The sequence below is a fragment of the Kwoniella dejecticola genome, chromosome 3, assembly GCF_000512565.2.
Source record: "Kwoniella dejecticola CBS 10117 chromosome 3, complete sequence".
In the NCBI taxonomy this organism is placed as follows: Eukaryota; Fungi; Basidiomycota; class Tremellomycetes; order Tremellales; family Cryptococcaceae; genus Kwoniella; species Kwoniella dejecticola.
In genome coordinates, this window is record NC_089303.1 from 1 (window position 1) to 948415 (window position 948415).

General features: G+C 48.4%; 344 protein-coding genes and 3 non-coding genes across 347 annotated transcripts; 186 read left to right on the plus strand and 161 right to left on the minus strand.

The window, feature by feature from the left end:
• Positions 1-783: 783 nt before the first annotated feature.
• On the minus strand, positions 784-3030 carry I303_102395 (uncharacterized protein; the record flags this gene model as incomplete). The annotated part of the gene is made up of 15 exons (XM_018405751.1): positions 784-929; positions 982-1031; positions 1083-1235; positions 1293-1397; positions 1451-1590; positions 1655-1664; positions 1730-1776; positions 1836-2095; positions 2154-2221; positions 2281-2349; positions 2402-2472; positions 2530-2653; positions 2706-2779; positions 2833-2900; positions 2955-3030. The coding sequence occupies 15 exons, from the start codon at positions 3028-3030 to the stop codon at positions 784-786; spliced, it is 1461 nt and encodes a 486-aa protein (XP_018264245.1).
• Positions 3031-3584: 554 nt separating this feature from the next.
• Positions 3585-5021, plus strand: I303_102396 (uncharacterized protein; the record flags this gene model as incomplete). The annotated part of the gene is made up of 8 exons (XM_018405752.1): positions 3585-3893; positions 3942-4108; positions 4170-4242; positions 4298-4423; positions 4480-4633; positions 4690-4772; positions 4822-4937; positions 4991-5021. The coding sequence occupies 8 exons, from the start codon at positions 3585-3587 to the stop codon at positions 5019-5021; spliced, it is 1059 nt and encodes a 352-aa protein (XP_018264246.1).
• Positions 5022-5123: 102 nt separating this feature from the next.
• Positions 5124-6734, minus strand: I303_102397 (uncharacterized protein; the record flags this gene model as incomplete). The annotated part of the gene is made up of 7 exons (XM_018405753.2): positions 5124-5179; positions 5233-5543; positions 5606-5710; positions 5766-6185; positions 6229-6453; positions 6507-6639; positions 6698-6734. 7 exons carry the CDS (start codon positions 6732-6734, stop codon positions 5124-5126), a joined length of 1287 nt encoding a protein of 428 aa, XP_018264247.2.
• Positions 6735-6972: 238 nt separating this feature from the next.
• Positions 6973-7581, minus strand: I303_102398 (uncharacterized protein; the record flags this gene model as incomplete). The annotated part of the gene is made up of 3 exons (XM_065968535.1): positions 6973-6989; positions 7056-7427; positions 7503-7581. 3 exons carry the CDS (start codon positions 7579-7581, stop codon positions 6973-6975), a joined length of 468 nt encoding a protein of 155 aa, XP_065824607.1.
• A 348-nt stretch (positions 7582-7929) lies between these two features.
• Positions 7930-10271, plus strand: I303_102399 (uncharacterized protein; the record flags this gene model as incomplete). The annotated part of the gene is made up of 9 exons (XM_018405754.1): positions 7930-8207; positions 8300-8414; positions 8493-8586; positions 8637-8856; positions 8910-9177; positions 9230-9383; positions 9609-9822; positions 9886-10097; positions 10156-10271. 9 exons carry the CDS (start codon positions 7930-7932, stop codon positions 10269-10271), a joined length of 1671 nt encoding a protein of 556 aa, XP_018264248.1.
• An 820-nt stretch (positions 10272-11091) lies between these two features.
• Positions 11092-12031, plus strand: I303_102400 (uncharacterized protein; the record flags this gene model as incomplete). The annotated part of the gene is made up of 3 exons (XM_018405755.1): positions 11092-11175; positions 11237-11360; positions 11418-12031. The coding sequence occupies 3 exons, from the start codon at positions 11092-11094 to the stop codon at positions 12029-12031; spliced, it is 822 nt and encodes a 273-aa protein (XP_018264249.1).
• A 284-nt stretch (positions 12032-12315) lies between these two features.
• I303_102401 (uncharacterized protein) lies at positions 12316-13824 on the minus strand (the record flags this gene model as incomplete). Its single annotated transcript, XM_065968536.1, has 4 exons — positions 12316-12461; positions 12531-13090; positions 13153-13492; positions 13554-13824. 4 exons carry the CDS (start codon positions 13822-13824, stop codon positions 12316-12318), a joined length of 1317 nt encoding a protein of 438 aa, XP_065824608.1.
• Positions 13825-14665: 841 nt separating this feature from the next.
• On the minus strand, positions 14666-16533 carry I303_102402 (uncharacterized protein; the record flags this gene model as incomplete). The annotated part of the gene is made up of 5 exons (XM_018405757.1): positions 14666-14784; positions 14860-15247; positions 15313-15705; positions 15814-16094; positions 16146-16533. 5 exons carry the CDS (start codon positions 16531-16533, stop codon positions 14666-14668), a joined length of 1569 nt encoding a protein of 522 aa, XP_018264251.1.
• A 481-nt stretch (positions 16534-17014) lies between these two features.
• I303_102403 (uncharacterized protein) lies at positions 17015-17749 on the plus strand (the record flags this gene model as incomplete). The annotated part of the gene is made up of 1 exon (XM_018405758.1): positions 17015-17749. The coding sequence occupies one exon, from the start codon at positions 17015-17017 to the stop codon at positions 17747-17749; it is 735 nt and encodes a 244-aa protein (XP_018264252.1).
• An 863-nt stretch (positions 17750-18612) lies between these two features.
• On the plus strand, positions 18613-20577 carry I303_102404 (uncharacterized protein; the record flags this gene model as incomplete). Its single annotated transcript, XM_065968537.1, has 7 exons — positions 18613-18689; positions 18760-19133; positions 19217-19476; positions 19558-19806; positions 19876-20077; positions 20148-20314; positions 20383-20577. 7 exons carry the CDS (start codon positions 18613-18615, stop codon positions 20575-20577), a joined length of 1524 nt encoding a protein of 507 aa, XP_065824609.1.
• Positions 20578-21157: 580 nt separating this feature from the next.
• I303_102405 (uncharacterized protein) lies at positions 21158-22507 on the plus strand (the record flags this gene model as incomplete). Its single annotated transcript, XM_018405760.1, has 5 exons — positions 21158-21399; positions 21458-21707; positions 21778-22179; positions 22243-22315; positions 22377-22507. 5 exons carry the CDS (start codon positions 21158-21160, stop codon positions 22505-22507), a joined length of 1098 nt encoding a protein of 365 aa, XP_018264254.1.
• A 376-nt stretch (positions 22508-22883) lies between these two features.
• I303_102406 (uncharacterized protein) lies at positions 22884-24381 on the plus strand (the record flags this gene model as incomplete). Its single annotated transcript, XM_018405761.1, has 6 exons — positions 22884-22959; positions 23066-23315; positions 23416-23474; positions 23557-23738; positions 23888-23981; positions 24074-24381. 6 exons carry the CDS (start codon positions 22884-22886, stop codon positions 24379-24381), a joined length of 969 nt encoding a protein of 322 aa, XP_018264255.1.
• A 402-nt stretch (positions 24382-24783) lies between these two features.
• I303_102407 (uncharacterized protein) lies at positions 24784-26533 on the plus strand (the record flags this gene model as incomplete). The annotated part of the gene is made up of 10 exons (XM_018405762.1): positions 24784-24840; positions 24903-24960; positions 25012-25043; positions 25099-25138; positions 25206-25332; positions 25405-25593; positions 25669-25735; positions 25809-26040; positions 26121-26213; positions 26328-26533. The coding sequence occupies 10 exons, from the start codon at positions 24784-24786 to the stop codon at positions 26531-26533; spliced, it is 1101 nt and encodes a 366-aa protein (XP_018264256.1).
• A 1066-nt stretch (positions 26534-27599) lies between these two features.
• On the plus strand, positions 27600-29669 carry I303_102408 (uncharacterized protein; the record flags this gene model as incomplete). The annotated part of the gene is made up of 7 exons (XM_018405763.1): positions 27600-27896; positions 28028-28364; positions 28416-28570; positions 28637-28885; positions 28975-29119; positions 29197-29539; positions 29603-29669. The coding sequence occupies 7 exons, from the start codon at positions 27600-27602 to the stop codon at positions 29667-29669; spliced, it is 1593 nt and encodes a 530-aa protein (XP_018264257.1).
• Positions 29670-30200: 531 nt separating this feature from the next.
• I303_102409 (uncharacterized protein) lies at positions 30201-31426 on the plus strand (the record flags this gene model as incomplete). The annotated part of the gene is made up of 7 exons (XM_065968538.1): positions 30201-30310; positions 30458-30474; positions 30547-30683; positions 30757-30802; positions 30908-30925; positions 30995-31097; positions 31192-31426. The coding sequence occupies 7 exons, from the start codon at positions 30201-30203 to the stop codon at positions 31424-31426; spliced, it is 666 nt and encodes a 221-aa protein (XP_065824610.1).
• A 636-nt stretch (positions 31427-32062) lies between these two features.
• On the plus strand, positions 32063-35519 carry I303_102410 (uncharacterized protein; the record flags this gene model as incomplete). The annotated part of the gene is made up of 6 exons (XM_065968539.1): positions 32063-32092; positions 32458-32547; positions 32614-32677; positions 32765-34271; positions 34393-34912; positions 35031-35519. The coding sequence occupies 6 exons, from the start codon at positions 32063-32065 to the stop codon at positions 35517-35519; spliced, it is 2700 nt and encodes an 899-aa protein (XP_065824611.1).
• Positions 35520-36556: 1037 nt separating this feature from the next.
• I303_102411 (uncharacterized protein) lies at positions 36557-36931 on the minus strand (the record flags this gene model as incomplete). The annotated part of the gene is made up of 1 exon (XM_018405766.1): positions 36557-36931. The coding sequence occupies one exon, from the start codon at positions 36929-36931 to the stop codon at positions 36557-36559; it is 375 nt and encodes a 124-aa protein (XP_018264260.1).
• A 620-nt stretch (positions 36932-37551) lies between these two features.
• Positions 37552-39602, minus strand: I303_102412 (uncharacterized protein; the record flags this gene model as incomplete). The annotated part of the gene is made up of 4 exons (XM_065968540.1): positions 37552-37674; positions 37807-38302; positions 38411-38459; positions 38552-39602. The coding sequence occupies 4 exons, from the start codon at positions 39600-39602 to the stop codon at positions 37552-37554; spliced, it is 1719 nt and encodes a 572-aa protein (XP_065824612.1).
• Positions 39603-40129: 527 nt separating this feature from the next.
• I303_102413 (uncharacterized protein) lies at positions 40130-41497 on the plus strand (the record flags this gene model as incomplete). The annotated part of the gene is made up of 3 exons (XM_065968541.1): positions 40130-40138; positions 40475-40553; positions 41301-41497. 3 exons carry the CDS (start codon positions 40130-40132, stop codon positions 41495-41497), a joined length of 285 nt encoding a protein of 94 aa, XP_065824613.1.
• A 2102-nt stretch (positions 41498-43599) lies between these two features.
• I303_102414 (uncharacterized protein) lies at positions 43600-48655 on the plus strand (the record flags this gene model as incomplete). Its single annotated transcript, XM_018405770.1, has 5 exons — positions 43600-43616; positions 43694-43907; positions 44033-47557; positions 47687-47784; positions 47872-48655. 5 exons carry the CDS (start codon positions 43600-43602, stop codon positions 48653-48655), a joined length of 4638 nt encoding a protein of 1545 aa, XP_018264264.1.
• Positions 48656-48983: 328 nt separating this feature from the next.
• On the minus strand, positions 48984-49592 carry I303_102415 (uncharacterized protein; the record flags this gene model as incomplete). Its single annotated transcript, XM_018405771.1, has 1 exon — positions 48984-49592. One exon carries the CDS (start codon positions 49590-49592, stop codon positions 48984-48986), a length of 609 nt encoding a protein of 202 aa, XP_018264265.1.
• Positions 49593-50370: 778 nt separating this feature from the next.
• I303_102416 (uncharacterized protein) lies at positions 50371-51024 on the minus strand (the record flags this gene model as incomplete). The annotated part of the gene is made up of 1 exon (XM_018405772.1): positions 50371-51024. The coding sequence occupies one exon, from the start codon at positions 51022-51024 to the stop codon at positions 50371-50373; it is 654 nt and encodes a 217-aa protein (XP_018264266.1).
• Positions 51025-51949: 925 nt separating this feature from the next.
• On the minus strand, positions 51950-52372 carry I303_102417 (uncharacterized protein; the record flags this gene model as incomplete). Its single annotated transcript, XM_018405773.1, has 2 exons — positions 51950-51985; positions 52052-52372. 2 exons carry the CDS (start codon positions 52370-52372, stop codon positions 51950-51952), a joined length of 357 nt encoding a protein of 118 aa, XP_018264267.1.
• A 598-nt stretch (positions 52373-52970) lies between these two features.
• On the minus strand, positions 52971-54759 carry I303_102418 (uncharacterized protein; the record flags this gene model as incomplete). The annotated part of the gene is made up of 7 exons (XM_018405774.1): positions 52971-53138; positions 53212-53331; positions 53447-53792; positions 53925-54070; positions 54217-54393; positions 54512-54556; positions 54637-54759. The coding sequence occupies 7 exons, from the start codon at positions 54757-54759 to the stop codon at positions 52971-52973; spliced, it is 1125 nt and encodes a 374-aa protein (XP_018264268.1).
• A 970-nt stretch (positions 54760-55729) lies between these two features.
• I303_102419 (uncharacterized protein) lies at positions 55730-57545 on the plus strand (the record flags this gene model as incomplete). The annotated part of the gene is made up of 5 exons (XM_018405775.1): positions 55730-55753; positions 55886-56023; positions 56107-56457; positions 56594-57271; positions 57414-57545. The coding sequence occupies 5 exons, from the start codon at positions 55730-55732 to the stop codon at positions 57543-57545; spliced, it is 1323 nt and encodes a 440-aa protein (XP_018264269.1).
• Positions 57546-59636: 2091 nt separating this feature from the next.
• On the plus strand, positions 59637-63821 carry I303_102420 (uncharacterized protein; the record flags this gene model as incomplete). Its single annotated transcript, XM_065968542.1, has 6 exons — positions 59637-60393; positions 60510-61433; positions 61488-61743; positions 61825-61878; positions 61979-63516; positions 63727-63821. The coding sequence occupies 6 exons, from the start codon at positions 59637-59639 to the stop codon at positions 63819-63821; spliced, it is 3624 nt and encodes a 1207-aa protein (XP_065824614.1).
• A 955-nt stretch (positions 63822-64776) lies between these two features.
• On the minus strand, positions 64777-66099 carry I303_102421 (uncharacterized protein; the record flags this gene model as incomplete). Its single annotated transcript, XM_018405777.1, has 3 exons — positions 64777-65117; positions 65200-65214; positions 65427-66099. The coding sequence occupies 3 exons, from the start codon at positions 66097-66099 to the stop codon at positions 64777-64779; spliced, it is 1029 nt and encodes a 342-aa protein (XP_018264271.1).
• Positions 66100-66751: 652 nt separating this feature from the next.
• On the minus strand, positions 66752-68513 carry I303_102422 (uncharacterized protein; the record flags this gene model as incomplete). The annotated part of the gene is made up of 7 exons (XM_018405778.2): positions 66752-67007; positions 67103-67193; positions 67344-67498; positions 67625-67698; positions 67831-67983; positions 68118-68226; positions 68452-68513. 7 exons carry the CDS (start codon positions 68511-68513, stop codon positions 66752-66754), a joined length of 900 nt encoding a protein of 299 aa, XP_018264272.2.
• A 549-nt stretch (positions 68514-69062) lies between these two features.
• On the minus strand, positions 69063-72134 carry I303_102423 (uncharacterized protein; the record flags this gene model as incomplete). Its single annotated transcript, XM_018405779.1, has 13 exons — positions 69063-69569; positions 69719-69808; positions 69894-69953; positions 70078-70156; positions 70257-70333; positions 70446-70506; positions 70655-70708; positions 70800-70871; positions 70980-71027; positions 71089-71148; positions 71263-71287; positions 71402-71458; positions 71654-72134. The coding sequence occupies 13 exons, from the start codon at positions 72132-72134 to the stop codon at positions 69063-69065; spliced, it is 1671 nt and encodes a 556-aa protein (XP_018264273.1).
• A 1223-nt stretch (positions 72135-73357) lies between these two features.
• On the minus strand, positions 73358-74029 carry I303_102424 (uncharacterized protein; the record flags this gene model as incomplete). Its single annotated transcript, XM_018405780.1, has 3 exons — positions 73358-73464; positions 73651-73757; positions 73941-74029. 3 exons carry the CDS (start codon positions 74027-74029, stop codon positions 73358-73360), a joined length of 303 nt encoding a protein of 100 aa, XP_018264274.1.
• Positions 74030-74561: 532 nt separating this feature from the next.
• I303_102425 (uncharacterized protein) lies at positions 74562-75868 on the plus strand (the record flags this gene model as incomplete). Its single annotated transcript, XM_018405781.1, has 3 exons — positions 74562-74574; positions 74657-74696; positions 74845-75868. The coding sequence occupies 3 exons, from the start codon at positions 74562-74564 to the stop codon at positions 75866-75868; spliced, it is 1077 nt and encodes a 358-aa protein (XP_018264275.1).
• Positions 75869-76804: 936 nt separating this feature from the next.
• I303_102426 (nascent polypeptide-associated complex subunit beta) lies at positions 76805-78194 on the minus strand (the record flags this gene model as incomplete). Its single annotated transcript, XM_018405782.1, has 3 exons — positions 76805-77109; positions 77588-77764; positions 78149-78194. 3 exons carry the CDS (start codon positions 78192-78194, stop codon positions 76805-76807), a joined length of 528 nt encoding a protein of 175 aa, XP_018264276.1.
• A 472-nt stretch (positions 78195-78666) lies between these two features.
• Positions 78667-80538, plus strand: I303_102427 (uncharacterized protein; the record flags this gene model as incomplete). The annotated part of the gene is made up of 4 exons (XM_018405783.1): positions 78667-78949; positions 79076-79567; positions 79717-79878; positions 79985-80538. 4 exons carry the CDS (start codon positions 78667-78669, stop codon positions 80536-80538), a joined length of 1491 nt encoding a protein of 496 aa, XP_018264277.1.
• A 1076-nt stretch (positions 80539-81614) lies between these two features.
• I303_102428 (uncharacterized protein) lies at positions 81615-83863 on the minus strand (the record flags this gene model as incomplete). The annotated part of the gene is made up of 6 exons (XM_018405784.1): positions 81615-81975; positions 82099-82218; positions 82343-82865; positions 82975-83168; positions 83226-83528; positions 83631-83863. The coding sequence occupies 6 exons, from the start codon at positions 83861-83863 to the stop codon at positions 81615-81617; spliced, it is 1734 nt and encodes a 577-aa protein (XP_018264278.1).
• A 1146-nt stretch (positions 83864-85009) lies between these two features.
• Positions 85010-87126, plus strand: I303_102429 (uncharacterized protein; the record flags this gene model as incomplete). Its single annotated transcript, XM_018405785.1, has 7 exons — positions 85010-85028; positions 85096-85278; positions 85368-85574; positions 85639-86044; positions 86115-86310; positions 86374-86567; positions 86640-87126. The coding sequence occupies 7 exons, from the start codon at positions 85010-85012 to the stop codon at positions 87124-87126; spliced, it is 1692 nt and encodes a 563-aa protein (XP_018264279.1).
• A 416-nt stretch (positions 87127-87542) lies between these two features.
• On the plus strand, positions 87543-91154 carry I303_102430 (uncharacterized protein; the record flags this gene model as incomplete). The annotated part of the gene is made up of 15 exons (XM_018405786.1): positions 87543-87634; positions 87709-87848; positions 87933-88509; positions 88573-88635; positions 88710-88831; positions 88915-88968; positions 89030-89090; positions 89150-89302; positions 89382-89521; positions 89587-89697; positions 89753-89794; positions 89861-89885; positions 89949-90087; positions 90161-90314; positions 90454-91154. 15 exons carry the CDS (start codon positions 87543-87545, stop codon positions 91152-91154), a joined length of 2574 nt encoding a protein of 857 aa, XP_018264280.1.
• A 411-nt stretch (positions 91155-91565) lies between these two features.
• Positions 91566-92533, minus strand: I303_102431 (uncharacterized protein; the record flags this gene model as incomplete). The annotated part of the gene is made up of 2 exons (XM_018405787.1): positions 91566-91810; positions 91867-92533. The coding sequence occupies 2 exons, from the start codon at positions 92531-92533 to the stop codon at positions 91566-91568; spliced, it is 912 nt and encodes a 303-aa protein (XP_018264281.1).
• Positions 92534-93261: 728 nt separating this feature from the next.
• On the minus strand, positions 93262-95497 carry I303_102432 (uncharacterized protein; the record flags this gene model as incomplete). Its single annotated transcript, XM_018405788.1, has 8 exons — positions 93262-93753; positions 93837-93929; positions 94025-94101; positions 94196-94326; positions 94486-94734; positions 94904-95002; positions 95118-95240; positions 95334-95497. 8 exons carry the CDS (start codon positions 95495-95497, stop codon positions 93262-93264), a joined length of 1428 nt encoding a protein of 475 aa, XP_018264282.1.
• Positions 95498-96413: 916 nt separating this feature from the next.
• I303_102433 (pyridoxamine 5'-phosphate oxidase) lies at positions 96414-97430 on the plus strand (the record flags this gene model as incomplete). Its single annotated transcript, XM_018405789.1, has 2 exons — positions 96414-97060; positions 97322-97430. The coding sequence occupies 2 exons, from the start codon at positions 96414-96416 to the stop codon at positions 97428-97430; spliced, it is 756 nt and encodes a 251-aa protein (XP_018264283.1).
• Positions 97431-97839: 409 nt separating this feature from the next.
• I303_102434 (uncharacterized protein) lies at positions 97840-100695 on the minus strand (the record flags this gene model as incomplete). The annotated part of the gene is made up of 6 exons (XM_018405790.1): positions 97840-98473; positions 98644-99023; positions 99179-99521; positions 99643-99733; positions 99810-99933; positions 100000-100695. 6 exons carry the CDS (start codon positions 100693-100695, stop codon positions 97840-97842), a joined length of 2268 nt encoding a protein of 755 aa, XP_018264284.1.
• Positions 100696-101565: 870 nt separating this feature from the next.
• Positions 101566-106334, plus strand: I303_102435 (uncharacterized protein; the record flags this gene model as incomplete). Its single annotated transcript, XM_065968543.1, has 27 exons — positions 101566-101725; positions 101821-102302; positions 102399-102486; positions 102560-102641; positions 102704-102777; positions 102879-103059; positions 103122-103141; positions 103204-103301; positions 103355-103379; positions 103449-103474; positions 103531-103615; positions 103671-103688; positions 103745-103819; positions 103882-103895; positions 103951-104029; positions 104090-104169; positions 104229-104506; positions 104590-104692; positions 104760-104803; positions 104869-104923; positions 104993-105012; positions 105071-105080; positions 105134-105202; positions 105269-105282; positions 105345-105473; positions 105563-105963; positions 106081-106334. 27 exons carry the CDS (start codon positions 101566-101568, stop codon positions 106332-106334), a joined length of 2964 nt encoding a protein of 987 aa, XP_065824615.1.
• A 695-nt stretch (positions 106335-107029) lies between these two features.
• I303_102436 (uncharacterized protein) lies at positions 107030-110243 on the plus strand (the record flags this gene model as incomplete). Its single annotated transcript, XM_065968544.1, has 7 exons — positions 107030-107170; positions 107440-107532; positions 107663-107724; positions 107803-107893; positions 107997-108300; positions 108471-108864; positions 108968-110243. 7 exons carry the CDS (start codon positions 107030-107032, stop codon positions 110241-110243), a joined length of 2361 nt encoding a protein of 786 aa, XP_065824616.1.
• Positions 110244-110912: 669 nt separating this feature from the next.
• I303_102437 (uncharacterized protein) lies at positions 110913-117857 on the plus strand (the record flags this gene model as incomplete). The annotated part of the gene is made up of 32 exons (XM_065968545.1): positions 110913-111631; positions 111722-111859; positions 111988-112247; positions 112327-112346; positions 112414-112562; positions 112648-112702; positions 112784-112802; positions 112885-113109; positions 113213-113634; positions 113704-113782; positions 113836-113885; positions 114030-114176; positions 114233-114277; positions 114345-114409; positions 114478-114498; positions 114557-114618; positions 114690-114763; positions 114852-114998; positions 115090-115176; positions 115243-115339; positions 115396-115439; positions 115508-115868; positions 115940-115976; positions 116049-116131; positions 116186-116265; positions 116343-116751; positions 116818-117032; positions 117109-117248; positions 117316-117394; positions 117467-117491; positions 117555-117660; positions 117731-117857. 32 exons carry the CDS (start codon positions 110913-110915, stop codon positions 117855-117857), a joined length of 4587 nt encoding a protein of 1528 aa, XP_065824617.1.
• A 419-nt stretch (positions 117858-118276) lies between these two features.
• I303_102438 (uncharacterized protein) lies at positions 118277-118964 on the plus strand (the record flags this gene model as incomplete). Its single annotated transcript, XM_018405794.1, has 2 exons — positions 118277-118319; positions 118429-118964. 2 exons carry the CDS (start codon positions 118277-118279, stop codon positions 118962-118964), a joined length of 579 nt encoding a protein of 192 aa, XP_018264288.1.
• A 424-nt stretch (positions 118965-119388) lies between these two features.
• Positions 119389-119937, minus strand: I303_102439 (uncharacterized protein; the record flags this gene model as incomplete). Its single annotated transcript, XM_018405795.1, has 1 exon — positions 119389-119937. One exon carries the CDS (start codon positions 119935-119937, stop codon positions 119389-119391), a length of 549 nt encoding a protein of 182 aa, XP_018264289.1.
• Positions 119938-121843: 1906 nt separating this feature from the next.
• Positions 121844-122330, minus strand: I303_102440 (uncharacterized protein; the record flags this gene model as incomplete). Its single annotated transcript, XM_065968546.1, has 2 exons — positions 121844-121880; positions 121924-122330. 2 exons carry the CDS (start codon positions 122328-122330, stop codon positions 121844-121846), a joined length of 444 nt encoding a protein of 147 aa, XP_065824618.1.
• Positions 122331-124493: 2163 nt separating this feature from the next.
• On the minus strand, positions 124494-124925 carry I303_102441 (uncharacterized protein; the record flags this gene model as incomplete). The annotated part of the gene is made up of 1 exon (XM_018405797.1): positions 124494-124925. One exon carries the CDS (start codon positions 124923-124925, stop codon positions 124494-124496), a length of 432 nt encoding a protein of 143 aa, XP_018264291.1.
• Positions 124926-127334: 2409 nt separating this feature from the next.
• Positions 127335-129183, plus strand: I303_102442 (40S ribosomal protein RACK1; the record flags this gene model as incomplete). Its single annotated transcript, XM_018405798.1, has 5 exons — positions 127335-127443; positions 127614-127833; positions 128113-128308; positions 128572-128837; positions 129030-129183. The coding sequence occupies 5 exons, from the start codon at positions 127335-127337 to the stop codon at positions 129181-129183; spliced, it is 945 nt and encodes a 314-aa protein (XP_018264292.1).
• A 572-nt stretch (positions 129184-129755) lies between these two features.
• Positions 129756-130592, minus strand: I303_102443 (uncharacterized protein; the record flags this gene model as incomplete). The annotated part of the gene is made up of 4 exons (XM_018405799.1): positions 129756-129803; positions 129899-129982; positions 130106-130233; positions 130397-130592. The coding sequence occupies 4 exons, from the start codon at positions 130590-130592 to the stop codon at positions 129756-129758; spliced, it is 456 nt and encodes a 151-aa protein (XP_018264293.1).
• Positions 130593-131010: 418 nt separating this feature from the next.
• I303_102444 (uncharacterized protein) lies at positions 131011-133559 on the plus strand (the record flags this gene model as incomplete). Its single annotated transcript, XM_065968547.1, has 7 exons — positions 131011-131301; positions 131413-131541; positions 131646-131744; positions 131865-132111; positions 132195-132481; positions 132596-133319; positions 133393-133559. 7 exons carry the CDS (start codon positions 131011-131013, stop codon positions 133557-133559), a joined length of 1944 nt encoding a protein of 647 aa, XP_065824619.1.
• A 1083-nt stretch (positions 133560-134642) lies between these two features.
• On the plus strand, positions 134643-135014 carry I303_102445 (uncharacterized protein; the record flags this gene model as incomplete). The annotated part of the gene is made up of 1 exon (XM_018405801.1): positions 134643-135014. One exon carries the CDS (start codon positions 134643-134645, stop codon positions 135012-135014), a length of 372 nt encoding a protein of 123 aa, XP_018264295.1.
• Positions 135015-135405: 391 nt separating this feature from the next.
• I303_102446 (uncharacterized protein) lies at positions 135406-137569 on the minus strand (the record flags this gene model as incomplete). Its single annotated transcript, XM_018405802.1, has 6 exons — positions 135406-136003; positions 136106-136213; positions 136317-136724; positions 136885-137221; positions 137287-137364; positions 137434-137569. 6 exons carry the CDS (start codon positions 137567-137569, stop codon positions 135406-135408), a joined length of 1665 nt encoding a protein of 554 aa, XP_018264296.1.
• A 707-nt stretch (positions 137570-138276) lies between these two features.
• I303_102447 (uncharacterized protein) lies at positions 138277-140130 on the minus strand (the record flags this gene model as incomplete). Its single annotated transcript, XM_018405803.1, has 7 exons — positions 138277-138607; positions 138697-138965; positions 139024-139138; positions 139193-139276; positions 139331-139342; positions 139401-139458; positions 139515-140130. The coding sequence occupies 7 exons, from the start codon at positions 140128-140130 to the stop codon at positions 138277-138279; spliced, it is 1485 nt and encodes a 494-aa protein (XP_018264297.1).
• Positions 140131-141893: 1763 nt separating this feature from the next.
• Positions 141894-145586, minus strand: I303_102448 (uncharacterized protein; the record flags this gene model as incomplete). Its single annotated transcript, XM_018405804.1, has 13 exons — positions 141894-142093; positions 142292-142663; positions 142783-143068; positions 143134-143216; positions 143275-143294; positions 143360-143428; positions 143490-143601; positions 143672-143954; positions 144017-144106; positions 144192-144304; positions 144365-144636; positions 144723-145474; positions 145569-145586. 13 exons carry the CDS (start codon positions 145584-145586, stop codon positions 141894-141896), a joined length of 2670 nt encoding a protein of 889 aa, XP_018264298.1.
• Positions 145587-146202: 616 nt separating this feature from the next.
• Positions 146203-147578, plus strand: I303_102449 (uncharacterized protein; the record flags this gene model as incomplete). The annotated part of the gene is made up of 9 exons (XM_018405805.2): positions 146203-146216; positions 146284-146323; positions 146377-146392; positions 146452-146477; positions 146550-146855; positions 147042-147100; positions 147163-147265; positions 147321-147416; positions 147501-147578. The coding sequence occupies 9 exons, from the start codon at positions 146203-146205 to the stop codon at positions 147576-147578; spliced, it is 738 nt and encodes a 245-aa protein (XP_018264299.2).
• A 270-nt stretch (positions 147579-147848) lies between these two features.
• On the minus strand, positions 147849-148634 carry I303_102450 (uncharacterized protein; the record flags this gene model as incomplete). Its single annotated transcript, XM_018405806.1, has 1 exon — positions 147849-148634. The coding sequence occupies one exon, from the start codon at positions 148632-148634 to the stop codon at positions 147849-147851; it is 786 nt and encodes a 261-aa protein (XP_018264300.1).
• A 384-nt stretch (positions 148635-149018) lies between these two features.
• Positions 149019-150791, plus strand: I303_102451 (uncharacterized protein; the record flags this gene model as incomplete). Its single annotated transcript, XM_018405807.1, has 3 exons — positions 149019-149030; positions 149120-149646; positions 149732-150791. The coding sequence occupies 3 exons, from the start codon at positions 149019-149021 to the stop codon at positions 150789-150791; spliced, it is 1599 nt and encodes a 532-aa protein (XP_018264301.1).
• Positions 150792-151379: 588 nt separating this feature from the next.
• Positions 151380-151990, plus strand: I303_102452 (uncharacterized protein; the record flags this gene model as incomplete). Its single annotated transcript, XM_018405808.1, has 2 exons — positions 151380-151492; positions 151564-151990. The coding sequence occupies 2 exons, from the start codon at positions 151380-151382 to the stop codon at positions 151988-151990; spliced, it is 540 nt and encodes a 179-aa protein (XP_018264302.1).
• Positions 151991-153282: 1292 nt separating this feature from the next.
• I303_102453 (uncharacterized protein) lies at positions 153283-153585 on the plus strand (the record flags this gene model as incomplete). The annotated part of the gene is made up of 1 exon (XM_018405809.1): positions 153283-153585. One exon carries the CDS (start codon positions 153283-153285, stop codon positions 153583-153585), a length of 303 nt encoding a protein of 100 aa, XP_018264303.1.
• Positions 153586-153743: 158 nt separating this feature from the next.
• I303_102454 (protein disulfide-isomerase domain) lies at positions 153744-156183 on the minus strand (the record flags this gene model as incomplete). Its single annotated transcript, XM_018405810.1, has 13 exons — positions 153744-153884; positions 153960-154130; positions 154187-154232; positions 154289-154734; positions 154799-154904; positions 154968-155051; positions 155102-155219; positions 155285-155304; positions 155363-155630; positions 155687-155716; positions 155781-155894; positions 155957-155982; positions 156041-156183. 13 exons carry the CDS (start codon positions 156181-156183, stop codon positions 153744-153746), a joined length of 1713 nt encoding a protein of 570 aa, XP_018264304.1.
• A 535-nt stretch (positions 156184-156718) lies between these two features.
• On the plus strand, positions 156719-157731 carry I303_102455 (uncharacterized protein; the record flags this gene model as incomplete). Its single annotated transcript, XM_018405811.1, has 4 exons — positions 156719-156862; positions 156960-157115; positions 157180-157401; positions 157534-157731. The coding sequence occupies 4 exons, from the start codon at positions 156719-156721 to the stop codon at positions 157729-157731; spliced, it is 720 nt and encodes a 239-aa protein (XP_018264305.1).
• An 845-nt stretch (positions 157732-158576) lies between these two features.
• On the plus strand, positions 158577-162756 carry I303_102456 (uncharacterized protein; the record flags this gene model as incomplete). Its single annotated transcript, XM_018405812.1, has 19 exons — positions 158577-158880; positions 158944-158963; positions 159030-159057; positions 159186-159208; positions 159420-159778; positions 159835-159850; positions 159909-160010; positions 160067-160349; positions 160407-160477; positions 160531-160655; positions 160713-160829; positions 160890-161158; positions 161222-161292; positions 161351-161392; positions 161452-161636; positions 161690-161774; positions 161841-162184; positions 162243-162646; positions 162710-162756. 19 exons carry the CDS (start codon positions 158577-158579, stop codon positions 162754-162756), a joined length of 2895 nt encoding a protein of 964 aa, XP_018264306.1.
• A 297-nt stretch (positions 162757-163053) lies between these two features.
• I303_102457 (uncharacterized protein) lies at positions 163054-165689 on the plus strand (the record flags this gene model as incomplete). The annotated part of the gene is made up of 9 exons (XM_065968548.1): positions 163054-163680; positions 163758-164008; positions 164232-164325; positions 164391-164541; positions 164611-164746; positions 164800-164899; positions 164959-165095; positions 165165-165188; positions 165245-165689. The coding sequence occupies 9 exons, from the start codon at positions 163054-163056 to the stop codon at positions 165687-165689; spliced, it is 1965 nt and encodes a 654-aa protein (XP_065824620.1).
• Positions 165690-165875: 186 nt separating this feature from the next.
• Positions 165876-166679, minus strand: I303_102458 (uncharacterized protein; the record flags this gene model as incomplete). Its single annotated transcript, XM_018405814.1, has 5 exons — positions 165876-165947; positions 166011-166071; positions 166162-166286; positions 166340-166410; positions 166604-166679. The coding sequence occupies 5 exons, from the start codon at positions 166677-166679 to the stop codon at positions 165876-165878; spliced, it is 405 nt and encodes a 134-aa protein (XP_018264308.1).
• Positions 166680-166997: 318 nt separating this feature from the next.
• I303_102459 (uncharacterized protein) lies at positions 166998-168260 on the plus strand (the record flags this gene model as incomplete). Its single annotated transcript, XM_018405815.1, has 2 exons — positions 166998-167617; positions 167681-168260. The coding sequence occupies 2 exons, from the start codon at positions 166998-167000 to the stop codon at positions 168258-168260; spliced, it is 1200 nt and encodes a 399-aa protein (XP_018264309.1).
• A 158-nt stretch (positions 168261-168418) lies between these two features.
• I303_102460 (uncharacterized protein) lies at positions 168419-168834 on the minus strand (the record flags this gene model as incomplete). The annotated part of the gene is made up of 4 exons (XM_018405816.1): positions 168419-168436; positions 168493-168587; positions 168661-168727; positions 168814-168834. 4 exons carry the CDS (start codon positions 168832-168834, stop codon positions 168419-168421), a joined length of 201 nt encoding a protein of 66 aa, XP_018264310.1.
• Positions 168835-170476: 1642 nt separating this feature from the next.
• I303_102461 (uncharacterized protein) lies at positions 170477-172976 on the plus strand (the record flags this gene model as incomplete). The annotated part of the gene is made up of 13 exons (XM_065968549.1): positions 170477-170803; positions 170875-170905; positions 170965-171009; positions 171066-171148; positions 171211-171217; positions 171286-171305; positions 171366-171526; positions 171589-171679; positions 171771-171787; positions 171845-171867; positions 171918-172675; positions 172736-172859; positions 172930-172976. 13 exons carry the CDS (start codon positions 170477-170479, stop codon positions 172974-172976), a joined length of 1734 nt encoding a protein of 577 aa, XP_065824621.1.
• Positions 172977-173525: 549 nt separating this feature from the next.
• On the plus strand, positions 173526-174730 carry I303_102462 (uncharacterized protein; the record flags this gene model as incomplete). The annotated part of the gene is made up of 5 exons (XM_018405818.1): positions 173526-173760; positions 173822-173910; positions 173970-174050; positions 174113-174488; positions 174549-174730. 5 exons carry the CDS (start codon positions 173526-173528, stop codon positions 174728-174730), a joined length of 963 nt encoding a protein of 320 aa, XP_018264312.1.
• A 108-nt stretch (positions 174731-174838) lies between these two features.
• Positions 174839-176460, minus strand: I303_102463 (uncharacterized protein; the record flags this gene model as incomplete). Its single annotated transcript, XM_065968550.1, has 6 exons — positions 174839-175455; positions 175528-175618; positions 175680-175738; positions 175790-176063; positions 176195-176302; positions 176353-176460. 6 exons carry the CDS (start codon positions 176458-176460, stop codon positions 174839-174841), a joined length of 1257 nt encoding a protein of 418 aa, XP_065824622.1.
• Positions 176461-176861: 401 nt separating this feature from the next.
• Positions 176862-180669, plus strand: I303_102464 (uncharacterized protein; the record flags this gene model as incomplete). Its single annotated transcript, XM_065968551.1, has 16 exons — positions 176862-176967; positions 177035-177149; positions 177207-177279; positions 177326-177681; positions 177772-177792; positions 177846-177869; positions 177944-178110; positions 178207-178242; positions 178291-178445; positions 178509-178617; positions 178736-178808; positions 178899-179028; positions 179152-180078; positions 180232-180260; positions 180313-180368; positions 180494-180669. 16 exons carry the CDS (start codon positions 176862-176864, stop codon positions 180667-180669), a joined length of 2553 nt encoding a protein of 850 aa, XP_065824623.1.
• Positions 180670-180810: 141 nt separating this feature from the next.
• On the minus strand, positions 180811-182744 carry I303_102465 (uncharacterized protein; the record flags this gene model as incomplete). The annotated part of the gene is made up of 4 exons (XM_018405821.1): positions 180811-181239; positions 181292-181585; positions 181640-182333; positions 182386-182744. 4 exons carry the CDS (start codon positions 182742-182744, stop codon positions 180811-180813), a joined length of 1776 nt encoding a protein of 591 aa, XP_018264315.1.
• Positions 182745-183947: 1203 nt separating this feature from the next.
• I303_102466 (uncharacterized protein) lies at positions 183948-188484 on the plus strand (the record flags this gene model as incomplete). Its single annotated transcript, XM_065968552.1, has 6 exons — positions 183948-184217; positions 184364-185265; positions 185346-186784; positions 186848-187757; positions 187813-188395; positions 188467-188484. 6 exons carry the CDS (start codon positions 183948-183950, stop codon positions 188482-188484), a joined length of 4122 nt encoding a protein of 1373 aa, XP_065824624.1.
• Positions 188485-188927: 443 nt separating this feature from the next.
• Positions 188928-193140, plus strand: I303_102467 (uncharacterized protein; the record flags this gene model as incomplete). Its single annotated transcript, XM_065968553.1, has 10 exons — positions 188928-189047; positions 189125-189779; positions 189837-190684; positions 190843-190965; positions 191008-191655; positions 191707-192319; positions 192371-192484; positions 192558-192677; positions 192738-192898; positions 193090-193140. 10 exons carry the CDS (start codon positions 188928-188930, stop codon positions 193138-193140), a joined length of 3453 nt encoding a protein of 1150 aa, XP_065824625.1.
• Positions 193141-198821: 5681 nt separating this feature from the next.
• Positions 198822-200765, plus strand: I303_102468 (uncharacterized protein; the record flags this gene model as incomplete). Its single annotated transcript, XM_065968554.1, has 9 exons — positions 198822-199178; positions 199226-199570; positions 199619-199769; positions 199815-199892; positions 199940-199973; positions 200032-200056; positions 200101-200268; positions 200319-200500; positions 200549-200765. 9 exons carry the CDS (start codon positions 198822-198824, stop codon positions 200763-200765), a joined length of 1557 nt encoding a protein of 518 aa, XP_065824626.1.
• A 14-nt stretch (positions 200766-200779) lies between these two features.
• Positions 200780-205101, minus strand: I303_102469 (uncharacterized protein; the record flags this gene model as incomplete). Its single annotated transcript, XM_018405825.1, has 13 exons — positions 200780-200933; positions 200988-201060; positions 201105-201159; positions 201205-201292; positions 201335-201399; positions 201447-201610; positions 201654-201812; positions 201834-201894; positions 201937-202056; positions 202099-204045; positions 204084-204476; positions 204518-204717; positions 204759-205101. The coding sequence occupies 13 exons, from the start codon at positions 205099-205101 to the stop codon at positions 200780-200782; spliced, it is 3822 nt and encodes a 1273-aa protein (XP_018264319.1).
• Positions 205102-206328: 1227 nt separating this feature from the next.
• On the minus strand, positions 206329-208519 carry I303_102470 (dihydroxy-acid dehydratase; the record flags this gene model as incomplete). The annotated part of the gene is made up of 7 exons (XM_065968555.1): positions 206329-206786; positions 206831-207199; positions 207242-207431; positions 207705-207929; positions 208039-208213; positions 208261-208337; positions 208379-208519. The coding sequence occupies 7 exons, from the start codon at positions 208517-208519 to the stop codon at positions 206329-206331; spliced, it is 1635 nt and encodes a 544-aa protein (XP_065824627.1).
• A 304-nt stretch (positions 208520-208823) lies between these two features.
• I303_102471 (uncharacterized protein) lies at positions 208824-209646 on the plus strand (the record flags this gene model as incomplete). The annotated part of the gene is made up of 5 exons (XM_065968556.1): positions 208824-208872; positions 208915-209148; positions 209223-209237; positions 209287-209426; positions 209479-209646. 5 exons carry the CDS (start codon positions 208824-208826, stop codon positions 209644-209646), a joined length of 606 nt encoding a protein of 201 aa, XP_065824628.1.
• Positions 209647-209734: 88 nt separating this feature from the next.
• I303_102472 (imidazoleglycerol-phosphate dehydratase) lies at positions 209735-210556 on the minus strand (the record flags this gene model as incomplete). Its single annotated transcript, XM_018405828.1, has 5 exons — positions 209735-209837; positions 209886-209985; positions 210039-210123; positions 210173-210358; positions 210413-210556. 5 exons carry the CDS (start codon positions 210554-210556, stop codon positions 209735-209737), a joined length of 618 nt encoding a protein of 205 aa, XP_018264322.1.
• Positions 210557-210760: 204 nt separating this feature from the next.
• I303_102473 (uncharacterized protein) lies at positions 210761-212192 on the plus strand (the record flags this gene model as incomplete). Its single annotated transcript, XM_065968557.1, has 3 exons — positions 210761-210840; positions 210901-211418; positions 211672-212192. The coding sequence occupies 3 exons, from the start codon at positions 210761-210763 to the stop codon at positions 212190-212192; spliced, it is 1119 nt and encodes a 372-aa protein (XP_065824629.1).
• A 73-nt stretch (positions 212193-212265) lies between these two features.
• I303_102474 (uncharacterized protein) lies at positions 212266-213155 on the minus strand (the record flags this gene model as incomplete). Its single annotated transcript, XM_018405830.1, has 4 exons — positions 212266-212328; positions 212384-212597; positions 212654-212800; positions 212860-213155. 4 exons carry the CDS (start codon positions 213153-213155, stop codon positions 212266-212268), a joined length of 720 nt encoding a protein of 239 aa, XP_018264324.1.
• Positions 213156-214330: 1175 nt separating this feature from the next.
• I303_102475 (2-isopropylmalate synthase) lies at positions 214331-216504 on the plus strand (the record flags this gene model as incomplete). Its single annotated transcript, XM_065968558.1, has 7 exons — positions 214331-214552; positions 214609-214754; positions 214807-214864; positions 214921-215076; positions 215137-215187; positions 215313-215758; positions 215808-216504. 7 exons carry the CDS (start codon positions 214331-214333, stop codon positions 216502-216504), a joined length of 1776 nt encoding a protein of 591 aa, XP_065824630.1.
• A 43-nt stretch (positions 216505-216547) lies between these two features.
• I303_102476 (uncharacterized protein) lies at positions 216548-222573 on the minus strand (the record flags this gene model as incomplete). The annotated part of the gene is made up of 33 exons (XM_065968559.1): positions 216548-216849; positions 216900-216920; positions 216971-216989; positions 217041-217090; positions 217136-217293; positions 217439-217534; positions 217577-217751; positions 217805-217838; positions 217882-218146; positions 218317-218343; positions 218398-218450; positions 218501-218810; positions 218863-218886; positions 218940-219012; positions 219061-219103; positions 219155-219380; positions 219437-219679; positions 219737-219807; positions 219862-220071; positions 220114-220233; positions 220378-220494; positions 220540-220599; positions 220648-220739; positions 220851-220872; positions 220922-221040; positions 221083-221180; positions 221234-221442; positions 221502-221545; positions 221651-221731; positions 221782-222028; positions 222113-222131; positions 222174-222383; positions 222437-222573. 33 exons carry the CDS (start codon positions 222571-222573, stop codon positions 216548-216550), a joined length of 3975 nt encoding a protein of 1324 aa, XP_065824631.1.
• A 369-nt stretch (positions 222574-222942) lies between these two features.
• Positions 222943-226734, minus strand: I303_102477 (uncharacterized protein; the record flags this gene model as incomplete). Its single annotated transcript, XM_065968560.1, has 6 exons — positions 222943-223637; positions 223687-223788; positions 223839-224137; positions 224189-225160; positions 225214-226015; positions 226062-226734. 6 exons carry the CDS (start codon positions 226732-226734, stop codon positions 222943-222945), a joined length of 3543 nt encoding a protein of 1180 aa, XP_065824632.1.
• A 438-nt stretch (positions 226735-227172) lies between these two features.
• I303_102478 (uncharacterized protein) lies at positions 227173-230236 on the plus strand (the record flags this gene model as incomplete). The annotated part of the gene is made up of 2 exons (XM_018405834.1): positions 227173-227272; positions 227331-230236. The coding sequence occupies 2 exons, from the start codon at positions 227173-227175 to the stop codon at positions 230234-230236; spliced, it is 3006 nt and encodes a 1001-aa protein (XP_018264328.1).
• Positions 230237-230526: 290 nt separating this feature from the next.
• Positions 230527-231452, minus strand: I303_102479 (uncharacterized protein; the record flags this gene model as incomplete). The annotated part of the gene is made up of 4 exons (XM_018405835.2): positions 230527-230559; positions 230621-230750; positions 230830-231221; positions 231282-231452. 4 exons carry the CDS (start codon positions 231450-231452, stop codon positions 230527-230529), a joined length of 726 nt encoding a protein of 241 aa, XP_018264329.2.
• A 27-nt stretch (positions 231453-231479) lies between these two features.
• I303_102480 (high osmolarity signaling protein SHO1) lies at positions 231480-231812 on the minus strand (the record flags this gene model as incomplete). The annotated part of the gene is made up of 3 exons (XM_065968561.1): positions 231480-231504; positions 231569-231629; positions 231686-231812. The coding sequence occupies 3 exons, from the start codon at positions 231810-231812 to the stop codon at positions 231480-231482; spliced, it is 213 nt and encodes a 70-aa protein (XP_065824633.1).
• A 447-nt stretch (positions 231813-232259) lies between these two features.
• On the plus strand, positions 232260-234722 carry I303_102481 (uncharacterized protein; the record flags this gene model as incomplete). Its single annotated transcript, XM_065968562.1, has 5 exons — positions 232260-233489; positions 233560-233728; positions 233775-233902; positions 233955-234522; positions 234583-234722. 5 exons carry the CDS (start codon positions 232260-232262, stop codon positions 234720-234722), a joined length of 2235 nt encoding a protein of 744 aa, XP_065824634.1.
• A 246-nt stretch (positions 234723-234968) lies between these two features.
• On the minus strand, positions 234969-235472 carry I303_102482 (uncharacterized protein; the record flags this gene model as incomplete). The annotated part of the gene is made up of 1 exon (XM_018405837.2): positions 234969-235472. One exon carries the CDS (start codon positions 235470-235472, stop codon positions 234969-234971), a length of 504 nt encoding a protein of 167 aa, XP_018264331.2.
• A 485-nt stretch (positions 235473-235957) lies between these two features.
• Positions 235958-237521, plus strand: I303_102483 (mitochondrial 37S ribosomal protein mS45; the record flags this gene model as incomplete). Its single annotated transcript, XM_018405838.1, has 3 exons — positions 235958-236191; positions 236251-236436; positions 236919-237521. 3 exons carry the CDS (start codon positions 235958-235960, stop codon positions 237519-237521), a joined length of 1023 nt encoding a protein of 340 aa, XP_018264332.1.
• Positions 237522-237918: 397 nt separating this feature from the next.
• I303_102484 (uncharacterized protein) lies at positions 237919-239961 on the plus strand (the record flags this gene model as incomplete). Its single annotated transcript, XM_018405839.1, has 3 exons — positions 237919-238808; positions 238896-239104; positions 239186-239961. The coding sequence occupies 3 exons, from the start codon at positions 237919-237921 to the stop codon at positions 239959-239961; spliced, it is 1875 nt and encodes a 624-aa protein (XP_018264333.1).
• Positions 239962-240146: 185 nt separating this feature from the next.
• Positions 240147-241841, minus strand: I303_102485 (serine/threonine-protein phosphatase 2A activator 2; the record flags this gene model as incomplete). Its single annotated transcript, XM_018405840.1, has 7 exons — positions 240147-240247; positions 240389-240793; positions 240882-241006; positions 241072-241143; positions 241229-241371; positions 241434-241562; positions 241644-241841. 7 exons carry the CDS (start codon positions 241839-241841, stop codon positions 240147-240149), a joined length of 1173 nt encoding a protein of 390 aa, XP_018264334.1.
• A 331-nt stretch (positions 241842-242172) lies between these two features.
• I303_102486 (uncharacterized protein) lies at positions 242173-243219 on the plus strand (the record flags this gene model as incomplete). Its single annotated transcript, XM_018405841.2, has 4 exons — positions 242173-242211; positions 242280-242863; positions 242944-243060; positions 243141-243219. 4 exons carry the CDS (start codon positions 242173-242175, stop codon positions 243217-243219), a joined length of 819 nt encoding a protein of 272 aa, XP_018264335.2.
• A 421-nt stretch (positions 243220-243640) lies between these two features.
• Positions 243641-245990, plus strand: I303_102487 (uncharacterized protein; the record flags this gene model as incomplete). Its single annotated transcript, XM_018405842.1, has 3 exons — positions 243641-245377; positions 245440-245814; positions 245895-245990. The coding sequence occupies 3 exons, from the start codon at positions 243641-243643 to the stop codon at positions 245988-245990; spliced, it is 2208 nt and encodes a 735-aa protein (XP_018264336.1).
• A 233-nt stretch (positions 245991-246223) lies between these two features.
• Positions 246224-248133, minus strand: I303_102488 (uncharacterized protein; the record flags this gene model as incomplete). The annotated part of the gene is made up of 2 exons (XM_018405843.1): positions 246224-246480; positions 246600-248133. 2 exons carry the CDS (start codon positions 248131-248133, stop codon positions 246224-246226), a joined length of 1791 nt encoding a protein of 596 aa, XP_018264337.1.
• A 924-nt stretch (positions 248134-249057) lies between these two features.
• I303_102489 (uncharacterized protein) lies at positions 249058-253947 on the minus strand (the record flags this gene model as incomplete). Its single annotated transcript, XM_065968563.1, has 12 exons — positions 249058-249118; positions 249202-249680; positions 249749-249924; positions 249992-250109; positions 250243-250353; positions 250413-250537; positions 250608-250618; positions 250699-250957; positions 251038-251209; positions 251461-251508; positions 251586-251937; positions 252017-253947. 12 exons carry the CDS (start codon positions 253945-253947, stop codon positions 249058-249060), a joined length of 3843 nt encoding a protein of 1280 aa, XP_065824635.1.
• I303_102490 lies at positions 251303-251417 on the minus strand. Its single transcript, XR_001936492.2, has one exon. It is a non-coding gene; the product is annotated as a 5S ribosomal RNA (ribosomal RNA).
• Positions 253948-254456: 509 nt separating the features above from the next.
• I303_102491 (uncharacterized protein) lies at positions 254457-257879 on the minus strand (the record flags this gene model as incomplete). The annotated part of the gene is made up of 11 exons (XM_018405845.1): positions 254457-254635; positions 254721-255039; positions 255096-255194; positions 255249-255397; positions 255465-256677; positions 256762-257100; positions 257164-257373; positions 257451-257468; positions 257528-257608; positions 257671-257691; positions 257754-257879. The coding sequence occupies 11 exons, from the start codon at positions 257877-257879 to the stop codon at positions 254457-254459; spliced, it is 2754 nt and encodes a 917-aa protein (XP_018264339.1).
• Positions 257880-258331: 452 nt separating this feature from the next.
• On the plus strand, positions 258332-259900 carry I303_102492 (uncharacterized protein; the record flags this gene model as incomplete). Its single annotated transcript, XM_018405846.1, has 6 exons — positions 258332-258544; positions 258604-258654; positions 258715-258830; positions 258899-258995; positions 259069-259800; positions 259862-259900. The coding sequence occupies 6 exons, from the start codon at positions 258332-258334 to the stop codon at positions 259898-259900; spliced, it is 1248 nt and encodes a 415-aa protein (XP_018264340.1).
• A 2897-nt stretch (positions 259901-262797) lies between these two features.
• Positions 262798-265966, plus strand: I303_102493 (uncharacterized protein; the record flags this gene model as incomplete). Its single annotated transcript, XM_018405847.2, has 3 exons — positions 262798-264404; positions 264472-265717; positions 265880-265966. 3 exons carry the CDS (start codon positions 262798-262800, stop codon positions 265964-265966), a joined length of 2940 nt encoding a protein of 979 aa, XP_018264341.2.
• Positions 265967-266755: 789 nt separating this feature from the next.
• On the minus strand, positions 266756-267973 carry I303_102494 (septum-promoting GTP-binding protein 1; the record flags this gene model as incomplete). The annotated part of the gene is made up of 7 exons (XM_018405848.1): positions 266756-266815; positions 266894-266971; positions 267054-267173; positions 267319-267471; positions 267557-267635; positions 267719-267802; positions 267897-267973. The coding sequence occupies 7 exons, from the start codon at positions 267971-267973 to the stop codon at positions 266756-266758; spliced, it is 651 nt and encodes a 216-aa protein (XP_018264342.1).
• Positions 267974-268718: 745 nt separating this feature from the next.
• Positions 268719-271094, plus strand: I303_102495 (uncharacterized protein; the record flags this gene model as incomplete). The annotated part of the gene is made up of 5 exons (XM_018405849.1): positions 268719-269094; positions 269167-269302; positions 269374-269465; positions 269526-270826; positions 270951-271094. The coding sequence occupies 5 exons, from the start codon at positions 268719-268721 to the stop codon at positions 271092-271094; spliced, it is 2049 nt and encodes a 682-aa protein (XP_018264343.1).
• A 346-nt stretch (positions 271095-271440) lies between these two features.
• Positions 271441-275198, minus strand: I303_102496 (uncharacterized protein; the record flags this gene model as incomplete). Its single annotated transcript, XM_018405850.1, has 9 exons — positions 271441-272099; positions 272186-273157; positions 273238-273364; positions 273503-273716; positions 273824-273906; positions 274033-274330; positions 274445-274632; positions 274801-274908; positions 275094-275198. 9 exons carry the CDS (start codon positions 275196-275198, stop codon positions 271441-271443), a joined length of 2754 nt encoding a protein of 917 aa, XP_018264344.1.
• Positions 275199-275877: 679 nt separating this feature from the next.
• Positions 275878-280964, minus strand: I303_102497 (uncharacterized protein; the record flags this gene model as incomplete). Its single annotated transcript, XM_018405851.1, has 14 exons — positions 275878-276066; positions 276186-276396; positions 276510-276743; positions 276815-276981; positions 277071-277217; positions 277284-277399; positions 277469-277607; positions 277670-278125; positions 278192-278404; positions 278480-278756; positions 278824-279307; positions 279368-279470; positions 279544-279712; positions 279784-280964. 14 exons carry the CDS (start codon positions 280962-280964, stop codon positions 275878-275880), a joined length of 4086 nt encoding a protein of 1361 aa, XP_018264345.1.
• A 415-nt stretch (positions 280965-281379) lies between these two features.
• I303_102498 (uncharacterized protein) lies at positions 281380-284466 on the plus strand (the record flags this gene model as incomplete). Its single annotated transcript, XM_065968564.1, has 15 exons — positions 281380-281708; positions 281796-282084; positions 282145-282209; positions 282271-282389; positions 282450-282512; positions 282568-282667; positions 282720-282795; positions 282848-282998; positions 283058-283267; positions 283336-283480; positions 283542-283550; positions 283621-283633; positions 283712-284041; positions 284144-284278; positions 284371-284466. The coding sequence occupies 15 exons, from the start codon at positions 281380-281382 to the stop codon at positions 284464-284466; spliced, it is 2130 nt and encodes a 709-aa protein (XP_065824636.1).
• A 371-nt stretch (positions 284467-284837) lies between these two features.
• On the minus strand, positions 284838-288326 carry I303_102499 (uncharacterized protein; the record flags this gene model as incomplete). Its single annotated transcript, XM_018405853.1, has 10 exons — positions 284838-284879; positions 284952-285434; positions 285499-285684; positions 285910-286056; positions 286170-286213; positions 286279-286837; positions 286939-287332; positions 287397-287539; positions 287612-287740; positions 287808-288326. 10 exons carry the CDS (start codon positions 288324-288326, stop codon positions 284838-284840), a joined length of 2646 nt encoding a protein of 881 aa, XP_018264347.1.
• A 377-nt stretch (positions 288327-288703) lies between these two features.
• Positions 288704-289335, plus strand: I303_102500 (uncharacterized protein; the record flags this gene model as incomplete). The annotated part of the gene is made up of 5 exons (XM_018405854.1): positions 288704-288728; positions 288792-288802; positions 288898-288930; positions 289022-289132; positions 289243-289335. 5 exons carry the CDS (start codon positions 288704-288706, stop codon positions 289333-289335), a joined length of 273 nt encoding a protein of 90 aa, XP_018264348.1.
• A 145-nt stretch (positions 289336-289480) lies between these two features.
• On the minus strand, positions 289481-292539 carry I303_102501 (uncharacterized protein; the record flags this gene model as incomplete). Its single annotated transcript, XM_018405855.1, has 11 exons — positions 289481-289771; positions 289824-289965; positions 290036-290259; positions 290330-290506; positions 290572-290711; positions 290789-290839; positions 290903-291019; positions 291096-291252; positions 291325-291652; positions 291722-292323; positions 292381-292539. 11 exons carry the CDS (start codon positions 292537-292539, stop codon positions 289481-289483), a joined length of 2388 nt encoding a protein of 795 aa, XP_018264349.1.
• A 258-nt stretch (positions 292540-292797) lies between these two features.
• On the plus strand, positions 292798-294258 carry I303_102502 (uncharacterized protein; the record flags this gene model as incomplete). Its single annotated transcript, XM_018405856.1, has 5 exons — positions 292798-292978; positions 293064-293279; positions 293365-293650; positions 293730-293877; positions 293980-294258. 5 exons carry the CDS (start codon positions 292798-292800, stop codon positions 294256-294258), a joined length of 1110 nt encoding a protein of 369 aa, XP_018264350.1.
• Positions 294259-294538: 280 nt separating this feature from the next.
• On the minus strand, positions 294539-294972 carry I303_102503 (uncharacterized protein; the record flags this gene model as incomplete). Its single annotated transcript, XM_018405857.1, has 3 exons — positions 294539-294677; positions 294767-294865; positions 294953-294972. The coding sequence occupies 3 exons, from the start codon at positions 294970-294972 to the stop codon at positions 294539-294541; spliced, it is 258 nt and encodes an 85-aa protein (XP_018264351.1).
• A 546-nt stretch (positions 294973-295518) lies between these two features.
• I303_102504 (uncharacterized protein) lies at positions 295519-296271 on the plus strand (the record flags this gene model as incomplete). The annotated part of the gene is made up of 5 exons (XM_018405858.1): positions 295519-295659; positions 295746-295768; positions 295857-295906; positions 296041-296109; positions 296195-296271. The coding sequence occupies 5 exons, from the start codon at positions 295519-295521 to the stop codon at positions 296269-296271; spliced, it is 360 nt and encodes a 119-aa protein (XP_018264352.1).
• A 441-nt stretch (positions 296272-296712) lies between these two features.
• I303_102505 (uncharacterized protein) lies at positions 296713-305665 on the minus strand (the record flags this gene model as incomplete). Its single annotated transcript, XM_018405859.1, has 11 exons — positions 296713-296758; positions 296901-297135; positions 297302-297467; positions 297556-297741; positions 297827-302734; positions 302791-303439; positions 303506-304057; positions 304119-304207; positions 304287-305414; positions 305469-305573; positions 305636-305665. The coding sequence occupies 11 exons, from the start codon at positions 305663-305665 to the stop codon at positions 296713-296715; spliced, it is 8094 nt and encodes a 2697-aa protein (XP_018264353.1).
• Positions 305666-306066: 401 nt separating this feature from the next.
• Positions 306067-306995, plus strand: I303_102506 (uncharacterized protein; the record flags this gene model as incomplete). Its single annotated transcript, XM_018405860.1, has 2 exons — positions 306067-306277; positions 306352-306995. 2 exons carry the CDS (start codon positions 306067-306069, stop codon positions 306993-306995), a joined length of 855 nt encoding a protein of 284 aa, XP_018264354.1.
• Positions 306996-307400: 405 nt separating this feature from the next.
• On the minus strand, positions 307401-307715 carry I303_102507 (uncharacterized protein; the record flags this gene model as incomplete). Its single annotated transcript, XM_018405861.1, has 1 exon — positions 307401-307715. The coding sequence occupies one exon, from the start codon at positions 307713-307715 to the stop codon at positions 307401-307403; it is 315 nt and encodes a 104-aa protein (XP_018264355.1).
• Positions 307716-308682: 967 nt separating this feature from the next.
• I303_102508 (uncharacterized protein) lies at positions 308683-309741 on the plus strand (the record flags this gene model as incomplete). Its single annotated transcript, XM_018405862.1, has 1 exon — positions 308683-309741. One exon carries the CDS (start codon positions 308683-308685, stop codon positions 309739-309741), a length of 1059 nt encoding a protein of 352 aa, XP_018264356.1.
• A 372-nt stretch (positions 309742-310113) lies between these two features.
• Positions 310114-311850, minus strand: I303_102509 (uncharacterized protein; the record flags this gene model as incomplete). The annotated part of the gene is made up of 7 exons (XM_018405863.1): positions 310114-310145; positions 310224-310842; positions 310909-311051; positions 311109-311258; positions 311334-311590; positions 311704-311791; positions 311847-311850. 7 exons carry the CDS (start codon positions 311848-311850, stop codon positions 310114-310116), a joined length of 1293 nt encoding a protein of 430 aa, XP_018264357.1.
• A 468-nt stretch (positions 311851-312318) lies between these two features.
• I303_102510 (DNA repair protein rad18) lies at positions 312319-313777 on the plus strand (the record flags this gene model as incomplete). The annotated part of the gene is made up of 6 exons (XM_018405864.1): positions 312319-312486; positions 312555-312676; positions 312733-312980; positions 313058-313232; positions 313303-313375; positions 313436-313777. The coding sequence occupies 6 exons, from the start codon at positions 312319-312321 to the stop codon at positions 313775-313777; spliced, it is 1128 nt and encodes a 375-aa protein (XP_018264358.1).
• A 274-nt stretch (positions 313778-314051) lies between these two features.
• I303_102511 (uncharacterized protein) lies at positions 314052-315338 on the minus strand (the record flags this gene model as incomplete). Its single annotated transcript, XM_065968565.1, has 4 exons — positions 314052-314794; positions 314864-314893; positions 314969-315065; positions 315180-315338. The coding sequence occupies 4 exons, from the start codon at positions 315336-315338 to the stop codon at positions 314052-314054; spliced, it is 1029 nt and encodes a 342-aa protein (XP_065824637.1).
• A 435-nt stretch (positions 315339-315773) lies between these two features.
• On the plus strand, positions 315774-317125 carry I303_102512 (uncharacterized protein; the record flags this gene model as incomplete). Its single annotated transcript, XM_065968566.1, has 10 exons — positions 315774-315793; positions 315862-315881; positions 315969-316039; positions 316136-316208; positions 316278-316345; positions 316400-316425; positions 316495-316527; positions 316607-316827; positions 316914-316960; positions 317045-317125. 10 exons carry the CDS (start codon positions 315774-315776, stop codon positions 317123-317125), a joined length of 660 nt encoding a protein of 219 aa, XP_065824638.1.
• Positions 317126-317559: 434 nt separating this feature from the next.
• On the minus strand, positions 317560-320393 carry I303_102513 (uncharacterized protein; the record flags this gene model as incomplete). Its single annotated transcript, XM_018405867.1, has 5 exons — positions 317560-318691; positions 318808-318937; positions 319013-319536; positions 319655-320168; positions 320303-320393. The coding sequence occupies 5 exons, from the start codon at positions 320391-320393 to the stop codon at positions 317560-317562; spliced, it is 2391 nt and encodes a 796-aa protein (XP_018264361.1).
• A 496-nt stretch (positions 320394-320889) lies between these two features.
• I303_102514 (uncharacterized protein) lies at positions 320890-321219 on the minus strand (the record flags this gene model as incomplete). The annotated part of the gene is made up of 1 exon (XM_018405868.1): positions 320890-321219. The coding sequence occupies one exon, from the start codon at positions 321217-321219 to the stop codon at positions 320890-320892; it is 330 nt and encodes a 109-aa protein (XP_018264362.1).
• A 501-nt stretch (positions 321220-321720) lies between these two features.
• On the minus strand, positions 321721-322113 carry I303_102515 (uncharacterized protein; the record flags this gene model as incomplete). Its single annotated transcript, XM_018405869.1, has 1 exon — positions 321721-322113. One exon carries the CDS (start codon positions 322111-322113, stop codon positions 321721-321723), a length of 393 nt encoding a protein of 130 aa, XP_018264363.1.
• Positions 322114-326055: 3942 nt separating this feature from the next.
• Positions 326056-327213, minus strand: I303_102516 (uncharacterized protein; the record flags this gene model as incomplete). The annotated part of the gene is made up of 3 exons (XM_018405870.1): positions 326056-326361; positions 326554-326642; positions 326838-327213. The coding sequence occupies 3 exons, from the start codon at positions 327211-327213 to the stop codon at positions 326056-326058; spliced, it is 771 nt and encodes a 256-aa protein (XP_018264364.1).
• Positions 327214-327656: 443 nt separating this feature from the next.
• I303_102517 (septum formation protein Maf) lies at positions 327657-329135 on the plus strand (the record flags this gene model as incomplete). The annotated part of the gene is made up of 10 exons (XM_065968567.1): positions 327657-327803; positions 327892-327996; positions 328063-328129; positions 328224-328330; positions 328443-328503; positions 328571-328607; positions 328677-328719; positions 328797-328865; positions 328938-328993; positions 329057-329135. 10 exons carry the CDS (start codon positions 327657-327659, stop codon positions 329133-329135), a joined length of 771 nt encoding a protein of 256 aa, XP_065824639.1.
• Positions 329136-329764: 629 nt separating this feature from the next.
• I303_102518 (uncharacterized protein) lies at positions 329765-331538 on the minus strand (the record flags this gene model as incomplete). Its single annotated transcript, XM_018405872.1, has 5 exons — positions 329765-330175; positions 330341-330692; positions 330789-330887; positions 330981-331215; positions 331358-331538. 5 exons carry the CDS (start codon positions 331536-331538, stop codon positions 329765-329767), a joined length of 1278 nt encoding a protein of 425 aa, XP_018264366.1.
• Positions 331539-331929: 391 nt separating this feature from the next.
• Positions 331930-333285, plus strand: I303_102519 (uncharacterized protein; the record flags this gene model as incomplete). The annotated part of the gene is made up of 3 exons (XM_018405873.1): positions 331930-332363; positions 332437-332866; positions 333133-333285. The coding sequence occupies 3 exons, from the start codon at positions 331930-331932 to the stop codon at positions 333283-333285; spliced, it is 1017 nt and encodes a 338-aa protein (XP_018264367.1).
• A 921-nt stretch (positions 333286-334206) lies between these two features.
• Positions 334207-337044, minus strand: I303_102520 (uncharacterized protein; the record flags this gene model as incomplete). The annotated part of the gene is made up of 2 exons (XM_065968568.1): positions 334207-334755; positions 334801-337044. 2 exons carry the CDS (start codon positions 337042-337044, stop codon positions 334207-334209), a joined length of 2793 nt encoding a protein of 930 aa, XP_065824640.1.
• A 900-nt stretch (positions 337045-337944) lies between these two features.
• I303_102521 (uncharacterized protein) lies at positions 337945-339599 on the minus strand (the record flags this gene model as incomplete). The annotated part of the gene is made up of 6 exons (XM_018405875.1): positions 337945-338010; positions 338094-338555; positions 338693-338944; positions 339042-339199; positions 339325-339402; positions 339485-339599. The coding sequence occupies 6 exons, from the start codon at positions 339597-339599 to the stop codon at positions 337945-337947; spliced, it is 1131 nt and encodes a 376-aa protein (XP_018264369.1).
• Positions 339600-340139: 540 nt separating this feature from the next.
• On the plus strand, positions 340140-342039 carry I303_102522 (uncharacterized protein; the record flags this gene model as incomplete). The annotated part of the gene is made up of 5 exons (XM_018405876.1): positions 340140-340235; positions 340305-340367; positions 340485-340642; positions 340754-341014; positions 341175-342039. The coding sequence occupies 5 exons, from the start codon at positions 340140-340142 to the stop codon at positions 342037-342039; spliced, it is 1443 nt and encodes a 480-aa protein (XP_018264370.1).
• Positions 342040-342755: 716 nt separating this feature from the next.
• I303_102523 (uncharacterized protein) lies at positions 342756-345395 on the minus strand (the record flags this gene model as incomplete). Its single annotated transcript, XM_065968569.1, has 4 exons — positions 342756-343136; positions 343251-343377; positions 343508-343982; positions 344090-345395. The coding sequence occupies 4 exons, from the start codon at positions 345393-345395 to the stop codon at positions 342756-342758; spliced, it is 2289 nt and encodes a 762-aa protein (XP_065824641.1).
• An 827-nt stretch (positions 345396-346222) lies between these two features.
• I303_102524 (uncharacterized protein) lies at positions 346223-348209 on the plus strand (the record flags this gene model as incomplete). Its single annotated transcript, XM_018405878.1, has 10 exons — positions 346223-346361; positions 346437-346574; positions 346649-346750; positions 346818-346919; positions 346979-347055; positions 347110-347195; positions 347254-347384; positions 347482-347551; positions 347677-347944; positions 348099-348209. 10 exons carry the CDS (start codon positions 346223-346225, stop codon positions 348207-348209), a joined length of 1224 nt encoding a protein of 407 aa, XP_018264372.1.
• Positions 348210-348468: 259 nt separating this feature from the next.
• Positions 348469-352643, minus strand: I303_102525 (uncharacterized protein; the record flags this gene model as incomplete). Its single annotated transcript, XM_018405879.1, has 3 exons — positions 348469-349888; positions 350073-350232; positions 350387-352643. 3 exons carry the CDS (start codon positions 352641-352643, stop codon positions 348469-348471), a joined length of 3837 nt encoding a protein of 1278 aa, XP_018264373.1.
• Positions 352644-354979: 2336 nt separating this feature from the next.
• I303_102526 (uncharacterized protein) lies at positions 354980-359336 on the plus strand (the record flags this gene model as incomplete). The annotated part of the gene is made up of 4 exons (XM_018405880.1): positions 354980-355612; positions 355663-355747; positions 355804-359215; positions 359312-359336. 4 exons carry the CDS (start codon positions 354980-354982, stop codon positions 359334-359336), a joined length of 4155 nt encoding a protein of 1384 aa, XP_018264374.1.
• Positions 359337-361585: 2249 nt separating this feature from the next.
• On the plus strand, positions 361586-362200 carry I303_102527 (uncharacterized protein; the record flags this gene model as incomplete). Its single annotated transcript, XM_018405881.1, has 2 exons — positions 361586-361681; positions 361739-362200. The coding sequence occupies 2 exons, from the start codon at positions 361586-361588 to the stop codon at positions 362198-362200; spliced, it is 558 nt and encodes a 185-aa protein (XP_018264375.1).
• A 1152-nt stretch (positions 362201-363352) lies between these two features.
• On the plus strand, positions 363353-363979 carry I303_102528 (uncharacterized protein; the record flags this gene model as incomplete). The annotated part of the gene is made up of 2 exons (XM_018405882.1): positions 363353-363415; positions 363506-363979. The coding sequence occupies 2 exons, from the start codon at positions 363353-363355 to the stop codon at positions 363977-363979; spliced, it is 537 nt and encodes a 178-aa protein (XP_018264376.1).
• Positions 363980-364803: 824 nt separating this feature from the next.
• I303_102529 (uncharacterized protein) lies at positions 364804-365449 on the plus strand (the record flags this gene model as incomplete). Its single annotated transcript, XM_018405883.1, has 2 exons — positions 364804-365100; positions 365168-365449. The coding sequence occupies 2 exons, from the start codon at positions 364804-364806 to the stop codon at positions 365447-365449; spliced, it is 579 nt and encodes a 192-aa protein (XP_018264377.1).
• A 906-nt stretch (positions 365450-366355) lies between these two features.
• Positions 366356-366761, plus strand: I303_102530 (uncharacterized protein; the record flags this gene model as incomplete). Its single annotated transcript, XM_018405884.1, has 2 exons — positions 366356-366392; positions 366511-366761. 2 exons carry the CDS (start codon positions 366356-366358, stop codon positions 366759-366761), a joined length of 288 nt encoding a protein of 95 aa, XP_018264378.1.
• A 244-nt stretch (positions 366762-367005) lies between these two features.
• Positions 367006-371272, minus strand: I303_102531 (uncharacterized protein; the record flags this gene model as incomplete). The annotated part of the gene is made up of 14 exons (XM_018405885.1): positions 367006-367470; positions 367545-367629; positions 367696-367868; positions 367950-368072; positions 368144-368281; positions 368359-368689; positions 368759-369233; positions 369298-369971; positions 370039-370190; positions 370249-370402; positions 370469-370581; positions 370650-370762; positions 370815-370882; positions 370965-371272. The coding sequence occupies 14 exons, from the start codon at positions 371270-371272 to the stop codon at positions 367006-367008; spliced, it is 3372 nt and encodes a 1123-aa protein (XP_018264379.1).
• Positions 371273-371633: 361 nt separating this feature from the next.
• On the plus strand, positions 371634-372485 carry I303_102532 (uncharacterized protein; the record flags this gene model as incomplete). The annotated part of the gene is made up of 3 exons (XM_018405886.1): positions 371634-371777; positions 371916-372023; positions 372183-372485. 3 exons carry the CDS (start codon positions 371634-371636, stop codon positions 372483-372485), a joined length of 555 nt encoding a protein of 184 aa, XP_018264380.1.
• Positions 372486-372693: 208 nt separating this feature from the next.
• Positions 372694-375482, minus strand: I303_102533 (uncharacterized protein; the record flags this gene model as incomplete). Its single annotated transcript, XM_018405887.1, has 2 exons — positions 372694-374258; positions 374366-375482. 2 exons carry the CDS (start codon positions 375480-375482, stop codon positions 372694-372696), a joined length of 2682 nt encoding a protein of 893 aa, XP_018264381.1.
• Positions 375483-375902: 420 nt separating this feature from the next.
• Positions 375903-379083, plus strand: I303_102534 (uncharacterized protein; the record flags this gene model as incomplete). The annotated part of the gene is made up of 6 exons (XM_065968570.1): positions 375903-376003; positions 376070-376122; positions 376198-376768; positions 376835-377692; positions 377773-377825; positions 377915-379083. 6 exons carry the CDS (start codon positions 375903-375905, stop codon positions 379081-379083), a joined length of 2805 nt encoding a protein of 934 aa, XP_065824642.1.
• A 197-nt stretch (positions 379084-379280) lies between these two features.
• On the minus strand, positions 379281-381970 carry I303_102535 (uncharacterized protein; the record flags this gene model as incomplete). The annotated part of the gene is made up of 11 exons (XM_018405889.1): positions 379281-379995; positions 380082-380301; positions 380365-380501; positions 380577-380644; positions 380704-380727; positions 380798-380909; positions 380983-381066; positions 381137-381207; positions 381289-381441; positions 381521-381609; positions 381700-381970. 11 exons carry the CDS (start codon positions 381968-381970, stop codon positions 379281-379283), a joined length of 1944 nt encoding a protein of 647 aa, XP_018264383.1.
• A 1486-nt stretch (positions 381971-383456) lies between these two features.
• I303_102536 (uncharacterized protein) lies at positions 383457-390581 on the minus strand (the record flags this gene model as incomplete). Its single annotated transcript, XM_065968571.1, has 12 exons — positions 383457-383549; positions 383637-384158; positions 384216-384456; positions 384514-384876; positions 384921-385035; positions 385095-385819; positions 385879-386094; positions 386160-387620; positions 387677-388953; positions 389018-389457; positions 389514-390148; positions 390223-390581. 12 exons carry the CDS (start codon positions 390579-390581, stop codon positions 383457-383459), a joined length of 6447 nt encoding a protein of 2148 aa, XP_065824643.1.
• Positions 390582-391557: 976 nt separating this feature from the next.
• On the plus strand, positions 391558-393406 carry I303_102537 (uncharacterized protein; the record flags this gene model as incomplete). The annotated part of the gene is made up of 5 exons (XM_018405891.1): positions 391558-391767; positions 391862-391981; positions 392053-392307; positions 392376-392435; positions 392504-393406. The coding sequence occupies 5 exons, from the start codon at positions 391558-391560 to the stop codon at positions 393404-393406; spliced, it is 1548 nt and encodes a 515-aa protein (XP_018264385.1).
• Positions 393407-393652: 246 nt separating this feature from the next.
• I303_102538 (uncharacterized protein) lies at positions 393653-397201 on the minus strand (the record flags this gene model as incomplete). Its single annotated transcript, XM_018405892.1, has 10 exons — positions 393653-394094; positions 394161-394274; positions 394340-394545; positions 394617-394793; positions 394854-395948; positions 396000-396095; positions 396159-396217; positions 396270-396705; positions 396772-396931; positions 397017-397201. The coding sequence occupies 10 exons, from the start codon at positions 397199-397201 to the stop codon at positions 393653-393655; spliced, it is 2970 nt and encodes a 989-aa protein (XP_018264386.1).
• A 681-nt stretch (positions 397202-397882) lies between these two features.
• Positions 397883-398381, plus strand: I303_102539 (uncharacterized protein; the record flags this gene model as incomplete). The annotated part of the gene is made up of 2 exons (XM_018405893.1): positions 397883-398131; positions 398202-398381. The coding sequence occupies 2 exons, from the start codon at positions 397883-397885 to the stop codon at positions 398379-398381; spliced, it is 429 nt and encodes a 142-aa protein (XP_018264387.1).
• Positions 398382-398978: 597 nt separating this feature from the next.
• On the plus strand, positions 398979-399998 carry I303_102540 (uncharacterized protein; the record flags this gene model as incomplete). The annotated part of the gene is made up of 5 exons (XM_018405894.1): positions 398979-399051; positions 399160-399209; positions 399331-399453; positions 399543-399850; positions 399962-399998. 5 exons carry the CDS (start codon positions 398979-398981, stop codon positions 399996-399998), a joined length of 591 nt encoding a protein of 196 aa, XP_018264388.1.
• A 162-nt stretch (positions 399999-400160) lies between these two features.
• Positions 400161-401837, minus strand: I303_102541 (uncharacterized protein; the record flags this gene model as incomplete). Its single annotated transcript, XM_018405895.2, has 5 exons — positions 400161-400251; positions 400336-400721; positions 400805-400896; positions 400977-401713; positions 401779-401837. The coding sequence occupies 5 exons, from the start codon at positions 401835-401837 to the stop codon at positions 400161-400163; spliced, it is 1365 nt and encodes a 454-aa protein (XP_018264389.2).
• Positions 401838-402516: 679 nt separating this feature from the next.
• I303_102542 (uncharacterized protein) lies at positions 402517-403141 on the minus strand (the record flags this gene model as incomplete). The annotated part of the gene is made up of 2 exons (XM_018405896.1): positions 402517-402807; positions 402872-403141. 2 exons carry the CDS (start codon positions 403139-403141, stop codon positions 402517-402519), a joined length of 561 nt encoding a protein of 186 aa, XP_018264390.1.
• A 693-nt stretch (positions 403142-403834) lies between these two features.
• I303_102543 (uncharacterized protein) lies at positions 403835-406441 on the minus strand (the record flags this gene model as incomplete). The annotated part of the gene is made up of 15 exons (XM_065968572.1): positions 403835-404065; positions 404171-404242; positions 404348-404465; positions 404572-404679; positions 404765-404800; positions 404872-404984; positions 405071-405109; positions 405244-405313; positions 405374-405421; positions 405505-405586; positions 405661-405731; positions 405828-405865; positions 405956-406055; positions 406172-406315; positions 406422-406441. 15 exons carry the CDS (start codon positions 406439-406441, stop codon positions 403835-403837), a joined length of 1290 nt encoding a protein of 429 aa, XP_065824644.1.
• Positions 406442-407336: 895 nt separating this feature from the next.
• On the minus strand, positions 407337-412282 carry I303_102544 (uncharacterized protein; the record flags this gene model as incomplete). The annotated part of the gene is made up of 23 exons (XM_018405898.1): positions 407337-407356; positions 407443-407648; positions 407736-408000; positions 408079-408297; positions 408366-408687; positions 408760-408919; positions 408972-409044; positions 409104-409200; positions 409260-409347; positions 409407-409575; positions 409637-409825; positions 409884-409964; positions 410030-410253; positions 410314-410597; positions 410656-410835; positions 410889-410989; positions 411041-411141; positions 411197-411279; positions 411334-411408; positions 411461-411574; positions 411671-411799; positions 411907-412008; positions 412193-412282. The coding sequence occupies 23 exons, from the start codon at positions 412280-412282 to the stop codon at positions 407337-407339; spliced, it is 3372 nt and encodes a 1123-aa protein (XP_018264392.1).
• A 243-nt stretch (positions 412283-412525) lies between these two features.
• On the plus strand, positions 412526-414177 carry I303_102545 (uncharacterized protein; the record flags this gene model as incomplete). The annotated part of the gene is made up of 3 exons (XM_018405899.2): positions 412526-412561; positions 412647-412785; positions 412907-414177. 3 exons carry the CDS (start codon positions 412526-412528, stop codon positions 414175-414177), a joined length of 1446 nt encoding a protein of 481 aa, XP_018264393.2.
• Positions 414178-414693: 516 nt separating this feature from the next.
• On the minus strand, positions 414694-416013 carry I303_102546 (uncharacterized protein; the record flags this gene model as incomplete). The annotated part of the gene is made up of 5 exons (XM_018405900.1): positions 414694-414763; positions 414893-414951; positions 415080-415174; positions 415352-415388; positions 415843-416013. The coding sequence occupies 5 exons, from the start codon at positions 416011-416013 to the stop codon at positions 414694-414696; spliced, it is 432 nt and encodes a 143-aa protein (XP_018264394.1).
• A 689-nt stretch (positions 416014-416702) lies between these two features.
• I303_102547 (uncharacterized protein) lies at positions 416703-418150 on the minus strand (the record flags this gene model as incomplete). Its single annotated transcript, XM_065968573.1, has 5 exons — positions 416703-416772; positions 416851-417371; positions 417438-417538; positions 417680-417794; positions 418124-418150. The coding sequence occupies 5 exons, from the start codon at positions 418148-418150 to the stop codon at positions 416703-416705; spliced, it is 834 nt and encodes a 277-aa protein (XP_065824645.1).
• A 992-nt stretch (positions 418151-419142) lies between these two features.
• On the plus strand, positions 419143-419923 carry I303_102548 (60S ribosomal eL38 domain-containing protein; the record flags this gene model as incomplete). The annotated part of the gene is made up of 4 exons (XM_018405902.1): positions 419143-419274; positions 419384-419444; positions 419528-419707; positions 419877-419923. The coding sequence occupies 4 exons, from the start codon at positions 419143-419145 to the stop codon at positions 419921-419923; spliced, it is 420 nt and encodes a 139-aa protein (XP_018264396.1).
• A 585-nt stretch (positions 419924-420508) lies between these two features.
• On the plus strand, positions 420509-421887 carry I303_102549 (uncharacterized protein; the record flags this gene model as incomplete). The annotated part of the gene is made up of 5 exons (XM_018405903.1): positions 420509-420553; positions 420709-420837; positions 421034-421339; positions 421540-421737; positions 421837-421887. 5 exons carry the CDS (start codon positions 420509-420511, stop codon positions 421885-421887), a joined length of 729 nt encoding a protein of 242 aa, XP_018264397.1.
• A 511-nt stretch (positions 421888-422398) lies between these two features.
• On the plus strand, positions 422399-423099 carry I303_102550 (uncharacterized protein; the record flags this gene model as incomplete). Its single annotated transcript, XM_018405904.1, has 2 exons — positions 422399-422431; positions 422503-423099. The coding sequence occupies 2 exons, from the start codon at positions 422399-422401 to the stop codon at positions 423097-423099; spliced, it is 630 nt and encodes a 209-aa protein (XP_018264398.1).
• Positions 423100-424201: 1102 nt separating this feature from the next.
• Positions 424202-424842, plus strand: I303_102551 (uncharacterized protein; the record flags this gene model as incomplete). Its single annotated transcript, XM_018405905.1, has 2 exons — positions 424202-424390; positions 424480-424842. The coding sequence occupies 2 exons, from the start codon at positions 424202-424204 to the stop codon at positions 424840-424842; spliced, it is 552 nt and encodes a 183-aa protein (XP_018264399.1).
• Positions 424843-425467: 625 nt separating this feature from the next.
• Positions 425468-426746, plus strand: I303_102552 (uncharacterized protein; the record flags this gene model as incomplete). Its single annotated transcript, XM_018405906.1, has 5 exons — positions 425468-425512; positions 425638-425766; positions 425907-426224; positions 426370-426567; positions 426687-426746. The coding sequence occupies 5 exons, from the start codon at positions 425468-425470 to the stop codon at positions 426744-426746; spliced, it is 750 nt and encodes a 249-aa protein (XP_018264400.1).
• A 364-nt stretch (positions 426747-427110) lies between these two features.
• On the minus strand, positions 427111-427600 carry I303_102553 (uncharacterized protein; the record flags this gene model as incomplete). Its single annotated transcript, XM_018405907.1, has 4 exons — positions 427111-427204; positions 427288-427368; positions 427435-427516; positions 427567-427600. 4 exons carry the CDS (start codon positions 427598-427600, stop codon positions 427111-427113), a joined length of 291 nt encoding a protein of 96 aa, XP_018264401.1.
• A 533-nt stretch (positions 427601-428133) lies between these two features.
• On the plus strand, positions 428134-430006 carry I303_102554 (uncharacterized protein; the record flags this gene model as incomplete). Its single annotated transcript, XM_018405908.1, has 7 exons — positions 428134-428331; positions 428411-428536; positions 428596-428703; positions 428766-428858; positions 428933-429070; positions 429139-429259; positions 429318-430006. The coding sequence occupies 7 exons, from the start codon at positions 428134-428136 to the stop codon at positions 430004-430006; spliced, it is 1473 nt and encodes a 490-aa protein (XP_018264402.1).
• An 822-nt stretch (positions 430007-430828) lies between these two features.
• Positions 430829-433016, plus strand: I303_102555 (uncharacterized protein; the record flags this gene model as incomplete). The annotated part of the gene is made up of 14 exons (XM_065968574.1): positions 430829-430923; positions 431011-431139; positions 431201-431300; positions 431381-431418; positions 431488-431558; positions 431637-431760; positions 431826-431889; positions 431954-431989; positions 432062-432174; positions 432247-432282; positions 432344-432448; positions 432509-432620; positions 432692-432772; positions 432852-433016. 14 exons carry the CDS (start codon positions 430829-430831, stop codon positions 433014-433016), a joined length of 1269 nt encoding a protein of 422 aa, XP_065824646.1.
• Positions 433017-433833: 817 nt separating this feature from the next.
• Positions 433834-435792, plus strand: I303_102556 (uncharacterized protein; the record flags this gene model as incomplete). The annotated part of the gene is made up of 12 exons (XM_065968575.1): positions 433834-433904; positions 433986-434222; positions 434301-434371; positions 434457-434580; positions 434655-434718; positions 434784-434819; positions 434874-434986; positions 435041-435076; positions 435141-435245; positions 435308-435416; positions 435482-435550; positions 435610-435792. 12 exons carry the CDS (start codon positions 433834-433836, stop codon positions 435790-435792), a joined length of 1218 nt encoding a protein of 405 aa, XP_065824647.1.
• A 286-nt stretch (positions 435793-436078) lies between these two features.
• Positions 436079-436656, minus strand: I303_102557 (uncharacterized protein; the record flags this gene model as incomplete). The annotated part of the gene is made up of 2 exons (XM_018405911.1): positions 436079-436282; positions 436363-436656. The coding sequence occupies 2 exons, from the start codon at positions 436654-436656 to the stop codon at positions 436079-436081; spliced, it is 498 nt and encodes a 165-aa protein (XP_018264405.1).
• A 630-nt stretch (positions 436657-437286) lies between these two features.
• I303_102558 (uncharacterized protein) lies at positions 437287-437924 on the minus strand (the record flags this gene model as incomplete). The annotated part of the gene is made up of 2 exons (XM_018405912.1): positions 437287-437517; positions 437616-437924. The coding sequence occupies 2 exons, from the start codon at positions 437922-437924 to the stop codon at positions 437287-437289; spliced, it is 540 nt and encodes a 179-aa protein (XP_018264406.1).
• An 874-nt stretch (positions 437925-438798) lies between these two features.
• I303_102559 (uncharacterized protein) lies at positions 438799-444264 on the plus strand (the record flags this gene model as incomplete). The annotated part of the gene is made up of 11 exons (XM_018405913.1): positions 438799-439043; positions 439104-439245; positions 439301-440060; positions 440114-440265; positions 440318-440417; positions 440475-440736; positions 440788-441358; positions 441409-441471; positions 441537-441719; positions 441775-442018; positions 442079-444264. The coding sequence occupies 11 exons, from the start codon at positions 438799-438801 to the stop codon at positions 444262-444264; spliced, it is 4908 nt and encodes a 1635-aa protein (XP_018264407.1).
• A 2065-nt stretch (positions 444265-446329) lies between these two features.
• I303_102560 (uncharacterized protein) lies at positions 446330-450721 on the plus strand (the record flags this gene model as incomplete). The annotated part of the gene is made up of 11 exons (XM_065968576.1): positions 446330-446914; positions 446981-447099; positions 447166-447930; positions 448017-448141; positions 448218-448453; positions 448510-449591; positions 449679-449837; positions 449912-450029; positions 450110-450218; positions 450282-450526; positions 450689-450721. 11 exons carry the CDS (start codon positions 446330-446332, stop codon positions 450719-450721), a joined length of 3576 nt encoding a protein of 1191 aa, XP_065824648.1.
• A 1316-nt stretch (positions 450722-452037) lies between these two features.
• I303_102561 (uncharacterized protein) lies at positions 452038-455129 on the plus strand (the record flags this gene model as incomplete). The annotated part of the gene is made up of 11 exons (XM_018405915.2): positions 452038-452150; positions 452287-452429; positions 452621-452831; positions 452998-453130; positions 453218-453307; positions 453383-453431; positions 453530-453957; positions 454045-454204; positions 454275-454309; positions 454392-454469; positions 454566-455129. The coding sequence occupies 11 exons, from the start codon at positions 452038-452040 to the stop codon at positions 455127-455129; spliced, it is 2004 nt and encodes a 667-aa protein (XP_018264409.2).
• Positions 455130-455751: 622 nt separating this feature from the next.
• Positions 455752-458116, minus strand: I303_102562 (uncharacterized protein; the record flags this gene model as incomplete). The annotated part of the gene is made up of 10 exons (XM_018405916.1): positions 455752-455958; positions 456090-456329; positions 456402-456569; positions 456668-456814; positions 456880-456969; positions 457037-457138; positions 457224-457385; positions 457438-457487; positions 457561-457682; positions 457755-458116. 10 exons carry the CDS (start codon positions 458114-458116, stop codon positions 455752-455754), a joined length of 1650 nt encoding a protein of 549 aa, XP_018264410.1.
• Positions 458117-458529: 413 nt separating this feature from the next.
• Positions 458530-460349, plus strand: I303_102563 (uncharacterized protein; the record flags this gene model as incomplete). The annotated part of the gene is made up of 11 exons (XM_018405917.2): positions 458530-458563; positions 458644-458671; positions 458727-458813; positions 458886-458947; positions 459030-459226; positions 459297-459362; positions 459424-459528; positions 459591-459730; positions 459794-459907; positions 460015-460129; positions 460233-460349. 11 exons carry the CDS (start codon positions 458530-458532, stop codon positions 460347-460349), a joined length of 1065 nt encoding a protein of 354 aa, XP_018264411.2.
• A 502-nt stretch (positions 460350-460851) lies between these two features.
• Positions 460852-461437, minus strand: I303_102564 (uncharacterized protein; the record flags this gene model as incomplete). The annotated part of the gene is made up of 3 exons (XM_018405918.1): positions 460852-460951; positions 461041-461152; positions 461260-461437. 3 exons carry the CDS (start codon positions 461435-461437, stop codon positions 460852-460854), a joined length of 390 nt encoding a protein of 129 aa, XP_018264412.1.
• A 1712-nt stretch (positions 461438-463149) lies between these two features.
• I303_102565 (uncharacterized protein) lies at positions 463150-467773 on the minus strand (the record flags this gene model as incomplete). Its single annotated transcript, XM_065968577.1, has 11 exons — positions 463150-463255; positions 463393-464131; positions 464215-464418; positions 464485-464509; positions 464571-464726; positions 464814-465041; positions 465130-465299; positions 465379-465421; positions 465499-466334; positions 466453-466691; positions 466788-467773. 11 exons carry the CDS (start codon positions 467771-467773, stop codon positions 463150-463152), a joined length of 3732 nt encoding a protein of 1243 aa, XP_065824649.1.
• Positions 467774-468419: 646 nt separating this feature from the next.
• I303_102566 (uncharacterized protein) lies at positions 468420-469461 on the minus strand (the record flags this gene model as incomplete). Its single annotated transcript, XM_018405920.1, has 5 exons — positions 468420-468497; positions 468586-468695; positions 468782-468817; positions 468957-469269; positions 469390-469461. 5 exons carry the CDS (start codon positions 469459-469461, stop codon positions 468420-468422), a joined length of 609 nt encoding a protein of 202 aa, XP_018264414.1.
• Positions 469462-471175: 1714 nt separating this feature from the next.
• On the minus strand, positions 471176-473886 carry I303_102567 (uncharacterized protein; the record flags this gene model as incomplete). The annotated part of the gene is made up of 11 exons (XM_018405921.1): positions 471176-471353; positions 471477-471523; positions 471608-471663; positions 471755-471870; positions 471961-472122; positions 472244-472312; positions 472372-472469; positions 472578-472740; positions 472896-472978; positions 473050-473153; positions 473256-473886. 11 exons carry the CDS (start codon positions 473884-473886, stop codon positions 471176-471178), a joined length of 1707 nt encoding a protein of 568 aa, XP_018264415.1.
• Positions 473887-474638: 752 nt separating this feature from the next.
• On the plus strand, positions 474639-476046 carry I303_102568 (uncharacterized protein; the record flags this gene model as incomplete). Its single annotated transcript, XM_018405922.1, has 7 exons — positions 474639-474648; positions 474724-474882; positions 474996-475086; positions 475189-475389; positions 475583-475661; positions 475761-475862; positions 475969-476046. 7 exons carry the CDS (start codon positions 474639-474641, stop codon positions 476044-476046), a joined length of 720 nt encoding a protein of 239 aa, XP_018264416.1.
• Positions 476047-476629: 583 nt separating this feature from the next.
• On the minus strand, positions 476630-477482 carry I303_102569 (uncharacterized protein; the record flags this gene model as incomplete). Its single annotated transcript, XM_065968578.1, has 4 exons — positions 476630-476723; positions 476892-476975; positions 477064-477160; positions 477359-477482. 4 exons carry the CDS (start codon positions 477480-477482, stop codon positions 476630-476632), a joined length of 399 nt encoding a protein of 132 aa, XP_065824650.1.
• A 2238-nt stretch (positions 477483-479720) lies between these two features.
• I303_102570 (uncharacterized protein) lies at positions 479721-480383 on the plus strand (the record flags this gene model as incomplete). The annotated part of the gene is made up of 1 exon (XM_018405924.1): positions 479721-480383. The coding sequence occupies one exon, from the start codon at positions 479721-479723 to the stop codon at positions 480381-480383; it is 663 nt and encodes a 220-aa protein (XP_018264418.1).
• A 162-nt stretch (positions 480384-480545) lies between these two features.
• On the minus strand, positions 480546-482218 carry I303_102571 (chorismate synthase; the record flags this gene model as incomplete). Its single annotated transcript, XM_018405925.1, has 6 exons — positions 480546-480708; positions 480773-480931; positions 481073-481395; positions 481467-481919; positions 481991-482068; positions 482129-482218. The coding sequence occupies 6 exons, from the start codon at positions 482216-482218 to the stop codon at positions 480546-480548; spliced, it is 1266 nt and encodes a 421-aa protein (XP_018264419.1).
• A 264-nt stretch (positions 482219-482482) lies between these two features.
• Positions 482483-484020, plus strand: I303_102572 (uncharacterized protein; the record flags this gene model as incomplete). Its single annotated transcript, XM_018405926.1, has 3 exons — positions 482483-482962; positions 483032-483385; positions 483484-484020. 3 exons carry the CDS (start codon positions 482483-482485, stop codon positions 484018-484020), a joined length of 1371 nt encoding a protein of 456 aa, XP_018264420.1.
• Positions 484021-484301: 281 nt separating this feature from the next.
• I303_102573 (uncharacterized protein) lies at positions 484302-485288 on the plus strand (the record flags this gene model as incomplete). The annotated part of the gene is made up of 1 exon (XM_018405927.1): positions 484302-485288. The coding sequence occupies one exon, from the start codon at positions 484302-484304 to the stop codon at positions 485286-485288; it is 987 nt and encodes a 328-aa protein (XP_018264421.1).
• Positions 485289-486221: 933 nt separating this feature from the next.
• On the minus strand, positions 486222-486941 carry I303_102574 (uncharacterized protein; the record flags this gene model as incomplete). The annotated part of the gene is made up of 2 exons (XM_018405928.1): positions 486222-486732; positions 486811-486941. 2 exons carry the CDS (start codon positions 486939-486941, stop codon positions 486222-486224), a joined length of 642 nt encoding a protein of 213 aa, XP_018264422.1.
• Positions 486942-487486: 545 nt separating this feature from the next.
• On the plus strand, positions 487487-489726 carry I303_102575 (uncharacterized protein; the record flags this gene model as incomplete). The annotated part of the gene is made up of 12 exons (XM_065968579.1): positions 487487-487717; positions 487790-487849; positions 487919-487940; positions 487996-488090; positions 488154-488175; positions 488239-488370; positions 488423-488480; positions 488545-488854; positions 488919-488968; positions 489033-489065; positions 489137-489463; positions 489579-489726. 12 exons carry the CDS (start codon positions 487487-487489, stop codon positions 489724-489726), a joined length of 1488 nt encoding a protein of 495 aa, XP_065824651.1.
• A 336-nt stretch (positions 489727-490062) lies between these two features.
• I303_102576 (uncharacterized protein) lies at positions 490063-492683 on the minus strand (the record flags this gene model as incomplete). The annotated part of the gene is made up of 8 exons (XM_018405930.2): positions 490063-490095; positions 490190-490221; positions 490320-490537; positions 490668-490751; positions 490841-491026; positions 491217-491560; positions 491731-491988; positions 492102-492683. The coding sequence occupies 8 exons, from the start codon at positions 492681-492683 to the stop codon at positions 490063-490065; spliced, it is 1737 nt and encodes a 578-aa protein (XP_018264424.2).
• A 714-nt stretch (positions 492684-493397) lies between these two features.
• I303_102577 (60S ribosomal protein eL15) lies at positions 493398-494497 on the plus strand (the record flags this gene model as incomplete). Its single annotated transcript, XM_018405931.1, has 3 exons — positions 493398-493741; positions 494125-494187; positions 494299-494497. The coding sequence occupies 3 exons, from the start codon at positions 493398-493400 to the stop codon at positions 494495-494497; spliced, it is 606 nt and encodes a 201-aa protein (XP_018264425.1).
• A 1455-nt stretch (positions 494498-495952) lies between these two features.
• I303_102578 (60S ribosomal protein L12) lies at positions 495953-497576 on the plus strand (the record flags this gene model as incomplete). The annotated part of the gene is made up of 5 exons (XM_065968580.1): positions 495953-495985; positions 496273-496350; positions 496734-496822; positions 497047-497179; positions 497412-497576. The coding sequence occupies 5 exons, from the start codon at positions 495953-495955 to the stop codon at positions 497574-497576; spliced, it is 498 nt and encodes a 165-aa protein (XP_065824652.1).
• Positions 497577-498540: 964 nt separating this feature from the next.
• On the plus strand, positions 498541-499938 carry I303_102579 (TATA-box-binding protein; the record flags this gene model as incomplete). The annotated part of the gene is made up of 5 exons (XM_018405933.1): positions 498541-498746; positions 498975-499062; positions 499304-499576; positions 499705-499846; positions 499919-499938. The coding sequence occupies 5 exons, from the start codon at positions 498541-498543 to the stop codon at positions 499936-499938; spliced, it is 729 nt and encodes a 242-aa protein (XP_018264427.1).
• Positions 499939-501201: 1263 nt separating this feature from the next.
• On the plus strand, positions 501202-502032 carry I303_102580 (uncharacterized protein; the record flags this gene model as incomplete). Its single annotated transcript, XM_018405934.1, has 1 exon — positions 501202-502032. One exon carries the CDS (start codon positions 501202-501204, stop codon positions 502030-502032), a length of 831 nt encoding a protein of 276 aa, XP_018264428.1.
• A 328-nt stretch (positions 502033-502360) lies between these two features.
• On the minus strand, positions 502361-504722 carry I303_102581 (uncharacterized protein; the record flags this gene model as incomplete). The annotated part of the gene is made up of 10 exons (XM_018405935.1): positions 502361-502432; positions 502513-502586; positions 502655-502793; positions 502862-502949; positions 503036-503481; positions 503556-503651; positions 503716-503831; positions 503915-504224; positions 504312-504503; positions 504573-504722. 10 exons carry the CDS (start codon positions 504720-504722, stop codon positions 502361-502363), a joined length of 1683 nt encoding a protein of 560 aa, XP_018264429.1.
• Positions 504723-505283: 561 nt separating this feature from the next.
• I303_102582 (uncharacterized protein) lies at positions 505284-506732 on the plus strand (the record flags this gene model as incomplete). Its single annotated transcript, XM_018405936.1, has 6 exons — positions 505284-505473; positions 505540-505590; positions 505671-506061; positions 506199-506439; positions 506530-506594; positions 506669-506732. 6 exons carry the CDS (start codon positions 505284-505286, stop codon positions 506730-506732), a joined length of 1002 nt encoding a protein of 333 aa, XP_018264430.1.
• A 2548-nt stretch (positions 506733-509280) lies between these two features.
• Positions 509281-513793, plus strand: I303_102583 (uncharacterized protein; the record flags this gene model as incomplete). Its single annotated transcript, XM_018405937.1, has 4 exons — positions 509281-511348; positions 511409-511621; positions 511674-512367; positions 512431-513793. 4 exons carry the CDS (start codon positions 509281-509283, stop codon positions 513791-513793), a joined length of 4338 nt encoding a protein of 1445 aa, XP_018264431.1.
• A 1369-nt stretch (positions 513794-515162) lies between these two features.
• Positions 515163-517802, plus strand: I303_102584 (uncharacterized protein; the record flags this gene model as incomplete). The annotated part of the gene is made up of 7 exons (XM_018405938.1): positions 515163-515507; positions 515579-515963; positions 516056-516145; positions 516225-516347; positions 516411-516953; positions 517035-517631; positions 517744-517802. 7 exons carry the CDS (start codon positions 515163-515165, stop codon positions 517800-517802), a joined length of 2142 nt encoding a protein of 713 aa, XP_018264432.1.
• Positions 517803-519088: 1286 nt separating this feature from the next.
• On the plus strand, positions 519089-521985 carry I303_102585 (uncharacterized protein; the record flags this gene model as incomplete). The annotated part of the gene is made up of 6 exons (XM_018405939.1): positions 519089-519723; positions 519870-520183; positions 520413-520670; positions 520877-521100; positions 521222-521500; positions 521608-521985. The coding sequence occupies 6 exons, from the start codon at positions 519089-519091 to the stop codon at positions 521983-521985; spliced, it is 2088 nt and encodes a 695-aa protein (XP_018264433.1).
• Positions 521986-522565: 580 nt separating this feature from the next.
• On the minus strand, positions 522566-525427 carry I303_102586 (uncharacterized protein; the record flags this gene model as incomplete). Its single annotated transcript, XM_018405940.1, has 6 exons — positions 522566-524104; positions 524172-524501; positions 524569-524751; positions 524818-524925; positions 525017-525309; positions 525391-525427. The coding sequence occupies 6 exons, from the start codon at positions 525425-525427 to the stop codon at positions 522566-522568; spliced, it is 2490 nt and encodes an 829-aa protein (XP_018264434.1).
• A 1422-nt stretch (positions 525428-526849) lies between these two features.
• Positions 526850-529047, plus strand: I303_102587 (uncharacterized protein; the record flags this gene model as incomplete). The annotated part of the gene is made up of 10 exons (XM_065968581.1): positions 526850-526917; positions 527004-527114; positions 527171-527348; positions 527433-527538; positions 527616-527827; positions 527889-527945; positions 527999-528170; positions 528244-528408; positions 528469-528685; positions 528774-529047. 10 exons carry the CDS (start codon positions 526850-526852, stop codon positions 529045-529047), a joined length of 1560 nt encoding a protein of 519 aa, XP_065824653.1.
• An 807-nt stretch (positions 529048-529854) lies between these two features.
• On the plus strand, positions 529855-530508 carry I303_102588 (uncharacterized protein; the record flags this gene model as incomplete). Its single annotated transcript, XM_018405942.1, has 2 exons — positions 529855-529994; positions 530091-530508. 2 exons carry the CDS (start codon positions 529855-529857, stop codon positions 530506-530508), a joined length of 558 nt encoding a protein of 185 aa, XP_018264436.1.
• Positions 530509-531236: 728 nt separating this feature from the next.
• On the plus strand, positions 531237-532036 carry I303_102589 (uncharacterized protein; the record flags this gene model as incomplete). Its single annotated transcript, XM_018405943.2, has 2 exons — positions 531237-531376; positions 531472-532036. The coding sequence occupies 2 exons, from the start codon at positions 531237-531239 to the stop codon at positions 532034-532036; spliced, it is 705 nt and encodes a 234-aa protein (XP_018264437.2).
• A 223-nt stretch (positions 532037-532259) lies between these two features.
• Positions 532260-534201, minus strand: I303_102590 (uncharacterized protein; the record flags this gene model as incomplete). The annotated part of the gene is made up of 9 exons (XM_018405944.2): positions 532260-532286; positions 532383-532764; positions 532901-533133; positions 533203-533277; positions 533361-533439; positions 533527-533651; positions 533718-533801; positions 533916-533940; positions 534056-534201. 9 exons carry the CDS (start codon positions 534199-534201, stop codon positions 532260-532262), a joined length of 1176 nt encoding a protein of 391 aa, XP_018264438.2.
• Positions 534202-534605: 404 nt separating this feature from the next.
• Positions 534606-535691, plus strand: I303_102591 (uncharacterized protein; the record flags this gene model as incomplete). The annotated part of the gene is made up of 8 exons (XM_018405945.1): positions 534606-534681; positions 534780-534870; positions 534930-534943; positions 535013-535025; positions 535085-535236; positions 535297-535330; positions 535410-535555; positions 535642-535691. 8 exons carry the CDS (start codon positions 534606-534608, stop codon positions 535689-535691), a joined length of 576 nt encoding a protein of 191 aa, XP_018264439.1.
• Positions 535692-536154: 463 nt separating this feature from the next.
• Positions 536155-537641, plus strand: I303_102592 (uncharacterized protein; the record flags this gene model as incomplete). Its single annotated transcript, XM_018405946.1, has 2 exons — positions 536155-537559; positions 537631-537641. 2 exons carry the CDS (start codon positions 536155-536157, stop codon positions 537639-537641), a joined length of 1416 nt encoding a protein of 471 aa, XP_018264440.1.
• A 507-nt stretch (positions 537642-538148) lies between these two features.
• Positions 538149-538453, plus strand: I303_102593 (uncharacterized protein; the record flags this gene model as incomplete). The annotated part of the gene is made up of 2 exons (XM_065968582.1): positions 538149-538227; positions 538305-538453. 2 exons carry the CDS (start codon positions 538149-538151, stop codon positions 538451-538453), a joined length of 228 nt encoding a protein of 75 aa, XP_065824654.1.
• Positions 538454-539052: 599 nt separating this feature from the next.
• On the plus strand, positions 539053-540353 carry I303_102594 (uncharacterized protein; the record flags this gene model as incomplete). Its single annotated transcript, XM_018405947.1, has 4 exons — positions 539053-539080; positions 539369-539662; positions 539742-540089; positions 540169-540353. The coding sequence occupies 4 exons, from the start codon at positions 539053-539055 to the stop codon at positions 540351-540353; spliced, it is 855 nt and encodes a 284-aa protein (XP_018264441.1).
• A 657-nt stretch (positions 540354-541010) lies between these two features.
• On the minus strand, positions 541011-543649 carry I303_102595 (uncharacterized protein; the record flags this gene model as incomplete). Its single annotated transcript, XM_065968583.1, has 7 exons — positions 541011-541468; positions 541546-541890; positions 542017-542535; positions 542618-542956; positions 543021-543144; positions 543194-543453; positions 543529-543649. The coding sequence occupies 7 exons, from the start codon at positions 543647-543649 to the stop codon at positions 541011-541013; spliced, it is 2166 nt and encodes a 721-aa protein (XP_065824655.1).
• A 580-nt stretch (positions 543650-544229) lies between these two features.
• Positions 544230-547076, plus strand: I303_102596 (uncharacterized protein; the record flags this gene model as incomplete). The annotated part of the gene is made up of 12 exons (XM_018405949.1): positions 544230-544302; positions 544390-544464; positions 544544-544659; positions 544727-545300; positions 545417-545565; positions 545622-545704; positions 545763-546034; positions 546105-546142; positions 546214-546304; positions 546365-546511; positions 546571-546674; positions 546756-547076. 12 exons carry the CDS (start codon positions 544230-544232, stop codon positions 547074-547076), a joined length of 2043 nt encoding a protein of 680 aa, XP_018264443.1.
• Positions 547077-547226: 150 nt separating this feature from the next.
• On the minus strand, positions 547227-548327 carry I303_102597 (uncharacterized protein; the record flags this gene model as incomplete). Its single annotated transcript, XM_018405950.1, has 1 exon — positions 547227-548327. The coding sequence occupies one exon, from the start codon at positions 548325-548327 to the stop codon at positions 547227-547229; it is 1101 nt and encodes a 366-aa protein (XP_018264444.1).
• A 948-nt stretch (positions 548328-549275) lies between these two features.
• On the plus strand, positions 549276-550544 carry I303_102598 (uncharacterized protein; the record flags this gene model as incomplete). The annotated part of the gene is made up of 1 exon (XM_018405951.1): positions 549276-550544. One exon carries the CDS (start codon positions 549276-549278, stop codon positions 550542-550544), a length of 1269 nt encoding a protein of 422 aa, XP_018264445.1.
• A 794-nt stretch (positions 550545-551338) lies between these two features.
• On the minus strand, positions 551339-553158 carry I303_102599 (uncharacterized protein; the record flags this gene model as incomplete). The annotated part of the gene is made up of 3 exons (XM_018405952.1): positions 551339-551939; positions 552077-552402; positions 552538-553158. 3 exons carry the CDS (start codon positions 553156-553158, stop codon positions 551339-551341), a joined length of 1548 nt encoding a protein of 515 aa, XP_018264446.1.
• Positions 553159-554110: 952 nt separating this feature from the next.
• On the plus strand, positions 554111-555325 carry I303_102600 (uncharacterized protein; the record flags this gene model as incomplete). The annotated part of the gene is made up of 4 exons (XM_018405953.1): positions 554111-554210; positions 554274-554427; positions 554516-554618; positions 554678-555325. 4 exons carry the CDS (start codon positions 554111-554113, stop codon positions 555323-555325), a joined length of 1005 nt encoding a protein of 334 aa, XP_018264447.1.
• A 594-nt stretch (positions 555326-555919) lies between these two features.
• Positions 555920-559135, plus strand: I303_102601 (uncharacterized protein; the record flags this gene model as incomplete). The annotated part of the gene is made up of 17 exons (XM_065968584.1): positions 555920-555989; positions 556065-556159; positions 556237-556287; positions 556376-556401; positions 556473-556815; positions 556905-557030; positions 557108-557288; positions 557366-557440; positions 557523-557586; positions 557655-557723; positions 557796-557870; positions 558022-558201; positions 558283-558435; positions 558504-558568; positions 558641-558725; positions 558809-558824; positions 558896-559135. 17 exons carry the CDS (start codon positions 555920-555922, stop codon positions 559133-559135), a joined length of 1914 nt encoding a protein of 637 aa, XP_065824656.1.
• Positions 559136-559455: 320 nt separating this feature from the next.
• Positions 559456-562914, minus strand: I303_102602 (uncharacterized protein; the record flags this gene model as incomplete). The annotated part of the gene is made up of 11 exons (XM_065968585.1): positions 559456-559638; positions 559705-559909; positions 560019-560469; positions 560580-561489; positions 561559-561816; positions 561954-562087; positions 562160-562228; positions 562346-562543; positions 562617-562638; positions 562706-562720; positions 562780-562914. 11 exons carry the CDS (start codon positions 562912-562914, stop codon positions 559456-559458), a joined length of 2580 nt encoding a protein of 859 aa, XP_065824657.1.
• Positions 562915-563887: 973 nt separating this feature from the next.
• Positions 563888-565857, plus strand: I303_102603 (uncharacterized protein; the record flags this gene model as incomplete). The annotated part of the gene is made up of 8 exons (XM_018405956.1): positions 563888-563960; positions 564018-564121; positions 564185-564234; positions 564293-564359; positions 564419-564530; positions 564582-564667; positions 564728-564933; positions 564996-565857. The coding sequence occupies 8 exons, from the start codon at positions 563888-563890 to the stop codon at positions 565855-565857; spliced, it is 1560 nt and encodes a 519-aa protein (XP_018264450.1).
• Positions 565858-566342: 485 nt separating this feature from the next.
• I303_102604 (uncharacterized protein) lies at positions 566343-567191 on the plus strand (the record flags this gene model as incomplete). Its single annotated transcript, XM_018405957.1, has 3 exons — positions 566343-566609; positions 566704-566773; positions 566878-567191. The coding sequence occupies 3 exons, from the start codon at positions 566343-566345 to the stop codon at positions 567189-567191; spliced, it is 651 nt and encodes a 216-aa protein (XP_018264451.1).
• Positions 567192-568070: 879 nt separating this feature from the next.
• Positions 568071-570008, plus strand: I303_102605 (uncharacterized protein; the record flags this gene model as incomplete). Its single annotated transcript, XM_065968586.1, has 7 exons — positions 568071-568246; positions 568297-568457; positions 568522-568583; positions 568659-568904; positions 568990-569333; positions 569406-569813; positions 569885-570008. The coding sequence occupies 7 exons, from the start codon at positions 568071-568073 to the stop codon at positions 570006-570008; spliced, it is 1521 nt and encodes a 506-aa protein (XP_065824658.1).
• A 431-nt stretch (positions 570009-570439) lies between these two features.
• On the minus strand, positions 570440-572332 carry I303_102606 (uncharacterized protein; the record flags this gene model as incomplete). Its single annotated transcript, XM_018405959.1, has 7 exons — positions 570440-571016; positions 571079-571162; positions 571221-571397; positions 571462-571709; positions 571782-571906; positions 571961-571992; positions 572052-572332. 7 exons carry the CDS (start codon positions 572330-572332, stop codon positions 570440-570442), a joined length of 1524 nt encoding a protein of 507 aa, XP_018264453.1.
• Positions 572333-573332: 1000 nt separating this feature from the next.
• On the plus strand, positions 573333-575176 carry I303_102607 (uncharacterized protein; the record flags this gene model as incomplete). The annotated part of the gene is made up of 7 exons (XM_018405960.1): positions 573333-573614; positions 573677-573835; positions 573900-574009; positions 574122-574281; positions 574356-574462; positions 574529-574837; positions 574903-575176. 7 exons carry the CDS (start codon positions 573333-573335, stop codon positions 575174-575176), a joined length of 1401 nt encoding a protein of 466 aa, XP_018264454.1.
• A 286-nt stretch (positions 575177-575462) lies between these two features.
• Positions 575463-577060, plus strand: I303_102608 (uncharacterized protein; the record flags this gene model as incomplete). The annotated part of the gene is made up of 5 exons (XM_018405961.1): positions 575463-575838; positions 575923-576314; positions 576380-576580; positions 576650-576831; positions 576904-577060. The coding sequence occupies 5 exons, from the start codon at positions 575463-575465 to the stop codon at positions 577058-577060; spliced, it is 1308 nt and encodes a 435-aa protein (XP_018264455.1).
• Positions 577061-578238: 1178 nt separating this feature from the next.
• Positions 578239-578956, plus strand: I303_102609 (uncharacterized protein; the record flags this gene model as incomplete). Its single annotated transcript, XM_018405962.1, has 4 exons — positions 578239-578287; positions 578380-578476; positions 578631-578727; positions 578798-578956. The coding sequence occupies 4 exons, from the start codon at positions 578239-578241 to the stop codon at positions 578954-578956; spliced, it is 402 nt and encodes a 133-aa protein (XP_018264456.1).
• Positions 578957-579169: 213 nt separating this feature from the next.
• On the minus strand, positions 579170-580528 carry I303_102610 (uncharacterized protein; the record flags this gene model as incomplete). The annotated part of the gene is made up of 8 exons (XM_065968587.1): positions 579170-579383; positions 579459-579546; positions 579600-579765; positions 579821-579874; positions 579931-579963; positions 580008-580041; positions 580110-580182; positions 580249-580528. 8 exons carry the CDS (start codon positions 580526-580528, stop codon positions 579170-579172), a joined length of 942 nt encoding a protein of 313 aa, XP_065824659.1.
• Positions 580529-581162: 634 nt separating this feature from the next.
• I303_102611 (uncharacterized protein) lies at positions 581163-583054 on the minus strand (the record flags this gene model as incomplete). The annotated part of the gene is made up of 10 exons (XM_018405964.1): positions 581163-581396; positions 581473-581697; positions 581772-581908; positions 581973-582029; positions 582094-582150; positions 582224-582250; positions 582333-582591; positions 582684-582735; positions 582798-582828; positions 582904-583054. 10 exons carry the CDS (start codon positions 583052-583054, stop codon positions 581163-581165), a joined length of 1230 nt encoding a protein of 409 aa, XP_018264458.1.
• Positions 583055-583984: 930 nt separating this feature from the next.
• I303_102612 (uncharacterized protein) lies at positions 583985-586157 on the plus strand (the record flags this gene model as incomplete). Its single annotated transcript, XM_018405965.1, has 8 exons — positions 583985-584210; positions 584279-584656; positions 584747-584996; positions 585098-585349; positions 585429-585541; positions 585602-585718; positions 585781-585977; positions 586050-586157. 8 exons carry the CDS (start codon positions 583985-583987, stop codon positions 586155-586157), a joined length of 1641 nt encoding a protein of 546 aa, XP_018264459.1.
• A 281-nt stretch (positions 586158-586438) lies between these two features.
• Positions 586439-587578, minus strand: I303_102613 (uncharacterized protein; the record flags this gene model as incomplete). The annotated part of the gene is made up of 9 exons (XM_065968588.1): positions 586439-586477; positions 586545-586622; positions 586696-586766; positions 586823-586862; positions 586940-587017; positions 587071-587084; positions 587156-587383; positions 587451-587470; positions 587532-587578. The coding sequence occupies 9 exons, from the start codon at positions 587576-587578 to the stop codon at positions 586439-586441; spliced, it is 615 nt and encodes a 204-aa protein (XP_065824660.1).
• A 382-nt stretch (positions 587579-587960) lies between these two features.
• I303_102614 (uncharacterized protein) lies at positions 587961-589298 on the plus strand (the record flags this gene model as incomplete). The annotated part of the gene is made up of 4 exons (XM_018405967.1): positions 587961-588165; positions 588243-588324; positions 588447-588667; positions 588793-589298. 4 exons carry the CDS (start codon positions 587961-587963, stop codon positions 589296-589298), a joined length of 1014 nt encoding a protein of 337 aa, XP_018264461.1.
• Positions 589299-589599: 301 nt separating this feature from the next.
• On the minus strand, positions 589600-591204 carry I303_102615 (uncharacterized protein; the record flags this gene model as incomplete). The annotated part of the gene is made up of 7 exons (XM_018405968.1): positions 589600-589721; positions 589789-589868; positions 589954-590012; positions 590093-590403; positions 590486-590587; positions 590717-590828; positions 590920-591204. 7 exons carry the CDS (start codon positions 591202-591204, stop codon positions 589600-589602), a joined length of 1071 nt encoding a protein of 356 aa, XP_018264462.1.
• Positions 591205-591984: 780 nt separating this feature from the next.
• On the minus strand, positions 591985-594324 carry I303_102616 (uncharacterized protein; the record flags this gene model as incomplete). The annotated part of the gene is made up of 9 exons (XM_018405969.1): positions 591985-592192; positions 592262-592374; positions 592446-592528; positions 592587-592703; positions 592775-592979; positions 593057-593467; positions 593534-593757; positions 593821-594093; positions 594171-594324. 9 exons carry the CDS (start codon positions 594322-594324, stop codon positions 591985-591987), a joined length of 1788 nt encoding a protein of 595 aa, XP_018264463.1.
• Positions 594325-594865: 541 nt separating this feature from the next.
• On the plus strand, positions 594866-597100 carry I303_102617 (uncharacterized protein; the record flags this gene model as incomplete). The annotated part of the gene is made up of 6 exons (XM_018405970.1): positions 594866-595172; positions 595241-595655; positions 595711-595841; positions 595896-596110; positions 596169-596728; positions 596788-597100. The coding sequence occupies 6 exons, from the start codon at positions 594866-594868 to the stop codon at positions 597098-597100; spliced, it is 1941 nt and encodes a 646-aa protein (XP_018264464.1).
• A 615-nt stretch (positions 597101-597715) lies between these two features.
• Positions 597716-598956, plus strand: I303_102618 (uncharacterized protein; the record flags this gene model as incomplete). The annotated part of the gene is made up of 7 exons (XM_018405971.2): positions 597716-597734; positions 597790-597869; positions 597936-598163; positions 598222-598423; positions 598509-598747; positions 598808-598862; positions 598931-598956. 7 exons carry the CDS (start codon positions 597716-597718, stop codon positions 598954-598956), a joined length of 849 nt encoding a protein of 282 aa, XP_018264465.2.
• A 483-nt stretch (positions 598957-599439) lies between these two features.
• Positions 599440-603349, plus strand: I303_102619 (uncharacterized protein; the record flags this gene model as incomplete). Its single annotated transcript, XM_065968589.1, has 17 exons — positions 599440-599542; positions 599618-599653; positions 599720-599798; positions 599884-600526; positions 600579-600847; positions 600916-601177; positions 601241-601263; positions 601314-601448; positions 601508-601567; positions 601645-601752; positions 601838-601906; positions 601971-602112; positions 602193-602336; positions 602405-602476; positions 602547-603056; positions 603139-603201; positions 603269-603349. The coding sequence occupies 17 exons, from the start codon at positions 599440-599442 to the stop codon at positions 603347-603349; spliced, it is 2799 nt and encodes a 932-aa protein (XP_065824661.1).
• A 364-nt stretch (positions 603350-603713) lies between these two features.
• On the plus strand, positions 603714-606267 carry I303_102620 (uncharacterized protein; the record flags this gene model as incomplete). Its single annotated transcript, XM_018405973.1, has 11 exons — positions 603714-603882; positions 603947-604057; positions 604143-604277; positions 604437-604630; positions 604708-605020; positions 605076-605156; positions 605222-605335; positions 605395-605484; positions 605546-605754; positions 605830-606054; positions 606148-606267. The coding sequence occupies 11 exons, from the start codon at positions 603714-603716 to the stop codon at positions 606265-606267; spliced, it is 1761 nt and encodes a 586-aa protein (XP_018264467.1).
• A 343-nt stretch (positions 606268-606610) lies between these two features.
• Positions 606611-613712, plus strand: I303_102621 (uncharacterized protein; the record flags this gene model as incomplete). The annotated part of the gene is made up of 14 exons (XM_065968590.1): positions 606611-607126; positions 607205-607464; positions 607527-607603; positions 607673-610156; positions 610225-610407; positions 610475-610642; positions 610868-612147; positions 612303-612497; positions 612614-612697; positions 612793-612856; positions 612936-613155; positions 613239-613392; positions 613460-613560; positions 613622-613712. The coding sequence occupies 14 exons, from the start codon at positions 606611-606613 to the stop codon at positions 613710-613712; spliced, it is 5877 nt and encodes a 1958-aa protein (XP_065824662.1).
• A 397-nt stretch (positions 613713-614109) lies between these two features.
• Positions 614110-615255, plus strand: I303_102622 (uncharacterized protein; the record flags this gene model as incomplete). The annotated part of the gene is made up of 7 exons (XM_018405975.1): positions 614110-614141; positions 614214-614234; positions 614327-614403; positions 614488-614560; positions 614694-614931; positions 615010-615053; positions 615150-615255. The coding sequence occupies 7 exons, from the start codon at positions 614110-614112 to the stop codon at positions 615253-615255; spliced, it is 591 nt and encodes a 196-aa protein (XP_018264469.1).
• Positions 615256-615566: 311 nt separating this feature from the next.
• I303_102623 (uncharacterized protein) lies at positions 615567-617646 on the minus strand (the record flags this gene model as incomplete). The annotated part of the gene is made up of 6 exons (XM_018405976.1): positions 615567-616012; positions 616075-616673; positions 616744-616993; positions 617078-617138; positions 617202-617370; positions 617456-617646. The coding sequence occupies 6 exons, from the start codon at positions 617644-617646 to the stop codon at positions 615567-615569; spliced, it is 1716 nt and encodes a 571-aa protein (XP_018264470.1).
• Positions 617647-618090: 444 nt separating this feature from the next.
• I303_102624 (uncharacterized protein) lies at positions 618091-620025 on the plus strand (the record flags this gene model as incomplete). Its single annotated transcript, XM_018405977.1, has 5 exons — positions 618091-618489; positions 618640-618765; positions 619234-619413; positions 619573-619654; positions 619709-620025. The coding sequence occupies 5 exons, from the start codon at positions 618091-618093 to the stop codon at positions 620023-620025; spliced, it is 1104 nt and encodes a 367-aa protein (XP_018264471.1).
• A 914-nt stretch (positions 620026-620939) lies between these two features.
• I303_102625 (uncharacterized protein) lies at positions 620940-622136 on the minus strand (the record flags this gene model as incomplete). Its single annotated transcript, XM_018405978.1, has 6 exons — positions 620940-621280; positions 621370-621444; positions 621526-621622; positions 621688-621831; positions 621925-621951; positions 622020-622136. 6 exons carry the CDS (start codon positions 622134-622136, stop codon positions 620940-620942), a joined length of 801 nt encoding a protein of 266 aa, XP_018264472.1.
• A 627-nt stretch (positions 622137-622763) lies between these two features.
• Positions 622764-625608, plus strand: I303_102626 (uncharacterized protein; the record flags this gene model as incomplete). Its single annotated transcript, XM_018405979.2, has 5 exons — positions 622764-623198; positions 623296-623956; positions 624023-624507; positions 624573-624742; positions 624810-625608. The coding sequence occupies 5 exons, from the start codon at positions 622764-622766 to the stop codon at positions 625606-625608; spliced, it is 2550 nt and encodes an 849-aa protein (XP_018264473.2).
• An 835-nt stretch (positions 625609-626443) lies between these two features.
• On the plus strand, positions 626444-629246 carry I303_102627 (uncharacterized protein; the record flags this gene model as incomplete). Its single annotated transcript, XM_018405980.1, has 10 exons — positions 626444-627033; positions 627099-627209; positions 627274-627632; positions 627699-627910; positions 627969-628025; positions 628082-628271; positions 628343-628495; positions 628560-628776; positions 628848-629061; positions 629130-629246. 10 exons carry the CDS (start codon positions 626444-626446, stop codon positions 629244-629246), a joined length of 2220 nt encoding a protein of 739 aa, XP_018264474.1.
• A 269-nt stretch (positions 629247-629515) lies between these two features.
• I303_102628 (uncharacterized protein) lies at positions 629516-631108 on the plus strand (the record flags this gene model as incomplete). Its single annotated transcript, XM_065968591.1, has 5 exons — positions 629516-629704; positions 629760-629855; positions 629913-630087; positions 630144-630663; positions 630742-631108. 5 exons carry the CDS (start codon positions 629516-629518, stop codon positions 631106-631108), a joined length of 1347 nt encoding a protein of 448 aa, XP_065824663.1.
• A 1962-nt stretch (positions 631109-633070) lies between these two features.
• On the plus strand, positions 633071-634107 carry I303_102629 (uncharacterized protein; the record flags this gene model as incomplete). The annotated part of the gene is made up of 4 exons (XM_018405982.1): positions 633071-633618; positions 633718-633756; positions 633849-633994; positions 634061-634107. The coding sequence occupies 4 exons, from the start codon at positions 633071-633073 to the stop codon at positions 634105-634107; spliced, it is 780 nt and encodes a 259-aa protein (XP_018264476.1).
• Positions 634108-634389: 282 nt separating this feature from the next.
• On the minus strand, positions 634390-635961 carry I303_102630 (uncharacterized protein; the record flags this gene model as incomplete). The annotated part of the gene is made up of 4 exons (XM_018405983.1): positions 634390-634774; positions 634833-635352; positions 635406-635730; positions 635803-635961. 4 exons carry the CDS (start codon positions 635959-635961, stop codon positions 634390-634392), a joined length of 1389 nt encoding a protein of 462 aa, XP_018264477.1.
• Positions 635962-636415: 454 nt separating this feature from the next.
• On the minus strand, positions 636416-637228 carry I303_102631 (uncharacterized protein; the record flags this gene model as incomplete). The annotated part of the gene is made up of 3 exons (XM_018405984.1): positions 636416-636667; positions 636778-636964; positions 637047-637228. 3 exons carry the CDS (start codon positions 637226-637228, stop codon positions 636416-636418), a joined length of 621 nt encoding a protein of 206 aa, XP_018264478.1.
• A 275-nt stretch (positions 637229-637503) lies between these two features.
• On the plus strand, positions 637504-639449 carry I303_102632 (uncharacterized protein; the record flags this gene model as incomplete). Its single annotated transcript, XM_018405985.1, has 6 exons — positions 637504-637602; positions 637668-637808; positions 637870-637958; positions 638033-638093; positions 638160-638974; positions 639071-639449. The coding sequence occupies 6 exons, from the start codon at positions 637504-637506 to the stop codon at positions 639447-639449; spliced, it is 1584 nt and encodes a 527-aa protein (XP_018264479.1).
• Positions 639450-639715: 266 nt separating this feature from the next.
• I303_102633 (1-pyrroline-5-carboxylate dehydrogenase) lies at positions 639716-641692 on the minus strand (the record flags this gene model as incomplete). Its single annotated transcript, XM_018405986.1, has 5 exons — positions 639716-640829; positions 640918-641003; positions 641097-641375; positions 641448-641555; positions 641639-641692. The coding sequence occupies 5 exons, from the start codon at positions 641690-641692 to the stop codon at positions 639716-639718; spliced, it is 1641 nt and encodes a 546-aa protein (XP_018264480.1).
• Positions 641693-642311: 619 nt separating this feature from the next.
• Positions 642312-645388, minus strand: I303_102634 (uncharacterized protein; the record flags this gene model as incomplete). The annotated part of the gene is made up of 11 exons (XM_018405987.1): positions 642312-642570; positions 642654-642746; positions 642803-642950; positions 643008-643087; positions 643154-643539; positions 643603-643834; positions 643897-644050; positions 644109-644469; positions 644531-644635; positions 644716-645279; positions 645347-645388. The coding sequence occupies 11 exons, from the start codon at positions 645386-645388 to the stop codon at positions 642312-642314; spliced, it is 2424 nt and encodes an 807-aa protein (XP_018264481.1).
• Positions 645389-645793: 405 nt separating this feature from the next.
• I303_102635 (uncharacterized protein) lies at positions 645794-648782 on the plus strand (the record flags this gene model as incomplete). The annotated part of the gene is made up of 8 exons (XM_065968592.1): positions 645794-645910; positions 645979-646396; positions 646551-646738; positions 646807-646852; positions 646941-647153; positions 647217-647911; positions 647970-648081; positions 648142-648782. 8 exons carry the CDS (start codon positions 645794-645796, stop codon positions 648780-648782), a joined length of 2430 nt encoding a protein of 809 aa, XP_065824664.1.
• A 414-nt stretch (positions 648783-649196) lies between these two features.
• Positions 649197-650836, minus strand: I303_102636 (uncharacterized protein; the record flags this gene model as incomplete). The annotated part of the gene is made up of 7 exons (XM_018405989.1): positions 649197-649229; positions 649298-649460; positions 649570-649790; positions 649884-649996; positions 650097-650309; positions 650394-650513; positions 650671-650836. 7 exons carry the CDS (start codon positions 650834-650836, stop codon positions 649197-649199), a joined length of 1029 nt encoding a protein of 342 aa, XP_018264483.1.
• A 612-nt stretch (positions 650837-651448) lies between these two features.
• On the plus strand, positions 651449-653132 carry I303_102637 (uncharacterized protein; the record flags this gene model as incomplete). The annotated part of the gene is made up of 4 exons (XM_018405990.1): positions 651449-651625; positions 651695-652025; positions 652133-652646; positions 652733-653132. The coding sequence occupies 4 exons, from the start codon at positions 651449-651451 to the stop codon at positions 653130-653132; spliced, it is 1422 nt and encodes a 473-aa protein (XP_018264484.1).
• A 652-nt stretch (positions 653133-653784) lies between these two features.
• I303_102638 (uncharacterized protein) lies at positions 653785-655589 on the plus strand (the record flags this gene model as incomplete). Its single annotated transcript, XM_018405991.1, has 4 exons — positions 653785-654027; positions 654119-654443; positions 654511-655045; positions 655136-655589. 4 exons carry the CDS (start codon positions 653785-653787, stop codon positions 655587-655589), a joined length of 1557 nt encoding a protein of 518 aa, XP_018264485.1.
• A 319-nt stretch (positions 655590-655908) lies between these two features.
• I303_102639 (uncharacterized protein) lies at positions 655909-657384 on the minus strand (the record flags this gene model as incomplete). The annotated part of the gene is made up of 4 exons (XM_018405992.1): positions 655909-656281; positions 656344-656869; positions 656941-657277; positions 657346-657384. The coding sequence occupies 4 exons, from the start codon at positions 657382-657384 to the stop codon at positions 655909-655911; spliced, it is 1275 nt and encodes a 424-aa protein (XP_018264486.1).
• Positions 657385-658943: 1559 nt separating this feature from the next.
• I303_102640 (uncharacterized protein) lies at positions 658944-660591 on the minus strand (the record flags this gene model as incomplete). The annotated part of the gene is made up of 5 exons (XM_018405993.2): positions 658944-659316; positions 659391-659916; positions 660010-660340; positions 660404-660462; positions 660531-660591. The coding sequence occupies 5 exons, from the start codon at positions 660589-660591 to the stop codon at positions 658944-658946; spliced, it is 1350 nt and encodes a 449-aa protein (XP_018264487.2).
• A 526-nt stretch (positions 660592-661117) lies between these two features.
• I303_102641 (urease) lies at positions 661118-664614 on the minus strand (the record flags this gene model as incomplete). Its single annotated transcript, XM_065968593.1, has 13 exons — positions 661118-661215; positions 661280-661387; positions 661482-661747; positions 661913-662202; positions 662276-662408; positions 662474-662556; positions 662629-662919; positions 662994-663185; positions 663251-663360; positions 663443-663560; positions 663644-664143; positions 664237-664531; positions 664591-664614. 13 exons carry the CDS (start codon positions 664612-664614, stop codon positions 661118-661120), a joined length of 2508 nt encoding a protein of 835 aa, XP_065824665.1.
• Positions 664615-665444: 830 nt separating this feature from the next.
• Positions 665445-667101, plus strand: I303_102642 (uncharacterized protein; the record flags this gene model as incomplete). The annotated part of the gene is made up of 4 exons (XM_018405995.1): positions 665445-665606; positions 665686-666013; positions 666122-666653; positions 666735-667101. The coding sequence occupies 4 exons, from the start codon at positions 665445-665447 to the stop codon at positions 667099-667101; spliced, it is 1389 nt and encodes a 462-aa protein (XP_018264489.1).
• A 941-nt stretch (positions 667102-668042) lies between these two features.
• I303_102643 (uncharacterized protein) lies at positions 668043-669449 on the minus strand (the record flags this gene model as incomplete). Its single annotated transcript, XM_018405996.1, has 3 exons — positions 668043-669038; positions 669116-669203; positions 669262-669449. The coding sequence occupies 3 exons, from the start codon at positions 669447-669449 to the stop codon at positions 668043-668045; spliced, it is 1272 nt and encodes a 423-aa protein (XP_018264490.1).
• Positions 669450-670004: 555 nt separating this feature from the next.
• Positions 670005-670978, plus strand: I303_102644 (uncharacterized protein; the record flags this gene model as incomplete). Its single annotated transcript, XM_018405997.1, has 5 exons — positions 670005-670041; positions 670125-670177; positions 670275-670346; positions 670448-670597; positions 670925-670978. 5 exons carry the CDS (start codon positions 670005-670007, stop codon positions 670976-670978), a joined length of 366 nt encoding a protein of 121 aa, XP_018264491.1.
• Positions 670979-671483: 505 nt separating this feature from the next.
• Positions 671484-672412, minus strand: I303_102645 (uncharacterized protein; the record flags this gene model as incomplete). The annotated part of the gene is made up of 3 exons (XM_018405998.1): positions 671484-671697; positions 671850-671958; positions 672145-672412. 3 exons carry the CDS (start codon positions 672410-672412, stop codon positions 671484-671486), a joined length of 591 nt encoding a protein of 196 aa, XP_018264492.1.
• Positions 672413-673028: 616 nt separating this feature from the next.
• On the minus strand, positions 673029-673143 carry I303_102646. Its single transcript, XR_001936493.2, has one exon. It is a non-coding gene; the product is annotated as a 5S ribosomal RNA (ribosomal RNA).
• A 658-nt stretch (positions 673144-673801) lies between these two features.
• I303_102647 (uncharacterized protein) lies at positions 673802-675721 on the plus strand (the record flags this gene model as incomplete). Its single annotated transcript, XM_018405999.1, has 9 exons — positions 673802-673840; positions 673922-673979; positions 674060-674168; positions 674291-674353; positions 674433-674535; positions 674662-674865; positions 675012-675173; positions 675245-675314; positions 675465-675721. The coding sequence occupies 9 exons, from the start codon at positions 673802-673804 to the stop codon at positions 675719-675721; spliced, it is 1065 nt and encodes a 354-aa protein (XP_018264493.1).
• A 526-nt stretch (positions 675722-676247) lies between these two features.
• Positions 676248-681890, minus strand: I303_102648 (uncharacterized protein; the record flags this gene model as incomplete). The annotated part of the gene is made up of 3 exons (XM_018406000.1): positions 676248-680127; positions 680203-681155; positions 681444-681890. The coding sequence occupies 3 exons, from the start codon at positions 681888-681890 to the stop codon at positions 676248-676250; spliced, it is 5280 nt and encodes a 1759-aa protein (XP_018264494.1).
• A 921-nt stretch (positions 681891-682811) lies between these two features.
• I303_102649 (uncharacterized protein) lies at positions 682812-685547 on the minus strand (the record flags this gene model as incomplete). Its single annotated transcript, XM_018406001.1, has 5 exons — positions 682812-683355; positions 683483-683886; positions 683983-684014; positions 684129-684208; positions 684304-685547. The coding sequence occupies 5 exons, from the start codon at positions 685545-685547 to the stop codon at positions 682812-682814; spliced, it is 2304 nt and encodes a 767-aa protein (XP_018264495.1).
• A 692-nt stretch (positions 685548-686239) lies between these two features.
• On the minus strand, positions 686240-688951 carry I303_102650 (uncharacterized protein; the record flags this gene model as incomplete). The annotated part of the gene is made up of 2 exons (XM_018406002.1): positions 686240-687926; positions 688026-688951. 2 exons carry the CDS (start codon positions 688949-688951, stop codon positions 686240-686242), a joined length of 2613 nt encoding a protein of 870 aa, XP_018264496.1.
• A 1693-nt stretch (positions 688952-690644) lies between these two features.
• On the minus strand, positions 690645-692961 carry I303_102651 (uncharacterized protein; the record flags this gene model as incomplete). Its single annotated transcript, XM_018406003.1, has 3 exons — positions 690645-691624; positions 692229-692473; positions 692564-692961. The coding sequence occupies 3 exons, from the start codon at positions 692959-692961 to the stop codon at positions 690645-690647; spliced, it is 1623 nt and encodes a 540-aa protein (XP_018264497.1).
• Positions 692962-693547: 586 nt separating this feature from the next.
• I303_102652 (uncharacterized protein) lies at positions 693548-695037 on the plus strand (the record flags this gene model as incomplete). Its single annotated transcript, XM_018406004.1, has 8 exons — positions 693548-693617; positions 693743-693907; positions 694047-694105; positions 694179-694203; positions 694258-694277; positions 694340-694492; positions 694561-694790; positions 694881-695037. 8 exons carry the CDS (start codon positions 693548-693550, stop codon positions 695035-695037), a joined length of 879 nt encoding a protein of 292 aa, XP_018264498.1.
• A 317-nt stretch (positions 695038-695354) lies between these two features.
• On the minus strand, positions 695355-697958 carry I303_102653 (uncharacterized protein; the record flags this gene model as incomplete). The annotated part of the gene is made up of 6 exons (XM_018406005.1): positions 695355-697000; positions 697139-697235; positions 697294-697374; positions 697483-697616; positions 697687-697845; positions 697937-697958. The coding sequence occupies 6 exons, from the start codon at positions 697956-697958 to the stop codon at positions 695355-695357; spliced, it is 2139 nt and encodes a 712-aa protein (XP_018264499.1).
• Positions 697959-699583: 1625 nt separating this feature from the next.
• I303_102654 (uncharacterized protein) lies at positions 699584-700045 on the plus strand (the record flags this gene model as incomplete). The annotated part of the gene is made up of 1 exon (XM_018406006.1): positions 699584-700045. The coding sequence occupies one exon, from the start codon at positions 699584-699586 to the stop codon at positions 700043-700045; it is 462 nt and encodes a 153-aa protein (XP_018264500.1).
• Positions 700046-700390: 345 nt separating this feature from the next.
• On the minus strand, positions 700391-704002 carry I303_102655 (uncharacterized protein; the record flags this gene model as incomplete). The annotated part of the gene is made up of 12 exons (XM_065968594.1): positions 700391-700812; positions 700873-700944; positions 701010-701095; positions 701189-701583; positions 701635-701706; positions 701766-701786; positions 701851-701917; positions 702009-702268; positions 702342-702443; positions 702522-702713; positions 702775-702828; positions 703184-704002. The coding sequence occupies 12 exons, from the start codon at positions 704000-704002 to the stop codon at positions 700391-700393; spliced, it is 2562 nt and encodes an 853-aa protein (XP_065824666.1).
• A 1989-nt stretch (positions 704003-705991) lies between these two features.
• I303_102656 (uncharacterized protein) lies at positions 705992-706833 on the minus strand (the record flags this gene model as incomplete). Its single annotated transcript, XM_065968595.1, has 5 exons — positions 705992-706030; positions 706093-706255; positions 706327-706477; positions 706574-706642; positions 706791-706833. The coding sequence occupies 5 exons, from the start codon at positions 706831-706833 to the stop codon at positions 705992-705994; spliced, it is 465 nt and encodes a 154-aa protein (XP_065824667.1).
• Positions 706834-708099: 1266 nt separating this feature from the next.
• I303_102657 (uncharacterized protein) lies at positions 708100-708970 on the minus strand (the record flags this gene model as incomplete). Its single annotated transcript, XM_018406009.1, has 4 exons — positions 708100-708462; positions 708582-708727; positions 708802-708861; positions 708925-708970. The coding sequence occupies 4 exons, from the start codon at positions 708968-708970 to the stop codon at positions 708100-708102; spliced, it is 615 nt and encodes a 204-aa protein (XP_018264503.1).
• Positions 708971-709218: 248 nt separating this feature from the next.
• Positions 709219-710678, plus strand: I303_102658 (uncharacterized protein; the record flags this gene model as incomplete). The annotated part of the gene is made up of 7 exons (XM_018406010.1): positions 709219-709244; positions 709315-709385; positions 709465-709549; positions 709673-709736; positions 709848-710171; positions 710365-710456; positions 710555-710678. The coding sequence occupies 7 exons, from the start codon at positions 709219-709221 to the stop codon at positions 710676-710678; spliced, it is 786 nt and encodes a 261-aa protein (XP_018264504.1).
• Positions 710679-710854: 176 nt separating this feature from the next.
• I303_102659 (uncharacterized protein) lies at positions 710855-712513 on the minus strand (the record flags this gene model as incomplete). The annotated part of the gene is made up of 1 exon (XM_018406011.1): positions 710855-712513. The coding sequence occupies one exon, from the start codon at positions 712511-712513 to the stop codon at positions 710855-710857; it is 1659 nt and encodes a 552-aa protein (XP_018264505.1).
• Positions 712514-712975: 462 nt separating this feature from the next.
• I303_102660 (uncharacterized protein) lies at positions 712976-714355 on the plus strand (the record flags this gene model as incomplete). The annotated part of the gene is made up of 6 exons (XM_065968596.1): positions 712976-713265; positions 713337-713409; positions 713470-713597; positions 713655-713762; positions 713826-713919; positions 714005-714355. The coding sequence occupies 6 exons, from the start codon at positions 712976-712978 to the stop codon at positions 714353-714355; spliced, it is 1044 nt and encodes a 347-aa protein (XP_065824668.1).
• Positions 714356-714972: 617 nt separating this feature from the next.
• Positions 714973-718626, plus strand: I303_102661 (uncharacterized protein; the record flags this gene model as incomplete). Its single annotated transcript, XM_065968597.1, has 7 exons — positions 714973-716576; positions 716639-716720; positions 716770-716860; positions 716931-717094; positions 717163-717605; positions 717664-717792; positions 717861-718626. 7 exons carry the CDS (start codon positions 714973-714975, stop codon positions 718624-718626), a joined length of 3279 nt encoding a protein of 1092 aa, XP_065824669.1.
• Positions 718627-720173: 1547 nt separating this feature from the next.
• On the plus strand, positions 720174-721707 carry I303_102662 (uncharacterized protein; the record flags this gene model as incomplete). Its single annotated transcript, XM_018406014.1, has 4 exons — positions 720174-720598; positions 720681-720781; positions 720845-720969; positions 721039-721707. The coding sequence occupies 4 exons, from the start codon at positions 720174-720176 to the stop codon at positions 721705-721707; spliced, it is 1320 nt and encodes a 439-aa protein (XP_018264508.1).
• An 806-nt stretch (positions 721708-722513) lies between these two features.
• On the plus strand, positions 722514-723764 carry I303_102663 (uncharacterized protein; the record flags this gene model as incomplete). The annotated part of the gene is made up of 5 exons (XM_018406015.1): positions 722514-722544; positions 722681-722858; positions 723015-723166; positions 723327-723499; positions 723609-723764. 5 exons carry the CDS (start codon positions 722514-722516, stop codon positions 723762-723764), a joined length of 690 nt encoding a protein of 229 aa, XP_018264509.1.
• An 855-nt stretch (positions 723765-724619) lies between these two features.
• Positions 724620-726395, plus strand: I303_102664 (uncharacterized protein; the record flags this gene model as incomplete). Its single annotated transcript, XM_018406016.1, has 2 exons — positions 724620-725595; positions 725719-726395. The coding sequence occupies 2 exons, from the start codon at positions 724620-724622 to the stop codon at positions 726393-726395; spliced, it is 1653 nt and encodes a 550-aa protein (XP_018264510.1).
• Positions 726396-727856: 1461 nt separating this feature from the next.
• I303_102665 (uncharacterized protein) lies at positions 727857-731524 on the plus strand (the record flags this gene model as incomplete). Its single annotated transcript, XM_065968598.1, has 7 exons — positions 727857-728886; positions 728954-729367; positions 729445-729508; positions 729575-730599; positions 730683-730740; positions 730816-731332; positions 731456-731524. 7 exons carry the CDS (start codon positions 727857-727859, stop codon positions 731522-731524), a joined length of 3177 nt encoding a protein of 1058 aa, XP_065824670.1.
• A 593-nt stretch (positions 731525-732117) lies between these two features.
• I303_102666 (uncharacterized protein) lies at positions 732118-733913 on the minus strand (the record flags this gene model as incomplete). Its single annotated transcript, XM_018406018.1, has 4 exons — positions 732118-732983; positions 733064-733140; positions 733220-733376; positions 733481-733913. 4 exons carry the CDS (start codon positions 733911-733913, stop codon positions 732118-732120), a joined length of 1533 nt encoding a protein of 510 aa, XP_018264512.1.
• An 888-nt stretch (positions 733914-734801) lies between these two features.
• On the plus strand, positions 734802-735961 carry I303_102667 (uncharacterized protein; the record flags this gene model as incomplete). The annotated part of the gene is made up of 3 exons (XM_018406019.1): positions 734802-735026; positions 735192-735431; positions 735596-735961. 3 exons carry the CDS (start codon positions 734802-734804, stop codon positions 735959-735961), a joined length of 831 nt encoding a protein of 276 aa, XP_018264513.1.
• A 565-nt stretch (positions 735962-736526) lies between these two features.
• On the minus strand, positions 736527-739207 carry I303_102668 (uncharacterized protein; the record flags this gene model as incomplete). The annotated part of the gene is made up of 11 exons (XM_018406020.1): positions 736527-736703; positions 736835-737081; positions 737194-737433; positions 737510-737849; positions 737927-738005; positions 738083-738122; positions 738191-738288; positions 738368-738484; positions 738570-738646; positions 738719-738828; positions 738927-739207. The coding sequence occupies 11 exons, from the start codon at positions 739205-739207 to the stop codon at positions 736527-736529; spliced, it is 1806 nt and encodes a 601-aa protein (XP_018264514.1).
• A 1436-nt stretch (positions 739208-740643) lies between these two features.
• I303_102669 (uncharacterized protein) lies at positions 740644-741803 on the plus strand (the record flags this gene model as incomplete). The annotated part of the gene is made up of 5 exons (XM_018406021.1): positions 740644-740710; positions 740778-740927; positions 741092-741258; positions 741401-741556; positions 741669-741803. The coding sequence occupies 5 exons, from the start codon at positions 740644-740646 to the stop codon at positions 741801-741803; spliced, it is 675 nt and encodes a 224-aa protein (XP_018264515.1).
• A 795-nt stretch (positions 741804-742598) lies between these two features.
• I303_102670 (uncharacterized protein) lies at positions 742599-746408 on the minus strand (the record flags this gene model as incomplete). The annotated part of the gene is made up of 5 exons (XM_018406022.1): positions 742599-743142; positions 743263-744174; positions 744235-745145; positions 745206-745814; positions 745932-746408. The coding sequence occupies 5 exons, from the start codon at positions 746406-746408 to the stop codon at positions 742599-742601; spliced, it is 3453 nt and encodes a 1150-aa protein (XP_018264516.1).
• A 2043-nt stretch (positions 746409-748451) lies between these two features.
• I303_102671 (uncharacterized protein) lies at positions 748452-750165 on the minus strand (the record flags this gene model as incomplete). Its single annotated transcript, XM_018406023.1, has 6 exons — positions 748452-748523; positions 748581-748788; positions 748855-749399; positions 749472-749602; positions 749686-750005; positions 750098-750165. 6 exons carry the CDS (start codon positions 750163-750165, stop codon positions 748452-748454), a joined length of 1344 nt encoding a protein of 447 aa, XP_018264517.1.
• Positions 750166-750656: 491 nt separating this feature from the next.
• On the plus strand, positions 750657-753844 carry I303_102672 (translation initiation factor IF-2; the record flags this gene model as incomplete). Its single annotated transcript, XM_018406024.1, has 5 exons — positions 750657-751798; positions 751880-751924; positions 751988-752590; positions 752686-753254; positions 753375-753844. The coding sequence occupies 5 exons, from the start codon at positions 750657-750659 to the stop codon at positions 753842-753844; spliced, it is 2829 nt and encodes a 942-aa protein (XP_018264518.1).
• A 598-nt stretch (positions 753845-754442) lies between these two features.
• Positions 754443-756041, minus strand: I303_102673 (uncharacterized protein; the record flags this gene model as incomplete). The annotated part of the gene is made up of 3 exons (XM_018406025.1): positions 754443-754832; positions 754917-754992; positions 755065-756041. The coding sequence occupies 3 exons, from the start codon at positions 756039-756041 to the stop codon at positions 754443-754445; spliced, it is 1443 nt and encodes a 480-aa protein (XP_018264519.1).
• Positions 756042-756991: 950 nt separating this feature from the next.
• On the plus strand, positions 756992-758620 carry I303_102674 (uncharacterized protein; the record flags this gene model as incomplete). The annotated part of the gene is made up of 5 exons (XM_018406026.1): positions 756992-757506; positions 757595-757757; positions 757823-758218; positions 758311-758371; positions 758484-758620. 5 exons carry the CDS (start codon positions 756992-756994, stop codon positions 758618-758620), a joined length of 1272 nt encoding a protein of 423 aa, XP_018264520.1.
• A 1616-nt stretch (positions 758621-760236) lies between these two features.
• I303_102675 (uncharacterized protein) lies at positions 760237-762318 on the plus strand (the record flags this gene model as incomplete). Its single annotated transcript, XM_018406027.1, has 5 exons — positions 760237-760424; positions 760490-760615; positions 760705-760956; positions 761034-761157; positions 761218-762318. The coding sequence occupies 5 exons, from the start codon at positions 760237-760239 to the stop codon at positions 762316-762318; spliced, it is 1791 nt and encodes a 596-aa protein (XP_018264521.1).
• Positions 762319-762797: 479 nt separating this feature from the next.
• I303_102676 (uncharacterized protein) lies at positions 762798-764353 on the minus strand (the record flags this gene model as incomplete). The annotated part of the gene is made up of 9 exons (XM_018406028.2): positions 762798-762831; positions 762899-762905; positions 763029-763409; positions 763480-763497; positions 763564-763618; positions 763683-763701; positions 763759-763783; positions 763859-764156; positions 764240-764353. 9 exons carry the CDS (start codon positions 764351-764353, stop codon positions 762798-762800), a joined length of 951 nt encoding a protein of 316 aa, XP_018264522.2.
• Positions 764354-764795: 442 nt separating this feature from the next.
• I303_102677 (uncharacterized protein) lies at positions 764796-770099 on the plus strand (the record flags this gene model as incomplete). Its single annotated transcript, XM_018406029.1, has 6 exons — positions 764796-764827; positions 764900-765216; positions 765279-765372; positions 765434-766374; positions 766418-769488; positions 769563-770099. The coding sequence occupies 6 exons, from the start codon at positions 764796-764798 to the stop codon at positions 770097-770099; spliced, it is 4992 nt and encodes a 1663-aa protein (XP_018264523.1).
• A 323-nt stretch (positions 770100-770422) lies between these two features.
• Positions 770423-772801, minus strand: I303_102678 (uncharacterized protein; the record flags this gene model as incomplete). Its single annotated transcript, XM_018406030.1, has 6 exons — positions 770423-770952; positions 771033-771174; positions 771234-771400; positions 771472-771581; positions 771744-772369; positions 772499-772801. 6 exons carry the CDS (start codon positions 772799-772801, stop codon positions 770423-770425), a joined length of 1878 nt encoding a protein of 625 aa, XP_018264524.1.
• Positions 772802-773155: 354 nt separating this feature from the next.
• Positions 773156-774330, minus strand: I303_102679 (uncharacterized protein; the record flags this gene model as incomplete). The annotated part of the gene is made up of 4 exons (XM_018406031.2): positions 773156-773485; positions 773593-773742; positions 773849-774209; positions 774284-774330. 4 exons carry the CDS (start codon positions 774328-774330, stop codon positions 773156-773158), a joined length of 888 nt encoding a protein of 295 aa, XP_018264525.2.
• A 593-nt stretch (positions 774331-774923) lies between these two features.
• On the minus strand, positions 774924-777075 carry I303_102680 (uncharacterized protein; the record flags this gene model as incomplete). Its single annotated transcript, XM_065968599.1, has 7 exons — positions 774924-774995; positions 775093-775224; positions 775293-776383; positions 776456-776549; positions 776622-776708; positions 776785-776854; positions 776912-777075. The coding sequence occupies 7 exons, from the start codon at positions 777073-777075 to the stop codon at positions 774924-774926; spliced, it is 1710 nt and encodes a 569-aa protein (XP_065824671.1).
• Positions 777076-780272: 3197 nt separating this feature from the next.
• Positions 780273-780950, minus strand: I303_102681 (uncharacterized protein; the record flags this gene model as incomplete). The annotated part of the gene is made up of 4 exons (XM_018406033.1): positions 780273-780377; positions 780473-780597; positions 780698-780755; positions 780837-780950. The coding sequence occupies 4 exons, from the start codon at positions 780948-780950 to the stop codon at positions 780273-780275; spliced, it is 402 nt and encodes a 133-aa protein (XP_018264527.1).
• A 507-nt stretch (positions 780951-781457) lies between these two features.
• I303_102682 (oxoglutarate dehydrogenase (succinyl-transferring), E1 component) lies at positions 781458-785215 on the plus strand (the record flags this gene model as incomplete). Its single annotated transcript, XM_065968600.1, has 14 exons — positions 781458-781581; positions 781642-781666; positions 781732-781827; positions 781895-782149; positions 782216-782364; positions 782448-782970; positions 783114-783349; positions 783408-783472; positions 783534-783773; positions 783833-783999; positions 784053-784147; positions 784210-784356; positions 784425-784525; positions 784586-785215. The coding sequence occupies 14 exons, from the start codon at positions 781458-781460 to the stop codon at positions 785213-785215; spliced, it is 2853 nt and encodes a 950-aa protein (XP_065824672.1).
• Positions 785216-785415: 200 nt separating this feature from the next.
• I303_102683 (4-hydroxybenzoate polyprenyl transferase) lies at positions 785416-787227 on the minus strand (the record flags this gene model as incomplete). The annotated part of the gene is made up of 6 exons (XM_018406036.2): positions 785416-785736; positions 785818-785951; positions 786038-786123; positions 786239-786356; positions 786498-786650; positions 786837-787227. The coding sequence occupies 6 exons, from the start codon at positions 787225-787227 to the stop codon at positions 785416-785418; spliced, it is 1203 nt and encodes a 400-aa protein (XP_018264530.2).
• A 381-nt stretch (positions 787228-787608) lies between these two features.
• I303_102684 (uncharacterized protein) lies at positions 787609-788860 on the minus strand (the record flags this gene model as incomplete). The annotated part of the gene is made up of 6 exons (XM_065968601.1): positions 787609-787631; positions 787708-787810; positions 788082-788142; positions 788527-788613; positions 788786-788796; positions 788858-788860. The coding sequence occupies 6 exons, from the start codon at positions 788858-788860 to the stop codon at positions 787609-787611; spliced, it is 288 nt and encodes a 95-aa protein (XP_065824673.1).
• Positions 788861-789207: 347 nt separating this feature from the next.
• On the plus strand, positions 789208-790532 carry I303_102685 (uncharacterized protein; the record flags this gene model as incomplete). The annotated part of the gene is made up of 3 exons (XM_018406037.1): positions 789208-789313; positions 789433-789570; positions 789664-790532. 3 exons carry the CDS (start codon positions 789208-789210, stop codon positions 790530-790532), a joined length of 1113 nt encoding a protein of 370 aa, XP_018264531.1.
• A 415-nt stretch (positions 790533-790947) lies between these two features.
• Positions 790948-792628, minus strand: I303_102686 (cyclin-dependent kinase 1; the record flags this gene model as incomplete). The annotated part of the gene is made up of 7 exons (XM_018406038.1): positions 790948-790997; positions 791114-791292; positions 791397-791560; positions 791649-791819; positions 791958-792081; positions 792355-792514; positions 792586-792628. 7 exons carry the CDS (start codon positions 792626-792628, stop codon positions 790948-790950), a joined length of 891 nt encoding a protein of 296 aa, XP_018264532.1.
• A 559-nt stretch (positions 792629-793187) lies between these two features.
• On the plus strand, positions 793188-795183 carry I303_102687 (uncharacterized protein; the record flags this gene model as incomplete). The annotated part of the gene is made up of 4 exons (XM_018406039.1): positions 793188-793414; positions 793484-793674; positions 793754-794192; positions 794271-795183. 4 exons carry the CDS (start codon positions 793188-793190, stop codon positions 795181-795183), a joined length of 1770 nt encoding a protein of 589 aa, XP_018264533.1.
• Positions 795184-795745: 562 nt separating this feature from the next.
• On the plus strand, positions 795746-799921 carry I303_102688 (uncharacterized protein; the record flags this gene model as incomplete). Its single annotated transcript, XM_018406040.1, has 5 exons — positions 795746-795971; positions 796180-797881; positions 797954-798738; positions 798801-799794; positions 799876-799921. 5 exons carry the CDS (start codon positions 795746-795748, stop codon positions 799919-799921), a joined length of 3753 nt encoding a protein of 1250 aa, XP_018264534.1.
• A 294-nt stretch (positions 799922-800215) lies between these two features.
• I303_102689 (uncharacterized protein) lies at positions 800216-802052 on the minus strand (the record flags this gene model as incomplete). Its single annotated transcript, XM_018406041.1, has 8 exons — positions 800216-800713; positions 800845-800974; positions 801049-801070; positions 801147-801234; positions 801320-801442; positions 801537-801670; positions 801756-801813; positions 801906-802052. The coding sequence occupies 8 exons, from the start codon at positions 802050-802052 to the stop codon at positions 800216-800218; spliced, it is 1200 nt and encodes a 399-aa protein (XP_018264535.1).
• Positions 802053-802315: 263 nt separating this feature from the next.
• Positions 802316-804240, plus strand: I303_102690 (uncharacterized protein; the record flags this gene model as incomplete). The annotated part of the gene is made up of 5 exons (XM_065968602.1): positions 802316-802644; positions 802722-802838; positions 802906-803731; positions 803801-804031; positions 804097-804240. The coding sequence occupies 5 exons, from the start codon at positions 802316-802318 to the stop codon at positions 804238-804240; spliced, it is 1647 nt and encodes a 548-aa protein (XP_065824674.1).
• A 1138-nt stretch (positions 804241-805378) lies between these two features.
• Positions 805379-805798, minus strand: I303_102691 (uncharacterized protein; the record flags this gene model as incomplete). Its single annotated transcript, XM_018406043.1, has 2 exons — positions 805379-805696; positions 805763-805798. 2 exons carry the CDS (start codon positions 805796-805798, stop codon positions 805379-805381), a joined length of 354 nt encoding a protein of 117 aa, XP_018264537.1.
• Positions 805799-807126: 1328 nt separating this feature from the next.
• Positions 807127-808044, minus strand: I303_102692 (uncharacterized protein; the record flags this gene model as incomplete). The annotated part of the gene is made up of 2 exons (XM_018406044.1): positions 807127-807963; positions 808024-808044. 2 exons carry the CDS (start codon positions 808042-808044, stop codon positions 807127-807129), a joined length of 858 nt encoding a protein of 285 aa, XP_018264538.1.
• A 1113-nt stretch (positions 808045-809157) lies between these two features.
• I303_102693 (uncharacterized protein) lies at positions 809158-809523 on the minus strand (the record flags this gene model as incomplete). Its single annotated transcript, XM_065968603.1, has 1 exon — positions 809158-809523. The coding sequence occupies one exon, from the start codon at positions 809521-809523 to the stop codon at positions 809158-809160; it is 366 nt and encodes a 121-aa protein (XP_065824675.1).
• A 1901-nt stretch (positions 809524-811424) lies between these two features.
• I303_102694 (uncharacterized protein) lies at positions 811425-811903 on the plus strand (the record flags this gene model as incomplete). The annotated part of the gene is made up of 2 exons (XM_065968604.1): positions 811425-811518; positions 811611-811903. The coding sequence occupies 2 exons, from the start codon at positions 811425-811427 to the stop codon at positions 811901-811903; spliced, it is 387 nt and encodes a 128-aa protein (XP_065824676.1).
• A 522-nt stretch (positions 811904-812425) lies between these two features.
• Positions 812426-812900, minus strand: I303_102695 (uncharacterized protein; the record flags this gene model as incomplete). Its single annotated transcript, XM_018406046.1, has 4 exons — positions 812426-812516; positions 812585-812712; positions 812771-812811; positions 812873-812900. The coding sequence occupies 4 exons, from the start codon at positions 812898-812900 to the stop codon at positions 812426-812428; spliced, it is 288 nt and encodes a 95-aa protein (XP_018264540.1).
• An 840-nt stretch (positions 812901-813740) lies between these two features.
• I303_102696 (uncharacterized protein) lies at positions 813741-815878 on the plus strand (the record flags this gene model as incomplete). The annotated part of the gene is made up of 10 exons (XM_018406047.1): positions 813741-813891; positions 813963-814003; positions 814071-814140; positions 814236-814384; positions 814463-814614; positions 814673-814755; positions 814826-814996; positions 815060-815232; positions 815307-815428; positions 815491-815878. 10 exons carry the CDS (start codon positions 813741-813743, stop codon positions 815876-815878), a joined length of 1500 nt encoding a protein of 499 aa, XP_018264541.1.
• Positions 815879-816692: 814 nt separating this feature from the next.
• On the plus strand, positions 816693-818510 carry I303_102697 (uncharacterized protein; the record flags this gene model as incomplete). The annotated part of the gene is made up of 3 exons (XM_018406048.1): positions 816693-816945; positions 817152-817945; positions 818106-818510. The coding sequence occupies 3 exons, from the start codon at positions 816693-816695 to the stop codon at positions 818508-818510; spliced, it is 1452 nt and encodes a 483-aa protein (XP_018264542.1).
• A 290-nt stretch (positions 818511-818800) lies between these two features.
• Positions 818801-820072, minus strand: I303_102698 (uncharacterized protein; the record flags this gene model as incomplete). The annotated part of the gene is made up of 4 exons (XM_018406049.1): positions 818801-819030; positions 819168-819266; positions 819420-819929; positions 820030-820072. 4 exons carry the CDS (start codon positions 820070-820072, stop codon positions 818801-818803), a joined length of 882 nt encoding a protein of 293 aa, XP_018264543.1.
• A 1069-nt stretch (positions 820073-821141) lies between these two features.
• Positions 821142-823042, plus strand: I303_102699 (uncharacterized protein; the record flags this gene model as incomplete). The annotated part of the gene is made up of 15 exons (XM_018406050.1): positions 821142-821236; positions 821290-821336; positions 821616-821656; positions 821721-821740; positions 821802-821820; positions 821878-821910; positions 821968-822018; positions 822082-822141; positions 822207-822335; positions 822423-822503; positions 822574-822588; positions 822643-822724; positions 822798-822827; positions 822889-822975; positions 823032-823042. The coding sequence occupies 15 exons, from the start codon at positions 821142-821144 to the stop codon at positions 823040-823042; spliced, it is 801 nt and encodes a 266-aa protein (XP_018264544.1).
• Positions 823043-823533: 491 nt separating this feature from the next.
• On the plus strand, positions 823534-827683 carry I303_102700 (uncharacterized protein; the record flags this gene model as incomplete). Its single annotated transcript, XM_018406051.1, has 10 exons — positions 823534-823698; positions 823767-824789; positions 824856-824972; positions 825043-825384; positions 825451-825520; positions 825593-826209; positions 826661-826794; positions 826888-827005; positions 827102-827382; positions 827515-827683. The coding sequence occupies 10 exons, from the start codon at positions 823534-823536 to the stop codon at positions 827681-827683; spliced, it is 3036 nt and encodes a 1011-aa protein (XP_018264545.1).
• Positions 827684-829073: 1390 nt separating this feature from the next.
• On the plus strand, positions 829074-830947 carry I303_102701 (uncharacterized protein; the record flags this gene model as incomplete). Its single annotated transcript, XM_018406052.1, has 3 exons — positions 829074-829496; positions 829600-829689; positions 829781-830947. 3 exons carry the CDS (start codon positions 829074-829076, stop codon positions 830945-830947), a joined length of 1680 nt encoding a protein of 559 aa, XP_018264546.1.
• Positions 830948-832387: 1440 nt separating this feature from the next.
• On the plus strand, positions 832388-838373 carry I303_102702 (uncharacterized protein; the record flags this gene model as incomplete). Its single annotated transcript, XM_018406053.1, has 7 exons — positions 832388-832450; positions 832552-836548; positions 836658-836954; positions 837059-837382; positions 837488-837784; positions 837883-838170; positions 838273-838373. The coding sequence occupies 7 exons, from the start codon at positions 832388-832390 to the stop codon at positions 838371-838373; spliced, it is 5367 nt and encodes a 1788-aa protein (XP_018264547.1).
• A 1250-nt stretch (positions 838374-839623) lies between these two features.
• On the plus strand, positions 839624-840958 carry I303_102703 (uncharacterized protein; the record flags this gene model as incomplete). The annotated part of the gene is made up of 7 exons (XM_065968605.1): positions 839624-839638; positions 839726-839816; positions 840023-840079; positions 840203-840275; positions 840339-840445; positions 840573-840667; positions 840812-840958. 7 exons carry the CDS (start codon positions 839624-839626, stop codon positions 840956-840958), a joined length of 585 nt encoding a protein of 194 aa, XP_065824677.1.
• Positions 840959-841272: 314 nt separating this feature from the next.
• Positions 841273-844626, minus strand: I303_102704 (potassium/sodium efflux P-type ATPase, fungal-type; the record flags this gene model as incomplete). Its single annotated transcript, XM_018406055.1, has 6 exons — positions 841273-841671; positions 841749-843062; positions 843113-843333; positions 843398-844103; positions 844178-844422; positions 844506-844626. 6 exons carry the CDS (start codon positions 844624-844626, stop codon positions 841273-841275), a joined length of 3006 nt encoding a protein of 1001 aa, XP_018264549.1.
• Positions 844627-845209: 583 nt separating this feature from the next.
• I303_102705 (uncharacterized protein) lies at positions 845210-846136 on the plus strand (the record flags this gene model as incomplete). Its single annotated transcript, XM_018406056.1, has 3 exons — positions 845210-845703; positions 845768-845847; positions 845925-846136. 3 exons carry the CDS (start codon positions 845210-845212, stop codon positions 846134-846136), a joined length of 786 nt encoding a protein of 261 aa, XP_018264550.1.
• A 357-nt stretch (positions 846137-846493) lies between these two features.
• On the plus strand, positions 846494-847474 carry I303_102706 (uncharacterized protein; the record flags this gene model as incomplete). Its single annotated transcript, XM_018406057.1, has 3 exons — positions 846494-846978; positions 847055-847134; positions 847218-847474. The coding sequence occupies 3 exons, from the start codon at positions 846494-846496 to the stop codon at positions 847472-847474; spliced, it is 822 nt and encodes a 273-aa protein (XP_018264551.1).
• A 421-nt stretch (positions 847475-847895) lies between these two features.
• On the plus strand, positions 847896-849479 carry I303_102707 (uncharacterized protein; the record flags this gene model as incomplete). The annotated part of the gene is made up of 4 exons (XM_018406058.1): positions 847896-848338; positions 848490-848839; positions 848940-849165; positions 849320-849479. 4 exons carry the CDS (start codon positions 847896-847898, stop codon positions 849477-849479), a joined length of 1179 nt encoding a protein of 392 aa, XP_018264552.1.
• A 540-nt stretch (positions 849480-850019) lies between these two features.
• I303_102708 (endoribonuclease YSH1) lies at positions 850020-853170 on the minus strand (the record flags this gene model as incomplete). The annotated part of the gene is made up of 10 exons (XM_018406059.1): positions 850020-850163; positions 850279-850547; positions 850652-850793; positions 850882-851136; positions 851228-851524; positions 851631-852061; positions 852140-852477; positions 852576-852667; positions 852737-852782; positions 852902-853170. The coding sequence occupies 10 exons, from the start codon at positions 853168-853170 to the stop codon at positions 850020-850022; spliced, it is 2283 nt and encodes a 760-aa protein (XP_018264553.1).
• A 485-nt stretch (positions 853171-853655) lies between these two features.
• I303_102709 (uncharacterized protein) lies at positions 853656-855138 on the plus strand (the record flags this gene model as incomplete). The annotated part of the gene is made up of 5 exons (XM_018406060.1): positions 853656-853726; positions 853848-853978; positions 854078-854209; positions 854345-854672; positions 854760-855138. 5 exons carry the CDS (start codon positions 853656-853658, stop codon positions 855136-855138), a joined length of 1041 nt encoding a protein of 346 aa, XP_018264554.1.
• Positions 855139-855698: 560 nt separating this feature from the next.
• I303_102710 (histone acetyltransferase type B catalytic subunit) lies at positions 855699-857701 on the minus strand (the record flags this gene model as incomplete). The annotated part of the gene is made up of 7 exons (XM_065968606.1): positions 855699-855803; positions 855945-856303; positions 856447-856633; positions 856719-856808; positions 856898-857236; positions 857369-857502; positions 857641-857701. The coding sequence occupies 7 exons, from the start codon at positions 857699-857701 to the stop codon at positions 855699-855701; spliced, it is 1275 nt and encodes a 424-aa protein (XP_065824678.1).
• Positions 857702-858283: 582 nt separating this feature from the next.
• On the plus strand, positions 858284-861510 carry I303_102711 (uncharacterized protein; the record flags this gene model as incomplete). Its single annotated transcript, XM_018406062.1, has 8 exons — positions 858284-858817; positions 858908-859074; positions 859150-859618; positions 859689-860048; positions 860111-860317; positions 860376-860975; positions 861089-861229; positions 861325-861510. The coding sequence occupies 8 exons, from the start codon at positions 858284-858286 to the stop codon at positions 861508-861510; spliced, it is 2664 nt and encodes an 887-aa protein (XP_018264556.1).
• Positions 861511-862416: 906 nt separating this feature from the next.
• On the plus strand, positions 862417-865376 carry I303_102712 (uncharacterized protein; the record flags this gene model as incomplete). Its single annotated transcript, XM_065968607.1, has 9 exons — positions 862417-862628; positions 862739-862773; positions 862881-862961; positions 863036-863320; positions 863442-863586; positions 863686-863911; positions 863995-864323; positions 864388-865086; positions 865253-865376. The coding sequence occupies 9 exons, from the start codon at positions 862417-862419 to the stop codon at positions 865374-865376; spliced, it is 2136 nt and encodes a 711-aa protein (XP_065824679.1).
• A 387-nt stretch (positions 865377-865763) lies between these two features.
• I303_102713 (uncharacterized protein) lies at positions 865764-865985 on the minus strand (the record flags this gene model as incomplete). The annotated part of the gene is made up of 1 exon (XM_065968608.1): positions 865764-865985. One exon carries the CDS (start codon positions 865983-865985, stop codon positions 865764-865766), a length of 222 nt encoding a protein of 73 aa, XP_065824680.1.
• Positions 865986-866174: 189 nt separating this feature from the next.
• I303_102714 (uncharacterized protein) lies at positions 866175-869254 on the minus strand (the record flags this gene model as incomplete). The annotated part of the gene is made up of 15 exons (XM_065968609.1): positions 866175-866339; positions 866450-866864; positions 866949-867085; positions 867151-867251; positions 867331-867505; positions 867578-867731; positions 867800-867867; positions 867940-868105; positions 868166-868217; positions 868290-868449; positions 868500-868523; positions 868582-868631; positions 868702-868747; positions 868808-868978; positions 869054-869254. The coding sequence occupies 15 exons, from the start codon at positions 869252-869254 to the stop codon at positions 866175-866177; spliced, it is 2085 nt and encodes a 694-aa protein (XP_065824681.1).
• Positions 869255-869550: 296 nt separating this feature from the next.
• On the plus strand, positions 869551-871739 carry I303_102715 (uncharacterized protein; the record flags this gene model as incomplete). The annotated part of the gene is made up of 7 exons (XM_065968610.1): positions 869551-870481; positions 870581-870640; positions 870703-870721; positions 870772-870946; positions 871013-871452; positions 871527-871617; positions 871710-871739. 7 exons carry the CDS (start codon positions 869551-869553, stop codon positions 871737-871739), a joined length of 1746 nt encoding a protein of 581 aa, XP_065824682.1.
• A 294-nt stretch (positions 871740-872033) lies between these two features.
• I303_102716 (uncharacterized protein) lies at positions 872034-876501 on the plus strand (the record flags this gene model as incomplete). Its single annotated transcript, XM_065968611.1, has 14 exons — positions 872034-872116; positions 872206-873004; positions 873080-873189; positions 873278-873322; positions 873419-873628; positions 873722-874608; positions 874686-874741; positions 874831-875024; positions 875102-875216; positions 875310-875316; positions 875403-875526; positions 875664-875776; positions 876132-876316; positions 876385-876501. 14 exons carry the CDS (start codon positions 872034-872036, stop codon positions 876499-876501), a joined length of 3045 nt encoding a protein of 1014 aa, XP_065824683.1.
• Positions 876502-876702: 201 nt separating this feature from the next.
• I303_102717 (uncharacterized protein) lies at positions 876703-878464 on the minus strand (the record flags this gene model as incomplete). The annotated part of the gene is made up of 4 exons (XM_065968612.1): positions 876703-876946; positions 877040-877446; positions 877549-878392; positions 878454-878464. 4 exons carry the CDS (start codon positions 878462-878464, stop codon positions 876703-876705), a joined length of 1506 nt encoding a protein of 501 aa, XP_065824684.1.
• Positions 878465-878976: 512 nt separating this feature from the next.
• Positions 878977-881331, plus strand: I303_102718 (fumarate hydratase, mitochondrial; the record flags this gene model as incomplete). The annotated part of the gene is made up of 11 exons (XM_018406068.2): positions 878977-879012; positions 879197-879374; positions 879453-879777; positions 879850-880123; positions 880182-880271; positions 880334-880512; positions 880590-880841; positions 880912-880946; positions 881009-881051; positions 881129-881199; positions 881306-881331. The coding sequence occupies 11 exons, from the start codon at positions 878977-878979 to the stop codon at positions 881329-881331; spliced, it is 1509 nt and encodes a 502-aa protein (XP_018264562.2).
• A 919-nt stretch (positions 881332-882250) lies between these two features.
• On the plus strand, positions 882251-884954 carry I303_102719 (uncharacterized protein; the record flags this gene model as incomplete). The annotated part of the gene is made up of 9 exons (XM_018406069.1): positions 882251-882283; positions 882355-882396; positions 882475-882534; positions 882613-882672; positions 882741-882969; positions 883053-883561; positions 883626-884108; positions 884189-884618; positions 884704-884954. The coding sequence occupies 9 exons, from the start codon at positions 882251-882253 to the stop codon at positions 884952-884954; spliced, it is 2097 nt and encodes a 698-aa protein (XP_018264563.1).
• A 467-nt stretch (positions 884955-885421) lies between these two features.
• I303_102720 (uncharacterized protein) lies at positions 885422-889890 on the plus strand (the record flags this gene model as incomplete). The annotated part of the gene is made up of 11 exons (XM_018406070.1): positions 885422-885454; positions 885570-886824; positions 886908-887387; positions 887452-887536; positions 887605-887956; positions 888018-888575; positions 888665-888715; positions 888820-888939; positions 889008-889177; positions 889394-889541; positions 889606-889890. The coding sequence occupies 11 exons, from the start codon at positions 885422-885424 to the stop codon at positions 889888-889890; spliced, it is 3537 nt and encodes a 1178-aa protein (XP_018264564.1).
• A 479-nt stretch (positions 889891-890369) lies between these two features.
• On the minus strand, positions 890370-891518 carry I303_102721 (uncharacterized protein; the record flags this gene model as incomplete). Its single annotated transcript, XM_018406071.1, has 4 exons — positions 890370-890420; positions 890572-890785; positions 890967-891344; positions 891487-891518. The coding sequence occupies 4 exons, from the start codon at positions 891516-891518 to the stop codon at positions 890370-890372; spliced, it is 675 nt and encodes a 224-aa protein (XP_018264565.1).
• A 382-nt stretch (positions 891519-891900) lies between these two features.
• On the plus strand, positions 891901-894012 carry I303_102722 (uncharacterized protein; the record flags this gene model as incomplete). The annotated part of the gene is made up of 7 exons (XM_018406072.1): positions 891901-892862; positions 892959-892987; positions 893069-893258; positions 893325-893438; positions 893512-893525; positions 893615-893690; positions 893757-894012. 7 exons carry the CDS (start codon positions 891901-891903, stop codon positions 894010-894012), a joined length of 1641 nt encoding a protein of 546 aa, XP_018264566.1.
• Positions 894013-894195: 183 nt separating this feature from the next.
• I303_102723 (uncharacterized protein) lies at positions 894196-894744 on the minus strand (the record flags this gene model as incomplete). Its single annotated transcript, XM_018406073.1, has 1 exon — positions 894196-894744. The coding sequence occupies one exon, from the start codon at positions 894742-894744 to the stop codon at positions 894196-894198; it is 549 nt and encodes a 182-aa protein (XP_018264567.1).
• A 418-nt stretch (positions 894745-895162) lies between these two features.
• I303_102724 (uncharacterized protein) lies at positions 895163-896253 on the plus strand (the record flags this gene model as incomplete). Its single annotated transcript, XM_065968613.1, has 3 exons — positions 895163-895267; positions 895617-895793; positions 896143-896253. 3 exons carry the CDS (start codon positions 895163-895165, stop codon positions 896251-896253), a joined length of 393 nt encoding a protein of 130 aa, XP_065824685.1.
• A 302-nt stretch (positions 896254-896555) lies between these two features.
• I303_102725 (uncharacterized protein) lies at positions 896556-899840 on the minus strand (the record flags this gene model as incomplete). Its single annotated transcript, XM_018406075.2, has 15 exons — positions 896556-896951; positions 897071-897251; positions 897311-897340; positions 897406-897575; positions 897636-897993; positions 898051-898239; positions 898293-898387; positions 898449-898656; positions 898719-898815; positions 898877-899000; positions 899064-899180; positions 899239-899358; positions 899423-899596; positions 899668-899745; positions 899808-899840. 15 exons carry the CDS (start codon positions 899838-899840, stop codon positions 896556-896558), a joined length of 2370 nt encoding a protein of 789 aa, XP_018264569.2.
• A 917-nt stretch (positions 899841-900757) lies between these two features.
• Positions 900758-905186, plus strand: I303_102726 (uncharacterized protein; the record flags this gene model as incomplete). Its single annotated transcript, XM_018406076.1, has 8 exons — positions 900758-900851; positions 900923-901513; positions 901670-902433; positions 902501-902747; positions 902814-903084; positions 903157-903374; positions 903445-903962; positions 904032-905186. The coding sequence occupies 8 exons, from the start codon at positions 900758-900760 to the stop codon at positions 905184-905186; spliced, it is 3858 nt and encodes a 1285-aa protein (XP_018264570.1).
• A 458-nt stretch (positions 905187-905644) lies between these two features.
• I303_102727 (uncharacterized protein) lies at positions 905645-908004 on the minus strand (the record flags this gene model as incomplete). The annotated part of the gene is made up of 3 exons (XM_018406077.1): positions 905645-906926; positions 906994-907100; positions 907168-908004. The coding sequence occupies 3 exons, from the start codon at positions 908002-908004 to the stop codon at positions 905645-905647; spliced, it is 2226 nt and encodes a 741-aa protein (XP_018264571.1).
• A 2178-nt stretch (positions 908005-910182) lies between these two features.
• I303_102728 lies at positions 910183-910297 on the plus strand. The gene has a single exon (XR_001936495.2). It is a non-coding gene; the product is annotated as a 5S ribosomal RNA (ribosomal RNA).
• Positions 910298-910985: 688 nt separating this feature from the next.
• I303_102729 (methylthioribulose-1-phosphate dehydratase) lies at positions 910986-912313 on the minus strand (the record flags this gene model as incomplete). Its single annotated transcript, XM_065968614.1, has 9 exons — positions 910986-911092; positions 911156-911219; positions 911348-911526; positions 911589-911682; positions 911747-911885; positions 911953-911971; positions 912033-912062; positions 912116-912155; positions 912251-912313. 9 exons carry the CDS (start codon positions 912311-912313, stop codon positions 910986-910988), a joined length of 735 nt encoding a protein of 244 aa, XP_065824686.1.
• Positions 912314-912789: 476 nt separating this feature from the next.
• Positions 912790-913674, plus strand: I303_102730 (uncharacterized protein; the record flags this gene model as incomplete). The annotated part of the gene is made up of 4 exons (XM_065968615.1): positions 912790-912871; positions 912950-913114; positions 913181-913529; positions 913599-913674. The coding sequence occupies 4 exons, from the start codon at positions 912790-912792 to the stop codon at positions 913672-913674; spliced, it is 672 nt and encodes a 223-aa protein (XP_065824687.1).
• Positions 913675-913983: 309 nt separating this feature from the next.
• Positions 913984-915417, minus strand: I303_102731 (uncharacterized protein; the record flags this gene model as incomplete). Its single annotated transcript, XM_018406080.1, has 3 exons — positions 913984-914828; positions 914905-915128; positions 915233-915417. 3 exons carry the CDS (start codon positions 915415-915417, stop codon positions 913984-913986), a joined length of 1254 nt encoding a protein of 417 aa, XP_018264574.1.
• A 5598-nt stretch (positions 915418-921015) lies between these two features.
• Positions 921016-923310, plus strand: I303_102732 (uncharacterized protein; the record flags this gene model as incomplete). Its single annotated transcript, XM_018406081.1, has 7 exons — positions 921016-921308; positions 921363-921426; positions 921485-921561; positions 921617-921864; positions 921915-922944; positions 923016-923093; positions 923169-923310. 7 exons carry the CDS (start codon positions 921016-921018, stop codon positions 923308-923310), a joined length of 1932 nt encoding a protein of 643 aa, XP_018264575.1.
• Positions 923311-923559: 249 nt separating this feature from the next.
• On the minus strand, positions 923560-925314 carry I303_102733 (uncharacterized protein; the record flags this gene model as incomplete). The annotated part of the gene is made up of 1 exon (XM_018406082.1): positions 923560-925314. The coding sequence occupies one exon, from the start codon at positions 925312-925314 to the stop codon at positions 923560-923562; it is 1755 nt and encodes a 584-aa protein (XP_018264576.1).
• Positions 925315-925869: 555 nt separating this feature from the next.
• On the minus strand, positions 925870-927222 carry I303_102734 (YbgI/family dinuclear metal center protein; the record flags this gene model as incomplete). The annotated part of the gene is made up of 7 exons (XM_018406083.1): positions 925870-926076; positions 926160-926281; positions 926361-926530; positions 926608-926814; positions 926909-926957; positions 927040-927055; positions 927124-927222. 7 exons carry the CDS (start codon positions 927220-927222, stop codon positions 925870-925872), a joined length of 870 nt encoding a protein of 289 aa, XP_018264577.1.
• Positions 927223-928274: 1052 nt separating this feature from the next.
• I303_102735 (uncharacterized protein) lies at positions 928275-929957 on the plus strand (the record flags this gene model as incomplete). Its single annotated transcript, XM_018406084.2, has 7 exons — positions 928275-928301; positions 928453-928466; positions 928573-928918; positions 929002-929319; positions 929417-929622; positions 929719-929795; positions 929899-929957. 7 exons carry the CDS (start codon positions 928275-928277, stop codon positions 929955-929957), a joined length of 1047 nt encoding a protein of 348 aa, XP_018264578.2.
• Positions 929958-930366: 409 nt separating this feature from the next.
• I303_102736 (uncharacterized protein) lies at positions 930367-931764 on the minus strand (the record flags this gene model as incomplete). The annotated part of the gene is made up of 1 exon (XM_018406085.1): positions 930367-931764. The coding sequence occupies one exon, from the start codon at positions 931762-931764 to the stop codon at positions 930367-930369; it is 1398 nt and encodes a 465-aa protein (XP_018264579.1).
• A 1075-nt stretch (positions 931765-932839) lies between these two features.
• I303_102737 (uncharacterized protein) lies at positions 932840-936939 on the plus strand (the record flags this gene model as incomplete). The annotated part of the gene is made up of 5 exons (XM_018406086.1): positions 932840-933302; positions 933371-935259; positions 935322-935393; positions 935457-935602; positions 935721-936939. The coding sequence occupies 5 exons, from the start codon at positions 932840-932842 to the stop codon at positions 936937-936939; spliced, it is 3789 nt and encodes a 1262-aa protein (XP_018264580.1).
• Positions 936940-937352: 413 nt separating this feature from the next.
• On the minus strand, positions 937353-940454 carry I303_102738 (uncharacterized protein; the record flags this gene model as incomplete). The annotated part of the gene is made up of 1 exon (XM_018406087.1): positions 937353-940454. The coding sequence occupies one exon, from the start codon at positions 940452-940454 to the stop codon at positions 937353-937355; it is 3102 nt and encodes a 1033-aa protein (XP_018264581.1).
• Positions 940455-940897: 443 nt separating this feature from the next.
• I303_102739 (uncharacterized protein) lies at positions 940898-943443 on the plus strand (the record flags this gene model as incomplete). The annotated part of the gene is made up of 12 exons (XM_065968616.1): positions 940898-941015; positions 941081-941103; positions 941164-941551; positions 941630-942332; positions 942396-942430; positions 942483-942545; positions 942620-942733; positions 942808-942817; positions 942877-943002; positions 943063-943088; positions 943151-943223; positions 943293-943443. The coding sequence occupies 12 exons, from the start codon at positions 940898-940900 to the stop codon at positions 943441-943443; spliced, it is 1830 nt and encodes a 609-aa protein (XP_065824688.1).
• Positions 943444-943849: 406 nt separating this feature from the next.
• On the minus strand, positions 943850-945327 carry I303_102740 (uncharacterized protein; the record flags this gene model as incomplete). Its single annotated transcript, XM_018406089.1, has 2 exons — positions 943850-944877; positions 945078-945327. 2 exons carry the CDS (start codon positions 945325-945327, stop codon positions 943850-943852), a joined length of 1278 nt encoding a protein of 425 aa, XP_018264583.1.
• A 607-nt stretch (positions 945328-945934) lies between these two features.
• Positions 945935-947294, minus strand: I303_102741 (uncharacterized protein; the record flags this gene model as incomplete). The annotated part of the gene is made up of 4 exons (XM_018406090.1): positions 945935-945972; positions 946042-946140; positions 946201-947116; positions 947253-947294. The coding sequence occupies 4 exons, from the start codon at positions 947292-947294 to the stop codon at positions 945935-945937; spliced, it is 1095 nt and encodes a 364-aa protein (XP_018264584.1).
• Between the last annotated feature and the right edge of the window lie 1121 nt (positions 947295-948415).

Consider the following 948415-nt stretch of genomic DNA (forward strand, 5'->3'; position numbering starts at 1 on the left):
CCCTAACCCCTAATCCCCTAACCCCTAACCCCTAACCCCTAACCCTAACCCCCAACCCCCTAACCCCTAACCCCTAACCCCCTAACCCCTAACCCTAACCCCTAACCCCTAACCCCTAACCCCCCTAACCCCTAACCCCCTAACCCCCTAACCCCTAACCCCCTAACCCCTAAACATCATTTGTTGCATGAGTCGAGTATGAAACCCTGCGCGGACGGTCTGCGGCAAGTATTGTTGGAGAAGAATCGCTGGTCGATGGAAGGATGGCCATTCAATCTTGCAATGTGTATATGATTCTTTTTTTGCGTGAGAATCAGCGCGTCCGTCAATAATCTGCATCATCTTTTATATCACTGAATCGGTTTTCTATCAGTGCTGTTATCTTTTCACCGTTGTCTTGTTTCCTGTCAAAAATTGGCAATCAGGAATCGCAATCTTTACTCCTCCACCTTCCTCCACCTTCCTCCACCCTCCCACACCTCCACCTCCACATCTACCTGCTAATTACCTGCAGATCAATTGGATCAGGGCGTTGACGAGATCATCACGTAGTTGCCAGGAGCAATTCAGAGATTTGTCGCCATCCTTCCTAATGGTCACTCGTTGAAGCATTCATTGCCTTTCCCTGTGGTTTGATGTTCAATGATTATTTTCGACAAGCCGATGAGGTACATGTAAATCGGCGTGATATTATAGCACGAGCGGTCTGAAAGGTGGGTGAAGGGATCCGTCTACAAAACAAGGTCTTGACGAGGCTGCGATACGGTATACCAGCATCTCTAACTACGCTCCGCCCAACCTAGGCTGCTCATTGACGCCTTCAACCCCGACCTTTACATCGTCTTTTCCACTGTAAGCTTCCTCAGCGGCTGCAACTTCTGGGACGTCCGCGTCGCCAAAGACTTCCTGAATCTCCTCGAGAGTAAGACCTATGAGCAATCGTGAGCGACGAATCCGATGTACTGTGTTCTTACGGCTTACCCTTTGTTTCCGGGAAGGAGAAGAATACCACGAGGACTATCATCACAAGGCTAGAAATGATGTCAGCGATGAACACGCCGTGAAGTGGTCAAAGTACCTACAAAGCCGTGTATACAAAGTAGAATTTCCATTGCAAAGCGTCAAGAGCGATTGGATTTGTCCATTGACCAAGAACACCTTGCGAGTGATCCCATGCGATCTCAAAAGCCAAACCTTTGGCTCGGATGTTATAAGGTAAGATCTCGACAGCGTATCTGTCACATTGCTGTAAGCTGACTGATTTAGTGATGCGACGAGATAATCTCGCTCACGTGTAGGGCAGCGGATTGCAGCCGATATTGTAGAAACCTTGATACAAGAAAACCAGAGCGATGACCGCTCGCCCAGCTTTCAAATTGTTGTATTTGGCGTATATCCTAGAAACGGACAGTCAGTCAAGTACATGGCTTGGGCTGAAACCTTTGCTCACGCGCTGCAAGCACCGAATGGGATATTGACTGCAAGCATACCGCCGAAGCTCGCGAGCCAGAGGAAACGCCTGCCCAATCGCTCAACCAACATCGCACCGGTGACCGAAGTGAGCCAATTGAATATCTGAAGTCCACCGTTCTGTCAAGAAAAGGTCAGTTCTCACCCGAATCTTCGAAAGGTGAACAAGATGAATGCGACGCACGATACCAGTCCTACCAAAGTTCAGTCATAGTCAGCCTGATGCTCAAGGACATAGATTGTTGCGCCAAGAACTCACTGTTTAGTACCAGCAGTGATGCCAACCGACGATAAGATTGTAGACAGCTACACGTTGATTCTCATCAGCTCGAATATCTCTCTCGATGACGCGCTTTCAGACTCACATAGTATGAAGTGATCGAAGTACCGCACCAATCAATCCCGATAATCATGATGAAGATGATAAACATTCGATATCTGTTTGGTCCGGTAGCCACCAACTCAAGCCATGGCTTGATCCAGCCCCTCTTTTCGTACATTGCTTCCACTGCCAGGGTCTGCTTGATCTCTTCGAATTCGAACTGTACCAAGGGATCATTGTGATTTCCGTTCGCGTGATATCTGCTGAGAATTTCGAGGGCTTCATCGGCTCGACCGTTCTTCACTGCACAATATGCGTTAGTATCGAAGATCACCGTGTGAAGGGTACCACTTTCACTCACCTAGCCACCGAGGACTCTCGGGAAGCCACCAGCACACACAAACCAGGACCAAAGCGGGAATAGCTTGACTGAAGGAGAGGGAGAAATTTAGCAGATGGGCATTGACAGTTGGACGAGAATGACATACCCGATGCAAGGGATTCTCCAAGCCCAATGACTGTCCGCGATAAATGCGGTGCCAAATGACAGCCATGCGCTGCAGAGCAAAGTTCAGTCGAGTCGCTTAGGGTTTTAACAACAGGACTTACCAAATGATACTTCCAACATACCAGAAGGTATTGTAGAATGACGCGACGATACTTCGCTGACGTGGGTGAGCCTGCATCAGTACAGCTTTTAGCGACCTGGTTCAATATCTTCGTCGCTTCGAGCTCACCAGCTCGGAGACAATCAGAGGGCCTGAGCAAAGGGTTCCCGCGCAGCCCAGACCAATAAGGAATCGACCGCCGATGAAGAAGCCTCGATTGGTAGCAGCCGCTTGCAAGACAGCTCCGATTAACCTGCCCTCTGGTCAGCGTAGTTTGGAAGCCGACTAGACTTCCGGCCACTTACATAATAAGCGCGCCGACAAACATCGTAAGTTTTCGACCTTTCCAATCACTCAGTCGACCGAAGATTGGTGCACCCTGGCGACGGGGAGGTCAATACAGAAGCAGTATGATATTCGAATTGCACGCACAACGATCACACCGATAGACAACATCGCCGTGACGATTCCCAAGGCGGACCCCTTCGGATGGTTGGTGACTGTTTGCTGATATCAATCGCTAATCGCAGTACAACATTTTCACCTCTACTCACCCTCTTGCCATTTTTCAATACTCTGCAGGTTATTGATCAGACTCTTATCGTAGCCTGAAGTAGCTTGCGCCACCATGTAGAGGAAGATTACGAAGTTTCCCTTTCGGAGGCCAGAATCCCTCCACCATTGCGGATGAGCGTTGTTCTGATACTCGGCGAAACCAAATTCTTTTGCTTGTGACAGCTCGACCAGGCGCCATATTGTCTTGATGTGCTGAGAACAAGTGAAGATGGGTCAAGACCGATCGAAATGTTCAACACTTGTTCTATACTTATGGTCGTCGCTTATCGCACTTATCACTAAGAACAAGAGGATTAAGAGAAACTCTTCCGTTAGCTCGCCCGTTCGGTATCTAACTCCACCGCGGCACACAAAGATCCCGGTTCGGCCAATCAATTAACGGGTATTGGTGTGTCCCGTGATCGTAATTTAGCATGATTTAGCAGGATACTCTTCCGGCAACTGGCCCGTGAATATGTGTAACAACCCAGCTTTCTCCCGCTCAAAGCCAGTCAAACACATCCGGGGAGTCGCCCGCGAGTGATAAGGTATATAGCTTCATGTACCATCATGTACCGTGATAAGGCATGCTGAGTCACTCTGCAATTCAAGCTTTGCACACAACCGATATGACCACAATCGTTCAGACCCAAAACGCCCAACTAGCCGGCAATGGTACTCTTCGACTGAGAGCAACGGAGAGTCAAAGCCAAGCTGCTCCCATCACCATAGACCTGGACAAACATTTTGGAGATTGGCGTGATGATCTTGCTCGAGACGGATATGTCATCATCAAGGGAGCAATTCCGCAAGACCGAGCTTCAGACTACAGAGGAGACTTCTTCCATTGGGTTGAGAAATGGGGTATGGGCTTCGACAAGAACGATAAAACCACTTGGAAGCCAGAGAATTTACCCGTGGTGAAGAAAGGTGGCATGGTGAGCCGTAGCGGGATGAAAGGCCTCTAAAGCTCATATTGTGATCAGTTCCACCACTCAGTCGGCCATGAATCTTTCGTTTGGAAGGTCCGACAGGAGCCCGGCATCGTTGATTCGTTTTCCAAGCTATGGGGAACGGACGAGCTTCTTGTCAGTTTCGATGGCGCAAACTTGTCTTTACCCGGAAGCATGCAGAATCCTGATCAGCCAGCATGGTGGGTGACATTGCTATTCCACAAGTTGTCGTCGACAACTCACACCGTCAATACGACACAGGTGGCATATTGATCAAGACCCAGAGAAACGAGGCTGCATTTGCGTGCAAGGCTTGGTCAACTTGAACGAGAATGTAAGATCAGTCACTGCTGGTTCGCGTCGACAAGTTGACTGACGTCACTTCATAGGGAGCCAATGATGGTGGTCTTCGGGTGCTCAAGAACAGTCACAAGCTGAACGACGAGTACTTCACTAAAGTATGGAATGGCAAAGATGGGGTAAGGCTGCCTCCCGAGGTTCAGACAGCAGACTTTGTGAGTGATGGAGTCATTCTGCCTTGTTTGTCGCTTATCAATGCACCGTTTCCTAGTTCGGGTTCACCGAAGATATTCTCGAATGGTTCTATCAAAATGGAGCTGAATGGGTCAAGCCCGAGATGGAAACCGGCGATCTTGTTCTATGGGATGCTCGAACAGCTCATTACAACATACCCCCAACGGGGGAGAGAGATCGTTGCGCGGTCTGTCAGTAAACGCCTCTTTCTCTGTTTGAACATCTAACTGATGGTGCTTCGGCCTAGATACATGTTTCGCTCCTGCTTCCACCTGTAGCCCGGAACAGTTAGCAATCAAGCAACACCTCTTCGAGCAAAGGCAAATGACGGTGAGCATATTCCACAAGTTGACAACCGAGGCTGACATGTATTGCACAGACCCACTGGCCGTGTACACATCTTTCAGCTAAATGCATGCCGATCTTACGAGATGGTAAACCATGCCCGTACACCCACACGAAGCCCTTTGATGAGCCAGAGCTGACTGATAGACTGTGAGTCAACCCGACCAAGACTTACGAACTATGCTAACTTCTTGTTTTACCAGCTTGAAGCTAGCTGGCGTAAAGCCTTATTGAGCACGAGCCGTGTAGTGACCACGATCAGTCCCCCAGAGGGTGTATTATATTCTTCATGACGTATGCACAGATGAGTAGCGCATTTGCGTCGAATTACCAGGGCTATGGCCAGAGCCTGTTGCTTTCCGCCTCCATGTCTATATCGTTGAGAAACGCAGCTATAGTGAATCTGGGTCAGCAAGTATCACCAAGGCAGCAGGATCAGACTTACAGTACATGTCATCCATCAATGGCAATTGCAGCGTGTCTTGCGTAGCCACGGCGGGTAATTGCGGTCCATGATCTTCGTATCTTGCGCCGTTTCGAAGGAAGTCGTCGAGGTATAGTAATCCCTCAACCTGCCCAACAATCTTGGAGGTATGACTATCGAGAGACTCGCTGATCTTGATATCAGATATGATCGTCTCAATTTCTGCGGCACGTGCAGCTCGCTCTGAAGGACTCCATTCTCTGGACGAAGGCGTATATACAAGATCTAGAGCGAGCACATTGGCTGCTGCTAGACAATGCGAGGTAACTTCCCTGTCGATGTGTAACCTTACTCAGCTTCGATGTAAAGCGTAATGTGTAGTCGAGAAACCCACGGTGTTTTTATAGGGGATGACGGCCTTTGCCGGGAGATGTTGACAATGTTCAATGCTCGAGCTACACATTCATCGCGGGCACGACTGTACGCACTGTCGGTAAAGCTGATCATATGGTCAGTGGAATCACGATCGGCATGACTCACAACGTCTTACTCACGCCATAGCGAAATGGTCTCGAAACAACAGCAATCTCTTGTGATTGACTAGACTTCGTATGAGGTTTTGCGCTATCGGCAGCCATGAAGCTAAGTTGGATGGTATTTGTGAATTGTCGTATTGTTCATCAAAGAGTGGCATATCGGAGAGAACGGAGGATAAAGACTTGTCAGTGTCGATGACTAGTTCCCACCGTTTGGGATCGTCTCTTCGTAGCGGGCGATACGCGATAAAAAATTGATGTGTGAGCTTAGCGACTCGAGTTCTAGCTATGTGGAAAGACGCGGATGTAGGCGTTGTCATTGAGGGTGGAAATATTGGACCGGCCGTAGCTAAATCAGTATCCGACAGGTTCAGGGGATTGGCTGCGAGAATCGCTTCGGCTGCGACGACGTAAGGAAAACCGGATGGAAGGGTAAGCCTGAGTCTGTCAGTACCCTGACCTTCTGCGATAATTAACTCACCAGTCCCTATATAAGATATTCCACCATAACCTTCGTCTTATCTCTCTTTCTGCGAATCTTGGCGACATGTCAAAATGCGCCTCTAGAATCCCGTGTGCGGCACAAGGGTGGCTGGTCCCGTTCACATAGTCTCCGCAGAACAGCTCCTCATCTATGTGATTGATCCTCAGAGTCTCTCCTATCCGGACACCGATCGCGACGAGGGTAGTGCCAAGCAGCGGGGAGCTGTAACAAGAACCAAATTCAGCCTCGACCGGTATCCCATCTGAACAACTCACCCGTGGATGTGAAACAGACAGGACAAAGAGCAGATCGTGTGTAGTGTCATGATATCCGGGTTTGACATGAACTCGGACCACCATAGCAGCTGCAGCGCCGTGTTGAACCAGAGAGACGACAAGAGACTGCGATCTACACGTATTATTTGATCAGCAAGACCCTGATTCCGAAGGTAGGACGTTGCGCTGACCTCTTATTCCCCAAGAACTAGCGATGTCATCAGACATGTGATGAATGGACAGCGCTAGTTGACTGTGATAGAAAGCCAACCAAGCAGATCTCGTGCAGAAAGGTCCTTCTATGCCTCTATTTTGCAGATACTCCTGATGCTCTCTGATGAATGAGGGACCATGTATTGTTCCGTAAATGGGGTCAAGTACAGTGACGGCGTAAGTGACGAGATGTACACTAAGATCATTGGGAATGTTAGGTGGAAGAGTGGGAGGATCAGAGAGACGGGGAAGGCTAGAGGTGAAAGCGGCCTGCGGTTTGGGGAAATCAGAAGGGACTGCTTGATCAGCTGATGCTTCTGCGTTGAAACCACTCACGAATCTCATCATCATCCAATTGCCTTGACTTGCCCATTTCCAGCAGCATCATGATCTCAGCCATCTTCTCTAGATCGTTGGTAATTTCCTTGCCCTGTTCGACGCCGGCTTTGGCTGGAATCGCATCTCTAGGGACGCGAGCGGAGGTCTCTTGTCCTCCTGATGTTAAGTCGGCTACTTGAAGCTTGAGTAGTCTGTTCTCCTCCATTAGACTCTCAACTGTGATGGGTCCGCTTGGTATATTGTCCTCAACTCCTTGCAATTCCCTGCCCTTTACCAAGACCACTTCTCTGCGACAAGCATGTCCTTCAGATCTTCCGACACATTGACTGCAGGGTACTGTTCTAGAGCACCGTATCTTGCGTTTCGTACCTAGAGAGCCATGATGACAGTCAGCTTCTCGATGGCCTAACGCAGGCGACGGACATCCTACAAGGAAGCACTCACATTGTACGCAGCTCTTCGGCGCTCGTTGGGTACGGCGAAATGTAGCGGGATCGGACTCCATTACTGACGCATCAAGCATCGGCAGAGTGGATATCGCGAATACAACACATGCAAGCGGGTAGACTATGAATCTGTCATGCTGCCAATGCGACAGGTCTTGGCATGATTATAGTCGTCTTCACATGTATACGTGTTGGAAGGCAAAGAGAATAGATCGAGGTGAACCGACAAGGTGCCGGGACCTAATGGGGTCAGGTTGCGGAGTTCCAATAAAGCAAACAACCGGACGAGTCGACGGACCAGTTATCGTCGATGATAACACATTTCCCACTTCAACCCCAAGTTCATTATACATATATAGTGATGACAGACCCCCAGCGTAGTTGCTTCGACATGCACCACCTCCGGCAATTACCCATCATATGCGATGTCCTGGAAGCAAGCAGTAGAGATCAAAAGGCGACAACGCGAGTTCAGTCTGCCCGGCCAATGGCTCGTTGCCCCCGACAGACTTCCTTCAGACACGTTGTTAGATGTTCATGATTTGCCTGATACAGCGTATCTCCTATCAGATGATGAAGTCAGAATCACCAACTGCAGCTGCAAAGAGATTCTGCATAACACTGCCAGCGGGGAGTGGACTTCGAGGAAGGTCGTGGAAGCGTTCGCGCACAGAGCGGTCATTGCCCAACAACTACTGAATCCGTGAGTAATCCCCCGCTACATGATTTAGTGTCGTTCTGGGTTTCGCGAACGGCACTTGCGAGAGAAGACTTGCAGCTTACACACCTTCCCAGCTTGTCTGAGGTCTGTTTTGCAGCCGCTCTGGAACATGCAGATTCTCTAGATAAATACCTACGCGACAATGGAAAGACTATTGGCCCTCTGCACGGATTGCCGATGTCGTTCAAGGTGTGTGACAACAGATATACATCTTCTTGAATGGACCGGCAATGCTCTCCGTGCAATGCTGATCTCGTCCAACTGTAGGACTCGTGTGATATACAAGGTCTGGAAACGACAATGGGCTATTGCGCTTGGGTTGGACGTACAGCTGAGAAGGATTGTGTGTTGGTTGCGTCATGTGAGTGTCTATTTTTTTCCGATTGTTGCGCCAAGCTAAACCTGCAAAAGTACGCAAAGCTGGAGCCATACCATTCGTCAAGACTAATGTGGGACATACCCTAATGATGGGAGAAACAGTCAATCACCTCTTCGGGAGATCGCTCAATCCTTGGAACCGCTCTTTGACTCCTGGCGGTAGTAGTGGTGGGGAATCGGCCTTGCTGGCTTTCAGAGGTAGTCCCGTTGGTTGGGGAACAGATATCGGAGGAAGTATACGTCTGCCCGCTGCGTGAGTAAATTTCTGACTCTGTCTGTCCAGTAGCATCTGACCCTTGATCTCAGCTCGTGTAACCTGTATGGATTGAGACCTTCCCCTGGACGAGTTTCATACAGAGGTCTAGCAGATACCTTTCTCGGACAAGAAGCTGTTCGCTCCACGCTCGGTCCAATGGGTCATGATCCGCAGGACCTAGAGCTTCTCATGGCAGCTTATATGAGTTCGGAACCTTGGAATCAGGATCCGGATGTCATCCCACTTGCTTGGAGAAGGGCGGAGGATGTCCTGCCCGCGGGACCTTGCGTCTTCGCTTACATTGATGGTGATGAGCTCGTGAGTCACATGTCTTTTCCAATATTGTTTCTCCAGCTGACATTTGAATTAGGTCACTCCTCATCCACCCATCCTCAGAGCGCTAGACCATGTCATAGGCAGACTTCGTGAAGCGGGACATACTGTTGTGAGATGGGAAGGGCCATTAGCGAGAGATGCTGGGAGAATGATGGTGGATTTCTGGACAGCTGATGGAGGCGAGGAAAGTGAGCGATCTGGAGATTATTCATTCATCACATTCGCTTGTGTTCACACCCTGTGTACTATCTCTATGCCATCATCAACCTTGTCCCCTCCTTGGCCGCTATCTAAGTCAATTGACCTTCGCCTGGACACCATCCATTATTTCTCCTGGAAATCATTCACTACTTTTCTCGTCAATCACTTCGTACTCTCGGCTGATATTCTCTTGTGCACCTTTGATTTATCAGTACGACGTCGTCTTGCGGAATCTGGGGAACCTTTGATCGACGAAGTCGCACAGCTCCTGCGCTTAGATCCCGAAGGCAGTTTTACCCCGCCAAGCGTTGCCCAGACATGGAAGAATCAGAATGAGAGAAATGAGTATGCGAGGACTTTCTTAGACCACTGGCAAGATAGCGCCAGGTGGAGTGGTACGGGTCGAACAATTGATGGTTTGATTCTGTGAGTGAGATTCATGTGTATTGCTCACGTTTCGAGGATGGTCAATAACCTGCTCGTTGCCAGTCCCGCTGCCCCTTTCCTCGCTCGCCCTCACGGAGCCGATATGCCAGAGTCTCGGTTCGGCATGTTCGAGCACACATATGCCAATTTCCAACCCTTACTGCAGCTCTCGACCGGCTCATTTCCTAGTGGGCTCTTCCAGGATCCGGAGGTTGATATACCGAGAGCAGAATTTGAACCGAGAAGCAAGCTTGACCAACGGGTGCATGATTTATGTGAGTCTTGACTTTTATGTTCCAAATTGTCCCTCGCTCATCAAACGTGCCTGCATAGATACGGACCCTGAAGAATGGCGAGGAGCGCCAATTGGATTCCAGTTGGTCGGCAGAAGACTGGAAGAGGAGAAAGTCTTGGCTATGTTGCTCAGGATTAAGGATGCTCTCCGGTAATAAAAGGGGAGATCCTGGGCAATAGCTTAATGGACAGGAACATGCAAATGCTGCGCGACCTGTTGGGCGCATGGAAAATAGATATACTAGGAATCGGTCTTTCGCAGACCATGGCTTTCCGGATCTTTCCGCATACGCATGGCTCATAGCGTGTGTCGGCCGAAGGCGTTATTGGGTCAGCGGGCATGAACAGCAATCTGAACCATCTCTTATGTCTCAGTAGCTACTCATATCTGTCCGTATGTCCCGGCGCCGCACAGCGGACAGACCTTCATGCATACGGGATCAGACGCTTCACCCCGCGAAGAGTACTTGATGAGAACCGACTGATGATTCGCGTAAAAACCCGGTGGACGGGACTGAGCTGTGAACCCGAAATTAAGCGCCCGTGAGCACATATATAACTTTAGGTACACGTCGCCTCGCTATCTGATAAGATGCTTTGCCCTGACACTGAAAAGAATTCATCGGATTTTCGGGTTCTTGGCATTGGGAATCGAAAGGGGCGAGGTGTCCAGCCCTCATTCCTTTTATCTGATAAGTACGGCCGATAGTGTATTTCGTGGCTTGTTCCTGATTACCGATAATCTGGTTGAGTGTATGGCGTTGACCATTTCTTCATGACAGCATTGCTTGTACGACACTGGAAGCATGGGAAAAAGTATCAGTCGGACAGACCGTGGCTCGGCCGATCCTCTGCCTTAACCTTACAGAATCAATGTTGTCTGCTACCTTGAAAAGTTATATAAAGCTTGGACATACGAGACTGGTGAGTCTGACCAAATTCCCCTTCTCATCGTAATCAGTACAGACTATCAAAATGGCTTCGATTGCGCTCATTGCTCTGTCCTGTGTCGCAGCTGCCCAAGCGGCTGTCGTTGCACCTCGTGCAGCTTCCATCTCCGTGAGTATGCCTTGCTCAACATCACCTGTCTTGCTGACATATCATCGAATGGCGCATGCAGGAATTTTCAGCTAGTCCGGTCGAGTTCACGTATCCAACTCCTAGAAGTGGATTCTTAGTCAACAATGCTACCACTTATCCTTGTGGAGGTCTTCCGGTTGGAGACAGAACTGCTTATCCTTTATGTGAGTCATGATGAGCTACATGATGTCGTCGTTGAGCTGATGACCAAACTGTCATAGCTGGCGGGAAAGTCTCACTCGATATCGACACTCTCGCTGCCAACGTCAACCTCCTCTACGCCAATTCGTCTGACCCAAAGACGTTCCACGAGTTCTCCACTTTTGCAAATACTTTACTCGATGTCAGTGAAGGGGGATGGTGTGGTGAAGGACCTGACTTTGGGGAACTCGGTCTTTCTGCAGGAAGCGACGTCACTCTTTTAGCTATCTACCAGCTATACGGCAACAAGACCTACTTCTATCACTGTGCCGACATCAACTTAGTTGAAGACAACAGCTACACCGCGCCAAATAACTTTGCGTGTTCAAACTCATCTGCAGTCTTGGAGACTGCTTCAGGCGAAGATTCGATGGTGCTCAAAGGATCAAACTTCTCCGCAGCTCAAGAGGGTGTAGACGGTCAAACCGTTAGTATCGATCTGGCCGCTGCGACTGCCGCTGTCTCAAGTACGGCATCAGGTTCAGCTTCCGCTTCGGCAGATGCTTCTGCGACTTCGGCAGCGACCTCGGCTGGCGCAAGTGGTTCAGCTAACTCGGGAGCTGGTGTGTCCGCCAAAGTTGGAGGTACTGGTTTGGCAGCGGCTTTGATCGGTGGTTTGGCTCTTCTGCTATAGAACATAACAACCTATAGACGAAAGGAGGTATAGGTTCAGATAATGGTCCGTATGAGATAGGAAGTGATATTCGATCATGTTTCAGGTTATATCTATGCAGGTTTTAGGGTGCACATCGTCTCCAGAATTACATATGATTGCACTTCAAGCCATACGATAATAATAATACGAAACATTTACTGAACACCATCCGTTTGACGAGTCTCTACCTGATAATCAATCTTCCCGCCACTACACAATTGTCTTTATGTCTCATGCTGCTACCCCTTACTATGCTCGCGAAACTAACAAGCGAAAGCTTTCCCGACAGAGTCGGAAGCGTAGGCATCGATAATAGACTGGATTGTGGTGTAAGTTCCAGCAACGGTCAAAAAGGATCCCACAGCGATTGACAAGTAGTTGAAAGACGTTCTTGTTTTGGCTTTCCAGTCTACCCAGTACGCTCCCTTGTCCATGTGCTAAGACATGAGAGCGGGAATAACTATGCACATGGGCGCACAACAGGTGGAGCCGATCAGACCGATAAGGTAGCTGAAGAATGGAATGGCTTCCGCGATGATGAAGGACAGGCCGCATACAGTAAGTGAACAGCCGATCCATGTGCCCCAGTGTATCTTGGTGTTCTTCTGCAGGTGTATAGAGCCTTTCAGGATCCTGACCATCAAGAACTTCGCGGCGATGTGAGCCCATAGTACCGAAGTCATGAGCAGACCGAATAATGCGATACCGTAGGCGATCTTTTCGATGGTGTCACCGGCTGATCCTAAAGACGGAGAAGCCACGTACTGACCACAGTAGAAGTACAGGGTAAGACCGAAACTGAGAAAGGAAGCGGCCAAGAAGATTTGGGACACCAGTAAGGATTTGATGAAGTCTTTAGGATGACGCATCTCCGCGACGACTGGTAGAAACGTGGGAGTAGATCCGTAGCAAGCCAAAAGGTTGATGGCGGCGGTCAAGCCTGGAACGAATGTCGGACTTCCAATCGCCACGATTCCGAGATCGTATGGCCCTTCTTTGGGAGCAGCAGCAGGTCGATCCACCGTTGTAACACCAACGCTGGCACCGAATTTGTCTGAGTCAACGTACAAAACCAGCATAAGAGAAGACAGAGGACTCACACAACAATGAAAACGGATACGAAGATGCAACCGAACCCTGCCCAAGTAAGCCAAGATAGTTTACCCAAGGTTCGAATACTGGCGATAGCAAATGTCGCGATGGCAGCCACAGCAGTGAAAACCACAGCGCACACGCTGTAGTTCGACAGTACGCTCATACCGGTCGACATACCGATCAAACCGGTGCCAGTGGCGAGAATCCAGCAAAGTAAGAATAGAGCTCCGGTCAACTCTCTGAAAGCAGGACCATACCGTGGACCGCCAATGATGAACATCGCGTCGGCGATTGTATGTACGCCAGCAAAGCGGAATCGGAATTGGTACATGATGTAGGCGTACCCTGCATTGCAAAGCTCAACGTCAGCCTCCTCATCATGCACGCGAGGTATATTTTCACTTACAAACGCACATCAGGCCCCAACCGATGATCAAGAGTGTACCAGGTACCCAGCCGGTGACGACCAATGCGAAAGGAATACCAAGTACTCCAGTGGCGAAACATAATTTGAGTAGAATGATGGCGGCAGGGATCCAGTGGGGCGCTCGAAAGTTCGCTTCGCCAGTATGACTTTGGAAGACTTCTCCGAAGTCTTCGGGATCACCTTCGGCCTCTCTGATGGAGGGTTCGATGGGTTCGGTGTCCAACATCTTCTCATTGTGGGTCAAAGACATCTTAGCAAGTGTCAGTCCTCTGGGTACAAGCGGATTCGGAGAGCGTTAAGCAGGTTCTGTTCGTGTCGTCGTTTCCGGGGAGGAGCCAGAGAATTGATGTATATATACTCGATGAGTCACGGATTGTCGTTATTATCGTGGAGTCCTGTTGGCGAAAAACACTCCTTATCTCTGAAGCGCAAAACATCAGCGCATCTATCGCTTAGCGACTGCCATGCGCTGGTCTCTATCTCCATTTTGCGCTTACTGCATCGCCGTTGAACGGACTTTGCCATCATCCGGGATGATCGCAATCCTAACCGGTTGACAAGGGCTGGAAATTGCCGTTCGCACCACCGATTATGCGTTGACTTACGGGTAGGCTACAGCTCATTTCATCTGTCTATATCCGGCGCGATCGCATACCCACAAATGCCCATCAAGGTAACTGGATCGAGCTTGGCACTAGATCGTCAAATGCGTTCTCTGCGGATCGACAGCATATAACCTCCTGTCCAATGATGGTGATTCGACCACAAAAAAGGCATTCTACTAGTGAGCGATTGGTATTTATACCCTGATTAGCGGATATATGGACCTGTATGGCACTGCGTATGCAGTTGAGCTTGATACTGTACTCCCACTGATACCAACAATGCGCGTGTCCAACTATGCCTGAGGGGCCTGATGGTCTGCCTGTAGGAGGCAGAAGTCACGCGCGATCACACAATGCAGTCTGGGAAATTCCCTGCGTCGGAACGTAGAACATTCCGTTCGAATTGTATGTGTACTGACGTCAACTAATATGCATTCACAACTTGATTCTCGATTGTTACAGGCTAGGCAGCTGTGACGCATCACCTCAAGCCAAAGGCAGCACCTGATCTATCTTCTTCAGCGCAGCCATCAATCTCTCATCTTGCCATCTAGGTGCAATCAGCTGAAGACCGATTGGAGATCCTTGCCCAATTGTAGCGGAGTCTGATGGCTCATTGAAAATCAATTGGAAGGCTTAATTAGCCAACATGCGCGCGATCACTGAAGTCAGAGACTCACAGGTGGAGAACAGATGCTCTTCAGCTTCGTTGTTGGGATTCGGATACGTCTCCTCGTCCACGGCAGGATCAACATGGAGGCCGGTCGGGAACACTGCAGCTGGCCAGTCGAGCAAGTTCCAGAAAGAGGTATATGACCAGTATTTGGTAGTCTCAAGGGGCTGGGCTGGGGCTGGACCTGCTGGACTTAGAATGACATCAAGACGGAATGATTTGAAATGATCGTAGTAGAGTTGACGCATGGAATTCCTTCGAGCTACCAAAGCGTCGACCTCTTGCCGGTTCAGATCCTTAGCTTTTGAGGTGATCCATTCCGTTAAAGGTAATTTTGGTTCGTCTCCCAATGCTTCGTCCAGTTTTCGACCACCGTCTGTGTAGTATAGTTGTTGCTGCTTGTTATTTGATCCTTGATATCAGTCTGTCTCTGGCCTTTCATGTGCATGAGTTAGCTTACGGTAATACTCCAAGCCTCTTTGGAGAATAGCTGAGGAAATTCCACTAATTCCACGTCGGTCCTTGCACTCAGTTTGCCTACGACAGCATCCAATGCTCGACGAACAGGAGCAACGGGTCGTACAACACCATCGTCTCTGATGATACCAATTCGCATTGTGTTCCCCTGTCCGGACCACCCATCAAAGCCTGCACCCTGTCCGTTGGTGTCCACATGTCTCCATCCCAGAGGTACCAGCTTGATATCGTGCTTCCAGCTTTGAGCTTCAAACAGTACTTTGTAAAACAGATCCATGTCGCGTACAGAGTGACACACCGGTCCAATAGACCCGCATATTCTGGAGTGAGCGGTCACACCCAGCATGCCATCTCGAGGAACTCTTTTTGTGGTGGGCTTGAAACCCCATAAGCCGTTGCTGAGTCGTCAAGATCAGCATGGTGATCGGCGAGTCTCAACATGAAGAACTTATTTGGCTGCGGGATTCCTAGTACTGCCACCTACATCAGTCGAGATGCCAATAGGGGATCCATGACAGCCGACTAAGGCACCTTCACCACCCGATGATCCACCACAGGTGAGCAATCTGTTGTATGCGTTAGTGGTGGTGCCGTAGAAGTTTGAAGTTTCGAGGTGCATGATGGATTGAGGCTGCGTAGTCTTGGCGAAGAATACTACACCCGCCGCACGGAAGATTGCAACTATGTCGGCATCCTCTTGAGGAGTATGTCCAGCCGATGAGAGGTGGCCAGAGCTTTGAGTGAAGCCTTTGACACACAAGAAGTCTGAGACACGTATTTCAGCTGACATCTTTGTGTATTTACGGTAACACGTACCCTTTACAGACATGGGCACACCGTGCAGGGGTCCGACGGGCTTGCCCGATTGCATCAGCTGCTGATCTAGCCATCGTGCTCTTTGTCGGGCCAATTCTACATCGAACCAAGCAAGACAATTTGTACCGGCATGTGCAGCCGCTGCGGACTTTAGATACGCTTCCGTGACTTGTGCCGATGTGTAGGTTCCTTCTGCGATTGCTCTTGCTAGAGCTGTAGCGTCGAGCTCCACGATGTGAATCTCGTCCTCTGACAAGTTATGTCGATAAAACGTCGAAGGGTTGTGCGGGATGATCGAGGAATCGAACTTCCATTCTTTGGGAATTTGAGCGTCCCTGGCAGCGACATGCTTGGCTGCACCTTCGATGCGATTGGGAACGATTGTCATTGGAGCCTAACAGTGGGCTGGTCTAGTGAAAGAATGATGGTAAAAGGTGATGTTTAACTGAAAACTAAAACATCGTAATGACCTCTTATCATCTCTTGATGGCAACATGCAAGGACGTTAATCTACAGTTCGCATTGGCTCCCTTCGGCGATGCGCGGTAGTCGCATGAATTGACCGCATGACCGCTGCGCATGTTTGGAGATAAGCGCACGGGATGTCAGAATTGCGCATAAGTGCGCATGACAAGCGCAAGGATCCGGACATTCTTGGCTTTATTCATCTAATAGCGGAATGACTAGAAATGAACGCTTATCACTGTTAAATGTCTCATGGTGTTCTTGCTTGAGACTTATCGTCGAACCCAATCAACCTCTCGTGAATGTCCGTGAGCGAGAAAATCGTTTAAAGGTAACCGTCAATCAGCTAATAAGGCAATGCCTGTCAGACATCGAGAAGTGCATTCTCTTCCACCCGCTAGACAATGGCTTTGATAGATATCGACAGGATCGTCCCTCGGCTGGCTGTCAGAAAAGGTATCGCCTGGGGTACCGATGCACCGACCGAGGACTCCGACGTCTTACATATCTGCTTGCCCAGTGGTCACTTCACCGACATCCGATTCCCTATAAGCGGTAAGAATGGGTGTGGTCCCCTGTGGACGTTTGCGGGTCATTCCACTTTCAGAAAGATACCGGCACTTGCGCCTTCCGATATTGCAATACACCAAGGATGGTATCAGATAGTACGCGGCCAATTCGCACATCCTATCGATTCCACCGGAAACTTTGTCGACGACTATCATTCTGACATCGTCGATCTCTCAAGCGGGAATGGCGATCAGATGGAGACTGGTATGCTGGGCAACCCCGATACAGGCGCATTCATCCATTATAAGGAGTACTGGACATTGAAGCAAGCCATATCATATCCTTGCGTCAGAGCTGTATTCGAGAAGGAAGGCGATGGTCACGGATTACTAAAGGGTCAAATGATCAGAGTCGGCGAGACAATACAAGGAGTAAGACAGGTCAAGGAGAAGGAATGCGAGGCAGGCCAGTGGACTTTAGTGAAGGAAGACTGGCAGATCGATCCGAGGAGCGTTGATACCGCTGCAGCATCGTTCCCTCACCATTGGTTATCTCAAGAGCGTAGAGTAGGGGACAAGATTGAGCATGCCGGAAGGCAATGGAGAGTTGTAGAGGCAGTAAGCGGATAGACCAAGTCAAAGTACATCTTCAATGCCGAAAGCGAAGAGTAATTATCTTACGATTGTTGTACTGTTTTTTGCGAGCTGTAGTATGACAATGCAGGAGGATCCTTTTCCTTGCCTCTGCACGCTCTTAGCCGGGCCATGGGAACGAGCTAGGTCCAGTGAATTCAGGATACCTCAATCTGGTTTACGTTGACCAACAAGCAGTGTTGATCCGCTTATGCGCCAGAAGCATTTAGATTCCGTCCTTGGAACCGCTGGGCGCGAATTCAACAAGCGGTTCGTAGTTTATTCTGCGTTCACCTTCTTATCTCTCCGTTGCGCAAATATCAGATTTCTACGATGGCTGTCGACGCCAGCAGTACCTCTGCAAGTCCCCAGCTGGAGGACAGTGATGTCCCGTCGGTCTCAGTCCCTCACAATCCCCGCAAGAGGCGGATGAAATTCGCCAGGTCTAAAAGTGGTTGTGCGTCATGTAAAAAACAGAAGAAGAAGGCAAGCTTGGCTGTTCGATTTCGGTTTGATGCCTATTCTGATAGAATGAATCGTTAGTGCGATCAACAACGGCCCCAATGTACACGATGTATCGAAAAGACGAGGAGATGCGTCTATAAGGTGGATGAGGAGTCAAACAACAATTTGCCTAGGATTCGGGACAAGTCCCCTACTGCCCTAGAGAGAGAGTATGTCGCGGACTCAATTAGACAGCTTCAACTCACTGATATGCTGACCTTCGTTACCCCATTAGTGCACCCTCTGCCCCATCTGTCGACTCGTCCGCCCCTGCGCCATTGACTGCCAGCCTCAACGACGCGACATCTTCTTTAGGCGGTCTAATTGACTGGAGTCAATTGACGTTCCCAGACCCGATGCCTGTACCACACAATCATCAACCAATCTCCTCCCCTCTTTCAACCATGCACACTGGACCTGTTCTCAGCGCAGAGTACGTTCATATACCCTGATTTGCAACAATATTGCATGTATTGATACGTTGATCTCCCTGTCCAATCCAGGAATGACCCGCTGTTACAAACGTTGTTCGCGCCAGACCACTCATCCAGTTCCCTCGGTAACAATCCATTGATACCTAATCCTCAACAATTCATGACCACAGACCCCTTCATAAAAGCGCTATTCGGCACCGACTTCATTTTACCAATTGACCTCCATTCACCAAACAACACGCTAGAACAAACCCATTCGAATGAGTATCAACCGCAAGGCGCATTGATATCCCTTCCTCTCGACCAGTCCTCTTCCATATGGACATCTTTTGCAGAAGGAGACAATTGGATGACAAGAGAACCAGATGAGGGTGAGGATGAGCCTCTTTTAGAGTACTTCATGAAAATTGCTTCGACCACGGTGGTTGTCCGGGGATCGCCTAGTAAGTCTTCAAAGTTGCCGCATCTCTTCCATTATTTTGACTAATTTGCTCAACTTTTCTCTATCGTTTCGCCTTCAATGCAGCTCCCACAGGGAAGTTCTTCACGGACCTTGCTGAAATGGCATCGACAAACAGTCACTCTGCCTTGATGCATGCAGTCTTGTGTGTTAGCGCACAACATCTGGCCAATTGGTCGCAAAAGGCGGGTGATGTAGCGAAAGCAGTAACTTTCGGAGACAGTGCTTGTAGACACAAGCTCGAAGCGATTAGTCTTCTTAGGAGATCCAATGATGAGACAGACGGACTTTCTCCTGCGGTTATGGTGATGTTGAATCTTTCTGCTGTGAGCAACCTTTCTTCTACTGATTATCCAATACCATATGATATGCCGAGTGCGACAAACTAACCCATTTTGCTCCTCTAGCTACTCAAAGGGGAATCCGATATTATACCATCCTTTCTCAATCGGACAACATACCTACTGGGCAAAGTACAAAAGCCATCATCATACTCGTTCCTTCCATCGATAGCGGCCGTCCATGCCGCACATGTGGGGTTCTACTCTTTGAGTTTAGCGGAACAAACGGACGTGACAGATTTGTTCAAATCCTGGGATGATTCATCTAATTGGCAACAGCAAGCTGAAGATGTTTGTGTGTTCATGTTCGGCGTGGTACGTCGCATCTAGCACTGTTCAATGTCTTGATATGACAGACTGTTGACTTCTCGTCCTCCGGCACAGCACAAAAATCTCTTTCTCTTGCTTCTCCGGGTGAACCAAATGGCATTGCAGGCTGCCAGTCTGACTCGAACAGCTGAGATTTCGCCTTCGAATATGAACATGAATATGGCCCAGCTGGAACTCGAGGCTGAAGCTTCAGATATCAGAACTGAGTTGCGGAATGACGTCCTGTTTGAAGCGAAATACAAAATAGGGACATCTGGTAAGTCTTGCTTTCCGATTTGATGTCCCGGCATGCGTGATTTGACTGACGCCGATCGCGGTCCTTGTAGGTATAGGTAACGAGTTTTATCGACTTGCTGTCATTATTATCATCCTTACCAGTGTCTTCTTGATTCCATCCGGACATTCTCGTTTGCATCGTTGCGTCGATGATTTACTGAAGATTAGTCAAGGATATTCCCTCGGTATGGAAATAGGGTTATGCTGGCCATTAATTGTAAGTTGTCCGCAAACTAGGAATCCCAGAATTGCAGCATCAGGCAGCGAGCTAAAACGATGTGACAGATCGTTGCAAGCGAAGCTGGCAGTCATCAGCGGTCAGGATGTATATCTCTCATTCAGAAGTTCCAGTGGAAAGGCTCGTCTGGGCCGCAGTGGGTAGAAACGGTTGTCACAGAAGTATGGAAAGCAAGAGATGCCGTTGAAATCAAGACTTGGCGGGATATAGTCGTTGCAGCAGGGAGTCCTCTGATCATCTAAGAAATGTCGTGCTTTCCGGATCGTTGTATCTTCCTATAGATTTGATCTAAAACAAGATGCTGTAACGGCTGAGAATGTTCGGCTGGCCCGGCAAGCGGCGCACATCGCGTCAAGAGAGCCAAAGTGCACTTGGATCAATCGGCAATCGTACATTCTACTTCAGCGTCATCAATCGCGCAATCTGATCGTCACGACATCTTATCACGCACACTCAACCAAAGATAGCGCTAATCATTCCAGATATCGAGCAAATATTCCAGATCCTGCTCAACTAATCTCACCATACTTGACCATATCTAGGGTCATTGACGCAATCAGCCACCCATGTTATGGGGATCGCGGAGCCTTCCGCAAGGGTAGTCGGCGATCTAGTCTTCTCTTTCCCTGTTCTGGTTAGATCATCGCTGGCGTGATCAATCACAACATCGGAAACCCGACATGATTGCAAAACATCATCCTGTTTGTCAAGTGTCATGACCTGCTTCAATTCGTATATATCAGCAGCGCAATTCGTAATTCAGTCACAAGATGTCACTCCACCATTCATCAGCAACTATCTACTCGATCTTGAAACAGCATAATGCCTATCGCAGTCCAAGAAACGCAACAACAAAATCCGGTTGAAGCTATCAAAGCTGCTTTGACCAATGTCACCGTCAGTGAAGCGCAAGAGGCTTTTGACTTGCGGGGCTACTCTCATTTCGACGCAACACCTAGTATCGGTACCGAGTTCCGGGCTTACTCGCCGGATGGCAAACCGACACTGTCTATCAGAGACATCTTGGGAAATGCAGACCGAGAGAAAGCTTTGGGTCGGCTGGTGTGAGTCTGAGAATTGTAATGTCGAGGCTGTTCAACCGCTGACACGTATACTTCTCAGCTCGGAAAGAGGAGTTGTGTTCTTCAGAGATGCAGTCCTCACACCTGACGAACAATTGAAGCTAGTAGACGCTCTCGGAAAGCATGGAGGCAAACCATCGTCCAGCGGGCTTCATGTCCATCCTCTAACAATGGGCGGCAGCGAATTCGGTGATGAAGTCAGCGTCATCTCCAATCAATTCGTGTTCGACAATAAATACAAGAGAGATGATTTCACTGTGCTGAAGAGGAGGTTCCACGCTGATCTTTGGGTAAGCCTTCTCTGTCCATCGCTGACCATTGCTTTCCGAAAGCAACACTGACCAGTATATGGTTTCGCAGCACTCTGATATAACCTTCGAACCAGTTCCATCAGATTATGCGTCCCTTCAAATCCGCCAGCTGCCCAAAGTCGGAGGTGACACCCTCTGGGCATCGGCATATGAAGCCTATGATCGGCTTTCGCCTACCTATAAGACTCTCTTAGAAGGCTTGACTGCAACTCATACCGGACAGGGATTTATAGATATTGCTAAGAGGAACAACGCTACTTTCCGTGAACCCAGAGGATCACCTGAGAACGTGGGACAGAGCTTGTCCACCGTCCATCCTGTCATTCGAACCAACCCCGTGACTGGCTGGAAAGGTCTTTTCGTAAACAGAGGCTTTACCAAGAGGATAAATGAATTGACGCAACATGAATCCGACAACTTGCTCGACTTTTTGTTCGAACATATCTCAGCAGTGAGTTTCTCCACCAGCTACGTCGGACACATGGATAACAAGCTTACAAACACCACTCATCAGAATCACGATTTCCAAGTTCGATTCAGATGGGAGGAGAACAGCTTAGCTATATGGGACAACCGATCAACATTCCGTGAGTGATACTTCTTGCGCCCATCGGGATTGCCTCTGATGATCTGACACTGCAATCACAGACTCTGCTACAGAAGATCTTGACGGTGATGAGAGGGTCGGCACTCGATCGGTCAGCTTGGGCGAGAAGCCTTACCTTGATCCCAAATCAACAGGTCGTAGGGAAGCACTGCTGCAGAAGCAAGGTCAATAATCCTCGGGGGAGACACTTGACCGCGGCATATTTTGTTTTAGGAAGACATCGTTGTATCAATCATGAAACGCCGCTAGATTGAAGCAGGCCCATAAGCAAATGAATGCATGTATATGTCCAGAAGACGGGAGGGAAGCGATGTTTTGAACGTTATTTCGATTCTCGGACCTGACCCGAAAGGATGTGAAATTGCCCCATCTATAATTGTCTCACTTGTCCGAAGCTAAATGACGGACATTCACAGGCATAAGAGTGACTACCTCTATGCCAACCGTATGCAACATCTGCACATCTTCTTTTGCGAGCCTAGCTACTACTCAACGATCGCACCCATCATATCATATCTCTTACATCGACTGGTAGTCTCGCGCACAGCATGAACTTCGCCTACACCAATCAAGCTAGGAGGTCGTCCAAGACCAAGTTACCTAGCAGTGGTAAATATGTGGCCTGTGAGTCGATAGGTTTGCTGTTGTCCCGTCTCATCGTCAGATGATGGGTGATGAATAGCTCAAACGGGGCGTTCATGCTGAACGATGTATGGTGATAAACTCGCAGACAGGACTAAAGGTAACCCAAGACCCAGCGTCGGCGTGTTAGACCCTTCCTCAACAACCGTTACTCCCCTTCGTTTCCCTGACAACTCGCCAGTCCGATCAATCCATCATCTGATCGAGGAATGGGACAAAGTCAACGAGACTCTGATACCTGGTACCCCTGTGGAGAATGTTAGCGATGTCGTGATTCTGGCGCCGCTGAGAGGAAGGGATGTGGTTTGCGTGGGAAAGAACTACAAAGAGCATGCAGAGTGAGTGAGAATCTTCCAAGCACATCGTCCCACCCCTCTTGTAAAGCGAGTTCATTCGTCTAATCAGCATTCGCTGATCTTTGATACCTGTCGGACACAGAGAGTTTCACTCTAGCGGCTACGATGCCAGTGACAACAAAGCTCAACCGGACTTTCCTGGTAAGTCAACCTTTTATGCTGCCTGTCATCGTGCTACTCTCCACTATGTGCTTGATGAATCGTGTTGATTTGTCTTGGGTAGTAATATTCACGAAGAGAGCGTCGTCCATCATCGGCAACGGTGCTCACATTTACCCTCATCCGGAAGTCACACAATCGGTAGACTATGAAGGTGAACTGGCGATCATCATAGGAAAAGGTGGTATCGGGATCAAGAAGGAGGATGCTTGGAATCACGTATGGGGTGCGACGATTGTCAATGATGTGAGTCGTGAAGACTCATCGACTCTTTCTGATGAGAGACCTCTTTCCCTCGAGTTGTACTCCCAGCCTGCCGCCATCATATCATATCACGCTCATCTGGCCCTAAACTCACGCTTGAACTTTCTTTGGCTGATGTACGAGGACAAAAGGTTACAGCGCGTGAGAGACAGAAGAATCACAAACAATTCTATATCGGCAAATCGCTTGATACTTTCTGTCCTATGGGACCATGGGCGGTCCACAGTGAGTAGACCCAACCCTGAATCCTCCAAGTCCAAGAATGACTGCTGAGTCTTGGCCAAATCATGTGTTAATCGTTTATTCAACTCCGATAGAATCCGCGCTCGACTTCAAGGACATGCACCTCACCACCAGATTGAACGGGAACATCGTCCAATCCCAAAGCACCTCTGAGCTCATCTTCGATATCCCTACTCTGATCGAAACTTGCTCGATGGGTATCACACTGCAACCCGGGGATGTCATAGCAACGGGTACCCCGGCGGGTGTATGCCTGTCGACCGGCGTGTTCCTCAAGGACGGAGATGTGGTGGAGATCGAGGTCACTGGGATCGGAAAGCTAAAGAACAAGGTCGTCGACCGAGGTAGAGCACCGGAATGTGTTCCTGTCAGGACAGCATAGACTAGCTCACAATAAGAAGACGTTCGGATGCGTGAGACTGGCGACTGACCCTACAATAGTTTGTTTATGGAGGGAGGAATAAGCGGAAGGAGCACGATATCCCAGTCGTCACCAGTATATTCAGAAAACATTCTGCAGCCAGACATATATCATATCAGTTCGAAAGCCGTCTAATGGCTTCGCATGAGCACTCTCTGCCTCTGCCGTGCATGCATAGGAGCAATGTATGAAACAGCGAGTGAATGAGAAATGGGGATTGTGCAGGCAGTTGAAGTGATATTATGTAAACAACGAGACACTCCCGGATGTCACGATCGCGCAATAAGTCGACATCGTCATTGTCATTATCAACTTGTTCTTTCACTTTCTATCTTTGTGATTGTCCAACTGAAATCATCCAAAATGGCTACCGCTGCTAGATTCCTCTCTTCGGCTCGCTTGGCTCGACCAACCTTGTCGGTGAGTACTGCACTTGCTTCCAGGTCGATTCATGCTGATCTGCTCCCCAATATATTTCTTAGGCCAACGTAGCTCGTCAATCTAGAACATATGCTACCGGCCCCGCTGCAGGTGGACCAAGTGAGTACACGCTTCGTGATGGAGATGACTTTGGCTGACCCTCTCTCGTAGACTATGGCTTGATCCTCTCTCTTGCTGGTGTCGTGAGTCAACGATACAGTATATCTGGGTACAGGGTTACTAACCTTACTATCACAGACTGGAATTGGAGCATACGCCTACCTCCAATACAACCCTGGTGAATTTCCAATCGTCAAGCATTCTGTTGACTTGTATCACGGACTAACTAGCAATTCAATTCATAGCCGCTAAAGCCGAAATATCTGCCAAGGCTCATGAGCTGGAAGCCAAGGCAGAACGAAAGGTCAAGGGAGTCCAATCAGAAGTAGATGCAGCCGATCAAGGAACGGGCTCTTATGCTGCGTTGATCAAGTGAGTCTGGATGTTGATTAATCCTCTCCGAATAGCTTGAACGCCGTTAGACTGACTTGCTTTCTATAAAAGGGACTCATGGACCCCTTTCACTCTGACCAAAGTGGCCCCTTACAACCACAACTCCTCAATCTACACCTTCTCCTTCGGCGAAGATGGTCAAGATAAGGTGTCAGGTGCTGAGGTGGCCAGTGCTTTGTTAGTCAGATCTCTACAAGGTGAAGGTGAGGTCAAGGATGATAAGGGCAAGCCCGTCATCAGGTGAGTCGCGATGATCCACTGCGATCCTGTCTCCCATATGTCCTTGGTGCAACATGCTCATCAAACTGTCCACAGACCATACACACCTGTCTCTTCCAACGAGCAGAAGGGGTCCATTGATTTGTTGATCAAAGAGTACAAGGTGAGTTTCTTTCTGAAATTTGTTCATCTAACGGATACGGTAGGACCGCTTACAACGCATGGCATTGCTTCAGGACGGTAAACTCACCCCATTCATCTCTTCCCTTCAACCCGGTCAACAACTCCTTTTCAAAGGCCCAATCTTGAAGTTCAAATACGAGCCCAACCAATTCGATAGAGGTCTAGCAGTTGCCGGTGGAAGTGGTATCACCCCTATGTACCAGCTTATCACCCACTCCTTGAACATCCCTGACGACAAGACCAAGTGGACTTTGGTATTCTCCAATGTGACCGAGAAGGATATCTGTGAGTGATGCAGATCACTCCAGTCACTTTTTCGCATCCATAGGGGGAGGTTGCTGACATGACGCCGCGATCTCTTTCAGTGCTGCGAAAAGAGTGGGACAACCTTGCCAAACAACACCCTGATAGACTCGAGGTGAAATACGTTCTCGACAAGGCTCCTTGGGGCTGGAAGGGTGGGTCACATTGCCTTGTTTCTCTTTGGCCATCGGCTCTCGCCTTCCGGGCGTTTCCTTCATGTTCGGTCTCAAGAGCCAGCTGGCCTGACTGACTTCGTCGTGCTTGTGTAGGTGAGACCGGCTTCGTGACTGCCGCTACCATCTCTAAATTGTTCCCACGATCCGCCGATTCCAGCGAAAAGGTCAGAGCTTTCGTATGTGGTCCGCCTCCTCAAGTGAAGTCGCTCGCTGGACCCAAGGATGGACCTAGACAAGGTGAATTGCAAGGAGCTTTCAAGGAGTTGGGCTACACCGCCGAGGAGGTCTTCAAATTCTAGATGGAAAAGGGATACCCCCATGGGAGATGAGAGGAGTAGGCGATATTGTAGGTGGATAGAAGACGATTAGAATCAAAATAGATGCAGTCGCCTCAATGCGAGTCACTCAATGACCTTCCCTGGACTCTGATTCAGTCATTCATGACCATACTGGAGACGCTTTCTCAGCTCGTTAAGCATACAAATAGCAGGATCTCAACTTACTGCTCAGCCAACTGCGTTCTGACACGGCTCAAGGTCTGGACTCAGTCATTGTCATTCCTCTCTGCATCACGGCTCAGACTAAACGGCGAGATTTCGTGGCCCTGACCAATGTGTATAGCTTGCATGACACCTCACAAGACCTTCCCTCCCATTCGACCTACCATGGGATCGTTGATGCGAGGAAAGCACGGAAATCACCTTGCAGCTTGTTGGGCTTCGGTCAGGACAAGGAGACCGAGTGGAATGAGCGTTACCGCAAATGCAGCAATCGCTTCACCCCGGTCGAGAACATGCATGCTGACGTACAGCGGATGCATGTTTCGGTCGACTTGAGCATGTCCCCCTTCGTCATGTATATGTGGATATCTCATGGCTTTTCCAAGGTAAAGTGCCCGTCCGTTTAAACCGGAAAATCACCACGTCAAAATCTCGTAAAAATCCAAATGAGACCGCATGCTACTCGCCTTCGCTTGAAAATTAACCTTCATCCTATGGACAACATTCCACCATTCACCGCTGCGTCTGACCCCCTCACTCCTTATCGCGCTAAACATCATTATCATTGGCACCCTGAACACTTCGTTACCAAGTCGCCTGACAGGCTGGGAAGAGCTATTTTTAGCTTGCAGCCGTCTGTCAAGTCTCCCTTCATCATGATGGTCCCATATGGTTCACCGGCTTATCACCAATTTTTGGAGCTGTCTGCTTATCGGCCATATCCCTAGCATAATGCTCGTGCACAAGGGAGTGCCAAGAAGTCATTTATATATGCACTCAAACATGCGTTGGTCGATTCACACGGTCTTGACGAGAACGATCTTGACACAGCTGAGTAACGAAGGAAGGTGATTGAACAACCAGTATGGCCAATCTCAGCAATCCAGAATGGGACGAGAAGAACAACTATGCGACCACCGGCAGAGCAGATGATCTGAATTACAACACTCGTCCGATTATCGACGAAGAAGTAGCCCTAGGTGAGGATGAAGTTGCTCACAAGAATCCTATCTTTCGAAAATTAGGCGGACTGTTCAATAAAGGTGTGGAAGCTAGAGGGATAGAACGAGTGCCGGAAGATGAAAGAGATGGGAAACATACCATTGGATTACTGCTGCTCTGGTGGAGTGTGAATATGGTGGTGTCTACTCTGCCCATAGGTGTGAGTGACTGCATGCTCTTTCGGTCTTCCCTTACAATCATACCTGTGCTACCACATTCATCAACGCCCCGTCTTGCTTGTCAATCTTGTACGATACTCGTTGCTGACATCATGACATCCAATCCTAATAGCTGCTCGCTCAAGCTTACTACACACTCACTTTCCACTCCGCCGTCGCTGCGATCGTAACTTTCACCGCCCTCGGAGCAGCGTTTACTGCTTTCATCGCAACGTTGGGACCCAAGACCGGTTTGCGAACCATGGTGATCACTCGATACTCGGTCGGATATGTCGGAGCAACCATCTTCTCATTCCTCAACATCCTCACACAGCTGGGGTTCAGTGTCACAGCAATCATCTTAGGAGGCCAGACTCTCACCAATGTGTCGAACGACAAATTGCCTTTGGAAGCATCTATAGTCATCGTTGGATTCATGGCTTTAGTCTTGTGTTTCGTAGGCTACGAAGGTGAGCAATAAATTTCTATTCGAAGTCACAGGGTATTGATCATGCTCGTAGCGATGCACTACTGGGAACGATATGCTTGGATCGTCCTCTTCATCTTCTACTGCTGTATGTGGGGACTTGCTGGTCACAAAGGGTTTGATATGGGCGCGCAACAGGCTTTGCAAGATACTGGAAAATCGTATGCTGGAGATTTCTTGTCGTTTGGAGTAAGTGACTTTCGAGTGAGACTCAGTCAATCCGCTCAATGTGCTAACAAGCGATATGATGGATAGGGCATCGTTTTTTCTTCGGCGTCAGGATGGGCACCCGTTGCGGCCGATTTCAACTGTCGACTCCCGTCAAACATCAGACCTTGGAAGGTTTTCTTGCTTACCTGGTTCGGACTGATGGTACCCTTACTCTTCGTGGAGATCCTCAGTGCAGCCCTCATGAATGTGCCCGCCTATGCTCAGGCCTTCGAAGAGGGAGATGCTGGAGGTGTATTGGCTGCTGTCTTCGAGCCATGGGGCGGGGGAGGAAAAGTAAGCCCGAACGTCTTGCTTTCTTGACAGATCAACCTATTATCTTACCTGTCGTTCATCTCAAGGAACTTATGCTGACTGTCTCCCAGTTCATCCTCGTTGTCTTCGCTTTTAGCATCATCTCCAACTGTATCCCCAATACATATTCCGCCGCCCTGTCCTGCCAGTGTCTCTTGCCAGCTTTCCAGAAGATTCCTCGAGCCCTGTGGACGATTCTAGTTTTCGTAATCTACAGTACGTTCTCGTTTTTGCTGGTTGTTCCCACTGCCATCAGACTCTATGTGTCCGTCGCTGACTTCTTTCCACATTAGCTGTCGCCGCCGTGGCAGGTCGAGAACACTTCTCCGAAATCCTATCGAACTTCTTAGCCATCTTAGGATACTGGGTCGCTTTCTTCGTGGTGGTCGTGTTCGAGGAGCACTACATCTTCCGACACTGGTTCCATACAAAAGGCATCGACTCGTCCGGTCCTGCTCGAGGCTACGACTTAACAGCATACGACAACTGGCGACGATTACCAATTGGAGCAGCTGGAATTTTTGCGTGCTGTTGTGGGGCCGGAGCAGCGATAGTGTCCATGGCTCAAGTGTGGTATATTGGTCCATTGGGAGCAGTGTTTGGAGAGTTCGGTGGGGATCTAGGTTTCGAGATGAGGTGAGTGACGTACAATGCTAGCAGTATACACGTCCTCAATCGGATGCTGATATCTCGCATCAGTGCCGCTCTCACTGCTATCGTCTATCCGCCTCTGCGATATCTCGAATACCGCCTGATTGGAAGATGATCTTCACAATGATTCACTGCTCCATCGGCTCAGCCATATGAGATTCGATGCCCATGTATCGTGTATGCATTATGTCCATTTCCAGCCTACAGAGCGGTATAACCTCGTTGTCCCAAGATTCCTGTCAGTCTAAGATGGGTTTCAGACTGGGCTACAAACCCAGGACGACCCATTACTTCTCCTTGCTCGCTCTAATCGGAGTCACTCCCTCATGATCCCAGTCTACATGACAGGCTCTGCCGACGGTCGAATCCGTAAAGTACAGTCGTTTCCTGTCATCTGATGTACTGCCAAATATGCAGTTCGTGAGACTCGCCCCAGTTCTTCGGGAGGGACGATGCGAGCAACAGGTATTCCGTGTCTGCTGACAACGAAGATCGAGAGGAGGGATGGATGACAGATGAATAAGTTGCCCTCGGCGTCGAGTGTCAATCCGTCTGGTCCGGCTATACCGAATCATTGGACTGAGCAGCGAGCATGCAGTCAATTTTTTAGCCTGAACAAAGTTGAACTGTCTGTAAGGTCTGGTGAATGGACAACGCGGCGCCTTACAAAATCTTGAGATTTCCAAACTCCCCCCTCCCTTGTGTGAAAGGGTATTCCTACCTGGCCAACCCTGTCAGAGGAAGAACGAGAGTTCTGTGAGTACAGCTGCATTGGTCTCAACTCAGCTCGCGCAGCCGCAGCCTAATGCGACTGTCTGCTGCAGTGATGTATGAGAGATCCTTGGATTATGCTCAAGAACACCACAAGATCAATTGAAAGTATGCCTTAGGCTGCACTTACAGATGGCAGCAGATCATTCGTGAGCATCTCGTTATCCCGACTGCGCTTGAAGTTCTTCTTGATGCTTATTCCGATCTTCCTCGCTTGATAGCCGCTCTGATGAACATGTGCCAGCAAATAACGGGAGCCGCTCTCTCCGCTTACCTGCCTACTTTTACCAGCGAAAACGGCTTCAAGGGTGCTACTGCTCAGATTGCCACGCTAGCGCCATACGGTTCAGCTGCTGTCGTAAGTGGGTACCCACCCGTGGTGAAGCAAGGCCCCAAAGCTCGGCTCTTATGCTATGACTGCCACACCTCAGGTCATGATCATCTTCTCCTACTTCTCTGATCGAATGAAGAATCGAAGTCTATGGACACAAGCTGGATGAGCTCTGGAGATCTTAGCCTTCGACATATACCTTGGAGCTCCTAGCACTGCTCATAAAGCTCGATTCGCTGCACTCGTCTTAGCCGGAGTTGGACATTACGGTGGGTATTTCTGCACTGCCATGGACGGTTTATTCGATTCTGTTGACTGACATGGGGCCTTCCTCCTAGTCTGTACACCTCTGATCGTGACATGGCAAGCTCATAATGCCGGAAACGAATCAAGAAGAGCCGTAGCTGTTCCGGGTGCCGTATCACTCGCTCAAGCCGTCGCGTGAGTGTCTTCACGTGATTCCGCAGCTTATGGGCATGTGTTTATTCCCCGCTGGGCGTTTGCTGAAATGGGGAGGCTTGTTGTATATTTGTAGCGTCGGATCTGGTTATCTTTTCCCTTCCACCGATTCCCCGAAATATACCATGGGATCTGCTGTCATCCTGGCCTTATCCTGTGCAGGCGCTGGATTTACCGGGCTTTATCAATTCCTCGTATGGCGAGAGAATAGGAAACGAGATGAGCGAGAAGGAGGACCGCCCGCTCCCGACTTCAAGCCTGACACGGCTACTTATGCGGACGATGCGCCCGGATTCCGGTACCTAGGATAAATGAGGAAACAACGACGATGCCTGTTCAGCGAGGGTACATAGATCAGTAATTGACCATCTGGAAGGCAGTACAATGGCAAGGTATTGGATTATCATCTCAATCGATATTGGGAAATAGTATTTGGGAGACAAAAAATTACCCTTAGGCTGTGGAAATCTGGTCCACTGGAATAATTATACATGTATCGCTGAAAGTCCCGTCCCTCAGGGTCAACTCGACTACCTCCAGCTCTGATACTGATGACCATCAAGACTGGGTTGGTAGGACAGGTTGAAATATTGGTTCAACAACTCCAGACATGCAGCGTAATGGCCAAGCGGTGTTTAAGATATCATAAACAGACTCAGACCGCTGAATGTGAGATATAAGGAAGGTCATTAGCATTTACTAAGCTTGGTTAAGTTAGCGGCATCAAAATCATTACGAATTATATCGTAATGCAGGAATCAGTTCAGGCACCATTCACCATTCGATCATCCTCATCATCCTCAAACTTGTAAAACAGCTACTCGTATGTATCGCAACCCCAGACTACCACTCATGTCGCCAGCTAGACTATCACAGAATTCAATGAGCGTCATGGCCCTTGTCATGGTGGTCGCTGACTTCCTGAAGATGCTGCAATCTTGGACGGTATGGCCGCTCCCCCCTTCCCCCCTTTGCAGGTCCGAGCAAAGGAACATCGAGTGTCAACATGTGAACCGAAGTTAGATCGAGTTGAATGATCATCTACATCAGATGATATCGTACAGGGCATTTCTTAACGAGCTTGGCATCATGGACTCCATATCCTTGAGTACTATCTCCTTCATTCTCATCAATTGTGCGACTTCTATCGATTGGTAGCAATTGCATGATTCGACAACTTCAGTCTCAACACCGTTAGCTGTGTCTCGTTTGAGCGTTTGAGCAAAAGTACACTGAACGTATCGCCAGATGTCGTTCATTCACTTGAATTGTCGGATACGCCGACTATTCGATAAAAAGATATCTTGCGATGACCCACACGCTGACTCGATCACCGTGTTAGATAAGACTATTGGTGGAAAGGCAACTCGCCGAGAGAGGAGGTACAGCCCCCAATGGACAGGTATTAGCAGATTGGCAAACGTATCTCTCGGTGAGGATCATCGTCTCCCATCGATTATGATCACTCGAGATCAAACTAAAGCTGACTCAAATCTAGTATGTCACTACGATCAATGATACGCCTTATACCGTTACTACCATCGCCAATCTGCCGTTGACTTGTGAGTACACTATGCCCACTATGCTTTATGCTCTTGTTCCTTCATTGGGATCGCTGACTCTAAGTCGCTCCGTGTTTTCCCTCACAGACTACGGGCCATCGATACCCCTTGGTGACGGCTGGACGTATGGCGGACTCACCTCTCCTACTGGTACGGACCAACTTATACCTCCTATGACCAGCTCAGCGGATCAGATCGAAACTACCTCAATGCCTACTACCCTTGAGCCCGGTCCATCTATTCCTGCTTCGAGCGACACATCTTCCTCTCCGGCTTCATATATCGTCACCTCTAGCCGTTCTTCTTCTTCGGCACCATCACTCACTACTGTTTCTTCATCCGCGGCCTTACCTGCCTTAAGCTCGTCCGGTCCCGCCCTCACACCCTCAGCCTCGAATCCGAGCTCAGCTTTCATGCCCAACACAATCAACGATAATCCCACCTCCTTTCCTGCGCCCTCTCCTACCCCTACCACTTCTGAAGGTGATAACAGCACTCTTCTCGCTTCTTTACTCGGTGCCCTGATCCCACTGATCGTTACGATCTTAGTACTTCTCATCTTCTTTTGTGTCTACCAGAAGAATCGACATTCGCGAGATTCGAGGTTTTTCGGTTTATTCTCCACTTCCCGATGGTCTTCTATTCGGCCTGATGCCGGTGGGGCTGCAACATCTAGAAAGGGCAAATCGAGAGAAATTGGGAATGAGAATCCGCCCAATGTGGATGACGATGAGCAAGGAGATGGGGATAGGATTAAATCACCTAATGAGAAGTCAGCTTTGTTACCTGGTTGGACGGCTCAACATCATCGACTCAACTCGGATTCGTCTGAGCATGCTCGGGAAGTGATCATAGAGACGAACGATGAGTTGCGAGATCTGCCAAAGAAGAAAACGTTACTACAAAGGTTGAATGCCAGTATAGGTCTCGGACTAGGACGATCCATATCTTCTGGAAATTCAAAGGCGAAGTTGACTGGTCTGAACGGGGAGAAAAGGATAGTCAGTGGAAATACCCTGGAAAAGGGTCAAGGAAATAGACAAGGGGGAAGTAGAAGGATATTGTCCCCGTCAGCAATGGTCTCTGCTGCGACAGCTGGCATGGTTGGAATGGGCGTGGGTACCGATAAGAAAGATAAGCGCAGGACCGCCCAAACTTCCTCGACTGGAACATACGAGAGAGTCTTAGACGATGATCAGCTTTTCTTCTCTGTACCGAGACCCAATAGAAGTTCAGAAGAATCAAGAGGGACAGGAAGCGCTACTGGAGAACCATCGATACCTCATTCACCCTACACCCATCAAGGACTAACGCCACCAGCTGAGATTCGGAACATGGCTTCTGGCTCCTTTAGTATCGGTATACCCTACACTCCCAATACCGAGGCACACGATGTATCGATGGACTTGAGTGAGATGGGAGCTGGGGCTGAACAGAGAAGGACAAGGTGGTCTGAAGATGGAGAACGAATCAGATTCCCTGCTCCGCCAGGAGATGGTCTGGGGCTGTACGATGATGGCACCTTCGGACGACCGCCTAGGATCGGTGATCAGACGCAGACGAGGAGAGAAAGTTATATGAGTGTAGAGACGGAGTGAGTGGGTCTCCTGATTATCCCTGAAGAACTCCTGTGCAAATAAGATCTCTTTACCCCATCTAGCTCGTCGCGTCACACAGCTTACTCGAATGAGGGCTGACCATCTGGACGATTACAGATACTATTCGGCGCCTTCGCACTCATCGTCATCGCATATACCCTCAGCCGGCGTTCCCATACCGAGAGATGCGGAAAATTATCGACATGTATCTGTATCTGCTTTTGGATCTCATCCTTCAACACCTACTCGTCCTACCCGATTCTCTCAACCTGGATCGACATCGTCTTTTCAGCCGCAGCGAGATCCAAGTCCCGTCAGATTGATCTCGCCCCTTGCGTCTCCTCACAAGGATCAAATGCCTCGCCCCGATCAGAGCCAATCTCAACCTCAAGCTCAACCTCCTCGACGACCTGTTTCGGGTATTGGAACTACTTTCCATTCTATCAGAAATCTGTTCTCCTCAACGCCTTCTACTACGCCTGAGCTTACACCTGTTTATAATGTACAGGATACCGGTAGCAGTGATAAAGACAGGAGAAGGAGTTATGTAGGCCAGCCTATTGTTGGAGAGAGATTGAGAGGAGTTCCCAGGAGTATTGGGGATTTCGGAGAACCGCTGAAGAAGGGTGCATTGGTTGTGAGTGTTCCGGAATCGAAACCGTTTCGTCCTCACGTCTTTAATCTACGACATCAACCGATAATCCCAAGACATTCTAGCTAACTCACGGTATGGTTTGCGATGTGCGATGTGATAGGCTCCCGCTTTGGTCTCTCCTCGACCATCCCATTCGTCAGAAAGAGCCTCATTACACCTCTCAATCCCGACGTCGCAATATCATTCTCACTCTTCACACACGACCTCCGGCTCGTCGAACGACGCCACGACTGCTTCGCATGAGCCTGCATTGCGAGGGAAGAGAAGTAAAGGGACTCTACTGCGAGCGAGCAAGATTGGTGAATTGCATAGACCACATGCTACGCCGATCCAGATCCATAATCGTCCTGCATTCAGACCAGAAGATGAAGGTGGACCGTCGACTTTGGGAAGGCAGCAAAGATCTGTCCATGTTGCGAATGAAGACACGGAAAGAGAACGGGAATGGGAGTGGGAAGGGGAAGAAGATATAGATGAGTTCTTAGCTGAAGGCGAGGAATTACCGCCTCTCACACCTGATAGGAATGGGATGAGGGATAAGGGTCTGAGAGATAGTTGGATGGGAAGATGGTCTGGATCGTCTCCGTGAATGAATTATAGTGAATTGAATTTACTGATGCTTACTTGCTTGTTGATACCTCACCAATGGACTATGGAAATGCTTGTTTAATGGATTATATACTCTTCAACATGCTACATGCAGTATATCCGCAGCCGAGACTGTTTGCTTCGCTATCAACAAGGCTATTACTCGATCCGCTGATTACTCTTCCCTGCGAGTATTCCGCCGATAACTTCTCTGCCATTCACTGATGGCGTTCTGCGGGCATGATCGTGATGGCAGGAAGTGAGCGGATCTCATGCGCAGAACCGCTCTGCTCCGAGAACAAGGCCAAGTCAGCGAAGAACAACAATTGATGTACCCCATAGACTGCACTCACCACCACAGACCTCGCAATATTCTCTTTCCGCCCCGTCGCCGTGTACCCATGTGATGTGGTCTAACCATTGGAACCCGTTTTTCACGTTTAATGCTTTTTCGCGGATGTCCCGATCGTTTTCCAAAATCGACTTGACAGTCTCTACCGCCTTTGTTATCTGCTTTTCCGTGGTCTGGTTCTTTTTCACGATGCCCGGAAGGACAATACGAACGTTTGGTAAGAGAGATTTGTCATCATCCGCATCGGTCGAACGCTTGAGCAGCGATTTCTTTCCAAGGTAAGACTTAGAGCTACAGTACAGGAAGTTTTTCAGACCATAGTCTCGGTACAAGTATCCAGCGCCGTTGTCGAATCGCGCTTGGCCGATGGTCAGGCTGTTGTCCCGATATGGATATTCAACTTTAAGCCTCCACTCGACATTGTGTGCGTTCAAGACCAAGCCATCCCATTCGATTATATGTTCGATGATTTCGTTATAGTAGAGCGTTTTGTCAGACGTGGTTTCTTCCGAGAGCTCGACTTGACTAATGCATACTTTCAGTGGTTCATAGTAGTGAAAGAGCTGTGTGATGAAAATGTAAAATGCCGCTATGTGAAAGCCCGTAATCTTCAGCTCGAGTGACCGTTCGACCTGAGACCCATCAGAGCTAGCGAAAGCCGCCTCCAATCTCCAGGACAGGTTGGCTTAATAACACTGTTCCCAGAAATCCTCGGGTTCCAGTTCGACCTCGGTCAAGGTGAGGAGTTTCGTGTATTGAACATTGCGTAGTCTCCGGGCGTATCCCGTCGACTCGATCGATGACAGTTCACAGGTGGACGAGGTGTATTTGTCGATGAATTTGAGATGCTTGACCAGTGCGACGTGGGATATGATCAGTCGTTTGTATAGGTAGGGGGTGGCGAGTTCATAATGGTATTTGGAGGTTTGGCGAAACGCAGCCAGAGCTCCGAGCTGACGAGAGATTTGGAGTCCATCGAGTATGTGAGTCACGATCTCCAAGGGAAGTTGGGCGAAGGTGGTCTTAGTCAACATCTTGAGGTCTTTGCTCTCCCGGTGCATCGTTACTGGATGATAACGAGTAGTCATAGACCTACGCCGGACTGTGTTTGAGCTGGACCACGAGTCCTCTGCTGAGCGATCAGCCATGGAGTAGTGAAAGAAGAGGGTATCAAGATGAAAGTAATCTCACCTTCGTGATACTCGCAAGAATATCAAAGTATGCTCCTGTTTTTGCGGGAAGAGGGACTTCGAGATCCAGCGTTATGCTACTATCTTACTGACCAGGAGTATTGACTGACCTGACGCCAGAAGCTGTAATCTAGAAGTAACGAAGGAAGGAAGAAGAAAGAAGTAAGAAGAGGAGGATTGCAATGGAACATAGACCATTTCATTCAAATACACATTGATATTGTATACCGTCATACGTGCAGCACACCGCACAGACCGCTAGAATGTATCGCCCAACAATCAAGTCGATTGAGTACATTCTTCCACAACATATGCGAGTACATGGACAACATGATACTGACTGGTGAGAACATGCTGATGCAACGGCTCATTACGATTTGGGCGGATATGAGATGAAAGACGAGAAAAGAAGACGTTAAGAATCTTCAGTATCACGATCAAGACGATATCAGGCGCGCAAGGTGCAATTCTTCCAACCGATTAATCGCACCTTATATTACTTTCTTCCTCTTGTGGCTGTTTGTATGAGTCGACAACCTAGCTTGAAGAGGTATGATCCCTCCTATATTTGTCCCTGGCGGACCATATCCCCCGGGCAGATTATTTCGACATATCTAATCCATTCACCCATCTGTAAGTCAGCTCTGCAAGAGAATCATCACGCTACATTTCACCACACATGAAATGTCTTTCGAGGTTGACAGTTATACGGTATGTTGGTCCTGACTGCTTCTAAGATGACTTACAGGACATTCGCCTTCGACAACCCAAGAGTCCTCCAACCTCCATAACCCCTTCAACTTCTCTTCCACTTTGATATCATCCAATTTCGGGACTTGCAACTCCTTGATCGTATTCCATTCCTGCTGATCCACATTCTGCTTCACCAATTGTTTTTCGCATTCCAAATCGAGATGATGCTGATAATACTGCTGAAGCAATTCTTTGGTCCATTTAGCCGGGCCGATCCCGTGTAGAGATACTAGGTGAGCTGATCTTTTGAACTCTGTATTTTGAGCAATACCGATACCGCCGTTGGCGCCGTTGCCGACGTCTTGATTGGGCCCGGTGTTACCCCTTCCTCTGGTTGATCTTCCTCGATTGGCATTTCCGCCTGCTGATCCCCTCGCACCGTATCGCCCTCCACCGCGGTGAGGGTGTTGATCCGGATAAGGATTTGGATTACGACCTATTGCGGCGAGTAAGGAGGAGTGAAGACATTGTGCGCAAAGGATGTGACCGCTATTCGGAAAAGAAACCGGTCAGTTGCAGCTCATTTCGGGAAGGCAAGGGTCGGAGAACAATGCATAGACTACGCGAAGAAGATGTCATAGAAGGATGACTACTTACCACGGCGTCATTACAGCTTGACTTGGTGGACAGAAACAAACGGGACAAGCTGTATCGCGCAAACTATCAGCTATACATTCCGAATGATGATCTGCGGCGGCAGGCGTATGCATAAGCACAAAGTGGAAATGATGGACTCACTGTAGCCTCCGGCCAATGTATGCTCTTCATCAATCTCTTCCTGTTCACTAGCCACTAATTCCCTATCAAATGCGTCCAATATCTCTTCCTCATCGCTGCTACCCTTCCTCCTCCTCTTTTGAGCAACGTGAATGATCTGTATGGACTCGTCTCCTGCTTCTGCGGTATTGTCGACTTGGTTATCCCCTGATTCTTCCGACGACTCGATCTCTATCGGAGATACCACTGCTCTGCCTTTTCCCTTTTCAGCTGCAGTATACCTCCTCTCGCTCAACGGTTTCTCTTCCTCAATGAGAGCAGACGAACTGGACGATGAAGGTGAATGATTTCTTGTGCTCCGCTTCATCAGACGCTGGGGTATCATTGTATCGGCAGGAAGATCGTTCTGAGACGAAATTGTATTCCGTTGTGGGTTTGAAGACGCTTCGTAAGCATCCATGACATCAATCATTGATTGACCTGGTCTATGAGGTATCGAGATGCGCGGTGCGGTCGAAGTAGCATGAGCAGGAGGATGATGATAATTTGGATTGCGGATACGGATCGTTGTAGTCGGTGCTGTTGTCGGACTTAATGATTGATGCTGAAGCTGAGAAGGAGGTGATGGTGGAGGAGTCAAACTACTTTCTCTTGAATTTGAAGTAGAAGCTGCGTTGGAAGGTACATAGCTCCCACCGTCGGATTCACTAAATACACTGACAGAGCCTAAGCTCTCTCTTCGAAGTATATTTGACCCAGACATATTATTGGCGTTCACATTCCTTCCTGCGTTGGCGTTGGCGTGGACATTGGTAGGTAAATTCCTATTTCGACTTGAGGCGCTTCTGATAGACGTTGAAGAAGAAGAAGAAACGCTGGTCCCTCTTCTACCTCGTACCGATGAAGACAATGATCTTGCGGATGAAAGTGTACTCGTACTACCGTCTCGTAGCCTACGACGAGGGGCGATTTGTACGTCGGCAAGGGTGGGTCGTGGTCGTAAGTCTGATTCTGGTGAATTGCTGTTACGAGTTATTGATCGATTTCTTGTGGATCGAAGTGGAGGTCGCATCACTTGACTGGATACGGTCACTGAAATCCTGATATGGGACTGATTCTCTTGATTCTGCCTCGAAATTTTCTGGTGAGAGCTGCGAGGGGACTGAGGAAAGAGTGGGGAGGAGGGGGAAGGAAAGGGGTGGGAAGAGATATGAAGGGAGTAGCCAGGTGAATAAGCAGGTTATATAGTAAGAAGATGATAAAAGTATGAAGATGTATGTATCAAATATAACCTAAACATCTGGGTTCGTGCGTCACAGCAGTAATATATTAGGCACGTGAACATAGCTATAAAACAATACGGTGGCAATTAATAGGCACGCCATGAATTTGCCATGCGGATCCGGTGTGGTCTTTGTTTCTTTGTCCTTCTTTTTCATCGCTGTCATTATCACCATTAATTGTATCAATTCGATTATACATCCAAATAATCAGTCAAACGACAAGAACAAAAGCCGCATCAAGCTTGACATTATCGAGCGGCAATACTGGACGAGCGACTAACGAAACTCCGACTGACCAAGCAGCGAGCTATACATAATGCCTAAGGTATGTCATACCTACCCCTCGAGCTGCCGGCCTGAGATAGCTGACATTTTATCATTTGCCATTCATGACGTATAGAATAAGGGAAAGGTATGTTTACATATCTTGAGGGAATCGTAAAGGAAGAGCATAACGCTGATACCATAATACTCTTTTTTGCTCCTCTTCACCGATTGTGCTCATCTGATTCTGGCATTCCTCACTTGCTCGCTCAATCCTGGTCCACCATTATAACCGTCCTTCACGTTCCTCCTTACCGCATGCGAAATCATACTCTTATTCCGCCACCCACATCTGCCTTCGATGGTTTATTCGTTCCGATGATCTTCGACACAATAGGGCGGTAAGAACAACAGAAGGGGAAAGAAGGAAGATGGAGAGAACAAGCGAGAATTGATCTTCAAAGAAGATGGGCAAGGTGAGTCATCTGTTTCGGATACAGTCATATCGGTGTAAGGGAAAAGTTGTAACATCATACTGACTCTCACCACCTGCTCCTTACTCTCACTTAGAATACGCACAAGTCGTCAAGATGCTGGGTAACGGTCGACTGGAAGCCAAATGTCTCGATGGCGAGACTCGATTAGCTCAAATCAGAGGACAAATGAGGAAGAAGGTGGGTCGAAGTTCCTCTCGCCATCTGCAGCGTAAACACGGCATCATCTGTCTCTGTATCTGTAGACCTTTAGTTCTTCAGTCCCCGCACGATATTCACTGAAATACCTCTGAGCAAAATTGGAAAGAGAAGCTGATTATACAATATGACATTTGCGTAGGTGTGGATCTTGGTCGGAGATATCATCCTCCTTTCTCTGCGAGATTTCCAAGACGACCGAGCGGATGTGATCCACAAATACACGGCGGACGAAGCACGTAATCTGAAGACGTACGGCGAGTTGAAAGACTTCACGCTGGTAGAGAACGCCGAAGCGGGAAGCGAGGAGGAAGAGGAAGGTATCGAATTTGAGGAAGCTGATATTGATGATATCTGTGAGTGGTCATTTCGCTTCTGCTGCGGTTCTTGCACATTGGCAAATAGTCTTATAAACAGTAATCCACCGTGTCATTCAATTTTCCCGTCTGACCGTCTCTCACGGTCCATGGCAATAGAGCAAGTGGACTAAATGCTGACTCTGATGTCATATCGTTACTATCGTTATCGCAGAAAATAATCAACTTGTATCGACCTCGAATCGATCTCGATCTTCAGTCTCCTCGTATCTCGTACCCGTATTCGCATTTCTCATGACTCGTGTCGATCATGCGCATGTATCATCTTTAATCGCATTGCATTGCATTGATTACACTTACACCTTGCTTTGGCGCGTGGATGTGGTATTCCCTACTTTCACGAGCTTATAGCTTATAGCCCTCGCCGGTATGACCAGTGTTTGCTATTCTCTTCTCCTAGCATCGTTTATGGTGAATCGCTTCACTCCTAAGAAGTGACCCCGCAGAGATTAAATCAATCCCGGATCAGGATGTAGCTCTCACAGCACGGGTCGAGCTTTCACGTTCCGCCCGTAGCCCCTCCAATAAGCTCTTACATGAAATCTGATGACCTCGATTCTATGTTTTCTACGCTGACTCTCGCTCGCTTTTACACCCACACAAAGACATCGAGGGGAATGCATCCCCTTTCCATTCTGCTCTGCTCTGATAAGCTATCTCCCTTATCGTGTTATCTTTCTTTTCAGTGAATTGTCATCATTTCATTTCACTTCTCAAAATTGATGATCCGCCCGTAAATCACCTCACACCTCACGGCCGGGCCTCGCGACCTGATGCCCGGGAAGGGAGAAGCGTTTCTGTCATGTGTATTTATTTACTGCTTCTAGACATGACGTGCCATATCGTTACTATGTCTGTTGGGTGACAAGGGCGCACTTCGAATTAGAGCGCATTGACCGTGTATAGTCTTCAATCGCGAGTCGTTTGTATTTGTTTGGATCGGTGTCGTCGTCATTACCGCCCCAACTAGTGGATGGGTCGAGGAAGCCCTTTGCCTTGCCTTATGTTTCATTATGAAGATTCGCTCGTCTATCATTCCTCATCCATCGTTCATCGTTCTCTCTTCGCCGCCCGTCAAGCTCTACTGCATTGACACCAACCCATAAATCAATGTTCTAAACCAGGGGCAGCAGTCAATTGTCACACGGCGAACTTTTTCCGAATCTGAACGAACCTTACCCTCGCTCTTACTCTCAATTGCAATTGCTCCATCTTCGATTGGATAATCATAGGAACGATGAGCAACAACAACAACAACAAGAATAAGCCGCCTTCTAAGCCTGCGCAAGGGAAGAAAGATGTGAAAGATGGGAAGAAGGATCATAAAGATAAGAAGACGTGAGTCGTCTTTCTCCGTTTCAGTTTCAATTCGACAGAACGCCCAAGAGAAAACCTTGATCTATGCATATGAGCTTATTGAGCTGATTGTTTTTGTATTGGTTTCAATCAGTACCTCTTCGAACGGTCAGTCGCTCATTAATGTAGGTATTTAGGGCTGAAATTCAGCCAACGAGCTGACGAGAGTCCACTTGAATTGAAAAGGGAAATCGACTGCTTCGAAAGGTCAAAAGTCCACGGGAGGTAAGAAGAAGTAAGAGCCATTGATCAGTATTGCTTGGTCAATAAGATCTATTTTGGGTATGATTGAGATCACTTGAAGTTGATAGAGGTGTCCTTGATGAGATACACGTGATTGGTGATCAGCCGATCTCAGTGGTACTTTGTGAAATCAGCAGATTACGCTTGAATGGTGATGAATCCATGTATGACATCGTCGCCTTTGTCTTGGGTACTGGCAATTCTGGATGCCTGAAGCAGACACTGCGCGATGTTGAGCTGTTGTCATTGATTTAGATATGCATATCATGGCAGTCTCTCATGCATTCACTATGCATGGATGTGATGCTGATGAGCGGGATGAGAGGTGGTATCGCCGAAGTGGCGGAGATAACGCCGTGCTTATGAGTCGGATCGGAATTGCACGGTGGAGGTATCCGAAATTATTCATTTTGAATAATAAAGAATTCTTGCCGCAACGTAGACAAATCGTCCGAGAATCAAGCATACAAGCATACCTTGTATAAAATCACAACCATCGAGGGTAGAGCAGCACCATAGCCCAGACAAGGAGGGGGAAGAACGTCAGCTGTACAGTATATGGAAGGAAAAAGTATGATACCCACCCAATCGAAAATATAGGCTACTATCCTCGACTACGAACACCCTTTGGCATATCAAGATTAAAGTATAAACCGTCAACTTCGATAGGCATCAAATCGAGTCTAAGTAGACAACACACTGGATCAAGACGCATAGGTCATCGAGACACGAGACCCAACACCCGATACCCCGATCAAACGAATATACAGCCGTATCACAGTACTCATCACTCGTAGCGCAACCTACTACAGACCCCATCGACCACCACAGAGTAAACCAGACCGCCCATCACCATGTTGACCAAAGCTACGTATGTCATCCTCCTCATCGTACGAATGCCATGTATAACCTGAAATTGAGCTGACCTACACTCTTTAATTTGTACAGAGCCCACCTGCGACCGTTTATCCACCCGTTGGCATCGTCCAACGCTGGTCCAGGGCACTTCACCTCGAACCCTTCACTACTTCATCATCTCCCCCATAGCGGATCCGGAAATATCGTTGCTCAGGGACCGAATCCGACACAGACCTCTGGATCAAGTGGGAGTGCTGGAAGACATGGCTACGGAGGGAATGCGGGTGCGGGAGGAGGATATACTGTGAGTTTTGACTTCTGAGCTTGACCATGATATCGTTACATCATCGGAATGATGGAATTATCTATGTTTCATGCTCACTTGATTTTTACTGATGCTGACACTTTCCACCTCGATGGTACTTGCAGGGTCATGCTAGAGCGTTTCTGTCATTACCACAAACATCCTCAGTAGACCCTTCATCGACATTGACGAATTCAGACGATTATCAACAAGACCCTTCAACCTCCACGAGTCGATCGTCTCTCTTGCTCAAACACCGTCTTTCGAAACGCACGCGCATCATAGGTCCGCACGAAGGACCTGGACGTGAGGTCAGACGAGAGATAGAGGCGAGAGCAGGTGGAAGTAAAGTGACTGTGCTAGAGCTTGAGAATGGGGAGGAAAATGAGAGGTTGTCATTACCTTCGACATCAACATCCACGTCAGACCGAAACCGAAATCGAAGACGAAGTTCAATAGCTTTCCCTACTCCCTCTTCCGACCCTTCGTCTTCTAGAAGTCTCCAATCGCAACGACCTTCAACGCCGACACGCCACCAACAACAACGACCACGGGCTGGTCTGACTCGATCTCCATCAGCAGTAGAGATATGGCAAGTTGGCATCCCTCATCCTCATCCTCGAGCGAGTCTCGGTCTGCGCTCCCTATCGACTCGATCCGTGCGATCATTAGAAGCGGAAGATGTCGCCGATGTACTAGTATCGACTCGCCCGACGCTCTCGACGAGAGTCTTGGGTCAACCGAATAGGGTATTGATGGATTTAGCTGGCCGAGATATACCGAACAAAAGACCTGGTATGGTGCGAAGGAACTCTACTGCAGCTGTAGAAAGATCATCGTTGGATCAACCACCCGTTGAACTTCTATTACAAGGTTCTCAAGATCCCTCATCATCACCCGACTCGCGAAAGGGTAAAACACCTGGTCCTGATGCGCATCCTCGAGAAGTGGCTATACATGATGCCCTGATGGAAGCTCGGAATGCCGATGATGCGGAACTGGTTGATCGATTGATTCGACATTATCGATCGCCACGATCAGTCTCGCCTTTCTCGGATGATCAACAACCAGGAGATCCGACTTTGTTCCAGCAATACCCTCTGTCCGACCATTATTCCCTTCGAACGTACAATGCTTGTCTGAGCGCCTTGGTCGGTATCAGGCGACCTGGTCAATCCATCTCGGACATCCTGGAGATATACAACGAGATCCTCGAGCGAGACCTAATCCCCAATAATGTTACTTATGGCTTTGTCGTCCGGGCGCTTTCCCTCAGGGCGGTAGAAGTATCCGAAGCGGTCAAACAGTGGGAAGAGCAGAAATCATGGGGTGAATGGCGAGCACTGTTACTGGGACCCGAAGCGGATACTTGGGATTTTGAAGGGGCGTCCCAGAAAGATCGATTGTATCAATCGTACATCGCTGAAGGTAACTTACAATCGGCCCACAAATTATTCCGAGCGGCAACGAGAGTCAACTCTTCAGTCGGTTTCCCATTGGTGGTTTACGGAACGATACTTGATGCGATGTCCAGAGAGGGACAGCCAGATATTCAGGGCATGAACCAAATTATGGATATGGCCAAACGATGGAGAGTCTCCGGAAACATCACCTTGTACAAATACATCTTCAGAGCGTACGGTGTCGCCAAAGATCCTCAAGGCTTATCGGAAGCCTGGCTGGATTTCCAGAAGGAAGCAACGAAGAAGGCGGAGACTCAAGAAGGCTGGGCAGGGTCAGATCCTAACCCGAAAGAAAAGTCTTGGAGAGTTAATGGAATCCGTCATGATGTTTATCAGCATGCTGTCAAAGCTTTCATCCTTGCCGGACAACCTCAAAAGGCGTTCGAGATCGTTGATAGTATGATGGAGACTGCGACTGTGTCGTCATCCGCCGAAGCCGAAAATGTCGATTTCGCTAAACCACCCCCGGCGACTCATCGGACGTTAGGTAAGGTGATAGTGGATCTAGCTAGAGCAGGGGAGATCGATCTGGCTTTGGAATGGAATGAGAAGATTCACTCGCCCGCTTACCTGGGGAAGATTCAACCATCACGAATGACTTTAGAACACACTGCAGCATTCATCGATGCTCTGATCAAGGCTGGACGAATCAATGAAGCCAAGAACCTAGTACAAGAGATCGCCACCCAAAAACATAGTACTAGCGCAAGTAGGAGGACTGTCAGTAGAAGGCTGTGGAGGATATACACTGCTCTAGTAACCAAAGCCACGCAAGCTGAGATTGCCGATGAACAAGGAAGGGTTCTGGATGAGATCAAGGAGTTCAGCCGAGGAGGTGCTCAATTCCCCCTGGATATCTTGTTGCTCAACAGACATTTGGCGATGTTGGCGAAATCGCAAAGATGGGATGACTTGGTTCCTGCCTTGGCTGCCTGTGCGATTCAAGATCAAATCGGCAAGGATCTTGAACAGAAATTGCAAGCGATGATAAGCGCAATCTCAGAGACGGAGGTACCATACCGAGTTCTCCTGGGACTTACTCGACAGTTCCTTAGTTTCGGTATCCCGCTCTCAAACAACGTTGCCTCGACCATTGTCTACAAATACACTCAAGAGCAGACCTCGATAACCGCGATTGAAGGTTCAGATGAGAAGGCTGCTACCTCAACTTTGTCGATACCGGAATTATACGTACTCTTGGAATCATTCGCTACTTTACCAACGGCCCAAGTGAATGAGGGCGATTACGACGAGGCTTTGTTATCACTAGTATCGACCATCGAACAAAGCGGTAAAGCAGAAGGCAACGATGCTATCACCCTGATCAAAAATCACGTCTCTGTACGAACCGTTATTGGCTTGCTGGTTCATCGATTCGGTATCGAGCGATCTAAACACCTTTTAACGCCTATATTTGGTGAAGAGCAAGCCGAACAACTCACTCAATCACCTGCTATTCCAACTGCCGAATCGGTCTCTTCACCCTCCTCGCTTGGTTCACCCTCAGCCTCGGAGGACAGTGGGTTCACGATCCCTTCATCGGGATCAAGTGCGACTGGACCCCCATCTGTTGGTCAACCGGAATACAAATTATGGATCGACAAATCGCTTTCCCTCAAGATCGATAAATTCACCTACCGAAACGCTCCCATCTCCCTTAACGACGCTTACAACCTGGTGAAAGAAGGCCTGAAACGAAATGCAGTCCCCTTGACATCGACACTGTGTTCGTTGATTGATCATCTGAGCCGGCAAGGCGATGAACCCAAAGTCCGAGAATTATACGGATTATGTCAAGTTATCCTCAACACAGTGATCCGACCAGAAAACCAGTCATCGGCATGGCACCAAGTGGAAGATTCGATGTTAATTGCATGCTGTCATTTGGGACACCTCGAACAAGCCGGTATGCACCGTGCGCGAATTGTTGAAGCTGGATTAGCGCCCTCGGCGGATGCGTACGCGACGATGATTGCCTCGAGCAAAGATACGACGGACGATGCGCTAGTAGCCCGAGAACTGTTCGACGAGTCCCAGATGATGGGTGTCAAACCCCACTTGTACCTCTACAACACGATCATCTCGAAATTGTCCAAGGCGAGAAAGGCCGAGACGGCTCTGGAGTTGTTTGGACATATGAAAGCGCAAGGTATCAGACCGAGCAGTGTGACTTATGGTGCTGTCATTGTGAGTCTCGCCTCCCCCGAACTACCTCTTTGTGAACTGCCTACACAACTTCCGTTATCCATTCACCTGGTCCAGCGTCTCCCTGATCTAAGAAGATACAGCTTGCTGATTCACTTATCGCTGTGACAGAACGCGTGTTGCCGAGTTGGAGATGCCCAATCTGCTGAGACGCTTTTCGAGGAGATGGCTAGTCAACCGAATTTCAAAGCTAGAGTACCGCCTTTCAAGTGAGTCTGCGGGTCTAAATGCTGTCCACAATCTCTTGCACCCCACCATTGGGTATTTCATACTGATCGCTGCCATGTCTGTCGCAGCACAATGATGCAATTCTACCTTCAAACGCAACCCAATCGAGCTCGAGTCTTACATTACTATGCCCTCCTCCAAAACGCCCACGTCCCGCCATCCGCGCACACTTACAAACTCCTCTTGGACACTTATGCCACCCTCGCCCCGATCGATCTGGAAGCTATGGAGAATGTCTTCGCTCAGATCCAGCAGGATCGAAATATCAAAGTCCAAGGGACCCATTGGGCCAGTCTGATCACCGCTTACGGTATTCACGGTAACAATCTCGAAAAATCTCGCGAGATCTTCGAGAGTATCGCTACTTCGACAAAAGACGCTGTGGTCTGGGAAGCGATGTTGAATGTCCTTTCGCAAAAAGGATCCCTCGAAGATCTAGAATCCTTGAAAGCGAAGATGATCAATGACAATGTGCAGGCTACGGCGTATGTGTATAATGCGCTGATCAATGGGTATGCGCGAAATGGACGGATTGAAAAGGCCAGAGAAGTGTTCGAATCGATGGGCGACTCGATATCGGGAGTTGCGGCTCCGAATAATCATCCCAATTTGTTGACTAGTAGTGGACACTTGAAACCGAATACTATAACATCGACTCCGACCAACATGGTCTTTAGAGAACCGTCGACGTACGAAAGTATGATCAAGGCGGAAGTACAGCATGGATCGAAGGAGAATGCGAAGGTAGTCTTGGATAAGATGGAGGAAAGAAGTTACCCCCTAGCGGTGTTCTTGAGAGGAAAGACGGCGTATGAGGGGGGCGAAGGTGTGGCAGTGTCAGTGTCAGTATAATAGAAGAAGTGAAATCACCACTCAACGCAATTCAATTCAATTCATTTCCATTCAGTACTCGTACATTTAATTCAACGTTATTGACATGTATGTACTGTTTATTTGGTACGGCAATTGCTAGTACTGCAGATCAATCATATGCATCCATCTACAGGCAGGCACTTGTCTAAGTCACTCACCTTACTAATGATATGGTTCACTCGCGATGCTTGAGTCAAATAGCCGTGTTTCTTTCACTCTAATTGTCGATGGTAGAAATACTCAACAAGCTCAGGACTGCCCCAATCCATACGTTTGATACGCCACTCAGTACCTCGATGCGTCCAGATCACACAGTCGGGGTCCTCTTCGTCTTCTGGTGTGCCCGGTAGATCTTGATTGATCGTACTGATGATCCGTGTCCATGGTCGGGAACGTCGGCGGATTCTGAAGGGACTTCTCGGAAGTAAGAGGCCTGGTAAGGATTGACCCGGTTCACTATCAGCTGAGCCATCGTCAACAATTCGTGATCTCTTGCATCCCCATCCCCATCCCTTTCCCTATCCCTTTCTGCCTGACATCTACCTTGAGACTCTAGCATAACCACGAAGTCGTCTGGGGATAATTGATCCTGCTCAACACTGGACAAGGGGTGGTCAGTGTTAATGGTACGAGTCCTGTGGGTGTGGGGTCCAGATTCGCCCTTGATACTTATCTCAGGAAAGACTGAGAAATCGTCCTCGCCGACGTCAACAAAATCAAAGTCGTCGGACGGATCACGTGCAGCATCGGTGATTGAAGCTTCTCGCGCGAAGTATTCAGCTTTTGTAGTTTCGTTCTGAATTTTCTGAGTAAGAATGCTCTGAAGCGTTAGCAAGGTATCGATCCGTGACTTAGAATCTAGGTCCTTCGTCGATTCCGCAAGGAAGTGTTCGAAATTTCTCGAGAGGGCTGACATTGTGTCGCAATGTATATGCGCGAGACTTGGCAGAACTAGTTCGCCGCGGAATGATCAGCCAGTCCAAGGAAAGGGATTGAGGATTGTGTTATGAATCGAAATTACAAGATTGCTCCTCGCTGTTAGACAGTATTTGTAGGCTTTGTGGCCACGCAAGGGCGTTGCAGGCCGTTTTGCTCTGTCATGTCTCTCCATTGATAGGGCGAACAGGCAGTAACGGGACCTTTGATTTGTAGGAAGACTCGAGTCTCGCGACCATGGCGAAAAGAGGGACTGAATAAACTTTAAGACATGAAAAGACGTAAGGAAAAGCCTAGACCTTCATCTGCTGTACTTCATCACTGCGACTCCTTTTTACTGAACAGAAGCTAAGAAGCTTGCTTGCTGGGTACAACAGTGGACGGTCTCTAAAATGAGCCATGGCAGCCTTTCTGCGGTTGTTCCAGCAATCGTCGTGAAGGAGACACTTTGAGCTCATTTATTGCAAAGGTGACACTTCGCGGTGGCGCCCAATATTACAGTGTCAACTCTTCCCAACTAGATTTTCCACCAAGCCGAGCTAGACATATGGATGATGCATATGAGGGGAATATCAAAGCGGACGTGAGATTTTGATTGACCATCTTTATGATGCCTCTCAGATGGATTCATCCCTGCCTCCTCGCACGATTAGTACACACGACTACCCATGACATCTGCTCTCAACAACGCTTGATCATCTCATATCTGAAACGGCTGCTTTGCAAAGAGGATCGAGACACATCTGTGAGGCACAGCATCAACCTCCGTACGTATTCTTGGTCTCCAAGTGCCAGGTTGGGCCATCTTCGAAGAAGATCTGAGTGCTGTTGCGTTTCGTGACTGGATTTGTACTGATCGCATATAATCCGGTTTTACGTGTATCATTTGTTCCGTCGAATTCGATCGTTGTTGGCCCCCCAAAATTTCCCTGTTGAGCGATTGTCCACTGCACCAGAGTGCTAGCAGCGTCCCTCAGTTTTGTTTTTAGGTCGAGTCCCGGGCGGACCAGAGTCTCTGAACTTGCATCATCGCCACCGAGCAAAACGAAGCTTTCCTCTTCATCATCATCACCTGAAGGAGTGGCCTCCCTCAGTTGATCAGCACCGAAGAGCCGGATTGTTTCGGCTTCGATTCTTGAGTCCAAGGTCTCGGACAAGTCGTCCAATGCCCTTCGCTCGGCACTCAGGGCTTGGAGATGGAGTGTACCGGAGTTTGCATCGCGAGAGGGATCGGCATGTGTATTGGGAAAGAAGGCGGCCGCTTTTGGACCGGGATTCAGTATGTCGTCGATGTGACGCTGTAAAGCTTCAAGGTAGTACGATGCAGAGAGATTGCCTTTCGTGGAATTGGATAGTACGGTCACCGCTCGAGTCGCCAGCCGGTAGGCATCCCAGGTACCGAGCTCACTCATGCTTGTCGTTGGCACAAGACGGGGGTAAAGGTTGGGTGAAGGATGATGAAGTCGAGGAAAAACAACAGATAGCGAGGAGGGATTTGGCCTCAGCTATATACCTGCAGGCAACGGCTCGTCAATCGTCGATGACATTTTTGACCTTGAATGAACCTTTCAGCCATCCTCAAGAACAAAAGTGATCGCAGTCGAGCCAGTCTGTCTCGCCTAACAACGTTCGCAAAGGAAGCAGGGGCGATCCATTCAGGATCCTCGACTTTTGGCATGACACAATGCGTCCTTGGTATATCCATTGATAATGGCTCCTTTCAACATTCCCTTGGTCGGTAGCACAGCAATTCTTTGCATCTGTGAAGGAGCCTCGCATGTTAGATCACTTGTCATATTCGCAATCGATCATGGGCTGGCGATCGGTCATGGTCGCGACATGGGATCCTTTCACAGTCTGTATGGATCGAAGTCACGCAGCACGCCGTCGTCCATTGGCTTCTTCTGACATGTATGTAGCAATGCTCCTCACTCTCACTACGAGTCGAAATTGTATCCCAAAGTGGCGAAGCATGGGCCGCTATCCCACGGATTGCATTGAAGTGTGCTCAACGCATGCTCTGTTCTCTGTACGAGTCTGTCCAAGCCGCACTCTCGCGAAGCTCCTACCTGAACCCCTGGGGTATGTCGACCTGGAAACTTCAACGGGAAATAAAAAGTCAATTTCGCCGTTTGAAGGGTCCGGCGATGAACATCGAAATGAAGACTGTTCTTTCTTTGCTCGATGGACGTTCCATTGAAGTCACATGCTTTTCACTTCCCTGCATTCTACTGAATCAATATGTATCACCGCCCCTGATCACGATGGAATCCTCTAAACACAACATAACATCCCACATACGGAGGGCAGACCATCAAACCTGAGCGGGTTGTGCTCTTAGTGACCAGGCGCGCCACTCCGCATCACGGTGATCTGAGAGCCGTCGTTCATCGTCAGCCAGCCGCATGCTGACTGAGAGCTCTTGATTGCGGACCTTACTTCTGATCCGTTGATCGAGATCGAACGGTTCGAGGGAGAATTCGGATCGGAGAACCATTCTTGACAGTCCCTCCCAATCCGATCGATCCTCTGGGTATTGACAAACTGCCCAGACTCAGACCCGACCCCAGGCTGATTCGTATTGATACCTGACAGACTTCCAGACGCTGGATTGTTGAGTCTGGCTGTGATCTGGTCTCGAAGTGCTTTCAAGTATCGAGTCACATTCACCGTTTCTTCCGGATTCTGGTAATGAGCGGCTAGCGAGGCTATGTCCTCAGATATCTTGGAGTAAGCTGCGAGAGTGGAGTTCGTATCCATTGCGTGCAGGTGTGTCAGTAAGTTAAAGGCTATGATTGTGCTCGATGAGGTGAAATTGTCGTGTAGAATCAATATTTGGTAGAGCAATCAAACGAAGCAGGTCTGGGTAAGCGCATGGATCAGATTCCTGTTTTGAGTCGATTGAGCCGTATATATAGGCGCCAACTTGAGACTTCTACGAGCTCAGCTGAACACCTCGGCTCCATTGACACCTCATCGCCTGCATCACCTCAAGATGTATGTCGCAGTCGCGAGGCGGGTATCCATTGATAAATACCGCTCGGTGATTTTGCCCTTGCTTTCTCTTCGCTTCGTTAGGTTCGTAGAGATCACGACGAAAGCTGTAGGGTGCAGGAGGATCTCAGAGAAGGCAGATCGCCACCGAGTGAGCCACAGTAGCGGCCAGCCCTTCCTCTGGTCAGTCACTGGGAGAGGTCGCCAGGCGATAACTCATCGCTTTTGGCAATGTTGTGAATGGATAAAATACCACTGCAGGAGTTCTGAGTGCTTCATCCATGTGACTGTATCCGCTTTTGTGGGTCTTCGAAGAGGGCACATTGGGCATCTATACATTCTGATTGATGTTCTGCTGAACCTCTTACAACGCGAAGGATATTGCTAGGAATACCATAGCAGCTGTGCCTGCCAAATAAGCCAGCCCGCCGATCCCCTGCGAAGAAGGAAGAATATTCCTCCTGTCGGCCGAAGAAGTGGAGTTCGAGCTTGATGAGCTGTTCGAATACACTTTCAGACTGTTGATCTCGAACTGCGGTAATTCACCAGATCAGCCATGCGCTGCTCAACCACGCAACTTTAGCGAAAAGTGTGGGTGGACTCACATATGCGGTATCGTAGTTCGAGGCATCTAGGACGTATGTGCTGTAGCATGTATTCGTGCCTGTCAAAGCGGAGCATCCGGTTGAAGCCAGTATGCTTGATTGTCCGGCCCAGTCACCGCACTAAATCACAGATACATGAGCCAAGATCGACTGGGGAAGAGATCACATCCGAAGAGGGAGCACTGGAGACAGGGAGAAGGTGTAGGAGGAGATGGGGGTTGGGCTTGAAACTCACAAGCGTTATATCAAAGACCAAACTCTGCGCTCCGAAGAATTTACTAATCTCGCATCCTTCATTACTGTAAGACGCACTTGGCGTACCCAAACTACTTGTGTCGATGCTGCTATCCGCTCCGCTTATCGCTGTTGGGATATCTGATCTACTGAAGAACCAAATTGAGATCCCCTCGGTCGATAAAGAAGTGACAAATACACCTCCGCCGTTAGAAGCGAAGGCGGAACCGTAAGAGTTGTAGTTGGTATCGGTGATGCCGCATCCTGAGTTGTCGTTGTCTGAGTAATAGCATGAGGTGTCGTTGACTGTGCCTGAATAGGCGGAAGATGAGGTAGTGATTGCGCAGCTGATACAACGAAATGCATCAGTGGATCGACAATGAGGACGATCAAGATTGAGCACCACTTTTCGGAGAGAGAATGGAACTGGTTAAAAGGCTTGATAATGGACGGGAGTATACAAGGACACAGAGACTCACCCGTCCTCGGTATGGAGGGCCATCTGATTTGACCATCCCATATTGACTCCTTCGATGGTATCTATTTCACCTTGTTGCGGCCATGTAGCCCCTTTGCCGTAGGACCAGAACGCAGGCCAGACTGAACAACCGTAGGGTAGATGTACCTATAACAGGTATCAATGTAGTCAGCACAAGAAGATGAAGGCGTGTGTAATTGGAACATCCGCGGCTGTAAGGCGTCACTCAGTCATGCCTGAAAAAGATAGGAGGATGATCAAAGCAGACAGGGGGTCGAGTTCCTTGCACTCACAGCATCCAAAACCCATACCGATCCCACCTCATACGAATCCTGCGACGTAATCTTGATCGTATTCCTCTTCTCGTTATATGCGACGGTCGATGAGTTGTCCACTTTGATTATGGCGGTATTGGACGAAGTCACATATGTCAATTCTGGACTTCCGTCTGCGACTGATTTGTTGGCGAACTGTATCGATATGCATGGATATTGTCAGCACCGCTCCAGTCTTTTTTTGCATTCAAGGGATTTCGATCAGACCGAAATGAATCGGCCCTTTATAGTATGGCTGTGATAATTAACTCACGATAGCATCCCCGTTGGTAGTGTTATCGTAAGAGCCATAGTAATCCTACGCCAATCATACCAGCATCAGCCTGCCGTTGCTCAAAGTACGCAACATGATCTGAAGGTATAAAGGTTTCGACTTACCCATCTATCGAAGAATGAACTTCCCTCGTATGATCTGACTAAAGGCGTCGACCCTGCTTGGACGGGTGTGATACCTATACTGGCGATCACCAGACCTAATACAGCAGCTGTGATTGAGCTCATTGTTTTTGACATCTTCTGGCTTGTTTTCTCTCGAACTGTCTGTCTGCTTGAAGTTTACAGGTTTTGCAGTATAGGATATAAGCTGTTCCTTTTCAGTATACACAATTCAATTGAGTGGGATCAGTAATGTTTGAAAGTAAGAAAATCAATTAAGGAGATGTCTATTGAATGCCTGTACATATATATCACCATCTTTCAACCGCATCGTAGCCAGTCGGTTTTAATTTTGTAATGATCCGTCATATAATTCGAAGAACCGCAATGTCAACACAGCTTACTTCGATGAAGCCTGCGCTGTTTATATCCTGCCAAGTCGACATGCTACATGGGGCAGCACAAGCACGAACGGGAACTAACCGATCTTCTATTGCTGCTTCGCTGCGAAACTCGAGGAAAGAGTGACTAAGGAATTAACGTCAACTCGACTGCGTAAGTATGGGTTGAATGTGGAATATGAGTCTAAGCCGTTCTGAATTTCACCTTTCGTACGAAATGTTAGAAGTTAGACATTGGACTGCGGTAATGGCATGTCTCAGGGATTAACATCGGATAAATCGTTTGTCATATCTTGACGGAGAGATTTATCCTCTGACCTTGAGACATGGACTGCAGACTGCGCGTTCGAACTTCATAAGGAAGCTGCAGAGGGGATGAGGATATGGTCATTGTTGTGCTATTGGCAAAGTGGTGCATTTATAGTGGTTCTCGTATGCATGAAGGAAATCATGAGAAACGAAAAAGAAGGATTATCGAGGTTGAACGCTTCTACTGGTTAGCCGAGGAAACCACGTCGGCGATTGCCGTCAGAGGTCGGCAGGCGATCTTCGTTCGAAAAAGTTGGAAGCTGTACTCGCAACTACGAGTGATTCAATCCTGCAGAGCAGTGTAACGTTGAGCGACCTACCACATCAGAGCTGAGACACTGGTTGGACAAGGTTTACTGAGACAAGAACCTCAACACGTATTCACGATGTTCAAATTTGACTTCCAAGTGGTGAGTTATCTATCGAGGATGCGAGAACTGCGATCTTTCGAATATACTTGTACCGGTTTCTCCCTACATGAGCGCTTGGGGCATCTACTGACTTGTTGATTCTGTTCATTCACTGATGCTCCAAATTTGCAGGAAGAGGACGAAAATGATCAATCTCACATCACGTTTGAGACATCTCCGGCTCAAGCTCAAGCTGGACCATCGACTCTGCCTAAAACATCTGAAACTGAAGGCGATACGAATTGTTATCATATAACGCTTGATGAGCTTGTGAGTGCGATCTTTGTCAGCTCGACTCCTATATCATCGTGTGCTTGTATTGGATCTGATGCACTTCGTAATGAATGGATTAGGTCAAATTCCTCCCTGAAGAGATCTCCTATTCACCTATCACCCTTCCCCCGCCGTCTAAACCATTATTACGCCGGGATTTATTCGACGCGCGATTCCAATTGTACAATCGACCTGACCCCACCTCATTTCACATAAACAATGGGACAGGTGATCGGTCGACAGAGCCAGGACAAGGACAAGATACAGATGACGGAGAAGAATATGTAGATGCGCAGACTGACTTGATACCTGGCCTATACGAGGGTGGGCTCAAATCATGGGAAGGCGGAGTGGATCTGGTAGAGGTCATTAGCTCAGTAGGGGATGATGAGGCTGTCGCATCTTGGGCGAGTGGGGCACGGATCTTAGAAGTGAGTCGACGCGAATCATCTCAGCTCAAATGTGGACAAACACTCTCAAGTCAGACCCGCACGCCAAAGCGCACGTCAATCGGGCGGTTGACCTTGTAAGATGGGAGAACAGATGGGTTAACGATAATTGTGATAGGTGGGATGCGGTACAGCCCTCCCAACAATATACATCCTCCGCTCCCTCCTCGCTTCCTCCTCTGCTTCGGTTCAGTCACACGGGCATAAAGGCAAGACCATACTGCATTTACAAGATTACAATTCCCTCGTTCTCTCCCTCGTAACCCTCCCGAACCTCCTTCTGGCAGCTATACCCTTCTTACCTACCGAAGCATTGCACGCTCCAGCAGATGATGAAGACGTAGAAAGCATATTACCAGACCTTGAAAATGCAGGTCAATTAGTGATTACCCCGACACTGATCGAAGCGTTCAAGGGGTTATTGGAATCGAGGAATGTAGAATTGAGATTCACTTATGGGCATTGGTCAGGCCTTGCGAAGGATTTGCGCAGCGGAAACCAATGGAGGGGTGAAGGTGGACATGGAGAAGGAAAGGGAGGTGGAGAAGGAGAAGGAGAAGAAGGATATGATCTTGTGTTGACGGCTGAAACTATCTATGCGGAAGATAATAATGCGTCGCTCTTAAGTGTCTTACGAGAAGCTGTACGCACGCGGAGAGGTGAAGGACAAGAAGGGATAGTACAGAAAGAGGAAGTGAAGTTGGAAGATAGTTTGGGGGAGTTGAAAGTTGTAGATGAGTGGAAGTCCCGGCCATTGAGGGAACAAGGAGAAGGATTTGTGTTAATAGCTGCGAAGGTGAGTCACACTACCATGATGATGCGTCTCCAAGGTCGGCTCGCTATAGAATGCGACATGGCTGGGTGCGGTCGGCGGTTGAGCTGGACGGGTGACCTCGCAGCGGAAAGGAGGCTGACATGATACATGATGACGGTCGCAGATACTATACTTCGGTGTAGGTGGAGGCTTGACGGCTTTCTTGAATCAAGTTGAGGAGAGCAAAGGATGGTGGAAAGATGTCAAGCAATGGACGAAAGGCGTAGGTAGGAAAGTGGTGCAAGTGGGATGGTAGATTCTGGATTTCGAAGGCCTGTATGCATCATCATGGCTGCACTGGTCAAGCAGAAGAGCGGACTCATCGCCTCCATGTATGCATGATTTCGTGATTGATCATCGGAGGCACATATGCTTTGAAAGATTTTAATGTTAATTAGCAGGAAGCTGTATTCAAGGTATAGTAGAAAGTAAATTGACTTCGGCTTTACATGTGGTTCCGTAAGAGAGGAGCGCCATGCAATTGATTAAGCTTCATACTATACTCTTCGGAAGCCACTGACGTGATTTCTAGTAATCTAGTAATCTAGTAATCAGGTCCAGTTCTGGAATGAATGAACAAGTGCCATTCGTAAGGTAAGGTGAAGGGAACTGGGTTGGGGGTCTATGGACTTCGCTCCGTTTGTGATTGAGGCTCGTTGAGAACAGGTTTCTCAACGATGAGAACCCCTTATATCCGCCCAGGTATTTTGGCAAACTGGTCCGACCTCTTAACACACAGGTAATCGAAGTTTACTCCTCCATTTCGCTTTCCGCGGGAACGAGCTAGGCTGGGTCGAGCATAGTCTGCACGCTTGTGACATCAAGACCGCTACAGAGCTCAATGCTAGTTCGATAGGCGTGACTGTGTATAGCGTATGGGCTGTTATAAACGTCCTATGTAGACCAGGGGGAGATGGGCCAGTAGTCTATGACAATTGCTTGCCATTCGATAATTGAGGTCCAGTCAAGTAAAAGGAACGAGGAACAAGTGCCCGCTGAAATTTTGGATTTTTGGATTTTTACGCGTCATCCCTCTTTCTGATGCGCGGTCTTCCAAGCACAAGCAGGTGAACCATCTAACCAGAGAAGGAGTGATCGATGTGGGGCGATTGACGCATGCATGCACTCATCACATGGCCGTGCTGCATGCCTTTGTCCTGTATGCATGAGGTTCCGGTCGAAGTGGGCACGGATTGAACGGAATGAACGGAATCAAGGGAGAGGGGCATAAGGGAAGAAAAGGGATGCCAGATAGTTTAAATACCCAGGAACCAAAGTTAAGGTATCAGGATATCAGGATAAAGATGCGTTCTAGGCAACCGGAAAGAAGACTGAAGGATAAGATGACGATAATACGAATGGTCCAATACTGAGCTAAACTTTGATTACACCCTTGGTCCAGCGAGAGAGAGAGAGAGAGTGAGAGTGAAAGAGAAAGAGACAGAGAAAGAGAACTTTTTCTCATGCTTAGAAAGATCAACAGGACCAACTCTTCGGATTTCAAGATACAGTATGGTATGAAGATATCGCGTCTATCATATACCGACTAGCTGGGACTATCTTTTCATGGCTGAGCCGGATCTCAGATATACACACACTTGCACACACGCTTCGACTGTATTTCATCTCTCTCCACCCTGCCGTAGGATTATCCGTCGACTTGACGGGTCTCGGTCTCGGTCGTAACAACAGCAAGATAGTAGCACGGTACATTGGATGTCTTATACCTAGCACAACCACTCGGAGATCAAGACATCAACAAGCACACACACACCATATCGAAAAGCAGAAGCAGTTTAGATCCTTTATGACTGAGTGGATAGACATAAGTGATCTCGTTATACGTCTTTAGACCAACCGAGGAGGTTGGAGGATAGGAAATACACGACTGGTAAAGGTGAGTTTCATATCCCATAACCCATTCAATCGATTTCCGATTTCCAAGACTCGGTGAATTGGTAAAAGAAAGCCTTCGATTCATCATTCGCTCGTATACCGTTGGGATCGAAACGCCCCATACTATCTATGATATATCACCTTATTCCATATCGTATTCCTTTCTTCATCACGGCTACTTGCTACCTTCCAGCTTCTTGGTCTAGATCAGATCCTCAACTTGGGACCCCTTTCGTAGCTTACTCAGTTTATGACTTGATCTATAGGCCTGGATCAGTACTTGATCGTCACACCACCAATCACGAACGAACGATAGACTGAACGATAGTCAATCTGCAATCTCTTCGAAGAATCGCCTCTCGCCCTACCTTGAGATCTTGCTTCTCCGGCTCTGCGGTCATCTATCTGAACCTCACCGGCTGGATCTGCTCTTTTTTGAGCTCACCTAATCATGCCCCGACCGAAGCCGCAACCCTCAGGTCTGGGTATCGAAGACGAGCTATCGTTTGGATCCGATGAAGACTTGTTAGCGGAAGTTGGAGAGATAAATCTATCTCAACAACCAGAAGCCATTTCTTCCGCTCCTCAATCTCAGTCGCAATCTCACGTCAGCCAGAATGCCAAGGTCAAATCTGAAAAGACAAAGTCGGGCGGCATGTTCAAATTAGGTCATATAAGTAAAGACAAAGATAAGAGGAAACGCACAGCTACGGACGAGACTATCAGACTTGGAACTGGTTCTACCACTTCAAAAGAGGACGATAAGAAGAGTCTTGCTAAATCCTCTTTGGTGATTGAGCCGTCCTTGGTGGAATCGGTTCTGGACGTGACCTCGAGTTCAATATCGAACTCCAATTCATCCAGAATGGATTCACCTAGAATGTCCCTTCGAGGACCTGGGTTCAAGAGTGGAAGTGGAAGTAGGGATTCACTGTCTATTTCTTCCTCGACAAAATCGCCTAGTATGAGCTTGTCCTCAGCCTCAAAGCATGATTTAGTATCACTCTCACCTGTGGGAGCGCAAGGGGGTAAGAAGAAAGGATTCATGTCTTCCCTCAGAGGGCTGGGTGGGAACAAAGATAGAGATAAAGATAGGAAAGAGGAGAGTATGTATGGATATGGGAATGGAATAGGGCATAATAAACCGTATAGGCCTGATCTGGCCAGCGTGAGGAGCAGGGATAGTTTCGGAACGAGGAGCGATATATGTGAGTATCATCTGGGCTTGTACTATTTACACCTCAGTCCCAGAAGTCAAAAGACCGACATGAGTCAGTCAGGCTAAGAGTTGAGCGCTGACCTGTTTTTTATCCGTTCGACTTAGCTCGACAACATTCTTTCGACCTATCTTCGAATCATACGTATTCGTCCTCTGACCATTCTCATTCTCATTCCCACTCGGTACAGAAACAAACCCATGCCCACACCCTAGCCCCAATATCAATGTCACCGTTCCAAGCCCATCCTCCTGACCTCACCCCCGACTCAGCCACCGGAACACGATCCTCTATATCAGCTTCTTCCTCGTCAAAACGACCGAGTATATCTTCCTTCGCTCGACGGGCCAGCGTGATCACCTCTACGTCATTTGCGACTTCCGAAAATCAAGGTCTGGCAGGGAACAGCCATGATAGCCACGATATTAGCGATAATTACTACGAGTCCCCCGTCCTGTCCAAAGCGGTCTTACATAAATTCCCAATTGTCGATGTCGATGTCGATGGTGACACTGACATTGGCAATGCCAAGGCTGAGGTTCAAAATCAAGATCAAACTCGATTACACGCTTCTGAGGACGCAAAGCACCGATCCTCTCTGGCTATTCCACCCAGTCCTCAATTATCATCACATATCGTTTCTATGCTCTTACCTTCCTTCCCGGCTAGTCTGTCGTCATTACAATCGATTCAAATCCTTCAAGCTGCAGTCATCCGAAAAATCCTTCCGGGCTCTGGGTTCGGGTCGGGCTCAGGCTCAGGTATGCCAGAAAAAGAAAAGTCGACTTCCCTCAAGAGCTTGACAAGCGTCTTATCGTCCGGCAACACTTCGCAAACGAATTATCAAGGTGGTAATGGAAGTAAGAAACCAATTTGGATCACACAACAGCTCGTCCTGACTTCTTTCAAAGTCGGAGGTTCCACACCGACTTCAACACCTGATCCAAACGAATACCTCTCTGCTTCATCTTCATCTTCTTCGACATCAAGGACGATCGCTCACTTACATCTGTTCTCCATACCTGGCGCCAGTAATGTCAATACGAGATCGCCCAGTAAGACCGGCGGAATTGGACTGGGTATAGGTTCAGGATCAGGCTCGAGTCAAGCTACTTTTGGAAGAAGACCAAGCTTGCCCTCGGGCGCTATGAATGATGAGATGGAATTGGAGAGGAAGATGATTACCCACGAATCTACTGCTGGAGTATGGAACGAGGATGAGAATGGCAGGAAATTTGTAATGCGTATAGGCCTCGGCATGGCACTGCGAGATGGAGAAGGGACGCAGGACCGAGAGGGAATTGATAGTGATCGAGAATGGATAGTGGAAATGCGGAATGCGTGAGCATGCCTTCCTCAAACTTCTGCCAGTCACGAGAAGTTATGATTTCGAGCTAAATTTTGCGGTGGTGCATGATGCAGAGATCAACTTCAAGAATGGATAAGGCAGATCAAGAGTATAGCCGTTGTCATTCGGTAAGTCTAGCTGCCTCTATGCAAAACCCTCTTAAGTCTTGTGCTTGTCTCATCGCATGGACGCTGCCTGAACCATCAGCTGATGTCTATATGATGATAGTGCAGAGCGCGAAGGACACGGACAAGCGATACGTAACGCCTATTCTGATGCAATACGTGGAGACGACCTAGCACTTGAACTGAATCTTCAACGAAATTCTTCGCCTAGTGTCAGCAGTATCAAATCGCCCACTTCCCGCTCAACATCCGTCGTACCAAGTCAGCGAAATTCGGCAATCTCAGAAATACCTCTGCCACTGCCGTTACCATCATCACACCATGATGTCCGTTCAGACGCTCAATTGGGCGTGAGTGTGGGTTCTGGAGGGATGGAGCGGAATCCCTCTGCGGCAAGAGCAGAATCTCCGACTATGTTACCCCCGACTCCCATCGTGGAAGAGATGGCCGGACAGTTCGATCATATGCAAATAGGCCCAGCGGTCTTACTCACGCCTGAGGCCTCTTCGGCTTCGACAAGGGTCAGGTCGAAGAGTCTGGATAAAGGACCATTTGATCTGGATATGAAGTATGGGAATACCGATTCGATGTCCCCTTTGACCTCGACCCCAACTTCTACCAGTAATGGAAGTGTCCATGGCAATGCTGGTGCAGGGGTAAATGCGATATCTCGAATCGGAGGATCATTACATCGACATGCTAAAAAAGAAAGTTGGTCCTCGTCTGCGTCGGGAGGAAGTAATAGTATAATCCCTAGAAGATACGGGGGATTATCACCTCCACCACCGCCTATGGCTCCTCCTCCAAATGTGCCATTACCTGCTTTACCCAACGAGACCTCATCTTCCCCTCACCCTGCAAGTCTGAACAATCACAGCACGCCATACCCCCACACCGGGATTGAGCACGCTGGTGATGGATTACAACTGCACCACCAATCGGAATCGACATCCGCGACGGCTACTTCGTCTGTGTATCCTGCTCCACCACCCACCAGCTCATCGGCTACTTCCTCTGTCTCCGCCTCTGCCTCCAACTCCGCTGGCACACCTCGTGGAGAGATGATAGAAAGGAAAGATCGATTGATGAATGCTTTCAAGCCTATTCCACTGGTTCCCGAACTCGAAACTAGTCCGAAGATATCCAGCATATCTGATAGTCCTGCAATTCTAACATCAGCCTTCCGACCACCTACACCGCCTCGAACTAGACAATCTTCCAGCAACACTGGAGCCATCGGTAGAAGTAGAGAAACTTCAGTTGATTCGTCACAGAGGTATCACACCCCTGTGATCGCATCTACCGAAATTCAAACGCCAACACCGTCATTCTCGGTGACTTTGCCATATAGCCAATCGACTGAAGGGGGCGAGACTGTCTTGTCTACCCCGAATACGATCCATGAATACCCTCACTCTCACTCTCGACATGGGATCGAGAATGAAAGTGCCAAGGCAAATGAAAATGGGAATGGCTTGAGGAATGCTAGTTCGGATCAATTGAGCGTGGCGAGCGCGAGCAATAGTAAACAATTCGAATACGAAGGCAGCGTACGAAGCTTTACGCCGAGTATCGATAGTCGGAGTACGACGAATAGCTCGGCTAGAAGAAGGAGGGAGAAGAAGGTTGCTGTGGATATTAGTGAGTCATTACCTGCTCATGCAATAAAAATTCTTCGATCCTGTCCTTTGTCCGCATTGAAATGCCCCCTTTCCGTCAATACTCGTGGAGCATTCAGCGTTCTTGCACTACCTGCACTTGGCGCCTGCGTTCATCTTGACGATCCTCCGTCTCACGAACTGAATACAGGAAAAAGACCTGACTGATAGTTGTCTTCGAATTTTGATACAGTGTCTGAATTCAGCGAGACCCCAGATGCGGCGTATCAAGTCGAAGGCGAAGAAGAAATCAAAGAAGATAGACCTAGAGTCATCAGATTCGCATAATTATCCTCTTCCTTTCATCCAAATTTGAGGTCAGGATGCAGGAATCCGAGTGATGTAGACGATGTGTAACGGCGAATGGAGGGCAGACGATGAGAAGGGTATCAATGGAAGAGTGCAATTCGCGAGTCGTCTTGTTGAAGACTTGATTATCTGTAGATCAGGATAAGTCAAGGATCAGGCCTATCACCGGCGATAGCGTAGATCGCTTTGCGTGTAACAGTTAGAAACGTCCTCGAAGAAAGGAGGAAGTAGGAAGGAGGAAGGAGGAAGGAGGACAAGCTGCATACAATAAGCTGCAATTGTTAAAAGATCAAGTACTTCTGCATATCTTACTGGTGCTGGATAGGAGAAGCAGCAAGTAGAATCGACTTAAGCAGAGATGATAAAGTATTTTATGTCGATCGATCCACAAGTAATGGGCCGAGAGAGAAATCGGTTTATCTCTTGTCTGTGATCAGAATAGACAAGGATACATGTATACATTTCTACATTTATACAGCTATACAACATCTTTGAGCGACCCTCAGCCCCAATGCGGATCCTCATTTGAATTCGGATATTCTGACCACTTGGAAACTTATGCTGATGGCCAAGCCAAATTGATACCTCTATTATCATGCTACCTATTCTTTTGTCTGACCTTCTGACCGTCTGCGATGCGGACTTGAGTCAAGATTGATCAAGGTACCAGTAGCGATGGTCGAACGTCTGTTCTCATATCTGTATGGTGGGAAGACTGTTTAGTGTTTGAGGGATAGGTGACGCCGTTCGTAGTGATTCGAGTTGATCTTTCATCGATGAATTATCGATCAGATCCATCTCAGAAATCTACGGATGGTCCCAATTTAATTTGATTCGAATCGGGTCGAGTCGAGTTGATAGGCGATAGCTGAAGAAACTTCGACGATCATGCGCACCATATGACATGACATGTCGCATTCTAGCTTTCCTCAAATTACCGTCCACCGACATTGGCATTGCTGTTGCCCTTGAGAATGTCGACCACGCTCTTAGCTGCGACCTTTGTATTTTCGCGCCTTGTGAATTCCAGAGCGGCTCTTTCTTCTGACCATTTTGACAAGTCTGCAATTGTCAGATTGGAACTGTTGGTTGGTGTATCATTGAGAGTCGGCTGCGAACTTGGATTCGGATTCGGATTAGGACTCGGGTTTTCACCTGCGACACCGAGAGTATTGTCGGTGAACGGGCGAGGAGCAGGCGCAGAGGTGATCAGAGGTAATGAGGCGACAAGGGTGCTTTGCGAGAGTGAGATGATGTTTTGTAGGGATTGGTTATCTAATTAAGCGACCAGGTTAAAACGTTGCACAGACACAGAAGAGAAGATCAAGGTTACAGAAAAGTAGAGAGGATGACTCACATTCGGTATGTAGAGCTACGGGGTTGGTGAGACGAGCAGGGCAGAATCAGTATGCATTCAGTACAGTACGAGATGTGTGGGCGAAACGGAGCGAGAAGGGCGTTGCGATTATACAAGTACGGCTGATTGTGCTTGACCCCCAGTGGATCGATTTAAAGGTGAAAAGGTGAGATGAGTGCAACGAAATGAGGTAGTGGTAGAATGAGATGATATGGGTTGAGACATACCGATCAATTTCTCCTCGTCGCCTACTTTGGCACCTTCGAACACCCTACTTTCTATCTCCCTCATCTCGCCTAGAAGCTCTTCTAATTTACTCAGCGTATTTTCCAGTTCGTTCAGACCTAGTACAAGGCTTTCTTTGTTCCCGCCATTCCCGCCGTTCACACCATTCACGCCATTCAGACCAGCCAAGACCGGATTCAGAGTCGAGTTTGTATTCGTATGTGCATTTGCATTTGCGTTTGAGTGGAGGCCTGGAAGAGTGACTCCGACTGAAGCTAGTAACGCGGAAGTATTGGGAGTTATCCCGTTCGTGTTGGCGGCCGGTGGGTTTGAATTTGACGTTGATGTGGGGAAGAAATTGGGGGTGGTCTGATTGAATATGCCAGGTGTCAAGCCTGTGCTCGTGAAGTTGCTAATTGAGTTCGACGATTGACCAGCTACGTTCGAATTAGCATTGGCGCTGGGATTGATGGTAGACGAGATTAGTTGAGATAGAGGGGAAGGAGCGAATATCGGTCCAGGGTTCAAAGGTGTGAGTCCGGATGCGAAAGGTGCAGGAGATGATGTGTTGCCTCCGTTCTGAGCAGCTTGAGTTTGGGGCTGGGTCATCTGAGGTAAAGAGGGGAATGGGAAGGGGGACGAGGAGATGCCTGGTATAGGAAAAGGTGAGGACATGATGTATTGGACAGTTGGGTTTGGCGGGTATGATAGTTCTCGTATGCAATGATGAGTCTGCTTGTCAGATATCAGCTGGTCAGACACGTATTCCCCTATCGTTGTCTGAGTGGTGATATAACAATCAGGTCAAGGGGATGTCGTGGACGAACGATAAACAAATGAGCAAGAGCGACTCGTTCAGACTAGCGAGTGATTTAGTCGCGGAAAGTGGAGGGGGGATCGATAGATTCAACATGCCGCCGCTGCGATCAACCCAATCTATTGCACACATTTCTCATGCATAGATGCATAGATTCACAGAAGGTGAGCATAAGACCGACCGATTGCATTCGCACTAGGAACAGATGTGCAAAAGATGCGAGATCAGATCTGACTATGACGAGTCCTCTCAGTTCATATGAGCTCAATGCCGCAAAACCTGCTGGCAACCGGCGAGCGATATACACAGTAATACATTCTGATCTGGAAAGTATGCGAAGAATTTTCGGTCAAGACGATATGCGCTTGACAAATGTTCATCAAAGAGGGAGCAGTCATCCACAGAAATCCATACTTCACGCCTCTCAAGACGGTCAAGAGGGCAGCGCGAAGAAGGCAAGCAAGCCAAAGTTGATGTCAAAGATGAAGACGAACGATCTCATCGCCACGGTTAAATTTTACCCTTGCCCAGGCCAAATGGCAACGGCACGAACATACTAGTCTCATTTCGGTACTTCTTCCATTCAGGGGTATCACCGAACTTCTTCTCTGCCGATTCTTCGAGAGGTGGTACACCGGAAGCGTATCGGAGTAAGATGTAAGAGAAGATAGGCGAGGCGAACGAGAGGTATTTGACGGTAGGTGGAAGGGGTGTGGTGAGTGCCAAAAGCGGGGGACCGTTCTGTAAGATCACTTCGCCCAGATAGCTACAAATACGAATCGCATGCCCGTCAGTACGCATAGTTTATTGACGAAGGACAACGAATGAAGAGGCAGAGGACAGAGTACGAATGGGGCTCACTTGGGATGTCTGGACAGACTCCATAAGCCTGAAGAAATGAATTTCTCCTCGTGTTTCTTTTCGTCCTTCTCTTTTCGCCATTTGGCTTTTTCTACATGCGCAATCAAACGTCAGCTTTGGTCGTTGAAATTTTTGCCGGTCTCGCCTTAGTTGCACCTGTAGCTGTAGGTCTGGATAAGGATGTGCCACGGGGAAAATGGGCATGATTGAGGGAGCTAGTAATGATAGTCGAGAAGCTTACCAGAATCAGCGAGCACCTCGAACCCGAGCCCTGCTATCCAAATACCCAGCCCGATGAAGTCTTTGAGACCCAACGCAGGGTGTGCAGCAGCGGGGACGGAGTTGACTAAGAAAGCGGGAAGACCGACGAGCGTGACCCAGAGTGCTTGACCGAACCTGCAGAACGTCCAATTATGGTCAATATAGATCCTGTGTCCTCTCAGCGAGACACGTGCAGGATGCGGATAGACATGCCCGCGAAAGCTAGTATATACGCAAGGTGGAAATCATGAAGATACGCACCACATCCCAGAGAAGATAGCTGGTTTAGTCTTGAGATCGTCGAATCTGGAATCGGAGCCGTGCTTTGCGATACGCTGAGAGCCACAAGGAGGGCGATCAATGGGGTTGTAAAGACGTCAGCTTAAGGTGTGTTGCATTGTCACCAATATCAACTGGACTGGAGCACTGGTGGAGGTAAGGGGGTGGGGTCATGTCAGGTCACTCACACCGACGAGGTAATAACCCAATCTACCGGCCCATAGCAACATCATAGCGCTGACCAATAATTGTCTTGGATGGTGATTTGCAAGCGAGAACGAGAGTGCGGAAGCCGTGGTAGTGGATGATTTGGTGAGCCATGATTTTACGGTGGGGTAGTACTGAACGTTTGGATGGTCAGCGAAGTCCCTTTTCCATTGAAGAGATGATACTGTGATTAAGGTGAAGCCGATCTTCGTGTATATCGGGGAGGATGCGCGACTCGTGCTTTACAGAGACAGTGGGGGAAGCTTACCAAAGAAAGTAAAGTAGAAGTGATGAATCCCGTTGAGCCCGCTAAATCGTAGAACTTTTCAGTCTTATTGGGCACAGAATATAGGGCGAAAGCTGTTTGATATGCGAATCTGTAGTACGATGAGCGGTGTCATCTGGATGCATCAGCTTTCAAACCCCTTCTATCTCGTGTCGAGTATCAAGACTCTCGAAGACTGGAGATATAGAGGCCCCATTGTATCTTCGCAAGTCACACAATACAGAACGCAGGATGCAGAATGTAGGACGTAGGACGCCGGACACTCGACACTCGACACTCGACACTCGCACACTGAAGTAGAGACGGACAGGCTCACGTGAAACCAATGACGCCTGCCAAGCGGGAAGTGACGGCTGGATGGAGGCCTAGAAAGACCATCTTGGAGCGATTAAATTAGCTTGAGTATCTAGTTTATCTGGGTTGAGGCAGACGATTGATAGGTCAGGAGGAATGAACGGTAGGACGTTATAATACAGATGGATGATATATGATATATGTTATATGTAAATCACTCGGACTAGTATCCCATGAACACGGACACGTATCGATGACGGCGGTGGGAGAGTGATGATGTAACCAAAACACTTGAAATAACGTACAAATCGATCGGACTAGGACTGTAGGCCGTGCCTGACGAGGATGATGATGAGGAGATCAACGCCCGAAGACCGAGATCATCTTCGTATCACTCGCATGACTAGCTTCTCACTAATCTGGCGAGCACACATGCATATAATGGGTATCGGGGGTATCAAGTGGAAAGTGGGTGTCGTCAAGTCATACAGGCAATGTACAAAAAGGCGTATTATAGAAGTACTAAGCAATCACAAAGGTGGGAAAGGCGTGTCTACGCTAAGACAGGGTAGAAAGAGTGTTGTTGCCGCAGTGGTATCACGACTTGATCTAAATTACCCCACTCTTATCTACCTACCATCGTCCACCTGATCTGCCAATGATCTTACTTCTTCTCATTCCTCTTCTATACTTGTACCCTTTGTCTCCCTCGCCCTCGCCCTCGTACCCACTCTGATACGCATTACCATACGACTCGTGCGCAGCGGTAGCAGTAGCGGTTGAACTAGCATAAGCAGCTTGCGTCTGCGTATGGGCGTTCCATCCCCAAGCGGAAGAACAGCTCATCTGACAATCACTCAGAGCTTTCCCATCCCCAGCTGCTGCAGCAGCAGCAGAAGCGATAGTCTCAGTCACTGTCGCCGTGGCCGTGGCGGTGGCAGTGGAATGTTCGGTGATGGTAGCTTGTTCAGTAAGAATCGCAGATTCCGTTATTGTAGCTGTAGCTGTCTCAGTGGCAGTAGCAGTAGCAGTAGCAGTAGCAGTGGCGAAAGCGGTCTCGGTAGATATTTCTTTTTCGGTGGATATGGCTACTTCGGTGGAGATTACTGTCGCTGTCGAATTGTGGATCTGGGTTTCGGTCTGAATCAGGGACACAAGATTCGGGTCAGCCTGCGCTTCAGGGGGTATTGCCAGGCGTGAAAGGAAAGCAATCGGGCGACATAGCGTGCGCTTAAGTGTCCAGATTCGATACAATCACTTAGGTGCGTTTGAGAGAGAAGTATACTTACGGCGACTTGGACTTCGGTGGTGACTGATACCTCGACGGAAATAGCGGTATTTGTGACTGTCTCCAATTTAGTTTCGATCGCTTTTTCGGTCTATCCGATTATATTCCACCGAGCCGTCAGTTCTAGAAGCTGATATCCGCTATGAATGAAATATTTGTTTAGAGACGTGACTTACTTGCGTGGCGGTGACATTGTGTATCTCAGTCTCCTTGATTGTATGTATAGCAGTTTCGACCTTAGGCCACACCAAGGTTCACGTATTAGCCATGTTTTTTGGGTAGAAACGATTCACCATGACAACGAGATAGCGGACGCAAATGCCAACGCAAAGGCGAATGCGAATGTGAACGTCAACTCACAGCAGTCTCAGTGGCTGTTTGTACCTCCGTAACTTTTTCTGTCTGGGTAGCGATCTGAGTTTCGACTTGGGTCTGGGTTCTTCAGGAGCACATATATAGAGTCAGCATATGAGGTGAAACGCTCGCGGGATGCGGGATGACCCCGGCGCAGACGCCGATGCAGACTTTATTTGACCCACTCGTTCTTAGTCACGATATCGGTTACTCGAGCGGTCTGAACTTCCGTCATCACCACTGTAGTAGGTACGACCATTGTCTGAACCAGTTGAATAAACCCGCGATGAGCAGTCAGCTTTTCTCGTCCGCCGAGATAATTGGATGAAGAGACTATGAATGATTTGTCCGGTCGGGATAGTGGGCTTCCTCACGCTGATCACAGTCTCGACCTTGGTGATCGGCACACTCTCAGTCTGCGTCATGATCTCGGTTCTGCAAGGGGAACATGAAAAACAGAATGTTCATCAGCTGAGATGTCACGTGCAACGTTGTCAATCTGCGACGACAGATAAACTCGCAAGATGACACAGTCGCCAAATCATGGGGGTAGGCATAAAAGAAAAGATACAATATCACTCACATTGTATGGTTGACTGTCATTGTCTCGACCGCAGTCTTGGTCTCGGTCACCATCCTAGGAGGATCATCGCAATGGGATAATCAGCTTGGATCACATGGGAAGGACACATCTCCGGAGCGAGGGGCAGACGGAACGTGCCACTTACTCAGTAGCAGTGACGTTGTGTATGACAGTCTCCGTCATCGTCTGCACTTCGGTTACAGCTTCCGTCTGAGTCCTGCTCGTATAGCAATGCGGAATCAGGAATATCCCCATCAACGGAGTCAGCGACCAATACATCATTGCGATACTGCGATACGGATTGTTTGGGTGCAGGATGACTCACGCTAGTTCTGTGGCTGTCGCAGTCACGGTGCTAGGTACGGTCTCGGTGCTAACGATGTGTAGCGGCGGATCAGCCTTATTCCCAGCGTGACGTGCTATGTACAGCTCACACCGTATGATTGACTATCTCGGTCATTGTAGATGTGGATACCTCGGCTTGGGTCTCGGTGCTACCGTACAAACATCAAATTCAGCTGCGTTGATGGCGGACGAGATATACAATGGTAACTTCAACGGCATGCATTTGGTCCAAAGTTCGCAGGGGTGTGGGTATCTGCACTCACGCAGTAGCTGTCTCTGTGACTGTCACTAAGCATCGTCATTCAGCATCATCAGCCGATCCTGATCTTGACTACTCAATGCCAAAGAAGGAAGAAGGACAGAACTGTGAATAGGGATCAAAGTCAACGTGGATCGACTCACTGTGCTCCGTCTTGGTCTCTGTAGAGGCGTAACACTCCTCGACGATCGACGTGGTTTCTGCGGTAGCACAAGGTCGATATTAACATAACCAGCTCAGGTCAGGCCAAATCATGTTAAGTTTAGTTCAATTCGTTGACAATGGTTTCGATGATGACGAGTGACGTGTAGTAATGATATTCACAATGGACAATTGCAATCATACCAGTACCAGGCATTGGGAAGGACAAGCAATTATGATCGATTAGGACTCACCTTGTATGATCGTAGTCTCATAACAACCCATCTCTCCATCATACCACCCTTGAGCCTGACATCTGCCTTCCGAGTTCCGGGTGTGGCCATATCCACAATGCATCGATCGATATCCCCAAGACTTAACGGCAGGATAACATGATGCCTGCTCACCAGTCCCGTTCCCGTTTCCTTCGTGGCTGGGGGACATGACTCGTCCGCAACCCCAGTCCCCGCACTTGTCCTGCGGGGGTTTAGTATATACCGCGCCGGCGATTAGGGGGGTAGGCATCACGAATTCGGTTATCACGGCATCGAAAGCGCTGTCGGTCGAGCTTATCGAGGCCGACGCTGAGGCTGGATCTGTAGGAAGGCTCGGGCCGACGGTGAGTGATGGTGCAGCGGGACTACTGATACCCAAGACGACTTGAGCGGTGGTTGAGCAAGAAAACAGGGCGAGAATGGTTGAGATGAGGAGGGTGGTTTTGATGATGGCCTGCATCTTGTTGATGTTTGAGATTTGGTATGTTGAGTTAGGTGGTTCTGCTGATTCCGATTAGGTGGTGATCGAAGACCAGTGGCGAAGAGAGGCAGGAGGCTTGAGATTTTGAGTGCTTGACGGGTCACCGAGTGATTTTGGAAAGAGCGGACCTGCCGGATGGAGCAAAGTGGACTGAAATGGAATGGACTAAAGTACAGCGAAGTAACACGGAAGATCTCGCAGAGGGTGAGAACGCTGGGCTAGCCAGGAAGACAATCAATGAATGAGGAAAATGAAATGAGAAACAATAACCGTCGAGGTGAGGTCGAAGAGAGAAAGAACGATGAAAGTAGAGAAGGAGAGCGGAGTGAGATGAAAGATGGAGGCGTGGTGAGTACACCATCGCAGATTAGTACACGATTAGTCAGTGAGTGGTAGCTGTTGTGCACGCGCTAACTCAGAGCGATGGTCGGGTTTGTTTTAGCCATATTCCAACAGCAAAACCATGAGCAAATCCAAGATCCACTTGGTAACTTGGCATCGATCTCCACATCCACATCCAAAAAGAGCCCGAGCGGCACAGTTGCTAGGTGACACTTTGTCTCGTTGCCCAATCAGGGGTTTCCCTTGTTTCTCGGTCTGAGTCTGGGTCCGGAGATGCCTCATGTGTTGTAAGCGCGTTCATCAGCAATGGTCGGTGCATGTGCGCACGAGTGTGAGTATGAGTATGTATGAGTATGAAAGTGCGTGTAAATATAGACACTTTGTTGAGCGGGTGCGAAAGAAGGAAGGAAGGTAACCAAGTAGAAGGGATGAGGTTTGACGGATGAAACACTTGAGTTGTTTTGGTCTTGTTTTTGGTTGACGACGAATGAAGATTGAGATCAAAGTGAGCGGGATACGTGACCGATGTAACTTGACGACGACGACGACGACGACGACGGTCACGAGCCAGCTGCAGAGATGTATCTCAATTATCGATTATCGCGGACACGGCCAGTCAATAGGCATGCTTGTTGGGTGCGAGATGATATGACGAAGTTCTTTCTATTAGGATGACAGCGAAGGATGACTATGATGACTGACCTCACCTCAACGACTTCTGCAATTACGAAAGGCGTAGAATGATAAAATGCGTGCATACGATCAGACCACCCCAACCCTCCAACCCTCCACATTGCCGTAGAGTCTATGATAAGGATGTATCCCTCTCCACCTCATACCATCATCTCCTCTTACTACTCTTATTGAGCCTTTCCAACAGTTTGCGAATTCACTAATCTACTCAACTCAGTCGCGACTTGCGATTCTGATAGATCTGCTAATTGGGTTTGAGATTCGGCGCCTCGTTCTGCGATGATCAGAATGAAGATGGATCAGCATTTGACACTTTCTGATATTTATACTCTTCCAGGAGGTAAGGCAAGGAAACGGAGATGGAACAGATGTTATATGGCATCACATGACATAATGGAGCGGAGGATGTGAAGTTTAGGAAGATTGATAGATCAGACTAGACTGGACAAGATGAACTCACCGAATCGCACGAATGCCCGAGGCGATATTTCACTAGCTTCCCGCACTAAGAACTTGAGATCCGGGTTGGAAGCTTTGATCGACGGGTAAGAGGATTGGACGAATTTTCTGCGTAAAGAGTTGTTCAATCATGGTGATTAGCGATCCGAGATTGGAATTGCAGTGTGACGTGTGTCGCTCGATAAAATGGAGAGGCCATGGGAATCGTGTGAGGCAGTCCTCCAGCGAGTCAAAGTGGATATAGAGCATCCAATGAGACCCCGATCCGACCCCAAACCAAAGCAAACCCACCTGATACCTGCCGAATGACTCGAGGTCTGACAGAAATGTAATCTGATCTCCTTGACTGCTTTTGGGATTTGTTTGGCGAAGTTGGACATAGTGAGATGTTCTTTTTCCGGGGTAAATGCGCTATGCAGATGACAGTATTGAGGATGAGGGTGAGGGTGAGGGTGAGAAGGTGATGGTACTGTGAGTGCTTTCGACTATCCTCTCGTTTGTTGATGCTTTAGACCTTCATACGTTGTTCCTCCCTCCATGATATAGGGGGACAAGGTGATTTATCCAGCTTCGCATTAGGTGCAGCAGTGAGCCTGATACAAACGTACGCACGTGTTCACAGCCTGATAGTTGCGTAACGTGGCGACCGAGTGGCTCGATAGGTGATCGTGCCTGAACAGCGAACAAGAATTTCAAGATCCAACAACAAATGTCATGGTGAGCATATATCAAATAGCATATAGCATATAGCATATATCATATAGCAAATAACAAAGAGGCCAGACTCCCATTTACAGCGTCCTATTAGCCCGATACAAAATACAAGTATATCCCACCGACCTGCCTCGACGAACAACGAAATAATACATACTCAGTCTGATCATACGATTAGAAGCTATTCTACTTGGCACGATGCCTCATAAGCGTGAGTCTGCAAACCCGCAAACCCGCACTTCTTCGTATCGCTCGAGCTAATACCGAGGCCGATACTGACACGCCGTGTACAGGCTCGAAACGATCGATCAGAGAAGCTGAAACAGCTAAGAAGTGGGTCGATCCTTCTGATTATACTCATGCTCATACCCATACCCATGTTCGAAATTATCCGCTGGCTACTTATCCTGTATCCTAGTCTGTGACAGCATAATTGGAATCAAGTAGCTAAACCAATTCACGTTGTCTTTCTGTACTGTAGAGGAACCAACCTCCCTCCGTCGGCGAAGGCAGTCAATGCAGCATACGACGATACCCCCAAAGGAGCGTCTCGGATCATATCAGGCTGGAAATTCCAATCTTCGTTTAGGGAGAGCGGACGGACTAATTCGGAAGATACGGGTGGATCTGTACCTAGGTCTAAGGCTCAAAGTGGAACTCAATCTCAAGCCGGGTCTTCATCTTTGAAGGGGAAGACGAAGGCCGAAGTGGGTGCGAATGCGGATGCGGATGGCAAAGTGAGTGGGCCAGGAGATAAAGGCAAGGGCAAGGAGAAGGAAAAGGAAAAGGGAAAGGAGCAGGAAAAAGCAAAGGCTACATTGCCGAAAATATTACCCAACGAATCCCTAGGAGAATATAATAGACGAATAGAGCATATCCTCCGACCAGGCGTGAATAAAGCTATCAAAGATGCCGCTTCGACCAAAGCGCTCGAAGAGTCGCAAGCCAGACGAGAGAAGAAGGATAGGAAGCGCCAGGCGAGGTTAGAGAAGTTGGTCAAGGATGGGAAAGTCCCGAAAGAGGTTTTGGATAGGTTTTTGAGAGAACAGAAGGAGAAGCGCGATGGGAAGAAGAGGAAGAGGGTGGGAGGTGGGAATGGAGGTGACGATGAGGACGAGGAGGATGAGTATGGAGAAGGAGAGGGAGTGGACGGGGTGGTGGGAGGAGAGAAAAGAAGACCGATTAAAGAATTCAAGCAGATGGAAAAGCCAAGAAGATTGAATGATATAGTACAAGAACCACCGCAACTCCCGCACTTGAGAAAAGCATCAACGACAACAACGACGACGACAACGCCGAGAGCTAGTACCACGTCGTCGAGGGCAAAGGAGAGGTACGGAGCGGTAGGGAAAGATAGTGGCAAGATACCCCTGAATGCGGGGCAGAAGCGGATATTAGAAGAAGAGAGGGAGAGGGTGGTCAGGATGTATAGGGAGATGAAAGCTTCGAGAGAGGCGGGCGTGATTGCAGGTGCGAATGGGAGTGCAAGTGGGGAGAAGGTGTAGATTGGGCTCAGATCGGCAACGTCTCCGTCCCATATTACATTATACCACGGACCTCTTCTCATCGCATGAGTGAGAGGACGTCAAGGTGAGATGTTAATACGCTCTTAGGCATGTATCTAAGATGGGGCGGCAGTGAGAACGAGAATCAGAATGAGAATGAGATGCAAGCTTCGATATAGTCAGTTGCATCGGCCGATGCATTGTTGTATTACCAGATCACCAGGTTGTCAGACATCAAACAAAGATGGTCGTGTAAGCTTGAGGTTGGGATTAAGCTTAAGCTTCAGCTTGTCAGTGTCAGTGAGCCATGATATAGATGAGCGATTCACCGACACGAACACCGACGAAGTGATGGTTGCAGTAACGATATAACGTTTGGTACGAGGACAGGAGAGGAGAGGAGAGTCGAGTTAGCAGGCAGCGTGATCTTTATTCCAGTCGTTCAAATATTTAGGCAAGATAAGTGCAAGTAAGACAAGTAAGACAAGTAAGACAAGTCCGATACGATCCAATTGAGTGGGAATCCCCCAAGTGGTCAACCGAGTGATAGGTATCGTGAGAAGGTCGTCATCCGCTTCAAGGTGATGAATGATGACATGATACTCCTCTGTCGCTCATCCCTCTGTCCCACCTCGGGTAACACTCGGCTGAACAGACGTAAAAGATCACTAGTACCGGACCGCAGTTGATGATGATGATGGCACCCACGAAGCCTTGATATCTCTATCTGATGCATATCAATGCGACTTGATTACAAAGTACATCAAGTTGCAGTTTTTCGACCTCTGCCAACATCTTACACGCGCTCCGCCGCCACGCTGCCTATACTCCATTGTGTGAGATCCAATCTATTGTTGTGTATTTTGATCCGGCTAAAACCCACCCCACTCCCAGCATCCTGCGATGACATTAGATTGGTCTTCTAGGGCGAAGAGATTACTCCAACTCCTCCAAATCAGCGTCCTTCTTCTCTCCGTCGGCCTCGTCAAAGTTCTCAACGAGATCCGGGATCTCATCGTCGCCTCCTTCCTCCTTTGAACCCTCCGCACCGGCACCACCAGCAGCGGCGGCCGCAGCAGCTTGTCGGGCGGTCATAGATTGGTACGACTCGGCGAGTCTTCGCAAGTTGGCCAAAGAGTCGGGACCTAACTGGTTAAGGATGCCGGGGACGAGCTCGGTGAGTTCCTTGGTTTGTCCAGGGCCGTAGACTGCTAAAGTGTTGGAAGGGAGGGCGGCGTGGACTATAGGGGTTGGAAGATGTTAGCGTGATACACGTGGATGAACGAGGAATGGATTGTGCGTGGATGACTTTGGTTTTGGTGACGACACAAAAAAAGGAGAGGGATGGTATGTTTGCGATGATATGATTGTCCGTGCTCGAACACATGGTCCTGCTTAGTAGACCTCTGATGAGATATTGACTCTGCCTTGTTCTTCCGATATGAGGTTGCAGAACCGGATGGTGTAGGGAGTCCAGAGAAAAGAGGCAGAATCGACGAGAGACAGAAAGGGAGTAGGGGAGACAGTATGACAAGGAGGAAGTCCGAGGAGAGAAGCTGAAGGAGAAGGAAGACCGAAGGGGAGGAAGGGATGAAATAAGGTAGGAGCAGAAAGAAACTAAAGGAGTGGACCAGGAGGACGAAAGAGCAAAGAGCAGAGACTGGATCCAGATAGCAGGGAGACATTCGTTTCGTGCGCACAAGCCAAAACAAAGCTCACCTCTTGGAGCACCGAAATGCAAGACGTTGCCATCCTCCTTGAACATGTTGACCTCCTCTACACCTGTGATAGGTTGCACGCCCAACTTCTTGAGAGCAGCTTGGAGCTTTCGGTCATCCCCTTGAGAAGCGGTGACTGATTTCTTGACCTGCTTTCGTCGGGGCGTACCCTTACCACCTGTGTTGGACGTTATTTCCGAGAGCAAGAAAAGGAAGGAAAGAAGGAAAGGAAGAGGGAAGTTGAGTCGGTTAATGGGTTGGACAAGGTGACGCCATTGGACATTGAGTGATTCCGTTAAGTGACCAATGGAAAGATTGGGTTACATTGATAGCAGTCGAGTTAAGTTGAATGGTTTCGACATGATGTAGGTAGGAGACGGTGAAGTAGGTGGGCCGTGTGAACGTAGGAATATTCGGGAGTCATCGATTTGTGAGGCATGAGGGGATTTGTATTGAATCAGCATATTTCGTCGCATCATATGGAAGAAGAAAGAGATAGAAATATATGGTCAGCTCAACTCAGCTCAGCTATCATCAAACCCAATGATCAATGGGGACATACCGATTCGGACTTGGGCTTGGAGTTTTGCCAACTTGTCTTTGTCCATTTTGAGGAGGAGTGGTGTTTTGTGTGTTGGTGGGGTTTGATGAGGTTGGAGTGAGTGAATGAATGATATACTATATATGGATGGATGGTGTATTCGAGGTGAATGGCGGTGACAGCGTACAAGCTAATCGTTTGGGCGGGGCCTACCACGTACAGACTTGAAAGTGGCACTTTAGTATGGTCGGCATTTATCGGTAATAGCGTGACAGTGGGTCATGTGGCAATTCTCGTATGATGTATTGACGCGTGTGATCTTGCTTGTATGAGTAATGTTTGATTTCATCCATCCTGCTTTGTACATCATCATTCATCATCAAATCATCAAGTATTCTAAGCAAGGCGTTACATCATTTCATGTCCTGACGAGATCAATCAAGGCTTTGGACCTCGTGTAAGCGCGGCTGACTTTTCAAAACACCTCAATACCAGATAAATGAATTCGACCCTCACTACTTGATTCATACGGATTCACCATGTTCGCCCCTCGATCAACCCATATCCCACGGACGTACTCTGTCTACCAACAACCGACAACAAGCAAGAAGAATACAAACAAAGAAAATGCCAATGCCCTTCCATCCAAGACACCATCGAGAGCAGGGAAAGGCGCAATGAGGATGGGGCCAAGTACGGGCTTAAGGATGGGCCTGGGTGTGAAGACGGAAGGAAGAGATAGGAATGTATTGATGCAGCAGAATCAGGGGGTAGGGGGTAAAGGCAAAGGCCAAGGACAAGGTCAAGAAGGGGAAGATATTGGTGAGTGGCTCGAGTGCATCATTATCATCTTCTGACGCGAATGAGCGGTACCTCAAATACATACTCCAATGTTATTCACTCCCTTTGCGAGTTGTGCTGATATACACCTCGAAACATAACGCGCAGGACCTAAACGACTATTCGCCCAAGGTTCCTCTAAATCAGCATCAACCTCAACCTCGATCCCACCCTCCAAATCACTCTCATCAATGCCCCATATCCAGCTCAACCCGACGCACTCGGGGATGCAAACGCATAAAACGCCCGCTCGATCAAGTAAGAAACAGGCCTTTCAAACATTACGTACCCCCGCCCCTGCACCTGCACCTGCATCTATGCGGGAGGAACCAGCTCCGACACCATTGCCCTCAGCAACGAGGGCTCGACGACGATCGAGAGCTTCTTTGTCGAGCATCAGTCTGACCCCTATCAAATCTTCGATCGAGCAGAACTTCGTCACTCCTGCGCCGGTGCATGTGCAATGGGAAGAAGAATTGAGTTTGGGAAGTATAGAAGAGACTACGAATGAGGTTTTGCAGAATGTCCAAGAAGAGGTTGAGGTAGAAGGGGAGGTGGAAGATGATTATGAACCTGAATATATGCCTCCGCCTGTCCAAGGTGTGTATCCGCCCTGAACTCTTTCTCGGACTTGGACTCGATCCGAATCCGAACGTACGAATATAACCGCCTCGTGCGAATCCATTTTGACCGTGAATGCTCAAGTATAGGCTATCGGAGCTGATTAAAGGTTTTGATTTTGATCGCAGAACTCCCTTACACACCAGCGTATGATCATCCGGATTTAGTGTCGATCTTCTCGACACTCTCGAAATTACCGCCGTTGTGGTCGTACAATGATGACGTGATTATCCGGGAGATCCCCCCATTCGAAATTGAGGATGTCGAGGTAGAGCATTTGCAGCTGAAGTGTGAGTTCAACCCTCATGTTTCGTGATCAAAACGTGGACTCCCTCCGAGAGCAAAGGGAAAGGCGAAGTATGAGAATGCTGACTTGGCTGAATGGCCCGATTGTAGCTGACGAGGATCTGGAAGAAGATTGGCTAAAACCCAAACCTAAATCCAATCCAAATCCCATACAAAAGCCTGTGGTGCCTGTATTGACCAGAACCCACGCCAGATTCGATGGAACAGGTTCGATAAATGCCTCCCAAGCGAGAAAACAAGCACCGACCATCGGTAGATTCGTGACAGGCAACAGCAGAACCGCTAAACCTGATCTTGGTGTCAACCCGACCTCTGCAGTGAACACTTCTCGCCTACCCGGGAACAGAATATCAACCACGACGACATCACGATCGACGGCTGTCCCTCCAGTGAAGATGGCGAGGACGACGAGACCGCCTATCCCCAGTATAGACCGAGCGCCAGTCCCACCTGCGGCAAGACGTAATCTGATTACGGCTCAACGGGCTATACCGAGTAAGGGTGCTACCGTTAACAATACAGCAAATAAACCGACGAAGAAGGTGGATGTGGGAGATCAGAAATTGTTGGATTCTTGGCAAGACGACGATGTACTTGATTTCGGTTTCGAGTTGGAGCTTCAACTTGACATTGATCTTGATTGAGATCTTGAGATTGATGACGCTCAAGGTAGGGCTTGATTCCATGCCTTTTGTGGTTGATATCTGATCTGAGTTTTGAAAACTGAGGAGTTGATTTGTTCATAAGTTCGTAGACGGTTAATCAGCTAAGAGTGTTACTTTTCCCATAGTGCTCTATCATTCTGTACATATACCTGGTCGTTGTATACTCTTCAATAGTTTAATCGTAATGTCTCATCAGTACTTGCAGCTATCCGGATACTGGTTCATGTTGATACTTCTATAACAAATGAATTGATATTGATATTGAGGTTAATGATTGCGCTCGTCGTTGTCCGTCGTCTGCTTTGTTCTTGTTGGTTTTGGATTGTACAGTAACAGGCTATCTGAGAACTCATCTGACTGCGAAGTGCAGAACCAATCACGCACTCGTACTCGTACTCGTAGCTCAAACACCTGGCCCGGTGATCTATCCTTTCTGGGCCAAAGAATCCAGGCAGTGACAGTGACAGTGACGGTGATAGTGGCGGAATACAGAGCTACATAGCTGGCTTTACGAGTCTGCGTGTGGTAAACGGTATGCGGTGCTCTGAAAGCTCGATTGAGGAGGATGAGGATTAAAAGGCTTGACCCTTTCTGCAGAGAATGATCTACCGAACTCGAGGTTTCTGCTCGATGCTTTAGCTTTAGCTTCAGTACCCAAATAGGAAATGGCAGTGACAGATGTGAAGCGTAGGTAACTCTCTGTATGTAGCCATATAACAATCGGGACTCGATCCAGGAAGTGTGAGTTATGTTAGAAGAGGACGGTGAAGCCACATGGGTGTGCACGTTGATGGTCAAAATACATCGAAAGAGTACAAGCTACCGTAACTCAGGCATCATGTAATGAGTTGTACTGCTATCATTTAACATCTCGTACCCATATCAATTGCACTAAAAGTGTACTAACTATAATATATTCAAGACTTGTTCCGTTACTTGAGTCTGATGGAAGCACCACGAAAGCCCCTCTGCCATACATTGCCTCGAAAATCAGTCATCGCCATCGACCATTCTTTCCTCATTCCCGGCTGTAAGACCGCAGATTCGAAGCTCATTTAGATACTCTCCAAATGGACCACATCACCGTTGTTACCATTAACGAACTTCTTCTCGTCGATATCTTCGACCCGTCCACCAGCAGGCGAAAGCGAAGACTCATGCCCCGCAAATTGGTCGACGATGGTAGTAGCGAATTTCCTAGCTGAGACTTTGTTTTCGAACAACACGTCCAATTCACCATATGTCCTGTCTTTGGCTTCTGGTAATCTGAAGAAAGTCCAGATGAAGCACAAGAGACAGAACCCGGCCCAGAACCAGCCGGTCTTAGCTCCCCAGTTGAGTTTCTGCGCGTTCAGGAAGTACGGCATGATGATTCCGTTGACGATTCCGATGATGTTGTAAGCGACTCGAGCGATGCTGCGGGAAGCAAAAAGAACAACTCATTAGCGATAGCCTTATGGGACGGGTGATTCAGATAAGATGAGGGATGGAATAGATAGTTTGGATTCGCTTCGATTCGAGTGAGAGAATGAAACTCACACGACGGTCTTGGCTCTCAGTCGAGTTGACGAGATCTCACCGACGATGGTGTAGCAGACCGGACCGACGGTGGCGTCGTACAACGCGGTATAGGCGAGTAACATTGCGCCGATAGCCCATCTGCGGAAGTGAACGGAGAAGGAATGCGCAATTGTCAGCGGCCGTCAAAAAACAAGCTAGACGGCTGGATGGAATCTATATCGATATGAGGCTAGGATAAGTAGGAGACGGGACGCTGACTCACTGAGCACCAGAGTTGGAAGTAGAGATGAAACCCATACCACCGATAACTACCAAGAAACAGATCATACCGAACAGACCGAGCAAGTACAATCTTCGTCTACCGAATCGGGTCATCAAGAACCACGATGACAGGGTACCGCAAATACCCAACGCGTATTGGGCGATAGAAAGGTTGAAGGCGTTGGTGGTGGCCAGACCGGCTTGTTCGAGGAAGAAAGTTGAATAACCCATAAAAGCGGATCCACAAAGATTCTGGATCATCCAAGCACCAGAAGCGACCTCCGTTCGTCGAAGATCAACGCCCTTGAAACAGTCCCAATAACTTGTTCCTGCGGATAATTCTTTCTCGATAGCGTTGGTGTGCACCATCAAAGAGATGGAGTTCTCGACTTCTTCCTCGGTGGGATTGTTGAATAGACTTCGGATCGTGTTTCGCGCGGCGTCGTGTCGCCCGATTCGTACTTGCCACCAAGGTGATTCGGGGGCGAAGATGGTACCGATCAAAATGGGTGCAGGCCATAACCCTGTGTAATGACCATTCAGAATCAGCTCGGGTCGGCTTAAAGCAGACTAGAAGGCTTAGGGATGGTGGACCAAGATGAGTTAAAAAGATCACAGCTGAGAACGACTTACATTGTAAAGCGAAAGGAAGTCTGTAAGCCCATTGAGAATCCCAAGTCAAGACACCTCGAAGAACACCGGAAGCGATCACTTGTCCGATAACCCAACAAAGGTTGACGTAGGCGGTCAAGTATGGTCGAAGGGCGACAGGAGAGATTTCAGCAGCGTAAGCGGTCGTAAGGGTTTGGAAGACACCCCAAGGGATACTACGATTGCACAATCAGCTCTTATCTTGGGGAATAGTCTCTCAACGGAGGACTTACCCTTGTAGGATTTCACCGATGAGAAGAGTCTCGATATTCTTAGCGAAGAAAGGGATGAAGATGGCGCAGATCATCATTGACAAAGCCGCCATCATGGTTTTCTTGTAACCGAATCGCTCGGAGGACCAACCGTTAATGCAAAGACCGATGATTTCACCGACTTGCGCACCGTTGGACAGACCGGCTTGCCAAGGGGCAGTAATGGTGTATTTACCGTCGGGGAGTTGGACACCGTACTTCTGGGCGAATTGGGGTAAAGCGTAGAAGTTGTTGATGAGGACAACATCGAAACCTTCCATGATACTACACAATGAAGCACATCAGTGACTGTTCCGCATCGCGATCACTCAGCTAGGAAGGTGTTGATATCGGACTGTATGATTTCGAGGAGAGAGGACTACTCACATTGCTGTGGACAGCAAGATGGACCAACCTGCAGCTTTGGGGTATCGTCGAAGGGCTTCTCGAAGAGTCAAGCTCTTCTCGGCATCGACGGCTGCCCTGGCAGAATCGACTACTTCGTCGTAGTTGGCGATCTCTTGTTTGATATTGTCCAAGACATTCTGTTCGGTAGTGACTAGATCGCTACCGGCTGGTAGGTCAGCAGCGATGTCGGCAAAAGTACCTCTTCGTGACATCTTTGTTGGTGTGTGTGTGCGCGAGAGTGATATGCAGATAGATCTAAGCCTCAAGAATAGCCTTCAAGCTCGAGAAGAGGAGCGAGGTTGCTGAAGACTTGTTGAGGTTGGGTAAGAAGGATTACTAGTTGATCTTGCAATGCACTTTATATACATTTTGGATCGCGAGACCTCCTGATCAGGCAGACGACGGGGCTGCATTCACGGTGGATGGAGACGAAAAAGTCAAGTCGGTTCAGGTCAAATGTCGAACATCGCACGTCGTACTCGCTTGGCAACCAGGACGCAAGTATTTTTGGACGATCACCGTTGCGGGATCCCCTTGGGGCAATCCCTTTTGCCCCCGTGTTTTCGAGGTCACAGTAATTCTTTACAGCATGGCGTTCCTCGCCTGCGGCAGATGAATCAACTACGTAAAACCTGACGTGACTCCGTTGGGAATGCAACGAGACGTCGATGAAATATTGCCAATTCCTGCTAGGCAAATGAGGATTCTCGACGTTCGTGTATCAGCTGGTCTGACAATCCCGTTATAGACATGCAAGGATCTGGCGTCATCGGGTAAGGAGTGTGCAGGTACCGCGCTGGCTGTGATGATAGTCGTTTATTAGCGCGAAACGGGATTCGCGCATTCCTGCAGGAACGAACACATAACCGTGATTCCCAATAGGCTGCCGTAAGCGCTTGGAACAGCTGATACCCTTTGCAGAAGCCGCGAATCAACCTGAAATATTGGCAATTCAGATTGGTGTACCTTTCCTGGCTGCGAACAACAAAGCCTCATTTGACCCATGATTATTGCCAACAACCTGCTAGCTAGAGGATCACTTTTGAAGATCATTGCCAATATGAAGGGGTCAAACGAGGCAGGAACGATACTAAGGGAAGGAAGGTGATCACGTTGGACATGTGTCTGATCGATTGACTGCCGGTACGTCTGTTTTACCGGTTCGACCTCCACTACACCACGATGGCCCATCAGCCCATTTGCAGAACCGAAAGATCGTGTTTCCGACACGACGTCAGCGCGCACAGCAGATATCAAGTTAGCTGAGAGTTTCTGATTCTTGGACTGCTGCCTCTATCTAGTTGTGACTGCTTGCTGCCCTTATCTCTATACGAATTTAACACTCATCATCGGACAATATGGTATACCTTGTGCCAGGTGAATTGACGATGATCTACTCTTTGCAAATCTGCGTGTCTGCTGACCGGTCTTTCGCCTTGTGCAGATCCCAACTGGTGGAGACAAGCTGTCATCTACCAGATATACCCAAGATCGTTCGCAGATGCCAACGGAGACGGCATCGGGGATCTGAAAGGTATAACTTCTAGAGTGCCATACTTGAAGCAGCTCGGTATCGATGCTGTGTGGCTCAGTCCGTTCTACCCTTCCGCCTTGAAGGACGGTGGTTGTGAGTGGTCTAGCATGGCTCGGATCCTCGTCACCAAGCTTGTGCCTTTCTGGCTGACCGGAAGACCGTCGGCTTGTACTGCACCGTAGATGATGTGGCAGATTACCGAAATGTCGACCCGAAGATCGGTACTTTGGAAGACTTTGACGAGATGAGTGCGGCGCTCAAGAATGCCGGGATCAGAGTGATGGTGGATATCGTGCCTAATCACTCGAGCGATGATCATGAATGGTTCCAAGCTGCTGTCAAGGCTGGAAAGGGATCTCTTGAACGGGAAAGGTACATCTTCAGAGATGGTGAGTGATATATCTATCGATTATATTGAGAACCTGACTGAAGTGAGCGGTTCATAAACTTCAGGTAAAGGTCCTAACAAGGATGAACCACCGACCGACTGGAACTGCATATTCGGTGGATCGGCATGGTCACCCTCAGGATCTGATGACGGTCAATGGTATTTCCACTGGTTCGACAACTCTCAACCCGACTTTAACTGGGAGCACCCAGACGTCAAGGCGGATTTCCTGAAGACCCTCAAATTCTGGGGAGATAGAGGAGTCTCAGGATTCAGAATTGATGTCGCCCACGGTCTCGCCAAAGACATGTCGGAGCCGTTACCAGACTGGGAGACATTGGACAAAATGACTACCCAGAAATTGACCAACGGGAACGCCGATCTGGATCACCCTTTGCTTGATAGACAAGAAGTCCACGAGATCTACAGTAGCTGGAGAAAGCTGTTCAACACTTATGATCCGCCTCTCATGTGAGCCATCCTTCACGCCTAATACACTAAGAGGGAACATGAGCTGAATATGCTGTATTGTACCGTAAAGGGCTGTTGCGGAAGCATGGGTTGCACCTGATCGAAAACCGCTCTACGCTTCAGCCGATGGATTGGGCCAGACCTTTTCATTCGATATTCTTTTGTGCAATTTTGAAGTCGAGGAATACAGGAAGTGTATCGATAACTCCCTAGCTGCGGCGGAGGAGACCAAGTCAAGCAACACATGGGTATTGTCTAACCACGATGTGAGCATCATGGCGTGTTACTCTTTTCAACATGGAGGTGCGGAAATATTAATGCATTCGCAGGTCATGAGGCATGCCACGCGGTTCGGTCTACCCAACGTGCCCAATGAGAACCTCCCGGTATCTCAGGTAGCTTTGAACAAATTCCTGATCGACAGATTCCAATCTCAGAAGGTCGATTTGGAAAGTGGTATCCGAAGAGCAAGAGCAGCGACTCTTTTGATCTTGGCTCTTCCAGGATCTACCTACATCTACCAGTAAGTGCCTTTAAGCCAAATGACAAGGGATGTTGATCGATTTCTTCGCTGATACCCTGGACGCCTTGATAGGGGAGAAGAATTGGGATTACAAGAAGTCGTTGAGATTGAGCCCGAGGAACGACAAGACCCAATTTTCCGAAGAACGAAGGGCAAAGAAATTGGAAGAGACGGATGTCGGGTACCCCTTCCGTGGAAGTCCAATGACAAGAACTTCGGGTACGGACCTGGTAAAGCAGCTCACCTGCCTCAACCGGATTGGATGGCCAATTACGCCGTTGACGCGGAAGACAAGGACCCCGAAAGTACCTTGAACGTCTATCGCAGGGCACTGGAATTACGAAAACGACTACAGACCTCTGAGACATTCGAGTGGGTCAAAAACTCGGATCAGGAATTATTGCATTTCAAGAGACCAGGAGGATGGGAAGTCGTAGTCAATTTCAGCAAGAACGAAGCTGCTTTACCAGCTGGTAAGGTTCTCATCCAGTCTTCGGGGACTTCGGTCAAGGAGGGTGTGATACCAGGCGAGACCACGGTCTGGCTGGAGTCAGCCTGAGTTCCATTTGTAGATGCGACTGCAATTGTATATGATTGACCATTAGATGCATGTCATTTTCGACTTTTTGGGCCTTTCTTGGCTTGATCCTCACTTGTGAATTCCCACGCAGATAGGGGTTTGGCGTTCTGACGCTGACGCTCTCCGTCGGTTTTTGACGGTTACGAGAGCTGCATCATCTGCCGGTGGGGCCATCTTTCCTCGTCATGCGGGTCGTTTACCTTTACGTTTTTGTTCTCGTTTGACTGTGCCTGATATGACAAACGACAAGATCCTCTCAAGTCTCGATGTCATACCTTACATGAGGAATCGCCGGACGTTTGCAATGTCGAGTCCCACTATCAGTGGACTGCGAAAATAATCGAAGGCGACCGAGTCTGCATCTGTAGGTTGAGTGCGTTGAGAGGTCACTGAACATGGAGGCTCGACGAGATGGGCCTGGCGGCAGCGGTAACACGTTGAGCTTGCCGCCGAAACGCAAGTCGAGGTCTACTCGCGGACTGCAGAAGTGAGTGATAATCCTGCTGCTTCAACATGATCTTCAAGCTCATAAATTGCACATATCCTCCGAACGGTCTGCAGTAAAGTGAACGCGCTGGAAGAGCAGATGGAGCAGGTGAAAACCAATCTAGAAAATGTTGTCTCGTTGTTATTGCGCTTAGCACCCACGTCTGGGTCGAATACAGGTGTTACATCAACTCAGGCTGCCTCCGATTGCCGAAGTGAGTCTCTGTGCACTACATAGCCCCTGTGCTCATAGACAGAAAGAACGATTCTGACATTGTGATTGGAAGATGTTAGACAAGCTCCTCCTGGTATTCCACCGTCTGCCGCTTCAGAACCGTCTACGTCGACACCATCCTTAGAACAATGGGTACAGCAAATAGCCAATCAACAGCTTCATCATACCCCGCAACATACCGCACAGAGGTCTCTCATACCTCTTCCGCATGATGATAATCTCGAGCCGATCATGGAGCACTCTGAGAGCTCGTCCTCCACAGAAGGGGAAGGCGCGGGGGACGGGGGAAAAGAGAATCCCGAAGGTCAAGTGGAAGGTATGTCGATGATGCGTGATATGTTGCGACGTGAAGAACGAAAACGACTCCGAGCAGATGGGCACCTACCTGCCGAAAGTCTTTCGCCTAAGAACCCGACGAACTTACAGACGCATACCCACGGTCAACATCATCAACATCAGCCAGTGGGGGACGGTCAGTCCGGAGGCCAGGATTACGATGCAGGTTCGCAATCGCACTTACAGACAAAGAAACGCAAGCGATCGACTAATAGCCAGATCGACCATTCGCCCACTCCAAAATTGTTAGATCCAGTCGCAGAGGGGATATGCGATGAGATATATGGGCGACAGCTGTTTGAGTTGTAAGTCTGACAAATTATCGAAACTCGGGCGATCGACTGATTGCATATTGACGGCTGTACCAGGTTCTTCAGAGGAGCTCATGCTTTTATACCTGTATATGATCCTGCCATAGATACGTGGGACAGGTATGTGTCATGTTTGCTATTCCACAGTCTACCATCTCTTGGAGTGAAACAGGCTAAACACCGGGCACATGTAGTCTGCGGCGAAGATCGTCTTTTTCTGTATCGGTCATCTTGTTCGTAGGCCAAAAGATTATGGATGCCGGGAACGAGGCAAGTGATCTTCAGAGAAGGCTGAAGGAGCATGCGGAGAATATCGGTAAGTGCCTTTAAATCGTTAAATTAGCAAGAGTACAAGTCTCAAGAATCTCGAAAGCTGAATTGATTTTTCCGTGACCTCAGGCAAAAGCACGTTGTTTTCGCCTATCGCCAATGCAGAAGCACTTCAAGCTATGAGTGAGTGGACAATGACAGTCATTGTGGCAACGGACAACGGTTGAAATTCTCTCCTATGCAGTTGTCCTGGCATCTTGGGGAGATACGGGATGGAGACCTGGTAGTCATGCAATCAGTATGGCGTGAGTCGTTCAAAGAATCACACTAGGCTACAGGACTGCCAGCTGACGTCAAGAAACAGAATCGATATGGAGCTGTATAGATGTCTGCCCAGATTAGCTGAGCGCCAGTACTCGGAGAAGGACCACCAGACCTCTTCAATAGTCGCCGATGCGGAGCGAAGACTGGTTATTGGAGCTAGACTATGGCTGACTGTGTGTAAGATGGCCATTGAGTGAGTTGCAAACACATAATCCATTCAAGGTGTGTTATGACTGCTGAATCCATGACTGGTCTTGTTATGACGGCAATAGAATGGCTTATAACCATGGACGACCGCTTATCATCGATGAGAACTTGATTCTTCCCCATGCTCATGCGCTACTGAGCCACCCGAATCGGCTACCAACAGATGGTCGGATCATAGCATCATGCGAAATCCTTCTGCATCGGCGTGAGCTATCTCCGGCTTCCGCAAGATGGGAGATAGGAGGGCTCGCTGATCATTCATCATCGTAGTACCATTACACCGGATCAGCTTGTCCGATGAGAAGGGCGACGTGGATCAAGCGCTGCACAGGTTCAACGATGGCGCTCATACGTGGGAAGCGAAATGGAAAGAATATTATAGTAAGGTTGACCTAGTCGATCATTCAGAATCAAGCTGACACTTTGTGTGCGAAAGTACATCAAGGGGTATCAACTGATGACATTTTGGTGACTGATCGTAAGTAAATTGGATCTTGCGTTGAGCTTAGCCGCGGCTGATTGTGTTATTTCCTCTATCGCTCAGTAACTACACAAAGATGCTTCAGCTCGTACGTCAAGTCATTGGTATCCTGCAAGACCAGGGTATACTGAGCTTTCTATCTTGTATAAAGGGTCTTGGCCAATTCTTACCTCTTGCGGGATATCCGAAGTCCAAGCGATGTGGGGAATCTACCACCTCATCGTCGGCAGTGGCTACTCTCCAGCTTGGACGATGCCCGTTTCATCGCAGGCAGAATCCTCAGTACAGAGGTGAGTTTCTCGGAAATGCCCTCTTTCGATGGAGATAATGCCGCATGTGCTGAGTCCTGATCCCGGCTCGCAGAAAAACAAGTTGATCTACGCGAACCACTATTCCCACGTCGCACTAGCAAGTGTTTCGCGAATATATATCAGGCTGGCTACGCTGTTCCCGGAAGCTATCGATCTTCGAAAGGTGGCCAAAGATCTTACGCAGTTGACAGATGTTTTGGCGCACTGTGAGTAGTATTCGTATTCGTATTCATTTCCGCCTTCAATCCGCATGATACGGTCTTTCAAACTCTTAGTCCCTCAAGGCCTTGCAGAAAACAATGAAGGCAATGATGGCTCGCTGACTCACAAGACTTCGTGCTACAGTCCCGGGTTTCTCTTTTGCTCGACAACTGAAATACGTAATCACCAAAGCCCGTAAAAAGCGAATACTTCCTCCGGAGACTAGACCAGGCTCTCCTAGAGCTTCACATGATCGTCAGCCCGTTCACGTTGACATTGGACAGCGGAGTGAACCCGATGCCCAGGGGCAATACAGCCATACGTCCGGACAAGGGCAACAAATACAACAAACAATGCTCTCCATGGACGTTCAAAGCCTCTTCGATCATCCGAGCGATAGTATGACCAATACCAACACCAATACCAACGAGAGTCCATTAGAGTTCGACCCGTTCATAGCTGAAGAACTGTTCAATCAGAGTATAGCGAATCTCGGACCCGTTGATCAGATCTTCAACTTCGGTTTCAACTTCGATATGACCGCGGGAGAAAACAGTGTGGATAACAATACTCACTTGGAGCCGATCGATCAAAGGAACCAGTATCAGCACGATAATCGCATGGCTAATCAGAACAACGAACAGTTGTTTTGGCTCAGCACGAGCGATGGCACGAATCCGATTGGGAGCGGAGGTGTATCGAGCAATATGGCGAATGCTCAGAATATCAATATCAACTCGAATGCTTTATCGTGGCTCGATTTCCCGGCTTTAGGTATGTCATATTTCGGGTCGTCCATCTTTTCTCAACCTTTGATGCTGGTCTGTACAGTATGTGGCGCTTGAGCTGACGATCGAGGGAATGATCATGGCTTGTGCTCAGATCTAGATCAATTTGGGAGTTGGAACCATGGTTGAGCGTTGTCTGACCATTTGCAAGACTCCACAGGCTTGTCCAGTGTACACTGTTCATCCGTATATATGGGGCTTTCGTAGTATTGTTTATTGCAACTCAAATGTTCATTCATCGTTAAAAAATACTGTACGATCTTCATCTACAGGTGTGTATTCGTGATGGACGGAAACAAGGAACAAATGGTCTGCAAATACCTCACTCAGACGGCACTATACTGGATCTATGAGCAAACCAAACGAGGTATAAGGTCACCAGAAGGTGAGGCGAAGCCGACAGACTACCGAGAAGTGACAGTAATGTATTCCGATACAACATCCGTACCCTCCTCAACAGCCATGCTCCTAAGGGTAACATCCGTCCATGCCTTTAAGATCCGCATTGTTGCGGTCCTCGTCCTCGTCATCGTCATCGACTTCAGGAATGGCTGTGGCAGTGTTCGTAGTGCCCTCGGTGGTAGTTGGTTGGAAATTGTCCGTGTATCCACCGAGCGATTGAGTGGAAGATGGTCCCGCTTGTCCTATTTTGTCATCGGGGTAAGTGCGAGCTTCCGCTTGCGAAGCGAACACCCCATCAGAGTTCATCGATGCTACGCACGCAGCTGTCAGAGCTAGTGGTACCAGAACAAGGCTGGCGCAGAGGTACGATTTCGTATCGTTATATTGCGGGTATGCGCTTGAGTGTGAAGGCAAAGGCATATTGGGGGGAGGTCTGAATACGAGCCGTGGTATGAGGGTTTGTAATCCCCCGGAATGATGGAGTGCCAATCTTCACCGACCCTATCCCTATCATCGTGGGGCTCTCCGAAGTTGTCAATACTTGTACGTGTGGGTGTATCGCTCTCTTCGAGTTCGTCGATGGCTAGGCCGATATGAGATTCTTCATCGGATGTATGCCTTGCAATTAAATCACGATCCGTAGCGCTCAACGGATCGCCAGACTGCGGGTGGGAGTCAAGGTTGAGAGATCGAATAGCCTCTATAACCCCTTCTTCCTGTTCTTCGATGGCGGCCCTAAGTCCCGTCGAATCGCCTGACCTGATATGGGATTGGACTTGATCTCCGTAGAGGGCTGGAACATAGATGCTCGGCATCACTGTCTGTCTTCCTTGTCTGAGCTCGAGACTGGATCCAGGCTCCTCAAGAGGAATAGCGATGGTCATGTCATCCGCCTCTTCATCCGTCACTCTGTTTCGAGAGCGAAACAAGTTGCGCGTCATCATTGCCGCCGCTGTGTCGGCTATCGTACCACGGGGATTGCTCCCATGGTTCTCATCGTCAGCGTGATCATAAATTGGCGGTGTCCTGGACATGATAATAAAATAGATGAGTACGGGACAGAGAGGTCGATGAGGCAGAGATCGTAGCAAGTACTACAGAGATGTGTTATATGTACATATGTACAACGCTAGGATTGGCGAGGACTTGTGCCGACTGGCTTTGAATATTTGATCTGTTGCTTCTCAGACACGATCGTCCTTTGTTTTACCTCGAGAGGACTGATGGGTCTCGCCGAGCCAGTCCATCGCGATAAGTAAGATCTCACCTGACTAATCCTTTGAGCTATCTGGGCATACATAACAGGTGCAAGCCGAACAAGAGGAATAGAATGATGCGAAGCAGAGAGAATGGATCACTGGAGTCCAAAAGGTCCACAATAGGGTACACGAGCGCAATACAACGATACTGTACAGTATAATACTGTTTCACTGGATAGACCTTGTTCGCATCGTTTCGATTACGGCTGCGTTTATACTAGTGTACATATCTTGACATGCTGGTGAATACAACAGATATCGATGTTGATGACAATGACTAGGCACAAGTCTGGATACAAATACAAATACAAATACAGATACAGATACAGGAAGAGGCACAATTCTTCCGAAAAGCTAACAATTTTGAGACCGCACGAATACCTCTTCTACAAATCACATTTTCTGCTCGGACCAGAGAGTCACAGGTCTTAGATCATAGACAATGATCCCCGCTGTCGACAATGAGGTAGACTGAAATTGGTCATAAAAGTTATCTTGACGAGCTATAACCGTAACCGACCCATGAATCCTTTTACGCCCTCAACGACATTCTCAACAGAGCTTTTCCTCGTTGTCTCCGGTCGAGCTTGATTCGCATTCACTTTCAGCCCCTTGTTGGTCTCTTCCACTTCTCCAACATCATCAGGCTGTTTAGATGTTTTCGGACTATCATGGTCTTCAACGATATGCACATCCCCAATCTCAGTCCTGATGGACGGACCTTCGGGAGTTTGCACCTCGTGCTCGTGTTCTTGATCGTGCTCGTTCTCATGTTCTGTCTCCTCGGCCGTAAAGAAGCTATGCGAGTCCGACATGGGTTCCTCTTCGGTCATACTTAGCGGCGTGATGGCTTTAGGTATAGTAACAGGAGTGACGGGTGTCAGGGTTGGAGTGGAAGTGGAGTCAGTCGATGTGGAAGTAGAAGTAGAAGTGGACAATGAAGCCGAGCGAGATGATGTTGAAGCGGCCCGAAGGCGATTGGTAGCTTGTACGGCCTGAACAGTTCCCTCAATCAGCAACATACCCCAGACGATATCCTTGAGTGGGTTAAAGCGACGTTGAGAGCACGGAGGCTCACCCTGATGGCTTTCTTCCACTTCATCTTGGCGTTCAGAGCTGGGATGACGGCGTCTGAGAGGTCGTTCTCTGTAGTTTGGCCTTGGGTCATCCACTACATTCATAATCAGGGAAAACAGCTTCAGTGATGGTCTCTCAACTACAATCGGATAAATTGGATTGTGAGTAGTGCGCATATGGGCGACTCACCGGGTGTTTCAGAGCGTCGGCAGACGACATCCTCTTTTTGGGATCTACAACTAGTAACGCTTTTATGAAATCCTTGGCTATCGGTCAGGGGAGTGGGTCAGCGAAGTAAGGCTTTACATTATTGTTGATGATGCAGAGGTATGATGTGCTGGATTTGAGCAAAGAGCTCACCAGTTTGGGACACTTTCTTCCAATACCTCTCGTGAAAGACGACTCTGCCCTTCGTCATTTCCCGCAATAAGGCATTTCGATCGGTCTCGCGGAAAGGCGAATATCCACATAATATGGTAAATGCTATCACACTATAACGAAGTTAGCAACTTCAGTTGCCATTTCGAGCTGACCGTAGAAGTGATTTTGAACAGTGGAATTGCAGGGTGAGTGTAGATTGTAGCTTCAGATTTTCGAGATAGCCAAGGTAGTAAACTTGAGAGCTTGAGATAGGAAATTGAGATGCTCACCCGATACTCCAACAATCACATTTCACTCCATGTCCCGAACCAGTCAACACCTCCGGCGCAGCATATCCGAAACTCCCCGCAGCGTCTTGCAATACCTCGTCAGGATCTTCGAGGTGCTTGGCAATTCCAAAATCCGCTATGACGATCCGCGAGTTGGGGTCTTTCGATTTGTACAGGATATTCTCCGGTTTGAGGTCACGATGCACTATTTGATGGGAATGCAGATATGAGGTAGCGGAGCAGACTTGTCTGTGTATAATGGGAATTCAGCGCGAGAGGTAGTCAGCTGTTGCGAATATTTCTCGTGTGCTGAGACTAAGAAGCGAAGGAGGTCCGGGAAACGAAAGAGATGGAGCGTGCTCTTACAAGAGTTAACCCTAAAAAAAGAGCAGAAGAAGGGGAGGTGATGAGCACTCACCTTATACAGTCCAAAGCGTCTTTCTCGGTGAATTTCCCTCGTTCGGATATCCGATCGAATAGTTCTCCTCCCACGGCAAGCTCGAATGTGAGGTAGAACCTGTAAGATGAAGCCGGTAAAAACGTAAGCTTGCCATACTACCTTACCTTACCTCTTGAACAATTGCGCTTGGGATGTAGATATAGGCAGAGTAGGCTGACATGACAACACTCACTTATCCCTCGACTCAAAATGATCCCAGACATGTACGATATTCGGGTGGTCTAGACCTTTCAGAACGTTGATCTCGTCCATTACAGCTTGCTCGTTATCCTTGACAAGCTTTTTCGATATTATCCTGGACCACAATACGCACATTCAGTTACACTGATTTCAACGTCTTTCCAAATTTTCAAGTAGGTTTGTAATGTCACAAAGGGTGTGGACTCACTTCAAGGCAACTTCTTTCTTCTCCCCCTCTGGAGGTGTCCAAGTAGCTCTAACCACTTTCCCGAACCCCCCTCGGCCAAGTAATTCTTCCAGCTGATATTCCTTTTTCTTCTTGAATGACGCAGGCTGGGATAGGACGTGGTCCCGGATGTTGGAGAGGTTCATCGTGGATTGAATGCCACGGCGCAGTTGAGTTTTATACAACGGCGAAGGAGAGGGGGAGTGAGGTGCAGGTGGATGGAAAGGGCGAGTAGAGATGCACAATTTGGCTTGACTTTGATACTCTACTCGTATACTCGTAATGGTTATCGTATGTCCCGAAATATAATTCGGTGATCCGCTGATCTCGCCTGCTGAATGAATCTGCAAGTGGACGCGTAGTCCGTCTGCTGCTTTTTGTGCTGGTGCAGATGCAGATGCAGATGCTGATCCTGATCAATTCGTAGGGTCAGGTAGAAATACGCTTAACTGAGGAAGGAGATCTGATTGTATCTGATGAGAAGAGCAGAGATATGGATAAGATCCAAAAGTATGTGGATCTCATCATGTTTACGTTAATTGCATCCTCGGTAGACGGATGATGTAACCTAGATACTGTCACTGTCACTGTACCAAATTCCAGACAACTTACCTCAACCTCGGATTGCGATCGCGGTAAAAGCAAAAGCACCCTGAGCAGGGCTAGATGCATGCATGCCAGTAGTAGAGCCGCAGACTGGACTGTGCGTATCAGTGCGTAGTCCGGATTGGCCTATAACCAAGGAGAGCGAGGGTTTGCATGCATGCGTGAAGTGGGCAAGAAGGGAAAGTCAGTGACCGGAAGCAAATTCAATCTCAGGAAGAAGCATCGCTCGCCGATCACCATAGATCCTGCATCCGCTGACTTCTGACGAATCCCCCCGATTACACTTCGACTCGTATCATTGCGTTGAGCACAGTACATCGTATGCTCCCTATCATATCTAGATCAGCGACACCGATACTCCGCTCAACGTCCAAATCCGCGTTCACCACTCCGCCAAGACCGATTGTCTCAACCTGTCTCCATTCACGCCCGGGTAGTCTGAGTAATATTCGCAAGATGTCATCAGTCCAACATTTGTACGGTACCCCTGCCCCTCAACCTCAACCTCAGACTCAGACTCAATCTGGGGATTCATCGAACAAAGAAGCGCCAGAGAAATTACACTTAACATCGCATAACCAATACAAAACCCCTCGTCTACTCCGTTCCGACCTATCCCCTAACCCCTTGATCCAATTCAACAAGTGGCTCTCATCCGCCCTCGACTCCAAAGATGGTAGTCCTCTAGTGGTGGAACCAGAAGCTATGACGCTTTCTACGTGCACCAAACAAGGGATACCTTCTAGTAGGGTAGTACTCTTGAAAACGGTCGATGAGAAGGGTTTTGTATTTTTCACTAATTACACTTCGAGAAAATCGGGGGAACTGAACGAAAATCCATATGCGAGCTTAACCTTCTACTGGCGAGAGATCTCGAGATCTGTCAGAGTAGTTGGAAAGGTGGAAAAAGTCAGTAGGAAGGAAAGTGAAGAGTATTTTGCTAGTCGCCCGAGAGGAAGTCAGATTGGAGCGTGGAGTAGTCCCCAGTCAAAGGTGGTCAAAGAGGGGGAAGTGCAGGAGATAGTGGATAGGAAGCAAGAGGAATTAGGGGAGGGAAAGGTTGAATGTCCGGACTTCTGGGGTGGATGGAGGGTTATTCCTTTGTAAGTCGGGTTAGGTTTTCCTGCATTCTAAGACTCACTTACACCTCAAATCACCCTCACCCAGTCTGCAAATCCATCCGTGACGATATTTGTATATTATGCCACCGCCACTGCTACTTCTACTTCTGCTTTTGCTCCGCTACTTGCTCTCCATGTATCAGATGAAGTCGAATAGAAGCTGACTTCAGCCATTTGTTTTCATATTACCATTCGATCCAATCTCCGAAATTTGATCTCCGGATTCTGATTACTGCTACGCAGCGAGGTCGAATTCTGGTCTGGACAACCCTCTCGATTGCACGACAGATTCAGATACACGAGAGAAGAAGGATCGACTGGTGAATGGGAGATCGACCGATTGGCTCCGTAGTGCAGTAGGGCAGTAGTGCCGTGGTACAAGCGCAGTGGAGTGCGCTACATGCAACGTGGATAATTGTGCTACGACGGTACGATGCAACGGTGTCATGGCGCGATTTGCCAAATAAGTCAGGAATGGACTTGATGCGAGACAGGACAAGCTGAAAGAAAGTTTGCAAAGAGGCGCAATCGATGAAGGAGATATGTAAAATACGAAATGATAAATTCACATGTGCATGGGATAGTACTACGTTGATCTATCAAAAAAGGAGAAGACTACTCGTACCGAGTGATGAAGACGACGTTCCGCCATATGCACACCCAAATGCACTCCGAATCTAACCAAAACAGTAACAGTAACAGTAAACACTAATTGCCTACTTATATCTGACCACTAGTTATCAACCGCTAATCACTAATCACTAATCACTATCCTCATCCTCGTCATTCACCCCCGCTCTATCTTTGAACGACCTCTCAATCTCCTCTCGCTTCTTATCCCTGATCTTCTTCTGCAATCTAATCCAATTCCCTATCGGCGTCGACTCGATCTTACTTCCATCCAAGAACCTCTCCACCTCACTTCTATCCCTCGGCGCAAAATTAACACCCCTCCTCTGTTTCTCAATATAAGTCTTCGTCGCTTCAAGCTTATCAATCAGTACCTTGAGGGAAGCCACCACTTTAGGCGATCCAGCTGAACCCTTCTTTATGTGTCTCCTAAGTGTTATGAGAATAGGAAGTACCAATTCCGGGAAAGCGATGTTGAGTGATAGTGTAGAATAAAATTCTCCGAGGAGGTAGATTAACTCTTCGCCTAGACCTTCTTGGTAGATACGTGTCTTTGGATAAGCGGCGGGAGCACGGATGATGTATTCGAAATCCAGTGGTTTGAGCGTCGATTTTTTGGGGTTGGATCGTTTGAATTCGGTCGAATCGAGGATCTCGAGTAAGAAAGGAGAGAGGGGGATGTAAGTGCCGCTTTTCTGGATGATTCGGAGGAGGGAGTGGAGGATGTGGAATCTTAATGGGAAATATCGAGATGAGGGGAGGAGTCTGCGAGGTGAAGATGAGTCAAATTAGTATTATTATCTCATATGGGTAATGCTTCAATCGATATTGTCGTGATATCCGTATTTTGGACATGATGAAGATCGAAATCGAATTGATCCTCATGATCGTTATGCAGGTAGCAAAAAAACAAGAAGAATGACTCTACCACTCACCGGATCACACCCAGACTGATCTGCGTCAAAGGGAAGATCAAAGGTTTCAACGGACTCTCCAGACCACCATTATCGACTTGCGTCTGAGTCGAAGATGCGCCAGCTAAGACCTGGGACCAGAAATCGAGACAGTGGACGAACTGCCAGTTGTACACGGTTTTAAAGGCTTGTTGATTATCGCCACCGGCTCCACTTGTACTTGATCGGACGACGTTTCGGAGATGCACAGCTAGCATACGGATGAACCCGAACGCGTGTTGATACGAGAGTGAAGGCGCGAGTTGATATAATTCAGAAGCGGTGTTCTTCATCAGGTTGATGGATGGTAAAGTATGGGGGGTGGTGTTTCGTAATGGCGGTAGAAGAGATCGGTAGATGTTCTAAACGTGAGAATATCTTTAGCCCACATTCACAGTCATGTGCATGTTCTCGGTCGCGAAAATTGTGAAATGATGACGTGCGAAGTGAGTTGGAAGTATGAAAGGGTAAGAGAAGGGAAAAGATGATATGTGTGGATGAAGGTAAAAAGGCTCACTCTGAGACAAAGATCCTTGACGGCATCATCACCAATAGTGAACAACCTTCGAAGAGCTAAGAAACTTGCAATTCTAACTTGATCGCTTGCTGAGCTCCACAAATCTAACAATACTTTCAAGTAAGCCCTGAGATGTTTTCGAGCACCCATGATCCACGGCAAAAGCTTGGTAGATTCGTTGACTGCGACAAGGAGCAACGAGCCGGCGTCCTCGTCATTTGAGCCCGAAGAGAGGGATGACGGGGTCGAAGGGAGTGACTTGATCAGGTGCAGTAAGGTGGAAAAGTGGGATAGGATAAGTCTGTTCAGAGATTGATTAGGCGTCTTAGGTGGTTGGAGTTTACTAGAATATCGGATATCAGCTATACGCTACACGCTAGCGGAAGACAGGGTATTGAGAAGGGCATAAAGATCGGTAGAAGGATCTTCAAAGGTTGAGTCAATTCAGATACAGGTTGACTCACATTCTGCCATTTGCCAAGGTCTTGTATGGGAAATGATGAGCGACGACTACGGGAGTGTACTTCAACGCGGTAACGACAAGCTTGTTAAAGACTACGAAGCAGAACATTAGCCCGAGCGAAGAAAAAAAAAACATAGATGATGTATAGCAAGGATAAGCTGAACATACCTTGAGCACTATCGATGGAATACTTGGTATCGAGCCCACTACCTTGATCGCCATCATCTTCATTCATATGTGCTGCAGCTCTGAAAGCGAGCAAGGTCTTCCTGAGTGATCGGATTGAGTGTTGCTACTCGCCCAGTTCCATTTCCGTGAGCTAGACCATCATAATGAAGTCAGGTCATGGTAAGCTTACCTTGAGCATACCCTCTTGCCATCCTCTCAACATCTTCCCATTCACACTGATCTTCTTCCTCTCTTCGTCCTCGTCCTCGTCAATGTCATCTTCATCTTCATCCTCGTCATCACTAGCCATCTCTTCATCGTCATCTTCATCCACTTGCTTGCCCTTTCCTTTCTTACTTCCAGAAGCCTTGGACTTGCCGAAATCCAACAACTCCTCATCGTTTTCTTTGAGGTACTTGAAGAATTCCGGATCATTCTTACTCAGGTCCTTCATAGCTTTCTTCATCGCTACTTCATCTAACAGATCTTCTTCTCCTTCTCCCTCTTCATCATCTTCGTCGTCGTCTTCTTCGTCTTCGTCCTCTTCGTCGAGTTCCTCTAGATCAGATTCTTCAGGTAAATCACCATCCAACCCTCCAGCCCCAAAGAGATCTTCTACAGATTTAGCTACCCCTCCAGCTTTCCCGCCCAATGCAGACTCTCCAGCCCGCCTAGCATCTCGCTCGTCATCTTCATCGTCATCATCATCTTGTCCTTCACCAACTTCGGCGTCAGACTCGTTGGCGGCCCCACGTTGGTGTTTACGCTGTGCTTTTCGGTCGTCCTGTTTCCGCTTGGATTGTTGTTTCGATCGACGGTTGGCTATTTGGTCCTTGAGTTTACCGGACGAGGCGAACTTTTTGAATGCTTTGGAGGTTTTGGCCATTGTGCCGAGCGGTTTGAACCCCGAGACCCCTTATTCGACCAAATGAGGAAGAGTTTCGATGGATGAGTGATTGTATAGATGATGCAGATTTTTTTTTGATAGTGCTCATTCAATGATCCGGAAAAAGTTGAAATCTTGAAATCTGCATTTCGTGGAAAGCGGAAGTCGCCGTCACCTGCTGCCACTACATACGCGTGGTTGCCATGTTTCCTCATAATCCACCAGTCAAGCGTCGTAAGCCGTTGGATTGGTCTGGGTGGAGGTTGACCACTTTTGACTTTTGAGACACATGATCACATTTCACTAGCTTGTAGCTTCAACGTAAGTCATTTCGAGCAATTACCCCATAACGACCACTGGAATTGGGAATAAGATATTATACCGCCGGCTATTGAAGGTGTACTGAGGAGACTAAGAAGACCTTACCAAATCCCGTCCCATACTAGCACTGACTGATGTCAAAGGCGTTGTTAGTGCTACGTGATCCCGTGACTTATAGTCGGAGTTTTGGTTAGCTAGTCATGTTGGGAATCTGACCAAGGGGAAAGATCGTCTCGTTGATTCGTCATTCTGCTTGTGCCCTTCGGCATTGAGAGATTGAGGGTGATGGTTGTTTAGTCTTGTGTATGACGATTAGGGGGATGCGGCGGATTATGAGCCCATGCGGGACACTTATGGGGTCATATACTGCTGGACTGACCCCCTGTGGGGAATCGAATTTATCTAATCAAACAATGACACAGGACGGAGGGAAATACTTAAATAATTAATACCAAAGGAAACTCAAATTATTTGAACGACTCGAATTTCTTGATCGTCTCGACTTACGATTTGCTTTGTCTCGAGGATAAATAATTATTGAAAATCAAGATGAAGCTACTTGGGATGATACTTGCACCCATCGTAGCGCTGGCTATACCTATTACGGAGTATACTCTCCACGCAAGAGACACCGGTCAGCTTCAATCTGGAAATACACCTGTGTTAAGTCAACAACCGGCTTACTCAGGAGACGTTACAAAATGTCAAGGTAAGTCACTCTCATCTACAAGTTTGTATTCGATCATAGTCTAACCATGACCTGAGCTGACGTTATTCACTATTGATTCATACGACTCATTGCAGGTTACTATGTGACCGATACTACTCCCTCATCATCTGGAGGTCTCTTGATCTACCTCACACTCAAAGATAAGTGCTCGGCATACGGCGAAGATATATCGTATCTCACCGTTTCGGTGGAATACGAGACTCAGGAAAGATTACATGTCCATCTATACGATAATGATATCCACCAATACCAGGTCCCTCAATACGTTCTACCCCGACCCGAGGGCGGACAATCGTCGAAAGATTCAAGTGATCTGCAATTTGATTATAACAGCGATCCATTCGAATTTTGGATAACTCGAAAGACCGATTCTGCGATCCTGTTTGATACCCGCGCAGCTCAGATTCCGACGTACGAAGCATCGATCCAGATAGAAGGGAATTACAGTAATTATACGGTGTTACCCTCTCATCCGTTGATCTTTGAGGATCAGTATTTGCAATTGTCGAGTGCGCTACCTAAGGATGCGAATATCTATGGACTGGGTGAAGTCATAGTGAGTTGAGTCTCACTGAGTTGGACTCGATCTAGCTGTCAGCGAGTAGGTGTGATAGGGTAAGTCAAAGCTGACGTGAGATGCGATACAATGTAGGCTCAAACAGGGTACAGAAGAAATTCGACTGGGACAGTGCAGACTTTCTGGGCGAGAGATGTGGGAGATCCAGTGGATGAGAATATGTGTAAGCTATCGATTGCACAGTCATCGAACGAAAACTAGCTTACTCCTACCTTTACTCTTCTGCCGTGGAACAGACGGTGTGCACCCGATGTATATGGAAGTTCGGTGGGATGCGAAACGAAATAAGTTGATATCGCACGGTGTATTCCTCCTCAAGTGAGTTGAGTATTCCCCGATCTACACTTTCACCAGTAGATAGACTGATAGAGCATGTTCAGCTCGAATGGAATGGATGTCATCCTGCGAGATGGCGTGATACAATATCGAGCAATCGGAGGAACCTTCGATTTCTGTAAGTGATCACCCTATATCCTCCTTTCTCTATCGGCATCCAATCAATGATACTCAAATGTCCCCCTCTGCTGATGTCCTTTGCTGATACACTGATGATAGACGTGTTCTCCGGATCTGCACCGAACGACGTAGCAGCGCAATATGCTCAGGCGGTGGGATACCCTCAAGTCATGCCCGAATGGTCATTCGGGTTCCACCTTTGTCGATGGGGATACACCTCGGTCAATGACACAAGGACGACTGTCCAGAGGATGAGAGCCGCTGGGATTCCCTTGGAAGTGTGAGTACAATTATCTCTCGAGCAGCGTAAGACTCCGCAGATGCTTATGTCGATTGTCACAGTCAATGGAATGATATTGATTGTAAGTCAGCTGAAAATAGGACATTAAAATGAAGAGTCAAAAGCTGATGGTGCTATAATCAGGGATGCGAGCGTACCGAGAGTTCCAGTACGATCAGAATTATGCTCCGGCAGAATATAAAGCTTTCGTGGATGAGCTGCATTCTATGAATCAGCATTATGTGAGCTGGCAATCTCCTAACAAACTCAGGAACAAGGAGCTAACGATATGCAGATTCCGATTATCGATGCTGCTATCGGTGAGTCAGCCGGCCGTTTTTGTTATGCAGCATCGTCAGCGACTGAGTGACTTTCTTATCCATATTTAGGCTATCTCATGAATGACACCGACGTGGTCAGTGATAACGTGTTCACCAATAGGGATGACAAGTATACTAAGATGCTCTCCAGTTCGACGTGTACTCCCGAGGACACGAGTTGGATGTATGGATGAAGAACCCTGATGGAACAGAATACGTTGGAGCGGTGTGGCCAGGTGAGCTGTATGAATCGATACTTGTGAGATCTGTAGCTGACAACAGATACTATAGGATTTACTGTCTTCCCTGGTGGGTTGCGAATGTTGTCTACCTTTCTTAATGAAGCTGACGGGGTTCACCTGTAGACTGGTTCAACCCGAAGATGCAACAAGTATGGACCGAGGCATTCCAAAATTTCAGTCAAGTAGTCGATTTCGATGGTGAGTTCAGTCAGTCAGATATGCTGGACGATCTCCACACAGCTGATTATGTTGTCATATAGGTATCTGGCTAGATGTGAGCTATCCTACCCTCGGCAGTTGTTCTGATACCTAGCTGACAACGTGCGCAGATGAACGAGCCATCGTCTTTTGTCGATGGATCAGCTACCAACTCATCCATCCCGATCGAAGACACCTCCGTTGTTCCTCGTAAGTCGTGCTCATCCTTGTTGATGTAGAATTTTGTTGATTGATTGATCGTCATCGCAGCCAACTTTACACCTCAAGCACCACCCGTTGACTTCCCAGAAGGATACTGGCCAAACATCTCAGGATATAGCGGTAATGTCGTGAGTGTCTGAAAATGCTGGTAGCAGCCCATGTCGACAGATGCTGATTTTGAGATCAGACCGTCAATGGTACCTTGACGTACGGACAAAATGGCACAGCGCCCAAGAACACCGCGCTGCGACGATCATATTCAGTCGAAATCGAAGAAGCCAAAAGATGGTCTACTCCCGATTCAGACTCGTCTGACGCTCCGGATTTACCGAGCTATGTCCTCCAGATCCAATATGTCGATGAACCGCCTTATCCGATCAGGAACCAGGCTGGAAGGTTGAGCGCGAAGACTGTCAGTCCGAACGCAACGCATTATGGAGGTTTGCAAGAATACAATGTCCATAAGTGAGTAAGACTGGCTTCAGCTGACAAACGCGTGAGCTATTAACTAGAAAGTTTAGCTGAGCTGATGTTATGGCTGTCATCAGTTTGTGGGGTACGATGGAGGAACTGCACATGCACAACACGCTGTTGAACCTCAAACCTGGACAAAGACCTTTCATGGTGGCTCGATCGACCTTCGCTGGAATTGTAAGCTATTCGCCTTGTTAAAAGACAGAGTGACGGATAGCTTATACGCTTTGTGCACGGATCGTAGGGAAGGAAGACCGCTCACTGGCTTGGAGATAATTACTCCAGTTTGTGAGTTCATAATCATGCCGCATACGCAGGGGCGATGGAAACAATTTGATGTGCTTGTTTAACAGTGCCTATATGAAGAGATCGATTCAGGGAGTGCTGCAATTCAACTTGTTCGGTATTGTAAGTTCTTCGTGCTACTGACTCCGGAAATGAATGATACAGCTGATGGCTGACTTCGTCTTACTGCAGCCCATGGTGGGACCTGATACGTGAGTAGATTTAGTCAATCCTAGGTCCGGGTAGCTCGCTGATCCATTGTCATTTCAGATGCGGTTTCGTGAGCTGTTACGGCCTCGGTGAAGATACGAGATGAGCTGACATCCGAAACAGAACGGTAATTCGGACGAAGAGCTTTGTAATCGATGGATGCAATTGAGCGCTTTCTTCCCGTTCTACAGGGTGAGCTGAGCGTCTTACATCTTTCAGGTATGTACAGATCAGCTGACGAAAGACATCCAAACCCAGAACCATAATACCAAGTACGCTTTCAGGCTGAGCTAGAACAAGGAAGAGGATTCGCCAAGCTGACGATGCATTATAGATTGGCGATCTCACAAGAACCATATGTCTGGGACTCAGTGCGAGAGGCAAGTATCAAAGCCATCAACGCGAGGTACACTTTATTGCCGTACTGGCAGACCTTATTTGCGAAAGCTTCTGAGGGCGGCACGTGAGTCATGATTGACCTTTGTTTGCTTCTGCGTCTCGTTGTGGCGTGCGGACCTGTGTGTGTATTGCTTGGCTGATACTTTCGCGTAGACCGGTGATCTTGCCGCTATTCCACGAGTTCCAGAACCAGAACTACCTGGATATCGACTCACAATTCCTGATTGGTCCTTCGATCTTGGTAACCCCCGTCCTTCAGCCCAACGAAAGTACAGTCACGGGTATCTTCCCATCTGAGAACGGTGTTTTCTGGGTAGATTGGTGGACTCATGCTAAACTCGATAATTCCAATGGGAACGAAAATGTCACCCTTGACTTGCCGCTAGGAAATATCGGTGTACATGTTAGGAGTGGAAGTGTGCTCCTGACGTATGATCAGCCTGAATATACGGTGAAAGAGACTAGGGATGGTGGATATGGGATGGTGGTTGTTCTGGATGGGAAAGGATATGCTGAGGGGGATGCGAAAGTGGATGATGGATCTAGTTATCCAGGTGCGTCGAGGACTCTATTCTATCACCCTTGGACTTCTGAGTGTAGTGGTAAAATATAGTCAGGACGACGAGCTGATGTGTGAATTCGATATTTCATTATGATGGGGCTGCCTGTAGTGACCGAATTGACATGCTTGACATTTGTGGCTACCGACAATTGCCTGACGACGACTACAAGTGGGAACTATCAGATTGAGAACACCCTAAAGAGCGTTACGGTTATTGGAGTATGGGACAAGCCGACTAAAGTGACTTTGAATGGACAAGAAGTAGATGCGAGTCAAGTTGAGTATGATGCGAGTGTAGGTAGAGTCAAAGTTACGGGATTGGAGGGGGACTTGAACGGTGGTTGGGAGTTGAAGTGGGAGTGAGGCGTCAGGCGGAACTCGATCTCGAGCTTGAATTGATATAATGCTGGAGGAGTTGAAGTGAGGAAGAAGCTGGTAATGTAAGTAGGAATGGACATTGATTCAATAAAGTATAATTTGCGCTTGGTATATGGTCGAGAACGATAACCTGTGATCCGTGATCATCATGCGCTTTGCATCTCTTCTTTGTTCTGCAGAGTACATACATACATAACGGAGATATCGTTCATCTCAGATGCTTTGCGTGCTCCTGTCTTTCAGATGACAGATGACGGATGACGGATGACACGGCGATGGCCGAAATCATCTAGTTACCCGGACACGTCACGAAGTCATGTCATGGTGCGATGAGTGATAACAAGCACGCTTCCTTCCTTTCTTCCTCACTATCTCTCTGCACCACACCTCGCATATTCGATTGCTTAGAGAATATCAGACCTGGTCAGGATTACGAGCGAGAAATCGGGTTACTGGGTCACTCAAATCAAGTCGAGCTGAGATGAGCCTATAAAATCAGGACTCTTGTCTTACTCGCCCCGACCACTCCCAAAAAGGCTCAAAGGCTCAAAGGCACAAAGGCACAAAGGCTCGATTCGAATCGCTTCGCATTCTCTATCGTCTTTTAGACCCTCCCTCTCTCAGTTGCACATCGTGATTGAAGTCTAAGATTCTCGCCAAACGCTGAGACTCAAGAAAAGATGGCGGGGATCAACAGATTAGCGATATACGGGACGACCTCGATCCTCTTGACGACAGGAGTGGTCTATTCAGCTCTGAACACCAGACCGAATTTCTATGCGGCTGCTGTAGCCCTAGGACGGAGTAGTGGAGCGTTGATGGTGAGTCCGTCCGTCCATTCGGTTGACTCGTGTGCTGGAAAGGATGAGATATGCTTGTGAAGAGCACATGAGATCAGGGGAGGTCAGGCGAGAGAGGGGCCGGTCGGAATCAGGCAGTCAAGTAGAGGGAATGAGATGGGAATGGCCTAGTAGAAGTAGAAGGAAAAGCGATTCGTGTGCTATTTGCGATTGATCAGATCAGATCAGATCAGGGGTCGCTAACCGTCTATGATGGTCTCATATCGCTCACCGTACTCGTACTCGTACAGGTCCTAGCGAATTTCGCGCTGTTCAATACGATATGCCTCGGAATAGCATTTAAGAAGATTTTTTTTGGGCAGCTGAGGGCGATAGAATACGAGGTGTGTGTCTTCTCATATCCTTCAGTGGTCCTGGAAAGTGATTCCAATCAAGATTCTATTCCCGTTGCTGCTGGATTACAAAACACAATAAATGTATGACAGACATGGCTAATTGGTCAATCGCTCATAGCACCTGTTCGAACGATTATGGATCTTCCTCACTGAGTCCCTCTTGGCGTTGACCATATTCCGGTGAGTCCATGAGCCCGCTTAATAGCTATGTTCTGCTGCCAAGGTGTAGGTGACTGAGACCTTGACATCGCGACTCAGTGATGACTTCTCAGCGCCATTCGCTTTCATGTATGGAGTATTGTTGTTCTTGAAGTGTTTTCACTGGATAACGGCCGACAGAGTGGATTATGTGAGTCCGGGTCGCAGCTTGACTATGATCTTCGTTGATTCCGGAATCGCAGAAATGAAGGATTGCACATGCTGATTGATGTCGACTTTCTGGGCTTCCTCAGATGGATCAAATCCCTCCGCCAGGACCACCAAGACTATACCATATCCGAATAACCGCTATAATCACTCTACTAGCTATCCTGGATTTCGCACTTGTCTCGTATTCCCTGGAAAAGATCTTGACTGAAGGCGTATCGGCAATGGTTCTTTTCGCGTCGGAGTTTACGATTCTGAATGCCTCGATCTTGGGCACGGCAGCGAGATATACCGTAGGTCTGATTGATCTGAGACGAGCGAGAGGGAGAGCAGATGCTCCGCCGTGGGAGGAGAAATCTATGTGGTTGTTCTATGTGGACTTGGTAGTGGGTGAGTGACCGGTCCGTTAGACTATGCGACTGCACCTCAACATGCTTCTGCCACTACCCCGTTCGAAAAAGTAGACACTGTTCATCCCGCGTCTACCTTTCTTTTCTTCTGCTCTGATATTGACGGAGTAAGAATGCTGAAATTCATACTGATTGTGTCTCTCTTTTTAGACTTCATGAAGCTCCTCACGTACTTATCATTCTTCCTCGTCATACTCCTCCATTATGGTCTTCCGCTGCACATCCTTCGGGACGTGTACATGACTCTCCGATCTTTCATTGCGCGATGCGGTGACTTGGTACGATACCGAAGAGCCACGAGAGATATGGATGCTCTGTATCCTGATGCTACGGAGGAAGAGATGGAACGAGGCGGAGGAGACAAGACTTGTATAATCTGCAGAGAGGAGATGATACCTCGTTCAGTTGCGGCCGCGCAAGGTGGGACAGGAACAGGTGATGCGGGTGGACCGAATGAGACGCCCAAAAGATTGGCTTGCGGACATATTTTCCATTTCCATTGTTTGAGGAGTTGGTTGGAAAGACAACAGAGTTGTCCTACTTGGTAAGTCCGTTTTGCTACCTACTACCGTCCCACGATTTTGACAAGGCTAGATCTATCTTGATCCTCGCTTGCTTTGACTGGGTTCTGATTTTTGGCTATATAGTCGACGAGATGTTCTGCGAACACCGGCTCCTGCCCCTGGAAGAGCTGCTGCCCAGCGGAACGCAGCAGCTGCAGCAGGAAACCCACCGCCTGCTCAACCTGGCGCAATACCTCAACCGCCGAATCAGAACCAGAATCAACAGGAAGCCAACCCAAATCCGATTCAACAAGCGTATAATGAGTATTTCCAATTGCCCCGGATGGGATGGGATAATCCAGTACCTACTCCCACTACCGCTGCGGTTGGTGGCGCACAAGCAGCCACTTCACAGGCCCAGGCTGGACCGTCGAGAGTAGAGAGTGTGGAGGAGAGATTGCAAAGAGGGATATGGGGTGGACCAATTATACCTGGCAGATTCTTCCCTGCTCCGTTAGGCGAAGCTCCACGTTCACATCAACATCAGCATCAGCAACAGCAACAGCAACAGCAACAAGCGATACGACACCTCAATCAACCACCATCCATCAGGATTAACCCAAACACTTCTACACCCCATGTGACGACCCAGCCTGAAAGCCGAGACACAGGGCAAGGACAAGCTTCAAATAGTGAGAACAGGAGAGAATCACACCTCTCGGTACCTGTCACACCGCAGATGTCGGGCAGCGTCACTCCCTTCTCGTCTAATCCGCCGATCGTCTTCTCGCCTACGGGAACAGCCCGTACTATCAAGCCTGACTCGGGCGAAGTGGAGCAGAGTGACGCGCAGAACGAAGGAGGCGGAGACCAAGACCAAGGAGACGAGAATGTGGATGAGAGGGAAGTGAGAAGTAAAGTGGCTGAAGCTGCTCTCAAGCGATTCGGGATCCCTGCCTCATCGTCATCGAGTGCTCTGTCAACAGGAAAAGGTAAAGGAAAGGAGGTGATATCTGACAATGGGGATCACGGGCTTAGTGGGAATGACAGTGTGAACTTGGATGATTGGGAGACTCTTCCAGCAGAATTACCGCGACTGACTCATTCGTCTTCGGATTTGTTGATTCATCCGCGAGGATTTGGGCTCAGAAGTGCAAGTGAAAGTGGAGATGAATTAGGAGAAAGGTTGAAAGTCCTCAGAGAGGTGGATGAGACTATCTGGGGATTGATTGGTGAATTAACTAGATTACAAAGTACTTGGCATGCGCAAACCTCAACAGCGACGGCAACAGCGCCAAATCATCCACCAGACCGAGCGTCTTCTCCGGATCTCAAGGCGGGAGCTGGAGATAAGGGGATACCAAGACCCACTATACAGATACCTGATGAAGAAGAAGAAGACGAAGATGGTCATACATGACATGATATGCAGGAGGGTACTTAGTGAGATGACGAGTGTTGTTGTTGTTGTTGTTGTTGTTCGTATTCAGTATGCAATCTGCGTAATATGCATGTCTAGAGTAAGTTACATGTCAGTATGATGTGAATTTGCATCCGATCGAGTGATTGATCGGTAAATCTCTTCCGATGATTCCGGTGATGGGCGATGGTGCCTGAGACGGGGCTATCATGACGCGGAGACGGGCATGGGCATCTCTCTTAGTTGTACACGGACAGATGCTTGGTTGTGAAGTAGACCTATTGGATTGCTATCGAGATAGAGAGCTTGCTTCTCAAGATTCGGGGCGATGTCCATTGTGAATAAGTGAGATAGACCGGACTACTGAACTGCTACACAAGAGTGCTTGTTGAAGGAAATAATCGAGACAGTGAGCAAGTGGAGGTTTGTTTATAGTTTATAATATCCAACTTTCGATCGCTCGGTCTCGGTGGTGAAGGGAGTTAGAGGCATAGTGAGTGTATCAGCCAATTCATCAATGTTTTTCGGTGGGCTCGAGGGCTACATGATGTGTACCTGAGAGAATGAGCTGATCCTGGGGCATGATCACAGAATTGTGGACATTGTATTCGCCTTTCACTTTTTGGTATTTAGATGAAGTGATCAGCACCGAATTCAATTCGATCCGAGATGTCGTTGAAACGAGGGGATGATGAAGATGATGTGATCACGGGAGTAGGCTCATCAAGGATTCCGACCCTAGGACCACCGATCCAGATCAACCGTGTTGCGCAGAAAACCCGGTCTCAGCTCAATGATACCAGATCCGGAGATGACGGTGATGATGGTGACGAGGAGACGAAGTTAGCGACGAAGAACGGGTCGGACTTGGCCAACGGCCAGCGGGGCGAACTAGGAGATAGGGGTGGATTTGAAGCTAGGCCATCTGGGATTGGATCTGCTTCCACTTTTGAGGTCCAGGTCGAAGGATCATCTGGAGTATTAGATCGAGATCACAAAGCCCAAATCAAGAACGAGGTAGCTTCGCATGGTACTCTGGATGCCGAAGATCAGTCGCTTAATATGACACGTATCCGGAGGAGTTCTCATGGTCGACATCGGCCTTCCGATCATAGCCAGCCGCATATTCCCGCTCGTTCATCTTCCAATGTCCCAGTCTCGAGTGCGGATCCAGCCCCATCAAAGGAAAAAGCTGCTCATCTTGCTACTCCTCAAAGTCCACCCGGTGATCTTTTGTATCATACCGATATACCTCAACCGGAGCCTGATAGTGGTCTAAGGAGCCGACCAGGAGGCGGAAATGCGTTACTCAACTTACCGCCGCCATTACCTTTTCATCTCTCCGTGGAAGGTCTGACGATTGGTGTACCAGATAAGAAGATCTCATCGTGAGTCTGCCTATCGAACAGAAACTCTCCCTTTTTTATAGCTGCGCAATGCCGATGGAATGTAGCTGAGACAATGACATGATATTTTAGGTGGATACCGACTCTCCCGAAGTACTTTAAACGAGATAATAAAGAGACTTTGCCTCCGATAGGAGAGGAGAAGCCTAAGAAGAAATGGATCTTGAAGGATGTAACGTGCGATTGTAAAAGCGGAGAAGTGCTGGCTATGTGAGTTGGAAGTATCTTATCACCCTCATACTGGTTGCGAGGACCAGACTCTATTCGCTTCGCCCTGCTATCTCAAGACATTCGGTGTGTCCTGATCAGGATGATGATGCTGATATTCTGAAATGCAGTCTCGGTGGATCAGGATCGGGCAAGACAACTCTGCTGAATGCCATTGCCAATCGATTATCTGGCCTACCGACCGAATCAGGCCAAGTAGCTTATTATTCGGCCACTCGGACCCCAACTTCGCCATCATCAACGATCCCAACGAACGAGACGAGGGAGACAGATAAACGCGCTGTGAAGGGTAAGAAGATGAGTAAGAGCGAGATGAGGCGAAGAATAGGGTTTGTAAGGCAGCAAGATTACTTGGTGGAATGCTTAACGGGTCGGTCCGAACCTCTCAATCATGTCCCTTTGAGATGATGAATTGGGAAGCTGATGATTGGGACATTGGGACATGGTAGTGCGAGAAACCCTTACTTATGTAAGCTTATATCCCCTGCGCCTGGGGGTGACTGTAGACTTGAGGCTGAGCGTGGGAGACGCAACAGGCTGCGAAATTGAGGTTGCCGACTTCCCTATCGAATGAAGCGATAACGCAGATTGTAGATCAGACGATAGATGAATTAGGACTGAAGGATGCGGCTGATACGGTAGTGGGGGGACCTCTGCGCAAGGGGATATCAGGTGGAGAAAAGAGGTATGTCCCCGAAGGTTTTGGCTGCTGGTGGTCTCTTTGAAGATTCTTGAAAATGGAGGCAAGCTTACAAGAAGGGTCTTGATAGGCGATTATCTATCGGATGTGTGCTTGTCACCCTTCCCAGCGTCATGATACTGGATGTGAGTAGATTGAGCTGATAACTGCATATCCGTAATTTGTAATGACATTGCTGATAATGTCGCTTTGTGCGTGATGAAAAGGAACCGACATCTGGTCTAGGTGAGTCTTTCTGATCTTTTATGGACTGCTTATGAAATGCCATTTCTTGTAAAGCATGCTGATATTGTCATCGTTCGATTAGACGCTTTCACTTCTTACCTCCTTTTGCTCACACTCTCACACCTTGCTCGCCGTGGTCGAACTGTCATTTTATCGATTCATGCACCGCGGTCAGATGCCTTTGACATCTTCGACCGAATAGCATTATTGGCCAAAGGAGAAATAGTCTATTCTGGACTACGAAGCGAGTGTCTAGGTTGGTTCAGCGGGCTAGGTGAACGAGTAGAGAAAGGCGTCAATCCACTTGGTGAGCAGTCTTCCCTTCTGAAGTCAGAATTCACGAGTACACATGCACTTCGGGTGGATTTTGATAGCTGACGATTCTTGCGATGCGTTGGGTGCGATTACAGATTTCTTGATTGATATTTCGACGATCGATAATCGGACTTCGGAGGCGGAAGAAGCCTCTCGAGAAAGAGTGTCAGCCTTAGTGAATGCATGGAAGGATCGATCCCCTTCGGATGATCAGATTGTATTGTCGAAGTCTTCGGTGGACTCCTCACACTCGTCGATCCATCCTCAGGCCCACCCAGACTCAGAAGATGGAACAGAGCCGGCTATGACTGCTGAGCATAGGAGAGGAGCGGGGGTCGACGCGGAGAGGATAGATGCGAAAGATGAAAGAAGACCAGGATTAGTCAAACAGACTATCGTACTTACTGCCAGAGCTCATCGGAATGTTTATCGAAATGTTCCGCAATTGGTAGGCTTTGCTGTACAAGCTGTGTTGTTGGGAGTGATCATTGGAGTGACGTATTATAGATTACCTGAAGTAAGTCAGCTCACTCCGCTCTCCGCGCCGACCATGGTCAGCTATATTGACGTCCTATCTACACATTAGACGCCCACAGGTATTCAGAGTCTGAAGAATCTCAGTTTTCAGTTGATACCTGGGGTATTTTACCTGCAACAAGTTTTCTGTGAGCCTGGTGTATTGATTCCCGGAATAAGTCAAGCTGATAAATCGATATAGGGATATACAAATTCTGTACAGATCTCGTCATATTCGATGGAGAAAGAGAGGTAAGCATTCGAACCTTGGCACCTCGCCGGTCTCCTACTTGTAGACTGATGATGTGATTTTCATTCCAGGATCGTCTATACGTAAGTTGCACAAACTCACATCGCTTGCAATATCAAGGACTTATACCAGTGTCATCTTCATAGGACGTCACCCCATATATAATTTCGGACTTCGTCTCGTACCTCTTGCCGAGCATCTTGTCGCCCACGATATATGTGGTTTTGGTGTACTTCATCTCGAGACTGCGGACGGAAGACTTGGCTGCCAGACTGTTCACTTCCATTGCTTCAGTAAGTCAGTACCTTACCCGAGTGAAGATTGGCCATGCTGATATGAAATGGTTCAGACTATACTGGTGCAATTCGCTACTCAAGGTTTATCGCTTGTATCGGTGAGTCAGCCTTCTCTGCCGATGATTACATGTCAGTGGAGTTGACATCGCGTGACGTGATTATTAGTCTTCACTGTTGAGATCGTTCGCCGCTGCCTCTTTGGTGGGAAACGCTTTCAATCTGTTTATGATGTGAGTGTCCCTCTTTTTTCTCATGTTGACTGAATTTTGAGAGTTGTGGAGCTGATACGTCGTTGTAGTATGAGTTCAGGTTTCATAGTGTAGGACTCGTCTGTTGTAATCGCATTTGCAAAAGTGGAGGAGCTGATGTTTGAGTAGCGTACATGTACCTGCGTATGTAGCTTGGATCAGATGGCTCAGTCCATATTTCTACTCTTTCCGTGAGTCCGTTCGCATCCTGTAGTCCTGGAGCACAGGTGGATAGTTGAGAGGCTGATTTGACGCGCTGCAGGTATCATCGCTACTACCCAATTCAAAGACAGAGTATTCGATTGCCCGCAAGATTCCGCTGCCAATCTGAACCAGGTAAGTGAGACTTCGGATGCAGCTCTGATCTGTGCTCGTAAGGGAGTTGCAGGAGCAGTTGTTCGACTGAGGCAGTGACCGGTTGCAGTGTATCGGAAACAACGTTCTGAACGGCCTGAATTTCGACGCTTCTATCAATATTGGGGCATGGTTCGGAGGTCTTATCGGAGTAACGATTGCGGAGTACGCTCTGGCTTGTTTGATCTTGTGGATCTACCCAGCTGGAGGAGTCAAGGTATGTCTCTCAATCCTACGACAACCAATGATCGCCGAGCGGACACGTGTTTCTGTTCATAAAGATGCTAATTTCGAAATCATTGGCGCAGCATGCGTCTGAGATTGAAAGTCATAGTAGGGGAAAAGGCACGGACGTCATGGAGAGTAATATGACAAGGGATAAGATTGATGTAGCTGTGAGCATTCTTACTGGCTTACTTTGCGGAGAATGGTTCGTATAGCTGAATTGATGTCTCTTGCAGGTGAAGAACTTGACTTTGGTCTGGGAGAGAAAGGGGAGAGGAGCGGTCAAAGATAAGCAGAAGACCATCTTGAACGATATTTCGATTGACTTCCCAGGTACGTCGCGGATCGTATGGTATTATGGGAAACTTACTGACAGAAGAGCCATGTAGCGGGACAGATCTCTGCTATTCTAGGACCTTCCGGAGCAGGCAAAGTAAGATTACTTATTCGCTATCTAACTTCAAACTGGACCTTCGACAGAAATACTAATCTCCATCATAGTCAACGCTTCTTCAATTGATCGCTGGACGACCCTTCAATCCGGGACCATTATCGCGTTTCTCACATTCTGGCTCACTCCTCTTCGCTGGAGAAGCAGCTTCAAGCGCATCTCGATCCAACGTGGCATTTGTCGAGCAAGATGATGATTGGCATTTACCCTCTTTGACCGTCCGCGAGACTCTGACGTACGCCGCGATCTTGCGATTACCCGATAAAATGGCCAGACGTCAAAAGGTAGCGAGAGCAGAGACTGTGCTGCGTATGCTCGGCTTGAAGGACTGTGCGGATCTGCCAGTTGGTGGGCAACTACTTAAGGGTATTAGCGGAGGAGAGAAAAGACGGTCGAGTCTTGCTGTACAGAGTAAGTGCTGAGCTGAGAGCTGGGGGCTGAGAGAAGTCGAGACGATTCGCTTATTATACTATATTGTACAGTGATCAATGATCCTGCTGTATTGGTTGTTGATGAGCCGTGAGTCAACGGTTTACCGGGCATTTTCGTTAGGTGGCCTGGGATCCGAGCTGAAATGTTGTGGCTGGATAGTACATCTGGCCTGGACGCTAGTATAGCTCTTAGTGTGATGCAGGTATTACGGGATATAGCTGCGACTGGCAGGACTGTAATTGGTATGTGTTTTTCATCATCTGATCAACATTAGATTAATTGTCTTCAATGTGTAGCAACCATACATCAACCTCGAAGTGATATCTGGAAATTAGCAGATAACGTTACTCTTCTGGCGAAAGGCGGAGTCGTAGCGGTATGTCCTACCCCTCAGCTTTGTTGGGGCATGAGATCCCGACCGGAAGAAAGCTGACCTGATCATCGATGTCCTAGTTCAACGGTCGACGATCGGAAGCAGTCGAGTATTTCACTTCGATAGGACACCCAATGCCCTCAGAGTTCTTCAATCCGGCAGATCACCTCCTCGACTTGGTATCTGCCGATCCCCGTCCAGAGGGGTATGAAACTTCCCTAACCCGAGTAAGGGATCTGACATCCCGTTGGTCATCCCAAAATGTCAAGGAAACAGGAGGCGAGAACGAGAAGGCAGCTCAGTCGACAAAAGTGCTGAGTCGAGGAGAAGGAACCACATCTATGAGAGTCGCTTTGCCAGTTGTCCTAGAACGACATTGGAAGAACCTCTGGAGGAGGAAGGACGTCTTCTTCAATCGATTGGTACAGACCCCTTTACTGGGGGCGATGTTCATCTTGTTCTTCCAGAGGCTGAATCATGGTCCATCGGGTGAGCTCGAGATCTCAAAGAGCCAGTAGCAGGTGGGCTGACGAGTTGCCTTTTGTGAATATGCAGGCGCCCAAGATCGAATCGGTATAACGATCGAATCCACCTCAGCGATCGCCTTTGTTGGATTACTGAATGCGATGGCGATTTTCCCTGCGGACCGGAATCTTTACTTGCATGAAGCGAAATCCAGTGCAAGGTATTCACCTGCTACGTTCGTTATCACCTATACGATAGTGGAACTCGGTTTCGAATTAGCGGGAGCTATCGGTTATGCTGCTATCGTGAGCTTCTGGGACAACGCTGCTGCTCAGTACGCTTTGGGTAAAACAGACTTGCTGATGAATGCCATGAGCGCAGATGAATATCGGTGTAGGTATGCAAACTTCCGTTCGCATTTACTTCGAATTTGCAATCACTATTTGGGCTATGGTGAACATGGGTGAAAGTTTCGCTATGATTTTCGGTAGTTGGATCCAGACCGAGGGTCTGACAGTCACGTAAGTTCACATGTCCTGTCTTTTACCCATCAATTGGGGATTCATCACTGATAGGCTGGATCCTCAGTGTCGTGTCGACCATCTTGTCTATGATTGGACAGATCAGTGGTGTGATATCGCTGAGCGTGCCCACTTGGCTTGCTGGGGTAAGCCTTTCTTCATCTTGCAAAGAGACTCAAAGGGGGAACCGCTGACCTAGAGTGAATCCTGGTTTTCAGCTGGCTTGGGGTACTTGTGTAAAAGGTGATTCCATTTTACCCTGAATTGTTTGCCGAATTAGGCTGATTGGGAGTGGAAAACAATCAGCTGCAACTCGTATACAGATCATCAATGAGTCGGTGGGATTGGTTTTCAACTGTACTCCAGACCAGATATCCTCTGGCGCTTGTGTAGCGCAGAGTGGAGAGCAACTGTGAGTCGCAGTTGCTTTTCTTGACCCGAGCATTGAGTCTGTCAATTGAGCTGAGGTGTTTATTCCGCAGACTCGCTTTATTCGGATGGAAAGACCTGAACACGGCGCGGTATATGGGAATTATGGTAGCGATAGCCATTGCTTGGAGGATCTTAGCTTGGCTCAGTCTCGCAGGAAAAGTGGGTGGGATCAGGTAAACACAGCTTGGGATCAGATTTGCTTCGTGGCTGGTGCATACTATTACTATAGCATAGCACAGACAATCGTACCATTGTGTCATTATGTTGTACTCCTCCCCGACATGCATAACATCATTCGATGAAAGCTGATGGCTGATAAGATTAGAGGGGATCAGATGGCGGAGATCGCCGATCTGGTTCTGATCAATGGCGTCGGACCCTCCTTCGCCTTGCGATTGCATTTGATAAAGTCTGTACTCTAAAGTTCATTTTTCCCACATCTTTGTCCAATCTCGCTCACAGGCTTGAATTGTTTCTCGCCCTTTGTCCCTTCTGAAGCATCTCGACTTGCACTTCCTGGACTCAGGGAACGATATAAAGAATCGGTATTTGGTCGCAATTCTTCGTCTTCGTTCATCCTGTAGACATACGCTACGATGACAGACGCTACCAAGGATCCAGCTGCTCCTCCGCTTGCAGGTAAGTTGTCGCTATGGCTATCCTCCCCTGCAGCCACATCTGTGAACATTATAAGCTCCCCCAGAGCAGCATCACCCAAGTAGTAGCTGATGGCAACGATCATGCTTAGCATACGCTTTCTGGCTTGTTCCCACTATCAAAGAAGAAAAGGACAGATTCCAGAGCCTGATTACAGATCTCGCATGGTTAGAATTGCCCTCACCGGTTTTCCCTCCTCATATAACACTTATACATCCTATACCACTCTCCACTAGTCTCGTGGATATACATACGAAGCTACGAGGAGCTATTGAAGCTGCCGCGGCTCGACACCCCTTGAAAGATCTCAAGGTAGAACTCAACCCAGCTCAAAAAGGTGATAAGTATTATCAATCGGTCTTATCGCCTGTGACGCCCTCAAAAGACTTGCTTGGTCTAAGAACAGCAGTAGAAGACGCATTCAATATCAAGAACCTGCCGACATATTTCCCGCATCTCAGCTTGTTCTACGGCGGTGTAAGTCCGGAAAGACGGGATGAGATAGCTGCAATTGCGAATAGCAAGATTGGGCATTTGGGTGATCTGGAAGTTGCGGAGGTGGCTATTGTGAGCTGTGTAGGAACAGCTGAGAAGTGGGAGGTGATAGGCAGCGAGAAACTGCTGTGAGTGGGAAGATAGATGACATGATCATGGGCATGCATGAACCTCATCTGACGAGGAAGGCTACAGACAAAAGGCTATACACGGTGTGTAAGGATTTTATGCGCTCCCATTCTCGGAGAGAGAAGGCAAGATGCTCATGCTGACGAGGAGGGACTAGCGTCTCTCTGGCACCCGTGTAACACACAGATATCCGCTCTCCATTTTCAAGAGCATTAGAGCGTTAATACTCAGAACCTCTTAGGCTCTGCGGCGTTTTCGACGCAAGACTTCCCGTCGACATGAGCTGGGTGTAGTCAAAGCTACACTGTATGAAGGGTTCACAAAATAGGTATGAAACGATCACGGCGGTATGTATATCATCCTCAAAAGGTAGGACCCATTGTGGCTGCAGGTCCTGTATATCTCATTCTGCTTGCATAGAAACCCGTTACAGCGATCCTCCCGAACTCAACATAATCACTCCTTCCATCGATCCATTGTCATCGTCTGACGATTCCTCGTAGATCACTGACATCTCATCATTATCGGAAAAGTCTTCATCGGGATCCCCATGATCCGGTTGACTGAACTGACTTAACATGCAGCAGAACAGTATGGCGTCCTGTACAGATGCATCCTCTCTCTGCGAGCCATCGGGATTGAAAATTCGGTATCTAAGATGTATCAGGCTCAACACCTCCTCTTCGTCTAGCTCGCTCGGGGTAGGCTGGTGATCATTCGACGCCGATTGCGATGAGCTTGCCAGGACATCACTCTTCGAGCCATCAGGGGTGGAGTGCGAATCCTCGCTTGCTTCATTTCTCATGCTGGACTTCCTGTTGGATGACATGGGTGAAGAGCTTTGTTCGTTAGTGGCGGGATAAGAAACCGAATCATTCGTTTGGATTCCGCTGATATCAGCTGTGGAATCCAAGGAGTTGAGCGATCTTGTAACATAATCAGCTCGGCGAGAGTCTTGCAAAGAATGTTCAGTCATCGCGCTTATATCCTGAAGATTCGTTTGAATCAGTGAAATGTCGCTGGTGAAGAGAGGCTCAGGCAGGCGAGGAAGGCTGAAAAACGATTCTGAGGAAGGGACTTGGTCCATAACGAATGGCACTCGCGATATTGCAACTCCCGGCATAGCCGCTGGGTTAGGTACTTTAGTTGAGTCGTCGACGACGCAGAAAGGAGCTGCTGTTTTCATGAGCGCATGAAAGATCCTTTGAACCCCTATCTCCTGTGTATACCTCAAAGATTTCAAGACACCTGGTCCTTCCGTCTCACATCAGACACGTCAGAGATAACTCGGCGAGGAGTCGTCATAAGCCGTCTTACGAATGAGGCGCTCGTTTCTTGTGAATCAGCCTGACTGCTCTATGAGGCTGTATCTGCAGCAGGAATAGATCAAGAGAAGGATCGATACACTTGGATGCGGAGTGTAGATGTCTTGCTCGCACCCTTTGACGACGTCGAGGTCAACGTAGCATTCTGTCACTAAGATGCACTTCTTTCACCTCTTACGATCATGACGGTACAACAGGTATTACCAGATGATACGACTAGCTGCGATGGCTAATCTTGTCTTTCACGGATCTCCATATGTCCGTGATTCGTTCTTTCGTCCGACCGATCCAAGAAACTGAGTCGCACCACCTGTCCGCACACGAATCATGGTTACATCGCTTCCGGCCCCTCTCTGTTGCGCATGACTCCGAGTCAGAGGCTACATCCCCGCGCCGTCTGCCGGCCCCTTTGCGGTCGAGGTATTCATCCACGACGCTGAGAGTATATGTTAGAAGAGGGCGTGATTTGCAATTACAGCCCGGTAAGGTACAAGTTCTTGAAAGATCTGAGCTCTCAATCGGGGGTGAGGTGGGATTGGAATCGGATCGTAGTGTATCAGCTGATGAGTGGAAGCTGGATCTCTGAGCATCTGAGTATCGCTGATCTGAGCCAGCGTTATTCATGTATACATCTGGATTGGCGGCTAGGTTTTCGTCTTGATGAGATTCATGAGGACCACATTGAGTGGAATCGTTGAGATAAAGTGGAGTAGCCTCAGAGGAAGAGGTACGAGGCGAGATTTGGGACGACTCCAAGGACATGTCGACGGGCTAGGCAGAAGTTCAGGTATCAAGATGATATAGGACGAAATGAGAGCTACTGATGGATCTCAGCGACGTAATCACGAGACGATCGTTGGCAAGAAGAGGCTTCTTGGCATTAGCTAGAGACTCTGTGTCACTGTAGCAAGGAAGTATTGCGTTGTAATGCGAAAACATTGCAGCTATGCAGTCCTGATCCGATCATGACCCACTGTGACGGCAAAATCGACGATGGTTTCTTGTCCGCGTCTATGCAAGATGAGGAAACGTGATGTGGTGAAACATTGAGCTGCCTCATTTTCCCTTTGTCCTCCTCTAGGTCACGTATACTGGGCGTCGTACAGACAGACCTCCCTTGGGAGCGAGTGACTGTTTCGTCGTCAAGGAACAAAACTTAAGAGCATGAATGGATCCATTTATCTTCTGAAACTGCTGCCATTGAAGGTAGGAGGGTTCAGATGCGGCATGCAAATGGCGGCACCGCTGGGTATTTTTTGTGAAGAGGCCATGTCAAGGCACGATGCATTCGACAACGATTGCAGAGAAGCGAGTTGAAAGATCGGGGAGATGCCTCAAGATCCATGCATATGATATATAAATCACAATTATGAGAATCCGTATCGAAATGTTCTGTATGCGCAGAGCCATGATCTACGAGCTAATCTGACTACGCAGTGCACGGAAGGCAACAACAGCAAGTCCCGCACAAGATGGCGCACTCGGCCCCACCACAAGCCAGCTTGACAGGACAACATACAATACACTTCAGGCAGCTGAAGGCGCAGCTCACGCAGGTCAAGCACTGATAGCCGCAAGATTCCTGCCTTTTGCGCTGCTGTTCATCTAAAGCTCGAACAGTGTCATTCATAGCTGACAAAGCGGCTATGAATTCTTCACGACCCCTTTGAGCTTCTTGGAGCAATTCTGCGTGGGTGACATCTGCCCCCGAAGAGCTTGCTATGTGTCGGGTGTATCCTTGGTTACCGTAATGGACTCGATCAGGAGTAGTGGGAGATACCAGAGTCGTCTGGCTGCTGCTGTGCGACCCGACGTGGGACGCTGTCTCGGTCGGGCCGTGGCTAGCTAGTCCACCCGGCTCGAAATGTCGATCATAAGCAGCTCTGAGAGCCGATACGTCTGTGTCTCTGGTACTCCTTGTGTCGGTATTTTGGGTTATGCACGAATCTTCACTTGCCCTTGCTTGACTCCAAGTTTCTGAATCACCATCAGGACTGGATTCTGACAGGTCGGGAAGCTCGATAGCAGAGTTGGCGGTCGTCATCGTGCTTGAGCGCAAGCTATTCGGAAATGCAGGGATATGTATTGATCTGTCACTGTGAGGAGTGGCGGAAGAGTTCGACGAAATGAGGTGTGGAGGCGCCTAACGATGATAGTGGGATGGAATAAACTTTTGAGATCGATAAGTCTGTTGAAGTGGGGTTCGCATGACTGTTGCCCAGTATAGGCCATGCATCTGACCGCGACTTATAAAGGGCGAACGGACAATGCTCATCGCTGCCCACCCGAGCTATTGCAACGCAAAGGATCCCTCAACATGACACACGAACCCGTGACATCGCTTCCACCCTTGTCAATCGTGCCAAAGGTTACCCCGGAACGCGAAAGCCTCGCCAGGCTGTCATAGACTTGCCTTATATCCTTGACAGAGCCTAGGTCTCAGAAATAGGGCAAGAAACAGGAAGGTCCCACAAGTAAGGCTGCTACCCTTTATTTCCGATGTACTGTAAGCGGTCAAGTGTACATCAGGAGTCGTCATTGACTTTGTACGCGAGCTTGCTGTGTAGTGGCACAGGCAGTTGTCCACTGGACTGCGTTTTCACCGCTTGCTTGGGGTTTAGCGGTGCAAGAGGAGAACCGAATGAGCTCGGCCTGAGCTGGACGACGGGCATATACTACAATAATTTCCACTAATGTGCATGTCGAACATATGCTCAAGCTACTACAGTGGCCGTATATCTCAATGGTCTCAACGTCTTTGACAAATGAGTAACTACGATTCAAATCTATCTGAAACGAATCTCCACCGTCGGACCATCGATCCCGACATTATCGGCTCCTGCTGTCCGATCTACTGCCCCGGTTGAGATGTCTAAGAAAGCATTGGATACTGGTTTGTCGATGGTCTGGCTCCAGTGATCCATTGGCACTCAATTGTGCCAGCCCATCGACCGTTTGGTATATTTTTGCCATCTCTCCGACAAACTCAATCGTTTCCGGATGCGTGCCATCCGGGGCGCGGGAAGGGTCGAATCCGAGCCACAGTGATGTCTTGTATGGTTCATTTCTCCTTGGCTCGGTCCCGAGTCCGGGAGAGGTGCTGGGCGAGGTGCCAGAATCGGATTGTCTGTAAGTTCCGGTGCTCTCCTCATGCCCTTCGGTGTAGTGGTGGGCTCTTTTGTCATTGTCTTCGGATGCCGTTGAAAAGGCCTGGCGGTCCCAGTCCGGACCCATCGTGGCTTGAATCGATGCTTGTTCTGTTTCATTTCGCGCACTAGTCGTTGCAGGAGTCAGTATGCCGCCACCACTTCGTGTTGGCTGTTCCATCGTGGACAAAGACGTCTTAGTGAGGAGATTCGAATGTTCTTAATTTGATGTGGGATCCTTCAAATGGTGTGCGGGAAGGGATGGGTGAGGGCTAATGTGCACAAGCCAGTATTTGGAGAGGAGTCAAGCAATGCCGGAGTCTGAGAGTACATACATGTTGGTGGTCTTTATAGTATGTCGACGAAGGTGGAATGGCAGAAGGATGTCGGTCGAACAATTATGACGTCTTATGACGGACTGCCTGACCTTTGTTTTCACACAGAAAGGTGCATGGCTCAAACACCAAGTCGGTCACTCGTCCTCACGAAAACCGATACACCAGAGGTCAAAGGCTTAGGCAGCCGGGTCGAGGCATGCACAATGTGCCAATGCACTCGCCACCGGCTTTCTGGCCTGAGTATGATGATGGCGGTGGAGACATCAATTTCGATGCCACATGGCCATGTGATATTTCTCATCTTTGTCCCTGCCCATCTCATAAATTGCTTGCGTCGGGGACATTCGTTGAGCATCTCGCTCAATGATCCCTTCAATCACCACGCATAACCGCCGTCCTGCCAATGTGGCGATGAGACCACAGTTCTATCAATCCTACCCAGTCAAACATTGATCTCGCGTCAGTAAGTCTCTTAATTAAGGGGCATGCCTTTGATCCTGTGTGAAATGATCCGCCCTTCGACTTGACTTTGCCGCACAGTGAGGCTCGGCAGGTGAGGTTCCACCCAGCTCGATGACTTGACATGAGTCCTGATTTGAATAACAGAGACCATTCTTATGTACGTCAGAGCCCTTGGCCTCTTCTGCGAGCCGTACCATCCCGAAGTACTGCTGTGGCGAAAAATGGACTGCATGATACTGCAGTCGGACTACACGATTTCACTCAACAGAGTTCATTGATGCAATCATCCAGAGGATCACCGCCACAACAGCTCGCGCAGAGGCATACAGGGAGACAGCAACAAGCTCCGGCCAAGAGGGCACCTTCACTGACCCCGAACAACGAACCCTCGTCTGAGGGCTCATGTCTTGGTTGGGCGTCAGCTGAGTAAGCGGCATTACGTTGCCTAGCTTGGACAGATTGTGAGTCCGCCGAAGCTTGAGCCCTCGCACTGGTCTTGGTCTGTGTTCCGTTGTCTGGTAGAGCTGCAGGATCGTTGCCGGATTCAGAGGAGCGGGTGTTCTCGGCAGAGATCGCTGAGGTTCCGAGATCGCTCTTGGTGGTAGCTGTTTGAGCAGAGGATAAGGTTGACATCTCTGTGCTGTTCAGTTCAGAGCGATCAGTCTGCGGCTGAGAGCTGTTCGAGGCGTTCATGTTTCTCAAGTATGTAATGTGGGACAAAAACGCTTCGAGATCAAAAGGAGATCGTGTTGGACAGCACTTTGTGAGGGAAGATTGGGAATGATATACCATTATATATGTATATACATATATTGGGATGTGCTTTTAACTGTGCAGGAGCACGAAGCACGTCAGAGGAAGAGGTCAGGATATGACATGGTGCCCGTCTTCCTGCTCGCCAAAGGATGAGGGGTCAGCGAGTGGCACGACAAAGGTATGGGACGATCAGGCGAGGCAATGGCCTCGGCTGGTCAGTATGTATGAGCTGTGATCCCTACTTATTGTAAATTGGTAGATACTGTAAATGGTGAATTGACTGAAGCACGACGCGGAAACACCTTCCTCCCAGCTTCAACCGGTGGCCTATCTATCATACACGCAGACACTCTGTACAGAAGCTGATGTGGCTAGTGAGTATTCGCATGATTCTTTTTGGGACACGCACACGAGCATGTCGCGAAAAGTAAAGCGGTATCAACTATGTAGTCGAGTATCATGTCACCGACCTTCTATCTGAAGACTACGAGCAAAGCAGTTTCTCAGATGAGGTATGGACACCGGCTAGCTAGCAAGGCAAGCCATGGCAGTACAGTATTGGTATCAACGTAATAAGCGGTTTTAAGTCTTTGATGAGGAAAATACCAATGAAAGCTCAACAGCTCCAGACTGTCTATACTGTACCGCTCTGATCATTCGCGTCGGTCTTTGCTCTTCCTGGAGAAGAGAGAGCCAAGAGATCTGGTTGTGGAAGAGACCCATCGCTTGGCAGCGGACCTCCTTGGACGACGCCGATACTCAGCGAGGGTCCGTTCCAGCTCCGCCTCGGATAGTATGTTGTACATACAAGCCAATAAAGCGTCTCGATCTCCGATTGCGTCCCTAGATCCTCACCTCTCTCGATGCGCACGTTCCCTGCTCCAAAGCCATCCGCCCGTCCTTCGGTTCGCGTGTGCCCTTCTTCGTCATGCACAGTGGCGCCATCTTGGATTTCTGCGGTATCTCTCGCAGTGTCCGCAACGAGACTAGGGCCAGGGCCGGATGAGGCGTGACCGATACTAAGCTGTCCAGAAGTGTGAGTATCGAATCCGCTTGACGGAGCTGGAGTACCTGAGAATAGCAAGTGGCGGTTTTGTGATCGGGAAGCATCGTTGGAACTCGCAGTAATGAGGCTGATGTCCTGTGGTGGACTTCTGATCGTTGATGATTGAGAGGCGATCGGGCATTGTGTACGATATGATAGCAGATGAAGATTTGACGTAAGGATGTTACGGATAGGGTTGAGGCAGAATAAGGATAATGAAGAAGATTGGGGATATCATAAAGACATCTGATTTCTCACTCCGTCCGCGACCTTATATCTGACGATCTACGAGCGTAATCACTGTCCGCCGAGGCCTTTTCTGCCCTCATGAGGGGGAGCGACAACAAAGGTCGAGGAAATCTGAAGCTCCATGAGAGACGCCCCAAACGACGCGAACAATGGATGTTTAAGTCCAGCCAATACTGTACCAAAGGATTGTCGGGGCAATGACGCTGTACGCGCTCCCTTCACTTCCTTTCGGGACCTTGATCAGATCTGACAGTCGATATGCGTTGAATGCTGTCGAGGGCTACGTAGGGTAATAAGGAGAATTGGCTTGAGTGATCACTACGAAGGCACCTGCTTCCCGATTCGTACACGAGTCTCTGAAGCGATGTGTACATATGATTCCATCTCGGAATTGGTGTAAATTTAGCTGAGCCAGATGAAGTAGATCCTTCACTGTATGTATAGCCAGTAGATGTGATCAAATCCGGCCAAACTTGAGATTGCTTCTTCTCTCGTACTCTGGAATGGAGCGATTCGTCTGCGCGAAAATACTTTAATTGCGCGAGGTCAGTATGAGTTGGATCACGCCTCAGCTGCTGCGTCCGTTGTTGTACTTGAGAATCGATAACGAGTGAGCCATCTCCGATAGGTCTGATCCGTACATCCCTACAAAGGATGAGGTGCAGCGAGCAATGAGTGGACCAGGCCGTCCGTTGCATCGGTTCCATCGAGGTGATTTAGATATTTAGATAGCATAGCAAGTCGACACAACTTCGAGGACTGGGATGAGATGGTCGGCAACCTCCACCTGTAGTTTGTAGGTTTTCGGCAATACGGCGTTTTGCTGGTTGAACGACATTTTCGACTCAGTGGCGAAAGTATACCAAAAAAGTGCATGACCCTGAATGTCGAATTGCTACCAATTTTCCACCGTACGCTCGTACAGCGCATGACCACACTATCCATTCTCCATTCTGACAATCTGACAAAACCTTCAATCATAAGAAGGTCATCATCATCTCTCATCTTCGACCTAAAAACCCAAAAAAACAGTACCATAGACTATCATCATCATGGCTGAGCCTCTCGTCTTTAAGGGTACCCTCGCCGGTCACTCCGGCTGGATCACCGCCATCGCTACCTCGAGCGAGAACCCGGATATGATCTTGACTGCTTCCAGGGGTGGGTCTGCGTTTCATTCAGGAGCAGTGTTAGGATACAAAGCCGACAGAGAAGGCTGGAGCGGAAATAGATCAGATATACGCGATTGGGAGAAGATGGGCATGGGATGGAATGCAGGATGAAATGAATGTAAACGAAATGCTGATGATCTGCCGTTGGTTGGCTTTTAGACAAGACAATTATCGTTTGGCAATTGACAAGAGATGATGGATCTTTCGGTTTCCCCAAGAAGATTCTCCACGGACACAACCACTTCGTGTCTGACGTTGTCATCTCGTCCGACGGTCAATTCGCCCTTTCTTCATCGTGGGACCACACCCTCCGATTGTGGGACTTGAACACTGGTTTGACCACTAGAAAATTCGTCGGCCACACTGGTGATGTCCTTTCGTGAGTTGTCATTTCGGTTTTACTCCTGTTGTTTCTTGTTTTGTTCGGGAGTAGCACCATGCACAGAAGATTTGGAGGATCTGCAAGGGAGAAGTGTGCGCGAGAGAGACAGATTAGTTACATTATCGTGGAAAAGTCTTCGCAGCTTCTCAAGACGAAATTCACTAGAGTTTGGATTTGAACCCCTTTTGGTCTGCTCGACATCGCCTACTCGTGGAGTTGAAGGAATGTTTGCCGCAATAGATGGACTAATAAGCTGACTTGACAATACCCTCGTAGCGTCTCCTTCTCCGCCGACAACCGACAAATCGTCTCTGCTTCCCGAGACCGAACCATCAAGCTCTGGAACACCCTCGGTGAATGCAAATTCAACATCACCGAAGACGGTCACTCCGAATGGGTTTCATGTGTTCGATTCTCCCCCAACCCCGTCATCCCCGTCATCGTTTCCGCCGGTTGGGACAAGACCGTCAAGGTGAGTCAGAGCTTTTCGCTTTTTCACAATCCAACTCTTCATTTGGCATCTTCGCCTCGCCTCCTTCCCCGTCGATCTCCCGTCGACTCGACATGATGCGATCTATATATTTGCTACTTCAGAGGGGTGAAACAGACCCGATGAGACAATTTTATCCACCAAGATCTCTGATCCACTCTCAACATCACACTTGGTTTCTTGATTTTGTACTTCACTTGGTCACTGAGTACACACAAGGCTGATTCCATTTTGCTTGGTATTAGGTTTGGGAACTTTCCAAGTGCAAGCTTAAGACCAACCACTACGGTCACACCGGATACATCAACACCCTTGCTGTCTCTCCCGATGGTTCGCTCGCTGCCTCAGGTGGTAAGGACGGTATCACCATGCTTTGGGACTTGAACGACGGTAAACACTTGTACTCTCTTGATGCCGGAGACGTCGTCAACGCCCTCGTCTTCTCGCCTAACCGATACTGGTTGTGCGCTGCTACTGCCTCTTCCATCAAGATCTTCGACCTTGAGTCCAAGTGAGTGTTGCGCTTCTCATTCTCATTGTTTTTGTTCTGTTTGAAGCGAGAATTATTTTCATTTTTCTACTTTCCCCATCTTTCCTCTTTCGCGCTCTCGCACTCGCGCTCGCACAAGCAAAGAAAAGAAAAGCAAAATACATGAGTTAAGAGATAAGACAAGTTTGCTGACGCGTTGTGGACACTTTACAGATCCATCGTCGACGACCTCCGACCAGACTTCGACGGTCTCTCTGAAAAAGCCCGAAAACCCGAATGCACATCTCTCGCTTGGTCCGCTGACGGCCAAACTCTGTTCGCTGGTTTCTCTGATAACCTCGTCCGAGTCTGGGTTGTTGTCGTATAGATAGATTATATCTGCTTGCCTTTGCCTTTGCTTATGCTTATGAATAATCTGTTATTGGGATGGGATGGGTTCAGTTGAGTCTAGGTGCTCATATACAATCTGTTGCATGTGCATGTGTGCATGCATACAATTACGGAAATTCAATACTTGATATACTTGATGCGCAACTCGAAGTGGTATTGATGGTCTTGATGGTCTTGAGTCTAATGAGCTTAGCTTAGCTTGGCGAGATAGATCTAAGAGGTTCGTTGAGGATCCTCTCATCTGTGTACTCGTACTCGTACTGTGATTGTGCGAGTGCGAGTGTGTCACCAGTGCACTCTATCTACTCTGCAAGCGCAAGAGAAGCACTACGGGTACAGATACTTGAATTTGCGGATCTGCATTAACGGTAACGTTGGGATATACAGTATATATGATGGGTATATATGTTATGAACAATGTACAGTGTACCAATGTACAATGCACAAGAGACCATTCCAGAAAGGTGCGGACTGCGCACGATATGTGGGCGTGGGCGACCTCGCTCTTTGGGATTTAGAATCGCCGAGTCGTTTGGAGTAATTTTATGGCTATAGGTCGTATTCGTCCGAATCTGAGTCGTCTCGTTTACGTTGGATCTGAAGGATATGGATATTCTACTCAGCAGTCTGTGCTCTTTGCTCTCATGCTTGAGTGGATCCGAGTGCACATGAGCATAAAGCGGTGGACGTACGGTTATTCCTCCTCCGAGTGATTTGGTCCTTCCTCCAGCTGATACGGCGGGGGTAGTGTTTTTGCTTGGAGGGGGGTTGGATACCTGAACAAACGTTTGAAGGTTGAGGTTGAGGTTGATGTTGAAGAGAGTATAACGAGAAATACAATCAGCTTCCTATCACTTGGAATAGGCCGTGAGGCGAGAGGTGGAAGATAACCAACCTACCTGTTCAAGAAGTCCTTTCAATGCTTCGTCCGTTACTTGACCACGTATTTGACCTTGTTGGCCCATTCGTACGAGAAGATCTTCGACTTGCGCGGATAGTTGGGGTCGGGTGAGTGATATTCGGGATACTAGATGATGAGATAAACAGAAGATTGTCAGCTGAATTCTGATCTACGATGAAGTTATGTAATATGTGGTTTGTGACCTGTCATGGTCAAGAGGAAGATGGAATCTGTTGAGCGAGCCCCCATAAAAATGGGAAAAAGGGAATTGAAAGAGAGCAAGACACACATCGTTCCCTGGCGGCAGGTTCAAGCATGGCAGCTATCATCGTTCGTTTCATCTCTTCTTGTTGTCTTGCTCGAGCTTCGGCAGCTTCCCTCTCTTCGGGCGATGGTCCACCATTGCCTCCGCCATTCCCTGCCCCGTGGCTCCCACTGGGACCGGAGGAAGGTGTGAATCCTTGAGGAAGTTGGAAGTTGGACATGATCGTTTGCTTTTTTGATTAATGTATTGGTGAGTCCTACTTAACAAGGTCCTCTCACCGAGTATTGGGTTTCGCTCATGTTCTCATTATTCACTTATTCACTCGCACGAAGCTTAATCACGGGCCATGCCTCATCCACGTGAGCATGGATGGGGAAAAGCGTTATCACTTCACTGTACGTAATTCCACATCATGAAATCGGGCTCGGTTATATGCGATTGTCATTCAACCGTCCAGTCCACAGAAGCAGTCATTCACCAAAGACATCTTATTCTTCGATATTCTTCTCGCAAAGTTACTCACTCTCCTCACGAAGTTGCCGACCCCGTTGATATCTCTTTACGAGGGCCTACTGTTCGAACTACCTGCCAATTACAATCTTACGGCACAAGATCTCACCAAAAACAAGGCGATCATCATGTCAGCTCAACCATCGACTTCCGGAGCAGCTCCTACCTCAACTCCCATTCCCGGTGCAGCGCTTCCGTCAAGCTCCAAACCCAAGCGAAACAAGAAGAAGTCCACGGCCAAATCCATTACCACTGCAGGAGCCTCGTCAGTGATTGAAGATACGCCCTTGGCTCCTCCGGCGCCGACGGTGAAGCTGGATGAGAACAGTGTGCCTTTGCTTTCTGAGAATGGGATTAAGGAGAAAGGACCGGTGGAGGAGGTCATTGCGAAGCGACAAAGACAGCTGATCAAGAAGCTCGTGAGTCGGCGTATATTTTTACGCCCTCATCTTATTGACAAGCATCACGAACTGGCATGCAACGTGCTCAGGTGTGTGAGCACTAGGACTGACGTTGGATGTGATTGGTAGCAACGGTTCAGAGGATACGCTGCTCAGCCTCATGAGAGCCTCAACGCCGATCAAAAGGCTGCTGTAGCTTCTCTACCTGCGATGGAAGGTGTATATAAAGAGCTGGAAGATCTGATAAAGCAGATCGAGGTGAGTTCACGTAGACTAAAATCGCAGATTGCGTTGCATTCTTTTCTCGATCAAAACCCCTCATGCGTGGGCCTCTCGCTGATTACTGGTTCATTCTCGCATAGCCTGTCGAGCTGGAGCAGGCTGGAAAACTAAGAGAGGTGAAGGAACAAGCTAAGCAAGAGGCTGAGAGCACGATAGCGGGCAAGGTATCGGATTTTCAGGTAAGCTCTTCTTGTCAAATGTAGCTCGTTCCTCATGCATGAGTCAGCTTCGAACGCGAGATTATCGGGTCGGACATCGTGTGATTGACAAAGCTAAACTGTTGAATATGAATTGTGCAGTCCGCCTTGTCGACCCCTCTATCCCTATTCCTGCGTTTGCGCCAGCTGCTCCACCCAGCCCGCTCGTCAGACCACGATCATCTCACCTTTGCGCGTCTCGATCTACCTGCAAATCTCCAAGATGAAGTTCAAGCTACAGATGTTCTAAGAATAGGAAGGATGTACGAAGACTTGCTAACTGGTGGTGAGGCTGGCAAAGTGGTGATCGCGGGACTAGTCAGTGGTCCAACAGGAGATGACGAAGAAAGTAAGTCTAGTTTTGGTCCCACAACGCCGAATAAAATATAGTAATTAGGAGGGAATATCGTATTGATCCCTGGTTTCTCGTAGACGATCATATTCATCATCTAATGACCTTGCTCTCTGCCTCCGACTCCGCCCAAGATGAGGATGCTACACCTGAAGAAGGAGAATTAGAAGAAACGCCAATTCCAGAGGTCGAGGAAGCGCAATCGAAAGCCCCGTCGGAAAGCGGATTACCGAATGGTGACACTCAGATTGAAGAGCCGATTCAGACAAATGTCAATGGTGGTGCTGCCCAAGGAGCTCTTAATTTCTTGCAAGACGATGAACTGGCTGAGGAGTCCGAGGTCGTACCTAGACTGACAGCCGAGCAGGTGAGCGAATTGTCGATTGCCGTCTCATGATCGAGCAAATTCAGCTCAAACCGAGATGCTTCGTGCTTCCAACCTCAACAAGAAGAGCATCTCGCTGATGAGCAACTATGATAGACTTCGGATCAACCGCCTCAAGAATCAATAACGACGATTCCTCAAACTCCCATCGACTCAACGCATGCTCCGACCGATATCGGATCTTCAGCGACCGCTGTTCCGGGATCATTCGCTCCGTCAAGTTTCGACTGGGCAGCTGACGAAGATCTCGATGAAGCGACGGAAGCTGCCCATATCAGACAAGCTTTCGCTCTGCCTCCAAGTGGAGCTCAAACTCCTGCACCAACCCAGATCCAAGCTGAATCTCAAGGCAAGGTGGAGGAACAGACCGTCTCGACCGAATCCGAAAAACCGGCCATAGCACTGATACAGGAGAACGAATTAGCGAATGCCCATGTTTCTCAGTCCGCTGTCGATGTTCCCACTACAGTGGAGAGTAGCTCTTTACCCGCCCCACCTGCCTCGGGGATCAAGGATATACCGATTCAAGGACAGGCCAAAGGCCAAGGACAAGGTCAAGCAAGAAGAGGTCAAGGTAAAGGAAGAGGAGGAAACAATGCATCGGCTTCGAATCGGAATCAACAAGCTCAGAAAGTGCAGGCGAAACCTACAGTAGACGAAGATGGATTCCAAGTTGTAGGCAGGCAAGGACCACAGCATCAACCAGGTGGAAGAGGAAGGGGAAACGGTAATGCAGGTGCAGGTGCAGGTGCCAGAGGAAGAGGGGATGGAAGGGGTAGAGGTGGTCAAAACCAACCCAACAGAGGAAGAGGTGGAGCGGGTAAGCATTTTTGGCATGACTTATGTAGAATCATCGACGGTGAGGCTGATTCGATTTCTGTATTACTGCATAGGTGGAAGAGGCGGTGCGCGAGTACCATCGACAACGGGATTGACGGGAGAAGGACAACAAGGTGGAAATAAGCAGTCGAGACAATCACAACCGCAACAACAACAACAACGTCAAGTGTCGCAGAATCAAGCTCAAAGCGTCAAAACACCTGCGCCTACTGCGTCATAATTTGGTCAAGGAAGTGAGATTGATGAATCAGAGAGTCTTTGATTGTGGGGCATTGTGACGTATCGCTATCATTATCATCATACATTGCAAACAAGTAGAACATCATATGCATTACATTATCCTTCTTATTTGGTGCTGTCAGCTTGTCTTTAAAAATGCCTACGAGATATACTGAACAGACAGCCGGGTAAATTAGACTCCAGGGTTTTGAGGCGAACCGAATCGTCTATCATTTTGTGCACCGACGGCTTTTTAATCTGAACGGCGGAACTGAGGATGAACCTCTGAGTAACGGTGTCACTAATTGAAGCCTAGACTCGCTATAATATATTCGTCGATAGCGGTTCACATCTGCTTGAATATGGCCGGATAGGTGAGGAGTCTTCTCAATGGGATGGGCGAGGCCCAAGAAGGCGAACTGAACTGAGAGACTGGATCGAGCGAGGGAAAGTCTAGAATCTACAGTACAGTACATAACCATTGCTCCTTGGCTGAATTCTGCAACTTACGAGTACAGTATCACTTGCTGCACAATAAAGGACAGTGTCAATCCCTTTCAGTCGTACAGTAACTTACTTGGACATTGCAAATAAGGTGTGGCTCCACGATCTGGGAGTCGGACTAGATCCGACCGACGAAATCGGGGCTGGCAGAACTATCAGACTAGCCTTCGAGCTCTGTGAGGCGGAAAGGTTCTAGGTTTTGAGATCTGGATCTGGATTTGGAGTTCTTGCTCTTACTGTACACGAAGACAAACTACCTTTGTCATATTGTAATACTGTGAATGTGAAATGTAAAATGTGTTGGAGCTAGATCTGAAAGGCAGGCAAACGCAGATGATTCGCAGCACTGCACGATGCCTGGACTTTCGTCGTGCGCTGATTTACCTGTATACGCCCCCAGCCGAGGAACGAAACAAGTATAAGTTACTGTACAAAGACTTCTTGGGTCACGTATCATATATATACATATATTTGACCTCGTGGATTTCTAATCAGCCTCCTGCAATACAGTATCAACACCATCTGCATTTATTACCAATTATAATCTGGTAAATAGATCATCACATTAACATTTGGCAAGATGTCCACATCCGGTCAGAATACGACGGCGTCTCAGCAGCAACAATCAACTCAGGCTGCTATTAGTACGACGACAGCTTCTGGGTCGGGCACGGGCACGGGCACGAATGCGAATGTTGGGACGACCGGTAACGCACCGGTAAGATTGTCGGACAGGGCTTTCCAAAATATGAATATGGACTATACCTCGGGCCAAAGTCAAAGTCAAAGTCAAAGTCAAGCCTCGGATTCTCAGGCAACCTGTGTGACCTGTGGAAAAGCTTGTGTTTCCGGCGCAGCGATCTGCGCGCTTTACGTCCCGTACAGAGTGGCGACGTGTTGTCTCACCTGCGAAGAGGCATGCGGTACGAGTAACGATTCTGAAGGGAGATAAGGACAGTACAGGTCGTGGAGGCGGTACGTCTGACTGGACTGGGATAAGGATGAAGCTGGAGCACGTTGATGAGAACTTACATATTTTGGGTCAATTGCTGTCGATTGCCACGATTCGGATCCGGAGACACAGGAGCTCAGAGAAAGGTGATAAAGTTCGTAGGGGAGGAAATGGTATGCGGACTGCAAGGTGATGAGTCGGATATGCATGACCTGTTTTGAATCCGAATGTCAAGTGCGCAAATCCGTCGTGGGTTAAATGCTGTACTCAAGTCATACTGTATAAACTTTACTTTTGAGAGATTTGATTTTCAAAATTCTCAGAGCTATCTTACTTTCCATGAGCTATGCTCTTCCCCCCCAGCCACGGCTGGTGATGTCTAGTACTTTCGTCAATAATCCACTCCAAAGAGTCTGACTGAAGCAGAGGACAAGACGATAAAGCTTCTCCCCAAGCGAGGTGAAGAAGCACCTTGCGTTATGTTCCTGAAAGAGGTCTCAGCGTGATCGTGACTTTGTCCGCTTCTTCCTGCGACCAGATCACTCTCGGAGGGAGACTGTCGGAGTGTCAAATTGTATTCGCGAAGACTGTTCATATACTCCCTTCGCTCGTCTTCAGACATCTGGCTGGCCCTCTGTATCTCAGCTACAGAGATGAAAGGTACCTTCTGGGGCTGACGCCTGAGCGCCTCGTAGCCGTACTGGTCGTATGCAAGTGGTTCGCCAGTGGAAGAATCGATAACGGGAGATAGAGTACCGGGGTACGATCGTCTGGAAGTTGAACGTGATAGTGATCGTAATGATGCGGAGGATTTTCGTTTTAGGCTTTTCAAGCTTTTCATTAATTGCTTGAAAGCTTGCCTCTTCTTTTGCTTGACACTAGAGTCTTCATCGAGGTCATGTGCCTGACTCGGAGACTGGACTGGTGTAGAAGGGCTATCGATGACGCTGAGAGCGATGGCGTCGCCTTCTTCAGGTAGAGTTCCGATACTGTGTCCGGCGAAAGCATGGAGCCACTTCGATCATTTAGACATTCGGTCGATGAAGAAGGTGTAGAATCGGTGAGAAGACAGGAAATAGGAGATCGCTCACTGTCCGATCAGACCCGAAGCAGAGCTGTACATGTGTCTCAGCTCTCTCCCGGAGTCTCTAATAGTCGAGGGTGCCCAAAGCGACGAAGTAGGCCGAGAGCTGGGCGAACTAAATGTACAGATCCCATTAAAATGGAGAAAAGCTGTCAGTAATTGGATTGATATACTGCGCGTCACCTATTTTGACGGAAAAGGGGAGAGCAAGAACTTACCCGCTATCAGCAGAATAAGTACTTCTCCTTCGCATGGAACTCGTTCCCGGAGACTGCATCCTCAGTCCAAATTGCTCCTGATCCTCTTCTAGAGTTCCGTCGCCCTCCAAGACGCCAACGAGGGATCTGGTACTACCTCTAGCCGCGGCAGCTCTATTACCGTAGAATCGCTCTTCAGCGCCAGTGCCGGAAACGAAACTATTGCTTCGAGACAGACCTGGACGTCCAGGACCCGTGCCAGGACTTCCAGGCGATCGTCCAGTAGCATAGGCATGAGCACTGTTACTTGAGCTTGCTCGAGTAGGTGATGCCCCGGGAATCGATGCGGTCGGTGAAGGTAGTAAAGTCCATTGGCCTGTGGATCCGTATTGGGAACGAGCACGATTCCATTCGAACATACTGCCGTTACTGATGACAGAAAGCCTTTAGCTCAGGTTCAGGTGACTACCGTGGATTCATACACGATCGATGCTAATCCAGCGCATTCAAGGACTAGATGGTCATCATACCGGTCAAAACTCTTTGACCGTGTATCGAAGCATCACACCAGACGGATCGGAACACTCACTGAATGAAATGGTCTGGGGGATCAGCGAATAACTCATGCACGATTTTCGCATGATGATCCAAGTTAGAAGGAGCTCTGTAAGCATGTCGCGCACCGTGTTCGCCCGGAATGAATTCTCGTTGCTTGGCCGCAGCGAAGTATGTCTGACCATCGTCGCCTACGATGCTCGATCGCTTGGACCAATTATCCCGGTCTTCGGCGGATGGGGGTGGAGAGGGCGTGGGTAGCTCTATACCTGGACTGACGGGACGACTGCGCGGTGCAGCACGGAATGCCAAGTCCCCATCGATTCTTCTGGAAGATCGGAAGTCTCTCGATCGTGGACTACTTGGTAATCCTAATGCATATAAGAAAACAGATAAGATGGCCATCTGATGGACTGCAGGAGCATGTTGGACTGACCTGTATTGAGGTGAGAAAGGAATTGGGCAGGCACGTACGTGCGTTCACTGAACCCTTCTGGCCAAGTAGGTGATCCAGCTATTGGGGTTTCAATCGCGATCAGATGTCAACATCATATGCTGAGCGATCAACACATGCGTATCTCACCTGTAGAGCCATCGTTCGAGGCCGATGGTGAGGAAGGCACCGGTCGGGGACGTAAAAACCGCGTATCTACTAATTCCATATCGTGCCCTAACTCAGCAGCTTTCGTGTCTATTGATAAATTCGGTTTTTTGCTCATGATGTATCTTAGCTCGAAGAAGCTGGAGGCGCACTGCGGTAGGCAAGGATTATTGATGTTGGTGAGGGTCTCTTCGAATGAGGGTATCGCTCGCTTTTAGGATATATACGCATTCGGCAATGTCATTGCATTGTGAGTGGGACACCCTGAGTCTCTATATTTAGCGGAGTTGAGCTCTGGTGCTTCCTCTTTTCAGCCTACTCTGTTATCCTATGTCAGACAATACCTACTCGTCTCCGGATTGCACTGCCTTTTCAAGTCCGAAGATGGTAAGGATATTTACCCGGAGAAGCTTCACTGAGTCAGTCGTAATTATCGGAACCAAGGATGAACTTCATACCGCTCAGGCTTATTCGCTGGGCTGTCGGTCTGGAAAAGCGGCGTGCACAGGTTCAGCTCCGTCGTCAGCATCAGACTGTCAGTGCATATGCATTGAGTAACATCAGGCCTCTGAGGCAGGACAGGGGGCATCAGGTGAAGGAATTGCATCATTCCGCCCAGGTGCTTCGTGGAAGTGTGGTATCGTTGAACGGAAATCGAGGCTGTACAGAGAAGCCATTTCGTCGGGGTTGAAGCTGAATGCAGTCGAGAACTGTTAATTTTGACTGGCGCAAGCCTCAAGACGCGAATATCTGCAGAAAAATTGGAACTCACCATGCACAGCTCTAGTCCAACCTAAACTTCTGTTTTCTTTCTGCAATTTTGACTCAATCGTCCTCCTCTTCACTATCATCCTTTTTGCTCTTCTTCTTTCCTTTAGGCGCCGCTTTGCCTTTCGCTGGAAGACCCTTCTCCTTCGGAGGATTTATACTATCTCTCTCCTTTCTCCATCTCTCCTCTATCTCATCCTTCCTCGTCTTCCACTCTTCGTCATCTATACCCTGGATCTCATAGAGCAGCTTGATCTCCCTCATCCAGATTGCGAAGTCTCCGGTCTCCAATGCTTTCTCAGGCGCCGGAGTTTCCAGAACAAGCGGGATTCCAGCCATCAATGGATCCCGCATTATACATCGAAATCCCGTCAAGCCAATTTTGCCACTGCGTGACGTAGCGCAAAAGTCAGCTAATCGAACAGAGCGGACCAAGAAGATACAGTCCGATGAATTTGAATGACAGGTCTTACTTACAGACCAATGTTCTCATGTAGGTCTTTGTTCCCAGCCAAGTCCGCCTTTGAATCGTTCAAGTGCATTCCTCCGAGATATCCATTCCCAACTTCCTCATCGAACTTCTTCATGGTGTCCGCATACGATTCTTCGGTTCTAAGGTCATACCCCGATGCGAATAGGTGACAGGTGTCTAAGCATACTCGAACACGGTCTTTATTCTCGACCAAGGCAATGATGGACGCTAATTCGGAGAATGCTGTACCGACGATGTTAGATCCTGCATTTGCCTGATGAACCGGTCAGCAAGATTGCAGATGCAGATAAGGAGCTTCCGAGGGGACACACCATATTTTCGATAACAGTCACCACTTCCGGCACTTCCTTGTGAACCTTGTTTATCGCCTTAGCGATGGAGGCGAAACTTTCTTCTTTTGTACATGCTCCAACAGTTGATCCGGGGCTGGTCTCGGCGAGTCAATGACATCAAGATTCGCAAGCAGATTTCGCGACTCACTGCCAATTGTACAGCTTGATGCCTAGCTGATGACAACGATAAATGTCGTCTTTGAAACATTCGTACGATGTATTCCATTTCTCCCTAGTCTACAGTATCAGTAGGCGTCCAAACAGGATCATATGACTTGCTGCTTACTGGTCTGGGTTACTACACGATTGAGAGGTCAGCTTGTCGCCAATGACTACAAGTTAGTATTGGTGCTCACCCAAGATTGATAAGATAGCTCCCATGCACTAGTATACTTTCAGGTGGGTATCCCAAGCCTGCGTGTTCTCTCCTCTTAGCCCAATTCTTCCTATTGCAGAGTTGGATGACTCACCACCCTCTTCTTTGGGCTTCATCAGATCCCTGAAGCGTTCTACAGCTTCCGGCTCATACGGATTACTAGCCCATTTCCTCTGACTCTTCGTGAACATCGCTAATCCGTTCGCACCTGCTTTTCCCGCCCTTAATAATGCCCCAGCAGGTCCACCAGCTATGGAAGTATGTGCACCTAACAACATCGGTCGCTTCTCAGTCGTCGAAGGCGGTAAACCTCCGTTCGGTGCTGCGGTCGTAGAAGGTGATTCGAAGATTGGATACCCGTTACGCGGAGGATGTCTCTCAGGTGCTATTTCAGGAGGGGGCCATACTTTGCCTTTGGCAGTTCGAGCTTTCTTCTTGGGTGGTTCAGCGTCGCCAGCGTCGGGATCATCGTCCCCTGCTTTGGCGTCGTCTGCGAGGACTGTTTTGGGCTTGACGGATACTTTTTTCTCTGTTCCATTTGCTTTAGTTTTCGCTGGTGATTTAGCTTGGACTTTGGCTTTCGGATTCGGTTTCGGTTGCGCAGATGCTTTGGGTTTGAGAGGGGCGTCGAATAAAGAGGATGAGGAGGTGGATCGTTCTCGGATTGGAGCGTTGGACGCCGTGGAGCGACGAGGTCGAGGAGGCGGCATATTGAGTGCGCGGATGGGGAATAGTGATGGGACACGCGAGATCGTTGGAGCCGTGATTGAGGAGAGTCTTGGAAGTCTTACACACAAGGCAAGCATGAATCAACTCGGCGCAAGATCACAGTCAAAGAAAGACAGAGATAAGCAAAGAGCAAATTGAAGTGCTAAGCCAATTGAAGTGCTAAGCCAACATGAGCTGAAATTCTGGTCGATCGTTGGTGAACGCGTCGAAGATGAGGATGAAGTCATCAATCCCGTTCCTAGGATCGACCAGTGGCATTCGAGCAGAACAAGTGGCATACACAACTACTAGGACTTCCAACGCAGATGATGTTCATGAAGCTCAGACAACGACAAGCAGCCGACAGATGACAGTACATGACAGACTTTATCTGGGACTAGCGACTTCTATACTGAAGAGTTAAAGGGCCATGTATCGAAGCAGTCTGAGAGAATACACCTGCTTATTCGTCCTCCTCGAAATCCGTCTCCTCCCCATCAGTATGAACCTGTTTCCCAAATTCCACTTCATTGACAGTTGTAGCCCTCTGTCTAAACGAGCCGCGCTTGCTAGAGCTAAGATCCTGCTGTCGTCTGCCTAGTCTAGCGGATTGTCCTGATTGACTGAGTAGTCGCATTTCTCCTCGATCCAGGGATCTGGATTCTGGATCAACGTGTGCGTTACCGCTTTCTCCCGAGGGAATGCTTCCGCTGGAGAGACTTGATATGCTCGGCTTGAAGCCGGACTGATTAGGCTGTGGAATCTTCCAAGATTTCAATCCGGTCTCTGGCCTTGTACGCTCCTTGGTGGAATATGCGCTTGAGCTTCTTTCGGTGTAAGTGGAATGATGTCGATTAAGCTCACAGTCCTCCTTGTCGGTGGTGTCGTCTGGACAAGAGGACCCATCGCTCGACCAGCCATTCAGTTCGTCTGTTCGGTTGTAGCTATGGTCACTCCCTCGCTCCTGATCATCAACTAACACACCTTGGGATGACTTCGGAGAAAAGGCTACGCTGAACTTCAAGTCGAAGAGTGAGTAGACTTATTTAACAACGGGATGAGGCGCATATCTGTATTGATCCTGATGATATATACATGCTCGGTGCAGTTCTATGTTGCGAAACTTGCGATTGCAAGTATGACTCGACTCGACTCGACTCGATTCATCTCCTACGTCAGACAGCCAACTGGAAGGTCCGCAATGCATAAAGGTAGTCTCCTTTCTGCTGCACAATGCTGATAATCATTGTTCCTTGCAATAAGAGGCGAAAAAAAATAATGGCTGCATCCAGAAGTCGACCGTGGCATCATCGAAATGCAGTGCGCATCCTTCCGATATGACACTCTGCGGCGGACTACGATCAACGATCTGCGTCACACTTTTCATCGCAGGCAGTGGGACAGGCGATCAGTCATCGAGTATCATTGTCTTCTGGCATTACTTCTGACATGATAGGATAGGATACTACATATAGATAGCTATATACAACGATCTCATGACAGATTATTCGTTATCGTAATATAAAAGGTGGAAAGTAGTACAAAAGTTTTCATCAGAAACTTCATTATCATCATCATCATAATCTGCAATTCCGATCGATGGAAATCTCAAGTGCAATTTCAATTCCCACTTCCATTCGGATTGCGTTTCCGATACCAACCTGGTTCTCACCCCTTGCCTTCTACCTCAACCCTTCAGCAGGCAGAACACGCCATCATCCTAGCGCAAAGCCCTCTACTCCGAGTCGTTCAGAGAGAAGTCTTACTATGCTGCTCGCGTATATCGTCCTCTTCGTATTTCCTCCAACGCTTCTAATTCCATCAATTCCTCTTCATCCGTCGTACCTATCTCCTCCGCATCCTCCTCCTCCTCTTCGTCATCATCAACGTCATGATAGGATCCGTCGATCGGATCTTCCTCCTCGTCTTCCAAGTATCGTTGGAGGGTATTATCGTCCATCTCATCTGGATGAAGCGCGATAGGCCGCAATGCATTTCAATCCCGCTTTCGGGCTCGGGTGTGATTACTATTCCGGGTGCCATCACGAACGCCATGACGCTTTCGAGCAGTATTCTTCGCTCGGGGCGAAGCTAGACGGCGATGACGGTCTGGTTTGGGGATCGGTCTCGGTTGTGCGCCATGTCGGTGCGCACGAAGCGCACGTAAACGCGCCAGAGCTTGTTCTCGTGCGATCGCATCGCCTGGAAGAGCCGGATCAGGTGCAGGCGCATGCGCAGGTGCGAGGGCGGGTGCAGGTGCAGGTGCAGGCGCAGGTTGTATATTCTGCAGTCGATGTTGATGGTTATCCATCTCTTCTCTGACTCGTCGGTGCGCTTCATCCATATGCTGTTGAAGGCGTCGTTCGTTCTCTTCGAAACCAGCGAGATCACGTAGATTCCCGCCCCAGTCTTCTCGTTCGTTCACCCGCCGAGCATCTTGGTATGCTTCATCTATCGCACGGCGATCTCTCATATATTGTGCTTGTCTCTCAACCATCACTCTTTGCCTATTATCGACGATGTGCAACGGGCCAACTGGACATGTGGGACATGATACATCAGCTAAATTATAATCAACAACAACATATGTATGGGATTGGGATTTATAAAGTCCGTTTCAGAATAAATTCTGAGATAATAGAAGTGCTATTCACCATTCCTGTTTCTTCCATTGAAGGCTGGTAGCGCCGGGGGAGGAGAGGCGAATCCGCGTATACCAACATTGAGATTGAAGAGTGGAGCGGGAGCGAGAGCGGGAGCAGGGGGTAATGGCCCACCCGCCAGCCTGACTGCATTCACCATAGGATTTCCTCCATACATTTGGTTTCGTACGAACGGATCAGGCAGATCTACGTTCAGGTCCGCAGCATTCAAAGCGATTCCACCCGCCTGTGCGGCAGCTAAAACTTCGGCAGCTGCCGTATCTCTTGCGCGTCTCACCTGAATAATCAGATCAGCCTGGTGATTGACACGTAGCGTAATTTCGGGTTGCAGATACAACTCACGGCCTCAGCGTCCTGGTGATGTTCCTCAGAATCCCATAATACACATTTGCCTTCTTTCTTCCCTTGCCCGTATTCCCTGGGGTCTATTGCTCCAGGTTAGTAATCTATCGTACTGAATTCCGACACCTCGAAGGGACTTACCCTGATCGAAATGCTGGTAGCTAAGATGCCAGTCCTGTTAGTCAGCTACTTTTCACTTGAAGCACCATTTGAGGGTCAAACATACCCTTGTACGGCTTTCTGACAGATATAACATGACATTGTTCCGCATTTTGAACAGTGGATCTTGTTACACCTGGTCCCCACTCTCTGTAAGCTGCCCAATACGCCTTACTTGGACGAAGAAGCCAGCTTACCCAGACTCCTTGATGTATGGCTTCGCGCATTTCGGACAATGTCTGATCAGCGCTTCTGACATCGCATCTTCCACTGTGTGTCGATTGTTCAGCTTGAGATCCGCCTCGACCTCTGATAGGGCAAGACAAATCAGCAACCGTCTTGATTCCCGATTCCCGATTTTCAGGATTGGTGGACTTACCGGCACAAGTTCTGGGGATATGTTCCTTTCTTCGACATCCTCGGCAAGTGACTTGGCCGCACTCCTTGTTCATACAGCGGAACAGCTTCTCATTGGGGTTGTCGATGACGGCAGCGAAGGGACAGCTGGGGCAGCTCTCCAGACCTTCGATCTCAGCTTGCTCAAGATCTTTGGCTTGCTTCAATCGATGATACAGGTCAAGCGATTTGACAGATAGCAGTCGCGCAAGTTCAGAATCGGGGAATGGCGAAGTACAATCGGATTGATCCATACACAGGATCGACTGAGATAATGCAGCCATAAGCTTGTTGTTCTGCATGACCTGGGTGGAAGAATAGAGCTCACGACAGACTGTTCCCCCAACTTCGTTTCTGCGTGCTGCGTCGCACATTCGCAACAGAATAAATGCCCTTCGTTGCATTGTATCATGTCCTCCTGCGTTTATAGTATCGTTTCTTAGCTGCGTTCTACCAATTTCTGCCAAAAAGGAAGACTATAGAGCTGACCTCAGACGACGTACCAGAAGAGTTTCGCCAAAGCAACAGCCACATTCTATACCACCCCCAGCAGCCAGAGCCTCTTCAGTAGCTATTCTCCTTGCTTCTTCTTCACTCAGTTTTTCCGCTTTGACGACTGCAATTTCTCTTGAGAATCAGCTCGCGGAGCTCAATCATGCTTCGCATGGAGACTCACCCAAATGATTGTGTAGCCAATTCAGCTCTTTATCAAACTCCTCAGCTATCCCGTCAAGCGGTCCTTCTCCGTTCGTCCGACTTCCACTAGACGCTTGTTCTGACGCCTGAGAAGAAGAATAAGAAAGCCCTGTAGCCTTTGTTTTGACCCTCGTTACGTTTCTCGGCCTTTTCAGCTGCGAGTACGGCTTTGGCTCCAGCTTGGTATGTTCAAGAAGTCGTAAGTATGCGGGAACGTATGCACTGTGTGCACTGATGTAGGTGTGCCGCAGACTGTCAGGAGAGGGATGAAGTATCAGCTGGTATAGATCAGAATGTGCAGACAAGTGATTTAGCGGAACTGGGTTTCGTGGACTTACTGCGCGGTGGGGATAGAGGGGAAATCCTGCTCCAACTGGGCCATACTTCTAGCATAATAAGCAGGTCCGAACCTATGCTGACTTCTATATGCCGGATCTTTGTATTCGTTCTCCTGACCTGATATAAGTGGGTTTGTGTCTTCATCTTTCCCCTTTTTGTTCTCTTTCAATCTAGGATAACCACCTTCCATCTCCAAAGCAATCTCGACCACTCTGTTAGCAGGATTCACACCTGGTCTCAGTATCATCTCTTCGTTGATAGCCCTGAGAGCCCACTCAGAATCTATGTCAGGTAGAATCTCGATAACGCGGGTCAAATGATCTTCTGCGAGGTATGATTTGGGCGTCGAAGGACCGGCTTCTGGTGAAGAGGGGATGTCTGCAATGACTACGTCCTGTGTGACTTGAGATGAGTCTGCAGTGTTAGACCTTTTTCGCTTGTTATGTCTGTCCTCATCATCATCTTTGCTTTTCTGAGAGCTCCTGAGGGTTCGAGGAGAGCCATGGTCGCTCAAGTCTGCGGTTGTCCTTTTCCGTCTAGAGGGTCCAGCTTGATTCGCTTGGGGTGTATCATCCTCTGACGAGCTGTCGATGGCGATAGGGTTGTCTTTGTTAGTGTTTTTCTTCAAGTAGTCGGGGACTTCGTCCAGTGCCAGGACAGAGTCGTCGTCCGAGGTGTCGTCTGAAGTGTGGTATGGTCCGGCTGGAAGATTGACGAAGATATCGGAAGAAGCGAAGAGGGAAGATTGCGCCTGAGAGGGTGAGCGGCTGTCAGTCAAAGGATTGATGTCCGATACAAGCTACATACATAGTGACCTAGCAGAAATATGCGGCGAGTGTACTTACTGAAAGAGTGCCGGGCATCTTCCCGCCCTCCCCTATTAGCGCGAGGTGTAAAAAGCGTTGCCGCTCTTATAGTCACGGTTCAGTGGGGATGTGTAGGTTGTGTTGAGTTTCGCCTGTCAAAAGGTAGGTATCTCTCCTGATGACTGATACTGTGCATCACATTGGTCGCTGGTGAGGAGGAAGATGGAATGTTGGGTGATGATTGTAGTGGGTTGTTCTGTGTCTGTCTGTCTGTCTGTCTGTGCGAAATTCACTTTGACTCTGATCAGGTTGAATCAACCAACTTCCAATAACCGGTCAATTCGGAACCAAATACGAAGCACAGCGAGATAACCATGAGACGACCACGTGGTGTTCATAACAATGAATACGTAATAATTGCCTGAGCGCAAGCTTAAGTAGCTGGTGACGCCGCGCGTTGGAATGTTGAAGATGTAATCGTTGTTCAAGTCATCTCGAAGAGACAATATTATTCCACCTGAACCGTAGATCACAGTACGCAGCAAGATCAATAGCTATCGCCTCCAGAGTCAAGGGAACAGGACACGCATCGATACATTAGGACAGCTCTACGCGACCTATAGGCAACCTCCCTACGTCGAAGAAACGGCACCTAGCAATCTAGCAAAACACAATGTTCTTAACGAGGTGAGCCGATTCATCAGCCCTTGTCCACTTTGGGGGGACACTGCTGACCTGGGCCTCTTTGCCTCAGATCCGAGTACGACAGAGGTGTAAACACCTTCTCGCCCGAGGTGAGTTGCGCTATCAGATGTTCCTGCGAACTCAGCTGACGTCTTCATCTTAGGGTCGTCTATTCCAAGGTATGCTATATCACCTTAGTCCGTAATTTTGGAAGTAAGCTGACTTGTGAAAATATCAGTCGAGTATGCGATGGAAGCTATCAAAGTGAGCTTCCTGCTCCTCCTCGTCTTCCTCATAAGAGAGATGCAAGCTCATGTAGTTGTGATCGAACGGTAGCTCGGTTCAACAACAGTAGGAATCACCACACCCGAGGGCGTAGTCTTAGCAGTAGAGAAGAGAGTTCCTTCCCCTTTATTGGAGTCGTCTTCGATTGAGAAGATCATGGAGATCGATTCTCATATCGGAACGGCGATGTCGGGTCTGACGGCAGACGCAAGGACGATGGTCGAACATGCCCGAGTGACCTCGCAGATGCACGCGTTCACGTACGACGAGAAGATCGGCGTGGAGAGCTGTACCCAGGCAGTATGTGATTTGGCGCTTAGGTTCGGAGAGAGTGTAGAGGACGATGATGCTTTGATGGTGAGTCGGTGCGATTCTCTCTTCCATTCGAAAATCCGCGTTCGAAGGGACACCTCTCGATCTAAAATCCCCTTTTGTCGTATTGCTCGCTGTGAAGTTTACCTGCATATAAGTTGCGCGTTGCCGCATCGTGCATACGTACTTTCGTCCTATTGATTGGATGCACTCGCTGATACGTCGTAACAGTCTCGACCGTTCGGAGTAGCGCTCTTGATTGCGGGGATAGATGAAAAAGGACCCCAATTGTGAGCTTACATTGTTGCGACCGTTCGACAAGGTAGCACTCGCTAATATAAAGCGTTTCCAGATACCACACCGATCCATCAGGTACTTTCGTCCGATACGACGCCAAAGCTATCGGGTCAGGTTCCGATGCTGCTCAACAATCCTTACAAGATGCTTTCCACAAAGTAAGCTGTCAGTTGATTAATTTCTTCTAACACAGCTGACGCAATGCTTCTATAGCAAATGACTCTGTTGGAGGCGCACTCTTTAGCTCTGAAAGTGTTGAAGCAGGTCATGGAGGAGAAATTGGATGAGAACAATGTACAACTCGCTCAAGTAAGTCTACTGAGAGAATCGTAGCATATCCCCCTTGCTCTTCATATTAGCAGATACTGACCATTTGGACTTGGGTTGGTGCAGGTGACGAAGGCAAAGGGATTCGAGATTTTGAATGAGAACGACTTGAAAGCTGTCATTGAGACCCTTGGCACTGCATAAGTCCAATTCAGCCTAGCACTGGCTCAGATCAAATCATGTAGAAGTAGATACAAAATGCATGTTCATAACGATATGATGATCAGGGTGGGGTATCGGTGATTGCAGGGTATATATGCGAATAATGGACATATCTTATCCTATCTTATTGTAGTCCATTTGAATCACTTTAGTCCAGAATAACCGATCCTAGCCATAATGAGGTATGGCTGTGTCGGTGCTGTATTTCCGATATCTTGCTTCCGCAAGAAAGCAAGCGAGTAGAGAGTGTGCTCATTGATCCACTTTGAAAAACTTGATATTCTTCCATTCCCACCTCGAAGCTCTCTCCCATACTCCGCCCATCCCCTTCTTCCTTCCTTCGGGAGTCATCAACTCGTTCGCCCCTGGATCTTTCAACTCCACCATGATCCCAATTTTGACTTCTTCTTCTTCTTCTTCTTCTTCTTCTTCTTCTTCTTCTCCATCTTCATCCTCACCTTTATCTTGTTCTGGGTCTCTGTTCTGGTTTTTGGGATGACTTTTACTTTTACTTTTACTTTTACTTTTGATGGCCACAGCTGACCATTCCAACCATAATCCGGTCCATCCTCCTGCGCCCTTCCGACTCGGTTCCCCCAAATGACTCACGAACTCCCTACCCGTAGTTCTCGGGGTGAGCTTCAGGGTAGGTGGACGAGGTATAGATAGAGGTTTGTCGCCCTCTTTCTTGGGCGGAAGTTCTATTTTGTCACTTTTGAAGTGGATGATGATTTCCGGAGGGGGTGAATAAGAGGGAGAAGGTTTTTGGTTAACCCGTTTTGGAGGTGGGGTAGGTGTAGGTGAGGAGGAGGTGTTGTATATGTCGATAGACTCGAGGCCGTTAGAAGGATGGTATGCGAGAGACAGACCGAGAGGATAGTAGTTGTGGTAAGTTGTATCTGGATATGATTCGATTTCGGGCTCGAGCAAGGGCAAGGGAGTAGTGGAGGAGAGGGTTGAGAGGTATATACGGGTTGATGAGGATGAAGGATCAGAGGAGAATAATGGGACTAGATCGGAAGGATCGAGAATTGACATGCTTGTTGCTTGTGGATCGCTGTTGGAGCAGATGCTATGAGTTCATGTACAAGGTGGGTGAATTATGATGTTGATATGTTAATATCGGTGGGCAGGCGTCAGGCTATGGAAGTTTGATGTCGATGACGCGCGGTGGAGGATGTCCATCATATCTTTCAAAAATGTCCAAGCGTTGATGAATGAAGTTGAATGATATGGAATACAAAGTTGAATGACTCACCCTGTCCACACGTTCACACAAGTTGACTCACCCATAAGCACATACGTATACGTACACAGCCTATATAACCATGTGATCGTCAATCTCACTGGATCACCGAATCCATCCATCCATCTTCTTTCTTCCTTCTTCCGAGAAACATACATCTCTGCTCGAATATCAGAATGCCTATCCAGGTCAGTATCCTGTTTCGTCACACTTTACTCCCTCTCAACTAAACAGTCACCCATCAGTCGATAGCGAGCTGATGCAATTCATGATGAAGCTCGGAAAAAATCTGGCTTTCACCTCAGTCGGTCCTGCAAGCATTGACTCCTGGGAATCTGACACTGCTACCTCGCCGCCCATCAGCCCGCCTATTCTCGTAGACGCGCAAACCCGATCCTCCGGGATGCCTGTGGAGAGACTTGCACCTTGGGTCATGAGAGCAAGAAGATCACAGGCCTCAGCACCTGAACCGACCCAGGCTTCCACCCCTTCAGCTGTCGAAGATGCCGAGAGCATCGATAGATCTAACAAGACGTCGCCTGCGGTATCTGAATGTCTTCAAGCTTCCAACCCTCCAGCATCAATCGCCAAGATTACCGAAGGTCCCGAAGACGTTACTATCACCTTCGAGGACTTTAGAGTCTCAGCATCGAAAATCAATGAAGCTTCCACCACGTCAAAGCAGACCAAGGAGGGAGAGCTCCAGCTAGACAAGAAGTATTACGATTTCACTGGGGATCTTCGACTCATATCCACCGACGGTATCGTATTCCGAACCTCATCTAATCATCTGAGATTTTCCAGGTGAGTGTTGTTGCAATTCGCAGTCCTCCTCACTTCATATAATTAGATACAACGTGAGCTGACGTGATTATTTCGCACAATATAGTAAAGCCTTTGCCTCAATGTACCCCCTCTCGTCCTCGCCAAAGACTATCACCATCCAATTCGAGGAAGAAGCCTCTGTCCTCCGCTTCTTCTTGAACTTTCTTCACGGTGATATCCCCAAGCCGAAATTCGCCTTCCTCGGCGATTTCAGACGAGCTATCGGCATCGCAAAAATCTTCGATTGCAAGCTCGTCCTCACTGCCATGAAGTACCTCGCTAGACAATATATGTATCAGGACGACTACTATTCTCGATATATCTTCATCATCGGAAGTAATTTGGGAGATATCAACCTATGCGCTGACGCCATCAGAGACGGCGATGATTACGCATACGACTCTAGCAACAATGTTTGGGAAGAGCCGATGGGGTGGTATGACGAGGATGCAAACAAAGATCAAGACTTCAATGAGGAAAAAGACGTCTTCGACGATTTTCCACTTATGCTTCCTGTCACCTGGTCCGTCGCCGATATCAAGCAGATTCCAGTCAAGTATTACGCCGCTCTTCTAAGAGCCACTCGAACATTCACTAAAGATAATAATGACTGGTACGAAGCTGCGAATGAGTTTGAAGAATTGATGAGTCCCCCTTCGACCCAACAGAAAGCAGAGAGTGGCAAAGTCGTGGAGAAGGTAACCGGGGTAAAGGAGACGAAAAGAGCGAGTAATGTCGTCAAGGATGAGAAGAATTCCGAAGTGGGGAAAAAAGACGACAATGATATGACAAAGGTGAACGGGTCTAAAGAGACGAAGAATATTGGGGTTTCGGATAACGAAGCGAAGGATATCCAAAGCGACGGGGCACGCGGTAGCGAAGTCAAGAAGGCGAACAAGGAAACAGATGGCAAGGTGATCCGTCCCCTTGTTTTCAAAGGCAAGCAAATCAAAAATCTTCCAGTACGAGTCCAACCAGAACAGCGATCACCTGGAGGATCCGAGCAGAAGGAAGTCCCCCCTTCGCCATCTTCTGATCCGCGGGTCGATAGATGGGTCGCAGAGATGAGGTTGTCGGGCGAGAAGGCGAAAGGAGGAAGAGAGGGGAGTAAGCGAGGAAAGTGACTGAACGAATGAACAGATCGAAAAGCGATTCACCTTGTTGATGAAAATCTGAGACTGTAAAGTATACAGAAGAATATATCATATAATTGTATCTAGCAGCTTACGATGTAACATGTATGACATTAAACAAGTGAAAGTCAACGACTCACCATGCCGTATGACCCAAGGAGCCACTGCTGATCTTCATGATCAATGTATGAGAATGAGTGAAGGGCACGTACCACCGTTCAGGGCTAGTCTGTATGATACGACTTCAGCATACGCGGTAGTCTTCCTAAATTCATTCATCATCCTTTTCACGTTGCTTGCCTCTTTCGTCAGCTGCCCATCATACAGTACATCAACCACCTTCTTCCGCTTCACAATACGAGGAGGATCGACTTCTGAGATCCGATAGTTCAGCAAGACTCGTTATACAGCTCGGCTGTACGTCGGTCCCGTAAGTACTAACTACCTTCAGTGACGCACATAGCATCGTGGGGGAACAGTGATCAGTGAATGAGCTGACGTTATGCGAATCACAGACAGACACCCGTCTCCTAGCTCATTTTTCTCGCAAAAGAACGATACAGTAGAAGAGATTTCGACATGACACCTGACCCTCAAATAGATGAGGTCTACCAGGATGCCGAAGCTGAATATACCCTGGTGTCTTCCGATAATATCGCTTTCAAGGTTCATAGACATCATCTGTTCCTCAGGTACATCGCATATTGTCGATTTCATGATGTTTTGAAGTGGCGATGGTAACTGACGATCACCTGCTCAACAGTTCGGTCTTTAAGGACATGGTAGACGCTCTTGACCCTTCTTGCACCACTATCAGCCCCACCGACGAGTACATGGAGGAAGCGGACACGATTAGATACTTCCTCGATATCTGCCATCACAAAGCGACAGCCCTCATTTGGGACACCTACGGCGTATTTCGCGCAGTAATCAGCTTTGTCAAAAATTACGAAATCCACCTGATCGAGCCCTTCCTCCGCCTGCAATTGCAGAAACACATAGAGGGCGATGGTAGAGCCAGGTACTGCTTCATCCTTGCAGCAGAACTCGCAGATATCGAGTGTGCCGCCAGAAGTATCGAGAAGGCCGGAGAAATGGTATTCGAGAATAATGACGGTACAAACGCTCCTAAGAAGTGGTTCATTAACGAACAGATCCATGATCGCGCAAAATTGGGACCATCCGGATAATGGGGCTTCCTTGACAACGAGTCAATCATGGATCCTTCCGCTTGGCCACTCTGGGCATCAAGAAGAGTAGATCGCGATTATCAAGCTGCCTTGCAACGCACGATGACACGTTTCCCTCTGGATTCTGGCCCGAACTTGGGAAGAAAGAGAGCAGTTTATTTCAGGAAGCTTATGGACGACCTTGAACATTGATATCTTCAATTCTGGCTCAAAGATAAGTTATATATATATTTGATCATCCTATAAGTAGCACGTTTCCACAATGATAACTGGTCCATTGTATGCATATCCGTACATGTGTAGTCTCCGACACAGTGCTTCGGACTTCGAACGGACGTTGTAGTGTCTGCGAGTCTTCCCAAAACAGATGGTGAGCTGACGAGATAAGTGTACAGGAATGTAAGGGCGCAAACACTGGATTGAGGGCATCAGAGTCCAAGGCTACTACACTTCTTATCCACACGAAATCAAATAGATTTCGTGCAGTGTCTTGCATACTGTATTTACATCCTTTCCTCACTTTTATTTCTCTCGCTTTTTCTTTCTTTCTGAGATCTACAAGATTCTTGAGTGCCATTCGAAGGTATGGGCTTACTCTTCTCGTCCTTTGACCTTGTTAAGATATCGCAGAATTGCCTCAATATAGAGGCACAGGCTCGACGACATATGATGATGAGCGGAGCGGAGCTGTCGAGAGTTGGGCTGTTGTCACAGCTAGGCAAGCACGTTATCGATTCGCTATCATGCTTGAAGATCAGGAAGAATCAAAGCCTAAAACCGATGAAGTCTACCAAAGCGAAAGCGAAGACGCAGAGATCACCCTTATCTCGTCAGATCATGTCGCTTTCAAGGTTCACAGATACCATCTACAATCACACAGGTCGGTTCAGTCCTCAAAATCAAAATCAACAAAGGTTAGCAATGAGTCACTGAAGTCCCCTGATTGATCCGTCGCAGCGGTGTGTTACGATCGATGATTGCCGATTTCGGAACGATGTCGAGTGAACAAACGATAGAGCTCCCCGATACGCAATGCGCAAGTCGAACATTCGTTCACAATCCGCCTCTTCCTCGACATCATTTATAATCGCCCCCTTAATCTTATCCGCGATTCCCTTGGACCCTTCCGAAATTGCATCTACCTCGCGAAGAAATACGAGTGTGAAACGGTCCTAACAGCTCTCAAATTTCACACGACGACGTTCCTCGAACAGTACATCTCGCCTCATTACTTGTTTATCCTTGCTGCTGAGCTGGATAATGTCAACCTAGCTGTTGGGGCCATCGCCAAAATGGGCACTCGGCACTGGCCAGTCGAAGCCGATGAGCCGGATCCCATCTTTTGGCGATCTCCTTCGGAGGAAATGGAACAGAGCAAGACGGGTATGTGCGGCTTAGGACTCAGCAGATCTGCCGGAGTCTTGGAAGTTACCTCTTGGCCAATATGGGAGCTGTACAGGGTACCACTGCCCTATGTGGTCGCCTTGATGAAGACTGGAAGAACCCACAGTTTGGCCAGTGGGTCCGGCGAGGGCGAGGAGGCCAGTCTGCAGTTCAAGAAATTGATGACGGAATGGAAGGGGTTGGAGAAGTAGACAATGGAGCTTCCGGCCCAAGGGCAAAAAGTACAAGATCTAGTGATATATGAAATGACCATCATCTGGCGAAAGGGTATCATTCATGATGCTGGATATGGTGTACTGACCTAGACTACGTATCTTACACTCCATCGCTGGCATTCTGACTCATACTCCTAGTCCAATCTCGGTCCTCCAACCGGGGTTCCCGAATCCTTATGATCCCTTCCATTGCATTTCTGCAGCAAACCAACGAACAACCCAACAGCTCCAACAAGCAAGACCAAAGCGAGAAGAGGATGTTCTACACTCATTTGCTGTTGGACGAACAGATCAGCTTCTTGCAGCTTCTTGCCCGCAGAGTCAAGGCTGGCACGAAAGAGCTGACGTACCCCGAAATTGATCAGAGTCGCTGCGGCGCTCCTTGAACCCCATTGCAAGGTCGATTCTATCCGTTTAGGCCGCAAGAAATGTTGATATATGCCTTCGAGCACTGAGAATATGCTGGTTCCGTCGAATTCGATTTGATTGCCCTCGATAGTGGTATCGTAATATTCGTCCAACTACTCATACTCGGTCAGCTTATTATACTCCTCTAATGAGCGCGTGAAAGGCTTACTGGTGTATCGATCACAACAACGGCGGGTATTTTGCTCTTCTTTATGCTGCGAGGCATGTGAGTACTGACTGTACTCACCAGCAAGAGAGATAAGGTACTCACTTGTATTGCTGCTTCAGCCATCCACTCCACTTTTCACCGTCGACCCAGACGAACCAAACAGGTTGGGCGAACGGCCTTCCGCCTTTCTTCCATGCTTTAGCGACTTCTTCTAACTGATCTCTATCCTTCTTCCCCTCCTCTCCCTTGTGTAAAGCTCCAAGAACTACTATCGCTCTGCTATTCGAGTTCATCACTGCATTGTAATTGCTTCCTGTCAATTCTAGCAGCGTGGGGAATCGGTGAAGCTGGATGAACTTGTTCAAGCTGTCCTGCGATGCTGGAAAAGCTAATGAGCCGACTGGACGCGAAGAGTAGGATGAGAAGGCGAATAAGACTGAAGTGGGAGGTGGATTGGCGATGGATAACTGTTGATATAGCTGAGCATCGGATGAGGTATAAGCCGGAACAGAGCCGAGAAGCGGTTCGAGCGCTTTCTTGACGGATTGCTGTCAGACGAGTATCTCAGTAAGATGTCCTTTCTAGCTCGAATCGATGAGACAACGGGCTTACAAGGTCAGCGACGGTGGTATCGTAATTCTGCAGGTACAAGAACAATGCTTCGTTGGATTTAACTACGTTGTCAAATTCGGCGAATTTCAAGGGTTGTAGAGTCGTCCTACATCAGGTATATCAGTTGGATCGCCCTACCCAAGGCGATCGCTTCGGAATTATGACGTACACTTGAACAGCCTTCTCAGCAAAAGCCTTCAGCTTATCAAATGATCGCGAGCCAGGGTGATCCGTCTTTGTGCCATGATGATACCTGTTCTACGAGTCAACAGCTATTGAGCGATATGCTTGGACAACACTCACATTCGTATCGTTGGGTAGCCTTGTATACCCGATTTCCTGCAGAAGTTCTTGTGAATGTCGCAGTCCACAGCAACGATGTTGAGCTTTCCCTTCATAGCCTCAGCGAGCTTTTCGTACGCTACAAATTCATGAGATATAAGCGCAATTCTATCCTAATTACGCTAATGACATTTGACAACTTACTGGGTCTGAGCTTTTTACAGCTGCAGTGTAGAGTACATGTCAATATCACTCGAGAATTGCAGGTCGCGGATGACTCACTGTCCACACCACGGTGCAAAGAAGTCCACCATTACAGGACCTTTCGCCTTATATTCTTCAAATTGAACTTCGTCTACCTCCACGACCTGTCCATCGGGATTAGGCTTTTCTCCTGATGATACACCATCATCCTCGTTTGATGCCATCGCACGCAGCTGGGTATATTCTTCGACTCTTTCATTAATGAACTTCTCCAAGTCACCGTATGATCTGTCTCCGGTATAATGAGGTTTCGGTTGTCCATCTTCGTAGACCATTAATTGAGGATCTGCATGAAACTGAGTGAGCTGTTTTGCAGAATGACTGTAACATAATCGAACTTACAGAACTTGATTCCATTTGTGTTACACAGATCTGCCAGTTTGTCAGCTATCTTGAGTACATCTTCCTGACGACGCGCAAAGCTCAGCTGACTCACCACCCTGTGCTAGACAGTTGACTTGTGCCATGTGGAATCCTGATAATCGCTCTAAATGCTGCTTGTCCTTGGCCATCTGCGCCCAGGTTGGAGCAAAGGCTCTACAGTGACTACCTATGAGCAGAAACATCTAGTCAACCATAGCGCAGATCGCCTATTGGGACAACGTATCTTACATTTCGGTGAATAGTGCTCGACCAACCTGAATTACGAAGAATCGGTGAGCTTGATGACCTAGATAAACCCGTATTTGAGCTTACCATATGCCTCGCGAAGTTTCTTGCTTGAAATTATCATCTGTCAGTTGACGCAAATCAACATCGTCATTCGATGATGCTGCGGACACGCCTGTGAGTGCGGTCGTTATTCCTAATATCGTCAAGAGGTATTGAGGGAGGCGCATTGATAATGAATGAGCTCGATCACAATTGCCGGGAGGTGTGGATGAACTATTCCTGTCTCGCCTCTTCTTATCGTATCTATCCTTGGTATCGATTCCTGTGAGCGTCTCTAGGTGGAAGTCGATAATTCATCTCATTAATGAAAGGATATGCATAGCTCACTCCTGAACAACGACAACGGCGACGACGATCTTCGACAAAACAACAACACTCGTCAACTTAGCTCGCATTTACGTAAACAAGCAGATGACCGAGTAAAACGTGTTGTCGCTCAGGGAAACCGGTGCAGCCAGGACCGTCAAGCATCATCGTTTTGGCAACGACATATCATCAATCATCCTCAACAGCGAGCATCATACATTGACTGACATACAAATTTCAGACATCACACGAAGATCAGACACTCCTAGGGAAATTCCAAGCCAGCCGTAGATCTCTTTGGAAACATAACCGCGATGAACATACTAGCATGTCACAGATACCAATTTGCCGAATCTAGCTGATCTATGTACGCAGGATACACTCTTTGGTCGGTCGATGACCCCTGCCGAGAGGCTGCGACAGCATCAACGGTCGTTGCAGAAGGCACAGCGGGAACTGGATAGGGAGAAGGGAAAGTTGGAAGCGCAAGAGAAGAAGACGATGGCAGATATCAAGCGTAATGCGAAGTCTGGAAATATGGTGAGTGTCTCCAGCCTCACTACCCATTACTTTCCTGTTGTCCGAGATACGTATATCTAGAGCACTGACATTCTCATGGGCCGACGTGCTGGAACAGAATGCATGCAAGATACTTGCTAAAGACTTGGTACGAACGAGACGATATATACAGAAGTTCACGCAAATGAGGGTGCAACTGCAGGCTGTCTCGCTCAGGATGCAAACGTTGAGGAGTAATGAACAGATGGCTACAGCAATGAAGGGCGCTACGAGGGTAGGTGGGCTCCTTACAAGTATATCTGAGTGATGAGCTGAAGACACTCATGAACTTGATATAGGCAATGGGGCAGATGAATCGAAGTTTGAACTTACCCCAAATACAGAAGATCATGAACGATTTCGAGAAAGAATCGTCAACTATGGATATGAAGGAAGAGATGATGTCCGATGCAGTGGACGATGCTATGGAAGATGAGGATGAGGGAGAAGGGGAGGAAGTGGAGAGTGATAAAATATTGAAGGAAGTCCTAGACGAGATTGGCATGAACATGAACGAATCGGTAAGTGCTATTCTAATCCAACTCCTTGTCTGGTCCAGCTTTGTGGGCGCAGGCTAGACTCTCTTTCTCTGGGCGATATATGCGATTTTGCCTAGCATGAGCTACACAGGCTGATCTGATGTCGTCCGCAAGCTCGCTTCGGCGCCCACAGCCAACCCTCATATCAACGAACCGTTACAAACATCACGAGTCGCAGTGGCGGAGGGATTACCAGCGATGCCGTCTGGCGGCAGTGATACACCCAAGGGTGCAGGTGGTGGTGGAGGTGGTCCGATGAGTGCAGATGAAGCGGATCTACAAAGAAGGTTAGACGCTCTGCGACGGGACTAGAAGATCTGCGGTTACTTAGGTGGCTGAGCGAGCCACACGATATGCTTTTACGCTAGTCGATCTTATATTGTTTGGATGTTACAGTTGTACCAGTATTTCGTTCATTTCATCGATGTGGGATATACGGCACCTTCCTCTCAGGAGAAGAGGACTAGGAGAGTATGGTCATGTATGATTATCAGCTAGTGTGAGACGTGTGAGACCCCTCCACAAGATTGGGTTGTCGTTGTCGGCCGAAGATAGGAAAGTGCCACATGGGAGTGACATCAGCTTGGGTGAATATACCTATATCGGAAAAGAACGGAGTTATCGCCGAGTCATTGATTGAGTGAATTCAGGGAAATCTGATGATTCATGTCCCTGTGCGTACGAGTTAAGACGGTTGAAAATACCTCCATTTTTTTATCAGATAACATGCATCCACTCCAAAAATCAAACAAACAAATCCCGAGAACCTAGGCATCTCCTAAGGAAAAGGTCCCTTTGAATCCTCATCTTACCCATCTTGGGGCGTATCTCATCATCATATACGGAATGACCTCGACTAGATACACGACTCCGCAATACCCAATGTTGCATTTCAGATTTTAGATGGGCCCTGAATAGTGGTAATCAGATAAACCCTTTTGACCATTTGGCATACCAAATCCACAGAATCAAGGACGGAGAAAAAAACCAAATTGCATTCCATCCATGGAGCATCAGCATCGAAACTATTTTCCCTAACCATCGCATCCTCATTCAACCATTCATTACACAAGTCACATCTTCCTCATGCCTTTAGCAAAGCAACCATACCAGTCGTCCTTCAACTAAGAACGAACCCTCGCGCAATCAAAGAGGATATGGCTACCACTAGTCATCCTTCACCGTACTACCAACGACCTTCTCCATATATCAGGACATCGTCTCAAACACCTATAACACCCTCAGCATTGTCGTATACACATACGACGCCTTCTCCACAAATACCGAGCTTCCCACAAATACCATCGACATCGACAACACCGATGAAACGATCGTTACCCCCGGACGTGCCGGGGCAGTACCCTCCGCCGCCAGAAAGGAAGTTTAGCACGGACTCGCATCATCAGCATGACAATGGAAATGGGCAGAAGAAGAAGAGAATAAGTCTGAGTTGTGCCCAGTGTGAGCTCCCATCGCTGTGTTGCGGTACTGTTCCAAGCAGATCATGCTGATGCACTTTGATAGGTGCGAAGCGAAAGCAAAAGGTTTGCGATCTTTCTCGATTGGAGGGATCATCTCTGCTGAGTGCTGACCACGAGCACTATCCATAGTGCAATAGAGAATTTCCATGTAATCATTGTGAGTAACGTATGCAGTTTGCAGCGAGACCTCTCCCGCTGAATTGAGTTGTGTTCCAGGTGTTGGTAAGCATCGACAGTCTAACCATGGCATGCAATATACATGACTGATCGTCTTTGTTATTGAAGCTCGAAAGGTACCAGAGCTTTGTGTAAGTTGAGAGATCGAGCAAAGTCTAAGCTATCATACCACCCCCCTTATCCCTGTGCCGCATATCCACGGCCTTCGTATTCCTTCCCGACACGCCTACCAAATATAACAATCCAGGTTATTTCTTCGAAATTCACCCTTCCCTTTCCGCCATGTCTTTCTGACTTTTACCAAGTTTTATCGCGTATGTGTCAGCTGATCCGACCTCATAGGTACCCTACAATCCTCAAGCCAACTCGAACAGCGGTAACGGACCCGATCCTCAGACCATACAACGACTGGAGAGCATCGAAGCCGTCCTATCGGTCGTGGTCAGGCACACGGGAGGCATCACTCAGTATGATGCCGTGCGAGATTGGATCACGTCATCTCCTTTCCAGAAACATCTGGCTTCCGCCCCTTCCACCCCTTCATCTCCCCACCATTTCTTGGCTCATACAAATTTAGCTGGACCCTCGCGTCTGCTTGCCAATGGGTCCGACGTCGGGCCCACGGATATCGAGAAAGGAGCAAGCTCCGACGAGGATGGACTGGCTAAAGTCGGTAAAGGATGGCTAGGCGAGCTTGAAGGGTAAGCGTCCATTTCATGCGTAACGAACACTGCTGACTCTTCACTCTATTTTACAGTGGACTACCAGAAACTGTATGTGACGTGCCGTGTGAGACTTTTCGAATGGGCACTTGACTGAGTCGTTCCATAGATGAATGTCAACGACAAAGTGAAGATGAAGCTAGACATTCACGGTACCCCTGCGGAAAATTTGCAAAGACTAATAACGGATTGTGGAGTCAGTCCGCATAAAGTGAGTTTCGATACGACTGCGTTCCGGTCAGAAAGCTGACGTCATCCCATTGATAGGTCGCAGAGTTGCTGCAGGAATTACCTCCAAAGCATTTTGCCGATCGCGTAGTAGATTGGTTCTTCGACAAGCTGAACTTTGTACGATATCCAATCGACGAGCGATCATTCCGGGCGTCATATGAGGATTTATATAACAAATCCACCGCAGTCGACCCCTCAAATGTTCGGGCCCTACCGCTAGTCTTCATTGTACTTGCTCTCGCGGTCAGGCAGGCACCAGATGAGTGGGCGGGTGACGAAGAGACAAGAAAATTATCAAGTTTGAGGATGTACTGGAGCTGTGAGCCATTACACGCACACCGACTGCCAAATTCCAATTGCTAATGCAACGTGTCAGCTCGACGAAGTATCTTGATTGCTACAGCCGTACAATCGGAGAGCATAGAATTGGTAATCACTCGACTACTGGTGAGCGGACTCCTGATCGCATTACCAGCTCTCAAGCTGACGGTCTCGGTCAGAGCGCAATGTATCTAGTTTTGATCCATGACAGACGATTGACAGAGTGCTGGTCGCAACTCGGAGCTTCTCTGAGAACAGCCCAAGCAATTGGTCTCCATCGAGATGGCTCAAAGCTAGGACTAGAGTAAGTCGTCAAATTTGGTTCAAACGGGATCAGCATCTGATGTTGTTCTGAACCCAGTCCATTCCAGACGGAATATCGTAGGCGTCTGTGGAGTTATCTGTATCATGCCGATAAGCTGTACAGTCTAGTCCTTGGTCGTCCTCCGAGCATATCGGACAGCTATACCGATACTCAGTGCGTCCAGCTTTCTACTGCGCTTGTACTACCTTGAGCTTGGCTGAGCCTTGGCCACAGACCGCCGTCGAACATCGATCTAACGGAGTATAATCCGGCGCTTGGCTTACCACCGCCTCGTCCATTCACTGAGCCGACTCCGGCACTATTCTTGATTTTGCGGAAGCGATTGGCAGGAATCATCGGCAAGATTGTGCATCACTTCCAGAAGCTCAATGAGCCTGCTCAATACTCCGATGTGGAACGGTTGCAACAAGATCTGGATGCTTTCGTTGATCAGCTGCCACCACACTTCCGCATGCACGATCCAGATAAGACTCTTGACCAGGGTGAGCTGTTCGGTTCAAACCGTATCACGAGCTGGACTGATCGCTTGTTTATTTGTGGTGTAGTGCATTTTTGGCTGCCGGTGCACAGACTGATGCTTCTAACAGAGGTCCTTGTGACTACTATCATCCTCCACGTAAGTCGGGAATCGTAAAGGCATCATAAAACTTTGTGCTCACAGTAGCTTGTCCTAGCGACCTTGGCTTCTGCGAAAATTGTCGAGCGACCGTTATGCGGTATGTGACCACTCACCGAAAGTCCTCGTCTATGGTCGCTGATGACTATTGTCGCGCAGGCATCGCGGACAGCATGTTTCGAAGCTGCAAAGCTGGATTTCCAGATCAGGCAGGACTTCCAGAGAGATGTGCCGGATTTCCGATTCCACGCTATCACAGGTCAATTCAAGATGTTCAATAGCGCTATGATAGCTGGTATAAGCGCTATCATCGATCCGAGAGGACCTGATGCCGACCAGATGAGGTATGTCGTTGACAATGCATCGAAATCAACATTCGGTCTGACTTTCTTGATAGACGGATTCTGACAACATTCCTGGAACAAAATCCTTGGCATGAGGTGGCTAGCAAAGATGCCACAACCCGCAAGGAGGTTCAGATTGTGAGTATCAGTGACACCTTATGCATTTTCTCGAATGATGTATCTAATGATTCTTGTTACAACCAGATACAAACGCTCTCACGCCGGGCGGCACAGATCTTTGAAGACTCTTTCGGCCCCGGAGAATTGAACTCTCATGATAAAGATTCAGTCGCCTTACTGCTCGCCCTTAGGCAGAGTAACGATTCTTCCACTCAGTCTAACGCATACCCTCGAGGTGTTCCACCAAGGGAAGATGCACCAACGCCTGGAGGACCAAGCATGAATCACTTCAGTAAATCGATGCCCCCGCCACGAGCGTGGGGTAACATCGCGGGTGGACCGGTGCAATTCGCACCGGTACATCACGGCGGAATCACCCAAAGTCCTGCTTCTACAGGTAGTCATGAAGACGACCATTCGCAGAAGCTGTGAGTGGAGGCTGATCAACTTCAGATTATATCGCTGACTGGGATCCCCACTCATTAGCTTAGATCACTGGATCAACGCGAATACATCGATGGCGGTCGGCTCGGTGAACGGAGTCGTACCCGCTCTAGACCCAACAGGCGGAATGGGCTATCTACCCATCCCATCAATGTCGACTCCCACGGCCCCGCCCGGTGGTATCAACAACATGTCATTGGGTCCAGGACCTGGATTAGCACCTACTCCAGGCTCTCTGCCTGGGTACAGCAACCAGTTCTTGGAGGAGACGCCAACCTCGACGACCGGCTTCATTGGTCCGCCAGGAGAGTTTGGCTATCCGAATCAATTTGGGTTCATGGGCGGTGTTGGTGATATAGCGATGGGTACAACACCTTTACCAGGCAGTCTACCTATAGAACCGGGAACAGAGAACAGCGACGAGTACTGGAATACCTTGATTGACGGTGAGTCGCGCAGTTATAAATACGTTTTTCGAAATTTTGGCTGATGGTATAACGTTCTTGTAGGTATATTGGGTACAACGACGAACCCTCCGGCTCCGAATGGGCCATAGAGAAGACATACTCACTAGTAGAATACACTATAATGATCGGAAGAATAAGACGATTATGATGATATGAACGGAATTGTGCATCGGTCGTAGTGAATTTATGCATGCGTTTGATTGCGATTGGGTTTCGGCGAATGCCGATTACACGAGACAAATGTAGCACGAATCCCGGAATTCCATAAATACAACCTAACTGCTCGCTATCTTTCCCATTGTTATCATACATCATTCACAGCTATATTAGTGGATTTCACAAGACGAAGTGACTTGCTGCAGGCTGACTCAAGGTTCCTGTGTAACATGTCTGGCTCAAAAGATACTGGTCAGACGAAGCAAACAGCCACTGCCAATCGACCGACCTTACTTCAACCTCCAGCAACCATCGTCTCACCCCCTTCACCGACTGATGCTAAAGATTTCCATCCCCCGACCTTCTCATTCCCACCTCAGCCTAGTACCAACGACAACGACAGTACCGAAGCAGAAGATGCTGTAGAATATGACTCGCCGGAAGAGGAGGACGAAGAAGACCAGAGGAGAAACGAAGATCCACCTACTCCAGCTAGACCGCAGAACACCCATAGACCGTCCTACGGATCTTTGAGTCCTGGACCGCAAGCAGCTATTTCCACTCAGCTTACTCAGTCCCCTCAGAAAGATGGGACACTCCAGCTACCGGACTCTCCTGATCCCTCAGCTTCCTCGACTAGACCGCCGTCGCCTTCTTCTCCGCGATATAGACCGAAAGGCATGCACCACCGCCGAACGAGCTCGACTCACAGGGTGAGAGAGACTACGCATGGGACTCAGACGAGCACGGATGATGGACAGAGAATGATCAATCAGTACAAGATAGGTAGAAGACTAGGACAAGGCGCTTATGCTAAAGTGGAATTGGCGGTAGATGTGGGAACAGGACAAGAATACGTGAGTGTGGTGTGATTCGGTTATCGCTTGAGGGAAACTTGAAAGTCTTGGCATTACTGAAAGGTTCCCTTGATCAGGCCGTCAAAGAGTTCTCCAAATCTCGATTACATTATCAAGCACTGCAAGAGAAGCACCGACAGAACACGAGAGGCAGGATAAGAAGAGCGCAAGCAAGTTCTGCTCAGCCCACGACGGACGCAGCGAATAAGAAAGCGGGTGAGGATGAGATAGCTGAACGAGGGAATCAACCTTGGGGAGGCACAAAGACGATAGAAGAAGATCCGTTAGGTCTGATAAGGAGAGAAGTTGCAATCATGAAAAAGCTTGAGTGAGTCTTCACATTCGATGAGTAAGGGTGTTAGCTAATTTGTTTGACAGTCATCCGAATGTGAGTGATGACAGCTTGGCGTATCGGCTAATATGATTTAGATTGTTCATCTGTACGAAGCAATATCGGTCCCCACGGCAGACGCGTTGTTCCTTGTTCTGGAGTATCTACCGGGAGGTACTTTGATGGAGGTTCATGTGGGAGCAGATGATTCCGATGCCAGGGCACCTTTTGAATTACCTCAAACGAGAGAATATTTCCGTCAACTTTGTCTGGGTCTGGAATATCTACATGCGAATGGAGTTATTCATCGGGACGTGAGTCTGATACACTTCCCTCAACCTTTTCGCTCTTGGCACTGCTGATACAATTGGATAATCAGGTCAAACCCGATAACGTGCTTCTTTCATCGAACAAAGAGCTAGTCAAGCTGTGTGATTTTGGGGTGTCGGAGATGTTCACTGCAAAGGGAGATGATAGGATAAAGAAGTCTGGTGGAAGTCCTGCTTTCCTTAGTCCAGAAAGTTTCACAGGTAAGAAGAATCTTGCAGAGGAGGTTATCACACTATCTTCCAAAAGCTGAATATTACACTCGTCGTTAGCGCATCAGCAGGATCTGCATGGCAAAGCTGTTGACATATGGGCACTGGGTGTCACGCTGTATTGCATGTTGACAGGGAAGCTGCCTTTCAACGTGCCAACGCCCATGGAACTGTTCTCAGCCGTGAGGGAGAAGGAGTAAGCATTTCTCCAACATTTATCGAGGTCAAGCTGATTTTTGTATCATCCAGGCCAAATTTACCGGAACACTGGGAGGATTCGCAGAAAGATCTGATAAAGAGGATGCTTGAGAAGGATCCGAAACGGCGTATAGCTATGACAGACTTGCGGGTGAGCGCATTCTGGTTGACGTCAGACATCCCGGATTAGGTCTGAACAACCTTTCACAGGAACACGCTTGGGTGACTGAGAATGGTCAAGAGCCCATGATTGATACCGAAGCGAACTTGTTCGATGTCGGAAAGCATGTGGAAGAACCTACACAAGAGGAACTCAAGGATGCGATTGGAACCCTGCGGGGTATATTGTGAGTGATATGACCGTCTCAAATCGAAAGTACAAATGATTGGCTCATACTTCGCCCATTGTCTGGTAGCACTGTTATTCGAGCTGTGCAGAAGTGAGTGTCCTCTCGCAGAAGATTACCACAGAGTCAAACGCTGAGTTTCCTTGCAGGATGAAACGGAATCTCGCGCGCAACCGACGTTCCGGCCCTTCTTCTCCTGGATCCACCAATGTTTCTCTTGCCTCCGGCTCGATGGACTCTTACGTCTCACACGGACAGAATACCAGTGCGACATCGATCTCGGATGAAAACGATGATGCAGGATACGGCGATATCGCCGGTGATCAGGTCATGAGTCCCAGGTCGATGAGCAGAGCCTCTACGGGAAATACGGAGAAACAACTATCGGCCAAATTGGAGAAGCTCACCCCACTTGACACCGACGTTGGCAAGCTGTCAGATAGCAAAGATCGTGGACAGGACGACGGGGAGGGAAATGGCGAAAGTGCAGGCAAGGGAGAAGAGGATACACAGGAGGAGGTAGCTCTATTTGATTCGCCTGTCTCGTCAGATGATGAGGTTCAGAAAACACCCGTCAAAGGTGGATCTGATTAAACCCTCTCTTCACTTTCCACTTGGACTGGACAAGGAAAAACGTTGTATATGCGATCTCTCGAGTCGTCACCTTTTATTTTGGGTTTCTTGTATAATCATCAGATCATATTTCTTGTTTCCTACATCATCGCGCGCTCGGCGAATATAATGCATTTTTTGGTACCATGATACAAATTGTTGAGTGTCTTATGCTTGAACGGCTTGTTGGCCGCCGTTGGGGCCTTGTAGTGCTTGGAACTGTTGTTGCAGCCCCATGATCTAATTGTAGCATCTTATCAGCTGAATGATATTGGCTGGATAGGAGTTGAAGCCTTATCTCACCTCGTCTTTCTTCTTGGCGGCTTTCGCTTCACTCTCCTTCAATTGACCCTCGACTCGTTTTCTGAACATCACAATTAGCTTGATCAGTTCTACCTCTTGAATGAAGTGAATGAAGAACAAGTGAACGGCGTGAGACGGAGACTTGACTTACATTTCTGATCGTATGAAATCCAATCGCTTTTCCACATTCACTTTGGCTTCGTTCGAATCTTGCGGAACCAAAGAAGGTCCGACAAGCTTGTATACTGTGTTGTGCGATTTCAACTGCATGAATTCCTGTTTTGAGAACATCAGTATCTATAGATTGTATAGATTGTGGGTGAGCCTACCTTCAATACCAGCTCATTCTCCGATAATTGGGAATCTAATCGTTGTCTAGCTTCTATCACTCCGGCGAGCTCTGCAGATCAGAAAGGTTAGCCAAGCTCGTCCGAAAAGAACTCGCCCCATGATGGCAATCACAGAGCATCAGAATCTTGTATAGCTGGCAAGGCAGTATTATTGGTAGAGCAGATTGCGAAGAAAAGGATATGAGTAAGAAGAGATGAGAAGTACAGGAGAAACGGAAGGGATGAGAGGAGAATGAGCCTGACCTGCTTCAATCTTTTGAAAGGCCAAAGATGATTGTTGGAGCTGCGCCTGCAGCGAGGCTATCTTCGTGTCGGCCATGATGGAAGGTGGGCTGTGAAGCAGAGCGATTATTCGTGAAGCAGAGCCAGTGAATACCAGAAGAAGAACGAGGAATCATACATGGTACATGGCACATGGTGTCCATGCGCGAGCGACTACGACCAGGGTAATGTTGTTGCCATTCAAGTTTATATGGTGATGTCATCACTTGACTAACTCACCAGCTTCGTCAACCGCTATTCATGCTGTTGTTGCCACCTCATTGCACATGATTATAAGCTTCTTATGGTGATCCTATTCACGGAGAATCGACGGCTCGCTACGTCGAAGAGAATCATGTAGTAGCTCCCCCGAAGAATGGCGAAAGAACCTCCGAATAGCTCACAGAAGCGTGCTGCGCCGATAAGCGCTTCGGCATTCGCATTCTCTCTATCGACTCCGAGAAACAAGAAACCGAAAGTATCCACAAATGGAACCACTCCGCTTTCCTCGCTGCGTAGCTCGGCTCAGACGCCTAATCACGATGTCAAGGAAGAGCCTGCAACGCCTCTGTCACACCCTAGGCTTCCTCGAGAGCAATCACAGACACCTCTTCGAACCCTCAATCAAGATGAGGATCATCACCAGTTCACGAATATGGTAGAAACGCCTCGTAAAGTACCGATACTGAAACCTCTGAATGCGTTCAGTACCCCATTTACACCCAAGCAGAAACTCGGTGATCTGGATCCGCGACTGACCTCGTCTAAGACGCTGAGAAGGTTGAATGAGAGAGTGCGAGATGTCACCCCGCTTAAAGACAAGACTAAAGAATTGGAGCTGGATTCGAAACCGAAATTCGCCCTACATGAAACACTGCTTTCTGATCAAACGAAAGGGGATCTCATGTTGCACACGAAGAAGGCGTTGCTGGAGGAAGATGAGGGGCTGGGTGTCTCGCCTAGGGGGAAACGTATTGCGAAATGGAGCGGACGTGGGTGAGTGGTGTGGTTTCATTCTACATGAAGGAAGCTGATCGCTATTGGATTCCGGTGTTATAGTGCAACTCCGCCTTCAGTTCACCTTGCAAATTTGCTTTCTTCCTCAAACGCCTCAACACATCTATTCTACACCTCAATGCAGCATCTGCTCTACCCGTCCCAACGAGCCGGAGCAGCGATGCTAAAGAATCGCATCTCAACTGGAGAGACGAGCGCGAACTCCGTATCCCCTTTACAGCATATCGAGAACTCGGCGACTATACAGATGAAGATCATCGAGCCTGTACAAGGCGCAACCCATAATTCGATTATCTTCCGGTGCGAGCCTATCAATTCCGGGGATCAAGGTAAAGCAGGCACAGTACCGGTAGTCTTCCAGCCATTGCCCAGTGAATGCCCTAAATTGGGCATTGATCCGAAATTGCTGGCGATGAAGATGAGAGATGATGCGCGGAAAGAATGGCGACTTGGTGTTTGGGCTTGGACAGAGGTCGAAATTCCGATGGGACCTGAGGAAAGATGGGGAGATGGAACAATGGTAACGGGGACTGGGACTGAAGGGATTATCGGTGATGCGAAGTCTATGAAGGCGTTGATAGTGACGAGATATCTGATTGTGGAACGACCTTTTGTAGGTTAATCAATTCGATACATGTTTCAATATGTTCATATCTTCAACCTAGAAAAGTCGTATTCCATTATATGTAACCCATACAATCAAGCCTAAATCTTGCGCTCCCCTTACAACGCTTACAACGACAACAAGAATGATGGAGCCATAAATATGTCGTCATCTGCTCAATAGCCGTAACCGTACTGAGGAGATGATTGTCAGCCGAATTCAGCCAGCATGGAATGGATGGGGGACTCACATGTTGACTATACGCACAAGGATTATTCGCAATCATACCATAGGGATAACCCATTCCCATCCCCATGCCGTACATGCCGGCTCCAAGGCCATATCCTGTCAAGCGATGATGATCAATTAGCTTCGGATTTTCGGATGAAGGGGACGTCGTGGACGGGAGACGACTCACCCATACCTCCATATCCACCCATTATATATGGGATTCCCAGGCCTCCAGCATAGTAAGGGCTCATCATCTTAGCCAAATACACGGTCAATCAGTCTCTTCGTCTGCGTGCTGGTAGGACTAAAATAGCGAACGGGTGTGACAGACTTTACTCACAGTGCCGTAGGGAGCGAACATGTTCATTGTGTACGGTGACCAATATCCTCCATACATCTACTTGTCGAAATGTGAGATGTTCCCCTTGTCGCCGTTGTCGAAAGGTTTGAGCAATACGTACGTTTGGTGATCAAGAGGTGATGATTGTATCCTGTGAATTATGAGTTTGTGCGGTAAAGTGGATTCTATGTGAATATGTGATCTGTCAATATTTGCCACTCAGAGATTCTCAAGGTGAGATCTTTGGGAAGATGACGTCTGATATGGTCGTGATAGTGACCAGGGGTGAGGTGATGACCAGAACCCTCCATTCATCCCATGACGACAGTACCAATACCAAATGTTGGTAAGGGTACCGGTCCGAGCGTGATGGTCAGATCTTCGGGTAACGCAGGATCAAGGACACCGGAGGCACAAAGGAATGATATCTCTAAGCAGGGGAAGATATGTCTAGATTCACGTACTTGTCAATGAGTCTGTTTCGAGTATCCTTGAAGTATTATTTGACAAAGGAGCTGATCTATATTTCTGCAATTGCGATGTGTAATCAAAGATATAGCTGTGATGACAAGAGAAGGAAATCGGGATCATAGAGATGTGTGTTCGGCACATGAGTGAGTGGATGATGGTGACCGTGATGAAGGGATCAATTTTAGGTTAGTCAAGAAGGATGAGTCAATCATCATTCGTCAACACAGCTTCGCACATTCAAACACGCGTATTTGAGTCATTCAGCTTGTTAGTAGTACTTCAAATCTTGACTTCCTGACTCGGTAGACGTCAAGCTCCTACGAGGTCATCATATGCTGTTGGCATTGAGTTCTTGCATTGACAGTTGGTCGACTCAGTCTGTTATGTAGTCTGGTACGAATGAAGACATCTGTCGCGTTGCAGGATCTTGTCCTCGGAAGGCTAAGATCCGTGCAGATGTCTGCGGTTGAAACCCGCAAATCCCCGCGGGGCATTGCGTTCTTATCTGCGGCAAGAGCTTTCGGGCTGACCATTACGAATTTATTTGAATTGAATCACAAAAAGTGTAATCTCAGGACAAGGGATATTCAGGGATTTGAGCTTTCACCACGTCATTCACCTCTTTTGGCTGGTGTTCCACCGTGTTCCCCCAAAGGTGCAAGCGACTTTGTCCAAAAACTCCAACCACGAAAGAGCGGACAACGAGATCCGATAAAGTGGAATTCAAGGGGGTGCACAAAGTTCGCATACTATTCGTAGACTCGAGTGTACTTCTTCATCTGCTTCTTGGATCTATCTTTTTCAACACAAATACGTATTGTCAAGCAGTGAGTAAGTGTCCCGGGCGCATCATAGCGCCCTTTTGATCCTGTTATGGGTGATCTATCCAGCTGACATGGTAATCTGGTAATCCGTTAATCTCTTTCTTTCTTTTCCCCCTTCCTTTGTCGTCAAGCACAGTCCACGCACAAAACCACACAAACACAGCAATCAAAGATAATCCAAGTAGTAAGTAAGGTATTCCGCGCTCCTTGCTTCTCATAATCGTTAAATTCATTCGATCCCACTCTTCCCGTTTCTATCTTCTTACCGCAACTTCGCCTTCTCACTTTCTTAAAGCTTTATCTGGACAAGTCAGCTAATCAGGATGACTTCCCCTTTTCAAGGCTTCAGCCAGCTGCATTCGCCCAAGATGTCGTCGATCGCAGAATCCCTCGTCAACAAATTGAATGGTCTCAACACTTCCGACTCAGCTCCAACCGGTCAATCTCCTTCCGCTCCCGCATCCCCGACCTCCGGAACTCCGAGACACGGATCAGTTTTGGACAATGGAACGAACATTGGTTCCGCCTTAGGCAGAAAGCCATCTGTCGGAGGAACCAGACCAAGCTTCGCAATGTCGAGCAATGAGATGGAAAGGAGAGGCAGCGCCGGAAGTACTGGTAGAATCAGTAGAAGAGGTAGTAACATCGTCATGACCCCGAGTGGTGCTCAAGCCGTTTACCACACAAGGACACAAGTGAGTCAAGCTAAACATAGCATCTAAGACAGCTGAGAATATATCACTGACGAAATATACACCTTGGACAGGACGACGTCGAGTTGCCCCACGCTGAGAAAAGTGCGTGATTGCAGCAAGCGCAATTCCGCTGAAAATGTCCAGCTGATAGAATCGTATAGAGACCATTGCGGATCACTTGAGAAAGTATGAGAGTCTTCTGACCCGTGAGTCATCCGCCAATCCTTCTAAAGTGAGAATGACAGCTCAATCCTCGATGTAGTCACTCCTCAACGAATGCGTATGATTGTGCATGCATTCGAAGACACCTTGGACAACGGTTTGCAAAAGGATGGACAGATTGTGGTGAGTCTGGTTATTTTGTAGGTCGCAGGCTAGTTGCTGATCACATTCACTTCTGCTTGCAGCCTATGAGTAAGCTGTCGCTCGCTCTTTCGGATTTGCCGGATAGTAAATATACTGACCGCATTACCGATTTTCAGTCCCTACATTTGTTTTCGGCGTAAGTACACCTGGAAATATTTCGGTGAAGTACGCTGATTATCATGTCTTGCCAATGTAGTGGCCTTCCGGCACGGAAGTTGGTGAATACCTTGCCTTGGATCTTGGAGGTACCAATCTCCGAGTCTGTCTTGTCACCCTCCAGGGACAAGGTAAATTCCAAGTCACTCAGACTAAATACCGATTGACCGAAGAGCAGAAGCAAGACGAAGGTCAAAAGCTGTGAGTCACTCTGCCGTGTGACCATGGTATACCAGAAAAATGCTGATCGAGCATCATAATAGCTTGGACTTCTGTGCCGAATGTTTAGATTCTTTCATTCGAGATACTTTGGGTAGAACGGAAGAAGACGGTTTGCTCCCTCTTGGTTTCACCGTAGGTGTTCTGTGCCCCATGGTCTCTGACGAATGTGCACCACCTTGTCAAATGTTCTGCATCACTGACCAACATGTCTCGTTTTGTCTAGTTCTCCTACCCATGCTCGTAAGCCAAATTCTTTGGCCCTCAGCTTTTTCCAGCTGACTTCTCTTGATTGTGCAGACAAGACAAGATTGACCACGGTGGTAAGTGCCATTCTTCCCCTGCTTCACTGGATAAGCTGACATCGGTATAGTCCTCATTCGATGGACCAAGGGATTCGGCGCTCCAAACATCGAAGGTCGAGATGTAGCTGCCATGTTCATGGACAGTCTGAAACGATTCAACGTTCCTGCCGAGCTCACAGCTCTCATCAACGATACCACTGGTACTCTTATTGCCTCCAACTATGTTGATCCACACACAAAGATCGCTGTGATCTTCGGTACTGGTTGTAATGCCGCATACATGGAGAATGCCGGATCCATCCCGAAGATCGACAACATTGGTCTCCCCAAAGAACAGGGTATGGCCATCAACTGTGAATGGGGAGCCTTCGATTCCTTCGACCATCAACATCTCCCAAGAACGAAATACGATATCATTATCGACGAGTCGTCTAACAAACCCGGAGAGCAATCATTCGAGAAGATGATCGCTGGTCTGTACCTCGGAGAGATCTTCAGATTGATTATCTGCGAGCTTATCGACGCCGGTGATCTGTTCTTGGGTCAAAACACCTACAAGCTTGAAAAAGCTTATGCGTTCGACACTGCTTTCTTGTCGTTGATGGAAAGTGATGTTACCGATGAACTTCTTACCGTCATCGGTGTCTTCACCCATTTCTTCGGTGTCGAGACTACCTTGGAGGAACGACAATTCTTCAAGAAGTTGGCCGTTCTGATCGGTACTCGATCAGCCAGACTTTCTGCTTGTGGTATAGCCGCTATCGTCAGCAAGAAAGGGTACCTTGATGAAGGGTGTGCTGTCGGTGCCGACGGATCTCTTTACAACGTAAGCTTGCTATTCGCTTGCTTGCTCCTCGGTATTGAGCTGATAGATTTCGTTAAACAGAAATACCCCAACTTCGCCAACCGAGTCCACGCCGCTCTCGTCGACATCTTCGGAGAGAAGGGTAAGAACATCGTCACTCACCACGCTGAGGATGGTTCTGGTGTAGGAAGTGCTATTATCGCAGGTGAGCTTTTTCGTCGAAATAGCACCTTCATTGCTGCTCATGCTGAATATATGATCAAATCATCTTGTAGCGATGACCAAAGCACGAAAAGATGAAGGATACTTTGTACAATACTAATTGAATCAAAGACTAGGTAGGACCAGACGTCTCTATAGAGGGCGGAAACATGAAAAAAGGGAACGGGGGGACCAACAGGGCTTAACGTGTAATAATGGAACTCATTGTGAAAATGACAAATTGCTATGCAGATAAACTATATCATCATCAATGCACATACTGACGGGACTCACCCTCACACATTTGAGGTACTTTCGAGACTTTGATCAATCACACCATAATGCGTTAAGCAAGAAGGATACAACCTTACGGCCATGATAACAGGAGGAGCTGACGAGATGATGCAGAGTAATTGTTGTGTGTTTGTGATGGTTGTCAGGAACCTGTTGCCGAATAAGTGTCCATCAACACTGCATCCCCTCGACTTCTGTCATCACACAAGCTTGCTTCAATCTGTTGTCTTTGCTTTTATCCTTTGAGTTATCGAAAGCATCCACTGCTCAACAATATATGAGCGTTAGCTTATGTAGTCAAGCTTATGGTATAGTCACTTTGCTCGACTGTTTCCCGTGAACCGATCGCAATCTCAGTAACATCAAGCATATCAAAATGGCTGCTCCAGGACGACATACGACGCAATCCATTTACCCGCTCACACCTCCTCCAACAGTCCATCAATCCCGCACAATTGGTCCGCGACAACGAGACTCAGCAACACCATGTCCCGGACTCCCACACGATGACAAGACTTTGTCCAGGGATGGCGAGGGTGATTGGCGAAAATGGCCTGTGACTTTGTACAATACGCGTACATCTCGTCAGCTCCTCGAAACCAACACAACATGTGAGTTCATGGCTCTCATTTGTGCTTGGTTGTAAGTATCATTGCTGATGCTCTTGAGTAGCGGAGACGATACAAACAGATAAGGGGAAATCTAAAGCGCCACTATTCTTACCGAGCAGTCCAGAGCCGGAGCAAGAAGACGTTGAGATGGTCAGTCACCATGGATGACCTCGAAGGCAGGTGATGGATCTGACTCTGGCTCTACATAGGGTGATAATAATGTTGAAAGCGACGATGACGAGATCGTATACATGGGAAAGGCGACAGAGGAAGTGATGAAACATCGAATTGTGAGTATGCAGATTATGCTAGTGCTCAGTAATGCTCGCTGATCCATGTCGTTGCACAACAGCTCAGTACCGACGAGCACGACCATCACCTTGTTCCCAGATCGAGCGGTGCAGAGCTCCCTTCGAACAGTGGACACAATGTACAGATCGTCAGCCAAGACAAGCGGAAGAGGCGCGATGAAGAAGAGGAGTCCGACGATGAGGATGAGGATATCTCCTTCGTCGGGCGAGTCTACAAATATCCTCGAGCGGAACTCGATCAAAACGGAGCGAATAGCCCGAAAGAAGACACGCCTCTGCATATCATGTCTCCACAGAGTCAGCAGTCGAAAGGGTGCTGTACCTGCGGTGGACGGGATGTCATCGGCTCGGCGACAGCCAATAGCAAAGGGTCAGGCAGTCATACGCTTTCTAATCGAATTAGAAGCAATATCTTAGGTGAGTTCGATGAGATGTTCTGCTTAGCGCAGCGCTGATACCGTCGCTGGAAACCCCCAGCTCTACTTCTGAATCAAGAGCAGTCGTTATATCTCCAGCTTCGATCCGATCCGCTAATCAAGGATTGGAAGGATATCGCCGAGCTGGTCGGTGCGAAAAGAGAGGATTACGATAGAGTGCGATTTGCCTCTCGATGGTTGCAGGACAATCTGCCGAATCTGCTTGCTCAAGGTAAGATATGAAGTTCGATGCGAGTGATGATCGTAGATCGCCCTTGCTTCTGTAACTTGAAGGGATTCAGTATTCACTCAGGACATGCCACTGTAGATGGATAAATGCATACAACACGGTTATTGCCCTGCAAGCGCAATCATCTCCTCCTCGGTCAGAGTACCCATGACTTCGTCTAGACTATCACTTCCGTATTCTGTGTCCTGACTTCCTGCACGTGTTCGACTTTCATTGACCAGCTCAGCGAGCCTAGGTGTTGCGATTGCAGATTTGGGGTTCTCCTGAGCCATGATAGCGTCTCGAATGGCTGCAGGATAGAATGAGGCGAAGGTTAGGTAGGAAGTGTGCCCTTTCATATCCGGAGTGGGCTTTGTGAGAACAACGCTATCATATTGGGTTGTTGGGTCAATCCAACTTGACGGATCTTGTGTGGCGCTCCCCTCTTCTGCATTCTCCCCTTCTTCATGCGCGAGTCCATTGACAGGATCCATCAGGTCATCTGGCTTGTCCTCTAATTTCCGCTTCGACCCAGCTTCAGCGGTCGGACTTGCATCTGCTTCGTTCTGTCGTCTAGCTTTGTTACGAGCGATCTTCATTTGGATCGCTCTTCTATCCGTTTTTCTCTTTTCGTGTGTTTTCAATTTCTCGACAATGGACGAGACCGAATTCAAATGATCTTGGTCATTTGGCACAACTAGCTCGTGTGTCCGTATGAGCACTTCCTGGGTAGAAATCTCTGAACAATACCAATTTACTATTAGCTACTGATTGATACTGAAAGACACGAGAGCCATGCGTCGAAACCCACCTGCGAAACCTTCTGCTCTTAATGTGGACACTGTCTTCAGCACTTGTTCTAGACATGGACTGAAGCAGCATATTTTCGTTATGACGTCAGGCTATGTCACAAAAGTCAGGCCATGTTGTTATTTCTGAACAGAATGCAAAGATGGAGCTTACTCGAAGGGTCTTCATTGCATGTGGTATGGCTTCCCATGGTGCCGGCAAGTCCAAGAAGACTGAAAGCAATTGTCAGTTACCATCCGGAGAAACAACAGAGAAGGTCCTACCTGCTTCTACATCGGCCACATCGCCAAAGCCATCTTTACAGACATTGCGATGCTGCAGACGTACGTTTTCTAATCCATGAGACTTGAACTCCTCCAAAGCCTTCTCATACCTTGGTTCATGATATTCGAAAGAATACACTTGACCGGTAGGACCTATCGTTCTCGACAAGCTATGGGTCATACTTCCACTTCCCGTTCCGGCTTCTATCACCTTTCCTCCTACCCTTATACCCAATCGCATGGTGATATACGAGATATCCGGCAAATATAGAATCTGAGTTCGGTGCGGAAGTGACAAGGTCCATAATTCTGGTGTGGGTCTGAGAATGTGTATGTATCCGGAGTGAGGTGGAGGAGAATGGAGCTATCATGAGTCAGCCCGAAGCTAACAGATAGCTGACCTACTTTGGTCCCGAATTTCTGGCCTATCAGGTCATCATGGGTGTATCTTCCATACTTGTTATGCAGAACCTCGCCAGGGGTGATTGTGATTGCCGTCAGATTGTCCCTAGACTATGAAGAGTCAGCGTTATCTTTCACCATTTCGACCTTGACGAACTGACCATGTATACGATGACCAGATCACCGGCTTCGATGGCCGACCGAGAATGAAACATGGATCTGCTCATAGAGCTCGAGGCCGAGGTCTCGAGCAGGTTACCGTTTTCCATCATAGATTCCTGGCCGATGATTGTCGTATACGTCGCAATCGATATATAGGTTCCGTCAGATCGAAGCACGGAATTTGAGATCCTCACCAGCCGTATTCGTGTTGAAGGGTGTTAACAGCTGAGCTTAGCTGGAACGGCTGCGAATGCGATATGATTGAATGCGAAACTTGGACAGTATGAGCATAGGCAACAGGCAAAAAGTCAACTTTCAAGATTATTTACACAAAGGTGAAGTTACGTAATCAGATACCAGTCAGAAAGTTGAAAGTAAGAGAGCGAGCACTGATGATCCCCCCCACGGCAACAAGTGGTCTATTAACTCTCTTCGTCTTCTTGCTTATAGGTCAGAACCGTCAAGCCCCAGAGCCCGATAGCGCAAGACCTGAGAGGCATATCCAGCCATGTCCTCAGACCTTCGTGGGCTCTTACATGCTCTTGTCAACCCTCAGTCCAATCAGCGGTATGTGCAAGATCAACAGACCTTCACCGAGCTGTTCAAGGAACCAGGTCAGTCTCGCTACCAATGCCCCCTTCAACGCGTGGACGTAGATCTGGCTGGCTGACACACCTATAGAGTTCTTCATTGCTCTGCAGGCCTTGGCTGCCGATAGATCCTTGTCCCAGCAGGAACGTCTCATGGCCTCGGTCATCACTGCTAGAGAGCTAAAGACAAAATGGCGCAGTAAAGCGTAAGTACCCTAGCTGATAGCATATTTACCATTCAACCGATTGACAATCTCATTCAGTCTCGTACCGGAATCTCGCAAGCCCGAAGTGAGAGAGAGACTCTTTAGTTTCTTGGAGGAAGCAGACTCAGCGGTATGTGTAATCAAGCCTGAAATTCCTCTTGCTCATGTCAGCTTAGATCGCTCGACCTCAACTCGGTTTGCTAGTCGCAATAGCAAGAATCGAGTATCCCAAAACCTGGCAAAATCTCCCTCAGCTCCTCCTTGAGCCTTTACTTACTTGTTTGGCGCATCTTGACAATCTCTCCACCTCCTCTTCCTCTACAAGTACCGTTCTCATCAACACTCTTTGGACCATCAATGCTCTCGTCAAGGAATGGCGAACGGTGAAAGTATCTCACGGAGCTCTCGTCATGCAGAAGTTTGAAGACATCTTCACCGATCCGGTCGGGAGAGTGCTCGCCGTATGGGGAGAACACGAGCGTAATGGCGCGGAGGATTTGGCACTCAATGAAGCTGGCCGATATGCCTTCAAGTAAGTCTGAACGAGACAACCCGTAGCTGATGACGTAGGATATTGGCTCGGCTCTGTCAATGGCAATGGTCTCGAGCCAAAGGTCTGCAGACTCAGGAAGCCCACCAGAAGGTGCGTCTATCGCAGTCCAAGTAGCTTTTGAATGCCTCTGACCCTGCACGTAGATCACCTCGCTCGTACACCATACCGTGCACCATGCACCTATCCTCCAATCCCATCGCATACGTTTGGTGTCCGGGTCTCACTCTGATAAACTCATCAGGTCACTGACTAAGCATCTTCGAGCCATCGGTAAATGGTGGAGAGTGATGATTGGTCTGGACGCCAAAGGCTTCTGCAACGTGCCAGGGGTTACAACGGGAGTCGGATGGTGGTGGGGCGAAGTCGGAAGCGTGGTGGCTGGATCAGATGGCGCTGTAGCGAACGATGGTGGGTGTTCTCGAAGTGGACATTGCTGACGATCAGACTCCGACTCTTGTCCGTACCCGAAACGTTTCCTCCTGCTGGGTCTCCTCTTGTTCAAAGACATCTTACCTATCTTAGCTCATGACCATGGTGACAGTGAGTTCGCAATCGAAGTAATGTTGATACCAAACTGAATGCATGCAGTCTTCACACCTCACTTCATTCTGTCGGCTTTCCACCTTCTGATCGACAAACTTCTGCCATTGACATCAACGGACCTCGAAGCGTTGGAGGATGAGCCGGAGGAATGGCTGATTGGGGAGAGTTTCGATGAAGAAGCCTGGGCATTCGAGTTCAGAGTGAGTCGTCGAGCGTTTGCATGTTCATGCTTTGTGTCTGATCAATGTCATCGTTATCCATAGCCCTGTGCCGAGCGTGTTCTCATAGCCTTGAATAACGCGTGTCGGAATATACCGAAAGAGCAGAAGGTCATTGAGCCAGAGATGATCAAATTGCTGGCCACGGCAGAATGTAAGTCGAGCACTTTAGGCCTTGCTAACATATTAAGCTGCACCACCTAGTGATTTGCCTGCGATACTGAGGAGAGAATCTGTCTACTGCGCTCTTGGCAGGCTGAGTAGATCCGTAGCGGCTTATGGCGGCGTGGACTTCAACGCCTTGTTGAATGGAATGACAAGTTGGATTGGTAGTGGTCAACCACTGTGAGTTCATGCAGCGAAAGAGCGAGAGCTGACGATTAGTCATCGAATCATCAAGAGACGGATTGCTTGGCTCATCGGCGAGTGGGTCAGCGCGGATGAGGAGGCCGCCAAATTGCCCATCGTCTGGCAAATGCTCATTCATCTGTTATCGGAGCGAAGTGATGCGACGGACAAGGCCGTCCAGCTTAGTGCATCTATCGCAATCAAGGAAAGCGTAGACGTAAGTGGAACTGGTTGCAATCCTCGCTGACAACGCAGTTATGGGAACTGCCTATCGATTATTTCGTTCCTTATATACAACAAACCGTTGAAGAACTGTAAGTGCATATGATTATCTGTGAAGCTGACAGATAGAACCAAATTATTGGGTGAAGCTGCGACGCTGGACGGAAAACGTTACGTTAATGAGACTATCGGCGTGATCATCGAGAGAGTAGGGGATCACATTTCACCATTCTTACCCAAACTTGCCCAATCGGTCCCGGTTTTATGGCACAGTTCCGCTGGGCTTGAAGGTGAATGGCTATTCAAGGCATCTCTTGTGGTCCTCACCACCAAATTAGTCTCAGCGGCAAAGACGACCTCGGGGGATCTGATGGAACTGGTGATCCCGTTGATCGAGGAAAGTCTTCAACCGCCGGCCAAGGACTTCTTCGAAGAGGATGGCTTAATCCTCTGGCAAACGGCTCTCTGGAATGCCGCTTCACCTTATCAGCCCACGAGGGAGACTGGCCTGATCCGATTGCTGCCAGGCTTGCTAGCGATGCTGGGTGACAACATGGATCTCTTGTCAAAGCTTTTACCACTCCTCGACTCCTATCTTCTCCTTGATTCTGCCGGTATCACTCAGAATTATGGTGAAGCTATCACGTCCACTTTCGCGAGGGCTTTGACAACAAGCAAACCCAATGCGGAAGCGATCAGTCGAATCCTGGTCACCGTCACACTCCTTGTGCGAACCGCTCCTCTGTCCCAATTGGCTCCTCTCCTACTCCATTCCGGCATCTTCCAGCATATCGCGACGGCGCTGGAAGACGATAAAGCGTCCGGCCTCATCCTGGCTGCTTATCTAGAAATCCTGTCTCGCATAGCTATGCTTGATCCAAATATATTCTTACAAATGGTCGCGGAATCGGCACGCTCTCAACATAAGGAAGGTGCGAAGGTTTTGGAAGAAGTGCTCGATGCTCTTTGGAGAAACTTTGATTACGTGGGCGAAACCAGGATGAGAAAGGCTGTAGCGATGGGTGCAGGTGCTCTGCTGACAACTGTGAGTCGTTGATGAACATGATGACGCTAATAGGAGTAGGGCGACCACCATGTCCTGGATCGCTTCGATGGGGAATTCAGTAAGTCTTCATGGGGTTTGACCTGGGCTGACATCTCAGTGAATATATTCCTTGACGTGTTGGGCGAAGTTCAGGTCGCGCAAGACGATCCGAACGGGATCGAGTGAGTATCGGCTTTCAATCATCTTTATAGTCTGGATGCTGACACCGCACAGAACCGGTTTGCGACCATGGCAAGACGAACATTCTACTCAATGGTCTGACATACAACGTGAGCTCGTATTCACTGCCACGCTCTTGTCCCAACAGTGTCTCTGTGATAAAGACCTCTGCCGACAGGCTGCAATGTCAACCACCCCAAGCGGAACCGAGTCGCTGACTGATCAACTCGTGCAGATACTCCCGAGGGTCAACGCAGAATCACTTTGGAAGACAACGATCCAGCGTACTCTGTCCCGTTGAAAGGCTACGTGGTCCAAGTGTTGCATCAAGCGCATGCTCATGGGCTCGGCCCCTACTGGGAAAAGGCGGATGCGGGCACTAAAAGCAGTCTGGAGAAATTCCTCAGTTAGCCTGCATCAGGTTTTGTGCTGCATCTCACGAAACCGTAATGACATGTAACGACATATACATGGATGAATTGATTACATTGGAAAGTGACAACATTTTCTCAACCAAAGGCTGAACGACGCATACAAAGGGTATTTATAACACTACAACCAAGCGGCGAAACGACATAATACGGGAAGTTTGGCCACCACGGTCTTCATGACGGCACGGACATCAAGTAAAACCGGGTCTTGGACATTACCACCTGCAATTTTCAGATCCCAAGTCGGGATATACTTTCTTCCTGGGAGCCATTGGAATATGTGAGCTTCGCCCCAGGATAGGGCAAGTTCTACTCGGTAAGAGGTGAATTGAGGCAGCGGATTAGCTGGGTTGTTCAAGCTCGTGTAAATGCTGATCTGGCGGACTGGCGGCGTTGTTGACTCAAAGATCTCGTTAAAATAGGTCTTAGATCTGTCGCGGGCTTTGTAAGGTACTTTGAAAGTTTGACAAGTTTTCGAGATTGTGTCGCCAGTGTGTCTGACGTCGTGTGCCAGCTGAAGGCCGCTTGTGCCATGCTTGCCATCCATGAACTGCGACGATCAGATTAGTCGATTGATCCAAACTGCGAAATGGGTGACATACCCCTGAGTCAATTGCTTCCTTGGCTATGTTGGGAGATCGTGGAAGCGCATCCTCCATTGATCTTTCCGCCACGTCCGGCGTGGTGATCTCAGAGCGGTCCGAGGAGACACTCCTGATGGAAGAGTGATCATCGATCTGGACGAGCGCCTCGTTACATACATCGGGATCAGTCCTCGTCGGAGCGATTTCATGGTCCGGACTCGCGAGCTGCATTTTGGATTCGTCGGCATCGATGTGCTGCGGCGGTGACTCGATCGTGTCGATATTATGTAATTCCTGATCTTGCTCTTGATCCTATCGTTGACCATCAGCCGATTCACGGCCATGGAGCTGAATGTACAGACTCACTGGGATTTCAACCAGCCCTCGAGCATCTTGACTCTCGCCTTGCGGAATCTCCTCGAGTTCCTCTTGAATTGAGTCCTGAGGATCCTCCGCGGAGACAGGCAGAGGGATATCCTGAGGAGACGTTGGTTGTATCATAGGTTCCTCATCGTAGCCCTTCATAGCTATCAGATGCGGGTGTTTTACATCTTTCTCTTTGTCCGCACCGTTCAGTGGTTGACCTAGCTCTAACAAGCTGGCGTGCTGTTGAATGTCATGAAGCCGGCTGATGGAAGCGGTATTCCTGTAAGCTTGAGGAGAACTGTCGGTAGACGAAAGTGTAAGAGGACGATGAGATACTATAGTGCTGTGGCTAACGGTGTGAGCGGGAGGGGGAAGGAAGGCGAGGCCTCTACCAGAAGTCCTGCGTATAACGGTGGGTTGATGGAGTCGAGGCAATGAGTGAGAGGATGAGAGCTGATCATTGACAGAGGAAGAAGATGTCAGACCACTATGATAGGATTTGGGCGATCCAGGTGTTTGGGTTATTGAGGTGATCAGGGTGGTAGGATCACTGGAAGTACGGGAATGAGCTTCATGAGGTTGAGGCGAGTATTCTGACGTGCCGTTTTCCCGTGGCGGTGTCGCAATCTCGGACAAGATCGAGGTGGCGCCCAATGGGGGCGAAGCGGAGGAGGTCGTGGATGATTCGGAATCGCTAGGCAAATATCAGCTGATCGCTATGACCGGGGTCCTGGGTCGCGGCGTACCTTCGTTGGCGACCAGATCTCACACTGTTGGAACGACCGCGGACATCTTGTGTGACCTCTTCCACAGTCTTGTATGTAGCTGGTTCGCTAGCATGTCGGACACGTGCAGAATGGCTAACCTCGACAGGTTGCAAATGAAGGTTCTTCGTGTATGGGAACGGTTGAGATACGGTGCCCGTGCTTGCAGGAGGAGTCAATGGTAGACCAGCGATGCTGAAGCTGCTGGAAGGGGCGACCGTTCCTACCGGAGGAGCACCAAAGAGTAAAGATGGTGGACGAGAGGCAGAGTGACGATTCTCTCGTGGTGGAGAAGGTGAGAAGGGACGGTCGAGATGAGGATCCTTTTCTTTCTTAGGCATGACTAGGATGACAAGAGGAATGGGAAGATGAATGACCAATTCATAGACGTGAATCTTGAGGCTTCGATGAAAAGCTCAAGCGATGTCATACACGACCTAAGGAAGTGCGGGAAGGAGAGGTGCAGGGTGAGTTAGAGCGGATTCTGTCTTTGAAAAAAGCGGGCAGGCGCAATCAATCAACCAATCATGACGATGACGTGCGTGAGTAGGAGCACGAGAAGGAGGAAGACTAGGAGTGAAAGAAGGAGTCAGGCAGTATCAGAGGTGATTTATCTTATCATGTATCAAATGAATCAGACCATTAAGTTAGTCACTCAAGCTCTCTCATGGCAAATAACAAATAACGGGGTCTCCAAAGCACGCATTGACTGTCGTTGCATTAGGCGTGCTCTCACTCATCGATGCGATCGATGACGTCGCAGGTTCAAAAAAGGGATCCAAGCGTTTCCACCTTGTTTATTTGCCTTGTCTAGCCACGTGCCTTTGTTGTAGGTATATATGTACTGTATGTTTCAATTACAAATTAATTTTAAGTGGTCTCGGTGTTTTCACCCTTTTTTAATTCTAATGGTTTATTAGTTTTCTGATCCAAATTGTTAATTGTCACCGAAAAGTGGTCGCCTCGTTTTTCCCTTAGCTTTCTTTGGTTGGTGTTTTTAATCCCTTCCATGCCCTTACCCTTGTAATCAGTCAAACATCTGCCTTGTTTCATTCAGTCGTCACACCCATATCATTCAACGATACTCGAGGTTTCATCACTTCTATCCCCTCTCATACTTTTCTTTACGTTCTCTTCGCAGGTATCACAGGTACTGTTCCCGGTCAAGTCTATCGCGACAAGCGGCAACCAAAGCTTTTTTCCCCGTCGGTCTTGATCGCGTTCTTTCTCTCAACACAGCCTCAATCAACGACATCATTCTCCTCGATCTCAGCATAACAAGTTCGCGGTTTCATTCCTCATACAATCATCGCATAATCAACATCCATCTCACGTCGAGACTTTCAGTCCATGGACGCAAGCGATTCCTGAACGGACGAGTGAGTCATTGATGCATGACACGATCAGCAGTTTTTCCCTTTGTCGTGTCACATCGCATTGCCACTAATTAGCTCAGCTATTGTCAGTTCTCACACACTCTCATTCCAAAAAATTGTTTCGCGGATATGATTCTCTAATTGTCCACCAAGTTCAACAAGTTCAACATGTCACGACCCAGCCACCAACAGAATGTATCGTTCAGAGAAGATATTCACCCATCTCGACGCGCTCCCAGGGACGATCAGCCCCCCCGTCCTCCCGCTAAAAACCTTCCTTCTAAGAACTCACTCACAACGACTGTGTCTGGAACATCATCTGGCTACAACGCCGACGCATTAGGGTACGATAATGATGGATATGTTGATGCTGGGGCTCAGAATGCTCAAGGATTCTCCGCATCAAACGGCGCCGACATGAGAAGAAAGAAGAGTCTAGTAAGACCTGAGCGTGAAAGGATCGATCCCGGCCATCGACTGTGGCATTACAGAGAGCATGCAGCGGAGGATCAAGTGGACATTCAACCAAGTTGTAAGTGAAATGTTTTCAGGGTGTCGCTGACATACTAGCAACCGGTAATCAGCCGTATCATGCTGGTGGTCGGGGTGCAAACCTACGACGAGGGAAATCCCTGCTCGCGAGGGACACGGATGAAATAGATCACCAATCTGGACTCAATCTCTTCAAGCGAGGAGCGACTATCAGACGTCGAGCCTCGCAGGCGACTCCCCGACAACCTCCAAGCGGTGCCCAATCCAATCGAGCTGGTGCGGGCACGGCAAACCGAGAGAGCGAAGAGAAATTAGGCTGCCTGGGAAATTTTGCGCCTGGACCTAAAGATGCTTGGATGGTCTACTGTTATCTTCTCACTTTCCTTGTTCCAGGCTTTGTCTTGCGAAACGTATTCGGCAAACGAACTCCGGAGGCTCAACGTGCATGGAGAGAGAAAATGGGTATCGTAGGCATCGTGGCCGCCTTGATGGCCATCGTTGGTTTCGTCACTTTCGGTTTCACCCAAACAGTGTGCGGGAACACAGAATTGCGAATCGCTGGTGGTACCGCCGATAACGCATCCCTCATCATCAACGGATACGATTACGATCTCGGTAATTGGAAACACCCTGCAGCTGGCTCAACATTCAACGGTTCCACAAGTCCCCTCTACATGGATGAGTACATGGCCGGTGGCAAGGATGTCAGTTTCATGTTTCAGAATGTCAACCGTAATTGTCTCGATGTAATCACACCAGCGAGCGGCACAGGTATAACTCATAACGGCAATCAAATGGCTTGGTACTTCCCTTGTAACATCCACGACCAAAACGGCACATCAGCTGTCAACCTTACCGGATATTCCGATGCCAATAATTGTCATACCACTACTAAAGCTAGATCTTCGTTCGAAGCACTGCCGCGAACAGCTGAGATCTACTATACCTGGGATCGGGTAGCCAATGAGTCGAGAAACCTGGCCGTCTACAAATCGTGAGTCCAGCAACGTTCCGAGCAGCGCTGACGAGCAGGGTGGTCATCGATATGAATCTGCTACAGTGGCTTGATAGCAGCCAAGTCAGCTATCCTTCCTTCTTCGACACCATCAAGAGGAGAAACGAAACGTTCGCCGGTAAAGACATCACCGCTTTTGTTCAGCGAAACGGACTTGAACAATATGCTCAATGCTTAACCGACATCATCCAGGTTGGTTTCGTGGACAGTATATCAATCGGTTGTGTTGCTTCCGACATTGTCCTCTACGTATCGTTGGTTTTCATCTTAGGTGCGGTCATGATCAAGTTCGGTATGGCTGTCGTGTTCGGCTGGTTCTTGAGTTGGCGATTGGGCAATTTCGAAGGAGAAAGTTATCAGCAAAGAATGAAGCGGGCAGCGGAAATCGAGAACTGGACAGACGATATTTATAAAGCTGCCCCCGGATATCTTAGACCGAATGCTGCAAATAAAGGAGGGGCTGGAGGTGCCTCCAGGAAGACCGTGTTCTTGCCGACCACATCGAGGTTCAGTAAAGCGGAACCTATGCTTGTTGCCTCTTCTCGACCTTCAACGGCCTACGGTCTTGCAGATTCTCGACGTCAAGCTGCCAGCGTCTATGGAGGAAAACTCGCCCCCGGCATGCAGACCACCCCTCCCGGTTCACCCATGTTGCGAAATTCGAGGAGTTCCACCTCTCTTCCTTTCAGAGATGATTCACATCAATCACTATCCGATCAGTCCATGAACAATAATCCCACTAATTGCCCATTCCCTCTCGGCAACGTCGTACCGCAACCGGCTCCGGATTTCGAGCCATTCAGATTCCCTCTTGTTCAATCAATCTGTCTCGTCACTGCCTATTCCGAGTCCATTGAGGGTCTTAGAACGACACTGGATTCTCTCGCGACTACCGACTATCCCAACTCCCACAAATTGATCCTGGTCATCTGTGATGGTATGGTCCGAGGGTCTGGATCCAAACAATACACTCCCGACATTGTGCTGGGAATGATGAAAGAACTGGTAGTTCCTCCTGACGAAGTCGAAGCGCACTCCTACGTCGCTATTGCAGATGGACACAAGCGACACAATATGGCAAAAGTGTACTCCGGTTTCTACGATTACGATTCCGAAACGGTTGAACCTTCCAAACAGCAACGAGTGCCTATGGTACTGGTCGCTAAGACCGGAAATCCTCTCGAGGCGAACGATGCTAAACCGGGTAATAGAGGTAAACGGGACTCACAGATCGTGCTCATGAGCTTCCTGCAAAAAGTCATGTTCGACGAGAGAATGACGACTTTCGAATACGAATTCTTCAACTCGATATGGAGATGCACTGGTATATCTCCCGATCGATACGAAACAGTCCTTTGCGTTGATGCCGACACCAAGGTCTTCCCGGATTCTCTGACCCGAATGAACGCTTGCATGGTCAATGACCACGAGATCATGGGTCTATGTGGAGAGACGAAGATTGCCAACAAGTCCGAGACTTGGGTAACCATGATTCAAGGTGAGTCATGTTTCGGTTAGCATGAAATATTCCTGTCGTCGCTGACATTGAATCGACATCCAGTATTTGAGTATTACATCTCTCATCATCTAACCAAAGCCTTCGAATCGGTCTTTGGAGGTGTCACTTGTCTTCCCGGTTGTTTCAGTATGTATCGAATCAAGGCGCCAAAGGGCGATCGAGGTTATTGGGTTCCTATTTTGGCCAACCCCGACATTTGCGAACACTATTCGGAGAACGTCGTCGACACACTGCACAAGAAGAACCTATTGCTTCTTGGTGAAGATAGGTATTTATCAACCCTCATGCTGAAGACTTTCCCCAAGAGAAAAATGATTTTCTGTCCTCAAGCGGTTTGCAAGACCATAGTACCGGACACTTTCCGAATCCTGCTGTCACAACGTCGTCGATGGATCAACTCCACAGTGCACAATCTGTTCGAGTTGATGTTGGTCCGCGATTTGTGCGGAACGTTTTGCTTCTCTATGCAATTCGTCGTCTTCATGGACCTCATCGGAACTTTAGTTTTACCCGCCGCCATCAGTTTCACATTATACATCATCATCATCGCTATTATACCAGAATCGGTCACACATATGCCTCGACCTACAGTATCTCTTATCCTCCTTGCCTTTATTCTTGGTCTACCAGGTGTATTGATCGTCATCACCTCAAGAAAGGTCGCCTATGTAGGTTGGATGCTGATGTATCTCATCTCGCTACCAATTTGGAATCTGGTCCTTCCCGCTTATTCGTACTGGCATATGGACGACTTCTCATGGGGTGAAACACGAAAGGTTGTAGGGGAGACTAAGGAAGCTTCGCATGGAGACAAAGAAGGAATCTTTGATTCCAGCCATATTGTCATGAAGCGATGGGTTGAATTCGAAAGGGAAAGACGTTGGCGCAATGGAACGGAGTCAAGGGACTCCCAATACTATGACGTGGTTCAAAGAGCCAATTCTCCCAAAGGGTGAGTGCGAGAGCCTCATAGAGCGCAGCTGACAACGTAGACCACAATCCAATAGATACTCGGTGGTGTCTACCAGCGAGACGTCCTATAGTGGCTTCGGTGGCACCAACGAAAGCAACCCGCTTTTCCGGCAATCGCAAAGTTTCCAGTCAATGAGTCAAATGGCCCCTAGTCCCGAGGCGAATCCTGCTAGTGTCTCACAATTGGCTTTACCACCCGCTCGGGGTGCCTCTTTAGGAAGAGATCACTCATCTGGATCAGCAGAGTCCAGTGGATCCAATACCTTGGAACGAGCCAATAGCGATGATCCCAGTTCTGGACATGGGTATCAGGCTTACCCCAACGAGTCGTACCAGGACGACGCCGAGCAGCCAATCCTACCTGCCAACTACTTACCTCAACCTATCTCTCCCGAACCAGCTACATTCTCCAACGTTGTCTACGCTGATCCTGAGCGTTCCCGACGACCTTCTCAACGAGGTGTTTCGCTTGTCGATACGGGTCCCGTTCGTCAACAGGTTGCTCCACACGATGCCGTTCGACGGGTATCGAGGCACCAGAGGCGAAGCTCCTCCCGGAACCAACTGGTCAGCCCAATTTCCTCCACTGGTGGTCACGGGAATCTACCTCCCGGTGCCGTGAGTCATTTGTCTTTCTTTTGAACACCAGATCAAAGCTGACGTGAGGGTGATTGCTTTGAAATTGACAGGCTCCACCTTCATATTAGCTTATTGTGAATAATCTTTAATTTGGACATTATGGACGTTCTGATACCAGCAAGTCATGTAACGATTGATACCCCCTTTACGACGCCGTAGTTTAATGAGGAGCTGTCTGTTCCACTTCGTTCTTATGCATACACGATGAAGATGTGATTGAACGAAAAGCTTTCAAACACGATAGAAGATGAAGATGAAAGTTGAGAGTGGGACAAGGCATGACGTGGACTTTCTCTGCCACGTGGGTCGAGATCAATCGGGTGGCGAGTGATAAGACTTGAACTGGTCAGTTCATTCAGGCTGCAGTCAATCACTTGTTATACCCATACCACCATAAATTATCATTATATACTTGACCTTGCTTGTCGTCTGTCTCTCCGGTACACCATCAAGCAGGCAACAAGCGCGCAGCAACTCTTCAGTCTCTGGATTATCCGGTCACCCTCACGTCATGTCCACCAATAAAGAGCTTTACAAGCTCGAGTTGCTGTCGCTTGTCTCCCGCGTTTCTCAAGAGTTGTTCAATCATACAAAATTGCAGGACAAGAAGCTTGCGGAATTCGTCATAGCCGTAAGTCGTGTATATGAAGGATGTAGCTGATCGGTTTTCAGCTCCACGAACAAAGTAAAACGCCTGAAGCATTTCAGACCAAGCTCAGCGAAATAGGAGCAGATTTTCCAGAATGGTTCGTGAAAAACCTTGATAGGTTGATCGTTACGATGCACCCCAAGTACAAACGTAAAGCGGCAAAGGCCAAGGCTGTAGCGACTCAAGGGAAGGCTGCCGGTAAACAAGACATTCTGGATGGGCAAAAGGCGTTGGAAGCAAGAAAATTCCCAGGTCTGTCGATGCCTGATCAAGATTGGACGACCGCGGATAAGTACCTGGAAACTCGACAGACGAAAGAGCCCGCACAAGAGAAACTACCCGAGTCCCTTACCATGGACGATACCATGGATCAGCTATCTGCGCTTGCCTCCAGACGAAATAGGCCAGCAGCGGAGGATTGGATCGACGGGGAACCTACAAACAAGCGGCCTCGTAACGATAGTAGTCTGAGGGATAACGGGTATAGTGGCCGAGATAATGGCTACGGCGGTCGGGATCATGGATATGATGGTAGAAACAACGGACATAGAAACAGTGATAATGGATATGGTGGACGCATATCGGAACAACCGCGCGGCCGTCCAGGGTTGGATGAACGACCTGTTCTGTACAAGATCTATAACGGCAGTATATCTAATGTGAGGGACTTTGGAGCGTTCGTGTCTCTGGAAGGCGTTCAAGGCAGAACCGAAGGTAAGTCCTACTCTCCGCATCAAAGCAAGATGAAGTCTACTGACGCGTTTGGATCAGGTCTAGTGCATGTTTCCAGCATCATAAATGGAAGAGCCACGTCAGCGAGTGAATTCGTCAAACGGGGTCAGCGAGTAAAGGTAAAGGTCATGTCCATTGCCGGAACCAAGGTAGGCCTTAGTATGAAGGATGTAGATCAGGAAACTGGATCAGATTTGTCCCCACACCTTAGAGTCAAGACTGCTCAAGAGATCGCGGACGAAGAAAGGCGAGCAGCAGCTCAGAGTCTAAGCGGCAGCAATTCGACACCGCTCATACACGTCGATGAGCGTAAAGGATCTAGTGCAAAACGGCTTTCATCGCCCGAGAGATTCGAAATCAAGCAGCTTATTGCAAGTGGAGTAGTGGACGCGTCGGACTATCCTGATCTTGACGAAGATCTCAATCCACAGACCAACAACCCCGAGATCGAGGAAGATATTGACATTGAAGTCAATGAAGTCGAGCCTACATTCCTGTCCGGCCAGACCAAGGTGACACTGGAACTCTCGCCTGTCAAGATCATCAAAGCACCTGACGGTTCAATGAATCGAGCTGCTCTTGCTGGAGCATCGCTTGCAAAGGAAAGGCGTGATCTCAAGCGATTAGACGCAAACGAAGAAGCTGATTCCGAATCTCGTGAAATCAATCAACCATGGCTCGATCCAATGGCGAATCAAAACGAAAGACAATTTGCATCGGATATCAAGGGCAATCTTCTAGGCCAGAAGGCATCCCAATTGCCCGCTTGGAAGGCAGCAAACAAAGTGGTGTCTTATGGTAAAATTACCTCACTCAGTATACAAGAGCAAAGGAGAAGTCTTCCAATCTACAAACTTCGGGATCAGCTGGTTCAAGCTGTTCGAGAGGTAAGTCTATGAACCGAGAGGCTAAGCTGACTTTTCAGAATCAAATCCTTGTTGTCGTCGGTGATACCGGATCTGGGAAAACTACACAAATGGCGCAATACCTTGCAGAAGAAGGCTTCCTTGAAAAGGGTCGGCTTGGATGTACGCAACCCCGAAAGGTCGCTGCGGTCTCGGTAGCCAAACGTGTATCTGAGGAGGTAGGATGTAGATTGGGTGCTGAAGTCGGCTACACGATCCGTTTCGAAGACATGACTAGCCCTGAGACGAAGATCAAATATATGGTGAGTCTGCAACATCGAGCAAATAGCCCGCTAATGGTACAGACCGATGGTATGCTGTTGCGAGAACTGCTCGTCGATCCCGATTGCTCGAAATATTCGGTCCTCATGTTGGACGAAGCGCATGAGAGGACTATTGCGACCGACGTCTTATTTGGTCTACTGAAAAAAGCTTGCAAGCGACGACCCGATCTCAAGCTCATCTGTACATCCGCAACATTGGATGCTGCAAAGTTTGCTACCTACTTCTGGGGATGCCCGATCTTTACAATTCCTGGTCGTACCTTCCCCGTCGAGACCTTGTATACTAAAGAACCGGAACCCGACTACCTCGAGGCCTCGCTCATCACGATTCTTCAGATCCATCTTATGGAACCTGCGGGCGATATATTGCTATTCCTCACAGGTCAAGAAGAGATTGATACCGCTTGTGAAGTTTTGTTTGAGCGAGTCAAGGCTCTTGGCCCTCAGGTGCCCGAGCTCATCATCTTGCCGGTATACGCTGCTCTGCCATCTGAGATGCAGTCCCGTATTTTCGAGCCGCCTCCTCCGGGCGCTCGAAAAGTAGTTATCGCTACAAATATTGCGGAGACCAGCATCACCATCGATGGTATCTACTACGTGATCGATCCTGGTTTCGCCAAACAAAATGCATATGACCCCAAGCTGGGTATGGATTCTTTGGTGGTGACGGTGAGTTAGCACGGCTGCTGTTGACATGTTGTTGCTGACTTTCATCTTTAGCCGATCTCCCAAGCACAGGCCCGTCAAAGATCTGGGCGTGCGGGCCGGACAGGTCCAGGAAAATGCTACAGATTATATACTGAGATCGCTTATCGGAACGAAATGCTCCCCAACCCCATACCGGAAATTCAGAGAACAAATCTGGCTTCCACCATTCTTACGCTCAAAGCAATGGGCATCAACGATCTTATCAATTTCGATTTTATGGATCCACCACCCGCGGCTACTATGCTTACTGCCTTAGAACAGCTCTACGCTCTCGGAGCTCTCGATGACGAGGGGCTTTTGACCCGGATTGGACGAAAGATGGCTGATTTCCCGCTGGATCCACCCTTGTCGAAGATGCTCATCAAGTCTGTCGACTACGGATGCTCGGAAGAGGCTCTCACCATAGTCGCGATGCTTCAGGCCGGTGGTCAAGTCTACTATCGTCCGAAAGACAAACAAGCACAAGCGGATGCTAAGAAGGCCAAGTTCCATCAACCGGAAGGCGATCTTCTGACCTTATTGGCGGTGTATAACGGGTGGAAAGCGTCGAAATTCAGTAATCCTTGGTGTTTCGAGAATTTCATACAGACACGAGCCATGAAGACTGTTCAGGATGTTCGAAAACGTGAGTCTGTCCGCTCGATTGCCAGTGCTATTCGTGACTAACTTTGAGCAGAATTGATTGGTATCATGGATCGATATAAACATGACCTTGTGTCTTGCGGGACGAATTACAACCGCGTTCGGATGGCTATCTGTTCTGGTTTCTTCCGTAACGCTGCTAAGAAAGGTACGTGGTCTTGGGCTTCTAAGATCCCAAACAAACCTCATGTATCAGGGAAAGAACGCTCACACTTTCGCAGACCCAACTGAGGGGTACAAAACGCTCGTCGAAGGTACTCCAGTCAGTATTCACCCGTCAAGTGCGTTGTTTCAACGCCCCCCAGAGTGGTGTGTATATTACGAATTGGTTTTGACTGCCAGTACGTCATTTTTCCCCTTTTCCTCGACAGTCTGATCGCCGTTGACCATCATGCTTGCAGAGGAATACATGCATCAAGTCACTGTGATTGAACCGAAATGGCTATCGGAGGTTGCGCCCACCTTCTTCCGAGTCGCTGATCAAAACAAGATCAGTAAGAGAAAGGCCTCCGAGAAGATTGAACCGCTGTTCGACCGTTTCGCAACAAACAAAGACGATTGGGTAAGTTCACATTGCTCGAGTGACCGCCCGCCCCTATCCCTCACCAGTCACGCGAGTCCTATACCGCGTCCATGTGGCGATGATACAATCATCTCACCGTCGCGCTTATCTCTTGCTATCCTTCGCAAGCATGCGATACGAATGCATCTCATCACAGTATAGTTCATGCAGCTGACTTCGCTTACCAATAGCGACTCAGCAAACAGAAGCGGGCCACCCGATCATCGCAAACATTCGGATAACATCGCAAAGTACGGCTTCATCTTGCCAGTCGTCGTACTATATTGCTCCTTTTCCCTTATTGGCGGTGCAAAACGACTCAGTCCGCCGCTCAAGAAGTGTGCCAATGCTTGATTTGATCTTCCTCTCGAGACTTAGTTATATGTATGTGGTATATGTGTTCTCATGCATTGTTACTCCAAGTCATCCTGTACGGTACCACATCAAGTAAGGCCGGTAAGATCTAATTTAGTCTGACTTCCCCCTGGCTTTGCCACAATGGTCCGGCCGACAGATGCAGGCCAGGAGCATCCCCTTCGAGGTGCAGACTCACAGCATCCCAAAGCTTTGTGAAAGAGCGGTTCCCACGTTATCTACGTTTTACTTACCCCATGTGTGACCATCCAATGAACGCCATGGGAAATACGCCGTGAGAACGCAAACCTTGAAAGCGTGTGGCTTCGAGATGAGTATTGGTCTGGTTTTTTCCATGTACCTCACTGCACGATGGCACGTCATTTGCAATGAAGATTTGTCAATAAGGGAGATGATCTACTTGATCATTTGTTAAGTTCTTTCATCCGCAGAATGGTTTCTAGAGTCAGCCTGGTACCAACGCGTGAATGAGTTGATTGCATTGTGGGTTGTATCTTGGGATGTAGACCAGAACAGGATCGGGCTGAGTCACATATTTGCCCTTTCATTGAGCTACATTGAGCAAAGCTTGATGAGCTGTCATTCTGTATATATGTCATGGATGTACCTGTTTTGGGGTGGCCTATATAGTGCAGAGGTAGCTCAGGTCTGTATAGTTTGTTCAGCTCCCAATGAATTACTGAGCAGGCTGTTTTCTACTTTCACCAGCTGTCCTCATATGGTCAAAGCCTTGCTCAACAATCAATAATTGCAAAGATGCTACAAAGCGACCTGCACTGTCACAGACACTTTTGACTATTTGACGCCTTGACTGCTGAACATAATGTTGACATTCTACAATCTCCAGTTCCACCAGCAAATCTTCAAGACATGTCATCAAGTCAAGTTGCTGCACCCAGTCCACAGCTTCAGGAGCTTCAGCTGACTTGCTTTACTTGTGATATTCAGGTGATATCAGGCTGGTAAAGGATGCACAACTCAGGAAAAGGACATTTTCAGAGAGAACAACTGAAGGGAGGGCTAAGTCAACGATGGTCTACATATTGATGGTAGCCTGGTCAAACTTTTTGGTCTTAAACGGAACTCTGGACGCAATGCTGCATTTGTTGCCTACATCTCAAGCCAAGCAATATCACATGCGGTCCGCTTGAAGACGGTAGACTGATGGAGTACAACAATGAAGATATTACTCTCAGCTTCAGGGTCAAAAAAAGAAGACTCAAATAACAACAACGATTGTGGTATGCAAGCTGGGACTCAAAATGAAGCGCTGGCTCAGCCCAAACAGCTTAGTGTGGCCGACAATTCAACAGCAACATTTCTGCATACCCAACTCTATACCAGACTGAAGCCTCTCCTGCTCCTGTCACCTCATGCTCAGAACAATCACTATGTCAGCTGACAATATGCTGTCATGAAAGACAATGGCTCATCAATCACTGATTTGCTTTGAGCAGCAACCAGCCAAAAAGTTGGAAATAGCGCTGCAAAAGATATTGGAAGGGTGTCAAATACTTGAGCAGAACCAAACAATGTACATGTTGAGGAGAAGAGTGGTACACAACTCAGGTCTTGAGGTCATAAGTCAGATATTAAGTTACAAATCAGATTTTCGAGTGACAAGTCTAATTTTCACGTAACAGGCATCCTGGCTACATGACTAGTGTTACAGCCTGTTTGAAGTGAAGGTGATTGTTGGTGATGAACGGCCTACATATGTAGCTTGGGTTATCTGGTGTGACATGTGGACTTGTTAAATGGTGAAGATGCTGGTGAGGTCTATGATAGTTGACAACTAACAAGTGACTAGGAAGGCTAGTTATGTTGGAGAGATTTGGGTTGAAGTGTGAAGTGTGAGAGTTGGAAGATTTTAGGTAAGAAATGGAGATATTTTGATCCAGGAGAGGACCATCATTAATTCTGTAAAGAGGGCTGCTTAGGTATGCAGATTAATGACTATAATCAAGTATGCTGAATAAGCAAAGTGAAGTGACTGGTAAGCCTGGCAAGAGTTGTGTAGCAAGTGTTGCGGGGTACAGTTGCAACATCAAAGAGACTTCCGTATCGAGAGTCCAGGTCGTAACCGTCGGACCGCAGTCTTCGTAACGACCGTCAATTATCTGAAATCAAGTATGAATATGATGTTAAGGAATGAAAAGTTTCGATGAAAGGAATTACAGTTTCTACGATGTGTCGGTCGTGACAGCTAGCGAGATTACACAATCAACCGATGAATGAACGTCTACAGTCTCAATCAACCACCATGGTTCAACAAGGGATCAAGGGATTGGACACTTTGTTATAATCCGGAGCCTGAAACCAACCAGAGCCAGCCCATTTTGTTCAAACCGGTCGACAAAGTGCCCTGTTTCCTGGCTGATGATGGGACATAGCTGGCCGCGCGTTTTGGGCGCTTGCCACGTCGATACTAGACTGTTGACCTGCATAATCTACGAGTGCTTATCCTCTTTATTTGGCATGTACACTATTCACTTTGGCACCTAATACTGGGATTTGTGAGGTTCTTATGCTCTCCCTGCATGGGGACAATCGAATGATCGCTTTGCAGCTCAGAGAGCAGATCTAAACACTTTTATCAAAGATCTCAGAACGCTCAATTCAGATGTTCAGACTGTGGTTTTCAGTCAGGTCCTTCCTGGGTTTCAATACTTTTGGAGAATGCCCACGGTATAGTTATTTGTCTCTCAACAACACCACGCGAAATCAGTACTTGGAAAGAACTGACATGTCAAAATGCAGCCCGGTCAAAATCTCACCTCTACCTCTATTAGCTGGTTTCCAAGCTATACTTGGTTGTGACATTCACTGCAGACTCCAGCAGGAGAAGTATCTTAATCTTCAGCTTGGCTTTGGCAACAATTTTCTGTCAATCTACACCAACAATGTTCGTGCCAATCTTTGTGGCAAAGATTCTGTCAATCAGGATGAGTCAAAACATGTTGACAGAAAGCATCATATTGTCAGGGACAAGGTCAGCACAACGCCATTTCCTAGACAGCTACCCCTTCTGCTGAGGATTTGGCAATTGTGCTCACAGAACCGCTCTCAACAAATAGCATGACAACAAGACTTGAGGCACTTTAATGGAGCTGACCAAAGTCTAGAGCAAAGGGGATTTTTGACACCGATCAATTGAGTGCTCTATTTACTGGCTATCTAAACATGTGACTCAGCTAGCCGCGGATCCCAAACGTTTGCCATGTCCACTTTTGCCTCTGTATGACGATTACTTGACATGCATTATATTGACTCTGATAATCGCATGACCGTTATAATCGTACCTTGATGACCTTGCAATAAAGTAAAGAAGTCAGTCAGCGTTGAATCACAACAGTCTGTGACAACTATCTCTTGGTGGTTCTTTGCTGGTCCAGGCGTTGAGCATTCAAGTGGTCTGGATATCACAGATGTATATTTTTCTGGAGTCTTCATACTTGGAGCACTGGATATCATTAGGCTTTGTCCGAAGGAAAGAACATGGGCCCCCGGCTTGAGGTTGCAAGACAAGGTTTAGAATTAGAGTGCAAATACTGTAGAAAGGCTCAGGTTTGTACTAAGGGAATCAGATTTGGTTGAGGTAGGTCAAAGTCTGGTCGAGGTTGCTTGAAGTTGGATCAGGCAAAAAGTGAAGCTATGGTGAACATGACAATGATACTGGTGAACATGACGGTATAAAAGGCTGGGATTCCGGTTCAAGGCGCGTTAGATACTCGCTTACTACAATGTATCACTGTGCATATTTGAAGAAACAACAAGGAATATCAAAACATTACAAGGGGTCTTTGAGCTGAGGTTTGCCACACAAAACCTCACACTAAACATCAGAGCCGCTTGTTGCAGTCCAACACATTGTACTCGGGATTGACCACAACATCTATCATTCCATATGGATGTATTTATAGCTATCTCACTTGGTCCTTGTCATTCTCAAATACCAGACAACAGTTTTGCTGCAAGATCTGCGTTCCGACAGTTGCTCACCAATTGCAAGCCAAATTCTCAGCACAAATGCAGCTGTTGCACCACAAATCTTACCAGGCTGTTTGCTTTGCCCATTTAGCACACTTGAGTATGGTGGCTGATCCGCATATCTGAGCAGCCCGCTTCATACAGCCAATGACAATCTTTCAATGAACCAACATTTTGCATCCCTTGAACTAATTCCTGCCACACTCACACTCTGGTCCAGACCCTTTCAACAAAAACAGTCTGATCCTTACTTCTATCCCATTTGTGTGCATCTATTGACTGCACCCCCTCCTTCAATTCTGCAGGTCACACAAGATGACCCAAATTACATATGTCTGCCATTCAACACCATCAATCGCCTTCACTTGGAACAGATTGCAAGATCAGTGTATGGAATGCATCGGAAAAGAAGTTGGAGTTGCTATTTAGAGTGACAGCAATGGGATCAAATCCCAGAACATGTAGCAAGGAATCTGAAACAGGGTATAGTGTTTTTAGCTAGGATGATCACAAACAACATAAGCTACCATGTTTCATAATTTGTTCTGTGACACATGACTCAAATGAACAATCTCAGGCCCTAGCTTGTCCAGGGTTTTTGACAGTGCATTTGCTTCACACGTCTACCGGTGATGCGTATTCAGTCACTACTGCAGCTTGTGAAACTGTGCAGCCTAGCGGGCTTCATAGTGAATCCGTTTAAAAAACCGGATACCATCATGTGCGCAATGTCCTGATGCTCTTGATGCTCTTGATTTATGGCAGGGATAGCTGGAAACTGTTATGACTTGGGACTTTGCATGCTCTCATGATGTCTTGAGATACCATCAATTCCAAAAAAGATGAGAGTACAAGGTCAATTGTGCGATGGAGATTGACAGCACACATCCTGACGATGAGCAGCGTGATAGACCAATCATCCGGACACTTTCAATACCGTCTGCGCCTTCAGCTGGATGCTCATTATACTATAGGTCTCTCACCCAGGATGCACAAAGCTTCAATCATAAGACCTAAAGTGACCAGTCCTTGGGGGCTGAAAGAACAGTCCGAAAATTTCGTACCAAAGGCGTGCGGTAGAGATTACGTAATATGATCATCGCACGACCGCTTGTTTGGCTCGCACTTGTCGGATCCGCTGATCGTCACATCTCATTCACCAGATCCGGTCGACTCGATCCCATGCACAACGCAAGAGTAGCATCCCCTCGTTCGAGTGGTAGCACAGCAAGCACTACATTCGGAGCTGTTCTCTGAAGCGGCGAACCATCGGCTTGTTGCATATCTCTCTTTGCGGGACCGACATCAGACGGCGTCATGACCACCGCTGGTCCTTCCTCGGACAAGGGGGCTGAGATTCATTTTCGGCAGAGACGATTCCATCGCCGTTCACGCAATGGCTGTCAGCACTGCAAGGATAAGCGAGTCAGGTGCGACGAGAAGAGGCCGTCGTGCGGAAATTGTGTAAGGCGGAAAACGGAACGATTGGTGAGTCATGCCCAAGTGCGCAATGCAGTATCACCTCCTGACAGGCCCCCAACCGAATCAGTGCATCTATATGAACGCCAGCGAATCAGCAGCCTCTGCATCTGCACCGCTCACAGCCGACACATCAGAGCTGAACGATATCATCCAGCTACCAAGCGAAGGATCTTCGGATCAGATGGCACTGGCGCCCCTTTTCGACGAGTTTGCCTTCCCCGGACCTGCTTCACTAGACTTGTCCTCACTCTTGATTCCTGACTGGGTATTCAGGGATGCACTGCCACCTTTGGATTCCTTTACTTCTCAGGCGCAACCAGCGTCCTTGACACCTTGGATCGCTGAGGCTAACCCGACGCCAAATCTCATTGGATGTCCGCCGAATGAACCAGATCTAGTGCCGTATTTCCCCTCGGAAGAGCAGAGACAGCTAGTAAGTAGGGTACGTGTTGCGTTTGATCTAGGCTGATGATTGACCAGTACCGACACTTTATCTCGGAGGCCGCCCCTAACCTGCTCGTCATAGAATGCTCCAGCAATCCCTGGTTGGTCCACCTGTCGCCGCTCTTGCTAGCAAGGCCAAGCGGTCAGGACGTTGCACACGATGCAGCGCGATCGGCACTGCTTTCGCTGGCTTCATTTGACATTGGTATGAGAATGAACCAAACGCTTCGCGAGCCTCAGAGTAATTCCATGTATCGTATGAGCGATGTCTACCGGTCGGAAGCCATCAAAATGCTCGAAATCGGCAAATGGGCGAATGTCCTGAAAGACGAGGCAGCCGATCTGGCTGTGGCGACGGCTGTGCTCCTGGCTACGCGAGATGTGAGTGGATCCGGTGTTCCTTAGATTGTCTGTTGATGGCATGAGAAGAGGCTGGCAGGGTCACAGGAGTGGGAGGAGCCAATTGGGTATGGGGTGGATGTCATTATGAGCCATGGTGGCCCAGCCGCATTTCTGTCGAGGCAGGTGAACGCGACCAGGCGATTTCTCGTGGAGCAAATGGCATTTGTGGAGCTGCTCGGTGAGTTGGTTGGCTTTCTTGGACACGGCTGACCATGCGGATCAGGCGCTCTGACGAATTGGATCGCCCCGAAAATTCTGGGTTGGGACAATGATGCGTGGTTGATGGATTCTTCTCGCGAAGGTAAGCCCGCGAGTGAAGGATGAATACAGCTAAAATTGGGGACATAGATGACCATCTGCAGCTGGTATATGGTTGGGACAGGTATGGTCTGAGTGTGATCGGGGTGTGTGATACTCTGCTGATCAGGATTGAACCACAGAGCGACCGTACAAATTTGCGCAAGGGTGAGCATAGTGCATTGAAGATTAGCTGCTTACGTCCGTGTCAGAGTATGTCACTGTTTGACGCTGCTCGCCGTATCGAGAGTCTGAAGCGCAGCAATGCAGCGACCAAGTATTCGAGTATAGCGGCGAGTATAAAGTCTGGAGAAATGTTCATGGCTGAGCGGACTGGACAATTGTTGAACGAACTCGCGCAGCTTCGCGCTCAGGCATCGGTGAGTAGAACATGCATGACTTCAGAGCCCCTGCTGACCTGCCTACATAGCCTCTGGTGCCCTCGACACGTGCCGTCCGGGGAATCACAAGCACGCTGCTTTGTTTGGAGATTGCACTGTTAACGGACGGCGCTCAGCCTGAAGAAGCCTTGCGCGAGGAGAGAGTGCAATCGAAAGTGCGTGCTGTCCTGAGCACGATTGAAGAAGCGATTTCACAAGGAATGTACTCGGGGTGAGTCATAGTAATGTTGGGTGGTGGGAGTGGCTGATCCCTGGGCAGATTCCTTTTCCCTCTGATCTGGATGGCGGTCTGCGCTGTCTCTGAGAACAGACAACGGGTGGAGGGTTTGTTGACGCAGATCCAGCCTTATTACCCCATTGACCGAGGGCTGATGGGAAGACTGGTTCAATTCAAATGGTCTGACTACGCTTGCGCCGATATTGATAGCTGGATCAGCATGATGAAAGTGACGAAAACATATGTTCCGGTGTTCTAGGAGGGATGCATATCCTACAGTTGGCTTTGCACTAGCTCATAGTATCTGCCTTGGAGGGAGAGTAGATCCTGGTGCGATCCCGACTCTACGATTGTACCGTGTTCCATGACGAATATGACGTCCGCTTTGCGGATGGTCGAGAGGCGGTGAGCGATCGTGATGGTCATGCTGGGGAGGGGATGGGGTCAGTTGCGGACCACCGGAGATGCAAAGCTCACTCACCGTCCCCGAGATGCATTGTCCAGCGCCTCTTGCACCACAGCCTCGCTCTTGCCGTCCAGGGCGCTCGTCGCCTCTGCGGGGGGCGTTAGCCTTTGGGTTAGTCGAGCGATGACTTACCATCGAGTAATAGGATCCTTGGGTTCCGCAAAAGAGCACGCGCGATGCACAGCCGCTGCACAGCCACGTCAGTCCCGCCGAGGCATGCGGGATGACTCACCTGTCGTTGGCCCCCGCTCAGCTGGCCCCCTTTCAGACCCAATTCCGTGTCGAAACCTTGAGGCAGAGATCGGATGAAGTCGAGGATGCTAGTGAGCAGGGTTAATGGGTTCGGTTCTAGATTAACTTACCACGCCTGTCGACACGCTTCTTCCAATTCTGCCTCTGTGACGGCGTCGGGATCGATAGCACCGGACTGTTGATGGGGGATCAGCCGTTGATACAGAGCGATCAGACGCTTACAATCAGATTCCATCTGACAGACATGTCATATAGGATAGGCTCCTGACTGACATAACCCATCTGCTGACGAAGATGGTCGAGGTCCCACTGCCGGATGTCCCTTCCGTCGAGCACGATCGAACCGCTACTGATGTCGTAGAAGCGCTGCAACACGGCGAGGATGCCTTGCTATGTCAGAAAAAGGGGTCTGACCTTACAGGAACTCACTGCTTTTACCGGCGCCGGAAGTGCCGCAGAAGGCGTACGATTTGCCCGGTCGGAGGTTGAGACTGACTGATGCGAGCGCCAGGATGTCCGGTCTGGACGGGTATCGCAGCTCCACTTGGTTGCTGAATGGGGTCAGCGAGGAAACGCTGACGTTTCGAACTCACAACTCGAGGCCACTACCGCGGATGTCGCCAATGGGCATCGGATGCTTGTCGATCTGTGGTACTCGGCTTATCCACGACTAGCCAAGGTCAGCGCGATGTGATTGCTGGATGCCACTCACATGGATGGTCTTGAGCGCATTGTTCAGACGCGTAAAGTCACCCGTGTAAGTCCAAATCTTGGCCGAGGTGTAGATGGCAATGGCAACCGCCTCTATGACAGAAAAGACGTCCGCTCGGAGCTACGGGAGATCAGCGAGATCCAAACGGGAAGGATAACGTACCACATTGCCCCTTGCTACCTGAGTACCGCCCCACCAGAAGATCAAGCCGGCGAACAGGAATATCATGGACTGGTTCGCACCCATGGTGATGGTAGCACTGGAGAGCCATTGTAGGTCGGTGGAACCAAATCTTGAGCGGAATTGTCGAGCGGTTTCGGCCTCGCGTGACAGAGCGCTGAGAACGGTGATTGAGTTTGCCGCTTCGGCGATGAATTCAGATTGGCGGGCGATTTTGGCGGTAAGCCGTTCCTCGTACTTTTCTTGGCACTTGAAGTTGATGTAGCCGAGCAAGGTGGTAAGGAACAGTGAAGGGAGTACCATCACGGCGAGACGCCAATTCAGGACGAAGGCCATGATGAGTGTCGCGATGAGGTTGGTCGAGCTGCTGATGATTTGGGCGAGAATGAGACCCACAAAGTTGCCGACATTCGCCGGGCTTTGACTGGCCGCAGCGGTGAGAGCTCCACTTCCGGTATCTTGACCTTCGAAAAAGGCGATATCCTGTCTGACCAACGCCCGAACGGATTCCCTCCGCAGCTCGCATACGATGCGTTCGCCACTGTACTCTAAGCTGAAGCCGTGGATGGCGATCACGGCGAACGCTGCGAGGGCGGTGATCAGGAACCACAATGCCCAGCGATTGGCCGCGGCTCTCATCTCGACAAAGTTGGGAATGCTGAGGGCGACGATGGCTCTGCCTTGCAACCACGCTACGATGACGAAGGTGGCTCCACCGAGCAGGCCCAGCGCGACACCGAGGAATAGGAACAGCTTGACGTTGGCGAAAGCGTGGCGAGTGGAGGTGATGGGGGGAGGGAGGGGTGGGGTGGCCGGCGCTTTGAGTTTTGTCTCTTGAGATGAGGGAGCGATGGTCGTCGCCCTGCTGGAGGAGGACGAGGCCGACTCTGTGGCGTTGGGCAAGGCCAAGGAGCGGAATGTGGGGTCGGAACAAGAGGGGTCAAGCAACTCATCGTACGTTCCAGTCTGGACGACCTGGCCGTTGGCCATGACTACGATTTGATCCGCCGCTACGATGGTGGAGAGTCGGTGTGCGATGACTATGAGTGTCATACCGCGTTCTTGCTGCTCAGCGAGGAGGGCTTGCTGAATGCTGATTTCTGTATCGGCGGACACGGCCGACGTCGCTTCGTCGAGCAGGAGGCATCGCGGTTGGCGTACAAGAGCTCGGGCTATGGCTATTCTCTGAACTTGACCGCCGGAAAGGACACCCGTGCGGCCAGCTGTCACGATGGTGTCGAGGCCGTCGGGCAATCGAGACACGAATTCGAGAGCTTGAGCTTTTTGCAGCGCCGCGAGGATGAGAGGTTTGATCTGCGCATAGCGAGGAGAGTTTGGGCCGTCGATGTCGGGGCGGTACTCGAGATCGGATCCGGTGAGACCGATCGCGACGTTGTCGAAGACTGTACCGCTGACAAGCTGAGGATTCTGCTGCACGACGGCGATGTTTTGTCGGAGTGATGTGATGTTGAGATCGCGCAGATCGTGGTGGGCGAATAGTACCTTTCCGTTACCGACCACGGCGATCTTCTCGGTCGAGACACCCAGAATCTGCCGATCTTCGCTGGTAAGCACGTTGGCGGTAGCCGGATCGTAGAGTCGTAGAAGCAACGATGCCAGCGTGCTTTTCCCGCTTCCGCTGGGTCCCACGAATGCGGTGAACTTGCCCGAGGGTATGGTGATGGACACGTCGTCCAAGGCTTTCTGATCTGGGCGGGAGGGGTAAGCAAATGTGACTCGTTCGAGCTGGAAACAAGGGTCGGAGGACGGGTCGAGATGAACTCCGGACTGGTCTCGGACATCGATTGGAGGTTTGCGTTCGATCTGTTTGCGAAGATTGCCGATGGTGTGGAGGGCAGTTGTCGTCGCTACGAGATGCGGTACGACGCCGGCGAAGGCGAAGAACAGGTTGACGTAGTTGTAGAAGGACTAGAGGTCAGCGGCGTACAGTCTTGATTGAGGCTCACCGTCATGACGTGTCCGACAGACTGCCCTCGCGATACTTCGATACCTCCATACCAGAATGCCATCGAGTAGACCAGGAAGCCAGCACCGAACGCGATGCCGAACTCCAGCCCCTTGACTGCGGTCTTCTTCCGAGCAAGACGTCGCAGGGGTTCGAGCATGTCGTACTCTAGCTTGGACAGAAGCCGAGGCGCCAAGTTGAACGATTGAATGATTCGCACCGAGGACAGCATCTGCTCGATCAGGGTGGCTGCCTTGCCGTCCAGCACGTCGCTGGACCGAGATACGTGATCAGACCAGTAGCCTAGTCCGGTGAACACTGCCATGATGAAAGGGATCATCGCGAACAGGACTCCAGCGAGTCGCGGGACATGCACAAAGGCGGAGATCAGGGCCTGCCGCTGTCAGCGAGGGTTGGGTTTTGTTGTGGACTCACGGTCAGTATCGTGCTGATCGACCAGATCAGATAGCCTAATCTTTCCCCGAGTCCGGTACGGATCGAGTCGATATCCTTGCTTGAGCGGGTTACCACTTCCCCCGGGCCGATCCGATCGAAAAAGGCTTGGTCCTGGACAATGATCGCGGCGAGGTATTGTTCGCGCAGTGAGTTGGACAGTCGGACACCGGCGAGGGAGACTGGGCAAAGTGAGCGATAATTTAGACTGGTTGGGACTCACAGCAGTAGGTGAAAATCGCGAAGCACGCGGCCGTAACCACCCCGACAACGGTCATAATCCATCCCGTCTGGTTGGCGCTTGCAGAAATGACCGCCGGATCGAGGGCATTGATCCCGTTCGTGAACCGTCCAAACACGATGTCGAACGCGGGCAGACTCACTCCGGCAGTCAGTGCGGCAGCAGTACCGACGGCGTACAGGTTGTATGGGTGCGTGGGTTTGAGGCTGTACGGAGGCGCAAACGACAGCAGGTAGAGGGATGAAGGTAGTGACGATGCGTGCGCTCGAAGCGGTTCACATTCGCTCCGACCGCCCTTCTCAGCGCGGGCGATGGATTCCGGCATGTTTGGTGGGTGCTGTCATGGCGAATCTTGATGCATCTCATCGTCTTTATATATACTGGGTGTTCAGCATCGATCCGATTATACGATTCCAGCCGTAGACGAGCAAGTTATACGAAGAAGTTATACGAGCTCGTATATCACCGTTGCCAAGATGCTCGCGCCGGCGCTTTTCGCCGACAGATCTACGTCGCCACGAAATGATAAATCACCCCTATATGGCGCCCGTCGCCGCTTTCAGTAAAAAATCCACACTAGACCTCCACCGCCACTAGCTTAAAAATGCATCCTATATAGTGGGGTGTTCCCTTATAGGTTGTGCGTTTCACACGTGCTAACATCGTGCCAGACTCTCGCAAAAGTGTCCGCAGAAAACCTGCACCATGGCACATGAGACACATTACATGCGTCACCCAATACATTAGCCAGCCTGCATCCAAATCCTGACTATCACTCTCGGATGTCAGAGCATTCGAACTGGAACTAATTACCTCTATCAGTCGAGTCGACTTTCGTATCGTTAACGCTTTCACCCTGGGACGCGGACTCTCGAGAATGCTGCTGCGGCCCACTGATCCATATGTGACACTCACCGTCTACGTCGTATTGCACTCACAACACCTCATGCATGTGCCCTTTTGCTGAGACCGCGCACACGCCGAGGCGTTCAGCCTAGTCGAAGCCTAGCGGCTCAGCTTTGCTTTGATCTGGGTCGTTCGGTGTATCAGGCGGTATTGCATCGTGCATGCTCCAATGTATGCATGCTCGGGTTTCGACTTGAGTGCCCACGATGTTAGCACGCGTGAAACGCACAACCTATAAGGGAACACCCCACTATATAGGGGATATAAATAAGTAAGTGGCGGAAAAGGGACTATACCGGGGCAGCTTTTAAGATGTAACCGGCGGCCATGTGCGACTACGTCAAGAGGCGACGCGCGGCCACTATATCGGGGTGATTTTTAAATCAGTGGCGGAAAGGGGATAGTAAATTATCGCGACGCGCAGGAGTGAGTACCGGCTACTACCACTACATCGGGGTATCTTTCAACTTGCTTATAGGAATATACCAGGGTGGCTCTTAAGGATCTGACGACGGCGATTTGCGCGAAGCGAGATGCGAGGGTCAAGCGGCGAGAGGCGACTAATCTTTGGAGTTAAATGAGGGTAGCTTCTGAGATATGACCCGCGACTGCGGTGAAACCGCTTTTCAAAGCGAAGGGGCGAGATTTATGTAACAACAAACACGCCGAGACTGAACAGATGCATTGGGTACAAAGCAGAAGCGAGAGGGTTACGCATCGGTGACTGAAGGAAAATCAGCATATATCCTGCTCCCCAAACAACCCACTCACCACAACCGTGCGACGCGTCGGTGACCAACTTCGCATACTTGAGCAAAGTGCCCTTGTTGACCTTGAGCGGCGGCGCTGTCCATGCTGCCCTTCGCCTGGCCATCTCCTCGTCTGAGACATCCACGTTGAGAGTGTTTGCGACCGCGTCGATGTCAATCACGTCACCGTCCTGGACGAGAGCGATGGGACCTCCCTCCTGAGCCTCGGGCACGACATGACCGACGACGAAACCGTGAGAGCCTCCACTGAACCGACCGTCGGTCAAACAAGCGACGTCGTAGCCCAGACCGGCGCCCATGATGAGACTGGTAGGCTTGAGCATTTCGGGCATACCTGCGACGGTGTCAACGATGACCCTCTACCCTACATTTACTCACCAGGGCCTCCCTTCGGACCAAGATATCGCAGCACGACCACGGTCTTCTCGCTCTTCTTGATCGAGCCAGACTCTACGGCTTTGACAAAGTCCTCCTCCACGTCAAAGGCTCGGCATTTACCGGTGAACCTGAGCCCTTCCTTTCCGGTGATCTTTGAGACGGCACCGCCGGGAGCGAGGTTGCCTCTGAGAATTCGCAAATGCCCAGTCGCCTTGATGGGGTCATCAACCGGTCGGAGGATCTTCTGACCCTCCCACTTGCTGCCATGCTTCTCTACCCATCGATCACAGTTCTCGCCCAATGTCTTGCCCGTCACAGTCAGGCCTTCACCGGTCATGTACCCGTGCTTGATGAGGAAATGAATGACGCCTGTGCATGTCAGCCTACAACTCTTCCCCTCTCAACACTCACTCGGTATACCTCCAATAGAATGTATATCCTCCATGACGTACTTCCCGCTGGGCTTGAGATCGGCAAGAAGAGGTGTTCGGTCAGAGACCGCTTGGAAGTCGTCGATGGTGAGTTTGATGCCGACAGAGTGAGCAATGGCGATTAGATGCAGAACGACGTTGGTGGAACCACCCAGAGCCATGGTCAGGACCTGCACAGTTAGCAAAGCCAATACCACCAACCTCCACTCACCATCGCATTTTCAAACGCCTCCCTGGTCATGATCTGCTTGGGCAAGATGTTGTTCTCGAGCAAGTTGCGCATGACTCCACCGATCGAATCGCATTCGGCCAATTTCTCAGGGTAGACGGCGGGGAACGACGATGAACCGGGAACGGTCATACCGAGAGCCTCGGCACACGACGCAATGGTGTTTGCCGTGTACATCTGCGGGTCAGCCATAATCTTCACAACTTCAACTCACCCCTCCACAAGCGCCCGAGCCGGGACAAGCATTTCTGACCGTGTCGTATCTAGTCTTCTCCGCAGCCTCGGTCTGCCCCTCCTGCAAATATCGTCCGTAACTCTGGAAAGCGGATACAATATCCAACACCTCTCCACCGCAGTTTCCAGGTTTTATAGTCCCACCGTAGACCATCAATCCGGGTCGATTCAGCCGACCGAGGGCGATCAAAGTCCCCGGCATGTTCTTGTCGCATCCCGGTATCACAACGGACCCATCCAACCAATGTCCACCACACACACTTTCGACGGAATCGGCGATCAGGTCACGCGATTGCAGTGAGTAGGACACTGACAGAGTCAGCTTTGCTCCCCCACCCAGACAACTCACTTCCTGATGTTCCCATACTGATACCATCTGAGACTGCGGGAGTACCGAATTGGTACCCAATGAGACCGGCTTCACCTAGCGACTTCTTGACCCGCTGCCCGAGAGCCAGGATGTGGCCGTTGCACGGGTTACCCTCGTACCTACACCGCTGTCAGCGACCCATCAACGAGGGTGAGCTTCCACTCACCAGACGCTCGCGACTCCAACCATAGCCTTCTTCAAATCATCATCCGTATTCACTCCGTCTGTAGCGTACAACATGGCCTGTTGTACAATCAGCAACGCCCCAGCATTATATTGCTCACCTGTGAGGCCCCCTGTGATTTTGGCTCGGTGATGGTCTTGGAGTACCTATTTATGGCCTCAGATGCCGGCCGAGCGGCCGAGGAGTGGACTGCTCTCGCAGCGCGAGCTACAGGTGTGCACAGGAAGCGCCTCGACAGCATTTTTTATGGTTTCAACGAAGTTTGAATAACAAATCAAAAGGCTGATATCGGGGCAAGATGATTGGTGTTTTAATTGTTGGACTCGACTTTTTATAAATCGGATCTCTTAGCCCGAGCGGCGATCCCCACCTTTCTCACCTCGTTATGTAATCAACATCCTCCCTTCCCTCCCGGTTTGAACGACGATACTGCTTCACTTCCGGAAGCACCTGCTTCATTCGCGAATGCAGGGGCGCTATACATCAGACCAATCCGCTCACCCTAGCCTCGTCCAACATCCAACCCACCCTGACTACGCCGCAAGATGGTCTGGAGAACTACGCTGGTGACAATGTCTACCTGCTTCCTTCTAGGTGAGTCACCTTTACTCCGAGCAAGCTGACCTATGTCGGCAGGAACCACATTCACCCATTGGATAGCAGACCACAACGTCCTATGGCGATCTCCGGTGACGCCGGACGCCCTCGTCACCTCGATCAAATACTATTCTTACCTCAGCAACGCCCCGAACGGCATGGGATGGGTGTACATAGCAGTGGGCCTCGTCGCTCTGCTAAGCGCTAGCGGGAGAGCAGTCAAGGGATACAGAGGACAAGGAGGAGAGGTGCTGTTTGACGGCGGCTCGATAGGTGAGCTCCCTCGTAGCGAGGACAGTCGCTGATCTACGTAGTCCTATGGGCCGCTATTGCCTATACGCAAATAGTCGACGTCTACCCCAGTAAGACCGCTCCCTCATCTCGTGAAACTCTCCTGACCTGCCTGCACAGCCATCAAATCCATACCGTCACCTCTGCCTACCTCCATCTTGGACGCCAAGTCATACCCCGACCTGGTCACTGCCGTGCGGGATCTTGCTACGAATAATATCATGACTGCCGTCATGTTGACCGGTATCATGCTGCTTCAGGTGGGTCGTCTAAACCACTTGACGCTTTGCTTTATTGACCCAACTACATCAGGCCGGTCGATACTACTCTAAACGAGCTACGATGGGTGATCTGCCACCCTCCGTAGCCTCCACACCCGGCAGGGCGTCCTCGCCTGAAAGCGATCCGACACCACCGATCAGGCGTTCTGGGACCCCGTTTCGAGAGTTGACGGAGGAGGAGTCGAGGGAACTGAGATGATTTTGCGCTTTATGCCTAAAGGCAGGAACAACGAAACCACTTCAACTTGGAGAAGCACCTATAGCCGTATAATATAAATATTATGCATTTATAAAGCAAGCACACCCTTCGTACTTGGCACGTCATCACCTCCCGTCCGAGTGATAGCCATCCGGATGGCGAGAGCCAAGGCCTTGAATGCGGACTCCGCGCTACAAAGCCGTCAGCTCAGCGGTCGATGACTCGGGGTGATGACTCACATGTGATGGTTGTTATCGCCCCTTATCGAATCGACATGCAATGTCACCCCAGCCTCGAACGCAAACGATTGAAGCAAGTGGGAGACCATCTCGGTGGATACTGTTAGACTGATGTCAGTCGTCTGTCTGTGACTGTGGGAGATGATCACTCACGATCTCCTATCTTCTCTCTCGTGAACGGCAAGTGACAGACAAAGAACGGACGAGATGAAATGTCGATGACCGCTCGTGACAGCGACTATGCGCAAGTGTCAGCATGTACAGCAAGCATATCGCCGTCGACTCACCTCGTCCAATGGAGCGTACGCAAAGCCGTATCTCTTTATCCCTTTCCTCTCCCCTAAAGCCTTCTTGAATGCTGCACCTAGCGCCAATGCACAATCCTCCGCCGTATGGTGATCGTCGATGTGCAGGTCACCCTTACATTTGAGCGTCAAGGACATGCCTCCGTGTTTCGCAAGAGCGGTAAACATCTACAACTCCCAAAGTAAGCATTGTGCACGCCCAATATCAAGCCGAACGCTCACATGGTCGAGAAAACCGAGACCGGTGCTGACGTCTATGGTCTGTGTAGTGACGCCCGGGACATGGTCGAGATCGATCGAGCAGGTGATCTCCGTCTCGCTGGTCTTTCGCTCGACGGAAGCGGTGCGTGGAGACATGTTCGACATGATTGCGAGTATACTTGTGGAAGTAGACGGATGATGAACAGTGTATTTTTCTGATTTTAGTTGAAATTCCTAAAAGGTGACTCGCTGTGACCGATGCTCCACGTGGCCCCTCCGCGTTGCATCATCCCATTTCTGTCCACCACCCTCTTCTTACTTCAACCTCACATCCATAACTCATAGCCAGCCATGTCATGACCCCGCACGATGCCATCCGAGCCACCGAGGTGCTCATGCTGTCGTCTGCGGCAATCACCATTATACTGCGCGTCCTGCCTTCAGCAAGGGTGGGTCTGACCGTCACAATCACATTAGCTTGCCCGCTGACGAAATATCTGATCGCACAGTATCAATCTGCACAACGCAGCATTAAAGAATATCCAAGCTCAGATCGATATTCTCACACCGAGAGTGGCTTCGCTAGTCTCAGATGTACCCAAGCAACCAGGGACTGCCCGGAACCTAAACCGCTGGAGACATCTACGGTCTGAAGTAGCTGAGAGAAAGGGGCGATGTGACCAGTTGAGGATAACTATACAGATCCGGGAACGTGACATTGCACAAAGTAAGTCTTCCCGCCCGCAACAAGAGCTGATACGAACAGGCAAAATTCGCCAAGCAGCCGACGACAGCGCTCGTAGGCGATCCAATCTGCGAGCATTACGCTTCGGTCCATCAGCCGAGGTAGAATTACGAAGCGCAATCGAGAAATGCCAATCGCAACAGAACACAACAGCTTATCATATCGTCAACGCTCGTCGGGTACTGGTCCAGGAGGCAATCGCAGTATTTGGGCTGACCAAAAATACGATGGGCGAATGGACGATAGCTGGGATTGTTTTGCCCGGCCCAGATGCATTCAGACGTGAGTGGTTCCAATTTGATCCACCGCTGATCAACAGTGTACTCCTCCACGCATATCAACGCTGCACTGCTTCACGTCATCCATCTCCTCGCCCTCGTCACGTCGTACCTCTCAATCACCTTGCCATTCGTTCCAACACCACCTGCTCCCTTCGAGTCAAAGCATATCGGTCGCCCCTTCATGAAACCCAACACCCCTTTTATCGGCACGACCAAGTGGCGGGACAAAAACGTCTTATGGATGTCGAGCACAGCTTCCGTAGCTAGCAAGTTGAAACCCCGCAAGTCTCTCTCGGCCAGCAGAGTACTTGCCCAACCAAACATATCCGCTGTAATCGTCAAGTCGATGCGCAAACATCGCCAGTTTCTCACCGCTTTCGCATTGCTCGCCTTCTCGGTCTCTTATCTAGCTTGGTCACAGGGAGTACAGGGCATCGGCATCAGGGAGGGCGAGGAATATCGTGATGACTCGGATGAAGAGAACCCTCGACCTGTTAGTCGCGCTCAAGCGACTAATCCAGACGCAGTCCTCATCTCCGCCACCTCCGTCATCGAACTGATGCAATGTCTCGCCACGTCTCCCGATCTCGGTCGGACAACGCATGAGCCTGGTACAGATAGGGTTTTGCGGCACTTGGGATTCGGGTTAGATGTCGCTCAAGTAGTTCAAAACGTGCTCGATACGGAGGAGAACAGATGGGGCACCAGAGCCAGCGCGGAATCGGCCGAAGAACTGAGCGAAGGATGGGATCTCTTGGACGCAGACGGCACGTGAACCGCATCTCAACCGTTGTATAAACATGAAATATTATAGACATCCCTATGTACGATTCTCAGACTTCGGTCGATCAACTGGTAAACCAATACATCGAAGCGTACTGCACGCTGAGCTGCTCGCCTTCTTCGGTACACTGAACCCACGGTCGCATTAGCCAATGCCGATTCCAACTCCACGCCCAAACTTACCGACGATGGCGGCTGACCGTTGAAGGTGTTCAAGCGAAAGACCGATTTCGAGAGGGTACCTTGACCTTCCACAGCAGCGAGCTGCAACCATGGGACATTGACGGCAGAATCCGTGGGATCGGCAGCGGCAGCGACCTTGCTAACGACGACTTTGTCGGCGGTCGTAGCAAATTCGGGGGATATCGCACCTGGGGTGGCAGAGCCCGGTGTCGTCCTGGCCCGATCCCGCGTGATCAGCAGATGCCTCGTTGAGAGCGATTCCGGACTCACACAAATTGATGATGAATAGCCACAGGTAGCCTCCCAGCGTCTGGAAAAGATAGTGAAGAAAATGCCATCTTGGGCAATATGCCACTGACCGTTTGTGGATCGACGAAGCCTGAGGACATCGAGAATAGACAGGACACGTCGAAGAGGCTACATTCGTCGTGTCAGGTCAGGCGTGATTTACAGAAAAAAAAAACAGCTTTACCCACTTTGCAAGGGCACCAGCAGAGACATAAGCACCGGATGTGCAAGTATAGTTTTGAACACCCCGTCCAACGGCAATGGTGGACACGGTCTGCCCTGCAGGAACCGCCAATCCCGCCTGACCCTCGAGTGGAACGCTGATATTGCTCACGGAGCAGCGTTGGGGAAGTCGTGAGGCGAGAGTCTGAAGATTCGTTCTACTGATCGATGCGAGTGACTTGACATCCAGAGCGGCCGCTACAGGAGCCGACAGGACTGCGGGCGATAAAATGATCAACGATAAGATGATAGTGAAAATCATTGTGTCGTATCTCTCAAAGATATAACGAGGAGGACAGCTATGTAACAGCTTTGAACGTTGCTCAGCAGAACCGAATGAAGAAGAGAGCTGGGGAGCTGAGTGCGAAAGAGACGATGAAAGGGTGACGGGCGGGCTTTTATATACTCTTCTCGCTTGTCCTGCCAGAACAAGGCATACTCAGGATAAGCAGCGACACAGAGGTAAAAGCTTGTTTTGTCGATCGCATTTGGCATGCGGACATCCATATCTTTCGTTCCTGGTATCCACGATGAAGGTGCCTTTCAACCAAATCATCGACAGGCATTTCGAGAAGACGTAAGCCAATTTGGGGGTGATCATCGACGCCGATCCTGACGACGGATCAATTTTCGTGTGTACCCCTGCTTCTGCTTTGCTTTATCAAAGGATGGGGACAGTGTTTCAACACGGACACCATACCCTTGAAACTTTCTCGCTTCAACATTGTTGTCAGGTTCAACCACTTTCCCTTGATGTTGGCAGGGCATATTGCATCGTTGCTTGGAGTCAGCTTTCTCGCTGACAGATCCTTGGAGATGATCGAGGCGATAAAACCGCCCGTCAGGTACCGAGATCTGCGGCGTGATGAGATGACTCGTTTTCTAGAATGCAAGCTCGAACGCTCATCGTGTAGTGTCTCCCGGTGCTGCAAAAGAGCACACTCAGAGGAGAATCAGCCCTGCTTGCGATGCGAGAGGGCCAGACGGTGTCTAAAACACCCAAGGGTAACTTACTTTCGCTTTCGCTTTGCTGGTGCTGTTCAAGTCACGTGATGGCCGGATATCCGTGTCATGACTCGTGCTTTCTCGCAAATAAATCAATCCAAAATCCTATTGACCGACTCGTTCCATATACTCTGACTCCTCACATCAATTCTTCTTTGGACAGACAGAATTGTGTAAACGTCTAGCCCAAGCCCAGACACACCCCCGACCGCAACCTCTGCGACCCCTCTTGACCATCTTTGATCGTTCAACATGCCAATGCTGTAAGCTGTCCATCTCGCTGCTACCCACCCTCAGAGCTAATCTGGTCTTCCAACAGCGCCGAACCCTCACAAAGGTACTCGGCATTCAAGCCAGTCCCCTTCCCAAATCGTACATGGCCAGACAAGGTGAACAAGAAAGCACCCATCTGGCTCAGTACGGATCTACGAGATGGAAACCAAAGTCTTGCAAATCGTGAGTGTACATCCAAAAACGTATTTTGCTGATAAAGTAGCTATGAGCAATCAACAAAAAACACGATTCTTTAGACATCTAGTGCAACTTGGATTCAAGGAGATTGAAGTGTCTTACCCAGCTGCTTCCGACTCCGACTTCCAATTTTGCCGGGATCTACAAAGTAAAGGAGAAGTGCCCGATGATGTCTGGATCCAGGTGAGTCCTCTCGATACGAGTATCGTCCGTAGCAAGCTGAACACCACTGGATGTAGGTCCTCACCCCAGCTAGAGCTGATCTCATTAAACGAACATTCGAGGCGGTGGCAGGACTAAAGCACGTCATCATACACATGTACAACGCTACATCTTGTCTCTTCAGAGAAGTGGTTTTCAATAATGACAGAGACGAAACCATCAGGTGAGCTACCGGCAGCGAAGTGAGATCTTAACGCTAACAACGCTATTGTCAGACTCGCTTCGGACCACACTCGTCTCGTGCGAGAACTCGCTGAACAATATGCTGCTTCTGTGAGTGTATTGCGTGGCATATGCAGTCTGGCCTTAGGTCTGATCACGTATAACAGCACGGTACGAGTTTCCGATACGAATACTCCCCCGAAACTTTCTCCCAAACCGAGACCCCTTATGCCGTCGAGGTTTGCGAGGCAGTAAAGAAGACATGGCTCGCAGGAGAGAAGAGCGTCTGGGCAGATGGTCGCAAAGAGGAGAGGATCATCTTTGTCAGTCAAGGCAGTACTTAGATTCGACGCCTTTCATGCTAATGATCCTTCCGATATCAGAATCTACCCGCTACAGTGGAAGTCGCTACCCCCAACTGTTTCGCTGATCAAGTGAGTCTTTGATACGCCATATTTTCGCTGACTGAACAGGTTGAAATTTTCTGCAATTCTATCTCGGAAAGGGAAAAATGTATCATCAGTCTCCATACACATAACGACAGAGGTGAGTGCTCAAGGCACGAAGGACTTCGCTAACGTCAGGCTGCGCTGTCGCTGCCGCGGAACTCGGTGTGCTTGCTGGTGCGGATCGAATCGAGGGTACGGTCCTAGGAAACGGGGAACGTACCGGAAACGTCGACCTTGTCACCCTTGGTCTCAACTGCTATTCCCAAGGTATCCCACCCAACCTCGATTTCTCCGACATGTTCTCTGTCATCGATACTGTCACCGAATGCACTGGTCTGCCGGTACACCCTCGACATCCTTACGCCGGTGAACTCGTTTTCACCGCTTTCTCCGGAAGTCACCAAGATGCTATCAAGAAGGGTCTCGAGGCGCAGGCCCAACGAGAGAAGAAGGGCGACAACAAATGGAGCGTGCCTTACCTTCCTATCGATCCCGCAGATGTCGGATGCACATACGAGGCCGTCATTCGTGTCAATTCGCAGTCTGGTAAAGGGGGGTGAGTAGCTCTTGAATTGTCACACGGCCTATACTGATGTCTTCCTCAGTATCGCCTACATCGTCAAATCAGCTCTCGCACTGGATCTCCCGCGTCGAATGCAGATCGCTTTCTACAAGGTCGTGCAAGACAGATCCGAATCGACCGGGAAAGAAATGACTTCAAAGGATATCACAACCGCCTTCCGACAGACATATCATCTCGGTGGTTCTGTTTACGATGGAAGAATGGTGCTAAAGTCCTTCAACATGGTGGACATCCGATCCGCAGCCCCTTCTGCTGTTGGAACACCCAGTCTCAGTCCCGACCGATCGCGAGCTCACAGCCGCGTGGCCTCTCTCACAAACTCCGTCGTCGAGGCAAGTCCTGACCGAGATATCGATTCGAATCTGCCTTCCGCTTCCAAGAGGCTCAAAGCAAAAGTTCTTGTTGATGGCGCGCTGCGGGAAATATCCGGAGAAGGAAATGGTCCACTCTCCTCATTCCTTGATGCCCTTCAAGGAGACCTTGGTATCGCTCTTTCCATCAGAGAATATACGGAACACGCCGTCGGAGCCGGATCGGATGTCAAAGCTGCTACATACGTGGAACTGATCCCACCCAACGTCGAGGCCAAAGATAAGACCAAGGGCGGATTCTGGGGAGTCGGTGTCGACGCGGATATCACCGCGTCTGGTCTAAAAGCAGTCATCAGTGCTGCCAATGGGTACCTTGGCCAAAGTCCCGTTCAAGCCGACAATGCATAAATAGCGAATTCTTGTACAAAATGTAATGCAACCGGAATCAAGGTCATTCCTCGTCCTGAAGCTCGGCTTGTCGAGCTTGTACGATGTCCTCCCGAGTGATGCTTGACTTCTCACACATGCTCCTGAACAAACCGTCGGTATCGAAGAGCCGCAGCGGCGTGTCAAATTCCTGCGAACTGTCAACAACAATCTTTCCCCCCCAACTTACCTCTATCTCTCCAGCATTCATGACCAGAATCTTATCCCACGAAATGATCGTGCGCAGCCTGTGAGCGATGCACAAAAGAGTTTTGCCTCTGAATTCTCGGTGAATCGTTTGCTGTATACGAGAGTCGGTCTCGAGATCTACAGGAATGTTAGTGAAATCTCCCTTAGTGAGGAAACAGGTAACGTACCGACGGCAGCCGTCGCTTCATCTGCGATGAGGTTAGCAAATGTACGCATCGTCCAGCGAGATCACACGTACCCAAGACCACGATTTTGGACTGCGCAATGTCAGCATGAAATAGTCATGAGAACGGAGAGCATCAACTCACATTCTTCACAAGCGCACGAGCCAGACTGATAAGAGACCGCTCGCCCACACCTGCGCTAGGTCAGCATCACCCAGTCAGACGAAGAATCCACCTACTCAAGTTTTGGCCTTCTTCCTCAATCACCGAGTCAAGCGTCAGTCGCTTGTGATCGTTATCTCCCTGACTCGTGATCACGCATGACCGTGTAAGCGCATCATACAACGTCGCATCCTCGTACAAGTCGAACGGATCGAGATTGGTCCGCAGAGTCCCGCTGAATAGAACTGGATCTTGAGGTATGATGGCAATTCGCGATCGCAAAGCGTTCAGGCCCACTTTAGAGATATCTTCCCCGTCGATTTGAATAGAACCCGAAGACAGCCTGGACATCAGCGCTGTATCAACGAGATACAACTCACTCCACGAGTCTGAACAACGCGATTGTGATCGAAGTCTTGCCAGCACCGGTGCGTCCAATGATCCCGATCTTTTCTCCGGCGCAGACGCTCATCGACCTGATCCGATGCTTAGCGGGATCTCTCGACTAAGGAACTTACAGTCCTTTCAGAACAGGAGGCAACCCTGGGCGATATGACATGACAACATCTTTGAACTCGATCGCGCCTTCTCGCGGCCAAGATTCCTCAGGCTGTGTTGAGGGTATGACATGGGCCGGTTCTTGCGGTAAAGATTTCGCATCTGCATACCACAGGACACGCTCCACAGCATTCACTGCATTTGCTGATAAGCCATCTGGGCTTGCAGCCTCATCAGTCGTGACGCACTGTTGTTTTCCACCTCTGCAGATTGCCGTGTGACCTGACAAGGTATGAGCAAAGGCACAAATACCACTCGAACTCACCATGCCCAGCACTTGCGTTATGGAAGTGAGGTAGGTCAAGCACAGAGCGATTTGAGCGGCTGTGATTCCGCCGCCGCCTTTCGCCGACATGATTGCCACAGCGAAAACCAAGCATGCGCCCAAGAAGTCGAGCCGGATGGAGAGCCATCTTTGGTTGGTTGCACTCAACAAATACGCACGATTTTCCAAATCCATATAATACGCGTTGTCTTTGATGAATCGGTCAGTCTCGCCATAGGCTCGGATAGTTGCCAAGCCGGATAACCTATCCACCATAAGCTTTCGATCGTCGGGCAAACCACTTACGATTCCGAAAAATGCGAATACAGCAGAGATCGCAACATGGAGTCAAGGCGTTTCACTTCTCTCGATGATGTGCGATAGAAGAGTGCGAAATACCTGATTGTCAGCAGTTTCGACGCATGTAAAACTCACCAATAGCCTACGCCCACGAAGAATATGCTGCGACAAGCATACGAGTCAGCCACTATGACCATATCAGATAACTTGACTCACACTGCAATGAAGTAATGCAAGAAGACAGTGATGATCGCAACGGATCCGATGAGCTTTCGGCGTATCAGCAGTACGTCCCAACGCAGGCTGATCGGCGACTTACAGTCACGAGGGTCATGGCCATCATTCGGAGGGAATCAGGCAACTGATTGTCTATCGTGTCTATGTCTTTCCCGAAGACGCCCAGGACTCGCCCCAAGGGTTGGGTGTCGAAGACGGATTTCGGGCTGTAAAATACATTCTCGAGAGCACTCGAGTGCAGGTTCTGGGAAGCGAGATTGGCCATGACACCCAATGTAGCACCCATCGCGAAGGTGAAAAGGGCTTGTGAGATACCCAAAGCTGCGTAGACTCCTTGGTACACGCTCCAAGTCTGATTGAAATGGGATTCTTGCCACCACGTGAGCCAGACACTGCAATGGCCATCAGCAAATCGTACAAAGAGTACATCAGGTGTACACCCACGTCGCCATGACTTGGGACCCTTGCCTGTTGCAAGCATCAGTCACGCTCAGCCTTACGGTGTCACTCCGATTACTTACATGATGGTCGCGAAGAAGACGGTGAGGGGGAATGTATAGCGCGATCGGCCGGCGTGTAGATACCCAGCGTAGACTGATTATCAGCTCGAAGCCGATCCTGCCGAAAACCTACCTTTGCGACCGACCGAGCCTGTCTTTCGGATCTCGCTGACCATCAATCGGCCCTGCTTACCTTGATTAGCGAAGATTTTCACCTAAACTCAGCAGCTACTGACCTCCAGCTTGCCCGTACCAACAGCTTTGCCCATACTTTTATTGCTTAGCAGTTGAGTCTGCTTCTCGACTGCTTCACTTTCAGGTTCCGGCCCAGAGGATGCCTGTCGCTCTTCCTTCTCCTCCTCTCTACCGCCGAATTCTGCAAACAGCTTGGACGCTGCTCCGCCAGACTGAGACAGCTCGGCAAAGCTACCTTGTTCCGATATCTGACCGTTAGACATAAAACTAAAGCCAATGAGTCAGCAGGATGCGGTGAGGCTGTCGCTAAACACGTCACTGACTAGATTCGATCCACAGCGGGCAAGAAGTGGAGCGCATGCGTGACCAGGAGTACCGTCTTTCCTTGCGCCGCAAGCGGCATGATCGCGTTCTCGAACAAGGCTTTACCCACATGAGCATCCACCGCGCTCAAGGGATCATCGAAGAGCTGATCGTCAGTCATTTCCGTTTCCACAGGTGGGAACTCACGACAATGTCTGCGTCGTAGTACAGAGCTCTGGCGATGTTCACTCGTTGTTTTTGGCCTGAAACCCGAATCAGCAGGGGTAGGTGAACCAGCTATCCGGAAAGATCTGACTCACCGCCTGAGAGGTTGATCCCTGCTCGTTATTAGCGTGAACGACGCGATCTGACACTCACCTTTTTCGCCGATCTTTGTGCATTTGTCAGCCGATGTATCTATTCACTGGTGACGACTTTTGCTTACCTCAGTCAGATCTCCATCAGCCAAGATTTCTAGATCTGGAACTAAATTCGAAGCTTGTACTGCTTTCCAATACCGTGATTCATCCCATGCCTGTCCGAAAAGGATGTTGTCTCTGACTGTCGCATTTTGGATCCAGGCGTTCTGCTGGCAGTATGCCAGTCGACCTCCGAATGTCACAGATCCGCTCAGGATCGACATCTCGCCAATGAGCTGAATGACGTCAGCAACCCCGCTTCCCTCATAGGTACTCACCCCTTGGAGCAGACTGCTCTTGCCAGATCCCACCGAGCCAACGATTCCGACGATCGTACCGCGTGGGATACTAAGGTTGAGATTCTTGATGGTGAAGGTTTCTCCGACTGCAGACTCTGTCTTGGCCATAGATGACCAGCTAAAAGTTGCGTTCGCGACGGACACAGCGAGTTTGAGATCGGGATCGATCACATGACTTTTATCCCTCACTTCTGCTTCGAACACCTAGAGATGTAAGCTGCGTCCTTGCATGTATAAACTCACCTCCGTCAAACGCTCCACTGCGTTTTGAGCGTCTGTCAACGAGGAAAGAGCTCGCGGCAAGAACATCAACGGTTGTCGTAACAGGTTGAAGAAGGCCAGCGATGTAAAGATCAAAGCCTATCATAGGAGTCAGCTGATTCAGGGGCTATAGATGAGACCCACCGGATCAAGGCTGTCATGTGTAGCAGCATAGGTCACAAAGGCAAGTACCGACGCAAGCCCCTACAAAAAGTCAGCCAAATTCGAGATATGCTTCAATGTGACACGTACAGGAACACTGAAAGCCAAAGCCTGATTCGCAGCTCGGATGACCAAGATCTTCCGTATACCGACCATCTCCTTGCGACGAAAATGCTTGAGACCTGCGATAATGAGCGTGTACCCTTTTCACGGCAACTTACGCTTGAGAAACGGGATTTCGTATGTAAACACTTTGATCACCTCCATCGATGACAAAAGCTCTCGCAACAAACGTGCTCGAGAATCAGTCCATTTCTGCACAGCCGTTAGCTTGGAAGCAAATGAGGTATCATCTGGCACTTACCATGGACTTCTTCCTGACCTTGAAGCTGAGTTTCATGAACCATGTCTGCAATGGCGCTAAAATCACGAAGAGCGAAAATCCCACTAGCGCAGACGGTCCAATCTGGACGATCAAGAGGACTGATGGCAAGCTCAGCACCATTCTCACCATTCGGTACTCACCAAGTGTGATCGTCAATTGTATGGGAGCCGTCCATATCTGCCACGAACAATGAGTACAGGTACTCGTGATGATCAAAGATAGCTTACCGCATGAAACCCTGCACATTGGATCAGCAATATTCTCGAGGCGTTCGGTGTTCGGCAGACTTACATTGAGCACAGTAATCGATCCGCGATATCTAGGGACCGTAAGCGCAAGCCGTTCCCCGCATCACTCACATCACTCGAGAGGTACGTTAGCAATTTCCCGTTAGGATGCTGTGCTCGGCCACCGACGCTAAGCATCATTGCTTTTTGGTAAATCGCGGAGATCAACGTGGCCCTGGCCAAAACCCCGGTAGCCATGGATCGGAAGAAAAACTGCCGCGGCTTCGGTCAGCGAGAATCTCGATCACACAGGTGCACAAAGCTATACTCACTTGATGCTGACAGACCGACTGCATCACGGTCAGTAAGAACAGTCCTATGGCCATCCCGACACCCCGCCCGATATTGGGTTGAGCGGCATCGGAGTTATTCGCGGCGTAGACTGAATAATATCAGCTTTGCTCGTGGTTCTGCTACGTACCTTCTTTACTGAAATTGATTAGAGCTTTGATAAGCAGAGGAATCATGAGTTGCGACGTGTCACTGGCGACCTTGAACAGTCCTATTAACCATGTCAGCTGAGGGAGGGATTACGAAAAGCGTCAAACTCACCTCCAGCCCAGAATCCTTCCATCACATCATTGAGCGCCCATGTAACGCTTCCGCGTTTTCTTCCGCTACGCTGTCTCCATTCACTTTCCAAGGTCCGGTAACGATGTTCGTAGGAATCGACAGGACCGAATGACGCCAAGTCTTGCGGCAGTCCACGCCTTGACATTGCTTTGACTCTCCATCTCGCCCGAAGTCGAGCGCTCGGAACAGCAGAATCCAATCTATCGTTCCACTTCTGGGCCTCAACCTGTCGGGTTCTCAAGGCCTCGAGGAAGCGGGTCGACAAGGGTGCGGCTATATGTCAGCGGAATCCACTAGAGTTATAGCTTACCTTCGCGACTAGGATCCATCTGAGCATGTCAATTAGCGGATTTCGCGCGGTATGAGCTCACCTTCCATAGATCTGTCGCTTGAAGCGGCCGCTGATAGCCTTTGACCATGATCGGAGTGACCCACTGCCTATCAGCAAAAAGTCCTCTTCGATTTGACGCACCTGGAATGTAAGCTTGCTCAACATCGATACATATGCCAGTGGAATGATTTCAGCTTCTTCGAGAGTAGCTTTGGGAGGTGGTGGACTATGTCGAGGTCTCCATAGTTGCCTGGCACATATTATGTGAGCTCGTCATTTTGGCAGAATGTAATTATGACATACCACCAATGATCTCTGATTATCCCGGGGAACTGCTGCACTTCTGAATCCGAAAGATCTCTCAATTTGCTTGGAGTTGTATCGGGACCATTCGTTTGGGTCTTCTCCAGCGATTCCCGAGCATCTTCTTTCGACGACATGGCGGAATGCTTACAGCACCCGGAGCGCTCGAGCTACAGGCTTCACGAATCACGATTCGACGATGAAGTACAATACAATCTGATGGCATTTTGCTATTCTGAGGATATAAATAGCCTACCACTTTTTTGGGATGGATGCGATCGCGGTGATCTGCTCGGATTTGGCCGTGCGTGTGATGAGGTGATGCGGCCGCCGCCGAGACCTGACGTTTGAGGTATGCTTATGACCAGGAACGCAGGTGACCGACCACAGGCACTGATCTGTACTCGTACATGCTCTCATCTCGTTGCATTCTGTTTGGTATCACGACCACAAGCAAGATGTGCTAAATACATGTCAAGTTCCTGACGCAGATGAGCCCCAGTACTCTAGTCATCCTGTTGGACCTTGCCATACCCTGACTCTCGATCTTTCGGCTTCTCATCGCCGAATCCGAAACCTTTACCAAATCCACTCTTCTTGCCCTTTCTCGTTCCTCCTTCCCCAAATTGCTCAGACCACTTTCGCAATTCTGGCAGACTGCCTTCTTCCGAGCTTGATGGTCTGATCTCCCCCAGCGCTATCTTGAAGTGTTTCCACGCCAATATCCTAGGTTGCGGCTCTGTCATTGGTGGATGTCCTAGAGTCTCATCTGACTGGTCTTCCTCGGTTGTGCCGTCTGATGGAGGTTCATGTCCGACTTTGTTGGCGGAAAGTAACTCGTCCACTTGGCCTTGTGCGATCTGCTGATCCCCCTCACCTTCGCCGTCTACGCTTGTCAGCTTCTCCTGGGAGTTTTCTGGCGTAACATCTGAAGAAGCGAAGATTGTAGCAGGTCCCAATCTAGATGGACCGGCTACGGGTGCTGCAGTCTTCTGCCGTTGTATCTGAGTCTTCTTACGTCCGCCTCCACCACCGTCGGAAGGGGACAAGACCAAAAATTCAGCTTGACGACCACCTCCAGATGTTGTGGTCGACTGAGGTCGGATCGGAATCGCCGAATCGGATTCCGAAGTCGCAGCTTGTAGCCAAGGCACTTTGACCGTATCTTTCACTGCAGCCAGCGCGGCGCTCACGCACAAGTCTGCTTACGCCTTCAGCAACAGCAGCTTGTCTGCACATGCGCGACTTACGCTTCAAGTCGGACCCTGAGAAACCGTCGGTCTCCTTAGCAAGCTTTTCGAGGTCAACGTCTTCCGCTACACTTTCGCCCCCGAGTAGTATTTCCAATATGGCTTCGGAAAGGTACATTAGCTTTAACCTTTACACGAGCTGAAGAACCCACCCTTCCTACCCTCGACGCTGGGAAGATCAACTAGTAATCGTCTCGGTAAACGTCTGAGGACAGCATCATCCAGATCAAATGGTCTATTCGTCGCCCCTATGACTACAACTCTTTTATCCTTGTTCGCTATTGCTGAACTCAACCCATCCATTTCTTGCATGAATTCGGTCAGAAGTAGATTATGGGACATGGATCCAGCTGAGCCCCTGGATATACGTGCTCCAAATAGAGCGTCCACTTCGTCCAAGAAAACGACGCACGGCGAGAGACGACGAGCCAAGCTGAAAGCCGCTTTCACTCTGCGTCGAGGATTCAGCCTAATTCACGCAGAACGAGGAGAGCATACGTACAACTTCTCCCCTTCACCAACATACATGTCATTGACATCGCTCGGTTGAATAGCCAGCATTCTTGCCCCACTCTCCGCAGCGACAGCTCGAGCGAGTAGAGTCTTACCAGTACCCGGCGGACCGAATAACAAGGCTCCAGTGGTAGCATGATCTTTGAGCACTCCGCCTCTGAAGGCTTCCGGGAAAAGAAGAGGCAGGGACACCATTGATCGTATGCCATCAACGGTCTTGTCGGGTAGGTGGACGTCTTTGAAAGAAGTGGACGCGAGCTTGGCAGGATCCACGATACAAGGTAATAGCCGCTTCTCATGTTGGGATAGATTCTTCGACTTTTTGAGGTGCTCGACGACTGGATCAAGTATAGTCTGGGGTGCGCTCTCGATCTCCGATTTGACCTGCGCGTCAACTTTCGTCGCGGAGGACGCGAGGTGCCGTTTGATCTGTTCTGTACCTGTCTTCTTCTCTTCTCCCATCGCTTTTCGAGCTCTAATGACATCCTGCCATTCTACGGTGACTGAACCTTGGCCTGATTTCCCGCTGCGTACGGCTGTGCCGAGAGCTATACTAGCAATGTGCAACGCATCATTCCATGAGATAGCGGCATTTCCCCAACCTTTGCCCACACCAGATGATTCCGTTTTCCTCGTCAAAGGTCGACCCGTGATCTCGCTTGTGCTGAGTACTTCCGAAGGATCCGTTAGCGATCCTCCTAATTGGGTAACGGCCTTCCGCAAAAGGGCTGCCGTCAGGACTCTTCTCAGTCGTACCCTAGCTTCCTTTTCCGCTGTAAAATTACGATGTTGCGGAATGATCGGATAAGCTTTCCATACCAGCGAGACGGCTGCACTATTAGACTGTCCCGACTGTGATTGGGGCAGACCAAACTTGTTCATGATGAGCTGTCGTAGTGGATTTACCGATCTCTGATTGCCTTCAGGCGATTTGCCAAATGATGGCAGGATGGCGTTCAATCTGCCCGAAATAGTCAGATCAGGTGCTTTATATAGGAGTTGAATAGAACTCACCCCTTGGAAAGCATTAAGCTCAGTCTACCCTGATCGCCTTCCCTGCGTCCGTTGACATCGCTTTCTTCGCTGCCCCACCACAACTTGGCATCATTTCTCGGTTTCACAACCTCCACGTGAGAATGCACACTAATACCCATACTCTTGAATTTCTCTTCTATGGCAGCCAGAGCAGCCTGAGCTGGGTCTTGCGGGTGATCGCTTTCTTCGTCTTCCAATTCTTCATGAGATTCTTCCATCTCCTTCAACGACCCATCCTCGTCTCTGACAGCGGAAGCAAACGCTGGAGCAGTGTGAGACAGAGCAAGGGAAGGTGTGCACTGCAGAATGATACTTGTCGGGTAGACTAGGGAGGGGTCAGAAGTTTTGCCACTTGCACCTTTCACAGCTTTCGATGGCGCAAGTACACCCTTCCGCCGCCTTCTCACAGCTTCTACCAGCGAAGGCCACCATATTGGGAATGATTTGGCCATTGTGATGGCCGATTCTAGAAGAACAATACGCTTTTTGCCGGGTTGAGAATGGCCGACGTTGATGATTTTGCTGAAAAAGCTGACCCATTCATGGTTGATTCTGCCTTGCGGTATATCTTCCTCCATCTCTACCATGCCTCCCATACCGGGCGGCATCATACCACCACCGCCCATGACTGCAATAGGTACGCTGGCAAACATTCCTGGCATTCCTCCTTGCTCATCTTGCTCTTCTTGTTCGATGATATCCTTCTTCGCGGTCATGAGGGGTTGTGCTGCTGGTTGTAGAAGCGGATTCAGAGAAAGGGGCAAAGATGGAGTTTCTATGCCTGTGCGCATGTCAGCGTAGTCTCTACACGCGAAAGATTCACTGACCCTGATCTGCCAAGGGAGATGATGGACCATCAAGGCCTAATCCCAATGCCAAATCCAGTCTGACTACGTCGGCGCTCAACTCATTGGCCATTCTCTTGACTGCATCATTCACATAAGTTTCTCCTCCTTCGAAAGGTGAGGCGAGAGCTATTACAGCTTCCGGGGATGGCGATCCCGGCTCCTCAGTGGGCTCCGCTGGGGTGGTCCGCGGCCTCCCCGATGAGTCGGGAAAGGAGACAACATGTGTGAATGGGGATGAGGCAGTCAGCTCCTCAGCAAGGTGTTGATTGCCAGCGAGAAAGGAGGTAGACAGGTGGGTGAGAACAGGTTGAAGTTCGGTAGGTAGCGGTGAAGAAGGCTTCGACGGGTTTATGAGGGAAGTGGTTGATGCATGGAGCTGATCTTCGTCAGTCGGCGGTATGCGAGGCTCCTCCTCCTCTGTACCATCGTGGCTCTTCGGTGACTCGTCGTTTGGAAGCGGATTTGGGTTTTCTTCCGGTGCAGCGTTGGCTGAGGAGGCTATAAAAGTCCGCCGCGAGCATGTCGACCTGGGAAGGTGCAGCAAAGCGCTCGTTTTCAGTGATCGAGCAGTGTTCTGAGGAACGCCCAGAAATTGACGGGAGATCGGAGGCAAAACTCGTTGACGAAGGGTCGAAGGCGAGATTCGTCTCATGTTCCCTAGAAAAAGCTCAGATTGACGCCGAGACCTGTCGATATCGCACAATCAGTCGTGCAGATCGATTCCTAGTGTCAGGCGGCCAGCTAACTTCTACAGGTGGTGACTTGACTGAGGTGGCTGTAGACCCATGCAGATGGACCTCAGCACTGTAATCTTGAGGTAGAAGAATGATTCAACTTTCTTCGAAATGAACCAGATGACAAAGAAGGCGGCATACACCGTTGGGCTCGGTGCAAGATTACGTAAAGCAGCCGAAGTCTGAGCGCGTTGTTCGTTGTTGTCGTACATGAATACATGACAATCATCAACATCAGAATATTCTATGATGACCAACAGGAGAAGCGATGACAAGAACATATAGATAGGTAACAGGACCATCCCATATCGACCGCTCGTCCGACACACAATTGCCTGGCTGAACATCTCCGCATGATGGAGACACAGGTGGATTCGTCGAAGGATTCGTTAGCTTCCCTTCCCGGTCCATACAAGTCTACGATAGATGAAGACAATGAGGGCCTCGCAGACGATGGTGAGCATGCGGTCGAGCCCTATCGCTGTATTGACAATCGCTAAAAGAGGTATTACAGCGACATCTCTTTCCCTGTTGGACTTGCTTCAATCCTCTTCGAACACGATAGATCTCTCCGACCATTCCGCCAGCCAGTATGTCGACCAACTCCTCTCCCTTTCTCTACACGAACTTCTGCGGCAGCCCCAACTCATATCAGCCGAAACATCGACGGTCGAATCGGACCTAACCAATCTGTGCTTTCGAGAATACCCCACTTTCATATCAGTGCACAAATGCTCGTCTGCTGTCAGCTCGGCATTCGACGATTTCTCAGGGAGTTTAGGGAAACTGATCGGAGCTATACCATCGCTGGAGGATCAGTGTAAGACGTTTTCGACCAACACTGGAAGTATACAAAACGTTCGAGTCAAAGCCGCGCTGGTACAAGAGCACCAAGACAAGCTGTTAGATCTCTTAGAACTTCCTCAGCTCATGGAAACATGCGTCAGAAACGGATATTACCAGGAGGCAATGGAATTACTCAATCATTGCCGTTCATTAGCGACAAAGTATCCGGCGGTCGCTTTAGTACAAGATGTGAACAAGGAAGTGGAAGGCATACTGCAATTGATGCTGGCCCAGCTTCTTGCATTGCTTAGAGAACCAGTCAAATTGCCCGCTCTGGTGAAAACGGTATCTTTCTTACGACGAATGGACGCCATAGATGAGACTGAACTGGGTTTGATATTCATCTCAAGTCGATATCACAATTACCGCGCTCAGCTCACCCTCATAGACAGGGATAAGGCCGACCCAGTACGATACCTTAGAAAGTACATCGATCTCTTCCGGGAACACGTATACGACATAATAGCCCAATTCACTGCGATTTTTTTGGAGACGTCGCCGTCCGAAGTCGCGGCTATACACATCACCTCGTTTGCTAATCAAGCAATCACAGACCTCGTCGATCTTGTGACGTCTTTCATACCCAGAATATCATCCGACTCCGGGTCAATGTCCTCCGTTCTCGTCCAGTTGGGCTATTGTGCCATGTCGTTCTCTAGAGTGGGCCTGGACTTTGCACCTCTTATATCTGCACCCTTTGCTTCATCCGTACTATCAACTTTTTCCCAATCGCTATCAACGGCTTCCAACGACTTCTCCTCCATTCTTCGCAATTCTGCTAAAGCTGTCTTACCGCCATCGCAAATCCTGGTTATTGCTGAACACATACCGTCCATCGTTTCAGCCCTGACATCACCACCTGCCTTGCCTTCAATCGATTCAATATCGCATTTCCCGCCCATAGCGACTCTCATCAACGCATACATTTCAGCCTTCAACAACCTTCGTCTACTCGCTCCTCTGGAATTGCATTCACAGCTCGTTGCTTTACATTCATCCTCCTTGCTCGCCTCGACAAGTGTCTTGCTTCAATACGTCAAACAGGCCACCACATTGTCTGACGATCCTCCGATGTCTCCTGTCAAAAGTAGACCTGGTCATGGACGTACACCATCTACCCCTCGCGCGGATTTGCTGCGGCGAAACTCGGAAGTTCTCATGACGGCTGATGCTCGTGCAGCGAAGAGAAGAGAGGCCAAGCGAGTATGCGTTGCGAGCGCAGATGTGTGGTGCAGGATGGTAGTCCCGTTTCTGATGGACAAGCTGAATGAAGGTGTATTCGCCGATGTTCCGAAGCCGGACATGCCAAAAGATCTCGGTGAGAAGCTGGAGGAGTTAGAATCTTGGGTCAAGATCAATGGTGAAGGTTCAGAACCCGAAGAAAAGGTCAGGATCAACGGAAATGGCGATCTCTCACAATCCCTCCATTCACTGTCCGAAATCGATGGTGGTCTACCGAAGACCCCACCTCGCAAGGATCTTCCGCTGGCGTCATCTTCAATCACCGTAGACTCCCCTTCACAAGTGTCTCCTAAAACACCGGCCATACCGAATCTCGCGACCCCAACTCCCAAATCCACCTCTTCCCTCCCGACGAAACAAATTGATAGTATCGAAAATGTTTTCGATCCTTTACAGCCGTCCGCCATTGATCAAGTCAGTAATGGTATGCACTCCGCCCCCGTGCCCGCACCTGAGAACCTGCAGCAGAGCAACGCGGATGTCATAGAGAATATGGAAGTTCAATTGGAAGCTATGCACGCTGGCTTGACAGGCGAAGAAGCTGCTGTCGCCGTAGATGTCAATCACGTCGCACATCAACCTATGGAGAATCAAGAAGATCCTCGTTCTGGGCAGAAGCCGTCCCTCGATGAGGCTATCGACCTGCAAAGCGGGGTCACAGATGCAGAAGCGGCTAAGCTGTCCGGCGACGTAAATGCAACAACAACGGAGATCGATGAAAGCCCGAAGACCTCAGCTCCAGGTGAAGAAGCCAGCTACCAGAATGGATCAGAGCCAGAACGTCCCCTGGCTTTGGCTGATCAAAGCTTGACTAAGGGACCATCTACCACTCCCGACGCGGACGCCGATCGAGAAGGGCATTCGGTCGAGAATTCATCTCTGGATCTCCACACTGTTCACGAAGCGAACATAGTCGCTGGCGACGATGAGGAGAAGGATAACGCCTTGGGCGATACACCGTCGAAGAACGGAGTGCCTGAAGATGCAATCAATCAAGACACAAGCCTGACCTTCAGCGACGAACCGGGACGGTCTCAGGCCAAAGCGAAAGACCAGGATGAAAGGGCAGATGAGGCTCAGACAGATGGTGATGCCGGTCGAGAAGTTGGACCATCCCAGACTGCAGCCGAGACGCAAGCCGTACCTTCTGCAGAGGCGTCTCAGATCGAACCTGCACCTGAGTTAGCATCTCAACCTCAATCAACGCCAACCTCGGCCGATCCCTCGCGCGTTTCTTCGCCCATTGGTGATGGTGATAGACCAGTCAGCGCAGTACCAACTACTTCCGGAGGAGCCTCGAAGAAAAAGAAGAAGAAAAAGGGGAAGAAATAGATCCAATAGTCCCACTTCACATTTAGATTTGTAGTATAAGAGAAATGATGCTTGAATCTTAGTAACGAAAACACTGCTTCGGCACGACGCGATGATGCTAGCACTGCGCAGATGCATCGACCACATTATATGATGATGCATGTTACTTGGTATATATTCATTGAAAGCAGCAGGCGTTCAGCAGGGGTATAGCTTGAAACGGAATATATATGGTTATCTCATGTGCAATGCTGCGTTCGGTTCATTTCTTCGTTTCGTTGATTTAACGTAGCTCAGGAGTTCCTGAGAATTTAGAGTAAGGTGAGGTAGTTGGACGGAGCGATCTGATTAATGGACCAAAATGAGCTGTGTTATGCGTGAATCGAGTGTGTGATCTGCACTTACACCAGTAGCACCTGTTGGAGTCCTGACTTGGAACCATTTCCCTGTGTTATCCAGCACTTCAAGGATATCACCCTTTGCGAAAGACACCTCATTGGGGTCGTCCGCCGAAGCAGTGTATGCGTACATCGCCCTGTTGCGAATCACTGTGTCAGCGAAGAGCTCGACGAGAATGTACAGACGTCTCAACGGTACAAGAGAGGGGAACTTACTTGGCACGATGTTTGTACTCTGGCTCCTCGCCACCTGGGCTGTGAGCCGGATAATCGTTCCTCACAGCAGAGGCTTTTTGGGGTGTACCTTCCGTTGCAGCCGGTGCATATCCTCCTCCTGACATTCCCCCTCCGCCTGAGTATCCTCCAGCGTTGATGCTGTGAGACGAGATCCCTCTGGACATGTTGTTCATTCCTGCACCGCCTCCCAGTCCACCTCCTATACCCATTTCTCCTCCGCCATTGCCGAAGCCCGAGACCGAGTCTCGATGGGCTACAGGAGCCGAACGCATCCTCCTGTCCGGCCCTGAGAGACCTCCGGTACCGCCCGAGTTCAATAAGTTGTAGAAGAACGATTCTTCTTCGGAAGTGAGGTAAATGATCCAGACAAGCTGCGAAGCCAGGGAAGCGCAAATCAGCCAATACATCATGAAAGCGAAACGACAACTCACGTCGACCATGGTCAGAAGTAGCCATCCTACGCCGACAGCGATCAAGGCTCCCTGAGATTGGAAGATGAACTCCACTCCGTGAACAGCAAAGACAGTGGCGATAGCCAAGAATATAGCGATTTGAAATCGGTGCAAAGCAAGAGAATCCGAAGCCAGAGCGAGGCTAATCATCAGCTTCGATCCTTCGGGAGTGAGAACCTACAATAGATGTATTATTACGGCCCTGGAACACATCTCGCAATCAGCACTCTACCCTGCTGCGGATCCACAAGCGGAATCGAGCTCACAGTTGTATCCATATACCGAACCAAAGCGTATTGACGACAGGCGTTCTGCCGTCACCGGAGGCTGAAGGGGAAGATTAGTTATAAGCCTTCTGAGAGCAAGATCCGTCATCGTCTTACAGTACTTGGCCTCGGCAGCGGCTTGACTTGCAAAAGCGATGATCCAAGAGGGGATAGCAATGATGAATGTCACCAAGAAGACGGGATGACGGAAAACGTATCCGGGGTCGAAGCCATGGTCGAACATGATGTATGGCCTGTCTTTATGGTATAAAAAAGGTTGCTGAAGGTCTCGTAGCCGTAGCGCTGTTACTCCGAAGTATGCAAGTCGAGGGGTTATGAGGTTTTACGATTGATAAAGTGATGAAAGTGTGCGTGTGTCTGATCTGATTTATCATTGTTCAACTTTGAAAAACAATCCAACATGGTAAACATGCATGCATGCCATAAGATGTTTCCGCGCTAAAATGGTATAAGGGACAATTCCTAATCCACATTATAAAATCGGTTTTATCGTTTCTAGTAACCATTACAAATCTGCATTTGGGACGCGACTTGTTGTTGTTGATAATATTAATCTAATCTAAACTTTCAAAGTGTTCCATTCCGACACTTTCCTCGTCGCCAATCTTACCTCAACATAATTCAAGATATCGGATTCAGATCCGTTGCTATACCTGAAGACCATGTCAAGATGGAAAGTCTCCCGAATCACGCTTATCACCCTTCTCTCACCGCAGACTCAAGTTCACAAGCTCATTCCACTTCAATAACCTCACGATCTCTCATCCCGCAAATAGATACTGATGGCGATCTCAAACGGCGAAGACTATCCCCAGATGTGTACCAAGCCACCACTTCTCGACCTACACCTCGATACGTTCCACTTCCTGATCCCCTTTCTTCGATCCCCAAATCAGCTCTGCTCTATCATTTCGCAATCTCAGCTCATAGGGCGTCTCACACTCACTATCAACAAGCTTTTGTGCACTCGTCAATCTCGTCAGCTCAGGTCGAAGTCGCCCAAGTCGTACCGCTCTATCATACTCGCAAGCTAGCTAATCCGTTCGTGCACGACCCTCATGCTGCTGCCAAGGCGCTCGATTTGCAATTACTCGCTCTCGATTTCCTTCGGGCTGGCTTGTCGCAGCCAGGATTGTCCGAAAGGGAAAAGGTCGCTTTCGGACTGGAGTTTGGCATCATAGGGCTCAAAGTTTACAGGTCCTGTCATGAGCCTGTCGCCGGCAAGGGGAAGGACAGCGATAAGAGGCAGACAGTGGACACCGGAAGACTAATTGAGGATCTTCAAGAAGTAATCGGCCAATCCTATTTCGTTTCCGGCAAACAAACGTCTTTCACCTCCATGAGACTCCAGCTGGAACTCCTCAATGCTCGACTCGCTTTCGTACAAAGCAAATTCAATCTTGGAAAGAGGATGATCCAGCAATCATTATCGAACAACAAGGAAAACACCAGGCATCGGTATGCTCTATACCTCCTTTACCTCGAATTCGTTGAATCGACCGGGTCGGCAGACTTCCTGATCGTGGCGGATGACCTGATGGCTGAGGCCCATTCGAAGAACCATGTCCAAGTCATTCAGCTTGCTGCGCTCACGAAAGCGCGGTTCGTCTTTGTCTCCCGGAAGTGGGAGTACGCAGCCCAAGCTTTATCGTCTTTATCGGCTGTATTGGGCATAGCGGAAGATCTGTCGAATATAGCTCATTTCGAGGGATCTCCAGTGGAAAAATTGTGGCACACTTCGGTCCTGGTACATTATCTGACGCTCCGTGCCCTATGGGAAGGTCGTACGGGTAACGACACTCTGGCAAAGACTACTCTTCAGACGATATACACGACGATGGATGGTATATCCGAATCAGGAATTATGAACACGATTCGTGCCAATGGTGGTGTGATGACGGTGAGTTTGCTCCACCGCAGGCTGAATGCTGATGGTGAAGCTCAAAATTGCTGGCAGTGAGCCACTGAAGATACAAATGACTCCGCCAAACATCCTCTATCTACTTGTTTACCTGACCACCGCCGTCAGCCGGCGAGAACTTACCGGGTCTAACGCCACTTGTAAGAATATATTACATTCCAAAGCTCTACGTCATCATGAAGACTTCGTTAGAGCTGCGGATATGTGGGATGCCGGATGTGAGTCTCGATAAGGGGAGCAGAATCCCAGCTGATGGAGATCCAGTTTCCGATTGTCATGACGTCCTTGGAGCTCGAAATTTGCAGAAACAAGTAATGGCAATCAGAGGAGAAATGATGCTCGAACATGCTATGGCTTTAATTTTCCGAAGCGATTTTGAGGCTGCCTTTGATGTGAGTCTCTTCACCTGGAGTTTTAGCTTACACTTCGCAGCTGCTTCTACAGACGGTGGATCACCTCCGAGCACACGACTTGTTCCAGCTATTTGCACCCCATCTCTGTCTCTTATTCGCTCAACATGCCATGCAAGTCGGCGCAGGCACTCTAGCTACCACATACTATCAAGCATGTCTTGCACGTATCAATACCGACAGCGAGTTTGGCGTCATCGCTACGATCGGCCTCATTGGCAATCAAGGCAAACTACTACTCCTAACTCAGAATCCAACAAATCGAGATCTAGTGAACATACTGGTTGAGAAGTGTAAAGGCAGTACGAGCGCGATGTTCAACGCTGCCGGTTACTTGTTAGCCAGTCTGACAGATGAGAATGTGGTCAACTCCAAGAAGAAATTGTCGACAGCCTACGAGATCTGTTCCAAATCCAACAACAATGTCCTTCGACTGCTCATCTTCGCGTTCACGACTAGTACACACCACTATGGAGGCCGAGAGAGAATGTTCCGACAATTGATCGCTGGCAGAGATTTAGCTAAGCTCATGGGAGGCAGAGATCGTCCAGACGGGGTAGGCCAAGTAGTTTTAGGCTTATGGTTTAATTACCGTCTCAAAGGTGAGCTGTTGTTAACATCTAGCCCTCAAAGGAGGGGATGGAGCTGACAAGCATTGGCAGAGTATTATCGTCAAGAAGGAAGTCAAGAAAGAACCAATCAAGCTCGGGAAGCTGTTACCGCTCATTTGGCTAGGCTCGAGGCAGTCAAATCACAGGCTGCGGCGCTGCAGCTGGTGGATTCGGCAAATACGCGTCGCTGATAAGGGCTTTTGCGCCGGCATTGTGTATACATATCTCCAAGATGATGAAGACCAGCAGTGTGTTTTATTGTAGAATTCAGGGTGATCTCCACCGTGTAGCTATCTAGTCAGAGTTCAGCATCACTGATCATGCACATAATCATATTCTCGCTGTATACTGCTCGGTCAGAGTCTGGTCGCATGACTTGCTGATTGCATATGTGTACAAATGGTGTGCTCTAGATGCGCCTGAGACTTCGCTCGTATTTATCCTACTCTGCAAATCACTTCACCTCCTAATCCAGCTCGCCAAGCTTCCCAACCTTCCAAATACCTGTTCGTCCCTATCCTGCCACTTTTCACATCTTCTTGCGTACGCACTATCAGAATCTCGCCCATTCCTACTCCCGCTACATTTCGAGCTCTCTTGCCTACTAATAATCGACCTAATTCATCTCGATCCACCACGACCCTGAAAGAGGGTTTCGATACTAATCCCATCCTACGCAATACTGGTTGCCCATTACGATGTTTCAGACCTATCCATAATTTCCTCGCTGGTATCGGTAGACTATTGAATGATGTTGGATCTGGACCGGCGGGCGAGCCGAGAGAGACGTTTGATATTAAGCCTGATCGTAACAGTATCGAAGAGATAGCGAGGGAGGAGTTGGAGAATGGTACGGATGTTTTGGCTTGGAAACCTCGAGAAGTGTTTTGGAGATGAGCGCAGAGATTTGCAGGTAGTGGTCCGAGTGTTCGCGTCATCATGATGGGATGGATTGATGGTGTGAGGCCGGACGACGAGATTGGTGAGAAGGGGGTTGAATAGCAGGCAAAGATTGGTGGATTCGTTCTCCTTTTACTTTGACGCCGAACAGACTGGCAGAGAGATAGATACAGCCTCGCACGTAGAGGTCGACCGACTGTTATTGAGTTCTTCGTGAGATGCTAGTCGAGTTTTGTTTTGACTTTCGTATCGTGTAAATACAGTCCAGAGACAAACTATTGTCACTTGGACTTTTGACCTTTTGACTTTACGATACGATCCCAGGTCGACGGAGATGCATGAAAACTCCTTCCGTATCCACTGGCCGCCACACTTGTGATCACCTGAAACACACCAAGAGGAAACTCCGGCTAATCCCGTCAACGCAACGTATAACAAACCAAAATCAACCACCTCAATCAGCATTTTCGAAATTCCTCATTCAATCCATTCATCTCCTCCATAACCACAATCTACATCTTTCATCATGCCATTCACCACTTCGGTAGCTGGTCCTTCTCGGCTCCCTTTCCAAGCAGCTACCAAGACATGTCGACGATCTGTCTCTCGAAGGCATGCCTCCTCGGCTGCTGGAGAACCCAGACCACCCCCTAGGAAGGTCTCCAGTAATATTTTCTTCGCCGATTGGATCAAATCCGAAGGCTCGCAATATCGCGATGTCCCAAGGGGTCAGAAAGCCAAATGGTTGGGAGACAAAGTAGTGAGTCAGCTTTTCGGAGCCCACCTGCGATACCAAGCTGATCAGATCTCTACCTGCAGCCATATGCCAGTAATCCAACTTTTCGCCCACCACCACCTCTCTCCGATTATATGCAAAATCAAGTATATACGGAACTCCGACGAGGACGCAAAGTCGCTGAGCTAGCTGAAAAGTTCAACATCAGTAAAGCTCGGGTCGAAGCTATCCGAAAGCTGAAGGAAGTCGAAGACGAATTCAATCGAAGAGTGAGTTTTCCACCACGGATTTCATCTCTATCCATTTTGTCTGTCAATCATCTTTCGCCTTACCTTGCCCTCTCCTCCCATCTCGGATGAAACAAAATATGACATAACCTTCGTTCTGAAGACTAAAATCATGGTTATTATTATATTTCTTCACTTTCTGAAGCTTCCTTTGCGATCTCGAAATCATGATCAACGATGTCACGGAGGTTCATGAGCTGATTTTTCTGCTTTGTCCCCTTTGGCATCGTCCGAATCGGTATAGGTGAGTTGCTGCCTCTTCATGTTCCTCCATGCCTTCCGTCACCCCTGTTTCCCCTCTCATCCCTCTTCCCTTCAATGATGACTATTTTGATTAGTCTTTAAGACTTCACAGTAAACTTATGGTTAAAAAACCATGCATGGCTTTCTGACACCTCTTTTCGCTTCTCCATCACACCGTCGAAATCCAAGCTAAGATGGTCGCTGACTTGATTTCACTACAGTCTATCCCGTTGCAAACGGCTTTCCAGAAGGGTATGGAACCTTTGCTGGGCGTCCAGATTCCCATCAACCCCTCTACCAAAGAGCACGATGCTGCCCGAGCTCGACATATCGACCAAGCCCACGACTCGCACCCGAGCACTAGTGCTGAACGATTGGAAGAACAGCGATGGGATTCTGGTGTAGGTCAAGAAGGAGCATTCGGCGCTAAGACTCGAGAGAACGCTTCCGAGGGGGTTGAACGAACCGCTTGGGAGTTCAGGGATGAAGAACAGAACTTGGAGGACACTCGTGTGCTTGCACAGAAAGAAGAAGAGCTGAAGCAGGATCCCGCTCATCACGGTGTTGTTCATGAGGTCCTCAAGAGAGAAGTCATGACTGCTACCTTATTCCCAACTCCTGTGACTGAGCAAGCTGCACTCAAGAAGGAGAAGGATGCCAGCAAGGCTAACGAGTTGAAAGTCAAGAAGGATCAGGTGGAAGGAGTAACGGTCGGTGGTATACACTTTGTAGATACTTCTTTCACCAATACTTTCGGCTCGGACAATCGAGGTGCCAAGTTGAGGGAGAAGAGGCACAGAAGGAAAGAAAGTAAGAAGGCATAATCAGATAACATACTCCTTACCCGCACGGTGAAGTTGATGCAATGAAATGATACATCATGTCTATGATGCATGTCTACTCTGCTTGCACTATTTTGGCTGTTTTCTGTGACTGAAGCTGACTTGCATCGGCTTGCGGATTATCGCCTTTCGGCACGGTGAGGCTGTGAAAAAGCAAAGTTTGCGACAGCCGCAGATTAGTAAAGGGATTCGTTCCTGAATGTCGTAGTAAGTAATAACATCTGAATTCACATTCCTCGCAATGTTTGGCTTTTACATATTGTGGGCATATTCTCCTTGCCTTTTGCAATCATATCACCAAGCCGCTTGACCCAGCTCATCTCCACAATCATGATATAACATCTGCTTCCTTGGACTCTGCCGGGTGACAGGAAGCAAGATGACCTCGGGAACGTACGAGCCATTGCCGACCTCTTCCACTTCTCCGACCTATCCTCCTTTACCCGGTCCCCCTTACCGAATTCGCCATCACAAAACGCAGATAACACCAGTCCTCATACTCAAGTATGCTGCAGGGGTATGCGGGTGTTTGGTGCTTTTCCACTATGTCTTGATCGGTGCTTTCCCCAATTCGGCCTATACGAGGTACACTACCAGCAGCAGGAATCGTTATGGTGTTGGGTCTGGGTATGATGGACATACTGGTTATGCTTCGGCTGCAGCATCAGCGCAGGACGTCTTGGATCGTATAGATCCCTCAGCAGGACAGCCCGGCACATACTTCCGAGATTCCTTTCCCCTAAGAACGATGGTCGCCATCTGGGAATTAGCCGAGAAAGAGGTGAAAGCTAGAGGACTAGATACATGCAACGGACAATTAGGTCGAGAACTGGTCGATGCCTACCATTCATCGCAATTGGGATACTGCGTTCCTCCTGGAGACTCGCTCACAACTTTCGTACCTGATCCGATACGGAATGGCTCCCACACATCACACGTCAGCGCCGAAAATACGGCAGAGGGGAAGGATATGGGAACCTCGATATTCTGCTCGCCGGTCCACAGAGCCGAATTCAGTAAATGGTGGCCGTACCCTGCTGCTCCGTGTGTCTCGAAGAACCTCAGGACGATACCCAATGCCCAATCTGAGCGTACGTTTGGCGCGGCTGGATGCGAGATCACGGAGGAAGGTATCAAGTTGAATAATGAGATGGGTAGAGAAAGGTTTCTAGGCACCGATACCGTTGGTGTTGCTCAGGAGAATGATCAGTGTAAGGAACGGATCGAAAGGACCTTGTTGATCATCGGGAGACAAGATCAATGGAATCCGTAAGTACAGGACAGCAGAAATGTTGGGAAATATCAAGCTGAGCTGACAAATCGTAATATTCAACCTTGTTTCCAATCAATTACCAGATTCCATGTGGCTGAAGACCTCATCACTACCCTGGTGTCTGTTTTCATAGCTGTACAGACGGCACCGGCCCTGATTGAATCGCGAGTACAACTTGTCTTCGTGGAAGGGTTCGGGATGGATCAGAATCACTTCACTCCGCTCTGGGACCGCATGGGAGCTTGGGCGCCGAGAAGATTGAGCTTAGATCCATGGGCCGAAGGGACATGCTGTGCGTAGCGTGTCATTCTTATCTTATCGTTCGCCTATATTCATGATTACAATGACTGATCGCCAGTAATATTGTCTTTAGTGACGAACGCTATACACAGTGTTGGAGCAGGTGCCTCCCTTCTATCAGCTATGGGCGTCGGAACATCCTACTCATGCGCTTCAACCATAACCTGGGCAGCAGCCCACTACTATCGACACCTATTCGGCCTACTGCCTCCCTCTTTATCCCTGCCTGCCAATCTACTAGAATCGTACCATGCCAACGAAAGACCTCGGCGACCTATCAACGTCTTGTGGCTCTCTCGAGCAAAGCTAGATGATTACGCTCAAAAACACAACGACTGGTCGAATTGGAGAGATGTTAGGCATATCCTCAATGAGCCTGAACTGATACAGAAATTCAAGAGCGAATTATCGGATTTGTGTCGAGATCCCACCAATTCGGCAGATTTCGGTCAAACAGGATGTATCTATGAAGACGCAACTGAGATCCCAGAGAATTGGTCCTTCACTTCACCCGAGACGTTGAGGGAAAACGATCCCCTTCCTATCAGGTTTATGAGTCTAGATCCGACGGTGCACGCGCTGGAGAATCAGATCCACTACGTTGGACATAGTACGATCCTGGTATCTTCTCACGGAGGTGCTTTGGGGCTGTCCCTCTTTCTACCGCCTGGAGATGGGACTTTGATCGAACTTCAAGTGGAGAATGTAGCGGGCAATTATCATTTCGAACATATGGCTAAAGAGTGTGGACATAATTACGAGGTACTGCATATCAATCGTGAAGTGGATGTAGATCAGGTCTGGGCTTCTCTCAGGAAATGGATTGGAAACGTTGCGAAATCTGGTTGATTGGTTCGGGGACTGGCGCATTGGACAATCTCATTTAGTGTCAATCAAAATTCATTTTTGGGTTAATCATCTTTGTTCGCTGTTACATGCCTGTTGTTTTGTCGTACATCCCATGCATGCCTTCTATGACACACGAGATCACCATAAAGCTGTCGCTCTGCGCTTGGCAAAAGAAGGAGAGGAATTTAGTCAAAAGGAATAGGCTTGATGCCAGATCGAGCTGTGAATGGGGCTGTGCCACCATGAGGTGTCGCGCCATCTTGTGCAGCGGCGAAAGCGGAGGGCACTTCGGAGAGCGAGTTGTCAGCAGTCAGCATGATGATACGGACGAGCTCAATGATTAAGGTGCACAACGAGAATGCGATCGCGGCGATTCAACAAGTTGGGAGATAGGAGAGAAGAGGACTGTCTCAATATATCTACTCACCGGGGATCCCACAGCAATCCATTGTCCAGCCAGGCTCCCCTTTGACATGTATATGACCATGTTCATCCACTTGCCCCACTTCTCCCGCTCCTTCCTCTTCCAAGGCCTTCTGCAACTCGGAGTCTTCTTCTGGTGTCGGGAAGGGTAATATTGATCCGAACAAGGCATGTTGCATCACCGGCAATTTACCCAGTACTTCGGCTTTATACATTTTCTTCATACCCTCGTTCACTTTCGCCCAGGTTTTCACGGCGGAGATGTCGTCCAGCATTGGGGAATGCCATCGCAGCGAAGCGGTCTTGATGGAATTGATGAATGATATACAGGACAGATACATGTAATCCTTATTGAAAGCGTCAAGTATCTCAGGGTCGTGGATGGCTTTGGGTCGAAGGTGTTTATGATCTGTCAAAATCAACCCCTTTTCAAATCAGCTCATGCCCAAGCGAGGCGCTGTTGGATGCACAAGCAGAGATGTGGACACGGGACGGACCTTTGAGTTGACCTGCTCCCCATAAGAAAGGTAAGAAATGGTAATCATCCAGACCCCACACACCGTGTGATCCAGCCGGTTCAAGCCAGTATGTCGATTGGAGGTATCTCATCACTTCGATATACCTAATTGTGGAAGAGCGTTACCATCTGTTCTACGAGGATTGCGGTGATGTTCACATCTGACTCACCTCCAGAATACACCGAGAACAAGGAATTCGTAGTCGTCTTTGGTGAGTACACCCAGCTTCGTAAGACATAGCCTGTCCAGAACCCAAAAATCAATGCTAAGTCCAAAAAGGAATGCTGAATGGAATTAACAGATCGTTTGAGAGACTGTGTACTCACAGCCAACACAAAAAGTTGAATTCCATCCCACTACCATAATCCACTCTCTGCTTATTACCCCATGACTCCTTGAAATACACCTCTATCTCGGGAATCGCTACTGACGGTAATCCATTTATGCGCGAATGTAATTCACTTGAAGCCTGACGGAGCCTTGATTAGCACAACGTCGGCCCCTCCATGAGTGAGTGCGTGGAGGGCTTACCTCTCCTATCTTGTCATAGAAATCCTTGAAAGCAGGATTCCCAAACCTCGACAACTTGTTATCGACAGGAGGTGTAGCCTTAGCTATTTCGAGTACAGAATCCAGTATACCCAATATAGGTTTTGTTCGCTGCAAGCTCAATGACATTAGCTATACCTGCTCGTGGGGACTCAGGCAGCCAGTGACCTATGAGCGGGAGCTTGGACGCACCTCAGAACCCTCACCAGCCTCAGTCAGCTTCTTACCTACTACAGCCTCATTTAGATCTTCGATGAAGTCGAAAATTTCTTGATGCGTTTTTGAGCGTTGAAAAGCGCCTAAATGAGCTTTCGAGAGTACGTATTTGGTCGGAGGTATATATGAGGTTGAAGCAACGGGCTGCTCGGGCGGATGCACAGATGTCGTCATGGTCGGGCTAGTCGGTCGCAATGTTAAGATTTGGGCACTAAGCTGCGTTGCGCAGATACAAGATGCAAAGAAAGGAAGAAGTGGGGAAAGCAGTCTTGAGATGAATGTCAGATTAAGATATTTCGGGATGGAGGATTGAGCGGTGATGGCGGTCACCGAAAGCTACAACGTCATCATCAACAGGCCTTCTTTCGCTCACTTCCCTTTGTTGAGGATTGCCTACTCTTCAATTATTGGACACTGTGCGAGTTATAAGATAAGCCAGTGCATGCGTAGAACTTACCTAATTTTCGCTCATCTATTCTTTATTCTACTTGCATCGGGATTCATCATGGCCTCACCAGCATACACCGATGCGATCATGCTCTTCGTAAGTTGCGGCGCCAAGGCACAGACCCGTGTTCGTTATGATCACAAGCTGACGATCAACTGTTCCAGGGAGACTCGCTCACTCAAGCATGGTCTGACGGCTCCCTATCTCAGCGCATGGCCGAATACTATCTCCGAAGATGCGACATCGTCAGTCGAGGATTCGGAGGATACAACAGCGATTGGGCTATACCCGTCTTCGAGCAGGTCTTCGCTACCAAGGAAGCTCGCGAGAAGGGGTATGCTCAAAACGTCAAGCTCATCACTATTTGGCTGGGGGCGAACGACGCTACTTTACCTGGAGAACCTCAATGCGTACCGTTAGATCGATACAAGTCGAATCTCGTCAAATTAGTACAACTCATCCGAGATCCTTCTTCGGCGTACCATTCACCCGATACCAAGATCGTGCTCATCAATGCACCGCCCATCATTGAGGATGCCTGGGTGGAAGCTAGAATCGAAAAGTGGAAATCATTCGGCAGCACCGGACCCAAGCCTGAACAGAATCGAGATAAGGCAGTGACGAAAGCTTATGCGGAGGCTGCTATCGAAGTTGCCAAAGAACAAAAAGTGGAAATAGTTGATGTCTGGACTGCTATTGTTGAAACGGCTGGCGGAGAGGGAGCGGAGCAACTGGCTCCCTATTTCTAGTAAGTGATAATGGACTGCTCGATGTTGCTGCGTTGAGACAGAGATGAAAGCTGATCATGCATACATACTCGTCTCTCAGTGACGGTCTTCATTTGACTTCAGAAGGATATGCCGTTTTATTCAAGGCTCTATCCTCCTTGATCATCACAAAGTATCCAAAACTCAACCCTGAAACCATGCCTATGAGAATGCCCCAGTAAGTTGGTGTATATGATTCGGTTGAACCGAAGGATGTGGACAGCCATTGACTGTATTGTGTTTCGTTTGTGTGCATAGTTGGGCAGACGTTGACCTGAAGAACCCCCAAGAAGCCTTCGATAAAGTGCAGAATGGGCGACTGGCCGGTGAGCTCTGAACGATTTAGGTCGAATGCATTCGCAAGTGATCAGAAGCGGAGAACTGGATGTTGTACATAGATAGATAGATGCTCAGTAGATGTGATGATTCCAGCACACCCATGCATCAAGCTGCGACTACAGTCATCGTGGCCGTGCCTGATCTGGTTTTTACGTAGCGACCAGCAAAACGACGCGTTTCAGATTATCAATGTTACCAGTAGTTGAATTCATCCTTCTCTTTCATCATCAACAAGCCCACGTTCAATTCCATCAACAAGCGCTTTCTCGGAGATTCGCGTGACTGGAAGAGACCAGTAACCAACTAGTTGACCCTTGGTCCTACAGGCCACATACATCTAGTGGTGCTCCACTGGGCTAATCATCAGAGAAGGGCAACACTGCGCTTGTCGACTTCCCGGTCAGAGCTGGTCCCTCAACATGCAGTACACCGGTTTACCGCCTCAGCCTGGATCTTCGCAGTATACCGCTCATCATGGGTCTCTACCGCCTCAGCCATTGCCGAATCCTCACGATCGGCATTATCCCCCTGGTCCAGCCCACCAGTTTCCTCCATTAAATCATATTCATCAGGGATATCATCAACAACCCTTGCCACCCATGTCCAACGGATATCATAATCAGCATACGCATGTTACCTACCCTCAACAGCCCTATCATCATGCTGCAAGTCCACCGGACGGGCATGCTGCGTATGCACAGCCGATCCGAGGTGTTGAGGCCGTGCCTTCACCCACCCCCAAAGTAGCTTATGAGGCTCCGGTGTTCCAGACGTTTCAGGAGAGAAGAAGAGCCAAAGAGATGGCATTACGAGCTCAGATGGGTGAACCTTCCTCTTCAAGCTTCTCTCAGGTGCCAATTCATGCTCCATCACCCGTGTCATACCCACAACAGCATCAACATCCTATACCTTCTCACCGATCACCTTCACCGGCCAATCCTCCTCCGCCTTCGACCATGGTCATGATGGGTCAACCAACGTCTGGCTACGGCTCGGCCCCTGTGCCTCCATCTCGATCGAGAAGTCCCGCTCCAGCGCCCTCACCTATATCTGCCCCTAGTGTACCAAGCTATCGACAGCCTCCGTCAAACGCCCAATCACGGCCTTTACCATCACCTCGCGCTCTTCCATCGTTTCCGAGCACTCCAGGCTCAACACCGAGCCATTCTGGAACCTCCTCGCCTTACACTTCTCAAGGCAGCAGCATGCCTCCTCCGCCCATCGCGACTGCATCTCCGATACAAGCCAACTTAGAACGCTCTGACACGCGTTCATCGGTCAAATCGCTTGATCGCACCGGTTTTAGCTCTTCGCCAGTGAAAAGGTCGCTACCTAAGCCGCCTGTCGGTGTGAATAGCTCTAAGAGTTTGGATCGAGGTATCCCAACAACCGCTGGCGGTAGTACAGGTGTAGTCGATGGCTTCAAACGAACAATGAACAGGAATCAACCTTCTGTGGTCGAAGAGTCTCCCGAAAACAGCTTAGTGGACGGAATATTGGGCATATCAATCAGCCAACGCAGCTCGCCCGCACCGGCCATTCCATCGATCAGAACTTCTTCGCCCGCCCCTTCACCTCCCGTCATCGTGACTGCCGGCTCGTCTTTGGATACTCGCACGCCAGCCAAGTTCTCGCCCTTGCCTGCTATCAATGTGCCAGATTCGGACACCTCTTCGGTCATGACCACTGATGACGAGTGCGAGTCTCGAGATTTGAGCCAAGTTACACCTAAAGCCAAGAGGAATAGCAATGGACCCTCTTCTCCTGGCATACAATTCTCAGGATTACCCGTCATATCAGTGTCCACCTCAGATACAGCAGATGAGTCGCCTTCATCCAACGGTGAGATCAGCTTTGCGGTACCAAACATCAATTTCGACAACGGATCACCCTCTATCTCTATCAACGTTCCATCCGTGTCTGCTCCTGTCGCAGCGGCTTCCTCGTCCCGGCCAGTCCGATCGCGAGTCCAGGTCGACGGATCAGCTATAATATGTGCTGGCTGCAATAATGCTATCATCGGCAGAATCGTCAACGCCATGGGGCAGCGATGGCACCCGCAATGCTTCGGTTGTGCCGAATGTGGAGAACTGTTAGAACATGTCAGTAGCTACGAGTGGGAGGGGAAAGCCTACTGTCACCTAGATTTCCACGATGTAAGTTACATTCGCTCTTGTCTTTTATGTACCTTGAGCTGATCAATCTTTACAAATAACAGAAATTCGCTCATCGATGCCATCATTGTCAAACTCCCATTGTCGACCCTCGATTCGTCACCCTGAACGACCCCGTCTTGGGTCAGAGGTATTACCACGAACTCCATTTCTTCTGCTCAGAATGCGGTGATCCATTCTTAGACCCTTCTAAATCATCTGCACCAGGCACAGAGAAATCTCGGCCCGACAATGGAGAGAACGACGAAGAGGAGGACAACGAGACGAGCGCTTTTGTGATTCAGAAAGGTCATCCGTACTGCGAGAAATGTCATTTGAGGTTGCATAAACCGAAGTGCAAGGCCTGTAATTTACCGATACCTGATTTGGCTATCAATGCCATGGGTGCGAAATGGCATAAAGAGTGCTTTGTCTGCTCTGTGAGTCAGATTGACCCCAGCATATCACCTGTGGGTGGAGTATTGGTCAGCTCGCTAATGGTAATTCTGTCCTGTCTTAGCAATGTCACAACGAGTTCGCCAATAACCTATTTTTCCCCAAGGATGGTCAAGCATTCTGCACATCATGCTACGAGGACATTATAGCTTCAACGTGAAGGGACCCATATATCTTATGTAGACGTTGTAGATAAGTCGTTGCATGTTCATATATGGGAATCTAGCGTAGCTTAGCACAACAAGGTATTCCATCCGGAGCCAGTCAGGCATTATATACTCTGTTTCTACAAGAACCTTCACCATCTATATGATAATGTCTATAAAAGAGTCATTTTCTGACGACATAGCTACATACGCCAAACAAGGCGTCATTGTTTCCTTGTCCCACAATCTATGATCTATACGGCTCATTGTTGACCCATACGGTGGGGTTGGTCATCTCCAAGAAACCTCCTTCTATGTGATTGGGTGGACAAGCCGGTTTCGAATTGTTCCCGGACCATATTCCATTACACCCTGGCAAGTATTGAAGCGGGTTGAGCTCTCCTACGTCCTCGTCGACGATCTGAGTTTGTAGTCTGCATCCGTATGTGACGTCCAGGTCGATGGTTTTGTTCAGATGAGGGCAGTTGGCCGGATCATCGGCAGCTGGAGTATAAGAAATCACTGGTTAATGATCATCTCATAAAGCAGGCGTAGGAGTGGTGGTATTGAGAGTGATGGCGGATAGTAAAAGTGATGGTACAAGAACCCATACGAGTACTCACCGGCTGCGAAATTCGTAGAGTTCATGTATCTACAATCGTCCAGCACGCCTTGGAGTACATCAGGTTTCCAGCCATTCATGAAATCCGCATGTATGCCATATCCGCTCGTATCTCCGTTCGCCAGCACCCAGGTGACCTTGCCCGCTCCGTTAAACGGGAACTTGTACGTCGCGAAGACAGTCTCGAATTGGAGTGTGATGAATTTCTTGGGAAAGGCCGTCGGGCATTTGTTACCATTCGTACCGTCTGTAGGGTATGCTACGTGTGTCGAGTAATCTGCGTCGTCCGCATAGACACCATCCCAGCAACTTGGAAATTGGATAGCCTGTACCAACCCGCCCGAACAATCTGTCGAGGGGAATCCATCGTTTTTCGTATCTTGCCCATTGCCTCTGTAACATTGCCACCACAGCGCATTGTGAGCGGGATCACTGGTATTGACGCTCCGCCTCATGGGGTTTCCAGCTACTATGTTGTAGTTATCCGGGAACGGGTAGATGGGTACGCCCGTAGGAGCCTTTTGGAAGTAATACAGCGAAGTACGATCTAGCGGGACGGTCGATAACGATCCGTTGGGCCATTGGTAATACAGCTCTGCTACCCAGTACGCCGACTTGTCGTCTTGTACAACCGTTGTGGTGCACTGTGCCAATTTCTGCATGTCGGTAGCCGTTGTCAAGTTGGCAGTGAAATACGAGGACCCATGGATCCGATGTAGGTGCGAAGAAGGTGCGTTGGGGTTGACGATGGGATCTAAGCGGGTGACGGCGATGGAACGGTTGGTGGTCATAACGAAATGGTCGGTTGATTTTTTGCCGAACTGAGCGATATCTCCAGGTTTACCGATGTTGACTCCTCCATTAGCTATTGATAATGGATGTCCGCCGTCGTCCGTTGATCCACTCGAAGTTCCTGATGAGCCGGAAGATCCTGTCAATCCACTAGAGTTCTGAGCCTCATCATCGTCGCTTGACCCGCTGGAACCCTTCTTCGAGAACACGGCCGCGCAGACAGCAATGACGATTGCTATGGCTAGTATCAGAGCTACTAGGCATCCCCACCACCATCTCCTTCCCTTGGTCGAAGCGGGGTACCACCACCTCTCTTTCTTTCGAGGCGGATACGGCCCATACTTCTCATTTATCGGTGGGGGCGGAGGCGGCAGTCGTGATTGATCAACGATGTCATCACTCTGATAAGTCGGTTCATCCGGTGTTAAGCTGTACACTTGTTGTTGAGGGTGTTGTTGGCCTGAAATCGGACGAGGCGGGAGGGCAGGAGCGGATGATCGAGGGATGGGTTCTTCCAGAGAACCATTGTTGGGGTACGACGGAACAGGTTTCCTCTTCCCCGCTGGGGTAGGTCTAGGGGGAAGAGGCGGCGCAACGAAGGTCGAAGGTCCAGCTTCGGCGTTCGATGGCGAGGGCGACGGCGAGTGACCGTCGTTGGAGGATGAAGGGGATGTTCCTGGCGTCGAGAATGGATCGTGTCGTTGTTGTTGGTGGTCATGTTGGTCAGGTAGTCTCAAGCTCATTGTGTCGTGTCGTCTCGATAGTGTAGTCGATCGAATCAAAGGATAAGTAAGATTGACGATAGAGGCACTCGTATCAAACGAGCGGGATATCGAATCAATCAATGTATCCTAGATATATGATATCGTGTCAACGACCAATGTTCAATGACGACAGACCGTGCACGACAGACTTCACAACGACAAAGGCTAGACGAAAGGAAGACAATCACCGCAAAACAAAACGAAACGATAACAGCGACGGGAAGATATGTTATGATGAGATAACGCAAAATGCAAAAAGCATTCGTCTACATGCATCATGCTCATGCACACTCACATACCGAAAGGTACTCGTATTCGTATAGTAGGACGTGCGTGTATGCGGTATACGGCAATACGGGAGATACGGGAAGTATAATTGTATAATTGTATAATTGTGCTTTCTTTCCCTCTACCCTTCCTCTTATGGTGTAAAAAATTGATAGTGTTAAACTTTGTCATGTCCCTTTGCTCAAGTTATTGGTTCTCTGGTTTCTTGCTCCCTTCTGGTCTCGGGTGAATTTGCTGTCTGATTTGATTTATTTTTGGTGGTACTCGTATCGTCCGAAGGGTGTTTCCGCTTTTAGTCTTGTCATACAAGACACGCTAAGCCACCTGAAATCACAAAGGAATCAAAAATCCAAAGTAATCCTCTTCTGGGCGCCAAGGCGCGGCGGCGGCGTAGAAGAATACACAGCTATCTTACGTAAAACGAAGCGATAACACCGAATCAAAGCCGATGATCTCAATGGCGGTGGTAGGGAGTATGCTGAACTGCCTTAAGCTTCATGTTCTCCACTCTCAAACCCATACTCATACAACAAGCAGACTGATTACTCATACACTCATACATCCGTCCCTTCCTTTTCGAGACTCGAGGAGCCACACCTTGATCCTGAGCTGTTGTTACACTCTGCTATTCTGTTCCAAATGCAATCCCGAAATATGGAAATTTTCCCCCAACAACCTGAAGACGATGATATGGATACAATCAGTCAGCTAGCTCCACGCGACGTTGGATGCCACATTGCGCTATCCGTCTCAACTCACGTCTTACAGATGACTACGATTCTATCAAGCCTCGAAATAAGTGAGAAAGTAGTCGTGATTCCCAAAGCATACCTCAGATAATTGTCCGATTCCAGCACATCCACAGTGACAAGACTAGGTAATTCACCACTGGGATCCGTGGGATCGTGCGGCAGATCCAGGCCTTTGGTTTTGCCCATTCTGAATCTAGCTACCAATGGACTCGGCGTAATTTGAGGTAAAGCCGTTCCTGCTCTCAAGGCTGTCGAGCACATCGATAATACAGCGAGGATATCCCCTAGAAAAGTAGGATCCGATAATCTTGTGCGATCAAGTAAAGCTTTCCGCCATGGTCTTTCCAATTGCGTCAGAACGTGGTTCAGCTGCGATAGTAGGGAAAACAGATCTTGAAGCGTATCTAATAAGGCTTTGTACCTCTCTTCAGGCCATTGACCTCTCAGAGAGTATTCGTTGGAAGCGAAATTATGCCGGGCGCCAAGCTATGTCGAATGACCGACTGTCATCAGCTTGATAACGGTACATACGATCTGCAACACACAAGACTCACCTTGTTGAGCTTACTCCGCCACGTAATCAACTTCTGCCTGAGCTCATCGTTCTCGTGCAGACGATAATGATGATCGTTAGCATGGGATAAGACGTCACAGAAGATGGATCCGGCCGCATTGATGGTTTGGGCATAAGAGTTCCGGATAGCCCTCTTGGCAGAATAAACGGGAGGGACTAAGTTTGCGATTTAATTAACCTTTTCAAACGTCTCCCTAGGACAGCAAACCACGCTGCAACTTACTATACGAGAATATCCATGCTGCTGTGATGCCAATCAGGACACAGACGAATCGACGCCATGCCACGTCCCAACCCCATTGAGCATAGGTGAGAGGTCCGATTGAACCATTAAAGTATGACTGCGATGGAGCAAGTTAGGATTTGGATACATCTAGCTGTGTTTACTGCGATAACTTACGTAGCCTAAACATAATGGTCAGCTTGTGATCTCGCGTTGGTATATTGATTTGCTTAGCTCGACTCACCGATGACCAGACCGAAAGTTACAGGAGTCATGACCGCAGTCAATACCTGACCTGGGAAATGTACTCGGAAAAATATAGCAATTGGGAAGGTCACCGCACAAACCGCTGCTAAACCGTACTATGTATGATGGAGTCAGTAGCGTGTCTGTGAACGTGCAGCAAGCGGCACGGACTCACCGGATTGCCCTTTCCAGACCCGCTGCCAATGTACCAGGCGACCATTCCGAACAGACAACCCCAGAAAGAAGCCACGACCCTCCCGAGCCATGCTACAGTAGTATCTCCTGAGAACACCGCCAGAGCTACATCGCAAATTCCAGGATCAGCTCAAGTTTGATCAATCGCTAGAATCAAGAAACAACTCAGGCTCACTCAATTGGGCCCTGTGGTTTTGCAAGTGTGCAAATCAGCAATCACTTACATCACGAAGCGAATTTACGTTTCCAAGGTGAGAGCGACTCACATGATGGTGCACCAAATGCCTCTGTTGAAGTAGTAGAAGCTCGCTGAGGAAGCGATGAAGTTCGGTAGACTCGTAAGAGCACCCAGTATCGCCGCCTTGATTGCATACATGAAACTTCTGCTTCCCAGTATATCCGTCAACTGAGCCAAACGGGATATCCCGTTCAGGTAAGGGTTCCCAAATGGCTTGTATTCTGGATTACGTTTCTTCGCTTCTCCAAGGAAATGGTCTTCATCTTCATCTCCTCTCGAGAAAGCAGCTGCACACGCCCACCACACGGGACTTTCATCAGCATCTTTGACATCTAAAACATCAAAAAAGCATAGTCCCGGAGCTTACCGTCATTGTCGTGTCCATCATCACCGTCCGTAAGATGTTTGTCCTTATGCGTATGTCTCAAGTGAGCAAGCAAATTCGACATGCGGGGGTACCAGAACCTCCTCCTTTGACGGGTCTGATCTAGCTCTTGCATTTGACGTAATAGGTTGAGCAGTGCCTCCGTAAATTCAATCTAAAGAGCCGAAAGTCGCTCGTCAGCTTGAGCTGCATCAGACACATGCCTCGATGAATGCCTCGTTTGTGAGATAAAGGTCGAAAAACCAAAAACTACAGCACTCGGGATTCCCAAATGGTCCCCCACTTTGGTACTAACCGAGCGACATCCAGCTTAATTGCGCAGATCTGACGGGATGCGATGTTTCCCAGATTCTATGGCCGTAGATGCAGGAAGATCCTCCCAGAAAGAATATCAAGATTACTCACCAGATGGCATTGCGCGAAAAAATTCTGGAACAAGCCTCTGAAATTTGTCTAGATCCACAACTCGTTAGTCTGACTCCCCGTGAGCATGAGACGGGTCATCTAACCCTATAAACAAGATAACTCACTTTGTCACGGCCATGTATACCTTCATCAGCAGGATGATTCGGGTCAAAAAGATGTCTGTATGGCTTGATGACTTCGACCCTGGCAACGCAGAACTCGTCCAAAGCAGCTTGGAGGTCATTGGTGACTTGGGCTAATTTATCGATCTGGGTTTTTGGTGTTTTCTCGTTCGGTCCATTTGCCTTGATCTCTTGATCAGCATCTTTGGGGTGAGGCTTGAGGATGATACTCCGATCTCGATTGAGATTCGATATCCAGTGCGTCGAAGTTGATAGAGCAGCTTCGCAAGCTCGGATGACGGGCAAACAGCCTCGGGATAGGATATTCAGTTGTTCAAGCACGTATTCCGTGTCGCTATGATAACAATGATGATCGACATAGATAAGTTTGAAGTTGAGGACCAAGTCGGTGAAAGAGGAGAATGCCGACTCACCTCGCGAACGCTTTCTCAATATCCATATACCTCGTACTCTCATACACGCCTACAGGCTGCTGGATCTTCCTCAAATGGTCTAACAACGAGACATGACTGCCCCTATCTCTGTTCAATGCATGAGAGGATCCGCTCTTCTTGATGAAAGAAGCAAAGTGTAATTTCTTTCCGCTGAAATACCCATTCCTCTCATGCGTCAAATTATCCGTCGAATCATCATGGTCAATCGGGGGAGTCACCATCCCACTTCCACTTCCTCCTCCATTTCCATGTCCATGTCCAGCGACGTCTACGCCACATTGATTGTGGTTATCATCGCCCAAGCTCGCTCTTCTAGATTCATCTTGCAGTACACTCTCATTCCGGATCGAAGCCGCTCTTGAGCCCGGTCGAGAAGCGTTCACTTTATACACCGACCAAGCCGAGGAATCCAAATGAGTATGTCGCGCATTCGTAACTATCACATCGAAGAAGAACGCCATCCCGCCCGACCGAGCTTGTACCAATGCCAACAAGTCGAAGAGCGTTCTCAGGTCTTCTCCCGATAATCTACTATAACTAAAATCGACGTTCAGGTATCGCTGTTGTGCTCGCAGGGGAGGTAATCCAGCTAAAGATTGTAATAATTGCCCTCTGATATTTTTTGAACGTTCTGCCCAGTCTTCTAACTTTTCCGCGAATTCTTTTACGCGTCTAGTATCGTTCGTCGAGAGTAAGTCCCCGTTTCCATTGCTGGTTTCGGCTGGCCAGTCTGCTTCTTGGAATAGCGATTCAATAGATTTCATAGCGGACGCCAGCGGGTTTAGAATACCTGGGAATTTCGATTGGAATGAATGACCGACCGATTCGGGGAAGATGAACAACGTAGCGAAGCATCCCAGACCAGCTTGGATTGCCATCGGAAGGAAGAAGAGTAAACCGGATGTGTACAGATTGTATGGGTAAAACACAGCTGTAGTCAATCCTATATCGATCAACACGCATGAAAGTACCAGTGGAAAAGTTGCAGGACTAGGTTGAGTTCGAAGCTTCCACCATAATGCCGTACCTGTTCCAACCGCCAAAAAGATCGCACAAATCACAGCGGGTTTCGCCTGGAGGTATGTTCCGTCGTATAGTATCCTCTCCCTATATGTGGTCGGATTGGCATTTTGCAAATAAGCGTATTTGGCTTCTGCCGCAGCTATCTTTGCTGGATCCGTAGTCTGCCTAGTTTTGCCAGCTATGAAAACACCTAGAGCGACCCATGCCCATGCTAAGCCGTTGAAGAAGAATAAGTTCAGGTAGACCTCGAATTGCTGGACTACAGGTTGAGAAGGCGGTAACATGAAAGCCACGATAATTGAGAAGAACGCAGCGTTTCCTATTGCCCTTTCGACAGGGACTATGAGCAAGAAGAGGAGTCCGACCCAGCTAGAGAAGAATCCTCTGGCGACAGGTCTCATATGTTTCCAAGTCAGTTTCGGTCCGACCCATTGAAACCACCTATGTCCAACGAATTTCCTCGCTCTCAATCTGCTCAATAAGACCGCTTTGCTCAGCCAGCTTTTCTTCTCCGGTTCATCTTTCAGTTTCTCCCGTACAGAATCGCTCGAGTCGGTGTTTGCGCCTGCGGCGTTGGGAGGGTATGTAGTTGCAGGACGAGCCGCTATCGAGTTAGAAATTGGTAATTCGTTGTCACCATCATCGTCTTGAACTGATAAAGCGAATGAAGCGTGTCTTTCGTGAGTCGATGAAGGTCGACTGTTCCGAGCTGGCGAGCGAGAACCACTACGGCTTTGTACAGGAAAGGGACGTTTCGAGGATCTGCTCGATTCAGCTGGAGTAGGGATCCGAGAGGGATGGTCTATTTCAGGCGAGTTATCAGGCGTAGTGATAATATGGATTTCCGGTGCGTGACTCGAAGGACCGGGATCATCTTGATGAGGCATTTTGACGAGATCCGTGGTATCTGAACTGAGCGACTAACTATATACACATGGTACGTTCATACACAGGAGGACGATTATTAGGATGTAAGGATGAAGTAGGTGAGAACTGCTAAAGATAGATGAGGTAAAATCGGTTTACCGAAGTTGTTAGATCCCATCGTCATAAACAAGTTCCAGTCAAATAGTGAAATGGGACCAAATAGAATTCCCGCTTAATCAACGCAAACGCAAAAGTTGTACCTGAATCTCGGAGTCTCCAGGACTCAATTAAGGAAGGTCACTAACTTCTACTTTTACCATGTCATTCCTAGTCGTAGTCATGCACAGTATGTCAAAGCGCAGCAGATCAGATAGATCTATCATCAAGATTACAAGGCATGTATATTGTAAATAGGGTATAAAAGAATGCTTGGTATATTTGGATATTTATCGTATCAAGCTCAAAGCGCCCAAAAATATGTATGTGTACTCGTATACTTGCTGTAGCTACAGGGTTGTAACGGAGGATTTTACGCGATCACTTCCCCACCTTCCCATTCAATCCCAGGCAATTCCTTCTCCCAATCTATCTTCTCTACTTTATCAGCCTCAAGCCATTGAAACGCGAGCGATAAGAATGCTCGAGCGAATCCTGGCAAGTTGGTCTCAGGTAAAACATCGTTGAAATCCAGTATCGACATATGCGGAACTATAACATGTACCAATCACAGATCAGCTCAATAAATTAAATCTACATTGTTGCAATTATGACAGAAAGACATGAATGGACTTACCAAGACGCTGTAGAACACCATCTTGTACCTCTCTGAATCCATCACTCTTCCCTTTACGTTTCTTCTTCGCCTTGACGAATTCCCCTTCTCCATCTTGGCCATCCGCATTGACATTGGTCCGCGATTCTTGCTGATTCCTATCTACCCTAACGCATCCGGGTACGTATCCCAGCAGATCGTTGCCCAGTAGTAAACGACCCGGTGTGGTTGCGAGTGCAGAGGAAAAGTTAGTTTGCAGTAGAGACTCGTATAGCTGCTTCGGTGCGTGGGGGAGATATAACAGGTATGCTTTGGTAGGTGAAAGAACGTGTTTACCCATCTGTTCAGTCTTGCGGTCAGTGCCTCGTACTGTTTGTGATGCAGAAAAGAGCGTACCAAATTCTCATCCGTATGAGTGATACCGAAGGCTTGTAGAACTTTCTTGTCCCCTTCATCGGATACGGGATCAAAGGCTTCGATATTCGATGGAGAGCACTAAGAGGTCAAGCGATCAATACGAGATCGCCACTTCTAGGGAAAACTGCACACCTTTAACGATGTAGCCAGCTCGAGAATTAGAGCTAATTGTATCTGAGCAGTTCTGTCTGAAAATGGTTTCCCGATCCCCAAGCAGAGTATACCTGGACCGTCGGCCGCTGTTGGAGGGTCAAGTATTCTCTGAAGCCTATCTATCAGTTCTATATATCGGTACCGTATCAGCTTCGCATGCTAATATATCAAGTAAGCAGAGCTCATAACACTTACCGGTCCACTTATCGCCCCACTTTTCCAACATCTTCTCTCGCTTCTCCTTGATCCCCTCCACTACCTTATTCACCTTCTCATCTGTAAATTCGTCGACCGCCTCTGCCTTCATCTTGCCCTTCCCTTTATTTTTCTGTTTCGGCACGCTAAATCCATCGTTTGTGTCCTTCCCTTTACCTTTCGAAGGAAGTATATCTGGCATTCGATCCTTATTAAGCTTCTCCTCCTGCTGAGCTCTGGAATCTTGCATTTGGCCCTTCTTCGCTGCTTTTCTTGCTTCCTTCGCCGCCAGTTTCCTGGTCTCCTCTTCTGCCTTCTTGCGAGCTTCTTTCGCCCTTCGTTTGTCCTTTTTCGACATCTCGGATGGTCTCTCACTACCTTCTCCCTCGATAGCGCTCTCACCGTCATCCTCAGGTATCGGGGCGGAATCCTCAGCAGGATTTTTGCTATTTTCCGGTGTCAGGGACAAGGATTCGGGTTCTGGGTCTAGCAGATGTTGCGGCGTCGGTATATTCCGAGACTTCTTAGCCTTCTTCTTGGACTTTTTCAAAGGGTAATCCACATCTTCGCTTTCCTCCAAAGCCAAGTCAACCAATTCTTCCTCTAGCGCATCTATCTCAGCATCTTTGCTCTCTTCGTCGGCTGGTGTCGGATCTTGCTTTTCATGTTGAGGGGTATCAAATTCAGCATCTTCGTATAATTCTTCGCCTGCCGATTCGTTTTCTTCTTGATCTGAAACATCTCTTGATTCTCCATTCGCCTTGGCTTCAGCCATCATCTCCTTCTTGAGCCTCCATACAGCTTGCTTGTGCTTCTTGCTTCTCTCGTGATTCGCCCAACTAGCCTCACTCGCAAACGTCTTCGAACAAGCCACACATTCGAACAGCTCCCCGCCTGCCCCATCATCCAATCTTACACCCGTTCCATCTCCGGTCTCCTGCTCTTCGGTATTTTCTTCTTCCTCTAGTTCATCCTCGTCGGAATGTCTTCCACCGAGCTTCTGCCACGACTGTTCTTCGTACTCTGCAGCCGACCTCATACGCTCTTCATGCCGTTTCCTAGCTGCTTCACCATCAAAGCCGGCGCCAGCTCCGAGGGGAGTGGAAGTACCAGAATTCAATTTGGAAGACTTCGCCGAAGCTTTCTCTTTTGCTATTCTCGCTTGATGGGCTTTGTATCTCGGGTCACGATGTTGCACGAATAATACCAGTTGCTGTAGTAGGTGACCGCAATGTGTATTATCAGCGTCTTATCGGCGCTGTTTTGGCCTTTTTGACAAGGTATAATCAAGACTTACTCTGACAGTATCGTTATATTCCTTCCTGTAATCATCCCTGACTTTCTTGTTCTCTTTCTCCATCAAACGTCTAATATCCCTTGACTCGGCTCTCTCAAGATCCCATTTGGCCACCCAGTCGAATCTCTTTTCCGTCACAAACTCTGTCCACACAAGGTAAAAATCTCGCACCCAGATTTGCGAGTCTTTCTCGGCTCGAGTCATACCTTGCGGCGGAGCATAAGAGGTCGTCGAGTCTCCAAATGACGGGTATGCTAGCGAAGGAGAGTCTGGCGATGTGTGAAGATCTTCATCTGACGCTAAGAGTGCGAACAGCGTTCGATATACCGAGTAGAACCCCTTGATAGGCACTATGGTCAGCGACGACAGGTCATGGGCCCAAAGGCAAATGCGGTCACTCACCTCATTTGTATCATCCATTTTCCTAGCCAATTTTGGATCGAAGAACCGCATTAATTGCTCAAGTCTGACCCCTGGATCCCCCTGTCTCCTCTTGTTCAACTTGGATTTCGGATCATTGGTCGCCTTGTCCCCTGATCTGACATGATCGAATATATCATCGTCTGTTGCAGCCACCGGAACATTCCTGTGGTTATCATAGAACGCCCTTTCCTACAAATATACATGGCTCCTCAGCTGCCGTTCTAGCCAGTATTCGGGCAAGTACGGAGAGGGTAAGGTTTGCTTACGTTGGGATCACTAAGAATCTGCGAGTAAAGGGATCTTAGCAATGGTCCTAATTCGTTGCGACTAGAGTACGACTCACCTCGTAAGCTTGCTGTAAATCCGAAAATACTTTCGTAGCTTCCTCTATACGATGAGGGTTCTTATCGGGATGATTTACCAGCTGAGGACGACAATTTAGCATATTCCACTTATCCAACCACGGCTACAATCAAGAATACTCACAGCTAATTTCCGGTACGAACGCTGCGTTCAGATGTACTTTCAGCTCATACGAGATCATAGTGAGCTATTGCGTTTTGGCTCACCCTGATCTCATCCGCCGTCGCATCTTCATCCACCTGTAATAGCTCGTAATAATTTGGTGGTCTCTCCTCGGCTGATTTATCGCCTCCACCAGCGCCATTGAATGTCCTGGATTGATCGTTTCCCATTTCAGTCACCAACCAGCGAGGCCTGCACTACCGACCTCCACCAGATTAGAAAGCAAGAGTGACAGAGACAGTGACAAGGGAAGCAATTTCACCTTGTGGCAATGGTTGTCTACTGAGAAACTCAGCACATGCCAAATTATTCAGATACTCATAGTTACGACGACAACGACAACAACGGAGGCGGCCAACAAAATTAAGTTCGGAGCCGAGCGATTAGAGATGAAGCACGTGGCCAAAACACGACTAGCGGGTCGAGACTGATTTCTTGGTTTTAAAGGTGTTGATTGGGTTTATTTTCAAGTTGAGCTATGATCTACAGCATGAAACAACGAGTACATATGCGGAACTGATCACTTCAATGTCCAGCAGAGATGCACAACATACTAATCTTCTCGTCTAACATCTAACGCAACTTGAGCAACATTCAGTATCTGTTGACAGTAATCATTGCCATGTCCCCTTCCTCTTTCTGGCATAGCAATGATCAGACTCCCTCAGGGGGAGGTATGACCACTTCCCTGGGACGCACAGGATCAGTCACCCGAAGTCGAAACGTCATGACACCTTCCGTCAACTCTAAGAGGAGTTCTGCGCTTTTGAAAGCCTCAACCACGATGGATTTCGGTGCTTTGTCGCCTAGCGTAGAAAGTGATCTGATGAACGAGGTGAGCTTAACCAACTAAGGCTCACAGATCTGCCAAGTCAGCTGATTCGGTGAGCTTAGACTGCAGGTCTGAAGAAAGTGATTGAAGGACTGAACAAAACCAATCTTGGGGTATGTGGTCCTGTCTCACATCATGTCGCTTTCTCCTGGACGAAAACTCATCTTGAATAGCTACGAGCTCGAATAGCCGATCTCGAGAGTCATATAGAGCATAATACTGGACCGGAGGTAGAAAGATTATCGAAGGAATTATCAACGTTGGAAGACCTGTTTGCTTCGAGTCAGAAGTGAGCTAAGCTCAGATATGCGCAATGACGGTGAGGTTGATAGATGTGCTGAAATCGTTAGTCTACAGAGACAATGAAGCTCATTACGCAGAGGGGGAAAGAACGAAAGCCTACGTCAAGGAGCTAGAGAATCTCCTGACTACAAGCTTGGGGGCAGACTGGCAAGTAAGTCCGGAGTCAACACCTGCCCACTCTCAAAGGTACTTTGGTTTTCACACGGACTGACGGGCTCTTGAAGGAATCTCATAAACTATACCCACCATCGGTCCCCTCAACGGTTGTTACCGCTTCTACCCCACTCCCGCCTCCCAAGACTACTAATCCACTCCGACATTCCGTCTCTTTCTCCGGCAAGCGATTTTCAAGCAGACTCCACAAGAGAGCGAGCTCAGTCATGGACCTCGGACTGATTGCGCTCCAAGCTGTGAAAGAGGATGACGGACGCAACGATGATACACCCACGGGCGCACTCAGGAAATTGAGCCGATCCACATCCAGCAAGGCGCCGGTATCCTCGATTGCTCAACAGGAAAGGCTTGACGATAAGGTACTCTGTGCGACGCCGCAACCTAGCCCGAGCAAACTATCTAGCTCCACTCGATCAAAGACCCTCGAAACCAACGAGACGAACATCGAGGAACCAAGCGAGAGGAGATCTGAGGCGGCGGGCGATAACGACAGATCTAAAGTTGAGCAGCCGAACCTCGATTCTGCAGCTCTTTCCGGAATCGATGTAGCTGCACTCAATCAGGTACTTCGGACTCTGTCCGGCCTTGATCCCACTGAAATGGCTGCGCTCAGCTCCAGCATGAAACCTGCGAACACCGCTATCTCAAAATTGCCTGAGAGTCCCCTTGACGTTTCAAGAAGAGAGAGGAACGAGCATATCGGGACGATGAGGAGGATGTTGGAGGACCAGCAGAAGATATTGAGGGACCGAGAGACGAGGCTGAATGATATCATCCAGTTAGTGAGTAAAATTGTTCTGATCCAGGTTTAAGGTACTGGTCAGCTGACATCGACATTTATAGGCTAAAGACAAAGTGATGCAATATGCAATCAAGATATGATGTAGTAAATCAAGGCTGGAAAGCAGTCGGACGATATCGGTCCATTGATAGATACGCTGCGAAGATAAGGAACGCTGATGATGAGGTCAAGTGAGTTCGACCGAGGAACGCATCGTGAATTGTAACATCCGAACATCTTGTAGATAGCCCGAGTCTAAGTCTAGGTCCCGTGAGAAGATTGGACCTCTCTGTATATTATGTATCCTGTAACTTGTACTACGACGTTGTCGAGACTATCACCATGACAACGACAACATGCGAAACCTTCTAGAATCTTCGTCCTGACGCTATCACATGTTTTCCGAGGCGGGAAGCTACCAAGAAGCACGACACCGGTTGAAGAGTGACAGTAATCATCCCTCGAGCGAATCAGCCAAATTGTGTTTGAAACTGATATCATGCATGCATTCCTCGCAGATAAAATCGTGGGAAGTTGAGTTGTCTACGAATTCATATTATAGAAATTCCCTAAGCCTTAAGGGGAAGGGGAAACCCCAATAACGTTAGTTCGGTGCCCGGTTCTGCAGCAGGGCAGGTCCGACGCGGTCAGTTTCGGGGGTTTTCGACTCCTGCCCTAGTTAGCTATCAAAAGTCCAGATCAAAAAGTTCCGGCGGTCTTCAAGCCTAGACTTCTAGACTTTATTCTTCTCTTCTCTTCTCTTCTTCCCCGCAAAGGTTTCATATGCCCTAAGTCAGCAGCAGCTGCACGAAGCAGCAGGACAAGGCGTGATTAGTCCAAATTACGACAAACTGGTCTGCGGCACACTTTAATCTCCCTTGAGACGAGATCTTCCTCCCCCCTCAACCCCCGTACCAGACCCAGACCCAGACCCAGAGCGCGGTGCGCGGTCCTTATCTCAAACACCAAAATCAGAAAACCCTTAGACACGCGGTTAACTTGATTTCTGCCATGATACCTACGTCCTCGTTTTTGGACTCGAGCTTTAAGATGATAGTAACAGGGGGTTGAAGGAAGGTAGGTGATGGGTAAAACGGTGACATACATCATTTCCTTATGAGTTGATTGAGCCTTGAATTTTGTGTATACAGCAATCTTACTACTACGAACTATGGATTAACACTGATGCACGACTTGGTCGATAATACACGACCCCTCAAATACCACGACACACAAGAAAACACACAGTTCGCCAACCCCTTCCTTTCGGATCACGGATGTAATTATAAAACCTTGATCATCAAAGCTCAGTCGACATCAACATCAACATCAACACCAAATTCAAGCATCAATCCACTAGAAGATCCACTCAGAGGCTCTAGGATCCACTTCCCTAGCTTTGTAGGAGGACACGAAGGCGATCTTTCTATCGTCTGTCTATCTCACTTGTTGGGCTTAACCTAGACACTTGTCAACCATCAACCGATTATTCACCGAGTGTAGTGTTGAGCACACATCATCCACACATCACTAGCGCATTCCAACCCCTCAACCCATCAGAACCAATACAGAAACAAAAACGCTTCGACCTCGCTCTAGACCTGCCGAGACTCGCAGTATCAGTTTCAGTATCCCAAGAGGAATGTGCTTGCGCTTGTTGATCGTCAAGTAGATCCAAAGGACAGGTCGAGATACGAAAGAGGTAAAGACGAAACCACCTCGAACAGCAAAGAACCGTGCGCCCCTATTATTCATTCTCGCAGGCGCAGCTTAGCCTCTCAACCATCTCATCAGCATCAGTCCGCTACCATCAAATTGCCGCGATTTCCCTCACTCCTCACTCCTCACTCAATCACATAATCAATGGACATCATACGAAAACGATATCGCATGTTCGCATAATATATCTCGCCATCAAGAAAGCCATAGCAACTCGAGGTAACACCGTGCTCAATTCGTTCATAAACTTAACAAATAGATATCTTTGGCCAGGAAGGATTTCTCATTGAGCGCGCAAAAAAGGTCCTTTGGCATTTACAAAGTGGTGAGTGCTCATTCTGCCCTGTGAGCCTCTAGATCTCAGCTGCGAGCTTTGTGCTAAGCTCACTCAATGGACGACCAGATTTTCAACGCCTCATTGGCCATCCGAGTAATCTTAGTCGCCATCAAGCCGAAGCCGAATACAAAGGTCTCGATCATTAGGCTTTCCTTTCATTCCAAACACGCTTTAGAACACGCTAAGGAGCCCTTGGACTTGGGATATCTCCGAATCAGGATAGCTTTTTCTCATTGGTCTATCAAAGGAGACTGAGCTTCACACAGTCGTTCTATCATCAACCTACACATCCTTTTATCGCCAAATTCCGCGAACTCAATCTCACCCTCACCAATTCTCATTGAGCGGGATTACAGCAATCGCAATTCATCGCAGGCGATTTCGTATGACTAGAGACTAGAGGCAGGCGCAACGGAATGGAGGGGTGATTCTGATCGAATCAAAGTGAAGTAGTCAGGACAAGAAGATTTCTTCCTGATTTCCTCAATCATCGGTCAATAACCGGTCTGTCATCTGAAAGTTCAAGGTGAGTTCAATCAACCTATGAGTGTCTATGCTGCATCCTGCATGTTTTGAAACCCCTCGGCACATTATCAAGGATTCGGACAAAGGGTCATTTGGAATTGTTCGCCTTACTCGAAACATCATCGAAAAGTTGACCCCTCCCCGTGTCACCCTTTTCATTCTCATTTGATTGTCAGATTCAATCCATAATCCAGACCTTCTGATCGCCTTTTTCGCCCCTTTCCTTAGATTTACCTTTGCATTATTCCAGCCTAGACTGTCCTTTATCCCTGTACAAGCGCTTGGCCTGTGCATGTCGACTGTTTTTCCTCTTTCTTTTTCCCATATCAATCAGATGATGAACATCAAAGCTTAATATTGACATTTAGCGTTGTTATCAATTTTTCTAGACATTCCTGCCCTGTTGTGCCCTTCAGAATGGCATCACCTCCATCATCATTTGGTTCACCCGAATTACTCTGTTCTCCCACCTCACCGACGATAACATTCTCAGGTGATATTCCACCCGTTCCAGACCCCAAGGCAGCCTCAGCTTTCGCAGCGACTTCTCCTCTCGGACGATCCCCTTCGCCATACGCTGGATTAGGTCATCAGCGATCACGGTCAGAAACTGCTCATTTCCTGCGACCCAAAACCTGCTTTCCCAATAATCATCAGTACACACCTCCGACGTCGACTTCGAACCTGACTCCCTTCGTAGAGATGGTTCAACCTCATTCTCCCCTGCATCACCAACGGCCCTCCTCACCCTTTAATTCCGGATCAGTACCATCAGTCAGTCACTTTCCGGTTGGCGGACCTCATTCTCATAACCACGTCTCATCTTATGCGTCGTCCTCCCACCGCTTCCCGCCATTTGCGGCAGCAGCTGGAGGTCAAGGAGCCTTTTCAGCTTCGTCGACTCCTTCCCAATCACACTTTCCCAATCATTTTGTAGCACCGCATTCGCCTCCTTACGATCACGCTGGTCCATCCACACTACGTCGATACGCATCCCAAGGTCATCGATCCCAGTGGAAATTGAGACAACGAGCTACATCCGGGTCTCACGATTCGAATCTGCGCTGCTCGCCCGATTGCACCGCTGCCGAAGTCCCTTATCACCTTCTGGATACTGTCATTGGCCGAGCAAGTGTCAGCGACTTGCGCAGAATTACCACAAAGCCAATCAAGAGGAAAGCCGCGGATGACGAGGATATAGAGATGGAAGAAGAACTCACACCTTCTGCTACCCGTCCGAACATCCAGACTCGGCGGAGCCGCACCAGAACCTCTTTTCAAGGGCCTGGGCCCGTCACACCGGTTTTCGGTAATTCATTTGCTAAACCGCTAGCATTCGATCGGAAATTACTACAGAGCACCCCGCCTCTACCTCCTGTAGATCATCTTCGCGACCCGCCACTAGAAGGTGACTTCTTCGCCAACTATTTAAAATCAGGACTTGGCATCCATATGACATCGAATGCTATACTAGCTCACGGCATCGAACCTGAACTACCGTTCGACCTACCCCGATCCTCATCTGCTCCTGCCGTACCTCTTCTAGCTCAGCGCGATAGAGATTTGAGTGATGCCTCTGCGGATTCCGCCATATCAGCCGACGCTCTCGGCACTCACCACTTCGCGCATCAGGAGAAGAGTCATGATACGATCTCGCCGGTGGTCGCTTCTCCACAGCATCTGCCCGTCGCAAATCACGGAATAGGCTTACCGCCCGTTTCAAGCCGGTTTTCCTCCTTCAGCTCAGCTAGAAGGTTGGATCTAGGGGAGAAAGTAGGCTCGATAGGTCAAATTGTTGGTGATGCGTCAGAACTGACATCGTATCTGGGCGAAGATCTCGCTGCGGCACTCAAACAACGCCTACAGCCTGAACAAAGCGAGATGGTCAAAGAGATCAAGAGGAAAGAGGAAGTGCTCAGTGAAGCTGAGTGGAGTTTCGATGTGCCCTTAAATAAGGTATTCGGCGATGTTGTACGAGATTGGATTAAAGGCGTTGAGGACAAAGAACATCTTCAGGTGGTAGAGTGAGTCTTTTTACTGCTGACTAGCTTTCCGATCGGAGTTGTAGCTGATGATGTACTGTATCTCCAGATATGGATGCCACAAGGAGACACCCAATCCTGTGCTAGCAGAGACCGTCAAGACCCTAGCACTTCGATCAGCCCGTCCAGGACAGCCAAAAAAGGTATTATCGGTCACTCATCAATGCGATATCGATTTCGACACTCGGCTACTGCAAGCCAATCTAAGCAATCATCCTCAATCCTATCGCAAGATAAGATCGATCCCCTCACCAATGATCTTGACCTCGTTCAGCTTCTCCGGATTCATCGATCCTTCTTTACCGCCAAACTCGATCGACGTTGCGCTATGTACGAATGAGCTAAGTAAGCTTCACGGTGCGATCCAACCCAAACCTTTACACATGTTCACCTCTCAGGCCGAAGAGCGAGAACAACGGTCCGAAAAAGATCTCAGTGCATGGCTCAAAGTTCGCGCCAAGGAGGTCAAATCTGGTGGTATACTAGCGTTCTCGTTTGCAGTAAGGACCGCTCCGACACTTACGGCTGAGCGTGATCGATCTCAAGGCCGGCGGACACCAAATGCAGAAGGTATTACTGGTACCGGCATGAAATCTCGTCCACCTAAAGGATCACCTGGTAATTATTCGATGAGTCTACCTACCTCTCCTCGAACATCGGTAGACGACAGTATGGCCGATGGCAACATTGTTGCGGCCACAAATATCACTCCAATGACCGAAATCAATAATAGTCCATTCGTACCTGGTCCTCCACTACCTTCTCCACCCATGACGTCCAGCGGCAAGACCCGAAAATACCGACCGGACATATGGCAAGCGATGTCCCATGCTCTGTCACCTGCGATCCAACGACTAGTCAGTTTAGGCGAGATCAAAACTCAAGTCGCACCTCTTTTGGTAGATGTACCCTATTGGCCTAGGACGTTGGAATCTATACAATCTACACTGTCAAAGAATTACAACGAGTGGGAAACCCTCATTCAACCATCCGCCGTCGGGCAAAGTTCAGAAGAGATGCTTCGAACTTCTTCGACTGAAAGTCGGGCTTCAGGATTGCATGAGAACGAATATTCACCTGAAGAGAGGAAAGAATGGGAAGAATCAGGAGTGAAGATCTTCAGATTGACCCATCCGGCATGGATCGATTATCGGAAAGGTAAAATCGATCGAAATGGATATGCCAAGCGTATCTCGATGTACGTCAGATCAGTATATGAGAGTCATCTGAAGAAAGTGTTAAGAGAGAGGGGGAGGATGGATATCAGTCAGTGCGAGACGACTGTTCAAGAACTTGTGAGTCTCGCTGTCGTCACGTCGTTACGTCCTTACACCGTCTTTCCTACGCAATCGCCCGTTGCCCATTGACGCTTGACCCTTGACCTCAACCCTTGTACTGTAATCACTGTGCTGTAGAGAAAGCATGCTGATCTTGTTCGAATCCGAATTTGTGTTTAGTTCAAAGTACTAGTCGAGAAATGTGAATTGGGGGCATTGGACGCACTGGAGATCGATGTTGGGATAATTGTATTGCGAAGAAGGTAACCTCAGCATATGAGGAGAAGTGGACCAGGCGACGATGGAATGAGGCAACGAACGACAAGAACGACATTATTGACGTCTACTCGTACGACACAATACGAAATCTAATGAAACCTAATAACATGAATAACATAAGTTATATATAGATGATCCCCAAAACGTTGTATAGGAACACAGTGGTTAGTGGTACATGGAAAATCTGTTCATATCTCAGCATACAGCTTCTGAGCTGTGCATGTGCATCTGTTTTGACATTATATATATATGCATTTGACTTGTACGAGTGTTTCGTTTCGGCCTTCTAAATCTCCCCCTTCCCCGGAATATTGAGTTGGATAGGCAATGGACTGAAAGGTCGAGTGGTTTATGATCCTGTACAATACTGTACTGTAATGTAATGTACATCTGATGAAATGATGGATGAAGACCAAGAGAGAAAGGAACGAAAGTATGATATCAACTGAGAAGTATAAATTTGTAGGATTGTTGGTATGTTCTGAATGAGGGGTGGATGAACAGTACAAAACAGAGCAAGAGCAGTACCAGAGTAACCAAGAACAAAAACCGGGAAAACGAACGATGCGAGGTATATCTGAGAATTAGGTATGATCATGAAGCACGAGGATATGATGTATATTGAATGGCTGTCAACTGATTTGAGGTACCAATGTGGAGAATCGCTCTTTGCCCTGTTTTTTCTATCGTCTCGACCTTTTCCTTTCTATCATATCTCTCCGATCTTAGCGATCTTCAGCTTTTCTGACGTACCTGGATGGTACTTGAAGTTGCTGATCACACGTCGACGTATAGTAAGATCGGTTCGCCCACTTCGTCGATCTCCGGTATGACACACTAGGTAGCACATTGTTTCAATCATCAGAACGTGTCGGCACAATCATGTCAAAGAGAAGGTTCGTTCAGATCACTCACCTTCAGATCGAACGCTTTGGCTAAGACGATTTTGAAAATCTTCTGGACGTTTATGGAATGTGATGTCGAGCAGAAGATCTGTTGTACATGATAATCAGCTCATGCAGATCATTCCGGATCCTCTGTGGGGCCTATCCTGCTGAGTACGCTGATGACTCACCAGAGGAGCATGCATAGCTTTGGAGAATCGCTTAGCCTGCTTCGTGATTTCTTCTTGCTCTTCTCGGGGGAATGAAGCGAATTGGTCGTATTTCGTCCCTATCAGGACCGGTATGGCGGTCTATCGTGACGATAACAATAGACAAAGTCAGTAAGGCCAGGTCAACCATTTCGTGCATATGCCAGAGGAGACCCATGTGAGAGTATTTCTCATGTGGTCACAACTCTCGATACGAGTGAGAATGTCATATCATATCAGAACTCACCTTATTGAAACCCCTTGCTTGTCTATACCACTCCTTCACACTATTCAAAGTCGCTTTCCTCGTTAGGTCAAACATGAATAATATCGCGACTGCGTCATTCGATACTAGCGGTAACATCGAAACAAATTCTCGTTGACCACCTAAATCCCATATCTAGGCATCGCAAAGCAATTAGATCAAGTTTCATCAGCTGGAACTGATCAATGAAATGACAGCTCATTGCGTGAAGTGGACTTACCGAAAATGTTATCTCTGTATTTCGTATTGTTATAGCCTTCTCCATAAAATTCACTCCTAGCGTTTGTATGTAATCCTCGCTGATAGTCGCGAGGTGCTGATCAGCTGAGGCATCGTAGAGCCTGACTCCACAGCTGAGACTATATACGAGCGCAACACTCACTCGAAACTCCCTTCTACGTATTTGACCATCAATGACGTTTTACCTATCTGGGAATCGCCGACCATCCCGACTTTCAATACGATACTGCAGCACGTACGCATTGTCAGCTACTCCAGAGCATTTAAAGAGGGGTTATCCCTTGGCCGGGAGGATTATATATATGGAAAGCGATACTTACGAATTCCGGTCTCCTCCTTCGCCGCCTGATACCCTTCCACTGCCCGAGCCGGATGATGTGTATCCTTGGTCCGTCATGATGCTGTTTGAGGCTGAATGGCGCGAAATGGGTCGGGAGGAGTTTCAAAGGATAAGCTGAGGGATGGCGATGGAGAACGGTATAAATGAGCTGGAAATCTAGCTTGCTAAACGGTCCGAAGGAGGGGTATTGACGAAGATGAAGGACTGGTAATGCCGAAGAGCGTTTCAATCAATGTGCTGATATTGAAAAGGATGAGCAAGCACACTGCTGATAAGCTGAGGATTTAATCACCTCGGAGTGCTTGCGATGCGAAGTAGAGATGGATCGAATGCAAAGGAAAGGAAGTTATGATTTTATGCTGGTCCTGCTTGTTCAACCAGGAAACGGAGCTCGGACCTGTTTTATGATGGTCGATTGATGGGACCGGACAGAGAAAGAAAGTGGATTTTTTTGGTGGTTTGAGTGATTTTCGTGAGAGCGTGAGTGATCGTTAGGGAGCGTGCGAGTGTGAGACTATCTGAGCTGTATCGAGATCTAGAGAAGGAGAGAAATGTCTGTTTGTAAGACTGATTTGTTGCTTGTTGCTTGTTGCTTGTTGCTTTTGCTTTTGCGCATAGACGTCTTGGAGAACGCGTCGACATTATACTAAATGGGAGGATGATTTACATTTCATGTTGATTTCCTTCGCATCTACCGAACCCAATTGTCACTTTCGGCCTTCATAGATGACTGTCGATGAAAACCGATATATGACATCGAACTTGGCTACTTCAGCAGACTACAAGAAGAGAGCGACCCAATATGTCGCTAGCAAGACTGGCACGCTCTGCACCCAGATGTCTTGCTCGTCAGCCGAGCCGCCAGCTGCCAAAATATGGGGCTTTATCGAAAAATAACCTCCGAAGTGCCCGCCTAAGCCATACGACCGTTTGCACCCTTCTTGTGAAGCGACATGCATCGACAGCTACTGCTATCAAGCCTCCCGAGCCAATACCGATACCGACTGAAATTATCACACCGCCGATAAAGCCAGTACCGGGTGCAGGGGATATCACGCCTGTGTTAGAAGATATACGGAACATGCTAGACAGTCAGATAGGGGGCGATGATGTGTGGTCGAGAAGACTGCGAGATACTTTAGACGACCTGACAGCAGAACGCAGAGGGCGAATAGCGGGTATGTTCCTGGAACAGACATGATTCTGCGCGGCAGTGACTGACAGCTGATAATCCATTATGTGCTCGGCAGTCATCGGAGATGATCTCGCTGGACCGAAAGATGTGGTATCTGCTCTACTGCAAGATCCCCTGGCAGACACGGATGAGAGTCGAGCAGCTTTGTTGAGTAGACATGAAGGTGCGAACATCGAGGTGTTCCAGATTGGGTAAGTTGTCTCCATCTGACTCGGCGGAATAGTTTCGAGTCGTTCAGATGCTGAGTCAAATCAATGAGTAGTCACGGTCCGTTGCCGCAACGAGAAGCAGAAGCTTTGTCCTTGAACGCTTCGTGGCTCCAAGCTACAGGCTATGACGTTGTAGAAGTCAATAGTGGGCGACAGATCCTTCATAGAGTGGTAAGGAGATGAGAGCTGATGCTATCGATTGCAGTAAAAACGGCCGAAGATACAATTTCGACCCTTCTTTCAACCGATTCCTTACTGCTAGTCTTGGATCCTATTCGGCTGATCGATACTCCCCAATTGTCAGCCATACTTCCCCTTGTTCTCTCTCGCGGATCAGTACATTTCGTCATCAATGGACACCTGCCTCCTCATACCTCTCAATCAGCTATCGAAAGCAAATTACGCGATCAACTCTCTCGCATAAAGGTTGATCCGATAGACGATGTCACCTTCAATCCCGCCAACATTCCTATATCGTTTGTGAAAGCTGAGAAAGCTTTGGACGCTCTTGATGCCTTAGCAGCGGGTCTGGGAGATAATGGACCCTCAACCTCGACATCGAAAACAAAAGCTTTCGAAATTTTCCAACGACAGTTTCTGGAGTCTCACATTGGTCCACTTCAATCTTCTCTTCTCAGTTCCCTACAATCCTTCCCTGAACCTCAGCTATCCACCGCTCGACAAAATGCCGCTCTTGCCCTTTCGCACATCGAGAAGGTGATATCGCATGATCGAGATATCGTAAAGGACGCTCAACACACCGTCTCGGAACTGCGTCGAGGCGCTTCTCAAGGCGCATCGAAAGCCAAGCATCTCAGCGTCGCCAGCAGAGGTATAGAGGGTGGTTTGGTAGAAGGTAGTGTGGAGTACGATATGGATCGAGTGAAGAGCGGGCTGGAAGAGAAATTCTTGGGAAGATTAAGCTGGTTAGGCTTGATAGGAAGGACACGGGTGGATGATATCCAATTTGAGCTTTCGAGCTATCTATCGAACCAATTTGGGAAAGACTTAGAAAGGCAGATTATCTTCGAAACTGGCCAATTATCGAATCTGCAATTACATCTAGACCATAAATCCGATCATACAATACGGCGACTTTCGCATCCTACCCATACACCATCGACCACCCACCCTTTCACATCGCCTTTACTTCTCAATCACTTATCGACGTTATCCTTATCTATCCCTCCTCTGTCGCCTACGTCGCTCTTAACGCCCATCTCCACACGGCGAGATCAACTCCTGAATCAATCTATACCGCGCTTACATTCCTCTGCTCAACGAGCTTTGCTGACCACCTACGCAACGTCTTTGTTGGGTGTATCGTTATCGTGGATCAGCTATGTGCCGCCTATCAGTCTGAACTCGGGAGCTACCGCCGCAGGATTAGGTATACTGAGTATCGTAGCTTCCCTAGCACTCGGTCAGAGGTTGTGGGGCAAGGCGCAAAAGAAGTTCTGGAGAGATTGGAAGAGGATAACACATATGATGAAAGGTGATCTCGAGGTGAGTTGCTGTATTTATGGGATACCCTTGAGCATTAGACGAGGGGAAGAAGGGAAAAACATCCATGACCTGACTGAGCTTGGAACTGGGGCTGAAATTGACCACTGGAATATGATGCTCGTAGACACGTTTCGACGCCGCATTGCAAACTCAAGTACTGGCAAAACCACTAGCGGCGGCTGATGGGCTGGAAAAGCTCATAGAGAAACGTGAGAAGAGGTTGGACGAGTTGCAGGATACGGTGAACTCGTTGAGTAAGAGGATATAGCGGTATATGCTTTGGTCGGATTGGACTCGGCACTATTCATATATCATCGGATGGTATGGAAATCTCGTACTTTGAGGATGATAAAATGCGTCCCCGTAAATACCTTGCATATTGATATATCGCCACTAGTCAAATGCAGCATACTTCATGCACTGGCATTGGCATTGGCATGGTCATCGAGATCGTTATTCCGATCTTCCTTCGAACCGTATCTGTGTGGACATATCGAGTACCAAATTTCACAATGACAGCACTCTCGAGGAAGCACAGACAACTCTCTCTTCACACAAGATCATTCATTGACACTAAATCATCAAGATTACGGGAAGGGAGATTGATAATCATTTCAAATCATATTCGCCATCCCGTATCTACTTCTATACTTCTCCGATCCCGTCGTATTGGCCCTCATAATTTTCGCTTGCGGCATCACGGTTATATATGGTCTCGCGAAGCTGCTTGCTGAAGAAGGGAGAGTTGGCGATTCAGGCATCGGATAATCTGAGCTTGATCGTGACTTGCGTGTACCCGTATCCGTCTTTGTCTTCGTGCCCCTCTGCATCTTCGACTGCAGTCGTGATTGAGGCTGTATCGAATTGGTTCCTTCATTTTCGTTGACTGCAAGATCCAAATCCAACGATCTTTGAAGTGAAGAAGAAGAAGGTTGACTCCTCGTATGGCTCTGCGCTCGAGCCGTAATCGCTTTGGTAATCCTCGCTTCATGGACGTCGATTGTCGAATATGTCGGAGTCAACTCTTCACTCCCACTTCCATTATGACTCTCAGTTCCCATCGGCGAATGCGCGCCTTGTTGCTGCATGAAGCCAGGTCTGGGATTGGGCAGATACATCTCTGTTGGCGCTTCCGATGATAATGCAGAAGGTATTTCAGATAGATCAGATTGATATGTCCTTCTATCTCTAGATGTCTCTTTCAGCCAGGTGGCAGGCTGTATAGCTGTAGCAGTAGCTGTGGTGGTAGAGGTACTGCCATGTTTCGAATCGCCTATCCACGTATGCAGAACATCCACAGATCAGCGTCCGCAAGCTTCTCAGCTCATGACCGAGGAGCCGGTAGGTAGCGTTACTCACCCTCGATGAAGCTCGTCACGTTAATGTGCGTCAAATCAGATCTCATCCTCCCATGACCATACCCTTTGTTTCCCATCTCACCGTCTGTGGTGTGATTTTGCTGAGCGAACGGTCTGATAGGTAACGACAATGGCATATCCTCATTATCCACATCCACCTCTAACCTTCCACCAGATGGGCTTCCTACGACCCTCTCAGGCGGTCTAGGGAAATTCGGCGGAATATCTAATATCCCACTTGATTGTCTTGAAGTTCCCGTTGAATGCATCATCTCAGATCCCCTACTTTCTCTGCTCAACCCCGTACCTCTACTTTGATTTGGCATTGCTTGCGTCTGTGTACCAGCTTCTTGGCCCAGAACGAGCAGTCTTGCACCGGGCGAAGAGATCGTTCGACGTATACCTACCAAGTGATTGAAACTATTCTGCGAATACCTTGAATACCTTGAGAGGTTGTTAAATATCGTTTGACTTGATCGACGTGCAGGTTCAGGCGAAGCAGGACTGCTTTTGAGCTTGTATCGATCGTCTTTCGAGGGTAACGAAGGATTCGGGCTCGGGCTCGGAGACGGCGTGAACCTGCCACCGAACGTATTTTGATGCGTCTCATATGTACTCATAGCTGATTCCGTAGTCGAACTGCGCTGGTAAATGTGCTGTGATTGCTGATGAGTTTCTCGAGAAGTCAGATCCAGGCGTTGCTCCACATCGTCTGCACCAAGGTATTGGGAGTGCGTGTGCGCCGATAAGACCCAAGTTTTGATTCGTGATGACACCGAAGCGCGAGATTGTCTGGATATTGAGTTGGACTTGTCTCTTCTTGTCAGAGCTAAGCCGGTAGAATACCGCCTGGCCATCGTCGCTGTGGCTGGATGGAAAGAGACGCGTTTCGATGGGACCAGTGGCGGAGGAGAGGGGGTACTGATTGATGGAGGCGAGACGCGGAAAGTCGATGCTGTCGGGGTCGATAAGCCTGTGTCATAACAAAACGAGAGCATGCGCTGAGCCTGCGAATCTATTCCTTGTTGTACTGTATGTCGGCAGCAGACTCACCTTCAAACTGATTTTGTGCATGATCACGTCGATCAGGGCTCGTCGTACTCAGCCGACGCGATGGGATATCGAAAGTGGAAGCTGCGTCGCTGAAATCCATGATCATTTGAGAGGTGATCAAGACGTACTACACCATTTTGTCCAACGCAGGGTCAGAAAAGCCAACAAATATCTGTCCATCAGCGTCAATACATCAGAGGCAAGGGAGCGAATGTGGCGGATCGGTGACATGATACGGTATGTTCATGACTGGAGGATCACATACGATCTGGACAGCCTGGAACAAACGTCCAACGACTGTATCTGAGAATCCCAACGAAGCTAACGAGCCAAGAACCACTACGAGTCCGAGGACGATGCCTCCTAATAGACCACCATATTGCCGCGCCACTTTCATACGGAATGGAGGGGAAGTCTGGGTGATGTGGTAGATTGGACAAGAGCTGAAAAGGAGGTATAGGATCAATTGGAGGGAAAAGCTATGAAATTGGAATGATACAGAAGTCAGCAACTTGACCGTCTTTCAATAAGTGGGATCGAAGATCCTGCGCAGAAGGTGTTGTACAGTATGGTAGTATGGACTGACTCGGTAAGGTTCACATGCCTAAAGAGTTTGACATCCGCTTTCGCTTGCATGAAATCGAATAAGAAGCCGATCCTCCAGGTCAACTATCAGATTCGCCAATCACAATATCAGTGATTTTTCGAATCGCTGCAGCACTGCAACTCCGCCGGCGTTTCACCCGGACTACAAGTTTGCAGAACAGAATGAGGTATTTGCCAGACTTGACTCACCTCAAGGGCGAAAACACAGAATACAACAACTAAGATTGCCCATCTGGTCAACCGCCCGACCATCTTTCCAGAATCCGTATTTTCGAATTGATCGCAGGGTATCTGATGATTCTCAATCAGATTAGTCGTGAATGATCTCGGTCGTTTCTCATTGTCGTGGTCGTGGTCGTGGTCGTACCCGTGGCCGTCAGCGTTCCTAGGATTATGAGGCAAGTCGAGGCTGCTATTCGATACTGATATCTTCGTATTGGTATCTGCTCTTGCTTTTCGATTATCTTCCAGGGAGAAATGGAAATACCTACATTCCAACCCCACACAGAAGTATAAGCTTTTGAGCACCTCACTTGTACAACATACAACATAAGCTTGAGTGGGGTGGGAGTTCAGTATTTATAGCTCTGCAAATACTCACAATAATCTTGTACCGCTCGAAGTAGCCAACAGGATCTGCTTGACAGTCAACATCGTCAAAATAAAACTCTTTAAGCCGGCCTCCTGGATGGACTGGAATGTGAAAGCTGCCACTTGGTCCGAATGGTAAAACATCCCCACGAGGTTGAAGAGCGAGGCGAAACATGCCGTTAGGGCTGAAGTCTGGAGCTGCAAACGCAAAAGCAAAGTCAGATACATGCGATTGTATTGACAATCAGAGCTTATCAATAAGCCTGCTCCGATAACAACAAGAAGAAGGGCCCATGCTTTCTATCACCATCGGGATGGAGGAGAGTAGGGTAAAGTGATCTGATCGAGATCTGTCTGATGACTCACAAGAATGATGCAATTGCTGGACCGATTGAAAGTCGAATAAAAAGTGATGAGTGTCAAGCCGAGGAAACCTAATGCCAGAAAAGGCGTATCGGCAAGGATGATTTCGATCTAGGGAGGTGGGTGGGCATTGGCGGGTGAGCGTTGGTGGGTGAACAAGTCTATCAGCCTAAGTTCTTCCAAATATCTGACCTGAATCCGGAAGAGTTTGTTTTCAGACATCATGCAGTAGGATAACGATCCGATGTGACTCGATATGTGGACAATTATGAGCCGAAGCATCAAGGTTGACTCACCAACGAAGGTCCAGCATCCTGTGAAGAAGAACTAGAAGACGAAGAAGAAGAAACGAGTGTCGAATTGTCGTTTGTGTAAACCGGTTGATTGAGTGAATCGATCATCTTCCTTGAATTATGTCTACTGGTACATGTAATCCACTATGCCATCTAGGCTCGTCGATAAGACTGGTCGATAAACCGTCTTGCAAGCACGCAAGTATTCAAGTATGGCGTATAATCTAAATCACATTAGACTTCAAGCGAAATTTGACATGTCGGTCATTGTCTTCAGCTCATCAGTGATATCACTGTCAAGAAAGGTCAGTCAATGATCTTCGTCCTCGTCGTGCATCTGCAAAAGACTAGTGAGAAAGGATATCGTCCTATTATAACCTGATTGAAGCTTCAGTCCTTTTAGCGTCCCATCAGGGTACAGTGCGACATGGTTGTTTCAACCTGAACGACTAGATGACTCGGGAAGGCCACTTGTCGATCTACTCAACAACCGAACAGCCCGTCGTCAAGTTGTCCGAGACGACTGCGTCCCGTCTCTAAGCAATTTCCACTCTTGGTCGAGCAGCAAGCAGCAACCAACGAAGCAATAAATCAATTTGCCTTCACGCCCACAAGGCATTGGAGGACTAAATGCATCCTGTTACCCTGTCCATGGACATACAAGTCATATCAACTACTCGTAGTCATAAGATGAGTCTAGATCTAGACGAGCAATCATCCATCACACTGCTTATTCTTATTGATTCCCCGATGACAAGGTGAAGTACAGAATCTGACCTGTCTCTACCTAAGATTCCCCGATCTCCCACCCTTCGATACTCATAGACAAAGCATGTAAATCGATCAAATACGTATTCAGCTCGCTTGACGGAGCCTCATCTTGCTCTGCTTTACATTGCAGGTTGAGCATCGTATTGTAGTCGTCAAATGCGAAATGGGGTTTCGGTACTGCGTTTTTAAGCTCTTCAAGCATTTCCTATCACGCAAAGAGGAGCAATGACAAGGAATGTCAGCAAGTCAAGAAATTAGTTTTATTTGTAATTCCCACAAGGATTACACGCCATTTGCAAGAACATAGACGCAGAGCAGACTCACCTTTGGCCCCTTCTCATACAGATCCCAATATTCCATCGCTCGTCCTAATTGTCCCTCTTTAGCAGCCGGAGCTATACCTCTCAAAGTCTGCTGTAAAGCCAAGATATCCCTCTTGATCTTCCTGACTCCAGCGGGGTTGACCATCTTGATATTCTTAGAGGAAGTGATGAACACCTGATCGACCAATTGACCCAACCCACGGAAGACGAATCTGCGTTGCGAAGCAAAATCAGTAAGCGAATGAGCTATTTTTACGCTAGTTGACAACAGTGACGCGGGACTTTTGAGATGGTCCATGCATCAGCATCAGGGGGAGAGACTCACGAATGATCTTCTCCAAGTATAGTCCGCTCAGCAATCTCTTCAATCTCCATGAGAGTCGAGTTCAGATCCAAGACATCTGAATCAGGCTCAAGAGCCTCGCTCTCTAATCTGAAATCTCCCTTGCGTAGTGATGCTCCGAGATTGCATATGACTCGACATCGGATCTCCAATCTGATGGTATTGAGCACCATTTCGGCGAGCTGTTCGTATGTCTGGATGATCGCTTCGTAACGCCTGGCCAAGCTCATCAGCTATGTGTCCGCCAGAGCGTTTGGACTGCATGCATATAAATTGAAAAAACTTACTGAGCCATTGCCTGAGTCAGCGGGAGTCTGGGGACATCATTACCTAGCACGGGTACCGGAGCTGGGGCAGGAGCTGACATGAAATCTGTTGGCGGATGCTCGTTGTCTGGCGAAAGCGGTTCTTCTGCGACACTTTGCAGGTCGAGTAAAGAGTCGATGAACCATCGCTAATTACGCATTTCCAAGGTCAGCTCAGAAATGAGTGTACGATGAGAAAAGGGAAGAGGCAAAATGAGAGGGGTAGAGGGGTGCTCACCAAACTCTGCGACAAATTGCCCAAAGCCTCCAATTTCCTCATGGAATTGATCAAATTTTTCTCCACCAGTCCTTGATCGCCTAAGAGATCTAGCTCAAGCTTGATCTCTTTCTGCTCCACAGCAATCAATCCCGCTCGATCCATATCCTGAGTTAGTTTCCCCTTTGTCAGCTGTGTCCGTTTCCCATTCCGATGCGGAACCGTCAGACTCACGGGTACAGCTCGGACTTCAGTCAAGATCCTAATGACGTCTTCCCTCTGAGCCCAGACAGCAGGCAAAGCGAGTGGCGCGTTTGGCTCGTCGATCGTCGCTGGTAAGGAAGCAAGCTCTACAAGCATGTCACAACCATATCAGCATGGCGCATATATCAGTCACGCTGCTGAAGGATCTGACAGACCTTTGAACCTTGAGCTGCATTGTTGATAATATTGCACGATAACTCCAACAATCAACCGACTATAATTTTCTCGATGGAACGGTGTCGTCTGAAGCATCATACACAAGCTATGTATAAGGGCCATTACCCTGACACTCGACTAGATGATTTACTGCTGCATCAGCTAGATGCCCTCACCTCGCGTATTCCAGCTGGACATACCTTGAGAGGAGGAATGACAAATTCTTTTCCAGCATTCCTATCTACCTGATACGCGTCGTAACCACCGACAGCTTGCTGGAAGGAAGCCGTGACCTTTTCATCCAATTGAGGCAAGAACACTTTCACCACGAAATCTTCCAGCACCGTCGAAAAAGCTCCAGTGGCATCCTCGAATCCGGGAGGCACGATAAAGGTCGCTCGTTGGATCAGGGAGATGGTGGGTTGGAACAAGGTTGTGACGTTGAAAGCGTTAGGTGGGATCAATGTCCGGTGTTTGCCAGCTGTCGAATATCGATCATCCGAATCTGTCATTACCGTCAAAGTATTCTCTCCTGCAACTTGCATGGAGACTAGACCGGGTACAGATACTCGAAGTGCTTGTTGAAGCTGATCGTCTATCGGTTTGATCTCGTTCTGAACGGCCCGAGTATCCGTGTCGGCAAATTTGAACATTTGCTGAAGGTCACTCAGTCAGCCCTATCAGGTAAGGTAATCTCGCTTGAAGTGGCAAAAAAGGCTGACCTTTTGCTTGTCTCGAGCCCATTTGCCATCTCTCAGGACTTCATTGATGGTCGGTATAGGGTGTCGGTCGAGCGTAGAACCCTGACTATCATCCGTAAGATACGTCCGCAGAAGGGTTCGAACCTCCTGTTGCACAGGTCGCCAGACCTCTAGAACCGGTATGGTAAGCGACGTAGACGCATTTCGAAGGGAAGAATCCTTGAAGTCTCGTCTCTACGTGCAAGTCTCACGATAAGCTTCCAATGCGACACGGGTTGAAGCGTATATCCGGTAATTTAGTAGACTTACCGATGATATCCATCTAGCAACCTCGTACACGACCCTGTGACCTTCAAGCACGGCTGCTAATTTCGAATACAAGGTCCAAAAGAGATCTCTTAGTATCGCAGCATGTTGTGGCGGACCTGTAGCTCCAAGCGAAATCTCTATCCGATGAGTCTCGCCTGGTGCAAACAGCGATCGCCTTTTCAAGCTAGAATCAGGTCTGCTAGAATCGGATGAGGGACCAAGGAAAGACGTTGGCCGTCGAAGGGAATTATCTACTTCTTCTCGTCTTGCTTCGGACCTGCAACAGAAACGTCATAAGCTCAAGGACCTGGAGAATCTAAAAAAGCGGGTTGGTTCGGAATTACCTTTCTTCCACCTCGTCCAGGGTGGTCTCTACCAAAGCATGTATTTCTCCCGGCACTCTCTGCGAGATCATCTCCAATGCTGACCCAAGTTTACCCATAGCTGCTAATGCCTCTAACAGCGTCTCCATATAAGCGTAAGAATCAGCTTCTGGATTTCCTGGATCCGCAGATCCATGAGCTCCTCCCAGTAAGGATGACAAAGATCCATGCGAACCAGCTTGACCGATAGTGTTGGAGCCGCTGCGTTGATGCGATATGTTTGGTATATCAGGCGCAGAATTCAGGTCTGATTCTACGAATTCTAGGAGAGGGTCATGACTTGGCTTAGCAGCCAGTTGATTAAGGTATCTTGAGAATCTGGATGAGGGACCTGGGCCAGCTATCGGAGCAAGGTCACCATTGGTGGCTGACGCAGTGACGAGACTAATCTCGGAAGTGGGAGGAAGGGCTGGTAAATCTTGGCTCTGGGGCTCAATGATAGGTACTAATTCATTGCTGTCAGCCGACCATATGGAGCGTCAAGCTAATACGAGTGATGGCTTACGGGTCTGTTGTCCCGGCACATAAGCTTTCCACCTGGAATCACTGTAATACGTCTTCAGGTAGACGTGATTATGCAGTTCTTCCACCAGAATCTCCGTCAATGTCTGCGAAACGATCAGAACACATCAGCGGTGGACCGTCACTTTGCGAAACTGAGGCGTGGTCATGAGGACATACCGTTTCTTGGGATACAAAGTAAGCTCTAAGATCTGACAAAGCACCTATCTCCGCCAATTCGGATCTATTTATCGTCTTCAGGGATCTGACCAGTATCAATGCCGCTTGAAGGAATCTCTTGTCTCCTATGAGCGACTCCAGCTGATCTGGAATCTGCTTCAAGTGATCGCTGCGGAGAGCAAATTCGTGTATCAGCGTGCACCAAGCAAATGGAATGAAAGCTAAAAGACCGATGCTTACATAGTATCCAGTATTTTCAACATATCCCGTACCATTCTCTCTCTTGCTCTTATACCAGATAACTCAGACTTTCCTTTCCCCGCAAATCCATCTCGCGCCTCCCTCAGAGCTTCTTTCGACTTCTTGACCTGTTCCTGCGCTTTGCCGAGGGTAGCTATGAATGTGGCGTGTTGCGGTAACGAAGCAGCGAAGGACTGGAAATGAGCTTGGACAGCAGCTTGCAATGCCGAACTTAGATTTTCATGTAGGCGCAAGAAAGAAGATAAGCCCGGGTGGGGTCCAAGTGAAGAGGATGATCCCTGTGATAGAAGCGATAGAGCTAAAGTTGAAGGTGAAAAATCGGATTCCATCACGAATGGCCAATCCTTCTTGATATTCCGTAAAACATCATCAATATCACTGAATTTCCCACCATTACCGCTCTCTCCAACTTCCCATACTTCTTCGGTTCTAGCCTTATTCCTCGCTTCTGATCTATTGGGCCTTCTTGCTGTGGGTGGTGGCTGAGACGAATCTTGGTCTCCTCGCTGTCGAGACGCACTCATGAATGCCCCCACGACATTCCGTAATTTGTCTGTACCTGGACCACCGGTTGAGAAAGGCTGATTCGCCTGCTGAGCAGCTGCGGAAGTCTGTGCTCTTAGATCTGCACGCTGTGTTCGATCAGCTGCGAATGGGTCGGAGAACAGTGCATTTCCCCCTCCGCCGGGCAAGGTATGTTGTGGTGAGATTGGCGAGATGGGCGAATGGTTCATTACGTCCGACGAGCCTGATGGACGCCTATCGAATCCTGGTTGTTGACTGGTTTGGATGGGACGTAGGTCCTGCCGACGAGAAGGTACAGGTGCTGGTCCCGAGGGCAAAGATGGTGGTTGAGGTGCCTCTCTCATACGGGATCTAGCCGGTCGAGCTGGACTCGCCGGAGGTCCGCTTGAAGTAGGCATAGGTCGATTACTTGGTCCGCCATTCTGCCGTTGAGGCGGACCTAAGTGGCCATACCGATCAGGAGGTGAGAAAGCTTGAGGTTGGGAATGAGATTGTGGGGCAGGTGGTGCTTGCGAAAAAGATGGGTAGGGACCATTGTCGGAAGTGTAAGCTGATCGCAGGTCGTTAGGGATGTACGGCTGGGGTGCGGAGATCTTGAACCGCGATGAAGGAGGTCCGGCGTTGTTGCGGGACATCGCGAGCTGAGTGTCCTTGACCTTCTAGCACGAGGGCGCCATCAGTCACTTATGCAAGGCAGTATGAGATATAGGAATGTATCTGTTGTCACTGTGGTTGATGACGCTCTCACCAGGCGACCATCCGTCCATCCCGCTAATGACCGAGCGTAGAGTAATGGTGACCACGCGAGAAATCAAAATGAGATACCACGTGTAAATGTTTACCGCGCGCTTTTGATTACGTCACAAGGGTATGGGGTCGGTAAAGATGGGTCCGAACAGAATCAACAGAATGGAGCATATCCCTCACCTTGACATCATTCAAAAAGGCAAGAACACGCATACATAGCATAGACAGAGTGATCTAGTACATATACCCAACTCTTTCTGTTCTGGCCGCACAAAGACTCGGATCATCCAGCCCGAGCTCAGGATGAGCAGCTCCCAAGGCGCAGCAAGCAACGAGAGCACACCAACAAAACACCAATACACATCATTAGCTTCTTTACTCAAGAAATCGTCCAAACCAGACAACGCCTCGCAAGATGACGCGCAACTACCCGGTCGCAGGACAGGTGATTCAGCATGGGGCCTGAACGTCGCAGACAGGGAGCGAAGAGGCAGTTCAGCTTCGCGGTCTAGGGCTAGAGGCAAGGGGAAAAAGAAGGAAGATGAAGGCAAGAATAAAGGGAAGAGATTAAGTCTATGGCAGATGATGGCGTTGACTATCTCCATGGGTGGAAGTCAAATCGCTTGGACTGTGTGCGTACCAAACTACCAAACCCAGCTCATTCATATTCTGGAATGTACATACAGCCAGAGCTGACGGAGCAATACCAATGCATATAGCGAACTAGGCTATGGAACGCCGTACCTCCTTTCATTGGGACTCTCGGAACAGCTCACCTCGCTCGTATGGCTAGCAGGACCCATCTCGGGGCTTATAGCTCAGCCTTTGATCGGAGCTATATCAGACTCGTCAACTTCCAAATATCGACGGAGATATTGGATAGTTACTGCTACAATCTTACTTGTCCTTAGTGGATTGGGTTTGGCGTTTACGGAGCCAGTTGCGAAAGCGATAGTAGACCTATTTGGAGGTGGTCAAGGGGACTGGGATCCTAGGAGTGTGAAGCTGGTGAGCTTCCTGGAGCGCATCCTCCTGCCGAGAGAGTCGCCAGCTGATTGTACTGAATAGGTGAAAAATACGGCTATTGGCATCGCGGTGTTCTCGTTCTACTGCCTCGACTTCGCCTTGAATGCGTAAGTCAGCTCAGACTCTATAAGAGAGACGGGTTTGAGCTAAGTGCGATGGGCCTGATAGACTCCAGGCATCCCTGCGTAATCTGGTGCTGGACGTTACACCAGGAGAACAACTAGCTTCGGCTAATGCTTGGCATGGAAGGTTTAATCATGTTGGGAACATCGTCGGTTTCACGATGGGTGAGCGAAATGTGTCAACATAAATCAACGCGCCACTTGCTGACGATGGAAAGCACCAAGGCTTCCTCAACCTCGCTCATGTGCCCATCATTAGGCTGGTAGGCGGTGGTCAATTCCGTAAAGGTGAGCTGTCTCAAGTATTTCATGACATCCTTCTCGAAGCTGATATTTGGACCAGTGTGTATCGTCGGACTGGTCTTACTCGTCATCACCGTATGGATAACATGCTGGACCACTGAAGAGACCGAAAGAGAAAGCATATTCGGTGAACGCAAATCGTGAGCTGGATTGTGCATATCATCGTCTATCATAGCTTACTGTTCTGCATAGCCGAATACGAGATGTCATCGGCACTATATATGAAGCCATCTTGCATCTTCCGAAACCCGTCCGACGAGTCTGCATAGTGAGCAGTACTTCCAGCTACGCTCGTCAATCTCGGCTGATTCGCTTGCTAGGTCCAAATTGCCGCTTTCATGGGATGGTTCCCCTACCTCTTCTATTCAACCACTTACGTCGCTGAGGTGATGACTCATGAGCTGGGACACGATCCTGATGTCGATACTGCTACCCGAGCAGGAAGTTTGGCTTTGTTGATCTACTCGTTCGGTACGTTCATCCTCCTCTGCATCTCCGTCATCGCCGAGCCTTGCTCACACAGTCTGTAGTCGCTATAATCGCTGGAACGCTTTTACCTTACCTCGCCGCACGAGATAGGCGTCTTCTGAAACCGGTATCAGAGAAACTCCGAGATGGCGAAATATCAGGCGAAGAGTCAGGCGATGAAGATGATGTTGAGATGGAAAGAATTAGGGAGATGGTTCGAGAATGGAAAGCGGAAGCTGCTAGAGAAGGCAGACCCCTGAAACTCCCTACGAGTGAGTCGTCTCGCTACTTACGTGGTCCGAGCAACGAGTGTGACACCTGGCTCACATCTGTGCGATAGTGCCGTTCATGCTGCGTAATATCTGGACAGCTGGCTTGCTGCTCTTTGGTATTCTAATGGGATCAACCTTCTTCATCAAGAAGGTGTGGCAGGCGACCGTCATGATTTCGTTGGTCGGAATATGTTGGGCTATCGCTTGCTGGGTGTGAGTCGAGCGTCTCTATGTAGTCCATTTGCAAGCTGATCCACCTGTGCCCCGATCCTAGGCCATTTGCGTGAGTCTGTCTATTCCCTGGTTCTCCCTCAGTTCTATTGTGCACTGACACTATCCAAATCCCTCCATAGCATCATAATGGAAGTAAGTATTCGTGCTTTTAACTCTGCCACTTTTTGCCATTCCGCAGAACCTTACATCCATCTGCGCCACGTAATGCAGTTCCTGAAAGAGATGTCCGACGCCCCCGCACCTTCGTCCACAACATCGGGTACTACTAGACCACCACCAGCTTCAGCGGGTCCTGCACCGGGCTATCGTCCGATCCACGCTCGAGCAGCATCAACCCCTATCGGCCCATGGCGATCTCACCCTACTTCGCCTTCTCGGCGAGAGCGCGATCCAGACGAACGCACACCCTTGACCCGAAGTTACTCTACTGCAGATATCGAGAATGCCGGAGAAAGTCTTGAATATACTGGCTCGGGCCCGGTTGCAGGAGGTACAATCATGGGGATCCATAATTTGGCGATAGTCTTCCCTCAATTCATCGTATGTTCCTTTATTTTCATCTTTCTCTTTCGTTCGGGTCGACCGGATCATGAGTCCTGCATACAATGCTCACTTTCGATCCGTTGCTGGGAAACCAAACAGATCGCTGTTGTAGCTTCGATCATCTTCAAATTGGCAGATCAAGAACCAGATGTCATACCGTCGTCCGGAGGCGGGGAAGGGGGCGGCAAGAATGGGGTAGCGTGGGTATTGAGATTTGGAGGGTTAATGGCTTTGGTAAGTATCCATCAGTTTACAACTCACGATGCGACTTGAGATCTTTTCGTTGGACTCCTATGCCCGAGCTGAACAAGGTATTCTTGGTACAGGTGGGAGCGCTCATCAGTCGGAAAGTGCCGCCTACGAAGACTGAAAAAGCTATGAGGAGGAGGTTGGCTGAGATGCGGGAAGAAAGCGCTGAGTGACTTGTAAGATCGTTTGAATGTCCTTTGAAGTATACGGCCCAGTAGTACAGTGTCTTAGTAGAACAAAAAGCGGAATAGATTCGAGATCCAACCGAGGTTGAATCAAATTCAAGAATGCAAGGTCATTCTTATCGTTCAGATTTCGTTTTCGTTGTTCCTTACCAAACACATATACCATTTTGTATTTGGCTTGTATATCCCAGAGTATCATCTACATGCACCCTAAGTAGTCTTGTTAAGACTGAGCATGTCTTAGTTTCAGGCTCAGCAAAATACAAGATCCTCTCTTAAGTCTTCTCACACTTGATTTCCTGATACCCTATGGGAAAAGCGATTCACCAATGACAAATGACTGATTCCCACAAATGCCATTAGGTGCTACCGCTTGGCGAATTAGCATATCGCTCTTTCGCCTGAACACGATGAAAATTTGGAAATTAGCTTGGTAATCTTCAGTTAAAAGGCAACGATGACAATTGACTCACCATATCCTTGGCTCTTTGTTGGAATCCACCGGGACCAGAGTATTTCCCAGCTTCAACACCTTTACTAGCTCCCAGCCCCGCGCGATTCTCGAACTGCTGAACGAGGATCGGATCGACTCGTCCTTCTTTCCCTTTTCCTAGACCCGTCCCAGAGACCCAGCCCATCTTGGCCAATAATTGATTCCCGACATTGCTCTCGTCTTTCCCAGGTTCAGCCCCCGGTGGAGGCGGTGGCGGAGCCGGTGAAGGAGCTTTGGGCCCTTCGGCAAATTTACGTTTCTTAGCTTGTTCAGCTTGCCACGAGGGTGATTCCTCCGGAAGGGGGATAGAAGGTTGGTTGAAAGCTTCTCTTCTTTCTGCCGCTCGATCTCGATATTTCGGTACTGACGGATCGTCTTCCGGAGCGGGAACGGAATTGGAAGACGCTATGGCATTCTTACGTTTCATTCCTGCTTCACGTGCATTACTGTCCGCCAGATTCGTCTGTTGTTTGTGGCATTTCATCAATGCCTAGTTGCGTGATGTCTTCGGATGAGCGCCGACATACCTTGTGCAAGTCAGATTGCGCGACATGTTTCTTGAGTACTTCTTCGGTCTTAAATTGCCGCTGACACAGCAAACAAGCAACTTTTCCAGTTGTAGCCAGATTGGAGGTATCGGTGTAGTCGAAATTCTCCGTTGACGTTGAGTCGGTTTGAGGCGACTTGGACGGTCCAGATGCGGCGGACTGTATCTGTTGGTCGTCCACACATCAGCAATTTATCGAAATCGGAGCCGAAATGAGGAGGGTGTCTTGGTGAGAGCCAGAGAGACGAGGTCGGAAGGGTTGCAACGAGGTGAAGAAGGGGCGAAGGAAGAGGGGGGGAAAGGAAAGAGAGAGTGTGTGTGCGGGGCGGCAAGAGGGGGAGAAGAAGGATCAGGAGAGACAGAGGGGGCGACGCGCAGATCGTGCACTCACACTGGTCTCTCCAAAAGATCTCTTAACGCCTAAAGTCGAATTAACGTCCGATATTCCCTTAGGGGGCGCATTGGTATCTACCGAGATTGGTTCAGGTGCCGCCAATTCAGATTGCTTGGTATTCCACTTATTTATATTTTTCGCAATCTATAACAACACCAAAATCGGAGAAAAGGCAGACTGTGAGCAAACGACTCGACACACTTGACATGAAAGATGTGCGGGCCATTTGCCGACGCCATGTAAAACTTGTTCTTCACCTTCCGACTGGATGATTTGGGCGGTATGATATAGACTCCTTTGCCTATTGACCCGTATTTCGCTAATGTCAGTGACCTCCATGGGGCGTAAAATGAGATAATGAAGTACTTCTGGATAAGAGGACAGAATCTTTTCCCACGAGGTCCTGATCTTCTTCCTCATCCAGCATATTTTTACCGATGATCGGCACCATACCAGCCATTTCATCCCTCTTCTTCCCTTTACCTGGTCCACCGATCTTTATGGGTTGTACGCCCCCGGTAAGATTGATAGGTGTCATACTCGCTTGAGCTGTCTCGATGCTTTGAGGCGGTGGGACTTGAGCAGGCACGCCAGCGAGAGTGCCGAGGAATGACCGATGTTCAGGCGTGAGCTGAATCAAACCATCTTCGCCAATAATCGGTGCGCCTCGGGATATAGTCTCCACTGCTCCTCCCGCTTGATGCCAATAAGCGCACCATTGGCCTTCCGGCTTATCAAGGGTTTCGCTTGCGATGCCTCCATTCCGCGAAGGTCGCAGGATGAATTCTCCGCCAAGCGGTCCCGCAGGAATAGGAACGAAGGCTTCCGGATTGGCAAATGAGGGGGCGACCGGTACGTAGTTGATTATCAACCCATTTGGCTGATGCTGTGGCGCGAGCAGAAAAGGTAGCAGCGCGGCGGCGAGCTATGTCAGTGTACAGTCAGGTCAGCAAGGTCCAACGAGAAAACAGCGGACATTCAAATGGTATGATAGCGATGCGACCTGAGTACTCAGACAAAACGTACCTCGGTTGTGGCAAGCTCGATGAAAGCATACCCCCAACTACTCCTGACGTTCCTATCCACAATGAGAATGACTCTTACAATCGTACTCTCCGCAGCGATCTCTTTGCCCACTCTGCCCATCATACGAGCGATCTCCTGACTCATTCTCGAAATCAGATCGTCTGCCGTAGTGCTCGCATCTAATCCACGTAGGAGCAAGACGCGTTTACCCCCTCCAAACGTCCCGATATCTTTCATACCATCATGCGCCGGTCTAACGTATTGGGGTTGATGTTGATGCGCTTGCCCGTCATTGCCATGTGCACCGGAAGAAGCTTGTGTTGCTGAGAAGTCGATTTTCACTTTGCGCGGGCTCGAATGGGAGTATAGAGCTGGCATCAAAACTGCCGGATAACTATAAACCTTCAGTGAGCTAACGTATTCGCTGGAACAAGAGTAGGTCTCTGATAGAAGCTCACTTGATATGTATGAATTCCTCAGCACCGTCAAGATCCTTGAATTGAGCGAAACCGAAACACTTGGATTGTCCCGTAATTCGATCTCTGACTATCTTGACACTTTCCAGTACTGCCTTGTGCTCGGACCGCAGATAACCGGAGAACTGAACGAAGAAGGCAACGATATCAGCTTGATTCGAGACGCATCAAAAGCTTGCAGGTGGAAAAAAACTCACGTCTTGTTCTGTCAGTTCAGGATCTAAGCCTAGGAAGATGATATCTCGAGCAGGCTCAGAAGGACCTTTACTGCCTCCCCCTCGTTTCGGACCCGAGGGGTAATCGGAGGCACCGTATTCATCGCCAGCCTATCGAATTCAGATCACAAATCAATGATCTTGCGTCGTTCGACCTGATGATAATGATTAGACTCACTGCTAGCTCTTCCACATCTCTGCCTCTTTCCCACTGCGGTTCACTCCTGCCTCCCTGATACTCTCTTCTAGGCCTTATTTCCTCTCTATCAGCCGCCATACCGGCTGATTCTCTCCTATCATCATACCTATCCCAGTCCCTGTCCCTTTCGTCATAGCCTCTCGGATGTCTAGGTGGGGGTATATACCTCTCTTCATCATACCTTACTCTCTCGCGCTCATCATACCGCGGTCTATCGTCGTCATATCGTCTGGACGGTGGTGGGTATTCGTCGTCATATCGTCTAGGTGGCGGCGGATAATCATCATATCCCCCTGATCTCCTAGGTGGCGAGTCATACCGTCTGGTAGGTGGCGGAGGGGACCTTCTAGGCGGATATGGATGCGGGAGTCCTCGATCATCGTCGTACCGCCTCGGCGGAGGTATATCGCTTCTCATAGGTGAGAGTGGTCTTGAGGGAGAATATCGCCTGGCTCGATATTCCGGCGACCTCGAGCGAGATCTTGGTCTATATGACATCGTGAGAGTAATTCGATGTCATCCAAAACGCTTTTTCCGTACGTATAATTGGTAATCTAGATGCTGAGTTGTTCAATGGCTTCGAAATGCGAGATACAAAGGTGGAATCCATCTTTTATGCTTGACATCGTTCGGACTCAGCGTGATGGACTCAATCAATGACGTGGCGTTTTCGCAGCTGTTTGCCACGTGCTGATCGGGCTGTTATCAATCCTATCTCCGAGCGGGATCAAAATGGGTTGTCGCTTCAGCTTGAGCTTCGAAAGCCAATTACCTCCAAGTGGATCATCAGCACTTGTCTATGACAACACAATAACAATCTTACCTTACCTTGACTTGACTTGACATCTACAGCGAGACAGACAAACATAGTCAAGATGGCAGGCGGACACGGTGGATTCGGTGAGCTGACTGTTTCTCGAAAAGATGCAGAGTAGCTGACGCTGACGTTGCAATCGATAACAGAACCAGTAAAGGTATCTATTCATCCATGTCCTATCGGCATTCCATTCGAAAGACCTTGACATCTTACAATGTGTACTGACTTTCATTTATCCATTTTGGGATCCAGCTCGACCCGGCAATCGAACGATGGGCATCGATGGTAAGCTACAAGTCACTCAGCGTTCCTACTATTTCTTCCGTGATTGTGGATTCACTGTAAGCTGAATTGTGTCTGTAATTGGTGGTCGCAGCGAGAAAACGTATTCCAACATTTCAAATTCACCAGGCGAGCAACTAGACAAGTGTTCACATGGGGTTTCGTCGTTCCTGCTCTGATAGCTACTATCGCAGTGACATATGACGTGAGTCAGGTTCTTCTAATCCACCCAAACTCCACCCAAGATCATACAATATCGACACTCTTGTTTTCTGGGTCCTGCGTCAACTGTTAGAGTATATGTGATTCCCGCAGAACAAATACGATTGGGCAGGAAAGCAAAAGGGATCATCGTTGTTGAAAGGTACACCCGCCAAACCACAAGCACAACCAGCATCAGAAGAGTAGCCGAGTACTAGACGAGAAGAGGAGTAGAGGAGCAGACATCATATCCGAAAACCCTCATGTATTTGTATGATTTACGCTGGACCAGTCAGAGCATGGTATACAACGGCTTTCCTCATACTGGCTATAAATGACTGATTAATCTGAATCACCATATCCTCTTAACCATCGTCCATCGTTCTACTTCTTCCAATCTCCATTTCTTACCCTTTTTCCCGCCCTTCTCTTCTCCAACCTTCTCAGACCCGGATTTCGCTTTTTCTGCACCTACATCGCTTAGCCTGTCGATCCCGATCCCATTCTGTTTTGTACTGTTCAGCAACACGCCTTTCCCCAATACAAATGGCGTGTTCGGCGCTTTCGTCGAAGCGGGAGAGGGATACGCCGGTAGATCGTCGTTTGGATGCGACAAATACCGTCTGGTTTCCTTGTTGTATTCCTAAAGGCTTGAATCAGCTACAGCTCAACAATTCAAGAGATGGATAGCTGACGGTCTCTTCTTTGCTTTCGCCCACTGCTGATCTACCAAAATCATTGACTTTATCTTCTGCCTCCCTTTCATCCATGCCTTCCTGCCTCATAGCTGAGAAACTGAGCAGCGCAAGACCCAAGATGACTTTGAGGAAAACCAAGCTATTCAGTGCCCATCATCAGCTCTTTGCGCATTGTCCGAAGAGAACTTTGTGATGAACATCTGACATACCAGCCCCAAGCGCACAATCCTACTCCCGTCCAGCTGATCCACTTCACCACCGTCCAAGCCCATTCTTCAGCCGTGAAGTCCGCCAGGGACTCGTCGGAGTGCGAAGACGTAGATAACATCCCGATCGCCTGCGCTGCCACCCTAAGCACGAGGCAAGCAAGCGGAATCGAGGCGAAGCCAAGTCTACGCGCTACAAGGGGCGACTGATCGAGAAGGACTTGATGCTAACATAACCAATGGGAATTCAGTCAGTCAAGTGCATGAGTTGATATCAGCAGTGACGCGTCATCTTACATTTCGTCCTCTTCGCCTACTTCTTCCGTTCGCAACCGTTCCAGCTAACAGAACATCTTTGGCTAAGACATCGGTGAATCGCTCATATACTGACGCTCGAACATGGTTGAATTTAGTAATGAACGCATGTTTGAGCCAATCGACTATCATCTCCGAGACGATGACAAATAGAACGGGCTACAATCAGAACGTCAACCGTCAGCTGATTTCAGTGTAAAGAACCAACGCTTAACCTAGCTTACCGATAATATCGAGTCTACCAAATTCTTCCCCCTTATGAAGCTCTTCGGGAGGAAAGCGATCTCCGAACCTGCCATTTCAATCATGTTCCGCAGAGCGATCACCGAGAGCATAAGAGATAGCTGGAATCTTTCGACGATATCTACATTTATCATGTATCATGTATCGTGAGCGTAAGCCCTGCTCGACAGTTTACGAAGAATAGTCAGAGGAGCTTACCTGCACACATGATCTGGAACAAGTTCTCTTTTTCGAATTTCTTGAATACAGCTAGCAAAGTCAACGTGAGCTCTATACTATATCACCAATCTCGAGTATGATAGGTCAACTCACATCCTTTGATTTCGACGAACTGATTACTGATCAAAAGGGAAAGCAGGGTATAGTCATACGAATTGATCGCGACGTTCAGCGAAACAAGCATGTAAAAGAAGATGAGTGTATGAGCCACTGGAGCAGACCTCAAATCAGCTGAAAGGCCCGCCAAGCAAGCCGATCGGGGACAAGAAGCATCGAGATGACTTACGTACGTAGCCCAAGGACAGGGCAAAGAAGAACACAGGTCTAGCTTGTTGTCTCTTTCTGCCTTTCCCGCTCTTCCTTATACTGGGTGCCAAAGTCTCCCTAGCGAACAGTGTATCAAGGACATCTTGACCAAAAGCACAACAAAGCCTATCCGCGATCTAATGCTCATCTCACATATCAGCTCTTTTGATTAACCTGGACTTAACAGGGTACTTAGCAAGCTGACTCACTTCCAAAGCGTTGAAAATAACGTATAGCTTGATTGTATCCTGCCCTCTGACTGAATGGTACATCTTGCTCGAATCCGTGGCGCCAAGCAGTATGCTGGCGGGTATCAGAAGAAGAAGCATGCGGAGTATCGAGTGTTGATGGGCCAACGGGATAGGCCACCATTCTTTCCTTTTGATCGCGTTCGAGAGTATTCGGGTCAGCGCAAAAGCCGATCTGATAGGTAAGACCGTGAAGTTGTATAAGAAACCATCTAGGCACAGGAGAGCACCAAACAAGGTCGTCTTCTCCACAGCCAGAGGCACAGCAAGGAAATTTGCTATCCTTTCCCTGTCGCATGGAGGTCTTGATCAGTTGCGGCTTGCCTTTAGGAGGACGAGGAGGCGTCTAACAACTGACCATTTTCCATCTACCAGCCAACCATCCCATTCTTCGGCACCCATCTCATCTTTCAGCAAATCCCATATACCAGAAATTTCAATCTTGCCCTCTTCGTTTAAACCTTTGAACTGATCGAAAGTTGTATGGGATGGCGAGGCAGCTTCATCTGGTTCAGGCGAAGACAGCCTTATCTCCCCATCACTCCGATGATTCTCGTGTTCGGTGATGGTGGGTCTCCTTGATCTCGCAGGCCAAAACTCTTCTTCATCTTCTACTCGCACGTTTGCAGCTGCATCATTGAGTCTATTCATTACCGAATCTAGCTCGTTTATACCTAATCCCTTCTTCTGAGGTGGAGGTACGGTGAACCCAAACTCCCTTTCTCCTCTTGGAGAAGGCGGTAAAGACGAATACGCGGTCCCCTTCAGATCGTCTGAGGAAAGGTCGAATACCTCTAAAGTGGATGTATGTATTCCGTTGGGTATATCAGCCAGGCGAGGAGGTATGTGCTTTAGCTTCGAAGACTTTCGAGAGTTCACAGGAGGACGTGCGAGAAATGATGAAGATTGATTGGAAGGTAAGACTGGTCGTTGGACAAGGATGTCTTCTAGCGTATTCGCCTATAGTATTCCACATCAGCTGCATCCACTGATATCGTTTCAGGTCTATCGGCTCACCTCAATCTCTCTTGCACTTTCCTCTTGGTCTTCATCCTGAGCTTCAAACGAGGAATCATCCGCTAGACTCGCATACCTATTTGAGGGTTGTCGTTGGTGGATCCATCTTGGACGAGAAGGCCCAGCTTCAGCAAAGCTATAGCCGTTTCCTTCGATCATCGCTGCGAATAAGCTGTGTCTGTGTCCACTGGAGAGCAGACAAGAGAAGAAAGGAGGTAGAGCGGAAGAAGAACATTGAAATTCCACTCTTCCAGTGGTCAACATTATTTGTGTACGTGCTCGTCATCATTTGTCTGTTCGGCGATTTCCGACGGAGTTTGCGCTCCTGAACACGTCAATATACTCGTGCTTTTCCAATTGCCCATCTTCTTATCTATTTATCTAAGTGGATGTATCAGTACAGCTGGACAGGATGATATGACCCCTACTCCACTCCTTTCTTCCCCTCTCCCTCCGCTCAATCTACCAAGTCCTCCGGCTACTTCTGAAGGTTATGCGGACGCGAAGCAAGTGAAATGGGAAAAGGTCTTATGGCGTCGACAACCTTTTCCAGACAACTACGTCCCGCCAAACTTCCTGGCTGAGCTAGACGATCTACGTGAGTCTCTGCTCAAATTCTCAGCCAGCTGCTTGTCGAGTGTAGTGTAGCCCTTCGTACACAGCTGACGGTACGAATCTAACAGCCCCTCGACCGGTGCCCAGTCTGACTCCCCTATTATTCGCGGCTCTGCCCATTTCCTTGCATCTCTCAATCATCGCTCTCTTCTTAGCGGTATTCTACGCTTTACTAGAAGGAAACGTGACCCCAGAGGAAGTAGGCTGGAAATGCGTCATCTTCGGTCTGAGCGGATGGGGTATACATAAATGGGGATGGGGTATACATCGTCAACCTAAGGAAGGTCAGTTGCCTAACTGTGATGCTTCATAGCTTGAATGGACGAATGGACAAGCTGTCTACTGACTCAGACACCTGAAAATATACAGCATCAATCATACCTGCTCCAACACCGCTTCGATCCCTTATTCTACCTCCATTACTACTAAGCCTCGTCAGTCCTGTTCTTGGAACCCTTACGTCCGCTACTACGAGCGACAGTATCTGGCCTTTGGCCGGTGGACTCGGATTCGTGCATCTCCTTTTGGCGGATTTCCGAACGGGCGAAGATCAGCGTGTAAAGCGAAGGAGAGAGAAGGCACAACGGATGAGGAAGACTCATAAGCGTCAAGGAAGCACCGGGTTGATCGAAGTCGAAGAAGGTGAAGAGAAAAGGTGAGGCTCCAGTTACACACATCAGCTTCATGAAACGTGGCGAAGGCCTCTCAAGCTGATCCGGTGGGATTCTTTAAAGTCTCTCTTCCTCCTTATCCCTCACATCAGCTTTGTCAGCGTCTGTTGTACTCGCCTCACGATTGCCTTCGACTTCTCACGTATTCTCCTTGGTCTTACTTGCTGTATTGCTTTTCGCTGGGTGGCCACCGATCGCCAAAGGTGTACGAGTGAGTGATGCTTCTCACTTCACGACTACAGACCTCACTGCACTGCATAGCTCCGATTGTCGTAACAACAAGCTGATGATTGATAAACTTGAACGTCTTCAGGAAGCCGGGAAGTCCTTCTCATTGCTCTTGACCTTTTCTATGGCGATGCTGTCAATATCCCTATTTCCCCATAAGATCGGATCAACACCGAGCTATAAGATGCGAGGCATCGACGTCATCCCTACTGCACCCACAGTGATTTTCCTTGTCGCTCTAACTTTGGCAAATGTCGTTGGGCCATTGATGCTTCTGTACGCATGGAGATGGAAGACTAGGCGAGGCGGTGGGTGGGACGTAGCTGTTGTTAAGCTTAGAAAAGGCAATCGCGTGTCTCAATGATGATGCCATAGACCACATAGACGAAACCCATGAGATTAAGTATGTATTCAATGGAAATGGAAAAATTAGTTGCAGAGGGGTGACTGTGTGATTATGCATGTACAACGCAACGCCCTTGGGCAGCTAATGAGGTCGTATCTGTATCTAATGATGATGATGAATTTCCAGTCGTCTTATTTTACGGGTTCACCTTGTTTCCTTGCTCCCATTTCTGATCTCCATCCCCTTTCAGCTGACCTCACTTTCAAATGTTCGATTCGAATTCGGCCCTCATATCCCTCTACACCTTGAACCCATACCCTCGCATACATGCTTTATGAGCCTCGATAAACTCCCTGCAATTCACATCGCCGTCACCAGCAGGAGATTTGAGGAAACAATCATCCCTCTTCGACTTCGTTTCCGGGCAAGCACAGCATCTATCCATCGTATCCCGATCAGCTAATGCGATTGACGACGATGAAGACCATTTCATGTCAGCTGTTGGGCAGGAAAGAAAGATACTAACGGTTTCAGGCCCTGGGGATTCAGCGGGTTGACAGCTTTGGCTGATGTGTCCGGGGTATTCGATCGGGATGAGACAGGTGTGATCTCGCAGCTTTCACTACTGCTCATGGCATTCGCATCAGCTTGATTCTTGTTCTTTGCCACTGTCTGATCTTCAATAATCAAGCGATGGTGCATGTTGACTCACGATGAACCGAGCAACGACATGCTTCAGCTTTCTCCCTACTGTATTTCTGCGTCTCTGAGGGTTCTCCAAGTGAAGCTTGTGAGTGTTGTCTGGTAGAGCAGTTCTTCGATGATCTCTTATATTGCGATGATGATCAAGCACGAATAAAGTCAAAATACAAATCCCACTCACTCGCAATAACAACTTTCCAAGCGGATGTACCCGATACCTTGAATGCGTTGCTCAGATAAGAATCAATCATTGGATGTTCGGTCCGAGTAATCTTATGACGCGCGGAATTCAGATGACAAAAAAGGCGATCAGGGCGAGATGGAAAAGATAATCATACGAATAATCATACTCGACTCATGTTTAGCTTATCTCTTCTCTTCTTTTGTTCCTCCTTGCTTTTCACCATCAATCAAGGTCATAAGGGCTGGGAGGCTTTCAACAAGCTCAGCAACGATCAGATCCTCACTCTCGCCAGGTCAAGCAGAACCGTCCTCACGTACAAGGGTATAAGGACGAAACGACGATATTGACCAAGATAACGCTCGAGCATCTTCCCCATCCAAGCACGCGATACGATGTCCTCCCTTACTCCCCTTCGACCGCTCTCCTTAGCTCTGAAGCAATCTTATCGGGGCTATGCATCAGTACTGAACACACCAACGGAAAGCGCTAAAGAGCTGCCATTGAGATTACAAGCTGTCAAGCTGTATAAAGAGGTATGTCCTGTTATCTCACATCAGCTGAGCATTTAATTACAGATTGTAACGATGCTTGGAAGCTGATATCTACGACTTCCTACCAGTTACATCGTCTAGGAAGGGACTAGTAAGTGATCTACTATCGGATCAGCTTCCCCATCTTTGTGGATTGTAAAGGTATACAAGCTGATGTGATAATGGGTTGACTTATTTAGCCCCGATCCGAAATACGATTTCAACAAGCGACTCAGACGTGCCTTCGAGAGTGAGTATCTCTCATTCTACAAATACTCGAGTTACCTCTTTTCATCAGCCACACCATTCTATCTGCGGTAGCTATGTCACCGAACTGATAAGGGAAAGAAGCTGACGAATCCTGGACTTATCACCCAATCGCAGAGAACTCCAAAGTCACTGATCCAGAACAACTCAAGAAACAGCTCGAACTAGGCGAACACATCAAGAAAGGTTAGCTTTTTTCCGTGTCCCACCAGTACCAGAATGTTTTGAAGCGCTTCAGCTGACTCTGTGATAATCTGATCCGATAATGTAGAAGTCCTCGCTCTCATCTCACTCAAGAAGTTCAGGCATCTTCGAAGGAGTTATCACGCTAATGAAGGACCTCGATGAATATGCGAACGACGATCCGCTTACTTCGCTACAACTTAACCAGTCATTCGATCTCATTCACCCTGTCTTTGTCATTTCTGCTCTTCCACTTCACTTCACTTGATTGTGTCCTCCCTGTCGCTCTGCCATTTGCGACCATAACGTCTCTCCTTCTTCGATCCTGATCGACTGCTGGCCTGATGCTGCTTTCGCTTTGTACCTATCTTTCTGTAATCCACTGGGGTAGCTTAATTCTTCCTCAGCCCAATTCCACCAGCCTCCCACCTCATGCTCGTTTATAGATACTCCTTTTCGTGTTCGCTTTCCTTTTTCTGATCCAGACTATATGCATTGAGACAATTGTATTTAGGGGTATAGACATATAATGCTTGATAGACTGATGACATCGCGCCGTATAAGAATAATACAATACAACAAGTGGAAATCAATGAGACACCAAATCTAATCTCGCCTTCTTCTCATATTCGATGATCTAGCTTTTCCTTCCCTGCGATCAAACACATCCATCAGCATTGACCCTTAGGCATTGGGCATGAATGATGCACGTCGAACATCGAATATCGTGGATGAACAGCGGAACAGCGGACTTTGAGAATGACAAGTGAGAGAAAAGAGAATCTTTAACTCACTTCATAGACTTCATCTTCCGTTTCTTACCCTCTTTACCTCTAATCACCTTCTTACTTTTCATCTCGGCGAATTTCGCAGGATCATTAAACGCAAGTTTGACTTTATCTTCCCTCCTTCCCTCTCTTTTGGTTATAGTCGCTCTTCGCAATTTCTCCCAGACTGACGAGAAGGCCGATGAACCCGCTTTGGACTGTACGAACTCTCTTACTTGGATCGCTAGTTGTCGCAATTCCTCTACAATGCCCAATCACATGAATGTCATATCAGCTTACTGATCCTATTCCTCCCTTGCTCTCATGGATATCAGAGCGAAACGAAGAAAAACAATGGAAAGAGAAAGAGAAAGAGAAACAAAGAAAGAAAGAAAGAAGAAAAGTAGTAGTGGAAAACAGGAACTTACCGATCTGAGCATCATCCGTTTTCGCCAAATCACCTCCATCATCCAGTATCCTATAGACCGGACTCAAGATATGCATCAAGTACACTTTTCCCTGTTTAGGCGATAAAGACTCGTAGACACCCGCGAAGAAACGCAGGATCGATAAGATTGGTGCAGACCATTTTTCCTAGAAATCCCAAAGTATGCAAAACACGATCAGCCTGGACTCCCCACCGGGCGGATCACATTGTATGCTGCACGTGTGGACAACCTACGTGAGCTTGGAAGCTGTGAGGCGCAGGTCGATTGACCAACAAGTGTCTTGCCAAGAAAGACATTCGCGACATCAACCAAGATAATGAATTCTTGGTCTTTTCCTCTTCTTCTTCTTCTTCCTCGTCTTCGGCATCAGCCTGGACATCGTCGGCAGTCACCAGATCGTCTTCCGCGCTTTGAGTTGCCTATTCGTTTCCATAGTCGTCAGAATTCATTCTCGTCGTGAAAGACTAGACGACGATTGTCTAGGGGAAGATGGTAGACACTCACAGCCCAATGCTTAGCGACATTGTAGAGGACTTTAACGATCTCATCCGATAATTTACCATCTGCAAAGATGTATCCCTCATCCCCCTTTGATCCGTTCAATACCAAGCATCCTTTTCTAGCTATATCCATCAACTCATTTTCTCCCAAACTATCATAGGCCAATACCGATTGGGAGGAAGTCAAGAAACTCGAGATGAGTCTAGCGGCGTCGAACCGGACCCATGAATGGGGGAATAGCAAATGATGGATAATAGCTTGCCAGGGTAAATCTCCTGCACCCGATTTCTGATGCAGCACAGCTTTCGAAGTAGCCGACAAAGCTTGATGAGGTAATCCATGATCGAGAACGACCACTTCCTCCGACGCTTCCGCTTCTAAAAGCGCTTCAGCGCTTTCTTCAATGACAGGTCGAGCAATGTGTACAAGCTTTTCGGCCAGTCGATCCTCGCTTTCAGCGTCAGAGTCGACTAATAACCCGAAAACACCTAATGCAGCAGAAGCTAGAGTCGTGTTGGTCTCTCGTTGTCCGACCCAGCTTTTGAGGACGGCGATCATCGCTGAGTGTTTATCTTGATCCAGCCTTTTCCAGAGTAAACTCAATAGAGCTCCAGCAGATTGTCGGCATTTCTCCGAATCGTCATTCGCCACGACGACCACCAGAGCGACGAAGAACATGTCTGAGTACTCTTCAATCGAAGAATCGGAAAACTTCAAGAAGACTTGATTAAGGACTTCCATCACGGATATTCGACCAGCCTCGAAAGTGTATTCCAGATTCCTAGCGAAGAAAGTCATCTGATTCTTCAATCTTCCTTTTCCTTGTGGGTAATCGAGCAGGAATGCCATTATGGCTCCTCTGCACAGATCTTGGACCTGTGTCGATTGCGAAGTCACCATGATTGACGATACTCGTTCCATCAAATCGTATATCTCCGGCACGACGAATTTCCGGGTGATGATCGATCGCAGAATTGTGAAGATAGCAGATTGTCGATCAGGTTCTTCCAGGTCCGGACCAATCACTTCTAGTAGGTATTTGAGCTGAGTCTCTGACACCTCAGATGTTTTGCAGTCCCTCAAGATGACTGCGAGGGTCTTCAGAGCCGTTTGGGCTACTTCAGATTCTGCAGTTCCACCAGCATGCTTGATGATCTCGAATATGTTGCTGATGACGGTTGGCAAAGCGGGTTCGACTTGAGGGACAGGACATCGAAGTACAGCTGCCGAAGCCTTGAGAGCGAGGGTCAAGACATTCGAAGCTGGGGAATAAAGGGTATTGCCAATGGCGTTCACCATTGGACCGAGTCTTGAAAGAATCGACACATCGTCAAAGTCGAATTTACCCCTCCTGAAAGCAGTGACAAAGAGGTCCAATCCGAAGACAACAAATTTGTGGGCGTTCTGAGGGTAGAAATCCTCGTTACCTCCTCTTTCTCTTTTCATTTGCACTCTGAAAGCATCGGGAGTCTCGGAGTTCTTGACGGCCTTCTTCGCAGGTTTCAGGTATGATGAGTTCCCGCTGATCAAGGAATAACACAATGACAGGATATCCTCGGGACTTAATTTCGGATTACTGTTCAAACCCAACGAAATTCGTCGAAGAGCTTCGTCGACTTGTTGCATTTGCTTGACAGCCTGAGAAGAGTGCATGATTTGTCGCAATGGGGCCAGGATTATGGACATCTTGCTTGGGGAAGCCAGTTGAGAGAGCAGTTGAAGCGTATCGAAACCTCGTGAGGTGGCTCCTCGGACTTCTCTCATTTTCGTCTTGAACCCTTCCGAAGCCACATCTTTCCCACTATCTCCCCAAATGACCTCAGCCGACACTGATGTAGCTAGCTCAACAGCATCATCTAGGTCAGAAAACCTGTCGGCAGCTTGAGTCGTGGCCAAAACCAATATGGCGTGGGTCCCGACAGCCAGAACATGCTTTTGAGGTCCACGTTGCAGAGCGGTTTCCAATTCCTTGATGACTCTGACAAGCCATTCCGGACCGAGATACACGGCGATCTTACAGATTGTGTCCCTTGCGATGTCACGAGTATCTTGTTCCTTACTTCGCAGAATTTGAGACACGGTGGTGATCACTCGCAGAACTTCGTCTGCGCTGGAAGCTCGAGGAAGGGCGTGAGCAAGCTTGACTACCGCCAAAGCCAGCGGGATTCTGATCGTGCTTTCCGTTTCGTCTTTCGTCGCCACAATTTTGGTCAGTGAAGGAAGCAGTCGATTTAGGATGACCTCGGTGATTCGCTCGGGACTAGCGGAAGCAGGAACCTGAACCGATTGCGGAACTTCCGCTTCTTCTTCTTGATCTTCGTCAACGCCCTCCTCTTGATCATCTGCATTGTTCTCCTCGATAGGCTCGGCCGATTCCCCATCTATTTGCATGGTATCCCCATTTGGCTGTTGGGAAATTTTCAAGTCGAAGTGGAAATTGTCGATGATGGTCGAAACCACCCTGATATAGATCTTCTGCTGTTGTGACTTGACACTACCAAGTTTCATGAATCGTCCAATCAAACCATAGTATTTTGACCACCTTAGCTCCCCGGCAAGTGCTCCTATCGTTTGCACAGCTTCATTGACCAGGTGGTGATCCGTCACATCCGTGGAGCCAGCAACGATGTGTTCGAGCATGACCAAGAAAATAGTCGAAATAGTCGATTCTGAGATTTTGGTTTCTCCCACAAAATTCCGAAGTCGTAGTAGCGCTCTTGCTCTTCTGTGGACCTGGATGTGGGTAATGTTGGTGAAGAAGGAAGCTTCGTCGTCACCCTCCGCTAATAATGGTCGCAACTCCGCTAGTTCTGGCACACCCGAGCAGGTCTTGACAGCGTGAGCGAGAATGTGAACAACTTCTACCCGTACAAGCTCCTGCTTTGATCGCAGAGTCTTTCGTAGTCCAGGCATGATGACATGTTGTAGTGTTTCCACATATGGTCCATCCTGAGCTTCCCCTATAGCGGTGATGAATCGCTGTATCACTGCAGCGGCGCTAGTCCGGATAGATAATTCCTCAGGTTCGTGTAGGAAGAAGAGTGAGCTTCGCAGAATTGGTAACCAGGACCGAGGAGATTTAGGCAGGGCTGCCTCGGATCCGTCGATGAGCTGAGCGTAAGCCGCCAGTCGCCTGTCGAAATCAGGTTCGTCTAGTCTTTTGGCAGAATAAGCGTTCAGCTCGCCCGTCAGATGGATTGACTTTTCCAAAGACTGGTCAACAGTGGCGAAAGTCTGCAGAACAGCAAGCAGGGCTCGCCTTGATGAAGGGAAGTAAAGGGTCTGGAAAAGGTTGGAGATGAGCTCGTAATTTTGTGTGAAGTACTTGCTTGAGGGATCCTTGAAGTCTGGTGATATGGCGTAAAGTCTCTGTAGGGTAGTGAGAATATTGCTCTTCGCCTTCTCGGTAGTTTGCTTCTGCCTAAGCATTGGCGCAAGGAGAGACGCTAATTCTTGAGCTTGTTGACCGTCCGTGACGATCGCAGCGAGACGCGAGAGGATAGCCAGTAATCGCCGTGTAATGTCTTCGTTCGTCGATGCCTTCAGAGATACCACTAGACCTATTATGTTGTCCAGTAGCACCCTGATGTTGGGCAGGAGTACGTCTTCGGTCAGTCCAGGCTCATCCTCGATGAGAAGGGAGTCGATGATGTCGAATACGCGAAGAATGACCGCCGGTTTGACTTTGACGGCTGTGATACAAGAGAAAGCTTTCGCTAATGTACGTTCATCTTGTTCAACGAGACTCCGAGCGATGTTTGGCAGAGATGCGATAGTGGCTATCAGATCGAGTGTGCCCGAAGGCGCTTGCGTGTTCTCTACTTCAAGTCGGTCCAGTCGAGGAGATATTATGGATTGAAATATTTTGGGCAAGTAAGGTGTGAAGTCGAATCTGACCGATGATTTAAAGAATTGCACCAAACGCTTGAGACCGATTGATCTGATATTTCGCAGTGGTGCAAGACCTTTGTCGGCCTCTGTATCTTGATCGTCAACAAGCTCTTCATCTACGTCGACCTCAACATCGGTCGATAAGTTTGCCAAGGTGAGCTTCTCCTGAGAATTTGCCATCAGAGCAATCGTAGTGTTGACGAGTCTTGGCCAATGAGATACAATTTGGGGTCCAAGATAGCGAATTACGTCTGTGAGCAACGTCAAATAACCGATTTGTTGTCTTCCAGCGACATTGACAGTCTCCAAGTCTCCCTCAAATGGCTCTAGCATCAGATTAACCAAAGTTTTGAGCTCGTCTTCAGTACATCCGTTGAGAGTATTGAGTACCGCTTGTTTACGCGCAGTTTGGCCTTGAGCTGAGCTTGACCTTCCCTTTCGAGAAGTGATGATCCCGTATAACAGTCGAATGATCACCGGTAGAGCTTCGTCTCGATGTGATGGTTCGATATACACGATTCGAGTTTTCGCTAAAGCTGACTTCTCTTGCGATTGGACTCCATAATCCTGCTCCGTGGCTGATAACCTAAATCTGGCTAACTCGTCTCTAAATTTCGAATCTTCGAGGAGAGTTTCCAGTGATTCTCGATACGGAAGCAATTTAGGTGATTTGAAAGTGAACAAGCATTTTAGAGCCAGACCTTGCAGTTTCGGTTCTCCCTTTGCAAGGATATTGAGATATAGCTCGTGTAGCTCTTCGCTCCGGAACGCTGCCTTCGGGTTCACGAACTTGGCCAAAAGTTCGAGGTAAGAGGCGGTTCGCTGTTGGCGCTGTTTTGTTGATAAGTGGGTCGAGCCCGCTGTCGCCTCGTCTCCGTTGTCATCCTGTTGAGCGACACCAAAGAAGACGGGTATGATTGATCTCGAATGCTTTTCAGCTGTTGCTGAGATAGCGCCGAGTGTACTAAGAAGTTGTGCCTCGTAGTTGAGGACATCGAGTCGATCATGAGATATCTGGCCCTATCAGGAATGTCAGAGACTGGTATCGAGAGAACTAAAAATGTGAATGTACTCACCGATACTTCGTTTTGGTCCAGTTGATCCTCATTAGTGGCTTGACCCCAAACCCTATTGAGGGTGATTCTGCTTTTGTCAAGATTATGGCAGTGAAATTCGGCTTCGTCTTCATCTCTCTCAATTCGCTGTGAAGTGTTGCTAGTGGAAATGGCTTCAGCCCAAGAGGGTTTCGAGACATTGAGATCCATCAGATGAGCGCTCTCCGCGGCGTTGGTTTCCTGTATCTCCTCCCAGACTATCTCCCAGATTATAGTTCCCTGCTTCTCCGCAATGGCGGATAAGGCTGAGATCGTTTCGGCGTAGATTGGTCTGAAGTTCACCTTGAGCTGAGCGACAAGATACGTAAGGACTCCCCTCAGTAGGGTTTGGCTTTGTTCGGTAGCTGTCGCAGGGAGCGAAAGAACTGCTCGATTGAGTCGGGAAATCGCTGTTGTCCTTTCTCTCACGTTTTTGAGTGTCATTTCCGATGACTCCACTGCCGCGCACGAGGACCATATACTGCTAGATGAGGGGTGAGTGTCTTCACCGCCATCAGTGGAGGACGAGGCGAAAATGGATGCCAATATCTGGACAGTGGAGAAACGAAGGTTGGAGTCGGCAGATAGGAGATTAGGTAGGAGGAGCTGTGATATGTGATCTTCGTCAAAGCTGTGGGGCAAACTTCCTCTGTCAATGCCACCGGCGACACGATATATGCACGAAAGCTTGGCGTACCTGATCTCAGACGACCATCGGTCAACGAGTGATGCTGCTGCTGACAACACCTCCCTGTTCCAGCTCCATGTCCTGATAATGTCTTCCAATTTGCTCTCGCCGACCAGAAGAACCCTCAATTCTTGCGCTGCTGTCAACCCTGCACTATCTAAGACTTGTCTGGCAGCTTCAAGCAATACTGCCACGAGATGACTCTCGTTCCAAGCGCCGTCGGATTCCCACTCGGCTTTGAGGTCCTCCGCTTCTTTGCCCTTCGTCTTCTTCAGGCAAAGCTGGATGAGGGCTACGATATGTGGAGTGAATCGCTCGGCATCAGATGGAAGAGCAGGTATCAGCCTGAGTGCTTGACCCAAAATCCGGCGATCGTCGATATTCTCGAGGCCAGTCTGTCGGAGCTGAGTCGTCAGAGACAAAATTGATGCTACGAAGCTCTGCCTCCATCTTCCACCTTGAACGTTGGATAGTCCGCCCGAAAGATAGCCGGCAGAAGCGAGATTATTGAGAAGGACAAGGGTTGATAATGGGTCTTTGCTCAATGATGGCAGCGATGTCCTGAAGTATCAATCATTAGCTCAGTCATCCCCCTGGTTTATCATTAGGTCAATCCGCTCACTTGGCAATGTGAGATAACAAGAATTGCTCGACTCCTGGCCATTTGAGAGCAACTAAGGCGTTGCAGAATGCGAAACACTCTCGATCGTTCTGTTCGATCTTATCAGTATCTGTCGATTCGAACTCGGTGCTCGACGTATCGGAACAGCGAACACGTAAGACTACTCACCAAGCTGGTCCACAGGCTTTCTATGAGGCCGACACCAGGGCTCAACCAATGCTGCAGTTGGCCGGCTTGCAAACATCCTATTACACATGCTATTAAAGCCTTTCTCCATGCATCTCGAGATTCCTTCTCCACCGCTGATAGGTTGGCTGGACTTAAAGAAGCATCCGAATTGAGGAAAGGTAGAAGTGACTGAAGGCGTTGCATCAAAGGTTTGATCAGAGGTTCGGGAAACCTTTTACCTTTTCTCGTCAAGAGGAACGTCGACAACACCGTCAAGACAGTCGTTGAGGCTTTTAGGGAGAAGGTGGTCTTCGAGGAACTCGCACCCTTGTCAGACGTATTCAAGCGAAAAATGACGGACTCGATGACTAGTTTGATAGTACTTGTCGAACAATGATGGACTAGAGCAGTAGTAACCATGTTGACAGTTGCTAATTGTGGTTCTGTCGGATTTGCTATCAGTCGATCAAGAAGAATGTCGTATATCGCTTGAGCCCTTGAGTGTAGTTGAGCATTGTTTCCTTTCAAACTGTGACTCCAAACAGCTTCCATCCCTTCTGTCTCTTCTTCTAGCAAGACGTCCATCAATCTAGCTAGCCCCTCCGATCTTGCTTTCCTGATCACGCCGACCCAAGCATCTGCGACACACTTCCTTACATATCGCTTATTCTCCTTTGGATGTAGATACGGTCTGACCTCTTTCCATGTCTCTCTCAATGTATTTTGAGCGGTCGAATCGGACTTCAGCAAAGAGGAAGCGATAGTTCTGAGTATCAGAGAGATTGTCGAGTACGTTCTCTCCACAAGCTTGGGATCTAACGCCCGCAAGGCTCCCACTCGAAGCAGGCTTCTGGTCGTCCCGGGTATCAAGGACAAAGCCTCACTCAAGCAAGTTTCGAAAAGCGCCTGATGCAGGAATAAGACCGAGTCCAAGCCGGAATGAGTGAATACTTGTCCTTCCTGTAATTTTGAGTAGTAATCTGAGAATACTTGCTGTATCTGCGGAAGGTTGTGAAGCGTAATAGGAAGTGTGGATGATAGTGGGATGATCGAGCGCTGAAGATCTTGGAAAGGTGTGGTGAGGTCTAACAGCGATAGTCGTTCAATTTCGGCATTCAAGGGTGTATTCTATGCAAAGGGAATCAGCGGGACCAGGAGGTAATTTGGAAGGGCTGGACTTACTGTTTGCTCGGTATCCTCATCATACCCCTCCTTTTGCCAGCCAAGACCCCTTTTCTTCCCTACGTCGATAGATATGTTCTTGATTTGCTCATTGTAGGTTGCGTACTGCAGCAGCAACAGTCAGTATACGCTCGACCCGACTAGAAAAGACAGTTCAGGATACTCACTCTGAACCGTTTCTGAGGTGGTTCAGCCATGACGGGAAGATTGTCGCTTCGAAGCTCAGCTTCCCGGTCGTAGAGGGACTAGGAAGTAGCTGAGCGCGAAGTATAGGCGAACGATGTGTGTTTGGATCCGTATACCGATAAGAGTCTTGATAAATGTGTCGATGGATAAGTGTCTGCCTACCAGCGGCCAAAAAATGTTTTCAGAAATCTCGACAACCGGAAATCTCAAGTCTCCCACGCTTGATCGTAATTGAACACGTGTTTGCCCCCGCGTCAAATCGATGAGCCCCGCATTGCATATGACGGTCAATTCCCATTCAACACGCACTAAACTAGCATCAACTCATCCCACTGGAATTGCTCTTCAGCTCCATTTTAATCTGAAGACTATTGCCCATTGCTCAAGCCACCTCTACAGTCCACCCTCAATCATGTCAGACGCACCACTCAGCGGCGACAGGCTCAATGAAGAGCGAGCGTTCATCAAGCGATACACCGAAGGCCTGTCCTCTCACAAAGTCGAATACCCAGCAGACTTCTCTACTCCCCTAGAAGATCGCCCAAGGAAAGTAGCTGTGGTCGGCGTGGAACTTGCTGAACCACCTTCAGCTCCTGGGATGGATATAGATACCCCTGCACAAGGTAAATTGCATGTCGCCAAGCTGAGCCTAGGGTGAAGTCAGAATGGCTAATTTTAGTCATGAATATGAAAGTAGATACAGTAACAATCACCATCAAATGCCTAAAGCCATCTCTCACTTTACCTATAACCTCAAGTCTCACGGATACAGTCACCGACCTGAAAGCCCAGATCGCCAAATCCAACTCATCCGCTCCTTCAGTCGATACCCAACGCTTACTTCTCAAGGGTAAGGCGTTGAGCGATAATAAATTACTTAAAGAATACGATATCAAGGACGGTACTATCCTTCATCTGATGGTCAAGGTATCAACCGCCTCCGCCTCAGCCCCAGCGAAGGATCTGACAAGTGATGAAGCTACTTTCCCTCCTCCGTCTTCTGCTTCCCCCGCACCTCCCGCTCTGACAATTACCACCTCAATCGACAACGCTTCGACCGCGGGCACATCTATGCCATTGACCAACATCGATTCCGCCGCTCCTCCTCTCGGACCTCAACCGTCAGTCTCGTCCGCCTCGTTCCACCAGACCATCTCAGACCCGCAATTCTGGCAGAAAATCCACGCGTTGTGCGTTAGCGAGTTCCCGCTGGAGGACGAGGCGGATGCAGCGTGGGAGACCTTCTTGGTGTCTATGAAGGGCAAGTTGAGCGCAGGAGAAGCCGCTAAGATCAGGGATGTAGTAGGTGTGACGGGAATGGGTGGCCAGATGTCCACATAGTGCCGTTGTGCACTTGGTGCCTGAAATCAGAAATTCTCAGCAGGAAAGAAAGAAAGAGGTAGTGGAGGTGAATAATAATGGTATAGCCGGGATTGCTGAATACGCCCATCGTGCGACTGGATCGGGTCGATGAGAGTGAATACTCGTCCTCGCAAGGATAGAGAGAATCATGTTACATGTACACTTAGTCTTGCAGCACAGCTCGTAGGACTCGAATATCGCAGTAGCCAAGTGTCTCTGAGAAGTGAATACATGCTGTCCTCACGCAAGGCGGTTTCCCAAGAGTCATCAAGAGTCATCAACGTTGAAATGCGTGAAGTGGCAGAGTCAATCAATCATCTTCCTCTTCCTAGCTGCACCTCAAATCGCATTCTACTATCGATCGACAACTCCTTCTTCTAAGTTCTAAGAATATCTGTCGATGCTAGAAAGGGAGAATAATTTGCTCTGTCCACCCATAACTCTAATGCCATTGAGTACCGCCAATCTATATTCTTTCTCCTCTTTATCCTTCCTCTCTTGCTCCTGTTTCTCCCTCTCTTCCTGCTGCTTCTTTCTCTTCGACTCCCTCTCAGCCATCTCCGCATTTCGTCGATTATGATCCTCGTGTAGCCTTCCTAGGATATATCCTATCACTCCAGCCGCGAGATAAGAGGTAGCGACTTCAGTATAGACGGGGATATTGCTTCCTTTGATCTGCTGGGCAGATTGGTGGTCCATCTGAAACGTGTACGTCAAAACGTGACATAAACACCTATGATAGGTATCAGAGCTCTGTGCTGTACTGTGCTGGGACAGAGCGCCTGCGGCGTAAGGAAGGGTACATTACTTACTCTTCGGAAAGTAATTTGCCTCGCTTAATTCTGGCTCAATCTGAGTAGTGGTCTAGTGATGATTGCGAGTCGCTGCATTGTGATTCGTTTGCAGTAGCCCGCACTTGGTGAATCTGATTTGAGAGTTATGTTTTGTGTTGATGGTGTCGCAGGATCGTATCGCGGTGTGTAGTTGTGTAGTTGTGTGATTGTTATTGAAGCAGTCAGGGCTTAAGTAATTGTCTAAGAAGAAGCAAAGCAGATGAGAAGAAAGAAAAGAGCGAATGCTTTCTGGTATTGCGTATATAGAGAATCCAAGCCTCGAAAGAAATGGCGAGCGGCAAACGATGCCGGGCGAGTGATGTGTCGTTGTACATTGCACTGCAACCTAATTCCAAGTTGTGATATGTGGTACGACGAGGCGTCGTACATGATCTCAATCCACCATCAGTCCATGGTCGTTCCAAAGAGCGGAAGCAGAGTCGTATCAAGCTATTCGAGGGAGGGGAAGGGGTTGGACAGTACGTATGAGATACTTATGAATATGTCTGCGTCCGTCCATATGCGCAAGAGAGATGTCGTGGTCGTGGTTGTGCATCCGTAGAATACATCGGTGTTTGATAACCTATCTCAGACCATGAAGCCAATCCCTACTGATCGTTGTTACATCACATCGAATCTTTCACTGTATCTTCGTCTCTACCCCGGAGTCCATGTCAACCGTATAAGACGAGTTCAAGACTCCACTCAGTGTAACACATCGTGATCGGGTGAGAGGTTGTACCTGCTCGATACAACAGTAGCCAGCTGATGTGGTATCACTTATAGTCCTTGTGTCCTGAAGCACCGTCACTTTCCTCCGCAAAATCAAGATCATGACGTACAAACCATCCTCGCCGCCGCCCTTCGCTATCCGTCCCGAAGACCGGGGTCCCATCGTCTCAAACATGGATCCTTCGTCTTCGCACTCACATCCGCTCATCGTTTGCGCCCGAACAGAAGATTCACAGCCTCACTCTCAACCTCACTCAAGCCCAGAGACTTACGTCAAATCATCTCGTCAGCTCCAAGATTACCAGCCTCACAACGAAGACATCAACCCTTTCATCGAAGAGCAGGACGAGAATCAAGCATCGACAAAGCATCAGGTCGAGAAACAAGGTATACAATCCGGTACAGATGTCGGCATTGATGAAGATCACGAACCAGTCTTCTCCGATATCAAGCAAGAGAACCCATCGCCCTCGCCATCGCCAACTGAGATACAGTCTGGAACGACATCGATATCTCTCTCAGCATCTACTTCGATATCTAATCCTAAACCCAAAACCAAAGAAGAAGAAGAACATTTGCACCTCTCAGGAGATACCCTGTGCACGCCTTCAAAGCAACACCGCCGTCTCCCCAAATTCGACTCCGACTCTAACTCACCACAAGCTTCGGACATAGACATGGACGTCGACGTTGACGTTGACGGTGACATCGACATTGACGTCGAGAAAGTCATCTCTGCATTCGACAACAAGACGATTGAGAACATCAACGAGGCAGGACGAGAAGATACCCTTGTAGCCCGATTGCCTTCACCGCCAACCCCAGTGCCAATCCCAGTACCTGTACCAGTACCGTCAGGCATCAGATCACCCTTCAAGGCGATCAGGCCAAGTATAACCCCCGTACTCCGATGGACCAGCCTGAGGCTATACGATTGGACCAAGATCGGTTCTCCCCGTCCAGAGCACGGGACTCTTCCGATAGGGTCGTGCCCATATAGGGGTGCGATTCAGACGGACCACCGATTGACTATCCCGCAATACCGCGAGGTGTTCAAAGACGATTTACATCTTGATCGATGCAGGTTATGGGGAGATGTTGATAGGGATGACAGGGATGATAGGGATCATGAAGTGATTTACATGGGTTGGGATTATTAGGTTCACGAATCAAATCATGTGCTTGTTCTTGTTTCTCTTCTATAGCATAAGTTACCTGGTGCCTATCCTCAATCTCGCTCCACATCGTTTGACATTCCTTCAGACAGCCTGTCCATGTCTTCGTCCGACTTTGTCTGGTCCAGATAAACATATATCGAGCTCCTCGCTCACCATGGTCATGCCCATTTGACTTCTTCACATCTTGTTTGCGCCACAGATCTTTTCGCTTGTCTGAATGTGTTTTCTTCCTTCGGACGTCAGAAACTGGAATTGGAGAAATCGTCACTTAATAAATGGATAGAAACGAAATCAAACGAAATGCATAAAGAGCAAATTGTACTTGTACTGCCCAAATTTCGTCGTCAAGGTACATCATTTCTCGTCATCGAGTCGCATTGCCTCGCCTGATCGAGTGGTATATCAGCTACATGTTTTATACACGCTCTCACGAGACACGCGATGAATGAAACGCTGGCACTCACCCGAAGAAACAATCTTATACCGTCTCCCTCGCCAAACTACCACATCGCTCGTCATCGCCAAGAGCCAAATCGGCAAGGCCAGACATTCTCTCGCCAACCAAGCCAAAACAAAAACACCAGTCGATGAAGGGGGCTTGATGTTCCGTATATTCGTTTCCAGAGCCTTCCTCGTTGAGAGATCCACCAAAAGCCATATCGCAATATTCACCATGAACAGCGCCGGTATGCTCGCGCCGAGTAATCTCTGGATAGCCCACGACCCGTATAAACCAGCGACGATGCTTTCCGTAAACGGTTCCAGCAGAGTCGCTATGATGGGAGTCATCTTCTTCCTAACTCTCAGCCACCTTACCCGTCTATCTATATAGTCTTTCACGGTCAATGCTCCTAGGAAGTCGCATGCTACGTCGGAGGTCATAGCGTGTTTGAGGTTGAGTTGATGCCATAATCCCAGACCGATCATGTTATCCTCAGCCAGAAAAGGACTGTAGCCTGCCAGACCGGAAGGGGGGTTCGGGAGGTTTCGAAGAGTCGGAGAAGGTGTTGTGAGTTCGGCGATGTTGCTCCGAGAATATAAGTTGGATTTGCCGACTACGCAAGAATCCACTGCCACTGCGTTCTACACTGATATCAGCTTTCTCGCAGGAATGTCAAGATTCAGCTGAGGCTGAGTACTGCAACTCACGATCGCAAGATACATCTTAGCATGAGTAGTATTCAAATAAGCCTGCTCGATGAGACTACCCCATGTCTTCTGATACACTATCGCAATGGGTACTTGGTGTACCAACCCGACTTCACCAGAGATAGGCGGTTTGCGGACGTCGTCTGCAACAGACATCAGAGGGGAAGATTCCGGGTCGTCAGGCGATGAATATTGAGTACGATTCGATAAGAATGCTTCAACCGAACGACCAAGTGTGCCTGAAGTTACTGATATGGTCGAGTCGAGTACCCAAAGTAAGTCGTAAGACGCTTCTTGGAACGGTCGAAGGAGATTGTTGACTTTAGGGTTCACCCCGACTCTGGTATTGTCTATTTGAAAGACGATGCTTCAGCCGTACATTCCCGAGTAGTCCGAATAGGCCAACGTCGTAGAGAGAGTCTTACCTATGATTACTCTTGACTTCACTGTAGGGTACTTGTCCATGACCATCCTGACCACAGGTAAAGCTTCGTCGTTTTCATCTTGAACAGCGAAAATGACTTCGTATTTTGGATAGTCGAGCATCATGCAGCTTTCCAGCGTGTTGTACAGGTTCTGATCAAGTCCACATAGTGGTCGAATAATTGTCACGCCGGGTGCTGAAGTGGAAGATAGTGAAGTCAAGCGGGACGGTAGGTTTGGATGAGCGTAGCGTATTCGTCTGTCAGATGTATGGGGATGGATGATCAGCCGGGTCTCTTGCGTTGTCATGGTCCCAGACCCTCGTACGTTTGCGCGTCAGATCTGAGAACCATGAGTAGTGTTTGAACTCACGCTGTTCTCCATCCGAGCAGACACAATGACCAGACTACCACGTAGAGTACCAAGAAGAATATCGCCAACAGCAGCGAAGCCGTTCCGGCTATGGGCTCTGGTGTCAGCTGAATATACTGTCGTACGAGAGTCACAAAGCTCACACATGTCTGAGTCTGACGAGCTGGCTCCTCTTGGCCTGCTGTCTCTGCTGATGTGAAGCAAAGCAGCTAGAATCTTCGAGCAGAAGCATCTATATTTTGTGCGAATGCGAATGCAAATGCAAATGTAAACATCCTCCCTCCACTTCGGGAGCTGCCGACGTATGCTAATCCTACACCGTGGGGAAATAGCAAGTGGTTGATTGGATTTGTGTTTACAGGTTGACGCGTTAAAAACGATTTGGTTGGAAACATTACGAGAGAAGATCGAGCGAGACACAGGAACACAACTTTTCTTCCTTTCTTTCCTTTTGGAATAACATTCATACATTCAGCCAACATACCCGGGCGGCTGGCTCGACATCGCCCAAGCGTACACTCCCTTCGTGGCCTGCTTCTGTAGAGTATTCTCATTAATCCGTATTGTCACTCATATCTTACGTCAGCCCGTCCGACTTCCTTCCCCTCCTTCGGAATGGACATGTCCAACCATCCCCTTCTGGCGTCGATGGATGAGCCTCCTCCGTTCCCTGCCAACTACACTCAACTCAGGAGACTGGACCGATCCGTCGTCTGTCAGATATGTAAAGAACCGTTCCAGGCTCCCGTCTCGATAGCTTGTGGCCATTCATTCTGTTCATCAGTGAGTCCAGCTGTCCTCTGATTATGGTGTGAAATAGGAGCTGACGTCATGTGATTGAAATTCGACAGTGCATACGCTCATCTTTGGACGTACTGAAGAAATGCCCATCATGCAATGAACCTGCATCAGAGGGATCAATACGGCGAAACAGAGCACTCGAGGAAATCACCGATGCATGGGAAGAATCAAGGTCAGCTGTCATCCTGCCCTCGTACAGAAATGTAGCTAACGCTCAATTGTTGTCAGGCCCATAATTCACGAACTGGCTCAACCGCCTATTGTGAGGAAACGGCCCGCGCCTGAGTCAAGCTCGAAACCTTCCTCATCAAGCAATACCAAAAGGCTAAAACCAAGTTCGAGGGAAGCTAGTGGAAGTAGATCGCAGAGTCCCACCAAGTCTCGGACTTCCAACGAGGATCACGTCCAGCTCCGACAGGAGGAGCTGCTAGATGACGAAGAAGAGGAGGACGATATCCAGGAATTGACCGAAAACGGTGAGCGCTCATACAGCTTGTCCTCCATCAGCGAGGAGCGAGCGGCCACTGACATTTGACTGTAAATGCGTCAATAGATGAAGCTCCTTGTCCAATATGTCAAGCCACGTTACCCATCTCATCTATACCCATGCACATCGAAAAAGGATGTCCGCCGCCAAAGGCGAAGATGAACGGCGCGAAGAAGGGGAATCAGAAAGCAGATTGGCGAAAGGTGTTCTCGGGTCAAGGGACAACCGGGAAAGCGAAAGAGTAAGCTTTTTCCATCCTGCTGCATTCCTTCAGTGAAGTTCAGCTGCTGAGTGGGAGCAACAATTTATAGTGTCGAAATGAAACGAATAATCAAGCCGAATTACTCCATCGCTTCTCCAGCCGATCTAAGGGCGATACTATCGGTAAGTCCGCCGCTAGTCCGATCCTCACCATTAGCTCCGAAGCTAACATCGAGCATTTAGGAGTACTCGCTGCCCACAACAGGTGATAAAGCCGCGTTGACAAGTAGAGTTCAAGAATGGATCATCCTTTTTAACTCAAATCTCGATACCTCTCACCCGTCTTCTATCTCTGCGCTAAGAGCGAAATTATCCGATTTGGAAGCGTCGAAGCGAAGGGATAAGGAGAAAGGAAAAGATGAGATGATCGCCCAGTTAGGTCAGAAGGGGGGATTGCAGAAGTACGCGAAAGATAAGCGAAGCGAATTCGACCGATTGAGGCAGGAGATTATAGAGAGGGACAAGAGAAGGAAAGATGAAGAAGAGGGAAAGGGCGGGAGGGAGAACGCGATTGAGGTGGAGTAGGGGTCAATCCGAGTAAGCCAATTATTATGGCCCGGGCAGGTCATGGGGAAGAAGGGGCACGCAGAGATCGATCGAAAATTAGAACCGTCGAGGCGACGTCCTCATTTAGCTGTTGTTGATACTTTGTAGAAGTACTCATCGTCGTCATATGTTGCACTATCATCATCCGTCAAATCCATGTCATTTGTACACTATATGCATTCACATCATTTCGCTTTCCGGTTTTAGATCAGACCCGAAAACGAGAATGAGGCATACCTTACCCTAGCGCAGATCAGTTCTTCTTCGCACGCACAGCCACAAATCTCCATCCATCCTTCTCGACCCTTTGTACCGTCTTACCCACTTTGTCCCACTTCCCACCGCGCGCCATCAAATCACCTGCAAAGCCCCTCCATACACCCGCACTCCAATCTTGGACCTCTACATCTTTCCATCCCTCTTTCTCCAGTAACTCCTTGTACTGATCCAGCGATTTCGGACGATCAAGTAAATTGGGAAGCGGCACAGAGAGGAAATACGATATGAACCAAGCTTTCCAGCTTGCCAGCCCTTCTTTCGGAGGCAATATATCCGTGTACACTACCACACCCTCTCCCTCTCCCTCTCCCTCTCCCTGCCTTAAAACAGGTTTGAGGGTATTGAGGAACGGTATGAGGGAAGGGGGATAATGGTATATCGAATCTAGGATGTAGATCAGATCGTATGGAGGGGGCTTTTCGTCGCCTAATGTCAACTGCGAATTATTCTCTTCTATCAGTTCATCTTCGTCCGAATAAGCGTGTTGACGATGTTGAGATTGTCCGCCCTCGCCCATGAATCCCTTCATATTGTTCAAAGGATGATCGAGGTGTTTCGAAGGGTTGTACTGCGCCGAATAAGTGAATAGTTCCACTCTCGTGTGCCCAGTCTCCGGTGCATGACCGTCGATAAGTTGACGCGTGGATTTCGTATCGCTCGATAGAGAGGTCAAGCCGTGTAAGTGTTTTGGCGGATTAGATGAGTTCAAGTGAAGTACTGATCTGAAGTGGATCAGCTATACTCAGTATCTGCTATGCAATACTATATATATAGCTGATCACTCACGCAACGATTCACCAGCACCGTGGCCTATATCTGTGCGCGAGGGATAATGGCCGAGTGAGCTTCTCTGCCTTCTTGAGCGACGATCTTACGTGCAACGAAGCTCACCTAGTACATTGCCGCCTCCTGTATATCCCCCTTCTCGAGCAAAATCCAATAATTTCTCGGCCAACGATTTCGCTGCAACAGGGAAAGAGTCGGTATCCTATTGAATATCGAATTATCACAGATCATATTAATCTAGTAGCTGTATCATATTATATTATACATGTATGATGCTTATGTTGCACAAGCACAATCAAGCAAACAAGCTACATACCTCCCACCAACCCATATTACACCACCTAGTCTGCCTTTCCCCCTGGACTTTATCGTTGAGCGATATGGGGTCCCATAGTTGATATGGCTCGATATAGTATGGCGCGAGCAGTATAATCAGGGGCAAGAAAGCTAAAGCTACAAAGGAGTAGACTGCCATACTGTCGAGTAACTCTATGGCCTTTCAGTCTGTTGACGGTGTATCTGGATGAAATATGGAAGAGGTATCAATGATGATGAAGGCACCTTTCTACTCTACGTGTCGCTTTGATGGGAGATGGACTTGTGTAGTGGAGGTCTATAGGGGTAACCTAATTAAGGTTATGGCGATGGCTCGAGCGTTATTTTGATTTTGGTGGACCGTGCACTAATTTATGACTTTGTCGTTGTGTGTCGCGTCGCGTTGCAGTGTATTCAGTTTCAGTCAAATCTAGTTTCAGCTTTACTTGGTTCGGAATTGCCACCATACATCATCGATTGTTGACTTAAAGACAGCTTACACATCGTTCATCACCTCTGAATTCCTCAACACTCTCTCACAAGTAAGCTAAAGGATCAGGATCTGACGCAGCAGGCCAGATCTGCTCTTTCCACAATGTCTACGCTATTCAACTTGTGAGCTGATCCGGCTGATTCCCTTGAAAGACATGGGAGCTGACCATATTGCTCCTACCCTCGTACAGGAAGGGCAACCAATCACGAAGTGAGTCTTACTTTCACCTGAATCTGATCACTGTTCTTCTTCCAGTGAAGACGCTAGCTGATGCTGGCCTTATCAAATTGTTAAAAGCGTTCAAGCCTAAGAAAGTACCGGAGGGGACGAAACAATGGCAATTGAAGCAATACGCACAGCAAACCTTAGTGAGCCAATCTCATCCTGGTCCCTTCATGATGACCGCTGTGGGCAGATGGATTCGGTCATGTAGACCTGAGCTGACTAAGACACCACAAATCTAGGGATCAGGTAATCTGCGAACAGCCGTGCAATTACCAGAAGGCGAAGACTTGCAAGAATGGATAGCAGTACATGGTGTGTCTAGCTGTGTCGCCCCCTTCTTCTTCAAGGGACAGATAGCTGATAAGAGCATACAACGGGTAGTGGTGGATTTCTTCAACCATGTCAACATGTTATATGGGACTATCTCCGAGTTCTGCACGCCTACCGAGGTAAGCTGATCGATATACCAACTCCTTAGGAAGCTTATCATGGTTTCGTTTCAGTGTCCCATAATGAATGCCGGTCCCAAGTGAGTACCTTATCAGCTAAGCATGGGGTAAAGAAGCCCCGCAATCAGCTGATAGGATTCTTTCACTAGATACGAATATTTCTGGGAAGATGGCGAGAATTAGTAAGTTTCCCTCCTCTCCGCGATTCAGCTGAAGGGCAAGTAATGTTAGATTGACGCAGCTGATCATCCAACGATACAGCAAGAAGCCAACACATCTCTCAGCCCCAGCTTACGTAGAAGCACTGATGACTTGGACTCAATCGATATTGGACGACGAGAAGCATTTCCCCCAGCAGATCGGTAAAAGGTTCCCACCGACATTCATGAACACCGCCAAGACGATCTTGAGGAGGTTGTTCAGGATATACGCGCACATATACCATAGTCATTTCGACCAAATCTGTGCATTGGGTATCGAGGGTGAGTGGGGCAGAAGCCGTGATTGATCAGGTCATGTAAAGATCCAATGCGACGCGTTTTTAAGTTGCTAATTTGTCCTGTTTCAGCTCATCTGAATACGAATTATAGACATTTCTTGCTCTTTGTCGATGAGGTGAGTCACAGCATCTCAGATCCTCCGACGTCACGTCCTCTGCGCGCGCGGCGAATCAGGTGACTGACAGATGTATCTCGACAGTTCCAACTTCTCTCGGAGAAGGATCTTATTCCTCTGGAGGAATTCAACAAGACCATCTTGGACGAGACTGGCAGACGATAATTAGTTAATTAGTGTGTAGTAAGGAAGGAGGGCTTCCCTTCATCGCGATGATGTGTGTGGCGAAGGACTGGAGATGACGGTATCGTGTTGTGCTATATATGTGTATATTCTGATGATCTCTATCATGACCAGATAGATGTATATCTTACATCCCTCCGATTCATTTTCATACATTACTCGTACAGAAGTCTCCATTTTGCCTTCATTACGATTATGGCGATTCGTTTAGAGTCACTGAGATCTTTGATAATGATACTGATACTGATCGAATGACTATCTGTTCGGCTCAAACGAATACATACATAATGCAATCACATACATGTATTGTATTAGGTAGTTAGGTAAGAACAAACAACGATTAAACAGCTTCATTGCTCATCCTCCAAAACACCCAAAATATCCACTTTCTCTCATGACTTCATGTTAGATTACGATTACACAGCTGAGCTCATCCTTCGTGCCCTTGCCGTTGTGGTTGTAGTCACCGGGGGCTTTTTCGAAGTGTCCGATACTTTTCTCGCTGTCGCTGTCGCTGTGGCGTTGGACGAGGTTGTAGGCATCTTGGAAGGGATGTTGAGCATATTATCATTATTACCCTCGGTCAATATATCTGCTACTTCTACTTCTGCTTTCTTATTGGAAGTCGAAGAGATTCTGCTCGTCGGTGTGAAATTCCTAGATCCCGTGCGGGATCCTGTTGTAATGCTCGGAGTGGGTCTTGTTGGATTTGAATTCGAAGGCGGCACTACGGGTCTACCTATTCCCAAATTGCTCGCTGACGAAGTAGAGGTTGAGATTGAAGGTTTCGAACTTGATACAGGTCTAAAGGAAGATTTCGTATTTTCATTTGTCATTGTCGTAGTCGATCTACCGGTATATGTCTTACCACTTCCATTTGTATTCCCATTTGTCGAAGTTGAGCTTGAAGTAGGATTGACATTCGATGTCGATGTCGAAGTCGAAGGCAAATTCGAAGATGATGAGGAAGCATGATTACTTGGTATAGACATGGTCATAGGCGTAACCTTTCTCCCGTCATTACCATTACCATTACCATTATCCTTGGACTTTGCCGGACTGTTCAGCATAAGATTCCCCGTTTTATAATTGACGTCTTCATAATCGTCCTCCCATGCTGAAGTCGAGCCGGCACCGATCAATTCATCTACATCAAATTCATCGTCATCCTCGTCCTCGTCCTCGTCCTTATCCTCATCCTCTACTCTTTTCTTGTTTCCGGCTTTAGGTAACGTCGACTTCCGCCTCATTGCACTTTGTTCCGGTCTGATCAACGGATTGGTATTAGTATTGTTATTGGTATTGGTCTTCGTCTTCGCCATACCGGTCCTGCCGTTCTTGGCAGGCTGAAGCTGATAGTGTAAGTCGTCCGCTAGATCTGGCAGAGGTGATAATGGCGAATCATCGCCGAACGGTGAGGTACTTTTGGGCGGAGTGTTTGGTTGAGATGTTGTTGGTGGGATCATACCCGCAGCTAAAGATCTACGTGGGTTGCTTTGGGAGAGCAAGAATTCTTCAGTTGAGACACCATCTGGTTTTCTCATTTTTCTGTGTTATCGAAAAACGAAACACCACGAATCTGGGTCAGCGGTACATCCTTATCCATCATCGCCGCAACTGCAGAGACATCACAGGATGATCAATATATACGACGTTATACTCACTTGCTCAAAGAGGGTTCTTTGTAATTCACACTTGACCTCGATCGTCTACCTCGACCATTACCCTTTTCTTCCTCTTGTCCTACTTGTCCTACAGCAGGTTGCCGGGAGGAAGCAGAACTTGACGTCGCGCCTATCATGAGCGCATAATATGATTCAGTCGACTGCACGTTGATTTATCTTCACACAGTAGACTTATCGGACGTACTTTCAGCCGTGCTCACTTCCTTGATCGTATCTAGCAATTCTACCTGTTTGGCACCTGGCCCTCCCGATGAAGATAACGACGAAATATCTAGGGGCATAGATATATCCTCGTTCTGGCGCCGAGTATTCAGATCCGGGGACGTATCTACGTCTGCATCTGATGGAGAAATGTCGATAGCTTGACCTTCTTCCCATTCTGAGTATTCTCCATTGTCTGGCTCCTGATTCGGGCATACAGTCGGGGGCGGCGGAGACGGTGATCTTGGAGTGATAGTGATCAATCCACTCTCACGTCTTCTCCGTTGCTTTTTCGCTACTGACGATGAAGTCGTGGAAGGAACGCTGGATGTAATCGGTGTCATGGAGGTTGAGGATTTCTTCGGACTTGGAGAAGCGGATGCTTTCGATCTGGATCTCGGTTTCGACGGTGAAGGCGATGTGATTTCCATGTAAGTCACTTTGGGCGACTGACCGGATCTGCGAGGTGATCTAGAACTCGCTATTGACCCCATACCTGCATTTCGTCTGTTGGTAAACAATACCACATCAGCGTCTCATTCTGTCTTTCTCCATCCATCGGCCAGCTGAGATAGACCTTTCCAATGGAAACTCTCCAGGATGGAACTCTGATACGATCACTTACCTTGCTGATTTCTTTGGGACCCTCCTCCAATCATCCTCCTCTTTTTCACTCCCACTATTCTCTTTGGCTTCGACCAGACTCCATAACCCATGATTCTGCCTAGCCATCTCCGCAGGTCTCGTTGCATACGTATTCTGCACCAGCGATATCGGTATCGGTATCGGTATCGGTATCCCATTTATCGCTGCACTTCCATCTCCATTTCCATTCGGCATCATCGCCACTTCGTCTTCATAGTTGGATGTTGACGGGGACAGGGAATCTCGCAACGATTTCAAGGCTGGAAATATACCTATCAATTGATTCAAAGCTTCGTAGACCTGTTTGTCCCCCGAACGGCTTTTCTCCCTTTGCACATTCTCCAGCCTTGCCCGCAGCTTGAAATTCGCTCGGCGTACGTTGAGTAATTCGATATTGAGTCTCGCAATATCGTCTTCTAGGCTCTTGATCGTGTTTTTCCGACCGACGTTGTCCAGGATTATTTCCTTGTTTTGTTTACTGTGTCTCCTGCGGACTGTGCGTCAGGCGTCACAAACACTTATCAGCGAGAAACACTACAATCACAGCACCAAGTCTCCAAGAAATCACAAAGAGACGATATCTCCCAAAGTGCGTAGCGCAAAGGAATGGATGACAGTGGTCACTCACAATCTTCAAACCTCTGCGCATCGGTCAACTCATCCCCCAGTCCAGGTAAAGGCGCTAGACCCAAAGATCTTCTACCTTGTCTTTGAGCCATCTTGCAGCGCGCGCTTGACAACCTCCCTCTCTAGAGTATTCTTCGCTGATGTTGAAGGCAGGAATGTGATGTATGTGGTATGTCAATATGTATGTGTCTTTGTATATATCGTGATGATGTTGAGTGATGTTTTCGGGAAATCAAAACAACATGCATGTGGACAATCCAGACGGAAATCATCAAAACAAGTCAATCGCGTGGTCAAACCAGATCAGATCAGGTCCCAGCGAGGGATTCGAACCCTGAATCTTATGTTATGTCGTTCCAATGTGGCACTGAGAATATTCGTGGATTACGCGGGAACGACTGAATTCTCGGTCAGAGGCCATACAGTATGCGCGAGTGTGTTCGCCACCTTGCGAGTTAACATTAATGCATTGTCCATTCTTCATTATACGATACTCTTCATTCTTTGCCATTATCCATTATCTGATTGTTCTATCTCTTCTACGTCCTTTTCTCTTTCTTCCATAAACCGCTCCTCTTGTCATCTTACTCAGTCAGGTCCAACAAGAACATTCCCCTCCGCAGGTCTATACCTCATTCCACCCCAGGCTAACGATGTAGTACTCGGCTGTCTATTAGACGTTCGCCATCCACCAACTTTCTTTGCCCCTCCCGCTATAACACCAGCGGCTCCCGGCGATGAGGTCAAGCTGCTTTGACTCCTAGCGAACAGCTCGGTGACCTGCTTTTGCGTGCGACTCCTTCTTCGTCCTTTCTTTTCCGGCGAGTCACGTCTGGTAGTCGACCCTTCGGGTATGCTGCTGGTGTAACCCACAGGCCCAAGACCAGAGGCCGATGCTGCGGCAGTGGTGAATGCCATAGGTGGCACTGAATGCTGCATGATCGAGTCCCTTCGGCTTCGGTGATCAGTTATGTCCATCTTATATTATTATTGTTGTTGACATGAGTTTTGATTCTGATATGGATTTCGATGTTGATATTGATGTTGATATGGATCTTGATGTTGCTGGTGCTGTTGCTGCATCTCGACAGTCGCAACGAGCGGGTGGGTATTTTGCATCGGTCTGCCAGTCTTATGCATCAACTTACGCTCGTGATTATGCAATCGAAAACACTGCGCATGCTCGCGGATTGTACATATCATAAAATACAACGAGAGAAAGAGGGACCCTGCAGTCCTTGTAACCGACTTCGGAGCAAAAAATTTGTTTGCTTACTGTATGATATCAGTATTAGTGCTATAGCTTGTGTCACAAGTTTGGTCCACGTATGATGTTCGATATGCATCATCTGTATTCATCTTTGTAGCTAGGGTGGTTTGGGTGCTACTGTAGAAAGGCGCAAGCATCAGCATCGAAAACTAACGTACAGTACCGAAAAGGAACGATCTTTGCGCAAAAATCACGTACGGTAGATTATTCCATTGATCAAACGGATTGACCGCCAGCGAGAGTTTTGACTGTTCAGCAAGTGGGGTGAGCGCTGGATAGGCGAAAAGAAGGGGCATGTCGGAGAATTGTGGGGGTACGGAAGGGAAAGGAGGGTCAAAAGGGATGGGAGGGTAAGAAAGAGGAGGAGCAGGAGGAGGAGCAGGAGGAGGAGGGATAGTCGCCAGAGAATCAGCGTTGGTTGGAAGCGAAGATTGTTGTACAGAATCAAGTACAAGCTGGATATCTTCCGCAGTAACAGAAGCGAGAAGCTCCTGATCTTCCTCAAAAAGACCAGGAGCATCCTCTGAGCTGGGAAGATTCATCTCGTTAATTGCTTAGTGGATTTGAGATGTAGATTCACAGAAAAAGGCAAGAAACGTATTAATGGATAAAGAAGAGAATGAAAGAGACAAGAAGGAATTGAAAGCGTTTCGACGCTGCTTTATACTGGTATATACTACAGTACACTGTACCTGATTTCCGCGTACTGTACAGCTGCACTTCGATCAAATTTATTCCTGTGCCCCGGAAACGAGAACGAGATTGGCGTACGTCAGAATTTCTCTCAAGGATTTCAACCCTGAAGCGCACCGGGTTCATGATGCCCCCATGCGTAATCCCGAGATAGCAGTAGGGATGCTCATAGAGGCAGTGTCGTCATGGTTGTTAGCGATCCTCGCTCTGTGATACCCAGCGCGAGGAAGCAGAACCTGCCGTGCGGTAGTTCTTGATGATAATCTATTCTTACCGCCTTGAAATGACTTTCTGAACGTTCTTACTTTTTGTTCTTGAGGCTTGGCCTATTGACTGGTCAGGGCTTATGATATAATTGACCTGATTATATTGTCGGTGAGTACTAACCCGGATGCATACTATGAAGTCTCATCAGCTTCGGGACAGGTGAGCAAGCTTGAATGAGCGACTTTGCGGTCACAGGTCCGCTTAATTTCGATGCTATCATCTGAGGTTGTCAACATGTGTTGATGCATTACCTCGCACATCGAGGACACTTCCTGTGGTTATGGTATGGCTGGAGCGAGCGATCACAGGGTATGCACGATATTGATATTAAGTAAGCAAGGTGGGTCCGTGCGTTCATTTTTCGATTTTTCACCAAGAACGCACACACAGTGAGTACCTTTGACCATCAAGTTCATCAATCAAATGTCTTTTCAATACAATTTGTCAATATTATCATACTTTTCAGCTCGCCTTGGTTTTATCTATTATCAATGATCATCGTACAGGTCAGTATGCTATCCTCAGCAAAATGGAAAACGAAAAGGTTGACAGTGGTATTGGGAATGTTCGACCTCGCCACCAGTCCACTCGCTTGGCTTTGGAGATAGATCTCTCACCTACATTCGAGTCCGCACCATTCTATCCCTGTCGACCGTCAGTGCCGAGCTTCTGTAGCCAATGGCTTTTATGGCTATCTCTGGCACGATGTGACTAGCTGCTCTAGGCTTAAATGGAGGTCAGTACACCACATGCTTTCTTCTTTGATTATCAGCATGTCGCTTCAAGAGTGATCAGTAACCTTCATTCCTGGTCTTTAGCTTGTTATTATCAAGTATAACGTATAGACCCGCATCAATCGTCAACAAGATCGTCTCAGTCTCCCGTCAGCCTAGAGTCAGTACAAGTATTTGCGAGGCACTGAGGCTCGTCGACGACTGAGCTCTTACTCGGAGCTGACGAGATTATGTCTGCTGCAGCGGTCTCTTATCGATCCTGATCACCTTCGATCGTCCATTTGCTTCTTCGCTTTCTTGATGAGGCTTGGCAACAGACTCCAACATTTCGACTCCCCTCTTACCTTCCATCTCTACTACATCAGGGCCATCGAGGCGGGAACACTTCCCCAATCTTAGTTCAACCTTCTGGGCACGGGTCAATTGGTGTGCAGGACATCAAAAACGGGGTTAATCACAAAGGAGAGCGTGCGGTTACTCGTCAGTCCCTATCCTATCAAGTCTTCTCGTTAAGCTGCCTCGATGATCTTGACATTCATTGATAGACCCTTGTAGAGTCAGTGATCTCACTCCCACCCGTCAGTGATTACCATCGTGGTTTCCCTTGCTCGTGAAACATGCTCCTACCCCGATAGCGGCTATTTCAGCAACCCCTTACCGATTGGAACGACACGGTTCTCCTGGATACACCTTCGCCATAGGATGAGGCATTCGGGTCGAAAAGGAATGGTTCTCACCAGATTCCCTTCCCGCGACAGCCTCAACAGAGCACCTGCCGTTGATTCTTGCTTTGACACCTGCGAACCCCTGGGGGGATCCCATCCATGCTGAGTTCGCTGGTCTGACGTACTGGCCACGACATATCGAGCAGGATCCCCGATGCGACGACTGGCTGTTGGACCTCGATCCTCATGGCTCTCTGCAGTAGATGAGTCAGCTGGGAGCAGAGAGGGCACAAGGTGTGTATGAGTAACACGGTGAAGGACATCCATATCGCGGTGAGTCAACATACCGCGTCGGTCTGCTTACCAAGGATCATTGCCGGCAGATCATGACCCCGGATCGTATTCAACGCCTTGTGCGACGTTATTTTAGTTCGACATACTTCCCTTGCCATCATCAGCTATCTCTACCAGCCCTCCTTCCCGATATTCCTATCCGACATGTTGAAGATTGATCGAGTCCATCGGCGTACTCATTCCTCGAAGCGGAGTGGTCCCGATCTGATGTCCCCGAGCTGGGACTTGAAGGTGTGAACGGATCAGAAGCAGTCATGTTTAGATTGGAGTTGGATTCGGGGGAGAGTCTGACAAAAGCGATGCAGACGCATAGGCTCGTCAAAAGTCCCGGTGTTGAGCTGGAAGAAGGTGAGGGAGCATCGAAAGGCCAATCAATACCGGCGAGACGATTCTGTGAATCTGACCATCGACCTCTTTCGCCCACAGGCAGATTATGCCTCATCAAGGCGTTGGTCAGCAAGGCTTCTCACCAGCGTCAACCAGACTCTTATCGTGCCATTGCCAGATCGTCTGACAGAACCTTGAGCTGCTCTATTGTCCACTTCCTTCGACCTGCCTTTCGCCTCCTTGGGCTCGCTGATTCCCCTCGGACGGCACCGTCCTGTCGTCCCGTATGTCCGTTTCGTGGTCCCCGCTTCGTCATCTTCCCGATTTATCCCAATCCCACCATATCGAACAAACGGCGAGCCGGTTTCAAAGAGCGACACGAGAGACATAATAAATGAATGAGAATATGAGAGATACATGCTGGATGATGATCGCTTTATATCAGGCGTGATCGATAAGCACCCCTCTCTGACAACAAGCGATGTTACGATTTTACGAATAATTATTTGATTTTTGGGTTATTTACTCAGCTCTCGAAATTTCTCCGTGCCCGTTCTTCTTGATCCTAGTCATCGCCTCGGCACCCCTATGAGATGCTTTTTGCGCGACTCTGCTATTTTCCCATTCATTCCGCTATGAATTTCCATTGTAATGATTCAGAATATTCGGCACTGAGTGAGGCTCGAAACAGTAAACGAACCCACGGCAGCCCGGCGGTAGGTTCCGATTCCCGCTAACGGATCTTGTACGAGTCGTGGTCGAATAAAGTTCGTGATTAGCATAACTAGATTATATGATGAGCGATCGCAGACTATATATCTAGTCATGCCGTGGAAAAGCTCTATCTTGTCAGCCGGCAGGGGCAGCGGTAAGGGGCGAGAAGATGGATGTCGAGTCGGCGGCTCGACTCCACTACAGTATAGTGACCCAGACAAATTATGTCAATCCATGCAATTGAAATTTTCGATGACGACTGTTTTTGCAGTACTCGTACGACGTCTTGTACGATGAATGGTCAAAAATTTCATCCGCGTCTGAATTGGTAGACCGGAGACTCTCACTTGGGGTGACGAACATACTGTATCGATGCTCAAGAAAGCTGACGATTAATGATCGCGGCATGATCAATTCAACACTACTCGTACACTCGGATGGACGGGCAAAAGCCACTTTCGCGCCAGTCATTTGATGACCGAGACCCTTCTATCTTCTATGATATGTCAATGTCAATGCATTCTTTAACTTTGTTTCATCTTTTGTCGATTTTTGAACTACGGATCAGCTAAGAGTAGACGGTTACTGCATCATACTAGTACTATACTTGATTCTGCTTTCGCTTCCATTCTCTCTGACTCTGACTTTCTCTACTACCGTATCACTGCCTTTTCCATTACTCTTCACCGATCACCGGAAGCACACTCAACTATGCTCGGTCATATTCCGATCACACCCACACAGCTCTCATCTCCCTAACCTCCTCCCCATCCTCAATACGCACATCATCCTGCTCAGCCACACTGACACTATTGACGAACTGCCTCACATCGTCCATTATACTCTTCTCGACGCCGTATTCCTTGTATACCGCGTTGGCGTCTTGATCGGGTTTCAAAGTTTTGAGCCTGTCCAATAACGAGACGAGGAGAGTGATTGTCAGGTGGTTAGCGGGAGGCGGGGTGGAGAGGCTGGTGGGTGCGGTAAATTCCGGATGAGAGGATCGGGAGAGTAGAGTGCGTTGAGCTTGAGCGGGCTGAACAATCAAGAATGGTGTTAGCGATTGTACTGGATGTGTATAAGGCATAACATGTACGTAGCAGAGAGCTGGAGAATACGATTAGGTAGATGATGGGATCATATTCCCGTGGAATGATGATCCCATGATGTGATGATGCGATTCTATGGTGATGGGGGTGGGGAATAATCGGGTGTCGCTGGAACTCACAACGAACTCGCCGGCATCTTTGATGCTGACTTGCCCCAGCCTGCTGAGGTTATTCAAGAACTGAGGATCCATCGCATCTCTTTTGATGGCTATACCGATTTATCAGCTCTGGTCACCTGAGTTCATATATTCATAACGCCGGTAACATGTAAAAGCGATTTGGAAGTCGGTGCTGATGGAGTTTTGGTTCACACTCAATAGCAAACACCTCGATTACCTCGAGTGTCGCTTCGTCGCTTCCAGTGACTATGACTAGAGGCGAGCAGAATCGGGATCACACTCACCATCATCTTTCGCACCCGTAAACTCTACTCTGCCCATCCCACCTCTCGCAAGACCTTTGTCCTGTCCCTGCTTCGGTCCTGATGCTCCACCATTAATGTCGGCATTAGCACCTCTTCCACCTAATCCTTCCTTTTGGGCACCATCCGAGGGAGTCCGAGTCTCCCCTCCGAGTCCTTGTTCGAGGTACGACGGCGCTTCCATAAACGGATCGGCTTCTTCGCCCTCTGGAGGGGGCTTAGCTGTTCCGGGTGGGGGATGACCCCCGTACGGAGGCGTGGTGGGCTTCACCCCAGATCCAGAACCGGAACCGGAGGATCGGAGGGTCGTACTGGCTGTAGGTAGTTTACGGACTGCTTTGGAGGATGAGGAGCCCATTGTATCGTCTTTTCAGCTTATGCAGTGGCGTGTCAGGTGCTTGAGTTGAGACGAGTGCGGAGTTTGTATCAGAGAGAGAGTTTCAGGATGATACCTATGATTCACCATGTACTATTAAGTTGTCTTTCTTCTTTCTTGGTTGATATGGATATCACGGCATAAGATCGAGTGAGTGACTTGACTACTGCTGCAGAGACGTCATAGTGAGAATTCACCGATCAAAGATTATCGGAAGCTTGGACCTCCACTTCGGACTACTAACTCAACTCCACATTCGCACTGCTATACGCGCATGGTATCGAGTGATTTCAGAGAAGCGTTACAATGTCATGGCGGAAATGACTAGACACCGCACGAAAGCATACTAGAGATAAGAACATCACCAACCGAGACGCGTAGGTACAAACAGCCAGAAGTGGGCACAGAAGACGATTCTACTCAATATGGGAAAAGCACCTTCGAAATCTACCAGCCGAGCATCATGCGTCGGACCAAAAGCTCTACCTTTACCGATTTTCGACAAGCTGCGAGATAGGAGAGTGATCTTGGCTTCAGCTAGTCCAAGGAGGAAAGAGATCTTTGCGACTTCAGTGAGTAGCCAGCCTCATATTCTCTCCTTCGGTTCGAATCCCTCTCCTGATCGTACGAAGTATGCTGATTGAATGGTGGCCTGTATAGGACTTCTACCCAGAGATCGTCCCTTCGACATTCGCGGAAGACTTGCCGCACTCGAGATTCCAAGGTAGATTGGCGGACTATCCAATTGCAACTGGTGCCGAGAAGGTCAGCTCGAATACTCGGTGTTTCCGAAGGGTGTAAGGATTGAGCTGATGGGAGAGGAGGCAATAGGCAATGGAAGTGTATGAGCGGTTGGTGAAGGACAATGAATATGATCCGCCTGATCTAGTGATTTCTGGTGAGCACACCGAGCTTGATCCAATCTCAGCTACTCCACGCAATGTGCAGGTAGCTCAGAAAGGAATCGGTGTGCTGATCTTTCGTGCACACAGCCGACACGGTGGTCATTTTCCCGCCGGAGAAGGACACGGCGGAAGGCGGACAGTTCCATGGAGAGATATCTGAAGTCCTGGAGAAACCTATAAATAAGGATGAGCAGGTAAGCTGTCGCACTTGTTTGCCGTAGATGACCTGGTTATATATGATGTACATGGCAATCTGTGTCGTGTGATCCGTTGGAGAAAGCTGATGCCTTTTGACGATATTCACAGGCAAGGAGTCTTTCGTTGATGGCTGGACGACAGTGTGAGGTGATCACAGGTGTGTCTATAGGTATGTCTGCATATTCATTCGATAATGTCTAAGTAAGATGGACCTGATGCTGACACAGTAATGATAGTGTATCCTACAATTGAAGCTCCTGGGTTCAAGGTGCAGTAAGTAACACTGTACACTCCGCTTAGCCCGACGCACTGGTTCCGATGTAGCTAACGATGTGGATTCAGATCGATATCTGCTTCGACCCTGGTGCAGTTCTACGACAACTCCGTGAGCAGTATATCCCCTGGTCCATCCTTCCTTTCACTCGGTGACTTGTGAAGCTGATCTCAGGTGTCAACTGTCAGGACGAAACGATAAGAGCTTATGTGGATTCGGGGGAAGGTATAGATCGAGCAGGGGGCTTCGCAATACAGGTAAATCAGATCATTCTGTCACCGGAGTGTTCCCAAATTAATCAATAGTGTGCTGATGGGTGTGCAAAATAGGGTCTGGGAGGTGTACTGATAGAGAAGATAGATGGCGATTATAACAATTGCGTTGGGTAAGTGACGCTCTACTCATCGTAATAATCAAGTGTTGCAGCTCAGTGTCGTTGAATTTGTAGTTTCCCCTCGGCTGCATTCTGGAGGTGGATCTCGGAACTCGATGCAGATGGTGTATTCGATGAGGCATGGAGAGAGTAGAGTAGAGCGACACTGATCATACTTGTACTGTACGCTTGTTCGTCGGAATGGACACGCCACTCAAGCCTAGACGCCGAAGGATTACAGCGAGTGATCTCGTCAGCGCAGCAGTGCGGAGTTTTAGCGGTACTTGAATTCGGGTTCGTTGCAACAGATCAATGCACCTCGATGAGGAGCGACATCACATCACGGCGTGAGACTTGACATTGCAACGGATGCAACCTGACTTGTAAACAAAATTACATCGCTTATATACAACAGGTATTGCATGTGATTATGCGTCAGCTTTATTTTTTTGGACTTGAATGGATGGATGTTGGTGTCTCAGATGACGACGAAATCGTGGATCAGATGTCCCCTCTCATACTTCTGGAGATGGGTTCATCAGCTCGACCAAGAGGGCATATTCAAATAGTCTGCGTAATCTCGTTCTCCCTATCGATACGATACGATATATCCAATAGCACCACCTGGTTTGGGGCAATTCGGTCATTAAGACCTGAATATTCAGTGACAATAGAGAGCCACGGAAAACATATAGCACATGTAAGGTGCTTCTCTTCGTATGAAATGAATTTCAGCATGCAATGCAATGTATGTTACGATATAGATTATACTCCTAGAAACGTCTACAAAGAGATTTCTCGTTCTTCGACAACGATGAGTTTCTTCCGTTTCTCATATATCGCATGCACTTCTTCCCTCTCTATGAATCTACCTTTCAACGCGCTGGTCTCTGCGCTTGCGTTGGTATTTTCATTTTCGTTTTCGTTTGCGTCTATTTGACGTTCTGCTTCCCCTTTGACGATATCGGCCTTCTTTGCAGACGTGCCATAAGACGGATCGAAAGACGCGATCATCAATGGATCCTGTCTATGTCCTGTGTCTTTCCCCTCTGTCCGATCTTTGACTGGAGTCAAGGTATACACAATGTCCAAAGCGGACAAGACCCCTCCGTAGGCGGACGATATTCCGGTATCGATAATGATGATCGAGCCGTTGCATCTTGAGACGATTCGTTCAAAATTCGGTGTGTGGCCCTATTTTCATTACAGATATCGCGAGATCAGATCAATAGTCTATTCCGCTTTGTCCGATACGGCGTTCAATCGGCATAAGATAAGTAAAGTTGAGATTGCCTGGAACGGAGTGGACAAGACTATCGAATGACTCGAGTCAATGAAGACGCGTGAAGAATGACTCACTCCTATTATACGCCTTACCCCTAATTTAGTTTTTAGCTCTTCTGCCCACTGACATACCTGTTTCTCGTCTTCACGTTCCGCTAGACCCCTCCACCACAATGGACCGCCCTCAGCGTACAACTCCGCCTCTTCTCTCGTATGCCCCTTGGGTAAGCCGCTATATGGATTCGGAGGGTATGGCGGGACCAGAGGGGGAGTGAGGGCTTTTGATAATAATGAATACCCCAATTCGTTGATCTTCTTAGGATACGGTAAGAGATTGGGGAATGACGGACGCAGGGATCCGTGGGTGAATGATAATGCAGGAGAGTGGGTGTAAGGCGATAATGGTACTTTGGCGGTTACTGAGTAACTGAGCATTGGTCATTGATTAGTGATAAATGATAAGAAACGAACATTGTTCAAATCAGAAGAGACGACCAAAGGTAACTTGAAGCGTTTGACTCACTTAGCAAGCCATTCTGCGCCTAACCATCCGTCTTTGGCTAGAGCTTCTTGACGCCGCTTCGTGCCGCCGAACTCTTTGATGTCGTCCTGCGTGACGTATCTGACAAGCGCATCAGCTGGATACACAACTAGGCAGCCCCAGTATCTTTCGATCGGGAAGGAGGGTGTTCCGAGGTAATGTGGACGAACCCACCTCCAGTCCCCGATGGCATTCATGATCTCATGATTACCCAATATACTAAGCACCCTTCCGCCTTTCCCTGCAGCCTGGCCCCGAAGCTTCTGCATGAGCTTGTATATATCCAGCGCATGAGCACCCCTGTCGACGATATCTCCTGTCTGGACTAGGATATCTTGACCGCCTATCCAGTTGGCTTGAGAGTCGATCAAGCCGGCCATCCGAAGTACTTTTTGAGCGTTTTGTATATCTAGAAACCGCGCAGATCAGCCGGTGTGCCATCGTATAATTGAAGATCAGTTGAGTAGTCTGCAATATCCATTTAATGGCTTGGGGGACGATATGCTCATACTCGACGTCAGTGGAAGGTTCCGACAGGAATAGCAACCCACCTCCATGTAAATCTCCGACAGCTACCAACCTCTGCCTGAACACAGGTTCACCATTCTCTGTCGACGGCGAGGGTGGATGAGGTTTGACTTCGGACTTCGGAGCAGTGGAATTGGATATGAGGAGATAGAGGAGAGCGATCGCTAAGACGCCTACCAGGATGACGGCTTGACGAGTTGGCATATTGACGGGAGGTGTTCGAGTCCGACCAGATACAAATTTCGAAGTCTGCCTAGAATATGGCTGGTTACTCCTCACCCTCGCCAGAGATACAGTCTATCCAATTGTCTACACAGATCTTGTTGGTCCTCTGAAAGCGTGTTTCTACCTGAGTAGATGTCATTAGCGCAGCTTCGCTTCATGAAGTATAAAGGAGTAATCTTCACCCAGCATCTCTGTTGGACAGGAGGACGCGCAAATCCGGGGTAAGATGCGGAGACGATCGAGCATCACGTGATTTCGCCTTAGTCCTTGAGTGTTTTGACCATAGGACCATAGTTCGTTCGTGGACTCAACCATATATTTAATTCAACATTATCCCCTCAAGTTGTACACATCGAGAACACCAAGAAACATGTCGACTTTAGCTACAGCAGACCTGAGTTCTGACTCAGAGAATGATGCCGACTTCGTCCCTACTTCACCTAAACGAAAAGCCAAATCGCGGGCCAACGCCGAGGGTGGACAACGTAAAGCAAAGAGAGCTAGATTGACGAAAGGAGCTGAAGAAGGAGAATCAGACTCGCCGAGTTCTTCGTCATCCGACTCTGATTCGAAGACCGAGAACGACGAAGGAAATGAGAGAGCCAAGAATCATTCCGCCGCCGCTTCTGCCGCTGCTGCTGCAGAGGAAAGGAAGAGGAAGGCCAGAGAAGAGTTCGAGAGGATGAAAGCGGAATTGAATGGTACGAGTACGAGTGCGAGTGAGGGTAAGAGTGGTGAGAAGCAAAAGCATGTTGAGAAGGTCGAGGTCAAAAGAGCGAGGAGATTTGCTGGGGAAACCATATAGTGAGGATCTAATTTCCACTCTATCAATCCTGTGCTTGCGAACTCCAATTTATATGTGAATTGAAACGAATAGCGAAACCGTCAAATTGAGGAAAGATGATCCCGAAGCGATTGCCTACTTGGCGAAACAGCATGAAGGCGCAAGCGAGGAAAGTTCAGAGCAAGGACCATCTGCCACTGGTCCTTCGATAGCCAACTCGAAGCGTGAACAAGACCAAGCACAACTCGATACAAAGGATAATGACAGTCACAACCTATCGCTTGCACCCGAAACTCAAGATACACCACTGAGTAGTACTGAAAGCACCACTTCCAATCTCAAATCAATCGCTCCCAACCCTACGTCTACGTCGACCCCTACGCCTACGCCTGCGCCTGCGCCTGCCTCTACCGTTGGTCCCTCAAAACCGAAAGGTCCGCCGGTGCGCCGTAAACCGCGTCAGAGCTTAGAAGCGATGTCTGCCGCTCTGGATAAGGGGAAGAAAATGACTACCCTGGAGAAGGTGAGTCCTAGATGCTGGCCGCGTTGATTCACGTATCTGTTTCTCCCTCCCTCTTCGAACCCCTTACCAGACATGAGCCCGTGTGCATCTTCATCTCCGTTTGCTCCTTCTTGCATCAAGAATCGTTACTCGGCTACACGCAAAGCTAATTCTGCTCCAACCATATCATGGCTCGGATTCATGTTCCTTACATTGCGTTCTCCTTTCTCATGATTATGCCCCATTGCTCATCGTGGATGCTAATGAATCAATGCCATTCGATACAGTCCCAGATGGATTGGAAATCGCATACGACCTCCACAGCCGGTCTACACGACGAGTTGTCATTGAATAGGAAGAATGGCGGATATCTGGACAAAAAGGATTTCTTGGATCGTGTAGGAGAGCGACGTTCAGGTGCATTCGATAGTAAGCGATAGGAAGTCCGCCCTCACTCGGTCATGTAGAATAGCACGTAGTATGCGCTGTACGGGTAAGGGTAGAATGGGTAGAATGGGTAGAATGGGTAGAATGGGTAGAATGGGTAGAATGGGTAGAATGGGTAGAATGGGTAGAATGGGTAGAATGGGTAGAATGGGTAGAATGGGTAGAATGGGGGAGTAAGATAATTTGTCGTGCTTGTTCGTCTGTCTGTCCGAGGGAGTGTGAGTTTGTAGACCCTGCGATTCTGCAGCACATTCAGCATGACGAAGTGTGATTGAAGGACAAGAGGCTGTTGTACGTCTTGTGTTGTATGAAAGTATGAATAGATATACTAGCAGCCTGAGAGGCATCGGTTTGGACCACATGTTTCACGTGTCAAGTACAGGTGCACTAATCGAGTTGAGCTACTAGTACATCATCATGCACAACTGAGTTCAGTGTAGAGTAGTGTAGGTAAGATGCGGTATAAGGATATCATCATCATCATCATCGATATTGTAATATATACCTAGAAAGGATTGGATGCAGAACAGATTGGATTATTGGATATATTGATAGGTATGAAGTAGAAGTCAGTAAGTCATCCAAAGGTCCATTCGTCCCTTCTACGACAAGCGAACTGACAAACGATGAATGACAGATGACAGATGACGATGGACAAATGACGTGACATGACGGATCACAAATGCGTACGACGTGACAAATGGAATGGGTTGGGATGGGATGAACAACTGAAAATGGCTGACAAAAATCAAATATCACGAATCACGAATTGAAGTGAAGTGGATTGCGATGGTATGGAGAACATTATATAAGTGAGAAATTCAGGAGAAATCGTAAATCATCAAAAATCGTAACACAGAATCAAATCACTCGAGCTAAGTCCCAGTCCCCATCCCACCAGCAAATCCTAATCCCTAATCCCTCATAACTTTCTTACTTTTCCTCCTCCTTACAGACCCATTCCCATTGCCCCCTCTTGCCGCCCCAGCTCCAGCTACTGCTCCGGGTCTTCTGCCCCTTCCTCGTCCCCAATCATTATTCCCCTCCCGCGCATCCCACTCTTCTCCCTCTAGCACCAACTCACGCGGAGCAAAGGACCCAGGAGACTGAATCGCCAAGATCGGCGTAGGTGATTTCGACTTTCGCGGAGTAGCCAGATGACTCAGGTATTCCGGGATAGTCGGTACGGGCGGTACAGGCGGGATCGTCTCTTGTTTCGGTGCGACGGGGAGAAGTAATGCCGCTTTCAAAGATTTGATGGATCGTTTTTTACCAAGATTGTTCGAAATCGAAGTTGATTCCCTTGAAGTTGACGTTGACGTTGAAGCTGAAGTTGAAGACGAGGCCGGTGGTGTTGAACCCCAAGCGACATCCGCGGATGCTTTCGCATCCACTGTCGCGTGAGACGATCTCTTCGAAGGTGGTGTGAACGGTTTATAGAAGAACGATTTGGAATAATCAATCTCATGTGTCGAATCTTGTGGACCAAATAAACCATTCACAATCACCTCTCCCTCTCCCTCTCCTCCACTTTCACCTCGTTGTCCCGAATGTCTCGATTTGTAAGGCGACCATCCGGCATGTTTACCTTGTTCATCCCAATCTATTCTCGGACTTAATACCAAACCATCTTCATCTCCGCCACCACCTCCGGATAACGCACCGTATTCAGGCATACCCGCACCGGTGCCTAGAACTGCTTCTCTGAGCTTAGCAAGCGAAGGTCGATATTTTAACAATCCTATAGATTTCGATTGATGAATCACCCTCGTCTTCGTTTTGGTCTTGGGTATCGGTGGTAAATCCCCTGCATCGTTCGAGATGGAATCGCAAATCACGGGTGTGTTGGTTATTGTTATTGGCGATGCTGGTTTGGCTGAAGAGATCTTGATAGGTCCTCGAGGTTGAGAAAGCACGCTTTGAGCTTGCACTTGAGCATGGATCTGTGCTTGTGCTTGAGTGGAGGTGGAATCGATTGATCTGGGAGTACCAAGTAAAGCTGATCTGATCGTTCCTAGCCATCCTTCAGGTAATGGTTCTGCCGTAGAAGAGGCTGATGCAATCGCTGTTTGTCGTAAAGCGGGTGTTGAATGGGCTATACGCAATTTCGTGGCTCGATCTCCATATTTCAGTGTTTTCTTCTTTGGCTGTTCCTCGTCGACAATTGCGGCCGACATTTGAACTTGGGGAATCGTTGGAAGCGGTATATCCGGTACACATATGTTACTCTCGTAGTCTTCTTCTTCAGGTAGATCAGAAATCTGACTTTCTGGGGAATCAGCATCGAAATCCAATGAATCCACATTGATCGTGGATTTTAGGATCCTTCGTCCAGCTTCGTTGATCTGATCAATCATCTCCATATCTATATCGAGCTCATCTTGAACTTGATACTGGTTCTGATACTCCGTGAACTCGTTGATTTCTCTTACTGCCCTATCTTCACTCCCCTCCCTTTCTTGCGTTTGCATTTGCGGATGAGTGATGGTCGATACAGTCTCATCCCCTTCGAACGATTTCGAGAAGATCGAGGATGCATCTCGTTCTCGAAGAGAGTTGGCGATCGATACCGGATTGCTATTTGAAGTCGCGGATGAGCCCAGAGAATAAAGGGAAGTATGGTCATTCATTCCCATCTGGTAGAACGCTTCGTCTTCCGTACATTGCGCTTCGTAGTCTTCAGGCAATGGCGAATAACCGTATTCCCCTTCGTCGATATTGACAGGAGGCGGAGGAGATTGTATGGTGTTGTTGACGTTGAAGACGTCTACATGATTGGTGTTGGTGTTGGTGTAGGCGTTGGCGTTGATAGCAGTATATCCACTGGCTTGCGCCCTCGCGTTAGAAGCAGGATTTGGATTTGAAGTGATTCGCTGAGTGGGCAGAGGAGGACGTTCTTCTTGAGGAGGAGAATCTGTACCTGCCCTCCTTGTTCCCGTCCTCGGTCCAGTCCCCGTCCTGGTCCTAGCAGATACTCCACCTAACTCGACAGTTGATTTGACTTTCCTCGCCCGCGGGCGGACACCTTCGCCGTTTTTAGCTAGACCCAGCCCAACTTCAGTCGAGGTCTCATAGCTCGAATTAGCCGTTGTCGAGCTATCCGAGCTGACCAATTTGGGTCTTGTCGTCGATGTGGCTGCAGAGGCAATCCCAGTCCATCCATTCCACCATGAATTGCTGCTCCCCTCTTCTTTGGTACTACCTGATAGTGCTGGTTGTTGCTGGATATTCAATGATCGAAGGATTGAGGAGGATGATTTCATCGGGAGGGCAGGTTCGAATTCAGTGATATGTTGATGTTTCATCATCCGTTCGCTACTTTCTTCCGAGAACGTCCTATCCATAGCCATACCTAGAGGCATAGGCATAGGCATGGTATTTGAGGGGGGCGAACGTATGAATCCATATGTATCGTATAATGAATCGACTTCGTCTTCCCCTACCTCGTCAAAGGTCTTCTTGATCCCCCTATTCCTACTGCGGAGCTGATTTTTCAGCTTCTCAGCTTCCGGGGTGAAGACCCGCACGTCCTTATAGCCTGCTTGTTGGAGTAGATCCGCCAAAGAGGAGTATTCGTGTAACGGGACGGAGGAAGAGGATGTGGAAGGGGGCGAACCGATCGAAGAGTCGATAGAAGGGGTAGGATACCCCCTTGTAGGTCGAGAGGGACCGGAGGCGGATACGCCGGTTTGTGTAGGATCATTGGAGTGAGACAAATGAGAAGGGTATCGTGAGGGAGTAGTGGTAGTCATTGTGAGTGCTGTGTGTGAAAGCTGAGCTTGAGGATAAGTTGAGGCAATAAGGTGGAAGGAAGAAAGATCAGCCATCAACTTTCTTGCTGCTCAGTCTTGACAGGCGATCTACATTGCAGTGCAGCGTACTTACAGGGTTTTGGGTTACGTTGAGTGAGGTCTGTGCGACCAGTATGAACCTTTTCCTCGGATCCCTATCTCGTCAGGTCCGACAGGTCTGAGCACAAGTAGAAGTCGACCGGTCAGGTCGTTGTTGCTGATTACTGGGTATGTCTTGTCGATCGCTATCGCTTGAAAGGGTCTTGAAGGTACGATTTACAGTCAAGGAAAGGAACGCAAGTGAAGTACTCGTTTGTCTTGGGAATCTCGTTTCGTTTTGTCGTTTTATCGTGTCGTTGTTATTCGTATTTTTCGTATCACGCCAATCCAATCTATCTCATTATTCACCTACCAGCTGAAGTTATGAAGTTCTTGCTCGTCGTCATGAATGTGATGATCATTCACTTGCTGGGCCATTGACAAAAGCAACAAGTCCAGAATGAATGACTGAATGCGAAAGTGAAAATCAAAGCAGGCCAAGCGACAAACAAGAGCAACAACGACAAATTCAGGGAATCCAGTTTCTCCCAAACAAGTCAGTCGCGTAGCGGCTGGTTGATATTTCACATTGCAAGGGACAAAATATCCCCTGTGCTCGCAGTGCTTACATCTGAATACGTACTGTCCCTACATTCATACATACATACACAGAACCAGCATGCAGATACAAACACTACTTCTGTGATTGAATGCGTAATGCGTGCTCAGGAACGAATACAACGTAATCATTAGACCAGAGACATCGGAATTATGATTCAATTGATCAACTAGTCGAGTCTGACCCAATACAGCATACAGTATCTACAAGTTGTAAGCGGCTACAAGTCTCTCCATCCTCAGAGCCTGTCTACATAGCGGACACTCAAGCTAAGCAGAGCAAGCAATCATAAGCTAGGCATCCAATCACCACACAGTATGACAAGTAGCTTCATCCAGACCCCGGGACTCACTTTCTCTAGTCCACCCAGACATCCCCAACAGAAAACATGCCCGCACTCCGTAACAGCCGTCGTACCCCCACTTCCTGCGCTTGTCCCTCTACTCTCCAAACACAGCGTACACTGTCTCTCTGGCAGATTCAGCGCTTCTTCGTCCAAGTACGTGTTGGGCTGATCATATTGCTTATGTGGGTCAGCCTGGAGTAAGATGGTCTCTTCGGCCGTTAGGGGCGGAGTGAGGGGCGGTGAGAGAGGGAGAATGTCGTCTTTGTATGGCGTCGGTAAGCCTATACTTGTCTGTGTTTGCGTCTGTGTCTGTAGGGAGTCGCTTTGGCCTTCAAAATCGATGGATGAATAAGCGGAGGCCGAAACGCTTCGGATCAGACGATGGAGTAAGGGTAAAGCGACCATCAGACCTAGGGGCTCGTATGTTGGCGGTTGGCTTTCGTATGGTTTTGGCGGTTGAGTGGATACCTAAGCCAGCGTACGAGCGTATCAGTCATCAACTGAAGTTGCTACTTTCCCATGTTCGAACAATTTGTTCGTGAACGAGTGTATTTCGTGCTTGAATAGAGGAGAAGCTTGGAGGATATCAGACAGAATCAACGTACATATGTGACCCCGGTGATCCTCCTAGCTAGTTCGAAGAACTTTCCCCGGAACAAGAACAACATCATATGTAACTCAGGAATGATCCTGCCCACCGGCGAATCTATCAGCTTGGCCAGAGCTATCTTCGCCTTGTCTAGCCTTGTTGGCCTGTTCTGATGTTGCGGAGATAGGTCGTTGCGCAGATAATTCGATGTGACCGGTGAAAAGATCAGCGAAGGAAGAAGGATGAGTAGAATCGTGAATATACGTCTCTGCACCATCGCCAAAACAGTATAGAAAGATGTCAGCTCGTTTCGTATTGTCTCATGAGCTGCAAGAGGAGAAGCGAACGAGCAGAAGATGATTTACTCGTTTAGAAGGTAATCTACCCATGCGCAAATGGAATGGTAAGATATCTGTGTATTCTTCGCCTATCGTTTGATGACCCCTTCCAAAGGTTAGGGAGAGGTAGACGCCTTTGACTAGAAGATCGATAATAAGCTGCTTCCGAGCTAGCCATCGTGTACCTAAGTATCAGACCAAAAACAGACTGCATAATCAGCGCTCTGCGTGGCGTGCAGTGATGTGCTATCTCCTTGACGATCTGTAGCAAGCAGGGTACAACAGCAGGAGTAGTAGGCATATGACTCACCAGCTATATTGCGTACAGTCTCAGAAACTAGATCGATCAATTTGCTGATCTGACTTGAATCTCTTTGGTACGATTTGACTGTGTTGATGTTACATGCCAGTGAGCTTGTATGGTCCTATGTGTTGGGGTTTCAGATGAGATCGTTGGAAGTGGAACTCACGTATTTGACGCTGAGCAGCATACTCAAATCTAGTTTCATGTGTATCATCGTCCCGGTCGAGGTCAGGCAAAGACGGAGGAGGAAGGCGGGAGGATGACGCTATCGGTTGATCCATTTTCAGCAGTTCCTTGACGCTTGAGGTCCGTCAAGAGGTGGTTGCTCGAATTGATGTGCCGGCTGGGGCCAAAGTAATTCAGGTTGATTGGTGCGACGGATGAAGAGCAGCGTCAATGTGGTACAGTTCATGGCTTGATTTCAATCAACGAAGAGACCAATGTCGAGAAAGAGTTTCCGGTTGTTCGGATATCCATTTCCAGTAAGGGATTACAAATGATTTCTTAGGAGATCTCAAGGAGACATTGAATTTGATTAGGATTTAGATTCTAATCTGCAAATTACCCTGAAATTCGAGGTTTTAGGTGGCAAAAACTGAACCAGCTTAACTTGACTTGATGTGATATCGCTTGTTGCATGTTGATGTCTTTTTCGCATTCTTCGTGGACTTGGACTTACCTTTGATCCATCTATACTACTAATCCGAGCGACCGCTGCGATACGCTATCACTTGTAGTAGCGCTAAGGGGGATTGAATATCTTCTCATCGTAGGAGAAGACCGCCCAATCAGGGCGTTGCCTCGACCCGAGTACAGACACGATGACATATACGGATTACCCCACATTCTCCGATAGTCCGTTCTTCTTCGACCGGCGTACAGCGAGTCTACCGGAGGAAGAAGATGGTATAGTCAGAGTGAGCTGGCCCTTCCGCATCAGACTCTACTGCAAGGATAGCTGAGCTCACACATGCTGTTGACGATAGGCGCATTCCAAAACTAGGGTAGCGTATTATCATCCGAAAGATGTCGGGAATTATCATTATGGCGTGAGTCATCTCGCTTCAATTCTCAACCTTGTCCAATCAGTACAGTGTACAGTGTGAAGTGGTATAAACTGAATGTCTGCTAACTTGATTGAATGGGACTGGGAACGTGTCTACCAGGAACGCCATCCGATGAGACCGCATCGTATGGAATTGACCAACCAGCTGGTATTGGGGTACAACCTGCACGAGCGGATGAGCATGCATTCCCCTAGGAAAGCTACCGAGACGGAGTTGTTGGAATTCCATGATGCAGATTATGTGGACTTTTTGAAACGGTGAGTATACCTCTACTTTTTGATTATGAAATCCTTTGGGTATAGCATAAAATCAAGAAGGTGTAAACAAAAGTGTTGGAATTGATGTAGTGGTTGTACTGGAACGTATAGGGTAACACCGAAAAACGCTCAGAATCTTACGAAAGATTGGACCAAATTTAATGTAGGAGACGACTGTCCGATATTCCATGACCTGTTTTCATTCTGCCAACAATACTCCGGCGCATCTCTCGCTGCTGCCAGGAAGCTATCGAGCGACTCGGCTGATATAGCCATCAATTGGAGTGGGGGGCTGCATCATGCCAAGAAAGGGGAAGCGAGCGGGTTTTGTTATGTCAACGATATTGTATTAGCTATCTTGGAGCTGCTGAGGTGGGTTTATCTGTTCTCTTATCTCCTCTACTCCTGCTTTCTCTGCCATCGATCCTTTCCTCGCTACTATTCTCCATAACATGACCATCGATGGACACCAAACAAGCTGCTAGTGGACATGGGAAGCGTTATCCGTGCTAATCCCTTACATCGCATCTAGGTATCACCCCCGAGTCCTATACATCGACATCGACATCCACCACGGCGACGGCGTCCAAGAAGCCTTCTACCTTTCCAACCGCGTCTTAACCGTCTCATTCCACAAATACTCTGCCGACTTCTTCCCCGGCACAGGCAACCTATCCGAGATCGGATCCGACCTCGGCAAATATTTCTCTCTCAACGTTCCCTTGCAGGACGGGATAGACGACGAATCATACATCTCCCTCTTCAAGTCCGTCATGGAATCCACCATAACCATCTTCCGACCTTCTTCGATCGTCTTGCAATGTGGCGCAGATTCCCTAGGTTGCGACCGGCTCGGAACATTCAACCTCTCCATAGCGGCCCATGGAGAATGTGTGAGGTTCATAAAGAGCTTTAACCTGCCGTTGTTGGTACTGGGTGGAGGGGGGTATAGGCAGAGTTCAGTAGCTCGATGTTGGACGTACGAAACGGGAGTGTGTCTAGGCTTGAAATTGGACGATGAATTACCAGAGACGAATTATTCGGAATTCTTTGGACCGGATTATAAATTACACCCACCCTTAACGGGAAAGATCCAGAATATGAATACGAGGCAGAGTCTGGAGAAGATCAGGATGGTGATTAGGGAGAAATTGAGGTATCTCGGAGGAGCACCCAGTGTGCAGATGCAGGAAATTCCGAATGATCTGATGGGGTTCCTCAACGTCGAAGAAGTCAACAAAGATGAAAGGGCAGAGAATGGGGAAGAGCAAGATAAGCGGCAAGAAGGGAAATTGAGGGATGCGGATCTGCTGGAGAGGGAAAGGAATGGGTTGGGAGGAGGGGATTCGGGGGGAATACCATTAGGTCAGAGTAGGAGGAAGACGATGAGAATGTGATTTAGGGAAAAGGCTTATGGAAAACGGAAAACGAAATATCAAGTGTGGGACATGGAGCACGGAAAAAAGGTTATTGGTGCTATCTTACAGAGTTGCGAGGGAAGGATGACTTATCTTGGTGAAATCTCGCCCAAAATCAATTAAATCAACTCAACTCAACTCAAATAAAATCAAATTATGTCAGACTCTCGAGGTTGAATACCGCCGGCGCCGACGGGATGTACAAGTAATGGCAAATGTAGTCCTTGTTGTATTGGTCAATAGAATTCATCTGTATTTTGGAAAGGAATGTACGTGAACCATATAAGGTAGACACGCATCGACCAGCTCCCGAATCGAAGGCAGATCGGCTCTTTGCTTGACTCTGATGGAGCCGCGCAAGTGCAAAGTGATATATCGAGACAAGTCCTTTTATAAGATTACATCCTGATATCTTGAAATGCTAGGTATATCAATAGGTTGAGTAATGAGATTATGACTTCTAATCTGGATCACGCCGGTCCGATCCACCAATCTGTCAATGTCAAGACACCATCCCTTAAGCTTCTTCTATAATTTGGTCTGATGTGTTTTGATTTGATTTGACTTGATCCCATACGATAAGGCCTGATATACATATACGCTTGAGATGCCTTTTCTCCTTTTCCCTTTTCCCTTCTCCCATTTTTTTCTTCTTCTTCTTCGGAACCGAAGCCTTGTACCATGGAGACTGAAGACTATAAGATCTTACTATGTACTCTCCTTCTTTTCCACCACCTCCTAATCATCCAAGCTCCCAAGCCAATTATACCCTGTATCAATCCTACCTTGAACCACCATCCTAATCCCCCAGTACTACTACTGCCATTACCTGTTTCATTCGAGTTCGAATTAAGCCTTTCTTTATTCGATAGATCTCTCAAGGCCTCTCGTTCGATCGACGCATGAGAATGGTCCTCCATCCCTAATCCTACTCTAGCTCTGGGTGAATCCACTTCGCGTCGATCTATATCTCTACCTTCCAAGTGCTCTAGTTGTTCTAGGTGTAAAGAATCCGGATGAGTTAGGTGTAAATCCAATTTATGGCGAACGTCCAGTAATATATCGTATTGCCATTCCTACCGTACCGACATGGCATTAGCGATCATGTAACATCACGTCTCTCATCCCCTCGAAGAACAGAAAGAATAGAATGCTATATTTTGGCGAAGGAAAGGGACACATTAACTCACCCCCACAGAAGCCATCTCTTGATCCCATAACTGTACAGACGACCGCATCGCCAGCGCAGATTCCAATAAACCCTTTTGAGATGTTTCAAGATGCTCGACTCGTCTTTGTAATTTCTCCAGATGTGTGCTGTTGTGTGAACATACTCAAAATCAGTACAAGCTCGAGTAAAATTGTCAATCATTATATATGAAGGTCGACGATCGAAAATGAGATCGATCCGAAATCCAGATCCGAGACAGAACGAGAGAAAACTCACGAAATAGCAGGATCCAAATTCCCAATTCCACCTCCCTTGTTCCCCTTCTTCCTCGGCGCAACATTACTAGCCAAAATGTCCACTCTGCGATGCAGATGATCTATAGCCTCCAACATACGTTGTTGGGAATGTTCAAGGATATCATCCATGACTTCCGATCCAGTCGAGAATCCAGCCGGCGAAACTTCCACTGCTGCAGGAATCTCTTTCTCGTCCTCCTCGACACTGTCTTCCGTGGAATCTCGTTTTTCCCCTTCCTGTGCTGACTCTGGTTTATCACCGCCTGTTCCGCCTCCTTGTGCTGCCTCATGATCTTGCTCTTTCTGGGCTTTTTCTACTTTCTGACGCTGTTCGTGGATTTCTTTAGGGGGTATGGCTTGTTGTTTCGCCTCGTTGTTATCTATGTCATGAGGTAATGGCGGGAGATCGTGTTTCGGTGGATTCGACTTATCGTATAATCCGTCTATACAGACGACTGTCGGAAGAGGAACAGATATTTCATCAATTCCATTCCCCCTCATCGCGAGCAATTCATCAAAGAAGGGCGATTTGACTTGATTGGGTAACAGTAATTCCACTTACCATACTGGAAATCATGATTCTGAAATCCTGGCTGAAACTCCGATTCCTTTATTGTCGCCTCATTGAACAGGAATGGCATGGGATCAGGATTGACTGGATCGTCGAAACACCTCGCCGACTTTTTACCTTGATGCGTCGCCTCATCCCAATTGCCCTTCACTTTCCAATGCTCCAATCCTGCTGCAGCAATTCCAAAACCCATATACCGTCCTTTCAAACCATTGTTCAATACCGTCCCGCCTTTCAGGATAGTCTCTGTATCGTCCGACCAGACTGTCGATCCTATTCCAATACCGACCCGTATACTCCTACTGGCCGCATCGATGATATTCTGCTTGACTACTACTCCGCTATAGTCCCCATCAAAGGGCGTCTGATCAACCAATAGAATTCCCGCCATGGAGGACAGAGACCGCGCGGTGATGTGATTGGCATGAACGAGGGTGCCGGGAGAACAATAGACGACTATCGAGGCGTCGGTATTATCGTAAAACGTGTTATCGCGGACGAAGGAATCTTTACACGCGATCGAGAGACCATCGGCAAGTGGTCTTCCCAACGGAGACATTTCCGGATCTTCACCGTCGATGTCGGGATCGTATTCTTCCCCAACTGGCCCAATCTCGTTCTTGTCCACTACTGCACCAGTACATTGCAATTTATCGCCTTCTCTAATATGCACACCGGTAAATCCTCGCGGGTTCTTCACCCAGCAATTCTTCACACTTTGCCCTTCGTTCCCACCGAGAACTACTAACCCCGTAGCATCGTCTGAATTTACTATACGACCGAGCTTCTTCCTGTTCCCGTCGATGATCAGACTCCGAACTCCGACTCTTGCACAACGTCTACAATCCCCTTGAATCGCTGTGGAGGTCTTGACACCCTCGACTCGAAGGATCGCACGTTCCGAACCGGTAGGATACCCGAAGGTGGCTATCTCCTGGTCGGCGGCAGTGAAGACGATTGTGCCGGATAGACGGTACAGCTTGTTGGGACACAAGTAGACCTTGGCCCCCGGGCCGCCGTCGATGAACATCTGATTTATCGAGTCGTAATCTGCGAATCGGACACACGGCGGTGCGGCAGTCACGAGGGGTAGTAACATGGCCAAAAGACATGCGAGGAGGAGCAGTGTGGTCGGGGTCGAAGAGGACGAGGAGGTGAAACGGCGTGTTGAAGAGGTTGGAGATGATTGATGAGAAGACAAATGGCGGGACCGCAAGATGGGGATATCCGTGGAAGTGGGATCAGAGACGCGACGACGCCTGCGTTTGGCGGGACGATCTAAGAGAGTCTCGAGCATGTCGCTAGGCTTTGAGGGTGAATCACGGGGCTTCCTACTGGCAGAGGTAGATGATGATGAGGATGACGAAGATGACGATGATGCGTAGTGGCCATCCATCGCGTCGGATTGAGAGTACACTCTCAGATGAGGTCGGGCAGCCGGTCCTGACTTGGTGTCGTGTGGTATCGTGTTGGCGGAGCACCTATCGCTTGAGAAGGGTACAGGTACTTTCGGGCAGAAGGACAGAGTGCAATCGTCTGGTGACCTAGGGCAGAAAGAGACGTCGCAGTCAACGAAGCATGATTTCACACACTAAGATGTGAGCTAGAATACAAATATATCTTTGGAATTCCGAAAGAAACATGAGAGGAAGTCGGACGCGAATGACCGTAGGGTGGATAAGGATAAATTCAGGGACGCAGCCAAAATCGAACCAAATAATACCGTCACAGTAACAAACCTTATTCCGAGCGATTAGAAATATCTCTATTAGATATTGAAAGTAAATCGTATTTGTGATTAGAAATTCAAGCCTACACTTGGCGTGAGGTGCTGCCGAGTGGAGGTTAACCACTACGAGTAGTACTCCGAAATATCTGCGTCTGTGCGTTGTGAGTTGTTTGATATCTTATCTTGACTACCGTTTCATCCGCAAATACATCGTCAAGGTAACCAAGATAGACCCAATCATACAGAAGCACAGTCATGATGTGGGTGAGGAGTATATAGCGTCGACCCCATCCCGAACTCTTATTCCTTTCCTTCTACCTCTCACATCGACAATCTCATTCCTCGACTGATCTTCGGCCGCACACGACTCGGAGACAGCTCATCCACCGTTCAATATGGGTCCGAATGGCAGTAGCGAGAACGAGAAGGATAACTTGCATCACGCAAAAGATGCCGGTGTCCGACCTGTAGCTGTGGCTCCTCTGGACACGAGACAACCTCATATGGTATTTGACAATTTCAACTTGGATGTCGGTGGGTCTATCAATTCTTCCCTTCGCTTTTGGAGGACATTCAAAGCCTTGCAGCTGATGAGCGGCAGCCTTGCAGTGATCAAAGTATTGGCATCGACCATCTTTTCGCCTTTCTTCGTAGTCTTCTTACCGATCACATTCCTCTCCCAGACGCATTCCACTCATCCCTCTTTCATCTTCTCCTGTGTATGGACAGCTCTGGTCTGCTGCGTCGGTGAGTATGCCCTTCACACACTCCGACAATCCCTCTATGATGGAGAGGAATCATACCTGATGGAGGTCGTGTAGCTACTTGGAACCACATCGATAGAGTGTACAAATCAGGTGGAAATTGGTTATTCGGACCCAAGAAGCTGAATTGGGATGAACAGATTGTACTAATCACTGGTGGTAAGCTAGCTGATAACAGACCCCTCGATGCGCTGGGAAGCTTGATTCCAGCTAAGTTAATTCTTAGGTGGATCCGGTGTTGGCGCTCTTCTAGCTGAAACACTAGCAATGCGAAATGTATCCGTTGTTGTACTCATCAAAGATCCGCCGAAATTCGAGACTGATAATGGTCAGCTCTCTGGCTCTATTTCATCGAGTAAGCATCAGCTGATCTGATTTCATTCGTAGGGAATATAAATACGTACATCTGCGACGTATCTCATTATAAAGCCGTCGAAGCTGTCGCCGAGCAAATCAGAGAAGAGGTAAGCAGTCCAGCTAATCCGGGAGATCCCCCCCAGCTGACCGGGGAATGGTAGGTCGGTGATCCTACTATACTGGTGAATAATGCTGGTGTTGTACAAGGAAAATTACTTCTTGATCTGACCGAAGAAGACATACATAAGTCAGCTACCTCAACGATCGCGGTTCAGGAGGACGTAGCTGATCAGCGCGGCAAACAGTACTTTTGGTTCTAATACTTTATCTCACTTCTGGATACTGAAAGCTTTCTTGCCGGCTTTGATCAGGCGTGGGATGGGTCATGTAGTCACTATGTCCAGCGTGATGGGTGTTGTCGGAGCCGCTCAGATGAGTGAGTCTTCTTGGTTCCCCAATAATCTCTGAGGTGTCGACTTTGCCTCTTCCTGGATTGGAAGAATCGCTAAATATATTAATCTGAATGGGTCTAGCCGATTACTGCGCGAGCAAAGCGGCTTTGATAAGTCTTAACCAGTCATTGCGATTCGAGCTCGATAACAGGTCAGTCTATTCTATTCGTTTGAATCTGCATCTGCATTTCCCTTTCTCTGGTTATCGCTCTTTCCTCGCATGTACAAGTAAGGAACCACTTTCGCTTGATTAGACCTCACACATATGAGATACAGGTACAAAACACCCAACATCCATACCACCCTGCTCCTCCCTTCTTTCATCCAGACCGACCTATTTTCCAAAACGATCTTGCCCACTTCGAGGATCTTCAACTTCTTTTGTCCGCCTATCCAGCCCCACGTCATCGTCAAGCGAATCATAGAGAACCTCGACCAGGGTACTTCGGAGATCATCAGGCTGCCGTTTTATACCCAACTATCCAGGTTCTTAGGGGATGGCGTGGGGGTTGTGCCCTCCTGGACGAGGGATATGATACAGCGTGTGAGTGGAGTATAGTCAAGTCTTTCAGTCTTCTTGGATTATGGTACGGTGTATACCGGGAATGATGAACAAAAGAATGACAGATACAGGCTGAGACGGTGCTGCTGATGAGGTCGCTGCACATGTGCTAATTCTTCGATGAAATGCAATATAGATCGCAGGTGCGGATCATGCGATGAGGGCGTACGGCCCTAAACCCGATGCAGCTGAGCGACTGGCCCTAGAGAAAGAACGAAAGAAGGGATCGGGTTCCACGGATCGATAGCAATAGAGAGCACCAATACTTTCAATTTGATCCACCCAGAAATGAATTCCTCTCGGGGCCGGGAGAAGGAATGAGTATCGGTGGGGTCCTGTCCTGCGGTAAGGGTGACTACCATGCAATGCAATATGCATAAAATATATACAGTACATACAATTTCACCCTATCAATTTGGTGCGACCACTGACAATGACAACGATGGCCATGACCAGAATGATAGTGAGGCATTGGGGCATCGAGGCAACGTAGTCGTAGTCGCACCCTACTCGCCACCAGTGATCTCCCCCTCCTCTGCACCAAGTAACCATCCCACACCCCTCACTAACGCTCTCCTACCCATCTGTCTGACTCGTTCGGCTTCCTCGGATGGAGACAGATTCTCGAATAGGTCTTTCGGCGTGTGTGATTGTGCTTGTGTTAGTGTTTGTGATTGTGTGTGTCCGTCGAAATCATAATCATTATCACCCATCCTAGATCTAGGTCTAGACGCAGATACAGATGTACTCCTTCCTTCACCAGGACCAGGACCTGCCCCAGGTATTGGCGACCGGGCACTAGACCTCGAAGTACTCCTCGATAGACTGAATGGTAATTGTCCCAAACCTAAATTCGGCAAGACGGGCGAACCGCCCAAGTGAGGTGATCCCGAATAATTCATCTTACTTCTCAATCCATCAAATCTACTGCCTATGTTGATATTCATTTCTAAGAGTTTAGCAGCTTTAGCAGCTGTTCTTGAACCTAATACCCTCTCTTCGACCAACGGTATATCGCCATGTCCAGGTTCATTGCCGAAGTGCGGCTTTGTAAGACCTTCAGCTTGAGATTGCTGAGATTGAGAATGAGAGTGAGGCGAGAGTCTTCCATTCTGTCGTTTCCTCTTCAACTCCAGTTCCAACTTGATCCGTCCTTCTTCCAATAACCTAAATGTCGATAAGATACGAGGTATCTCTGAAGGGGGACAGAATTCTAGGGCGTAGCTTAATAAAGTCATTTTGGACGGTATATCCAGATTACTCTGTGCTTGTGCTTGTTCTAGTATTATTGACGAAGTTGAGCTTGACTCTGATTTTGGTTCTGGGACCGGACTCGACAGATCGTATGCCAACTTCCAGAACTCATCGATCAGTTGATTCTGTTTTTCTTCTTGACCTTGACTCGCATTGGGACTTGATGAGGCGGCACTCCGCATCCCATCATCTCTGCTGTTCTGCTTCTTCGCGCGATTCGATGTCGATCTCACTTTCGATACTTTGCGCACCGTATCGACCGTCTTCTCAACACAATCTTTACTCCTCGGATAATCATGATACTTGAACGCCGATCGTCCAATCATGAGGCGTATCAGACCGTCCCTGACTTCCGCTCTGAATTTGGCACTCGCATCGGTATTCTCTGAAGACGAAGGTGAAGCCGCAGACGAGGAGGGTTTTTGGGAAGAAGGTATAAGTTTATTGGCTAGATCCAGTATCATGTCTGGATATTTATATGAATCCCTCGAATTGTCCAATAAATCTTCGATCAATTTTAACGGATTAGGCGAATATCGAATTTCAGCTGGAGATAATGTTGTGGATGTTCCTCCCGACGAGGTGGAAGAAGAAAAGGTGGTTAGGCGAGAAGTAGCTTCTATAAATGATTTTTCCGATAGTATAGCATTTGTCGGAGGAGAAAGGGCGAGGCTATTGATATGCGGTATGGTTGTATACATCATGGTCATACATCACATTAGCATCGTTGGTCCTCTTCTCGACATCCATTTCAATTTGATCAGAGCCTTCCATATGATCATTGAATGAGGATGAGAGTCCAGTCGCCAAGGAATCGAAGAATCAAGGGACGAAAGGCGATGCGTAGAAAACTCACACATCGTAAGCCAACTTCATATCTCCAGTATGTAAATTCCCACTTTCCGCCGAAAGATAGAATTCCTTCGAAATTTCCAGTACAACTTCTTCGATCAGTTGATCGTCGATTGAGTGTTCTTTGTTCAATCGCTGGATGATCTTGCGCGATACATCGAAATCTGGCAAACAGCACATAGCACAGCGCATTTATCACCTCATCAGCTTATCGACCTTGACCTTCATTCAGAAGCGAACATGACTGTGTTGGGTTGAGCCGGCAATATGAGAGACGGAGTGAGGAAGAATGCTGAATTGTGGATCCAACCAACTCACTGCCCGATCTCAGCACACCGCTCAAAAATATCTTCCCCCTTTCTCTCTTACTCAATAACCCCAATGCACCTCTCAACAACTCCTGCATCTGATCTTCACCACCACTTAATCGATTCATATCGCTCCACAGACTTATCCACCTATCTTCCATCATTCCCGCTGCCATCCCCATTCCCGACCCGTTGGCTATGGCTACTTGTTTCCTCACCAGCTTCTCCGCAAGGTTGCGCTGATCATCCTTATTCTTACTCCCCTGCAGAAGATAATTCAGGCCTGTATGGACTTGCCATTTACTCAATATCTCCCCGCTCTCCAGATGTATATCCAGTATATCCAGTGCCCTGGACAGACTCGAGAATGGCAACGGATGGAAAAAGAGGAACAGGTCTTTCGTCGTTGGCTGTTGTTGTTGTCGTTGGTGTTGGTGTTGATTGTTTTCTGTTTGCCCAGCTTCCCTAGCTAGTCCCGTGGACCCAGTTACTCCCGAAATAGACGTCGGGGTAGGCGTGATAAACGCCGCTATCGATTCCAGCGTCGTAGAAGTCAATTCCGAATCACTCTCTATATCCGTCCCGTCCAACTCCCAGACAGGCAAACACTCAAAAATACTACTCATCACTCCCCAATCTCTCGCATTTGGCGTTTGAGTCGTCGTACCGTACAACAGCGCTAATGCTAGTCGAGCCACATCTAGGTCATTCTTAATAATCCTCTCATTGGGCGGTAATGTCGCTTTAGAATTTTCGAAGATCGGTAACCCCCTCTCTAGATCCAAGGTCAATATACAATCGTATAACAGTTGTTCAACGATATCTTTACTTGGTTGTCCAGCTCTTTCCGCTCGGGATTCCAATACGTATAAATAAGGAAGTACGAGTCGTCGGAGATCGCTTACTATGCTCTCGGGGGAAGAGTTGGAGAGATATGCTTGGATTATAGTTTCAGAAGAGGATTTTCGCCATTCGCCCAGATTCCATCGCGCGTGTTGAGTAGGAGTCAGGTTGGAGTCGTATACCAATCTAGAGAGTAATGAGAGGTCTTCGCCTACTTCGTCTAGCCCATTTACGCCGAGAGAGGCGCCATGTTGGACGAAGGCGAGTTGGTTATCCAGAATACCGGTCGAGTCGAGGGAAGTTATGTGGTCGATATACCATTGTGTCAATTCCAAACTTGTTAGTGGTTCTAGCTTTAGTCCGGGCTGTGATTGCGGTCGAGGATTGAATGTGGGTATGGATGGTTGAAGATGGGTTTTATTGAGGATGTCAAATAGAGTCCGAGGCGCAGAAGTGGAGGCGGGAGATAACCATTTTTCGAGGTCGTCTTCGCCTAGCGAAGGGAGGAGATGGAGAGCTTCTAACTCTGTAGGACTTATCCATCCTGGAACAGCATCTAGAATTGCGAACCTATAGGGGTACACTTCTGGATGGTGCCGCTCGCAAACAGTTTTCAGCGCCACTAAGCAAGCTGAAGAGGCGAAATCAAGTGCGGAGGTATATACTGGCTGAGAGAGGAATGAAGGGAGTGTGAGAGGTAGTTCAACTTTGAAGCTGTCGGTCTGAGAAGAATCAGAGATAGGCTCTAATTTCGATGTTGAGGCTTTCGGCGATTCCACTTCGGATGTGGACCATGGATCATCTAGTAAAGCTGAGGGAGTCTTAGGTTTTTGGCTGAGATCGTCTTCTCCCCAAGGATCATCTAGTTCCATCTCTTCGTTCTTGCTCACTTCATCCTGTGGTTCTGCTGCCCCTACCCCTGTCTCCTTGAAAGCAGATCCTCGAACCTCGCCAGTGATTTCTGACTTGCTTGAAGGTGTTGGCGATATTATGTCCCAGGTATCAAGCCGTCTCCTAATTTCTTCTAGGTAGACATACCCCTTTATCACCTCTTCTCGGGTCTTATCTTTGTCCTGTCCTATCAACTGGGTGACATCGAAATCTATCTTGTTCTCGTACGACTTGTACTCATCTTCCAGCCCAGTGTAGTCTGCCGAACCCCGCTGTTGTCCTAGCTGCACGATCAGCCGTATGACCTGCACATCATGTATATCCCCTCTTCCGATTAGGTCTCGGGACAGAGAGAGGACTTCGGAGTCTGATAATGCTGCGAAAGTGGATTCTATGGTAGGTAGAGTCAATTGCTCCGAGGGGAGTTCTAAGAGTTCGGTCGGTGTGAGGGGGATAGAAGTGGGTAAAGGGTCTAGTAAAGCCGTCGAAGGCTGTTCGGATTCGATCTCCGCTTCTGCCTCTTCTGGAGCCATCTTGGGCATCCGTCTTCCAGGGGCTCGGTATGCTTGCGCTTGGATTGAAGCTCAATAAGTTGAAGTTATACCATCCTTCGACGGTCTACTGATTGGGACAGAGTACAGTCGGACAGAGGTTTCGAAGAGCGATGTGATGAGACGTCATCACTTTTACTCAAGTAACTTATTTGGGCAATCCACTTATGCTGGATGTTTCAGGACTCTTTTCTGATTAAGCTTATTATCTTTGGTCTTGGCTTTTAGCGTCGTTTTGCCCTTCATGCTATACGAGCACCAATCTACAAACGATCGCATGCGGGATCCCAATCGAAGTTTTCAACAGATCATGACTGAGGCGTTGTAATGTAGAAATGCGAGGGTCAAGGGCGGCTTCTTCTTGAAATCCTCTGTGAAGCTTTCGGTGCAGAATGCGTTGCATGTAGCCGTAATGTGACATCGTGCAAATGATCGACCTTCTCCGCTTGTAATCTACAAGTACCGCTGATTTCCCAAGAATACGCCCAGACAACGACCTGCTTACGTCTTGGCCGTGTCAACGACATACAAGTCATTAGAAGGTGACGAGGGGCATCAGCAGATACAGTGGGGAGATGACCATCAAAAGGCGTGTATACAACGCCACAACTGGTAGTTACCATAAAAGTGCTCCCTTGACGTGCCTCGAAATACATCTTGCTTGCGTCGTCGTCATTCACATGGAGATGGTCTGTAAGAGATTGCAATGTCAACACTGTGTGCGTGCAGGCTTCGTCGATCATCTTGTCGGATGATCGATCCGACAAGATGATCGATGATCAATAAGCGTAGAATAATATCGTAAACACCTTGTTCATTTGAAGCTAAAATTCAAAGTCAAAGCGGGTCAAACAAAGAAAAGCAGGAAGACGACGCGTCGACCCAATTCATCAACAACGAAAAGAAAAACGCGCTCACTAGAAAGATGAAACGATAAAATCATCAAAATTACTGTAATAGGTAATAAAGAGACAAGTTGACATTTGTTTACGGTTACGGGATTGAATAATTGTCCGGATATCTCTCTCATAGGAAAAAGTAAACTCACCTGAGTGAATGAGAGGATGTGGTCAAAGCGTCAATAACAAAACAATCATCGAGCATCATCAAGCATCAATCATTCTCTAGATATTACATACCATTGACCGGCTGTTATTGTATAACACCTAATAGTCACGAGTGCAGGCGTGAACTGACCAAGGTAAACAACTGCGGTGATATCCTGCGATCCGACCAAAATATCAGACCGTCAACGACAAGAACGAAGAACAAAGACCATCAAGGACAAGTTCGAGGACAAAGGCACGCACTGATCACTTTACCAGTATACGACCTAGTAAAAGCACAACAACCAACAACCCACACATTCGCATATCTCCACTGTACCAACGTACCAACAGACCAACAAACCAATCAATACCCGCGTTTCACCCTCTCAGTGAGACCGATTTACCCTTAGTTAGATCAAAGAGCAAAAAGCACAAACCACAAACCACACCACACCTTATACCACACACCCAATCCCCTTGTATAATCAACGCGACCATCTCACCTGCAACTACACCATCGTCATTCGTCCGTTCGTCACCCTCTCATCCACGCATCACAGCAATCAGGAGGTCTCCTTTCGATACGCTCATGATTCAACTGTTCACCTCTTCAACCTAGCAGCTTTGGGACAGGACCAGGATAGATTTCGATCTGGACGAAGGGTAGGAATCAGGACAAAGAGGTCAGACTCAGAGTAAGGATAGCAGGTCAGGGATTCCAATACAATACAAGACAGGACAACACGAGACATTCAACGTTTCGACTAATTCGTCGACTGCTGGTTTGGTAAATTTGAGTGAGTACCACCTACCAACACTATCCTAGTCATCTTTGGTATCGTTGTTTGCTTCACCACGAAGCGACTGATTGACGCACACTCCTTTCACCCTTGTATCGCTTAAACTGGATCAAGAGGGGTGCTTTAGACGTGTGCTCAATACACACACCTACAACGTTCCATCCTCTTCTCCACCTTGATCAATTGGACCTCCTCTTTTGGACTGCATTCGCATAGACCTTTGCTTTGGTATCTAGTTCGATGTTTCGGGTCGGTCATGCGCAATTAAGCCCAAGCCCAAGCACCGGCTCAAGCGAAAGCTGACTTGTTTATTTGATCGTTGGCACATCCGTTAAATCTTCCACTTCACCTTCATAAAATTCTGCATCGTCATCCGTCCAATCCTGCAGTCTTCCAACAACATTCAACGACATTCGCCGTTCAGCAACAGACCCGAAATCCCTTCATGACATCCGTATTGTCGTACTCAATGGCCGACCCTTTCGCGGCCACTCCGCAATATTCCTCGCCTCAGGGCTATCAACCACAAACTCATCCTCAACCTGGCTATCGAGCTTCTACCGGTCCAGGTCAAGTCATGGCTTCCGCAACGGACGAGTTCGGCTCTTACAGCCCAGGTCATGCTCCTATCCCAGGCCCATCACAATCGACCTCCTCAGCAGCTCAGAGAGGTAACAGGCAATCCATGCCTATGCCTCTGCCAGTACCCGAACCTATCGCCTCAACATCCCACGCATACGCCTCGTCCCATACTCACACAGCTCAACCGCAACCACAACCCCAACGAGCGGCAAATCGTAGATCCCATAATCCAACAACCACCCTTGGGAACTCCTCACCACCGAAAGCGGAATATCTGACCGATGAATATGTATTGCATCCCTCGGTCTTTGCTTACAAACAGGCTCACCCTCGCCGGCCCATGATAGGCTTCGGGCCGTACGTCTTGCTGCAGACGCTAGGTGAAGGAGAATTCGGGAAAGTCAAGCTTGGCGTACACACGGACTACGGAGTAGAAGTGGCAATCAAATTGATCCGACGCGGTAGCTTGGATGATGAGGTCAGAGCGAGCAAGGTCGAGAGGGAGATTGACGTGTTAAAGGTGAGTCAATTCAACGAAGTATTCCGAATCAGGGCTAATGCGAAGAACAGACCCTAAAACATCCTAACATCGTACGAATGTTCGATGTGATAGACACTGAGAAGTACATCGGTATTGTCCTGGAGTATGCTGGAGGTGAGTCGATTTGCCTCACATGCAGGTCAAGCCGGTGCTGATTGCATTCTCTGCAGGTGGTGAACTGTTCGAGCATATCCTAGCCAACCGATATTTGAAGGAGAAAGACGCACAGAAGCTTTTCGCTCAACTGATATCTGGTGTCGACTATCTTCATCGAAAACATATCGTTCACCGAGACTTGAAATTGGAGAATCTGCTACTCGACAAACATCGTAATATCATCATCACTGATTTTGGATTTGCCAATCGCTTCGATCACGCTCAGGACGACTTGATGGCCACCAGTTGCGGTAGTCCGTGTTACGCTGCTCCTGAATTAGTCGTCTCCGAAGGTCTATATGTTGGATCCGCCGTCGATATATGGTCGTGTGGTGTTATCCTCTACGCGATGCTTTCAGGATATCTCCCATACGACGATGATCCTCAAAACCCTGATGGCGACAATATCAATTTGCTCTACAAGTACATCATGAACACCAAGCTCAACTTCCCCGAACACATGTCGCCTCTCGCCAAGTCTCTTCTGCAAATCATGCTCGTTCCCTTACCGGAACATCGGTGCACCATAGATCAAATTATGGGACATCCATGGCTGGCAAGCTACAAAGACATGTTTGAGAGGTCTGTTGATGAACACGAATACGTCTTCCAGGAAGCCATGTACCGAAAAAGCCAACAAGCGAAGAGGGAATTGTCGGAACGAAAGAGGATACAAGCTGAAGCGAAAGAGCAGAAGGCGATGATGCAACGAAGCCAGTCTAGTGTTCCTGGTACTACCGTTACTGCAAGTATGCTGGATTACCAACGGCGCAGAGACCAACGACATCAGTCTGCGCTACCCACTACTTCAACCATGCCAGAATTCCTCAACAATGCAGGACACAGAACTCCACCGCTAGAATCAAGACATACGGTACCTAACCCTCTGCCAGCTCCGACTCACGCCAACCTCCTTCCTGAGGCTGCCATGGTCGTGTCACCGGAAAGTATGCCAACGCCTACCATGCCTACCTTACTCAATCCTTCGCCTTCTGGATCGCCGCCCAAAAAGGTCGAAGCCAGTCCCGTCCCCGCTGTCAACACTCCTACCGAGTCTATTGCGGTTGATTCCGTTATGGCCGTCGAGAATGAATCTCTCGCTACCCCCATGGTCACGCCTCCGATTGAGACTGAACAGAATGCTCGACCGCCGATGTCTTCGAATAAGAACAGGCATACGATACAAGTTGAATATGACGGTGAGGCTTCTTACGAGCGAATGCAAGAAGCGATGCAAGCTAAACGACGTGGCGAAGATGTCGAGCAAGTGCCAGAGAGGCAGGCCGAACACCTCGCTCCTGTTATGGCGGTCAGGCAAGGTGGCTCGAGCGACGTGGAGATGGAGTCTGGATCTTCGGATAACGAGCATTCTCGGCTCAAAGCGGCCAATCAAGACGAGGAAGCCACTCCTGAGAATACCCCCGTCATCACACCCGCTCCCGAGCTTGCTGCTCTCCCTGTCCCTGAAGTCCGAGAGGAGACATCTTCTACAGCAAACATTCTTGTATCACCATCGACACCGTCGAAGAAGCAAGGTGTTCCGAACATTCCTCAATCGCCTTCAACACCAAGAGCCCCACAGCCCGCAGCCGAACTCATCATTGCCACTCCAAAGGCTGAAAAGGTTGCTCCGCCGACACCTACTCCCAAAGCCTCTCTTGCTGAGCGTAGGAGGCACGATTCGATGCCACCGCCCTCGAGTGTTCCAGCACCCAAGACAACAAGGCCTCATCCAGGTCTCACCCCCGCTGGTCTGCCCAAAGCGCCGCCGCCAAGGAGAGAAAGGTATAGGAAGGGTATGTCGCTCGATAAATTCGGTCTGGCCAAACTTCTGGGACAAACCTCTCAATCGAATGACGAAAATCGAAGTGGCCCACCTTCTGCTTCCGCTTCTGCTATAAACTTGGTGGCTGGTCATGCAAAACGCGCCTCGATGTCATTGTCGCGACCCGGAACAGCTGATCCGGAGAAGAAATCTCGAAGAAAGACATTGCAACTCATGGTCAACCGATCCGGCTCAAAGGACGATCGATCAACTCCTCAAACTCCTATCACTCCCAGTGCGCCTACGCCGCTCACAGCAAGGGATATGAACGGTGCTGGTGCCCAAGCTCCCTCAAAGCCATCGCCAGTGGTGGAAAGAGAAGGCATCCAGCCGGTTCCTAACCCTCCAGCCGGTCAATCCTCCCCGTCGATCGTCACCGTGGATGCGTTGTCCGCTCAACAGTCCACCTCGCCGCACAACCACAAGAATGGAAACGCCTCTAGTAAAGCGGCTAAGAAAGTCATGGATTGGTTCCGACGAAAATCTTTGGCCAAAGATACGTTAGTCAACCTCAAATCGCCAGGCCTGAAATCGGATTCTCAGTCCTCTTTCGTTAGAGTGTCCCCAGCCAGACCAACTACCTCGCGTGTGGTCCAAGGTGGATCAACTGCTAATTTGGCAATGTCAAGCGTCAGCTCTATTGGACACACGACCGAAGGACCAATCATCAATGTATCTGTTTCCGATGAGCCTAGAGAAGGTCAACAAGCTCAACCTGAATCTGCTACCCTTCCTGCTGCTACCTCCTCTCGCAGCGCCCCATCGACCCACTCCAATGCCGAGCCAGCTCGGGTACCCCTCGGAGAAGCTATCAATAAGACCAATGTCCAATCCACATCTGACCTTCTCTCTCCAGCCAGAGCTAGAGTCCCCACCCCTGAGCGATCCAAGTCCCATCGTGTGTCTCCAAACGTCACTCCTCGTACATCCTCTGCTCTCAACCAAACGACTGTGCCTGCTACTACCACCAGAACCAGGAGCACAAGTGAGGACGTCAAGATGAGGGTCCATACCGGATTAGTCGACCAATCTGCACTATCATCAAAACCACCCAAGGAAGTGATGAAGGAAGTTTTGGTGGTACTTCAAGAAATGGGTATGGAGATCAAGCGAGAGAACGAATACAGATTACGATGTACGCGAGCTCGTCGAAGAAAGGCAGGTCCCACTACAGCCTTGGGTTCCGTTATCAGTGTCGGATCAGGCATGAGCCCGTTCACGCTTATGGGTAATGCAAGCGCATCCAAAACGGATTCAAGGGGATTACCATTACCCATGTCCCCCTCAACAGGCGGTATATCAGGTGGTCTGAAAGGCATGTTGTTGAGAAGAGGATCATCGTATAATGGATCTTCCCAACATCTCCCTCGGACCGATTCATCGAATGAGATTTTCGGTTCGCCTTCTGCTGCTTCAACACCGATTTTACCAACAACGAACGAGCCTTTGTACGGCGAACACTCGGTCGATTCGGGAGACGAAGTGAAATTTGTAATTGAATTATGCCGGATCAAGAATTTGCCGGGATTGTATTTGTTGAATATCAAAAGACTTAGAGGAAGTGTCTGGAGTTTCAAGTTTATTTACCAGACTGTTTTAGAGTGAGTTGAACTCATTTGATCTGATCTGATCCGATCTGATTTGCGTTTTGATTACTTGTTGATCCGATGCTGATTATGATGTTTTGTGTTATCCAGGCGAACTTCCACGCTCACTCATTAATTACATTCCAATTTATCGTATAGTTTAGTTCCACCACCCAACATCGTGAGTCCATGTACCAATTTCTGTATGTCCAGTGCCGTTCATTCGGACCCAAGGCTGATTGAGAGTGCTTTAATGATAGACTATCAATTATGCCCTTCTTGTTCGCCTTCAAACGACTCACTCTTAATTCCTCATCCTCATCCTCAAGATAGTCTCCTCCTTCAATTTCTCTCACGCGCATACACACATACATACATTACACAATGTTGATACAACCCAGTACATGACTCTACATTATGGACGTTCTCTCCCACTTTTACGCTCTAACGCTTTTCCTTCTCGTCTCTTTCTATTGCTTTTTTCGTTTTCATTTCTCTTGATACACGATACGATACGGAATCTGATTTCTCAGTCTCGATCGCACCTCTAACTTCAGTTCTTTTAGTGCTATATTATATTATATACAGTATATAAGTCATTTCATTGTTACGATTGCCCCTTTATCAATCAATTCATCCAATGGTTCACGATTCTCGATTCACAAGTCCACAAGTTCACTCAGCAATTCATAAATATACCGTATGGTCTAATCATGTATCATTTTATCGCTTTTGTCTTGTCTTGTCTTGTCTTGTCTGATCTCACCGATCGAGGCTTTTTGGTTCATGAGCCAGCAAGCATTACGAGTGTTTTGATACGACACGAGTCAAATCGACAGAAGGTCGTCTCGCTCTATGGAAGGAAGGTTGGCGTTCACTGTACACACATTTCGCGGCATGGTGTAAGTAGACTCGTGAAAGGTTGATTCGTGGCGGACTGTTGACATGTTTTGGAATGCGGAATGATAAGAGTGATGTGATGTTTAGATTTCTTTTTCTTCTTCTTCCGCTTCCGCTGATCAGTTTTTGTGAGTTCTCCTGAAATACAATTACATTACAACAACAATTTGAATGACCAAGCAGGAATCGGTACTGTATTCGTTTAGGCCTTGTCGAAGTACCGATACAGGGTACAGAAACATCCCACGACATCGTCAGAAAAGCATACTCTATAGTCATACGCAGGGGGAGCGACTTGTGAATACACTCAGCATGTCAAGTACAAGTGCAAGGACCAGTACAGATGCACGGAGTGAGGAGACTGCAGGTGTGAGCGCAGCCTAGATGTCCAAATCATCAATTGAGCTAACGCAATTATCCCTCGCATCGAAACATGACACATATAGAGCTCGAATGCGCATACGCACACGAATACGAATACGATCGTCCAAAGATGTTCAAAGGACGATATCCGGAACGATGCGACTATCACGATCTGTCCGAGTTGCGCGATCAGCTGGAGATGTTACGCCTTTGATCCAGATACACCGATGTGTGAATTTGGTGGAAAGTATTATTGTTTCCATGAGGGGATCATGGTTTCCAAGCGGGCAGACCGACAAAGCAGTAAATTGACTTCGCAAGGATCAGAGTCAACGAGGCTATCCGACCATCAAGGTACAAACGGATGAATCGAAGGATTGAGCGTCACAAATATGCTGCGTGCAAAGAAGGAGTCGACTCTATATAATTGGTTATGCGTGGCTAGAGTGTTTAAACGAGTTTGCCCACAAAGCCCTGAAAGGCCAATCTCACTACTGTATGCACCACCGCACTTGCTAACCGCACTTGCTATAATACCGTCAGATTCCCGCTTTGACAGATCGGGGAAGACAGACGCTCCCGTTCTGTAGCCATGAGCTCCGGCAATGCCGAAGAGCATAGTCGCGTCCTTTTGTGTGTGGTCGAGTTACCGTCTCAGATTTCAGCGCACTCTCAGCTTGTCTTTCCCTTGTCGTCAGTGCATATGAGGAGGTTCATGACGAACCTTAGCAAGCGAGGACTGGGGAACAAAGACTGACCCAGAGTAGCACTCTCCCCAAACGCAACGACACCAACAACCTTTGATGCGCATTATCCAAATCCCAAGACCTACATCCGCATTATCTTTCGTCCTCAGAGTGATACGTGTAGCGGTTCTCCAGTTCAATGGAGGTTTGGGTGACGTCAACACCCTTGAAAATAACGGAGTGTACTGACCTTATAGTGCACGACGCCTCTATCATGCTCACCGATACTGTATTCTGCTTCTTCTTATACGTATATCTACTGAGATCTTCACAAACCAGGACTCGGCAGGCTTTCCATCCCATATCTCTATCATACAAAACCACACACTCTTGATCGTCACTTCACAGCCTCTTTCAGCAATATCAGTCAGTCAAGATGTCCGACTCTGCAAAGATGTACAAGTTACTTTTGGGTGTGAGTACCTCGCCGACTTCCCTACATATTCCAAACGTGTCCAGGCGACGACTTGACGTAAGTCCGCTGTGTTGCGGATCTTAGCGCGGCCAGCCAGATACGACTCCTCCTTAGACAACAGCCGGCACAGGTACCGTACAGCTCTCGCTCTGTTCGGAGTGTAGAAGTCAAGGTACAAGACCCGATCCCAAGTCCTTTCACTGGGTCCAATCGGACGGTACTGGCCTGGCTTGTTCCCATTTCGACACAATTTCGGATAAGACTGCAGATGCAGACTCTTGTGCGTCCTTGTCCAAGTATACCTTGGTCCTCCAGGAAAACGAGGTCCCACCTGATGCGCGGTACACCGAGCCCAGAACAAGGTCGTATCCATTCGACGAGGGCGCGTGCGAGACCTTCAACGGCGTGATCTTCGAGAATCATGAGGATCGAGGCATGACAGGCATGTACACATTGGGAAAAGATGGCATACTTCGCTCAAAGACCATCACCCTCGAGCCTAATATCACGAGACTCTTCGACGATTTCAATTTTAGAGCCACTCTCACAACCGCTGATGGTAGTCGTCAAGGGTGAAATCAATTCGATGGGTTTCCCTTGAATGGATTTAGGCGGAAAAGCAAGTCTGTGGTAGTACTTTTGGCTGGTTAGTATAGGTGAACGGTTCTGCTGTTCTACAGAAGGTGTGGGTGGTCATGCCAGAATCCCGCATATGCGTTTTTTCAAATCTGCATCTGCATATGAATACGCACGATTTACCAAGTTGATACTGGTGCTTGACTCCGTTGCTCATATCTCGGACCGCTTAAGAGCGTTACAGCATCAGACAGAACACCTGTAGAATCATCACGATTGGCACTCAGATTTCCCTCAGGGAAGGCTGGATTTGGTGATGACAGTCCTATGGTCTTGACAGTATTACAGTACCCATGCCGGAAGATGGCCCACTTACTGTCCAGCTATGCTTGGACAGCTATTATCGCTTCGTATTTATGGCTACAGTCGCTGGCAACGGATCAGAAGAAGGCCTTTCTCGCTGTAAAGAGCTCCTTTTTTGTATATCATCGGGATGTGACTATCGTGATCCTAAAATATGACTTACGCCTGCTTGTCTTCAAAAACCTACTGTGGACGCAGCTGTTGATCATCCAAGCCATCAGGAGAAAAGCTTCTGTATGTGCCTTCGCAGAGCGCTTCTCTTTGAGATGCCTTCCCCAAAGGTGACTGGAAGCTGAGCTCAGTACGAGTTCGGCCGGAACAAGCGAGAGGCACGCGATATATATCAGCGAACACCCGAGTTGTAAGTCGGAACCATAACTTGCCGGCATCTGTCCATTTTGTCACCTCCTTTCTGCTTTCTGAGATGTCTTCGTCTTGAAAAGTTGCAAGAGATGTGACAGGTGAATGGGCTCTATCAGGGTCCCGGCCCTGAAGAATTGGGCACCTTCGTGCGTGAGATGATGCGATATGGGTCTTCCACTCTCACGATCAGTTTCCAGACGTCGTCATAGCCATAAAGCTTCGCAAACTCAAAGGTGAATCCGGTTCTGCCTGGTGCAAGGAGGACAAATCGCTCAGCAGCACGAAGCCCCACTCTGTGCACAACAGCAGGAAGATCAGGTCAGCTTTAGCAGTTATGATCCAAACCCAAGCTCTTCCTGGAAACGTATAAAGATTCGCGCCAACCCTGCTTTCAGCTCAATAGTCTCCCTTATCAACCAAGCAGACATGTCCACCATCCAGAACGCTGATACTGCCATCGCCACTGCCACTGGCACTGACACTAAGGCCGTAGGTCGGTCAATGCTGATCTACTCAATCCCCAGCTTGAGCAGGCTTGATGGTGATTCGTCGAGCTGATCTTCAAGCCAATATCGATAGACCGGCCGCACAGTAGAATCCACCACTTCAGAACCGACTTTCGATGGTTCTGCTACCTGCACCAATTGTGTCTCGGCTATCGAGCAATCTGGTACTTCTCAAGGGATCGTCCAGCCTATCGAGGGGTATGGAAAGTATCTGAGAGGATGCAGCCACTTTCCTGAATGGCTGAGAAGTCAGCGAGATACCGAAATCCAATATGGCCTCAACGATCGTTACACTCTGCATCTCAAGGGGTCATTAAGTAATCCTGATTACAGTCAGAAGGTCGATTTTGATCATCCCAAGCGTAAGAAGTACAACAATGTTGTGTTCGAGACCAACGAAAGTGGATATCCTACGGTGACTTATGACGTTGTGCAAAAACCCGGAGGTGAGGACCAAGTCAGAGGAGTAGTAGAATTGCTCTTACCTGAAATCCCGATGAGATTCGGCACCTTCGTGGCTACGTTAGAGACCCGCAAGGCTGATTGATCTTTGTAAGCGAAGTGATGATGACGACCTGCAGTACGGTACTTTCCCGTCTTGATATACTCAAACATCTTCGCGAGACAAGGTCAAGGTCTTTACTCAATTATGCATACTGAAGCAGGAGTTCCAATTTAGCACTATGCACTTTATCATGCTTCCAAGATCGATTTGCAGTACGTTAGCATGGTCCACTGGCGGATTTGAAGCCTGGCTATCAGATGTATGTGCATCTTGAGGATCTTACATTTGGACCATCTCGTCCTGTTTTATGTCTGATGGACTCGAAAATGGGACAAGGTAGTAGGGTCACTTGGAACATCAGGACTTCGATCCTCCACGAGGCCACGACTCATGATCACATATTTCAGGCTTAGGCTGTAGAGGAAAAGGGATTCTTTGCATGTACAAGAGGGGAGATTTGACCACCATGCGGCACCCAGCCCCGCAACAATGAACAATGTACGCCTGACGTCGCCAGTGTCAATGCTTCTCATCACCCGTCATCCTAACGATTTTCTCGTCTGATACGACAGAGAAGTCTCCATTCAGGGCAGTCCAGCATCGTCATCCTGACAGACAGAGGAGGAAATTACAGGGGGTACATACCAAAGGAGCGGTCTGCGTGGCGTATTTGACGTCCGGTAGATGCTGTGCTGCCTCGAAATTCTCGACTTCGAAGGGGTGTACATAAGCGGCACATCGCATCATGTTAAGGACTGCTTCACGCCAATCTCAAACCCCTCCCATCCAATCAATTTTTCCCTTGACATTTTGCTTTTTGTGCCTGATAGTGGCCTGTTACTTCTTGCTTCTCTCACTCAGGCATCATGGACGCCTCCGCAAGAAACTCAATCTTTCCCCCCTCAAGGGTGATGGCCTCGGTGGACTATTATGAAAAGAAGACCCAACAGATGAAACGGTTGGAATTCACTGCCGGCTCGTTACATGATCTCAATCAAGTTAGATGCTTCGCCGCTAGGGATGGATCCGGAATGATGGCCAACTTCCGCGCTAGCAACACTGCGAATGGAGAGTCCGAAAGCCAATGCGAATTCCTCAAACCCGGGGATCGTTGGGAGACAGATAAAGACTCGCTCGTTGTTCTAAGCGATCCATTACAGGAGGTACGTCACCCATCCAGCTGCATTAACTCGCTATAAAATGACGCGAGCTGTGTGCCCTTACACATAGCCATCTTTTGAAGAAGTCGAGCTCCGACGATCACCCAGAAACCATCCCTCCTCTGGGATCAACAAGTACCAGCTAGCTAGCTCGATCAAGAATAAACAGATACCGCTTAAAACCTTCTACAACCCTTCCATCACCATATATGGTACTCATGCTGGGCAGGACAACAGACAAGACACTGAAAGTACCGATCTGGACCCTGGGGCTTCCAAATATGATAGCGAAAAAGCTACACCGGAACAGGGACAAGTATGGTACGAGTGGGGTCGAGAGCCCGACTTGTAAGGCCACGAACCTTCTCTCATGAGCTTAACACCCGAGTGTTGGCAGATTTGCAGTATCATGCATACACTTATTTCGCCTCCTTTGTGTCATTTCATCACTTTCATAGTATCTGTTTCTCCGTGCCGTGGTTGCCACTCCGAGAAGGAAGGAGCTCGTGATTGTCTTGCATGTTATGTGATCACCGTTATCAGCTCATGGCTCTGGGTCTGCCGCTCTGACTCGATGTCGACGGCTGACGGATGACGGATGACAGACGATGGATAAGTCAAGGTATACTCAATCACACAAAAGTCCCATGATATGGCTGTCGGCTGGTATCATGCGGCACGCTGGTTGCATCTGACAAGTCTGCATCGCTGCTCATGATGATGACTACCAGTATCATGTCCACAGAGGCATAGACGAGAGCTCGCTGATCATAACTCAGGGATCAGACACTCACTCCTGTGCCGATACCGCAGATCCTTCTGAAGTATATATATGGGCCAACGTCGATCCCAGTAAACCATGTATTGCGATGGCTGTCAGTCCAGCGATAACATCAAAGGTTGACCAACTGCTACTGCTTCCTATCTTGACGTCATGCGTTCTCACTCCCATTATCCGCATTGCGCTCCATTATTGACAGTCTGCACAGCAGACACAAAGGCAAGAAGAAGGACGAGCCCGGCGTGACGTAGTATCATTTCTTTGACATCGAGTCATGGTCCTCACCCCACCATTCTCGCTACTTTATGATATGGGAAGCACAAAGTTGACACTTGAATATGATTTTTTTATCTCTTCGCCCATAAACTCAAATTGTCTTTCATCCACCATTTTCAGCAGATTTTTCTGAACTTATCGTTTTTATACATCTCCGCTCATCTTGCGTCAGCCTACTGTACTGTACTCCCACCACGCAGCATGGCATCTTCCCAAACACCATCAAGCTCCGATGGAAGTAAGGTGGGCCACACACGTACTCCTCCTAGCGTACTAATATACCAGTCCTTGTGACGGGTGAGCTGATCGTAGATATCGTTTCACACTGTGAACTCCACAAGATCGCAACATCGCAGATCACTCTCGTTCTCGAGATACGAAATCTCGATCTCATTTCGATGCGACCACGGCAACTCTCAGATGGGATTCGGGCGATACCGGCACCTTCGAGTTCGCTGGGATGTCCAGCGTACCGGATCACAAGTCTCAGAAAGTCACGATCTCCTCTGAAGGCGGTATCGGCTCCATCGGACATACTCAATTTTCCTTCGGTCTGGACGGTTTCGTTTCCACCCCAACGTTTGAAGCTAGCTTATCGGGCGAATAAGCGTACTCCCGCTCCACGGACAGCAAGTGTCAGTCAACAGGACCCCTATTGGACACTTCTGCATAACTTGATGTCTCGGTCTGTTTGATGCATATCGCTTAGCCCGTATGTCTGAATGAAAATTTGACAACAGTACGCTGAAGCCATTCAACAAGGGCGAAGGATGAGGAAGCGGATCGCACATATTATGCAGATTGAGGTTTGATACAGGTGTTCCGTATTCCGCCATATTATATACTAGTTACTAATACCCCCTCCTGAACCTCGAGTCGTGATTCACAAACTCCCAGCACTTCTCCCCGTTTTCATCCCCAAGTAAACCCTTCATCTCCCGCTTGCTCATCCTTACTAAATCTCTTATCGACTCCAATTTACTCAAAACGAGTCTCAGATTCCTGCCGCTGATTCCAGGTATAGACCTGACCATCTCCACCGATCCCACATTTTCAATGGACGATCTGAACGAATCTTCGCCTCCCTCCGTTGATCCTTTCAAGGTCGCCACCATCTCGTCCGGTTCGTCGTTGTTCAGCTTTAGATCCGATAAGATCCGAACGGATTCATGAGGTGACGAAGACCATATAATCTTGAGTCGAGGGAAATGTAGAGTTAACAAGACTAGTTTCGATTGGAGGTAGAATGTGTCGCGCCATGAGTCGTCTTTCTCGTTTGATTTGCCGGCTGTCTCTCGTCGAGCGTCTTCCCGAGTCTACAATCGATCCATCAATGATCAGCTTAAAGATCTCGGTCGTAGTGAATTATACAAAGGTTTTTCTTGCTTACTCTAAGACCAAATTTGTCTTCCTCGAATTCGATTAGTAAGATACAGATCTCATAATGCGCAGTCATCGATTCACATTGTGTATGCCTATGCCGTTCCTTCAGCTTCCTTGCGCACACACACACACACACAGTAAGTCGAGACACGACTTACAATCGACCATTCGCAAACGAAGCTTCCAAATCCGGCAACGCTTTTCTCTCAACACACATTCTAGGCGACAAGATATAGTCACCAACAGTCAAGGTCGCGGGCACGATCTTGATCCCTGCTGCATCGATAAGTGACGGCAATAACGCTCCCATTTCTCTTATATCAACGATGATCTGGGATCACACCAGTCGTTAGCTTCCGACCGGCATGACTTGGTCACTCCGCTTGCCATATGGACAACACTAGTTACTTACACGCGCCTCTTCAACCGGTTCTCCTCCACCTGCATTTCTAGACGAGTAAGTTGTTTTGCTTCTTGTGACATTGTCCCTCATCGGTGCCCTGGGATTATTGTTGTATATCGGAATAACCATTGTCTAGAATCTCGCCAATGTCAGCTATCCAAAGCACTACCAATCATGCAGACACATGTGAACGCCGGACTCACCTGCCGATCATCGATGAGCTTCTTGAAAGCTTCTGCCTCCCTTTGTATGGTTGACAAAAACCTGTCTTCTTCGAATGAATTGGTATATATCATCTGGTAAACCCTGAGCGATAATCCAGGATTACAATTCTTATACACCTGTACAATCAAGCAAAGTTCAGATTCCGCTTAAATTTCTTGGTTGTCGAAGTCTGGGAGCTGAGATAATAACCCACCTCAAGACGCCGTATGAATGCCAGACTCGGCTCGTACATCACCACGAACCTCGGCCGTAGCTCTTGAAGAAGTATATCATCGTCCTCCCCACCATACGGACGTATAATCACTGTGTCCTGAGGTGCTGAAAGCCCATATTCATCTTCGAAATTTTCAGGCATAAGACCGAAATCATACGCCGAGCTCGACCCTAATTCGTCGGGATTGGTGAAGGATATTGACGATGTCGACGGATCAAGATCCTGTTCTTCCACTACACCTGACTGAGCAAGCAAAGCTGAGCTGGGATCAGGTGCGTTCCCCGAAGTCGACGAACCGAGTCCCCCCGACCTATGGCAAATCCCTCTTCATCAGCATATCTCACCGATGAGCTGATTCGGAAAACAGAACAAGCCTCACGATTCAGCTAAAGCCCACTGCATACCCGCATCTCCCTCTTCACCGCCCGCAAAGGCGCTTTGAGCTTTCATCAGTGTCTCCTTATGATCTCGCTCCATGTCTGCAAGTCGAGGCGCAGCCATAGCAGCTGCGGCCCCTCCACGCAGTCTCCTTCGCTTGTACGCAGGTACACCTCGTCCCCTTGGAGCTCCTCTCTGTCGATCTTTAGCATCTTCGAGACGCTTGGCTTCCATCTCCCCTTTCTTGACGCGCACTTCATCCCCCTCATCCCCCTTCATCTTGTTCGGGTCTGAAAGCCTTTCTCCGTTCTTCTCATGCTGCCAATTGGACAGGAACAGAGTTTCCATCATCTTCTTACCCGCATGCGGCCCAAACGGTGGATCGGTTTTCTGCATCGTCGTGAGATATTGGCGGAGTTGTAAGCACGTCCGATCGGATGAACACATGATCAATACAATGTTGGTCCCTGGAGCATCTGCGCAAAAACACCAGTTCAGCTTCAGTTCGCATGAAATTGTAGCTGAGAGACAACAACACACCGGCATGCGATTCTGACACTCGAGCAATGGTATCTTCTATCTCCTTCAGCACTTTAGCCAACAAGCTCCATTTTGGCTGTTCTTCCAATACCGGCTCATGCGCTTTACGCAACCGCTTCTTCACGCTCCGCGTCAGGCTTTCTTCCAATCCTACCAAGACCGGTCTAAACACAGGTGGTGCATCTGATGTGGCCTCACGAAGCGTATCTTCCCCATTGTCATCCGCCTCTCCGTTAGCGTTGATCTCCACCATCGCTTCGTCTTCATCCTCGTCGGTCTGCGGCACTGTTTGCGTTTGGGTCGCGAAAACTTCCATGATCTCCTCTTCTTCATCGTTCCCGTCGCCGCCATTTGCATGTCCGTTGGAAGACTCAGCTTCTCTGAGAGCATCTTCTTCGTCCCTGAACTCATCGATGGAAGCGTTAACACCCTCAGAGCGCGCCCTGACTTCTTCGCGCGAGGGTGAATCATCATCGTGTTCATTGTCCATCACTGGCGCTTTCTTCGATACCCTGGCTTGGGAAGCTTCGACCAGCTTGCTGGCTGATCTGGCGTTGAACCAATCGTGAACATGCCTTGCAGGTCCTGTTGCGAGCTTTTCAGCTTGGAAGTGCTGTCTTTGTAATGTGTTGATATATGACGCGAACGTGGCGGAGTCATATTCGAGAAGCCATCTTGTAACAAGCCAGACTGTCAGCTGCCCGACGTACCGTTTGAGGGATACCGTGCTACGAAGCTCACGTATGTAAATTCCGAAGTTCGGTCAAAGCAGCGACGTGTATTTTGGTCTTTGCTCCGACTTTATGCCAAACGGCTTTCATCCTCATTCGAACGATCGTATCGAAGTTCTTGAATTGGGCATTTCGAACATTGATGTCGTCCAAATCAAGGTTCTGGTCGAGCAATCAGCAAGATGTCTAATAGAAGCTCAACATCTTCGGCTAAACTCACCAAAGAGTGATCCCTCTTCAGCTCGACCAACATTGCTTCCATACATTCCGTTATGCTATCTTGGCATTCCCTCATCAGGTCTGTCATAGGCTGATACATCTCCACTACATCTGCTCGCCGACTCGCCAAAGCTTGTTTGACGTCTTCGTTGAACCTATATCCGAAAATCGGCTTCTTCGCATGCAGCACAACTGGAGATATAGCTGACGAGAGAACGTACCTTGGCCAAATCATAACGCTGTTCATATTAAGGTTTACGAGCATATCCTTCATCGGTGATATACCATGGGCGAACATCTCAGGTTCGTCTGAAAAGGCTTTACAGAATCCGCTCTGCAGCACTCAGATTGAGCTGACAGGACGAGACAATCCTCCATACAGCTATCAGACGACCAACGTACCTGGTTCTCCCGCCTATATAGCCTCACAGCGAACTCTTCTTGACTCCCATGAGATACCCTTTCGGCATGCAGAATGACCAAGCCAGTAATCAATTTGGCCGGTACCGTACCCTCTGCATTCCACATCAGTGAGAGTCCTGCAGGTTGATAGACGGATAGATGCACTCAAGAAGTCGTTCACCAGGATCTTACTAGTCACCGAGAACAGTCCTCCATGCCTATACATCTCCTCTCTGTCCCATTATCAGCGCCAGCACCAGAGCTCCTCGCAAGTCAAAACAATACATAGATATGTCTTGTATGAGGAGAACTTACCGTTCTTTCACATTCATCTCATACCCGACTACCCTAAAGCCCGGATCTCTCACACCCATGATACCCAACTCATCTCCTATTCCAGCCTCGTCCGCCGGCGTAGCACCTACGACCAGTACCAAATCCTCTTTCCTATCGTACGTCTTCAGTAAAGCGCAAACTATCCTACGTATCCCTAGTCCTTTGGCAAGTATGACAAGATCGTCTTGCTGCGGTCTACATATTTCCCGGATGAGCGATTTGTGGAATGACAAATATGGGATGTGCCGGCGCGAGTTGGGCGGGAAAGTGGGTTGGGGAGTTGTCATCGTATCGGTCTATTCGGGGTCTTGCTATATCATCTGGCTCAGTCGATGTTTCTGGGAGATGCGGTGGCTGTACTAGCTGTCTCGTTGGATGTATTTCTATACTAAGATCTTTGGTCAATGATGAGAAAGAGGAGGAAGAAGAAGAACAAAGGCTCTTCTGCAAATGAGCTCAATCTACGTCACTTGAGCTTTATTTGACCCTCCTTTCCAACGGAATCGTCCGAAACCTCCATGCACAAAAACATTAACCTTCAGCTGGAAATTTCGACATTTCCACGTACATCACTCATCCTCCCTCCTCATATATTCTAGCCACAGTGCAAAAGCCAACAAGGGCCTAAAGGCTGTACACTGCAAAAAGATGTTTGCCCAAATTATCGCTCGACGGAGTCTGCACACTTCCCGACAATTATTCGCAGCTCCATCGCCCCTCGAGACGACCCTTCGAAATGCCTTGAAGGCGTCGATGAAGTCGAAAGACAAACCCGCTACAGCGTGTCTGAAGGTGGGTCGGAGTCTGAATCACGTCGACTTGACGTGACGTGTCCGAAGAGGCCACAGTCTAGTGAAGCGGATTCACAGAGCCAGATTGTGGTGGAAAAAGGCTGATTTCGGTTGAGATTCCTGCCTTGCGTCTATTTAGTCAATCTTGGCCGATGTGACGAACGCTACGAAATCCAGTAAAGATCCGAACGAGCCTATAAACGATGAAGGGGTGATGGCTGTCCTGAAGAAAGGTATATCTCAGCGTGTAAGTCTTCAGGCTCACCTTGTTTTCAACGCCAATCCTTTCCAGCGGTCAGAGTGCCGTTCATACTGATGAAACGTCCATACATCCTTGTTCACGCTCATCTTTTGGTCAACACTCACTAATTACTTGGATCTGAATTTGGATCTGTATTTTTCACAGACACAAGCTTCCGAAGCATATGCACCCTCCTCGTCTTCCCCACATCCAGAGAACCACTCATCCCTTCAAAACGAGATCAAGCTCCTCCAATCCTTCCTTCCTGAGTCACCATCCACCGAGATCCTTCAACAGTTGATAGATAAGATCCTGGCCAACTTATCAGACGAAGTGAGGGCTTCCAAGGGCGTAGCGGGTCAAGTGATCAATGGTCTATGGGAACAACTGGGCGATCAAAAAGGTGGAGTGGATAAGAAGCTGGTCGGTAAATTGGTACAAGATGCTTTGAAGAAGATACAAATATAACCTATAATCGGGCCACAGCAGACCAAAGCAAATCGACAACTTGATGAGAGGACGCAAACACTGCTCAGTAGTTCAATGTTGTCTCGTACTTCAGGATTATGCATAGATCAAATATACTATAGATATTTACAACAACAGATAGAAATGAGTCCAGATGTATCCACCACAAGATATGACATAGGGTCCAATTCTGCCACGACTTGGTCCACTACAATCGATCTCCATCCCAACTATCTGAACGTATTCTCTTACTGGACGAATCCCTCTGTAGTCCAACAGAACTGCCTGCCAGATCCGCCTCTTTCCCTTCATTCTCAGCTACCTTGAAGATCTCAGTCGGCTCCGTACTCTTCTCGCCGGGCTCTCCCGCTCGAAGAAAAGCTTCTTCCGTAATTTCCTCAAAATCATCATCGTGATCATCCCGGTCATCCCGATCACTCTGCTCATCACTTCCGAACAAATCACTTGGATCACCCTCATCCTCTCCCGCATCTGAGATCACAATTTCCTCAGGATTAGGGACAACATCGTCCTGATTTTGCGGGATCCTCGCCGCTCCTTCCCGATCTTGTACATTACGTTGTTTCGCGAATATCTTCTTGTATGCCCTTTTCGATAAACCCGGGTCCGCCTTACGAGCCTCTAAGAACGCCCTTTCGAATTCCGCCTTTTTCTCAGACATCCTTTCGGCTTTCGTGTCCGTCTTACTCCTGATCCTTGGTCTATGTCTCTGGCGATCGGACGAGGGTCCATGTGGTTCTTCATTGTCGCCATGACTATTGTTCTCATTTGGGAAACTAAGGCTGTTGTCGTTCCCAGTTGCAAGATCAGCATTTCCGTTCTTCTTGCTCTGGCGGATCTGTTGATCGTGCTCAACCTGATTTACCTGAATCTTGTCCTTTCTCGGTGTAGACGCAATTTCCTGGTCGATTCCTTGGATATAAAGATCCGTCAAAACGTCTTTCGCATTAAGAAGGGCATCTTTCTGCTCGACCGTCAACTTCGGCCCTGGGTCCGAATTTGAGAACTCCGAAATCAGGTGTTCTAAATAATCGACAACGTCAAGCGCTTTCAACGGTCCCGAATGGAAGCTCGATGCAGGAGGTGGGGAAGATACTTCATCTTCGTCAATCTTGGTATTCGTATGATATCCCCTTTTGCTTTTACTATAAAGCCTCACTGGCGAATGACCCTTTCGAAGGGGCGAAGAAAGTCTCGAGGACGCCCGACTCTGGGTATCGGGTATTATACCGTGTCTAACCTCGATACCCCTTTGCTTGAGAGCCGCCTTGCCCTTTTTCACCCACGAATCGAAGATCTCTTGATTGTTGAACCAGTGATCGAATTTATCGTGACTAGGTAAATCTTCTAATTCTACAGGTAAATCTCTGTAATTCTCGTGAATCTCGATTGTTTCGGTCAATCCGCCTAATTTGATCCAGGCAGGTACGTTATTCACATTCCGCAAACCGTCAAGTATTCCAATGACAGCTAAGAGCGTTTGATCCATCCGTTTGTCCTGATCCTCTTCGCCGTTGGAACCATTGGTTATAGCTCCTGCTGCCATTTTGGAAGACTGATGTTCCTCCTTCCCATATTCAGGTATGACCAGTTGGTTGAACGGCTGATATATAGCTTTCAAAGGCGAATCGTCCAGGAGCATAATTGTCTTCTCATCATACTGGATTGTATGCGGTCTTTGGTCCGGCTCAGATGGGTTATTCAGATGACCCAGGAGTTTACGTAGGTCTTTCGTAGTTTGCACTTTTCTCGCTATGAGGCATCGTCCACCGATATATCAGATGCATGCTCATGTATATAAGTCGACCAGACATGTATATAGAAGGGGGGAAGACGAAAAAGTAAGATTTGGAACTCACAATAATCGGAAGAAGACAGATTCATCCTATCCCTAGCCCAAACACCTAACAATCTACCCTCTCCTTCCTCTCGCGCAGCTTCACCTCGCCGCGTCTCTTGGTCCCATACACCCTCTATGAATCTAGGTTCGAACGCGCCCTCTACCATACCTCGGACATTATGCGGTTGGGCAGAGGACCAAACGAAGACTTCCCATCCTCTCGCTTCGCCTGCCTTCGTCTTTGGGGTAGGTAAAAACAGATATTCTAGGAAACAACCCAAATATGGTCGGGGATGCGATTTCTTCCCATCTGCATTGCGATTCCTGAATACCAATGCCCCGTTCAAGTCCAATACCAGTAATTTCGGCACCACTGTATCTGAGGTAAAAGGATCTGTGGGTTTCAGTAAGTCGAGATACTCTGCAGGAGGAAGTGTTATGGGGGGAGGGGTGACTGTTCTATCGCGAGAAAAGGGCGTTCGGGCGTGATGATTTTGACTTGTACGAGTACTATAGGTACTGTAATCTCGATACTGGTCGTGAGAATTCACACCAAAGTTTGGCGGAGGAGAAACTGGGCGAGGTGGTAAGTGGCCGAAAGATTTAGGTGGGCCGGAAGGTGGGAAAGGTGGTAAAGAAGCAGGTGGAATTGCTGGCTTGTACCATTCCCGTTGATTAGAGGGCACGCACGACCCTCTGGCTTCGTTTGACGGATAGACACCGGGGGCATTCTGAGGTGGGTATACTTGATGTTCGTCATGCCTCGGATCCGGCCTGTAATAATCATGATCATTGTAGACATTCGGCCTGTCCCCGTAAGTCCTAGCCCTTTCATACTCGCCACCACCATTATGACCATTGCTCCTACGGCTTACTCGGTCGGCCCGATCCTCGAGATCTCTGCTATCACCACCATTCCTCTTCCATCCTTCCCTACTTGGACCTCGTGCTTCTCTTTCACGATACGACCTGTAATTGTAGTCGCCATACGGTCGATCCTCGTGTCTCGAAGTCGAAGTGGACTCGTTTGGTCGTTCGTAGGCTACATCCGCATTCCACCTTCTATGCGTTGATGATTCTCCGTAATTAGGTGTCGAATAATACCTTGACGAGCCGTTATTGCTTGAGTATAACATGATGTTGCGTAGCGTTGTACGGAGGGTATCAAGGGACTTGGGTATAACAGATGGTCTGAAGACCTTCATTGATCTTCCACAAGAGACGTGTAACCTGAGTGATGTATACGGTGAGATAGAATTGATTGCAACGAGGATGAAGGAAGGCATCAACATAAACACGAGGATCCTTTCGAAGCTTGATACAAAGGCGGAGTATGCCGCATGAAACGCTATGGTGGATAGGATGATCGTGGCACAATTGAGGTCCTTTCAAGATGTGTACATCCTTTGTGGGCCGCCATGCCAACGGCGGGTGGCTGAAAGGCTCAATACGTCGAGGAGGTCGATGCATCACTATATACAGACCGCAAGTCAACTTAATCCAATGACACCCTGAAAACCCATTGCCCAGATCATCTAACCTAATTTGTCGCTAAAATGCCCCTGCCGTTCTTCCTTCAACCGCTTCTCCTAGTTACATATTGGCATAATCGCTTGAAGCAGAAGATCACGCGATGGTTTCAGCGGAGTATTGAGCAGTGAGTGTGATCACGCTGACCTCCGTTGTCAATATGATGAGGCTCAATGTGTCCGCGCGATATTAGATTGTTTGGCCCGCTAGAACAGATGGTAGTAGCCATAGTCATTTTGGGTCTAGGTAGGTGCACATGGTCGTCTGTTGTTCTTGACGGACCGTGGGATTGGGTCACTGAAGTCCAAGGCTTCACCGTAGCTATGCAGCCACCACCTCTATACTGGACTCAGCCATTCGATCTACCGCCTCCATCTCTACCTCAAAAAATAAACGACACAGCGTCGCAGATCAAGCATACGCCTGATACAGCGATGTCGACCGGTATTGCCATTTTGGATTACCTATATACCTATCTTCCAACATGGCTCCAAATCAGCCCTATCAATGTTGCCTTACTACTGATGTTTCTGAATGTCGGTATACTGCTGGTGGATGATAAGACAAAACAGCGATTGAGGCAATCTTGGAATTTGTTTTGGCCACCTTGGCAGCATCGTCATACTTCCCTCAGTCCGACGGTCAAAATCGCTACCCCGACGACTGCTACGAGGAGGGAAAGAGAGACAGCTGAGGTTGAAAGGAGCAAAATGAGCGAAAGGTCCTCGGAGCCGGAGAAAGCACAACCACAACCCAGATCCACAATTGCTCCTGCCGGTGCGAGCCGAGCGGTGTCGAGGATCACAGATAAAGCTACCAAGCTCGATAGATCATCGGAAGATGACACTTCGCCAATGAGAGCAGACGGGATGGACGATGTCGGGAAGTCTGAGTGTGTTGCTTCCCTAGATGCGTGCTTCATTTCCAAGTTTAGCTGACGATAGGCTATCGTATGCAGGGTGAAAGATAAGGGCAAATCCCGGATGGACGGTGAACGGCCTTCCGAAAGCAACAGCGAAATCAAGGCCGTGTCGGACAAACATACAGTGAACAATCCATCTGACATCGCGAGGAGTACGCCAACAGCCACAAGCGTTAAGCCTCCTTCTCCGTCAGAATCGATATCCACCTCGAAGTCAGCTGAAAACCCCAAAAATGTACCATCAGACAATTCAGCTGATGGAGCATCAAGTAACAATGACATCGATGATCCGCTCATGGCAGGAGACTACAAACCCCTAAAATCAGCCTTGAAGAAAACCAAGAAGAAACCACGGCAAACGAACAACATACAGCATAATTACTTTATGACCATGCGAGGGTATCGACCGTCTCTTATTCCCTTCCCATATGGGTTCCATCCGAAACCACACGAACCTAAGAATAGTCTGTGGTGGGATAACGTCCCGAAGAATGCTGATCATATTATGGCGCCTCCCAAAGTGGCTAAGGAGCCAGAAAAGGATATCGACACTGACGAGAAGAGTCAAGCCAAGGATGAAGGCGACGATCCGAAGGGTAAGAAAGAAGATAAAGAGGCGCAAAAGAACGATAAAAGAGGCGACAATGGTGGGCAGTCGTCTGAAGGAAGTAGTAGGAGTAGGAGTAAGGACACTTCATCGAGGGATGGTGGGGACGACGATCAAGACAAATCCAGAGAAAGGGAGAAACTGAAAGCTCAAGCTGAAGCCAAGGCGAGAGCCCAGAAAGAAGCTGAGGCGAAAATGAGATCAAAAGAAGCAGACGATCCAAGGTCGTCTACTTCGTCGTCTTCAGCTGCACCAATATCAGCCAAGCTTCCCGTAGATCCCCAAGTGTAAGTAAAGGACATGCCACGCACAAGCTAAGCAATCCGATCAATGACTGATCCGAATTGTACTGTGCTTGGTGAAACAGCCAGAAAGCTACTTATCTCAGTCAAGGCTTACTTTCGATTCTGCTATACTACCGTGAGTCAAATCATCACAATCATAACACCTTGTATTGCATGCTGAATGACTGTAAATTGGATCTGCGGTCACAATTTCTGATCTGACAGTCCATCCTCAACTCGGCTTCCTTCTGCTCATTTTCTTCATATGGCAATACATCAACGCGCACAACCAAATTATCTTATCCAAACAAGCTCTTAAAAGGCCTTCAGGTGCCACTTCCTCAAACCAGGTCGCGGCCGGCGATGCGGCCCCACCCAAAGCATCTGCGCCTACGTTTATGGACAAGGTCACAGACTCTAAAGTCGCATCTGACCGAGATGACAAGACAGACACGCTTCGTCGGATTGGAGATCTGGAAAAGATGATCAAGAAAACCCGATCTATCCCGGGAGATAAGCTGACTCCAGAGTACAAAGAGAGGGTACAAAAAGCCATGTCAAAGCGCAAAGAGCTGATTGCTGACCTGAATGGTGGAACAGAAAAACCAGCAATAGATGAGCCGAGAATTGCGACACCTCAACCAAGGCCGGAAGGTGTACGTCAGGGTGGCGGAAGCGCTAAGCCAACGGACCTGGAAGAGCTTGAGAAAAAGGCTAAAGAGATGGAACAATATCTTCTGAAGGCTCGTAGCATCCCCGACCCAACTGACGGTCAAAAGGCGGAACTTGCTAAAGTCGAAGAAAGGAGGAAGGAGCTTTGGAAGCAAGTGAGGATGCTGAACGGTAACGAGCCCGCCTCACTCATGCCGCCTGAGCCTGCCGGACGAACATCATTGAGCGACCAAAAGAAGGGTAAAGAAGGAGAGCCTGTTGATAAGCAGATTTCGAGGTCTGATGGGCAAACTGATCTGCAGAAGCTTGAGGATAAGGCGAAAGAACTGGATGATTACGTCAACAAAGCTCTTAAAGTGTCGAATCTGACTGAGGATCAAAAGCTCAGACTAAATAAAGCTGATGAGAAGAGAAAGGTATTATGGAAGCAAGTCAGGATGTTGAAGGGTAATGAGCCATATTCGTCCATGCCAGGTTCAGAGCCGACCTCCAAGAGCGACAAAGTGAAAGAGTACAAGAAGCGAGTCATGGACTTACAGCTTTACATTGAAAGATACCGCAGAATCGAGGACCCGACCGACGAGCAGAGAGAGAAGCTGAAACGGGCTGAGAAACAGTATGAAGTATTCAAGAAAGAGGTGAGTAGACTGGGAGCGGACGATGGTGTCGGAAGTAGCGGGATGACTGCTGTCGAGAAGCAGGCTTTGGCTTCAAACTCGTGAGCTTGTAGAAGCATTACAAGTCGGCTCCCCCATTGTTGGTTATTGGCTCAGCGGGATGGATTAAGAGCATGCATGTGATTGTACATGATAAAACCTACAGTAGACGCACCAAAATCGTCCTGAATGAGTGATTATCAAAAACCCATATGAATGAGAAAAATAGTTTCGAACGAACTACAAACTGTGAAAATGACGCCCTAGCCCTCAGCTGAGAATTTGAGATCTCTGTGATTCCTTCTTCTGTGTGCTCCAGTAGTACAAGATCCCGTGACCGTGACCGTCTTCGTAATCGTCACCACGCCACTCTGAGTCGCCGATGCACTGTTTGATACCGACACAGGAGCCGAAGAAAGCGGGGGTGGTGAAGGGGACGGGGACGGGTTGGTTGATCCTCCCGGAAGAGTCAAGTTGAAAGTCGACAATGTAATCTGAGATCCACCACAGATCTGCTTGTTATTCCCTTTACAAGGGACATTACATTGTTCTTGAGGATACGGTACACCTCCGCCATTGGTCCATTCGTTTCCACACATACACGTTCGTCCAAATTCGATACCTGCCAAGGTCTGTTTCTGCGCCTTACAGTAATTCTTGCACCACTCAATGGTCATTCCGTCATAGTTGATATATGCCGCCGAAAGTGCGTGTCCATTCCCGCCTTCTCTCCTGCATCCGATATATTGCGGATCAGTCATCCCTGGATGATTCACCGTGGTGGCCGACGGGTTTCTGAAGAGTTCTAGTTTACCGTTACCCCCGCAAGTCTTTGTCGAGTCTCCCCCGCACTTGGAGTTACAGTTCGAGTCGGCGAAGTGGTATGCCCCAGGATCAACATCTGAGCCGCAGACGCAGTAGGCACCTGAAAGGAGTCCGGAGTACTGCATACCCCACTCAGCGCATGTGTTTTGACACCTAGATTTTCGCACAGAGATCGGACAAGATCAGCATCCAGTAATGGATATTGCAACAGCAAGGGAAGAGAGAAAGAGACGACTCACTTGGCTTGAGTCATCGCCGCATCGGAGTACTGGAAAGAGTTTGTCAAAGAAGTGGATCCACCGATACACCCTTGTCGTGTCCATTGATTTGGCGGACTAGTGGTGGCATTTGTATACGATGGACCGGTGTAAGTCAATGAGCCATCGGTTCCCTTCAGCCCATTAGGTACTGAGGGATTGGCAACGGCCGGGTTACAAGATGGTTTTGGTCCAGACGCCCCTGACAACCCACCAAGACTCAGCGCTGAACCGCTATGAGACGATGCTAGAAAACACCACTTACAAGGTAAGTTGCAACCGGGTAGAGCATTGATTGGCGCGAAGTCCGCAAAGCTCTCAAGAACTCCTCGTTGGGGTTGACAGTTCTGAGCAGTCTTGAGGTTCATCGACATAGCCAAAGTGGGACAAGCGGTCATCGTCCTATGGGTATCGGTATAATTATGTCAGCTCTAAGGATAGACAGTCGAGGATCAGATCGTCAAACGGCTGACTCACATATCACCTGTAAGACAATCTGGGTCGTTCAACGCCGTTTCCAAGACTTCGGTATCCCAGCCGTTAACCTGCTCATACAGTCAGATCAAGGTCCAGATCGGACATCCGAGCGTCATTGTCCACCTACAAAGTCCGCGTGCAAGCCATAACCCTAAATTGGCATACATCGATAGTCAGCGAGAACACTAAGCCTAAGTCACTTTCTAAGGCTTCTCACTCACGGTAGTATCACCATTAGCCCAGATCAAATTTCCCTTGAGCGGAACACCATTTTTGTACGCATATGTCTGCCAGGTATATTCAAGCATAATTCCCGGTAATCGGACGGGATGCCTATACAGCCTTCGGTCAACACCACCATTTACGGTAGATCATGAATGGGAACATGCATGCTGTCGATACTCACGAGATAGGACAAACTCCGAATTGGAGGTTATTCGTGTACTTCATGTGTGACCCATCCGCTTTGTACAGATTGACACCGTCCCAACTGCGTAAGAATCTAGATTCAGCGTCGTGCGTCTTGATATCGTTCAAGAGGTTCTGACATGATGACTCACCAATTCGGGAATCTGACTGTAGTCACAAGACCTTGAGGACATTCGATATTGAAGTTAAAATCCGGCCCCGCCTGAAAATCAGCCAAAAAACAAGATCAGTTCATGCTGGACCGTCTTCTCCTAATCACATTGGACGGAGAGAGCTCACTCACAGTATCACCGTTAGGAGTGGAAAAGTGATTTTCCAAGCAGATGAAGTTGAGTGCGCCGGAAGGTAGACCTGTTTCGGCATACGACTTGGCATTGGGATTCCCAACTAACATTCTCAGTCCAGGTGGGAATGCTCGGACCGGTTGATCGGGTTTCTATTTCCACACAGTCGAGGTTGCATGCGATCAGTCTTCCTTGGCCTCACAAGTCTGGTAATGGGGAAAGTAGACTTACATTTCTGTGGAGGAAATAGTAGAACCTTGTACCGGCTTTCAAAGGTACAAAAGTACTATTATCTCTCCAGAACATCTGAGGCATCCAATCTACAATGTGTTCAACAGTCAGTGTTCCGCAGTATTAGCCAATATTTTTCTAGGTAGAAGAACAGTGCAGCGAAGAAATATCGCACTCACAATTACTTTTATCCGCTTGTACAGCAGCAGTAGAGCATGAAGCGTCGTTGTACTGATCGAAATTATAATTCGCTCCAAAAGCACTTCCACCGACGATTCGGTGCAAGTGAGAAGCGACACCGTTTGGGCTAACGACAGGATCGAACCGTTCAGTGGCGAGCGGATAGAGGTTGTCCAAGTGCCATGCTGCTAATGCCGGATCAGGCGCAGCAGTCACTGCGCCAAGGTAAGGTAAAAGGGCTAAGAGAGTGAGGTTGATGAAGGTTTTCATCGTGAGTGGCGATCAAGTGAATGTGTTGTGTTTTGGGGCAAAGAGCGACGATAGTAATCAAAATCAGAGAAGACGATTTGGTAAAGAATAGCCAGATTCTGTTTGAGGATGATAGTGTTGGGAATTTGGGAACTTGGGAACAGGCGACCAATTTATAGACGAAGGTGAGTATCTATAATTAATCTCATCTCCAAAATCTACTTGAGCGTGGACAAGGTTTCCAGGTATCAGGCCCGATTTTCTTCTGCGACGCCAAGGGTGCCGAGCAGACCATCGAATGGGTACACAGGTCTTAGAAGAACGGACAACTGCGCCATTTATTTGCGGGACGTCTTTCGAACTTCGCCGAGAGTGGACTCTTCTCAACGATTGTCCTCCGTCCCCTCTGGCATTGTTCACAGAGATCGCACACCTAAATGATGGCTCAAATCAGGTCTCTGCTGAAACCGCACATAAATGCTGCATCCGGTAGGAAAGCGCTTGTGCCACTTGATAAGGTTATATTAGGCTTGAGTCCACACATTGAGTTCAAGTAGCTTCAATTACGCCTCGGCAAGCCTCAATGTGAATGACTGAACTACGCAAATTTCAGGTCCACTCTTGATTGAACCGATGAAAGGTACCCGATCATCAGCGCGAGGTTATGGCCTGTCAGTATGTCCATATTGTGCCTTGCCCAAATCGATACCAACAAAGCAACATCATTGAGCTTCTGATTCAGAATCGGTTGATTTGGAACCAGCGTGAAATAGGCTCTGATTTCTGTGATTTTCCGGAAATAGGAGAGACAATGAATGTCTATCGATTCTGAGTCAACGTGTCAGTGAACTCCATATATCACCTGGATCACCCTTAAAGTACGCCCCATGTGATTCTCATCGTCGAGTTCCTTATGGCGTACCGTTGGGGGTCTTCTGCTTGATCCAGAATCTTCAATGGTCAGCTTGCGAGGATCCCAGTCTCTGAAGCCTGGCAATGTCATCCTGTATCAAACCACATTTTAGACTCACAGTGAATGATGTTCATCGCCCTCCTTCCGAAACGAATGCAAAGCTTGAACAGCTTTCCAATGAAGGAGGACCTCAATTCTCCGCGAGAAGCCGTCTTTTGAATGCCGAAATTAAGGTTGGACTTTTCAATCGTGTCTGAATCGGTGAGACAGCTTCAAGGTTCAATTAGCCGCAGAATATTGAAGTACTCGCACGAAGCACATGTCTCGTGCTTCATGTACATCAGGCGATCGCTGCTTGGTGACAAACAGGCACGATGCATTGGTGGCCATGCTATGTTCAATACCGTTAATTTAAAACAACATGTCTGAGCTAATTCGGGTGCTTTATGCTACTTTGAGTGTATTGCTTGATACATGATACAGATTCTAATTTTGATGCCTTAGTGCTAATCTTGTCGCTCGTTGCTTTTTGGCAGTCGCATTTGGCGGATGCTTTTTGTACAGGATTCAGTATTCGTTGGTTGGACCTCTTGATCAAGGTCGTCCGCCAAACCGTTGATTCATGGCAGCTCGTACGTTCGGAGCAGGAGCTGCGCTTGGACCCGAATTACCAGGTCGATTCGGTTTCTAAACCGGTCAATACCAAATCAGCACACAGCTTGATAGTCAGGTCCATTGTTGCCCGGCACAGCAGCATCGGAGATCTAGGCTCACCTTTTTCTTCTTGATGAACAAGGCATCTTCCGCTGCTCGGTGCGGCTGAGGAGGGGGCCCTGGGGGTGGTGCACCTTTAAGCTGAGGCGGTCGCGGTTGCGATTGCGGTGTAGGTAGACTTTCAGCAGGTGATGCTGAAGTTGGTGGTCGAGGTTCAGGTCCGGTCGGCAAGGGTTTCTTATTCTCAGTATGTCCGTTTACAGTCCCATTTTTGACTGGTACAGAAACGGGCGTTGGCTTCGACGATTTCGGCCGAGTCGGTATAGATTTCCGCGACTCCATGTCTGGGCTAGGGGAGTCGGAAATAATCCGCTTCTTCTCCTCTTTAACGGCATCTATACTTGCTTTTCGTTTGGTAGTGGATATGTCTGCAGCGAGGATCTTGGGCGGCAAAGAACTATCCGGCGATGGGGGTATAGTTGGATTTACCGGAGGGGAAATACCATCAGGAAGGCGATCTTTCTTCTTTTTCTTCGGCGGAGGAGGATCAAGAGCTTCCGGACCGAAGGTGGATGACGTGTACTAGCAATTGGTGATAGTCATCAGTCAAGTGATATATTTGAGATGAACAGTACTGACATTGATGAAAAAGCCTCTCTCCCTGGCATCACCAATGATGGTTTTCCACCTCTCATCACTCCTTTCCAGAGTTGGACCATTTCCAAATACGAACAAGGAGCTCTTCGCTCGAGTGAGAGCTACATTCATACGTCTTGCATCTTTCAAGAAACCGATAGTACGCAGATTCGGTCCCGATCGGACGCAGGATAGAATGATGATATCTTTCTCTTGACCCTGAAAGCCGTCGACAGTGTTAAAACTAGGCGTACAGCCATCAGTCAGATCCCATTTCGATGCCGATCCAGCTTTGACTCACTCGATGGTCTCCAGAATGCTTCCCCCAAAAGCCTCAGAGAACCTTCTCTTCAGCTCCCAGAGCTGCTCCTTATACATCGAAATCACTCCGATCCGCATAGATAGGTTGATCTTCATACCAAAATCCGCATTCAGTCTGCGGTACAGTTCCACCGCTGCTAAGGCTTCTTCCGTATTTTTCGTTGACGTTCCAGCTTTCTCTTCATGACCATTCACATTGAAGAATCGGTATGGCCCAAAAACATTCCTCTGATGCCATAAAGCAGTGGTCTTCTTCGCCATATCAGGACCATCCTTCAGTTGACCGTTGTAGAATACCTTCGAGGGAAGCTCCGAGATGAATGGGTGCATTCGGTATTGGATGCTGTGCTCCAATTAGTTCAAGCTTAGATGATGAGTCAAACTCACCTCAACAGGGAAACTTGTGACGCTTTGTTCTTGGTCATTCGCACAAAGAGCGATTCGTTGTAGTGATACCTATCGGCTTCGACACTAAACGTGGTAGGTGGTAATTGGTTGGGATCTATTCAATTGTCAGCATATCAGAGAGATCAGATCAAGGGCACGCAGCGCATTGCTCACCTCCAACCATGATACACCGCTTACAGCCATACTTTAGAGGTATCAGACAACTCATCTCTATAGCTTGAGCTGCTTCATCGATAATGACAGTGTCGAAAGTGTGCGGAGCGAGTGTGTCTTGTCCAGCTCCAGATAGAGTCGCACATATTATATCAGCTTCGTTGAGAACCTGTTCCTTTGCTGCTCTTCTAGCACCGTCCAGATGTCGAGTCGCATCCCTAGCTGCGTCTTTGGCTCTTGAAGCAGCTTGACCAAGCTGCGTTCGGCGGGTCACTAACGCGTGGTAGTCGTTCTCGACGATCTTCCGCTTCTCCTCGTGGTTCTGTACCACGCGAAGCTGTTCTTGCTTTTCCTTGATCTGTTGTTTGACCGAATCTAGTTCGGACTGTAATCGGGCATATTCACTGGACCCGTCCTTTCCATTTGTTTCCGCGTTCACTCTGGCCTCTACCAGACTATCCAGCGATACATCCTTGACCGCGATGTTCACCGAGGAGTCGATACCAATTCGGACGATAGTAGGATTCAACCGGATTCCACTTGAGCTTGGTACACCTAATATCAAACGTTTGCAGACTTCATCGATGGCTGCATTACTGGGCGCACAGACCAATAATTTGGGCTTCGGCGGCGGTCGACCGTCCACGGACATCGGCGTTCGTCTCTCGGACATCCATTTACCGACGAGACCACTGATAGTCTTGGTCTTACCAGTTCCAGGGGGACTATACATAAAATGCCATTAGTCAAATGCATCTGTCAATACTTGGGAGGATGAACTTACCCCTGGATCAGAGCAAAACCTTTCACATGGGTTGCACCCAAGATAGCTCTAGCTTGCGGCTCATTGACGTCATACGATTTCATCGCATCTTCAATATCATCCAAAGCTAGTCGAGGCATGGGCGCACTTCGACCTGCAAGGGCATCTTGCAAAAGAGCTGATTCGTAGTAAGGCAAACCCTTTAGTGCCGCAAATTCCCTTATGGCAGTACTCAGTCTGCACATGACACCGTATTAGCCCTTCATTGTTCTCTATATCTCGATGATGAATAAGGAGCTTACGAGAGATGCTTTCTCAATTGCCATTTTGACCTTCCCGTCAACTCCCTTTGATCCATAGTAGCCATTATTCTCACCTTGATGGCGATCTCCTTTGGTTTCCTTTTGAAAGCCTGCACCTTGGCGAATATGGCATTCGGATTGCTCGTCTGCCGAAGGATCACGACGTCGGTCTCATTGACAAAGAAGTCACCAGCAGGCCCAGTGACAGTCAAGTCGATCTCAATGAAGTCGTCTTCGTACTGCCTCGATGACACTTCCACTTGTACCGTGCCTTTTGTTCCGACATTGTCCTCCTTGATGCATTGAGACCAAAGTTCTTGCAAGTATAGGGGAAGCATGACTTGTTCATACTGTGCGGCGCTACCGAAAGCTGTCGGGACGTTCTTCATAGTCGACAGGGCAGGCGCAAACCTTGGTCCGTGGGGAGCTGTAGTACCCTTGTGATCCGGATCCCAAGACAAGACATATCGATAAAGGGGGTTCAAGTCAGGTTTCAATCTCATTTTCGTAGCATGCGCTTTGGCTCTTTTCTCCTCATTCCGACGTAGCAATTCAGCAGTATCCGAGCCTATGACTTTGATTGACCGTTTTTCCACTGGTTTGATCTGTGGCAAAGGCTTTTGCTTGGCGACCAGATTTGACATTGCCCCCTTTTCGTCATCCGATGACTCTGATGCACTTGATCCACTATCTACCGGCTGGACAGTCTTTGTCCGGGGACCAGTATATACGCCAAGACCGGTTCCTAATGCGGAGGCAGCAGGTAATTTTGGCACGATGCCGCCGATCTCCCTTTTTCGTTCCAGATTATGTTGAGACTTCATCTCTCGCATAAATTTAGACGTAAAAGCTGAGGTCGTCTTAGGCACAGCTCGGTGAACGAGGTCTACGTGAAGCTTGTTAGACGGTATTTGAGGTCTGGCAGAAGTAGGCAATTGCCCCGGAAGTCGCGGCTTGCTGGTTATTGTCGGCTTGCCATCTTTAGCGGTAATTTTCGCGCGCTTTTCAATGACGTCCAAATCGTTCGAGGAGAGGTTGTCAAGAAAATCGTCATCGAAGTCGTCTACATCGATGACCTTTGGCGGCTGGGACGGGGGCTTTGCCTTTTCTTTGACGGGCGGGGTTTTGCCAGAAGCTTTCATCATCTCTGCAAACGCATTTCGCATGGGAGGCTTCGGTTTGATTGTGTCAGGTTCGGGCGTGGAGGTGCCGGGGACCTGCTTGACGAATTGAATTTCATCCTGGTCGGCCAAATTGAACGCTATCAGTAATTCTGATAGTTCAGACAGACGATCATCGGTCAATCGACTCGTGTAGCTCTTAGATGTTTTGCGACAGAATTTATCGATTTCCTGCAAAGTCCTTTCGAGGGCAGGATTTTTGGTCAAATCGGGAGTTGAGCGGGAACTTCGGTCCAGGATAGTTTTGATCAATTCATGTGTCTGGAAAAGGGTTTCGACACTGCGGAACGCAAATCAGTATGACAACATTCTGCAGCTCAAGAAATTCTGACATACTCTGTAAGCCTCAACCACAAGATCAAGTCCGTAAGAACCATCTCAAGCTGTCTTGCCATTTTCTTTCCCACTGAGGTGACCTTCACGGGTGAACCTCGAGCATCATCGAGACTCCTGATCCCACTTTGCCTCAGAACCGCGCCCTCGAATGCCCTGATATGATCGGTCATCTGTCTTCCGAAGATCAGAGCGTCTCGCATCCAGTCAACCATTACTTCATTTTCAAACAAAGGCGCCCAGTCTAAGGTTCGCTTGAATATCAGAGCCAAAGAGGTACTCATCAGGTGCCAGAGTTCTTCTATACGCTTAGCCATACCCTTGCCGTCAGCGTAGGAGTCGAGAAATTGGCTTGTCTGTAGTAAGGCTTCTGAGGACGCCGATCCGGTGCACAGCGCTTCCAAAACATCGTGGAAACACCTTACAAGCCATTTGGCTAATGAGCATGATTCCGGAGTGAAGGTCGCTGTCTGTATAAAGGTTCGCAGGAATTCGGTGAGACCATCCATCGTCGTATCAGGATGGTTTTGGAGTAAGGCACGGAAACAATCAGCTCGATCGTCGACATCTTCGTATGTTTGCTGAATAAGCGTAATTATGGGCGTGTGAATTTCGTCGTCTGGGGACAGGAGCAATATTGTGACCGCTTTGGGTATACCGGATTCAAGCCACAACAATTTGACCAATTCTGGATCTACGCCCATCGCCAACGACTCGATCACTCTCGGGAAGGACTCTCGACTGCCTTTGATGGTTGTATTCACTGATCGAATGGTGGTCACCCACTCTTCCTTCTCGACGACCTCCTCTAAGTCTTCGTATTTCCAAGAATTTTGTCTATCAATGACTTCAAGGTGGGCGAAAGGGGCCATTGATTTGATGATTATGGCAGCTCCAGCCGTGTCGCTGGGTGATAACGCTTCGTAGGCCATATTCCACAATTCCTTTCTAATTCTGGCGTGCGGCAGGCGATCAACCCGGACAGCAGCAGGCACTTCGCCTTTGCTTCGCTTCTTTCCATGGAGCCGTTTTCTTTCCGCATGTGACATTGTTGCCATTGCTAACACACTCTGAATAGCTGATTGCCCATCAGCAGAAAAGCAGGCAGTCAGAAGCTCCCTGGCTTCAAAGCGGGCCTCTGACCATGTCGGTAGGGGGAGGTCTTGATGTCGAAGAGCAATCGTGGTGACGAAATTGGCGTGCAGATCCAAGGTAGAGTTGAGTGACAGTGTCAATGGCGCATTGTCCGGTGGCAAGGCTTCATGCACTTGCATTAAAGACTGATAATGCATAAGGGGAAGCCCGTTTTAGCTTCTCAATACAGTTCGACGACAACATACTCACTTCTAATCCAGTTGTTGCGGCTGCGGCTCTCAAGCTTTCTGCAAGTCGACTATGCTGCATCTCCTGGAAAGTGAAGTTTATAGCGATCGCCAGAGCTTCGGCGAACCCACTGGTCTTCTTTCCATCAGTGATCACTATGTCACTGTTCTCAACGTCGACAAGGGACACCAGAAAGTCGCTGATCCAGTCAAGAGGGCCAGCACTCCTTCGTTCCGGGCCTTTACCCTTATCTATATTGCCGTTTCGTTCTGTATGAAGAGTGCCTGGTTCTCCCTTGTCATCTTGATAGCGAGATTCGAGCAATTTTTCAAATGCAGGGTTAGATCGGAGCTCTGAGAACAAAGTATGCGGAATGTCGGGCGACGCGTCGAATGACCATATGTGTCGATTTTTGCAAACGCACAGCAGATTTGAAAAGCAGGTCAAAACTTGTGGAAAATCTGAACTGCCGTGAGAAACACAAGAACATATATCAGAGAGCCTGAAAAAAGCTCACAAGGTACATCGCTCCCCAGTAGAGCACTAATCGCGGACATCAAACCTCTACCCCTTCTTCCCTTGGGATCCTCTTCCAGCTGGCCACCCAACAGGCCTTTCTCGACGGTCTCTGTATTCAGCACTTTGGCCTTCACAAGTGCATCTACAGCAGCCCAACGATCGCTTTCGTCGATGTCCAGTGCGTTACCATATAGCTCTTGCACTTGTTGTCCGATGCCGAGAGCGCACCAATCGTTGAAGGGGACTGGTTTGCGGGCAGCTGATGCAAGCTGGGATGCTGCCCATTTTCGGCGTGTTTCATCAGGCGAAGAGAGTAGAGAAAGGAGGACAGCCGATATACCGGAGGAGGTCATAGAAGAGGGCGCGGCTGGCGAGGCTACAGCCTGATCCAATAGAGATGCTAATTTGGCGTTGTCGGATCCCCTCTCCGGGGTCATCAACGATGGTTCGCTCAGAAATAGCTGAAGCACTGGTCGGCCGATGGTGTATAGAGCAGGCGTAGAGGAGGAGTAGGTTGACCCATAAGCTGTCTTGGCAGCTTCTTTGATCTGATCAAGGATAAGGGTAGATTGCCATTTGTCGACAGCTGCAAAGAAGTTGACTCTGACCTGTGAAGGCCATTTCGACAAATACCTACACGAAAGGGGGAGTCAGTACGCCCTGATGAGTACAGCATGCAAATGAAGAACGGCAGCATTATAGCTCACCTATGCCCAAGTCTACGTCTAGCCCCACCAAAAGCTCTCGCACACCCTTCGCATCCTAACAGGATCTCCTCCAGCCTGTCCACCCATGCTTTCGATGTACCTTGACGCTGAAACGCAAATAAGAAGATAAGGTAGGTCGCTGATTCCCTATGCAGTTCCGATTTTGCTTTAATACAGTACCAATGGGTCTCTTTCCTCTCAGCAGACGTTGAGCTTGAAGACGAAGCATTGTTGGCATTGGACGGTACGAGATAGCGATATACAGGAAGTAAATCGCTATCTGACGGTTTCTCTTGACTCGATGCTCGCGATTTTAGGACTGCCCCAACCTCTTTGGCGAGGATTGGGTCATCGGACATTTCGCCGTATAGTCATTCGACGGGCTGGAAGTTTGGCGCAGCTGGAGCAATGTGACTCTGTGTACTTCGTGCTGGGTGTTGGTTATATTGATGAAGATGAGGAGGAGGAGAAGGAGGAGATAGTGTGTGTGCTTGACATTTTTGCTTGCTTTCAGCGGTTGATCGAGGTGTGTGAGGCTAATTCCGTCGGAAGCAGATTTACCCAGAATCGATCGCATATTGACGCGTTTACGTCTACTCTCTGTTCGAGTATCATCGACAACATCGCAACAAAGTCATCAAGCCCTTATCGATGTAGGCGTCAGCCCTAGCGATCAACGAGTCACACTTGGACAGCATGTCAAAGTAAAGATATGTCGAATATCTGGCCTGCGTATGTAAGGTACTGCAAACTGAGTTTGAAATAGTGGTCTCACTTCCACGAAGGGGCAATTTCGGTAGGGGTGTCCGCCCTCCAAAGCATTAACCCAACAAGTCATCGGTCCAAACTCAGTTCACAAAGAAGAATACAAGATACGAGACAAGCCATCCAAATAAATTGACGAGCTTTTCAATCGAATCTCAATGTGGACATTCCAACTGGGCCTGACGATATTGGAATCTGGCCCAAACAGGTCGAAAGTGAAACGGCAAGATACTCAACTGTCAGCAGCCTCTCGAAATGTATATATAAGCACACCGACCAATCTGGATACCCAATCTTTCTTCTCAACTCATTCTTCATTCCACTTTTGGTTCTCTTTACTTTCTTATACAAGCTTGACTTGAACTTCAATTCTACATTCACTTCGCTATTTCACTTTACACTTTCAACTTTACACATTACACTTTCTAGCCAGGTGCTCTGACTTTTACTTTATTTTACTGTTTATTTCCTCTTCGACAGAGCACTTCCATTCCTTCTTATCCCACTAGAGTCATATCTTAGAGGTTTCAAACTACCAAACGAAAAATACAACAGAGTAAAACAAAGAAAATGTTCACTCTATCATCGACCGCCATCCTCTTTTCTCTTCTCGCCTCTTTGGTCCCAATCGAAGCGGCACCTCTTCCGATGCCAGCCGTCAAGCAGTCCGAGCAGCTCGCTTCTAGGTTCTACAATCATCCAGATAGCATATACGCTCATCATACGCCATGCTGGGACAATGGCCTGCAAGGTATTTTAAGGGATGATGTCTGTATACTTGTAAGTCCAAGTCTACTGAGTTGCTCCAACACACAATATCTCCCATACATCGTCTGGGTAAACCTGTTGATCCCAGCCTCGCCCTGCGATTCAGGCGGCACTCGACATTGAGGATAACCGACACGTCCCTGTCCATCAAGCACATTACGTTCAAGGTCAGCCTTGCTCGTACAACGGTCAAACAGGCTACTGGCGAGACGCCACTTGCGTTCTCGTGAGTGATACTACCTCTCACAGGATTTGGCGACTACATGAATTGAGCTCACACTATTTCAACTCGGATAGGCAAATCTCGATGTCAACTTGAACAAGAGAGATTTCATACCGTTCCAAGGGCAAGAATGCTGGTTGAATGGTCGACGAGGCTATTTCACCCCAGACGGTCTATGCGATCTGATTGACCTCAACATAATTGCCGATGTCAACGATGGGCCTGCCTTCCTCAACAGCGGACGACCAGCTACCGTTCCTCTCACCAACAAAGTCCAGTGCTGGGCGAATGGCAGGCCTGGATTCTGGCAGAACGACCTTTGCGTCTTGGTGAGTCAGCTGTTCGTCTACCTCGCCCAATCAAGGTCATCAGCTGAAATCCAGTATTCATGCTTCAGGCCGATCTCGAAATTGCCAAGCGATATAGTCACGGAGCAGGTATCGTCGGCGATGTCCTTGTAAGTAGAATACTTCCTATATCTGAGCTTAAGGGCATCAAACTGAGATTCTCGATATCAAATTTCAGGACACGCTCACAGGCTACGAAGACTGCTACAATTGTGGACCCGGTCCCACCCGTCATGCTGTCCTCCCCACCGACCTCATCATCGACGCCGAAGCTTTAGTTGACGTAAACGATAAATCACACGATCCAAGTATCGCATTCCCACACAAGCGGAATGGTCTCCTCCACAACGCTCCTGATGGGAACGAGCTCGACGGGGCCGTACGAACAGTCACCCAATTACTCGATCACTCGGTCACCAAACGTGGTCTCTTGGGTATCAACGATATCCCAATCGTCAGCGGCGGCAACACGCCTGCACCAAAGTATACTTATTACCCGAATGGATATGTTCAGCCGGAGCCTGTCTACAGTAGGGTTTTGGCCGATCTCGAAGCTGAAGTCAACGTTGACGAGGGGGACGAGCCGTACTATGGTCCGGGAGCACACCATCCATTAGGTCTAGGCTTGAAGAGGGATATCCTAGGTCACGGTAACGGAAACAACGATTTGAATGTACTTTCCAATTTGGGTCAAATACTTCAACCCCAACCTCAACCTCAACCTCATCATGTTTACCCTTACCCTTACCCAGAATACATTAGACAGCCCAACGGTCAAATCGTTCCACTTCAGAGCACAGGCACTGGTACTGCGGACATCCTAGCAGACGTCGACGCAGCTATCGACCTAAACAACGATCGAGAGTACATCCCCACCAGCCCCCACGTGCACCACGGCTTACTGGGCAGGAACCTCGGTGGACTCAGTGGTGTTCATGGATTGGGCTTGAACAAGGATGGTAATTTCCCACAAGGATTGGATGTTGTTCCTCAAGTAGGCGATCTGCTAGGTGCGGGAAAAGGTAAAGACACTTTCGGTGGTCTTGGTAAAGGCACAAATGGTTTAAGTCATATCTTGTAGATGAACGGAGGTCTAATGCCCGACTGATCAATCACTGCTTTCATGCACGATGATTTAGCTTACGATTTATACCTTGTTGCCGATACTGTATACCATGTGAGATGTCAATTACCCATGCCCTGCAAAAACACTAAATCGGCACCCTTGAACCTTGATGAATTTACAGTGCAAAACAGGGATTTACACTGCATTCATTGATCAAAGCATACAACGGGAATATCCATACAGGCCAACATGTACACAAGCTCATTTCCAATCCTCCAAGGCAAACGCCAAAATAGCCCACCCATCGTTTTCATGACCCTTCGATCCCGCCGATAGATCGTCCACTCCATCCTTGATGAGATGTACAAGCCTATCCAAGTCCTTGCTCATCCTCTTCGTGCGGGCTTCCAGGCTAAGCTCAATGAACGATATCGAAGCTTCTTTCGGCCCGCCTTCATTCTCTTCCTCTTCATCCGATGAACCGTGCCGTCTCGAACGCTTTTGACGGGGCCCAGGCCTGGATCGAGGTCTATGTCGACGTCGAGTCGTCACATTATCTTCTCGGGGCTTGGTGGCAGACTGAGCGACCAGGGACGTATAGCATTCTGATAGAGTATAGGTCATGTCGAATATATCTTGTATATGTTCGTATATCTCTAAGGTGTTTTGATTCTGGAACGCATAATTACGTATCTTCCTCGCACTATCAAGTCACAATTGCTCAATCAGAATCGCGATCGAGCTTCTATCAAGCCAGATAACGACTCACTAGTCCAGCTCCGATGAGATCATCGATCTCAAGCTTGTCATTTCACTGAGCTTCGTCCTGTAATCTCGATTCTCCACCTCGATAATACGCTCAGTAAGCCAGATGTATGACGTACTGAAAGACATCAAGATTGTTAGCTTTTCACCGTCGGAAACTGGGGAAAGACATCTAGCACATACTCTAAAAGCCATGACAGCTTTTGTCTGACATTCCACATCGTCCGAATCTCGGGTTCCCCTTCGGATCTTGCCAAAAGAACTCGATCAAATACCTTGGTCTGAGAGAGGAGGTATTGCGCCATGCGCAATTGAAGGATGAAAGTGAATACTTCAGCACGAAGCTCGATCGACGTGGCTGATAGAAGCTGAGAAAGGGGGAAAGGGACCTGTCAAACATCATTTAGTCACATGTCTTAAGCAAAGCAAAATATGAGTTGAAGTGGTAGACTTGACTCACTTCGTAGTCGCCTCGGATCACGTTCAACGCCCTAGGCCCAACAAGCGCTCCAGATGATCGAACAGTGCGTATTCGAATAGCAGCGGGGTTCATCCATCCTGCTTCTTTCTCTTCCACAGTATCCCGGAAAGTGCTTGTTAAAGTTTGAAAGTCCGTCCATTTGTCACCCTTCATCACCTAGAATCCCACAATTAGCTTGCTAATCGCCTGCATGACAATGCACTGTCCGTAACATACCTTATTGAAGAGTGATTCACACCATCCCTCTATGACGTCAAATGCACGGTGGAAAAACAAGCCCTCCACAGCATCTAAATGCTCTTCTAGACCGCATTCTTCGTCTAATACTTTTCGAAGCTGGAACTGCGTTATTTGACATATAGGCTTGATATAATTTGAGAGGTGGTCTGTGATTTCTATCTGTGACACACTTCTGGATTCTTCTGTTTGTATTTCAACTTTGTCCTTGGCGATATTGAGGATCTCGCCTAGATCCGGCCAATGTTCGATAATTTCCGCTCTGTTCATCAGACTTCTGAGAAGCCCTCTGGCTTTTCCAGCTTCCAATATGTGTTCTCCTAGATCATCGCCTATCCAGTCTGGCCACCCGTTGTCGCTCACAACGAAGCCACACTCATAAAAGTCTTCGTCTGCCCAACTGACATCTCTATCGTGCTTGATGAAGAACTCTTCCTCCAGAGCACGTTCAATCCCCTCATCAACAGAGGTAGTCTGGATTTCTTCGGGACCAGTCAGAGCAGACGGGATCGGCATTCCGTGTTGAAGCCATTCTCCAAGCATGTCCCAAAGCGGCTTGGCAGTCTTGACAAAGAATTCGCCCAATTCTAGTAATAGGGTCTCGTCTTTAGTCTCACTGTGACTTCGTGTCGTTGAGAAAAGCAGATTCAAGAGTACGGTCGAGTCTGCCGAATGAGGGATGAGAGAGGACAAGAGTTCCAAGGCATGTGCGTATCTTGTTTGCAGTTCTAGCCGAAGTACAGAGGGCGTCGAGGCAGCCGAGGTCCCCGAACTATGGCTGGAGGAAGAAGCAGGACAGTTGCCGAGGGTGAAAGACGCTTCCAGCTCGGCAAGCCATCGGTCGAAATCCGTTATATATCTTTGACTAGCCTCGGCGAAAGCTTGTTGAGTTCTTGAGTTCCGATGTGGTCTACTGTCGTTCTGGCCATTTGAGTTGTATGATTTAGGTTGTAGGATATCATCGGAGAACACACGGACGGCAGCAGCTTGGGAAGCGATTGATCGAAAAAATTCGAGTAGATCATCTAGGCTGCGCGCGGAGAGGTGCTCGACAAGCGGATGGTCTGGTATGATCTGGAGAGGAGTCAGCCTGTGTATCGTGCCGGCCAATGAGACCAGGCTCACGCCACAAGCCCCATCACTAGAAAATTCGAATACAATTCCTGCTTTACCTGACAGAGCGAAAAGTATTTCCCGTTGTAGTTGGACCGAGGTGATAGCCTGAGACAAATTATCAGTAATGCTGGAGAGCCCAATGCGCAGAGGCAAGAGAGATTGACTCACTTTCCGGGATCCCAGCGTGTTCTTGCTCAACTTACTTGCCAAAGACGCCGTGCACCCCTCTTGACGGCGGGTCAGTGTCGATGCCAAAACCGCTTGACAGGCAGAACTTACGAGTGATCAGGTCTTTCCAGCCATATATTCCAGCATCCAGCTCTCGCAAGTCGCCAGGCGTATTCCAATACTGATCTTTCAGTCCTCGCACCACCTCGAGGGCCGTCTCCCGTCTTTCCTCTTCCGTAGATTTCCGCCGGACTTCTTCCTCTCGTTTTCGCTGAGCGCGAAGCACAGCTGAGCTAGGTGTCCTGATGTCCTCTTCTGCCGGACTCTCCGAGCCCTCTGAAGCTGCCACTATTTCAGACTCCTCATCAGAGCTGGACCATCCTGAGTGGACTTCTTCGTCCCATACTTCTCCCGGATCGAATGGTTCTTCTTCCATTATTTGCTCAAAGAGGATCTGATCTGGCGTTGAACCAGAGTGGGGCACGCGATTGAGGTACGAATGTGCAAAGTCATGAGTTGATGTAGTGGGTCTTTGACTTAGATCAAGCTGTGTACAGTTCCACATGCTTAGTCATCGTTATGACGAGACGATCAGACAGATGAGTTAACCTACTAGTAGGTGAACATATTGCGGTAGATTCCTTATATCCAGCTCTCCCTCCCCTGTCCAGACTCCCTTGCCTGTCCGACGACACCTTTCTAAGACTTCGAAATTCTTCTCAAGTGCGTCCGCCAGGTCATGCTGAACTCGGATCTTCGCCGTCTGTGATAGACTACATCAATATAACGAAAAATCGCACATTAGCAACAAGACAATTTCGCTCGATGAATGGAGGGTGACCGCGGAAGCAGACCCACCCTACCAAAGCATCCCTAACATCTTGCCATTCCTTTCTTTGTCCCCCTCGCGTATCGTCTTTGATACTCTTGACTACATGAGCAGTGTAGTTGGCGGACTTTGACGCGATTCGATTATCGCTCAATTCGGGTATGAGTGCTGAGACCAGCTGGCGCGATAGTTCTGTCAGAGTGGATTCAGCCATCGCTCATGCCCATCCGCATAGACAGCCAGTCTCTTTGCCAGCCGAATCAGAGCTCGTCAAGTCGGATGTGTGAAGGCTAGAGACCCGATTGAAGTCATAAAGTCATGAAGAGAGTTAGTTGCAAGATGGAGGATCATCATGAGTCAGATCTCGACGCGTTCGATTTTGCGGGACCTCCACGTGGCTTCGCTTGTATCGAGGTATTTGGGGTCTGGTGCGATGATATTCAAAATCTACGGACACATAGCCAAGCTCTGCCTCGCTCGATAAAGTCCGTCGGTGAGGCAGCAGGATCCCCGAGCTGATATTTGGCTCAAATCAAAGGGAAGAAGCATCCTTTAATCAATCTTATTCGTCGAGCTCCAGGGGTTGCCGATCATGGGATATTCTCAGGAGTCTCCCCTTATCGATTTTTGGACTCCATTCATGGTGTCTATCACAGAGCGTCCCAGTATTTGATCATTCTAGTCTACACTGAATGACTATATAAGTAATCATCCCGCCCTTGGTATCCCATGATGCTCGTCATATCTCTCGATAATTACCGTCGGCCCATTCTGTTGCTCAGAATAGTCGTCTCCTTTACTTTCTTAGAGTACATTCCATCAAATCTTCGCTGTACTGAAATCTTCACACCCATCACTACTGTCGGAGCTATCGTCTCACAGTGGCTTACACACAATGTACATCAAGTCAACTATTGTGGTCTACTTAATGTCCTTGGCGGACACTTTGGCACATACCATCACCGATAAAAGGGATGGGCCGAAGGACGCCAACATTATCGTCAAAGTCGTGGGGGACACAAAGATCGCTACGATGGGACAACCACCAGAGAATCAACACAACTTTCACTGGACCGAAAACGATATGAAGCATCCCATGCCACTGTCCTTTGATCTGCAGGTCAACGACAAGTTCTTGCTAAAAGTGAGTTCTGAACTGTCCCCTGTGCTGAACCTAGTCAATCAGTAAATGCTGATGTCGTACTCTTCGAAAGTGCAACGCGAGAGTCGGCGAAGATTTCAGAGGGTACGAGACATTCACACTATCGATGGATCCTTTCGCCCTTCAGACTGCGAACGGGCATACTGCCGAAGCGGCCGCGATCGCTTGTCCCAAATTCACCTGCCTGCACGGTGAGGAAGAGTGCGGCGATATCAAGACTTGGGATTTTTGATACCGTGAGTGAAATAGGATGACATATCCATCATTCTACTCATCAGCCAGTGAGCTTCGTGCTAATGATTCCGTACGTACCACTAACACATTTCAGCGCCCGATAGCAGCAACATATATATATCTGGTTTTGGCGGAGATTGAGGCCTTTGCTACGCTAAACCTTAGTAGCCAGTCTGACACCGTATGAATTATGATGTGATTTCTGTATCTTCTCGCACTTTGTGCCAGTCTATACCTGAGAATTGAGTGGTTGTGATCCATATCATATAAACACACTGCTCAGAAAGTGGTATAAGTGCAGAATGTCGTGTGATGCCACTTGCCACGCGTCATTCGCCACCCAAATCCGGGCATCTTTGGAGGATGGGGGGGATTTGTTGATCTCGCGACATCCGTCTCCTTTGCCTTGATTTCCCTTCCCTTCCCTTGCTTTGCCTTTCCCTTCTCTGCATTCCCTTGCTCATCAATCCACCCAGCGTCCACCTATATCCCGTCTTATACTCCTGCTGACAGCAGCTTCAAATTGAGTACTAGCAGAGTAGGATCTCGTCTCACGCTCTCCCTGGCCATACCTCGACCTGAGTATATTGTGGAAATGGAAGATATCGTACCGACCATCATTATAATAGCTGCTATCTATTTCCTGGTCAGATGGTTCACGAGTGGAAGTGAGTATTGCAGATGCTCAGCATCCTGCTCTCCGAGTGTCATCGTTGTCCAGCAACGATACCATTCCCCGCTATAAGATAGGTCACTGACACGTGTAACCATCACAGAATCAGGTAATAATGCGGAAGGCGGTATCAGGGGAGTTACCCCTTCTATGGTGAGCATCTGTTCTCTGTCCAATAGACACAGCTTTCCACCAAGTTCACTGCGTCTAATCTGTACATGAGTGTCTTGAAACATTGCGCCAAATGAGTTACTGACCACTTCCCCGTTATCAGGTCGAAACGGTACACGGAGCATTCCCGCACGTACCGATACCGAACATAATATACTCTTTATCCAGAACCAGGAGTGCTCAAGCGACGTCAGAAGAGATATTGGAAAGAGGGACTCTACAAGCCGTAAGTCCTTGAATCCTCCGCTCCGATCTCAAAAGCAAGGATAGGCTCTCCCGGGCGAGATGCAGTGCTGAAGTTGGTGAATATCATAGCCTCCACCAAACTTCTCAATCCCCGCCTCCTTACTACCAGCAACTACAGGTCCCGTTCCCTCCACCACCAACACAGCTAACTCAGCTACCAAAGCGTCGAGTACGAAGAACTCGTCGCTGATTGAACGGTATAATTTATCCGCTAGAATACCTTCACACAAGGGGAAAGAGAAGGACGTCGATTCTGGCACATCCACGCCGACCAGCGTCGATAGCTTCGAAGATAAGGGTAAATGGGAGGATAGTAGGGAGAAAAGGGAGATGGGTCTGAAGGAACGGAAAGAGAAGATGATCTTGGAGGCTAGAAGGTGAGTAATTGTTCTGCCGCTACACATACACAGGCAGTCGTTGCCAGATCGATCACGTCCTCCTCGGGTGTACATGCTGGGCCACAAGCTGATCATGTGAGACGTTTGCAGGCGTATGATGGAGAAACAATCTCAGTCGACACTCTAGACACGCCATCTTTACACGTATCTCATCGGATCGGATAGTCACCCATGTAAAACATGCATTATTATACCCGTCTAATATCCTTGTACAACAATCCAAGCTGTACCTTGGCTACCAGCTACCCTGAGTAGTCAGAGCGAGTGGGGGACAGCGGACCCCACTGGCCTACTCTCCCAAGCCCATAAGCTTATTCATCTCCTTCAGCCTAGGTCCTAGCTTGAGTATCACATCGTCGCCTACATTCGCAACAGCAAACCTGCATGCCAAACGAGTATAGCTGTCAGTACTCGCAATGCCAGAGAGAGATGATAGTCCCCAAAGATCAAGTTGATAGACTGACCTCAGCCATTTATCTTCTCTCAGTATTTCTCCACCCTTCAACACATCATTCTCCCAAGCCTCATCATCCGACGTTGGGGGCATAAAGAAACTTCCAGGCAGAGTGACCACTCCGACCTTTGTAGCCAGTATTTTCGCGATATCCTCGCTGGTCAAATTCTTCCTCTTCAACCCTAACGTAGACGACGCAAAGGAATAATCTGAGGGGTATGACACGTAGGCGAAGTAACCTCCTATCGAAGCGACATTCCAGCCTTCCACGGAATTTACTACGTCCTCGAAAAGGTGTCTTCGTTTTGATAAGGCTTTCGAGGATGCGGTAAGATCGGGTCGAAGGGACGGAAGGAGGGTGGATAGTGCTATCTGAGGTGGTCTTGGTGCGCAGATCTATATTCGCAGTCAGGATAGTTCAAGTCAATTTACCATCGTACACAACGTCGAATATGCTTTGCTGTGGAAATGGGGCTTACCTGCATGCAATCGCATATTGTGGTCAGATGTTTCAGTAAAGCCGGACCAGCTATTATGCTGCCCAATCTATGACCCGGTATCCTGTATCCCTCTGCACACGCAACAAATCATCAGTAAATCCCACAAATTCCACTCTCCGGTTGAGGGGGGGAGCGGATTTGTCACACTCACTACTGAAACTACCGAGACTGATCAGCGTCTCCCTCCAATCCTCTTCTTCGAACAATCTATGCGGTATCCCTCTATCTCCATTACTGTCCTCCACAAAATCCCTATACGTCTCATCCAATATCAACGCCACTTTGAACTCCTTTGCCAGATCATACCACTCCTTGATTTCTTCATGGGTGTAAACCGATCCCGTCGGGTTATTCGGCGAGACTAGACAAATCATCTTCGGCTTCATCTCTTCTTTCTGTCGATCCGGAGAACTTAGATACTCTCTTGCGGAAGCTAGGGAAGGCTTGAACGCATTCGTGGTGTCGCAGGGTACGAAGATCGGTTTCACAGATTGGAGGGAAAATACCATCATCTGATTGAAATATGATGGGAGAGGAATGAGGACCGATGATTTTCCAGCTGGGCATAAAGCCATGATCAGAGTCAAGAAAGCCATGTTACATCCTGTTGTTATTCCTATATCTTGTCCTGTCACCCCTCCCTTACCCTTACAACTGGGACTAAGTTGATACTGTACTCTGATTTCCTCGGCGTATGCTTCTCTAAGGGCTGTTTCTCCTAAGATAGGACCGTATTTGGCTGATAGGGGGTCTGCGGATACTGCAGAAAGAGCTTTTAAGACTGATTCGTGCGGTGCTGTTCCAGGTACACCCTGTGATAGACCAAGAAGCTCCCCGTATGACGGGTTTTCTAGGTATTCTACGCCCCATGCTTGAGCTCTCGGAATGCTGTGTAACAATAGACGTATGAGCTCGGATCGATATTGCGAACATCTTTCAGGAATGAAGCTTACGGAGGTGCCTCGGTCCCTTCCACAGCAGCTGAGACGCTGAAATTAAGCATGCTGGACATCGTTCTGGATTATCGATGGCGGATCTGTCTAAGTAAGTGTTCTGTGAGCGACGTTTACAGATTATACAAGCTTTGCACGACCGTATGACGGGACGCAGTTATATGACGATCGGGAGATGTCCGATGAGTTCTCGTTATGGACAATCCGGCGCTTAAGAGCGCTTAAACGAACAACGAACAACGGCTCGCCGGGGTTGAAAAGTTAAGAGGCAGGCGTCCATTAAGCGTAACCGCAAATTTGTCAATGTCAGATGTGGACTGACACGCTTTCTCGTGCAGCTCGTGCAGCTCGATGAACGTTTCGCTTGACAACGATACTCAGGTAAGCTCGCACGCTGACATCCACCATCCTACGGCCAAAGAACGGACTGAATATTGACTTCGAAGGCGTGTATGGGCCTGCACCAATCGCGGAATCCCGTACCGAAGTGTACCATTCTGCCACATCATACTTGACTGTCTGGCAAGAGAATGAACGAGTTACTTCCATCGCTAGCTGTAACACAATTATTATGCTTATTAAAGCGAGGCAACCGACGAACGACAGAGCACTCGATATACATGCATATAGCAGGCCCTTACAATTCAAAACGTCGATCGAGACGATGAATCGTAAATGCCGCCTGTCCTCGTGCACTGATCAAGATCGCGAGCCATATGAGCTCATACAGTACGCAGGTCATCCAGGTTCATCGGCGGCGGATTTGAGCCACAAAGCCTGGCCACCCCCCAGATCGTGGGTCTCGCCAGGCTGCAAGGTCCGGTGATCGGTGATCGTAGTGGTCGGCTTATACAGTGTATCAGTCTTCGCCAACTTGACACCCTCCTCCGTGGCTCTCAACGAGATGGATCCAGATTCTTTGGTATCCCCAGCTCGCATGGTGAATGGGTGTATCTGCAGGAAACCATCCACTCGTGTTTGGTATTGGAGCGAATAATACTCTTGACCCTCCGCTGTTCTGGTCGATCCCTAATCACCTCAAAGTGAGCTGGTAAACGCCATTCAAGGGGAAACATCCGGCAAGAGTGCTCACTTGATCTTCATCCTGATAGTACACGTTCGCATCGTAATACTCGTCAGCTTCGAACCGAGACCCATCCTTGAGGTGCATCATGATACTTTCCAGTTCGTCTGATGGCGTTCTACTTCTTTGCAAGGTGACAGTGGCTCCGAGCCCGTCAGGGGACAAGGTCCATTCATCACCTGGTCCTCGCCGATGAGTCACTCCAGGCTGCAAAGTGGTCTCAATTTCCTCGCCAGTCTGACGGTCTAAGCTATCCAGCTTTACTACCGGCTGGCTCATGATCTCTATAATATCGGGCAGCTCTACGCGAATCAGGATACGATATGTGAAGTAAGGGCTATGGCGGGAGAGAGCTTGTCAAGCTCTTATGTTATTGTCCAAGCAATGTGGGTTGTGATGTTCGGATTATACAGACCAAACGTGTGATTATCGCACACCTCGCCTTTTGTGCCTACTGTGCCACGGTAGTATCGAGAATCGAGTCGATTGATACATCCTTTGGCCCACAGCTTTCGACGCCATGACGAGTGACGCAATGAAAGGCATTACTCGTTGAGTGTGGCGTGCAGAGGTGAAACAGAATAAGGGTTGCTAGGATCTCGACAGGCTTATGTATGATTCTCTCAGTCATAGGGCTTCGACAGGAGCTTGGATGAGGCGAAGTTATCCTTTCAAAAGCAATGGCGCTTTCCCATTGTGCACCATCGACATATATCACATTTCCCAGACGTGCACAAAAGAGAAAGGCCAAGAGAGTGTTTCCATTCTGGGCGTTGCCGGTTGGAGGAGATAATGCAGTATGTACACACACAACATCCTGTGTAACATATGATATTCATCTTGCATCGCTTTTTAGGGTATTTCTAGACAGTGAGTAGAGTACAGAAGAAACACCCAGTACCCTCTGATTATCAAGGTGTAGCGCAGAATGCATAGCGTGATCGTAGCTACTGTACCGCCGTCATCATGCGTTCAGAACGCGTTAGGTCCTTTGTCGTCCCATTTCGGGTATCCCGCATGATCTTCATCGTCCGACTTTCCGGGCTCTTCCTCCAGCTCAATGATCGGTGCAGACACTGGTCCGGGTCCGGATACGGGTATCTTGCGATCCTCATCCGAGGCAAAAGGCCCAAAGTCCTGGTTGAATCGAGAACCGCTTCTTGGGGAGGTAGCACCCGGCGAGAACTGCACGTTCCGATCGGCCTTTTGAAGCATGGGTCAGAATGATTATATCCTCACGGTACAGCCTTGCACAGGAGGGGAAGAGATCCGCCTTCTCAAGAGGGCTTAGGATTAGATTGCACTCACGTGAACGAATATTTCGGTCCTCATCTGGATACCGGCTGTATTTTCGAATGATCTGAGCGGGTACGAGGCGTTCTTCAAGGGGCAGCGCAGAAAAGCCATTCAAGCTCGTCAGCTTCTCCCGAGATGTATTGAGAAGATGGCGTGAAACTTTAGAGAGAGATGCGGGGAAAAACTTACCTTTCTCTGTTGTGCCGTGGGCTCAGTATCGCTTTTCTCACTGAAAATCGCTCGCAAGTGAATACGGGCGTTCAAAGTGGCGAAAAGACCGACAATGAAGGTTTTCGGTAACATCGTCCTACAAGAGAGCGGAAAGTTGTTCAGAGCCGCATCAGCTGGAGTGTGAGTCACATTGGGGAGCGAAGTCATGCAGTACCATTACAAAGTGGGAGGCGCTTGCTTACATCAAACAGCCCATGATGGAGTACGTAGCATTCACAGCCCTTTGCACCGGATCTTCCGGTGGCGGAACGACGTTGACGTAGATATTGAGGATGAGAATTGCTGTTGTGCTGTTAACATCAAAATATGATTACGGTCAGCTCTTCATCAGTGCAGTCTTCGACAGATAGATGGTGGTGATTGTGAGAGCCTTACATCAATGTTGGCGGTAGTTGTGTCTCGGCACAAAGTCTACACGAATAACCAGGACATGATCAGCAGTCTCCCTCTAGTTGTAGCGAATAACGGGCTGAGAATCTCACTTTAGAAGCTTGTTGACCAATTGATCGGTATTCTCCCACCCTGTTCTAGACTTGATCAGACTGACGATGATCATTGTAGTGATGACCAGATCGGCTGCCATCGCTCCCGCCGCCTGTGGTGCACCTTGCTCGCTCAGCTTCGATCTCTTCCCGCAGGGCAAGTGCGCGAAGCATCGCAGGAAATGACTAGCGACCTCACCTCGAAATAAAGGAAAACCAAACCCTGTGTCTGCTTCGACTGTACTCGTACGATACAAAGTCAGCATCAATGCGACTGGACCGAACAGCAGAAAGCGTGATCCCGAAGAGCAGTGCTACTGCGACCAGTTCTTCGTCTGGTCTACTGTAAATGTACAAAACTCGATAACTCACGGGAGAAGCGGCTTTCTGTACCTCGGCATAAGAGATCCTCAAAGCGATACCGCCGATCACAGACAACAGACTGCATGATCGATCCAGTGTTGGTCAGACTCGAGTGTGCTGCAGAGAACCCGGTGCTTACATGAGAGCCAAGATGGTAACCCCGAGGTATCGATTTTTGTTGGCGAGTCTTTAGGCTCGATGGGTGTAAAACAGCTACAGTACAGTACATCAAATCCCGTGTCACACCACAGTCAGCGTTTTTAGATCTACTGTGTGAGTGCGAAAAATTGTGTTTGATTTACCTGAGCTCCAACGGATCCTGCCACGGCTACTACAGGCTGCCAACTTCCCCCTGTGTGCCGCTTGTCAGCCCCGAGCCATACAGTACCCCATGGCCAGGGAATCTATTGGGAAAGGGTGACGTACAATTGGGATCGGCGGCCGATTGGAAATTCTCAAAGCCATAGACGAAGGTGGCGAAGCACGATGCCAAATTGCTATAATACAAAAGATCACACACGAAAACCCAGACCCGATTAACCCTTGGTGCTTTATATGTACTGTATCAGAGATGGCGCTGGACTCAAACTCACAATATAGATCCAGCAAAGCCAAAGACCATTGACCAGAGCTAAATTACATTGAATTGAGGTTAATTTAGCCTTGCTCGTTACGCATGCACAAAGCCGAGAGCATGGAGGATTGCGGGACTTTGACTCACCACTACACCTTTGACAAACCATCTATCAGTCTTCGCAAAGGTCCACCAGATCAAGAATTGTTTGATCATTATGCCAAATAAGAAGAGGTCGAACATCATCCTGTGTGCAGAGAGCAGATGGCAACACCATAGATAAGCATCCGAACAGCAAATTCGGTGTACTCGAATAGCTGGTCTGACATAGTTACCGACATACTGTAGAAGTAGCGCACTCACCCGAACATCTGAGGTCCAAAGAACTTGCCTCGCTGCGGCATGACCCACGCTTTCACCAATTCATCGAACGCATCTTGCTCCGTCAGGTTGGTGAGCTTGTTATCGTCGGTCCCCGCTGCGTAAATACCGGTGAAGCTGTCGTTACTACCCTTCAGCACATATACATATGCTAGTCAGAAGAGGGGCGGTACAGTCGTAGTGTGGGTGGGAGTGGGAGTGGGAGTGGGACTGAGAGTGGGAGTGGACTTACTTTGCTGCGTAATTATTCATAGGCGTCTCTAACACTTTGTCCAGTCTTTTCAATGGGTTTGATGATTTGGTTTAACAGGCGTTCGACGGATCTTGTCTCGAAGCTGTTTATATTTATATGCATCTCGCAAACATACTGGGGAAGATCGCCGGGTCCTCCAGATTCCTCAGATACGGTACAGGATCCACAAGACCTTACTTATGATCCCTTTATTCACCTCACCCTCTACTCAACATTTCCAACAGGCACAAGGAATCCAAGATTCATTTTCCTATGGTCCTTGGTCTTGATCTCCAGTGAAACATTTAGCGTATCATAGTAGTATATTAGCTCAAGATCATCAATCCTCCATAATTGTCTCGAGGAGTTTTTTCACGTTCTTACAGCATCTCATGAGAACAAAATACGGTATCTCAAGAAGAAATCTTAGATCCAAGACTGACGATCAAAGCGTCGTTGGGATTGAGCCAAGAACCGTTTATTATGTGCTTATCTGCTTGGGTGACTTGATCCTGCGGACAAGGACAGGGAGCTCGGTCATAGGTCATACGATCTGTTCCTCCATAGACGGATCTACCAGGATCTCAAGCGGAGTCCTTTCCGCTCCATTCGGGCTAGTTCCACCATGAGGCTCGAGCGTGATGAAGATGAAGGAACAAGGGTCCTTTGGGGTAAGCGACCAGTGCGGATGCAAGTGAACGGGCTAGTACAATAATGATATGCTTCCAACGGAGGACGAACGATTACCATGATTGCGAATGACCGGATGGCTTAATGAAGAACTCAGCTCTTTCAACTGAATTCTCTATTGATGCATGGCGGAACAAAAATACAAATACTACAAATCTCTCGTTCTCGTCTCCAGTCTACGTATCACGTTATGAGTACCGCTCAATCACGTTATCCCTGTCCGTTCTATACCTTCTTCTTCTTGCCTGTAACATCAAACCAGACCACGTCAATATGATAGATGCACTGAGTCCGAACTTGCAAGAACGGAAAGCAGGAAAACGCGACTCACTCTTTTGCCCACTGACACTCGGCGTAGTATCTCTCGACCCAGGTGCAGTCTTCAGCTCGTCAATGGGTCTCTTCTTCCCTTTGACAGGCTTCTTATCTTCTTCCGCCGCTCCTCCTTTCTCTTCTTCTTTCATCACACACAATAGTAACGTATGAGCTCGTCTTTTCAGTTCATCCGGCGTACGCGATTTGAAGAACCAGTCGAATCTGTGTATCCCATTCAAATTCAGCTCAATAGTCTGACCAGGACGTCTCCTCAGATGGTGATCCAATTACGAGAAAGACTTTGCTCACCGGAACAAAGGCCATTCTCCAATATCCCTCTTGATCAACTCATAACAATCATCCCTTTCTATTCCATGATGATGCATCCTGACCAATAAGAACCTATCTTCCTCATCGCTATACGTTTTACCCTTATTTTGCCCATACATGATTTTCAGTTCTTGCAATGGGTATCGGGACGCTTTGACTTTACGATGTAAAGCATCGATTCGGTCTTGCTGTTCTCGGATCTTGTCTTCTCCTATTCGGATTCGTTCCATTGCCTTTTCCCAATCTATATCATGCCGAACATCAGCTGAGCGCCGAGATCGTGGAAAGGCATTGCTTAGCTGAACGAGGAGATCCCACTCACCCTTCAACTCCTTATACCTCTCGAAGAACACCTCAGCATAATCTCTGACAGCATCTTCCGAATGATCGTTGACCTCAATAGCAACCTTGTCCAGGGCTTCTCTACCGTACTTCTCCACTCCCCGAACAAAGGCTTGATAATGTCTTCTTTGCCAATCTGGGAAACCTTCGCCCACCAATGCATCTTTCTCTGCAACCTCTTCTTCGGTCAAGGGTTCGGCTGTGCGAGATGCCCAAATCAGCTGATTCCTCACATTGATCTAATACTTGGAAGAAGTCCTAACTTACAATTGTTGATCCTTTCCTGTTCTTCCGCACGTTCAGCCTCGACTTGTTCAGCTGTCTCCCCCTCTTCCGGTTCACGAGCGGGAACAACGTAGTTCTGAGCCCTTCTATGCGCATCCCATTCTCGATCCTGCAATTCCACCAAACGTGCTGGGTAAAATTGGAAATCGTTGATATTGATCTGCTTTGGAGGTCGTGACACCTTAGGTTTATCGGATTTGGGTGCCGAGGTATTGAGGGAGTCTCTGTAGTATTGATCGATGTTGTAATTGTTTTTACGTTCTCTCTTTGCTGGTTCAATCCATAATAGCGGTTTACCACCTCGCTGCAGACGCACCCGAACAATCAGCTGCCAGGGCTTCACTCGACGGATCCCAAAGCAATGCGGACAATTCACCTTGTTGGCATAGTCCTCTCCTTCCCATGTGTTCACCATGGATTCAGACTTGAAATTGTTCAAAGCGTCCAAATCGAGTCCAGCGTATTTACTATTCAGCTCGGCTGTCTTGTCTTCTCCTCGTTTGATGATCTCGTCAATATCGTCGTCGATCAACATGCTGTCAGAAATGTCAGCTGATTGCTTCAGAAGACATACAGGTCTCAGCTCACCTTGTAGAATTATTGATGATCTTCTCGGCACCATGTTGGATCATGTCAAGCAACTCATCCTTGTTCTGACCAACTACGCAACCTTGAAGTCAGCACTGACGGCCTCTTCGACCAAGTATTGGGTGCGCCTACCTTTTTGAGCCTGTTGTGATCGGCCTTCCTGGATAACCATCTGATCAAGCTTGAGTTTCTGCGTAGCTCTCTCAAGAATACGCTCTTCGACTGCGTCCTATAATATACAATGACCAGTCAGCCACGCATAGTCAGCATACGTTGAGAGCAGCTTACCTGAGTGATAAATCGGAACACGTAAACCTGCTTGGTTTGACCAATTCGATGCGCTCGATCCATAGCTTGCAAGTCCGCTTGAGGATTCCTATGGGCATAATAATGAGCTCAGAACGGGTTCGGAAAGGGTTCTGGAACCCTACTAACCAATCACTATCGAACAACACGACGATATCGGCCGTAACTAGGTTGATTCCCAGACCACCCGCTCTGGTCGTGAGGAGGAAGACGAATTTCTCACTTCCGGGCGCGTTGTAATCGTCGATGGCAGAAATACGATCTTCATGCGGTGTATTCCCGTCGATTCGACAATACTCTGAATGGGCAGCAAGGTTCATCAGCTAGATTTGCGGAAAGATGGGGTCAAGTAGACTGACGGTGTCCTCTGAATTGACAATAATCCTCCAAGATATCCAGCACTCTACTCATTTGAGAGAAGATCAATACCCTTGATCCCTTGGCTTTCATCGATTTCAGCAATTTGTCCAAAATGACCATTTTACCGGCATTGTCGACCAGGTGTTCGTCAGTGGTGAACGGTGGTCCGGGCTCGGCACCGTCGAACACTGCCAACAGAGAGTCAGCTGACTTGAGACTTCGCTGGGATACCTACAGCTAACTCACAATATGGGTGATTACAGCACTTCCTCAATTGCATGACGATATTCAACAGCCTGGTCTTGCCTTCCTTCTTACCGGAAGCACCTGATACAACATATTAGGTACAGCTGGTACGAAATCTCTTAGTCCTTGTTGGTCATCTGACTCACCATTGACGGCATCGATATCCTTCTCCAATAACATCCTGTACCATTTTCTCTGCATTTCCGTCATACCCACATACAGGTTGATCTCCTTCTTCGGCAGGAGAGAGTGTTCTACATCGGCTTTGACTCTTCGGAGCAAGAAAGGTCTAAGTACTTTATGTAGCTGCTTGACCACCGCATCAGAGTCGGAATCATCTTTGGTTTTGAACCATGCATCGAAGTCCTCGCTGTGAGTCAGACAGTCAGTCGGCTTCTTTGTCATTAGACGCAGAAGAAGGCGAGCTTACGATGAAGAGAAAACATCCGGCAAGATAAAGTTCAACAAGGCCCATAGTTCCTGCAAATTGTTTTGTAGCGGTGTACCGGTGATCAATAGTCTACCTCTACTTGTGAAGGTTCTGATAATTTGACTGAGTAATGAGTCGACATTCTTGATTCGATGAGCTTCGTCGATTATGATGTACTCCCAACTGAATTTCCTGAGTGTCGATTTCTCCCTTAAACACATCTCGTAAGATGTGATGAGGATATTGAAATCTTGAGTCAGAATTCGTTTGTTGATCAAATCGAGCTGTGATATCGATTTTGTCAGCTAAGCTTACCGCAATAGTCGCAGCGTACAAGCTCACCCTTTCCTCTTTCGTTCCTTGCAGTACCAGCGTGTTGAAACCGGGAACCCATTTGCCAACTTCCCTACGCCAATTGTCCAACGTCGATTTCGGTACGACAATAAGATGAGGACCGGCAATCTGCTTGTGGAACTTCAGATAACCCAAGAAAGAGATAGTTTGAAGTGTTTTACCCAGACCCTGCGCGAAGTCGTCAGCTGATCGCTTCTACCGACAAACTGTTGGCGACTTACCATTTCGTCCGCCAGGATACCGTTGATACCATTATGGTGCAAGGATGCCATCCAATTCAGTCCTTGTACTTGATAGTCTCTCATCTTTCCGCCCTTGACATCTGCGAAACGTGTCAGCTTTGCTACCCATCTGAATATGTCAGCTGACGTACAAGGAGGCGATTCCTCAAATACAAAGGCTTCATCTTCAGCATCTTCATCTTTCAACAATTCTTCATCCTCCTCTTTCTCCGATTTTCGATGTCGGTGATCACTGAGTGTGATGTCAGCTATCATTCTTACCGGCTGTGGAGGAGTCGACAGCTTACTTTGCCTTCTTCTTTCCTTTGCTTCCACCTTGAGAAGCCATTTGTTCATCTAACATCTTAGCGAATTCAGGTTCACGTTGTTTCTATTCATCACAATCAGCTGAATTGCTCTTACGGGTTGGCGATCTTCAGCTTACCTTGAGATCGATGAAATGCTGGAACAATTCAGTCTGCCCAAGGAGATACTGAAATCGTTTTATCGAGTCGGCGAACTAACGTATGCTGTCAGCTTACAATCATTTTGCTGCGCACGACGTAGCTCACCTTGGCTTGCTCCATTGCGCTACGCTTGGCCCCAATCTCAGCCACTTGAGCTTTCCTTTCTGCGTTTGCTGCTTTTCGCGCTGATGATTGAGCCGCTTTCTTCGCTGCTTTCGACTAGATGCAAATGGAATGATCAGTTTGCCAGATTCAGAAAAACCACATGATGACCCGACAAATATTTGGGGGGTGGGGACAGGTAGAGATACTCACTGATCCATTCATCAGATCATCCTCATCGAGTTGCTCGTCATCCAGCTCGTCCTCGCTCTCAGGTTCCGGCGTCTGCGGTGCGGTGTTGATATGTCGCTGGTTCATTTCGTCAGAAGCGACCGCTGATGGCTGTTTCATACAAGGTATGATGCGTGAGCTCCGAAGCAGTGCGATGGGTGACTAGCTATCTCCTCCATTTGCTTTCGAGAGCAGAACAGCTAGTAATGATCACTTACAGCTCTGGAGACAGACAAGTCCCTTGAATTGGGCACATAATCCGATAATTTGTCATCATCTGCGCCTGCCCCAGTCGCGTTCGAAGCTGCTAACAGGGGGTTCTGCGATTTGTCAAGCGTCATCAGCTGTTACGGTACACGGATATGGGGCAGCTGAAACATACCATATCGGATAGCAGATGCGGGCCACGCAGTGAGAATGGTCGTACAGAAGGACAGAAACCAATGTGAAGATTGTTACAGCTGATATGGAGCAAGAAAGTAAAGTGAAAACGAAAACATTCACTCGTTCCAGTCTCGCGTCTCCTTGCTCATGTTGTCGCGATCGTACTCGTAAACGAGGGTGATTCGACGTGCCTAATACAGTTCCTGACATCTTAGCGGGCCTATCGACCCATGTTCCTGGTGGCAACCACCTTTGACGGTCAATAACATCATGCCGACAAGGATACTTTTACCATACAGAATTCTGTTCGCTCATTTTGCTCACTACAACATTATAAAACCCTCAGCAGCCGAGCCGGCTCTTCGTACATCCAAGGAGAGAGGAGGGTTGTCTGCTCGTGGTATAGAATTAGATATTCGCGTCTTCTCAGAGGTAACGCTCAAGAAGTACACAATGCAGAAAACCAAGGGCGATACATTTGATCTTCGGGTATGTCTTCAGCTCATGCATTGCTTCTTGCATATGACCCACGAGCTCTTACTCACGCTTTGTATTGGATGACTCTCATTTTTAGGCCGAGGAAGATGCCGCTCGTCGTCTGAACGTCGGGAAAGCTATCACTTCCAACAGCTCGATTACAGGTTTAAACTCGCGAGCAAAGAAAACAGATCTGATAGGTAAGACAGCTCTCAAGGAGAAAGTGGATGCTATCGGTGAGTCCCATCTTGCCCATCATCTTATGCGTTATCAACACATCTCGGGATATCTCTATACCTCACCTCAAGTTGTGCTGACGCTCAGCTCATCTCAATCAATTCTGATCTTTCTGTGCAGCCAAAAATCACAACGTCACATTCGACCCCGAAGTATCACTCTACCTCCTATCCACCATCGAAGAACGTATCAAAACCCTCTTACAACGCGCCATCAAAGCTCAGCAACACCGAACCTCCTCTTCTCATTTACGGCAGCCTCCTCTGACCAAAGACGGGCGCGCAATATGGGACCAGCGAATAATGAGCGATCCCAATAGCGTCATGGATGCAGTCAACAAGATGTACAGAGAAGAAGAGCAGGAATTCCGTAAACTCCGAATGACCAGATTAGCCAAGGAAGCAGAATTACAACGTATCAAAGAACGTGCCAACTCCTTACAACCCGACGGTATCATTCCAAACACCTTTGATGAGATGTCAGTGTCAGGTAGTGGGGGTGGTGATGGTGGTGGAGGTGGACCAAGTACACCTATGGGTAAATCATCACCCTCCTCATTCAGTACTCCCGCAGTACAATCCGCGGCAGGTGCGAGTGGAAGTGCTGGCGGAGGGTCTTCGACACCTATGTTCGGTGCTATCCGAGAATCATCCATCAAGAAGAAACCAGGTAAAAACTCCAAGATGAATCCGCGGGATGTCAGTGCGGAAGTGCAGCATAAGATGGCGAATGCGACCGCTATGCGGAGTGTAGGGATGGGCAAGAAATACGGTTGGATGACTGGGAATGCACCGACGATATCTAGTCCATTAGCCGGGACAAGCAAGAAACGGAAGGCTGAAAAAGAGAAGGAAAAAGAGAAAGAGAAGGCTTCGAAATTGAAAGAAAGTGTAACAGCTTCACATCAAGCATCACCTTCAACTCCAAATGCAAACGGAAGTGGAAATACGCCTAAAGAAAAAGATAACAATAATGATACCTCAGCAGCGTCAACACCTGGAGGAGGTGGAGGAGCGCAACATTCAGACGCGGACGGAGATAGAGAAAGAGAAAGAGAGAGAGAGAGACCAAGTAAAAAGGCAAGACCGACAATACCCATGCCCACTCGTCGCTTGATCCTGGTAGAGAAAGCGGTATCCCAAAGTTCTCTCAACATCAACATCAACACAGGAGCAGGTGTAGGAGGAAGCGCAAGTGGAAATGGAACGGAGGGTGGAGAAGAAAGAAGAGTAGAAGATGATAAAGTGCTCACACTTGTCGATCTGACTTTTGCCCTTGAGCACGGGGGTCTCGGTGGAAACGGGATAGGGAATGAGGATGAGGTACTGAAAAATATTTGGGCTCGAAAAGGAGGTCCATGGGGCGAAGACGGGTGGGAGGGGAGGAAGTAATCAGTCTTGACAATTACCGGGATATCAAGAATTGCACTTGTGGTCGTGATCCCCCTTGACTAGTCGAAACGTATGTGAAACGTATGTATCTCATGACCCACAGATAGGCGATATTAAGTTGTCTACATTGATGAAAAGCGCTTGGTACCTCGTCTTCCGTCTTCAGCTGCTGCGTCTCCATTCACACTGATCCACATGAAGACCTGGGATGTACTGGTAATTTATAACCTATAACATGTATGCATAAACAACGAGACGGGCCACGATCTATCTATCATATTAAGAGATTGGAGTAATTCGCTCGATACTCTCTATTCGGTGTTCGGTGAGGTGAGGTTCTCGTGCGGTCTTATCGTTACTCATCTGATCTCTACATCTACATCTACACCAAAGCTGATAGCAACAACATGATACCATGATCCCCTATCTGCTTTGACTTCATCTTCATCTTCAACTTCAACTTCGGGTTTTACGCTCCTCCAGCGCGCGAACTAATCCTGGTCATCATCCCATTCTCTAAGCCAAGAACACTCTCCAAGCGAGGAAAGCAGCCACGAGGGCAACAGGTACGACCCAAATTGGGAATCTAAGGCCACCATAGTCGTACAATCAGCATCTCATCCGCGCCATGAGTTCCATGCCGTCATTCTGATCGAACACCTTCGAGATTGTAGTGCTATTTGAGACATTCACGATTTAAGAAATGGAGACTCACCCTGAGGATGATGTGGATCCGCCGGTCGAGGAAACAGCTTTCTTCGTCTTTGTCTTCTTCTACATACATGAAATCACACCGGGTCCCAAATGAGAATTAGTAAAACTTCTCTTGCGCAACCACCCGTCGCAATATGAGTGGGAGATGAATCGCGTGATTCAGGCCTCGGTCCCAGAGCAATACTCACCTCTCCGTAGAAATCTCCTAATAACATCTTAGGCAACATCTCTCTAGCTTCGTCCGAGTGTCCGACATCTTCGAAAGCTTCAGTCGCGTCTCGGCCTATAACATCGAGAACGCATGGTCAGCACTTATAGAAAAAAAGACACAATTCGATGAGACCATGTATATTGGATGATATAATCGAGATCGTTCGCTCCAGTGTATGTGGTATCGATTATCACTGGAGCTCGTGAAAGTGCAATGATGCAGTGGTAAGAGGGAACAGGAGAAACTGACCTGCTTCTTCCACCAACACTTCATCGCCACCTGGGTGCTGGGGATAGCGGTACAATACAAAAATCAGCGATTGATCGTCTTGGTCTTGGCCATGATATTCGCGTCCATGATCTCCATGAACAAAGCATTTTCACGTTCCCAGTCATCCAGCTCGTCCCCATAGGACGCGTTGATCCCCTAACCCGGGATGAAAAAGGGCTCATTCATCCGTAGCATACAGTCTGTCGACTTCAATAATCAACGCATCAATCCTGAGAGAGCGATCAAGGCTCTGAAGCTCTAGAATCCATCAATCCCGACAATCTACACAGTGTATCTTGGACCGGACCTGATCACATCGAATGCCATGCTCCATTCTGATCAGGAATGCTTCCCTCCCTCTCCCAGAGCCCCTTCTTCCTCATCGCCTTGCCGTACCTCACCCCCAATCGAGCTGGCTTGAACAATGAACAGTGGGAAAAAGAAAAGAAAAGAAAAGAGGACAAACCCACCTCATCCATGAACGCAGTTATATCGTACACTTTATCATGCAATAACATCCAAAGGCTTTCTCGCGTGTTGTGCTCTTTGAGCTGTTCTAACGAGTATGTACCAGCCGGTTGGACTGGTTTGTCATCTTGAGCAGCAGCAGACGGTGAGGTGGAGGAGGAGGCTTCGGCCATGATGGAAGCGGATGTGTGTTTTCGGATGGCCTGTGTTTTCGAAGTGAGCAAAGCGAGACCGGAAGAGGGTTCGAAGGGCGAATGCCGTGTGTTTGGCGACGCTCGTGTATGGTAGTTTCAGGAGAGAAGAGATGAAGAGGTACGAGCTCAATAAGTTTGGGGATATAACCAACACAACATTCATCAAATCGATCCAATCCCAAAAAAACGGCTCGTGTTTCTCGTCATCTGCCACGTTGTTGACTGTTTGTGGCAAATTGATTGGTTGATCTGCTCCCATGCCACCCACCGTACAAAGATGCATGGATATCTCCTCTGTGCTTGTGTATTAGGATGCTAGATGGCATAGCCTGCATGCGATGGGACTTGTAAAGCTGTCTACGAAGCAGGAGACTGAGTGTTTCATCGGGCGCGCAGAGCGATTAATTCAGAACCGTAGATCGCTTCTGCCTCTGATGCAGAAATGGGCATGGTATTGATCCGTCGTTGGACACGACATCTGAACCGAGCACATCCACGATGCAAGATATGTCGATGCAGCAAGTCAAGCCAATGGTGCGACATAATAATAAGTCGTTATAGCCATATCATACATGTCAAATAGATGCTCAGCAGTATCTAAACCACCTAAAAGACTTTCATCCGCTGATAACTCAAGATCAAGTTCACTACAGTCCGAACACCTCCGCTTAGAGGGAAACATCGATCTTCTTAGCGTCTTGACCGGCAGCCTTGGCTCTCTTTCTGAGCTTGGCAACGCTGTGAAATTGAAGTATCGAGCATCATCAGCGTTTCGATTCAAGATATATGGTGTGAAGCAAGGGTGGGTAAACTCACGACTTGTTACCTCGGACACCACCACCCCAGTGTCGTCTGATCTCCTCGGCTTTGTCGAGGTAGTTGGCCTTGGCAGCAGATACCAGGTTGGCGAGGGCTTGTTGGTCCTCGGATCGGACGTCGGTGATAGCAACGGAAGAAGAGGTCTTCTTTCCGGTGATCAAACCGAGTCTGGCCTTGCCCTTGACGATCACGTAAGGGACACCCATCTTTCGGCAGAGGGCAGGCAAGAAGACGACGAGCTCGATGGGGTCGACATCGTCGGCGATGACAACGAGTTGAGCCTTCTTGGCCTCGACAAGGGCGATGACGTGGTTCAAACCGTACTTGGCGAAGACGGGCTTCTTGCTGTCCTTGGTGGTGGCCTTGTCACCTTCCTTGGCTCGGGACTCGGCCTCGGAAGTAAGACGAGCCTTCTTCTCTTGCTTGGATTCAGGCTTGTACTTGTTGAGCAATTGGAAGAGTTGGGTGGCAGTGTTCTTGTCCAAAGTTTGCGAGAATTGGGCAATGGCAGGGGGGACCTAGATGATCCGTCTATCAGTATACTGCTGAACTTATTGGCGAGGACATAGAAATGTTATACACACCTTCAATCGTTGGTTGAGGATGACCTTTTGTCGTTGGAGTCTAACGTACTCTGGCCATTTTACGAATCGGGTCAAGTCTCTCTTGGGAGGGATGTCACCACCTGCAGATTACAAAAGGCTGTCAGTGCGAACTCTTGTGACGATTGACAGGCGACTCAAAGATACGGGAGGATGAAATATGATAGAACAAGGTGTGTGCATCAATGGCGAGTGAAGATGTGAGCGAGCAATGGACTACTCACCGATACCGAAAGTCTTGGATCTCTTCTCGAAAAGAGGGTTTTGGTCCTTCTTAGCGGCCTTCTTGGTTCCGTAAGGGGCGGAAGCTGGCTTGGATTTTCCTTTAGCGGCTTTAGGCTATAGGCAAGCAAGGGGGGTCATTGAGACGACGTCAGCGATGCGTTTCTTGGTTTTCTTGAATAGGCATCACGTCGGAGCTCTAGGGTTTATTCGATTGTTCTGTTCACCATCACCATCACCATCACCAAATCATCTGGAATCACCCAATACGATTTGATTTGACTTAATTGGATAAGATGAACAGATCGAATAGCAATGGTGTATCTTGGGTTTGCAGAGGATCATACCAGTCCCGTGCTTATCCCTATTTGGGTAAGTAGCGTCGTCCGGTTAGGGAGACAGGGGAAGATCATGCAGATACGATCAAGTCGAAATCATCACCCCACACCCCAGAAGAGGTGAACTAGGTTCATTCGACTGATATGTTACGGAAGGTGGTCGGTGATCCTTAGACAGGAGAGGCGGTTCCGCTTTTTCGCATTTCCCTCTTGACCATTTCAACCCATCTATACGGATTCTTCCGTATAAATGAGATGTGAAGGTCAAGCGAAGGGGCGAAGAGCATACACCGATCTATCTCTTCTATCGTTGGGGTTCTTTCCCGTTCCACCGATCTTCCTCTTCCCACTAATCTAATCGATGAAAACTAGAAATAGTCGTCCGAGTTCCGTATTGTGCATTGCTGGGTTGTTTTTACTGTCTGCATCTTCGACGACGACGAAGAAGGACGTGATGCCTAGGAGTAGGAGAAGCGATTTACCATTTTGATGGTTTTTGTTGATGGCTTGATGGCTGAGGAGAAGAAGGATCAAACGGATGATGAGGTGAAGGTGAAAAGTTGAAAGACCCAACCCAACGTGGTGAGATGCTGAGGATCGATGGTGGGTACGGCGGTAGGAATGTGAGGGCAGAACGGTGGGTAAGGCGCTGGCGCTATGGTGGGTCGGCTTTAAGAGTGGAGGCGTGAATAGTATCAAACAGCTAAAACCCGACAATTTCGATTTGATCTCAAGTTTAATCACACCATACAAGTGCCACATTTCAGACGGCTCCGGGAGTTTTGCTGGGCCACCGTGAGACTAATTCGGCGTTTTCGTTATGGAGTCTGTTAAAATAATTTCTGATTGCCATGCGAGCCATGACCCACTGCCAGTGCTTGCTTGCTTGCTTGGTCGCTGTCGTTGCTGCTGCATCTGTCGCTGCTACCCCTTGCTGTCTCTTCAATTTCAGGTGTCGAGTGTCCTATTCTTCAACCTTCAAAACCCAAGGTCAACTATCAAAATGGTGAGTATGGTCCACCCTTTCCACCTTGCAGACTGCTTGTCCGCTAGAACGCGAGAAAGTCAAGGAGCAAGGAATGAAGGAAATCAGATGACCATGAGGAAGGACGAGATGTGGATCATCGATGGAGGAAACCGTAGCCGAACAGGTCATACCATCAGACGCTGGACTTAGACTTGCAAGGAGCCCTGGCGATAAATTGAATACGGATCAGACCTGGATTGGAGGAGAAATAGCGGTAGTTTTAGGACGTAGGGTAAGGATGAGAAGGCGTTAGATGGTGAAGACGAAGAAGAATGATCTTTGGATATAGACCACACCGCGTCGGAATGCGATAGCTGACATAAAGTGTATCTCATTGACAGCCTCAACAAGTCCGAGACATCAAAAAGTTCCTCGAGATCGCTCGACGAAAGGACGCTACCCGTGAGTTTGGTCTCAGTCTTATTCGAATGCATGATGGAGGTATGAGGATGCTGACGTATTTGTTGATTGTGATGATACAATAGTTGCCCGAATCAAGAAGACAGCCCTCAAAACCCCTACTTCCGCCTCCCTCAAGACCAAAGCCGCCAAGAAGGCTCCTACCCACGTCACAAAGTTCAAGATCAGATGTTCTCGATACCTCTACACCTTGGTCCTTGACGATGCTGAGAAGGCCGAGAAGTTGAAGCAATCCCTTCCCCCTGGTGAGTAGTGTTCGTGTTCCGCAGACCATTCTTATCCTACTCTCTACGTCCTACATTGCCATCTCGACAAGCACAAAATCTCTTCATTGAATCGACCCCCTCTCCAGCGTCGTTCCGCATATTTCACTTTTGCATGTATCAATGCTGATATGTCATTCTCGTTTTGTAGGATTGAAGGTTGAGGACATCTCCAACAAAGCTCCCAAGAAGAAATAGACCACTTTTTTGACCTTGGACACTCACTTATGGGCTTGTAGTTGATCTGGGATAGGATGTTGGGATGCATCCACCCTGTATACCGATACAACAGCAGTCTCGGAATCTATGTCCGTATGGTCCAGATCGCAGTCAACGTCTGAGCTTCTCGGGAATGCGAAGACCATACGTGGCCCGGAGCAGCTTTGGGAATCATTGCGCACTCCGAGAATCAATTGTTTGGCTGTCTGGCACATGCTCAAGCTCTACCGAAGTGTTTATGTTTCTGCAGCATGCTTTCCTGAACTGGTCGTCCACAGATCCAAACCTTGGATCGTAAGCACGCTCTATGCGCAAGAGAAGGCGATCATTTAGTATTCTATTCTATTCGTAATTTGAGCAAGACCGCGCCGAGGCGGATGTCCGCAAAGAGTTGATGTGGAGGTGGTCCGTCCAGGTACTCGTACTCTCCGCAATTGATTAACAATTACAAACCCAAACTCCCAGTCGATCTTCGGTCATCTTATTCCACTTGTATCGATTGATTCATGCCCACATACTCGTAGAGACTCAGAGACACGACACGACCAAAGCACGTCTTAAATGATGAGTGAGAAACAGAAATTTACAGATTATTTACTCGACAAATACGTGGGTACCCCTGCGCCGCGCTGTTCAACTTGACTCACATCTTCTTTCGCTTCGTTTGTTCGTTCTTATTGCGTACCATCGCCGACTCTTGCATCCAATTGTCTTGTCTGAATCATCATACTGCAAAGGTACTCATAGGCTGCTTTCTTTGATAGGCGGGCGACTTCAAAGCCGCTACTACTCACCCGTTCCTCCAAGCCGCTGGAGAAGGTACGATCGCTTCTGAACCGCTTAGAGAATGGTTGAAGCAGGATTACTTGTACGCTTATGTGGGATACATCAAGGTGAGTATCCATGTCTGAGTGTGTTTCCGTCTTTCAATTATCAGAAGTGCGTGTGAGTGAACAGAAGATGCGGGACTTTGTCCACCCTTCGTGGGCTGCCCTTCCATCTACATTCCTTCATACTTCCGCTTGGCCCGTTCATTCCGAGTATCAATCAAGAGAGTCAAGTTGATCAAGCCATCGACCGATCACATAGTTCGCTTCGGCCCTTCTATCGAAAATTCACTTATCCCCAACTTCTTCCTCCCTCTCTCCATCTAATGTCTCGCGATCCGTCGAAGTCCTGGCGTTTTCATTGGCAAACGTGAAGAGAGAAACCGACTTCTTCCTAGCCACAGCCTCCCAATACAAGCTGGGCGTATTCGATGGTTATAACGCCCGGCAAGATCCGTTGTTAGGCGAATACAACGAGATCACTCGAGCATACGTGGATTTCTTGCATGCGATAGGGGGTCTGGGGAGTATCGAGGAGGGTTTGACTCTTCTATGGGGTATGGAGAAGGTAGGTCAGGTCATCTCCAACATCCAATACCCATCGTCATCGTTATCGCGGAACATCACGGTGATCGTCATGTCACCGTCAGTCAACCTGGGAACAAAGTCATTCTTTGGACCGAACTGCAGATCATTGGCTGCATACTGCATACTGCGTTACATGCACGTGGAGTCACAGATATACAGGCTGATGCACGTCCTCCTCAGGCATACTACGAAGCCTGGTCTTTCGCCAAATCACATACCTTCCCGAGCGAGAACCTGACGGAAACGCAGAAAGCGCTGGAACAGTTCATAGACAATTGGACGAACTCCGAGTTCAAGCAATTCGTGGATGGGTGTGCGGAGATTCTGGATGGGTCAAATGTGCAGTTGGGAAGTGATCTAGCTCAGAGGTGTGAAGATGTGAGTCTGCCCCATTCACATTTACGATGTGCGAGCAAGAAGCGATATGTGTCACACGTATAAGGGGTCGCAGAATGGCTGATTGGAGTTTCGTCGTAGGTGTTCAAGAGGACTCTATGGTTAGAACAACGGTTCTGGCCGTCTGTGTAGACGATCTCATCAGGAGAGTCGGCGTCCGAAAGCGGGAAAATTTTAGGAGACTGCCGAGGAAGGATATAAGCCAAAGGAACAGACTACAGCAAGATGCATCGGGCTATCCCGCAAGCCGTATACGTGACACCTGCCTGCTGTGCGGTCTGGGCTGTCTCACAAGGCAACGAGGGATGACGTCGATTACTTCCTTTATACCTATCGTCGAGTGTGAGAATATCAACACAAATCAGAATGGCCTGCGCTAAGATCGCAACAACGGACATGAAGGGATCTTTTGGTATACACGGCAGTGCGAGACGCTCACAATGTATCCATTATAAGTAGGCTGAGAAAGCCTCGCTGTCCCTCTTTGATACTTCAGATATCGATCAACTTGCTTATCCCCAACCCAGTTATCACTTTTCCGAACCGAGCCTAAGACGTATCAGAACCCTGCTTCAGTACACTGACTTGATTCGTACCTGTTTGATCGTAATAAGCTCAGCCACTATCAATGTCCGCCAAAAACATGTCATCCAGGGACACCCGATCTTCGGGAGCAGTGAGTCATCCACATCTGCTGATAACGAGATTGACGCAAAACTGAATCTGGCTTACTGTGCCCCATCTCAGATGACCGATGGTGCGGACGGTGGAGCTCCATTTCCAAAGTGGATAGTGACTATAGATGGTAAGTCCACCATAGTTGGTGGAGGCACTACTAGGACGCCCTCTAGGTGTCAAGGATTGAGCTTCTGGCCCGAACGAACGGGAGTCATTGCCCTCTATCAGGAACATGATGTGGGACTTGTACCCGAATACCTGCCTGATGGCCATGACGGACAAGTGGCATTTGCGGCTGTCACTGTTCGGCGAGTCGGTTCGATCGGGATGCAGAGTCTAATCCCACAATGGGAAGTCACTGTAAATGGCAGAAGTCTCCCAATTGGTGGCGGGACCAGAAGTTACTATACAGATCACCGCGGATTTGCCTTTCGACCCGAGGCAGAGGGAGTCACGGCACTGTACACGGATCATGAGGAAGGACAGGTCGAGCGGCTCCTGGCTGAGGGTGAACATGATGATGTAGCCTTCTGCAGCATCCGAGTCCGTCGAGTTGGTGGTGATCAAATTCCGCATTCGGACGATGGTGATGGGACCGACAGATTGAAGGCAGACGATAGTCAAGTCGAGATGGTATCAGCAGAAGCCCGACCGACTGTGAAGTAGATGGATCATGATTTTCCGAAAGGGACTCGTCGAGATCATTGTAGATTGTCAGAACCCAGATTTGGTACTGTACTATGCACACAGACGAGATGGGTCTCGGGTATGGTCCCCGCCGCACCGGTCGCAACATATTGTTCTGAAGGAGCTTTGTCCTGCTCTTGCCCAGACGAGCTACCTCAGAGCATCCTTTGATCTCCTAGCGTTCGTCATATTTCACTCATAGGAGCGTCATGAGAACATGGAGAATCGAGACCCAGGCAGAAGCAGAAAGATGTGCCAACGGTTGAACTCGTGTTAGGGCGCTAGCACTGTCTTGTCTCTTGTCTCACAAAATTCACCTCCCTCGTGTTTAAAAACCCTTCCCCTGCTGAGAACATCAACACCCGGCATTCGCATCAAGCATCAAGCATCAAGCATCAAGCATCAAGCATCAAGCATCAAGCATCAAGCATCAAGCATCAAGCATCAAACACTTAGAAAAGTCCTCATGATCGACTCTCCTGCAGATTCCGCAATCGTCACTCAGACGCACGGGACGCGCGCCCCTGCGCAATTGACATTATACAGATCTGTGGGTGTCCACAGGGCCGCAGGCGACGAAGAGTCAGCCAAAGCCTACCCACAGCCCACAGCCTTTGAGTTTGACACGAAGTCAAGCGTGAGTATCCTTGATGAAGAGAAGTGGACGTGCGGTGAGGCGGTTCAAAAAGCATATGTCACCTTTACCCGGCCTGCTTTGGGAAGAGAGCACACTCGGACCTTAGAGTGGGGTAATACGTTCTCTCTCAAAGGCGAGACCATCTCAGTGGGGATTCCGCTTGGCGCTAAGGAGAAGAGAGTGAGCTTCCTGATTGAGGATTGAAATAATCGTTCTCACCTCGAGGAGCTGATGTCTCAATGCTGATCTCTACTCGTCTATCACTGGGGTGAGGGGTAGACATCCATGGGACACGGACCGGGGAGGGCAGCCTCATGTTCAGTCACGATCAAACACAAAGACCATAGAACGGGGCATCGCGAGATACATACCGTTGTTTCAAATGACAATGACGAGACGCAGATTGGCTCCTTCCGCTTCAGATTGTCAGACCTAGGAGTAACGATGGCTAGGAAAGAGCTCTTCCTCGGGAGAACAGCCCTTCTTGGCGGCTCTTATACGTACGATCAAGGTACTTCTGGGTTCAGTGATTCGGACAATCCCCAAATAGAAGTTGAGAGTATAGTCTATATCAAGCCTGGTTTCGGAGTAGTCGATCGATCAACAAGGGAATCGCTGGAGGTCTTAGAACACGTCAGTCGCTCCCCTTTTACAAGCAATCTGCTTCTCTCGTCTAATGTTGGTGCGGAACGAGTGCGTCGCTGACATTGAGATACCGGTAGGATCTAACACTTACCATTACGAATGACGAAGGGATGAGCGACACCATTTCTTGGACTCCTCGAGACACTCACAGCCACTCGAGGGATGGCATCATTTTCACCCCTGCATATGATCGGATCTTGGCGACAGACGCTCAGCAAAACTCGATAGAGATCACAGTCAACCAGCCTTGGGCAGCACCTGGTTTCACTGCTTCTGTTGGAACGGAGCTTCAGGCTAAGACTCGCCTACCCAGAGAAATTGCGGTGATACGAAGCGATAAGACGGTGCGGGGAGCAGTGCATCTATGGGACACTTCGACAGGTCAGTTCATGCCGATCGAGGAAGATCAGATCAGATCTGTTCCATGTACTTCGAATTAGACCTTATCATGTCAGCCTCGTTTGCATCTTCTTCGCATATATTGACAAGATGCTTGGTCGCGGCTCAAAATGGAGGATCCGCTCGTAGCATGACTTAATGGATTGTCTAGTTTGATGGTCAAACCCATCGTTACTCGTAGGCGCGTATCGTACGGTATTTTGTCGATGCATCCTGTATGATCGTTCCTTGAGTCCTGACAACAAGTCAAAGACGAGATCATATACACACTAACATATCCCGAAAGTTTGGAATGACAGTCGTAGTAATATCTCGAATAGGCTCGCGCTCGAGCAATTATGAGAAGCTCAGCTCAAGGTTCCCCAAAATGCATAACATCAAGCGGACTCCCGCTCAACGGCGCTCGAGGCAAAGTAATGCCGGTCCGAAAAAGAGATCTGATAACTGTATCCTGAACCCTGATTAAGGAAATTGTCCGATTGTAAATCCGCAGAATCTTGGTAACGCTCCCAATGAAGAGGACTTTGTGAAAGCGATTGGAAAACCCGCTTCAGCTGCTCATGCATACAGTACAAGGCACTTGTGCTCTAACCGCCTATCTGCGTACTTCATCTTTGACCAAACATCATTGCTTCTAGTACATCTAAGCGAACGAAATAAGACACCATGACCAATAAGCAGAAATTCACCGATTATCTCCTTGAGAAATACGTGCGTCAAAAGTACTGTACACAGTCCGGCGCCATCTACTATGATGCTGTTCACTCCCACACTCCGCATCTCCTCCATGCTGTGTCCCATCATGACTTGATACTGATTATCGCAAATCCTCGCAGGCAGACGACTTCAAGCTTGCTACGCAGCATCAGTTTCTCAAACAATCAGGAGAAGGATCGATCGATTCTGGTGTACTGAAAGAATGGTTGAAGCAGGATTACTTGTTCGCATATGAGGGAGGTATCAAGGTGGGTGTCCATCCATATATTTATGATTTTCTGTCCATATACGACAGTTCCAAATCGCTATTTATGGTTCGCAATGGTCATCCGGTATATTCAGTCTCACTCGCACTCTCACGAGCTAACTTCGATATGATTCGATTCAGTACACCGCTGCCCTTCTCGCCAAAATCTCTCTATCGCCATCAAACAACCATATCCGCCCATTCCCCGCTTCGGATCTAGTCCCCATTCTGGGATGGTCAGCTACCAACCTCCTCAGAGAAACAGACTGGTTCCTCTCTGTAGCGAAGGAACACGAATTGGAAGTGTTCAATGCTGAAACCCGTGAAAAAGAGTTGGACAGATACGGGCTTTTAGGCGAATATAGTCCGATAACAAGGGGTTATATCGATTATCTCCAAGTGATCGGGGCGTTGGGTAGTATCGAAGAAGGCATGCTTGTGCTTTGGGCAAGTGAGAAGGTGAGTTTGCTCGCAACTGGCTTCCAGCATATTTATCATTATATCATTAAATACCAGTCATCAATCACTTCGATGGGGGAAAACCACCTGAAATTCTCGGTCAATGATGATGAATCACACTAATCTTGCTTTGCTACCCGACCAGATATACAACTCAGCATGGCTGTACGCCAAGACCTTCTCTCAAGCCAATACGTCCTCCAATGAGACTCAAAAAGCATTAGTCAAGTTCGTGCAGAACTGGACAACACCTAAATTTACGGACTTCGTGGAGAGATGCGAGAACGCTTTGAACAAGTTTGAGCTTGAGCTGGGCAGTGAAGCTGCTGAGAGGTGTGAGAAGGTAAGTTGAGCCTATTCATATCCACTCAACTTGTGCATCATGTCCGCAAATCCGCTTTCTTCCCCGCGTTTTTAATTCCGACCATGCAGGCAGACGACTAGCTGATATCTTTGTCGCAGGCTTTCAAGGCTATCTTGTGGTATGAGCAGCGATTCTGGCCTGACGTAAAGGCTAATTAGTCACCCGTGTATACATGGATTCTAGAGGGGTTGAAAGGTTGACCGGAGAACGTAAATCGTGAAGATCTTGTCTGCGAGAATCAAATAGAATGTCATGCATGTACATGCTGGGTTAAGTAGTACAGTACAAGCCGTCATGCGATATGCCAAGATGAAATACAGTCGAAAGCAAAGGAAAGGAAAGCTGGGAGAGGGCACAGGCATGTCGCTGTTGAAAGAGATTATATGGTGAGGTGACGTTTTGCAGAGGGGAAATCAACTGAACGAGCGTTGAGCGATGAAGCTGTCCGACAGAGTGCATCAGGAGGGACAAGCTGGGATTTCGGTATCTCGAGGACGGGGAAATGCTATTTCCAGCTACAGCTCAGAAATCGATCTTCGCATCTGATTTGACGCTTTGGTTGGAGCCTGACGAAGCGAGTTGCGAGAGTTGACTGGCCAATAAGACTGGTTTCCCCCTATAAGAACAGATATATCAGCGACTGATCAAGCTGAATGTGAAACACGAGGGAATCAGCAGGTCGAGCGAAACGTGACTCACTTTCCGAAATGCTTCTGCTTAGCTCCGCTCAACTTAGCGGAACATGGCGATAGCACATTGTCTGTTGGAGAAACAATCGAGCTATCCAGCATTTCCATTGCTAATTAGCCCTTCATCTCTTGCGTGGTATAGTGAACGCCGACATACGCTGGTCCCCCTCTCGATCCACCGAGTAGTCCTTTCTTCTGTAAGAACGAAGGCGGTTGAGGCTGAGTGGTGGTGGGTTGAGCTGAATTTACTGTCAGCTTATCTTCTTATTAAAAAGCGGAAATGACTTACCTTTAGATTGTTGGAGTATACCGTTAGATGACATCTTGACTTGTCCGATTGGTCTTAGGACGAATTCGACTTACTGAGTGTTGTATGGGCAAGTGGACGTCGATGAAAAACGATGCGACGATTATAGCTGGTATGTTCAGTTGTATGCGGTAAAGAAGGAAGAAGAATGGGTTTGACGAAAAGAAGGAAAGGAAACCAAAGGCAGGCGCGTCCATTGGGAGTGAGTGGATTGTTGACACCTAAAATGGAGGTGTCATTTAGCTTTTCCTGTGGTGAGGGTGGAGATTAAATGAATGGCCGAGGAATGCCGGTTGAACGCGAACGAGGAAATACGACATGACGATCTCCAAAATAATGTTCACGAAATGACTTGCATATTGAACAGCAACAGGAAGCAGTCTTCTCTCTAGTGTGTCAGCATCAGGATTTACAAAACAGCCAGTACAGGATACAGAACTGCTGGTGAAACTCCAAGAAGGACTGCATTGAACTTACGATGTCGATATAACGCTTGTACACTCCAATCGATTCAAGTGATCCCAATCAACCCTTCCTAGTCTCTCCACCATGTCGAATCCTCCACTACCGCCTGCTCTGGCCCCTATACCGCCTTCCACGTCCTCGTGGACATTCACACAAGGCTTCATACTAGGTCAAGCATCTTTCCTCGTGATCATACTGCTGTTCGTGCGATATGTGGTATTTTCTCCTTCGGAGGAACTAGACACGGAAGGATGGAGGCAGAAAAGAGCGGAGAAAGCCAAGGTATGTCAGCCAATTGGCCGTCATTACTTCATACCTAAATCGCGAACCCGTCGACTGACGTTAATTTCACTCATTGCAGAAGGCTCTTCTGTCAACGACTTCTGTCCCGCCGCCCCCGCCGGCGCAACTGCTGCAGAAAACGAATTACGAGATGGCTACTCATGCTGCAGAATCGACAGATTGGGTGAATGTATTGCTAGCACAGGTAAATTCAGCTCATACCCTCACTTCTGTCGCGAGCACTGCTGAACATTTTGTTTGTAGGTACTGCAAGGGTATAGAAACGACCTCCTGTCAGCGAATGGAGAGGAAGGAGCGAGACAACGTATAGAGAAATGGTTAAATCCCGTGGGCTCGAATCTAAGCTGGCTAGTAAGTGTCTCATTGGGCTTACTGATTGTATAAGATGTCAGGCTGATGAGTATAAACCGTAGGATCCGATAGAGGTTACTTCGTTATCTTTGGGGAAAGCGTATCCTTTATTGTCCAATGCTAGGATACGGCCTGCGGATGGTCAAGGAAGAATCGTACGTCAATGTTTTAATCAAGATATCAGCCTTCGATTCACACGAACAGTGTGCTGACAGAGAACTGGCTTTAGCGAGCAGAAATAGATGTAGATTATCTAGACTCGATATCCCTTTCCCTTTCCACCGCCGTGTTAGTGAATTTTCCAAGACCCAGATTTGCGGTATTACCGGTATCTTTAGGTGTAGAGCTGGTCTCGATAGGCGGTACCGTCAGTCAGCTTAAACTTAGACTCGCATTCGTCTCGTGTAGCTGATCGTGAAGTGACGTCATGACTAGTTGAGTGTTCAATTGCATCAACCAATAGAAGAAAGGCAGCATATCCACGTCAGTCTGTTGCCCGATTTCCACCTCAATCTGAAAATCACCAGTCTACTAGGCAGTAGGGCAAAACTTCAAGGTTAGTCATTTGCGCTCGCGATTTCCTTTACCCGGGTGATAGCTGATTTGGTATATAGATATACCCAAACTCGAGCAACTCATATTATCTCGACTCCGCTCAGTCATTCAAGACAGATTCGTCTATCCTGCTCATCTGTCTCTTGCTCTTCCTCGCATCCTCTCACCCTCCGTATCTCCAACACCGGTACTGAACGACCTGGGCGAATCAGCAGTCAATGCCATGAGCGAGGCCATGTCACAGGGTATCTCGAGAATGGTCAACGATATGATGGGTCCGGTATTACCTTCCGATATGGGCTCAACCACAGTGGACGATAACGAGACTGATACCGATCATGACCTTTTCGACCCTGTGGATGAAGAAGCCATGATGAGAGCCCGAGCCATGGATAGGGAAGAAGGGTTATCCACCCCGACTATACCTGGCGGACTGGGTGGTGGTCGGAAGAAATCAATACCTATTCCTGCTAATCTTGCTTCTTCAACTTCGGGCTCAATCGAAAGGCCCAGAAGTACACGCCCACCCTACTTATCTACGCAAACTCGCCCGACAACACCCTCGATCACTTCATCGTATAGACAAAACCCAGTAGGCGAATCTGCGAACGGCAATAAGGAGAACCAATTCAGATTCAGGGGTCAATTTGCTTCGAACCCGCCAACACCTGGAATAGGGGACAGAAAGGACGGGTTGGGTGTCATGGAGGGCGGACGTAAGCTGGGAGTGCTGAACTCCAGAGCCTAGTGAATTGTATATCACATGCAGATGCAGATGCAGTGCAAGGTCATGATAACAATGATGACGTTTACTAGTGACTAAAAGGCTGTATCCGAGCAGGTGTTTGACATCTGATTTAGATTCCTTTAAAGTGTATAAAATTGCGTGTGTATATTATACACAATCAAGAAGCTGATTGTGGGTCAAGACTGGATCGAGCACATGCCTTAGCGTAATTGCAGATACATTGTGGCCCCTTTCAGGTAAGTAGCTTGATTCATCGGTGTGAAATGTTGGTGTATCGAAGGGGTACATATGCCCCATTTCTCTTAAGCATTACAATCAAAATGGGCAACAAGCCTTTCATCGCTGCTGATCGTCGATCTTCGGCTCTTCAACGGGATCCGAGCTCACATCAAAATTAATCAACACCGATCAATCAGGTACAATCAATCAAGGGTGATTCGAACTCATTTGATCTTTCGGCGAAAATTCCGATGCGAAACAAACCAATCCCGTTTGCTTGGACCACATCGCTGTGAACCCTGGCCATGATATCTTATTCTGCTAGATTGCAGCCTAGCCGAATATGCATGATTGTAGTCTGTGTCCTCAATGTCCCATAGGCTTATTTGATCGGCGTTGAAGGGTGCGACGTCATGTAATCCGTATCTTGGTTATAAGGTATAAAGCCTCGAAGGAGTTTATCAAGATGCGATCAAAACTTGTATCTAACTTGCCATTGTTGACTTTCGCGCACCCAAACCAAAAGTTTGAACTGCAGACCAAAACCTCGCATGCAGGCGTCGAGTAAATCGTGATCACTTGATGACACCCGACATCACACAAATGGCCTCCAGGATGCTACTGAGCCGCGGTGTAGCAGACGCAGCGAGGATGATCGAGATTGGCGGACCGATTTCAGGTGGTCCAATAATGCTAGAGTGAGTCCAGCGAAAAGAGCATAAACTAGATGTCTTCATGTTGGAGCGTATTTTTGAGTTCGTGTACTGATGTATAGCGCATGGTAGACTAGCAGCATCTATACTGGAGGATCCGTCCAATACGACTGCGATATCTCAGGAAGATCTACTAGAAGCGGGATTGAAGGAGTTGATCGGACCGCATAATGGATTGTTCATGGGACCCATACTCATCGGGTGAGCCGAATGTGCGAAGCTGGAATCTACGCTGACCTTGGGATGCGTGGGCTCCGCGCAGCTTCCGGACGGATATATTCTTAGCAGGAATCATGCTGAAACAATTGACTTTGTGGTGGAAATATGCGAGAGAAGATCGGTTGTTCATCAAGATTATCATAGTGAGCGGAATCCCCCACCCACCATAGATTGTCCTGTCTCTTTATCTTTAAGTGGTTCCTTACCTCCTCGACACGTTTAGGCATGGTGTACTGTTTTTGGCATTATAGGGACGATCTTGTAAGTGGGATCCTCGATTTCGCATAGCGAGTAGGGGCTACAGCAAGCTGAAACCGATCGGCGACGCAGCAATCTGGCATTCTGTTTCCATATCTTCGTATACAATTACGGTAGATACACCACTCTCACCGAGCCACAATGCAAGTCAAATCCTACTTCAACAACCACACGGTACAGATGGGATGTGAAGGCTGACCAGTATTTGTCATGTGAATTAGGGAGTAGTTGGCTGGGCTTGATTTCGCCACTCACTTCCGCAGGAGTCCAGTTGTTTTATTGCGATAGGGCGTACAAGCTATCCGGAAGAAACAAGGTTCTGGCCTTGACGATCTTATCAGCTATGTGAGGCAATCCTTACCTGGACTGTCGCACAAGCAGACATGATACTCATGTGACGTTGGGTGCAGATTGCTTTCCGTGATCGGGGGAATAGGCAGTAAGATAACGACAGTCAGCAATGCTGATCCCTCGGTAAGTGCCGACCTTCATCCATCACCACATAGCGGTCCGCTGAATGCTATTGCCCTATACGTAGAAAGCAAGACTAGCGACCACGTTCATATATCTATTGGTGGGTAGCTCCTTTCTTGTCTGCCCGCTGGACGACACAGGGTGACCAAATGATGATAACGCCATGCGTTAGACCGCTGGAGCAATGGTGGCGGACTTTATCATCACAGCAGCTATATTGTGGTGCTTAGCAAGATCCAAATCAGGCTGGAACGTGACTGACAAAGTCGTGAGTAAGCTCCTTGCGTAAGTATCATATATCTAGCTGACAGCAGAGCCTGGCAACGATTCCGTACCGAGCTAATTCTTTGAGTGTAGCATTTCAGCCGAAAGTCAATTACCGCCGACGTTACTGTAAGATGCCCTTTCAATTGAGGAGCAGACATTCATCTGACTCTGTTCATGTCCGGTGAAGGGCTATGGTGTTCCTCATCATATTCGCGTACAAGACGACAAAAGCAGCTGCAAACCCGACCCAGGTGGTCATTGACGTCACCTCAAACTTGACGATATTCTTCATGTACGTATTCGCGTTTTCTTTCAAGCGCCTCTCCGTTGCGAAAGCTGACCATTTGGATAGGATGGTGATCCCGAAGACCTACATTGTGGGATTCATAGCGGTTCTCAACGCTAGAACTGCACTTCGAGCGGTGTTCACCTCCTCGCACGAAGCCTCGTCCGGTAGGAGAAAGGTAATTTGGCTTTCTCTTAGCATTCTCACGACAATGAATTCACAATTGATTCGTGAGGCTGGACCTTACAGCAAACGACTGATTTCCCGCTGAGTGTGAGACGAGGCGGCGAATCTAGAGGTGTGCGGATTACTACAGAGACCTATACCAAGGTACGCTAACGAGCTTCACACCTTTCGGGCATTGGGATTTGTTCCATTGGCGAGACAGCTAATGTGGGAATTTTCTTAGAACGAGCCTACGAGTCCTGTCAAAGCTTTCAGTTCGCATCTAGCAGCCTTTAGCGAAGGTCGGGTACAGCTAGACGATGAAGAGAGTTTAAGGCGGATCGGCGGGAGCGGAAGTGAGGCGGGCTCGAAAACCGGGTTGACCTGGATTGAACCCTCACGAGATTAAGCGGAAACGGCTACTGTACTTCTCTCTAAGGGCGATTGCCTGCCAGTCCTCGGAGTGACTTGCGTATTTCTCATGGCGAAATTGGCTGTGCATGTGAATTCTGTGAGGTAGAAAATCTATTTATCGGCCAAGAGGGAGCATGCGTAACCCACATGCATCGATACGACGATATTCTCGGCTCGATCTTCGGCCTTTGGGTTCTACCAATTGCTTGCGGGACATGATGAGCTTGTGAAAGACAGGAACCTCCGAATTGTCCTCATACCCTAACGCACAGACCGTATTAATTCCCAGTTGCGAAGTTTCGCAAGGATCCACAACGACGATGCCTGAGTGGCAAGTGGCACAGACCTTCTCTTGATCTCTTGGTTTCCGAGACTTGGTGGCTTATTTTACTCACCTCAGAAAGCCTTCATCAGCTACTCAAAATCTGACTTACCGAACAACCCTATAGCCACCCACTGACGCATGGACCACAATTTACATACTCAGGTACCGGAGGATGTCGCCCCTCCGCTGGTCTAGTGGGTTATTCGTGATCGTCGCACTTCGTAGCCAGGAACCAAGGTTGTTCCAGAAGGTGTGTATTCCGTACCTGCCTTTTATCCGTGTTGGAGTGATTGGATCAGATGTTGAAGTATGTTTCTCATTGAGAGATACCGCACATCCATGGTGAATATAAAAGAAAGACGATGGACATGATTTCTTCCTCATTCTGCTCGCTTTTTACATCGCCGGCCTGTTTGTGTGTATGTGTCGTATACACTGATTGTTCATTGACCTTTTTCGCCATTGGTTCATTAAGCACCTCTACAGCATGAGCATGATCACTGTTGGAAATACGCTTGTATGGGGTGATCCCACTTGCGGTGGACCTCATTTTTTACAGTACGTCGCCCCAACACATTTCTGCTCTCGGCGTTTGTTGCGAGCTTTGATGACAGTCGAATGGCTCACGTCTCTTTATAGACTAGCATCCAACGATACTTCGACTGATGCCGTAGAAGAAGGTCTCAAGGCAATATTGAAACCGCATACGGGCTTATACCTCGGTCCAGTCATGATTGGCTACATAGCCGACATGGTACTTTTCGGAGTAATGATTGTGCAGATGGGGAAATGGTTATCTTACGCTACGGAGGATCGGTGGTTCATCAAGATTATTGTTGGGTGGTGCGCTCTTTTCGGTACGATTGCATCAGTCTTGTAAGTACAATACTCCTCTCATCATCCTCATACTTTCTCCTATCTCAGTGGACTGACCAGTGACTTTGACGTGGGCAGTAATCTGGCATATGTCCACCATCTATTCGTAAACAATTTTGGGACGTACGGGACTTTTGCCAGTGCAGATTGTGAGTCCCTTTCAATTGACTTATCGCCCCATCTTTGCAGCGAGATGGAGTCGGAGGTATGGAAAGGCTGAGTGACTGCACTTAGGGAGTTCGTGGCTTGGTATAATCGCTCCACTGACTTCTGCGGGAGTTCAGACGTTCTATTGCGATCGAGCGTATAAGCTGTCCGGCAAGAATATGTTTCTAGGTAGTATCATTATGCTGTTCATGTAGGTCCATGACTTCGTTTAGCTGTGCTCCTTGATACCTGGCTCGGTCGGACTTATCATTGATGCACGCACAGCATCACATCCGTCGTAGGTGGCATCGGAAGTAAGATTACTTCTGTGACTACCACTGAAGCTTCCGTGAGTTCTCTCCCGTGACCAACAAGACGACCAAAGTTTTGCTTATCCGATGAATATGTATCAAGAACGTTACTACCGCCACTATCTTCATCTACCTATATGTGAGTCAATTTCGAGCATTGGTCGGGGGACTCGCTTACTGAGTCGGATTGCAGACCGGAGGAGCGATGGCGGCGGACTTCATCATCACCACTTCCATCATGTGGTGTCTCTCTCGGTCAAAATCCGGTTTCATCCAGACTGATCAACTTGTCAATAAGCTTTTGGCGTAAGTGCAACAGCGCCTCAACACTTGTTGATTGCTGACACACTTTCCACGTAGCATATCCGCCGAAACCCAACTTCCTCCGACGTTGATGTGAGTCTGTTATTATCCGAAATGCATCAGGCAGCTGCACAGGATTTGACATAACAATGCTCAGGGCCATATCGTTCTTAATCATTTTCGCGTACAAAACAACTAAAGCCAACGCACATCCTGGCGAGATGGTGATCGACGTCACATCCAACCTTACCGGTTTTTTCATGTGAATGACCATGCCTAGTCTGAACCTCACTCCAGGTGCTAATTTGAGGGCATCTATGATAGGATGACGATGCCTAAGACCTATGTTGTTGGGTTCCTGGCGGTATTGAACTCTCGAGTCAGCTTAAAGGTGGTGATGAGCTCTAAAGACGCCTCTAGCCACAATTGGAAGGTAAGTGTTGCCATCGCTACAATCAGTTGGAGGAAGGGCTATCAGCTGACTCTGTCTGTCGACAGGCAAACACATATCAATTGAGAACCAGACCGATCGCAAACGTGAAAGTTACCACAGAGACCTATGTCCAAGTGAGTCACTCGGCCATACGAATCACCTAGACATATAGCTGAGCATCATGAGGCTTCAGGCGGACAAGTATGATCCAAAAACTCGAAGAGTGGCCCGAGAAGCTGGATACACGACTAACACGATCCCGGAAGAGTCCGACATAGATCTAGAATCGCTGGAAAAGGACAGCTATTTTACCACTCCACATACCTCGAAGACCGGATTGACTCTAGACGAGGCGTTGAGAGATTCACGGGTGTGATTGCGAGAGGTGATCGACCTTGATGTTCATGGCAGCAAGGCTTGGATGCATACCTTATCACATATGAGTTCATGCATTATCATCTGGATCACTTCTGGAAATCTTGTGCGTTGTGTTGGCCAAAGCGACGCGAATATTGGGTTACGAGTCAATTGAGCGAGCTACCAAGAAACGAAAGAGATGAACATGAAAGCTGCTTCTCTCTTATGTGGCTGCAGATACTGCACATACATACTATAAGCTTCAGCTGCTCTTGCCATTACCATGTACCAACAACTAACATTGTTCAGATGATTCCGCTTTTATGATCGTAATCAAAGAACGGCATCTTATCACAATCGCCTCCAATACAGTTACTGTCCTTTTCGAAACATCCGAATGCCACTACGTCTGGAGCCAAGGTGGTCTGCACGTTTGTCCACGGCGCTTTCTTGTTCAGCTGGAACGTTTGTTGTCCTTTGAACTTGGAAGTATTGATCCTGGCTTTGCACTACAATACCCATCATACCATGATCATCAGCTATCGAAATCCTTGATTCACCCACGTTGGGAAAGGGAGGATGGACGTACTTTGATGTGCCAATTCACTGTAGAACCATTATCCTCGAACCAATCCCACCATACTACTTTCTCACTTAATTTGTCTTTGCCCAAATCCTTCAACATCTGTTCTGACCAGTACAAAGCTAGAGGCTGGTTGGCGCCGGCGTTCTTGCTCGTATCCTCATCCGGGACAAGCCTGGTGAGATCAGGTGGAATGATACCTACTACTGCTTTGCCCTCGTCGTCCCGCTGGATGACGCCGGCTCGCACGGTGAGAAGGGTGAACGCGAATGTGAGAAGGGCGGAGCTGCTGATCAACATGGTTCAGGACGAAAATGGCTACGTCCGAAAGGGAACAAGCTATCAATGGTGAGGTATAAGTTACTGTACGCAGTTCGGAGTGTGGCGCGTGCTGTATATGTGATATGTCGAGTATCAGATGATATGCGTGCTGCGCGTGGGTGAGTGAGATACAGATGAATGTGAGAGCACTGAATCACTGGCATGAATAGCTTTGTATCAATTCTCATGTATACAGTCATGGCAAGTCTTTGCACACAGCCCCTGGTAACCTGACAATGAGCTGACACAAATGGAGTCTAAACTATCTCTCCTTAATTACTACCTGATCGACGTTTCGACATCACTCCTTGAACAGCTGATTGTTATTCAGGGAGTCCTGGGAAATGAGATCAACGACAGATCACCGATAATATGAAAGGAAGCCGCTGATGGCTGAGCAGCATTATACCTGGACTGAGTCTTTCGTCATCATACGAAGTGGAAGCAGAGCCGAATGCTGCCATCCATCTGCGAGGCGTAATGACCAACATCTGGAAGCCATGCGCGTGATGACCGAAGACAATCAACCCATCGCATACAGTACTGCACATCGCACATCCCGTAGCATTGAGTACGATCGTACAAGCTGTCTGGTATGTTACAGGGCATCTACACGACTCCCTTGAAGTTCCCATTATCCTCAAATCCCGGTTTCCTCGAGAGGCATTCTTTGTGAGCGCCATCAACAATACACTTCGCCTCGTCAGGCGGACAGCTGATGTGGATATTCGGGACTTTCAAGACTTCTCCACTGGTGAGGGTCACAGCCGGCTCGCCCTCATTGGTGTGCATTTGATATTTGGCTGTTCCTCTGAAGGTTCTCGGCACTTCCACGTAGCACTGTCAACAGTGTCCATAGGTGGAGGAAGTACATGTATGTATGTCAGCTCCACTGCCCTAAGCAATGATGAAATGGAGAACGAAAAAGCCCCACTTACAGTCAACCTAGCCAGCTGTTCCTGTGAATGAAAATCTGTGTCCTTCTTGAAAAGATCACAATAGAAAGTTTGGGTGTAGCTATCACCGGTATCCTGGGATCCAGCGGGAGATTTCCGAGTGAAGTCGAACGTGGTCTCTTGACCATCCACAGCCACTTGGGAAACATCGTTCTCGTGGGTTAATCGAGTGGTGGGAGCGGTAGTAAGCTTGACGATACTCACTTCGCGCTTTGACAGATGGAGTGGCGATGCTACAGCAGTTGCTGTCCAGAGGAGGAGTGCAGAGAGGATCGTAGATCGTAGAAACATCATGTAGTCGTTAAACGTTGGGAAAAACTTATCAAGTGACGCTGGGTGGATGAATGAACACAGCAGACGAGTGACAGCGATTGTTTCTCGCCGACGTGGTTCTCCAAGCATTACAAAGTAGACTTTATATACTTGCAAATCTCAAATGGAGGTCGAGTGGCAGGTGGTAAGACCTCTTTCAGATCAAGGGCCGCGATAGATTGGGATGCATTTCCCCTCAATCTGGTCTTCCCCTTGTCGATCCCCATTGATCAATCGCTCAATCCATCAATCAATCAGGTGAAAACTCGGTCCAGTGCATAGGACGCCGGCTCGTGAGTCGCTTGTTCCTTTCTGATGCCCAGTCATTCAACTGGGCTCTGTATGCCCGGTCTACCGCCTGAACCAACGAACTCCCCTTGCCGTTTGAGCGATGTAATGCGTTTGCTTGCCTCATGTTCTTCTCCGAAAGATCTGTAGACAGCTTCAGATCTCATCTGTAGGCCAGTAATTCATGTCGATACTATGGTGTCTGTCTGCCCACATAGATGAAGGAATGCTTACAGCATGTATATCACTGTACTGGACGTCCTGGAAATCGGAATCGAAGAAAGGAGCAACGCCACCTGGTAGACACGTGTTTGTGGTGATGACCACGTGTCGAGTTCTAGCCTGGTCTGTTTGCCGCTCATCAAGCTGAGTCTTACGAGTCCATCTCTTGTTACTTACTCCGATGATAACCCAAAATATACTCCGAAATCAATTTTTCCAGCTAGACAGCTCATCGCAGAATCATGCCCAAAAGTCCCTCGTGATCGACCTTCCCCAGCCAAGAAAGCAAACTCGGTCTCGCGTGAAATACGCTTCATAGATTCCCCTCGTCACCTCGTAAACAATGTCGTCGCCCGAAATCGGTGATCAAATCATCGTGACCCTTCCTGCTCAGCCAACTCTCCCTTCGCCCTCTAGAACCTCACCCAGACGCCAACGATCCGAAGCTGGTCCATCTTCGCGGCGAGGAGTCAGGTTATCGGACGCAGACGCACAGATGAACGGAACAAAAGACCACGTCTCAGACGAAGTGCCTAAAGTGGAGGTGAAGACGGAGGAAAGACGAACTTATATACAACCTGATCACTTGTGAGTATCGCCAGCCTCTCTCTTTCCCCTACGAAGTGATGAAGCTCACGAGGATTTCAGCTACCCCACCACGAATCATCCCAATCAGGCGGCTTTCGCTCGCAGCATACCGAAAAATGCAGATGGGTTTCTTTCTCCTGAAGATGATCCTCAAGCTTTGAGGGGTATACCCGTTTTCAAGCCCACAATGGAAGAATTCCAAGTAAGCGGCTTCTTTCTGATGCAACATTCCAGGACACTAATTGCGATGCATGTAGGACTTCGAAGGTTACGCAACTGCTACAACGGCTTGGGGGCAATACTCTGGTATAGTCAAGATAATACCGCCGGAAGAATGGAAATCGTCACTACCTCCGATACCAAAGTCAACCTTGTCTCGTCGTACCATAAATACGCCAATACAGCAGAACTTTCTCGGGGCATCCGGGCTGTTCAAGGTAGCCAATGTACCCAAGAATAAGAACCGGCCGTTGAGTATGAAGGAATGGTTCGATAAGTGTCATGATAAGAAGTTTGCTGGAATAGGACCCAAGGATGTTGGGAAGACGTTGAACAGGGACTCGAAAGAAGCTATCGAGTGGAGAGCTAGAAAGGTGGCTGAGATGAAGCAAGCCAAAGAAGAGAAGAGGCGGAAGAATGCGGACAGGAAGGCGAGGAAAGAAGCTGCCGCCTTGAGCCAGACCACACAGAACGCCGACGAATCAACACATGCCGTCAATGCTGATGCATCGAACGATGATGTCAAGGAGGATGTGCAAACCAATGTGCCCCCTCTCGACCCATCTAGTACTTCAAGTCATTCATCCCCTGAACCAGCTCATCCGACCACGCCTAAAACGGAATCGGAGGAGGAAGAAGTAGAGCCGTGGTACAAGACTTTTGAGCCCGCGAAGGATTGGCTGCCGAAAGACACCAGTCCTGCTGACTATACACCGGAAACATGTGATGCGTTGGAGAGGCATCTATGGAAGAATCTGGGTTTGGGCGAACCAAGTTGGTACGGAGCCGACATGGAAGGTGAGTAGCTTTGTGCGCTCATTGTAGATGGTCGCGCTGAACAGGCATTTCAGGATCACTGTTCGTCGACGAAAAGACACCTTGGAATGTTGCACATTTGCCTAATCTGCTGAATCGTTGGGATTTGCGTCACTTGCCGGGAGTCAATACCCCTTATTTATACTTTGGGATGTGGGGTGCTTCCTTCGCTTGGCACGTTGAGGATGTGAGTACTTCAACTTCTATAGTGTAAGTCCTCTCACTGACATTGCGAGTAGATGGATTTGTTCTCAATCAATTATATACATTTTGGTGCACCGAAATACTGGTATGCTGTTCCTCAATTGCAAGCGGAGAAATTCGAGCGGATCTTACAAGGTTAGTCCCCTCGACCCACTACGACCTCGATCGCCCTACTGACTCCTCTCTGTGTAGGCTATTTCCCCGAAGAGTCCCGGCATTGCGATCAATACCTTAGACACAAGGCTTTCGCCGTCTCGCCTCACCGATTGGCCAACGATGGAGTGCATGTCAATATGCTTGTGCACAATCAAGGGGAATTTGTCATCACCTATCCTCGAGGATATCATGCGGGGTTCAATATGGGTTTCAACTGTGCTGAGAGTGTCAACTTCGCTCTGGACAGCTGGGTCGAGCTTGGTAGAAGGGCAAAAGCTTGTCAATGTGTAACGCACAGGTCAGTCTTACGAAATCGTGTCAACATGCAACGCTGACGGCGATCTGGTAGCGTTCATATTGACGTAGATGAAATGATTGCGAAGGAGGAAAAGAGGCTGAATGGCGAGCAAGAATTGCTTGACGCTATCAAGGAAGAAAGGCAGAACAAAAGACCTCGTAAGCGACCAACCGCTGAACAAGCCGAAACCCCCCGCAAGAAGGTCAAGCGTCAAGATGGAGTCATTCTTGAGGAAGAAGAGGCCCCAGCTGGCTCGGAGATGGGAGCGGAGGATGAAATCGTTGTCAACGTACCAAAAGCTCCAGTAATGAGGAAGCGAAAACCTAAATCAGTGATCGATCTTTCCCCAACTCGGCCGAAACTCAAACCGGCTATCGTGAAAGAAAACCCCTTCTACCCGTGTTTATTCTGTCCGTCCCTTACCGCTGAAGGCCTCTTGCCTGTACTTGAACCCACTGAATACATCAGGAACATATGGAAACCTCGAACGGAACAGATTTGCATACATCACCAGTGCGCGCTTGCAATGCCTGGAGTAGGAATAGAAGATAGGGAAGTTGACGGGAAGCTGGGTCCTGTCGTAGTCGGACTCGAGAACATCGAGTCGGCTAGATGGGGATTAGTGAGTTGCCTTACACTACTCGAGCTGAAGGGAAGCTGAGATCGCGATAGAAATGCGCCGCTTGTCTAGATAAGCGCTTAGCAAAATCGGGGGCGAAAATACAATGCACCAAGGTGAGCTGATCTCGTCCTTGGACATCGACGGAATCGCTTATCAGGGTTGACTTTGTGCGACATAGGGCAAATGTCCTAGGGCCTACCATGTCTCATGTGCACAGGCTCATGATGGTGCCTCACTCAAGATTTGGGAAGTTGAGATTCCTGTCGTGACAGAGGAAGCCAACGAGCTTCCGGCCAACGGACAACCGGTCACTATGATCAAGGATATCAAGGTTGAGTTACTGTGTCCACAACACAACCCAGTGAGTGTACTGTCCTGGATGTTGCAAGCCTGCAGAAGCTGACGCTTCGTACCAGGATATGAAAGCTCAATTGGAAGCTAAAAAAGCCGAGAAGTCAATGCAGAAGATCCTGGCAATCCCCTTCGGATCTAAAGTCAAAATCAGGGCTAGAAGCGGAGAATTATTGGAGCTCACTCTCAATGAGATTAGGGTAGCTACTCGGGAGATACTCGTTGAGGACAATGTTGGGCAGAAGGCAGTGTATCCGTGGACCAGCATCGATTTCCGGCCTGCAGTGGTCAAAACGGAGAACGAATACGGTGAGTGCATTGACGGATGTATTCGACCCTTCTTCTCGACTGATACAGTCTTTCTGTCAGCTCGGGTTCATACGCACACCCGAAAGACCTCCGAACACACACCAACTACCTCATTGCCAAGTGTTCTGCAGCCTTCTGGCGCTGTATCGGCTCGAGCCCCTGCCCGGCTTGTGCTACATCCGCCCAAACCCCCGAAAGAGAATGCGACAGTCCCTTCACTGCCCGCGTCAGTTAGCTGGGCTCAGCACGCGCCTTTACGGCTTGATCAAATGCTCAATCCTCGGGATGACACTCCGTCGCGAGTAGTGTTATGTGACGATCCTCGAACGACGCAATCTGGGATGAACGATCGGTCTTTTCGTCGACACTCGCATCATCAGGCTCCGCTTCCAGGCTATCATACATCAGCGCACCCGAGTAACAACCCAAAATTTGACAACGGGAATATCATGACTGCTTATCATCATCTTCCTGTTCCCATTCACTACCCATCGCCAACGACTCATGTCACTCCATACGATTCTAGAGATCCATACAACCGCCCACTGCCTCCTCTCGAGCGGACTCATCACTCCTCCCAACCATCTTACAGGCCTGAGAACCGACGATCGAGCTTGACGGATCGACCACCGCCGTTTACCATGTCGAACAAATATCAAGTACCTCAGCCATCTGCTCCGTACATAATGCCTCCCTTCTACGTATCGTCAACGAGTCGTGCAGCGCCATCTCAAACGTCCAACGGGCCGTACTCTACAGCGCCTGCCTCATCTTTGAACGGACGGACAATTTATAACGGCTCCTCAGGTTCAAGTCAGGCCGATGGCTTTGTCACTAGCGCACTCACAGCCAACGGCGTCGGAATGATCGACCTTGGCCTGCAGCGTATGCAGACTCTCATGCAATACCTTCGACCCCTTGCCGTTCCTGCTATACACCTTGCCGGGACAAACGGCAAAGGTTCGGTCTCAGCTATTCTCGAGTCATGTCTGATGGCCGCAGGAATGAATGTCGGCCGATACAACTCGCCCCATCTTATCGAGGCCCGAGACGCTATCCGAATCAATGGTCAACCACCTTCGCAACAAGTCTACATGGACGCCATGAACACGGTGCAAGACATCAACCATCGTGCTCATATAGAAGCGACAACCTTTGAGGTTGCCACCGCGGCCGCTTACCAAATCCTCAACGCCATGCAACCTCCTTTAGACGTCATGATAATTGAGTGCGGTATGGGTGGACTCCGGGATGCTACCAATGTCATTCCAGATCAAATCAGATTGATCTCTGGCCTGACTAGTGTAGGACTGGACCATACATCGTTCCTCGGTGATACTGTGCATGCCATCGCTTCCGAAAAGGCTGAGATTGTTTCACCTGGTGGAGCTTTGATAGTCGGACCTCAAGTTTACCAAGATGCGGTTGTAGCTGCTCAAGCAATAACATCGCGAAAAAACGCTACCATGGTACAAGCGATCCGCGCGGAAGAGATCCCTCGACCATCACAACCGATGTCGCTCAGGCCATTCAGTCCCCCTCAACCTCGATTAATTCGAACCTTCTTGCCAGATTTCAGCGGGAAGAGAAAATCTTCGAATACGATGCCTAGTCTAGACAGTGAATTGAACCTTGGAGGGGATCATCAGCTGGATAATCTTTCTTTGGCTTTGACGATCTTACATACTCTTCGCTCAGATGCTCGGTCAATACAACTTCAATCCAAACTCACCGGTCTGACTGACCGAACACTGCAATTGGGCGTGAAGAGGACGGAATGGGCGGGCCGATGTTCGTGGTTGACTTATAAAGGATTACCGCTCTTAGTTGACGGGTCGCATAACAGCGATTCAGCGGGCAAACTCAGAAGCTATATAGATGGATTGCAATTTACTTCGACATCAGAACCGAAGTTGAGGTTTCTAATTACCTTATCGGCAAGTCCTGGGAAATCGATCGAGTGTGTTCTTGGCCCATTACTTAGAAAAGGAGACGAAGTGGTCTGTCTGGAATTTAGTACGCCGATAGAAGGCATGCCTTGGATCAAATCACACCCTCTGCCAAGTATCGCTGAGGCAGCGAAGACTCTCGTTGGTGGGAAAAACGTGCTCATCGGTGGAGGAGGAGTAGAAGGTCTCAGGAGTGCTTTAGATAGTTTGGTAGATAAACATGGGGAAGATAGGTTGAACGTGGTTTGTGGAAGTTTATACGGAGTAGCGGATGTTTATCGATTGCTTTGTCCTTGATTTTATGGCTTTCTGGTTCCTGGAATCTGATCTGCAAGATTTTGTATCTCTTTTCGTTAGCGGTAGTAATGTAGTCGTAACATGCTGAATAAATCTGTCTTCTGCTAAGGCTAGAGTGATCTTATGTATTTTGTCATTATAGCAGTTTCGATAATTCGGATTCGACCTTTTCTTCAGGAGTTCAGCACGAGTATGCAGTAGTAAGGGATAGAATGATCGCCACAAAACCCTTACCCCGCTTTATTAGAATATTCTCCGCCCGTCTTTTTACCCTTTCTTTCGCCGTTCTCCCCGCGTTCAGGAACGACTAGTGACTTTGTAATTGGATGACGATTTTTCACTTTACTGAACCCTGTTGTTTGTTCCTTGTCTTTCTGTATGGTGGGCATGATCCGCCACCGGTTGAGAAGGCTAAGAACTCGGCGGTACCTTTCAAGAGAGCAGATACCTAACGCCTAGACCGTTTTCCGTTTTCACTGCTCTGGCCTGGTCACTAGTCACTTGTGGGTCATATGATCAAACGAAGTTTTTGGGTTTCGGCGGTCGATACGATCAATTCCAGCGACTTAGTAGTAGGTCCATGCGCAACTTTATAACACTACACGGCCAGAGTTGCTTCAGAACACACTTTGTGGGGAACGGGTTGAAGGGTTCCAATGCGATCTTCATCTTCAGGGAATGACTGGGTCGTACCAAAGGATTAAAGGGCTAAAGGGTACGGTGATTTATGTTTGTACCTAAGGGTACTCTCCCACACATACACACACAGACAATCAATGCATGTACGAGTAAAGGATGTTATCAGTAGTGTCATTGTTATCTGAGGTCTCATGACATGCTATTGTATCCTTTGGGATTGATTCCAGGAGCAAAAGCATAAGTGAGTGACAACTCTGGTTATAGAGACAATAAAAAAGCTGCAGCTATATCCCAAGAAGCATACATCTTGATCTAGACTCGAGCGAAAAAGACGATATCATAAAGCAGACGGAACAAATACCGCCGAATCATCAGATCTGGAACTGGAAATCCCACGAATTAATCGTCATTTTAATCTCGTTATCAATACGTACACACAGTACATACTCGTACTCACCCTTTTCCCCTGTGCGACTTGGATCGTCAGAAGAAGCACGCTGGGCACAAGGAGCACACCATATCATACCATATCATACCATAGCGAATCAATACATGCGAAGCAAGTCTTCCGACCATTGTTTCAATCGTCTTATTCAATAACACATCGACAAAATCAACGCTCTTTCGATTCGCTTTGTACGATTATCACAACTCAACGCAGTCAAAGTCCTCCAACAGCGTGTCGTACGCTGCTCACGGAACGACTGCACCCGACCGTTTTATCGGCTCTAGTGAAATTCGGGCTGAAGCAAGTGAATAAGACAGAAGAATGGAAAGTTCCAATTATCTGAATTGAAGTTAGAAGATCGTCTTCAGCATCGTCATACGGAGAACCTTAACATAGTGAAACGAATACCCGACAAAAGCATACTCATAGCTCACACGCTCATACGCTCACATCGATACTATTACGACTGATCTTGTACCATCACCCACCAAGAAGACACCTCTCGTCATCCATACACCTCGTATACTAGAGTCGTACCTCTCGACGATACTCTTCGGGTATAAGGGGTTTTTCCAACGATCCCATATCGTTATCACCCCCGCTCATCGGTATTTCCATTCCCATGATTACATATCATACCTCAGGGACACTCAAGAATATACATACATGTCTGTCAGCTGCTCAACCTAGACGAATCAGCAAGACATCCATTTCCTTACACCTCGATCAACGGCTTGGACTTTCACTTGATTGGTACTTTTGACAGGCAATGTGTGTGCTGCTCGATTGATCGGATCTTTGATAATTACAGTGAGTCAGACGAGACGATCAACTCCCAACGTGCCGTCTGTCGACGGACAAGACGATACAAGATGCTGATCTGCGCCTTAGGATCTACCTACGGCTCTGACCCCTTGCGTCACTCGACCGTTTTATACTTATCGTCCGCAATCCTGAAGACGTCGAACAAGAGCCAAGATGTCCCTGGTCCTACCGTTACCACAACATCATCCTCAACCTACTTCCCATTATTCTATGGTTCGATCCCGTTCATCGACCCCGCGTCCGACTACTCCTCTTTCTGCCCCGCCTACACCAGTGAACGCTACGCATCTCTTGCCCGCGGCCATGGAACGAGCCCGCTCCTCCGAGACTGTACTGGGTCACCCGCTTCCCCGTAAACCTATGATTGACTCATTGCCCGACACACGCGAAGGCAGGAAGAGGGATGTGAAAGATACCATACTGAAGGGGGAATGGGAGCACCTAGATTATCGGGCTCGGGACGGCAGTCAGAGCGATAGGAGCGATGCCTCCGTGCCTGATACGCCCCCTGAAGGGGAGAAGATGGATATCGATCAGGAAGAGCATGAAGAGATTGAGGGGCCAGCGCAGACCGTCATGCTTGGGGAAACGATCGTCTCGCCAGATCAAGAGGTCGCTGTTCACCTGCCTACACCGCCCGAGGAAGGGAAGCCATTCGTCTGGGGTATGCCCAAGTGGGGATATGAGGATGAGCGGTGTCAAGTGAGAGATGGCGTCAGGTTAATCAGCTCGTCAGAGGTAAGGGATACCCCCTCGTTTCGGGAGCACTAGGCTAACAAGGGGCTCAATGGAAATGTTCTGCAGCTATCACAACTTGTGGACAGGCATTCGATGATTGATACTCCAAGCTCAGTCATGTTTCCTTGGCTGCACGGTATAAGCGATGACGGACTGAAAGGCCGTGAAATGGCTGCTTTCTTCGGGTCAGTGATCATACGCACCCAACGCCTGAGGCCGCCCACGATCGCTGACAAGTCATTGTAATATAGTCATAGTCCGCCATTCGAGCCACCAGCATATCGAGGATTGTGTCTTCTATTTTGTCCGCCTCATCCTCTTGACGAACCAACACGGGCACGCCGACCGAAACCACAACGACTCGATACTGATAAAACGACTCAGCCCGCTGCTCAAGAGATGCCGCCTCCAAGGGAAAGGTCAGAAACCATGTCGACTTCTTCTGAATCATACCATTCTACAGGGACAACGGAAGGCACTTCGCCCTCTATCGGAGAACTATCTCCGCAATTCGATAAACCAGCGATCGCTGAGGATCCCCCTCTGGGGGGTAACGAGGATAATCAAGAGATGGATGTCGATGTGGCCATGCATCCAACTGATTCGAAACGGATATCACTCGCAGCTCACGCACAGGGAGTAGACGAACCGCATCATCCCTTGCCTTGTGTCAACACGGATAAGATCGGGAATACCGCCGCGGAAGAATCAGACCTATCCTCGTCCGCCTCTTCGGAAGGTTTCTCAGACGAAGATGATGATGAAGATAGCGGACCGACTTGTATACTTTTCAATGCCTTACACGTCACGGATTGCTTCGATCTACCTAAATTCCCGCGCCATGCTCAGCACAAGAAGAACAGTGCCAAACGAGCGAAATTCAGGAATGCAAGATTACCGCATACAATCAATCTCAGAAATTTGAACATTCAGCAGATCAAGTATTCGACTGTTTCTGATATTGTGCTTTACTCCAAGAACGGAGTAAGCACCGGGATCCTGGAGGTAGCCGAGCAGTAAGTCCTCATTTACATTCATTCTGTTCAATCTGAAAAGCCTCCAAGACTCAAGCGGAACTGATTTTCGGTCATCATGATGAAAGGATTGCCAAAGCTCAGCAGGACCTGTGGGAGGTGAGAATGCAAGAGTTCTATCAACATGTGGAAGGGCGAAATGAGGGAGAAGGCTCGACGGAGCCCGTCAAATATGGGGTCTGGGTTGTTGTTGGTGAGTCAGATTATACCTAAATTGTCGAATCAGCATCAGCGGATCGGCGAAAGCTGACTAGGCGGCTTCCCGATAGAACCCTTCACCAAGATTGAAAAAGAGCATCCTCACCTAGTCAACATAGACTCAAAGGGCAACGCATGCACCTCAGCGTGTCAGACTGACCTGTTTGAACGTGAAGCTAAGGAATCCAGAGCTATGACGAGGGCTTCCGAAGTTGTAGAAGGATTCTGGGTTGGAAACGATTGCGATGTGCCTGGTGGAGCCAATGATGGAGCGGGCGCCACCATCCCATTCGATCTCTGCGTAAGAGTGAGTTGAATCATGCTTTGTGAGGGAATAGTCTTGATTGATGAACTGTATGGTAGGCATCTGAATGCTCAGAAATGCCAAATACCGCACATCTAGCAAAAGCACATCAACACTTGCTCGATATAGACAAACGACGTCAACCTGTCGAAATCCAGACGTCCCATTCATGGATAGCGTCTCCAGCAACGATCGCTTTGCGGAATTTGTTGTCGTCAAGTCCATCAACGCCTACAACGTCTGACGTGCCTTCCAAACGAAATGCTTCGCCAGACCGTGGAGACGAAAGAAACACTCGATCTAGATCATCCGAAGAGAACGACAAGCACCTCGTTTCGCCAGACCATGAGTATGTCTCCTTGGAATGTTCGGGATCCTGCAGAACGATCACTGGTCAGATGAGGAACCTAGCCTACATGACCGATAAAGTGATCGAAGTCGTTCATTTCCTTCGGAGGTTAGTCGAAGGAAGACCTGTCGATCCGATATACGCTCCTTCGACCAAAACGAAATCGAGATCAAGGCCTTCTTCCTCGTCCTCGGCATCCCCCTCAGCTGCCACTAAAGGCATCAAGCGGAGGGTTTTGGTACATTGCCAAGATGGATACACCGAATCTTCGATCCTTGTTCTGAGCTATATCATGTCGAGCCTCTCATGTTCATTACCCGAAGCCTTCTTGCATCTTCAAATTAACTCTAAGAGGTCTTTCTTCCTTTATCCCTCGGACAAACCCCTGTTGAAGAAGATCGACGCGAAGTTGACTCAAGATAGAAGAGCAAAAGCACTCAAGTTGCTCAGTCATACCACACAGCCTCTGTCTTTGACTCCGACACCGACGACGCCATCAACTCCAGGTCCAACGCCTTCCGTCACCGCAACTGCTCCGCCCGATGAAAATACGACTGGGGTTTCCAAACGATGGAAGTCATGGTCTATCGGAATGTCCTTTGGCGGATCGAATGCTTCGACCAAAGAAGCACCTGCAAAAGCTGCGTCTACGGTAGAAGTCGCAAAAGAGATGTTAATTCAACAAGACAGTGGACCGGATGAAAGGTTGGAAAGTATGAAAGTGTGGTTTGAGGACAGACGGTTCGATGGGTTCCCAAGCAGGATACTGGATTTCCTGTACTTGGGCAATCTGTGAGTTGTTCTTTTCTGACCTCCCTTCTTGATTCTCATCCATTCGACAACAAGACGCTGATCTTCGTCTGGGACTTGCATTTGCAGGGAACATGCTGGAAACGCTGCTATGCTTGAGGCGCTGGGTATAACGCATGTGGTATCGGTAGGAGAAAGTCTTATCAACCCGAATGAGATGATGGACCCGTACCGCGGAGTCGAGGGAAATACCCTGGCGCAAGCTGCGAGTGAGGGCAAGGTGAACGTGTGAGTCTAGGTTTGAGCCTCTATTGATCAATTCAAAGAGGAGTGGGGTGCTGATGACATTCTCCTTGTCTCAGACTGGATCTCACCGATGTTCGAGATGATGGTAATGATCCTCTTCGGCCGGTCATTGCTCGAGCATGTGCTTGGATTGAAGCTGCCCGAAGAGAAGGAGGAATCGTTCTCGTCCATTGTGTGGGTGTCCCTTTTTCGAGATCGACCTTGACGTTGCTTGAGAATGAAATTTAGCTGATTGATTGGTAATAATGAAATAGCGAGTCGGTGTCAGTCGAAGTGCCAGTATCGTCATTGCGTACATGATGCAATTCGAAAGAATGGGTTTGATGGATGCGTACATGATGTGTCGAGCGAGAAGGCTGAATGGTGAGCGCGCCTTATGAAGTCAGTAAAGAGGAGAAAGTCCTGACGATTGGGGATCGTCAATAGTTCTGATCCAACCGAATTTACGATTCTTCCATGAATTATTCGGATGGGAAGTGGAATTGGCTCGACAAGAAGAAGAGATCCTCAATAAACGACTGGAAGAAGCTCAAAAATTAGGTGTGAGAGATGAACAAGCTCTGAACCTGATAATGGAAAATGGAGATCCATCGATATACCCTGATACCCCGCTCAAACATACTGGAAGAAGACGAATCATGTATTCTTGGCCTAGTTTCTGTCGAGACTTGGTATGTGTCTTTTCTGCTCGTCCCTTTTTGTCTCGCCCCTCGCGGTCTTCATCATCGATCGCATCTTCCTACCTTGGCTCTGCAGCGATTCCGTCTTCGTCTTCGCCGTAGACATCGATTTCGTTAAAGTCGATGCTGATCCGTGATTTGATCTGGTCGTAGCATTGTCTCAACAGACGATTCTTGTGTAACTAGGCACAAAACTCGTCATCGTCCCCCCTCAACATCCCATCATTTCGAATCGTACCCATCACCGTGGCCATGAATCTACTCAAAAATTGTACCAACGCCGGTGTACCGATATACTCACCAGAATTTGACCGTGTGCCTCTAAACTCAATTCACTGTACGATATCTCAGCGGGAAGGAATAGATGGAAGGGGTGGTATTGTACGTGTAACTTGATACCTTTTCCTTGTATACGAGTATATTGGTACATCTGGAAAATAAAAATGTGCTATACTGGTTGTCTTTCTGTCTTTCGATCTTTCTATGTCTACTCTAGTCTTACTCGTTGTCATCCGATTATTCGTATATGGTCGTTGTGTGTTATAGCTTTGTACCGTTGTCCGTTGATTTCAACCCGTGCTCAAAGTGATTTGTATTCGTAATTTGGTCTTGTCTGATTTGGTTCGGTCTGTACATGTACTTCTATGCATCAGAGCGTTCTCATCCATCAGTGCGATTATCATGTCAACACACCGTCCTGGCACTCGTAATATATGGATATGCATAGCCAAACATTGCGAGGCAAGGTGGTTGGCGGTGTGTACCCTGAATTACGTTGATTGTCTTACTTCACCGTACGAGTACCGTAAATGACTTTGTTGATCACGTGCGAGGGGGGTGTGGTGGGTCCATCGTATCGCCCGAAGAAGTAAGGTATTCTTGCGGTGATCATCAATTGGCCATTATGCCATCGCCCATCTCTTCCACAGCTGTTAGCTGCTAGTAAAATAGTACCGTAGTATCTCATCATAATCCAAGTCGTTAGACTATCGGATCGAATTATCTTTACTCGTAAGCGACACGGAAAGTACCTCCGAAATCCTTCGATCGCACACCGCGTACCGCACACCGCACACCGTCCAGTTCTCATCCTCATTTTCATTCGCATTTCGACTAAAGTTGGCTTGGCATCGGTCCATCGCGTTACGAGTCCCACTACGAAACGAAAGAAGTCTGAATTCGACTGCGACTCAGTCATTCAATCACCTTGGCATTATTGGCAAATGCAGTAGCTTTGGCATCGGCTTTAGCATCGACATTTGCACGAGTACCAGCAGTGTCATATAAGTAGAATTGGTCACTTACCCATCAACTTTAATCGAAGACAGCACCAGAGATAGCAGCGCCGATAGACGATTGGATCAAGCGAATTGCCATCTAATCTTTGGAATGGAGAGTCGACAAGTCTAATAGCAGGCGGCCAAGAAGAAATTTCGACAAGAAAAATTCATAGCACGCAGACGCAGACGCAGAGTACAAGCGCGAGAGTAGCGTGAACAACAATGTTTGAAGCCCTTTCGCTCAGGAGGGTGAAAGCTGGTCAGAAGTGGGAGCACGAGCAGAAAGGGAGAGGAGAGAAATTGACTTGGAGAAGATGTAGAGATCTGATATGGAGGTGAGTGACGAGCTGCGATTGATTGTCACTCGAGACGAGGCCATCGTCGTTCAAGATTCAAAGCGTCTTTGATGTTGCGGATGGTCGGTAAGAAAAATGCTGATCATTGTCATTGATTCGTTTGGATCCATCGCAGACACATGCATTTCGTCGGACCGGGCTTAGTGTCCAGTGTGGCCTATATAGATCCTGGAAATTGGGCGACTGACTTGGAAGCGGGAGCAACGTATGGGTATAAGCTGTTATTTATTGTTCTCTTAGCTGGTCTGGCTGCTGTCGGTGAGTAGGATTACGCGGTCCCTTCTCATCTTTGAATGAGTTTCGGCTGCTTCAACTTCACTTCACCTCACTTTACTTCAACACCCTACTCTTCCACCATACACACTGTCTCTTAGGGCAATGTATCAATATTCGATTCCCGTCATCGCGATGTATGATGCGAAACTAATCTATGATCGCCCCAATCGTAGTCCTCCAGCTCCTCTCCGTCCGCTTGGGAGCTATAACCTCGCATTCACTCCCTCAAGAAACGCGACTACTGTTCCTTCGACTCCAAGCGAAGTATCCCAAATACCGAATACCCCTCAAGATCTGCTTGTACACCCTCTATGCGCTGGCGGAGATCGCTATTATCGGGACTGATCTAGCGGAATTACTGGGTAGTGCGATTGCCTTGCACCTGTGAGCATAGTCAGACTTCCTGCTTCTTTTCATCTTGCACGTGTCCATCTCCCTTCAAATCGATTCTGCGGCAATACAGATCGACTACCCACAATAGTCCCCATTCGAGTTCAAGGTGTTCTGTATCGAATTCAGCTGACAGATATGGCTATTTTTCTCATCTCAGGCTCTTCCCGAAACTACCCCTTTTCGCGGGAGTGCTCATAACAGCAGTCGACGTGATGATCGTGCTGGTTTTCTTCCGGTCTAATTCGGGGAGGCAGGGGATGTTGTTCTTCGAAATTGTCATTGTGTCTCTGGTAAGTCAAATATTGCTGCTCTTTCCCCTCTCTCGTCTTGACCGACCGTAGAAGCCAACACGCGCTGACAAACTATGTCACAACCAGGTCTTGGCTGTGTTTGTCAGTTTCATGATCTTGCTGAAATTGACAAGCCCAGTATGGGAAGATGTTTTCTTCGGCCTTGTCCCTTCGAGCGTATGTGTAATCCATTTTTTGCTACCTCAACACCCCGACGAAATAAGCTGAGTAGATCTGATTTGTGGTTTGCAGACACTCGTCAAACCTGGTGCATTGTACATCGGTGTCGGTATTATAGGTGGTGAGTCACCGATTCCTTCTCTTCGTATCGTTGATTCTCACGCAAATAAGAACAAAAAGGAGGAAGTCGTTGCTCAATGACTCATATCTATCCTGCAGCCACCGTCATGCCTCACGCCTTGTTCCTTGGATCATCGCTCGCATCAGTAGACCGGCTTAACATGCTTCCTATCGAGCCTTCTCCAGCAAAGAAACCCTTATCAGCAAGCTTGCCGTCGCTCAATCCATTCAGGCGGAGAAAGGCATTCAAGCGATCAGATTCGGATCTACCCACTTCTTCGTCTGCTCCTGAAGCTCAATCAGTGCACTCGTATCCCCCTCTAGCAGCTACATCGTCGAGAACAAGCGCGATCCGCCAGGCAAGCACGCCTACACCGTCCTTAGGCGGAAACAAGGATATACCTATGGAATATGAGGAAGGCAGTAAAGAGGAGATCGAGTATATGCAGAGAGTCAAAGAGTATGAGATGCAAGTGAGGAAGTTTGATCGGATCAAATGGGTCGATGTGCATCTGTTGCATGCTACGGTGGGTCTCTAAGCACTATCATATCATTTGAATTCACCTCGGCGGCGAAAAGCTGAGGATCTATGGCTCACTCCATCGTTTGAATAGATCGACACCGCTTTATCTCTTCTAGGTTTCGCGCTTACTATCAACTCGTCCATCCTGACCCTCGCCGGAGCGGCCTTTTACTACGGGCCAAACGATGCTGATGCGGACGATGCGGATTTGTTCGGAGCATACGCCTTGATAAGAAGCTACATAGGGCATGGTGAGCCATTTGACATCTTCATATCCCTTGACATAGTGCGCGAAGCTGAGCTGTTGTCCACCCATTCTAGCCGCTGCTATAATCTTCGCCTTGGCTTTACTTTGTGTGAGTATTGCGCCATCCACTTAATGACTACTGTTTGTATTTCGAGCTGACGAAGACCTTTCATGCGGTTCTCAATATGTAGGCAGGTCAAAGTGCTTCGATCACAGCGACTTTGGCAGGTCAAGTCGTTTCTGAGGGCTTCATCAACTGGAAGACATCTGTGAGTTCGAGTTACACTGGTATTTTTTATATATATGGAACACAAACAAAGTTTGTACAAGGATGTCTTGCTAACTCACTTGACTGGTGATCTTAGCCATTGGTCCGAAGACTGATAACCCGTCTGATCGGTGTCATTCCAGCCGCCATCGTCGCTTCCGCAGTCGGACCATCCGGTTTGAACACGATGCTGGTCGCTTCTCAAGTACTACTTTCGATCGTCCTTCCGACGGTTATCTTCCCGCTGGTGTACCTTTGTTCAAGGGAGGAAATCATGACTGTCCAAGGACCGGAGATCGATCATGACCACGTTCACGTCCAAGATCATGCCAACACACCTCCTGGCGGCAACAGCAATGGCAACAGTAATGGCGAGATTCAACTGGATGACTTGTCAAATGACCCGACAACAAGTTCAAGCCCAAGACAAGAATCCCCATCTTCATCCTCATCGGCCGCGAATGATCTTCAAATACAAGCTCAATCACTCTCGCAGCCGCAGTCTGCTCAAGCAGAACAAATTGAACAAGGACAAAAATCACGAAGATCCAAATCGTATGTATCGCCTAAGTGGGTTACGGTCCTTGGATACGCCTTGTTCGGGGTGGTCGTACTGGCGAACGCGTACGTGATCGTTCAGCTCTGTCTGGGCAATGGATAGATAGGTGCTGTAGCTGTAGCTTTTTCTGGTGAGTTAAGGACAGTTTTTGGGTTTCTCTGTTGAGCGTCACAACGATCCGATGTACGATTGCATTTCTGAGTCAGCCGGATTTACTCGATAGGAATTATCGATCTTACTGTACAGTACATGGTACATGGTGTCTTATAGCCCCTTACATGTATAATATTGTGCACTGTGCACTGTGCATTGTGCATTGTAACATGCTTGAAGCCCATGCAGCGAGAATAGTCGCAGGTCGTAGTTTGCAGCGCCTTCAGTGCTGTCACCGGGCAGGCTGTAGAAGACCCGATCGCATTCATGTCCATTGTCCATCCACTGACCTTTGATCATTACTGTAGTCTGTCCTGGATCTTGGAGTTTGGATTTCGGATGTTGATGATATGTATACATGAATACCTATATATACAGGTCGACTTGAATGATAATAGCCTCTTTACTGACATACTAATCTATATACAACTCCTCTTGCGCCATATCACTGGCACGCGCGATCAAGTCTGACTTGATACTGTTTGCTTTCGTGATTGACTCATGACTGTGACCCATATTTCCCATCTCTCAAAGTCTGAAATTATAAGTAAGGCGAGGAAGCCACTAGCCACTAGAATCCCATATCTCCCAAATTACCACCTACACCTCTAACACCACTTCCCCCATGCCTGCTTCCGCTTCCTCCTGCTGCAATACCTCTACCGCTACCAATAGAGCCCACACCATACTCTTCAGCAGCCATCATTTGGTCGAAATCGTCCATTCTGGAATTTGATCCTTTTCCTTTACTTCCAGACATCTCAAGGATGTTCGCTTGCTACAAGACACATAATGTTGACGCGATTATCAACCGTACATCAGTATCATTGTGTCGGGAATTTGAATTGGGAGCGGAATGCGAAACGAGACAGTCTAAATGTTTTAGGATGTCATGGCTGACTAACTCACCTTCTTGAGATACTCTGTGCTTATTCCCAACCTTTTACTCATCTCACTCAGCTCTTTCTCCAATCGGGAAGCCACGAGTTGCAATTGAATTAATTTATCGGTGCTGGCAGTAGCGCCCGTTTGAGACTGAGACTGAGTCTGAGTTTGAAGGGTTGCAGGACTGTCTTCGCGGAATGTGACAATCGAAGTTGCCGGTGTGGTGCCAGCGTTGATTATGGCATTAAGACTTCCAGAGGTGATCTGTCCGAAGCAAACGGCTAAATCAGCAAACAGCCAACATTGGATGGTGCTCAGATGCAGATGACAACGCACCATCTCGCCTAAGATCGCTGTAACGGTCTCAACGGTCTCTTTCCCATCAGGCCCCACTCGCGCAACGAGATCGTTAATTGTCATTCTCGAGTATATCTCTCTGAGCTGTAAGATCCTTCGTTTGGTTATGCTCTTCAATACCTGATCGACTAGACTTTTATTGCAATCCTGTCCTCCCGGTACCGGTTTGGTCAGCTTAAACCGTTCTTCCTCTCCTGATGACTGATAAGGTTGACATGAAGTAAAGAAGCAAAAATAAAGCTCACATTGGCAAATTCAGGCTTTGCAGCAATGTCTCTCACGACATTCCATCTGCACGCTTCGTACTCCTTAGCCAGGTCGATATATGCCCCAGCGTTTTTATCGATCATTCGAGTAACTGTACTTGCGGTATAACGGGGAAAATGTATTCGCTGAGATGAACTTAGATCAGTATACGCCTTCATCTAAAACAGGATGGGACAGTGCTCAGACATACTTTGCCAGTATCGAGAAGTTGACATAAGATCGCTCGTTTTGCGCAGGCCAGCTGAATCGCAGATGCGGTAGTCGTTGGGAGGGATACAGCCTACACAACATGTCGGCTCAGCTTCCTTCCAGTTCGAGTAGGGGACGAACGGCTAGGATATACGCACTGTAGCGAAATTCTGAGCGGCTTGGCCATACTCTTTTAAAGCGGATAAGATCAAGCCGGCATGATGATAGTAAGTGAGGATGTCAAGGTAGGTTGGTCCGGCCTACAAGTATCAGAGTTGTTTCACTCCGTCAGCTTGCGTAAAAGGAGGAAAAGAACGGTGTATGCGATATGATAAGAGAGCTTACCGATCTGACATGAAGGAATACCTGATCCAGGACCAGTTGTCCAGCTTGGAAATCCCTAGCAAGCAAGCATGCCTCGAGGTATGCAGGGTATATACCTGAGAAGTGGCCCGATGTACAAGATTTCTGTATCAGGACTTGGAGTGGTGATATGATGGCTTGGACCTGTTTGCATAAAAGTAAGCTAATAGTAGGCGTACTGGAGGTGGCAGCTTACCTTGTTCAAATGCTGTGACAATCGAAGTAATCCCCAAGCTAGCTGAGCGGCTACACATCGCACGATAGAATTAGCTCATCTCCAGATCTTCACAGTAGCGCAGGGACGGGAGGGGCAGCTCACCTCGCTGTGGGACCATGTAGAATTGGCGAGAGTCCCCCAGGTTGCAAAGCTTGATTGCAAAGTTGAACAAGTCTGCCTTGTACGTCCCTGGCAGGTGCTTGTACACATTCAACCTTGCTGATCTGTATGTGTTCCATACATGTCAGCTATGTCTGGTCGAGAGGCTTGGCTCAGCTGATGTGATAGCCACTCACACGATATAAGTCAATCCAGCAGTGACATTGGGTATTTGGACTTCCTCGATCCCATATAACCTATCGTCCTGCCCGCAACACAAGAGTTGTTCGCCGTACTCTTTCGTCTCCTTCGCTTTGAGCTTAGGCATGCTGTTCTCGTGCACCTTGCCATTTGCTATGTCTTGTAGACTAGGGACGACGATGTCACTGACATACTGGAGTGACTCGCTGCTGAAGATGAGGTTGAGTATTTCCTCGGCAGATCGGGGTAAGGCTTGAGGTGCTCGATGGGAAGGAGGTGCGAGAGCCGCATGAGCCGCTTGACCCGGAGGAGCTGCTGAGGAGGAGCTACTGGCGGAAGTCTGGTCCGAGGGCACCATCGTGGCTCAGCCTGTAAGAGATGAGTGCTGAAGAAAGACTGTGTGGGCAGAAGATCGAGTATTGACAAGATGTAGGTAAGGAATTCAAAGCTTGGTGCATCATCCATCATCCTATGCTCGGTCAACGTTGCGCTGATTCAGGTGGAGGCGTGTTGCAGCTCATTAAATGAGACGCATGAATAACTTCTTCTTCTCCTAATGGTGTTCCGGTTTAGTCGGAGTTGATTAGCCGGGTATTGGCACTAGAAGCATATGCCGAGCGAAGGAGAGCATGTCCACTTCCCACTTTCATCCACCATGCTATATAACATGAGTGGGTCATATGAGCATCCCTTTCTCCCCCACTGATATCCCACCGAATACTACGACTTGCCATACCAACATCACCTTGCCTACTTCACTCAACTGACACAATGTCAACAATATCGACCCCAATAACCGAGTTATGTGAGTCAACTCCCCCTCTGTCTAAACGCAGCTCATCATGCGGATCGATCGAGGCTAATGATTATCGCCTCTCTTTGCAGTCGGCATACAGCATCCTATTCTGCTTGCGTAAGCTATCGTGCACCATACAATCTGAGGAACGATAGCTGACATCGGGGTGTAGAGGGATGAACGTAGCTGCCGGTCCAGAATTAGCAGCTGCCGTCTCTAATGCCGGAGGACTGGGTGTTATAGGTGGTCTGGGCTATACGTGAGGACGATCACTCCGCAATCGATCAAGATGTGCATCAGCTGATCAAAAACTCGCTTGCGCGCGCTCCAGCCCAAAACATCTTAGGGGTATCATCAAGGAGTTGAAGGAATCTCTAGACAAACCCGATTTACGTATGTTCCAGTTTCCACTTTGGTTTCCGCTATAATGCATAATGAAATGAATATACTGACCACCTGCTGAACCGATATACAGCTTTCGGCGTGGATCTTCTTATTCCTTCCACAGCAGCGACTGCCCGAGCAACGAATTACGATTACACAAAGGGTAAACTGGACGAGCTGATCAATGTGATCATCGAGGAAAAAGCGAAATTATTCGTTTGCGCTGTGGGTGTACCGCCCAAAGAGGTTGTCGAGAAATTACACAAAGCTGGTATATTGGTCATGAACGTGAGCTGGCTCATTGCAATCTGCCTCCGCAAAAAGAAGAGAAGAGACACAGCTGATACTGTTTGATCAGATGGTCGGAGCGCCCAAGCATGTCACGAAGGCCATTGATGTCGGCGTCGATCTGATTTGTGCTCAGGTAAGTTGCGTTATTCGGAACTACTTCAAAGGCCTTGACAGCTTACACGACTCCGTCACAGGGTGGTGAAGGTGGTGGTCATACCGGAACAACAGCTACTTCCATCCTGATCCCTGCATGCGTGGATCTGTGCAAGGGCAAAACATCCCCTTTGACAGGTCAACCCGTAAGCAATCTCATCGCTCGCCCTCACGTTCTCTGGATTGATTAAGCTGATTATCTACGCAGGTCCACGTGATTGCTGCCGGCGGTATATACGATGGACGAGGCTTGGCAGCTTCACTCATGCTTGGTGCACAAGGTGTATGGGTCGGTACAAGATTTGTGGCTTCTACAGAGGCTGCTGCGCCCAAGAAGCACAAAGAATTGTAAGTTTAGTTTTCTTGGTTGCAAATGGAAGCTGACTGAGGTGCAATGTGTTGGGCGGACAGAATCTTATCGGCCGATCACGGCGACGCGAATACCACCTTGATTTACTCTGGCCGACCCTTGAGAGTCAGACAGACCGACTATGTCAAATCATGGAACAAACGACAGGACGAGGTGTGAGTGGTCAAGATTTATTGGTTCTGAACCCCGCTGCCTCCATTGAAGATAGCGTCAGACATATATCCCGTGGCGTTGCTGATACTTTGCTTTGTTGCGGATGTAGATTGAGCCTGACGAAACAAGGTAAAATCCCACATGATGTCGAGCTGGAGAAACACCCAGAAAAATCGATCGAAGGTAAGATGTGGTTAATGGGAGATGTTAGTGCTCTGATCAAGGTAAGTCGTCAAGGGTGCTATCTTACCCAGCATCCAGGCTGTGACCATGGATGGTTTCTACCGTGAATATGCTTGACAGCCGAAGCTGATTTTGCGGTCATAGGATATCAAACCCGCCAAACAAATCATCGACGATATGGTCAAAGAGGCCAAAGAGCAAATCGAGGTTGGGTACAAATTTACTCAGGGTCAAGGTAATGCAGCAAGGGCGAAGTTGTAATTTTTCTCGATATCTATTTGTATTTCCGAAGGAAATGTAAAGGGAAAGTTCGGTACGGATAAGGTGGATATCAATTGGGTTATTCTTGTATCGTATGGCTGGCGACGAATGTATTATTTCCACTCAGGAAGGAAACCACGAACTGAATGGCATCTATACATGAGGTACTAACTAGAAATACATATTCCGGAATTGTCTCGGCAAGAAGAAAGGAAAGAAGGATGCACTATAGCTACAGGATTTGAGGTGATTTTACACAGTGTATTTCGACTAATGGAAACATATGACTTGGCAGGGAAATCTATAGACAAGTTATTGTCAGGCAGGGAGGGGAATTGGATGGGATGTGTGGTGTGGTGTGTACGAGCTTGGTAGTGTGAGGCCATTCAATCGGGCTGCTTGGGCTGCTTGGGCTGCTTGGGCTGCTTGGGCTGCTTGGGCTGCTTGGAGTGATCAAGGATATGGGTCAGGTCCAAGTGGATAATCGCCGAGGGTAATGATTTTACTGCATCTTGAGGTTGTTCTCACTTGCAAGCGATGATGAGCTGTTCGATGAAAGAGCAGATCCGTTGGACGAAGTGGACGATTTTCTTTTGTTTGATCTGTGTTGTGGAGCAAAGGAAGAATCAGCTTCACACTCCTTCATTGAAGCATAACAACATTCATTAGATACAAATCCGTTCCGACTCACTCAATGTTGGTTTCCCATAATTGCTGGGTCCACTTGTACAGCCCGTTAGAGTATTTCCTCCTTTCTCGCGAGATCTTCTGTTCGGGCTTGTTGTGGATGTTGAGGATGGCAGCTGAGAGTGACAATGGTCAGTATACAGACTGAATACATACATACACCTGCGGCGGGACGGGTGGTCTCTGACGTGTAGAGTCGACTCATCGAAGATAGTGAACTCACCCTCTACATCCAGTTCCTTGTGCATCAATTGAGGCGAGGTCGCTGGAGAACTGCTGAAAACCGGTTGATGTTCTTCCCGAGGAGTATGAGGCATATCACTGGGATTGTTGTTGTTGTTGGTGTTGTTGTTGTTTGTTGCTTGTGGTTGGGGTTGAGCAGAAGTCAAATGAGTGGTCATTTTGCTTGATTTATCGTTTCGCTGTCACTTCGTTCGTAGGACTGAATCAAATCGTGGACTTCGACTAGATAGTGAGGGATGCTAAGAGACTGTTGTCGTCGTCGTTGTTGATGTTTTCTCGCTCGTACTGATCTGTACTCTTATTCCTGAAACTGTTACTGTATAACAGTCTTGGAGCTTTTGTATAAATGTATTATCGTATCATGAACCAGACAGAATACTCGTTGCTTCACCCAATTCATGCTCATCCTATATACCTACCATCTGCACCGAATACGACATATCCACCATAGATACTGAAAACTGGTCAAAAGACCTAAAAGATAGAAGGCCCAACCGCACCGACGCACCACAGTACAGAATAACAGACCAATCGTCATAATGATCTCACCGGGTCCTTTCCCTTTCCCTTCCCCCTTCCTTTCAGGACTTTCAGGGGTTTCCCAAAAAACCTAAAAAGGTTATCTGGTGGCTTTTTAGTCAGTTCCCTAAACCCCTGCTTTGATCCTTTGATTTCTCGACTGACAAATTATCGCCCAAGCTCCGCTCGGAAGGTTTCTGCATGTTCATGCCTTCTGAAGGCCTACGCGCTACCCTCAACACAGGATGACACACAACAAAGGAGATGCACACTGCAAGATCGCGAAATAGCGAAAAAAAAGCTAGTCACCAAACGCAAAGAAAAAAAAAAGATAATACACCTAGACGTCAGATGATATCATACCCTCCTTCTGACCTGTTCCCTCTTATCTCCCCGTGCTTCGTGCCGATCCCATCCTACAATCTCTGGACTGAGACCACAGCTTTTTCTCCGAGTCATCATTGTATTGCTTTTAGTCTGGAATCATACGAGCCTAATGGGGTTTTTCGATATGATTCTCACTCTAGTCGTCGTCACTCGTCACTCGTCATTCGTCAAGCGTCATGGCAGTGTTATCGTGTGAGGGACGGTCGATAGCATACTGGTCCTGTAAGGCTCCACCGGCCCAACAATTCCAGCCTTTAGGGGAAGGATCTTAGCGCTGGAATCGTGCCCTGATATCATATCATGATATCACAGGTGCCCTGCTCAAAAGGGCTAGGACCAGGGTGAAAAAATCTAATCATGCGCATGTGCATGTGCATGTGACTCGGTTACTTGTGCGCTTGCACGGTATATAATTGACCAGCTGCAGTAGTAGTGATAAAATGACAAAAGGTCGCTCCACCCGCAACCCAGACCAAAGAAATGGGCCTGAGCTTGATTCTATTCAGAGCGTGTCATCATGACGCAGCACTCCTTGAACCCCTCGAAACCCTTGAAATTGGAACCTTTAAACCCCTACTAAGGCCCGAGACTTGCCCTGAGTGATCGGCGTTGCGGTGACTTCCACAAGTTTACTCGACAAGCACATATGAAAGTGCAAGACGAAGTGGGTTTTGTCTTTCAGCCGTACTCTAACATAGCTAAGGCAATGCTGACCACTTGGCGGGTAGGATAATTGTATTAATCCCAGATCCGAAGCCAGAAGTTCGGGATATTTTGATATACAAGGAACCAGAGTTGCATTATACAGCCGTACAGCCAGTAAACGTACATGAGCAAAGATACAATTTAACTTGATACAGGTAAGCGAATATGAAGTCAAGCGGACAAGCCCATCAATTCGACAGGATCCCAATGGAACAGCCATACAGCCTAAGACTCGCAATAGTACTCTTCCTTCCATCCCTCACATACTATGTTCCACATCCATAGGCAAGGGAGCTTGATCCGTGAATATACTTCCATAATCGAACGAGCCCTCTTCCATGAGACTCAGGATCGTCGCTGCGGATCTGTCGGATGGAGCGGAGTCAAACATCTCCAGTCAGTTTCGCGATCTTTCCCCCGACACCAAAGACCGTGTCCAAAAGCAGGAAAAGGAAGTTGAAATCAATGAAATGAAGAGAATGAATGGGATAGAGATACGCACAATCCTCCATTCGCATTATTCCCCTTCAGACCATCCGACACACTATCCATACCTTCCGTAGCCAACGCCTCACCGCCATATCCCATCCCATTCAAGCCATAATCAAAGCTAATCTGGCCTTGTCCATTATTCCCATTATTATTGTTATTGTTATTACCAGTATTGTTCATGTGGAATCCAGTATTATCATACGTCCCACTTCCAGTGTTGGAGGTGTTCTGATTCTGATGATCGTAAGTTGAATTCCCACTTAACATGATATTCCCATGAGTTGGCGTGAGAGTCTCGAATCTATCGTAAGGTGCCGAAGGTTCACCAAGTCCCATTCCGCCAGACCCAGAGGCGCCAGTCATTCCAGGTATACCGGCTGACGAGAAATCATTCGTACTATTGTTATTGTTATTATTCGAACCCGCATAAAGGTTATTGTTGCTATTGGTGTTAGACGTTGTGCCCGCTTCGATAGCCGACATGTCAAAGTACGCCGAAGTATTGAACAAGGCATCTAAATCGTTAGAAAGGGCGTCGGACGGATTCGTACCCAATTGACCGGGCAAGGAAGTTGTCGAAGCATTGGTGTTGGCGTTGGCGTTGAAATCCATCATTCCTGTCCCGGGAGAATCGGCGTAGATGTCATTCTGTGACAATGAGATTCGTTTCGGCACGGGTCGCAGCCATGCAGGCGATGGTCGGGAGGTGGAATCAGGTACTCTGGGTGAATTGACCGGGATATTGCAGACTACAGAGTCAGAAGGTTTATCGTCAGCCATGTAAAATCCAAGCAGAAGAGGCATTTATTCAGAGATTGGTGGATCGACTCACTTCGACAGAACTCATCGATGATATCTGCTGATCTCAATCCACACAAATACCTTCCGCTAAACCGTCTCAGTAAACCAACGCACGATCGAAGGCCCTCGATTGAAGGCGCAATGATAGGCCTGAAGTCTGCATCTCGACAGTTCAAGATGACCGCTACTAGAGTGCGTCCCGCTTGAGCAAGCTGGTGGATTACATGTACTCCATCTACGCCAGCTTGACATCAGCATTTTGGTCCAACAGTATGTTTTGGCTTAGTCCGGTGAAACTCACAGTATGTCATCATTCCTCGCTGAGACTATTTTCCGGATTGAATCAGCTTTGATACGCCACGATGATACAAACAGGGTTCACCTCACGATGTGGACATGATCAGCAATGATGGTCAGAGCGCACTGCATAGCTTTCCTACACAGATCCAGATGTCTCGCTCGTTCTTCTTGGGTAGATGCTGGCATAGCCACGAAGCCCGAGAATCGATGTCGGTAGATGATCATCTTGACGAGATGCTCGAGCTGACGATCGGGTCAGCATTGTCATCAGTATTCCATCTCACTCGCGCCGGGAGGGGCAAATGATCTGCTTTGACATAGGTGACTCACGCAGTGTAACCTCTCTGCCTGTGTGATACGGATCGGATCCCTACTAGCAGCAGTCTCGCTATCATAATGCCAATATTTAGGCAAGATCTTCGACCATTCTTCCAATAATCCTAATTCATCCTGTAGACTTTCGTTCTGCGGAGATCGTCGGGCGATGGTGTTCGCGGCTTTTGCGAGGAAAGGGGAGGTAGGGAAAGATGATGGTCTAGTGGCTGAATCGATTACTCCCTATCAAGAACGGTACCGTCAATCAGCCATCCTGTGCATCTTACCCTGGCGAAACGAATCGATTCCCGAGAGAGCGTTGATGACTCACCTCCAAGATCACATGTAATCGTATCGCGGCTACGAAAGCACACATCCTAGACTGTGAATCTATGCTCTCATCTTTGATGCCTTCCGCAGTCAAATTCTCGTCGTCCACGATCAAGGGTTCCGTCACGTCACAATCTCGCAGATGAATGATAGGCGGTCTACCAAATAGAGCTATATCGAAGGCCATAACATGATCAGTCATATCCTATCTCATTTCGTGACCAGAGAAGCCTGGTGAATGAAGGCTTACCTGCAGATTGTTTATCCCAAGAATATATCGACCAGAACGTACGCTGTTGAACCATTTACCTGTCAGCTTCTCCCTTCGACGATACAAAGACAAAGCCGGACATATGGACGATGCACTCACCTTCCGCGTTTCTTTTTCAACCGCATCAAAATGATCATACCCATCGACACTCCTATGCAACCCGCCATCCAGACAAAGCGTTATACTCTCCGCTTGGAGCGCAAACGCTTTACTCAAATTACCCAGTCCAAACGCATATATCGCCGCGAGGAAAGCCGCCTGGATCGAATACAGCGTCGGCCGGTCCGCAGACGGTAGATCTCGCAGTCGCTTGAAGAGTTCAAAGTATTGTTTTCCCGCTGTTGACGGGTCATTCGGGTTCGCTCGTACTCGAGGATCGTCGACGTGTCTCGAAGAGAGCGTACACACGGCCACAATGAAACATGTGAATCCTGGCTCTCCCCATTGTTGCGGGTTCGCATAGTCCGCCAAAAAGCTCGGGACGTGTAAGAACGGCCAAAGTAGATGAGATGTCGAGAGGTAACACCTGACCAAGGTATCCATCAGGTCGGGGGGTATGACGCCTGTTATGACTTTCCAAGATGCCTCGGGGTTGAGGGTTTGATGAGGACGGGGTGTTCTGTCGGGGAAGAAACGCTCTTTCCTCCGTCCCATCGGAGACGCATTCCGACCGCCTAGTCCCATAGACGAAGATCGGCCTTTAGCGGGAACGGAGGACGATCGAACGGCGGACGAGCCGATGGCTGTGGAGGCTGAGCTGACCCGCCGAGGAACAGTGGGCGCAGCGTTGGCGGGGGAGGTGGATAAGTTGGAGTTGGACTGAGCTGGCGAGACAAGTACTTCTGGAAGGGTCTCATGACTTGTCTGTTCAGCATTGTCCTTTTGAGCATTGGCAGCTGTGAGAAGGTGTAATAATGGGAATCCGGAAGTAGCACCTGTAGTGGGGAATTTGTGCAACGTGATGAGTCAGTGCCAATCGGAATGGAATGGACTGAGATGGATCAGGACAGCCCGAACACGCCCGAAAGCGCAGCGCAAAAGAAGTCGACTCACCTTGCCATTTTGCCTGGCCAATCTCATCCTCATAGAAAAAGCTCATTCCCTCCATCCGTTTAGCTAATTCGTCCATTCCTCTCTCTTCTCTCCGTTTACTCTTCAACGACGGACCAGCTCCGATTCCTGCTAGCCAATTACTCAATGCACCTCCTTCACCACTCGACGAGCTGTTATTATTACTACTATTATTGTTATTATTATTCTGCGAGTTCCAATCCGGTAACAACGTCGAATTGCTCCCATTCGAATTGTTGTGATTACTACTTCCATAATTATTCAGACCATTCATATTCTGGGCGGTGGTTCCAGGTGTAGACGATGAGCCGGATAACGGGATATTCCAATTGAGATCTGCCAAAAGGTCGTTCGTCGATATACTTCCTCCGAACGGGTTCGAAGTAGATCCGGATGCCCCTAAGAAGCTATTAATATTGGTATTTGACATGGACGCCGATGCCGATGAAGAATTGTTCGTTCTGGCTAGAGCTTCCACGGCGACGCTGACTCCTACGCCTTCTCCACCTTCTTTGATCCCCACTCCCGTCCCGCTTCCTAGACGCGCATCTAAGGTGGATAAGAACGCATTATGCACATTCGGCGGAACATCTCGAAGCATACTTTCCAGCGCGGCCAGTCTAGCCTCCAAATTACCCTCTCCGCCAGACGTGAGGCTCGCCAGCGTGGTTCTCAAGGGCGAATGCGGGCGCTTGACTCCTCCTGAAGAGGATGGGGGGTGATCCTTTGAAGATGAAGATGCGGAAGGGTCTTTCTTGGGCTTGACGGTTCGGCGAGAGGGTGTTTCAAATGTGCATTGATTACCTGATTGTTGGCATGGAGTACATGGGTGTTGGGTATCGCACCTGATTTTTCGGCGTCGACATCGGTCGCATGCGTGAGCAAGACGAAGACGAGGTCGTTTGGCCGATTCACTCCCGTCTGTCATCTCGCTGTCCATCAGATCATTCTGGAATTGCTGAGCTAGGCTGCTTCCTGTTCCCGAAGGTCCTTGAGTAGTCGAGTTGGCGGTGTTTGATGCTGAAGACGTTGTGGGATCAGGTAATGAGGTTTCATTGGGAGATGAGGACGATCCTCTCCTCTCTGCATCGGAATGCGATTGCGCATTCATAGATGTGTCTGCGTCAGCTGCGCCGGCAGGGGTGGGTGAGCCACCAATGACATTTGGCTTGATGTCTGTTGAACGATTGTTGATCGATGAGGTGGATGCGGATTTAGTTGGACTGGTAGACTGTTGAGGGGACCCTCCTGGTCCTCCTGAACCTTGTCCTGGGGAAGATTGTTGAAGTAAAGTACTATCCATCTTGATGTCGTCTGCACACCTTGCCGAACGATTGTTTACTATTGCATTGGATCGCCGGGGGTCGATGTCTCAATTTCTACAGCTTGACTTGTTGTTAGGATGCTATGACGGGGTATTGATGATGGTCGTGTGAGATAAGATTTGAACCCACCTTGGCGTCAGATCGCTTTCAAGTCTTGGAAAGACGGTTGAAATGGATTACGGTATCATTTTGTACCGTTGTCAGTCACTCTTTGCTCTACGGCGATGATTCCCGCTTTGATCGAAACGATGATAGCGAGTGAACACAAAGTTAAATCGCCCCCCTCCTTTGGGGTTACACCTGTTGCGCCCTGTTCCTGTTAAACCCGCGCACTGAATACGGGGCAACAAACAGAAAGAGGTATCCACTTGAGCGTAGGAGGTCTATTTCTTCTCTTCAGGTGGTATATGCTCTCATAGATGCATAGATCACGATGTTTCACCATATATTCATCTTAGCCTTCTTCCTCAAGGGCGCTCGCCAGCTCCTAAATGTGATTATAAGTTATAGATATTTACACGAAACAGATATACAACTATACGAATTATATGAACTAGACACACGGAACAGACCAGCTGTTCTACCTCTTAAAAGGCAAGCACGTTAAATAATACACGGGTGACCTTATACCCAGCCATATAGGACATTCTCTCTATACCTAACATCGTTTTGACCCTGTTCAGTGATCAAGATCTCACGGATCTACGGAAAAGCAGACGATCTCGTCAGCTCACTTGTTTTTTTATGAGTTGGTCTGTCCGATTTGGGGGAAGTGGAAGTATACACGTACCTCTTCTGGCGGATTCAGTCCCCACTTCTTGGCTCGTTCCCATCTTTGTAAACGAGTGACACCAACACAAGGGCCATACGAAGAAGTCATATCGAACACTCGAAGGACGTCTGTATTGTAGATCACACCATTGTTAGCCACTTGCTTTCACGAATGCCTGATTATGCGGTGGAGTCGCAGCAGAGATTGGACTCACGATGCAAGTCGTTGTGCGTATCTGGACCAGCATGGACTGGGAAGTCAAACAATGACATTGAGTCTGTCAGCATCCTCATTCTCATTTTCTACCTCTATCATCTTGATAGGCAATGCTTGTTTCTATTTAGAAAAAAGGGGTACGAATCGGATTGAACAAGTCTTTGAGAACTCACTAGGTTCCAGTCCGCCCATCTGTATCTTAGCGTCCTTTATCAGGCCTTTCCACAACTTCGACTTGACATCCAGCTGTTTCCTCTTTCCCCCTTCTCCTTTGGTCGCATTCACATCCGTGCTCTTAGTCGTACTGGTAGCGCCAGCAACGGTTTTCACATCTTTCTCTCGTGTCGGCGAGGAAAGGGGTGAAGGCTCTACCTCGACCTCACTCAAAGACGGTGTATTCGATTTGAGCTCGGTCTTACTCAGATTGGACTTGATCGCTTTCTTGCCGTTCGATCCTGGACGAGCTGATTGGAAAGCTAATGTCGGCTAAATTCAAGCGATATGTCAGCATAAAGTCCGTGGCAGTGTTTCCCAGCGATTCAAAAGTCCATGCTGGATGCGCTTGGACCGAGATGGTGCTTGGGCGATGGGATGAGGATGACTCACCTGAGCTAGTCCAGCTGATTTCTTGGACCTCGAAGTACTTCCAGACGAAGCGGCGCTTTTCCTAGGCGGCATGATGGGTGATTGTTCGGTGATTCGGGTGATTTCAGATATAGGTATGGGAATGGTAAAAGACGTCTGACAGGTACTGTGTGGTATTGGCTTTGTCTTTGTACTTTGTAGATGAGACTATTCCAGTGTAGGTAGATGGATGAATGATTGTAGAGGGAACAATAATAAGTGTGAATGATGTTGGATAATGAATAAAATAGGAGATGATCGATTCAAGTAATGTTCAATCTTCCTCTTGCTCACTCAACCTTCCTTTCGTCGTCATACCCCTCGAAAATTACCGGATCCGGTAAATATCCTTCAGATCGGCGTCGACATTAATTATTCAGGGTCAAAGATCATTCATTATTACTCGTGCTCGTAATGTTGAAAATCGAAATTGATGGAGCCGTGAAGGATTTTTAGCGTGCACGGAAGCCAACAGATGCATTCTGAAGTTCTGACCGCCTGTAGAGATTAATACATATACATATACCTTACAAACACTCATCATGTATAGGTATATCGTACGCATTCAACCGCAGTCCTGTCATCGAAATATGCTACTGTCTGTCTAGTCATACCGCACAGACGCCCATCCGTCCCGATGATACTTATGGTTCGATCTCATCTCGATCTGCCGGATCTGTCTCTCATAAATCCCATCGACGTAATCCCCGTGCTTGCGCTCATCAGTATGTCCGAGAATTGACAGTCATGTCCGCTCCGAAGCAGGAAGCAACTTCTGAAGCTGTTTCCATGTTTGGAACTACCACCGCACGACAGATGCGCAGCTCTTCCAATATCTTTCAGAGTCTTGATGGCCATGTCAAAACCCTCGGAACTCCCGCTAGTCGAATTGAAAATCTCAGTGCGAGAGCATTCATGAGGTTGCACGGACATATACGAAGATTGGGTACATATACTCTGATAAGCAGGGTTCGAGTTGTGAGAGGAGGTAGCATCATGATTATATCGTCCATCTGGGTTTGTCATTATGGAATCATAGTCATTTGACGTAGAACGGGCACCTCTTAGATTCTCATCTTTCCACTGTTCGATCTCTTCAGTAAAAGTTCGCGATAAAAGCTGATCGGTCGAGTCTGGTTGGGATCTTGGGTTGTTAGAGCTGGTCATGTTGTTTGGATATGTCGAGAATGTCGAGAACAAAAATTCGAGGCTTTCTGATGTAGACCCTCGCTCGTTCAAGTATGTGGAAGAAAGCGGACCGTTGAATTACAGAGAGAAGGGCTTTTACTGTAATACCCACAAAAGAACGAATGTGACTATTGCCATGACTTCGACCGGTTCAAAGAACAAAACGTCTGATTTGATTCACCTTTCATCCCACTCCTTATGACGACAGGTCACACAACAAACAACGCTCGCAGACAAAGGATATCAACGCAGTCGTTCCGCTTCATGATACGAAAGGCGTATCACATAGAGGTTATATGATACTGTATCGCGATTTTGTCGAGCTGATGTCAAGTCAGCTGTGTACGCGCGAATGAAATACGTTTAAGATCCTTCGACCCATCCTCCAGCCCTGATCTCCTTCGTACATACGTGCTTCTGCACTTCCTAGGGGATATGTACTCCACACTGAACGTCGCTTAAGACAATGAAATCACAAAGCGTGCTCCTTGAGATACCTCACATAGCAAGAAAACCGAGACTATACAAATACAACATCCGATAAAACGTACCTTTCAATCTATGCTCTATAGTCTATTTCCTACGCTCTATTGTTCTCCTTCTTCAGCCGTTCTTTCTCCGCAGCCTTCTCTTCCCTCTTCCTTCTCCACATTTTCCCCTTCTTGATGACTATCAACGGCATAGGAATACCCAATATGCAAATTCCACTGAGCAGCACGAAAGTCCACCCTGCGCCTATAGCGTTATATATCGATTGACTGCACGAGTTGCCGTGTATCAGCTCAAAATCTCGCTCAACACGCACACTCTGTCGCAAGGAGGTGATATCTGGATCGCAGATGTATACATGAGATAGGTCAGGGCGATTGGATATCACTCACATGGCTGCTACACCGATAGCCCCGAATATGCATCTGACCAAATTGAGCTGTACCATCCACATCGGCAGGATTAGCACTTGCGGGTCCTCTACCCATTTGATTGCTGACAATGCTGAGAATTGCACACTCACAGAAGCAGACACAGCGCCACCTTTACCGGGTTTCAGATCTTGGCCATATACCGTAGCTACATCGTAGGCTTCATCAGCGCATCCGTTCGAGTGAAGCTCCAATTGGTCGAATGCAAAGGAAAGAAAACACAATAAAGGCAGACATACCAGTACCGATCGTACCTGTTCCCAGACCCATGAAGAAATTGACTACCAACGTAGCAGCCAAAGGAGCTTTCACTTGCAAACACCATCCCAAGGAAGTCACCGATGCCAAAAACATTCTGTGATGATTATTCAAGATCAGCAATCCGCCGGATAGTCAAATGGGGTCGGATGTGATCAGATCAGGTCAGGCGTATAATTCCGCTCACATGACGAAGGGTGCCAAACACCTTATCCGCGTAAATTCAATATCGAATTCATCGGGTTTCTTCCTATAATCGCCTCCGACCCTTCTCTCTTCTCGCCTGAACCAAAAATCAAGTTGTCTACCGTTAAGCTGAGCCGAGATGATGGTCCCTATACCCGATGGTCTGGACAATATAGAATACTCAGAATCAGCACGATCACATTCATCCTCTACTCGAGGTAATCAAACATGATTTCAAGGGGACGGAGAAGCGACAAAATGACGAATGAGGATACTTGACTTACAGGTAACATAATCCGATTTGCAATTCCGACAATTTATACGTATCTTTTAACGCAGTCGAATATACGGTCCTGTACAGATCTCCTCAATCAGCGTATATCAAGGCGATGTCAACGTTCAGAGGACTCACAAGATTGAGTAGAATTCGAGGTACAGCAAAGAGGCGAAGATGAATATCAATAAAATTTCGGGTGTGAAGAGAATCATGAATGCTGAGAGGGGTTGATACTGAATAACATGAATATATAGACTGTCAGTTCTACCTCGTGGATGAGAGATGAGAGATGAGAGGGAAGAGTTATACTGCCTTGGGGCCTGCTGGACAGAATCACTCACAGGTTTTCTAGGTGGCTTTTCAATGACCTCCTCAACTTCACCCTTCTCAGCTAGATCTTTCTTCATCTTTCGTTGTTGCAAAAGTATAATTGGGGAAGTGTTCAATGCTGGAGGAGGGATGGATCCATCCCCTACCAGTGAACGGAGGGTTTCGGGAAGGAATCTGTTTCAATGCGAGATCCATCAGTCATCATCCTCTCGGCTCTCAGCAATGCACTTCAAGTCTCTTCTTGTTCCCGCTGTTCACATCGGGATGTGCGATAGGAACAATGTATGGCCTTCAAGCGCCATGCGACGTCAAAGCGGATTGCCACCCACAGGACTAGCGGGATCAACACTACGCAAGTAGCAATTGTCAAGAACCAGAAGATGCTTCGCCAACCCAGCGTCTGGGTGAATACCTATCTACAATCGTCAGCTTCCGTGACATACTAGAGCCCTGCGCGTAGGCGATGAAAGAGATCTGACGCACTCCTCCAAGTAACGGACCAAACGCTGGACCACTCATAGCTCCGACTTGAAACGCGGCAGCGTATTTCCCCCTTTCTCTCGGCTCCGCTACGTCCGTCACGCAGCCTGCATCCGACATCGAGGTAAGCCATGCTTTCTCCTCAATCACATTGAGACCATAGGGATGTGACGATATGAAGTGGAATTCTGCCAATCGACGCAACTCACCATATCCTATTGAAATGACCGCAGATCCACCAGTAGACTGCACAGCCCTCAACACCAACAAGAGCCAATACGCGCTCGTCGGACAAAGTGCTAATCCGATATTGGCTCCTAAGTAGACTATCAACGTTGCGATGTAGATCGGTCTTCTGCCGTACGAATCAGATAAGGAACCGAGAAAACTGGGCGTTATAGCTTGGAACACCAAGTATATAGTGACCGCTTGACTGATATCGTTCTCGGTCTTGTTGAAAGCGCCAGCCAAAGTGGGGATAGCGGGTACGAAGATATTGGAAGATATCGGACTGAAGATTCCTGCGAGCCCGCCCAAGACGACTATCAGGACTTTGGTAGAGGTGGAAAATGCTGAATAGGGTTTGGACGAATTGGTAGTTACGCTCGAACGAAGAGGGGGGAATGGAACTGGGTCTGGAGGTGATTGCGCCTGCAGCTCTCTTTCGTGTGCTGCTGGGTTCGTCAATTCGTCGTGATCGTTCTCTTGCTGTGTGTCTTGATTCGATGTGGTACGAGCTTTGGGATTATCGCCGTCATCACCATCGTCATTCGCAGGACGATCATCCTCGATCGGCTCTCCAGGAACGAGAGAGGCGCTGTTGGTCGTACTCGTGTTCATTATCGAAGTGTCAGTCGCTTTGTTGAGGTGTGTACAGGAGGTGGGAGGAGGAATCCAGCCGGACGGTTTTATCGTCTCATTTTACTTTACCCTGCTTGGAGACGTAGACAGCATTTTGACAGCTTCAGTCATTCGTATTGATCATGAGGTTTCTGATCGAAATAAGTTTGTTTTTCTATTTACGCTATTTCGGCTTTCGTCCGCATTTCATCGGCTTTCACCCCCATCGTATCGATTGTTGATCCCAAAATAAACCTGTCTACTTGACAAAAATCAAAATGCGATCGGAGATTGCCGAAAGGGACTTTTGTTTCTGGTAGCTTACCAAGATTCCATTCACCGAGAATGACGGAGTGACTGACCAGCTGCGAGAATTTCGGTTAAAGTGTCATCATAGGAGTAGAGTATCGTGGAAAGCAGTCGATGATACAGATTCATTTCAACTTGCATCTCTTTTTCACAACCTCGGGCTATAAAGTACCTTGAATCTGGATCGCAGCTCATTAGCACAGACCTCGCCGAAGTGAGTGATAACCTTCCCCATGCTATCTTCGTCCTCGGCCATCCGTCTCATGGAGATCAACATGATACTCCGTCAGGATTCTCCGTTGCTCTCCGATCGATATTCGGGCTTCGGCAGTCATAGCTCTGCAAGCTATAAAGGAGGTCTAGCTGACTTCCATGACTGCCGTTTCAACAACAGTCTTCAAAGCATCTTTACAACCTAAAAGCACAAAGAACTATCAACCAGAATGTCCGGTGGTGAGGGATTGCACCCATTTCAAAAATTCTCGAACAATCGTTGACTGACCAGATACACTACATCACAATCCTTAGACTGCTGTAAACTCCCTCCTGTCCAAGCCGAATACTCGCCCAAGGGATCTTATCCGACCATTCATGGGCTGAAGACATACGCCGTCGGTCCAGAGGATGCCAAAGTTGCCGTTGTCATGGTATACGATGTCTTCGGTTATTCACCTCAGATCTTGCAAGGTGAGTCTGAGTCCTTTGTTTATCAGCACAATCATGACCATGCTCCTCCTTCTGATCAAGTCATGCCCGCCCCATCCGGTTTGACCTCAAACGCTGATTGCATCTTGCAACAGGTGCCGATCTGATCGCTTCCCAGGGTTACAGAGTCCTCATGCCTGACTTCCTTGTCGGGGATTATGCTACTCCTGCGCTTTTCGCTCCTGGGTAAGTCGATCTGCGCTAACTTCCTTGCCCCTCCGACATGGCTTTCTCATCGCAAGCAGTCCATGAGCATCGTCGCTGACACGCTGCTTCCTGCCAATGTAGCAATGAGGAGAAGAAGACCGCGTGGTTCGGCAGATTCCCAGGAGGCATCCAAACCCAGCTCGAACCTGTAGCCAAATACGTTCAAGCCACAAAGTCTACTTACTCCAAGGTCGCGACTATTGGTTATTGTTGGGGATACAAAGTCGCCGTTGGAGCTCAAGCCGAGGCCAAGAGCGATGCTATTGTTGGATGTCATCCGTCGTACGTCTTTTCCCGCTCTCTTACTCGACACACCTCTTGTTCTCTTACCCTCTTGTCCGTGCGATCTTTGATTCACCTTCATTCACGTGTCCCTTCTATCGTCTCTGATTGTCCTCCGTGCCGATCGCTTCCTGATTCCTTGTTCATCGCTCTTCGTTGTTATATCGCTGACAATATTCTATGTCGATTGCAGCTTCGCAGCCAAGGAAGACGCCGATAAGATTGATGTTCCCGTCGCGCTCCTCCCATCCGGCGGAGAAGATATGGAAGTTGTAAGTGCACCTCATCCTCGGATTTCAACGGCCAAACCTGCGAATCGATATGGCTAGGTGACATATGATCTGACGCATAACTCTTTGTTGTGTCGCCAGATCAACCATATCTCAAAGACTGTAGAAGCCAAAGTACCAGGAAAGAATATCCTCAAGCATTACCCTGACATGCCTCATGGCTGGCTAGCTGCTCGAGGTGACGTGAGTACTCAGCTTGTATACTTCCTCTGAGCGTTGCAGACCTATCTCAAAAAGGTCCCTCATGAGAGAGAAAATCAACTGACTATGGCTGTCTTTCACATCTCAGCTCAAGGGCGGTAAAGCCACTGAGCAATTCGCTGATGGGTACGACGTCGTCGTCAAGTTCCTCAAAGACACCTTCTAATTTATTACACTCACCGGCGAAAGATGGAAACTGTAGCGAAGCAAAACAGGAATGGGATTAAAAACGAGAACCGATAATAGAGCTTATGCATTCTCGTTCAATTCGCTTGTTTATCGATCTTCCTATGAAGCATATCCGTTTCACTGCCTCAGCAAAGACAAGCACCAAGTCTACTACAAGCGTCGGAGCACCTTCTGGTCTATCCTGGGGACGTGATATCAACATGCATGAGAGGTATCGTATATAAGCACAAAAGCAGAATCATGACCGTAAGGGAAATAAGAGAAGGATACTGTGACAAGAACCCTTAGCCATTTGGCGTCAAGTCAAATCCTGCGAAAGGGATCTACAGAACGTTGTGTAAGGCGGAGACCGAGGCGGAGGAGACGAATCAATCGTGAATATCATAAAACGGTACCTATATGGATGTTTGCTGTACGTCAGCACTTGTTTCATGTGTCTGAACATTCATCGTGTCTTTCGAGCGTGCGGCAAGGCAAGGTGGAATCCAGCAGAACTCACGTAAATTACAAGGGGACTAAGCACAGTCTGATACAGCGAGGCAACAAGGGGAGGGAAGGTCCTAGAAATCGGGTTTGGTGTTTGCGGTGGACGGAGCGGCACCGGCTGAATCTCTTATAGCTGTGAATGACTGAGCCAAAGATGCGGGTTTGCCTCTGTGAGCCACGACAAGATGTCATCAGCGTTAGACAGACTACGTGGGAAGTGACCTTTTGTTTGTGGGACTCGATGGTACAGCAGACGCTCATGTACTTCGTTGAGTGAAGGGGAGAGGCTGCAACGAAGGGACGGTTTAATGCTGAGTGGACGGGCAAAGCACTTACTTGGCAAAATGACGTTGTTTGGCTCCTGCCAACTTAGCCGTACATGGTGATTGTAATTGATCTGTAGGGGATACAGTCGGTTTACTAAAGCCATCATTTTGTTGGTCAGCTGATTTGATCTCTCTTTTCACGTCAGGTCGACCCAGTCATAGTTCGCTCCGCTGAGACTCACTTGGCTTTGGCAAATCGCTTCGCTAATAACGCCTTGTGGCCTAATCCTGCGCCTGCTGCTGATGGTTCGGTCATTTGTCCAGGAACGATCTTGTTGGCTGCAACGACGGAAAGCGATACTGTTAATTAGCGCTCACACGAGAAAGAACAGGATCAAGCTGAATGCGATATCGTCCCAGTCCCTCTTACCCAGTCCGTACTCCCTCCAACCATCCTTCCGCTTGCCCTCTGGCCTTTTTACTGTCCTTACTTATGAAGCGCATTAGGGCCACACAGTTGATCGACTCTCTACTCACGATTAGCGACTCCAAGAGGTTTACTAGGGGCAATGACCGTAGCTTGGTGCGACGGGTCATGCAGGGGCGTTATAGTCGGGCTAGCAGAGGTCGATTTGGTAGGTGTGGAAGTAGCTGAGGACATGTTTGGGAAGTAAATTTTGGAGTTGAGAGAATGGGGAGCGGTTGTTTGATATTGTCGTGCGTTTTGCGGTGGTGTGACAGATCGCACGCTGATAGATTACTGCTTCGTTGTTGTTATTTTTTGAGGTTGGACAAAGTTCACTCGGATGATAGATGATGAGATTGGATCAATTCAGGTGTTGTGAATGAGATGTTGTTATTCAAGAAGACGTTGGGAATGGGTGGCAAATTGGTAAGTAAAGTACAGTAGTAGTAAGTGATCACCAAAGAAGAAATAGCACGTCGGATGGGAAGGATACAACCCAACGACCAAAAACGAAAAACAGTCGCGACTCGTCATGAGTAGAGTGGCTGGTCAAAGCGCAAAGCACAAAAGCAAAAGCACGACAAAGCGGAATTACGGAGTTTGAGTAGCAGATCATTCAACGTGGCGATCTCCGCTGAGGTATTTTATCGGGAGTGGCATGACTTTAGCACTTACTCTACTTGCATAGTGATTCGATATTCAGTCAGTACGAGTACGAGTACTTCACTGGTTGGTTATGCTCCTTTGTACCTTTGTACAATGATGCGTCCTGTAGATTCCAAGTCAGATCAATCGAAGTCTTATTCATAGTGCAGTCTGACTGACATGGGTGAAGTCCACACAATATGCTATTTTGCTGATATGATGACGAGGCAACACGCATCAACTCTGAGTGCATGTTAATATATTTGAAATCGGATACTTGTATTTCATCCAAGTCACTATCAGCGCTACTTGCTAACGATCATATAACTCGATATGGGCTCAGAAGAATACAACTGCACTACACACAGCAACGACTCTCAACCGGCAAAGAGGAAATGGACCGAAGACATGTCGTGTCAAACAGATGAAACGCAAGCCAAACGCCGAGCTATCTCAACTCACTCCCAGTATGGGTCCAGCGTAGAGCATGAGATTGTAATGATGGATATTGAGCCCTCCACTGAGGTTCAAGGATGCTCACACGTCAATACAACATCCTTGCGGTGCATTACTGCCGAAAGCCAGAACTATCCCTTCGAGACACTGATCGGCAAAGGCAATAGTGGATGTGCGTCATTGGATTTTACCCCTAACTCTGACTGGGAAGAGGACTGGTCACATGTTTAGTGGCGGCCTCATAGCCATGATGAGCCCTTCACACGGAAACAAGAAACAAGGTGCCCTGATAAATAGTCAGACCGAGCGAAAAATACACTCAATACGTATTGGCGGTTGGTATTACGTACGACTTAGAATGTTATAGGTACCTTTTCTACCCGATGAAAGGCTATATATACGAATCAAAAACTGCAATGCTCTGTGTGAGGAGTGAACGACAGATGGGATTCTGCTTGGACACTCAAAGGTCTACCATGCTAATTCGCGCTCATCGGGCCTTCGGCTTCTCGAACTATCCTTTGTGATGCTGAGCCACCTCCATTGTTATCGCCTTGCAGTCTGGCATGACTGACTATAACGTCAAAGCTGCTGTCCCTTGCACTTTCGTTCTTTGAGTTCTATCTCAGCACTCGCCTGTTATCTTCTTCTGGTGGCCGAGACATCACAACGAATTCATACACTGATCATTGTCGCAATCTGCAAACCGCCATGTTGACCTCTCGAGACGGCAAGACCTTACCTCACGAAATCAGCCTGCATATTCTCGATACCTTACAGCGAAGCAGAAGTCTCCAAACCCTCGCTCAGCTCCGATCCTGTTGCAAAAAGCATTATCAACTCGTCACTCCCTTTCTCATGAAACAGGTTACGGTGAACTGCCATCAACTGCAAGTACTGATGAAGCCTTACGTACTGCTAAGTCAGAATAAATTGCCATACCCTCAGATAGATGGACATGCGCAGGGGGATGAGGATGATCACGAGCACCTGAATGTGAGCATGAATGATGATCTGTGGGATGGTGTACAAAGTAAAAGAAAGAGGTTGGAATGGCATTACTCGCTTGTTCAAAAAATAACGATAATACAAGATGAGAATGCTTCACCTAAATCAAGCCATTCTCAAGACGATCAAAACATCCCTTCTCCTTCCTCTTCGCGGATTTCAAACACATTCTCGGATTGACTGAAGGCAGACGATACTCAGGTCTTTTTCACAAGCCTGCGTATCGTCGACTTGAGGATGTATCTTGAAACCACACATCACCGGGACGAAATGGACTTTACTGTGCGACTCCTTTCTATGACTTGTCCCTCCGATATATCGCAGATGTCTATAAAGTTGCTCGAGAACAACAGATGGAATGCAGAGAAAGATCATTTCATTTTACCCAACTTCGACACTCTGTGGCCTGGTCTCGTCGTTACCGACATATTGATCTTTGAAGATGTTTTCGATCAAGTACCATCCGTACGAACCGCCAATAACAAGTCGCCGATTATGACGCTACGCAAACATATCTGTACATCGAAATGCCAAGCTCAAGAGGGAAATAGACGAAGCAACGAGAACGAAGACGAGAACGAGGAGTTATCCGAAAATATAATTATGAACACTGATTCAAATGTTGATAGCCATCTCGATGTCGAAGTCGATGTCGATATCAATATTGAGATCCCGGAATGTCATGATAAACACGCTGAGATGCAGATGACATTCTTGATCCAACAAGCGTGCGATTCGATATACAACCAAGGCTACGAATCGCTGAAGATCGTAGCTGGAGACGGGTTGCATCATTGGAATGAAGATGGGTTGGTTGCATTGAGAAACAACTTGGAAGTTAGGTTGTCTGGTCTCTTTTCGACTGATATTTTCGACACAGAGGAGAAGCAGGAGGGCGATAGGAAGATACGAGAATGGACGGGAGGATTGAAGATACTAAGCGAAGACAAAGATAATCATTTGATTCTAGGTCTGAGTTTGCCATGAAAACTAGTCTCAGATTCAGGATGAGAGTATACAGAATATCATCGTAGACGAAGGGGTCTTAAGATTCGGGTAGTAGAGTGAAGATATTCTGTATTACATCTGATATGCATGTACGCATGTATGCATATACTCGCTTTTAGTGTGACGGTGGATTTGGTCCATCTATTCCTCTCCTGGCTTTTGATTCTGGACTTCTCCAACATCTTTTCCATTCACGACGGCTTGCACGGTGGATTTACCAGGAAGCACCATTGTTGGTGGCAAGTGAGTAAGAGGGGGAAGGAGGGAGGCTGTTGCCTTTCGAGCGTTTTGTTGTAAGACCATACTACAAGTACACCCATAAAGGCATTAGCTTCAGCCAGAAAGGAAAACACTGCGAGATAGCTTACTCCATGATGACAATAGCTGCCATAGTCTCTACAATCGGGACCGCTCGTGGAACCACACAAGGGTCGTGGCGTCCTTTAGCAGCTAAGACACCGTCTGATCCGTCGTATCTTGCTGTAGCTTGTTCTTGCGCGATTGTAGCAGGAGGCTTGAAACCAATTCTACACACCATTTAGACAGCGTCAGCGTCCGTCATTTGCATCCAATGGTCAACAAGATAACAGCGTATAAATGTGTAAACATTTGTAGCGCAGGTCATTGGAAGTCATTGGAAGTGGAAGGAAGGGTAGGCATGCACTCACCTGAAGTAGATATCTTCACCATTCGAAATACCTCCCTGAATACCACCTGACCAATTCGTACTTGTCCTTAGAGTCTTTTCGCCTGTTCGAGGGTCAACGCCCTCGATGAACGGATCATTGTGTATCGAACCTGGGAAAGTGGTTCCTCTGAGTCCTGAGCCGATTTCGAAAGATTTAGTCGAAGGAATGGATAACATGGCATGAGCCAATACAGCTTCTAATTTGTCGAAAGCCGGTTCACCAAGACCCGCAGGAGCATTTCGGATCACACATGTGAGGGATCCTCCGAGAGAGTCATCTTTAGCTTTCGCTGCTCGGATTGTCTACATACAAAAGTTCATCAGCATCAATGCAGGCGGGGTACAGCAAAGGGAAACAGGTCGACGAGACTCACCTCTTCCATCTTCTTACTGGTCTCCTTGTGAGGGCATCTTGTGATTTCCTTATCGACCTCTTCCCGCTTGACAGTCCTCACCAAGTCCATGTATTCTTTACCCAATACCTCATCCTCCTCCTCAGCGAAAGGCAAAGCTACTTTTCCGACTGAAGCGACAAAGGCCACAATCTCCACGCCGTAAGCTTCCTTGAGGTACTTCTCAGCAATAGCACCAGCAGCTACCCTTCCAATAGTCTCTCTTGCTGAGGCTCGACCACCTCCCGAAGAAGCTTTCAATCCGTACTTGGCGAGGTAGGTGTAATCGGCATGAGAAGGTCGAGGGTATAAGTCGGTCTCGGCGTAATCGTGTGGACGTTGGTCTTTGTTCTGGACGAGAAGGCCTATAGGTGTACCGAGGGTGACACCGTGCTCGGTACCGGATTGAAGGTGGACTGTGTCGAATTCAGATCGCTAATTCGCAGGCATATCTCGTGAGCTACACGTCCTCCTCCAAAGTCAAGAAGAAGAAAAGAACAGCTCACAGCAGTCGTTATATCACTTTGGCCCGGTCTTCGTCTGGATAATTGAACTTGAATATCCTCTTCAGTCAATTTTAATCCCTTCGAAACCCTCAGGATCAGCTCGGACCAGCGGATTCAGAAAAGTGGGTCGGAACATACGGGAGGTACACCATCGACGATGCAGCCGACAGACTTGCAGTGTGATTCACCATAGGTGTGGACCCTGTAGTTCTGACCGAAAGACGACATGATAATGACGATGATGGAGATGTATGAAGAGAAGAGAGAGAAGGGAGAAGAGATTGAGTGTCTTTGTGGACCGGATAATCTAGGATTTTGACTTTTTGAGTCGTCGTTCCAGAGATCCGTGCCTGAATTGGTTCCGTCCACAAATGTTGAAATGTGAGATGTCGATCGGCTCTTCGCTCGATTAGCGGCAACAGATTATATCGCTCTTCTTCGAGAGTCAGCAAGGATCATCTTACTGTACTTGTAACGTAGAGCTCATTTGACATGGCAAGACCGGGTCAAGCAGCGATGCGGAGGAAAAGAGCAAGGGAAGAGATGGAAGCTTCCCCTTCTACCTCGACCGCGAATGGCCAACAAGATCCACATACGACATACGATTATAACGACAACGATGACACTACAGTGGATGGCGCACAAGTCCAGGGTCACGATCAAGGCAACAGAGAAAACCCGAGATTGCAATGCTTGCCTGTCGGGATCCTTCCTGAAGATTTTGATGGTACCCCTCTGGACGGGTCACAGTATTTAGCAATGGCGAATAGGGATAATGCGGATTTACCATTCGCCAAGAGAGTCAGTAATCCCTACAAGGCGGATACGTTCTCAAGGAACGGCCACGCAAGTGCCAGTACTATGATCGGTACGATTACGAGTACAAGCAGTGGATCCAGCTCAAGACATCCTGCTTTACCTAAAGAAAGCTGGGAGACCGTATTTCCGATACATTTCCAAGGTTACAGGAAGGTATGTTCTTAGTCTTCTTCTGCTCTGTGATGAATGACGCGTGTGACCGCTGACATGCGATTTTTACAGCATATACGCTCCCAATTGATCTCGTCCTCATCCCATTCCCTACCGTACCCAGAAGACTACCCACCTTTACCTCGTCCAAGTGTCAGATCGGAATGGTACACACTCATCAATGGGTATCTGCCTTCGACAAAAAGCAAAAAGGGCAAAGAGAAGGCTAAACCCACGCCGATACTCACGGAGGAAGAAGCCTTGAATATCGCTCTCGGGGGAGAAACGAATGTAGAAATGGATCAAGAACAGGTAGAAGCTGAAGTAATAGAGGAGGAAGTCATCAAGAAGACCAGTAGAGGAAATGAGAAAAGGGTAGGCAAGCCTAGAGAGCCATTATTGAGCGTGATCAGGGATCTGACTTCGGTAAGCTTGACTCAATCATCTTGCTTATCATGGGCTGTGACAATCAGGAGGAATGAGGACTGATCCATGTTCTTCCTTCTTCTTTATAATCATTGCAGTCACAAGCCTTGACGGTCCTCTCTCATTTTTCCTTGTGGATCACAGAATCGCTCGAGCAATCTCCTCCTCCTTTACCCGAATCCCCAGAGCTCTTACCAACAGAACCAAGACCACGGGATCGAGTCATCACCAAACAATCGAGAGAGGCCAAAGTATTCAGTCCCCTGTGTGCCAATTACTTCAACTGGATTTTCAGCTTGCTGCTATTAGTAGACGAGCAACTGCTTTCGGACGATATTTCAACACTGAGAGAACTAGCTCGAGCAGTCATGAAGGTTGCTGGACATCGTTGGATCACAGGTGTTGTGGGCAAAGACATAGGCGAGAACTGGGTGTTAGGGAGTGATTGGAAAGACCAGAATGAACCTCAGAAGCAACCGGATTCAACAATGCAGGTGAACACGAACGATGAGAGCACCAACAACGATAATCGGGTAGATGAGGTTTTGGCTAGAAGCTGGATGATTGTACATGCTATTGCAGCTGGATGGGGACAGAAAGATCTCTTGATGGAATTGGAAAGTCTGTTTGCATAAACTGGAAAAGCGGCTTGCAGAGAGGAGTATATCGAGTATAGGTTGTACAATGCATTACGTGCAAAGTGTGAAAACCAGCAATGGACGGGAATACCAAGAATTGCGCTTGGACCTTCTGTCACCGGCGATCAAGATACAACCATCCTTTACATGTAGCTGCTCCGATCAGATTCTGTCACCTTTCAAACTCCTTTTCGTTCTTCGTCAAAGTGCAACCATCTCCTGATCAATCAAACGTGGTCCACTTCAGTCCTTCATCGTACCAGTACAGTACATGCGCAATGTCCACTCCAACAACTCCTTCTGATCAGTCGCACTACATCCTATACGCCGCTTTCACCTCATCGAATGAACATCGTCTTCCACCCGAGATCGTCTGTCACGTCCTCTCATACCTTGAGCTCGACCGTCAACTTCGTGCCCTCGCAAATATTGCTCAATGCTGCAAATCCCTCTTGGCGGCCGCCTTCCCGTACTTATACACCACCTTCATTATCACTGCGAAATCCAATGACACGATCTTCCCTACCTTCATCGCTCATTTTCGACCCGAAGAAGATGATGCGAGTTGTACCCCAGCCTCTGAGCATCCAACATTCACTCCAATGTCCTTGACTTCGACACCCACTTCGACCTCTACTTCTACTGCGGAAGCGCAAAGGCTCATCAAGATCCTGGGAATCACCAAGTCGCTCATTTTCAAACCCTTCGATCCGCAAGAATTCCCAGAATCAATGAAACTCCTCACAAAGCTTACGTCGATCCTCTCGGATCAATCAGATACTTTATTCCCATCGTGCAGATACTTGCAACTACATCTTCCGCATTGGAAGAAATGCGATCAATTCCCTGATCTCCTGAAATTCGTCAGCCATGCTACTGCACCCTCGACGATCTGCGTCAAGTCTCAAAAACTCGATTGTGGCTGTTCGGCCCTGGCTGATTACTTGACTGGGTGCTGGACGAAGAACCCGAATTTGCGAGAAATCATATTTCACGAAGTACAGCATTGCTGCCTCTTACCCGATGCCCGACCAAGAATCCAGATCCGAATATCGTTCCGGGACCACAAATGCAACTATGACCCGCATCGAAGTTATGGACACCTGAAGAAAGAGAATAAGCGATGTCCTCCCGATTGCGATAACGATTGGGCAGAAGTGATCGTCCGTCATCTCCAATCGTACCCAGCCGCAGAAGTCACCACCGAGGATTATCCAATTGCTCAGCAGAGCAGGCAGCTATCAAGACCATTTTCAACAAGGTGAAGAGAAAGATACGAAGTCAATCCGATACAGGGGCACATAATTGGGGAAGGGATCCTCAAGTGCGGTCGCAGCTTATCGAAAGGTGGAATAGTCGACTAGACATCGTCCAAGCGCAAGAAGCTATCGCGGAGCCAGTATGCGGTGTCTGTTTAGGTCGGTCTCAACAATTTTCATCTCCAATTTGGGGAATAAAGACGGTATTGATAAACTCTCTTACGCAGAACCAATTTAAGCGTTGCCATCATCAATTATCGAAATCTCGAAATCTGTTCATCAAATCAGCTGAACACGCAAGATGGCAAGGCCTTCAACCTCCTGAGACTTTCAAGTACATATTTAATCATTTATAGCCAAACGTACCCCTGTCGCCTGACCGCTCAATACAATGCATCCTTTGTACCCTGTCTACTTCTGTAAGATAATTTGGGACATTCAGAGGCGCTTGCCGTCCCACATGAAAGCGTGAACCCTCAAGCTCAGCACAATCAAGTGATGAAACAAGGTCACCTCATGTCTGCATACCCAGAATGCTGCCGGACCGAAAGACATTGAGTTGATCTCGTCAGCTCAAGTGTCCTCGAATACCGCCGGGATGACTGGCATCTGGACGAGCAGTACCTCACGAGAGGATGATTAAGAGTGAGCTGAGGTATTGGCCCGGCTGGAGATCACAGCTAATGAGCCTCGCTCAGGTAGATAGGCAAATCTGGCGTCACAGCGAGTCCAGTCTCTCATCGTATTGCACTCGTCTTTCTCGAAACCACCCTATGTAGTACCTTGCAGTCTCCGTCTGTTAGATCCAGCCAGAAGCATCTTGGCCGCGCCCGCGCATTTGTGGGGGATCGAGCTCAAAGCTGCTATGCTGCATTCTCATCAGCTGATGCCTCGAGCAGCCCCGTTTGTTGAAAGGGATAGAACAGTATACGTACATACTCATACGACAAGCATCAACAAAAACCTTCGCGATACATCGTCCCAGTAGTCTCTCGTACCATATGGGTGCGCAGTAGATTTATGAGCCAGGATGTATGCGCATGCCCAATCTCCTCTGAGTTCTTTCATCGTATCTTTAGTCCAAAGCAGAGGATCCCAGAAATCTCCATACTTGTCATTCTTATCTTGAGTCGCTTCGGGTCCGACCTCTTTGATGATTCTGCAAGATGTGAGCATATCGTTGAAGTGAGGCATGAGGCAGAAAAGTTCGAATCCCTTCTCGGCCCCGAAATGCCCGATCACACCTTTTTCTTCGTTGATCTGACCCAAAAGACCGAGTCCTTCGTGCTTGGTAACGTACTTGAGACACATCTCGAGAGTCTCCTTGAATGTCTTGTACGTCATGTTGGTGAAGTCGATGGTATCATCTTGGAGGGCTTTGATGTGAAGTTTGACTGCGTCGGACGAATGATCGAGGTGCAGATGAGATAGCTGAGCTTCCAATACGGGACTGAAAGATATGTTAGTCACATTCGCAATCGGTCTCGCAAGTGAGATCAGATAATACCACCAAACGACGGTCGCTTACCTGGTCTCTTTGAGGAGTTTACTATCGACTTTGATGGCTCTGCCGTCCGAGGTCAGAACGATCAGGTCCTTCTTACTCTCGAGGAAATCGTTGTCGTGCTTGTATTCTTTGTTGTTGATTGTGACACTCATTTTGTCTGTTGTATGAAGGTTGCGGAAATCGGCAGATGTTCAGATGCGGTCAAAATTTGACTTGAAGATAATAATATGCATGTAATGACGAGACGGGATAGCTCTTTGGACAAATTGAATTTAAATATGGGCTTGGGCGCAGTGACATTGAGAACGCCTGAAAGTCGTGGCGGTCCGGGCGCGTGCTCTCAGCTGGAGATAATAATTGATGGGAATGACATCAGAGAATATACATGAAGCTGGCATAACATCCAAAATTCGGTTGAGTATGGTTGTTCGATCTCAAAGCTGCGCATCGAATTCGGACGGCAACGTTGGCGACGCCACGAACACTGCTCGAATGCTTGTGACAGCAACGGCGGCCGATGTCCGTCGGGGATTGACCTTTTCGGCTTGAATTGTTATCGATGATGACGAGTCTCACCTCCACCTTGGTGACTTGTTTTCCTTCTGTCCTCTTGCACTTGTAGATACGCATATCTACCTCTTCTCTCATACATCTTTGTACATTTAGCCTGATCGCCTCGAGCTGCATCACAGCTAAGATGCAGCCTGTGCATCTGATCATACTTACCCATGGTCTCTACGGCTCCTCTCAAAACCTCACAGCGGTCAAAGAGGAGCTCATCAACCTATCCTCGCCCCTTCCATCTTCGCCATCAAGCTCAGGTCCAAAATCAAGGCCGCTAGAGACCGTCGTATATCTACCGACGGGTATCAAAGGTCCCAGAACATGGGATGGGATAGATGTATGCGCTCATCGGATTGTCGAGGAGGCGAGTCTCCTACGTTGATGTCATATATGCTCGTCCTCCTTGCTCTTTGTTGACGTTATCACGTGCATTCAGATAGATAAGGAGATTGAAAGGCTGGAGGACGACGGCAAGGATGTAGTAGGCTTCTCAGTGGTGAGCCGTTCTTCCCTTTCGGTATCAACTTAATACTTCGCTTTGTAAACTAACGTATAAGGGGCGTAGATGGGTTACTCCCTTGGCGGTCGTAAGTCTATTGACGCGATTCAATGTAGATCGATCCTTTTGACACTTGGAAACAGTCATATCGCGTTACATGATCGGTATACTACACTCGAGACAACCTTCCTTCTTCTCACGGCATAAGCCGATATCCTTTTCTACGGCTGCTACGCCTGTAAGTTTCAGCGTTATAGCTTCGCCCAACGTGGAATTAGCCTAGGCTGACCTTCCACTGCAGCATCTAGGTGTTCTCAAGTATGGTCAGTCCGCCGTCTAAAGCCAAAAAATCCCGAAGAGCCGTGTGGCTGATGATCATAAGATAGGTACATTGACGAATACAGTGGTTCATACAGTCGGGAGGCAGCTATTCAGTCGGACTGGCAGACAAATATACAGCTTGGATAAAGAACCGCAATGGGGCGGAAGAGTTTTGCTGGAATTAATGGCTGATCCAGGCGAGTATATTGTCTGTGGTTTTATCATACTGGCTGCTGACACTTTTCATAGACCATGTATTCGTACAAGCCTTGAAGCTCTTCCCGAAGGTCATGATAATCGCCAACGGGTTAGTACCTCCTGCTTCCACACGACAGTGCGTCTCATATTGATAATGCGTAAACCTGAATTAGGTGTCAAGACAACACAGTACCATATCCGACTGCATCGATATCGTCCTTCGATCCATTCCAGGATGCATCGTCTGTTCACGTCGAAACGGATGACGACCATATTGTGCAGTCGTACCGAAAAGTGGAATATCCGGATCCTGAAGACCTGCCGGTCGATCACAGTCGGGATGCAGATGAAGATGGAGAAGACGTACAAATACAAATCAAAGTGATAAAAAACCCAATGAGTAGTGTGCCGAACGAATGGAAAGGAAGACGAAGGCAGCCATTACCTCCGCCATTCATGCTTTTCCCTTGGCCTTTCAACTATGTACGCTTCTTCCCGATTGCTTCGACACATTGACTATAGCTGATCCTCGATTGACACATCGTAGATGCTTTTCTTGATATTTCCTCTTCTGTTGCCGTTTATTCTGGTCTACGTGTAAGTCAGCTAATGGCATGGCTAAATCTGAGATGTGCAGCTGATGAATATTGCGTTTGATCAGGACAACTGTTATTACTCTGCACAATTTCCACTCGTAAGCTTATCATCTCAATAGTTGAATCTCTGTATACAACTTGTGTGCAAGGCTGATGCGTCGTGCTCCAGTCGCAAACGTATACGGACGCACCGAGACTCTATCGAACAACGACCTTTGCTCGTCCCTTCCTCCGTATCTTTGGCAGACACTATAGAAAATACCACTCGCGAACTAAAAGATACGCTCTCCTCCTCAGTCAGAGAATCAACTTCATTAGACGGAACTTCGAGTCCACCTCTATCGGATCCAGTCGAACATAGCAAAGTAGCGCCTCTGCTTTTGACATCAGCACAGAAGACGATGATCAGGAATCTGAATAATGCTATATCGCATGCGGAAAGAGTCGTATCGTGGTTCCCTTGGGCATATAATAGTCATGCGATGCTGATCTGTCGGTGAGTCCCCCTGGATCCTTTCGCTCCATCGTTCTCCTCTCCAAGATTAATAGCAGGACGAGCACGAAAAGGAGGCCGAAAACGATGAGATGAACTTATATTGATGTGTGGGTAGGGATACGAAACGATTTCCGTGGCAAGAAGATGGGAGGGGAGTGGTAAGGAAATGGACGAAATTCGTTTACGATGCAGGGCTGCATGGATTGAACGGGCCCGAGGCGGAAGGAGGTTCGGTGGAAATACACGGTAGAACGGAATCGTGAGGGGCAGAGGAGTTACTCTTGAGCTCAACTAGCATCATGATGCTATACCATCGCAATTTGATGAAATCCCTCCCTGGCGCAACGCATCTGTACTGCGAAAGGCATGTACGAGAGAGCTTTGTTGTATAGCGTACATGTTCATGGATAGATGCATATCATGTACCAGATGTAGCGCTCGATCAGGATGTCGACATGCAATGATTGGATCCCTCTAACTTCGTCCAAGGATCTTCACCGACCAGACTTATAGAAGACAATTTGCTCCCGGGTTCATCATAATCACAATCGCATGGAACATCGCGGCCAAACGCTCAAAGACATGGATGACGGCGCTGTTTATTGATGCTGCGGCTTGATATTCGGATAGATCTGTCCGAGGAAAAGGGTAATTCGTCAGCTGAGGTCTCTGAACTATCATGACATGCAGGACAAGAGGACAAGAACAGGAACGAGAACCACTCACTTTGCCTGGATTCATGAGGTTATGAGGATCCACTAAATCGGCAATCGAGATGTATGTCAGCTTGCGCCCCTCATCGTCGTCAACTTGTCGGCTGGGTATGACTTGGAGCATGAAGAGGTTGATCACTCACACGTCCGCTTGATAGTCTCCATGAGATTCACCGTACCATCACCCAATTCCAGGGGCAGATAATCGATCTTTCCCACCCCGACACCATGTTCACCCGTACAAGTCCCGTCTAGCCTTATAGCTCGCTCGACCATATCGTGTACTGCATGTTCGACCACTTTCAACTCTTCGTCATTTGTAAACAACGCAAGGGAGTGCACGTTGCCATCGCCGACATGTCTAAGAAGTAAGAGGTAACGCAACGCAACGCACGAGCCATCAGCCATCAGTGATCAGTCATCCAGAATTTTGTTCTGTCACTTTAGAATCTAGAGCCAGCCAGAGCATGAATGAATGACACTCGACTCACCCAAAATGACAAGCGGTGATTCCTCGCTTCTCGAAATCTTCCGCTGTCTCCCTGACCAATCTGGGCAGCCTCGATATCGGTACACTGTACCACATCATCGTAAGCTTAGCAAACAGGAGATCTCCCGTTCTCCCGTTCTCGGGAGATCTGCAAGTCTACATTGTAACACTCACCACACATCCGTGGTCCATACTCTAGCACCGTCCTTCAAAGCTAACACACTCCACAAAGCAGCTTTCCGTCCTTCCCAGAGACTTCTAGCTTCTTCATCCGATTTGGAAAATTCGAAATTCTTGCCTCCGTGTTTCTTCACTACCGTCAATACGTTCTTCGAGACTTCTGACATTGCCGAGTCAGATCTGGGGTCACATAGTAAGGAATCGCAAGTCAGCCTAGTCCATCAAACCAGTATTCGTTTCCACTGTATGTCATTTAGCCTTCTGCCATAGTCCTGATTCGCCCGCATGCGCTTTGAAACTTGAAACTTGAGACGAAGCTGACCAGTGATCAAGGTTCAGACGAACGATGAGTGCGCCGACTAAGACTCACCCTTGGAACTTGAAGAAGAGGGTATCCGCTTTCGGATAAGCCTTCTTGACCATCCCTCCCTTATTGATTGCGTCTATCGTACTTGCATCTAGATATTCAACGCACTGAACGGGGAAGCCAGCATTGACTACCTCCGTAGCGGCTTGGACGGCCTCTTCGACCCCTGGGAAATTCACGACGGCGCATTTGGTCGGTAGCAACGGAGCGAGCCTCAGTGTAGCCTCAGTCACTATACCGAGGGTACCTTCGGCGCCGATGAATAGCTTGGTAGTGTCGAACCCCGCTGCGGATTTACGGGCTCGTTGGCGGGTCTTGATGACTTCTCCGGAAGGCAGGACAACGGTCTGTCAGACGAAAGGACGTGGAAAAGCAGATGATTGTCAGCGTTGTTGACGATGACTACTTTTGTCGTTTCTGATATAGCCTCAGATGTCGGTGTATATCTGCTGCAGGGTGCTCGACAGGGCAGTAAGGGAAGGATGAACCCAAATCGCCATTGTATAGCAGCACTCACAAGATTGAGGAACCACTCGGCCTTAGCAGTACCATATCGAACTGCGTTGGTACCTGAACAACCTGTTCCCACCATCCCACCGATCGTCGCTCCTGGTCCAGGATCCAAGGGGAAAAACAGCGGTACGCCCTCTTTGGCCAGGTACGCATTCAGGTCTTCCCACTTCACACCGGCTTGAACAATCACGTCTCCATCCGCTTCTGAGACTCGTATCACTTTGTCCATTGCCGAAACGTCTAACGAGATACCTCCGAATGGCTGAACATAGCCGTATGGAATGCAATTATCCGTTAGCTCATGACGCGTCATAGAAGAGAAAGCAATTGAAGGCGATGGGATGGGATGAAAGGTCAGGTTGAAGCTGGACTCACACTACTGAAATGACCCTCTAGCGAAGTACCTCCCGAGAAAGGAGTGATGGGCACTTTATACTTATTCGCAATCTGCACTACCTGCTGCACCTCCTCAGTCGAGTCTACCCATACTACGACAGTGGGTTTCTTCGCTTCATGGTAGGACCAATCGCTTATTCCGTGAGTTTCTAAATCCGCATCGTCCGTCGATACTTTATCTGCCTTTCCTTTCTCCTTGAACAGCCTAGATAGCTCAGAGATGGCATGCTCGTAATCCTTCTTACTTCCATACTTGGGCTGATTGGCCAGTTGGTGAGCTATAGCGAAGCTTGATTCGACCAAAGAAGTTGAGGGCGGTAAGACGCCAACATTGCCTATGAGGTATCCTGCGCCAGCGAAGAGGGCTAGGGAGAGGGCGTACCATGCAGTAGAGAGTCCTGTGGATCGCGGTAAGGGCGAGGCTGAGGATGGGTGAGTGGAGGATGAGGAAGAGTTAAACCGGATCTGCCTTGTTGTGCTGAGTCTGGGTCGGAGTACAGATTGGTGTGAAGCCGAACTCACACTCCGCCGCAGACTTATGGCAGATCTCAAGGAAGACATGGTGCTGCACGCTGCTCTTGGACGTTCGCTCGGGTTGTCAAGATCTCGTGTGATACTGTGGGGCGAAGCTGGCTGGGAATGCCTGAGATAGATTCTACATTTGGATTGTACGTTTCACTTGCTTTACGAAGATTGCGCTGGTGAGTAAGTTAGTTTGTCATCGGGCTCGACCGAGAAGATTGTTTTGATCACGAGCTAATGATGCCATCGCCATTCATGGGGCACCGATCCATCACAACTTGCAATTAAACCGAGATGAACGGGATTGCGCAAAAACGACTTCATCGGATAAGAGCAGATCTTAACGCCGACAAGGGAATTGAGCTTCACCCAGGTGCCGCCACACTCGTTCTCTTCTTGCCTGCTCGCGGTGATTTGAGTGTTCTCCTGATATTTGATCCCGTCTAGGCTCTTTGACAAAGTTTTGCATGCATGGTAGTATGGACTGGGAGACAGCTCTCTCTCGTTACCCTTGCTGCCTGCCTCGCTACCCTCTGCTCTCTGCATTCGCACAAAAGTGTTGATCGTCAAGAGCCTCATTTGTGCTGCTTCTTCTTCTTCAACCTTCAAGTCTTACCAAAAAGGTCATCATTCAAAGTGAGTCCCGTCCCGCCTCGTCTCTAGCCTCTCCCTCCTACGCCTCGTTCAATTGCTATAGAGACAGAGGCAGAGGGAAGTGCAGGAAGACGCTGACATTGTTGACGGTGTCATCAGATGGGTGCTTACAAGTACTTGGCCGAGCTCTACACCAAGAAACAATCTGATGTTCTCCAGTTCGTCTCCCGAGTCAGATGTTGGGAATACAGACAGCTCGCCGTCATCCACCGAGCTTCCAGACCTTCCCGACCAGACAAGGCCAGAAGATTAGGGTACAAGGCCAAGCAAGGTTACTTGATCTACCGAGTCAGAGTCAGAAAGGGAAACAGAAAGAAGCCCGTCCCCAAGGGTGCCACCTACGGTAAACCCGTCAGACAGGGTGTCAACCACCTCAAATACCAACGAGGTCTTAGAAGTACTGCCGAGGAGCGAGTTGGTAGACGATGTGGAAACTTGAGAGTGTGAGTGGGGCTTCATTGTACACCTTGTGGAATGAAGAACGGCAGGGGGGCAAAGGGGGAATATTTGGGGGATGAGTTCGACAGAAGAAGCGGAAGGTCTCTTTCGAAATGCCTAGTGATGAGGTAGAAGGAAAGACGGTTAGGCTTAGAGGAGTATAGTACTGGCTAGGCTGGAGTATTTGGAGGGAAGAGATTGAAGGTGTTGGTGGTTTAAGGCCAGGAAGGGGTCATCAGGATATCACATCTTGCTTCGGCAAGAACCCTGTGACAATTTGATGTTGCTTGTCGAGAATAGGAGAACTGTTTGGCCGATCGCCTGGTCCGGGAAGGCGACAGATCATGCGTCGTCAAGCGAAATGCTGATCATACTTTTCTTCATTCAGCCTCAACTCTTACTGGGTTAACCAAGACGGTGTTTACAAGTACTACGAAGTCATCCTTGTCGAGTGAGTTCTTGTTTCTCTTGTTTCTTGTTCTCCATTAATCAAATATTCGATCCTGCGTCAAATTCGTCTTCAGAGATTGAGAGCTAAATGGAATTTTCTGAAATGATTTAGCCCATCGCACAAGGCTATCCGACGAGACGCCAGGATCAACTGGATCGCCAACCCCGTGCACAAGCACCGAGAATCCCGAGGTCTTACTGCCGAGGGAAAGAAGAACAGAGGTTTGGGCAAGGGTTCGAAACACAACCACCAACCCGGACGATCTACTTGGAAGAAGCACAACACCCTCTCTCTCCGACGATACCGATAAACCACTCGAACATCATCAAGATCATTCTTCTCGAGATTGGAGCAAAAAGGCGCCTGTGGCTTTTCCGATTTGGGTTGGTCTGGATCGTTTGTGGGATTTGTGGGGTCTGGTGGGATCGTATGGGATGTTCTTACGATGATGACGGGATGCATACCTTCCCTTTTCTGCTTGCTCGATTTCGGAGAGAGTGTCGTTCTGAGCTGTGAAGGAGGTTGGGTATGAATGAACAAGCACGAGGGAATAGGCAATGGGAAGAATGGATGCTCATGCTCACGTGTAGCTCATCAAGACTTTGGATTAAGCTGATCGTACGAGAGGTCTGGGCTTCTGTGAATCGGGCTGAGAAGAGGCGCCATCGACCGACTACCTTGACATGCTCTCCTTCACGCTTAAAGGATAATGATAATAAGACTGCGTGCGTCTGAGCCACTTCTGGAGGAGGGTCAAAAGGTGCAAAGCCAGGTTATTTGAGTGGGGATCAGTAACTGACGACCAATGATCCGTCCTCATCAATGGACCGCTCAGCATTTTGAGAAGCAAACACACACCACCCATTCAGACCAAGGTTGCGTTTCACTCTATTCTCATTCTTCATTCCTACCGTCGACTACAAACGGCTCAAGGAGATACACTTGACCCAGCCTGACTGTGCGATCACACTGCATCATCTGTACGAGTACAAGTGGTAGAGATTTCGCTGACGAGTGAAACAGAATTTGTTCACCTTCATTGCCACAGGTTACTTCGCAGTGCAATTTTCGCATCCAGTTCAGAAGCCTTCCTGTTGCCTTTCCAGGGAGACGGCTACGCGCTCAACGTTGCTACAGCCTAAAGCCCTCTAGAGCCATTATGATAGATTTGCAGTTCGATCTGAGATTGTCGTAATATTCGAAGGGCGATATTTGCTTCTGTTTGAAGTCAGTGATCAATGCTGCTTGCCCTCGCTGCGTTACGTCGGTACGGTGCGCGGGACGATAGATGAAGATGGTATGTATGTCTAGGGTTCATGAACTTTCAGCTGGCAATGCAGAGATGCAACGAGCAGGGAATACCTGGCATGCGTACATCTGTCCATTCGGCATGGATGGGACCACTTGTGAGGAGAGTGAGGTCCACAAACAAAGCGATTCTTGCATGATGCCCAGCTGGTATCGTCGCACCAGAAACATCGATATGATCGGTTATAGCTTATCGCCGAAACTGCCCGGGCGCTGTCCTGACAAGTGCCACATCTCGCGTCTTTATCCTCCACCGTACGGTTCACTCCACCGTAGACAGCTCTCTGTCTCTCGAGTGCTTGCTTGTGCATGGCCCTTCGACACGAAGCTCTGCCTCTGCCATTGCCATTGCCAATTGAGGATCTTGAATTCAGGCCAGATAACCTGAAGTCGACCTTCAAGAATACCCTTCTTACTCTTTTAACCTTTACTTAACCCACCACAAAAACGGACCAAGATGCCTCCCAAATTCGACCCCTCGGAAGTCAAGGTCAGTTAATCTGGTCTACTCGATAAATCAGGAGATGGCGATGGAAGGATCAGGCTGTGGTTCAGCGAGAGGAATGATGCTGATGATGAGTTTGACTTTGCGCTGTCTCAAAATCCCTCCCTCCTCATTATCCATTGCGTTACAATCTCTGCGATTCCCATTCAACACCGCTCAATATACCGCGACATCAATGAAAATGGCAATGCATTTGGATGGGATTGGAATGGATGATCTTGGACTTTTTCGACTGGGAACTTGGAACTTAATAATCGGAATGAATCCAACAGATCATCTACCTTAGAGCTGTCGGTGGAGAAGTCGGTGCTTCGTCCGCTTTGGCTCCTAAGATCGGTCCTCTTGGTTTGGTGAGTCATCTCGAATCGCATTTTCAGGGCACAGGCGGTATATGAAGTGAAAAATAGCGTTGTGGATGATGGGAAATGTGCAAGACTTGGGATAGGGATTGGGATTTAAGGGAATGGCGTGGAATATCATGCACAGGATCTGAATCCGGATGTGATTAGGCCTGAAGTAAGGGAAGGGATCATCGGGGACGGCGCAGACGGCTCGCAAGAATCATAGAGTTAGGAGATGTCGGGCAACGCGCCAATATGTGGTTTGGATTAGCTATCAGGAAGATGAGGTGGCCTAGACGAGGCGTAGAATGAAATTCCAGGGTAGAATGAGCGACGATTGAACGTTCATGGAGAAGAATCAGACTGACATTGGCCTATTTGACCTTACATAGTCCCCCAAGAAGGTTGGTGAAGATATCGCCAAGGCTACCTCCGACTGGAAGGGTCTCCGAGTAACTTGTCAATTGACCATCCAAAACAGGTCAGTCCGAGTCTCCCTTGCTTACTAAGTTGTGCATATCCGTGATTTTCAGCTGACATTTGTCCGACTATCCCGTTCGCTTTCGCTCATCTCTTCTTTCTGCTCCACGGATACACAACTATTTGATATTCTACTTGACAATCAACACCAATACCCATACCTTCGAATCACCTATCATCGTCTGGATCATCTATTCCGCGCCATTTCCTCGATTGACCACCCAGACAAGCTACCGTCTCCGTCGTCCCATCCGCCTCTGCCCTCGTCATCAAAGCCCTCAAAGAACCTCCTAGAGACCGAAAGAAGGAGAAAAATATCAAGCACTCCGGAAACATCCCTCTTGACCAAATCTACGACGTGAGTACGGTCTCCAGCATTAGCATCGAAGCAGTCTCTATCACATCTCTGGTCGCTTGAGCGCTTGATTTATGCACTCCCTTTTCAAGGAGAGCAAAATTACATCCCTGTTTTAACCTTGCCTTGTCTCACATTCTGCTCAATGCGCTCAACATCCCTCTCCATCCTGCGCGTGACCATATCTTGTGTCTAAATTTGAAGCGTATACTGACATATTCGATACGCGTTACAGATCGCCCGAAAGTTGGCCCACAAGTCATTCGCCAAGTCCCTCGCCGGTGGTGTTTTAGAAGTTTTGGGTACTGCTCAATCCGTCGGATGCACAATCGACGGAAAGCCACCCCACGACATCATCGATGCCATCCACGATGGTGAGATCGTCGTTCCCGATGAGTAAATCATTCTCCTTGCCTAAGGGAGAAGAGGTTTAGAGGTAGAGGGAAGCGGGGAAGCGGGGGTCGTATCGTATTCGTTTCCTATGTAATATAGTGGGAAATGATGCATCTGCATTTGGGATTCACTTTGTCTCTGATGCAGTTCCAACGTACGCGTTCTCGCTCTTACAACTTTGAGGCGTGCATCGAATGGTCGTACGGATCGGGCGGAAGCATTGGAGAGGGTAGGGCAGAAGATTTTGTGCTATATCATCCTGTCCCGAACAGAAGGTGGCTATATGTCAGACCCCTTCTTTCATTGCGTTGTCCACAAGAACACTCTAAGCAATCTCCGTGACTTCTGTCGAATTTAAGATCAAGCAGAAGCTCGAGGAGAAGGGCAGTCCTCCTATTGCCAAGGGCGAGCAAAGATCCTTCGCGCAAATCGAAGATCCCCTTCGCTTGCAACATCTGCTGAGCATTCAAGGTAGCTGCATGTATTCTGTGCCTTCAGCCAAGCAGCCTTTGGATATCGTGCTCACGCGCACAAGTACGAGCATATTGATCTCTTAATTCGACCTTTCATTCACTTGCATTGGCATACTGTTCGCCACCTATAATCAAAGTGCCACTAATTCAGGGTAATTTACTGAAAAAAGTATATAAAGGGTCCCCCCATTCTCATTCTCATTATTTCCCCCTCAAGCCCATCGTTTCATTAGACTCAGCATACAAACCAGACTCAACACACAAAACATCTTTATCCCATTCTCATGTCTCTTCGCTTTCCACTTAGCATCGTATAGTTCACCATAAAGTCTTCTACACCTCACGCCATCTCAGCTTCATCTATACCCTTACCGCGACAGACACTGGTCATTGCGCGTACTGAAAATCAAAATCAATCAACAATCACTAAATAATCATCAACCAAGCTTCATACATCCCCACCCTATCCTTTGATTCGCCACCCTACCCTTCACTCCGATGTCAGGCTTAGCCCTCCCTACCGCCTCGTCTTCTGCATCTATACCTAAAGCCGGATCTTCAAGTCAAGCCAATGGAAATGGACAGATCTTAAGGGATGACGAGCGTTTAGAAGGGGAAGGAGAAGTGTTGAAGCGTGCACCGGCGAAAGCGATCAGTAGTGTTCCTGAGATCACTTCTGTTCAAGGGCTAGTTCCGACTTTACAGTGGGTATCTGATCTCTCTCGATGTCTCGTCTCGCATCTGCGGATGCGCGGCAAAAGTGAAATGAAGCGAGGAGGTGGATCTCGCATAGACATCGTTGTCAAGCGGGATAATGATCTCTCATAGCAGTTGAGATGAGGGGAAGAGGTGGAGATATGTCAAAATCTTCTGCGATACGTGTATCTTTAGGTAGAAGCTGAGCAACTTCTTAATGCCCTTCATCTTTGCAGAAACATCGTCGCTACTGTGAATCTTGAATGTCGGCTGGACCTGAAAACTATCGCTCTGCACGCTAGAAATGCGGAATATAACCCAAAGGTGAGTAAAAAGCTCGCTTGCTCCAGTAGCATGCCATCACTACAATCGTGTCTAAGCATGCCATTTACAACGCTGATTACTAATCCGATTTATCCCTCCTTTTCAAACATATATCATCTGTTCACGAACATGCCTCGCCTCAATCCCAACCCCATTGCTCCCCACACCACTGCCGCCTTCGTTCTCCTGGTTCTATTTTATCCCCTTCCTCCTCTTATATCCAACTGTACCGACTTCACAGCGTTTCGCAGCGGTGGTCATGCGTATCCGGGACCCCAAAACGACCGCTCTGATCTTCGCATCCGGTAAAATGGTAGTCACAGGAGCGAAATCCGAGGACGACAGTCGACTCGCTTCGAGAAAATACGCACGTATAATCCAAAAATTGGGATTCGACGCGAGATTTGCCGAATTCAAGATTCAAAATATCGTAGGATCGTGTGATGTCAAGTTCCCGATCCGGTTGGAAGGTCTAGCGTTCAGTCATGGTGCTTTCAGTAGTTATGAACCTGAGGTGGGTCTTTCTGTCCCCATATCTCTCTCAATTGCAACCATGGAATCGGTGTTGTGGTCGCGAGATCCCAGGAGAATTTGGATGAGGGGATGACAGGGATCAGGAGCTAATGTTGAAAGAAATGCTAGTTGTTCCCCGGCCTGATTTACCGAATGATGAAACCGAAAGTCGTATTGCTCATTTTCGTTTCTGGCAAGATTGTATTGACTGGTGCGAAAGTGCGAGAAGAGATTTATATGGCTTTTAATCAGATTTATTCGGTATTGGTCGGTAAGTCCGTTATCTGTGCGGATGAGGAGCTCATTGGAGAATCCCACGCTGATTCTTGTATTCACGATGCAGAATTCCGAAAAGAAGCATAGAATATCGCCTTCTATCACACTCAACATGATAGCCCACTCTCGTCTCTCATATCCAGAATAGCAGACTCCGGTTTCACCTCAGATCCGCACCGCATTTGAGTTTTCGCTTTTCTCGCTCCGTACCGCACTGGAACTTCAACCTCAGAATCCACCTGTCTTTCTATCATACCTCACTCTTACTAAATACCTAATGATTGTTGATACCTTTACGCTTCACAAAGAAGAATCGCGAACTTAATCGCACGGAAGAGAGAAAGAGAGAGAGCACGTGAGGCCAAGGAAGAATGGGAACCGATGAGAATCAAAATTACGAGTAGTCCCCTAGTTCAGGTCATTTAGTTGTTTATTCCGCATCTAATGATGATCATCGTACTCTGTCGTAATCTAATAGCATGTAATCTTACAATTTTAAGGGCTCTTTGGTTGCGACCACGTTTTTACCTGTCGCAGGGCAACAGAGTCGTCCATTTTACAGGTTGACTCTGACAGTCAGTAAGCGGTACTCGTATAGGTGAAGTTGAGTCATTCAGCTGAAAGTCGGCAATGTCGTATCGACCGTCCTCGCCTCCTGAGGTGAATTTAGAGTGGGTTTCTACTCTCGATCAGTTCCAAAGACGAAATCTCACAAGGGGGTTTTCGATAACTGTACAATCTCCTTCGCTATTGCGTGTGAAGGTGGCTGTCTGGTCTGTTCATTTTCCATAGGTCTTCAGTCTCTCTTCCTTCTCCGCACGTGGCTTACCTCAATATCCTATTGTGCTTGCTTGATTGAGATGTTGAACACACAGATATCCTCCAGACACAATAATATAGTTAAGAGATGCATAGCTACGATCGGTTGTGGAATATGAAGATATAAGTACTCGGTACTCGTACCAGAGACAAATCTCGGACCCAAAACAAATTAAAGAAAAGACAAAAGACAAAAGACACGGCGTGCCTGATCTGATCGGATAGTCTAGTAAGCTTAAACCCGTCGCCAGCGCCGTGCCGTCATGCATTCGATGACTTAAGCCGTCTCCGCATTCCGTTTAGCCAGTAGTCCAGTCGACTCGAGCACTGCGTTTCACTATTTCACATCAAGTGGACATCGACCATTGTATCACATCGTATATAAGGCGTCCTTCTTCTTCTTCTTCCAGAATCTGCTATCTGGACAGCAGCAGCTTTGGATTTTTGCAGCCCACCCTCACACACACCACACATAATACCGTTTTCCCCCAGACATCTTTCCAATTACTGCAATTACTCGGACTGCACAGAATGTCCAACCTGATACAGCAAACATCCCTCCTCCTGCAAAACACTTACAATCGGATCACCTCCACGTTCTCCGACGGTATCACCCTCATCCGCAAGAACGCTCGCCCGTTCACAATCCTTCAAGCGGGCTACTGGTCCTCGACGCTCATAGCAGCTGTTTTGGTGTACAAATACCCGCACCTCCAAGAGGCCGCTTGGGCAGCTACGAACAAAGATCTCGAGCGCTACGAGGTCGGTAGACAAGTATCGAAGGTCTACGCAGACGGCCATATATTCAAAGCCACCCTATGGACAGTTGGGATCAATGTTCTAGTCGGTGCATTCGGAACGATTACTCTCCCTGCTCTGGGGATACCGTTCAGTGGGATAGCGATGAGTATGTATAGGGCTTTCATGTGGGGTCTCCTATTTTCGCCTGCGATCAAGCACGATCAAGTGACGGCTCCGCATGTGGTGACGATGCTAGTGGAGGGCCAGGCTTATATACTTGCGGCGTTGGGGGATTGGCTATTGGCCAAGAGGTTTATCAGTCAATTCGACTTCGCGAGCAAGGGGAGGGTAAGCGGAGAAGAGAAGAAGAACGCAAAGACAATTAACGAGAAGGAGAAGGAGAAGGAGAAGGAGAAGGAGAAGGAGCTTGTAAATGAAGATGTAATTGATAAGCAAGGGGCGACGAAGAAGAAGAACAGTTGGATCAGTTGGCCAGGATATATAGATGGACTCAAAGAGAATTTAGTGCTTTACGCCCCGATCACGGGGGTATTGATGATAGCGGCTATCTGGGAGGCGTACGAGGTGATCAATCTAAAGAACGGGTTCTTGAGATGGTAGGTAACCAGATAGCGGAGTCCGTATATATTGACGGCTCTTCGAGACTGTGGATCAAGCTTACTGTAGGTGAGCTAGACAGCCTGAGTATGGTCAGGGGGGAAGCAAGTTTGAAGTGGCGAAAGGGAGATAATCTCAGATAGACAGGCCGTGTAGATACCATTCGTAACTAGTCTCGTTGTACACACCCCTCATAATTGTATATCTTATGCGATGAACGCGCGATTGACCACTCATTACTCAAACGTATGACTGCATACGTAGATGCATGCAAGGATAATCGACTATGCGGTGAAATCAGGTGCGAAAATACTCTGCCCTTCGAGGATCATTATAGGGGTTTCTCATGTGGGGCAAAAGAAGGCTGGTCGAAAACTAGATTGTCCAATGCCCGAGTATTGAGCTATTGGATCAGGATCAATTAGGTGAGCGAGTGAGCGAATGGTCTACGTTGGGATAGGGGCGAGGGATTTGCCGACTTACCAGATGCGGACCTAATTGGTCTAGCCTGTTGACTCCTAATAACCGCAGAGTAGTCTGTATCTCATCTCGCATTACTAAAGCACATATATCAGCAAGAACGTGGGAATGATTTCCTGAACAAAGCACTCATCTGCAAACTCACTCTCAATAGCATGAACAACACCTTCTTCACCATATGTCAGGGAATACAAAAACGGTCTACCCATTCCGACACCTTTAGCACCTAGACAAAGTGCTTTCACGACGTCTGTACCCCTCCGGCAGCCTCCATCGAGATATACCTGCGACTCAGAAAATCAGCGTCTACTCCTGAGATACCGCAGGGTGATCGAATGGGGATACGGCTTACCTCGCATTTCTTCAGGATTTGCGGACATATCCTGTTGATCTCCAGTAACGTGTACATAGCAGGTGGAGATCCGTCCAAGGCTCGACCTCTATTAAACGGTACAGATTCACCATATCAGCCCTAACCTTTTATGTATTTGACGAATCCGAAGGGAGAGATGAGGAGAGCACTTACCCATGATTGGAGAGATATATAGCATCCACTCCCATTTCAGCAGCTCTCATAGCATCTTCGACAGTCTGCACACCCTTCAAACCAATCGGCAACGTCGTATGTTTTCTCAACCATGCTACATCCTTCCAGCTCAATTTCGGATCGATAAAACCTCCTACTGATCTACCGATCCCTCCACCTTTATTATCACTCGATATCTTCCCGCCCGATATTCCTGAAGCCACTTCGACCTCGGCTCTAGATCGTTCATCGGCTTCTCTCTTCCCCGGAGCAGCCGCATCGACGGTGACGAAGATAGCTTTCAGCCCCAGATCGTTGATTTTCTTAATCAGCGCTTCTGACTTCTCGCGATTACGATCTACGTATAGTTGCATAAAGAATGTCTGGGAGGGGGATGTCGCGGAGGAGATTATATCTGGTAAGGGCGCGGAAGCGTTGGTTGAGATCTACAGCAACGGGGTAACGGATTCAGCTTGATCGCCGGAATGTGGGATAAGTGTAAAAAGAAGAGCGAGCTTACCATTTGAATGATATCGCATTGTCCTGCTCCTTTTGCCAGCAAGCATTCACCCTCGGGATGAGCGAGCTTAGCCATACCAGCAGGTGAGATGAAAATCTGTTCCCAAAGGATTCGTCAATCGACCATTTGGTAGGAGCAGAAAGGGTAGCATGATGCTTACGGGCAAAGAAGTTTCGTGGCCCAGCATTGTCGTTCGAGTATCCGCTATATCCACATCGACCATGATTCTGGGTCTGAACAATATAGAGTTGAAAGCCTTTCGATTCAGGTCGAGAGCTGAACAGATGAATCTCAGCACAGTCTGACAAATGATGATGAGAGATAGGACCAAGGTATCAAGGAGTCGTTAAGGTGCTCACTGAATTGGTCGGTCGCTCCACTACTCATATAAGCCCAAGCTTTCCCCGTCAAGAGTCTCCTGGCAGCCTCGTCAAAATCAGGTAATCCGATAATCTCAGCCAGCTCAATCTTCCTCTCCTCCTTTTCTCCACTTTGCTCCTTCGATACAGTCTGCGGTAGAGTCATAGGATCGACCAAGCCCTTGAACGATTCTTCGTCTAGACCATTCTCGATCGTTCCGGGGGGATGTATAGGGTTGAAAATCCCAGAAGCGTCTCTGCCGGCTACTCGATGTATGTGTCCCGCTCCTCCAGGATGTATCTCTGCGAACTATACCCAATTTCACGAGATATGAAGTCAGCCATGACCTTTCTTACCGCAGCATACTGAGCAGGCAGGACGGTGACTCTGACTCACCTCGGTCAGATCGTATACTTTGCCATCTATCACGACCCAACAATCCTCGGGAGTATTATGTTTATTGACTTCGCTGAACGGTATCAGGGCTCTTCCTACAGCCAAATGTTTCGATGGAGCGGGATCATCTCCTGCTTCTTCCAGGCGTATTGGTGAAGTGAGTGCATAGCCTATCGCCAAAGAAGCCGCAGCCTATCCAGCGTTTTGTCAGATCATCTTTCTAGCTCAATCAAAGTAAGAATATTGTTTGGGGTTACTCACTGCTCCTCCGAATTGCAGTACCCTAGTTCGAACACTAGCATCTCGTCCAGATGAAGTGCCGTATGAGCTCTTGCGGGATACTTGAGACACCCTTCGAGGGACCGTACGAGGGATTGAGAATCTAAGAGCAGGTCGAATCGAATTCATCATTTTGGGTTGGCCTATGTTGTGTCGAATCGGAATCGAAACGAATTTTGCCAGAATGATGAAAGACCCGCTACCTATATAGAGCTCCTTCAAGTTTCCGACTGAACAGAGGTGATTCCAGATGATTTGGAACTCCTACGTGTGTCCTTCGCCGATACTGCTCTCGAGCTATACCCATCGAGGGTTAGACGAATGGCAATAACGATAAATCATGTTCAACTTTTACGCGTATCAGCGGTAACTACAGGGCCTTCGATCGCATACTGACCTTTCGGGCCGGTTCCGGTCATCCTTTCACCACGTGTCAAGGGTCAAAGCAGACGGCAAATACCGGCTGGCGGGTCCGTAAATTGACTGGAGCTCGGGTTCATGCGAGCTTGTGGGATGTCATGGTGTGGTGCAGACTCGCTACTTCATCTGGTATCCATCAGGTCTAGTGAGACTCACAGATACGAAGTCTCCCTATATAGTACCTCCCACCTTGTCATACCTAGATATAGGAATCGAAAAAGATCTCTGTCCCCACCCGTCCAGCATCTCACAAGCCACCAATCGAAAAACACCATGTCGAGAGAATCAGTCCTCCTTTTCGGTCTAGGGGGTATAGGAGGAATCTACGCCTGTATCCTGCAACTATCAGGCAAATGTGATGTGCATGTCGTCGCTCGATCAAATTACAACGCAGTGAAAGAGAAGGGGTTCAAATTGATAAGTCCCAAATTCGGGAATCACGACGGGCTCAAATTCGCTGGTGGTGAGCTCGTCTTCCTGCTTTCCATGAAAGCAAGGAGTTCGTCCGGCTGATACATCTGTTGGGTAGTCTGGAAATCCACCGAGGAAGCTGCTGCATCCGGAACGAAATTCTCCTATGGTATGTGGTCCACACGTTTCCCTTTGCTCGGTGATTGAGAAAGAGGTACCAAGCTTATTGAAATGTGCATGGGTCCGCAGTACTATGCGCCAACAAAGCACTCTTGGATGCTAAACCCTCCCTCTCGGACCACTTACAACCAATCATCACCCCTTCTCTGACCTCCATCGTACTTCTCCAAAACGGTGTTGGCGCAGAAGAACCTCTGCATAAATCGTTTCCTGAGACCACCGTGATCTCAGCGGTAGTCTGGACAGGTGGGAAACCCTTACCCACTGCCGATGGGGTGGAGCAATTCAACAGGGAAGGCCTGACCATCGGTGTGGACTACCGGAAGAATGGAGATAAAGCTGAAGAAGATGCTACACTTGAAAAGCTGGTCGGGTGGCTGAAAGCTGGAAAGGGAGATTGTACGGTCACTGAGGATATCCAGAGTGAGAGATGGGTTAAAGTTATCTGGAATTGTTGTTGGTGAGTCTAATCCTTCCCACATCCCGCGGCTCACGTCCTACGTTCCACGTTCTCACTCATCCGCTCCGCGAATAGTGGTCAGGCCATATATCAGCAACAAGAGGATGGTACATGCTGACTCGATTTTGCGTCTGCAGGAACTCCCTCACAACTGCTACACGCTTGAAGACTGGCCCATTCTTCGAATCGTCCTCTCAGGCCCTTCCACTGTGTTATACGGTGATGAGAGAGGTCGAAGCTGTTGCAAAAGCCAAAGGACTCAAAATTGAAGATGGAACAGTAGATAAATTGATCAAGCAATGTACAGATGTCGCATATCCCGGTTTACCAAGTAGTATGATGGCCGATAACTTTGCTGGGAGACCAATGGAAGTTGAGGTGAGCCTGAATTTCTATCTTTGGCTGTTTTGTTCTTTCTACCTTGACAAAAGTTGGCAACGGGCTGATTCATTCGATGCGTGCCGATAGGTCATCCTCGGAACACCAGTAAGAGAAGGTCAAAGGCTCGGCGTACCTGTCCCTACGTTGACAGCGTGAGTACTAGCCATGATATTAAGTGCTCCAATCATATCATGCTAATCAATGGTTCGGACGATTGGTCCTGCAGGATATACACAATTGTCAAAGCGTTAGATTACGGGAACCAAAATGCTGAAGCCGCTAAAGCTTAGCCACTGCAATCGTGATGGAGCACCAACCTGTTGATTGATCAATCTGCACCATGCATTATTCTTCACTAAAAGCTGTTCTTGAGAGTCCGAAATAATCAAATTATTGGCGCAGAGTGGTCCTTGATATGACAATTTCTTTAGCACTATGCCACAGCCATCAGCACCTGAGCGGGATGATCCGCATGAGATACGGTACCTCTGCAGCTTGTTGATTTGAGTCCACCGTAAACACCTCGACACCCGGCGAGACAGCAGATCGTGCAAGCGCAGCAAGGTGTCCATGTTCGGGGAGCAGGTGAAATAAGGGGTCATGGCGACATACATAACGTTATCACCTGACCTGATTTTCTGACGCCACCCGCATCAAAACGGTAATTCACATCGACTTCCTTGTAAATTGGCTTGACTGGAATCCCAATATTGCCTTTTGGCGTTTGGCGTTCTCATCCTGGCGTCTGTTGATCTAGTCAATGCTCAAAGACCTATTGATGTCATTCAACGACTCTGCATAGTCATGGTCGACCGAGATCGACGGGCGGACAAAGCTTTCATATGAGCACTAGACTGTAGTCAAGAACCCAACTTGCCTCTTCGGCGAGCTTCATCAGACTTTGCAACGTACGAATGTGTGGTAAAGAAAAAAAGAACAGGACCACAGGCCATCGATCCATTCATTTATCACTTTCACATGATCCAGGGACACAACAGAGGACCCGAATAACCTTCTGATCGTCGATGTAGCAGTAGATGCTGATAACGTTGATTGCGGTATATAATGCCTTGCAGCTGTATCGATGCGCTATTCTGGAACGCCAACGATACGTAGATCATCGCAGCTGCTCGTCGTTCACATGTCTGGAACAAAGGATGGATTCAGCTGCAAAAAAAGTGTCCCGGTTGGAATGTTACGTGGAGCGGCAGGAATGCGGAATGTTTCAGCGAGGATAATGCGGAAGGCATAATTCGAGCTCGGGGCGTAAAGTGTGACTTCCCGGTTCATATCCGCTCACTCCATGGTTGTTGGTTGTATGACGCGCCGTTGTTGACAGCATCCTCAACGGTACATCACATGTTGCACATCGTAAAGACTCAAGACTCGTAATGTACCGTGTGTGTCGCGTCCAGTGCATACGAAGAAGAAGAAGAAGTACGACGAACCCGGCACACTTGGACGCCTCATAACGTTTCGAGCAAGCTGTTCATCTGTTTGTTTACTACCATGTTTACTACTTTCGATAATTCATTTGTGCGTATGGCAGCGACAACGGTATCTGTTTCACCACTAAACGGCCTACAACGCTATGCAGAGAGAGGCCAGGGGCGCAACATACCTATCTACACATGCAAGATCCCAGCGATGGGCGATTGGCGACGGAACGAAAATTGATAGAATTTAATGTAAATATAGATTCGTTATTTTCTCTTGAGCATACCGTAAATAAATCAGTCACCGCTTGTTGCAAATTGGATGGATTTGGATGGGATGATCGTCGAGCCGAGAACGCATCTAGTTCCCCTTGCTAACAAGGTTGTGTTCATTTATGCAAGAATTAAAGCGATCTAGGATGGTTCCGGTAAACGATATCTGTGTCCCAGCATCCAGGGAGAGGGTGTTTTTTAATCTATGAATCCCATTTTGATGATCGGGGTGTTTCTCTTTCTTGTCTCAGGGTGTTTTTTTCTCCATGGGCATTTTGTTAATAATTATCTTTCTTTCTCTCTTGTTATGCCTTTGTCATACTCTTTTCACTTTCCGCAAAAGCCCCTGAACGCTCAGATCACTTGGATTTGATTAAACCGAAATGAGATTCACTTGATTCTTACTTCTGCTCATACCCCTTGATTACCCCATGCCGTCCTCCCAAAGTACCATAACGTGTTCTCCTGTGGTTGTCCCACCCGGTGATCCAGATCACCTCATCCTCAACAGATCACCCTCTGACTCTGACTGGCAAGGAGAGGTACTCGCTATTCGCACAAACCCAGGTCATATCATGTCAGTTGGGTGAGATCGGTTTGTAACCCTGTTGGACCTTGACTTGACATTCTAATCAGCAGCAAGTCAAGTGCCGCAACTCTGCTTCTTTCGCCATCTGTATACATCAACCCTCTCATTCTAAGTTGTCATCAACATTCTTTATTGTGCATACACCATTGTATAATACGCTTTGTTCGTTCGCCTCCATCATAGTCTCGCTCAGCGCGACCATCAAATCAATTAATATACGATAGTCAGAGAGTCCTTTCGATCACCGACAAGATGATTAAAAACTGAACACATACAAAGTTCCGAGGGCAACAACCACACTCCACCGACCACATTCAAGTGTTGAAGATATACCGGATCCCAAGTTCAACAACACTCATTTGGACATTCCATTTGGAGTACATGATTTTGATCGAGACTAGATAGATCTTCGGTAGACCTAGAGACGGATAAATTAGATCGGCTCAGGAAGAGGTTGCTTTGAATTGCGTACTGTCAATCAATAAAGATTCCGCCGACGACCCATTCAGTACTGAGACACCTCGAGAGATACCTTACGACATGTTAGTGCAGTCTCAGCTGGCAGGGCGGAAGCCGGGCTTATTGCAACATTCCTCATCCTCATGTGCGCACAAACAACTGTCCGCCAAACACAAACACAAAGATCGCTCAATCCCAAAATCATCATCGCCAATAGCTATATCCATCAACTCCTCTGCTTCATCTGCTGGGTCTTCTCATGCGACGAGCTCGGCGAAACAAATGGACTACTTGGATAGCACACCGAATGCCGTCGCGTCATCTTCTAGACATACTCTGCCATCAAAGGTATCAACAAGAGATTCCTCATTTCCGGCTCGCAGAATTCCTCGACAGCTCAGACGCCGCCTGCTCAATGCTTCAGTCTACCTCGTCTCAGCCTTTCTACTACCGCTCCTCTCATCCGCCAATCCTTTGCCGCAATCCATGCTTGGACTAGCTGAACGGCGGCATCGTTCACATCCTTATGAATCGCCAAGGCAGATTGGTATCGATCTTACCTCCACAATCCACCATATCGCCTCGTCCGCCGAAGATCTGTTGATGTTCCACTTACATCGCCGCGATAACACATCGACGTCGCCCATAATTGAAATGGCCCATTACAATTCAGCTCTACAGGCATACCGCTTGCCGGACGGTTATGTAGAGCTGCGTCAACACTTTCATGCTGGGTTCATCGTCCTTTCCTACGCTATCGCATTTGTGGGCTCTCTATGCACATTAGAACTGTTGATTAGGCGGACAACGAACACTGGATGGCGAAATCAACTCCTCTTGGCCTCGGCAGGAATATGTTTCGGTGCAGTCTCGACATTCGCGATGCACTTCGTCTTCAATAACGCTCTATCACTGCATCATCCAATGATGGATCAGAAGAGTTATCCGGCCCTCTACCTAAGCTACGACCCAGGTTTCACCATCCTTTCGTTGGTGGTCTCGTGCCTAGCTATGACCACAGCTTTCTTCGTAATGGGAACGCAAATCAGAGATTGGCTTGCATGGCCCGGCTTTCGTAGCAAGGACAAACTGGGTAGAAGGGATAGTCCGTCTAGAGTGGAAGCGGACGATTACGGGAAATGGAAGAAATCTCACAAAAAAGTCTTGAGAAGAGGTACGATGGGCGCGGGCGCCCTATTTGCCCAAGCTTCGAACGTTGCCAAGTGGTCTATGATGGACGGCGAAGGGTCCGGAGGTATGGCCGACAATGGGAGATACAAGTTAGGCGGATATTCTGGCGGCGGGAAATCGTCTAATTGGAAAGAAGAAGTCCAAGGAATGTATTCGCCTGTCACACGAGAAAGTGAACGGATGTTCGAGGATGACGAGGCTTTGCAAGAACTGAATTTCCGCTTGGGCAAAGATGCCGTCAGGCAAGAACTCGAACGTCGTGCCGGGGCCACCACTCCGACGAGTACAAGAGCTTCTCAGAATGGATCGTTGCATCATTCAGCTTCCAGTCACCCGATGCTGACCCCTCTACCGATTATCTACGCTCCTTCCTCTCGGAGAAGCTCAGTCGGTTCGGCGCTTCCTTTGCCTTCCCCTGATGTTTTCGCTGCAAGCTTCAACTTTCCACCTCGTATCGAGCCAGATCACACTTCATCTGCGAATCCGAATCTAATCTCACCTTCGACAGGCCTACCAAACGGTAGAACACCTTCTCCTACATTTGGGGAACCCACAATGTCATACCAGCCTGAACGTCGGAGAGCATCCCTACCGGCCAACGTACTCACAACGCATCGGGATAGACCATCGTACAGCGGACCTTCTACTACACTTGCTCGGATCCAGTCGTTACCGGAAGGAGATCTTGAGCCTTCATCGTCGGGCTCTATATCGTCGAACGAAGAGAAGAATATCCACAAGACAATCCCTCCAGCGACGATTACGGCTAGACTTAGCTCGTACAGCGGGAAAACGGAAGGTCGGTCAGAACGTAGTCAGAAGAGGGTGAGACTGAAGGCAAGCAGCACAACATGGACAAGATTAGGAATGTTCCTTGGCTTCGACGTGGTGACTTCCACGGAGATCATGAAGATTGTCATCACTGGCACAATCGCTGGATTCGGCGTTGTCGGCATGCGTATGTCATATTTAATTTCATCTGAGCTGAATTTCGATAATACTGACTTTTTTTTCTCAGACTATATCGGTCAAGCATCTATCACTGGTCTCCCATATATCGCCTATCACCCGGCGTACGTGATCGGGTCAATTATCATTGCTTGTGGAGCTGTGATCATCGCGCTTTACATCATGTTCATCATGCTCCGACCCAAACTCAAGCATACTTGGCTATCAAAGATCTGCGTTGCTTTTATCCTGGCCATCGCTGTGACCTGCATGCACTTTTGCGGTGAGTGAATAGCAGTATCTCCAGTATTTTCGCGCTAAGATTGCAATTGCAGGTATGATGGGCACAACCTATGCATGGCCCGCCGGAAAGGGAATCAGTCGGCACAACAAGTTGACAGGTACCAACGTCATAATCACGGGTATTGTCGCTGCTTTAGCCTTCTCAGCCTGTATTGCCTGCGCCGTGTTTTTCCTTCTTCACTCCCTCAACCTTCGACGAGAACGCGCAAGAAGAAGAAGGGTAGTCATAGCAGCTGTTTTGCTTGACGAGCGAGACCGAGTGCTGGTCAATTCGATCGATGGTATGCTACCTATGTGCGATATCGCCTCTCTTACAGGTGGAGGAGATGTACCGAGTCCAAAGAAGTCTTTCATCCAATCCGTCTCAAGCGATTCGACCGTCCTGGGAATGGACTTGACAACAGGGCATGACGCTTTCGTGTCTGCTTTGAAACTATCCTGGACCTGGAAGAATCCGTCGCTTGTGCCTCTTCAGTCGGCATCTTCGACGGATGGACGGAGTCAAGGGAATGATTCGATCTTACAGGCGACCTTCTCGGATATTCGAAGAGGATCATTACTCACTACCAACACCACGACTGGTACGATGGGAAGCCGACCTCCCGTCAGCTTGACCAAGTTCTTGGAACGATTTACGATCTCTTCCTGTCAGCTTGCTGTCAGACTCCTAGGTCAGACAGACGGTATTTCAAGATTGGGCGTGCTATATGACCAAATCTTGACTACGTGAGTCTATCGATTGGTCGTAGCTCTCCGCGGACTACAGCTGACAGGTTACTACATTTCCAGAGGATGGGTCAAATTGAACAACAGCAACGACACCGTTTCGAAAGGTCAACTGATCTTCCTAGTTCGCCGAGTGGCCTCAGCTGCTGAGCGATTGGATCTAGAATCGAGACATTTCATATTTGCCGACTCGCAATCTGTCGCTCAAGCCCTTCACAAGACCCTTTCGGTACCTCTTGATCACACGATACCACTATTAGACGATATGCGAACGTTCTGCGACTCGACCTTACAATCTCGCCTACAACCAGGCAAACTCTATGCTGGAGTCGCCGTGGTGCAAGCCACACCCTTCGACGGTCTTCGAATACTCCTCGAGCAGAACATGAGGTCTCAACTACCGCTTCGGGAAGTCTGTGATCTCGGTGTACCTTCGCATGATGAGAACGAACTTGGCGGAACAGTCGAGGAAATCGGCGAAGCTTTAGCCTTGTTGGAAGGAATGAGCATCCTCAGTATAATGACTCGGAATATGACCAATGACCAAGGCAATCAACTACTATCGAAACGGGTGACAGCGTTACTGCGATCATTAGAAAGGGCCATCGCACCCATGTTGGACGAGATGTTGACCTCCGAAGATATGACTCATATCTTACCTCGACTCACACTTCATCCGATGCTTATCCCCCTCACTCCGGGTGGATCGAAACGAACGATTTCTTCGTATATCCCTCCGTACGCTATCATTTTCTACGCGAACTACGATGCGGCCGTCAACACATTTACGGATAAATGGTTACCCTTTTCTCTGTTCAGAGCGCAGAACGCATGTGTGATGGCCCCGAAGATAGCTGCTGCGGCCAAGATGGACCAGCTTTACACTGCCGAAACGGACAATGCGGGGATTTCGACGTCTACTTCTACGATCGGGCGGAGACCTTCCAGAGTTCAATTCGATTTCAACCAGACCTCTCAATTGCAACAACATTCTCACCAAATGCAGCAGGATATGCACAGCCCGGCAACTTCTTCCCGTGATGTTGATCCTATACAGAAGGACGATGAGGATGCAGATGTGGTCGGAGGCATGTTTAGTAATTTCACTTTCCCACCTCGGTCTTCCGAAGAGAAGGAACGGGAACGAGATCCGAAATCTATTTCGTCGGTCTTACAGAATGGTCATAGAATGGGATCGATCTCGCACTCCGGAGCCGGAGTTGGTGTTGGAGTGGGAAGAAAGTCTTCTTTGGCCAGATCGAGATTCAACTCAACCGGAGGAGAATCAACCTCTCCATCAGGTCACGGGTCTTATGCCTATGAACACCCTCAGATGGATTTCAAGTGCGCTTCGACGGGAGTAGCGATCTGGGAACCTGATTGGCTTTTACATTTGCTCAAAATCAAATTACGGGCGGATGCATGAAAGGCGAGAGATCCAAATTTGCGTATGCGATTGTTCACTCGTTGTCAATTAACAAACAAAACAAATATAGACCCATTTAAATATTGATTCGCTGCGTTCTGCTTTATAGTGTAGTGAGGTGTAATTGGTGTATCGTTATCTCTCCTGTATGTTGTAGCTCACTCTTGATTTGCGTACGCATGTGCATCCGCATAATGATGCATTTCTGTATTACACACATTCACCCATCTCTGCACATGTACATCTTGCATTGCCTTAAAGCAACAGCACAAGTGCAGCGATCCGGGATGATCGGAGTAAAATGACAAACCACGTGGTTTATACCGGGTTACCGGTTTAGGTTGAATTGGATTTGAATTGGGTTGCATCCGGTGATCCGACTCAGGAACCAAAAAATGTTCAAAGGACCGACACAGCGCACGTTCGTGGATTTCATGTCGATCCTTGATTATTACTGGTCGAATGAAAATTTCCATTCAGGATATTCGTTTCTTTCGAAGCGGGGTAAATTGAACAAGACACGCATTCAACACAGTCCAGCCTTTAGCCCTTCAGCCTTTAGCGCTCCACTACTCTCTCGGTACGGTAGGGAGGACTGGAGGAAAATTATGAGATCATGCGCGCTCGCTGGCTGGCTCACTCTACACTTACTGACATGCCAAGCACGTTCGTTCGTCTGAACTGACTTGGCCATAAATTTATTCATTCTTCTGAGCCACAACTTTTCTCTTTTCTTGGTTGCTCTTCTTGGTTACAACTACTCACACGACCACTTCCATTACTCACCAAGCCATTATCGTCATCGTCATCGTGATTGTGATTGCTCACACGACCACTTTGAACACCCAAAATAACTCTGACGCCATCTTGGCACGTCTGCACTCCCGCACCTCGGAAAACCTCCACTCGAGACGTCCATTTCAGAACAGACGTTTTTGAGGAAAAATTCAAAACAGAAACGAAGCACGTTCGTGCATTTCTCAACCTTGATATCATCCTCGTCCTTGACCACGACCACGACTACGACTACGACGTCATCCTCTTGCAATAGCAGGTCGACCTGCGCAGGACACAGTAACAGGATAGATTCTTGCTTTTATTTTTACAGGGGTACGACCTCACGAGGTCAACCTTCGAATTCGACAACCTAGATTAGGTTAGGCAAGGTGACGTAGTACAGTACATTCGAACTGAACGGATCTCCTGGTCAGACCAATCAATTTAAGTAGAAAGAAACGAGCCCATCTTCTTGTCTTTGGAACGTTTCCTCATCCTCATCCCGTATCTTCACCAATCGGCCTCCCACCAAACAAACATAGACACTTAGAATTCAAAGAAGACCTCTAGACAATTCACACCCTCGCCCACCATGGCTCTGTCGTTCATCCTCCGAGGGGAGGACCAACAAACTCCCATGATTGCTCCCGACTCCAATGCGCCCTCTCCCGCCGTCCTCTCGTTGAGCGGCTCACCAAGAATCCAGAATCACAATCCCAATATCGAGGGTCAGACGTTTTCAAGTTTGGATCCTCCTTCGCCTACTCCTGGTAGATCCCCAAACGAAAACGATAAAACCAGCGGCGGACGCGGACGCGGAGGTGGGCTCGATACGGATAAAGTCGATTATGCTCTACAAAATGAGAAATTTAATCAGGAACATCCGTTGTATCATGATTTAGCACCTGAGGATTCTTATAAAGACGGCGTATATTGGGTAAATTCATCTCCCTCATCGCTGATTTTCCATGCAACGGAGCTTAGACTGACCATGTTGAATGTATCCAGGCCGACTTATCGGGCTCAGACAGACGACAATGGGTTAACTCGCAGCAAAACACAGAGACGATGCGCGAGATCAAACATATCTGGGGAATGTTCAAGAAAGACCCCCTCTCCCCCTTATCCGCATACACGAAACGATACGTTATGGGCGGTTTCGGACTGTTCACTGAAGGTTACACGTTGTTCTCGATCGGAAATCTTGGAGCGTTGTATAAGGCTGTATGGCCCCTCTGTTGGAGCACACACCAAGTGTGTAATTCCAATTGGGTGGCTGCGGTGGATTACCTCCAGATTATCGGGATTATCTTTGGGCAGATCTTGGTGGGCGTGGAAGGTGATTGGGTAGGAAGAAAAACTGGTTTAGTCCAGGATGCACTCGTCATGACTGGTGAGTCTTCACGCCCCAGCCTGATTTGTGAACCACCTTGCCGGAGAAGGACTTCGGCTGATTCAGCTAATTCATTTGATGATTGCCAACAGTCGGTCTCGTCATGCTCACTGCCTCATGGGGCACGACGCTCGAAGGATGGGTCATCTGTTATGGTTTCTCTCAATTCTTCTACGGTATCGGTAAGTTGACCCCGTATACAGAAAATTCTCCCGCTTTCGTCCGGGACTTCCCTGATCTGAATATTCTTCTTCTCTGTAGGTGTCGGAGGTGAATACCCAATGACTTCAACCACAGCGATGGAGTCAAAATCAGTTGCCGGATCTCAGAAGGACGATAAGCTGCACAGAGGACGAAACGTAGTCTTGGCTTTCTTGATGCAAGGTGGGCTTGCCTTCGTTCAAGCCATGGGTAGTACTGTACTGATGTTTCCCTCAACGGAAATAGGTTGGGGTCAGCTCTTCAATCAAGGAATCCTGATCATCCTGTTACTCATCTTCCACCACTCTGCCAACCCACCTTATTCGGAAGTATCCGCCCAATGGACATTCAGAGTCTCTTTCGCGATTATGGCAGTTATGACCCTATGGTTGGCCTACTTCCGATTCTACAAGAAGAAATACTCGTCCGCTGCCTTAAAGCGATCCAAGAAGAATTCCAGGGTCAACCAATCGGGTTACGATCTTCACTCGCTCAAATTGGTCGGTACCCATTTCGCAGGTCGATTGATCGGTACCACCATGGGTTGGCTGTTCAACGATTTCCTGTTCTACGGAAACAAGCTTTTCGCTTCTACTTTCATCAACATCATCTCACCGTCTAGTAAGGGGAACGTAGTCACTACTTGGAACTGGAATTTGGTCAACATCGGAGTCTCCCTCGTTGGGTACTATATGGCTGCTTTGCTTATCGACCATAAATTCTACGGAAGAAAGAGGATGCAGATCATTGGATTCCTTGGTGACGGTGTCTTGTTCCTGATTTCTGCTAGTGAGTTATCCCTGCCACCCATTCGTCCGTCCGACCATCAATTGGCACAATAGGCTAACGGGATATGCGTGTCTGTTACAGTCTGGTACCACGAGTTATCCACTCCTCAACATATCCGAGGGTTCCAAACAATCTACTACCTCTCATCGTTCTTCCAACAATTCGGTCCCAATTGTACTACCTTCCTTCTTGCCGCTGAAGTATTCCCCGTCTCAGTCAGAGCTACTGCACACGGTCTTTCGGCTGCCTCTGGAAAAGTCGGTGCCCTGTTACCTGCAGTAATCTACAACTACGTCGACACACGGACCCGATTCTGGATCGTATGGCCATTTGGTATCGCCGGTGTATTCGTCACTTGGCTCTTCATCCCTGATACTACCGGTTTAGACTTGAGAGAACAAGATAGGTATTGGGCGTTCGTCCGAGAGGGACGGGCGAAAGAGTACCATGGTATTGCCGTGCACCCTCGACACTTGAGTCTGTGGGAGAAGATGGTGTTGAAACGACATCTTCAGTATGACGCGGAGAAAGATAGACATCAGCGAGTGAAGGAGTTGAAGATGATTTGGGAGGCGAAGAAGAATGCTCAGCTGAATGAGAAGATGAGAGATGAAGAACCGGAGGAAGAACATGAAGAAGAGGGAGAATTAAGTCATACGGCTTTCCACCATTTCGATTGTGAGTCTAATTATCCGTTTCAGATCTCGTCATGAGAGTGCGCGATTTGCGACCGATTCAGGTTTTGACACTGCTTGAACGGAACGCTGATTGTTGGAATGATGTCAATTAGCCATCCACGAAAAACAAAGACCGCATGCCGAGTCTTCCACTTCGACGATAGCTGAGTAGACGGGACTCAGTCACAGCCCTTGCATAGCATCTTTTCAGTCGTTCCAATATGTTTCATTCGTTACAATACATCACAATACATTACATACAATCATCTAAACAAGACAAAGGCTCAATTAAATTCCAATCCACACACATATATACATTAATGACACTCGCATCTGTGCTTGTTCTTGCTTTTAACTTGAAAAGAAGAACATGCCCATTCCATCATATAGCTCGTTCATGCATCGTTACCTGATCTGATCTACTACGACTCCTCGCTGGTTGCAGTGCGGCTGAACGCGTTTGAAGCTTCAGTAAGAAGAGAAGCAAAAGTCTTGTAAGCCAGCATATGTTCACTGTTCACTGTTCGCTGCCAAGATGTGGGTTATGATCGGAATTAAGCGGTCTGCGCGTATAAATTCCGGGGCTCACTCCGGTCAAAATCACTCCACTACTACCACTGTACGCATCCTCACCGTAGAGTCGAAATCAAATTACCCTGCAACCTTCACCTTACACGCATCATTACTCGTAGTTAGTTGGTCACCTCCAAAATTTGAACCACGGAACTACAGAACCACGCGATTGATATCCCTTTCATATACACATCACTGCATACATAGCAAACCTACCACCAGAGTAGTCTCAACGACAGCAGTCAGTAACGCCCAACAGAGCAAATTGTTTCAAGTGACGTGAACGATATTTGGTGTACCTTACACCAACGCCAACGACCTCGACCTCGAACGGATATAACAATCTTAAACTAGCAGGATTCGACACGAAAACGAAAAAGTCGCTTTATAATTCGTCATCGGTCATCTGAGACATCAGCAACCCATACCACGCCAACAATACGAGTTGTCAGACATACGTGCATCATTGATTCAACTCAAGTATTCATTGGTATTGCTCATTGGTAAGCTCGTCTCCACGTACCAAAGTGAAGGGAAGAAGAGGACACAGCTCGCTAATCTAATTTGGTGCTGGGTCAAGTAGGGATTCAAGCGTTTGCTGGTATACCATAGCATACCGGACGATCACCAAGAAAGATCTGAGATTTGGGATCTGTGATCTGTGTTTGTGTAATTGTGCTCGTTCCTCAATTCGGCTCGGCTTTGAGGCTATCGAACGGATACGAAACAAAGTTGTGTGATCATTTTCATTGTCAATTGACAAATCCATGTCCATTCGTACGTGTCCTCAACCAAAAAACTCTTCATACCCTACTAATGTCATTCATGATGCTGACTCATACTGATCCGTACTTATTTAACAGGTATAGATATCCATTCACAAAAATGACAGAACAAAACGAGCCATCATCATCTTCCTCCTCCTCCTCATCCTCCTCCTCTTCTTCTTCTTCTTCTTCGATACCAGTCCCAGCCCCAGCAGCATCACCGTCTTCCTCCTCATCCGCCTCAACGTACGCCTCAACGTCCTCAAATGCCGCCGACGACTCCGCTCATTATCCCTTATTACCCAAACCGCCGCACCTAGACCCTACCTTGAAAGCGAACCCACTGGAACCCGAAGGCCTGATACACCCTTTATCCCTCCGCGAACCCCCGGGTCCAGATATAATACCTCCCACCCGACCGACGCTGAACGAGTTCCGTCTAGGAGAAGGCCCGCAAGTCCGAGCAGCCAAATTGAAAGCCTTGTGGAATTCTTTACCCCATCTACCGGATTTAGGCGACGTGAACACCGAAGGACCATCACCTACGAAACGCATGAAACTCCCAGGACAAGACACGCTGACTGCGCTCTCGCCTGAAAGGGTTGATAGGCTGAGGAAGCTGTACGAGGAGGAGCTGGTCAAGGCTTGTAATGATAAAAGACCAGAAGCTAGGCTGTGGGGCGGAGCAGATGATTTGGTAGAGCCTGAAATCAAGAATCTAAAAGGTAAAGGTGTTGCATGGCAAGATTTCCGGTGAGTCGGAAGCCGTTCACTTCCTCACGCTCATCTTTTCCTTTCTGCATGTTCCTCCTCTATCGAGTATGGGCGCTCGATGTGCTTAGCTACGACCTTCCCTGACGTCAGAAGACGAAGAGCTAACCACCCCTTTGACTGGGTAGGCGCTTCTTATGGGACAAAGAACGCGAATTATGGGATATTTTCCAAGATCTCGATAAAAACGGCGATGGGCGATTAGATGCAACTGAAATGCGGGCTGCGCTCTCGCGCTCCGGAGTAGACGTTACTCCGGCCACGACGTCGGATCTGGTTCAGTTCTTAGCTTCTCACCCGGCTGAAAATGGGGTTTCGACGAATAAGACTCGGGGGAAGAGGATAGGACCGGAACCTGGAGATATGTATATAACGTTCGCGGAGTTCAGGGATTTCTTGATCATGTTGCCGCGGAAAGCGACACCTTTCGAGATATATAAGTGTGAGTGGGCTTTCCTTCTCCATGACAATGGCTAGCGGAATCTATCATTGGAAGGGTCGTAGGGAAACTCCGGTTGTCGGCCGTGATGGAAGAGACATCGCGCATTCAGTATCAGGATTGAGTTCGCGCATCGGGATGATCGTTCCGAGAAGTAGACGGGGCATCATACGATGGGACGTTCGCGTGAAGATGTGCGGATCTCGTTCGTGCTGACAAATTTCATTCGCAGTCTACCAAGTCAAGAAGCGCACATCGGACGGTCGAGGAGCTGCGAGGGTAGACAAAGAAGGAGATATCAACGTTTCATTCCCGAAAGCACCGAATTCTTCTCAGCAATCGACGGCCGCTGGTTTCTTCAATCCTCCGGCACATCACCACGATGAGGAATATGCCGATACACCTGAAGTGGAACACGCGGAGGAGGAGCCGATGGAGGAGAAGAATGAAGCGTGGAGGTTCTTGTTGGCTGGAGGTATTGCTGGTGCTGGTGAGTAATGCGCTCTACATCATATTGAGGGACGGGTAAAGACAAAATTGCAATGAAGGACTATCTATCGCCTGGCGTTCAGGAGGGGAGAGATTGGTTGTGCAGCCCCGGTTTTATTTCAGGCTTGATTGTCGACTTTGGACGGACTGTCGGATTTGGGCATACATGTACCGTTCAGCAGTCGCTGATACATTGATATCATTCAGTCTCGCGGACGGTGACTGCCCCCTTTGACCGACTGAAAGTTTACCTGATCACGACTCCCGATTTCTCCTCATTCAACAAAGATGCGCATCTGAGCCATCCCTTTCGGGCTGGTATAAAAGCTGTCAACAATCTGTGGGGCGCGGTGAATAGAATCTACGTCGATGGGAAGGGACTGAAAGCATTTTGGGTTGGAAATGGGTTGAATGTCACCAAAATCTTCCCTGTAAGTTGGTCTTTATCGGGCTCTCTTACATAATGTCACAAGATCAGGACACAACCCAATGGTCTCAGAGTCAATCGATACCATCTGGGTTATACGCTAACGGTTCCCCTTCATGATACAGGAATCAGCAATAAAATTCGTATCTTACGAGCAATCGAAAAAGTTCTTAGCAGTGTATTGGGACCAAGTTTCTGATCCAGCAGACTTATCTTCCTCTTCAAGGTTCATCGCTGGTGGTATCGGTGGTATCACTTCGCAATTCGCCATATACGGCTTAGAAACTCTCAAGACTCGTATACAGTCTGAGATTGGGCCTAATCAAGGTTGGAGGCAAGTCAGAGACACTGCTAGGGTGATGTGGAAGGCCGGTGGGATCAGGAGCTATTATCGAGGATTGACCGTGAGTAATCAGCGTCATCTGTGTCCCTTGCCTTATTCACCTTTCCGTTACTTTTCAAATATGAAGAATCGAAGCTGACCTACCTTCCGTCTTGTTCTGTTATTTAGCTCGGTCTGGTTGGTGTTTTCCCTTACTCAGCAATCGATATGGGCACGTATGAAACCCTCAAAACGACCTACTGCAAATCCACGGGTAAAGATGAACCTGAGGTCTTCGCTGTGCTGTCATTTGGTGCTTTGTCAGGAAGTATAGGTGCAGCGAGTGTGTATCCTATCAATCTTCTCAGAACACGACTCCAAGCTTCTGGATCATCGGGACATCCTCAGCAATATAAAGGATTCCTAGATGTCGCTCAACAGACGCTGAAGAATGAAGGGTGGAGAGGGATGTACAAAGGTCTGTTACCGAGTATATTGAAAGTGGGCCCTGCGGTCGGAGTGAGTTGGATCGTGTATGAGGACTGTAAGAGGCGGTTAGGCGTGTGAGACTCGCGATTGGCATATATGGGACCGTGAATGACCAACGGTGAATGGTGGACCTGTGAAGCTCCTTATTTCGAAGGGATTGAATTGGGCAAGGGGCAGGTGAATGGACAATATGGGTTATCTTTCCGAGGTGTGAAGCGCGAGATCGCAGAGTTGAATAGTATCCTGAGAATGAGGGGTGCGAACACAAACAAGATCGGCAGGATTGCGGTTCCTCGTCTCTCCCTTTCATCCTATTTCTATCCTCGACACAGTACGCTGGTATTTTGTAAATTATCCATACCTCATAATTCCAAAACAAATAAATAGCATAGATGAACAGACAGACAGATAGTCATATGACATAGCATAAAGGACATGAACAGAAATGATATCACATGTACAGGATGGGTGGCTCAGTCAGCGACGGAAGTGCGGCCTCATTCACGACGAGGTGCCGTGCTCATTATACTTGCATGATTGCCCATCATCACGACTCTACATGTGTACACCACTGGATGTACATCGCATATATTTCCCATATCGTATGTTCAGAATACCTATCATACGTTTCTCTCTTGTTATTCAATTGTTCAATTAACTACACCATCGTAGAAACCTCTCTCACGCCACTCAAACCACTCATCTTCCGTTTCGCGACCAACTTTTCCTTCAACTCCCTCTGTTTCCTCTCTTGCTCAGTCTCCGCATTAAGAATCTTCAACCTCATCAACCGTCTTCTCACTTCCTTCTTCCGTTCTTCCACACTCATCTTCATCAACACCTTATCCATGCCTCCATAATTGCTTTCCACCTGTTCACGCTCTTTACGAGCCTTGTTCTCCAATAGCCTCCTTCTCAGTTCTTGAGCTTTACTCTCGTTCGCCTTGCGAGTCACGAAGATCAATTTCTCATTGGATAATCGAGATCGTAGGATCTCTTTCATTCCTTCGTTCCTGCTGTTTTTCGTCTCCATCATTTCTCCTCCGATCGGTGCATCGTACGCGTAATCGTAAGGGTCAATGTCATCGGGGCCGTCATCAACCTCGTATCCATCTTCGTGTTCCTCCTTATAATATCCATTGTCTTCGTTGGCCGGCTCATCATCTTGCTGATTCTCCATCGCCTCATTAGGCGCAAGAGTCTGGATGACGGATGCAAGTGATCCAGCTTCATCGACGTCGGCGGTAGTAGTCGACATCGCCGCTCGTTTAGCTTTCAGTCTAGCTATCTTCTCCCTCAACAACCTTTCCTTCAACATCGCTTTGGTACTCAATCCATTACTCGAGGTCGTCGAGGGGATTGTATCTTTCGTGGGATCGGTATTCGCAGTCACTGCCCCTGCGGCTTGAGCTTTGAATTTGGCTAATCTCTCTCTGACCGCTTCCGTGCTCAATTTCTTGGCTGGTGTACCATCATCGGCGACAGAAGGTGATTCAGCATTTTGTTGCGCGCCGGCAGCTTTTTGTCTGGCCAAGTGTTCCAGCAAAGTCTTTCGGGCTTTTGGCTGAGTCGGTGTAGGGGGTGTAACGGATTTAGCAGCGCCCTTGATCGATAATCCTGCTTTCGGTATGACAGGCTTGACTTCTTCCTGCTCGAAGATGATCGGTTCTTCTGTATGTGAAGGTATTTCATCCATTCTAAGAGGTGGTTCACCAGGCTCAGGGAGCAATTCAACCTTCTTCGTCCTTTTCTCGCCCGATTCGCCCCAGGCCCGCATCGGTTTCTGCTCGTATTCTTCAAGTCGACTTTGACGTCGGTCCCGGTCTCGATCAATGGCTCGATCACTCAACCCCATTCGTTTCAATCGCTTTCTTTCTCTCCTATCTTCGTCACGACGCTTTTCCTCGTCAAGCCACGCTGCATAGTCTGGATCAAGCCACGAATCATTCTCGTTCCAGCGCTTCGCATATGGTGATATGGATGGCACAAACACGTCTCTTCTTGACCACTGACGCCCTCTATCACGAGACCGAGACCGAGATCTTGACCGTGACCGCGAAGCTGAGAGCGAGCGAGAATGCGCTGGAGAACGGAGAGACGGCGAGCGAGACAATGATCTTGATCGCCGAGCAGGTATACGTGATGCAGATGAAGATGATGGCGAAGGCGAGCGAGATTGAGAGGGGACATCATCGTACTGTACACGCCAGACATTGGATGTTGAGCTGACGGCACATTAAGCGGTGGAGAAGAAGGAAACGCACTTGGATGACATCGTCCCATTTCCGTAACTCCTTATATGGAGACCTTAAGAAACTGTACAACTCATGAGAGAAATGTTCAGCAGAGTTTGGGTATTCCTCATTCAGATCTAAATAATCAGCAAGTAACCTTATTGCGGGCTCGGAACGGATATCTATAGTTTTCAAGAGGGAAATGATGTACGTGGTCAGAAACTCGACGTCAACTAGGGACCATACCCTCAATTCCCGCCTCAGGAAAGCCGTCGCGCGTTGTATCAGACTGGGATCATCGGTTATTTGTCTGGGAGTTGGGTTGGGTCGGAATTTCGTGTGTGAATTTGAGCCGATATGCTAGCCCCGTCTCAAATGTCAGTCTTCACTAGAACCGAAGCTCATTATCGTAAACTGATTGACTCACCTTCACATACAGCTCATGCCGGTAGATCTCTCTTCGGCGCTCGACTTGTAAATCCAGTTCATCAGGTTCTTCTTTTTCTCTCTCTTCTGCTTGTTCCCGCCGCACGACTTCCGGGAGTCTTCTTGAGGGCCCAGGCAAAGTAGCTGAGGGCAATTGCCGGGTTGGTAGGGGAGGAAGATAGAACTATGTCATGGATCTGTGTCAGATCCAGGATACTGGAATCGCCCCACGAAGCATGAAATGGCTCACTTTAGTCGGAGTTGTAGCATCAAGATCATGCAGAAGGAATGGAGCCATATCTGCCGAACAAAGCGGACATCGTCTGCTTTGATTTGCCCACACGCCTATACATTCGAACTATTCACAGCGCCCTCCTTTATTAGCCATTCAAAATCTGCCATCGGTGCCAAGGGCGATAGGCAAACGTCTGGTAATCGAGGTGACTTACGCAGAATTCATGTCCACATAGTCCTACTATAGTCCTGACCCTCATATTCATCAAGCAGATAACACATCTTTCCAGGTTGGCGTCGGCATCCTCGTCGCCCTCTTCCCGATTAGAATGCTTGCGTATCGGAATGTCAATCGGTTCGTCTGGGTGATTTCGGACCTCGGCGTCCCAGTTCATCTTCTTCTGGGTGGCTGCCAGTCGGCTCTCTTGCGGCTCTGGCGGTAATGGTGGCCAAGTCCTAGGAGGAGAGAACAGGGCATGTTCAAGGATGAAGCCTTCTGCCTCGTCCACTTCATAGAAGCAGAATGACTATCAGCTCACTCCGTTCGATCTCGGTCTCGAGTCGGAGTCTTAGAACATGGACAGCTTACGATATATAGCCTGGTCGACTGCCTGCTTACGAGGCATCTTGGAACGACGAAGTTCACGTCTGCATCCGTTCGCTCTCCAAGTAATGGCAGCAGAGCACGAATAAAAGGATGGGCAAGGATAGGAAGGGGCACTTGAACACGACCGGTTATACCTCCACCGGACGCTTGACCGCAAGCAAAGTGGCACCGTTGACGCGTCAACCAAAGTGGCACTTGCCGCAACTACTTCAACTTTTCGTATTTGTGCTTTTTCTACGTCTTCTGCCGCTTCAAAATAGATGATTTCGATATCGAAAAGTTGCTGAGATCGGGGGGGTCGCGAGAAAGCAAAAAGATCGACGTTGACATGATTCGAACATGCGAGCCAAATGGCACGGGTTGAAGATGGTTGAAAATTCTAGACCCGCCGAATAACCACTATCGCACAACGCCTTGAAAATTTGGTCTCTGGGTTGTGGATATAGATCGCATTCAAGGTGAGACTTTCAGCTCTGTTGTGCCCAGTCATGTGTTCAAGACCTAGCTTGAATCCCACATGTCACTCAAAGTTAATACACTTAGGCGCTGCTCAAGTGCAAGTCTTGCAGAATACGAGAGTATGAACAAAACCCCCGAATCCTCCGATCAAATTTAAGCAGCTATTGACTTGATCGTTGGGTCTCGTATCTTCGACCATTTGCGGGAGGGCGCATCGCCTTCGATCGGAGTTTGACAGTCAGGCTCGTGGTACGAATGACAAAAGAGAGGCAGAGTATCTGATCAATGCCGGAGCGGAATGATATGATGGACAGTCGAGGTCAGTGCGTTGACAGAGGAGACACCGTTAGTGCCATCATTCACGATTTATTCGCGTTTGTTGACATCGATCAACTCGTTGAAAAATGATGCAAGACCTGAATTTTCTGTACATTAATTGAATGATGTTTGATGAATGTCGCAAAACAATAGAGTACAACCTTTCCTCCTTGTGGGACCCGAACACACGTTTATGCTCGATTACGTTATGTGGCCGCGCATATCCCGACTTCTGCCTCGCGTGATCACTCGCCTCGGCCATTTTCGCTACGAACGCAACCACAAGTCAGCGACTAAGACCATTGGACCATTCTCAGGGAAAATCCAGTCATGGGGGTCTGATATTGGCTCTTCCTCTGGGTGGCCCGAATCTGCAAATACCCAAGGCGTGGTTTTTCGAGCTTATCAAAAAGAGACACTCGACAAAATCGTCGAAGCCACACAGAAAGGACTAACCAGATTTGGGATCTCGGTGCCGACTGGAAGTAGCAAGACAACGGTCATGATGCATACGATACTACGACTACTGCCTCATCTGGACCCCGTTTAAAACTACGAAGATAAAAGTGGTGGGCACTTGGCCAGCCGTTCAGGCAAGAGAAGAGTTCTAATCCTGGTGCACAAACGTGACTTGGTCGATCAAACGTTTAGGCCCGCGCGTAAGATGCTAGGAAAGAAAACAAGCATAGAAGTTGAGCAGGACAATAACGTCGCGTCTGGGATTGCCGATGTGTGAGCTCGTTTGAATTCCTTCCACTTGTCTGGCGTTCGTCATCATCGGGCTTGATGATCCGGGTACTGATGCCCACTATCGATAGGACAATCGCCTCAGTGCAGACTCTGAGCGATGGGTCTCGCCTGAGGAAATTCAACCCAGCTTGTTATGGCTTAGTCTTGCTAGATGAGGCTCATCACGCAGCCTCCCCATCGTAAGTGCTTGTGTGTATCAATAAAGTTCCGGTCCTGATCTATGGATTTCCGGTAGCTGGCTCGATATTTTGTATCACTTCCACGGCTACATCGATAATAGCTCCGAATTCGAATGTCGAGCCATAGTCAACCCATCTCATGAACATCAAACGACGATCATAGGCTTCTCAGCTACCTTTCAACGGATGGACAGGAGAAACCTGAAGAAAGCATTCGGTGATATCATCCATCACGTTCCAATCCGACATCTCGTTCAAGAAGGATACCTGGTTCCAGCTACCACTGCTATAGCTCATGCTACGCTGAGGCTTAAGTAGGCGAAGAAATCATCCAAGGGCGACTACAAGATAGCTGATCTGCTGAGGAAAGTCAACACCCATGAAGTCAATGATCTGGTAGTAAGGATGTACAAGGAGAAAGCTGGTGAGTCAAACATCCCGCTGAGCACTTTAGCTATATCCTTTCGTAGGCTGACAATGCGATTGACATGCCATATTCAGCGAATAGGAAAACAACGCTGGTTTTCTGCATTAGCCTGGAACATGTTGCCGATCTCAAACGAGCATTCATTGACGGCGGGGTCGACGCAAGATCTGTAACTGGATTAATGCCGACAAACGAACGAAGCCGTTTTCTGAGCGATTTCGGAAATGATGTTTTCCCGGTGCTGCTCAATGTCGGTGTGTGCACCGAAGGGACTGATATACCGCAGGTGCGCGCATGATGCAGTCCAAGCTGAGCTGAAGCTGACTGACGCAATATAATCTTTGAAGTGCGATTGCGTGATCTTGGCAAGACCAACCAAAAGCCCAAACCTGCTTGTTCAGATGGTAAGCGTAGTTCCATTGACTTTAAACCTCGCTTACATCTCAAATGCTCGTAGATTGGAAGATGTCTTAGGCCGTCGCCTTCCACCGACAAGACCGATTGCCTTGTTATCGACATTGTGGATAATCAGTCAGAGATAGGTAGTTTGGACGTCATCCCTGACCTATGGGCTGCCATCTTGGAGCCTCAAAAAGAGAACGTGGGTATGAAGATTCCCCGACCGCCCTGTGAGTACAGATGTCGATATGACACTGCGGTCCGTACTGACAGTCACCGGATACACTGGTTGTTCCCGATCAGTGTATCAGAAGAATGATGATCATGCCGCGGACGATTTCAAGATTACTTACATCGAAGTGCACGACCCATTTGGTCTCAACGACGATGAGATAAACACCGTCATGAAGGCAAGCAAGAACGCTTGGGTATCTTGCGGAAGGGATCACTGGGTCCTGACCGTCATTGGTGAGCTCAACATGTTCCTCCCAGACTGAGATACCTCAAGCTGAGATTTGTCGGCATCAGGCAAAGGCTACATCACAGTGACTCGTTCCGCCGGTATTGGACAATGGAAAAGCGTGTGGCAAGCTTGTCGACCCTTTCCGCCGAACACCGCTTCCGATAACCAGCTATTCAATCGATCTCCTCCGAGAACGGTCTGTCAGTCTACCGATCTGGTGGAATGTCTCACGAGGTCTGATGAATTTGTGAGAGAGCATACAGATCCGGATCTATATTTACAGTCAGTCATACTCTTCGTGCAAATGGATTCGTCAGGCGATCCCGACTGAGATCAAGCTATCATCGCCTTCTGACGGACTTGCTTACAGGGCGGCTCGGACCGCTTCGTGGCGAGATCATCCCACTTCAGAAACGGCAATCAAGGCTCTGCTCGAATGCAACGGGGCCAAGCTGGGCAAAGTCAGCCTCGAGGAGCTCAGAGACAAAATCGTCATCGTTCACGGTAAGACCTATAGAGTGGGTGGTCTTACTAAGGGTCAAGTCAGCTCTTGGCTCTGTGCTATCTTCCATGGCAACAAGGTGAATTCTGCCTTATCGTTGCGCACCGGCATCGCAATCATTGAGGCTGATCAGATACTGTAATCATAAACTGAGATCTTCCATACGCTTCTCAAATGATCCGGAAGAGAGGCCTACAGGAAAGGAAAGTCCGACTGCGGATGAAGAGCAAGGCCCGCCCTCGGAATCGGTGAATGAGGAAGAAGGTATCTCTTCGATGAGAAACGAAGGATACACCAACACACCAGATTTGTGGGATAGAATTAAAAATTTGTGGGCACGCGACAATAAGCAAGCGCTGGAGTAGGATTATGTACAGTCATCCCTCTAAACACGAACGAGGCTGGCCCGAAAACACCATGCAATCCAGTGATCCAGTCTACATGTACGAGGTCTGCAGTGATTGATACTGCTGCGCTCATGCACAAAATGGGAAGTACTGACTAGCGTGGACATACTCTTGTTCCGTGTCATCATGTGTATGCACCGTCTCTAGGGATCTTGCCCCTCTTTTAGGTATTTTGTGATAAGAATGCTTTGATTCCGTTCATTGGCGGCTTTCACTGCAGCTGATTACGATTTTCCTGATCGCCAGAATAACGAACGACCTTAGACCTTGCGTCACACAGGGAAGAAGACCTTTTGACCTCAACCACCAAAAGCCGCTGGACTCATGTCAATCTCTATCGTGGGCACATAATCCTTTCGTCCCGCAGGTAACAACGCACCACCATGGTACGCGTAATGTGTGTGTGAGAATTTATAACATCCGGTCCTAGTGCTCCTTCCTTCTAGCTTCCACTGCCCATAATCACCTACATGTCATTCTTCTGCATCTTGCAGAAACAGACATAATATTCAACCGTCCCCAAATTGCCACCAGCCACCAAGATGACTTCCGCATATATTGGGAAAGGTGGAAAGCAATATACCTATCACGAGGATTTCAACGATGAGACCAAGGGTCTGGTCATCATCACCTCCGACTGTATAGCCATGCGAATGGACGGCAAGCTGCTCAGATTTCACAGGTAAGTCTGTCTAGAGAAATCTTGACAGTACACAGCTTCCGCATCATCTCATCAGTTTCGGAGCCGAATATTGAGAGCCACGTTGTCCGCTTGTAGTCCGGTGTTCGAAGCGATGCTGTCTACCTGCAACTCCGATGACGACAGCGTCCACCTCGAACATCCTGCATCGGTCTTCGCCTTGTACCTGAGGACACTCAGTGGCCAGCCACTCAAACTCGAAGAGAAAGACTGGGATGATTTCAAGCAAGCCGTAGATCTTTGCCTACGATACGACACCCCCAGTTTCGGACCTCACATGCTCGCTAATGTCCGCCCAATGTTTCTTTTCGGACATGACAAGGCCTATAAGCTCTTCATGCTTGCTTCCCGTTTCGACGATATTCTTACAGCTTGTCGAGTGATCAGCTCCTTGGCATCTTTCCGACAAGATCGTGTTAATGGAGAAGATCTTTTCTGGAGACGTCAGGACTGGCCTCTAAACGTCATCGAGCCGCTGCCGACCGCTTGGATTTAGGCTTATGTGCGAGCCCACATGTCTCACAGCGACCGAGATTTATCTTGGGAATACTGGGATCTCATTGCGGTAGATTTCATGAGATTCCTTAGAGGAGTGAGCTAAATGCCGCATGATCTATGCGACTTACGATGATTCATAAGCTGACATCCCCCATGTCCACAGTAAGACAAGAAGCGAAGGAAGATCGAACAAGAGAGAAACCGACGGACCATTCAGAACTCAGACTGCAGATAATCGAACACTGTAGATGCAAAAATCCCATGCATCATGTGCCATTCCTCATGATCGTCGTCCTTCGAGGCTCCTACCCTATGACTCGTATTTCTCACAAGTCACGCCTATTGAATGACCTGTTTCAGCACGAGCTCTCTTCTTCAGTATGTAATGCGGTGTGTAAATCGTACATCAAATCGGAAGCGAGAAACAAGTGTAATTATAAATGATACTGTATATGGGTCAAAAAGTTGCTGCCTCCATGGCGATCTCTCGTCAGCTCAACTTTGCACTACAGGACTAAGCGTTGGGTTTGTGCTGCACATTTTGGTACAGAGAAAACACGAGGTGTATTCTTCCCTTCCTTTCCCTTCTTCATCACTCTTATCTTCCTTTCCTCTTTCGCCTCTTCTTCACTCTTCTCTTCTTTCGTACCGGACTATTCTCAAAGGTCCTTCATCCTTCTCTACCTCCTCGCATCATTAGGTCCTATTACACCTTAATACAGCAGGATGACCTCCCAATATACCGATAAAGACGGGAAGCAATACACCTACCATGATGAGTTCAAGGATGAATCCAAGGATCTCTTCATCATCAGTTCCGACAACATGGCTTTCAGAGTGGACAGTGATCTTCTCAAGACCAACAGGTAAGACGATCACCTAAACGATCATACAATTGGAAATGGACATTCAAGATTGAGACATATCGAAGCTGATCTGCAGCCATGCTCTGCTCGTTCAGCTCGGTATTTCGCTCAATGTTCTCCACTTGCGACACCGATGATCGATCCCTTCACCTCGATCACTCCAACCAAGCGATAGCTATCTCCTTCAAGACTCTCTGCCATTTGCCCCTCGGTCTTGACAGAACAGAGTGGGAACAATTCATTGAAGGGGTAGAGCTCTGTATCCAATATGAGATGCCTAGAGTCGGCTCAAAGATCCTCTCCAGGTTCAACCTTTATTCGGACATCTTTGCTAACTATGGCTACTCGCTCTTCCTTCTTTCTGCCAAGCTCAACGACGTAGCCACTGCGTGTAGGATCATTCCGAAGATCGGCCCAATGAGCTACGCGAGCAACAGAAACGAAAATCGATTTTGGTGCAGATCGGGATGGGCAAGAAGTGTCGCGCTCGATCTTCCTCCTATTTGGTACTGGGCCTACACCAGTGCGCACAGCAAAGCTACTGCAAATGCGGCCGATGGGGTCTATTGGCAGGTGGTGGCTATTACCTTTATGGTTTTAGTCCTCGACGTGAGTCCTATCATTCAGCTCCTGGGGCGGTTGATCGCTTACTCGGACTGAGCAGGATGAGTAACCTCAACATTGAAGCTGTTTCTCTCGGCGAAAGCGTCTTCCCTTCTTCCTTTCGAAGGTATAGCAAGTTTCAAATCATCATGCATACTATGTTTCATGAAATGATCGTTGTGCTTCGAAGATTTTGCTATCTCTTCCCCTATTCTCCATATTTCTCTGGTCGGACCTATCGAGTCTCACATCAGCAGAAGCCCCGCCTATTACTCCTCTTCTATTCTTCGTATTTCTCCAGTCGTACCTATCCAGTCTCACATCAGCCCAAGCCCCGCCGAGCACTCTATTGAGCCACACCGTATTATGATGGACGAATCTAAGTGGATCTGACTTAACTCACCCGTCCAGCAAACGGTTGTAACCCAGCCGCGATCCTCTGTCCACCAACCAACGCCGTCCAGTCCATCGAGTCCCCTCCATGTGCTCGAGCAGATAGCATGTGTTGTTGCGCGACGTCCATCGTCGGCATCGGGACATTATGGCTCTCTGCAAGCTGTCTTATATGTCGCGCATCCGTTATACCTCCTCCAAGGTTAAATCCACCCTCACTGTTGAATCTGTTGTTGGTTATTCGATCGGCGTACCTGATGAGAGCGGGAGACTTGTGTTGATCCTTAATCAGCTCTACCAGCTTTTCCGAGCCGACGCCGGATTGGTCGCATAGTGTGAAGCATTCAGCGAGGAGTTCGATGAACCCTAATTCCAATGCATTTCCGACGAGCCTGCAAGAAACAGAATCAATCAGTATCAGCTTGTCATTTCATTCCTTCCTACCGGACGTGAACCCGGGATTCGCGCCCCTTGCAAAGCAGTGGGACTAGAGATAAGTTTGCACTTGACTCATGACCCAGGACTCACTTGAAAGACATCGCTCGCTCGACGTTACTTCCCAGATCCATGACCTTCCTTCCGATCGCAGGCACAAGTGCATGAGCAGCATGCTTCTTGGCGAAGTAGTCTCCGGAAATAGCCAAGACCAAATCGGCAGTTTCTGCTGCCTTCGGAACTCCGAACACGGGGCATGACAAGAATACTCGGTGAGGTGATGATCGCGCTTGGTCTTCCAATTTACCGGCTGTCGTTGGGAATATCTATAATGATCACACAAATGTGAGCTGAGGGAAATCCTCTCTCCATGCTGCATGAATGCGTTGACCTACAGTGCTCGTATCTACAAAGATCGTCGTTCGACCTCTACCACCTGGAACGATACCATCACCTGTACCCTTCTGAGTCTATGAGTTGAAACGCATCAGCTCGCTGCTTATCTCTCCATTAATGACAAATGACAAAGCGAAATCTTGCCGCGTCGACTCACCTCTTGACCCCGGAATAATTGAGCATAAACAGCTTCCACAGCCTCGTCACCTGCTAACGAGGTGACCACCAAATCGGCACTATGATCGGATGAAACATACAGACGATGAGCAGGAGTTGAAGAGTCATGGGACCCTTGAATGCAAGACCGCTTTGATGCAACTCACGTTCTTCCAATATCTTCGAGATCAGTGACTACCTTATACGAGTTCTCCGGGACTTCGTGCTCTTTAGCGTATTGTAGGAACTTGTGTACACCATCTTCTTTCCTGTTGTACACTATGAGTGGGGGCTATAGTGCAGATCATACCATATGTCAGTCTGTTTTAGGCCAAAAGAAAGGGTAGGCATTACGCACCTGTCCTTCGGAAGCTAGATGTTTCGCCAAATTCGATGCCATCCGTTTACCCATCTCTCCTAATCCGACGAAAGCAAGTTGGTCCTACAACGACAACCGCAGGATGTCAGCTTTCTGATCTTCCCTCGACAATGGTTTGAGGGTCCTCAAATGCCGAAACGAATGGAGATGAACGCGGAGATAGGTGAGTCCACTTACATGAGCCGGGGTAGGGGTCGATGGTCTGAGAATTCAAGGTGACCGGATCAAATAGGAGATAAGTTAGCGAATGTTGTGCGTGGTGAGGATGCAGCTGTGAACAGTGCATCAGTCGCACAGGATCAAGAGCAGAAGCTCACCTGGAGAATGGGATGGGCTCAGCAGGCGTCGATGCTCCGTCTTTAGGAGCCTCATACGCCCCTCCGAAAGTTTCCATTGGGTTACCCTCTCTTTCCACGGGGGGCGTAATCGGATTATCGTCGAAGTGAGCTTTGAGTCCTGACATCTTGCTTAGTTGCTCGGTTCTGTTCTGGCTAGTGGAGATATAAGTTGATGTCTACAATGTTGATCAAGCAGCTTCGAAGGTACGATGGAGAAATAGATGTTATCGACTACACGATTGTACGCCTGTAAGCGAGGATTTGAATAGGTGGTTGTTTTTCTCATACTCATACGCTACGGTGAGAATGCGAATGACGTCGAATCAGGGCCCCAATTGCGGCAATTGCTTCCTTGTCGATTTCCACGCGATCACCTCGTTATTCCCATGTGTATTTGTAGCGATGAGCTATGACTTGTTCGTGTTTACCCCGCATTGATGATGCATAGCTTGACCTCACGACGCAATAGATAACCATTCGATCACCTATTCAGTCATTGTTGAGCTTCATCAGTACAGTAGGGTATACAATGTCAGCACCTACACGAGCAGCTCCACCGCCTCCGCCGCCGGCTGATGGGGACGAGGAGACAGGTGCTTCAGCTAGTAAGTACCTACCTGGACGGAGAGACACGCTCGGATCCCGGGTATCAGACGAGTTCCTACTTATATGATTGACTGACGTGAGGCCTGTCAAATGCTAGACGAGAGGCTATTGGCGGCTGCCAAACATGATAATGAGGAGATGTTCGAGGATGCTATCAATGAGGTGAAAGATGTGAATTACGTCGATGGGTAAGCTATCTCTCGGAGTTCTGGGGTCTCGAGTTACAGCTTATGGATCTGCTGTACAGATTAGGTAACACCGGTGCGTATTGAATGTCTGCTTAAGGCTCTTGATTCTTCTGACATATGTGTATATCCACAACTCGGATAGCCCTGCACTACGCGTGTGTTTTTCTCATGCTGATCGTCCATTCGAAAAGAATGCTGAATCTCTCGTGTACAGAATAATTCACGCATCAACATCGATTTTAGAACCCCTACTAGAACACGATACATGCGATGTTGATTTAAGGAACAGACTACAAGGAGATACGCCGCTACATATAGCCGTGAGAAACAGGTGGGAAGATCACGAAGGTTTAAGGCTGTATCTTGGTGAGCAGCTGTGTTGTCTCAGAGGATGAATGAATACAGCTGATGAGTAGCCGAATGAAGTTGGACACCTCTTAGAAGCTGGAGCAGACACGAAGTGAGCGTCTCGAAGTAGCTTCTGATAACATTCGTAGCTACAAAGTGTGACTCGCTGATATGGACTGTTTTGACGCTAGGGTTCGAAATCGATATAACCAGAAACCTATAGACCTCTTACCTCCGCCGAGCAGTGACCCGGAATCAGATGATGAGAAGATACGAGCAGCGATAAGAAGGACAGAGGCCGAAGCGATGGTAGCGGATAAAGGAGATGTGGTGGATGGTGAGCTCGCCTTTCATGTTTCATGCTATGCCTCAAAGTAATTGTCGCCTTCGCTAACCTGACTTGACCTGGTGTCACACGCATAGATGACGATGACATTGTAGACCCTAACGATATAGCTTCTGACTCTGATTGATTGATTTATTGATTGATGTATGACAACGTGATGTTATTCAGAAGATAGGCCAAATCAATCTATCTTTCATCGATACGGGTCTGTGCGGGATGAGGTATCTGACGCGCATGGGCCCATCATCCCTCATCCAATCCATCAAACTATTGACATTCATACCATCCTTTGCCTCGTGTTCCTTATATCGCCATCAATCAAACCATCGCGCGTGGCAAGGCAGACATACGAGTCACCAACTGCATATAACGAACTGACATGATACTTCATTCCTCTTCTACGTTCTTTCGTTTTTTCTCCTCCCGACCCATCTTCCTTCTCGTTGTTCTCCCTTATACCATTATTTCCCACGAGAGATACAGCTAAGTCTCAGTTATAGCGCATTGTGACTTGTCCTGCAAGGTCTACTTATAGCAGCAAACTCGATAGCACCCGCAACATCAAGGATACTGACATGACTGGTCAAATAATGTCTCGTCAGCTCACCGGTGACATCTTCCTTCTGATCGGTCAACAACTGCTCGCTCAGAAGGACCACAAATCCCTCTCGAATCTTTCTCTGACATCCAAGGATAACTATCAACTTCTCACTCCTCTGGTCTATCGACACATCATCCTCACCGACCATTCCCTTCCTACCCTATTCTCTCGAATCACCGAGATCTCTCACGATGACAGGCAGATCATGTTCGAGAAAATCCAGGACGGGGAGGAAGACAACCTGCTCTCAAAGGGTTTGCACCCCATAAAAAGGCTGAAGGTTCACCTGCAATACGCCCACAAGATCATCATTGACACGAACAAGAACAATGTCGATTTCGAGAAGCTCTCGGCTATCGCTAAAGTATTGGACACTTACTTGGATGACCTCATGTTTCCCAACGTCTCCAGATTGATCTTCACCGCCAAACATGGTACCACAAGACGGGTGGGACTATTCGCAAGTGACCACGATACGTACGAGCTCCCAACCTTTCTCCCTATGGCGTGTAATCCAAAGTATATCTGTTGCAGCTTCGACAAAACCACACCAGCTTGCGACCACGACACACTTATACCGCACTTTGCCCTCACAAAAGTCGTAGAAGTCGTCAATATTCACCAAGCTAAACATCTCGTCGCCCCTGTATCGCCCGTCTCATCTCGAGTCAGCTTCAGTGGAGACACGTGCTCCCAAGGTGATGACTGCCCACGAAGGGACGACCCTGACCATCCGAAAGTCTGCATCCGGGCTCACAGATCGAGCAGAATGCATATATTATTGGACTCCATCGAACCTCTGCCGCATACCTCCTGCGGTCATCCTCACGATCGACCTTCTCCTCATCAGCTTACAACCTGCTTGACAATCATCGAAAGGACGGGAAAATCAGATCCGACAATCCTCAGCTACGAGAACGTCGCGCTCCGTCTTACGGACGAGGACGACGCCGTGATGCCAGTGGCAATCCAGTCGGCTCAGCAACTCCTCCAGATCTTCAATAATTTCATGCCTGGTCTCGCTGTGCCTGGCCCTGCATACGTGCCTCCTATCGGTCCACAAATGCCTGCCCATCCGATGACAGTCCCTTACAACGGCGTAAACAATAGCACGAACTTTAATCCTGCCAATGTCACTCACCACAATCAGACCTCCGCTGCTCATGCCGTCAATACCACTCAAGCTCCCTCTGCCAATACCAATACGAACTCCGGTACTACAGCTTGGGCTGGTGGTGTCACTTACGGTAACGGTAATCCTCTTGCGATCCCCTCCTCTGCCCACCAATCAACTGAAAGAAGACGTAAAAGCGGACCAAACTATTGGTCTACTCAAATTCAGTTCGTCTCTGGCGAAGAGGCGGAGAAAGAACCCGTGTGCGAGGCTTGTGGAGGTGAGTCAATCGATTTTCCTGATCAAATTCGGGATGTCTGGTTTCTGACGTATCTATTATTCGGGAATCAGAACCCATTTAACAAGTATGCTATTTTAGAGCGAAAATGATCTCGGCAGGGTCAACCCAGGGTATAAGGTTGCTCCAATACCATGCTGGCAATAGGAAGGTGAATACTGTATTCGTTATATCGATCGAATGCTTTATGAGATGTATATAGATCACATGCCCATACAAACAACGTCTGCTATCGTAGGACTTGAGGCAAGTATTGATTGATTACTGTCATTATTATCCTTGTTGATGCCATGTGTATTCTCTGGCGTCAAAGGTGCCAGAAAACTCCTTTCTATCTGTGAGCCTTCTACACTGCGCTACCTCTGGAAGCTTCTCTTCGCGCCTTCGGAACTTCCCAAAGGTGCGCCTTTTGCCGCAACAGTATGACACGAATTTCAGATGAACGCAGTCTGGGCCATATAAGGTGGATCGATTCAGTGGTTGACTCCCCATCCCGTTTTCTCGTTCTCGTAGTATATTGAGTCCTTGCTTTTATACATACAACTCATTCCAGACGGCTACCGTATCAACAATGTCGGCTGATACAGTCTTATCGAAGGACGAGCTATGGAATCTGAGCTGCACAGTCACAAGCTCGCAAACGGGCTTAGGTGAGTTGACGACGTACAACACTCGCAGACCTATGACTGCTCCCTCACAATATGCTGTGGCCAATGATGCGTATCAGACCGGCACTCCGTATTGCAGGGCGAAGGGAGAAATGAAAATGAAGCTGAAGAGGATACCCCGACCGATACTGAGCGAGGAGGGGTATTTGATGAAGCTGAATTGAGGAATCATCGATTGATGTTGTTTGGGGCTTTCCGCGATCCCTAGTACCCTGAATTAGATTTGCGTCATGCGTGATACGCTGTCCTCCGTGCGACATATGTTAGGTGTTCCACATTGGCATCATTCAAGGATACCGTGTCACAGTACAGTCCTCATAATGAGACTTAGGGAGTATTTCATATCAGCATTAATGAGTTGCGCGGGGACATGGTGTAGAAGTACATATTGGCATTAGAATTTCAATGTACAGCCTTGCATATGACAGAAGATGAATCGCGCCTTCCATCGCTATGATGGCGCAAATATGGATAACGAGTCAGAAGGCGCACGTGGCCTTCGGGCGTTAGTAGCGAGAGAAGGGGAGGGGAAGAGGGAGAAGAGGACAGGGGAGAAGGGGGGGGAGGGGGGAGGGGAAGGGGAGAAGAGGACAGGGGGAGGAGGGGAGAGAGGGGAGAGAAGAAGGGGGGGGAAGAGAGAGGGGGGGAGAGAGAGAGGGGGGGCAGGAGGGGGGGAGGAAGGGGAGAGAGGCAAGGGGCTCTCCGAAGTCCTGTGATAGCCCCTTTCTTCTGAGATGAAGTCGTGTCTGAAAACTCAGCTCAACGGAAGGCTTTCGAAAGCCCCAGCGATACTCCAGGCGAGCCTTCATGTGTCACCTAACGGCCCAGAAGGAGAGTTAGTCACGTTCATGTGATGTGAGGATCATTGTACAAACGGTAATCTAAGTCGCACCGTAACATAGTAAGCTGTCCGCTCGGCAAGACCTCACAGGATATAAGGTGACGCGCACGATTCGCCATGTCCTGCAATACGCCTCTTTTGTAGAACCGGTCTCTCACTGAGCCTGAGAAGTCAAGGCTGTTCTCGACCAGATTCGGTAAGCTGAATCAGCTGCAGATCTTGCCTTATCATACAAGTGCTTTGGGCCAGCTGATGGCTGAAACTCACTTCATGTAATTTTAGGAGCAGGTGGTGCCCAGACTTTGCGATGGTTACAGGAATCCGTCAACCTCGATCCAGCTCATGCTGCCTTCTCCTCCACCGATACAACCCAGATGAGGCAAGCTTTCAAGGCGTACGACGATCTGGAACCGAATGCATCTGGAGAAGGAAAGGAAAATATCGTAAAATATGCCACATACAGAGCTCAACAGCAGCAGCAACATCTGACAAGTTCAACGGGCCAGGATAAAACGGGAGAGGACGATTGCTGGTCAAATTTCAAGAAGAGATTCGCTGATGGATATGTTGGCATGGGTACGTTGATCAGCTGTCTTGTTCGGGTATCTCCTCAGTCTTTCGAAGCTTTTTGGGCCAATGACTGTACTCGCTACAGGACCTTCTGGACGGGACTTCCTGAGACGGTACCAGAAATACGTAGCAAGTGATCAAGCGAACTTCTCTGCTCTGCAGGATACCGAAGCCGTACGAGTCTTCTTGAGTTCCGGGAAATGGAAATACTATGAGACGGTCCAGAGCCAACAGCCACAGATGCTGCAAGAGCTTTTAGAGTACTTGGTCCAGCTCAGCGATGCAGAACAGGACAAGCGATCGTCAGTTGGCGGTCACGGCACGACTGCCAGTGGGCCCAGCGCCACGTCTTTCCACCAAGAGGAGGATGATGGGGAAGCCCGTAAGATGCAACTTTTTCAAGAGAGATACAGGAGCGTATTCCAAGGCGAAGGTGAGCTGGATCTTCGACTTGCCGATAGAAATAGTATTCGGACTGATCGTACCCGGGCATGGGACTGTATGTATTCAAGGTACCACAGGAGGCAATCAGCTGAGTAGATTGAGGACCAAAATCAAGAAAGACCCTTCAAGCTCCTTGTACGATTCAACTGATACTTTCAGATCAATGCTCACCCGCAATCGTAATTCGTCATTTTGGCAGCTGGAAATGAGAAAGCCAGACCTTGCCGCAAGTTACCTGGAGTTTGGGGTCTAGTACGCGCGCATGGTCCGTCAAGGCAGAAATCCGGATCATTTGATGAAGATGTCCGGTCACCACGAGCATGAGGACAATCCTCCATCCTTGCCGGGTGAGACGGTCGCTCCTTCGTCTATGACAGATCCTTTCGAACTTGAAGACCACAGTCTTGCCTCTGGCTAGACGCTACAGGCTGTCTCTGTGAAAGGCAAGGCGGTGCGAAAGCGGCAACGTGAGATATCTGGCTCACCCAAAGAGACTCAGGCTGGCACGGCTCTGACAACCAGCTCAAGCCGTCAGAGGATCGAGGCGTTCTCTGCTTCCCACTCCCCGGATACCTCCTCTCGTTAGGCCGACTTCGGGAGTTCTGATGCTGGCATTGTAGGTCAGGCAGCAGAGCGAGAAGAAACGGACCCTAATCCTGACCTTGTTGATAAACAAGATTTCGCCACCTAGCATTCCGATGAGCAAACAGACTAGACTCGAGACTCCTTATTTGGGTTGAGGTATGGTTCACTGTAGGGACACAAATAATATTCGTATGTAAAGTATAAGGCAGATATCTCACCCGTGAAGGACAGAATTTATTGCATAGGATGGGAGGTATATCTGCAATGATGCCGTGCAAGCGGGTGTTTGCTACATTTGACCATTTTTCGGGGGGGAAATGGGAGATCATCTAAGCGTGCTCGGAATAGCAGAGAAGCCGAAGAGCATCAATCTATGGTTTCTCATCTCAGCCTCGTCGAAACTTTCATCTTCGTCACTATCTGGTTGATCCATTTCGTCAGCATCTGAGCCAGAGGTGACGTCACCTCGGTGTCGAGAGGGGTCGAGGCTATTCGCCGAGCCGTACTCCCTCTCCAGATATTCCACAACATGAGAGTCCAATGTTAGATCTCGAGGATTTTTGCCAGAAATAAGCTCATTGGTGTACCAGACCCCAAAGTCCAGCAATTCGTCAGCACGGGGGTCCCCCTCAGTAAAGCAGGAATGCCTGTCTTCAGCCAGAATCGAACGTATGCCGTCCTGAGTCGTGTAACTCAGCCAATTGCTCTTGGTTCCCGCATCAGATGAGCCGGACTTGGCGATGAAGTTGGTCAGTCGTTCGATCTGTCTTCTTCCCTTTTCACCTAAGAAAGTACAGAAGACTCAATCATTATCATACGTATTAGAGTAGCCAAAGGCTGCTGCCGTCGATACAACTTACCGAATCCGTCTTGCTTGTGCCTGAACTTGAGTTGAAAGCGGTTCCATCGTACCAGCTCTCTTTTTGAATCCCTATCCGACAGTTGAGGGAGAGAGTCAGCATATGCTTTGTATGCGGCTGCGCGATGAGATTCCCTGCTTCTTTTTTGGGTCAGCCAGTGCACATAGTCAATCACTTGTTCGGCTAGATCAGGTCGTTTTTGTTTGATGGTCTTTTCGAAGTAAGACCATTCATTCTGGGCGAGCATAGTCTTGACGGCCTCTCTTTCTGTGTAGTCTGATTCATTGAATTCCTCGTCCTCGACACGTCTGCCGAGCTTCATAAGAAATTCCATTCCCGTACGGCCTGAGATTGCGGAATCGACATCAGTGTCATCTTCAGGGGGAAAATTCAGCATACAGTGCTATGCTTGCGAGGGCGATGTCGGACACCTCAGCGAGACAGGAGGTATCCTCGCTTCGCTGCACTTACCGATGTTGGCGTTGGACGTGTATGTCTTGGCAAAATGCTCCATTTTCAGATCTACCTTCTCGGACTGCCTGAAGCTGGACATATCGACTGATCTGGAAGTGCTGGCGGCGATCGGGCTGCCAAGGACTCTCTGTTGTCCCGTCGTGGGAGAATCGATATTCACCCTTCTACCAGGGGGCTCGTTCTCACGAGGCAGACTGTAACCCCGATTTGACACAGAATGATCTGTATTGATATCGAGATAGCCGCCGTGATCCGCGTGTGCTCCTGCTTCACTGCCGATTGCGGCTATGAAGGTACTAGTGTTCTGCACATTCCGCTGATCCGCCGCCAATCGAGCGACATACTGACTTATGCCCGTTGCGATGGCATCAGGCATCTCTCTGGTCAGACGCTGCAGCTGAGGCGCAGGCGACTTCAGGTAGTCCATCACGGACGGCTGATCATGGAAACGCATGGAGAAAGGATTCAAGCTGACAGCCGCTGTCAAATTTTGAACCAGCGTTTCTCCGCTTGTCCCTGGATTGGTATCAATTATACAGAAAGTCACCGGAATCAGCTTGTCCTCACACCTGGATCTTACGTCCCAGTGACCGCTTACCTAGTTGGTCCGGCTGTACGTTTGACAGGATCGACGCTTGCTGGGCGGACTGCACAGGAGCACCAGCCACGTGTTGCGCTGTTTCTCGTGCTGTGCCATGGGGCAACGTGGACAGTCGAATTTTGCTGCCCTTCCGAAGATCTCTTTCCCTTCTGGCGAATTCTAGCATATACGCGAGTCCTTCTGAGCATGCAGCTTCGCTCATCCTGCTGTATCTAGCATAAGCCTTGAAGACTTCGGGATCATCCTTCAAGTCTTGGGATGTACTGAAAGCTTTTCGATAAGGATCACGCATCGCCTTCTGCTCCACGATCTGCATTGTCCGCTCCCCTCTGTCACCTGCATCGCTCAACCTCAGCGGAAATCTCGTCAGGCGGAGACTGTGATGGCATGGAGAGCTTACCGAAAGCCATTATAAAATTTTCTCGTTGGCGGAGTAGCTGTTCCGTCTGCTGATCATATTGAAATAAATGGGACGCCCCTATCGTATCAAGACCACCACAATAAGTTCGGATCCTGTTGCCGCACTGTAATCTCAGGTAGTCCAGGATCAAAGGGGAAATCAGAGCGACGTACTTTGGATCGTCTGTTCATGTCGACATCTTTCAGCAAAAGCCGAGAGGTAATGAAAAGCCCCAGTGACCATCTGTTTCTGAGCGGAGTTCTCGTTCGAGTCATCCATTTTCCGGACCACCATTGTGACATCCGAACAGGGTCATTTCCCTTCTGTCGACAAAGATACTTCTGGATACTATCGACGGAGGCGAAATCTGACTCGAACGCTTTTTCGCAGATGATCTTTTCCAGTCTTGTAAGTCTTCGGTACCCCTCCATGCCTACGTATATATGTCATCAGCAATGGCTGCCAACCCCATATGTGACTGTGTGTAAAGACAGGCAGTCGAGCTTACCTAACGCGGACGGACGACACAGATTGCGTCTCCACTCCCAAAGTTTCGCGGCAGAAGGGACATAGTCATTTTGTCTGACTGAAGAGTCCGGGAAAGGCACCGCTGGACCGGAGCTCGACATCGTGAGCAGCTTGTTGGGGGTGGTCTCCTTGGTCTATGACAAGCTGAAAGAGGTTCCGCAAGTAACCTATATGCATCGATGAGGACCACAACGATTCGCTCGTCAGACCCCTGTCCCGCTGACTGGTATCTTCTCCGTGATAACGCAGAATTTCGTTTCCACGAAGGCAGGTGGAGCATCGGATCACCCTTTGTTGCTGCTCCCTTTGGCATACGAGTGTGCCTTCTACGATGAACATGGACCACCGCTTATGACCATGCTTGGTGATGACTCATATTTCATAGGCATGAAAGCCACGGACCCACCGTTGAAGCTTGTCACGTGACGTCGCCGGCTGACACGTTGAGTCCGCCTAACGTAAAGGTTATCTCACTGGGAATAGTATGGTCCGCAGCTTCCTTTCTTCTCGTCACAAATACAAAATACCGACCTGTGTCCTGCGTATCGACTGATAGACCTGTCCGAGATCGTCTTTAGCCAGGCAATCCGCTCGTTGTCACATCCTGCTCTTGTAGAACTCGCCGAGATCCTGGACCGAGGATAAGTCGAGGGGCGACATTCGCCAAGCAGGACCGACATCATGACGTTCAGACAATCTATGTACCTTGCTCTTCTAGCTCTGACTGGCCTGGCACGAGTCAATGCTTTCAGAGGTGAGCCACAGTCTTGAATCTGTGTCCTGCCCCCAAATCTTCATATCGTGCAGACGACATCCGCTGATGGGACTTGTGACTACGCAGTTCCTATAAGTGATACAGACTCGCTGAGGGAGGTCTGTTCGGGCATGTATGGAGGCAAGGACGCGTATATAGAAGGTCAGTCATTCTCGCCGCATCGAGTGAAGCTGCTCTCAATCTTATATAAAGTACTGACGACCGAATCTCGCATATGTAGTGACCTTCAACCCTACTTCGTTAGGCCAAGTAGCTTTGATAGTTTACGAATGGAAAGACGTCCCTTATCTGGGTATAGAGACTCCAGATAGCACAGGTACAGGGGAAGAGCAGCCTGTCAGTACTAATTCTTCTATGCCTATCGCCTTCTCACAAGTCGATACTGATGCTCTGATTAATCTAGAAAACATACATTTGCACAACATCAGCAATTCGTTCGGGATTATGCCAATCATCCCAGCTGGGCGGCTTCATTACCTCTTTCCCAGCAGGAATTTCCCAGAGCGATACTTCGATATACACTACACCTCTCAAATTCTCCTCATCATCGTTCCCCGCTCCCTCGACTACTCAACCGGAAGACGATGTAGATGAAAGCGATGAGTTCCCTTCATATACCACGTCAAGCACGGGCTTGGCGTATGATCCTGTAGAGACGGGTACGCTCGGGAGCGAAACACCGGAAGAAGCGGAAGCGGAAGCTGTGGCGGAGGAAGAGGCTGAAGAGCTAGCTGAAGCAGTCGCGGACGGGTGGAGAATGAAAAGACAAGTTTCGGCTGGTAGTGATGTCCTAGGTGGAGTAGCTGGAACTTTAGCTGCTTCAGCAGATGCTCAGGACGAAACGGATGATGGGTTGGAAGAGGTTTCGAACCCTGTGTCAGGTGGGGATACGGATACTTCAACTGGATCAGGTGGTGTGCAGACGTATATTGCTCCCATCACTTATAAAGTGCCAAAAACGGGATACTACTGCGTCGGTAAGTTGATCATGGAATCTCATACTGCCTTTTTCAGTCCCTGGTCTTTTCTCCAAGCATAGACCATGTATCTCACGATACTTTGATGAGGGATTAGCTGACTTCCCCTCTATTAGGCATTGTACCTGTAACCCTTGTCAATACCCGTTCTGACATCCCGCTGGACACCCGTCAAAACCCCACACATGCTGAATACTCGGGATTGGTGCTATTCAGAAACACCTTCGAAGGGGAATTACCGGCTGTCGAGTATCCCAAGATCAACGTGAGTCTTTGCGATCTGTTACAGGTCTGGAAACCCGCTGACGTTTGGTGCTGCAGTTCTACATGACTTTGAGTCTGGTGTACTTCGTGCTTGGCTGTGGATGGGCTTACCTTTGCGTGCAGCATTTGAGGGAACTGCTGTATGTGATCCTTTTTCTCCTCGCTTCATGAGATTCGGATTGTTGATCTTGTTTGCAGTCCGATGCAATACTACATTTCCGGCACAATCGTCTTCCTCGTTATCGAGATGCTCGCTCAATTCGCTTACTATCGATATATCAACAAGCACGGAGGCGGTACCACATCGATCGTTTTCTTATTCGTCATTGCTATTCTGAATGCCGCTAGGAACTCGTTGAGCTTCTTCTTGCTCCTCATAGTCAGTATGGGTCTGTCGGTGGTTACTCAAAGTCTGGGTGTGGTCATGACCAGAGTCAGGATATTGACAGCTTTGCACTTCATTTTCGGTGGTACGTATTATCTGTATCCTCTCTCGTCAGGTTCGCCTCACGATCTAGCTAATTCAAACTTCGATATCAGTGATGTATTCTGTCGGTACCGTTGAGGTAGAGCTGGATGTGAGTTTGATCCTGTCCATCTCCTCGCCTTCTGTCAATTGGCCAAATACTGATGAGGTTCATCGATACAGAGCGCATCCCTGATCACTGTTCTCCTGCTTATCTTCCCTCTTGCTCTGACTCTGACGGCATTCTTGATGTGGATCATCGTCTCTTTGAATGGTGAGCTGTTTTGCTATGAAGCGAGAGAAATCACAGCTGACTCCAAGCAATCTCGATCAGGTACCATCATGCATCTTCAAGCTAGAAAGCAACGATACAAATTACAAATGTTCCAGAGACTATGGAGGATTTTGATAATCTCGGTCATAGCGGTAGCAGCGTTCTTTGTGGTGTCTTCCATGAGTCTGTCAAATAGGCTTGACGAGGGTGAGTGCGCTTTTTGGGTGAAGCATTGCGCTCGATTCCAGCTGACAAACATCTGGCAGATTACGCCCCGAATAATTGGAAGTACCGATGGATATTACTAGATGGATCATTGGCGACTATCTATCTATGCGCTTTCGCGGCTATAGCTTGGCTTTGGCGACCGGTAAGTAATCCTCACTTTCGTATGGAGTTCCTGTCTCACAGAGCTCGGCTGGGCGACGTATTGCTGACTCTGCTTGTGCAGACTCGAGACAACATCCAGTTCTCCATGTCGCAAGAACTCGCTCAGGACGAAGCAGATGCCGATGCGGAAGATTACGAGATTGATTCTCTTGAAGCTGGACGTGGGTTGGGTGGTCACAGACCGTTAGCGCAGGACGACAGGGATGACGATGACGAACCTCGCGGATTGGTCGAAGGTGGCAGAGATGGGAATGTGGTTTTCGCAATGGGAGAAGATAGTGATGAAGAGGAAGAACATGGAGCAGGGCATAAAAATAAGAAAGGTGGGTATAGGGATAGTGGGGAGGATGATGATGAGGAACGAAAAGGCAAGAACGACTAGAATAAACTACTTCTTCTCTTTACGCTTTTGAGATATCGAAGTGTATGCACATTATCGAGAAGGACGACCGGCAGACCTGACGAGCTAGACCGACAATTCTTGGTAGATGCATATATATTACAATAAAGGACCTCGGTCCTTGCGATCAGGTCACGCGACGCCCTCTTCGACCAGACTGAAAGTACTGCAGAAGTTACTCAGTAGACTTTCCCCTTCACTCGTCTGGAAATCTTTCGTTTTTGATAATTCAGACCTGACCTTCTCTTGCAATATCTTAGCTTTCACCGGATAATCCACATTGTCCGTCCATTGTGGTATTGAGCTGGTCGAATTTCGAAATTGGTAGTGTGTATTCAGTGTTGATCCTCCATCATTACAAGCCCACTCCCGCGGGGGTTGTGGAGACTGATGAATTAGGTCGTGAAGCAGACGGTTGGCGAGATCAACTAAACATTCAAATATCTGTTTCTTGCGTAGATGATAGATTGTTCCTCCCATATCAGGACATTTCGAGTGTGTACTAAACCTCACCACCACTTTCTTCAGCATCGAAATTGATGTGAGAGAAGGTAGGGTTAAGGGTTGAAGATGGACGTTCTGATATATTACCTCTTCTACCCCAGCGAATCTTTCGAGAAGATTTTTGATCGAAGTAGATAAGCTTGAATCGAGATCTAGATCTTGTTCCTCGAGGATTGGCGCAGGGTATTGGATGATGATCCTCGATGGATTGCAGAGGCTCAGACGATGGATCAAAGCCGAATATGCACAGGCGGATTTACGATTTTGAACTTGGGACAGGTCGCGGAGGACGTAAGGTGTGAACACTATTTCTTGCAATTTCGGCAATAACGATCCACCTGCCTCCTGTTTTTGAGCATCGTCGTTTGTTGGACTGTCCGTTGGCTCGTTCGAAGGGCCGATGGGGTATCTGGTGAGTGTTAATCCTCGAACAGGCTGAAGCTCGTCAAAACGACGTTGGTCATATCCCTCAGGCGTAGGGTCAAACAAACGTGTCGGATTTCCCCCCTCGTCCCCTTTGAGGGCTTGGTAGTAGTGATACAAATGATCCAGCTGTGAGAGTGATACCGAATAATTCTTTACTAGATGCGGAGTTACTAGCCTATAAGTATACTTCGATGCCGTGCGAAATCGGGCGAGAGTGCGCAGGGCATTCATCTTCAAGAGCTCAGAGAAGATTTGGGACAAGATACCAGGCGGAAGTATCGGATGTTCCGTAGAGCTGGTCATTGCTCACTCGGTCTTCTTGCAAGTGGGAATCAGGCTCTATGAGTTAGATGGGATCAACAAAAGACAAAATGTTTGTTATGAGTATGCGTTAGTATTACGGATCCCCACTGTTTGTAGTCACAGCAAGGAGTGCATGCATATACGCCCTCTTACATGGACTCTGCAAGATGATTTATGTGGAAAGAGAGAAGTCAGCTGCAAGTGTCTTCGAAGGGAAGAAAAGGTGCGTTCCCGTATGACCGCGATGCCGACTTCACATAACTTCAGTGAAACTTACCGCTTGTACGACATCTCTAAGTACGACGCCTTTGTAGATCTCAAGACGACAGATTAGTTGGTTAATCTCCCATTCACAATCGATTGGTGACATTTTGATTGGTGACATTTGAGCTGAATATCGTCGAGATAATGATATGGCGAGATGTGTTGGACTCGCCAAGAACGCTCAGGCCATGAACAGAATGACTGGATGACTGGATGACTGGATGAAACGATTAAATCGATGAAACGCGCTCTTTCTTTCACCCTAGCTAACTACCTCATCTCGGACCCGAAAATTCGCCCCGCTACCTTTCTTCTCAGTGAAAACCACGGCATAGAGTGCACTCCTGCATGCTCCGCACCATTCAGATCTCACCCTAGAGCTCACGATGGCGTTCTTCAACGAATTGACGGACTAGACAACCTCGCTTGCGTTGATCTAATCTGATAAAAGTGCAGGACTATCATTCGGCCGGGTTACGTTATTCCCTTGAATCCCTTGTCCATCGGCCGATCCTGTCTCGCTCTCGTGCCAAATAACGCGTTGGTCCATCGAATGACTTTTTTCTTCATGTAGCGCTTCACATGTCGGATTAGAGGAGTATATAAGGCATGGGAGGAGGTGAGGGCTTCATGGGGTTTTTGACCCCGGGTTCACCCACAAATCCTCCAGAGGAATCACTCAAAATGCCTATCGCCACTCCCCTCCCCATTCAGCTCGAACTCAACGCTCTACCGATCAAGAGTAGAACACTGCAACCCAGACTATCGTATCACCCACTGCCTATCGATATTATACGTCGTATATCCGCTCATCTCGCTGATGAAGCATTCCTGGGGACTGTATCGAATATCCAACGGGCTTCGAAGGAAGTTTATCTAGGTGTGACGCCTATCTTGTATAGGTGTCTGCACATCAAACACCGCAAATCCGATCGCCTACTCTCCTTTACCAACCATCCTCAAAATCGTAAGGCAGATATCGAAAACGATGCGCATGTTTTCGAAGCTGAAAATGACGGAGTTCGACGTCTCGAAGCTTTGAAGCACGTTCGAAGATTGATCATCCACCATATCCCCTCAGACGACATCGCTGAATCCTTCTTCCAACTCGTTCGGGCTCGTGCTCCTCAGAGCGGAGCACACTCGTCCAAATCCATTGTATTTCCTCATCTGACCCACATCGAGCTGTCTCCAGACGCAGTCGAACAACTGCGTACGTGGGTATCAACTTCGAACTTTTCTTCGCCATTCAACCAGAATCCCCTCTTCCTCGAAACGCTCAGCCGGACTTCTGGAATACGTGTCTTATGCATGACCTTCAAGTCGCTCCTATCTCAACACTGGGAAGAATACCGGGACCTCACCCTCATCGGGCAATATCAACTCCTCTCGCGCATTCAAGCCCTGCATACTGGAAATAACAGTTTATGGAGAGACTCTTTGAGAGTGTTGAACGTGCATGATATCTCTCATCAATTGGTACCTACCCTTCCGGGGGTGGAGAACAGTTACTTCTTCTCGCCTCATATCATAGGGACGGAAGCGCACCCGATTTTGGTGGGAGGAGGAAAAGAAGCTTGTTATTTTGGAGGAATAGATTGGACTTATAGATCGTGGCAAATTGGGAAATCCATCAAGAGCTTATTCCCCTCCGATCTGGATAAGACCGCTGTACAGGATATTCTAGAGACGACGCAGTGGAGATTTGTAGGCCCGGATGGACAGATTAAGGTCAAGTTGGTGAGGGATGAAGATGATGATGAGAATGGCATCCCGTATAAGGAGGTGATCAGTGCGATCAAAAGTCAGATTAGGAGTGGGATCCCGCAAGAGTTGTCGGCGGGGCAAGGATGGGACGATGAGCAAGTGGAGAAGTTGTTCGGGCGGATCAAATATGTGGAAGGGGTCTCAATGGATTGTGGGTTATGTGAATGTGATGGTGATAGTGAGTGAGAGTGGTTTAAAATCACATCACATCATTTCACTTTGATCCGCTTCATACGTCACGTCAGTAATTATCCTGCCTGGCCTGAGCGGAGTCACGTCTGGACCTGGACTTGAATCGGATCGGCTCCTATCACACCAGCCTTGACTTCTGTATCATATTTCCCAAAATGTAAGTCGTAGACCTAGAACTGACGGTCGATCTCACAATGTAGGATCTACCCACTCCATCCCGAAAGTCTCATCGATCCACGACATCTCTTGACATTGCGAGTCATGTGGTGTACATCATCACCACAACAACCATGATCATCACGATCGTTTGGTGGTCACACCAAAGCCGCCTGGAGCCAATACGACTGCCAATGCAATACCTTATCGACGACCACCGATGTTCAAGAGCGGGTCCGTCTTTTGCAGGAAATGGCATGGGCATTTGCCTAGACAACATGAGGTGCGCAGGGTGGCGGCTGTAAACGTGGAGCTTGACGTCAATCCTGGAAAAGAGGGGATAGTGGGGATTTGAAATACTGTCGTTGTCGTTGTCAAGCGGGACCAAACGATGAGATTGGTGGTTGCGGTCGGGAGCGGAATGTGGTTTGCCAAGTTGCCAATATGTTTAGCTCAGCGGAATAGAGGGATGATATTCAATAGTGACATGGCAAGGGAAACAATGTTGTATTCATATCCAAACACATAGGCATAAAGTATGGCGTTAAGAAGCATAAGGAGTAAGCAGTACAACTGGTCAAAATAACATGACCGCATAATGTTGATGACGAACAATGCGTTCTGAATGCAGCTCACGCTGGATTCCCATCGACATCCTTGGCGCCGTCCACTCTATCTAGTATCTCTAACACCTCATCGACCTTCCTCATTCCCGGTTCTTGAATCATTGTTTCTAGCTGCGTATCTCGTTCCATCTTGACTCCGTGTCCTTGATGCACTCCTTTGAGTCCTGCACCTTCCAGCGGTAAGTCTTGTCCGGCTTCTGGTTCATCTTTGATCCTCATTAAACCCGATTCTAGATCTGCCGGAGGAACGATCGCTGCATCATACCCAACTTCAACCTTGGCAATTGGAATTATCGGATCTTCAGAATCATTCTCTTGCTTGAAAGTAAAGACAACTTCTTTCCTCCCTTCAGACCTTACGTTGGTGACTCTGCTAGGACATATCTTCTTTTGACCTAACAGACAGACATCGCATCGTGGACCAACGGGAAGACATATCACCTGGCCGAAACCGACCATCAAGGGGTTAATGGGTTTATGCAGTTCGGGCGGTAACCACGATTGCAAATTCAGACGGGTACCCTCCGGAGTGGTAGTTAGGGGTTTGTGCCATTTAAGGCGGTTTGTTATTCGATGGACGTGGACGTCGACTCCGATCCCGGCGTTACTGAACATCAAGGCGAAGGCGAAATTAGCGTCAGTGAACTTGTTTTTGAAATGCAATTAGCGGTATCGTGTCTTCAACTTATCACAGAGGAAATTGATCGATAATTAATGATGGGATGATACGATAACCCGACTCACATATCCCAAGCGCATTGCAGAGCAAGAAAAGCCATCTTCGGACCAACACCTTTCAGCTCACACAGACCCTCCAGCGTTTTAGGTACATCCCCATCTTCCTTCTCCAACAGGTGTATCGCAGCGTCCTTGATGTAGTCTGCCTTCCGGCGCCAGAACCCTACTTTGTTGATGCAGTTCTGTATCTCTTCCGTCGTAGCGTCTGCCAAGCTCTGAGCGGTGAGTCCGCCAGGTAAGGTCTCGTGCAGTGTGGTAACTGCTGATGAAGTGACGGGGTCTTTGGTTTGTGAAGAGAGCATGAGGGAAATCAACATGTGGAATCGAAGGGTCTGCACGCGTCATGATGTGTTAAGGAAGTTGAAAATCAGTCCCATCAGCTTGTTCGTCCTTCGAGCGAATTTGAATGACCGATTTGGCATTCATTGCCGATGGGAACAAAAGTAGAGAAGGAAACGCAGACGCACCTTGGGATCGTCGTTGACTACTGTCCGCGGCCGATCACAACCCATATTATCCACGGGGGCAATTATGCCTTTGCGCATATGCTCTATCAGTCTATATTGCTCCTCCCATCTAGGCGGCGCAGGATGGGGCTTATCTAACGATAACTTCGGGAAAGGCTTCTTCGATGCTGATTTGGGTGTTTTAGGCGTACTCGTGCTGCCATTTGGACTATCCTCGATGTCGACATCGACATTCTCTGTTTTGACGATCGTCGGTGTGGTAGTAGTGCTGTTGGAGAATTTGGTCCGCTTACGAGGCGGTGTAGAGGGTTTGTATTCGTATTTGGCTATGTCCAATTTCGATCTTTTCCCATTTCCATTTCCATTGAGATTGGGATTGACCTTTGAAGGCGAGCTTGACTCGATCTTGACATATGCTTGGGGAGCGGCGGTGGAAGTAGATGTAGTTGATCGAGTGGTACGTCGCAAAGAGGTAAAATAGGGTGAAGACGTGTTTGAAGCTGCAGGCAAAACTGATAGCGGTTCATGGACATCGTCTGCAATTTCTGGTTTGGTTGTCAGGGGTCTGTCGTCAGTCGCTATAGACCTGCGACCGTTTCTGGCGGAACGAAGAGATGCCATGGCGATGAAAGGGCGAAAGCACGGAAGTCACGAAATGGGTGTCTCCTAGTCTTCTGTCGGGCTGCTTCCGCCCAGGCTTTGAGCTATAGCAGGAATTGTCAAGTCCAGAGCCCAGATCCCATTGCTCAACCGCAGGCCGATCGTGATCACGGAGACTAAATTGGTGCAATCGGCCATCCTTGATTGGCGCCGATTGGAAAGTGATGACATCCTCACTTGTTGACAATTCTCTTTTTCCCACGGTGCCAACGCTTTTTGGGCTGACAAGTGAGTGATCGAGACCGCTCACGTGGACGTGCCTCATTCCAAGGGAAGTATTGGAAAACCCAGAATTAATGCGGGCAGTTGCGGGCATGCATCCCCGTATCACCCATCTTTCCTCACAAGCGGGCATGGCTCCAACCCTTGTGGATTGGCAATACCTCATGTATGACCGTATGAGCATGAGGGGGGCACGGTCAGATCTATCGGCATGTCCATTGCCAAGTGTCGAGGCCCTTATCGATTGGATCATTTTTATCACTGTACGAAAGTCTGGATCTGACGGAGTGCGGTCAAGAGATACGATGGGAAGGGGTTGCTGCAGTCGATCGACGGGAATAAGGTTATACCAAGTATAGCTCAATGACGAGTCAGGAACATTAGCTTGAATTCGTTACGGGGTCGTTCAAAATATGACCGCGTTTCTCACTCACACCTCGATAAGATGATAAAGATGCGCGCATATACGACCATGATGAATCTCGTTGTGAAAGGTATATAACGAGCTGTGTTTGAGATCTTTTCGGACCCAATCTTCTTCTTCACAATCACAAGCAAAGTAACCAAAGCAAATTAGCTCTTCAAACTCAGAAAGCCAAACGAACAAACGAACAAACGAACAAACACACAAATCAACAAAGCCACAACAGTCCACGCCCAACGCCCAACACCTAAAGTACAACATACCAAGATGGCTTCGGACGATAACCACACCGACGGATCCAACTACGGATACACCCCTTCTTCAGCATGGTGCATCGCATTCATAGTCCTCTTCGCCGTTTCAGCTGGTGAGTCATACATGTCCTCGAGTCCTCAAACGAGAATTGCAGCTAATCACCGTTGACCCTCAGCCGTCCACACGGTACAAGCATGGCGATACAAATACTGGATCATCTACCCTACCTTGGTCCTCGGTGCTCTCGTCGAGGTACTTGGTTGGTCAGGTAGATATTGGTCATCTCAAAATGTCACACTTCTGACACCTTTCTTGATGCAAATTTCCACGTAAGTAGCCTCCCTCAAGCAAATACCTCCCACCGGATCTACAAATGACATGAACGCGATGCTGACCCGTTCTTTCTATTTGACACAGCTTGATCATGGCACCTGTATTCTTCTCTGCCTATGATTACGTCGTTCTCGGTATGGCTATCAACAAGCTCGGTCCCCAATACTCTCTTTTACAACCTAAATACGTGAGTAGTCTACATCATCAACAACCATGAGACGCCGCTGATTGTATCGTCCGATTCAGTACTTCGCTACCTTCATCACTGCAGATGTCATCTCCCTAATTCTGCAAGCTGTGGGCGGTGGTCAAGCATCATCTTCCGCTGCCGACGGAGCCCCAACCCAGTCCGCTACCAACATTATGGTGGCCGGTATCATCTTCCAGCTCGTTTCCATGGGTATCTTCCTCGTTCTCGGACTAGACTTCATCCTTCGAGCAACATCCGAGAAGGCCTACGGTTTCCGAGAGAGGCAAATCGCCAAGAAGGCTCTTAAAAGACAGGAGAAAGCCGGTCGAATCGCTGCTGAGAAACCTACTCTCACACATGTCGGTTCGGACGATACCAGAGTCGGAGTTGAAGGACACGTCAAACCCTCCAGCACGGATGTAGAAGCTCAACATTTGAAAGAGGAGCAACATGAGGAACATGGTCATATCCGAAATTGGTGGATCCTCCTCGCTGGTGTATTGATCAGCAGTACGATGATCCTCATCAGAGGTATCTACCGATCCATCGAATTGGTCCAAGGATGGGATGGTTACTTGATCACCACCGAGATGTACCAGAACATCCTCGACGCCTTGATGATGTTGATCGCTGTTGGTATTTACAATTTCATCCACCCTGGATACTTGTTACCCCGAAAGAAATCTTGGAGAGGATACCACTAGATCTCGACCCTCAACCCAATTAACCCGCTTCAAACCATCAGACAGATCGAAGTATATCATCTCATCAAACAATGTTAGATCGAAAGGAAGCATATCGGATCTGCGCACGATTACGAATAGAATAGACAGCCCATACTCAGACTTTGACATGTATTTCTAGTTCATTCCAATTTTTTTCTTCCTTTCCCTTACGCATATATGACCTTCCATAGAGATAAATATATATTATGTAGCAGTATGAAGACAGTATCTTACACATCGTCAAGCAGCTTGACACATCCCTTGATCACTGATAGGACTGCAAATACTCGCTCATTGGTCATGGCGGGACTCGAGGTAGCCTTCCAGCTGAGTTGGTACTTGAAGCTGATTACGTCATCTTCGCGGAGAGATCCGTTGTTGTTGATGTTTCTTGTCTTGACCAATTACGAGAGAAATACTACACTGCAAGTGCGTTAAACTGAACGTTGGGTATGCATAAAATCAGATACACTCAATCTTAGCATTGATACCAGCAATAGCTATCTCTTCGCCAGACTGATATTGCCTCCTAGCGTCATAACGGCGGATCAAATTTGGACTCGGACGTTTGTCATGGCGAGTCAAGCGCAACCCCTTTCTCAAGCTCAAGCTTCATCCTCAACACCTCCGAAGAAACTGAACAGTAAGCTTTACCAAATCCTCCGACGATATTTCCTGGTGAGACTGCCATTGAGCTGACTTAATGAGAACGGCGTAGGCTGTGACGCATGTAGATCCCGCAAGATCCGGTGTGATCGTATAAATCCCTCCGAGGGGAGTTCAACATCTCCGAGCATACCTCCCCCCTGTAAGGTGAATACGCGATTTCGGGTGGTGATGGAGACAAAGAGTACAGTTGTGCGGAAATGCTGATTATGTCATTCGGACAGCAATGTGGGAGTCTGGGTATAGAATGTACGACGACGTGGAGACCGAAAAGAGTGAGCTCAGTTTGAATTCCCCGACCTACTTTCGGGCATCTGGGTAGCGATGAATGGACGAGGCTGATCAGATGTTTGGCCATCTCAGCGGGGACCTCCAAGCGAATATCTGAAGTGAGTCGCTATTCTCCAGCTGACCTTATGCTAGCTTATGTCTCTAGTCATGCTGATCACACTCCACATAGGAAACGCTTAGCAGCCAGTAACGCAATAACGAATGGGCACAGCAATGATATCCCTTCCCAAGCACCCGCCTCAACGGCTATATCGATCGAAGCTCTGACTTCCCCTTCATCTCATGCCCATCCTTATCCGTATTTTCAACATAATGGCTACCCTCCCACAGGTATACTTCGGCCGGAAGACCAGCTACGGTCCCCCAAAACACTTACTTCCCTCTCTCCACTGTCGCCGCATGCATACGCAAATATGAATTATAACTACAATCCAAGTCTGCAGTTCAATTCGCTGGATAATGTTTTAGGCAGGGATATAGCAATGTATATCTTCTCGTTGTTTTTCGACTATGTGAGTGCCCTTGCTTTGTCCCGGTCACTACGCTTTTGGCTGCCTAAGGTGATTTCATCTCTTTGATCGCTAATTCTTTTGCTACGTAGGTACACCCTCTAACACCTTGCCTCCATCGTCCGACGTTCTTGTTGGAGGTCGAGACCAGAAGGGACGAGAAAGATCCTGTATTTCTGGCTTTGGTTCTGAGTGTTCTGGCATCTGCCATTGTACAAGTGAGTCCATTGAGCAGGAGTTCCAATCTCGCGCTTGAAGAAACAGTACACTTATACTTTCCTTCTAAATTTTACAGATACCGAAAGCCCTACTTCCGCCAATCAATAATGTTCCGGCCCGCGAAATGGCTGATAGATGCTACCAAGTCTCGCGGCTCGTATCGCTCAACGCATATGACCCGCCAACAATAGAACTGGTAATCACCAAGTTCCTGGATGCAGTATATCATTTGGTCTCCGGTAGATTGGGCGCGCAAGGTACGTGTCATTTCGTCAAATATCTTTGAGACAGTTCAGCCGGGCTAGCAATCTAAGCTGACGATATGTTCTCTCAGCTGCGTGTTTAGGCGAAGCTTTGCAAGTTGGGGTCTCGTTAGGTCTGCATAGGGAGTCAAGCTATGTCGGATTGGGTGAGTGCCTCCTTGCGCTCTCACACTTGTTGATCCTGCTCACATGAAATGTGTGCCTTACTGATTCGTCGATGAACTGTAGATCCGATAACGACTGAAGTCAGACGAAGGATGTTTGGCCTGATATTCCATTCGGATAAATCTGCGTGAGTTAAAGCATATCACCGCATTCTGACACTAGCTGATCCAATTCGAACTGCGACATGCCATGCAGAGCTTGTCTGCGGGATAGACCGATGTTCCTTGCTACAGAAGAATGCGATACGTTGATGCCCAGAGAGATGTAAGTTTACTGGCCTTGTTCTCCTTCGTACGGCCAAGGGAAAAACAGCTGATTGATAGGCACGCACGACAGCGATGACGAATACATCACTAGAACAGAGTACCTCGAATTTCCAGCTGGCAGAACGTCCACTATAGCTGGGTTCAAGTAAGTGATCGTCTATCCGTCAGCCCTGTGATAATAATTAATTGCCTGATACCGGCGTGCAGTATGACTACCAAGATCTTCAAGTAAGTCTTCACTGACGGCTATCGTTCACCGGGGAGCTGACTTGACCATCTTCTTTTGTCCCCAACAGGATCGTGGGCGATGCCTTAGTTCTGCGACGGACAGTCCGGCGAGAGATCCCTTTGACACCAGAGAGCATCTTGGCTTATTTACGACGGATTGAGAGCATCTCGGAAGACCTAAGAACTGTGCTGAAGGATATCCCATCTGCTCTGAGATTGGAAGAAACCCCAGCTCCACTGGAGATCCCGCGAGTTCCGTCTCGCATTCTCGAAATCGACCTTTCCGGGTTCCTGATAAGTTTTCTGCTGATCGATGACTGATGGAACAGGGAAACGAACCAAGAATGGGGTCAAGACATATTAGCTCAGTTAGATGTGTACTTCACGAATGCTCATGAGAATCGCGCTATGGCGAAAGAGTCGTTCCTTGTGCTGAAAGGCAATATATACGTTACTCATGCTCTGGCACGATATGTTCTTTTGTAAGTCTCATTGATTCATTTGCTGGAAAATGTCAATCTGGCTAGACTAACTGGAGCGGCGAACATAGGAAATGTAGAGATGAGATTGTGGAACAAGCCAATTTGGATGGCAGTGGAAGTGTCGAGCTGAATGGTAAGCCAAAGCATCTCGTCCCTGAAGCACAAAATCAGGATCATAGCTGATTGCTGATCACTGCTCTTACAGTCACCGCGAGGATGGTGAAGATTTTCACGGGGAGACAAGATAAATACGAACATATCGTATTGGATCTGCTGAAAGCTCTGCACAGGTGAGTGTAATACGACCCTCGCTGGATAGGTGACGACACGGACGATCCAGTCACTGACCGCTCCTTCTGTCATCTGGCTTTAGTATACCCATTCAAAACGTGAGCCCTGTTCATCACTCCTCCAGAAGTCTCCATTGCATGGTCCACGGATGCTAATAGTACATCTTCAGCTTGCCGTCAACGGTCCTTCGCTAGTCAACAAGGTCAGATATGTAGCCGTAGCTTTGTTAGACGCTTTGGACGCGCAGAACCCCGTTAGTCCAGAGGGCGCATACCTCTTGGATTTCTTGGGGATATTATCGGAAATTGAACAAGTTAGTTTACCTCGTACTGATCCATATATTGATAGTCCGGAGCAAAGGATCAGGATAGTAGCTGATAAGATGCGGATAGACTCTATAATTCGATAGTCGATGGCCGATACTTGGTACTGAATAAAAATGCGTTACTGTACCTCGCGTTACATCGGACTGAACTGCCGATGTTGATCAGGAAGCATCAATCTCTTCCAGAGTTCGCGAGACAGCTTTGACATGTTCCGAACGGCAGTCCTCCAGCGATTGCGATGAGCGGTCTTCTCTCGAGATGCAGGCTTGTGACAAAGAAAGGAGGCATCGCCCAGCGAATCTATGTTGCAATGATACTGGACATCTATTTTCACGCATAGTATGGTCATGCTACAATGCCAATAGATACATACCTCCGCAATGCACTCAATCTTCACTTCCAATTACAACCAAGAGACATTGTATATTTGGGGTTCTTGCAATCCAATCCATTTGAACGAATTGTCCAGGTGTACAGGTTTAGACAAGTGGATCTTGGTCGAAGACGAACCGATTCGAACTTCGTAATCGCCTTTTCTACCTATCCACGATTTTTCCTGGACGCTGTAGAAGGAGAATGCCTTGTGCTGTATCGGAATGTGATTCGATTGATTAGCCAATCTCTTCATTGCAGGACTAAATCAGAAACTCACATCAAGGTTGACTGATACTTGTTTCGATTCCCCAGGCTGTAAGAAGACCTTTTTCAGTCCACCCAATTCGTGCTCTGGCTTCTCTACGATAGGCGATAAGTCATGGATGTAAATTTGCGCGACTTCTGAGCCAGCTACTTTCCCAGTGTTGTTGATCGTAAAGTTCACTTTCGCACCGAATCCCTCCGGTTTTACCGACAAATCACTACGAGTATTCAACCCATCGCAAATTAGCTCCTTTGCATCTGGATTACGCAGTGAAGAAGTACCGACCCATGGAAAAGGAGGAAAACCATCAAGGCTGGATCACATACCTGAATTTGAACGAGGTGTAACTCAGACCATGTCCGAACGGGAAAGCTGATTTCGGATTGTCGTTCCTATCGAAATATCTATATCCCGTATTTATACCTTCCGAATAGACGGTATCGATCGGATGACCGAAATCTTGATGACTCGGATAATCTTCGACTTTCTCAGCCCACGATATCGGTAGTTTACCACTTGGGTTCACCTTGCCGAACAAGATATCGGATATTCCTCGACCGCATTCGTTACCGCCGAAGAAGGCCTGGACGACCGTCGAGGCGTTCTTGATCCATGGGAACTCGACGGGCATACCTGATTGGTTGACTATTATAGCATCTGGTCTCACGGCTAAGATCGCTTCGACGAGTTCGTCGGTCCCAGGTGGCAGCTTCATATCTTCCCGATCGTATGCTTCGGATTCGTACTCCGAGTTGGTACCGATGCAGACGATCGCGACTGTGGGACAGATCATAATTTAGCTTGGAACCGAAACGAAATGTACGCTGGGAGACGACGGCATAGACAGGCGAACATGGGCATGAACGTGGATATGAAAATGGACATACCATCTAACTCGGAAGCGAGCTTGACAGCTTTTTCGATCTCTTCTTTAGGATCTCGCTTTTTCCTTCCTCCTATTCTGATACCACCTCGTCTGCCCGTATATGGGGACATGGCATTAAGCTGTTTGAAGTTGGAAAACCTAACTTCGATATCATACGATCGTCCAGCTTGGACCTCGTATTCACCAGTCCGCTCCTCCGCACCAGTATTGAAGAAGAGCAAGCCTTCTTTCTGATCTGTGGAATTATCGATGATCTTCTTCCCATCGATATACAGATCCGCTTGTCCAGCTACACCTAATCCCAATTCCCAAATACCGGATTCGTCAGGGACGAAGACCGTCTTGAGCGAGACATATCCCCTGACGGGGATTTCCTTGGGAATGCCATCGATGAAGTATGAGAATGCCGAATTATTGAACTTCGAGAAAAGCGGCTTGGGCTTTAGTGCTTTTTGGCCTTGGCCTTGTTCCCAAGGGTTTGTATCGTAGAAATCACATTGAACGCCTGGTCCGTCGGCTGGTGTTTTCTGATGATGGTGGATGAAGGGAGTCAAGAGCGGTGTCCATCTAGAAGCGTCTGATCCGATCGTGTACTCGACTTTTGCGCCGATGGAATCGGCATGCTCGGTGATTGCTTGAAAGGGAGTAACGAGGTAGGTAGGAGCAAGATTCGCACTTCCTCCACCGGCATAAGCGGCGGTCTTAGCGTTAGGTCCGATTACAGCGATAGTCTTCTTGCTTGATCCGACGGTGTCAGAAATCGGTAAGACGCCTTGCTCGTTCTTGAGCAAGACGACAGCGGAGTCGGCTGCTTCTCGAAGTAAGGCTCGAATCTCAGGAGTGTTGATGGTATCTTCTTCCTTCTCGAAGTCGATGCCTGATTGTTGTGCTTCTCTGACGTAGTGCAACACCTACATGCCAAAAATCAATCAAATCATCGTGAGTCAATCGAGTGGAACGACTGTTGCATCGTTACTCACTCTGAGAACACATTCGTCGATATCCGCGGGAACAAGCTTGCCTCCAATAATATCTCTTTCTAAACTTGAACCTCTCATCAAAGCTGGACCTGGCATTTCCAGATCCAAGGAGGCTTTGACGGCTTCCGATGAGGAGTAAGTCCCGCTCCAATCGGACATGATCATCCCCTTGAACTCGAAGTCTTCCCGAAGTACCTTACGTAGAAGGAAAGGATGCTCGGCTACGTGCAGTCCGTTGACTCTGTTATAGCTCGACATCTATGGCCGTCATCATCACGTCAGTCATCACGTCTTCCTTTGGTCACACCTTTCATTGGTTCGGGAAAATGAGTGGTGGACAGGGTCAAGGATACAAAGATGACGTCCTTCGATCAATATGTGAGGACACAACTCACGAATACAGAAGGTCTCGCTTTCGCTTGAATCCTGAAAGGCTCCAAGTAGATCTCATGCATCGTCCTTTCGTCTATCACCGAGTTGTTGCTTCTTCGAAGGTATTCTTGCTCATTTGCCAAGAAGTGCTTCGGAGCTAGCTCATCAATTACCGATGAAGTAGGATCAGCTATCAGCTTGATAGAGATTGTTAGACCAAACAACTTACAAGTCATGACTTTTTTGGATTGCACACCCTCCACCCAGGCTAGAGCGACATGACCGCAGAGATAAGGATCTAAAATGATGGGAGACACACATCAATACACGCAGATGCACACACACAGACACACGCTGATCGTGACATTCAGAATGCGGGTTCCTGATCGAAAGGAAGTCTGTGGCGGGTACTCACCTTCGCTGAAACTTTCGAAACCTCTTCCACCGCAAGGGTGTCTCTGACAATTTGTTGTTGGACCAAGTAAACAGTGTACACCCCTTGCCCGACATTCTTCTCCTAGAGCTTCTCCGATGCGTCGAGCAAGCTCGACGTCCATAGACGCGCCGAGACCGGTGGCAGAGGGGAAACATGACGCAGGTGCACCATTCGTCCCTGCAGATAGATCATCATCAGTTGATCAATCCCTCTCTCTCGCTTTTGCCTGTACTGTTGAGGCCTTACTCACACGCTGTACCTCGTACACCATTCTGATGGCATTGATGTCTCGAGTCAGTCAACTTCATCCAATGTACACAGCATCCAGAGATGACTCACGGGACCATCACTACACTACACAGAAAGTCAGCTCCTTCTGCGTCTCCCAAGGCGACTGCATCATCACAACTTACTCTGACTCTGGGTACGCCTAGCCTAGGTATAGGTACCGTATGCCACATATCATCTCCACTCAGCAGCGCGATCTTCTCCTCGCTCGAGAGCTCCTTCAAGACGGCTTCAGGATCGATCACAGCAGCTTTGGTCATCTTGTTATGAATATTGTCTATAGCGTGTGCGTGAGTGTTGGGAAGAAAGATGAGTTGCGGAAATGAGTTGAGGTGGGCATTCAAGTGTCTACGAGCATTCTTCGGTCCGACTCATCGGCGGAGACAATTGGCCAGCAACGGAGGACCGGAACATTGTCAACAATTGAGGCGTCTTCCTTCTGGAGATACCACGGCAATTCCTTTCGACAAGTTGTCTGATGGCTTGTTGAGACTGCAAGCAAAGGAAGAGAGAAGTCGTCTGTCATGGTGAAACCCCGGAGAATGCATCGCATGGTAGATACTTGGCATGGCATCGGGTCCATCTTACCCGAATACGCCTAAATAGACGCAAAGCCCAACTTGTATCTCTCTTGGTCCAAGTGTCGCTCGCCTATTCTTGGCTGGTGACTCGAGCCTGCTGAAACGATTAGAATATGAGTAGTCCGATCAGGGAAAGCTGTTCGGGGCAGTTAGGAATGAATCCGCATCCAGACGTTCCTGACGCTTAGTGTACGCGGCTGTGGAGGACTCTGGGAGCCCTATGCCCCTTTGTACCGCTTAAACCGCACCAAATCTAAAATCAACTGTTCTTGGTAATTTCTGCTCGATATCGTTACCTGTAGGGGTCTTATGACTTTGACCTTCATCTTTTCGTCATGTCCGAGGTTCCTCCGTCATGATCCAAACAAAAAACATCCTCAGCATCGAGAAAACCTCTGTTCTTTAACCTAGACTTGCCATCAAGAACAGGATGTCGATCTTGGCTCAGCGGACCGGTAGCCCATGTTCTTGAGGAGGGAACAGCCGAAACGATCCGTGAACTCCATTGCATCGATTCCATTCATGGGACAACGACCCACCCAGAAAAAGTATAAGAAGCCTGTCTCCAGAAAGAAGAAACGTCCCCGCGGTGTCCCCAACAATATTATCTAAAGTGATTTCATTCTAGCGTACTTCGCGAAGTATATTCAAGATGGCTACCAAGTTTTCGGACTTACCAAATAACACCAATGCCAAATGGTGGAAAGATCCTGGTATGAGAGTCGGTAAGTATGCACCTATCGTTCGGTCTGTATATACCGATGCTTATCTGTGTAATGTAGGATTCGTCCACATCATCACTCTTTACACTGCTGTATACTCCTTGGGATACGATGGATCATTATTGAACGGTCTTCAAGCTCTTACCGAGTGGAATCACGATTTCGTGAGTTGTGTCTTGACGATCGAGGGAGATCATAGATAGACTTATCCTGGGTTTCTCGTGCAGGGTACACCAACCGGAACTAAACTTGGTTTGATCGCCGCTTCATACTACCTGTGAGTGATCGCATATAGGCAGTGTCCGCCAGTCATAGCCAACGAGACATGATAAAAGCCCGAAAATCCCACTTACCTTCGTTATTGCGTGGATGGTCGATCGATACGGTCGAAAAATTGGACTAGTAAGCCGCCGTCACCAAGTCATGCATACCCTTGGCACACGCTAATGGATCTCGCGTAGTACATGGGTGCTTTGTTCATGTTTGCCGGTGCTCTACTCGGAGGTTTCTGTCATTCTGTTTCACAACTTGTCGGTTCTCGAGTGCTCCTAGGTGTTGGTACTGCTGCTGCCCGTGAGTCCGCGTGAAACCGGTTAGCAGGCCCGATAGCTAAAGGAAATACAGAGGTCACTGCTGCTGCACTTGTTCCTGAGCTGGCTCACCCCCGAATCCGACACTATGCGGGTGGTTTCCTCAATACCACTTACTATGTGAGTCGCCCTAATCGATATCACGGTTGATGTATGGAACTGACTTGGTCTCTGTCTCAGATCGGATCCATCTTTGCGGCTTGGCTCACTTTCGCTATGGTCTACTACCCTGGTACCAGCTCGTGGTCATGGCGAGTACCCACCCTTGTCCAAGGTTTCGGTCCTCTTCTGCTCGGTCTCGGAGCATACTTCATCCCTCAATCTCCTCGATGGCTGGTGAAGAAAGGGCGTGCCGACGAAGCCCACAAAATCTTGGCGACCTATCAGTGAGTCATACTGCATTCATGCGGAAACACAGAGATCTTTGGCTAACGATGGTCCGTCGCAGTGCCAACGGTAAAATGGATGACGAGCTTGTGTTGCTCGAAATGAGGGAAATCCGAGCATCCGTTGAACTCGAAAAAGCCGCTGAATCCGCTTCTTGGCTCGCCTGGTTCCACACCAAGGGTAACCTTCGACGATTCTTCGTGATCATCATCCTTGGTACCGCTACCCAATGGGTTGGAAACGGTGTCGTGCAATACTACTTGGTCCCCGTTCTCAAGACTGTCGGCGTCACTCGACCCGCTCAGACAACTGGTGTCAATGGTGGTTTGGCCATCTGGAATTGGTTCATCTCGATGTCCGGTGCCAGTCTCGTCGAGCGATTCGGGAGAAGACCCTTATTCCTCACCTCAATCATCGGAATGTTCTGCTCGTTCGTCATGATCCTCGGTCTGGCTGGAGGGTATAACACAAACCACCACGAATCGACCGGTGTCGCTATGATCCCCTTCATCTTCATCTTCATGGGCTTCTACTCTTTGGCCCTTACTCCATTACCCATGTTATACGTTCCCGAAATCTGCCCTCTTGCCTTGAGAGCCAAGGCCGCCGCTTTGCTCTTACTCGCTCAAAATTGTGCTCAATCGTTCAACCAATTCGCCAACCCGGTAGCTCTCAGCGCTATCAGCTGGAGATACTACGCTGTCTACGTCGCTGTCGATGCGATCTACATCGGGTTATTCTGGTTCATGATCAGAGAGACCAAGGGTCTTACCACCGAAGAGGCCGCTGTGGTGTACGACCCAGACCACGTCAAGGAAGCCAATATGGCAGCTGAGAAGAAGATGCACGAGGAAGCACAGAAGGTTGCGCATGCCGAACATGAAGATAAGAAGGCTGCTTTCGAGGAGGAATTCAAGGCATAGGTTCGTGCTTGATTACGACGCTGTGGGCAGGGTGTCCAGATATATATACGAATTTATTGGTACCTTTATATTCAGATATGCATGGCAATTGGATCGGACAGGCTGTGCGTGATTATCGCAATACGTATTCAGCTGGAAGTACGAGTCAACCTGCTGTTCGGAAAGGTTATGTGTCAACGCTGCTCGTTCAAACGTTCAAACTACGAGATGATCGCTTCACCTTGTTTATCCGAAGTTACTCCTGATCCTCGCTTGGTATCCAAGTGGAGATCCATGATGTACGTCACCAAGCTGCCCCGCTCTATTACAGCGCAACGCCAAGAAGACTAAGTTACTGAGAAGGTGATATGCAACGATACTTCATGGGCGCACTCACTGGATGACAGATCCAAAGCATCGTTTTGATGGAAAGCATAGAGCATCAGCTCGTTGTCAGACACTCAGACGTACGAACGCAGCAAGAATACAGCCAAGATCACTAAGAAATGTCCTCATTCGACATGATTGCTCGACCTCCACCGGTCAGAGAAGGGGAAGATACAGTCCAGCTGGAATTGATGATTTCTGGAAAACCATATCTTGCGTTCCAGCCATATCTCACTAGAGTAAGAGATGAATCAGCGGAGAAGGTGTATCAGTTCAACCAAGAGAGGAATACGGAGAGGAGGATGAAGCTGGCTGAGGGATTCATTAGTCTGTTACAGCAGGACAAAGGTCAATCTTCTATCGCGCTCCCCTTTTCGTGCGAATATGTGAGTTGAGGGAATGATCAGGCGCTCCTTGTCTGGGTCTACTTGTGTCTGGAGATCACGAAAGGTCGATGATTCTGATGAAGTCGGGCGGTAGGGTTTCAATATCACGCTAGGATATGATGTGTACTTAGGACCGGATTGTCAACTTATCGATGTCTGCCCAAGTGAGTCAATCACCATCTCGATCAACAGAGGCCTACACGCTTAGAATGATTGCGTAAGAGCATGTACAAAGGGTTCATAGCTGAGGACCAACTTGCGGATCCAGTAAACATAGGCAACCGAACCATGATCGGGGGAAGCTGTCGTCTTTACACGCCTTGTCATCCCATCTCACCAGAAGAGCGAAATGGCTTGAAAGGACCAGAATGGGCTAAGCCCATTGTGATTGGTGAAGACTGCTGGATAGGAGGAGGTGTCATCATCTGTCCTGGGGTCACAATAGGTGATGGCGTCACAGTCGGTGCTGGATCAGTAGTAACAAAGGATATCCCGGATAGAGTGGTAGCTGTAGGTAATCCTGCTCGGATCATCAAGAGTATTCTGGCGGACGGAACTACTGTTCCCGTTCCAAAGGCCTAGGATCTGTATATATGCACTAGACTCATGCGCGTAGTAATCTCTTTGCCCTTCGTCTCAAGTACAATTATCTTGAGTCATCAATACATTGACGGATGGAGAACAAGCGGATTCGGCTTCGCGGGTGATCCGAAGGACGTGACGCGTTTCTTTCCGACATTTAACTTAGACTTTTTCGCGAAGCGCTTTATCTCCCTTACACAGCACTTGGCATGATCGGCAGATTGCATGGTCGCATACGACCTGCGAGATCGTTGAACCTCGACTGACAGACTAGAGGACAGGTCTAGCTACGCATATGCTCCCCGCGCGTCCCCTCGCAAAATTCGAGACATAGCTCACAGATCGCTTGTGGACCCTTAAAACCTCGCGATTCCTGCACAGACCCTTTGTTACCAACGATGACATTCCGATTTGTTCCTTGCGGAATACCATTGCTTACACATCGTCTCCTTTTGGTTGGATCCTTCTCGCATCCGCTGCTTTATTTACCGGAACCCGCCCCCGCCTGGAACCCATCCTTTCCGCGGCCTTCCAAAATCAAATCAATGGGTGATTTGCTTACCATACCGCCCAACGGGTGTTGATGCTGGGAAAGGGGGAGCACATCTGACCCTTACGGCCGTGCTGATCCTTTAGATCTCGGCTGATTGGCCAAGAAGCATTTCAATCCCCTAATGATGTGCTTGGTATTGTAAAATGAGTCGCCTGAACTCGGACTGTCTCGCTAAGCTTTTGACAAGATGATCAATATGAAACCTGCATCGTATTCACTGGCCTCGATGAAGCTAATGGATCAATATATATATATATGTGTGTGTGCAGAAGAGGGCTACACTCGAGGGCATCGTCACTAAACTAACAAATAGCACAAGCACAATCATGGAAATTAAAAACACAATAGCCTTCGTTGCTGCTGCCGCTGCCTGGAGGACGATATCGGGATCAAAGTCAGAAACCCCATCAAGTGAGCCTGAGCAGAACAAGAATCGACAGCAATCGCAATGTCCCGTGAGCGGGAAGAAGGTAGATGGACCTTCAGGCTGTCCTTTCTCCAGGTGGGTCCACGCAGAAGTATGAGAAAGATTCAACGCTGAAAGAAGCACAGCGGACTGCCCTTGCCCGACCCGACGCATCGATGTGATCCAAATATGACTGAGGAGACCAAGATTCCGGATGTTCCTCCTCTCACCCAAAAACAGCGAGAGATCATCAAATCCACGGCGCCTATCCTAGCTGAACATGGGGTGACTATAACAACTCATTTCTGCAAGTCTTACTCATTTTGTGATCTATCCGTCTTAACGGCAGGCGCTGATACTGTGCCATGTAGACAAGAACATGATTCTAGCTCATCCTGAGCTGAGAGATGTCTTCTCTGAATCGTCGCAAAAAGTGAGTCTCGCCATCCCAGCATGATCCAATTCGCATAAGGTGAATAGCTAACATGATGCTCACCCTCCTCCTCAGCTGGGTCATCAGCCTCGAGCGTTGGCCTCAGCAGTGTATGCTTACGCATGTAACATCGATGATCTCACACCGCTTCTCCCTGTGGTCGACAGGATCGCGTACAAACATACCTCGCTACACATAGTGGCTGAACAATATGGTATCGTTGGGAAACACCTGATCCAAGCGATCGTGGACATTCTTGGAGATGCGGTGACGACTGAGATAGGAGATGCGTGGTATAACGGATACTGGAATTTAGCAAAGGTAAGTCCAGATTGCTTCTAAGCAGTTTCAAAGCGATGTCTTCTTGCATTGAATGGGTAGTGACTGATGTAATAAACACGGTCAGATCTTCATCAATCGAGAGCAGGAATTTTATTCGACAGCCGTGCAAGCGGGGGGGTGGGAAGGATGGAGACAGTTCAAAGTTGAGAAGAGAGTCAAAGAATCAGACGAGATTACATCTTTTTACCTCAAACCAGTCGAAAATACCGGCAAACCCCTACCCAAGTATCACCCTGGCCAGTACATAGCGGTCTCGCTGTACATTCCTGCCCTAGGATACAAGCAAGCTAGGCAATACTCGTTGTCGGATAGCTGGAATGGCGAACACTTTAGGATCAGCGTGAAGCGGGAAGACGGAGTATCAATTCCTACGAAGTCTGATCCCACTGTACCCGCAAATCCAGGATGGTGAGTCCGGAACTGCCGCTCTCAGTTTGTCGCCTTTCCCAGAAATTGCGGAATGCTAAAATCGCTACGCAGGATGTCCAATCTGTTGCACGCCAAGCTGCACGAAGGTTCTTTGATCGACGTGGCGTCGCCATACGGTGATTTCTTCTACGAACCTTCGTCTTCCAAGCCAGATTCGCCACTTGTCCTCCTCTCAGCTGGAGTCGGACAGACAGCACTACTATCTATTCTGAACTCTCAGCTCGGCAACCCGAAGAAACCGATCACATATGCCACTGTCGCTCGAAATGAGGACGTCCACGCTTTCGGAAGCCACATTCGGGACGTCACTACGCGATTCCCCAACGTCAAGTACAAGGTCTTCTACAGCTCTCCTTCTGCCGATGCAGTTCAAGGTCGAGACTATGATATCAGGGGCAGATTAGACCTGCGGGCGATTCAAGATGACCTGCACATCGCGGACAAGGACGCCCAGTATTTGTGGGTCGCGTTTCTCAGGATCTCTCTGCTGTGAGCCCAGACTGACGGTCGGCATCAATTTTGAATTGTAGCTTGTGCGGACCCGAGAGCTTCATGCTCGCCCAAGTGAACGAACTGAAAAAGCTTGGAGTCGATCAAAATAGAATTCATGTTGAACTATTTTCAGCGGGAGATCTACCACCCTCAGCTCAATGATGGATTTTTGTGTCTGGCATTTTCTTGTCAGAGGGCTTAATGCTTTCCAACACTTCATATAATTTGTTCTGTCTGTATGAATACTCAACTCACGATGATGCCCATCTGCGATCCACGTTCTTTGCTAAGCGATATATCGATGGCAGGGCAGAGCAACGACTGCGTTAGTCTGATCTGACGTTGATCTCGCACAACACATGAGAAACATAACCCCTTCATTTGCGAATACCATCATACGACTCTAACAGAGAAGAAACACAACGAAGCAACTATTCAAAATTGTAACACAAAATATGGTCACCTTCCATCCGTGAATATCCAACACTTAACGACCTCCAGATGTCCCGACTAAGACTATATCGTTTCCATCCATGCTAGATCAGTGATCCCAGGGCTGAGCTTCTGGGTCCATGGCCTTGAGGATATTTCTCTCAAGCTCTACTGACAGCGTAGTTGATATCTTCCTCCTTCTCTGCCTTTTCGCCTTCTTTTCTACTCTGGTCAATTTCTCTGGCATGTTCCTCCGCGTCAAGGGCATCGGCGGGGATCTCATTGGGTGTCGTATTGACAAGGACGATCATAGGACCCAAAGCAGCAGCCATAAGGCCGAAGGTGACGCAGAAACCGATGAGAGGTGAAGTCTTGATTTGTGTGTTCATACCATATGAGATAGCTTGGCCAACAGCTTCGAGACATCTAAAGGCGGCACCATTTCGTACGTTGGCTTGAGCGTCGGTAGCGAATGACGAAAGGAGCCAATACATGTATGACTGCGAGAGTGGACCGGTGGTTTGGACAAAGAAGTAGGGTAAGAATGCGGAAGGATAAAGCTTGTCGACCCAATCAATCTTTCCGGGACTGTGTTTGTTGAATTTTGTCTGCATGATGATCGTCCAGATGTAAACACCGGTGTTGAGGATGATCACGGTGAATAATCCGTATTGAGCTCGTCGTCTCTGGCTGACACCCTTCATGTCCAGGATGAAACCAAGACCGAAACAACCGACACTGTAATGCACTTGATCAGCTGACGTGACCAAGAGTTACGGTGAGTGAGCGAAAAGACTCACATGCAGAAGAACGGAGAGATAAGCGAAGAAAGAGCTCGTGCTCGGGTCGAGAAGTAGGTACCGAGGTAGGTTGACCAAGTTCCGCTGATAAGAATGTAGTCAGCATCAATATTCCGTGTCCTGCAGGCATGTTTGCACGTACCTGTAGAAGAAAGACCAGGCAGCCCAAAGAGCGGAGAGCAAGATTAGCTTAGAAGTCATGGTAGTCTTGATCAATTTGAATTCGGCCTTTGTAGCGATTTTCTCGGAGACTCTGACCCGGGTACCGTCAGATCGGACGACATTGTGGAGGGGGGTGATCAGCCAAGCGAAGGGGAATCTGCAGACCACATAATCAGCTTCGCTCGCAACATTAGTTACTTGCTACGAATCATTGCACTCACGCAAGACTCTCGATGATCAGGAAAGCGATGTATGTGTCAGGAGTAACACCACCAGTCACACCAGCAGTATGGTTCTTGGATAGGTTGATAGCCCCACCAATCAATTGACCGAGGTTACGAGCGACAATCCACAGGGCCAAATATTTTCCTCGAGCACCGCTGGGGGCGATGGACATGATGGTCCCAGACTCGGCAACATACCAACAACCACTTCCGGTACCGGTGAAGAAAGCACCGAAGATCAAGAACTGTTGGTTAAATATATCGTCAGCTGCATTCTCCTTTTTGAGCATCGCACGACCGATGGGCGCAGGACTCACCCATTGAACTCCAAATTTACTGTTGCAATAGTAAGATGCACCTCGGATAGGGAAAGACATGGCTCCGAGGACCAAAGCCCATTTGGTACCCAATCGGTTCACAATCGGTCCACCGAACAAACAAGCTATCAACAAGCTTGAGCCTATGTACTTTTGACGTTTGGTCTGTGGTCACTCACTAATGGCAAGACATGCGTAGTTGATGGAAGTACTGAAGGTAGACTACCGCGTGAGTATAGTGCCCTGGCCCAGTAGATCACATACACTCACGCAATGTTAGAAGTTTGGGGGGTAGCAAGACCACCACCACCGAGACCGGCGATGGCATCAGCCATTGCGGGACCACAGAACGCCTGGATACTCATCAAGAACATCTGAGTCAAACTGTGTTGATGAATTCGTTTCCATAAGGGCACTTCATTCTGATAAGCTACCATATCGACCAGGCCGTCATCGTTGGTGTGAGCCCGGTTGGTGTCATTCTTAATTCGCAGAGCATCGTCATTACCGGCTGCTCTGGTATTGGGTGGTCCAGCGTCGAACTCGGCCATTGTGGTTGTTGATCGTTCTCCTTCGACTTCAGAAAAATTCAATTGTCGAAGCTTGTTGCTCGAGGTTTGATGGTGAAAACAAAGAGGGGGAAAGCTGGAGATTCTGGCTGGTTATATATCATGTTTCGGGCTTATCTGCTATCTGTCGTTTTTTCGAATTTATCGGTCGGTCTCCCATTTCTTGCCGCCAGATCCTTAATTTATGATGCGGTACATGGAGTCTCCAGTGCTGAGACTGGCGGGGTCACAGATGGCGATAAGGGCTCTTCAGGCATCACAGCAGAGGAAGTCATCGATTTTTGCACAATTTTTAGACCCGAATGGGCGGAAACGTGATGTTCGATTTACCGCGATACCGGGAAACTTTGTATCGAAACTACGAAAATCGAAGAGCCCACCCACTAAGGTGGTGAGTCCTGAATAACTTCGGACCGGTATCGGCCACTAGCCAGTTCTCCTTCAAATTGAGCGGATGCTTTTCAAATTTGCCGAGTCAATTGCGACGGATTTCGCATGGGTTACACGTGGTCTACACGTGCGGGGTTTGATCTGGACATCTTCCCCGCTTTCGCTTTGGAGGACTTGCTCACTCGACCTCGTCGGGTATCATCAAGCACGAGCTTCTAGGGCAAAGAATCCAAATGCTGGGGCCGGGGAGGGGCGAACTCGTCCCCTTCGGATTTGCAGACGATCGCCTGAAGTATCGTGAAACCACTCTGTTCAGCGAGCAGTAGTAGGATCGTAGAAGCAGTCCTTTGGTGGCGGCACGGTCCGCTCCGAATGCGGACAAGATCGCAAAATCCTGAGACCGATATCACGGAATCCTATCTGCGATGGTGAAATATCGAGAATGGAATCACCTTTCCGCGCTGCTTATAACCCATGAATCGATAGCGACTTATCAGACCATGTCTCTCTTTGCATATATACCTTGCTCATCTGTCCCCAAAGGGACTACCTTATCGTCATTCTCATACCACACATCGCACATTTTTTCAATATGTCGAAATCAAGAGCCGATACCAAGGTGATAGTTGTAGGAGGTGGAGGAACAATGGGTTCTTCGACTGCCCTCCACCTGCTAAGAAACGGTTACACGCCTGTAAATATCACTGTTCTTGATACCTACGAGATACCTTCCGCTCAGTCTGCCGGTAATGATCTGAACAAGATTATGGGCATCCGAATCAGGAACCCGGTGGATATTCAGCTGAGTCTTGAAGCTCGAGATATGTGGAGAAACGATCCGGTGTTTAAGCCGTATTTCCACAATACAGGCAGAGTAAGTCGGCACGACCGTATAAGCGCTCCTAGCTGAAGTATATCGCCCTTCGCAACTCGCAGCTTGATACCGGCTCTTCTCCAGAAGAGATCGAATACCTCAAGAAAGCCTACAAGACAAGTATCGAGGCTGGAGTCGGACTTGAGAAATGTACAGAATGGTTGGACACCGAAGATGAAATACTAGCTAAAGCGCCGCAGCTTGACCGAGAGCAGATCAAAGTGAGTGGGCAATTCCTGCTCAAAATGCTGTCCCCCTCAACTATTAACGATTGTCTTCTGGCAGGGCTGGAAGGCCATCTGGAATGCGGATGGAGGATGGCTGGCAGCTGCAAAGGCAATCAACAGTATCGGCGAAGTCTTGAGGACATCCGGTGTGAAATTCGGCTTCGGAGGGTAAGTGCATAACCTTACGATACTGTCTTTACTTCGTTAAGAAGCAACCCTGCTCGATGGCCAGAAGGCAAGCTCCTTCATTCGCAATTATCAATGCTAATTTCCAATGCAGAGGCGGATCGTTCAAAGCTCCCTTGTTTGGTGCCGATGGTACCACCTGTATTGGGGTAGAGACTGTCGACGGTACCAAGTACTATGCCGATAAAGTTGTACTTGCGGCAGGTGCCTGGACGTCGGTGCTCGTCGATCTGGAGGAACAATGTGTGTCCAAGGTGAGTCGATAGATTACCAGATAGAATACCAGTAATCAGTAAGTATCTTGTGACTGACACAGTGTCGTACACAGGCTTGGGTTTACGCTCATATCCAACTTACACCGGAAGAAGCAGCTCAATACAAAAACATACCGGTCGTCTACAACGGTGATCTTGGTTTCTTTTTCGAGCCAAACGAGTGAGTTGTCGCACATTTCCATGGAAGCGCTGCATCATTCAACATACTGACAATCTGTATAATCAGGTACGGTATCATCAAAGTATGCGATGAGTTCCCCGGGTTCACACGGTTCAAGCAACATAAGCCATATGGTGCTTCCAAGCAAAAGAAGATCTCCGTCCCGCGATCTCATGCTAAACACCCAACGGACACTATCCCACTTGAATCGCATGCCAGTATCGGTAGAGCCATAGATGCCTTCTTGCCTAAGTTCAAGCACAAGAAGAGGTTCAACCAAGCTTTATGTTGGTGCACTGATACTGCCGATGCCAACCTTTTGATCACTGAGCACCCTGAATGGAAGAACTTCATCATAGCCTCCGGTGATAGCGGGTAAGTACACCACACTTGCTTCCTCGTCGAAATAGCCGACCCAAGCTGATCGCATGCGTGTGTAGTCATTCTTTCAAGCTGCTGCCGAACATCGGTAAACATATTGTGGAGTTGCTGGAGGGTCGATTGGCTGACGATCTGAAGGAATCCTGGAAGTGGAGAGCCGGATCTGGTGATGCCTTGAAATCGAGACGTGCCGCTCCTGCTCGAGATCTGGCTGATCTTCCAGGCTGGAACCACGATGGGGAGGTCAACTCTGCTACAGCTTCTCTCGAGGAGCTCAGGTTGTCGCAGAAACAAACAGCGGAGACTGGAAGGGCACGTCAAGCCAAGTTATAAGCCGGTTGTCCATAAGTTGTTAAATCCTCTCACTGTATCAGGCATTCTTTCTGTTTGTAGACTGGTTGTTTTTGTGCAGTTATCGCTCCATGCATTCTCACTATATTGCGAAATCAGTGTGCGAAAATCCCGAGCGGAGGTATTCTCGAAATATCGGGCTTGATGACACGCCGTTTTAAGCGAAAATCAAACGCGTCCAAGCTCGAAGTGACTAACTGACTACTTTTGCTCTTGCAATCCTACTTGTTTGTTCGAACGAGAATATTTTCCCCATGCAGAGGGGAACATGGTCCGTTCCTTGAGACTGGTATCATGTTGCATACCATTGATCGTCATATTTTGGATCGCACTTCGCTGGCAATTGAAATCTGATCGCTCGTCGGTTATCTGGTACACCGCTCAAACCGATCTCAGTGTTCATACCTATCGGCACGAAAGCCATGACTTGATAAACATCACTTGGCTTTTCGAGGTCGCCAATCCCGATCCAATCATCCAGTCTCTGATCAGAGCTTCGTTCTCCCACAACTTGTACGAAGCGAAGGTCATACCATTCTACCGAAAGAAGAAGGACACGTTTACCTCGGAGCAGATCACATTGCTCACCTTCATCACTGGAGACCGCTTAGGAAGGCTAGTTGCGCTGGCGGAGCGGCGTCGAGGTGAGCTCTTCGAATCCTTGCCCTTTGTGAAGAGAGAATGAGCTTTCAGTATGAATTGCTGCTGACGTGGAATGCATCTCGAAGCCCCAATATCGGTAGCTTTCTATGTTCCCCCAGACGATGAGACCGCGACACAGCAGCTATTCCACCTCGACAAATTACTGCATGATCACCCGGTGATTGCATGGAACGTGGACATACACCTCGTCACTTCGCCCTACCTACTTCAGCTCAACACATGGCGAACGGTAGCTCGGACGTTCGCAACAACGGATTGGGTTTTACTGTGGGACGTTGATTTCGAACCGTGTACAGACTATCAGAAGGGTCTCGAGAAATTCTTGAGGAACACCAGGGATAAAGGCTGGGCTACAAGACTGGAAAGAGGAGAAGCAGCTTTGGTGATACCTCCGTTCGAATGGGTGGACCTGGAGGTCGCCAATTCTAGACGAGATGTATGCCCTTCTAGTAAATCAGTGAGTTCCCTCAAAAGCCCGATTTCCGATCGAATCTGTGACTCATGCGAGTATGACCTGTAAAGGAGCTTGCGAGCCTGTATCATGATTTGACGCTTGACGCCTTCGAGACACTCAATCCAGTCCTTTCTCATGCTACCGACTATGCTCATCTTCTCGTTGCTGGCGAAACCGACTACTATGAGATCAAGGAATACGAGCTAGGGTATGAGGTGTACCCGATTTTTAGACGTGATGCGCCCGTATGGTTCGATCAGCGATTCGTCGTAAGTCCATGTGCCGCTTTTCAGGTATTACTGGGACACGACCTGACGTCTCGCACTCTTCCGGTACAGGGCTACGGCTTCGAGAGAAGTGCTATCACCGCTCAAATGTATCTATCCGGAATGGACTTGTATGTTCTGCCAGGAGAATACGCTTTCCATGTGGAGCACTCTCGGTCCAGTAGCACTCATAGGGATGACATAAAGAGTGTACAGATCTCGTGGACTACTTTCAGAATGGATTTATGCCATACGTCAGTCCCCCTCATTTCTTGATTCGCTCCAAGCTCTCTATTCTGTTTCGCTGATTATGATCCGCTCGGCAGACTGGGACTTCGCTTGGCACACAAAGGTGAATTACATACGAGTGCTGGCGAACGTTTGGTCTCGGCTTGTCAGTCAACAGGAATCGATGATATCGACTTGGATATCAAGAGGTCTCTGTGGCTATCAGGCAAGACAAGCTGGGCGGACTCGGATTGAGGATGTATGACATGTCCAATTCCACTATGAGAGTGTTTAGCGTCCCGTTGTACGCTTAAGGGACGGCCGGTTGATCATGAGCATAGGCGCAACGCATGATCAGAGCCGTACAATACATGCACGGTGAAGTGTACATGGGTCCCATTCGCGATAGGAGGCGGCCCGAGGTCGATCTTCGTGCAGGACCAAATAGTACGTATATGATTGAACCAATGCATTCCTGAGGCACTGAGGTTATTTTCGAGGCAAAGGATTTATGATGAGAGCTTGTCCAGAACAACCGAAATGCCAAAGTGATATGAGGCTTCTATAGTGTGATCGAGGTCCTCTCCTAGATCGACTTTGTAAACCTGCAGGTCTCTATTAGTGGGACTTCATTTATCTTGCTGTTCCAGGCTGTAGGGAGCGACAGACCGATTTTGCCGAGGAGGGAGGACATGCAACAATGGTAGGAATAAAGGGGAACCGTGAGCAAGGGGTAAAAGACGCCCGACCGTGCCTATCCGGGCGTTGGGCTGAAGGTAGGATCTCCAGGAAACGAACGGGGTTGGCATCATTATTCAGCCTGTCACCCGGTGAATACCCTTATCAATCTCGCGGTCTTTAGTACAATACCTATGGACGGCACGCAAGAATTCCAGTCATGCCAGTACTACGAGGGTAGGCGAGATGCCGATTGTATGCGAAAGTAAAGCATAAACACACAAATAAACGTAAATGCCGGCATGTGTCATGTTCCCTGATTAGCCAGGTGGTGTAATTAGGGGCGGAAAGAGGTCGATCCGACGATCATCGTCGCATTTAGGTTTAACCATACCGCTGATTCCTGTAACCCTACCGCTGATTCCTGTTGCCTATCGATTGTCAACATGTTATCAGCACAAACAAGTGTTTGTAGATGTGAGTCGGGGCAGACAGGTGAAGCCGAGAGCAGACATAGGTCGTTCGATCTCAAAACACATATATAATGATGCTTTGTGCAGAAAACCGAGACGATGTTTCCCGCTTTTTCATCTCTCTCCAACAATTGCATTTCACCATAAAACCAATACTAACTACCAGTCACTCATTTGAACGTCTCCCCTCGTAACACAATGCAATCCGCAACTCTTCTCCTCCTTCTCGCGAGCATCGCAACTTCATGCTCTGCTCTCACTTACACGCCTAGCGACACTCACATGGCCGCAAGAGCTGTTCAGTCCGCTGGTACTAATGTGTACTGTTATTGTAAGTACCCGGATTCTTGACAGGCATCCCTCCGAAAATTCAGGAGGTCTTCGTATTCCTTATGGGAAGCTCACTTCAAGTCGAAAACGCAGTCGCCTGTCCCGAGACGGTGGATGGGACTTCACTTGCCTTTGTCGACTCCGATAGTCATGATTATTATGACGATGCGGCGCACTACAATTCCTGCTAGTGAGTCCTCGCTGTATGAATTCCCTCTGATAACCTCTTGTCTCTCATCACCGATATCCCTCCGCTGCGATTCCACTCTTCTAGGAAGGCAGGAGATGAGTCGACGTGGGCATAATGCTACAAGGCTAACCGTTTAAATCGGGTCTCATTACAGCTATGCCTACCAGAAAGAATGCAAATACAATGACGACGGTACTCAATACATCTCACCGTCCCCCGATTTCCAAAACCCCTCCAGCTGCCCCGAGACGGTACGTAAGATGGTGTACCTCAAACACAACTGCCGCCTGGAGACTGATCATGTCTATTTGAATTGGTTAGGCTCCTGCCGGCCCATGTCAAGCCGGCGGCAACCCTGACAGGAACGCTTACTTCCGAAAGAGAGCCGTACCTAGAGCTCTGACGCCTGCCGAGCAACGTCTAGCCGCCAGACAATACAGACCGCGATACAGCAGAAGATCCAGAATCAACGATCAATAGACGTAATTCCTCAACGACCGAACGACCTTCCATTGATGACCCTCACTCACTTCCTCATTCTTCGTTTCATTTTGGGCTTTCGGGCAGACGGTATCACCTGTAGGACTGAGGTCGGATCGCTCTTTGCTATTGCGGTTCCGTCGACAAGTATGCATACCAATCTATCTAGATATCTAAAAAGGGTCATCATTTCGGGTCTCCTCTTAAGATGGACTATTGAGCTTTCGAGGATTTCCAAGCTTGGAGCTGCTCATGAGCGGAAACCAGCTCCTTTCGGAGTCCTTGAGCCATGATCAATGAGTCGTTCGATACACACAACATGCTGACTCCGCCTTGGAGCTGAGAGGAAACTTGCGCGGAGGTCATACCAGGCATAAGGGTGGCCTTGTTGTACTTGGCAGCGGCGGCCCATACTTTGCCAACGGCACTGGTGGGCAAATGGATTTGTATGGTCAGCCGATGTGCTATGGCATACTGCTTGAAAGGGCCAAAGACTACTCACGAAAGCCATCTCTCGTCTTTACCGATATCCGCAAAGGTCAAGCCCATGGAGAAAGCCAAATCACCCGGACCCAACATCAGACCATCGACTAGTGGTCGTGTCAGCTTGGCATGGGATTCGTACAGAGAACGACGAACTCACCTTCTTCCAGAGCACCCAAAGCGTCTGCGTTGTTTGCACCTCCCTCGTCCTCAATTTGCAGAATTATGGCGGCTTTCTTCCAGATCTCAAAAACACTTCCTCCGTTGGGCGCACCATCGTTGTAGCCGAATTGCATCGCATTAGGAGGTCCAGATCGGTTTCCGACCTAAATGATGAAATTAGGCGCTGTTGTCTGACATGAAAGTGCATAAACAACGCACAGGTGGGAATCGGCAGGCAGAAATAGCTTTCTGAGCTTGCTCAACCGTAGAGATCTGTTGGTGAACGGAGATCAGCTTTTCGTTATCAACTGATTGGGAAGCGAACTTACATGAGGGAATATGATGCCAGAAGCACCAGCATCCTGCGTTGTCAGCGAAAATAACATTTCTTCCGACTCACCAGGACCCACGCCGCGTATTGGTGGTCAAGACTTGGTACTCTACGCATTGCAAGAGAGATCTCAGTCTCGCAAACCAACAGCGCCATTATGTAGACTATATTACTTACCGGACGACCACTGCAGATTTCCCTTCGCCTGCATACTGGATGGTCTTGATTAACTCCACGATACTTTCCGGAGCTTGTCATCCAGTCAGCCGGGTTTCTAGCTTGCTTTATTTTCGATGAGGTAGACGGATGAACTCACTGAATGGTGTGTGCTCCCAGTCTAATAAGACGTAATCGTAACCAGCTTGTCCAACCATTCTAGCCACATTGGGGTAAGGGAAACCCGCGAAGAAGGTACCAATCATTGGCTTCTCCCTTGAGATCGCCATTCTACTTCTCAAATCGAAGGTGTGATGCAGGGTGTGGCCTCGATAGTTGAGCATGGAAGGGTCTTGCTCTGGTGCAGCGGGCACACCGAAGAACTGGGCAAAGTTCGCATCTCCAAACGCAGGTGGAGTACCGAAAGGATGTTGAGACATTTTGTGTGTATAGATGAATTAGTGATTGGATTTCGCTGTCGGATAGTATCAATTGATGGACGGAAAGGAATCGTGAAGAGAATCAATCATATTGCTTCTTCTACTCCTTCTGCTATTTATACATTGCTTTAAATCCACCTCCGGTGTTTGTGCATTCGGCTGACCACCACATTGCCTTGAGAATGACGCTAGTGGTTCCAGCATGGCCGGGGTCGTGGTCTATCAGGTTGTCGCCGACGGCGTTGTCAAGGTGAAATGCAAGGAGAATATCGTAAGCGTGATCGAGATAGCACAGGTGGAGGTAGGGTAAACGTCCAGGCGGTGACGATGATGCTTCCTGGATTCGAGCGGTTGAGAAAGCATGCGGTGCGATGTGGAGCAAGGCAACGCGATGAGATAAGATTAAGGGAAAACGATCCTCGCTGTCGCAGTCTCGGGCTTCATGTCACTCGGCGATCCGGAGGTAAAACATCAAGCTTAATCAGGTTGACAGGCCTACGTGTATCAAATTGCGGACTTCCGATTCCGGCATTTGGAAGAAGCATTTATACATGAGTGCCGGCTGGGGCTGAAGCTGCCATGAAGTTGGATGAGATGCATATCTTCTTGCTCGTTATATAGCATACAAAGTTATCTACTTCTTGGCCTTGGCTTTCTCATATCTCAGCCACTCGCCAAGAGCCATGATAGGTAATGATTGACCGAAGCCGACCGTCATCTTGGGCATGTCCTTATAGAAATTCGGGTCTGTGCTGACCGGGGTACCCTTTGAGACATTTTGCACCTCTCCATTGGGTTTCACTTGAGCTATGCACGCTCTCAACCCAGTCAAGGCCGTCTTGATGTACTTCTGCTCCTCCAGTAAGCCCTGCATAGCCGACCCGATTGTAAGCACGTATGACATCGCCGACACCCAGAATCAAGACTCTGGCATGGTCACTTACGGTTCTTATACCGATGAACATACCGGCCACGAACCCTGCACTAGCACTGGACTCGACATAACTAGTCTCATCAAGTAACAAAGTTCGCCAAAGACCGGTTTCCGCATCTTGCAATTTGACAAGAGTATCAACCTGTCTATGCAGGACCGAGACAAGGGTTCTGTATACGGTATCGGTCTTTGGGAGCTGTATCAGGTCTAGGAAGATGGGTATAGCAATCGTGATCTACAGTATTCGATCAGTATGTAATACGATACATAGAGAACGGGGCTGTGCGTCGAGCAGAAGATGACACGTACCCAGCAGTTTCCTCGCGCCCAAGCGATATGACCCCATTCATGCCCACCGCCCTTACCATCGAATTCGTATCCGTGATTCCACAGTCCATTGGTAGGGTCCATCAGGTATTGAGCATGTTGCACAAACTGGTATTTAGCTATAGAACAAGGGAGAGATCCTGTTAGCAGTGCGTCCGGTTGTTCGGTATAACAGGAACTTACCCTCTTCGATATAGTGTGGTCTGTTGAGGAGTTTACCAATTTTGGCAAGGGGTAAAACTGCAGCGGAATCGGGCCGCTCAGCGGAGCTTGAATATCGAGAATCTCAGAATAGCTTGCCTACCTGTCATCATCAAGGTATCATCCCAGACTTGGTTCTTATTTTCCAGACGGAAAGTGACTGAGCAAATGACAGATTGAATATCAGCACTTCGCGATGATACTGGTAAGACATGAATCGAGTCATCACTGACTATGTTGATGTATACCTTGTTCGGTTCCTATGAGGTTTGAGGTTGATATATTCAGCTCCAACCCTCCTCTTCAAGGTGCTGCTCTTTGTTGCTCATCCAGTTCACTCACGTGGACAATCATGGAAAGCCCATTCGGCCCATTCATCGATCCAGCCTTCATACAGCTTCTTCTCCTCCGCCGAGAAAATACCACCCCTTTGGTATTCAACCTCCATCAGGGAAGCCAGGGTGAGCAGAACGGCCATACTGTTGATGTTCTTCGTAGTTCCCCCTTCAGCAGCTCGAGCAGTGTACCATTCTTTGATGATCTTCAGTGTTCGAGCTGCTTCGGGCGATGAAGGGTTCTCAGTGGACTTCAGATTGTAATACTGGAATATCAAGTCGTAGTCAGTGAATAGATCTACAGAGGAATCTCGCACTTCGAAAAGCGGAGCTCATGCAAGGCTGGATGTAAACTCACATTGAAGAGACCATATAGACCGATAGCTTGTTGCCATTCCCAGAAGTTCCAACTGTCATCAAGCGTTATCAACGACCTGCTTCAAAGGTGCAGATCTGACTGTCGCACACTCACCTCGTACTGTCAATCACACGTCCATCGGCAACTATCGCATCACATCGCAAATTTAGCCATACGCAGCATCGTCACGGATACGGTCGCTGTCAGTCCGCTCACTGACTGGTGTATTTATGTATTCCCGCTTTGTCTTCCAGCTCAACGAGAGCTTTCGTGATTCGCGCGACCAGCTCATCTACATTCTCCTCTTTGACCTCGTACGAACGATAGTCAAACATGGGAGTCGCATAGTCTGGTTTGTTGCTGATAGCCATCTTGTCTCAGTGGTTCTATGGATTGTTTGCTTATCAGGTAGGCAGTAAATGTCGTGAGCTGCTTCAAGTGAGCTATACGGTGATGATATGGTATTGTTGTTGATGATGAAATGTCGGTATAAGGATGATCCATAAACCGAGGCAAGTATATATACTCTGTCGATCTCGGTTCATCATTCCCACGCCTCTCACCCCGTCGGGGGTTGATTGCAGCTCCAATTGACCGGTCTGGATCCTATCTATTTCAGACGACAGCGCTAGCTATATTTCGCAGCGTAATCACTCATATAGAATCGGTCAAAAGATGATCCACTTACTTGGCATCAAAACAGATAGCGATCCAGGTCCGAGATGCTAGATGACCGGTCGGCCCCGGCGGCCGGCCCGACCAAGCAATCTACAGTGAAACTAGGTAGATTTGGTCCTGCGAAGATCTTACGTACAATCGAAAGTTATGTTCGTGTCAGGCGCACGGCCACAGTGTGATGTGGTCCCACTTGTGCCAAGCATAAGATATCCATCGAAAGCTGAATCCCGAAATGCTTTTTAGTCTATTTTTAGCTTCAAGTGGGACTTCAGACCTATTTTGATCATCTTCATAGCTTGGACAGCTATTAGCAGGATCCATGGAGATGTTCTATTTTCGTTCCAAGATAAGCAGGTCGGACTTCTTGGCATAGCCTAAAGATCATTAAGAGGACAGCTAAATTTGGTACTTGTTCGGGATTACGAGAGAGAAGTACCCATTTCTGAAGCCCTTATCCACCTGACCGATCACAGGGAGTCCCATATCTTCGCAAAGGTATTTAAGGGGATCCCATGGGGAAGTACTTTTTTGCATCCTCTCATGACTTCGAGCTCGATTCCCTCATTCACAACTGTGCTTCAAGTCAAGTCAAGTGAGGCCAAGACAAGACGATACAGAGCAAGATGTCGCATCAGACGCCGAACAATATCTCACAGGACGACAAAGACCTCGAGATCAACCATGTCGAAGTGATCAATCGTCAAGATGCCGCTGGTGGCGCTGTGGACGAAAAATATCTCAGTCATGCTCAAGATGACGCCGCTAGGATCCTCCGTGAGGTCGGCCCAGTCGAATATACCATCGAAGATGATCGACGGGTTCTGCGAAAATTGGACATATGGGTTTGTCGTAAGTAGACTGATGGCCGAGTCTGGATTGTTGTGCCTCAGAACTGATCGTTCGACGTGTCGAAACAGTACCCATGTTCATCGTGTACACTTTGGTCCATCTAGACAAGAGCGCTCTATCTTACGCAGCAGTGTTCGACCTGAAGAAAGAAGCTCATCTGGTCGGCAAGCAATACTCGTGGCTCGGATCTATCGTTTATCTCGTTCAGCTAGTGGTTCAACCTCTATCCGCTTATGCTTTGGTCAAATTCCCCATGTCGTGGTGGGTAGTAGGTAATGTCTTTTGTTGGGGCGTATGTCTTTGTTGCATGGCAGCCACGCACAACTTCGCGGGTCTCCTGGTCACGCGAGCGCTGTTGGGTGGATTCGAAGCCACGATCAGTCCTTCGTTCATCGCTATGACGCAAATGTTCTGGAGACGACGTGAACAGACCTACAGAAATACAGGTACGTTAGATCTCTCACAGAAGAGATCGAAGCCGAATGCAATTTGACCCGCAACATCAAGGAAGCTGATGAAGATGTTTCCCGACATAGCCTGGCTCATGTCTAGTTCCGTTGCTGGATTCATCGGCCCAATCTTGACGTACGGTATCGCCCACGTTAAATCGGGGATCAAGCCATGGCAAGGCATCTTCCTATTTTTGGGATGCATTACTCTGGCGTTCTGCCCTCTGATCTTCTGGATGATGCCTAACGATATCGGTTCCGCCAAATTCCTCACCCCTCAAGAAAAGGTGATTGCCGTCGAGCGTCTAAGAGATAACAACACCGGAACAAAAACCTCGTGCGTACAATGTATCAGTTGCCTCCTCGCCCCGTCAATTCCTCTTTGTCCACCTCAATGGGATTTTGGCTCACATATGTATTGTATGGCCACCCTTACAGTGCTTGGAAATGGGACCAAGCGAAAGAAGCTGTCCTCGATCCGAAAACATGGATATGGGGTTTGATGCTCAGCTGCATGGCGATCCCCAGTTCAGGTATCGGAACCTTTGGTACATTGATCACCAAAGGATTCGGATTCAGCTCTTTCGACACCATCTTGTTCCAGATGCCACCTTACGTTCTTACTATTTCCTTCTTACTCGGCGGTACTTGGGTCATGAACAAGATCAATCTTCGATTCCCTGTTGTCGCGTAGGTCACCAACTCCCTTCAGCTACGGATGGCGCATCACATAAACGAAGCTAATACTGACGGTTGATTCTGGGTTTAGATTTTTCACCTTGTTCCCTGTTGCTGGAGCTGCCGCCCTCCTTTATGTCCCGCGAGACAGGCCCCATGCCCTGCTGGGTGCATACTACGTGATCATGCTCTATACACCCTTACGTCAGTGCACACCTAATCGACCTGATTCTGGGCTGACGCACAAGCTTTCATACTTCATAGAACCCCTTGTCTACTCGTGGGCAAATATGAACGCGGCAGGAACGACCAAACAACGAACAGTCGGCGCCATCCTTTTCATCATGCAATGCGCAGGAAATGTCGCTGGACCCCAAGTCTGTGAGTCCAAAAATTCAATTTCGTATCGCTGTGGAAGTCAGTCTGACATTGTGGAATCTTAGACCTTGAGGATGAAGCGCCCGTATACAAGACAGGGTTGTACACCGACATGGCATGTTGGTCGCTCTTATTCGTCCTCATCTGCTCAATGGCAGTGTACCTCAAATACCTCAATCGACGACAAGCTAAGAAGAGGGAGAGGATGGGAAGGATGAGTAATGTCAGGGATATGTCGATCATGACCCTCGAACAAGCTGCCGTGAGTCTCATTTCGCCTTTCTTCAACACTCATTGTACGAGACAAACAGCTAAATTGTGAATGTCAAATCAGGCGTACAAGCGAGAGCTCGCTGCGGCTGGAGAAGGCGAAGACGTCAATGCTCACGCGTTCGATGATCTGACGGATTTCCAGAACCCCGACTTCCATTACATCTTATAATCCACGGCTGGTTGAAAGGTGCGGATGAAGTGAATCATGGAATGTGAAGGCACGATAGGGATCGTTATATCTACTGCAAATTGGGCTTCGAGTGCTTCTTTGCGATTTTGCTGCTGTATTTTTGACTTGATACGACATTTTGGGGCCATCAATCACAGTTGTCTTCTTCTTGGACCGACTTTCGGATTTCACAGTACCGAGGAAAATCGAATTTATGGTATGCATATATGCCGAGATGCAGGGATTCTAGGGTCCCGCCAGTGGACATATGATGGTATGCTCTATGGCCAGTCTCTTGAATCGAGAGCCTTGACAGCAGCCTAGAGTCATGATAATTCATCGTATCAGATAATTGCTCCCGCTGCATAAGCATCAAGCAGTACTCACTTCGAGTTGGAAGAGGTAGTCGTCTCGCACGTGCGGATACAGATGCCTGACAGAATCTGCCAGCTTGTACAGGTAGTCCTGGCGGATTTTGTGAGTTCAAAATTCACTCCCGCATGTGGGGAACAGTCGGTCAAGGTGAAGTCACACTCACTTTATTGAGTCCTGACGGCCCCCTTCTCTCGGATATCGTCTTCGCGAGCTCATGTATCGGTTCGTGGCCAACTGCGCGTAAACCCCATCAGCTTTGTCTTCCGGAACCATTTGGACCTTGTACATACTGAATGCGGGATTGTCCAGTTTACCTATCCATATCTCGGCCTGCAAATCAAGCCAAATCAATCACGTTAATCCGCGTGTATCAACTGCGCGCCTCATGAAGTTGACGGCGGACTCACACTTTCTACCACCTTTACCTCCTCCTCGCCATCCGGACTGGTCGAGTACACCGGCACGAAGTGACACGTATAGCCATTCTAAGCTCATTGTCAGCTCACGTTAATCAAGGATCGCTTGGGGTTTGACTCACTTTTTCTCGATGCTCTGTGCGATGGATATAGGGAAAATCAGTATGATGCCCATACTACAATCGAGACGAAATGGCTATACCTCACCCATATACGCTCTGACTTCCTCCTCGTGTTCCTGGTCTATCCGATATGCAACTCCCCAAACAAAATCTTCAGGCAAGATAGTGCCTTCTGGTATATCGTTACCCTCGAGATGATGCCATTCTCTAGCGTCTATGACGGTGACCACTCGACCAGGGGCTTCGGGGGTACCTCTATGATCTATCGATGATTGTGCGAACCGCCTGACCACCCCTTTGACGTAGCCGGACTCTGCGTGTTAAAGGCATACGTTAGTCATACCAAGGACCCAAACAGGCCAGCGGTTGATCATACGTACTTTGCTCGACAGCATGCGGTCTGAATTCCTCCTCATCGTCAGTCTTCGATGCTGTATCGCATGGGAAGTTGACGGACTCACGGTGGCTTGAATATCAGCGAGCCATACCCGAATACCCAGTATACCATGATTCGAGCATCCCACAGCTGACGTTTACCATGGTAGGAGAATGGCCTATATATAGCTGACGAGCATTTCCAGCAACAACAAGCAACAGCAGATGTCGTGATGTTGAGGTACACCGTGTCACGTGATCTCATTCCGTTTTCTTCGGCGGCCGTTCGGACATTGACCACCTGTCTGTGAGAAGGGCAACATCCGACCCACGTCCTCATCCTCATCTTCATCCTCATCTTCACTTTGCTTGGTACTACAGAACCTGACTCCAAGGATCACACGCACGGAATCGACATCTCAAGCGAGGAGTAACATCCCGTAATCAGTGTGAACCGTGGGATCGATTGCTTTTTGCAAAGCTAAAAATCGATAAACAGATCGCCACCAGCAAAAATGTCTTCAGCCGAAGCTGTCGCCCACAAAGTGGCTCAAAAAGCTCAAAGGTTATCGACGTTCTCTCCATACGGATACACTCCGGAGAAATCAGCTGGTATAGCTTATATAGTCGTTTTTGCGATACTTGGTTTGATACATATAGGGATGGGGATCAGGTATAAGTATTGGTTGGTATTTGCGACTTTAATACCAGGAACCTTCTGTGAGTACGGCTAAAATCATATTCTCTTAAGTCAGTCGTGTGATATAAGCTAACCATGATTCTCTGGGTATCTGTAGTGGAAGTCATAGGATGGGCGGGTAGATTATGGTCGGCGTACAATGTGTATGATATCACGCCGTTCTTGATGCAAATTGCTTCGTAAGTGTATGATCTTTCTGCTTTCATCGGACGTGGACGAGACTAGGGGTCGATCCTTCCGACTCGGAATATGTGCTTGAAGCAGTGCTGATCTATGTGTGTCGTTTGCAATGACCCGGCAGGCTCATCATCGGACCCGCTTTTTACTCCGCGTGGGCCTATACGATCTTAGGTTACTGTATCACACAGCTTGGTCCAGCTTACTCTCTACTCAAGCCTAACATGTACCTTGCGGTGTTTGTCACAGCCGATGTGATCTCGTTAGTCATACAAGCTATCGGAGGCGGGAAAGCTGCAGTTGCTGCACAAGAAGGAACAGATACTCATTCTGCTACTAAAGTCAGTAAGTATCATTTCCATTGTCAATCCTCGAGATCCGGAAGAATCCCTCTTTATACCCCTCTTCACCGGATCCCTCATCGCTGCGCGGATAGTTTGAGGTAGTTCTGATCGTCATTCTACAATCAGTGCTCGCCGGTATCTTATTCCAATTGGGTACTATGACCGTCTTCGTTGCATTAGCATCCGATTTCATACTCCGAGTAATCTTCAGAAAACCATACAACTTCCTGAAGAAGAGGCACTCAAAATCAGCCGCAAACGCTAAAGCCAAAGCTGAGTCCAAACGGGAAAACGAGAACGAGAACGACAGTCCATCGACACCTGAGGAAATCGCAAATACGACTGAGATACAGGGAGAGGTACGGACTGAAGGAGGAATGAACAGGACGGCAGAGATCAAAAAGGGAGAAAAACTCCTAGCGGGAGTAGCATTTGCGTCAGCGATGATCTTCGTCAGAGGGATCTACAGATCAATAGAATTAGCACAAGGATGGTCAGGTTACTTGATTACGCACGAAGTGTACTTTATCTACTTGGATGGACTGCCTATGGTACTTTGCCTAGCGGCTTTTGCGGTTGCGCATCCGGGTTGGTTATTACCCAGAAGAAAAGGTTGGATCAGGGCCAAGTAAAGAAGGATTCTCCGGAAGTTATCTTACTCGGACAGACGTTGGTCATCTGGGTTCATCTTGAAATACATATCGTTCCTCTATAGACATATCATATCATATCTATCATCTCATATCTGCGGCGAACGTGAATGTGGTCACTTTCACATTGATTGATTCCAAGATTTGTATGTACCGCAAATCACAATATTCATGTATCCTTATTTTACGCTATACAGCATGACATCGCAAGAAGTAGCAATCAGAGGTAATCCCGATCCGAGCACACTCTCAGTGTATCCATTTTTTATATTGGTCGCCAAGTTCAAGGCAAAATTGGTTCTCCTTCGTTGTCGAAATACACCGGATTACCACTCTTGAACGACTGTGTGAGGGCGGCAGCTATCTTGGCAGCCTCAAGCGCATCGACGCAAGAAACGGGAAGAGCTGGATCATTGTGCGCCATAATCAGTCATGCATTCAAATACTAGTGGATGATTGTTCCGGCACTCACGCTTATCATCCAAGACCACATCTGTGAACTCGTTCACCTCGTTCACGAAAGCCTCGCGGAATCGCTCGTAATACGTCGGTCTGCGATTAGCATTCGACGTCAGCCTGCTTTTCCTAAGAGCTGAGAGGTGATGATTGGCCATCCTGAAGCTGATTCGAAACTCACGTCGACTCAGTTCTCACGCCATATTGATCTCTGATTTCCACTCTGTTCAGTTGTGGATTCTACCAAGACTCTGGTGCTTAGCATCGTCTCTTCAGGTGACGGCGAGTCCATCACGAATCTACATATTAAACGGACTCACCCCATTCACGATCGCCTTTCCTTCCGTCCCGAACACTTCAGTAAAGCAATCATGGCCATGCTTCATCGTCCTACTACAATGGACCACCAGTATTCCTCCATTCTCGAATTCGACCACTCCGACACCGTTATCTACATCATTATCCTTTTCCAGCTCTGGATGCTGGATGTTATGCCCTAAAGCGAAGACACGTCTGACCTGCTTAGGACTTGGTGTGGAAGGAAGCAGTAGCCATCTAGCGAGATCGATATCGTGTATACCGCAGTCGATGAAGATACCACCGGATGCGGCAGCGTATTTGACGAAGAAACCTGGGTTTAGAAGTCAGTGATAGAGTGTCGAATCAGATTTCCGAGGCAAAGATTGAAAATGAGAAGAAGAGGTAGCACCCACCAGAAGGGTCATGTTGGTCGTTCGTAGCTGACTTGATGAGATGGGGTTTACCCAACTTCCCGGCGTCGATCATATTTTTGACTTCTCGATATGACTCGTCGACTGAAACGTGTCTGTGTGTCAGCGGAGCGTCCCTGGTATGGAGTCATACGATCGCGCAGCAAGAAAATCCATTCTACGACTGACGGCCACGAAGGATGGGCAGGGAAAACAGGCGCGAACAAAACTCACAACGCCTGCTGAATCCGACCATGACCTTCAAATCGGGACACTTTTTGGTCTCTTCCACCACCTGCCGAGAAGTCTCCAGATCTATCGAAATAGGTTTCTCAAGGAGGACATGCTGTTTTGTTGTCAGCATCAGTCGGCGCGACCAAGCTCAGATGAGAAGCTGTGATGGATAGGGCTCTCCTTTTTCTTGTCGCAGAACTCACTTTACCAGCCCTCATAGAATCGATAGCGAGCTTCGCATGCAATCCCGTCTCACTAGCAATTAAGACAGCATCTATCCCACCCTCACCTAAGCATTGATCTGAATCTTCGAATGTCTTGGTGCCCATAGGCAGATTATCATTTGCCCATTTGAGTGACGATTGTCGTGGATCGCAAACAGCTACCAACTCCGCACGGGGCGTTCGGAAGGCGAGGTTTTGAGCGTGTCGAGCCCCCATTCGACCAATGCCCAGGACCGCATATTTGAGTTTGCGTTGGAGCGACATCTTGCTGAGTGCGAATGAAGGCTACTGAGATGCAAAGAGCCACGGTGTTGAGAGGAAAAGTTTCGCTGTTATGTCGCTTTTGTCGACGGAAGGGTTTCGTAAGATGGAGGCGAACGGACCACGAATTTGTCAATCAACGTTCTTGTCGTTTGGAATTAGTGGGAGAGCGAAATGCACGCGAGGGTCCGTGGTCGGACCCCACAAGGTCAAGGTCGTCGTGCAAAACCCCATGCGTGAGGGCGGCTGATGGGAGTGTTGAGGAGGTGTAGAGTGGTAATCCGCTTCGGATCGGAGATAATTCGAAACAACAACAAGCTATGATGTAAGGAATCCCCCGACTCTTACGCAAATAGCCCGACGTCTCCGGTTCATGCCCCGCACTCCACGATACTCCTGTTTATTGCATAGCGAATTCCAGCTTCTACCCCGTGGTGGAGGGTAGATCTGCTGATTGCATTCCAGTGGTAACGCCGGCACGACAGGAAGATTCAGACACCTTCAAACATCTTAGAGTATCGTTCATTGACATGATTCTGCGTCTGATCCACCACCACGCAAGCTGGAAGATCATTGCCTCATCGATGTAACTCACACCAGCTGAAGTACATTTACATATACCTGCATTGATTATTCGATGCTCCGAATCATTTTGTACATACATCAAACTAATCAGACGTTCTAGTCCTATTTTGACTCTTTTCCCCGAGCAAATACCGCTCGCGTGGAACAAGCTTGTGCATTCTCTCCTCCCAGCTGGACAACCCTGTCATGACACGGCATTTAGACATCGAGATTCTTGACATTCTCGATATATTGCGTTCTGGCTTTGTCCTCGCCTCCAGCCTTATAATCGATCTCTTCGTGAGAACCGTTGACCGATGGGGCGGGTAGGCCGACAACCGCTCGGAGAATTTCCGCCTTGGCTTGTAGCTCTTCGTGAGCGGCGTGCGTATGGAACACGGCGTCCATCTCTTCCAACGTTTTGCCCCTGGAAACCAAGGCCGGCTGTCAGCCTCGAAGTCTTGAACCGTCACACAAGGAACAGCAGCGAGCTTACTTGGTCTCAGGACAGAAGAACCATGTCCAGATGAAAGAGAGCAAGGAGAAAGCAGCGAAGAACAAGAAAGTCCCGTATCTGATATTTTGAATCATAGGCGGAGTGATGAGACCCTGTGAGTGACACCGACTTTAGCTCAATAAAGCCCTCTGACTAAGTGTCGATGATGATGGGCTTAACTCACAATGATGAAGTTGAATAACCAATTGCAGCAGGTAGTGATAGCCACACCTTTAGCTCTTCGACTCGAGGCGTGAACCTCAGCGGCTATAAGCAAGCAGCATCAGCCATCTGCCGTCTCAGAAGGGCTCGAAGAAAGACTCACGCAAAGCCCAAGGTACAGGGGACCAACCAAGACCGAAGGAGAACATGAAGACAAGGATGAACGATACTCCGACCCATGCTGGACCTTGATGAGCATCCCAGTCGCCGGAGAACTTGGCTGAGGACGAAGCATAAGATAGTCAGTGGACGCTCAATCATCACGACAGAAAATCGAGGGATATGACCCACCAATCATGATAGCAACGATCACGTGAGAGGCAGTATTGACAGCCGAGCCCAGAAGAAGAGGAGGTTTTCTGCCGACCCGATCAAGGAAAAAGAATGCCGCACTTGTGGCTACCATTTGACACACGTTGAGCACACCACTCATCGTGATCTGCATCTCGTAATCGAGACCGAGTTGCTCAAACAATGTGGGCGAATAGTAGATAAGCTGTGTGATTGAAAGGGTTTCATTAGCACATTTCGCCTTACCTAGCATTCGGGAGATCATGGGGTCGAATTACTTACTGCATTGATACCTTGGAATTGCTGAAAGAACATGAGGAAGACGCCGATGAGCGTCCGAGGCAGGATTCCAGGCTTGAACATATCGATCCAAGCTGCCACTTCGAGTTTGGCTTCGGACTTGAAACCGGATCCAACCAGGGTAGGGTGGTTGGTGACGATCACTTCCCGATTTCTGATGGCTTCCGCTCGGATAGTGATCCACTCCGCTTGTACCCGAGGATCGGCAGATGGCAGGTTCCTCAATCGGACGAGTGCCTCCAAGCAATCTTGATCTCTGCCCACTTGGGCCAGCCATCGAGGGGAGTAGGGCAGCTTCCACAAGCCGATACCGAGCAATATGCATGGAGCCATCTGAACGGTGAAAGGTAATCGGAAGCTCCAGTCTCCGGGGATATGTCTTGTGCCGTATGTCTGATTCACATAGGTCAGCCACCTGGAGTGGAAAGGTGTAGATGAAGAGGAATTCGTGTGACTCACGATGTAGAACATGATAACGATACCGATGACAATGGTAGCACCTTCCAGAGCGAGGAAAGCGCCTCGTACATTCGGCGGAGCGATCTCAGAGATGTACATGGGTGCGACCGAGGACAGTACACCAATACCAACACCTCCGATGAATCGCCCAACGACAAGCTGAGCGAAGGAGAAGGAGGATGCTTGAATGACACTTCCGATGATGAACCATACTGATCCGATGGCTAAGGATAACCAAACATTATCAGGAAAATGTCCGAAGTGGTCCATCGTCTCTTGGGACCTACCGATAGCTTTCTTTCTTGAGAATCGATCGGCAAGGAAACCAGCTTGCAAAGCACCAAGGAAAGCACCAAGCTCGAGAAGAGCAGTCATTATACCTTTGTTAAAGGCCGCTCCCGAGTCTTGGGCGGTATCGACCTCGGGGAATTGAGTGAGGAACTGCTTCATAGTCAAGACGATCGACAGAATACCTTGATCGAAACCGAAGAGAAGTCCCCCCATACATGCGCAGAACGCGGCCGAGACGACAATCCAATTGGCAAACACATCTTTGAGCTCTGGTAGCGATACATCAAGTCAGTCCGGATTCGCGGTATCGACATTGTAGCGGTCAACGTATCCGGAGGTGACTCACTATTACCGCCGAGCGAGTTGGCCAAGAGTTGACTGTCCTCGCAATATCGATATGTGTCCGGGTGAAGAGTCACTCCGAGACTTTCGAGAGTGGGAATCGAGTCTCGTAGAGGCGGATGCCCATTCAGAGTCGGTTTCTTGACTTCGGTAGACATATTGGGGTTTTTGGGGTCTGAAATTCTGTTGAAGACGGAATTGGCAGTTGTGGAGAGTGGTGTGGGGCCAGAAATCCATCAGATTCACCCCTCACGCCATGTCAATATATACCTTCGAGCATTCGCTGGTAGTACCTTGGTTCAAGATGACGTCCACAATGGACGCACCGAAAATAGCCCTTTTTGGATCGACACACCAAACCCTGGTCGGTGATTCACCTGATTATGTCCGTCGGATCCGATAGGGATCGCATCCGATCGACCTCATCTCGGTAACCAACATCCTTGAACCGAAAAAGCTTCTCTTTTCGATAAAACTCGTCGACATGGGCTTCATATCGGTCCGAATACCTTTCACGTCCAATATGTCCACTAAGATGTTCAACAGCGGATGCTCGGACATATCGGAGCAGCGGATGATCGACGTGATCTTTCACCTAGAATGTATCGGTAGCATCAAGAGGTATAACTAGCTTGCGAGAGTATTCTTGAGGTTGTCCAAGTAGTGGGCGTTACCTCATTTGCGCAGACAGTCATTGAAATGTCTCCTATAGCTATACAGGGCCAACATCACGACGTCAAAGTCGATGCTCAATCTTTGAAGGCGCGTACCAAGTCAGCCAACGGCGATGCCAAGAAACCACTCCCTGTATACCCTGATGCCGTCGCGGCAGATTACATGTATAAGTTCAAGTACAACCATCCCCTCCCTACACACGGTCAAGAAGGTATAGAGATTGCTCATGATGCCGACCCCAAGTCAGTTGCCCAGGAGATAGTGACCCAGATCTCCCAAACTCTTGGATCTCAAGATGCCACTGCCTTTTCCAGTTTGTTCATGAAGCACGGTGAGTCGCAACTCTTCATATCCAATATCTGCAAGATTTTGGCTAAACGGAAGAGCGACTTTGATCAGGTGTGTGGAGAGACAGAGCCTTGTTCACATGGGATTACCGAACCTTCAACTTCCGAGAACACATCCTGAAAGCAGCCTCCGACCTGCTGCCCAAGACTCCGGTTTCCAAAGTCACTCTAATCGAGCCTTCGCCCAAGATCGAACGACCTTACCCGGACCTCTCGTTCGTTCAGGCTCATATAAGCCTGAACACAGACATTGCAGGCGGCACAGCACTGATCAATATTATCTCGACCAAGGATGGGTACAAGATATGGACACTAAACAGTACCCTAGAATCGCTGCACGGATTCCCTGAGATCCCGGAACGAGACGGCCATATGACAGGACCGCATGCATGGGATACTCAGCGGAGCATGGACCTCGAGCTAGAGGGTGTTGAGCCAGACGTTCTCATCGTTGGCGGTGGTCAAAAGTAAGTGATTCGTACTCTATGACAGCTTGACGTCCTGTGCTAACAACTTGCGCAGCGGTCTTATGCTTGCCGCTCGGCTGAAAGCATTAGGCGTCAACGCTCTGATTGTTGAGCGCAACAAGAGGATAGGTGACAACTGGAGGGGTCGATACGAAGCTTTATCATTGCACCTTCCTCATTGGGCTGGTAAGTTTACCCTTAAAACCCGCACGTCAGTAGCTGTACTGACCAAGTTGCTAGATCATTTCGCATATATGCCTTACCCAAGGCACTGGCCGACCTATTGCCCAGCTGCAAAGCTCGCCGATTGGTTTGAGTGGTATGTCAGTGCTATGGAACTCTTTGTCTGGATCGACTCTTCGGTGACGAACGCACACCAAGACGCCAATGGCGGCTGGACTGTCGATGTCTCACGAGGAGGAAAGGGCACAAGGACCTTCCACCCAAAACAGCTGGTGAGTGATTCTGCAGGCTCAGCATATGGAGACCAGAAGACTGACGTCTAACGAACAGGTCATGGCTACCAGTTTAGCTGGAGTACCTTATGCACCTAAGATACCCGGATCTGAAAAGTTCAAAGGTACCATCCGACACTCGACAGAACATGACTCTTCTCGAGAATGGGTGGGCAAGAAAGCTTTGGTGGTCGGAACCTCTTCTTCCGGTTTCGACACCTCCTACGACTTCGCTCGACGAGGTGTAGACGTCACCATCCTACAACGATCACCCACCTACATCATGTCTTTGACCCATAGTGTACCTCGAATCCTAGGAGTGTACAAGCCTGAAGATGGGAAACGACCTGATCTGGAAGTGGCGGACAGGATCGCTTACGGAATGCCAGTAGGACCATCAGAGGAGATGGGTCGACGATTGGGAGCCGAGCTTACTGAGCTCGACCACGACTTGTTGCAAGGTATGGAGGATAGAGGCTTCAAGACATGGAGAGGTCAACGAAGTACATCGACTCAAACTTTGGGATACACCAAAAATGGGGGTTTCTACTTCGATGCTGGTGCTTGTGAGCAGATTATCAACGGCAATATCAAGGTCGAACAAGGTTATATCGATCAGTACGTAGTCCCTCCTGACTCTTGACATCAACTGCCGCTGACTCGGATTCGATGTTCAGCTTTACGGAAGATACTGTGGTCTTGAACGGAGACCGAGAGCAAAAATACGATATTGTTATCTTGGCAACTGGATTCTCGAACACTATCGATTCGGTGAGGAAGACTCTAGGCGACGAGGTGGCGGATCGTTTCAACCCGATCTGGGGAATGAACGAGGAAGGAGAGCTTAATTCTGCTTGGCGAGACACCGGTGTGCCTAATATGTGGTTGATGGTCGGTACCTTACAAGCCGCTCGATATCACTCCAAGATGGTAGCTTTGAGGATCAAAGCGAAATTGGAGGGCGTTTCTCCCGAGCCGTACCTTGAATAGAGATCCATAAATAGTATAACATCCATAGATTGCTTCTTTGTACAGATCGATACCCATTCATGCATGAGTTCTCTCCTTCTACGTCTATCAGATTGAAAAGCTAGCATCATCCTCGGTGTCTCGGCTTCAAACTCCAGCCTGGAGTTCCGCTAGCTGATGACTCCAGCGAAATCGCACAAATTTCTTATCCTTTTGACAGGACGAGGACCCCTCGAGGGGGAAAATCCCTATTACCAATGAGGCAGCTCTTCACGTATGTCGTCGAACTGAGCTTCGTCACGTACAAGTTGATGAAGCCTTCCCTGACACGTTTCGGCGTAATCGTTCCGGCCAGGTGATAACTGTACAGTGGTACATGGCATTGTATGCCATCGTTCCGGGACCGGATCGTCTGATCGGAGAAATTTTGGTCAAATCCGAAGAAGACCTAAGAACGGTGAAGCTGACTCCGATAGCAAGCCGATCTCATCAACGTCTCGACGTGAGTGCTCTTCGAGGGACTACCTACTTATATCGGAATCGATGACTACTTGAAGAATCGAACTGCTCGACTTGTATCCACCTTACGAAACGTAAATACCAATCAACAAAGGTGACAAGAACATCAAGAACAAAATGATTCTCGACGGCAAAGGTGGGTTGGATGAACCGGCTGGAATTTGGACGAAGCTGAAATTGTCGGATGTCAGCTTTCGTGATTACCGGCGGGTTGGGCTCTATCGGTTCGGCGACGGCGTCAATCATCGTAGAAAAGGGTGGATATGCTGTGGTGAGCTGAAGTAACCTTCTATGACGTTGGGAACCACTGTGCTGATGGGCACGTCTTTGGCTCTAGCTATTCGACATTCTTCCGGAAGAAACAGCCAAAGCGAAGATCCAGGCCTTCGATCAACCGGAAAAGTACTTCTATTCCAAGACCGATATAACCAACAAGGAGATCATGGAAGCTTCTTTGACCAGCATTCTCCAGCAGATCCCTAAAGGATCGCTTTTCGGAGCGGTACACTGTGCAGCTGTGAACCCAAACAAGCCGTGGACAAGCAAGATGTCCGATAAGCTCGAAGTAAGCTATCCCAGCCTCTGACACTATGACGCCTCTTACGCTTAATGCAATCGTGTAGGATTTTGAGACTGTTCTGAAGGTCAACGCATACGGTACTTTCCTTGTAGACGCCTTGGTGGCGGACGCTATCAACTCCCAATACCCTCCTTTGGATGTCTTCCATGAAAGAGTAACAGAGGAAAGAGGTGTGATTGTGAATCTGTCTTCTGTTGTCGGTCATACTCCACCGGCTAGATGTTTGACATATGGACCGTCAAAGAGTAAGTTTGGCAAATTTCCAAACCGCCTACTGACGCTTTTCTCATTCGTGAATCATCTGACCTGACGATGAAATCCTTTCCATAGCCTGCGTGCTCGGTATTACCGAAGCTGCAGCAGACTTCCTGGCACCGAGCGGTATCAGAGTCAACTCTATAGCTCCTGCACTGGTGGTCTCCCCTTTGATGGCATCAGGAGACAGGATGAAATACTTCCAAGATGCGGTGGAGGGATACTCCATGTTCCCTAGACGTTTCACCACGCCACCGGAGATTGCTATGGCCATCATCTTCCTGCTCGAGAATTCGATGATGAACGCTTTCCACGTAAGTCGAGTTCTACCACCGGGCATTGCCGGGTTGCTCAGGCTGATGTTTGGGATACAGCTCAAGGTCGATGCAGGATGGAGACAGATCACTAGCTGGGCTAACGGAATTGACCGTGAGTTTACCTCGACCGGCCGGACAGTTGCAATCAAACTAATGAACGGGCACTTGAATCTCGCTTAGCACGAAAATCCGTTGTCGTCGAATAGTTTATAGATACATATTTCTCTTGCCGATTTAGCATGCATCTTCGATTGACGACCGCGAGTCACGAAGTCCGTAGCGACGGGACAATAAGCAGAGTCCGCAGCGAAAGGACAATCAGCTATCGTTCAGTCTGCTACATATTGCATTCATGCGTTGCGCTTGATAATGGATGATATTCCACGAGGTCTCGTCCAGCATGATTCACGATCTTACCGAGACGCGTGAATTCGTCACGCAACCTAATAATTATCCCTGGCCCATTGAGGAGAACCGGCAACACCGGTAGCTGTCACGTTATTTAGAGATTTGGGTTGCAGTTGAATCGGAGCAAATCTCCATTATATCCGATCAGGGGTATCATTTTCGCACTCAAAAGAGCGTGAGTCCGACTCCGACTCCGAGTGTTGCACCCACTGGTCAAAGATTACCAGAATATTGCATCAGCCTCACTGTGTAATCCCTACTACCAGTACGCTTCGCCCAAGATGAGGAACAGTAGAAGTCCGTCGCAAGCAAACGATGAGGTGTCTCTGGACGGTCAGCAAGCCAGGAAGAAACGAAAGGCCAGACCCCAGCTCAGCTGCACGGGTACGTCACTGATCCCTTTTCCCCGTTTGACCCGAGCCGTGCTGATCGTCATGTCGTATCACATCTATTGAACAGAATGCAGACGCCTCAAGCTGAAGTGTGACCGTCAGAGTGAGTGTCCGAAAAGGTCGAGAGGGACCCGGCCGCAATTGTTTATTGACTGATAGTATTGTTTAGTCCCGTGCAGTACTTGCATTCGCCGTGAATGTGCGGACAAATGCCATGCGAAGGAAATTGCCGAACCAGAATTGTCAGGGTTAGTATCAGTATCTGCGCTCGTCTCCGGCTTTGCAATCACTGCTGACCCTTCCATCTTGATCATTCTTGGCGTGCCGATACAGGGCGGATCTTGAAGTAGCACGCCTACAAGAGCGCCTATCTTCGTTGGAGCAATTCATCCACCGGGCCAATATAAGTGAGACATCGCAGTCTTCGAACAACTCGGCAGGTGTGGGCGTAGGCGTTGGTGCCATGAATCCGCCGACTAAGAGGAATCAAGATACCGCTCCTGGTGATCGGAAGAGACCTCGTCACACATCAAGTCCGTCACACACAACCACCACGCGTGACGCACAGCCAGTCACCCACGCGATTGCTGGACACTCTCCCTTTCCAAGCTCGGAACACTCTTTCGGGTCTGCCCAAAATAATCTAGAATATCAGTTTCACCCACCTGCTCCCCCGACTCCCGTTAGTGCGATCCGGCCCTTCGACTATACTACGGGTCAAACTCCGGTATTCACGAACGAGCCATACGTTTCGCAAACCGCCTATATAGCTCGACAGCCTGTCGCTTCGACTTCTTCTTTCCAGGGGTTCCAAGGCATTCCAAACGTAGGTGGAACTGGACAACCACCTGACACCGGTCTTGCAGGCAAAACTGCGGACAACACGGACGAGCAGGGTCATGGGACCCTTGTCATCTCCAGATCCGGACGATCGAAGTACTTGGGTAGGACGGCGGCCGCGGAATGGCTTAAGAATGTGAGAAGTCGTTAGTCAGGACGAATACAAGTGTGCTGATGGCCAAAGGTAGCAAGAAATGGTCGAGTCAGGTGAATCACCGCCACCGACATCCCGTATGCCATCTCCTGGTCTATCTTACGATCAATCACATCAAATGAGTCACATGGGCATGGATACGGGTACGGGTATGGGTATGACAACTTCTCTTGGGGCAACAGTTGCATTTCCTTTCAATACTGCTTCCCGGCTCATATCCACATCGGCAATATTGGCCGTACTGCCTCCTAGGAGCGAGGGACGCTTATTGATCGACACATACTTTCGGCATTTCTCCTGGCAGTGAGTAAATGCCTCATCTCAGGGGTTACGGATACAGATAACTCATTTTCGCTTCGACGTTGAATCAGCTTCAATATAGCATCAAAATCTCTAATAGATTCGATCTCCGATAAGGCGTACAGCGGTTCCAGGTCGAGCGAAACGCAGCAATACGATGTATCGGCTCAACAGCTGGCTCTCCTGTTTGTGGTCTTTGCAGTTGGCTCGTATTATAATCTGGAGCTTTCCCCTGATGATCCATCAGTGGAGGACTACTTGGGGGTGTCTAAGGCGTGTCTGGCAAAAGGAGATTTCTTGGCGAATAATACCACAGCAGGCGTGCAGACCTTGGTGAGGGACAAAAGGCTTATCTGAAACCCAGAAACCTAAAGACTGATGACGATCCCATTGTAGCATATCATGGCACACCTGCTATTGTGAGTCCTGCCTCATCCCCATTTGTTTTAAAGCTGAAGATTTTCTGCAGGAGCATGGACTCTGGGAAGAACGGAGATTCGGCGTGGCCTTTATGGGGTTTGACAGCCCACATGAGTCTAGCTATGGGACTTCACAGAGATGGTGCACGGTGGAATTTGCCCGATCACGCTGTTGAGGAACGACGGTGAGCATGACCCGGTCTTACTAAAATACGCTTCGAGCTGAGAACTGGGCGAAATGAAGGCGGGTTTTCTGGGAATGTCATTCGACGGAAATCATGTCTTGTAATTGCTTTTCCAGACCGTACGTCCGGCTTTCTTCTCGTGTACAGTATCTTTGGGTTCCCGCTCCACGTCGGTTGACTGTGCGGGTCTGGACAGGGGTATCATCAATCCGAATCATGTGGATACAGCCTATCCGAGAATCGTACCGGGTGATATCGAAGTGTTTCACCGGGCCAAGTATGAGCTTTCCCATGTCTTCGCAGCGTGAGGCTTCATCCCTTTACACAACTCGTGCACTCGAGCATCTGGGCTTTGGGCTTTGCCCTGACAACTGAATTGTCTATCTCAGGGTGCTGGATCATTCGTCCCAGGTCAAGACGCCTCCCTACTCTGAATGTCTGGCATTATATCAGCGAGCGTGAGTACCTAGTCCGCAGCATATCACAATCTGGCTGACAGCTGATTTATGACAAATACTGTAGCTGCGAGTTTGAAAGGAATGTACCTTATGAGCTGAGAAGTCGGCCGGTCTTATGTGCTCTGCCGTCCGCGTATCCTGCACCGGAATCTGCCATTGCTGCGTCTCCACCTATCGACAAGAGGAACTTGCACTTGACTTTCCAGGTATGTTTCCATCCCAAGTTCATTCTAGACCAAGCTCGGGAAGTTGGTAATTTGCTAATGCAGTGTAAATTGTTCATAAGCAATTCACGATAGCTATGAATATATCAGAACTTATTGTGTTCCTGATGCGGCCTTATTTCGCTCAAGCGCTACATGAGTGTCCTGAGGATCCTACGAGATCGACTTATGGCCAATCATACTTGGCAGTGGTCGAACGATGCAACGTGAGTCGCTTTGCTCGCCCACCACATCGGACAATTAATCAGTGGTATTGACTACCACCCTTGTTCAGGCGATCGCGATCATAGCTACGAACGCTTATAGCTTGTATCCTCATGCCGCGGCGCGGCATTGGTGGATCTGGGCAAGTCGGGTCAGACCCAAATAGCGTCAACGCAATCCCGTCAGCTAATTACTGGAGATATCTATCGCAGTATCACGCATTCAGCTCAGCAATATGTATGGGCTCACTCATATTGAAGAACCCTCAGAATGTGTTGGCTGGACTCGCTCTGACAATCATAGATAATGTTGTCGATGTGTATCAGCAAGTCGTTGGATCTAGGAATTCGCCACGGATGGTGAAGAATCTGAATTGGCTAAGACGTCTTCAACAGAAATTGAAGGGTAGATTAACTCAATCGCCCTATAAGACAGCGACAAGCGCGACTGCCGCAACTACTGCCACTGCTGCAGAAACAGCCAATAGCGACGACGATGACGCGGAATTATTGGGCTGGAGGACGAGATTGATTAGTAGACAAGGTCAAGGACTGCAAGTGTCTCGTACGATCCGAGCGGACTCGACCTCGACTACTTCGCCCTATCAGCACGAATTATCTGATTACAGCCCGCTTAATCACGCCCATGGAGCATCCGGCGTACTTCATGGTGGAGCGGAACAGTTGCCTCCGCCGTTATCAGGTAATGCGTGGGAAACAGAAGTGAGCACTCGCAGCAGCAGTTTTAAATAGAGTCGCCAACTTGGCTCGGGTAATCGTAACTGATCATTCGCGGACATCGCAGTTCAATCAGTTTTGGGAGTCGATGGTGCAGACTGATGGACTGAATGCGGCGGCCGATCCAGGTGTGAGTGATCTGCCATGATCATAATATGCACTCTGGGAGCTGTACTGATATGCATGCATCGGGATAGGCGTTCAATTGGTGGGGTCTAGATGCTCTGGCTGAAGGCGAAGCTGGAGCTGGACAAGGCAACGTCACTCGTCCGGCATAATCTTGCGATATGATGATGGATTGACGCCACAGATGCATGACCACATTACCGGGCTCTATGGCGAGATGCGAGATGCAAGCGACATAGTTGTCAACGGTCTTGTAGTTCCATTTAGCTTGGGTATGCACGGTACACCCGACAGAATGAGCCATACCTACATACCTACGCGATCGTCTTTGCAATTGTACCGAGGTGAATTTGATCCCGTCGGGCGAAGGAGTACCCAGCTCAAGGAAATGATCGGCGCACTGTGTAGAAAAAGTTGGACCAAACCCATTCCATTTCTCCTTTATTCTGTTGTCTTCTCAGCATTGGATCTCTCTTCTAACATAGTATCATCTCTCCTCTAGTCAACCTGCTCACGATGTCGCAAGAGCATTCTGAGCTGCATAACAGTCTGTCGGAGATCATCACGGGGGTAGAATCGAATGTCGCTTCGTCATCTTCGACCGCTTCCTCCTCTTCTCTAGATGACGATATAACCCCTTTCCCCTCGCCTGTCCTCTCGGCGACTTCCTTAGCTGGACTGTCATGTGAGCAGCTCTCACTCCGGCAGCTCTGAGCTGGAGAATGCTAACTGCTTTTCATTGAGCACAGTGTCGTCCGATGGAGAGCTAGAGCCTGAAGTGGACGATAACAAGATAGTCACGGAAGAGGATAAAGCAAAGGCATTGGAAATGAAAGCTGAGGCGAACAAAGCGTTTGGAGGTAAGCTTTAGCTGTGACTCAAACTCCGGTGGACTTACCGTGAGTTGCATGGTAGATGGGAGCTGACGAGACGGTTTGGGAATAGCCAAAGACTTCAACAAATCGATCGATCTGTATACCCAAGCTATAGCTTTGAACCCCAAAGATAGTACTTTCTGGAATAATAGGGCTATGAGTAAAGCCAAGATGGAGGAACACGGTGCGGCTATAGCAGATGCTAGTAAGTTGCTTCTTCTCCGTCCTGCTTGATCTCGCTCTCATAGCCATGGGAACGATCACAATCAGTCATACTCAGTATGCAGCTTGAGGGCGGGACTTGTGTCAGAGCATTTTTGGTAGGATGGACCAACGGAAGGGAGCTCATGAAAGTTGTGCTCAGCCAAGGCGATCGATCTCAACCCGAATTACTCGAAAGCATACTTTAGACGTGGTCAATCGTATTTAGCCATTCTACGTCCAACAGATGCTGTCCCAGATTTCAGGAAGGCGATCTCGACAGATCCGAACAACAAAGCTGCCAGAGACCAGCTACAGCTGACCGTCAAGCTGATCAGGAAAATCGAGTTTGAAAAAGTAGGTGGACTCCGCTTGCTGCATCTGCTATATGCATATTTTTTGTTCAACAGCGGGCTGACGTGATTTGACGATAGGCTATCAGTGTAGGAGATACAGAAACGGCTTCTTCGAAATGCTTATCCCTCCTCGCCTCAGGGGCATGCGCTTTGGATACTTCCTCAGCACCTGATTTCCCGCTGCCGGTCATACCGCAGGATCCTAACGGCCGATATCAGCCCACCAAGGAATTCGTCCAGGGCATGATTGAGAGTTTCAAGAACGGAGGGAAGGTACCTAAACGGATTGCGTGGGAGATCATATTGGGATGCAAGAGTGTGATTGAAAAGGAGAAGACATTGGTGGAGATAAGTATACCGGAAGGCGTCACTTGTGATATCATCGGTGATAGTGAGTCCGAAACCCCCGAGACTGGTGCGAGAAACAAGCTTATACTTCCTCGAAGCTCATGGTCAATTCTTCGATGTGCATAACCTTTTGTCCATGACGACACATCCAAGCGAATCACATTATATGATCTTCAACGGTCAGTAGAACGCAACTTTGCTCTGCTTTTTCAGAAATGTGCTCATGATGGTGTGACGATTGCAGGTGATCTGGTCGATCGAGGTTCTTGGTCGGTAGAAGTGGCTTTAACCGTCTTTGCGTATAAATGGTTATATCCCGAATACGTGTTCATAAACCGTGGTAATCACGAGACTAACGGTAAGCTCTTTGGTACAAAGAAGGGCGATCGCTTATACGCGTTTACAATGTTCTCGCAGACATGAACAAAGTTTACGGATTCGAAGGCGAATGCAAAGCCAAATTGGGAGAAATGACTTTCAAGCTGTTTGCGGACGTGTTCACTTCCTGTAAGCGGTCTCATTAGTGTAGTGATCAAAAAAGCAGAGCTCATATCTCAATGCGCATCAGTACCGCTTGCTGTCCTCGTTTCCGCTTCTCAACCTCCTGCTTCCCCTAAGTCCGAAGGCTCGAAACCTGCAATCTTGTCTGAAGGAAAGAGGAGGTTCTTCGTCTGTCATGGTGGTCCACCAGTAAGCAAGGACGGCGTCACACTAGATGAGGTTAGAAAGATAGATCGATTCGGTAGACAACCTGGCCAAGAAGGTATAATGTGCGAGGTGAGTGAAATTTGTGCGGCGACTGGGTGCTAAATTCTGTTCTGAATGCTGATCGACTTTTGCCTGGCTTTGTAGATGTTATGGACCGATCCGCAGGAGCCCAACGGACGTGGACCATCGAAACGAGGAGTAGGATTGGGCTTTGGACCTGATGTCACTAGACGATGGTGTGAATTGAATAACATCACGGCTGTCATTCGATCGCATGAGGTCAGGGCGGATGGGTACGCTGTCGAGCATGATGGTCTGTGTATAACGGTGTTCAGTTGTCCCAACTATTGCGACTCAACCGGTAATAAGGTGAGTCGACTCGTCATCCGGCGCAATCTGTACACCCCATCGTCTTCCCACTCCATCGCAAACTGGCCTCTAACCTGCATGTTTTATTAACAGGCCGCCTACGTGCGAATGCAATCGAACGGTACTTTGTCATATCACCAATTCGACGCTGTCCCGCATCCGGATATCAAGCCTATGGCATATAGTTCTGGCTTCAACTTTGGTGGATTCTAAACTACTGCATTTATATTTCTACATCGCATGGCTATCTCTTATATGCATGGCATGGCATGGCATGGCATGGCATTTCAATATCATTGGACGCTACGTCATAGTCTGGGGTCACCATGTGCCACACTCGGATTAACGCCATGCAGTGAGTGATTCAGGGTTGAGTTGGGATATCGCGGTCATCACAGTGCAATGCGCTGTCATAGCTCAATACTTCCATCCTCCCTCATTCACTTACTCATACCTAATCGTCAACTTACTCCCACCTTATCTGCTCCTTACGTTGTATACCCACTTGTAACACCAGTCAAACCCTCCTCATCTTGTAAGAGACTGGCTGTCCAAGATGCAGCCGAATCAATGGCAGCAGCAGCAATATGGTTACCCGTCATTCCAGCAACCTCAGCAGACCGGTGCACCGGGTCAAGGGTTCAGTAACAACCCCTCCTTCATGCAATCTCAACCGACAGGATACCCGGGAGGAGGGGGTATGCAGCCCATGCAAACGGGGTTTCAACCACAACAACAACGACCTCAACAAACTGGTATGCCCGGACAAGGCGGTGCCGGTGGGAATTATTCGTTTCTGAGCCAACCACCCCAATTACCTCAATCGACCGGATCGTTCAGGTCGAGCAACCTGACACCTCAGATGACGGGCTATCCAGGCGGGGGAGCTAGTGGATTGTTACCTCAACAAACTGGATATTCGGGTGGTGGGTTGATGTCGCAGCCTACGGGAATGATGTCACAGCCCACGGGAATGGGGATGGGTGGATTACAACCACAAGCTACTGGTCTACCGCACGATCCGAGGTTGCAGCAGATGATGCAGAGTTTCATGCCTTCCAATCTATCTCAGGTGAGCCCTCCCCTTACCCCGTCATCTTTGGTGCTTGACTGATAGGGGAAACGACACGACATGCTGTGTTTTCGACAGCCATTTGCTGCTTCTGGTATGCCGCAATTCAATCAACCTCAGACTCAACAACCTCTCACTCAATCGTTCCAATCTCTACTTCAGAACCCGTCGGTGAACACGCCGAAGGTGCCTTGGACGCTGTCTCGACAAGAGAAGAAGGATTACGATCAGATCTTCCGAGCGTGGGACACGAAGGGTGATGGATTCATCACTGGAGAAATGGCACGGGAAGTATTTGGACAAAGTGGTTTGGACCAAGATAATCTGATGAAGATCTGGTATGTCTTCCTTCATATTTAGCGAAAATTGGATCTGGCTGATCTGGTGTCACGGTGACTAGGAACCTCTCGGACAAGGATAATAGAGGCAAGCTGAATTTGCCCGAGTTTCACGTTGCCATGGGTCTCATATATCGAGGTCAGTATGAGCCTTGACGCACGCACAATTAATGGGGATGCTGATGATGATCTCCGTACTGCCTCACAGCGCTGAACGGAAACACCATACCTGATGTTCTGCCCGAGGAGCTTGTTCCCGCTTCGATGCGAGACATCGATACTACCGTCAACTTCATGAAAGATCTTTTGCGACACGAAGCTACCAGTCGATCTAACGCTTCTTCACCTGGATATGGCTCAAGCAGTCCTGCACCACCCAGCAATTCTAAGGACGCGTTGATGTACAAGCATTCCGACGATCGATCGACCACCTACAAGCCCTCATCTAGGCATTTGGACAGGAAATCTGTTCGATATGCCGGCGAAGATCCGGATGCGGGTTTGAAAGATATCAGACGAAAATTAGAGAACACATCTACCCTTTTAGAGAAATCAGCTGAAAAGAGCATTGAAGATGAGGAATTGGAAGAAGAGATTGAAACACTCCAATATAGAGTCAAGAGAATCCAAGAAGACATAGAATATACTTCAAAGGGTAGACGTACCGCCGAAAAAGACAAAGAGAGGAGAGAGCTCGAAAGAGAATTGCTATACTTGATGCACGAGAAATTACCTGAAATTGAGAGAAAACAGGAAAGAAGGGCAGAGGAGAAAGCCATGGAGGAGCGAGCTGGTGTCAGACGACGGGACGAGAGGAATCAAACACACGGCAGATACGACAATCGTGATCGAGACAGGGGCGGAGACGATTATGATAGATACAGAGGCACTTTCGAAGGGGACAGAAGCAGAGATAGGTACGATCGTGATCGACGAGACGAGAGGGATAGAGACAGAGATTATGATAGGTATGGTCGAGATAGGCGAAGTTCCTATGACCGAGATAGACCGAGATCACCTCCTGCTTCTCGAACTCCACCACCCGCTCCGCCACCTGCGTCAGTCTCGGCCGCTGCTTCTGCCCCTCCACCACCACCAGCCCCTGCCCAGGCCGCTGCCCCTTCGACCAAGAACATGACCCCCGAAGAGCGCAAAGCGTACATCAGAGAACAAGCCCAAAAGCGAATCAATGATCGACTCCGCGCATTGGGCGTCGAATCTGCCCCTGCGGAAGAGAGCGTCGATACGAGTGTTCAAGATCGATTGGAGAAGGAGAAGAAGGAAGCGGAAGAAAAGTCTAAGCAGGCTGAAGCGGAACAAGCTTCTCGTGACGAGGCGAGGAAGAAGCGTCTGGCCGAAGCTGGCGGATCGACAGCTGAAGAGGAAAAGCCCCCTGCCCCACCATCGCCTGCGGGACCTCTGAAATCAGCCATGAAGAAGCCTGCTGCGCCCCCTGCTCCCCCTTCCAGACCAAAAGTCGCACCTCCGCCCCCTGCTTCTAAGCACACATCTGCTCAAGCTGCACCTCCAGCTCCCACTCCTCCGAAAATCGTAGCTCCCGATGAGGACCCGGAGGAGATTGAACTAAGACGAAAGGAGGAGGCTGCTGCCAAAGCTCGAGCGGATAGAAAAGCCAGATTAGAAGCGCTACAACGGGAAGAGGAAGAGGAGCGAAAGCAAGAAGAAGCACTCTTAGCTGCAAGACAAAATAGGAGCAAAGCACCTAGTCCTGGTGTTCCTGCACCGACGGTAAACCAAGATCCTCCAGTTGCTCCACCACCTCCCCCTCCCGCACCAGCTGCTCCCTCCGAAACGTCCTATAACCCGTTCAGGAAGCCAGGTGCTGCCCCTGGAGCTACACCCTCACCCGCTGCTCCCGCTGCCGGTGGATTCAACCCATTCTTCAAGCCACCAGCCGCCGCGTCTGGTCCCACATCTCCAGCGGTCAAATCACCTGAACCTGCTACAGCTGCCCCTCCCCCGCCCCCTCCACCACCACCCGCACCGCCAGCTGCTGCCCCTCCTTCCAAAACGGCTTTCCGTTCTCCGCCAAGCGAACCTGAGTGGGAAGATATTAACGAGAAAGAGGCAGACTCGGACGACTCATCGGACGATGAGACTTTCTCTTCTAGAGTAGGAAGGCAAGGACTCGCCCAGGCTCTCTTCGGTAATATCCTGGGATCTGGGGGATCAGGCTCTCCAACCGGATCACGACCAGGATCGGCCGCGCCAGCCGCTCCGCCTGCACCTAAAGCTCCATCTGCTGCATTGGCTAATTTGGGAGGAGGTGATCCTGGTCAATCTAGAGGTGCTCTACTCAGCGCTATCCAAGGTGGTGCTAGGCTCAAGAAGACTCAGACAGTGGACAAATCCGGTCCTCCAGGTATCGGCAAGGTAGTTGGAGATGCCGCGCCCCCGTCACATATCAATGATCAACCTCGGACCGTATCTCCTCCACCTCAAGCTCAACCAGTGGAAGAGGATGATGGGTTCTCAACTAGAAACGCTAATAGACAAAGCGTGGACTGGTACGCTGGCTTAGCGGCCGACTCAACCCACCCAGCCGCTTCTCACGCTGAAGAAGCTTCGCTTGAACCCACCAGAGAAGAGGATGAACCTGCCAGCAACGGCTATGAGCAGGTCAAGGAGAATGGTGAAGGTGATGAATTGGATGACTTCGATTTGACGAAAAGTGAGTGGTCTATTTTTAGCCAGATGTCCGGTGCCGCAATCTTGGGCTGACCATTGGTGCACGGACAGCTCTGCGAGTCCGGTCATTGTATGAATTCGCCGGCACTCGAGATGTCGATCTCAGCTTCAAAGAGGATGTCGTACTTGAAGCTCATCCCGCGAAAGACGCATCAAGCGCTTGGTGGTATGGAACACTGGTCAAAGAAGGAAGCAAAGGATGGTTCCCTAAGGATTACGTCGAAGAGCTGCAAGGTATGTGTCCACCTACCACATCCAATCCCAATGGTATCGACCAAGTGCTGATTAATCCTGCTTATAGTCACACGAGCCAAGGCTTTGTTCGATTATCCGGGAGGCGAAGAAGACCAACTTCCATTCATGGAGGGTGATGTGATCGAAATAGTGGACAAGTCAGATCAAGATTGGTGGAAGACAGAGAAAGCCGGTGTCATCTTCTTGGTCCCTGCTAGCTACTTAGAAATTCAAGGTTAGTCAACCTGACCTTTTTTCCCCCTTACACAGACGATTATATGTTTACAGACCGTTTTGACACAGGCTGAAACTGTGTTTGATCTTCCTTTTCATATATACCATTGCGATAATTGTCACCCATGCACCCATACGGAATCTCGCAAAATGAATGCGAATGCGAATGCGAATGAATATCACGTCCAACCTAACTACATGAATCGTAACTCGCTGACTGTCACAGACCGAGAAAGTGAAACCACAACCAAGAAAGCTGATCCAGTCCTAGATATCACACCCCCACAAGAATCGCATACTGATGTTATCTCGCAACCTCCTATCCCTCGTCCTGCATCCCATAATGACACTCAACCTAGACCAACGTCGATGCTTTCCGTAGCTTCATCTATGGGCCGCTCTCCTTCCCTTATCTCAGATGAGGAGGACGAAGGCTCGTCCTCTTCCGACGACTCAGTGCTCTCTTGGTGGTCTTCAGACGAAGACGGATCATCTGATGAAGAAGAAGGCGAAGGCGAGGCGGTGGAAAGAGAAGTGGATGAAGAAAAGGAAGCTGAACGTAAAAGGCGTGAAAAAGAAAGACAGAAGATTCTCTCTGCAGCTGGATTACAGATCAAGCGTGAACCTCCTCCTCGACCTGGTAATTTTGTACCGGGTAGAGTGGTTTCGAGACGTAGACCACCCCCAGGAGTTCCGGGCTCAAAACAAAAACAAAAGCAAAAACAGAAAAGACGAAAGGCTCCTGCTGTACCTCAATTAACCTCGATTTCGCCCTCGCCCTCGCCCTCGCCCTCGAAACCAAGTTCAGGCCCAGGTGCGGGAAAGTCATTACCTGCCCTACCGCCAATCGATTCCCCCCTGGCTGAGCCGTCGATACGCCCGACGAGTCCCTTAGGCAACAATAGTAGAACTTCGGACGAACCGCAAGATGCTTATGCTCGATATGAAGCTTTCCTCGCTCAATCTCAATCTCAGACTCAGCGCCCGAATTCGCTCCGAGTCAACTCGAGCGGAGGCGGGCGGACTCGAAGTCAAAGTTTGATGCAGCAAGTGACGACCAGTCAAAGTATCACTCCTCAATTGACTGGCCCAAACGCGAGTGCCATCACATCGACTACACCCCATTCACCTACCCCATCGCAATCGCTGTCTCTCAGCGGCAGCGGCAGCGGTATCGGCATTGGCGGGGGAGGAGGAGGGAAGATATCTGGATTCTTCAATAAGTTAATGACTAATACTACTGGAACGCATCAGAACCATACTGGTAGTTCTGCGAAACACCCTAGTATATCTGGACCGATAACGAGGGTAGAAAGTACCGACGTCTCAAGACCTGATACTCCGACTCCGACCACGACCAGTGAGTTTGGGAAAACGTGGGGTAGTTTAGTGGAGCCCTCGGTACTGGCGACGATGAGTGAGAGGGAAAGGAAGAGACAAGAAGCTATCTTTGAGTTTATAGCTACTGAAGGAGGATATGGGCGGGATTTACAACTTATCGTCGAGGTGAGTGTCTCCGCATTGTACCAGCTTTAAAGCTTCCCAAGATCGAGTGTCCTAAGCCTTCAGGAGAAAACACAGATGCAGATGTCGTTCTGCGGCATGTAATCTGGTTGCTGACCCGTTTGACGTGATATCGTATCTGATCGATCCGATTATAGGTGTTTTACGCTGCTCTGATTCCTCTGCTCGATGAGAAATCGCTTGAAATCATTTTCGCCAATATCGAAGATATCTTACTGTTCAATACTTCCTTCCTAAGTTCGTTGGAGGATAGGCAGAAGAGCTGTAGATTGTATATCGATAGGATTGGGGATGTCCTGGAAGAATACCTTGAGAATGCAGGGGTGTATACTGTGAGTCCAGTCGAAAGCGCTGCCTTGCGGGACTCTTCAGACCCATTTTATCACATTGCACAAACAATTGGGCGGCTGGTCACGTAGATGCTGACCAATCAAACATGCCATTGCAGACCTACTGCGTGAATCAACCGGCCGCCATCAAAGTACTGCAGAACTTACGAGAAACCAACCCCGAGCTATCTTCTCTTCTAGTCGTAAGCATCAACCCCCTCACCCGCATTTCGCAGCTCACACCACCAACATGAGCGTGTGCTAAACAGAATCTGATCTGTTTGATTCCACCTTATAGTCTATTCGGGATACCAATCCCGCAGTGCGGGGATTAGACCTATCGCATTTCCTATTGAGTCCGAGTGAGTCACTTCTCCATCCATCCAGAATCTTTCTGTGGCCTGATAAGCTAATGCTGCGTGATTGATCATACGTTCATAGTGCAAAGGATCACTCGATATCCGCTGTTGATCAAGCAGATCATACATTACACAGACACGTTGGACCCGTCGGACGAGCTCAATACTGATCTTCCGAGAGTGGAGAACGCCCTGAAAATGGTAGAGAGTATCGTCGGTCAGATCAATGAAAGTGTCAGGGAGGCAGAAGGGGAAGAACGGTTGAAGGCTCTCAGTGAGAACCTGTGGATAGGCGGTGAAGGGTGAGTGTCGGTGAAGCTGTGTATCTCGCGCCGCATGCCGATACAGACCGCTGATTGCTTTTGCTTTCTCCTTTTGGTGACAGTCGCCTGGATCTCACTGCTCCAACAGCTTTACTTGGTCCTCGAAGATTACTCAAGGAAGGCAAAGTGTCGAAATTGAAATCCGGCAGAAAGTTGAATATGGTGTTATGTAATGATATAATCGTCTTACTCGATGGAACGGACTTGTATCGAATGGTGAGTAGAGTCTTCTGCGATAAGGTTTAGTCACTCTGCCTACGGCTGATCGATGTACTATTCGTAGCCGCTTCCACTACACGAAGTCCAGATACGCCAGGGCCGAGATGAGACTGCTTTTACGCTCAAGATAGACGCTAGAAGAGGGGGAGATACAATCGCACTTCGGTGAGCAATATCACGTTGCTAAAAGCATGAACGTCGCTGATCTTCCTGGTATATTGGCTAGGGGTACGAATGGCCGAGATGTGAAAGATTGGATCCGTTTGATCACTCATGCGAGATCAAACGCCTTAGATGCTAGGAAGGGGCGAAGATAGCCGGCATATTTCAACCTTGTATTCATTCGATGATTCATCATTCAGCATGCATATCTGAGTTGTATATCTTAGCTGTGGGCAGGCTGCTATAGCAGAACCTCTTTCGACCCCTCCATCATTGGGGAGGACAGTGAGACTGGTAGAAAACAGTCGCGTTGTGCCTGTGCTGTGCGGGGGAATCCCGGTTCCCGGTAATGTTGACGCACCTAGTGGGATCCACAACTTTCTTCAGCCTTCTTCGGCTAATCGCACAAGATATCTTCTTACCTTGTCGCCCGGTCCAGTCCATACCATATCTATCACTCTTCTACCTGCGCTTCTGTCTATATTCTATATTCCTTTGCCATTCACTGCCGTGTTCACTGTTTTGAAGTTTGTCGATTGACTGAAAATTGAGATGTTTGGTGCGATAGTAGCCGGACGATTAGTGTGAGTGCTTATTATGTCCAAACTGTTACCCCTTGCTTCCGGCCTTCGGCGCTGACTTAAGTGTTGAGATAGCCAAACGAACTTGCAGCAGATGTGAGTATCTCTTACTTAGCGAACTTGTCGCATGGCACCGCATTCTATCGAGTCCCTGTTGTTGCTATGTTCTGACATCGACCTCGCCGCAGCGATGAAACGCATTTCGTATTTCCGTTAGAACAGCCATACGAGATAAATCACTTGACAGTCTTCTTGCTTGGTACGAGTGAGTGGAGTCAAGGTCTTCAACAAGCTCCAATACCTTCTGAGCTATCGACCGCTGCTGACTAGGCTACGAATGAATGCGCAGTACCATTCCCTGAAGGATACGGAGCTTCCGTCCATTTCGCATGGCCAGGTGCAGAATACATACCCTTGGGCGTGTGAGTATTGGCCCTCACTTCATCCCTGCTGCTGTCGTTCTGTCTGTTTTCTCACTCGATGAAGTCTCAAGGTGCCTCTCATTGCTATTTCGGGATCTCGTACTCATACTGACAACGACTGACATATTGGCAGTTTGACAAATAACAAACCATCTTCAATTTACCGACTACGTCCGCACCTTCCGCCTAACGCACCGATAAATCAACCTTCTCCGCCTGCTCAATTGGGGATTGAGATTGCCCCGCTATCGCAGCCGGAGAGTATAGCTGCCCAACTAGCCGGACAAGGCGACGCCGCTGGGTCTGGTAAGGGCGGAGAGATAGTCAAGAAGGTGGAAGTGGGGAAAGTCGCTGAGAAGGTGGTCAAGAATGTAAGTACGAGTACGGCTCAAATCCTCCGTCTCGTCTGTGAGATCAAAGACAAAGAGCTGGATTGACCGATGATTTAGCTTTTCAATTATTTACATTCGTTCGGTGGTGAAGTGAAATTGACGTGAGTAAGGTGTCTTCCCACATGCTCACATCACGGCTAGCACTCCTGCGCCCTTTCCGCAATGACCACTGACATAAGTGTATCGTCCACTCACAGCCCAGAGACACCTATACCGCTCTCAGTCTTCCAGCAGTGGTACACGAACTTCACGCGGAAGATCGAGAATGATAAGGGAGCTGCATTCCTAGATAGGGAGGACTAGGAGGAACATGTTATAGTAGGCAGCGATCAGCAGGTGGTCGTAGGTGCATACGGTGATGCCCTACAAGCTCTATCGAGACGGACTGTGGAGACTAGGCGTACCAGGTGATTGTACCGGCGCAAACTCGCATTGGTGAGCGTATATCAGGATAACACGGCACACTATCAGCTACAATCTACATAGATTAAAATGTATCTCCCTTGTTTACTCCTATCCTCTCATGTAAATTATCTAGATCTAAATCCGCCATAATATCTCTATTTGTCTCACACAGCAGGAATACAACTCGTACAAAGACCCAAATGAATCCATCAATAACCCAAAGTCCGCTTTCTCAGACCTGTATCTTCTCGCCTATCCCTCCTGAATTGTTCGACCTTCTTCCAATACTCCTTCGTCTTCACGCCATGAGCTTCGTCCGAACGGGTCATGAAGTCCATGAGGAATTCAGAGTAAGTCCATTCGTACGGCGCACCGAATACCAACTGCTTGATCCGTTGTAAGACTTTTCGGGGTTTCTTAGCTGGTTGAGGTGGGTCGACTTGACCTTTGTCCTCCTCATCTCGCTTTATCGCTTCATCTCCGTTGACAGCGCCTGCATTGGGCTTGCTTTCAGATTCAGCTGTTGATGAATATGGATTAGAGGGATTGGGCGGTGATTTCGGATGATCAGGTAAACCGGTTAACAGACCCGCCCACAGGTACGCCGTGAATCGAGCTTGAACTTGGGCGAGGGGGAACGGTACATTCTGATATGCTGTAAACCGCGTTGTCAATTGGATGAACACCTCATAAGAAAAGCTCGTTGACGAAACTTACACAGAGTAGGGAAACTTATCGTTCTGTCTCCTTTCAAGAACAACAACAGCTCATCTAAGCCTTCCACTCCTTGTCCCTTTATACCGCCCTCTTCCCACTCATCTCCCTTGTCTCTCTCTCCCAATCTGATTATTCCCTCACTTAGTTGAGTAGTATTCCACGGAGCATCTTCAGGTCTGAAAAAGGGGAACATGAAGTTATACCCCGTCGCAAAGATAATCACATCCACACTTTCCAATTCCGCTTTTTCTCCGGTCCCTTCATCCTCTTCGAAATGAATGATTCCCTTCGGACGATCTGAAGAAGGCGGAGATATGTGCGAAATCAACGGAAGATGCGTGATGTGCTTCGCCCATGGTCCTTCCAATGCTGAATATTGGGTATATCCCGAAGTCGATACGTATACTTTGATGAATTTCGATGATCCATCGCCGTCTTGGCGGGCGTCATCATCCAAACTTGTTGCTAGATTCTCGCTGCCCAGTATCCTCGAGATATCCCCGCCAGAAGCAAAAGAGCCCACAACGAGTACGGTCTTGCCGTGATAGTCTGAAGCTCGATGGAAGAATCTAGAATGTATCACTCCCCCAGGGAATGTACTGAGATGAGAGAGACCTACGATAAGCTCTTCCCATTCAGGTTGATGTGTTGAGAGGCAGACAGACATACCTCAATCCTTTAAATGTCGGTATCCACCCATCCGAATAATGTCCGTTGGACACTACCACATAATCGAATTCTTCCGTCTTCTCCTCGGTATTGAGCAGATCGTGGCTCCCTATCGTCCATCTTTTGCTAGTATCACTATCTAAGCCTTTCTTCTGCGTATGATAGACCCTTTCCACGCGGGTGGAGAATCTGATATACTGTCTAAGAGAATAATGGTCCGCGAACGATTGCAAGTATTGTTCCACCTGTTCTGTTAGGCGAGAGAATATGGATCAGTGTTAATGTCTCCATTTTCAAGATATCATGATGGCCCATCCACTTGGGTTAACCTCACCTTGCTTCGGGAATAAGGGTGAATTATCTGGAAATGGGAATCCTCTAAAAGCCATGAGATCCTATTATAGACCCTCATTGTCTTAACGAGATGAACCAGACTCAGAAGTACATCACACACTCACATGAGGTAGATTCGTCCGTAATCCTTGGTACATCGGTGACGGATTCTCGCCTGCCGGTGGGTAAGAATACGTATCTTTGACAGAATCATCGGTTTCATCACCTTTGGTATGGCTAGACGTAGAAGGCAGATGTGTACGGATATTGGGTTTCGGCTGATCATCCGTCAACCTGAGACCACACATGAGCGGTCAGCATCACATTCGTATCTACCGTATCGGCGGTCTCTTGTGGAGAAGATGCGCTCGGCACGTACCATACACCGCCTACATCATCTTTAGTCTCGTACACCACTACCTCCAATTTACTTCTCCCAGTCACTTCTTTCCTCTCCTCCCAGATCTCGAGCAGCTGTTGCAGTTGCGCTAATCCAGATGCACCTGCCCCTATTATACCTATTCTCGTTGTAGATTCATGACTCGATTCATCGGAAAGCGGTAGCGTCATTTTGGTCGAAAGGTTGAAGGGGAGATAAGTGGTTGCCAATGATCGGATGAGACGAGTGGTAGTTGTATGAGTGATATACACGGACAGCAATAGTACGAAGGAAGTCAAGAGACAGGTGCCGGAGAGGTACGAAGGCTTCCTTCTATGCTCCATGCGAGATGATCTTCCCTCAACATGAGATTATTAGAAAGATGCATTGTCAAATAAAACTGATATTCATATTGGATATTTTGCAATCGTTATCTGTAATCTACCTAATCACGACTTCGGCATCGCTCGTCACAGTCCTGCTAACGTAATACTGTATTTGGTTCCGAGTTGACTTCGCCTCCCAGTAGGTTTAACATTACTATCCTTCACTTTGCTTCGAGTCAAGTCTCATTTGCATCTCTCATCTTCGATAGTCAATCGACAACCTACTGCCTCCTCTCAGCGATCATCACAATGAGTAATCCTCACACGCCACAACCCGTGCTCTACGCTGTACAGAATATCTTTCCCATTGTAGGGGGAGCATACCGCTCGGGATATTATCTCGAGAACACCAATTCTAGGGATTTTCTCAAGTTGAGTATTCAGCTCGGCAGACGCCTCGCCGCCAGTCCACGAGGTTCCCAAATCACGAACTTTGCTTTGGCATTAAACGAGCCCCCCGTGTCTCCCGAGGATCCCCTGCCGATACCGGCGACGTTCGTGCCCGGAGTCATTCAGGACTCCGTTATTCTCCAGAGACAAAAGGACTATCATCTGTACGGCCCCATGAGGGTAGTGATTGATGCTGGAATAACGGGGGACGCAGTGACCAAGCCCGTTGCTCCTAATAATATCCATGTCAAGAAGTCGGTGAGCACTGGTCTCAGAGTATCGTCCTCCCATTCCCGATTGATGATCCCCGTGACCTCGCATCCGGATGAGCACCGATGTGTTCATGCGAGTCGTCGTCATGCTTGAAATGCTAAGACTCGTGCTGACGACTACTGCACATTGCCTTAGCTTGTCGATGGCGGCGGTGTCGCTTTCGCGCGCAGACACTTGAGCCCTATGTCCCTATACTGCGCTGTCCTATACATGGGGAATATCATCTACCACGAGCTTCAGCATGTCTTGCGTTTCAATCACGTAAGTCCTATCAACGACAAGAGACGCCGAGTTCAGCAGGTCAGGGATCTGGGCGGGTTTCTTCCTTATGAAAGGATCGCTCTCACATCCTTTTGCTGTTCATCTGGAATCTTTGTCAAATCGTGTTGTCCTATCGGGCCTTCTCCAGGTTCAGTCACATCCTCCCAATCGATGATACACTCCTATAATCTCGCTTCATTGTCTCAGCTGTGGTAACTCCTGCGTCGACGAGATCGTCTTGCAGGCAGTCCTGGCCAATAACTGAAAGATGTGAACCCATGTCGAACTTGATTTATGCCTTCGCGTTCGACGATTCCGCGGTAGATTCATCATTCCCAATCGATGATACCAGTCTTGCTGCCTTCCTCTCTCGTTCCTCTTTTTATTTGATCAGATCGATGATCGCATCGGAGTCGCTCGTCCTCATCAGATCTGAGTAATGGTTGCTAACGATTTCCGCGTTCTTAGATCGGAAGGATGTACTATACGCCACCGTCTCTTCGCGATGATTACCATACAAGGAATGCGGTTAGATGCGGCAAACCTGCAAAGGGTGGAGAAGGTGGACGGTGGGCCGAGAGGGCGTTCTGGGAGGGAGACATCCTGGCTGTCGAGTCTGACAGTAGTATAGATGAAACCTGGTATGCGGTAAGTCATTCGGCAACTAGCCCAACTTGCGGTCGAGTCAGGCCTGGGCCGATGGACTTCCACAAGCCTCACATTTCCCCGCTTTGGAGGATCGTCACTTGTGGCTCAAAGACGATTTGAACCCCAGAAGACGTCCAAAATACGCTGACAATGAATCAGCACAAAATGATAGGTCTCGTGATCCAACGTAGGGACTGTTACTTCGAGCTTTCCCCTCGACAAATAGAACATATCGTTCAGGGTGAGTGTCAAGTCAACGGAATGTCAGAGCTAACGTCGAATGCAGCGAATACAGCTTGGCAGGAATTTCTGCCGCCCCGACCCGACGTAGAACAAAGCGTCCATATAGGGAGACACCCTAGGGCTCGCGCAAGACTCGATGAACCGGAGGAGATGTCGAAGACCGACCCCACTAGAGTGCCCCCTGTGCCGCCAATCTCATACTCGCCTTCACCGTCGCCAATGCCTCTCACCCCGCAAGGTGACGATGTCGGACTTATGGAGACCGATGATTGGTCGAATGCCTTGGCAGTATCGGATGCGTCTGCAGCAGTACATTCCTTTGAAAGATGCCTAAATGCCCTCTTAGACGAGAGCAAGTCGACACATTAAGAGTCTGCTAAGGTGCATTTAAGGTCCCCTGCGAAAAACGGCGTCACATCAGTCCCAACACAACTGTCTGGCGAAACTATTACGTAGGGATTGAAAGGGTCTCCTGCGATGGAGTAGGATCCCCAAATTCCGTTCTCGACCGTCCTCGTCCACTCAGAGATCGTTATTGGACCACTGATCGGACGTCATCCCGGATATTCAGCATACCCATACCATCAAAGCCTTTTAGGATGCCAAAGACCGCTGTATCAGCACTATCGACAACAAAATATCTATCATCCTGTCTCAGCAGTACTGAAATCGAATGTTATCTCCTTCTCGCCGAAACCAGAAGTCTCGTTCAGGACTGCCAACACCGGACCGATTTACATCAAATACTGCTGAATAGCCCCACGTGGAGATCAACTTAGAGACAGAAAAGCCGTATGCGAGAATAACCGTTAGTCGACCAGCAAACAGCGACATTCCATTAAAAGCATATCCGGAAACCTTACAACACGAGCTCAGCCTGGGCCAGATATCCCTACATGAAAATCAGTCTTACTGCCTCACACTGAGAATTTATCCTATAAGTAAAGATAGGAAAGCCGAAGCGTGGGTTATGAACTCGAAGATGGAACCAGAACCAGGCGTCTCCACCGTTTCGGACTTCCACGCTAATTACCACAAAACGATTGGCGGGTTGCGATTTGACGTGTCATGGAGTGGAGAGCTGGACGAGGGATATAGATCGACCGAAAGTTGGAGAGATAGGAAGTGGAGGTGAGCTGGGAGAAACGTCAAGCTCCGCGGGCAGGGGGGTATTATGGTGCAGATGGCTCACAGGGTATACAGCACAGTAAAGTGCATAGGTGAAATTGAATATCCAATACAAGTGACATGACCAACATAACCTGGATGCCTTCCATATGACCCTATGTTACAGCCACCTTTTCTTTCAGATCCGATAGTATCAACTTTCCCTCGTCCGAAGTCCTGATCTCATACTCTCTACGTTTGTTCATGTATATCCCATGAACCCTCAGGACTTCGCCCGAGTTGACCGGTTTGTTCTCGACCAAATCATCTATCTCATCATTCTCGATCTTGTCATCAATCTTCTTTTCTTCTGGTGTGAGTGTGGGTTGCGGCGATGATGAAGAGGAGGAAGATTTGGCTTTATCGTCTTTGTATGCTTTATGTATCGATTTCAATAAGTCTGAAGCGCGATGACGGACATCTGATGATAATGTTGGTGACGCAATGATAGTGGCGACTATCCAAGGTATTGTCTCAGCCCGTTAGAAAGGACTGCCGATGTATGAAGATAGAAAGGACGCTGCATGTAACAGAAGCGGCGCTTACCTTCTCTTTGGAGTCCTGATAGTCCGCCCATCTCCGCTGAGAGTTTGTCTATAGCTCGTGGTAATGCGAACGATGCTAGACGAGAAGCAAGCACATCAACATACGTGGTACACGGAGTAAGCAGGGTCCGGTAAGTGAACTTAGACGGACACTCACACACTTTCGCTATGGTACCAGAATTAGTTACTAGAGCTCCCTTCGTCGCCGCCAGACCTTTCGCCAGGTATCCTCCAGCTACGGAAGCGGCCGCAATCTGCAGTTCCAACGCGGTCAGTCAGTGATCTAATACATCATGGAATGAATCCAACGCTGGCGCACCCCTTCTAGAGCTATTGCCTCCGGTATTAAGGCAGCACCAGCGGTCGCAGCGACTGCTCCTACTGCTATCGATAGTAAGGCAATGGTAGCGGCCGACTTCAACATGGAGTATCGCGATTTCTTGGTCCCATCATCGACTAAAGCCTATGGGGAACATGGGGAACATGATCTCGAAATGAGCGGTCTATTGAACCGTTGGGTTCACTTTGCGGAACCTGTACAGAATACGGTACTTACTTCTAGCGTAAACCAGACTTTTCCCGGCTGCGCAATAAAGTCAGTTAGGTCAAGTAGCTTGCTTCAGAGGTTTGCAGAGAGGTACTGTTGCTCACCTTGAGCTTGATAGTCTGTCCAGGCTGGACACTGTTCTCGAAGTGTAAAGCAGTCACTTGTTTTAGGCATATATTCAGCGGATGAGCTGTGTTATTGGTAACGCGACACGATGGCATGTTGTCGGGTGGCGAACGGCAGGTTCCTTGGGGCGTCAGATGGCGAGCGAAGTTTTGAATAGTATGGTTGTAGTATAGCTCTGTCCAAGATCACTCGCTGCTCGATTCTCACTAAATGATGTCTTTATGCGATGTATTGATGGGATTTTACCGTTTCACTTTTGTTATTGTTGTTCCTCTTGCAGACATGGACGACCTCCACAATTAATCCCACCCTTCAGCATTGTGTCATCGCCACGTGATTTCAGGTGCTCCAGTGCTCCTGGATTTTCGGCTCAGTTCCAGATGTCCAAGCTTTTCTTTTGACCCTGAGAAGCAGGGCGATCTTCGGTGTGTATTATGTAAACATTACCGCATACACCCGTCATACCCATCATCACACAAGGTGGAACCACTTTTCGTGAATCGACGACTAACTGTCCACTGTTCGTATGATGAATGACAACGACAATACGTTATATATAGTTTCATACAGCATTGCATTCGTGGACGATACTCATATTTTGACAGCACAGAGGATCAATCATTTTCTACTCATACGGATATTATCGCCTCTGTCTAAAATTGCATCTTAAAAGCCAGCTAGAGGAAGACAGGAGGAACTGGTCCGCCTCATTCACCACCGACATGGCACCACCACCAACCCATTCACACGTAACAGGCAATCCCGTTCCAGAATACTACATACACTCCGATACACTGAACTTCCGAGATACGAAAGGAAGATCCTTGATACTACGAGGAGTCAACTTATCTGGATCAGCGAAAAACCCCAATGGCCAGCCATCGCACATCAGGCAGCAATTCTGGGAATCTGTCGAAGCAGGTGAAGGAGATTTCAGCAATCGACCGTTAAATCTAGAAGATGGTTCTGCCGACATACATTTGGCTAGATTAAGAGCATGGGGATATAACATGCTGAGATACGTCTTCACTTGGGAAAGCCTCGAACATGCTGGTCCGGGGAAATACAATTACGAGTTTATGGACTATATAATCAGGGTGGTCAGGAAGTGTAAAGAATGGGGGTTTAGGGTGTTCATGGACCCGCATCAGGATGTTGTGAGTGCTCATGCGACCCGATCGACCACTAAGCTCCAACTACCATAATTTCATCGCTCCATTTTTCGAGTGTGTCGCTGACTGGAGTCTCCCTTAGTGGTCTCGATTCACAGGCGGATCCGGTGCACCACTATGGACGCTATATGCCTGCGGTATCGATCCTTACGGACTGACACCTACAGCTTCGGCTTATATTCACTGTGAATGGCCTGACGCAGAGAATCCAAAACCTCAAGAATTCCCAGCGATGATCTGGGGAACGAATTATACCAGACTCGCCAATCAAACTATCTGGACTCTGTTCTTCGCCGGAAAGACATTCGCCCCGAAGTGTATCATCGACGGGAAGAACATCCAAGACTACTTGCAAGATCACTTCATCGATGCTGTCGGTACATTAGCCAAGAAGATCCAGGATGAAGCGGCGGACCTGTTAGATGAATGTATCATTGGATGGGATAGTGTGAATGAGCCCGGAGAAGGATTTATAGGACATCATGACTTGACGAAGATCCCAGACGAGCAACAACTGAAGAAAGGTCCTTCACCTACCCCATTAGAAGGCATGAAATTAGGTATGGGTCAAGCTCTGGAAATTCAGATTTGGAATTTTGGTGCTATGGGACCGTATAGAGGGGGTCATCAGCTGATTGATCCGAAGGGGAAGAAATTGTGGTTGAGCAAGGAGGATGACGAACTTCGTGGGGGTGGAAAGTGGGGGTGGAAGAGGGGTGAGAGTTGGGAGATGGGCAAGTGTAGTAAGTGGCCAATCATTTAGCATGTTTGAAGCGATCTTGAGTACTGACGACGCATATGGCGTGTAGTTTGGGCTCAACATGGTGTCTGGAACCCTTCGACCGGTGAACTGCTCAAGCCGGACTACTTCAGCACTCTTCCAAGCGATCCAACACACGAAGTGGACTATGTAGCGGACTTCTGGTCGCTACACTGGCTAGCATACTCCTCCAAGATCAGACTTCATCACCCAGAATCAATCCACTTTATCCAGGCCCCCGTCATGAAACAGCCACCGAAACTACCTAAATCGTTCTTGGGGGGTCGAGCATGTTCATCGCCCCATTTCTATGACGGATTGACCTTGATGACGAAACACTGGAATTGGTTCAACGCGGATGCTATTGGAGTGATAAGGAAGAAATATTGGTCTATCGTACAAGCTGTCCGAGTCGGTGAAGCGAATATAAGGAATATGATGCAGGGCGAATTGAGTGTGCTCAAGCAGGATACGGTGGATGTGTTGGGTAATTTCCCTACGCTTATTGGAGAGATCGGAATACCATACGATATGGTGAGCACCCTTTTGATCTCCTCTCTTGCTCAATGGTACATGATCTGACAGTCGAAATCTCATAGGATGGCAAGAAAGCGTATGGATATGTCGATGGAGGCCGCGGCGAGGGTGATTACTCAAGTCAGCAAAGAGCAATGGATTGCTCGATGAACGCATGTGACGGTACGAATTGCCTCAACTACACGATATGGAACTATGTGCCTGACCATTGCCATGAGTGGAGCGACAATTGGTGAGTTATGATCAGATGTGAAGATGTATGTTATTGCGCTAATGGTCCTTTCATTTTGTCATGGCAGGAATGGTGAAGATCTCTCATTATGGAGCAGAGACGACATCCCTCGGAATACATACACCGACGAAGGCAAAGCTTCTCCCAACCCCTCTCTCGCTGTTCCTCCCACGGTTTCCGCAGCGACATCCTCAGCAACATTGGCAGCCTCCCGATCAGCTACTCCTAAATTACCTTTCACTCCCGAATCGATCGTTGCAGGAGACGTACCACCTTCTTTAATTTTGGATGGCTCAAGAGCAGTAGCGGCGTTCTGTAGACCGTTCCCTATCAAGACGGTCGGGATTCCCGACAGAATGGATTTCGACATCTCCTCAACCGAGTTCAAGTATACCGTATATGTCAATTCCAGTGACGTTTCTTCGAGAGAGGTAGCTACGGAGATATTCGTTCCGTATGTGCATTACGCTGCTGATCTCGGAGTGGGCAAATCATACGGTACCTCGAAAGGAGAATACGACGGATCGAGATTCTCATCGAGGAACACTTCAAGAGTGGATCTCATCAACGGGAATGCGGATGAGATCAGCAAGAAAGCAAGTAATAACACCGACCAGACTATCAGATCGGTAGCTACGACCTTTGAGGAGACCACTTTGGAATTGGATATAGATGTCAAGCTTTCTCATGGGACGTACGAGATAACAGGTCAAAAATTGATCTGGTATTACGATGTACCGTCTACCGGAGAGGCGAAATATGAGATTCAGATCAAGCGGAATGGAGGAGCGTTAAGGAGGGATATAGGTTATGTCCAGCAAGGAAGTTGGTTCGATGTATGTCCAAGTGGTTGTACTATTGCTTAAAATCTTAATCTCATTCATTCCCCTTATCTTTCTTCACATCCTCTGATCCTGACTTTCGCTCTGTATGTTTTTGTTCGTTTTCCTGCTTTTCTATGTGTATCTGCATAATTCAATGTGGCTCCCTTTGACTATGTATTCCTTACTTTGACGTTCTGTGACTGCGATATGCAGTATGTGAACGAAGAATGAACGTTGATGAATATGCGTTGTTCAGGTCCTGAAGGAGATTCAAAGATTATCAGGAGGCATGGGATTGACAGCATGAGTACGATATAGTAGGTCGAAATCACTTTCTTCTCTCCGTGGAAGTGGGATCTTCATGTATTTATCAATTATGCAAGGGGTATATATAGCAGCGTGGTATGTAATAAGTTATGCTGTGTAGCTGCATGTAGCCGGTCGTTTTGTAGTTGGTTATCACGTCTCCATTACAACTCTACGCTGTCCCCTTTGACTCGCTTATACCGCGTAGAAAAGGCAGGGAGGACGGTATAGGATGACTGCTTTGCTAACCCCCGCCAAATCCTATGCTGTACTCATGCGCCACCCGATGGATCAGAATTATGTAAATGTAAATGGGATTTAAATCGCTGTGCCTTACTTATGACAACTGTGCTCACTGTACGGCCAAATAGGGGACGGTATAGGCAGATGTCTAATATCGATCTGCGATTGACGCTATGCTGTTCTCAGCGGGATCAAACCTGTAACCACTCGTACAACCAATTGACCTCCACACGGCGGGTCCAAGCTTTATTCGTGACATTCCTCAATCTTGTTTTCCTCCTTCTACTCTTGATTTATCTTCATTCCAAAACCGCTCGACAATGGGAACATGAGACTGGCTTTTGGCTTGCGGCAGCACGTCACTGGAACTGCAAGATCGCTCCTTGCGCCATGTACCGGCCCTGCAACTCCCCAGATACTGCAGTATCACCGATATATTCGGACGGGTCTGAACGGAGTGTCGAGATCTTTCTCGCTGACAAGACCGCTCAAGCAATCGTCAGTGTCGAAAATTGAAGAGGCTGGTGATTCCGAACATGTAATCCCACGACCCGAAGAGTCCACGGGAATAAAGCTCAGACCATATCAGGCTCATGCCATACAAGCATGTCTAGAAGCCCTCTCGTCCGGTTTGAGAAGGATAGGAGTCAGTTCGCCTACGGGAAGCGGGAAGACAACGATGTTCATGCACCTCATACCTCTTATCGCCGAAAACAATACGCTGTCTACGGCAAATGCTCCATCAGGTGATGCGGGAAAAGCAGTTCCCGGGGCTAGGAGTAGAGGTAAAACCTTGATAGTGGTTGGCAGTGTCGAATTGGCGAACCAATCTGAATTAGCTGCTAAGCGGATTCTGGGTGAAGGATGGTCGATTGAAGTGGAACAATCCAAAAGAACAGCGAGTGGAAGAGCGGATGTGTGAGTTACTTCTCCCACATTCGATCACATTAGGAAGATTGAAGTACTAAACAAGGATGATGTAGTACTATAGCAACGTATCAGACCCTTAATAATCCTGACAGATTGGCCAAATTTGATCCGTGGGATTTTGCGTTGATTATAGTGGACGAAGCGCATCATGCTGCTGCTCATTCGTGAGCTCGCACTTCTCATCCTCAACAGGCCAGCAAGCTCACGCATGAACTACCCTGTCAATAGCTATTTGCGTTTATTACACTATTTCAACAATCAAGTCCACCTTCCATCTAATATATCGCCCATGTCGAACCACCACCCATCCAACGTCCCTATTATAGGGTTCTCAGCTACCTTCTCTCGGCCCGACCAGCTAGCTCTTAGTAGCGTATTTGAGAAGATCGTCTTTCATCGAGATATCTCGACGATGCTGGAGGACGGCTGGCTTTCCCCTGCTAAATCCACTACTGTGTATGCGAAATTAGGTCTGGACAGCGTAGAAGAAAACAGCCAGGGCGACTATAAGACTAGTAGTCTTGCAAGTAGAGTGAACACCCCAGAAATCCGGGATTTAGTGGTCGGTACCTATTTACATAAAGCGTGTAAGCTGTCTTCTTACCTGAATGTATATGGTTTCGCTGTCACATCGCTGATGGATGAACGGTCAGCCGATAGGAGATCTACGTTGATCTTCTGCGTGGACTTGAATCACGTAGCTCGGTTGACGGATGCTTTCAGACAAGCTGGAGTTGATGCTAGATCTATATCGTCTTTATCAAAAGCTGAAGTTCGGAAAGATACAATAAGAGCATTTGGGCAAGGGGAGTTTCCGGTCTTGATCAATTGCGAAGTATTGACTGAGGGGACCGATATACCTGAGGTAAGTTTCTCTGACTTGATGAAAAACATAGATCCTGGCTGATCTATCTTGACGGCAGATCGATTGTATCCTACTGGCTAGACCCACAAAGAGTCGCAATCTTTTGGCACAAATGGTATGTAATCTTGCGTATCAAGTACGATAAGTGTGTTGATCTCAGGATCTTTGCAGGTCGGGCGAGGATTGCGTTTGTCACCTGATACCGGGAAAAGAGATTGTCATATTATCGACATCGTCGATAGTGTCAACAGAGCGGGAGGCATGCTGGTCTCGCCGACACTGTGGGGATTGACTCATGAAGAGAAGGAGGAGCGGGACGACGCAAGAGGTGAAGGAGTAATACAAGAGAAGAACGATGGCAGTATGTTCCTTGTTCATCGATTCTGATATACGGTCGGCTGGCGAAGACTGATGGACAATTATGGCTCGCAGGACCCGGCTCTGCGCAGAATGATTATCAAGTGACTTTCATCGATCAAGATGATCCCTTCGGACTTGCCAAGAGTACTCGGCCGATCGTTGATAGGGCGAGTCATAACGCTTGGGTGGCTTGCGGGAAAGGCAAATATATCTTGGAAGCCATGGGTAAATCATTTTCCACCTGATTTCGCGGAAATTCAGACCACGTAGCTGAAATGGACGTTTGTAGGTAATGGCTACATTGCGATTGACCCGTCGCCAAACGCTCAAGCAAAGTTTACAATCACATATCGACATGCTATCCCTCCGGAATTAACCGGAGTGAGAACCTCAAGATCCCCTTTTGGCAGAGTCAAAGTGGTAGGACACGCGGATGATCTAGAAAGAGCTTTACAAACTGGAGATAAATATTTGGAACGGACTTTGGGCAGGGATCTATACCTTCAGTGAGTCGATCAATCCTCAACACATGAATCCATTGGGTCATTGCGCTGAGAAAGCTGGGACGCGTTTGTAGATTATCGAAATATGCCTCGTGGAGAAAAAAACCAGCTTCTGAAAAAGCGATCAAATTGCTATTGAAAATGAAGGGTGCCGAGAATGCCGGATCTTTACTAGATGATCAAGGAAAAGAACGCCAGATAGGAATGTATGGGAAAAATACGAATGTAGGTAATATGACGGCTGGGGAAGTATCGAGTTGGGTATGCGCTGCTAGACATGGTGCAAAGGTATGTGTAGCCCTAGACCTTGAACGCGACGCGAGTTAGTATGCTAATGAATATATTTGAGGAGATAGACGTTGAAGAATACTGAAGACAAGAAGATGGACCGAGCCGCTGCGAAGCGCCTAGCGAAGGAGGAGAAAGCAAAGGCGCTGCAGGAGAGGAATCTGCCACTACCCTCAGCACGATAGAAATGTATGATTAAGTAGACTTGAAGATACCCCGCATACATCCATACCCAGTATAGCCAAGCTCGATACACCCAAAGGACCCCTCTCTGGTTTGTGTGTCTTGACGTCATAGGAAGCATGAACACTTTGCACAACCACTCCATACTCTGCGACTGCTCAATCTCTTTGCATTCCTTCCGAAAGTCTCCATGCTCAGCAATTCTTGGTGACAGTCACTCCTACAATTCTTTTGCGTCAGCCAGCTGCATGTACTGTAGAAACAGATCATCATGGCATTCTCGGCTTGTCGCGTTCCGAATTGCATTTATAACTCTCTGATCTTGAATGACTATTGTCAATTCTGCTGCGGCGCTTTCTGCTATCAACACTACGACTACGACTCCCATGGGTGTCATAAAGGAAAGCTTCCTGATGGGAGTGATATGGGCTCAGATATTGAAGAAAGCTATGAACCTGAGGTGAGTTACCTATAAAAGTGGAAATTGTATTCCCTTATTTATGTTACATTCGCAGATATCGCAAATCATCAGCCTTCTTCAGCCAGACGTTATTACAACGGAGGTCGAAGCTCTACGACCTGGTTCCCGGGTCAGACACATACATATGCCGGTAAGTTGGCGCGATATGGTGAGAGAATATTGGGGCTCGTGTAATCTTCATCTCAAGATCGATATGGAAGATCGACGAAATTGGATCATGCGTATCCGAAGAAGGGCAATTAGGCAATATCCCGACGAGCCGCTCGAAATCAATTTGCGCAGCGAAGTCGCCACCAACCAGGTATTACACACTGCAGGAGTAGCTGTACCAGAGTCGTACATGCGGCCAGAGGATGGTAAGCGTAAGTACACTGCTGTCACTATCTCAGTCTCGCCGGATGATATCGATATAAAATAGATCACCCAAAATTGATTTACTGCTATCAGACTTGGCTGGAAGGCGATGCATGGAAACCATTCATGGATAGGAATCTAGAAAGCTCCCCTCTCAGCTCGAAGTCACTTCGTCATATCAACGACCTTGCCAAATGGTTCATATCGATGGAGAAGGTATCATTCCGACAAGTTGGCTCTCCCGAATTTGCCGAGAACGGAAAAGATATCGGGATTGGACCTCTCATCGAACGACATCCTGCATTTAACATCCCGCCATACTATCAGGGCCCTTTCCGAACTTCTAGAGACCGTTGGATCGCTACCATCAACAGTCGAATATCATTGATCCTCTCCAGGACCTACTGTAACCCCAAACACGAGGTTGTATGGTATCTTGTATACCTGGAGGCCAAGCGTTTGATCGAGGGCTGTGAGGAGATGCGCGGTACGGGTCCGTTCTACATCAAACATGATGATGATAGATTTGATCATATCAGGGCAAACGAAGATGGAACGTTGACAGGCATTTTGGACTGGGAATGGTGAGTGGAACATCATCATATCTTCCAGGTATGGCTGGCTCAACAGAAATCCCCACTGAGATCGATGACGGATTGTAGGGCTTATACGACCAATAAAGAAGAAGCTTTTGCTAGTCCGGCTGGTTTCGTTCCGGATGCTGAATATCGCTCGGGGCAGAATGATTGTCTGTCCACTCGGGAAGTCGCCTTGGCCGATGCGTACATCGCACTGGGTCGAGAAGACCTCGCCACATGTGTCCGGAATGGTAGAAAGTATCATCGCTTGATCAACTTACTTCGCCATAGTCACCTGAACACCAAGAAAATCAATGCACTGGAAAGAGCTTTTCTTGATCTACCCGACGCTTATGCTGGTCAGCCGGACACCTTGCAGGAATGGGTCGAGGCAAAGAAAGTCGTCTACCGAGAAGACGAGGGTCTGATCTTTTTGCTGAGACAAGTATAGGACAATTTTGTCCGCTGTGCGGCAGCTCAAGAAAACATTTTCGTATGCAGCAGTTTTTATCTCTTTCAGCGGATGATTGTGCACGGACACAGTGCTTCAGTCTTCTTCTTTATCGGAGATCAATTCAGCGTCCACCTGAAGTTTGTTAGGGGAGCATAAGCATGCATTTGCTAGGACTTGACAGGTCAAATCTTCACTGGCATTCCGTCGATCCCTTCGTGCTCTGCCTCACATTGTTGGCAGATTTGCAATATGCCGTTCGAGAGTTCCAAGCGAACTCCTTCAAAAGGTTTGAGATTAAGGATTGTGGCAATGAGGTGACCATTGCGAAGTGTGGCCTCCTACCAGTGGCAATGCTTGACATGTCAGTGATCTTGGGCATCAGGAGCCGTGATCCTTACATACCAAGTCTGTCATTCTTACCTTTATGAATGACCAATACCGTGCAAGCGGCAGGGTACCATGTGAACATTCCGTTACATATAGTACAACTGCAGACGAAAGAGGCAATTCAAGCTGGCAGCCATGGGAGGCTTTAACGACACCTTCCTTGGCCAGGGGATCATCGGCAAAGGAGCGAAGGTGCTGTGTACATTTGTAAGGGCTCATCAATCTCCGTCAGCGATATGCATAAATACGTACGCTGTCTGATGCTCATACTCATATGAATCATTCGCGAAAAGATCTCGCCCAGTTTACTTTGTCGAGAGGAGGGGAATGAGTTCATCAATATCATTGTGTGCACGCGTTCGATAGCACATTTCACCGATGCATGCTCGCATTCTTTTTGAAACATTTGTACACAGAGGTGTGTGTGTGTGTTCAGCCACTGCGATCAACTGTGTTGGTTCGAAGATCCTTTGAAACGCCTAAGAACCATTACAATCAGTGTGTTTCGTACGCGCAAATGTTTCGAACGTTCTTTCTCCTTTTTGCATGCCGTTTCGATAGCATATCGGTTGCCTTCAGCCCGCCGAGTATTGAAACGGTAATCTTTCAAGCTGAGTTCATGATGTATCGCCCACCTAGCTGACACTCGTCCTTATATCACACAGCAAGGTTTGAAACGGGTATATTTCGAAGGACGAATGTATTGCCACTGTCGCATCATGTTTCAGATCCAAAGGAGTACGATGCATGTTGAAGCAGAGTTTCGCTAGTTATCTGTGGTCACGATCAAGTGAGCCAGGTTGAGTGTATCTCTCGGATTCATATAAGGGTGATATACTACACAAAAAGGCGGTGAGTGTACTGTACTGTGGGGAGTGTAGCATTACCTCTCCCCAGGAGGCCTTATTCGCAGATGTACCTCCTTGGCTTCCTATGTAGGCGGGCGATACGTCTGCCATCAAAGTAGACATCAATGCCTCTTCAAGTTTCGGTATATACACGGCTTCCAAATGAGGTATTTCAGACGAGACTTCAATCTACTGTACCTCCAAAATCTGGGGCGGTCGGCTAGCTTGCAGCATTAATCAATATGATCAGTATCAAGGAGAGGGTTGATCTTGTATCAAGGTGCCGCTTCAAAGGAGTTAACCTGCAGCTATCGCTGTGATTCAGTGCGTAGCCGAACAGAAGCAAGTCAATAGATGATTAGCTTGTATTCTTTGAATGTTCGTGAGCCATCCCTGCAGCACAAACTCTCGATGTCAGGCCATGATCTTGGAACAGCCCTGTGCGCGTTACCAGCTCACCCTTTCACGGACTGTTCATCATCTCCCCACTCTCGGCGATACACCTGTGTCTTTGATGTACATGGACTTCTAAAGGTCGTTGCAAACATGCATTATACGTTGGGTAGCAATGGTTCCCCATGTTGATTGTCATCTGAAGCGTTCGTCTGCCTCTCGATATTTAAGGAAACGTCATGGAGATGAGAAAGAGGTTGGACACATTCAACTATCACAATCTTCCCACTCTGCATCCCTTACTCGAGCCTGAAGCTGTCAATTCATAACTATGAACGGCTGGAATTATGATCCAAATGACCCATACGGCCTCCAGCATCAGTACTATATGGCTGGAGCCATCAATCATATGGGCCATCGATTGGCCAATCACGTACCCATGCCGCCTCCTGCAGAAGAGGACGGGGAAGATCAAGCCGAGGACCAGAACGCGTACGGTCAGCAAGCAGCGGAGGGTCAGCAAGCAGCATACGGACAACAAGCAGCATATGGTCAACAAGCAGCATACGATCAACAAGCAGCGTATGGCTATCAAGGTGGTTATCCTCAACAGAATATATGGGGACAACAAGCTCCACAAGGCCAAGAAGTTTATCACGGTCAGCCTTATGCCAATTATAATCATCCACGACAGAACGAGGCTCCTCAAGGCGGCTGGGGGGCTGCTGCCTTTCCAACCAAATACCACGGAGCTTACCCGAACTATGATGCCAATCAAGCCAGAGGATCGACGAATTATGCGGCAGTTCATGCTGACGCCAATACGGGCGCACCTAACAACGCTCAAGGTGCAAGCATCAGCGGATTTAATCCTACCAAGTGAGTCCATGTTATGTGTTGTCTATTGGCGGACGTTAGACCTTTTGGCGCGCACATCAAGCCTGTAGTGAGGTCAGTAACTGACCTGAGTTCTCGTAGATACCCGGAAATTCAAGTCGGCTACAAGGGTCTTTTGTTGTATGTTCAGCATTTTCGATTAGTACCGTGTCCCTCCTCGTAGAGCACTGACAAAGGATACATACGATACTGTATAGCTTCTATGTCTGCAGTCCAGGCTCGACGTCGCTTCGAGGAAAGTGTCTCGTGAAGAAGCCCGAGCGAGAGGAATTCGATGATTCGATGACTACCGAAGGAAGATGCTGCAGGGAGAAAGCAGTCACCAAGCATAATAAGCCCCCTCTGGTCTGTGCTCTCCGTAAGCTACACCGATTCAATGACTATTCGTTTCACGCGGAGGCGAGCTAACGAATCGCCGACACAGATCTGAAGATGCTGAAAGCCGGGATCTCCCATCACCCATGGGGATGATCTGAAGAAGCATATCCTGTGCTTACTACCTTGATCGTGGTCAAAGGGAAGTAGCGCTTATCCGTCATCGTTTTGCGACTGTCTTTACGAACCGTTTTTGTTCCAAATTTTGCACATATGCTGCCCTTCACGAGAATCGCTTGTTGAACTTTGTGTAGATCCAAATTGTTTTCTGTGATGTTACGCACTTACGACACCTACTTACGACATGTATATGACCGTTATGCATCCCTGTGAACTGTTATGTCGATACATTGCGTATAACCCACCTGACCATTATCGTCATAGCTCAGGGAAGAGGTAGGTTGGCTTTCGACCCAACAGGATCTGTAGCCCAGGATGATTGATATGTTTGGTAATCCTCATAGCTATCCATGCTTCTTCCGAGTCTGGCTCACCCTGAATGGTATCTGGCTGCCCTAAGAATGATCGGCGAGCTGCGTTGAGGTATTGTATACTGGTATTGTCGCCTAGGACAGATCCTTCCAGCCAGTGATACTTGAGTCCACCTCTGACGAGTTTGCCGAGATCCGGTCTTCCTAAATCTTCATAAGCTCTGACCAGCTGTTCTCCAGCTTTGCCAATATCAGTCGAGGATGCACTATCACCACCCGGCCCGAACCAAGGCGGAGCGGCGAAGGCTTCAGCTTTGCAGGTGAATGAAGCCCTACCCACGATCGTGTGTATCAGCATCGCCGCGAAGACAATGGAAAGCTCTTACTGACCATTCCCAATCGATTACCCCTCTCAACTGCCCAGTCTCCTCATCCACTCTCAGATTCCCGTGATGAAGGTCATTGTGTTTTAGGTACCATGGCCCCTCGTCCATCTCCGCGCAGCCGAGTACGAGCTCTTGCATTTCTAACAATTTCAGAAAACGGAGTAATTCTTGGCTCGGACTGTATTCTCGCTTTTCGAGAAGTAACCTCATTCGGCATTCAATTGAATACAGCCATCGATGTTTAGCGGAAAGAAAGGGGCCACTGGTGAAGGGGGAATCGCAAATGAGATTCTTGGCTTTTTCGATATGTGGTCCAACGGTCAGAATCCCCCCATCATCGTGTAAGCATCCCACCGCCGTGGGCGAGATTACCTTCTCCATACGCAGAGTCCAAGCGGCATAGTCGTTGATGAAACGTATACCGGCGGGAGTGAGATCTTCATCCCAGATAGATATGACGAAGATCTTCCAAGAAGGGACTCCATCAACGAACTCCTGATAGAAGTAGAGCAGATCATCCCGTACTGAGCGAAATTAGCTTGGCGACGTGACTTAGTGGTGCGTGAAACTGACTCACTGCTGCTGTCCACCGGCTTTTCGTTCGACGCGGGTACTTTCACTCGATACTTCCTCAATGTCTTGAGAGTCGCCAGCTCGCTTTTATGGCACTGTATGATAGCTTCTTCCGGCATACACCTGGATTCTTTCCTTTTGATCCTCATGACCCACTTCACCCCATCCTCGAAGTGTATCACAACATGCGTGTTGAATGAGCCAGTCAGTTTCCTGATCTCGGCTTGAGTCCTTGGTACGTCGATCAGGGTACAGGTATGCGGGCTACGGAGACTTTCGACCTCTTCCTTGATGGCCTTGAGGTCTAAGTTGTTTAGAATGGCGAGTATCTAGGAAGTGGTACTGACTATGTCAGCTTAGTCAATGTCAAAGAAATGGACAACGGATATCCGAAGCCTGACTTGCCTCGGAGAAGAATGGATCTGCGTTACAACCCTTGTATATGGGGGTTTTCGGGGGGTTTGTATAGCATATGTGATGCTCGGTGTTCTCGACGTGATCGTAGCAGTAGCTTCCTCCGCATAGATGACAGGGACCTTGACTGGATAGAGCGTATTCATCACAATAGTCGAGATCACATTTAGCGTAGTCACACCTGGTTGCCCGTCCTGAGTTTGGATCCAAGTGAAGGGGATTCGAAGGCATGACTGCTGTTGCAAACGATACAATGTGATATGCGAGTAAGGTCAAATCGGTAAGCTGGGGAAAAAAGCGAGGAAATTTTCGAGGAAAAGATATGGAGAAAAGTAATAATTGGAAGATTTTGCCCGTTTGTTTGCTCTTGATGTATTCTGGTGACCCGTGCACAGTTCGAAAAGTGGGGGAGGTCCTTTGATGACGTATGTTTTGATACTCTCACGTTGACGATCGCAACGACGATGAAGGAATATGAGCAAAGCCACTCAGAGTCGGGCGAGATGCCAGACTGTCAGATGATACCAAGGAGATAAGGAGATGCCAGCACTTATTGGGAAAATAATCTCTGTGAATCTCACATTCTGTGTTGTTACTACATCAACGTCGTCCTCTCAAAGCTCGGAGAACGTATATCTTTCCCTGTATCCTTATACCGTCCCAAACTTCTCTCCACCACTCTTTCACCCAACGTATCTGTTTCTCCTGGTTCGCTATCTGCCAATCTGCATAAAATTGCGTTAACGCATCTTCCTTCCTGCGTTCATCTTCTGCTGTCGGAGGATCTGACGCTGCAGGTAAGAGGGATAGACGATGTGCTTTCTGCGCTTCGAAGGAAAGGTTTGTCGTGGCCTACAATTATTTTCGTCAATGACACTTATTACTGTGCTCGCATATAAGGGGCCATTTGACCCAATAACACGGTATCCATGCAAGTTCGCCTAAAAGACAGGAAAACTCACCCAGAAACGATGGTTCATCAAATCAACTCTCTCTCGCCGCAGCCTCCATTCAAGCTCCATGTTCTCCAATTTAGCATCTCGCGAACCAGTTGGGAATTCAGAAGCAGAGTAAGGTGAATTAGTAGATGGGTTGATAGAAGGTTTCGAGGCGTATATTATCGGTCGAATGTTTGATGCGGGATCAGGGCTGCGTGAATAATCAAATTTCAGCTCGATATTACACAATGACACAAGTGCACAAGAAGAGGTGATCAGAGCAGAAAACTCACGGGGCGACTAGATCTACGCCTGACAGCGGCGCACCTGCATTGATGCGTCTCCGCCTGGGGGTAGTGTGAGTGGTCGCTGTCGAAGAGGACGCTTCTGCTGAGGCCGAAGTGGATGCGAATGCAGCTTGAGACGCTCTGAAGGCAGTGGGAACAGCTCGGGAGCGAGGTATAAGGCTGAGCATGTCAATGATTTTCTTGTCTGTCTAGCTTTTATTGTGTTAATGGTCACGAATTGAGGTGAACAATAGGACCAGCTTTGACTTCTGGCTCTTGCATTTGAGCGAAGGACGATCTCGGATCTGCATTGTTGTGACGGATCACGTGACCAGCACAGAAAGTTGAATTTCGCCGCATGCTAGGTCAAAAGGCCTGTCGATGTAGTCGTTAAGAAGGCTGCTTTGAAGCTTTTCGACTGGTCTCGCATCATAGATCAGTCTGAACCGACACTCCGGAAAAGATGTCAGCTCCTTTAATACCCAATGATGCCGCTGGAGGCGGGAAGAAGCGCAAACGAACCGGGAAAGAGAGGGAAGAGAGGAAACGTCTAGCTATTGAAGTGAGTTCCCTCCGATTTGGCAAATACAAGTCGCTCAGAGGCATTACTGATAATCAATGACGCAGGCTCAGAAGGACGCTCAAAATATCGAGACGGCCGGGAAAATTGCTGAAGATCCTGTTATTGCTGAAGCTACACTACCAATTACGGGAGTTGTGGAAGCTAAGAAAGAGGGTCTGGATATCGAGAAAGCTGCTAAGCGGATTGTGCGTTCTGTCCTACTTGGTCAGCCAGACATCTACTATATGAGCTGACGAAGCGATGTAGCCGCAAGCTCTCAAATCATTACATCCGACATTCAAGCAAGCCAAAATATTCGAGACTAGGCGATTGATAAAGAAAATCAAGTTCCTACGGTGATTTTACATGGGTCTCACTGCTCAAATTCATGCCTGTGCCAGTATGCTGAAGCATGTTCTGGTCGCTGTAGAACAAAACCTGATGCCAAAACTGAGGTCTCTGATTTGGAAAGTCAACTGACCATCCTACATGTAAGTATCTGTATAGCATGAGCTTTTGCAAGGTCAAGGATTATATTGAGCTTCAAGGATGTGCAGGATACCCATCTTCATCCCCTTGCTCAATCCCATCTATTACTCAAACTGCGAAAACACCCTCATTTCAAGTCCTCTACCCTTCCAGACTCAATCACGGATCTCCTCACACCAAAGACACCCTCGATACCCACCACTTCAACATCCGCCGCTCCGAGCTTGATCGCGAAGGTCGAGAACCGACTGTTCAGCGAAAAGGGAGTCGCGGAAGCTATCAAGGGCGTGGTAAGCTGGATCGTCGGTGAAGAAGGCGCGAAACTCGTGCATCATGCCAAAAAGGACCTCAAGATACCTGAATCTGGCCGGGCTGTGAAAGGGGGAAAGAAGGCTGGGAACGTGGATCAGCGTTCTGCCGAAGAAGAAAGCGATATTGATGACGACGTTGTAGTGATAAGACCAAAGGAGATGATGTTTGTTGCTGCTTCCGACGAGGACGAAGATGGGGACGGTCTGGCCGAAGATGATCTGGCAGCCGACGAGGCGGGATGGGAATCAGGCTCAATCAGCGGCGCATCAAATCTAGACGAAGATGAAGACGAAGACGAAGACGAAGACGAGGATGCTATACCTATACCGGCAAAGAAAAAGGCAAAATCGAGTTCACTTCCCGCACCCAAAGCAAAGTCTGCGAAACTTGAACAGCTACCTAAGGATGGAAAGGCAGTGACTTCCTCGATGTTTTTGCCTTCCCTAGCGGCTGGATTCACCTTGGGCGACGAGGGCGACAGTGATCCAGATGAAGATGTCGATCCGAACGGTGTTATAGGGAAGAAGACTGTTGAAAGGAAGAACAGGAGAGGTCAGAGAGCCAGACAAGCGTGAGTGCTCTGAATTGCCAGTCGTCATTCCAAGCCCTGAATCCCTCAAACACCGAAAGTCATATGCAAAGGCTGATGTCGAGATCTGTGTGATAGCATATGGGAAAAGAAGTATGGGAAAGGTGCTAAACACGTCGTCAAGGCCAAAGAAGATGAAGACGCTTATCAAGCTGCCAAAGCCAAGCGAGAGGCAGATAAGAGAGGTAGACCGGCTCATATGAAGGGTGTAGATAGGGATAGTGGATGGGGCGCAAGAAGTGGTAGCGGAAACACACACGGACAAGCACCCTCGGCTCCTACCACGAAAACATCGGCATTCAACGATAATACTCTGAGACGCGGACCACCGAGTGCTGCTAGTGAAGAGTCGAAGAAAAATTTACATCCTTCGTGGGAAGCCGCTCGATTACGAAAACAGAAGATGGGCGCTGTACCCTCGGATGCACCGAAGGCAAATAAGATCGTCTTCGATTGATTTGGCTGCTCAGTCATACCATCTGTGTACCTGTTTTAGCGTTAAGCGGAATGCAGAGATGCCCGAACAGATCGAGCTGCGACTGGATTGATGCGATACAGATGCATATAATTCTATTTTTTGTGGATATGAATATATCAGATATATGTGACTATTGAGCCCAAATCAAGTACAAGTACAACGGTGTATAAGACCGTAGAGAATCAGTCCAACTTAACGATCCCGAATCTCCCCCCCTTTATTGCTATTCGATCGGTCGACACCAATTACACGAAGTTGGATGGGTAAAGGTGATCTTGAGGGTTGATGAAGTTCTCCTTGATCGATCTCATCGAGACGAATCGAGAGAAGATAGCCATCGAACCTGATTTATCGTTTGTTCCCGAAGCAGCAGCGCCACCGAAGGGTTGTTGACCGACAACGGCACCCGTGCACTTGTCGTTGATGTAGAAGTTTCCGGCGGCGTTTCTCAACTTGTGAGCGGCCGATTGGAGGGCAGCTCGTTCTTGAGCGAAGATAGCTCCGGTCAAAGCGTATTCGGTGGTATCTTGGATCAACTTGGGCATGTTGTCGTACTCGGAGTCCTCGTAGACGTAGACAGTCAAGACTGGACCGAAGATCTCTTGGGTCATAGAGACGGATTTGGGGTCTTTGGTGAGGATGACAGTAGGTTGGATGAAGTAACCCTTAGAAGAGTCGGAAGAACCTCCAGCAATGATCTCACCGCCGTCTTTCTTGGCTTGGGCAATTATACCGGTTATCTTCTCGAAAGCGGGTTTACCGATAACAGGACCGGTGAAGTGGTTCCATTCGGTACAAGGGCCAATGGTGATCTTGTTGGTCTCAGAGACCAACAGGTCCTTGAACCCGTTGTTCCACATAGAGGCGGGGACGTAACATCTTGAAAGGGCTGAACATTTTTGGCCGGAGTATTCGAAAGCAGCTCGGATAGCTTGGTGGACACCCGACTTGATCTCGGCAGATTGGTGGTACAAGTGGAAGTTCTTTCCACCGGTTTCACCGACAATTCGGGGGTATCCTCGGTAGATGTCGAGGTTGTTAGAGATGTCCTTCCACAATTTTCTGAAGATCTGGGTGGAACCGGTGAAGTGAAGACCGGCGAAAGCCTTGTGGTCGATACATTGCTTGACTACCTCAGGTGGGTTTCCGGGAACGAATTGGATGACGGAGGGAGGGAGACCGGCCTCGATGAAGATCTTGTGCACGATGTAGTTGGAGTAAGTAGCCATTGGCGAGGGTTTCCAGACAACAGTGTTTCCAACGATAGCAGGAGCTCCGACAAGGTTTCCACCGATAGCGGTGAAGTTGAAGGGGGTGACGGCAAGGACGAAACCTTCGAGGGGTCTGAATTCAACTCGGCTGGCAAAGGTTGGAGATTCATAGTCAGCTCAGCCCAGATAGTTGTGAAGTATGGAGAATACAGATCAGATGATGACGGTGCACTCACTTCCAGACACCGTTAGAGTTTCTAGGGGGTTGCTGGGTGTAGAGTTCCTCGACGTATTTGACGGAGAATCTCAAGAAGTCACAAAGCTGAAGCAGGAAGTCGAAATCAGCTCTTGCAAAGTCTTTCCCTCATTCTGTGATCTTTTCCGTCCGCCGTGAGGAATAGGCATAAAGGCTCACCTCAGCAGCAGCATCGATCTCAGCTTGCCAAGCGTTCTTTCCTTGACCGAGCATGGTAGCAGCCATGATCTCGTATCTGTACTTTCCAGCGATCAAATCGGCAGCTTTGAGGAAGATGGCGGCTTTGTCGGCCCATGGGAGCTCTTCCCATGTTTGCTTAGCGGCGAGAGCGCCCTCGATGGCTTGGTTGACAACTTCAGCGGTGGCGGCATGGTATGTGCACAAGGGGTTGGCGTGGTCGTGAGGCATGGGTTGGGATTGGATATCACCGGTTTTGACCTTTTATCGGGTACTATCAGCTTGTGCTCCCATTCGTGTTCCAGCTTCTAAGGGAGGACAATGCCGACTCACCTCTTTACCGTTGATGATACATGGGACTTCGAACGGAGCAGCCTTGAGCATTTTGTCTACGGCCGCTTGAAGACCTTTTCGCTCTTCAGAACCGACAGCATAGTTTCGCTAGACCACCCGAGGCATCTCATTCAAATCAGCTGGGGCGCCTCAGGCTCGGGCAGATCTAGTGGAATTAGGGGAGGACCTACCATTGGCTCATTGTCAATGACTGGGACTCGGAAAGAAGCTAATTGAGAGGACATCTTGACTGTTATCGTTGCTTGCTTGTTTGTTACTGCAGTCTTTTGAGAAATTTACTTGAGAGAAAGAAGAAGAAGAAGAAGGAGCAGGAGGGAGATAGCTGAATTGCAATTATCTTTCTTTGTGTCTGATTCAGAGGCGAGGTGTAAAGATTTAACCGCTTAGAAAGTTGAACTAGACTCCCAACACCGTACAACCATACAAAACGATAGCGGTCAAACCCGGTAACTCAATCTCCCATCAATTCCATCATTTTGGCGCGTGGATCATTGATTTGACGGGCGGCATTGCCGATTTTCATCTAACAACCCCTGAATCAGTAGGAATTGCCGAGTTGCTGCACCAATATTTTGCTTTGTGCTGCAGTCCTTACGTAACTATTGGCACCCCGATTAAACGCCAGGAGGGATTTGATACTCCTTGTCCGGAGTTTGCAAGTGCATCAGCTGAGCTTGGATCGTCGGGGCTCGGTACGGAGCTCAGCCCGCGGCGCAACGGCATTACCAAGCGATAGTAAGGTACTGTACGCTTACGCTTAAATTGATCAAATAGCATACATGAATACCGATGAGAACCGCTCGGCTCAAATTTCGCGGCCATTCCGAAAGTATTGCAATCCATTCATGTTACAGACTCTACGGCGATTGTGATATCAGACCAGACTTTGACTGTCCATCTGGTCCTCACAGCTTCGAAAGAGGAAGGAACCAGTAGATATATTCCTTTATCCAGTTTGACTTTGCCCGTGGAGACTCCGCTTACCGTATCGATATACGGACCACTCGTACTGACTTGTTCGCCTAGATTACCGCCTGGCCCGCGGCGAAAGATCGTGAGGTTTATGGGTATTACAGATGGGTTCGGTAGGAAAAGCCGAGATCTGTCACTTGGGATCAGCTGCCACCTTTGGAAATACCATACAAGCTGAACGTTGGGGAGAATGATAGGTGACGTCCAACATACAGTATTGTGCCCGGTGCAGGGAGGATCATCTCTATTTTCGGATTGCTCTCATATCGTCCGGAACTGGGTCTGCCACCTGCGTTTTTCTCATTCCTGCGTGTGTCTTGCATCAATTGACTCTTCCTGATGATGTCGATCAAAGCACTCACCAAGCTCCATGTACCACTCTACTATACATGCCCGCTCCTTCAGCAGGTATCGATGTGACACAGACTGGGCTGGTAGACTCGACTGATAACATGTACGAACCCGTATGATTTGGTTCGTACGATGACACGATCAAGGTGTAAGTCCCAGCTAGAGCGTAAACGTTGATCAGGCTTTGAAAAGGCGGATGCGGAAGCAATTGCTCACCATCAATTTGGGGTATATCGCAGTAAGCCATTCCATGGGAATATGCGCCAGTATCAGCTACGACCATATCCTCAGATATACTGTCAACACAATTTGTTACCTGCTCAGCTCGTACGTACGCACTGATCGAAGTGATTCTGACTTACTCGTTGACCAGATCTCCTTTACCCCAAAGCAGTTTCACATTCCATGCTCTCTCCTTCTCCCCTTGTAGAATCAGTCTTCCATCAACCTTACCCCCTCTCTGCGAATTCTGAAGTGTGACCTTGTATTGTGGATTGAGTAAGTGAGTTGGATGACCAGGATGACCGCCTGCATTCCTACTGTTCAGAGTTCCAGAGACCACTTGCGAGAAAGGCAGTGTTTGGCTGACCCTCTCGAGGCTGAGCGTTGTTCCAGCCGGCGCATACGCGTTAAGAGTGAACCCAGTCTGATAGTTTCCTCTGTCTCTTGCTGCTATGACGACTAAAGACGAGGCAGACCGGCGAAGGGGATATCGGACGAGGACGTGCATGTCGTTCGAATATGGGCTCTGCGTTCAATGACCTTTTATCAGCTAGAGGCACATCAAACAGGTCGCCAAGGCTTGACCTACAGTCTGATCCGCCATTTCCGGCCGTACGATCCTACCGGTCGTGCCATGTCCGTACTCCTCGAAGACGTGTAATGCGATATCGTCCAGTGGTCTGTCTTTACTCGTGATATGCTGGGAGAGCAATAGCCATAGTTCTTGGTGTTCCGATGCATTTGCGATGTTCAAATGATATTGCGGATTAGCCGACACTGGCATATCTGCAGATGACGATGATTTAGGCTTCGGCCATGACCTGTCCTTTGGCATTTCAGTATGCGTGATTGCAGAAGGACCTGTGATTGGGAAGGCACATACCAATGACGAGTAGCGATGGTAGGCATCAGTGTGGGCTTCCAATTCAGATGCAAAGCTTCAAATTCAGAGCATATCCTATCCCATGACAAAGTAAAAGTTGTCGAACCGGGATCGAAGACATCGACAAAACGCTCAGTCTCTTCTTCTCTCAGCGCTGTATTGCTCATCTCTTGGCATTAGTCGATGCTCGTATATTGAATGAGACGACTCACCAACAACCCCATACGCGTGTAACCTGACTAAACCCTCTGAGACCTGGTCACCGGTACCCAGACTAAGCATGACTTCTCCATTTTTCCACCGAGTATAAATTCTACTCCACTCCTTCTCCCTTTGGAAGCCGTCTCGAAAACTCAGTCGTTCGGGGATCCAGCCTGTATATGCGTATATATCTGGAGCGGGATTGCTGCCTTTCAAGGAGTATCCACCAAATACCTTGAAATAGCCCTTCAAGGCTAACGGGACCCACGGTACGCCCGAGCTCGATGCTGGTACGGAGGGATATAGCGGGTGACATGTGGTATATAGTGGGTTTTTGTTTGGGGTGTGAGGTAGTAACGCGTCAAATACCACCTGAACAACAATCATTAGCGTTTTGAGCGTGAACTTCCGCAATTGGAAACGTGGGACTGACCTTCCGCCAAGCACCATTAAGCAAGAGCTTCAGCACGTGTTTGCCATTGTCAGACCTTCTGGCTCGTCCATGGTCATCTTGCGGATACAGATTATTCGGTTTTGCCTGATCAAAGCATTCCTTATCAGTCAGGTCTCCCCTTCGAAGCTTGACGGCGGCTATCGTTGTGTTCACTTCACACTTACGCTTGACCCGAATTGCCTATCATGCTCCAAGTTGACACCCATGGCAGCGACCACCGAACAATCTGACACCGGACCTTGCTTCAAGATCCATTGATCTGACTCTATGGTCCAAGTATCAAGAGGGACTTCCCGCCATATCGGATCAAGGTGTATCTGCTCATCCGCCAATTCAGGTTGTCTGCCGTCCACATATCTATCCCCTCCGAACTCCCTTTGGCTAGGTTCTCCATTCCATAGAGGAATTTCCACTCCGTTTACCTTTGACCCTCTCCGAAGGACGGCAACTTCTTCACCTTCATCCCCAATGCCGACTTTCCCTACTTGTCCACCAAGACTCTCTATTCTGGCCTTGATCTTTTCGGCCCTTTCTAAGACGAGGCGCCATTTCTTCCTCACGTTCGCTATATCATCGCTGGGTACTAAGTTGGATGATAACAGGTGCGAATATACCTCAGCAGCCGATATGTATGCTGGAAACGCTTTCTGAAGGGTAGGTAGAGCTGATACAAGGGGCGATAAGTTTGATATAGATGATTCGATTTGGATAGCTTTATTCGCTTGTTCCTGTACACTCGAGCGATTAGCGCCTGTGTCACTGGTATCAGGTCTTGTATAATGGGCAGATGCTCACGGAAGCTTGTCTCAGTCCTTGCTCGTATGTCTTGAACGACATTTACTATGCGTTTATCTGTCATGTACTTGTCTTGTTCTGCTAAGAGGAGATGCATTTTAAGCTGTGTGCTAAGATGAGATCATCTTATTCATGCTCTGGCGGTATCAACAACGGTCCGGCGGGTACAGCCGTAGGAATGCGGGGTAACCTGTCTTGAACACGTGGTTAAACGCGGGGTTCTCAAGTCGACCTTCGTTTAACATGATGACGGTCGTGATTTGATGGATTGATTGAGTGAGTGATTGAATACATCACAACGACACGTTCTCAAAGGCATCCAGAGAGAGAAGGGACAGGTGACTGAGGACGAGGACAAAAAGATCAGCAAGACTAGTGAGACTGCCAAACACCTTTGATTAAGGGGTCGGATCATTCCCATCCCCATCGCCGATCAGTCAGAATATAATGTTGTTGACATCGACTCCGACTTTTCGGACGGCGGCGGGTCAAAGCAGTCGTTATCGATGTCTGAGGCGAGGAGGAAGGGGTATATATAATCTGACGAGAGGCAAAGAATTGTGGGTGAGTCCTCTTTCCACCAGTCCCATCTCTCTGTTTGCTGATTGATTTCCATCATGTCTTTCGATCAGGGCAATCGATTGGTAGTCTCAGAAGAAGTACAACATGCCTTGGAAACCTCCCGACCTATCGTAGCCTTAGAAAGCGCTATAATAACTCACGGAATGCCCTATCCCACCAATCTGTCAACGGCAAACTCGCTTGAATCGATCATCCGCTCAAAAGGCTCGATTCCAGCAACAATAGCTTTGATAAACGGTAAAATTCATGTGGGATTGACGGAAAGCGAATTACTTCAACTCTCGGACCCGGATTCGAACATCTGCAAAGGGGCTGTCAAAGTATCAAGACGAGATCTTGGACCTGCAATCTCCTTAGAAAAATCTGGTGGAACGACAGTAGCTGGTACGATGTATATCGCTGAAAGTCTTGGGGTCAAGGTCTTCGTGACCGGGGGTATTGGTGGTGTCCATCGAGGTGCTGAGAACAGTAAGTCCCTCTGTTCCCCTTCCGAATCATGTGATGCGCGTTTGATCGCAAATTTCCAAGTCGATCAGCAATGTAAAGACCCTTGAATTCACCAGTCACCAGGTGCTCTCTGCTTGATTGAGTTGAGCTGACGTCAGTTGCACATGACATGCAGGTATGGACATCTCAGCAGATCTTCTTGAGCTCGGTCGAACACCTATGGCGGTGTTATGCGCGGGGGCGAAATCCATTCTCGACATACCTCGGACTTTGGAAGTCCTCGAAACGCAGGGCGTCTGCGTAGCCTCTTATGGAGATAAACAGGATTTCCCAGCCTTCTACACGCCTTCTTCCGGATGTCAGGTCAGCTGCGGTTCCTTCCACAATCTCCCAGTATGAGCTGACGAGAGACTCTGTTTTGTTGCGTTCAGAGTCCTTGGCGTGTTGGCGACGCTGATGCCGCTGCAAGACTGATCTGTAAGCGATCAAACCAGATGCAAAACAACGCATGACACATGACTTGCTCCTTCCGGCTTGATCGCGCGCTGACTGCTGTCTCACGCAGATACCCAGCTCACTCTTCCCGCAAAACTGGCCACTCTTATCGGAGTACCAATACCGTCTGAACATGCGCAAGCTGGAGAAGAAGTGCAGAAGTCCGTCGAGCAAGCTGTACGAGAAAGTGTCGAGCAAGGCATCGACAAAAGGGGCAAAGAAGTTACCCCTTGGCTCTTGAAGCGAGTGGGCGAGTTGACTGGCGGCAAAGCTTTGGGGCTAAGTGAGTCTTACACCTCGTCTGATATCTGGTCGCTTCAGCTGATAACGGGCGGTGATCGCGTAGACGTCAATCTAATCGAAAATAATGCTCGTATCGGTGCGGAAGTAGCCGTCAAGCTTTCCGAATTGTATCGCTTGGAAAGCCAATCTGGCGGGAAAGGCAATGCATTAAACTACTTCTACTCCTCCCCGAGTTCACATACAGCTCACCAATCTACTAAGACCAATAAAATTGTCAAACTCACTCAATCCCCGAATGCAAAAATACCGACACCTATCGATGCCGAAAACTTACCTCCGCCTCGAGTGCTGGTTTTCGGATCAGCCGCCATCGATCTCACGTCAACATCGCCTCTCCCACTGGTTCCCAGAACAACGACTCCTGGCACTGTATTCGTCTCTCCGGGAGGCGTGGGCAGAAATATCGCTGAAGCGGCACAAAACCTCTTACCGTCTCATACTGTCCAGCTCATCTCCTCGTACGGAACAAATTCTACTGCTAATCCGAATTTCCATCGACACCGAACACCATCGGACGACGCGGCATCGACAAACGCGGTCCATCAGAACATGGACGAGCCAGACTCCTTTGGTAAATTATTGATGCTTGAACTTGCTGCGTCCGGACTTCGTACAGACGGCTTGATAGGGAAGAATGGAAGATCGACCGCGGTCTGCAGTCTGACTCTGGAGAAGAATGGCGACCTCGTAGCCGGGGTGGCCGATATGGGTATTGTTGAAACACTTGACCCTTCCAAAGTGAGCCATATCCGCGAGTTCTTTATAGGTTTTTGGTCTAAAGCAGACAATTGTATAGGTTGAATCGATCATTCGAGACCAACAACCTAAATTAATAGTATTTGACTGCAATCTCACCGAAGAGGTCATTGGAGTCGTCCTTCGGGTCTCTCAAGAGCTGAAAATCCCAAGTGAGCTTCATATGTCGTCTTTCTATAACTGTAAGAACACCACTGAGTTTCAATTGACAGCGATGTGTGATCCAACTTCTCTGCCTAAAATCCCGCGTCTTTCGTCTGCTCTGATACCTCTTCTGCCTCCGACGCCAAAGAGTTCCCGTCCTCTCACTCACATCTCACCGAACATACTGGAACTCGATCACCTATACCAGAAGCTCGTGTTGGACAACAATTCAGACGAAGTCGAACAGATCTCATGGGAATATATCAACTCCTTGGCCCTAGATTCGACATGGAGGAATTTAATCGATAATTTCACTCAGAAGGAAGCGAGGGGATGGATGAAAGAACAAGGGATAATACCGAAAATGATCAAACTTCTCCCCTTTGTCGAAAGTTTCTGGTTAAAAGTCTCTTCGAGAGGATTGATCCATTTTGCGCTCTCCCATGACTCGCATGAAGACCCAGGATCGAGGAATAATTCTGTATCTTATCGACTTGGAGGTATTCACCAAGGAAAGTCGTTGGTATTGACGCATTATCCTTCGCCTGATATTGATCAAGAGGAGATCATCAGTACGACGGGAGCGGGAGATACCCTTGTAGGTGGGATAGTAGCTGGTTTGGTCAACGGTGGCTCAACAAACGAATGGGTAGCACAAGCTTTGGAAGGGGTAAAGAAGAGTTTGAAATCTCGAAGAGCTATTGGATGAATCAGTGGAAAGGGCCATTCCATCGATCAAGCGCATGTTCAGGTGTTAGGTCTGAGGAAGGAGAGGGAAAGTCGCAGAAACGCAGTCCTTGGTTAAGCTACATTTTGAGCTTTGGGGAGTGAAGAGATATCCTGATTTGGATTGGAACTAGATTAAAATATCGGCCATATATATTACCTTTGCATCGCTAACCATATACAAATATCTACGAAAGACCTCATCTTTGTTGTACAGTACGCATTATGCAAAGCCATACATTAGTGAATAACGAGCGGTCCAAGGCAAGGACAAGAGCAATATTGCATGGGAAATCACATGTCACATACGTCAAGTATAAACATCTGGTCTACTCATTCAGCCTAACGACCGCCTCTCACAGCTTCTCTTGCCTTCTAACGGATTAGCCATTCGTGCTTATGCCGCATCCTCAGCGTCACTCTCTTCGATCTGGAAGGTGGAGACAAGGAAGTCATTTTGGATTCTTTCATTCCGCTGTAGATGACTGAATCACTCACATCGCTCTCGTTAGCTACTCGAGGTTTAGTCTGATCTCTGGGGTTATGAGGTTTATTTCCCGTGGCGCTAATTCTTCTTGCCGGGTTGGCAGGGAAGAGTTCAGGTAAAGACGACACGTCCTTTTGGGTAGGCTTGAAGCCATTCTCGGCTCCTGTAGCGGATCTATAGTCATAACACAACATCAGCATCAGTACCGGTATGCCATTGAAATCCTTGCTTCGAGGGCCTGAGTCTAGCAGGTGGAATTGAGGAAAGTCTGCTCCAGACGTACCTGCACCAGAATAGCAGAGCCTGTAAGACACTTGGGTTCTCCGCGTTGTATTCGAAGATAGGGGATGTCCATCCATGGGTTCTATCTTCGTTGAAGTACCCGAACGTCCATCTTTGCCAATCTGTCAAGACGTAATATTGACAGCCTAACCTCTTAGCAGCTTTGAACGATCTGGACCAATACCAAGATGCCTTCGATTTGGTATTGTACTTGTATGGGCCCTGTGTACGGCAAAAGATGACCTCATTTTCAGCCCAAGGCTTTAATTCTTTACCTCGATTACCAGCTGACGGTTGATGTGATGAATCACTCACTGTAACAATGTACTCCTTCCAGTCTGCTGAAGTGAAAGCGGAGGAGTTGATAGTCCTAATCACCAATTTGACATCGTCCGAACCTCCCTTCGACAAGAGGAATTCACCAGATCCTACGATGTTTCGCAATGATTGTCAGTTGTCCTGTGTTCCGTCAGATTGAGAGTCAAGCGAACTGAAAGTAAAGGCTGGTGAAGCTTCCCTTTCACTCACCAAGAGGAGACTTGCTGAACTTGAATGTCCAGGGCTTGGTCTTGTAATCAGGTTTGAGGGGCTTTGACTCGCCGGATCCATCTACTCCTCCATCAGACTCGTACCCCGCCCTATCGAGCGCTTGGGCGTCGGTCACAAATTTGAAATCCTCTGGCTCTGAATCGAGCGCAGTGAGTACTGAAGAAGTGGCCAGAAGTGGGATTGAAGAGAGCGCTAAATTTCCGCAAGGAGATCAGCATTGTTGACACCTGAATATTGGTTTTCGACTGGGGTTGTAAATCTGGGATCTGTGCTCACCCTTTTGTAGATCGCTTGGGGTCTTGAGTGGATTGGGAATTGTGTTCAAGGCCGCGACAAATTTGGGGTATTTGTAGTGCGGGTGAGGCGTGATAGACTCGGAAGGGAGAGTCTTGAAGTCTGAAAAGAGCGACAAACGTGTATCAGCGACACGCAAATTGAGCATGGACAGAGTAAGAGACAACGGTGATGAGCGAGGTAGAGCGCCGTAAGGGAGAAAAGACATGGAACGAGAGAAATCACTGGCGAGAAGATGAGATGATGCACGGCGACATACATTTTGTGACCTCATCATCGAAATTCTCAATCTCTTGAACACCTTTCAAGTTTCCTTCAAATTCCGCTCGGGCACCAGTACCACCTGTTCCAGGAGGGTATTGCTCCCTCAGATGGGGGAGGGAGGTGGAAAGGTATTTGTGTAGATCGAGAGGTGGTTGGGGCATTCTGTTTGTCTTGCGTCAGTGGATCTATAATAGCATTCAATCGAGATGAGTGAAAGTGGTGAAGAGCTTATGTATAGATAGGATATGGTAGTCAATTGGGGGGATGAATTGGCTTCTGTTGCTTTCTTTTGTGATGACGATCTCGGATGCCCCGTTCTGCTCCTCATCCATTCTCCACTCCGGCTAATCATCCACCGGGACTCCACATTAATTCGCACACTAATATTCTTCCGAACGCTTCCGATTACCTCCGATCACCATCACCTCGCTTGCGTCGGAGATGGACACCGTAAGACAGTGACGCTCGACACTCAGAGATACAGCTACTATTGCATGAGAAAGCGATGATCACATTCCCAAATGCAACATTTGATGTAGAAGAAGGGATTCACTTTACTGACAGTGAGCCCACTCGCAAATATACTATGCAGGGTCGAGCATCCCGATCGGAAGATTGCAGGCGCAAAGCCCCCTGCTCAGTCCATTTGAGCGGCCTCCTACAAGCTCAAGCGACGACGCCATGCTCGCGCTCTGAGCAATGGGGCGAACCAGCAACACTGATGTGCTTCGAGACTTGAATATCGTTATATTACTGATCAATTCAAAATCAAGATGTCGTTCAAAGACTGTCACATCCCTAATTGCATCTACCAAGCACTGATTCTCACGAACGCGTGTAGGGGCTGTCACAATCAGTACTGCTACCAGCATGTTGAGCCTGAAACTCATCAGTGTCAAGACCAGAAGCAGGTGAAGCGAAATGGGGTCGAAAGCTGGTATGAACCAGAGGTGAGCGAGGGAGTCATTCCGACTGCACTGGTGCGAGACACCTGGTTGAGCTGACTAGAAGATTCTCAGGTATCTCAGTTGATGGCTCTCATCGATACACGGTCGATTGAAGAGGAGGTCCAATCACTCAGCGGTAAAGTGGTCACCAAGGCCCATTTCGACAAATCGAATTGGCGACGACTTGCGATCGGACAGATGGTAGGATCGTGCAATTTCCACGTCAAAATTGAGTTTGAAGATGGCACGTTTTGGGTCATGCGTTTGCGCCGAAGAGCCGTGAGAGACTGTTCGGATGAGCCAATCCGCCTAAACGTAGAAAGCGAAGTAGCAACTTGCCAAGCGCTCCATCAGGGAGGAGTCTCAGTTCCTATGGCATTTTGTCGTCCGCCAGACAGTCGCCGTGAGTTTTCCCTTCCATCACCTGTGGAGTATCATGTATATGCGTGAACGAATATGCCCTTCAATCACTATCGAGCTGATGCATGGTCATCTAATAATGCATTATAGTGCACCCGAAATTGATCTACTGCTATCAAACGTTCGTCGACCGCAAAGCCTGGTCCCCTTTCGGTCGTCAAACCAGCTTCAACGATCCTCTCACTCCCTCGTCGATTCACCATGTTCAGAGTGTTGCAGAATGGTTCATATCGATGGAAAAAGTCAAGTTTAGCATGGTCGGAAGTCCAGTACTGGTGGAGGGGGAGATACAGGTCGGATCTCTCATTGAAAGACGTCCCGCTTCCACATTGCCACCTTACTATCAAGGGCCATTCACCACAGCGAAGGCAAAATGGCTAGCCGTCATAGACGGACGTTTGAAACATATTCTAGATAGGACATATTGCGAGTCTCAGTGGGAGATTATTCTATACCTCGCCTTGAAGGAAGTGAGGAGCCTAGTCGAAGGATGCGAAGAGATGGATAGGAGTGGAGAATTCTATATCAAGCATGACGACGATAGGTATGACCACATTAGAGCAGATGCCAGTGGAACAGTGACTGGAGTCATCGATTGGGAATGGTGAGCTTGACATCCTTGTTCTCGTTCTAGTGTTGCAGACACTTGCGCCATTTTGTTACGCGGAGTCTAATTTAGAGACACCACAGGGCCTATACTACCAACAAAGAAGAAGCGTTCTCCTCGCCGACTGGTTGGGTTCCGCCAGAATACGATCAGGGCAACAACGATGTCTTCTCCAACCGAGAAAATGCCCTTATAGAAGGATATATCAACCTCAATCGTCCTGATCTCGCCGACATGGTACGAAAGAGTAGGAAGTATCACCGTTTGATATATCTGCTTCGACACATGAAGCCTTCCGTCCTATCTCTGAATGCCTTGAGACGTGCATTTCTTGGTCAACCGGACGATCATACTGGGCAGCCTGACACGATGCAGGGATGGCTAGATACGATGAAGGATAAATATAGTAGCGACATCGGCTTACAAAGCTTAATTGGCGACATAGCGGCGACGGCAAAAAATTCCGCCACACAGAAGGATTAGCAGACGATTAAACGCAGTTTCAGACGGAAGCGGGACGAGATTGAGGGCCAGGATATGTGAAGAGAAGCCACCAGTAGCTCAGAGGCATCCGAAGTTCGTGAAGATTGGAAAACCTGCGGTACCATACAGTCACTCATGACATGCCGAGCTAGCTGCCGGTATATAAGCAGATTCAACCCGGATCCAGCGAAATGAATATCGTACCTTCTGGTCAATCGGAGCGTGCCAGCTGCTCATGGACGTTCCGTGACAGCCACTTTTGGCAGTATCACAGATTCTGAGGAAGTCCCAGGCGTCTTCGCGCTAAGGGTCTACAAGTCACACAAAGCATTCGGTCTACTCAGAGGGCCCGGTTGTGTCATTGCCAGCAGCGACAGCGGTGACCATACACGGCCAGAAATCACTTGAGCCTGACCAACTGTCCGCAATATACGAGCTAGATTGTCTGGACCGCGGAACGAAGTCATCCAAAGGACCTCCCCCACTTTCAAAGTCGTGCTTGGATCGCTGAAATGTGAACGAGAAGCTGAAATTTTAGCACGGTCACCGTGGTCTCTGTAATTCGGCCTCCCATCAATCTATGGTCTATGGTCTCTTTACTACTTTTTTCTCCACCGAAGGCCTTCTTACAGCTAAATCGATTTACTGTACTATGACACATCCACCACCCCCTCACGGAGACGCAGGCTCAAAGCCAGCAGTCAAATACGACTACGCTAAATGCGATCTCGAATACTGCGATAATTACGCTCTTTTCAGTCATGGAGCCTGTCATCTCTGCGGAGGTAGTTATTGCTATGAACACGTTGAGAATATAGAACACCATATTTGTTATACCGATCCACAAGAAGAGACCAAATACAATGGGTGCCGCTTAGATCCATTTCTGGACGAAGTGAGTCCAACTCCAATGAGGGACCATCTTTCGGAGGACTGATTGGGCTGGCCGTGATTGAGCTAAGGATCAAGAATTCCTCCTATTATAGGTGATTGCCTTCCACAAAAACATAGACTACGACGCCGTCAAAGAGGAAGTCGAGATCCTTCGAAGTCCACATAAATGCACACACTTTGATAAACCGACAAAGGCCTTTGAGCTTAGGAGACTGACGGGCTCTTTCAATACGCATATCATTATCAACTTCGATGACGAAGTGAAATGGGTGATGAGGATCAGGAGAAAGACATCTCGATGTGTCCCCGAGGATGCAATCATCGAATGTCATCGACATGAGATAGCGACTCTCAAGGCGTTAGAGGAGAATGGAGTGAAGGTTCCAAGATCATACGAAAGACCGAAGGACAGCAAACGTAAGTCAGTCAGACACAATTTCTTCATCTGACTCTCGGATATTCTGATCTGGTAGTTTGCTCTTAGTCTCCAATGATCTGCTCTATTTCTACCAGGAATACGTAGAAGGTGTCCCTTCATGGAAACTCGATGAGGATTCGAATGGATTTATGCGAAGGGAACACGGCCTCACACCCGCTCATATACGATTCGTGAACGACTACGCGGCTTGGAGTATCCAATTGGAAACGATGGTCTCTCCCCAAGGCGTCGGTTGCATAGGATCCAATCAAGACGGGTCTTGGAGAGTGGGACCGCACATCGAAAAAGGCAGGAATTTGAGTCTAGAGTCCCCCTACTCCAGCGGTCCCTTCGATACACCCAAACAACGATGGCTCCACTCGATCGAGTGCCGAATGAAGTTCATTCTGGAGAAAAGGGAGTCCAGTCCCCATGAAGAGCTACTTCATTATCTGAAATTCTTGGAACTGAGAGAGCTGGTCAAGGGGTGTGCTGAGCTGGAAGAGGGACCATGGACATTGAAGCACAACGATCTGCATCAGGGCAACTTCAGGGTAGACCAAGCAACCGGGGAGTTGAAAGGTGTGATCGACTGGGAATGGTGAGTACAGCACCGATCACCATCATCCTTCAGTCCTGATTTTTGCGTACATGATGTTCCATGGCTGATCACTAATACGCGATTTTGCAGGGCATCCTACACCGGTAAAGCTGAGGCTTTCGCTTCTCCATCATGGCTCAGTAGAGGTACGAAGAAGGCATCGCTCAATGCGTTGGGTGACATGGAGAAGCAGCTCATCATTGCCTACGAGGAATTAGGCAGACCAGATTTGGCAGAGATAGTCAAGGGCAGCGCCAAGTATCACTGTTTGGAGCAAGCAGTGAACCATTACTCGGTGCACTTGTCTACGCTGAATGCGACTTATAAGGCTTTCCTTGGCATTCCAGATGATAAAAGGGGTAAACCTCAAACGATAGAGGAATGGATGGATACCAGGATGAAGTCTTTTCAAGCGGATCCCGGACTTCAAATCCTTTTAAAGAGGAAACCCTCCCAACTACTCCCAAAACTGCTTGATCACCACGAAGTGCGTGAATTGCATTGGGCGAGAAAGAACGCGCAAGGTCAAACAAGCCAGCAATAATTCGTTTGGTGAGGACGTCAAGACAGACAGCAGACATTGTATCTTGTATAGAGCTCAAATGCATAATCATCATATAATGAGTTGTGTACAGAAATGGATTCTTGCCAGAATAGCTCTGCAGCACTGTCTCTCCTAGCGTTATCCTTACCCCATAGGTCACCCGTCAAGGTGATTTCGATTCGTATAGACGGGCAAATGTGCGTAACATCCAGTAGAGCTATTTATCGAGTGAACGATGGGAAACTTTGAAGCAGTCGCAAAGTGTCGAAATCACGAGGTTTAAATTGATTACCGACGTTACTGGGCAACGTGAGAACCTTTACCTGGCGCTCTGCATTCTGAGCAAAGTTTGAAGACCTTTGTCGCTTCTATACTCCTCTTTCTTGGCGTCTATCCAATTTTCCATTGTCGAAGGTTGACCGGTATGCGTGTCAGGAAGATTCAGGAAAGACCTCTCGAGTGCGTTGATGACCCCGATGTTGATTATGTTATGACGCAGCAGATCCACTAGTCTATGGTATTTTCTCCCATTTTTCACGCATTCAGCTAGGTCAGGTCTTTGTAACGATTCATAGGCGTTTATCAGGGCGATCTCCCGATCTGAGAGTGAATCGTTCTTTCCTTCGTGATATTCAGGCGGCACAAAGCCGTTTGGAGCAGCGAAGGCTTCCTGCTTGTTTGTCGTGTAAGCCCTAAACCCTCATTGTCAGCTGATCATTAGCGAAAACGAGGAAAAGATTTTCATAAAACATACCACTCCCAATCTAATATCCCAGTCACCTCCCCACTTTCCTTGGCTCTGATATGATCAAATCGGTCATCGTCATGCTTGATGTAAAAAGGTCCGGGATCATTCATCTCACTGCATTGATTGACTAAGCACTTGACGTCCAGCAGAGCAAGGTAGAATTTCAACTCCCATGATGGTGCACAGTATTCTCGGGAAAGTACGAAATCCATCCTCTTCTGTATAATAGCCAACCAGCGTTCCTTGGAGGTGGTGAATGGTTCTTGATAGAATGGTGGCTCCAAGTAAGCAGGATGTCGTTCAATGAGGGGTCCGACGACTATTTCTTGATGCTCCTTCTGTGCAAAAGTCAGCGATCCAACTTTATCGAAAGTGCACTTCTCCATCTTGATAAACCATTCTGCTAAACCTCTGATATGGCGGATGGTAGCTGAGTCTAAGGTTGGTTTGAGAAAGGGGATTCTTCGATAGTCTGCTCGAAAAGCTTCGCCGGGAAGCCAGGTTTGATAACAGTATATCAACTTTGGGTGGACTGCGAGCAACGAAAGTTTTGTTAGCTGAGTGATGGCTCGCGATTTCACGATGAAACGAGGGTAGACGTACGTTTACTAGCCATTGGTCTTGTCCAAGCATTTGGAACTGCTATACCCGCTGCATGCAGAGCTCGTAAGGTTGCGACTTCACTCTCCAGATTGAGCTGAAGAGGTTGATCCGAGTATCTATGCGCATATCTCCTTCGAATTCGCATAACCCATCGTGATCCGTCTTCGAAAACGATCTTGACATGGAAGTTACAGGATCCCGCGATTCCAGATTCAAAAACGAATTCCCTCCATTCTTGGGGTATGACAATGTCCTTGACTCGAGGGCCTCCTTTCCTCAAGTCTTCAATTTCTGCTTTGATCAGCTTGATGTCCAACATTGCAATGACTTGGGAGACCTGTGTACAGGAATAGACACAAAGGTCAGTCAAAGGTGTCACAGGTTGCATAGCATGGGAAGGCTTACTTCGGGTTCATACCAATTTTCCGTCGTGGAGGTGATCATCGAGCCGTCTTTGGCAAGCCCCTTATGGCACTGGTGAGAATCGTATTCATGGTGGTAAAAGCAAAGGTTGCCAGCGCAGAGTTGACAGAGGCGATCCAATATCAGAACCTGATATATGCAATTGGGTACATCGCAATTCTTGAAAGACATAACGCTCTGAGGTTAGACAGACGGGTAGTGCACGTCTTGCAATCGCGCAACTGTGAGGTCGAAAATGGCCAAACATATCTGATTCTGACTTCACCACAGGAGGAAGATGAGTGATGTAGATGAATGACGGTGCAAGATCAATTGAAGAACAGGACAGGGTGTGATGGGAAATTTAGCGGACATAGCGTCAAGTGTGCTTCTTATGACGTGGGTGCAGAATTCTCCTTAGATCCCTTTGCAGGGTATGCGTCCTTTGCAATTTCATTACCTCGTCAAAGGATATCCAAAAGCGCCGAAAAGATCAAATACATGAACGTATGTTACGAGTTTCCCTTTCCCCCGATCTCGCTCTTGGACGCATTCTCCCAATATCAGCTCTTGCTTTGCTGAGTGGACCTGTGTAGCCCAATATAGGCCGGTCCAGCAATGATGTCGGTCTACCCATCTGTCGAGAGCGACCCATTAGCAGGATACAAAGTCGTTGTTAGTGCGTGTTGGTACCTACAAAATTGAATGCATTCAGCTAAATCGGCATCAGCTGTGAAGGAGGGAAGGGGGTACGCGTTGACAGTCAATGAGGTGCAGTTGTTGGATGCCTGGAGCTTTTCGTCATTGTACTACACCAGTAGGATTCCAACATCATGAACAACCTCGCGTTCAAGGCGTTCTCAAGGGGGAAATTGCGCAGACCAGTACCATCGGCATGCAAGGACCTTCAGAATCTACGTCAGACCGATCAAACAAAACAGATGATGGTCACGACGGGCCGGGATACTCTTTGTATTTTCTTCCCACTATGCGGCGTGAACAGATGCTGAAGGGAATATTGATCGATGCTCAGTATTATATACACAGCTTCATCGCCATCACGCGTGAAAACCCATTTGTGAGCTCGATGCAATTGTGTGTAAATAAGCGTCTGTAGGTATGAGTAAGCTTCTGAGTAGCTATCGAAGTTTTGATGAATCCCTTGACCGTATTTTCACCTCCGAAGGCTCGCTTTGTTCCCCGCAATATACTGATACTGCACATACCTTCGTACAATAGACCGGCTCGGTGGTGATTTGTCATTGATCGTGTATCTTCAGTCTCCGACTCAAAGATGAGAAACAAGGGTCGATTTTCAACAGCTACACGTACAGACGAGAAACGGACGACTTCATATTGTAAGGGGCTGATTGTGGCGCTAATTAAACAGGTTTGAAAGGATGTTTGGGTTGAATTGCCTCATTGTGCCGTTGCCTTTCGCAAATGGTCTCACACCCTTGCATGTTACATGTGTGTGCAGACAGATCAGGAAAAATACGAGGTTGGGAATGAGGTTGGCACCTGGCTTGTCCGAATCACATCGGACTGCTAAATCATTCTACGTGAATAAGCAGGTTGAATGCATATTTACAGCGCGAAGTCTACTTGAACAGCAACAGCTTGAGCAGATTCTTCCAGTCTTCATCGTCTTTGTACTTCTCCTTCCTGATAGCTACCCATTCTTCTACTGTATTTGACTGTTCAGTGTGACTGTCAGGGAGATCCAGAAAAGCCCTCTCGAGCGCATTAAACCTTATCACACTCGGATCATCGTATCGAAGCAGGTCAACCAAGCGATGATACTTTCTCCCACTCTTTACGTAGTCAGCTAAGTCCGATCTTCCATCTTTGATGTAAGCCTCGATCAGAGCCATTTCTCTGGGAGACAAGGTATCGTTGCTGCCTGCTCGATAGTCTTCGGATACCCATCCGCTAGGTGCTGCGAATGCTTCTGCCTCGTTGGTCGTATACGCCCTGCAATCTCCCCAGATTTCAGCTGGGCGGGCTGCTGTAATCTGCACAGGAGCCATTACGACGGATGGACTTACCATTCCCAATCCAGAATACCGGTCACTTCACCATCGGGATTAGCCCTGATATGATCGAATCTGTCATCGTCATGCTTGATGTAGAATGGTCCGATATCTTCCAGCTCCGCGCAACCTTCAACCAATTGCTTCGCCTCCAGGTATATGAGGTACAGCACGATCTCCGTTCTGGGTTGACATTCAACGCCTGCCAGAATCCGCTCCAGTCGTTTATCTATTGAGGCTACCCACCGATTTTTGGCGGTCCTGAACGGTCCTTGGAAGTATGGAGGTGTAGTGAATGCGGGATGGCGTTCAATGAGGGGACCAACGTGAATCATTGCCTCCCTCTCATCGTCGCTATGGGCAAGTGATCCGACCATGTCGAATTTGACCTTCTCCATCGTTATGAACCATTGAGCAACGCATTCGACATGATGAAGTGAGGTCGTATCAAGAGGTAGACTTTTGGCATCTCGTCCATAGAATGGTCGCCACATGTCTCCTGGTACCCATGTCTGATAGCAATAGATGAGCTTCGGATGGACTGATTATCAATCCAAGTATCGTCAGCTCCGACTAGATCCAGACGAGATGATGCAGGTCGTCCCCTGGAAGAAAAACTGATTATGTTACCTACGTTGACTGTCTTTCGGTCTGAGGTATGCGTCTGGAACATCTAAATCCCCAGATCTGAGAGCTCGAATGGTGGCTACTTCGCTTGCCATATTGATTGTCAGAGGTTGATCCGGATATCGGTGTGCCGCTCTTCGACGGATTCGCATGATCCAAGGTTCGGCTTGCTCTTTGAAATTGATCTTCACATGGAAGTTACAGGAACCTTGAAACTCGGCGGAGAAACGCTTGCTGCTGGTTGGGATATCAATTTTCGATACTTTGTAGCCGGGTCGAAGAGACTCCACTTCAGCCTTGATGAGAACGGGATCTAGAAGCTGAATGATCTGGGAAATCTGCCAAAATAGCGGTCAGTCGTAAGTCTGCTTGATCTCTCCTATATATTCGGATCCACTGACCTCTGGTTCATACCATGTCTCCCATCCGAAAGAAATGCACTTGCCTTTCTCATTCTTGCCTTTATGGCACGCCCGAGAGTTACGGTCGTAGTGGTAGAAGCAGAAAGATTGATTGCACATCTGGGACTTTTATCGGATACTAATCCTTCGTAGATGCAGTTGGGAATACAGCAATTCCTGAAAGACATCTGGATGAGCCAATCTGCATCTGCCTGATTTCCAAAAGGTGAGAGCTCAGAATGATAAATATGTGGATGTCGAATTGTAATATAAGCTCAACGACGGAAACAATGACAAAAGGGTTGATTGGGCAGATCTGTGGGAATTGATGGGATCGAGAGGTCATACTGTAGCGTTGCTGGTGCTGATGCTTCTTGTGAGCTACGCACACAGACATCAGGTTCTTTTCTTTCAAAGGGGTTCTTTGATTATGTATGTTCACATTGAAGATCGTTCATGTTCTGCACAATATTGTACAGTAAGGTGCAACAGTGCGTATTTGTTTGTTGATTTGCGCGGAGGGAATAACTCATGTCGCAGAGATAACTTCGCCTCATCAGTAACTCTTTACTTGATGTCAGAAGGAAACCTTGCCCACGCTAGTATTTCAATCTGAATGCATTATTTACATACAACTGCGAACATAAGTGAAACTCTCCTTCTGATCCTCTTGAACACCTTTGGCCATTTTGAAACCATTTTGCCTATAATCGCTCAATAGACAAAGTGTTTCCTGGTCAATGGTAATTGTGTAGCAGGTGGCGCGTCGCACAGCACCCCGTCCGCCAGTACTTCATATGTCTCAGGATCCACTAAAATGGTGTATGCATTAGCTTCGTTATCACCTTGCATTGCATGTGATGATCGTTGACCTACCGCTCATCTTGGGTTTATAGTTATTCAACTTCATATCTTTCTTTCCAATCTTTCTACAATTCTTCACTGGTTCCGCTGGTTTCTTGATACCGTACTTCTCGATTGTTCCTACCGAGTGCATCCATATCAATATCGCCCTTGCTGGCTTGGTGGACGGTATGGTGTCTATGGGATCACACCCCGCAAAATATAGATGACTCACCGTTATCTACACTAGCTTGACTGACCCAGACGATGGAGCTTCTAGGGGCGACATCGGGCTGACAACCCCACATTGGTCTTCCGTACACGGGTTGAACAGTCGGTATCGAAGCATTCGCGTCGCCCATTTGAGCCCAAGCGATGACTCCGCCCTTGATGACCATCTCAGGCTTCGCACCGAAGTTCTCAGGTTTCCAAATTACCAGATCGGCGAGTTTACCGACTTCCACCGAGCCTATCAAGTGGGACATCCCATGTGTAATTGCGCTGTTTGCATTTGCGTCAGTATTGATTGCGATGGCGAAGGAAGGAATTGGATGGGCGAAGGTGAGATAAGATGCAATTGGAGAGCTCAGGACGAGACAAGATGGATGTAGGGATGAAGTCTTGTGGAATAGGAGCAAGATTCCATGAATGGAATGAAGGACTGACGGATTGATCGTATATTTCGCAATGTATCTTTTGACCCTCTCATTGTCCCTAAGTTCTGAATCACCTTCCAATGCCCCTCGAACCTCCTTCATCTTAGCTGCTGTCCTCCATGTTCTAGCGATGACTTCTCCAATTCGACCCATCGCTTGAGAATCGCTAGAGATCATCGAGATAGCTCCGTTATCTTGCAAGACATCTTCAGCTGCGACTGTTTCAGCTCTGATACGGGAATCGGCGAAAGCGATGTCTTCAGGTATAGATTTGTCGAGGTGATGACACACCATCAACATCTATAGCATGAATAGAAAAAACTCTATCAGCAAATATTCTGTGAGCGGGAGGTGAAGATTACAGTACACGTACATCGAGATGCTCATCAAGGGTATTCACTGCGTATGGTCGGGTCGGGTTGGTCGAACTTGGCAGAATGTTCTCTTGCTCCACAACGACTATGATATCTGGTGCATGACCACCTCCAGCTCCTTCAGTGTGATATCTGGCGAGAATGGAGCGCGATCAGCTGCAACGTCACATTCTCTAGTGGATTTCGCAATCACTTACGTGTGTATAGTTCTGCCCTTGATGGCGGCCAGTGTACTTTCTACATACCCGCTCTCATTGAGCGTGTCGGTATGGATGTTCACCTTTTGGTAGCACTCGTCAGCGGGCGCAGCTTTGTTGCACGGATCATAGCTTGCTTAGTACAATTGACTCACCTGAACATCGTAGTCGTCCCCAATACTCAACGCCCTATCTATACATTCCGGCGTAGATCCCCAATCTTCATGCAGTTTCAACCCACATGCACCAGCTTCTACAATATCCTTCAGGCCTTTGGTTCCGGCATCATTCCCTTTACCCGTGAACCCGAAATTCAGCGGGATAGTATCCGTAGCATGCATCATAGTCTCCATGTAGAATTTGCTTGGCGTGCATGTCGTAGCATTCGTTCCGTCTGCCGGACCTGTTCCTCCACCCAATAAAGTGGTTATACCTGATGCCAGAGCCTGTCAATGGTCAAGATTCATGAGATTAGCGCTTCGTCCCCATCTCAGCTGCAAACAATGAGAGGGACACTTACTTCCGGCCAAAGCTGTGTACAGATATAATGGACATGGACATCCAGTGCTCCAGCAGTGACAATCAATTTCTCTCCCGCTATAGCTTCAGTATTCGAGCCGAACATCATGCCTGGAGTGACGTTGTCCATGGTATCAGGATTTCCGGCTTTTCCTATTCCCACGATGATACCGTTCTTCACACCGATATCCGCCTGTACACAAAGTATATTTAGCTTACCTTCATTGTCATCCATTGTAGTATCGTGAACAGACTGACCTTGTATATACCGCTCCAATCGATGATCAAAGCATTGGTGATCACCAGATCCAGAACTTCTTCATCTGATCTATCCGAGGCTTGACCTTGCCCATCACGAAGCACTTTACCTAGACAGGTGCAGTTTGCATTAGCTGGTTTACCTTTACGAGATTCACGCGATGAAGATGCAGAGTCAATTTGATAACTCACCTCCCCCGAACTTGCATTCGTCTCCGTACAAGGTATAGTCCTTTTCCACTTCGACCCATAAATCGGTATCGGCTAGCTGTACCTTATCTCCCGTCGTTGGGCCAAACATCGAGGCGTACTGTATACAATCTCGCTTCAGCACCTAGCTATTTGGAAAACCCGGCCAACAGGAGGAGTGGCTTTAGGTCAGTCAATACTCACAACTTCTCTATCCATCTCTACCACTTTCCCTTCTTTGACTTCTGCTTGTTGCTTATTACCGAATTTCCCTTCCTCCACCAATTCCCTCAGTCTAGCTTTTCGATCGTTCTCATCCACGATATCTAAGACGCTAGAACTCAAAGCACTCCCACCCAATAACCTCTTGTGTCCACCAAATTCGACCATGTTGACTGTCTTCTTCTCTCCAGGTTCGAATCGTACAGCAGTCCCAGCAGGTATATTCAACCTATACCCAAAGGACACCACCCTATCGAACACCAATGCAGGATTCGTTTCGAGGAAGATATAATGAGATCCAACTTGGATTGGTCGATCTCCTATGTTCTTGACTTCCAGCATGATTTTCTTCTTGTTCACATTCAGCGGTATCTTCTGTTTCAGACAGACGACTGAGCCGGCCAGGTGTTTCGGTTGTTCGGGAAGCGGGAATAGGTCAATCGAGGGTACAGGCAGGAATGAGCCGTATAATGCGTTGTTCACTGCGAGATCACACACGGTCATTAGTCAGTCCAGGCCACCGTGATGGGTCGATTTGGAAAGATATCAGGGAAGAGGGGAGATACCGGACTTACAATCGCCATCATCTGAGCATATCGGATCATGTACGGTAACCAAGAAACTCCCATCATGAAAAGTACCCTCAACCTGTATATCATGTATACTTTCCCCTACACCAGGCATGACGTGTCTTCTTCCCAAGATCTTCTTTCCCAAATCCATAAGCTCGGCGACTGAGTACCTGCCATCTCGAATGAATTCGTGTAATTGCGAAGAGATCAACGCGATTGTTTCGGCTCGATTGAGGGCTAAGCCTCTAGCAAGTCTTCGTTGAGCCAAGGCCCCAAGGTTGGAAAGGATCAACTTGTCCTGCGATCACTTATCAGCTACTGATGGTGTATCTCATCTCAGATTGTTTCCCTACTCGCCTGCTCTCGAGGTAAAAGATGCATTGCGGATCAACCGCCTGTCACTCTTTCGGGTCTTTGGTGCCCAGGTCGTGCAAGTAGTCGTAAATCGAGTTGACTTGGAGGCCGATGGTAGGTAGACCAAGCAGTGGTTGATGATAGAAGGATACTTGATGCGGCCATGATATACTTGATCCCACCGGCGACGTCGAACCAAATCTCGTTGAAGTTGCAGCTCAGGCACAGGCGTTTACGCACAACCGGTTTCCTTATCTCTAACGCGCTCAGATCGGATGAAATTGATCCCGTTATCTATGCTCCATTTTACCTGTGCCTCCGAATTTCGCGCTAACAGATGTATGTCAAATCATTGACTGTGTGCACATCCCATGAATACTGTGTTTCACATGTTGCCAGGAGTCTTGCATGACTTGAAGTCTCAGTCTGTAGGTAGTGATAGTCAGCCACGAGGCGCTGAAGCCATCCGATTGCTTGTACCTTCTCCAAAGCCATCAGCTAGGTCTGCTCTACCCTTTCGCCTTTCGGATTCCGTGAAGTTGCCACACGTGAGTACATATTCTTGGATCCTTCGTTCAGCGGTGATAACGCGACTGTCGACGTGGAACTTCGATGCATGAGAAGCACTCATTAGCATCATAAAGGACCCCTTTGCCTCAGAGATACGTCATAAAGGAAGGTGGCACGTTGCATGTATGCATCAATTGACTCGATTCTGCGCTGACTGAGATCCAACTTTCGCCATCCTTTTGTTGTGTGAACATATCATTGATGGTACCAACATGAGCATTATCTCTGATTCATCGTGTCCTTCAAGCTCAGCGGTCCTTGACTCGGTTCGAGTTGAACCTGGGAGCATGTCGTTCAAGGACTGCAGTATTCCCAGCTGCATCTGGCAAGCCTTGGTTCTGGATCCCCTTTGTATCAAATGCCAACGACGGTTCTGTTACCACCATCACAACAAACACGAATGCCTGGTCATCAAAAAGGGCAGCGCCAAAGATTGGTATGAACCTGAAGTGAGTGGTCTTCAGTCGTTCATTGAACCCTGTACGAGACAGCTTTCCCAAAACTCAGTGTTCATTATCATGGTGATAGACTTCGCAGCTGTTGGCTTTGCTCGACAGCAAGTTGATCAAAGCGGAAGTCGAACGGCTTCGACCGGGCTGCACAGCACACGAGATACAGATCCCAGCCGACTGGAAAGCTTTTGCCAACTTGTTCCGAGGATCATTCAACTTTCACCTTAAGATCGATTTCGAAGACGGTCAATCATGGATCATGCGGATTCGCAGACGAGTAGGCCGAGAGTACTGTGATCAAGCACTCAGGTATAACCTGGCAAGTGAGGTGGCAACCAATCAAGCACTTCATCAAGCAGGCTTGGCCGTTCCCAATGCAATAGCCAGACCAGAAGATAGTCAGCGTAAGTACAGTATTTGCACGTCACTCGGCACTCATCGTGCATCCATTGCTGTCAAGATCTTTGATGAGCCACGTCCGCTGACGTCAGCTTGGCATGCTGTACTTGCAGTTCATCCGAAACTCATTTATTGCTATCAGAGTTTCCTTCCCGGTGATACGTGGCAGCCATTCACCGATCCCAGAATACGAGAATTACCTTTGAGCTCGACCAGTGCAACGCACATTCGGAGTATCGCGAGGTGGTTCTTGGCGATGGAGAAGGTCACTTTCGATAAAGTGGGATCACCAATCTCCGTGTCTCATTCATCTCCTCCGGCTCAAGAAATCGCTGTCGGACCGCTTGTTGGACGGCATCCCGCGTATACGATACCTCCGTACTATCAAGGCCCCTTCAGGACTGCAAAAGATCGATGGCTCAGTACCATAGACAACAAAGTCTCTCTGATCTTGTCCCACGAATATTGCAAGCCGAAAGATCAGATCGTATGGTACCTCCTTCTCGCTGAAACTAGATCTCTCGTCGAACAATGCCGTGAAATGAACGACACCGGACCATTCTACATTAGACACGATGACGATCGATTCGATCATATCAAAGCGAGCGCCGACGGTGAGGTGGCCGGTATCATCGATTGGGAATGGTGAGTTAGTCAAGCGCAAACTGATTGCGCAGATAACGTAGCAGGGGAGTTCACCAGGCTGAGAGAAGTGTCTGTTGGTAGGGCTTATACAACCAACAAAGAAGAAGCTTTCGCTGCGCCAAACGGGTTCGTTCCTGCTGAATATCATAAAGGGAAGAACGATGTGTTATCGGTCCGCGAGATCGCCCTGATGGACGCCTATATCGCACAAGGCAGACTCGACTTAGCGAATATCGTCAAGAATGGAAGGAAGTACCATCGTTTGGTCGATCTTTTCCGTAACAGTAGACCTGGTATCCTGATTATCAACGCTCTTGAGCGCTCATTTCTGGGCCTTCAGGATGACTATCCTGGGCAGCCGACAACGATAGTGGAGTGGATAGAAGTCAAGCAACTGAAATATCAAGATGATCAGAATCTGAAGGATCTCTTGCGAGGAGCAGTGTAGTCATGTCATACAATACTAGGAGACGAGATATTATACAGTATAAGCTAGAGCGCACGTGTCAGAGGGGTATATTGGTCTGGCTAATAAGGTCTGTCTTCTACAAACAGGCTTACAGTAGTGCATAAGATCTATGGTTGGTCAGATAGCATAGATCAAGCCATACCAATAGTAGTACTAAGTAATATTAGTAGTATTAAGTAACAACAAATCGAGATCGACGGAGTGGTCCTTCTCAGTACAAAGCCTGATCCTTTCATATATGCAACAACATGTGCAATTCTCTCCACACCATGCAGCTTTGTGTCTTAGTGCGGATAACCAATGTCTTGGTCCTTATCTGCCTGAGGGCTATCCATATCGTAGTTGACGCCGCATGACCTTGTCCGTCATGATCACTAGGCCGCAATGTCTTTCGCTTCGCATCCCTTCTTCGTACCTCCTAGTAATCCGGAAAGGATCCCTGACGGCACGATACTGCTGGATCATGAGCAACAGATGTTCATCCATGACCTGAGTGGCATTTCTATATCTTCCGAGGAATGTACTGTATATGTCGTGCACTAGTGTCAAGACGGCAGTTCCTTGGGAACGAGCAATTTCGGATGTACTGTACAGTAAGGGAAGAAGAATCAGGATGCCCAGTGACGATGGTCGTCGGTAGACGGGACATTCATGCGAAGGGATATCAAGATGATGCATAACATGAACAATCGTACTATCGAAATCAGAATCGTGAAAGGGATGCTAGTGACTATCTAACCAGTATAAGAAATTGATATCGTATACATCGCATTGATCTCAGAATACTGACAGACTGTAAATCAGTAATCGGGTCATAGAATAAGTCATTCATTCCGTTCATTGTCCATGAAGTATATTCTCGGCCACACCTCCTGCCCATCTCGCTCCGACATTCCCATCGTAAGACCATCTTGTCTAGCCTATAGCAGCATACTAGCTCCGAGAGCCACCACACCAATAGCCAAACCCAATAGATCACCTCTAGCAGCCCCTCTCGGAGCTCCCGAACTAGGCGAGGAAGAGCCCGAAGCAGACGCCGCCGATCCACTTGCCGATGCACTCGTCGATCCACTGGCTGTTCGGCTCGCCCCAGCACTTCCAGAAGCGGCTGATCCACTAGCCGAGGCGGATCCTGAGGGGGCAGCAGAGGTCGTCGAGTTGGAAGATCCCGTAGAACCGCCAGTCACGGCATAACTGAGTTTTTGCCAAGATCCACCAGACGATACTGTGTAATCGCCATTCACTGGGTTGGCATAGTAATATATAGCTCCGGTAGAGTCAATTTGTACCAGATCGTAAGGGGAAGCGGCGTAGGAGGCTGTTTTATCTTGAGAAGTGGGGGCAGCGAGGGTCTGAGTAGAGTTGATCAAGTTGGTAGCGAATGGTGCATCGTCCGTCTTGGAGTAATCGCCGAGATCGGTCCAGTGGGTAGCGATGTAAGTGTTGGAGAAGTCGTTAGGGACGAAGACCATGGAGTATGGGACGCTGTCGGAGGAAGTGGGGATGGAGATGGCTTGACCGGCTGTATCTGGGAATTGGGATGATCCGGAGAATGCCTGAGCGTCCGGTTGGAAGTATGCGTAATGAACGACGAACACGTTAGCTGAGCCAGCAGCAGTGTTGGGTACGCCGAAGTAGAAGATGTGATTGGCAGCTTGAGTAGCGGTGACACTGTAGCCGTCAACGGAGAAAGAGGAGTTCTCGACTGCCTCCCAAGCTAAGGCGCTGGATTGAGCGGAGTTGGTCACGCTCGACATGTCGAGTTGGTATAACCCCGAAGAGGTGGTGAGAGTGTATATGACGTTGGTGTCATGGTCTAGGACCGAGGAAGATCGGGAGTTGCCCAGATCTGAGGGAGCGCCAGAAGTGGTTTGGGTGGACCATGAATCGGAAGCAAAGTTGTATACGTAGATTTTCTGCAATCACAGCGATACCAATTAACCAACATGATGATTAGCCGCTTTGATCGAGAGAAGCAAAATCAGCAACTCACGCTCAAATCGCTACTGTCCCCGCCAACGACGTATAAGGCATTATTAGTCTGCGAGAGAATACATTGCGAGTTGGTCCCCGTCCATGGCCTACAAAATCATCATAAGCTGACACTTCCCGCGCGAGATCGGAATTTCATCGACTCACGGTCGTCCAGAAGTGCTCAGCGGCGACACTTGAGGTTGAGCCCACGTAGTGTTGGCTCCTAGTTTGACATCTTCACTGCCACCGAACGCATAGAGATTCCAGGAGGAGTCGAATTGCACGCATGGTACAGCTGAGACTGTCGCTGTGAGGGCGGTAAGAACAGAGAATAGAGCGAGGGTTGGTAACATCTTGCTTGGCTTGCGATCGGAACGAGAGGTAAGGAGAGGAATGCAGTTGGTTTGGTCGGCTGGGTATTATTAGCGGGAGATGGTTGTGATTGATTATTGGACTCGATAAAGGTAAGCTGCTGAAGGGAGGATAGGATAGGATGAAAGGATATTGAAAAGCAGATATTGATATTTTGACTGAAGCTGGTCAAGTCAATAGACTGGTTAAAAATAGTTAAGGTGAGTGTGCTGTGCAGAAAAGAAAGCAAGAAAGCAACCCCCGCTCTCACATGGACGCGTTTCACTTTCACTTGCCCGGTGATCGCCCTTTGCCTCACAATCACCGTGGGGCCCAACCGCAACACTCAGCTCAGCGGGAGCTGCTTTTGCCGGTATTACCGTTATTGTGGCAGGTGAGATAACGCGTTGAAGGAGCATGGCAAATATCAAGTTGAACAACGAGGAACAGACGCCATTACTCGTTCATGAGGTGAGCTAAAGTTCGGCATATAAGACGTTGCAGAACAGCAGAATAAATCAAGTACTCGCCACCACAAACACTCAGCACTGAGCAAGATGTCTGATCCCACTGCCATCGCCCAACAATTTACCCGTACGTTAAGCTTACAAGTATAAAAGCATAAATCGAAGATTTCAAGCTTGGATCACTGAGTATTGACTGATGGGTTGTTGCAGAATTCTATTACCAACAATTCGACACGAATCGAAGTGGTCTCGGATCCCTTTACGTGAGTCCTATAGGTGTTCCGTCATTCGCACCTCGCACAAATCGATTCCGATTGGAGTAGGATAAGGCTGATCCGAGATGATGAAAATGGGATTCAGCGAGACACTTCGATGCTCACTTGGGAATCTACCCAAATCCAAGGCTCAACCGCTATCACCGAGAAGCTTGTAGTGAGTAGATCATTTGCTCTGCTTCGTCTGGTCCATCACATATATCGAATGAATTCCCTTGGTCTGCGAGTTTCATGCTTAGTTTGTGGCTCGGTATACAGAACCTCCCATTCGAGAAAGTACAACATAAAATCGTCACAATTGACGCTCAGCCTTCATCCCCATCTACCGCTTCTATCATCGTTCTGGTCACTGGTCAATTACTGGTCGATGATGGTACCAACCCATTACAGTTCACTCAAGTCTTCCACGTGAGTCTCTGTTTCCTCTTTGAATCCCCTATGACGGAAAAAATGGATCAAGACTGGAGCAACATTTGAAGTGGAGTGGAGATCGTATGGGGAAAGAAGACGGACTGTAGAGGCTTGCAGTGTGGATGAGTGATAGTGATCCGCGCAAGATGGTATATGGACCTGTTCCGCCGGCGAAGGCGAGGCCGACCCATCGACATTTGTCAACCTACTTTGGTGGACCGGAGAATGATAGAACCGTTTGACGCCTCGACTTTGCAATCATGGAACATGAAACGATGGATCAGTCAATCGGGAACAGAACGCTGACTCTCTTGCTCTACACAGTTGATGCCTGAAGGTGGAAGTTATTTCGTCTTCAACGATGTCTTCAGACTGTGAGTGACCAACTCCTTATCAATCTCAAAATGGCTATCTCTTTTCGGCTACACAAGACACCGCGCTGATCTTATTGGTTGGTAGTAACTACGGGTAAATCATTCTCACCTGTAGATCTGATATCTGGAGTAGTACGTGAAGGAGTCGATGTAAGGACTGGCTGTATAATGACCATTATGTGAGGCGGGGAGGAGGAGGGTCTCAGCAAGACTTAGACGGAAGTTGCGACTAAGGCTACGGTTTTCTTAAATGCATAATATGTCACCCAAGAGGTTCGTATCAGCTACGGATTCGTGACCCTGAACAAATGTACCTTTGAACGATCTCGGTCTCCGTCGAGTCTAACAGACTACCCCCGAGAGACGAGGAGCGTTATCGAGTATTCGATGATTCACGATTGACTCTGTGTGAGATGATGTCAGACTATGCAAAGAGAATCAATCGTGACTACATTACATCATGATATTGTACCGTTCGATACTGATATCAACTAGTATCGCCAAAGCTTCTATTCACCATGTTTCCCCTCAACCCTATCTTTCCTCCACTGCTCGACCCACGCAACTATCCTACCCACGTTCTCCTCGACCTCGCCGTCCTCGTGCCCTAGAGACTGCAATTCCACTATTATCTCTTCATCGTATGATTCTCTAGTCTCCGAAAGGCAGGTTTGCATGATTTCAGCGGTGACGTTCTCCGTTATTTTATTCGAAGGGTAATTCCTATGTATAAGCGAACACGATCAACGATCATCCGGTCAGTGATCTCGATGTTCACGGTCCACTTATATGAGGTAGTTTGGAGGAAAAGCAAAGAAAAGAATTGACCAGATAAAGACGGAGTCAGATGAGAGCAAGAGCACGACCAAGCTCACCTCGATGTCAGACGTTCATGGAGCACAGAATTATCGCATGTCAGTACCACTGCTAAGTCGACCCATCGTTCAGGGAATAATGAAGGGTCGTGATGATCCAGTATGAAGCCTGTGTGTGTCGTGGTAAGCAGTGTCAAGGTCAGCGGCCGGTATCAACGTCAAATCAAGCAATTGCGATTTAGCCTGGGATCAGCACAAAGCTGTGCGTACTTCCACATCTTTAAGCCAAATATTACGGTCTACCCGAGTGCGAGTGCGAGTGCGGGTGCGAACGAAGTCCAAAAGAGGGACGTACCGGTTTGACTCGGACTTTGTTCCGGATTGACCACCCCTTCTAAATAATCTAACAACCGCTCTTCATCCACTATCCACGATTGCCATTCCTCGTCCCATCCTTCGTGGAACCCGTGCTCTTTCACTATATCTCCTATATTCAGGTGTTTCATAGGCGTACTGCTCTCTGCCAGCTCCTGCGCAAGGAGAGCCGAGTGTAGGGTTTTGCCTGTACCCGGCGTTCCTGTTATGAGTATTATTGGGAATTGTCGACTATGGTGGGTCGTCATTTTGTTGTGGTCGAGCTGATTATGTGGTCTGATGGTCTGATGCTTTTGCTTGTTCTATCTTTATCCGTTCTTCCTGGTGGATGTATGCTGCTTAAGTGATCTGCTCATAAATGCGCGTAAGGCTCAGCAAGTTGAAGTATACCGCCTACCCTACCGTCATCCAACGTTGCAGATGAGCATTGATTTTAACTTTTTGAGAATGCTCGTGGACAGGGCGGTGATGGCCGCCTTATCGTTGTGTAAACAAAAATCAACCGGATGCAAGAGTCCGAGCGTACGATGTGATTTACAAGTGCCTCCCATACAGCAAAGCAGGTGGTCTCTTGCTACTGCCCATTGGGATGTCGTCTCGTCCAGCGAGAAGATACTCATCACTTGTGAGCGCGCTCGTTCCCCGAAGGTCACTCTTTGAGATGATACGGGGCAAAAGGGTCGACCGCTCAGAGCTAAACAATCTACGCAGTACAAACGTACAAACGCTCGCTACACTTACACCACATATTGATCAGACACTCGGAAGACCTGATTCTCTCTCATCTTTCGCTCATGTCTGGAACAATCACCTCGGAGGGGGAAAGAGAGAACGGAAGGAAGGCTACTCAACGGTCCAGCCAAAAACTACAGCACCCGGGATTCCCAAGTGGTCCCCCACCTTGGTACTAACCGGGCGATATCCAACTTAACTACGCGGAGCTGACGGGACGCGGTGCTTTGTGGATTCTATGACCGTAGATGGAAATTTCGGTAGTTCATTGAGGTATAAATTGACGCCGTACATGATGATGTTTTCAATATGACCAGATGATTGATGGTTCCTCCTTGTAGAACGATATGTCTGTGCTGCTTTTATTCTCCGAGTGCCTTGCCAAAGGATCCTCCGGTGCTCTGGTATCGTAGCTGTTAGCCTTATCAGCTGTAGTGACGCAGAGCATCTACAAACCGCATATCGCATATAGGCTCGATGTGACCGTCTCCGTCCAATAATGTCGACTGCATCAAGCTGAGAACCAACCTGAAATAACGCCTGAAGGTGTTTCATTACGCTGTATCTCTGCGGATACTCGGAACGAGCTGTGCCTGAAAAAACCTAAATCTCGTAATATCCTACGGTTTGATGTGAACATGACGACTATCATTCCCGTGTCTTATTTCGGAACATCACAAAGTCGCAAAGTCGCAAAGTCGCTACTAACCTGCGCTCACTGCGTACTACTGACTGTCCACATATAAGATCAAGCGAAAGATTAACAGTCCATATCTCATTCTCTCTCCCTCATTCAACTCAACTTCAATTCGACTCCACGATCTCATCGAGTCACCTACATCGATACGAGCCCGCGAGCTATCCACCGGCCCTGAGAACACTGACTCACTGCTGTCTGTCATAAGATGTCGGCGAAAGCAGAGCAGCATTCTCGCTTAGCAGTGGTTCGTCACCCCACCTCTCTTCCATCTTCTCAGCAGCTAGATAATTATCGAGTTGGAGCTGAATTGAAGATGTCGGAATAGCTGGGCACTGTCGCCTTTTATATGGTCGTAGCTATAAGCATGACTCTGCTTAACAAATGTAAGATCCCTTTCCACACAGAATCCCACTCAGAGTTTGGATGCTACGTATGCTGAGCTGATAATTTGAATCTACTTTAGCTGTACTGAGCTCAACGCCTATGCCGTGTGTCCTCTTACTGTGTCAGTCGGCGGTCGCGGTAGTTTTACTGGGATTAGAGAACATCTTTGGGCCTTACAAGACTCCCAAGTGAGTGATCATGCTCCATTCGTTTTTCCCGACACCAGGAGCATGGGTCCCTCCGCCAATCAAATTCAGAAATTTGAAAGCAAGAGCAAGAGCCAGATAGCTGACATGGGAATGCCGAGCAGATTCGATAAGTTTGTAGCTAAAGATCTAGTACCTTTGGTATTTGTCAATGTCCTCGGCTTGACGTAGGTCTTTCCATTCTCGCTGAATGGTATTGTCAAGTGTAGAAATCGCAAATCACTTATTGACTGTTGCGTACTTTAGCTTCAACAATGCGTGTCTACAATATGTCGACGCATCATTCCATCAAGTCGCCAGAGGTCTCGTACTTCCGTTCACGATCATAGTGACAGTCGTCGTTCTTCACGTAAGTGACTTGCCTTTCTGGTTTCGTCCGCCCCAGCTCCTCTCCAGCTGGTCAATTCCTTGACATGGCAGACGAACAAGCAAGTTGACAAAATACTGCCTTTCCTGTCTTTCGTTCCACGAATAGCAATACCCTTCTCCGCTCGCTCTGATAGCTGCTTTGATCGTGACCTTCGGTTTCTTCTCCGGGGTCCTGTTCGATCCGAACCACGCTTCCTCTGCCGCTTCAGCCGCTGTAGCGGGATCCCACACATCGTCGTTGGGTATCATGTTTGGAGCGATGTCAAGTGTCTCTTCAGCTTGTCATGCGGTATTGATCAAGCGTGGACTGGTGAGTTCTATAACGCATCTTGTCTATCCTCCATCCTCAACCCGAATCCCAATCCCGACTAAACTCTATTGATCTTATTTCGCCTACGCCTCTCGCATATTCAGATCGTAAGTGCTGATATAACATCCTTTTGATGGGAATTGTAGGCCTCGGTATCCAATTCGCCGATCGCTTTATCATATTATAACAACATCTTATCGACATTAGCCTTGATACCCATGTTCATCCTTTCCGGTGAACTACCAGCGGCTATCAGGTTGTTGTCTGATGGAAGTGCAAGTCAGTTTTTCTGGGGTGCAGCAATTACCGTGAGTAGATTTCAAGCTTCTTGTGGATATGACTCACTTTGAACAAATTGCTAATCTGTCGAATTTTCTAGGGCTTCTTCGGATTCTTGATTTCCTTGGCAAGCTTCATATCTATCAAAGTGACTTCGCCAGTGACTCACAGTGAGTCTCATCATTCCATTCCATCAAGCAATGTCCCATCATTTCATATCCCGTATAGCATCGTCCTCCTAATTACGAAAACGAATTCATCGTTATTCTCCGTCCGATTCGCGCTCCGATGCTGATCGTCGTTTCGTTCTGGCACTGTAGTGATCTCATCAGCTACTCGAGGCGTCTTACAGACAATGCTAGCAGTATACATATTCGGGGATATCATGTCCCGCGGCCGTATAATATCCATCTTCCTGATCATCTCAGGATCGGTCTTATACGTCTACGCCAAGACAGAAGACGCTAAGAAGACAAAGGCGAATAACGAGTCTCTCGATGTTCCGGCGAATCCGAAATCTCTAGAAAGGGGGGATGTCTTGTTCAATGCTGATGAGAAGAATAGTCGGTCCGAGTAGCGTAAGTAGCGTAGCGAATGAGGATGGAGGAGGATGAGGGACATTGCTTTTTGTGATATCGGATCGTAGAATGCGATGCGATGTGATGCTGTGCTGTGCTGTGATGTGATGTATACTGATTGTGTGATGGAGAAGCAAGCCTGTATGTGTATACAATCACCTTGCACATCTGGGGCGCTTGCAGATCATTGTAGCTATTCACCTGGCTTTGACGTCAGATTTGAAATGTAGCTCTCGTGTAACATCGCCAAATATGCGTGTTTTCCCATTAGCAGACCTTTAAAATGCTAGATGCGTCAGATGTCGCATCAATCTCAAACATGCGCGTATGACAAAAGGATATATAAATATGCTAGGTTATACAACCGAGAAGAAGATCCTAAACACTATAACGAAGAACGACTATCAGACAATGCAATATCCACACTGTTCGCCTGATTGACAGGCGATACCATCTCTTCTTTGCTACTACAACAACAACCTCTTTCATCACTACGCTATACTCCCAGAACGGTTGATCAAATATCTATGCACCGGAAGTCTCCAATCTGGGTTTCTTGTTCTCCTGTTGCTCCCCACTCGCTCCAAGAATCGTGTTCGAACCTGAGGCCCCCGCAGAACCGCCAATGACGATAGGGTTCGAAGCGCTCGAGCCAGTGCCAGTTCCCTTCGTCGAACTGAGTGCACTGACGTTATCATCACCATCTTCCAGCTTTCTCTTCACCCCGGTAGAAACAGCAGTAGCCGTAGGGCTGGCGCCAACGCTAGCCTTGTTCGTGTTGGGAACTGCCGCTTCTGCCTGTGACAAAGGTGCTGAAGCCGGAGCGGGAGCGGGAGATTTGTTGATAGCTGGCGCTGCAGAAACAGTAGGAGCCGGGGGTTTCAACGCGCTAGTAGCGGATGCAGGAGAGGGGGTGGGACCTGCTGGTGAAGGGACTTTGGATGCGGAAACGGCGTTGCTGGCAGAACCTGGTTTAGCCGATGGGTTGGTCGTGTGAGCAGGAGTAGCAGCCTTAGCCGTCGTCGCATTACCGTTTGCGGCGTTTGTTCCACTTGCATTGGACTTAGTGGGAGCCTTTTTCTGCGGTAGTGGGGGTACCACGCCCGTAGCCCATATCCTTTCTGCGACTCTGAGGTCTATATCGACACCCACGACTCTGATATACCTTAGCAGAGCACTAGCGTTTGGCCCAACGGTATTGACATCCCCTTTGGCATTGGCAACGGCAGCTATCATTCCGATGACCTTGGTCAAGCTGGTTCCAGGAGGAGCAGGCCCCGGTATAGGTTTACCGGTCGCACTGTTCACGGCTGGCTTAGCTCCAACAACGGGTTTAGCAGGAGCACCAGGTGTAGCAGCAGCGGGGGCGGATGGCTTGTTTGCCGTTGCCGCAGCAGTAGGGGTAGCTGCCAACGGTCGAGCGGCTGAAGTAGTTGCCGACGTCGAAGTTGCACTTGAAACACCAGGTTTAGCAGATCCAGTTGTATTGGCAGTCATTCCATTCTTGACTCCTGCTGTGGCGCCAGTGCCCGCTTTGGCCTGAGCAGCTTTCGTAGCTTGTTGTTTGTTCTTGTTGATGACCCAAGCTGAAAGGACGTCTACTGCGCCGGCCGCACCGAGGAGAGTCAACTTATCCATGATATCGCTAGTAAGATGCCCGAAGGTTGATTGATCAAGTACCAGTGTGGTACCGTCACATACGAACGGTAGGAGATTACCATTGGCATCGGTGGTGGAAATGACAGATCTCGCTCGCATGGCCGCCGTGATGGGTTGCATAACAACGACGATCTTCGCTTTCGGCTGCAAGATCCCCTTGGCGTTGGCAGACACCGGTGCAGGAGGTGCGGGTGGGGCAGCAGGCTGAGCAACTGGCACAGGTCGTGGAATAGGCCGAGGTGCCACGGGAATGGTACGCTGAATCATCTGTGGTGGGTTTCGTGCAGCCTCAATAGCTGCTTCACGTTGTTTCTTGGCACGTTCCTCCGCTCGTATACGCTCCTTTTCCCTGCGGGACTCGGCGTTCTTATCTTTACTCGCTGACTTCTGTGCATCCTTCTTTTGCTTCTCTTCGAATAAAGGTCCTTCCTCCGGATCAATGATCCACACGGAGCCCTTAGATTCCGGATCATCTTCGGGTATCCTAGGTACTTTTAGGAATGCTTTGTTGAGAGAAAGATTGTGTCGAATGGAATTCTGCCATCCTGAGTCGACATTCAACCTGAACCATTCCCATTCCCCTGCTACCCAATTGCAGACTTCCCCTAACGTACCCCTGCCCCGCGGTAGGCATTGCAGCGACCGATGTATGATAGTTGCGAATGTTTGGGTCGGCTTGAGCGGAGGAGGACCGATGAACACATTACCGTCTAGACCCAGCAAAGGTCCAGGAGGGGGTCGTGGTCCAGCACCGGAAGGGGGGATGGGCACGTTGACGATGATATGTCCTGGTTGGCCGGGAGTCTCGTTGAGCTCTGTGCAGTAGAACGGAGGTAATGGTACAGGCGAAGGCGGTGCGGCCGGAGGGGTGGAACGATTCTGAGGTTGCATGGGATGCCCGAATGGCGGAGGTCGAGCAATTTGGGATGGATGAGGTTGACCCGGTCCCACTGGTTGGTGCTGGGGGTGAGGCACTTGACCAGGTGGATAATTCGGAGGCGTCTGTGGTTGACCAGGTATCGGCGGCCGGACATGTTGCCCATTCGGCAATTGAAGTTGTGAAGGGGGACGAACTCCTGGCATAGGCGGGCGCACAGGTATGGATTGTCCGGCTTGGACATGTGTAGGTTGACCAGGTTGACCAGGTTGGACAGGCGCTAGCTGTTGGCCGGGTCTTTGGGTGATAGGAGCAGGGGGCGGTTGTGCAGCAGGTTGATGTGAAGCTGCGGAGACTGCATTTGGCGGCTTAGGAGTAGACGTCGGACCCATTGCGGCCGCCAAAGTCGGCATGGGCTGCGCCGCTGATGCAGCTGTCCCCACGGTGGCAGGAGGAGGCAAGGCAGCGGCCAAAGTGGGAGGTTCAGCAGGAACAGCTGGAGTATCCAATTGTTTGGCAGAATCGGCTTTACCATCCGCAGCTTTGCCATCTGCATCAGCATCAGCCTTTGGCTTCTTTTTCTTCTTCTTTTTCTCCGAAATCTCAGGCTTTATGTCCTCAGCAGCGCCCGCAGTTTTGTCCACTTCGGCGTTCTTGGATTTCTTGGCCTTCTTCGGTGTCGCTGCAGCGGCGTCTTTGTCCTTCTCTTTGCCATCTCCGTTGATTGCAGTCGTGTCCACGGCTTCGACCTTGACTGTATCCTCGTCTGGCTTGGGCTTCTTTTTCTTCTTTTTCTTCTTGGGATCGTCTCCCTTAGCTCCGTCCGCTGCTGATTTATCCTTGGTCTCGTTGACTTTCGTCGCGTTGTCCGTGGCTTGAATTGTGTTCTTGTCAACCACCACATCACCTGTTTTCGGTTCATTGTCCTTAGTATTGCCTGCCTTATCCTCTGGCTTGTTCTTGTCCTTGCCCTGAGTCTCATCTTTATCCTTGTCCTGAGCCTTGCCCTTGTCCTGGGCCTTATCCATTTCCTTTTCCTTTTCCTTTTCCTTATCCTTGTCCTTCTTTTTCTTGACTTTCTTGGGCGAAGTCAATTTCCCTTCGGCATCCTTATTCGCTTTGGGATTGTCAGCCACAGAAGATTTCCTACTTTCCGCTGCCTTGACGTCCGCGGGAGGCAGAATCATGTCGGCCGGAGCTATTGTGGTCGGCAGTTGACCTGGCGCTGTAATGCTTGCAGCGATGGGCGGAGGCACGATCTGAGAGGGGGCAGGAGCCGGGGCTATGGGCTTAGGTCTGATGACATGAGAAGTGGTGGTCGGAGCGGTAGCAGGTAGAGTCTGTTTCTTCGGTTTCTTCTTCGTATCCTCGCCTTCGCTAGCCACGGAAGATAACTCGGACTCTTCTTCTCCGGGTACAAGTCCACCTTTCGAGGCTTTGGACTTCATCTTCGTCTTTTTAGGCTTTACGGATTTAGGAGGTGATGGTTCCCATTCCTCTCCACTCTCATCTAGTTCCTCTTCGTCCTCCTCACTGTCGCCTCCGTCATCATCGTCAGAACCCCATCCGACCCAACTGTTTTCTCCGACACCTTCGATGCCCAGGCCATAGCCATCTGCAGCTGCAAATGCATTGAACGCGGGCGGTGCCCGAGCTGCCATAGACGCAGCTGACGAAGGACCAGGCCCCGGTTCTCCGTAGAACTCATGATACCCGACTTCACTGGGTGGGAGGTTGTAAGGGTAAGGTAGATCTTCCGCGATCTCTGGAGTGACTCCATCTAGAGCGTAGTGGGTGTATGTGGGTGATGACACGGGAGAAGGAGGAAGCACGAAGGAGAAAATTCGAGTGGCGATCTGTATTTGTGATCTGTGCGAATAAGGCTTAAATCAGTCATATCCATGACTTTGTTGATGATGCGACGGAATTGCATATCCCACTTACCCTTGGGCAAGAGGCACGATAGAACCCTTGACAAAATACCTGTCATCTACCCAAGCTCCATTCCTACCGAAGATTTCTAGACAGAAATGACCAAGATCCGCTTTGTATTCGATCTTAGCGTGATTTCGCGAAACAGATTTTAGGGGTCCTAAGTCGACGTCAACATGTTCCACTGGCGCCGATGACTTTGGAGGAGGTGGTGGCGGGGGAGGGGGTAAATCGTCCAAATGTTCCAACTTGACTTGACTCAAATCCATATCCATAGCCGAGATGTCATTCATGACTTGTCTTTGACTTTGACTTTGACTGTGGTCGACTTCCATTGCTTGTGGTCCTGCCGACCCCGAGGGTTCGTCGATTACTATGGGAATTTGACGATCTCCGGTTCCGATAAAATCAAGCTCTGCTGACTCCGCTTTCACTCCTTCTTCAAGCTTGACCATGAAGTCCGAGAGTCCTCCTTCCTGACTACCATTCGGCGGGATGGAAAGCGACTGCGACATCCTGGAATCAGGTTCGACACTGCGCTCCATACTAGCAGCCTTGATTGATTCCGCCCTGACGGCCTCGGCTAATTCCTCCAGTACTCCAAATCCGCCCATATCGATATCAGGGTAATCTTCATCTTGTAGGAAGGATAGATCTGGTGGTCCAGCATGATCAATCATGCCTTCGCTTTGTGCTCGAGGTGGCACGGCGAACCCATCATTGAGGAAGGTCGTAGAAAGCGGAGCAGAGGAAGGATGAGGCGGTGATTGCGGCGGGACTGAGAAAGATGTATGGGCGGGTGGCAGAGGAGGAGTCGGGAATTCAGCTAAAGCTATTTGAGGCATCATGATATCTTCGACAGATGCTATGAGGGGCGGTGACGGTTGATTTGGATCCAATGGCGGATTTATAGGTACAGAGGGCGCTGTTATCGACGGTGGGGGTAAGGCTGAACCATGACGATCCTATCGGACAGTAAGACGGATCAGCGACTGCGGACTGGAGTTATAGGTGTCGCCCATCTTCGGCATACAATCTTCCATCTCATCATGGGGTAGTCTCAAACTGCCTGCTTCGTCCTCCTGCTCACTCCTCCTACATGTCCTTAAATACCCAAGCTACTGCGGCATGTCCTCAACTTCCCCTCCTTCCCTCATTGCGCTCCGCTCCGCCCTCTCATGATGTTGACTGGAAGACTTCTTGACCCCTGGTTCGTCCACCACCTTATGTCTTCGTAACGATAAATGACTCACAACATTCCTACCAATCATGACAGCCAACGTCCTGACATAGTACGAGAACCCCGTGACCTCATCCCCGAATTGCAATTTGTAGTAGGCGGGTTTCGGATCCGTCTTCGACTTGTCTACAGGTAAAGATGCCAAACTCGGTATAGGCGGATACCATTGGTTCGGTCCCTGTCCCAATCCTTGTCCTTGTCCCTGTCCAGTCGAATTCATATTCGAGTTCGAAGGCCCAGCAGCAGAGGAGAAGACATCTTGTCCCATTGACCTCATGGGCATAGGCATAGGCGTTGACATCGGAGCCGGGCCAGAAAAATCTCCTCCATCGCCGGGTGAAAACATTGCTGTTGCTGTTGTCGTCGGATTTGATGGTCCTGCACCTACTGTTGCTCCGGCATAGTTGTATTGATCATCCAATTGATACGCATTGTTGTTCAGAACATATTGCTCCGACATGAGTATATCCAGGAAATTCCTTATCTATCTTTCCTTCTGGCCCTTTGATCCTCGTATCCTCGGATGAGCAGATGAGGGTCTAAGAGATTGGAAAGATAGATAAAACGTGTAGAAGGGTATGTGGTACCCGAACTGCCCTTGTTTGTCCGTTGAAATCGAGTGAGCCGTGTGTAAGTTGGGGCTCTTGGGGCTATTTTGTCGACGAACTTGTCCGAGAGCGTGACGGTATACTTATTGATGATGGTATTACTCTAATAAAACTCTTCAACACACCGAAACACAGTCAATAACAATCAAATGCTCAAATGCTCGAATCTCTAAATGTTTAATTTTTGTGTACATCCAAAGCCGGAATCCGGCATCAAAAAAACCCCCTCGAGGAAAATACCAAAATTTGATGAATATTCCGTAAATGGTAAAATTCAAGAACCACATGGTCTATACAGTAAAATTTCAGGATCACGGGCTTGAAGATGTATAGTAAAATTCCCAGAAAACTAGGTTGACTTGACAAGAGCGCGATTGATTTCACTTATTCGAGGTTCCAGAGTTCAGATTCTGGATGGTTGTGACAACCTGTCACGATCGTATTTGTACACATATGATCAACATGGATATGCACCTAATGGATGATAGGGTAGTATAGTACAGTATGCTAAGCTAGGCTACGCTGTGCTACAGGACCATCACCTGACATGACATGACATGACATGACATGGGCTAGTGAATGGCGATACAACGAGACAGCCTCAGGTACGAGTACAATATACGCACAAATCATCATTGTCCGTTTACAGTATATTGCTCTAGATGATATCCCTTCTCTTCAATACAACTAAGCTTAAGCCCAAGTTAATTCGTCATTCATGTTTCTTCATACAGCTCACGAGTCGCTTCTGTTCAGCCCCAGCACTTAGATCCTCAGAATCCCCTTGAAGCTTCTAGTATTTGAGCGTCCTCCAGTCCTTCGAAGTAGTCCATGCTACTCTGAGGGGTAGTAATCGCCGGCTTGATATTCTCGTGTTCTCCTTTATCACCCTGACTTGGACTATCATCGGCGCTCGCAATGCTCGATGAAGCTTTCAACCTCTTTCTATCTCTTTTAATCTTCTTCAACCTCTCCTTCTTCTCCTCCTTGTCTTCATGCAGAGAAGCCAACCAATCTTGCGAATCGAGATCATCTTCTCGGAATTTCCAATTCCCATGATTCACACTGTCTTTCCTTACCTCCTTGGCCTCTTCGTAACCCGCCTTCGTAAACCCAGTATGGCCTTTATCGTTCATTATCAAGTAGATAGACGCTTCCGGTACGAGAACATGACTCAGGAATTCCGTCCAGCTCAAAGGAGCCAACGAAGGTGGATGATGCGGATCAGTCGATTTGAGCGATACCGATGGGAAATATCCCCATTTTCTCAATGACATGAAATGGTCGATCAATATCGATCTCCCTAATTCACCGTAACTGCGTGGCGCACCCGGATTGATCAGCTGCTGTACCATGCTGATTGGAGTAAGGCAGTGTCCAGTGAGATTGACTGAATTGGAGTAGAAGCATGACCAAGAATGGAGTGTTGTAAGAGCTGACTTACTATCCCGGTTTCACAGCTTCGAGGTTTTCGGGCTTAGACTGCCATTTGATCCCTCCCCAGGCCATCTTCCCTATCTCCTCTATCTCACCTTGAATCGTCCTGAACACTTCCGATCTTTCAGGGTATCGAACAATCTCATCCAGCTTATCTCGTATCCAACCATCCTCTAATGTCAATTCCAGCCGCTTGAAGTCTATACGCTCCGGATAGCCCGCTCGCAGACCGAGAGGTATTATAGAAGTTTCCGCATGGTGTAATTGACAGAACTCGATGTGTTGTTGCCATCCCAGCTTCCTAGCGTTTGGGTTAGATGGACTTGGTTCCGGATGAGAGATGGTCTCGAGTTTAGCTTTGTGTCGAAGTAAGTTCGCTGATGGATTCACAGGTAAAGGTGCGGAGCAATACTGTTCCAAGCGCATCTGTCAGCACCAAGAGGCATGATCTTGTCCTTTCTTCTTCTCGATGGTTGGATGGGGGACAGCGGGATGAGTGTTACTCACAGGACATAGATCGAAGTGATTTTTAAAGGCAGCTTCAGTTATAAGTTAAACAAAAAGAAAAAACATCAGCAGGCGAATCGTCGCGCGACAGTCGAGCTCCATCATGCGGCGATTTGCCTTATGGAGAATGGCGGAAGGTGACTTACCAAGATAAGCTTGATCCTCCGGACTAAGCTCCTCGTCCTCGTCCACGAATGTTTCATCCATGATCTTGGACAAATCGATACTGTACACCACGTGAGATCAGTCAGCCGGACTCTGTGTGCTCATTCCGCATCACCCACTCGCACAGGCGTAAAAGTAAAAAAAGGTGTTACTTACTGGTCGTCCGCCTCATCGACATCCAAATGTCCTTCACTAGCTATCCTCTCCAGATCATCCCAAAAGGCATTGGCTACCTTGTTATCCTTCTTGGGCGATAACGCAATCCCCTTTTCTTCAAGCCCGAGTCGTAGCCCATTCGAATCGTTAACCATGAAAGACACATCTCGGAAAGGCGAATTCCTTGGTAGTATTATCTTCCCGACACCATGTTTGGTTTTTGGTCTGGGAGTCCGGCTTTTATCCTCTTCATCATCATCCAGCGATGCACGCTTCAAAGATCTCTTTTGGATTTCCAGATTCTGCTTCTCCTTCTTCTCCTTCTTACTAATCTCGTCTTCACCGTCACGAGTCCTCTTCTTGCCGTTCACCAACTTCCTCTTGTTGCTCAAACCATTTGCAGAAGTTCTCGTTTCTGTGTCATATTCCTCTTCGGAGTTCGATATCAAGACATCCCTCTTTCTTTTGCCCTCACTCTTACTAGGACCAGCTTGACTAGACTGACGAGCTTTGACAGGCGAAGAGCTCCTCGACTTATCGCGCCTATATCCCTCATGCGAATGTCGAGGTGGTGTCGAGCCTAAGGTCAACTCATCCTCCGAATCTGAATTCGTAGTAATTGATTGCGACCGCGTAAGGATCCGAGTCGGTCTGCCTTTGATCGTATCTATGTCCTTATCCTTGTCCTTATTTTTGCTCTTGATCTTGTCTTTGGGTCTCACTGCTCGCGGTGTATCTTCAGCTTCACCTTCACCTTGATCACATCTTTTCCTCTTCCGCCTCTCGTCTTTATTTTCAGATCCATCCATAGCTTTGACATTGCTTCCCGTTGATCTCTCTCTCAGTCTTTTCTCATCTATGGGAAGCGATCTCTTCTTGCCATTCTCTTTCTCTTTCTCTTTCTCCTTTTCCTTTTCCTTCTCTTGACGATACTGCAAATTGTCCGATCGCCTGTTATAGTCCCTCTTCCTGACATCCATATCTGCGAAGAAGGCATCCGGGTCATTCGAGAACGAGTTGGTCTTTGTCTTTCCCAAAGCTCTACTATTTCCCCCCCTTGTACTTGTACCTGTACTTGTTTTCATTGCCGTTGTCGTTCTCGATGATTGTCCATTGGACTGGGAAGGCGCCCTCGAGCTAGATGCAGTAGCAGATTTAGACTTGACAGTGGATGAAACGACCACAGTAGTCCGTGTTCGGCCTCCCGAGAGGTCCATACCGAATGCCTCTTTATTAGAACGCATATCGATATCGGGCTTGGTGGTTCCCCTTGAATCGGACCGGGAAGATTGCGTTGAGTCGGAGAAAGGATGGCTCTGATACTGATACTGGGAATGCACAAGGATCGATTCCATGCGAGGCGAGGCGAATGCGAATGCGAATGCGAATGCGAGTGGTCTCTATCACTCGTCGTATCGGGACCGAGGGCGATGCTGTATTCATCAGATGGGCAGCATCTTTTTCGATGCTGCTGCTGAAGTATTCACAAGCAATGGTAAGTTGAGGTAAGGACAGAGAGTAGATTATTTGGCCAGGTTGTAGGAATTTGGTTGATGCCGGTCAAGTCAACTTGTCCTTTGTTTGTCTTTCAGGCACAGTCAGCCGTATCATTTTCATTCTCAACCTTCGGCGCATTGACCTCTTTCAACTAAGTTATCTATCTGAAATCAACATGACTTGCTTGTACGTAACCCAAAAGTAAAAGAAAGTCCGCGGGCATATAAGTATATGTATATGTATGCGCGAGTTGCCATCTCAATCAATCTCCACCATGCCTGCCAATATGGGAATACATAATATAATTCCTATATCCTACCAAGAGACAATTACTGCTACTATGACAATACAACATCCATGTTTCTTCACTAAATGAGAAGATACCTAAATCCTTAAATTGTATATGCGCGCTCCCAGATCACAAATCACAGCTTACAACTCACGGCTCATACCTAGGTAAGAAGAGTGTATTCGTTCCCGATCGTGTGCGAGCCGGGACAGCATTTGAAAACGTTGAATTGTCCTGTTCCGAATCCAGTTCCTGTCCCAGTTCCAATTCCGATTCCGGCTCCCTATGATCCGCTTCTACAGCATTATCTGAATCCTCTTCTATTCCTGCACTTTCTGTCTGACTGGTAGCTTCTTCAGGTCGTCTGGGCTCGGAAGCCGTAGCGGGCTCATTCGATGTAGTTGAGGTCAATGGCGACGAGTCATAAACGTCCGAATTCTGTTGCCCGCTCGAATGGGTATCACTAAAAGCTTCTACGTCTTCGCTTTCTGCTGACTCAAGTGCCGGAGCAGAAGGGATATGGCTATCGTCCTCATATCCCTCGTCGTCCAGGATAGGCGGCGCAGAAGGAGCGTCGCCCGCAGAACCTACGTCTTGGGAGATTGGCGGTGCAGACGGAAGTAGATGGCTTATATCGTTGTTCATCGCGGATGTTGATGTTGAGGATGATGAGAAATCGTTCAGTCTGGATGACAACCTGGCATTCAACCTAGGAGGTTCAGGCAAAACATCACTTCTCGCTGTTACATCGTCCATCGCGGGTTCCGGAATCGGTACGTGAAGATGTGTTTCGTCGAGTTGCTCAAATCCATCATCGTCAAGTCGTACACCCGGCGCTGAAGGTCCGTCTTGTCCCTGTTGAGCTGAAGCATCTTCAGGTGAAGTCGCTTGGACAGGTGGAGCAGATGCGCCCAGTCTCAATCGTTCCAAGACGCGTTTATCGTCCGTAGCTATATGTCTGATCGTATGACTTTCGTCGCTTTCCTCCGCCTCTTCCTCGGGGGCGTGAGCGGGAGGCTCGACCATCCTTGATTTACCTTCTGAGCGTGAAGCGACAGCTAGAGCAATCTCGCCATCTTCCGTAGCTGGTGCAGGATAGTATCCGGGAGCTTGTGTCTTCTCTGCGCCGGACACCACTGTAGGATGGGAACCCTCCGCGGGTTGAGGATGAGATGGTCCAGCTGAAGAGGAGGATGCAGGTGTGTGTCGAGGAAGCGAACGGACTGATGCAGGTCGATAAGCAGGTGGGAAGTGAGGGACGCCGGTAGGTGCTGCATCGGCAGGAGCTGTCTCAGCATGACCTTGATTATCGTGGCTTGAATTCGTCAATCCGACGTGACCGCTATCTCCGGGAGGATCACCTCTGTCAGTATCGGAAGACGACCGATTCGAGGCGACATCGTTTTCCTCTCCATCTCGGCTAAGCACAGGCGACGGGGAGGCCGAATCAACACCTTCGACAGGCTTATCTTCTTCCTCTCCCTCTTCATTCCCTTCATTCCTTGCGTCGCCGTTTCTAGGAGTGTCCGCAATACTCTCAGCACCATCCTCATCCTCATTGACGGCTTTCGTTCCAGTAGCCTTCTTGCGCCTCCTCATGCCCATTCGCTGATTCCAAACGCGGACTTTCGATTTCGCTACTCCGACCTGACCGTTCTTCTTCTTCTTAGCTAGATGCTGATTTTCCAGCTCTTTCAATTTCTCCTTAAACATCGCTTCTTTCGCTGTCGAGTGCAGATCCTCCTCTTTAATACCGGCCGCTGCAAGGGCTTTCCGCCTCATCCGTTCCTTCGCTCGTTTCCGCTTCCTATGCTGTTTCCGCCGACTGAGTACGATACTACAGATGCGAAAAGTTATCATTGCATTAGCTGACCAGAATTTACTTGCACTTTCCTTTTCCTTATCTCAAATACATCGATAAGAAATGAATACTCACAACACAATGAGAGCCACTATGCCTGTTGCCATGATGACGCTCGCTATCGATATCAACGGCACCTTGTATATACTAGTCCGATTCGACGACACACCCCATCCGTTAGGCAAGACCGATTCTACGGCATACGAAGGAGCGGTGACCGAAGGTTCCTCGGCGTCTGCTGATCCCCCATCATCTGCGAATATCGGACCAGTAGTGGGCGTAGCGACCTGCCTTCCGTACAGACTCCATCCACCTTCCGCTCTCGTCCAAGATCCGTCTTCATGCCTACTCAGTAAGTAGGGCAAGACAGTCTCGTCAACATACGAGTTGGCAGTGGGCAATACTGAAGGTGTTGAGACGGAGGTGAGGTACTTGATCTTCCGGTGTTCCTCGATCGTAGTTGTTGTTGTCGCGGTAGGATCGGCGTTCACTTCTACTCCATCTTCACGCGGCTCTATCGCTTGCAGCGAACGGGGATCGGGACGAGGACGGGATTCATCTAAAGTAGGCGCAGGTAAAGGTGATCTCGGGAAACGGCGTCTTCGCGTAGGAGGTGGCGCGGCTGATACGACGGGTAAGGATAAGAAAGGTAATAAGAAAGCCGGCAATAATGATAACGTGCTTGACGGACTTCGTGCGGTTGATGATGATGATGATAATGATGGCCGAGTTTGACGTGATTTACGTCGGGGTCGGCGGGATTGCTGTGCTGATGTTTCGGACGATGTAAGGCATAATTCGCATCTGCACATGCCATCTTGATCATCTTGACCAAATGACAGTGCGAGGGACGGATTAGAATGGTTGACTCGTCGAGGGGCAGAGGGTCCCGATTCGACATCGTCCAACCTGATCCCCATTCTCATCCCGCTCAAAGTGGAGCCGGGAGAAGTGGTTCCTATACCTTCACATCCCCAATCCCTATCCGAGCTAATGATCATCTTTCGATTGTTCAGCGCATGTATACTAATTCAAGCACTGAGCATCGTAGTCCTTCCTTGTATCATATGATCCGATATGTTGTTGATGTCGGTGGAAAGAGGATGTGTCGAACGACGCTGGAGTAAACGCAGATTGACGAAGGCGATGATGAGGAGAGGAAGAGGGGATGTTATTTCCTTCAATGATTCTATATCCTATATCCTATACGTTTTTTTCCTTGTTTCTTTATTTTTAGATCGGTATCCTATCCTGTTGTGCTTCCTTCTGATAGTAAATAGAAATAGTCTTCGAGAGTAGTATACGTCTTGTGATGAAGGTCTGATGGGATCAATTGTCGTAAGTGAAAAGTGTATATTTATAGAAAATCCAATCTAAGACAAGTAAAGGTCTATTTTCGTCGGTCAAACCAAGTCTTTCTTCGCGGATAATCTGACTGTGCTTGTGCTCGATGATACCTATGCTCCGTGCGCGCAAGTATACTGAGTAGTAGTGATGATAATGGTAATGGTGATCTACACAACGGTGGATATGTATGTTAACTTGAGATGGAAAATCAAAGGAGAAACTCGTTAACGTTTGTTGCATGATTTGATCCTGCCTGTGTATCCTGAACGATTATTTGTTATGTTATTCTGGTATTCTATTCTGGTGGCCAATCCACCCATCCACTTAATACAAATAATTATAACTGCCGTCGGTGACCCTTCCATCGTTCCGGTGAAATATCATCCCAATGCTCGGCGTCCCATCTACATACAGGCATCAAGCACGCATGCATATGTTTGCTCGCGACCTCATCAAGTGCAATCATCTTGGATGGGTGTTCGGGTACGCTGGCACAAGATATATAAATACAAGTCGTCCCTTGTGGAAAAGGACAAGACCTAATTAACGTTAAAAATAGGACAAGACGATCTGCATGAAACCGTTCTCCCTTTGCTGTGCTTAGCAAAAGGTCACACACACACCTCGTCAGACCAGCATACGATGAAGTGAGTGTAATTATAGAAAGGCCCGCTCATGAGCTGCACGGCGGCGAAGCTTGAGCAAATTATTGAAGATGAAAGGTTTTTAATTACCAAATATCACAAAGAGTGGGAACGGGGCAAAAGGGGTACGTGTACACGTTTGTCAACGGTGAGGGCAGATTTGCAGTGACGGAACCAATAATTTTACATGATGGCGTAATGTAACCTCAACGGGGAATCCCCGTTTTTCCGTAAACCTGTACGAGTAGAAATCTTGCGCTCGCTCAGGAAGGGCACAAGGGGCAGAAGATGAATTAATGGGACCTGGTGAAAACTCCGATTCTTACCGTTTCGGCCCGGTTCATGTGTGTACAAAATATACAATCCCACCGCGGATGGAGAGAGAATAACCTAATGCCGTTATCTCGGTCTTAGACTGCAGGGCAGGTATCTGATTCTTCCTTTTAGAGTAATTCCTAGAGGGTCTTCAAATTCTTTAAATAGCTTTCCATCGATCGTTTTTCCCTCTAGCTTGAACACACGAACACACGTCAGAACGATGTGGCACTATTTCGTGTTGCTGATGACGCGAATCCTACTGGTATGTAAGACGTTCTAGCTCTTGATCTTCGATGATAGAGTGGTATCGTCTGACACGTATAGGCAAGGGAGTCAAGGATTATACAACAGCTATGCATCTCGCAAAATCAAATTTAGCATGTATCTAAGCATCGTTCCCTCCTATTTTGCTCTTCTCCCTTTGTTCCCGTTTCTTCCTCCACCCTGCGCCATACTTGAATTGCACACCCACCAACGCTATGCTGGCCATCATCAGGCCCGTCCAGAGCGTGAAACTCCATCCGATACCTATCCTATCTATCGAAGGATTAATCACACCCGTCGCCAGCGCACCAACTAAGCACCTTGCTAAGTTCAGGGCAGCAGTAGCCGACGCGGACTGTTTCGGGAAGATATCCACTAAGAAGGTCGTGATTATACTTTGGATGGACATGGCTGACCAAGCTAGGAAGAAGCTGAATATGATCGGTATCGAGATATGCTGATGTTTATCGATTGTCCATCCGAAAATAATCACACTGATCCACTGGAGCGGCGCCCAGATCCAGAGCGTTCTCATACGGATCTTCTCTATTGGGAAATCCTCTTCCTGCGATTGTTCACCGTTCGAATTGGCGTATTTGCGTTTGTACTTCTTATAATCTTTATCCAATATGTATTTGCCCGTGGTCAATGTTCCAACCATACAACCTACACCGTTCGCTATGAACGTCAATCCCAGATCGATCTCTCCTAGACCGTATATCTTGGAGAAGAGGCTCGATTGGATAGTAAGAGTCATTTGCCAGGCAGCGTAATGTATCGATAGGAACAGCAAGACGAACAAGACTTCTTTCTCGAATAGTATACGGATTGGCGCGACGAAATCGATCTTCAGCTTCTTCTTCTTCTTCCCTGTCTCCGAGGTAGCAGATCGGACGTCTCGATTGGCCACGAGCTTCTCGAAAGGTGCTTTGGCTTGCTTGTATGGCGGTATCGACCCGTTCCCGACAATTGATCTGAGTGTCTCAGGTAAGAATAAAGCTAAGATCACAAGATATACGCCTGAGTAGATAGCGAGAAACCAAAAGATAGATCGCCAGCCCAACGTGTCCGCAAAGATTCCACCGAGAATGGGACCTATAGCTGTTGATAGATTTCGGTCAGCTAAGCGTTTGTTGCTCGCCACGAAGGTCCGATGCATTCTCGGACGATTCTCGACGATGATGAATGTGCGTGGTACCTGGTGAGCCGTTTGAAGTGAGGGTCTGTGCAGTTCGAAAATGGAGAAAGAAGTCATGACTAGGGAAAACGCGGGTCGCAGTGACATAGCGGACGATTCGGACAGGAGAAGGCATGGCAGGGGCAGGGACGAACAAAATAACGAGAAAATGCAAGTTGGCGAACTAACTGAATCAAGAAAAGGGCTGAGAGGCGAGCGAGAGTGGAGAAAGGGGCGAGAGGGGTGAGAGGTGAGAGAGGGGAGAGCGGGGAGAGTTGGCAGGGGTGAGGGGGTAGGGGAAGAGTCGTGGATAGGGTCGGAGCACGCGGAGCGGCTTCGCAGGAGTATAAGAGACGTGCGGAATGTCAAAAGCAGGGCATAAAGGACAGAAATTATCAAAAATTTTGCACAGCCAAGAAGGCATTGGGCATGAGAAGGGGTTGATAAGTCAGGCAGAAGAATCCTGCAAGATGGAGGATTGTGCTACAACAAAGATCATACTGAGCAATACCATGTGGCGAAACTCACACAATGGAGCCAGAAGTCCAGCCTGGAACACTCCCATATATCCTCCCCTTTCCTCTCTTGTGGTGATATCACCTATCATGCCCGCTCCAATCGCTATCGTGCTTGCGCTCCCCGAGCTTTGCAGACATCGAAGGATGATCAGCTGGTAGAAGTGACTGGAGAGTGCTAGTCCGATACAGGCCGAGAGGAAGACGACGAAAGTGCAGAGTAGAGTTAACCGTCGACCATAGACATCCGATATTGCTCTATAGATGCCATAAAGAATCATCAAATCGATCAGGCCCCCTCTCCAGGGCTTGGCCATGACGTTAATTGTGGGTTTGGTGATCACTCACCCCCAGAAGGTAGGCGATATAGCCTGGAAGACCATATAGCTAGTCACAGTCAGGTTTATATTGGATTCCGTAGTCCCCAGAGATCTAGCTATGGTGGGTATCGCGGGGAAGTAGATGTTGGAAGCGAATCCACTGAATGTAGCTGAAATCGAAGCTAGTGCGATGATGAGATACTTCTGGCGTAGGCTGAAAGACGAATAAGGTGGGCTTGTAGGACTAGCGGTGGCTTCCGACGCCTCAGCTTTTCCCGGTTGTCGTTCATTCGGCGGTACTTCGTCATTGATGTTCGTTACAGGTGCAACAATTTGCGTCCGGTCGTCTGAGTTGGGGTCCACATTCGCAAAAACCTCCCGGTCGGCGACCGTCGGGCGCTGTGCAGCCGACGGGGAGGAAGGCATGTTGACGGTCAATCGTCCACTCAGTAATCATCCTCTCCTCTAGCGTAAGTCACGGAAGGAGTCGATATTGCGTGAGTTGGGGCCGATGCTCTGCTAGTCAATTCACAGAAAATTTGGAACATGAAATTTGGGCAATGTTGATTTTGCCGAGACGTGACTGTTGACTGTCGGGATCTCGGTACAAAAGATAGCTAGAGTCACTCGGACCAAGCCGATCGAATTCAGGTTCCGCAATTTCCGGTGATCACTCGCTTGCTTCTCTGATCGCGCAATACCTTGTTTGCAATCAATGTGGAAGATCGTTCTTCCTTCTTGCATCTTCACATCGTCAAATTACAAGCACACGCACACGTTCATCGATCAGTAACAGGCTCAAACATTGCTAGTGCTGCCTGACCCCTCTTGACCGATCAAAGCAAAGGACGCTGCATCGACCCTCGGCGACCGTAGTTTCGACTCGACCATCAGACAATCTGAAAACGGCATCCACATCACTTGACGTCCAGCTATATATTCCGACACGAGAGCTTCTCTGTAATCCTACTTTCCATTCACAACACTGTTTTCAACCCACAGAAAGATCAGAATGTCTGCACAAATCCCCACTCTGACCTTGAACGACGGTACCAAGATCCCAAGGATCGGTTATGGCTTAGGTTTGTCTTAGTTCATCTCTGCTCATGTTCATCCCTTATGAACGGTCGAGATTTGCATTCCTTCAGCGCCTCACCATCTCCATATCCAAGGTTTTTAGCTGATCGTTACCTTGTCTGAAATGTAGGTACCGCAAACTATGGAAGCGAATGTGCTCAGCACGTCGTATCAGCCCTCAAGACCGGCTACAACTACATCGATTGTGCCCAGATGTACGGGAACAGCAAGAGTTTCGGCGAAGGCTTCGCCAAGTTCGGCGGGAAGAGAGAAGACGTCTATATTGTTCAGAAAGGTGGGTGTTTCCTTCTCTGCGGTTGCGCTCTGCTGTCTCTCTCCATGACTCTTGCCGAACCCCTCTCAACATCTACTAGTAAATTATCAAGCCAGAAATGGGGTTGTGGTGAGCTGACGATATCTCATTCTCCCTTCAGTCGGTAAAAGCGGTACAGAGAGTCACCCAAGGAAGGTATTGGAGACTCTGCTCAAGGATGTGAGTATGCGTGTTGATGCCGTTAGGCTTATCACATCACGAGCGAACCAAGCTGATATGAGGAGCATTACAGATGAACACAGATTACGTTGATCTCTGTGAGTACCCACCAAGTATCGCAAGTCCCTAGGGCTAACGAGATGACATCTCAGATCTTCTTCATTCACCTCTTGTCAGTATAGCAGCATCTATCCTATATCGTCCTTGGACGCATGTTAACCTGATTGTCCATAGCTGCTCAAACCTCTGTCCTTGTCCGAAGCTTGGAAAGTGATGGAAGAGCTCAAGGAAGAAGGCTTAGCCAGATCTATCGGAGTCAGTAATTTCCGAGAAGAGGATATCTTGGAGATTGAGAAGACTTGGAAAATGCCTCCCAGTGTCAACCAGGTAGACACGAATACACTTCCTGAGTGTTCTACCTAGCTAATACCTAAGCTTGGGATGTTTGTTGTCAGATCGAATATCACCCGTACAACTTCCACGCACCCAACGTCCAACGACTCCTGGCCATTCAGAAGAAACACAATATCCACGTTGAGGCGTACGGCCCCTTGACTTCTTTGACGGGAGCCAAGAACGGGCCTGTCGACGATGTCGTAGAAGCTATCGCCAAATCAAAGGGTATCGAAGAATCTCAAGTCTTGCTTAATTGGGCTAGACAGACTACAGATGGGGTAGTAGTCACGTATGTCACGTCCCATTCCTTCTCGCCCACCTTCTTACAAGCTCCGAGAGAGGCCGAAACAAGACAATTGCTGATTTTTTGGATGGACAGGACTTCGACTAACGAAGAAAGACAGAAAATACAATTGGAAGCCATCACCAAGAACATCAACTTAACTCAGGAAGAACTCGACCAGATCTCTGAAGCCGGTCGAAAGAAGTTCTTCAGATACAGGATGACCGACGTTTGGGATGCCGCTAAGCCATAGATCGTCTGTATTCCGATTCCGAGGGCGAGGTGAGATCGTCTTCCCGCCATTCTGAAAGTGGGGACACGTAGAACAGACCGGGCATAAATATGCACGATGCATATGCAAAGATACGATTCACAAATTGCGTATGTGCACCTATTGTACCACAACAACATTTTGGGCATGCTACGACAGATTTGCACATGGTAAGATCATAATACATGCGCGAGATTCGGTTTTTTCATGTACTTATACAGAACGTGCTAAAAGCGCCCAATTATTCGAATATATAAGACAGTTCGGCTCATCTCTCCGTTTCCACTCTCACTCTGAAACTAAGCAGCGATGTGATCTACTTCTCTGTCCCAGACTCTGTGCTTGGCAACGGCATCGATGAACTTCTCAGAGAACTCAGCGCCAACGCCTACAGAGGGAGCAAGCAGTACACCGTTGGCCTGAGTGATCTCGCTCTTGGTCTTGGCATCTGCAGGCAGATCTCCTGGAAGGGCGAGGTCGGTCAACCATCCTACAGCATTACCCGTAGCGGCAATAGCCTTCAAGTGCATGTAAGCTTCTCGAGCAGCATGGATGAGTCGACCGTTCTTGAGCTTCTTGGTGTAATCATCCGAGTCTCCACCAATGAAGATCAACGCGTCGAAGTGGGTAGATCTGGAGTTTTCGAAGGTGAATTCGGCGATTTGAGTCTGACCGTTTCCAGCTTCGACTTTTCCAGTTCCGGGACCGACAAACTTGACCATCATGCCAGCAGCACTGAAGGCGAGTTTGAGAGGCTCGACTTGGGCGTAAGAGTATCCCGGGAGAAGGTAGATACCGACTTTTCGTCCTTCGGCAGTGAAAGTTTGGTTCTTTCCCGTAATTTGGGATAAGAATTCGGATCTCTTGCCGTGGTTCGGCACGGCGTCTGGTACCTTGATGTCTTTGAGCGACTCGGCAACTGCCAAAGCCAAGTCGTGGTCGACCAGGTTGATCCGGTTGATGGCGTTCTGCTGTACGATGGTCTCGTAACATTTAGACAACTCGAATTGGTATGCTGAGATGATGTTCTTCTTCTCTGGCTCCGACATGGAGTTGTAGAACAGTTGAGCTTGACTTGTGAACTCGTTGAACTTGGGTCCGTGCATTCGCTCCTTGATACCAGCTACGACCTCTGGGTAGGACCTGAATCCGCCCTTTGCTGGTTCGGTGGTGGGAAGGATATCGAATCTGTTGGGGTGGTAAGCCTGTCGGTTAGACTTGCTGAACATGGTGTTTTGACCATCACGTTGGTTGGTCATGAATGGGCAGACAGGTCTGTTGACTGGGATATCTCCGAAGTTGACACCTAATCTTGAGATCTGGGTATCTTGGTAAGAGAAGTTTCGACCAGCAAGCAGAGGGTCGTTGGTAAAGTCCATACCAGGTACGATGTGTTGGGTACAGAAAGCGACTTGCTCGACTTCGGCAAAGTAGTCGACAGGGTTTCGGTTCAATGTCAAAGTACCGATGTTCTTGACTGGCACAAGGTCTTCAGGGATGATCTTGGTCGAATCGAGCAAGTCGAAGTCGAAGTTGTGCTCGTCTTCCTCCTTGACTAATTGCACACCAAGCTCCCACTTGGGGTAAGCTCCAGCCTCGATGGCATCCCAAAGATCTCGTCTGTGGAAATCGGGATCTTGTCCAGCAAGCTTGAGCGCCTCGTCCCATACTAAGGAATGGGTACCGAGATGAGGTGTCCAGTGGTACTTGACGAACGTGCTCTTGCCCTCGGCATCAAGCAATCGGAAGGTGTGTACACCGAAGCCTTGCATGTGTCTGAAAGATCTTGGGATGAATCGATCGGACATGGCCCACTGTTGCATGTGTGTGGATTGCGGGTGAAGTCCCATGAAGTCCCATGCATTATCGTGGGCAGTCTGAGCCTGAGGGATCTCATTGTGAGGCTCGGGCTTCACGGCGTGGATGAGATCGGGGAACTTGATCGCTATAGGGAAGCGAGAAGATCAGCGCCGACTCCTCATTTTTGAATTACGATATCTCGACCAAAAATCATTCTTTTGGACTGATTCTTGGCCCATTTGGTAGCTCTCTTCGAGGGGGATGCAGAGAGATGCCGCCTTACCGTCCTGGATGAAAAAAACGGGAACATTATTCCCCACGAGATCCCAGTTGCCTTCATCAGTGTAGAAACGAGCTGCGAAGCCTCGAGGATCACGGACCTGGAAAGGTGGAAGGAATTTCAGTTTTTGCCACTAGATTTTCGAAAGTGCCACTCACGGAATCCGCGGAACCTCGCGATCCGCCTACGGTGGAAAATCGGACGTATGCAGGGGTGGTCTTGCTTGTGTCTGTGAGGATCTGTGACGAAAAAGAAGGTCAGTCGTGTGAATTGTGGACGACAGAAGGGGAAAGGGGCGAAAGTGGCGGCGAAGGGCGAAATGATGGACGAAAAAAAGAGGCACTCACTTTAGCGGTGGTCAGACCGGTCAAAGGAGTGTGTAATTTGAATTCTCCAAAGGCACCTGCTCCTCTAGCGTGTACTACTCGCTCGGGGATCCGCTCATGATCGAAATGCGAGATCTTCTCTCGGTTGTGGAAGTCTACGTGGGCGATGTGTGAGCGATACAATCCAAGGTCACTTGCAGCCCGGTTGATAGCAATTGCACTTACCCTCTAACACGGTTGGACCCCTTGCACCTGCTCTCAAAGCGATATCTGTCTCGGCGATCTTAGTACCGAAGTACGATGTGAGGGGTGTCTTCTCATTTTGGTCGATTGTGAATCCATCCATCTGCCTCTTCTTAGCATCTCCGACGGTAGAGTTGACGACTATGTCACGATCCAAACAGGTCAGTCCTGCCCACACGTATAGTTTTTACTGGACGCCGATCGAGATATTCTGAAATCGAACAAAACTCACGCTTGTCTACGACTTGAGCCATCTTGTTGATATATTTATGCTACGATGATTGGTTTTATAGGTCGATATAATACGATGCGGTGGCAAGATCGTATAAAGGATGGTTCTGAGTCTGAAAGAACGTTGTTGATCTAATCGTTAAGTATTTATATATACTCGAGCTCGATGCTGACATACACTTATTGGAAATGGCGTTCGTCCGTCCGCAGGCAGACCGAATGAATCCATGCATACAGTAGTATGTGGAGGTCAGCTGTCCTAGGCCCACCGTCCAATCCCCCTCGAGCTTTCTCACATCTTTACGATGATCGCGTCATTCCCATATCCTAAATTTACGGAACCGCTATCGAAAACCCACCGACCCAAAGAGCAATAAGGGGAGGTACGTCATAGTTTTCAGTCACCGTCAGGGTCCATCGATTCCAGCGATTTTGCCGAGATCGAACGGATGGCATCTATACATCTACTCACAAGTGGCAAAATCAACCTTGCTCGGATGCATATCGGTTTGGGGCTGCTGGCAAAAAGGATGCATAGTAGGCGTTTCTGTGCATCTTATGTCGATGACCCCACGCTGTAACACGAGTGCGCCCGTGCTGTTCTGGAACTCTTGCGGAATGCCGAATCGCTATGCATTGCTCTTCAAGTTCTGCATCCTCGGGCAGGTCTCGGCTGATAGACTAAAGATGTCTGCAGGTATGCTATATAAGCTGTCTTCCTTACTGAGTTCCCATCTACGGTCATAGAATCCAGAAAGCACCGGGTCTCGTCCGCTCCCCGCAGCTTAAGTTGGATATCGCTCGGTCAGTGCCAAGGTGGGGGACCACTTGGGAATCCCGAGTGCTGTAGTTTTTTTGCGATTCACCCAAGCCAGGTCCTCCTCCTCACTGACTGATTTTGGATCCGTGGGAGTTGAGTCTCCTACTCTCGCGTGAAGCTCATGTGCTTGGCATGCATCCCGTCCTTGTTCTGCTTTGACCCTTTTTTGCTTTGTCCTGATAGGAGTGTGCGCTATAATCGACTTCTCTGTTCGCCAAAAAGCCCAGATGGTGGACACGATTGTATCTCCTGCCTATCTCAAAACACCCAGTGAGTATTCACCCTAATCTCGGACCCGTTCGGCGTATCAGGAACGGGCAAGCTCGACGAATGCAGTGTTTTTTCTTGAGACGCTGAAATCGATTGTGGTAATTTCCGAAAACCATGATTTCGTTTTGGACTGAGCAGGCAGACAATTCAGGATGAAGGACTGCCGAAGTCGTACAATGACACTATCGTTAGCGCTTCTTGTGCTCATGCTCATGCAATTTCGAGCAGACCGTCGCATCGTCCCAGTGTCTCAGGCTACTTGCGGCATTATGTTGGCCGAAATAGTCGTAGCCGTGTTCCGCTTCTGTCATAGTCGTTCGAGGGACGAAGCTTCTCATTGAACTATGTTGGTCAAACAGACATAAGCACGAATATAAGTACCTCAGTATATGTGATCTTGCCTTCACTCCTGTGTACATTGAACCATACATGAACCTTTCTCTCAAACCTCGCACTTCGCACTTCGCACACCTCTCTTGCATAAAGCAACTCCCAGCCGCCCATTTCAGATCGATCTCAAAACACCACCCTCACGATAGGTGCGTCTGGTCATCCAAGATGAGTATATCGACTATCAAGGACGGCTTCACCCTATCCTCCGTTTGCGCAGCTTCGGCCTCCTTGTTCACAATCACCAGTCTGATCTTACTCATGCGCCAAAATGTCCTTCCTCAATGTATCTTGGCGTCCCAGCCCGACGATGGCACATCACAAGTTGCAAAGCCGAAAAAATCCATAACGAACGGGGAGAGCCAAATTCGATATCAATCGAAACAGGGACAACAAAAAGGATATTTCACATCGACGACGGGTGATTCCACGGATACGAGCATCGCCGAGTTCATCAATAACGGACGACGGAAATCCCTGATAATCAACCAGCACGAGATCCTTAGCTTGTATTCTATTTCCAACGACATAACCACCACCGAGGCGGAAGAAGATATCCCGAGTATGAGTCGACAATGCTCTGCGATCGGTATGAATCGGACATTAACAGTCAGTCGATTCATGAAGTAGCTGGTCGGTCCTACGTTAGAAGGACCGAGTTAATGGCAGTCTTGTTTGGATGGCGAAGTGGATAGCCTGTATTTAGTGCTGCATTCTGTATAGATGCATTGTTATTATGGTTACACTAGGCAGTAGAACCCTCAACTTCGCATCCGCTGACTTCCATACAAAACATCGATAAGTTAAAATTCTCGAGAATTTTCCTGATTACAACGGTGGTCTTTCACACCCACACCGAGAGAATACCAGATAGATAGATGAATAGAAAGATGTGTTTTAGATACTATACAATCCGCAAACCCCCTTGCCCTAGTTCTTCAACTCCCAAGCTCAGAGATCCCCATTCCTACTATGTCATATCCGCGAAGTCGTCGGCGTCCTTTCCCCACTCCGTACTGTCCCACCAGAAGACGTCAGATCCGAATCAGTCGTCCATTCCGTAGTATTACCATCTTGTATGGTGGACCATTGACCATGATGTGGATACTGATTAAGAGCCCCGTTTTGGGATTGGTCCGTATGACCAGTCTCGATCGAGATAGTGTGTACCACACTCGGCATATGAGGTTCCAACGCTAACTTCAAGGACGAATCCGTTTCGCTGCTGACACCTCTATGTAGATTGACGGGCGCAGTGCTTCCCCTTGTAGGGAGATCGCTTCTTGGCCCATGAGACGGTCTAGATCTCGAGGACCCCAGAGTGGTAGATAGATCGATCTCCATGCCTGTCTCCCATTTCGTGACTGCTTTGATCGGGCCGGAATAATGCTTGGCGCCTGGACAAAAGGGTAAGCATGTGTCAGCGAGACGTATGCGTATTGCGCTCAACGACTTACCATAACTCCGCCAAGTCAGGAAACAAAGGATAATTGTACCAGCTATGATGACAGGTGACCAACTCATGGTGGCTGGGGAAGAGAAGAATTGTCAAGTCGATCTCGGCAACAGGGTGAAGATGGTCAAGGAGACTCACCCGCTGTGACCGGCCTAGATCCGGGGAATGTTTGGGCGATGATGAGTGTCAGACCGTACACAAACCCGATGACCGCCACCGGTTTACTGACGAAACCGATAGGGAAGATCAGCAACCTTTCACCAATTTACAGAGTTGATTACATCATCTGGCACTGCATCAAGATTTGTGAAGCTCACCTAGCTTTACCGAGGGACCAAGTCGTCCTTCCCTCCGTCAAAAGATTCTTCTTGCTTACCAAATACAGCCCCACCGGGACTATGTATCCAGTGTACGACATGGTACAGGCCGTCACTGCCAAGACCGAGTAAAGAGTGGCTTGAGAGCCAAGCGTCATGCATGCGAAGGGCAAACACAGAGCAATGACGAGCCAATTTGCGAAGACAGGATTCTTGGATTCGTTGGTTCGCCTGATCCAGTCGGAGAAGGGCATCGCATTATCACGCGCAAGCGCAAAAACGAATCTTGACGATGCTTGTAATTGAGCGATCACTTGCAGATGCAAGACGACGATCATCAGACAGCATACTGATATCGCTCCCGGCTCGGATATCGCTTTCGTAAGAATAAATCCCTGTGCCGACATGTCAGCTCACACTGGCACAAGAGTTGCAGACAAGCTTACAAAGGGGAAGCTGTGCATCCGCACCGTGGCTGCGTCTTCCGGTGCGATCGAGAGGAGAAGCAAGATAATCGACTGAGTTGCCGAATCAGCACACGTTTACCTCATTCTATTTGCAAAACGAAATGACTCACTATGTACCCAAGGACATAAGTCTGGAACAGACAAGCCAGAATTAGTACTCTCTCATGGTCTCAGAGCAAGAAGGCAGTCACCCACCAGAATGACAGAGGCAGTCATGGCGTTCGGGACATTTCTAGACGGATTCTGAGTCTCTTCAGCCATACTACAGCCATCGACCGGAAAAGGGTCAGCATGCATATCACACTGTATAGCTAGCTGACGTGATGGAGCTGAAGGCTTGCGCTGTCACTCACTGCGCGGACGCATCAGCACCACTAGCAATGGTCGTAAATTGCCAACCCAACAGGTAGACATATGGTTTCGAGCTCCACCCCGTGGTATTGTAAAACGTAGTGAACGTATGCCCTGATCTATGCTTCGTCGCGTTCGTTGCCAGGAGGGTTATGCACAGAACAGCCCACATCGTGAAACCGAATATGCCGGAACATAGCCAGAATCGGTGAGATCTTCCCCAAGCCGTTGAACCGATAGATCCGACTATCAGCAAGACAGCCTATGTGAGACCGGACGATCGTCAGTATCCGTGCTCTAGTCAACCGAGAATGCGTAAGATGACTTGGCCTTACGATGAAGAATAAGAACATATGCCAAGGTGTTTTCTTGTAATCGAACGATATTGCCATTGTACCTGCTATTATATTGACAATCTCCCAAATTACCAGTAACATCTGCAATGGATAGCGCCAGACATGTCAGCTGCGCCCTCGGTGTCGTCAACATAAGGATTGAAGCCTTGTCGCACTCACGTTTCCAACATGACCGCCCATAACGAAGCCTCCCATCAACCAAGCCCATCCTCTCTCACCGCCTACACCACCTCGAGCAAGTTTCCACGCCCACGATGACATGGCACCTGACACGGGGTAGGCGGATGCCAATTCTGATAAAGTCAAGGTAAGGAAGAAGCAGAAGACGCCTGAGACCGGCCATGCGACGAGCTGTTCCAGGCGAATCATTAAGCTTGTTGCATGTTCTCAGTCGCAGTGGCATTTCACTCACTATCATCGCTGGGCCACCGTATGCATAGCATCCGGACACGGCGTATATCGTGCCCTAAGCACAGCGTGATCAGCATGCACCTCTTGTAGCGAAACACCGAAGCTGAATGATGTATAGCCGATGTGGATGCATCACGAGCAGACGAAGCGGCGGGGTGAGGACGACAGGCTCAGGCGAGAATAGGGTCGCCATGTGCAGCAGACAGGAGGGGTGAGGGTGGGAGGGAGGCGAGTGTAGGGCAATGCATAGGGCGAAGAAGCGGAGTGGGCAGCATGAGGGAGAACAGCGAGGACGGGGAAGGGAAGTTCCAGGGAGAGGGGCAAGGGCGGCAAGAAAGGGCAACAGCGAGGCATTCACTGTGAGAGAAATGTGAAAAACGATGGAGGGCGCTCTTGACCGTTCAACTCACCTGCAAAGCTCCGATGTTAAGCCAACTGATACTCAAACTGCTCCAGAAGGTATAGTCTCTACCCAGAACAGCGTCATACCCCAATTGTCTCAATCTAGCTGCGTCTCTATCCTCCTGGCCTTTCGGGAATCCGCCTGAGCCTGAGCCCGAGGCCGAAAGTCTCGATTCAGCTGCCGAGAGGTCGAGAGGCAATTTGACATTCGGTGGTGTTTGTGTAGTAGCGATCGAAGTCGTCTCTGTCGATGGGGTGGTCAAAAATGGGTCGGTCGTGTTAGACGTTGACGATGAGAGTGAAGAGAGTGGGCCTGGGATAGGTCGATTCGAATGTGGGATAGGATCCGAGGTGTTCGAGTTAAGCGGTTTAGGTAAGAGGAATTGAGTAGAATTGAATGATGAATTAGGTGATATTGACTCGACGGATACAAGAGGAGTCTCATTGGAAAGGTGTTGCAAAGGGATTGGTGCAGGTCTACTGCCGTCTAATGGTATTCTCTCTTGCCATGAATAAGTACTCTCCAATTCGCCAGTACCATTGCTTTCGTGATGCTGGTGTTGAGACAACAAGCTATTTTCGCCAGGTTGAAAAGCGGTGTTGTTTGGCGTTCTGGCGTCTGGAAAGAATGGTGTTGAGGAGGTTTGCGATTCCCATGCACTTCCCGAGGAGTTTACCGAATTGCCATATTCGTCTAACGAGGATGTGATGGAGTGGAGTTGAGTCGAGTGAGGGCTTGGGCCAGGACCTGCTTCAACCTGGCCCTGACCCGGGCCAGGCGGTGTAGGGTTGGACTTTGATTGGAGCAGTCTCTGTAATTTGGACATTCTGCTTCCATCAAGAGATCGATATAAGGTGAACTATGGGATGTCGTTGATCGATGGTGAAGGTGATCTTAGTCATAATCGAATGTTCTGACTGAGGGTTGTCTGAAGTATAACATGGTAATAGTGATCTTGCCGAGGATATGTGATTAACAGTAGTTGGTTTCCGATGAGATGCTGTTGATGCTATTGATGCTGTGTATTTGTTCCGGTGATACAACGTTTTCAGGATCCTTTAGTGATGTACCAAGCGAGTCCGAGGGAGGTGATCTACGTTGTTGTTGTGGTAAGTGATTCGTCGTCAAGGTTTCAAAGGAAGATGTGTGAGAACCGACTAGGCACCCGTACGCACAACTTTACCAGAGTTTTATAAGGATCTTGCCTTTATGAGGGGAATTGTCGCGATCCGAAGGTGGTTATTGGATCATGTTCCGGACAAAACGATAAGATGCCGACGAGTGTGGGTTGTAGTCCTTGGTGAAGTATATACAATGCTCGTTCGATGCAATCCTTTTTCACCGGATGCGATGTTAGAATACCATTTATACCTTCCCGCAGCGAAGAGGCAGATGGATGGTGGTGCGATGCGAAGGGTGTTGAATCCTTATCTATCAATGCAACGCAAATCTGCTTTGCCGGCTGAGAGGGTCAATTGATGCTGTATTGATCAAACAATGTACTTTCTTCGCGTTGAAGTTGAAGAAGGATGCGTCTGGAATTGCTTTCTACGAGATCCGTAGTCTTGATCGAAAGGCTACTTGGGATGGACGTAGTGCGTACTCCCTTCCTTGTTTCTAGCCTTTCTTCAGTTGCCTATTTACGCGCCAAGCTTTCCAAGCCAAGTTGGCGAATTCCGTTGTCGTCTGCCTTGTATAATGCGCAGGTTGATGCGGACAAGTCGACCTGAGACCCACTTGACTGTATATGTTATGGTCGTAGATTGGATGCAATGTAGTACGGTGAACGATGATGAGGTTCAGGATGGTCTCGCATGGTGTAGTATGTGGGATAGATAACGAAAAGCCCTGGTAGTCGACTAATGAGGTGATCGACCAAAGACCAAAGTAAAGTGGCGGTTAATCAAGATTCAAGACAAAAACCGGCTATATGCGTCCATAAATACGTTATTGCTTCAAAGGGACGGGCCGAACAAGGGTAATTATAAAAGGATGGTACCTGGCTTCCCTACGTCCCTACACCTCATCTCACCAAGTTATGGGGGTTCACGATAAGGTATGCTGAGGTGATAGCAGACTGCCGTGCTGAGGTGACGTCCAGCTGTTCTAATCGTAGAGAGTGCTGACACTATCTCAGAGACGTACACTCCCATGCGCAAACGCAATTGTCCCGGTTCACGATATCACAGACTCACAAAATACCCTATAGCATGATGTGAAAGAGCTGTCCGAGGTTCCCCGGCATCTGAGACAGACCCCTTAGCTGTCGTTAGGCAGGATTTGCTGCTGTTTGATCAGAACGAAGCTTCATGACAATCTCGACAAAGCAACCAAGGATCTCATAATCGTCGCTGTACATGAGGTTCAGGTAGGTCTGGTCCCATCAAGCGAATCTCTGCGATGATATCAACGCTGTCGAGAGGAACTCCGGCGAGCTGCGTTGCCTGGACGATGCATCATCTGCGCACTTGCTACGCTAGGCCAGCTGCTCAGCAGAGCTCGATCGCCTGGATCAAACACGGTTGTCCTCTTCAATCGCACAAGCAGTTAAAATGAAACTTCATAAAATTCATTCATTCTTCTCATAATCACCCACACTTCCAGAGTGTCCATAGCATAGCGTCAAAGGGGGTAGCAAAACGTCAAAGTAGTTCAACCGGTTCGAATTCAAGTGAATACAGAGCAAGGAGATTTTACGGTGGGGAGTAGCAAGCAATCGAGAACGGTCGTAAACAATCACAAAGATGAGGTGACGTTGCAGCACATCAGAAGAAAATGGTATATGCGATGTTGGCAACGGTTGTCGCGTGGAGGTTTACTCGTCACAGTATGGGAGGTAGGTGTAAGCGAGAGCCTAGAGCAGAACCCGTCAGTTGATTCACCGTTAGGAAGTGGCACCATGCAATATCGACTCACGTTATACAGAGTCTCGTTGTATTGGGGGTAAGTGTAAGATTCGGTGTCTACACAGAGGACTTCACCGACGTAGATGTTGTCGCATGCATCGTCGATTTGAGGGTTGTTGGACCAGAGAGTCTCGTTAGAGATACCGTATGTCTGTTGGATGTAATCACAGGTGCTGTATCAAGAGGGCCGGTCGAGTCAGCTTTGCTTCATTTTCATCTGGAGTATTCGACACAGATGACTTACTCATCGGCAACCACGGTGTAGACTTTGGTACAGTCGTGTTCCTCGATACCGAGACAGACGACTTGTCCAGGTTGGAGGTTGTCACAGTTCTCATCGATGGTAGCGTCATTCACGAGGGCAAGTTGGTATGTTGATACACCGTATTTTCGGGCTGACGAGACACATTGACAGCACAAGTCAGCGCACGGTCCTGCTAGTGCTCCACAGTTGGACATGATGCTAAAAGCAGCGACCAAATGAGACTTACAGATGGAGTCACAAGTGTCACCTGAAACAACAGTAGCATTACGTGTGCAGCCGTCAATAGCAAGAACGGCTGTATGAGGAAGGGGAGACGATTGGAAAATCAGTGATCGGTCAAGAGCGAACAATGTCGTTGAGTAGTAAGAGAGCGAGGGGATGACATCTCGTCAGCATTGTTCACCTGACCTCTTGATCTACTCGATGTGGAAACAACTACTCACAGGAAAGAAGAGGAAGAACAGCAAGAGCTAATTTGACGAACATTGTTTCTTCACTTATATGATATATCTACTTTATTCGATCGAGTATGGAGTTGGACAGGTCGGTCGTCGTTGATTGTTCGGTTGAGTGAGTCTGGCTTGAGTCAGGCTGGTAGTGAGCGTGCTGGTGTAACGAGTGTGAAGTAGTCGGTGGGGTCGATGACCTTGATTAATCTTGAGATTGTCGTAGATAAAAGGAAAGTTAGTATAAGAGCTGTAAATTGATGAACATGAAATAAAAGGAAAAGCAAAAGGAAAAGGAAAAGCAACAGTAGACGTTAGAGTAGCTTGATGGATAGGAGATGGTGGGGTATAGAGGGGTCTCTGGTAGGGATGTTGGCCGTATGGAAAAGCAGAAAGCAAAAAAGCAACCAGGCAAAAGGCAAAAATCAAATAGCACGTCCCCCCTCCCTACAGAGTGAGCACAGTTCCCTTAAAATCAAGCACGGTCCCATTCTGTACCTTCCGCTATTTCCTGAATAAGTAATTTTGTCCTTTCTTGGTTTCATCAAAACAACGCGGTGCCTTTTTGTTTGGTTGTTGTTGTCGTCGTTGTTTTTGATATTGCTTGTTGGTTGGGTTTCATATCCATCCTTAAAAGGGTCACAGTGCGATGTGGCTTGGCTTGTCATTGCGTTGAATTTCATTTCATGATTGACTAGTACTAGAAGAATGACACAAGCAGCAGGTCGTAGTATGCCAAGATCAAATACAAGAGGACAAGTAATGCCTTGACGCACATGACGTCTTGTTCCTCTTCAACCAAGCTATGATCGGGTTTGCGCAGAGTAAGAATTATGCTTGGCCCCGGAACCCTGGTTTCATAATTCGATTAGCATTCCTCTGTATGCGACACAACGAATAGTCGATCTGCAAGCGTCGACAAGCATCGGGCAGACATGTATACAGTGCAGATATCAGGTGATGGGTATATTACTTGCATGCAAGACGGATAGCGACAATTCTTCGCGCCATCCTGTACGCTCCTCAACCATATTATGTTCCTGCACATCGACGGAAGTACAGAATAGGTCATGCAGATCGATTCGTCAATCAGCAGGCGTCATTTGCGGTCTCCCACGATACAACCGCCAGAAACCTATAGTACGATGTGTAGCGTCAACGAGGTGAATGGGAACCGTGCGCCCATCCTCTCCTTTTCATTTGGTGCACATCCTTTTCCTGCTGTGCGTGGAGGCGCTCTCCTACATGTGCTGCCCAATCGGACGAGCGTACGACGCTAGAAGGCATCTCGATGCCAGCCTTGTTCTTAAGGTCCCTCTAGAGATTCGAAGAACCGTTCAAATGCTTGCGCTTCAGATACCATCTCCTCCATCGCGCGGGGTGTCCTATCTTGATCCGACACCTCCCAGCTGCGTCCTATCGTCTTCGCCGTGCCTTCTGGCTGCTTTGTTGTTTTTCTTGCTGTGCCATTTGACTCTCTTGATTCTTTCGGTTGCGTATTTGAGCTGAGATGAAAGTCGAGACCGAGATCGAGATCGTCCTTCAGGCGAGCTTCATTCTCCTCCAATAAAGGATATATCTTATCGTTCTCCCCGTCGAAGTCGGTCGAGTGTCTAGGAAGGATGTGGACGTGCACATGAGGTACAGATTGGCCTGCTGATGCGCCGTCCTATCAATTCACGTTTACGAATCATGGTCAGCCGAATACTCGGCTACTCAGCATCCAATTGATCATTGTTGCTATCGATTCTGTGGGTGGTTTGCGACAGATCGGAGGTGTTCACGCACTTGAAGGGAAACGGTCAATGCTTGAGCTTTGTAATACTGTTCCAAACCCCGGCCGACTTTTTGCACAGTCAAGAACAGGTCGGATACCTCGTTTGGGCGAAGATCAGCCAGACGAGGGACCACTCGTTTAGGTAAGATCAGAACGTCTATCAAACCCAATTCATTCATAACATTAGTCGGAAGATTAACGAATTGCTTGCATACGATTGGATCCACTCACGACCTGGCAGTAAGGGTTTGAGGTTTACGATGCCTATGGATAGCGGTGTTGTGTAAAATACTATTGGAAGAGCCCGAATAATCATCAGTTTAGTTTGAACCTACAAAGAGAGGCAGCTCATACCTTGCTTTGTGACGTCGAATACCGAAAAAAGGTGTTTGACAGTCATCTCATCTATAGATTCTATGATCAACACTTCTATGCATCTATGTGATCATGAACTTGTGCGGATACGGTAGTCTATCTAGGTCGAAAATGGAGTAGGTGTCTGAATCGTCTCGCAGAATTACATTCGACAAGCTCGGTGATCTTCCTATCCGCGTCATCCGAAATTGCAACCGGATCTTCACCACTCTACTGCTCATCTCCTATTCCATCAAGGTGTGAACCCATGATCATCAAGGAGATACGGTCAGGATGCTACCCCGTATATTGACGTTGATGTGAGTTCACCAGTACATGGACATGGACATGCGGAAGAGGATAGCATAGCTAAGAATTGTCACCCTGCAGAACGCTCTTCCTCCCTTCGATATTGGCTGTGACACTCTCAGGCCAAGTCCAATTCGGTCATCTGTTATCTCGTATGTCCATGTCGAGCTTGCTTGACGCGATTTCCTGCATGATACCTGACTGACAGGCCGTGAGCTTTGCATATCATAGCTACGACTCTGCCGATAGGGAGCAAGGTATCGGTTAATCATGGTGAGAGGAATGTATGGATCAAATCAGATGGGTCATTCGACGTGTGAGCAAGCGATCACCAGATTCCCCGCCGGTCCCTTTCTCAAGCTCTTAGCTAGAGCTATAGTCCAGACGTATCATACATTGTGGAAGATCGCACCGATTGACAACTCTGATTCCGATCCAGGCTCAACGTAGACGAGGGCGAATACGTATTGGAACCTCTCGTGCCAGGCTACATTTTCCAGCCTGTATGTCCTCATCCTTACTTCTCATCAATCAATCCTTTTTTCGGACAGTCTCCTGTTGGGGGGGCAGAAATGAGAGGAAGAGAAGGAGCTGACGAAGAGAGATGAGTATAGTACCTGGTAACCATCTCACCCTCGACTCCACCTACCGAAGCTATAGCTTCGTCTCCAGCATCCCCAAACCCAGAAGACCCCACAATCGCATCTTCACCTGCCGAACCGACATTCGATATCCACGTTCAACCATTCTACCCTGCTAAAATCCCTTTACCTACCACCTCAACATCTCTACCGCATCCTCTGATCCTTGTCCCGTTAGCCAAGGAGGACTACTTTACCAGTAAAGGAGGTATGAACCTCGGCGGGATGCTCAAATCGCCGATGGTCTTGATGATGCTTTTCAGCGCTGTGATGCTTTTTGCTCTGCCCAAATTGACGGTGAGTGCGATCAAGCCTCATTCCCATTGTGTGGAGGCTTGAGTCTGTCAAGCTTCATTTCTTAATTTGCTCATTTGCTCATTTGCTCAATCGGAATGCCATGAAGCAATAACAGCCTTTCCATCCAGCCTGATCCAGAGTATATGTTTGGGATGATGGATGCTGATTGTCCCTGTGTTTTTCGTCTCATCAGGCGGCAATGGCAGAAGACCCGGAGATGGCAAAGGAGATGGCAGATACTAGAGCTAGGATGAATAATTTCCAAGGGATGGACTTTGCTGGATCGTAAGTTTCAGTTTGAGCCTGAGTGTATCAACCCTTTCTTCCAATTGAATACATTGTATCCGTCATGAGCAACATCTGATGAGGATTGGCCTTGGCAGATTATCCAACATGCTAGCTGGTACTTCAGAGGATCCTCCCGCCTCCGCAGCAACGACATCAGGCTCGAACACTCCGAACAGACCGGGCGCAGGAGCAGGTGAAAAGAAGAGACGGGGTCGATAAAGCTGTACATCTAGAAGTAAAGACATCATGTCGAATCCTGTGGCTCGCACTCTGGGGGGAATGGACGCAAATACACAATAGAATGCATCGTGTTTCGACTGGGTACTACAGGTACACGAATCCGGCAGACTCTGGACTTTGATTCTCGATTTATATATTGTACAACGTATTCAAATTCACCAAGGCTGAGCTAAGAAGCCGAAACCTTCCCCAGATCCAGACCAGGTAACCATAACTTCACCTTGTCCATCACCATCTACGTCGTCCGGCGCGGAAGGTATGAGGTGTTCGACTGCACTCCATTCTTCCGCCTCCGAGAAAGACGATTCAACGTCTGAGTCTGATTCTGAGGGATGTACAGACCAAACACTTTGAGCTTGACCGTTATTCGACTCGTCCGAAAATTTGGACAACAGCGAAGCTGTCAATGATTCTGTCGACGACGAAAACGATAACGATGACATCGATTCGTCCGATGATGGCGAGTCGATTGGCGAAGGGGTTGTCGATCCGCTTGAAGACCATGAATCATTTGGAGTAGATAAGACAGATTCGGTATTGTCGAATAACACCTCGTTCTCCTCTTGCATCTCTAGTCGATTGGCCGACATATCCAAAGTGGGGAACACCAGTGACATCGAGTCTTGGCTGTTGGAAGTCTTGGATTGATTGGTTTCCCATTGTTCCATGATTTCTCGACTTTCCACTTGATTCAATTCCATCTTCCGCTCTGGCTCATGCTCAGGCTGTCGTCGGTCTTCATACAGAGCCCACCATTCACCTTCTTCGTTCGGCCTCAGACTCTCACCCAGTAACGTCTTCACGTCAGACACCGATCTATCGGCGAATATCAACCGCAGAATATCAGGTTGACCATCTTGATCGTGGACCACCTCCGCTTGGGTATTTGCTAATCCTGGATGTTGGTCCAGCACGCCCAGTCCATCTAATTTCGTAAGTAGCGGGATGACTCGAGTTGACGAATGAAGGGAGAAGGCGTTGTGTATTGGGAATAGCCCTTGAGTGAGTTTGGCTAAGATGGATATACCGATAGATGTCTCGTTATAAGGTATCTGGGCCATAGGGGCGAGCAATGCTTCGAGCGAAGGAGAAAGGGGTAAAGCGAGTATTGTGGTTTTGCCTTCGGTGACTAGAAGTTCAGGCTCAAGAGGGAGGGCAACGGTAATTTCGCCGGAAGATCGGGTGGGGATAGGGAAGTAATGCTTGAGGTCTTCGATGATAGAAGAGTCGATGGAATTGGAGTAGGAGGATACTCTGGCTTTTCGTTGTCGACGGTTAAGCTTTGATTTCGAGTAAGGGGTATATCGACTTGCTCTTGGTAAGCCCTTCGAGTGAAACTTCTTCTCATCGTCATCCAGCAACGAAGCGAAAGCCCTGAATACCATGGGCACATTGACATTCTGCATCGCATGCATGTGAGGCGCGGAAGAGAAGTTTCTGGCTTTGCCTAAGCCTACATTGGCGGGAATGGAAGGACCGTTCACCCATCTGGGTCGTGATCCGGCGGATTGCAATCCTTGTCGGACAGGACCCAGCCTCTTAGCGAGATTAGAGGGCTTTGTGGAAGAGGTAAATCCTCGAGCGGAAGTCCGGATTGGGATAGTAGCGTAATTTAGTTGATGAGCCGGGGTCGAAAGGGAAGGGAATGATGATTGGATGACTTGGTGGACTACTTGCCTAGCCTTGTGAATATTGTTGATCGTCCGCTTTGGAGCGGCTTTGATAGCTACGGCAGGTTTGGGAGCGTACATGATAGCTGTTGCTGCCTTGCGGACTAAGGTCGTCCAGGAAGTAGAAGTGAAGAGGGGCGGCATGATGAATACTTTTCACCCCTCTTCCCTCTGTCTGATATAATTGTTGTGTTGTCTTGTTCTGGTGTATCGCTCACGATACAGATTAGGTAGTGAAGTGGGACCGCATTTTAGCTTGTTGACTTGAATACTGCTTGAAGTCAGAATAATGGAAAAAGAGGCCTCTGCAAGGAGAAGGTGTTTTATACATTTCACTGCGCACAGACCCCCTATGAGTGAGTGGCGAATGACAGAATGAGAGGAACAACGCGAATTGTTTCGGCGTCGGCACCATCAAGTGGAGGTAAATCAACTCTCAGGCACCATCAGCACACGGCCGGATAAAAGTCGTGACGGAGCGGATACCGCCGTCAGAGATTACGGATTTCAGTCGAACGAAGGAAGGGTACGGATGTACAGGTTGTTCAGAAAGCTAAGTTTACTCTATAACGCTTGGGTTGTGAATTGTTCGGATCAGTCCGCGAGATGAGATCGACAGCTATACGGACGATCCGAGTGAACGCTCCATCCGCTAGGACATTGCTGCCAGCCAAGTCTTTCCGTTCAGGTGCCGAAACGCTTGTCAACTCTGGACCGCAACCCACCCTGTTTAGAAGGGCTCCGCGTTCACCCCTTTGGACATGCTCGACAAGACATTCTCATACTGCTTCGGCCCCATCAAGACATGAGGTTCCGATAGATATGGCGTTCGATGTGGTGCAGCCAAGTGAGGTACGAGCGGAAGGACAGAGCTTGGTGATATGTCATGGTCTATTGTGCGTTTAGCTCTTTGACCTGGCACTTCCATGTCGAGTCATCGAATGAGCTGATGGCTATGGACAATCAGTGGGTCAAAGCAGAATTGGAGGTCATTAGCTAAACAGTTCGCCTCAAAGCTTGGTATGCCTGTGTATACACTGGCAAGTCGATTTTCCGTAATCCATTAGCAATTCGCGCTGAAGGGGTGCGGACATTTATAGGATTTACGGAATCACGGCACGTCTCCTCATGCGGAACCTCACACGTATAAGGCGATGGCGGAAGATCTTTCCCACTTCTTCAAGACACATGACTTGACGTCTGGGGTCAATCTCATGGGTCATAGTATGTGAGTAATCAAACACGTCTTCTTCGACCCATAAAAGGTGTTGACCGGCGTATGTAGGGGAGGAAAAGCAGTCATGGCTTTTGCTTTGAACGAGAAGCTCAATTCGCCGTTACGGTCTCTGATCAGCGTAGACATGTCACCGGCGATAGGCAAGATATCTCACGAGTCAGTAACACATCAACAATCAAGCTCTCTAAATAGGCATACTGATTTCGTCTTCTGTATCAGATTTCAGATGTATACAGAAAGCATGATGGAAGTTGAAAAAGCTCAAGTAAAGACCAAACATGAGGCAGATAAGATACTAGCGAAAGTCGAACCCGTAAGCATAGTCTCAAAGTTCTCCTTCGATTATGAATGATGTTCTCGAACGAGGACGCTAATCTGATCACTCATGCTTTTTACAGTCACTACCAACCCGACAATTCCTCCTGACCAATACGCGGCAAACCCACGGGCACGATCCGCACCTCGTCTTCAGAATCCCCTTAACTCTATTATCATCATCGATAAAACATATAGGTGACTTCCCTTACCCTCCGCCTCCGCCTGTATCGTCCACATCACCAACATGGGAAGGCGCAACACTGTTCCTCAAAGGAGCTCAATCCAAATATATCAACAGGAAGAATATACCCGTCGCCGAGGCTTTCTTCCCTAATATGATGTTGGAAACGCTGGAAACGGGTCATTGGGTCCATGCTGAGAAGCCGCATGAGACTGTCGATTTAGTCAAGAAGTTTGTGGAAAGCATATAATAGAAATTAGAAATTGCACTTCCGGATAATGCGTTCAGCTGCAACTGCTCGAGGTTGCATAGTCATCATCGTTACATGATGTGTGTGTAGCATAACGTTTGAGGCATCGTCAGGCTCTTATGCATCTGTGGGGATGGTATCCGCCTTGTCGCTCTTTCAGCATCCGCGAATGGTGGTTTGCCCTGCATTAAATATTGGGTAGTCACCTACGTGATAAGTGGGTTGCGCGGATAAATAAATCGGTCACCCCTTTGTTGCCGCATTCAATGATGACTTCCCTTCGCGTATTGTACTGCACATCATTTTGGATTTCTCTGAGCGAGATATCGGTATCCTTCCTTTTGCTGAGAAGCGAAGTGCTGCTCGTTCTTCTACCTACCGGAAAACACGAACTGGAACCGAGGTCAGCGCTGCCTGTCAAACCACATCACGACATTATATCGAAGGAAGTTCAGTAGCCAAGGGAGTTCGACGAACTATCTCGTTAAAATCGTACTATGTCAATTATCAGCAAGAGACATTGTTGATCGGAATCACCTAAACCTAGAAATTCAGCAAGCAACGGGAGACGCTTTGACAAGTAGAAGTGCATTTTTGGCTCAAGGCAATCGACCGTAATGCCTTCATCATCATCTTATCATCGACCCCGTCCTTCGGATCCTGAAGATGGGGAATTGCTGGAGGACGATGACAGAGATTCCATGACCAGACCTTCAGGCTCATCGGGACCACCGCCTACACAGTTCAATCGTCCGCCAAGACCTGCAAAAACAAACCCATGGAGCAACCCTCTAGATAATGCAGGTCCATCAAAACCTCGAAAACCCACCTCCCCTCAAAAATCGCAAAACTCACTGACTGCCTCCACATCTTCGTCCTCCTATCAATCTACATCCCCTTTACCAACCAGTGGACCGCGAGCCACGCATGGACTACCTGTAAAACCTCCATCCGCAGGACCGACATCGACCCACAAAGGAAAAGAAGCAAGCCATCATAGCGCAGAAATCGGTAGTCATGATAGGAGTTACAGTGATAAACCCTCAATGCACGGAAGGAAGTATGACGACTATGATACCGTCTCATCAAGGCATCATCCAGCGGAATATGGCAGAACTAGATCCCCAGGTGGATATAGAGAACGGGACCGTGAGGATCGATATAGACCTGACTCAAGCGATGAAGAAAGATTCCGGCCTGATGTGAGGGATTACGGATACGGACGGGAAGAAAGGTCGGATCGGTTCAGAGCTCGAGAGTTCGGACACGATGATCGAGACAGACACAGGTTGGGTAGGGGTGATGATCGTGGTGCTGGTCATGCGGCACAGGAAGCATACAGTTCGGAATGGGGCGCCTACAACTCGAACAGAGATACGATATTGAGAGACAGAGGACACACCTTAGGGTATGATCATTACGGCGGATATGTCTCTCCGCCTAGAAGGAGACCAGCCTCTCCTATACCCTACTGGAAAACTGATCGACAGGAAACGAAGGAGCATAAAACCTTCAGGAATCGCGAAAACGGAGATCAACAGCGGATCAATGCAGACTATCCGCGGTCGATACACACTGAAAAATCCCCTTCCAATAAGAAGAAGAGCATGGATGGGATATCAGCTATGCCGGAAGTCAGGGACAAAAGACCCGCTTCGCCACCTGACTCACCCGGTATACCTCCTCCCCCAGCGCCAGAAGATGATGAGGCCGAAGAAGGTCAACAAACTCGAGCACCTATACGGATACTGAATCGACCGACTCGGAAACCAACGAAAGAAGGTACATCTCCAGCGATTGCACGTAGTACCCCTCGCGCTTCACGATCACCACCGCCTCCCCCTCCTCCGGAAGACGAGATTGCTCCGCCCGGCACTCCACCTCCCCCGCCCCCTGATACTCCACCTCCGCCTCCCATGGCTATACCATCGGCAGAGGCCACGCCAGCGAAGTCCTCGTCAGAGGAAGAAGCGAAACCGATTAATCCTTACGCCCCGAAGCCGATTCCTCACGCGCCAAATCGCAACTTGCTAGATCCACCAACGAGGGTGAATACGCCAACAGCGAAAAAGGATGCTGTGAACCCGTATGAGCCGAGTGCGCGTAGGTTCAGAAGTCTGACCGCCGAAGAGGAGTCACGCAAGCTCGGAAAGACGTTCGAGGGTACGACGACTCTTGCGGCGTATGACTTAGGGGCGAAGCTCGGTGAAGGGACATTCGGGTGGGTATTCTCCACTGCTTCGCCAAAGACCGACTGCCATATGCTGAAGCCATCGTCATTAGTGTTGTGACCAAAGGTATCGAGATCGCGACCAAGCGTGTCATAGCGCTCAAAAAGCTCATTACGCACAACCCTCGAGATGGGGTGAGTCAGCTCTACAAGTAGGATGGTATCAAGCTCATCGATCCGTCAGGTCTCCGTCACCACTGTGAGGGAAATCAAAATCCTGAAAAGCCTTGATCACGAAAATGTCGTACCAATCCTGAATATGGTAGTGGAGCGAAGTGAGTGCAACTTTCCCTGCGAAGGAAAGTAGAGCAGAGTTGGCTGACAGAATATCCGTTCGTCCGTAAGAAATTCCTGGAGACCGAAGTAATCGAGGGGAAGTATTCATGGTTTTCCCATACATGGATCACGACTTGTGCGGCCTTTTGGGCAACAAAGACTTCAAAATGACTCACTCAATGGCGAAACTACTCATGCGGCAGATACTGGAAGGTATGGCTTACATACACGCTGTAAGTGTTTCCGATAACTTTCTACTGTGAGCCGTCCGCATTTTGACGATGCCCCTGATTCACCACAGAACAACTTCATCCATCGAGATATCAAAACAGCCAACATCCTCGTTGATAAGCATGGGCAGATCAAAATAGCAGATTTCGGTCTTGCCCGAACGTGGACGCACGATGCACTGATGCCCCCTCATTTGGCGAACGAATACACCAACATGGTAGTCACAAGGTGGTACCGAGCCCCGGAATTACTGTTGGGGGATACGCATTATGGGCCAAGTGTGGATATGTGGTCCCTTGGCTGTGTCTTGGGCGAGATGTACTTCCGACACCCTATCTTGGCAGGTGATTCGGATCGAGATCAGCTTTATCAGATCTTCTCGCGAGTCGCTCCTTTGTCTCAAGAGTCTTTCCCTAATTGGGATCGGCTACCCGGATTCCCGGATGCGATTGGACATCCATGGGATAGAACGCCAGTGGATATAACGTTGTTGGAATCAGCGCCGAAATGGGGGTAAGTCCTTTCAATTACCGTTGTTAAATAGGCAGCTGAATGACTCGCTGCCATTTAGGATGGATCGAGGTGGAGCGGACTTGATGATCCAATTACTCAGGTTGAATCCCAAGAAACGAACCACTGCACATGAAGCCTTGGATCATGCATGGTTCTGGACATCGCCGTTACCTGCTGATCCGAAGAAGTGAGTCCATCTGGAACGAGCATGAATGATTGAAGCGATCCAAGCTGATCCATACTTCACCTGAACAGAACAACCATCAGTGTCGATTCTTCGCATGAAATGACCACCAGGCAAAAGCAAGAACCGGTCGGCGCTCCCGCTCCAGTACGAGCTGCTCCATCGCGACAACCACATCAACACCAACAAGCATTCAATAATGCTCAATCTCGTCCGCCGCCTCCAGCATATTCTCATGTCCCCGCCCATTCTCAACCTCGACAACCTTTCCCAAATCAGCAGCAGCAAGGATTTGGGAATTATCCTCCGAATGGATATCAGCCGGGCTTCCAAGATCTATCCGGTATGCAGAATGGGGTGCCATTTGGAGGTCCACCTATAGGCATGAACATGAACATGGGAGTGGGAATAGGCATGAATGCCGGTGCTGGTCTGGGCATGCCCATACAACCTGGTTTCAACGGTATGCCAAACCCGTACGGCCGTCCACCCCCGAATTATAATCAGCAACAACAACCACAACGCTCGAACCCGAGTCAAAATCAAAATCAACCGATGGGGCCAGGTATGGGGATGGGACAAAGATCTAACGGATTACCTATTGCCCCCTTCAAATTGGCTGGACAAGCAGGACAGGGGAACGGACCCGGACTCCCAGCTGCACCCTTCAAGTTGGCGCCTAGACCTTCCGGAGGTATGGGTGGTCATCAACCTCAACCTCAGTCTCAAGGTCAAGGTCAGTATAACGGGATCAAGAGGGGACCACCGATGAACGGATCCGCTGATACTTGGAGGAACGAGAAGAGACACCAACCGGATGAAGGATTGCCTTATTGATCGCGTTCAAATCGAGCATGTTTATGTTGTAGAGATCAACCCACTCGTTGGATTTGGGAGGCGATATCTTATACACACCGCAAAGGTTGTTATCATCTTATCGATTTAGCTTCCCATCTTCACTCATGATTGTATAGTGGCATGATCATCACTTCATTCTAGTATGTATCTCAGATGCACAGATGCAAACGACTTCCGGAATGATCCATGTGCGTGTGACGTGAGGAGAGTGCGCTTTAGTGTGTATCTGGGCTCATCTACTTTGCGGAGGTACAGTCGGCTGAAGAAGGTAAAATTGCAACGGATCTCAAAGCTGTGCATGACGTTGATGCCAGCATCTTATTCAACGGAAATCCGAATCCGATTGGACTGATTGCTGTGTCCTTCGAGTGGTATCACATCTGATCACATGCTACCATGCCTCATTTTGATGATGACGATGTTGATCACTTTGCTGACACTCGAAGAGAAGAGATAGGACGGCCAGAGTTGTCCACTGTCAAGGTAGGTATGCAAGGACGAATAATCAGTGACTGTCATCTTGCTGTTGCTGGTCGCCTGATGCTTCTCAGTTCGGCTTTATGGTATACGTAAAGAAACCATGCGATCAGGGGATACGGAGATTAAAGGGGATGACAACGTGGTTTCCCCAGTATTAGCGTGGTTTCGGGTTTTTTGACTTTTGCCTTTGGTCCCTCTGTAGTTCCGCTTGGCTTTGGTGCGGGCAAGGAGAAAATCAAATCAAATTGAGTAAACAAGGAGTCAATCGACCGACCCTATAAAACCATTTGAGTGTGTAACAAACTTGACTGAGATAGACCAACCACCTTCAGATATCTCAGTACCATATACTTGTGACGACCATTGTATTCTGCAACGACGACGACAGCATATTACTAGGTCGATATGGCAGATAGTGAGTATTACTCTGTCTCTCCCTCTGTCGTTTCGGAAGTGATGAGCGAAGTGAAGACATGGGCAAGGGGAAAGAGGGAAAGACAGCATTTAGATCAGGGTGAAAAAGTGGTCTTTTTCTGGGGTCGGTGACTCGAAGTCTGTCGCTCGCTTGTAGGGGTGATTCAGTGTGACTGCGTCTTCACTTCCTGCACCTTGTGGCCCTGCACCCCTGTAGGATCGTTGGATAGGGTCGTTTCACCTTCGCATGAAGGGGTAGATCACGAGCACGGGGTTCGAGGTTACGTCTCTCGCCTTCACCTTCTTCATCATCTTCTTCTTCTTCTGACGATTCAGGATCCTTTGGTAGAACCCATCAAAACATCAAAACACTTTGTCTTGTGTTTTCTATTTTTTGCTATCAATCGATGGTCCTCTTTGTATCTCGGTTTGTTTTTGATGGTCGATCGTCATTGAAAGATCATTCTCCTACCTGTGTAATCTAATCATCTACAACTGAAATAAACCTATAATATCATCCCTCCCCCACCGTCACATATTAAATCTTGATATCTCATTCGGCAAGACAAAGGAGTCCGGATCCCTCATCTCAAACGCAACAATACATCTAAGCTGACGAAACCTCTCGCACAATGTCATCTTCTGCTGCTCGACCCATTTCCTCCCAAAACGCAGTCTCAGCTCAACCATCCGCTTCTGGCGCTGGCCAATCCCAAGCAGTATCTCTCTCCCAGCAACTCTCTTCGGCACTTTCCTCCGCTATAGCCTCAGCCTCTGCATCCGCATCTCGAGTCCAATCGTCCGCCTTTGTCTCGTCTATCACTAGTTCGGCGGTGCAGTCGCCCTCGGAATCCGCATCGGCCTCAGCGAGCGAAAGCGAAAGTGCCTCACCTTCCGCCAGCGCTTCTGCAAGTGCGAGTGCTACGGAAAGCCCTAGTGCTTCGGCAAGCCCATCGAATGTCCAAAGTTCGATAGCGAGCCAGACTCCGTCGCCAAGTGCTTCTTCGGCACAAGCGGGATCTAGTACCTCCGAGATTGGACAATCTACCAGTGTCGTGTGAGTCTCATTTTACCTTGCGTCCTCAAGCGGCTTGGGTGTATGGTAGTGTAGCTGACACGAAATGTGGACGTTCGAATAGATATGTGACAGTGACGGATCAGAATGGATCGACTCATGTGGCTTCTACAGCAGTTAGAACCGGAGCTTCGACAGGTGGATCAAAGAAAGGCGGAGGCTCAAGTCAGTAATACGTCTTCTTGGCCGGGAGTGCGACTTGGATACTGACAAGCTTGAAATGAATAGATACCGGTGCGATTGTCGGTGGAGTCATCGGTGGTATCGCGGGTCTCGCGATTTTGGCCACATTACTATGGTTCTTCTGCTTCAAGAAGAGGAGAAACAACGATAAAGCTTTCGATGAGAAGACCGTGAGTATCGTATACGCCTTTCGGCTAATATACTTGGCATCAAGCTGACAGGTGAACATGCTTTTCTAGTTTGATCCCGCTCGACATTCGGTGAACGATCCGATCGACCTCATCTCGCCCTCCGTGCCCAATGTAGGGGGTACAGGCGCAAGCGCCACTTCACCTCGAGTCGACCCTTATACATACGCTGCAAGTGGTGGTGGTGCAGAAGACTCGTACGACCCTTACGCGCACGCTCCGCCAATGCAAATGCCAGACGCAAGGGATTACATGAATGGACCAACGGGTCATGGGGGATATAATCCCTATGGATCAGGTATGGAAGGTGGTTACGGAGTCGCCGCAGCTGCAGGCGCCGGTGCCGGTGCGGCAGCATATGGATCGACTAGTCCTCAACAACAATATTCACCTTCATACGATAATCATTATGCCCAAGCGCAACATCAACAACAACCTCAGAATATGTCGACGGCAGCTATGGCTAAACAACGAGAAGCGGCTCATGAGCGATACCAAAATCGGATCTCTGGTGGATATGGTGGACCTCAACCTTCGGGCTCTGGTACAGGGTCACCTGCACCTGGCCCCAGTGGAGCGGGAGGTCCTCGATCGCCCGATCCGAGCGACGGAGGAAGGAGGGAAAGCGCGAATGGAAGTGTGTATCAACATACTGATATGGGCAGTCTACCTAATGAAGGGGATGAACAAGAAGAGATGTCTGAGATCCCACCGAAGTGAGTCTTCCTGGTCGTGGTCCTTTCGCATCCCCATGTGTGGGATTCGCAGTCGTCATAGTCAAAGGCTGATCGGTATTTGTCTTGTCTGTGTAGTTATCACTCAATTCGTCAATAAGCGGCTGAAGATGCTTGTTTGGTTACAATTGTCGTTGAGATAGAGATCACTCAAATGGAGATTTACTCAGAGATGATCCGGAACGGGCGAACGTCGTACGCTCGTGATGCGATTTCGTATTTAGAAAAGTACAAGTATAGTATAGTATAATTCACGTTTCCACAGCTTAATCAAGCGAGGGATTCTGCTGAGTATTGCTCGGCGTTGGTCGTAAAAATTCTCGCTGAAATATTTATGATCTGTCCGTCTATCTTAACATCTTTATGTCCTCACTATTGTATGAATATATGATCTGCCAAAGCGAATGCAAATGCAACTGCGACTGCGACTGCAACTGCAGTCGGGATACCTACCAAACCGGTTTTGGGGAGGGTTCACATCGCTTACTCTTACTTTCAGAAAGCCCACTTGGGGCTTCGAGATGTCGCCGGTAAATTTCGGCGTGGGTGGGGCGACCTCCACCTATATGGTCCGGGCATTTCGTGTTTTGTGCACCGGAACGTCAACATATGTCCTACTTTTACTACCGTTCTACCAGTACTATCAAAGGAATCAGAACTGAACTCGACGTTTGGTGACTCTTCGTGAAGCATAGATACAGACTAGATCTGATCGAATTGAAGGGCTTTCTACTTTGGAACGACGAATATTGCAAGTGGACGAATCAAGTAGGGAAACAGGGACAAGGAGGGATGTCGTATCCATCAATCATCACGCAGGAGGGTGAGTCAACTCAAAGAGCTCCTATTTGATCATCAAGGGCTCGACCACAAGTACCGAGGTCATATCTGCATCTGATCATACTACGCAGCAAAATAATTCCTGAGATTCATCGTGAGCTTACGGCTATAACACACAGGCGCAGCGCAACGCAATAAACAACCTATAATCGATGCCCTGAGCTCGCTCATAGGCGATGACACCGAAGGCGAGATTATTGAATTTGGGTCGGGGAGTTATGAGCATATAGAGTCATTCGCTAAGAAGTGGGAGAAGGTCGTTTGGTGGGGCACAGTAAGGAATGAGACTGAGCAGGGGTTAGTGAATTTCTTGTATATCTGTATAACTGTATATCTGTGATACTTGCTCTTCTGCATTTCACCTCGCAACTCTCAGTGGCAGTCTACATTCATACTGTGGGGTGCCCTCGCCTCCGCTCGGCTTAGAGACTCTAGCTGATTTTTCCGAGATAGGATAGTATCAACCCGTTTAGAAGAACAGAATGTACGATTACTCAACCTGCGTGAACCTAGGGTATTGGACATTTCAAAAGAAAGTGATTGGGGTTCGTTGTACAAGGGATTGCAGTTCGGTGTATCGGGACCCTTCCTAGGCTGTCTGATGAGTAAGTCGGTCTGTCAGATAATTCTAAATGTTTCATTCATAATCGATATCTATGCCAAACATCTCCGTCACCATTTCTATGCCTTTGGTTGTCGCTTGAGGTCAGCGCAGCACTGACAATGCTAATGCTAATGCCAATGTTAATGATGACCACCTGCTAGTAAACCTGATACATTGTTGTCCCGTGGAATTACCAGAACAAGTATTCGAGCATCTGTCGCCTATAAATGCTCGTCTGGTTCATAAACCCCTCGAATCGGATCGCAGCTGGATAGCAGCTTATGGTCCGTGGTTGAACGATGATGGGACCTATAAGTCGTCTGAGGATGAAAAGGTGAGTCGGGTTATCCTCTTCTCATTTTCGTCAAGCATAATTACAACGACGATCTTGGTGGTATTATATGACATATGACAACGCGCTGATATATCGCCATCGTATATAGTTTGATAAGGAGTACATCAGGTTCAAATCGCCCTTACTGGGGCTGAGGACGATCAAGTCTGTCTCCGAGATAGCGGAGAGATGGGGGTTCATAGAGGAAAGTAGGAAGGAGATGCCGAAAGGGAATGTGTTTGTGATTTGGCGCGTGAGGACGTAGCTCAAGAGACATAGCGCTAGCATGCAGTCCCAGCGAGTATAGATGTCATGTATGAATGAATGAATAATATAGCTACGTCTTTGATGGACTGACTGCATTTGAGGTTGTGCCACTTGTACAGTGAGTGATCCATTAATCAACCCTGAATGAGTCAGGGATTTGTTTCCGAATTAATAGTAAGACTAGGTTAGATCAATCATCATCGGTTCATTCGTGCACGTTTATGTAAATCACAACTGCTATTGTGGTGTCGTTGTACCACATCTGTAGCTTAGCATAGATTGACTTGACTTCCTCCTCAACATCATCAGCATCCTCAGCAGCGCACCCAAGTCACTTGCGAATTGCTGTCACGTCCAAAATCCTACATCCGGGCTGACTCGAGTTTGACGCATACGGTTCGTCACATTCGGAAGACAGACATCTAGACAGACATCATCCGCTCATCCCATCCTTTGGTGACCTTCCTTGCCCTTCCTTTATCCAAACGAACAATTCTTCACATACACTCGTGATCAATGACCAACGTGCCATTTACATCCCACTGACTCTACTTCCCCACCCAAAAGGAACGTCGCCTGTAACGAGCTTCTGCAATACCGATCCGAACTTCATAGAACAAGGTGTAACTTGTCAATCACTGTTTGGTGACCTTAGAAGGGAAAGCCACACTCCGGTTCCCCACCGCCTTGCTCGCATCGTCAAAATCCAGATAGTTCAGCTGCAGTCACTTGCTCCCGAGTCGGAAGGCAAGAAAGAGTTCCTATATGGACAGAGTGGAGACAATAGAAACAACACCGCATCTAGACCTCAGACCTTGGTGAATTAGATTGCTCGATTGATGGAATTGTCAATATGAATGGATCTACAGAGAACGAAGCTGGACCGAGTCGTTCGCATAGTCAAGCCAGACGATCTAGTCACTCACATCCTCATCTTCACTCACACTCAAGATCGCAATCTTCCTCTTCAGCTCAACAGCGTCGCCAATCGCATTCATCCTACCACCCCGGAAATCCAGATCACCTCAAGCCGGATCCTATTGATGATCCAGCAGAAAGCTCTCACTCGCGGAAAGGCAAATCACATCACTTGGATATAGCTACATACCCCACCCAACAGCTATTGCGGCTCTTAGCTGGATTACTGCAACACATCGCTACTTCGAACGATGCGCTGCGTGTAGATCCGGATCCAGATTTGGATGATCCAGATGCAGATCGCCCAATAGGAGATGGAGAGACCGAGACTCTTCGAGATGAAAATTACACATCAACTGCAGCTTCGACCTCGAGGTCAAGATCTCATTCGCGGACTTCCTCATTATCGCAAACTCAGACTCAAAATCACCATCAACAGATTTCATCGTCTTCTTCACCTACCACAGCATTATTCGACCAAACGCCACAACATCCTTCCTCATCATCCTCGTCCTCGTCTGTTGCACATCCACACGATTCCGACTCGACATCGCACCAAGCAGGCTCATCATTGACGAACGATGACTTCCCATTATTTACAGCATCCAAATCATCTCTCTCACATCCATCGTCATTATTAGCCTTCCATGCACGGCATATACCGTCAATATCCATCGAAGCTTACCTGCTGCGCATACTGAAATATTGTCCGACCACGAACGAAGTGTTCTTAGGGTTATTGGTGTATTTCGACCGGATGACTAGGCTGGGAACTCCGCAAGGTGTAGGAGGGACACAGGCGATCTTCGGAGGCGGGAAAGACGGGAAGGGAAAGAGCTTTGCTATTGATAGTTATAATGTACATCGGTTGGTGATTGCCGGAGTAACAGTCGCCTCGAAGTTCTTCTCAGGTGAGTTTGGGTGTTTGTCTGTCTGTCTCACACTCACTATTCGAGGATGCTTGAGATGTTACGATCATCCTAGTATATGAGGGTGACAAAAGGATAATCGCTCATGGCTAGACGTTTCGTCAGATGTATTCTACACAAATTCGAGATACGCCAAAGTCGGAGGTCTACCGCCAACGGAACTGAATTCGCTGGAACTGCAGTTCCTGCTGCTGAATGATTTTAGACTGAGGATATCACTGGAGGAGATGCAGAAATACGGTGATCGGCTGTTAGCGTACGCTGAGGAAGAAGAAGAGAAGTTGAGGATGGAGACTGAACGCGAGAGAGAAAGGATGGAGAAAAGCCAGATTCAAGATCAGGCCAGTGTCACTGTCAACGTCAATGTCAACGGTGACCACCAAGCCACGCCTGTTGATCCCCATTCGGGTTCTTCGCAGACATCATCCGAGCAGCTTCGTCCGCCCAATCAATCGACAACAACACCGACACCGACTTCACATGTAACTAACACAGAAGTGCATCCAGCGACAGCATCAGCGTCAGATTGGGAGAAGGATACGTCGTCGAAAAATGCCGCCAACGCGAGCACGAGCATAACAGCACCTGCTCCGGCATCGGCACCGGCGGACAGTAATGGGAATGCGAATGCGAATGGAAGTGCCGTTCCACTGAGTGCGATCAGCAATCCTATGAGCATGGCCGGCACGTCTAGTACAGCGCCGAGTGGGACTGGGATCAGGGATTGGGTGAGAGGGGAAGAAGTTATGGCTAGTAGGATGGCAAGTCCGATGCGTGATTAGGCCAGGCTTGTCCTCTTTCGATATCAGTTCACTTGTATGAGCGATACGAGCGGACAATGGCTCTTTATATTCTCGATCATACGTCTGTATTACTCGGTCGCATATATACACTGCATCTCTGTATCCATAATAATGCGATGCGAACACCTAGAAATGGAAATGATTTACCGATACAACGCGATCCAGCTGATATGCTATACTGTCTGTGCGCATCGGCAGAGACAAAGACAAAGACAAAGACGATTGCTGCTGCTCATGACGCATGCAGCACACAACAAGGAGTGGTTCCTGGTACGTCGATCCAACACGATGGACGTTTGGCTTTTTGTGCTATGAATCACCTTGCACCCACGTAAATCCAGGGTCAGGGTTCAGTGCGAGGACGGCTGATACCCGAGTTGAGAGAACAATAAGCGATTTCCACCAACACGAGCGTGCGTTTTTCGATATCTTCTTTTTGTTCTCTTGGTCTTTTGCTTTTCAAAAGCCAGCCCTGTTACTCCCTTATGATGAGCGAGATGCAGCCATCATCGCTCTCAGTCAGACTAATCTCCGAATCGACAGGGTTCACAGCTGGACGAGATGACGGAGAACAAAAAGATCGACGGTCGTTTCATCTTTCCACCTCTCATACCCTCCCTCCGTCGCTTCCCTGTGATGTACCCGCGAACCCATGGCTTATTTCTACTGGCAACCTTTTGTATGCCTCGGCTTTGGAAATGCTGCGTGGGTAATGAGGTAGAGAGATGAGCTCTTTGTGTGTGTAACGTACTAATTCCAGTAGACGGCATGGAAACGAAAACCATGAGATTATTATTGATCTTCTTGTCTTTTCTTCTTACTGTTCAATCTCAACTTATTGATGATGGCACCTAGATCAAAGAGGTATAGCTAACAAAGTGAATTGGAGCGAAGTGAAGTGAAGTAAAGTTGATCCAGCTTATATATTTAGTATCTACATCTACCTGTCCCACCCAAGATTCAGTTCGTTCCCCCACTCAACTCGCAAATCACCATCAAAACACGATCTTCGTCACACCTAAAAGATACACACACACAGAGCTATACACGACTATCACCATCACCTCACACACCGATAACACACCTTCTCGCTCGCCTCTCTTGCTTCGAGCATACGTCGATATATTCATTCACACCCACTTGGCCTGTCGATCACGCTGGATCCGATAATCCGTCTACATACCCACGCCTCGTGGATTGTTCGTTTTTCGCCGAGAGAGTCGAGAATCATTCTTTGTGTTGCTTCTCAATCAATTAGTCAACCTGATTAGACGTTGAAGATCATTGCTTAAGGTATATATATAGTGTGAAGATTCTTCCTGTGGGTTTGCCTGCTTCTCATCTTCTTCCTTATTCCCTCTTTGCCATCCATATATAGTCTGACTTACCTGTCGTCTTGTTCTAGTATATCAGTTCAGTATATCAGTGGCTTAGGTCAACATGTCCGCCCAATCTGTTCCTACTACTCCTTCACCCAAATCTCCGAACTTCAAGCTTACCCTGCCTACACCCCCGTCATTTTCTGCTCATCGAGGCTCACGATCAATCGATTCTTCTCGGAAAGCCTCTTCTGCCAATCTCTTGGACCTGATCTCGCAAGACTTGACTCCGTCCACCAATAACCCAGTCACAGCTCCAGCCGTCTCGGAAGAAGTCCCAACGAACCACTCAAAGAGGCTAAGTATCTCTTCGGTAAATGATCCAATCGTTAACAACGACGAAAAGAACAATAGACGAGTATCTTTTTCAACTGAACAACACACAATTTCAAGGCCCACTCTGCCCGGCACGTCCTCGGATGGAAGTTTGAAGTCCCCAATTTACAAGATCCCTCAACGCCAAAGTTTGGATACTCAACATGACAATACGGAAGAAATCCTCTCTTCTCCCAATGTTGAAGTGGGTGTAGGTACTCCCGCGGGGAATGGTCCGAAACGCCGACCGATCTCTTACCAAGGTCTCTCGCCGTCCGCAAACACCTCGCCATCTAGGTTCTCCAGTATGGCAGCTGCTCGAGGGATATCGATTGACCAGTCTCTCTCATCCTCGAAAAGCGGTTCTTTCTCAAGATCAATCTGGTCAGCGGGTATCATACCCTCAAGTACCTCGGGATGGATCTCACCTAAACCAAAAACACCCTCTGTTCATCCTACCTTGATTTCTTCCTCCGCTCTGAGAAGCCCAATTTCCAAAGCACTCATCAGTCCCACTTCAGCTAATGGTTTGAAGGGAACAGCGAGCGAAATTGCTAAAGCCCGGGGACTGAGTATTGCCATCATAAAAGAAAACGGGCAGGGGGTAGTGGTACCTGTGACTCCGGGATTATCGACTTCCAATACGACCGGCTTGAAAAGCCCTGAGATCAAAGTACTCAAAGGCGCTGACGATAACCTCGAGAATGGGTTGGCCAGCGCAAAGAGCATCGGCGTATCTGATTTTGCTGGATGCTTGGGAACGGGTAAGAAAGAGAGTGAGTTGAAAGATCTGGGTGGGACATTGTTTTGGCGGGCTGAAAGCTGACCCACTTCATCTATCAGTCATTCTTTGCAAGTTCTACCACACTCCAGGCTTGAACTGTACCTCAAGACCATGTCGCTTCGTGCACAATTTATCGGCTCTACAACAGCCTGGTTCAGCTATTCCAAACACTGCAAACACTGCAAACACTGCGAGTCTATCTGGAGTGAGGATGCTCAGTCCAACTGCACCCGATCCAACTTCAGGTACTTTCGCTCATGCGCAAATGACTCCTTCTACTGCTACCGGTACGGGCGAACGACCTGCCAAATCGATCACCGTGAAAGCGGACGGTCAATTGGAACTTGGCGATGTCATGCCTGGAGAGAGGGTTCTCGTGCAGGACGAAGATGGAGAAGAAGTTGTCGGTCAGGTGTTTTTCATGAGTGGTGGCGGAAAGGGCGCTGTAGGTAAAAGCAAAGAGAAATGGAAGAGTGAGTCGTATCTCCTTTGGCAATGGCCACGAGAAAAGCAAAAACTCGTGCTGATGAGTCATGTTGATACTGCTTAGCTGTACCTTGCAAAGACTTTGCCGAGGGACATTGCCCTTACGGCGACTACTGCTCCTTCATTCAGTTAGTCGAGCTATTTCAACCGTCTTCGTTTCGAAAGAGGCTCCAAGCTGATGACAGATGATACAGCGAGCAAAAGCCATGCGGTGATCGCATCGAGGACGAAGGGAAGGCTCAGACCTCGGAACCGGCAGCAGAAAGGCCTGTCGAAGGGAAACCTCAAGAACGACGCTTGACCCATCGAAAATCCGCTTCTCTCAGTAGCTCACTCACCGCCTGGACAAAAGCTCTTCCCAAGGCTATACTCGTTCCATCGGTCAAAGTGGATCCTCAGGTGCTGAAAAAGAATGAAGGCGGATTATCGGCATTCGCACCGCCATTCCTGAAAGATCCAGTCTCAGTTGACGAGACCGGAATTCTTATAGCTGCTCGATCTGAAAACCGAGCCTCTGAAGCTCGATCCACGCATGTGACCACTACGCCACCTGCTGTAGCTTCCGAGCCTTTGGCTGTTCCAATGCAGCCTACCGTCACCGCTCCTCCAAAAACTACAGCCTGGTCGAAAGGTCCTCCACCAAGTCTCCGAAAAGTCGCCAGTATCAAGAGAATACCTCGGGGCCCTGCTCACGATGCGCCGTTGACAGCCTTGGGTACTGGTATGGGGCAACATCTGATGCCTCCAGTCTCAGCGATTTCCATGTTTGGTACGGACTCCGACCCGGCTTCTCCTTTCGATCCTGTGTCGCACAGAAGAAGACTGCAAGAACTGGAAGATTCGTTGAGGGATCTACCTAAATCGAACTTGTCGAACCCTAATCAATTCCAATACATGCAATATGAGTCTAATGTCCCAACACAGACTTTCCCATCCACCCCGCTTCAATTCGACATTTCAACCGGAACGGGCCACGACTTGAGAGGCAACGACACCGTGTTCAGTGCGACGACTTATCCGTGGGGTATGCCCATGGCACCCCTTCCAGGCCAGAACGACCCGTCCGTGCCTGCTATCCCCGGAGGATTGGGTGTGATCTGGACACCTGCCGGCTGGGCTGTACAAGATGCCGCTATGAAGAATGCCCTCAGGTCTGCTGAGGTCAAAGCTAGATACGGCAGCGAGACGAGGAGACGAACAGCGAAGAACTATTTCAGGAGTGAGTTGATCCATTCGTGTGACTGTTACTGTTCAACGCATATCCGTCGATGCTGATGCTGATGATGGGGTATCGCTTGACAGCCAAACCATGCAGATTTTTCGCTGAAGGTTTCTGCCCACACGGCGACGAATGCACCTAGTGAGTTGTTAATATCCCATTGCAGAGGTGGACATCCAAGATACCATACTGACGGTCTGTTTTTTCAACTCGCAGTATGCACGTTCTCACGCCATCTTCACCTGAACAATCTTCTTCATCAGGTAGTGGCAGCGGCAGTGATGCCGGCTCTATATCATTCGGTCAATCCTTCTCACCATCCTCTAATCCTCACCCGAAACACCAAACCCTCCCCTGCAAATTCTTCAACTCCTCTTTGGGGTGCAACAACGGGGACAAATGCTCCTTCTTGCATACCCGAGTCGTTCCCGAGAGCGTGGCGATGGTTGAACGACCTAGACCATGGCGAACAAAGCCTTGTAGGCATTATCAACTGGGGCGATGCACCTTAGGGGACGCCTGTCATTTCGCACATGTCTTGGATCCTGTATGGCTCAATTCGGGCAGCGGGACTCAGCCACAGAACAATGGTGTCTACAGCCAAGGATACGCATACCCGCAGAAAGCTTTGACTGAGGAGATGCTTGAGAAGACCATGGAGGAAATGAGGAGGAATGTGAGGGGCCCGCAAGCAGAGGACGACGAAGATGGGGATGATGATGATGTGGAAATTGTAAGTCACCGAATCATCGATGATTCGCTCGTCATTTTCAAACGTACAATCATCTTACTCCCATGGACTCGCTTCGACTAATGGTTTTTCTTTGACTGATTTTTTGAAACCTACCTTTCTTAGGTCACTGCTGTGGGAGATCTCACTTTCTCTTCGACGAGCTATAGTCCGCCATCATCGATCCGAGCGTGATCCAGCATCTGAAGCCTGTTCCGAGTCATGTCCTACTGTACCTGTACATACGTCTTGTTCTATTTATTTCTGGGCCATGTTAAAAGATGATTATTCCTCCATCTGTCGATTACTGCTTGATCTACCCTTATATATAGAGATACTTCATCGACACCAAAAATGCTCGTTTTTTTCATTCTCTTGTTGTTTTTTTTTGTGATTCTTGCATTTCTTGCTTAGCTTATTCGGAGATCAAAGACATACGAGATTCTTGCTCAAAAGGATCGAGGTGAAAATTGATCAAATTATCAAATGTATGAATTGGCGATAGCTTGCGCTCTTCTGTGCTGCTCGACTTACTCGACTTGATGCACACAATGTGCAACAGCCAAAGCCAAAGACGCTGCTGACACATATACATCCGATTATAAGGGATCTATCCGCCTTCTATCCATTCTTCGGATCTATGAAATACAAGCAACACCTCCTTCTCCATTAAAAATGCACCATCTTGTCTGACTCCTTGTCTTATGTCTTCCATTTCCACGCACGCAACGGGAGGACGTGCAAAATCCCCCTTGTTTTGTTTGAAGCATTCTAAGTGCCACAACAGTCTAATAGACCAATCCCCTCGTACTCAAGTCTAACCTTTCCACATCGCCTCCTTCGCCTCTTTCCCCTTCATCTCTTCCTTGACCTCCTCCATCTCTGGGCGGGACTTCTAAGACCAACCCATCCCAAGCAGGTCTGACGATCGAATCTCCATTATCTTCTCTCCAAATTTCACCTAAGCCTTTACCCGTCTTTCCCTCTTTGGGAGTCAAAACTTTCTCCCATACTTTATTGACTAGCCAGTCGCTTTGGACTCTATCGGGATGTTGTCTTTTCCCGTGTTTCCCATTTATCCCATCTATCGTTCCACCTTGTTGCTGAAGCGATAGACAAATTTCTTCCCACATGAAATGCGTCGTAGGATGGGTGGACCCGATCAAATATGTATACCTCGGTTTAAGCCTCAAAGCCACATTGAGCGCTTGTTGTAGGGAGAAATGAGATGCGTGAGGACGCAGGGGCCATAGCGCGTCGATGATCAATATTGGCAATTTGTCTTCAGCGCCCATATTCGACCTGCCATTTGTGTTTACGTTCACTCCCGGGACTTCAGGGCCTGGCGTAGAGGAAGGTGTATCGTCGGGAGTAGGCAAAATGGCGGAGGGATTGGGAGCAGATTTGAGATTTGAGGAGGATGCCGATGATGATGATGAAGAAGAAGAAGAAGAGGATGAATTCCGATTCAGCATTCGAGACCAGGTAGACTCGGGTATAGAGCTGACATCTGAGATGTAGATGATGGAGCTGTCGAACATGAACCCTAAACATATGAGCGGTTCTGGCTCAAGGCGTTTTTGAGGAGTTGTCTGGCTGAGTGACGATGAAGATGGAGAGGGTGTTATGGAGTGGAAATATATTCCGTGGTGGACTGTCATCATGGCATGCTCAGATAATTAGCCTCAATGGCGGAATCGCTCCTTGAGAAAGCGAAATGAAATGTCAACTCACCAGCTAGAACTTTGACGTTGATACCTATAATCTCAAGCTCGTCGTCGTCCTCTATGATCTTCCATATCAATTGCGGACTATCAAGAGGCGATTAATTTCATACTAAAACTGCTCCAGCCAGACCGGGCGAGACAAGGGAGAAAGCAGTTCACTCACACATCGCCTCCTCCTGACGCTTTGGTTTTGTCCACCATATAAGGGAATGCCTCGCAAACTTTCTCATATGTCGCTTGATTCAGGTACACCGGTATAGCTCTTCCTTGCCGTATACACCATTCTCTCAGATCATCCAGTCCGAAGTAAGCGTCGGCGTCTGGTGAAGAGGCAATATGGTATGAGTTCAGCTTGATACTGCCAAGCACCTCAATTGATGTCCGTCACTGAACAAGTGAAGAATATACGGCCAACTGCACTCACGCCCATGAGTCAATAGAACAGCATCGATCGTCTTGACTCCCCATTCGGGGAAAAACCTCGCAGCCTGTTCTCGGAAAGTCTTTCCTACATCAACCAAGAGATTCTTGTATTCTCCATCACCATTTGACGACTTCTTCCGCACGATACAACCTGTGTTCCCCCGTTTGTTCTTCCATCCTTCCGGCACGTCCGGGTCGACGGCACTCCTACAGCACGGACACGGTATATTGCTGGGGAACTTCCCGTCGGGGTTCCAGGTGCCCTTGATGTGTGCCAAGGGAGAATGAGAGGTCTCGGTCGCCCGAAGAAGAGGTACCATGTCGCTGAACGCTTCTGGATAAGGGTTGGATCGGGTCAGGCATGGTGTAAGTGGAAGACCGGTTGATGTGCCAGTGCCCATGAATAGAAGTTGGATGGCTTCTTCTGATGGCATTGTGAGGCGACTTTCTCAGCTTCAAGTGAAATACAGAAGGATAGGCCGATTAGAATGATAAGTAGGGATATGGCTGTAGAGAGTCTGTCACGGCTGTCAATGAGAGAGCCCTATGCTGTATAAGTTGGATGAGAAGATGAGCTTCGATCTTTTTGAAGTAATTCACGACTTTCAGAGTAACAGGACACGTTCAATCATCAACGTGGAGACTCCGCATGACTGGAGCTCATATTAATCCACGTCATCTCGTGCGGATCTTAGCTGTTATCACTCATATGATACACGATCTCAGGGCGATCCGGTGTCAGTAGTAATAGTAATTTGCCACTTTGATGTTGTTTAATTCGATTAAGGTCTCCTGTTCCAGATGATCGGCATTTTCAAATGAACAATCGAACAATTGCAATCACCGGTCTATGGTAACCATCTCTAATCGTATCACTACTACTCTTACTAACCAGACCATCTTGTATATCCTCCAGTAGCAAAAGTCAAGCATTACATTACACATAAATCAACATACATTTCAAACGCGTGACGATGGCATCACACCGACCGAAGCGGAGTCTGACCCAGGAACAATAACAAAGGATATAACATCGAACACGAATAATCGGAGTACACGACCGAACGACCGAGGGCGAAGGAGCTCTCAGTCCACTCATCTGGGCTCATACGAAGTACATCTACACGAGTACGAGAAGTATCTAACTATATAGTACACCCATACCAGCGACATCTCGGCAACATCCCCGAAAAGCAAACAATACATCGGGAATCGCTACAATACAAACCCTCACTTCGGCACTTGTCTTTCTTCGTTTTCTTCCCTGTCACCATCTACAATCTCAATCTCGTCATCATATCCAGTATCGTACTATATGAAGAATGTCCACCGCATCCGACAGTACACCCACCTCAGCATCGTCCCCAACGCCCTCGCCCTCTCAGACTTCCAGTAATAGCGGGGGCGGGGGGTTCGGGGGCAACAATCCCGGATCATTTTACAAGAACCTCTTCTACATCTTGATCGGTCTATTATGTGCATTCGGTCTAGTCAGTTTCCTCAGTCTGATGAGAGCTAGGAAGAGGAGGCATGCGATCGTTCGCGAGGTGAGTGACTTTTGCTCCTCTGATTTGCACTTTCCAGAATTAGACTCCTTCTCTTTTCCACTCGTCTGTCGGAATAGAAGACACGGACTCATGTCATACGGTGAAGGTGAGATGGATACTGATACTGATACTTGATATGCTTTTCATTTATTTCGAATAATCCAGGCCGAACGACTAGGCGTGATCGTACCTGGAATACCAGGTTATGTACCCCTGCGAGACCGGCGGAATCTTAATTGGCTCAAGGCTGACGGCAGCAATCATCCAGATTGGTGGGAGGTCGAGAAAGTCCCAGGGGAGGAAGAAGCGAATCTGCAGGAGGCTGAGGAGAAGTCAGGCGAAAGTTCGACCGCATACACATCAATCCCTATTCAGTATAGCAATAGCAATGACCAAGATGATTTTGTGAGTCTTGCACATACTTTCCAATCATATTCATATCCTCATACACCATCTCAATCAAGTCATCTCGTGCGTTTGCGTCAACAGCATTAAAGCGCATAAATAATCTATTTCATCCCGGATTGCGACACTCAATCAATACTGACATTTCGCGCACACAAAAACAGCACCCACTCGCCATAATCCCCCCTAAACCAAAAATCCCATCTATCGAGCCCATCCCAATATCTTCCATCCCCTTCTTTCCGAACCATCTAGCCTATCGCCCCGAATCGCTCATTCCGCCCCCCTCGAAATTCGTCAATTCCACTAACGATCCCAGCGTTTTGAACGAACTGATCAACGAGCATCTCGAGGTGATCACCATAATCAAAATGCCTATCCCGCCCGAACAACGGCCAAAGTCAAAGCCCCAACCTCCCGGCCTCAACGATGAGGATGATACGGAGGGTGTGGTCCGTGAGTGGGGAGGCATAGAATTGGGAATTACCCATTTAGGAGTTGGGCATGGCACTAGGAATTGGAATGATTGATGATCGATGAGTGATGAGCGATCGATGACTTGGAGTTCGATGTTGAAGTAGTTGAACTGGAACGAGCACCCGTCAATGAGGAGATTCAATTGGTTCGGTGTTCGGTGTGTAAGCGAAAGTAGAGGAGGAAGATTGTTGTACTAGTATTATTGACCTTTTTACTATTTCGCCAATTGTGGCCACTGTATTTCTGTACATCCCGTTATCAGTCTTCCGCATTCGACATTGGATAATTGGCGTCGCTGCTCTTAGCTTTATTCGATTTATAATTCACCCCACCAGCTATTAACTACTTTAATTCGATGAATTCGCATCGACACATCATGTATGACATATCCAACCTCGCAGCCCCTTGATACGAACTCGATAGCGCTGTTTGAGCGCCGGAGCAATCAGGATGGTTCCAATGATACATGATACATGCTTGCGGAGACAATGTTGACACGAGTACAATACAATCAGACCGGACCGACTTCTGTTTATAAGTCTTCTTGTTTCTTGTTCGTCTACTTGTATTTCTAGAGATCTTTAAGCCGGAATATAAATGATTATGCCTGTACCGCAGTTACATTCTGAACACTCCCCAATCACCCGCATCCCCATCCGCACCGACTTCTCCCCTCGTTCCTCCTCCATTCCGAGACCCAGCTCCAACACCTCTAGACGCCCGTTCTTCATGAGCCAGCTCGAGTCCCAGACCAAGTAAATCCCGCGTATCGCTAGGTCTGATTATTCCGTCGTCCTATACAATCACCAACCATAACGCGTGAATTAGCATTTACCCGAATGGAGAATCCCTGCGATACTGCTATATCGGTGAAGGTGAACCATCGGACAATATTCAAGCGAAAGTACGAATAGATTAACACTTACCCAGATCCTAGCTGTGGAATACAAAACATCACTCTGTCTTTCTATTTTCTCTTTGAGCTCTTGTCTTTTCTTCTCAGCTATATCCGCTCCCGCCTGTGAATTTCCGTCCTCGGTCTTTCTTTTACCTTGGACAGTATGCATGACCGTTGATAATTGATCTGGACCCATTACGCATATCTTCGAATTAGGCCACATCCATAAAAACCTAGGCGAGTAGGCTCTGCCGCACATCCCATAATTACCTGCTCTACCATCTCACCAGATCAACGATCAGCAACATGTTCACAATCGACCCTCATCTTGATAGCCACCCTCTGAACGTGGAGACAACCTAAAAGTGAGAATAGCTCGGAACTCACCCATAACTTCCACCCACTACTACAGTATATTTCTCTACTTTCGCTCTCGCAACGGCTCTGACCATCTTAGCGCCGTCTTTGGCTATCCCTCCTTGTTCCGCTTTTTCACCCACCATATACCCGTTGATGTTCACCAGGAACACGAGTGGGATACCGCGTTGAGAGCATAGGTTGATGAAATGCGTTGATTTCAGCGCTGAGGGGGAAAGCAAGACACCTGCATTGGCTATGATTCCGACGCTACAGGTGAAAACGGAATGGGCCGCTCGTCAGTCTCAAGAGTCATTCGTGACATGTTTGGATTGCTGTCACTGACGTATGACCATGAATCTCTGCAAATCCAGTAATAATTGTCTTCCCGTATTCCTTCTTGAACTCCCTAAATTCACTTCCATCCACCAATCGAGCAATTATCTCCCTGGGATCATATGCCTGCTTCGGATCGGAAGGCACGATCTCATCGAGTTCTTTGGTCGGGTATAACGGTTCCTTGATGTACTTTGTCTCACGTACTGATGAGGATGATGCAGCACTTGGTAAGATCGGTATGGGACCTAAGTCCCGGACTGCTTCTCTAGCTAATGCTAAAGCGTGAGCATCGGAGGTGGCGAGATAGTCTGCTACCCCTGACACTGAAGTGTGCATATCGCCGCCGCCTGTAAAGAGCACGCATCAGCTCATTCAGCCTGAGAGTGCATTGAGGCGCGATGAGGCACGGAGGAAGGTGGCTCACCTAACGCTTCCTCATCGACGACTTCTCCTGTGGCTGCCTTGACTAACGGTGGTCCAGCTAAGAAGATCCTTCCTTGGTTCTGATCGACACGACAAGACAGTTAACTCTACCCACGAACAGTATACCGCAGGCTGGAAAGCGATGAAAGAGATTTACCTTGACTATAATTACAACATCCGACATGGCAGGCATATATCTATTCCATCATCTTTTGTGAGCCACGGCCATGGACTTCTTACTGTTCGTGCCAAGGGTGTTACTCACGCTCCTCCTGCTACACTGATACCGTGAACGACGCTGATTTGCGGTATGCCCAAACCAGACATCCTCGCCATATTGTAGAATATACGTCCGAAGTGGTCCTACATCAACAAAAGGCTTGTTCAGCACAGCACCACTTGGAGTTCCAGCGGGCAGACCTGAAAAGGGAATATACTTTACATGATCAGGAAATACTTCAGCTTGAAAAGGCAACGCTGCTCCTCCAGACTCGACTAGGTATATACAAGGTAATCTATTCTCCAATGCTATTTGTTGAGCTCGAAGATGTTTCTTGACCTATTATTGCTCAAATTGAACGTCAGAAGTCAATCGTGAAAGTCCAAGAAGATAGCTAGACAGGACCAGGGAAAGGTAGACTTACGGTCAAGGGGTAGTAAGCTCCTCCCTTCACCGTAGGATCGTTGGCGATAATCATACATTTCCTCCCAGCGACCATGCCTGGACGTGACCGTCAGAACAGCACAGTAAGCTGAGCAGAGGCGATGTTGTTGAGCCAAGGATGTGGCTTACCTATTCCCGTTACTAAGCCTGCTCCAGGTAATGGGTCCGGATACACCTCATGCGCAGCCAGGGGCGAAAGCTCTACGAACGGACTACTAGGGTCGAGCAGCGCATTGATCCTGGTGAACAAGCAACACGAGGCCACGTCAGCATTCATATACGATTAGTAGGACTTTTCGGCTGTCTTGTAGCAGAATCAATGTGATACGATCCTCACCTCTCCCTTGCTCCCAGCTTGCCTTCTCCTCGAGCTTTCCACCTCTTGAGCGTTTCCGCACCACCTCCTTCTCGAGCTTTACTTCTGAGACCTCCCAGCTCGTCAAGACGCTTCCGCATGGACGATCTGTTGCTTTCTGCATCCTCGGATGTCGGTCGGTGATGGGTTGGCAGAGGTCGAGGGGCGACAACTGATGGAGGTGGTTGGGGGATCAGCGTTCGTCGTAGGTTGGGGATGGCTGTTCTTTGCGGTGACCGCAGGTGGGCGAGTCGAGTCAGCATGTCGGTCTGTTACTATCGAGTCTGAGCTTGTGCTGGTTCAGATCGGTAAATGTGCTGCGGAAATGTTGCAGTCAGAAGAGGTATAGCAGATAATTGATGGATATCCATGTCAACACGTCACTCACGAGTGATCATGCTGATCATTCGACATTGACAGAGGTCACGTTGACAAAGTGGACCTTCCGGTTACACTTCATTCCGGCGCGTGACCCGTCTTCGGGATTACCACATTAGGTAATTTGGCAGGGTTGCATCCGGGCGGATCAAAGCGATCCAAGCGCGAATGCTTTCTTGCTTTTTACCAAGTTGACCCGATATTCTTCTTCCTCATTCAACAACACACACAAAGATCATAGCATTGTTGATATACACAGCAACACACCACACCTCACGATGTCATTTCGATCCTCTTGCCTGTCTCTTTGTGCCGCTATGTACAGCTTCAGTCTCAGCCTACAGCGTGCAGCAGGAACCTATCTCAGGTTCAAGCGACACTTGACAAACGTTTCATCGTCGACCTGAACCTAAAGGAAGAAATGGCACCGATCAATCGCTCCTTTGTTTCTGCTCGTCATTCGCTTCAGCATACGAATACACACCCCTTTGCTCTCGCCTTTCCATTCCGATCAATAACACGTACCTATACCTATACCCATACCTAGCACATGCGTACGTACCGCCTTGATGTGGTGACTCGTACCTTAAACCCTACTACGACTGCTCATTCCCACGTCAACGTCAAAGTCAACATCAAGGTCCAGATCAATTCGTGTGTGCATCGGGTGAAAGGAATACCATACTCGAGTGGTACCATCAAGATTGATCTTTACAGTGTGACTCAGACCCTCGACCTGAAAGATTGGTAGATTATTGGGTCTCATTCATTACTTCATCGAACGGAACATCTCGTCTCGTATCTTGATGCCGCCTTGACCTCTTTAAGTCAGTCTGACGCTTGAGCTCGATCATCGTCTCGTTCGACTGTTTGTTTATCTCGATCATCAACTGTCTATATTCCTGTCGCTAGTAGTATAAATCGAGATAATTCACCTTCGGCCTTCACGCTCAGTATTCAGATCCCGACCCAATCGCATCAAGATACACCATTCTATTGTCGAGCTTGCACCCATAGCGTGCGTTATTGGGACAATTATATGGAGTGTAAAGCAGACGAAGCGCCTTACGGCTCCATCTGAAGCACTAGTATATCTGTCGACTACTTCGATTAGCTAATACCCTTCGAATCATATCGGCCTTTCGTTCCAGTCCTCGTTCACACGTAGATTCCATATCCTTTGACCTTCTCATCAGATCTGCGTGCGACATATTCGAAAGCCATATCCGATAGCAAGCCTAGAGACATTCGTTGCATTCGAAGATATCGGACGCTATAAGTCACGAGGGAGATTCGTGATACCAGTCGGGTTGGAAACGAGATGGCCCCTCCTAATGCAGGTAAACCGGGGCATAGAGAACAGAAATTAGTAGTTGTTGGCGGAGGAGGTAGGTCATACCTGTTAGATTCTACTTCCATCAGTCATGGGCAAGCTGATCAAGCAACACCTTGCAGGCGTCGGCAAATCGGCATTGACTATACGTTTTGTCACTTCCCAATTTTACGACCAAGGATACAATCCTACGATTGAAGACTCATATAAGCGGCAGTTCGTGGTGGATGATGAGGCTGTGACGCTGGAGATACTAGATACAGCGGGACAAGGTGAGTTGGCGTGCGGGCCATCGTCATCTCTCACAAGAGAACCTCTCTGCCTTCAGATTCAATCCTTCGTCATGTCATGCTATTTCGCATACGTACGAACTAGATTGGGCTGGAGCACTGCACTGACTAAACTGACTGATTTTGACCGATACGTCGTCGCTCAGAGGAATTCGCAGCGATGGCAGATCAATGGTATACCTTCGGAGCCGGCTTCCTCTTAGTCTACTCCATAACGGATCGACCGACTTTCGAGTCGCTACCCAATTTCCATCGCGAGATACTACGGGTGAAAGATAAGGACTATGTCCCTTGCGTGGCAGTTTCCAATAAGGTGAGTAATTGATGGGTGTATCACCACCCCCATTACCCCTACACCCAAATTCACTCTCTTCAGGATAATCCCTCATCTCGCTCGCATGTATGCATGATCAACCGTTCAAAGCTTACTTAATCCATGCTACACATGATATCAGTGCGACTTATCGAGACTACGCGCTGTAGGTCAGCTGGAAGGTCGAGAGATGGCCAGATCGTTATCTGCGCCATTCATAGAATGCTCAGCTGCGGACGGGGTCAATGTAGAAGTGGCATTTAGGGAGTTGGTCAAGCTCGTGAGGAAGGATCAACGGGTGAGTGGGGGTGGCAATGTGAACAATCATTCACTGGTCTGTCTTCTCGTCATTCGCCGTGTGATGCTTAAGACTGGCTGTTGCTGATACCCGATTTCTGATTTCGCACTAGCGCGAACTGTTGATGAATCGATCTCTGGGGATAGGCGTGGGAATGGGAGATCCAACAGATGAGATACAGATGCAAACATCGCATACTGAAAAGCGGCATCGAGATGACAACGGATCATGCTGCGTGGTGATGTAATATCACGGGAACGGATGGGATGGGACTGGACGGCAGGAAGTCTCGATTTCGCTGTTCAGTTGGGATGGAAATCATGATCAGGCTCTGCGTGATCTGGGCTTGGGTTGAAATTAGTAAGATTGGCTTGGCCGAGGGATTCAGGGAATGTAGATTGAGATTCATGGCTATTATTCTAGACCTATACCATCTATGCGCTGAATTACTTTCGGCTGATTTTCATTTTGGGTTTCGTTCAAGGCTTTCTGCTCTGTATAGTGTACCCCATACATATATATATACATATATACATATATCCATATTTTGATATATACTTGTATAACGCATATATGGACTTACGGATGATTATCAATTATCGATCATTCCCATTTCAAGATTCATTCCTGCTTTTCATTCTGTACATTTGCCCGGATCATGAACGGTCCAGATCCAGATTCAGATCCACCACTTGCCACAAGTGAGTTCGAATCAGCTTCTTTGCACGTCCAACGGTAAATTGTCGACCATATGCATGATTAATCTGTTGTAATTCATCGAACACCTTATACATATATCATACTCTACTGTACCGTGATGTACTTGTCTTTGTTCGAGATAACGATATATCGTATCAACCCACCAACCATGCACATTTTATCAAATCATAATTATCATTATAATTCGCGATTCCACTATTCAGAAGCAACTATTGATACTCTACTCTGACTTCTACAACATCGCGCGATTGCGATTGCGATAGTCGTCAGCTATCGAACAATTGAAAGTCTAAATCTGGACACTCGGCGACTACGACTACGACTACATGCCCACTACGATCCTCTCCCAACCTCCGACCCACTCAGGTTCTCGAAGCAAGACTTCGAAGTTGATCCCGCCTTTCCGCATCTCGTCCAGCCAGATCAAGATATGCTGGATATAAGCACTCGGTTGTGGTTGCTGTTGTGCCGGCTGCGGGTGTGCTTGTCCAGGTGCTGGTGCTGGTGCTGGTAATGATCCAAGTGGATGAGTGGGTTTCTGAGGCGAGACGGATGGATTATTCGAATGTTTCTCATTAGATCGAGGGGAAACAGATGATGGGTTTTCGTTGATAGGCGATTTCGGCGGATCTCCATGTTCATCTTCATGACCATGAACATGACCATTACTATGGCTATGGCTAGGATTGCGCGAGTGATTCGATGGTTGGCTGTGAGAATGAGAATGAGAATGGTGTCTATGCTGTTGATGATGATGTGGCGACGACTGCGCTCGAGACGAATCAAGGGGTATGGTAGTCTTCAATGGGGACAAGCCCGATCCCACGCCCGTCCCGTCTTTCATTAACGTCGAAGTCGGTGGTAATCTGATAAGACATCCACACACAGTCAGATCAATTAGCTTTTGAGCACAGAGATCGGAGACGGACAGTACAGTACAGTACATCACAGGGTCAGCAGACGAATGGGTCGGAAGTCGGACTTACGGTTGAAGGGGTAAATCCACCTTAGCTATCAACTCCCTGATCACCCCTACAGCTTTACGGGCGTATGTCAACCCTTCTCCAGGGACCACATTATCCAGCAACTCGTTGGCTTCTGCCAATCCACCTCTCATAGATATCCAATCATTACTCGACATGTACCCTTTCGATCCTTCTTGGCCTGTTACGCCGACACCCAAGTTCGCGTTCGCGTTCGCGTTGACATGTTTCTCCACGTACATGATCAACGCTAGCGTAGCTGCATTCTCGAAGATGACCATAGGGTTGAACATCCTGAAACTCAATTTCGGATCGAGCATCTTTGATGATCTTTGAACTCGCAGACTCGATAGACACACTTGAGCCAAAACGTTTCTTCTTCCAGCGTTCACATCCACGTTCGCGTGCAGAGGAGCCTGAGCCTGAGACGGGAGACCGGAACTTGGCTGTGGCTGTGGCTGTGGCTGTAATTGTGGTTGTGGGACAAGGTATCCTAGCAGGTGTGTTCGATGCACGCCGATCCGATACGATAGAAGGGTTGAATGTAATCTGATACGATGAGCAGGGAGGTACGGATGAGACGAGTCGAAACGAGTCTCCGTCAAAGGAAATAATTTGAGGTAAGGGGGTAAAGCGTCTTGAAAAGCGTCCAAGGAAGCGTCGAATCGCAGAACGAGATCATGCGGTGTGTTCACTGCTGAAATCGTGGCGAACGAGTCCAGGATTGGCGTGATCCTGCGGGCCAGGTGAGTATGGATAAAGAGGGCTGTGCATGCTGTGGGAGCTACTTCGGTCGCATGGGCTGGAAGTTCACGGACGTCAGGCCGAAGTTGATAGAGCTCGCTTTCAGCCATGGGAGAAGGCAGATGTATCCCTTGATGGGCGTCCATAATGGTATATGGGAATGAAGTCTCGCTATGAGAGTCACACTCATCAGCCACAGTGAGGATGATAATACTGGAACAGCGGACTTACAAGGAATGTTGTCGATCAGCGACATATAAAGACCACATGACCCTCCTTCGCAGTTCTCTTTCACCCTGAGTCAGTCCTTCCCATTCTTTGCCCATGCCTAGAGCTTGGGCGATTTTGACGGCTTGAGCGAGCCACATGCCCGATAAAACAATCTTGTCTCTTCGGTGTCCTAGGGTGCAGAATCGATACAAAACCAATTTGAGCATGACAAGCATAACACTTGGCGGATCAGCCTGCTCGGCGATTTGAGCAGCCACCAAAGCCAGGTCAAGATATCGTTGATCAAGCGGAGTAGGATCAGTCATCGAAGCAGGTTGACAAGCTATGATTTTCGATAAGGATCTTGGGAATTGCGTGGTACCGCTATTGGAGCTACCTCCTACTGAATTTGCGTAGACTTGACTTGCAAGCAGTAATTTGCTGGTCTCGTCAGGTAAAATCCTCAAGGATGTAGCCAGAAAGACAAAGGCATTCGCTAATGTGGTGGCGTCTCCAGCTTGAAATCTAGTGGATCTTCTTTCTAGTAGACCTTTGAAATCGTCCATATACTGTGGGTGAAGTAGAGAAATACCTTCAGTGAGGAAAGGGTCGCTGAAAAATGTGTTGAACAGGATTTGTTGCATTTCCGGAGACGGCAGAGAATTCGCCAAATTCTGCAAAGGGGTAGAATATGGATCAAATCGTGAAATGTCGGGGCGATTTGTGAACGGGAGCGCGGAGGTACTGGTAGCCGGCGTAGGAGGTATCAGACCGGCAGCCAGGGAAGATCTGCTATGATATTGATGACCAGCTACAGGCCTCGGAGCCATTCTAGAGAAATTTGGCTGAGCGGTAGTGGTAAATGCTGAAGCTGGAACTGAGGGGACTGATTTCTTCTTCTTTTTCGGTGGTGCAGTCGCCAGGTCAAGAAGCTGCAGCACCCAAGTCAGATGCAAGAGCGAGCCTAGAATTACGGAAAGCTTGGCACTCACTTCGCCTGATAGATCATCATCGATAGCCATACCTCGTTTCTTCTCCTTGTCCCCGCTTTCCAAACTGCCCTCCTGATCGGCATCATCATCTTCTAATTCATCGATCTCTTCGGCTTTACTGTTCGATTCTTCCCCCACCAAGGCAGCCAGCTCACCATTGAGAGTCTCCTCCTTGTCGTTATCTTTCGCCTCTGCCGGCTTTTCACTGCCCTTCTGATCGTCCTCCGAATCACTGTCGAATCCAGCCGCGATCCGCTCCCGCCTCATTGCGGACTTCTTTCGCTCCGCACTACTGTTACTGTTACGATCATTGGCGGTAGTCGATTCCGCAACTTTCCATTCAGGTCCAGCTGAATGGCCGTTCTGGGAAGGTTGACCATATCCTACTTTCAACGGTGTTGAGGTGTTCGAAGCCGGCACAGGCATGGTGTACTTAATAGAGGGATCATGCGCGTTGACAATTGTGACACTCATGGGACGTTGCGGTTGAGACTGAATTTGTGCAGATGCCGAAAATGAGGAGCGACGATAGTGATCGGCTTCCTCGGCATATCTGCACGATTGACCTTTTCGAACACACGAGGAGCACGCAGGTCGCTGTTGGTCGCACTGACAGGGGCATCATGTGACTGGTCGTGAGCACGTATCTTTTACCTGTTTGAGGCGACCCTTCATGCGCTCGGATCATATAGTCGAAACGGGAGGTTGTCAGGCCCATAGACTCACCTTGATCTTCCGATGATGACACATCTCGCAACTGCTCTTCCTGCTCTTCCCACCACCTGCAGCTGAGCCACCGCCACCTCTTGGGCTGGGGGAATGTGCTGACCTCGAGCTGGAAGCTATCGCCGAGATAGGCAAAGCTTTCATGGAGGAGCTGGTCAATAATGGGGTGTTCCCATTATTAGGTGTGAGAACCGTTTGCGACTGGCGAGACTGTGGGTACTTCGAGGTCTCAGTGGCGATCGGGACAAGACTCAGGTCGTCATCTTGAAGCTCATCTTCCTCTTGGCCTATCTCGGCGTCTTCTCCAGCTCCTACAGAGTTCGGCCTCGATGTTCTTGGCGTGAGGGAAGGTGAGGCGGCGTGAACAGATGGGGCAGAGGACGACGATGTCAATGATGGACGGAGAGAGTCTCTAGGCAGCTGGCTCTGCGCGGATGTCAAGGAGGAAGGGATAGGAGAGGCTGTCAAGGAGGCCATAGTGAATCGTACGGTGTCGTATGTGGTAGTAAAATTGCTTGTCTGTATTGTTTCGTATGCTCGATGGTAGCTGACGGTTATAGGGGTAAATTACAAGAAGGATCAAGCAAGTCGAGCGACTCGTGTTCTCTGTGATGGGCGATACGACGCAGTGTGCTTCTCAGCAGCGTCGTCGTCGAATGCTAGTATGGAATCAATCTAAGTTTATACCGGTAGTCGTAGTCGTACAGCTAGTCGTACTTCATGTTTCATAATTCGTGCTTCGTGGTGCGTGTCTCATGCGATCTCTCCGAGCTTTTTCATCACCTCCGTCTGTGGAATTCGTCTTGTGAGTCCAATCGATGAAAGGAAGGCGGGCCAGATTTTTGGTTTTGACCTTCGTTTGCGGAAGGAAATGCGCGAAGCCTTGAGGTGATGAGAAGCTGCACGAGCGAGATGTTGTGTTTGTCGGGAGGCTGGTATGTATCATTCGATGCACGGCGGCGTCGTTGTATCGGTGTAAGTTATAGTTGACTATGTATCAGATTAGATCAAATCGAAATGTATATCTAAACCTGAAAAGAATGGGAACTTCGTAATCTTCAAAAGTCTGCACCGGTGGACTACCTCCACTTTCCCAAGTTTCTTCACTAAATTAAGTGCAAGGTAAGTTGAGGCAAGACCGAATCGAATATTCAATTCAGTGGAATCCAATGAGAATATGCCGGATGATGGATGGATGGCTGAAGAAGATAACGATGTCGGTGATGGAGAGAAGGATGACGATGGGAAAGGCTGATCAAATCTAGATCTTGGCCAGGGGTACATCTATGCAATTTGCCATTGAAATTTGGTATGATTTTGATTCCTGATTATTCGGTTGCTCGGTTCCCCTTATCGCCGTCGTCACGCTCACGCTCACGCCCTTGCATTCGCACTTCCCGCATCAATAAAATTCGCATGCATCGGTCCAAGGCTATTGCGCAGTCCTTGCCCTGCGCATGACATGCATATGCAACTAAACGGAACGGAGAAGTCATAATCCAATCACCGAAATGGTCGACATGCATGCATCATTCTGCATGGATCATGCGCTGCGGCCTGCTTCAGGTGCATAGCATTCAAAACACGAAGTCTCGCCGGGAGACATGAAGCACAGACTTCTTTTTTCTCTCCGTCAGCCCGAGTTTCTCCATCAACGTCGGATCGGGTTTCTCGGTACCGATTAGATCGACGCTGATGATCTGACATATGGACGTGTCAATGTTGCGATGCGAAAAGATCTCCCTATCATCATTTGCAAAGATCTGATGATCTTTCGCTATCTCGTAAATGGCGCTTGCTCACGGGTGAGAAAGAACGAAAGAAGCACGCTCGGAGGCAAGATGTCTCAAGCAGTAGTACGCAAGTCCAAGCAAATCCAAGATCAAGTGCGCATGCATGGGCACCGCTCGACTCGGATTCCGCTTATTTTCGACTACGCATTTCCGAAAGGACGCGGGAGGCGATCACGCAGGCAGGCAGGTTTCACTCGAATTTCAATCCAAAACACTTCCCATTACCCCTGATGGCGTCGATCTAGCGTATTAATTTCCATCGACTCCGCCGCAACACCACTCACCACGCACATTGAAATGACTTTGTTCCGATCGGCGCCGCGTATAGGGAAGCTCATCTCCCGAAAGTACCTCCGTCATCCCTTATCAGGGTCCTAGCGCTGCGGCCGATGCAAAGCTAATGCACTGCTTACTTTCCATCCAGGCATCCGATTCTCTGATGCTCAAATTGCTCTGGTGCTGAAATCGCTCTGCTCAGGTCAAACGATACATGCAATCACATTGAACACAAACTTCAAACGATGCAGAACCACAATCTTACAATCGTAGATATGTGGGGTATACGATATGAGAAACAATTGAGTCTGAGTCTTCTTCTTCTTCTTTCCGTTGCGGCCTGCTCCTACCTACTTCCAACTTCCATCATCCGAAATGTATATCCTCTATCTCCTTAGATAATACCACTTTTACGCCTGAGGTGCTTACTGCCTGCTAGCTAGTATGTACCTTACTTGGCGGAAGCGAAACCGACGGCGTTTCGACCGAGATCGTAGACGGTGTAGTATTTTCGGAGGAAGACCTGTGTGTACGCAAATCAGTAAAAAGACACGCAGCAGCTCATGCGTAATGCACTTACGTCACCAACGATCCAAAGAGGACCCATAGGAGCAGGGATATCCATACCAGTGAAGGATGAGATACAGGTTCCACCAGCGTTGAGAACGTAATCAGAACCATCAAGGGTGTACGATTTACCAGCAAAGACGAATGAGAGTTGAGGGAGTTTGTCAATGGTGTTGCAGTCTACAGTGTATTGACCATTCCACGACTTTTGAGCACCGATCCTGTAGAGTAGCGGATATTAGCCATTTGTAATGAAAGAAATGCAACATGCAAATCGCTTGACTTACTCCTTGTTCAGCAATTCGGCGACATCGGAAGGCATGACAATCAACGATGTTCCGGTGTCGATAGCAGCACCGGTGTTGGAAAGATCGAGCTGTTCTTTACCGAATTTGATAGCCTCCAGCTCAGTCTCCCAGTACCCCTTTCTCCTGACGGGGACGTAGTTGAGTTTACCGGTGAAGGCTGAGTCATCGATACCACCGAAGATGGCTTCACCTCCGTCTTCATCGGAAGATCCCAATCGGAAGGAGAAGACAGGCTCATCAAGGAGTCCTTGGGCGAGCATGTTGTAGAAGGGAGGTACGATGTGGTTGACCGAGATGGTGTCGTAACCCAAACCGAGGATACCATCGAATTTACCGAAAGCAAAGGCGAGTCCGGGTTCCTTGGTGGCTTCAGCAAAGTCTTGGTGCTTGATCGCCAGGTCACCGATGGTGACGGTGTCCTGGGAGACGAAACCTTCCAAGGATCCGGATCCGTATCGGATAGCGAAATCAGTTCCGTTCTTCTTGTATGTGGATGAGGCAGAGCTGTCGTATTTGGCATGTAACTATATGACGTGATCAAAAGAGTCAGGATGAAGTTCAAAAGGAGGACAAGGGATATGTTCGTTAGGACTTACGAAACAGGCGATACTGGAACAGCTGACTCCCGGGACCCAAAGGTTGGAGGAACCGGTATCTAAGACAACCTTGAAGCTCTGGGGAGGGGTACCGATGGTGATCGGAGCGAAGTATTGAGCATTCATGTAGTCTAGAGACAGGCGTCAGCGCTTGATTTAGATTCGATCGGGAAGATCGAGGCATCGCGACGTCGAATCAAATGAGTCAACGTACCGGATAAAGGAACTCCGTGGCCACCTTTAAGAGTTCTCTTCTCGTTACCTTCATGTCTGACCATCTGAGCCCAGAATCTCTCCCGGTCCTCATCGCTCATCTCGTGGTGTTCGTGGTGATGGTGATGGTGTTCCCCCTTGGACTTTCGTCCGGAACCACCGAAACCCATGAGGGGCTTTTGGCCGTTGAAGAACTCTTCATGGGACAGACCGAGATGCTTGTGTCTGAGCCACTCGGCTTCTTGCTCGGGCGATGGTCGGACGCTCGATGCATCGGGAAGCAGAGACGTGGGAGTAAGAGGGACCTTCTCGAGTTTCATTCTGCATCAGGTATCAGCAAATATGCAAATCAGCGTCAATGTCAGTGCGGGGTGGCAACGATGACGCGGCCGAAGGAAATGAGCGACACTTACCGGTGAACGCCTGCTTCGACCGAGGAAGCGGCTGCCAAAGCGGCACATAGGATAGCTGCTGTCTTCATTGTGTATAGCAGCGATGATCAGGCGGTAAAGTGGGTAAGAGGTAACGATAGTATGAAGAAGAGGTTGAATAGGCTGAGGGTGATAAAGGTAACGGTTATAAAGGCTGGTATTGTTGCAGAGTGAGTATGGATGGATGATCCGATGTGGATGTATGCATGTATCACTCAACCGGGTAATTATCATATTATCGTCCTACCACGTAACCCCGCAATGGGGAATTGCCTCTTCTCACCCTCACTCACCCTGCATTGCCTAATATGGGTCTGTGGCACTAACGCATTTACCGCATGAGCATGACGTCAAACTGTTCCGGCGGTCTCCGCACATCTACATCAGCGCTATATGGTAAACCCAAACAAATACTTTTTTGGATTCGATTTCTGAGCGCGAACTTCCAAAATAATCTGATAACTGTCCAAAATGCAATCACATGAAATTCAAGCTAAGGTGACATTCATAGTGAAAGCAGGCTCAAGATTTCTCCACTGGAATGGCTTTGATCGCTCCGATCAGCTATTGTAGATGTTGCAGAGGCGTCCTGCACACCGCCTCATCAAGCAGTCGGCGGACCTTCGCTTCGACTTCATACGCCTCCGCCGAGAGAAATGAGGGCTTCAAGCTGCCCTCGAGGGACTGGTCCGTCAGACCACCTCAGCAAGGCTCAAATGGGGCAGACGGTCCGAAGCGCGGACAAAGGCCAGAGAGGGGTCCGAGGAGAACGGAAGGTCGTCCCAACGAAGGCAGGCAGTCCAGTATAGGTGGATCAAGCAATAACCGAAAACCGCGGCCGCCATTTCGAAATGATCGTGGCAGTTCCGCTCAATCGGCGAACAAGTGGGGAGCCTCCAGAGGATCCCCCAGAGAGAGCGAAATCAATCTGACATCTGGCTTCGGGCTTAAATCTGCGAAATCCAAAACCGATGATAATACTGCTGGAGTGGGTGGTCTAAGAGAATTGATCGAGAAAAGCAAAAAGACAAATAGGATCCAGCGGGTCCCACAGCAGAAAAGTAAAGGATCAGCGGCTTTTAGTGATTTGCTAGGCGGCAATTCCACTTCCGATAATTCTGCCGCACAGTCATTTAAGGAGAGATCAAGCAGTGTGCCGGACGGCGAAAGGGGAGAACCTCCTTCAACAGGTGATGATGCATCCGCATTAGCGGAGGATAGTAGTGATATGGATGAATATGGCAGGAGGTCACTTGGATCACGAGATAGGAGACATAGTCATGCTCGACGAGAAGGCGGGTCTTTGTTATCTAGATTAAGTGAAGAAGAGGAATTAGCATTACCTTCAAGACCGCATCATAACCATAAACGAAACCCCCATCCGCCGCCATCGACCAGCAACTCAAATGACCAAGTCCCCCGTAAACCGAAAATCATCAAGCCCAAAGTTATGGAACAGGAGAAACAAGTTTACATCCCTCGAACGATCAGCGTAGCCAACTTAGCGAAAATCTTCGGTGTGAAATTGTTCCATCTCCAAACTAGGATGTCGAGGTTGGACATGTCTGAAGATCAACGGCGATCGGACTATCTGCTGAATGCAGAACAAGCTTGTGACATTGCGATTGAGTATGGGTTCGATCCGGTAGTGGATGATGAAGCTAGTTTCGATATTTATCCTGAGTAAGTCGGATTCGCCATTTCTGCGTTTTTTTTTACCCCCGATCACTGCGAATTCAAGTACTGATACAAATTCTTATATAGTCCTGAGACTGCAGACGGAATCGAACATCCTCTGAGGCCTCCAGTGTAAGCTATCTCTCGCCCATATGCCTCGGATCGATCAGCTTATGAATGCTTGCCGTGCTGCAGAGTGACTATAATGGGTCATGTAGATCACGGCAAGACCACACTCCTCGACTCTCTTCGTCATACTTCCGTAGCAGCAGGCGAGGCGGGCGGCATAACCCAACACATCGGAGCCTTTTCTGTACCCCTTTCTTCCCTTCTTCCCGCTGGATCACTTGCAAATTCTTCTTCACCATCAACAATCACCTTCCTAGATACCCCAGGACACGCCGCTTTCACGGCTATGAGAGCACGGGGAGCATCAGTCACCGACATAGTCGTACTCGTCGTCGCTGCGGACGATGGTGTGATGCCTCAAACTAAAGAAGTCTTAGAACTGGTGAAATCCGAAGGGGATAAAGTCGGATTGGTGGTTGCTATCAACAAGTGCGATAAACCAGGAGTCGACTTCAACAAGGTGAAATCGGCTCTTGGTGCTGAGGGTATACATCTGGAAGAGGATGGTGGTGATGTCCCAAGTGTAAAAGTTAGCGGGCTGGCGAAAATGGGCTTAGATGATCTGGTGGAGACGTTATCCACCCTGGCGGAAATAAGGGATCTCAGAGCTAGGAAAGAGGGTAAAGCGGAAGGTTATGTGCTGGAATCAAGGGTCGATAGAGGTAGAGGGTGAGTTCAGTCATTTTAGCAGTCACGGCTATCTCCATCCTAAGCATATATGCTGGATATTCGTATGTGATTGCTGAATCAAGTGGGCTTGGTAGAAACGTTGCTACGGTTCTCATCACCCGTGGTACCCTCAAGACTGGATCGTCCATTGTGGCTGGCCAAACATGGTGTAGAGTCCGACAGATGCAGGACGATAAAGGAAAGCCCATCAAAGAGGCATTACCTGGCCAACCGGTCTCTATCACCGGTTGGAAAGAATTGCCGTCCGCAGGTGATGAGTTGCTGGAAGCGATCAAGGGGGAAGATGAAGCGAAGAAAGCGATCAATAACAGGAAACGAGATGAAGAGAGGAGGAGAATGATGGTTGATGTAGAACAGATCAATGCGAAGCGGAAAGAAGAGAGAGAAAGATTAGAAGCTGATGCGCTGGCTGCTGAAGCCTTAGAATCGGGCGAGTCCACCTCGGAAGGGGGAGCGGCAGTGAACAAGGAAGAAGAAAAGAAGATATTGAGATTAGTCATTAAAGCTGATGTGAGTGGGACGGTCGAGGCTGTTGTTGGATCTCTGGAGCATATAGGCAATAAGGAAGCGGGAGTGAAGATTATACATACGGGTGTAGGAGAGGTATCGGAGTCTGATGTGGCGTTGGCTGAAGCTTCTGATGGTGAGTATTCCATCATGATAATTCTGCCCAGTACGCAATTTGCGATTAGGATTACGTCTCGAGCTGAAGGGAACTCGGACGCTGATGAATGAATGATATCTGATATACTATATGATATAGCCACAATCATCGGGTTCAGCGTCAACGCTTCTCGATCAATCCAAACTCTGGCGAAATCCCAACAAGTCTCGCTGCAACTCGAATCGGTGATTTACAGACTGATCGATACGGTCCGAACGAAAGTCGCTGGTCTCTTACCTCCCAAAATCGAATATTCAGTCAAGGGCGAAGCTGTCGTCCAGCAATTATTCCAGATCAACATCAAACGCAAAGAGACAGTCACCATTGCCGGGTGCAGGATGAATAACGGAGTGATCAACAAGCTGGAAGGTGTAGTCAGAGTCTTGAGGGGTAAAGATAGAGAAGTGATTTATGAGGGAAAGATTGAGACGCTGAAACATCTGAAAAAGGAGGTGTCGGAGGTGAGAAAAGGTATGGAGTGTGGGATTGCCCTGGAGGGGTTCACTGATATCAAGGAGGGCGATGAGATTGTCACGTATAACAAGATTGAAGTGCCGAGGGAATTGTAAGGACTCGGCTCAGGTCAAGTACGGCAAGAGCAAAGTGGTGTAACAGATAGGGCATACGATGACGAAGGCATTAAATGTCATCATCAGATACATAGCATAGTTAAGCATCGCATCGCATCGCATTACTACATATCGCATGCATACACCATCGCATCTCATCCGAATTGCTTCTGTGTTCTTACATTTTCGGCTGACCGGCTCGGCTGTACACGGACATGGTGCATAATGCGATAATTATATCATTTGACAGTCGATGTGTGGCGATGGAGGCAGGCCATGTTCAGTACAAGTACAGGGCAATAGATATCATTATAAGACAATGAGATGCAATGACAGATGACAGATGACAAATGATGTTGAAATAAATCGTCCGTATCATGAATGATGAATGTCCTCAGCAGATCGTACGCTCGCTTTTCTTCCAATTGTCCCTCATCGCCGTCCCTCCCCTATCAATGGCGCATTCCTCCCTTTGTCTTCCCTTGAGATTTCCCTGCGACTCTAAAGTCCCCGCGTGGCTTATTGATCTAAGGGGACGTACGCCCACGCCTACGCCTACGCCTATCCGCACACCTTCCCTCTGGTTCTTGCCCCGGACTTAGGCCATGCCCTTATATTTCTTAACCCCGAAATCCTTCATGAGCGGCTCCAACCACTCTGCCCTAATGACCAGCTTCTCCGCAAACTTGCCTTGGTGCCTCGTATACCTCTTCATCGCACTAGTCGAGGGATACAACAGCCCCTGATACGCACCCACATACGCTGGGGGACAGAACTTCCTCGCTTCCAGGTAATCTACCAAGTTGACATGTGCATGATCTTTGAGTAATTTCCTAGCTTGTGTGAGGGTTTCGGGAAGTGGGTGTTTCTTAGGAACGAATGGACCGATAGGTTCAGGTGTAGTTTCCCGGGGTCGAGGTGGAGTGGGGACGCAGACGATGGTCGGTAAGTCCGGTAATTCGTCGCCTGCCAAAGTGACTAGACCGAGCTACAAGCGTGTGATCAGTCGAGTCAGTATACCTCATTTGACTGCCTTGGCATGGCATGGTAAAGGAAGAGAAAGTGGACTCACCTCGATGCACAGGGATTGCCATAAACGCAATTTGTTGGCTTTGATGGTCATGAAATTCCTGGGATCAGAGAGGAAGCTACGTTGACGCCGACCAAACGATGAGTAATGAGCGCTTGATTTCCTCATACAATCGGAAAGAGGCACTCACCTGTCAATTGACGATGCAGCGTCCTCGGCACTCATAACACTCCCTCCGTATCTCTTGGAGGGCGGAGTACCTAATTCACTCTCCATAGGCGACAGCTCCCCATCTACTTCGTCTTCCTCCTCGTCCAGGATATGCGACGCTCCGTCCGCCGAATACTCCGACATAGTCTCCACTATCACCCTGACGGGTGTTCCAGATCGACTTGTCTGCGCTGAGGATGTAGGTGACGTTGTGCGTCCATCTATATCTGTCAAAAAGTCAAGCTCTTCATCCACCTCTGACGCCTCTATAGCTAATCCTTTGTTCTCTGCTCTTCGTCTGGCTTTCTTCCCTCCTCTACGTGTTTTACGTTTCACTGAGACTCTTTCACCCTCGGAAACCTCGACTTCCCCGGCACTCCTTGCGCTGCTTTCCTCAGTATTCATTGAGAACGTCGATGTGGGACGTGGAGTCGATGGTCCGGCTATCGGTGTTTGTTCCAATAAAGTAGATCGGAAAGGCTGTTTCCCCTTGGGTGTGAAAGGCATGTTCGAGCTGTCCTCGTGCGATGTCGGATTCGATGAGGCAGAGGCAGATGAAGCGGAAGATCCCCAGGTTCGGTTAGATGGTATACCCATGGCAGCTCTCTCCTTTTCCCCTGCTACGAGCTTCTTCTTCCTTTCCCTCCTTTTCGCTGACGAAGACTTCCCGCCTAAAGCTTGATTGCTAGCATCGTTGGTTGCACATGACGAGATTGAAGCTTCCATGCTCGACAGAGAGAGTGATGAAGCTTCTTGATCTCGAGCGGGATGTTGAGGCTGCGGAAGGAAGACATGTTCGTACTCGTCGGAAGAAGGAAGACTGTCGCAGGAGGAAGGGTAAAGCAATTGCGAAGCGGAAGACGCTCTTCGAGATGATTCTGCCCCAGAAGAGATCGAGAGGACCTCCATGGAGGACAGAAGGGAGTAATCGGACCGCGGCGAGCTCGGTGATGACATCTTCAGGAGAGGCGGGGAGGTTATACCAAGGAACGCGAGAATGGGATTTGCGAGCTGACGGATTTCTTTTCGCTGATGTCGATTTGAATGTCGTTGTGGACTTTGAGTTGTCGCCATGAGACCGAGACAGCTGATTGAGCTAGAACATTGCAAGTAGAGACTAGCTGCTTTGAGGAATGTTTGGCATCAAATTGACTCTGAATCAGGTGGGATTCATGTTATGTGAGGTATGGTCTGTCGGATGGACGATATTTCTGGCATGTGTTTACAGGAATCCTCATCCAGCCACCCTCCACTTTCCTTCACTTGTTCAACAACAAACAATGATCGGCATCTGCCGCCCATAACCGGCTTTTCTCGTTCCGATCAACCACTTCTCCATTTGCCAAGCTGAGCACGGTGATGATCATGGATGTCGATTTCGTCCAGCTACAACCCAAGGAGAATTCCCAGGGAGTCGAATTGGACCCCGACCCCTTGTCGTGATGACATGTTTCACATTCGACGTTCCGGACGACCCGTGAAAATATATCGCGCGCCGCAGCAAACGCATCTGAACGACGACATCCGTCGTCAAGGAGCTTTACTGCTGACGGTCAATGCTCTCCTCAGCAATGGCTTGGTATACATAGCTATCTTGGCCTATCCTCATCTCGTGTACACGATCGAATCCTCTTCTACTGACCTTCCTGGTGATGCTGACTCTTCTTCCCTTCTTCTCCATCTCAATTTCTGCTTGTGATTGGATTCTCGCTGTCTGGTTTTCTCGCTAATAACATCGTACTGTTTATTGTCGCTCACTGTATACACACCCTGGCTGGTCGAGGTCACATCTCAAGATATTCAAATTTTTTGGAACCGAGATCGACATCAGAACCAATCTCGCCATTGCCCTGTGATCTTTGGCGCTGCTGTCAATGAAGTTCTCGCTGATCTTCTGCATTTTACCCATGCTCACCTCCGCCATCCCTACCCCTGAAAATAATCCTAGTTCCGATGCATCTCCCTCTTCCACTGATTCATCGATCTCCGAGCCTTTCAACCCATTTGCACTGCTGGACACCATGGCGACCGACTCAGGCCCAAACTCGGCGATCCGAAGATCACGGGTCCTACGGTCAGTCAGAAGAGGCGATACCCCTCTTAACGAGGATACCCACAAATACAAGCGAGGAGTTGAACTCGGTCTTGGACATTTCAGCGGAGTTGAAGATAGAGGAAGGCATATCACAGAACGGGGATCTGGAAAATGGATGGCTGAGAGGATGGGGAAAAGACAGGATCAAGCTACAAGCGAAGGGGCAGGAGAGGGACAAGGGGGCACGAAAACCTTATCAGTCGAAACTCAGACGGTTGAGCTTGAGAACGGAGCAAGTTTACCCACTTCTCTCTTCGAGGACCCTACCGGAGGACAAGCTCAATTGAAATTGTCCATGATGTGGGAGACGACCAATGAGTTCGAGACGTAAGTTGGGCGAACTCGACCTCCCTGTCAGTCAGGCACGTCGTCAAGCAAAAGCTGATGGGAATCACTTTGAATTTGACATTGATAGGTCTGTCGGTAAAATGACGGAGAAATGCCTTATACCCGCCGACGACCCATCTCAGAGATTCTGCGAGACATTGCTTGATGGAGAAATCTTGGGTGGTACAGGAGATGCCGTCCCTCTTGCTGCTGCTTCTGCTTCTGCTTCACCTGCATCGACCACTGCCGAAGTAAATGTCATTTTTCGTCGTTATAAGGCACAATACATCAAGAGCTGACTTCTGCGTTATCATAGACATCCGTGACAGCAATTGCTACAGCCACAGAGGCCGGCATCACCTCCTCTCCAGCGTCCGAGGGGACCAGTGTCACCGCTGAATCAGCTCTAAGCCCGGCGGAGACGTCTTCATCAGGCGAGTCCCCCTCTGCATCTTCTGCTGGGGTTGAAGGTACCGCATCCGCATCGGGGTCATATGTCCCTCCTACCACTCTCAGCGACGTCCCTACTTCTACCGACAACGTACAAGCGACAATCTCTCCCACAGACTCGGTCGCTGCATCACTTACCGCCTCGGCTGCTTCAGCGGACAGTGCCATTACTGGCACTCCAGTCATCAACTTCACCGTCCAGCCCATCGCTTCTGATACAGCTTCCACTGCAGCTGCAGCGGCCGCTTCCGAGGATGCTGCGGTACGTCGTCTTGTCTTTGTTTTGCTTCTCTAACGTGAAATAGTTACGAACTCTGAAGCTAACTTTGCTTGAATCCGGTTGTACGCGTATAGACGGTAAGTATTCCTGGTCAACAATTACAAGTCCTTCCCATCGGTCTTGGTGTCTTTGGTGGTGAGTCTAGCAATGATCCTTCTACTTATCGGTACATGTTACTCGTGTCTTGCATACTGCTTCGCGATGTAGCAGAAGTGAAGCTGAGCTGATTCGGATACATGATTTACAGGTCTAGCAGGTATAGCCATCTTAGTCGTCTTGTACGTCACCTACCAAAGGAGAAAATTCAAATTGCAATTCAGGTCAAGGAAGCTGGCTGAGACAGCTGCTCCGATGGGCACGGGCGGATCGTATGGATCAGCTTGATCAGCTTGATCGTTTCTTCTTTTGCGGCTTTACTTCTTATCTTGCCTTGCACAAAATTCTTCTGTGCAGAAGAATATGTCGCTCCGCGTTCCGGTTTTGAGCCACAAGTCGCATCTTCGTCTCTTTGAGGTTTGCCGATTTAATCGAAGCAGCTATGTATCCTGGACATTCCTGATCATCCTCGCCAGTTCCATCTGTATGCATGCCCTCTGTCCTGGGCACTGCACACGAACAGTGCAGACAAGCAGTACAAGCAGTACAAGCAGTACATGCATGCCGATGGTGCATGCAGTGCGTGTAATCATGGCTGGGCGCCAAGGACAAAACCAAAAAATTAACGGGTCTCGTCCCGGGATTGAACCGAGGACCACCCCCAAAGTTTTCGTATGATTGAAAACCCTAAGAGGGCATGCTACCACTGCACCAACGAAACAGGCAACTGCCTTACGAGCCGTCATCCGTTGGAAACGAAATTTGACAACACCTATATAGCTTACATCAACATCGGCCGGTTTCCAAGCCTTTTGCCATCAGGATAATAAAGCATTTCGAGTCATTCATGCTGCATATCGACGCCTGACCTGCTTAGACGATGTACATGGTCAAATTTTCCAGAGGCGATGCATAGGTACGCACCTGCAGAATCCGAACCGCATCGAATTTACCGAATCTTTCGGACTTCGTTAGAGAATAGCCTTGTAAGTGAGACCAGAAGACCAATATTACGATAAAATCCCTTTAAATTCAATGTTGAGACGTCATTCTCTCTTGCTCGCTCCTCCACTATCCATGTCCACCGTTGTCAACTGACCGAAAATAGTAAAAATCTTTGAGCGGGAGATGAAATGTTACGATGCATTGCACAGCTTTTCATTTTCAGCTACAGCTACAGCTGCAGAGCGATTTCGTGTTTCTGTCGGACTGGCGTGAATGCATCTCTCTCATCCTCAGAAGAAGCTCGCCGACGGGGGGATATCGAAACGATGGCCGCTTGATCTTTGATCCTCAGAGAAGCACCGCTTTACAATACGTACCGTACATACCATACCATACCATCGCCTTATCCGCATGCTCTTCGTAAAGGATCTAAGTGCGATGCAAAAGTAGAAATACAGATACGCAATCCCGATCAGGTCCAGGAACGATTTAGACTTTCTGCTTCAGAAATTTGTTTTTAAGGATAAATTCCAGCATACCTCATCATTACCGTTGTTCCTCTCCACCTTCACCAGGAGAAGAAATTGAACATAGCCACGGGATATCAACATGATCCATGATCAATTAGAGTGTTTGAACAGAGGGCAAATGAAATATCTGGTCTGATCACCGGACTTGCGGCCTTCCTTTGCATCAGGATGAGCACAGTGTCTCCACAAAGGAGGTTTGGACGGTAGATGAATTTAGGGTGACTGTTATGGTGAGTTAGTTGATTGATACATTCTATTTCATCGATCTGTGTTTCTTGGCAAACAACTATATATAGTCTTCTGATTTACCCATCAACGATAATTCTTCCTCATCCGCTATCCCATCTTCTCTTTTACACTTTGTCATCACTCTTCTTGTTATACCTCTCATTCATCATTGCGAAGACTGTCTCTTACTCTCCTTTCGAAATGATTCGTTCGTCAGCTCTGCTACTGAGCTTGAGCTCTCTTCTGCCATCCGCTTTAGCCGTATCAGGTTTACTCACGGATCGCTCCCAAGTATCCGGCCAAACTTTCGACTATGTCATTGTGGGAGGTGGATTAGGCGGTTTGGTGGTCGCCAATAGGTTATCCGAAAACCCCGATACCACTGTCTTGTGAGTCTCCAGTCTCCCTCACGCACGATCCATGATATGCATACTGATTCTAACATCACGCTCAGAGTCATCGAAGCTGGATCGGATAACAGAGATGATCCGAGGGTATATGACCCATATCAGTACTCTGTCGCTTTCAACACCGAGTTAGACTGGAATTGGCCTTCGAGTCAAGGCAGGTATATCAAAGGGTGCGTACTGTCATTAATCCCTTTCATAAGTCCTATCCGCCAAGGGCAGGAGCAGGAATCAAGGCACTGATTCTGATGTATGACTTCAGGGGCAAGACTCTAGGAGGTTCCACCTCGATCAACGGTTTAGCTCAAACACGAGGACAAAAGGCACAATATGATTCCCTATCAACTTTCCTCGGCGGCAACGATGGTAACGGGTACTGGAACTGGGATGGAATGTACTTCGGTATGCTCAAATCCGAAGGCTTCTCCGCTCCAAATGATCAGCAGAAGGACGCCGGAGCAAGCTCTAATCCGGCTTATCACAATACCTCCGGCCCACTCCAAGTGACTTATCCGTGAGTTATGGTATTTCGTAATCCGACGTCTCCATACCCTTATTTCTGAACAAGTTGAACTGATGGGATTCCGATAGTGACGAGATTTTCCACGGACCTCAACAGAAGTACTTCAAAGAGGTTGTATCGACCAACTTCTCCGTCGCTGCTAGTCCGGATGCCGACGATGGTAATGCCAATGTCGTCGCTTTCCATCCCAACGTGAGTCTGCTTATCTCGTCTCTCTTGATCGCTCATGCCTGATGTTTCGATCATTCCTAGACCATGAGCTGGCAAGACTCGGATCACAGATCCTCCTCAGCAACCGCATACTATTCACCAGTCTCTGAGCGATCCAATCTCGCCATCCTCCTTCAACATCAAGCTACCAAGATCCAGTTCGACGGTAACAAAGCCACTGGTATTGAATTCGGTACTTCTGGAGGAGATCGATACACCGTCAACGCCGGAAAAGAAGTGATCGTGTCAGCCGGTGCCATTCAGACTCCCGCTTTACTTCAATTGTCCGGTGTTGGTGATCCCGCTCTCCTCAATAACTTGGGCATCAACCTTGTCGCCAATGTATCCGGTGTCGGCAAGAACCTACAGGAACAAACTATGAATTCCGTCGGATGGACGCCAGTTGACGGGTTCGATTTCGAAGGAAGAGGTCCAAGTGACTGTATCGCCTATCCCGACTTACTGGGTATCTCTTCGTCTTCCAACAATGACATCGCATCTATCATTTCGGACAACATCGCTCAGTACGCTCAAGACGCCTATGATGCCGGAGCTGTAGTTTCCGTCGAAGCTGCTAACGCCATCTTCGCGATTCAACAAGGATTGATGGTAAACAACAATTCTGGATTGGTAGAAGCTTTCTTCGACAGTGGATTCCCCAACGGCGGATTAGGTATCGATTTATGGCAACTCTTACCTTTCTCCAGGGGGACCGTTCAGATCACTTCGACCGATCCATTCACTTACCCTTCTATCGATCCTCGATACTTCGCGGCAGACGTCGATTTGAAGATCCAAATTGCCGGTCTTCGAATGGCCAGGAAGATTTTCCAGACAGCTCCGTTGAGATCGATCGTGACTGAGGAGAACGCGCCGGGATACGATGCCGTTCCGGAGAACGGAGATGGAGGATCGGACGACGATTGGTCTAAATGGATCATTGATGGCTTCTCATCGGTCCACCACCCGATAGCTACCTGCTCGATGATGTCTGAAGAGCTTGGTGGGGTAGTAGGAGCTGATCTCAAGGTATACAACACTGAAAGCCTCAGAATCGTCGATGCTTCGGTATTGCCTATTCAATTCTCCGCTCATTTGAGTGCGACATTATACGGGTTGGCTGAGAACGCCGCTGATATGTGAGTCACCATCCCTTGTAATGACCAACCTTGACATCGAAGCTGATGACATGATATAGTATCAAAGCTTCACAATAAGCGCATTCCACTCTTTCATGCTATAAAAGGACAATCATTAGGTTCCCCGCATTGCTGCTCTTATGACCTTGTGTAATTACGAATTGGGCCGAACTGTGAATACTGTATCTATACTTCATACCCTTCAATGGACACTATATACCATCTTGAGCTGTTCTTATAATACATAAACGCATATATGGACAATCCCGTAGTAGGTAATCTTGCATATGATGATCCATTTCTTCTGTCAGCCGGTATGGTGTTGCGCGACCATCATGCATTGCCAGTCAGTAGTCGCTTTCTCCGTCGCCAATCACGCTTATATCGATCATTGTGTCATATGCGGAACAGGACAAGGCGCAAACAGATCTCATGCAATGATAGGTATATTGATACATTGTCCTCATGCGTACAGAAGGGTGTCTAAAATTCGTCCGAACGAAGTCCTTTCCGCATCCTATGTGAACAGGGGTGTTCAAATATCAGCATTGACAAAAGGCGATGTCGAGGGCAATGAGACTCACTTGTATTCTGATCACATCAAACAGAGCGAGCGAGCAAGCAGTCAGCAAAATCCGATTACGCACACACGCGGACAGATAGACAGATAAAGACAAAGCAGATCCCGAAACCCAAACTAACCAGTAAACTTACTATACGGGACTCCAGCTTTCAGCCTTTCCTCGCTATTCCTTGGTCGACCATGGCCCGAATACTTCTCGCCTTTGACAGCCTCTTTCGCCGATTCCCACTCCTCCTTGACGGCATTTCCAGCAGCTTTCAGTATCCTCTGGGGCTGAGCTGACGGGTCCGCTCGCTGTATGGGGATTTTAGGCGGTGGATCGACCTCGTCGCCTGGTTTCAAAGTCGATTCTGCACCAGGCGGAGGAACATCTGAAGGTCCATCGCCTGGTAAGTGAGAATGGACGTCTAGTGGATCATGGGCTACGTGATCTTTGGAAAGGTCGGCGTCGTCTGATAGTCCCTCGAATTTACGTTCTCGCGCGTCTTCCTCGTCCTCTATCTCAGCGTGGTCTGTGGGCATGACAGTCTACGTGAGCTTCATGAAACGGAATCTAGCAATAAGTTGCATGAGATGACTGACGTCTGAAGTGAGCGATATCTAACGACGAAGATGGTCAGCTAATCAGCTGGCCTAGCGAAGAAATGAAGGTGCATAAGAACTCACCTTCTGGATGAGTATATGACTCGTCGGTCTGTGTCTCCGGAGTTGAGTGATAAAGCTACAAATCACGACATGCATCAGTCAGGTATCGTCATAGCTAGATTTGGTGCAAACGAGCTGACCTCTTCGTGATGCAAGAAGCTGAATATGAGATCGATGGTCAGCTAAAGTGATCGAAGCTTTACAAGCTGGACATACTATTCTGATTCCTCGTCGTAGTGGTCTAATCCAAAGTCATTTTACCAGATCAGCTTTCAAAGTGTAGCTCAACTGAGTCATCAAGGAGATGAAGACGTACGTCCAAGATCCTTGTACCCTTCGAAAGAAGGTAATCCCTCTGTGCCGCCCGCTATAAACTCTGCCAACGATATCTTCCCATCTCTATTCGTATCTAGCTTTTCCAGTACTTTGTCCACGACTACCTGCGTCCTGGCATCTATCAATTCGGGCTGCTTGATCTTGTCTTTGACTGAGTGGTGATGTAAGCCGTAAACAGCTTGGATCTCCGCTTGGTCCCAGAACCCGTTCATATCGAGATCGTGGAGCTTGAAAAACGATTCCAAGTCGAACGAATCTATGTGATGCTCTGTATGCATCTGCGACGATTTCACTAAATGTCAGCTCAGATTTCAGACATTGCGATGATGATCCAGGTAAACGGAGGGGGCGAACGACTCACGTGCCTCTCGGCGTAGGATAATCCAGCATCATTCAGATCGTCCAGGTCGAAAGAGTGGTCGCCGTGAGCCGAGACCAGAAGGGAGCCAAGTAGGACTGGCAGTATACGTATCATCTTCTCTGATATATCTCAAGCAAAAGTATCTGTATACCAAGTTTCTATAAATGCAAGAGGACTATGAGTCTTCGATTTTGACAATGAAGGTTGAAGGATAATACAATTGTAAGGAGCCTGCTCTGCTAAGTAGACGGTCGGAGCGCGTCACAAACCAAGGGTAAGTCACGTGAGGGCGTTTGAAGCTTATACCACGTGGGGATGACCATCATAGCATCATCCAACGTCGTCCGATAATTCAAAAACAACCAGTCCTGGGCTCATACCTTGTCCGTCTCAGCAGAACTAGCTGTCTTCCTCAGCGCAGAATACTACCGCTCTCGGAACAACGTCTCCCGAGTTTGTTTATGGCTTGCTCGCAGTGGAGGAGTAAACGACGTTCCAGAACAGCCAAAATCGAATATAGTTCGACCAAAGCTGTCCATGACATCCGGCTACGGCCATGCGTCTGGAGAATCTAGATGACGGTAGCAAGTGAGTTCACGAGTGCCAATCACCCAAAAAGGCTATACCGGTGAATCGAGCTGATCTGTGATATGTACAAAGGCTCGAGGCGGCATGGCATGAATCGCTCTCTGCCTCTTTAACGTATTTCCGAGCTCTCCTCTCCTCATCTTCCTCGTCAGCATGGAAACCGGTATCCGTTCTTCCTCTGACAGCGTCCACTACCGCCAATGACTCGGGCAAGAGCGCAGCCCATGGATCGACGCTCGGAAGGATTGACGCAAGTCAGGTCACAGTGCATAGACGGAATGGGAAGGCCGGTGAGGTGTACAGAGCTGTAGTGGAGGTCGATTGCGGGAGCGATGTCAGTATAGATACCTTCAGGGGGTGCTTGGTAACTCCAGAAACCAGGCCTATGTGTGAGTCTACCTTGACAAGTCGGAGCCGCCAAAGCTGAGTTGAATAATGCAATGACCCATAGGGGACCGAATGGTGGAGGAAGCTGTCACGCTCGACCTGCTCGACGCACATACAAGGGTGACCCGGACGAATTATAGATTGGGTTGGCCGTCCAGGTAAGCTATGATGCATCAGCTTCTGTCGTATTTTGCTTAAATATTCATTGCCTTGATCCAGTCCTCGAGATGCTGTTACTATCTCGAAGACTCTGGTAGACCAGCACACACTTATCGACATCACCACATCCCTCCCTCGATCAAAGCACGAGCCAGCCTATTTGCGCCCCGCACCTCCTCACGTCCGAGCACATGTCACCCTGCTAGCTTGGTGTATACAGCTCCCTTCAAACACGTTTTCTGACACCGTACCGGAGGGCAAAGCACGGATAACGTGCTTCTGGTCATGGAACCCCAAAGGTGCTTGGGCAGTCGGTGGAGGCGTTCCTCAACATTTACCGTCTTTAGTTGTCGGTCTGGTGGACTATATTAGAGACGGAAGTGAAAAAGTGCCTGTACTGTTAGGATATGGGCCGGATGTTGCAATTGGCTCTGTGCACTACGACACATCAAGGGTCACCTTGTCGGTAGGATACGCCATAGTAGCTAGTGGAGGGGAGAACAGAGATACAGAAAGTTTGCGCCGCCAAGTCGAATTCGGTATCTCGTCAACCCAGAGCTGGGATGTGCAGGTCAGCGTCAAGACTCAACATGGGAATGACTCACATTCAGCTTCCTGGTCGTCTTTCGTCGGTCAGGCTCCCAGCAGTATTGACACCGCAGCCGCGCCGAAAAGGTTGATACTCAGGTTCGCTCACGCCCGACTCGACCCCGGGGAAGAGCTGGTTCGAGTAAAGGTATCGATAGAACGGACAACATCGTCAACTGCAGGAGTCAGGATAAATGGTATACCAGTAGGAGTCGAGCCCATGCAAACTCCGATACCGCGTCGACCGTTACTGGAAGACACAGCTAGTATGACTGGGATATCGTTAAGAACAATCGCTACTGCGGAGAGCTATCGCTCGGAGGAAGGATCTCTTCAGATGAGGCGGACCGTGTCACAACGGAACGATGCAGCTCACAAGAGCATCGCTAGCCTGATACGGAGGAACTACATTTGTGAGTATATACTTCTGCACGGCACAAGCTAATCGTAGGTCAGACTTCACTTCTTTGCTACAGGAGCCGGAACAAAAATGGAGACCAGTCCTCGATTCCCGGGGGGTAGCTATACACCAATTGAATTCGATCGACAAAACACTAATCGTCTTTCGGGCGGAAGCGGTGTTTGTCGGCGTCGGTATATGGGATTTATTCGCTGTGATAGCAAGTCCGGGAGCCAGGCTAGTGTGGGATAAATCGCATGAAGATGCCGCTTTGCTGGAAGACGTAAACGAGTTGACCGATCTTTGGCACATCAAGTCAAAAGCCGCCTGGCCCGTCAGTGCAAGAGACTCGGTAATGCTTCGTACCACTTACAAGTCACCATCTTCAGTACACCTGTTCGGCTTTTCCACCGATGACACGGACCTTTTCCCTCGGATACCAGCTGTGACAGACCCAAATGTGATACGTACTCAAATCGATCTTCAAGGATGGTCAGTCGAATCTCTTTCTCCAAATACAACACAAGTCACGCTTCTCGAACAAAGCGACCCACGAGGTTGGTCTAACAAATCCTCAATACCTCAAGTTATGATGTCCACTTTAGCGGGAATAGGCGAATTTGCGATAAAACATGGTGCTCCACCTGTGGCAACTAGGCTAGGTGGGGCGAGAGTACTCTCATCGAGGTACGATGTTGAGCAAGAGACCTTCAAATTCGAATATGAGGCTGCGGAGGCTAGGCGATCCAATTCCTCAAGTACCCATACATCGTTCCCACTCCCAGTAGCTGTTAAGAATCCCGATGCCGAAAACGGGGGCAGCGAAGCGAGCAGTCTAAGATCGATGAATGTCACAAGACCGCTGTCGAACATCGAGTGCGAGATACGGTGTGATGCGGATCAATGGTCGAACTCTTTTGCAATCCTCATCGATCCTCCTCAACAGGCTATATCGGCGCTGCGAAGACATCGATTATCCCCTAGTGGCGGAGGTCTTTGGCTAACAATCGAACACGATCCAAATATACTGAAGAATGACAAAGTCGCTATAACGGTAAGAAGAGGCACCGCTCCGCCTGGAAAGACATCGGTGACGGTCAACGGAAGTAAAGTGAAGATTGACCTAGAAGATCTACCGGACGGAGAAGTGCAGCTGCTGAAGAAGCAGAAACGGGGGAGACCGACGAGAGCACCCCTTGATCAACCTCCTGCACTAGGTACACTGCGTAAGAAACGAAGTAATTTAGACTTGGGCACAATCTCAGCTGCGGCTTCACCTGATCTAGACAAGTCGCCAGCATCAAGTTCGACCTCGGCGTTTACAAAATACGCGATGCCATTGACAAAGTGGTACAGTGTCGCTGCTGAAACGACTAAGGCAGCCATCATACCCATGACTTCAGCTACACCGGCGCCAGAAAGCGGGAGCACGCCAGTCGATGCAGCTGTCAAGGCTTTGGGACAATTGGCGAAAATGCACTCAGATAGAGATGGTGAATCAACGGATCCCAATAGCTGGCAGCCTTTATCCGATAGAGATGGACTCAAGATCGAGAAGAGGAACGTCGTTCATGTGTCAGGATCGTTTCCTGTCTTCCGAGCTGGAAGGATCATAGAGGGCTTCACAGCTGAGGATGTATCGGCCACTGTGTCGTCTCTGCGCAAAGACGAGAGGTTCGATAAACCCACGCCATTGCAGTCCTTCGGTAATGGCATTACGACATCTCACATGGTTGCGCATACTACTTTCCCATTCAGAGGCAGAAGCATGCTTGTGGCCACTATCGTGGCTCGTATGCCTGACCCTCCGCCTCCTTCACCTTCGGCTCACGGACCTCATACTCCTCTATCGACTATTCTCCATGCCTCGACATCCAACTTTGACGCCAACGCCTTGAATATGAATTGGACAAAATACAACCCCACTGCCTTACCTCAGGGTAATGTCATTCTCGAAGGCTGGATTCTAGAAACTATTGACCCTTATTCTCACGAACAATACGCCATACCTTCAACCAGGTGTATGTATGTCGCTTCGCTCGATTATAGCGGCTCCATGCCATTGTCAGTAAACAACATGCTCAACGCATCGCTACCTCGTGCACTGTTGGCGATAGAGTATCAACTGAAAAGCTCCGGACCACCGTCAAGAGCTAGGTCTCCGCCGATGTCAGTGCTTGCGCCTGACGAACGATCCTCGGCACCGTGGGGCTTGGAAGGGCTTGAAGCGGACCGTGCAGGCGTACATCAAAAGATCGAGGAGGAGCAATATTCCCTGACCGTCACCGTTCAGCCCTCCCGACCGTCATCGAGAGATAGAGAGAGGGAAGGAGGCACGTTATCTCCTGTCTTAAAACACAATGATTCTAGATCATCAGTCAACACAGGCCGCTCCACTGTCATCGATCTGGCAGAAGAGATACGGAAAGGTAGAAGAGATTTACTGGTACTCGAGGTCGAAATGGGCAATTCACCTGTCAAGTCCGGTTGCCAAATAGACTTGAAAGCGGTATCTTTACCTGTCGCCTCTCATAACCCTTCTAGCGAGGGTGCGGCTCTTCCGCTCAATCTCCCCGAAGAATACCTCGACTTGCCCTTCAGATGTTCGATCATATCGTTAGCACCGAATGTCCTTCAATCAGCATCGCTTGATCCAGCCACACAATCCAAACATCTACTCCGAGTGACACTGCCAACGACAGGCTACGATGCCCCCATCTCTGACCCGTTAGGCGGCACTGCAGCGCCCACACCTCGGCCGAGGTGGTTGTTGGATCTGACCAATGACGGAGCTGTGATACAGCTGACTCTCAAACCTCATGCCCCAGGAGAAGCGAGCAAAAAGGGCTATTGGTACGGCCTAAACGAAGTCCTTGTGGAGGACGAAAGGCGTTCGAAGACTTTCGGCCTCCGCGATTCTACCAAATCAAATTTACCTCAATTAGTCAACCGAGCAACTCAAGGCAGCACCGCCCTCGATAAACCTTTGGCAGTAGCTAGGGAATTTTTGAAAGACGAAGTCAAAAAAGTTGAAGTTGATTACGGATTGGAAGCTGGAGATAGCGTAGCAGGAGATGGCGCAACCACACCTCTCGAAGAGGGCCGGGGCTCAGCTGCAGACCTCAAGGTGAGTCGCATCTGCATGCATTTGATCAGTCTCGCTGCACAATAAGAGACTGACACTGCTCTCATTCGGGCTAGTTTCCTCAAAATGTCGAACCCTCGCCATCCACCACAACGATACCGGAATCCACATCCAGGTATTCATACAATTTCTGGCGATATTCGCGTTTACCTAGATTTTCAAATTCAGCACCTGCAACAGCTGAACATTCCCCAATCAAAACCACCACACCCCGACTACCTAACCCTACTTCTCCCTCTTCCGATATCATCGAGAAAGACCGATCCCAATCGGAGGATCCTGTTCCGAACCGATTCGATAAGGAAAAGAATCCTCAGGCTAGCGGTATCACCACACCGAGCTCATTGATGGATAAAAAGGAAATGATGAAACCTGTCGTTTCCCTTCCTGGCTTGATCATAGCCTGCATGATCTGCCTTCTGCTAGGCTCTTTACTCAGATCCCTGCTGAGCGAGGCCGATTTCGTCATTTATCAATCTACTCCTCCGGGCAGCCCCAACGAAGGAGAGCATTGGAGGGAGTTGAAGAGATTGGCCGAATGGAAGATAGGGTGGAATAGGGATTTGATCGTTGCCATTGCCAGGAGGGGATGATAATTTAGGGCGGGAGAAGGCAGTCAGTCTTTGAATAAACATTTTTTTGTACTTCATTTCAGTCTCCTTAATGTATCCATATTCAATGTTGAGATTTGTATGTACTCACCCGACTTATAATATGCATTATGGGACTAATCGCATTGTATCCGTATGATCTGTTGTATCATCAAGTCGGATTGCTCATAGCGAATGAATGGGTGAGAGAGTACAGATACATGCAAGAATACAAGATGGAATTATGATTATGAACATGAAAAGTCTTTTCAAACATTTTCGTATACGTGGGGCTTACCAGCCCTGTTTCGACCTCTGCTTTCCTGCTAAATGGCTGCCACTTCAGGCTCACCCATACTGATGTCGAGCTCGCTGTTCTCTTCTGAAGGCACGATTTCCTGTCTCAGTGCACTCTTTCTCGGCGCAGCTTTCTTGGCTTTACTTCCACCAGAAGAAGTCGACTTGAGCTTGATCTTTGGTGTCGATACGGGAGCAGGGGCAGGTACAGGTGTAGTCGCTCTACTCTGTAAAATATCTTCATCTAGATCTGCAATCTCACTCATTTCTTCATCACCTTTCACGATACCATTCTTCTCGTCGCCCGCATTCGTATTTGAGGGTGCTAGGACTGGGGTAGGCAAGGCGGATGCGGATACCGATGCTGAAGCGTCGAATGAGTTGGCTGTACTCAGCCCAGGTCTCTCGTCTACGACGTTTGTTGTAGGTGTAGCTGTTCCTGTCGTTGTACCGGCTGCAGCGGCTTTGTTCGTTGCGTTTGACTTGATCTTGGCAAGACGGGCGATCTCGCTGGCCTCTTTGTCTGCTTGTACCAATCGTGACAGCTCGGATTCGGGACCTGTCGATTTTGCATATTGGTTAGCAATTTATGCAACTAAAAGGTCGGATCACCGCTGGATAATCATCAGATGGACTCACCCATCACCCATGATTTGATTTTGAGCTGACCACCTCCGATGCCCACCATGACTTTATCGCTATGTGTCCAACTTCTGACTGGTTCTTTTCGTGGAAATGGACCCACGTCACCTCCGTTTATCGGCGCAAAATATTGAGTCACCTGATTCAGACGAATAAGCTACCCGCAGACGAGGAATGGGGTGGAGCACTTCAGCTGACCTTTGGAAACGCTCCCAGCGGCACCTTGGGCGCCTGGATTGGATTGGGATACACGGGGAAGCCTAATACTTTGGCATCTGCCAGGACGAATGGTGGAGACGGTTCTCGGGGAGCCCGAGGAACGGCTGGTAAGACCGGTCGTTCGATGATCATCCGAGGCGATATCTCTGTGTCATTGCAAATAACGTCAGCTCATTTAGCACAAAGAACGGATTCCGTCGAAGATCGAGCGACTTACCTAAAGGATCAGGTGTTCCGTCTCGGCTTTGAGGTGTGACGGCATGTACTAGAGGTGATCCTGCCGGAGTTGAAAGGCCATCTTCTGCTTTGACAGTCGATGGGCCGCCTCTACGTCATGAATAATGCAAGTACAATCACGGATAGAATAAAAATTGTTGAATAATGGAAGATGGATGGTGATGAAAGAAGGCAGACAGAGGTTCAGACGGTCAAGGAGATGGATCAGCTCTGTATATGATGGAGACCGACTGAGCCTTGAGCCAGACTCACTTCTTGATACCTTTCCTCCAAGCTTTTCCTGGACCTGGAGGAGCATCAACCGGTTTCTTCTTATGGCTCTTTTTCACTGGTTTCTTCTCTACCAAATCCGGAGAATCATCCAAAAGACCTCCGATAGCCTCGTCTGCAGGCGACCACCCTGTGATTTTGCTGTTGTTCCCGATCGAGTCCTGTCTTTCCCTTTCCTTCTCCCTTTCTCGTTCTTTCTCCGTGCGTTCAGCTGGTCCTCGATGACTAGCACCCACGACAGACGGTGCAAGCCAATCGTAGCTCTTTCGAGGTGCCAGTGCTGACGAGGTCGCGGAAGAGCTCGCTTTCTCTGCATGTGATTTAGCTTTGCTCTTGCTATTTGACGAGGGCGTGGAGTTCGAGTTGGAGGAAGGTTTCTTCTTCTTGGATGAAGGCGGGGCAGGGATAGGCAAGGGATCGTCGTCTTCCGAAGATGAATATGAAGCTTTCTCAGCCATAGCTGATTTCAACCCGAACTTGAGGGTTATGGGTGGTGGCGGTGATAACGATGATCTATCTGAACGTCTGGCAGAATGGGATTTCTTGTTGGAGTTTGGTTTTGAAGGTTGAGGATCAGAATTGATCAGATTACCGATACCTGGTCGCAGCTACACGTTATAAGGAGTAAATGGAAATCATCAGTCAAATTGATGCAACACTAGTTCATAGATGAATCTTGATGGGACTTGTGTGTACGTGAAGATGCTGTTTTGATTGATTGCATTGCTTCGACTCACAGTGATTTTTAATGGGTTACTACCACCACTGCTACCACCACTACTTTTCTTAGCTTTCTTGGGAGGTGGTACAGGTTTGGAGATCTCATGAATTGCTGCCTCATCATCTTCATCGTGTCCCAGCAGATCGTCGAACTCTACACTTCCGGCCCCACTGTGACCACCTGCATTGGAAAAAACCGCAGCGTCGTCGCTGAGTTGACGTTTGCGCGGATTTGACGGTCCAGCTTGATTATCTTCTATGCCCGAAGCAATCTCATTCTCAGGTTCAGAGTCTGTGAAGTCGTGTCGATTGGACACCATTCTCGTAGGTGGATTGCTGATATTTTCTCGGAACAGATGGGTCAGATTGACAAGATACACAAGCGGGAAATGAGTTGACGGCGAAGGTTGATAAAGGGGAAATTATGATACAGTAAGATTGATGAATCCCTCAGGGGAAACAACGCAACAAAGAAAGATCCGCATGAAATCACTCAAAATGACATCCTGCTAAACCTCCATCAACCCGAACGCGCTTAACACTCATGCGCCCGGGACTTGGCAGAAGGCTTCAGCATCTTCATACAGCTGGACGAGCCTCACTATCGTGCCGAGATGTATACATGGCTTATACATAGAGTTACATAATGTGCAGATCTGCTTGTCGACGTGGCATTACCATCCTCCTGGCCCACCTCCCCCATGGTGCCCGCCCCCACCATGATGACCCCCAGGACCACCAAAACCACCTCCTCCCCCAAAGCCACCCGGACCGCCTGGCCTTCCGAAACCACCTCCTCCGTGATGTCCATGGTGTCCACCTCCTCCGAAACCTCCCCCACCTCCACCAAAACCTGGTCCACCACCACCGAACCCACCTCCTGGTCCGCCAAACAAACCACCGCCTCCTCCTGATCCACCGAAAAGTCCACCACCTCCGCCGCCCATGAAAGGCGGTGGGCCCATGTTGTGTCCAAAGCTCGAGCCACCGTGCGAGCCATGATGCTGAGCGAAGAATGAGAATATTCCAGTCAGCCTTGGGGTCCAACTCCACGATCCACGGCGACAAGGAGCAAAAGAGTAAGGGCTTTCCAATCAGCTGCTTAACTCACCTTGCCTCCTACGACATTGCTGAGCAATTTGCCCGCTAGCAACGCTGCTCCCCCAGCTGCCATTCCTGACCCGAATCCTAGCTTGTTGCCGCTGGACTGTTGTTGCTGGGGCGCATACCCAGTGTTGTATCCTTGATACCCTTGCTGTTGCTGCGGCGGCGTCACAATCAGTCAAGGGCTCTTTCTGTCATGCAGATAGGTCTTCCCGTTTCTCATCCGAAAGGTGATACAGCAAGAAAGTGATCGTACGACTTACATTGTAGCCATACTGTTGTTGATTCGTCTTACCCATCAACCCAGAAACCATACTACCCAACCCTCTTTCTCCAGTCTGTCCATCTGCTTGTTGTGGATAAGGTGAGCTGTTACCTCCGTTCCCATTGTTATAACCTGGTACAGGATCGGCCACACTGCCGGAATTGAGGAAGGCAGCTGCTTCTCCTTGGTTTTGACCTTGACCCTGGGCGAAAGATTGGCTCCCAGAACGCAGAGCATCAGCTTGTTCAGGATGAACTTCGCCTTCTCGCAGAGCTGGGTGAGTCCATGAGGTCGTCACTGGGTCTGTCGACGGATTGATATAGAAATACGTCTGATAATTCGGATCAAATTGTCGGATCCTATACACCCATCTCCTCATGTCAGTATAGCCGATCCACTGGATAGTTTGATGGAGAAGCAACGGCTCACGCACCATGGTGCTGGTAAGTCGGAATTGTCCTGTGGTGCTGGCGAAGACATTTCGGTGAGTCCCTACGTGTTACTACCTTGTTCTGAATAGATAGTGTGGGCACGAGAAGATGAAGCAAGAGAAAGTGATTCTGGATGAACGTGAAAGCTAGAAACTACAATATTGATGTGCATGAAGATCGTCTTTCACTTGTGTAAGTTACTCAAGACTTAGGTCCTGCGGAGTAACTAATACGTCACACCATGAGCGGAAATGACATAAAAGCGCGGCCGATGCCCAAATGCAGTCGAACATTACGCGAACGGGAAATGCCAACAACAAGGCTGCGCATCTGGCAGCTCGTTGTCTCAACTGCTAAGTCTTAGCGAAGCGCAGATACTTCGCGGATTCTCCACCTGCACGATTGATGCAAGGAAAGCATGCTGAATCAATTGAGCTGGGCATTATAAGTTGGTGTGCACTGCTGCATTGCATCAGGAAGCAAGACAGCTTCAAAAGCTAACAATGGTCGCCGTGCCACACACCTTGTACTCTTTGACCTGTGGAAGCCAGGCATAAACATTATCGAATCACGTTGATGCTGCATGCGCTATCGATGCTAAATCTAGGACTACTGTATTATTAAAGCTCGTGTATGAGTGGATCACCCTTGAGAATGCATGTGTTCGGGCATCTTGCGCCGCACTTTAGCTTTCACCATCAACTCCGCTATACCCTGTGAGCCGGAAATAAACGTTGGCAAATCAGCGATGAACATCCGTGCACGGGAACTAGACGCATGATGGGTTGCTGAGAATAATCGGAACACTTACATATACTAATCCATCTATTAATCCGACTGACAAGACCAACCACGATGACATTATACTTAGAACTGGTGTTGGTTGGCCATATATCATATCATATACTAATCTAACTAATGAGACCGAAAACACCAACATATACTATCGGTCCATCCGTGCCCTTTATCAGCTGACACTCGAGAAGATCCTGGAAGGCGAAGCGTACTCACGGCAAGTGGGAAATACAACATCAATAAACTTGCTTGACGATTGAAATAGGCTGAAGCAGAGATTTGCGGGATACCCTTTGACCCAGTTGCAGAACCTCTTCCTCTATTTTCAGGTATATCCTCGAGACCAGGGACTTGATATTCCTGGAAGAACTCTTTGAGCGTCTGCCCGCTTGGCCGCCTGTCTTGATCCTCCTCTTGTTGCGATTGACCGCCTGTCGAGGATTCAATGAGGGAGGATCGACGCCTTTCCCTCCTATCGTAATGCGCTTCGTCCAGTACGCCTAATCTGTCATTTAGACTTTCTCCGTCTGTTCCGTTGCCACCTAATTCAGGTGGGAAGTCGAGCTTCGACCCCTGGGATAAGACGGGTGATAAGACGTGATGGCGCTGTATCGTCGGTATAGTCTCAGGAGTGAAAAGCTTGGTCGTTGAATCCACTGAGGCCGGTGCTTCACACTGATAATTCAGCTCGGGGGTCACGACAGTGTATGTATCTGTGCCGGACGTCTGCTTTGTGCTGGATCCCGAAGCTTCTGATGAAGTGGAAGGATACCGATTCGGTGTTGTCGTCGAAGAAAAAGGGTCCTTTACTTCTTGTCCCGGCGAGATGAGATCGGGCGATACAGGTCTCGAGGCCAACAAGATACCGCTGGGGACCGTCGGCGTAAAATCGAATGTGCTTGTATGTAACGGCGTTGACGTAGGCACCTTACCGTTGTACGCTCCTCCGACGGTCACGAATTCTAATGCTTCCCAAGGGGCCTCAGGATTAACCGGGTCCTTATTGCCTGATGATGCTCTGTTCATCTTGAACGGCCTGAGAATCTTGTTCGCCATGTTTGGGTGATTCACTTCGTTGCCAGCTTGACCCGAGACGTCCGGCTGTGTCCCAGCCATAAATTGCGTTGAGAGTTGAATCGTATCGGGTCGCCGCAAAAACTTGAATAATCGAGAGTAGAGAACGATAATAACGATGAACACGATTGCTCGCGGGATAAACTGTATGAGATCCCGATCTAATCCTCTACCCTTCGTACCGTAGTAGCACAGACTACCGTTGTTGACCCACCCTACTGTACCGTGCCAGACTGGGAATCACCGGACGCGATAAGCATTCGAGAAAGCACTTCACGATCGGGCGGAACAAGCGAGAAACTCACTGGCTGAATGTATAATGGAGATAATCCAAATCAGGGGTGCTACAACCCACGAATATCTCTCAAACATGCTGGTAACCCTCGATAACGGGTGTGTCTATCGGAAAGGAAGAGGTAAGCGATACGATAAGGACACAACACTGCTCAAATCCTGGAGACACACACTCACCAACAGAAGATATGTGGCAAACGCAATTGCCAATGTCCACAGATGTTGACTGAACAAAGTACTAGTGAGGATGAAGGCGAGACCATTCTGTAGCGTGAAATGGAATGATAGCGTCAGTAAGTGTAAGCTGTAAGCTTTGCGGAAATGACACGTCGGGACTCACGCATCCTGCAGACCCAGTCTTCAAAGGATCTCCAGCGAGGTACAAGATCTCCGGCGGCAAGGCAATACATCTATAATTCCTCCTGATCAGCTAGCCATTCATTCCTCCGATTGCGATAGACACTCACCCTAACATCATATCGCTGACTACCATTCCTAAAAGTAGTCTAACCCTCAACTTGCCCCTTCCTTGTCTCAGTAATGAGTAGAACAGATATGCCGCTGCGACTAACGTCAATCCTGATATCACCGACGCTCCGGTGGCGTTGATCTGCGCCGAGGTGAACCCCATTGTGTGCAAATAACCCCTCTCTGAATTTTGTCTATCTTACTACTTTCCACCGTTGTTAATCCCTCCACGTCAGTCCGATGTTAGATCTTGGTATTGGGTGTTCCGAACCGCAGTGGCTTGACTTGGCTACCACGACTGCTGGGAAACGGATGGCAGTCCTTTCGAATTCTTCTGCGCGATGATCGAAGTCCCGTCAGACTACTCAAGGCTCCTATGGATCACTAGATTATCTCAGGTATGAGGATGCTGCGATGTAGCTCCGGAAGATCTGTGAGACGATTATTGCAGGATGACGAGATAAAGGGTACGTGTACGAATGAGGGGAGCCAATCAGCGATGGTTTCACTCTTGCAAGGGCCGTTGGTCCGATGTTTAATCACGATAGGTCGGGGAATTCGCAGTATGAGTGACAACCATGCTTGATCACAGTTGATAGATTGAAAGGCTGGGCGGCGTTGTCGTGTGAAATCGAATGTTGAGTGGAATCTTGCTCGAATTGTCGGTCAAGCTTGTTAGCACCAAAAGACCAGATATTGATGCTTCCCTTCTGACAGGTTGTTTCGAGTACGACGATGCCAAGCAATCTACACTTCCAGACGTCAATTCCCTAGTAATTGACTGAGAGAAGCGGAATCTGGCTGTATTCCCAGGATTGTTTCGAGTGGACTGTTAACGATCGAGACAAATTGTTGTTTCTCTTTGAACCAGCCCCGAGTGTTTTTGATTCGTTTGAATTGTTGTTGTGTCTCCGGTCCTTATAGTATATAACGATCAACTGCCATGCGACACGTGAATCTAATTCTGCACGAAGTCTTGGGAGTGATGCAGTGAATGGTTTGTTGTATTCTTGAGATAGGGCGATGGAGGGGGGAACGGCGTTGACAGACACAGGTGAAATCGATTGTTCCGCTTCGAGCGCAGATAGGAAGATGTATCGAGACCAATAAACAACGGTGTCTTTGCTTCAATATGGGCGATGCGATGTGCGCTACGCCTTCTGCACTTATAGTCGTTGAGATTTGTCTAGTATAAGCATATCTTGAAGTTTTTGTCAAGAAAATAAGGAGACTGTAATTGATTGTATCGTCGATCACCAATTGTGGACTGAGTTCGGTACGCTGGTGATCAGTCAATAACCAGGGATGAAAGGGCAATGACCGAAGGTTGGGCAACAACAACTAGTGTACTGGGACTATCAGATTACTAACCCGGGAAAACCTAGTCTAGGGGAAAGGGCTGGCTGGTTATGCACTTTCAACCGAAGTATAACTGTATAACTGAATGGTGAAATCCCCAAACGAGACGCCAAGGCGTAACAACAGGTCGGGCAGATTTTCTGAATGGTGAGCTTGGATGGTGTAATGCAGCAGAGCAGACTAGAGCGCTCGTCGTGAAATGCACAGTCGCTCACGTATCATAGGAAAAGTAATCACGTCTGCTTTTTGTTTATCCGCTTGAGGTTAGCCTCAGAACGGTAAACAAGGCAAGAAACGGCACGGTAAGGAATTAAACTATTTTCCAAGACAAACTTTGATTTACAAGATCATCGTACTCCTCGGCGGTTATGCTCGAGTGAGTGCCCCTTGACCCAACTGACGATCTTCCTGTTCAGGGTCTCGTTACGAACCGGATCTCGCCACGCGAACATGCAAAATACGAGTTAAAGGAGAACAACAAGAGCAAGCACAACTGACTGGGCTTCTTCGGTCCCATCTTCATAGTCGTTCATATGCCATCGTCAGCGCCTCCGAGAGACGCTCTTATTCGGAGCATCAACCTCACGATCTCCGAAGAGGTCTCGTGGGATCGCGAAATGCTCAGAAGTGGTCATGAAGGAAGAATTCCGATTCCGATATCCGGCTGTACCTGACAATCAGATGATCCGTGCATTTTGTTCGCGCACGGTTGACGTCCACACAAGCGTATGCTAAAACCTGACGAGATTTCACGAGAATTGCGCTATCGGATTGTCTGGATTGAATCCAATCGTTCATACTTGGATGTATCTGCTATGTATTCTTAGCAGATAGGTCATGGGTCACCCATACACTCGTGAGGCGATGTTCATTCTCGATCTTCGGGCAAGTCTCTCCGGTCACTTAAGCTGGCCGTCCAGCTGGGCTTTTTCAGGTCTCATCGGCACAGGTACGACTTTTCGACCGCGCATGATGATGCTTATGTCATACTCCATACATTCCTTGGTGACTTTTTCCCCTTCCGGACCAGACAAGTTGGAGGATGAAGGCATTACGTTATTTTCAGAATATTCAGACCTTTGTTGTGCGACTTTACTGCACCTGTCGTATTTGGGCAGATTATTCATTCGTTTCTATCGACAAGACCAAGACAGAGCAAACACTCCTGGATGGAGCAAGCTTCGCGCCGATAAGATAATAAAAAGAACAATGGGATTTGCATCTTCTTTACGACATCGCGTGATCGAATAATTTCTTTTCAAACACCATAGAAGCCCCCTTGCTAGCAATTCCCACTTGTGTATAACGGCAGGACGATCTATCAGGCGTTGTCATATCACTCACATACGAAAGTGTGGCTGCACCGAGATGAAGGCTCTGATCGGGAACCGATGTTCTCGGGAACATTGACGATCCTTCCATACATTGGGTAAGAAGGCAATGCCATCAGATTCAGCAGCTTGGCATTTTATCTGTCTCTTAGGTTGAACCGTCCGCGATCAACATCTCTTGGGTGCCTACAGTCAAATCGGGGCATGCTTTGGCGAACAGCGACTGTTTGGCTGGACGCATTGGGCGAAAGCTGCTCGTCTACGTCTCTGCTTACTTGTCCCGCCAAGCAAGTCACCACCAGACCGATTGGTCAAGTAGCACCCCATATACTCAGTTACTTTTTCCCATAGCGCCTTGGCAAAGACGACTGAGGAAGATGGCTCATAAAAGCTTATCTCAAAGCGTTCATTCCAGCAGGTTCTTCAGGAAGGTCGGACTACGAGCCCAAATGCAGGACATCCACAGTGCAAGCACGAATTCGGGATTTGACAGAACAGAACTCGGGCGACGGGAGATGTATTCGATATTCCTAACAAGGAAGTGTAGTGAAAAAATGAAACCCCGACCGCTATTTGACCCAATTATGTCCACCTCATACTGTTCTGCTCACTGAGACCGTCACACTACAGACGAAACCCAGCTGTTCGCTGGCTGCAATAATGCATACCACTAACCCTCCATCCTGAATACTTCCTCCGCACTGGTCCACCATCCTGGCCCGCTCTCTGACCCTGTTGCGCCAGGTACGAAGCTTTCTTGCATTCCGTCCGTAAGCTTCCGATCAGGCGAATCAGCCGCTGATACAATGGAAAGGTCTCCGTCCAATCGAGCGGGAGTGAGGATCTTGTTGAGCGTTTAGGGTGACTCACCTTCCACCATCGCTTTGTCGCTTCGTTATCTGCTATACCCGCCATGTCCTTGTCGAAGTCCTTGCCGATATACCTCATGTGCGCAATCAGGAGATTATGAGGTTCAAAGAAGTGTATGGAATAGTCTGACCGCATCCACAACATCAGCTGCGTCCCGTCTCCCCTTTTCGGTCCATTAAGAAGGAAGTGCCGTTGAGGAAGTCGAGGGAGGAGACAGGAACATACCGACAACATGAGCTTTTCTCAAAGCACCCAATACTTCAGGCCAGACGGCTGCATGAACCTATCCCAACGGATATCAGCTTCGCCGCAAGTTTCTACTACTGCGAGCCTTGTCTCGTCTCGCTCATGAGGCAATGCGCACCTTCTTGTACTCATCCAGGCGCTCGGGCTTCACTCTGATGACCTGGCATATTCGCTTCCCTTGGTCGGTCTTGGGTAAGACGGGAAAGGGCAATTCCGCTGCTTGGGTACTCATCGTCCTATGTAACGTGGATCGCGATCGTAGGACAGTCACAAGGGATAGCTTTAGCATCTATGTACCTCTGGCAAGAGTCGACTTCCTCAGCTATCAAGGTTGATAGAACGGTAGGTAGCCAGCATCTAATAATGTCACTTTCAACCTTTCAACGCGTTCACCAAGGGAGGATGCTCATCCGGTCCGGACAAGGATCATTCCGATTTCCCGGTAAGCACGTGACCTGCGATCAGCTTGGACCTGAGGTACCAGCACGCCGGTCATGTGAGCAACCGGCATGTCCAGCGTATAATTCGACACTTCATGGCATCAGCAGCTGACTATCTATTGTACTCGGCTCGTGCGATCATCAATACGCGCTTGTAGAGATGCAAGACTCCATGACGACAATAGACCACTGCTTCTTGTGCAGACGGTATAAAGACACGTCCAATGAACCTCTTCTTGACGATGTCGAGTTCAGGAGATTCCCATTGGAAGGGCTGATTACTAGAGAGGAATAACGAGATGCTGTCTCCACAGGCCGGGAAACGACTCATCCTCGCTAGAATTCGTTATGGCAAAGTGAGAGCATATCATGACGATGCTACCTTTGGGTACAGAGTACCTACTAAGTATGGATTGCCGGACTGTGAGTAATGATGGGCTTTTGCCTAGTCTTGTCAGGTATTGATGAGGGCATTGTGTAAAGATACGCAAGCGGAGCTGAGTAACAGGTGAGCTGAAATCTTGGTGAAGATGGATTCTATCCGGCTGACAAACCTCGCTTACTCACACCTAGGAACGCGAATGCTCCTCTGCTGCGATATGTGGAATCTGTACGACGGCATGGGCATAGGGCAGCTCAAATCGATCCTTTGGATCTGATGGACAGAGAGTAAGCATCTCCTTGTCACATTTCAGCTCAAGCAACTGACATTTGACCACTTGATATACAATCTCAGCCCTGTAGGAGCTCTCGATCCTACACGCTATGGTTTGAAAGAGGACCAGTCATACCCCTTACAAGGTATACTACATACTCCACCGACGGTCAAGCCAACCACTCCGCCAAACACCGCTGCTCCAGAACGGACTGAAACAGGAGAAGGCTCAGACGTAACGATGAGCCTGGACAAGATAAGGAAGCATCTTATAGACGTTTATGTAGATAAGATCGGCCTGGAGTATATGCATTGTCCCGAGAAGGACGAAAGACTGTAAGCACCCAGACCTGCATCGCCATTGTCCCGGGCAATTGGCTAAATCGAGTGAGTATCAAATAGGTGGTTTTCTCATCACGTGGAGACGGAGGCATCCTCATTCCCTCATCCGTTCGAGTCTGAGAGGAAAAGACATAAATGGGACCTTTTGATGAGAAGTGAAGAATTGGATAAATTTCTTGGCAAGAAATTCCCAAACCTCAAACGATACGGTGAGGCCGCTTTGACCGGTTTCAGACGTCTGCGTCGAGTATGTGGTATATAGCTGATGATGCTGAATTTTTGCTCTCCACAGGCTGTGAAGGCGCTGAGAGCATGTTACCTGCCCTCTCGACATTGTTCGAAGTATCAGCCAGATCCGGAATATCGTCGATCGTCTTGTCCCTTCCACACCGAGGTAGATTATCTTTACTCTGCGATCCCGATTTATTGGACTACTCGCCTACAGCACTGTTCTCAAAGATCAAGGGTAAACCAGAATTCGATCCTTCCGAGGCTCCGGGTGCCACTGGAGATGTGATCAGCCACCTTTCTGCAACTCGAAATATCCCATATGGAGACAAGCAGATCAAAGTCAAGGTTCTACAGAATCCGAGTCATTTGGAAGCTGTCAACCCGGTGGCGCTCGGGGTCACCCGTGCGAAACAGATGGAACTGTTAAAGAGCTCTCCAAAGGAATGTCAGCTCGGCGATAAAGCTTTATGCGTCCAGCTGCATGGGGATGCGGCTTTTGCGGGCCAGGGTGTCGTGGCGGAGAGCCTCGGGTTAAGTGGATTGCCGCATTTTGGCAGTGGTGGAACTGTACATATCATCGTAAAGTGAGTCGATCTTGCCGTGAAACGAAACATATAACTCAAGAAGCCTACGGCAGCTGATGATCCTGATTGACTCATCAGTAACAAGTGAGTCATGTCATGAGTTTGCGACCGCCGTGATCATAAAGACTGATACTCCAGAGTAGTATCGGATACACAACCCCTGCTTCCTTGGCCAGATCTTCAGTCTACTCCTCGGATATAGCCAAAATGATCGGTTGTCCGATCTTACATGTCAATGGGGACTACCCAGAGGCAGTAGCCAGAGCTGTAGATATAGCTTTCAGATACAGACAGATGTTCAGGAAAGATGTCGTGATAGACTTGATCTGCTACAGGCGATGGGGACATAACGAGCTGGACGAACCCGCTTACACCCAACGTGAGTGACCTCAGCAATCGCCTGCATCGGACCCCTTCTAATCTTGCTTCTGATATAGCTAAGATGTACGAGAAAATTCGAGGTAGAAAGAGTGTTCCGGAGCTGTATGAATCCCGTCTTATAGTAGGTTGTACGGTGTCCACGGATGGCAAGGGTGAAAGCTGATGATGCTGCACCTGTATAGGACCAAGGCATCTTGTCTGCGGAACAGGCATCTCAAAGTCGGAAATCCTACACTGCCCGCTTGGAAGAGCACTTTGGCCTGATTGACGCGTACAAAGCCGATTCTGATATGCTGAAAGGAAAATGGAAAGACTTTGTCTGGCCTGCAGGGCCTCAAGCGAAACTTTACCCCGAAACCGGTATTTCGAAGAGTTTTCTGATAGATATCGCCAAAGCCAGTGTGATTTTACCGGACAATTTCGTGAGTCCAGCTGATATTACAGTGAGATACCCACGCGGCCAGCTGATCAATTACTTCAGAATATCCATTCGAGGCTGAAAAGACATATATCCTCCCGCCTGAAATCGCTTGAAGGAAAAGTCGATTTCGCCACGGCCGAAGCTATGGCTTTCGGGTCGCTTATGAAAGAGGGGTATGATGTGAGGATATCCGGCCAAGACGTAGGGCGCGGTACATTCTCTCAGAGGTATGACATCCTCATGTTAAGCACGATGGCTCTCGCTGATGTGTGAAAAGAAGACATGCTATGTTTGTGGATCAGCAAACGGAGAATTGCTTGATACCTCTCAACGAAAATCTCGGTCAGGATGCTGGGAAACTGGAGCTTGCGAATAGTGAGCACGGCTGGCTCGAGTCAAATGAAAGTCGAGCAGGTCTAATGTGAATGTGTTGTCAGGTTCTTTGAGCGAGATGGCGGTTCTAGGCTTTGAGGTGGGACTATCCTGGTCGAACCCAAAATTGTTGCCTATCTGGGAAGCGCAGTTTGGAGACTTCATGAATGGCGCTCAGAGCATGATTGATACGTTCATTGTCGGTGCTCAAGGTCAGTCGTCCCGAATGACTGTCTTAGTCTCTTAAAATCGTCAAGCTGAGCCATGCTGTTTGTGCCAGCCAAATGGCTGAAACAGAGCGGTTTGGTCATGATGCTGCCTCACGGGTATGATGGGGCCGGGCCTGAGCATTCATCTTGTAAAGTCGAGCGATTCTTACAGGTGCGTCAGTCGTCGTTCCATTGGATTTCCGCGATAGCTGATCCAGTTCCTTGATAATAGCTATCCAACGATTCAAGGACTACCAATACGCACGGCGACATCAATCTTACTTTCGTCAATCCCTCGACTCCTGCTCAATTGTTTCACTTACTTCGAAGACAGATGAAGAGGAATTACAGGAGACCACTTATAATTGCTTCGCCTAAAGGATTACTACGATCACCACTGGCAGCGTCCTCACTTGACGATATGACCCCTTCAACGACATTTCAACCTATCATAGAAGGCCCAACATCGACTTCGAGTCCGGGATCACCTAAGAAGGTCATACTTTGTTCGGGAAAACACTATTACACCTTGTTGGAAGCGCTCAATAAGTCCGAGGATGATGAAGCCTCTAGCATAAGTATGGTCCGTATAGAAGAACTCTCGCCGTTCCCTTACACCGAGCTTGAGGGTGTTCTTGCGAAGTATAAGGGCCAAGAGATTGTTTGGGCCCAGGAAGAGCCGTCTAATCAGGGAGCTTGGTTTTATGTCAAACCGCGCTTGGAAGATGTTTTGGAGAAGATAGATGAACAGGGGAAAACAGTCAAGTATGCAGGCCGAGGTCCGGGTGCGACTACGGCTGTAGCGGTGAGAGAATGGCATAAGCGCGAAGTCGAGGAGATTATCAAAGCTGCGTTGGCATGAAGTGTGAAGTGTGACGCGTGTGTCATTTGTTACTTATGGATTGTTTCTTGTATCACTTGTGGGATATGCATTGTCACCGTACTCGTACCGTGTGCTTCCGTAATACCTAGCTAGGGCTTGTGGTAGGTACCAATGCTTCGTACTTTAGAAGAATGACTGGGTTCTTGTCTAGGTACTGAAGCGATACTCAAGCTTACTAGCTATATAAGTAAGACGGTCTGAACGTAATTAGCGGCGATACCTAGCCAAACCAAAGGTCCAGTGATATAACCATTCGAGCAGAATTTGTTCCAGCAGTCTTCCCTAGAATCGAAGTTGACAGTAATAGTCTGCCAAGCCAAGTGTAAAGCTGTCCCACCGCAACTGATCAGATAGTACAGAGGCCCCATACCGGCCAAATGCCCTGTGAGGGCCAACATCGACACGAAGGTGGTATTCAGGACTGAGATAACGGTTCGTGAATTGTCGGGGAAACGGAGGGCCATAGATTTGACTCCTGCTTTGACGTCGTCTAGCTTGTCCTGAAAACAATAATAGAAATTCCAACAACGATATTAGTGCGCAGAACTGAGTACAGGTACAGAAAAAGGACTTCAACTTGCTTGATGAGCGTATATCAGATCATAAGCTATTCCCCAAGCTATACCTCCGAGGTATAATGGTGCGGTAATGGTCCAGTCGGTTACTCCTGCTACGGCCGACCAACCGAGAAAGACACCCCAATTGAAGGTCATACCTGTCCAGAGAGAGCGGAGCATCAGCCAGTCCATTACTACATTGAGTCTAATAGCAAAGTTAAGCGGAAAACAATGCAAGTCTCACCAAAGACGACTTGAGGATAGTACGTTATGCGCTTCATGAATGGGTAAAGAACCACCAGTGACAGACTCGAAGCGCCCAGGACGATGCTGATGACAAGCAAGATTCGTATTAGCTCAGCTGTGTGAACCTCAATCAGGGGACCGGGCTGGACTGGAAATGGTGATTGAGGAGATGATCTAACAAAGAGGGGGTTGGACTTACGAATACCAATTCAGTTGAGTGAGCACGGCTAACCCAGCGGATAATTGTAGGCCTAGGAAACTCAGTGCTTGGGATTGCGTTACGTCTCCAGCTGCTATCGGTCTCGACTTCGTACGATCTGCATGCCATTCATATACATTACAATGAGTCAGCGTTTAGCCTTGTTCTGTGGCCAGCCTGAAATTTATTTCAAACCTCCAGGTTCGGATTGTGATTGAGATTGGATTGAAAATTATGAAAGAGATAGAAGCTGACTGACCGACTTTGGCATCCATTTTGGCATCCCACATATCATTGATCGTACATCCCGCCCCCCGCATGATGAGGGCACCCAGCCCGAATAAGCTGATATAGAACAGAGGAACGGTCGGCGGGAGATGAAGAGCTGTAGAAGCCATCGTTATGGACCATGCTGTATCATACAGACCGTCAGCATTTCCATCATACTTTGGGGGACGCCGTTCTTGTATTTGACCAATAAAGCTTTAGATATGCAGATATTATGGATTGGACATGGTATGAGTTTTGCCTCGACAGAGCGATGTTGCAGCTGTTGCAGTGTAGTTCTGTGATTGTATAGAGTATAGGGAGGACTCACTACATGGCCAGAAGAGCAGCAAACTTCCGATAGGTTTATCTATCCTCGTCAAAGCAAGGTATGGTCGAGCAGGAGCAGCCCATTTGGGTAGCTTATCTAAGATGCTCTTCGGCGAATTGATTGCGATGGAAGGGGAAGTAGGATGGATAATTTCGGCTGAGACTGAAGGATGAGGTTTCGATGCATCTTTCTGGGTGATCTTGGTAGCTGATGTAGAAGGATTGATATCCGAATATGGGCGGGTTGTCGATATCGGTCGCAAAGATGAAGCGGGACTACGTAGTATCGATGTCGAAGAAGAGGAAGAAGGGAACGGACGTCGGAATGAGGGAATGAAGAACGATTGTTGGATTGTTCTGTTACTTGAGCATCTTGCTAGAGATGGGATCATCTTGTTTGATCAGTACCTCGCAATTCCTGGTCTTCTAAGATCCTGATTGACGATTGAAGTATTCTGTGAAATCCATGGCTGTCTACACGAAACGACTGAAATCAACCGACTTTTTATCTTTATCGCGTATGCTCGTGCCTGAGATCATCATGTGCGCAAAAACAACGGTAATGGAACCCTGTTGCAGAACTTGCAACATCTACTCTACAAAGTCTTCGCATACATACAGCCTCAAATCAGATGGCGGACGAGATTCGGAAAGCGACGTCCCATTCTACTTCTCATGGGTATACAGATGCATTGGTATGTTATTACAATAATCGTAATATCTCCTTCTCAAATCACTATGGGTCGATTTTCCCATTCCGCGGACTGGCTAAACTACTTTTTCGCTTCTTTCGCCTCTATCGAAAGTACAGGTTTCCCGTCAGCTTTTGTCACTCGTGTCGCTGACACATGACTTATGAGGCAATAGCTCACCACGTCGCGTAGCATCTTCCAGTAAAGTAGTATCGACCGACTTGGCTGCCATTCGTACATATCGAACTACCGACCCTCGGATAAAACAGTTCTTCACGGCGAGCTGAATGACAAGACTGTGTGTCAGTGTTTGCTTTACACCGACCTTGTACCCAATTACAATCTCCATGGGCCATTGCCATGTATGGCAGACTTGAGCCGGCGATACACCAGCAATCCCCCCTCTCTCCCCTTGACACCGTGATTTGTCGACAAGGTGGTGAATACTCAATGCAAAAGCCATCCCAGCTTCCAGCTGATCTATCGGATATCTGCCTCTCGCAATAGTTTTGATTCCCTTGTGAACCAACGCAAACGGGAAGAGCACAACTCACCATATGAGGATGTCGTTCGGGATCTTCCACAGATATACCATCTAATCGGATATTCAAGAATCTACCGAGAACTCTGAATCAGCTCTACGTCCCATCACTCTCTTCTACGTCCCATCACTCTCTTCTACGTCCCATCACTCTCTTCTACGTCCCATCACTCTCTTCTACGTCCCATCACTCTCTTCTACGTCCCATCACTCTCTTCTACGTCCCATCACTCTCTTTCATGCACCTCATCTTCGTCGGGTTCTGCCTGCCCCTAATTCTTGCTTGTACGCTGCTTCGACTCAAGCTTCAGAGTAGATATTGCAATGACCACCTTGACCTAAACCGAAATCTCCATTCTCCTTCGCTTTTCCCAAGACACGCGTCCGCATTCCGCGGCGCTCAAAGACGTTCGGACAATCTGACATTCGGACGAGCAGATTTTCAGGGTCATACTCACTGATCGACCGATTTTAGTGTACCCGTTATCGAGAGATCATTCTTCAGTTCAACCGTTATCACTTGGTCTGTCAGAGTTTTGAAGAAGCTATGGGTTTGTGCGCAATCAGCATTCTGATTATCCTGTCCCTTCTATCCGTCCCTCGCCCTTTCATGGCTCCCTCATGTCACATTTGCGATCCTTACGACGGTCTCGATCGTTCAGGTAGGAATTCGAATAGCACGGTATTGAGCGTTGTGCTGAATGAACCCAGACTCACGAAAAGATCAACTAATCGGGAAATGTCAGCTTCTTCATTCTGTTAGCTACGGACGTGCGCAAGAAAGCTTACCATGATGCGTCACGCTACTTTATGCTCTCCACGACTACACTGTAATGTGCTAGACTCTATATCGCGAAATATAGTTACACTGAGCTGTACTTGGTCCCAGCAAGCGCAGAGGACAGACGATGGAGGCAACAAGACATGCGATATGATGCCGCTTATCAACTCGCGTCCTGCAGCAAGATGAGGCAAAGGCGGAAATCAATAACACGTCACTCTTTCGAACACGTGGTGCGACTATCGAGCGAGTCCAAAAGTTCAACATAGTGTTAAGGTGTTCCAATGCAGCAAGTAAATCGACGTTGAAGGTCTAAGTGACAGATGTTCCAGGATCCGATATAGGGAGCACAGATACCATGGCGGATTTGCCCAAGAACGGAGAATCGTCGACGTCGATACCGAACGAAGGCTCGATACCTCTTTACCTGGTCAATGGGGTAGCCACGGTCTGGGATGCTCAAGGTGAGTCTCGAGATCTCGAGATGTCAAGTGCGATTTCGGGAGACACAGCTGTTTCTCAGGAGACCAAGCAATCTGTTTCATCAAAGTTGTTCATGATCGCTGATCTGCCCTCATTTCAGTTGCTGCGACTCTACACTGCATACACAATGTCTCAGGCCTTCGAGCAGGGACATTACCTGGAGTATCGCAACAGAATGGGTTCCTCGGATTACCTATGACTCTGATGAGGGAGGAGACGGCGTATCTCGTCCAGCAAGGTAAATCAGCAGTACCATATAATATCAATCCGACTTCTCGTCCAGGCTGACCTACTGAATCTGCATCTGTCTTTTGGTCTCGGACGATATTAGGTATTGCGCATTTAATCTATCTTCCGACATTTCCCTCAATACCGACCCCAGACGAAATAAGCAGACATACAGCAAAGCGAATAGAGCGTGTGAAACGGCTTGAGAAGGAAGCGAGGCAAGCAGAAGAAAGTAAGAAGGAGATTTCCGCTCAGTTGTTCGAAAAGGGTGGCGAGAAAGCCAGGCTGAAGAGGGAAGCTAGGGCAAAGGCGAAAGCTGAGAAAGAAGCCAAGATTAGGCTTGAACAGGGAGAAGAGCCGTTCTTGGTTAACAATCAAACGGTCGTGGATGAAAATCACAAAGACCGCCCGCAAGAGCAAGAGCAAGAGCAAGAGTCCTCGAGCTCACCATTACCGCCAACTTCGGACCCTCGCTCAAGTCAGAATTCAGATGCGGACACTGGACCTTCGCCTGGTTATTTCTTACCTATCCCTTCTCATCCCCCTATCCTCTCATCCCCGTCCTCAAGTAATCAACAAATAATCACCTCGATACCCCATGCAGCATTCAATTTCCCCTCCACACGAAGGGATAAAGCCCTCGTAGGCGTATTTACAGCTCTCCAAAAACGCGGATACCGTATGGGACTAGGACCTCGATTCGGCGGAGAATACTTGGTCTATCCGGGCGATTATCTGAGATACCATGCGCATTTCACGAGTCAGGTATTGGTAGATGATGAACCTATAAAACCTGCGGAGCTTGTTGCGTGGGGAAGACTGGGTACGGGGACGAAGAAAGCTGGATTATTATGTTGCTGGGACGAACGAAATTACTTGAAAGATGAAGACAACGACCAAGTTGGAGATGAGGTTAAAGAGGACGGGGACGGGGTCGAGTTTTATAGTTTAGAATGGGCGAATTTCGGATGATCAATCGTATCGCATTTCCACTGGTCTACAGTGATTGTATATCATCTCATCCTATGCCTGAGCATGAGGGGTCAAGTAGGCTTTATGCCGAAATGCAAAGTACATCATGTATCATGCATTGCACTTATGACGATACTTTGTCGACCGAGTCTCTTCATTCGAAACCTGCTTGCCTTGATTGGCGTTGACACGTTGACACTTCGAAAATGGAGATAAGAGATACATGCTGGAAATCCATTGATCATTGGTGGCCAAGAGCAAGAAATATGAAAAAGGAAGAAAGATGGTGGTATAATCGATGATGTGAGTGATAAATTATATGGGAATCTGATTTCAGAGTTTAGACAGGTAAGAAAGTTGGAATTGACGTTGAGGATATTCGCTACTCTGCCTAATTCGTGTAAACCTGAGGCAACTAAGCCGGGTAGGTGGAAGTGAAATAAGGATGTTGTAATGCTCGTTTGGCTATACCCAATCAGTACAACATCAGCTACGAACGCAGGTCTTTGCTCGCTTGCTTTTGATGCTGCCCAGTAGCTGCGGTGTACTACGACTGGGTCATGTGAGCTTGATGCACTCACCAGAGATCCTATGAGCAGGATCATAAATCAAAGTCTGAGCTAACAGGTCCAGTCCATTATCGTCTAATCCCTTGACGGCAGATTTCAAGTCGACAGCATTCCATTGTGGGAAAGAAGGCTTGTAGTCTGGTAAAGCCCTTACGCCGGGCCAAACATCTTCGTCAGGTGTTCCCAAGACTCTGTAGGCCATTCACAAATATATAAGCAATGTGCACTGTATCCGTCGATTTGGAATTTCATTTCAACTGCCCCAGAGACAGTCGCTTGAAAGTATCTGGCTCACCTGAAAATCCTGAAGATCTCGTCAATCTCCGAGTCACCGGGGAAGAGAGGTTGTCTCATAGCCATCTCTGCGAATATACATCCGACCGACCACATATCGATAGCCGTCGAATAATGTCTTGAACCTAACAATACTTCTGGAGCTCTGTACCAGAGTGTGACGACCTAAGTCCACCCAGAAGAGACTCTCAGTCAGCACGTAACAAAAGCGATGGCTCAACTGAAGGCAAAAGGTGGTGGAAAAAGGACTGACCTCGTGAGTGTAAGTTCTCAAGGGAATACCGAAAGCTCGCGCTAGACCGAAATCGGCGATTTTGAGATTACCTTCTTTGTTGATCAGCAAATTCTGGGGTTTCAAGTCTCGGTGAAGGATTCGGTGGGCGTGACAGTAGTATAAGCCTTTCACGAGTTGGTATGTGAATTTCTGGACAAAGTGACAGGAGCGCAAATGGATGTGGTCAGTGTTTTGTCCGCACCAAAGGCCGTGGGTACAACAATCATAGTGGGGTCCAAGCCCCTGTGATGCCTCGAGACTTGGCATTTGAGCGAGTTTTGTACTCACTTTGACCATGTTGGGTCCAAGTCCATCTTTGTCGCCTATATTATCCATGTACTTCTTCAGATCCATATCGAGGAACTCGAAGACGAGGTAAAGCTTAGCGTCTGAGTGGACGATATCGAGCAGCCTGATGAGTCAAATTCACATCAGAACAGGACGAGATTCTGGGTGGGTAAAGGGCCGGGAAAGGGTGGTGGGGGGGCGGGAGGGGAAGGGACGGGGAGGGAGAGAGGGGAGAGAGGGGAGGGGAGAGGGAGGGGAACGGGGAGAGAGGGGAACGGGAAGAGAGGGGAACGGGAAGAGAGGACAACGGGGAGAGAGGGGGAGGGGGAGAGAGCGGTACGGGTCAATTGTGTACGATGATTCACGATATACGCCCGAATTACCAGAGGGAACTCACTTGACGATATTATCATCCTTACTCAACTCTTTCAACAGACTGATCTCTCTGATTGAGGTTGACGGTACACCTTCGTCCTCAGCTTCCAGCCGGATCTTCTTCAGCGCTACAAAGTTCCCCGTCGATAAGTCTCTAGCTTTGTAGACGACACCATATGTACCTATCGACAAAGCCCAGTCAGTCCAGTCCTGTCGCTCGTTCCATATTAGTGATTAAAGACAGCCAGCTTACCCTCTCCAACCTTTTCGAGCTTTGTATAATTATCTAAAGACATGCTATGCTAGTTGGACCGGCAATATTTTGTCGCTATGAGAGAGAAGCTGAGGGGTGGGTGGTTTCAGATGAAGCGACCGTCGACGAGATCGTCGGGTTGTCGAAGGTCAGAAGTTGAAAAGAAAGGTAGGTGTCCTGTATCAGGGTAGTAACGAGAAAGGGGTAGGGAGTTCGTTCTTCGTTTCGCGTGTTTGGTAATATCCTCGAAGCTAAGCCGGTATTCCGAAGGTATTGGCTGTCTCTTTGTGAGATTCAAGCCGAAGTCAAACGATATCAGCTGTGTTATCGATGTGATCCTTGTCCCAAAACAGTATGAATGTATGAATAGAAAATGATCATGCACCAACAAGACACACTTGACGAGTTTACTTTCTTTCGTTTCTTTCCTTCTTTCCTGCTTGACGCGTTGCGACCCCGCGCTCAAAAACGTGGTTAGACGCGGGGTAAAAGTACATGGAACATGTCTACAACCAAAGCCTTCTCAACTCTCTCAGCTCCTCTCCCTTCCTTGACCTTCATGATCTTGCTTGCCGCAGCAAAGTGCAAGCAGGCCGAGCAGAATGTCAATCACATACTCGTGCTCGCATCTCGACACTCCTCACGCCCCTCTCCCGCCCTCCTACCCGTCATCCTCCAGCTCTTATCATTCCTTGGACAAGCTTTATTTCTGCGAAGAATGCGATTCCGTTCGATGCGATCTGTGCGTCGCAACCGAAATAGCCAGTTACTTCTGCCCGAATTGTCTCTTCGACGTACCTTCAGCCAACGTACGAGCAGATAGAAATAGGTTCGTAAGCTGGCCCACGACATTCGTACTCGCCCGAGCTGATCTCTCGATTTACATGATATATTGTAGATGTGCGAGATCATGTTTCTCTTGTCCCATTTGCGAAACCGGTCTCTCGATTACTGCTTCGGACACCTCGCAAAAAGGTACGGGAAGTACATCGGCCCAAGCTGGACCGCCATATACGCTTGTTTGTTCGGGTTGTAAGTGGAGTAGTAAGGAAGTCGGATGGCAATTTGAGAAGCCCACCGGTATAGCTCGTGAGTTCTGAATGATCACCTAAGCAGTCATCACTCCGCTGGTAGTCCGGACAGCTGATGTGTGGCGGAACTGGATTAGTGCAATTACAAAAGATGAACACACAAGCAGATCTCGTACAATCGGAATTCGATGCTTTGAAAGATCATCTGGACTCGTATATCTCTTTATCCACCCCGACGACCTCGGCGCCATCGTCGACACGCTCAACGAGGAATCCATCGAGACATATCTCGCACATAACTCACATGGCTCAAAAGGCGTTACATCGTGAAGTAGGGGGTATGGTCGCTTACTCTGTTCGTAACAAACGATCGGCTACTAAAGATGGACAAGATGTTAAGGTCGGATGGGACGAGCTGGGTGAATACGAACCGAAAGAGAGCTGGAGAAAAGCCGGCTTAGAACGAGGGTCACAAGAAGTAGATGCGCTGCGCGAAATTAATGCTAGCGGCTCTGAGGGATTGGCAAGACTGGAAAAGCGTTGGGCAAAGAGCTATGATGGTTCGAAAATGACGAGGTAAGGCTAGTCTTTTTTTTCGCTACCATCCTAACATGCGGGCATTGAGCTGAGATTGATCTGGAACATCGCTACTAGGGATAGTCTGCCTCAACGTATACCCTTGCAAACCAAATTGACCAAAAGATGTCCTCACCCGAATTGCCGTCATTTACTCATACAGCCAGATACGAAAACCGTGCGCATGAAGATCAAGATGGTAGCTGCCAATTATCTGCCCTTAGTGGAGATAGGCAGACGTCGACGCAGATTACCAAATAGCGAGATCATTGAATCACCCGATCAGATGTCTTCCGAAGATATTGAAAGGCGTCGAAGAGAACGACGACGAACGAGGGGCGGAATACCGGTTAGAGAGGAGGACGAACCTCTCAATGCCCCGCTGAAAGCTGGCGAGGTGTATTCATACCAAATCGCACTCACAAATCCCTTATACGACCCGATCCAAATCCGCTTGACGCAACCTCATCAAACTCATAAGGCTCCGTCTCCGAAATTCCACCTGGTCATACCCACTCCCCATTTTACGATCAACGCTCTCAAAGATGCTTGGGCATATGACGAGGAGGACGAAGAGGATGATTTGGTCGGGGTGGGGAGTGAGGCTGGGTTCAGTGAGGAAGGGACGGCTATTACAAGTACGACGGGGACTGGGACGGAGACCGCTACTGGCTCAGGTCAAGGGACGTTGAGCCGAAAATCAAGATTGAGTATACTGTCATCTGGAAAGAACGATAGGCGGGCCAAAGATAGAGAAGGCGGAGTGGAGAAAAGAGGTAATGTAAGCAAGGTGAACCTGGAGTTGGAAATTCTACCTGAAGCCAAGGGGCAAGTGGAGTTTGATTTGGAGATCAGATATACTTATAGAGCAGAAGATCTGGGTACGCCCACTGAAAAGGAAGGGAAAACGTCGTCGTCGGAGGCGAAGACGAAAGAGGAGTATAAGAATTTTACATTCTGGGTGAGGGTAAAGGTTGGACACATCAGCTAGATTGTGGTTCTTCAGCTTGGGCTTGAGCTCCGAGATCTGAGATAGTATGACGACAAGCGAGGATGACTGAGTCCCATTGTCGCTGCGTATGCATATAGTATACATTTGAGGTATGTATTCCGTACGTACCGTACATTTTATGCATAGCCCATCAATTCTGACTGTGTCCACGCGTAACGTTGAGAGCCGAATGAACCCTGAAACGCGAAGGAGCGAATGACATACACAGTCAAAACACAATCAAATGAAAAACATTTAGACAACTTGAGAGCTATGCACCCGCTTCAACGAAGGTGACGGCGATAGTATAGCTCATACAGGAATAGCCATCATTAGGAGGACAATAGATTACCTTCTCGTACACGACAAATGATAAGACCCAACTTCAATCATCGATAATATAACACTTTGGCATTTCATCATCAACGTCATTACCACAGCATCAACCTCTACGCACTGACCACCAAGTCGAAGGTCTCTCAACCCGAAATAACCCTAAAGTATCACATATCACATCAGACTCCACCACGATCGGACGGACGAACGGACCACGAAGACCAAAATGGCAGTCCCTTCTCCTTCACCTGCAAGTGCCCGAAAAGGCGGTTTGACAAGATCACCAGCAGGGAATTACCTCTCTTCAGCTATAAGTATCCCGAATTTACGAAGCAATACTCTGACATCTTCAGCGGGACCATCATCATCATCATCATCAAATACACAAAATCAAGGTCAAGGTCAAGGTCAAGGAATGGGCTCGAGTGATTATATGATCAGATCATCAAGTGGTAAGTCTAAGTCGTGTCTCATTCGCTTTCTGTCACCAAGACACGTCCTTGTCCTTTGGAACAACGGCGACGATCATCGACAATCTTGTGCTTGAATCAACCCACAATATCCTTTCATCTAACTATCTGCCCTAATCTACTCACCTTCATTCCACACATCCATACCATGGACATACTGACGTATGTATTATTCACTGCACTGCCTCAGCTATATCTTCCAGTTCATCTTCCTCTCAATATCAGCAAATCCCATCAACATCCCCCAACCCACGCACGCATCCCGGACTGGGCAAAAGGCGGTCGACAGATGCCTCTTCTGGAGGAGGCTTGGATTATTATTGGTCCTCTTTAGCAGGAGCAGGGGCGTCATCTTCCTCTTCTTCACTCGCTTTCTCGTCCTCGCCAAGCTCAAATATCATGCTCAACCCTCTATCAGCTTCAGCTTCCGTCTCGACAAGCCAAAGCCAGAATCAAAGCCCAAATCAGATTCAGACCCAGAATCATCTTGGTGTCTCTCCAGTCGGGAGCTTCGAAAGGGATTCTAAGAATGTAGGAGATCTGAGAACCGAAGAGCTGTTCACACATGGGATGGGCATGAGCTTTTCACCTAGCTCGAACGAGGATCATATCAACATGGCCAGCGGAAAAGGAAATGGGAATGGGAATGTTGGAACCAACAGGGTCATGGTGGAATCGCCAACACAGTCGTCACAATCTCACACATACTCACATTCGCACTCGAACTCACCGGAAGAAAAGACTCCACGTCAACCTGATTTCCCATCGCCTTCCATCGATCGCCCGAATCCCCTCTCGACGACAAAAGCATTGAATATCTCTTATCCTTCTACCACTCTTCCGCTAAGGAAAGACGACCTGTCACCTGGCGGATGGTCTGAAAACTCGAGATACTCAAATACTGACGAAGCCAACTCCGCTCCTCCAAGTGCCAGTTCCTCGCATCTCTCAGCGCCTGCTCCGTGGCGAAGCAGAAACAGAAACGGGAACGGGGAAGGTGATCCGGGGGACGAATCCAGCGACAGCAATTATTCACCGATTGGCCTCAACTTACCTGGTAATTTCGATTTCGAAGATGCGTTAACGTCAAATCAGGAGAAAAGGGGATTGTTGGACTTGTCTTTACCCTCTCGTAGTGAAACCACCCAGGACTATGATCGGTATGGATTGGATAGAGAGGCTAGGGCAAGCGTACAGTCCAATGCGACTTATAGAGCGCATCAACCTCCTCTCGAAACAATCGTCTACAAGACACCCACTATACCCTCAAGTCATCAAGGCGGAAGTGATGCATTGCCAGCGTCAAATATGCCGCTCAACCGGAATCGGGGCAATACTCCCCGCTCAGGACGTACTTCCCCGGTCACTACACCGCAAATTACCACGCCCAAACGATCATCAAACTCGAGAAATCCGAGTGGACAGCATACACCTACTTCGGCTTCGTTCAACCGACAAGCTTCGGGCCTAGGGTTCGATATGCCTCAGATAGGATCGACTTCCGGTTCCATCTCCCCAACAAAGCCAATTTCCTCTGCGGCGTCGTCACCGCATGGATCTGCTCAGGATCCTTCCCAGCCAAATAGCGCACCAGCTTTGAAGACTTCCTTCAATGGAACTAGGAATAACCTTGATGTGAAGGAGGAACTGGATGATGGGAAAGATACCCTGGTGAAAGCGGATCGAAGGAGCACGCTGCCTGCTACTACCTCTATAGGCAGCGTGGAATCGGCATCATCTACCAGCAAAGAGAACCTCTTATCGCCTGATAAATACGTTAATCGCAGTGGTGCTATTACGCCGTCAAGGGAGCCGAGCGGAGAGAGACGTGGCTCAACGCCCAGTCCGAATAGAAGTCCGGAACCTCCGCCCAGGAGTGCTTTGAGAACGCTGTGAGTGGTCGTCCATGCAGTTCATGATCGATTTACCAAGTGCGTACTGCTGACACAACTTGCCATGCATAGGCCAAACGCTACCAATATTGACGCTCCGTCCTCAAAACCTCCCTCGCGCCGAACATCTTCTCCTCAATCCATCAGTCAGACTCTTCCCGTTATCACTCACACTCCTCATTCACCTATGCCGTCTCCTGACCGACCGTCACAACCGTCCGCAAATCTGGACAAACCCCAACCCAAACGGCCGGATCGGTCACCCGATCGACAGCACTCCCCTATTTTCCCTTCCAGCGCTACGATCAACGACTTGACCGATATGTTGGGTGGCGCGATCGATGCTATAGGCTTGATCGATTCCCGAGATACTCCACCGCCTACCATCAGCGAGCCCTCGAAGAAGGACAAACCGGCGCACCTGAAGCTCGAACCTGCTGCTGAGGTTCTGGCTGATGAGAAGAACATGGGCCCGATGACTCCCACTTCCTTGCCACAAAGAGGGACTTCATTACCTGGTCTTAGTCTATCTTCAGCGCCTTCGACAAATAGCCTGATGACTCTCTCGCACCAGCCGCAGAATGCCTCATCATACCCGCCTCAGGCTGTTCAAAATAAACGGACTCAGCCTGAGCTACGCCAGAAGGCATCTTCGATCTTCTCATTCGCGTCGAAAGAGCAGACTCAGTCACAGTCTCCTACATTGTCCATCTCGGTAAGACCGTGGCCCGCAGCGATGCTTTACGGTAATATCAAGAGTCTCAAGCATTCAGGAGACCGAGCGAAGGGGTATGCGAGAGCAATCAATGAGTTGAGCAGAAGCGAATCGGGTTTGAGGGAATGGTGCATTGCCAGTGGTAAGTACGTTTCCTCATGCGCCCTGTCATATTCACACTGAGTTCATCGTTTTGACCTGTAGCGAACCAGATAAACCGAGCTGGACCACCTAAACAAACGGCCTTGTCCTCTTTAGGAGTAAGATCAAACTCCGTCCCCTCAGCTATCCCATTACCATACCAACTATCACCTTATGACCCAAACCCGAATCCGCATCAGCGAAACGTCTCGGCTGGATCAGAGTTCCCCATGAGGGCAGATAGCTACACTGCTCGAGAGATTTCCCAGAGGGTTCTTGATCCAGAAGATCAACCTACTTCCCTGCCCCCGAATCTACCTTATCCTCAACTTCAACAACAACAGAACTACACCAGCTCTGGGGGTCTCAAACCCTCTCAATCGATGCAGAGCGTCAGTAGTTTCGCCTCGATGTCCACTAAGAAAGGGTTCTTCAGCGCGATCAAAAAGGGCAGTAAGAAAGAGTCCCTGTCCCTTGGCCCGCCTACTGGTACAGGCTATACTTCTGCTAATGCAGGCGCAGGAGCAGGGGCAGGGGCAGGAATAAGTAAGAAAGACGTAAGAGGATTACCAATCTCTTCACCGCGTTCAGCATCTCCCCAGAAATCAGGAGCAGGTACCCCGACTTCGACTACAGCTTCGGGTGTACTAGGACCAAGGGGACCGAGATCTGCTGTAGGTGGTGGGACTTATACCCCTCCGCCGACAGGATCGGGCTCTGCGGGTCGATCATCCCTTGATCTGGGAGTTAGTGGAAGATCCAGTCTAGATACCGGATTGAGCAAGATCAGCATCAGCGGCCCGCCGCGGAATAGCTCGAGAGGTAGTCTGGACGGATTGACCTCTGCCATGAACGCTAGTGCAAGCTCGTCTGTACCTCCTCCGAGAAGTTCCTTGAGTATCCCGCCGATCTCCGCATCGGCATCAGCAGCGCCACCGCAACCACGTACGCCGAGAGAGGATGATATAAAGACTATGAGTGATATATTACCGCATGTCGAGAAAAGCGTGTTGAGGAGTTATTTAGCGAGGTATGGCGATACGATGAATGCTATCGGGTGAGTGAAGTGCAATAGTATTTGAGATGTGAGACGTGAAAATAGATTTGAATGCTGATCTGTGACCGGATCTGCTGTTAGGGCGTATTTGGAGGATGAGAAGAATGGTAGAGTCATCAGATCGTAGAGCTGTCAGTCAATGATCCGATTGGGGCCTGTAAAAACGTATATACGTTTATACAATTTATCTTGTAGCATTACGAGCAGTCACATCATTATCATCAAATTGTGACGTGCAGAATACGATTGTCCAGATACGTGTGCGGAAGATGTTATATGCACAATTGCATAGCCATGGTCAAGAGTTATTTTAGCTTGCTCATACTGGCTTTGTGCATATATACGAAGCCGTGACCCCTGAGATAATACGACTTGCCAGCTACGATGTCTGCCAGTTCTAGTTCTGCAGACCATATGTACCCTACGAAGAGAACTGCGCTACCAGATACTGACTAACAGATGTCGGGCTCAACGGAGCCCCCAGATCCGTAATGATAAAATCAATAAGATCGGGGGTGGTCACATCGACGTTCGGATTGATATCCTCCATCTCTTTCGTCATTTCCACTCTTTCTCTGTCCCTGTCCTTGGTTGCGGGTGAAGGTGTACCAGGAACGACGGGTGATCGGGATTGAGGGGTCGAGGAAGATGGTCTAGATAAGGGATTATGAGCTGATATAGCCGGTGGATGACTGTTGGGTATCAACGTTGGGAATTCCAAAGGCACATTCCCATACACATGTCTATGTTGTTGTTGTTGTTCATCGGCACTGGAGTCGGGGGGAGGAATAGGTAAGTCGGTCTGAGATAAGGGATAATGACGTAGGAATTTGTATGATTCGGCCAGGGCGTAGAAGGGCTTTTGCATTGCTTTGGCGACTAAGGCTACTTGGTATGTCCCCACGGAAGAGACGAGTCCCTATCAACCACGATCAAATGACAAAACATCAAGGTAAGCACTCGGTACGTGTTACGTGTTTCAGTCTTAGGAAAGACTGATGCTTGTGGTTCCCAAGGATATGGGGAGAAATGACTTGAGCGAGGACTCACCCCGCTCTCGACAACTGCTTCGGAACCGACTAAGACCATGTCGACTCGTTCCATGACGTAGGCCACTGCGCTATCGAGTACGACTGTACATGGGATACCATTCGCAGTCAGGATTTGGTGTGTTCGCATGCTATAGCATATAAATGCGCAAGGTCAGTGTATAAGTTCAAACTTGCAAAAAAAACAGCGTCCAGATGCGCTCACCCCAGACAACCAGGTCGAGCCTCTACGAACAGATAACATGCATACAATGAGCATCATCACTTCGTGCATTAGATCAACATGAGTGGGATCAAACTTACCAGTCACATACACCTTTATACGTTTGTGTTGTTTGTGCGCTCTCAAGATAGTTTGAATGACCGTTCTAGAATAACTGTGTGTGAGGATCTGCCATGTCGACTTAGATCAGCTCCATCATTCTGGCCCTCAATCGCGGTAAAATGTGCCTTCATGGACTTCGACTTAGACTTACAACGCAATCATCTCGCAAAAATCCTACAGCCAAATCCGCGATCTTTTCTCGACACTGAGGCGCCGTTATAGCGCAGAACGAACGTCCTTGCGATATCAGTGACCTCTTATACGAGGGAAAGTCCTGTTGCAAGAATGGTATAGTCAGGATCAGAGAGCATGACGAAGCTAGAGTGGCTGGGTGAAGGATGTTGATCAGAGTTCAAATATAAGCTCACCTCTCCGCCCATGGACAAAGCAAAGAACCTCTCCCATAATTGACATCCAGCTCTCACACCTAGACTCGGTTGAGTATTGATCAAAGTCTTTCGTCCTATCGTCAACTCTTGCGCGAGACCAGTCACCGTCGAAGCTAAATGACAGCACAGTCCACTCAGCACATAAGCCACACACTACTCCAACGTGCCGCTCGACGCAGGAATGGGTTCGTCACTTACCCGTCGATGCTTCTATCAGTTCTACTAAAGCTAGAATAGCAGCTATCGGGTGGGGGACCTGGTCAATAATTACGACATCAGCATCACAACCCTTCGAAGCCTACCAGTCTACTACAGCAAGTCCAAAAGACGTGTGAATGCGGGACATACCTTGTCGTCCTCTATAGCCTTCTTATACGCGTTGCACACATCAAATCCCTTCGCCGAACCCGAAGCTTGCGTCTGAGCTGGAGGTCTCGAGTTTCCTCTATTTGAGGGTGCTGGTGATAGCGATAACGGACTTGTTACTCCTGCCATCTTTCTTCTCTCTCTTGCTGAGTCGGTCTGCGACTAGTCAGAGCTCTGCGGTATGTATTAGCTGATGGCGCGTGACAAGGTTACAGAGAGGACAATAAAAGAGTGAATGAACATTTATGAGTCAACTTTGGTTCTCGTATAACCGAATTTCGAAAAGTGGAGGGAATCGCTCGACCATCACTTGTCAAGGTAGGAATGGTACTTGGATCTCGCATATCACTATGCTCTTACAGCGTCCATTGCCAAAATAGGCTCGAAGCAGGATGTCTAAGATAGTCTCTTCATCGTTGTTGCGATCAGCCGGCTCAGCAAGAATTGTGGTATCGAGCAGGCAACTCCCATCATTCTCATCTTTAGGCAGATCGATCCGACCCTCGACCATTTATACCAAACGATGGAATACAACGCAAACGGATGCTCCTAGACGTTCCGGGACCGGGCCAGACGCTGCTGGAAGCTCACAGTCTGGTTCGACGAGCAGCTCGAGACCGAATGATCCTAAGTCGGGCGAAGAGGGCAAGAAAGGGTTAAAGATATCCTGGATTTTCAGTGGATTGGCGGGTCTCGGAGCGTTGGTGACCATCTACGGATTGTAAGTATATTTGCAAATCATCTCGCTACGAGGATATGTTTCGAAAAGCTTACAATCTGACCAAATGGTGTACTCAGACTGGAATTCTACTCGACCCTCAAAACATGGCCAAAAGCCGTTCGGATACCCTTGCGAGCAGCTTTAAAAGCGAAGATGAGGCAGGATTATAGAAAGTCTGAGCAGTATTTCAGGGAGTAAGCTCTTCCGACTCATGGTACGCATGTTCATCGCAGAGAGGAGCTGATTTATCTCTCTCAAAAGAGCACTCGAAGTAGCTCTGACAATCGGTCCACAATCGCTCGAACCTGATGCTTTACAGAAGATCACGGGAATATACGTCGAATTGGCCAATGTCCTGGAATTGATGGGTCAAAGAGTAACCGCTTTTGAGGAGTTGCGAAACGCCTTAGACATGTTTGGGTCTGACCCACTTCGCGGTCCAGGCAATGAGATATCCTCCCATACTCCGGAGATATGGATAGGATCGACTTATAAGCTGAATGAGAAAGATCATCTAAGGGTGATTGGGCTATATCAGAAACTAGGACAGTTGTCTTTAGATATCTCGAATTCTAGGAGAGCACCGACGTACAGCCCTCCTTCGACATTGTCAGCAAAACTCACCCTGCCGACTGGCGAAGAGGTCAAAAACTGGAACGAGGCTTCGGAATATTACTTGTCAAACGCCTTGACTGCGATGCTCAAACTCGGTCTCAATAAGCCTCAAACTTCAACCGAGTTTGCTAGCCCCAGCAGTACTAGTGATGCGCAACAGGTTGTCTTGGGTAGAGATGTGAATCTACCATCCGGCGAATTATCCGAGGATATGGAGCGAAATCAGGGTGGTTCGGTCGATAAGAGGGGTTTGGGAATAACGATGGAATCGCTTTCGGAAGTGTATGCCAAGAAAGGTCAACATGACTTGTCAGCTCAACTGTTGTTACAAGCTGTATCTTTGCTTCTACCACCCGGTAGTCCGGCGTCACCGCCAATTGGAGACAGATGTCAAGGTGATCACATTCATGCTTCTTTGCTTGTGCTGCGATTCGAGCTGACTCTAGCATTGTGCACGCTCACAGCTGCTATGGTGAGGCTACATTGGAGTGGCGCATTCTGGGATTTGTTGAATGGCGGAGCTGATATGTTGGGATTCTAGTTGATGACCACGATATCCTCATATGCGTTAAAACAGAAAACACCACCACCTGGATCCGCTAAATCGATCAAAATCTCCAAATCATGGTCTCTCCGCTCATTGCAGTTGTCCGAAGAGGCACTGCGCGAAAGCGAAAGTGAAGATTATAAAGACTCGCCCTTGGCATCTGCTATAGCTATTTGTCAACGTGCTAGGGGTGTGGGCCTGTATAATATGGGAATGTTAGCAGAGGTGAGTCTTGAATGTGTTTTTGAAATCAATCGATAGAGGCTGAACATGGATGCCATCGTCAACAGATGGAAGGTGATCTACCGACAGCCCTGAATTTCTTCCAGAAATCGCTTACTGCGTCGCGCGAAACGGGATTTGTGGAAGGTAAGAGGGAGGCTACGGCTGGTATACGTAGAGTGCAGTCGCTCGGTGGACCGGCTACTTCCTGAGTCATTACAGTACATGCATCATTTCAAGCTTATGTGGCTTATGGGCGGTTTATCAAGAACACCCAAGATGGCCAAAGGGAACTTCGTACCTCTTATCGAGTGGTCCTCCACTGATTGCGAATCGTAGACTGTTCGCACTCGCTGGAAAGTGATTGTGTTTACGGCCACAGCAGTAGGTGATTGCGAAGGATTGGTCTGCGTCATCGACGTCCGTTGTTCACTCATAAGCAATCAATTCTCCTCCATACTTGAAATCGTCTTGTCCAGAGCGCAAGCGGTCATCGTATGCCCACAGGTAGATGGGCAGTGTCGTACCGTCGCGTGTTCATAGCCTATACATCCATTGTGTGCGAAATTCGTAATCGACTCTGCTATGGTCATCAAGATTGTTTTTGAAATGAGAGGTTGATGATGTATTCCCGTTCTTCGAGCAGCGGTGGGTGTTCGGTTGCTTGCCTCACGCGCTGTATGCGAAAAGCAAATAAAAAATGCTGCTTTATGATCATTGACATGCATTGGACGAAAAGTAGCTTCAGACGATCTGAATTTGGGATGCACGGGTTCACAGGGGGGAAGTAATCGAGCATACAACGGACCAGAGAAGGCATACTTTATCGGTCCTAACAGAAGACTCCGTACGACAAGGATACGGATGACTATTTCCTCGATTCAGATTGCCAGGACATCTATCCGAAGATGATTGATGGCGATAATCACAATCGACCTAATCGCTCTATTGAGAGCCCCTCTTCGTTGATCGTGTAGATTTGCCAATCAGCGATAGCAACCTCTCTTTTGCCCACTTGCCTATAGATCTACTCATGCCTGCAAAGGGTTCGTCGGAGACAAGCTCTTGGGATTCGAGGAATTGAATCATGTCTTCATCGATCACCAGATATTCAGGGCTGATGCTCGAAGCATGAACATTTCGGTTCGGTTGGTATCCCGAACCAGAAACGGCGGAACGAGATGGCTGTTCTCGTCCTTCGAGATTGTGCGGTCCTGTTGTTTCAAGCACGTCGTCACTCGTCACCGTTTCTTCCAAGCTTTCAAATATCGTCGAGTAGTCACGACGACGACCTCCATGGGAGACGTCGACAAGTGACATCGGAACAGCGACGAAGACAGAGCGGATCCCTTAAGTACGATCGAGATCGGGACAGTAAGAACTTGTCTCGGAGTTGTACTGTGGCGTGAAGGGGATCATGCGTGGATCTTCGTCAAATTTGGCGTGCCAAGCGAGAAGGGCGGACTCGGACGTCTTGGAGCTTCCAGCTCGCTCAAAGGCGCTTTTCAAACCTTTCTTTCGGATCGTGTCGATATCTTCGCCTCGTCTCAGCTCATGACGGAACCATGCAAAGTCAGAGCCCGCCCTCAGTCCCTTCAAGTCACTGACAGGAATTAGAGAGCTTGCTTCTATTGGCTCCCATCGCCCGTTTGTTTCAGATTGTACGGACTGAATCATTGCGTCAGCTCAGAAGATGACATTGTAAGCTCGCAGATTATCACTGTTGCCACTTACTCCGGAGGACGCCTCAGTCGTGGTGTACGTTGACATTTCGGAATGTTGTGGTTTGAGTGTTACAGCTATTGCACTACGTGCTCGAAAAGCGAAGTAGGGTAAGAGATGTTAGTGAAAGTGAGAAGGTAGCAATGATGGGATAGATCCTGAATATTGCATTCAGAAGGCAAACTCTCCGTCTCGGTAGCTATATGCCTTAAGCGAAAGCCATCGTAGTGGCAAATTTACACGTAGTCGAGACGGGACTCGAAAAGCAGAAATGATCAAAGGGAAGTCAAGCGAGACCTGTTGCATCTTTGAGCACCATTGAAAGGTACGATGACGAGCAAGCAAGCCAGCTCCTTTACCCAGAATTCCAAACGGGAACTCTTTGCACGTCCCATGACATGACCTCCAGGTCACATTATAAAAGATCGACAGAATACACAAGGGTTCAATTGCGATGTGGAGCTTGTTTCGGCGGCCTTACGGAGATTGCAGGCGACCAACTAAGTCGTGATACTTAGTCGACGTATAATGATATTCGTCATCTCGGGCTCTTCCGATATTAATGGTCTGCATATTCGCATGGGGTGATACTGCATGTTTCGCGTGGTGAATTGCTCAGCCTAGACGACCATAAGCTACTCATGCTTAGTGCCACAGAAATGATCACGGGCTATCAAGGAGAGACAAGCGTTTGTCTTGAAGATGCATTGTCCACAAGGCGGGAACCGATCCTGTTAGGGGCATTGATAAAGGTATAGTTCATATAGACTCGCTGAATTATGGCTGTCTGAATGCAGCAGACTTTCTCAATAGCGTGCAGCTCGATACGTTAGCGTTTTGTAAAGCTAAATCTCAAAACGCAATCACTCTAGAATTCGGAGATGTCCATTCAGTCACGAATTACTCATCACATGTTGCCTCATGCATCATAAACGCAGTGTACCATGCCGCAGACTCGCCAGATATGGCATTAGCTGTTGTCAGCACTCACAAAAGATGTCACAACCACTGTATGCCAAAGTTCATGGTCATGATGTAAGATCAGCGGCGGTCCCATAGTGAAGCAATGTCAAGGGACCCCTGATTGCGCATCAAGAACGAGGCTAAACGTTACATATTGCCATACTGGTGTGCTGAATGCAGTCCCACAGGCATCCGCAAATTGCTCTTAGATGCATGTCAATGTCCCATGAGTAGTGCATATCTCAGGAATCAGAAAAGCTGCTGTAGAATAAACGAACAAGTCTGCTAAGTGGGTTAAGAAATGGAAATAGGCGTCCTATCGCGGCCGAGCATCGGCGAGACACCAGTTGCTATGACCGGTTAACTAAATATCAGATCCAGGCAGATACTCCTTGCAGTACAATCCTCTGCGCTCATCTTCTGCGTCTCAATCTGCCCAAAGCATGAGAGATGGTCGAAGCGACTCTTCCCGTACCGCCTGACCGCTCCGTAGATGGACCGTGCAGTGTGCTGCCTCTCTCCTCGCCGGCAGTAGTTCCTGAATCGACCATAATTACATTGGTCTCAGTATCGCTGCCCACATCAGTATCTTCGCAAGCAAGCTTCTGAAGTTCGAGTAGCGAAGCCATGTCTTCGTCGAGCACAAGGAATTCGGGACCGATGTGCTGAGCGACGATTGGGACTTCCGCTGAATAAGGTCTCGTATAACCGCTGCCTTGACAGGATTGCGGGTGACCTCCGAAGTTGAGGAATTGAAATGGAGCCAGATTGGCGATACGGGTTTTCCAATCCTCGAAGGTGAGCGCTGCCTCTTGGTAACAGTTCGAAGCGTAATCAAATGTTTGATGCTGAGTATTGGATCGAAGATTCCGGTTAAAGACGGTAATGGCAGACTTCGGTACAGCGACGAAGACAGAGCGGACGTATGACGAGGTGCTTGGTTCGTGGGATCCTGTCTCCGGACTGTAGACAGGGCTAAAATTGAATACGTCTGGGTCGTATTTGAACTTTCTGTCGAGGTCAGAAGTGTGGCCATAGAGGGACTGGACTGTGTTGGGCTGCCCCGAATCTGCAGCACGCAAAGTGGCATTTTTTAAACCATTGTGTCGAATGTCATTGATATCTTCCCCCGGCTGTAGATCATGGCGGAGCCACTCATAGTCTGAACCAGCCTGCCTCTCGGTCAGAGTAGTGGGATGAATCAAAGAGCGTTCCTCCACGAACTTCGAGTATAATTGAGATCGCAGTAACTGGTAAATTGCTTCAGTCATGATGACAGCGAGAAAATGGATGTTCGACGTCTCACTTACCCTGAGGCGAGGCGTCGACATGATGACTACTGTTCTGGGTGTTAAGAGTGTCAAGAGAGAAGTAGCTTGAGAAAAGTGGAATGTGGAAAAGAGAGGTGAGCGAGGTTGATTGTGGATTGTACGACTCAGCAGGCAATACGAGGCGGTATATATAGCCAAGTCTGAGGGTTTTTCGTTAGTCTACCTCGCCATACTTGCAACAGGGACTGACCTCCAAAGACATAAAGATATAAAGGAGAGACTGACCACCAAGGAGAGCCACACACGTCACGACTTTGAGGAGGATCAAAGGATAGACTGGCGAGACTGCGACACCTCAACGTAGCTCCAAAGAAGCGTGACTCTGTATATCCTTAACGACTTGCACTCTACCGTCATTGATCGTCATGGTACACAAAAGATCGGCTGACATCATGCGCGAAGAGTCGAGGGCGCTGCGCAGCTGGCCTGCGTTGTCCGACGCCCGGCTTTCCCATGACAAGCGCATGCGATGTTCAGCGATCAAGCGCTCCGAGGCGCTCCCTTCATTCATACGCAGCCACCTATGGATCATACTTCATGCGAGCTGCAGTATCTCGCGGCCCAGTCAAGCTCGAGATGAGACGATCAGCGCTGTCAGGGCTTTCTAAAATCACGGCGAGGGTCGAGTCTCCTCTTTGAGGCGATGCCGAGTCAATGTCCGACAATTTTACCAATAGCATTTGCAACTCTTGAACGATTTCCAATTCAAACGACATCTTTTGTTATGCCCGAAGCCAAGTGAGATTTCGAATCCTCGTCTGTAGCTGAGCATTCTTTCGTCAAACGGTCAAAAATTCTATTGAAGATCTCGACTGATGCAATGCCATCTTCCCCATTTCACTTAGATCAAATACGGCCCTCGCCACCAGTTGACCAGTGCTAAAGATGCCAGCGACCGCGCATGAATTTAGTGAGTCAAGAGAGACGTCAACCCTCCCGCTATCCCCGTTCACTGACTTGAAATAATTGCAGGACCCGCAGCTAGCTTCGTATCGAGACTTCGTAAAGAAATCCGATAACATGATCGTACCCGAAACGAGATATCTAGCAGAGCAAAGCGTCGTTTTCAATAGATAAATGGCAACAGATTGTGATGTGACAGGCCTGTTTGCATCACTGTTCATCTTCTACAGGCGATCCAAGTCGAGCGTTGGTCCTAAGACCCGTGGTAGCATCAATGTAAAGCGTCTCCTCCAGCTCCTCCAGCTCAATTCCATCGCCAGCCTCCTCCTCCTCATCGTCGTCATCCTCCTCCTCCTCATCGTCGTCATCCTCCTCCTCCTCATCTTCGCCAGCTGTCTGCTTCCTCTTCCCTTTCTTCTTCGCTGCTCTTTCTTTCTCAATAGCAATTGCCTTTGCTAAGATCTCGAGGGTACTGAAGCAGTGCTGTCCTACATCCTTGACTGAGATAGTGGCCTTGCGCTTCTTCTTCTTAGCGTCCAGCTGACGCTGGATCACTTCATTCTGTCTTTCCAGCATGGTGTTATCTGTGTAGACTCACTCGAGGGCGCTTGACAGCTTTGAGAAGTATTCTTTGGCTTCCAGAGATAGATCTTCGCCATGATCCAATATGAAGGCTCGATTCTGCCGGGAAAGGGATGCCAATGCAGGTCGAGGCTGGGGAACAGCCTGCTGGCGTCGAATTGCTTCCTCTAGGACCAGATGAGGCATGTAAGGGTGTAGACCGGCATATTTCCATCCAGCTGATATGTTCTGCGATGTCAAGGCCATGGTGCAAGCTGCAGCAAGCCATGAGACCCAGGTGTATCGCTGGACTCGTGTATTGTCATATGAGGCAAAGTGATCGACCTCTCTTGTCATGGACGCTTTCAAGGGGCGAAAGATACCAACATCAAGGGGCTGTGTGACATGGGAGGAATGGGGCGGCAGGATCATGAGGTCTATGTTGTTCTCGATACAGAAAGCTATCATTCGAGCTTGAACATGACTTCCATGGCCATCAACAATCAGAAGGCGGCGTTCAAGAGGGTCGGTTGGTTTTGTGTTCGGCTGGAAGACGCTGATCAGCCATTGATAGGCAATGTTGTTGTTGATCCACCCGGACGCGCTGGTAGACCATTGCCAGCCTTGTATCTGCAGATCTTCAGGCAGCCAGCCTGTATTGAACGATCCTTTTGATTTAAAGATCACAAGGGGAGGAAGCGCAACCCCTGCAGCGCTGACACACTCAACAGTGGTGACCCATTCCTGTCTCCCTGGTATTGCCTTGGTCGCTTTCCTATTTCCCTTCCTACTTCCCAGTCCTTCTCCCTTCTCAATGACCACCATCACTCGCGTCGATTGAGATTCACCAATGGCATAGCCAGTCTCATCCATGTTGTAAATGTTGGCTGGAGCGTAGTGATTCTTGTCCAGAAGGTCTCGTATTTCGCAGAACCAGGGGGCAAGATTCTCAGGTGAGGTTGGTGAGGTTGCAACAAACCGCGTGGCTTCAATCTTCCGAGACCAGACACTCTTGATCTGAGGGTAGCGCTGTCGAAGCTTGTGAAGCCAGGGGCAGCCAAGTGGGCCGAGGAACAGTGTATGGCAGCGAGGAGGGAGATAGCTGGTGTCGCTTGAGCCTCATCTGACTGGCAAGCTCTATTACTTAAGCAGGGCGGAGTGGATGCCCTGTTGAACCCATGCGTCGCATATGATCTATCAGGCATTCTTCTTCGACTGGGGAGAGGATTTGTTGATGTTTATGAGCTTCTAAGCGATTGACCCGTCCAGATAGTCGATGACAGAAAGTTGTATAGGGAATGTTGTTCTCTTGAGCAAAATTTCGCTTGCTAGGTCTGTCTGACTCTGGCATAGACTTCCAGCGATCAACTGCTTGCTGGATGAGGCGTGGGGGTGTCTGAGGCTTCTTTGGGGATTGGGACATGCTAATCTGTTGAGAAAGTCGAAGTCTGAGTAAAGAAGAGGAAGAGGAAGAGAAATAACAATTGCATGGCCTGTGTTACACTAGTAGGGGATCCGTGGTTAAGCACTGATCTCGTTTCAGGTGAAATCTCGTTTCGGGTACGATCATGTTATCATCGACCCTTCGACCTTATCGGGCAAGAAACTCGGAGTCGACTACGTGTATCTACGAGGCGTTCTGGAGAATGATGACCGCCTGGACCAAGTCAAATCAAAAGGTCTAGGAAGCGGGTCTCGACGCCTCCAATCATTAGAACAAGGGATCAGTGCAGACTCGTCCGACGGAGGTCGCTTCAAGAGACCAGAACGAGCAGCCACGTTTGGGCCTGATCCGAAAATAATCACCTTCTCCCCCGTTTACGATCGCCACTTGAGATCGTTCAGGCCATCTGCCGATCCGTCTGGCCGTCGCTCTGTATTCGTGGCTGTTCATCCTGACAAAGTAACTGTCTTCAATGGGTGTCTGCGCGACGTCTCTCGAGACTATCCCCATAAGTACTCTGAATACTGGGAAAATCGATACTTCTCCACTGGCTGTGGCATCCACGAGTATGTCGCTCGTCTCGATTCTTTAAGCGGAAAGCAACAACTCAATCATTCAGGTTTCAAAACTGATCGCCCCGGAGGCATACCGATTGCAGGTGACTCCGAGTCTTACATGGCTCCGTGGTCAGCAGGTGAAAGGACACGACGCACATCAGTCTCAGTCCCAGCAGAGGGCGAGTACGACGATTTCTCAGACTTCAACCAGGAATTCAGGAACCTAGAGTACGACCCCGAGGTGCCTGTTTCCGCTGAATTATTGGAGCGTCACTTGATTATGATCGACCATGAGCTTCTTACACACTCAGCTGATGGCGCGACTGATCCCGGAGAAGGAGGTTACCTCAGACAGACTGATGCGGAGGATGATTGGGTTCGTGTCGAGAAGTAGGGAAAAGCCTCTAGTCCTGTATCCTACGGTTAATTAGGCGCCACAGCAGTCTCAACCTATATAGGACCGGGTTCCGGCTTGGTCATTCGCATTCTTACCCTTTATCAGTATCAATTTCCTTTCATCCTCACTTGGTAGTCCAAGTTACTTGAGCGCATCTCCACGGATTCTCCATGGCAGCATGATGCATTATGGTGCATAGGAAGACTGATACGGGGATATGCTTGGTATCGAATCACCAATCGGACTTTTGATGGGTATATTCACCTTTATTCTATCTATCAACTTGACAATTGAGCACTTCGTCTTGACAAGTGTGTTATTCTTTTATTATCGAGCGTTTTTTTCTCTCCTCCCGCGAATTCGCAGAACTATGCTGATTTCTGATTTCTATCATGGATTGTCTGTCCTCCATGGCTCAAACATCTTTACGGTCTTCCATATTCTCACGTATGCTGATGAGGTCGTTCATCCTGCTCCCTCTCCGTGGTCGTCTTCCCATAATTGGACTGAGGAAAATTACTAGTGATGTATTTCGCCCAAAGGTTCCGCCTTGATCTCGGTATAATCGATCGTGCTATCCTTCTCCTCGTCTATTTCAGCCACCAAGGCACTGCAGCCAACCAGTCAAATGGACTCTGTGAGCTTGGTGTACTGTGTAGAAGTGACGATCAAGCTCACACATTATCACCCTTGATCATATATAGCCCTAATGGTATCATCTCCACACCTTGATCTATCGAGTATTCCCTCTCCACGCAATCTGCCAGTATCAAGTTCGTTCGAGGATCATAGCCTTTCAATTTGCCCTAAGAAAATCTCCTGCGTGAGTAAAGATACACCGCACTGATCCGACTGATGACTCACCACTATTATACGTCCATCGTAAAGAATTACTTGGACGAGATCTGATGAGGCGATTGAGATCAGTCCCAGAACGGGCAAAAAGAATAATCGAGCGCGACTTACGATCAACATAGCTTTCGATAGAAGCCATCGCTCGTAGCTTTCTGAGCTTTGTCTAGCTTGGCCACTCAGTTGAACGGCGTATGAGGATTTGGCAGGAAAGACGGAAGGGAGGAAGACGAGACGAAGATGCAAGGGGGCCTCGAAGCGTTCGTTTTCTGGTAGACAAATGTCTTTCTTCCGGTGTACCGTCTGACTCCCTTCTATTTGACCACCAACAGTGAATCTAACGCTTCAAGGGTATATTTTATTTTGGGATTTTGCAAGAGTTGAGACGCAGGCTGCCGAACGAAGTAGGTCAATGTTTTGCATGCATCTATGTCTAAGACGCGTGTATGTATGGTATGTATGGTGGTACATGGTTGTATTCCCGTATATTGCCGGATTAGGCGTTTGGTGAGTGATTGAATTCTAGGCCCTGAAAGGGGGGCACAGCGCAGTAGTAAATAATAGGAAATAGGAAATAGCAATAAGGAAATAAGGAAATAGGTAAATCCCATTTAGAGTAGGACTTCGTACAAAACAACTTAATCCACCTTCAATCTAATCCAATCTATCACCTCTCTGTTTCTCATTCTATCTCGTCCTATACTTACACACTCCTTACCATCTTCATACTCGCCATCGCCAAAGCCGCTTCGAGCACCGCGGCGAACAAGCTCGATCACAACGTAAAAAAGCAAAATACCCAGTCCACCTCGACAAAGCTCAAGCCCCCTCCTCCCTGTCGCTTCCTCCTTCGCGCGTAATCCCTTGGTCCCTTCCCTTCAGTCCGACTGATCCTCCAACTCCATACACTGTTCATTTGCAGTATCCACAGCTTACTGTCCGAAACAACTCCCACTCATAATTCTCGGTACATATCGATATAATGGCTACGACACACGTTATAGGCTCTTCCAACCCTGGAGCGCATCTCTCTTCGTCAGGTAGCCATTCGTCGAGCTCGAGCAATATCGTAGGTGTACATTATAGGGTGGGCAAGAAGATTGGAGAAGGTTCTTTCGGTGTGATTTTCGAAGGTGTGTCCTCTCCTCTTTCTTCGTTCACGTATGGCTTTGACTCTTATCTAAATCATCATGTCGTGTGATAGGTACAAACCTGTTAAATTCTCAGACGGTCGCTATCAAATTCGTGAGTATCCCCTTTTGCTATCTGTCAAACCCGAATCAGCTGCTGACAGGCTATCTTGGTACCTTAGGAACCGCGTAAATCTGATGCACCACAATTGAGAGATGAATACAGAAGTTACAAGATATTATCTGGATGCCGTACGTGTCCAAAATTCAAACGCATGGACCCCCACCTCGGTGTCAGTCAAATGCGAGAGGATGATGCTTATCGTTCGATGTTTCGTGATGTATAGTCGGTATACCTCAAGTATATTATTTCGGGCAGGAGGGGTTGCACAATATCTTGGTAATTGACTTGCTGGGTCCATCGCTGGAAGACCTGTTTGACATGTGCGGGAGGAAGTTCTCGGTGAAAACTTGTTGTATGACTGCCAAACAAATGGTATGTCCCTGTCCGTCAATGTCAATGGTCCGTGCGTCCAATCAAATCAGTCACGCTAATTTATGGTTATTGGTGCAGCTTTCGAGAGTACAAACGATTCACGAGAAGAACTTGATCTACAGAGATATCAAGCCTGATAATTTCCTTATTGGACGTCCGGGCACGAAGGGAGCGAACACTATACATGTGGTAGACTTTGGTATGGCCAAGCAATATAGAGATCCAAAAACGTAAGGAACCCTCTAAAGTACGCTTGACGTCGACAAGCTGATTGTTGTACTTTCGCAGTAAACAACATATTCCTTACCGGGAGAGGAAGAGTTTGAGCGGAACTGCTCGTTACATGAGTATCAACACCCATTTGGGTCGAGGTGAGTCAGCTTTTGCGAACTCTGGACGCCATCCAGACGCGGCCCTAAGCTGATCTTGCTTTTCTGCTAGAGCAATCTCGTCGAGATGATTTGGAAGCATTAGGCCACGTGTTTTTCTACTTCTTGAGGGGAGGTTTGCCATGGCAAGGTCTGAAAGCTGCGACCAACAAGCAGAAATACGAGAAGATCGGAGAGAAGAAGCAGACTACACCAATTGCAGAATTAGTCGAGGGTTATCCAAGTAAGCTATTTCGTCAGCCGCGATCCTCGAGAGAGATAGCTTATATTCACCTTTTGTGCTTAGACGAGTTCTCTATCTATCTCAACTACGTGCGAAAATTGACTTTTGACGAAACTCCGGATTACGACTTCCTTCGGGGCTTGTTTGATTTAGCATTGCAGAATATTGGGGATCAAGATGATGGGATGTATGATTGGATGATGTTGAACGGTGGTAAAGGTTGGGAGATGAATGGGGTAAGTCAGCTTCCAAGATCATGTCCGACTCGTCGAGACTTGCGAGGTAAGCTGACTCGCCAATGCGTGAATAGCGACAAAGCGCCGCTCAAGCAGAGGTGTCTCGACATAACACCAGAACACGAGATAGAGAATACCGAGATAGAGTAGACAAATTACGGAACGGATCCGCAGGTGCCCAGCAACCGTCACCTTTGTGAGTTTTCCTTCTTTCTTGCTCGCGATTTAGCCGAAGAAACCGGTCTGACGGTGTGAAAGGAAACAAAGGAAATCCGGTGCTGGCAGTGCATTACCGAATGCTTCAAACCAAGCCATAATAGGCGTATCTGCTCCTTCACCCCTCCCCCAATCGAGACGACAATCGCAACAAGGCACCAACAATCCTACATCCGGCTCAGCTCATCCCTTCGCCTCTGCCAACGCCCTTCACCCTGGAACCGCCAACGACTCTTATGACCCTTCCAATGTCGCAATACAGTCTCAAGCGGGTCTACAGGCTATATCACCGATGAACGTCAACGGCCGACCGGGCAATACAGCTGCGAACTCGCAACAAGTCGGAGAGGGCGATTACCATACGGGCGGAAGACAAGAAAAGGGTGGTAATGGATTCATCCGACTCTTGACTTGTGGTTGTTTCCGTTAAAGCATCAAGGGGTAATGAGCCCCTCCGAAAGTTTCGGTCTCCGCGCACAAGATTCTCCTACACCATGTTACCTTCAAATGCGATCCGAGCTCTTTAAAACAATCTCTGAAACCTAGATGCCAGTTTGGGTTCCACAATAAAAGCCATGATTTGGCTATTGCACTTACAATCACTTTAATAATTCATCTTTCCATTCCTTGGATCGCTTTCAACAGTACCAGTACCAGTACCAGTACCAGTACCAGTACCAGTACCAGCACCAGCACTGATAACAGTAATGACCCACGATAAAACTTCCCAGCAGGATTCGGATTCCCAGTTATACAGTATATATACCCTACATTTATTGTTTCTTGTTGACCATGACATAATATATACACCTTGATTATTGCGTATTGATTATTGTAATCTTGCTTCTCTTGTTATATGACTATGCAAGATTGTGATCATGATATAGGTTTATACTGAGTGACCTGTTGCTTTTTCCGGCTGAAAGGTCTTTTTGTGGTCACAGCGGAGGTTGAAAGTCAAACGCGTCATTCGTTCGACTTCGATCGGATTGATTATTTTTGCGACTTTGCGTCGTGCTTGGTGCCTGTACATGTCGAGGATACATAAACCACTCTTTCTTAACATCGCTCGGCGGTCTTACGACGACTAGATCTATCATTACTTCTGACCAAGAGACCTAGATCTCAACTCTCAACTCGCGGTCGTACTTCCCCAATTTCAAAAACCTAAAAGAAAGTTTGACCAACATCCGACATTATTGACATCGATTCTAATTCCCATTTTGCCACTGGAGTATATTTATATGCTGAATCCAATACCGTTCTTCACCCCTTCAACGCCCTTCGGACCATTCCAACCATTGCACGAATATGTAATCACCAACGGCGAACAATTAACATGGGATAACTGGTATCACCTCTTCGTGATTCCGCTGGTTCCTCTATATGTCCAAGCGTTGTTGCTACGCTATGAAGGGACAAGGTATTATAGGATAGCGGTGGGAGTGGTGGGGGCGGTGTTGATAGCTAGAGCGGGGTGTTGTTATAGGTTGACTCGTGAGCCCGACTTTCAAGCGCCCTTCGCCCCTAGACTCGCTCATTGCATTGTGGAGAGCTGTACTGTCTCCATTTGATCATTAAATCAAAGGCACTAAGGCGACTGTGCGCGCTTCGCTTCTTTCTGCCATTGCACCACTGAGCGATTCTCAAAAGTCTGTTAATGTCCCAGCTGATCTGATCCCTCTGTATAATCACGACCACAGAACCATGGCTCAACGCAATAAATAACGGTCTGGGAATCGGGACGATGCACCTGGTAGCTCGATATCTCGAATTCAGCTTCATCGAAGGCCCATTGTTAGACCGATACTTCGAGGCGAAGGGCAGACATCCCTTGATCGCCGCTCTGGACGTCGCTGTCAATGCCCGTTGGATAGGATTGGGCGCTATAGATCTAGATCAAAACGGCAAGGTTGATTCTGGACACGCTCATCCCCAAAAGAACGGCCACATATCACCCTCGAAAGACGATACAGACGTCATTGACGGCGGAATTGAACTGAGTCAGCGGCATCAGAGTATACCTAATAACGTCGAGCGGGTGAAAGAAAAATGGTTACCCTGGCCCAAGGTGAAACGGACCCGCTTCCAATCAGTCAGAAGACACCTATACATCGCTTTGAGAAACTACGTGATCTTCGATGCCTGTTTACACCTAATACGGCACTATGGACCTAACACGATCGGAGCGGACCATCCTGTACCCAACGCCTTATACAAATTCTCACATGAAAATCAGTTCATTGTCTTCCCGATATTGAAAGGAGTCATAGGGGAGGTGGTAGCCCCGTGGTGGCTTGTAGAAGTGATCACTGAGATCAGCGTAGCCACTGGTGTCTGGCTGGGTATTGCAGCGGGATATCATCTCTTAGGTGGGCTACTGGTAGCTAGTGGATTGTGGGAGACGGAATCGTGGGAAGTGGATATTTTCGATAATCCCCTGGCATCGGATAGTTTGTTGGATTTCTGGGGGAAGAGATGGCATCAGTTTTTCAGGGTGAGTTTGTGGTTTCCAACTTATCACCCGCTCTTCGTCAACCATTGCCCATATTTCATCCTCCATTACATCCATGAGGACAATATGAATATGGAACTGATTTTCAAATTGCATGAAATGTCGGAAAAGCTGATAATAAAACTTTCTTCGCCGTCTTCAGCACCACTTCATCCTATATTCCACACTGATCTTACGACTCCTCCGAATCCCCATCAACTCAGGGACGATCCTATTCACCTCTTTCGTACTATCAGGGGCGATGCACTCCATCGGCCAATTCACAATGACCCCCCATCCACCACTCTTACCTATCTTCCTGATTTTCCCGCTGAGCGGACTGGGCTGTATCGCCGAGGTATTCTTCAAACGCACGACAGGACGTAAAGTACGAGGACCATGGGGCAAGCTGTGGACCTGGGTGATGATGCTTAGTATAGGTAGATTGGGGACGGTAGCTTGGTTAGAAAGTGGTGTGGGAGGTAGTTATTTGACTCCTCCCGCGGCGGGACGGTGGGTTACTGATAATTTGTTGGATGGGATCTTGGTTGAGATGAAGCGGAAATGATTACGTGTGTGTGGGCGTGATGTGAGTTGCGTTTATTCCTTCTGTCGACGTTTTGGATTGGTCGACGTGTTGGAAGCTGTCAAAGATGGTTATGATACGACAAGACATGATGTGATAAGTTCCTGACGTGCGTGCTTGGATAGAGACGGCCCCTTAAAATGTTTAGATATCTGTATATACTTTGAGCACGAGTACCATATCGCATAAATCGGAATAGAATATATCGCATGTATGCATATACATATATACAAATATACAAATATACATCAACCCTTTCCCAAGTTTCGTACTCAGTTGATCGTGTAACCACCATCCACTACCCAACTTGCACCTTGTACGAAGCTCGCCTTCTCCGAACTGAGAAAAACTACTACGTCCGCGACTTCTTCGGGCGTGCCCATGCGTCTCATGGGTGCGATATTGACTGATTCAGTCAGATCCATGGGTCTCTGCATATCCTTCTTACCCTCTATCAGGGCCGGTCGGAGAGAGTTGTCGGTCATTGGGGTGTGTATTATGCCTATTTCATTGCATGGGGTCAATATTGACGATCGATCTACTGTCACATACAGACGCAGAAAACGCGGTAGTAAATCACGATGAAGAGGTAGAACGTGCGATAAGATAAGTCGAGAAAAGAGAGGCGTAGACGCTCACCTGGACAGACGGCATTGACTCTGATTTGGTATGGCGCAGCGTCGATCGCGTCGCATCTTGTTAGACCTATCACTGCTGATTTCGAGGCGCAGTATATGGCTACAGACACGATATTGAGAGGATCAGCGTTCTTCTGTCTTCCTATTACAGATCCTCAAGCGATGATGCGAGAAAGCATTGCATCATTTCCATAATCAAGTAATGGAGTGTGTCGATCCCAATACTCAAGAGGGCTGAAGGAATCCGACTCACGAGCATCAGGTCGTCCAACTATACCCAACTGACTCGCAATATTCACTATACTTCCTCTTTGACCCCTACCTTGCGCTTGCATTTGCGTTTGCGTTTGCGCCTGCGAGCTTATCTCTTGGGTCTTCATAATCTCTAATTCCTTCTTGGAGCAATACCACAAGGCCCTATAATTGATATTCGTGATCTTATCGAAATCACTGATACTACTTTGATCCGACGGCTGGTTGTTCCCTGATATACCTGCATTGTTGATCGCGTAATCTAATCTACCGAATTTGCTTCTGACTTGATCGAATAGGTGGTCGATAAATCGCGTGTCGGAGATATCACCGTCTAAAGCTAAGATTTCAGGCGGTATACCTCCCGCCCCTGCTGCTGAAGAAGAAGAAGAAGAAGAAGCAGATTTGATAGCGTCGACTGTCTGAGCGAGGGTTTTGGGGTTTATATCTGTCAGAATCAGTTTGGTGGCTCCTGATTTGGCGAATGCGCGGGAGATGGCGGAACCGATGCCTGATACACCCGCATACAGTCAGATATCAGCTCAACAGTCCAGCAGAATATTTCGAGCTGAATGGAGATGGTAGAGAAAGAGGGGAAGGAGCCGACTCACCACACCCCCCAGCACCGGTGATCAGAGCTACTCCTGACAACATGGTATTCGCCAGATCGGACGCGCGGGTAATTTAGCAAGATCTGTGCTTCGAGGTTTCGATGAGATGCGAGTTGAGTCGTAGATCATTCAAGTGTAGGGCTGGCCGAAATATTGGAGATGGTTCACGTCGATGCGAGATGATGAGAACGACGAAGGAAAAGGACTACAACGATGAGATTTGATACACCTCCCAACTTCGCTATCTTATCGCGTTAACCGACTTCCGGTCATTTTCCCGGGTACCGTTCCCGGGGAAGACACGCTTGCTGCTTGTTATCCGAGTATCCAGTAAGTTACTCATCTCGCCACATCGCAAGCTGAGTCTTCGTTCAGCTTGAGTGCTTATAGCTCTTCATCTGCTGGCGAGCATGTTGATGGCCTTCCTGTTATGACTACCCGAGTGTCCGAGGTCGTTGACCATATTTGTCAGGATTAGGGCGTGCCAGTTGATCCGTAAATACCGGAGTATAATTCCCTTGACTGCGCCGGTCGACTCCGCACCAGCTCGTATGCACTGCTACTGCAGCATTGGGGTGATCAACTCTGAACCAACCCTCTTCCCATCAACAGATAGTCCTGATCAACTTCGTCGAAGAGCGCGAGTGCTGTCTCTCATCATAGGTGGAATTTGTCTTGCACGAATATGGCTTAGCCTAGCTTCGACCGGTCAAGCTACGATGACACCTCGGGATTGGAAATGGGACCGGGACCGTGCATCGGGTCACTGCTATGATATAGGGACCATGTATGAGGTTGATCGATATTCTACGCACGCAGCAGATCCACAGCGCCAAATTCGAGATTGGTACAACAAACACACACACACAGAGCACTGCCTTTGATCTAGTCTATGTCAACATCAACATCAATATCAGCCAGCTTGCATCATATCAACTGACTTTTCAATACTTACATCATCCGATCTTTTCTCTTCGCTACTCTTGCCACCACATCTTACTTAGTTGTGATACCTGTAGGTATATCCCCATTTGGATACACACTCATATCACTCAACACACCGCATCCGAGACGATCAGTACGAATTGGGGTCGTCCACAACTACAACCAGAATGTCACCCCTTCCGATCGATGTTACAGATCCGAACCTACATTATATACCCCGACGAGCTGTTGTGGACACCCTAACTCCAAATGCGACTCAACGGTAAGCTGGCGGTTGTTGTGCCACAGCCCCAGCTGACGATTCGGATATGTCAGTGTTACATTGATTGTTGCGGCTTGTTATGTGGTAGCCATCGGAATACGTGAGGGTTTCCTCGACCGTCGTCTCCTGCTTCGCGACGCTGACAAGTGAATTCTAATCGGTAGTGGTACGTGATGGCGCTCTTTCATGACATGATCGCAGTGATGCGAGATCGCACTGATATAATGACCGTTGCTTGTTGATTCAATAGTGGTGAGTACAGCTGCAAGATCGATGTGCATGAGCCAGAGCTGATCCGACTTCGCAGGCATGGTATGTGGCTGACTCAGATAGCGATACCCCGACGAGGTAGCTGATTGATCACTGGATCCATCGGTAGTACCCATACTGGAAAAGGTTATATACCCTTTCAAGCTTCTAGTAAGCATATGTTTGCGTACTGTTGCTTTCCCGGCCGTAGTGGGCTGACGGACTGTACTGCCAGACTGTAGGAATGCATGAAATGTGAGTGACAGCGATCTTGACACCTGCGACTTAAGGCGTATACTGACAGAATTGGATCCAGGTCGCATGCTCTGGCTGGGGTGGGTTCCACTTGCTGCGGAATCGTGGCCTATCAGCTGAACGTCGAGTACCCGTAGGTGCTCACATGCGCGTCCGTCGAGAAAATCACTGTAAGCTGTGATTCGCACATGCACCGGGCTTTAAAACATGGGCTTATGTCGTTCCAGCTCGATCCCCAAGAAGGAGGTTCCACGAGAATGCGAGGAGGTATTCCAGCGGTCAGTCAGCTTGGAGATCTGCGGAGGAATATAGAGCCCAGAAGTAGCTGAGGTCATGCATAGATCACCTTGCCTGCGGGGTATCTAGGTTCATCGTTCATCGGAGCATGTCTGATTGCGGTCGTGAGTACCTACATCAGCCATCTGCCAGGACTCTTCGCTGATTCTTGAGCTTAACTTGTGAACAGGGGTTCGATACAAACGCATCGAAAGTGGCTTGCTTGATCCTGGCGTTCTTCTGGATATTGACATTGTGGTGGGCAAGGTCAAGTTGGATAGCATGGGCTACCATTGCTCTCATGGCGGCCTTGATCGTGGTAGGCATCTCCGTCCACACAATAGCTGACTGGCAGATTCCACTTTCATCAGAAAGGTCATTCAGCTGATGCTGATATGGGACATAGATCACTTGGCTCGTAGCTCATTCAGTGGCTTTACGATTCTTGATCCTATTTATTGGGGTCATGTCTTGTTTATACGCTATCGTCAGTCAGCTGTGTGACCATGCGCATCCTGACGCAGTATGTAAGCTGACAACTTACTGTGAAATGACAGTGGGACATAGTCGATGTAAGCTGTTGATCGAGGGATTTCTGCATCCAGCTTATACAGTCTGAAAAATAGGATACCCTCGCAAGGAAGGTCAACACATCCGACGCATCGGAGTATGCGAATATGATAGGTTGCTGTGGATCGCGGTTTTGGGGTAAGTTCTCACTGCGATTCCGGATGCCGAGAAGCACTTCGTTACGAAAACATCGCTGATTCTTGCTTTTTAGGAGCGTTCTGGCTCGTCATTTCGTGTGTTTGTGCGTACTGTCCAGGCTTTCTGTCGTGTGTGCCGTGAGCTAATGTGAGAGACCGTAATAGTCTTCGCAGCGGGAATACTTGTTGGCATAGCGGCTTTCAAGGACGATTGGGACACACAGGCTGCCAGAGCTGACGATTTCTTAGGAGGTGAGCTTACTCGGCCTCAGGTAAGAGACGCAGCTCATTTAGCTCGATTCCTATAGGGACACCGTGAGGTCGTGACAAGTAGTAGAAGGCAATGTGTGATGAACTCAGCATGCATGTCGATTCTGACTCGGGAAGGGAAAGCCACAAGTCTGAAACAGGTGTAATTTACTTGACTCGTGCCTAGATTGATTGTGTCTGTGTGGAATGGTGCAAGTAGTTTGTAGTTTAGCCGCAGATATTTTGTGAGGATGTTTCGGAATAGCTCTTCATTTGACTCCTGAATTCTCAACTTTTCCCCTTTGGCAGACATGAGCATACGGCACCCTTCACCGTCTGATCACTTCGATTCACGGCTTTGAAGAGTCTTGCAGTATTCCGGACACTTGGCTGCGATGAGAGGGGCCGATTAAGGATTAATTCGAGCTTGGAGTTCCGAAGTGCTTGTTCGACATCGTTACAACATACTCCTTCACTACGAGTACCGTCAATTGTCCTATCCTTTCAGCTTCATCCACCAACTCACTGAATACACGGACACTGCATGGTCCTCATGAGAAGATGGAGGCTGTTCGACCTGCCCCAGCTCACACTCATACCGTGCAGCAACTACACGTCGATGCCGACGAATTACCTCCTCCACCTGCCCCATTCCCTGTAGACCAACTTGTTGCTTCCGAGTCAACAGACGACGGTGGAGTGTCGCAACAATCTGAGCGGTCAAAAGTATGTGCGATCTGCCATATCCATAATCTGCACTGAAGATACATCGCTAACGCTGACTACCATCTTAGCAAAACGTCAGGAATTACCTCGCTTCGGTTCAACAATCATGTATCAACGCCCTCTCATCACTCTTACCGTCCGAATCTTCCTCTTCCAGCAATATCTCACCCTCGACTGCCCCTCTTCCTGCGGCGAACGCACGGCTGGCAGCAGCTCTGACCGGCTTGTTGGAAGTGACTTACGAACTAGATGACCTTTTACCCCCTTCTACCAATATCACACCCTCGACCGTACATACCGAAGCCTTTCCTGATCAAGATACTGAAGAAGACAAGGTCCAGACCTCCTTCAATGCGCTGACGAGTCTACTTGAAGGGCTCCAGCATGCTCGCTCGACGGATGATCAGATCATGAGCGGCAATAAATCAGAGAGAAATCAAGGAGGACTACACCCAGCTATCAATGTAGTGAGGGAGGAATTGGCTTGGCAGAGATTAGAAAGTCTCAGTACAGCTGTCGTGGGGCTATCGCAAGGTCGAGTGTCTTCCGAAGTAGTATCAAACGGGAATGGACATACAGAGTCGAATGGAGAAAGCAGTCTACCACCTGCATATCAACAGTACCTCGATGCGCATACCCATTCTGTCCAAGAGAGCGACAACTCGTCTGTCCTACCTGCGTACCATGATATCCAGACTGGACAGGAAGCAGGACCCTCTTCCCCGATGAAAACCAAACCGAACGATGTCGAACCGCCTTCTTCACCATTGACAGATCAACGTCACCCAGCGACGAGGGAGAAGATGATGTTGGAATTAGATTCGTTGACTTCCGCCATAGAGAGATTGTCCTCTGTAGCACCTCGACTGCATGATCAACGAGTCGAGATGCGCCATGCATCTTCAACGCGCTCGAAATCGCTGACGACCAACGGAGATAGTCTGAGTAAGGAAGATAAGATCAAGTTGGAGAGGCAGAAGATGAAAGAGCTGGAAGAGATTTGGGATAAGATTGAAAGAGCCCATGGAAAGAGGCGAATTAGGGTGGAGGATGGACAAAGGGCCGATGGGGAAGGGTGGGAAAGGCGAACTGTGAGCCCCGTCTACCATGCAATATCACCTTAAAATAGAGCTGAATCCATTGCATCAATAACGCAGAAAGAACGGTTTATAAATAGGATTGTAGATCAAGCTGAAGCTCGGAGATTGGATGATCAGGACTCTATCATGGGTACTGTAGATGCCGAACTGGCTCGAGCGAGAGATCTGAGAGATGTGAGTCTTCTACTGCACATTCTACAGGCATTCGACAGAGGACATTGCTAAACAAATTGAGGCATCGTAGCGAGATCACTTCTTGCGGGATCTGATCGATTCAACCGAAGATCGAAGATTGGATAATCAAGATGCGACAATACCAAAAACAGCCGACCGAAAAGCATCCCTCATTGAGAATCTTATAGAATACTCTAGTTCAGGTAGATTGCATGATCAAGACTCGTTGCCGCCCACTCCTCGTTATGGAATCAACGGTGAGAAGGTAGAAGACCCTTTCGAATTAGTCACCGTACAAGACTTTTTAGCTAGTACGGGACCCGACCGAAGGCGTTCTCTAGGAGGAGATGCGCTGTTTGAGAGTGTTAACGGGGAAGGCAGCGTAGGCATGGGACGATCAAGGAGTAACTCTGTACCTCTTGACGAGGGGATCAGCAAGAAAAGTCCTTCGGGGAGATCTACTCCGACGACCTTTAAGAAGATTGCCGGGATGATGAGGAGGGGTAGTGGTCAGATCAACCTGGGTCTCAAGGCAAACAACGGGATTGGTGAGAGAACTTTTGATTCACGGCACATCAGTTCACCATCAGCATCCGAGCTTATATTATCGATTCCATCAGATGCCAACAATATAGCTTTCATCGCCGAGCATCAAGAGAACCTCCGTGCTGTACAAATCACTCTGCATGGAGTCGGCATCTCATCAAATTTGGAGCTACAATTGGAAACCGGCTTGAACCGCGAGGAAGAAGCGATTATTTCGTCAAAAAAGGACCCTTCCATCTCTGTCCGAATCGCATTACCCACGCCTATTCAGCCTGGACAATCTGTTTCCTTTACACCGCAATCGCTCCATCTAGAAGCGAAACTTGTGGCTCAGCCAATCCCGGCCTCGGCGGTGTCCCTCTTACCGTCTTACCCTCTCTCCGCACCTGATCTCAGGACAATTCGACCGAAAGTGATCTGCTGTACTTCCTGCGAACGTGAACTTGCCTCTTTGCCCTTGGAAAATCTGGAACAGGCGTATAAGGATTTACCGAGTGAACATTGGGCGGAAATGATGGAGGTTTGGATGTGTCATAATGATCCTTCTTTCACCGCGCGGCTTTCCGAACGGACTAAGGAGGGATTCTGGCCTCAGAATGGCGGGGTGCTAGTTGGGGGAAGTTATCTCTTGATTGGCCATGAGCGAATAAACGAGACGAACATCGATATTAACGTGAAATCTGATAACCAGGTGAGTAGATCGATTCCAAGCTGTCTGTCCCCACCAATGCTACCGCCATTGTTGCATATTACGATGGGCTATAAGAAGGTCTTCATCCTTCTCAGTGGATGATCCCATTTATCCTCCTTTTGCACCATGAAGCAAGCGCGCTTGACGAAGCTCTTAGTCAGTTTTGTTCAGCTCGTCTCATGGTGTAGGGGACAAAAGGAAATTTGGGATATGAACTTGGTGCTCATTGTGACCGGTTCTTTTGACTGATACAAAGGTCCTATATCAATTTGTCTATCGACGGTCTCGGGATGATCAAACTTTGATCCATGGAGTTTCAATGGATGAAAGCTACTCCCAAGACTACATTTTTCTGTCTCTTCTTGCTATCCCGTTCGATCGAAACAGCCTTGATAAGCGAAAAGCGAAAAGTCGGCTGACTGGTTAACCTGCTTTGGCCTGGTATGGGTAGACCGAGCCGTGGAATAGAGTTTTCTGTCGGTGTGGTGAAGTCCTTGGCAAACAACGATCGAAAGATGAGAAACCCGGTTCAGGAACTTTGAGGTTGAGTAAATGGGCGGTGGTCCTTCTGAAGGAGGATGACGAGTGAGTGTCAAGCCCTGTACGATTTCATCGTCCGAGATAACGTACTCGATGCAGTCGCTCTGGCTAAACGAGGTCACATTTGATTACTTGCAGATACGTCCGATTCCCACTTTCGGTATTCGTAGTTTCCGACATGCTTGAATTATCACAAGCTCACGCAAGCCATCGATTCATCGTCTCGGAGGATGAGACTGGCGATAAAAGGGTATATGTGAGTCGAGTCTGCCATCGGACTCTTGAGAACAGATATTGTCAATCAGTTAATCCGAATTCAAATACTGAGGATGGATCCTGTGCTTTTTCGTAGATGTGGCTTTTCAACCCTTCCGTCAAAATGTCATATGCCCGCTCGACCGAGCCGTCTCCTATGCCCTCACCATTACGCAAATCCATCATGCTAGACCGCGAGGAGAAACATAGAGTGTCGAGACGATCTTCCATCGCTTCTTCCATCGGAGGCAAATCGGCTTCTGTAACTCACGCTCAAAAGACAAGCGCCAATGGAAATGCTGGTTCCATTGCTACTCAGAGAGTATTGAGAGCAGCTAAGATCATGTACAAGGTTGTGGATCAATCGAATGATACAGAGTAAGTCATCATTCCCGTAGATCGCCTTCCCCCAAGTCCCTTGCACAATACAATGTCTGCGTCATTTTGCGACTCGTTGATGTATTGGAATGAGACGAGACGACGAAGGAACAAGCTGACAAGAGGTAATAGACTGGACGAATTGCCTGGATTCGGGGCTGGCGGTCAAGTCGAATCGTTATCTTACCCTGCAGGTGTCTGCGATAGGTTGATAGCCTCCTTGAGGGAGAGTTCGATGGTGTATCCCGTCGGGAGGAGATCGATGGGTGCCTTTGATGTTGGGTTCTTGGAGCGCATCTGATGTGGTCTCCTTGTACCGGGTACTTAGTACTGTTGAACGGTACTCTGCCTTCTTCAGATTGCATGCCCAGGATGTGAACGTATATACCCCTGTTGTGACTGTATGAGCGATACCCTGCATTCTACTGTCTCATACCTGTTTATATTGTATGATCTGTAGACAACGAAACCGAGTACGGAATGTTTGACGAAATTTGCATGCAAGAGATGGAGATTATTATGCTTTGCAGGATATTCTTGCTCATGCGGAAACCTTAGGTACAGATGCGATAGAAGCTACAGTCACAATATTGTGACCCCTTGATATTGACGGATCATTCTTTTCATGATCGCTTCGCCATGCACTCACTCCGTATGCTTGTGCTTGTCTACTTGTATGCTTACCTCATCATAACGATCCTGTTTTGTATTCCATGAAAAGAGCTGATTCTGACTCGACCCGAGACATATTTCAGAAGCATCTTTCTAAATCCGAACACCTCTCTCCCTTTTCAGGGTATGGAGTAACCTGTCCTCTATTTCCTCTAATTCCTTCTTCCTTCTTTCGCTCTTGGGTGTGGATGTGGGAGTCGGCTGTATTACCTAAAATAGGAAAACGTTTATAAGTACAAAGTCACCCTGCAGGATTTCGGAAAATTACCGACATAGGGCAATTTTTTTCAAAACATGAGCAATTACTTACTGCTGCCAGAGTAGTAATCAGAAGTTAGAAGGACGGACGCGACTTACAGAAGCAGCGCGCGAGTACGAGTACGAGTGCAGGAGTTTGAGTGAGTCTTCAGTTATGATGATGACAGATTTTTAGACATGTGTTTTTACGAGTGCATCATACATGATCTTATCCTACATCAGCAAACTACTCAGTTCATCATAGATAGACCATCACACTTCTTAGTTTGAACGGAGCCCATCGATATCGCCATACATACCATACATACCATACTTGAAGGATAGATTTGCCGCAGGAAATAGGAACGCGTCACTTCCAAGCTAGGAGATCGTAAGAAAGGGACGGCGATTATTTCGCACACTCGCACATTAGCACACACTTGCACAGGTACACCATACGACCACCATCAAAAGAAGTTTGAAAGGATAGGAAGAAAGCAAGAGGAAGCGATACACGATCCCATCAATACACGAGCCACGCCTTTGACGCGTACTAGTATAGTAGACATACACGCCCTCACGCTGGAGTATAGTCAATCGTTCCGACATCGAGGCGTATCCCCACACCACACCGTCTACACCGTCTACAGCGTCATCAGTGTTCGCCGCCGGTGTCACTGCTATCGCCATTGCCGTGATCATCCGCCGCATGGCGTACGGAGTACGGTCCAAAGAACAAAGCTTTACACGACCTCGACTGAGCACATCGTTAGCATACCACGATGTCGACGCATTCGCCGCCTTTAGGAAACGACACGGCGAATTCATCGACCTCGAACAAGTCAGCAACACCTCAAGGGATGACTGAAAATCTACCCATCGACCGCGTTAGAGCTGTCGACAACGAAGGCATAGCGAGTGCCAATGCATATATGGAGGCGGATGCGGGGAGACATGCTCAAGGGCAAGATCGAGATATAGTTATGACTTCGAGGGAAATTACGCCGTCATCTCCATCCATCAGTGCTAGCGGATCAGCAAGTTCACCAAGATCCGTCTCTGTATCTGCGTCTGGATCTGGCTCCACATCGGGCATTGGGTTGGGCGAGAGTAGTCAAAGTACGATAGGGAGTAATGCTGATGACCATGCACCGGGCGTCGGGATGGATGTGGACAGATTCTTGAAGAAAGTCGAGATGGAGAAAGTGAGTTGCATCACGAGACGGCCTCCAAGACATGTCACACCAGCATGGCGGAAGCAGAAGTGCTTGTACACCAGATGATCTGAAAGCTGATTTACAATCGCAGAGAATGCTTGCTCTGCAACAACGCCTAGAATTAGCGTCGATCAAAGCTTCGAATGGATGGACTGACATGTCAATCAAAGAGATTGAAAATGTGGGTCTTTTCTTCTTCCCCTATCCAATCCAGATGCACAAGCGGACACAAAGTGTACTGACCGATCTTTGCTTGATCCCGAATTCAACAGAGACTCCCTCCCACACCCCTTCGCACGCGCAAGTCGTCCTTGCACCCTGCATCTCCGATTGCGACCTCCCCTACGAGATCGTCAGCCCTGCCATACGAGCCCCCATCTCCTTCCAGACCATGGCAACTCATCGACGTGCTATGGCAGCCTCTTCCACCTCCGTCTCACGGACGATACCCGCCTTCCCCTTCTAGCCCGAAGAAACGCTCTCGTACAGACGATCACGATCTTCATTCCAGGCTGAGTGTAAATGGCGCGGGCTACCCTTTGAGCCCTCATCGACATGGTCAAATTCAGAAGAGGACTCCAGCAACTGTGGCTGGCTCAAGTGGGATTCATAGACGAGCATCCAGTTCGATATCCACCAATCTGGAAAGAGCGATCAACATGCACGGGAACAACTCCAGTCGTGCTGGACCCTCTTCGCCGTTGAGATACGGCTTCGAAGATCGAGATATCGTACCGAAGAAGAAACGCTCACAATCTCATTCGCATGCGCACCATTCGTATCGCCGTCAAACACCGACCACAAGCCAAGATGTCGATGCTGCCAAAGCGCTCACCCACATGTTATCTTCCGGCGGTCTTTCAGACGACGATGTCCACCTCAGCGGATCATCTCGCCGACAATCGGGTTTGAGTGCTCCCTTGTTACCTGCTATGGGATCTCAATCTTTACCTATACCTGAAGCTTTCCAGCGGAACGGATCAACGTCACCTTCGTTATTACCTTTGAAATTACAACCAGCATCTGCGGGCACGCCTCGTTTAGGAGGAGTGTCGGAAGATCTGAGGACGCCGAGTTCGCATACGAGACACCAGATACCGGATAGTGGAAGCTCAACGACGACCCTGGAACAACGAGATAGAGGAGAAGAAGATAAGAATGCGGCGGAACTGATGATGTTCCTAGCTCATTCTCCGTCGCCAATGAAGAGAGTCAACACGGATGAACGGTCGGATACGAAGTTGAACTCGGAAACAAACACAAATGCGAAACCGAGCTTTGGTATGGCTGCTCGTGTCTTATTTGCTGATTCGGATACCCCTCCCTCAATGGAACAGGTAGCACCGGTTCAACGTAAAGAGGGGTCTGGGTTTGCGCACAGTAATTTAGTGCTTGCTCCGCCTATCACGCCGAACACTTCGAACGACGCCGGAGCTTAGGTGTCACATCGTGGTGGCAGTCTAGAGATAGAGCGAAGCTAGGAGGTGCGAGTGAATAATGATTGATCAGTGCTGTTCGTGTTTCTTGTACGGCTAGACGTGTCTTGTGTCTTGGACCTTGTATTTTGTATTGTGCTTGATTGTCTTTCTTAGATTTTGATCTTGTTGGAATATCTTGTAGCCCTTTTTGTCTTTGCTTACTCTCCTTTGCAGATTATATGTATCATCGTGTCATCGTATCATCAATCCTCTTCGGCTTGTTCTATAATTCCGATGCAACGATGAATACCGAATAATTCAGTAAACCTAACCCATCGCAAAATCAAAACAATGGTAGCTTAGGAAGATTACGTAAATTGTGTGTGCGTGTGTGCAGTCGAGAAGGGTAAGTCAAGTTAGTCACTTAAATACTGGTACTGCTATTCGGATCATGACCATGACGTCGTTGTAGGCTTTTTCCCCTTTTTCCCCTTTTTCCCTTACCGATTTGATGGGTTCAAGGCGATTATCTTCCATTAAGCAAGTAGTGATTGTTACGCCAACTCTCCGAATCAGGCAAAAGAAGAAGAAGAATATTGATGGGAACCAGCAGAAGGAGCAATGAGATCCCATGTACATAGCTTTATGATTACATCACCAGTCCGGAAGGTCGATGGGCGCGGCTGGTGGCAGCTATGTAAAAGGCGAAGGCGAAGGCGAGTTTTGGTCATCCAGTCATTATATAGAACAGACTCCCTTCGCTACTGTAGCAATATTCGGAATGGTCTGATGAGGTTGAGCCGAAACATCTGCCGTGTCCGATTGTAGCAGTATATGTATGCTGGAATGCGAGATATCACTGCTGTTGGGACGTACATGTGCGTTACAGTCATTCAGTCATTTCTGGTATGGTATGTTTTTAGTGCCTAAGTGCGTACAGTCGAGCGTAACCTAATTACGAGCAACTACTAAAAATGAAAATCCCGAACTGCTCACCGAGTTAGACACTTTGGGTCTTTGGGTTTCTGCGAGTGATTATTCTGTATATCGTTTTAAAGAACAATGTTGAAAGCATAGTATATCATATCATAGCATAGCATAGCTCATCATACCATCTACCATAATCCTTATTCAACACACATACATGAGATGATCTCATGATCGCCGAGCAGACGTTTTATCATCATTCCTCCCCGGTCTCCTTGCAATACCCCACATTGCCTCATTGTATCTCCCCTCATCAATCATCAACCATCAAGCATCATCGTTGTCATACCCGTCCTTGCTCTTGATAGTCATACCACCTATAATACAGACATACATCAACAACGGCACATCGATATACACGTTTAAATATCACCTCGCCTAGAATCGATCGCCCGACATCGTAGAATCATTAGAACACCATAGATTCCCTTGTCGACCTAAGTCGGAGGCAAGCCCCTCGACTCTCCCATCAGAATGGCTTTGATGGGTCCGGAGGAAGATGTCGATTTGTCGGCTTTACCTCTTTTCTTCCTCGAGGTCAGTCCCAAGTAGTGCTCATACCACCCCCAGCTTTACCTCGCTATTACGATGTCAGCGGATGATATGGAATACTAACATCGATCTCATTTTCTGCCCAGGCCTACCCGTTCCCCGCGTTCATCTTGGTTGTTCCCATCACCTCGAAATCCCGACCGAAACTCATATCTCGCGACACGGACGTAACAATCAGAAATTACAGCCAACCGCCGCAATACGATGACGATCTATCGCCTCTCGGTGGTCCGTCTCGACATCCGTTCCCCTCGAATCCAGTAACATGGGGCAACGAGAAATGGTATCAATTGACGCAAGGCAGAACTATCGGTGATTGTTTAGATATGAATGTTCAAAATAGGCTACAAGCATGGATAGAAGGCGAGAGTGAGCAAGAGGATTTCGACCCGATTTCCCGCTCTGCTAGATTGTCGGGCGGCGATGAGATTCGGTCGGAAGGAAATGGGGGATTCAAGATGGAGATGAAATGGCCGAAATCTGTCACACTCCTACTTGCCAAAACCATTGTTCCTCTTTCCCCGCCTTCGACTAAACATACTTTCTGCGTGATAACGTCGCAAAGGTTCGAGAGCTTGGCGAGGCCGCCATCCGGTCCTTCGTCGATGTCTTGGTCAAGCGTCGGATCGCCCACCGAACGTCCGTCCACTGCCAGTTCTCGTAGCTCGATATCTTCTTCAATAGGTCGTCGAGTATCTGGACCTCTCGATGAACAAGCTCGACGTTCCGTGCCCACGCCAGATCGTCAGCAACAGTACAATCGAGAGTCTTTTACCACTGAAGCTAGATCTTCTTCCTTCGCCTCTTCCATAGACACGAAATCATCAGGCCAGCAACATCGAGATTCCTCCTCATCAGGGTTTAGGACCTCTATCGACGTCGAATCGTCGGTCTCGCAAATTGGCTCGCCGTCGACGACTCCGGGATCGATGTCCAACGCAAGTTCGTATTTCAGTACTTCTTTGTTGGGCGAGAGTACACGAGAGAACGATAAGATTAGGCTGCGCTCTTCCACTAGAAGGCGGACTTCGCCCAGTGGTAACAGAATGTCGATCTCTGCTCAACCGAGGACCTCAAATGATAATGAGACCCAACAATTCTGGCAGATGATTGAGAACATCGATTGGTCTAAAACGCCTCTGGGAGATAGATCACTATGGAAAGACGCTCTCGACCCTTTGTTGTCTGTCACACTGGAATCGAAATCTTCGGATTGTGTCTGGTTAGGTCCGGACTTGCGATTGATCTACAACAAAGGATACAGTCAACTTGTCGATCACCCGAAATCGTTGGGTGCTCCGGCAAAGGAAGTTTGGGCTTCCATTTGGGACACGATCGAACCGTATGTCCATCAATGTATGTCGGGAACACCGGTATTCAAGGACAACGATCCCATCTTTTGGCGAAGGTATGGTAACAATATCTTGATGGAGCATTACCATTCATGGCGATACGTGCCTATAGCAGGGAAAGACGGAGCTATACTGGGTATATTCAACCAGTCCGTCGAGTCAACGGAGAAGGTCTTGCAAGACCGAAGATTGACTACATCAAGGGATTTGTCGGAAAGAATGTTGATTGTCCGATCAATGGATGAGTATTACCAAGCTCTGACTGAAGTCCTGGAAGAAAACCCTAAAGATGCTCCTTTCTTCATGTGCTACAAGATCCAGCAAACAGAGTCCACTGCAGCCCACGTACAGGTCGAAGCTACATTGCAAGCTCATGTTGGTGTACCCGAAGATCATCCTTCTGTTCACCAGAAGGTGACATTCACCTTACCGCCAACACGGACACGAGCAAACTTTGGCCCCAATGCCGATCGATTGTCCTCGCCCACTCTGTCAGCGATCTCAGCCTTATCCTCTGGCAGTGGACGAGTGTGCCATGTCACTTCCGACGGACATCAGTGGCCGATCCTCAAGGCCCTCAATACACGACAGTGTGTAATCGTGGACGATTGTACACAATTGATCGAAGGTTTCGAGATTCGGCAGTGGGGTGAATTACCTTTCGCAGCTATAGTCATCCCGATATGCAGTGATGGGGCTGTCGATGTGCCTGATTCGGTTATGGTAATGGGACTCAACGTTAGACGACCGTTCGACGCGGATTACGATGCTTGGCTAAACTCTATTCGATCTCAGCTCGTATCTTCCCTCGCTACTGTCAAAGCTGCCGAAGCGGAACAGAGAATGGAGGAAGCCAACGCTCGGATGGAAAAAGCCAAGGCCGCCTGGTTCAGAGGAGCCGCTCACGATCTGCGGAGTCCCCTGACCCTGATCGCTGGACCTCTGTCTGACCTGTTGGAAGATAACCTCACGCCGAAACAGAAACATGCTTTAACAACGGCTCAAAGGAACATTGATAGGCTATTGCGGTTGGTCAATGCGCTTATGGATTTCTCAAGGCTAGAGGCGGGAAGAATGGAAGGTCGTTTCTTGCCAACCGATCTCGGAGAATTCACATTAGGGCTAGCATCCTTGTTCAGGCCAGCAGTGGAGAGACTGGGAATACACTATACTGTCGACGTTGAACCTCGTGATCAGCTCATCTACATTGATGCGACACTCTTTGAAACGGTGCTTTCCAACATCATCGGCAATGCGCTCAAATACACCGAGCAGGGAAGTATCACTGTGCAAGTGCGTTATACCAACTATGCGGAAGTATCGGTCATCGACACTGGAGTCGGGATACCCGAAGACGAGATCCCTCAAGTAACAGAATGGTATCATCGGGCCACCACAGCAATCCATGCTGGAACTCAGGGTTCCGGTTTGGGGTTAGCCTTAGCCAAAGAATTGTTGCGACTGCACGATGGTGATCTGGTCGTGTCTTCGAGAGTAGCATCATCGCCTGGACAACCGCACGGGTCTACTTTTACAGCCAGGATCCCTCTTGCATTCAAACCCCCGCCGCCAGCTTCATCCGCTTCACAAAGCACATTCGGTAAATACGGCAAAGCGGTAGCCAACGAAGCGATGCGTTGGACGAAAGAAGGGGCAGACGCTGAGACGTCGAGTGATGGAGCAACTTCTGAGTCTTTAGCAGGATCGGGATCAAGATTCTCTGATGGTTTTCTATTCGAAAAAACCGACACGATCCTACTGGTCGAGGACAACATGGACATGCGCCACTACATCAAGCAGATATTCGCTTCTTTCTGCACAGTTATCGAAGCCTCCAATGGGCAGGAAGCCTTGGAATTGGCCATTGCCAATCCGCCCAATCTGATATTATCGGATATGTTGATGCCGAAGATGAACGGTCTGGAACTGTTGCAAGAAATCCGAAATCACCCAAACACCAAGATTGTACCCATGGTTCTACTGTCTGCTATCGCAGGGGACGAGTCGAGGGTGGAAGCTCTGATGATGGGCGCGGAGGATTACTTGGCGAAACCTTTCAAACCCAAAGAACTGGTTGCTAGGGTGCACCTTCACTTACAAGTGGGGAAGAAACGGGCCAACTTGGAAAAGATGTTCAACGAAAGGGAGACCGAAATTGCTGTCTTGTCGGATTATTGTCCTTCGGGAATCATGAGAGCGGATGGGGTCACAGGAGAGATCACGTATGCTAATAGGGCATGGAGAGAACAGTCTGATCTGTTGATGGACGATCCGAATAGATGGCCCGAATACGTCGACGAAGAAACTAGAAATCGATTACAGACCCTATGGATGGATTATCTCAAGGGGAACGAAAAAGAGCTCCGAGTGAATTGGAGATACAACACTGGAAAAGTGATTTCAGGGATTTTCGTCAAGCTGGATCAAGTCAACCCGTCCATGTCCGGCGTATTAGGATGTACAACGGATATCACGCATGAAGAACAAAGGCTGGTAGAAGCTGAACAGAGAAGACAGGAAGCGGAAGAATCGAAACATCAACAAGAGCTTTTGATCGATTTGACTTCCCATGAGATCAGAACACCCGTCTCGGCGATCTTGCAATGTTCGAGTCTCGTGAAAGAGAATTTGATTTCCTTGAAAGAACAACTTCGATCTTCGGGCAGTATTGGGTTTTGCCCGACGAAAGAACTCTTGGATGATCTGGAAGAGGATGTCGAGGCTCTTGAGAGTGAGTCAGCTTCTTCTGTTCTATCATCACTAGGTCAACCACTCCCGTCAGGACGTTTTGCTAATTTGATTGCAATTGTCTTGATTTGCTGTTGTGCGACTGTGCGTAGGTATCTACCAATGTGGTCTGGTGCAAGAACGTATAGCGGGAGATGTCTTGTCACTTGCCCGAATTCAGCTTGACATGTTATCGCTATACGATATCGAGGTGGACCTCCGAAAGGAAGCTAGAAAAGTCTCGAGCGTTTTCGCGTCTGAAGCCAAGACCAAGAAGATTGACTTGGTGCTGAAGTTCGGAGAGACATTGGAGTTGGGCAAAGTCCTGTCGATCAAAACGGATCCCGTGAGATTGGGTCAGGTGGTCACGAATCTGATCTCGAATGCTATTCGATTCACTACCACGAGTGGTGAGTCTGCCTACCTCCTGTCTACCTGAAGCTTGAAATTACTTTGTTCCTCTGAGAGGAGTGCGGAATGCGGACATTGGCTGACTCGGTGTATGTCTGACTAGATACACGGAAAATCACTGTACGATACGATATATCATTCACCCCGCCAGCCGAAGATACTTGTGCGCTCCCGCACTCGCTTGGAATCCCGAATAAACTCCCAGCAGAGGAAGATACCCCGCTCTGGCTGTTTGTAAGCGTGACAGATACCGGACCGGGTATGAGCCCCAAAGAGCTGGCTGTGCTTTTCAAGAGATTTGCACAGGGAAATAAGATGATTCATACCAAGTATGGAGGAAGTGGATTGGGCTTGTTCATTTGTAGGAAAATCACGGAATTGCTTGGTGGACGGATAGAAGTGCTGAGTCAACTTGGAGAAGGGAGTGGTGAGTCGAATCATTCCTCCTGGACCTGCCACGCGATTCATTCATCGAATGATTATCCAATCCTTGGTTTGACATCACACTGACATCAATGAATGATAATTATAGTCTTCCGATTCTTCATCAAGACTCGATGTGTCGCTCCGCCTTCTGCTCTTGCGGCATACGTCGAAGCTGCATCTCTCGGCGCTTTACGTTCACCTACTTCTGCGTCCTTTGGTGCGCCATCTAGCCCATCACCATCACCTTCGATCAGTATAGCATCGAGCGGTACCTCCTCGTTGAGTGGTCCTGCGACTACCTTGTCCGAGACTGCTTTAGAACATATCTTGATTGTGGAGGATAATATCATCAATCAGACTGTACTCAAAAGGCAGATTGTCAAAGCGGGCTTGACTTGTGATGGTGAGTCATTCATCGTGTCTTGAGGTGCCACTCAGATTGGTGAATCGAAGCTGATATCAATGGACGTGCATTGTCTCACTTTGTTTGGTCTTCACTAGTTGCGAATAACGGTTTAGAAGCTTTGAACCTGATCCGAGAAGCGCACAGACAATGGAAACGAGCTGGAGGTTCTCTCACCGGAGACTCATCGGCGAAACGCGTGAAAAAACCATACGATGTGATCCTGATGGATCTTGAGATGCCGGTGATGGATGGGTTAACGGCGATCAAGGAGTTGCGGGAAGCTGAGCAGTCGGGAAGTCTGAATAGGAATATGGTGATTGCCTTGACGGGGAATGCGAGGCAGGGACAGATTGATCAAGCTCTAGCGGCTGGAATGGATGATGGTGAGTGGCGTAGACGATCTTTTCTCATTACGATGTCCGCAAATCATGGTGGCCTTGGGTGTGAATTTGAAGCTGATTGGACACGCTGGTTGACCGTTTTAGTCGTAATCAAACCTTATGTCTTGAAGAATCTCTTGACTAAAATCAGAGCTTTGACTGCTAAACGAGCAGAACTTGAACAAGTGTCTAAACAAGATCAATGAGAGGGTGAGAGACAGAGACTCTTTGCGATGTGTTGTTGATAGTTCTCGTACTGTATCAATAGAAGGTCAAGTCTTCTTATAATCTGTATTATACTTTCAACCCCTCAACATCGTTGTGCGTGTTTCATTTCATCTCAATTTTTATCGACCTCTTCATCTATCTCTTCATCTTATATCCTTGATTCCCCCACTTAACATGACCTGTAGCATTATTCATATGGATATACGATATACATTGCATTGATACTCATGCATCATCTCTGTACGGTATGGACGAAGGACACTGGATCGCAGTCCCTATCTCTTTTTCTCAGAGAAAGATTCATTCCCCATTCTCCGGATGCATGAATGCATGAATGATCGATCAGCTCGGTCTTGACCGAAGCTGCAGTGTTCCGATCGGACCGGCCACTGGAATTGAGCTTTCATCCTAACGCATGGACCTCTTGACACCTTACTTCGTGTGGTGTAACATATTCTCTGACACAAATCTTGACCTGACGAGGTATAATGGGCTGCTTGAAGCACTCTGCAGCTGAATCAAGACACGCTCAAATAACGTCGATGCTAGTACGAAGAGCAACGCTTACTCAACGCCTGATCAAATGACTGCTCGGTTCGGGTCTAGCTTCGAAGAGAGGCTTTGCCTTCGACAAGCAATCGCCGCACTGACCTCGTAACTCGACCGACGCTCGGACCACATGGGGAAGCGCTAATTGGACAATTATGATGTAAACTAATACTTATTTCATCAGCTTGGAGTATGAACTTTAATCATTTCGACTTGACAACCATCAATCCCATCATCACTCAAGTTGGAATGCTCGTTGACATGTGCTTGGGCGGAGATGATGGAAGGAAAGAAATACATTTTTTGGGTTTACAATTTTGACGACTGACCATTAATCATGACTATGACCTTGCAGCACTATATTAGCGTAGGCTTGATTTAGCTTGGATCTAGCACAGATTGATACTGCACACATTAGACAAACAGAGACACATAGCTCGACATTGGGATGACTCGTTCAAAGGGAGAAGAGCGATAACCCAAAGGAAGGAATAGACTAGCAATATCTGCGACGACTTTCGCTTCATCGGCCGGACCAAGACGCAGCAAAGCAACACGCTGCCCAGATTATAGATTATAAGATTTTCAAGAGGTACTGTGAGTTAAGAAGAATACGCACTGTATAATCAGCGAGCAACTCGGAGACGAGGTACCTCGACCAGGGCATAGGGCTGTCAGTATGAGAGTATTCCAAGTAAGTCACAATCATGTCTGGGCTCCGTAGATTCAAGCATTCTCCACTGGCTTTTCGCTGACCGTTCAATGGGTTCGTACCGAGTAGTGCGCCGTGATGGGTTCAGGAGGAGTTGGGAAGTCAGCAATAACGGTGCGGTTTATCAATGGCTCATATTTGGAATGGTATGATCCGACGAGTGAGTGTGCTGTTCTGTATCTCTACTTGTATTCGGAATGAAGCTGATTCCTTGGTTGCTATACATGCTTCCAGTCGAAGATTCCTGTGAGTCAAAGTGGAAATCGTGAATTGGGAATTCGTCTCCCCATCACCATTCAGACGTGAACTTGGAGGCAGAGAATCCTTGACGATAAAATTGACTTGACTTTCGCTTCATATTGTTAGATCGTAAACAGTTCAGTGTGGATGGTCAACCTTGTCTCCTAGAAATACTGGATACAGGTGAGTCTGATTGTCATGCCGGGCAAACAATTTCATTTGGCCATCCTCCGCTATACAACAACTTTCTATATCGATGTGCTGCCATAAGCTGACGTGATCGATGATCATTACCACGCAATGCAGCTGGGATAGATCAGTATCTCACACTGAACGATATGTTCATCCGCGAATCAGAAGGGTTCGTCTTAGTCTTCTCGTGAGTGACGTTCCACCCGATGGGTCCTGAAATGCTGTTGGCTGATACCGTACGGTCGGTCAGGTTGTGTCAAAGAGATACGTTCGAAGAGGTGATACGTACATACGAAGCTATACAACGCATCAAGCTGCCCGAGGGGGGGAGGACAGTACCCATAGTGATCGTAGGGAGTAAGTGACCTTCTGTTTGTCTGACCTGTTCTACCAATATCTTCTCGACCATGAAGAGCAAATGACCAAATATGGATATTAAACCTGACTGATGATAAATGGATTCATCCCCTTTTCGGCCAAACAGATAAAGCAGACTTGCTAGACGAGCGAGAAGTAGACAGCACCGAAGGCGAGAAATTAGCTTCTGGATGGAATTGCAGCTATTACGAAACGTCAGCTGTAAGTGAGCGAGAATTTTATACATAGCTCGTTCCCCATTTCTCATGTCTCAATCGCGCGCGCTCTGCCGTGATATCTTGCTATAAAAGCCAAAGCGAGACCAAATATGCTGAATTGAACGCGAATTACGCTGTGTTGTCATAGCGTACAGCAACCAACATAATACCGGTATTCGAAGATATAGTACGACAATTGAGGAAGAATGACCTGATCAAGCGCCAAGAAAGGGATAAAGATCCTTTGAATTACAGGAAGAAACGAATAAAGAATAAGAAATGTGTGATTCTGTGATTCTGTGATTCTGTGATTCTGTGATTATGTGATTCTGCTTCGTACTAGGAAGAAGCAGTCAAATCATAACTCGACGAGGAGAACACGAATCCTGGAATACGACCATGACCGACTTCAATCAAAACCCATGCATGTTTGGGATGTAACAGAACCAATACGTATTTGTCTAAATATCACTGCAGATGTGTGTATATGCCTGCTCCACTATCTATTCTCTTCTATATTAACTCCCATCCTCTTTCTCTTTCTCGTTCTCTTTTCACTGGAAAACCTCCCCGCTGAGCTTGTTCTAATCGCATTCCGCATCTAAGCACTTATTCCTTCTTGATCTTCTTACTCCCACTTACATCCAACCGCATACTAATCCATTTCAGTACTTCATCAATCACTATCACAGGTGCCGAAATAAGTAAAACGGCGACCCATTCTTCTTGGTTCAAAGCCGTGATCCGGAACATGGTTCGGAAGAACGGCACGTAAAGAATCATGAAATGCAATGCCATCGAAAGGGCGATAGAAGCGACCAGGTAAGGATTAGTCCACAGCGGTAGTACCAGCAGACTTTCGTTCTCGCTCAAAGAGTTGCACGCGTTGAACATCTCGATGACTACCAATATCGAGAGGGACACGGTGGTAGCTCGCATCGAGGGGAGACCGGTGAACATCGAGCAATCCAAATGGGAGAACGTGTTTGAGCATTGGTGGAAGTGGGTCTATCACAATTAAGCGAAAAGGGAAATTAAAATGAGTAAGCGAGTCCGCTACTATTACGCCTGGTGTTGGCACTCACCAGTTCGTGGAAGCTGATTTGAGGACCGCCAGTGTAAAACATGAACCACCAAGCATATCCGAATACCGTAGCTGCACCAACGTATGTTCCGATGACCATGTATCTAAAGAAGAGCCATCCGCCGACTAAAGGTTCTTTTGAGGATCGGGGAGGAGTTCGCATGATTTGATGATCGGGAGGATTGAAGCCCAAAGCTGTGGCAGGGAGACCATCTGTGATCAAGTTGACCCAGAGCAGTTGGACGGGGATAAGAGCTTCGGGCATACCCAGGAGAACCGTAAGGAAGATTGAGACTACCTCACCGATATTGGACGAGATCAAATATCGAATGAATTGTTTAGTGTTGTTGTAAATCGCTCGACCTTCTTCAACGGCCTTTTCGATAGTGGCAAAGTTATCCGTGGCGAGCACCATATCCGCAGCCAATTTAGCGACATCTGTTCCTGATCCCATAGCGATCCCAATATCGGCCTTCTTCAGTGCCGGAGCGTCATTGACTCCGTCTCCGGTCATAGCTACGACCAAACCTAGACCTTGTAACAAGTCGACCAATTGAGATTTATGGGTAGGCTCAGTCCGTGAGAACAGCGATGCCCGTTGTACGGCGGCGATTTTCTCTTCCTGCGATAACGCGTCCAGCTCCTTTCCGGTGTATGATTTGCCCGTCAAGTCTTCGTCTTTACCGAATACTCCAATTTCCCTACAGATCGTCTCGGCCGTGTTTTTGTTATCTCCCGTAATAACGATAGTCCTGATACCGGCTGTCTTACATTTGGCGATGGCGTCTTTGACTTCTGGTCGAGGTGGATCGAGCATACCGACCAATCCCACGAAAGTCATATCCCTCTCAAACTTGACGTAGTCCTCGGCAGAATCGGTCTTGTAGTGCGAGACGTCATTGTCTGATTCATCAACATAGGCAAGAGCGAGAGTCCTGAGACCTTTATGACCGTATTCCAGCTGTTTCTGTGCGAGCTGATTTCGAAGTGCGGGTGTGAGATCAGAGACGCCGGAAGGCAGGATGACTCTGCTACACCGCTCGATTACCGATTCAGGAGCACCTTTGACTAGAAGGGAAGTACCGGCGGGAGATTGAGCGAGGACAGACATGGATTTTCGATCACGGGTAAACTCGAATGTCAAAACCCGCTTGACACGTGTTTCGTAGTGATCGTTGACGGCTGTAGCTCGAGCTTGAGGACCGAGGTTCGCGAGACCAGAGTTGAAAGAATCTGAGTCGGAAGCGAGTTTCTCGACCAGAACTTTAAGAGCAGCTTCGGTGGGTTCACCAATATTGGCGTAGACATCGGTTTCCTAAGCGGTTGTCAGCTGGGTACAAGGTTTCGTTATGACAGATCACTCACAGCATTATAAGCGATCTTTGCATCATTGCAGATTGCACTGATCTCGACAAGCTTGTTGACAGGAGCCGTTCTGACAGCGGTCTTTTCGGCGTGTCGACCGTCAAGCGTAGTGATAGAACCAGTGGGAGCGAAAGTGGTACCGCCAACTTGATATTCGGCGAAACCGGTTCCGTCGCAAGTCAAGAACCGAGAAACACTCATTTGGTTGGTGGTCAATGTTCCTTTAGAAAGAGAAAGAGATATCAGCTCATAAGGCTCGATCGTGCCGCGCGTCAGCTGACTTACCTGTCTTATCGGAACAAATGACATTGGTACAGCCCAAAGTTTCTACACTAGGTAAATTCCTCACGATAGCACCTCTTTTCGCCATCTTCTTCGTACCCAAAGCTAGGCAAGCAGTAATGACAGCCGCAAGACCTTCAGGGATAGCAGCTACGGCCAGGGCGACTGCAATCTTGAGGTAGTAGATGGCTCCGCTCAACCAACCGTGATGACTTGGATCATTGAAGTGTCGGATATTGACCAGCCATACGAGGACACAGATAACCGAGATGACTTTCGCCAATTGATCTCCGAAATCGTCTAATTTCCGCTTCAAGGGAGTCTTTTCTTCCTCCTCGTCATCTTTCGAGATACTAGTATGGATAGCACCGATAGCTGTTCGAGTTCCAGTCAGAGCAACGACAGCCTTGGCGGCTCCGTTGACGACGGTTGTACCGGAGAATAACATGTTGATCATATCTTGTTTAACAGCGGTCTCGTCCTTGACTACGTTCTCGCTTTTACCGACTGACATTGATTCTCCGGTTAACATAGCTTGATCCACTCTGAACGAAGAAGATGAGAACGACAAGATTCGACAATCTGCAGGAATTCGATCTCCGACATGTACAGAAACGATATCTCCAGGGACGAGCTCGGAAGCGGGTACTTTGTATGATCGCCCAGACCGTATGACAGAAGCTTCGTCAGGCGAGTATTCCCGCAATGCCTGTGGTATCATCAGTCAGCTCGCATTCGATATGCAGCTCTGCTCTGTGCAATTGGCTCTGGAAGTTCACTTACGTCAATCGCCTTCTCGGCGTTTGTCTCTTGTACCACACCAACGGTAGCATTGGCTATTAAGATCAGAAGAATGACCGATGGCTCCACAAAAGCGGTGAGCCATGATCCTCCGGGTTCCGAAACATCTTCGAAGAGAGCCAAGACGAAAGAGACGACGGCAGAACCGAGCAGGATGAGGACTAGCTGATCTTTGAATTGAGCGAGGATGAGCTTGAGTAGAGATGTCGGGGCTGCCTCCGGTAGAGCTGTTCAGGGCACCATGGTCAGCATTCACCTATCAGTCGCGCGGAGTATGTGAACGGCGACTCCGATATGTGTGGTGACTCACTGTTCTCGCCGTAAGCCTCTCTATTCCTCTTGACTTGCTCTTCCGTCAATCCAGTCTCAGGATTGGTTCCGAAATATGCCAAAGCATCATTGGGTGTGAACGTCCAAGCGTTCGCCAGCATTTTGGCTGGTGAATGACAGAGGTGTAAGGTCGTTGTTCTGCGAGTTTGATTTGGTTCGCCAAGTCCAGCTAGCGTTTATGTTGCTTTTCGATATTCTGCGGTGATTATTCACAATTGAGAGTTCGCTATTCGAGTTTTTGTTGACTTCAGCTCGAGCTGACCCCTTTTGAGCAGCCAGTAAGGCCAATTCTAGTGAGAAAGAGACCAGATGATGTCAAGGAGTCCAACAAAGGAATTGACAATCGGTTGAGGGTGCAATAGAGCGCGCTGACAGAAGAATAGGATTTGTCAGAACACGATAGTATTTTACCTGCAAGAACACGTAAACGAACAAGATGCCACGTCTTACCACGTTCAGCTAGAAATACCCTGACGTAATCACTTTAGAGCTGATTCCACCAACAGTGCGAGCGTGGGAATTTAGCCGGTGAATCACCTCCACTCTGTACGTACGAACTGAGCGAACAAACGAACGAGTTGAAGTAGATTGAAGTGAGCTCTGTACGCTCGAGTATCCATCTTCGAGCCCATAATCATTAATATATCTTGGATAGGCGCCCGAGAAGGAGACAAACCCTACATAATGGCTACTGCAAAGTACGTCCCTCCATCTCGAAGAGCGGGATACACACCTTCAACATCTTCAAGCGATCTGCCTCCCCCTCGACCACAATGGAACGCTCGAGCATCCGAAAACCTCTATTCCAATACTGAGCTTCTTAACATTTTCAATCATCCACAAGATTCAACGATCACCTTCTTCTCTTTCCCTGCACCATCGAGACCTCCGAGAATACCAGCGGGTGATAGCGAGTCCGCGACAGAGGTACCTCTTCCACCTAGTCCACCTCCGCCCCCTCCCCCGCATCCATTGGGACATCTCGTCAGCTACATAGTGATATTCGGCAATGCTCATCCAGCGTGGGAAGCTCAACATGAGCTATGGACACATACCAATGCACACAAGCTGATCGGGGATTATGAGGGGTCGAGACGAAATTTTGGGAGGCCGATACCTGTTTTCAAGTCTTGGAAGGGCAGAGATAGAAGGGATGAGTTCGAGTTCATTGGTTGGTGGTGAGTGTCAAATTAGTTGTACACTACAGGAAGCGTTTTCTATCGCTGATGAGGTGAAATGAAGGAGATTGGAAGGACTTGAGATTGTCGAGCCTAATACCCCAGAATTGAAGAGGATGATGCAGGTTAAAGAGCAGGCCCGAGGTAAGTTGAAGAGACTTTCGGGTTCTTCACACAGTCATCGACCTTCGCTGTCAAAACGCTGATTTTTTGGGTATCAGGGTATGGTCGAAACGGACGAACAGCCTCTGCGTGGGCCGAATCCCTCTCTGCTAGATGGATCAAGCTCAAATTCGATCGGATAAGCAACAACCTTCAACTTCGAGAGCCGCGAACGATAGGCAACAAGCGAGGCGAGAGATACCTCTTAGAAGTAGGAGAGCTGGATGAGGAGTTGCAAATCCTCGATTCGATGCAGCCCAACAAGAATTAATGGACCCCTCGTCAACCCTCCAGCCAGCCTACGAACGATCACACGATGAGATGTATGAAATTATGATTTTATGTATAGCATGACTCCTGATACATGATGTTATACAGGCGTCTGCGCACGGGGCGCAAGGCGAGATCAGCATTGTGAAACAGCGTTCCTTTCGGAGTATGACTTACGTTGCCTGAAGGCTGATACTAGCAGTGGTGCGCACGAGGTATAGTGCAGGCTATCAAATCACACAGAAGACGTGGAGCTCATTTCGCTTGGTAATCGCTTTCATCTCACTTACTTCTTTGACCCTTCTCATCGTTCACCTGCAAAACATCTTAAGTATCAGAAGAGCGCTTCCGAATTATCATGTCGAAATCAAAAGAACCCGTCTTATTGTCTACTGCAGGTACATATAAACCCGCCTATTCGCCCTCAGACCCATGGACGGGTCCTCGAATAGGTTATTTCAACGGCACGAAACAAACCATTTACACCGCACTCGACTTCTATAACCTCTTTTCCACTCCTCAACTATCTACAACTTCATTTTTCGCACACAAAGATTCGGATCCCGATGCGCTAAACGAAGAGAAATGGCATAAAGAACATGCAAATCCCGGAAAACAACACTTTAACGACACGGTTCATCCCCTGAAACATCTCGTCAGCTTTGTGATCATTTTCGATAATGCTCATCCGGCCTGGGAAGATGATAATGAGATCTGGGTACATTCTAAAGTCGATATCTTCCTCAAAGACTATCGAGGCCCGAAGAAGAATTTCGGTAGACCTATTCCTGTTTTCAAAGCTGGGAGATCCAAGTTTGGGAAGTTCATCTTTGAAGGCTGGATGTGAATCCATCAAAGCTCGGACTTGTTCTTCCGCGGCTTATGTCTTGGGCTGTCGTGATGATTTGCTGCATGGCAGGACAATGGAGATAGCTGAAATCGTCGAGCCTGGTTCCGATGAGCTCAAACGAATGCTCCAAGCTAAACAGGATTTCAAGAGTGAGTTGAGTATTCTACACTCTCAGCGTCACTACTTCACGGGGGATCCCTTGGACACTGAGCTGACGAGATACCGGATCTAGGCTACAAGCCAACGGGACGAACAAGTGAAGCATGGAAAGAATCGCTCTCTTTCAGATGGCTTAAGATCAAGTTTACCCCTACAGCAACCGATTACCGATCTCCCGCAAAGATGAGAAAGGGAGAAGCTGCCAAGTATGCTCTCAAGATTGGTGGTCTCGCAAAGGAGCTGGACATTTTCGAGAAGATCGAAATTGCGAATGTCAAGGAAGAAGAGGCGGAGTCTGACTTCGAGGCTGAGGAATCTGATTCGGCGTAGGCGGTGAGTTTGAGATGGATTGTGTCGCAGTATGGCTCTTACCGATCAGATTGTGGAGAAAATTTGTGTAGATATCTGAATGCGCTATCGCGTACATGCCCAGTGACTATGTATATGTATCTACGTACCGAGCATGATGCAATACGCTGTGATGCACCGTTCTGAGCAAGGCATGATGACTATGACCGCTGATGGGTAACTTACAACTATAGTCAACCGCCACATTCGTTCAGCTCGCGCGAGCCAGCTGTGATGACGAAATGACACGTCCACCATCAACATCAAACTGCCTCCGCTCAACCCTGCTTCATCCTTGTCCATGCTCTCTCTCACTCACTCATGCTGGATTGAATCGATCACTCCTTCCGTCTTCCGAACGCTTTACATCACACTCTTTTGCAGTAGATTGAGATCTTAAAAAATGCCATACATATCTAACGAGACACTAATCGGCGCCGCCCTCCTCGTAGTCCTTGCATTCGGCTATCAATACCTCCCTATCGCTTCTAACCCTTCAGCGACTGCTCAAGCGCACCAAGGCGCCCAGAGCAAATCATCCAAGAAGCGCAACAAGAAAAAAGCAGCCAAGTTTCAGCCTGGTCCTTCTCATGGACATAGGGAATCAGATAGTATTGCATTGGGACAACAACCTGAAAAATCTACACCCAAGACAGCTCAACATGGACATGATAAAGGGATCAAAGGGGTTAGTAATGCACAGGCTGATAAGATAGCTCTGGGAGAGGTTGATTCGGACTTAAAGGAGGAGATCACCCAAGGAAAAGAGAAAGGGAAGACGCAGCAGAAAAAGAAGTTATTGGCTGAGAAGTTGTTGCCGAAGGAACCTAAGACTAAAGTCGATGAGTGAGTCCCGTGTGGAAGCATATCAGAACCGAGCGCATCAATAGCTCTGCCATATTCATACCTCTGTGATATGTGTCTAAAACGCACTGTACGAAACGGCAGGTGCGAGTAGAACTTGAGAAAGGGTAGCTGATATCCTTATTCGTCACAGTATGCTGGCGCCCGAGGATAGACCAGGTCAAATTGCAAGAGTGATGAAAGTCACCTCTTCGAAACCCTCTACTTCGACATCAACGGCGAAAGTACATCCGAGCGCCAGTATGAATGCAAACAGCGATGGTCTTGCGCAACAAGAAGAGACGAATCCGGACTCGGCCTCGAACTCGGATTCGGGTTCGGACTTGGGACAAAATGGCGACGACGCGGAAGCGGAAGCTCGAAAGATACCCAAGTTCGAGAATGACTATGTGGACGTGTCTGATCCAGAAATCTCTCAATCCATGGCTAAGGCTAAGGGCAAGGCGAATGATGGGTGGGATGTGGTGACAAGCAAGAAGAAGAGTGAGTTCACTTGAACAAATCCGGTCAAGAAAAACGGCCTACTTGAATTCCGTAACGTGGCCGTGATCAAGCACTGATAGATATCATGGTTTATTGGCAGAACCATCAACAATCAACATCTCCTCCTCAAATGGAAACTCAAACTCAAACTCGAGATACTCAAATCCATTCTCCTCGTTATCAACTTCCCTGCCATTACCGCCCGGCGCCGCGTCCAGACAGCAGAAGAAGAACGCCAAGAAAGCAGAAGGCAAGAAGCTCGCTAGGGAAGCTGAGGAAGTTGAGAGACAGAGGAGGTTGGCTTTGCATCGAAAAGATCTCGAGAGGTGAGTGTGGTGTGCCAATATTTCAAAGCTCCGCACACAGGTTTCAGGACTCGCGGTTGTTCCCTTTAATTCTGGTCCGGCGTAAGATGGGTATGTGCGCAGTATGGCTGGCTGACATGAACGTACGTATAACGTGTATCGACCACTTGAGTAGAGAACGAATCAACGAGCTTTACGCGGCGAAACAATCGAATCCGAATCGAGGTAAAGCCTTAGGCGGAGGAGGAAGTAGGAACGCTTCTTCCAACACCGGATCTGGTGCCGGTACGGGCAAAGCGACTTTGACGGAGAATGGGAAATTGGTTTGGGATTAAGTGGGATTCAGACGAGTGAAGGGGAACGAACGAACGATTGGTGTTATTCCGACGTTCGATTTGTCGGCTGCGAGGATAATGAAGAATATTACGCTCCGTTCACTCTGTCATCTATCGAAATTCAGTCTAAACGGATTGGACTGGACTTCTCTTCCATCCAAGCCTAGGTTTCAAGGTCGCTTGTTCATACCGTCCTCTGAGAAGATATTGCGCCTTCAAGTCCAAGTCGATACAAGGACAGTATCATGTTTTATCGAAAATCATTAGAGGGAGGAAGGAGAAGTCACTGTAAATCGTAAATCATCATATAGCATTGTATCTATGATTGACATGCATCATAAGCACATGCAAATGAAGAGAGAAAGAAAGACAAGCGAAAACAAAAAGAAAAACAAATCGTCAATGAAGAAATACTCGTACAACATGACATGTTATGATATGCAAATTAGCCCGAAATTGACATTTTTCTGCGTTGTCTTGAGAGATTCTCTCTGATTGATTCAGTCCAGTATATATATTCAAACATCTAGATACTGAGCTCTAAGCTGGTATCGCCGTGTCTTCCAGATTGAGGTTGACGCCCGATCCAATGAATGATCTTGACAATGGTTGTAGAGTGGTCAAAGCCATTTCCAAGACAGTTTCCACTCGTCTTTTCAGGTCTGAAGAATCTGATTCCACACGCTGTTCACACCACAACACACATCATATCATCAGCTGACTTGGAAACGATCGCAAGTTTTCGAACGAGTGAAGGTGTTTGGGTTGGGATCAGTAGAGACGAAGAGAGACGCCTTACCATTGATATTAAATCCAATTTCGCAATGACCTCATCCACGTTGATAGTCATCGACAACAACTCGTCCTCTTCTCCTTCCGCGACCGATACGTTGGGTCCAGTGACATTCCCGAAATGGGATTCTAGGAACATCTTTATTCGGTCAAATTCCTCGTTCGCACGTTCCAGCCCATTGCTATTGCCATTGCCATTGATCTGTCCATTTGGGTGTGGGTGATCATGAGCATGATCGTGATGATGATGCGAATGTTGATGTGGCGTCGATGTCACTGAGATATCCCAAAGATCAAGTCATCTGAGTCCCAATTCACAATTCAAATGAGTGGGGGAGTGCGTTGCACGATACGAGACTTTGACTTGTGTCACTACTCACGCTTGACTGTAGCTGGACTACCGTCGATACCCAATAACACAGCCAACGCGCTGTCCGCTATCATATCGTTACTTGTATCAGACGACCACTGCATCTCGACTACCATTTCTGAGAGTTGCACAACTTTGACAGCATTCATGACCTAACGAAAAATAGTGTCAATCAAGACAAGTCGCAATAATGAGAAATGGTGATGTCCTCATTATGTTGGTGGAGAGAGGATTACTTACAGTGAAACATGCTCGCCCCTCTTCGTCTGCACTTTCCTCGACCTCGCCGTACATCCCCTCGAGATGCCAACGTATAACGCTCCAGTCCACTCCTATTGGTATAGCTTGTTTCTGAACTAACGAACTCGTCGATAATCCAGTGAAGTCTTTCAGATCTTTCGGGTCTAGTAAGGTGTACGAAAAGTCTTTCGATACTAGTAGTCCTTTGAGCGGTGTGCCGTGTACTGGTCGATCAGCAGCGAGTGATCCGATTGCCTGCGGCACATGCATCATCGTTAGCTCCCCGTTTCACTCGCTGAAGTTGAAAATGAGTAGAGGAGAGAGGAAAAGGAGAATCCGGACTTACCTTGACAACTCGTTCCTGCCTGAAAGTCAATACTAACGGCTCGCAATTCCTGGGCGTATGTATATTTATCTCTTGACCTCGAGTCGCATACGTATCTCGCAGTGCAGCTCGTAATCGTCCCATCTGCGATGCCTCCCCATGTACAAGTACGATATGTTGTGCCCCAATTTCCTGAATGAACTTGGAATTTTGAGCGTAGTCGACATGCGCCCCAAAGGAAATTTCCTTGACCGTCAGACGTCGAGGTATATTACCTCCTTTTAGCAATTCGATATGATCCGGCTCAGAGAGCAAAGTCTGTCCGCACAACCCATCGGACGTCAGTCAAATCAGGCGTGCAGGTCTTACGAATGGTGAAGAAGGAAGCAGGAGGAGAAGTAGGAGGAGAAGGCGATGGACTCACTCTAGCCATTGTACCCTCAATGGAATAACCAGTAACGATGACCCCGTTCTTACTATCCGCAGCCCAATCTTCTAACAATTCCCTCGACAAACCAAAAGACATGAATTGCGCAGATGCCATGACCACACACGGACCTTTATGTTCATTCAATTTCCTCGGGTCTTTGAGCCATTTAACATATTTGAAGTCAAAGGGATTATCCCTCCTTGCGAATCTTGATCGGATATTCTGGTTCATAGTATGGACGTATGTCTTGTACACCCTCATCCCCCTCTGGAACAGACCCGAAGCGAAATATACAGGTGTGTTCTGAAGTTCTGGATGTTCTGACCAGTATTCGTCCAGTAATAGGGCTAGCTCTTGGCCATTCCCAAATGAAGGTATTGGCATCAAACACCTTCCTCCGCGTCGAACGATGTTCGCCACGAGAGCTATGTCGAGCATAGTCAAAATCCTATCAGCAAGTCGCTACGTCCTTGATGCTGATGTATCTTTGGTGTTTTACTGACTAGTGAATTGTTCCTCCTTCTCCTTCCTATCTGGGAGGGTATGTACCCCGAACGTACTCTCGCAAATCATCACATCAGGCTTGACAGGTGGGATCTCAGCTACCACAAGATGGCGATCTTCTTCTCTTGAGTAGTCTCCCGTGTATAAAATTTTGAGACCCGCAATTTCAATCATGAACATGGATGCTCCGAGGACATGTCCCGCGTGGTATGGGGTGAAACGTAGACCACCGGAAATAACGATATCTTGATGGTAATCCACCGCTATTGTCGATTGCCAAGATGATTGAACGTCGGCCTCGTCGTACAATTTCCCAGAGACATCGGGGTTTTGGTCACTGCAGTTTGAAACGTGTATGAGCAATCGAAGCTCCGGCTGCCGTAGTGTGAGTGACAAGAGAGAGATGGAAAGGGAATGAAAGACCTAGAGACTCACTTTATCCGCACGGTATCCATCATAGTCAAGCCGTATATTGCCTTTGTAGCGTGTGTCATGTATACTTTTCCATTCCCATCTTTGAAATTGGTCTACAGGTAGCCGTTATTAGCTCTAGCATAAGCTTTTCACCCTCTTTCGAAAAGGGCATTTTGACCTACCTTCTCCATAATATATGGCAACGCAGCCGCATGATCCACATGAAAGCTACATAAGGCATTCAAATCAGCTTGACCTGACCCAGCAGACGAGCGGACAAGCAGATAGTCCAGAGATTGATAAATGATCATCGACATTGATTGGGACTCGATGGCCGCCGAACTCACTGAGTCACTAGTATAGCATCGACAGTCGACCAATCGACCTCGTCGATAAACGGTAAACTGCCCAGACCGGGATGAGCAGGATGCAACCCAGCATCGCAGACCACTTTCTTCCCTCGGTGTTCTATCACACAGCATGATCGCCCGACTTCTTGTCCTGCACCAAGCATCGTTATCGTTAGGGGCTCGTCGTCGCCTGCCGGCGAGAGGACTTGAATCGGAGGTTGGACGGCATGTTGCGGTCGGTAATGCCTTCGAGGATGTCGGTGCATCTTGCCTAGTCGATCGATCTCGACAACTCAGTACGCCACTAGATACTGAGCTCGTCTGATTACGCCTTGTGCTGGTGTCGCCCTCGCTATATCCTGTTTGTTATCGCGAAGCGGGTGTGGTGTGGATGTCTAATTTTCGGCTTGAATGGACACAAACGAAAGAAGAAGGAAGGAGGATGTGGAGGTTGTGTTTTTTCGGGAAACCCCTTTTCGAACGATTCGAAGGGGTTATCGCTCGACGGTTTCCACTCTTCTCTCTTTTTACTGCCTCTCTATGATCACATCTGACGTCGGATCTCCAGCTACCATTTCCTACGACCTAGCTCGTGCATTGCCGATCTTGCAAATTGACAGCGAAACGCTGGAATACACGAACAGTCCAATCAGAGAATCAACTTTGAACCCGTCGGATCCCTTCTTCCCCCTCAAACCGGAACACCACAGACAGATCGCTGCGAGCCGCATCTTCTCCCACGACTAAGATCATGGCATCGTCTCTGAATGGCATCCAGAACCCCGAAAATGGAGGTGAAAGTTCTAAAAGCACCTCTGTCGGGTGAGCAATCTTGCCTTCTTCACTTCTTCTTCTTCCTTTGCCTAAACCACACAGTTTGCCTTCATCTACTATCACGATGAGGACAGGACCGAGCTGATATTATGACCTGCTCTGAGAATAGTGCTGTCGATCACTCGATCTATGAACATGCTATCAACTCGACCAATTGGATTTTCAATGTTGGGTATCTGCACCAAGATTGGGCGGATGTGCATTTGACCTTCTTCCAAAGTGGTCTCAAAGCGCACCGAAGTGAGTCTGAGCGTATTCTACTCTCCACTATGCCTATCCTGATTCAACAAGCGCACACGAACACTGACTAACTTTCCGACTTTCTGTGGTCATCATCAGTCATACTGGCCAGGAGCCCATATTTGTCGAACATCATGCGAAATGTCGTTCCAGGATCGACCATCCACCTGAATTTTGCCGATGAGAATATCACCCAAGAATCCGTTCATATCGCCTTACAACATCTCTACAGTGAGTCCTCCCTCCAGATCTCCTGATTCTCTGCGATAGATACTCTTTTCGAAATTCTATGAGTGGTCTCATGGTTCTGTGTATCAGCTGCAATTGCTGGTAAAAGCTGATGTGCTGAGCTGCTTCCGGCCGCAGATCCATCGCATAATCTGGCAACGCCGACAAACGCTAAATCAATATTGGCCACCGCATACTTACTTGGCGGAATGACAGAACTCGTGCATCATTCATACGAGATCATTAGGTCCTCAATCGGTGCTGAGAATATCATAGAGACGATCCAATGGTTATCTCAACCTGGTGACATACTTTCCAATGGATTCAGGAATGGAAATGGGAATGGGGCATCTACCCCTTCAGGACATAGTCAGGTATCGACATCAACGACGACAAGAGAGAGCTGGGTCGGGGATGAGAGTGAGAATAGGTATGGTGATTGGACAGCCAAGTTGAAGAAGGACTTGTAAGTTTGATCGCCCCCTCTGATCAGAATGCGACCACAGACCGATGGAATCGGAAAGCTGACTCTGTGCGTTTGGTTGTGATGCAGGAACGAATACCTCTTACATCGACTTCCTGAACAATTCTCAACCTCGAATCAAACTCTTACTCAATCAAGCGAAATAATCTCGATCTTTTCCAAATTGCCATACGAATTATTCAAATCTACCCTGGAATCAAAGGAATTACCTATCACCTCGATGCAAGAACGGTTCTCATTCACGAAGAAAATCATTGCCCAGCGTAAAAAGCAATCCCAGTTGAACTCCAGCTCAACCCCTGGCGCAGCGGCAGGCACGGGGACGGGGATGGGAACGGGGATGGAGGAAAGTGTAGTGTTGGCTTTCAAAGGTGGAGATCAAGGGATGGAAATTCATATTAGTAGGAAACCGAAGAAATCTAGACAACTCTGGAAAGTGGAGAGTTGATATTTGTTCACGTCGGATCCAACATCGAAAATCGGATTAAGGGGTTGAGATGGGATAGGATGGGACAGTGGTGGTACTCCAAAATCGCATTTGCATTCGAAGACTCGTTCGAGCGAAGGACAAGGGCAAGAGAAGGAAAAAGTGTATAATTCGAGCAAGAGTGATTAGTCTGAGGAGAGAGTGTCAGCGATACAAGACAAGGCAAGACCCCTCGTCGGTCAAGCAGGAAGCAAGGGGAATAAGGACCAGCACCAACACCGCCATCATCATCATCAATATCATCATCATGACAATGCATATAATCATTAATCGCTCCTGCTTCTCTATACAGTCTTGAGCAGTCATGGATCATGAGTTGAAACACCGTGGGCTGCAGAAGTAGTCGCTGCTCCAGGAGACCACTTGACCAAGTAACCTCTTTCTTTGACCAATTGCCCATCTGTGGAACATCGTAATCCGCAAGAGCTCGTAGAAAGCGGATTTCACGATTCGTAATACCTCCTCTTTCTGTTCGATCGCTGTGCTTTCTAGGGGCCTGCAGCTTGGTCCGTGCTTCATGCTCAGAAAGTCATCTCTAGTATCCTTTCGTAATCTTCTACGACGCTCTCGTACGTTTTCGCCAACGCATCTTTACGTTCTTGCGGAGTCATCTGGGATAACATTTCCTGTTCGCCAATGAAATCCGCATCAGCTGTGTCCTGAGTCTTCTCTGTCTGTGCGGTGCATATACTGCGAGATCCACTGCCCAGGATCATCTTCGTGAAGATGGTGAAGAAGAAGAAGAAGATAGCGAATATTATGCTCACGTAGTTGAACCTGAACAATCTAGCTTTCACATGCAACCTGTACCTCTTAACCTGTTCTTCGTTGAGTTGGTTTAAATCCCTCAACAAGAGCATCTCCAATAACCTATCAAACTGCCTTTTTGCAATCTTGTATTTCTTCCTTATCGAGTCTTCCCATTCTCCCCTCGAGTTGATGGACCTCTTCTCTTCCCCTATTCCAACGTTGAACTGCGGGTCGGAGGGTATACCTTCTTTCACCAAGAATCGAAGATCGTTCCTATCTCTCAGATCTTCGAACGCTTCTGCCGGGTCTTCGACCGTCAATTCAGCGACTTCGGGACGGGAGAGCATCGATGCGAATAAAGTTGAATATAATTTGGCTATGGAGAAAACCAGATTTAACAGCTCATTGAGTCAGCATCCAGCATTACACTGTATTGACTCCATTCGGATTGCGTCCATTCTGGTAGATAGCGGGAATCGCAAAAAGTGTAGTGAAAGTGCGAATAGGCAGAGCACTCACATCCGTGGCCTTGGTTCTGGTATGGTGGTAGAATAACAAATTGGGAGAGTCGTAATCGCACTTGATCTGGATAACACCAGAACGGATAGACCGATGTGTACCCCACGAAATGATATGTGAATATATCTGAATTAGGCCGTTTGCGCCTCTCGAACAGCGTTATGAATTCCCATGAATCTTCGTCTTCCTGTGATCGTCATCGGGTGGTCAGCTCAGGGTTGAGTCCTCTTTTCACCGTGGCCGAGCGAATGAGCTGTGAGAGCTGAACTCACCTGAACGTAGCTTCCTCCTTCGATGAATAGAAGGATGAACAATTGCATTCTCCTGTGATACTCCCTGAACCCAGGGGTACTCCATGTCGACTATATCCAGAAAGCATAAGTTTCTCAATTTCGACCAGTAGTCCGAAGTCCGTGTTCTTCCAGGCATGGGGATTTGCGAGTGGGCTCACCTTGTACATTTCAAATACCACTGCCCCTTCGTCCTCCTTGATTTCCCCATTCCCATCAACCTGGACTTCTTTGCCCTTGGCTTTTCCCTTCCCCTTCGATTTCCCTTTAGCCGGTGCCGATGATCGGACGTACGAGCCTATCTTCTCGCCTAGGGGTTTGAACGTCTCTGCATCTCTCTCTACTATCCGCTTAAAGTCTAGCTCTGATTTAGTATAATCAGGAGGGATGAACTTGTATAGCTGTCCTTCGATCTCATCTGCCGGCGTGGCCGTCGAAGTGATTTTCGCATCGTAATTTATTGATAAATATTGACGTAGCGATCCCGAAGCGAATTTCAGCTACATTGGGACAAACGAGTTTGTCAGTCAAGCTCAGCCTGAAGATTACTGCTCTACCTTGTAGAGGAAGAAGAGCATGTGCTAGTGGATGGGAGTGTTGACCCCCACAACCCTTTTGGATCAAGGACGCACCTGTATATCCAGGCCCTTGTAGCCGAATATCTTCTCGTGCTCGCCAAATATAGGGTAGGTGAAAGAAGGGTTGAATGGTTCTATAGCTTGCTGATCTTGGTACTGTAGTACATCTTCGTCCTCTGCATCCCTCACTAACGTTATGGAACTTGATCAGCTATACTCTTCACTCGGCACACTCAGGATGTGTCTGAGCCCGCCATCAAGTGAAGACGACTGAAGAAAATGGGGATAGCCTTGCGCAAGCTGGTACAGGATCATACCTCACTCACCTAGCTGGAGGTTCAAGACCTCATTCGAGTCGCTCAGCCATTCTGCTAGGTCCTCAGACATTTTGCGGATGAGGGATATGGGGTCGAAACAATCTGAAATGTGAGAAGAGTGAAAGGAAGAGGATCATATCTGGAAGAGAGAACATTAAATGGTCTCGCTTCAACGCGTTCTTTACGCGAGTGACATTAGGCATCCCAATCCTGGCCCAGCTTCAGGAAAGATGGCACGCCTATTATTTACGCCACGGTGACGCACTTTGGAAAACACTTTGAAGGCCTTTCGGCAGCAGATGGATAAAGACAGTCACTTGTAGTACTTTCTCGTTACCAGCTCACATGCTCACCTGTACCAGTTGCTTCCTAAAGATTTATGCTTTCACTGGTCAATTTGTGGTATAACCCGCCTTACTCTACAGTATCCTGAAAGACCGACAAGAGTTGTCCCTCACCATCCACACTACTGGCAACCCTTTGACCAGATACAATTCACTCCTTACGCATTACTGAATAGTTTCCCTATCAACACCTCTCTACCGAAACCCCCACGCAGCTAGTCCAGGTCATCACCGACTTCTGGGACCGTACTATAGCTTGAAACCTCTTCGCCTCATCGGACAACCCCTCTAATCAGTATCGCATCAAGATGTCAATGGACGGAGACCTGATTGCTTTGGTGAACAAGCTTCAAGACACCTTCAACGCCATAGGTGGAGATGCGGTCGACCTTCCTCAAATCGTTGTCGTCGGCTCGCAGTCCTCCGGTAAATCATCGGTTTTAGAGACTATAGTTGGAAGGGACTTCTTACCTAGAGGCCAAGGGATCGTAACTAGACGGCCATTGATCTTACAATTGATTCATACGCCGGATGCTTCTTCCTCGTCTGCGTCAACGGGACTTTCAGCCGGGAACAATAACAGCTCAGTCAGGAGATCCCCTAGAATAGGTGGGAACTTGGATGCTGATCATCATGATCGATCCACACAAGGATATCTACCTGACCTCAATCATACTCCCACTGCTGGAGCGGGTATAATGAGGCCTGGCGGAAGACAGATGAATGAGTATGGGAATGTCACGTATGCGGAATTCTTGCATATAAATAGAAGATTTACGGATTTCGAAGAAATCAGAAAGGAGATTGAGAATGAGACGTACAGAGTCGCGGGTCAGAACAAGGTATGTGTAAGACACCAGCCATTCTCAGTGACGCAGCAAATAGCCCGGATTTATGATAGACTTGATCGCTAACAGTCCTGGCCATTGTAGGGAGTGTCAAAATTGCCTATCAATCTGAAGATATACGGTCCCGGCGTACTGAATCTCACACTTGTCGACTTACCTGGTCTTACCAAAGTACCGGTTGGGGATCAGCCGACCGACATAGAGAGGCAAATCAAGAACCTCGTCCTTGATTACATCTCTAAACCTAATGCGTGAGCTACCGTCTCTTCAAGTCTCTCGGCAGATGAGTATACGCAGCTAACAAGTGGTGTCTGTCCATTATACAGTGTCATCTTAGCAGTGTCCCCAGCGAATGTGGATTTAGCCAATTCTGATGCGCTTAAATTAGCTCGTTCGGTCGATCCTCGTGGTCTCAGAACTTTGGGTGTACTCACCAAGCTTGACTTGATGGATGCTGGAACAAACGCTCTTGACATTCTTACAGGCAGGACATATCCCCTGAAACTTGGCTTTGTCGGCGTGGTCAACAGAAGTCAGCAAGACATCATGCAAGATCTGCCCATGGAAGACGCGCGACAAAAGGAAGAAGATTTCTTCAAAACGCATCCCGTTTACAGGAATATCGCTCATAGATGTGGAACGAAGTACCTGGCTAAAACCCTCAACGCGGTGTTGATGACTCATATCAGGGAGAAACTACCGGATATGAAAGCTCGTTTGAACACTTTGATGGGTCAGACTCAGCAAGAATTGAATGCTTTCGGAGATGCTACTTTCCTAGGCGAACAACACCGGGTGAGTCGATATATTACGGCTTAGATATCATGAGAACAATTTGACTGATGATGAGCTCTTGGTCGCTAAGGGTTCGTTAATCCTCAAATTGATGACTGAATTTTCGAGAGATTTCGTCTCTTCTATCGAGGGTACTTCTCTGGAAATTTCGACCAAAGAGTTGTCGGGTGGAGCTAGGATATACTACATCTTCAACGAAGTCTTCGGACATGCCTTGACTACCATTGATCCAGCTCAGAATCTATCGCTGTCGGACATCAGAACGGCAATCAGGAATTCTACCGGACCTAGACCCAGTTTATTCGTTCCTGAAGTAGCGTTCGATCTTTTGGTCAAACCACAAATCAAGCTTCTAGAACCCCCAAGTTTGCGATGTGTGGAGTTGGTTTACGAGGAGTTGATGAAGATCTGTCACAATTGTACTTCTCCTGTGAGTCGATTGTAATGGTAGTGTACTTTGGACGATAGCTAATTATTGTCTTTCAATCACAGGAACTTCAACGATTCCCAAGACTGCTCACCCAGCTGATCGAGGTTGTGTCCGAGCTGTTGCGAGAAAGGCTAGGCCCAACATCCGAATACGTGTCTAGCTTGATACAGATCCAGGCAGCCTACATTAATACCAATCACCCCGACTTCGTAGCTGGTTCTGCGGCAATTGCAAGGGATAGCCATCAGTCTTCTTCACAAATGGCTAGAGTAAGTTTGCCCAACAGACAACTTACGTGTGTGAGTACTGGCTGACCGCTCGACATAGATACCTTCTCAAGCCAGTTCGCCAGATGATGAGGATGAATCAGCTTCTTCTGACGGAGCAGGATCGGCGCCACCCAACGGACAACCATTAAATAACCTTCATCCGAGATCAGCATCGACCTCTGTTCCTGATATCCGAAGACCAAGCGTAGCCAAGGGGAACGTTGCATCAGAATTATCTAAATCGAGAAAACATGAACGAACAGCATCCGGATCAAAGACCATCCCTCCAAACTCCAATTTACACCTGAACCCAAACTCCAATATGTCTCAATCTGCGATCGTAGGAGGAGGAATCTCCCCTCATGGAGCTGCTGGTGCGGGTGCCAAACAGAGCTTTTTGAACTATTTCCTTGGTGGACCGAATGGATTGGATGAACCTCGTGCTTCATCCGCTCCCGGATCGTCGACGAACGAGCGTACGATCCATCAGCATCATCAGTCTAGATCGAGTAATGGAAGTACTTCGAAACAACAGCAATCGAAAGATCTGTTACCTGATCTGAGCACTGGTCGAAGGCCTGGTAATCTCAGATCTGGGTTTGGTATGGAGACGAGCTCGACCTATGATATGAAATCTTTGGGTAAACATCTTGAAGCTGTGGGTTTGGTTTGCTTTGCTTCGCTTTCTCTCCTCCTCTCTTGCTCCTTGTCTTCGACGTAAAACACAGTACCGATGCTGACCATCCTGAGGGTATTTTCTGCAAATCACAGAACTCGCCCGATCATCCTCTTCAACTGACAGCGCGCGAAGAGATGGAAACTACTTTGATCAGATCATTGATAGCGAGTTACTTCGGAATCACAAGACAGACTATACAAGACTTGGTGCCTAAGTCCATCATGCATCTGCTGGTGAGTGACGGCGTCTTCGCCTGTGCTGTACTGTGCTGCGCTTGAGCGAGGTGGGGCTCGGCTGATGTGTCCTTTTTTCGTTTTTTGCATCACAGGTAAACTTCTCAAGGGATGCGATTCAACAAAGACTAGTTACCCAATTATATAAACCCGACTTATTTGCAGAGTTGCTATTCGAGGACGAGGCGCTGGTATCGGAACGAACGCGGATTAAGGCTTTGTTAGATGCGTATAAGGAGGCGTTTAGGGTATTGAGTGAGGTCAGCTTGAAGTCGACATGATGTAGGAAGTGTTCGATTACATAGAGAGAGGGTCTGAAATACATGTGAAGAGGACCAAGACGACTGAGTCCGGAAGAAATGACACTGATCGACGGACGAGCCGATAGCAATTTGTATTTTACATCTATACATTCAACAAATGGTGTTTTTCTGCTCATGCATTAGAGTTGGGATGCTCAATCCTTGGTCACTGATCACTGAGCTGAGATGGGATGAAGTGGTTATTCGGTTATTCACTTGTTCACTGCGGATGGTAGCCAGTCTCTCACACTATGAATTACTGTATACTGTATCGGGTAATTATCCGCTCATTCACTGATGTAAACAAAATCTGACACCGAAACTCTAATACTCTAATTCAGTTCCTTATACGGCCTTGTTCCTCTTACCGAACATTGGTTGAATGACCATTGATAGATTGAAAGATTGAAAGAGTGGAAGCGCATCTCATCTCCGCTCTCCGCAAACTACATCCACCGTTAAGACGCCGACCTCGGGATCAGACTTCGACTGTTGTCTTCATCCTCGACTTGAACCGAGAATGGGGCTGAACGAAAGGCAGCCATACTGAGGCAGTAACACTCCGCTCCTTCCTTTCATCGTCAACTAGCCTCGTCGGGTCGACTTGTCTGTGCTTGTGCCTTGAATGGTGAACGAATCTTGGACATAGACAAATGTACAACGACAACGACACCGACGTCGACATCGACGCACTCTGTCCTTCTCAAGCTATTCGTAGTCGGACATACGGCATTAGAGCTTGGAGCTTGGACATTCGACCTTCGACAATAGGATTCGACCGAAAATCCAATTCCAATCCAGCCTACAGTCCCAGCCCGGACCTAACTTGACGAGGTTTGGCTCGCGAAACGTCATCCGTGATTCTGGTCCATCACTCCGCACAAAATGATGACCATCCACCGAGCGAATAGACCCTGGGTCTTATTCTTACTCCTATTCGTATCGCTCTTATTACTCTTTGCACCTTTCACGCACCATGGCTCGGATAATAGACAGAGGTTGAAAGGGGTCATCAACAGTGTGAAGACTGCGACTCAAAATCAGGGCTTGGGCTTGAACAAGGTAGATGAGAGCTGGGGAGAAGCCGATAAGATGAGGTGAGTCCGCTGCACACCACCGTCTATCTCGGACACACGGAGCTTCTTCCTCGTGAGATGCCGGAACTTCGCTGAGGGTCCTGTTGCTTTTGTTTTTTCTACTATCCTAGAGAGTGGGAATTCAACAGGGCATTGCAATATGAAGGTCAGTCAGCCTTTCACTGTATGCTCGTTCCCCGGAATAGCTTCGGCATTGATGGAATGTCTCAAAGAGTAAGAGCTAAACTGCTTTTGATGATATATGATGCTTAGGCACAGGTTCGAGGATACAGGCTTTCATAGATAAAGCTAGATCGGGAAGACCGTTCACCGTATCAGTCATAGGAGGTAGTGGTGAGTCGCCTTCTCTTATGACCTAGATCAGACTAGACAATAGGGTATCGTGCTGATGTGATGATCGGGAATAGTATCGAAAGGAAGAGGGCTGAAACCACCACCTGGTCACTTGGATCACCATCATATACGGCAGGATGAACAATCTGTATCTCCTCCATCGTCGAATCTGGATATCACAGAAGCTGCCCCGAAGTCGAATCCGCAAAAACAACTTGGAGCTACAACGTTGTATTCCAAAGAGAATCTGCATGTCATGATTTTCGATTGGCTGAATGCGACCTTCCCGAACCCCGGGAATAGGTTTGTGAATGGTGCGCAAGGTGGAGTGGGTGCTGGATATTTTGGATGGTGTTTCAGTGAGTCACAGTACCTATTCTGCTTCGCGACTTTAAACTTCACAACTGCACAGTAGCCTTTCCATCGCAATTATGTGTACAGCTCGCTTACTGATGGAAGGAATTATCGTGCTTGTTGTAGAGGAGCACATACCTGAGGATTCGGATCTCATCCTGGTCGAACAAGGTATCAACGACTTGCTGGAAATGGAGGTCATCAGTCTATACGAGCATCTGCTTAGGGGTTTGCTAGAGCTGCCAAACAAACCTGCTGTGATCAATGTTGAGTGAGTATGAATAGGGCCAGCCTATCCCCATCTGAGATCTAACCTTGTCGTCCAAGAAGAAAGAAAGAAGGCTGATCTCGGACACTGCGTGAAATTCAGAACTTTCACAACCCTTTTCCCGTCGCTCTTGTCGTCTTCAGCATTCCACCAGGGTGTCTTGAACTTCTACGATGTGCCCTCAATAGCTATCCGAGACGTCATACTGCCTAGGTTGCTGGCCGATCCGAATAAGCAGATGCCCAGGTGGTTCAGGACAGGCGAAGATGTCACTTTGCAAGATCCCAAGACTAAAGAATATGGGGGCATCGCAGTTGACGTTATGCATGTAAGTCCATCAGACCCCTCAAGACGGATAGATCCAATGTCGTTTTGACACAAATTGACTTTCTGACGCTTTGGGCCGCGTAGATCTCGGCAAGGGGACACGCTCTGGCGGCTGGGCTAGTAATACGGTATCTGCAAGACCAGATCGAGCGTTCTGCCCCGCCATCGTACTTCAGAAAAGCGCTAAGTCGTTTCGCATCGAGTTATATCAAGAAACCACCTTTGCGTATTCTCGATGTACCTTCAACTTCTCTGACTGGCCAGTTCGACCCTTTCCAACGCGATAGCAGGCATATCCCTGTCTGTCGTTCTGAGAACTCTGGACGGACTCACGGGAAAATATCCAGTGCGCAGGATGATCATTCAGCAGGGCAAGGCACGGGGTTACAGCTAGCTGAGGGTTCGCATGGATGGTGAGCTGGCTGTCACACCTCAAATTTCACCGATACGATAGCTGAGGTATGGCGGATGCTACAGGACGCAATGGGCATGGGCTGAGAAACGATATTTGATATCCAAAGAACCAGGCTCAATAGCGATATTCGACTTTGTGATTTCCCCACCATCGAAGGAAATTGCAGAGTCGAAAGAATCATTGTTGTTGGCTGAATCGGATCCGATGGAAGAGGGTATAGAAGGTCTGCTCATCACAGAATCGGATTACTCGAATGATGAAGAAGATACGGAATTGGAGGCAGAAGAGGATAGTGTTGAAGTTGAAGTCGAAGTAGAAGTTGAAGGGGTTGGACAAGATTCCGATGAGGAGGGAGGAAGAGATAGGAATAGGTTCGAACCTCTACCACTTGGAGCTAGACCCGGTGGACCGTTCAATCTGCATGCGGACGAACATGAGCATCCTGTGAAACCTACCAGGCGATCCCGATGGCATCGAACAGTACCTGATAAAGCTGAGCTGCGACACGAAGAACCCAAAGTAGGGAGCGATATGATGTCAGCAGTGGAACGAGAGATCATGGACTCTGACACCGAGTCGAGACGGTTTATATCGAATGTCAACAAGAGGCAAAATCGCGGATCGGGAGGATCGGTATTTATAGGATATCAGCGAAGTGCGCATTTGGGATTGGGAAGCGTTTGGTGTTGGGTCGACGATGATAGGATACAAGGTACTCAGGTTGATGGATGGTGGAAATTGGATAAGCGGAATATGGGAATGTGAGTGATTGATCACTATCTTTATGATACTGTCTATCTTCTATTATGAATCATCAAAGCTCGGCCTCACCTATGAATGGGGATTGGGAATACCGATCTTCGGGCTGCGGGCTGCGGGCTGCGCGCATGGCTGACATGTTGTGTGTGTGCTCGGTCGGATCTACAGGGTAAAAGAAGTCGCTTCGGGTTTGCAACCTGGTAAACATACTTTACAGTGCGAAGTACTGAAAGAGACTCTGGATCCGTCTGGCGGGAACGAGTTCAGGTTATTTGCTGTGATGCACGATTAGGTAGATCCGACTCGATCAGAATATTTCAGATCAACACAGAACGATAACTTGCCGTTCGCCACAAATGGAAACTCCAACTAGGCTGGAAGATGGAGGTCCATTCGGTTGTCTATTTGGAGTTCGGTTTCGCTCGCCATAGTATCTGTGAATGGTGTTCACAGGACAGGATATTGTTTATTGGACATTGTCATTGAGTCTGATATTGATACTGATATTGCATATACATCCACAAATATAGTATACACATGTTGTAATCAGTAGTAGACCAGGTATGAATGTTCTCCGATGATCTCTTTGGGTATATACAAACGTATATGCAAGGTATATCAAACAACCCACAATGACATCACTCGGGATGGGATCAAGAAGTGATACCACGATCATGTGTCATTTCCAGCCTTCCACAATTCTGATACCTACCATCATCACGATCTCCTGAACCGTTTTAATCTGATCTTGGAATCGCTTTGACTGCTCTTCATTTTCATGGCCCTCTTTGATCGACGTGTAATTGTGTATTGACTCCTCCTTCTCTCTCATTGCCTCTACGAATCCCTCGTCCCCACGACCTTGCCCTCTCTTTACTTGAGATCGTAATTCATGTATCATAGTCAATAATCCTGTACTTTCCAATAACAATGATCGAGACTCGAGCTTCGTAGAAATTACGACTGATTGTTTTAGGTGATCGATAGCCTGGTCTGCTCGTCATTGATTGGAAAGGCGCGTAGATAGGAATGAGCCAATCGTCAGCGGATGCGAGATACGGTAGAATATGAACCCGCTTTGGGCTATTTCCTACATACCGAGGAGCCCATCCGACGCTTGATCTTGTGCTCCATCATCGTTATCATTATTCGTATCATTATCGGCATCGTGCTTATCGAGCGCCAGATCGATTTTCGCTTTGCCCAAACAGACTAATCCACGAGCTATACATTCCAGGTCATTCCCACCTAAAACCTATTGTCAATCAATCTAATAAGCCCAATTCTTCCTGCCTCCCATCTTGTCTCATTTAATGTCGATGAGAGCTGAATGGGTAGGTATAGGGCGACGGGAATCACACTTACCTGATCCCATATCTTCTCTAATTCTCCAACAACCTTCTCGGCCATATTTAGACCTTCAATTTGCAACATCACCTCGCAGAGAACTATCACACCGTATCGATGTAGACTCCATAATCCCAATTCACTCGATAGCTGGACTGCCTCCAGTATGGCCGGCAGAATGTTGTGTGGGGGTGTGCCAGACGTTTGGAGCTTCTCGACTTTCTTATATAGGTCTTTGATGTATTCATGCATCAAGGGTATCCCTCTGGGGATCCTCGGCGGTGGTGATGGTGAGTCCGATGTATTGTCATTCTCGATGAATATAGGTGAAGGATGGCCTGTCTCTCTCATTGGGCCGCCTGGTCCGGCTCGTTTGGAGTAATCGGACGGCGCTCTCGAGGAAACGATGTGGTCGAGAGATTTCTCATCGTCACTGATTCAAGACGAGAAGCGATTAGCACACCGTCGCATGAAAGAAATGACTGATCAATGGTGAAAATGAGTCCTATAGACTCACTGTAATTTGGCTCTGCGTTCAAGCACAGTCCAAACCACTTTAGACCACCTATGATACGAAGACAACGACATCCCTTTCAATGTTGAGATGTCAAGAAGCATCGCCAGCGCAGTGTCATATTCCGCTTGGTCGATCGCCTGTCCAGATAGACCCCACTAGTGATTAGCTACTGTCGCCAATAATACAGATTTTCTTGACTCACTCGAGCGGCCCTAGACAATAAGACCGACAAACGACCGTCGGCCCATGGTGACAAGTCTGAAAGCGCTAGATCCTCATGGTATTCTGCCAAAGCGTCCGAGCCTGTTTGAGATAGTGTCCGTGAAGTCAACGCGGCTTCATCACAGCTTCTGGTCTTTTGAAGACGAATTTTGTCATTTACCTAGCATACCCCACAAACCAGCTTGAGTGGCGTTCCACGCGGCCATATCTAGCTTCTGCCCTGTCCTCCACTGCTTGCTTACTTTCTTATCTCCTTCAGTCGGATGACCCTCCGTGGCGAGCTCTTTGCCTAAAGCAAGGTGGACCCGACGAAATGCGATGTGTACTGGTTCTCCCTAACAGTTGATATCACATCAAGCCGTGCCATGTACCATACTCAGACAGAAGTGATGAGTATGGGGACTTACAAGATCCAAAGCTGGTTTGACGGACCATAAGACGTCCATCGGCGATTGACCCTCAGGCAGCCGATTGGTGAAAATTGGTTTTTGGCGTATACGTATGGTCTCAGCAGGTGTGAATGCGACAGCGGTCGTCTCGGTTTTAATCCTTTGCGCGAGACTGCTTGTCGAATTAACGAATGAACGCCTGATGGGCTTCAAAACCAAAATTAGGGGGAGATAATTTACCTTATACATTGATGAAGACAAGCTTTGTCGCCCGCTGTCCTCGTTACTCGAGTAGCTTCTTCTACAGCCTGCCACAAAACACATCAGCTCCTCACCTACCTTCTTGTTTGAGCGAATGTCACTGAGGGAAGGAGACCTACAGCCAGAGCCGACTCCATACCTCCAGTCGAATAGTGGAAATTGGCGATGTTCAGCAAGGCATGTTGATGCTGTCCTCTTCCAGCTGAGGGGAACTGATAATCGTAGAACCGTTTCAAGGACGATAAGGCCTTCGAATAGTCGCCTGAAGCATTGGCAGATTGGTAGCTGTCATGGCATATATCAGTGCTCAGATTTCATCCATCATATGAACATGTGGGCACTCACTCCTGCATTGCTTTGATCCGTTTATCCAGCGAATCTTCCATCCCAGATCTCCCTGTTGATCCAGCAATCAGCTGAAGTACAACAAATAGAAGATGCGCAGGCCGAGATGCGCTGTATGACTCACGGTCCAATGACCAGATCCCGGCATGAATTGAGGGTCCATCAGTATCCAGTCCACACCATCGTGCGATCTCTCGAGATAGATGGGTGGTTTCGTCAAATGAGAGTTTTCGAAGGGTGTTGAGCAAGGTTCGCGAGAATACACCCAAGGGCGAGTGTCGCTCCTATAGCTTAGGTCAGGGAGCCATTCCGTCTTTTCCCATAGATGGCTCACTATAGGCTCTGGTAGCTCAGTGGGCTACAGTAAGGACAACGGTCAGCAAAGAACGATAGAGAGGTCCGATGTGGAGACTCACTTCTTCGTCGTCCGCATAATTCAGTCTATCGCGTAGTTCCTTCTCCAGCCCTAATATCCGATGTGAGCTTTACGTCTTTCTACCGTACGTCTTTCTACCACAGGATTCCCTCCGGCTCACTGTCTAAAAAAGTACACCCTTCCGAGATGTCTTTAAATCTATCTCCCTATTGAAACACGGAAAACCTGTCAACAAGCGAGCAATGCGAGGGCGACAGCGGACTCACGAAAGCAGTCATCCAGCTACTAAACTTTTCACCTTCTTCATAATCTTCTTCCACATCCTGACCTCTGCTCCTCTTCTTATTGTTCCTCTTCAGGATCTGTGACGTCTCCTTCCGTACCAGAGGGTCCAATTCATCTCGGAGTGATAGGAATGTAGCTGGCTTGCTGCCAATCTATACGTCAAGCACAGGGACAAAGAGTCAGCGCGGCTTTGACATGATTCCCGTCATATCCGAGCCATGGCATACCTCTAGCACTTCCCTGGCTATGATTCGCAGGATGTCGGCTACGAAGCCATGAGAGTATATCGGTACAGGCTGACAATCGTCGTTCAAGGGGAAGACGCGATCGATTATCCAGGCCAAAGCGATATGTAATGGTAATTGAGGTTCGGAAAGTCCACGTCCTTGGGACGTGTGTATCTTGGTTCGCTTCCTTGGCGAAGACATCCTCGTCTGCTTCCACTTTCACGACTTGCGAGAGATGAGCCAGCAGGATAGGGGGGATGAAATGTAACGACAACCGTGAAATCCGTCGCGTGTTTTCTCTCGCCGATGACGTTACGACTCAGTGTAACCAAACAAAAATCCAAAAACATCCTTCACCTTTGATACTTCTCCATCTATGACCCGTCACCGATTTGCCACCATATGCCAGAGCACACCCAACGATAGAATCCATAGACAGGGTTTGAATGAGGTCCGAGGCATTGCTTAAACAGGTCCACCGAGAGCTGTACCGAAGAATGTCACATCAACATGACTCGAAAAGCGGGCATCCTCATCAAGCACACAGACACTCGAGCTCAACATCTCATACTCAGCATCAACATCATCATCATCGATCACAACATGGGGATGTAGAAGATGCGCATGCTCGAAGGCGGTCAAAGGGGAAAGAAAGGGCCATTGATGTTCATCACGCGACTGGAACGCCTGATGAACCGCTCTCGGCCATGCTAGACGAGGCCTTGAATACATCGATTTCCCCTCCGCATTCACCAGCATCCTTACCCTCGAGTGTGGACTCGACGTTCGATGGAAAAGCCTCGCTGATTACTGAACCCCCATTGGCACACCATCACGCTCCCATGAGACCCGTGCCGTCCCGGTTGCTCTCCCAGCTGACCCGCTCGACATTACCAATATCAAGTCTGGCCTACGGCGACTCCCAGCGACAGAACCACCGCAGCCTGTCCTTCGGTGGTGTTAGTGCTGAGGCAGGTCCTTCTACTACGAGATCATGGCGATCGAACGCAACAGTCGCTTTGACGGATGAGCCGTTCCCTGATTTAGACCCTACTACAGGATTACCTCTTAATGAGTCTCGCCGGCGAAGCGGATCAACATCCTCTGAGGCACCCTCTCTACATCTTCAGAGAACTATAACAGGCCTATTAGAAACGCCGCCAAAACGGAAATCCACGGAATCAAGTTTATTACCGACTATACCGGTTTTGTCGAATATCAACCTGTCGTTACCCAGGGTATCCCTTCCTTCTGCGCCGTCCTTGGATTTTGCCAAGAGGGGTATGTCTACCAGCGGGACGCAGGAGGATTGGTCGAGCTGGGCATCAGGATGGTGGAACGGGAATAAGGGGAAGGTCGATGAGATGATGAGCGAGGAAGATAGGGCTGATACGGTAGAAGAAGAGCAAGAGAAATTAAGAAAGAAATGTGGGTGACTCTCTTCTCCCCCATTCCCCCTCTCGCGCCCGCAGAATAAGCATATCGCGACACGGCAGAGGCGGGGATACTGATAGGCTGTGCGGACAGACAAGTCGCCGCAGAATCCTGTAGTGTTCTGTCATGGTTTACTTGGGTTTGATTATCTGGGTGAGCACTTTCCCCTGTTCAATCCAACCCACTGGCGTGTAGCAGCTGATATTGTTGTTCAGGTCCCGCGAACCTTCCAACGTATGTCTGAGCACCGTGATCCGGATAGACGTTGCTAACATTCGGTTCAGACTGCAAATCTCCCATTGGCGGGGAATACGAGAGGTTTTGGAGTCGAATGGCACAGAAGTGCTCATTGCTCGTGTGCCGGCTACTTCGTCCATCAAAGATCGCGCTAAGAAGCTAGAAGAAGTGATTTCCGAGAAATTTCCTGGTCGAGAAGTCAACCTGATAGGGCACAGTATGGTGAGTCGAGCACCTCAAGGCATGATGTGTCATTATTTCCTAGGTTTGTTGATATTTCGGTTATAGGGTGGATTGGATTGTCGATACCTCATATCCGAATTGCGACCCAAAGCTTTCAGACCTATATCCCTCACGACAATATCGACACCGCACAGAGGATCGCCTTTCGCAGACTACGTGATAGACAATGTGATCGGTCGAGACAGATTACCTACCATGCTGTCCCTTATCGAAAATCTCGGACTACCGCATACAGGAGATGGCACGGCATTCTCGGCATTGGGAACTCACTCGATGAAGGAATTCAACGCTCAAGTACTGGATAAGGAAGATGTCAATTATTATTCTTGGGGTGCAAGTACGGAGCCTGGCTTCTTCGATACCTTCCGCTGGCCCCACAGTGTGATCCTAGCGAAAGAAGGCCCGAACGATGGATTGGTCAGTGTGCATAGTGCGATGTGGGGCGAATATCGCGGGACGCTGGTGGGTGTGAATCACCTGGATCTGTGAGTATTCTACACTACAATACCTGACCTGGACGTTTCTGGCGAAAATTGATCATATACCTCTCTCCTCTCAGCGTCGGATGGGTGAATACTGTAAAATATACATTGGCGGGATGGACAGGAAAGCCAATAGCTTTCAAGCCCGCTACTTTCTATCTCGAAGTGGTGAGAACTTCGCGATTAATCACCCTGAACATCCGTTTCGGCGATTGTCAGGCAATGGCCAGACTGACGAAGCTGATTTTGAATGACTCCAGGCCGATTACTTAGCTGAACAAGGATTTTGAGCTCGTTGGATTGATGGGGATACCAGGCATCACTATTATAATCTCTGGCATGGACAAGTGATATCAACGTAGCATGTATGCATTATGGATTTATACTCTTTGGGCAGATAACCATGTGTCGTCATCCTCCGTTTTCAGGCACAGCGTTGATCTATCGGTCTCCCCGGTAATGAAGTCGTCCGAGCTCAATTCGCACTCACTCTTGACATATCTTCTCTCCCTGATAGCATTATTGGTATCGACATGTAGTGCTTCTAACTTTGTCGAACATACCGTACAGCGGGAAGAGAGACGATGCAAGGAACGGAATCACAATGCGGTGGTGGGCAAGTAGGACTAATTGTACATCGCGAGCCCGTGATCGAGAACGACGTTGGGTGAGTTGACGTTCGTTTGCTTTCCTCCGTTCTCCTTGGCTGATCTCTTCCACCATCCATGGAGTCTGCTAATTCGGTCATGATCGCAGATCAATCCTGAAAGGACCTAGAATAGATCCAGAAACGACACCCCCTTCGTCGCCTACACCGAAACGACGAAGATACTCTCCTATATTGATTACACCAAAGACGAAACAATCTGATAACGTCCAGCTCCAAGTTGCCGAAGAACAGATCCCATCTAGCCCTCTATCTTCTTTGCCCGATGATCTTAGTATGTCCGGGTCTCTATTGCCCACCACTACCTCAAACAACATCAAGAGGAAGAGAGGTCGTGCACAAGTGCATGAAGAAGATCAAGAATCGAGAAAGTTGGTCAAAACAGTGCCTCTCAAAAGAGGTCATAAGTCTTACTCTGGCTGGTCATGCTCCCAAGCGCCATCCAACATCCTATCAATGCTCCGATTCGATCATCCGCCTATAGTCCTCAAACTGCCTACCCAGAGTACCGTCGAGGCCGAGTTGAGACGGATCAGTGCGGGTCGCGAATTGCAATCTGATGATGGAAAGAAGGTTAGGGGCATTCAGGGTAAGAAAGTCGACAAAAGCTTGGCGGTCATCGCGAGGGTAGGACAGCCTGGACGCAAGGAAGAGTCGAAGCAGAGAATACAGGAAACAAGACAGCCAAAAGACTCGGTCTTGATCAAGATGGAGGACACGCAGGTAGTGCCCCTTCGTCCCACAGTACACAACGTAGCTACTTGCCCAAGATCTCGATCCAATATCTTCGGCAAAGTGCTGCGAATAGTCGCAGATCTGCCAAGAGCACAGATCAGGACCAAACACCCGACGCCTCCCCCGAAAAATAGACCACCTGTTTGGGCAGAAGTGAGTCTGCCTATCTCGTCGCCGCTCGGTCAAGTAGGGCAGATGCCGATCAATCTTAATGTGCACACTTTTCAGTCACGTCAAGAGCTGTGCGAAGCTTTGCCTTATTACCGAAGTTTCCAATCGGGGATATACATGCATGGTAAGATCGCCTATGGCTACCTGTTAGAAGCTTTTCCAGCTCCGTGAGTCGAAGTCCGGCTGCAACATGATCGCACACCATTCATTTCGTGCTCATAGTGCTGACGTTCCAAACATTATGCATCGACGCAGGCGAGACATTTGGGCTCATGATGGACGAGTCATCATATCTCATGGGTGAGGTCTGAAGCCCATGTGCCGAGACATCCCGACGTGTGTCGAGGTCTATGGGAAAGCTAGATCAGCTGAGTGTTCTCTTTATTCTCATTGTAGCGGAGGTCAATGTATCAAAAGCCCTACATGCGATATCTCCAGTGGTGCTGTGGCGACAGCAACTTTACAAGCCGATCAGTCTCGATCTGACGCTCGTGTGGACACCTTGTTGCTTGCTCATGAAAAGCGAACTCCGATAATCCTGATCGCCGGAAAAGGGTACGAGGAACTACCTTGGTCTTTGGATTGTGCTTACGTCGTTCTGGGCTGGTAAGTCGCGATTGTGACCGTCTCTCAGCCTTACATCGCTTAAGGCGGAGGGATACTAGGATTGGAATGATGACTTGTAATTCTGGATTACAGGTACTGGATCTCGATGACTTGGGTAGAAGCTGAGCCTTGTTCCCCCGGGATCACTCCGCCTCTCGACAGAGACTATTTTCACAGGTACAAGATCCGATTTGACTGGGTCCAAAGCCAGGGACGACCATGGTGGATCAATGACGAGTCTTCAATACAATTCACGAAGACGAGGAGCAGCGTTTCTACCGACAATTCGCTTTCTATGCCTCCACCGGGGCAAGATGATAGCCTTCATGACGGCCAGATCCTTGATAGCTCCACAGGCGAAGTATTGCAAAGACGCGACCTGCCTTGCAACGACGAGACGCGACCTCAAGCTTTAGAAGAACAACAAGCGAAATCCTTGTCTGATGGGCTGCTCGAACCCATCGATGCCAGCACGGGTCTATACACTCCGCCACCCAGCTCAAGCTCTTCGAACAAGTCTTCCAGCTCGGCTGCATTCGATGCCTCGTGCCGGACAGCTTCTCGCTCGAATAACAAGGAGTCGAAACGGAGCTGCTGGCCGGGGTATAAACAATTAATCTCGCAGAACCCCATTCTAAATTTCAACGATGACGCAGTCCGCCCACCTTTGTTCCGCGCATCAACTTCCTGTTTGAGTTGCGGAATACCGATTGTACAAGTGTACAGAGAAGGCTTGATCTGTCTTGAGCCAACTTGCCGAGCGTTCTTCATGCTCATCACTCCCATCGGGGTATTACCTATTCCTCAAGGTTTTCCCCTTACGTATTCCGAGGACTTCCTCCAGCCTGTGCCGACGCCGGACGAGGTTCAGATCCCATACGAAGCTGTGCCGCCAGAACCGGCTCGAAAAGTACCTGAGACGGACAGTCATGGCGATGGCGAGGGCGATGGCGAAATCGGTGGTCGGACACTTTGGCGAGGTGAGTGCGCAGAGCAATGCCACTGGCGAGAAAGGTCAATAATTGTTGACTGATGAAATTCCCGGTTTCAACGATAGGTTGGGTCTGTAGGAAATGTGGCAGGGCTAATTGTAGATGGCGATGGGAAGTCTGGGTGAGTTACGATATCCCCTTGCTACTATGGCTTAGTATCTTATTGATCTTTGAGAAAACTTGAAATGAATGACGAGAATCTTCACTCAGGAATGCAAAAACTGTGGCGATCTGCTGCATCCGATAGATCAGCGTTCCGTCCTACTCAAGAAGGACTTACCGCCAAACGGGCTGGAGACATTCATGGGAAATAGCAAGACCGATTTATCTTCAGGTATCACGAGTGCGTTAAAGTGGATCAGCGAGATAGCATGTGTTTGTGTGGTGTATGACTTGCCGTCTGCGTGAGCTCCTCTCCGCTCATACAGTCGCGAGACTATATCAAGCGCAAAGCCTGACTTACGATGCGCCCACACATCAGAGGGAAAGTTTATCATCTCATACAGCCACACTCACCGATCGCAGACCGACTGTTGGAAGAGTATCAAATAGCAGCGAATGAAGGGGGCTGGTTTCAGCGACGACCGTTAAAGAATGTGAGTCTTCTGCTTAACAGATGCTGGTCAGAGATCCTCCTTTGGTGCTGTTTCAAGAACACTGAATGTGTGTCGTATTGTTGAACTTTACAGACCACCGGTGAGCGATCAAACGAGGCGCCTCTGTGACCGTGGAAATCAATATTGACTTGACTTTGGCCGCCTGCGAAACACGTTCTCCTACAGTAAAAGGGCAATTACTCGCACAGCACTTTGCAGTCAACTTCGGCGCCGCATACAAGTATCAAGTGGACACATTGTCTTACCCTTTCGACAAGGCGCCTGGATGTGTTCTGATGTCTCTCGCTCTGTGAGTAGGCGTGGCTAATTTATGCTGCCTTGTGGGGATGCAGATGACGAGCTGTGGATCCGAATGCCAATTAGGATGAGGATGAGAGGATGAGAGGACTGCAGCTCACGGAGATGATTGTTCGGTGCTTGATATAGGATAACCCAACTAGTCAAGCTCGTCTTAGGAGAAGATGTGGGGTTCAACGAGGTTCTCAGTGTCATGTATAGGGAAGGACAGAAGATGAGCTGGCATGATGATGGCGAAGATGGTGAGTCGGTGCTATATGTCTGTCTGTCTGTCTGTCTGTCTGTCTGTCTGTCTGTCTGTCTGTCTGTCTGTCTGTCTGTCTGTCTGTCTGTCTGTCTGTCTGTCTGTCTGTCTGTCTGTCTGTCTGTCTGTCTGTCTGTCTGTCTGTCTGTCTGTCTGTCTGTCTGTCTGTCTGTCTGTCTGTCTGTCTGTCTGTCTGTCTGTCTGTCTGTCTGTCTGTCTGTCCGTCCGTCGGTGTCCGCGATGTGTGATCGCAACAAATTGAGACGTGATGCAGATGGTATGTGGTCTGATCAGTTGACGATATCGCTGACCCGTCTTTCCTTTACCTGTGTACCTGTGTACCCGTGGATCAGGACTTGGACCAATAGTCTCGTCCTTGTCACTGGGCAACCAAGCTATAATGTCATTCCGCCCTAAACCCAAAACATCCCGAGTCAATCCTTACAACTCGTTTCATAATGCTCATGGCTCGCAAAATCACACGAATGCTCCTATGCATACACCGCCAACTGCTCTGAGCTTCACCTTATCTCACGGTGTGAGTATGTATCTGTTTGACCGGGCGTACAGTATTCGCGGGTCATCTAATCCATTGCGCACCAATAGGATATAATGATCATGCAGGGACACGATATACAGCGGAGATACGATCATAGAGTCGTACCGTCCGGATTCAGGATAGCTTGTACTGCCAGAGTGATCGGTGAGAGACCGCCTGATTGATTATAACGTGTCGCGTATGCATGGTGTGTGATATAATACAACAGTATCTGCTAAATGGTCTGAGCATGGTATAAGCACAGATACGGACATGGTTTTAGCACAACAAACGTGAGCTATTCGGCAGTTCGGCATGAGCATAAGCATGAGCATGATTGTGAGCTGAGTACGAAAGATGGGTGGGCATGTACAGGAAGCAACCCGCTATAATTGACTCTCGTCGTCGACGAAGACCCTAACATGTCCTTTTCCCCATTTCTCCATGATCGTCCGTCCGCTCTGGGTGGGTTGGGAGAACGCTACCTCGCCTTTGAGAGGATCGAAGTGACATCCGTATACGGTGTCGGAGCATGCGGCATCGAGCAGATGGACAGAGAGGTTGTTCGATCGGTACGAAGGTGAGATGTATAGCCTATGTATTCCCAACGGCGTCGAGAGTGATTCGGGACTAGATCAGAAAAGAGGTACCAGACGGTGCAGATCGAAAGTCAGTCTATTGGCCCACAATACGAAGACTACATGGCAGGAATGGGCCACTCACTCGCATGTCACACTTCCGAATCCACCGCTCTCAATCACCACTTTCCCCTTCGGCTCTTTTGCTTCTCCACTATTTGATTCCGCTGTCGATGTCGATGTCAACGAAGACGTAATTGCTGGCGAAGCGATATGGGGCGTGGGTGAACTATTTTGGACCTCGCCATCGCTCAATACTCGCATAGCCCACTTGATACCCTGCGCGACGACTACACCTATGACCCTCTCCTTCTGGACAACTTTCTTCGATATGGCCGTGTCTAGCTTCTGCCGTTTCTTTGCGACTGACGATTTCGAGAGAGGCGGTGGCGAGGAAGTCACGAATAAGAAGATTTTGCAACGTTGCATTATAGCGGGTGGCAGGGGCGGTGAGGATAAGACTCGATCTACCGTGGACACTATTTCGTCCAGCTAGTCAAACGGGATGAAGATCATTCAGCTTAGATTCATATGCTGACAATTCGAATCCAATTGTTGTGTCTGATCATGATCAAGTGGAGGGATGTGACGTACCTTGGTGCCTGTATGATTTCCATCGACCATGATGACTTTCCCTTTCCCCTTCTTATCCACTCCGAAGACAATATCATCCCTGACGACTTTCCAGCCTTTCTCATCTAAATTACTTTTACTGGACCTACCCAGACCGTCCCATATTATACCTCGAAGTACCCTCGTATGATGCGCTACATGGATCCCCTCGTCGTCCCCTCCACGCATGAAGGACATACCGCATTCCGAGCAAGTATGAACCAAAGGTAAATGCGTAAGATGCAGTTGCGTGAAAGGTTTAGAAGGCGTTTTGGCTTTTGTGTTCCAAGGTCTCTTGACACCTAGTACCGATGTTGATACTGGATCAGAGATCTTGCTGCTTTTGCCAGGGGCCGTGACTGTCTTTGCTGGTTCCAGGGGAGTGGATCTTGGATCTGCCTTTCGCTTGAGATGGGGTTGGGGAGTGAAGAATCCTTTCAAGGAAGATTGGATTGCCTGTTTAGGTTTGACATTTGACTTTGACGATATTTTGCTTGGACGTATTCTGTCAGGGTTTGCAGAAGTAGGACTTGGGGTGGGAGGTAGTTTGGATGATGACGCTATTTTCTTGCCATTCTCCCGTTCTTCGTCTTCGTCCTCATCCGCAGACCAGAACAAAGGCGAGCTGCTCCGACTGTGCAAGCCATTAATCTTGAAGGGCGAAGGGGATGAAGAAGGACCCGGGGTTTCGATTCGTGATGAGCTTGGAGGAGAAGACGATCTAATGGTACTTTTAATGAAGGGAGGAGGGGATGGACTGTCAAAGAGAGATGATGAAGAAGTAGTCCGCGGTGGTGCTTTGCCATACGTGCGGCGGATTGCCGGTCTGCAAGACACGTAGAATAGTCAGCGACAAATGCGATACTTCAATATAAGAGACTACTTACTTGGCAGACATGATACGTTGGACGCAGGCCGTATATGGCAGATGTCAGCAACACAGCAATAATATAGCAGGCAATGATGACAAGCAGTAGACTGGTGAGGAAGAAGAAGCAAAGGATGATGATGATGCTGGATTACCTATTGACAGGGCGTGTTTTCCCATTCATGAACATTGCATTTTCAGGAACAATCAATCGCGTCGAAATCATGGAAATCGCAAAAGTCACGTGCTTCCGAACAAACCCAGCGGGATCAAATGTATCAAGTGAAAGGCAGAGTTCGGGTTGAATCGGAATCAATTTGTTAGATTACCACGAGGCAATAGTGCAATAGTGGAGATGCGGCCGAACAACCGATAAAAGCCGCCAGTTCAGATTGGACAGAATAGATCCTGCCTATCGTTACCGCTGTCATTTGTGGTGAAAGTCAGAAACCAACGCAAGCCAAACGCACTTCACGTCGTACTTGTTCATTTATCAACAGTCCATCTTCATATCTGGGTTTCTTGCTTTGTATCTCTGTCCGATGTTGAATCGCGTTGCTCTCAGATCGGCTACCAGCGTGAGTCACAGCTTTATACACGATATGCTGTAGGGTTCCAAAGGATCAATTTGGCACCTGACTTGATAACCTCCACATCTCCCTTTCTCAGCCTCTGACAAGCGGACCACCTTCCGCCAATTCATATCGCTTTAGGAGCAAGAGTAGAAGACTGACAACTGCTTCATCAACTGCAATCGTGTAGCTCCCAAAAAGACAAATCGCCAGAACGGTACTTTCCCAAAGAACATTCGCCTCGTCCTCATCCATCATGGCAGAACAGAAATTTAGACAAGAGAAAGACACGTTCGGTCCTCTGCAGGTGCCTGCTGATAGGTATTGGGGAGCTCAAACCCAGCGAAGTCTGATCAACTTCGACATTGGTGAGCACCGTTCTCTATCTATTGCACAACAGAGTGCATTCAGCGAGAGTGGGCAAGGCTAATCAAGTCGACTGATAGGTGGCCCGACCGAACGGATGCCTCCACCCTTGATCAAAGCCTTCGGTGTACTCAAGAAGGCTGCTGCTCACGTCAACCAGACATACGGTCTTCCAGCTGAGATCGCAGAGAACATCTCCAAGGCCGCCGACGAAGTCATCTCTGGAAAGCTCATCGACGAATTCCCTCTTGTCGTCTTCCAGACCGGTTCTGGTACACAGACCAACATGAACGTCAACGAAGTCATCTCCAACAGGGCTATTGAGTTGATGGGTGGAGAATTGGGAAGCAAAAAGCCTGTTCATCCTAATGATCACGTCAACATGTCTCAATCTTCCAACGATACGTAAGCCCTTCAATCGCTTCTGTCTATTCCGATACCCACGAATCTGACTGATTAGAATGCCTATCATCAAAGATTCCCAACTGCCATGCACGTTGCTGCTGTCGTGGAAATCAACGAGAACCTTGTCCCTGCCCTCAGAGAGCTTCACGATGCGCTTGAAGAGAAGAAGAAGTCGTTTGACCACATTATCAAGATCGGTAGAACCCACTTGCAGGACGCTACACCTCTGACGCTTGGACAGGAATTCAGTGGATACGTCGCTCAAGTAGCCAAGGGTATTGAGAGGGTTGAGGGAACGATCAAGAACCTGAGTCAGCTCGCTCAAGGTGGTACCGCTGTCGGAACTGTGAGCTGCCAATCGACTGACGACTCGTTCAAGCCAGCTGACCATGCTAATTGGATAGGGTCTCAACACCAAGAAAGGTTTCGACGAAAAAGTCGCTGCTGAGATCTCCAAGATCACCGGCCACAAATTCGTCACTGCCCCTAACAAGGTCAGCTCATCGCCACAGACCTATTTCGGAGTCATCAGCTGATCGTGAAGCATTTGATATAGTTTGAAGCCCTTGCAGCTCATGATGCGATTGTGGAAGCCTCGGGCGCCCTCAACACCGTCGCTGTCTCGCTTATGAAGATTGCCAACGATATCAGATACCTTGGATCGGGTCCTCGATGTGGTTTGGGAGAATTGGAATTGCCAGAGAATGAACCTGGATCTTCCATCATGCCTGGAAAGTGAGTCTTACCATTTGCGTCCGTTCCGGTGCGCAGACCCTCACCGTATGGAGGTGCTGATGTTCATGAGTGATCAGGGTCAACCCTACTCAATGTGAAGCTCTCACTATGGTGGCTGCTCAGGTAATCGGAAACAACACCACCATTTCTGTAGCTGGATCTTACGGTCAATTCGAGCTCAATGTGTTCAAACCCGTCCTCATCAAGAACTTGTTACAATCCATCCGACTTTTGGCTGATGGGTCCAGGTCGTTCACCAAGAACTGTGTGGTGGGCATCAAGGCTAACGAGGACAAGATCAAGAAGATTATGAATGAATCTTTGATGCTGTAAGCTCAGCTGCCCACCTGTCTTCGTACGGAATGTCGAGGCATCCAACTGACATATCATTGGCTGCAGTGCTACATGCCTGAACTCTGTTCTCGGTTACGATGGTGAGCCAGATTTCTAAAAAGCCGGTGTAACAGGATCGAGATTAATCCATGATTTTCGTTAGACGTCGCTGCTATCGCCAAGAACGCACACAAAAAGGGTATCACGTAAGTCAATTTGATTCATGCGGCCTTGTGACAGAATAGCACAGCTCACTGGCTCCTGATGTTTTACCGGTGAATAGTCTCAAGGAATCAGCTCTTGAATCTGGTAAACTCACTTCAGAGCAATTCGACGCCAAGGTCAGACCTGAACGTGAGTCTTTTGCCATACCTGCTGACTCATCCTGACCCGACAAATCCTCCTTATCCATTCTACTATTCGCGTATCGCGCGCTTGCTGACTTCTTTGTCTGTCTCAGTCATGTTGGGTCCCGATGACGTGTAAGCGAGTCGTCGAGTAGTCTCAAATTGCAGTAAGCTTTGCCACGCAAGTAGAAGACAAAAAATGACAACCATGCATTGTTGCATTAAAATGCTCGCAAATTCTCTATCCGTAGAGCCTAGACTCCATAAGCGATGATGTGTGCATCTAGGCCTGGGTGAATACGAGTCTGATGTATCCTGACTCCGGGACCTGGATTATGAGAATATGAGAATCGCAATTCAAGTCAAAACCAAAACTTGAAAAAGATGATCGGGTCTCGTCCCGGGATTGAACCGAGGACCACCCCCAAAGTTTTCGTGTAATTGAAAACCCTAAGAGGGCATGCTACCACTGCACCAACGAAACAGGCAACTGCCTTACGAAACCGTTGTTGCTTTTCGGATTTTCAAAACAATATATACTATTACTTTTGGACAGACACAAAAAGGTGTCAGTTTCTCATCGTTGCGAGTCAATATCCGGTGGTTCGATGCATTGTAGAATAATGCACCTCTGTAATGGCGTTCTCTGCATCACACAATGCATGAACCGCTGGATTTTATGGATTGATTGACCTGAATGCATGTGCTGAAAGAACGTCTTGAAGGCTTAAAAGCTGTTAACGCACACCGCCTCAAGCGAATAACTTGGTGTGGGGATCGAGGATCACATTATATTACGTACGCAATAGACTTGGTGCCGCCACCGAACGAATGCGTGTCATAGCTTGAGACGTGTATAACCCAATGCGATTCACCACTTTCATCTCGGTACTTTATACGATTGATCTCTCTGAAATACCTTGAAACGCTTAGTCTGTTTAACATACATACCCGAGATAGACCAGAACTACCCTTGGACGACCAGCCGCAGGAGGAGTGTATCGACACAAGGAGAACACATAGATAGATATAGCACCAAGTCTAAATTCTGACACAAGATGGATCAACAGCTTATCTCGCTTGTCAATAAGGTATGTCCACCCTGGTACACCTCACAGCGGGTAACCATGACAGACTGATCGTATGCTCACTATAATCATAGCTGCAAGATGTGTTCGCATCGATCGGCGTCTCCAATAACATAGTGAGTCGTCGTGCCGTGCTGTTGTGATTAAAGCGAAAGCGTGTCAGCTCACATTGTAATCCCGTACTTGCACTTCAGGATTTACCGCAAATCACGGTGATCGGCTCGCAGAGTAGTGGTAAATCATCTGTGCTAGAGGTGAGTCCCCCATTGACCATTGAAGTAGAGCTAAATCGCTGTTCATCTGACACTGATTGGATCCGGGTTGTGCTGCAGAACATCGTTGGAAGGGATTTCTTACCTCGAGGAACCGGTATCGTTACCAGACGACCTTTGGTACGTAGCCGACCTCTACCAGTACGCATTCTTACTGTGACCGCCATACTGACAATGCAGGTGTGTAGGTCCTGCAATTGATTAACAGACCAGCAACTTCTAAACCTGCTCAAGCAAATGGGGATAAAGCAGATGGAGAAAAGGCCGAAGATGCCATGTCCAAAGTACAGCTCAACGAGAATAACCCGGATGAATGGGGAGAATTTCTTCATCTCCCAGGACAGAAGTTCCATGACTTCCATAAGATTCGGGATGAGATTGTCAGAGACACAGAAAAGATGACGGGAAAGAATGCTGGTAAGTAATAGTTGCTCAAACCAAATCTTAAATCTTAAGCTGTAGTCGATCTGATGGCCTCGCCTGACCGTGACTGCGATTAGGTATCTCACCCAATCCCATCAACCTGCGAATTTTCTCGCCAAACGTGCTCACCCTTACCCTCGTCGACTTGCCCGGTCTCACCAAGGTTCCGGTGGGAGATCAACCGCGAGATATCGAGAAGCAGATCCGAGACATGTTATTGAGATTCATCTCCAAGCCCAACGCGATCATTCTGGCCGTGACAGCAGCGAACACGGATTTAGCAAATTCGGACGGATTGAAGATGGCTCGTGAAGTCGATCCTGAAGGTACGAGGACTATCGGTGTCTTGACGAAAGTCGACTTGATGGATCAAGGAACCGATGTCGTTGATATCCTTGCTGGACGGGTCATCCCACTGCGATTGGGTTATGTACCTGTTGTCAACCGGGGACAGAGGGATATAGATCAGAGTAAATCCATCGCTAGTGCACTAGACAACGAGAGGAAGTTCTTCGAGAACCACTCTAGTTATGCTGGAAAAGCTCAGTATTGCGGAACACCTTGGCTCGCTAGGAAACTCAATATCGTATGTTCACCCTCACTTCTTCCTCTGTACACGCTTGGAAGCTGATATATCGTGTAACGCCCAGATCCTCATGCACCATATCCGAAACACCTTGCCCGATATCAAAGCTCGTATCAGCCAACAACTCGCCAAATACCAAGCTGAACTCACCTCTCTCGGTGGACCGATGGGCGAGACTAACCCAGGTAGTCTAGTGCTCTCCACTATCACCGAGTTCTGCGCCGAGTTCCGATCAGCAATTGACGGTAATACGAACGATCTATCGCTCAATGAGCTGTCAGGCGGTGCTCGTATTAGTTTCGTGTTCCATGAGCTGTACAACAATGGAGTCAAGTCCATCGATCCATTCGATCAGGTCAAGGACGGTGATATTCGGACTATTCTCTATAACTCGTCTGGATCAACGCCGTCGCTCTTCGTGGGAACGACTGCTTTTGAGGTCATAGTGAAGCAGCAAATTAGACGATTAGAGGAGCCCTCTCTTAGATGTTGTGCATTGGTCTACGATGAATTGATCCGAATATTAGGTCATCTCTTGTCCAAGACGGTGAGTAAATCAATCTTTTCCCGAATATTCCGAATACCCAATACGCCGAGTATGCTGACAGTATAAACCTGTTGTGACAGCAAACATTCAAACGATACCCAGAATTGAAAGACCGATTCAACTTGGTCGTGATCAACTTCTTCAAATCATGTATGCAACCTACCAACAAGCTCGTCACGGATATGGTGTCAATGCAAGCGTGCTACGTCAACACCACTCATCCGGACTTCATAGGTGGACATAAAGCTATGGCGTTGGTGAATGATCGAATGAACGCCAACAAACCACCTGAAAAACCGGTCGACCCAAAGAAGATACCTCAAAATGCTTTGAACAACGGTAAAGACCTTGATGCCGATTTCAAGAAGGATGAACCTTCATTCTTCAACAGTTTCTTCTCGAAAGATAAACAACCGAAGAAGAGGACAGCGGCGATGGAAGCTCCCCCACCAGTGATCAAGCCTATCGCATCGCTCAGTGAAAGGGAAGCTATGGAGACTGATGTCATAAGTGAGTCCGCACGCAAATTTATCGCCCTTGGACTTTATCAGAGCCCCGAGTTCAGCTATTGATGATGATTGGTCACACTCCGCAGAACTCCTCATTCAATCTTATTACTCGGTAGTCAAGCGAGAGATGATCGACATGGTACCTAAAGCAATCACTTACAACCTTGTCAATTTCGCCAAAGAGAACTTGCAGCGAGAATTGTTGGAGAACTTATACAAGCCTGATGTACTTGAAGAATTGCTCAAGGAGTCTCCTGATGTGGTGGCTAGACGAAGGGAATGTATCAAGATGGTAGGAGCCCTAAACTCGGCTGAAGCTATAGTTGCTGCTGTATAAGCAAAAGGCTAAATATCAATATAGATTATATTGTTTGAACTTAGGTAGTTGGTATGATTGATGAATGATGGATGATACGAATGTTTACCTGATGCAACAATACGATATAAGCCAGTGAGGTGCTCTGTTAGCGGGACCAAATGATTTGCTGTATGCTGGCTGGTAAACATCCGATCGAGTACGGTGACTTGGTAGTCGAGTACGGTAGTACGCGTCAAGATTATTCTATGGTGCGCAACATGAAAATGTTCCAACCTAATCTCACCGTGCTCTAGTCCAATTCAACTAATTCCATCTAATCTAATCTGCTATCATCTCTTCGCTACTTCAGCTGCCCAAGTCCATACAACCCTGCGGAGTATTCTGTCCACTGCTACACTGCATGCTCGCCTCGTTAGGCCGCTGCTGCAAACTTAGAGATCGCTTTTTATCCGGAGCCATAAAGTCACGCTACTCAAAAGTGTATCATGTCTTCCGCCGAAGCGGAGCGAAAGCGTCGTGTGAGTGCTTTAAAACTTCTCATAGGACTTGCTCTTCCTCTCGACTCTAATTTACCATTCTCCTTCTGGCTTCAAAGGTACGCTGATGCTGATTTTGCCTTGCCCGGATTTACAGGAAGCGATAGCTGCCCTAAGAGAGAAAAAGCTCAAAAAACCATCACCCGTCGTCGAAACCATCACTGTACAATCTTCGCCTGAATCTCATATCCTCGTACCTCCTTCGTCATCTCCTGCTCCGACGCCTCAACGCTCGAAATACTTCGGCAACAGTAACGGCACCAGCTCACACCCAAATGGCTCCAACCCCGTATCCCGAAGTCTGACCTATGGATCCAACACTAATGCTGGGGGTAATGTAATACCTTCGTCCGGTATTGGACGGACGGTTGATACCAAGCAAGATGAGTCTACGAAAAGTCAACATACTTTGACTGGGAGTCCTCAAGATGTACTCAAGGCGTTACATAGCAGGCATAATCCGCAATCGCACTCCGCTGGAGGATCGAGTGCCAACTCCCACTCTGCTTTCTCATTCGACGCCTCAACTTCCCGGAATGGCAATAGCAATACCACCAACCCGGCACTACTCTCGCCGTCCTCACCTCAACCTCTGAGTAGACTGAAACCTAGGAAATACGCGGATCCCGATGAACCTGATTCACCTGTCCAACCCCTATCTCGGTCCTCGGGGGCAAACGGTATTCCTTCGTCGCCTATCTCATCGTCGTCTCGTCCACCCAGTCTAGTCCTCGCTGCTCAGAAGGAGGAAGAGAAGAAGATCGTCGAGATGGCAGATAGGTTGACACTACAGTTCAGGAGTACGCCGCGAAATATGATTCTGTCGTTATTGAGGAAATTCCCGGACGATCCAGGAAGAGCTATCAACCAGATACACGCTATCAACGATCGGAATAGAACCATGTCAACAGCTTCGGCTACGGCTACGGCTTCGACTACGGCTTCACCTTCTTCGGCATCGGCAACTCCACCTAGATTCGAGGCGTTCCAACCGAACAGAGTGAAACCGCTGCCCCAAGCAGGTCAGGGTCACTATAGACCGACATTGGTCCAGAGACCATCAGCTTCTACCTCGTCCCTGCCCTCGATCCCGAGACAACCGCCTAAACCGAAGAAGAATGAGAAATCCAGTATATACGCTAACCGAGCGTCGAATGGGAAGAGGAGAGACCCGGACGAGACTTCTTCGGGCGGGGAAGGGGAGATGTCGGATGGGGATAGCGAAGGTAGTTGGTCAGGCGACGAAGGAAGAAAGAGGAAACGGAGAAAGGGCGATCAGGAAGTGGATGCTGAGGGCGAAGCGTTGAAGGCTTTCAATGAGGTTGATGCGGACATGTTGACCGGTACTATTGGTAAGCTTCCCCCCTTTCTCTTATTCCCAGCTCAAGCTTGGCTTCTGGCGATATGGCATTAATGCTTCTCTATTCCCTCATAGCATGTAGCGCCGAGCAAGCAGCTACCATCATCAAGCTACGGCCATATGATGATGTCGATGAAGCCAGACACAAGCTCACCAAAGCACGGGGAGTCTCGTTCAAGCTGTTCGAGCAGTACACGGAGATCATGGAAGGTTATGTCCAGATTGATGCTTGTCTCAATCGATGCGAAGCTATAGCTACGGATGTAGGCAATACCCTGTCGGTATGGCGAGGCGCATCTATGGCTCAGGACAGCGTAATTGGGACGCCCCGGTCGGACGGCCTTAACGATGTTAAAGTGGATGTAGCGAAAGTGTCTGAATTGCTAAGGAAAGAAACGGATATGAAGAAGCGAAAGATCCTCTCAAGCTATATACAGACACAACCCTCGACTCTGAGCGAAGGGACTATTTTGAAGGATTATCAATTACTAGGAGTCAATTGGCTGAATTTGCTGTGGTCTAAGAAGATCGGTTGTATCCTCGCGGATGAAATGGGTGAGTCTACGGTCCTTCGCTCTGTCACGAGTCTGATCAGTATGCATGCTGATACTTGTCGTAGGTCTTGGAAAGACGATCCAGGTGATTTCGTTCATTGCTCATTTGAAAGAGAAAGGTATAAAAGGTCCACATATGATTTTTGTGCCGTGAGTGTATCTCATCTCACTCATCAGACATTGCTTTGTGCACGGCCGAGCTGATAGTCGCAAAATAGTGCATCTACGCTAGAGAATTGGACTAGAGAATTCGCTAGATTCGCTCCCTCGGTAGATGTGCAGACTTACTTCGGATCGCAAGCTGAACGTGCCGGTCTGCGAGAAGAACTCAAGCGTCGCTTCAGGTCGGGAAGACTTGAGGTGGTCCTGGCTTCTTATACCCAAGTGGCTTCAGCCGACGATCTAGGGTTCTTCCGAAAGAAAATCGAGTTTGAAACTTGCGTTTACGATGAAGGACACAAGCTCAAGAGCTGCACGACCAAAGCATACAGCGATCTACTATCGATCAAACCGAAATGGAGATTACTATTGACCGGTACACCCTTACAGAATAATCTGCAGGAGCTAGTGGTGAGTGCAGTTTCACCAGGTTTGTGTGAATTCTGACCCCAGCTGATCAACGCGAGAATAGTCCCTGTTGATGTTCATTCACAAAGACACATTTGCCGATGCGGAGCCCTATCTACGAGCAATCTTCAAGTCTCAAGGATCAGCCAATCTACTTTCCCAACAGAGGACTTCCCGAGCAAGGACAATGTTGACCCCCTTCGTACTTCGTCGACGAAAAGCACTGGTATTGAACTTACCGCCAAAAATCGAGAGTGTGGAGCATTGCGAAATGACGAAAGTGCAAGCTAAGCTATATAACGAAACTATGAACCGGTCCCGCAAAGTATTACAGGAACTCACGGATGACGCGCTGGAGAACGAAGCTGCCAATGTCGAGGAAACGGAACAGAAGACTTCGAAAACGAAAACGACGAAAGCTAAACCCAAAAAGGGTCAAAATGCTAGTACGATCGGTGCGAGTTCATCGAATATCCTGATGGATCTAAGAAAGGCCGCTTCGCACCCCCTTCTCTTCAGGAGATTGTATACGGATGCGAAGATCAAGAAGCTGGCTAAAGAATGCTTGAATACTCCGACGTACTGCGATTCTCGATTGGATTACGTGATCGAAGACCTCGAGGTGAGTGCTTTTGACTGAATTGCATGGTAGGGTGTGGTGAGATGCGATGTGATGAGTATCATGCTGATTGATGTTGGGTTGAATGATAGATAATGAGCGATTATGAGATTTCACATTTCTGCTCATCGTCAATCGAAGATGTAAGTTTTCGGGTTTCGGTCCTGTCAAATGCAATTGGGATATTGAAACAGGCCAAAGTATGCTGATCTAATTGCGGTGTTTTTTTACCTTTTGCGCATTGTAGGAATTGCGCAAATACGCTCTGGATCCAGAACTTTTCCTCGAAGGAGGAAAGATTGCCGCTCTACGCAAGATTATTGAAAAGTCGAAATCAGAGGGAAAAAGGATATTACTTTTCTCTCAAGTGAGTCGACTTTCTGACTCTGGTACCCATCGCATGGGACTGACTGGGAGACAATTGGATATGTGTAGTTCGTGATGATCCTTGATATCCTGGAAAAAGCACTGGAACATCTCGATATCAAATATACGAGACTTGACGGACAGACCAAGACGGACGAGAGGCAGGGCTTGGTAGATGAATTCAACGACGATCCGGAAATCACTGTCTTTTTGTTATCCACGAAAGCGGGTGGTGTGGGGTGAGTCTTCCGCTCTCTCCATATGATTCCGTCCGCCATCTGCCTGAGAACCCTATCTCCCGCTCGAAATCCACCTTTCCGGTCCTTATTCTGTCGGTTCGCCTCATGTTTTACCCTCATTCGCCCTTGATCCTCCTGGCCCCCCTCCCTCCAAGCTACTAGGCCGCCCTCTCATTTCACTTCACTTTCCTTCCAAACAGCTGACAATCACCACAGGATCAATCTGACCGCTGCATCCGTCGTCGTGATTTACGATCAAGATTTCAATCCTCATAACGATCGACAAGCTGCGGACCGAGCTTATCGAATAGGACAAGAGAAAGAAGTGGAAGTCATCAAGCTAATCACGAAGGGATCGATTGATGTGAGTCAGGGTTTTCTTCTGATTGGGTTCGACCACGCTGACTTGGGAGACTATGTGTTTGTAGGAAGACATGTTAGCTATAGGTCTAACGAAATTACAGCTTGACGATGCAGTCGGAGGGGAAGAAATCACGCTTGACGGAGCCGATAATTCGGGACAAGACGATAAAACGGCCAAGGAAACTAGGAAATCATTATTGACAACTCTGAGGAACAAGTTTGTAGCGGATGATAGTGCGGTAAAGAAGGAAGGGATGGAAGGTATCAAAGAGGAAGGCGAAGATGATACTGAAGATATTGTGATTACTGGTAGTGTGAAGAAGGCTAGAGGCAAAGTCAACGATGTCTGAGGAGGAAAAGTATGTCCTGTGAACATCTGAAAATCTGAACATCTGAACATCTGTGCTGTGCATATTGCGTCCGCCTTCACATTCACCTTCACATTCACACTCGCCCGCGTTTGCAATTCAAAGCTTGTTGTAGTCTCGAATATTCAACCTTCACCCATCTGTGGTGTCATATCGATGATATAAATTACCTAGTATATTCCATACTCTGCTATATACTACAAGAATGCAAAATGCATTGTCTCAGTGTTTGTGTCTGTTTGTTCCATGTGTCGCCGTTCGTCGATCGTCGTTCCGTCGACATAGGTAATGCCGTGGGTCCTGGCTCCTATCATACATTATGCATATTCAATCTATCTCAATCTCACATGTGGTATATATGATGTTGGGTATCGGTGTGCCATTTGCTGCAGTTTGTCGGACTACCAGGCGACTAGGCGTGAATGTCTTATAGGAGGAACTGCAGTGAAGCAGAGGCTAGACTAATTGAACATTGAGAGACCCTTCATATGTTTATCCACTGCCGTCCTGAACTGTTGAAATCGACGTATCATGTAATTAACTACTTCCACTGCACCGGTTCGTCTTGGGTAGGTACGAAGTAGGGGAAGGAGGGGGAAGAGGGAAGGCTACTTTTCTTGATATTGTAACAAGAAAAACAAAGAGAACTGACTCCACACTCACTTGATCATTATCTATACCTTCTGTCCGACTATCGACCTTGACGAGCGGATTCCGGACGACGTACTCTAAGAATGGGCCGACGTATAATTGTCTGAGGATGAACCGCAGGGAGTCTGAGGAAGGGTCGGACAGAAGGACGAAGCGATAGTTCGTCGGCGTGTCGAAAAGGTGGAGTTTGTATGAAGAAGTGGAATATGAAGTGAAGGCTTCGTCCCTACAGCAGACAGAAATGATTGTCAGTCCAGACGTTCAACGATTTATCATCCATCTATCTCGGGGCTGACAGGTGAAACAGAGGTGAATGAATTCAGGATGAAGAGCAGTATAGGCAGATATTCCAATGATCATATTCCAATGGCAATGATCACATGTCATACGTCATACGGTGCACTCACCTCCCTGATAATTTCTTGACCATATTCCTCAGACTCAATATCACCCCATAGACCAACTTGGACTCCTCGTCAAACGGTAATCCCTTTGGCAAAGACGTGTTCGTCGTCCTGTTGGGCCCCCTTTCTCTTTCGTTGGAGGTATTGGATATCAAAGAAGAGCGATTATTTTGGTTTTGGTTCTGATTGTCCCTTTCCACTTGCCCTTGCCCTTGCGGATTGGAATTGTATTTGGAAAATATCGATTCCCTGACGGCGTTTTGCTCGGGATGAACAGTCGTATTGGGTATCCTGTGCACGCCGGGCTTGTAATTGCCTGGAGGAGGGGCTCGGGTAGGTCGGGTTCGATGCCAGTCTTGATAGTATACGCAATCGCAATGGCTGAAATTTAAGTGCAGATGAGTCAGTCAGTCAATCTGCTTAGATGACGGTCATCCCGCAAGCGTGCAGGAAGATTGATCAGGTCGCTCGAACACTCGTACGAACACTCGTTTAGACTGGAAGCTAGATCGACCTGACTTACCGGTCGAATATGTATAAAGAGTATATGGTCATAGCGATTGGACGGAGAAGCGGTAGAAAGTATCCGGATTATCGATGATTTGGACAGCTGTCTTGCGCTCTCTTCTGGTCACCGAGTTGTGCGATGATCCCGCTTTGTATTAACTCGAGATATCCTGCAGGATTCGAAAAGAATAATGATGCTGCAACTGTCGTCAGTCAATGTATGATGGGTCGAGGAGGAGGATGAATGTCAAAACACGTCAACCGCGTCATACAACCCGATACCCACTAAAGTCCAGTCAACCGAAATATTGATCAATACCCACATAACCGGTAAGCTGCGATATCCAACTACACCTCTCACTGTCTTTCTGTCTTTCGTCTCTTCCTCTTTCTTGAAAAAAGCCTTGTGAGGCCACCAGACAACAGGAACATGGCCAGTACAAGTACAGAGAATCAAGATGACGAAGATACAGATACGAAGCTCGCCTTACTATCCTCGCTGCTCGAACCAATCTCGATCCCGTTCGATCTTTTGCTCGAAGCCCTGAACGAGGCGAATGGAGATGTATCCAAAGCTGCCGAGGCACTTCTGATACCTAAAGTGAGAAGTGCAGGTAAAAGGAAAGCCGGAACATCAATCTCGAGCTGGCTCAAGAAGCCGAGAAATGCCCAGTCTGGGTCCGTCAAAGTCAAGGGGAAGGAGGAAGAAGTGTTTGACTTCCTTTACAGCGAAGAACCCATTAAAACCTCGACTTCAGGCAAAACCACAGCTGAGACAGAGCTAGCATCAGGCGAAATAATTCAAGCAGCTACTGAAGGAACCGTATCCTCTTCCTCTTCTTCTTCTCCTGCGAAAAAGCCAATTGCTACAACGACAAATGTAGACTTATTATCCATACTACGCGGACCATCCACTTCCTCGACAATGACACCTACAACAACGAAAGCGAAGAATGGTCCACAACCACCCATCTCTTTATCTACTCAGAAATCGATCGATGCTCACGGACTACCCATAACCCTGCTCGAGTCGCCTCTACCATCCTCGCTCGCTTCAGCGTTATATCTGGAATTGATGCAGGAGTCGGAAAGATGGTATCACAACGAATTCTACCTTGCCGGGAAAGCGGTGAAATCACCACATACCGTGCAGATGTACAAGTATCCTGACCCAGACTCCAACGCTTGGAAAGAAGGGGTAAGGTATTGGTATTCCGGGACTAGCATGATTGATATCGCCGATTATCCGCCTCTCTTGCGCAAAGCTGCGGATCTCGTCGAGAAATCGGTCAATGAGTCATTGAGAAGAAGAAAACGATTTGCATTGGAATGGGCGGGGGATTGGAAAGCTAATTGTTGTGGAACAAATCGGTACGATGGTGCGAAGAGCTCGTGAGTTTCCTCTATCTCCCTACCTCGAGCGACTTGACTTGAGATAACCTCAACGGACCGACTGATAGCTGATGAGTCCCTTTCAATCGTCTACAGTGTCGGCTGGCACGCAGATCAGTTGACTTGTGAGCTTTTCTGAGCAGCATATTATTTTCATGAGCCACAAGGCAGAAGAAAGAAGCTGACAGGAAAACAATATTTACTAGATCTAGGGCCGTATACAACTATAGCGTCGTTATCGCTCGGAACTCCAAGGGCTTTCCGTCTCAGAGAGACAAACACAGTCGATCCGGCTTTTGCGTCGAGCTCAAAGCCTATCAGAACGTATGAGCTCAATCTGGGCCATAATTCGCTGTGCCTGATGAATGGAGGTTGCCAGGAGAGGTTCAAGCATACGTGAGTTTGAATCTCTTCGACAACCTTCCATGTTGCGATAGAGCTGTAAAATGAAGATGAAACTAGTGTACCCCCGCAAAAGGCGTTGGATCTATTTCGGCCTGCCTTTGATGCGAACGAAGATCCCATCCTTCTGTGTGATCAGAAGACATATACCTCAAGAATAAATATCACGTTTCGGTGAGTCGAACAGCTTCTCAACAAAACCCATCAATGCAGGAGTGAGTATCACTGACATTAAACCATATTACAGATTTTATCGCGACGGTAAGTCGAGAATCAATATCAAATAATCTGCAATCGAATCGGTGGCTGAAGACGCAACTAATATCTGCATCTTTAATCACAAAATACAGACTTCCATCCTGATCCTGCAATTGGTCCATACGGTCCTCGAGAAGGCACGCCATTATGCAAATGCGGTATACCGACGTATGTGATTATATTCTGCTTGAATACTTGAAGTACAACTAGACTAACATCGAATCGCATTTCTAGACTCCTACGAGCGGATCAAAAAGGCAAAACGCGTTCGAAGTTCTTACCTCCTTCTCCCAAGAAGCCCTCCTCGAAGGACGAGAATGAGATTGGAGACGCGGTGGCTGGAAGCGCATTTGTGGATGACGATATGATGTACTTCTGGCAATGTCAGAGCCCGGCTAAGACTGGTGACATGAAAGGGTGCGGTTTCTTCAAGATCCTAGATATGAAGAAGGAAGGTCGAGGGCCATGTCTGAGGGATCCATCCGCTTGATGTGTGTTCTGCCAGTTGGAACTTGTTGTCGTTGTTTGTTACAAAGGGTATAAGGTATGCTTGGTATATTGTATTTGTTGTATAACCTAATTGTGTTGTCTACGAATTGTACGATTAGCCCCGTATGCGAAACATGTACTGTAGAATCAGAATTGAAGATTGAACGCATCGACAATGACCTACCTAATCGCTGTCCATTTTCGCATCCCCATCCCCATCCTCATCCTGATTATCAGGTTCATCCTCATCCTCATCTTGCAAATTATCCCCATACTCTACATCACCTCTATCATCCATCTGACCTCCTTGCTCATCTTCGAATTTTACCGCTCCACTTTCCAATTCTCCCTCTTCTTCTTGTGCTTGTTCTTCTTCTTCATCTTCTTGTAAAGCCTCCACTAAGCCCTCGAGATTTTCCTGCGCCTGAGCCTGTTCTTGCGCTTCTTGTTCCGCTCTGATTCTTCGTCTCTCAGCCTTTTTCGCAGCTCTCGCTTCCTTCCTTTCGTTCTCTCGGCGTTCTTCTTCCTGGATATTGATCTTCCCTATCGAGACCCCCAACGCATCGTTCAGCCTCTCCAGCTGGATCTTGGTGACTGAATTAGAGGAGGACGACGCTCCAAAACTTGAATTCTGGAGGAAATGCAGAAGATGTTGATAGGTCGTTTCGGTCGATAGTTTCGTCGGAGGACCGATGGGGTCGATCAGGATGGGTGATTTCAGTTGACGGTCCATGGTTGTTCTCCTCTCCTAGTTGTTGTGTGTCTGGTCCACGTAGAACAGAAGATATACGAACCAAGCTATGTCATTTTGAGTGAATATAACTCACTGGATCCCAAAAATCTTGTAAGCTTGTTAATATTACGTAACACAATAACGTCAATATGCCTATAACGCTATTCGTCCTCGGTCTACGATTGCCATATATTATTTGATTCCGCCTCTGTTACGCTCCTCCTTCAAGGTGAAAGCGAACTCGCCTACTTAGTTTAATTTGCATTTGACAGCATATCAGCATATCAGTACATCAGCAAAAGCAGGACAAGCTAAGGGAAAGGACTGAAGCTTCCCAAGACATCAAACGACTGACAGAAAGCTGGACAACAAATCACACCACAGCACACCACGTCACCTCACATCACACCACACCAACATGACAACGATACCTTCGAGATTAGCGAAATTGACGACCACCGTCAACTCATGGGAAGAGGCCAGGCGAGCCTCGAACGCGGCGTACAGAGCATGGTATCGATCTGTGAGTCGGCCGGGGCGTAACTGTTTTCATTTGGGCGTCTGGCCTGCGCGCAGTCGTCCGCGATCCCCCAACCTTGAACGCAGATGAGACGGGTAGGGACTGCCCAAGGTTGAAGTGCGAATGGCAAAGATGTGGACGGTGAGAAGCGATGTCAGAGATGAACATCTTAATGCCGAATGGGATCGGATCCTACGAATTGAGGAGGTGGTGCAGCGATCGTCGTATGCCGGGATGGGATGGGCGGGCGTTAGTCGTGCGATGAAAGATATTATGCCATTGACGACAGAATGCGTTCGTGGACATACAGCTGACGCTCTTCAATTTCACTCTATCTCTATGGCAACGATAGGCTCCCGACATCGTCCAATTGTACACACTCAACGTTTCCCCTTCGTTGGTCCGACTGAAGTTCAGACAAGATTTCGAGCGGAATAGGGATACTATAACTGATCTGTCAGTTATGAACGTCATGTTGCTCAAGAACCAACAGGAGTTCCAGGAGACGATGAATGCTTGGAAACAAGAGGTGCGTGTTTTTTTGGCTCCCGTGTTGGGATTTACTGTATTTTACGTGATCTCGAGGATGAGCCCTGTCTTCTGGACCGTGGATTATGACTATGGAAAGGTTGTACCCCGTACTAGAACTAGGAAGAAAGAGAGGTGAAGGGGGATCCAGAAGCAGGTTGAGGATTAGAGGGAGGGAGAAAGGGTCCTCAGACTCAGCTAGTCTTTTGTTGCTCCGTTTGACAATAAGAGCTGTCCAATTCACGTCAAGATCACATCGAAAGGAAAAATAGAGAGAAGCCACGATGATTACTTCTGCCTCAGGGCGCCCCCTCGCTGGATTCAAGTGCTGATCCTCCAATCCTTCATAGCCCCACGTCATGCAATGGTTCAAGCGATTCGACGATCCCGCACCACCCAAGACGTTCCTCGAGAAATTCTACGCATCAAGAGACGATCCATCCCAAGTATCTTCCTTCTAGATTGGATCAAAGCGGATCTCACTAGACATTGTCTAGTAATATGGGATGACATATACAGAGCAGAATCACATGCATGATCAACCTGATTTCTTCCTCTTACCTCATCATCTCACCCCTGGCGCTCATCTTCTAGACTTCATTCTAATCTATACATATACATCAAGTACGAATACAACTATCAACATGTTTCTGTCAGGCTTGATCTCTATCAGACATCTGCAACGTCTTCCATCAATCCAGTCCCAGTAGAATGTCTCTCTGCTACGCCTTCTCACAGACGCACTTATTACTCAGATACCACCCTACAGCTCATCGGGAATATCCAGCATCGCCAATTGATCATCGTCCAACTGATTATAATCATCCATGACGAAATCCGCATCTACTTCCATATCCAAATCTTGCCCGTCTCCACCATGACCATTACGCATATTCCCATTCCCATTAGCCATGGATTTCTTCAGTTCAATTTCAGCCTGTTCAGCTTCGAGCTTATCTTGTAATTGCCTCTTCTCTATATCTTCCAACGTCCACAGACTTATGCCTGTTTGAGTATGGTCGAAAGGCTGGGAGATCTGCCTGATGAATTTTTTAGCTAGGGCAATAGAGACGTCGGTGGATAGGTTCGAATGGGCTTCGGTGATATATGCGTTGATCCATTTAGGTAATTTTGCTCTTTTGTCTTGTCGTGCGAATCGCTAAAACGCAACGGCAATAGTCAGCTATCAAACCAAACTGCAACCCAAAAACATGATCTATGTCTGTGCTCTACTGCACGGGTACCACAACGAGGATATTTGATTATACGAGAACCCACCTTATCCGCAAATACCATCAAACCCCAATCCGTCTTACCTCTCAGCACACGTCCTACACACTGCGCAGCATGCCTCATAGCGTCGAAAGTGAGATAATCGTTCTCCCTTATCCTGTGATTATCTCTCAGGAACTCTAATCTAGCTTTGAGGATACGCGACTCGGTGTACTGATAAGGTATACTGATGTTGAGGCAACGCATGATCAGTTTCAAAGTGCGGCCACACAACAGCTGACTTACCCAAACATTATCACCGCTCTTCCATAATTACTACCATGAATCCATCAATCATTCTGTCTACCTATCGAGCCATTCAGAGGGTGAGAATCGCTTACTGGTCGAAATCGATTCCTTCCGATACTTTCCCTCGAGCGACAGAAAGCATAACAGCTCCTCGGCCATTGTTACATGCTTCTCTATAATTCCTCAGGGCGATCGAGGTCTCCATAGCATCTGGAGTCTCTACAAACAGTAGTTTGTGTTTCCATACTTCACTCAAAATACCCTGTGAAACAATGTAGCATTAGCATGACTTCGATCAAACTAGCAACACACGCAAGCTCACCATATCATACCATGCTGACACTATACTCTCCATGTACAGATAACTAGGAAAGAAAGCGACCACGCCGTCTGGGACGGTCTTAGCCATGTCTATGAGGATACTACCGAAATTCCTGACTACCGCGGGGTCATTTCTGACCTCGAATCGCGATGATATGGGCACTTGATCCGATCCTCGCGTGATGACCATCGGCAAGAACGCATTCCTCGTCAGAGTCATAGGATATGACTGCTCGGTGACAGGGCGGAATTGAAGGATCTTGGGATACATGTCGAGAGGCGAGATCGTTCCGGAGGTGATGACTACCGAAGAGAAGCGCTCGAATACCGGCGCGATCGCCAATGAGGGATCAAGACAACTTAATGAAAGCCAATGTCAGCTGTTGTGGTCCAAAACCACAAATAATCAAGCTCACGTGAAATGGAATATCGGATTCGGTACGGTCGCATGTTCCGTTTCGTACGGTTCCAGGATGAGCAAGAAGCCTTTCTCGTATGTTGCCACCAATGTACCGAACGATGCAACCTTTTGCAACGAGTAGTGTTCATCAATATTCGTTAATTCGAGCGTTCGGACCAGCGATGTCAGACGCTCTGCCGCGAATCTGGCCAAAAACGTCAGTTAGCTGCTGCATCGAATTGGACTGAAATCGCTCACTTCAACGGCCGTTTCTCGATGTACGTTATCTCCTTCAGATGCGCCAAGAAACTCTGTGGTGTCTCGGCAACGACATGTAAAACCCTCATTCTCGTCTGCTCCCAACTTTGTTGTCAGCTATGACCGTACGATTCAGCGAAGGTCCCGGCAGCTGACCTTTAGATACTCTATGAACCTCTTCAAGAAGGCTATAAAGTGCTCCGCTTTCCGTATGTTTCCAGGCACAGCTTCGTCCAGCATGTCCTTTGAGAGGACAGGGCTGACCATCATATCTTCGTCCTCCCTCGCTTCATTCGCTTCCTGCAAACCCTCCACCAACTTCTTATACTCATCTTCGAGCTTTTGCGAATCCGTTTCTTTGATTCTACGATGAGCATTGTCAGCTTGTTTGCCCGTAACAGCCGTGTTAAAAGTAGCTAAGCTTACTCTGCGATCTTGTCACTGATTTTGTTCACACTTCTAGCGGCAGAGTCCAACATTGGCCTAGTCAGATCGATTGACAGAGACTCGATACAAACGTTATCTGATTCATTAAGAGCTGTGTCAGCTGGAGCGGAATGACGATGTGAATTCTAAATGCTAACCTATGTTGTGCGCCTCGTCAAAAACCACAATACTCTCTTTACTCATTTCCGCCGACACTTGCTCTGCTACCTTCGGATCTAGCAGATAATGGAACGAGTAAATGACCACATCGAGGAAAGGCAACTGCCGCACAATATCAGCTTATTTTCCCCCTTAATGCGGTACAGAAAGCTGATGATCGCTTACCATTCTACGTATCGTGAAATACGGGCAGACTCCTTTCTCTTTCCCGTACTTCTTGACATCGTCTATCGTATATATACCTGGCGGTATCAGATTGCCCGTTTCATAGTTATTGAGTTCCTGTGACATCCGAGTGAGCGATCTAAACAGCAGTCCGCGGGGATCAAATCTGGCTTACCTCGTGATAGCTACACAGCGGAACGCTACCAGGATTCGCTCTACCCTTCTCACACGCGAAAGCAGAAGTTAAATCCCGACAACGTGAATCTACCACTTTACCCTTCTTCTCTTTGCTGACCTAATGCATTTTTGCGCCGGTCAGTTTCAACACTCAATTGTGATAGGCATAAAGCGGCACTCACTTCAGGATGTAGACATAGATTCCTTCGGGAGGTCAGACCCAGTCCTCTGAAGTCACCATCGTTCGCTCCCATCTCAGCCCGATATTCCATCAGTCGCTTCAACTCTGCCAAGGCTTTCTCTATCTCCGGTACAGTACGTGAGCAGTATATCAACTTTCTCTTCGTTGGGTAGAACTGGTTGAAACGATGAATTAGCCAAAAGTTAGGTAATAATAGCCAATGTTGTCATTGGCGAGAGGACTTACCTGCATGTACGAGACGATCAAGGACAGAAGCGATACTGTCTTTCCGGTACCCGAAGGCATTTCCAGCACACAGTGCCCCTTCAGGAAGAGGAGTCAGCCAGGTCGTCCATGACGCTGGCGTGTTACACAGCTGTACTCACACCAGCATCGAGGGTCGTCTTGAGATCAGCCATATAAGAATATTGTTCTGAATCACCCAATAAGGGAGTCGTCAGCTAGGCCCATCGACCATAGGAGTCAGCATACCTGGATAGAGTCTACAATTCCTCATTAGCTGGTGACTATCTCGCCCACACCCAGGGAAAGCTGGACTCACCGATCATAAGGGAACAGAACGGGCAGGTCGCCCAGCATGAACTTCATCGTGGCTGGTCTGGCGCCCGATTTTTTGTTTTAGGCTAGAATGAAGTGTCCGTCAGACGGTGTATGCCCTTCCTGAACTCTGGGTCGGAGCAGCCCTGAAAGATGTGCGAGACTGATCAGAGGTTGATGCTATAGTTTGAAGAAATAGGTGGCCAAAATACGGGTTGTACCTCTTTCGTCATCACATTATTTCACGGTTGATTGGATCGCAAACAACAAGCGGTCATCGCCGGATTGGCACGACACGGTTGCTCTGTAGAAAACCAGGATATGTCATCTCGCATACGCCTCGGCATGCATGAAGATTGAAGCCATGCTGCATGCCTCAAGGACGGCTGAGGACGGAGGGCGACCCTGATGCATGCATAAGATGAGATGTACCCGAGACCTGTAGTCGATTGAGCGGTCTGCTCGGTCCTCGTAATGGACAAGGGATGATGGATTTGAGGCACGCAGGTAGAGTTAAATGTTAAATGCGCGGTCGCCGTCACCAACACTCGTGTTGTCATTCCGTCAATCTCTAATTTCGTTGCAAATCTCAATTTGACATCATCAGACTGATCGTACACGCTAGTCCGTCCAATTTGACGAGGCTTTCTGACACAAAGCATTTACACGTCGGCCAAGGTTCGGTGACGTTGACCCGCACAGGGAGGTCAAGGAATCCGGGAGCCTGATTTCACGTAACCCAGACAGCTCGCAAGACCGCTTTGATGAGTCGACCAATATGATCCCTTCACCTCGGCGGTCGGTCTCTCAGCCTGCTATACACTCCAACGTCAACACTTGGCCGGATGTGGACGACGATGATGGCTGGCAAGGTGAGTCGTTCATAGCGCACGCGGACCATTTATTCAGTTGACCTAATCGAGCTTTGATAAATATCATCCAGATATGCCGGTCGTGCGAAGCTCGAACCCGTTTGACCTAGACGAAGACGATATCAAGAAGTATCATTATCAGCCCTCTTCTCTCAAGTTAGATCCGTCGTCCTCCGCCTCTGGCTCATCAACACCAAATCCATCAGGTGCCGCCAATGCCACGGGCAATGCCACGGGATCGCACATTGAGTTGGAGGGAGATACGTTCGGTGATTCATGGAGAGAGAAAGTGGTTGAGGACGAATCTGATTATACGAGATTGAGATTGAACGAGGATGAAGAGTCAGAAGAGGTCGCGATGCGGACGAAATACCTCTTCGACGAGGACAAAGCCATGACTCCTCTAAGTCAGATGCAAGCTACCAAGAATCTGTTGACGGAAGGTCAGAGGATAGCGTATGTCGGATTGTGCCAGTTGATAGCCAAGCGGATGTTGAGGGACATGAGTCGCGGCTGGGAAGGACACAAAGCTACAACAGCAAAGAGTAAGATAGGTCTGAAGGGCAAAGGCAAAAATGATGTACCGGTGGTGGAAAGTGGGAACATATGGATGTTGAAGATCATGGCTAGGCTGTATCAACACATGGATGTGTCCAGAGATGGTGAGTCACAGAGTTCAGGCCCCAACCGAGTTCTGCTTGATGCCTCTCTCTGCCATATCTCCCTGATAATCGATCCTAGACTCCTTGATCATTCCATTTTATGACAATTGACTGTCGACATCCTCACAAGCTGACATTGTGATGGCGCTGTTACAGAACAACGGATGATAGAATCCTTGGCGGAACACGGGGTCGACCCTTCAGACTTGGTCCCAGCATTGATGACCACGCATACCGTCAACAACCCGGACTTTGACCCGAAGGCAAAAGAGAAAGCGGATCTAGAGGCAATAGCAGAAGCCGAGGAAGCTGATGCGGAGAGAGATGCAGAGAGTGAGAAGGACAGATTGGCTAGGCGAACCCAGGAAGAGATTGACGACGAAGAGAATCCTCCCCCACCTTATGAAGCTCGCGAAGAATCACCATTACCCAAGAATACGACGAATCCTTTTGGGGACGACGACGATCCTAATCAACATTCACCTCCATCCCAATCTCCTGCACCAGTTTCGCCTAAACCCACGACCTCATTCTCACAACCGACCACAAAGCCATCTCTGTCGAAACTGCCTTCATTTGACTTCGACGAAGATGACGGTGATATAGGTTCTATGTTATCTCCTCCGCCCACGCAGCCTCATTCCCCTCATCCCCCGATATCACCTTCACAACCATCTCCGACAGAGGAGAAGAACAGCGGGCCTTCGCCGAGTACCCCAGAAGAGGACTCTGACAAGACCCCTAAAGTGAGATTTGCTGAAGTTCAAGCAAACCCAGAAGAGCAGGCTGAGGGTACGTCGACTCCTGAGGAGGAGTCGACCGAAAAGGATGAGCCAGCACCATTACCTTCTTTACCTGGTGTCTCGACATCACTTTCGAACACAGATGAAAAGGTCACACTGGATATACGTTGGACAGTCGTATGTCACCAGCACGGATCCGTCCTCCTCTTTCTAGCGCGAAAGCTGATTAACAGACTTCACGCAGCTATGTGATCTATTCCTAGTCCTCATTGCGGATTCAGTGTATGACGCACGATCTCGAGCGTTTCTCGAACACGTCTCTTCTGCTCTGGGCTTTGAATGGCTGGATCTCGTTCGATTCGAGAATCGAGTCACTGACGCTCTAGAAATTCAAGAGGGGACGGAAAAGACAGCTCAGGATGGTATCATAGAGGGAAGGAGGAAGGCTGCCAAGACAAAGAGATACGCCTTGATGGGTCTAGCTGCTGTCGGTGGGTCATACTCTGCCTTTCCGTCTCGATGTCCGATTTCGCTAACTGGGTCTCTCGCTCTTGCAGGCGGTGGTCTTGTGATCGGTCTATCGGCTGGGCTAGCTGCACCTTTAATCGGTGCTGGTATAGGAGCTGCACTGGGTACGGTGGGGATCACTGGGACTGGAACTTTCTTGGCAGGCGCTGGAGGGATTGGTCTAATCACTACCGGTGGAGTTTTGACGGGTGCGAATATCGCCGGGAAAGGTATGGCACGAAGAACGAGGGAAGTTAGGATATTCCAGCTTAAACCGCTCCACAATAATTCCAGAGTCAGCTGTTATATCACTATGGGAGGGTAAGTTCGAGTCACCATCCTGCTTTCTGATTCCCTGTATGATCACTGTAGGCTGACATATCCCATCCTCAGATTCATGGCGAGCAAATTTGACGATGTCAGATTACCATTCTCCGTGTTGGACCCCATAGTAGGGGATGTATACTCAATCCTATGGGAGCCCGAAATGATGGAGGAAATGGGAAGTGCAATGAAGATCCTGACTGGAGAGATTCTAACTCAGATGGGACAACAAGTATTGGCGGCCACCGTCATGACTGCTTTGATGAGTGCCTTGCAGTGGCCTATTAGTGAGTGTACTGTCGGATTGAATCCCGTTGTCAAAGGAGCTAAACGCTGACTGCAACCTTCCTTCTGAAGTCCTTACCAAACTCGGGTATTTGATCGATAACCCCTGGTCAAACGCTTTGGATCGAGCAAGAGCAGCTGGACTTGTTTTGGCAGATACGATCCTCAATCGACATGCGGGTATACGACCAATCTCATTGATCGGCTTCTCATTAGGTGCACGGGCTATATTCTACGCTTTGATCGAATTGGCAAGAGTGAAAGCCTATGGATTGGTTCAAGACGTCTTCATATTCGGCACGACGGTCACAGCGTCAAGGAATACCTGGCTCGACGTGAGATCCGTCGTAGCTGGCCGTTTCGTCAACGGGTATGCCACCAACGATTGGATGTTGGGATATTTGTTCAGAGCTACTTCCGGTGGACTGAATACGGTTGCCGGACTCAGACCAGTGGAAACCGTTGCTGGGCTGGAAAATGTGGATGTGACGGAGATCATCACCGGTCATATGAGTTATAGGAGCTGTATGCCTCAATTGCTGGCGAAAGTTGGATTCCCCGTAACGGCTGAATACTTCGATGAGCCAGACGTACGTATTCCCTTCTTGGCTTCTTGCTTTACGGTGAAGGTCTCTGCTGATGATCTTGATGAATTATAGGATCCAAATGTCGATATGAGTGTGCAAGAAAGACGGATAGTCAATGAAGCAGAGGAAGAAGCCAAATTGAACAGACGGAAGATATTAGGTATATTCCCCGTCAACAACAAGTCTGCTGGTGGAAATTCCGGTTCAGGTACAAGCACACCCAATCCAGACAAGGACAAAGAGAAGAACGGGGATTCTTGGACATTGCCCACTCCAGGACCAGGCGGTGGATACGAGTACGAAGATGACGATGATCTGCCTCCGAGGGAAGAAGCAGATCTGGGTGAAATACCCGGATCCGCATCAGCGTCATCGTCCAAAGACCTCTCGGCAGAACAGGAGGAAAGTCGGCGGAAAATACTTCAGCAACAGGAAGAGGAGAGGAAAAAGGACGAAGAGGCGATGAAATCGATTTCTAAAACCGCTGGATTCGATTTCAAAGCGATCTCTCAAGCTCTGGGCAAAGATATCGACGTCGATAATCTGAAACAACCTGAACCCCTCCGATATCCGCATCAGAACGCAGGTGGGGTATTGACCGAGCCACGAGTTCCACTAGAAAGAAGTGGAAGTGCTCCTCCGCCTATTGTCCATGAATCGCCCGATGAGGAAAATACCTGGTCGTCAGCACAGGTCCCCTCGAGCTCAAGATTTTCGAGACCTCCTGCAGTCGTAGTCGATGAAGAGGGGGACGAAGGGGATATCACGACGAGTATGAATACGAACACGAGCATGACTAGGGGGTTGTCTCTCAGTGATTTACCAAGCTGGGAAAGACCCCAAGTGCCCGTCCAGGTGGACTCCGCGGTACCGATTGCGCCTCATGAGGACGAAGAGGTGAAGTCTCCAAGTTCAGCTTCAGCAGGATTATTCAAGTCACCCGTATTCTCTTGGAACGCTTGGAACTCAACTTCGGGCAATATACCTACTGCGAATGAGATAATGAGGGATACACCGAAGCCAATTAGGAGTGCTCCGCCCGCAAGACCTCATCCGAAGGAGTTCGTCAATATGAATCCGTTCATGGCATCGGCTTCGATGAACGAGGGATGGGGAACAGCATCGTCCCGATCGGGCGGGCTAGGTATGGCGAGGAGTGAGAGTGAAAAAGACAGAGAGAGGAAGAGGCTACAAGATGAGCAAGAAGCCGAGACGAACCCTTGGTGACACAATTCAATTACATTGCATGACGACTCGCTTTTTTCCTTGCTTCTCTTCTACTTCAATCTGATCTTCGTTTGCCTTGTATCTTATTCACTGTACGTAGATCTTAGCATTGCCATTGGTTCTTATCTTTTTATTGTTCTCCCGCATAGTTGGTCTGCCATGCATACGAGGTCCTCTCCAGGAAGCTATCATTTATCAATCGATGTACTACAGGTTTTGATTAGAACAGGCCATGCAGAAGATCAGGGACGGCAGTGCTGATGCGTGTATGATGATGTCGAGCATGGAGTATAGACCTATTGTATTGTCCTTGAATGAGTGTATGAGTGACACAATGCACCGTACGAGTAATGTGCACTCTAGATCGAGATATTAATGCAATTATTGGACGTATGTCATTCCCTTGCACTTGTACTCGTATACTTGTACTGATATTACAATATTTATTGATTATTGAGTTACTTCTTTGAAGCTAGTCCTGCACAAGGTACAGCTAAGCACAGTATAATCCAAAGCGCAGCTACGATTCCTCCCACGATCAAAATATCTCTCTTGATATCACGGTACACCCTCTTGATTCGTGGATCTTCAACTAATTTCTCCGGTCCAAACACTTTGGTCCTCTTCTCCTTCCCTTTGCCTTTTCCTTTCAAATTCGATTTTGCCAACGTGCGTGATTCTCGAATTGATCTTCCTCCGGATCCGACTAATGGATCAAACGAATTGATGCAACCTCCCGGTCCTCCGCCCCCAAGAAGACCACCACCACCGACGCCGCCGCCAGAAGAAGGGGTAGCGCCTTCTTCGTAATCGTCATTGAAATTCGACTTCCTCAATCTCAGCAGGATATTCGAAATTTCTTTGGTGGCTCTTTGATTCGTTAGAGAATGTAATCTAGATTTCGTCCTTGTTAATGGTACTCCTCCCCCGGCACTTGCTCCAGTATTCGCATTCGAATTTGAATTCGCGAAGTTTATCGAACCCCTCATTGATGATGCCGAAGAAGGTAGAATCGGTCCATCATCATCTCCATTGCCAAACCCGTTGCCGTTGACAAACGGTGATATCTCCCTTCGTTGTCTTTTCGAATCAAACGATATCCTACCCTGAGGCTGAGGAGGGGGCGGGGGCATCATGTCATCTGTTATCGGGAAAGCTTCCGATGCATTGGGCACTTTGATCGTCGATCTTCTGATTTCTTGCCGGCGCCTCTCAGCTTCAGTCAATTGAATTTCTTCAGGTCGTTCATCAAGGACGGGCAAAGCGACAGTGATCGAATCCGATTTCGATAAGGCGGGAGAGCCATCCTGTTTCAGTAACAACTCGTCCCCCTCTTCTGACGAAGGTATACTGGCGACTCCTCCTAAATCAGCTAGGGGCCGGACCTCTTCAGGCAGGCTGATATGGATTTCCCGTCGGGTGATGGTAGGTGTAGGTGTCGATTCCGAGTTGAATGCGTCTGCCTTTAATTCCATATCGTCACGCCCCGCAGCTTCTACTAGTTCCTCTTCGTCGTCTAGATCGTCCATTTCCCACGGGCGGACTTGCCGATGGGACCTGCCCCATACCTGAGTACAGAACCCTCGATACGCAGAGTACGCTTGCATGGTCCCGAAAGAGGCGAAGATGATCGAGAAGAGCCGCCATGCTCGATGGCCAAATGGTTGGGCTGGTAGTAGTAAAGTTAGAAGCAGGTAAATCAACGCGCCCAGGGCGAAGTCGGCAGCTCCGATCATGTACCTGTGAAAGCCAGAATAGCAGTCAGCGAAAGTGGGCTTGATGAAGTATGCTCCGCCAACGGACTAACCAGAACAGCTGTTTCGGCCGATTTATATTGCTCCTTGCATGTTGGAGGAAATGGGGCAGACTCTGGGTCTCGACAGTGTGATATATCTCCTCGTATAAAGGCAAGAACTACCAATCAGAATGACGCAGGAGTCAGCTGAGACACTCGAGAAACTTCTTGGAATGGGTCACTTACGACTTCCGGAGCTGTACTTCTGACTAAACATATCCTGGTATACTCCCTCAGTTCGTCACTTATACCCAATTCGCGACTCCCGCCTTTCCGCAGGAAAGTCGCAAACGATCTCTGCGCTTCTTCCCTCATAGGTTGCTGCGACGGTTCCGCCAGTACTGTTCCAGACGGCGGTAATGGTGGGTGCGAGGTGTGGTGTAGAATTGAGCGTAAAGGATTATTCTCTTGAGCATGAGAAGCGGACGATGGGCGTCTTGAACCGAGTATTGACTGGGTGATCGACAGTAAGCGACTTTGGCGTCGACATGGAGGCGCTCTGTTTTCGATACAACTGCACGATGATGCTGAGCCTGAACAATTCTGTTGATGCGCGGTTTCTGTATGTATGGCTGCTGATTTGGACGATCCACTCTTACTTCTGAAAGGTTCACTAAACACCACCGGTACATCTTGTTCTACCTTTCCGCTGGTATGGGGCCCGCTTGAGGAGGATGGTCGATCTAGATAGCCATAGGGATCAAATCTGTCTCCTAGCCTCGTACTAGGTATCGGTATAGTCTCTTTCACCTTCTGATCCAGCTTATCGAACCTAGATTTATAACTTCGATACCATAATATGAACAACAAGTTTTCCGTGGTGAACTCCTTGTTGGCTACGAAGGAAGCGAAGTCGACAAACGAGATCGGCGGACAGGTATCACCGTTTAGGATATTTGACAATTTGAGCTCTTCCAGGGCGGGTTGGGTGGATGATGTAGCAAAACGCGATAAGGGGTGAGACGATACTGACAAGGAGGTGTGGATCGAAGCTGATCTCTCAGCCGACCTGGATTCGCTCATTGCGATAGTATGCGTATGACTTGCGTGCTTCTACCACAAGTAAACATAGGGAACGATACTGGGTGAGGGGTGGGCGACGGGGATTGGAATGAGGATGGCTTCTTTGTTGGAGGAATGCGCGAATTTGCCCTGATTGGTACGATGCTAACGGACAACTTTGGTTGCTTGAGGTCCCTCCTCGCCGTGTAGTTGTCTGCCCCTACGTTGGATGATCAACCTTCAGATTCTTCCTCTATTCTTTTAGGGCTGTTCCAGGAATATGCCTTAAGCGCCCGTTTCGAAGAACTGGCCCAGAGGCTTGATCTGTGTTCTGCTAAATATGGGAGATCGAGGATCCGCTGTCCGAGCCAGTTTTATCGCAGCCCCGATTTCTCGTGCAATCATGCAGATATGGGATGTTTTGGCCTGGATCCTGTTGACCGGGGGTCGATGATTCTGAAAGAAACGCCCGATGTCTCACTTGTATTGTTGACACAATAAAAGCAGCCAGCAAAGCGAGCGACTCCTCTGAATTTCTCACGCTTCGCAATTGTCGTTCATCTATGAGCTCTTTGACGAGGGTATGTATGTATGTATGTTGACAAGGTGATTGCTGCTACGTTGGCTACTGCAATGTGCTGAGGCGATGAAGATAGTCTTGATGGCTCGATGTCGGGAATGAGAAGGATAGGCAGATCTGGTTAGGGTAATTAAGGATCTTCTCGGGTATGTCACCACTGACTTGGCTTGGCTTGGCTGTTGATCTGTTATTTTATCTTTGACGATACTGATCTGTGCTGTTTTGTCTTTGTAATTGATGTTTGAGATCAAGATATTCACAACTGCTGGTATGGTTGATGAAGCTGATCAGACATCAGACATCAGACGTCGATGTGCATGTGTCGTATACCTGTTCCTGCGCTATGCCAATTGGTCTGTGCGATTTGACTTTGACTTGTTGCTGATTGCTGATAGCTGATGTCTGACTTGCCTTGCTGAGAGCTTGAGCCGAGCCGAGAAGGTAATTTAGGCAACAAGACTCTACCCACAAGACGAGAGGCGACTTATATGTACTATAATGGGTGTGGTGTTTGGCTTTTAATTATGTTAAGGTGATTTAAACTTGGTTTTGCCCTTGGCCCTTGGAATGCGCTGAGGGATTGATTGATCAGATCTTCATCATCTTATTTCCTCTTTTGCAATCTTGTATGTGTTTTGTTATACTGTATGATGATGATTTTCAGGAACCGCACGGGTATGTGCTATGTGCTGTGTCTGTCTGTGTTTATGTTTTTTGGTCTTCTGATTCTGCGAGTAATGTGCTCTTTTTCTTTGCAGATCTGCCGCTTTGAATCAGGAATCAGACAGGAGACAGGATGATTTTGATGATCGACGCCAATTCCAAACATTTCAGCCCTTTTTAGGGAATTTTAGCAGTATTTGTTTTCATTGAATTCAATGTGGCGGTCCGCCATCGGAGAGACAACCGCTTTTTCGCCGTCCAACGTTCCGATATTACTGGAGGTTGAATTTGCGCAATGCGCCAGAAGGAGTACCGATAGTACAGTCCTCTGCCGGAGTCGGATCACTAGCGGCGGTATAATGATGAAGCTAGCGGCGGTTTTATGATGAAGCACGCAATCTCAAGCATGATCAGCAAAGCATATCAGATGCGGTATTGGTCAAATTAAACGTGAGATGTTCGGTTCGTATCCGAAACATCCGGCGAGGAAGAAACTGTACTGATCCTACTTATCCTCCCTATCCTACTTATTTCAGTTCTGTACCCCACTCACCCCACCACCTGCCCCTTATCGCAGCGGCGTTCGCAGGATCAGTGGCGTAATAAGCTTCGTCTCGAGGAGACGCAGGATCGCGTCCTTCCGTGCGTCGTCCTACAAGACGAAACAACGGATCCCAAGTATAGATAAGCGATCCGTCATATCATTCTGGACGAGATACGCTCCGCCAATCATGTCTGCTGTCTAAACAACGTGATCATTGAATCTTATAGTCCAAGGCTCATTCATATGCGCATATGCAAAGACATCCGATCAAATTGTACTTCAGACGCACCAGATTGTCCATAAGGCAACGCCATCGCAATCCGCCTCCGTCGAGTTCCCTTCATGTCCACACGTACTCCTCAGCTACTCTTTCCAAATCTTCCTAGTCTCCCCGAGATGATAAACCTCCATCTACGGCCACAGAACATAGAAAGTACCGGGTCCCGTCAGCTCCCCGCAGTCAAGCTATGTATCGCTCGGTTAGTACCAAAGTGGGGGACCATTTGGGAATCCCGAGTGCTGTAGTTTTTGCTTGTTCGTGCATGTGTATGTGTATGTATGTGTATGTTATCTCCTATGATTGTGCATGATGTGTGCATTTGACCCCAAAGACGCCCATCCCAAGTGTACATCTCATCTCTGCGAGCGATTCAAGACCCAGACAGACGGATTGACAGCAGACATCGATCTTGCAACCCAACATATTTCGAATGGTTTCCTAGCAACTCCGGCTGGTGCAGAACCGACATTCGACCCTAATTCTCCAGGTGTCAATTGAAGCCAGTACCGCGTGGTACCTCTATCAGTGCCCGGATCACTAGACAACGAACGGCAGTGGCTGTTGCGACTTGGGTCTCACTCTACCTTGATCTTTGGTGATATCGATCAATATGATTTGCTTACCTCGCTAAATGATTTGGTTTTCATCGTCGTGGAGAACTGCTGTCCATCTTCTGATGAGCCAACGCGATTCCTATTATGGTCTCATTGCATTCGACAAACATTGCAAATTCATCATACTCATACTCAAACTCAACATAATACGGGATTCTCTCGTCATCGTCGGACAAAAACACAATTAAGGTCGATAACGCTGATGGCTGACGGACAGTCTGAAAGCCAGTCTCTCCGCTTCAGCCTTGACGTGCTGATCCCGATTAGCAGAACAACACCATGAGTGTTTCCGTATATTTGTGCATTTCTGGCATCTCGCATCTAATTGTCCCCTACCAAAGGCAATTTGGCCAGAAGCATTTTTACGGCAATCTCAAATAAGTAATCGAGACATTCCGACTGTGTCTTAGCTTGTTCCCAAGTGTTTCCTGTCGGAGAAGACATCAACAATAAGCTCTTATATCTTCGCTAAGTATCAGAAGACAGCTCACCCCAAACATAAACACCATGTCTTCTGACCAGAATAGCAGGAGCGTCGGGGTATTTTTCCATGGCCTGGGGTATTTGTTAGCAGATGAGTCGACGTTTGACCACAGGATTTCCGCTTTGCCTTGGAGACCAGCTGCTCAGGCAGGGGCAATCGAGAAACAGGAATATGAAATTGACAAGAAAGGAAGACTCACAGCGGCCATACTCTCCGTCAAATCTTCCTCCACCGCAGTGTTATCTATAATTGGAATTTCCAGGGTATTGAAGAAACTGAGCGTCTTGCCTACACCGCCAATCCTCACACCTTTAATCATCTCCTGGTGGGAAATCTTGAAGCTTTGAGCGTCACGAGGGTGTAGAAGGGTAAGCATGACTGGATATACATGGTATATCAGCCGGTATCGCGTTTTGAGAGGGTATCTGGCAATGACGTGCCAGCGTGTTGAGAATGTGTGTGTATACAGGCGCCTGCTGATCTCATGGTGAAGGCGTTCCAGAACAGAGGAGTACATTGGGATTCCGATAAGCCCTGTCCATTCAATCTCCTTGCAATAAGTATCGGACATTTCATACGGTGTAGGACGAGGACCCACCTTTTTACTGGGTATTCGAAGGAAATCTCTCTTCGAGCCAGGTTTAGGTACGGAGGATTGGGCAAAGGGAAGTACGAAGATGTGTTCGGGCTTGATTCGTTCTTTCTGTACTCCCGAGGGCGCAAGGTACACATGTTCGCTATTGGACCATTCGTTATCCTGAGAGCACATCCTAGGAAGCCGCAACCATGCCTGAGTTGACATACCCTTGTCGTATCGAAATACCTGGCGTAATATTTTGGATCAACACCCAGCACATGCCTTTCTGAAAGCATTCAAAACTCACCTCCTCCAGTACCTGTAACCCATCCTAATTCTGCGCTGAACGCATCAGCGTCCATTATCTCCCCTGAAACGACTCTCACATACTGTAGAATTCGCGACACAGCTCCGAGATCAAATTAGCTGGCTGAGAGAGAATACATCAGCTCCAGCGGTCGAAAAATGACCCCTCTCCGCCTGTCTCCCCCTGCACCGGCCACTGTCCTTCTCTCTTTGACCTACATGTTCGGGATCATCGCTGGTGACTAAAGCTTCTGCTTCTTCGTGTGTGAGCTGCTTGGACATCTTTGCGTGTATGATGAATGTTGTTGATCATCTAACGAGGGTCGAGAAGGGGGGAAAAAAGTTGAAATATCTTGACTTGTATGGTGGAGGTCGTTGCTTCGTGCACGTTGATTCCTGGATTTCGAAAGATGTTGCAATCAGTCAACAGCTGAAACCCTTAAATGACAAATATCTCGGATGCATGCGCTTGAAAGCGTCTACTTCCTGTATCTTATCTGTAAATCTATCTCTTTAGACACCACCAGTTCACGCCGATGTATCACCTCCTGAGAGGACTGCATGAGTACCTTACAAGAAAAGATGAATATTCGGTCGTGATTATAGGCCTCGACAATGTGGGTGTAGCTCCCATCTTCGTTGACGCGTGACACGGATCGCTGAGCTCTATAATGCGTCATAACAGGCCGGGAAGACTGTGAGTGTGACAAGCTCTCTACTGTTTGTCGAATACGGTCTGATGCGCTCCAGAACAGACAATGCTTGAGAAGATCAAGACAATGTATAATCCCACTCCCGGTATGCCGCCAGAAAAAATAGGTCCCACAGTTGGTCAAAACAGTATGTCCGCTGGGTGTTTCAAAGTACACGAATCAGTCGTCCACATAGCTAAGCTGGACAGTGCTGTTCATTCATCAGTCGGGAAGATCACTCTACCTTCTACAGAGCTACGCTTCTACGACCTAGGTGGACAGAGGGATATCAGGTCGATCTGGCCCAAATACTACGATGAATGCCACGCGGTTGTATTCGTTGTGGACGCTTGCGACCAAGCTAGATTGACTGAAAACTGGGAGGTCTTCGGTGAGTCACTGGAGATCCTCGTAACAGTGAAGCTTGACGTGAGATGCTGATGACAAAGGCTATCAGACGAAGTGCTCAACTCGCCAAGACTACTGAACCTCCCATTACTTCTCTTGGCCAATAAGCAAGACGCGCCGACTTCCCTGTCCGTAGCTGAGATCAGAGAATCGTTCGATGCATGGCAACGCGCCCGATCGAATCGCGAAACCGAAGAAGATGCATCTCAAGAGCAAAGCAGCGATAAAACCAAAGGAAAGGGAAAGGGAAAAGCGAAAGCGGGACCCGTTGACGAAGAAACGGAACGACCGATATCGCAGAACGAGCAGAATGAGGCGCATAAGGGGTGGGACGATGGCGGTGCAAAGGACGAAAGAATGGCTAGTCTGGATGTGATGGGCGTTTCCGCTCTCGAAGGGTGAGTCATATGTCCGCCTCATGCCTAGCGGGCAAAGCGGTGAGACTTATATGAGAATTGATCTTACAGAACTGGCGTGCGCGATGCCGTCAATTGGTTGTATATACGCGTACAAAACGCTCGTAAAATGTGGGTTGCAGATTGAGGTGACATTGATCAACCTGCTGATATTGGGTGAATCATTCTAGAGAGCCTCGTGAATAGTCCCTGTAGCTTGATGGCCCCCTTCTTCATACCCAGCATGCAATCACATACCCCGGTTCGTCTCTTATGTCCTTATGGACTATAGTGAGGAATAATGAAATACATTACGAGGACTTGTCGTTGTCAAATCCTGCTAAACATAAAAAAGAAGAAGTTCGTGCAGTCAAGTGACGAGGAACTCTGCAAGACCTCGACTCAGTCCGAAATCGCGAGATGATCAAAAATACAACCGCAGCTACGACCACATACCTCATACCGATCTGCAGTGTGGATCGACCCAAACACCACCATAAGGTCCCAAATGATCCATCAACGTCGTTCTTCCCAAATGCACTTGGTTTGAACATTCTCCTTTCCCTGCTCTGGCCTCTTTTGGGGTCTTGCAATAATACACGAAATTCGGATCAGGTCCTACCCAAATCTCATCATTGGAATGATGGACTAATCCCAGATGCTGTTCGGGCAGATGAACTATCGTATCGAAATATGATGTGATCCTATCTACCTTCAAGATACTTCGTGCACCGTCTCGCTCTTCGTGGTCAATCAGATTTTTGACTAAATCGCCAAAATACCTGTTCCCGATTCGAGGCACCCCGAAGAGCCTTGCGGTGATCTCAACTTTGTTGCGCTCGCGAGAAGATGAGGAATCAAGTTTCAATTTGAGGCTCATAGCCACCAACAAACCTACGACGCCTCCTAGACCATGCCCAATGATCTCAATTCTCGTGATTGGGCTTTCTTGTACCGCCGAATGGGGTTCGGCAAGGGACGTCACGTAATCTCTCAGGATATCCCGATGGAAGTTGAGGGTCGGCGGCGGATCATCGATCAGGTTGAGTAGCGCTGATAATGCTGAATTACCGTGTGTGGCCAGTGCGTTCACGTATGAATGATGTATCCTCGGTATCTCATCAGTCTCTATCGGGCAACTAGCGGCAAGATGCTCGAAAGGGAAAAGCGTTCCTGCGAGCGGAATGAGAGTTTGATTATTGGCTGGCGTGGACGATAGGAGGTCCAGTAGACTGTCGGAGGACGATAGAGAGGATAAAGCGAGTGTGAGAGTTTGCGTAGAAGGCGTGTGGGAGATATACCCTTCCAAGCCAAGATCAAATCAAAGCATCAGTATATTGCATCAAGCAAGTCACAGACTGAACACAATTTTACTCACATCGCAGATTACCGCCAACTAGAACATCGTCGATATACTCGGGATCATCGCTTGAAATAACAATACTACTGCTTTCTTGCGCTTGGGAATGCGGATACGCATCGTCTGAAGTGTGCGAGCGCGAGAGTGAATGGCCGAGCCGCCGACGGGTGTCCCTCGTTTGGAGGAGGAAGCCGTCGCAATGGTGAGGCTGGAGTCTGTTGTCTTTCGAACAATATGCTGAGCTGCTCTGGGGCATAAGCGGGACTTCCTTTCTGGTTTCTCGAAGACGCATGACTCAATCCATGTGGCTTCAATTCGAAAGGACAAGGGAGGAAGGCGAGCTCACTTTATCACCTTTGCGAGTCTGGCTATCTCCATCACGTCCTCTTGGGGGAGCAGAGTCTTTCCTACTGGGAGATCATCCTGCATGCGATGCCTCGAAGAGAGCACCGATACCGCAGCTAATGCTGGCGAAGGTACGGCTTGGATTGTCAATGGCAGCAAGAGCAAGAATGTCGCTAGATGTAGCATGGTAGATTCCGAGTTCGTGTATTCTCCGCTGCAGGGGTCGTTATTGATGGTGCAGAGTCGTGGTTATGAATGAAAGCGTGTGGCTGTGTCGAACGGTCGTGGGGAATATCGTACTTGTCGTTATTGTAAATGAGTGTGGTTGGTCGGTCGGTGCTGTTGTCGTGGTTGTCGTCGTGAGCAGCAAAGGCTAGCCGACGCTCACGCCAGCTATGATCACCCAAGAGCGGGATGACTAGCTGTCAAAATCGATGCTGATCCTTGAATGGCAATGAGGATGCGAATGAGGAATGAGGAATGAGGAATGACTTGTCAGATATGTACGACATAACACACATTCCGTATTATACGAGGAAGAAACAGATCGTCGTTCGTTGCAGTCTGATTCTTGTGTTGGACTCAGACATCTTATGGCATCGCAAGGCATGGCATCAATTCATATCACGCTAAGGAAGCGAAGACGCAGATCTTTACTAAAGCACCTCGACCACATAAATACTGTCGCACCGTTGTCTGTGGGAGTACTACATACGTTTATTTATAGGCAACAGGCACAACAGTCGAAGGACTGTATCGGTCTTAGACGAAGATACTGATTCAATGGATGGTCCATGTTTGACCACAGACCACAGTACTACACTCACGTGTGTGGAGATCAGTGCAAGTAACTCAGAAACAGGTACCGTTCTTCGGTCGTCCATACGTCGTCGTCCATACAATGCAAGAGAACAGGAACCAAGGAGCCAAGGAGACGACAGTATGCGGCGCTAGGCGTTGTGAATGAATGGCTTGAGCTCATTCACTTTGAGACATTCAATACAGTATACCATCATCCAGTATCAATCAGGGCGTTGACTGGGAAAAACACATTTGCAAGATGATCGGAACTGTTCTCCTATACATTGCTGCAAGGCAAGGATGCAGACAGAATTCGCACTTGTATGTCAGTATTTGGTGATCCACCTTCAGATGGATGCTTCGCTTAGAGACACGGTTGAGGTGTAGGGGTAGAACCGCTCAGCCCCATTCAGGTCGAAACAGCAGCCCCTAGCTTATGAACACTTGAGGAACATCCGGCTGTTCGGCGGCAGCCGTAATGAGAACAGCTGATCAGTCGCTTGGGAAGTGCCCCTTGGCAAGGCTGGGTGGGGATGCTGAGTCGAGCTGATCTCAGTGGTTCGTTGATCAGCCGACTGACCGCGTATCCTACGTTCAATTGGTTGAGCACGGCGTGCATACCAAGCCCCTCATGGTGTGACGATGGTATGTGTCGTCTTTCGATACGTCCACTACACTTCGCCATTCCCGCGTCTCGGGGTCGTCGTCATTTCATCTCATCTCGTCATGCAGGTGACCTATCTAACACCAGTGCGAAGGGGAATCAACGGGTCTTCCTCGGTTCTGAGCATTTGGAACGTCTCCGATGCATGCAGAAGAATTGATTCCATTTCCCGAACATCGGAAAACTTTGGTACATAGCTTGAAGCATGGGTAAGGATGCCGCATATCCCTTCTCGTTGAATTCCCATTAGTTGTTGGTTTGTCACTTGCGCCGGAACCGCGACTTTGGATATGACATGTGATTATGTGATATCAATGGTGTGCGAGTTTGTTTATATTATCGATCGATGCCCATTACCTCATGCACAGAATCTGGAGTATGCAGCAAGACAAGGTTCTGTTTCGAAAAACTAAGCATGTTTCCCAATCTTACTGTTCTCGTACCTTACCACGATCTCACAAGCTTGACTCGCTCGCACCACATCCTCCCCAGCGACATATGTTGCAATACATATATAGCTCTGTATCACACACACATGAATGAACTGAGGACCCATCACCTCGCATCGCGCTCTCAGCATTTCGCGAGGCATGAAGGCTCGTTTTAGCTTAGCAGATCAAACCGGACCGTAGTCGAGCGGCTTTGCGTCATCAAAATTACCCGGATTCCGCCTGCGGAAGATAGCGAGATTAGTCTGCCAGCTGGTTCTGCTCTGCTGTAGAGCCGATCACATTCCCAAAGCAGAGTCTCGACCTTTTCGTTTTTCGTCTGAAGGAACCGCTAACCTCGATTAAATAACCGTTCAGATAATTCGTCGACTAGAAGCGTGTACAGTGTGTCCAGTCAAAATCGGCTCTCAATCAAGCTCTCTTCCACCTGCATGAGGGGTTAATTGATCGAGTTGAGCACAACGGCCGCGGAGTATAGCAGATTTATATGCTTTAAGTTATACTCGTAACATCTGATCAGGGCATTTTCATCTCCGTCGACTAAGCATAGCTCAAGGCAAACGTGCGAGGTGCGTTGTCCGGATTCATACCTGCTGGTGATGGGGGTTTGAGATTTGATTGATTTGATATCTCAATCTGTTCCCACTTATCTTGGTTATTTGGAATACTAGTTGAGTAAGTAACCCAAAGGTATGTGAAGCAGGAGGAGGGTATCGAGCTCCCCAGGGTTCAAGCGATTTATTCCGAGTAAATGGCTTGGGGGTTAGCTGATGTCTTACTTTTATTCCTATCCCTGAATAGATAGCTTCAAACCTTGTTCACAGATAAACCTCCGACCTACATGTCACCGTCTCGACGGTCGGCAAGCATGTTTGACAGCTGTGAAGTCGGCTTCGATGCAGCTTCACTCCAGAGTCATGACTCAGCCAGCAGTCGGTGCTGATGAAGAGCGAGCCCCTCTGTGAGTCTCTGAGCCACTGCACTACGGTCAGACTCGATGAGGCATGATGACTCTCCAAAGGGGTTTGTATCTGTTATATGGAGGCATAACTTATGGCCCGTTCTCTGCTTCCCTGTTAAAGAGTAGCGCTACCGGAATGGCGTAATATTCCTTACCTGTTCCTTGCCCCTTTATCCTCAATCGAATCTGTTATTTACATCTCTCCTTGTTCTTCCAGTGCACCTATGCTTCCATTCGAGTGACCTTGTGCTTTCGCATTTCGCATGTTCGGTCCAATTCGAGCCAGTGTGGGTGGGTCGATGGACCTGATATAGGCGTTGCTTAGCTATTATCACACTTGACCTCGTAAGGGCGGGAGAGCGTCCAATCTGATCTGTTCAGTAGATAAATATAAGCTACGGGACGATCCCCCTTTTTTGGTTGTGAACTTTGAAAGGATAAATCGCCCTAGTCTGAAAAGAAGACGAAACCTAATTATCCTCTGCAGTAAATAAATAAATAAATACCATACATAAGAGACGAAAGCATCCGATGAGTCAATCCTTACCCGTATCGAACAACATGATGAATCTGTCTCGTTCATAACCTTCAACATTAACATTGATACTCCAAAACACACTCGTACGCGACAAACCTCAGACATAGTGCTCGTCATTTCACTGTCAATATCTCTTCATCGATCTTGCATTTCTCTCTTCAGCCTTTACAGACGAATACGGTCTCCCTTCTGTATTTCTACTTCGACATACCCTGGCCATCTTGACTCGCCCTTCGCTGCAGCCCAAACTCATCCGACAGCTACGCGATAGTCCTCAGCGTCTACGGATTCAGAGTACGAGTCGAAGTGTACAGCCATATAGACGATTAGATCAACACGGGGAATAAATCCGGAGACAGTGGTCGATTTCAAGGTGAGTAGTCATTCGGATATTTTTGCGAATATAGTCTCCGCCTTTGTCGTTCATGCTATGTTGTTCTCCTTCATTCCTCGCGCGGTATATCCCACATCAAGGAAATAAGGAAAGAAAGGTGTTTCTGCCCGCTACGATCATTGATGGTGGTCCACATCCCATGATCTGTGCGCGTTTAGCTTTGCTCCTTAGCTTTTTACCAATGTTCGGTCAGACACATACCTGGTCTGGACCATCACCGGACCGCTCTATCCTTTGGTCCGTCCTTTCCAAACACTAGTCATCATCCTGACTAAATACATCTGTCCGAGGCAGTTCGTATTTCCTTTCATAGGGTGTAACCCCTTACCGAACTTTCGGTCCTGCTGGTCCATTTTGACTTTCGTGACGAGTGACCATCTATTCTGGTGATGTGTCTTCACAAGCTGTACTTCCCTTTCATGACTCATCTTGGCCTCCCTTTAGCCACTTTCTACCAGACCAGATCTGTGTGATGATTGATCTTAATGGCCAATGTCACCGGATACGCAAATCGAAAGTGGGGAATGGGGGACGATGATCTGTAAACGTGATTGTAATCATTATCCCACCATTTTTATCGTTCCAGCTTGACTCATTGATCTTCCCTTTTTCCTTCGTCTAAGAGAATCTTATACCTTCCCGGATATTAACACTGATTCGACGGTATTGAGTACCTTTCAAATGCTTATCGCGTTATTTACCCCTCTTATCAGACACGCAATATCCCTCCCGTCCTTTGGTCGAGTTCTCACCGTCAGTACCGACCCATTATTCGTATCTGTCGGAACGCAAATCGTGCGCCCTCACAGCAAAATCAAGCAATCGTCTATATAACGCTATCACTTCGACCACTCCGCTCAGCTGATTTGCGTCAACATCGGACGTCAAGTCTGACTAACGCGGTTGCTCGCTTGAAACGAGCGTAGGAACCATCCTTTCGTCCGCCGCCCTGCGAGCTTGTTGACGTTTAGCAACGTCGGGGTCAAGACCGAGGGATATAGTCCAAACATACAAGCTACGAACAGGACTTGGCTTCTTCTTGTGTAGCCCTTCTAGGAGCTGTGGTCAGTGTTAGGAAAGGCCAAACAGGTGAGTAGGAATCTCTTGACCGCGACAGAAGTCGATGATTGTGAATCGGGCGAGGGAGATTATCGGACTGTGGCTATTTACGGGACTGTGGCTAGATATGGGACTTGAGAGAAGGTCTTCCAGTGGGCGAACCTTCAAGGTTCGTGGTCATTTCAGGGGTGGAGAGCGCTCAAGGCAGGAGGAAATCGGCGGAGTCGGTAGATGCCAAGCTACCAACATGTCTCCCCGACCCCACCGAGAACCAAAGGATGGGGATTAGAGAAGTTTGGCTTCTTCACCAAACCCAAATCGAAGAGAATGTTTGGAATCTGGTATTGTCTGACAGACACCTTTCCGCCTGCTTTCCCGATCAGGTCTAACCTGTTGAGGTAGTTCTGGACCACATTGAAAGATGGTTAGCGAATTGTTGATCACTCAAGTGAAGCGCCAAGCGCTGTCTGTGAAATTCTGAATTTCTGATTGTGTCATACCGCTTTGTTTGTCAATTCATCGTTGCAGAACGCTGGCGCTGATCCCTCTCTTTTGCTTCTGCCGTTCGCAAGTAGTGAAAGCAAGCCAAGGCCTGTTAACAAATCATCGATTTTATCTGGTTCGAGCACACGGCGAGGATCTCATACACGAAGATCTCGGTCAACAAGTCTCAGATGATTGTCGGATTCGTCAAACGCGCATCTTTCAGGACATCAAGGCGAGGAGAAGCTTAAATCGTGCAACTGGAATCTGAGAATCAACGCACGGAATTGAGGAAGCCGCACATTTGTCAGCTCAAATACCTCCAATTCAACTTCCCTTCTTTACCACTACCTTTCCCTTTCCCTTTTTCCCATTCTCATCTATCCACTCTCCACTCCCACCCGAACCCGAACTTGCTGCGCAACGCCATCTTCAATGTCGCGGCCACAATCGATATCTCCGCCATATCGAGCCGCACCCATACCTCAAGGTCAAACACCTACGAGCCACGCTAAGAGACGTCGAAGGAATGAGAGCAACGGGACTCCTTCCCGAGAACGTTTTCCGGGAGAAAGCAGAGGATCCGGTAGTCGTACACCGCCGGTCATATATCAAGGTCACGATAGGCCATATGAAGACCAAGAGTGGCAAGAGGATGAATACAGTCACAAGAGGTCACAAGCTTCCAATGTGCCGCGCAGATTCACAGGTGAAGGACAGGAAGGATGGTAGGTTCTGTCTTTGCGAATCATCTGTGATCTCGCTGAATGAATGACGCGCAGGACGTATCATCTCGAAGTCATTCAACAACCTCAACGAGCAAGGGCTTGTGGTTTTGGTAACAAGGTGCGTATATGCCTGCCTGATGCGTCGAGTCTTGGACTGACAGAAGCACCAATTGCAGGATCGGAGACCGTTATCGCCACCCCCGATCATACGCTTATGGATAAGAACGGCTTCGGGCGCAGTAGTGGATCCGAGGTATGCTCATATCCAAACAAGAGTCGGTGCTGAGCTGACGTTACTGTTCTGTCAGTACGATTGACCCTCGATTTATGATCCTCATGGTGGACCTCTGGTCGGCCGATCAGCAACAGGAGCGCAACGTCGTGATGCATCCTGTATCAGCGGGAGTCTCGAGAATGGAGTCTCCCTCTATGAACCAGGTGGACTTGCCTCCTGTAGCTGGACCGTCGTCGAGACCAAGTACAGGGACATCAAGACCTATGAGTGGCTCGAGTGCTGGGATATCCTCTTGGTCGAGTGGTTCCTGGAGGCAGCCTCGTGAGTTTGCTTCGCATCGCTTTTCGACCATTGCTGAGGTTCGCACCTAGCCTATCATTCTCCAGCTCCTCCGCCTCACGTAATACCGTATCCACACGAATCGCCCAAACCTCCCTATCACCGCGACAATCTCTTAGCCTCGCCTGCCAATGTACGCTCCCCTCATTCTGGATGGTCCAGCACACGACCGCCCCCGCCGCCCCCGTTCCATCGCACGAAAAGCTATGGCGACAAGAAGGTTGAGCAGGCGGCTGACCCTCCGAGACCCAAGACCGCTCCTTCACCTCAACATCCTCTGTCATCCCAATCGCAAGTCAAAGAATCGAACCCTCCGCTTCACTCATCTGATACGCCTAAGTCTCAGATCAGCCTCCCTCCACTGTCCTCGATTGCCGAAGAGAGACCGCCGACTGCTGCTGGCTTGACTTTGCCAGCACTGCAAGCCAAAGATCAAACACCCTACCGACCAAGCAGTAGTTCTTCGTCGCTTTGGAACAGACCTAGAACAGGTTTGACCGACGCCAGTACCGCTGCTACCGATTATACCGTAGGGTCTAGGCCTATATCTAGCTCTTCTTCGTCTTGGTTCACCCCGATGGAACAGGGTGGGAACAAGGACAGGCCGTCTTCTTCATGGTCAGAAATGCGACCCTGGTCGTCGGGCTTGAACATGTCTGTCACTAGACCGTCGTCTTCTGCTGGACCAGTACCTACTATCGGAGTCGGAATAGCACCGCCTTCGCCTCATTCTTCGCAATTTGCCTACTCGGCGAAATTTCCAGATCACCACTGGCCACCTACGCCCGGAAGTCTGGTGTATAATCAAGCAATGCATCCCGATCAACCTTATGGCGGAGCGAATGCGAGCCCTTGGGACAACGAGCGTTCGAGATATCTGCCAACTACGTCTGCACAGCCCGCTGCGCAGTACAGCCGGGTACTTGTCGGCAAAGTGACTGCCACTTGCCATAAATTGCAGGATGAAGAGGATAAGCCTGGGCTGTATTTCTTTGCTGCTGATTTGGGAATCAGGACTGAAGGGACTTTCACCTTGAGAATGATGATGACCGATATCACCTCGTAAGTCCTTCGTCTTCTGTGTATGAGTACGTCCATACCATGAGCATCCGACTGACTTTAATCATCTGTAGATTGATGAACCCGGAAGTTCTACTCGGAGCCAAGGCGCCGGTGCTTGCCGAGACCTTCTCGGAACCGTTCACGGTCTTGTGAGTATATATCCAAAAACGATGCGTATGATCATGCGATATGAGTCAATCGAGCTGACAAGGCAAGTACCTCAGCTCGGCCAAGCGGTTCCCAGGTGTTATACCTACTACGAACTTGACCAAAGTATTCGCTTCTCAAGGTGTCAAGCTGTCCGTCAGGGAAACGAAGAAAGGTGGAGGCGGAGGGGAAGAAGCTGAAGATGACGATGAGGATTAGCTGGGCTCATTGTGCTGGATCTTGCATAAGGCTTGTATAATCAGAATTTGTAAGGGGATCAAGAGGGGAGGAGTAAGAGGATCAACGCATTCGCACCAGTTCAAAGCATTTCGAATCGTGTAATCTGTACGAATCATTGAGAATCACATATCACAGCATCGATACCTCAATTCCATGTATAATGTATACATATTCTCTCGTATCTCATATTCTCGACTGAGGAAGCAGAGTGACGATTAGCGCGATGTGTTATGCGTAATCAGACTCATGCCCTCGTCCGATATATTGATGGGGCTGATCAGTCGATCTGGATCTCATGTAAGGACGTCTTCCGTCTAACGAATTATCGATTCTTGTGCTGCCCGGTGTTCTGCTTAGTCGAGGATTGTAAATGCTTGACCTCGGGAACATATTGCTTGACAAAGGCTGCGCGGACGCTCTTGTTGCTCCATCTCTGTTAGACAAGTCTCGGGGATCAACGTTCACCTGCATCGATCCTCTTCTGTGTGTAGGCATCATGCCGAGATCATCCCTTGACAAGGCATTGGGAGGGGCGGACGTGAAAGCCTCTTGATTATTATTGTCGCCGTTGTCGCTAGTATCTTCAGTGCTTGCGTTGGTGTTGATGTTGTGAGCATTTCGCATCCTACCTGAGAGTGTAACACTATAACTCCCATTCTCCGGATCACCCTCATCCGGGGTACGCGTTATCTGGATCGACCGTATAGACGCAGGCGGCTGAATTCCACTGTCTACGAGGGATGAACGGTCGATTAAACGAATATGAAGTGTGATCTGATCTTCGTCCGGTCCTTCGTCGTAATCTATACCTGCATAATCCCATGAGGGGGGTATATCGTTGATACGCATGGTCTTGCCGTGAAGAAGATTGAAGGTCATCCCTGCGAAATCCCCTGTATTTTCGTCGAAGAATGGATAAGCTCGTTGAGTCCCGCGAGTCCCACGAGTCCGACTAGCACTAGTGCTAGTACGAGTACTGGTTCGGCCAGAAGATCGAGGGCGAGGGCGATCATGTCTTCGTCCAGGCTGTGGTCCGTTGTCCCCCGGAAAAGTACTGGGAGACCTCGAGTGATAGAAGTCGTCGCCCTCGTTTCCTCGGACAGGCGATCTACCTCTGCCTCTACCGCTTCCTGCGACACAATCCTCGTGCTCAGATCCGAGACCGCGCAAACGAGAGGAAGGCTGAAATTGTTGGCCAGCCACATCTTGCACGGACAGGTGTCTTCGCCTGGTGGTGTAATCGGTGTCGCGGTGTTCTTGTCCTTGTTCTCGTCTCGGTGAGACCGTCCCACTCCCACTTGAAGTATTGCGGACGTCATTTGCGGCAGAGTCGCTGGCAGCTTCGATAGTGATCGAAGGACTGGGCGCATATCGCGGAGAAGGTCTTCTAGCCTCTCCTGCTCGGGGTCTGGGATCAGAATTGAACCTTGTCTGAGCGCGCGCTCTTTGGTTTTCCCAGCTAACAACGCTGTAAGGTCTACGGGGGCTGTATGTCCCCGTGTGCAAAGCAGAAGGCGTAGGAGACGAGCGATGGGACGCATAAAGATCATCAGAAGTCGGAAACCTGGGTCTGTGGCCATCTGGGTCATAGCGATGAGGAGGTGCATGTGCGGCTGAGTCTTGGTGAAGGTGGCGGGGACGACGAGGGTGATGAGCAGCCTGGTATCCGACATGCTCCTGACCAACACTCTCCCTCAATCGGGGGTACCACCTATTGTCGTGGGTCGATGCTGCTCCTTGCCCGTAATATCCGGGGACCGGATGATCAGCCATATGTAATTCCGCAGCGTATGTCTGATACAGATCAGTGTATCCCCTGGGACCAAGAGAGGGACGGTATGTAGTCTCATTGTCGGCATAGCGTTGACCTTGGTCTTGTCTGTCGGCAGTAGCAGCGGAAGACCTGGAGGGGTTTGCTGATTGGCTTCGAGTTGAGCGGGGCCGGGGGTACCAGTCTGGCGATGAGTTGTTGCGCAGGTCCATTCTACCTGGTCGTCAATCAGTGTTTGGCTTGTTTCGGATCTTGTAGGATGGTTCCCCTCAGATTTTGGGGTGGTCGACGTTGAAGGTGATTATGATCATCTACGCAGAAGTGTCACGAATCTTTTAAAGATGTTTTTTCTCCCCCAGGTGATGAAGGGGCCGTGAGTCGAGGCTGCATGCTCTGCTCCACTCAGAAGGCCAGCCAGAGCCACGTCAAGGGACCGCGGAAGTTCTGCGAACGCTGAAGCGGACACCGAGGCAAGGAAGTCAACGAGAACAAAGGACTTGAGTTCAGCGAAAGCGATGCTTCGACGATGGAAGTCCCGATCACGGCGGATGGTCATGCAAGATCAAACGAGACTTGCAGATTCACCTTCAGTCCGACGGCGCAGGAATTGGTGGAATGGGTGACAAAGGATGCGTTGCAGTAATCCTTCCATATTGCAGTATACATGATGACAACAATAACAACTCGTCACTCCGCCTTCTCCGCCTTCTTCGCCTTTACCCTTTACCCTTTGCCAAAGAAAACCAGGTACGCCGCTGGTAATCGACCTAAACGACCCTCAAAGGATCCCTATCCGCCTTCGAAACCAGTACTTCCCACTTCCCATTCGGCGAATCGTCATGTATATCAACCTCGCTATTCAGCTCTTTCTCCAACCACCCTTGAAGGACTTGTGAAAGGTATGGTCGTTCGGTGTTTGTATGTCTCGTCAGGATGACCGAAGTTCCTGCATGTATCGCCGCCAGGACTTCGTGCTATCCCGTAGATAGCAAAAGTAAACGTGAGCCAAGAATATATTTCAGAATAGGTGATGGGGGGAATGCAGACGCAGACGTACATGAGACATCTCTCCGGTTAGGTAAAGGTCCGCTTCTACGCCTTTGAACAAGCTTGCTCCTGAGCCTGCACATACAGCAATGCTAGACACGGACTTCTCGATCTCGGGGGTAGCAAGTTGGACTTTTGATTCATGATATTAGTATCTGTTATACAGCGCATCGAGGGCTTGAGCAAGGTTGGATGAGTTGACTAGACTTACCATGATCTAATTCGAGATGCTCCTTTACCATTTTCACGGCCTGGTTCATACTCAAGGGTGAGGCAAGATGAACGATCCGTCCCATACCTGCGCCTTCGAATCCTTCGATCTGGGTCGAGTTGGTTATGGTCGTATTGTGGGTTGATAGAGGCAAGAAAGGTTTAATGAGCCTATCGGCAAGGCGTAGCGGGAACAGCATGATTAGTTCTATACTGATGGCGCTCGAAGCGAGTTGATCCTAACAAACCAGTTATTGATCCCGTTGGGGGTAGCATCCAGACTCGTATGAGGTGAGAATACGCTGATGCCTTTCGCGGATAGCTTTAGCAAGCTGTTTTGTAATGGATCTTGAAGGGTGAAGGACTTGAGACCCCTGAATATGGGGGGATGGTATGAAACGATTAATGAGCATGAGGGTAGAGCCAAAGCTTCGGCTGCGACGGATGGCGTCAGGCTGTTGAAAATCAAAAGCATAAACATCATGTATCCGCCCTACGAGTCTGCGAGCGAGTTTGGGAAGACAGAGAGCGAGGACATATTTGACTTACTCGATAGTCAGAAGGACCTGTCTGTGATTTGGATTGGGATACGGCGCCTCTGCAAGTCGGGGAAGACTGTCAGTCACGACGCTCTCTTGCTGACGAAACAGCGGATGACGAGAGCAGTCGTGAAAGCTTACCGATCATGGGGCCGACCTGAATGAGGAAGGGGGATCAGCTATTCTGCTTGCAACGTAAGGTCGCTTCAGCGGAAAGTGACTTACATTATCCCAGCTCGTCTCCGCAAGTCGCAGAGGAGCTATCCTCTCCCATACTCTCCTGATCAGCGCAAGGGGCGTTACGTGCACGGTAGGATTGCCCATGATGTATGAACCCGATTGAGTCTGTCGAGTGATGGACAGCGGTGTGATGATCTAGATACGGTGATATCGCTCAATCGTCATGATCGTGATGCATTTTGAGCTGAACTTTTGGATTGACAAAAGTGGAGGTTAGATGACCATGTGGCAGGCATCTCAACCTGTCACGCCGTGACGTTTCAGCTTTACCCGCGCTTTGACCTCCTTAATGATAGTTTCATCTCCTGTCAAGGATCTGCCTTCTCAGAGACCAGGCGGAGATGCCGGTCGGAAGCGCTCATTCCTCGAGCCTCAGAAGTATCTGTCTTTGCATTGTACAATTGTTCATGCTTGATTGTAAGTGAAGTGCCGCAATAAAGGGGTGACCGAGAATGAGATACGAGAAATGAGAATGACGCGAACGTGCCACTCGAGTGGTAAAATCAGGGTATTAGTAGAAATAGTGTAATGTCGGCATTCTTTTCCCTGTCTTCTGCTCACGCGCCTTGCCAATGATAGTTATTGCACCGCATACAAGTTGTAAGACTCTCGCTGACCGTTGACCGAGAAACGGAAGACGAAAGACGTCGCACTGCCTACTTGACTTGACGGGTACCGCTCCATTCATTCATCTCATCTCATTCCATCATCATCACCGTCGATCCATTCCATTTTATACATATAGTCTGCTCCTCACATAATCTTACCATTCCCCTAATCAAGATCCAACCAAGTCATAATCAACAAGGCTAATAAACGAACCGAGACATACAGCCCTTATCCCACATACCACACACCCCAGCCTCCCACGTACTCGCGTTTCACTTGGATTATCCTCTTTTTTTTTGTGGTTCACTTGTCAATTCGCAGATCCAGATCAACCATAGCAAAACGAATCCAATCTAACTATACCTACATAGCTTTTTCGATTTCAGCTCGGCTAAGCGGTGATTTCGCATTCCCTATCCTTTTTCCTTTTCACCAGGAGTAATCTTAAAACGGCTGGACCGATAATATACCTACACCTATACCCGCACTTCCTTCTCTAGTAGAACGATAATCACATACAGGTCAAAATGGCTAGAGATCGTTTGGGTAATGTCGTGAGTATCGCATTCGCCTCCACAATCGTGCAAGCCAACAGGTCAACCCCGTCACGACCGCGAGCAGCGGTGAAGATGGGTTCCCAAGGCGGCCTGGCGTTTCTTAGGGGCGAAGAGGACAAAGCGCTGACAGTTTGTGGTTTTGCTGCAGAACCGACAATACGGGTTAGTACTGATTTCTGATTCCCCCTCATGCCTCGCCCACACGTCGCCTCTTGTAGAGGTCCACCGTGTGATCCCGTTGCAATTGACTTATGCAAATAACTAACAGACGACTCAGTGACCAATCTACCCCTCAACCAACTTACCCACCTACCAACGGCGTAATTGCCCCATCGAGAGCGCCCAACCCGTACGCTCAACAGGGCAACAACTCCCTACCGGGTGCTCAACCCGGTCAATACGCCCAATACGGCCAACAGGCCGGCGCGCAAGCTGGGAACCCGTACAACAATGCTTATGGCCAACAAGAACAATACGCTATGGGCGGTGTAGGTGGCGCTGGCGCTGGTGTCGGAGGTGGTGATTTCTGGTCGGAGTTGTCGACGACCAACAGTTTGATAGCTCAGCTGCAAGATCAAATTGGACAAGTGAGACAAGCTCATCAAGCTAGTTTGGTATGTCCATCTCTTCCCATCATCACCCCCTCTCTGCGCAGACGTTGTAGCAGAGCTGACTCTGTGCGGCTGGTCCTGTGTAGACTTCAACCGACCCCAACGCTAGATCCTATGCTTCCGAGCTTAACGACGCCGCGAGGGAAAAGCGAGAAGAGACCAAAAACCAGATCAAGAAGCTGTACAAATTGGCTAAGGGTGATAAAGCTCAGAAGACCCAGGCTGAAGGTGTGAAGACTCGATTCCAATCCTTGTTGCAAGAGCATCAAGTGATCGAGAAGGAGTTCAGGAAGAAAGTCAAGGACAGAGCAGAAAGGCAATACAGGATCGTCAACCCCAATGCTACCGAGGAGGAAGTCAGACAAGTCACGGAGAGCGATAACCCTCAGATCTTCAGTCAAGCTGTAAGTCCCGCAGAAGCGCTCACCACCTCCTGTCAAAGTCAAAGCAATGCATGATGAGAGGAATGGCTGGCTTACGCGCTCTTTACCCGTTGTGCAGCTTCTCAACTCGAATCGATACGGAGACGCGAGAAACGCTTACCGAGAAGTACAAGAACGACATGCTGAGATCCAAAAGATCGAGAGGACACTCACTGAGCTTGCTCAGATGTTCAGCGAGATGGCGATGTTGGTCGAGCAGCAAGATGAGACGATCGTCAATGTTGAGACTCAAGCTCAAGGTGTTGACACCGATATCAAAGCTGGGTGAGTGTCGTTTTGTTTTGTATCGTTTTGTGATGTACCTCATCATCACACTGGGATCGAAGAACGGAATGGACTGACAGAGGAATGTATATCTAGTTACGATCAGACGTCCAAAGCTGTTGATTCGGCCAGGAAGGCTAGAAGAAAGAAGTGGATCTGTTTCTGGATCTGTGGTGAGTATTCAAGCCTTGTCCCATGCGTCCTTGGAACCCCAGTCTCCTGATCACCATTTGCAAGACTGTTCGCTGATCATGCAAACTCAATTTTCCACTGCAGTACTTATCATCGCTATCCTGGCGTTGGTCCTGGGTATCTACTTCGGTACCAAGAAATAGGAGTAGGAATATGAATAGGATGTGCGCGCTTTTCCCACCCGACTAATTGATTACATTTTATCCCTTCTTCATGCTTCGACCCAAAGTCAATCATATCTCTACTTGTTTTGACGTATTGCGTTAATCACTTGATGTGTTTCACTTTTACTTTTGTGGATGCTATGATCGACCAGAAAGGCTAAAGAGGCCACTGGTGGATAAGAGGAGATTTTATACGTAATTTATCTGGACTGAACTGGACTTGACATGGACTGGATGACATGGAACACGATTTAATGCAATGTCTTAGCTACTTCTAACCGCTGCTTTCTTGGTCTGCCTTATCGCCATTTACATACGGACATGGTTCACTGTATCTCTTGAGTATCATTACTCATCAAGAATCCGTATTTGAACGATTGCTACTCAATCACTCAAGGACGGTTGTATCACCTTCTATCAACCGATCAAATTCGCCTGATATCAATTCGATCAACTGGACAGCCCTTGTCCTGAGTACAGCGCATTGAGCGAGAGGACGCACTTCTTCCTCGTAGACCTGTTTCTCTTCGTATAGATCGTCCCATTCTGACAAGTTTGAATTGTATTCTTTGAAGAGGTGGAGCGATGGGAAATCGCTCGATGTGAATCTGTTCTTCCCAGATTCGCCTTCCCCTTTCCCATCGCCAGCATGGAATTTCGGTCCACTATCACATACTGATATGTCTTCTTGGTCTGCTTGTGCTCCAACCTCCGCTTCTGCTTCCACTTCCTCTTCCAGTTCTGCTTTTACCTCACTCGATCGCAATGATGTCGGGGCAGAGATCGCGCGGAAAGGCTGACCAATCGGTAAATCAATAAAATCTTCAATAGCTCTATTACACATACCCCAAATATCCGCAAATGTATCCCTATTCGCATGCGAGTGCGTACCTAGACTAAGGGGCAGTTCCGAGTTTGTGTCCAACGACTCTTCTGGAGTATATCGTCTTCGGCTGGGCTTGGTGATGTGTGGATGTGCCTGTATGGTGTCTGCCGCATCATGTGAGCGTATTGAACTCGGGGCGGTGGCAGTCTTGATGGCTATGAGATTTTGGGAGATTGCATATAGGATACAAGCTGTATAACCGCGAATCAAGAGGGCGAACCGGGTACCGAAGATCTCGAAATGTGAGATTAGGGTTGATATACCCTGTGAAAGAATTTGGGGGAGGGGATAAGTGTTGGGTTTTATGATTGAGATCATTGAGGGGAGTATGTAGACTTCTTCCCCTTCGTGAATGCTACTGATGTCATGATCAATGCCAATGTTGCTGTGTGAAGCTATCTCTTCAAGATCACGCTCCGGTCGGGGTCTATCCAAAAGAGCACGAGGAGTATTTGGAGATGGAGCAGCAGAAGGACTTGGAGACACAGTCGTCATAGCGTATATCATACCATCAGGCGAGATTGGGGTGTTGGTAGCTTGCGGATAACCAGAAAGACCGGCTCGAAGTCTGTAATCGGATTCCCACCTCTTCATATCCTCTTGTAAGGGACTAGACTCAATATCCACCTTCACCAGCACCTGACTGTCAGAAGAATCTTGCACTCCAGCAACGCAAGGGGACGGGACATCGCCAAATTGAATTCTAATGCTGTCCTGAAAATCCTCTGATGCTCGAGACTTGAACAAATGCGAGAGCCATAGATTCATGTTGTGTCTTAAGTATGGCGCATCGTGAGGCGCTGCATCCAGGACAGTGGCAAGTATCCATTCGGGGTCGATAGGTTCATCGGCGGGCAGTAGACGGGTGCCTAAAGATCGGAAAGTGCGTTGCTCCGTCATATTCAGCAGACACCGAGACGAGTTTAGCCTTTGATTCGATGTCAGCTCGTTGAGGCGGGGCAATGTTCTCTGCGATGGACTGCTGTGACTCTGGATTGAGATGCTGTACGCGACGACTTCCAGTGCTCTGAAGTAAATTAGTCGAGAAGCAGGTAACGAAGGACACAGACATCCTTGAAACTTGTGAACAATTTGTCATACCCCTTCGCATGCCATATCAAGCTGGTAGACTGCATACTCCACATGATGTGAGTACGACTGAGATCTGAGTCAGTATGTCATCCATCATGCTATGTAGTTGATCGGGAAGATTTATCATTATTGAATGGAATGACCTCGGCTTTGATTGCCTCACACTTGACTGCAGGCGGACGCAGTTGGAGACCCCGCATAGGAAAACGTTTTCAACGAGAGCGAGCTAAAATGACGCGCAACCGTGCATTTCACTAGTACTACTGCAAATGTGGTCCATGTCTTACTTTTCCTGCATGGTTGTTTATCGTGGAGAGGGGACCGACAAACAACAGACAACAACAGCGGCAACACGCACGCTGATAACGTGTCAATCAGGCGAGGTGGAGTGAGTCATACTGGATCAACCATCAGTGATCAAGAACGTGATTAAGAGTCCGGTCAATTGGCACTCGCCTTCCTTTGATCCCACTTCAACCTGGGACGGAGTTCGCTTTGGTCTGCTTGGGCATCGACACAGGAGGTCTTTGCTCCTCTTGGATCGGTGAACTCTCAAACATCCCGCAAGAATCGGTGAAGGCCTCAACGTTACGCTAAGCTCCCTCCTTACCAATGCTTGGACCGCTATAGTCTTATCATCAACCTCGAAGCAAGTCTGAAATTTCGCTCAATCAAAATTTATAGAGCACTGTGACGGACTGTAAGCGCTTCGCTGTTCCTTTCTCTTTCTCGTCCCTCCAACCTTCTTCTATTTCTGACCAGGCTCACCTCTTTCCAGGTGGTCAAGCTGGAAGCTGAACTGAATCGTGCTGATCCGCAGCAGATCGCTTTCATCCCCTTACCCAGCCTATCTCCGCCTTGATCAAATCGAAAATCACTCAAAATGACTACCCCCGCTCCCTACCTCGTTCCTCTCCACTATCTCACCCCTTCCATCCTGCTGATCCCCCTCATCCTCGTCCTTCTGCCAAAGCCCGCCCCGATAGAAGCTTTACCAGGCATACGACCCATAACCGTCCAAAAGATCACTCCTCGAAGATCCCTTATTTCGACTTCCTTGGTCCTGCTGTCCTTCACTGCTTTCGCCGATATTATAATCTTCACTGTCGACTTGCTCACTGCCAATTCGCGGAATGACGATGTTATCCCTGACCATCTCAAAGGTGCTCAACTGGCATCTCAAATAATATATACTCTAGGTGGACTAGTGATCTACGGATCGGCCTTGTCGGGGGTCTGGTGGAGAGATAAGTGGCAAGGATCGGGTCTGGTCCTGCTCGCCACTCTAGGATTCGGTTTGGAAGTGCCCAATCTCGTGGGACTGGTCATAAGAGAGATACACACTGGTGAGTCCGCCATGTCACTGCAGAACACGTCTCAAGACATCAGCTAATAAGCTGAGTGAATCAACCAGGAGGTTATGACAAGATCTTCACTATTCTCGCCCTCATCCCGTCTTCCCTCCGACTGCTCATCCTACCCGTCTTGCTGATCGCTGTTCTCTCTCCGAGAATCACTTTCGAAGCTGCGGACGAACGCACAGGCTTGCTCTCGGACTCACCCATCGATGGTCGTATGGACGGACCCCCTTCGGCATCTGAATACGGGACTTTCGATTCTGAATCGCAAAATCAGACTGCCGCTACTACAAATGCCCCAGGGACTCCTGTCCCAGGTCAGAACGGTGCTGTCACAACCACTGACAACAACGCTACGAAAGCAGCAACAGATGCGAAAAAGATCAAGATCACCAAGAAATTAGGTGAAAAGAAGGAAGAGAAGAAAGATTTGACCTTCAAAGAAGCTTGGCCCAAATTCAAAAGTCTGGTACCAAAATTATGGCCTTCGACCGATATGAAGCTTCAATTCTTCGTCGTTATGACCGGTGTCATGATCGCCTTCGACCGAGTTCTCACTCCCTTATCGCCTATCGCAATGGGTTTCTTAGTGAGGGCTTTGACCGAACGAAATCAGCATGATATCTGGAAATGGCTCGGCACTTACCTGGTGCTCCGACTCCTGAACTCTTACGGAATCATTACTACGATCCAACAAGCCTTTTGGATGCCGGTCGTCTACTATACCGACAGAGAGATGCAGATGCTATGCTTCGATCACCTGCTCAACCTGTCCTTGGCTTATCACACAAAGCGAAATACCGGTGAGGTGATGCGGATCCTCGATAAAGGTTCTGCCATCAACGAATTGTTCAGAACCGTCTTGTTCAGTGTCATTCCGACATTCGCAGATATCGTGATCGGATTCTCGGTATTCATGTGGCTTTTCGGTCCACTTCTCACTGGATCCGTTCTTTTGATTATGATACCCTACATCGTCTTCACCTACTATTCGACCAAATTCCGAAAGACCATCAGGAAGCAATACATCGAAATGGACGTCAAACAACGTGGAATTGTCTCGGACGTATTGACCAATTGGGAGAATGTCAAATACTTCACAGCCGAAAAGAGAGAGATCGAGCGTTATCAAGAGGCTGTCACTAAAGTACAAGAAATCAATTACAAGTGGACCATGGGATATCAAGCTATCTACGCTATCCAATCTGTGATGCTCACCCTTGGTTTCGCGGTTGGAGCCATCATCATAGCTTACAACGTTATGAGGGGTATCGGTGACTCAGCTCTATTCGTCATCTTCGTTCAGTATTACAGCTCTTTCACCTCGCCTTTGAACCAATTATCCAATTTGTACAGATCGATATCAACAGATATAACGGACTCGGAGAAGATGTTGAATCTCCTCGGAGAGAAGACTGAAATCAAGGACGAACCTGATGCTACAGATCTAGTGATCACCGACGGAGTGATCGAATTCGAGAACGTCTCTTTCTCTTACGATGGCAAAGTCGAAGCTCTGAAGAACGTCTCTTTCAAGTTGGGTAAAGGGGAATCTATGGCTTTAGTAGGAGAAACCGGTTCAGGGAAATCAACGATCTTGAGACTTCTGTATAGGTTTTACAATGTCACGGAAGGACGGATCTTGATTGATGGACAAGATATATCGAAAGTCAAGCAACAGTCTCTCCGACATGCTATTGGTATCGTACCGCAAGATTCGGTACTTTGGAATGATACGATCGGAGCGAATATCGCGTATGGTAGACCGGACGCGACGGATGAAGAGATCATACAAGCTGCTATCAGTGGGAAGATGCATGAGAAGATTATGAACTTCGATGAAGGTTATGATACGGTGGTGGGAGAAAGAGGAGTCAGGCTGTCAGGTGGTGAGAAGCAGAGAGTCAGCTTGAGTAGAATGTTCCTCAAAAGTCCTGCTATCCTCGTGAGTGGAGTTTGCAGCTTGCGTGACTCGCTGCGCTATCTGCTAAACATACAAGATTCTAGGTCCTTGATGAAGCTACTTCTGCGCTTGACACCGAGACGGAACGAGAAATTCAAAAGTCTCTCGCTGCTTTGGTGAGTTTCGCCTAATCACAAAAAAAGGAAGTGACAAGCTGACAGAACGGGTTCTTTGCACAGGCAAAGGGCAGAAGTTCGCTCTCTATCGCTCACAGGTTGTCGACCATCATCAACTCTGATAAGATCGTGGTCATGAAGAATGGTGAGATCGTTGAGATTGGTGGATATAAGGATTTGGTCAGCAGAAATGGTGCTTTCGCCAAGATGTGAGTCCTATATCCCCATCTTGAGTCTCACATCCCTGTCAATCAAGACGCATACCACGACCATTGATACCCACATCCTCCACGGATAGAATAAGCTGACGGATAGTTCGACATCTAGGTGGAAGAGGCAAATCTACACCGAGGCTGAATTACTGGAAGATGACGATGTCGAGAAAGTCGCCACGACATTATCCAATGCCGATCGATTCCGACGAGCTCATGAAGGGCAAGCGAAAGATAGTGACGACGATGAGGATGGCAACGCCGAGAAGCCTGTACTCAGCGAAGGCTCCACATCCACCGTGACCAACAGTAATGGCAAGGAAAAGGAGAAAGAGGAAGAATATCCAGCCCTGATTGACCTTACACACGATCACGATGACAAGAAAGAAGACAAACCTGTAGCAGGCTTCGCGGTGGATGCTCCGGCGCCGATCATCGAAGATTCATCCAACCCGTCATTTGCTGAAGCTGTCAAATCGCCCTCGGGTACTGCTGCTGCTCCCGCCACACCCGCTGAAGTGAACGATCAAGCGCCAAGTGCTCAGCAACCTGGAGCAGACAACCAAGTGAACACCGGTACCACTACGCCTGAAGTCACCGAGCTCAACAGTGCTGCTACTGGTCCTTCCTCTGTCGTTGAGGCTCAAGATCCATTGGCTTCCGCTGTCATCACAGATGTGCAAGTTGCTGACGAGCCAGCTCCAGCCCCTGTCGCAGAAGAACTCAAAGTCTCGCCTCAACCTCAAACGGTTGAAGATATACCATCTGTACCTTTCCCCGCTTCTCCTTCCGTCAGAAAAGAATCGGTAGCCACTTCAGCTTCTCCAAGCCAGTCAGTCGATCAATCACCTACCAAATCATTTCCTTCTTCGCCTGGCATTCCCTTCCCTTCGTCGAGTACCTCCAAACCAGCCAACACAAAGAGATGGTCCACGATGTCAGCTTCGCCTTCCGTAGCTTCGGCATTATCTTCGCAAGGCGACGGGTCTACTCCTCCTTTGGGCTCATCACCTTCGAAATCGGAAACTCCCAGCGGCGATAAGGACAAAGACAAGGGAGACAAACGAAGAAAGAGATTGAGCTCTATCAAAGGGTTTGTGAGGCGTTTCAGCGATCAAAATGGCTTGACGAGAAGTAATTCCTCGGGATTGAAATCTCCCTTATCGGAAGATTCACCCTCTATCCCCTCAGATCACGTCAATAACGTTGACGCGAACGAACAAACGCCTTTGATCGGTACTTCCCCCCAAAGAGAAAGAAGGGTCAGTACGCATGCGTCAGGAGAGGATGCGAAGAAGGTGAACAAGAAGAAGAAGAACAATGGGAAACATTGATGAAGTCGACTACAATCAGGTCTAGAAATCTGAAGGTCGGATCGGATATTTGGCTTAGGTGGGGAGACTCTGACTGTATGTGTGTGTTCATTGGACTCCTGCTTGAGCAGCAGGTCAGATTCGATTACTCTGAGTTGTGTATACACGGTTATTCTTGATAATTCAACTCTTTCAGGTGTGTACCATAATCTAGGACTGCTTGCTATTTTCTCTATTCACGCTCACATTTACGCACGCGAGACAATAATGATCATATTTGTGTATTATGCTATGCAATGCAATTAATCTATATTGTGTGATGACTAATCGAGGCATTTATGCTTTGTTTATTGTCCCCGGCTCTACTCGGTTCTATCTTGCTTGTGCTCCTGCATTCCATCTTCCACCTCTGGTCCCTCCGCCACCATTGTTGCCTAAACACTATCAAATCCGAACGTCCTCTTCACCTTCCACGCCGTCACCCTCACTCCGACCGTGAGCGCCAATACGCAACACAGGTCAACTACCAAAAGCGTTACTCCCGAAAGCATGAACCTCGGAGCAAACACTTTCCAAACCATCAGATGTCTCCTAAGCCACGCTGAGGTGATCGCGCTGGAGAACGTGATGAACGTATGGTATACCAAGAAACCGAGGATGAGCTGGAGCGTATGTGTCAGGATCAGGGTTTGACCTCCTGATGGTCGAGGGGATATATTCCACAGAGCTAATAAGGGGATTGCCAGAGCCGAAAGAGCGAATACACCCCATGTGTTTATGATGACTAATAAAGGGGAGATGGGGTATGTGACTACTTTGAACCCTACGAAGGCGGCTTTCCACTGGATGGAGGATAAGACGGCTTGATGGCCTGTTGTAAAGTACCCCAAGAACCCACTAAGCGTGATCGGGACTAAGTCTGTAAAGCTCGGTCGGACAATCGTAGAGCTAGTATCCAAGTTCCCGTCGAAGGCGGCTGGTTGATTTGTATTTGAGCTAGAGGCGAATTGACTCTGTAAGATGATAGCGTCTCTTCGGGTATCCACTAATTCCAAGTACAGTAGTACGGACACCAGCAAAGCAGCGAGGACCAGTTGACCCATAGGCTGGTTGGTCAAGTGGACCAGACTGAAGGGGATGAGGAAAAATAGGATGCATGTCGAGCCGTACGAATTGGCGAATCCAAGAATGGTTATTTCCTCTTGACCCGTTTCTTGGTTGACTCGTTTTTCGCCAATCTTGATACATAGCGGAGAGATGAACCATGTGTAAGGTAACGCTCCTAATATCGTACCAATAGAGAACCTTGCGATCCATAATTTGACGAGACTCGCAGTGGAGATAGCAGCTTCGGAGAGGCCGAGACTCTCGCTGTTGATTTCCAGGTATTCTAACCCCCAATAAGCTGCGTTGGCAAGTAAGACGCCCCGGAAGAGATAGCCTAGGAAGAAAGGTGCTGGTCCAGCGAGCGATTTTGATCGGGTCAAGGTGATGCCGATCGCACGAGGGAGGATGTTGAGCGCCAGTGGGATAGTAGCTAGGACAACCCATCTGGGAGCTACGGGTGTGCTACCTGAGAAAAAGGTGACTCGGCAATATGGTTGTTGTTCCTCCCTGCAGATCGTCACCGTACCAATCACGCGGATAAGGGCTGCGTACGCCAGGGACAGGGCGATGATTCGGAGTCGCATCTCCGCGGTAGGGGCGGAAAGGGCTTTGATGAGGTATATGATTGGGATGGTGGTCAAGAGGAAAAGCACAACTCGGTCTTCCCACATGATGAACGAATTAGAGGCGAAAGAAAGCGAATGAGCAACGAGAAGTAAGGGACCGATGTATCTGTTGATGTTGAATGACTGTGGGATGGACGCCTTGAGGAACAGAGGGAAGATGATGATCACCTCTGAGACTATCGCTGCGGTCGTAATGAAAACCTTGATTGCTGTGGCTGGACTCGCGGTGTATATGCCGGCCAACGTACCGATGATCGATCCGAATATGGCTGAGGCGGTGAATGAGGTCTCCAGAGCGAGTCGAGCGTAGATATCCCAGTTGGTACCGTTGTTCCTGACTCCAACGTACAGCGCAACAAGAGTCACTCCGCTCAGACCCAAGATCAGTGCACCAACCAGGATCAGGGGAAGGGAGAATTGAGCCCACAGTGCTCGTAGGTGTCGAAGAGCCAGTAGAGCGTAGTGCCTATGTGTATTGATCGAGCTGATTTGCGAAGTGTGCATTTGATCTTCAGAGTCAACGGTTGATCTAGCCTTTTTCCACGCGATTTGCAGAGCCGATTTGAGGGATTCATCGCCGTAAGCGCCGAGATATCTATCGATTTGTTCCGCATTGGTCCTCGTTGCAGCCTCGAGAGTCGCGACATCTCCTGAAAAGCACTCAGGAATGACTGATCCCAGATTGTTGTACGGGACTGGCACGCCTAGAAGTAGTGATAGGGTCGGGACGATATCAATCTGGTTGATATGTCTCAAAGGCGTGGACGAGCCGGGAAAAGTATATTCAGGCCAAATTTCCCTTATAGCTTTGTCGTGTTCTATAACCCCCTTCAACGGCTTGGACTTGGAGTAAAGCCACATAGCAGACGAAGTTTCCAGCTCTGAATCACCTCCATGATTCCCCTTGTCGTCCATCCCGTGATCACCTAGAACCACAAGTAGAGTTTCATCATCCAGCATCTCGACAATTCTTCTCATCACGCGGTCCATTTGTTCTAGCTTGAGACGCATCGTATCTCGATTAGGTCCAACTCTGTGACCTACGTGGTCCACACCTAGGAAATGGCCGATCAGGACGTCCCATTGAGACTGGTTTGCGGCTGTCAGGTAAGGGAAGATATGCTCGATGACCCCATCGTCCACGCTGTGCAGGTCTTCGACGTTGAACGAGTCGTAAGGATGCGACAGGTTGAACGAGTCGGGAAAGAGATTGACCCAAGTGTCGTCTCCCATGAAGCCGATGGTCTTGTTGTGAGCGAGTAGTTGCGAAATGAGAGAGTCTTCCTCGATAGCTGTGGACGCGAAGTTGGAAGAGATATCGATGAATGTGGGCAATGAGCCTGTTGTGATCCCCTTGATCCGCTGCATAGTCGAAGTGGGCGGATCAGAGAACGAGTTGAATATCAAAGAATGATCGGGATGAGATTGACTGAGCTCGGACGGTAAGGTGAGTACCCCATGATGGTGGGATGATTTTGGGTAAGGGTGATGCGGCGAGATGAAGTCGGTCCGAAGAGCATCGATGATTATGATGACGGCCTTGGAGTGAGTTGCGGCGATGGGAGGTGGATTTGAGACAGTGTATTTTGGTGATACGTGAGGAATGGTGAGTCGGGTGAGCAAGAATCCCTTGGTGAAGATGTACAACCCGATGAGATGCAAAAAGGTGATGTACAGAAGGATCAGTGTCGCTAGATTTGTCCGCGAAAGGTTGCGTAGCCATGATGTCGAGCGAGCTGCCTTTGGAGCCTGACTATCAGTCCCCGAGCCATCATCTGTCCGGGCCGTAGACGCTTCTGCCATCCTACGAGTAGCGGACAAATCAGTATCTTTCAACACAAGCAGTAAAGTTCAATCCATGAAATAGCGAGATACCTGATGATACCTCTGCGCGAGATACGAGTCCACCAAAGCTACGCAACTTGCCCCTATTCTTTTTCAGCCCGCGGATATCTCACTGCTATGAGGGTGACCGACTTTTCGTATCCTTGCAGAGCCGCTTTGTGTGGGACAAGACGAGTGACTTTTGCTGCAATCATGGTCAGAGGGCCGAAATTTCGGTAACAGCCAGTCGTACGTGTACGGAGCCGACCGTGCCTGACCATTTGACGTGATTATCCACCTAGAGTCTCTCGGTCCGACGCTTGACAAGCTACCAAGCATTTCCTTCATCTTGCTTCCTGTTCTGTTCTACCCTACCCTTCCCTTCGTTCTCCTCATTACCCATCTTTGTACAACAATCCAAGATGGCAGGAAGAGCAGGACAAGCCGATGCGCCGGCGGCTCCGCCCAGGCAACCAGGTTCAAACGATAAAATCTGGGGTGTCGTCCGTTCAGTAGCCATGTTTGTCGCTGTTCAAGCCGGTGAGTGACGCCGGTGCATGTCATTCCCTCATTGTCCTCGCTAAACTTCCAGGGCTGTATCCTAGCCATGAAATATGGTATGCAATATGTGAGCATCCTTGATGACGATTTTGAGAGCCCCATGGAAGCTGATATCGGATACTCTTAGATGGGTCTTAACAACAAAGGCCCGACCCCTCCAGTTCCCGTTCCATCCGGTCCTGCTGACGGTGCAGCCTCTGCTCCGCCTGTAGCCGCTACACCTAAATCGGCAGTCAACGCAGTACCGGCTTGGGACCTCGGTACTCCCTTGTCGATGTTATTGTACACCTCAACTTCTCCTGGCGGCCTTGATGTCAATCTTGATAAACCCCTTGTTCAGTGGGACGGCCTGACTTACGGAGAATGGAAGGACGAGCGAGAAGCCGACCTTATATTGGATGTTCCTGAGAGCGTTTGGGCTCACAATGGTTCTTGGTATATGGATATCGTACTGGTCAAGGGCGGTGGATTGCCCAAACAAGCTGGTCTAGGCAACGTATCGGCGTTTAGGAAACGTGCGTCACAACCTCCCCTAATAATCCCTGCAATGCCATCCCGATCTATGAGAAGCTGATTGCGCGTCCATTTTTTAGAGCTCACTAGATTCTTCCCCAAGAGAAGAATCAGAAAAGAGAAGAAATTGATCGGAAACAAGGACGAAATCGAGGAAGAGATCGAGGAGCCCGAGCCTACCGGTCCACCACCTATCGTGGCTCACTGGTCCAACAACTTGACGCTCACAATCGTTTCTTCCGGTGGTGAAGTCGCCGCATCGCAGTTATCTCCCGTCGCAGCTCCCTTCTACACTTTTCAACCTAACCCAAACGGTGAAGGCAAAGTCTACTCGCCTCCAATCTATCCAAACGATTTCTGGATCATGAAAGAATCCCTATACCAGATCAACGAGACGACCAAGACTCTACCGCTTCACGTCACTTACAACGCTATCTCTTCTATGAAATTCAACATCTTCAGCTCGATGACGGCGTCGTTCGACCAAGCTGCCGCTCAACAAGGTGCCGGGACCGGAATGGAGTTTGACGAGATCAAGCGGACCCTCATCGAGACTAGCCCTTGGCTTTTGATTACTACCGCTATAGTCACTCTGCTGCATACGGTCTTCGAGTTCTTGGCTTTCTCAAGCGATGTCTCGCATTGGAGAAAGAAGGACAAGGATCTCGTCGGAGTATCGCTTAACACGATCTTGACCAACTGTTTCGTCCAGCTGGTCATTCTGCTGTATCTCCAAGACAGTTCCGAAGAGACCTCTTTCATGATCTTATTCGGTCAAGGAATGTGAGTGCCGAAGTATCACCCATCGTTGCGATCTGCCTTTCTGAAGCTGATGAACTTGCGCAGTGGTCTTTTGATCGAAGCTTGGAAGATAACCAAGGGTAAGCGGATCCTTGAGCTCAACACGAGTCATAGCTAACATCAGATTCATAGTCACCAATATCCGAATCAGACCCGCGCCAAACTCTATCTTTGGCTACACAGTCCAGTTCGAAGGTCAGTCACTAACAATTATTTAGCTACCATCATGTATAGACTTGTTCTAATGATCTCGATGCTCATTTTCATAGATAAACGAGAATTATCCGAAGACGAGAAGAAAACCCAAGAATACGATGCTCTCGCTTTCAGACTCGTATCCTACGCTGCCATCCCTCTCTTAGCAGGGTACACTGGATACTCTCGTAAGTGTATAAATCACTCACAATATATCAAGACATTGACGGCTGACTTCTGCTTTTCTTTGCACCTTCTGCAGTGCTTTACCAGTATGTTCTATTCTGGTCTGTCCGAACGATACAGGAGCTGAGATATTTGGATCTTGCAGAACTCATCGGGGATGGTATTCCTTCATCGTGTCGACATTGGCTCAAGCCATTTACATGTTCGGTTTCGTCCAACTTGTTCCCCAATTGATCATCAACTACAAGCTCAAGAGCGTAGCTCACATGCCGTGAGTTCTCTTCTTTTCGCCCGTAAATTCGATACATCGCTGATGATCGCTTGTGCGCAGGATGAAAGCTATGATGTATAAGACATGTGAGTTAAGCTGCAATTTTCTTCGTCATTGTGAGAGCTATACAGCTGACGTATCTATACAGTGTCTACTGTCGTGGATGATTTCTTCGCCTTCTGCATCAGGATGCCATGGTTACACAGATTGGCTTGTTTCCGGTACGTCTATCCGTCCCCCTCAAACCCTACACCTCTGATTATAGGGCTGATATGATGTACTGCGAACAGGGACGATGTCGTCTTCCTCATCCTATTATACCAAAGATGGATTTACCGAATTGACTATTCGCGAGTCAACGAATACGGTCAAGTCAACGAAGGTATGGTTGAGGATGTGGGCAAACCAGGTGAGAAGAAGGAGACTAAGAAGACGAAATAAGGTGAAAGAGGGAGTGTCATGGGCGGATGAGAGGTGGATATGAGATTCAATTGGCGCAGAGGGGGCGAAACGGGAACAAATTCTGCCGAAGTGAACGAACGCGGGCGAATGAGAGATAGGGCGGAGGAGACATGATGTTAAAGGGGATGTGAGGATGCGGGATGACGGAAAGGGCTGGCGATTGGGGCTATATATATATATATATGATTCGAGGCAATGCGATGTTTGCTCACAAAAACTAAAAGCCTTGTCGAGGTTATGCATGATTGTCAGAGGCAATCTATGTCCTTCTCTGACAAGACCGATCTACATAAATCGTCTCGTCGTATGTGATATGATCTATGGTATACACCATGCCATGTACTACGGTATCGTAGTGTCGCTGATCGAATCTCCTACGGCCCCACTATTTCCCATCTCTGCTCTTCTTGAAATCGTCTATCCACTTCTTCTCTACTGGACCTTTCGGCAGAACGACGAAACTCAGCAGACCATCCCTCAGCACTATCCCATCTTTCGTTATCTTTGCCTCAACATTCGCTTCCCTTCGAGCTTTCATGATAATTTCCCTCAACGTCAACTCTTTGCCCACTTTCAACAACCTCTTCTCGCTCGTCTCCACATAAATCACCAAATTATCTATACGATAATCCCTCTTTTCGTCCCAGTCCGCATAGGGCACTTCCACTCTGTTGGCAGATTCGGGGAACATGATCCGCATTTGATCGAGGAAGGACGTGTTCTCTTGGAAATTCGAGATGAAGTCCGATTGACCGTATTGGGGATACAGCAAGAACACAGGGAAGATCAACGGTGTATCTTCCGATATCGTCATCTCTCCATCTCCATCCTCCTGCTGTCTTTCTTGTTCCAGTGGTATTTCTTCAGGATCGAAATGGATGGGATTGGGATTATCAGGTGGACTACCAGTTTTCACATTGATCAATCCTCTTTTCTCCACCGCCTTATTCAGCTGAATCTCCAACATTTTCTCCCTTTCTATCCTATTCACACGTTCCTGTTCGCGATGTAATCCTTTCGCGACTTTATCTTTGAGCACTTCCCATACTTTCTCGTCTTCCCCCGGAACTTGGAACAACACCGCTTGAGCACGTTGGATAACGTCCAAAGCCTCTTTCCATCGTTCTAGGGCTACCAAACTGACGGCCGTCCGGTACATCCCCTTGATCAGGGGTTTGTCGGCTATCATGCCCTTCGTAGTGTACAGCGCTATTATCGTAGCTGTATCCTTGAGGACAGACCTATAGTTCTTGAGTAAGAGATTGCATTGTGCTCGATTGTTCAGCAGGGATATCTTGAGGACGAGGTCGGAAGGGTTGGAGTCGAGTCCTTGAGTGTAGGCTTTGATAGCTTCGGAATATGATTTTTGGAGGTGGAGCTCATTGCCGTGGTTTTTGAAGTTGGTAGCGACCTCTGCAGAATATATGAGCAGTTTTGGATATCAGTAAAAGGGTTATGCAATATGATGCGAACCCAGATCTATCGTGGAATGATAATTCTGTGGGTCCCTTATACCGGCAGCCCACAGTGACGCCCCTGACACCCCAAACCAAGCTCGAGACACGATGCATCTACTACGCGAGCAGTGACAAGGGTTTCAGACTCGGACTCACCATCTCCTTCGCCATCAAACACCAGCGTCCTCAATGCCTCCAGCACATCATTCGATTCCCCGTCTTTCGGAGTTTCTTTCATGAATATCGGGGTACTCTCCAGAATCGCTTTAAAATACTCGTAGCCATATTCTTTCTTCTTTTCCGGACCAGATGAGCCGGATGGTACCGAACCCGAGGCCGATACAGATGAATAATGCGCTAGAAGGGTATCTAGAGGGTCTTGAGCCTGTTCTTGGGGATTCGACATCTTCGGGACGTGCAATGTGATAAGTGGGTTTCCAATAATGTCAGAGCTGGATGAAAGGAGAGCAATAGCGATCACAGGGCACGATACCTTGAATGAAGCCCTTCGCGTCCAAGTAAAAGGCGTGGTATGCTTTGGCTGATATCGAATGTCAATGGTCTTCTAAAAGGGGAGGAAATTGATGATATGGCGGAAAATGTTGAATAGCGAAGAACTTTTTTCTGGGTCTGGTCAACCTCCACTCAACCAGTATGGTGGTGTACGAGTATCAGTGACGGAAATGCTGTCTTTGACCTGTTGCGACATGCTCAATATGATACATATAACATTGATACACATCATGAAAGACTGTTGACTACTTGTACTTTGCCCTTGAGGCTTTCACTATCTCAATGTGGCTTGTATTGAAATTTCTCAACTCTATACCCATTTCTCCATAAACACTCAATATACGATTTCAACAAATATATTACATTGATTCACTGACACATCTCCAGAGCTGCGTTCTCCTATTCTATATTATTTTCATTCTGCGGTTTTCAGTCGGACGGTTCGCGACAGAGTGAAGCTATCGATTTGCGACGACATATCACTTGTATTACTGTGCGCTTTAATATTGTTTTTCGTATTTCGCTAGTTTCCGCTTGACTGTAAAAACGATAATAATGTCAGCGACCATGCAGACTATGTGTATGCGGTATGAATATAGTAACTCACGATCAGCGACTTCCTTTCGGAGACGATTGGCTTCATCATTGGCGATCTTGATTTGGAGGTCTTTCGCTCCCAGATCGTGCTCAAGCGAAGTCAGGTGTTCTACAAGATGACGACATGTCAGCGGTTGACTCCGTTACCAGGATGCAATCTGCGACTTACCCTTCCTCTTTGCTCTAAAGGTTCTCGCAGAGATCCTATTTCTGACTCTCTTTCGCTCTCGAGCCGAAAGCGCACGGTAGTCCTCAACCTTCATTCCCCAAATCATACCATCCCTCTCGACACCTTCGGGCACTTCAGGCTCATGCTCGTTCTCGTGATCATGATCGTGATCATGTTCGTCATGTGTGTGAGACGCATCGGAATCCGATAAGATCGAGTGACTTCTCTTCTTGCCTCCTCGTCTCGGTCGACCCTTGATCTTGATCTTTACTGAGCGCAGTGCCGGTGATTCATGTGGACTGACCACGAGCGACGAGATGGGCGAAGGTGATCTAGTCAATGAGCTGTCGACGATATGTACAGAGTCTGTCGATGTTCGGTGTGATGTCGATGACAAAGACGGGAAAACGGAATCAATTGTAGAATGCGGTGAATAATCTTGCACTTGATTCTGCGTTTGCGTCTGAGTCAATAAAGAGGTATTTATGCCGCCCGTTTGGGGGAAGTAGAATTGTGGGTAGAAGCTTGATGGTCCTGCTTGTGCTTGCTGTTGTTGTTGTTGCTGCTGCTGTTGTCGCTGTTGCTGTTGCATCTGTCTTTGCTGTTGTTGTTGCTGTTGCTGGTTATAAAAAGATGAATCATCCACCTCGGTCTTGATGGCCGGAGCGGAGGTGTCCGCCCACTCGGTTCCGGATGTATTTACGTTTATCGTCGTTGCCGGGAGACCGAAGTAATCCACTGCCGAAGAATTCACATTGTTCATGTTCATACTGACATTATTCACACCGGTCAAAGAGGTTTGCTGCGGTTGAGACGAAGCATTGAGCCAATCTAGTGTGGGTGTCGGTACCGCTGCACCTGCAACAAGGAAGTTTTGATACAGGTATGATCCCCATGAAGGTCCCCACGATGCCGCCTGCAGAACAAAGACGTTGACTGATCAGCATGAGTACAAACAGTCATGAGGCGGCAATGATCATCCCGAAGGGGGATTGATCATCAAAAGACCGACGATAGTGACTGTTGATGAACAGGAGGGAAAAATGACTCACCATCATGGACGACTTCTCGTCAGGTATCGGTGTAGGGTCCATCGCGACTGAGTTCATGTCGTGTCAAGATCCAAACAGTAAAGAACGATTAAAAAAGTCGAGATTCAATCTAGGTGAAATGTTGATTGTATCTTGATCGCTTTTATGTATTTTTGAATTCTTGATCTGATGAGTAAGATGCTTGGTTAAGCTAAAGTATGTACTCCAGATCTGCGACTGAGATAACCGGCGGAGATGAAACTTCGGGGATGGGTCAGAGTGGATGGAGGGATGGAGTACTATTACGTCCGCGGATTATTAAGCGACTAATCTAAAAATGGATTTTCCCCTGCGGATGATTTTACGCGATTCGAAATTGATAATATTTCGTCCTTGTGCTTTGAGGTATTTACTGGTCTTGTCTATCCTATTATGCTGAACAGGTAATATGGTGAGGGTGAGGTGAAATGCTTCTCATGTATATATATTGGTTGCGAAAATATGTTAGAGCCGCGGTCGGTACCGAACTGTAATGTAAAACAAGAAGGTGGATTTCTTCTTTGCGTTTCGCGATTCTTATATGATTTTAAATAGCTTGTGATCTTTTTCGGGGTAAGCGGTGTTGTGGAGGAACGGCAGGCGAGGTTGGTGCGTTGCGTTGTGCTTGTGTTAATTATTGACCCCAGAAGACTAGAAAGGGGTTTGTTTGGGATTGAGCTATTTACTGTATTTGTCAATGATCGTTTGAGGGATGGACGGTGACCACAGCCCGAGAATATATAAAAGGGCGCCGATGGTCTTGGCCGAAGGGCTTCTTTCTCTTGGTTTTTTGCGTTCTCGTTTTATCGTCTGATCTATATACGAAGCGAAGCTGTGTTAACTAGATCACGCTAGACGAGATTAGATCCATGTGGATATGGGGAACTAAGTAGATCTCCGTTTGCTGAGAGAAAAATAAGTCTTGGCTAAGATAAACCGATGAAAGGAATGGAATTTCATGCCGCATGTATATATACTTTTTTCTCTCATCTTGTATAAACTGTGAATCAACCACCTTCGGCCATCTGTCATCGTTCTGTATCCTACGATGATGATCATCGACTCAGTGCAAAAGGAGGTCGCATCGTTTATCGTTTAGCTTACTGAGTGGAGAATGAGCATGATTGATAATCACGAATCAGCTA